This window comes from Pleurodeles waltl, chromosome 1_1, assembly GCF_031143425.1.
Source record: "Pleurodeles waltl isolate 20211129_DDA chromosome 1_1, aPleWal1.hap1.20221129, whole genome shotgun sequence".
Classification (NCBI taxonomy): Eukaryota; Metazoa; Chordata; class Amphibia; order Caudata; family Salamandridae; genus Pleurodeles; species Pleurodeles waltl.
In genome coordinates, this window is record NC_090436.1 from 618,887,705 (window position 1) to 620,041,137 (window position 1,153,433).

General features: G+C 44.7%; 3 protein-coding genes across 4 annotated transcripts; 1 reads left to right on the plus strand and 2 right to left on the minus strand.

The window, feature by feature from the left end:
* Positions 1-26,590: 26,590 nt before the first annotated feature.
* On the minus strand, positions 26,591-29,989 carry LOC138300141 (myb-related transcription factor, partner of profilin-like). The gene is made up of 2 exons (XM_069239125.1): positions 29,503-29,989; positions 26,591-27,036 (listed from the first exon to the last, which is right to left on the minus strand). The coding sequence occupies exons 1-2, from the start codon at positions 29,987-29,989 to the stop codon at positions 26,591-26,593; spliced, it is 933 nt and encodes a 310-aa protein (XP_069095226.1).
* A 205,029-nt stretch (positions 29,990-235,018) lies between these two features.
* On the minus strand, positions 235,019-859,833 carry EPB41L4A (erythrocyte membrane protein band 4.1 like 4A). Of its 2 annotated transcripts, XM_069226475.1 has the most exons (24): positions 859,355-859,669; positions 708,944-709,048; positions 645,014-645,065; positions 637,436-637,514; positions 597,984-598,081; positions 569,662-569,782; positions 549,835-549,922; positions 540,898-540,986; positions 528,449-528,512; positions 436,508-436,599; positions 414,875-414,952; positions 381,217-381,338; positions 338,503-338,587; positions 324,639-324,722; positions 314,673-314,786; positions 307,660-307,707; positions 301,861-301,938; positions 298,746-298,796; positions 288,482-288,601; positions 268,449-268,496; positions 268,092-268,160; positions 257,598-257,708; positions 240,962-241,043; positions 235,019-235,761 (listed from the first exon to the last, which is right to left on the minus strand). In XM_069226475.1, the coding sequence occupies exons 1-24, from the start codon at positions 859,451-859,453 to the stop codon at positions 235,627-235,629; spliced, it is 2,112 nt and encodes a 703-aa protein (XP_069082576.1). In that variant the 5' UTR covers positions 859,454-859,669; the 3' UTR covers positions 235,019-235,626. The 2 variants fall into 2 exon arrangements, with proteins under 2 accessions (XP_069082576.1, XP_069082577.1); XM_069226476.1 differs by lacking the exon at positions 298,746-298,796 and having other exon boundaries at positions 859,355-859,833.
* A 54,953-nt stretch (positions 859,834-914,786) lies between these two features.
* On the plus strand, positions 914,787-917,435 carry GIN1 (gypsy retrotransposon integrase 1). The gene has a single exon (XM_069239258.1). The coding sequence runs from the start codon at positions 914,787-914,789 to the stop codon at positions 917,433-917,435; it is 2,649 nt and encodes an 882-aa protein (XP_069095359.1).
* Positions 917,436-1,153,433: the final 235,998 nt, after the last annotated feature.

Sequence of the window (1,153,433 nt, forward strand, 5' to 3'; positions counted from 1 at the left end):
AGGCTGGACAGGAAAAGTTTTTTGGACACACTGGGACGGGTAGCTAGAGGGGGTTTGGGAGTGGAGGAAGAGGTGGTGGTTGTAGGAGGTGTACGTTTGGTGACTTTGGGTGAAGGTGCATGCGCTGGAGGCTGTTGTGAGGTGGATGGCTGTTGGGTGGGTGTGTGCCTGCGTTTGTGTATCTTGGGAGGGGACGTCACAGACACACTGGGAGAGGACACAGGGGACGTGTGAATGGTAGTGGGGGTGTTGACTGCACGTGAGCCGGGTGTGCTGGTGGGTGTGCTTGTGAGGGACGTAGTGGCTGTAGAGGTAGTGCATGCAGGTGTGTGTGTAGATGAGACTGGGAGGGAGGAGGGAGACGACGAGGAGGGGGACACAGTGGAGGCAGTGGATGTTGGTGTGTCTGCATGTGTGTGATGCTTGCGTGAGTGCCTGTGGGATGTGTGGTGCTTATGTTTGCCTGAGCTTCCCTTGTGTGGTGAGGTGTGTGCAAGCTGGTCTGATGGTGTGCTTGGGATAGGCAGTGGCACAGGGGATTGGGTCTGGGTGGAGGAAGTTGGAGGGGGGAGGCTAGACACAGGGACAATGGCTGCCATCAGTGCTGAGGCCAGAGTTTGAAAGGCTCGGTGAAGGGCTGCCTGACCAGAATGAATGCCCTCCAGGAATGCATTAGTTTGTTGCAACTGCCTTTCTACACCCTGGATGGCATTCAAAATGGTAGACTGCCCAACAGTGAGTGACCTGAGGAGGTCAATGGCCTCCTCACTGAGGGCAGCAGGGGTGACTGGGGCAGGGCCTGAGGTGCCTGGGGTGAAGGTGATGCCCACCCTCCTGAGTGAGCGGGCACGGGGCGAAGACTGAGGGGCTGCTGGGAGGGCGGTGCTGGTAGGGGGGGTGGCGGCTGTACCTGTAGATGTGGGGGGCACAGATGTTGCCGCCACCACAAGGGAGCTCCCATCAGAGGACGAGTCTGTGTCGCTGGTGTCAGCTCCTGTCCCTGCCGTGGATCTCCCCTCGCCCTCCGTCCCACTGGTGAATTCTGAGTCTGTAGTGTGGCCCTCCATGGCCATGTGGGATGCAGCTCCCTCGTGCTCCGGTGCCACTGCTCCTCCGCCTGATGATGCTAATGCACACAAGAACAGGGAAACCACAAAAAGGGGGGGAACGACAGAAGAAAGACATGGCCTAGAAGGCTCTGGACGACATCTGCACACATAGATGACACAGGGGCATGAATAGCTGTACTTGGCACTCTACAGAGGTGGGGGGCCACAGGGCCATGCCTTACGGAGGGGCCTAGCCTACGGAACTCACCCTGGCCTAGGGAAACCCACAGCCCTCCTCCCCCACCCAGACAACTCCACTGCGCGCAAAGTCAGCTGAATGAGAGTGTACTCACCCCCTTGTGTCTGCTGTGATGCCCTCAAGCGCCCATCCATCTCTGGGTAGGCCACCGCCAGGATCCTGCACATCAGAGGGGTCCTGGTTCGACGGGCACCCCTCCCACGTTGGGAGGCCATCCCCAGCTGAGCCTCCGCCATCTTCAGCGGCGAATGTCCTCCCATCTTTTCCGGCAGTGGGTGCTCCGTCTGTGGTAGACCCCCAGGGTCCGGACATCCTTGGCGATGGCACGCCAAATATCTTTCTTCTTGTGGGCGCTGACCTACATGAAATGTACAGGGGAAGAAGAGAAGTCATTACCAACTGCACCGTCAAAGTGATTGGCCCCCATCCCTACCCTTGCCATGTGGCACATGCACCCACCATCTTTCATGCACGCAGAACTCTGACCCCTTCCTTCTTACATCCAGCCCTCTCCACACAGGTATAGCCCATACGACATGCTCCCTGTGTACTTACCTGTTTGTCAGGAGGAAAGTAGAGTGGCGTGTACTGGGGGAGGACCCCATCAACGAGCTTCTCCAACTCCTCCGATGTGAAGGCAGGGGCCCTTTCCCCAGACGCACGAGCCATTGTCTCTTCCAGACCGAGGTCACAGCAGCACTTGCAGTGTAGGTCCTCTCCTGTCGAAGATCAGGTATCGAGTGATTGAACAGATAGAAAATAGCATTCAAGTCCGCGGCGGTCACGTCCGCGGCGGTGCGTACCGTCACCACCGGCGTACATCGTCATTGGCTCCTGGGACCCATAGGGTCCAATGTTAATCAATGCAGCATTGTGCCGCGGTCTTCGACCGCCTACCGCGACGGTGTACAACGCCAGCGTAGTTACTTCACACCCCATTGTCCCACTTTAGAGGTCAGGCAGCCGCCATTTCAGGGGCCCACATGGCCTAATTTCCAACTGCGTCACACATACCTAGGCCTAGTCTCAACACACATACAGGCCACCTATTGTGTATGATTGGTGTTCTGGGTAAACTGTGTGTACGTACCTCTGAGTTGTTTGACTCTGTGGTCGCTGTTGCCCTTCATAGGCACCGTCCGCTGGGACATGTGAGGAGATGGCGGAATCCTCCAGTGTACCGACCGCTGGTGGACCTGTCGACAATGGAGGAGCGACATTTGATAATCACCTACAGGTTTGACCGTGCCACAATCCAGGAACTGTGTACCCAGTTGGAGGCAGACCTGATGTCAGCAATCCGCCATCCCACAGGAATCCCCCCTCAAGTGCAGGTGCTATCAGTGCTCCATTTCCTTGCAAGTGGGTCTTTTCAAACAACTGTGGCCATGGCATCAGGGATGTCCCAGCCTATGTTTTCCACTGTATTGTCCAGAATGTTGTCTGCCCTGCTGAAACACATGCGGAGCTACATCATTTTCCCTCAGGTGGAGGATTTGCCTACAGTGAAAGGTGACTTCTATGCCCTTGGACATATCCCCAACATCATAGGTGCCATTGATGGGACCCATGTGGCTTTGCCCCCCCCCCAAAGGAGTGAACAGGTGTACAGAAATCGGAAGAGTTATCATTCCATGAATGTACAGATGGTATGTTTGGCAGACCAGTACATCTCCCACGTGAATGCCATGTTCCCTGGCTCAGTGCATGATGCCTACATCCTGCGGAATAGCAGCATCCCTTATGTGATGGGTCAACTCCAGAGGCACCGTGTGTGGCTATTAGGTGAGCCCCTGGAAGCAAGACAGTGGGAATGGTTGTCTGGGGTTATCCCTACAGGTTAGTGTGTGTCTAACAGTTGTTTCTCACCATTTGCAGGTGACTCTGGTTACCCCAACCTGTCATGGCTACTGACCCCAGTGAGGAATCCCAGGACCAGGGCTTAGGAACGCTACAATGAGGCCCATGGGCGAACTAGGAGGGTGATCGAGCGGACGTTCGGCCTCCTGAAGGCCAGGTTCAGGTGCCTGCATATTACAGGTGGATCCCTATTCTACTCACCAAAAAAGGTGTGCCAGATCATCGTAGCCTGCTGTATGCTTCACAACTTGGCTTTGTGACTACAGGTGCCTTTTCTGCAGGAGGATGGTCCAGATGGCGATGTTGTGGCAGCTGTGGAGCCTGTGGACAGTGATGAGGATGAAGCAGAGGAAGAAGACATGCAGAACAGGGACTCAGTGATCCAGCAATATTTCCAGTGAAACACAGGTGAGAATACATTCCTGCCTACTACATGTACTTTTCAACTACTACCTCTCTACTGTCTGTCGTTTTCACCCAGTGTATGGTCACTGAGTTGTCACTTTCCCTTACGGTTTCACAGATGTGGGTCCCAACGTGTGTCATCTGCTTAGATTCCTCATGGACTAGAGCTGTGTGACATAGGTATGTTGACATTACTATTTCAAGAACATTTTGTCACTGTAATTGCAAATACCCTATTTCGAAATCACAGACAGACTCCAGATCATTTTGTGCTTTAGGTGTGTTTATTTAAATGCAAAATATTGGAGGGGGAAGTTAAATGGTGATGGCGGAGGAGTGTCCATGGCAGAGTCCAGTCTATTAGTCTCACAGGTGCATTGCCCATATGGGCATTGGAAGTGGAGCTGGGGCAGTTTAATTATGGACAGGGTGACAAAGTGGGACAGTGGGATCTCATTTCTTGGCGGGTCTTGGCATTGTGCTCTGTCCTGTTCCTGGATCTCAGGGACCGTTTGCGGGGTGGTTCTCTGTCTGCAGGGGGTGGGGTGCTGGTGTGGTGGTCCTGTGTCGGGGCATCCTGTCCACTAGCGCCGGCGGAGGTGGTGGGCAGTTCATCGTCCATGCTAGTGTCAGGGGCCCCTTGTAGTGCCACAGTGTCCCTCCTGGTGTTAAATAGTTCCTTCAGCACCCCTATGATGGTGCCCAGGGTGGAGCTGATGGTTCTGAGTTCCTCCCTGAAGCCCATATACTGTTCCTCCTGCATGCGCTGGGTCTCCTGAAACTTGGCCAGTACCGTTGCCATCGTCTCCTGGGAGTGGTGGTATGCTCCCATGATGAAGGAGAGGGCCTCGTGGAGAGTGGGTTCCCTTGGCCTGTCCGCCCTCTGTCGCACGGCAGCCCTCCCAGTTCCCCTGTGTTCCTGGGCCTCCGTCCCCTGGACCGTGTGCCCACTGCCACTGCCCCCAGGTCCCTGTTGTTGTTGGGTGGTGGGTTATCCTGGGTTCCCTGTAGTGGTGGACACACAGCTGATTGACGTGTCCTGGGGACGGATGTTTGGGCCCGCTGGGTGGGTGCTGTGCTGGTGTTTCCAGAGGGGGGAAGGTCTGTGGTGGCCTGTGCCTGTGTGAGGGGGAACCGACTGTCCAGAGGTCCCCGATGGTCCGGGCTGGTCATCTAGATCCAGTTGGACATAGCTGCTGTCATCACTGTGGGCCTCTTCTGTGGGTGGAGTGGACATGTCTGGACCCTCCTGTCTGGTGACGTTGGGTAGTGGTCCTGCAGGGGAGGAAAGGCATGATTATTGCATCTGTGTGTGTCATGGTGTGCAATGGGTGGGTGACCGTGTACCCCAGTGCTAGCATTCCTGTGTGGGACCTTGTGTGATGATGGTTTAGGGGGTTGTATGGGTATGTGCAGTGGGCATGCTTTAGTGATGGGTGTCCATGCTTTGTTGTTGCATGCAGGGCTTGTTGTTGAGATGGGTGGTTTGTGATATTGGTACATTTGTGAGGAGTTGGAGTGATAGGGGTGAGGGCGAGGGTGGGGGTATGTGATAGCATGCAGGTAGGGTGGGGGATGTAATAGTTAAGATTTGACTTACCAGAGTCCATTCCTCCACCAACTCCTGCGAGGTCCTCAGGATGCAGGATCGCCAAGACCTGCTCCTCCCATGTTGTTAGTTGTGGGGGAGGAGGTGGGGGTCCGCCGCCAGTCCGCTAAACCGCCAGGTGGTGTCTTGAGACCACGGAACGCACGTTCCCCCGTAGGTCGTTCCACCTTTTCCTGATGTCCTCCCGATTTCTTGGGTGTTGTCCCACTGCGTTGATCCTGTCGACTATTCTTCGCTAAAGCTCCATCTTCCTTGCAATTGAGGTGTGCTGAACCTGTGATCCAAATAGCTGTGGCTCTACCCGGACGATTTCCTCCACCATGATCCTGAGCTCCTCCTCCGAGAACCTGGGGTGTCTTTGCCGTGCCATGGGGTGGTGTGGGTGATGTGTGGGGTGGTATGTGTGGTGATAAGTGTGGTGATATGTAGTGGTGTGTTGTGTGAGGTGCGTGGAAGTTGTGTGGTTGATGGTGTTATATGCCTGTGAATGCTGTTGTACTTGCTGGTGGTGTCTCTCTCTGTGCTTCGTTCTCAATTTTTGGTAGTAGGGTTTTGTGTGTGATGTGGGTGTGTGCTTTATATTGTATTGGATGTGTGGGAGTGGTGTGTGTATGTGTATCAGGTGTGTGTATTTCGAATTGTCCAATGTGGCTGTGTTTTGTATGTGTGTGTGTATTTTGAGCGCGGCGGTGTGTACCGCCAATGGAATACCGCGGTTGAAAGACCGCTGCGTGGATTCGTGTGTTGTGATAGTGTGGGCGTATGTCTGTTGGCGTGATGGTGGAGGTTTTGTTTTCTCCAGTATATCACTGACCTTTGGTGTGGCGGACTTGTGTGGGTGTCTGAATTTTGGCCGATTCCGAAATGTGGGTCATAATAGCTGTGGCGGAATTCCGCGACCGCGGCGGTGTGTTGGCGGTCTTCTGCACGGCGGTAAGCGGCTTTTACCGCCAATGTTGTAATGACCGCCTATGTGTAGTTACACATGAAAGCGGAATGTGATGGTAAGTCACCTATTCTGCAGCTTAAGAAGGTAAGTGTGTGAAAACATAACAATCTTAAGGCCTGATTTAGATCTCGGCGGTCTTACTGCCAATCTGTGGCAACCCTGAGAGCACTCTCAAGTCAACGGTGTTCCGCCTGCCGTATTTAGATGTATTGTGGCTGAGCCGTACACCGCCACAATGGAGTGCTCTTTCTAGGCAGCAAATGGGCTGGTACCCGACGACAATATTTTGATGTTACTATCCTGCAGGCGGTGTACTGCAGGTGGATTGCTGATGGATGGAGACCATCACTGGACCCAGTGGACATCGGACAATAGTAGTGGCTACAACACACCACATACAAACTTGTATCCATTGCCATTCCATTTCATCACAACACAACACATATATGCTACAAACGCACATTTGATTATATCTTTGACACAACATACACACACTTATTGACATTGCTCTGACACACGACACAACCACAACAGCCAACACAACTAAACTCCCCTCTATACAAACACTCTCACACAAAGGCACAACTACACACATCATGACAATGACCGCCATACAACACTCACATGAATGTTGCATGCAGCAACACAACACAACATACAGAACAACAGCAAACCCATATGCAAGTGGAACACATACTGACGCAACCACATTACCCACTCCAGCACCCTCCACCTCATCCAGCCAATCGCATACACACACATATACATATTGACTCACATACACAACTGGAAGCACAACAGTTGGCAAGTGTACAGTCATTGTGCTGCCAGCATTCATTTGGCACAGTAATTAAAAGCAATTATTCTGACATGTTTATGACTGCAGTAGTACTGTGCTCATATGCGTGCCCACACAACAAACACAGGCAATGCGGGTTCCTTGTCTTTAAGTACGGCAAATAGGGGGTTGTTTTTTCTCCACGGTCCAGTGACAGCAGCAATGGAAGTTGTTGTTCAGTTGCGTCCTGTTGAAAACGGACATAGATTCTGGAAAAAAGGCAAGTTTTCACCCCAACCCCACCCCCAATGTGCCCACTCAGATATGGAGGTCAGACCACCACCTATGGCTTAGTGGTAGGGCACATCCAAACCTGCACGGCAGTCCAGGGTGGCTGGAGTCCTGCTGTCAGCCACTATTTCCTATGCCACTTTCGATGCAGATGGGAATTCTTGGTGGAGTGGACGGGACTCAGGTGAGCTTCGCCTATGCGATGCCAACACCTAAATTGGGCGGACAGACCACTAAGGCAACTGGTTTTCAGCTGGAAAAAACAATGGCAGGACCATTACCGCCAAGATCTAAATCAGGCCCTTGAGGTCTAAATCTTGAGTGCATTCCTGAACTAATCTAGAATAACCATTAGTCGAGAAATCTTCTTTTGAGAAGTCTATAAATGAAGCTTTTAATTTTGTCTCATCTCTTGTGTGCGCAGACGTTGTAGATGCAGGTATAGATCTACATTTTTCTATCTCTGGTGTAAAACTCCTTCCATCTAAAAGGACTATAAATGTGAACATAACAACTGTTAGTGTAACAACAAGTGACAACAATTGACCTTCTACACTTAGCCTTTGTAAGGTACACATGTTTGCCTACAGTCAGTCAATATTGTACGTTGACGTCTACCTGCGCAAACAAGCAAAACATTTGATGATTAACTTGCAGTTATCTCATTGAGCTTATATACCAAAGTCTTTGTGAGACATTCCTAGCCCTTCTCCATCTTCTTCCAAATGTGTTATTTCTACTCTTTTACTGCAACCTTCGTCCTAGGGAATTACTCTTGGTTCTTTTTATTCACCTTCTGTTAATTGTTTGTTTTCAAATTCAATTATTTCAAGCTTTTTATTTTTCTGTCTTAAATACAGTTCATCATATGTTGTGTCCGTTTGTTCAGGCATGAAATCACTAAATAGTGTTTGTCCAGTTCTTGGTTGTAATATTTGTTTCAGAAAACCTATTTAATCAATGCTGTTTTAGTGTGACTTATCATGTTAGATCAAGTGAGTCCAATCTCAGTTCATCAAGACTTTGATATGATGCATCAGGCGCGTTGTCAGTATAATAAGTTGGGTGCAGAATACCTGCAACAAGATACTCATGCTCATTTGTATCTTCTTGGTGTCTTTTGATCTTCTGTTTCACTTATACCACTAGATTCTATTTTGATGAAGATTGTGATCTACTTTCAACTGAAACACTAGATCTCTATTGCCTCCTGTGATCTGGCCATTCTGATCTCCACAGGGGTCTTTCCTTTCTCACAATTATCCCTTCATCTGGATCATTTGGTTGCCTGTGATGGCCCAACAGTTCTGTTGTCCTCAGCTCTCAACCCTTCCTCTTCATTGTGTATTTCCACACTACTTTGCGAGATTTCAGGAACTGGTGCCTATGACAGATTTTGCACTACTCCACCTCCCTCTGGTCCTTCTGGGCGTACTGGTACAGGAGATATCAGACCAGGCTCAAGGAACACTGTTTCTTCATATGGCACATCACTCTCTGGGTGTGTGAGGCATGCACCCAATTAGGTATCCCAGCATATTTGCCAGCAGTGTTGGTAATCAAGATGATCTAGTAGGGCCCTTTCCACCTTGACTCTTGCCAGTTTGTGACACTGCTCCTGATGTGTCTGGCAGTAGCAGATCTACCCTGATAAGAAACAGAGCAAACTATTTCAGCTAATCATTTGCCGTAATCGAGTATCATGTCATCTGTGATATTTACAAGCGCATTCGCAGACACAGCAGGCAGTCTCCCAGCACAATAAATTAGAATTTTGTGTGGAGATAATCAAGTTCCCCTGTTAAAGGTACTTCAAAGACTCATCAAAATCAGTGTTAAGGCATCTGGCCATTTCAGAGAAGCAGACACAATTAAGGTTACATTATCCCCAAAGCCTTGGCACGATAGCTTCAATGCATTCTCTGTTCTACATGAAGCGCCACATGCACCATTCTAAAAACCTCATTAATAAAAGTGAGTACCTCGGTCTGCCTCCAGAGAAACTGGGAATCCGAACTGTGGAATGAGTTCGCTTTGCAGCAGTTTAGCTACAGTGAGGCTGCCATTTCTTCATGTTAGGTAGGCTTCCACACATTAGGAGAAAATGCACACTATAACTAGGAAATACCTCAACCCGTTACAAACAGGCAATTCAATAAAGTCCAACTGCATCCTTTTAAAGGGTCCTCCTGATCTTCCAATGTGGCTCAATGTTAAAGGAGTTCTCTTCCCTACAGTCCTCTGCTGACACATCACACACTTATGTCACTGCTCTACCTCTAGAACTCAGAATCAGGGATTAAACCAATTCTGCCTAAACCATTTAACCACTGCTTCCAATGTCTGCAGGACCATAGAAATATCATATCATAGTAAACAACTGGCTATCTGGCAACACTGGTATTCCATTAGCTGAAACTTAAATGTCATGGGAATTTAGCACATCCTGCTCTGATACACATTTACAGCTTCTCTAACTTTCTCCTTCAATCTTTTTTCTCCCCAAATATCAACACCTGCAACCACATTGAAAAGGTAGTGCCATCATCAGATTTATTTGTATGTTCTCCATTAAATGGCATGACATGTGCATGCCACAATTGCACAGTAACATGTAACTTCATCTGTGTATCTATTACCAACTGTGACATAATCATTGCCACTTATGTGGGCGGCACATTTAACCATAGCAACCTCTTGGGGTAACTGTAAAGCTTATAATATTTCAGAATATTTTCACCATTCCTATTAGGGAACACAGATGATGTCATAAATCCCCTCTGTGACCTTAACTTCCCAAAAATTCTAGACCACTAAAAAGCCATACTGACTGCCTGTGAATATAGTCACTCTCAATTGAGCTGAAAGATTGCATGCTCGTGTGCGGACAATTAATTCTGCTACTTGTGAAGAGCTTAACACCTCGAAGCAAGGAGGCTTCTACCACTTCATGAATTGCACAAACAGTGTAAACTGCTCTCAAAGTTACCTTATTGTCTTGTAAACATGAGCCGTCTACAAAAATTACATAGTCTGGCTCATTGAGAGGTTCATCTTTTAATGCTTGTTCTTGGCTTCGTGCATAAATGTATAACAGCCAGGAAGTCATGCTCACTTTCATCACCATCAATTTCAGTTTCAGGCAATGGTAACAATGTAGCTGGATTGAGTGTTTGGCACCTCTTCAGAACAACATTAACTGCCTCAAGTATTTGTTGTTCATACTGTCGAAGTCTGCTGTTTGTCAAGAACTGTGTTTTGGCACGGGTAAGCAGTATTTCTACAGATTGTGGACCAGATTTAAGAAAAGTTGGCACCGACTTTCCACCTTTTTTTAATGCAAAAGCGGCGCTAACCCAGCGCCATATTTAGATTTCTGACTTAGCATAATTTTTTGGGAGCCTCCCCTTGCGTCACATAACGACAATGATATGCAAGGTAGGTGTGCCCTCATAAAAAATTACACTAGGCCACTAGCGGCATATTTACAAGCCGATGGGAAAACGACACACGCATATGAACGGGTCTAAAAAATGATGCTTATTCCGATTAGCATCAACATTTTAATACCTGGTCACCCTAGGCATTAAAAAGAGCCAGCCACAATTACATAAGTAGAATATATAGAGGGAACACTGGCAAGCAACTGGACAACATGGACCTGTTACTGCTACAGCTCAGCACTCAGAGAAGATGACAGCAATGACGCTAAATGCCACATCACCACCACAGCAACCTCAAACACCAACACTGCAGCCACAAAGGCAGCGCAGAAGGAGGGTGAGGATATTTCTCCACCACGCATCCATCCATGGCCTCAAGGAAGAAAAGGTGATCAGACTCTACCGTCTGAAGTGGGAGTCCATTGTACGGCTGCTCCACCACATTGCTCCTGACATCACCACAAGAGTGGAAAGCCACACAACCATACCACCATTGACCGGACTCCTGGCTGTCCTACACATGCTGGCCTCTGGATAGTTCCAGACCACTGCTGCACAAGTAGGGGGTCTCTCCCAACCATCCCTTTCTGCTTTTCTTCCTATGGTCCTGGACACCATCATCTGCCTCACACCCAACCACATCCGGTTCCCCAATACCCAGCAACTACAGCAGGAGACCAAGCAAGGATTGTATCAAATTGCTTGGTTCCCATGTGTCCTGGGTGCAATGGACTGAACCCATGTCCAACTTGTCCCTTCTGCTGCAACAGAACACATCTACAGGACCCGTAAACATACACACTCAATCAGTGTGCACGCCATTGTGGACCACCATGGAATATTCTCCAACATTGTTGCAGAATATCCCGGCAGTGTCCATGATGCACTCAACTAGCAACCAATTATTCCAAGATGGACATTATGGCAATGGCCTACTGGTAGGTAAGCCAGCATACACTTCATAACACAGGCAACACACTAAACTTGTGGGACAAACAATACATACATCACACTATACAAACATGGACAGGGAAACACAGATGTTTTGACAACAACATTTATGTCAAATGCCACACTACACCGCATTCAATGCACATCACCCTCAAATATGCCGATATGTACAAGTTCTTTACACCACCTGACTGACACCTTACATGACGGACAAGTGGAGCTATGTCCCCTTTGCATGCAAAAGCTGGGCTGAAACCACTACATGTGTCCACAGGTTGACAACAAAATACAGATCCTTCACACATAACACTTACCAAGGAATAGCTCAGCTATGTGTCTTCCATTGGCCATGCCACCGTCAAACAACTCACATATAGGCACTGCCCCCCATTTACCATGCTGTAGAAACCTGAGGCAGCACCCAGATATTTAATGCCACCTAAGTGGTGCCATCACCATCGACATATCACCAAAACATACCTGACATACTCATTGTGTACACCTTTCCCTTGTGTGGTGCATAGTGCAGCACACATTGAAATACGACATTGCCATCTGTGAAAGATCATGTGTTGGAATGGACAACTCACAGCACACCAACAATAAAAGCCATAAATCCCACATCTCCTTACCATGAAACAAGGATATCAACAGTGGACTGTGGCAGTTGAACTACTGACAATGTACTGGGAGAGGTCAGAAATGCATTTGATTGAGGAAACATGGGACATAACAGGGCTGGACTGGTGATGGATGGCAGTGCAGAAAAGCACATCATGCCCTGTTCTGTTCCACAGGTGTCTGCAAACTCCTACCTACATCACAATGCAGCCCCTACAACTGTGCCATACTGTGCATATGAACCTCATGCACATATGCATGCCAGGCAGCAATTGGAAACAACACTTTGTGCACAGGAGGCATTTCAACGTCAAAGAGTTGGGATTCACATGCACAGGGTGCAACACCTGTTTCATGGCACACAACACACGAAATAGGTACAAATTTACCTAACATCACTCTTCTGCAGGTCTTAAGTTAAGGGACTAAGGGCCACATGTTAGAAAAGTGGCACAACATCCAAAGCAGTCCCACTTTTCTTGAGCCCCCCTACCGCCACCATGTGTGCACCGTATTCAATGTATGGCACACCATGGCACAGAATAGGTGCAATAGTGTCAAGATAATTGATGCTACTGATGGACTGCGTAGGATTAGTGCTAAAATTTTCGTGCAAATCCTGCTCAGTACATACGGGCCCATAGAAAATAATGGTGTGCCCCTCTGAAAACTTGCTCTGTGCAGGCATTAGAATTAACCCCTAAAAATGATGCTTTGGAACCTCTTAGATTCCTGTGTACCATATTTGCAGTCTCCCTAATGGGGGAATGCCTCCCTTGTATACATGATGCCTGTCACAGGCATAATGTGGCGCAGGGGGTTACAAAGTGTTGTACTGCATGCGCAGTGCCACTTTGTAAACATAGCGTCGTGACTTTGGCCTTGTTGGTCCATATTAGCGTCAATCAAAATGACACTAATGTGGCGCAAGGAGGTGCTAGGCCCTCCTAAATTTGGGCCTCAGGCTCAAATATAGACAACATCATGCATATTCGGCATGGGTGAACTGTCAGACCAGAAATTATATAAAAAATCACCAGGTCCCTGTTGCACAACCCATGATAGGAAAGTGCACCACAACACACCAATACAACCATCCATCCAAATAGGAACACACACAATACCAGATGCAAGTTAGAATCACCACTCCACTTAAAACAAATATGTGCCATGGCACATAGCAAATAACAGATATGCATGTCTGATACATTTTCTCACATTCCTTTGCAGCGGAAGATTACAGCATGCAGTCATCGGTCATGACCCCTTTTAGAAATCCAACTACTGATGCTGAGTGGCCCTACAATGAAGGCCACAGAAGGACTAGGAATGTCATGGAGAGGACCTTTGCCCTTCTAAAATCCAGGACCAGGTGCCTATCTCTTACAGGAGGAAGCCTGTAATTTGCACCACCCCTTGTTCTGCAAAATTATACTTGTGGGTGCTATTTTCCAGAACATTTGTGTATGCACCAATGTCCCCTGAGACGAACAGGTAGATGTCCCCAATGAGGAGGATGGTGACAATGATGCACAACAGGAGGAGAGGGAACAACTAAACTATGCTGCTGGAGCACACAAAAGACAACAAATTGTGCACTATTGTTTCTTATAGACATTGTCCTCCAAGATTCACCATTTAAATATTGCAATAAAATCACATTAGCTCTGTTTTCTCATGCCGTACTCATTATCACCATCACATACCATTTATAACTTGCCCATATCTCTGAGAGCATGACTACACCACAACAGTTGTAAATAACTTTCGAACATAGGCCCAGATTTAAGAGGACCTAACGCCTCCTTGTGCATCATTAGCGTCTTTTTTTATGCTAAAGTGGCCCATCGTAGAGATTCCACTGCGTCATTTTTTGCAGCTACTTTTAAAGCCTGCTCAGAGCAGGTGTTAAAAGGGGGCAACCCATTGGTTACAATGGGCCCCTATCTACTGTTCAGGGTTAGGGCCAAAATTTTCCCCACTAAACCTGAACAGTACAGCAATAGCATCAAATACACTGATGCCCCCTACCCTGCCATTTGGTGTGCCTTATTTTAAATACGACACACATGGTGGCAGTAGGGGGCACTAAAGGGGCAAGAATAGTGGTGCTGCACTGGGTGCAGTGCCACTTTTCTTGAATCTGGCCCATAGTCTGGAATTAAAAACAAATTAAAAGAATGCACTACCTTATGAATGTGTGGGTGGATTGTAGGCATAGTCTGTAGCAAATACAATTGACATTGTCACTCACATATCACACAAGTGTGTTGGCTTCACATAAACCTGCAGCAATCTGGGAAATCCATGTTGCTACAAATGGGGTCTTTGGTTGGCAGTCAGGTTACCCCCTGTCCAAGCAAGGACCCCCACTCTAGTCAGGGTAAAAGAGAATCACCCTCAGCTAACCCCTGCTTACCCCCTTGGTAGCTTGGCACAAGCAGGAAGGCTTAACTTCAGAGTGCTAGGTGTAAAGTATTTGTACCAACACATGCAGTAACTCGAATGAAAACACGACAAAATGACACAACTCAGGTTTAGAAAAATAGAAAATATTTATCTAAACGAAACAAGACCAAAACGACAAGAATCCACAACACACAAGTCAAGTTATCAATAAAAATGCAAAAAGAGTCTTCATGTAATTTTAAACACAACGCTAATGCTGTTAGCGTGAAAATGTACCTTGGATGTGTCAAAAACAACCCCGCACGGGCGAGTGTGCATCAAAAAGGGCTTGCGATGCGTCAATATCACTCACGAGCAAGACCGTGCGTCGTTTCTCCTTCAGTCGGGTCGGCGTGCGTTGTTTCTTCTCTCTGCAGGAGAGTGATGCGTCGATCCGGTCAGCACTCTCGGGTCCGGGCAGGCCTTGCGTAATTTTTACATGCCCAGCGGTGTTTGCGTCAGAAATCTAGCCGCACGATGATCCGAAAACCACGCAGCACGGGTTGCGATCTCACCAGCCTCCGTCAGCGATGCTGCACATAGTTTCTCCAACAGCGGGAGTCAATCTTCTGGTCACGTTGCAGGCAAGCAATGCTTTTTCAGCTGCGAAGCCGGCGGTGCGTCAATTTTTCAGCTGCAGATCAGAGTGGAGTCGATCTTTTCCCCGCACGGCAGCCGGTGCGTGGATTCCTCACTCTTGGTCTGCCAGCTTCTCCTTTCAGGGTCCCAGGAACTGGATGGGCACCACTTGGCAGAGTAGGAGTCTCAGCAGAGGCTCCAGGTGCTGGCAGAGAGAAGTCTTTGCTGTCCCTGAGACTTTAAACAACAGGAGGCAAGCTCTAAATCAAGCCCTTTGAGAGTTCGTCACAAGAAGGAAGGCAACACAAAGTCCAGTCTTTGTCCTCTAGCACAGGCGGAAGCAGCAACTGCAGGATAGCTCCACAAAGCACAGTCACAGGCAGGGCAGCTCTTCTTCCTCAGCTCTTCTCCAGGCAGAGGTTCCTCTTGGTTTCCGGAAGTGTTCTAAAGCCTGTGGTTTTGGGTGCCCTTCTTATACCCATTTTGCCCTTTGAAGTAGGCCTACTTCAAAGCAAACTCTCTCTTGTTCGTGAAATCTTGCCTTGCCCAGGCCAGGCCCCAGACACACACCAGGGGGTAGGAGACTGCATTGTGTGAGGGCAGGCACAGCCCATTCAGGTGTGAATGACCACTCCTTCGCACAGATGGCTCATCAGGAAATGCAAACTACACCCCAGCTCCCTTTGTGTCACTGTCTAGTGAGAGGTGCAACCAGCCCAACTGTCAAACTGACCCAGACAGGGAATCCACAAACAGGCAGAGTCACAGAAATGGCTTAAGCAAGAAAATGCTCACTTTCTAAAAGTGGCATTTTCAAACACACAATCTTAAAATCAACTTTACTAAAAGATGTATTTTTAAATTGAGCTCAGAGACCCCAAACTCCACATATCTATCCGCTCCCAAAGGGAATCTACACTTTAATCATATTTAAAGGTAGCCCACATGTTAACCTATGAGAGGGACAGGCCTTGCAACAGTGAAAAACGAATTTAGCAGTATTTCACTGTCTGGACATATAAAACACATTACTATATGTCCTACCTTAACCATACACTGCTCCATGCCTGTGGGGCTACCTAGGGCCTACCTTAGGGGTGCCTTACATGTAAGAAAAGGGACGGTTTAGGCATGGAAAGTGGGTACACTTTCCAAGTCGAATTTACAGTATAAAACTGCACACACATACACTGCAGTGGCAGTTCTGAGCCATGTTTACAGAGCTACTAATGTGGGTGGCACAACCAGTGCTGCAGGCCCACTAGTAGCATTTGATTTACAGGCCCTGGGCACCTCTAGTGCACTGTACTAGGGAATTACTAGTAAACCAAATATGCCAATCATGGATGAACCAATTACATACACATTTTGTATAGGAGCACTTGCACTTTAGCACTGGTTAGCAGTGGTAAATTGCCCAGAGTAACAAAACCAGTAAAAACAGAGTCCAGCACACATCAACAACCTGGGAAACAGAGGCAAAAAGTTAAGGGAGACCACGCCAAGGATGAAAAGTCTAACACATGTCCCCCCTAGCTGAAAGTGGGGAGCAACTACCCAACCTCATGGGAGTTCTCATCACTAAGGCGGAAGAACCTGGACAGACAATCAGCATTGGCGTGTTCTGTACCAGGACGGTGTTCCACCGTAAAGTCCATCCCCTGTAGGGACATGGACCACCTCAACAGTTTTGGATTCTTACCCCTCACCTGCATTAAACATCTGAGGGGCCTGTGATTGGTCTGAACGCGGAAGTGAGTCCCAAACAAGTAGGGTCTTAGCTTTTTCACCGCCCAGACCCCAGCAAATGCTTCACGTTCTATGGCACTCCACCTACATTCCCTGGGAAGTAGCCTCCTGCTAATGAAGGCTACGGGTTGATGTAGGCCCTCTTCATTAACCTGTGAGAGTACTGCTCCAATACTATGCTCTGAGGCGTCTGTTTGCACAATAAACTCCTTGGAGTAGTCAGGTGCCTTCAGCACAGGTGCCGTGCACATAGCAGCCTTCAGGGCATCAAAAGCGGCCTGTCAAGCCTCTGTACAGATCACCTTCCTGGGTTGCTTCTTAGAAGTCAACTCAGTCAAGAGGTTAACAATGGTACCATATCCCTTGACAAACCTCCTGTAGTATCCTGTAAGACCTAAGAAGGCTCTCACTTCAGTCTGGGTTTTGGGAGGCTCCCAAGCCAGAATGGTGGCTGTAGGGGTGCAACACAGAAGTACAACACAGAACCCTGTCCTATTTAGCATTTGCTTGCCTTAATAGTGAGGCCTGCCTTCTGCAGGGCCTCTAACACTCTCCAGAGGTGTTGCAGATGTTCTTCCCAGGTGGAACTAAACACAGCAATTTCATCCAGGTAGGCCGCACTTAACTCATCCAGCCCAGCCAACACCTGGTTGACCAACCTCTGAAAGGTGGCAGGGGCATTCTTCATCCCAAATGGCATTACTTTAAATTGAAAGTGTCCATCTGGGGTAGAAAATGCTGACCTCGCCTTGGCCCCCTCAGTTAAGGCAATCTGCCAGTACCCAGACATTAGGTCAAACGTACAGAGGTATTTGACAGTTCACAACCGGTCAATGAGCTCATCAGCTCGGGGGATGGGGTATGCTTCAGTCTTGCTGGCCGCATTGAGCTCCCGGTAGTCCACACAGAACCTGAGTTCTGGAGTGGCACCGGTGCAGCAGCCTTTGGGACCAATACCACTGGGCTGGCCCGAGGACTGCTGGAATGCTCGATAACCCGTAGGGTTAACATTTTGGATACTTCATCCTTAATGCAAGCCCTGACTCTGTAAACCTTTTGTTTAATGGGTGTACTGTCCCCAGTGTCCACATCATGTGTGCACAAGTGTGTGACTCCTGGGATCAGGGAAAACAGTGAGGCAAACTGTTCCAACACGTGGCGACAGTCACTCTGCTGCTCCTCAGTCAGGGAAGGGGAGAGGATCACTCCCTCCACAGACCCATCTTTTTCTCCTGCAGACAGGAGGTCAGGAAGAGGCTCACTCTCCTCCTCCACCCTATCATCTGTCACAAGGAGCATGGACAGTTCAGGCCGCTCAAAGTGAGGCTTGAGTTGGTTGACATGCTGGACCCTTAAAGGGTTCCATGGAGACTGCAAGTCCACAAGGTAGGTGACTTCACTCTTGCGCTCCACCACCTCAAATAGCCCGGTCCACTTGTCCTGGAGCACCCTAGGCTCCACTGGCGCCATCACCCACACTTTTTGTCCAGGTTGAAACTCGACCAGAGTGGCATTCTGGTCATACCAACGTTTCATGTCCTCCTGGCTTGCTTCCACATTCTCCTGTGCAAGACTCCTGAAGTGGGCAGTCTGGTTTCTCAAAGCCAGCATGTAGCTAAATACATCCTGTGGGGGTTTACTAAGAGCTTTCTCCAAAGCCTCCTTCACCAGACCCAAACGTCCCCTCACAAGGTGGCAATAGACGAGCCTAAAGGGACTAAACCCTAAAGGGACTTCTGAGGCACCTCCCTGTAAGCGAACAGAAGGCATGGCAAGAGGACGTCCCACTTCCTCCTCAAGGGCCCTGACAGGCCGATGATCATGCCTTTCAAGGTGAGGTTGAATCTCTCAACCAGACCATTACTTTGGTGGTGGTAAGGGGTGGTGAACTTGTAGGTTACCCCGCACTCCTTCCACAGATACTTCATATATGTAGATATGAAGTTGGTACCCATGTGAAATACCACTTCCTTGGGGAACCCCATGCGGGTAAAAACCTCCATCAAAGCACAACCCACCACAGGGGAAGTGATTGACCTCAGAGGGATAGCTTCTGGGTACCGGGTGGCATGGTCCACCAAGACCAGGATGAACCTGTTGCCCATGGCTGTCTTAGGATCCAGAGGCCCCAAAATGTCAATACCTACCCTCTCAAAGGGATTACTAACAACAGGTAAAGGTTGGAGGAGAGCCTTACATTTCCTCCTACTCTTGTCACTTGCCTGACAAGTTTGGCAAGACCTGCAATGTGCATCTGAGTGCCTGCGCATTAGGGGCCAGTAAAAGTGGGTGACAAGCGTCTCAAAGGTCTTGTCCTGCCCCAAATGTCCAGCTAAAGGCACATCATGAGCCAACCCCAGTAAAAAGGCCCTGAAGCACTGGGGTACCACCAGCACACAGGCTGACCCAGGAACCTTAGGCTCACTATACAGCAGGTCATCCTCCCAATAGATCAGGTGCGATCCTGGCCCTTTGCCAGCCACCTGGTCTGCAGCTTGCTGCTGCAAACCCTCCAGAGTAGGGCATGGCCTCTGTGCTGCACAGAATGCTTCCCTGGTGGGTCCCCCTTCTTGCTGTCACTGCGACAGCTCAGGGACCTCCCCCAGTTCAGCCACCTGCTCACCTGTAGGCTCTGGGGCATCACCCTCAGGCTCTGCCTCCTCCCGGACCGTGGGAACTTCTGGGGCCGGTTTCCCACACCCCCTGCCCTTCCTTTTCTTGGCGGTCCCCTGGGCCACTGTTTCAGGCTCCAGGGGCTCTTGACCATCCTGACGGGCTGCCATTGACCGGGTGGATACGCATACCCCCCCAGGCAGACCCAGCATCTCCAAGTGAGACCTGTGTTCCACAACCTTCCAAGGGGAATCCTCCAGGTCATTGCCTAGCAAATAATCTACAGGCATGGTTGGATTCACTGCTACCTTCAAGGAACTTGAGACTCCCCCCCCCCCCATTTAAAGGGAACCTGCACCACTCTGCACAGGCGTTCTGAGCTGTCCACTGCAACTACTTGGTGAAGTACTCGGGGATCAATCTGCTCTTCAGACACCAGCTGGATCCTCACGGCAGTCATACTGGCTCCTGTGTCTCTCAGAGCCTCCATCCTCTGTCCATTGATGGTCACCCACTGCCTGTATTTTCGAGTGTTCTCAGGCACGAGGGTTCTCTGGACCATCTCACTCTCTCCTAGTGAAACAAAGGTCATCTCAGCTGGTTCCCACCCTCCTGGAACCAACTCCTCCCCAAGCACTACACTAGCCTAACCCTGGGACGGCGCACCAGTGGGTGCCAGTGTACTCTTGGGGCATTTGGGGTCCCCCCTCACATGACCCACCTGGTGAAGAGTGCTGTACAGATCTATGGTCTATTTAGGAAAAGGGTAGCTATTACCCACAATGGCAGGTTTGTATCTGCTAGCTAACCAAGTAAAGTCTGAATGGCACTGTCACATGTGACAACTGAAAACATACTCCTCAAGAGAGAGTGACATACAGGGACAACTCTCTCTCACTCAATCCAGTTTGGTATGTGCATGTGAGTTAAGCAATGTCCAAACAAGTCACAGATCTTTGCAAAATTGTACGTGTGATGAAGGAGACAGATAGGTTGAATGTCGCATCTCCATAGTTGTCATGAGTAATCACACTTACAAAATACACTCATGGTGAATGTGACATAGGTTGTGGAATGCATAAGTGAGTGCATGCCCATGTTCAATAAATGATGTGGAAGGACAGCTGAGAGACTTATATCACTTTGAGATCCAGTATGTGGCGGTCACTCAGACACTACACAAGTGCTGTGGCTGGTGTTCTGTAATGTGTGAGGGCAGTCATGTGATCTAGCAAAACCTGGAAATGGGAGAAGTACTATTTCTTAGCCTCAAGAAGAAGCTGTGTCCATCTACAAAGTACACAAGTCTGAATTAATTAAGTCTGTGCATGAATGAAGGGACAATGTCGATGACGAAGATGGGTATTAAGGGTAATCAGCTGAAATTATGCCAGCAATGTTGAACTAGAACCATACATGAAAAAATATGCCATCAATGTGTGTGAAGGAATACACTTGGACCAATGCTCACTGTACATCACAACAAGGTTTCCATGTAATACCAGACACATATTCACAGAGAATGTGTAGGTCAGTACATATTCCAGTCACATTGGCAATGACTACAACTATGTGCTTGGCCACCACAAACAAGTGTGACAGAAGCTAGTGACAAATGACAGCATCTGTATTCTGGGCCTAAAGACATGACCCAGTTCCACAATCTATCAATGACCTAACTAAGAATCATAGGAATAATCTCACCATGTATGCCAAGTCATGTCAAACCATAGCAAATGATAAGACATGTCCAACACAAACAAGCAGCCAGTCCCCAGTACATAATTGGGCAAGCCTGACATCAACAACCCCAAAGGTGACAAAACATACGTGGCAATGGGACCACAAATGTGCAGGTGTATGTCTGTAGGTGACTGTGCATCGCTGTGCTGATGATCGATCACGAGGATGGCAGATCTCCACACAACCCCTCCCCCCCCCCAATTCCCAGAGGAGGCTACATTGACTCTTGACAGTCAGGGGCCTGCTGTCTGTGCACAGTGAACTAAGCTGAGGTGACCACAGTCAACTTGTGTCAATACATGCAACAATGGCCCTGTGTGGGCATACAAAGTGTCACTGGAGCACTGATGACTAGGATGCCCTGCCATACAGATTGTATGCAATTATGTAAATCTGGCAATAAAAATAAAGTTTGAGTCATTGTTCATTCCAAGTGTATGTGCAAAGACATATACTTCCTAAATCTTAGCACATATGTCCCACCTAGGTGGACCAGGTTAAGTGCCGTCTATTTGCGTATGGACAAAGGGGAACAATTCACATGTGAAAATGTTTATGTGTCAAATATTTAATAACAAACGTATATGAACAGTACAAGTGTTCCCACATAGGGAAACATAGTTAACACATATATGAGTACACAGCCTTGAGACAATGGCCTACATATATCCATGCTGAAATAGAGAATTGGTATGTGTCAAATCCCTAAACACACCACAGTAGTATGTATCACTTATCATACACAAAACATATCTTTTCACATACAAACATGCCACATACATGTCAGCAATGATACTTGTCAGCACACCATCTCCAACAATTTACATGCATGGGGAATTATATGTTACACATGTTGCTTTGCATCATGAAGTCTGCCCCTTAGAACACACCCAACATACTTGCACTCACATTGTCATGGGTTACCAGGACTTAACCCAGCCTTAGTCAACAGCATCCTTTGCTAAAGATTTGTCAAGAGTATCATATGCATTAACATGTTTTGCACATAACCCATCCTATCTTATGCTGTGTTGTGAAACGTACGGTGGGAATTCTGACATGACAATGTGGTAGACCCACACTGAGTTCCATCACGTGCAAACAGTATCAGTCCTACCATGCATCATACACACCTACAAACATATGGTAACACATTCCTATGTTACCGGTACATAGTGAAATACACATGCATACACATGTTGCCCTACCATACAAGCAACAAAGATGCATAGCCCCTGTAACTAGACATGTGAATCTCGGTGCCCTGTCAGCCTACCCTCCAAAATCCAAGCATGCCCGTCATGCGTCAAAAAGACACATACGGTACTTCTCCATACATCCCAAATCACTAAAATGACGCCTCACACCTACACTCTAATCTAAGTCCTCATGCCTTGTCAGCCTTCATAGAAAAATTCATGCATGGCCGTCATGTGTCAAAAGAAACGACACATATCAGAAAACATGATGTATACACCCAGGAAGTGATATTATAGGTCTTACTTGCTGCACACATGGAAAAGCAAATTTACTTTCACTTTTACTTTACAGTCCTGTAGTCTGTGCTTGAGAGAGGTTGTGTGGTGGTTGTGCTGATGTGAGGAGTGTTGGATTGAGATTGTTTTGTAGTGCGTCCTGTCTGTGTCTTGTCCATCTTGTGAATTTTGTAATTTTATTGTACATTGTTGTCCTGTTATTGTGTAAGAATTGTCGGGTGTCTGTCTCGGGGTAGTTAAGTTTGTTGGGTTAGTTGGGGAATAGTTTCCTATTTTTGGGTTAATTAGTTTGCAATGGAGGGAACCTGCAAGATGCCAGGGATGGGCACAGAGGATGAATGGGGATGAACTTGGAGAGTTCATATGGTTGGTGTGCCACTACCTCCCCAACATGATGGCAATGGGTGTCTGTGTGATTATGGGCTACCCAAATGAGGCAAGGAAGCTGCCCTGGAGTAAGGGGCTCTACCAACTTTGACGCATCTTCTCGGTGGAGTGCAAGGACCACCAGTTGAAGCACTGCTGGACAGACCTCATTGACCGTGGAAGGGATCTCCGGGATCACTGGTGATTCGGGTCGGCGGACCTATTGGTAAGTACCCCTTCTACATAGCAACATCCTTATTTGCATATGCATGACAGTAGGATATAAGGATTACTGCAGCATGTAATGACAAAGGTGAGTACAGCAAGTTTTGTGTCTCAACCAACCTGCATTCATGAGAGGTCAGCAAAGCACCCGTTGCAGACAATTTGCACATTCCTCTCTTTGTACCTTGTGTACAGCATTTACATATTGAAATGCCGGGAATGGAACACACATGTGCAATGGTGCAAGGGTTCCTGTTCCCCATGCGCAAATGTACATGTCCATCATGAGCTTCACAATTGTGGAAATTTGTAAAGTAATGTTTAAGTGATGACAAACATGACGCTGGAGTATTGGTGTGTGTGTGTTCCTTGAGTCATGTAAGGGCAGAGTGACACAACAAGGACACAAATGTAAGAAGGACTTACTGGCTCCTACTGAAACATGAGTGTCATAGTTTTTGAAGGTAATGTGGCTGATGGAGACAACTATGAACCTGAATGGATGCCTAAGGCAGGTTGGTTAAATGACAACCCCATTGTTTTCAATATGCCTATTTTCACTTAGCATGTTTGGCACCTTCATGTATAGCGCAAAGCATGCCAAGTTCCAAAATGATGTCATAGTTTACAATATGAGTGTCCTAACATGGGCCTTGGTGAGCCATATGTCAAATACGGCACACAAATGGTGGAGTTATGTGGTGGTAGTAGGGGGTTGAAAAAAACATCTGAGTGCTTGCTCCATTTTCACATAGATATACTACAAAGTACTAAGCTTCTGTCAATTGACAGTATCCTGTCCCCAAGAAAATTGTAATGTATGTGTGTGAGACATGTATGTATGGGTGAATCCCATATCTGTAAATGTTTGTGTGGGCTAACTATGTCTGTCTGACTAACATGTTCTAGATGTCAGTTGGTCACTCCTAAAACTAAGTTGACTAGGTCACTCAGCTAAACAAGTGGAATGTGTAGCAGTTGTCTACGCTTTTCTTTGTTCAACAATCATACAGCTATGTCTTACTGTCATATCTTGCAGGTTGGCCTCCACCCTCCACTATTGGGGAGGTTTCCAGTTTTGAAGACCCCAATGCAGCCAGTAAGTGTCACCTTGTATGTCACATGTGTAGATCAAGGGTTGTGTGTGAGAGAGTATGATGTGTGCAATACCATGTTGAATTGGTACGCGTGTCAATTAAGACACCATCATCTATCCTTGAGTATCAACATCATGTCTGATGGTATGTTGAGGATGTGGAATGAGTTGAATGATGCACAGGTGCCACTGTGTGCTGCAATGGATTAGTGAGTATTTGTAAAAGGTTATTATGCACACAAACACAGTCATGTCAGTCAAGATATGTGTCAGAGGTGCGGGCTTTCAGAAATGTATGGATGTTGACAACATATTAGTCATAGCACATGTTACTACTCTGTGTGCCACTCTTTGTACACATTTACTCTGGAAATGGTACAATTTATGTACATGTGTTGAGGTCTCCAGGGGGCTTATCAATGAGACACTTGCACCACCAGTGCTTCATTAATCTTCAGAAATGAAGTGTGGCACCGGCTGTGCAAGGAGCTTTTTGAGAAGACCAACAGTCAGCACTTCTCCAGATGAATGTGTGATATGACTATGGATTGTGGCAAACAAGGTTTGTGCTGAAGAACCTACATGATCTAACCATCATGATGATTGCGAGTGAGCATGGTCATATCACATGTGTATGAGATGTGAATGGTGAGTATTTATCTGGTACTTAGGAGATGTATCAAGCTTGTAAACAGATAGTGTGCAACATTGGATTGCCGTTATCCCTGAGTCATGAACAATATATCGTAGATGCTTGGGAGGCAGATTAGTATAGCGGGGTCTTGCCCTTGTTTTAGAATGTCTGGTGGACAACATGTGTCATCTGAAGAAGCTGTTTCCATTGCATGCTTGTTCTTCCTCTACCCAACACAGTTTTTGATAGCATGTTCTCCTCATGTTTTAGCAGCCACAATGAACCCAGCACAGAAGAGTGCCTTTGAAAAGCTGGCAGAGTGGTTCAGGCACATCTGTGAGGTCCAGAGAGTTTACTGCAAGATGGGCAAAACATACAGAAGGGAGAAGTCATTGGGGTCGTGGCAGGTGTTTCCATTGGGGGAGTGTGACCTCAACACAGAGGGTCGTGGTGCCTCAGCAGGTTCCACCCCCTCCACATCCACGGCCCATACCACACCGGCTTCCCAGCAACAGCCACCACCAACTGCCACAGACACTTGTGTTCTGAACCACACATGCCATATGTGAACTTGCATGGTAGCTGTTTATCACATGCTTGGAAGAGTCAGACATTTTATCATAGTCCACAATGATATCAATCACTTTAATCACTTTTGGATCTATGTGTGTGGCTTTGTGTCAGACAGAAAGCCACACGTCCTTTTGTTCTGTGGTCATTGTCCTAGCTTCACACAATGCATACATTTGAAACATTTGATGGATCACAGCAAAATACAGTACTTATGTGATTATGCTAATTTATTTCCATGTGAAGGTTTTGTACCAGATGATCTACAGTGTACAGTTCACTGACCCCATGAGAGATCCCAAGCCATTGAATGTCTAGTCAGAGTCCAGGTGTGAGGGGCATGTCATGAGACATGTGTAGGAGAGGTGAGCATTGGTGAGAAGGTGTCCAATTTGACAATAGGTAGGAATTGAGACTATGACATTTCAGGCATGATAAGTCAACAGTGGTAGAGTGAAGAGGGCAAGTTGGCAGCTGTCACTTCACTGGCATGATCTTAAGCACAGAACTAAAGAGATACTGTCCATGTGGCACATACTGTAGCTACCGGGTGATTTTTCTGGTGAATGTTGTTCCTTCCACATCTTCATCCTCTGATGTGTGTGGTGTCTCCTGTGCCATGGGTGCTGATGTTGAAGTTGAGAGGGCACACACATCAGGAGATAGAGATGTGGAAGCAAAGATCCCTGCAGCTTCCATTTGTGGGAAAGTGAAAGGCATCACTTCAGCAAGGAGGAACTGCTGGTTTCGCAACACATCAGCTACATCATGGTGGTAGGCAGCCATGTTTTCAATGAGAGAGGCCAGATCCTGCTGCATGGTTTCCAGGATATTTTGGATGCTCCCCAACCGGTTGTCAATCATGCTGCTGCCACTTTGGGAGGGCAATTATTCCAGCCTCTGCCTCAGGACAGCAGCTATGTGGGCCAAGGACTGCTCGAGTCCATGTAGAGGAGAGTGGGTGCCTTTGCACTCCCTCTAGGCTTCCTGCCATGGTCTCCATACCCACCCGCACCTGCTGTGCTAGCTCCCACTGGACTCCTAACGTTGTCCTCTGAAAAGTAATGTCTGGGTCCTCAGAGTCCAGGGCTATGGCTGGACTGGTCAGTGCAGTGTGTTGATTGTTGGGTGGTTCATGTGGAGACCCTGTAACGCTGTGCGTCCTCCCAGTGACTAGAGATGATGTCTGGAAGGAACACAGGACTTCCTGGAGAGTCTCAGCATCGATGGTCGGCAGTTGGTCATCCACATCATCAGAACAATCCAGGACAGGCAGCTCCGCAGGAGCTAAGGCTTCATCCTCTGCAATGGGATAATGAAAGGTCAATTTCGGACTGTTGACATGAGTCATCATTTACTTGCTACTGGTGGCTTTGTGACATGGGACAGACCCACACATCAAGGCACACATTTATGGACTCCTAGTGGCATAGTGTGCCACCTGAGCATCGTTTCAATTGAGTCACCATTTGCACAGTCTGCCAGTCCACATTCCCCATGCACAAATTGAGATGTAAAGAATATTTAGCATTTGTTTTTAGAGATATTTGAGTGAGTCGCTGACTCCTCTGCCATCCTAAGTGTGTTGTTGGAGTGATGAAAGGGTCTGAGCTGTCAACATGCATATTTGTAGCCACTTTGAGTCATGTGTCCAGCATCCTGCAACCCCATTGTGAGATTCAGCCACCTCTTGTGTATGTGTGCAAACAGGAATTTCTCCTTCTTGCAGAACAACACTCATCCATGCATTGCAGGTTTCCTTGTTGAAAAGCTGCAAGGATGCCTTCATCGCTGAAATGAGTGTTGTTTTGCTGGAAGGTAGAACTTCCTGTTTGTTCACATACACACATGGTGGTCCATCGTTACGTTGGGCGGTGCAGGATACTGGATACATGACTCAAAGTGGATACAGGGTTGCAAGTGAAAAGCCCACCCATTTCTATCACTCAGACAACACACGTGAGGTGGCATGAGGACATTACACATTTTGAGGCTTGTTGATGTGTGGATGCATCATTTTGGACACCACATCAGAGGTGGCATCAGAGGTGGCATGGTAGTCGTAGTACTGGTGACTGTCATTGTTGTAATCCTATTGTGGACTACTTTGTGTGTTGAAATCATCATCAATCATTATAAGTGGCAGAGAGCATTCCTGTTACTTGAATGTTCAGGATGTGTACCTTCCTGCACATGCGCAATAGGACCAGCAAGATGGACACCCTTACACCACGCAGTTTGTGTGGCAAAGTTGGAATTGTCGGTCATATGTTGTGACATACACAGTGTTAATAAAGGGATGCATTGACTATCTGTGAAAACTACACATTACTGCACATTTGAAATGATGCAGCACAGCAAGCGGAGCAGTTGCACTGTGTTTCTTCATAAATGGGTACATATGTGACACAAAAACCTGACACAGACATCATAGTGCTCTACCAATGCATCTTTTTGTTACCGTACACTCCAGTGGTGGATAGTAATAGCACATAAGTGCCATGCCAATGTAAGGCACCTAGCATACCTTATCCTGCCCTAAATCTTATTTCCCCCCTCACACTGCATGTAGTAGGCATTCCATGTGTATATTTGGGATCTTCCCATGCACATGTGTGACCCACCCAGCTGCTGATGCCTTAACAAATACTGCACATCTGTATTTGGTTCAGTGTAGTCCAGGAACTCAAGAGAGGTGTGTGAGTGGCAGGTGGGTGTTACAAGTTTGTTCTCCCAAAACATTTAGCTGTTCATTGTGTGTTGCATTGTGCATCACACATAGGGCAAACATTCTGTGTATTTGGTACATTGATCCCAGACCACCATTTTCCTAGCAGCGCACTTGCCCTAGCCAACAACACCATGGGACCACCGTATTGCATTACTGGTCACCATGTTGGACATTTCCCCACTAGCCTCATAATTGTATTCACTATTGTGTTGCTTTACTGCATTGGCACCATATATGATGTAACTAGTGCAGCAAAGCACAGGGAGGTCCATTGCTTAGAATGATTGCATCACTTTCACATATGCCTTTGGCAGGCTTCACAAATTACGTTTACAGTTAGCACAGTGCAATATTTATGGGATGTCTCCCCATTTGTTCTTCCTTCCATGTGTAAGACATATTTCCTTGCAAACATCAAATATGGCACAGCCATATTGTGGTGCGACGATGTATAAGGTGGATCTATGCATGCATTGTGTGACTTTAAGGTAGCACAAGAGGAATGGGCGGCTTGAGTCCACATTGGCATGTTACGATATGATGCTAATGTTGCAGCAATATGTGCACCTAGCGAAACAGTGAGACCCCTTGTAGCTGATGTTATGTATCAAAGTGTCCCTTTGTGGATAACACTTACCATTCCCACTACACGGGCAAACTTGCTACTTGGTGACATAGAAGCTACTTGTACAGCAGCATAGATGATGATCACAGACATGCCCCATATGTTGTGCCTGATCACTTTTGGAGCATGGAGGTGTCTTTCAGTTCCTGTTGGCCCACCCTGTGCAACAAGCATTGTACATGTTGCCCAATGAGTGTTACACATGAGTAGGTGGTTCAGTTGCTAGGTTATAGGGATTGACATGAGGGTTGGGTAGTGGTCTGTGCATATAGGAGGTAAGGTGCGCGCGCATTGGAAGTGTTTGGAACATATTGTGTCCCGATGCAAGCCTTTTGCATGCATTCAGTGTGTCCTATGTGCCTCCCCCTTCGGTCATTTGTTAGTTTTAAGTTTGCCCCCCACTGCAACTTACCCTGCATTTGTGGCAGGTCTTGAAAGTCTGCGCTGTCCTGTTCTGCGACTCCGGTAACCAGCTCCTCTGCGATGATCACTGTCACCATATCCTTCAGCTCATTCAGGTCCTCCTGAGGTGCGGGACTTTCACCTACAGTCTGCAGTTCTGCCTTTTGGTTCCTGGACAATTTCTCTTTACTTCTGCCCTTGCAATTGTGCCAGCAGGTCTTACAATCTGTGCCAGACCTCTTCAACATTGTCACACTGTTGACTTTATTGAAGATTGACTGACATACGGCCTCCTTCCTACTTATTGACAATTTGGAGATGACAAAGAGCTGGTGTTGGTGCTCCGTCACCTCTCTGACCAAGATGTCATTTTTCTCCTCACTGAAGCAACACTTACGCTTACTTTGCTCCTTCCCCTGGGGTTTTGCTGGTCCGTCCTGGTTTGTACTGGTTTGATTGGGATCTCTATGGGGTGTCTCCTGTCCTGCATTCTCCATCTTGGGTCCTTGTTTTTCTTTTTTCTTTATCACTGGCTTTCTTTCTGACACTAATGCTGCAAAATGTGGCGCTATCGTGATGAGCATAACAAAATGTGCAGTTAACTATGCTAACGCCACTTTTGCAGCATTAGTGTAGTTTTTCCTTACGATGTGTCACAAAGGTTAGCCTAATTTTTTTTTACATTAACCTTTCCTTAGCGCCGTGCTGCGTCATTTTCTAAATACAGCGCACGGATGATGCAAGAAAATGTTATTAGCCGGCGTTCATTTTTTTGACGCACAACTGCACTAACGCAGTTGTGCATCATTTTTCTTACATCTAAGACAATATTCCATCACTAGCCTCTCACATTTCTCAATACTTACACTAACTACCGGTTGCTGAGCAGTTCTGTGGCAACAAGAGTGGCTGAAAAATATACCACAGGTCACAAGCACTGAGAGAGCACAGCCTTCCATCTCACTGCAAAACAATGTTAACATTTTACTGTAATCAGGCATTTCTAGTGCTGGAGAACGACAGAAAAGTTCAGCTCTAGGAATGTTCTCAAGCAATCATTGTCCCATGGATGCAGATCAGGCACATTTTTGTGCATCAGCCTCAGTAAACGCTTGGCTACTAAGGAAAAGTTTGGTATCCACCGTCTACAGTATCCAACCAGTCCCAGGAACATTCTGACCTCTCTCGGAGTTATAGGTGGGTTCATCTTCAGAGGTTTCTCTATTTTCTCCTGTGGCACCTTTCTCATTCCTTTCTTAATGAGTTATGCCATATGACTTCTTTTTGACAGTATATGAGTTTTTAGTGTGATATGGTAGCACTTCAGGGCTAGATTACTATCATGGGCCAACAACTACAATAGTTAGTATAGCCAGGCATATTCCGTGCTGTTTTTCAGATCATTCAGCAGTTCATTTAACAAATAACATTCCAGTGTTAACACAGATGCCCATTAGATCGGCTTTTGATCAGTTCTTGGTCGTGAATGACAGGTTCATAAGCAGTACCAAAAACAAAATCCTTTTTTTCTGAAACAAATGACATTATTGCCACCCAAGAAGCATGTCTGAGAGGTATTCAGAGACCCTTTTCACAACATTAGTCTATCGTATTGCATTTCTAACCTTTAACTAAACAAGAAGGAAACCTACCTCTTGAAAGCTCAAATAAGGATATCAGATGTAGACCTCAGTGGGGATGACACTGTTATCTAGTTCCACAGATGGATAGACACCGAAAGGAAACTAAGAGAACATTATTTGGAGTTAGAAATAAGGATGAGGATTATGCCCATAATTTAGTTCCTGATTCAGGTTCAGTAGTGACACGCATATATGCCATATGCAGGGCTTTCCTCTTTCAATATCAAAGGATTTATCAGGAGGGCCCAACTCAGCAGGCCTCATTAATATCCTTATTTTAGATAGTCTAGATATCCCTCGGGCTCCCAGCAGGGCCACAGAAAATCTTACGGTTCCATTCACAGAGTATGGCATTGAGGCAGTTAAAGAAATGCTTCTTACTTGCAACTTTCAGGGTTGACGAATTTACAACTGAATGATATAAGAACTTTTCTGAGGTTATGAAACTCTTAAAGTACTTTTAGAAAGAGATACAGTTTAGTTATCATACCATTCAGCGATTTCGGTAAAGGTTTTAAAACAAGGGAATTTAGCAAGCTATTCAAGTTCTAAAAGACTATTTCACTCAGGCTATAAAATATTGGCAAAAGCAATAGAAAATCAGGTAACAAGTCAATCCATTGATTTAATTTGCCAAGACCAAAATGTTTTCATACTAGCTTGTCAGTAAATACACATTCTCTCATAGAGTCTATATGCAAATGATATGTCTTTGTATTTTGGAAACAGAGGTAGCAAACTTAGAGCATACACTTGCATTAAATGAAAAGTTGTTGGAGGATACAAAACTAATACTTCAAGCAGTGAGATCTTGGTTAACATCAGGGCACAGATCTTTACTCCACGTCTATGCTTAAATTAAAATTAAAACCCAAAGGGATACCCCTGAATCAGGATGACATAAAACATTTTGGATCTATATGACCTTAGTCTTTTACCTTTAGGTAACACGGTTAAAGTTTTATTTCAGCTGCGTAAGGTATTTCCCCTGTCCATCGGAAGCAGAATCTCGGTCAATAAATTGCAAAAAATTAAATCTGCAAAAGTAAGCATAAATTGATTTTAAATAAAAAAAGAACTCAATTTCTTCAGTGACTCAAGACAGGCCAGACTGGCCTTACCATGCATCAGACATTTTCCCTGCGGGCTGAAAGGGTGGGGGCCGGTTTTGAAGCGGTGGGGGCCAGTTTTTTTCAGTACTGCAAACTCAGCCCCCAGTAACTGCAAACTCAGGCCCCAGTAACAGCAGAAGCAGTGATTCTCACTTCCTCCCCCCCTCAACCCAGGGGCTGGCATGACAAAAAATTGCCTTGGCTGCCTTGGGTTCCCAGTCCGGCCCTGCCTCGAGATAATTCACCAATTAAGGTCCTCATTTCAACATTAGCGGACGGCAACCGCCGCCCGCCAAGTTGAAACTGCCGGGCGGCCACCAATGCAGCCACACTCCCACGGAGGCCATTTGGAGATCCCCACTGGGCCGGCGGGCGGAAACCTGGTTTCCGCCCGCCGGCCCAGTGGGGATCTCAGCCGCAACACGGGAACCGGCTCCAAATGGAGCCGTCGGTGTTGCGGCGGTGCGACGTGTGCAGTTGCACCCATCAAGCTTTTCACTGTCTGCATAGCAGACAGAGAAAAGCTCTATGGGGCCGTGGCAGGGGGCCCTGCGACTACCCATTCCGCCAGCCTTTTCATGGCGATTCATACCGCCAGGAAAAGGCTGGCGGGAGGGGGACTCGTAATCCCCTGGGCAACGCTGCCCTGGGAGATTATAACCGCTGAGACCAAAGTGGCAGGAAACCGCCGTGGTCATAATTCCCAGGAAAGCACCGCCAGCCTGTTGGCGGTTCTTCCGAAAGAACAGCCCTGGCGGTCTTTGACCGCCAGGGTTGTAATGAGGGCCTAAGTGTTGTAAAGTAAGTACATCTAGGCAATTGTAACTTTGTCACTTGCAGCAAATTATCACTGTGAAAAATATTCATTCTTTTAGAACTATCTACTCATCTAAAAAAGTACCTTTGACAAAAATGGACTTAACAATAGTATCCCTTCTCACTGCTGAAGGAGGGTATATCTTGACTAGCCAAACCCCAGTGAAATGGTCGGTCGGGCCCCTAAGCTCTGAGGGAAGCTGCTGTTCCATTAGCCTTCTACTCCTTACTTTATGCTTTGACTTGTAACAGCAACTAGGGTACTCCCATATATCTCATCACAGATCATAAAATGATAATCCTCCTCTGCCTTTTCAAAACAATGACAGATAAAATCACTGGCCAACACTATTAATCAACTACTAGGTTTAGGTTCCCATCAAAATCCATGGGGCATGGATGCTTTGGACTGGTGAAACTAGATGTAACACATTATAAAATTGGCATTGGTATGCATATGAATTTGAAGCTTAAATCACACAATCAAAGCAATGTCACAGTTGTTGACAAGCATTGAACCCATAAGCGTATGTTAGTTGAATATTGTAACCAAAATATCGTCTGAAAGGAATATTGTGCCCTAAATATTGTTTACAAAAATATTGCACCAATGGATTCAACATAGAAAGTCAACACAAAATGGGCAGATATAATTGTAAAGGATATTTAGTACAAATTATTCATGTCAGAAGGCTAACAATACACTGACATACAACACCCATAAACACACTAGCAACGCAACCTAATGTAACTAAACAGATCAAACAGGTAAAGGAAATTAACTATGCCATATTTTTCTAATTGCTTTACCTGCCCTTTGACATTCCTGGAAACCTAAGAGCTCTAGGTGTCATTTTTGTATTATTAGTTCTTTTCATAACTGTGTTTTCTCTGCAGTCTGCTTCTGACCTGGGGCCTCCTTGTTTAAAAATCCACTAGTCCGGAGGCACGTGAGCTGCCAGCTAAGATGGCTGCCTGACAACAGAGTTCTGCGCACTGTCGGACGCATTTTAGGAGCCGGATCCGTTTTTTCTTCAGTTTTCATGGCGATGTGCACATATTAGCCTGTTGGATGTTTTGGTGAGCATTTTTTATGTTTTAAATGCCACCTAGCTTATTTTCTTGAATTTTAAAATATGTTTTCACATTTCTCCTCACAAGAGTGGCCAACTTGAATAATTATTGCTCACCAATACGATGTACTTATTTCTTTGATCTTTGAATCTGCGATGGCTTCGCTCGCAGTTTTTGCGCAAGCCATGTAATTTATTTTTGCTGCCTCATCAATATATATTTGGAGCTCCTGTGTCACTCGCTTCCTTATTGAAGGCTTTTATTTTTATATGGGCAAACTAAAGAAAATTAAATCTCTGTCACATCAGTTCTCTTCAACTGACAAACTTTCGTAGTTTTTACAATTGGATACTTCTGCTGCAGCGTCTTCTTCTACCAAGTCAAAGATGTCTTCCTCATCTTCTTCTTCGCCTAAAGTCTCTCAGAATATTTCTACAACTACTCATAAGAGGGTCAAACAAGACCCACCTTCACCAGTAAAATCTCCCTCTCCGATCTCTCTTGAACTTGTGCTTGCCGAAATACGTGCACTGCATCCTTTTATTGAAGAAACTAATTCTCTGATGCAAAATCTTGATACTAAGTGGTCTCAAATGGAAGTGAGTGTCTCTGTTTTGGAGCAAAGAGTCAGTGACGTGCAAGATGAAACAAATAAAATTACTAGTTTTGAGAAGGAAGTGGCAACTTTGAAGAAACTTGCGGAGGATTTGGAAAACAGAAACAGGCGCAATAATCTTCACCTTTATGGATTACTGGAGGGTCCTGAAGGGAGTGACCCAATTTCATTTTTTGCTTCATTCTTCTCTGCCTTTGTTTTTTTTGTTTTCCTGTCCCTTATCTGTATTTTCAGTTTTTTATGGTACAAGACCTTTCGTGTATATATATGATTATGTGACATAAAAATTCAGAGTTATTTCTTGGAATGTCAAAGGGTTTATTAACCCAATAAAAAGGCAGAGAATGTTATCCCATTTAGCTGAATATAATCCAGACTTGGTTCTTTTACAAGAGACCCATCAGACGGACCCTGAAGCACTGAAACTTAAAAGAGGTTGGGTGGGCAATGTTTTTACTTCTCCTACATCTACAAAGAAAAATGGTGTGATTGTGCTCTGCCATAAAACATTATCAGTTAATGTTATTTCTCAAGACTCGGATTCCGATGGAAGATGGCTCTTTGTGAAGCTAAGTATTAATGAGATTATAATGACCATTGGTAATATTTATGGTCCTAATCATTCAGATTAACTTTTTTGGCCTAATGTTACTAAACAATGTTTGCATTATAATGATGATTTTTTTCTTCTTGCAGGGGATTGCAATCAAATTATTGATCCTCTTATAGATAGGCAATCTGTAATTAAGTTTTCTCTTCATAAAATGCATAAACAATTTAAGGCATTTCTCTCACAATGTCATTTAATTGATTCATGGAGAACCTGTAATCCTGATAGTAGGAATTTCTCGTTTTATTCTCCACCACATTGCTCCTTATCTAGACTTGACCATATTTTTGTTTCAAAATCACTTTCCCAAAAGCGTATTAACTCCTCTGGTAATATCTGATCATGCACCAGTCATTACGGATTTTGATTTGCTCCCGCTGTATCCCAAATCCAATAGGTGGCGATTTAATAATTCATTGTTGCTTGATTCTAAATTTTCCACATCCTTTGTCGCCTTTGTGGAGGAATTTTTCCGATTTAATGATGATTCTCATGTTTCCCCACAATTGTTATGGGATTCGTTTAAGGCTGCAGCTCGTGGACATATAATAAATGTAGTCTCTCGTAAAAAGAAAACTTTTAATGCACATCATCAAACTCTACTTCTAAAAAGTAAACATTTAGAACATCAATATTATTCTTCCTCTTCTAATTTTAATCTACAAGAACTTATTCAAGCCAAATTGCAATTTAACAAAATCTCGATGGATAATGTCTCCTCTTTTTTTATACGTAGTAGAGCCCGCTATTATAGGGGTCCAAATAGAATGGGGAAGCTTCTGGCTAATTATTTAAAAGTACGAAAGCAAATCCACACAGTGACATCTATAATTATAGATACTGGTAAGTCCCTTTTAAAGATGAAGATATCTTAGCTGAATTCGTCAATTATTACCAAAGACTACAGTTGATGTTTCTTCACTTGAAGTAGATATTTCTTCATCAGAAATTCTTAAAGCCCTTCAGTCTCTTAAAACAGGTAAAACCACTGGTCCGGATGGATTCACAGTGGAATTTTTTCTACACTTTTCTGACATTTTACTTCCCAAACTTTTACAGCTTTTTCAATTCTTCACGGGGTCTGGCTGTACAGGGGACACATTTCAAGAAGCCTCGATTTGTTTAATTCCAAAGGAATGTAAGGATCATACTTTTTGTAAAAATTATAGGCCAATCTCTCTGCTCGATACAGATTATAAAATCTTTGCTAAAATGTTAACCTTATGTCTTGATTCCCTTTTACCTGTGCTGATAAGTAAGGAACAAACTGGTTTTGTCAAAGGTAGACTTGCTTCTGACAACTCTAGAACGTTCTTCAATGTACTCAGCAAAGCTTCCGCTCCTTCGTACTCCTTAGCAGCAATTTCCATAGATGCTGAGAAAGCATTGGATTGGTTAGACTGGCCTTTTCTATAAAAAACTTTAGCCTGGCATGGTTTAGGGCCTCATTTCATTTCATTTATCTCTTTGCTTTATCAGTCCTCAATGGCATCGAAATTGGTGAATGGGAAATTGTCTAGATACTTTTTATTAAGTCGAGGTGTTTGTCAAGGTTGTCCGCTTTCTCCACTCCTATTTATTCTAGTTCTAGAGCCTTTTCTATCCTGTATTAAAAATAACATTAAAATTGAGGGTTTCCAATATGGTGAGAAACACTTAAAATTAACGGCATATGCAGATGATATACTTTTATATATTTCAAACCCTGAACTCTCGATTCCATCTCTACTTTGGGAGATAGGAGGCTTTTCTTTGATTTCAGGTTATAAGATAAATTCGGATAAAACTTAAATCCTTCCTCTAACAAAATGTTTTTTACATCATCGTTCGATATTACTCGCTTTCATTGGAATACTTCCAAGATTAAATATTTAGGCATTTGGTTCACCTCTTCCATTAAAAAGTCCATTGAAGTAAATATCTCTGATGCTTTAGAGAAGATTGATAGATCCCTTTTGTTATGGAATCCCTTATTTTTATCTTGGTGGGGTTGTCTTGACTTCTTGACTCTATCAAAATGATGATTTCTCCTAACATTTTACATATCCTATCCATGAATCCAATTCCTCTGCCTGTTACTTTTTTTAAACAACTTGACTCCACATTGTCTTAATTCCTTTGGAACAATCAGAAATCTAGAATTTCTCTTAGTCAACTTTGTCATTCTAAACAGGAGAGGGGAGCCAATTTTCCTGATTTCCAACTGCATCACAAATCCTTTTGTTTGCGTCAAGCTTCTAGATGGATCGCCTTGTCAAGCTCTGTGTTTACTCCTTTATGGTTGGATAGTGAATGTTCTTTTCTTCTACCTTTTTCTCCTCGTGAGGTGGTATCCTTTTCTTATAATATTTTGCTAATCTCCTCCCCGCTTCCTAAACATACTTGTGCTCTTCTGTGTCCTCACTATTTATCTCCAACCGTCACTTATTTCTCTTTTCTGAGTTCCCCTATTTGGCATAATCGTCTCATCACTATCAATAAAAAACCTTTATTTTGGAAATCCTGGAGACAAAGAGATAAAGCGTGGGTCAAAGATTTATTTTCCAATGATACTCCACTTTCATTTTCACGACTCCAACTTCTAGTTCATTGTCCTAATTCATTTGTGCCTAAATATCTTCTACTTATTAAAATTATTCTTGATACTTTTTTCATTGCCTTCCCTTCCTTCTTCTTCGGAATTACCTTTTTCTTTGTCCTCCTTTCTTACCTCATTTCCTAAGGCATCAAATATTTATAAACTTTTTCATTCTCCTGTTTTGACACGGCTTTAATCTAAAATCGAATCTCAATGGGAATTGGATTTGGGATGTACCTGGACTATTCCCTTCTGGAATAAGATATGGCATAGATCTTATAGAATATCTAGATCAGCTTCTACCACACAGTCACTTTTCTTTCTTTACTACATACTTTATTTTACCCCCACTATAGTTAAATTTTCTGTATCCTCAACTTCAATTTGTTGGTCTTGCAATACCCCAAAGGGATACCTTAGGCATATCCTCTTTGAGTGTCCTCCCACTGTCTCCTTCTGGAGAAAAGTTTGGCATCAGCTTAACTCAATTTTTCATTTGCAATCTCAATTATCTCCCTCAGTGCTATTTCTAGGTAGCCTATCTGCTGATATTGTTTAAGATGATGGTAATTTAAAGTTGTTGGATCGTATGTTAGCTTTAGCCTTTCAGCAAATTACTCTTCATTGGAAAAACTCATCCAACATTTCCTATAAGGCTTGGTGGTGTAATGTTTGTCACTACCATAGACTAGATATTGCTTTTACCTCTTTATGCTGCCCCTCCATAAATAGCTTTACTGGATATCACTGTTTTTAGCTTCTTAATACCCATTGTATCTTTCTTATTTTCATTAGTCTTGTTCTGTTTTTATTGTTTTCCCCCATTTTACATTTTAAAATGTTAAACAGCTTTTACAATTCCTTTCAAATGTATATTACTATCGTTGTGACAGACATCTTGTACTGTTATCATGAGATCCATATGTATTTTGATTTTCATAAAGCTGATTTACCTTAAAAAACAAAAAACAAATCCACCAGTCCAATTCGTCAATCTGTAGCTTATCTGTATAAACCCAGGGGTTCTTAACCGCAGTATCCCAGCCTTACTAACCTGGACAACCAGGTCAGTGATGAAACTACCTACGTGTCTGGTTGGTCTGTTCCATATCCCACCTATTTTCTCACTCGGAAGGCACCAAAGGGGAGATTTTACTAAATATATATCAGTATGGAAAAATAGCCCATCATTCGGTCTGCTGCAGCATCAGGTGCAATAATGGCAGCTATGACATGGCATTCACTTTTTGGGGTTTTGTTCCCCACCGTTTCCTTTTGTGGTCCTTCCTCTGCCACAATAAATCTACCTTGGTAAATTATGCTACAATAAACCTCTTTTAACAAGTGTAATAAATGAGACATTTAATCCAAGATGCCCCTGTTCTAATGAATTTGATTACGCTCAGAAATATGCACATTATACAGAAGTGTGAAAATTAACTGGTAGAATTCCTGGGGTTATATGCTCTTTCTCTATTAAATTATTGCTTGGACAGTCTCAAACAAACATATCCACATTAAGATCTAAGTGGTTTGCCTTTGGAATGACATGTTAAATAAGGTTTACACTGTAACAAATTCATCAACTCTTTGCCCAAGGATTCCTGACATTTAGGTGTGGGAAGCCACTCCGATGAACACACTTAGAAACATCCTTAGAAGTAACATTAATAATTAGTGACCTGCTGTCCAAGACAGAGCCCCAGAGGCATGTGTTGTATCACCTTAGGTGAGATAGAATTCCCCTGCTCAGATAAACCTGACTGAGTACAAAAGTCCTTGGGTTGGGGAGAGAGTGTTCCTTTGAAGTCGATGAAGCTCTTATTTCTAAGGTGCTCTTCCATGAAGCAGAGAAGTTAATTTGTATCTCAGACTATACTTTTGGGCATAGTAGCTGCTGATTTGATATCTGCACAACCAGGGGTGATCAGAGTGTTCCTTACTGCATATTTGCTACCACCTGAAGCTATTTATTACATTTCGCCTTACCTCTTAGTTGTTGTACACATTCCAAATTCCTTGTGGGTGCTTCTGTGGAAGACATGTGAAGTGACTGAGAGACGAGGACGGTCACCGGCGCCCAGGTCACGGGGAATAAAGCTCCTTAGTATACCATTGATTGTTGCACTACAGAATTGATATGAGCGTGTACTTGGTGCGACCTGGGTACAGTGAGTTAAGCATGCCCTGCATGCAGATAGACTATTGAAATAAATCTATGGGGGTCATTCTGACCCGGGAGCACCGCCAACAGGCTGGCGGTGCTCCCACGAGCATTCTGACCGCGGCGGTTCAGCCGCGGTCAGAAGCGGCAAGTCGGCGGGCTCCCGCCGACTTACCGCTGCTCGGGGGAATCCTTCATGGCGGCGGAGCGCGCTCCGCCGCCATGAGGATTCTGACAGCCCCTACCGCCATCCTGTTCATGGCGGGAAACCCGCCATGAACAGGATGGCGGTAGGGGGTGCCGCGGGGCCCCCGTAAGAGGGCCCCGCAAAGTATTTCAGTGTCTGCCTTGCAGACACTGAAATACGCGACGGGTGCAACTGCACCCGTCGCACCCCTGCAACTACGCCGGCTCAATTCTGAGCCGGCGTCCTCGTTGCAGGGGCATTTCCTCTGGGCCGGCGGGCGCTCTTTTGGAGAGCGCCCGCCGGCCCAGAGGAAATGTCTGAATGGCCGCCGCAGTCTTTTGACCGCGGTGCAGTCATTTGGCGGCGGTACTATGGCGGACGGCCTCCGCCGTCCGCCATAGTCAGAATCACCCCCTATAAGTTAATGGTTCAGTTCTACATCTTTCTAAGAGACTGGAGTGGTAGACACCACGTGTGGTTAATGCTACAAGTGATTATTGGAGAAGTGTGGCACAATGGTTAGAGCGGCAGACCCTGATGCAGAGATCTGGCCTGGGACAAGGGTTCAATTCCCACCTCGGCGGCTCTTGGGCTCAATTCCCTTGGACCAGATAATTCTCGCCTCGGTGCCTAATCTAATTAATGGGTCCCACTCTGTAACTCTGGGCAATAGCTTGCTTAATGTCCACAACGGCCCTCACAGTGCTTGGATGCCTGGCTTCACCCTGGGGCTGTCCAGGAGTGGGTGCCTCACAGGGAAAAGCCAGGAGGGGTTCCACAGCGGTATGCGTACAGCGCCTTGAAACCCTAACGGGTGAGTAGTGCGCTATACAAGTGCGATGTTTATAGTTTTTATTAGTCGATTTGTGACACTTCAGAAACAGACATGTAGAGAATGATAGATTTTGAGGTCACTTAGGAGTGTAAGATCACTGAAAGTGACCTAAAGAGGTGGACACATTGGTTACCATCGCGGGAAGCACTTCTGTAAAGTAATTAGGGTTGCAAAGTGACAGTGGTGCCTTGCATGAAACAGTTTATGACTCAACGAATTCAGCATCAAGACATTGTTGTCGCCAGTACGTTCTATTGAGAATAATTTTACGGGTAGAAAAGCTCTATCTTGTTCACAGTGTGGTGAAGATAGGGCTAGTGAAGAAATGGTTAGAACTGTTCCACACCGCTTGAAAATGTGTGCACAACCTGTCACAATCAATCACCAACAGACATTTTAGCATCTGCGGGAAAACTGGCAATGGGGTGGTCTGAGCATAAATAATATTTCTTAAATTATTTTTCAAATGTTGATCAGGGTAGTAATGCTACACTCGAACGGAAGAAAATGGTACGTTTACATTTGTTAGGCCACTAGAGGTTAAAGGTAAGAGAGTTGTAAACAAATTCCAAAGGAAGGGGTTGGGTGATAGCAATGTGTCCATTTTGCTTTGAGTGACTCAGATACTTATTTTGCTCCCAAAGTATACATTACAAAGTTTTCACAGAAAAGGAAGAAATAGTCATAGCTAAGTATTCATGTGGAAAAATTGGCCTTAAAGTCGAAGTTTGGTAAACTTCATGACAAATTTATAAGCAAGCAAATTGGCATGCCTACCAACAATCTTGGAATACAGGACAGGCTGTTGGTAAATGAGGACTCAAAGCCTAAAGCCTTGAAGAAGGCCCAGGTTGTTATAGCTGTGGTAGTAACAACCGTATAGCTTGTAGCTAGAGTTCCATGCACTCAGGCAGAGGTGTAATGAGTGTACAGCTATTGTTTAATTTTAAAAAGTATATAGAAGGTGATCATGGGACTTCAATTAAATGCATTGATGTTGCAGAGGAGAAGACTTCTAGTGATGGCGAGCCAAACAACAGTAAATAAAGCATTACAGTTAAAGAAAGCATTATATTGAACATTACAAAAGAAGGAAGGTTACAGAATAAGCTGCCATGCCACAATAGAATTGACAGTATAGGGATTTCAGTATTAGCAGATTCAAGTTCCGCTGATACTATCATGGAAGAACTGTGGAAAAATAAATGTTGATGGAAATTGGGTTGCAAGTTGTTTGAGCTAGACATCACCCCTGAAGGATATAGTGAGGAAGTTATTGAAATGCTGGGTTACAGGAATTTAGGATTAAAGTTTAAGAATAGAAAGACTATTGGAAAAATGTATGTGGCTTAAAATGTCCATCAGTCAGAAAGTGAGTGAACCAATGCCATAAACTTATAGTTGTAAACCCCAATAGAATGGAACAGTTTCGATCTGTTGAGTGAGGTAACAACTGGGAATGCTATGCTCAAACACTTTCCTAAGTTGTTCAGTGGGAAAATTGGAAAGCTCATCTGATTTGAACATAACATTATATAAAAAATAGTGCTTGCCCTCGGATTCACGAAGTCAGAAATGTCAGTATCTTGATAGGAGAGAAAGTAACAAAGGAATTATTCATTGAGGCAGATGTCATTGAACCGATTGTGGCATCTGATTGGTTTGCCTCCCCCGTGATCGCAAACAGGAGAATGTATTGAATGATGTGGTTGAGGGTTTGGCTAAATCTGGAGCTGCTGCATCTGAGTTTTTCACTGTGTGGATGCAGAAAAAAACAAAAGGTTAGAGCGCCGTGTACTTCTAGAATGAGTTTCTAGAGATGGTAAATGGGTACATGTATCGTTAATCGCGGTATTACAATATGTGCCCCATTGCAGATGGGAGAATTTACCTGAGACGTGGGTGAGTCTGAATGATTTAAATGTACAAACACTTGAATGACCACATCCGGAAGTCATGTGTATAACACATCAGCACGTGCAGTGGAATTTTAGTAAAGTGTTTTCTTTTGTGACTAGAAGATGTGTGATATATTTATGTGTGCTTCTGCATATAAATGTGATGTCTGAGTGTAACATGTTCCTCTAGGAAACGAGTGTTGTTGTGTAACATGCCTCTGGGTGGAGGAGGGTCCTGCGGCTGACAGTTGTTGGGGGTGGAGCTGGCAGAAAAGAGGTGATATTTCCACCAGTCCCCTGCCCTGGCCTTTGGAGCCGTCATTCTTCCCAAACAGAACAATGTACAATCTGTGTTGGACAGCCGGTAACACTGATTACATTTAGTCATGAGTAATATGCAATGTGATGGTCTGGGGCCTGAGTCTGAAGCGCTAGGTAACAATCTGAGAGTGGTTGACATAAACATTATGCGAAGTAAATGCACGTAAGAGGAGCCTGGCAGACACACACCCTCTCAGACGTTTGCAGATCTCAGCCACTTATCTGTGCATTGATGAAATGGAAAAGGCTGCCAGCACAAGGTCGTTTGCAAACAAGCTTCAGCGAGGCGCCAGACAGAATCATCCTTAGAAAGGCTCTGTCCTCGCGTGACCCACTGTGCTGTGCACTTCAGCTGTCTCCCCTGAAACGCAGGTGCGGCTGCTCTGTCTGCCTCCCTCCTCAGCTCATTGGTGATTCTTCAGCAGATAGCTCTCGTGACTACCATAAACCCGGACGCAGCCAGCAGAAAATGTTCATTTCCATCCTGATATGACAGGAAGCATGTGGCATCCGAGGACATCCGCTTTCATTATCGCCTGTGGAGGTTTTTGTCCGAGCTTATGATTCACATGGCACGGCACAGCGTTATTCCCCGAGTCACTTAAAGCTAGATTTCAGAATATTGCAGTGTTCTCTCTGGGCAGTAAGTGGGGGTTATAGATTTAAATGTTTAAGCTTGAGAATGCAGTGCGAATGTCTGGCGGCTTTTTTACTCTTCAAGATATTGAAATAAAGCCACAAAGACTGCTTGACATGTTCCCTTTAATGCAAAGTTGCAGCTAATACATGTATGAGTCAATTGATCCCGAGAAGAAAGACGTGTAGCTTGTTTACACCTATCCAGCAAGGAGGTTAGGCATAGGAACAGCTGCACGCTATGTGCGCTGATGCCCTCATACATGAAGCATGTGAGGCTAGTTTCTCAACTGAGAAAGGTCCGAAAAAAAGAGGTCTGGTGGTGCTTGTAGTGTTGTGGCCGGAACTGGCCAGCACCATTGTAGCAAGAGCGGAAGGGGTGGGTGAAGCAAACCCCCTCTACCGCAGGTGCGAGATGGTCACACCACGATGACGAAAGAAAGTGTTTATAGAGGAGTGAAAGGGCGGGAGCGGGTTAGGTTGAAAGCGAGAGTAATAAAGGAAGAGTTAATTGTCATACCGTCTCTGGGTCTTCATTGACGGTGCGCGCCGGCTGCGCAGCATTACAGTTGGCGACGAGAGTGGGCCTACCACAGTTGGTAGTGGCACCACCCACCGCACAACGATTAACAACGCCGAGCCCAGCCGCCACTGTAAACAGGAGAGTCCGACCGGTTTCACCTTCATAGCCGTTGCGGACTAATTTGACTGCCTGGCTGCCGCCCACACCGACCACCCTCGGAGGAGCACAACCGGCTTGACCTCTGACGCTGCGGGGCTCAGCCCAGCGACTGCCCAGGCCTGGGAGCTGCGCCGACGTAAGAGGGGCTGCACGCGCCCAGCGGCCGCCACGATCAACTGCCAGCACCGCCGAAAGCGGCGCACGGCAGCGGCGCTGTGAAGAAGCTGTGCCACTTAAGAGGGCTGTGCGCGTGTGCAAGGACCCGCCAGCGCAGGCCCTCAGTTTATGACATTTGACGTTGCGGCTCAAGACAACCCCAGACACACACTGCACCATCAAAAGAAAAAAAAAAGGAAACATAACAACGATCACAGTAAGAAATTAATTTTTCTGCTTCCAGCCACAAACAACTGCATAAACTGAATGTGAGGAACTGCTTCTCAGCGCAGGCCATATACTTGCAAGCTTTCTTCTCTCTTTTCCTTTTTCATTCACCAATGCAAGCAACGGAAGGAGAGCACAAAAAAAAAAGGAAGAAAAAGTATAAAAAATAAACTAGCGCGAGCACGTCAAAACTGACGCGCACTGTACCCTCCAACACAATTGCCTCCTCACCACAACCAATCGCCCTTTACAATGGCCGGCATACCACCACTGGAACCGTTCACCATCACAGGTGCACCCCCTACCCAAGCCGCGAGGTGGAAAGTCTGGGTGGAACGCCTTGAAACATATTTTGAAGCACTAGATGTCAAACCAGAGAGGCGCAGGCCCCTACTTCTACACATTGGTGGTGCAGACATCCACAAAGTGTTTAAATCCATAACAGAAGCCAGGCCACGGCTATATGAAACTCGGAAAGGGGCAATCACCGCGCATTTTAAGCCCTCTGCAAACCCAGACTACGAAAGGTTCCTACTACGCCAGGCCCGCCAAATAACTGATGAATCCGATGACGTTTTCTATGCCAGGCTAAAAGAATTAGCCAGCACATGCACACTGTCAGATGAGGAGGATGAAATCAGGGCACAGTTCATCCAAGGGTGATCATCATCAAAACTCAGAGAACACATATTACAGCAACCAAAAATGCAAATGAAAGACATCCTCACACTCGGACGATCCCAAGAACTATCACGAGCGCAAGCAGCCCACATGGAAGCACCAACAACAACCCAACCAAAAGCAGAAGCAGCCAATGCAGTAATGACAAACACACTGCGACAAAAAGGAGACAACTACAAGAGAAAGCAAAGAAGCAGATCGTGCAAATGGTGCAGCGGCCCGGCACCACAACCGACCACCTGCCCTGCGTGGGGCAAAATTTGCAGCGCATGCGGGAAATACAACCACTTTGCAAAAGTGTGCAGATCCACGGCAAGACACCCGACCAACGCCACAAAGAAGACTGTCAAAATGGCGAAGCCATGCTGGACCCAGACTCAGACAGTGACATGGATAATGACCAACACACAGTCCATGTAATACACTCTGTTGGGGGACAACGCCTACCCACATGCCAGGTTAAGGTCCAAGGATCCCCAGTTCCCGCACTGGTGGACACAGGCGCGTTCATAAACTTGATGGCCATAGACATGTACAGCAAACTACCCAAACCACTGCAAACACTCCGACCCACAAATGTACAGGTCTTTGCGTTTGGGAACAGCCGACCCCTAGAGGTAGCAGGGGCGTTCACGACAGAAATCTCCCATGATACCACCGGAACAGCAACGAAAGTCTATGGGGGTCATTCTGACCTCGGCGGTAAAAGGCGCTTACCGCCGGTCAGAAGCCCGCCATAACACCGCCGCGGCCGCGGTAAACCGCCATGGTCATTCTGACCCGCAACTTGAAAACCTCCAAAAACCCGACATCCACAAAAGTCCACCCCACCAAAGGTCAGCGAAAAAATGGCGATGACCAAACCTCCACCGTCACGCCAACAGAAATACGCCCATGCCATTACGACCCACGAATCCACGCGGCGGTCTTTCAACCGCGTTATTCTATTGGCGGTACACACCGCCGCGGTCGAAATACACACACCTCTACAAAACATCCCCACATTGGTCAATTTGAAACACACACACCTGAGATACATATACACACCACTCCCACACACCCAATACAAAATAAAACACACACCCACATCACCCACAAACCCCTACGACAACAATTGCGAATCAAGGACCGAGAGAGACAGCACTGCTTAGAGTAGGCCATCACACCGAGGCAAATCACAACATCACCCACACAATTACCACGCACAAAACACCATACACCACCACACACATTACACTCCACAACACATACACCACCCCTCACCTCATCCACACCACCCCATGGCACCCAAAAGACACCCCAGGTTCTCTGACGTGGAACTCAGGGTCATGGTGGAGGAAATAGTCCGTGTAGAGCCCCAGCTATTCAGGGCACAGGTTCAGCACACCACAATAGCTAGGAAGTTAGAGCTCTGGCAAAGGATAGTGGACAGGGTTAACGCGGTGGGACAGCATCCACGCAATCGGGATGACATCAGGAAGCGATGGAACGACCTACGGGGAAGGTGCGTTCCATGGTATCAAGGCACAACATTGCGGTGCAGAAGACTGGCAGCGGACCCCCACCTACTCCCCCCGAATTTACAGCATGGGAGGAGGAAGTCTTGCACATCCTGCATCCTGAGGGCCTCGCAGGAGTAGGCGGAGGAATGGACTCTGGTAAGTCAAATCTTAACTACTACTTCCCACCCCCACCCCACCTGCATGCCAGCACATACCCCCACCCTCACCCCCATCACACCAACTCCTTGCAAAAGGCTCACCATCACAACCCACCCATCCCAACACCAAGCCCTGCATGCCACCACAAAGCATGGACACCCATCACCAAAGCATGCCCACTGCACACACACATCACCCCCACAAGCCACCCTCACAAAAGCCCCCACAAGGGAATGCCTGCACTTGGGTACACGGACACCCACCCATCACACAAAATGCCACACACAGAAGCTATAACCATACCTTAATACCCCTGCAGAACCCGAACGCCACCACACCGCCAAGGAGGGTCCAGAGATGTCCATCCCACCCCAGATGAGGCCCCCAGCGATGACAGCAGCTCTGTCTCCCTGGAGCCAGACGACCAGCCCGGCCCATCGGGGACCTCTGGACAGTCGGTTCCCCACAGACAGCCACAGGCTACAGCAGACCCAACCCCCTCTGGGAACACCAGCACAGCTCCCACCCAGCGGGCCCATGCCTCTGTCTCCAGGACACGTCAATCAGCGGTGTGTCTGCCACTACAGGGCACCCAGGTTGACCCACCACCCCAACAACCACAGGGACCTGGGGGCAGTGGTAGTGGGCACACCGTCCAGGGGACAGAGGCCCAGGGAAACAGGGGAACTGGGAGGGCTGCTGTGTGACAGGGGGGGGACAGGGCCAGGGAACCCACTCTCCAAGAGGCCCTCTCCTCCATCATGGGAGCATACCACCACTCCCAGGAGACGATGGCGACGGTACTGGCCAGGTTCCAGGAGATCCAGGTACAGCAGGAGAAACGGTACATGGGGTTCAGAGAGGAACTGAGGAACATCGGTTCCGCAGTGGGGACCATCGTCCTGGCCCTTAACCAGATAGTCACCACATTGCGGGACCATGTGGCACCACAAAGGGCCCCTGTCACTAGCCAGGACCAGGAACAGGCTACAACATCCGCCGGCGCTAGTTGACAGGAGGCCCCCACACAACGACAGTCCACCAGAACCCCACCTCCTGCTGAAGAAGAACCACCCCGCAAGCGGAACCTGAGATCTCACAAGAAGACAGAGTAGGATTGCAAGACCCCCGCCAGCATATGATACCCCCTGATGTCATCCCACTGTCCCACATTGTCACCCTGTCCAACCTTGAATTGCCCCTGCTCCATCCTTCCACAGGCATATGGACAATGCACCTGTGCGACTGAGAACTGGACTCTGCCATGGACATTACTCCACCCCCACCCATCCACGCTTCCCAATCATTTACCTATATGTAGTACTTGAAATAAATCACTCATTGCACTTAAAATAACAGGAGTCTGCTTGTATATTTCACAAATGTATTACACATAACAGTGCAATTATGTTCAGCAAAATTGTGATGACAACATACCAATGTCAATATGCTTTAGTCCATGGGCAAACAAAGCAGTAGTCACGCAGTCGGTCATACAGCTCTGAAAAGGGAAGGGAAAGTCACAATTAACTTAAAAGGAACTGGGGGGAAACACAGACAGTAGAGACGCAGGAGGCCTAAAGTAAATGTAAATTGGGGTGGCTGTTTCTTACCTGTGTGCTACTGAAAGTATTGTTGCATGACTGTATCCCTGTTGTCCGTGTCGTCCCCGTCGTCTTCCTCCTCTTCACTCTCCACAGGCTCCACAGTTGCAACAACACCACCATCTGGACCATCCTCCTGCACAAAAGGCACCTGGCGTCGCTAAGCAAGATTGTGAAACATCCAGCAGGCCACAATGATATGGCACACCTTCTTTGGTGAGTACATTAGGGATCCACCAGTCATATGTAGGCACCTAAACCTGGCTTTCAGGAGGCCGAAGGTCCTTTCTATGATCCTCCTAGTTCGCCCATGGGCCTCATTGTACCGTTCCTCTGCCCTGGTCCGGGGATTCCTCACTGGGGTCAATAGCCAGGAGAGGTTGGGGTAACCAGAGTCACCCAATAACCACATACGGTGTCTCTGTAGCTGTTCCATCACTTAAGGGATGCTGCTATTTCTCATAACATACGCGTCATGCACTGACCCAGGGAAATTGGCATTTACATGGGAGATGTACTGGTCTGCCAAACAGACCACCTGGACATTCATCGAATGATAACTTTTTCTGTTTCTGGACACCTGCTCACTTCCACTGGGGGGAACCAAAGCCACATGGGTCCCATCAATGGCACCAATGATGTTGGGGATATGTCCAAGGGCATAGAAATCACCCTTCACTGTAGCCAAATCATCCTCCTCAGGGAAAACAATGTAGCTCCGCATGTATTTCATCAGGGCAGACAACACTCTGGACAAAACCTTAGAAAACATAGGCTGAGACATCCCTGATGACATGGCCACTGTTGTCTGAAAAGACCCACTTGCCAAAAAATGGAGTACTGACAGAACCTGCACCAGAGGGGGAATCCCTGTGGGTTGGCGGATGGGGGACATCAGGTCTGGCTCCAGCTGGGCACACAGTTCATGTATAGTGGCTCTGTCAAGTCGGTATCTAAGTATAACATGTCGTTCTTCCATTGTCGACAGGTCCACCAGCGGTCGGTACACGGGAGGATTCATCCTTCTCCTCGCAAGTCCCAGCGGACGGTGCCTAGGAAGGGCAACATGGAGCAGAAAGTCAAGCAAACCACAGGTTCGTTCACACAGCTTGGACAGTAAAAGAATTGCAATGCATTGAAAGGCTTGTATGAGTGGCAATGCACGGCCTAGGCCTGTGTGACGCATTTGAAATTATGCCATGTGGGCCCTGGAAATGGCGGCTGCCCGACCTGTGAAGTGTGACAGTGGGATGTGAGGTCAATGCGCTGGCGTGGCACACCGTGGCGGTAGGCGGTCGAAGACCGCGGTGCGAAGCCGCATTAGTTAACATTGCACCCTATGGGTTTCATGAGCCAATGACGATGTGCGCCGGCGGTCGCGGTACGCACCGTCGCGGTACGCACCGCCGTGGGCGTGACCGCCATTTTCTATCTGATTAATCACTCGAGACCTGATCATCCACAGGAGAGGACCTATACTGCAAGTGCTGCTGTGACCTCGGTCTGGGAGATACAATGGCTGCTGCGACTGGGGAAAGGGCCCCTGCCTTCACTGCCGAAGAATTGGAGAAACTTGTAGATGGGGTCCTCCCCCAGTATGCGCTACTCTACGGTCCTCCAGACCAACAGGTTAGTACACAGGGTGCACGCTGAATGGGATATGCCTGTGTTGAGTGGGGTGTCTGTAAGATGGTGGGGAGGGGAGCGAATGAGGAGTGCAACGCATGACAGATGGGAACATGTGCCATATGGCAAGGTTTGGGAGGGGGGGGCCACTCACATCGACCATGCAGAAAAGTGATGATGTTTCCTTTCCCACCCTGTACATGTCAAATAGGTCAGCGCCCATCAGAAGATCGACATTTGGCGTGCCATCGCCAAGGACGTCCGGGCCCTGGGGGTCCACAACAGACGGGGCACCCACTGCCGAAAGAGGTGGGAGGACATCCGCTGCGGGACCAGAAAGACCGCTGAGTCTCTGCTGGGGATGGCCTCCCAACGTAGGAGGGGTGCCAGGCGCCAATTGACCCACCTGATGTCCCGGATCCTGGCGGTGGCCTACCCCGATTTGGATGGGCGCGTGACCATCACAGCAGACACAAGGGGGTGAGTATCAGCACATTCTGCTATCTTTGCGCGCAGTTGAGGTGTCTGGGTTGGGGAGGAGGGCTGTGGGTAACTCAAGGCCAGGGCGCTTTCTGTAGGCTAGTCCCCTCCGTTAGCCATGGCCCTGTGCCCCCGCCCCCCACCTCTGTAGGGTGCCAAGTACAGCTATCCATGGTCCTGCATCACCCATGTGTGCATTTGTCTTCCATAGACCTGTAGGCCTAGTCACAAGAACTGAGTAGTGTACCCCGATTGCGCAGTGTAGTGCAGGGGGCTTCTGTTTCTGTCCTCTCCGCCAACGGTGTTGCCAATGCATGCACTCAACCTGTCTTCATTTCTCCCACCCACCCAGTTTCTTTTTCTTCCTGTGCATGTGTGCATTAGCATCATCAGGCGGAGGAGAAGTGGCATCGGTGCACGAGGGAGCTGCATCTCACATGGCCCCAGAGGGCCATGCAACCGACTCCGAGTTCACCAGTGAGACGGAGGGCGAGGGGAGTTCCACAACGGGGACCCGTGGAGACGTCAGCGACACCGACACGTCCTCGGAAGGGAGCTCCCTTGTGGTGGCGGCAACATCCGTGCCCACCGCCACAACAGGTACAGCCGCCACCCAGCGCACCAGCCCCGCCCTCCCAGCAGCCCCTCAGCCTTCGCTCCGTGCCCGCTCACCCAGGAAGGTGGGCATCTCCTTCGCCCCAGGCACCTCAGGCCCTGCCCCAGTTACCCCTGCTGCCCTCAGTGAGGAGGTCATTGACCACCTCCAGACCATCATTGTTGGGCAGTCTACCCTTTTGAATGCCATCCAGGGTGTAGAAAGGGAGGTGCATCGGAGCAATGCATACCTGGAGGGCATTCATTCGGGTCAGGCTGCCCATCAGCGATCGTTCAACGCTCTGGCCTCAGCACTGACGGCAGCCATTGTCCCTGTCTCCAGCCTCCCTCTTCTAACTCCCTCCACCCAGTCCCAGTCTCCTGTTCCTCAGACTATCCCATCCACACCATCAGACCAGCCTGCACACACCTCAACACCCAAGGGCAGCTCATCCAGACATAAGCACCACAGATCCCACAAGCATTCACACAAACAACATCCAGATGCAGACATGCCAACAGTCACTACCACCTCTGTGTCCCCCTCCTCCTCGTCTCCCTCCTCCCTCCCTGTGACGTCTCCACTCACACCTGCATGCACACCACCATCAGCCAGTACTTCCATCACCAGCACACCCTCCATTACAGTCAGCACACGTGCAGTCACCACCCCCACTGCCATTTACACGTCCTCTGTGTCCTCTCCCACTGTGTCTGTCACCCCCTCTTCCAAACCACACAAACGCAGGCAGCCACCCACCCAACAGCCATCCACCTCACGACAGCCTCCAGCCCAAGCACCTGCACCCAAAGACAGCACACTTGACTCTCCTACAACCACATCCTCTTCCTCCACTCCCATACCCACTGCACCTACCCTTCCCATTGCTCCTAAAAAACTTTTCCTCTCCAAAATTAACCTCTTTGCATCACCTGACCCACCCCCTCCATCTGGTAAGAGTCCAAAGAGCACCTCAGCCACCACCAGCCCTGCATCTAGTATCACCATAGTGCAGGGCTATTGGAGTCCACCAGCTCCTAGGGAAGGAACATCGGCCAGCAGCAAGGGGACAGCCAGCCCACCCCCTGGGAAGAGGACAAGAAAAATTAAGGGCCGGCGCAAAAAGCCTGAGACGGCTGCCACCAAGGAGAGTGGCCTTGCCCCGTCACCTACCACATCATCTAAGGGAGGCAAGGGCCAGAGAGCTGCAGCGAAGGAGGGCAAGGGCAGCAGGGCGGAGAAGACATGCAGCAGGCGAGCGCACCAGGAGGGCCCCACCAGCCCCATACCGGGTGTGACGGACGACACCCACGGGCCCAAGACTCCATCACAGGAGGGCCCCGCTACCGCAAGGTCGGAGGGCGACTAAGCGGGGAGTCTTGGCCAGGTCTGGCTCCCTTGAAAGACAGGACAAGCACCGCTGAACAGGGCCCCGCCGTGAAGAGCACTGCTGGACAGGGCCCCGCCGTGAAGAGCACCGCTGAACAGGGCCCCGCCAAGACAGGCACCACTGAACAGGGTCCCGCCGTGAAGAGCACCGCTGGACAGTGCCCCGCCGTGAAGAGCACCGCTGAACAGGGCCCCGCCCTGAAGAGCACCGCTGGACAGGGCCCCGCCGTGAAGAGCACCGCTGGACAGGGCCCCGCCGTGAAGAGCACCGCTGAACAGGGCCCCGCCGTGAAGAGCACCGCTGAACAGGGCCCCGCCGTGAAGAGCACCGCTGGACAGGGCCCCGCCGTGAAGAGCACCGCTGAACAGGGCCCCGCCAAGACAGGCACCGCTGAACATGGCCCCGCCGTGAAGAGCACCGCTGGACAGGGCCCCGCCGTGAAGAGCACCGCTGGACAGGGCCCTGCCGTGAAGAGCACCGCTGAACAGGGCCCCGCCAAGACAGGCACCGCTGAACAGGGCCCCGCCGTGAAGAGCACCGCTCCGCTGGGCCCTTCCTGTCAAGCACCGCTCCGCTGGGCACTTCATCTCAAGAACCGCTCCGCTGGGCCCTTCCTGTCAAGCACCGCTCCGCTGGGCCCTTCATCTCAAGCACCGCTCCGCTGGGCCCTTCATCTCAAGCACCGCTCCGCTGGGCCCTTCCTGTCAAGCACCGCTCCGCTGGGCCCTTCATCTCAAGCACCGCTCCGCTGGGCCCTTCCTGTCAAGCACCGCTCCGCTAGGCCCTTCCTGTCAAGCACTGCTCCGCTGGGCCCTTCATCTCAAGCACCGCTCCGCTGGGCCCTTCATCTCAAGCACCGCTCCGCTGGGCCCTTCCTGTCAAGCACCGCTCCGCTGGGCCCTTCATCTCAAGCACCGCTCTGCTGGGCCCTTCATCTCAAGCACCGCTCCGCTGGGCCCTTCCTGTCAAGCACCGCTCCGCTGGGCCCTTCATCTCAGGCACCGCTCCGCTGGGCTCTTCATCTCAAGCACCGCTCCGCTGGGCCCTTCATCTCAAGCAACGCTCCGCTGGGCCCTTCCTGTCAAGCACCGCTCCGCTGGGCCCTTCATCTCAAGCACCGCTCCGCTGGGCCCTTCATCTCAAGCACCGCTCCGCTGGGCCCTTCCTGTCAAGCACCGCTCCGCTGGGCCCTTCATCTCAAGCACCGCTCCGCTGGGCCCTTCCTGTCAAGCACCGCTCCGCTGGGCCCTTCCTGTCAAGCACCGCTCCGCTGGGCCCTTCCTGTCAAGCACCGCTCCGCTGGGCCCTTCCTGTCAAGCACCGCTCCGCTGGGCCCTTCATCTCAAGCACCGCTCCGCTGGGCCCTTCCTGTCAAGCACCGCTCCGCTGGGCCCTTCATCTCAAGCACCGCTCCGCTGGGCCCTTCATCTCAAGCACCGCTACGCTGGGCCCTTCCTGTCAAGCACCGCTCCGCTGGGCCCTTCATCTCAAGCACCGCTCCGCTGGGCCCTTCATCTCAAGCACCGCTCCGCTGGGCACCGCCGTCTCAAGCACCGCTGGTCCATTGACAGTGCCGGTTCTGTGTCGAGCAGGTGTTCACGAAGCACTATGGGCACCATGCCTCCTCCAATACCAGTGGAGTCGGTTATCCATCTGATGGACTGTGGCTTTGCACTCCCCAGGATGGTACAGTGGGCATGGAGGCCCCTCGTGAATCTGGCGTCGTGGACTCATGTGGCTGAGGTGCCCCCCTTTCCCTTCCCCCTGAGGTGCCTGTTGTTTTATCATCTGATGCCCCTGCAGTGTTCTCTCCAATGGTGTACGGTCTCCTGTGTGGGCTTTGACCATGTGTTTGTACACATTGGCCCACGGACTATGGATATTGAACGGACTGTGCAGGACTTTTTGACTATGTTTATACTTTGCACTATGTTTATTATTTCTTTTGTATATTTCATATGGCATTTTACCATGACTTCAATGAACTTTATATATGTATGAACTATACATAAATTTGAAACTTCATTTTAATTATGTCTTTGCATTCTTCCGGGGTGTTTGGGGGGTGTCACTCTGACTTGTTGCTCTGCATTGGTGTGTAGGTATTGGGGGGGTGGGGTGGGGGGTGGGTGTATCGCGTATGTGTGTGCACGTAACCTTTCCTCTTCCCCCCTCCCCTGTGTCGTAGGTGCAGTACTCACCGTTGTCGTCTGCGCCGGCGTTCGTACTCGTGGTAGATGAGCAGGTAGACAAGGGCTGGTAGGATGTTTAATTCGGGTTCCATGCTGTCCAGATTCCTCGTGGAGTGTGTGGAGGTGAGCGTTTTCCCGTTCGTAGTCTGTTTCCGCTGTGTTTTTATCGGCGGGGCTCCCGCCCCGGAAAAGGTGGCGGATTGGTGAGTTGTGATAGGGTGGGCGGTACATTGTCTGCCGCCTGCCTGTTGGCGGTGACCGCCGCGCTGTTTGTCGGTCCCGCCGTGGCGGTCGGAGTGTTAAAGTGGCGCTCTGTGTTGGCGGTTCCCGCCAGGGTCAGAATTGCATTTTTTGGACCGCCTGCCTGTTGGCGGGTTGGCCGCCGCTTTATCACCGACCGCCATGTTGTAATGACCCCCTATGTCTCCAAAGACGGCGCAGGATTCCTACTCAGCTGCCAAACGGCACAAGACCTCGACCTGGTACACTTTGCATTTAGCATGCATGTGAATACGCTAAATGGTTTAACAAAGGAATTCAAGACACTATTTGAGGGCATCGGCTGCCTAAAAGGGCCCCCGCTACGCCTACACATCGATGAATCCGTCACCCCCACAGCACTCAGACATCGACGAGTGGCATTCCATCTACGCCCCAAAGTGGAACGCAAACTCAAACTCCTGGAGCAGGCAGGAATCATTGAGAAAGTTTCAGGCCCAACACCATGGGCGTCCCCCATCGTAGTTGCCAGGAAACCCAAACAACCTGACGCCGTCAGGATCTGCGTCGACATGCGCATGCCGAACCTGGCAATCAAAAGGGAGAGGCACCTGACCCCGATGGTGGACGATATCCTCAGTGAGCTAACAGGGTCATATTGGTTCTCGAAGATGGACCTCAGATCAGGATACCACCAGATCATGCTGCACCCTGAGTCACAACCCATAACCACCTTCTCCACCCACAATGGTCTGTGGAGATACAAGAGACTCAATTTTGGCATCTCTAGTGCGGCAGAAGTCTTCAAACACGTTGTCAAAGAAGTCCTGCAAGGACTCCCAGGAGTCCTCAACGTGAGCGATGAAATCCTGGTCCATGCCCCCACCACCGAAACGCACCTAAAGAGGCTATGAGCCGAGTTCGCCAGACTACAACAAAAAGGACTGACACTCCACCAGGGCAAATGCGAATTCCTGAAGAAATAAATCTGTTTTTTCGTGTACCGGTTCTCCAAAAATGGAGTCGGACCAGACCCCCTAAAAGTCAAAGACATCCAGGAAGCTCCAGCACCCACATCGGTGGCAGGAGTCCGGAGTTTTTTGGGCATGGTAACATACTGCAGCCGGTTCATGAAAAACCTCGCAGGCATCACAGGGCCCTTATGACAGCTCACACAAGCAAACCACCAATGGGAGTGGGGTAAGGAGCAAGAAGATGCCTTCCAAGCAACCAAAAGAGCACTTTCTGCCGACACCACACTGGTATTCTTTGACCCCCAACGCCACTCACAGCTAGTAGTCGACGCCAGCCCCACAGGCCTAGGAGCGGTGTTAGCACAGAAACAAGACTGTGGAGAGTGGGCCCCCATCGCTTTTACCAGCCGCGCGCTCACTCCAACGGAGCAGCGGTACTCACAGATCGAACGGGAAGCCATCGCCATCCATTGGGGGTGCCACCATTTCCACCTCTATCTGTACAGCAAGCCAATCTCGGTGGTGACTGACCACAAATCCCTGTTACCCCTCTACAAAGGATCATCCTCAAGACCACTGCCGAGGATCGAGAAATGGATCCTGCAGCTCTAAGGGTATGACTTCGCACTTGAGTACCAACCAGGCACGAAGAACCCAGCAGACTTCCTGTCCCGACACGCCTGCCAAGCCACACCCCAAGAAGTGGAAGAAGCACTGGAGACAGAAGAATATGTGAAGCTGGTGGTTGAGCGCGCACGACCCCTGCCCATACCGCTCAGTGAAGTAGTAACAGCAACCTCTCTGGACGAATGCCTGCAAATTGCAATAACAGCCACCCGGAAAGAGGACTGGAGGCCCCTCCAACGCCCGGACTCTTTCCGCACACAAGAAGCCCAAGCCTGCTTACACGCGCTATTCAACATCCGCCATGAGCTCTCAGTGAGCGAGGATGGCTGCCTGCTGAGGGGGCTCCGCCTGGTGATTCCATCCAGCCTGACGGCCAGAACTGTGTCCCTCGCACACCGGGCACATCAAGGCATTTTCAAAACAAAGGCTCGCCTCAGGAACAAGGTGTGGTTCCCAGGTTTGGACAAACTGGTGGGAGACACAGTCAAAAAATTTCGTGTCTGCCAAGCCAGTGGCAACCCAGACCCCCCGGCACCAGTCATCACGGAACAAGGACCCTCAGCACTGTGGCAAAGAATAAGTGCAGATTTTGGGAGCCTTCCCGACGGCTCACACATGATCATAGTGGTGGACGACTACTCACGCTATCCAGAAGTCAAGGTGGTGCACTCAACATCCGCACACACAGTAATCCCCAAATTTGAAAAGCTGATGGCCACTCATTGGTTCTTCGGAGAGGTGCGCACAGACAATGGCCCTCCTTTCAACATCCATAAGTGGGCGGAGTTCCTCACATCAACAAACACCAAACACCGGCGCATCACACCCCGGTGGCCACAGGCAAATGGGGAGGTGGAAAGGTTTGTGAAAACCCTGAACAAGGTTATCCGAATCGCCGTGGCAGAAGCAGAGAATTCCGAAAGAGCAATATATGCATTCCTAAGGGAATACAGGGTCACGCCTCATGCCACCACTGGAGCCACCCCCAGTCAACTCTGTTTCGGGAGGACAGTGACAGATGCCATCCTGCATCACCCATCGTGGGCAACTCAACCACCACCGCCGGACAAGTCAGCAGTAAGGAGAGCCAACACAAATGCACACGCGTCCAAGAAACTGAGAACCCAAGGAGTAACCGTACAAATAGGGGATGCTGTCCTGGTAAAAGACCGCCACCCAGGGGGGAAATTCCGCCTACCTTTCGAGACACGCCGTGGGCTGTAACTGCCGTGAAGGGCACCATGGTAACAGCCCAGCGAGGGTCAGAGACAGTAACCCGTAATGCAGCACTCTTCAAACGGGTGCCCCAAACAGCACCCAACGAAAACGACAGGAGCAGCACAAACGAAGGAGCAGGCTCAGATGTGGAATCTGCAAATCTGGAACCCACAAGCGGAGAACCGGAAAATACCTCAGAACACCTCAAAGCCCGCCCGAGGGCAGGACAACCGCAGAACCAGCCAGCAGGAGTGACAGCACCCAACCAGAGTGCGGAAAGGATTCAGGTATCGGGCCGGTTGATAGAAGGGAGATATATGTTGAGGCATAACACAGGCCCCTCTCGGCGATATGCAGACTATGCGTGTGACTGACCTCAAAAAGAATGTTCAAAAGTAAAGGAAGCATTTATTTTCATTCCCAAGCCACTCAGACGATGGCAGCATCTCATTTTATGTTCATCCTATGTTTGGTTTGTTTCCTCTCTTCCCCGTTGCGGAGGGATGTAGTGTTGTGGCCGGAACCAGCCAGCACCATTGTAGCAAGAGCAGAAGGGGTGGGTGAAGCAAACCCCCTCTACCGCAGGTGCGAGATGGTTGCACCAAGATGACAAAAGAAAGTGTGTATAGTGGAGTGAAAGGGCGGGAGCGTGTTAGGTTGAAAGCGAGAGTAATAAAGGAAGAGTCAATTGCCATACTGTCTCTGGGTCTTCATTGACGGTGCACGCCGGCTGCACAGCATTACAGTGCTCTTGAGCTCCTTAGAAAAGTCAAGACACCACAACTGATCCCCTCAGTCTATAGTCCAGACCCTCTAGCCTAAGCAGCGATGGCGCAGTCCTGCCTGCCAAGATAGTCTGCAGCCAGCCACATGACCGGATATGCACTCGGACAAGCGCCTTGGCATTTTGGTCCTGACAACGAGGACATTTGTATTAAAAGTGGCAGAGGGGTGTCCTCATGCTGCACACCGGCTCCGGTTGGGTCAAGGCTTTCCGGGATTGAGCAACGAACTACATGTTAAAGTGTTAGTAATGCAAAAATGTGCTCTTCATAAAAACCCTTAAATAAAAGAATGCATGTGTCTTAAAACAGACATTCCAGCCTCCTGCAGGTTAAATGAGACATTCCTCCACGTCAATGGCAGAAGCAAAGCAAAGTGTCCCACATAGATGTGTGCTTGTAGTAGTAAAACACTCCTAATCACAAACAGGACTTATATATTGTGAGGGAGCAGCAGCACTTAGGATGCGCTTCAGACTACATATTTAGGGACATATTTATGAGAAGTGACACAATGCTGGGTTGCAGCAGTTTGAATCAAAATTGTTGCGCAGTGTAGCGCCATTCTCTTGCGACATGGATGAGCCAGATATATGGTCTGGCACCCCATGTCATAAGCTCCTAACATGCATGAGAAACTTTGGTGCATCCTCAAAAAAAAAATTACGCAACCTCTCGTAAGGCAACTGGCCCCTACGTGATGCAAAGCTGATTTGTGTCATAAATCACTTCTAAGTGCCGCAAATCAGCATTGTGTGACTTCGGAGTGTGCTCTATGGCAGGCAGCATAAAAAAGACGCGGTTCAAAAACCAGTGTAGCAGACCACAACAACTACACAAAATGGAGGGCGCACCATCCACAAGTCAGGAGGGCAACAACCCCAACACCAGCCAAGATGTCCAGAAAGAAGTCCAGGGGAAGAGGAACAGCAATTTCACCGAGGGCGAGAACCAAACATTAATAGCTAAAGTGACAAAAAAATAAAATAATTCTCTTTGCCACCTCCAAATTGCCATTCGGGAAGAAGGACGCCATTTTCAGACAATAGTCAATAAAATTAACAGTGTACACAAAACAAAAAGGACAGTGGCGGAGTTGAAGAAGGGGTGACACAACTACAAGTGCAGAACCAAAGTGAAACTGGCAAAAACCTAAGGGCAGCCATGAGGACAAGAGGAGGAGTTGGACGCCTTGGAGGAGCAGGTGGCGTCAGTCATCCCAACAGAGGTGGTGGCAGGAGTGAAAGGACAGGACAGTGCTGCTGTTGAGGACCAGGAAGATCTACAGGGTAGGTGTAAGCAAGGGAAAATATGGTTAAAAATGGCATGCAGTACAGTACAGCAAGACACTTTGCTGCACTGCGCTGTGTGCAAGGGAAAGGGCAGGAATGTCTCACATGTTAACCCACACATAACATATATGCAAGTTTCTTGCCCAGCGACAATTTGTCCAGTCAGACCAGCCCTGCCAAGTTTGTCAAGTCAATGCATATTGTGCTGCCCCAGTCCAAGTTGTCCTTTGAATACTGCAACCTATAGTCTAAATTTTAACATGAGTGACCAGGGCTACATGTCCCACAATACAAAGCAAAAAACCCAGACTGGAGAGGCACATCATACATGAACTTTAGAAAATTGCACAACCTGACTGTGACAATGTAGGCCCTCTTGCACCAAGAGGCAAATGTGCTTGTCCTGGGGTTAGGCAGCCAAAAGTGGAATGTAAAGTAATGGAATAGAATGGGGTTGCCTGAGGATTAACTTCTCTCCTGAGAGAGGATACAGGTGCTGATCTCCAAGTAGGATCATGTGAAGACCCACATTTACAGTCGTTAGCATAAAATATATTGCACACAGCTGTCCTGATGTGCTAAGTGAGATGTCACAGGTTTTGCCTGCCATGTTAGAGACCACACTACCTCCTGTCTTGTACAAATGATTATTGGGGTTGGGAGTAATGCAAATGATTTACACCAGACGTCTGAGTATTTGTTGGAAGCATAGATGGTGTGTGAGCTTGGTGGGCCCCTGTTAGTATAGTGGTATATAGGTGTGGCTGAGCACATTGAACTGGCAGTGTGTCTGAATGTGGAGCCATTGAATCTCAAGGAGGTGATGTGTATGCCGCAACGTAGCCTGAGTGATAGTCATGCACTGCAGTGTTTGATAGTTTCACATTTGTATAGCAGCTGTGAAGGGATGCCGTAGAAGAGGGCACTGGTGTACTACATTCTACTTGTAATGTGGGCCTGGGTGATGGTGTAACATATGTCAGGAGAAAGGCATTGGAAGAAAAGTTTGACTATGCTACATATGTTAAAGCAGGGGAATGTGAAACAGAGAATTGTAAAGTGACAGTGTGAACCAGGTGTCCAGGATGATGGGCAGGCATGGGGTATGGTTGGAGGGTGAGGTGTTTGGGCCTAGTCATTATTCAGACCTTGGCTGTGAATGATGATTGCCAGAGGAGTCATGTACAGGTACAAGTGAGTGGGGCTGAGTGAAGAGATTTGTGCAACTCAGCAGATAAGGAACTTGGATAATGAGGAAATGGAGTGCGCTTCAGTGGTTGCACATTTTCAAGTGGGCCGTTGCCTATCTCTTTCAGAGATGGTTCACACTGCCTGCTGTTCTGGACTCTGGAGATGACTGTATGTGCTAGGAAACTACATGATTCCACACAAATAAGTAAACTATGGAACATGCAAGGCCTAACCCATTCCAGCAGTGTAGCAAGGTTGCTTCCTGTGTGGAGGTGGGCAGATGTATGTCCGATATGACCCCATGGCAACATGAATGCACAGACTGCATGCAAGACAGCACGGTTGTGTTAAAGGCAAAGTGCAGAACAAAATCTAATAGATGAGAAAATACCATTACTATGTCTGGAGCTCTGGGCCAAGTCATGCCTAGAGGTAACGTAGGCACTCTGATGACATGGTGCATTGTTCTCAGCAGTGGTGTCAGTAAGGGAACCCTACATTAATCTAGCCATAAAAATAAGCTAAGCAACATTGTAAATGGGGCTTTTATGTGCACTCACCCTTTCAGACAGGACTGGCCACCAAGCTGCATAACTTCATTGCAATGTGTAGTATGATGCAAAAAAGGACCCCTTGTCACATAGTGGTTGTGGGAGCAATGTAAAGATACTGCCATGTGAAAGGCAGCAATAGTGTAACTTGGCCTCATATACTTGTAGTAACATATGTTGGACACATCTATGTGTAACATAAAGTGAATAAAAAAAAGTCTGTTTGTTAGCCAAATTACCTATGACAACATCTAACATAGAGCATCATTAACATATTCCAATTTGTTGATTGGGGTCAAACCACACCTCCTGTCCATCAGCCTGTACTTGATGACCAACATGTTGGTGATGACAACCTGCCCCCATGGATGATGGCACCTTTGAACAACTTCTGGAATCCATTGAACCCCCTTCTACGGTCATGGCAAGGGATGACAGTGATGTAGTCTCCAGAGGAACTGCCACCCACAGGACCTGCTCTATCTGCCAGTCCAAGGCCAGCTGCGGACTCCGAAGACCCCCAACTTGTCTTCCTATGGTGAGTGGTAGGAGTCCAGCACAGATATAGAGACCATAGGGAGTCCATGGGTGCCTCAATCCAAATAAGGATAAATCTGAGCACTTAAAGGCATCTATTCATGGCTCCACATTATGAATGAGTCCCTAGCTGACATTGCTGGTGTTGTGAGGCAGAGGCAAGCACAACAGGCAACGACAGGCAACCTGTGACACCAGTGAGATTGCACCAAATTGGGGTCCATCGTTAAAAATCATTGGATCTATTGATCGCATGTTGAACTCCTACATAGCAACAATGGGTGCCCTCCTAGCAATGTTGTTGCATTGCTGAGCAGCCACCAGACCCCTGACAGTGTTGTGCTGCCTTCCTTGCTGGCACATACAAATACTGGCGGTGACAGGGAAGCTTCATTTTCTGCCCTTGATTTTTTTTCCTCAGATGCCTCCCACACAAACGCCATCAAATTCAGGGGAGGCACAACACCAATCAGGGGAGGAAGATGTTGACTCCTCCTGTCTATGCCCTCAAACTGCCAGGAAACATTTGTCTGTGGCCCCTGGCCAGTTTCCCGCTGATCCTGTATCTATCATCATGCCACCTCCTTTGTCACTCAGTACCATACCTTTTTGTTTGGGCACCTGTTAATTTTATCCACTTGTGGACTATTGAAGAAGCCTGCCTTCCATAATGGCAATTTGTACCTCTGTACTGAATTTCTCCTCACCTCTACATGCCGCAATACATGCCTCCCTAAAGGACTCTGTCTAGACATCCTTTACTCACAACCAATGTTGGTGTTGTTGCCCCCAAACACTGCAAAAATGCTCATGCTGACCTGCCCACATTTGTAAATACATTCACACCTATAAACTGAGTGTTGTCTATCTATTGCAGAAAGAACTACCTATACTACAGTGTATGTGACCTCACAGAACCCACTTCTTAGCACCTCACGGAGAGTGAGTTAAAGTCACTATCACTTTCTCTCTTTGGACATGCACCAACAAGTACATCTACTGGGATGACATTATGCTGAATGTCTTCTCTCTCAATGGAACATCAGGGTGTGACAATAAGCTTCACTTACTTGACTGACACACAGAGTGAAGTTCTTAATAAACACACAAATGCCTACCTGCTAAGAATGGGGCCTCAGAGGCATGTGAGCCAATAACACTGTTTCACTCATCCACATATATCTAACTCAGTGACCATGACAACATGATCAAACACATATGATAGCCTCAATGCTCACACTGAAGAGATCCTAAAGTACATACATTATCATGGTTGAGCTAATAATAGGCAGTTACTCATGCCCAGACTCCTTTTGAAATTGCAACTTACTTGTGCCACACAAGGATGTACAAGTGCAGTCCAATACCTTGGGTGTCAGTATGAATTTTAAATGCAAGAGATTATTGTTGGGGTTTGGAGTCATCTGATAAATGGTTTTAAAAGCTACACTGGGATGCGAAGGGTAAATGTGTTCCTCAGCCCCCAGAGGGCCTCCCGTTTTGAGAGTGACTGTAGTCACACATGACACCTTTTGTACAATATACACACATATTACTGCATAGGAACCAGAGCAAAGAACCAGGAACAAAGCAACACCTCCCCAGGGGTAGACAAAATGGGAGACTTTGCAAATAGATTAACAAAATGGAATAAATGAAGTGCCACACTTAGCAAGTAGTCAATGTCAGTGATGGTGGAGGTTCTTCAGGCAGGCATGGACACATTCATGATTTGTAACCATCCAACAGCAATGACCCACTTGCACAATGGTGCAACGGTATGCATGCACCACTGTGTGTCCCAGCACAGCCAGGGATCTGTAATCTATAGTGGCAAAACCATCACAACTATACATGCTGTATCTCTTTCACACACAGTGCTACAGTAGGTGATTATCTGTGCTGGGCTGTGTGTCAGATCACACAAAGATGACCACTCACAGTGCCTAAATGTTAAACCTGCCATCCTTGGCGTGGTCTCCCCTGTCCTTTTTGCCTCTGCTTCCCATGTTTTGACTGTGTACTGGACTCTGTTTTTGCTATTTTTGATACTCTGGGTACCATACCACTGCTGACAAGTGCTAAAGTGCATGTGCTCTTGTGTAAAGTGTATGTGTAATTGGCCTTTCTATGATTGGCATATTTGATTTACTTGTAAGTCCCTAGTAAAATGCACAAGAGGTTCCCAGGGCCTGTAAATCAAATGGTACTAGTGGGCCTGCAGCACTGGTTGTGCCACCCACATTAGTAGCCCTGTAAACATGGCTCAGACTTGCCACTTCAGTGTCTGTGTGTGCAGTTTTAAACTGCCAATTTGACCTGTCAAGAGTACCCACTTGCCAGGCCTAAACCTTCCCTTTTTATACATGTAAGGTACCCCTAAGTTAGGCCCTACATATCCCCATGGGCAGGGTGCAGTATATGCTAAAGGTGGGACATGTACTGTTGTGTTTAACATGTCCTAACAGTGAAATACTGCCAAATTCAGTTTTCACTGTTACAAGGCCTATCTCTCTCGTAGATTAACATGGGGGATGCCTTTAAATATCCTTAAAGTGCAGTTTCCCTTTGAGAGCAGATGGAAATTTGGAGTTTGGGGTCTCTGAACTCACAATTTAAAAATACATCTTTTAGTGAAAGTGTTTTTTAGATTGTTTGTTTGAAAATGCCACTTTTAGAAAGTGGGCATTTTCTTGCTTAAACCATTCTGTGACTCTGCCTGTTTGTGGATTCCCTGTCTGGGTCAGACTGACAGTTGGGCTGTTTGTGAATCTCCTCTAGACAGTGACACAAAGGGAGTTGGAGTGTAGCCTGCATATCCTGATGAGCCATCAGAGCTAGAGAGGAGGAATTAGTGGTCACTTCCACCTGAAGGGGCTGTGCCTGCCCTCACACAATGCAGTCTCCAATTCCCTGGTGTGTGTCTGGGGCAAAATTGCTGGGAAATGTACGACGCACCATCTGCAACGCGGCTGATAAACAACGCGCCACCCGCTTCATGGCTAAAATCTACACTCCACCTGCATCGCGGCTGGGAGATTTATGCACTGCGGCTGGAGAAACATGGCAACACCCACTTGTGACTGCTGATAATAAGGCAAACCCCACGCAGCATGGTTTTCTAGCACCATGCGACCGGATTTCTCACGCATCGACCCTGGGCATCAAAGTCATTCTGAACCTGTGCCGATCTGAGGTGCCATGTCTGGAAATCGACCCATCGCTATCTTGCAAGGGAGAAAAATGACGTATCTCGTAGCCGTCCGGAAAAGAATCGATGCACGGCCTCACTAGCGAGTAAAGAATCGATGCATCGCTGACCTTTCGACGCACGCTCGCCCGTTCAGCTTTATTTTTGACGCAAACCAGGTACATTGTGTAAAATCGTTTCCATTAATTTCTATGGAATAAGACTCTTATTCTTTTGAAAATTCATACCTTGTGTATGTTGATTTTTTGTTGTTTTGGTTTTGTTGGATTTAGATAAATGTTATTTATTTTTCTAAACTGGTGTGGTATCCATTTTGTAGCGGTTTCACTATATTACTGTGTGTGTTGGTACAAATACACATCTCTGAGATAAGCCTGACTGCTTGTGCCAAGCTACCAAGGGGTTGAGCAGGGATTATCTAAGTGTGTATCTCCATTGCCTTGACTGGAGTGAGGGTCCTTGCTTCAACAGGGGGTAATCTGGCTGCCAACCAAAGATCCCATTTCTAACACTAAAGAATGATAAAGAGTCCTTAAGTGACTCAAATGTGAGGTACACCAACTCTTCGTCCATAGGCCTCTCACAAAGCACCAGATACCTTCAAAGACTGTAGGGCAATAGCGAATTCACATTCTCAGCGCAACCTACTCAATGATAACCACTCTTAATTATGAAATGGTTACGATGTAGAAAAAATGTAATACAATAAAACAAACTCCAACTGCCTGTCCTACACTAACTAACCTTAATACTACCTTACAGTAACTTAACTTATTCTAAACTATCTTAAACACTAAACACAAATAACATTTTAAACATCAACCCCTCCACCCCTCTTAACACACAGATTGGCACAATACAAACAGCAACTACACCTAAACATATACTAACTACACATATAATGCTAAACAAATATATGTTTTAGTATTTTCTTTTAATAATTTTCAAAATATTTTTAACACGCACTACACATCAACCTCCACCCAATAAACATAAAAGCATAAAAACAAATGTAAACAACTACCTATTTAAATATCTAAAAGCTAAAACCTAACTACACTAACCCTATCCTAATCATTAACTTTCTCTATGCCTAACAATTATAAATACGAAGAACGAATGTAAAAAGGGAACAGTAATATTAAAGAAGTTGGGAAATCTGCACCAGGGCCTCCTCCATGTTCATTGGACGTTCACATAGACTGGCCTGCTTCTGCAGTAAGCCATCCAGCTGATCTTCCTCAACTCCCGCAGTGTGCTGTAATGTGGAAACTGATTCCCTGCTTCTTCTGGGCCTCCTGGCCTATGTGGTGTGTAAGTGTAGCCTCTGTGACCGGTGGTTAGGGGGGCTGCTTGTAGCTTTCGACACCCAGGATTGATTTTGTGGCTGCTGACTCCGATTTGCCATGGATATTCCAGGACCAAAATGGCTTGGCTCAGTCATATAGTCTTAAAGATGTGCCGGGTGTGGCGATAACATTCCCTGCGCATCTCAAAAATTTTGGATTATTCAGCTGTCACGTTATTTAGGATGGTAACATAAAACAGCCTTAGCTCAAACTAAACATGTACATGATGAGGTGTGAAAATAGGCTGACATTGTAACACAATTATATGTGCCTGCCCAAAACAACTCCAGATTTTGAGATGTATATATGGGCAATATACTGTCACTATATAGACATCCCCTACTTGAGCAAGGAAAACTGAGCCTTGTGCAGTCTGTGTAGGTGTACAATAAGGAAATGTAGTCACAAAGAGATTACAACCATATTGGGCAGAACAATGATTCACACTCATGATGATGTGCTGATTTTAAATAGGACACATGGTCCAGAAATTGAAACTTTGGATGCTTGGATTGTGTCATGCAACTAGGCTGAGACTTTCTCATCAACATACATGAAGGTGATTAGTGTGATACAGTCCAGGTAGTGTGCCTCTGCGCTGCATACCCTATCTGGAGTCACACAATGCAGCACACATTGCTGTCTTCACCTACTCAGTGTCAGGTAGCCAATACATGGATAGCGGCTTGTCATTTGTATACTGCAAAACATGACAGGGGTACATTTCAACAATTTACCCCAGGCACATGTACTGAAATGTGACATATAGCTTCTGGTTCACACTTGTAGCCAAAAATATGTGGAGTCTTACTTAAACATGTTTCTGTACACACATAAACCCAGGGCTGTATTTATCTGCACACATTTTAAATTACACAGTGCTTCTCAGTAGGGTTTGTATGCATGCTGGAGCACTCACCTGGACAACTGTGGCATATAATGCAGGGATCCTTGCACCATGATGCAGGTTGACAAAGTTGATGCTACCCAGTCTCACTTAACGCACCAGTATGTGCATTCCTGCATGTCAACATTTACATAGTGCATCATTACTGTTTACCTTGCAGTGTATGAATACCTTACAGAAATGGGATATATGTGGCATGGATTTGGAATTTAAAGGCCATTTCATGTGCAGACTAGTGTGTTTGTCCAGCTGGCCACACCATACCAATTAGACTGAATCTATGCAATAAGGCCTACTGGCACTCAATAGTTTTCACAGCAATTGCAATTGCACAATGAGGCTTGAAAAGGACACATTGCACAGACAGCAGAAGGCTGAAATTAAGTTAAAACCAGGAAAACAATATGTCCGCAACATTGCCATGTGTACATCCATATTCATATTGCACATCAGTCAGTAATTCAGGCAATGATCTAGACAGTACCATGGTTACCTAGAGCCTCCAAGGCATTCGTGTAAATGTTCCTATGTACCACCATTTAACATAGTGATGACATCGCCTATTCCGAGGGAGGCGCGGGTACCCCTGAGGCTGGATTACTACAGCTATACCTTGTGGTAGGCTAAGAAATCAAAGATTTAGAAGTCTGTATGATAATGTACAAGCATGCATACAGGCACACATTTAGCCATGTTTTTAGTTGTCTGTCACTGGTCAAATCCATTATTTATGAAGAGGTTGGCCCATCACAACAACATATGCAGCATCTATCATATTCAAAACAGTTTGATTGTGATGGCTACCCTGCTGGCACTGTCGTACATATTTTCAAAATTTGGCTTTAGGTTTTACACACTGCTTCAGGGACAGGTATGTGTCTATAAACAAATTAAGTGTAACACAGCAGGTATATTTGGCCACGCTGATGGTCGGTCACACTGAAATTGTGTTGCAGGAGAAGTCAAAAGTATGCAGCATGTATTAGCAAAGTATGCTACATGTTGATGGAAAATATGTGGCATATTAACACATTGTGTGTGACTTTGATTTCATGATACCAGCCTGTTCATACTTGGTAACAGTGTCTGTACCCTATTATTTATATTGCACATCATCAGCACCTGTGTCATACCCAATTCAGACATACACAACAGAAACCTGCCCAGACAAGCTTAGCAACATACATTTAGCATGCTGCTATATAAGTAGAAACATTAATCATTTTGTTTGTGCCATTTGTTGTACAGCTTAAAGTGTTCGTGTTGAACACATGCAGATTATACACCAGATGATGGTTACTGTGCCAAAAGCAACATGACTATAGATGTGCGAACATTAACGCAAAAAGTAAAGATGCTTACAACCTGTGGGTCTGCTTAAATACACCCTACATTCACAATGAAAATCTTCCTTGTTTATTACAAATGAATCTGTTGGCAGGTTCTGTTGTGCTGCCCCACTGACAGCAAAATGGTAGCAAGTGATTGTTACCTCCCAGAACACATCACAATGATACAATTCACATAGATCACACACAGATGTCAAAATGCTATATACATTTACCTATGGCACCTTACTGGTAACACTGGGGCCCTGGAAACTGTCCACCTCACACGGGGTGGATGATAGAAGTCAACTTAGAAGCCAAGAAATTGGACATTGCATTGTAAATAGTGCAGTTACATATGGGTACGTTTATGCCTTACAAACAATGTCATACCAATATTTCAGATATACCCAACAACTTCGAAACACATATCTAAATATTACATTAGAATGGAACGCGGCTAGTCAGCTTGCAGGCCTAAGCTCGCTGGATGATGAAGGTCAGAGGTATTCATTATCACATGCCTGACTTATTTCTCAGGCATGTGATATACTTAGTCATACTAGCCAGCATCATTTCAGACTCCATTGTACCAATGCACATGGATAACACCATTGACACTCAGCAGAACAAGTAGTGCTTTGATGGGAAAGGACAGGCATACACCATATGTGACATTGTAAAAGCCATATAAGGGTTTACTGACACTGGTGCACAGAGTGCTAACTAGTGGAAAACCTTTGTAACTTCGAAATGTCTGCATGGATGCATGGTATTATGTTTTAGTTTTGCCCTGTATAACCCACAGTTCTACCATGTACTTTTCTATGAGGCACATTTATCTGTGTACATATGTAGCACAATGCAACACACAAGGAACATTTTACATAAATGGAGTTTTGATATATTTCTCCTGCTTGGCCATCAACTGTGGAGCTCTGGCAATTTAGGAGCATCCCCAGGTCATTCATGTATGTTATGTAAGGGAATGCTTATAATTCCATGCATTTTCATTGAAAACAACCACCCACAACCCACTGAACAGCCCCTTGTGCCAAGGAATGGCAATGCAGCTATTTCCACTGCACTTGCTTTAAGCTTGCTTAATGTAGGCACCCGGAGGCACACAAAGTTCCCTTAGGTAGCTTAATTTTCTTACGATAAGTACATTTTATGTAAGTGTGAAAATGCAACTAAACAAATGATGTACATTCCATGTTCATGTTTGCATTACTTCTAAAGCTACATTAATACATGCAGATGGAACATACATACATACCTACTGGTCCTCCAATTTTAACCCAGGGTGGTCAACGAGATCAGCCTCCCATGCCATCATGTGAACCCAACAATGTTTAAGTTGGACGAAGGTCCAATCCTGGCCAAATGTCTGTTTGTGATGGCAGAGCACACGCTCCCAGCTTTCCTTTTTGTCCTTGGGTGGGTAACCCTGGCAGACCCTACACCCAGAGGCCACCATCCTAGGCAGATAATGAACTATTGCCCATAGTAGGACATCCAGCTCTACCTCAGAAAAATTCTTCCCCCTGCCTGACATGTCCCTGTCCCCCCCAGAAACAGTAAAACCCCAAAATAACACCCTTTGTAACTATAACTACCCCTAAAAATTGTAAATCCCAAAAAGACAAACTCCCAACAATACAGAGACAAATATATTGACAAAACAATAATTACAGAAAAAAAGTATTACAAAAACACAAGACAGGGACCAATCACAAACTGTCAAGACCAAAGATTCACCACAGACACAGACACTCTCAGAAACACTTCCAACACCCAGCACAAACTAACAGAGAGTAAGAGAAAGGGCAAGTTACTTCACACATCCTAGTATGCAGCCGCTGCACCCATTGCATAATTTCCTGGGTGTATCCCACCCGTTCTCGATAATTGTGTCATTTTTTATGATGCATCGGTGCTGAAATGGCCATTGGGTGATGGACGCACAGCACATTACCACTTCTGCAGTGACGGCATTGATTTTGCCTACGCAAATGGGACAATATGTAGGATATACGGTTGGGGACTGGTTAATGCTGGATTACACACCTTGGGCACACATCGATTGGTCCTGGACTTTGGTGGCACCACTTGTCAGGTCTGTGAGACAGTGGGCAATGTCCAGGTTGTGAATTTGCATGGTCGTGAGTCCTGCATGTCCCTGTAACTTCATGACACGTGGTTAGGAAGACTACCTTTGGAGTCAGTCTGGGTAGAAGGAATGCATGTGCATTCCTCATCACCCAAGCAGGGTAACAGCATGCAGCATGTCAACACAGCAAGGCAGGACTCATGAGCTGTATGATCACACATCAGTTGTCACAGCCGTTATTAGGGTGCACACCGGGATGTCCTGCACAGTCATATGTGCATGTGAAGATTCCTTCTGGGGCCAAAAGTCCACTCTATTATATTTCTTATTCTGCACAATCTCATCATACATGCAATCTGTCATCAATACTTTAATGTGATGTGTCACAGATGCAAAACACACTTAGTGAAGCACAGAGACAGGCTGGCTGACCAAACTACAGTGTATGTGCCACCCAGCATGACAGATTTACTGGTCTTTTTAATCCATCTGTTGTAAATCCAATATTGCACATGTGTTTGTCAGAGAGCCATGTCTTACGCATAAAGCTAGGCAAGGTCATCCATGTAATGGGGTGGCAAAGACACTTCTTCACTCAAGGTCATATGTATGACCCGGAGGGGCGTGGCTTAGGCCAGCAGAGATGGCAGACATGTAAATGCGCCTCTCTGCCGAGGCCTTCTATTTCTCCGATAAGAACAGTATCCAGAGGGAACCCCCGACAGTAGTGAGGTCACGGGGGGCACTGGAAGGGCCTGTGAGTCCAAGACGGCTGCCCAACGATCCACGGGGTGGACCGAGGGCGGATTGCCGGATGTGTGCCGCGGGCGGCTGGCTGTGATTTGGTGTCTGCGGCTGGCTCACGGAGCGGGCTGTGCTGATTGTGCAGGAGAGGAGCGCCGATCCGGAGGAGTTGGGGAGCGGTGGCCAAGAAGGGCCAACCGGCTCCGTCGAGGTCTCGGGGCGGATCGGAGGCTGCTGGGGACCATATGCAAGAGAGGGAAGGCCAAGGAGGGCACACAAGGGGGCACAACGGTGAGAGAGGAACGTGCCCTACCCCAGCGATGAACAGTGCCTGATGGAGAGACACCAGGCGTGCTGGAGCCTGAGTGAGTGCTGGGGACCCTCAGGAAGGGAGCAGAAGGGGGCCCAACAGTGAAGAGAGGCAGTAGGCCCTGGAGCACAAAGGCCCTGGTGCGGGTTGCGGTGACCCGGACGGGATGGAGCGGCACCCGGGGAGGGCTGAAACGTGGCAACTGATTGGGGCCGGTCGGCTCCAGCAAACAGGCACCTGGAGAGAAACTTAGGGCTGAGGTGGCCCGGAACAGGATAAAGGAAGACACAAGATGCGACACCATTGGGGCAAAGGACTTGCCTGGCCCAAAAAGAATGGGTGGACCGAGGGGCCTTCCCTCCCTTCGGTGGCGGGGCGTTGGATGGGCTGGAGAGGAGGTGAGCACCGAGGGCCCGACGGAGGACGCAGAGGGGACCAACTATGGGGAGGAAAAGGCTGACCCAGGAGTGTGACGCCCTGAGGGGGACGCCCCAGGGTAGAGACAGTGAGATGCAGAGCACATGCGGCTGAGAGCGGCTGCGGACGGCCCAAGGCCCGGAATGTAGAAACTGGATCAATGACCCAGGCCCAAGAATCGAGAGACGGAGTGGACTGAACCCACTGCATCACCGATGACCTGCACTGGTGGGACATTCTAGGCAGAATAACTGGGGGTGTACACAGTGACCCCAAGAGCAGAGAGCCCCTGCGGAGTGGCCAGAGATCTGGAACGGGCTCCGCCTGGGGAAGACCATCCCTCCTGGACTGCGCTGGCACAGAGCAAGTGACGAGGTTGGTGGATAGGCGAATGTCGTGATCGTTGTCGACCCCCTGGGGAGAGGGCGCCCCGCCGCTCGGGACTGAATGTCAACCCAAGGCTGCAAGAAGAGTAGGCCACAAGGGAAAGAATGCACAGGTGGCCCAGGCACGTTGGAAATGGACGAGTCGGTACCTCACGCGTTGCAGGAAACATTAGACAAGATCCTGGAGGCAATAGAGGAGTCCAAAACAACCCTCCAGTGAAAAATTGGCCATGTGTCGCCGGAACTGGGCCTACTGCATACAGACCACCAGAAACTAGCAGACAGGGTCCGGGATGCAGAGAAAGCGATCACAGGAATGGCTCCAGAGCAACAGGTGGTACACACCACACTTGAGCAACTGACAGACCGTGTCCAGAGACTGGAACGCCGTGCTGAAGATGCAGAAGGCCGCGAAACCAGCGCAATAATGTGCGTATGATTGGGCTGCAGGAAGGAGCTGAAGGGAACGATGCAGTGACATATCTGGAAACATGGATGCGACAGGTGGTGGCTCCGGACCTCTTGACTCCCTTTTTTGCCTTGGAAAGAGCTCATTGTGTCCTGGCGAGACCGGAGGCACCTGGCTTTCCTCCGCGGACCGTGATAGCTAAACTGCTGCACTACCGGGACATGGACATCCTACTGCAGCGCGCGAGGGAGGCAGGCCCTTTCAGGATCAACAACGCATCAGTGACCCTATTCCCGGACATCAAGATGTAAGTACAGATTAAGAGAGCATCATACATGGCAGTGAAGAGGGCCTTGAGAGATGCTGGTGTCTAGTACTCGCTCTTATTTCCAGCTAGGATGAGAGTAACCTGCGACATCCGCAGTACTTTTTTCCAGTCGCCAGAGGAGGCCTGGGAGTGGCTAGAAGCACATAAAATGGAGGGTAACCCTGGACCCTCTCCTATATCGTCGCATAACCAAAAGTGCAGGGGGGAGAGGCGACACCAGAACAGATCACGCACAGGAGCCAGGCCAACACCGGCACAGAAGGACCAGGCCAGGAGATCGGCCCTGGAAGCAGTGGCATCGCTGCAACAGGGGAGGATGGCGACCAAGGCCAGTGGTGGGGACTCGGAACACCGAACATGCTCCTCGGACTCTCATCATTCTGATGGGGGCCCAATAGTGACCCCAAGAACTGCAGATGACCTATAAAGAACATACGTGGTAAACTGAAGGGTTGCCCTCCGGAGGCCTGGTTTGACGGAAGGCCAACGTGTGGTGAAGGTCTCCCCCCCCACTTAGATTGTCGTCCAACGACCTTAGATGGCGAGAACTCTTTATGACTTAATGTTATTGTTTGGCTCAATGAGCGTAAACTGAACGACCGCCTGCTGCTGTATTGCCCTGGGAAGAGGGAGTTGGGATTTGATGTTCTTGTTAGGGTACATGTGCAGGGGGTTACTTACTTTGCTATACTGGGACATGGCAGGACCGAAATGTGGCAGAATGCTGGGGACCTTTGGGTCCCACAAGGGGGTAGTGACCCCCCTGGACTTATTTACCACACCTATATGGCCTACAAGTTGATAACTTTGAATATTTGAGGGCTGGGGTCACCGGCTAAGCGTCATAAAATCCTGTCATACCTCAAGAGAAGGGGGGTGCATATAGCAATGCTTCAGGAAACACATCTAACCGCACAGGAGGTAGACAAACTGAGGCGCAGGTGGCGGGGACAACTTTACGCCACTACATACTCGGCGTACGCCATAGGGGTACTGGTTTGGATCAGGGCAGGAGTTCCATTTGAGGACATCTCAATAGACTTAGACACAGAAGGGAGATATGTAATAGTAGAGGGTAGGTTACAAGGCAGGCCAGTGGTGCTGGGGTGTATATATACGTCAAATCAGGATCAGGCTTCCTTTTGGCACACGTTATCAGGGCGGATGGCCAGGTGCTCCAGAGGCCGCTTCCTAATTGGGGGGGATTTTAACTGCACACTGGATCTGGGGATCGACCGTTCCTTCCCTCCTATGCCTGGGGCGGCGGCGCACAAAATGGTAGAGGTTCTGAGAGAATGGATGAGGCATTGGGGAGTGGAAGGCACATGGAGATTAAAGCACCCACAGACCAGAGACTACTCATTCTATTCGGGATTACATCACCTCCACACTAGAATAGATCTGGTGGTGTGCCCTGGGTCCCTTGCCCACAAAATGGTTTCCTCTGAGTATCTGGGTTGCACGATGTCCGACCATAGCCCACTAATAGTCACCTGGCAAAGGACAGAGATGAGGGCCCCAATACCGATATGGAGACTCCAACAGCGGGCACTGGAGGTCCCGGAGTACAGGGAGGATTTACGAATATACCTCAGGGAACATCCTAGTATCAATAGAGGCTCAACGGGATCCCGCAGGACAGAATGGGAGACACTTAAGGTGGGGACCAAGGGCCATTGCCTGGGACAGTCAGACGTGCCCTTATCAGCTAATTGAATCAGCTGGAAAAGTACCTGCATGATAGGGAGGTTGAGCAAAGAGGGGACCCGGAAACCAACCGCAGCCTGTTCACGGACAGAGAGACATACCACCAGACACTTGACAGACTGAGATGCCACGAATATGGAAAACACATGATGTCCGTGCAGGCTGAGGAGGGTAGAGCGGGCAGACTACTTGCCTGGTTGGTACGACCCGCAGGAGGAAATGACCCAATCACAAGTGTAAGAGGGACGACTGGGGACCAGGTTTACTTGCCGTCTGACATTAATGATGTTTTTAAATCCTACTATACGGCTCTGTATAGACACCCAGAGGACGAATTACCGTGGATAGTAGGGGAAAAGCTGGAGTCCCTGCCTTTGATGAGCCTTGGGCCAGATGACAGGGGTGGTCTGGGAGAGCCGATCTCTCTCGAGGAGGTGAAGGTAGCTATCACACAGTTGGCTGCGGGTAAGACTCCGGGCACGGACGGGTTACCCATGGAATTCTATAAGACATACATAGATATATTGGCCACAGCACTGGTTGAGCTTTATGCGGAAGCCTTTGAGAGGGGTACTCTTCCAGGGACCCCGAGGGAGGCGCTAGTGGTCCCGCTGCCCAAGACAAAATCTAAAGTGAGGTCGGTGACTGACTTCCGCCCCCTGTCTATGCTGACTTGCGATTTTAAGATCCTCAGCAAGGCACTGGCCAATAGGCTGTTGCAACACATCCCCACTCTCATGCATGAGGATCAGAATGGTTTTGTGCCTGCACGCAGCACATCTCTGAATCTTAGACAGTTGTTTACGATCCTGCACCGGCCCCTGGCGGAGTGCTGACCTGAGGCTATGTTCCTGTCAGTAGACTTAGAAAAGGCATTCGAATCGGTGAGGTGGGACTATCTCAGAGCAGTGATGAAGAGAATGAGGATGGGAGAGAACTGGATCTGCTGGGTAGAGTTACTGTATCACCGACCGGTGGCCAGGGTGCAGGTCAGGGGAGTGGTGTCTGAGCCTTACCCTATAGGCCGAGGCACAAGACAGGGCTGCCCTCTTTCGTCCCTGCTGTTTGCGATCGCCATTGAACCCCTATCGGCGCAGTTTCGTACGGAGGGGCAGGGCAGGGGGGCAGCCAACCTGTTGATATACCTGAGAGACGGCCAGTCTGTGATCCCATGGGCACTGGCACAGCTGGAGGGATTCGGTGCGGACTCGGGTCTCAGGGTTAAGACGCATGTTTTCCCGCTGTCTGAGGGCGCTGGACGCCCATCTGCATGTCCTGCGGATCTCCCCTGGTCGCCACGCTCTTTTAAGTATTTGGGCATCCAGATTTTCCACAACCTAAGTGATCTACGGGATGGGAATATGGGGGCAGCCCTCCGCTCCTTGTGGTCTGCTGTGCAGTTCTGGTGTTCTCTTAGACTCCCAATGATGGCCCGGGTGGCCCTGACTTAAATGATAATGGTGCCACTTCTCCTGCATTACTTCACAAACTTACTGTTGACTGTTCCTGGGAGCTGGTTCAAGAAACTGGATGTGCTCCTTAGGGGACTTGTGTGGGACGTCGCTTTCCATTCTTCTCGGCCTACATTGGAGGGGGGACTGGCGGTCCTGGATTTTGAGCTGTATTACCAGGCATGTCAGCTGCAGTGGGAGGCTAGATGGGTCTCGGGGGGACATCGGACGGGACTGAGAGTGGCCAGTGGTGAGATAGCTGCAGAGGTTTTGGTGGCCAACTTGCTAGGTGCTGGAAACTTCAAGTCTGGGAAATCGGTCCTGCTGACAGTGGCACTCTCCTGTTGGAAGAGATGCCTGAGGCAGACTGGGGCGAGAGTGGCCTATTCTCCTGGGCTACCGCTAACTGGGATACCGTTGAATACATCGGGCGATACCCTAAGTGGGGGCCAGGTCAGGGCATGGACCCGGGCTGACGATAGGAGATCTCTTTAAAGACGGGGTACGGCGACCCTTCGAGAGACAACAGTGAATGCGGAACCAGAGACCCATGCCATATTACATTTGCTTCAGGTGGAGGGAGCGGGTAGCCATTTGGTCACCAAACTCTACAAGGCTTCTATTGAAGCCACCCTAAAACCCCTACAGGCCCTGCGGGTGAAATGGGAGGAGATAGGGGGTAGGGAGCTAAGGAATACGGAGTGGCAGAGGGTGCTAGCGTATCCTCGGAAAGTATCTCGAAACACCTGGTTTCAATATATCCAATATAATTACATCCACAGAACATACCTCACCCCACACAGGCTCAGAGTGATATATGGGGGAGAGCCCAGGGACCCGGACTTTTACCACATGGTCTGGGATTGCACCAGCATTCAGGGGGGATGGACCCAAGTATTGAAGGACCTGGGGGATACACTTGGCACCAGACTCCACATGAGCCCCCACTCGTGCCTACTGGGGCTACATGGAAGGCCAGCATCCAAGAAAGTAGGCAGTATGTTTATAGATCTTGCAATGATTTTGTATAGGCGCCGGACAGCATTAACCTGGAAATCCCTAGTGGGGCCTAAAATTGAGGATTGGAGAGCAGACGTATCGTTAAGGGCCCAAGCTGAGCTACAGACATTTCAGAGAGAGGAGGCACTGGGGGTTCAGACTAAACACATAGCCCCACTATAGAAAGAGATATTGGATGCTTGGGAGGACCGAGGGGGTGGAAGATCTTGAGAGGATGACCACGACAGCAAGGGAAGAGACCGAGTTGAGAGGTGAAGGGAGAGAGGAGGATACAGGGGGTCAGACACTAGGGAGAGAGGAGGTGGGAGCAATGGAGCACTAACCAGTTGGGTAGGACAGAGCTGGATGAGGGTAGGCCAATCCCAAAAACCCTGTGGAAGGACAAAGCCCCGTTGCCATAGAGGAGAAAGATCCTTACAAGGACGGGAGGATCTACATTTGTGGGGCGATACAGGAGTACGTCCAAGTGGACCCCAATAGTAGAGTGGTCTACATGCACTTGAGAGATGGGATCTCAATGCCGTCATTTATCCCACTTGCGCATAGTTTTGTTTTGTTTTGTTTTCTTTCTTTACCTTTTCTTTTTTTTTTAGTAGTTAAAGTCTATATTTTCTACTGATCAGGTAGTCGCAGTACAGGTGGGGATGATGACTCCATGAGCATGAATAAAACATGAGGATAAACACGAAGTGTGCAGGGTAGACGACACCACGACTACTCAGTTATAGTAATAATATTGCCATAAGTGTGCGATCGGACTGAATAGTATGAAACTGTAACTATGGCTTGTTTGGAAGAATACGCATATGTATTAATGATCATTAACTGATGCAAAACAAAATAAAATCAATAAACAAAGTTTTAAAAAAAAGGTCATATGTATGACCCATATGTCTGGTACTTGCACAATGCAACATGGTACATGTGCAAAGCAAATCTATTATGATATTTGTTGACCCACCCAAGCCCACCTTGTGTAGCCCTGAATAGAGTCATTAATCTTGAGTGACACAATGCATTGCACATCACCACATTGTCTTACTCTATACCAGACAGAGAGAGGTTCTACGAGCATTGCATGAGGTAGCCATTCACATCCCGTGGTTTTAGACACATTCCCAGAATTTCCTAAACAACTGAACCTGGCAATCCACCAGGAAGTACAATTACCCCAGGAGGCAGACCTTTCATACTCCTCGTTACTTCATCTTTCAATGTGTACTGTGTTGTGCAGCACAAATAGATGGTGGAATATAGATCACAAGGATTTTGCATAGCAGTAAGCTGCACCTTCATGCACAAATAAATTCCTGCATGTGACACAGGCACCCTTGCTCCTTGGTGCAAGAGTGCCTGTGTTGGTTCTAGGCAGACAGTAACGCAACGGTGCAGGGTAAAAGTCAGGAATTATTTGTTTTCTTTTGGATACAACACATTACTTCCCTTTTGTTTTCACACATAGCTGTGCAATATGATGACTATCTGTGTTACACTGTGTGGCCATGCATATCAGATGACCCTCTGCTTACATTCACAGGACACTATGGGAGCAATACTGTGATTCACATGTATAAGGCTACTATCAACTTCAGGACATGCAGCACACATGCTCAGTCACCGCACACTGTTTGGCGCTACACTCCCTTTACACTGTGCTAGAGTGTGTCAAGGTAAACAAACACTACCAGCACACACACGCTCACCATGTGCACACTGTTTCACATATGAACCTGTGTCTTACACAGCCACAGGCGCTCTGAACATGGCACAGGCACATGCGTACTGAATATGATTTTTCCATACACACATATTTTATTAATCATGATGTTGGGCAGGGGTGAGTGTAGCACACAGCAACAGAACGTTTGAGGAGGTGAGTGAGCCAGTAGGCCTCACTGCAGTGGACCAGAGTCACATGGTTATGTTCAATACTACTGTTCACTAAACATTATACTGGCAACCCCCACTTTAGCTCTGTCTTACCACTGGCAAAGGCAGTAGCAGTACATCTACTTTGAGGGCAGGTCTTTGTGTCGCGCTCCAGGTCCAAGAAGACTGCAATCAGTAGCACAGGCCTATGTTATGACACACACTCAATAGTCATATGCCCTTTTGGATGATACAAGATATGTGATTCCCTCAGCTATGCACTTATACACTCAGGTCAGGGGCAGACTACTCTTACCATGCAGAGGTTAGTTCTTATCCTACACCTTCCATTGCACTATGTTCAACAAGATAGTGCTTTTACACATACATTTGTATGTGACTTTTTACATGGACACTTCACATTTTTGCCATCTTTGTATTCTTCACTGTATTACTTCTTTGGGTAATGCCACACATTGCAAGGTCATCATTTTACAGTGTTGTTACAGGGCTTTTGACTAAATCACATTGCTGTGCAATGCATAGAAAATGTGTGAATTGTCAACTGTGGCCTGATGTGGTATATGTGACAATCTACCCAGGACCTGAGCTGCATATGCATGTATGCCTTCTTTGCATATGACATGTTTACATGTTCACATGATACTTGCCCTATGCCCATGATAATTGCCACTCATGATCTTTGATGGTATCTGCAACAGCCTTTGTTCCTGCAGTGTCCTGCCATTCTGCATGCTAACACCTGGTACGGTGAGGGGTTTGTCTCAGGGATGGACATATTGGATGGTTTGTATTCTCACTGAGTGAGTACCATATGAAACACAATTTGCTGCTGCAGAATATATCATAACTGTTAGCTGTGCAGCTCTGCACTGCTCAAGTGTGTTCAGTCAGGAATGGACAATTTATATATGGTATGTGGCAGGCCTGGCCTGTCCCTTTAATGCAGTTCACTGCAATACACTGTAATGCTGCATTGGTGGAGCAATAGTTTGGAGCCACGGCCCCATGTTGCTCAAGGTTCTGACAACATGATTGTTACATGTTGAGGCTTACTTCTGGTTGAGAAGATCTGGGTGCCTCGATGTTTACACTGACTGTGACATAAAAAGCAACACAATGAATGAGTTCAAACATTTATTCTCATTTTAAACATTTCTGACAATTGCAGCCAACTTGTCGATCAGGTCAGATAAATGTAAGAAAATTAATTTGCTACAATCTGGTTGCATCGCTGCCGAACAGCCATTGTGTGGTGGATCTCGCCTCCATACTCCTCCTCCTACTCCATTGGCCCAGTCTTTTTAGGATCTGAGTACCATGTATCATTGGTTCTCACACACATGTTGTGGAGGATTGCACATACACGTATGATTTTACAAATCATAGGAAGCAAGCATAGCAATCTTCCCGACATGTCCAGGCATCAAAATGTGGACTTTAGTACACCAAATGTCCATTCTACCACATTCCTGGTGTGTCTCCATCTAAAAATGTACAATTGGGGTCATGACGCATGGCTGCAGACCATATTCTTGGTCAGCTGAAAGCAGAAAAACTAAAGCTGCTAATGATTATGCACATTGTTACAGAGAAATACCAGTCCATGTGTATTGTGTGCTGACTAACCCAGGCACATTTCTTACAGTACTTAACAACATGTGTTATATATACAGTTGACCATTGCTTTACACATGTATCTTCTATTTCTGTGTGTCATTGCAAATGTTGACCATGCCCTAATACTATGGCCCCCTCTACATGCTACTTAAATACTTTCATGTTTAGGCAGTAGATTACTGTGATGGTTATTTTGAAATGTTCTTCTGCTCTCTATGGTATGTGCACTCACTACATGTGCTAAGTGACAGGGTAGAGATCTGATTTTCTGCCATATAGTCATCCCTAGGTAGGTTGTAACAGTGGCAACGTTTGACACTCACATGTACATATGTCATTTTGGAAACTTTGATATGGTTGCTTGCCTACATGACATTGACACAACCTTTAAATTGTTCTCTTACTTTAGAATGGGAATCAGCTGTGTACATGTGGTGCAATTCAAACATGTGACATGGATAGTTATACAATGTGTTGTCAGGCTATAGCTAAAGCTTTTTGTCAAACAAGGTTTCATGCTGCACTTAGATAAACACATGGGTACTGCTCTGTGGGCCATTTTTATGTACAGCACACAGATGTTGCTACAAGTAGCTTTCTACTACAGATCAGTACACAATACTTTAGGCTTTCACGTGTATGTGTATGATTCTAACTTGTAGGTGATTCTTTACTACCATGCCTTGATTTTATCATCATTGATGTGGCTAGAAAATGTTGAGATTGAGATCCTGAGCACACTGTGAAACCCTGTCTAGGTTACATTTTATTCTGTGTAAGTTACTGATATATGACATCTTTGACAGCATAGTGTATGACTTTGTTAATGTAATATTGATGGATATGTATGCAAGACATTTGGCCAAATTACATAACAAAACTGGTGATCGATCACATTGGTTACATATGTCATTATGGCTTGATACCTATGTGTTTGTGTGTACCTAGACTGCGATAATGGCTGAGACATATGTGTTTTGTACTCTTGGTACCACATTGCTACACAAAATTGACATTTACATGAATGGAGCTTACACTTACATTTATTTATTTATAAAGTTTTATATAGCGCAAACATGACCCTAACGGGCATCAGAGTGCTATACTAGAGTCAAGTAGACCGGTAGATTATGCAGCAAACATATTTACGGACATTACAAGGTGCAGCAGAAGGAAGAGGGTCAATAAGTAGAAAAAGGGATCAAAGCAAGAGAGTAAAAGCCATGTAAGTAACCAGTGAGTTGTGTCGTTCTTCGTATAGAAGAGCAACTGTTCTAAGGCAGAAATGTATTCAACAGAAGCATTTTGACTTCTTTTTTATATGATGCAGTTTATGGGGTTAGTCTGATTTCAGGGGCCACGGAGTTCCAGATTCTTGTGGTAATTCCAGAGAATGCTCGGTTGTAGGTTTTCTTTTTGTGGAATTTCTGAGGTTTCAACAATAAGGCGCTGGTGGTTCTAGAAGATCAGCAGCCACCAGAGAGCTCCAATTTTTCTGCCAGATACCTTGGTGTGTTGTAGTGAAGGGCTTTATGGGTCATGCAGGTGATTTTAGCCGCATCCTTGCCTCGTTAGGGAGCCAGTTTAGGAGTTTCAGATCAGGAGTGATGTGGTTATATCTTTTGGATCATGTGATGAGTCTTGCAGCAGAGTTCAAGGAAGTCCTTAAACTTAAAGAGGCCAGCCTAGAACTAGGGAGGCCGCAAAGTGTTGTGTTTACATAGTCCAATCTGGAGATTGCCAGAGCTCGAACAGCTGATTTGAAGTCATCAAGGGAAAGGAAGGGTTTTATTTTTCTTAGTATGCTCATTTGAAAATGTGTGTTTTTGGTGGCTGAGCTAATGTGTTCATGCATGCTTAGGTTCTTGTCAAGAATTATTCCCAGTGATCTTGTGGAGTCTAAAACGTGTGGAAGGCAGTTAAGAGCTGGTAGTTGCTTCAACTATTCTCCGATATCAAGTGATTGCATGGATGGGGCGATTAAGTGGAATTCCATAAGTTTGAGGTGATTGCCATTTAACCAGTTTGAGTTTCTTGCTGCGTTATGTTGAGAGATTGAATATCTTCAAGGGAGAAGAGTTTTAGGTATAATTGTGTGTCATCTGTGTACATGTGGTAATGAACTTTGGAAGATTTTATAATATCTGTTAAAAGTTCCATGTATAGGTTAAATAGTGTGGGAAAGAGTGTAGACCCTGAAGAACCCCCTAATGTGATCACAAAGGCATTAGAGACGGTCGTGTTGACCTTAATTCTTTGTGTTCTGATATGTAGAAATGAGGTGAAACATTGTAGAACTGATCCAGATATCACCATCCTTCGTTCCACTAAGGCAAGGAGATTGCCATGTTTGACAGTTTTGAAAGGGGATAGGTCTAGGAGGATTTGAAGTCAAGATTCATTCAGGTCTAGCATTTTCAGCATGTCATCAACTATGTGTGTAAGAGCTGATTCCGTGCCGTGTCCTTGACGGAAGCTGGAATGGAATTGGTCTAACAGTTGGAATTGTTCTATGTGGTTGCATAGTTGTACTTGGACACATTCCTTGCTGAGCTTTGTTAGAGTCGGTATTGTGGAGATTAGACGGACGTTATTGAGGTCTGCATGCTCTGCCGTGGGTTTAATCAGAATAGGGGTACCTGCTAGATTTTAGGTTGTCTGGAATAGTGCCTTGATGAATGAGGCACTTAATATCTTGGTCCATAGTAGGAGTACAGACATTTTGATGTCGCTGAAGAAGTTAGGATGTAGAGGGTTGCAGAAGTTGTTTGAAGGTTTCAATGTTGTTAGAATTTTAATAATATTGCTCTTGTCAAACTTTTTGAATGTGCTCCACAAAGTGTTGTTATTGAGGGTATGCCCTTGGAAATATGGAGGCTCATAGCTCAGTGGAGAGCGGGGGACACAAATGGACTTTACAACTTGTTCTTCCAGCATTGCTCCAGAAACTTTGGTCAACATACAAGTATACTGTAATGTGTGACACACTTACTTTTAAACACAGGCTTTGTACACACCATTGATTTTGTGGAACTTTACCTGATACTGAGACTAGGTACGTCATTGAGGAGACACTCATCTCACACTTAATTATTATGTATCCTTTGTACTATAATATTGACTTGTCTTGTGTACCACACCATTTGTGTCTTGGTTCATTATTCAGTGCAGATGATGTAAGTCTGTCCATTCACACAGTGTGAGATGACACAATACTACACACAGATGTTCTGTTTCTACTGCCATTGCAGGATTAGAGAGGGAATGATAGAATTAAAAATCATTGTTTGCACGTTATAGTAAGTTATTCCCTCTATGTGCACATGACACTGGAGCCAGGCGTTTGGCAAAATGGCACAGTGCAGCACAGCAAGTCACTTTGCTGTGCTACACTGCATCACTGGGAAAGGGCAGAAATGCAGAGTACTTAAGCCATATGGCACATTCATGTTCTTTCACCCTGCACTGGCACACATGGGCTACCTAGCACAAACAAAGACACCTGCATTGCATACTGGATTGTTTTACACCTTCCTGCACATTAACATGGGGCCACATGTAGGTAGCATTTTGCACATCGCAAACAGCGAATTTCGCTGTTTGCGATGTGCAAAAAGCACATCGCGATGCACAAACCTGGTTACCGAATCGCAAAACAGGTTTGCAACTCGCAATTAGTAAGGGGTGTTCCCTTCCTAATTGCGACTCGCAGTGCAATGTAGGATTGTTTTGTGACCGCGAACACGATCACAATCCAATCGCAGTGTGCACCCATTTCAAATGGGTGCTAACCCGTTCGCAAAAGGGAAGGGGTCCCCATAGGACCCTTTCCCCGTTGTGAATGTCACTGTAACCATTTTTTCAGAGCAGGCAGTGGTCCTATGGACCACTGCTTGTTCTGTAAAATGAAACGTTTAATTTTTTGTTTTTGTAATGCATCTCGTTTTCCTTTAAGGAAAACGGGCTGCATTACAAAAATAAAAACTGCTTTATTGAAAAGCAGTCACATACATGGTAGTCTGCTGTCTCCAGCAGGCCACCATCCCTGGGAAGGCCGCCATTCCCAAGGGGGTCGCAAATTGCGACCTACCTCATGAATATTCATGAGGTGGGCTTTTGCGACCCCCTTGCAAATCGCAAATGGTGTCAAGGGCACCATCCTACATTCGGATTTGTGACTCGCAAATTGCGAGTCGCTCTGACTCTCAATTTGCGGGTCCCAAATCTTAACCTGCGTACATGTGGCCCTTATTCCTCTATGTAGATGTGCCACAGAAAGCAGCACACATAGGAAGAAGAAGTGAATTGGACGACTTACGTCATTTATACTTGTTACACATCAACTGGGGAAGCATATTTATTTTAACTGTTCCCAGGTTTATTAGGATTGGTATACATGGCATGCATCATAAACCATGGGAGTTGCACAGATACCGTCACACAGCACTCATGGAACACTGCCCTTGCACACAGTAACACAACACAGCATTTTGTGCTGCATTGCATTACTCCAGATTTGTGATGCCATTCAAAGCCACACAGAGAGGCTTTGCATGTCCTCAAATATCTGACTGAGGGGTTTTCATCACACATGTACCATAATGTATGCTGCAAGTATGAGGCACACCTCTTGTACATATGCCCCTATCCCAGACACAGAGATGGCTATTGTGTCATATATTTCTACATTTTTGTTGGGTATGTTGTGTACTTCAGATTTCCTTAGGGATTTGCATCACACATGTACCACAATGCTTGGTGTAAGTATGAGGCACACCTCTTGTACATATGCCCCTAGCTCAAACATAGAGATGGCTATTTTGTCATACGTTTCTACATTTTTGTTGGTATGTTGTGTACTTCAGATTTCCTTACCAACAAGTAGGCCATTCCCATATCCATTCTGGATGCACTCGTTGATGATACTGTGCTGGAAGATGTATGCATCATGCGCACTTCCAGGATATTTGATCGCCACATTGGTAAGATGTTCCACAATGGCATGGGTGTTTATAGAGTAGGTGTGCTTCCAGTTCCTATAGAGGTGGATGGTTCGGCAGGAGGAACCAATCACACCTGTGCAGTCCATGGCACCTAACAATGGGGAAATCCCTCAATAGCAGAGAAGCCTGGCTTGGTGTCTATCTGTTGTGTTGGGCCTTGGGGAAGAGGAGGTACTGGGGTGTGAGCCTGATTATGGCACCTAGGACAGAGGTTAGGAAGGAAGAAAATGTTGGCTGTGATATTCCTGTCACTCTGGCACGTGGAGCGTTGCCATCAGTCTGACCTGTTGAGCGCTGTTACTGGGCCTGGCTGTTGGTGGCTAGAGGCCCGCTCTTGTGGAGCAATTCAATGACATACCCTGTATAATTTGATGACCTCATCCTTTCTGAGGTCAATGAGGAACATGCGCTGCCAGAACACACGCTCCCTCCTCCTTTACTTCCTACATGGTGGTGGTGGTGGTGGTCATGGTGGTCATGGTGATCGTGGTCTCCTTGTGATTACTAGCTGCAGGATCACAACCTCCATGGTCTAGTTGAGCTTGTCAAAGTGTTTCCTACTCCTGAGTTGGAGATGCCCAGATGTTTTCGTGCCTTTCAGGCTTCACACACCATATACCAACAATGTGTCACAAATTGGTAAACCCATAACATCACTGCGTTAGATTAGTATTAGATTTTGCAGGAGAGCAACCATCTTGCATATTTTAATTTGTGTGTGGTGCAGCTTGTTTAGGCAAAGCTTTTGACTGACCCAAGACTTCAAAAACGATGCATTTTGGCAAATGACTCATCTGGCGTACTGCTTGCACCATCTTTGCATCAAAATTCGTGCTGCAATGCCGACTCAAGCCTCCCATAAATATGCCCCTTAGGCTTGACAAGATCTAACAGTGGCTTGTTGGAGACAACAGACCTGCACCCATGATGGCCAACTCTAAGATTCCTCATATGCATTACACTCATGAAATTAACTTTTTTTGGGCTGTGTTCATGCTGCCTAGTCATGTTGTTAAATAAAAAAGATGATACTGCATATAGGGGCAAATAATTTATCTGCATGCATTGTGCCATCATTTGTACACAGAGAAGCTATAATACGAAGGGCATCTCCGTTCTCTGTGGCCATGAGAGATCTATTCTCACACATTCACTCTCAAACCAACCTGGAAGTTATACAAGATGTCTGTGCAGATGACATGGGCACAAATGCAGCAAACATCAGACCTCTTCTGAGCATGCCTCTGCTAGCGAACACCTACAAGAGATTTGATGGATTCCTTAATTACTCCTACAAGTGATGTTCTAAATTCCTTAATTATCCCATTTTCACTGACAAATGAGAGCACTCCCACTTACAAATTGCGCCCGAAAGGATTTAAGGAGGAATATGAGTTAAACTGCAACAATAAAGGGAATTATCATCAAGGAGAACTTCTAAGTCCTAGTCCTCCTTGCCCATCAACACCTCCACCACCAACATTACATCATTTATTCTATCCTGAGTGTGGTTGGTTCCTTCCATTTATTCAAAAGACATCAAAACATACAGATGGACACTTTCAAATCACCTTCACTATCTGTCTTCCATGAAAACCCCAACATTTTATTTGCTCATTCTCTTTTTAAATATAGAAATGTAAAAGCTTATTAGCAGAGCACCACATGCTCCTACACCTGTGACCTGATGACACATATGTACCTGAAGGTGTGACTGGCGTCGATCTACAATACCTAGAAGTCTGGAGATCATTTGATCATGGATGTCTAAAATATATCTTAAAATTAATGCTACCACAATGAAATGGAATTTGTTTTAATCAATAGTCGTTATATTCAACAAGTCTGTCTGAACAAATGCGTGTTCATATCTCACCGTAAAAACCTTCAGCAAACCCGTCAATCCTTGTCAGATTTCAAGATGCACATGCAGAGACAGCTTGTCATAAAAAAAGACAAATGGCAGATCATTCCTATGTCCAAATCATAACCTTCTGCTTCACAATCCATGCACTCATACTCTCACGCATAGATTGGGGCTTGACAAGACGCATCATGTAATAACTGCTCCCTTCCTGTTAATGAGCAGCAGGTCACTGGAACTGTACACAGATCTCTTCCTCTCGTTCAAAGAGCATGCAAATAAAAAATCTAAGACAGTTTGGCATCAGCTATATCCTTGGTGCCAGAATAAATAATTCTTCCTAATCAACATGTTCGGCTCCAAAGTGCCAGCACATTCAGTCTCAAACACCGATGGGAAAAACACTCTGCAAAAAAAAAACTCCCCAGAGTTCACATTATTCCCCTGAAGGTGGCGATCCATGTTGAGGTTTCCTCACCACTGGCCATTGTAAGTACATCTATATCAGGTCCACCGTTCAAGATCTTCACTAGTCTCTCCTCCTGGCATGTGTCAAGTATGCATCACCATAGCACACTTATGATCACTCTTGTGAAGGAATCTCAGCGTTTAAAAAAATAATTCAACCTGTAGACTAGAATGCTCTGTTAGCTGTTACGAGTCGTGCCTCTTCCTAAACACACGTTTTTACCCTAATGCACCTTTTTTAAAAGACTTATGTAAACTATGTGAATGGAGGTCCATTACATGCCTCCTCTTCAGTGATATCATGTAATATTCAATTGCTCTTTAAAGCAGTTATAACTATCCCCTCTTTTTGAATCCTACAATACCAGCAAACTTCTGCCCAATCCCTCTACTTCTTTACTTATTCAAACAACTGGAAACATTAATTTCCTACCAGCCACATAGCTTTGTGGAATCCAACAACAGTTTGCCTAATTTCCAGGTTGCGTGGCCAAAGACAACCGAGATACAGTTCGGCATTGTTGTGTCCCTTATTTTATACATTCTAGCCACTAGCAATAATCAGGTCTCACTGCCCGCATGTACCGCGCTGTTTGGGAGGCAACTCTGGACAGAAAAAGTGAGGTTCTTTCTGATTGTCCTCCATAACAAATCCTTGCTCCATTCATTTCCACAACTATGCCTTTCTTGTGGGGTCCCACAAGATTCTGTGCTTTTGCCTCTTTTTAATTTGTGAGTCAGCACCTTGGCCTACTTATCACAATCATGTTGGGTTTTCCTCCATCTGTATGCTGGTGATACTTATTTGGCACTAAGGGGGTCATTCTGACCCCGGCGGTCTCTGACCGCCGGGGCCAGGGTCGGCGGGAGCACCGCCGACAGACCGGCGGTGCCCCGCAGGGCATTCTGACCGCGGCGGTTCGGCCGCGGTCAGATGCGGGAAACCGGCGGTCTCCCGCCGGTTTCCCCCTGCCCTGCAGAATCCTCCATGGCGGCGGAGCGCGCTCCGCCGCCATGGGGATTCTGACACCCCCTCCCGCCATCCTGTTCCTGGCGGGTCTCCCGCCAGGAACAGGATGGCGGTAGGGGGTGCCGCAGGGCCCCTGGGGGCCCCTGCAGTGCCCATGCCCGTGGCATGGGCACTGCAGGGGCCCCCGTAAGAGGGCCCCACAAAGTATTTCAGTGTCTGCTATGCAGACACTGAAATACGCGACGGGTGCCACTGCACCCGTCGCACCTTCCCACTACGCCGGCTCCATTCGGAGCCGGCGTCCTCATGGGAAGGTTGATTTGCCCTGGGCTGGCGGGCGGCCTTTTGGCGGCCGCCCGCCAGCCCAGGGCAAATCCCAAAATACCCTCAGCGGTCTTTCGACCGCGGAGCGGTATTTTGGTGGGGGAACTTCGGCGGGCGGCCTCCGCTGCCCGCCGAGGTTGGAATCACCCCCTAAATGTTTTAAAGGATGATAAAGTCTTGAATGTGAACCTTAATTGCTGCCCTCATGCAGTAGATTTGTGGAAGTGCTACAGTCATTTGAAGCTAAATGGAAATACGACTGACATTTTACCTCTATTTAATGAGGACTCCTTTATGGTCTTAATAGTATTGTACCAATATTCTGGGCTCCACGTTAGTCGCTGTATAAGCAGTCAAAACCTTGAGATATAAGTTGACTTCAACCTATTTCTGCTACCCCAAATCAATGCAGTAGCAGAGGTCTGTTTCCTCAAGAGAATGTTAAGTTTGTCCCCTTTTCATTGAGTGACCATAGTTATTGTATTCATTTTATTACATTTTAATTAACTCTACTTGTCATAGTCTGCTTAAGAAAGCAATTTGTACTTTACAGTTGAATGAGAACATAGTGGTCGCGATTCTGCAGAAACTGAATAGATCTTACCATGTTTCCCCAGTTCTTGTCTCTCCCCAATAAGTAGTGGTCTACAACTGTGTCAAACACTCTTCTTTTCACAAGGTCATATATACAGGTAGACCTTAATTTCTAACTGAATGACTTACACCTCATCCTTCCACCCAGCCTTCTTCCAGATGTATGTGGACTTTACTAATTTACATGTGGGTGGTAGACCTTTGTGTTTTTCCACTGCGGCTGCTTAGCTATGGAATTCCCTTGCACTACATACTCATGAGCAATCTGGCTAATTGAAAGTTAGGAAAGCTATTAAGTCTTGGCTTTATCCTTAATAATTCTGTGTTGCTCTGGGTCACTATTGGCAATCATTAGTGGAAACGTCCAGTGTGTTTGTGACGTTTTACAAAGGTGATAAATACAGGAAATGTAAAGTAATTGCACAATTTTCAATATTTTTCCAAACCAGTAGAACTGTGTTTGATAGCTTCTTCTAATATGGTTAATCCATTTAGAACCATTTCTTTTTACCGGATGTTAAAACTCTCTGGCACGATTACATTTGTGCCTTGACTTCTGTGTATTTTTGACATATGTACACTAATAAATATGGGATAACTTTCACAAACAACAATGGTTGCCCTTTTTAGGTTGACTTTTACCAGATAGCAGAGGTGTCTGATTTGCTTGCGATGACTTGTGGACATTCTGCAAACTTCCCTGAAAAAGTATTCCGCAATTGATGACTATTGGCTTTGTGGTGTGTAACTCACACTTTCTGGCTTTCTATTTGCTGGCTCTATTTGTTTTAGGCTGCCCCGCTTTAGTTTGTCCCATCCATTGCAAATCCATTTTACTGTATTCTTCCACAAACTCGCTTTCTGTAAACAGGCTTTTAAATCTTGTTCTTATCTTGTCACATTTTCTATGCATTCAAAGAAAGATGTAAAATATCAGCTATCTCTGTCTTTTGAGGGAGAGTGGTGCTTACTTTTCTTCCTCTGACTTCAAAGTGAGAGAATTTGTCACAATCCTGCTGAGTACCCATATGAGAGGAGAGGGTGTAGGATGTTTTTTTCTACCACACCAAAAAAAATAAACTGTTCTGAGCTTTCAGAATATATCAAAATTAGTGCAAATGAAGCACAAATGTTTTGTAATGCTGACTTGTGGTACAAAGGAAACTAATATTTGAATACGATCACAACATATCAACATATCAATAAGCTAGGTGATGACATTTGCACACATTATTGTTTGTGGGCAGAAAAACTGTATTTGGGTACAAATGTAATAGATATTCCAATTGAAAATATGTTGTCTGTAATGGCAGTGCTACCACACCATGCATACTCCACACTACGCCCCTCCACTCTAGGCCGCTTCACACCCTTTCCCTCTACATTATGCCCCTCCACTCCCCTCCAATCTACTTCACTCCACTTCAATATACCCTACTCCACTTCACTACAATCTACTCCACTCAAATCTATCCTACTCCAATCTACACCACTAAACCAAATCTACCCCACTCCACTCCACTTTGCTTCACTCCAATCTATGCCACCCAATCTACAGCATTCCACTCCACCCTAATCACTCTGCTCAAATCTACCCCACCACACCCCAGCCTACCCCACTCCAATATACCTTGCTTTAGCCCAGTCTATCCCACTCCACTCAAATCTATCCCAATCCAATCCAATCCATTCTACCACACTCCCCTTCAATCTGCCAGACTCCTACCCAGTCTATCCCACTCCACTCCCATCTAATCCACACAACTCAATCTAACCCAATCAACGCACCCCACTTCAATGTACCCCACTCCACCCCTGTCTACTGCACTCCACTCAAATCTACCCCAATCCACCCCACTTCTACGTACCCCAATCCAACCCACCCCAATCTACCCAACTCCATTCCCATCTACCTCACTCACCCCCAACCTACCCCATCTACTCCACTCAATTCTACCCAGCTCCACTCCAATTCATCCCAGTCAAATATATTCCACTCCATTCCAATTTACCCCACTCCATTCCAAAATTCAAAGCAATCTATCCAACTTCTCTCCACTCTAATCTACCCCACTCCACTCCAAACTACTCACCTCTACCACAATCTACTAAACTCCAGCCTACCACAATCTATCCCACTCCAATCTACCACATTCCAATCCACCTAATCTACCCCATTCTACTCTACGCCAATCTGCCCCACTCCACTCTACCACACTCTGCTCCAATATACCACACTCCACCCCAATCTACTCTATTCCAATCTAACCCACCCCAATTTACCCTACCCCAATCTACCACACTCCAATCTACCACACTCCAATCTACACATATTCACTTCACTCCAATCTACCCCTTTCACCCCACTCCAACTCCAATCCACAAATCTACTCCACTCTACCCCATTTTACCACACTCCATTCCACTCTACCCAATCTACCACACTCCACTTCACTTCAATCTGCCACATACCACTCAAACCTAGCCCACTCCAGTCCAGTATAACCCACTCCCCCAATCCACCCCACCCCAAATTACCCTACTCAAATGTACCCCATTCCAGTCCACACCACTCCCATCTACCCCACTACAATCTACCCCAATGTATTCCACTCTATTCTACTCCACTTTGCTACAATCTACTCCACTCCAATCTACCCCACTCTACCAAGTCTACCTCACTCCACTCCAATCTACCTAACTCCAATCCACCCCACACTACCCCACCCCAATAAACCTCACCTCAATCTACCCCACCACAATACAACCTGCCCCACTCCAATTTACGGCACCCTACCCCACTCCACCCCACTCCAACTGACCCCTATCTACTCCATTCCAATTTACCTGACTCCACTCCAATCTACCCTAGTCCAATTTACCCCACCACACTCCATTCCAATTTAGTCCACTCCAGCTCCACTGCAATCTATCAAACTGCTCCCCACTCTAATCTACCCTACTGCTTTCCATCTACCCAACTCCACCACAATCTACCCTACTTCAATCTACATCAGTCTACCTTACTCCACTCCAATTTATCACACTCCAATCCACCCAATCTACACCACCCTACTCCACTCCAATCTATCCCACTCCACTCTACCACACTCCAATCTACCACACTACCCTCAAATCTACCCCACTCCACTGTAACCAACTCCACTCCACCCCACTCCAATCTACCCCACTCCGCCCCAGCCTACCCTTCTCCACACTACTCCTCCCCAATTTGATCCACCCCAATCTACCCCACACCAATGTACCCCTATCTACTCCACTCAAATCACTCCACCCCACTCTAATCTACCCAACCCCACTCTAGCCCACCCCAATCAACCCCACTCAAATTCAATCTGCCCCATTCCACCCAATCTTCCCCACTCCACTCCTATCTCCCCCACTACAAACTACCCCACCCAAATCATCCCTCTCCATTCTATCCCACTCCAATCTAAATCACCCCAATCTACCCTGCCCCATTCCAGGCTACCCTATTCTAATCCACTCAATCTATCCCCACTCCACTCTTCCCCAAGCTCTCACTCTACTCCAATCTCAACTCCACTCCAACCTACAGCACTCCACTCAAATCTACCCCACTCCAGTCCAATCTAATCCACTCCACCCAATACACCCCACTCCACCACAAAGTTCCCTACTCCAAACTATTCCATTCCAAACAGCCACACTCCAATCTACCCCAATCAACTCAACTCTAATCTAACCCAATCTACACCACTCTAATCTACCCCACCCCATCTCGATCCCCACACACCACTCTATCCAACTACACTACAATCTACTCCACTCCACTAAAATGTACCCCAATCCACCACACTCCAAACTACCCCACTCCTATGTATCTCACTCCAATCTACCCAACTTCACTCCAGTCTACCCTACCATATTCCACCCAATCTATCCCACTCCAAACTACCCCACTCTACCCTAATCAACTTCAACCTACTTCTCTCCACTCCAATCTAAACCAATACACTGCACTCCACTCATCCCCAACTTACCCACTCCAATCTACTTAAATACATCCCACTCCACTCAACTCCAGTCTACCCCAATCCAATCTACCCCAGTCCACTTCAATCTAACCCAGTCCACTACACTCCACTCTACCTGATCTACCTCAATATTCCCCAATTCAATCTACCCCACCACTTCACTTCAATCTACTCCACTACAGTGGACTCCAATATACACCACTCGACCTCATTCATCCCACTCTAATCTACCCCACCCCATCCCAATTTACCCCACACCACTCCAATCGACTTCACTCCTCCAATCTACCCCACTCCCTAATCTACCCCGATGTACTCCTATCTACCCCTTTCTAAACTGCCCCAATCTACCCCAAACAAACTATCCCAATCTATTCACTCTATTCCAATCTACCCTGCTATAAGCCAACCACTCTATCCCACTCCAATCTACCCCTCTCTACTCCAAGCTACTCCACTCTGCTCCATTCTATCCCACTCCACTCTACCCCAATCAACTCGACTCTAATCTAACCCAATCTACCCCACTCCAATCTACCCCACCCCATCTCGATCCCCACACACCACTCTATCCAACTACACTACAATCTACTCCACTCCACTAAAATGTACCCCAATCCACCACACTCCAAACTACCCCACTCCTATGTATCTCACTCCAGTCTACCCAACTTCACTCCAGTCTACCCTACCATATTCCACCCAATCTATCCCACTCCAAACTACCCCAATCTACCCTAATCTACCCTAGTCCACTTCAACCTACTTCTCTCCACTCCAATCTAAACCAATACACTGCACTCCACTCATCCCCAACTTACCCACTCCAATCTACTTAAATACATCCCACTCCACTCAACCCCAGTCTACCCCAATCCAATCTACCCCAATCCACTTAAATCTAGCCCAGTCCACTACACTCCACTCTACCTGATCTACCTCAATATTCCCCAATTCAATCTACCCCACCACTTCACTTCAATCTACTCCACTACAGTGGACTCCAATATACACCACTCGACCTCATTCATCCCACTCTAATCTACCCCACCCCATCCCAATCTACCCCACACCACTTCAATCGACTTCACTCCTCCAAACTACCCCGATGCACTCCTATCTACCTCTCTCTAAACTGCCCCAATCTACCCCAAACAAACTATCCCAATCTATTCACTCTATTCCAATCTACCCTACTATAAGCCAACCACTCTATCCCACTCCAATCTACCCGCTCTACTCCAAGCTACTCCACTCTGCTCCATTCTATCCCACTCCACTCTACCCCATTCCACCCCTCTCAAATCCGCCTCCATATATCACACTCAACTGTCCCCAAACTACCCTTCCTACGATATTCTAATCTACCCCACTGCAATCTACCCTACTCCACCTGCTCCACTCAAATCTACCCAGCTACCTCACTGCAATCTACCCCTATATTCCCCACGCCACACCACTACAGTTTAGCCATGCTGAACAGAAGCCACACTGGGGTACAACATGGGTAAAGCACATTCACATAAGCAATAGCTCTTGCATAGGCGAAACCTATTGGCTTTGCCAACGCTTGTTGAATGCGTTATTACTCTGTGCAGCGGTTGGCCCTTGTAGATACTCTCGTGCGTGTGAAACTAGGTCATGTCTGCTGTGGAAACACAGGAGAAATGTGTTTTGCTTAACATTCCTGATTTTGAATTACTAGTAAAAGGTGCAAAAATGTAATTTGCTCCTATTTTACCACTATTCTATAGGTCTAAATAAGCCTGCTAAACACAAATGCCCTGTTTTACTAACACTTTTCAAAGATTATTTGGAGCTAGTTTAAATCTCTCTAATTCTTGAACCCATTGTAAATAGCAATGTTCCGACATGCCGTCCCCCCACAGACAACATTCTCACAGAACACACCCTTTTATGTCGAAACGAACTCTGAGTGACTGCGCCACCGCACATGTATCTCTGGGGCATATTTATACTCCATTTGCCCCGAACGTGCGTCAAACATTTTGACACACATTTGGCGCAAACCGTGTACTATATTTATACTATGACGGCCGACCACGCGGACGTCAAAATTCCTCCGTGTGCGTCATTTTTTGGATGCGGGAAACTGCCTTGCGTTAATGACATGCAAGGTAGGCGTTCCCGCCCAAAAAATAACTTTAAGGCCTGTGCCCCTTATTTATACTCCTGCGTCACTTTGACGCACAGGAGGGGGCAGGCCTTAAAAACAGTGCACAGCCTGATGTGCACCGTTTTTTAACGCCTGGATGAGGGCAGGCATTAAGGGACCTGTGGCTCACTTCCATGGTCTCTGACCTGGAAGCAGTCCAGTGGTGCCCTTCCTTGCCCCCAGGGACACCCCCTGCCACCCTTGCCCACCCCTGGAGGACACCCATGGATGGGGGGACCCATCCCAGGTAAGTATTAATAATATTTTTTAAGTGGCATAGGGGGGGCCTAATTTGGGCCACCCTACATGCCACCGTGCCCAATGGCCATGCCCAGGGGACACAAGTTCCCTGGGCATGGCCATTGGGCAAGGGGGCATGACTCCTGTCTTTGCTAAGACAGGAGTCATTTCAATGGGGGTTGTGCCATGATTTTTGACTCAAACTTGACTTGCACCATTTTTGCTGCCTGGTTTGAGTCATTTTCTTTACTCTGACCAGCCCGCAGCGCCGGCTAACGTCAATCCTTAAATATGGCGCCCGCATGGCACGTAGGAATGGCGTAAGCCGGTGGTAAATGTTTTGACACAAACCAGTGCCGGTGCTGGTTTGCGTCAAAAAGTATAAATATGGGCCTCTGTATGTCCAAATATCGCTAAACACAATACTTTTAAACATAACATACAGCCATAACAATAGGGAGGAATGTAATGTCCTCAAAACTCTATTGAGTATTTAACATAAAATGAAAAAGCAACCAAATTGTACACCTTAAAATGCTGAACCTCATAACGGAAACCATTTTCCTCTCAATTTACACCCCGTTTACCTTAACCTAGACTAATGTACTACCACTCCACATTAGCCACACATTCACTTACCAAGTTCACCCACTCTGACCCACTACAAATACTCTCCTAAATACCTCAAACCATGCTTCGATTGGGCTAAAACTCTAATTGAATTAATAATTAACTACCATCCTCCCAATATGTCTAAACGACGATCCACAGCTCAACAAACCAACCACATATCTGTGCCATCTAATAAGCACTTTCACTCATATTCAACATACCTCTTTAGAGCAACACACCGTTCTAAGCACAACCACCAGCAATGTACTACAGGGCTATACAGCTAGACCACCCAACCTACAAAGGCATGTCATGGGAAGTCCTCTTCAAGTTCAAAGACCTAATTTAGAGGTGGCCAGTCCACCCAACTCTTGGCTTTCCTGCAATAATCAGAAGTGGGGCATCAATGATTTCCCAGCGTTGCATAAGCCATCAGCTCCATCAGTAGGAAAACTAGCACCAGCAGAAAATTACCAGCGAGAATGGTGTGGGATTTTCTGATCTATTTACAGCAGCCTCTTCCACACCATATTCCCATTTTCTAATACCTTTTAATTGATTTTATGAACCAAACAAATATATTATTGTAAGATATCACATTGTTATAAAATCATACATGTGGGTTAGTCATCTTGTCTGAGACACATCGACTCAATGTTTTCTACATCATTATACTACAAAAGGGTATAAATCTGAATGGAAATGAGTACATATATATTGCAATATACTCAGATATTCAGGTCAGTAATGGCATACGTATTCTCACCAGTTGGACGTACATATCCTGTGTAATTAAACAGTGAAACTCTCTCCTTGGTCTCTGTAATTTTTTTCATATTTCTTGGGTCATGCCCAGCTTTTATACACCATCCTCTCTGCCATCTGCCATCTTGCCCCATTCCACATCGTGACACCTGTTTTCAGAGGTTGGACGGTTAGGGCTACCTCATGAGTGGACTATGTCCCATTTAGACACAACCAGGACTACAATACATAACATCTTACCTTATTTAGTAACAGTTTCCACACTCCAGATATCTAGGAGTGCCAATTTTGATAATCATTCAACAGGAGCACACAGTCCAGTGGATGCTCAATTAATAATCCTTTCAAAGATACACTAGATCTCTGGGAAGTCTCATAGTCCAGATGATCCATACCCACTCAGGCATAAATCGCTATTACTCACCTCTATTTTGACCAATTTTCACCTTGCATGATGTGATGTAGTATTTTAAGTAGAAATAGCACAAATGTTTGAGGGTTACCCTACAGAGAGGGCCAGGTTCAACACACCACATGATAGACCCAGCATTATGGTCCCAGCTTGGTGTTCCCAGGCAGAAAAACATTTATGTAACCAACATGCTGGAAGAATACTTCCAGCACTTCAGCGATTTTATTTCTATGTTTTCCAAACCATTTCTCCCTGAGTCTGTTTTTGTAAAATCAAAACCTGTCACCAACATTCAGTAATTTTATCATTAGTGTCAGCAAAGGCGCTTTTCTCAAAGTCCCCACCCAGTTGGAGAAAGTCTGAATCTGACAGGTAGGGTGCAACTGAAGTGGTGGGGGAAGTGGTACCACTACTGCCACAGTCACCGCATGATAAAACACTGGATTATAAAACAGGCCATAATTCTTCAGAAAACAAAACTCTATTTAATTACCTGTGAACTAATAAAGAACAAACATATGGCATGCTTCTGATCACTGTAATAAGACATAAACGGAATCCTGAGAATGTGTTATTTGTTATAAAAGAACCACTCCATGTTTCTCAATGACCGATCTTGACACAGAGGAGGTAGACTGTAAATAACTTTGTAGTATCCCTAAACCCACACAGTCAATTGCTTAGAAATTATCTGCAAAGGCCCGAGGCCAGTCCCTAATATTAGAACAATCAAAGATACTCTAATTCCACTGCACCACTAGCCCCAAAATCACATTTCCTTATTTTCCTGAACCTGGCCTCATCCTTTGCTGTCAAGATATATCACATGATCAAATGAAGAGACTTCAAGATTTGAGCCAACTCCATAGAAGGGGACTCCCATACTGTTTCTCTCTTCAAAGAGTTTAGGCAGATAAATTAAATAGATTAATTGTATTCTTATCTGTGTCTCACTGAGAGCCACTGGTGTGAATACTATATTCTAAATCTCGATATTCACTTCTGACGTAGCAAGAGTGGGTAACAAAAGTTGTTACCCACTGTTGCTATGCCATCTAGCAATTTTAGGCTGCTCTGACAGCTCCCTCAGAGAGCCTATCAGCGTAGTGCTGGCTCTCTGCTCTGATGATGGGCAGAGGATACAGCTTCAGGAGGGGAGAGGGCAGGATGACACAGAGGGGGTCATTACAACCCTGGCGGACGGTGTTAAAGATGCGGTAATACCGCAAACAGGCCGGCGGACAAAAAAAGGTAATTATGACCGTGGCGGAAACCGTCAACATAGACAGCCACTTTAACACTCCGTCGGCCACGGCGGTACAGACAAGTAGCGTGGCGGTCACCGCCAACAGACAGGCGGAAGACAATGTACCGCCCACAGTATTACAACACACCAATCCGGCACCTTTTCCGGGGCGGATTCACCGTGGATAAAAACATGGTGGAAACAGTTTCTGCAATGGGAAAACGCTCACCTTAACACATCCCACGAGGAAGGAGGACACCATGGAGCCGGAATTACAAATCCTACCTGCCCTTCTCTTCCTACTCATCTACGAAGACCAGCGCCGGCGCCGGCGAAGACAATGGTGAGTACTGCACCTACAACATAGGGGGGGGGGAGGCAAAAGTCAGGAACAGACACACGCAACACCCCCACCCTCGCATATTACAACACACACACCAATGCATTGACAAACAACACAGTAACAACCCACAACCCCCCCGGAAGAATGCAAACACAAAACGAAATCCGTTCAAACATTGTAATGTATCAAAATACATGTGTCAAATATATATACAGATATATATAAACTCATACAAAGGTATATACAGTATGAGAAGCAGTGCAGATATGCACATCTTAATGTCCGTGCACCACTAGGCCAAAAATGCATGGGCGAGGCCCACACAAGATACCTGTCCACAAACGGAGAGAACACTGCCGGGGCATCAGAGAGAAAAACAACAGGCACCTCAGGGGGAAGGGAAAGGAGGGGGCACCTCAGCCGGATTACAGCACCACGCCACATCCACGACGGGGCTCCATGCCCATTGATGTATCCTGGGGAGTGCAAAGCCATAGTCTCACAAGTCTCTACAGTGGGTGGGTTGCCCACTGTTCCATCCTGGGGAGTGCAAAGCCACAGTCTCACAAGTCTCTACAGTGGGTGGGTTGCCCACTGTTCCATCCTGGGGAGTGCAAAGCCACAGTCTCACAAGTCTCTACAGTGGGTGGGTTGCCCACTGTACCATCCTGGGGAGTGCAAAGCCACAGTCTCTCAAGTGGATAACAGTCTCCACTGGTTCTAGAGGGGGACTGGTGCCCCAACTTGATTAGTCTCTCCGTGATAGTTCCTGTCCCGTCACAGTCCCTGCTGCAAATTGGATAACGATGCCTGATGTGGCGGTCTTTTTCCTTCTTCTGTGGTGCTTGCCCTGTTCAGCGGTGATTCGCCATGGCGGTCTCTGGACTGTTCAGCGGTGCTTTGCCATGGCGGGCTCTGGACTGTTCAGCGGAGCTTGCCCTGTTCAGCGTTGCATGCCCTGTTCAGCAGTGATTCGCCATGGCGGTCTCTGGACTGTTCAGCGGTGCTTTGCCATGGCGGGCTCTGGACTGTTCAGCGGTGCTTTGCCATGGAGGGCTCTGACCTGTGCATTGGTGTGTGGCATGACGGTCCCTCATTGCCCAGCGGGGCTGTGGCTGCCGGGGCCCTCCTGGGCAATGACTCTGGCGGTGGTCTCCTGGCCAGTGACGATACTGGGGCCCTCCTGGGCAATGACTCTGGCGGTGGTCTCCTGACCAGTGACAATACGTGTGCCCTCCTGGGCAATGACTCTGGCGGTGGTCTCCTGGCCAGTGACGATACTTGGGCCCTCCTGGGCAATGACTCTGGCGGTGGTCTCCTGACCAGTGACAATACTTGTGCCCTCCTGGGCAATGACTCTGGCGGTGGTCTCCTGACCAGTGACGATACTTGGGCCCTCCTGGGCAATGACTCTGGCGGTGGTCTCCTGACCAGTGACGATAGACCAGTGACGATACTTGTGCCCCCCTGGGCAATGACTCTGGCGGTGGTCTCCTGACCTGTGACGATTCTTGTGCCCTCCTGGGCAATGACTCTGGCGGTGGTCTCCTGACCAGTGACGATACTTGGGCCCTCCTGGGCAATTACTCTGGCAGTGGTCTCCTGACCAGTGACGACGGTGCTGGCGGTGGCGTCCCGGACGCCGGGAAGGATGCCGCCCTTCTCCGCCGTGATGGTCACACCAGGCTGTGCAGACTTCTTCTGTCCCTTCCCCACCTTTGGAGGAGTCACAGCTGACTCTGAAATCCCCCTGGGACCCCTGTGAGTTGTTTTACCTCCAGGAGTCTTCAGCCGGTCCCGTCTGCCACTTTCCAACTTCAGAGCCTTTACAGGGGGTGGACTGGCAGTGCCTTGGCTCCGTGTCACACTGCCTGCCCTGGTGGCCGGTGCACTCCACACACCTTGAACACGCACCACTGGTACTGGAGGATTTTTGGCTGAAGTGCTACGACGGGACTGATGAAGTGGAGGGTGGGGTGTGGGGGAAAAAAGGTCAACTTTACAGAGGGAAAGTTTCTGAGGAACACTGGGATGGGTAGCTGGAGGGGGTCTGGGAGTGGAGGAAGAGGAGGTAGTTGTAGGAGGTGTCACTTTAGGTGTTTTGGGTGCAGGTACTGGAGGCTGTCGTGAGGTGGATGGATGTTGGGTGTGTGGGTGCCCGCGTTTGGGTACTTTGGGAGGGGGCGTCACAGACACACTGGGAGAGGACACAGGGGACGTGTAAATGGTAGTGGGGGTGGTGAGTGCAGGTGAGCGGGGTGTGGTGCTGGGTGTTCTTGTGCAAGTTCTAGTGCCTGTAGCTGTAGTGCATGCAGGTGAGAGTGTAGACGACACTGGGAGGGAGGAGGGAGACGATGAGGAGGGGGACACAGTGGAGGCAGTGGATGTTGCTGTGTCTGTATGTGGGTGATGCTTGTGTGAGTGCCTGTGGGATGTGTGGTGCCTATGTTTGCCAGAGCCACTTTTGTGTGTTGAGGTGTGTGCATGCTGGTCTGATGGTGTGCTTGGGATGGGCTGGGGTACAGGGGATTGGGTCTGGGTGGAGGACGTTGGAGGGGGGAGGCTAGAAACAGGGACAATGGCTGCCATCAGTGCTGAGGCCAGAGATTGCAGGGTTCGCTGAAGGACAGCCTGACCAGAATGAATGCCCTCCAGGAATGCATTACCATGTTGCAACTGCCTTTCTACACCCTGGATGGCATTCACAATGGTAGACTGCCCAACAGTGAGTGACCTGAGGAGGTCAATGGTCTCCTCACTGACGGCAGCAGGGGTGACTGGGGCAGGGCCTGAGGTGCCTGGGGCAAAGGTGATGCCCACCCTCCTGGGTGAGCGGGCACGGGGCGATGGCTGAGGGGCTGCTGGGAGGGCGGTGCTGGTAGGGGAGGTGGCGGCTGTACCTGTAGAAGTGGGGGGCACAGATGGTGCCGCCACCACAAAGGAGTTCCCATTGGCGGACGAGTCCATGTCAGTGGTTGGTAGTCCGGTGGCCGACGTGAAGCTCCCCTCGCCCTCCGTCCCACTGGTGCATTCTGAGTCCGTGGTGTGGCCCTCCATGGCCATGTGGGATGCAGCTCCCTCGTGCTCCTGTGCCACTGTACCTCCGCCTGATGATGCTGATGTACAAAAGAACAGGGAGAGCAGAAAAAGGGGGGGTGACAGAAGAAAGACAGGTTGAGTGCATGGCATAACGCTACAGTTGGCGGACAATACAGACACAGCAGCCCCCTGCACTACGCCGTGCTCCTGCCCTCTACAGATGCAATTCCTGGGATCTGGACTACATGGCTATGGTGGACATCTGCACACATGGATGCCACAGGGGCATCTATACCTGTACTTGGCACTCTCCTGCGGTGGGGTGTAGTGGCACATGGCCTGCATTATGGAGGGGCCTAGCCTATGGAAGTCGCCCTGGCCTAGGGAAACCCACAGCCCTCCTCCCACACCTAGACCCCTCAACTGCGCGCAAAGTCCCCAGAATGAGAGTGTACTCACCCCCTTGTGTCTGCTGTGATGCCCTCAAGCGCCCACCCAACTCAGGGTAGGCCACCGCCTGGATCTGGAACATCAGGGGGGTCATGGTGCGACGGGCACCCCTCCCACGTTGGGAGGCCATCCCCAGCTGAGCCTCCGCCGTCTTCTTGCTACAGCGGCAAATGTCCTCCCATCTTTTCCGACAGTGGGTGCCCCGTCTCTGGTGGGCACCCAGGGTCCGGACTTCCTTGGCGATGGCACGCCAAATGTCCTTCTTCTGGTGGGCGCTGACCTACATGACATGCACAAGGGAAGAAGAGAAGTCATTACCAACTGCACCGTTGATGTAAGTGTCCCCCCTCCCTACCCTTGCCATGTGGCACATGCATTCACATGCATTCATGTTCCCTGAACTCTGCCCGCTTCCCTCTTAGAACCAGCCCTCTCCACCCAGGCCTAGCCCATACAACGTGCTCCCTGTGTACTTACCTGTTGGTCTGAAGGACCGTAGAGTAGCGTGTACTGGGGGAGGACCCCGTCTACTATTTTCTCCAACTCCTGAGCAGTGAAGGCAGGGGCCCTTTCCCCCGACGCAGCAGCCATCGTCGCTTCCAGACCGAGGTCACAGCAGCACTTGCAGTGTAGGTCCTCTCCTGTCGAAGGTCAGGTATTGAGTGATTGAATAGTTAGAAAATGGCGGTGACGTCCGCGGCGGTGCGTATCATCAACGCCGGCGCACTAGTTCATTGGCTTCTGGGACCCATAGGGTCCAATGTTAACCAATGCTGCATTGCGCAGCGGTCTACCACCGCCTACCGCGACGGTTTGCAACGCCAGCGCAGATACCTCACATCCCATTGTCCCAGTTTAGAGGTCAGTCAGCCGCCATTTCAGGGGCCCACATGGCTTCATTTATTTCTGCGTCACACATAGCTAGGCCTACACTCAACACACATACAGAAATGGTTTTGTCTTTGGTGTCGTGTTCTGTGTATCTGTGGGTACATACCTGGAAATTTGTTGATTCTGTGGTCGCTGTTGTCGTTCCTAGGCACCGTCAGCTGGGACAATTGAGAAGATGGCGGAATCCTCCGGTGTACCGACCGCTGGTGGACCTGTTGACAATGGAGGAGCGACATTTAATCATCACCTACAGGTTTGACCGTGCCACTATCCAGGAACTATGTACCCAGTTGGAGCCTGACCTGATGTCACCAATCCGCCATCCCACTGGAACCCCCCCTGACGTTCAGGTGCTGTCAGTGCTCCATTTCCTTGCAAGTGGGTCTTTTCAGACAACAGTGGCCATGGCATCACGGATGTCCCAGCCTATGTTTTCCAACGTGTTGTCCAGAGTGTTGGCTGCCCTGCTGAAACACGTAAGGAGATACATCATTTTCCCTGAGGTGGAGGATTTGGCTACAGTGAAAGGTGACTTCTATGTCCTTGGACATATCCCCAACATCATAGGTGCCATTGATGGGACCCATGTGCCTCTGGTCCCCCCCCACAGGAGTGAACAGGTGTACAGGAACCGGAAGAGTTATCATTCCATGAATGTACAGATGGTATGTTTGGCAGACCAGTACATCTCCCAGGTAAATGCTATGTCCCCTGGCTCAGTGCATGACGCCTACATCCTTTAGAATAGCAGCGTCCCTTATATGATGGGTCAACTCCAGAGGCACCGTGTGTGGCTATTAGGGGACTCTGGTTACCCCAACCTGTCCTGGCTACTGACCCCAGTGAGGAATCCCAGGACCAGGGCAGAGGAACGGTACAATGAGGCCCATGGGAGGACTAGGAGGGTGATCAAATGCACCTTCGGCCTCCTGAAGGCCAGGTTCAGGTGCCTCCATATGACAGGTGGTTCCCTATTCCACTCACCGAAGAAGGTGTGCCATATCATCATCGCCTGCTCGATGCTTCACAGTTTTGCTTTGCGACGCCAGGTGCCTTTTCTGCAGGAGGATGGTCCAGATGACGGTGTTGTGGCAGCTGTGGAGCCTGTGGACAGTGATGAGGAGGAAGCTGAGGAAGAAGACAACGACAACAGGGAGTCAGTCATACAGCAATATTTCCAGTGACACACAGGTGAGAACATTTTAATTTTTCCGTTTACATTCACTGTCACACGTCTTCCTCTATCCTGTTTGTAATTTCATAGCATTATTTGGTAATTGAGTTGTACCTTTCCATTACGGTTTCAAAGGTGTGGTTGCCAACGTGTGTTATCTGCTTGCATCCTTCAAGGACTTGAGATGTGTGACATAGGTATGTTGGCTTTACAACTAGAAACGCATTTTGACCTTGTCATTGATAATACATTTTACCAAATCACAGACTGACTCCAGATGTTTTTGTGGTTCAAGGGTGTTTATTGAAGTGCTAAAAAATGGAGGGGTGTTGTACTATTGTGATGGGGGACGGTGGAGGAATGTCCATGGCAGAGTCCAGTCCATTGGTCACACAGGTGCACTGGCCATATGGGCAAAGGAAGTGGAGCTGGGGCAGTTAAAAGTATGGACAGGGTAACAATGTGGGATAGTGGGAGGACAATCAGGGTGGTCTCATTTCCTGGCGGGGTCTTGCCATCTTGCTCTGTCCTGTTCCTGGATCTCAGTGACCGCTTGCGTGGTGGTTGTCCGTCTGCAGGGGGTGGGGTGCTGGTGTGGTGGTCCTGTGGCGGGGCGTCCTGTCCACTAGCGCCGGCGGAGGTGGTGGGCAGTTCATCATCCATGCTAGTGTCAGGGGCCCCTTGGAGTGCCACGGTGTCCCTCAAGGTCTGCTGTATGTCCTTCAGCACCCCTACGATGGTGCCCAGGGCGGAGCTGATGGTCCTGAGCGCCTTCCTGAACCCCAAATACTGTTCATCCTGCAGGCGCTGGGTGTCCTGAAACTTGGCCAGGACCGTCGCCATCGTCTCCTGTGAGTGGTGGTATGCTCCCATGATGGAGGAGAGGGCCTTGTGGAGAGTGGGTTCCCTTGGCCTGTCCACCCCCTGTCGCACAGCAGCCCTCCCAGTTCCCCTGTATTCCTGTGCCTCCGTCCCCTGGACCGTGTGCCCACTACCACTGTCCCCAGGTCCCTGTTGTTGTTGGGGTGGTGGGTTATCCTGGGTTCCCTGTAGTGGTGGACACACAGCTGATTGACGTGTCCTGGGTAGGGAGGTATGGGCCCGCTGGGTGGGTGCTGTGCTGGTGTTACCAGAGGGTGGAAGGTCAGTGTTGGGCTGTGCCTGTGCAAGGGGAACCGACTGTCCCGAGGCCCACGATGGTCCGGGCTGGTCATCAGGATCCAGTAGGGCAGAGCTGCTATCTTCACTGTGGGCATCTTCTGTGGGTGGAGTGGAGTTGTCTGGACCCTCCGGTGTGGTGACGGTCCTTCGTGATCCTGCAGGGGCATAAGTGCATGATTATTGCATGTGTGTGTGTCATGGTGTGCAATGGGTGGCTCACCGTGTACACCAGTGCAAGCATTCCTGTGGGGGGGCTTGTGTGATGATGGTTGGGGGGTGTACTGGGTATGTGCAATGAGCATGCTTTGGTGATGAGTGTCCATACTTTGTTATGTCATGCAGGGCTTGGTGTAGGGATATATGGTTTGTGTTATTAGTACATTAGTGAGGAGTTGGAGTGATAGGGGAGGGTGTGAGGGTGGGGGTGTGTGATAGCATGCAGGTAGGGTGGGGGATCTGATAGTTAAGATTTGACTTACCAGTGTCCATTCCTCCACCGACTCCTCCGAGGCCCTCTGGATGCATGATGGTCAAGACTTGCTCCTCCCATGTTGTTAGTTGTGGGGGAGGAGGTGGGGGTCCGCCGCCAGTCCGCTGAACCGCGATGTTGTGCCTGGAGACCACTGAATGCACCTTCCCCCGTAGGTCATTCCACCTCTTCCTGATGTCCTCCCGATTTCTTGGATGCTGTCCCACAGCGTTGACCCTGTCGACGATTCTGTGCCATAGCTCCATCTTCCTGGCTATGGATGCGTGCTGCACCTGTGAGCCAAATAGCTGTGGCTCTACCCGTAGGATTTCCTCCACCATGACCCTGAGCTCCTCCTCGGAAAACCGGGGGTGTCTTTGGTGTGACATGGGGTGGTGTAGGTGATGTGTGGGGTGGTGTAAGTGTTGATGAGTGTGGTGATGTGTAGTGGTGTGTGGTGTTTTGTGCGTGGATGTTGTGTGGGTGAGGGTGTTGTGTGCCTCTGTGTGGTGGGGTTGTATATTCTGTGCTCTCTCTCTGGCCTTCGTCTCTATTTTTTGGTCGTAGGGGTTTGTGGGTGATGTGGGTGTGTGTTTTATATTGTGTTGGGTGTGTGGGAGTGGTGTGTGTATGTGTATCAGGTGTGTGTATTTCGAATTGTCCAATGTGGCGGTGTTTTGGAGATGTATGTGTATTTTGAGCACGGCGGTGTGTACCACCAATGGAATACCGCGGCAGAAAGACCGCCGCGTGGATTCGTGGGTCGTAATAGCATAGGCGTGTTTCTGTTGGCGTGGAGGTGGAGGTTTTTTTTCCGCCAGTTTAACACTGACCTTTGTTGTGGCAGACTTGTGTGGGTGTCTGAATTTCGGCAGATTCCGAGATGTTGGTCATAATAGCTGTGGTGTGTTGGCGGTCTTCTGCACGGCGGTAAGCGCCTTTTACCGCCAATGTTGTAATGACCCCCAGAATGTGGGCTGGGTGGCTGGGGGCCAGTTATTATTTTTTTCACATTTGGGACATGAACGAGACACCATGCTATGTACACATCACATAAAAGTATGAAATGATAAAAAGTGAATTACAGGCTCATTGTTCATCTTTGGGGGTTCTGTATTACATCACAGTCAACTCAAGCGTTGCTTCTGTTTCCTATTTAATGTCACTCAGAACCTCTTTAACCTCTTTATGAAAACATCTCCATTATTCAGTGTTACCCACCTATAAATCTATATGCTACTTTTCACGAATGTTCACAGATGCTTAAATGGAGTCAAATTGCATGCTCTATAGAACCAAACATTGCCTTACAGAAATACATATGACCCCATGATTAACAGTAAAGTTAATAACTTTGTAAAACAGAAAAATGTCTTCCTGCAGGGATCAGCTAGGCCAGTGTGTTGCAGTGGGTGGAGGAGAGATATCAGTGGGCAGGCGAGTCTGGAGCCAGAAAGGCCCAGACTCCCCTGCATGCCATTGGAGGGGGTCGGGCAGAGTCTGGTCTGTACTTGTACATGCAGCCCCCCCCAATTCATCTGAGATTTTACTGCCATGATTTTCTGGCTGGTGAAATCAAATCCAGTGCTCATACTTCCATTGACCACTACATATCTTTTCTTATTTTTTAAACACATCCTGTTTTCCTTTAAGGAAAACGGTCTGCATTTAAAACAAAAATGTTTTATGAGAAAGCATCACCGACATTTTAGACAGCTGACCCCAGCAGACCACCATCCCTGTGATTTTTGTGATTTCCAATGGGTCACAAACTGAGATCTGCCTCATTAGTATTTATGAGGTAGGTCTATTTGTGACCCACTGGGAATCAAAAAAAGTGTTAAACACACTTTAGTACGTTAGTGTTTAGGATTACCAAATAGTGAATCACAAAAATATGGTATTTGTTAATCGCAAACACTAATGTTAATACATTGGGGGACGTAGTAAATGAAGTGCCCGGGGGTGCAATGGGTGCTTGCGTCTGCTTTGCACCCCCCAGGGCACTTTGTTAAATAAAAGAGCCCACAAACACTTGTGTGGCTTTTCCTGCAATACAGATACCTCTAGCTCTATCATTACAGGGCGTTCCTCATTTGCATGGGGGCAAATGCAAATGAGAGAATCACCTTACATCTGCATCTGACATGGGTGCTGAGGCAAACATGGCTTTATGAGGCACACTGAACGTGCACCACAAAAAGTGGAGGCAGCTCTCTGGAGGGATGGAAAAGGGGTCCTGTGGGCCATCCCAGACATCCCCTTGCAGGCGGGTGCAGTGACTCACTGCACCTGCCTGCAAAGGGAGATCCAATCCCTCTGAAAAGTGCAGGCACAGAGAAACAAGGAGCAGCTTTTAAACAGCTGCTCTGTATTTCTTTTGAATGCACGACCCTGGGGCAGCACAAGTTTGAGCTGCACTGAGGGCAGCACCTTCTTCCTAATAGGGCACATTTTCCTTGTTTGCATCGGCATACCTGCTTTAAGGTGCACTATGACGCAAACAGGGAAAGTGAGCCCTACAGGTAATATAGGCCCTGGACCATAGCTTCATATTTACTAACATTTGTGTTATACCCTGGCAGGACAGTGACCACAATGCATTAGATCTAACAGTGAGTTCACTAGGAACCGCCTTGCCCAGCACCCTTACTGAATCTTTTGACAGAAGACTCAGGCCTGCCAACAATTGGCGCAGGCTAAAATGGAGTTTGGTTGTACAATCTCCAGTAGTATTCAGGAGGTTTATAACACAGTGGACAATGGATCTGAAGCTGTGCAGCTCATGGCAGCACCCTCGGACCCTTAGTGACCATTAGCACTATCCACAATGCTATGCTTGGATCTCTAAGGAACTTTTTTTGTAGAGTCAAAGACACTCGCTAAGAGAAAGACAGAGACATTGTAGTTCAATAAATCTTGTAGAGTATTCAGATACCTGCTATGCAAAGCTATTCATGATTAGAATAGGAAGCTGATCCAAGAAGCCAGGCAGTTCTACAAAGCCACAATTGTTTGTGCAAACAGAGATTGGGAATTTGCAAAATAGGCATCCATGCTACATTCCATCAAAGAGAAAGACCATCGCTTCTTTTGGCATATTCTTGCCAATAGTGACACGGATGATCATTCTCCAATAGAGACCAACATTTCGGCAGTGGACTGGTGTTAGAAATGGGGTTTTTGGTTGGCAGTCAGGTTGCCCTCTGTCCAAGCAAGAACCCTCACTCTAGTCACGGTAAGTCACACAATTATCCTGTGCCCACCCTCTGGTAGCTTGACACGAGCAGTCAGGCTCAACTTAGAAGGCAATGTGTAAAGCATTTGTGCAATAAATCATACAATAACATAATATAGCACCATAAAAATACACAACACAGTGTTTAGAAAAATATATAATATTTATCTGGGTATTAGCAGGTCAAAACAATCAAAGATGCAATGTGAATTTGTAAAGATATCACTAAAAAGTGATATAAATTGTCTTAAGTCTTTAAAAAGCAAACAAAGTCTTCAAGCCCAAGTACCTGGTTTACAGTGGAAAATCTCCGCAAAGGGCCGCAGAAGAAGAGATACGTGGAAAAATGGTGTGCGCATCGATTTCTCCCCAGCACACACAGACTTGCATTGTTATTTTTCACGCGGGGAAGTCGTGAGTCGATTCCCCGCGCGCAGACAGTCACCGTCCGTGGTTCGCGGGATTACCAGATGTCCCCGGGTCTGTGTGTGGATTCTTCGGCTTGTTTTCCGGCTGCGCGTCGTTCCACGAGGCTGTGCGTGGAATTTTCTTTCTCACGGCAGGCGTCGCGTCGATTTCCCCTCTGGAAGTCGGGCGGCGTTGTCCATGCGAGGCCGTGCGTCGAAGTTCCGGCCACCCCGAAGGCATCGCGTCGATCAGCGTCGGTGTGCAGCGATTTTCTCGCACGGAGCAAGCTGTGCGTCGACATTTTCGGCGCACGAAGAGTCCAAATGAAAAAGAGAAGTCTTTTTGGTCCTGAGACTTCAGGGAACAGGAGGCAAGCTCTATCCAAGCCCTTGGAGAGCACTTTTACAGCCAGACAAGAGTTCAGCAAGGCAGCAGGCCAACAGCAAGGCAGCAGTCCTTTGTAGAAAGCAGACAGGTGAGTCCTTTAAGCAGCCAGGCAGTTCTTCTTGGCAGGATGTAGTTTCTGGTTCAGGTTTCTTCTCCAGCAAGTGTCTGATGAGATAGGGCAGAGGCCCTGTTTTATACTAAATTGTGCCTTTGAAGTGGGGGTGACTTCAAAGAGTGGCTGAGAAATGCACCAGGTTTCAGTTCAATCCTGTCTGCCAGGATCCCAGTAGGGGGTGTGGCAGTCCTTTGTGTGAGGGCAGGCCCTCCACCCTCCCAGCCCAGGAAGACCCATTCAAAATGCAGATGTATGCAAGTGATGCTGAGTACCCGGTGTTTGGGGTGTGTCTGAGTGAATGCACAGGGAGCTGTCAACTAAACCTAGCCAGACGTGGATTGAAAGGCACAGAAAGATTTAAGTGCAAAGAAATGCTCACTTTCTAAAAGTGGCATTTCTAGAATAGTAATATTAAATCCGACTTCACCAGTCAGCAGGATTTTTTATTACCATTCTGGCTATACTAACTATGACCTTCCTGCTCCTTTCAGATCAGCAGCTGCCACTTCAACAATGTATGAGGGCAGCCCCAATGTTAGCCTATGAAGGGAGCAGGCCTCACAGTAGTGTAAAAACGAATTTAAGATTTTTACACAACCAGGACATATAAACTACACAGGTACATGTCCTGCCTTTTACCCACACAGCACCCTGCTCTAGGGGTTACCTAGGGCACACATTAGGGGTGACGTATATGTAGAAAAAGGGGGGTTCTAGGCTTGGCAAGTACTTTTAAATGCCAAGTCGAAGTGGCAGTGAAACTGCACACACAGGCCTTGCAATGGCAGGCCTGAGACAAGGTTAAGGGGCTACTGAAGTGGGTGGCACAACCAGTGCTGCAGGCCCACTAGAAGCATTTAATCTACAGGCCCTAGGCACATATAGTGCACTCTACTAGGGACTTACAAGTAAATTAAATAGCCAATCATGGATAAACCAATCAATAGTACAATTTACACAGAGAGCATATGCACTTTAGCACTGGTTAGCAGTGGTAAAGTGCCCAGTGTTCAAAAGCCAACAACAACAGGTCACAAAAAATAGGAGGAAGGAGGCAAAAAGTTTGGGGATGACCCTGTCAAAAAAGCCAGGTCCAACAACTGGGTTGACCATTTTTCAGAGCTTTGCTCTCCTGTTACAGGGACGGATACTCCCCAGAGCATGGATGCATAGTCAGTGCACATGGCCTCTGACCATGTTATAGATAACCCTGGGACTAGAATTTTCAGTTCTAGACCCTAACCTCATACTTAGTTCTGATGGTAAGAATGTCTTTGTGTGGATAATTCCAAATAAAGCCCCAGGACTGGATAAGATTCCTGGGGACCTTTTTAGGGCTGAAAAGAATATATGGTGTCCATATTTAGTTTTGCTTTTCAATGCCATATTGAATCACCCATGCCCCCACATGGGCATGGGTAGAGATTATTCTGATATTAAATCAATCAATCAATCAAAGCATTTGTTAAGCGCACTACTCACCCTTGTGGGTCTCAAGGCGCTGAGAGGGGGCTTCTACTGCTCGAACAGCCAAGTTTTGAGGTGTCTCCTAAAGGTAAGTAGGTCTTGTGTCTGTCGCAGGTGGGCCGGAAGAGTGTGCCACGTCTTGGCGGCGAGGTGGGAGAACAATCTGCCACCGGCAGTCGTTCTGTGGATGATGCATGAAAGTGGCGAGGGCAAGGTCAGCGGAGCGAAGCTGTCGGGTCGGGGTGAAGAAGGAGAGCAGTCTGTTGAGATATTCTGGTCCGGTGTTGTTAAGTGCATTGTGAGCGTGGTGAGGAGTTTGAATGTGATTCTCTTGTTGATGGGAAGCCAGTGCAGGTCTCTCAGGTGGGCTGTGATGTGGCTGTGGCGGGGGATGTCCAGGTTGAGACGTGCTGAGGCGTTCTATATGGGTTGCAGTTTTTTCTGGAGCTTGGCTGCGGTTCCTGCATAGATGGCGTTGCAGTAGTCCAGTCTGCTGCTTACGAGGGCTTGAGTGACCGTCCTTCTGATTCCAGTGGGGATCCATTAGTAGATCTTCTGAAGCACGCGGAGGGTGTTGAAGCAGGAGGAAGAGACGGCGTTGACTTGCTGGGTCATTGATAGCAATGAGTCCAGGATGAATCCCAGGTTGCTTGCCTGGTCGGTGGGTGTCAGTGTGGTTCCCAGTGTGGCAGTCAACCAGGAGTCATCCCAGGCGGAGGGGTTGGACCCAAGGATGAGGACCTCAGTTTTGTCAGAATTCAGTTTCAGGCAGCTGTTCTTCATCCATTCGGCGATGACCTTCATTCCTTTGTGGAGGTTGGTTTTGGTGGTGGCGGGGTCCTTGGTGAGGGAGAGGATCAGCTTGGTTACATCGGCATATGAGACGATGTTGAGCTTGTGAGATCGGACTATGTTTGCGAGCGGAGCCATGTAGATGTTAAAGAGGGTCGGGCTGAAGGACAATCCCTGGGATACGCCACAGATGATTTTGGTGGCTTCAGAGCAGAATGGAGAGAGGTGGACTCTCTGGGTTCTGCCGGGGAGGGAGGAGATTTCCAGGGCTTTGTCACAGATCCCTGCATCATTGAGGCGTGTGAATAGGGTGTAGTGGCAGACGGTGTCGAACATGGCCGAGAGGTCCAGGAGGAAATGAGGGCCACGGTTTTGCATTTGTCAAGTACGGTCCTGATATCGTCGGTGTCGGCGATGAGGGCAGTTTCGGTGCTGTGGTTGCTGCAGAATCCGGATTGGGACAGGTCCAGAGTGTTGTTCTCCTCGAGGAAGCAAGTCAGTTGTTTGTTGACAATTTTTTCTATGACTTTTGCTGGGAAGGGGAGCAGGGAGATGGGCTGGAAGTTCTTGAGGTCCTTTGGGTCTGCCTTGGGTTTCTTGAGGAGGGCATTGATCTAGGTGTGTTTCCAGCTCTCCGGGAAGACGGCAGCCTTGAAGGAACTGTTGATGATCTTCCGACGGAGTTCGCTTTGTTGAAGATGTGGTGAGGGCAGGGTTTGGATGGTGAGCCGGAGTCGATGGTGTTCATGATTTTGATGGTGTTGTCGTCGTTGACGTGGGTCCAGGAGAGCAGGAGGCTGGTGTGGCTGGGGGGTAGTGAGTCTTTGGAGTCGATGGTTGACAGGGGGACTGGGTATTGAAACTGTCATGAATGTCTACGCTCTTGCAATAGAAGAAGGTGGCTAGGGAGTTGCAGAGGCAGGATGTTGTTGATGTTGGAGCCGGGGTTGGAAAGTTTCTTCACGATGTTGAAGAGCTCCTTGTAGCTGTGTGTGTTGTTGTTGATGCGTTCTTTGAAGGCGGTTCTTTTCGCAGTTTGGATGAGTTGGTGGTGTCTGCAGATGGCGTTCTTGAAGGCTGTGTGGTTGTCTGGTGTCTGTTCTTGGCGCCACTTTTGCTTGAGTCTTCGGCATGTTTGCTTGGATACTTGGAGGTCGCGGCTAACCAGAAGATCTTTCTGTCGGTGCGTCTGTTAGAAGGTTTCTTGATTGGAGCGAGAGTGTTGGCACAGTCTTCAATTCCTTGCCTGAGGTTGCGGGCTGCTGTGTCGGTGTTGGTGTTGTCGATAGGTTGGTTTAGAGAGAGGGTGGTGATCAGCTGGTCTTCGCTGACCTTGTTCCATCTCCAGTGGGGAATCCGCTGCGGGTGATGGTGTGTTGTGGGTTTCTCAAAGGAGAAGTGGATGCAGCAGTGGTCGGTCCAGTGGAGTTGGGTGCTGCGGCTGAAGGAGACGTGTTTGCTGGTGGAGAAAATGGGGTTGAGCATGTGTCCTGCGGACTGGGTTGGTGTAGTGACGAACTGCTTGAGGCCGAGGTTGGCGAGCTTTGCGAGCAGGGTGCTGGAGTTGTTGTCGTTGGTGTTCTCGAGGTAGAAGTTCAGGTCTCCGAGGAGTATGTAGTCTGTGGACGCGAGGGTGTGCATGCTGATGATGTCGAGATGGAGTTGTTGAACTGCTGTCAGAGTCCGGGGGGTCTGTAAACGAGGGTCCCTCTGAGGGTGGTGTTTGGATCGGTGGGGATCTGAAAGTGCAGGTGTTCGGGGGCACTGAGGGTGTCTTTGGTGCTGGTCGTGATTCTGAGGGTATTTATGTGGACGATGGCGATGCCGCCTCCTGGTCTGTTGGTGTGGTCCCTATCGGTGATCTTGTAGCCGTCCGGGATCGCTATGGTGATGTCGGGCACTGAGGAGAGGTTCATCCAGGTCTCAGTCAGGAAAGTGACGTCTGGGAAGGCTGAGTCGAGTAGGTTCCAGAGTTCGATGGCGTGTTTGTGGTCAGAGCGGGTGTTGAGTAGGATGCATCTGAGATGGTTGCGTCCTGCCTTGGGTTCTAGGACTCTCCCTTCAAACTACAAGCCCATAAGACTCATAGATAGTACCTAGAATTTTTTTAGCAGGACCATTATGCATAGGCTGAGTGAGTGGTTATTAGATGCTGCAATGTTGACACCCCTGCAAGATAGCTCCAGGGATGGTATAAGCACCACAGACCAGGTGTTTTGTCTCCAGTTGTTGTATTGGAAATATGTCATCCTCTGTGGTGGCTGCCTATATGTGACCTTTATGGACCTTCGGACTGCATTTGACTTAGTACCTAGGGCAACTCTTTGGATGGTGATAGCAAACATGGGAGTCCTGAAGTATCTTTTGGACATTCTCATCAGATTACATACCAATAATTTTGCCCAGGTCTAACGTGGGTCCAAGGGTGAATTGACTGATTTAATACTGGTAAATCAGGGTGATCGACAGCGGTATGTTCTCGCTCCGACTCAATTTCTTTCTTTCATCGATGATCTGGTACTATACTTAGAGAGTTGCAATAAAGATAGTACTAGACGTCTAGCCTGCCCCTCTGTTTGCAGATGACACAGTCCTGATTACCAAAACACCTATGGGCTTACAAATGTTTCTGGCTCAGTTTGTGTTTTTCTGCAGAGTGGTCTGGAGATTAACATCAGCAAAACCAAGTACATGGTTTTAGCCCCTGTGCATCTAGTAGATGTAACCCAACACTCAATGAAGCCTCATCAGAGAGAGTTCACATATTTTATTATTTAGGGGTCAAGCCTGCTGAGAATTTCAAATGGACCACCCACATCTTGAAGCGCAGGCTAAAGACTGATAGTGCGTCAGAACCTTGATAAGTAAACTTACAAGGAGACACGCCTAGGTCGATGAACCTTTGGACCACGTTCGGGGACTTCCCAGTACGCCATATCTTTTTGACATCACAAAATCAATAGATCAATAATCCAATCAATATTCACAGTAACTAATCAATACGTTAATCAATAACATTTAATAAGGATCCATAAAGTGAACACACCATGACCTTTCAGTCATGAATAACCACACCAATTTAGTTAAGAGTTAGGATATTTATTTCCCTATTAGTTACAATCTAAAGTCATTTCCATTAATCTCATTAGCAATTCATCTCATTAGTAACTCCTCATATTTATATTAGAACACAATTGATCAATACATAGAGAATATTCATTCAGCATTAACACGTCATTAATTAGAAGCAGCTTAGCAAACTCTCAGTAGTGCATGATTCAACAAAGCAAGAACTTAGTCATTTGTCTATTTGCGTCAAGTATTAGTGAACACCTTAACTAACCTCGAATTAGCATCAGCATGTTGGGCTTCATGCAAAACAATTTAGCAAACACAAATTTGGAAAACATCTAACGATGGCCTCTATCAAAAGCGCAGTTGGTACCTAGAGAGAAAGGCAAACACACAGTTACAATTTTTCATCAGATAGTTACCCATCCAACGAATCAGCAAACAGCGTCAGTCTTTGTCCTCAGGACATCAGTCGATTCACCATCAGAAAAGATAGGACAGGGCAAAGTCTCAGTAAGGCATAGCTAAGGAATAAGACTCTTCCCTCATATGGAGGAGAAGTAAGCATCAGGTAAAAATGGATAGAGGATGGTTCAAGTATCAGGAAGAATAAACGGCAAAGTCTCAAAAGAAATGGCCTAAATGCCTCAGTAAAATGGCAAAGTATGGCTTGGAGTGGAATGTCCAATAATGGCTGATTTCTCCTCGAGTCATGCGGTTAAATCGATATTGCCTAATTTGCTCCTAATTCCTCATTGGATACTAATTTGCGCATCGTTATCTCTGTCCAATAATTCTCCACGCATTTCACCAGAATTTTCCATAAACCACAGTTCTCATATCGTTGATTGGCCCATGTTATTGACGTCTTCATCGGTTGGAATGTCAGGTAAGAAAAGTTTCACTTTACGCTCCAGTCAGTAGCTCTATTGTTTTCTCCTACTCCAGGCAGCCTTGCACCTGTTACGAATTACACTGTTGCATTCAGCAAGAATGTCTCTTTGAGCAAGTCGGGTCTCATGAGAAAGAATTTATTATGATTACACACACATCTAGCTTCTGGAAAAGTACAGTTTTGTGTCCTTCAAGAAAACAGCACATTGAACGTTAGGAAAAACACAGTTTAATATGAGACCAGGCAGCTAGGCCCAGACCCTCGCTAAATTAAAGCCTAGTAATTTAGTTAACAAAACCCTAATACATTACTTTAATTATAATATGCTAATACAAATTCATAACATTAGTACATAATTAATTCATCATTAATAACTTTCATTAGTCTTCGTATACATTGGTAGCCACTCCCCGTGGGCATATTTCAAACGTGTGCATTATTTTCTCTGTTAACACATTTTCTATGCAGCTTCATTACAAAATATATTGCAAGCTTTTCATGTTAATATTGCTTTTAAAAGCCACACTCCAACAAGACTGAACAGTATTCTGGGGGAATTATGAGGTTACAGAGGGGTTCTATATTTCGCCCCATTTTCCTAGTCCTCTAAATGTATAATTTGCAAACCCTGAGGGTGACGTATGGTGCAGAGCTATGGGGCCGTAAAGATGTAAACTGGATGAAGAAAGTTGAAAATCACTTTATGCGAATGCTAACCAATCTTCCTGTTAGCACTCAGCTTCCTCTTATTCATTTCGATTTGGGTCTTAGACTGATTGGCGATTAAGCGAGCCTGAAACCCAGCCTGTATTGGCACAGTATTTTGGGCGTTCGCTGATTTGCTTACCTACCGGCAGGGGTTGGAGGATGTCCTGCGGCAACCCAGAGTTTTGAAGATTCCCCGGGTTAGGTATAACAAACACTCTCTTACCCAGATACGGTGTGAGAACCTATGGTCCACTCCTTCATATTCCACTGGGTTCTCCATGGCTTTGCTACGCCCGCCATGCGGTTACCGCCGAATGACCGCCCCGCGGTCAAAAGACCGCGGCGGCCATTCCAACTTTCCCGCTGGGCCGGCAGGCGACCGCCAAAAGGCCGCCCGCCGGCCCAGCGGGAAAGCCCCTGCAACGAGGAAGCCGGCTCCGAATGGAGCCGGCGGAGTTGCAGGGGTGCGACGGGTGCATTGGCACCCGTCGCGATTTTCACTGTCTGTAAAGCAGACAGTGAAAATCTATATGGGGCCCTGTGAGGGGGCCCCTGCTCTGCCCATGCCAGTGGTGAAAACCGCCAGAAACAGGCTGGCGGGAAGGGGGTCGGAATCCCCATGGCGGCGCTGCAAGCAGCGCCGCCATGGAGGATTCCCTGGGCCAGGGGAAAACCGCCGGGAAACCGCCGGTTCCCCTTTTCTGACCGCGGCTTTACCGCCGCGGTCAGAATAGCCCAGGAAGCACCGCCAGCCTGTTGGACCATGACCGCCAGGGTCGGAATGACCCCCAATTTTGGCAGTATAAGTATGCTTCCTCCTTCCATTTCTTGAGTTGATTTTATTATGGAAACTTTCCTAGATGAGATATAGCCCTCTCAATTTAGGACACTAAGGCCCTCATTACAACCTTGGCGGGCGGGGAGGCCGCCCGCCAAGGTTGGACCGCAGAGCGGCCACCTATGCGGCAGCAATCCCGCTGGCTGCATTACGACATCCCTGCTGGGCCGGCGGGCGGGAACAGAGTTTCCACCCGCTGGCCCAGCGGGGATGTCGGCCGTAACATTGGAGCCGGCTCCTAATGGAGCCGGTGGTTTTGCGGCCCTGAGACGGGTGGGGCTGTGCTTGGGGGCCCCTGCACTGCCCATGCCTAGTCCATGGGCAGTACTGGGGCCCCCAGGAGCCCCGTGACTCCCCTTCCCGCCAGCCTTTCCATGGCAGTCTCTATCGCCATGGACAGGCTGGTGGGAAGGGGAGTCGTAATCCCGTGGGCACCGTGGGCAGCGCTGCAAGCAGCGCTGCCCTGGCGGATTAAAACCGCCGGGACAACCATGGTGGGAAACCGCCGGTCCCAGCGGTGCGACCGCAGCGCTACCGCCGCGGTCATAATATGGCAGATTGTACCGCCAGACTGTTGGCGGTACAATCACCAAAACAACCCTGGCGGTCTTTGACAGCCAGGGTTATAATGAGGCCCTATATTTAAAATTTCATTTAGGGATTCTGCCACTCTGCTCTATTACCGTTAAATGGCAGCGTGCTCCTGTGGAGTCTGATGGGTTTTGTCCCTTCTGTACCAAGATTACTGAGTCAATTGAATATGTTATACTTCATTGTCCTGTATACATGCGGTGTAGAAGGAAATGGATCATCCTGATCTGTCGTAATTTGGGTCTACAGGACTATAGAGTAGTCATTAGGATCCTGAGAAGTGATGTTAGAGGACCCATTGTGTTTGCAGTTTCACGATTTATGCTACATATGTGGAGATTTATGCTACATATGTGGAGAATTGGACAAAAACAAGTTTGTAGGACAGAGAGTCATCTTTTGTAGTTTGTTAGAATTTGTATATCTTTAGTTTTACCGAGGTCTACAGTCTGAATCTCCCACATTGTACTGTTGCTTTTGTTTTTAATATTTTTACCTAATAATGTATTGGTATTTCATTATATTTTATGTGATTTTATTGTGATGGATGCTTTTATGGCTGTATGGCAGAATAAATATCTACCTGAACTGAACTGAAATCTAGTAAGAAAAAAAAAAAAGATTCTGGACAGTATCAAGGGAACACCAATCCCAGTGCAGTCGAGTGATGGGGCATCTAAGAAAGCATCCATAATGTGAAACCTTTTAACAAAGGACTCAACAGAGCCACGATTGCCTCTACTCTTGACTGTACATGGCTTCTGGAAGTATGTCGGAAATTTTGGAAGTATGGGCATATTCAAGTCCCCTGTGACCTTTGCGATTTTGTGGTCTACATTGGTTCGGTCAGTAAAGTTAAAGTAAGTTGGCTTTCAATATCTTCCCCTTACCATCATTGTCAACTCAATCCATATTATTTATTTTGCCTTGAGAATGTCACAGCATATGTTGAGGTGAAAAACGTGTCTGCTTTGACTTCACCAAGGAAAAGAATATTTTGGATTTGTGTGTTTCCATCCTTATGTTCTGATGTTCTGTCCCTATCCGCTGTGCTAACTATAAACAGTAAGAGGGCCCATTGTGGGTTTGTGCTGTCAGATAGGAATCAACCCTAAGAAATGTACATCATGTCACACTCCAGCTGTATTGATGCAGTGGCATCTGTAACAACAGGGTCAGGGTTTAGTAGCATTATGCACCATATTTTTTGCAGGGATCTTCTGTGCTTTTGCCTTTGATTTGTTTCCCTGCTTTTTGTACATGTTGTGGTAGATCGACTAACGTATGCACAGATGTTCCTATCACAGATGTTTATTTTAGATTTAAAAAATCCATAAAACATACAACACAGTTAAAAGAATCATAAACTAGTATAAATACATTCAATACTATATACATTAACTATACATTTTAAATATAATTCACTTCAACAGATCTATTTAGATTCCATCGTAAAACATCCGCAATTGATTTGCGTGTGTGTCAAGCAATACTTAAAACTTACTCACTGCAAATATGAGCGGATGTATCAAAAATTCTAAAAGAAGTTAAATATAGTCTGATACACATATTCTTACACACTGGCCAAAGCCATTCCTTTGTAATATAGACAAGAAGTAGAGTGCACTTTTGGTTCCATTACAGCCTGGCAAGGAGGTCAAAGATCTGTACTCGTACCGCCCTTTCCCCAATTCTTCGAAAAGCTATCCAAAGTTAAGATCCCCTAATCTACATTTAATGAACAGGGTTCTTACTGTCAAATGATATATGCCATCTAAAATGTTTCAAACCTTGGTACAGGCTTAAAATCCAGGAACTGACTTAACAGCCTACCCCCTCCACCTTTTGACAATAGTTGCCAGACATCCATTACATTGTGCTAATACATAGTCTTCAATTGATCTGCATCGCCTCTAGCGGTATTGAGGTGGTCATCCCAAAACTCTTTTAGGCCCAATTTGCAGAATCATGCACCCCCATGTTTGAGCCAAGGAATCTTGCAGGTAGTATCCAACGCTACCAATTCCCTGAGACCATATGCTCAAGTGTTCATGCAGTGCAGTGTAACACAACAAGGGGTGCATTTATAGGGCCATAGCAGCACACTGCGCCACCAGAACATCATTTTTTTGAGACGCTGGTGGCACAGTGTTTCGGCCCATATTTACAAGGCCACACAAAGCACCCCTGGATGGCTTTTCATGGCCTTGTAAATATGGACCTCTTTCACAAATAACACTGCATGAAAGGTGCATTCCATGGGTGTTGCTTGGGGTGTTCCATGCAACACCCATGGAACCCAAAGGAATCTGACACATTCCAAGATTTACAAGTCTGGGAATACATCAGATTCCAACACCACCTCAGGGGTGGCATAAGAATGATGCAATGTGAGAAATATCTTTATTTCTTCCTTTTTTTATCTCTTTTTTTGCATTCTGCAGCACACATAGAAAGAGGAAAACACCTCTTGTGTTTGTTTTCATGCAGGAAGATGCCCCTTCCTCCACAAAAACAATCATCCCCACAACTAAGGCATCCTTGCACCATGGTGCAAGGATGCCTGTGTTGGCGCTAGGTGGTATTTTGTGTGCAAGCGCAGGGGGAGAGGACAGAAATGTGATGTATCTTGTAGATACAGCACATTTCTGTCCTTTCCTGGCAGCGCAGCTAGGCACTTGCTGACCTTCCCTGTACCACAGGCTTCGTAAATGAGGCCCCCAGTGCTTAATTTGAGCTGGTGGTTGCCAGTACGGCCCACCAGCACTCATGTTTGGTGACAGGCACTTATTTTTCTGCATCTGACATTAGTCAAGAGCAAGCAAGGGAAAAACATACAAAGTGGAAAGATGGTGTAAGAGAAAGAAAGAAAAAGCATCACATTGGGAGAAAGCAGGGACTCATAATAGTGAGATAAAGGGAAAGGGTGTTTCTGTTGGTGGATTAAAGAGCCCTGAGATGGTTTCAAGGCGATGCAGTCTTGGTATTGGGAGCACCAAGATTTCATAGCACCAGCCCCTGACTGCTGAGCAGAGGTTCAGGCACTGACACAGATTTTTTTTTACAAATAAAGCACTGAACACAACACCATTTTTCATTGCACTTATGATCCTTTAGTCAATGAAAGCTATGCACTATTTTTCACCTCACACGTACACAAGAGCTCTGTTCTTCAGATTCTGCTTTGGGGTGGGGGTAAAGAAATATATTTCTCCTCAATACAACTCTTCTGGGTAGGCATATCTCTTAGGCACAATCCCAGGTTTACCAGGGTTGGTAAATCTGAAAATGTGTCAAAAAAAATGTGAGTTGCTGTAGGACACCCACACAGTCCCCATGGAACGCCTCCCTAGCCTTAGTCCATATTTTTGAAGCCATTGAAAGCCACATAAATTGGCTTTGAGTGGCTTCAAAAAAATGTCTTAGTGGTTTCCGGCAAGCATGTGCCAAGTTGCATGATGCAAGCATGGCGCAAACCGCTCATAAATATGCTTACCAACAATGGACTGCAAATTTGGGAAATTTCTCGAGCCTCTGAGGTCGCCTCACGGACCGGTGCCAGCCGTGATGGAACACTACAGCTACTGCAGTGGGCGACTCTGACATCTTGGCATCTTCTTTCTGCAATTTGGTGGAGCAGAAGAACTGTTTATGGAGCCAAGGGGGTTAGTGACTCTACCATCTCTTAACAGTCCTGCTTAGCTCAGTGTTTTGAGGATACAGTACATTTTATCTCAGATAAAATCTTTAAGAGTTTTTGGAGGATGAAGGTGTGAAGCTGTGAGTGCATCTGTCCAGTGCTTAATTTGTAAATAAAAATGTGCCAGTGCCCAAAGCCCTCCTCTTAAACACACGACTGCTGCATTTAAATGCGCGAGCACAGAATATTGAAGCAGCGTAATCCTGAAGATGTCTCGGACCTAGTCAATCCATTTAAAGCCACTCCCTGCCCGTCTAGCTCACTCTTGCAGCTTTGTGCTTTCTCCCGCTGTGACGCTTTTTCGTTTTTCTCTGTCTCCGTCTTTCCCATATGTGTCTTTTGCTTGCAGCAAGTGCTTGAGGCAGAAGAATAAGCGCCGGCCCTCAAAAATAAGTGCCGGTTCTCAGCACCGGAAACAACAAGCACACATTAAGCACTGCATCTGTCACAAAATGAACTAATTAAATTAACTCGTGGAAAGCATCATTCGTACATAGTCTATGGCCTTTTGGTCTTCTTCTCTACTGGTGTATTTCACTCGTATCCAGTGCATTTACCTGACAGTAGTACAGACATACTGCACAGATTTACTTCCTTTCTGGTTTTCCTTTTTAAGGTGTCTAGATGGGACGACGCTGGTACCTGGCCGGAAGGTATCTTGCCCTGTGCTGCGATTTGAATATTTGCCTTGACGTTTTGTTAAGGTGTGAGTTGGGCGTTTGTTTGCTCAGTCGAGCTAATGCCCCTGTTTGCCACCTGAGTGCCAGGCTGGGAATTTCAATTCTTGGAGGCTGGAGGACTCAGGTAAAGCTGTAACGAGCCAGAGTGGATGGCGCCATGTGTTGCTCTCATGTAGAAGGCTGGTTTGTGATGAACTGTCGCAACACCAGACAGATTCCCCCACGTACACATTCTTGGGGTGCTTGACATGTACTCATGTAATAAGTTATTAAACTAAATGCAGCAAGGGCCTATCTCTCCCCCTCTCTCTCTATCGCACATATTGGGGTTACGATACGACCTTTTGTGTGGCATACAGGACCCCAGAGCCCCTCCAGGCAGCCATGGTAATTATAAAATCTGTGTTATGTAAGGTATTACGTGCTTTTTATGCTCACACAACTTCTTACCTAGGTTGCGAGGATCAAACTGAGCATGCGTCTGTTTTTGAACGATCACGCGATAGCTAATGTATTCATATAAACTTAGCGGCCGTTATGTTAGTCAGCCTGTTGGAGGCTGATCAATGTCCTGTTTGTTTGAATCGGGAAGCGTGGCCGGGTTATCTGTGCCAGGTTAAATAACGAAAGGTGTTTGCAAGCAGCACCAACAGATTAAACAGCAGCGCGTTTATGCTCAAAGAAAGTCCTATTACTAACATTCCTTGGTGTCTGTAGAAAGCTGTGGTTGGTTGCAGTTTGCCTTCACCTTCTCGTCTGGTATATTGAACATTACTGCATAATCTATCTAAGTATATTTATATTCATATATGATGCTCTGTACATGTCTATTTTTATATCTATATTCCCTTAAAAATAGTTGCAGTGAAATTGTGGTAACTGAGCAAAATCAATCCCCACTTGAAATTAGCCATAACGTGCGCAGGCAATGAATGCTCATGACCTCAACACCAATGTGGCAGAACACATCACACAAGACATTGTTGGCATCACTGGTGACATTGCCTAACATATTAAAATTGACATTATCAATAAAATCACTATGTATACAGAATAATTTATTTGCATGTGTGTTATTATTTAATGACGTTGTGTTCTTACATGCTGGTATTTATAGGTAGAAATATTGTGACTTCACGAGCAACTAATGGTATGTTCAGGCAACCACAACTAGCCAGTTTTCGTTTTTTTTCAGTTTTGTCTAGTAAACTTACCTTTGCTGTTTTGTAGAATTGCGGAGATTTTAATAAACATACGTTAAATATTTTATGAACCAAAGAAACCATATTAAAATTATAACAAATATTTGTCAATTCATTTTTTAGGTTGATTGAAGGCAAACTTAATATTCTTACCACACACAGGGTCACATCACCCAACTAAGGCTGAGCCCAAAGTATAACTTCCAGTGCATCCCACTTTGGATTCAAAAGGTCTTCGACCAGGCTGCATGACCAGCCTCTAAAGCACCTAACCCCGACTTCATATGGTCTACAGCTTTGCTCCGTGATGGTTGTCCTCAGGCTGTATGCACAATCTTCTGTACACCCAGGCCCTGCCACACCGCATAACCAATGTGTCTGAGTTTAGCCATTAGCCATTTGCAGAAGGCTCTGGGTGCAAGCTATCTGGCAGCCGCCATGGTACTGAACTAGCGGAGTATGACCTTCAGAAGCACCCAGCATGCTGTGGGCACAGGACTTTGCCAAACCAGAAGCATAGGGAACCAGTTGTGAAAGACCTTCGCCATTTGACCATGCATAGCTGGTTCTGGGCACACAGCCAGGCCAATTGCCAGGCACTGAAAGACTCCCAATGTGAGGGTCCCACTTCCAATGGAATCTGTATATTTTTCAAGCATATTATCCATGGAGGATTTGAGGATCCAGATCTGGGAGTATTCAGAGGATAAATTGTCAAGCAATACAGATGTCTCCATCTGATTAACCCTTTTGGTCCTTCCAGTGTCTTTTTGTAGTGTAAGGGCCATATTTATACTTTTTGACGCAAAACTGCGCCAACGCAGTTTTGCGTAAAAAAAATTAGCGCCGGCTAACGCCATTCTGAAGCGCCATGCGGGCGCCGTATTTATTCAATGACGTTAGCCGGCGTTAGCCGCCGGCGCTGCCTGGTGTGCGTGTAAAAAAATGACGTACACCAGGCAGTGCCGGTGTAGGGCAATATGGAGCTTGGGCGCCAAAAAATGGGGCAAGTCAGGCTGAGGCAAATTTTTCACCTCAACCCGATTTGCGCCATTTATTTTGACTCCCAACCCCCATTGAAATGACTCCTGTCTTAGCAAAGACAGGAGTCATGCCCCCTTGCCCAATGGCCATGCCCAGGGGACTTCTGTTCCCTGGGCATGGTCATTGGGCTTAGTGGCATGTAGGGGGGCACAAATCAGGCCCCCCTATGCCACAAAACAATAAAAAAAAAAATACTTACCTGAACTTACCTTAATGTCCCTGGGATGGGTCCCTCCAGCCTTGGGTGTCCTCCTGGGGTGGGCAAGGGTGACAGGGGGGGTCCCTGGGGGCATGGGAGGGCACCTCTGGGCTCCTTCCGAGCCCACAGGTCCCTTAACGCCTGCCCTGACCAGGCGCTAAAAAACGGCGCAAAAGCGTCTGGACGTCATTTTTTTTGACCCGCCCACTCCCGGGCGTGAATTTTGCCCGGGAGTGTAAATACGGCGCACATGCCTCGGAGTAAATTTTTTGCAAAGTAGGTGTCCACGCTAAAAAATGACGCAAACTCCATGGACTTTGGCGCTAGACGCGTCTAACGCCAAAGTATAAATATGGAGTTAGTTTTGCGTCGGAATTGCGTCAAAAAAAGACGCAATTCCCGTGCAAACAGAGTATAAATATGCCCCTAAATTTCTCAAAAAATACTAAACATATTACAATAAAGCAAGCAAAGGAACTCCTCTGACTAATGCCCACATTCTCAAGGCTTTGATCTCGATCTAGCATGACGCAAAGTGATGCAACGCAGTGCATGTTATTTACTGTTCATTGTTATAAGAGTTTTGCTCAAGAAAGGCGAACTTTTGCTAAAGAAGAATTGATGCAAATCCCAAACTACTAAAATAGCCAGACCGGGGTAAGTACCATAATCTAATGCTCATGTGAAGGAGATGCATAGAAGCGAAATGTATTCACATCTCAAGAAAATGCATGGCAAATGTGCTGCAGTGCCCAGCAATGCACTGAGTCAATCGTTGTAGAGATGGTTCTCTGCTGTGTGTTCTTCTTTTTGCAATGTAGCACAGCAAATCGTATGCTGTGTTGTGAAAATAAATTATGAGTCTGAGCTTAATTTTCCAGTTTCAAGCCAAATTTAGTGTAATGGTTCCGCATTGCTTTTCCTGCGATGGAAAGTAAAGTTTCCTATTGGAGTTAAAATGCAAAGTGCTCTTTTTTGACCACCATTTATTCTTCCTCTGAGGGAAGGGGCAGCCATTACAGCAAATGTGTATACTCCGCTGCTCGGGTGGACATACACTGCACCAAATGTAGAGCTCTCCACCTTCCTGGAGATCTTTATGCCATCAGAGAAGCTACCATGATAGCTCCTCCTCTAGGGGCACTGAATGTTTGCTGAGTGGGCATCATGGTTCATGCGGATTTCATACTTCCCTCCTGTTCCCCATGAACTGCATTTTGTGAAATAAAAGCACAAATACATACACACACACATATTCACTGAAAAAAACACAGTTACACGTGAGTTATGGTTCTGTCTTAAGCTCATCAAGCCATTGAAATTCGCCAGTTATGATTAGAACTCCACACAACACATGCCAAAACTCACATCACCTGCCATGGTGTCATGTTCTTCTCTTGATCACTCTTTTGTTTATTTCTGTACATTTGCCAAATTGGTGTTTTGAGAACGGTGGGTGTTGTGAGGTATAGCACATGTTGTGTGTTCGTTGAATGTAGGAGTCGGCCATGCTTGGTTGGTTGGGAGCAGGGTCTGGGCAAAGCAAATAACTTCAAAGAAATTGAATTTAGTATATAATGAACGGTTGGAGAATTAAAAAAAAAAACTACAGTTAAAGTAAAGTTATGGTTAAATTAGCTATAACACCATAACATATTTATAAAGAAACTCAACAAATTCACTTATGAAACAGTTAAAGGGACGTTATGGTTTCAAAACAAACCTATAAACCGCTAAGATTCTTTAAATTTATTATTAACTCCATAATCGTTTCATTTAAGATGAAAGTTTCGGTTTGTGGGGCTGTTTTGCAATGGAGAAATTGTATTTGTAAGTTTGTGCCGCTTTTGCGTCAAAAAGCGGCGGAAATGCAGTGCTGAAAAAGTGTACATATGGGCCCTAGTGTTTACAGATAAAGGATTTAAAGCATAATGAGGTAGTAACAGCAAGCAGAGAAGGTGTCTTCCAGAATCCCATTGAGTGACAGCGTCTTAGATACTAAATAACACAGCACATTTAAATCTCTAAGGCCCTCATTATAACCCTGGCGGTTGGTGGAATAGTGGAGGTATTACCGCCAACAGGCTGGCGGTACCTACCTCCACTATTATGACACTGGCGGTTTGGCTTTTGCCAAACCGCCAATGTGCCACACCGACCGCCACGGCAGTAACGACCGCCTGGCCGTCACTAGGCCACCCATGGCATTATGACCCCGCCCACTGCCATGGTTTCAGTGGTTTCTGTACCGCCACTGAAACCGTGGCAGTATGCACCATCAGTGCCAGGGATAGGGCTCTGCCCCGCCCTCTCCCCAGAGTCCTCCCACACACTCCCCCTCCCTCTCCCGACCCCCTCACATTTACACATACATGCACATACATACACACACGCATACACACATTCACCCACGCATTCATACATTCATATACACTCACAACAACACTCACTAACATACATCAAGGCACACGTACAATCGCACAACTCAACATGCACGTACACTCACACCCACTCATGCACACACACTTTACACATGCATGCACCCATTCACACACAGTCACACACACACCCACACATGCACACAACACCACCCACCCCCTCTCCTGTCGGAGAACCAGACTTACCTGCTTGCAGGGGGTCCTCCGGCAGGAGACGGGACACGGCGCTGCTGCCTGCAGCAGCGTCCGCCAGCAAAACACCGCCAGTCCCTATCATGGAACATGATACAGTAGGTGGTGTTTTGCTGGCGTAGCGCTGCTGCTGGCAGCAGCGCCACCTTGCCGTCCGCAGCCATGACCGTCGACGGAATTACACCAGCCTTCTGGCAGTATTCCATCTACGGTCATAATGGCATGGACGTTTGGTAGCCACGGCAATGGTATGTTGGCGCCCGTCGCCCTGGTGGTAGGCGGCATTTGCCGCCAATGTCGATATGAGGGCCAAAGTCTTTTAGAAACTAAAGGCTTAATGTAGAGGGCAATAGGGAACAAAACCTCTAGAAATTACTCAACAACTCACAATCCACATGTACGTGCATTGCTTTCCTTACAGCCAACTTTCACCACCTCCCACCCTGTTTCCATCAACATAATCTTTGGCCCCAGTAAAAATACTTGAGAGAACCCATGATGAGATATGGTTTTCATGCTTAGGGTGCAATCACAAGACTTTAGGTTTTATTTTGTTATTGTTGTTTCTTGTTATTATTTGTTTTGTTTTGCCACTGGGTAGTTACATTTAGATCAGTTGTCCCATAGGGAAAGGGGTATTTGTGTTGCTAATAACTTTGGCCCCATTTGACGAATCTTCACAAAACCTTCCAAAATGGTGCTCCTGCCAAGAAAACAGGGGGTCCCCATGCATTTTAGAGCTTTTCTTTAAGAAGGGTTACAGCAAAACCCCTGCTTGGGGTTACGCCAAATTTGGCAAGAAACTAGAGCTTGGTTTGTAGATTTTGCTTTTTGTGATTTGATATAACTCCATTTAGTAGTGTTTGAGAAATTAAGATTAAAAAATATTAAAACTAATATAGATATCGGGATGTTGGGTTGAAGGGACACTTGTGAGAGTCTTATCAAAAAGCGAGACACCATCTTATAGTACAATACAATGTAAAATAGCATCCAACAATAAATGCATCATTTAAAGTTATGGAGTTCACAGAAACATTAATACATCTATGAGAGAGGTTTACAAAATGCCATCAACAAATAATATAGAAGAAATAATATAAAATACATCAAACATATGATAAAATGATAGCATTTGAGGTTTCATGAGTGATGTAATCAATGATGACATTTAACATGCCATGAGTGATGTAATGTTTGAGGTCATAAGCAATGCATGACGGGGGCACAGGTTATAGTTAGCTCAGTAAACTGTAACTGGTGACACCTAGCTATAACATCACTTTCAACATGGGGTTTTACAGTGAATTTCTGAGGTTTGTTTTAAGTAAAATAAAGTAAGATATTATTACCATACCTAACTATAACGTCACTTTAACCATTCACCTTTTCAGTAGCTTTCTAGGGTTTTTGCAACATAAAGAAAGATCTTATTACCATACCTAACTATAACGCCACTTTAACCTTTGTGTGTTTCTGTGAATTTATGGGGTTTTTAATCATATTCAACCAACTTCTCCAATGTACATAGCTTGTCACTATGTGTGGTGGGTGGTTGGATGCAGAGCCACCTGCCTACTCCCATCACGCAGTCACCACCCCCATCATGCACTGCTGCCCACAGGGCCTGGCTTGCAGCCAGACCCTGCACTGAAATCTCTGGCGTGGCCATACCCTGTACCCCCTTTAATAGAGCACAGCCTTATGCTGTGTGGAGCATGCGGTTGGCCACAGGGTCTCCTTCCAGTTACCCCACGAGAGGGCTCATATTTGGGAATCCAATCCATCATATGGACACCCATCTCACATTCTTCTTGTTTACTGTATTTGAAATCTTTTTGCAAAAAGGAGTTTTGTTGGAAAAGTTTCCAGCTGGGCAGAGATTCTACATAGGAGATACTAAGTACTGTAAGCAGCCTTGAGTTGATAGATAGAATCGTTTCAGCATGAAAATTTCTTCATAACATAGAAGACTGTGGGCACCAAGTACTAACCTATGCACATGTGTTTCTTTTGCTTCACAGATGGGCTATCTGTACATTTTTCACCACAGGATGAAGGCTTCAGGTAGAATGATATTTAGCACCTTCAGGCCTTGGTTATTTTAAGCTAATATGGCACTCATTATGACATTGTCGGTAAGTGCCGCTTACCGCCATGCTGACTGCCGCCAACATACCGCGACCGCGGTGGCATACCGCTACGTGTATTATGACACACACGTAGAAATCCGCCACGATACAGACACATACACAAGTCCACCAGCCCAAAGGTCAGTGATAAACTGGTGGTACCAAAAAGAAATATACCCACAGCATTATGACCCACGAATCACAGTGGCCGACATTCCACCACGGTAAACCATTGGCGGTACATACCACTGCGCTCAAAATACACAAACAGTAACAAAACCACACCACATTGGACAATTTAAATAACACCCACCTGACACACATACACACACCACACCCACACCCCTATAAAACACACACCCACATTACCCACAACCCCTTACAACTCAAGAAAATTGACAACTGAGGGGGAGACACGCCAGGAGCAGCCACAGAACACCATCACCCATACACCATCCACGCATCTCACAGCACACAACCCAACACACCACCCCACACACCCTCACACACACCACTCACATGACACCCATGGCACCACAAAGACCCCAGGTTCTCTGAGGAGGAGCTAAGGGTCATGGTGGAGGAAATCATCCGGATAGAGCCACAGCTATTCCGATCACAGGTGCAGCAGAAATCCATTGCTAGGAAGATGGAGCTATGGTGGAGAGTTGTGGACAGTGTCAAAGCCGTGGGACAGCACCCCAGAACAAGGGATGACATCAGGAAGAGGTGGAAGGACCTACGGGGGAAGGTGCATTCCATGGTTGCAAGACACCAGATAGCTGTACAGAGGACTGGCGGTGGACCCCCACCTCTAACCACAACTAACAACATGGGAGGAGCAAGTCTTGGCAATCATGCATCTTGAGGAACTGGCAGGAGTAGCAGGAGGACTGGACTCTGGTAAGTCAAATCTTTACTACTTTCACCCCCCCTACCTGCATGCCATCATATAACCCCACCCCTATCCTCACCCCCATCACCCCACCACCTCACATACACCCCACCATCACAACCCACCCATCCCAGTACCCAGCACTGCATGCACCACCAATGCATGGACACCACTCACAGCCCTGCATGGACCCCCATCACCACAGCATGCACACTAGTGACAATCACTTAGCAAACCAAATCACAACTCACACAAGCCAAAGCTGCCTTGGTAATAACAACCATAGAGGAGAACATACCCATGCACAAGATGTCACACGCAGAAACAATAACACTGCCTTTACATCCCCACAGACCCCACACAGCGCCACTGGAGAGTAGGTGCCAGCAACATCCAGTCCCCCACCCCGAAGAGGCCCACAGTGATGACAGCAGCTCTGCACCCCTGGATCAGGATGACCAACCTGGCCCATCAGGGACCTCTGGACAGTCGGTACCCAGCCACAGCCCCAAACCACCACAGAGACTCCCCCTCAGGAAGGACAGGACATGTTAATCAGCAGTGTGACCACCACTACAGGGACCCCAGGCAAACCCACAAACACTGAATGATCAGGGGCCTGGAGTCAGTGGCAGTGGGCACACGGTTCAGGGGACAGAGGCACAGGACAACAGGGAAGCTGGAAGGACTGCTGTGCGACAGGGGGAGGACAGGCCAAGGGAACCAACTCTCCACAAGGCACTCACCAACATCCTGGGAGCATACCACCATTCCCAGGAGACCATGGGCCAGATACTGGCCCAGTTGCAGGAGACCCAGCGGCTGCAGGAGGGACAATACCTGGGGATCAGGGAGGACCTGAGGCACATCCACACCACCCTGGTCACCATTGCAGGGGTGCTGGCAGACATGGCCAACACCATGAGTGAGGCAGTGGCACACCAACAGGGCCCTGACACTAGCCACACTGATGAACAGCCCTCCACCTCCGATGTCGCAAATGGACAGGAGGCCCGCCACAGGAACAACAGGCCACCCGCATCCTTCCCCCTGCAGAAGGAGAACCACCACACAAAAGGTCCCTGCGATCCAGGCAGAAGCCAGAGAACATTACCAAGACCCCCGCCAGGAAATAAGACTCCCCTGAATGTCTCCCTTGTGTCCCACTATGTCACCCTATCCACCTTGAACTGCCATTGCCCCACTCCATATGCCCCCTTGGACAATGCATCTGTGATACCAGTAGACTGGACTCTATCCTGGACATTACTCCATCATCAACCCAGCCCATTGCAATACCCCCTACACTTATTATCACAGAAATAAACACCCTTGGAACTAATACAAGTATGGAGTCTGTCAATTGATTGAAAAATGTATTCGTTTAACAAGCTGTAAACGTTGCAATTCAAATGTACAGTTATATATACATAGGTATGACCTGAAGTGGGCAGCAGTAAACATACCAGGAGCCAGAGTGGGGCGCAGAGATCTGAAAATAGAGATGCCAAAGGGTACAGTAAGTGGCCATAGATTTTTGAAAATCAATCTGCCATGTACAGTGTCCAACACAAAACTGCAATGGAAGGTGAAGTTACAGTGTCTTACCTGTGTGTCACTGGAAGTACTGTTGAATTATAGTAGTTCTGTTGTCCACATCCTCTTCCTCCTCTTCGTCACTGTCCACAGGCTCCACCACTGCCAAACGACCATCTCCAGCCTCATCCTCCTGCAGAAAAGGCACCTGGCGTCTCAAGGCCAGGTTGTGCAACATGCAATGATGATCTGTCAGACCTTCTTGGGTGAGTAGCACAGGGATCTACCTGTCAGATGGAGGCACCAGAATCTGGCCTTCAGGAGGCCAAAGGTGCGCTCAATGATTTTCCTTGTTCACCCATGTGCCTCATTGTAACATTCCTCTGCCCTTGTCCTGGCATTCCTCACTGGGGTCAGTAGCCATGAGAGGTTGGGGTAACCAGAGTCACCTGTAAATATCGAGGGATACCTGTTAGCCAGACACTCCCCCCTAAGACCAAACCCACACCCATATACCACCAATCACTGGGTGGGGACCATGGGTTCACCAATTAGCCACACCCTGTGCCTCTGGAGTTGAGACATCACATATGGGATGCTGCTATTCCTCAAGATAAAGGCATCATGCACAGAGCCAGGATACTTTGCATTGACGTGGGAGATATACTGGTCTGCCAGACACACTATCTGCAGATTCAGAGAATAAAAGCTCTTTCGATTTCTGAAGACCTGTTCATTTCTCCGGGGGGGGGGGGGGGGGGGGGCAAAGGCAATATGTGTACCATCAATTGCACCAATGATATTCAGGATATGTCCCAGTGCATAGAAGTCAGCCTTCACTGTGGCCAAATCCTCCACCTGGGTGAATACGATGTAGCTGCACATGTGTTTCATCAGGGCAGACAACACTCTGGTCAGCACGTTTGAGAATATAGACTGTGACATCCTTGCTGCCATGGCCACTGTTGCTTGGAAGGACCCACTTGCCAAGAAATGGAGCACTGACAGGACTTGCACAAGAGGAGGGATACCTGTGGGGTGGCGGATAGCTGAAATCAGGTCTGGCTCCAATTGGGCACACAGCTCTTGGATTGTGGCCCTATCAAGTCTGTAAGTTAGGATAATGTGCCTGTCCTTCATTATCACCAGGTCCACCAGGGGTCTGTACACAGGGGTATGTCTGCATCTCCTATTCATCCACACCGGTTGAACTCTAGGGTGAAAAACGGTGAGCAGATGGTCATATTCAAACATATACTCAGATTAATATGCCTTGCATTTATTTACAGAAACTTCATGTGAACGTGTAGGTCCGTTGATGTGCCTATGTCTGCTGTGATGCAGTTAGGTGCCATAGCCTGTGCCCCCCTGAAATGGCGGCCGCCTGACCTGTGAGGAGGGACAAGTGGAAATGAGGTAATTCCGCTGACGTGCGCCGTTGCGGGAGACGGTCGACGACTGCCGTGCAAAACATCATTGGTTATCATTGGGGCCTAAGGGTTCCAGGAGCCAATGGTGATGTACACTGGCGGTGACGGTACGCACCGCTGTGGACGTGACCGCCATTTTCTATCTGTTCACTCACTTGCTACCTGTCCTTCAACAGGAGAGGACCTGCACTGCAAGTGCTGCTGTGACCTGTGTCTGGAAGCGACCGTGGCTCGAGTGTCTGGGGAAAGGGCCCCTGTCTTCACTTCCTAGGAGATGGAGAGACTAGTGGACGGGGTCCTACCCCCAGTACCCTTTACTTTATGGTCCTCCAGACAAATAGGTGAGTAAACTGTGAGCACGATGTGTGGGGCATAAATGTAAGGAGTGCTGTGTGTGTAAGCCTCGTGTGGGAGGGGGCTGAGAGGTCCAGGGCAGAGTGCTGCATGTTTGGTGGGCAATGTCTGTGCGTAAGGGGATGGGAGGGATATGGTGGGCCATGTGTATAACAGTCCGAATGGTATGACTAATACCTATTCTTATATATTTTTTTATGCGAGTCAGCGCCCATCAGAAAAAGGGTATTTGGAGTGCCATCGCCAAGGAGGTGCAGACCCTGGGGGTCTTTGACAGGCGGAGCACCCACTGTCGCAAACGGTGGGAGGACCTGCGCCGCTTTGCAAGAAAGACAGTGGAGGCCCAGCTGGGGCTGGTCTCCCAACAAGGAAGGGGTGCCTGTCGTACCCTGACCCCCTTGATGTTCTGCATCCTGGCAGTGGCCTATCCAGAGTTGGATGGGCGCTTGAAGGCATCACAGCAGCCACAAGGGGGTGAGTACAGATTCAGAATCATGAATTTGCGCGCGTTAAGGTGTTACCTAGGTGGGGGATGTGGGTATGTGGGTGCCCCTAGGCCAGGGCGAACATGGCAGGGTAGGTTCCATGATGGGCAAGCTCAGATGCACTCCAACACCAATAATGCTAGTTAGCATCTACTACTGGGCAGGGTCCTGTGGGTTTCAGGTGTGCAGCTAATGGCTTTAGGCATTGTACCCCATGGGCTGGTGACTAGCATTGTAACTGGTAGTGCATGGCATAGGGCTGTTGTCTGTGAGTTGTGTATGCCAACGGTGGAGTTGTTGCTGGCATTGACCAAGTGTATCCTCTGTCTCTTCCCCACCCTTTGTCAGAATCACCAGATCCTCGGGGTCTGTGCATGCTCCCAACACTTCCACCACAAGACAGCTCCAATACTCTGATTAGTTTTATCACAGAGTCCAAGTGGGGAAAAAGGGATTAGGAAGGGAACAGCTGGGAAGGAGACCTGCAGGAGGCAAAAGGTTAAAACACAAAACATCAAAATTACATGTCATGAAATCAGTACCATGCTACAACTCTAAGCTTTGTTATTTCTGAAAACATAAAACAACTCTAGAATAGTTCTAAAACTGACTAAGCTTTAGATGACCAAATACCTGAGAAGGAAACAAGAAAAGTTAAATAGAACTTTCAGATTCAAGTACTTTCTTTAGCATGAGAATCATAAAAACACTATGAGCAAATTTCTAAACAATCATATGAATCTCCATTTAAGAATACATATAAGTAACACACAGCATTACATCTAGAACTCTGGTCTTGTTGTGTTCTTCTCAAAAACACATTGGAAAGTAAATTGTGCACATATGAGTACTGAACACCATAAAAGGACTGTGCACCATAAAATCACACAACGTAGATTCAAGGAATAAATCATGCAACTTATCAATTCGAAAATGCTACCAAGGAACTGACTTAGAATGGTAGTGCACAGTAATTTACATTATTTATTCACAAGGAAAGAATTGTGTGTCTTGCCAATTCGAACACCACCATCACACTGCCAAAAAATGGTACCGCACAATGAATATCATGAATTAACCACAAAGAAAGAATCGCGCATCTTGCCGATTCGAATGCCACCATGAAAATGCCTCGTAGATGGTAGCGTACAATGAATTTCAAGAATCACACACAGGGAAAGAATCGCGCATGTTGCCGATTCGAAAGCTACCATGAAAATGCCAGGAAATGGTAGCGCACAATGAATAACATGAAAAGCACTCAAGATAAGAATTGCGTGTCTTCCCTATTCAAATGCCACCAATAAAATGCCTCAGAAATGGTAGCGTACAATGAATATCAAGAATCACACATAAGGAAGGAATCACGTGTGTTGCCGATTCGAATGCCACCATGAAACTGTCCAGAAATGGTAGCGCACAATGAATAACATGAAAAGCACTCAAGGAAAAGATTTGCACATGTTGCCGATTCGGATGTCACCATGAAACTGCCAAAGAAATGGTAGCGTACAGTGAATATCAAGAATTACACACCAAGAAAGAATTCCACACTTTGCCGATTCGAATGCTACCATGAAACTGTCAAAGAATGGTAGCGCACAATGAATAACATGAATTAATCTCAAGGATAGAATCGCGCGTCTTGCCGATTCGAAAGGGGGAATAAAAATGCCAGGAAAGTTTTGAATACACAATTACACTCGCATGAACAAAAACATTGTTAATGTCTGGAATTAGGCCCAAGAATTAGAGCGTCATCGAATATGGGGTTGGGGGCCCAGCCCAACCCAACCTCCGCCTTACCACTCTGACTAACAATCACCACTGAAGAATGAAGCACAGAGGCCTGGAAGGTCAAGGTAGGCCACCGGAACAGGAGCTCAGGAAGTTGCTGCTGCTCTGCTCTGCACCGAGACCTCTGAATAGTGAGCACGTGGAGCTGGGCTGACTCCCTTTTATAGAGTTTTGGCCCAGCCCACAGCCACACCCAAGCATGCTGCAGGGAAAGCTTCTAGAAGGCCCTGGAAAGGGACCACACCCTGACTCACTCTGAAATCCTGCAGCAATACATTGCAAATGTACAGTATTTATAAATACCTTAAAAAGTAATCTTTTGGATTGAATTCTGCAATGCAAAAGGTTAAACAATAACATATCATTACAATGCATAGATTACATTATCTTGAGAGTGTTTGGTTTTTGCATTCTAGACGCCAGTAGAGCGCGCACTGTCCTGGTGTTGACACCCTTTATGTTTTGTCGCCCTGTCCTTGTGTGCATTAGCATCATCTTGTGGAGGAGCTGAGGCACAGGCGACAGAGGGTGCTGCATCCCACATGGGCCTGGAGGCCGAATCCACTGACGGTGAGGGCACCAGTGGGACGGAGGGCGAGGGGAGCACAACGGCGGAGAAAGGAGGGGACAGTTCTGACAGCGACACCTCCTCCGATGGAAATTCCCTGGCGGTGGCAGACATCTCTGTGGCCACCCCAACTACAGGTACAGCAGCCACCCCCTGTACCAGCACCGCCCTCCTAGCAGCGCCTCAGTGATTTTCCCGTGCCCGCTCACCCAGGAGGGTGGGCATCTGCTTTGCCCCAGGCACCTCAGGCCCTGCCCCAGTCAGCCCCGCTGCCCTCAGTGAGGAGGCTATTGACCTCCTGAGATCGCTCTCTGTTGGGCAGTCAACCGTACTGAATGCCATCCAGGGTCTAGCAGGGCATTTGCAACAAACAAATGCATTCCTGGAGGGCATTCACTCTGGCGTGGCGGCCCAACAGAGATCATTTCAGGCTCTCGCCAACTCACTGATGGCAGCCATTGTCCTTGTCTCTAGCCTCCAACCTCCAACTTCCTCTACCAAGTCCCATTCCCCTCAACCCCAGCCTATCCCAAACACACCTTCAGACCAGCATGCACCAAAATCAACACACAGAAGTGGCCTAGGAAAAAACAAGCACCACACATCATCCCACAGGCACTCACACAAACACCATCCAGATCCAGACACACCAACATCCAGTGCCTCCACTGTGTCCCCCTCCTCCTTGTCGTCCATCTCCCTCCCAGTAGCATCTCCACTCAAACCTGCATGCGCTACATCCTCATTCACTACCTCCATTACCATCACGCTTATCACTACACGCCCCTCACTGGCAGTCACCACCCCCACTTCCATGCACACGTCCCCTGTGTCCTCTCCCACTGTGTCTGTGCCCCCTCCTCCCAAAGTACACAAACGCAAGCACTCAGACACCCAACAGCCATCCACCTCACAACAGCATCCATCCCATGCACCTGCACCCAAACACAGCAGACAGACACCTCCTACAACCACTCCCTCTTCCTCCACTCCCAAACCTTCACCCTCTTCGAGCCCCAGTGTTCCTAAAAGGCTTTTCCTCACCACCCTTGACCTATTCCCTGCCCCTCCCCCCCCTGTCCTTCACTTCGGGCCAGGGTGGGCAGAACCCAGGCTAGCACCACAGCCACCCAGTCCATGGCCACTGTAGTTTCTGCAGCTACTACATGTGTGAGAGGCTCCAAGGAGGCACCTGTCAGCACTGCCAGTGTGTCTACCAAGGGCAAGAAGGGACCGACAGCTAGCAAAGGCAGGAAGGAAACACCAGCCAGCAAGGAGAAGGGGGCACCACCAGCCAGCAAGGGGAAGGAAGCTCCACCAGCCAGCAAGGGCAGGAAGGGCACACCAGCTGGCAGAAGCAAGGAGGCACCACCATCTGCCAAGGGCAGGAAGGGGACAACAGCTGCCAAGGCCAATGTAAAAGGAACAGACGCTGCAGGCAGGATGGATCTGGTGCCTGGGGCTCGAGCAGCATCTGGGCAAACAACATGAGCCATGGCACTTCAGCCGTCCGAGGGCTGGAGCCTCCCCCACCACTGACAGCACCACTACCTGCACCACCAGCAGCACCACTGCCAGCAGCACAGCCCCAGTGGGCAGCCATCCAAGGCTGCAGGGGAAGGGCTGAAGCCTCCCCCCACCACTGACAGCACCGCCACCTGCTCCGCCAGCAGCACTACTGCCAACAGCAGCAGCCCCAGTGGGCAGCCGTCTCAGGCTGCAGGGGAAGGGCTGGAGCCTCTCCCACCACTGACAACACCACCGCCAGCCCCGCAACTGCCATCCACCGCGCAGCCGTCACTGCTGGTGAGCAGTGTGTAGTCGTGACTACATGGGCTGTAGTGCATCCTGGCCCCTGCAACACCTGTAGGTGTGACACCCAGGTGAGAGACTGTGACCTTGCACCATCCAGGATCAGCATCACAGGGCACTAAGCCCCAACCAGAACCAGTGGAAGAAGGCATTCACTCACCCCCTCCTTGCCAGGATGAAGCACACTGGGCACAAAGCCCCCTCAAGACCCATTGGAAGAAGGCATCCATTCACCCCCTCCTTGCCAGGATGAAGCACACTGGACACAAAGCCCCTCCAGAACCAGTGGAAGAAGGCATCTACTCACCCCCTCCTTGCCAGGATGAAGCACACTGGGCACAAGGCCCCCTTCTAGAACCAGTGGGTAAATCACCCACTAGAGAGACTGTGGCCTTGCACTCCCCAGGACCAAGCAGTGGACAAACCACCCACTTGAGAGACTGTGGCCTTGCACTCCCCAGGACCAAGCAGTGGTAAAACCACCTACTTGAGAGACTGTGGCTTTGCACTCCCCAGGACCAAGCTGTGGGCAAACCACCCACTAGAGAGACTGTGGCTTTGCACTCCCCAGGACATCGCAGAGGGCATGTAGCCCCCTCCAGGAGCCGTGGCATTGTACCATCTTCTGGCTGACGTGCCCCCCCATTCCCCATCACCCTGAGGTGCCTGTGTGTTTTTGACCTGAGGCCCCGGCAGTGTTCACTCCGTATTGAGGCAGGAGTCAAGTGTGGCCTTGGCCTATGTGTTATGGCCCTGTGGGCCACGGACATTTTGGAGTGGGCATTGTCCCTCCATTTGTATATATTGTACATACTGTTTAGTGCTTTAAGGACGTATTTATCTACATTTTTAATATTACACCCACTTTAATCAATTCCTGTTGTCCTTGCGTTATTCCTGAGGGTTACGGGGTGTATATTTGATGTTTGTGTGTGCGGTAGTGGGGTGGGGGTGTTGCGTGTGTGTGTCACTCTCTTTTTCCTCCCCCCTCCCTTGTGTGCTAGGTGCGGTATTCGCCATGGTCGTCTTCGTCGCCGTTCGTGTTCCTGGTGTAGGAGGAAGTTGACCAGCATTGGAAATATGTGCAGTTCAGGCTCCATGGCGTCATGGTTCTTCCTTGAGTGTCGAGAGGTGAGTCGTTTCCCTTCTGTGTACTGTTTCTGCCATGCTTTTGATGGCGTTGGTACCGCCCCGGAAAAGGTGGCGGGTTGGTGAGTCATAATACAGTGGGCGGTACATTGTCTTCCGCCTGACTGTTGGCAGTTACCGCCGCAGTGCTTGTTGCTACCACCGTGGATGTTGGAGTGTTAAAGTGGCTGTATGTGTTTGCGGTTTCAGCCGTGGTCAAAATTCCATTTTCCTTACCGCCGGCATGTTGGCTGTATTACCGCCGCTTTATCACCGACCGCCCCGGTTGTAATGAGGGCCATAGTCTCTTTTTTCTTTACAAATTGTGCATAGAGAGTACAGTGTTCTTAGTAGATTATTTGTAATACTCTGTGGTGTATTTCTTATGAGAGTTTCACTGTCTGCAAGCAGTGAGGTACAGAGTAAATTCTCTTCATAGAGTAAACCCTGTTTACATTACCTTCTTTTCTACTCATATCAACTTTATTTCTCATTGTAGGTTTGGTGACTGTGAAAGATTTGGTACAGAAAAAAGTTGCCCCTAGTAGGGAATTAATTTTGTAACAGACGTTGAGGAACTTGGCCTTTTCTGAACTGTTGCATACATATTGAACATTGTGTGCAAGGAGGGCTTCCCATATATCTGTGGTTGATTGTTAATGTGAATGAGGCTACCCGTGAAATATATGGTATTGGGTCATGAAATGTTTGGTATTGGGTCAATGCTGCACATACCACGTGCTTGCTACACCTAGGGGATTTGTATCTGTGATGGCATTAATTATGCATCATATTATTCTGAGCTATTTTGTACATTGTTTCAGGCCTCTAATGCCATACTAGTTTATAGAGTAATGTGTACAAAGGAAACCTGGATGATGCCATCAGTGATTTCATTTGAGATGTAAACAGAGATGTCATAAATGATGTCATAGAACATGTAATGAGTGATGTAATATGTGAGGTCATAAGCAGTGAATGGCGGGGGTGCAAGTTATAGTTAACTCAGCTAAATATAACTGAATTTCTGTGTTTTTTTTTTAGTTCAAAACAATAATGCTGTCACTGACATTCACCTAATTTAAAATGTTACTATACCTTTGTTTTTTTCAGGTAATTTCTAAGTTTAAAAAAAAATTAAAACAGATCTTTTTATCACACCTAACCATATCATTACTTTAACCTTAGTTTTTCCAGTAACTCTTTTAGGGTTTTTAACATAAAATAATATTTTATTATCATATGTAAAGGCAATGCCCCGTAGTGCATGGCCTTTAGCCATGCATGGCTGGAAACTGTCTGCAGGGCCTGATCTGTGGCCAGACACTGTGGCAAACCACCCCACAGGGTGCCAACCCTATGCTCTGCACAACCTTTGACCCTGGGCCAACCCCTCCAGAGGCAGCCTACCCACTTGCATGCAGCCAGCTCCATTGCATGCTGCCAACCCCATGATGCGCATGGCCTTTCATTTGCCTCTACCACTATGTAAGTATAGTTAAGGAATGTGTTACAAACCCCCCTTTTAAATTACTTCTACCACCCAATACTCTTGCCCACCCCTAAACCCTGAAAAAAACACCCTTCCCACTTGATTCCCCTACTCACTCCTAAATGTTAAAAATACCTTACTGACCAAATACCTTCACTCACCTCTAAACCCTAAGAATTCCCCTGGCACCCTGTACCCCTACCCCTACCTTAACTGATGTAAAGGAAATGAAGCACTGGAAGTGATCCACAGCACTTAACTTTAAACACCTTTGTGTATTAAGACATCTAGCAACAAACATGTAAGAAATGATAAAGTCTCTTCAAAATAAAGAAAATTTATTTCTCTAACACTTGGAAGTGTTTTCACCTTAGTTAATTAGATTATATCACTACATTGAGTGACATTATTCAAAGTGCTAGTTTTCTAATATGAACTTAGAAACATTTACGCTCTCCCTCACCTCCGACGATAATGCCATTAGTGAACCAAGAGGCCGATCAGTTGTGATGTGCACCATAATGAACAACATTGTAACCTTTTAAATCAAACACAATCAATGTTTTTGTAAGCACACATGGTGAACTCATATGATTTTTAGGTTCTTTCATGTGTGATAATGAAGAAAAATGAGTCAATGTGAAATAAAACAATTGCCTAGGATCACACAATTTGGGCGTGTGGGAAAGTCTGAAGTGATCCAGGTTTCCTACTTTCACACTTGCAGTTCACCCACAAGATGGGTATCTCCTCTCATTTTACATCAAAACTAATTGCTTTGTCTTGAATTGTTGTTGTATGAGGTTAGAGGGTGGGTAGTAGCAGAAGTCACATGAAGCCTCAGCTTGTTTTTGGCGCAAAGGTCCAAGAGAAGCTTGAGTGGAGCCAGAGTCAGACATCTGGCTCATGCAATTAGTTTATCCCCCGCCTCTACCACATAATGTCAAATAAAGGGAACAAAGGCATAGCAAGGACATAATTCGACCATGATTAAACAACTTGGTGAAACAGAAGTACACCCACCACAGTACAGGACTCCTTTTTTTAAGGCCAATAACTTTCTCACTACAAAATATTTTATTACTTACACTCTGAGACTGTAAGTTCTCTCACCCATAGGTAAAATCAAATGATTGATGTGTTCCAGTCCTGTTTTCTTATCACATACTTACCAGTGTTTAGTTTGATTTAAGTTGTTCTTATCTCTGTATAAAAAAGAGTAGATGAATGTGTTCAAAAAGTGAATGAGTGATTGCGCAAGAGCACACAATTTGTCACAAGGGGTAGTTGGGACCAAGTCTTTTGGTTCCATAGTTTCCATCTTGCTCAATACATAACTGTGTTGTGAGTGACTTACGATGCTGAGACTCCTGGACTATTGTCACTGAAGAAATTCCACTGTTTTGTGGAACTTTCCCACTGTACCATGTCCAACAGTGGAATTTGGATGTTTGTGTCTGCCCATCTCGGTGAACTTCACACCTTGTTAAAGGTATTTGGTGAGGATCTTTTATAGCCCTCTCCACATTAATTGAGCCAGTTTATGAGCATTCCTAGTGTTTGCAGATAAGGGATGTAAAGCATAATGTGGTATTAACAGCAAGCAGAGAAGGGGCTTCCAGGATTCCGTAGAGTGACAGGGTCTTAGATACTAAATAACACAGCACATTTAAATCTCTGAGTCTTTTAGAAACTAAGGCCCATAGTTATACTTTTTTAGCGCTGCATTTACGTTATTTTTTGATGCAAAATCGGCGCAAACTTACAAAATACAATTACAATTGTATTTTGTAAGTTTGCACCGATTTTGGGTAAAAAAACAACACAAATGCAGCACTAAAAATTATAAATATGGGCCTAAAGGCTTAATGTAGAGGGTAACAGGGAACAAAACCCTACAAAAAACTCAACAACTCACAATCCACATGTACGTGCATCGCTTTCCTTACGCCCAACTTACACCACCTCTGCCTCCCACCCTGTTTCCATCAACCCACTTTTTGGCCCTAGGGAAAATGTTTGAGAGAACCCATGATGAGATATGGTTTTCATGCTTAGGGTGCAATCACAGGACTTTAGGTTTTATTTTGTTATTGTTGTTTCTTGTTATTATTTGTTTCATTTTGTACATGGGTAGTTAAATTTAGATCAGTTGTTCCATCGGAAAAGCATTTTTTGTGTTGCTAATAACTTTAGCCCCATTTGACGAATCCTCACAAAACTTTACAAAATGGTGCTGCTGCCAAGAAAACAGGGGGTCCCAAAATGCAAAATTCACATACATTTTAGAGCTTTCCTTTAAGAAGGGTTACAGCAAAACTGCTGATTGGTATTATGCCAAATTTGGCAAGAAGCTGAAGTTTTGTTCTCAGATTGTGTTTTTTGTGATTTGGTGTAACTCCATTCAGTAGTGTTTGAGAAATTAAGATGAAAAAAGATTAAAACAAATATAGATATCTGGAAGGTTGGATTGAAGGGACACTTGTGGGAGTCTTAGCAAAAAGCGAGACACCATCTTCTTGTACAATGCAATGTTAAATAGCATCCAACAATAAATGCACCATTTAAAGTTATGGAATTCACAGAAACATTAATACATCTATTACAGAGATTTACGAAATGTCATAAAAAATAATATAGAATAAATAATATAAAATAAATCAAACATATTATAAAATGATAGCATTTGAGATTTCATGAGTGATGTAATCAAGGATGACATTTACCATGCTATGAGTGATGTAATGTGTGAGGTCATAAGCAGAGCATGACGGGGGCACAGGTTATAGTTAGCTCAGTAAACTTTAACTGGTGACACTTAACTATAACATCACTTTCAACATGGGGTTTTATAGTGAATTTCTGAGGTTTTTTAAAAGTAAAATAAAGTAAGATATTATTACCATATCTAACTACAACGTCACTTTAACCATTCGCCTTTTCACAGACTTTCCAGGGTTTTTGTAACATAAAGAAGGATCTTATTACCATACCTAACTAAAACGCCACATTAACCTTTGTGTGTTTCTGTGAATTTATGGGGCTTTCAATCATATTCAACCAACGGCTCCACTGAACATAGCCTTTCACTATGTGTGGTTGGATGCAGAGCCACCTGCCTACTCCCATCTGGCAGACCCTGCACTGAAATCCCTAGAGTGGCCAGCCCTCTTCCCCCCTTTAATAGTGCACCGCCTTATGTCGTGCAGAGCATGGGGTTCGCCACAGGGTTTGCTTCCAGCCCCTCATGAGAGGGCTATTCATGTTTGGGAATCCAACCCATCACATGGACACCCATCCCACATTCTTCTTGTTTACTGTTGTTTTTGAAATCTTTTTGTGAAAAGTGGTCTTGTTGGAAAAGTTTCCAGCTGGGCAGAGATTCTACATAGTAAATATTAAGTACTGTAAGCAGCTTTGAGTTGTTAGACAGAATCGTTTCAGCATGACAATTGCTTCATAACATAGAAGATTGTGTGCACCAAGTACTAACCTATGCACATGTTTCTTTTGGTCCAGAGATGGTCTATCTGTACATTTTTCACCACAGGATGAAGGCTGAAGGTAGATGATCTTTAGCACTTTCAGGCTTTGGTTATTTTAAGCTAATAGTCTCTTTTTTGACACATGTTCCATAGAGTGTACAGTGTTCTTAGTAGATCATTTTAATACTCTGTGGTGTATTTCTTATGAGAGTTTGACTGTCTGCAAGCAGTGAGGTACAGAGCAAATTCTCTTCATAGAGTAAACACTGTTTACAGTTCCCTCTTTTCTACTCACATCAACTTTATTTCTCATTGTAGGTTTGGTGACTGTGAAAGATTTGGTACAGAAAAAAGTTGTCCCTAGTAGGGAATGAATTTTGGAACAGACGTTGAGGAACTTGGCCTTTTCTGAACAGTTGTATACATATTGAACATTGTGTGCAAGGAAGGCTTCCCATATATCTGTGGTTGATTGTTAACGTGAACAAGGCTACCCATGAAATATATGGTATTGGGTCATGAAATATTTGGTATTGGGTCAATGTTGCACATAACACATGCATGCTACACCTAGGGGATTTGTATCTGTGATGGCATTAATGATGCATCATATTATTATGAGCTATTTTGTACTTTTTTTCAGGCCTCTAATGCCATACTAGTTTATAGAGTAATGAGTACAAAGAATGCCTGGATGATGTCATCAGTGATGTCGTTTGAGATGTAAACAGAGATGTTATAAATGATGTCATGGAACATGTAATGAGTGATGTAATGTGTGAGGTCATAAACAGTGTTCGCGGGGTGCAAGTTATAGTTAGCTTAGCTAAATATAACTGAATTTCTGTGGTTTTTTTTTAGTTCAAAACAATAATGCTGTCACTGACATTCACCTAATTTAAAACGTTACTTTATATTTGTTTTTTTCAGGTCATTTTTAAGTTTAAAAAAAAATTAAAACAGATCTTTTTATCACACCTAACTATATTGTTACTTTAACCTTAGATTTTTCCAGTAACTCTGTTAGGGTGTTTTAACATTAAATTATATTTTATTATCATATGTAAAGCCACTGCCTCGTGGTGTATGGCCTGCAGCCGTGCGTGGCTGGAAACTGTCTGCAAGGCCTGATCTGTGGCCAGACCCTGTGGCAAACCCCCCACAGGGCACCAACCGTATACTCTGCACAGCCTTTGACCCTGTGGCCAGCCCCTCCAGAGGCAGCCTACCCCCTTGCATGCAGCCAGCCCCATTTCATGCTGTCAACCCCATGCTGCGCATGGCCTCTCATTTGCCTCTACCACCAGGTAAGTATAGTTAAGGAATGTGTTACAAACCCCATTTTCTTAATTACTCCTACCACCCAATACTCTTACCCACCCCTAAACCCTGAAAAACACCCTTACAACTTGATTCTCTTACCCACTCCTAAATGTTAAAAATACCTCAATGACCAAATACCTTCACCCACCTCTAAACCCTAAGAATTCCCCTGGCGCCCTATACCCCTACCCATCCCTAAATCCTAGAATACCTCTACTACAATATGCGCCTATCCATCCCTAAACCATTTCCCAACCTGAAACCTAAACACTTAAATGAATATATTATATATATACACATATATATCTTTCAAAATGAAGGCCGGAATGTGGAAGCAAAATGCAGCGGTCCCAGCTGGACTCCGGAACACCCATAATATTATCAAAAATGTGCTCTTATCCTCAAGGAAAAGCCGGGACTCCTCCAGAGTGCTGTCAGTATAAACAAATTGTATTAGTGGAGAAAAAGACTCCCCTCCAACGCGTTTCGGCCATGACCAAGGCTAAAGACAAAATCTGCATACCGAAATCTAGCTATCTGCCAAATGTGGTGTAATTCTATCCAGTGGTTCGGGCTGTAGTTGTGTCCAAAGGTCCTCTGGGAATTAACATGGGAATTAACATGGGAAAGCAAATTTTTTGACAACCCCCTTTTTTTCACCTCCGCTTGACAGATCACCCCAAAACTTTCCGTGCGCAACAAGAATCACCAAGGCACTTTTTATTTTTTTTATGTTCTTGAAGATTCGTCAAACAGTGACGAAGATAAAGGCAAGTCACATATATACATACATATACACACACACACTTTCCATGTGTGATGAAGGCATATGTGTGGTAAAATGTGTAATAAAGACACTGCTTGCTAATTACTGCATTGTAAAGGCGGTTTCCCCGTGGCCAACCCCACAACTTGCACAGCCTTTGGTGTCCGCAGTGTAGGGATGGCCTTCTAGCCCCAATCTATTGGGGCCAAAATATATATCTTATGGGGAGGAGGGCTTGCAGCTCCCCTCCCCGGGCCTTATTAGGTCCCGGGAACCAAATTCCCGGGGCCAAATACAAAGCAATTGGAGGGGGTACACAACCCCACTTCCCTAAGCCCTATTAGGCTCTAGGGACCCCATCCCCTGGGGCCAAAACAGTAAATATTGGGAGGAGGGCCCTGTGGCCCCCTTTCTAAAGCAGTCATATCCCCCAGATCCCAAGCCTGTATTTTTTTTTTTTTTTAAAGGGCAGCTTCTCTCCTTGAGCCTATTTTGGCCCCAGGGAGCCCATCCCCCTGGGGCACCCATTTTAAATAGGTTGGTGCCCCAGTGCCCACCTGGCGCACCCACCAAGCACACATTGGCAGCCAGGGGAGAGCCAGAGGGCCCCCACACCTCTAGCCAGATTACCACATGGTGCGCAGCAATATCTTGTTGAATTGCCCTGCCCACATCTGTGCAGGCCGGGAAACGGATCACAAGTCTGATGCCAGATGAAGGGAGCATTTTTAAAGCATTGTGTTTGCTCCCATTTGGCTGGGATTTTGAAAATGCTCTCACCAGATGGGACAAACACACATTTCCTTGGCCCTGCTGGTGGGGCAGCAAAACTACTGTCTCCCGGAACTGGGCTCCCCAGGGCACAACAAAAGAGCAGGCCCCAGAAGATGGGGTTCCTTGGGCCATCAAAGGCTCAGAGAGGAGAGCCATGTGGCCCCTCCCCTTAAAATATACCTTGGGTCACAGCGGATGGTGTCCCTCTGGCCAAAATGGCATGGGGAGGGGGCACACTTATTGAATAGGGGGGCACATCCATCACCAGTGTGAGGGGCTTTGATATCCCAACAGCAGCTATGCCCTGGTGTCTACACACACATATACATTGAGAAAATAAATGCTGGTATTCTTAACGTTTTGCCTTCATTGATGATAAACATCCTCAACTACTTTGTGGAAAGTTCCACTTAATCCATCCTGTGGCAGAAAGGTCATAGACGCACAGCTGGCAAGTGCAAATGTTGTAATCACGTTAAAGAGCATGTCCTCACCTTTGGCTATGTATGGTGCAGCCTTAACTCAATGTACTGGTAGGCTGAGTTAGGTGGGCCAAAGCTGGTAGTGGAATCAACCTCCAGCGGTATTGAAGCTTCAGGCTGGGGATTAGTAGTTTCTCAAAATGTATGTCTTGTTAAAGAAATTTGGTTGTTTTGATAGTACTGTGCAAAAAAATTGCTTTAAGATTTTTTAGTTCCATTTTGATCAACTAAAGTGAACCTCGCATTCAATTTCAGAATGTGTTAGGTTGATAAATTTAAATACAGTGCTGGTACACCAGGTCTTTCTTCACATGGAGTCATCTGGTAACCTTATGTAACAGAAGCCCCATAATGACTGCAGCCTCTGTTTGCATTATACAAACTAAAATGTGGCTGATATCACCAGCAGTGCAAAAATTACCTGAAAATGCAGGGTGAAATGTGCAGTTTAAAAAAACAGGACTGTTTATTCTGCAGCTTTTTAACATAGCTATAAAAGCCTACGCTTATGTTTGTCAATTAGAGTGGATAACTTGCTGCTACATTTTATCACAGATGTCATGTCTAATTAGTCACAAAGAAAGAGTTGGATGGTTGTAAAAGAGAGGATTATTTTTAAAGAAATTTGAGACTGGGTGTTAATGGAATCACCAAACAGTTCCCTGAGTGCTGACTCATCAGGAGAGTATGCCCACGACCTAGTTGAGGCATGAATACTTAGGGTTACCGGATGGCTCCATGTTACCAGGAAATGTAAATTCCAGTTCAGGTTTTTCATGAAGCAAATCATTGTATTCTGGAAATCGTAGGCATTTTTCACTTTGAGCTAACACACCTTAAAACAGTAACTTTAAAGGACTGGTAACGTTTTCTCTTAGCCCCTGAGTATGATAAACGTTTAAAATAGATTGTGATTAAGCAAATTGAGTTAAATATTGAATCACTGATATTTCAGAAATTTTACTGAGATTATTCTCCTCTGTAAAAAATGAAAACATCCTCCTTAGTGTGTTAACATCCTGGCACTTTGCTAGACATAACAATCTTTGGGCCCTAAAATGCAAATTGGTACCAGTAAGGCATATAGGCCCTCATTTCAACCTCAGCTGTCTTTTTCGGAGACTGCCGACTGCTGAGGTTACTCCGGGCCGAAGACTGCCAGTGGTGGCGGTCTTCCGCCAACCGTATCATGATTGCTGGCAGCCCTCCGCCCTTTTTCAGACAGAGAGCCACCAGCAGCCATACTGGCGGTTGGCGGTGAAGTGGAGGCTGCTCCACCTCCACCGCCATATCATCAGAACACCGCCCACTGAATCACGTCCAAGTATTCGGCGTGGTGGTGTTCTGGTGACAGGGTGCTGGCGGCGGAGCAGCCCCCATGGATCCTGTTCCGTCCCAGAGGATCGCCGGAACAGGTAAGGTGATTGTCTGTTAGGGGAGGGGGTGGGTGGGTGTTGTGTGCATGTGGGCGTGTATGTGTATGAGTGGTGTGAGTGTGCATGTAGGGGTGTGTGGGGGTGTTTCTGTGGGGAGGCGGGATTCCTACCACCTTTGGGTGGTGGTAGGGGGGGGTCGAGGGTGCTGGGGAGGACTCAGAGGAGGGGGTGAGGGGGGGAGAGGGGGAGGCCCCAATCAGTGCCAGGGAACATATTCCATGGCACTGATCGTGCCTACCACCATGGATTTTGTGGCAGTACAAAACCCATGAAATCCATGGAGGTATGCGGGGTCCTGATACTGCCAGCGGTCTAGTGACGGCCGCCGGGCTGGAGACCGAAGACTCCAGCCCAGCGGTCATTACCACCATGGTGGTCGATGTGTAAAAGTGGCAGTTTTGCATGGCGGTAACCGCCATGGTCATAACTAAAAATAAATTCTGTCTGCCTGTTCGCAGTATTACCGCCGCTTTTACACCGACCGCCAGGGTTGAAATGAGGGCCATAATGTGTGTCTCTACTCACTCTGGCACAGAAGCAAAAGCCATGAAACTTGAGGGTATCAGGGGGACTCGTTTAAATGGAGAACTCTCATAGAATAATTATAGGATTCTCAACAAAACTTGAAACATTAAAAGTAACAATTCACAGGGACAGTGCCACAAGTTCTGCATGTCCACTGTTAGAAAAGCAAAAAATAAAAAATAAAAATAAGGGCTACAACTCATGTGGTCATGAACAATGTTGCAAGTGCCACATGTCCACTGTTAAACGAACACAATACATACAATTAATATATTTCTTGGAGCAATTTGCAAGCAAAAATACACAACTGAAAAAGCTGGACCACACAGGTTTCAACGCTACAAGTATTAAATTCATACATATATATCTCACAAGGTGTGGCAATGTGAGTAGTGCACAAGACACAGTGTACATAAAGTGATTCAACAGACAAAATACATTATGAAATACAGACACTCCCATTGGTTGAATGCATCTAAAAGTTCAAACAAGGAAGAAGGCTCAAACAGTCTAGCCACCAACCTTTGTATGCTCATTACAGACAGCAACCAATTAAGAACATTGCCAAAGTTTTGACCCCAACTCATTCCAGGGGTCTCTTCAGGACGATGTCATCTAACTACCACACCCAAGATGGTCTGCCATCTATATTCAATACAAAAATCATAGACACCATGCACGCCAGGTTTGAAAACTGTGGGATGAGTCTAAAACGTCAAGACCAGAAATGGTAATGTTGAGGCAGATGCTGTAAAGTTGCCACATCTATCACAAATGCTGTCCAGTCTTCTTCTCCTTCTTTATTTGAACCCCACACACCCCGGTCAGGGATGGCAGGGGAAGTGCTTCCCCTGCCGCCCCCTACGCTCCCCAGGGATCTGATGACGTCTGCACACTCACGTTATGCCAACGTCATCAGATGCTGCCGGGGACGCTCTGGAAGCCATTTGCTTCCAACGCGGCAAGCGGAGAGGACGCAAACAGGTGAGCCCTTATCCTGGGGTGTTTTTTTGTGGGGGAACAGATACAGGGTGAAATGAAAGAGTTTTTCCTTTCCCCCTGTACCTGTTTTGAATGGATTCTTGCTACACGATCGCGGGCCTCTCAGGAACCCATCCACTAGACACCAGGGATGTTTTTTTCTTTATTTTGGGGAGCGCTCCCTTAGACAAGGGTCACTCCCCGGGGGGCAATAATCGATCCGTGTTTCGCCCCCCCGGGAGCTAGATTGGCCTTTTTTTTGGCCGATCTGCCTCCCGGGAGGTTGAAACCTACTAGGCATCAGGGATTTGTAAAAATGTATGTTTCACTGCCCAGGGGACAATATATTTTTCAATGTTTCGGACCCCCGAACCCCTGGGGTTAGATCAGCCCTTTTTTGGGTCTATCTGGCCCCCGGGGGGTTGAAACCCACTAGGCACCAGGAATTATTGTGTATGTGTGCGTTTTTTGTTTGTTTGGGGGACCCCTTGGGCAAGGGTTACCCCCCCAAAAGGGGCACATGAATGTTGGCCATTTCTGCCCCTCTTTGGGCCAAATCGGCCTATTATTTTTAGGCCTATTTGCCCCCAAAGGGGGGGGGGGGCAGAAGCCACAAAGACCCCAGTTTTTTTAACGTTTTTGTTTTTGTGGGGACAGCCCCTTGGGCAAGGGTCGTTCCCCAAAGAGGTCACACAACTGTTGGCCATTTCTGCCCCCCTACCGCCTTGGGGGCAGATCAGCCTATTTTGTGTAGGCCCATCTACCCCTAAGGGGGGGGGGGGAACCCACTAATGCGCCAGGGATTGTTTTTGTTTCTTTTATGTGTGGGGGGCAGCCTCTTGGCCAAGGGTCGCACCCTCAAAGGGGGCACAGGACTGTTGGCCATTTCTGACCCTCTTGGGGGCAGATCGGCCTATTATTTTTATGCCCATCTGACCCCAAGGGGGGCAGAAGCCACAAAGACGCCAGGGTTTTTTTCCTCTTGTTTTGTTTTGTGTGGGGAGCTTGCCCCTTGGGCAAGGTTTGTCCCCAAAGAGGGTACATAACTAAGGGCCATTTCTGCCCCCTTTGGGGGCAGATCAGCCTAGCTTTTGTAGGCTCATCTCCCCCAAGGTCAGCAGAAAGCACTAGACACCAGGGAACATTTCTAAATGTTTGGTGGTGGGGTGTTTGTCAACTGGCAAAGTATTTGCATTTGTGATTAGAATGGTTTATTTCTTTTTTTTATTCTAGTTCAAAGCCTTTGCTACCTTTGCTGTGACTCCTTGCGGTTTTGGCAGTGGTTGACCTACAGTTTGCGTAGTTGCATGTTTTAGGTAAGAAAGAACAATTTACTCCAAAAGAGTATTGTGGCCATGCATGGATGACATTTTTGTTGGTGGTGTACTAAATGTAGGCTTGTGTGTGAAATTGTCCGTAGATTTGTGCACGATGAAATTTGTGATGTCTTATGTCTAATTTTCTTTTCATTCATTTTTTGGTGGGATATCATTGGTGATTGCAGTGTCTGTGCAGAGTAGTTGCTGGTGAGTCTAGCTTTTTCAGGCGAGTGGTATAGTTTTTGAGTACATAACTCTTTGTGATATAGCCACACTTTGTTTATTAGTTATTTTAGACAGTACTGGTTGTTGTTGGCACATTTGTCAAGTTACTTTTTCTTAGATAGGATCATGGCTAGCCAGAAGGTGACTGCTCAGCAGGTTGGTGGTATGCTTTTTGAGTCATTATCTGACCATGATTATGAGACTGACTCTGCATCTGAGGCAGAGGAGGAAGTGTGAGATTCTGGCAGTGAATTTTCTGTCCGAGAGGAATCTTCTGATGAGGAAGCCACTGTCAGTGCAGATGAAGGGCCTGTTTCAGAGGAGGACAGTGATGTGCCAATAGAGCAGCAACCTGGGCTGAAAGGTTTCCCATTGGCAGACCTGAACTCTGGGTTTCCCCAAACATGGATCAGCCAGAGTTGCTAGCCTTTACTGATCTCCCAGGGTGTAGAGTCAATACAGAAAACGTTTTGCCTATCAATTTCTTTCATGGACAATGTATTTTTGGAAGAGATCGTTGAGCAGACTAATTTGTTTGCTGAGCAGTATTTGAGAGAGAACAATGACAGACTTAGGCCACACTCTAGAGCTACCCAGTGGATTCCCACAAATCTGGAAGAGATGAAAAACTGCTTGGGTTTGAGTTTTTTGATGGGGTTGATAAGGAAGCCATCACTGGCTTCTTATTGGTCTACTAGTCCCTTGATGGCAACGGCTATATTTCCTGCAACCATGACTCATAATCGGTATTTGCTTCTTCTTCGGATGCTGCATTTTGTTGATAATGCTTTAGCCTTGCCATGATTCCACCCTGATTCTGACTGTCTTTGTAAGATTAGGTCTGTCCTTAATCATTTATTTTGTAGATTGGTTTTTAGAGGTCTATGTTCCAGGGAAAGAAATATCAGTAGATGAGTCTTTGGTCCTGTTCAAGGGCCGTTTGGTTTTTAGGCAGTACATTCCTAGCAAGAGGGCACGGTATGGAACTAAGATTTATATGCTGTCTGAAAGTAGTACAAGATATGTTCATAATTTCCAGGTGTACACTGGTAGGGATTTCAGTATTGACCCTGCTGGTTGCCCGCCCGCTTTTGGAGTTAGTGAGAAAATTGTGTGGGAACTTGGTAGGCAACTGTTTAACAAAGGTCACCATTTGTACATAGATAACTTTTACAATGGAGTGCAACTCTTCAGGGAATTGTTCAGATTGGATACTGTTGCTTGTGGCACAATCCGCTATAACCGTAAAGGCTATCCAAGGAAGCTTGTGTGTAAAAAACTTGAGAGGGGTCAGTACAGTGCCTTGCGTAATGATGAGCTGCTAGCTGTGAAATTTGAAGACAGGCGGGATGTCTACATGCTGACTACCATCCACGATGAGAGTACTTCCCCTGTGACTGTTTGGGGTCAGGTTGCTGAAGTGCGCAAACCTACGTGCATTTTGGACTGCAATAAGCACATGGGTGGTGTAGATAGAGTAGATCAGGGGTTGGAGCCTTAGACTGCTGTTCGTAAGTCTTACATTTGGGATAAGAAGTTAGCAATTCATCTTTTCCATTTAGCAACTTTTAATGCTTTTATTGTGTTCAGGAATTGTTCCCCTAAGTCAAGGATGAAATGTGTTAAATTTCAGGTGTCTGTGATAGAGAGCCTTGTTGTGGTAGAACAGGGAAGAGTTCCTAGAGAAGCAGTGGAGGAGGATGTGGCAAGATTGAAAGATTGACACTTTCCTCATCACATTCCCCCTACTCCCAAAAAAGACTTTCCCACTAAGAAATGTAGAGTCTATGCCCGAAGAGGTATCCAGAGGGAGACTCATATGTACTGCCATGATTGTCCTTCTAAGCCTGGGCTGTGTGTGGCTGGCTGTTTCAGAAGTTACCACACCCAAAAGAATTATTGGGAACTACTGTGAGTGTAAACTGCCTGTTCTATATTGTTTTATATTTTTGGCCATTTCTGACCCTCTTGGGGGCAGATCGGCCTATTATTTTTATGCCCATCTGACCCCAAGGGGGGCAGAAGCCACAAAGACGCCAGGGTTTTTTTCCTTTTGTTTTGTTTTGTGTGGGGAGCTTGCCCCTTGGGCAAGGTTTGTCCCCAAAGAGGGTACATAACTAAGGGCCATTTCTGCCCCCTTTGGGGGCAGATCAGCCTAGCTTTTGTAGGCTCATCTCCCCCAAGGTCAGCAGAAAGCACTAGACACCAGGGAACATTTCTAAATGTTTGGTGGTGGGGTGTTTGTCAACTGGCAAAGTATTTGCATTTGTGATTAGAATGGTTTATTTCTTTTTTTTATTCTAGTTCAAAGCCTTTGCTACCTTTGCTGTGACTCCTTGCGGTTTTGGCAGTGGTTGACCTACAGTTTGCGTAGTTGCATGTTTTAGGTAAGTGTTGGAAAATGGGTTATTGATAGGGCAGGTAGGTACCTACCCCTAGCAACAAGCCACAAACCTCCACAAAAGTACAGTTAGGTCTCAGTAAATTAATCCCAGCTCTACCCTTGGTAGCTTAGCATCGAGCGTCAAGGCTTAACTTAGGAGACAAAGTGTAAAGCATTCAAATATCACAAAACAGTAATTAAATAAAACACAGGAAACAGTTTAAAAATCCAAAACCAATTTATAAAAATAGCTTATATTTTTATCTTTAAAATGACACAAAAACGATTAAAATCGGTTCAGGGGAACCGGAGATATGAATTTTTAAAGTATTATTATTTTCTAGCGCTCAGAAACGAAAAGCGCCAATCGGGTCATCTGGTTGCACCAGGACCGGGGCAAAGTCAAACTTTCAGGCCGACCGCGATGGAGCCCTGCTCGGCTACAAGTCGCGGGAGGCCTCGGTCAAAAAGTTACCTTCTGACTTAGTCTCTTTTTCGATGTTTTTCTTCCCCGGGACGAACCTGCCAGTTGGATCCGACCTCCTGGAGCCCTTGTCCGGATACGCGAAGTCGGTTTCCTCGGTGGTGATTTTTACCTTCGGACTTAGTCGTTTTTTCGAGATGAAAATCCTTCGACCGGGGTAAACCTGGATCTTGATCCGACGTCCGTGGAGCCCTTCTCGGATACGATGGCTGGAAGGTCCCGGTCAACTTTTTACGTTCGGACTTAGTCTTTTTTTCGGATGTTTTTCTTGACCGGGACGAACCACGAAGTCAGGCCGGGTCGCGGTTGAGGCAAGCCGGCTAGAATTTCCGCGTCGAGTCGGTCACTTTATGGAGCTTTTTTCTAAAATTTCTCCAATCTTTTCCAAACTTCTGGGGCTTCACCCAGATGTTCTTTTAAGGTTCTTTTGGGGTCCACAGCTCACCCCAAGGGTCCAGAAGTTCTGTGATGGTCCTTGGGAAGTGCGGACTTCAACTCCCAGAGTGCACCTGGCGCAAACTCCTTTTTGGCCACTGGGCAGTGGTCAGCTGGTCACTTTTTCAGGAGTTGGTGCAGGGGACTCTGGTTAGCAATTTTTCACCTGTAGCAAACAGGGAGTCCCTCCTTGAACCAGTGGAAGCCAGGCAAAGTCCTTCTTGTGGTGAAGCCCAAGTGTGCAGCTGGTGCAGTCTTTCTGAGTGCAGGGTCCAGGTGCAGGCCAGGGGTCCAGCAGGGCAGTCCTTCTTCTCCTTGTAGTTCTTTCTTCTTGAAATTTGGTGGGGATCTGAGGCGTGGGTGCAGGTCTGCCAGTTTTATCCTTGCTCCTGGGTGAAAAGCAGGGGGGCCCTGGTCCTCCAATCAGGGACAGGGTCGTCCCCCTGTGATGACCACTTCCTGGGAAGTGTGGCAAAAATCCATCCCAGAAGGCAACAGTCTCTAAAAATCCAAAATGGATGAATCTGATTTTTAGAGGAGAGATCTGGCTGAGCCCACCCACTGGTGTGGCTAAAAATCATAAACACACCCCTCTCCTGCCCTCTCCTAATCTAATCAAGGGGGCACCTAGCTGTCTGGGGTTGCAGGATGTGGGGGTGTTGCTGGGTGCTCCAGATGTCCTTCTCTGCCTTTGAAGACCAGTTTGGCAGCCCTCCCCCTTCCTGCTTCCCCATCTGCTGAGGGGAGATTCTCTCCCCCAAGCACATTCCTTTGTGTAAAGCCAGGCCACTTCACACCTCATAAAAGTGGCCTGGCAGAAGCTGCTGCAGGCTGGCCAATCAGAGCACAGCAGCAAAAACAATGCAGAGCTGAAATTGGCAACTTTTTAGATAAAGTCTAAACTTTTTACCTGCACTAGTTATATTAAATCCAACAACTGGAAGTTGTGGGATTTATTATAACAATCAATTTGATACCAAATTCTTGGTATGTAACATTTAAGGAGACTTTAAAATTAAAAATAAAGTCTGCCCATTCTAGCCTATGAAGGCCATTTACTTCAATGAGGGAAAAACGAATTTGGCTGTTTTTACCTCACCAGGGCTTATAAATCTATTTTTATAAAGTCCCTGCTTATAGTTACATGGCACCCAGCCCTAGGGGCACATAGGGCACACCTTAGGGGTGACTTATATGTAAAAATAAGGTAGTTTAAAACTTTGGAAGTAACTTTAATTCCAAAGTCGAATTTGCATATAACTTTAATTTAAAAGCAGCCAGCAAGGCAGGCTTGCTTTTAAAATGACACTGGGCACCTCAGCAATGCACCTAGGTGTGCACCACCTATGCTGTGGTCCCTAAACCTACATGCCCTACCATATACTAGGGACTTATAGGTAGGTTAACTTAGCCAATTATAATTAGCCTAATTTGCATATCCATTTTACACAGAGCACTGGCCCTGGGACTGGTAAGCAGTACCCAGGGCACAGCCAAGAGTCAGTAACCACCAGTACCTATCCAGAAAGAGTGGGGGTGATCAGGCAAAAAAAAAGGACTTTCCTACACTGCCCCCCCCCAGATGAAAGGTGATGGGTACTAACCTACACCCTGGTAGTCCTCATCAGCTAAGTGGAAAAACCTGGAAAGGCCATCTGCATTGGCATGAGCAGTCCCAGGTCTGTGCTCCACTGTGAAGTCCATCCCCTGTAGGGAAATGGACCACCTTAACAGTTTTGGGTTCTCCCCCCTCATCTGCATCAACCATCTGAGAGGTCTGTGGTCAGTTTGTACACGGAAGTGAGTGCCAAACAAGTAAGGCCTCAACTTCTTCAGGGACCAAACCACAGCAAAGGCCTCCCTCTCAATGGCACTCCATTTCTTCTCTCTGGGGAGTAGTCGCCTGCTGATGAAGGAAACTGGGTGATCATGGCCCTCTTCATTAACTTGTGCTAACACTGCCCCAATCCCTTCCTCTGAAGCATCTGTTTGCACTACAAACTCCTTGCTATAGTCAGGGGCCAGTAACACTGGTGCTGAACACATAGCTTGTTTTAGGGTGTCAAAAGCTTTTTGACACTCTGGGGTCCAAATGACCTTCTTGGGTTGTTTCTTGGAGGTAAGCTCAGTCAGAGGGGCCACTATGGTCCCAAAATTCTGAACAAACCTCCTGTAATACCCAGTCAGGCCAAGAAAGGCCCTGACCTGAGTCTGGGTTTTTGGAGCCTCCCAATCCAGGATAGTCTGGATCTTGGGCTGGAGAGGTTGTACATGGCCTCCACCAACAAGGTGGCCCAGGTACACAACAGAACTTTGCCCTATCTGGCACTTGCTTGCCTTGATAGTCAGGCCTGCTTGAAGCAGGGCCTGAAGCACTTCCTTCAGGTGGACCAGGTGGTCCCTCCAGGTGGAACTAAATACAGCTATATCATCTAGATAAGCTGCACTAAAAGATTCCAACCCAGATAGGACTCTATTCACCAACCGTTGGAAGGTGGCAGGAGCATTTTTCATCCCAAAGGGCATCACCTTGAACTGAAAGTGGCCCTCTGGTGTGGAAAATGCTGACCTCTCCTTGGCTCTTGGACTTAAGGCAATCTGCCAATATCCTGAGGTCAGATCAAATGTGCTCAGGAATTTGGCAGCCCCCAACCTGTCAATGAGCTCATCAGCTCTAGGTATGGGGTGAGCATCAGTCCTAGTGACTGCATTTAGACCTCTGTAGTCCACACAGAATCTTAATTCTTTCTTCCCACCTTGGGGACTAGCTTTGGGCACCAGTACCACTGGACTGGACCAAGGACTATCAGAGTGCTCAATTACCTTCAGATCCAACATCTTAGCCACTTCAGCTTTGATGTTGGCCTTGACCTGGTCAGACAGCCTGTACAGCTTGTTCTTGACAGGCAAGCTGTCACCAGTGTCAACATCATGGACACACCAATTGGTGAGTCCAGGGGTCAGGGAGAACAGACTAGCAAACTGTCCCAAGACTTGCTTACAGTCTTGTTGTTGCTGATCTGTCAGTTTGGGAGAGAGTACCACTCCCTCCACTGACCCATCTTTTTCCTTTGAGGACAGGAGGTCTGGCAGAGGTTCACCCTCCTCCTCCTTCCCTTCATCAGTGACCATCAGCATGGTCATGTCTGCCCTGTCCTGGTGGGGTTTCATCCTATTAACATGCAGGACCCTGTGAGGATTCCTGGGGGTGCCAAGGTCCACCAAGCAGGTGACCTCACCTTTTTTTTCTAGGATTGGATAGGGCCCAGTCCATTTGGCCTGTAGTGCCCTAGGAGCCATGGGCTCCAAAAACCCACACCAGCTGTCCTGGGTGATACTCAGGCATGGTAGCCTTCTGATCATGCCAGAGCTTCATGAGCTCCTGACTGGCCTCCAGGTTCCTGCTTGCCTTCTTCATATACTCAGCCATGCGAGACCGCAGGCCTAGTACATAATCCAGCACATTCTCCTTGGCTTCCTTGAGAGGCTTTTCCCAAGACTCTCTCACCAAGCACAATGGGCCTCTTACAGGGTGCCCAAACAGTAACTCAAAGGGGCTGAATCCAACCCCCTTCTGTGGCACCTCCCTGTAGGCAAACAGCAGGCATGGGAGGAGGACATCCCATCTCCTCCTGAGTTTGTCAGACAAACCCATGATCATGCCCTTCAGGGTCTTATTGAATCTTTCCACTAGACCATTGGTCTGTGGATGGTAGGGTGTGCTGAACTTATAAGTAACACCACACTCCTCCCACATGGCTTTCAGATAGGCTGACATAAAGTTTGTGCCCCTATCTGAGACCACCTCCTTTGGGAATCCCACTCTGGTGAACACACCAAGTAGGGCCCTAGCCACTGTGGGTGCAGTGATTGTCCGGAGGGGTATTGCCTCAGGGTACCTGGTGGCATGGTCCACTACCACCACAATGTACCTGTTACCTGAAGCAGTTGGTGGGTCTAGGGGACCAACAATGTCAATCCCCACCCTCTCAAAGGGAGTCCCAACCACTGGCAGTGGAATTAAGGGAGCCTTTGGCTTGCCCCCTGTCTTGCCACTGGCTTGACAGGTGACACAGGAGCTGCAAAACTCCCTGACTTTTTCTGACATTTCTGGCCCAAAAAAATGGTTGACCAGCCTGTTCCAGGTCTTGGTCTGTCCCAAATGACCAGCTAAGGGGATATCATGGCTTAAGGTAAGGAGGAATTCTCTATACTTTTGGGGGACCACTACTCTCCTAGTAGCCCCTTCTTTGAGGGTCCTAGCCTCAGTGTAGAGAACTCCATCCTCCCAGTAAACCTTGTGGGTACCACTGGTATCCCCTTGTTCTTGCCTGGCAGCAGTCTGCCTCAGGCCCTCAAGAGTGGGACACTCTCTTTGTCCCTGGCACAAATCTTCTCTGGTAGGCCCACCTGCCCCTTGCAGTTCTGCCTTCAGAGTTCAGATCCTCCCCCTCAGGGTTGGATTCTTCCTGACCCTCTGTACTTGTTGGGGCTGGTAAGCCAGACCCAGTGCCCTTTCTCTTTTTCTTGGAGGCTTGGCCCATTGTTCCAGGGTCCAAGTGTCCAGCATTTCCCTGTTGTGCTGCCTGTGACCTGGTCACAGCACACACCCATTCAGGGAGATCCAGCATCTTTGCATGGACCCTTCTCTCCACTTCTGATCATTCAGATGCTTCAAGATCATTTCCCAGTAGACACTCTACTGGGAGGGCAGGAGCTACAGCTACTTTTTTAGGGCCAGTCACACCTCCCCATTCCAGACTCACCATAGCCATGGGATGGAGTTTGGTTCTGCTATCTGCATAAGTCACCTGGTGGAAGACAGCAGGTAAGACCTGCTCTGGAGAAACCAGCTTTTCTGTGACCATTGTCACACTGGCTCCTGTATCTCTCAGAGCTTCCACTTCAGTCCCATTGACTTTAGGCCTCTGCCTATACCTCTGCATGATGGGAGGTAAGGTGGCCATAGTTGCAATGTCCACCCCACCCACGGATACTAAGGTGACTTCAGTGTACCCTGATTCCACCCCTGGGCCAACTTCCACCCCCAACCCTACACTAGCAATCCCCTGGGATTGCCCACCAGTGGGGGGCTTCTTGGTGCAGATAGCATCTCCTCTTTTATGTCCTGGCTGATAACAGTCAAAACACTTGCCGGCCTTAGCAAGCTCCTGAAACCTTCCTGCTTTAGCAGGATCAAAATTCTTTCCCTGATACCCTTTCCCTTTAGAAGTGAATTGGCTCGGGGCTCCCCCTCCCTGAGAAGTTTTTGGGGACTCTTGTGAGGACTCTTTGGGTTTTTTGTCATCTTTCCCCTGGTTCTTCCCCTGAGAAGAACCATGTCCTCCCTTTTTCTGATCACCCCCTGGGGGTCTCTGGTTAACTCTAGTTCTTAACCAGTCATCTGCTGCCTCCCCCAGCTCTCTGGGGTTGGTCAACCTAGAGTCTACTAGATACTGGCGGAGCCTCTCTTGGACACAATTAGTTAGAAGGTGCTCCCTCATAATCAAATTGTACAGCCCCTCAAAGGTACTTACCCTGTTGCCCTGTATCCAGCCCTCCAGTGCTTTCACTGAAATGTCCACAAAGTCCACCCAGGACTGGGTGCTTGTCTTTTGGGTGTCCCTAAACTTAAGCCTATACTGCTCTGGGGTTAGACCAAACTTTTTAGTCAAGCATCTCTTCATACTGGGGTATGAGTCTGCATCCTCCCCACTCATGGTTAGGAGCCTATCCCTCCCAGAGTTGGGAACTAACTCCCAAAGGAGTGAACCCCAGTACTGAGGCTTGACTTTCCTCATCTGGAGGGCCCTCTCAAAGGCCCCCAGCCACTTATCGATGTCATCCCCCTCTACATAGGCAGGAACCACCCCTTTGGGTAATCTGGGGGCAAAACCCCCACCCAGGGACACCTCAGTTTCTTTCTCGCTGCTTCCATCTTTTTTTTCTTTGCTTGCCCACTTCTTTTTTTCTAGGGCAAGCTTATCTGCCTCCAAAGCTATGTAGGCTAGCTGGGCTTCCAGCTCTCTCTCCCTGATGGATGGGTTCTCTCCTCCTGAAAGGACCCTCTTCCTACCACTAGCTTTGGGTCTGCCCCTAGTGACTGTGTCCAGTGAGGACCGTTCCTCCTCTTCCTCACTTGGGGTCTGATGCCTTTCCTCCCCTGAATGGTTAGAGTTAGCATCATCTTCTTTTGGTTCCTCCTCTGGAGCTTCCTCTGTCTCTACCTCTTGGGCCTCAGCCCATGCTGTCAGGGATTTAATTAGGATTTCTTTCCTGAGATTAGTGGTTGCAGGCAACCCTCTCTCAACACACAACCCCCTAAGCTGGACTACTGTCAGTGTAGGTAGGCTAGCCAGATCAAGCTCCATGGTTCCCTAGTTTTGTGTCAACAAAAACTTTTTGCAAAAATTGGTAACAGGAATTTAGAAAAATTACAAAAATTCAATAATTGAAATTAATCCAAATTAATTTTAAAAAAAAAATTAAAATTAAAAATTAAAAACAATTTTTGCACTAGGACAATTTAAAGGATTTTTAATTTGTTTTATCTAAAACTGTAACGTGATATTGAACACAAGTACAGGATCCCGTCGCTGCTTCCAATTATGTTGGAAAATGGGTTATTGATAGGGCAGGTAGGTACCTACCCCTAGCAACAAGCCACAAACCTCCACAAAAGTACAGTTAGGTCTCAGTAAATTAATCCCAGCTCTACCCTTGGTAGCTTAGCATCGAGCGTCAAGGCTTAACTTAGGAGACAAAGTGTAAAGCATTCAAATATCACAAAACAGTAATTAAATAAAACACAGGAAACAGTTTAAAAATCCAAAACCAATTTATAAAAATAGCTTATATTTTTATCTTTAAAATGACACAAAAACGATTAAAATCGGTTCAGGGGAACCGGAGATATGAATTTTTAAAGTATTATTATTTTCTAGCGCTCAGAAACGAAAAGCGCCAATCGGGTCATCTGGTTGCACCAGGACCGGGGCAAAGTCAAACTTTCAGGCCGACCGCGATGGAGCCCTGCTCGGCTACAAGTCGCGGGAGGCCTCGGTCAAAAAGTTACCTTCTGACTTAGTCTCTTTTTCGATGTTTTTCTTCCCCGGGACGAACCTGCCAGTTGGATCCGACCTCCTGGAGCCCTTGTCCGGATACGCGAAGTCGGTTTCCTCGGTGGTGATTTTTACCTTCGGACTTAGTCGTTTTTTCGAGATGAAAATCCTTCGACCGGGGTAAACCTGGATCTTGATCCGACGTCCGTGGAGCCCTTCTCGGATACGATGGCTGGAAGGTCCCGGTCAACTTTTTACGTTCGGACGTAGTCTTTTTTTCGGATGTTTTTCTTGACCGGGACGAACCACGAAGTCAGGCCGGGTCGCGGTTGAGGCAAGCCGGCTAGAATTTCCGCGTCGAGTCGGTCACTTTATGGAGCTTTTTTCTAAAATTTCTCCAATCTTTTCCAAACTTCTGGGGCTTCACCCAGATGTTCTTTTAAGGTTCTTTTGGGGTCCACAGCTCACCCCAAGGGTCCAGAAGTTCTGTGATGGTCCTTGGGAAGTGCGGACTTCAACTCCCAGAGTGCACCTGGCGCAAACTCCTTTTTGGCCACTGGGCAGTGGTCAGCTGGTCACTTTTTCAGGAGTTGGTGCAGGGGACTCTGGTTAGCAATTTTTCACCTGTAGCAAACAGGGAGTCCCTCCTTGAACCAGTGGAAGCCAGGCAAAGTCCTTCTTGTGGTGAAGCCCAAGTGTGCAGCTGGTGCAGTCTTTCTGAGTGCAGGGTCCAGGTGCAGGCCAGGGGTCCAGCAGGGCAGTCCTTCTTCTCCTTGTAGTTCTTTCTTCTTGAAATTTGGTGGGGATCTGAGGCGTGGGTGCAGGTCTGCCAGTTTTATCCTTGCTCCTGGGTGAAAAGCAGGGGGGCCCTGGTCCTCCAATCAGGGACAGGGTCGTCCCCCTGTGATGACCACTTCCTGGGAAGTGTGGCAAAAATCCATCCCAGAAGGCAACAGTCTCTAAAAATCCAAAATGGATGAATCTGATTTTTAGAGGAGAGATCTGGCTGAGCCCACCCACTGGTGTGGCTAAAAATCATAAACACACCCCTCTCCTGCCCTCTCCTAATCTAATCAAGGGGGCACCTAGCTGTCTGGGGTTGCAGGATGTGGGGGTGTTGCTGGGTGCTCCAGATGTCCTTCTCTGCCTTTGAAGACCAGTTTGGCAGCCCTCCCCCTTCCTGCTTCCCCATCTGCTGAGGGGAGATTCTCTCCCCCAAGCACATTCCTTTGTGTAAAGCCAGGCCACTTCACACCTCATAAAAGTGGCCTGGCAGAAGCTGCTGCAGGCTGGCCAATCAGAGCACAGCAGCAAAAACAATGCAGAGCTGAAATTGGCAACTTTTTAGATAAAGTCTAAACTTTTTACCTGCACTAGTTATATTAAATCCAACAACTGGAAGTTGTGGGATTTATTATAACAATCAATTTGATACCAAATTCTTGGTATGTAACATTTAAGGAGACTTTAAAATTAAAAATAAAGTCTGCCCATTCTAGCCTATGAAGGCCATTTACTTCAATGAGGGAAAAACGAATTTGGCTGTTTTTACCTCACCAGGGCTTATAAATCTATTTTTATAAAGTCCCTGCTTATAGTTACATGGCACCCAGCCCTAGGGGCACATAGGGCACACCTTAGGGGTGACTTATATGTAAAAATAAGGTAGTTTAAAACTTTGGAAGTAACTTTAATTCCAAAGTCGAATTTGCATATAACTTTAATTTAAAAGCAGCCAGCAAGGCAGGCTTGCTTTTAAAATGACACTGGGCACCTCAGCAATGCACCTAGGTGTGCACCACCTATGCTGTGGTCCCTAAACCTACATGCCCTACCATATACTAGGGACTTATAGGTAGGTTAACTTAGCCAATTATAATTAGCCTAATTTGCATATCCATTTTACACAGAGCACTGGCCCTGGGACTGGTAAGCAGTACCCAGGGCACAGCCAAGAGTCAGTAACCACCAGTACCTATCCAGAAAGAGTGGGGGTGATCAGGCAAAAAAAAAGGACTTTCCTACAGTAAGAAAGAACAATTTACTCCAAAAGAGTATTGTGGCCATGCATGGATGACATTTTTGTTGGTGGTGTACTAAATGTAGGCTTGTGTGTGAAATTGTCCGTAGATTTGTGCACGATGAAATTTGTGATGTCTTATGTCTAATTTTCTTTTCATTCATTTTTTGGTGGGATATCATTGGTGATTGCAGTGTCTGTGCAGAGTAGTTGCTGGTGAGTCTAGCTTTTTCAGGCGAGTGGTATAGTTTTTGAGTACATAACTCTTTGTGATATAGCCACACTTTGTTTATTAGTTATTTTAGACAGTACTGGTTGTTGTTGGCACATTTGTCAAGTTACTTTTTCTTAGATAGGATCATGGCTAGCCAGAAGGTGACTGCTCAGCAGGTTGGTGGTATGCTTTTTGAGTCATTATCTGACCATGATTATGAGACTGACTCTGCATCTGAGGCAGAGGAGGAAGTGTGAGATTCTGGCAGTGAATTTTCTGTCCGAGAGGAATCTTCTGATGAGGAAGCCACTGTCAGTGCAGATGAAGGGCCTGTTTCAGAGGAGGACAGTGATGTGCCAATAGAGCAGCAACCTGGGCTGAAAGGTTTCCCATTGGCAGACCTGAACTCTGGGTTTCCCCAAACATGGATCAGCCAGAGTTGCTAGCCTTTACTGATCTCCCAGGGTGTAGAGTCAATACAGAAAACGTTTTGCCTATCAATTTCTTTCATGGACAATGTATTTTTGGAAGAGATCGTTGAGCAGACTAATTTGTTTGCTGAGCAGTATTTGAGAGAGAACAATGACAGACTTAGGCCACACTCTAGAGCTACCCAGTGGATTCCCACAAATCTGGAAGAGATGAAAAACTGCTTGGGTTTGAGTTTTTTGATGGGGTTGATAAGGAAGCCATCACTGGCTTCTTATTGGTCTACTAGTCCCTTGATGGCAACGGCTATATTTCCTGCAACCATGACTCATAATCGGTATTTGCTTCTTCTTCGGATGCTGCATTTTGTTGATAATGCTTTAGCCTTGCCATGATTCCACCCTGATTCTGACTGTCTTTGTAAGATTAGGTCTGTCCTTAATCATTTATTTTGTAGATTGGTTTTTAGAGGTCTATGTTCCAGGGAAAGAAATATCAGTAGATGAGTCTTTGGTCCTGTTCAAGGGCCGTTTGGTTTTTAGGCAGTACATTCCTAGCAAGAGGGCACGGTATGGAACTAAGATTTATATGCTGTCTGAAAGTAGTACAAGATATGTTCATAATTTCCAGGTGTACACTGGTAGGGATTTCAGTATTGACCCCGCTGGTTGCCCGCCCGCTTTTGGAGTTAGTGAGAAAATTGTGTGGGAACTTGGTAGGCAACTGTTTTACAAAGGTCACCATTTGTACATAGATAACTTTTACAATGGAGTGCAACTCTTCAGGGAATTGTTCAGATTGGATACTGTTGCTTGTGGCACAATCCGCTATAACCGTAAAGGCTATCCAAGGAAGCTTGTGTGTAAAAAACTTGAGAGGGGTCAGTACAGTGCCTTGCGTAATGATGAGCTGCTAGCTGTGAAATTTGAAGACAGGCGGGATGTCTACATGCTGACTACCATCCACGATGAGAGTACTTCCCCTGTGACTGTTTGGGGTCAGGTTGCTGAAGTGCGCAAACCTACGTGCATTTTGGACTGCAATAAGCACATGGGTGGTGTAGATAGAGTAGATCAGGGGTTGGAGCCTTAGACTGCTGTTCGTAAGTCTTACATTTGGGATAAGAAGTTAGCAATTCATCTTTTCCATTTAGCAACTTTTAATGCTTTTATTGTGTTCAGGAATTGTTCCCCTAAGTCAAGGATGAAATGTGTTAAATTTCAGGTGTCTGTGATAGAGAGCCTTGTTGTGGTAGAACAGGGAAGAGTTCCTAGAGAAGCAGTGGAGGAGGATGTGGCAAGATTGAAAGATTGACACTTTCCTCATCACATTCCCCCTACTCCCAAAAAAGACTTTCCCACTAAGAAATGTAGAGTCTATGCCCGAAGAGGTATCCAGAGGGAGACTCATATGTACTGCCATGATTGTCCTTCTAAGCCTGGGCTGTGTGTGGCTGGCTGTTTCAGAAGTTACCACACCCAAAAGAATTATTGGGAACTACTGTGAGTGTAAACTGCCTGTTCTATATTGTTTTATATTTTTGTTAAGGTAGGCATTACTGTCATGTATTTAGTTAGAGCTTTTGTGTTTATAGTTTTGTACTTACATATAGCTTGTTAGTGTTTTCTTTTTTGTTAACAAAAAAAGTGATGTGGTGTGCGTGGAGTGGCGCTTGGCTAGCGGTGTAAAGAGTGACACTGCTAGCCAAATGCCAGTCCACAGACTCCGTCAGCTGGTGTGATTACTGTGTCAGGCATGTGGGCATATGAAAGTGATGGCCCATGAATGGCGCTGTCTGTTGATGCGAGTGTTGTAATGCCCTGGGCCCTCAGATGGCGGTGTGAATGGTCTTGTGCATGTCATGTATGAAAGGTGTGTGAATGGACTGTAAAGTGGTTGGTGCCTTGAAGTGGTTTTACAGCTCACGAGCTGTGAGTCATTGGTTCAGTTTTATGGCCTTTCAGTTATTAACAGTGCATTTCATTTTTGTGAAATCTCTTATTAATAAAATTTGATCTGTTGAACCATCACTCACCCTTGTGCCAAATCCAACCAGAATGTGTGGTACAATTCAAAATGAAAAACCTGCTCCTCTGTATTCAGGCGTCGAAGCACACCCATGACATGCTATGTGTCTTGGGTGGGACCCCAATGATGTAGCATGCTACCAACTAGGTTGGTGGTTGAGGGGTCTTATTAGGATAACCTAAAGGTTTTTCTCTTCACAATTTGAATGTTTGGAACATCACAGAAGGAAATTGGACACATCAAACTGATCTATTACAGAACTACCTGTTTTTGCAGGGGGGGGCACCCGTGTTTTAGGTCCCGGGTGCAGCGGTCATCTATGGAAACCTACCAAACCCAGACATTTTTTAAAACTAGACACACGGTGGAGTCTAGGGAGATGTGGCTTGTGTGAAATACCCCAACATCTTCAAAATCTGGAGAGATGTGTATCTTTCTGTATGTGTGTTTCTGTGTGTGTGTTTGTGTGTGTGAGGGACATTAGCCTCACACAGTTGGTGCCCTTCGATTTTGTTGAAGTACATAGTGTAGGTTATCTCAAAACTAATACAGTCAGAGCAGGAGATGATATTCCTTCTAATCAGTCAAACTGGGTAAAACTAAAGTAAAAGGAAGTAGAAGTCAAGGGACTAAAGTCCTGTGATTTTGAAATGAAGCAGAGGAAAGCAGGAAATATCTGTGGCAAAAAGAGGGCAGTTAGGGAAAAAGAAGAGTGTCTAGTAAATAAAAACCCAAGCACTACATAGTGAAACGGGGCGAGAGCTGGTTGTTTGCATGGAACATGATCATTTAATTCGTTTGGTGTAGACCAAAAATGGTCGTGGTAGGCAGAAATGAAAACAGAGAGTGGTAAGAAGCTTCAAGGGAGGCGGCTTACATTATCAATGTAAAAGTGCATCTTCCTAAGAAACAATGGTCATTCAGATAGCCTTCCACTTCCTGACCCCCTCACCACAAGGACTGAGATCAGAAGTGAAAGCCCACTGGTGGAGTGCCAAGACCATGCTTAAGTAGAGGAACTTCAGCATGGTGACTGAGAAGTAGAGTGGAGGAATGAGGACATGGCAAGAGTGAAAAGAAGAAGGAAGTAGAGGGGTAGGCACCTGGTGAGAGAGAAAAGGGAGTAAAGGGCTAGGAAATTAAAGAAGAGTAGAGTGACTAGGATGAGGGAAACAACCTTTATTGTGGATCGTCTACCATCCAGGTAAGTACTTATACGTTTACTATGCAGTACTTTACCACACAGGCAAGTATTTTGTAACATAATTTGTATGGTATTTTAGAAAAATGAGGTTTAGGTGCAGGTAGAGGCAAAGGGTGAAAAGGCTGATTTAAAGGTTGTGGGGTGGTAGAGGTAAGGGTAACATTGGTTTTTGGGTGGTTAAATGTAAAGTGATGTAAAGGCGGTTTAAGAGTCTATGGCAGGTAGAGGTAAAGAAAGGTAAGGATAATGCTAGAGTTTCAGGGGTGAGTAGAGCTAAAGAGGTAAGGGTAATTTTAGGGTTTAGAGGGTGGGTAGAGGTAAAAGGAGGTAAGAAGTAAAAACTAAAAATATATAGAGTGGGTTTCAGGCATTTATCTGTGTATAGAAACACCTACATCCACACACACGCGCACATGCATATATAAAATCCATTACAAGCCATCAGCAACAGAGAGTGGCACTCGAAACGAGAATGCGATGCAATTGAATGTTGTTTGTTTCTTCATGTAATCCATTGAATGGGTGGCACATTTTAGCTGGAACGCCTGTCTTCGCCACGTTGGTCACCAGTATGCCATTATGGTACCATGGCAGACATTTTAGCACCGGCTAGCTCCAAGCACCACAATGCAGTGGAGTTGGGAAGCCATTTCTTGGAACAAGAGCGCATGTACCCCAGGAATAAAAGTTTCAAGTGTGTCAGGATTCTTTTACACTCAACTACGGTAAGTTGTATTTCAGCAATCAACACTGCTACGATTGTGTCAGGATCGTTAGGAGAAAGGGAGAATGTAGTTCCATAATACATCCTACAACTATTCTGCCCCATCACTTCTCTTCTAGGTTACCATGTAAAATGTAACCTCTACTGTTCCTTAATTTTAAACACTAAGGCCCATATTTATACTTTTTTTGCACCACATTTGTGTAATTTTTTGACGAAAAAGCAGCACTAACTTACAAAATACAATTTTGTACTTACCTGTACTTACCTACCTGGGTGTCCCCATCCTCAGCTGTCCCTCTGGTGTGGGTGGAGGTGTTCCTGGGGTCTAGGGAGGGCACCTGTGAGCTTATTCCATGGTGTTCCACCATGGAAATCGGCCCACAGGTCCCTTAACGCCTGCCCTGACCCAGGCGTTAAAAAAGCATGCTTTGCACCATTTTTTTACCCCTCCTCCCTCTCGTGCATGATTTTACAACAGGGGCTAAATATGGCGCTAAGGCCATAGAGTCAGTTTTTGCACGGGAATGCCTACTTTGCATCTCATTGACGCAAAGTAGGTTTCCACATCCAAAAAATGACTTTAACTCCATGAATATGGCGCTAGAAGGGTCGAGCGCCAAAGTATAAATATGGAGTTAGTTTTGCACCGAATTTGCGTAAAAGAAATTATGCAAATTCGGCAAAAAACAAGGATAAATATGCCCCTAGGTCATATTCCAAGTCTGCCGTCATCGTCTATACAGCTCTTTCAAGATCTTCATCTTTAAGGACTAAGAAACCTCCCCGTATTTCATTCTTCAAAATCTCAATTTTCGCTTCCAGCTTCACAATATTTTCAAGAATGCAATGCTGGAAATTTTCTGCATCTCCATAGGGAAGAATGAATTCATGAGTAAAAGTGATCCAGCAAGCCCTTCCTCTTATCTGTAAGGCTAGGCCTTATTTCTCTTCAGCGATTCAAGCCATCAAAACTTGCATTTTAGAGTCAACCACCTCAGTAGTTTGCTATATATCACTCATTTTGCCACCCAGATTTCTGTGTAGATAGTTCCGTAAACCGGCTTCCTCATTGGGAAACCACAGGTCCTTGGCATGGCAGAGGTAGATTTTGCTTTGGTTCGAGGAAGGCTTCTAAGGGGTGCTTTGTCTTCTCTGTCTTGTTCCATGGGTGCACCCTGAGGAGAGTCAACTCAACTAGCAGAAGTTTTCCTCACCCTTAGTGATGTGCCCACTCTTCATAGCCATGATCTGCTCAGTGACAAAGTGATCACCAAAGCTAACTAATGCAGCTAAAGTCACCACAGTAGGTCCGCTCCGAGGTTAATTTGGGCTGACCTGCATAGAGTAAGTCTGGAATGATCATACCAGCATAGGAGCCAGGATCTGTATTCTGCAGGGAATCCAGGAAGGTACTGCAGGGACCCAAGACGTAGATCTCTTGGTCTACAGTGCTACACCCTTTGGAACTTCCTTCGTTAGGTGTTAAGAGTGCAAAGAGGAGCAAGGGTAGAGTGCAGAGGTCCCTAGTGCTGCAAGGAAGAAATGGGCTATGGCTGGTACTGAGAACACAGGTGAGGAGGGCTCTAGGAGATGCATGGAGTGGTTGGCATGACAGGTGTGATGTTGCACCCTTGCCTTTCTTGGTCCTGCACTCACTTCAGTACAACATTGGAAGCAGCTGCCACCTTCTCATCTGATCACTGTCCCTCTTCACCCATGAAAAGAAAACCAACTATTTTCCTCTTTTTCTCCAAATTAACCTCTGCCAAGTGACATCGGGATGGTCAAAGATGTAACCATCCAGTTTTTATCTCTAGCACTAAATAATGAAATAAAAACATAGATTAATCTTACTGCCCCTTAAACTTCCAAAAACCGAACAAACGGGACAACAAACAATAATACAGGTTACATTGTTTGCATTTCTGCAGTCACAGCTATTCTCTCATCTTGTATTGTCTCCTTCTCTCTAGCCCACCCCTTCTCTGTCTTTTTTCTCCATTCTGCCACTATGGTGACAGATGCTAACTTTATCTTTATCAGTTCGAAGAGGAATGTTGCAATGTCATCTCTTGGCCACATCAAGAACAGAGGAGAGGGCATTTTCCACCCCAGCTTTCCAAGTGTACTACAATGTAGTTCTTGGCAAAGGACGTTGATGAAAGGGAAGCAAAAAAATGGCTTATGAGCAGAGAGAAGCAGTGTTATGGAGTTCCCATTTTGGTAATAGGACTGCATGTTTAGGACGGCAGTACCCCTGAGGGTGGGGTACTGGGTGCACCCCACGCCACTTGGCAGCTGTTGGCCTAACCCCTGGCTATCTCGCAGTGCCTCACCTTGGTGATTACAGCAACCTCAACATGACACTCTGATTCCTCAGGGAAGTTAATCAAAACAGATCACACTTCTTTCAGTCAGTTACTGAAGCACGCCAAGGTGAAACAAAAAAAGTGAAATCGATTTCAATGCATTGATTGAAGTAATCACATTCTAGTATAAAAAGCATGTACACAATAATTAGGCAGATGTAACAGAGCACAGTAACCAACATGACAGCAAGAGTGAAGAGAATAAACAACCCCACCATATTGCATGTTTCTAGAGAGTCTAGATTTTCCTACCAAAACCCTATATTTAAATCTGAAAGCACAGTATTTGTAACCCTCTGCTTGGCCCGACCTAAAGGATTCACACCAGCCCCATACATGAATAGAATAGCAGAAAATCTCTGATGTTTGTGAAGCAGATGCCAATCTCCTCAGGAGGCTGAGATATAAGCACCAGTGTTAGACCTGACATCCTCAGTGTAGTCTCCCCTAACCTTCTGCCCTTTAACTTTGTGTTTTTCTAACCACTTTTTGCTGGCCTTTAGGGATCTGTTCATTTTACCACTGCTGACCAGTGCTAAAGTGCAGGTGCTTTGTCCTCTAAAACATGGTAACATTGGCTTCTCTACAATTGGCATATTTAATTTTCTTGTAAATCCCTAGTAAAGTGCACTATATGTGCCCAGAGCGTGTAAATTAAATGCTATTAGTGCGCCTGCAGCACTGATTGTGTCACCCACTACAATAGCATCTTAAACAGGTCTCAGGCCTGCGGCTGCAGAGACTGTGTGTGCAGGTTTAAACTGCCATTTCGACCTGGCAAGTGCAACCACTTGCCAGGCCCAAACCTTCCCTTTTATTGCAAGTAAGTCACCCATAAGGCAGGCCCTGGTCAGCCCAAAAGGCAGGGCACAGTGTACTTAAAAGGTTGGACATGTACTTTTTTGTTTAACATGTCCAGGTAGTGAAAAACTGATACATTTGTTTTTCACTATTGCAAGGCCTATATCTCCCAAAGAATAGCACTGGGGTTGCGTTAAGCCACTTTTTAAGGATAACTTCCAAACAGAGAAGAGATAGAAACATGAAGTTTGGTGTCCCTGGACTCACAATTTAAATTCATGATTTATAGTGAAGTCTGATTTTTAATGGTAAATCTGAAAATGTTACTGTTGGGAAGTTGCATTGTCTTACTTTAACCATTCTGTGCCTCTGTCTGTTTATGAATACATGTCGAGGGTAGATGACAACTGGGCTGTGTGCATTCCCACTAGACAGTCACACACAAAGGGAGCTTGGGTGCGGCATTAGCATAGTGATGGCCCATCACCAGGCTGATGGGCCTTCCTGGGTGAAATGGGAGGGAGGAGCTGACACTTGCTCCTGAATGGGGCTGGGCCTCTCCTCACACAAATGGGCTGCGTACTCCCTGCGTAGTGTCTGGAGGTGGGGCAGGCAGGTGAAGTGGCCCTGGTGACTTCAAAAGAAGATCTGGAAGTTTCCCCAACCTTCCAGAACCTGGGCACCAAGGTCTAAATGCTGAACCCCAAACACCCGCAAAATCAGAACTCTACTGGGACAAGGATACTCTGCCAGGAGGAAGTACTGCTGTGCTGCCAGGATGGGATGCCACTTTGCATTGGATTGCTGTGTTGGCCTAATTCTGCTGTGTGCTGGACTGTAAGAGGGACTGCCACTTTGCTGCTGCCCTGTGTGTTGGCCTGCTGCCTCTATCTTGCAGAACGACTGGACTCTCTTAACTAAGAGTTTTTTCTGCGAGGTACATGGGACATCAAGGGTATCGTGTCACCACCTCCCGCTGCTCTCTGTACGCTTCAAACCAGGACCGTGCCAGGACGTTGGCAGGGGAAGATCCCAGTGCCCCTCAGAGGGCTCTCTAGGACTGCCAGTTTACTCCATGGGCCAGGCGCCCCTTCGCCAGAGAAACACCCTGAGCATGATCTCCTATCCCCGCCAGCACTGCCTTAGGGACTGCGGCGCATGGGGCTGGCTAAGCGCAGCCCGCACTCCTCTCACAGCAGAGTGCTGCAGCATACACCCGGCCCCCACCCGCAATGACTTGAAGTTTACTACTGCCTGGAATGGCCACGTTGGCTCTAATTTGAGCCAGCTGCAATGTAGACCACACTCCCTCAACCAGACCCTGAGCCTGGCCATCGGGCTCACCTGCTTTCTCCGGCTGCAGCAATGTACAATCAGGACTGTGACTGTTGGTGTCTCCGTACTCCATGGCACCTTTAATGGCGGTGGGGTCGTTCCATAAAACACTGATAGGAGCACCCTTTACTTTTCTCAGCGCGCTTACTCCCATGGACCTGGTGAATGTGGATTGCGTTCTTCTACTGTATTCCCTGTCGTTGGAGCACCTGTACTTTCACTCTGCTGCAGAGGTCTCAGGACTAGCCTCTCCCCCCTCCTCAACTCTACAGATTGGGCTTCGCAGAAGTGTGGTCACTCCCCTGATCTTGCGGGACCCAAGAACACTCAACGACCTCACTTTCCTGGTGGATTAAAATACCCACAAGCTTACCAGTGGTATGCCGTAAATATCTTACTAGGTGCGCACCAGCTCCTGAACTCGACCAACGTTATACCTTATGGAGTTTCCTACGTCTGAGAACACTATTGTGATCAAATGAATATAGCATGATTGTTATTGGATTTTTGTCATTTGGTCTAGTTTTCTAACAGATAAATATTCTCTATTTTTGTAACCTGGTGCTGAGACATTTTTGTGGCATTTTTCACTGTGTTACTGTAATTAAGTGTTGTACAAATACTTAACACACTGCCTTCTAAGTTAAGCCTGCCTGTTCTGTGTGAAGCTACCAAGGGGGGTGAGCACAGGTTAATTTAGCTTCTGTATCTGGCTTGCCCTGACTAGGATTGTGGTCCGTACTTAGACAGGGTGCATACCCCTGCCAACTGGAGACCCAATTTCTAACAGCTAGCGTCCGCGAAGCCGTTGGTCGGAAGGAAAGTGTCCCTGGATGGTCATGACTGGAATACCTTCTACCCACTTCGGCCTAAGTGTAGTTTATATAATGACCCATGCCTCCTTTGGGCAGCAGCTCCGATGCATTGCTGTTTCTCAGAGATAAAAGTTGATTCCTGGGCTGGCGAATACAAGTTAGCATATCATGTCCTGTGCTTCCCAGCCTTGGACAAGGAGTATAAATTATATGTAGTACAAGACTGATTAAATATGAGACATGCACTCTATTTCCTAGAAGAAGCAGCTGATAAAATATGTAAAAGCAAATGCTAAAAACAGGCTCGCTAAAATATGAACAAAAACTTGTATAAAGATAACAAAGGCACAAGCCATGAAACTAAGGTAGGACAGAGGTGCCCAACCCAGGAACAAAAAGGGCCTTACGACAGCAGAAGCATAAATAATCAGCTAAACAAGTCTGCGGCTAGGGCAAATTCTGTATCAATCAAATGTTTAGCCTTATTTTGAAATGAGTGACTGATTACCATCCTCACTTGCGCCACCATGTAATACAGGAAGACGTCAAGTAGACATTTCTACTGTAAACCCTGCCCACACAAATGTTAGCACATTGTCCTTCCTATAATTGAACAACCTATCAATGTCTATTAAGAAAAGGTTGCATAACAGGAAGAGGAAACACTACAAAACCGTCATTATAATATACATACTTGAATGTCATCAGTTTTTCACCATCTATTTAAAGCTTTGCTGAAGCTGAAAAGTAAACCCGGAATACTACTGGTATTGAGTGGGGAGGTTGGAAGCAAAAGAGACCCTTAAACATTTAAATGAGGAGTGAGCCCATTGAAACTGCTGGTGTGTTGCACCATGTGTTCTGAACATACCAATTGGAAGGGTCACAGACATAGGCCCTCGTTACAAGCTTCATTGTAATTCTAATATTGAGGGAAATAGATGTTTCTGACTGCATCAGAATTGTAAGATGTACCTTTACAAAGCACTGCTGCTGTTTTCTTCCAGCACAGATGCTGAGGGTTAAAACCTGCCAAATGAACATGGCAAAAGGCCCAGAATAGGTGAACAAACTGTAAAAATCAGCATTTAAATACTGATTTCTGATGCTATTCCACAATGTGAGGGTGAACACTTGTGATGCCCCAGGATTTTCATTCATGGAAAATATGGATCTACGCATTATCAGAACTTCCCTGAGTTAAAATTCCCAGCACACGTGAGGGCCTTACACAAATTAACCATGCATTCCGTAAGGACATCCTAAACCACCATCTCCTTCACCAAAACCCTAATAGAGGACCAGGGTACAACAGGAATAGAAACATGTCTTTGGGAACCAGGAGAACTTGTATGTTTCTCGTGATCTACAGGATTCATACCTTGTTTAATCTCATCCCTGTCCCGAGGGGATAGGGAGAAGCCTTGCCTGTCCCCCTGTACAGCGATCCCTCAGGGACAGAGATCTTACAACAGCAGGACAAGGAAACTATTGCTCACAGGGTCACATATCTTATAACAACTGGACAACCAAACTATCCCTCAGGGGGTAGTATCTTTTTCCAGTGAACCACATGCCTTGGGAGGGGACAAGATGGCGGTGTGAATCTCAAGCAGTCACAACACCAGCTTATTAACCCTGTGCTCTTGGAACATAAATGGCCTGAGCAACAAGGTGGAAGAGGAAGATTTCATCAACCATCTGTCAAAATACGACATAGTGTTGTGGCAGGAAACATGGTCGGAGCAACCGACTCCCGTCACAGGCCTTAAGGAATATCACCTAGCTGCCAAGAAACTAGCAAACGCAGACAGGCAGAGCAGCAGGTGGAATGTCAACATATGTTGGATCACATCTGTTATGGCAACACACTCTGAATGATTTGGCCCTTTCATGGACCCAATGTGTTAAATTTACTGCTCTAACTACCTTACATTTAGACCATAAGCCCTGCCTCTTACTGTGCAATGTCTATATACATCTGAACAAAAAAGGCAAGGCGGGTAAACTTGAAGTTTTATATGAACTAGTTAAATCATTACAACACACGTTTCCCTTTGCAGGGTTGGTCCTATTGGGGGACTTCAACATGCACCTATTAGGAAGTAACACCAATTCTAATCATATTTCACTGTCAAGTGTGAATAATAAAATACCCCCAGTAATAACATGATTTCACAAAAATGACCGGCTTGGGAAAGAATGTGCCACAGCTTTGGAACGCAGGGGTCTATACACACTCAACGGCCGGCTCCCTCAAGACCAACCAGCAGCTTTTACCAGAGTCATGATTAAGTCCTCTTCCACCCTGGATTATACCTTTGTTGACATGGAGTTACTTCCACTGGTCACTCACTACAGTATCCTCGACAGAGTAGAGAGTGACCACTTCTACCAACCGATCGAACTCCTGTTAAATCCTCCCAAAGCATTTCATGCTAATGATCTGTTGACCACCCCAAATACCTACAATCCAAGGCATTTGACAGGGAAAGGAGAAGATACTGAGTCCTTAATTTGTTTCATATTCAACTTTGTACAACAATATTATCCCTTTTATTATCTGCATTCGATACACTTCTGGGAGACCTTAACTACGACAATCCAGAGCTGCTTTGCAGCAACCAGGGTAGAAAATCGCAACACCACCAAGGGAGGAGCCACTTGGTTTACCAATGCCCTTCGGCTGGAAAAAAGAAAACTAAACAAGGCAGTCAGAAATCTCCGGCAGCATGACCGAACTGTCAGCTTCGATTCCAGACAACATATTGTTGCCCTAAGACTACAATATAAGAACAATATTTGGACTGCTAAGCGGTCTTACCAGACCCAAGTTTGGTTGAAGCTTCTTTACACATGCAAACCGAAGAATAGCCACTGCTTTTGGGCTGAAATTAATTACCTTGCAAATGGTAGAACCAGACATCATAATGCAGGAATTTTGGGAGCGGAATGATCAACTTTTATTGAGGCAGCATTTTAAGGGGACCAGGAAGTAAGGAACACCCTGCCCTCCCCACCTAGTGTGGAACGCGCTTCTTCAACTTGTCAATCTCAACCCGCATCCGAAACACATTGGCTGCCCAAGGCACAACTGCAGTTAACCCTCAAGAAGTTGAGATCAGATGGGGCTCCAGGCCCGAATGACCTTCCCAACCGTTTATTAAAGGAAGCCCAACTCTCCTGGGCATCGATCCTTATTCCACTGTTCAATCAGGCTTTTTTCCGTCAATATTATACCACCATCATCAAGAGGCAGCATTTTGCATCCCATACACAAAGCTGGTTCGAGATCAGACCCAACAAACTATTGCTTAATTGCCCTGGCAGACGTGGAAGCCAAGATCTTTGCCTCTAACCTACTATTGGACTTGATAGCGTGCACTTCTGCTTCCAATATCATCCCAAAAACACAGACGGGTTTTAGGGCAGGAATGAATACCTTGATCAATCTTTTAGTGGTCTCACTTCTAGCTGAAAAAGCCAAGAGAAAACACATGCCACTTTATGCCTGTTTCGTTGACTTAAAGGCCACCTTTGATAAGGTGCTGCGCCAGAAACTATGGCCAAACCTGCTAGATGTAATCAGAAACCTGCACATAAATACTCGGTTCAGGTTAAAATTGGAAATGGCAACAGATTCACCAAGAAAATCAAAGTGATCTGTTTTTCAGGCACACATAACATCAGTTGTATCAACAACAAATGGTTAGCCGCTGGCAAACATATTGTGCTGGTCAAACATTATAAATACCTTGGCGTAACGCTGGACGCCTCTTTAACTTACAAAGAACATTTATCGCAAATACAAAGGGTGGCTCAAAAACTACGTTTTGATTTCACACAGTTACAAAAAAAGCTAGGCAGTACAACGCAGAGCTATCTTTTGCAGGTAATCAGAGCAAAATTCCTTCCATCGCTAACCTATGGATTGGAGCTACATAAAGGATGTGACGCCCCTCTCCTGCCTACAGTCAGTCTTGTTCAAATACCTTTTCCAGCTACCAAAGCATTAATCGCAAGCCCAGGTGAGGTTGGAATTTGGACTGTTCCATCAAGTTCCGACACTGTCATGTAGGAACCCTCCAGTTACCTTCTCAAAAACTGCCATATCATCCCGGTTATACCCCAGATCCTGATAGATCTTGATAGTGGGGCAGGGTGGTGTGGGGCTGGCCTTTGATGACCTGCAATGAGGTCAAAGTAAGACACTACAGAATCCTACCACTGATTCATCCTCCCTTGCAGGCTGGAAGTGAGGTGATTAGCTCTAGAACTGTTACATAAAGAAAGTGAGACAGGGTGGTGGTGACCACCAAGGTGTTCACAATGCAACAATAGAGAGCTTTCAGCTGAAAGTGACATCCTGCCAAGGGATCCATGAACGAGGAGTTTGGTGCCCTAGAATGGGGCCAGTACCCTCCATAAATCTGTCTTATGGGAAGAGACTACTTATCTCTAGAGACCTGAGCAATGAACCAATCAAAAGAGGCGAACAATGCTTAGGATTAAGATGCAGCTGCTCTTGCGAGACAAACTTGGATGCTTTGACCACCTACAGTGGGAGTGGGAAGACATTTGTTTTCATGCAGATTGACAGCTACCAGTAAAGAGATACTTAATGAATTGTCCTGAATACAGATGAGGTAAAGTGCCCAAATTCGTCTTCTGATGGGAGCCACCAGGGCCCAGATTTATTAAAGCTTTGCTTTGACACAAAGTGGCATTAAGCCAAGCAAAGTCTTACAGGGAAATTAACTTTCCAGTGCAAAATATATTTGCCATGAAATGTGCCATTTTCTCAGCACAAACAGTGTTTTGCTCTGCTTTGCTTCACTTTGTGTCAAGGGGACATTGCTGAGGTGTAACTTAGGTGGATCAATGCAAACACTCAGCTAATTTGTGCCACAAAGCCTCATATAATACACTATGATTTGCAAGCCGGGCTCTGCTTTACATAAAAAAACACAAAGCTGCGTTGAAGCAGGTATTAAAAAGGGAAAATGCTCTAATTTGTCAAACCAATCCACATATTGCATGTGTGCTGCAGCATAAATCACACACCAAATGTGTGGGGTGTTTCAGAGTTTGTCTAGGCATACGAATTTGCGCTAGACGTTCATGCTCCCAGTACAAATCCTATACTCACCTCTGCACCTTGGTGTGAGGCTGTGCTCCATTTGAGGAAGCCTTTTTAGTGTGCCAGCGATTGGGATCTGAGCAGCAGCCATTTAAAAAACAAATGAATCTGGGCCCTAATGTCCTTCAGCGAAGTGGTACTTTTTAAAACTTACCAGGGATGACTATAGAACTACTCTGCACATGTTCAACAAAACAATTAGATTTCCAAAAGTTACATCAGGCTGCAGTTCCTTTTTGGGATTCTTTAATAATGTAGCTCGTTATGCACTATTGAGCTGACAGCTACAGTTTCTGCAGTCAACACATTTCAGAATTACAGCCATAATATTTCATAGTATTTAGAACATCCTCCACCTTTAATTTAAAATGTGAACTGCTGCTCCCTTTTTACATTCATAGTTTTTAAAAATCTGCTTTTTAAGGTTGGCTTACACCACTAGAGAGGGGCTTTGGCTCCGCACATGCCGGGAGCCAGTAGTGTATGTTAACTGGGCAGGAGTTGTGTGCTTCCACAAAAAAAGTACTTGCCCTTCATCAGCTGGGATCATTTTGTTTATTTATCCAGCTGGTTGAATTTGACCTTTCAGGGGCACACACATGGCAATGTGATGCTGTAAAACTGTTGTACATAATTAGACAGTGTATACTTTGAGACCTTCTCTGAAAGCAGCAGAGATGGGAGGAGGGCAGTCACTAACCTACATTGATTTGTAGGTCTGGCTTGACAGCTCAACCGTCATCTGACCTTTTAACCTACAGTTATACTGTATTATTCTACAATTCTTTGCTTCCAAAATACATATTCATTTCCATGCTATTTACTTGTAATGCTTCACAATACTGAACAATATTCCTTTAAAGCCAGACTTTTTGGTATTGCCAGTCCTTTAGACGTGACCTTTTTCTGTAACTTCAGTGTATGCGTATTAATTAGAGTCATTTAAAGAGCTAATGCGTTCATAACCAAAGCATATTAAGTGCTAAGTAAGTACCTTGACCTTTTTTTATTTTGCTTTGGTGTCGAAACATGCATTGCTTATCTTGTAGTGCCACCAAGAGGTCATTACGAGAACATGTGATTGAGTGAGAACTTTCAAATATATTTTTCACTTTAGCAGATCTATTTATTACCCCGTCTATGGAGTAGACAAATTTGGGTATGTCCAAATGTTATAGTGTTAAAAAAAAAAAAACAGTATAGCATACAACATATACCCAGTAATTTAACTAAAATACAAATTCCAAATACGACCATGAATAAATAAACACGTAAAAAACTAACATTGAAGACAACGAAGGGCTTTACATACACCACTCCACCCAGTTAATCACAGTTCAGAAATATCAACTGTTCTATGGAAACTCTTTATAGCAGGCCAGGCGGTTACTTTTTATACATATAATCAGTTAATCTCCATTACAGAGATGCTGCATTATGCAGTTAGACATTAATTCAGTTTGTAATGTTTTTTTCTAGTCATAGCTAAAGTGAAAATAGAAATAGTACGTACATTATTGAGTCATTACAGCAGAATCCTAATATGATTTTTTTCAGAAACAGAATATTGTTCACGTTTACATTGTTGAACACATAGGCCCATATTTATACTTTTTGACGCTAAACTGCGCTAACGCAGTTTAGCGTCAAAAAGTTTTGCGCCGTCTAACGCCATTCTGAAGCGCCATGCGGGCGCCGTATTTATGGAATGGCGTTAGACGGCGCAATCAGACCGGCGCTGCCTGGTTTGCGTGGGAAAAAAACACGTAGACCAGACAGCGCCGGCGTAGGGGGAAAATGGCGTATGGGCGTCTTAAAATGGGGCAAGTCAGGTTACGTCGAAAAAATCGTCTTAACCCGACTTGCGCCATTTATTTTCGACGCCCATCCCCCATCAACATGACTCCTATCATTGTAAAGATAGGAGTCATGCCCCCTTGCCCAATGGCCATGCCCAGGGGACTTCTGTCCCCTGGGCATGGTCATTGGGCATAGTGGCATGTAGGGGGGCACAAATCAGGCCCCCCTATGCCCAAAAAAATTATTAAAAAAAAAAAAAAAAATACTTACCTGAACTTACCTGAATGTCCCTGGGGTGGGTCCCTCCAGCCTTGGGTGTCCTCCTGGGGTGGGCAAGGGTGGCAGGGGGGGTCCCTGGGGGCAGGGGAGGGCACTGTGGGCTCATTTTGAGCCCACTTGTCCCTTAACGCCATGCCTGACCCAGGCGTTAAAAAGCGGCGCAAATGCGCCGTTTTTAGCCACGCCCACTCCCGGGCGTCTCTTTTGCCCGGGAGTATAAATACCACGTAAAGGCCTGGGAGTCATTTTTTAGACGGGAACGCCTCCCTTGCATATCATTAACGCAAGGAAGGGGTTCACGCTAAAAAATGACGCACATTCCGGGAACTTTGGCGCTATTCGCCTCTAACGCCATAGTATAAATATGGCGTTAGTTTGCGTTAGTTTAGCGTCGAATTTGCGTCGAAAAAAACGACGCAAATTCGGCGCATAGTGGCTTTAATACGAGCATGCGCGGGGCAAATACACAGCAAATGGCCTACAGATTGGAAGTTGAATAAACACAGGTGACAAAAGGGTATAACGTAAGTGAGCTTCATTCTTCAAGGAGGTTGTGCTCGTTGATAAGTCCAAATATCTCGCTTAAAAGCGTAAAAACTCACATCTAACTTAGGAGGCCACTGTTTCTGCTAAATAGATCTCATACCTCATATAAATTCATACAGGTCTTTAACTTGCGCAATGAGGTCATAGTATCAATAAAACGGCTTTCGCACATCGTACACTTTACATTTGCCTTTTTTCATTTACCGAGATTGCCACACCCTTCCAAACTGCCCTCGGTCTTTATTTATCGAGCACTGCTTTTAAGTAATGCTTCCGACCAGATGTTCGGATCATTCTTATATACTGACCTTTATCCCAACTCTTCGTAAATAAACTGCAGTAGTGTTTGGGGAGGCTTATTTAAAGCAAAGAAAATAATATATATGGGATAAAGTACCCTTTGGGTACATTATAAGGATTTTGCAAGTCACATAGAAGTTCCATGACCATATAGTGGAAGCAGGCTGAAGGCAGAGTTCCTTTGTAAGATTCTGGAATTTCAAGATAACTTCTCGTGTACAGCACAGCGTACTTTATTCCTTACAATACATAGTCACACCATTAACTTTACCACAAACCACTTCAATCCTTGGTGCGTAGCTCTTTCATATGAAAGAGAGAAAATGTTTTTCAACATGAAGAATGTAAATATAATTTCTAGTACAAAGTTCAATTCATCAAAAAATCTGTTCGTTATTTGTTGTGAAAAAGATATATTAAAATCAGTGTAATAAAAGTCAGCTTTTTAAAAGCAGTAGCTTGAACTGTGTAGAACCAATCAGAAAGATTCTATCTTTTCTACAATTACCTAAGGAGTGCAAAAAATAAACATGTTGCATAAATATATGTTTTCTGCTTGTCATTGTATATCTGGAGAAACAGAGCAAAAGAAAGGAAACCCATGTTTTGTTTGCGTTCTTTAAACAGCTGGTTAATTTATGATCCGGGACCTGAACTGCATTCCCCCTTGGCTGCTGACTCTGACTTCAGGCATTGTGACGTCAGAACACAACAGTCGTAAATTATTACAGTTGAGCAGCTGTGTCATTTAGTTAAAATAGGCAACTGGGTATGGTACAAGCTCCGTATAATATATGGGATAAAGTACCCTCTGCCATACAGTAGAAAGGTATTGCAAGCCACCAGGGAGTTCTATGGCCATATACAGAAACGAGGCAGGAGAAGGAATTTATAAGGTTATGGAACTTCAGGGTGACTTGCAATACCCTTGTCTTGTATGGTAGGTGGTACTTTATCCCTTATCATACATGGTCACAACATTACCTTTCCTACAAACCACTTAAACCCTTGGTGCATAGCTCTTTCATATGAAAGAGGTAGGATGCTTACAAACATGAAGAATTGAAGTAGAATCACTAGTGCAAAATGAAACACATAAAAAAAAGTTGTAAAGCTAGTTGTTGAAAAAATATATTACAAGAAGATGAATAGAAGCCTATTTAAAAAAAAAGGCACAGCAAAAACATGCAGAGAGATTCCAACTTTTCTATAGTTTCCCAAGGAGTGCAAAAAAATGTACCCGTTGTCATAAATATCTACTTTCTGCTTGGCAGTGTAAACTTAAAAAAATAAAGAGAGAGTATAAGAAGAAAAGCAACGTTTCATTTTCGATGCATTAAACCTTGACCTGACGACTGATTATAAATAAATTAGAGATACATTTTATTCAGGGATTGCAGAATCCCGTGTATTTTACAGGAAATATAGCAGCCATTTTCTCACCCTATATAATGCCAAATTCTATGTACATAATGTAATACATTTACGACCAACAGTTCACTTCACAAGTTGATTATGTATTTTTAAGCTTCAAATTCAGTGGTATTTAACGCTTACCCAACAAACCATTGTAAACTATGCAACTGTAGAACAGCGTTTGCACGGTAAAGTATTCAATAAGGGAGCCACTGATCACCCTACATTTTAAACCATTGCATGCTATCTTAGATTTATTAATTTGATTCGGAATCTGGAAATACCAGGTTAAATTCCTGGCGGTAGTAATACTCAAATAACACTAATGTTTTCATGCTCTACGACTTGCATATTTATTTGCAATTTGAATTTACTGCCCTTACGGGCAAATCTTAGTACTTTTGTTTTACTACTGCGGGTGTGTACGAGGTTTTCAGTGGTGTATGAACACAGCTTGTCTACCAGTCTTTGCAAGCCAAGTGGCCGGACATGGAGACTTCGCTAATGGCTTCTTCTTGGCCAAACCTAGGTAAAGACGACCTTGCTCCGTCACGAAATAGAGCATGAAAAGAATCAGGTGTCTGCATGAAGGGTCACAGTCTCCAAAGCAAGGAAACACCCCAGATGCATAAAACTCTTTAAGCTATTGGATGGAAGCAGAATCTTGAAACAGTAATTTACCAGGCTCAATAAGGATTGTACGAGCGACCTGGAAACATGACTGAAGTATAACATCAGTCTGGAGCTAGAACTGAAATGGAAACCAAACAAGAAAGTCGCACCGTGCAGTGTATGGACACCAAACTTAATGAATACTTTAGAAACTATCTTGCATTGAGCGGAAGAGGCAGTTACCAGTTTCTGGGGTCTAGAATGTCTTCTGTCATACCACCAACAAGCTGGCTGCTGCCTTATCAGCAGGAAGTATTGATTTAAAGGTGTGCCGGCCAAAGCCGTGCCAAAAAAAGAGGCCAATCACAGTGCTCCATACCGTTGTAGCCCCAGCAGCTGCCAGACACCAGAGACCTCACACCCAAAAAAGCAGAGGGTGAGAAAAGCTTTCCCAGGCAAGCAGAATGGCTAGGAATGCAAGTGACATGGAGCCCAAAATCCACTCCCAGAATAAGGTATATCTGGATCACCTTGGTGAAGACCACATCAAATGTGAAGTCTTAACACCAAACTCTGTCTGGTATGACCATATCATCAGGGTACCTCAATATAAATAATTATTGATCTTTAAGAACTTGTCTGATCATCCATATACAAATTGAAGAGAGGAGGACCAGTATACATTTTTATTTCATTTCCTTTGTTGATTTTTCCAGTGCTGGCCCCATAACTACTCCTCTGCACTTTGACTCAAGTACTTGAATGAAAGGCCGCTACAAGAGCTAGGAGGCATTGATAGAAACCATATACAATGAAATACAGTAGAATAGTCTATGATACAGGAAAAAACTGTTTCACCAACTTTTTAAGCTTTGTTGCCAAAGGAAGACAAGAGACAAGATATTATCTATCATACATACTATGCTTCTAAGTCTAGACTGCTTAATGGGTTGAACTGACGTAGCCTTGATCTAGTTATTTAGATGTTTGACAATCGTTTTTGGATATAGTTCACTCTTGCAATCCAGTAGAGCTATTGTGTGACAATTTGTATGACTAGCGCTGGTGCCCCTATTATGTATCCATTCAAGAGTACCACACTTCCACGACTCTACCACCCTTCCACGACTCTACCACCCTTCCACGACTCTACCACCCTTCCACGACTCAGGATCGCAGCAAGTTGCAGAGACTTCTGTAAAAAGTGGAAGGAGTTGAGAAGCCAATAACTTGACATTGAACTTTAATGCTAGGACGCAGTGCTCGTATAACAACTGCTGAATTTGTTTAATGCTCACTTCTAGCCAAACACATCCTCCTCAGCTTTATAGCTGTTAATTTCTTCGAAACAATAAAAATGTACATTGTAGGGATTTGCAGTATGCTCTACCAATCTGATTCTTCTGTTTGCTTTCCAGTACAACGTGCTACTTTAAATCAATATTTTTTCCCATATTGACATAGTGCTCATTTATCACTGATACGAAGGACATTGCTATACATTCCCAGACCTGAGATTGGCAGGGCTATGAATCAGGATGCAACAACTGGCTTGAGAAGTAGTTGGTTCATCAGGCAGCTTCTGAGGGATGCGAAAGGAATTTGTCTGTTATCAATGGGTATGCTCTTCCGGATTGTGGATGGAAGCTCAAAGAGGAGTGAGACAATGAACCCGCTGTGTTGTTGTGTGTGGTTTCGTATGAAGGTTGTTAGCGCTGTAAAAGGTTTCTGCCACTGGCTGCATTTCATACGCTTTTGTAGAATAATCTAGCTGTGTTAAAATGACATTTTTTTTAGCCAGTAATTGAAGCAAAATGTCCAGTTGTCCATAGGATTAACTTTTAAGTGGGACAAAGCTCCTGTACAAAACACTCCATGGTCTTTGCACCTCACCCCACCTGATGTGTGTAACAAAGTAGTCTTACTACAGACATGATATGTCTGCATTAGTCGCTAGGGAGCGGGATGATCCCTTAGTTTGCCAAAAACGTTGCATGATCTGTGTCAGCTGAACCCCAAAATCTGAAAGTGTGAATAACAGCAATTAGGAATGATGATTGACAAGAATGTTGGCGCATCTGTGATTTGTTTAATGCTTTCCCTGCTCCCCTGCGGACTTCCCTCTTAGCGCTGCCTTTTGGTTCATGTACTTGGTAATCTTCTTGCAGTACCCCTACAAACAAACGCCTACTATGAATCCTGCGAGCTTCTAGGGAGCCAGTCCTGTGCAATATTGCTCGCTCCTACCCTCGGGATGGGGGGGTGTACGTGCCCAAAACTCCCACACTGAATACTTGGCCTTGCAATATTTTTTGCATGAATTATAGCCCTTGTATTGCATAGCTCTCACTGACAGCCATGAGTGGGATGGACAGATTTTAAATATGTTATTCACTACTAGGATGTAGAAACATATGAAAGCAAAGTTTGTTTCCCACTGTTGCTACATTATCAAGGAACTCTAAGCTGTTCTGACAGGGCTCTCAGACAACCTATTGTTAGAGCACTAGTTCTCTTCTCTGAAGGAGAACAGACATCACAGCTTCGGGAGGAGAGTGGAGGAAAGGCACAGAGGGTGGGGAGCATGAAAGGTAGTTTTTTTAGAGTCGAAGCCTGCTGTAATTAACCACGCCCACTGCACGCCCATCCGTTTTGGTGGTTCATGGGCTTGCCTTTTAAAAATTGCTTGCTTGTATTTGTGAAAGGCATGCATCTGTCATTACTTTTCCGGTGTTTAGCCCTCCTCGAGCCCACAGACCAACTTGAAAACATCTGAGGGTCCGTATTTTCCGTATGGCTTCTGAGCGACTTTTTTTTTATTTTCCTACGCAGCGCGATCTCGCTGGGCAGTAGTTGAGCTCTTTGAATGACATCGACCCTCTTACATGGATAATTGCACATTTGCCTATACGTTTGATGGCGAGAAAACTTCTGTTTCCTTTTGTGTATTCCTTCATGCTCATGGCGTGGCACTTTAAATTGGCTCGCATAGTAAAACTGTATTACTTTTCAATTTTGATTTATGTGGCAATAAAAGTCCGGTTAGGACTTTACAACGCTAATAGCTCCAAGTCGAGCAAATGTGCGACCCATTGCAATTGCAAATGCTTGTTTTTCCTACATTTGAGACAGGGAGGAGAAGCCATGTTATGTGTGGCTCCCAATTACTTCTCTGCCCCTGTGTAGCAGCTGGAAGTAGGGACAGGTGATTTGGGGGCGGACATACATAGCATAAAATATAAATGGAATGAAAGATGAATACCAGGGATATTTTTCACCTAAGGTCCTTAGTGAAATCATAGACAATTCAGGCTTCGCACTCATGGTCTATCTGATGTCATTTGAAGCCCTTCAGTAAAAAGCATCTTTGTTATTCACTGTTACCAATGTGTGCAAAATGTAGCAGGGCTCAGCATAGGATACGGTTTGAACACTGATATTTTTATTCACTTTGTTTTGTATGTATTTATTGATTTTATAAATGATTTGTATTGTGTATTTAATTAAAGTTTTAATAAATCAATAAAACTCTTCTGATTCTAAGCCCAGTTCGCATCCTCTGGTATAAACCAGGTGTGTTCATTAAAGACACGGTTGAGATTATCAGGCGGAAAATTGCTTTCAGCAGTACTGGTCTGAGATTGCTCACTCTTTAATCTTCGTTTAATGTGGCATCTGCAGCAGTCAGCGATCCTGCTGTGAGGGATCACGGGGAATAAAAAGGAAATGGTACTCAGGGTAAACAAACTTGAATACTAGCCCTTACTTCAACAGTTCCCCTCCTAATGGAGAAAAAATAGTCCCAAAATGTGCAAGTTATTCTCCATTTGGGAAGGACTCAAAATAGGTTGCCTTTATTTCACCTGGTGTTCCTGATTTACTGGATGCAATAAATATCAACCTCCAATCTGGAACACTCATCAGGGCCCCAGAGTTTCTTCTCTGTGTATCTATGAAGTACTAGTAGCTCAACATCTACCCTACAACAGTGTCCTTTAAAAAAAACTGAAGGGGTCATACAGGTCTAGAATATGGCTTTTAGAAGCATGAAGGCCCCGCCACACACGCTGATATGACTCACACAGAGAACCACCAGCTGGTTGGGTGACCACCACTCAGTTGGGATGATAACTTGCAAATTGCTTAGTGATAAAGATGGGATCATATTTGCATACCACCGGAAAGTAAAAACATTTGAAAAGGGTAAGCCAAATTGACTGGATATTTCGGAAGCTATCTATCATGCGGCTCATGAAGAAATTATTAATTTACTGACCTTCAATGGCATTACTCTGAGTCCAACTCCCTCACTTGAAGCCATCGCCTCTCCCGCTTTCCCCATATTTACAACTGACAATGGGGTTTATTAGAGATTGTTTACTGACAGGAGTGGCGGGAGGTTTTTTTTTTCTCAGGATGGTGTGGGATTGGTGTGAGGCAGGCGGGAAGGTCTCAAGTAGTGATGACTTCAAGCGAGGTAATTGGACTCACAGTAATGCCACTACCGGTAAGCAATTTAAGCAATTCCTGGCCTGCAATGTCTTTTGTCACACAACCAAGACCCTGGCAGCCACCCTGTCACCAGAAAGCTGAGATGCCAAGGGGTGAAGACCAGCAGCCAACCAAAGCATCGCTAACACTGAGGCCAAGCACAGCGATCCATGCTATCAAAGCTCCAGCTGCTGGAAACCAGAGACTGCACAACCAGAAAACAGAGGGTGAAGAAAACTCCCATATGCATACTGAATGAATTAAGAGCCAACTAAATCCTCCTCCAACATAAAGGTGCCTGGTGTAATGAAATGTGGGCACACCTACTAAGTTAGCACAGCTGCTGTGTTTTACATTACCTGGACACAAGAGAGAAAACATTTTAAGGAGAATTGCAGTAGTCAAAGTGAGCACAAATAGTTGCCAAAATGACTATTTTGCAATAGTAATACTAGAGAAGAGGATGTATCTTCCTGGACATTTTTAGAAGGAAGAAGCTATTGAAGCTCAATTATAGGGGAATGGAGGGGCTCCTACCCTGTTGCTATGGACAGCAGGTATGGACTGGTGCATGCAAGCCGTACGCACAGTGTACGAGGCCAGGGAGTGCATGCAAGAAACTTGAAAAGTTGTGGGGTGCATGGAGTAAATTTCAGGAAATGGTTTAATATCATGGGTTGGTTTAAAGTGTGTCATGCATAGCAATCATGATCATACTGGTCTGTAATAGGGGGTTGCTGCAATGTTGAAACATTTCTGAGTTTAACACACTGCTATTGTGTTGTCCACACATAAACAAACTAGATTAACAACATGGCTAGTCTGTTGTCCAAGGAAGAGGCTCTCAATTTTTTGGGCATGATAGAATAGTATACTAAATTTGTCAAAACTTTTGCAGAAAATACTAAAAACATTAGACTGCTGGTAAAAAGTGGGCACTATTTCAATGAAATTCTGATTGTGAGAAAGAATTTATGCTGGTGAAGTTATGTCTAAAAAAAGGCCTCTTGTTTGCAAAGTTTTGAACCAGGACATGATGCCATCAGTATGACAGATGCCAGCACTAGGGAAGTAGGGGCTGTTCTTTTGCAAAGACATGATGGAGTGGAACATATCATTTTATTTATTTCCAGAGGATTGAAAGGTGCAAAGCTAAATTACTCTGTGACAGAGGAGGAAGCTCTAGCTGTTTTTTTGGGCAGTGCAGAAATTAAGGAAGTTTGTATGGGGCAGCAAATTTGAAATAAAGACTAACTATAAACCTCTTAAGGAATTGTTTGGGAAAAAGGGCTAGATGACATTTTAGGATGCATAAGATGATGGGTAATAACATTGCAAGAGTTTCAGTTTGAGTTGATAAATGTTCCTGTAGGAAAGAGGAATTTATCTGACTGCTGCTCTCGCCTTGTAGAGACAAACGAGAACATTGAAGTGGAAGATGTGGATGGTGAGGAAGATGATTATGAAGTGTGCCTGACCAGAGAAAAGATTTTAAAAGAGGTTGAACGGTTGGTAGAAATGGGTAAGGGTGAGCCGTTCAGAGCGAACTTTTAGTGAGGAGAAGCAGGTTAGTGTTACCAACATCTTTGAGGGAAGAACTGATTTCTTTTGCACACAACAGACATCTTGGAGTTTCCAAAAGAATAGCTCAGACAAGTGTAATGGTGCCCCAGGATGGACATTCAAGTTGAGAGGTCAGTTAGCGTGTGTGAATTCTGGCAAGGCACTCACATGTAGAGTACAGCCTATGAGTTTGAGGGAAACACCCAAGGAACCATGGAAGGGCTTTGCCATGGATATCTTGGGACACATTAGATTAAAACATTGTAGAAAATACAATTCGTTTTGAATATTTATTTATTTCAACAGTTCGTTTCTTTGAGAAAACCTTGAGGGATCTACACATATGATCCTTTGCTAAATTCTGAACTTTGTCTACGTTTCAGAAATATATAGCTTTCCTTGATCATCCATGGGTTTCACACTAGTTTAAACCACAAACTGGAAGTAGGTTGTAAGCACAAAAAATAGGAAAATGGTCTACCAATTCCAAAAATGCCAAAACTGTGAAAGAAATTAGGTTTCTTGATTCAGCTCTACATGTTTCCTGAAAGCTGGGAAGGTGGTGATTTTGGCACATCAAACATTTCGATGCCATTTTTATGAAAAAGCAGACACTTCTTTACATAGCATCTTTTACCTATTTTATATTTAGGTTTTTTCTCGGTCCTCTCCAGGAGAATCCACAAACCCTGAGTGTCTTTGGAGTCCCCAAGAAAGGATGCAAATTGGGTGTGGATAGCTTATTTAGATAAAAAAATTATGGAGGCCTAAGCACAAACTACCTCAAATAGCCAAAAAAGGGCTTAGCACGGGGGTGAGGGGTGTGGAAGGCCTAGCGGCTAAAGGGTTAAGGGCAGTGCTACGAAGACAGTGTTAAAATGACAGCACTGTGGAAACAGTGGGATGAGGCAGGAAATCTCCTTTACAGTAAGCATAACTCTGAAATGACCCATGGAGCTTCAGTCAGTAATACATGCAACAGTGACTGTAATTTTAGAAGAGCTAGTTAGTGTGCAGTATGTTTAGTCAATTAGGGGGACTGTGGCACATGCTAGTCCATGCCCTTGGAGGGTCCTGTGTGCCCGAATGGTATTAGTGTACTAAGACAATTGCACAGTGCTCAATTTGAATTCAAGTATCACATGAGCTCAGCTCACGAGTCACTCCCGATTGGCTGCATCACTAGCGGGGCATGAACCACATTGGAAGCAACAAAGCAGTTGAGCGCATGACGTTTGACTGAGTTTGAGGAGGGCAGCGCGTGATCTCTAAGAATGCTGGTTAAAGGCATTCAGCATAGTTTATGGTGCCGAGTGGGGAGTGACCAGGGGAGATGATGCAGCTCCTGTCACCACTGTAGTCAAAGCAATGGACAGAGATCTTCTGGCAATGCTCAGCAGCAGTAAAAAGGGGACTTTCAACTTTGGCGCAAGTCAGTCGGCGCCAGCAGAAGAGGGTGTTGTGTCCGGGAGCAGAGCAGTGCAAATTCCTCATGAGCGATCCCCACCAATGTTTTGAGTCCCGATCTGAGTAGAGGAGTGGCAGCATGGATATCAGGAAGGCCATTAGTGAGCAGTTGTCTAACTGGGACAGGGCTGAAGGCATTGACGAAAGACTACCTACATTATTTTGGTTAAATTAGAAAGGGAAGCAGGACTATCTCCAAGGACATCAGAAACAGAAATGTGACTGTGTTGATTGAGAATATACTGTGTCCTGAAATCACAGGAAGTTAAATCCTCACTTTCATGGCATTTGTCCATTTGTGATGTTAAAATATGACATTCAGTTTGTTAATCAGCTGGGTTATTTTTTTTCATGGAGTTATTAATATTGGGTGTGCCTCTGTTAAGAAATGTGCCTTTTTTCCCCACTAACTGTGGGGTTTATTAGAATGGGGAACATTTTGGTAATTGGCAATATTGACATGAGCCACATACATGTTATTGGTAATGCATTTGTCAGGTTAGTAAGTTTCCATGTAAGTTGACTTCTGTTGTTCGGGCATTTCAGTTTATGTCAATTATTGTGGTGTGCTGAATGCTTAGTAATGCAAACCGGTTGGGAAATGTAAATAGAACCCCTGTAGGTTGTTTTGGGAGTACAGTGTGAGCATTTTCCTTAGACTCCATATGTTGGTATGATGAAGTCTAATTAGCAGTGTGGGAAATAGGGCGTATTACCCATCTGTGTGTTGTTGTGTAGATATGTGCTGATTGTGTGTCCTTTTGTTAATAGAGATACAAGTGTACTACACTTTTATGTGTGTTGTTGCAAACTAGAGAAAGAGCAATAACCTGTTATTAGGGGTAGTATGTGGGGAGTACCCTTTCGTATGCTTAGTTGGGGAATAGTAATCCCCTGTTGTGAGAAGCTGCATGGGGGAGTACCCCATGGTGTGCTAATTTGGAGAAGTGCAGTACCCTATTGTGAGAGGCTACATGGGGAAGTAGCCTGTTGGCGAAAATGTGGGAAGTGTATTACCCTACTGTGGCAAGTTGCGTAGGGGGTGGTAGCCTGTGGTATGTGATGTGGAAAAAGAAAAGTACCATGTCACAAGAGGTTGCAAGGGGAATACTCCTTGGAGTGAAAGTTTGGAGAAGTGTAATAACCTGTTGTGTTTTTGGTGATATCACCACAAGTTTCACCAGAGCTTTGTGGTGATGGCCACAAATTTAGTTTGATTCCTCACTCTGTACAAATGGAAACATTTGACAGGTGTGTGGTACGGAAGGCAGAATATGTTTGTGATTGTGTTGCGGTCAGCGGCGGCTGCTGCAAATGTCAAGGTGAGGGCAGGCGGTGGGGAGGTAGACGGATGGGGGAATAACAAATAATAATAATTTAAAAAACGTACCTCTTACCGTTGCTGCCTATGTCTCCTGCCACCTCAATTCTCTTCTGGTGCTTTAATGCTAAAGCTAGCATGAAAGCAGCGTCAGGATTGGTCTGAGTGGCCTGGACTGCCATTCAGACACAACCCTGGGGTCTGTGCAGTTTCTCTAGCCCAGCTGGAGAATCCTAAGTGTATATGTGTGTTGGGCCAGCCTCAGAAAGCAGGCCAAACACATATGCGCACTTATGTGCACTCTCTCCTGCTCTCCCCTCCCGTGGCCCAACCCGCCCCTCCCTTTACATGCAGCTTGCTGAGCCAGCAGCTGAAAAATAAAATGATAAACAAATATTGTTTTATCTTTCAGCTCGTGGCTTAGCCAGGGGGGGCGACACTCCATCACCATTGCGAAGGTGCCGCTCCTGGTTGTGGTGTATTTTATTACTTTTACCAATAATGGAGTCAGCCAGTGTTGTGTTTAAATGGTAGTGTTTGATATATACCCAGGTGTGCTGTAGGTGAGTATTTCTTTATCTACTGATATGGTCTGGTTTCATAGGTTTTATTGCTGGACAGTTTCTTTGTTGTGTTTTGTCAATTTTTCAGTATGTGTGTACTGGAGTCTGTCATCATTATGTTCAAAAGACATACCAAAGCTTGTTGCTGCATTTTCTACTGGGGCGTGTCACTGAGTGAAGATTAGGTGTATATTTTTCAGCCTTGCCCTTCGTCATGTTTGTTTGATTGGGTGTGAGGCATGTTGAAGTGCTGGGCTCCACATTTGTGTGTGAGTGTGTGGTAGAGAGTACTGTCCTTCTTGGAGCGCAGTTTGCTTGTGAAAGATGGAGAAAGTGTGAGTTTGTTGTATGTTAACTGCGTAATTTAGTAATGTGATATGGAAAACTGGGGCCTTTGCATATGAGTGATATAAGAACAAGTTTTGTGTTGAAGTCATTTCAAGGGAGTTTTGGGTTAAGCTGATGAATGGTTAAGCTTTTGTGTTTTGTTTGTGCCTTGAATGTACAGATATATGGTCAACAGAGAAAACCTTTGTTGAAGGATGCCAGTGAGTTCTGTGCTCTGGCTGTCGCATGACTGAGTGTTCTTCACTACAAGTCCTGTATTCTTCAATCAAGTGAGTTGACGAAGGCCTTGGTGTAAGCTCCATAAAATGGGTATGTATGCAGGTTTAACTAAACTGGTTCAGGCTTTACATTCAAAGACTTGGATATGGGTCCAGTATGGAAATAACAGTACAGCAAACCTTGGTAATTATGGGCTATGACTTCTTATGTATGCTAATGATCTGGGTTCCATATACCGAATCCAAGTAGACCTACAAAGATTGATTAGTTCCTTGGGAGATTATAACATTGGAAACTACCTCAAAATTAATGTGTCAAAAATCAAGATTCTTGTTTTAGGCAAGATAAAAAAATACGTACAACTATCATTTAACTGGAATTAATACCAAGCAAACAAAAACATATAACTGCTTAGGAATTACTTTGACAGAATCAGTAGATTGGTCTCTCCATTAACAATAATAAAGTCTAGGTTCCAGGGCTCCGAATATTTGATAGTCAACATAGCTAACTATTAATACCAATCTTTGTTTTAGTTAAACATTTTTATTAATTGTATTCACTATTGCAGACCGATGAAACTCAGTATTGACTGACTTTACAGTTTTGCCCATTTTAAAGTATGGTGCCTCAAAACATGCGTGCACGTTGGATAGAAACTTAGATAAGAGTAAATGTCAGGTGTTTAAATGGGTACTGCAATTGCGTCATCAATATCTCATTCTCTCTTGTGCTCGGAAGGAACTAATAGGACATGCAGCTAGCTTTCAAGGTATACAACAGGCACTGACTTACCAGTACAGTATTAAATCTTCAAGAACAACTGGCAGGAAATCGTAGCTCAGGACTTAGCATTTCGCAAAGTCTTTGTGAGTTTTATACAATGTAGAAAACCAATTTGAAGATCATCTTTTGCACGAGGCATGAAGGCATCTCATGCAATAACAAAAGTGGAATTTAAGCAATCTCTTGTAGGGAACTTAGGATTTTGAATTTTGCACAGGATAGTGTGCCTTGCTGTCCCACTTGTCATGAAAAACAATGCTCTGGGCATTAAGTGGTACTTAATGCTGAGGCGGTCAAGTTGTAATATCATTAGTTGAGATCACGTCTTGTTTCAATAATGTCTTTGTACCTGTAGGTGTCAAATGAAGAAGAGGAAACGTTGGGCCTGATTTAGGCTTTGGCAGAGAGGGTATTCCATCGCAACAGCAATGGAGGTCCCTCTGGTACAAAAGGAAGTTCCGCCCATCTCATTTAGTCAGGCAGAACCTAAACAGCAGCGACTATTCTGTTTCCACAACTACGATGGTATCTGTCCACCCTATTTAGAGTGGGCAACACATGGCTACTTTCCACTGTCCGTTACCACTAAACCTGTCAGTAAGGGGCAGTGAAAAATACTAAATTTCTCCCACGCCATGGGAGGAAATTCCCATGGTTAGGGGCTTAGGGGTCATTGTTTTTTTTATTTTCAAAATCAGAATCCTTCCTCAGGATTTTGTTTTAGAAAATAAACAAAGTTGCAAGTGTGAAGTGTGGCTCCGTCATGTTGAGACAGCATCCATCAAACTTTCAATGCATTTACAGGAACCACCATGACAGCAGTTCCTGCTAATACAAGAGATGGCAGCTGGACCAGCAGACATCCTTAATTTTGGCAGGTGGACTACCCTCGCCATGGCGATGGTCCTTAATATGCCAAAGTCAAAATCAGGTACTTCGTCGCTTCTTTTTTTTTGATGTGTGAAGACAATACCTGAGACATATCCTTCATGAGTCTGGTATACTCATAAAGCCCAGTCAGCAATTGTTGACAATGCTGAAATGTAGTGCATCGTTTATTATTTCAATACTTACAAGGGGCATTTCACTAAATATTGATTGGAAGTACCACTTATTTCACTTTTTGTTATCCAGGAACCATTGTCCATTAATTTAAAAATGTATATCTCCCAGGACGTGGTCACTGGACTCTTTACTGTGATCTTGGTCTGCTGTGTAGAAGCCTATATGTCTCGTTATTCCTTTCTCAGCCTTTTACATCCTGCTGTTAGTATACCCAGTATATTCTGCCCCATCATTTTCGATCTCTTTAGTACAGTTACCAGACAGGAAGAAAACCCGCTTTGCAGATGACTCTTATGTCCACAACAGAGCTAATACCTTAGAAGAAGCAGAAGAAACAAACCAAAACAAGAAAATTACCTAAGAAAAGGCCAAGTGAGTGTTCAGTGCTGCAAAGACCGTGCATCAATATATGCATGTTTTGTGATTCTGTGGACACAATTTACAGCAAGACCAGAGGCTTATATTAGACTTCCTTTTTCCCATTATTTCAGCAGCAATCAGCTGTCCGTAGATTATTTGAGAGTCAAGTTTGCAACTACAAAATAAAATTCACTTACTTTGCTTGTTTAACTTAGCAGCCAGTGTCTTATTTTCACAATGTTTTGAGTTTAATAATTTTCAGACGTTAAATTTTCACTTTTGGCCAGACATCGGGCCTGATTTAGATATTGGGGGAGGGGTTACTCCGTAAGAACGTCACTGATATCCCATCCGCCAAAATCTAAATCCCATTATTTCCTATGGGATTTAGATTTTGGCAGACGAGATATCCGTCACCGTTCTGATGGAGTCACCCACCCGCCAGTATCTAAATCGCGCCCATAGTCTGTGTTTTGGGGTCTTAACCATTGACAGTGTGAGGTGCTGCTGCTGTGCTGCAGAGATGCATTGGCCAATGAGCAAATGTAGGACATACACAGGGGTGGTCTACACACTTTGAAGAGTGTGTGCTCTTCTTGACCATTTAATAACAGCACACTCCACTTGATGCAGGGGTAGGGCGAGCAGGCATACCTGGTTTGCCAGGACAGTCCTAGTTCTTTGCCATCTGTCCCGACAAAGTACAGTAAATTTTGCATATGTTCCAATTTTCAGAGAGGGTTGACTGAAAACACAGGGAGGTGTAGTGTCTCTGCCAGCACCACGCTATGGTTTTTAATGGATCCACACACCTAGAGGCTGGGTGTAGCAAGAGGAAAGTAATAAAAGAGGCCGGTAGGTGCTCAGTCCACAGTCCAGCACAGAATTTTGTCTGCAGTGTTTTTATCACATGTGGGTAATGCAGTGTGTGGCACTCCACTTACGGAAAAACGAAATATTTGTAAGTAGTTTTTGAAGAAACAAATAATAAATTTTTAATACAAGTTTAAATTGTCCAAACTAAACCAAACATAAATTAAGAATCCACAGCAATTAGAAATCCATCCGAGGTAATACAATTTCAGCCAACACGTGTTTCGTCATGGGAAATTCCTTTTTTAAATCTTGACGACTTCTTCAGGGCTATAAATTGTAAACATATTGACAAAAATTAGGAACCAAAATGCTCGAACTTAATGATTGAACAATGTAACAAAGGAACCCAAATTCAAACCAATGTGGAAGTCTCATATAAAAGAGACCTTATTGTGATAACTCACTTTAATATTAAATAAACCACAAAGTGAGAGACCCAGATAAAATTATACTAAAGTGCTCCCCCAGAAAGCACACTCAAATCTTATATCCTACCAACCTCCATCAAAACTACTCAAAAGTGGCATCATGCACCTCCACTTTGGTGCCAAAACACCCTTGTGTCAACACATTTCTTTATAAACCTCTTAATAATACCTCTTATTTAGACAATTCCTGGATAGTTCATTATTTGTTATCCATTATTTGATCTAATGGTGTGTATATTTCCCATTACATGGCGAACTATCCAGATCTATCACAAGAACAAAAAGACAAAGGGCCATATTTATACTTTTTGACGCACAACTGCGCCAACGCAGTTGTGCGTCAAAAAATGTAACGCCGGCTAACGCCATTCCAAAGCGCCATGCGGGCGCCTTATTTATGGAATGACGTTAGCCGGCACAGCTGACCGGTGTGCGTCAAAAAAAATGACCCACACCAGGCAGCGCCGGCGTAGGGGAAAATGGAGCTTGGGCGTAAAAAAATGGGGCAAGTCAGGTCTGAGGCAAAATATTGGCCTCAACCCGATTTGCGCCATTTTTTTTGACTCCCAACCCCCATTGAAATGACTCCTGTCTTAGCACAGACAGGAGTCATGCCCCCTTGCCCAATGGCCATGCCCAGGGGACTTTTGTCCCCTGGGCATGGTCATTGGGCATAGTGGCATGTAGGGGGGCACAAATCAGGCCCCCCTATGCCACAAAAAAATTAAAAACAAATTACTTACCTGAACTTACCTTAAGTTCCCTGGGATGGGTCCCTCCATCCTTAGGCGTCCTCCTGGGGTGGGCAAGGGTGGCAGGGGGTGTCCTGGGGGCATGGGAGGGCACCTCTGGGCTCCTTCCGAGCCCACAGGTCCCTTAACGCCTGCCCTGACCAGGCGTTAAAAAATGACGCAAAAGCGGCTGGACGTCATTTTTTTTGACCCGCCCACTCCCGTGCGTCATTTTTGCACGGGAGTTTAAATAAGGCGCACATGCCTTGGAGTCATTTTTTAGACGGGAACGCCTACCTTGCATATCATTAACGCAAGGTAGGTGTCCACGCTAAAAAATGAAGCAAACTCCAAGATCTTTGGCGCTAGACGGGTCTAACGCCAAAGTATAAATATGGAGTTAGCTTTGCGTCGGATTTGCTTAAAAAAAACGACGCAATTCCGGCACAAACAGAGTATAAATATGCCCCAAAATATAATTAGATTGCACCCAATGTAAGAGGAAATTGCAAACATGCAATGAACACTTATTCACAAATGTGAATTTCACCGTGCCCCCGTGTAAGGTACCTGACGTCCAGCATCCAGAATTAATAATGTATATCCAATTATTGTTGTACAATCATTCTTTATATTGTACTGTGAAAAAATATAAAAAAATGCTCTCTAAATGACAAATGTATAACGAGACAGAGCTCTGATCAATGCTACTGGACACACATAATTTTAAAGGAAACCGAAATCCACCCCCAATTGCTCACCTCATATTTGTAATGTCTTTTCAAACCGGCGCTGTCCAGCATACGAAAACGCCGAAGCGCGAGAACGCGTTTTTATCACATGTGGTAGTGCGACAGCCTAGCTGTGGTGGGAAATTGCAATAAACCCCACTATCTTGCCAATGAGGCTTCTAACTACTCACATCAAAGCAGCCACCTCCTTCAGAGCACCATCTGATCACCCGCAGAACTCCGCAATGACAAGCTGCTGCCGCCAAAGGCCAAAAATCTAACTGGAGAAGTGGCAGCAACGAGACACCATGATGGCAAAACAGACAACTTGTGCTGAAGACCAGTTTCTGCTGACAGGTATGCTGAAGGGATTCAGTGGAGCAACAACTTCTTCCCCTGATGAGTGCACAGATGTTTTGAAGTGTAACCAGTACTAAGTGGTAGATAGGGTCATGTAGTAGCTACTTGCTGAGCCCCAGCACATGATACGGCAGAAGTCCATTGTTAACTTGGAAAACAAGCAAAAGAGCATGCAAGCCAGAGTCTGCAGGGGCTAACCTTCTACTCTTGCATCAGGATGGTGGAAATGCCCTGCTCTATTGCCTTCCAGAAACCACGCTGGCAACCCTTAAGGGTATCCTACATGCCATAGTATGTCTCATCCAGGGACTGAAGTAACATGATCACATCACTCCCATTCTGATGGAACTCTATGGGCTGCCCTTGCCACCCTGCACCATCTTCAAAACCAGCTGCATCATTTACAAAGCCATCACGACCAGCACACTATTTATCTTGCACAGAAGCTCACCATCTCTGGTGGTTCTGAGCACATTAGCAGACAGGACACCATCAGATTGCATACTAGGAAGTCAAAAAAAGAAAAAACAAACCAGCAGGGGTTTTCTATCTATGCATCCATGATCTGGAACAACATCTCTATATCCGTCATGACCGCCCCAAAGCTGCTTCAAATAAGGAAAGAGTTGAAGACTTATCAATTTAAAGAACAATCCATTACAATGCCTTAAACATCCAGAAGCCTGCTCTCACTCCTATCACTTTAGCTTTCTGCTTGTCTTTGACCCTGTACAACACTCCACTAGCTTTTGGCTATGTTTGCACCGTGGAAATACCATATACATACATAATCACTAAACAACAGAAGACACTATGGGTGCAGAGTGTCACCACACGATCAATGGAGAGATCAGACCTTGAAAAGCAATCCGACCCAGAAGTGCCTGGTTAGTAAGACAAACAAGAGGCTGCAGAAAAAAATGGAAGAAAAGTGGTGGTGCATCAAGGGGCATACTAGGCAGAAACCTAACACTCCTAACCACAGGGGTTGTGCCCATCTACACACCACAAAACCACTACAGAATAGGAGAAGACTGCAGGTACAAAGTCATAAAGAGAGCCATAGCTAGCCACAACCACTAGCTGCCCTTCAGAGCCCTCACCAATTCCAATAAGTAACAGCTATGAGTGACAGAACACACCAGTGAGGAAGACCCCAGTGATAACCTAAAACAGGCTGGCAAGCAGGCTGGAAGAAAAGCCCTAAGAGAAGAGCAAACAGGATGAGGAACATGCTTGAGAACACCCATACACTATACTGAGAATTGTGCATTTGAATGGCTAGACTAAATAACGATTTCAAGGTGACAAAAGAGACAGACACAAGTGTGAAAAGATTACTGCTGTTCCATTACACTGGTGAAGAAATTATCAAGTTATTTTGAAATTTTTCCAATGAAGGGGCGATGACGGCTGTCATACAGCAGTGGCACTCTTAGTAGCATGCTTTAACACAAGAATAAATCCTACTTATGAGAGGTTCATGTTTCGTCAAGCCAAGCTACATAAAAATAAGACTATAAACAGATTCTATGCCTGGCTACTAGACTTGGTCAGCATGTGCTCGAAAGACAACCCATCCACAGAAGTAGGTAGGAGGACAACTCATTCAAGTCTGTTAATCTTCTGTGCTGGGATGGCTGATATCGCATAAGCCAGGGATGTTGCCATATGAATTCTTAATGTTGGGAAATCTCATGAACCATCCAATATGAGAGCTGAATGCATGGAATCGGCACTAGCCATGCGGTCCATCTAAGATGAACTGAAAAGCATTCTGCTCATCAAAACAGAGATGCCTGAAACCTGCAGAGGGAGACCCAGCGCACGAGTAGGCTGGGACATGTGAAACAATGGAGAAATAAAATCATGGGTCTGCAGTTACTGCAGCTCAGAACCACATGCTGAAGCCCAAGGAAATACGTGCTCTAATGGTGGAAAACTAAACCACTATGCAAGAGTGTGTCAAGGGGGATATATGGGGCGCGGCCCACAAAACCCAGTGCCCAGAGCAAAAAAGTCAGTCTCTACAACCACTTCTAACGTACAATTATGGTAAAGAAGACAAAGATATTCCTCATCTCATTCATTAAATACTCTTGTGTGCCAAGCAATTCAGGCAAATACAACCTCACACACTGCTAACCACCACCAGAAAACGCATCTATATCTTTGGAAATGCTAATCCCATTCCAGTTTAAGGAAACCTCATAGACAGAGTAGCCCACAGAAGTCAGGCAACCAAAAAAGTTCTTCATTACCAATACCAGAACTGACATGTAGCTCAACTGTGCAACAGCAGCAGTACTGAAGCTTGTACCATTCTCAGGCCAGGTGTGTTCTGATGGAGTCTAGGACCTCAATCAATCAATCAGTATTTGTAAAGCACAGCTACTCACCCACAAGGGTCTCAAGACGCTAGGGGGAGGGGAAGGGCCTCAGCCGAAGAGCCACGTCCTGAAGTTCTTCCTGAAGATGGTGAGCAAAGGGCTTTGTCTGAGGTGCAGGCGGAGGTTGTTCCAGCTCTTAGCTGCAGTGTAGGTGAAGGATTGTCTTCCGGAGGTGGTTTTGCAGATGCGAGGGATGGTGGCCAGGGCCATCTGGGCGGAGCCGAGGGATCTGGCGGGGGTGTGGAAGGAGACGCGGTGATTCAGGTAGGCTGATCCTGCATTGTGTATGGCCATGTATGTGTGGGTGAGAAGCTTGAAGATGATTCACTTCTCGACTGGTAGCCAGTGGAGGGTCCTCGGGTGTTGGGAGATGTGTTGTCGGTGAGGGAGCTCCAGAATGAGTCTGGTGGCGGCGTTCTGGATGAGTTGTAGTTTTTTGATGTTCTTGGTTAAGGTGCCGGCATAGAGGGCGATGCCATAGTCAAGCTTGCTAGTGACTAAGGCGTGCGTGACTGACCTGCGACAGTCTGCTGGAATCCATCTGAAGATTTTCTGAAGTTTGAGGAGTGTGTGCCAGCAGGAGAAGGCAACAGAGTTTACCTGGCGGGTCATGGATAGAGAGGAGTTGAGGGTGATTCCTAAGTTGCAGGTGTGCTCAGTTGGTGCGGGGGGGTGCTGAGGTATGTGGGCCACCAGGAGTCGTCCCAAGCTGAGGTGGCATTTCCGAAGATGATGAGCTCAGTCTTGTCGGAGTTGAGCTTGAGGCAGCTTTCTCTCATCCAGGTGGTGATGGCTTCCATTCCTGAGTGGAAGTTCCTTATGTCCGGGTCTTCGGTGAGGGAAATGATGCGTTGAGTGTCATCGGCATATGACACGATGTTCACACCGTGCTTCTGGCGATGGCAGCGAGAGGGGCCATGTATACGTTGAACGGTGTGGGACTCAGTGAGGATCCTTGGGGGACCACGCAGTTGACTCCTATGGGTCTGGAAGTATAGGGCAGGAGTCTGACCCTCTGCGTCCTCCCGGAGAGGAAGAAGTGGATCCATTCCAGGGCTCTTCCGCTGATTCTGGTGCGCAGAGTCCTGTGGGAGACCGTGTCAAGACCTGTTGAGAGGTGGAGGAGTATGAGTGCTGAGGTGTGGCTGCAGTCTAGGAGTAATCTTATGTCGTTGGTGGCTGCCAGGCAGGCTGACTCCGTGCTGTGGTTACTGTGGAAGCCGGACTGGGAGCTGTCCAGGGAGTTGTCCAAAACCTGCCAAAAGACTTTCAAAACGTCTTACCAGGGCTGGAGTGCCTCAAGACAAAACCCATTCAATTACACATTGACTGTTCCATCTGCCACATGCTCACAGATATTGGTGGAAGAGCAAGACCTGCGCAATCTAGAGGAACTCGACATGCGTATCCAGCATGGCACCCTGGGTGTCCCTCATGTAACGACTATGAAACCCAAACAGCCAGGGACCATTTAAATTTGTATTGACATGAGATTACATAACAAGACCATAAAAGCGTAAAGCCCACTTCATTCCTATGATAGATGACATATTTAATTACCCGAATGGAGCACAGTGTGTCTTCAAGCTAGACTTGAATGTGGGATACCACCAACTTCAACTGGATGAAGCCAGCTGCTACATAACGACCTTCTCCATGCCTGTAGGCCTACACAGGTAAAAACATCTGAACTTTTTGGATTTCCCTCTTGCAGATGTCTTTCAGAACACCCTGTCAAGTATTCAAGGAGTTCTGTATGCCAATGATGACATTTTCATCCATGCCAAATCTGTGCCAAATTTAGGACGGTGTGACTGGTGCCGCCCCCACACAGGGTGCCAAGCTCAGGGACCACTACATTCTGAAGTAAACTCTCGAGGGAAAAAGCACCTGCTGTAGAGCTCTTCTTGTGCCCAGCAATTTTTAGGCAATATTAAAAATGTCAAGATAACTTTGGTGATTAATGTACCTGCCTAAGAGATGTGACTTTTGACAAGTATCAGTTTTGGCTCTTCTGAAAGTAGTGCAGAGGATTAGTGTGCCTGCTGCAATGCATGTGTAACATGCAGATCACAGAATGGCATTTTATGTAGATAGCTCCTTGGATTACTGCTTTTGTCACAGAGATCGTTTTTTACATGCACTTCATAAAATACAATCCTAATATAGCACAGTAAGCTATGAATTATCATCAAAGAGCTGCATTGAAACTGCATTTAGAACTTCATGTTTTTGCCCAGTCTTTCGTTATCATATGGTTGGTATAAAGGATTTGTTTTGGTAGAAATACATTCCTATTAGGATACCAACCTCTGTGTTACCTTTTAAATCCTGAGTTTCTGCTTCTCCATACCTACATTATGTAGTCCTCATTGGCTTATGAAACATTTCCTATACATTGATTTTCACACTGGTATGATTAATTGTCTTGTATAATGTGTGTGTGTTGCAAAGTGCCTGACACCCAACATTGGTATGAGTAGCGCTATAAAAGACATTTAATACAGTTGACAGAGACAGAGGGTATGGAGAGATGATGAGCCCCCTTTGAGAGGGATAATAAGGGAACACGTGGAGGAGGAGGTAGCTGGGGGTGCCAGCAAAGATTGTCGCACTGGGGGCCACCAGACCAAAGCCGGCCCTGCATCAAATCAATCCCTGATATTACCTGAAGATCAATGCAACCCTGCAAAGGATATCTGATTGTGGCCTCACTCAACACTGCCAGAAATATGCCTTCCCCAGGGACAAAATCCATTTCAATGTATGAGTGTTGACTCCCACATCGTCATAGGCATTAGAGATGTCAAATCCCATAAAAATAAATCCAAAGTGAGGACCTTTCTCTGGATACCTACCTACAGTAGGAAGTTCATTCCCAACCTAGCTAATCCCACAGGCCACTAAGTCAATAAACAAAGGCCAAATGTCTATGACAGTGGAAGAACACCAAGAAGAGTTTGTGAGGACCAAAAAGCCTTGCTCAGTGGCACAGCCATGAAATACTTCAACTCAAAGCTGAAGATAGAATTGGTAGTAGATGCAAGTCTAGCAGGACCTGCCAAAACAGCAAGCAGACACATGGGAGCCAGTGGTGTTCACAAGCTGCACACTGTCTGACAAAGAGGCTTGCTATTCTCACATTGACAAAGAGGCTATCAAGTGGAGTTGGACTCATTTTCATCTCTTACAGTAAGGACAGACTTCAAATTTGCCACAGACCACAAACAGCTGATACATCTATTTCAGGAGAACACCTCAGCTCTCTTAACTGAGAAAAGGAAAATCAAGGGTCAATTGAGTGTGTTATACCATCCTGGCTGCAGCCACCCAGGTAACTTCCTTTCTTGCTGGCCCAGATGACACCAGCTCCTCTCACAAGATAACACAGTAGGAGCACATCAGCTTAGTAGCACAAATGACATGTCCAAGGGTAAAATGTATGAAATACCTGGACGATGCCACAGCGACTGACATCTGGCTCCAACTCGTGCTAGAGGCACCAAGGTCTAACACCTGGAAGACGTCCTTAGCTAAAGACACCGAGAAAGAAAAAGAAGGCCAAAGAACTCTTATGCCCCTGTGGAAAGTGTAGGGCAAAATCAGAACAATCAAGGGAGACCTGGTATTGAGCGCGTCGAAAATAAAAGCCCCATCGTTCCTAGCATGCTGTGTAGTACAACTTTGTATACCCAACCCCTACAAAAAAAACTGGGACGTTTCAAAACCCATAATGGACATCGGCCAAAAAAGACAAACTGGAAGGGTCGACTTACTCTCCCATCCTTCCGAAGTCAGTGAATTAACTTCCAATTAGATAACTCCTTCCGTGGCCTGCATTGAGTTATGTTTTAGTTTTATTTCCTCCCTCCTGGCTGCTGCCACGTATCTGAGTCTGTCCGCCTCTGACTTGATAGAATCCTGTCAGATGGCTGCAGATCTTAAAGATCCCAGCTGTTCGTATGTGTGTACTGCAACCGGGTGGGGGGGGGGGGGGTTCAGCAGAGGAAGCATTACCTATTGACCTCTGAGAGGTGACCTGCGTGTCACATGGCTCAATATGGTAGTCTCCATCCTCCATTCTTCTAAGGGGGATAAAATGCTTCCATTCTCCAGCTGTGTTTTAGAATTCCAAAATATCGCACTTCGACTTATCCGCTCCTTTGACAACTGTTTCCAGAGTAAGATTTTTGGGATAGTGTCAAATGCAAAGTAGAAGTTTATTTATTTCCTGAACAATTGTCTTGTCTAACATTTGTCGTGTAACATAAAATAATACTCCACTCTGTGCACAGGCCTCTATAACATATGCTACATAGACACTGCGTTTTGTGCTGTACTACGCCACGGGAGTGCACCCGCAAACCTTTAGTAAATGTACACCGTCTTTCTTCAGCTATTTAAGTAGACAAGCACCTTCTTGAAAGGCATGCCAGTCCGGGCTTTGGCTGGTTTTTACCTGTCTTGCGATAGACTACCTTATCTAGGTAAACCTCACTTAGATCAGTGTTCCCTCCATTGCAGGCAACCTTTCCAGAATTTCATGTCAATCGCCCCTCAGGATAGGGTTGCTCTCTGGCCGCATACAACAATACTCTTCAAGTTTGTGCCTTGTACCACACTAATCTACTCAGGTGGTATTTTCTACACCTTTTAGTGATAATTTAAAAACGTATACAATGGTAGGTTTATTCGTCTGTATCTTTAGAGTCACTACAGCTAGCTGGTTCATATTTTTCATTTCTAGTAGACTTGGCTTTCCATGGGGGTGCACCCCTGTGGAGTAACCCTCTGCTGCTCTGCTCTGGTGGCCTCTGTAAAGCTAGGGAGGGCACCCCCCTGTATTAGGTAACCACAAAATCTATTCTGCAGGTCAGGCAGTTATAGTAGCAAAACCCACAAGACATATTTTGGCTGGCAGTGGTTCAGCGGATGCAGACGGGTAAAAGAAAGGCACGGGATGACAACAGCTACACCAGGCGGCAGTACCCCTCAGGAATCCCATTGAGATATATATGAGGGTTTGTTAGTCACATTTCTAACTCATGCCACAGCGCTGGCACCATTCCAGTCCTCTCTTCCAAGGCTCATGCTCACCGAGGTGTTCACTAAACTTCCATATTAAACGCATTCTGAGGTGGAGGAGTAGAAATGGGAACAGAAGGGTCAAAGGACTAAACTACCATGGCTCTTTAGAGCAAGAAAGCTGTTTATGTTTCCAAACCCAACCAGCCACATCCTCTTAGATCTGCTGTCCTCTTCCCAAATGGCTTCGAGCATCTTACCTATGATAACGCGTCCAGCCCTTATAAATTACCTGTACCTGGACACGTTGGAGGTCGGTGAATCTTTTAACCGAGTCGGGCTCTCCTCATCCTCAATAGTCGAGTCACTCAAATCAATAATCAATAACCGTTGTAATCGATAATCAATACTCAATTAATAGATCAATATAATACATCAGAAATCAATAACAGTTGATATTTCTGCGCACCATGACCTTTCAGTCATGAATAACCACACCAGTTTATTAAAAGTTAGTGAATTTATTTCCCTATATTAACAAAGCTAGCACGATATATATGTGTCTCAAAACCAATTGATATATGTATATGAACATTACTAGCTGTCCATAGCGGCGGAAGAAACGCAATCTACGTAAAATCTGAATAATGATACACTCTGTTATAGCAATGCAAATCACCAATGTGACTAACTGTATTTGACTAATTGCATACATTCGGTCAGCATAACAAGATTTCAATTCTTCATGGTACATTGAATGAATAACTCGACTAACCTCTAATTAGCATTGGCATGTGGGACTTCATGCAAAACGAATTTAGTCAACACAAATTTGGAAAAGTTCTAGCTAGGATCCTATCAAAATAGCAGTTGGTACCTAAAAGGAAAAAAAACACAATGCATAATACATTTATCCTTTCATATTTACCAAATACAATCAGCATTCAAGAAAAGTCTTCGTCCTTCAGGTACCGGTTGATCAGCATGGGGCAAATTTCAAAGGGGCAAAGTTAAGGGCAAGCTTCCTTGCAACGGCAAGGAGAATAGGGCAAAGTTACTGCATGGGCAAGACGGGGCAAATCAAAGTTAAAGTCTCTAGGGTGAGAATTCTTAAAGTCTCTTTCTCTCAGATAGAGAAAAGGGCATCAGGGTGTCGTCCAAAATGGAGTCTGGCATCAGGCTTCAAACTGGCATCGAGGAAAATGGCTGACTTCTCTTTGTCCGGTGGGTTTAAGTAAGAAACATTCCAAATTCTGTAGGGTCTTCCATTGGAGGGTTCATAGGTTGGCTTCAAATTGTCCAATCAAAATTGTCTTTTACTAGCGCCCATTTATGCATACACTGTCCTTGGCGCCTTGGAACACAAATTGTATCATGGTTTGCCAATTATTTTACTATCTGTACCTTCATTGTCCGCACCTGCAGAGACTGACCTTGTATCAAAGGGGATGTAACCGGCCTAGCACGAAACCTTGGAGATAAGTGTACCAGCCAGTTTCTACTGGAAAAATACAACTTCAAGCAAGAATATATTTCATTAATTCAAGGAAAAAAAAATCACGCAGTTAGAATTTGAAACCAAGCAACTAGGCCAAAGCCTGTACTAAATTTAAGCTAAGCAAAACAGTTTTCAAACAAGAAATCATGGCATACATTTGCGATTATGACGGATTAATACATTTTTAATACTTCATGATTAATAAAGCTCGTTTATAATGATGGCGAACTGCCCCGAGGGCACAATTTCCCTCGTACATTATTTCTTTTACTTAAAATCACACTTCAATATATATGTCGGTTACACAGTGTACATGAATATATGTCGAACCCTCTTTTTCTGCGTCATCAATCCCTCCTCTGATGACTAATTATGTCATCACATCAAATCTACCCACAAATTTTATTCCATTAAAATTCTGTATAGTAATTTGGCACTTCAGTCAATTCCCTTTTTCTTTTAGTCCCTTTTGACTTCTCCCTATAAATTTCCACCATTTTGTTCTCTATTTTCTCTTCTCTTTTTCTTTTGTTCCTTGCTTTTAACATTTTGAAAGCTTTCCATATTCCCCAAGAACCTAATAGACAAATTAATATTATTAATATTCCCTTTACTATTTTTAGTAACAATCCGTTCCAAACGTTGCTGAGCCAATTTCCCACAGAAGCAAATCCTTTTCCAATTTTCTCCCAAACTCCGGGTTCTTTCAATTCCTTTAAATCTACACTTTCTCTAGTTAAATTTGTAAGCATTGTTCTAATTTTTCCACTGTTGTCGGGTATATAGGTACAACAGTGACGCGTGCCAAGCATTTTGCAAACGCCGCCATCCTTTGCTAAAAGAATGTCTAAGGCAAGCCGATTTTGAAGAGTCATAGCTCTTTCTGCAGCGAGTTCAGCATCCATCAGGATTATAGCTCCCGAAAACTTTGTCAACATGTTATCCACAATAGTAGACAACTTTTGTATTTTAATTGAATTCAATATGACTCCTACTGAAGGAATCATAGCTCCAAATATATCTCCTACCACACCAGCAGCTGTCTCCCTTTTCTGAACATGATGTGATTCAGACAGCCTTGGAAATTTCTTTAAGTCATCTAACTGGTAAACCTTTGGGAACAATATTCCCAAATAACACCTCCCATACCATCCTTTAGGAAGACGATAATAGGCGTTGAGTCCACAAATATAATATACTCCAGGAATAACTGGGTCTTGTCCATTCAGCATGAACGTCCACTTTTGTTGAAATGCGTATGTGTGTTTACATTCACTCGTTCCCACAAAAACTGTGTCATAATATGATGGAAATCTATGTATACAAAATCTTCCCACATGCAATGTATCTAAGGCTATTTTCCCTTGTGTCTTTATTGCGGCAAAAGCATAATTATCTACAGACGTCCTTTCGTGCAACTCCTTCTCTAATTTCTCCTTCATTTCGTTCTTTCTGTCGTCAGTGCGGTCTAAAAATTCTATTTCTATTGGTGAAAGCAAGCATGTAAGGTTCTCCCTATGTGCGTGAGCTGTGTGGAAAGGGGACATTGGTTCGAAAAATTCCCTCATTAATTTGGCAGACCAATCTCTAGCTATCTTACTTAGGTGCCCTATTATGGGGACATATGCAAATGTAACATCGTAATTAGTATAGAAATAATGAATATCTTTTTGAGCATAAAATCTGGAAGCTACTATACTACATGTAATTCCATACGTAAGAGGCATGCTGTGATACGTTACCCCCTCCACTACTGAGGTAGGTATTTGTGTACACACATAACAATCTTTCGCATCCATGGTCTCAACATACTCACTCAGTAAGCGATAGAAAACGTTAGATGAAAGTTCCTTCTTATCATGCAAGTGTCTCTCGTCTTGCTCGAGTCTCTTCAGAGCTGTTAGTTCAGTAACGATAATAGGTTTAGAAGTAGAAGCATCATTCGTCTCACTCTCGCCTTTACCATGCATTCCAAGAACTATTGCTACAATTATTAGTACGCATGCGATCAGTAAGCCTATACACATGTATTTACAACACTTCATTTTACGCCCCTGTGTAGTGAAGCTAGTCATGATCTGTATAGAATCAGAAAGCTGAAGACACTTTATCAAAGCGTATTTGCAGGGTTTTTTTTTCTTTTTTTTTTTTCTCTAAGTTGCAGGTATTTACAAAGCTGAACGAGTTCAATGTTCACACAGTTTCTTTAGCAGCTTAGTCTTTTATCGGTTAGCAGCGTTGTCTCAAAATCGGTTTCAAAGTCAATCAAGTTAGCAATGTCTTAGCCGGTTGAAAAGTCAATCAGGTTAGCAATGTCAAGTTAGCAATGTCTTAGCCGGTAAAAGAAAATCAATCAAGTGATCAATGGTTTCAATCAACAGAGTCCATAAAGTTTTTATTTCCAAAATGAAGTTCTGCCTCTTCGTTCTCAAGGCTGAGGGATACGAATTCGTCTGACCAATCGTTATTGGCTACGTATGCCCACTCCGGACCGGAATACCTCCTGCTCGGTATCCTTTTTCTTTTCAGTTTTGCATCTCTCTTTGATTCTGTCTCACTGGTACTTTCCTCTTTGGCCAAGTCCTTTTTGATGTTGGTACCACGACAGACACTTCCTTTCTTTTCTCTTTCACTCTTGGCCCTTCACTGTCGTTCAACGTTTCTCTAGTTCTCAGTATCACTGGTGATATACTTGGTCTTCTTTTTGCACTAGGTCCACTTGATGGGCCTGCGATCTCTTCTGAAGAAGTTTGAGCAGTTTCGTTCTGTTCTGCCTTGTCCTCTCCTTCTGGGGAGTCAATCAGGTTTTCCTTTTCTTTTTCTGTACCGTCTGCTTCTGGGAAAGCCCTCCTCTGATCAGGCTCTCCTGCTTCTTCACCTCTTTCGAGCCCTTTGTCACCGTTGCTTTCTTCAGGCTCTTTGTCACTTTCAGCTGCTTCGGGCTCTTTGTTACCTTCAGCTGCTTCGTCGCTGTCTGAGGCTCCTCCTTGGTCTTCCCCAAGTGAATCGGTTGCTTCGTCCTCAGAGAATATTTCTCCCTCCTCTATTTCTGCCTGTTCCCTTCTAGTTCTGTTTTGCTCTGCCTCAGCGCTCGGCACTTTGTTATCAGGTACTGGCAGTTTCAGCGCTTCAACTTCCTCATCTGTGGGACACAACACCCTCTTTGTGTGACTGGCGTGAATCCAGTTGGGAACTCCCGCACACTTCACAGCGGTGGTAGTCGTCAAAATCACTTGGAAAGGTCCTTTCCAACGGGGTTCCAAACACGACTTCCTCACGTGCTTCTTTATCACGACCCAGTCACCTGCTTTCAGGGTGTGTCCTGGACCTTGGATCGGTGGCAAGGTGGTTGCCTCCACCTGGTGAGAGAAAGATCAAACCACATCAGCTAGACCTTTGCAGTAGTCTAACACCATATCATCTGTAATATTCAAAAGCGCATTTGCAGGAACTGCTGGAAGTCTCATAGCTCTGCCCATGAGAATCTCGTGTGGGGACAATCCAGTCTTTCTGTCAGGGGTGTTTCTCATTGACATTAGTACCAAAGGCAATGCGTCAGGCCATTTCAAATTTGTCGATGCACATATTTTCGCCATTCTCGATTTCAATGTGCCATTCATTTGTTCCACCAGTCCTGAGGCTTCAGGGCGGTAGCTACAATGCAGCTTTTGCTCAATGTTCAGTGCTGCACAAAGCAATTTTATTACTTCATTATTGAAGTGACTTCCCCTATCTGATTCTAAAGAGATCGGGAATCCGAAACGTGGTATTAACTCTCTCAAGAGTAGTTTTGCAACTGTGAGACTGTCGTTTCTGCATGTAGGGTATGCTTCAATCCAGTGACTAAAAATGCACACAATCACCAACACATACTTCAAGCCTCCATGCACAGGCATCTCAATGAAGTCCATTTGCATCCTGCTGAATGGACCCCCTGCTCTTCCAATGTGGCTCAAATTTACTACTGTTCCCTTCCCTGCGTTCATCTGTTGGCAAATGACGCAGCGGTGGCAAACTGCTTCAGCAACTTGACGGAATTTGGGGTTAAACCAATCAGTTTTAAATAACCTAATCATGGCATCCCTCCCAAGATGAGCTTGTCCATGGTAAAATCTGTCTATCTGTGTCAAAAGGCTATTTGGAAGAACGAATTTCCCTTCACTTGAAACCCATAATTCATCTAGTCTCTTTACACATTGTGATTTAGTCCACAAGAGTTTTTCATCCTCACTGACACCATTCTGTAGGGATTTCAATTCGTCCATTGTATCTATAACTTTTAGAGCAAATATTTCGCTTTGTTCAAGTTCTGGTTCACTTATCAAATTCCATTCATCCCTGAGCAATATACAGTTCAATGCGCAAAACCTTGTGACTTGATCCGCATATCCATTTCCTAGGGAAACATAGTCTTGTCCCTTCGAGTGTGCACTGCACTTCACCACTGCTACTTCCCCTGGTAACTGAATGGCATGTAACAATTCTCTTATTCTTTCACCATTTTTCACTGGTGATCCTGAAGAGGTCATGAAGCCTCTCTGTGACCACAATTGTCCAAAATCATGCACTATTCCAAACCCGTATTGGCTGTCAGTGTAAATGGTAACTTTCATTAGTGCAGAAAGTTGGCATGCTCTAGTAAGAGCTACCAATTCTGCTACTTGTGCAGAGTAAACCCCTTGAAGCCAAGAGGCTTCCAGAACACCTGTTACAGTACATACAGCATACCCTGCTTTCAATACACCCAGTGCATCTCTTAAACATGAACCATCAACAAAAATGATTTGATCATTTTCTTCTAATTTGGTATCTTTGATATCAGGCCTTGGTTTGGTGCAAAATTCAGTCACCTGAAGACAGTCGTGCTCGATGTCTTCAGCGTTCTCAATTTCAGCATTTTCACTGGGAAACAAGGTTGCTGGATTCAACGTAGTGCACCTTTTCAGCTGCACATTAGGTGATCCCAGAATTATTGTTTCGTACCTTGTGAGTCTAGCACCAGTCATGTGCTGTGTTCGGGAACGTGTCAAAAGTATCTCGACTGAGTGAGGGACCATGACTGTTAATGGGTGTCCCATCACTATTCCTTCACTCTGAGTGAGGCTGATACCAACTGCTGCTACGGCGCGCAAACACCCTGGCAGTGCTGCTGCGACCGGATCCAAAGTAGCTGAAAAATACGCTACTGGTCTGTTTATGCCACCATGGGCTTGGGTCAAGACAGACAAGGAACATGCATCACGTTCATGACAAAACAATGTGAAAGGCTTTGTGTAATCAGGCATACCTAAAGCTGGAGCCCTGCACATGCATTCTTTCAATTCAATAAAAGCATCCATCTCATCTCCTTTCAGCCCAATTTCATCCAATGCATCCTTCTGGGTCAGTTTCAGTAAAGGTTTTGCTAGAGTTGAGAAGTTGGGAATCCATTGGCGACAGTAGCTCACCATCCCCAAAAACTTCCTCACCTCCCTCCTCGTCTTTGGTGGACTCATTTGAAGTACACTTGTTATTCTTTCCTTCATTATTCTCCGTGACCCTTTCTCTATTTGATGACCCAAATATTTCACTTTCTTCTGACAGAACTGCAATTTTGAAGGAGACACCTTGTGTCCATTCCTTCCCAAATGGTTCAATAGGGCAATGGTGTCGGCTGTGCAGTCACTTTCTGTCTTGGATGCAATCAGTAAGTCATCAATGTACTGTACTAGGGTTGACTCGAATGGCAATTCTAAAGCTTCCAAGTCTTTCTTTAGAATCTGATTGAAAATTGACGGTGACTCCGAAAACCCTTGAGGAATTCGACACCAACTGTAAACTCTGTCTAAGAATTTGAAACAAAAGAGAAATTGGCTGTCCTCATGAAGAGGCACCGAAAAGAATGCTTGTGACAAGTCGATGACTGAGAACCACTCGGCATCGCAAGGGACGTGAAACATTATCACAGCTGGATTTGGTACTACAGGGCAGCATTTAATTATGATGTCATTTATTTTCCTCAAGTCCTGCACAATTCGGACATTTCCACTTGGCTTTATTAGTCCCATGATTGGTGAATTACATGGACTGCTTAACACTTCTTTCAGTACTCCCTGTTTTACAAACTCGTCAATGAGTTGGGCGACTTTCATGAGGGTGTCTTGTGCCATATGGTATTGTGGGGTCTGGGGAAAGGTTACATTGGGTTTTACGGTCACTTTCACTGGTTCCACTCCTTTCACCAATCCCACCTCTTTTCCTGTCATATCCCACACTTCTTTTCCGACTGTTTCCCGTAATTCAGCTGGAATATCTGCTTCAGTGATCATCGGAAAAAGGGTAATCAGAGGATATTCTTCATCGACAGTTTCCATCTCATCCCCTTCTACACTGTCCTCTTCTTCCCCATCACTGCTCGTCTGAATTCTAATTCCATCGTTCGAACACATAATCGAACATCCCAATTTGCACAATAGGTCTCTCCCTAACAGTGATATCGGGCTTGAGTCACATACCACAAAATTATGTGACCCTTGATAGTTACCAATTCTGACTTGTACTGGATCTGTGATTGGGTTCGTCAGGTACCTGTTTGCTACTCCCACTACTTGAACTGTTCTCCCTGAAAGTGGCAGATTTGGTACTTCAATGCTCCTAACAGTGGAACGTGTAGCTCCTGTGTCAACCAAGAATGAAACACAATGGCCCATAACTCTTCCCTCCACATACGGGCCCTTTTGATCAACTTCCAAGGATGCTGCAAGCACACAATTTCACTCCTCATCTGAACTTTCACTCTCCCATGCATCGTTTATTCCATTCTCACTGTGTAACGGGAACTGATGTACTGTGTCATTTTGATTCATTCCTTGACCCGTGACCTGTTGAGGAAGCATTGCTTGCTGCTGATTCATTGGTGCTAAGGGTATTTGCATTAGCTGATTAGGTACCATAGGAAACTGCTGTTGCATTGGCTGCAATTGTGTCATTTGCACACAAGGCATTTGCACCTGTTGCGGTTGCATGGGTTGTAGACCCTGCATCTGGTTCATATTGTTTTGAAAATTTGGATTCGGACCTCTCAGTTTCGGTCCTCTCATAGTCTGAAATGCATTGACATCATTGTTTTACTGACCTACACCTTCCTGCACCATCATTGGGCACTCCCGTTTCCAATGCCCGACAATTCCGCACGTGTGACATGGCATCACCTTCTTCATTGCCTGTATACCATTTGGAATCATAACGGTATTCAAATCTGGACCATTATTCACAAAACCTCCTCGACCTCTGCCTCTCATCTGTGGCTGAAACATAACATTTCCCTGTTGCTGCTGCTGCGGCATCTGTTGTTGAAACCCTTGCAAACCTTGTAAACCTGTCTTAGCTGCTCTGAGCTGCATCACCATCACCTTTTCCTTCAATCTTTTCTGCTTTGTCTCAATCTCATCACTGCAGTATTTTGCATAATTCAACACTTCATCGATCGACTTTGACTGCCAACAAATCAAATGCGATTTAATCATCTGGCTAATTTCGGGTCTCAGCCCTTCCACAAACCTGAACACAAAATGGAGCATGTCTTTTGGTTCAATCGTTTCCGTGCCACTGTAATTTTTAAACGCTTTCAACAACCTCTCATAATACGCGTGTATAGATTCTTTAACCTCTTGAGCGGTCCTGTCAATCCTTTGCCAATCCACATTTTTCGACGCAACCTTGGTTTTCAAGTGCTCGATCACCTTGTGGTACAAACTCATTACCATAGGTGATGGCGCACCTGTGTCCCTATCTCTCTCTGGTTCACTCGTCGGCCAACCTACAGCCCTTTTACAATCTTCCCACAAATCAGCCGGAACCACAATTTCAAATAAGGTATTCAGGTCTTCCCAGAGACACTTCGCGAGTTTCACAAATCTATCTGTTTGTTGATACCACTCTATCGGCTTCTCTCTCAATTTGGGAAAGTCATCCGTAAAGGATTGAATATCGCACCTGTGCCATGGTACATGCACAAGTTTTCCCCCTGCTGTCTCTCTCATTGGTAACATGGTTATCAGATCGTCATTCTGTTGTTTTTTCTCACTTCGTTCTGAAGTGTTTTCCTTCTTTTTATCCTTTTTCTTGACCCACCTGCTTTCCCACTTGTCTAAACATCTCCAAACCTGTGCACCCTGCAGTATCTCTTTAAGGTGTGTTTTCATCCCTGCGGATCTCATGTGTTCAAAATCTTTTGTCTCAAAGTCTAACCTGTAACTTCTGCTCAGGTGTTTGGTCTTACCTATATCGATCTCGTTTCTGTCTGCAATTTCTTGTAACTTCTTATGTATGTTGCTCACTTCTCTTGTAATCCTAGGGCACATGTATCTTAGTTCTTCCTCTGTGTATGATTCTAATCTGTTCAAACCCATTGTTCCCTCTACCAGTTCGTCTGCCTCCATACCCAACCTTATTTTATTCAGGTATTCTTCTCCCTTCCCGCTTGATGTACTCTGTGGGGAGTTCAGGCTGTTGAACCATTGTGTCAACTGTTGCGCGTTCAGTCCCATCAATGTAGCAGTTACATCAACTGCCATCGACGGTTTCTGTAATGTTTCAGTCTGTGAGGTTAACGGTACTAATAGTGGTGGATGTGACCTTACCACGGTTGACGGAGCACAAATTGGAATTGGACTAAACTCCGACAAGGACCCAGATCCATTTGGCAGTGCCGCTATCGGAGTTGTCTCTGGAGTGGTTTCTATGCATCTTCTCCCTGTCCCATTCTGTATCATTAACCCTTGGTCGCTGGTGCTTGAATTTGCCTGTATGTACAGTGGTACTGGTGGACCTACAGTGATAGGTAGAGATATTGCATCTGGATTCTGTCTGTTCCCCGAATTCTGTGGCATGTTAATCCCCACATTGTGGTTCATCATTGCTGGCATACCTAACTGGCTTTCTACCACTCGCACTTCTGGTGTCTGCTTTTGGGGCATCGAGAACTGTGTTGATTCAGCTTGAATCAATGTCGGTCTCTGATAGTTTTGTCCTCCCTGCGCCATTGAATCGGAAGTCATTCCCACATTATGCTCATCGCAATAGTGCCTTTGGATCTGTGGCTGATAGTTATCAGCAGGTTTCAATGTTGGCACGTCTGGGTACATCCTCTGAACCCGTGGTGAGAAAGGCATGTCAGAACTGCTCGGCCTCTGAGATCTTCTCAAATTTGGCGTCACATTACCCTGTATTGGTTCTGGAGGGGCAGTACTAATGCTTGAGCCTTTTTCGCTTTCCACATATGGTGGTGGGCGATCATTCAGTAATTGTATAATGAACTCCTCATCATCTGACTCGTCTCCCCTTTTCGAGTTTCTATTGCTCTCTCCTTCCCTGGACTGACTCCTGTTTGTCTTACAGGTGGCTTTCCTTCCTTCCGTCTCCTCTTCCTCGGCAATCGCTGGAAACAATTTAATTCCCTGCAATACGTCTGATCTCCAAACCTTTTGTGTGCTGTCCCATCTAGCATCCGCTAGGGTCTTTTCTACTTTCCTTATTCTTGTCTCAAATTTCTTTTGTTGTTGATTTCTAGCTATTAGCTCCCAAATTGCCAATGCCTCAAACTGTGCTGGCCTTGGGGGTACTTTCATGTCGTATAGCGCAAACCTCAGATTTTCTAAAACCCTTAGGTTAAACGACCCGTGGATAGGGAACGCTACACTTCCATGTTTTTCTGTTAATTTGCACTATTGCTTTAGCCAAAGACACGGCGCTACACCCTTTTCTTCAATGACGATGTAAGCTGGTGTACCCTCAGGCGGTGTTTCTTCTCCTACATTTGCTTTAATATAAACATCTCCCCTCATGGCACTCTTAAATGCTTTGAAAAATTTCATCCTTCCGTCTTTTGTTTTTCTGACAATATGTAATCAATAAGTGACTTTAATTCCCGGAATACTCTTCGCTTGCCTTTCCCCTTCCAATTGCGCTTCACGGACTGCGTCCAATCCGTGCGCGACCCTTCTCACCAACCGACCTATCCCTGCGCGGCTCCTAGTGACGTCACACTCACACACTGCGGCTGACAAAGTCCTGCGGCTTGTCCTCTTTTCATTCGGCTTCACTCATAAACTCATTTCTGCAATATAACGCGAGCACTTAACCAAAAGAATAAAACAGATCTGTCGGATTACTACAGGAAGGGTAACACAACCGCTTCAGAAACCTTAGGGATTTTTCACTAGCCTCTGCAGTTATTCCATCTTTCTCGGTTTCCCACTTTCGCAAGCAAAATTTGACCCGCAAACTTTACTCTCAACTGATCAATGAACTATTCTAGTGCACTTTAGAATTCGTCAAATCTCAAAGTAGAAGTTTTCTTTCACTCTGCAACATTCATACCGACTTGTTGACCACGCCCGATCAACCTATTAAACCGACCAGATCACAACATCAAACAAGTGTCACATACACTTTTCAACATACTCCGGAGTCTCTTGACCTCGCAGGGCCCGTCTCAACATCAACAACCACGTGGACAATTTTTCTGCTCAAAGCGCCACACACATGTGAAGTTCGACGACTTCCCTACTCTCACACCTTTGGAGTAACACTCCTCTAATATCTTTTAACCCCCCTTAAAATCCTCACAAACTTCTCAATTAATCTGCGGCGATAAGCTGTGCAAGCGCGAAACCCTAACTTCACTCATACCGTCACTAGAAACGCTGAGACCGTTCTCATACCTGCATGTTCCTCATTCGCAAGCTCCGAGATCCCGGGAAAGTCAGCGGGGACTTAGGGCATCATCATCTCTCCAACTTGTTTTATCAAAGAAAATTCTAACCTGACTCTGTCTATTGTTCGGATGGGGTCCCAAAGGGCTAAACCATCAATCTCTGCTACCATCTACTGATAACGCGTCCAGCCCTTATAAATTACCTGTACCTGGACACGTTGGAGGTCGGTGAATCTTTTAACCGAGTCGGGCTCTCCTCATCCTCAATAGTCGAGTCACTCAAATCAATAATCAATAACCGTTGTAATCGATAATCAATACTCAATTAATAGATCAATATAATACATCAGAAATCAATAACAGTTGATATTTCTGCGCACCATGACCTTTCAGTCATGAATAACCACACCAGTTTATTAAAAGTTAGTGAATTTATTTCCCTATATTAACAAAGCTAGCACGATATATATGTGTCTCAAAACCAATTGATATATGTATATGAACATTACTAGCTGTCCATAGCGGCGGAAGAAACGCAATCTACGTAAAATCTGAATAATGATACACTCTGTTATAGCAATGCAAATCACCAATGTGACTAACTGTATTTGACTAATTGCATACATTCGGTCAGCATAACAAGATTTCAATTCTTCATGGTACATTGAATGAATACCTCGACTAACCTCTAATTAGCATTGGCATGTGGGACTTCATGCAAAACGAATTTAGTCAACACAAATTTGGAAAAGTTCTAGCTAGGATCCTATCAAAATAGCTGTTGGTACCTAAAAGGAAAAAAAACACAATGCATAATACATTTATCCTTTCATATTTACCAAATACAATCAGCATTCAAGAAAAGTCTTCGTCCTTCAGGTACCCGTTGATCAGCATGGGGCAAATTTCAAAGGGGCAAAGTTAAGGGCAAGCTTCCTTGCAACGGCAAGGAGAATAGGGCAAAGTTACTGCATGGGCAAGACGGGGCAAATCAAAGTTAAAGTCTCTAGGGTGAGAATTCTTAAAGTCTCTTTCTCTCAGATAGAGAAAAGGGCATCAGGGTGTCGTCCAAAATGGAGTCTGGCATCAGGCTTCAAACTGGCATCGAGGAAAATGGCTGACTTCTCTTTGTCCGGTGGGTTTAAGTAAGAAACATTCCAAATTCTGTAGGGTCTTCCATTGGAGGGTTCATAGGTTGGCTTCAAATTGTCCAATCAAAATTGTCTTTTACTAGCGCCCATTTATGCATACACTGTCCTTGGCGCCTTGGAACACAAATTGTATCATGGTTTTCCAATTATTTTACTATCTGTACCTTCATTGTCCGCACCTGCAGAGACTGACCTTGTATCAAAGGGGATGTAACCGGCCTAGCACGAAACCTTGGAGATAAGTGTACCAGCCAGTTTCTACTGGAAAAATACAACTTCAAGCAAGAATATATTTCATTAATTCAAGGAAAAAAAAATCACGCAGTTAGAATTTGAAACCAAGCAACTAGGCCAAAGCCTGTACTAAATTTAAGCTAAGCAAAACAGTTTTCAAACAAGAAATCATGGCATACATTTGCGATTATGACGGATTAATACATTTTTAATACTTCATGATTAATAAAGCTCGTTTATAATGATGGCGAACTGCCCCGAGGGCACAATTTCCCTCGTACATTATTTCTTTTACTTAAAATCACACTTCAATATATATGTCGGTTACACAGTGTACATGAATATATGTCGAACCCTCTTTTTCTGCGTCATCACCTACGATGCGCAGTAGTGTGCTTATCACAACACTGCATCAAGTCTCAAGTTTGGCATGGCCTTCTTCCTTGCGCCATCCAGATTTCTCTTTGCGTTCCCCCAAGCACCTTGCACCTCTTAGACCAGCTACATACACAAAGTGCCACATGCAGATAAAAGCTATGTTCCATACATCACCAGCAAACAAAACAATTCCAGCATTACGAAAGGCTGTCTGTCTCCACTTCCAAAATCAAACATGAAAATGAGCACTCAATCTCGATAGGAGCAGGTATGTCGGGTATTTAATCAGGGTCTAGGGCAGACTTTTTGCTTTTCACCCCGTGCCAGAGGTGGTGCCAGAGGCTGAAGCTAGGGTTATAAGATTAAGGTATTCAAGCTCAAAACTTGCAGTTTTAAACAATTTAGGGCAGTCCACTCTGATTGTTCACCTTATTTTGCAAACAGCTGAAATACAACTCCGAGCTTTGTACTGTGTCTTTAGAACATCAAGATTTTTCTTTCACATAAAGATCCTGTGATTTCAGTTGCTTATTCTAAGGGGAATCTCTGTAGACAAGGCCTATCAATATTCACATATAAATATAAAATGCAACATTTGGGGTTGTTCAGGCTGTAATGCCTTCTAACGTATTCAACTACTGGTTCATAGAATGGTTATTTGCAATGTATGACAACTCAGACTGAATCAACAACACCGTTATGGTAAAATTAAGCTCTGGGGTTAGACTAAGTGAAATATGGCCCTCATTACGACCTTGGCGGGCGGCTTCGGACCGACGGGCGGCCTCGGACCGACAGCCGGCCGCCAATGCAGCCGCACCCCCGCCGTGGCCATTTGGAGATCCCCGCTGGGCCGGCGGGCGTAAACCTAGTTTCCGCCCGCCGGCCCAGCGGGGATCTCGGCTGCAACACAGGAGCCGACTCCAAATGGAGCCGGCAGTGTTGCGGCCGTGCGACGGGTGCAGTTGCACCTGTTGCGCTTTTCACTGTCTGCTATCCCCAGTGGCATGGGCAGTGCAGGGGCCCCCAGGGGCTCCGCGACTCCCCGTACCGCCAGCCTTTTCCTGGCAGTTCAAACCGCCAGGAAAAGGCTGGCGGTAGGGGGACTAGTAATCCCCTGGGCAGCACTGCTAGCAGCGCTGCCCTGGCGGATTACTACCGCCGGGCCATTGTGGCAGGAAACCGCCGGCCCCGGCGGTGCGACCGCAACGCTTCCGCCGCGGTCGTAATGACCAGGGAAGCACCACCAGCCTGTTGGCAGTGCTTCCGTCATTACAGCCCTGGCGGTCTTGTACCGCCAGGGTTGTAATGACCCCCTATGTGTCTCCTGCACATCATGTGTCCTCCTCTGATCACAAGCTGCATTACCTCTCAGTAGAGGATATAACGTTGACAGCTAATAAGAGTGAGGGCACTAGTTTGGCATCCAAATGTCCTAAAGAACGAAATAGGTCAAGATGGGCCTTGGTCCTTTCTGGTACAGGTGGCATGCACGTGACAAGATGATTAGAGGCTGTTTGAGGCTGTTTACAATTCATTATATGATAACCTAAATCTACTGGCACCTATCACTGGAACATTGAATCGTGGCTAAACACAAGGTAAGTCTTTAGTACAACAAATGTACTTGTAAACTAAAACAACATTTCAAGAAAGCTGAAAGGAAGTGAAAGTTGTCATGATGTCAGCCAGACATGGATCCTTGTTGTAAGGCCCAGCCAGTCTCACAATAAAAATAAATCAAAAAGGCAATCCATGAAAGTCAAGGTGCTCAGACCAATAGTAGAATAGAATAACTTTTAATTTTAATGCGCTTAGAAGACTTATACAACCACATTGTCTCGCTTCCCAAGTGCAGCCTTCATAAACTTGGGTAGAGGGCTGCTCACTCCTGATTGGAGCAGGTACTCCAAGTTCATGGTCAGTTTACAGGGCAGACTTTTCTGCTTTCCAGAGGCCGAAGATTGGCTTATACGGAGCCATTCCAGATCTCCTCAGGTGTTTTTAAACTACTTGGGGCACACCAAGCGTTAGTGGTAGGGTGGCTCATCAACCAGCGACTTACTGAAGGAATGGCACAAGAATGATTAAAACATACAGCAAACATTTATTTTCCAAAGAGCCTGGCTAACTTTATGCCCTTTTTTAGCTTGAAGGCCTTTGCCAAGATGTGTGTCAACCAGACTTCAGTATAAATCAAAGGAGTGAGTTTCATCCGGTTGGCAGCAGAGATAAACTGCTAGAGGCTTGTGAACAGAGGCCGCTGGTGATTCTGACTTTATTGGACCTTTTAAAAAAATGACTTGCTTTTGTTAATGGTCTTTCAGGTGGATACTCTAGTTAATCATGCATCCCTTTCCTGTACAATATCCTCAGGTGCCTGACTAGATCCAGGAGATTTTTCAGTGCTGCTCGAATGTGAATTTACCTTAAAAAAAAAAAAAGACAAGAGGCGTCTGGCAAAACAGGAACAGTTTGTTTAATTAAACATTAGGGCTGGGAGAGCAGTTACAGAGCCAGGGTCTGAGGACTGTCTCTCAATGTATAGCAGAATATCTAGGGCTGGCTTTAGGGCGATGTGATTGTTGCAGTTGCATTTGGTGCTTGGGGTGGAGGGTGCAGTTTTAGAAATAAATAACGGGCTTACAAACACCTGCTGCAGAGTTCATTGTGTGTCCATCAGCTTTCAGGTGACAATTAAAATGTCAAGATTACTCTGGCAATTAATGTTCCTGCTGGAGAGAGATCAAAGTTTTGTCTAGTGGTAGTCTGACTCATCATAACATAGCAGAAAAAGAACATGTACAATGCAGATCATAGGTCAGTGGGTTACTGTTTTTGCCAAAGAGATCCTTTTGTTATTTTGCAGTTCATAAGTTAAAATTCTAACATGGCGCAGTGACTTCCGAACTGTTATGAAAGAGCTGCATGCAAACTGCATAGTACAGGTTAGAACATTGTTTTTCCCCAGTCTTATATTATATATTCCTAATGTTCCTGAAAAAGGTTTGTTAGGGTAGAAATGCATTCTTCTTAGTAAAGCCAACCCCAACCAATACTTTAAAACAAACACAAATAAAATGTATGCAAGAGAGGGGCTATGAATTGATGAGGGGCACTGGGGGAGGATGTTTATGAGGAAATCCGTGGAGAGGGCAGTCATTGTGGGGTGCCAAAAAAAGTGATGCACTGGGCACCACTAGTGCTAAAGCCGGCCCTAGGAATATCTGCCAAAAAGAGAAACTTTTTAAGAAGAAAATTCTTGTCAATTGACGAGAAAAAAGGAACTAGTTCTAGATCCATGTACAAAGGTGTGGGAAGAAAGAAACTGATGTCACTGCGCCTGGGTGGTGCATATATATGTCTCAACTAGTCACTTCCAGGGCAGAGCGGAGTTGACACTGAGCCCCATGACGCCACCTATTGGCACACAAGGGCTATGCTGAAATATCTTTCAGATCCAGTCTGGTGTCTGGGCAAATTTTAAAAGTGAGGAATGTACAGTTACAAGTATCCATCAGAAGGTGGCATTTGCAACATATGATCACTGCACCATACATGCCTCTGCTCAGATTACGTTCTTCTTCAATAGGCGTTGGCAACTATTTAAGATTGACACTTTTATTTCCACATAATGGAGCTTAGCACCTTAGCACTGCGGTTCCTCAGTTTGGCAATTGGTCTACTTTCGTGTAATTCTGTACGTATACTCATTTGCCAGGGGAAGTTGGATCCTTTGATCAGGACTTTCAACTTTTCGTTATGAAACACAGCTGCTAAGGCTCACCCCCACACTTTGCCAAATAAGATCTACTACTGGGCGAAGAAATGTAAGCTAGCTCTCAATTGTGGAAACAGAGAAAAGTTACAGTTTTGTTATTCCATTGGCCTGCTAATTGTCTAATTAGAAGTCTTGAGAACACCACCATTCACAAGAACGAAGATTATGGCGATGTGCTCACAGTCAGAGGCTGCAGTTTTAAGTTTATACTTGCAAGGTACATCCTCATGTTCATGGTCTTGTCTTGTAGGGTCTCGATGATGGGTGCCATTATTCTCTTTCCTCTTGATTGTGATGGTGCCTTGTATTCTTGCAATTATGGTCACTTAGCCATTAAGGCTATGTAAGTTCTACAATAGAAACAATTCCATCTAGTCTATAAACATAATAAGAACAGGGCGTGGCCTGCGACCGATGAAGCCACACGCCTAGCGCGGAGCTCCCGGCGGCCGTCCACTGGCCCTAAGCATCCTGTCGACCCAGCGGCACCCAGAGTGGTTCTGGGTGGTATCGGAGGACCCAGAGCGGCGGGTGCCTGGCGGCCGCGCTTCCAAGATGTTGGGGAGACGCTGCGGCGCCGTGTAAGATATACGGCCCTCGGCCCGTTCCAGGCCTAGATGGCAGCCGCGACGAGGAGAAGCCGTGGGAACACGTTGTACAGGGAAGCACATAATGAAGCCGGACGCCAGATGAGTACACCATCACCCGCAAGTCCTTCAGGCCAGGAGCTGTGCGACGACCACACCCTCCGCCGAATGTTCCCGAGCACCACCGTCGGCCATAGGGGTGAGTGGGAGCTGTACCTGGGCCTTCCGGAGCGAAGAGATTGTGCCGTTGTGGTGAGCCAGCCCCCGGCGGGTCGGAGACGGTGACGGGGGCTGCTATTCGTGCCCCGACGGGTCCCTCCTCCCCCCCCCCCAAATGGAAAGTGGTCGGGGTGTGGCTGCGAACCCATTGAACGGAGATTTGCCTCTTGGCGCATAATACATTACCACAGGGTGCGGCATGGGACATAGATGGTCTGGCTCTCTGGGGCCCAGGAGTGAAGGGCACAGCAGGCAGCGGTGAGTCCTTTCTTGTCAGTGGAGGCAGGGAGATACACAGCCACATAAGATAACAGATCTACTGGACTGCATCACACCCAGTGTGGGGCCAAAGGACTAGGAGGGAGAGACTTGACCCATTTGAGCTGATTCACCTCCCACGGTTGCTGGAGATACGAGCGGACCACAACGAAGGCTGAGCGGCCTATCTTCTGGAATAATAAAGTAATACCATCCTGTTGTGGGTGGCAGCACTTCACCTCCCAAAAGGGATGGAGAGAAAACATCCAATATGATGGGCAAATCAAAAAGAAGAGAAGGCCATGCACCGGAGGGTGTGGGAGCTGCTATGCAACCTGAGCAGACTATGAACATAGAAACGAGCGGCAATGTGCCAGCCTCTGAGACCACATTGGATACTATCCTCCAAGCGATCCAGGCCTCCCGAGAGGCCCTTGAACACAAGATAGACACTCTGACAGTAGATCTCTCCTTGCTTAGAGACGACCATTGCAGGCTAACGGATAGAGTGGTCTCCAATGAAAGAACCCTTGAACAACTGGCTCCAGGTCATAAAGCTCTCTCGGCAGACCTGACAGATCTCACCTCCCGAGTGAAAACGCTGGAAACCAGAGTGGAAGACGCCGAAAACCGTGCTCATAGGAGCAATATCCGGCTGGTGGGTCTTCCAGAAAAGGTGGAACAAGGAGCAGTGAATATGGAGACTTTCCTAGAGAAATGGATAAGAGAAGAAGTGACTTCAGAGGGCTTGTCCCCTTTCTTCGCTATTGAAAGAGCCCACAGGGTGCCGAGTAGACCTCACCCCCCTGGGGACAAGGCCTCGTCCAATAGTAGCCAAACTGCTCCATTTCAAAGACAGAGATTTTATCCTGGTGCAAGCAAGGCTAAAGGGTGAAATAAAACTGGGGAACCAACGGATAATTATCTTCCCAGACTTCTCCAGGGAAACGCAAAAACAAAGAGCCTCTTTCCAGGATTCCAAAAGGTAACTCCAAGACCATGAAATTCAATACGCTATGCTCTTCCCGGTTAAGCTGAGAGTATCATATAATGATAAAACCCACTTCTTCACTTCGCCCCAGAAGGTATGGGACTGGTTGGAAACACTAGACCTATCGACCACCGATGCACGGCGGGGAACGGCTCAAACGACCAGCAAGAGGCGCAACAAATCCAACAAGTGAGGAACAATTGTGGCGCCCCCGCAGTACCAAGCACTACAGGAGATGGGAGAGGAAGTAGCCATTGCAGCGGTTATGAGTGGGAGAAATCATAATCTAACTCAATCTTCCGGGGCCCTCTCGGATCATGATTCCAATTTTAGTAGTGCATCCGTTTCATCCCAAGAGACCTCCGTCAGCATGCCTAAAGTGACCCCGGGATCCTCGGAGGATCTAATCTGAGTTCCGTATGCATTGGTATTGTTGGTCTTGGAGAGTAGCCACTCAGTCGAAAGATAGCAGTCTGCTCTATTGCGCAGTGACAGTTGATTTGCAGGCGAATTGAGGGTCCTGATGGGGGGGGGGACACCGATTATGGGTCCTCCTCCTGCCTACATAACATAATGAGTAATGACAGAAACAGGGGCTGCTGAGCAGAAATACCAAAAGAACTTTAAGCAGTCTGATTGGGCGACCAATGGCATGCTGGGAAGTGGGCTCTCAGTCTTTGATGTGTTGCTCTACCTACTTAACATTAGTTATTACTTTCACAGTTTGGAAGGGGATAATTCTAGATGCCGGTCCAGGGGTAAGGGAGTAGGGATGTTGGGATTTTAGTTATTTGTATTGTAGATTGTTTGCTCCCAGCACTATGTCAGTGGTAGTTCTTAGGACTAAGATGAGTACATTTTTGAGGCAATACCCCACACTGTTGTGGGGGAGTAAGATCGACCTAACTCTCCGCACCTACACATTATGGATACTTCCTCCGTTTACAAGATAATTACCTGGAACGTAAAAAGCCTGAACAGTATAAGTAAGAGGTATAAGATTTACAATCAGCTAAAGAGGCGAGGAGTCCACATAGCTACACTACAGGAAAGACCTTCTGAAACATGAGGTCAGGGCCCTTACGAAGAGATGGCGTGGTCAAATATATGCAACAACTTATTCCGCCTTCTCTAGAGGTGTATTAATATGGGTCCGCCCTGGAGTGCCTTTCCAAAAGATGCGCAAAACCATAGACAGGGAAGGGAGATATGTATTGGTAGCTGGGACACTGGAAGGTAGAGATATTACGCTAAGGGGCATATATGCACCAAACCAGGACCAGGGAGCGTTTCTTACTGCACTCTCCCGAGAACTAGGACCCTATTTCACACAGACAACTCTACTAGGGGGAGACTTTAACTGTATTGCAGATCCTGAGTTGGATAGGTCACCCCCCGCCGCATTCCCACACCACTAAAATAGCTAGACTGTTCTCTGAATGGCAGCGACAATGGAGGTTTATTGATAGTTGGAGGCACCTCCATCCAACAGCACAAGACTATTCTTTTCATTCCACACTACACGGCCTACACGTACGATTGGACACATTCCTGGCCTCCCCTGAGATACTGAGTGTAGTGGAAACGGCGGCGTATCTATGTCGCACAATTTCAGATCATAATCCCCTCTTATCTCTAACATGGCACAGAGAGAAGCCACGCATACCAAATTGGCGTCTTAGGGCAGACATGCTTGAAGACGAAGCATTTAAACTTTCTATATCGGCTGCCATAAAAGACTTCTTTGATTATAACACTGGAACGGCGTCCTCCAGAGCGATTGAATGGGAGACATTCAAAACGGTCATTAGGGGTAAGTGTATAGCTGAAAACATAGGCGTTCGTAGATCCCTAGAACAGGAGATTCAAAGATATGAAAACTCCCTTAGAGACGTGGAACGTCGCAGACCCAATAGCCCAGGTCTAGCCCCCCTTCTTAAGGATATCAAAGAAAAAATTGCAACGGCGCAAGAACAGTTGAGCCGTTTTGATTACAAAAAATACATATCTAGGCAACACGCAGAAGGAGATAAGGCAGGATCACTGTTGGCATGGCTTGCGACTCCTAAGAGGCCTCAGACCTTGATACTGGAGATTGCAGACGATGCAGGTTGCCAATTTTTTTAGCAGAATGATGTAAACACCAGGTTTACTAGCTATTACTCTCAATTATATGCCCCACCAGGGGAGGCTCTGAGTTCCGCCCAATTAAAAGATCTAGATGACCTCCGCCTCCCACAGCTGAGGGAGGAAGACAAACTGGCCTTGGCGGAACCAATTACGACTGCAGAAATTAAAGCTGCAGTGAAAAATATGGCAAGAGGTAGGGTACCGGGAGCTGATGGACTCCCTGTGGAGTTTTATAGTGTATACATAGAGCGGCTGTCCCCACTTTTATGCACCCTCTATGCCGAAGCGATAGAGAGGGGATCACTGCCTCAATCCACGAATGAGGCCGTAATGATTCCACTCCTGAAACCTGGCAGACCGGCTGAGGATGTGCGCTCATTTCGCCCCTTACCCATGCTTAACATGGACCATAAAATATTGGGCTGAAAACTAGCTGCCCGACTCCTGCCCCATATGACGACACTAATCCACAAAGACCAATCTGGGTATGTCCCCCAGCGTAGTACTGTACAGAACATACGTCGACTGGTCTTGATCCTACACTCTACATCCCCAGCCTTACAGAAGGCGGCAATTGTAGCAGTGGATATTGAAAAGGCCTTTGATAGCCTTAGATGGGATTTCTTGGAGCAGGTAATGTTGAGACTGGGGTTAGGGCAAGACTTTATCCGTTGGACGAAGTTGTTATATACGAATCCCACAGCACGAGTACGTACAGGCAGGACTATTTCAGGACCATACCAAATTGGCAGGGGCACTAGACAGGGCTGCCCCCTTTCGCCCTTGCTCTTTGCTATTGCGGTGGAACCACTTGCCCGAATAGCAAGATCGGGAATTTATTTTGAAGGGCTCCGGGTGGGAACGCAAGAACATCACATAGCGTTATATGCGGACGACATGCTGATTTTCTTGCGGGACATAGACACTGGTCTTCCAGGAGCGATGACTATGTTAGAGCGCTTTGGAGGAGCATCAGGTTTAGGGATCATTTGGCAGAAATCCTCCATTTTCCCCCTGGTGGAAGGAGCCCCGAGAATTTGTGACACTCGAGGGCTTAATTGGACCCCTACTACATTCCGCTATCTGGAGGTCAACATCTACTATAAATCTAAAAACTTGCTAAAAGGGAATATACACTGGGCAATAAGAAAATTGAGAAGCGACATGCAATTTTGGGGAACGCTTCCACTGTCGGTCACAGGGAGAGTGGCACTGATAAAAATGGTAATGGTGCCCAGATTGTTATACTATTTTTCTACTCTCCCACTGGTTGTCCCTAAGTCGGTGTTCAAAGACATTAGCACATTGATAACTAGTTTTGTGTGGGGATCAGAAAGGCACAGACTGGCATTAGGCACCCTTCAGAGAGCTACAACAGAGGGGGGACTAGCTGCACCGAATATGGAGATCTATTATTGGGCAGGTCAACTGCAGTAGTTAGCAAGATCTCTACATGAAGAACAATTAGAACGGGACAAACTACATAGCCCAAGTGGATCACTGCACGCCCTCCTGAATGTGCTACTGAAACCGAGAGGGAGATGGGTTCAGCTCCCACTAGCATTACACACTGTGCGGGTATGTTGGGAACATGGCCTGCGGCACACACGAACAGCATTCCCATATGCACCGGAAATACCAATAGGTTTGATGCACCTGCCGGGGGGGTGGGCACTAGCAGGGATCAAGAAATTAGCTACATACAATATTACAGTGCTTGGATACCTGTTTCACAATGGAGAATTGTCCACTTTTGCAGAGATCAGGGAGCGATTTGGTGTCCCCCCAGGAATGTTTCTCTTACCCAATGCAATGATTAGGATCATACAGAGATCATGGAAATTAGGTTCTCATGAGCCGATTACACATGAGGGCTGCCAAATTATCTGCTCACAGGGAGGGGAGAGAGGCACGATATCAGCCATTTACAGGGCCTTGCATAAAGATGTGTCTCCACTCCTTTTGATAAACTCTGACAGACATGGCAGACGGAACTGGGGACAACCATAGACGAACAGATGTGGGTCAGAATCACTAAACACATTCCCTCAGTGACAAGGAATGCTCGCTTCAAATTGCTTAGGGGGGTCATTCTGATCCTGGCGGTCACTGACCGCCAGGGCCAACGACCGCGGAAGCACCGCCAACAGGCTGGCGGTGCTTCCTGGGCCATTCTGCTGCGGTCAGAAAAGGGGAACCGGCGGTTTCCCACCGGTTTTCCCCTGGCCCAGGGAATCCTCCGTGGCGGCGCTGCTTGCAGCGCCGCCATGGGGATTCCAACCCCCTTCCCGCCATCCTCTTCCTGGCGGTTCTTACAGCCAGGAACAGGATGGCGGGAACGGGTGTTGTGGGGCCCCTGCACTGCCCATGCCACTGGCATGGGCAGTGCAGGGGCCCCCTAACAGGGCCCCATAAAGGTTTTCAGTGTCTGCTCTGCAGACACTGAAAATCGCGACGGGTGCCACTGCACCCGTCGCACCCCTTCAACTCCGCCGGCTCCATTCGGAGCCGGCTTCATTGTTGAAGGGGCTTTCCCGCTGGGCCGGCGGGCGGCCTTCTGGCGGTCGCCCGCCGGCCCAGCGGGAAAGTCAGAATGACCGTCGCGGTCATTTGACCGCGGTACGGTCTTTTGGCGGTTCCCATAAGACCATAAAAATATAACATAAAATAACTACACATATAACATAATAACATAACAAAATAGGCCTGAATTCAAACATGTCCTTCGCACAAAGTTGCAAGACGCCCGATACATTATTTAGTTAAGGGTTTGATTACATGAATTGGGAATAACAGTTGTACTGAAAAATGTACCAGTAAAACCCCAGTGAATGCGCCAATCCGAGCGATAAACTCTGAAAGTGCTGCACCCTTATTTGAGCATTTATGACACAAGAGAAACGCGGAGAAATAATCAGAACAGTAAAAACTCACTGGATTCCACATCAAATATATTACAATAAAAAGCAAGAAGCAACCATTGGTAAATTATCAGCATTGTTGGATTTAATGTCGTTTTAAATACTTCGTTGCATTGAACGTATAATACTGCAAAATTAAAATAAAAAATTAGCGAGATAAACATATAAAATATATTCCAGTTCGAAGGATAACGTTTCACTTAAGGGACAGGAAATGAAAACTACCAATCTGATGACCTAAGAAAACTAAGTAGAATTTCCAGATAGGCGTGATAGCGGGACTCCCACTTCTTTAAAACGAGAACAATGAATCTGTCAACACGATCCGCGGCCATTACCGTTGTAAAAGACAAACAGTGCTCTTTTTCTAACAGTGCAGGGTTCAAAAATTGGCTTACGTCACATGCAAACACCTGTTAGTCCGTCCAGCAGTTTTGAAGGTAGCGTTTGTGCACTCGAGAGTCTTTAAATTCTTCTGAATTGAGCAAACGATTGAGCAAATTGAGCAGGGGGTTGATCCTCTCAGACGCCAGAGATGCAAGCCTGACCTGTCAAGCAGGCGGTTTGTGTCCAAAACAGAGGTGACTGGTCAAACTGCTCCATTCCCGCCAAGTTTCAAAGAGCGCGTCTCGAGCATCCGTCACTGTTCTCAAGTCAATATAGTGCGGACGCTAACATCCTATCTCTGTTTTCAACCGCATCACCTGTACAGTTTTTATTGTCTTCACATTGTGCTTTCCATCTAGGCTGCTCGTGGACACTGGAGACTTTCCGTCCGACAGGCTGTCTTTGGATCCATTTCTCCTCTGAAAAGAAAAACAAGTGAAACTGAAAATCTGGATTTTGAATGTGAGGAATAAGTCGATACTAACCACTAGGTGGAGCAATTGGGCACTTTATGAAAAATGTACTCTTGGCTAAATATTCACTACTAACTTATAAAAGAATGAATTATATAGCGTGCAGTCTACTATTCTCGCCAGACAAGCCAACTGGAGAGCAAACAGGGAGATTTTATAAACCTAATCGGAGAGATATATTTTACCCACTGACGTATTGAAGTGAAGGCGATTTTCGGGGGAGGAAGGTAAACTAATGCCATTTTTGACTGACAAAACCGGGTGAATCCCGTCTGCTCTGGTGGCATGTATGCACTGAGGCCTCGCAAAGCCGGAGGGGTCTTTCAATCACAGGGCCATATTTAAAGAGAAGTGACGCGCAGCAAGTCACCTAGCTGCGCCGCACTGCATCACAGGGAAAGAGCAGGTATGTGAGGTATTTAAAAGAATACTGCACATTCCCGCGCATTCCTTTGCGCTGGCGCCCTTTTGGCAGCCTAGCGCCAACGCCTTCGTTGCATGCAGGATTGTTTTTAAGCAGGAAGGGACATCTTCCTGAACAAAAACAATCCAGAGAGACACATTCTTCTTTTCATGTGGGCTGCACACGTAGAAAGAGGAAGTAACGAGGAGAAATAACGATATTTCTCCTCGTTGCGTCTCCCATGGGAAGACATAGCATTTTGGCACATTCCCAGGTTTACTACTTTTTCCTAAGTCTGTGAATGTGTGAAAGTCTATGGGAGTTATATGGGAAAACCCACGCAATGCCCATGGAACACCTTCCCAGGGCAGAGTAACGCAACACAGTGATTTTTGCTGCATTGCATTACTCCAGATTTACAAAGCCACTACCGTGTAGGAGTTGCGTCACTCTTCCAGCACGTTACGTGTTGCAAGAGCAACATAACCAGGGTCGTAAATATGGCCCTTGTGGTCATATTTACAAGAAAGTGGTGCATATATAACTTTTCTTGCGCTTCCCCTACTGGCACTTAACGACACCGTGGTTGCAGTGCATTTACAATGTGGCGCACAATGACGGTTGTTAGCACAATAGCGGCACCATTTTTGACGTTATTGTGGCACTTTGCTACACTAGCGTCAAAAATGTTGATGCTACTGCAGCATAGCACAGGGAGGCCCCCTTAATATAGTGGCTGTGTCATAAAAATGATGTAAAAATGGCTAAGTGAAATGTTGTAAATTTCACTGCGCTATTTGTTCGGGCCTCCCTGCGCCAGAGCGTTCCCACTTGCATACATTATGCCTGACGCAGGCATAATGTGGTGCAAGGGGTCGCAAAGTGATGCGATGCAAGCGTTGCGCTACTGTGCAAATATGGCGCAGCAGAAAAGATTACACTATGGTGGCGCATGGGGCTTGTAAATATGCCCCTTAGTTTCAAGAACGCTATTTCAGACAGGTTGAAATGGACAGGAACTATCGGAAACAACATCTCAAGTTCCACTATGCCTTACTAACCAACAACCATTCTTGAACGATTACTGCTGATATTCAGTTGCCTGACGCAGACAGGGACGGAGAGTTGAGTCCCATGAACTGTGACAGCTGAAGAAGAAATAGATTCTCCTTATCCACAGAATGCCTACTTTTTGAAAGCACAATGGGTCAATCAGCAAATCTGAAGCTAGCCAGGAGTGGTATAGGGTTGTCATTAATATGTTAATCTGAAGGTTCGTGCTGAGTCATAATGAATCTCCCTATTGTGGGGTGCGGGCAAGCTTTTTGGGGGGAGGGGGCATTAGGCCCAAAACAATCAATATCTGCAAGATATGGGAGACTAGGGGGCCTCTCTTCACATTCTGCAGGAGAGGGGGCATCATTTTGCGTTACACCCCTGGGTTCATGGTGACAAGGGAGAAACTGCATGGCTGGTAAGGAACTGCGCTCAGGATCATAGTTCCCTTACATTTTCTAAGCACTCCGACTGCCAGAGATGCTCTATAATCAGTTGTGTATTTGTGGTTCTGTTACTGTCTCCATTTAGTGTGTCTTAATGAGTGGCATAATAGTAAGTTACACTGTTGGATCAGGGTACCCGTTACATGAGGGAGTCACAGTGCCTAATTTGAGATGGTGGTTTCCGGCGGAGGCCACCAGCGCTCATTTTCGGGGACTGCCACTTATGTTTCCTCATCAGATATTGACCACGAGCAAGAGGGCAAAAAACACACAGTGGGAAATAAAAGACTGAAAAAGGGGCAAAAACAGAGAAAGCAGGGACCTGCAAGGGTGAGATAAAGGGGCAGGGGAGTGTCTGATGGTGAATTAAAGAGGCATGAGCAGTAGCGTAACAAAACCTGAGGGGGCCCCCTTGCAAACTACATGAGGGGGGGACCCTCCAGACTCAGTCAGGAATTCTCACCCCAGGTTACTGCGCATCACGGGGGCTGGGGGGACCTATGTTATGCCACTAGGCCTCAGGTAAATTCAACACCACACAGCCCTGTTATTTGGCATGCCAAATTTTTATAACATCACTGGAGTAGAGCTTTGGGCATCGGTACTCATTATTTTACAAATTAAGTATTGAGCGAGGGTACTGAAGGTAGTGCACACAGTTGGGACCTGGACCTAGTGTGCACTTCAGTGGTTGCAGCATTTCAGCCCCAGAATAATAACTAAGTTATTATGTGTTTATACTGACTGAATACAACATATATACATAGACGTGCATGCTTGCTCCACTCACAAGTATTATTGCCCCCCACCTGGTGAATTTCTACAAAGGTATACATGCACCACATATTGATCCTTTACACATTTGTGCACCTTACGGAACTGAGGTATAAATTATAGATTCAATCCCATAAACTGCATTTTAAATTAGAACTCTCCTAAGATTTTTTTTCTTAAGCACAAAAACTGCTAGATGGCCTCGCGGCAATCTCGGACAAGAAGACAGCTTCGGTGTAACTCAGATTCCGGACACTTGTGAAATAATTTGGATCCAAAGTTTAGATGAAACATCAGATTTGTGTTTCTCGGTATGCACCCTGAAGTTGAACCAACAATATCGGTGCGGGAGAATACTGTAGGCAAAATATATATAAAAATATCGACTTGTAAGTGAGTCCAGATTTTCTATACCCAGATCCACAAATATGCATCTACGCAGCACATACACCTCCAAGGGGCGAAGATGTGGAGTTAGGAGTAGTAAATCTATTCTTTCCTCTATGCACTTCCCTTTCGATATTCCGTCTTCAATATTCTTGTCTCCCGATACTGCTGGTGTCGATATTCAGTAGCACAACCGATTTCCTGACCGGCTTTGTTCTCTCGTCGGCCATGCAGCGATCTGCAAACTAGTAGTCTCCACTTACAGAGATGTCCATAGAAAAACATGCACTCTCGCTTTTCCTTCCTCACTTCAGTTTATCCAAGTGTCAGGGGAACAGATTTACGATTAAAAAAGGGCCCTGATGCCACAGCTCCTTTCCTACTCCTGTCCTGCCTGAAGGAAATACTCATGGCATAAACGCCGGCCCTCCTCCTCCATGTTACAGAGGCAGTGGTAGCCATTCTGTGATGACGACTGCATCAGTTAGTACATAGCAAAGGCAATATTAGTTTTCTAATACATTTGGTGAAATTGGACCAAAATGCATGAAACATAAAAAAAAAACGTTTTTCACAACTGTTCAGTCCTTGAATATTTTGTACAGAATGGTTAAGGCGGTGGGAAAGCTGACTCTTAATTTCTTTTTTTTTAATCCCCATATGTAGTTTTGGAATGAGCTACAGAAACAAACCGTTATACATAATCACACTAACTATAACATACACACAGAGGCCATTTTTCCTGTGTTTTTTTAATTTGGTGTAAATCACCTAGTACTTTAATCTCACTTTATAGCTATTTGCCAAGGAAAGCAGCTTAACTCCATAGATGTCTACACATTTTATAATTTTATGAACAGACCTGGGATCTAATTAGCTGTAAAGTGATAGATATTTGTAATCCATTCACTAGTTTGTAATGGCATATGATGCCTGTGGATTTGTGTGAATTCTGCTTACGCCATTCTGAAAAAAACATGGGCCTTTGGACAATGGTGAAAGGTGCTCTACACCGGTGCCAACGTGAACTGTGTGCAGGGCGGTGATTACTTTTCAGCATCAACTTGTGCCGGTATAGGCAGTTATTGTTTGCACTAATAGAAACATCTTTTTTAGATTGCTTATGCTTTGGCTTTGTGAGACAAATCTGCATGAAATATTCCCAAAACAAAATGTGTCCACCTAACTTCGATCTTGGGAAACTGTGTAGATTGATAATGGGAGGGGGTGGTTAGGGAAGTTGTAAAAATACATTTACATCACAAATTCTGTGACAGAAACACTGATAAGCAGGACTGACAAAGATGTTGCCTGTGGGTATAGAGCAGTCAGTACTGGGGGCACAGCAAAGCCCATGCTTTGGGGCTAGTGCCCTCTGGACGTGACTGCGCGTTGTACGTATCGATGATGGAGCCCAGGCTGCAGGGCCATGCCAAAGGGCACATCTTGCTGCTACTTCGTCGTAGACAATACCACATTCTGAGACACTAGGAGCGACGGCAGAGGTGCCCAGTGTTGTTGGTTCTTGACACAGGAGTTGGGCACCGCTAAAGAAGCAGGTACCCACTAGTCGTTGCCACAAGCAACACTCTACAACATAATATCCTACAAGCCTACCAAAAACATCTGCAACAATTACAGTGTCCTCAGGAACAGGAGGCAGAATGTTCCAGCTTGAAGGAATTCAACCACACCTCAGTGGCCCTAAACCCCCAGCCTATGGCTCTTGGTCAAGGTCAAGGTCAAACTGTTTGCTGCTTAGCTTGTACAAATCCCTTTTCCCTAATGTATCCTTATGTGCAGCAGGCCCCTCCAGCTCCATTTTCTCAATGTTTGACCTGGTGCACACATCATTCTGTCACGTGAGCTGGAGAAGTATCTGTTTGCTTCGCTTAGTATCACAAACGCTTCAAAGATGGTGCAAATGGATGTCCCTGTTTTTGTTCACCATTGTAAAGTTTTCGTGATAAGGTTCATCGACAGTACCACCAGCTTGAAAGTACAAGGCTGTGCTCAACAATCCGCATTATTAAGTAAGTACATGAGAAGTGCAGGAGTTATTTTCATGAGTCATACTGACCTGCTGTGAAGCAGGACCACCTGAACCCTGTCCATCGGAGGCGCGCGTCACGGGTAATGGAGGCACCAGATCATTCTTAGCACTGAAAAAGAAAATTACAATTTTAACTCACACAAAACAAAAATGCTATAAAACCAACAATTCTGTATGGCTGCCTGTTTGCATTTCAGCTCGCAGTCTGTATACTTTCAGTAAAGGCAGTCGTATTTATCATCTTGGGAAAGCACTAAGAGATCCCAAGGTAAAGTAAACTATTTATCTCCTGTTAATTATCATGAGAGAACACTACTGTGGATCTTTTTTTTAGGAACAGCCACATTTACCCTAGATTATGAGCAATGTGTTTTTTGGAGGAGGGATACTCCGTGGCAGGAAATGCTTCCGGCTAGTAGCTACACACACCAATCTGGCTACTATGAGTTAATCCCACGGAATGACTGTGCACCACTGTTTTTCCAGGTCAGATTATGCATGGAATCCCTAATTCTAAATAGATTACATATCCAGTTTACCACCTCTTTTGAGCAAGTGGTAAACGGGAGTGGGATGAGTGGGTTGGGATGTGAGCAGCAGTGGGCAGGTGAAGATAAGTTTGGCGATGCCACTGATGTTAAATGACAGTTTTTTCAGCCACTAAAATTGGGGCTAGTGTTCTAGTGCCTGTGAAATCCAGGTGCTGGAACACCTAACCAGTTATGGTTAGGTGGCTCAGTTTCCCACCCAGGGATACCACTCCGCCCAAATTGTTTTAGGAATCTTTAGAGATCTAAGATGTAAGGGTTTATTTTAAGGTGAATATTACATGGATAATTATGAGATTTAATCTATTACCCCAGTTTAAAGGATGATAAAATCATGTGCATAAGGAGATGTAAGAAGGCATAATTATTTATAAACACTATAACATGCCCATTACATGCCTAATGTTGGTGCTAAAGTTAGTAAATGCTCATTATATACTGCAAGAAAACTCAACATAAAATACAACAAAGTTATATAGATTTGTCCACAGATCTAGTTGTAATACAACCAGTGGTGAAACTGTAAGGCTAAAGAAGGAAGTGGAACTCTTTGTTGAAAAGGATAGGGAAAATCTGAATTAGTGAACACATGTCCTTTCAAGGTATTCACAACAGACACCAGTGGTCTATGTCTGAATAACAAAGGTGCAATAGAAATAAGTGACTATAAACATCTGAGCCAGGAAGGAATAACCAAACGTAATTATGGATATGGTAATGGGGTTACATGGGATGCCCCTTAGGACATAGAAGTGGCATACAGGGGGAATTCAGCCTTGTTTAAACACCCAAAGGTGACTGCTTTTGACCCTGTCAGGAGACACACAGTTGTAATTCCACTTTACATATGCTTAAGGAAGGAGAAGGGAAGCTGTAGTCGTGTGACTAGGGTTCAGATGCTGGAAACAAGATGGAAGGATGTGTTGCCTGGCCTCCACTGGTATCTTCTTCTACTGTTGGTTAAAAGGTGAATCTCGACAGCTGCCTTTCGTAACAGACTAGGGCCAAAATGAGATAAATGGACTCAGATCAGGCTTGTCAGAGGTTGCAGTGGCAACTGTTTTGAAATGGACAAGCTATCGTTAGGGCGAAGTGACTCCAGAAGCTGGGGAGGTTGTGTCTTTCCTTGAATTGCCCCGGCTCTTAATCCTCGTCTCCGTATGAAACTTTCAAAAAGTTTCATTATTTTAAGTTGTACATTTTTGCCATCAGTATGTTAGTCTCGAACATAACTGAGGCTCTGCAGACAACAAGAAGAGTGAAAGTCCAACTCAGTGACTTGTGAAATGGACGACAACAGGAAAAATAAACTGGAGCTCGTGGTAACACTCATGTCAGTCGCCATTTTACAACCATGTGACATGTGCACTAGGGTTCAAATCAGTGAACAGATCGATCAGGATCAGTATGCCAATATTTACTCCAGGAGAAAACTCTGGCTTCATCTCATCTAAACTCATCTGTCCATTACTTAAATAACCCTCAGTACATACTGCAAGATCATATCTATTGTCTGATCTCTTTCCCTATTCTGAAAGCTAATATTTCCTGCATAATTAGCATCCTCAAACGCACTACACCTAATGCCTTCATGAGCTATCTTTGTTTCTGCTAACTTTTGCATAATAGTCAATAGTGCTCCACTGTCTCATCTATGCTACATCCTTCACACGTTCTACTGTAGTGTTTCCCTATTTTGTGCATCCAGTTATTCAGTCCTCTTTACCACATTCTGAGTCTGTTCAATAATTGCTCCCCTTCTCCTCAGCCCAACTTTAGATCCACGTTCATCTCTTTTGACCCTGCTCTCACTTCTTTTGCTAGATTATCTTCCCTTTTCTTTTCATCCCTCTCCCAGATTTGTTGGAGCCATAGTTTTGCTCCTTAGGGCTTTCTTTTGAGTCGTCAACTGGAGAAGCAATAATTATCAAACCTTTTAAAATCCAATGCACCCGGTGCAGTCATTATTATCTATTAAAAGTTGTGCCCTTTACATTGGGCATACATACAGATTTTGATGCTCTGAGCACCGCAATTCGCTTATACCAGCGTTTCATGGGCATTTTCCTCAGGTAAAGTTTGTCAGGTTTGGCCTGCCTCCCTGCCAAAATGCAGCAATAAAGTGAGAGTGGTGAGTCTGATCCCTGAGCAAACATGTAGCGGCACTCATAAGGATGGCATTACTGCCAATTAGATATGTACTTTCACCTTCACCACTGCTGTATATGTTGCACCCTCTCCCTATTTGTTAGAAATTATCACATTGTGACAGCCTACCCACCCCACAATGCTTTTTGTTGTCTCATAGTATTACAAATTATATCATTCATATCTTCCCTCCCTGATTAATATTGGTTTGCAACAAGCATTTTGTGAATCAGAGATAATTACAATTTTCTTCACCAGGAGCTCACCTGTTCCTACAATAGCCATTTATAGTCATTCTTGGACCTGGCCCTCTCTGCAGGGTCACTCCCAAACGTTGTGCCTTCACCTTTCCTATTTTTGCTGAATAGTTTCCTTTCCTGGCTTTAGGACTCAGTGCACTTTACCACTGCTAACCAGTGCTAAGGTGCTTGTGCTCACTCCCTAAAAGATTGTAAAACTGGCTTACACCTGATTGGCACATTTAGTTTACTTTTAAGTCCCTACTAATGTGGCATCCCATACACCCAGGGTCCGTAAATTAAATACTACTAGTAGGCCTGCAGCACTTATTGTGCCACCCATTTAAGCAGCCTCTTACAACGTGTCCCAGGCCTTCCATTTCAACCTGCACACAGGTTTGAACTGCCACATCAACTTGGAAATATACCCCGCTGCCAAGCTTATAACTCCCCTTTTATTGCATATACATCACCCCTAAGGTAGGCACTAGGTAGCCCATAAGATAGGGTGGTCTCTCCTCAGCAGCATCATTACCTGCAGGCCGGCAGAGGAGGGTAGGTCACAGGTGAATTACCGTGTGGGACCACTTAAGTACTGACATAACCTGCAGTGTATGTTATTGTCTCTGTACTTATTTCTAAAAGATCCCACTTAATTGGTACATCCATGTCTACCAGTTTGTTTCCACATCAAAGCGCGGTCCTCTGCCCAATCCTAAGGGGTGCAAACACCACTCTAATAGGGTAAGAGCCCTATCACCTGCATTTGGGAATGCGACCTTGTGATGTACCAAGCCCTCTGTGTGGATTTGGTGTTATGTTGTGTTTCCACATGTGGTCACTTGCCTGCTCATTTGTTTTGTTTGTGCACACTTCACTGCAGGACAACACACCCTCAGCATGCTTTTAATTTAATTTGAGACATACTATATGTATTAACTCCTTTGCTGCTAGGCCTTTCACGCCCGTGCTAAGCCTTTTTTGGGGCTTTTTGGGGTAATTCACTCTTAAGCCCCCATAACTTTTTATCCACACAAGGTATCCATGATTAATTTGTGTCCTTTTTTTCCAACACCCTGGGGATTCTGAAGGTACTCAAGGTTTGTGGATTCCCCTGGAGGGACAGAGAAAATGGGCAAAATATAGCTACATTTTGAGTTTTTTTGGGAAAAATTGGAAAAAGGAGCTGCAGAAGAAAGCATCTGTTTTTTTCCCTGCAAATGGCATCAACAAAGGGTTTGTGGTGCTAAAATTACCATCTTTCCAGCTTTCAGGAACATGCAGACTTAATTCAGAAAAACACATTTTTCAACACAGTTTTGGCATTTTACAAGGACATAGTCCATTTTTCCTATTTCTGGCTTTCAGCCTCCTTCTAGTTAGTGGCAGAAATGGGTGTGAAACCAATAGTTGATCCCGGGAAGCTATACATTTCTGAGAAAGTAGACACAATTCTGAATTCAGCAAGGGGTCATTTGTGTAGCTCCTTCAATATTTTCCTACAGAAAGTAACAGTTGAAATAAAAAGAATATTGAAATTGAGTTGACAAAAACAGTCATTTGTGTCTACGTTTTCATCTGTAACGCTTTCTAACTATGTCAGATTTTCGAAAGCAATATACTGTTATGTCCGCTGAATGCTTCTAGTTGCAGGGATTTATAGGGCTTGCAGGTTCACCAAGAACCTGAGGTACCAAGAGCCAATAACTGAGCTGCACCTTCCAATGGTTTTTCATTGTGTACCAGGTATTCAGCAATTCATATTGTAAAATATAAATAGTGGAAAGTATGTATCAAAGAAACCAATGTATTTCCGAAATTGGCACAAGATATGGAGGTTAGAAGCAAGGGATATTTGCACATCTCTGAATTTGTGGGTACCCATAGTAACGTGAATTAGAGTGTATTTCTCAAAATTCTTACACAATGTCTTACATTTGGAAGGTGCAACTGCAGAGAAATATAGTTGGTAATAACACTTGTTCTACTATTCTGTGTTCCTTTAAGTGTCCAAATAAAAATGGTACCTCAGTTGTGTGGGTAGGCCTGGGGCCCGCGACAGGAACAGCCCAAAACAGAACGTGGATACATCAAATTTTTCCACACAAAACTGACCCTTTTTTTGTGAAGTGGGTAGTTGTGGCTTTTGGGTCCAACCTCACCTGGCACCTAGGGAAACTTAGCAAACCTTAACATTTTTGAAAGCTAGACACCTAGGGGAATCCAGGGTGGGGTAACTTGTGTGGTTCTCACGAGGTTGTTTTACCCCAAATCCCTTGCAAACCTCAAACTATGACTAAAAACACACACTTTACTCACATTGCTGTGATGGAAAGTTCTGGAATCTGCACAGAACCTCAAACTTCCTTCCACCCAGCCTTCTTCTATGTCTTCTGATGAAAATGGCACCTCATTTGTGTGAGTAGGCCAAGTGCCCGACACAGAAAAAGGCCCAAAACGTAACATGGATACATCACATTTTTCTACGCAAAACTGACCAGTTTTTTGCAAAGTGGGTAGCTGTGGTTTTTGGGCTCTACCTCAGCTGGCACTTAGGGAAACCTAGCAAACCTGTACATTTTTTAAAAGTAGACACCAAGAGGAATCCAGGATGGGGTGCTTGCATGGCTCTCACTAGGTTGTTATACCTAGAATCCTTTGCAAACTTCAAACTTTGACTAAAAAACACATTTTCCTCACATTTCTGTGATGGAAAGTTCTGGAATCTGCACAGAACCACAAAATTCCTTCCACCCATTACTGTCCTATGTCTTCTGATTAAAATGGTACCTCACTTGTGTGGATAGGCCTAGTGCCCGCGACAGGAAACGTCCCAAAACGCAACATGAATACATCAATTTTTTTCCATGCAAAACTGACCTGTTTTTTGCAAAGTGGGTAGTTGTGATTTTTAGGCCTTAGCTCAGCCAGGAGCTAGGAAAACCTAGCAAACATGTAATTTTTTTTTAAACTAGGCACCTAGGAAAATCCAGGGAGGGGTGACTTGGGTGGCTCCCACCACATTCTGTTACCCAGAATTCGTTGCAAACCTCAAAATGTGTCTAAAAAACACATTTTCCTCATATTTCTGTGATGGAAAGTTCTGGAATCTGAAGGGAGCCACAAATTTCTCTGGATAAAAATGATACCTCACTTGTGTGGGTGGGCCAAGTACCTGCGACAGGGAAGGGCCACAAATGTGTACAGTTTGAGGGGGAAACCAAAGCTGGTCCGAAAGGGCGGGTTTTTAAAATACGTTTTTAGGCTGACTCTGCTTTGGGCACCCACACAAGTAAGGTATCATGTTTATCGGGAGACCAGTGGGAATACTGGGTGGTAGGACATTTTTGGTTTATTTTTTGTTCCCAGAAGAATATGGCATAGAAATGTAAGGAAAATGTGTGGTTTTAGTCACATTTGACGTTTGCAAGGTATTGTGGGTAAGAAAATGGTCTGGGATGGATGTAAAGCACAACTCACTGGACTTCTCCAGATGCCTAGTTTCAGAATTGTCTGGGTCAGGTAGGTTTTTCCAGGTGTCAGCCTATCCAAGCCCAAAAAGTGCAACTGTTCACCATTGCAAGTGGGATGAAACTGGGAGTTAGCCAAATTTGTACAAACAACACCCAACAAAATCAAATATCCTCCTGCTTGCATTAGGGGTGCAAAACGTTAGTCTGTAGGGGAGCAGAAAGACATTTTCCCCATTTTTGAGGGGTGGGGGCATGGCTATGCCCATGCTAGGCTACAAAAAAAGAAATCCCTGGTGTATAGTGGGCTTTCAGCCCCACTGGGACGAAGGGAGGCAGATGGGGTAACTGCCCCCGCGCCCGTGGGCAGAAATACTGTGTCCCTTTTGTGTTGGTAGACAGCCTCCACCAATAAAAATTACAAAAAAGAAATCCCGGATGTCCAATGGGCTTTCTGTCCCCATCTGCCCCGGGGGAGACAGAAAGACTGTCTGGGGGTGGGGTGGGAGCATTGGCATGCCCACTATAGGCAGCCTCCTACCCCTGTTTTATAAAAATACAATGAAACAAAATCCCTGGTGTCTAGTGGGCTTTCTGCCCACCCTGGGGGGGAGGGAGTGAGGAGATCGGGAGTAATAAACCCATCTGCCCCCAGGAGGGGAAGAAAGGCCTTGTGTCTGGGGAAGGGTGTTGGGGGCACTGGCATGTCAATTTTGGGCAGACCACACCCCTATAAGTAAAACAAAAAAATAATCCCTGAGTCTAGTGGGCTTTCTGCCCCCCAAACGGAGGACAGACCAGGGGCTATTGCCCCCATCTTCCCTACAGGAAAGGCAGAAAGACTGATTACGACACAAAATTAAGGGGGGAGCTAAAGCCCTTGGCCAAGGTGCCGCTCCCCCCCTCCCTGGTGTCTAGTGGGTGGATATCTGCTTGGGTGTCGCCCTCTTGCGAAGGGTACCATTGGAAAGGGGAGAAACTCCCCTTTCCAATGATACCGCTCCTGTCTGCCTAGGTGCTCGGGGATGAGATAGAAAGCCAGGCACCTAGGTAATGAAAGTGAAATGAGCCAATCGGCCGTGCGCGCTGCTCATCATTTCACTGAAAACTTAAAATAGCCTTAGGAGTAGGGAAAGGTCTTTCCCAGACCTTGAGGCTATTTTAAAAACAAACAAATCATCTGCTGTAAACAGCAGATGGAATTGGGGCTTGTGTGATGAGGACGGAATAGTTCCGTCTTCTGTAGATGAGAGGTGGTGCGCATGCCGAAACCATTCTGTCATACACATCAAAGGGGTTAACGTTAGGTGTCAACCCACCTTGCCAGTGATGACACCCTTGATGAGGTGTCTTTTTCTCTTCCAAGTCAGTTTTCAGATGTCCTATATCATAGCAGGTATAGTTGACAAAAGATATTGATTGGGCACGTTTATTAATCCACTCCTTTATTCTCAATCAAGTGTAGGGAGGGCATCACGTACTTTGGTCCTGATGAATTGCCTAAGAACCAGTGGGCCACAATGGCAAGAAACATGATGACCCTACTTCACATATTTTAAGCTCTCTAGGGTCATTAGTCCTTAGGACAGTGTTTATTTGTTTTTACTTGTCAATGGGACCTCTTTAGTAGCCCTTAGACATTTTTAACTACTCACTGCACCACCCTACATTCACGATATCCTCACCTGCACTCATCATAATCATTATGCCAATCAAATCAGAAGACCTCTGACAAAGAGCCTCCAGTCCAATAAGGATCAGCCCAATGACGAAGCATGACACTCTTCTGGGTGTGTGAGGGCATGCACTTCTGATCAATCAGATCCCCCGATCCAGTTGACCAGCCCTGACCAACAGCTTCTCCTCCCCCACTTTCCTTTCCCTGGAGAGACAGCATCCTTCTTAGTTTAATAATTACTCTTGATCAGAGCCTCAGGGACGTAAAAGGCTCCTATCATCTTGAACCCGTGCCTGACCCAAGCCTGAGTTTGGAACCCCCAAGTGGTGCCCCTCCAGTCCTGGACCCTTGGTTGTGGTGGTGTTAAGGTGCCCAGATAGCCAAAATCCCAAACTTGGGTCTAAGAAAATTTTGGGCTAATAACTGCTCTGAGAACCAAGAGAAGACCAGGACCAACTTGCGCATCTATCCGCCCAAGGTGCATTGCCAATCAACATGACTTTGCGGTAGCTCCCGTTATGTTCTTCTCTGCAGCAGCCAATCCTGTTCAGTGGTCCTTCGCCCAAGGGGTATCCAGCGTCTTGGGACTCTCATCGGCTATAGCTTCCTGCCTCATCTCACTGAGATTTTCAAATACTAAAAAAGAGACTAAGTCCGAATGTAGAAATCTTCACCACAACTTTGTCCAGCAGCTCCCTGACAACACCACCTCCTACTCGGACACCGGCCTGAAGCCTTGCCCCGCTGAACTTTACCTTCTAGGAACATTTTCTTGAAAATTTCTCCCGTGTCCAAAGGTAAGCACCGACCAGGTACTATCCACTTCATGTATCTGACCCGCACTCCATAATAGAAAGCCATATTTTTAGACTTTGACCCAGTCTTGTGTGACATGATGTCCACAGTTTGTACTTTGATCTTTTAGGCACTACATTTCACTAAATAGTTTAAAAATTCGAAACTCCGGTTTCACACATTGGATTTTTATTGTTTTGGTGTCAAATAATTTAATAAATTTCACTCTATTTCTCTAAATTGGTATGGGATTTTTCTTGTGTTGTGTTCTCACTTTATTACTGTTCCTGTTTTGCATAAATACTTTACACATTGCATCTAAGTTAAGCTTGACTGCTTTTCTGCCAAGCTGCCGGAGGATTAAGCATAGGTTAATTTAGTGAATTTTTCTGGTTAGCCTTGACTGGCTGTTATTTGAACGGTGGCCACTCCTAACCCCTTCAACCAACAACCCAATTTCTCACAGTCCTTATTTCAGTCGTGCAAGTGTTAAGTAGACATGCAAGCTAGTATTCCTCATCTTTTCTGAGAAGCATACCATTCTTCCACTACTGCTCTTTGGGTCTTTTAGTTCTGTCTGTGTAGATCGAATCTGCTTTTTCACCTACATCACACATTTTACCTAATTGCATTCTCCCTCCTTTGGTCAGAGTCCAAAGCCCTCCTCCGGGCTGGATTAGTGAGATTCCTCTCCTAGTACACCCTTTCTAACCTTGTTACAGGTAGGCGGGGACAGCAAGTCTTGCAGTCCCCCATGATCTCAAGTAAACCGAGAAAGGCAGTGTTCATGGTTGACTGAAGGACCAGTACCCTCTCTTTCTCTGTTAGCTCTGCAGTTCTGCCCTTGAGACAGAAATACATTTAGTGCCAGATTGCCCAGTGAGACACAGGTGAAGAACTGGCCTGCTGTGCAGTCCTTCAAATGTAGCTCACTGTGTTGTCTTCACCTTACATGGTCCTCAACTTAAATTAACATTAAAATGCAAAGTGTAATCAGCATTCACGATGCACTATGCATGCATTCAGGCCGGACAATTTCGCCACTGACAAGAGTCTGTTAAGCGGGTGTTGTGCCATTTCTCCAGCCACGATGCATTGATCTCCCAGCCACGATGCAGGTTGAGCGTCGATCTTTGCCGCGAAGCGGGTGGTGCGTCGTTTTTCAGCTGTGTTACAGGTGGTGCATAGAAAATGTCCCTGCACGGTGTTCTGTCGGTGGATTTCAGTCTTTGTTCTGCCAACTTCACCTCTCAAGGGCCCAGGGACTGGATAGGGCACCACTTGGAAAGGCAGATTCTCAGCAGAGAGTCCAGGTGCTGGCAGAGGAAGTCTTTGATGGCCCTGAGACTTGAAAACAGGAGGCAAGCTCAACCCAAGCCCTTAGAGATTCTTCTCAAGCAGGAATGAACAACAAAATCCAGTCTTTGTCACCTTTCACAGGCAGAAGCAGCAACTGCAGGATAGCTCAAAAAAGCACAGGCAGGGCAGCACTTCTCCTCAGCTCTTCTCCTTGGCAGAGGTTCCTCTTGAATCCAGAAGTGATCTTGAAGAAATGTAAAGTCTGGGTGGGGTTTTGGTCCACAACTTATACCCCTTTCTACCTTTGAAGTAGGCAAACTTCTAAGGAAAGTCTCTGTTGTTCACAAGATCCTGCTTTGCCCAGGCCAGGCCCCAGACACACACAAGGGGGTTGGAGACTGCCTTGTGTGAGGGCAGGCACAGACACTCTCAAGTGAGGCCATGCATCGTTTTCTTCTCTGCTCGGGTCAGCGATGTGTCGTTTTTCTGCCATGCAAGAGAGTGATGTGTCGATTTCCGGACAGGGCACCTCGGATCTGCGCAGGTTTGTGATGACTTTGATGCCCAATGACTATGCGTGTGAAATCCGGTCGTACGGTGTCGGAAAACCACAATCTCTTATGTTAATAACTCACTGCAGATTTATCACCCTAAGCCTAACATTATGCTTGGATCACTGTTACACATTTGCATATGAGCATCACTGTGGGCCACTGACAGTAGTTATGAATATATCACACTGTGGTTTTAAGGTGTGTCCTATGGGTTTATTTCGATATCAAATGTCATTATACATGTGTTATTTGCAGCCTTGATACAGTCACATTTGGGCTGCTGTATTGCTTTGGACTTCACTTTTACCACTATTTAGAAAAAATCAGCATGTCTGCTTACCTTTAATCAAACATTTATTGGACTGTATGTGTGACTTTTACAGTGTGCTCTGGTGATCAGGTATAAGTTACCCATTCTGGTTTTCCAGCCCGTATTCATTCACTTTGTGGCAGAGTGTGCTCAATGAATGGGCACCTGATACGTGCAAGATTGTATACTATCATTGTACTGGTGACTACAATTTTGGCTACTTTAGGATGTGCGGATACTCCGGCACTGCCACCATTGTGTGAGAACGCTAAACTGACTGTGACAGTCACCAAAAGAACACCGGGATTAGTGAGGCTCAAAGGAGAAATAGTATGGTAAAAAATGAACACTAAATAACTGTGGTGTAAACAAGATCAGTGAGATGAAAAGGAAACACGTGATCATCAACATTTAAATAGTGTACCCTTTAATTATATTGAATGACAGTGTCATCTAAAGTTGCAATAGTAGACATCCCTGTGTCAATCCACAGCTCTGAAAATAGCCACTTGTTAACTGGAGCTGCACAGAAAACCTGAAAGTTGAGCCCACAACTCACAAATGAACTCCCAGTTACAGTAGCTGGGGGATGGTACACCAGGTAAAAAAAAATCATATGACAATGCTGCCGCCATCAGCAGTACTGAGCACATCATCTCACACTGCTATAAGTGCACTAAGGCCTCGTGCCACCTGGAAACATGTTCTAGTATTAGGGTTTTACAAAAAACTAACCTTAACTAATTGTGGGTTGTACTAGAGCCAACCCTATCAGATTCTGGGTGGCCTTAAGAAACGGTTATACCGATTCTTATGGTCCATGGCATGCAATGCTTCTATAGATAATGGAGAATAATTTGATATCTGTGAGGGTTCAGAAAGCTGTCATTAACCAAGGCATTAAAATTACTTTTTTTCAATTTTTTAAAATCAATTCTTAACTGAGGGAGAGATTGATTTCCCATATGAAAATAGGGAAAACCCAAACGATAACCTTTGGTGAGTCAGGTAAGGGCAGTGTTTAGAATAAGTGAAAAAGTACAAATTCTAATAGTTCAATCCTTAATGTAATAGAACATGGGGGCTCTGAAACAAAAGAAGAGCTTGACTCAGAAGAAGAAATATTCAAAGTAAAACCCAGTGGTACCGTACTAGTCGGTTATTCCCAGCCTTACTGTAAAGATTTTACCTACAGCTCATTAGAACAGCAGTACGTTTAAAGTAGCAGTAGTTGAGAAGGCAAGTGCATTTGTGGTGCCAAAGTCAGATCTTGGATAAATTTTTTACCTAAACATAGAAAAAAATGAGTTTGGGAGAAACTTTTTTTATGTACAATTTGCTAGGTGTTGGTGTGTGTACATGTATGCTTGGGAATTCTGCCTTTCTCGTCTTTCGAACTGTTTTAGTTGTTCAGCTTTCCCATAAAGCAGGGGGCAGTATCACTGTGAATCTGGAACATGCATATGGGTGACAGAATATAATAAGAACCATATAATGTGTTTGCAATTGAGAAGTCTGAAGTATTTGTGGCAAATTAAACAAAACAAAGGTCTTGACGGGAGCAAGGGCTTATCCACAATGTATGTAGGAGGTGTAGCAAATACCTGGTTTGCTTGTCACAGCATAATTCAGAGAACAAGACGAGGAGTCTAAATTTGATTTGATTTATTTGATAGGTAGGGGTGCTTCACTGTCTATTCCATGCTAGCCATCAAGTCATCAATTCTCTCTAGTAGTCAGTCCAGTCAAATGTTCAACTCACTTAATAAAACCATAGCACAGTGGGAGAAACAATGAAACAGGGAATGGATGTGAGGAACACAAAGGAATCCTCTATTAAAACTGGGGGGTAGGAGAGCCAGGGATATACCATTTTTTTCCACGTGACATTTTGAAGAAGACACAGTCAAAAGAAAACCACATACATTTAATCTTATAAGAGCAGCAAGCCCTGGCAAATCCACTCGCTCCTACACTTCGAACTTCCCTTACCACTGAAAGCCAATGTGGTAAATCAGGATACTATAACCAGAGTGAGATGTTAACCAAGAGGCACTAACAAATATATAGTTCAGAATGAAGCTGGTGATATAATCAACATTGTTTGCTCTTCATGCCTAATAGAAGTGCAACCAATAATAAAGCCAGCATATAGTACAGTTGTCATTGAAGCACAGAGAGAGATGCAAGAATTAAGCAGATTTGGAGGTTTTGTTCAAATTATTGTGCTGTGCAGGTGTACGTTTCTAGGGCTAGGGCTGATTAGCAAATGATGGAGCAAAGTGCCTCTCCCCATAAGGTGGTCTCCAGAAAGAGGTAGAGACAGAAGCGGTCTAGATAGGCGAGTAGCATGCTGCATGGTCCTCCATCTCACCTCCATGTATTAGAGCCTGGTAGAGACGGGAACCAATTTCGAAGCAGCTCAGGCAAAGGGGAGATTTCAGCACCCATTTAATATTAAGCATCTACGTACTTCAAACACCTGCTGCTTTTTAAACTATCATCTCTTTGTGTGTGATACTTGAATGCCGTGCCTGCAAACCGTTTGAGCACTTAAGTGTCATATTGTTCCTGGTGCATGCTGAAAACACCAGATTTTCTTGTTTGCTAGTAAAGGAAATAAATTACTTCGAATTGTAAAGAGACAGGTAGGGGGCACTAACTTTAAGTTACTTCATACTGAGGTCCAAAATATTTAGTATACAATGGCAAATGTATCTTAACACCTTTTCGTCTTCAAGGATCTTCAAAAAAGAAGGATAAAACAAAGGCGTGGATGGATGGATGAGTAAATGCGTGTGGTTTTTTTTCTTGGACCTTTGTTCTGGAGTGCAGATATCACTGGCAAATCAAAAAGTAAAAAATATCATATCAAAATATTCCACATTAGACTAATTTATGTAAACAGAGTGCCTTGAATCTTCCTTATGTATCTATCGGGACTACCCATTTCAAAACATTTGTTGGGGAATTTCTACCAGAAAGTACACTGTCTATGTGATATCTTTGACAAGAACTATTGTCTTTAAAATCATCACACAGCCTGGGCATTTACTGCAGTGTTTTATTTTAATGGAATGGTTGAACGACTTTGCATAGGAACTTTATGAAGAAAACATATTGAAAATGTAGCTTTTAAATGACATGTTTATTTATATTTTCTAAATATGTAATACAAATGCAGGTAATCTTTCCAAAACAAAAGTAGTTGTGTTACCCTACCTCATCTGCTACTGTAGTTGCGGAAACATGCTTAAACATTGCATATTCTAAGGGTGGTTTTAAATGCAGTGTGACAAGAATCCCGGTTGACACATTATGTAAAGTTTATTGTACATATGGTGGATCTTATACAGTGTGATTAGACTTCCAATTCCTAAAATATCGGAGTCATGGTGCATATTTGAGAGACTATGCATAGTATCTCTCAACATACTAGAATGTATAATAAACTAATATGTTAATCAATTAGATCCTACATTATTTTAATACATTCTCACCATGAAGTTATTTCACAACTTATTTTCACTAAAATGTTTCCAACTATCTTTTGCAAATGTTAACACTGAATTTATTAATGAATATTCATGTAATCTGAGTGTTGGCTATGCGTAGAAAATGTATTAACGTAGAGAAAAATAATGCATGCATTTGAAGGTGCGTCCACTTGAGTGGCCGTCAATGTTCACGAAGTATAATTATTAATGGCTTATTAATATGAAATGTTGAGCTTATGTTTGATTAATGTAATAATATGTCATATTAAGGGTTATGCATTATGTATTAGCTTTATTAATCGTAGGCCTTAACTTAGCGAGGTCTCGGGCCTAGTTGCACGGCCTCATGTCAAGCTGCATTTTTCTTAGGCGTTTTATAAAATGGATGCTAAAGAGAATTAAATTGTGATTTTCCACTGTACTGACCATGTACTCGTGGCTGAAGTTCGTTCTCATGAGAAACTGCTTGCTAGAAGATGTTGTACTAGCTAGTGATACATTGTATAATGTAGTATGTGTAAGACTGACCTTCCCAGGAGAAGACAATGGATGCACTGACTGGAGTATAAGATGCAACAATATTGATACCTGACAAGCCGAATGACGAGAACGAGAGGTGAGGAGCTAATCATAGACATGTGAACCATGTAGTAGTACAATTGTAGATTTGAGGTTTTAGTTTCATTGGACAAAGTGAAAACATGAGATTCTTTAGATCAATAAAGACGTGGGAAGTAGTTTTAGGAAAACTAACTTAGCAAGACTGCACCAAGGGAAGAGAAGCCATTCCGAGCCCTTCTCCCGTTTCTTCTTGAGTGTTTAGCTGTTCTTTTCTGAACTGTTAAAGAAACTTTGCTTTTCCTGAACTTTTATGCTGAATACTGATGTCTTGCTGACTGAACTGATGTCATGTTGACGAAGACTATCACAGCTTGCTGAACCATATTGAGGACAGGTATAAAGACAATGTTACTGATTGTTATGTCTATTTGCTTCAGTTTGTAGGTACCAACTGCTATTTTGATAGAGCCATAGTTAGATGTTTTTCCCAAATTTGTGTGACTAAAATGTTTTGGATAAAGTCCAAATGTGCTATTCTAATCTGATGCTAGTTAGGGTTCTCACTGATTATGTTCGCTACATGTAATAACATTTGATGTCTTTTCTTTGCTGAATATAAATGTATGCTATTTCATTGCCGCAGGTATTCTTACTATTAGTTTGTACTGTAGCTTTAGAATGTGTAGTAGCTCAAGCTTTGATTAGATTGCGATTCTTTTGCCGTTTTGGTCAGCCAGTATTGGTTTTGTATGTTTGTCATTTGATTGTGAGACTAAGTTACATGACATTAGCACTGTAGTGAAATAAACACTTTAACTTGTACATAAAGGTGTGGTTATTCATGGCCGAGAGGTCATGGTGTGTGGAAATTGATGACTCCTATTTATTATTAATGTTATTGATTGTCACGGTTATTGATTTGTATTGTTACGGGGTTCATGGTGGGAAAAACTCGAAGCATAATCAAAAGGTCCATCAGCCTATTCGTGTCTTCCTTGTAAGTTTACTTAATAAGGTCTCACGCGCTAACACAATCCACGTATCTTCTTCCAAATGTCCTAACATAAGAATGACCTAGATATAACTGAATAGTCTTTAATTTCTGATGATAATTAACACACTAACCAATGCATAAAATCATCTAATATGGGTTTGTTAATGATCAATGCCAAAAGAGCACAAGTCAATGTTGAAAAGTATCTAACATATATTTTGAGAATGTATTTAAACTAGGTTTGTGCAAGTTGAGCAGCCCATAACCTGCGAGAGACGTTTTACAAATCTTGTTATGTATGATATAACACATCTAAATAATCTATTTAGAACAGTATGGTCGATAATACCACTGAAGATTATCTGCCATATCAGATAAAAAATAGACATCTCTCTAGCTCAAATATATTTCTCAATGTTTAAAAACAATATTGAATAATAAAATAGCAGTAGAATGACATATCCGTTTCCATAATTTTGGTCTATATTTCAGGACAAGAAGTTTTATCCCCATAAAGAGGCACTTTACAGTACTCTCAATGAATTATAAAATAGCAAAGTAACCACTTACTTGACTTCAGAAAGGACTGATCTCTCCCCATCGGAACCTTGGGAACGTCTATTCTGACGGAAGCTCCGAGGTGAATGGGAATGCCTGATGCGAACTGGGTCCCCTTGAGTCCTGAAGATACAATAATTTTATCTATTTGCACACGCACTCTGTTACTTCATTTCAACAAAATACCGTACATTTCATTAGGATGTACCACAGAGCATTACAGCAGAGAGACATGCTTTGCTAACAATTCTTTTGGGTATTTCACAATTAAATGTACTAAGAAAAAAACTCCAGGTTGAACAAAAGCATGCCTATGTGTCCAATTTTAAATGCAAGGGAGTCCACCAAGAGAAAGTCCAGGCAGATTTATTTTATTAATTAAGCAGAGCCCTTCAACCAGCAAATTAATGCAGGATATGTATGCTCATTATATAAGGGGAGGTGTGTTTAAAGGGATGCCTTAATTATGCCTAAAGTAGGCTTTGTATCCCCTAAAATATCTCCTAGGAATGAGAAAGTGAGTTCAGCCTATTTTTATTTGGAAGGCCTGGTGAGGTGCCCTGTATGTCAAATGCCACATTGTGACTTTTCAAGAAGTGTGAGGGACAGGAAAATTACCATCCAAATCACTTCTTAAATGTATCTTAGGACTTGCCCGGGATAATAATAAGGAATATTTAACCTCATGAGGCCACTGAGGGAAGGTGTTTTTGAAAGAAAAATTGAAATGTGTCTGGAGTTTCCGTTTAACATAATTTGATATGCTCAAAACCAAATAACTAGTGTTCATTATTTCCTGCTTTAGAGATGGTCGTCATCATAGATCATGACCAATATATTTTGTATCCTGGAAAGGATCAAAATAGTTGAATCATATGCAGTACATTTGGCATAGACACTTGCAGAGAAGACAGTATGACAAGCATATCAGCAAATAGTAAGGCCCTCACTATGAGTTTGGTGGGTGGCGGAGGCCGCACGCCACACTCTTTTTGCCAGAAAACCGCCACTCCAGTTTTCCACCCGCTGGCCCTATTACGAGTTCCCGCTGGGCCAGCGGGTGGAAACAGCTGGGAAACAGGCCACAACATTGGTGCCGGCTCGTAATTCAGGCAGTGAAAAGCATGATGGGGCTGTCCATGAGACACCCTGTCTCCACCAGCCTTTGTATGGTGGTGGAACCGCCGTGCAAAAGCCGGCAGAGAGGGGACTCGTAATCCCCGGGGCAACGCTGCCCTGATGGATTAAGGCTGGCAGCACCACCCGGCTGTCGACCAGTGGCAACCTGACGATGCTGGTGGCTGGACCGTGGCCGTTCCACCAGAGTCATACTGTGGAGGCCGGACTGCTGCTTTGGTGGCGGTCCGACCGCCAGCGCGAGTCTGGTGGTCCCAGGACCGCCAGACTTGTAATAAGGGCCTAAATGTCTATGGGCCTGATGTACAAACACTACTCGCATTTTGTGGCCAATGTGGAATTTTGCAAAGTGACCTATGTACTAACAGGTCAGTTTGCATAATTCACATTTGGAGTGAGATGCAATTTGACCTACCTCATGAGTCTTTATGAGGTATGTCACAATTAGTGACTTACTCTGTTTGGATGTCACAACAGGGATGGTGGCCTGCTGGTGTAAGCAGACCACCATGCCTGTGACTGCATTTAAATAAATATGTGTTTAAGAAGAAAAGTTTACTTTGAAAAGTTTGTTGGAGATTTGGCAGTCGTCTTCCCCTGGACTACCTACTCTCCAACAAACTTTTGTTAATTTACAAATAGGAAGTGGTTGAATACGAACTCAAGAGTCTGAATGTTTCCATCATTTGTGACTGCATTTCAGTCTCAAAACAGTGAGACGTCTCATAAAGAACTGTCATTTGTCAACCACACACCTCTGCCAAATAGGTCTTCCTTATGGAGCTGCAACCCTGTTTTAAGAGTCCTTAAGACAATTAAAAAAATAGGGTTTAAAAAATGTTCTTACAAGATCAAGCAGTCCGAGTGAGCATATGTGCCTGAAAAAATATTTAGTGCAACAGGCCCTAATTTCTTTATTTGCCTATTTTATTTGCTAGGTAAATCCTTTAAAACATGTTTGCATGCTAATGACAAGTGCAGGGGGTTCAAGGCATAAGTCAAACTGCAGGAGACGTGGAGAACAGCTCAGTCTGGTCCCCTTGGTCAGGCTTAAGTCTCCAGAAAGCAGTGAATTTTTGATGAATCTTACCAGAGAACCAATATATAATTTAAGATTTACTATTACAGAAACACTCCCCAAAGTTCCTTCTTCTTAAAAGTAGATTTAATCAGAGCACATTGTCAAACCAATCAAGACTTAATAAGACATGTGATATGGACTATTCTAGTGAAAGCATAATATTTATCTGCCTTATATTACTAGAATTCTTTCTTCCTTTAATACTTCTAGACTGACAGACATAAATTAATTCTGTAACAAGAGAGCTCAGACTTTTTGCCGAAATTTGGGTTAGGATGGCGAATAAAGATAGGCCAATAACACTGACATGTTTGGTGATCTTTCCCTGCTTTTGGTACCAATGTGAAATAGTATAGTTTCATATATTTTGAAAAGGTTTTATGTTTGATAAACCCATTGTTCATATTGATTAAGACTTTGGACAGCGCCTCTGTGGATGTCTCATAGAATTTTACAATAAGCCCATCGGATCCAGTGACTTCTTTTTATGAATAGTGTAAATTATCTCAGACAAATAAATATTTTATTAAAGAATATTTTACTGGCAACATGAAGAGCTAGAATGCTCAGTCTATCAAGGAAATCATTCACAGCATCAAATTGCATTTTAAATCTCTGTACGCTTTTCATGTAAAGGAAAGTTATCATTATTTTTGCTACCTGTAATGATTGATCCCTCTATGTGAATATTAGTGGATCTTGTCAAGCTGTTTAGCTTGTAGACACAAAGATCCCTACTTCTTCTCTACCTTCCCAGGATTTAAGTCGGCATTCAAAGTATTTTAGTTTTGTTCATAATCAGTATTTGAGAGTTTCAGTTTGCCTTTTCAGAGCAAAAGATGCATTATTCATCTAAATGTCTTTGTCAAGTTTCATGAGATCTCTATGTCTACAGCTCCAGTACCTGTCTTTTGACATTTTGACCTACGTGATTAAAAAATTCCCTCATGAAGCATTTGAAGCTTTCACACACTGACTATGCTACTTGAGATGAAGGCACCAATAACATATTTGAGGATAATCACTGATATAGACAGTATGCTATAAAAGTGAAAGACTTTTATACATGTCTAGAACCTAAATGCAGCAGCTCCAGATTCAGTATATGGTATGCAGATACCATGATAATTAGCTTTTTGTTTTATCTCTCAAGATCTTTTATGAGACTTTTAGTCTCTGTCATCTCAAGCATTAGTTCATTTCTCCTACAACAGAGACTCCAAAATTGAGCAAAAGCAAAAGTATGGCAAGAAATAATGAATCCTTTTCAGTACATTTATTTTTCGGAAACTTAAATACATGCTGTTTACCCCAAGATATTATGAAGCTCCAAAGAACAAGTTACTTACCTTCGGTAACCATTTATCTGTTAGAGACATATTCTAGTTGCAGATTCCTTACCTTAGAATTTCCCCCAGGCGTCAGACTGGATCCAGAGATTTTTCTTCGAATAGTACCCTTGCACACCCTCACCATTGGCGTTGTGGTTGCTGTGATGACATCAGGGTCGTATATAGGCGCCACCTCAGCGATGACAATTTCTTTTTAAGACTTTCCACGCCAAAGTGCAGAGCCTTGAAGAACACTGAAAATGGTGCACCAGAACTAGGGGCCCTGAAATGGGAATCCCTGTCACTAGAAATCAGTTTGCAAGCAGAATATTCTCTATCAGATAAATTGTTAGCAAAAGTAAGTAACTTGTTCATCTGATAAACGTCTAGTTTCAGATTTCTTACCTTAGAACAGATACCCAAGCAATACCACCCTTGGTGGTGGGCTCCGAACCAAGATCATACTAAAATGTCCTGCAGGACCGAACGACCAAAGTAGCCATATCTGCGGACCTGACTGTCCAGGCAGTAATATCTTGTGAACGTGTACAGCGATGCCCACGTTGCTGCCTGGCTGATATCCAGGACAGGAACTTCATGTGCTAACGCTGTGAAAGCAGCAGTTGTTCTTGTGGAGTGAGCGTGCAAGCCCTCAGGGGGTTGCTTCTTTTCCAAAGCGTAGTACAGTTTGATGCAAAGTAGTACCCATCATGAGATGGTACACTTCTGCACTGCCTTCCCTTTCTTTGCACCCACATACCCAACAAAGAGTTGATCTCCACCCGGAAATCTTTAGTTCAACTGAGGTAGAACGCCAACGCTCTTTATGGATACAGACGGTGGAGTCTCTCCTCTTCATGAGAAGGATTCGGGGGGTGCGTAAAAAGTAGGCAAAGTGATGGATTGGCCTACACGAAGAGGCGTAACAACCTTGGGAAGAAAGGAGGCCCTTGTACGAAGCACCACTTTGTCAGGGTGAACAGACAAAAATGGTGGTTTAAAAGAAAGACCTTAAAGCTCACTCACTCTGCGAGTAGAGGTGATAGCAACACAAAATGCAGTTTTGAGAGTAAGGAGCCTCAAGGGACAATTGTGTAATGGCTCAAAAGGGGCACACATCAAGTAAGTGAGGACCAGATTGAGGTCCCACTGGGGCACAATAAACGGAGTAGTAGGAAAGGAATGGGTGAATCCCTTAAGGAATCTACAAAAAATAGGAGATTTGAAAAGGGAAGGTTGGTCTGGCAATCCAAGAAAGGCTGAGATAGCCGATAAGTAACCTTTAAGGGTTCCTAAATCAGAGCCCTGCTGGGCTTAAGAAAGGATGAACAAAAGAACCTCAGAGAGAGGAGCAGAGAAGGGATCAACAGACTTGTTGGTACACTATGCCACAAATTGATGCCAACAACAGGCGTATACCGTTTTGGAGGAGGGACGCCTGTCTGCCAAGATAACATCACAGACTTCGGGCGGAAGGTCATAAGCTGTCAACTACCACCACTCAATCTCCACGCATGAAGGTGAAGACTGGACAGGTTTGGGTGGAGGACCATCCCTAGTTGCTGCGACAGAAGATCCTCCAGAAGGGGCGATCTGACTGGAGGATCTGTCGCCATGTTCAGTAGCTCTGGATGCCATAGTCTCCATGCTCAGTCCAGAGCCTCAAGGATTACTTGGGCCTGGTTGTTCTTGATCTTCTTCAGAACTCTGGACAGAAGTGGGTTAGGAGGGAAAGAGTAAAGGAGGCCTGAGTTCCACTCGAGACGAAAAGTGTAGAAGAGCGAGTTCTGCCTTGGAAACTCCAACACGCAAAACAGCTTACATTGCACGTTCTCTGCAGAAGCGAACAGATTTAACCAAGGCACTCCCCACTGCTGAAAGAGACTTTGCGCAACCTCCGGATGGAGATGCCCTTTGTGATCAACTATGCATCAACAGCCGAGTTTGTCTGCTCTTGCATTCAGAGAGCCCACCAGGCAAGCGGTGTTGAGGCCTTTCTCTCGAGCCAGGCCGGGAGCGATGCGGAGTCAAGTGCCGGATCACCATGAGCTTTAGGGACCACTCCCTCAAAGCCTTCAGATGCATGGCCTAGCACTCGGAGCACGACTTCGGGTCGTGGTCGCACTCCAACCACTATAAACAGACCCGATGTGGATCCGTCACCGACATCATGCGGTGACAGTTCTCGCATGGTTTGAACCAAGTCTTTGGGGACATCCTCAACACACCAAAAGTCACCAAAAAAATGACAAAAGTGTTGAAATTGGGCAAAAAACGACCAGGGTAGCTCTCTCCGGATCAGCGCATGGCACAGAAAGAAAGGAACTTACGTCACTGTGCTGAGGCGGCCCCTATGTACAACCCCGACATCATCACAGCGACCAGGATGCCAACGATGAGCGCGGTGTCGACCGCACCACCTGATGGCGCGCAAGTGTACTGCTCGAAGAAAAATATCCGGATCCTGTCTGATGCTTGGGGGAAATTCTCAGGTAAGGAATCTGCAACAAGGAGGCTCTATCAGATATAATTTTTAAACAGCTAACTAGAAAGCGATTTAAGGTTGAGTAAGTTGCCATTTGAAACTATACTAAACTGACTATTCAAAGCAAAATACTGTTCTGAAAAATTGAGAGCACACAGGAAGTATTTCTCTTCATACACTGTTAAGAGAAAATAGTTTTCTTTGGATCACTAAGAAAAAGTACTGTTTACCTAATTTTCTTTGGATCACTGAGGAAAAGTACTGTTTACCTAAACATTCTTTATTACATGGAGGAACAAACTACTAAATGTTGGAATACCACTATACTTTATTTCACACTTCTACACACAGAGGAAAAGTACTGTTTACCTAAACATTCTTTATTTCATGGAGGAACAAACTATTAAATGTTGGAATGCCACTATACTTTATTTCACACTCCTACACACAGTACACACAATAGAAAAGCTGGGCCATTTCACCTGCGAGAATAGTAATGATGGACAGGATTTCTTTTTAGCATGAAAAATGAACTTACTTCGCTTTCTGTAATTACCAAAAGAAGCAGGATACCTGTCAAGGATATGCAATTCGGGACCTGGATTATACCTATAGGTTTCTCCCTATGAGAAAGAGAGAGAGAGAGAGAGAGAGAAAGACAGACAGACAGACCGACGGAGAGAGAGAGATGTTGATATGGATGCAGGACTTTCGAAGCATCCTCCCTGCCAGTGGGTTGTTTCCAGTGAAAACAAGTTTTAATTTTCTTTAAAATATACGGATGATAAATTAGTAGTTTTTGGCACTGATTTTCACGGGTTTGTTTCAATAGATAACCTACAGAGATGCACTGGTGTGGATTCCCCTGTAGTTACACTCACTTAGTTGCTGGCTGCCTATCCGCGGCTTCCTTGTATGGGCATTACATTGGGCTGGAATGCATTGAAATGCTCTTGCACAGCTCTCAATGTGATGAAAAGGGAAACATTAACATACTCCCCATCGAACTGCATCGGACACAATATAGGGTCAAGTTTGTTACTTGACGCACACTATTAAATGTTCAGAAACACAAGTCACCATCCACATTGTATTAACTGCTATATACATTAAGTGAATAACTACAGCGTTTGAGTTAGAAAAATAGGACTAACCCTTCTAAGGACAGAAGGGTGTGGTGGAGAGTTGTAAATGGCTCACCATAGTGCAGAGCCTTAATGCTTAGGTATCAGTAAAGAATGATCAAGGCTATATTTCCTCTAGTCCTGCCAGGTTAGTCATGTGCTGTATCTGACTTGAAAGAATGCCTCATGAAACCGAACCCTAGAGAGGTTGGGCAGCGCCAGAGTTTGAGGTTTCATAGCAGGCAGTGCCACTAAAGACAATGCAGTTGGCAGTGCCAAGGTCTGCTTTTTCAATGGGAAAGCACCATGCAGTGCCAGTGTGCGCGACCAGAGCATGCATCTCCATCAACTGATGTCTCATGCTGTACAGACTGTACTGTTATCAGTGAATGCAGTGCAAGTCTGTATTGTATCCAGGTAAATAATTTCAGAGAGGGTAATACCTTTCGGAGCCTTGACCAGGCCACTTGAATTGCCGTTAAGATTTTCTCAAATTATCCCCCAGCTTGTCTTACTTTGTGCACGTTCATGAGATCCCTCACAAAAGTCCAAGGTCTTATTCATATAATACCTGATTCAAAAAGTGATAACCACTGAATGAAAGATCACGGCCCTGTGCTGAACGCTCAAGCACAATTTGGTAACGGTTTCCTCAGCAACTGGCTTCTGTCAATGACACTACTAAGTAGATTTTGTTTTAATTTATTTTCCAAACACTTTGATGTAGCCTTTTTAAATCCAGACTTAGTTAAATAATTAATAACAGCTAGTTATTCGTGCAAAAAGTTACCACAAAACATTGTCTTCGCATGATTAGCTAGTGTGCCACTAGAAAGCGAGAGCAATCATGAGTCTAACATTTTCCACCATCTTAATGGCTCAATTTTAGAGCACAAACAAAGGTGCTGCAATTAGGTTGTGCATTATTATGCCTGCACTAAGGCCCTCATTTCGACCTCGGATGTCTTTTTCAAAGACCGCCAAGGAATCGCCGTGCTGAAGACCGCCAGTGCAGGTGGTTTTTAACACACAGCGTATTATGACTGCTGGCAGCCCTCCGTCCTTTTTCGGATGGAGAGCCGCCAGCAGCCATACTGGCGGTCAGCAGGGAAGTTGAGGTTGCTCCACCTCCACCGCCCTGTCATCAGAACACCACCCACCGAATCAAGTCCAATGATTCGGTGAGGCGGTGTTCTGGTGACGGGGAGCTGGCGGTGGAGCAGCCCCCATGGATCCCGTCCCCTCCCGGAGGATCAACGGACAAGGTAAGTTGATCGTCCGTTAGGGGAGGGGGATGGGGCGGTGTTGTGTGTTGTGTGCGTGCATGGGGGTGTGCGTGTGAGTATGTAGAAGGGGTGTGTGAGTGCGTGTATGCATGCGGGGGTGTTGTGTGTATGGGAAATGTGTGCAGGTCGGTCTGTGTGCATGTCTGTTTGTATGCGTGCGGGTATGTGTTGTTGCAGTGTATGTGTGCGTGTAGTGTGCGTGCATTGTCGATGATTCTGGGGTTTCTGGTGTGGTCAGATGGAGAGGGTGTGGGTCCTAGGTCTGATTGCCACCAGGAGTTGTTCCATGTGTTGCTGCTGTTGCCAAAGATCAGTACTTCCTTTTTGTCTGTGTTCAGCTGCTGGCAGTTGTTCTTCATCCAATCAGCGACGAATAACATGCAGCTGTGGAGGCTAGTTCTGGTGGTGGAGGGGTCGTCGGTAAGTTAGAGGATGAGTTTGGTCTCTTCTGCATATGAAAATATGTTGAGACCGTGGGATCTGACGATGTTGGCCCGTGAGATAATGTATGCGTTGAAGAGCGTGGGGCTGAGGGATGAGCCCTGGGGGACACAGCAGGAGATCTCCTTAGGTTCGGAGATGAAAGGTGGGAGGTAGATCTTCTGGGTTCTTCCAGTTAGGAAGGAGGTAATCCATCTGAGTGCATCCCCCTGGATGTCGATGTGATGGAGTCTTTCGATCAGCATATGGTGGGATATGGTGTCGAAGGCTGCCGAGAGGTCCAGGAGGACCAAAACTGCTGTTTATTCTCAGTCGAAAAGGGTTTGGATGCCATCGGTGGCTGCAAGCAGGGCATTTTCGGTGCTGTAATTGATGCGGAAGCCGGATTGGGAGGCACTGAGTACTTGGTTCTGCTCCAGGTATGTCATGACTTGCTTGTTGATGATCTTTTCCAGTACCTTCACTGGGAATGGGAGCTGGGAGATTTCCTGTTAGTTTTTGGGTTCGCTGGGGTTGGCAGAGGGTTTTTCACAGCCTGCATCAGGGAACTTAGCCAGTTGCACTCAGGCAAAGAAGTGTGATTTTCTGCTGTACACTGAGATGCATATTTATCAATCTTTTACACAGAGCAACATAATAAGCCTCTTTGCTGCGATGCATGAAAGGGCAGGAATGCACTGTTTTTACCATCATACAGCGCATTTCCGTACGCTGGCACACTAGTGGCTGCCTGGTACCAGCACAGGCACCCTTGTGTCATGGAGCAAGGGTGCTGTGTTGCAGGCAGGTTTGTAGCACATGTGGAAAGAGACACAAATGAGGAGAAATAAGGCTTTTCCTCATTAGGCTTCCCCTGGGAAGGTGTGGCATTTTGAAACATTCATAGGTCTCCCACTAACGGTAAATGTGGGAGTGTACTAAAAGCCATCATTGGATGCGTGGCAACACCCACACGCCACCCAGGTAACAACACCTCCCTGGAGTTAACACAAGGGTGCGATTTGTCCTGCCTTGTGTTACTCCAGATTTATCAAGCTCTGCATGGCCATGCAAGGTGGCCTTGTGTGGCTTGATAAATCTAACTTTAGTGCTGCATCATCCTTGTGCCCCCTTGCGTGGCATCACTGAGAAATACGCCCCCGATTTTTAATGCATTTTTCTTCCCAGCACACAGTGATGGCAGTCAGTAACTAAAAGTAGAATCTATTTATCTATTTATCTATCTATTTGTCTATCTACCTATCTATCTAGCTATGCTACTTTAAGGTCCACTCCCCTCACTTTGCTCTATCCATCTGATATTTACCTTTTTAGTGCCCTTTAACTTTTTCATCAGATACACCTAATTTCCTTTTGGAGGCCGCATGATATTTTACTGTCTCTATTTCAGGCTATTTGTTTAAACTTTTTCTTCTGGTGCACCTGCTTCGGTAACAAACTGTTCCCTGACACTAGCTTTCAGAAATCATGTGGCAGCCACAGTGCAGGAGGGCCCCACGAGCTGCGAGGAGGTTGCACTCACATCCGCACGCGTGCAATATCCCGTTCGTCAATGCACGCGTGAATGCATCCAGGAACAATCCACAAGAGGTAGACAAACATTGAAAGTGCATCAACTCACGCTATCTTCGTGTATGGAATCTCCTTTAATTGGTCCACCGATAAACCAGATGGGTCAACGAGTTCCTTCCTGAAAAGCATTAACAAGGAAATGACGCACATTATTGAAAATGAAAAAAGGAAGGTAAAATGCTACGTTTAAACAATGAGGCCAGCTGCCAGATGGCCCTGCCATGAACATAAAGAATCATGACGTGAAGAGCGCTTCTGGCATCAATGAATGCTTCCCTCCAGCACTCCTGCAGGCTTCCCACTGCTTCAGGGGCAGCTCAGCTGGCTGTGACGACGTCCCCTCCCTCCCCGCATCAAGGGTCGTGCTTTGTCATTGTACGTTCTGTGGTTATGTTATAATACTCACTGTATGTATTTCCACAGTTCTTCCTTCGCTTGCACATCTGGACTTCTCCTACAAGAACACAGGAAAGAAAAGACATCTTAGAAATGTGGGCAAAACCGTGCAGTGCTTCCTCGTGGACCTGCCTGTTTTCGAGACAACAATAAAAGAACCCATGCAAACGTCACTCAGTGCTTAACTGCAGTGCAGGAGCTCCTTTTTGGTAATACCGAAGGGGTCTATATGCCCCGTGTTACAAAAATAATAATAATAATCAAACGTGTTTTCATATAGACCTTCATACCGAGCTTTCTAAGCGCTATAAATAACAAATGTTACTGTGACACATTATTTATAGTACTCAGTTTACCCACCAGGGAGAAATGCCAAGGTTTGAACCCGTGACCTCGCCTGATCACCACATTACTCCGCAGCAAGCATTCTACACACTGGCAGACCAGCCAGGCGCTGCTCAAGCTTCTGGGCACTTCAAAGGGGCCGTTCTCTCCTTTGCAAGGGGTGTTTCTCAAGCAAAAGTGAAACTGTTTCCTGTGAGCAAAGAGAACCCCAGAAACTCTGCTGCACTCCTAAACGGGAGTGGGGTGCAAGCGCTTACTCTTCCGCCTCAAGGAGGGGTATGGGATATATTCAGACTCCTTGAAAAAAACAGGCAAACACTTTAAGAATTATTCTGCCAACAGCAGTATTCTAAGGCTTCAATTTGTCTGCAGTAGAAAGTATAATTTTCCGCACTCACCTAAAGTGCTATCCTCAACTCCGGCAAATTTTTGGATCAGGTGGACGTTGGTACACACGCATTTTATAAAGGATCCCCACACGTCACCTCGAGTTACACAGTGAACCCTACATGAACACCACAAGACCTCAAGCAGAGGTTCCCCACAGGGGAACACAGACCAGAAAGGCGAGGAGTCCGAGGTTATATCTTGAGACGCTTATACAGCATTACTTGTGAATATTCTTTTGTTATACCACACGGATTTCATGGTAGGAGTCATGCTCCTAAACCTTCCAGTCGCAACAATATACAAGGTAGGGTTGCAGCAGTTCTTTATCCGTGCATCATACAGCAGTGGTTCGCGGCACGCCATGGACCCCCCGAAGCCTGCAGTAGAGTCTCTCCTGCCTGCTCTGCCCCCACTTGTGACTGGAAACGGTGTCTGCTTCCATTAGCAGTGACCAAGTGTGTGCAGGGTCCTAGTGCCCTGTCTCATTCTGGCATTGCAACATCTCCCCCTTTTGTCTACAAATAACCCCATTTTCCTGCAGGACAACTGAGGGGGGGAAAAGAAACCAGATGAGAGAAGGGATAGAAGAACACAATTAGCGAAGGATGTATACATAAATAGAGAGAGAAAGAAGGAGAGAGAGAAAAGAAAACGAGGCCCAGCATATGTCATGTTTCTTCAATTAGTCTGTTGGGCCACCAGATCACGATCGATGGGCAGGAGGTCTCTCGGGCAGGATGTCACCAGCTGCCTGAGCCGTCTTCTGCTTTTTCATCAAACCGTGGTCCATCGCCATGGGACTGAGCCAATTCCTCTGCTCCCTCGGGGGTGTCATTCCAAGTCTGCGTTTGGGTGTCCGTGCACACTCCCCCTTTATCAACTTGCGGCACCAGTTATTTTTTGAAGTGTGGACTGCTCCTGGTGATGGAATAGGGCCCTGCTGCAGCTGTGATCATCGCCCGTTTTGCATTAATAATTGTCAGTGGCTACCTAAAGAAAGGACTGTCTGACTTTCTTGCGTGACGCTGATGCACGAGGACCAGGTCTACGGGCTTGAGTCTGGAGGGATTCGAGTGATGTTCTGTGTCTGGCTGCCTTTTCATCTTCTCCTTGGCCTCTTGGTCATGCACAACTATAGCGCTATGCTCCAGCAGTGCCTTGTTCTCCACCTGTGGTAAACAAGTTTTGCTTTTCCTTCCCATGAACAGTTCAGACGGGCGTCGCCCTTGGAGATGTGTGGGGTGTTTTAGTAGTCCTAGAGTACTTGGCACAGGGCTTAGCCAAATGAGATTTGCTTGAGGTTGCCTCTTTGTACTGCTTTCTTTATGTTGTCCTTGAAATGCTCCAATATGCCATTTGCTTGGGGCCACAACTGCGTTATTTTCCGATGATGTATCCCTAGGTAGGTCATGAATCTGCGAAATTTATCTCCTTAGAAAGATGGCACACTGTCTGTTTTGAGCATTTGAGGAGCAACCCCGGCTTGCAAATATCTCATCTATTACAAGTAGGGTGGATGCTGCTGAGGTGAACAACACTTGCTGCACTAGAGGGAAGCAAGAGTATTCGTCAATTATGACCAGTAGGTATCCACTAGTGTCCAATGGACCACAGAAGTCCATGGGCAGTGTCGACCATACAGCATAAGGGAGTTCCAACATGCACAGCTACGCTGGCTTGGACGGCCGTCCCGTGGTCTGACAGAGATGACAGATTAGACTCAACTCCTCCACCAAGCATCAAGGCCTGGGAGCCATACATCCTCTCTCAACATTTTATTGATTGCCACCACAACTCTGTGCCTCTCGTGTGCTAGACTGACTGTCTGTCGACGAAGGGCCTGCAGAATTACTACTCTGGTGCCTCGAAGCAGTATCCCTCTTTCTGTTTCAGTTCTTCTTGCATATGCTTGAATGCAAGCTCAACTTCTCTGTTGGCCCCTTCATTGACCTGGGTGTTGCTGTTCATGTGTCTCCACCTCTGTTGCTTCATGAGATGTTTTACTGCTATATTTCATCATTTCATGTAGCAGATCCTCCACTGTGGTCTGCGATGGAGTACTCTGTTGCAGTATAAACTTGATGTATTCTTCAGCTGTGGACTGTGCCTGTTTTGTGCTTGTCAGGGGGTGTCTTGACATGTGGTCCACTGGATTGTGGTCTTTCCCGGTTTTGTGAACAATTTTGAAGTCATACTCCATCAAACGTATTCCCCATCCTTGAATGCGCTGTGGAATTTTCACATTTGGGTTGCCGTATATCATCATCAGTGCTTGGTGGTCTGTTACAATTGTGAATGGCTTCCCATAGATGAACATGTGATAATGTTCCCTTCCCCACACTACAGCCAGGCTCTCTTTCTCTTGTTGGGAGTATGCCTTTTCTACTTCTGTGACCAGGCTTGTGTTGGGCCAGGATGGCTCCTAAGCCTACTGGGCTGGCATCCACTGTGAGTTCAGTGCACAGGAACTCGTCAAAATATGCAAGGTGATCCACCGCTGCAACAGCATGCCGAATGTCAGTAAATGCTTGTTCACACTCCGGTGTCCAGATGAACTGATGCCTTTGTTTGGTGAGCTCACAAAGTGGGGTACTCTCTGTTGCAAAGTCTTTGATGTAACAAGCGCAGTAGCTTGCCAATCACTTCTGCAACGCCCACTGGGACCCATGCTTTGTGTTGTAATTCCACTTTGCTCAGATCTGGCTACATTTCTTTCTGGGGAAAAATATGCCCAATGAAAACTAATTCTTCCTTTTCCAGCTACATTTGGCTTTGTTTAGTGTTAGTGCAGCTTTTACCAGCTGATTGCACACTTCTCTTAGTGCTGTGTTGAGCTTTTCTTTTGTACGGCCGAACACTAGTATGTCCTCACTGTAAACTAGACACTTTTTTACGGGCCTTATTATTCTCCTCACCATCTCCTGTACGATTTCAGCTGTGGTGGACACACCAAAACGGTGATGTTTGTAACAAAATAGTCTGAGGTGTGTGGAGAACGTGGTGATGTAGCGTGATGGAGGGTCGAATTCCAGCTGGTGGTAGCCTTTGAAAAGGTCTAATTGGAAAATACACAAGCTCCATTTAGGCAGCTGATGATGTCATTCCAGTGGGGACCTGGGTGTCTTTACCTTTGTATGACAGTTTTGGGTAAGCCCATGTCCATGCAGATGCATATCTTTTGTGTGTTCTTTATTGCCACTGCAACAATAGGGACCACCCATGGAGTTGGCTGGCTCAATGATGTATTGTGCTTTATCTAATTGTCTTCAAATTACTTGCATATTGATGATTGGCACCTTGTCTGAGTATCAGTGTTTCACTGATTAGATACAGAAATGCTACGTTTATTTTGTTTTTTATTTGCCTGAGACAAATAATTGCATTACAAAAGTGTGTTATTTTGCAAGAATTTTTGCTTCATAATTATGTATGGACATAACTATGTACTAGCGGAATAATTTGATTTCATGGTTGTGCCAATTCTCATGAGTTGCTGAGAAGTACCCCCTTCACTTTAAATTCCCTTCCTAGTATGAAATGTGCCTATGTAGTTTATCTTCATCTTGCTAGACTCTAAATAAATAATGTTATAACATTTTCAAATAGATTTCACTGGATTTCTGTATGCATTGAAAAATCTATATAGTTTGATAAGGGGCCCTTGTCCTTCATAACATGCTTATACCCCAGGTCCCTTTGTAATTCTCTGGGCTCCCCTTGTTTTTTTTTTTTAACCTTACCATTTGACAGACTGTTATAAGAGCTGGTGTTGGCACTTAAGTGCCAGTACTGAGCTGCAGAAACCACCGGCTCAGATTAAGCACTGATTGTGTGTGTAGTTGATTAGCAGGTGTGCTGTTCTTACTCTTTCATACCCAGCTAAAAAGAATATCTGAGCTGGGTGGGATGGGTGTGCAAAAGACTACTGTATTATGTGTATGTTTTCAGTATGAGGGAATTGTTTTTGTGAGGTAAAGTTATTTTTTTATGGATGACGTTAGCTGGCAGCCAAGGTCTTCATGATGAACAAAATGGATAAGTACAGCCACATATAAAGAAACTGAAATATACTTGAAGAAGTTATGTTATGCTTTGTTATGATAACCAGTTGGTAGAACTCACTGTTACCTAGATAGGTGTCCTGGTGCTATGAAACCGCCATAGAAACTGTCACAAAGCCGCAGCAGACTACTTATATAGTGTACATCCGGGTTTTGAGAGCCTTACTAAATGTCAACAAATCAGGGATAGCTCGCAAGGAGGAAGAAATGTTATTCCAAACACAAGCTGCCTTAATTGAGAAGGCTCTGCCTCCCCAAACATCCAGGCTTGTACTTTTGAAGATTGACAAAGTTACCATTTAAGAAGGAAGCAAACGGACAGGGTCATGGTGTGAGAACATCTGCTGCAGATAAGAGGCTTTGTGCCCAATTCACAGTTATATAAACATTACTCTCCTGGTCACTGGCAGCAAGTGCAGAGTCCAGGGCAGCAGAAGTAGACGAGTGGTAAGGCCATTGTCATGTAAATCTGGCTGATGCATTCTGAATTCGCAGTAGACAGTGTAAAACATATACCGGAGCCCACAGGATAAGAGTTGCCATAATCCTGCTTACTTAGAATAATCGACTGGACGAACTCTTGCTGCCCGAGTCAGGCAGGAGAGGTGGGAAACAAGTTATTAGGTTTGCACCTGGATGCTCCATTTGATATCAATTTAAAGGTGTTTGTACAGTTTTTAGGAGCAGCAGATCGAACGTGAAAGGCATTAGCAAATAATATACAACCATGGTAGCTTAATGCCATAAACACCAGTTAGAAAGACCTTCCGCTTGGAGTAGAGTTCATGCTATCACTCCAGATCCTAGTTTGATGTAATATGGAAAGGGTAATAAAGGCGGCTTCCCAGGTTGGTATCACACTCCTTGTGTTGAGTCATAAATATGCATAATGATGTCAAAGGAAACCAAACCCAGTTCAAAACAACTGACTGCCAAATGGATGACATTGCACAGTGACCCTCCCAATCAGCGCACTACAGAGGCAGATTGTGAAGATTCCATCGAGAAAGCTGAGCAGGAATTACTGCTGCTCCGTAACAAGACCAGGGATGTCCATCTGCACACATCTGTAATGCGTACCGGCTCTTGCACCAGCCAAGTGCTACAGGACAACTTCCCGCGATGGCGCGATCTGGGACGCAGAGAGCTGCTTGAGACGGGCAAGAAGTAAGTGTGGTGATCTGAGACGTTGAGGCAGAAGAAAAGAAAACAAACGTTGAACCACAGGGACTGGAGCAAAGAACACAGCAGTGTGTGCTCCCTGGACAATAAGACGGACAGCAGGGGATCGGTTCAGTTACAGGACAAAAAATGGAGCTGGTGGGTGTATTGTCATTCCCTCTAATCTGTGAACATCCTGCCAACTAAACTGTGCCCATCTGAGAGCAGGACACCTATAAGTAAATGCAATTTTTCACATCGATGCGAATTAACTCCTCTTTATTAAATGATAGAGCACACACCAAATCAGTGTGTCAGTTCTTAAAATGAGGGAAAATAAGAAAGTGGAAGTTTCTTTGCTTTTCACCATAATTGCTACACGCGAATGTTTACTGGGACTGACCAGGCTTCTGTATTCTTGGCAAATACAAAGTCTAACTAATGAGATGTTGGCTGTAGGGCATCACATCATCCAACAGCCTAATCTAGTAGCACCAACCACTGGTGATGTCTGCACAGTACAGAGTCCTTGCAGTGTAGGCTGGCAGAAGAGCACCATTTCCAGCAGCACAACCAGTAAAAATAGAAAACTGACTTAAAGCACAGTTATTAGCCCCTCCTCAATAACATAAGGCAGGTAAATAAGCCTTTTAAGAGAGGGTTCATTGAGACTTTAATGACCACAGAATAGAATAGTTGAATATAAGTAGCAGGCATCAGGCTATCGGAATTGGTACCTTGCAATGTAGTAATAAGTATGCTGGTGGCATTTAATGATGTTGAGGGATTGAAACGAGGTTAGACGTATCTATCTTGTAATTGGGATGTTTGTTCATCATTGGCTACTAAATGAGTGGGACTCTGTCCTACTCATCTACAATGTAACATCCAAGCAGCCCAGCTCCTCACTCAGGAGCAGGGCCTACGGGCACGGGCCACCAGCAGGGTGAGAACCGGGGAGGGACGCGGCTGGGGAGCGGAAGGGGCTGACTTGGCCAGGGGAAATGGGTCATGATTATATCAGTACCACCAAGCTGATGGAGTCAGGAGCCACAGAGAAAATAAAACTCGTGGTTTTACTTAGTTGCTGCTGCAGCAAGAAAGTAATGATGAATGTAATTGTCCTGCATTCAGTGCACCACAAAACAGATATATTAGCAGTGTTGATGAGCAACAGCTTTGTGTTATTACAAACTGGTCTCCTATACAACTTACACATTTTCGAGCAACAACAACAAAAAACATGAATAACGTATTTAACAGTAATCTGCTGCCCATAGCCTCTGTGGTGCTGATGGTGGCAAGAGCGGCAGCCAGGGAAAGGCAGTTGTGTAAACTGTAGTAGTTCTCGTAGCACAGCCATTTAGGATGCCGGACACTAAGAAAGGACATGGGCCTCATCACATGTAAGCCTCAGTTTCACTCTTTTACGAGCCGAAGTAAAATCTGCATCATGAAAGCGTACACATATACAAAATATTACTGCGTGTTCCAAAAATATAAATGAGAATTCATACAAAGAGTGATTGAAGAGGTCTGACCCAAAGCAACCAATGGATGAAGGGGGCTGACCGGAGAGCCCCTGCTGTCACAGCAATAACAGCAGGAAAGATGTCTGTAGCCAGTCCTACGAAAATGAGTGCCCCGAGGAATGGAAGCTGCAGCAGGACCACGCACTGGAGCTGTGATGCCTTAGTTTGCCTAACTCCACTGCAAAAATAGTCCTCTACTCCCCTGTGCGAACAAACAGCAGACTAAGGCACTTCAGCGCAATCACTCAAGTCATCCGAATCACTGCTCTTCAGTGACCACTCATCACCCTCACCATAGTCCTCAGCCCAGACTATCCCCAGCGTATTCAATCATACCAGGTGTCTCGTGGACTGTACCTCCCCTCTGCCCACAGTCACAGAGCTCTGACCCTGCTCTCAGCATGTTTACAAGGGCGTGGCGTGGAGGGCAGTGGCACAGCCCCATCTATAGAGAAAAGTGAAGGAAAGCCAGGAAAGTGGTAAAGTGAAGGGCTGTGCACTGCGGCAGGGTCACGGGAAAAGAAACAACCCAAAGCAGAAACAGCCAAAGACTGTATGTTGAGTAAACAAATAACAGTAGTTATTCCCGGTAAATGAAACATTCTGATTGGCTGTCAATATTCAAACTCTCCACCGCCAGGCTAATGTGATTTAAGGAAGTACCTATAGCTGTGTTGTTCCTTTCAAAAAGTACTTAATCTGGTGACTGTATTTACACGTTTGAAGCATTTCGACCTTTTATGCTTCTCTTGAAAATAAGATGATAAAGCGTTTCAGATGCTCGATAGCACATGGAGGGATGGTATATGAAATCCCCCCGACTTCCAATCAGTGTCAATTCTCTAAAGTCTGAGTAACATACATTGAGAAGTGGCAGTGGAATGCACAGGTCCTAAAGGTGGTATGTTACATTATCTCCCGTCCCTCCCTCGCCTTCCTTTAAACCAATGAGGCTTCCTGCCTCCCACTAGACTCTCCCTTCCCCTTTTAACCCCCCCCCCACCCATACCCCCTCCTGTTCTTTTTGACTAGCCCACGCTAGACTTTCCCTTTCACTTACCTTCACGGCGGGGCCTGGGGGAGGCCTGGGGGACATCGTTGGATGCACTCCTCGGGACGCAGAGCTCCGCGAGGTGTGCTTCTGCCGGGCGCGTCTTTTCTGAGCTGGCGGGGCTGCTCGTAAGACGCGTCCTGGGAGGCGGCTGACGGGGTCAGCCGGCTCTTGGTGGCTGGGGCGTTAAGTTCCGGTTTTTCTTCGCCGCGGAGCCGCAGAGTGATGCCGAAGAGCGTTTTTTGGTTTCTGTGCGGGAAGGATGGGCGTTTCTGCCCGCATTTTGACTGAAATTCTTGTTTTGACCTTTGTGTGGATTGATTTATGGGAGATTGTTCCTGGGCCCTGTATATTTGGGGGTGTTTTTTGGGTTGGTGGCAGTGTGTTCTGGGGATGTGATCATGCCTACAGCTTCAGCTAAAAACCAGAGGATTGTTTCTTCTTCCTCCTCAGAGGAGGATGGTGCTGATGGCGTTTCCACCCCTGGGAGCCCCCAGGTTAAGGGTGGTGGTGCTGCACCCCTCATGTCCAGGGGAAGGTACAGGAGATGTTCGAGGTGGCTGTTTCCGGAGCTCTTCGAGCGGGGATGGCCAGGCCTAGTGGGGCTAGGGCTACCCATACTCCTGCACTTACAGAGAAGTCCTCCTCAGAGAGCGAGGAAGGGGTTACTCCATCTACGTCCTCTGGGGGTGAATATGTCTCCGGGGAGGAGTTGTGGGATGTGATGGCACATGTAGACTATTTGGGGTTTCCTGTGTTTCGACCTACCTACTCTGACTCTCACTTATTTCCACACTATCAGACGCCTTCTAAATGTGCCATGCCTTTTCAGGGACCTGTGAAGGATATGGTGTTTCGAGAATGGATGGATGTGGATTAGGCTCAGGTTCCACGGTTCATTCAGATACTTTATTTACTTGAGGGTGAGGAGGTATGGCCTCCCTCGGTCCTCCTGGATTCACGTTTGGCTACCCTGATAGGCAAAACAGCTTTCAATCCGGAGGATTGTGTGCCTACTGATGCCACGGCCCGTAAGGTGGACTCAGGGCTTAAGAGGGCTTTTGCGGCTGAGAATCTGGCTCTGAGGGCAGGTATTTATTCTGCTTATGCGGCCCAGTCGTTGGTGCAGGACTTGGATGAACTGGCAGTGGCTGTTCAGGATGGGGCAGAGTGTTCGGAGCTCCTGGCTGGTATGGAGCAGCAGGCCAGGTTGTTGGCAGATGTGTCTTCAGATGTGGTCCGTGCTTTGGCTCTGGCGTCTGGTGCTTTGATTGGGGCCCGGAGGTCCCTCTGGTTACGAGCCTGGAAGGCCGTCCCGGGGGGGTAGTCTGCCTGGCTGAGACTACCTTTTGAGGGTCATAGCTTGTTTGGGGTTCACTTACCTTCCATGCTTTACAAAGCTTCTAAGGAACGGAAGCATGCTTTGCCTTATAAGCAAGGAGCAATAGCTCAGCGGCAGTGTCATCTGCCTCTGGTGCTGGAAGCTCCCCAGGACAAGGGTTCGTATCCCGCCACGGCTGGTCAAAACACATGTTTGGAAGAAGCATTCCCGTTCTTCTCCTAAGATGGAGGCCAAATCCTTTTTTTTTTAGGAAACAGCGTTTTCGGCCGCGTTTTTCCCCTAGGATGGCGGCGCCTTCGAGCCGGGGTAGGTTCACGAAGGGGTCCTGACATTCACTGTGGGCCTGGCATAGGGCTGGTTGGGGGAAGGCTGTGTCACTTTCTTTCGACTTGGATGGAGAGTGTCAGCGATCGTTGGGTGCTGGACATTGTGGCCAATGGTTACGTCATCGATTTTGTGGTGATGCCTCCAGATTCGGGGGTACGTCCCACTCCTCTACCTGCAGGAGGGTTGCGGTGAAAGGCATTGTTGGATGGAGTCCGGGACTTGCTGGTCAAGGGGGCGTTTCCCGCGTCCCGCTGGAAGAAAGGGGTCAAGGCACTTATTCGGTCTTATTTCTAGGTCAGAAAGTATCAGGGGGGTTTCGGCCTGTGCTCAATCTGAAGGAAGTGAATGCTTGGATCAGGACGGTGCATTTCCGCATGCTGTCTATTCTGAATGTTTTTCCCTTGGTCAGTCAAGGGGACTTTCTGGTGTCACTGGTTCTGCAGGATGCTTCCCTGCACGTGCCTGTGGCTAGGTCTTCGCGGAGGTTCCTGTAGTTTGCTGTGGTTCAGGAGCACTATCAGTTTTGTGTACTGCCGTTCGGCCTCATGTCTTCTCCTCGGATTTTTACGAAGGTGCTGGCCCCCCTGGTGGCTTTGCTACATTCAGAAGGGGTGTTTATTCATCCATATCTGGACGACTTTTTGATCCATGCACCCTTGCGGGCCCTATTATCGAGGCAGGTGGCCCAAGTTCTGGTGTCCTGCAGAACCACGGGTTTTTAATCAACTGGGGGATATCAGATTTAGTCCCATCCCAGGTTCTGGTTTTTCTAGGGTCTCGGTTTCGGGCTCTTCTTGGCTTGGTGACAGTGTCAGAGAAGAGGTTAGTGGTGCTCCGGTCCATGGTGAGGATGGTTGTGGTACAGACTGCCCCTCGTACTCTTCTATGATTGCAGCTGCAAGGTCATTTGGTGGAACTGCGGTGCTTGTGCGGACGACTTAGTGGCCAAGGCTTATGTCATCCGACAAGGGGGGACCCGGTCAAGGGCTTTGTTCGGTTTGGACAGGAAGTTTTTGTGGGGGCTCAGGAGTGGGTTCCTTCTCTCAGGGCTTCATACATTCGGGGGGTGGTCAATGTGCGGGCGGATCTGCTGAGCAGGGTGATTCCTTCTTCTCAACTTTTCTCCCTCCGGAGATCACTCTTTCTTCATCTGGTTCGGCTCTGGGGTCTTCCAGTGCTGGATGTGTTCACGTCCGCGGAAAACGCGAAGCTCGGTCACTTCTGCTCCGGGTTCCGGTGTCCCCGAGCCTGGGAGGGGGACGGGATGTCGTGTCCTTGGCCGAGGGGCCTTTTTTGTGCGTTACCGCCGTTTCAGCTTCTCAGGTCTTTTCTGTTAAGGGTGCGGCTTCTGGGGGACTGGGTTATCCTGATTGCTCCCCATTGGCCTCGGGCGAATTGGTTCCCATTGCTGCGGCTGAGGGCTTCCGGGCGGATGTGGCCTCTTCCTCTGTGTCCGTCACCCCTGGAGTTTCCCTGTCTCTCGAGGGGGTCATTGAGGAGGTTACACTTGACGGCCGGGATGTTGAACGCAGAGGTTTGACGGGTCTGGGCGTACCAGTGGCTTTGAGTTCTACTTTGCTGGTTCCCAGGCGGCGTTCCACTTTACTTTCTTAGGGTAGGCAGTGGAAGGTTTTTTCTTCTTGGTGCATGAGGCATGTATTGGATCCTACTGGCGCGTCTCTCTTTGATGTGATGCAGGTCTTGCAGGACGGTACACAGTTGGGGTTGTCAGGGGCGTCTCTGAGGGTTCAGTGGACGGCTATTCAGGCATTTAGAGGTCCGTGGCGTAATCTTCCGGATGAGGGTCGTTTGATGCCGAGATTTTTTCAGGGGCTTCTTATTTTGTTTCCTCGCCCTGTACGTTCTTTTCCTTCATGGGATCTTTCTTTGGTGTTGGATGTTTTAACGGATTCACCTTTTGAACCTCTGGGGGTCTGTGATTTACGACATCTTTCCTTAAAGACGTTCTTTTTGGTGGCCTTTGCTTCGGCTCGCCGTTTAGGGGAATTGGGGGCCTTGGCCTGTTCCTTTCCTTTTTGTACAGTTTTTCAGGATCGGGTGGTTCTGGTTCCGGTACCTTCTTTTTTCCCGACAGTCAATTCTTCTTTTCATGCTCGCCTGGAGGTCATCCTTCCTTCCTTTTGTCCGAATCCCGCTTCGGTGGAGGAGGTTCGTTTGCATTCGTTGGATGTACGCTGGGCTTTGTTGGAGTACCTGCGTGTGGTGGCTCCTTTCCGTAAGGGTGATTCGCTTTTTGTAAATTTCGGGCCGGCCCGTAAAGGAGATGCCTTCCTCGGCTTCCTTGAGTCAGTGGGTGAGATCATTGATTCTGTTGGCTTTTTCCTTGAAAGGGGTTGTTCCTCATCAAGGGGTTCGGGTCGTTCTACCAGGGGTATGGCGGCTAGGGTGGCAGTGCTTCATGGTACTTCAGTGGTGGAGATTTGCAGGTCCTCCTCTTGGGGCCTCTCCTTTGACGTTTGTTCGGCATTATGGGCTGTCGGACTTGGGTAGTTTGGAGTCGGTATTGGGTCGCCGGGTCTTGTCCTCTATGGAGTAATAGGGGTGGGGTTTTGGTGGCCTTTGTGCATGATAATATACTTCTTGCAACTCAGTGTCTGTCTCCTGTGTGTTTCTTGCTATGTCTCATTGGTTTAAAGGAAGGCGAGGGAGGGACGGGAGGTAATGCGTCCATTTTCTTGCGATAATGGCATTACTCCTAGTCCTACTCCCTCGCCTTCCTTTCCGTTCCCTCCCGCCCTCCCGGTACGGACTGTCTGAGTTGCTGCTTGGGCTTGGTTTTTGTACAGGAGGGGGTATGGGTGGGGGGGGGGTTTAAAAGGGGAAGGGAGGGTCTAGTGGGAGGCAGGAAGCCTCATTGGTTTAAAGGAAGGCGAGGGAGTAGGACTAGGAGTAATGCCATTATCGCAAGAAAATGGACGCAAGACTGTTGAAGTCAATGCCTCAGTTCTTTACGACACAGTTGAGGTACCTCGGTGAAGCTGACATAGTGTGCGCATGCGCTGTAGGCGGAAACGCAGTCGGCTGATCTGAGGCGGAATTTCTCGGGAAACAGCTGCACCTTTTGTCGCTGTTTCATGTATAACCTTGGTAAACACTTTGCTCCTGGCACACTTTAGTGTGAATTTGGGCGGCAGGTGAACTCAAGTGAAGGAAAGTAGAAATATGTTTCGATATATATTCCTAAACTCTAAAAAGATTGAAACAATCTACCATATTTTACGTGGAGAAATACCATAGGGCCTTGGGTGTTCGTTTAAGTAGATGAAAACTGTTTTACTCTTGGCAAAATTGAAGCTAGTTCACAAAGTGCATTTAATGTACAAGTCTCACTCGAGCATTGCCACACAACCGCTCATTTTAAGGACAAACACATTCTGAGCCTCTGGGAAGTACCCTTATGTATATGTTCCCTCTAAAAAGGCGCAGACAGGCACAGACATACGACTGGATTTTGCAGCGCAATAGTACTCTAATTTGATAGAAACACATGCAGAGTTGCAAACATTATAAAATAAAATAAATGTGAAACAAACTGTGCTGCATCCAGTGGTATGAGCAGGGCTTAGTTTGTTAAAGAATGAGTGCCAGGCGCCCAAAGCTCTGCTCAGAAGCTCATGGCCGGTCCTAGTAATTGTCTGTGTAGAATTGATTCCACCTCATGCCTCTTGAATCCACTACCAGACACGCCCTAACCCCTTTATCTCACTCTTACAGGTTTGTGCTATCCCTTTTTGTGACGGTTTTTCGTTTTTATCCTAGTCCTTCTTTCCTCTTTGTGTGTTTTCCCTCTAGTTCCTCTTGAGAAATGTCTGATGAGGAAAAATAAGTGCTGGTCACCAAAAATGAGTGACCGTGTCCCCAACCGGCGACCACCGACTCCAATTAAGCACTGGGTACGAGGTAGGACGATCCAGCCTCGTAACAACTCACTGAAAACCCAAGAAGATCCGTTTAAAATGCTCACTATTAACCAAAGAGTTTTTTGTAAATAAATAACACCAGTCAGGGCCCGTTGAGAGAGAAGTGAATCTCTGCTTGTCTGCCTGAGGGGATGGCGTCACACCTCGGCAGATGTTGCTTTGTAGTAAAGGCTGCTGTAGGAGCAGGTACGAATATATCAATTATTTACAGACTACTAACCAGCACTGCTACAGAGGCCCGATATGCCCAGAGTGAAACATGCATTAGGTTCTGCAATGAAGCTACACATGAAAACATTGATTACAGACTGAATAGTTACACTGACCATGACACACTGCAGCATGATGCTGTGGCTTACTAAAAACCTGTGATTGTGACTGAATAATGCAATGGAAGGCCAGAAAGAAAAATGAGCTATTAAACCCAAAGTAAGCCATGTGACCAGTATGAATGGTGGTAGGGTGAAGCTTGGTAAAATACACGTGTTTGCCCTCGAGTCTGGGCTTCTGGGGACTGGTGGCTGTGCAGGCGTGAAGCCCCTCTTCCGAACATACACAGTCCACGGTGGGATGCAGGACCGACAAGAGAGTAAGGGCTACTTAAGCCTGACAGACTGTGATGCAGGAGTGAAGCCATAAAACACATTTACCTGTTCTGACTGAGGGAAAGGACAATCAGTGTTCCTTTTTAGGGGCTAAACAACAATGGCACCATATTTACCCTGTCGCTAGAAATGAACGAGAAAGATGTCCTAGCAGAAATTGTGCTCTACGTGTAAGAAGCCCACTCTACAGTACCAGCAGAGACGACATTCACGGAGAAGGGCAAGACAGGGTGCTCCTTTGCATTACTGTGTAATGTGCATTTAAGCATGGTCAAAATGCATGCTTTCCTTTCATTCATCAACAGCTCACTTCCAGCAATAAATGCATTAGAAATGCTAGAAAACATAAACACGCCAGCTACATGCCTTCAGTCAAAGCAACTGCACACATCATAAACTACACTCATTCAGTTATCCAGGTCCTGTAGCTCATTAATATATATGTTTTATTTATTTATAGTAAGTTCCTTGAGGTACTGAGTATCATCATATTATAGACTCTATACTGTTGACTCAGGCGACTATAAAAACACGGACAGAGAGTGATGGTCCAAAAACCTCTTGAGACGTGACTGTATTGGGATCATAAATAATAAATGTAGTTTTCTAACACTGAGAATCACAGTTGCCAGGGATTCTGTAATCAACAGTTATGAGAGTCTCAAGAGTGACAAATGAAGTAAGCAAGAAATATTAGTCACATGTCACACTTACGACGAACCACCTCTTTTTACATTTGGCAGACAGAACCGTATCACTTTAACACAATCGGCTTTCCTAGTGAAAACCCTTTTAGCATCAGTCAAACTCGCCATAAAACCTTCTAGAAGTTCATGATACTCAAATTATATGATTCAGGAGCCAAGTGATAATTATTTTGCTTTCTTTGAGCAACTGGCTTGTTGCTGGCTTTAATTTTATGAATGGCTACATCGGGAACATGAATGAGGCCAGAAATCTATTTTTCTGGCCCATATTTGAGCAGAGCGAATAATCAATATATTCACTGTTTTCATCTTCTGGATAGCAGTACCAGCACTAGAAGCGAGGGTTGCATTTCCAAATGTGCCTCAACTACCCAGTCAAAATGTGGTCCAAAGTTATCACCGTTCTGTAACTCTGACTGCAAGGCATTGTCTTCTTGTGTTTCATTTCATTGCAACTATGTCTACGTATGGTGTTATCCATTGTTACATCACCTCTTTCACCACATGTTGAAGACCGCAACATAGGCATCTGTCACTTTGTCTTCTGGAAGGTACTTTTCACCCACAGAACCCATTTGTGAATTGCCAGTATACACAAGCTATTTGCTTTTATGGATTTCTAAACCTGTGCACCTTCTGCTTAATGTCCACTGATGACAATCTTAATAGAATACACCCTTTGTATGTCAGAGGCACACACAGCTCGTGCAATTGATGGGCGTTCTTGCTGGTTTATGCACAGCATTGTCACTCCATGAGTCCCCTGCTCTGTGCAGGCTGTCTTCAAAGGCACAAGCATCATTGTCACGGTGCCCACTGGCCACTATAGACATCGTGCAGTGGCTGCATCCACATCCCGGTGAAGGCAGCAGGTATGAGTATAAATTCGTCAAGTCTGACAAGGCTTTCAATGGTCCCACTGTCACGCATGATGATATCTGAAGCGGTTCATTCATCTGCGTGAATGTCTGTGGGGAAGGGGAAGTGAGACTGGTAAATGCCCAAATAATTTAGATATGCGGTAGCACAACGAAGCCGAGTTTTGCTACATTTATCTTCAATCCTAACTAGTTAGGTGACATAAATGTCTTCTGTGGCATGTTGAATTTTTCTCACAAGCCATTTGCCCAGACAATGTTTACGTAAACCTGGCTGCCCTATATGTGTTGAGAGCACCAAATGGATTTTTGTGAAACCTCTGAATGCAGTCTTTAATTTGAGCATATTATGGGTCAAACGTGAGATATTTATATATGTTTACATCTAGAGGGAGGCAGATCTAATTGATGCTGCTGTTAAGCATTTATCTTTCATTGATTCAGTGAAACATCTATCTTAGGAACTATTGGTACCCAAGTGCCTCGATCAAGAAGCTCTTACAAAGTCCAGGAGGCAAACTGCAGTCTGCATCACCTCTGCTGCATAAAACCTCTGTAGCCCTCGTGGTTTAAGGAAGCAATAGCTGAGATTGGAAAGTCTCATGACCAAAAGACGATTTACCCTGCACACCTTCTGAGCAGTCTGTGGATCAACACCTTCCAAGAATTCACAACAGTTTTATTGTAATTATCTACCTTCTCCTCTGCCTCACAATAAGCTATAAGTGTAAAATGTAAAGAATCACAGACAAGTCTCCTGTTTTCACTGCTAGCGTCAGTCACATCAGCAGTTATCAGCAACAAAGCTTTTATAGCAAACTGAACTGTGGACAACATTAACCTATGTTCAGGAGAGTTGTCCTCTAATGGATGCTTTATCAGTATCAGTCATATTTGTTTTACTTCAACCTCCATGCTAAAGACGAAACGTGGGTGAAAGATGCAACGCTTACTTGCAAAGGGGCTGAATGTATGATTGAAGGCTTCAAGGCTTCTGACACTGAATCGCAAAACAACATTTTGTCAAAACAGATTCCCACCCGTGAGGAGAGGCGACAGGCACAAGCTACACTACATTTTTTTAGCAGCGCTCCCAACCGAGACTCCCAACATTTCAGAAATTCTAAAAGAACATATATTCGGAAATAAGAACAAGAGTGAAATGGAGCAGAACAACGAACAATATGAGTGCTGGGTTTCAGCATCCTCATCCAGGGGAGTCGCTGCTGTTTGTTTCTTCTCAGCGCTGATGATCCCACAAAATCAGCATGGTGTCTGCTCTCTCTTGGAAGCTTTATGCATTTATGTGGTGATTTATTTACTGGGTGATTGGTGCATTTTGATGTCCTGCGTAGCACCAACAATCTGCTTTTCCAAGATATCGGTAGCCAATGTTTGGAAAAAAATCCTCATACAAGAAGACGGAGCGTTTTCCAACAATGGTTTAAGTTTCATTACCCTATCTATCTACGTGCTTAGATGAGGAGAAGGTGTGGTCCAGAGGAGTGAGAGGACTAGGTTGTTTCTACCCACCGTCTTGTTGCTGTGTAAAAAGTGTTAACGTTATTCTGCAATGCACCACTAGATGGCAGGAGCCCGCAAGCAGTAGACATTTATAACACAAAACCAATCAATTAAAAGTCACCTTAACCTGAAAGCATCATCCCTCGTTTTTTTTTTATCGCGCATGAAATTTGATTTAGACAAAGGGTCTCCAACCTTTTCTATGACGGGAGCTACTTTTGGTAAATGACTATCACCCTGAGCTACTCATTAATAGTATCATTGTTGCAATAGGACTAGGCCTGAGTGAAATTTAAATTACACCAGCACAATTGTGGGCTACACCTTTCATAGCACTAAAAATGATAGCATTATGGCACTTCATGTAATTACCTTGCACTGGAGTGCTGGATAAATGGAAACAAAGAGATTCAAGCACCTGTTTTAGGCAGCTGTTTTTTCTGATTTTTTGTGAAAACTCTATCCTACTATCAAAAATCAACAAGTGGACACATTTTCACTAAAATATAGCACTAAAATATACAGCTAAACAATGGATTTAGACTTCACTAATTTTTTAACTTTTACGTACGAAAGCAAATAAAGCAGATTTCGCATACTTCTAAAGATGACCTCGTCCAATAAGATTCTAGTAGTGACCTTCCTATATTGGATTAACAATAATGATCACTCCCTGCAGCCCCCCAGTAAAGCAAATCTCTTCTTGCTCCTTCTACCATTCTTGCATGGTTGAGTGTTAATTTACACACTGTGGTTGACAGAATGAGGTACACAAATTGACCAATCTCTATTGATGATACTCTTCGAGGGAAAACATGTGATCACACTGCAGACCATCCGACTGCAACGGACTGTCATAGTGTGTGTTTATGTTAATGTAGAACCCTGACATTGGTTTGTCTGGCTGGCACTATAAGGATGTGAATCACTATGTCCTTCACTGTGCCCAGACCGTTGCTTTGACCTACTAGGATGGGCTTTAATGAGCTACTTCCAAGGAACTGGCGAGCAACCGGTGGCTCCCGAGCTACTGGTTGGAGACCCCTGATTTAGACACTAGAGCAGAGTTCCAGCAATAGGGAAATAGTAATGCACTTGCCTCTATTCAAGAGTCAGGTGAGAGGTGGGTGGTTGTGCTCCCACCACATTACACAATGTGATAATCGATTTTGATGCCATGAGAATGTGCTGCCGTCAAAGAAGTATTTTGCATGCTGCTTAGCGTTACTAGGAGAAGGATCCGTGTAAGGTGGTTGTCTAATTACCTTCCTTACCATAAAAATAAAGTCCGTGCACAAAATATGAAATACAAGGTAGGTAGTAAAACAGTCAGAATTGTTCATTATTAGAAATAATGCCCTCTCTTGTGCTCCACAGATGATTACCTCGAATCTAAGTACTGCTCAAGAGAGCCATATCCTAAGCAGCACATGTAGCGCTGTGCCGAGAGTGTGCGCCACCCTGTATTTTCTATCACTTATTCATGCTGGTACATCGCATGGCTAGGGGCTTCTTTGGCCCTAAACACTTCCTTCCGGTCAAAAAGTGTTACAGTGCTTCAATATGTTCATTTGACAAGGCAACAAAATAGCTCACAAGTTGAAGCCCACGTGATAGCACTACCCTACTTTTACCTAAGAAATAATCAGTGCCCTTTCGATGCCCTCACAGATGGGGATGTCCCTTCATTCTTCCAGCCACGACAGCATTTAGTCTAACCCGGCAGGAAGTGGCTGCACTCAAGGCCCTTCTAATCAGTTCCGGCCTCACAACTGTGCTTTTAAGAATGGTCCCCCACAACATTAAAATGAAGAGTCAACAGACCTGCTGCACCTATTTGAGATGAAAGGTAAACTTACAGCAGGTGCACAGCCCGCCCTAAATGGCCCCTCGGAGCTTACGGGCTTACATTTAACTGCTATGCTTTCAACTTCAAGTCGCATGGAAAATATACTTGGGCCCATATTTATACTTTTTTAGCGCCGCATTTGCGCCGCTTTTTGAAGCAAAAGCAGCGCAAACTTACAAAATACAATTGTGTTTTGTTAGTTTGCGCCGCTTTTGCGTCAAAAAATGGGGCAAATGCGGTGCGAAAAAAAGTATAAGTATGGGCCCTGATATCTACTGTAAATAAGATGCTAGGTGCGTTACTGTACAATAATAGGGGTAGTATACTTACGACCGGGATCTGTGCCTGGACCTCCTGAAGTTGGGATCAGCCTGGTTCTTCTCTTTTTGTCGCCTCAGGACAGCTTCCCACTGAGGCGCTGAATCCACCATCTCATTCTCCTGTCGCAACCTGCACGCGAGGCACACACAGAAGTGAGCATCTCTCCAATCACATGCTGTCCGCTTCATGCATATAAATCACAATAAAGTAAATTAAACAATAGTATCACCAGTTATTGACAGCCCTTAGAAAGGAAAGAAGTGTGGTGTGAAGTTATTATTAATGTTCTGGGGCCTACTAAACACAGAATGCCAACTGGTTGACTAAGGGCCATATGTACGAACACATTTTCCCATAGACACAAAATGGGTAAAAACCTTTGCTACATCTGACCCTAGGTCTATGTCCAGAAGCACGTAGTACGCTTTACAATGGAACCTTAACACACTGGCTGTCTTGCCCCACCTACATACAGCATGTGTGGCGTCATGAGCTGTGAGGGTTTGTGTTGTCAAGACGCCAAGGTTTTCTCCAAAAGGTTCATAGATTTTATCTACCCAATATTTTTCACCTCCTGAAAGATTCAGCACTTTTTGGATTAATGCTTACTGCTCTCCCTGGTATTTGCATTTCAGACATTACTGACAGCCACCTCATTTAGAATGCAGCAGAACCTTTAAGACTCAGTGGAGACAAGCCAAAACCCCTCCTCAGTGGTGAACAATTCAGGTGCAGACCACTTTCAAGTAAGGCAATGAAGAATCTTGGTATATAAAACTCATCTATGCTCGGAATTGTGAAAGGGGCCATTATGTGTTTTCCACTGATTGCCAGTCCACCAATGTATATTACTCAAGACATAGGCCCTCATTCCAACCCTGGCGGTCTCTGAACGCCAGGGCGGAGGGCAGCGGAAGCACCGCCAACAGGCTGGCGGTGCTTCCAGGGCTATTCTGACCGCGGCGGTAAAGCCGCGGTCAGAAAAGGGGAACCGGCGGTTTCCCGCCGGTTTTCCCCTGGCCCAGGGAATCCTCCATTGCGGCACTGCTTGCAGCGCCGCCGTGGGGATTCCGACCCCCTTCCCGCCAGCCTGTTTCTGGCGGTTTTCACCGCCAGAACCAGGATGGCGGGAACGGGTGTCGTGGGGCCCCTGGGGGCCCCTGCACTGCCCATGCCACTGGCATGGGCAGTGCAGGGTCCCCCTAACAGGGCCCCATACAGATTTTCACTGTCTGCTTGGCAGACAGTGAAAATCGCGACGGAGGCGGCATCCTCGTTGAAGGGGATTTCCCGCTGGGCCGGCGGGCGGCCTTTTGGCGGTCGCCCGCCGGCCCAGCGGGAAAGCCAGAATGGCCGCCACGGTCTCCTGACCGCGGAGCAGTCATTCGGCGGTAACCGCATGGCGGGCGCCGCTCGCCGCGGTCAAAATGACCGCCATAATGTACAAACCAAAATCCCATGGTGAGTACAGACTTTGATGAGATGACACATTCATAAAATGCACACAGCCCTCTGATGTTCAACCAGCTTCACCCTGGAACCCTCTGTAGTAGCAATTCAATGCTCACTTGCCCACTCGAATAGCAGGCTTAAACTAGGTATTACAGAAAGACGTATCCCCATACACCTTTCTGTCTAAATTCACACCTTTAACCTTCACAGCACTGTTAGACAGCGCTTTGTAAGGTGACTGGTAAAAGGTACTGGCCTTCAAAATTCTAATGCATCTATACTAGGGGGAATGTACGTGAATCTCTGCTTCATACCTAGGCAATACAGAATAGCCAAAGTGGAACTTCCAGCATTTGCACCATTGTATTGAAAAATCGAATGTTGAATTTCAACCTATATAGTATGGTAAAAATTATTGTACCTATTGTAAATAATTGTGTTTAATCTGGGACATGCACTTTGCATTGCTTCTTTTACTTAGGTATGGCACCTGCGTTAAGTTAAAAAACCTCAAAGAACAGAAATGCACAAAAAGACAGACTTCACAACCCCCATCCGTAGGTAAAGCTGGCAGGCTGCCATTATGCCTTCAGGTATTGAAGTGAGGTAGCCTTGTAGGTCACATGATTCCTTTGGGAGTTAATTTACATCAGGGGAAATTTAACAAGTAAGTAATAATCAAGTGCCTACTATTGGATAGCGCCAGTCTCTTTCTCTCTCACACACATTTTATGCCATACCAGGCAAAGTAAAGGTGGTCCAATAACACGTTATTTAGACCAAGGGCACTAATTTACACAAAGTCACGCGTTTATTACTGTAGTGTTAAGGTATTATTACCACAAGCATAACTAACTTGAAAACACAATTCTTAATGCATGATGCATTCCATTCACTTTACCAAAGAAAACAATTGGGGCTGTGCTCAATAGACCTTGTTATTGAGAATTTTATCTCGCTTCACCGATTTAACTCCCTGTGTTCTTGTTATGGTTATTACACAATTTGCATCTGCATGCATCTCTCTCTCTCTCTCTCTCTCTAAATATGTGGCCAATTCCCCCATAACCATCCAACCCGCGTCACCTACGACATTTGGCTGTGCACGGCGGAGGTCACCCGCAGAGCTGCCAGGCTCTGCGACCAGCTCCCCCTAACCACCACAACCCCTCACCATGCATAGCCTTTGCTGTGCCCAGTAGGGGTTGGCCTGCGGCCAGGCCCTGTGGTCAACCCCCTCTAAGATCCTAATCCTGCACCACGCATGGCCGAAGGGGTTCGGACCTTAAAGAGGGCAACATTAAATATATATATTTAGGGGGACACACGGGCCCCCCACCTCTCTGGGTCTACATAATAAAACATTAAAAAAAATACGGGGGGCAAATGGTGCCCCAGGGACAACCACCTCCCTGGGGCTACATTTTAAAAACTATGTGGGTGGGGTAGTGGGGGGGGGGGGCGTTGGCCACCTCGGATCCCAGGGACCACCACCTCGCTGGGACAACATAAAAACAATATATGCGGGGACGCTCCCCCCAAGCCCTAGGGGTCACCACCTCCCCGGAGCTACATTTAACAAACTATGTGGGGCGGGAGGGCATGGGGGGGCCCTCTCAGGTCCCGGGGATCACTGCCTCCCCGGGACAACATAAAAAAATATATGAGGGGCTGCAGGGATCCCCCTGTGCCCCAGGAACTACCACCTTTCAAAGCCTAAATTTTAAGGAATATGAGGAGGGCGTGGACCTCCCCAGGGCTATTCTAATAATATTTAAAAGGAAGCCACAAGGACCCTCCTGGACCCCGGGGACTATCCCTTCCCCGGGGCCAAATACTTATTTTATTAATGGAAGGGGGAGCAACGTACGCCCCCTCCCTAGGCCAATTTCAGACCTGGGGACCCCATCCAAGGGGCCGACCAATGTTACCGGGTGCCCAGAGCTCCCAGTCTAAACTTATGGGGACCACGGGGGAGTCTCCACGCCCGTGGTCCCACCAGCTACTGCCTCCTGAAGCAGCCAGCACTGCTCTAGCACACATGGAGCTGCTACAAACAGAAGCTTTCTGCGTGCGGGAGCAATGTTTCCATCTCTTTCCCTGCCTGCATGTTAGTGGGCAGGGAAAGAGATGAAAACTCCGGTTTCAGCAAGCGGGAACAGTTTGTCTGTTCCCACCTGCTGAAAGCAGATTGTTTGCTTCTGCTTGGTGGGAACTGTCAGCTCCTACCAAGCAAAAGCAAAGAGCTACCTCCTGAGTGTGGGCACCTCAAGAGGTAGTAGGAGCCAACCTGGGTGGTGGCGGTCCCCGAGCCCATAAATGGCTCCAAGAGGTGGCCATGCAGCCCCCCTCCTTAGATTGGACTTGCCCCAGGGCGCTGGGGACCATGCTGTCCCGCATACATTACATGCATTGCCCCAGAGAGGTGGCAGTCCCTGTGGGGGGCCTCGTGGCCCCCCCTGCATACACTAAACAGTGATTGACTCGGGGAGGTGGTGGTCCCTGGGGTGGCCATACAGGCCCCCCCTACATACATTAAACAGTGATTGTCCCAGTGAGATGTCAGTCCCCGGGGCGCGGAGGGCCACGCGGGCCCCCTGCAGGCATTAAGCATCAATTGTCCTGGGGAGGTGGGCCCTCCCTGGGGTGAGGGTGGCCGCATGGGCCCCATGCATACATTAAACATCAATTGCCTTGGGGAGGTGGCGGTCCCCAGAACACGGGGCTTTGCGATGCCCCACATACATTAAACATCAATCCCCCTAGGGAAGTGGCGGTCCCAGGGGCACAGGGGGGTCGCGCAGGCCTACTGCATACATTAAACATCAATTGCCAAGGGGAGGTGGCAGTTCCACCCACATGTTTTTGAATCATAGCCCTGGCCGGGAATGTTGTGGTCCCCAGGGCTACTAAAAGTCCTAGGAGGGAGGCCCCATGTGTCCCCCTCTAAATCACAAAGAAATCTGCAGATCCTCCAGATTTCTCTGTTATTTATAAAAAAAAATGCTTTTTAGCCTTTGGGAGGGGGGTGTGGTTCCAGGGAGAACCCTGGGCCAAGGTTAGGGGGCAGGGTAAACATACCCTGCCCCCTTTTCTTTTTTTTGGCTGAAGCCCAGTCCCAAAATGGCTGCCAACACTTCTTGTTTGCAGTATTGGCAGCCGATCAGATCTCAGAAGGAGATATCCCTGGATCTGCAGCCCTAGATATAAAAAATTATTTTCCCTTTAATTGAAAAATATTGAACGCATTTACATCAAATACAAAAAAGCGTAATCTGTGGAACAAAAGCAAATTTTTCTGCCAAATTTGGTGTAATTCCATCCAGTGATTTGGGCTGTAGCAGTGTTCAAAATGCATATGGGATTTAACATGGGAAATTGACTTTTTTTTTACCCTCCCTTTTTCTCAGTTGCCACTTGACGGATCACCCTGAAACTTTCCATGCACAACAAGACTCTTGGGCACACTTTTTTGGAAACTGTTGTGAATATTCGACACACAGTGCCAAAGATATAAACAAGTTAAAAAATGTTTTTTCAGTGGAAACTAGGTCCCATCTATAACTATCTACAGGCAACTGCTATATATATATATATATATATATATATATATATATATATAAATATATATATATATATATATATATATATGTGTATATATGTGTATATATATATGGATAGATAGATAGACACACACATAGTTTTTTCTTTTTTCTCCACCAAAAAAAACTCAAAGGCTTAAATAAAATATAGTTAGCATTGATTATAACACCTTAACATATGTTTAGAAAATCCTGAGAAATACACCTAAAACACTGTTAGCATGTAGTTATGGTTACGAATTCAAATTGAAAAGAAACAGAAATGTACAAGTTAAGTAAAGGAGCACAATCTGTACTTGTAAAACAGCTATACAAACCATACCTCGCACACCAAATGTGGCCATGCAAAGAGGGAGGTGGGCCATAAACACTAGCCTCTAGTCAGTCCATATACCCAACTCAGTGCAGACAGCCAACCCCTGCAGCCCACCGCTTTCGGACGTGCATAACAGAGGTTTGGTGCAGGCCTGGGCCTCCAGCCAGGCTCTACAACCACCCCACCACAGGTTGCCTGCCAGGTTGCTGGTGGCCCATACTCGCAGCACATAGCCTTAGGCCATCTACAGTGGGGCTGACCACACGGCCTTGCCTCCTGCTATTCCTACATCCAAACTTCTGTCATTGGCCAACTCCTCCTGTCCACTTCCCTTGGCCATGACAGCAAGGGTTAGTGCAGTGCCTGGCTTCTGACCATGGGCAACCAAGCCCCTGCAACAAAACCCATGTTGCATGCACAGATTTCAGCCTCCTTTCTGTTGAGATAATGAGAACTTCCATAATGGAACTTTTCCTGCGTATGGGCGATGAACAGAGTTGGCAGAAATACATTTTAGGTATGAATATAGACAACTTAGAAACACCGGAATCTTTCCTGTCACCCAAGTTCAAGTTAAAATCCCCAGGAAAAATACTGCTCAAGGAGGAGATGGGTTTTTCATTGAGAAGTTGATAAAATTCTTCACTGAATCTTATAATCTCATGAGATTGATTAATGCTATGTAACTTGGTAGACTAAGCGTCCGTCATTTTTAGTTCCACAGACATTGAATAGTGAGGAATTTGTCAGTTTTCAGAACTCATCTATGGAGGGAAGATAATAGACTATTTTGAAGGATTGAGAATGTCCATCAGTGGCTGAGATACCTTGCTTTTCTAAGGCTCTGTCAGGCATAAAAAGTCAAGCTTATGAGAGTTATGAGATCAGATTAGGAATTTCAAGACTCTGGTTAGTGGCCAATCTACACTACAGGAGAGTTGGATCAGGGAGGATTGATTTGTGCTGGATAGGGGATAGTAATGACACAGATAACCAAGAGTGATTTTCACACTCATTCAAGGAAATCACTTCCCAGCAACTTTGTGATAACTAATAGTTATGTGTTAAGGCAAAATTGACACTCTGAGCAACCGTCTCTATCACCATTATTCTCCAGCCTGTTTCTAACGGAAGAGCACCTCTTACTATATTCCATGTGTTTGATCTGGTCTAGGATGCAGCAGTAACTAAAATTATACACTCACTGAAACCTACTCAATTCAAAATCTGCATCACAAAATACATCAAAACTTCCTGGCCAAAATTCACACTTCTCACCACAATGCCCTCATAAAATCTGGATGTATCTCTCAGCAAGTCCAACATGCTGTGATGTTTCCACTTTGGAAAAAGCTTTATGTAAAACCTATGGTCTCATCCAATTACAAACCAATCACCAGACTCTAGAAAGTGAAGACTGTTGAGACAGCAGTGATTGTTCAACTTTGCACATATCTAAAAAAGAACAACCTCTAATAAACTCATAATCTTGATTTTTATTCCAGAACTGCAAAGAGAACTCCCATAATGAAGGACAAGGAATACATGCCATGCTTGCAACTGACCCCAAATGAACACTCTTTGGGATTCATCACTGTTGACTATCAAATAAAGGCAAAAATAGATTAAAACAATCTAAAGTGCTTAGCAAAGAAGAACATTTTTACTAATAGTGCACAATTTTGCCCATTGCTGAAACCCAGATCCCTCTCAATGTCATGAGCTATGATGATGATATCATGAGAGTGTGGCTACCTAGGAAATGTTATAAAATAGGAGGCCATGTGAAGAACAATTACTTTTTAGAGAACATTGAATTTCTCATTCAGTCTGCAACCAGAACACAAGTAGCATTTGCTTTGTATCATTTATTGACTCCTTTGCCTTAAGATTTGTGACCTTCCTACCTTTGTCTGATGATGCGCCAGACTGATCCATATCATCACTAAATGTTATATGTTAACACTATCTCTAGCTATTGTGCAGTAAATCTTACCCTTTACATAGACCCTGCACTTTGTTTTCACTAAAGGAAAACCATAGAAGTCAATAATGATGTAGAATTTGCAGTATTGATATTTCAGGTAGTGCAATGTTTGCATATCCCAGCTGCAGAGCAGCAGCAATACACAGTCTATCATGAAAAATACATGGCACTACTCACTGCTTAACGTGTGTTACACAATAACCTATAAACTATCACATTCATCTTTGAAAGCTATTTTTAATGGCCCTATATTTTGCATGAATTCGTTTTTTCGATTTCCATATATAGGCAACACGAAAACAGTCTGCAGATCTACTGTATTGTTCATCTAAGCCTGTTCAAGAAGCCAGAGACCGATATACTCACGCTGCCAAAGTTTAAGAAACCATTCCAGCTGGCGAGTGCACCAGTCGCACTGTGCGATACTTCCTCCTGCTTGATGAACACATATTGTAAAAGCAGCGGTCGGGATCTCGCTGTGCAGAAAACAAAGTCATGCAAGAACTTGACAGTAACACGGAACCCTCTCCACCTAGTGATCTATTGCCAAGAATGATTCAATTTCCGAACAAACAATTCCCTCTACAATTCTGTTCACTACTGTGCAGTTTGCAAAAGATGGAAACAGTGGCTTGAAATGGACACCCATGGTATCTACAGACTTTTGTCACGTTGTGGCCTTATTTTTTCATGTTAGCACTCAAAATCTTGTTTGACCCACCCTATTCCAGTGCTTGTGAATGGGTAAATTACATTACCTCTTTACAGCTGTATGACGGAACACGCATTCCATTGCATGACGTTACCACGCATGCGAAACAACGAGCATGCCATTACCATGCATAACCTTTTTACCACATATGCATTTACAATGAATTACGTTGTAAAAGCATGTATGTTAAAGGCATATACGTGGTAAAGATTTTCCCTGACCCCTGCCCTGAGTCCTAAACATAGCCCGTGGAGCGACCCCACCCATCCGGCACTAAGGCCTTCTAAAAACTACCCAACCCCTGCCCTAAAACTGGACCCCATTACGACCCCCTCTCCATCCCACAGACCTTCTAAAAACTACCCGGCCCCTGCCCTAAGCCCTAAAACCGAACCCCAGCGCGACACCACCCCTCAGCCCTTCTAAAAATACCCATTCCCGCCCTGAGCATTAAAACCGTCCCCCAACCCCAGGTCCGAAAACCACCCTGCCCTAAAACCCTCCCCCTGTCCCAAACCGTAAAACCGCCATGGCCCCCGCCCTGAGCCCTAAAACCATCCATGGGCCTTTGCCCAAGCTCAAAAACCATCCCTCTGCCCTAAAATCGTACCCCCCGCTCCAAGCCCTAAAGCCGTCCTCGCCCCCTCCCTAAAACCATCCCCCATCCCTAAAACTGTACCCCCCCACCCACTGTCCAAGCCCTAAAACAGTACCCCCCAAGACCTCCAGGCCCAATCCCCCTTATCTCCCTCTCCAAGACAAAGAGCCAGCTCCTCTGAGGCGCGGTGCAGGTCGTTCACAGGAAACCTAAGGATCTCTCCGTTTCCTCTTACAACGCTGATAGCCTTTACCTCCATTACCACACATAGCCCTTACCTTGCATACCCTTACACGATAATTTGTTGTAAAGGTATTCGTAGTAAAGGTTATTCATGGTAATGACGCATCACGTGTGATTTACCACACGTGTGGTAAAAGCTATTCGGGGTGACAGTTGCGTTGTATTGGCTGTTTCCCCCTCTTTACAGCTTGATTCTCTACTCTGACCGGCTTGAAGTCACAGCAAAGTAAAGATATCTGAAAACATGCATGTGCTAATTTAGCAAAGATGTCCTCCTCTCCCAGTTTGTTAATTGATTCTGAGGAGCATGTCAATGCTTCAATGATGCTTGCATCACATGAAAGTTACCGCCATTAGCTTGGACCGAAGCCAATTGAGTTCAGGATCAATGCACTGATCAGAAATGGGCCTGCTTGACCCACCACGTCTTCACATTAGACCAAAACCTTTTGTGCATGTGTGGTCACACAGCACTGTACCTTGCCTCACATCTGTTCTACCTAACGAGTGCACTCTGAAACGAGAGACCTACAGGGAAACACCCACAGAATGTCTTGTACTCAGGCTTGCTACTGAAATACGTGCAAGTACTTGGTCCTGCATATTAAATCCACCTTTTGCAGCCATATAAGCATGAGAAGTGTGCTGCATTGTGCATCTATGTGATACCACAGGGTTACAAAAAAAAGGAGTGTGTGTGCATGTCTATGTGTGTATCTATGTTTGTGTTTGTCTGAGAGTGACTGACTATAGAAAAACAAAAAATAGGTAACACATGTGTATCGGACATCCAGATGGCCAAGAAAATGTCACATGGGTGAGGAAGAGGGTCCAAAAGTATGTCATTATCTCTCTCTATTTAGCGTTCTTGACCAAACAAAATAGAACAAAACATGTCAACAGAAAGGCAGGTCTTCCCCAAATGCAGCTTCAGGTTAAAAGGAAATCAGGTATCGTTAGCACTGAACACACAGAGTTTCATTTGCCAATAAGATTTTTAGGAAATACAACTGGTAAGTACCGTACAAAAAAACGAGGAACAGTGTGCATGCTATTGCTTTTGGCATTTTTCCACACCCTGGTATGACCATCAAAAATTAGAATTAAGTTAATAGATAATAAAGCAAAACTTGCACCCAACAAATCCCGAGGCATACACAGTGCTCCATGTATTCTGAACCGTGTATCACGATTGCGCCGACATGTGCACAGGTGAGTTATGTTACCCCAGGGGTACAGTGGACATTGTGCTAATCAATGGGCATGTGAGTCATGCACCCTCCATACTGCATGTGAGTTCTTTCCCACTATACGTCCCCGACACAAACAATGGGTGCGTGAAAGAGAAAAGGAAGTAGCTCACCTAGTCCAGGAGAGTATGTTTTTACAGCTGACAGCCCTGAGAGAGAGAGAGCTAAAACAAAGAGAAGAAACCTCACAAAGACAGCATTGTCAGGGTCAGTTTACAGACAGCATCAGTGGGAGAAGCTGAACACACAATGCCCTCAGTGGTTGCTTGGCTTCCCCTTGACTCATACCTACCCTGGAGCTTTTGAGATCCAACAGTGATTTACAATATGACATAAAAGGGTCACCGCATGCAGACAGGCCTTTTCTATAGAGCTGCCCTGTAAAGGGCACACATCTCCCTTTACACAAAGTGTGGGCGGGCACTTGCTTTCGCCGGTAGAAGTTCACAGAAAAAAGTCTGGGAAATGTTGTTTTATCTCTAACCCCCTCCTCCCCGACCACAGGAAGCGACATGTTTTGAAATGAGGGTGGCCAGTATCAACTAGAAGCAAAGATGAGAATATGCTACCAGCCAATGAGGCAAGAGATGGTGAAATTCCCCTAGCATGGTGTGCTAAAAGCACGTCTGTGGTGCCTTCAGACTGACAAAGTGACAACATTCACAAGACCAGAGAATAATTAGAACAGCACACATTTTAATGCGGTCATGAGCAGGAGCACACAAGCACCTTGGTCATCTTTTTTTCCCCAAAGAAGCACAATTAAAAGTGGTGAAAACAAAAACCGCAGTAAAAGCGAAATGCTGGAGATAACAGCATTTTCGATTTGTCGAGGATTATCTGCAGCTGTGAAAAATAAATGATATTGTTTCTGGTTTCCTAGCTTACTTTTCAAATGTGCAAACATTTCTACATCGTTTGCGCATTGAAAAACGAGAGAAGGAAGGTCACAGAATTACCATCACGTTCAAACTTCTATAAAACCTCAGAGCCATGTGTGAAAAGATCATCTTTGCCCCAGACACATGCACGACCAAAACATTATTTGAGGAAGGCCGACCATTCATATTTATGGATAACGATCTGTCCTAAAATAGAAGATGGCTGACAACTATACTGGCACTTCTCAGTCAAAGTAAGCAGCACATATTTAGCCGACCTTAACAGTTGGTAGAAGAACATGATTCGTTTACAAAGCACACAAAGAATTATCTCGTCTGCACTAAGAAACCCCGCTCCACTCATGTAACAATGGACAAATATGGCAGCCATCTTCCCCATTTGCTGCTTTTGCATAAGAATTGTGCCTGCTGTTGGTCAGTATTACTGCAACATGGTGATGGATGGAATGCTTGAATTAATCTCAGCCACTGGCAATCCCTAGGGGCTGCATCCTAGTCCACTGTTTTGTGTCCACCATGCCACCGCAGTTTGGACCCAGCCATACACAAATCAGTTTGATCCCTGCTCCAATGGAAACAGTCTAGCCTGGACTGCCAAGCAGGGTCCTCCCTGAACGAGATCACAAGCAGCCTAGGACCAGTATCCCCTTAGGACTCATCAGGCTGGTACAGTTCAGTTTCAGTGGTACAGTGCGCATGTCTGGGCATACCTGTCATACTTAAGGCGTCAGCTGCAACAACATCATCAAGGTGATGGATGGAATGCTTGAATTAATGTTATCGACTGGCAATCACTCGGGGCACAACCCAGTCCACTGGGCAGGATTCAAAAGGTCTTTAAAATGGTGTGTCCAACTCTGTTCAGTAGTATGAGTCGACTGTGGCTTTTATGGATATTTTGCAGATGCATGTCTTAAACTTCTCTTATCTAAAGCATGTTTTACAAAATTCAATATCTTATGCTAGGTATTAGAATTGAGTGGTAGACTTTCTTATTTCTTAACTAGTAGAGTGGGGAATCTAAAAAATAAAAACAATGGCTAAAAGAAAAACAGTTTGTGGTCACATAATGTACTCCATAGTACCCTAGCACTTGTGGGAACTACTTTGTGTGTGATGTGCTCCTTGTGAAATGACAGAATGCAGTAACTCACAGTGAAGTTAGCTGACCGACTGTCCTATGGTATATTCTTGAGCATATTCACCTATGGCAATAAAAACTCTAGAACCAGCCACGACTACAGCCTGCTAAATCCCGAGTAAAGGTCTCTTCCAACCATTAAACAACATTTTTAAAAAATATGTGAGGGTACACAGTCACTCACTATCAAAGCATTGTACTACTGTCAGAAAAGTGACGTTGCTGAGCACGTCTTCAAACACAGAGATCACTCAAAGCAGTCAGAATCTAAAGTGCTGATTAAGAGTGGCCCAAATGGCACTCCTGTGTGCCTAAAATAAAAAAAACAATAGCATGCACACTGTTCCTCAGCTTGTTGTATTTCATTAATCTGGTAAAAATGTTTCTACCAGACTAGCAGTGTATCACGCACCGAATTCTGCATGCTGCAATAACTATAAGGCATTTTCTCCAGTAAATTTCAGCAGGTTAAACCTGCCGAAATTGGCCTGGGAAAACTGAGGAGAGTCGTGTTTATTGTACCTGTTATTTATACCATGCGGTGGACTGTACACGGCTCAGAATTAAGAAACCAGTGGAAACTGGAGTTTGCGCATTAATAAGCGTTCTGGCCCAACGTCATAATATGGTCTATGTTATAGACATTGGCATGGAGTCAGGAAGGATGTTGTCGAAGAGCACATGGTGAATCGGCAGCAAACCTAGGGCCATATTTATACTTTTTTGCGCCGCATTTGCATCATTTTTTCACCCACAAGTGGCGTAAACTTACAAAATACAATTATATTTTGTAAGTTTGCGCTGCTTTTGCGTCAAAAAATAATGCAAATGCAGAGAAAAAAAAGTATAAATATGGGCCCTAGACTCCTAATGGAAAGTTCTTGCATCCAGTGGCCCTCAGCCACAACCAGGCAATACCTCATCATTCTGAATTACAGGTACAAGTGTGGGCAGTGATGTCAATCACTCAGAACCCTACCCAGAGACATCACATGTAATGCTTCCAGCAGAAAGTTGAGTAAATAATACCCTTCACAATATCGTACAAAGGATAAATGGTGGAACTCAGCATTCCAAAACAGCGAGGCTGCACCTTAACCACGAGACCCCCTCTAGGCTCACTGACAGTATGGCGCTGAGCAGCTCCAGTCCCATCATGCCCTTCGAACCATGCAATGCCTTCACCTGTTTCTCTTCTTCCGATGCTCCCGGTTGCAGTTTTCTGATTCGCTGCCACTGCTGGTATTGCAACGAGACCGTGATCTGCAGTGAGTAGCGACGATAAAGGGAGAAACAGAAAACATAACAAAATATTATTAGTTAAAAAAATCGACTTCAGCCAGGTGTTTGCGAAGATAATATATAGATCAGGCATTTAAATGGTTAACCGAGAACATATACTTTGAATGTGTATGCCATTAAGATAGCCTTCTGCAAAGCTTACACCTACCGATACGGGGGGCCGCGGCCATGAAATGTACAGCAAACACTTCTTGACACCAGTGCCCGGGTGCGGCACCGCTTTGCCCACAGTAGTAGGCAAATTGATAACTATTGCATTGAACATTTAAGGCCTCTTCCGAGGACCAGAGAATGAATAAAATGAAGATGGCAACGGTAATACACGAATAGACCACAAGATACGGGTACAGAAGGCAGTGCTGAACAGCTTTGACAGGGAGAGTGCTATTGGAATGAGTAAGTGTTATTTTATTTTACTTATCAACAACTCTGAAATAAAAAAATGGTGGAATCTTCATACGGCTCCACTAGAAATGTTATTAAAACGTCCTCAGAATCTAGCTGAGGTGTACGTAAATTATTTATGTGAAGAAACAGTCGACACAGGTTTTGCTCCAGTGTATTAACCAAAGAGCTTTTTCAAGGCTATGAAATATGTAAATCTCGTTAGTACGGATTATATGTGTAATACTTACTACACCCTGTGAGATTACTGTTCGAATGACGTGCACAGTTGTGTGCGATTAACATGAAACCACTATTGAATACAGACCCTATTGTATTCATTTGTGGGAACCATCAAGGGCAAGGACAACGCCAGGAATCAATGAGAAAAGGAATGGGTGAAGCACGCATGTTGGTCAAACACTTAATGGGAGCAAATTTAAGGGAAGCAGTGAAACAGAATATCAGGCTTGGTACAATATTCTCTTGTTGGAGGGAACACATAAGCTCCATTGGTGAAAGGATAATTCCCATCCAATTAGTCATCCCAGGTATTGGGGTAAAGATGAGATCAAGGACCCATTACAGTTTACACGGTACCATGGATGGGTGTACGTGAGCGGTGTGAAAGTTTCCCACCTCATATAAATGATGAAAATGTACATGTGTGTGCTGTGTGAAGGCTAGGGCAGAGGTGTGGTTGCTTGTTAACGTTGCTGGTACCCATATATGCTGAAGAATCTTCAAATATACTCAGTCAAACATGGAATGTAAATAGATGTAGTCAATGGTGCGGGATACTCAATTTGTGTAAACCACAAGAAAGTATGCAAAAGGGTGATAGATGACAACATAACAACGGTTGATTACAAAGTACAGTAACCTTTCAGTTCATCTTGTTCAAAGCGAAATTTATGATCATTGTCGTATCTTGAAGTGGAATAAAACTGAGGCCTATTCATAGCCTTAACTAGATTAATATAATCATGTTGGTACATCACAAATTAGATATCACCTCTTACCATGTCATGTAGCATTCATATTCACTTATGTGTTGCTGTGCTCTTACGTTTGAGCCTTATCAAGCATAGGAAGCTATCCTGAATGTTGTCAAGTATGTTTGGGGGCGGCATATATAAGACCAGAAAATAAAAAGTTGGTTGCCATCTTGTGAAACCCGAGTACAACGTAACATGTGTCATGATGACGTATGAAGCAGTAGGCACAGGCCTGTAGAAGCAAATATCTGGAAACATCAAGAATTTACTCTGATTGAGCGTTAGTGTGAACAAATGTATGAGGAGGAGATGATGTAAAATGGATCACAATTAAAATGTGCATTGAGAACCATAATAAGGATTATGAAGTCCAGTATGATCACACCTTGAGAATGTCCAGTGTGGAGCAGAAATGTAGGGTGGCGTGAATGGCTTGATTACAAAGATCATAAATTGCGGTCATAAGCTACTACTAAGGTTCAGCCTACTTATCACTTCTTGTGCTCTACAAATGACTGAAAAGGAGAAGCCACTGGTTGGTGATTTGGAAGCAATGCATGTGTGCTACTGTATTACTGTTGTATGTGATGGCCAGGAGAAAGTGAAAGCTGACCAGCTGCAATGTATGCAAAATGTGACCATTATGTCTGGAGGCCTCGGGTCAAGCAATCTAAAAGAGAAGGCCTGTATTTAATATTGATTCCAATTTAAGTTAAGTGAGTAAAAGGAAACTCAAGTTTCACGACACGTTAGTCTATCAAAACTTTTCAGTCTTCTGACAGTCAGTATGCAAAGTCAGTGAAAACGCTGGGAGTAGTCCATGAGGAAACACCTCCGTCATATTAATTGAGTGGTTGTTGAAACTTGATGGGAGCAAGCTTGCGCAGTCACTAAAGAAGTTCATAACTTAAAAAGCCACTTTACAGTGCTAGTTCAGAATGAATTACAAAAGTGGTCAAAGTAATCGTGTATACAATTCTGCAGCTTTGTTGAGACCAAACTTAACGACCTATATTTGGATAATTCATTGGCTTTCACATTTCTGTAAAGGAAGTGCCCTATTTGTTCTAGGTCTTTAGATCTTTACTTGTTCGAGTTCAAGAAAAAAATGTTGTATTTGTACATACGTTTATATTCTGTGAATTTTGATTACAGAAGGATGGCCTATTTGGTGACAGTAGGATGGCCAGAGGAAAACAAGAGTATATCTTCTAGGTCTCACAATAATTGTCAGCCACCTATAGAATGCTGCATCAGTTGACCGAGTGAAGTAGATGACCGACATGGTAAAAAAGGTCAGATAAATGAATACCAAAGAGAAACTAAAATTACTGATCAGTGTTTTCCAAGTAAAGCTTGCAGCAACTTCATAGTTTCTCTAAAGATGCTAGGGATCCATTTATGGAGACAATATGGTGTAGCAAAAAACTCAATGGCTACTTTCTTTCCAAGTCTTTATTCATAAAAAAATAAACATTATAGCAATCCCTCGATGCAGAGGCCACTTGTGATCTGCCTGCAACATCTGCTCAATTCTTCCGCCTTGGCATTCTGGTTCCCTGCCAGGTGGCTGGCAGATACAAAAATGTTCTAGCACTCCTGCGTTCTGAAGACATACAAGGTCACTTGACACAGGCCCAAGGACCACACTTCACCCCCCTGCTGGTTGAGGTACCACATGGCAGTGTTTTTTCCATGAGAAGCTGCACCAGCCACCCTTTGACACATGGCAGGGCCAAACCAATGGTTCATAGCTTTAATAGCTTAATGTGTTGCTGGCTCTACACTGGAGACAAGAGGCCTCTACAGCTCCCCCGGATGACCCCCTCTTGTGTTTCCTTCATTACTGTCAGCTTTGTTTGGGGAGGGGAAAGTGGTTTAAGTCCACTACTGCTGATCTTTGGCTGTCTCCCTAGAGACATGGAAGGGGCTGGAAAGTAGGTCCTAATGCTGACCTTGCCGGAATTTCAGGTTCAAAGACAGGGCTGCATGTGCCACTGTGTGCAGCTGACAAGGAGGATGTACAAGACTAAAAGGCCACCCTCACTGAGATCAAAGATCGAGCATTAAATATTGGATCATTGCTTGAATGTCACCGACTCATCGTGGTGAAGAAAAATCCTTGAATCTCACCCTATGTAGGATTGATCCAACGGATGGAAGCATTTGTGAGGGAAGTGGGTGGGATTATGGCTCATACTTGATGAAACCCATTAATGTTAGGCTTGCCACCATCATCTGAAGGTGGTCTACAACTAACTGCGGTAAGCCCAGTTTCAGCAGTCAGTGATTGAGGTATGGGCATACCGGAAGTACCAACCGCCAAAGAAAGCCAGTGACCACCACCACCACCCCTTTTGTCAATACCTTAAAGGGGGGGGTGGGGTGCGGGCTGGGGGTGGACTAAGGCAGAAGGGAAGTAAATGTTCCTGGACCATCTCGAATTTCAAGTACTGCCTTTGAGAATGCAGAATAGGTATATGTAAACAGAGCTCCTGTAATATAATGACACCACCCAATCTCAGGTCCCGATCAGATAATTTATGAGCCAACATAAGCATTTTTAATTTGTCCTTCCAAAGGAAGGTATTCAGGAGTCAAAGGTCAAGGATAAGCCTGGAACAGAAGACTAGCATGAATAGCTCCCATCGCCTCATTCCAAGTTTAGTACTCTCTTGCAGGCACTCTTGGATAGTAGAATTGTAACTCTTGCAGCAGGATAAGTAGATGCCCCTCCAAAATGTCTTCTGGTGCACGAGCAAAGTTGGCTGGGAAGAAAAGTAAAAGCAGGGCATACCCTCTTTGGATAATCTTTAAAACCCATGTGTCTGAAGTGATGGATCACCTAGCCCAGAGGGAATATTGATTCCTGCCTTCCATTAGTCAGTCGTGAAACACTGAGGAAAAACTAAAGTGGCAAGGTGGCTGCTGTTCGGGATGAAGAGATGGGAGACTGATGACCCTGCTGGCCTGTACAATGTCTGCAAAGCCATGTCCCCCGGCCCTGGCTGTCTACTGCATTACTGGCTGGGAAGGTTGCTACTGTCTGTAGACTAACCTCCTGAAGTAGCCCCTACATTTGCAGAACTGATGGGGGATTGTTTCACAGCAGTCAAAAGCCCCAGGAACGTGCTGTGGCCATACAATCTTTAGACTGTTCCAGTGCGGAGTCCGGACCCATCAAAGATGATGTCCATCCGTGATGTCTGCACATCACCAGAAAATCCGATGGACTTCATCCAGGTGTGCCTGTTGAGCATGACATTGGTACCAATGGCTCTACCAATGTAATCCATGGTTTCAGCCTCTGTGGATGACATATTTCACTGCTTCCTGCCCATCATAGATTGTTTGAGCCAAATAACGGAGACCAGTTCACATCAGGAATGAGTATAGCAGCCTAATAGATAGTCTACATTTATGGACCACAGTGCCAAACTGGCAGAAGAAAACATTAATCACCAATAGCATCAGTTCTACTGGATTCTTGATATGAGGGATTAGTCGGAAATGAGTTAGGGTTAACTTTTCTAATGAAAGCCTGCACAGTAAAACTCTCCAGATTAGGGTGCTTGGTGAGAAAATTTGGATCACCAGGCATAGGTCTGTATCATATGGCTACTTGCCAACTAACGCTCTTGGCACAGCTTGAACCCTGCTGTCTTTGATGGGGACATAATTCCCTAGCACACTGAAACGGTTTTCTAATAGTCAGAAGACTAAGCATGTTTGGGAGTCTAGCCAAATATCTGTTCTGGAAGAGGGGAAAAAAAAGACCTGATGTCAATGCACATGGGTGGTGCTTTTAATGCAGCTCCTCTGTGCCACTTCCTGGGTGGGATGAAGCCAGTGTAGTGCCACACCACGCCACGTAGTGGCATGAGGGAGCATTGATGAATAATTCTCTGTATCCAGTCTGGGGACTGGGGTATATTGTAAAGGTGAGGGATTTCGGTTAAAAGTGGCCATCAGAAAAGCCTCAATTTTTGACCACATTCACTACAAAAAGGATACTTTTTCAGACATTGATAGGGGTTATATATAAGGCAAGCAGAGAACTAGAAAAGAAATGACCAGTAGCATGTCATCTAAATATGCATGAATATTCATAAAATATGGCAATTAGCTACTTAGTAATTTTTTAATAGTAATAAAATCCTGCATCTCGAATCATAATAAAAGATTTTCCCACTAAATCCATGGTCCCCTATATGGTTCCTTTAAACAACATAAGTATTATAATCTCACCAGCTCACTTAACCTACTGTCTCTTCCATGCCCTTATCACTAAATTACATACCTCCTCCTTTGCTTTAAATCAGAGGACTCTTCACTGTTTTGACCTTTCCTGAAAAAAAGAAAAAAATGATTACAGTCAGCAGGTAAAATCAAACTTACCAGCTGCAAACGACAAGCTCTTAAGATCATACCACACTCTGAAGGAATGCTAACACAAGATAAGGTCTTCTGTCACTCACAGGCCTTCATCCCCACATACATTCACAGGGAATCACAAAAGGTCCCCCCATCATCATTGATATTTATGATGTGGCAGGAGGTTTTTTTGTCCTACGGCAAATGTACATTTTGCAAGTGACAGATCAGAACATCAAGAGCGCAATGAGACCCTTTTCGCAAACCAGTCGGTGCGCAATTAACACATAATTGTACTTGTTTGTGAACACGGCTTAGTACATCCACCCTCATGTTCTTTGGACTCATTTCTTTTGACTGCTGGGACCTTTGTGTGAGCAGATTTTACATGCAGGCATTTCATAGTTTCTGGATCTATTCATATATTTGTTTTTGGGTTAGTGCATCATGCTTTTTACACTTAAAGAGAGATAAGGAAGGTTAAAGCCCTCTTGCTACCTCCCAAAATCAAAACCGTGAACACAAAAAGTATGGGGGGGGACAAGACCTGATCAACCTGTGGTAGAGCCACTCTTGCCATGATCCAGTCTAATCAGACATGGTAGTGAAAACCATATGATTAGGACCTATCTTAGGGGGTTTCCCCTTACGGAATAGGTGGTCTCACACACATAATAGTGTCATGCTTCATCATTTGGCCACCTACCCCAACTCAGGTAGGACAATGCCACCTGGGCGGACTCACCCTCGTGGTTAAATAAACCCAGAGGGAGTGCTTAAATTATATTTTCTCGATAATATTGGGATCCAGTTGTTTAAATAAAATTACCTAACAGATCGCCAGTGTGTATCACACCTTTAATAGTGGTGTCTGCTGGTAAATTAAAAACAAAATAGGGATGATTTTTTGAGTATAATGACTCACTGTGTCGCTATAATTCTAACGGCCAACATATTTCTGCCCACAAAGGAAGCCATAACTGGTCTGGGGAATTCCTCAGGGCCTGAGATCCCTAGTAAGTGTAGTGTGAAGAAAAATCTATCCTTTCTTAATGGTAAAAGGCTTGTATGCAACACACTCAAGGCCTACCTGAGTGTTTACTCAAATCTGGAGGTACCCTGAACTTTAAGGGCAACTAGCCCCTGGTCTGGGGTGGGAGTGATGCCCTTTATTATCACACATTCTTCAAAATGAGACGACTGATGAATCCTGAACTACAACGTTTCAAAAATCTTCTCCCTTCAGCAAAAAAAAATACAATAACAATTTGATTAAATACATTTAGGAGAGTACAACAAAACAAAAAAGGGCTCATTGCAAAATAAAATGTTCATTCCAAAATGTAATTCTTGAATTTTTCGGTAACTATATCAATTGTCCCAATCTACTGTTAGGAATGAAATTATTGCTATTCACAACAGAACCCCTACCACAATTAGAATCTACAGCATTTTCCTATCAATCTACAGTGGATTATGAATGTGAAGTTTCTCTTTCTGATTTAAAATTCAATGTGTGTTCTTGGTGATCAGCAGAGGATCCTAGATGTGAATGTTCCGCCATCTCTCCATTAGATGAACCCGTGAGTCCCTCACATGGTGTGGAACTCCAAGACACACCAAATAACAAATGACTGCTCCCACCTCATGATTCTTCACTTCCCTGAGCTCCAGAGCCTCTACATTTTGCAATGTGGCTAAGATGCCAAACCTTACCATCACTTCGTTATGTGGAATTTCCCAAACACTCTAAAATCTTCAAAGGCTTAGAAAACAGACTAACTAATTTTTTGAACTTTTCAAACTTCTTTACTTTAAACCTATCACCAACAGAAACTACCATGTTAAAAGTCATAGCTTTTCATAGAAACTTCTTGTACATTTTTATGTTAGCTCTTACCATCTCAGGAGACCATTCTAACTTTCTAGACTCACTCATCCATTCCATGTTATCCTTAGTATAAGGTTTCCTACTCCTCATTATTTCAAATGCACTATGTCCTGTGACAGAGGTCACAGACTGATGTGCTCAGAGTACTTTCTTTGATTCAACTTCACAATTCTTACCATTTTACCGCTAGCTGAATTGAACCCTAAATCACTAAATTAAATCTCTCCACAGCACCACTCCCTACTGGATGGCACAAAGATGCATTGTGATGAATGATGCCGTTCCTCTTTAAAAATCCTCAGCTATTTCAGACCTGCATTGTGACACATTTTCACTGATTTATTTCTTAGGCAAACCTTTCCTCTAAAAGATTCCATCAAAAAATCTTACAACAGTATTGGCAGCTGGCCTAGATCACTTCTATTTCTCCTTATTTCGAAAAATGGTCAACCACAACTCTCACATACTTGCACAGTCCCAGAGTAAGATCGTCAGAAATCAGAAAGCTGATGGGTTGTAAAATGGTTGTCACAAACGTTATGCAGGCTGTGCATTGTGACCTTTCTTGTTGTCAACAAGCGCGTTGAAACTGACATCTTCACATGTGCACTGCAAGTGGTGAATCTATACAGACGCCAAACTTCCTGGATCTTCCTCTTCCAAACAATCAGTGCTAATTCAGACTTCACAATGCGAAAAGAGACAAGGTCATTCTTGTTCCCTTACCTGAATATAGATCTACAGTGGTCTGCTATCTACTCAAAAGCCTTGCAACTGCCTACACACACACATTCTTATATCGGGTTCCATGACATCACAAACTATGATGTAACATGGAATCCTGAACTACAACTCTGCAAGAGGAGAGGTAGTGATAGAAACTCAGTGCAACGGAAGGTAGGGAAAGCAGTGATGTGGAGCGAGAGTCGGAAGGTAGAGAAAGAGAGGTGAGGTGGTGAGAGAAAGGAGATGTGGAGAGGTAGCGAACAGATGGTGAGATTAATGCAGAGGTTAGGCATTAAGAGCGAACAAGAGGTGGGGTAGAAAAAGAAGTGAGGTAGTGAGAGAGGTCAGGTAAAGAGAGAAACGCTAAGGAAGATAGTGGTGAGGGAGAGAGAGGGACAACAGAGGAAGAGAGCACTGATTTATAGACAGATGAAAAGGTAACGTAGAGAAAGAGATGAGAAGTAGCTGGAGTTCAGCTGCAGAGAGTGAGGAGGAAACAGCACTGTGGTGCAAAGAAATACAGGAGGAAAAGAGAAGAAGGACCCAGGTAGAGAAGTAGCAGTAGGCACAGAATGGTACACGTCATGAGAGAGGGAGAGAGACGTGGATTAGAGATACAGGTAAGATAGACCTACATGAGGTAGACAGAGATGAGATAAAGAGATAGGAGAGGTACACAGAGATAGTAGAGATAGGTAGAGACACAGAGTGATAGAGAATGAGGGGATGAAGCAAAAGAGTTGAGTTGAGGTAATGAGCAAGAGAGAGAAAGATTTCTTAAATTGAACTGCCGCAAACTGCCTGAGAGGTCAAGAATTAAGGCGAGGCAGTCTGGTCATGCTTATGCACACGCTTACTAGAGTGAGGCAGTGGGAAGATGTGAGCACTGGGAAATTGCCCATTTTGCTCATGCCTCAAAACAGCTCTGTAGGGATGGTGTTTATAGCCACCTGCACAATGTTTGCTGCAGTTATCCAAACCAGGTTTCAGAAACGCTATCTAATATTTTTTAGGGTCAACTGCTTATGGTTAAATAGTACACGAATAAATAGGACTGCAATCATGTACACCTCTGCAGTGGGTTAATTGCAAACATCCACTAAGTACACTTAGATATGTCTTTGTATGTGATCTCATATTTTCTAAGGAATAAATCTATATTCTCCTGGTTACATGTATATTCTGTTAGAGGGACCTGATTCACAAAACATTTTGTGTACCTATGTTGGCCGCTGTGCATGCAAATGGCAGATACAGGTTCAGTGAATCAGTATTTGAGGACACTTGTACTCGCTAGCGGACCTTACTAAAATGGAATATCTGCCAGTAAGGATGATTCTTCACAGTGAAAAATATAAGGTTATTGATGGAAACATGGTTCTAGACGGAATGGAAGGAGGTGGTCGTGGGAATGCGAATGCACAGATTACTTAGTAATCTTGGTTGCCTTCCCTGTGGATAACTAACAGGAGCAAATATGAAACCGAAGGCCTATTCAAGGAAATCTAATACTACTATTTTTGAAGATTGTGTGCTTCTCCAAAAAGTTAGACATCTACTCAAACACTTAAGGGAAATCTATGATGAAAAGATTTCCAACTTCCAAAATTAGGTTTGTAAATTGGCCCCACTTTCTTAAATATATCAATCAATCAACATATTCTTTATTTTGGAATTTATCAAACCCCATAAAAAGTCATACATAGATAACATTATCAGGATCAATACAGATTTAAAAAATTTGGAGTTTCTCTGCGCAAAGTGAGAAATTCATGGAAATCGTCTAAAACGAATGGGTGATCAATCAGAAAGCAAACATCTTATTTTAACTGCATCTGCAAGAAAACTTGTGAGAGAGAAACATATAGAGTCATTGTCCAATAAGTGTAAAACCATAAGGGTAGGACTTTATTAAAAAAGCCATTTTTTAAAGTAGCGGTAGGATAAAAGCTCTGCGTGGAATCACATAAAATTCACACAGCATAACAAAATGTAGTATGTCTTGTACATAGATAAAATCACAACCACAAGAACTAAAATTTGACCCAAAGTTATAGCCCCTTGGGAAGGCTAACCACCAGTGCAACTGACCGAGTCTGAACCTTGTCAGCAAGAAGACGTGGTTTGGCATGCTGACCCTGATGAGACAGGGATCCATCAGCAAGACTGTTTTTAATATGTAGTGAGCTTGAACCGATGGTTTAAAAAGTTGCAAAGCCTCTCTCCTAGGATGCCTCACTGAAGCAGATATTTCCCACACCCAGATCATATCCAACACTATCATCTCGGGCTTTTCAAACATTCTGGGCAGTGTAGCTCTCAAACAGATCTATTGATAACAATGTACATAGAACAGGCTTTAGGTCTGTTCCATTATACCAACTGGCTTTGACCACCTCCTTTAGCCATTAGCTTTAGACACTGTCAATCATATGTTTGCTCAGTCCAGAAGAGTAATTATCTCTCATCTAATGCTATTGGCTGTTTGGGTGTATCCTTCTACTTCAAGCAACCAATCAATCAATCAATCAAAAAACATTTACAGAGCACACAGCTGCCAACAGGTATTCGGGCACTAGTTGCACTCGAGTGCCTGCACTGAACTGTATGAAGGACTCATTTACAACTATAGACCTCTATGTCCCCTGCTACTGGCTCCCTCCTGTGTCTCTCGTTCCAATGGCTCTGCCAATGCTTGTTGCTTTCTGGATCATAGAAAGGGACCAATCTTCTACAGAAAGCAGAAACCAAAAGCAGCATTTACAATATATAACAGTCCAGTATCTCATGTAGTGATCTCAGTCCAAACCTGTTCCATGATCAATTATTCAGCATGTGCAGTGTGAGATCATACACCACGACCTATACTATCTATCCACAAATGTAGGACCATACTAAAAGCCCTCCTTCATCTTACTGACTTCCTTGACCTTGAGCTATTTCTAAGAAGGTGCATTCACTAGGTATTAATATTGAGCTTCTGTGTATCATTCCCTAATAATACAATGATCAATTCAGTACATTTCAGAATCATGTCTGAGCCCTTTTGACACTATGAACCTCTGTGTACATTATTCATCTAATCACGTATGTTTCTCCTCAAACCCTCTGCTGCATAAGATTACATGCAGGAATACATTTGCATTTCCCTTCTTTTATCCAGGTAGGTAAGACAGCACTTTACTTTTTGAGTTACTTAAAGGAGATGGTGTACTAAGCATCAAATGCACTAACACAAAACCATTTCCTTATCTTACCAGTCGTAAAATACAACACTTCAGTCACATTAACACTTTCTTAAGTATAAAGAACTCTTTGGTGGGCTCTGTTCACAACATGATTTTTCATCTTAGCTAAGATAATACCTTCTTCCCACTCACCACAAGTGGGACACACATAACAAGCTAATGATGATGGATGCCATTTCCTATTTTGACACACACTCCTGGATCCCTGAAAGAATCTGTATCAGTACAGGGACTTTTTCCACACCTGGTGCTGCCCTTCATCATTCAAATGAGAACTAAAATCTACACACCCATTCTAGCCACACACTGGAGGAACCACAATTCAACCTTCAATTAAAAAAGAGAGAGGGCATGTCTACCAAATCTCTGTTTGGATAAGAACAGACATTAGCTGAATTCATACTAGGTTATATAACATTTATCACAATCACAATGGGGAATCACTTAAAGTATATCTATTAAAGGGAAGATGCACATATTTGCAGGCAGCCTAGTTAATGTCATAGAACACCCTGCAGGCAGAAGTAAACCTTTAATCAGGGTTGTATGCAGTAGTTGACACATTGCATGGACGGGAGTAGGCATAGCTATATTTGTTTCGATTAGTCATACTAGAAGGGGCAGTTCTCACAAGAATGATGCCAATCCCTGTTGAGTCTTGTGGAAAAGTGGAAGCACAATCTAGGTCCATGACTATGACCAGTGAGGTACCTCCAAGTCTGAGAACAGTGAACTTAACATTTCATGGTAATGTGCTGATTCTGTGTTATGCCTATGACCATCCTTTGTGCATTTGCGCCACCACTCCACTTCTTTTGGGATTGCCATGGCAATGGCATGCCCTTGTGAACAGTGAAAAGAAAGAAAAGAGCTGGATACTTCAAAAGCTATGGTGCAACAATGACTTTATCACATAGCAAACTCTCAAGCAACAAACATAAGTTTGACCACACAATAAAAGAGAACATGATTCTCAAAGGCTAGGTTCCCGTATTAATAGACTTTGAACAAAAAAAAGATGAGAGACAAAGACACATGAAATGCTCAATGTTTAGATAATATGTTTGTACTTACCTTCTTCGCCCAGGTTGGCCAGAATCATTGTCACTTCCACCTGAAGGGTTTCGTCGTCGAGGGGTGGGGAACTTTGGTGACTTGTTGCGGTCAGTGGGAGAATTGTACAGTCCACTAGAGTTAAAAAGCAAAAGTCAGCAATCACCCACAGAGCTATAAGCAGCGAAAAACAAATAATCCCAATGATGCTGAAGTTTTTTTTTGTAAGCATGTAAATAATTCCTAGAAGGAATACTGGCTGACCATGCAATATAAAGACTTTCTATGACACAATAATCATTTTTAGAAATACTCTAGCTGAAACAGTGTAGTCAAATACGTTATCTGCACTGCTATTGTTTAACTGTTCCCCAATGAGAATAATAAAGACCAACCCATATGAAGATAGTACTAGTTTTATGTGATTTTCAACAATATATTTAACAGAAAATGGTCTGTTGAAAGAATATAATATCCGCAGTGTATCACGAGTGTAACAAAAGTGGAGTCCTAAGGTAAACAGCTGTATCTGTTTAAAAAAATATGGAAATTAATTAAAACACTATGCTTTTATTTAGGAGCTTGTAGAGCAGCTATTTCCAAGTTTAATCATTTTTTTAAAAAGTTGGCTTTGGCAAGTTGTAATTTAATGAGGTTTTCAGAAGTTTTAAAATCTTGGGATTATCAATTAAAAAACTGTAATTGTTTTTTTAAATTAACTGAATTTGACATTGTTAAAAAGGTTTGCATTCTTTATAACTACACTATAGAAGTTAATAATAGCTAAAAATTGGGACTGACAGATATGTAAAACTGGAGATCTAATTAAGATGGAAATATATTGTTGATGAAAATATTGGATTGAATATTGTCCTCTGTATTCTAACATTGCATAGTAGGAGAATAACCCCTAGCACAAAATGTTTTAATAAAAATCAGGCAAAACATGTTCCTACATACACAAAAGCGAGATGGAATTGTCACTTATTGTTTTTCCTGCCAAAATTCCTATAATCACAGAAAATAAAATGTGTTTTTCTGCTGGAATTTCCTTGGGAAAAATATTAAAAGGAAGCGTGTAGACTGTCAATGTACCTTTTTGAACTGCCTTAGATGCCTGCGTGGTTAACGCTAGGTTTAATGCTAAGTTTAAGTTAGTTCCTGCCAATAACACTTAAAAAGCAGATATATGCATTTGACAGCCTGGATGGTGCGAAACTGGCAACTGTCATCCTCTGTTGATTTCACAGGCAGCAGTGGCAAGGTGGAGAGTAATTATATCATTCTTTCTGACTACACTTCACTCATATACAGTGCATTAAAATGTTCAAACCCTCAGAAATCTAAAAACAAAAGTAAATCAAAAATGTAAACAATCACCAGGCCGATAACAATGAATCGGGAAAGAGACAGGAATTAATGATAATTGAGGGCATTACATAAGGAATATCGATTAATCAAAATACTGCAGCATTCTCCATGAAAGAAAAGGGGATCTGATGGCGACCTTTAAATTAGAGTATAGTTTTAAGATATACTTTTTGTCAGCAGTTTGGCATGGATCAGTGAACTGAGAAATGGGGGTTCTGATTTATCTCAGTTGTCTGGCAAATCAGAGAGGGGGTAAAGCACAATCTTAAAGGTCACCTTGTTTGCCACCAGTTACAGGCAAAATACCTTCATCATGCCCAACAATCTGAAAGGCTGTGAAGCTGCCACTCCTCCGGCTCTTCAAGCTACTTAGTTTGACAATTGTCGGGTTGACTATTTGCTCTGCCAGGGCAAGATAATACAAAAAAGGTGCTTCCCAAATCTTGTCTTATATGAGTTTAGGCACATTAGTTATTATGACACTTTAGATGTCCTTTGTCAGAACAGATTTTTATTATTGCGGGCAATGAGTTCGGAATCAAGGGTGTAGTGTACACTTGATTGGAAAAAGGCCTTGTTTGGAAACTAGGTTGCTGTTACAGTACAGGATCTATTGGTAGAGGCTGAGTTTTGCTCTGATGTAGGGCTTTGGGAATTTGACTTTAAGGAGGATCTCATACTTTGGTACTGGAGGCACTGCTCTCAGTCCAGTTCTTGATTCTGTGGCTTTGGCTAGGTTTTTCCTATTTCACGGTGCAGACTAAGAAAGACTAGTCTAACAGCTTGATGCTGTACTAGCAGGTTTGCCTCTCCTGTCTGTAGACTGTCTTGTGTCCTCTTGAAGCCTCTATATTTTTCTCTAGTCCCTGAAAACTTTGTAGGACACAAGCAGAGTGGCAGGCAGATAAATGAAATAGGTACAGTGTTAAGCTCTCTGTCCTTAGGCTGCTATTTTGGTGAGTCTAATCTTGGATTTATGCTCAAAATGAACTGGTGCGACAGGACATAAATTGAGCTGCAAGTTGACAGAATTGCACCCCTTCGTGCAACTTTTTGTTCACCGATCTCTTGTGCACTTATCCAGGAGAGGTCTTTAGAAGACAATCACTTTTCTTAAACAATACATATAGTTAGTGATTGCCTTAGCCTCTGTTCCTCTACCACCCCCTTCCTCTGGATGCTGGAATAAACGCCTATCAATCTTTAGGCACCCCCTCTGTCACATGTGCTGAATTCTTCATAGTACAAACTGTCGTCCTTGTTCCTGCTGCTCTATCACCAGAATTTCTGTGGGTGTGTCCTACCTTATATTTGTTTTGATAATTTATTTTAGAAGAGGAAACGTAAGGGTAACCAACCATCTACCCTCATGAGGTTGAATGAACCTCTGGACTCAGATAGGTGTGAGTGCTTGGCTCTGAACAGAAATGAAGTCAACAATAAACAAAACCAAACAATACCATCATTAATCAACATTAGAGTCAGTAATTTAAACACACCATTACCTATTTGGCAATGAAACACCACATCAGTTTAGTAAAGTTCAAACATTGATAGCCCTTTAGATTAACAATGCTGAGATCCTGTAAACCAAGCGCAAAACCAAATTATAAAGATACATGAATAACACAGGTTGACCAAACCTTCCAAAGAATCTCAGCTTTGACAAAATATGAATTATTAGGCACTCAAGAATCACCATACTGAATAACAGCAATATCAGATGCACAGTTGCGACTGAATACATTAAGTTAACATAGATGTATTATTCCCAATCATTTAATTTGCACAGCCAAATTCAGAATGTGACATTCTAACTATTATCCTAATTAGATTAAGCATGACTTCATGCAAAAGAAAAAGAAGACAAAGACTAATTTGAAAAACATCTTTCTATGGCGCTTACTAAAATAGCAGTTGGGCTTTTATAAAAGAAAAACATGAAAACCTGCAAGAAAGACACATGCAAACCATGCTATACCTCTCCTTAATGGGTTCAGCTGGCAGCAGAGGAGCGTCTTCTGGTCAGCTTCAGTGGACAGTGACATATATGGGAACAGTTCAGTAATATTTGGCCTTAATGCATCTGAACTGTCAGTGGCACACAGCACATTATTTCACTAACAGAAATATAAACACATCTGAACACAGCAAAGGACAAAGAGCTAACATCCCAATATAAGGTTCCAAAAATAACTAACTACTCTACCATTGGTTTAGTCTATAAGTGATTTTGAACAGAACCAAAAAAGCATGTTTCTTCATGTTGCAATTCTCGTGTTCTTTTCTCCCTCATTGGTTCAGCTTCTTTCACTGCCATCACCAGTTTCCAATGTAGAAATAAAATGTTTCAAACTACATAAAGCTACTGAAAGCCATTGTTATCTGTGGAACACTATCTAATAGGAACTAAACAAAATGTTACAACAGGAGAACATTTCTCTCAGAGACTAGATCATCACACAGGATGATTCAGAAAGAACAGAAAACTTTTCACTGCCTATTTCATTCTGAATTAGCTTAACGTGGGCCTTTTCAAACACCCTGTAGCTTACATTTCATAAAACTCAAACTATTTTGTTTCTGTACATGTAATTATAATTTTTCATTACTCTCAGTTAGTTAAACAGAAAATACATTTAATAAGAGAGTGATTTATTTTCATTTTACAAAATATCTGTGTCAATTATCAGTGTAGGCCTCATTTTCATTTCAGCCTTGCACTTTTAAACGTGCGTTTCCCTTTCAGTTAATCAGCAATTTTATTAGTAATTTTCGCACTCTAACTCCTGGGACAATGGGTTTGACGGAAGAATGGATTCGTGGTAGCCTCTATTTATGGCTGTTCTTCCTATTTGCACAGTCCTCTGGATGTTATATCACTAATATTTTTTGGTTCTCTTTTTTTTAGACTAAAGGCTAGTTTAGTAGCACAGGGAGTCTGTGTGGCACAGTGCACCTTAGAACTCTGTGTGCTTCCTAGTGTGGAAGGAACAGAAAGACTCTGTGATAGGTTTATCAGTCTATTGGGCTGTATGACACTCCTGACTGAACCCTATGTTATCGCACTGGTGTGTAACAATAGTGATGGGTGGACTGCTTAAGTTGATCTGAACCACTGATCATTATCAGGATGCATTTCATGCTCTGTTTTAGCTTGTCTGTGCCACAACGTGGCTAAAGAGATTATTCACTTGATTCTGACATCACTCTGCGTTCCGTGAATTCCTGGTGCCCTATCCGTATAGCTAATGACCAATTTGAATCCTTAATCACATTAAGTTTCTCCTCAGGTTGCTGGAGTTTCTCTTTAATGCACATCATCACCCCTGCCTACACAGGCCAAAAACTAGTATACCCTGATAATGAAAATTAAGACAAAACAGAATATATGCTCTTTGGGCTTGTTAGTCTTACCTATTTAACTCTGTATATAGTTGTTGTGTTTGCTATAGTTGCTCTAATTGCAATATTTTCGATTTTTAAGCTACCTTTACAAAGCATAGGTCTCCATGCAGACTCATTTTTTAATTGTTTTTTTCTTGCATACATTTCCATCCCAAAGTGTGCAGCCTCGGATTGCTATATCAGAGGTTTAGGTACACCATCACACTGCGACACCATCAAGATATTCTGTCAATGTCCCATAATTATAGGGCCACTATTTTCGTGTGGCTCTATCACATAAATAATAGGATAGGCAAATACAATTGACTAGAAGACTGCACGGGATTTTCTTGTAGTTAAAAATGATCCAGGCATTTTGTTGTACAACGTGTTGTTCTTTAAAGTAATCTCCACGAGACCAGACATTCATCCCATACTTGCTGCAATTCATGAGGAAAGCAATAGAAATCCCAAAAGTGTCTGTGGCCTCTTGTGTTCCTACTGAGAGCGGATGTGGCCCAGTAGTTTATTTTGGAATACTCATTCGGCTGCAGGGCCTCAATTAATTTGCAAGCAAGTTGCCCTTGTTGTAATGGCACAGCTAAGTAAAAAATATCCAGAGAGACTGATTTAAGAATTTCCATTCATCAACTTTTGCTTTACACTTTTCTCAGACACTATTTATCACATATCTTATCTCTCGATTTCTTCGTGTTCTTTAACATCAAAAGATTTGTCCGGCTAGACCTTTACATTCAATGTCTTGGACTAGATGAATGTTTCGGAGTGTCAGATCAGGAAACTGCACGATTTTTAGCACGAAAAAGAGAACTGTGACCTCCAAATCAGTCTTTGAGAACTATGCAACACTAGCATGTTATGGGTTTCTACAAAATGTAGAAATATCAAACATTAGCAAACCAATAGGTCTGGCGCTGACCACCAGCTTTTTGGCAATTCTTGCTTTGTCATAGTTTATGTAAAACTTCGTTGTTCAAGAAGCTGCCAGACCGCATAAATCTGCAAAAACATTGGTTAAAAGGAAAAGCAATGTTTGTTCTCAAAAAAGCACCTTACCACAGTACTACCTTAGACTGAAGGGGACTACTTTTTATGTAGATGTGCTCCTTGAGAAAGGGCAGCATGCTATAGGTCATAGTGAAATAAGCCAATGGCTGAAATGGGCTGTCCCTTAATGCATGCTGGAGAGAGTGGAAGGAAAATGGGAATGAAGTAATAACAGATGGATGAAGTCGGGCTAAAAATCTCTATAAGTAAGTGTGTAATACAGATAATTTTACTAAAATCAAAAGGTCTTGGCTTACACAGCCCTAAAAAAGCCAATTTGTCTGGCACAGGCTGCTCCCCCCACCTTTGAGGACGAAGGCAATCAAGAAAAGGGCAAAATAGAAACAAAGAAAGAAAGACAAGGTTGCAAAGATAGGACTACCGATTAGCTTATATTCAGAGTTCAAGTGAGCTGAAGGCAAGTAAAAAGAAGAAAGGAAAGAAGAAAAGAAAGAAAAAGAAGGAAAGGAGGAAAGTAAGAAAAACAAAGAAAAAAGAAAGAAAGAAAAGAAGAAAAGAAGGAAAAAGAAAGAAGGGGAAATATGTAAGTGGAAGAAGGCAAGAAAGAAGAAAGGCAGAAAAAAGAAGGAAAGAATGAAACACAAGGTAAGAGGAAGAAGGCAGGAAGGAAGAGAGGCAGGAAAGAAAGATAGAAACAGAAAGAAAGAAAGAGTTGCAAATATAAGTAGGGCACGCTGATTAGCTTATTTTCAGAGTTCATTTGAGACTATGTGAAACAAGGCCACTTCAATGGAATTTACAACAGCATTAGCAGCAGATGGGATATGATAAAGCTGGAATGTGCGTTGTGGTCACATCAAAATCATCCTGCTTATCACATTACGCACTAAACACAATAGTAAGGCAAAATTAATTATAAACTAAAACACCGGCGCTGAAGGAAATACCTTGTATGTGGGTGTGCTTATTGTAAAAGAACAAAATGCAGTCATTCAAACTAAATTTAGCCAGAGGCTTACGTAGGCTGACTCACTGCCCCATGCTGTAGTAGGCGGAAGCCAAATGTGAATGACAACAACAGACCAATGGATAAAGGGAGGTGGGTGAAAGCCCATTTAATTAAGCAGGGGTGTGAAATTCCTATAGCCCTACGCCCAGGACAAGGACAAGTTTTCAGGTTTATTTTGTCCTTGGGACAAGTAGGCCAACCCCTCTGCAGCATAGCCCCTTTGGCTGCCAATTGACAGTATCATATTTGGAATTGTCTGCAGTTGAGGTAATATTTGTGTTGATATGTTAATGCTGTTCAAACTTGTATTCATGGTTCATTAATGCAAAGCCTTTATTATTAGGGCAAGTGCTCTAAATAAATGTTGTAAGCTCACAGAATGCACTTTTGACAGTGTTTCCAGTAAACAGTGTGTACACATGTTTGCAAAGTTTAACAATAGGAGGCTACATATAATGCTCCCAGAATGGTCTCTAATTAAATGCAAATATTTGCAGAAGCTTGAAAGCAAGATTGATGATTTTTTGCTTTCAATATAACATTTTCACCACAAAATGGAACTAGGAAAAAAACATTTGCTTAAACTGTGAAATTTTAGGCACCATTTCTTTGAAGCATCATTTAGTAAATGTGTTGATGTATGGTAGTATTTCCAAAAACAAGTCATAATGGAATGTCAGTATAACCAGTTGCAACAAGACTGTGGGATACATGTAAATAAACAACCATTGGCAAAGCCAACAGATCTGCCAATGGTAGTCAGTCTTTTGGTTTTGTCAAAGCGTGTCTTTTGATATGGCTTTTGTAAAACTTTATTGTTGTGGAAGTCACTGGGCCCTCACTATTGTAACAAACATTGACAAAAAGCAAAAATATGTTTTGTTCTCAAAATGCACACATTGCCATAGTGGTTCCTAGCACTGAAGAAAACTACTTTGTGTGCTCATATTCTTCCTGTGAAAGAGCAGATTGCGATCCTGTGAAAGAGCAGATTGTGATCATTGACAAGACTGCCAATTGATTGACAAAGAGAAAGATTGCCAGACCTAATTAGGGGCCCAATTCTTAAAGAAAGTCACGAAAGTGCACCATGGTATATGTCTTTCCATTCGTGCAGATTTATGTATTTCATGAATTCATAAGAATTTACAGAAGTAGACCAGAAAATCGTACTCCTAGAAAATATTTGTGAACTGCATTTTAACACAAGCAAATCTGCATGTGTAGATTTGCTCATGTGAAAATCTGATGAGGGTTTACAAGTTCACTTTCCCCCCAACCACATTTTTCCCTACCCTGGAAGGAGTTTTACTTCTGACCGTTGTCAGAAGTACATTTTCAACCTTTCTCGTATGGGAAAAGATCAGAGAAGAGCTGTTAAAAACCCTTAAACATGTTTTAGTTAGTTAGTAGGTGTAGACAAGACTCAAAAGGGCATTCCAGCCATGGAACTATTGCTTACCGCTTTCTCCAGCCCCAGTATGAAGATCTGCAGGAAGGTGGCAAAATAAGGAAATTGCTAGTATTCAAGCTTTACTGTAGTATTAGCCTAGGCATAATCAGAGAGAGCCTATTATCAAAGCTCTTATATAATGAGATTGCTGCCATAATTTGTCGGCACACTATATAGCACCAAATGGACAAGTAGATTTTTTTTTTTTTTTTTACAGAAGAATTAGATTTATGAAGCAACCTGTCTCATTGACAAGTAGATATTTTATTAAATTCCACACCACTGCGTAAGTATATTATGCATATTATTTTAGAAAAATTACAAGGTCTTGGATAATGCCAGACCTAAAAATGTCACACTACCCTATCTCTACAGCATACTTTTGTTACCTTAGAATGGCATGGTAGGTGGGTTGCTAGGTCTAGGAAAGCTTTATTCATTTGTCAGCATCCATTAGCAAAACACTACAATATGGCTAACTTGCATTTGGCAACACAACAGACACATGCACATCACAAATGACTGGGTCATACAGACATCAGACATCATGCAACAAAAATACATGTCAGCTCGCAAAAGACAACCAAGAGAACTCCAAATCCAGTGCAAACGGATCACTGTTTCCTCTTTGTGATGTTTTCACACATTTACATTCAAAAAATGTTATGGCCACATTGAACCAAGTTATAAACGTCTTAAAGGAAAATTGAAAAATAAATAAAAAGAATGTTCAGCAATCTTCAATGTCCTTAGCAAATGTTGATCCAGAGGTCTCAAATAACTGCCCATAAACTAGAGACCACCTGTCTAATGTGATGTTCGTAATATAAACTCAGTTTAAACTCTAGTTAAAAAAGTTTAAAAAACCATCTTAATCCTGTAAATCAAAAGAGCACAAACAACAGCTGCACCCGTAAAGTATGTCAAAAGAGCACAAACAACAGCTGCATCAGTAAAATATGAGGTAATTTGTAATTCATATCGAAAATACTGAAGATTTGTGCATTTTTAATTAGCTGCAAAAGTTCACTTTATATATATAACTAAATATCATGCAGTCTTTTATGTAATCTTACAGGTGTAGGAAAATTCAAATATGAAACCAGAACCGGTATCTATAAGCATGTCAGGGCTCACATATCCCTTGTGGAGCACAACAGAAACAACAGAATGATTTCTGCACAAGACCACCAGTTTCTGTTTTATGAAGAACACATTTCCTTGGATAACAGCTATATCTTCTAATAATGCCTTCAAGGAGCCTGTTTTACATCTTTACGTTACTATGTTGATGCAGTGTTATGTCTGGCAAGAACCTACAGCCTTGCCCAGCCTTCTTACCATGCCTATGAGCCCTAATGACTTAGAGTTGCAAGATGAAGTACATAGTACTAGTTCATGCACCTACTAATAATTAAATGCCAAATCCAATGTTTTAACCTGTGAGTTTATAATACTCATTACTGAGACATATTTTGGCATCGTTTAGCTGTCTCACCTCTTCCTAACATTCCATCTGCACCCGTCGCAGGTACCACTAGACCTTTCATGGCAAAGGTCAACTGCTTCCTGTAATTTCAACCTCCTTAACCACTGATTGTTTGAAGAAAAAGTCTGTAGAAGTTGTATGGGAGAAGGGATTGGATGAGTAACTGATTTTAACCCTTTAAACACTGGGCTTTGAATATCACATAGGTTAGCACTACTTGGGCAATCTTTGCTGTTTGTAATACTATACCTCTGTGGTCCATTTCCTTCCCATGGTGCACTTGCTTTTCTTTGTTGTGATTCTGGACTATTGTCACATTTTACTTTCTTGGAGCTGTAACAAGATGAAATGATGAACAGACAAATAAGAATATGCACAGTTGCATTAATGAGCAGCATGCTGGAAAAAGCATAAATAATCTTTAGCATTGTATGCATTTATGTCCTCTAGCAAAGGTTTTTTCGGGGTGTCGACGGTGATTGAACTGTCAAATGTATGATAATGTTTTAAATGTGGTTAAGAGATACTAGAAAGTTGAACAGGAAAATGTGAAAGGTGAGTTGTGTTTTAAGTGTCTATCTATTAACTCATCTTCACTCTTACAGACTCCCAGTGGCAATCAAACAATGTTTCAGGCTACAAGGCAAAGCCCGCATAAGGGGGAATGCCCCATCTTGAGTCACTGAGTCGAGAATAGTGAGGAAATGGTAGTTTTACCTAGGAATATTCCTCTTAACCCCATTCTACAGACACTCCTACCATACAGTTGTTCTTCTACCAGCTCCAGAGAGATGCTTTACTTATTTATTTATTCACTAACCCCCTCGTTTACTGTACCACAGCAGTACAATCTTATGAAATCCTAGAGTAAAACAGTCAGGGAACTGCATTTTGCATCCTTCTACGTGTCCCAAGCAAAACCAAAGAAGAGCCCATACAGTCTCAGGTCCAGGCTCTGTCCAGCCAAGAGCATAGGGGCTTCACTAGAGCAAACATCCAGACAACCTAGGATTATGTTTTGATTCTAGTAGTCTAGAGAACTGCCAGGGCATGGCCTTCTGCACCCTAATGACCACTTCTTCTGCCCTCCCAGAAATCAACCAACGGTAGGGAATTCCTCTTCTTTTTTTCTGGCTTGCAGTGACGCTCCAAAGGGCTAAGCACATATTGTTTAAGGGTGAACATGCAAACCATTAATAGGTACATCTAAACCAATAATAAACAAATTCCTAAAGTATCCACTCACATGTTTCCAGCAGTGTGATCAATTTGGGTTGTTTACACCTTACTAAGAAGCTGGGTTCATACGAGGGTCCACCCAACTAATCTATTATACAGTCTTTTGAACCATGAGCAGTGACATGTGTTCTTATCAGGTTCAGGGGGTGTATTAGAGTTAATTTAGTACTAATTACTTGGACATTATACCCCCCTATGGTTTATTTGCACACAAATTGTACTCGTGTCTATAAAAAATCCTTGACCATACAGTCCTGGCAGAAGAGGGATTGAGAGGCATAGCAAAACTTTCCTCCTTGTACTAGAAAGCTGTCTCTGCCTTTTATGAGCGTATAGGTATGTCTTTCCATACAGCATATGCTTATGTGTAAGATTTACAGACAGCTCTAAAGGGCATATATGAATGGAACACAAGTCTTTTATTTCTTGAGATTCTTAATCCACAGTGATTTACAAAGGCAGAGGTGGGAACATTCTTTACATTTGCTGTGACGTATATAAATTGTTATTTTGATGGTTTGAAAGTACAAAGGACAACCTTATAACACAAGGACAACCTGAATTACATTTTACTTGATATCTCCCAGAAATACAATTTACATATGGAACTAGTGTCCCTTTTGTGAAGAATGAAAACTCAGGTATGTTCTCGCAGACTTAGGGCCTCAATACAAGTTCGGCTGACGAGAAGACCCATCCCCTGAAATTCCGACAAGGAGGTTGCTGCCATGCTGACTCCCTCCCTGCCAGGCCCATTATGACTTTCCCGCTAGGCTGATGGGTGGAAACCAAATTTTCCGCCCATCAGCCCAGCGGAAAAGTGGCGGCAGCATTATCGCTAGCTCGTAATCGAGCCGGCAGCAATGCTTCTGCCGTAGGGGGCACCAGCACCCTCGCAATGCTCACAGCAGACAGTGAGCATTGCGAGGGTGCTGTGCAGTGGGACACCTGCACTGCCCATGCCAAGTGCATGGGCAGTGAACCCCCCCATGCCCCCCCTGCACCTGTTCTCCACAAGTCTTTTCATGGCAGTGATTCCGCCATGAGAAGGCTGGCAGAGAACCAGGTTGTAATCAGCAGGGAGGCCCTGCATGCAGTGCCGCTCTTGCTGATTCCGACCTCCACCGCCGTCAGCCCGTGGAAATCACCAATCCCGGCGCTGATGGCGGTACCCTGGTGGCCTGACCGCCAGGGGCGTAATGTGGTGGTGAGATCGCCACAGCAGCGGTGGTCCTGACTGCCACTACGAGGCTGGTGGTCTGCCCCTAGTTCTTTCTGTATAAATGAGGCCATTGACGCAGCTCTTGCTTGTGCACACGATTCGCTGTCTTGTGCATCCTACCCTAACACACATAGATACACAGTAGCTATGGGTAAACCTTGACAGGTATGTTCACTGACACAAATCCCCATCCCTTCTGCCCTGCCCCCCCCCCCCACCAGATACACATATACTTGGAGTAATTCTACATTTCTAAAGCTAAATTTGAATTGCACTCAGAGCTTGTAGCAGTATACAGTCATAAGTCTTCACTAACTATTTTCAAAATGCCTTAGATCAGTGGTTCCCAACCTGTGGTCCAGCGACACCTAAGGGTTTGCAAAGCCTACTTAGGGTGTCCGTGACACCTTTGAAAATTAAATATTATTAACAGATCAATAAAGGGTATATAAATTTAAAAAATCAAAATGTAAATCTGAACATTTTAAAATGTTCTATAAATGTGAAGGAATTTAAACTTGAAGGCTACAAATTAGGCTGGTGTCCTCATTTTTATTCGTGGGAGCAGTGCAAGTGCTCAAACAGAATGTAGTATGGATGCTTAAAGGTCTCAATTTTATTTAGAAAAGCTCCAGCCTTCCCATTAAAATTTTGATTTTGCTTATATTTGTGAATTAAATAAATCATTAAATATTTTGTGTATTTGTTTGATAAATGCTTTTTTCTGTAGTTTTGTGTATTGTTTTGCAGTTCTTAGCTTAGGCTGACGTCTCCTGTTTCAAGTAATGACACAGTTAGGGTCCCCGGATTCTAATAGTGATTCACCGGTGGTCCCCGGGTTCCAGTAATGATTAAGTGGGGATCCACAGGAGTCAAAAAGTTAAGAACCACTGCCTTAGATTCCTGGCCTACTTTTCTTATATTTCGGCATATTCAGCTGGCTATTTTCGTTTTCTTTCTTTTTTTGTTTTTGCTTTTAGTAATGCTCTTTTGCATCACCAACCTTTGTTTTCCTCTTACAACCTTTTTTTCTTTTGGCCGATGTTGTTAGCCTCAGCAACACAAAAATAGGTCAACACCTTTCAATGGTGAGATCTACTGGTTTTACCAATGCTTGTTGCAACTGGAGTCCACTTTCTGATACTGTTCATTTTGCTACTTAGACACAGGTTTCACTTATAAAATAGGTGAAGTTCGCATAAAAAAAACTGTCACACTGCATAATTTCCTTTTGTTTTGTAGGCAGGCCTTGCACTGCATTCCAGAGGTAATACGCAAGGCAACACCCGAAGGCTCAGGAATGAGGGTGTTTTAAAGATGTGTTTAGTTCTATTCATTCGAGGTGAGGAATAATCCTCAATGTTACAGAGAACAGTGTTTAGTTTCATGCAGTGCTTTTTTTTAAACAGATAAAAGACAATCAGCTACTGTACTGGTAACTAATGTGTTGTATGAATTGGAGGGAACGTCAAAGTCTACGATTCACTAACCGGCTCTGCATCACACAGCTAGAAGATTTCATTTTCGCTACTGATGGTTTTTATTTTGTATATGGAATAAGATGTCCCAAGTTGTACTTTATAACAATACTGCAAGAAGGTCGAAATGATTTCCTTGGCCATTTAGATGCACCAGCTCACAACCTACACCACAATTCTACTAAATTCAGGCTTCTCACAGGTTAGAATTTGCATTCATGTCTATTTAGACTTAGAATATTCACATTGTACATGTGGTACCCCACTGCTCACATGTATCTATCACCCTGGGCCAGTTGAAGCAGGTATTGTATTCTCTCTGCCTCCTGCTACACTGTATTTTGTTTGGTCAGTCTCTTCACGATAACAATTCACCATTATTCTGCTTCATCCCTTTAGTTCTTAAGAGTTAGGTTTTATCCATTAGGATCAGAGGAGTTCTTCCATTATGATGCTGGAATGCTAAGGCTATGCTTACACATGGAGTGTGGCAGAGAACACACATGGGGTGGGGTATGGGACTACGCACCTTTGTCCTGTAATCAGATGTGCATGTTCTGTCTGTGAACAGCCAAGCATTTGTTTACATTATAAATTCATGTACGCTACCTATTCATGCAGGTAATGAGTTTTAGGGATGGGTAAAGAAATACCACAAAATAATTTTTTTTCTAAAGGAAGTGATGGCCAGGGTGGGAGACTGGAATGATTTCCATCTGGCCACAGGCTGCAGTGAAAAACTTTGAGATGTAGTTGTGCATGTGTAGTTGCAGCAGTTGTTTGTAGCCTTAATATTCTGGATTCTCTGAAGCCACCATAGAAGAAAGAGGTGTCTGAACGTATAATCCACTGCATAGTTTAGGAATTACAGGATTACGGTTCCGGTGATTCAGACCTGTGAGGGAAGATGTAGCATACAGTTTGCATTTTGTAGCAGGTACATTTGTTCACCGGAGCAACTTATAGCACAAGCAATGGGTTGGAATTCATGATCACCCAGAATTTTCACTTCTATCAGTTTCCCAGTTTACATACCCCAAAATGTCTTCGAAGTGGGGGAAACTTCAAAGAGTGGTTTTGAAGTGGGCAAGTTCCCCTTTCAGCCCAGTCCTGTCTGCCAGGATCCCTATGAGGGGTTATCAGTCCTTTGTGTGAGTGCAGGTCACTGGCCTTCCAAATGTAAGTGTGAGGCCTTCCACACTTCCTGCCCAGGAAGACCCATTCAGTATGCAGATGAATGTAGATATGACTAAGTGCCCTGTGTTTATGGTTGACTGGGTGGAATGTACAAGGGGATCAACCAGCACAGACCAGATGTGGATTGGAGACAGGCTGTAAGACAAAGATGGCTGTATTTCGAGAGAAATGCCTACTTTTTAAAAATGGCATTTCTAAAATAGTAATATTAAATCCAACTTCACCAATAAGCAGGATGTTCTATTACCATTCTGGCAATAACAAACAAGGCGTGGCTATGCCTTCCAGATCAGAATCTACCACCTAAAGAGTATATGAGGGCAGTTCTAATGCTAGTCTATGAGAGGAGCAGGCCTCACAGTAGTGGACAATGAATTTATGGGTTTTTCACTACCAGGACATGTAAAACACATAAGGACATGTCTTGCCTTTTACCCCCATAGCACCCTGCCCTATGGGTTACCTAGGCACTATCTTAGGAGTGGCATATGTAGAAAAAGGGGAGTTTAAGGCTTGGCAACTAGTTTTAAAGGCCAAATCAAAGTGGCGGTGAAACTGCACACACAAGCCTTGCAATGGAAGGCCTGAGACATTGTTAAGGGGCTACTTATGTGGGTGGTACAATCAGTGCTGCAGGCCCACTAGTAGCATTTAATCTGCAGGACCTGGGCACATGTAGTGCAATTTACTAGGGATTTACAGGTAAATTAAATATGCCAATTGGGTAGGACCCAATGTTAACATGTTTAGGGGAGAGAGCATACGCACTTTAGCACTGGACAGCAGTGGTAAAGTGCGCAGAGTCCTAAAACCTGCAAAAACAGGGTCAGAAAAATGGAGGGAGGCAGGCAAAAAAGTTGTGGGATGACCACCCTAAGGCTCTCAGGTTTAACACAGATCTAACAATGAGTTTACCCAGGAATCGCCCGCTGAAGATTGCCTGAAAGTAGGACTGATTTTCAGATCGAAGCCTTGTTTCTTTAGGAATGGCTTGACAAAGGAGGTTTTGAGATAATTGGGAACTTTGCTGGTCACTAGTAGCGCTTAATGTGTGCTAGAGCTGCTTAGTGCTTAGCTAGAGTATACTTTTTTGGAGACTGGCCAAGAAACTAGCACATCTAGCACATCTATGGCAATGGGCAGATATAAGCTGGGGAGTTGCTCTGTTGCAGTCCCATCTGTGTGTCAGAACCAGCCCTCAGCACCACGAGCACTGCACACTGCAGGAGGATGCAGTGAATGGGTTCAGATGGTATCCCAGAAGGATGCCAATTTTACTAGTGGATGCAAAATGGGACGATTGGAGGAATTCTCTATGCATCAACCTTCACTTATAGTCCACTGGAACAGCGGAACTAATGTGTTTTATTCCCTAAAGGTGGCACAGCGGTAGAAAACAGTCAACAGACAGCTCCAAACATCTTTAAAATTGTGCAAAACGATCCGTGATTTGAAGATGAGAGAACATTTCAGGAGGTTCACAGGGCCCATCTTTAATTTAAGGACGTGCTCTGTGAACCCCCTGAATTGTTCTCACAGCCATCAAAAATGCCCACACAGGGGGCCTTGAGAACCAAAACTGATCCACCTTGAAATGATTGATCATTGGGCACAATGATAAGGATGACTGAGCAAGTGTTTACATATATCAAAAGCTAACCTTCAAGGCCACTCTTTTAAGCCTTTCAACTGATACACCGGGTTGACATGTGTTGGCCCTTCAAGTTGGGTAATACATTACCAAGAAATAAAAAAATTATTACTGGGGCCTGGACTATAACTAAACCTAAAGTCACTGCTCCTTTCTTTGGTCTTCCAAGGACACCGACATTTTTTCAACCAAAGGCAAAACCATAAATGAACAATTTCTTATTTCCTTTGAATTCAAAATGACTGCCTACTTGAGATATACATAATTCCCATATTTCAGACTGTTTCTGTTAAATTTTAAGTGTTTGCTACCACTTCAAACGTCACAATTCTGGGTTGTGGTTTTACACAGCACTTTCTAAGAGAAAATGTCATACTTTATTCAAAGTTGAACAACAAGTACATTTAAAACAGAATATGATCAATTGTGTGTATTCTGACTGAATAAGTCACACCCATGTTCTGGTAGATATCTAAACTATTGCACATATAAGGGCTAAAAAAGGCTAAGGACTGATGGTCATTTGTAATTCTTTCTGCTTATGTCACAGGTTTAAATAAATTATTAATTTGCCAAATAATGCAGTGATTTACTCACACACGCAAACATTGGTTTGTGATAAGCACTTTTTCAAAAAGAGACCACCAGGGTCCATCCCCTATCTTCCTTAAATGAGTATTGACTCAAACCCTTGGGTCTAATACAGGGGCACTCACCCTTTGTACATGGTACTATTTCACTCTTCAAAGAAGCCTGCAGCGATTGCATATCTTCCTGAGCACATTAGACTTTAGGGAAACACCTTTCTTTTTCAGACACACTGTAAAACTGTAGGTGTTTTTATATGCTTTTCCTGCCCTCATGGGCATGTTAACGAGCCAGTCAGGATACTTGCCTTATCCAGTTCCTCAAATTTGGTGCCAGTGAGCAGCTTGAAAGAAGGAAGCATAAGCTGCTGCAGAGCAGATTCATAAGTAGAGGACATGAGGTGGAATCTTTCATAATATTTGCGCATGAGGTAATTTTACAGATCCTTTGCTTTCAGGATTTAGTGGTCAGCTAGCGCATTGAAGACATCATACAGGAGAGTGATGTCGGAAGTGGTGCATTCTGGATTGTAGAATTTGGTGATGATTTTGTGCAGCCCCTTGGGCGGCCATGGTACTCTAGAGAATCGATGGGAGTAATAGGGTCTGTCTGTCTTCGTGACAGCTGCTTTGTAAATTCTAAGGTGTCATAGGAATTGATGCAGTTCGCCTTTCTCCATTATCTTTCACGTATTCTACTTTTGGTCTCCATAGTCCTCACATCTGGGTGGATCCTGCTGGTCTTCTGTTGGTTTTGTGGGTGTATGGGTGTATTCAAGGGATCCATTTCAATTTGCTGAATGATTCTGAGTGAGTTTGTCCTCTTGTTCTTTTATGTGCCGCCTTGGCCCATCAGCTGTGATTGGGGGCTACTGAGGTTACGTTTCTTTCATGGTCTGAGGATGAGGTAGAAGGGGTTAATGAGGTGGTCACCTTATGTGATGGGATGATCTGTTTTTACAGTGATGGGGTTTCAGAGCTATGAGCACAAGTAAGTTAGCCAAGATGAACAATCTTCGCAGTTGGTGGATGGTAAGGAGCTCTTGAAGAAGACTGCAACGCCCCTTCATTCTTCTAATTTGGGCACTTTCTTATTCAGATCTGATAGCCTGTTGTGGTGGATTCATAAAGCATGAGGACTGCATCACTTCCAATCAGGCTTTTCTGATAAAGAAATGGTTTGTGAGAGATTTAGGCCCTGATTCATACTTTTTTGTGCAAAACTGCACTAATGCAGTGTTGCCCCAAAACGTTGAGCACCGGCTTGCACCATTTTTGTGCACCAGCCGGACACCATATTTATGGAATGTTGCAAGCCGGTGCAAAGGGTAGGCTAGCGTAAAAAAAATGACGTTAGTTGGGGGGGCTGGCAGTATGGAAGAAGGGGGGTTTTGCACCAAAAAATGACGTTAGGCAGATTAGAGTAAATAAAATTACTCTAACCTGCCTAGACTCATTTTCTGACGCAAAACCATCCATACCACATGACTCCTGTCTTAGAAAATACAGGAGTCATGCCCACCACCCCAAATGCCAGCTCAGGGGACCAAAGTCCCCTGGGCATGACCACAGCACCCAGTGCCATGTGGGGGGGGGGGGCATTTCAGGTCCCCCATTGGCACTTAAAAAAACAAAATACTTACCTGTACTTACCTATACTTACCTGAAATGGGGTCCCCCATCCTCCGCTGTCCCTCTGGTGTGGGTGGGGGTGTCCCTGGGGCCTGGGGAGGGCACCTGTGGGCTTATTCCATGGTGTTCCACCATGGAAATAGGCCCACAGGTCCCCTTATGCCTGCCGTGACGCAGGCATTAAAAAATGGTGCGAAGCTTGCTTTTTTGTCCCCTCCTCCTTCCCATGCATGATTTTACCACGGGGGGGTAAATATGGCGCCAAGGCCATAGGGTCCTTTTTTGCACAGGAACGCCTACTTTGCATCTCATTGACGCAAAGTAGGTTTCCACGTCCAAAAAATATGACTTTAACTCCATAAATGTGGCGCTAGACAGGTCTAGCGCCAAAGTTTAAATATGGAGTTAGTTTTACACTGAATTTGCGTAAAAAAATTACGCAAATTTGGCGCAAAACAAGTATAAGTATGCCCCTAAATGTGCTCATGAGGGAGATATTTGACCGGTCAGGAAGAGCCAGATAAGTTTCATTCAATACTTAACTTGGTTCAGGTAGGTAGCAGGTGGTCACTACTCCACCACCTGCCTAACGAGTAGGCCTCTCACTGCCACTCATCATGGCGGAATGGTGGAGGTGTGACACAAACTCAGCAAAATTTCAACCTTACATGAATATCTCTCCATGAATATTTCAACTGCACTTAATCCAGCTATTAAGTACTTACCCCCAAATATACTAGGGCTGTTGTTAGAGCAGAAGAAACCAATTCTACAGAGTTTGGCAAAGCTGATAATTAAATACAGATAATGTTTGTATGGGAAGATATTTTTGTAAATTTGATATTTTGGCAGTTCAACATTTGAAGTCTATGTTTTTGCAAAAGAAAATGCTGAAGTCTGTTTTTTCCGAAGGAGCCCCAATAACTCCAGTACTATGCTTAGCACCATATGATGATGGATGTCCAAGAACAGTTTAAACTCACTCTCACCAAGCTTGAAGTTGTATTTCCACAACTGGTAATTATGTCGGTGGCACCATCCATCACCTTAAACAATGGTCCACAATCCTGACATGCAAGTTGTACAGGCTATCCCACTGAGTCAGCAGATTAATGTAGTGTTTGGTATGAGTTTATCAACAGTTAAAGGGCGATCATGTTTCTGTCATTTTTCCATTGTTTGAAGGCAGTCAATCCACTGATTTCAGTCCATTTTGGTTATTGAACATAACCTGCTACTGCAGTCAAAACACTGCTAAAACACAGAAATGCTTTCCACATCACACCAAGACAACAGTTTCTCTACTCATTGCCAATACAAAGATGCACAGGATTGTACCCACTCTTTTTATTCAGGTCCACCTTTCTGGGATCATAGAACCCACTGTAATAGCTACTGGTTGCAACAATTTGGTTGCAATTTACAACCAGTATTTGTGTGCCTAAAAAAAGTAATTAACTATTCACCTTATGTACTAAATAGGTTGTTTTGCTAAAATCGTGTTCAGAGTGAGTCACAATACAACCTACCTTATAAATATTAATGGGGTAGGTTGCAATTTGCAATTCACTCCAATTGATGGCCATTGCAGGGATACTGACCTAGTTGGGTCAGCAAATCACCATGTTTGTGATCACCTCTCAATAAAGCAAACATTTTTTAATGCACCATTTTCAAATAAGGAGTCAGTGCTATGTTTAAAAAAAATTTTTTTTTTTTTTTTTTAAAGTTAGTTTTTTAGAGTTGCAGTGGTCCCGGGGACCACTGCCCCCTCTATTCTACAAACTGTTTAACCTAGCCTCTTTCGCAGGGTCTACCCAGATTTCTTGCTTCTGTTGTTGAATCCGTTGTGTTGGCATTAGGACTCTGCATGTTTTCCTTGCTTAATCTGTGCCAAAGTGCTTGTGATCTCTCCCTAAAACATGGTACAAACAGCATATATCTGATTGATACCTTTAATTTACTTGTAAGTCCCTAGTACAATACTGCAAGTACCCATGTTCTGTAATTAAATGTTGCTATTGGGCCTGCAACACTCAATGTACCACCCATTAAAGTAGCCTTTTAAAACATGTCTCAGGCCTGCCACTGCAGCCTGTAGTGCAGTTTTAAACTGTCATTCTGACCTGGCGAAATAAAACTTTTGTCAGGTCTGAAGCTGCCTTTTTAATACTTGCAAGTCATCCCTCTTAAGGTAGGCCCTAAATCATCATAGGGCAGACTGCATTGTATTAAAAAAAGTAGGACCTATGTGCTTACGTTTTACATGTGCTGGAAGTGAAAAACTGCTAAAGTCATCTTTAACTGGTTTAAGGCCTCTCTCTCTCATTGACTAACAATGGGTTACCTTATTACATTTAATAAGTGATGAGTTTGTATTGAAAGCAGAGAGAAATATGTTGTTTATACTCAAATCAATTGTAATTCAATCAATTGTAATTTAAATTTCACTTTAATGGTAAAGTAAGAGTTTAAGTCACTTTTACAAATTTGGCATTTTCTTGTCCCATCCATTTGTGCCCTCTGCCAGTGTCTTGGGTCACATGACTGAAGGGCTCTGCTTTGGGGTCCGTGTATTCCTTTCAGACAGTGACACAAAGGGGGCTTAAGTGGGACAGGATGGACCATTCTGCCAGGATGACTGGGAGAGCCTACATCCAGTCCAATTTGTACTCACGTGACTGCTTCACACACACACACAAAGTAATCTGACACCAGGCCTGCCCTGTCTTCTGTCATCCTAGACTTCCTGTAACTTTGATGGGGTACAGAAGAACTTTCTAGAACCAGATGTGGAGGTAGTATAGTATAGATGGGGGGGGGTGGATAGGAATCCCCCCACTTCAAAGGCTGGCACCAGGTATACAAACAGGGCCTCGAGAACCACACATTAGTATTTTCCTGGATCTGTGGACATTGCAGAAGAAGGGCTGCCGTCCAACCAGATGACTGCCCTCTAGCTTCTAGGGTACTGCCCTGCTGCTTGAGGGCTGCCTTGCTCACTGAGAAGGAAGACTGGACTTCTTACTTTAATCCCAGGCAACCTAAGTGATTCCAAGGAGAAGGTGGCTGACCTCTGGTTTGAGCTAGAGGGACAGAACAAATTTCAGAGGCCTCCCTGCAACTACCTAGCTGACCTGCTGCAACTAGACCTGCAACTGGGCCTGCTGGCAAATGCTGGAGTGAGTTCATGATCCCAAGAGGGGCCCCCACACATCCTGGACCCTTGACTGGCAGGTGGTGAAATCCTGAAGTTTGGGCAATTCACAACCACAAATGGGCCCTTCTCGCAGAGACTCTGCTGCTTGCGATGACCCCCAACGTGAAGCTCGGTGAACCCAACTCTTTGTGCCACAGCGACCACAAGTGACAAACAGCAACATGAGATTTCCATGTGACACGCCAGCAATGACTGTCCGCTATGCCTGACCGGCCCTCCGTACTACAGTGATGACATCCCAGGTCACCTGGCCTGCTCTTCACGGTACAGTGAAGACCATCCGTGAACCTGTACCTGCTCCTTGCTGCCTCTTCCGCCGTGAATAGAAGTCTTCACCATGGACTTTGAGAAGGTGTCTTTTTCACTGGGACTAATCTAGTCCCTGAATCCAACCCCCTCCTCCATCGCAGTCGGCCTGCACTTGTGACTTTCCCGCAGTGTAACATGACCAGATGACTGTAAGTGATGCTTTGTGCTTTTAGGCACTATATCTACCTAACACTTTAGAATTGCATAGCTCTGGTTCTACTGATTGGATTTTTGTTGTTCTGGTATCATTTAATTTAATAATATCTACTATATTTTCTAAATTGGTTTGAGATTGTTCTTGTGTTGTGTATTCACTTGACTGTTTCTATGCTGCAGAAATACTTTACACTTTGCCTCTAATTTAAGCCTGACTGTTTTGTACCAAGCTGCAAGATGATTAAGCATAGGTTGATTTAGAGAATTTTCTGGTTCACCCTGATAAAGATTATGATTGTTACCTGAGTGGGGTTTCCACTGCCCTTAGCACATAACCCAATTTCTTACACAAATGCATTGCCATCCCAACTCAGGAGTCTGTAATTTGCATAGCGATTTGGTTTTTGGAAAGGACACCTATAATATGACCCTTGCAAATGCTGAACTGGCATTTTGTGCAGTCCCATTTTAGGAGCTGGTAAAAGTTTACTGATCCCTAAAATGGATTAGTACATTTGAAGCAGTGTTTGTGCAATAGCAAACTCAAAATTGGAGAATTTGTGACCACAAAAATGCTTTGTACATCTGTGCATCTGTAAATTTGGTAGACATGCTCCTAGATGCCTACTCGGATCTACCTCTAGTACCCTATATACCTTACTCCCTTCCCACCAAAAGGCTTGAATAGACAATAGAATTGTAAGAATGAAGGCAGCAGACCGGTGGAAATGGCCATCAAACCATTACAGGTTCCTGTATTGTGGTCTAGCTTTTTTGTCTTTCTGTATTTGCTATAAACAGCACCATGATAATGAGGTGATTATATTCTCCAAAAAACCCTAAACAGAGCCGATAACGCTATAACAGTCATTGTGCTTAAGAATTATAAATGCACACACATTCAGATAATGCTATGGAAAGTGGCTCCTTATGAACCTATTCCCTCTTCTCTATCATAACACCTCCCCTTAACCTTCACTTCAAGCTGACTACATCCACCTAATGTGCCTGCAACCAGTGAATTTGGCTAACAGCATTAATTTCCTGCACCTTTCCGCAACTTGTCCTTCCGGTGCAATGGCTACAGGACGATACAAACTTCTATGCATTGTAGAGTGTGTTCTACCCGGATATTTCCCTGTCTGCTGCTCCACCCAGTAGATGACCCTTTATTTTAATAGGGACATTTCATATCAAAATTAAACGCAAACTCTGATTTCACTACAATTTTAGGATAAATTATAAAGTGCAATGCAGCATTTTAACAGTTTTTAAACTGTGAGTAAGTATGAGTTTTTTCAAAAGCCAGTCTTTTAAAATGACAGGATAAGGTGAGAACCTTATGACTCACAACTCGCTGTAAAGACACAATAAAGATCAAACAAGTGCAGACGGCATGGAGGACACAGTTTGCCAACTCACCTTTTCAGTGGAGATGGAGCAATAATTTTAGTGGTTCCTTCATTTTCTCCATTCTCCATGTGTGTGCTGTTTACACTGTGCGATCCTAGACATAAAATAAAAGAATAACGAACAATGTTACTTTACAAATCAAGATGTTTCACCACGCCTATTCCAATCAAGTGGCGCCAGACATATTAACGACAAACCACACCACCCCTACACTAACAACAAGATCATATCGGAAAGGCAGAACCATATAAACTTTGCAAAAGGGATCTTCCACTTCTGTTGAATCAGTGGCATTTCACTGTATCACACCCACAACCTGCAACTTCTCAAATCTTCACTGCAAGGTAATGTCATAAGTATTCCGCACAACAGTGTCCACCCTTGATTATCGGGCGTGAAGTCAATGCTAGTTCATGTGGGAAGGCTGAAACACACAACAACATCCCTGTGGCATTCTGTGGTTTGCACTTGGCTCTCAGATAGTGCTAAATGACCTTTCGGATGTGCACCACTGCAGACCTTACACATTAATGCAGTGTAAGGAGAGCAGTCAAGCAAAGTTCACAGACTTCTACAATTCTTAGTTGTTACAAATGGGGTCTCTAGTTGGCAGTCCGTTTACACCCTGTTCAAGTAGGGACCCTCAATCTAGTCAGGGTAAGGGAGTCACACTCCTAAGATAACCCCTGCCCACCCCCTTGGTAGCTTGACACAAGCAGTCAGGCTTATCTCAGAGGCAATGTGTTAAGTATTCATATCCACACACAGTAACACAGTGAAAACACTACAAATGGACACCACGCCCGTTTAGAAAAATAGCAAATTTTTATCGAAGTAAAACAAGACTAAAATGACACAAATCCAACATACACAAGCAAAGATATGAATTTTTAAATATTACATCTCAATATAAGCACTTAAAAACACAATAGCTCCAACTGGTGCTATCACGGCGTCGTGACGCAGTCGTACTTAACAGTCGGATGCTACACGCAAGGGAGGGCGGCGCTGATCACGGGGTCGGACGGACTCCAAGTACAGTACCTTAGAAACGAGGCTGAGTAAAAGAAGTGGCTCAGAGTCAGGGAGGTAAAGCGTCGCTATGGCCGGTGCGGCGTCAGTTCTGTACTGCTACGCAGGAGGTGAGGCGTTGGTTCCTTACTGCTATGCAGGGGAGTTGAGGCATCGGTTCCTTATCGAGGCAGCAGAGGCGAAGTGGCGTCAGCAGGCCGGTGTCGGTTCCTTACGATCCAGCGGGGTCGATGAGTCCAGTGGGTCAAGACACGATGAGGCGACTTCGCAGTGTCACAGTCATACCACAAGGCCACAGGCGCGACGACAGAGTCAGGTGTCACGGATGTCGGTGACAGGGCACTCGGGACTCACGATGTTGGTGGGACTTCAAGGGTGCTGTGTCGGCATCAGGCTTATGGCTTTGGTCGTGGTCATCGCACTTCAGCGGGGACCATGTGTTTGGGTGCTGGCAGTGGCGCGGAGACGGGCAGCACTGCCAGTTCTGTAGTCGTCCTACCAAGTGTGCCTGGTGCCTCTTGTTTTTCTGGCAGACTTCACTCCCAAGGGCCCAGGCACTTGAGTGGGCACATCATGGCAAGTCAGGTTCCTCAGCAAGAGAACCCAGGGGCTGACAGGTGAAGTCTTTGATGTCCCTAAAACTTTTTAACAGGAAGCAAGCTCAGTCCAAGCCCTTGGAGAAACTTCACAAGCAGGATACACAGCAAAGTCCAGTCTTTGTCCTCTCCAAAGCAGAAGCAGCAACTGCAGGCCAACACAGCAAAGCACACACAATAAAGATGCAGGACCTCTCCTCACAGCTCTTCAGCTCTTCTCCTTGGCAGAGTCTCCTCTTGTGTGTTCTAAAAGTCTGGGGTTTGAGTCCAATACTTATACTCATTTCTGCCTTAGAAATAGGCATACTTCAAAGGAAAGTCTTTGTAGTGCAAAAGACCCTGCCTTTCCTGCCCTAGTCCCAGATACACCCTAGGGAGGTTGGAGACTGCATTGTGTAAGGACAGGCACAGCCCTATTCAGGTGCAAGTGTCACCTCCTCCCACCACTCTAGCCCAGGAAGGCACATCAGAATATGCAGGACATACCTCAGGTCCCTTTGTGTGACTGTCTAGAGTGAATTCACAACCAGTTCAACAGCCTTCCTGACCCTGATGTGTATTCCACAGCCAGGGAGAGACAAAGAATTGTTAAGCCAGAAAATGCCCAATTTCTAACAGTGATATTTTCAAACACACATTAAAAACCACATTCACTAAAAGATGTATTTTTAAATTGAGAGTTTGGAGACCCCAAACTCCATAACTCTATCTGTTCCCAATAGGAAATTACACTCAAAACGATATTCAAGACAATCCCCATGTTAACCTACGGGACGGACAGGCCAGGCTTTGCAATGGTGAAAAACGAATTTTGCAGTGTTTCACTATCAAGACACACACCAGTACATGTCCTACCTTTTAAATACACTGCACCCTGCCTAGGGGGCTACCTTGGGTCTACTTTAGGGGTGCCTTACATGTACTAAAAAGGAAGGTGTGGGCCTGGTAAGTGTGTGCACTTGCCAGGTTGACATGGCAGTTTAGAACTGCACACACAGACATTTCAATGGCAGGTCTGAGACACGTTTACAGGACTACTCATGTGGATGGCACAATCCGTGCTGCAGGCCCCGTAGTAGCATTTGATTCACATTGTGCACTACACTAAGAACTTACTAGTAAATCAAATATGCCAATCATGGATAACCAATCAGAATCACAATTTACATAGGGAGCACTTAGACTTTAGCACTGATCAGCAGCGGTAAAGTGTCCAGAGTACCAAACCCTGCAAAAACAAATCCATCACAGTCAGAAATACAGGAGGTAGAGGCAAAAAGCCAGGTCTAACATTACTTTTTAAGAAAAAATGTTGTTATGAAAGCGATCTAATCATGAATGTGTAACCATCACATGCCATGGTATCAAAGGCAAGTGTATGTACACATTCACAGCCATAGCCAGACATATTATGCTGGATAGAATTTGGCATACAAATTAACCACATGTGTTTTTTAATCACCGCAGATGGAGCTTTTGACTCGATTCAGGTTTTGAGTTGCAGCAAAGGGTTTAACGGTCAACCCCCTGAGAGCAAAGCCAAGCCCCACGGTGCCTAGGAAAGCAGTAAACATCTTCCACACGATTAAGTAAGCACATAACTGAAGGTATTCATCTGTCACAAGTGAAGTTTATGCAAATAGCCCTATAACATTATCAGATCTTGCTGTTGCACGCCTGATATGTAACCCGACCACGTCCTACGCAACTGTAAATTGTTCTACAACTGCTAATCTTTAAAATATTTGTGCTTACACTGAGCAGGTTTTGCATTCAAGGGGGAATGTATGGCTGTAGTGCAGAGCAGTGGAGACCCAGAAGTACTCTAACTTAGACCAGACTGCTCAGACCTTACAGACCACCTCCAAAGGTGCCTATGGCATTCAGATATTTCTTAGCTTTGCAAAGCACCAAAAGGTCACCTTCTGGCCACTACCAAACATAGAGAAACATTTACAGCATGTTCAAAGATAACCTTGCCTTAAAGTTAGCACCAGAGACAAAGGTATGCTTGGATGAAAGACTGAATGGCTAGATTTCTGAAACACTATGGATGCTCTAAGAAGTGATCCTGGCTGTCCAAAAGCAAAGACATCCAGCCACCCTTTCAAAATAATCCATGACAAATAATCTTGTTTTAAGGAATTTTAAAAACAGTGTCTCATTGCAGGTTTGCAGAGTTCAATGGGAGAAGATTCCCCTTCCTAGCCATTACAGAAACAGAGCAGCCCCTCCAATCTGGTGCAATCAAACTAAAAGTTCTTGCTGTCCTATATTGGGAGACACACTCTAAGAGATAAATAGGCCCAGAACTGTACAGCGCAAAATGGACCCGGACAAGGGCATTGAACAAGATCTGCTTTTTTATAGGTAGCCAATTAAGCTATTTAAAATGATGGTAAACAAGCCTATTTAGGGATCTTCAGAAAAGCTATGAAGCAGCATTTTGAATTGTCTGTAAAGGCTAATCAGCCTACATAGGAAACAAAGGGAGAGAATACTGGCATAGTCCATCCTGATGTAATCAAGGCATGGACTAAAGTTTTGTGTGTCGACATCAGGAGGAGCCCTAGAATTATTTTTTAGAGATTGAAGAAACGCAACACATGTGCCAACCACCACAGAACTTAAGGCTGAAAGGATAGCTTTCTGCGGAACCCTCAGATATCTACCCACCCTGACAGGCTGTGGTGGGGGTGACAGGTGTTTGGGCCAGCAGGCCATGAACCAGTTCTCCATGTCATGTTAAAAAAAAGTAAGATTTGTGTTTTACTTGAATTACACTTCACCTAGCATGCTCTCATCCATTCAAAGAACCTGGACAAACAGATTTCGAAAGAGGACTGCGTGCAGGCTAACAATACATCACTGGTAAGAACCAGCTATGTGTCATCTGCAAACAAGATGACCTTAAAACCAAAAGACTCAATTGCACAGCCAAGCTTGCCAAGAAATCTTGATCAGGGTCATGCATAGGGAGGAACCCTGAGGCACCCAAAGTGTAGCGGTTTACTGCATATTGAGTATGGGACCTTCCAGACAGTCTACTCTCTGTCCTTCAAGAAGGACCTAATCCAGCCAAGTGCACAACCTCCAACACCCATATCTCTCAGCTGTACACAGTACTGAGCACAGCCAATAGATCTAAAGGAATAACAGCTGCGTGTGTACATTGGTCCTGCGCAAATATGGTAGCATCAGAGACGTCTAATAGTAGTGTTCCAGTGATGTGTTGAGGTATGAAACCAGACTCGCTCGGATGTCACAGCTTGCTATGCTCCAGGTAGTCAGATAATTGGGCAATTGAGTCACTACAGCTGAATCCAATGAGTTATTGAATAGCCTTTTGAAGATCGGTGTAGTGACAGGTCCAGGCATCGCCAACATCGAAAGCAGATAGAGATCACAAGGTGAACCTAATTTGCAGGAGAGGTTATGAGGCTTGTTCAAGAGATATGGGACTGAATGTATGAAGACAGTGCGTTGACTGACGCCGACCCGTGAGAGATGCTGCCATATTCCCAAATTCCCCACTCACAGGTAAGGGAGAAACGCCAGTCAGAATTTGAAATGTCTTCTCTTCAAAATAGATGGAAAACATTTAACAGAGGGCAGGCAATGCAAGAGTTACAGGATTGTAGGCCATAAAAAAGATTTAGCGATACTAAAGATTTCAAAGCGGTTTTTGCTTGATTAATTTTTTCAGCATAAAAACATTGTTCTACTTCAATAGATTTATGGTAGCTTCAACTGCTTGCACATCTATTTTTTTTAGGCAAGGTTGGAAGGGGCAGGCTGCGATCTCTGAATTTAGGAGATTTGATGGGGGCAAGTGAATCTGAGGCTGACCCTAAACAGCCGTTCATACTCTCCAGATCCTCTTCTATGATCCCAGAGAGGTTGGTGACACAGTCTAGTAGGACTGAGCAGAGTACATTAGGATCAAAATTATTCAAAATGCGAAAGATCTTGTTTTTGCTCAAATTGTCCCTGAAGGACTGGCCTGTAAATTGGCAACTAAGTGTAATTAGGGAATGGTCAGACCAAGTCAACTTCAGAGGAGTGTTAGTACGAAGTGAGGAGTCAGAGAAAATCATGTCAAACAAAAGTGGAGGCCACTACCTGCTGATACAAATTAAAATACATCAATATATCGAACAAAGTTTTTGCCAATTTGTCATTCCCATCATCAATATGAAGATTAAGTTCCCCCAGAATATTAAAATGTTAGTACGGAAGACAACACAGCAAGATCGCTTCATCAGGAAAATTTAAGAACTCAGATACATATTCCACGGATTGAGGGGGTTAGCTAACAACTCCTGAGAAGGACATCTTGGGAGAATAGGAAATGGAAAAACCTAAACATTCTGCCTCTCTGTTTGTCTATTCAGAAGATGCAACACTGCAACTAATTATACATGCAATTCCTCTCCCAACCTTGTCCTCTCTGTCTTGGTGGAGGATAACCTTGTGGAATAATCTCTACAATACCGTGATTAGATAAACAAGTCGGCCAGGCTTCTCTTAAAAACATGGCACCCACCTTGAAACCTGTAAATTAAAAATGTGTGCGGCGTGTTTCGACAGAAAGCACTTGTTAAGCAGATGAACCTGAAGTGCTAGGCTCAGGGGGGAAGATAACAGTAAACCCCAACCCATATGTCTGCCTGATTGTTTATTTTAGCTATCATATCAAATGGCTGCGAGGCGCGGTAAGAGCAGCAGGACATGGATCTACTGCATTCATCTACAAATTGGCTCCCGCAGCAGTTCTCGCCATTTTAAAGCCTCATAATATCCTCCAAGGAGTAAATGAATCTGATGCACCGATTTGACCCAAAAAGGGCATCATGGCTGTTGCTGGCTATGGCAAGGATGCAGAAGAGCAAAGATAGGGATTGACTTTAGGACACTAGTGATGCGTCCACTGCGGACATCTGTGCTGAAGACTCGCCTATCTAGTAATTCGGCATGGAAACCTACCTGGCCACTAGAACGCGCCCCGCAAAACTGCCACTTCTAGATGGCAAGGAGGAGACAAAATTGCCATCAAGGAAACACTCTCTCTGCCAACAATAAGCTCTGACCAGACAGCAAAACTAGAGCATTCCTAGGTACAGCCTCAGTAAAACACACAAAGTGTAAACGTAAAACCACTCAACAAAAGTAAAAATAAAGTGCTACAGTGCTATAAAGCCTTGCGCTCTTGACATCCCCTTCCACAGAAGAATATCAAACTGGTTCTGAGATTTCAAAGACTAAAACCAGACCCTTAGCCTTCAGATGCACATGGAGATGCACTGCTGCATGTTACAAAAGAGAGAGGTGGCTGGAAGAATACCTCACTCTAATTACAGAGGGTTAATATGTTTATATGGGAACATATATGCCAGTACAGTATAACTAAACATGGAAGGACTAAGAGCTGGGAAACGTGGTTAAGAGACCTCAGCTACATTCATATTTGAAAATGCGGGGAATACATTTAGCTCCACTACAATATACTAATTCACAACCAGCAAGGGGAAAAAGTCACAATCCAAGTGGACGGGACAATTGTGCTCGATGAGTCATTCTGCATTTGTAAGGGGAGTTATGTTGTGGATTTGCCTGGGACTTCCCTTCCAGTTTGATACACACGGTCGATATGTATGGGTATGTGGGAGTCGAGAGGCAAGAGAACTAGAAATACTGGCATTAGATCTCCACAACGCAGGGAAGGCTGCCATGTTATATGGGCGTAATCTCTTATTGACTGTTGACCCACGTTCACCATTGCTCATAGAGGGTGACTTCAACCGTAAAATAGTAATACACACGGATAGAGTGCATCCTTCTCTTCCATGTACAACAGCAATGAAAACTGCTGCCGCACTCTCAGTATGGGTAACTAGCTGGAGACTTGCAGATAGCTAGAGGGTATTATTACCTCCAAGTCAGGAGTACTCCTGTATCCATGATTTACAAACCCACACAGACATGTTCCTCTAGTTTCTAAATATTTAGAAAAGTTTACACAGCGGTGAATATTTAGCACGCATCCTGCCTCATCACGACCTCTTGCTGTGCTCTCTACAATAAGGGATGGTGCCTACCAAAATACAGTGGCAGCTGCCACTGAACGGGGTCGGGGGGGGGATAAATAAACAAATACATAAAAAAAAACACTTACCTGTTTCCGTCCTCTTCCCGGCTGAACTGCACACAGGTTCCCAGCCAATCACAATGCTGCTGTCAGCAGCATGACTGCAGCCTTGTGATTGGTGTGAGTGCCCTGCTTCGGTGCTCACTGAAGGGAATACCTGTGCACTTTCTCCACCCGGCTGTAAGTTACAGCCGGGTGGAGGAATGCAAAGTGTGCATATGCTGGCTGAACACGGCCTGCCAAACACACATGTGCACTTATTGTGCATATTAAACTCCCCCTCCTGCCGTCATCCAGCCCCTTCCATCCCAGCCCCACCCTGCCCTAACCCAGCTCCCAGGAGAAATAAAATGAAATAACGCTTTGTTTTTATAATTTTCCTTTTCCTTCCCCTTCTGCTTGAATGTAGGGGGGGGGGGACGCTTTTCTGCCTTGGCGCCAACAGCTGAGGATTTATGAGCTCAACAAATTAAACAGTATTTCAAGTCTGATCAGGTTTCAGTAGTTAACTTTTAGGATGGGAATGGAAGGCCTGCAAAATCTATGTCAGAGGAATGTGTAAAAAAAAACACAGTGGGCATGTGGGCAACAACGCAGGACCAGCTAAGCAGAGCTGAAGACGAGCTGCACGCACTAGAGCAGTAGGCTATGGGATCTCTGGCAGAGGAGCAAGCAGTACTGGATGTGGCAGGTGCACACAAAGCTTCATGATTACAAAGAATACACCGCACAGCAACAGCTTAATAGAGACAAGCTGGGTCGACTGTTAGCCCACTTGACCTACCAAGATGGGCAACTGCTCCCTTGACAGCAATGAGACACTACGACGGACATCTATCACACACTCAGACAGCCATGAATCAGCTTTTCATGTGCTATTATAGATAGCTATGCTACAGCAGGTTAGGTGTGAATAGACTAGCCCAAAGTAATGTTAGAACAGCATGCTTAGCACCGTAGCAAACCGGAGCCTTACGATCTCTATTGGTAACAGAGGAAATACAATCAGCCACAAAGCAAATGACAGCCAGGAAAGCGCCCAGCAGTGACGGACTCCTAACTGGGGCCTGGTTTAGGGTCTACTGACTGTTGTTGACCCGGAAGTGCTTTTGAAATAGTGTCACGTGCTGCGAGCTCCGAAAGAAGCTGGCTGCTTGGGTCGCGACCGCATCCTACATACTTCCGATTTAGGCCACGGATGTCCCGTCCGTAGTATTACAATCCCATTATCTCCTATGATGATCGTAGTACAGCAGACGGGAAATCTGTCACATTTGTGATGGAGTATTCCATCCACCAAGACCTAAATCAGGCCCTTAGTTTTGGAATCTGAATTCTTGATGCCTTTTGCTGTAAGGCAGTTATATACCTAATACCCTAGTGTAAGGAACTTTCACACTGCAATTTCTTCAATTTCTTTATTTTATTCTGTAAGCTCCGACAAAACAAGCGGAGAACCCATGACATGTTTTCATCCACCTCTGACGGTTCTTCCACCTTCCCGTTCCAAACTCGAACTTTAACATCCATGACCTTCGGTTCATCGTAGGGTACCTCAAGAGGTTCACTACATGGTGCTCCGAAAGATCTACACGTAACTTAACGTTAATAGAACTTAATTCATGACATCACAAGACGTAGCACATTGTGTTCATCGTTACAAGCATGCAAATGTATAATGCCTCCTAACTGATAGAGTGTCTCTTTGGATTGACTCTAATGAAGGACTCCTTGCCTATTGATCATGATTTTCTTTTCTGTAGGACTTTACTGTGTTGTTACGACACTGCACGTTATATCCTTATACAATCATGACATGGAAGTAACCTGTCATGGTTTTCTTTTTGTATATGTATAAAAAACAATAAAGATATTTAAAAAAAACTTGCCTTAAAGTCTTCTGAATGGCATATTCTGTTCTAGGTTAAGCAGATGTTATTAAAAAAAATCATTTTAGCTCTGATCCATCTTTAAGATCTGAAAGAGCAAACCCTGAAAAATCCGAGGATTCAGGTCAAATTCCCAAATACGTTACTTTAACTCGGCATTAAACGCATTTAAAACCATCAATGAGGCACAAACAACCTTCATGGAATTATGCAAAAACGATAGTTCCTTGGTTCTGTTATATCAACTTACCTTCAGAGACACAGAGGCGTAACGAGACATGAAGGGGGCCCCTGCAAACTACTCGGAGGGTCCCCCTCCGAACTCTATCAGGAGCGAGCTATCAGGCCAGGGTACTGAGCTGAGGGAGGCCACTGGAGCTCGGAGCACTGTGGGGCTACGGGGCCTTTGTTACGCCACTGCACAAAGCGTGACATGCAATGCAACAACTTTGAAAACGTTCAATCACTAGGACCTCCTGTCTAGATGCACTGTACCCCAAGGTAACTGCACAGCGGTTTAACACTGTTGAATGCAGTGCTTAATTTGTGCTTGTTGTTTCCGGTGCTCAGCACCGGCACTTATTTTTGAGGGCCGGTGCTTACTCTTCTGCCTCAAGCATTTGCAGCGAGCAAAAGACACGTTTGGGATAGACAGAGGAAGAGAAAATCGAAAAAGCGTTATAATGAGAGAAACAGAAAGCTGCAAGTGTGATCTGAAGGGGCACGGAGTGGTTTTAAATGGATTAAAGTGGCCCGAGATGATTTTGGGATTACGCTGTCTCAGTATTCCGTGTTTGCACATTTCATTGCAGCAGCCGCGTGTTTAAGAGAAGGGCTTGGAGCACCGGTACCTTTTAATTTACAAATTAAGCATTGAATGCCTCGGAAATCGGAGCCAGACAGTACTAAATTTGAAGCTACTTCTCAGAACAAAAATGTTTACAGCAAATGAGTCGTCACTCGAGACATATTCTAAGCCGATTTGCGGACAAACGTGGACTTCTTGTATCAATGAGGGTGGAAAGAAAGGGCTTTGCTTTAGGTTTGAGATTGTATTGAACACAGAGTGCTTCAACAGAAAGCTAAGAATGTGATTTGTGAGAGAGGGTGCGAACGGCCTAGTCAAAGACCAAGTCAAACGCATCCAGTTTCAGCCATTTTTCAGAGACAAAAACAAAAATTGTCAGATGGTGCAGTGGCTTTACAGGTGGCTGAATAAAAATAGCAAATTAATTCGCTGATTTCAAAACGATGTAGGCATCGGAACTTCTCTATAATATACAAATATAGCATGGAGCTTATGGGCTTACTTTTAGTGCTACAGAACATCTTAAAAGACTCTGGCAATTTTTTATATTATGTTGTTTATAACTCTATTTGTTGACTTTTAAGTACCACAAACAGCAGCTGAACACTGCATATTAAACTCTAGATACTATAAGCAACAACAGTGATAACTTTTTTCTGAAATTTAATTCCGCTAATTTACGATTTCGGTTGTTTTGGAATTTACAAAACTTTTCTAGGAAACTACTACAAACTAACAACGTTTCATGTTTTAGGCAGTCCTGGAAAACTTTTGTGAATTCCATTTTTATATGTGAAAAGGTACACACTATATGTGTATGCAAAAAAACACACAACACAAGCGCAAATCAACTTGTAAAACCACTTGGACAGAGAAACACTTATCTTTTTGGAGCGAGTGCTCCCTTCCCTCACCACCTGATAAAGAGATTTATGCCGACCTTTCCAGAGTGAAAAGGAGTCAGAGATAGATTTGTGAACACCTACAAATGTCTAAGTGGCCAACATAGACTGTTCTACCTCAGTATGGCGGAATACTCTCTTGAAGTGATATGATAGATGACAGAAACAGGGTCTTTGGTTGGCAGTCTGGTCACCCCCTTTCCAAGCAAGGACCCTCACTCTAGTCAGGGCAAAGGAGAAGCACACCTGTTAACCCCCTCACCCCTTCAGTAGCTTGGCACAAGTAGAAAGGATTAACCTAGAAGCAATGTGTAAAGTATTTGTACCAATACATACACTAATACAGTGAAAACACCTCGAAATGGACACCACACCAGTTTAGAAAAATAGGTAAGATTTATCTAAATACAACAAAACCAAAACAACAAAAATCCAACATACACAAGTCAAGATATGGATTTTCAATAGAATAAGAGTCTTACTGCATAGAAAACAATGGAAATGTTGATTTTACACAAAGTACCTGGTTTGCGTCAAAAATAAAGCAGCACGGGCGAGCGTGCTTTGGAAAAGTCAGTGATGCGTTGATCCCTTCCTCGCAAGTGAGGGAGTGAATTGTTTCTTCTACAGTCGAGTCGGTGATGCATAGTTTTTCTCTCCCATAAGAGGGTGATGCGTCAATTTCCGGATGGGGCACCTCGGATCCTCTCAGGCTTGCGTTGATTTTTGACGCCCTGTGATGATGGGTGAGAAATCCTGTTGCACTTTGTAGGAAAAACACCCTGCATGGGGTTTGCGTTGTTATCAGCTACTGCAAGCAGGTGTTGCGTCGTTTCTCCGGCCGCGATGTATCGACCTCCTAGCCGAGATGCAGGTGGAGCGTTGATTTTAGCCACGAAGCAGGTGATGCATCGTTTTTCAGCCATGTTGCAGGTGGTGCGTCAAAATTTCCCCCGCACGGAGTTCTGTGCATGGATTTCAGTCTTTGTTCTGCCAACTTCACCTTTCAAGGGCCCAGGGACTGGATAGGGGACCACTTGGCAGGGCAGGAGTCTCAGCAGAGAGTCCAGGTGCTGGTAGAGAAAGTCTTTGATGGCCCTGAGACTTCAAAACAGGAGGCAAGCTCAGTCCAAGCCCTTAGAGATTCTTCACAAGCATGGACATACCACAAAGTCCAGTCTTTGTCCTCTCTCAGGAAGAAGCAGCAACTGCAGGCCAACCCAGAAAAGCACACACACAGCAAAGGGGCAGTACTCCTCCTCCAGCTCTTATCCTTGGCAGAGGTTTCTCTTGATTCCAGAAGTGATCTTGAAGAAATCTAAAGTCTGGGGTTTTGAGGCCACTACTTATACCTCTTTCTGTCTTTGAAGTTGCCCAACTTCAAAAAAAAGTTTCTGTTGTTCCTTGCCCAGGCGAGGCCCCAGACACACTCCTGGGGTCTGAGACTGCATTGTGTGAGGGCAGGCACAGCCCATTCAGGTGTAAGTGACCCCTCCACTCTAGTCCAGACGACTCATCAGGATATGCAGGCTGCACCCCAGGTCCCTTTGTGTCACTGTCTAGAGGAGAGGTGCAAACAGCCCAACTGTGAAACTGACCCAGACAGGGAAGCCACAAACAAGCAGAGTCACAACATGGTTTAAGCAAGAAAATGCCTACTTTCTGAAAGTGACATTTTCAAACACACAACCTAAAAACCAACTTCACTAAAAGATGTACTTGTAAATTCTGAGTTCAGAGACCCCAAACTCCACATGTCTATCTGCTCCCAAAGGGAATCTGTACTTTCGTAATATTTAAAGGCAGCCCCCATGTTAACCTATGAGAGAGATATGCCTTACAACAGTGAAAACCAAATTTGGCAGTATTTCACTGTTGGGACATGTAAGACACATAAGTACATGTCTCACCTTTAACATACACTGTACCCTGCCCATGGGGCTACCTACGGCCTACCTAAGGGGTGCCTTACGTGTTAAAAAAGGTAAGGTTTGGGCTTGCAAGTGGGTACACTTGCTAAGTCGAATTGACAGTTTAAAACTGCATACACAGACACTGCAGTGGCAGATCTGAGCAATGTTTACAGAGCTACTAGTGTGGGTGGCACAACCAGTGCTGTAGGCCCACTAGTAGCATTTGATTTACAGGCCCTGGGCACCTCTAGAGCACTTTACTTGGGAATCACTAGTAAATCAAATATGCCAATTATGGATAAACCAATCACCAATACAATTTACACAGAGAGCACATGCACTTAAGCAGTGGTTAGCAGTGGTAAAGTGCCCAGAGTCCTAAAACCAACAAGAACGGGTCAGAAAAAATAGGAGGAAAGAGGCAAAAAGTTAAGGATTGACCCTGCAAAAAGGGCCAAGTCCAACAACAGAAATAAGTTGGGGAAACCTCTAGCAAACCTAAGTAGTACTACACCTAATAGGTGGCAATAAAGGAGGCAAAACTATCATAAGCCTATATCAACTCCATCAAGAATAGCAAGAGAACAAAGTGGATGGGTGAGGCAGAAAAAGATGACAATCAAATTTAAATAAATTCTCCTTCAACCAAACAGAAAACCCAGTTAAACGCAAAAGAGAAAATTATCAAACGCCTTACAACCTGTATAGCCCCAAGACAGAATGGATCAGTGTAATTGTGCTCTCAACCTTTTCTTTCACAGGCAGACGCAATCCAACTATCAATAAGATGCTCACAACCACACACTGTTGCTACTACTACACACACATACTTGCATTTACTCTGTTTGCCTTGACCAGATCTCATGGCTTGTCTAGAGTCAGACCAAAATATCGAATAAAAAAAAAAAAAGGCAAAAGCTGCTTTTCAGTTATGCTACAGCATCTCTTCTTTGTGTTAGCAAAGGAATACAAAATCAAAAATATCTTCTAAAACCGTTGCACTTATAAAGTTCATCAGGATTTTCTACTGACAAATATTCAAAATCATGTCTAAAAGTTCAAATGTCTCTGATAATAATCACTGATTAGCACTTTCAGTGAATAATGTCTCTGTTCATCAAGCAGCAATAACATTTGAAAGTTCAGTTCTAAAGCAATTTCAAGTTCCAAAATATTCAGCTGAATGTTGTCAACACAAAGGCAATTATTTCCTCCTCCAATTCATTAGCTGCATAATGAGGCCCATTCAGGAGTTAAGTATTTTCAACTAGGCACTCTTTTTCTTTTTGACCTCCTTGCTGCAATACCTTCACTGTCACTTTGATCAGATTCTTCAGTTGCTTCTGCATATTTACTACTGGGCCTGAACTTATTGCAGGCCACTGGTCTCTAACCACAATTCTTTGATCAGCCACAACTGGGATTTTAATGTTCACTGAGCTAGTAATGGTCAACTGACTTTCACTTGACCCTCCTGCAGCTTCCATTGCTTTTAACGCGCTCAGATTTTCACCAGACTGTGCATGTGAATGTGCTGCGATAGCCACTTATCCAGTCCTCACAGCTTGGCTAACCTGGACCTCTTCTCTCAGTGTATCTAACCCCTGAGGGACAGGCACTGTATCATCAAGAGGACTTGGAACTTTGCGTGTGTGGCTCGTATTAACCCAATTCGGCACACCAGCACACTAGAGCAACCTGAAATGGACCTTTCCAGCATGGCTCTAAGCATGACTTTCTGACATGCTTCTTCACCAGAACCCAGTTTCCAGGACTCAAGTCATGGCACTGTTCTTGGGTGGTTGAGTAGTCACTTCTTCAACCTGATGAGACAAAGAGCGAACCATCAGCTATTCCTGTGCAATAATCCAGAACCAAGTCATCTGTAATGTTCACAAGTGCATTTAGAGGCACAGCTGGCCTTCTTGTAGCATGCCCCATAATGATTTCATGAGGGAACAATCCTGTCTTTCTGTTGTGTGTGCTGCGCATGCTCATCGGGACAAGATGCAAGGCATTCGGACATTTCAACGTTGTAGATGCACACACCTTTGCCAGTCGAGACTTCAAAGTTCCATTCATCTGCTCAACCAATCCTGAGGCTTCTGGTCTGTAACTGCAGTGCAATCTTTGCTTAATTTGTAAAGCCACACACAACAGTTTTATGATCTCATTATTGAAATGAGTTCCTCGGTCTGATTCCAGAGAAGTCAGAAATCAGAATTGAGGAATCAATTCCCTCAAAAGTAGCTTTGCCACTGTAAGACTGTCATCTCTGCGAATTGGGTAAGCTTCGACCCAATGCAAGAAAACACACACCACCACCAAAATATACCTCATTCCAATGCAGACGGGCATTTGATGAAATCAATTTGCATTCGGTTGAAATGACCTCCTGATCTACCATCTGTGACACACTGCTTGTGCAACCAATCAGAATCGGGGGCTGTACCATGTTTGCCTGAATGTTCTGATCATTGGATTTCTCTATTTATATATGCTTGTCTGTGATAATACCTAGCCATCGGAGGCAACAAACTAATTGGCAACCCTGCTTTTCCTTCACTGGAAACCCAAACATCATCCTCATCTTTTTTAACAGAACCTGCTCTACTCCAACCTCTTTTTTTTCTTCTGAAACTTCTTCCTGCAACCTTTGAACTTCCTCCCAAGTATCAATTGCTGTCATGAAGAAACTTTGATTTGTCTCATTGGTGCTCCTTCCAGTGCTCCATTGTGCTGTGGACAGCAAAATAACATGCACTTGGTCAGCAGAGGCATTGCCGAACAAGATCATTTGACTTTTGATGTGCTGAACATTTATCAACTGCAATTTTCACTGGTAACTGTAATGATTTTAATAATTGGTAAACCCTGTCACTGTTTCAGATTGGTGATCCAGAAGAGGCCATGAACCCTCTCTGGGACCACAACTGTCCGAAGGCATGAACACCAAAACCATACTGTCAGTGAAAATGGGCACTTTTAGCTGTTTTGAAGCACAGCCTGCTCCAATAAGAGCAACCAATTCAGCTACTTGGGCAGAAAAGACTCCTTGAATCCATGAAGCTTCTATCACTCCTGAGACTGTGCAAACTGCATAACGAGCTTTCAGAGTTCCATCAGTGTCTCTTAAACAGGAACCATCAACGAACATGAAATAGTAATTTTCGTCTAGAGGGGTATCTTGAATATCATGTCTCGGTGTGGTGCACAGTTCAGTCACATCGAGAGAGTCATGCTCCAACTCATCCTCATTTATATTTTCAGCAGTAATTGGCATAAGCGTTGTAAGATTTAGAACATTACATTTTTTTAATGTTAACAGTTGGGGATCCCAATATAACTTCCCCGTAATCGGTTAAAAGGGCATGAGTCAAATACTGGGTCTTTGTTCGGGTAAGGAGGACTTGCACAACAGAACAAGAAAAACATTTGTTGTAATCAGGCATTCCTAGACCTGGGCTCAGCACAGGCTTCCTTTCAGCCCAGAGAAGGCTTTCATACACAAGTCATCAAATGGTACGATATCAGACACATCCTTGTGTGTCAACTTCAGTAAAGGCTTGGACAAAAGGGAAAAAATCTGAATCCACTGGCTGCAGTAGCTAACCATTCCCAAAAACATTCTGACATCTCTCTGTGTTACTGGTGGGTTCATCTGCATGAGTACTGAAATCCTCTCTTGGTACACCTTTCTCGCACCCTTCTCTATGTGGTAACCTAAGTTATTTTACCTCTTATTGGTGGTACTGTCATTTGGCTAGGGAAACTTTATGTCCATTTCCCACTAAATGGTTTAGAAGGGCAATTGTATCTTTCCTACAGGCTTCGCTTGTGTTTGATACAACCATCAAGTCAGCAATGTATTGCACCAATACTGAATAAAAAGGCATTTTAAGGGACTCCAAATTCTTTTTTAAAACCTGATTAAAGATAGATGGTGACTCCGTATACCCTTGAGGCGTACAACACCATGAGAAAACACTGCCTTTTGAATTTAAAATCAAATAAGAACTGGCTGTCCTCATGAAGGGGAATGGTGAAAAATGCCTGACATAGGTCAATGACAGAAAACCATTCCGCCTCATAAGGAATATGGAACAAAATCACTGCTGGATTCAGTACCACAGAACAACATGGAATGACAATCTCGTTCATCTTTCTCAAATCCTGTCCTATGCGGTATTTTCCTTAACTAGGGGAATTACATGGGCTTTCCAATATTTCTTTTAGAAAACCTTGTTAAATTAAGTTTTAATTACAGGAGTTATTCCAGCAATTACTTCTGCAGTCATGCTATAAGGCGGTATCCTCGGATACACTGCATTTGGCTTTACCGTGATTTTAACTGGCTCAACTTCTCTTATGAGGCCTATCTCCTTTCTTGAAAAATTCCAGACCTTTGCCATAAATGCACCTTGCAATTCCTCAGGTAAATCTTTAACTGTCATCATTGGGAACAATGTGATAAGAGGGCACAGTTCTTCAATTTCACAGGGCATTTCTTCATCACTATTTGTCTGAATTGCTATTCCATTCTGTGTGCAGCTAATGGAACAGTTTTGCTAACACAATAGATCACAACCTAACAGGCTCACAGGACTTGAATCACAAACCACAAATTGGTGCCAGTCCTAAAATGACCGTATTTTATCCGGGATATGTTCTGTAATTGGGTTGGTTAACTGCAGATTTGCTACTCCTACCACATGAACCTTTCTTCCTGACAAGGGCCCATTTGGTACTCCAGCAGTTCTAACAGTGAAAAATGTAACTCCAGTGTCAACCAGGAATGAAACATTGTGTCCTACAATGCATGCATTTACATAGGGATCACGTTGATCTACCTCTAAGGATGCTGCTAACATCCAATCCTCATCATCAAAATGTCACTGTTAAATATTTCTGAAAACTCCTCATCACTCAAATCAATTAAGGGTAACTGTGTTACCAACTGATTTATATTTGCTCCCTAGTTCATGTTTTGCTGAGAAACAATCAATTGCTGATGTGTCATTGGGGCTTGTGGAATCTGCATTTATTGCGGAACCTGCATCTGCTGCACTCCTGTAGGAACAGCCGCATTTTAGACACGGGTCTTTGAATTCTCTGAATTTGAACTTGACCATTGCTAACATTCTGAGCAAAACCATCATTCTGCACCAAATTATTCACATTATTTTAAGGACACTCCTGTGTCCAGTGTGTGAAGTTTCCACACGTGTGACATGGCTGCATTTTTTTCACTGAGTGTACATCAATCACATTACCACTCTGATCTATCCGAACACGGTGTCCTCTACCTCTCAACTGAGGCACGTTGTTAACCTGTTGTTGCACACCTTACATTTGGCTAGTGTTCACCATCGTCTGTGGGCTCTGATTTCCTGTCTGAGCAAATTTCAATTTCATAACCATCAATTTCTCTTTCAAATTTTTCTGCTTCAATTCAATTTAGTCACTACAGTACCTTGCGTACTGCAGTACTTCATCAATGGGCTTATTCTGTTAACAAATCAAATGCTGCTGAATCATGGTGCTAACCTCAAGCGTCAATCTTTGCACAAATCTAAATACAAAATGACTCATGTCTTTCGGCTCAATAGTTTCAGAACCACTGTGCTGTTTGAGAACTTGCAAAAATCTCTCGTAATAGGCATGAATTGACACCTTTGTTTCCTGTGCTGTCCTGTCAAACTTTTGCCAACCAACATCTTTCAGAGAAACTTTGTTTTTCAGAAATGCTATCACTTTATAATACCCTTTCATCACCACTTCAATGGCGCACCTCTTAATGGATCTTTCGGCGACTCACGATCAGGCCAATCAACACTCCGTTTGCACTCAACCCACTAATCTACTGGAACTAAAATCACAAAGTGTTCAAATACTTTTTTGAAAGCTTCACAAACCTCCTTGTCTGCTTATACCACTCCATTGGCCTCTCCCTCAATCTCAGGTAATCATTACCTCTACCTGGAATTTCTCCCACGGGCATCATTTTTACATTATCATAAACTTGATTTGCTCCAGCTGGAGGCAAATTCTGCCTTGTTTTCTTAAGATCTCTTTTCTTTGCCCACCCGCCTTCCTATTTATCTAATGCACTACAGGTTTGGATGTTTGTAAGTAATTCCTTAATCTGCATTGTCGTACCGGGTGATCTCATGTTTGCTGTGGTACTGAACTCTACCCTGTAACTTCTTCTTAGGGGCTTTGATTTTTCTAAACCCACATTATATTTCTCAGCCAATTCTGCTAATTTCTCAAAAGTCAGTCTGCCATGTTGAGCAACATCTTTGCACCTGAAGCGCAACTGGTCCTCTGTGTTTGGTTCCACTCACTTCATCTCAAGTGTTCCCATAATTAACTCATTTAATTCTAATTTTAATCAGGACACATTCACTCTTCTGTCATTCTCTGGTGTCTCTTCTGTTCTAACAGTGCTATTTGTTGTACATGTTGCTCCCCTGGGGCTCAAATTATCAAACCACTCAGTCAGCTGCTGTGCTGAAAAACCTTGCAAACTGATTTTGTTTCTCTGGGAAATGTTTTGCAGGGTACTGCAATGTACACTTGTGATCTGTTTTGGTTTGGGCATGTAAGGAAGTGGGGTTCTCTGAGGACATCTTGTATCTAATATTGGTCCTGCTTGATTTAACATCTGGTTAGGGTCTGCAATTCATGTAGAGATCAAAGGTTGGATGAGAGAAGCTGCTCCCACCATCTCTGAATTGTTTGAATATATCGATCTCTGCATTTAACATGGTGACATCCCCGCAGATACTGGATTTGTTGACTGGGCATTACTTCCACTGTCACCAGAGGCATTCAACTGAACAACTGGACCTATAGTTACAGGAACTGTTAATGAATCGGGTCCTGTCAAATTTGTATGGTTCTGAGGAATAGCCATTCCAGCACTTTGACCTGTTAAAACAGTCCTGAAAGTCTGTCCTGTTTGATTCGGTGTAATGTTTGATATTGTCTGCACTGCTGTATACGTGGGCATAGTCTGCTTCTGACTAAAATCTTGCATATGTGTAGTCACACTAGTTGTAGACACCATCTGGTTCATATGAGGGCTTGGTATTACCTGAATCTTAACTGAGCTTGTATTGTGCTGTGCTGTTTTGACAGCCGGAACTGGTGGATAAACCACGGGCCCTTGGGTCACAGAATTTGCATGTGCACTTGGAACTACCCGAATGGGGCTCTGTGTAACTGGAGAAGTTGGTAGATTTGGGGCTACTTCTGTACTCCTTCCTCAACTGCATGATACGACAGGGGATGATTCATTAAAAGCTGATAAATAAACTCGTCTTCTGAATCACTCTCATGTGCAACTGTCTTTTTTACCCTCATCTGTTGTCTGTTCTACCTTAGCTGTCTGTTTCTTTCTCGTTTTATGTTTTATACTCCCATCACTTTCCTTGGTGACAGCTGGAAAATATCTCACCCCATCTGATATCTCAGCTCTTCACATTTTCTGTTCTGCATCTCATCTAGCTTCTGTTAATGTCTTAACTGCTTTCTTCATTCTATTATCTATTTTTGCCATTTATTTTTGTCTTTCAACAAGATCCCAAATAGAAAGGCCTTCAAATGGTGTGGGTCTTGGGGGAGGCTTTAATTTGCACAGTACTCTCCTCAAATGTTCTAATATATTCAAATTAAAATGTCTGTAACAAGGGAAAGCTAATGAACCTTCTTTCTTACTGATATTGCACCACTGTTTACCCCAAATGCATGCTGAAAATCCTTTCGCCTCTACCACTTCATATGCTGGCGTTCCTTCAGGTGCTACCTGTTTACTCGCTTTAACTGGAATAAATATATCTCCTCTCAGCGCATTTCTTAAAGCTTTGAAAATGTTAATTTTTACATAATTTCAATTAATAATGATTTTCAATGAAACCAGGAAGTAAACGCAATCCCACAATCCTTTTTGCAAGCTATTCTCAACCAATGGCAACGCAGCATTGTCCATTAATACGAGCACGGCTTTCTCACCAACTGACCTATCCCAGCGCAGTACAAATGACGTCACACTCACTTCACTAAGCAGCTGCAGTCGCTGTGTAATTGTCTCTCACACTATTACTCACACATAAACTAAATGCAAAATATTGCGAGCAAGATCAAAAAACAAAATCCTGTCTGCACACTATGGGTAGAGCTCAAACGCTTTGAAAGCTGTACAGCTACTCTTCCGACTCTGACGTTCACAATTACACAACAAGTGGAACTTGACCAGCAAATCACACTCTGATTTATATGGATACTCCCTGTGCACTCAGGATTCCCCTAATTCTAACCAACAACTCACACACACTCAAGGAAAACTAATGTCACTGTAAATGGCACCTCATGACACATACCTCACTGCAGACAATACATTAACCAAGTGTCTTCTACACTTGTGCATTATCCTGGGATCATGGGCCCCAACCGACCCGTCAACAACAACACCTACAATGGACAATTTTTAAGCACAGAGCACCACAATCACTTTGAGTACGACCCTGAAAAACACTTCACAATATCATACTTCACCGCAATTTTCAAGCAAAAGGCATTGCAAGTGCAAATCCCTAGTTATACTTACACAGCACAAACCTCTCAACGGACCAATGGACAAGTTCCAGGGTGGACAAGATTTGGGCTGGGCAATGACATGTAAACTCGTTATCACTAAACAAAATATGGTCCCCCCTCTTATGTATGAAACCAACACTTTATTGCAAACTGTAAATCCTAATACTGAACAAATATATGGTTAAACCTCTTATAGGACACAACATTTACTCTGCTACCAAGACTGTTAACATGTTTTTTTCATCCTTTGCAGGAATCAAATGCTTCACTGAGCTCGACAAACCTTTTGAACCAGTAAGAAGTGTGGTTAATCATACACAATCATTTCATCAACACCCCAACAATTTAGCACCATGACCTATGTGGCCTGGAAGGAAAACTCCAATCATTGACAGTTTCAAAGCTTTATTTTATAACCACAAGGCTAATGTCATGAAGACTGTGCAAAACCAGATTATCAAGATAATTCAGCACCAGTGGCTGCCCAAAATGGCGAAACAAGTTTAATCGAATTAGCATCAACACAGTTAAGCGTTCAAGAAGAAGAATACATATCATTAAGGAAAAGATCTGCGAGAGAGAAATATATATCAGATCAGACTGTTTTAGCATTTGTAAAGCCAAATTAAGCAGAGTACACAATTCAGGGATGGGCCTGGGCTGTACCTACAGCTAACCAAATTAGGACATGCATGTGTGGGAACAGGCTACCACATGCGGCCACAATACAAAGAGGCAAAAATACTTGCAAAACAATTTCTCTAGGGCTACAGAATACTAACTAGAAAAATAAAATATGTGAGAGTCAGCATGCTAGAGTCTACTCTAGAAAAAGGAAAACATGTCAAGGGAAATGGCAATCAACAGGGAGATATACCTATCCTAGGGTCAGTATTCAAGGACTCTTCATCAGAAAAGCAACTAGATTATCAGCAAAGTCCAGTCAGAAGCACTATCAGGGAAATACAGTAGGAGAGCTGCACAGGGTCAAGAGTTCTCAAGAGCCAAGGAAAGATTGACTAAAACTAACAAACTCCATCCCTAATTAGAAACACATAATACATCTTGATTCATCAGTTCAGTGGCCCCCATTACGCAAAACGGGCAATGTCCAATCACATTTACGACACGTCTTCAGGTTGCAACAGTCTGGTATTTTCTCAGATTTAGTCTGAAGTCATCTCCTCTTTCAGTGTAAATCCAAACAGTCTGTTCCAATTTACTTTCACTCGCAACAATCCAAATTCTTCCCAGGGTATAAAATAGACTTGACTCAGTCCCATGTGAATCCGCATGTTACTTGAAACAATGTTAGTTCATGTTAAGTCCACAGGCCTAAATGTTCTAGACCAAGGTTACTAAAATAAAAGTCTCTATACAATTGAAACAAAGAACATATTGCTACTCATGGGAACAGAACTGCTGTAGGAAGCTGGCTCTGTATATACTATATCAAAATGAGATATAGTGTGCACAGAGTCCAGGTGTTCCCCAGAGGCTTAACAGAGGCTAAAGTAGATCATTCTAATGCTCTCTTTTGTGGTAGTGTGGTCAAGCAGTAAGCTTATTAGAGGATCAGAGGGTAGTGCAAAGCATTTGTTGTAAACACAAAGGGCAATAAATGAGGCACACACTTAATGACTAACTCCAGGCCAATTGTTTATATATATTTAGTTACTTTATTAGTAGAACCAGAAGAACGTTGTTGCAGGTAAGTACAGTTGTAAGTAGGTATCAATCATCTGCATCAAATGTACTTTGGTTTAAGCAGATAAATCAGTTTACAAGTAGCAATTTTCAATTTCAAAAGTTGACAAAGTGCAATTTTCCATCGGAGTCCATAGAGTCCTCGGGTGTGTGTGTGGGGACAGGAGGAGTCAGTGGGTGGGTGGGGAGGGATGCTGGCAGGGGGAGTATTAGTACAAGAAACAGGTAAGTACAAGACTTACGACTCCAGTCTTCAGGTTTTTGGATGTCCTTGGGTCAAGGCTTAGGCTGACACCAAAAGTGCACCCCAGCAACATAGAGCCGGTTGGGTGCAGAGGTCAAAGTTGGTGTCCGGTTTACAATGAGATCCTATGAGGACTGGAGAGTGCTTGGAAGAGATATGCCTCTAGGTAAGTGCCTGCGTCTTCGGAGGGCAGACCTGCGGTATTTAGGTGAGCACAGGGGGGGCACAGGGTAGCACCAAACACACACCCTCGGTGGCACAGGGGCGGCCTGGTGCAGGTTGCAAACACAGCGTCAAGCTCCCAATGCTTTACAATAGGAGGCTGGGTCCAGGGGGTCTGTTTGGGAAACAACAGGCTAGACAAGGGCGAGGGGTGCCTGCTGAATGTTGCTGGACCAGTGGTCGGATTCCTCAAGGCCAGTGGGCTGGAGATGCAGGGGTACCTTTGGGCGTCGGGACCCCCTCTCACAGTCAGGGGGAGGGTGCCCTGAATTTAGGCTTGAGGTGCCATTGTTTTGGCCAGGAGGAGTCAACCCAGGGTGGACACAAGGTCAGAATCTCCTGGGGACCTGTTCTGGACCTGTGGGCCACCTGGACACGAGCTGTGGGCGTCGGGTGCAGAGTGGGCAGGACTTGCGGATCCGGGGCTGGAGTACATCGTGGAGTTTCTTATGGACAGGGCCACTGTTCTCTGGAGTTCTTGGTCCTCTGGTGGGCTGGCAGTCCTCTGGGGTTTTGGAGAGGTTGCTGGTCCTGCAAGATGCATCACCTTTTCGTAGCCGAGTCCTTGAAGCCGCAGACAGGCCGGTAGGGCTGGGGCCAAGTCAGTTGTCATCTGGAGTCTTCACTGCTTAGTACTTCCTTGCTCTTCACCTCACAGATTACTTCCTCAACTTTCTCTGTGCTAATTATTTTTTTTATCTTTAACAGAACTTAACTCTGTAGCACACTTTAACATATGCTCGACTCTCTTTGCCACCACAATCACTTCTTTTAAGGTGGCTCATCCTTCAACCACAATTTTTCTCTAATCTTATCACTACTACATTTGAAAACAAATTGATCAGGAATCCTTTCTTCCAACAGAGCCCCGAGTTAACATGAGGCTGCAAATTTTCTTAAACTTGTTATGTACTCTTCCACAGACTCATCCTTTCCTTGTTCCCTCTTTTCAAAGTAATATATTACCACTATCGTACTCACTCTTGGTAAATAATGGTTATCCATTTTCAATAAACAAATTTCAAATTCATTTAAATGTCTTTCTTCTTCAACATTCAAATCTGGTAGATTTTCCCAAATATCTTGTTCTTCACCACCCACGCAATACATTAATAAAGCATGTTTCCTCTCTACATTTAGCGTGGGACCTCATACCCTTGTGTAGTGATCAAACATTTTCTTCCATTTGCTCCATGGACATATAGGTTCACAAGGGCTACTTTAAAAAAATGGAGGTGGTGTAACATTTTGCATCTTAACTAAATATAATTTCTTCTCTCTGTAAAATAACCTTAATATATTACTTATATCCTATGTCACACCTTTGCCTCAGTGCAAACCAAGTAACTTACCCACTAATCTGTTCACCACTAAGAAAAAAAAAACCTCAACTCTACATAATCAACCAAGTCTTTTCCTTGAAATATGATAACAAGCTCTGGTGTCCCTGTCACCATTTTTATACTTGACAGTATGCTCTCGTCACTACAACTTGTACTCCTTTGAAGTGTGCCTGTCACCGATTTTCATTACAGGCAATGGTACAATACAAGCAAGTGTGATGACAGGCTCTGGTGTGCCTGTCGCCAAGTAACACAGAGTATATAGTGTTTATCTACTCAGAATACATGGTACATAAATAATCACCATGATTTTCCTCCAAATCACGCTCGTCCCCCTTTCTTGTGAAACGCCACACACAAAATGGGCACCTCAACGCTACCTGTGAAATGCCACATCCAAAATGGCCACCGCAACGCTGCTTTGCGTGTTCCTCAGAGGGGGTGTGCCTCACGCTTTCAGCGAACTCCTGAAGGCGGAGTCCTGAGATGCCAATGCGTTCAAGTGAGAAGACGCAAATGCGTTTCAGTGATGAACACCGGCCACAATGAAGCAGGCCTCTGATGACATCGGCATCTCCACTTTTGACCAATCCTCGAAGCAAACCAAAGCAGGCCTCTGATGACATCGTTGTCTCGACCTTTGGCCAATCCTTGATGCCTCGATTTGCTTCCAACAACTGATGTCCTCGGCTCCTCTCAGTCGACTCAACTGTGCTCCTCAACACTCTGCACTGCTTCCTCTTCCTCCGTAAGTACTGTCCGTCACCACACACCAATACCCAGCATAGTGTACTGAAACTCTCTGCCATGTTGAGGTGCATCACTCCACATCGCTCATCGCCAATGTAAAGTTTGTAATAAACAATATTATGACACCGGTTATTAGCAGGATAAATAGCGTAAGTTTATTTGTTACACCTCATCCACAGACAGCCTCATCATATTGTTTCCCTTCAAATTCCAACCGTCACTGCAACTCTCATTGTGTTCTAAATTCTACTCATCTGCATGTGATTCTACACATAGAATCACATGCAGAGAACACCACACACACCCTCTTGCCCAGTCAGAAGACTGAATATAGAAAAAAGGTCTACCTCAGTAGCTTAAACCATATTCCAGCTTCTGATTGGATGGAAGCTCATGGGTCTGCCTCTGGCTGCTGCAGACAGGCGGGGGAGTCGAAAATCGTGGGCCTGCCCACGTACGTTTTTGTGTTTGAAAGTTTACATGTGTTTTTGTATGCTGCAGTGGTTGAAGTGGGCGGAATCGGAGGGGCACCACGTGCCCATACTTTTATGATTTATGAAACACTGTTCCGCTACTTTTTGTAAAAAGACAGCCATCCCAGGACAGTTAATTCCAATAGTTTAAATGCCTCAGATGAAGTCTCATTCAGTGAATCTCCAGTGCTGTGACACTGAAGCCAGGCAGGCAGGTAAACATGTCTTACTGCCAGGGTGCCTGCTTGCCTGCAAGAAATGCAAATGTGTGCAACGAGTTGATCTGCAAATGAAAAAGATGCTTTGGAGCCGGTACTGGCTTTAATTGACCTAATCATTCAAAGTTTTGTGATGACATGACTATGAATAGAGTGGATCTGAACATTATGCCAAGTGAGCAGCGGTTTTATCAATTATCTGGGCATTCTCTATTGCTGTGAGGGAGCCTGGGCTTTCTCAGTTATGTGAGGTCATGGCACTTATAGCTCAGGACTGTGAAGTCCATGCTTTCAATTGTAATTGTATTTATATTGTGCTTACTACACCTGGAAGGGTTGAAGGGACAGTAATATAAAAAAAATTGCATTATGTACACTCTGGATATTAATAAAAATCTATATTTTGAAAGCACCATTTTATCTTAAACATTTTACATATTTTGTGGCAGCGTATCTTATAATCTGTATAATGCAAGTGTAAAATAATGAATTTCATATTCACCGTGCTTTACACCATAGGCTGTGACCTAGTAGTATTGAAAATATAGAAGTATCTTTTCTCTAGTGCATCAACCAAGATTTCATTTGGTGGCTCTCTGGTTATACATAGACCTCTCCTGTTCATGAACTAATAGAGATGAGTAACAATTTTTTAATTTATTTTTCATTTAAAATGCATGTTATTTGATGCGTAGCTACCTGATGGTGAAAGACCAAAGAAAAGGTTTTTTACGCCCCCAAGCTCACTGACCCTGCCCCCCACTGCATGAAGCATCACAGTTCCCATACTATTTTTAATGCATTTCGACCACTGGTGTGCTGGGAAGTGCATGTTTATGTATGTGTGAATGTCTTTGTGTTCGTGCCTGCAAAAGTGTGCGTGTTATGTGTGTCTGCTTGCAGGCGATCTGAAGGTCCGGCCCAGGGGTTGGAGAGGCCCAGGGGAGAGTGTTTCATAGGGCTTTTGGGCCCCAACACTTTAGTATTCCACCAGCCGCCACTGCTGACCTGTTACCCCTTCCCCTCTCTGGCATGCAGGCCCATCCACACCCAACACATTTATGCACTCCCCTCCAGGCCTGACTGCCACTTCTATTCACTGGTGCTGCTGAAAGGCGTGCACTTGGTCCGGCGTGATTACTAGCAGAAGGAGAAGGAGGTTGAAGGTCCTTCTGGCACTCTGAGTGCAAGCACCTTCACTTTAAAATCACTACAGATGGCGGCTGCTATCGTCTGGTAAGTAATTACTGTTTCGAGGGTTTGGCAATGGTGTTTATTGGGTAAATTATGCTGACTGCATGAGTTTCTTTGGGGAGACATGCGGCGGCGCTGAAATGCAATTACATTTCTATGCAATTATGTGTTATGATGGACGGGGTCAGGGAGTAATGGAAAAAGGAAACTGTACTACACAAATGTATATGTTCTGATTGTAAACAGCTACTAAGGTTTTATGCTACAGCTTCAAAGAGATGCTCAGAACGGTATGCATTGCGCAGAATATAGCTATTTAAAAGTAATAAAAACGAAGTTTCCAATTAAATGAAGCCTGAAAATAATTGCTGTTTCTTGGCTTGATGGAATGTGAACACACCCATTTAATCATTAGGGCCAGCAAACCTGGCCTGGGATTATTTCAGCGCGCCAGTAGTAAAGTCTCGTCTAGCATCCGGGCCATGAGCACACAGATTTACTGCAAAAATATAGATTTTCCATTTTAAAAAAAATAAGCGGAATTTAGAACATTTTCTGCGATCGGCGCATTGCACAACTGCTCACATGAACCTACACCAAAACTGTTAAAGTTGAAACAAAGAAGGATATCAAATACCACAGCAAAGTGAGAACATTTTCCTTGTTGGTCCCTTGAGAGTGTTTTGAGACACTTGGGTAGGGACACTGACATTTACAGAATAGGAATAATTTAATTCATATCACTCTGAACCAACCCCCTGATCACCTCGATTAGGACACATCACACCTCATACAAATTAATTCACATGAATACAATACACAATAGATACTGCAGACACCAACACAACATATCAGCTAGCTCTTCTTGATTCACACTCATGCACGCATGTCGTGAATTCCCTTGCCCAGCAAGCTACACGATACAATATACTGAATGCATGCTCAAAAACCAGTGGATGATTTGCCATCACTCAAAAGTCTGTCTGTCTTTGTGCACCCAAGAATTCCACCAGCCTAGCCCCCAAGGAACTTCATACCCGGAATCCCCCCCCGTCAGCAACACAAAAGAACATTTCCCATCTGATGTAGGCTCCAGGAACCAGCATCCTTCCCTTCCCCCCGACGAAATCATGGACATTGTGGAGACTTCAGCCGTCAAACACATCAACATCATCATCATTTGGAATCTCAACCTCCCTTCATATACCCCTACCAAGAATAAAATGAAAGTATTCCTTCACTTATTGGACACCGTTAACATCACTCATTTCACTACAGAACCCATTCCAAATGCAACACTCTCAAACTTGTCTTTACAATCATGAAAACCAATGGATGTCAGAACCCACTGCAACTGAAACCGTATGCCTGCAATCCCTATCTTCATCCATCATTGGCAGCCTAAACATTACAGCACTACTCTCCTTCTTAAGAACAACCCTACTGACATGCTCAATCAAGGCCCACCCCCCCCCCCCAAACTCGAATGAATTGGCTTGGCTGATATTTTGTCAATCCAAAGCTGTAATACTGTGCCTGGAGCAGCAAAAACCTTCTGTCATTTTTAAACCCAGTGTGAATGTACTAGCTAATCCAATGGTTCGGACTTTGCTGCAAAAAATGGCAAAGGTGTTTGTCAATATTCTAGCTCAATGTGGATGGTATAGTGCTAATCCTAAACTTAAAAACTCTGCTAGAAAAACCGACATTTGAGGTGTCCCTGCCATGCATAGTTTTTTCTTCAAAAATGTTACTGCAACTGTTACATTGACATTATCAATGATGTTATCAAAGATGTTTGAGTGCCATAATTTGTGGGATAATTAGCAGTGCATGGAGATGGCGCGATTTATAGTTACCTTAGAGTACGAGTTATATTTACTTGAGATAACTCTAACAGGTGAATTTCTATAGTTTTGTACGTTTAAAATGTAAACCTAACTTTAACATCCCTGTAACCTTTGGTATTTTAAGTGAATTTCTCTGTTTAAAAAAAAATCTATTTCCTAACTATAACATCCCTGTAACCCTATGTTTTTTTCAGTGAATTTCTATGGGTTTTTTAATGTAATGTAATTTCATCACTATATTTTAATCCAACCTGCGGCCAACCCCCTATAGCCACCCAAACGCACATGTCCTTTGGCCGTGCATGGTGTGATTGCCTGCTGGGCCTGGCCTGCAGCCAGTCGCTGAGGTCAACCCCTCTAACCACTCAACCCCACACTGCGCACAGCCTTTGGCTGTGTGAAGTAGCAGTTGGCTGCAAGTGCAAGTGGCCCCTCCAGGGATATGGAATTCCTATTGCTTGATGCATGGGACATATTGTTTGGGGTCAAGAACAACAAGTTGTCATGTTTATTTTGTCCTTGGGACAAGTAGGCCCAACCCCCTGCAGCACAAGCCCTTTGGCTGTGAGTTTACATAGAAGGGAACTGTCTGCACTTGAGGTAATGTGGGTGTCCATAAGATAATGGTGTTTGAACTTGTATTTATGGTCCATTATTGAAAAGCCTTTATTATTAGGGTGAGCGCTGTAAATAAACGTTTTAAGGTTACACTGCACTACCGACAGTGGTCCCAGTAAAAAAAGTGTGCACACATTTGAAAGGTTTAACAATATGAGGGTAAGTATAATGCTCTCAGAATGCTCTCTGATTAGATGCAAATGTTTGCAGAAGATTGTAGGAAAGAGTTATGATCCTTTGCTTTCAAAATAAAATGCTCAGAAAAAAATGCAAATAGGACAAAAATGTTTCCCCACTATCAAATTTTAGGTGCTATTTCTTTGAAACGTCATTTAGTAAAATGCGTTGATGCATGCTAGTATTTCAAAAAAAATATTCCTAATGGAAAATCAGTGTAACCATTTTCAACAAGATTATAGGAAGCATGAAAATAAACAAGCACTGGCAAAGTCAACTGATCCGACATTTGATGTGAGTCTTCTGGTTTTGTCAATGGATGCCTAGTTTTGGGATGGCTTTTGTAGCACTTTATTATTGTGGGAGCTACCAGGCCCTCACCATTGTAACCAACACTGGCAAAAAGCACAAAATGTTTTTGGGTCTCAAAAAGCACACATTGCCAGCAGTAGTGTAACAAAGGCCCCGCAGCCCCTGCGGTGCAGGGGCATCCCCTCATCACAGCCCTGCCCTGAGTGAGTCTGAAGGGGTGGCCCTCCATGTTCTTTGCAGATGGGCCCCCTCCAGTTTCACTATGCCACTGATTTCCACAGTAGTTTATGGCACTGAACAAAACTACGTTGTGTGCCAATGTGCTATGTCTTTGAATTAGTGGCTTTCATGAATTCACAAGAACTTACAGAAGTAGACCAGGAAATTTCTATAGTAGGGATTGAAATTGCAAGTATTCAAGCCCTACTACAGTATTAGCCCTGATTGAAATTGAAAGTATTATCCCTGGCATGATCCAGAGAGGCTATTATCAGAGTCCTTGCATAATGAGATTGCTGCCATAATTTGTCGCCGCACTACATGGCACCAAAGGGACAAGTAGATTTTTTAATTAAATTCCACACCCCTTCCCCTCTCTACTCTCCAATATCAGGCCCGGGGACCCCACTACCAAGGGCCCACTACAATTCCAATGGGGGGGGAGGGTGGTGCGGCCCCCCTCCCATGGCTGTTTTCAGCTCCAGGGACCCCATTCCCCAGAGCCCAACGTTAATATATTTATTTTTGGGGGGAGAGAACCCACATGGCCTCCCTCCCTTGGCAGATATTAGCCCTGGGGACCAGATCCTCAGAGGCCTGGCCTAAATATTTCAATTTTTGGGGGAGTCGGGTCGTGTGCCCCCCCTTTCCAGGCTGATCTCAGCCCTGGGGACTCCCCATTCTAAGTGGTAATATATTTATTTTTTTAGGTAGTTGGGTCATGCTGCCCTCCCCCCCCCCCGGCCGATCTCGGCACCAGGGACCCCATCCCCCAGGGCCTAGCCTAAACATTTAATTTGTTTTGGGGGGCACACAGCCCCACCCGGGCTGATCTCGGCCCTGGGGACACCATCCTATGGTGCCCAGCCATGGCATCTGGGTGTCCCTCAGGGCAACCAGTCAAAATGGCTGGGGACCACAGGGGGAGCCTGAAGGCCCCCGCGGTCCCAGCTGACTCCCCGTCTCCTGCGGTAGTCAACATTGCTGTTACAGAGAGGGAGCTGCTAAAGAAGCTGCTCCCTCTCTGTGAGAGCAATTTTTACTTCTGTTTCCCTGCCTGCATGTCTGTAGGCAGGGAAAAGAGGAAACCTCCACTTCCAGCATGTGAGAGCTGTTTGACAGCTTTCACTTTCTGGAACCAGAGTGTTTGCTCTGTCTTGGCAGAAGCTATCAAAGCTCCCACCAAGTCAAAGCAAACAGCTACTGCACCCCCCCCACCCACATTCATGTTAAAGCCCCAGGGAGGTGGTGGTTCTCCGGGATAGCGGGGGGAGCGCACCCCCGCAGCATTAATTTTGTCAACAGTAAGGGGGCAGTCCCTAAGGCTCCAGTGGGGTTCACGAGGAGCCTTGCATTTATTTTCAAAGCCCCGGGAGGTGGTGGTCCCCGGGGCTGCAGGGGGGCCCAAGCCCCCTCCCCCACATTCATTTTGTTTAATGACTCGGGGAGGACCCCAGGGATGCAGGGGGGCCACACGCCGCCGCACATTAATTGTGTTTAAATCCCAAGGGAGATGGCGGTCCCCACGGCTGTGGTATGGCCCCCTGTATTAATTGTCATTAAAGCCCCAGGGAGGTGGGGGTCCCTCGGGCTAAAGCAAGCCATGGAAGGAGACCCCATGTGCCCCCTCCTTATATCATTTTTGACATGCCCCCGGGACCTGGCCCACCGGGAGCTTCATTAAAAGCAAGTGCAGGAGCCCAAGCTTGTTTTTTATTTATTTATTTATTTTTGCTGCGGATTCACAACCTCTTCATGAGTTTGTGGCAAAACATTTGTTTTAAATGTCTTTTCGCTCCGGGGACCCCCCAACAACAAAGCAAAGGGGTCAGGGTGTCACCACTGTGGCCTCTTTTCCATTTTTTTAATATTTTTTTATGGGACTCGGCTGAAGCAGAGTCCCAACATGGCTGCCAACAATTCCTTGTTGAAGTGTTGGCAGCCAATCAGATCTCAGCACAAGATCGGGAAGGTTCGCAGAGCCTTCGCACCCCTATATATACAAATTTGGATTTTCTTTAATTTCTAAAAAAAAACTGAACGGATTTACACCAAATAAAAAGGTCACTTTCTGGACCAAAGCTAGCTTTCTACCAAATTTGGTGTAATTCCATCCAGTGGTCCGGGCACTATTCCTGTTCAAAATCCCTATGGAAAAATGCATAGGGAATAAGCATTTTGGGACCACCCGTTTTTCTCGGCCCCCTCTTGACGAATCACCCTGAAACCTTCCAGGCAGACGTTGTAGTGAGCATCACATGTTTTTGGAAATTTTCGTGAAGATTCATTTAAAAGCACCAAAGTTATTAGCAAAACAAAAAGCACTTTTCCTATCGAAACTAGGTCCTAACTATAAAGTGGTGACCACCACTAGGTAACAAAGACTGCCAATCACCCTTACTCAAACGGGTGCCTCCTTCTGTGTTAGTGGCCACTTGCTGTCAATTCCAAATCAAATGCTCCACACAGAGGATTAAGGAGCACTCACGGGTATCAGAAATCCCACTTTTATTGATAGGCATACTCGTTTCAGCAGGATGCCTTTTTCAATGGCAGTTTCAAGTAGATTAGAACAATAGCGATTTAAAACCCTCCGACCTGGCTCCCATTGGATGATAGTTTGTCTACATCAAAAACTGACTCTTCATCGTCCGTAGATTACTATACCAGCATGTCACCAAATATACAAGATATTTTCTTAATGTTCTAATCTTCATGAAACTGGCATTGAAAAAGGCGTCCTGCTGAATGAAACACATCTGCCTAGCAATATAATTGGGACTTCAGATACCCGTGAGCGCGCGTTAGATTTGAGAAAAAATACATAAATAACTATATATAGATATCTTACCAATTAAGTAAGCACTTATTCAGAGGTCCAACGTTGGTCTGGTCAAACCAGAGTGTCCGGCTCACCACTGGTTATGTCAGAGTTCCATTTAAATGTACTGCCTATTTATTTGCATGATGTCAACATACTAAAAATCTGGCATGGATCTGGTCCTTCTCGAACTTTGACATGACCGTTGATGCAGATACGTGACAAGCAGGGAACAGTATTCGCCTGAAAACTATGACATCCTCTATGTAACAAAGACAAACTCTTGGTGCAAACGCACTCGGGTGCAGCAAGTCTTACAGTGTGCTCCACCTGATTAACAGACATGAGTAACTCTTGGCTCAGGCAGTACAACCAGGGGCGCCGGCACTTAAATGCTGCTTAGGTGCATAAATGAAAAGACCTTATCTCGAGGTAAAATCGAATTAACCACGCTTCGCTGACTTCTTGAGGCTCGGGCGAGGGGGTTCGCTAAGCAATTAGTATCTGCTAATTCTCCTGATCAATTTCCTTTTGTGTGAGCCAGTGTATGCCTGGGCGGCAGCAGCAGGGCGGGGGCTCGCCACTGCTGGCTGGTGCCTGTGAAATCCATGCCTGTGATGGCCAGGGGCTCCGACAGACCCTCTCTGTGCTCCTCTTCCCCGGTGCCCTTCACGGTAAGCTCAGCCGGTAGCACCTGAAAGTCTCACAATGCTCCTAATTACCGACGTGTTCCATTTCCACGGGGCAGAAACAAGACAAGTCTTGTAGGCTTTGCCTGGAATACACGCCACGTGTCTTTGATAAATGAATTCGCAGTGTCTGTCTGCTCTAAAGATATTGCACCCTAGGCACATTCCAGGAACAGAATGGCACTTTTGAAGGCGAAATCAGGAACCGTTCTGAAATATAAATATTCTTAAAAATGTGAAGTTCGTTTTGCGCAGTCTGGCCAAACAACAGCGGCACAGAGGCATTTTATGACGCTGTCGACGATTGACGATTGACAATGACGCGGCTTCAGCAGAGATTTCTTGCTGCTGTTCTGTGCCTAATAACACAGAAGACAGACAGCCCATCTGGGGCTGCATTACTATAGCCTGGCACCAGTAAATTATCTGTTCTTTTCCCAACCATCAGTGCAAGAAATTAGGGCTCGATACATTAAACTCTTTTGTGGCCACAAACCCTGAGAGTGGGGAAAAAACACAGTATTGCAGAAGTGTGCTTTCAAATGTACTAAACCCCTTTCATGAATCGTAAAAGACTTTCGGACTCTTATAAGGTAATCACAGACAGAAGTGTGAGAGAGGCATGTCCTACTAATTGTGATTCGAAATGACATGCATCAATAGTTTGTGACCACAACTGCGGTCGCAAACCACTGATCAGACACTAACACCAGAGTTGTGGAGGGCATATGATTCGCAAAGGGGAAGCATGCTGGCGCACTTGGGAGCCAGTGATCCCAAGAACCACTGATAGCTCCCCCTGATGTCTTCCCAAATAGAAATCTTTATATTTTCAGTGCTAGTCCATTTAAGGGAGATGGGCTGCTTTTAAAATAAACATGTTAGTAGTTTGTAAATGTAGGACCGAGGGTCTGTCGTCCTGGCAGGCCACCAATCACTGGAGTTGCAAATTGCAACCTTCCCAATGTCACTTTGCTGGGTCTGTGAGTGGACAGTTTGAGATGCTACCTCTTAGTCCATCTGTTGCTCTGAATATTGCATCCCTGTCCTCAAATCAGTCAGTGAACAATTCAAATATCCTGATTTGGCAAACAAAGATTACTACATATGGCTAAGGCACCCAGAAACAGAGGCTTCTTATCTCTGCAGAGCCATATAATCTGCTACATGACCCTAATAACCAAAATACATTCAGATAAAGGTAAAAGATGTTCCTGTTGAGCAAGTTGCTTACCTTCGGTAACGCCTTATCTGGTAGATGCATATTCTAATTGTAGATTCCTTACCTTAGAATTTCCCCCAGGCGTCAGTCTGGATCCAGAGATTTTTCTCGAGCAGTACCCCTGTGCGCCATTAATTGGTGTTGGTTGGCTCCACGTTCATTGTCAGCATCATGCGTACCAAAAGTTACACTGTAGGACCTATATAGGCGCCACCCTGGCGCACTGATGTCAGTTTCTTTTCATGACTTTCCACGACAGAAGCAGGGAGCCATGAAGTACACTGACAACTGGTGCATCAGAACCAAGGTCCTGAAAAGGAAATGCCTGTCCCTAGAAATCAGTTTGCAGAGCGGGGGAATGGGTGGGTCGGTAAGGAATGTGCAACTAGAATACATCTCTATCTGATAAGGCGTTACCAAGGATGGTAAGTAACTTGTTAATCTTTCAGAGAATTCTAGTTGCAGATTCCTTACCTTATAATAGATACCAAAGCAATACCATCCCTGGAGGAGGGTCTGCAAACCAAGATCATACTAGGAAGTCCTGCAGGACCCAACGTGCAAAGTACTCGTCCCGCTGGACCTCACGGTCCATGCAATAGTGTTTGATGAACATGTGCAGTGATCCCCACATCACTGCCTGACAGATGTCCAGGACTGTAACACCACATGCCAATGCAGTGGTTGCAGCTGTCACTCTGGTAGAATGAGCGCGCCACCCCTGAGGGGGTTGCTTTTTAGCCAATGCATAGTACATTTTAATGCAGAGAACAACCCATCTAGAGATGGTTCTCTTCAGCACTGCCTGACCTTTCTTCTCACCCACACACCCAACAAATAATTAATCCTCCACCCAGAAATCTTTGGTACAATCAGGGTAGAGTGCCAATGCTCTTTTCGGGTCCAGGCGGTGGAGTTTCTCCAATTCCTTAGAAGAATGAGGGATGTGTAAAAAATAGGCACAGTGATGGCTTGGCCTACATGAAAGGGCATGACCACTTTTGGCAAAAAGGAGGCCCTGGTGCGAAGCACCACTTTGTCAGGATAGTCTGAAAGTTAGGGTGGCTTAGATGACAATGCCTGTAGCTCACTCACTATGCGGGAAGATGTGATGGCCACAAATAAGGCTGTTTTTCAGGTCAGAAGCCTGAGAGGACAGTTATGGAGCGTCTCAACAGGAGCGCACATTAAGAAAGTAAAAACCGGAATCAATTCCCACTGAGGCATTATGAATGGAGATGGAGGAAACATATGGGTAAGACCCATAGGGAATCTATTAACATTATGAGATTTAAACAAGGAGGATTGGTCAGGTAATCTCAGAAAAGCAGATATAGCAGACAAATAACCTTTGAGAGTGCCCAAAGCAGAGCCCTGCTGGGCCAAAAAAGGACCTCAAAAAGAGGGGCAGAAAGGGGGTCAACAGACTTGTCTGTGCACGATGTTCCAGCGACAGGCGTATACCATTTTGGTGGAGGGACGCCTGCTGCCAAGATAACATAACAGACTCTGGGCAAAGATAAAAAGCTGTCAACTGCCACCACTCAATATCCAAGCAAGAAGGCAGAGACTGGATAGGTTCAGGCAGAGAACCCTCCCCTGCAGCTGCGATAGAAGATCCTCCCGAAGGGCAGTCTGATCGGAGCACTGATGACCCTGCTCAATAGGTCAGGATACCAGACTCTTAGTGCCTAGTCCGGTGTCAAAAGGATGACTTGGGCCCTGTCGTTCTTGATCTTCTTGAGAAATCTGGACAGAAGTGGTATGGGTGGCAGTCGATTGTCCTGTTCCCAGGAGCCTCTATGCTGAATTTGGACAAGGTACCCAGCAGGGCATCAGTGAGGGCCTCATTATAGGGCAAAAGGGGTTCAGAAGAGGAAGCCCCAGGCTGAAGCACCTCTGTCAGGAGGTTAGTCCTGACTGCCACGAAGGCAGCTCGAGGCACAGGACCTCGGCTGCTCTTCGCCCCACCATTGAGTAGGACGCCTCCTCCCCTGCAGCCAAAGTAGGGGAAGAAAGCATGCCAGAATCCAGGGGAAGTGTCCAGACCACTAGCATCACCAGGCCTCACCCAGTCTATGGGATCTTCAAGCTGGTATTCCAAAGGGTCCAGCGACCCCTCCCAATCTTCACTGTACCCCAAGCCAAGAGAACAAGGGGCAGGATCCCTGTTGAAGTCAGAATCGGCATCACGTGACACCGATCCGGCTCCATGTTGGAGTCGGCAATGAGGATGGGGTCGAACCCGACTGTGGGCACGGGCAGCGTCAGGAGCGTCAATCTGAACCATCGACCGATGGAAGGTCGAGTTGGTACAACCGATGCCAATTTGGATCCAGGAACGGATCCCTGAGTGCCCCCCCAGAGCCGAGACTGAAGTCACCGGCGGGGAACCCAAGGGGGCCCTTGCTGGCTCCATGGGGCCCAAAGGCACTCTGGCAGAGTCAGACTGCCCAAATATGAACAGCCTGGTCTCTAAGACCTCACAGAGTTGGGCAGGGGTTGCTCCAGTTCTCAGAAACTCGGTAAGGGATGGAGCAGACCCAGAATCAGGCTCCAAGGTCGGTGGCCTAGAATGACAACGCTCCTTTTGTCGCATCGGCCGAACGACGGGGTGAAGTTGAAGAATGTTTGTTCTTCTTCGACTTCTTCCTGTGCCTCAACTTCCCCGGCCATCCCGTGTACTTGGAGTGGGATGAAGATGAATGGGGGCTCTGCGACCATTCTCAGATCTTCCTCTCAACTGAGATCGGGAGTGACACAGAGCTGAGCGCCGTGCCCCAAGTTGGTTTAGGGACCACTCACTCAAAGCTTTCGGATTCATGACCCGGCACTCGAAGCACGAGGGCTTAAACTTGGTCTTGCGTGAGGACACCTCGACATACCAGGAGTGTAAACACTCAAAGATCTTTGACAAAACTTTTGAAAAAGATCAGACAAAAAGTGATTGTGTACTTCTTCAGATCTGCACTTGGCTGGCACAAAAAGAGAAGAACTGATGTCAGTGAGCCGGGGTTACACCTATATAGGTCTTGCAACGTCACCGACTACAGATACGAAGCGGATCGATGCCACTTAATGGCGTGCAGGGGTACTGCTAGAGAAAAATCTCCTGATCCCGACTGATGCCCGGGCAACATTCTAGGATAAGGAATCTGCAACTAAAGGTCTCTATCAGATTCTCAACACACTCCTGACGAGGTGCTGCTAAATTAAATGCATCAGGGCTTTATGAAATATATAAGTAATGTGAGTGGTTTGCTTAATGCATAACTATTATAGGGTTCCATATAATGTTTTTTACAATTACAGAAATATTTATCATTTATATGGATTTATTAATTAACCACATATACTCTAACACCAATTACTTCTCTCTACTTAGCATTAAGATAGTTACTCTCCAATCACATTTTCCCCAAGTCAGCCTAAATTGTCTATCATCTCTGTTGCAAGTACCTACATGTGCTCATATGTTAGAAATTCCCTCATATTAAGTTGCCTTGTAAATTCAGGCACTATTGTGAACATCCTCTCATGAGTTAATAATAACCTGGCAATCAGGGACAAAAAGAAAAGGACATTATGGTGAATAGTAGAACCAAGATTAGTCGGCCTAGCAGGTTAATACTATTTTTCTTACAAACTTTCAGGGCATTTGGGAAGTAAAACTTACCCAGATAGCCAGAACCTCAGATCTTATTAACCAAGACTATTTGGTAAGGGTTCAGTCCTTGAATATATCTGGAAATGGTACAGTTTTCTTGATCAAAATACTAAATGCACTAAACTAGTTAGTATCTTAGCAATATGGGTGTCCAAAATGAGGTTCGAAATAACTAGATCTGTTTGGATGGAGTCTTTCAGGTTGAATCTTGGTATTAAACACATCATTTTCACGTAGCACTAATCAAAATATTCACGATATTGCTCTGGATGCCAACAAAAGCATGGGGGACTGAGGGCACACTGCGTGGATCTTTCACAAATTATAAGCCAGACTTGGAGCTAGAACCCTGTCCCAGGATCAGCCTCTTGGGGCTACTCCCCACAAAGTAGAAATTAATAAAGTCAAGAACATCTGGACACAACTGAGTTCTGTAAAGTAACAGGAAGTGGATTAACGTAGATAAAGGAATAATGGCGTGAAAAAAAGTCCTGCTGAAGAGTGTTTCTGTTGAATAAATTAGCTGTTAGGAAAACTAGCCAGATTTTGGAGACAGAGCTGTGCGCAGAGAACCGCATTACACTGTGGAGCTACGTGAACAGCGTCTGTACCACAAAAAAATGATTCCATGTTTTTACTGTTAGATACTCTCAAAGCAGATTGTAAACTAAAGAAGCCGCATACAACAGTCACCAATAGTTCGTAACCACTGCTGCAACACAAACGTTATCAAAATATCATCCTAGAAAACCACACTATCACCTTAAAACAGCAAAACAAAACATCATAAACATTGGATTAACATCTTTTACTTTCACGCCACTTCTCTAGGGATTCAACTACACTCGTTCATCCATGCAACCACCATTCACATGCATCAACTTGCACATTTATGCATCAATCAATCCACCTATGTTTGTTGTCTGCAAGTTTTCTGTGGACATGAGTGACTATATTTATGCTTTCACGGTGTACATATGTGACTGTGTAACTGTTAGTCTATGTGAATTGGTGCCTGCTACTATGTTTCTCTTTAGGTGTGTGTTTCAGTGTTGTTGCGGTGCCTGCAGCTGTATTCCTCTACCCATATGCATGCATATGTCTGTTCCCGTGCTCCAATATGATGCTTCTGTCTAGCTGCATGCACTATACAAAATACAAACTTACTGACTTTAATACGTTCTGCCCCATTACTATTTTTTATGGATGCTGATTCCCTCTTTTAAAATTGAATCAAATGTGGTAGAGCAAAATATGACATGCCATTGTGTTTCAAAATGTAACTAGACTGCAAACAGAGCGCACTGCTCCATTCCCATGCATTTCAGTGGTTTATTTCAGTGGCATTACTTCAGATTTATATCTTTTACATTGTCAAACAATTGCTCTGGATACGTTTAATTCACGGACCCCGCCCCCTCACAAACCCTCAACCCCATCCATCCCGGTCCCTTCCCATCCACTGTTGCCCCCTCAAAAGCAGTCACCATGCCTAGATCAAACCCATCCGTGATCCCTAAATTCTACCCACTCCTGATCATTAGGAACCCCTTACTAACTCCACCCATCTCTAAACCCTAAACGTCATTTCCAGATCTAAACTCAATCCATCCCAGAGCACCCAAAACCCCTCATCACTCTAAACTCCACTCCAGTGAATTGCTGAACCATAAAACTCTGTCCATAAACTCAGCTCTTCCCTGACCACTAAAACGCCCTACACCTCCTAAAATCTACACATTTCTGAACACTAAACTCCCTTCACCACTGTAAATCTCTCTCCACCATTGAAACTTAACAACCCCTTATGTGAACCCTAAAAACCCCTCAACACTTGACACTCCACCCATCCCATACTGTTAAAAATTCCTCACCCCATTTAGTCTCCACTATTCCAGGATCCATAAAAAAAAACTCACAGCCACAAAAGTCCCCCATTATTGAGCATTAAAAACCCTCACCACCTCTAAACTCCACCAATCCCTGAACCCAAAACACCTCTTTCTAAACTTGATATCCACCTGGCTCTGACCACTAATAATGCCTCACCAACTCTAAACTCCACCTACTCCTGAACCCTAAAAACCCTTCACTACTGCTAATGTTTACCCATCACTAAAATTTTAAAACCCTTAACCAGCCCTAAACGCCACCCATCAGTGAACCTTGAAACCTCTTCAACACTCCTACACTCCACCCATCCCTGAACCATAAAAGCCTCTCACCATTACTAAACTCCATACATTTCTGATCTTTAAAAAGCCTTACCACTTTTAAACTCCACCAATCCCTAAACCTTAAAATCGTCTTTGTACACATGAACTCCAGCCGTCCCTGAGCACTAAAAACCTGCATCACCCCTAAATATCACACATCCCTAAAACCCCAAAAGCCCTCATTACCCCTAAACTCCCCCCAATTTTTATGTAATTTCAGATTTTTCCTTCAAATTATCTTTCCTTTAAAGTGTTTCCTTTAATTTCCGATTTTTTTAGTATTTCCTTAAAATTGTCTTGCCTTAAAATTGGGTTTCCATGATTTAGTTTCTCAGTTTCCGTTTTTCCATTATTTTACATTCTTAGTGAGCCTTATGTGAATGACAGATTGAAGTCTGAAGAATGGATGGCTCCTGTAAAATACATGGCCTTTACGTGGCACAGCGTATCTAGACACATACTAGCCTATGCTATTAGTTGATGGTTTTTGGACTAATACTGCACTTTCTGTATTTTAATATAGTATATTTTGCATAGTACAGAGTTGCGCTAACCATTCATCGCCCTTTTTTGCATTGCTCCACCTCTAATCTCTACTAGCTTCAGGCAGTGCATTCTTGTCTTAGGGAAACGTTGCCTCCAGGTTGCACATTCCATATAGCCGTGAGGTGGATGCATGGCCTTGGCATGTATCCCTGCCCTTACTTCCCACCTACTTTATCACAGACCTTTTAAATGATAGAAGGCATGAGCTTCTTGAATGAAACTGAAAAGGAAGGGACAGAGGGTGGAAAACAAGCAAGAAAAGGAGGAGGTAATGAAAGAAACAACAGAAGCAAGAAGCACAGGCAGTAACGCATCCATTTCACGTGGGTGCTCGAATATTGCTTACCGCTCGGCTGAGAGTCCCCCGTCCTTTTTGGGTAGGTTTTACTGCGGCTCCTCTCAACATTCTGGTTTGGCCGCGGGAGCTGAACAGAAAGGTCTCTGCTCATCTGAAAGGCTGTCCTGCCACTGAAACGAATAACTTGTGATGAGCATGTGATGCAAGAATGTCAACAAAATATATAACAATGCATTTCAATATCGGAAAAGCACAAAAATAGCAGGAGTCACAGAAATGATACCATGTACGCCCTGCCCTAATGACATCACAGAAAGTGATGTCATATAATATTTGACCCCGAATCTTCCCAAGAAGTGATCAGATGACCTTGGCCCAGATGACATCACAATAACTGACATTGCTGAAACTCCATAATAATTGTGTGATTAATGTCACAATACAAAACAAATGCACCTATATTAGGGTGCTGACATGATCTTTGAAAGTGGTGGAGCATAATACAATACTTGCCCTAGTTGCAGGGAGTGAGCCAGACCTTTTCTGGGAGGGTTAGGGAGGTATGGGGTTATCCCCTCCAAGAATATTTTGAAAAACAAATGTGGTCAAACACTGAATTTTAAAGCACAATTTTCACATAAACGCGGTAAAAAATCATGAGCCCTAAAGGGACACTCGTTAACTATTCAATTCCTTTGAGAATGTGCCTAGTGAACGAAACCTGGCATTCCCCAGGAGCTGACCCCCTTTTTATAAATCAAAATGAGCTGCTCCATATGCCAAGAATTATCTCTACTATGCCAGTACCAGTATTTTAGCATTGGTGCTCAATATGCCAAAAATGACCTTCCGTATGGCAGCATCAGCATTTTTCCATGGATGCCCCCACACTAAGAACTACCTCCTGTATGCCAACCTTTTGCCATGTAATATTCCAAGTGTTACCTCTATGTCAGTGTCATTACTTTGTCACATATGGCTGTCATGCATGGCAAGTGTGATTATGTGACATGGAAGGACCAAATTATGCAGTAGGATTGACTAAATTGTGTGGCAAAAAAGGCAAATTATACACATTTTGTAATCAATCATCTTCTCACTGACTTGTAGTCACTTTGACTCGCAGCCACTCATACCCCTTCACTGTGATTCACTCATACTCCCTTCCCGACATTCTGTCGCAATCATTCTCACTCACTTGTCACTTACAAATGTTCACCCATACAGACAAGCTTTCACATACACACATTCTTTCACACAAACTCTCTTCCGCAAGCACACACCATACATTTAAAACCATGTTTTTACTTGCCTCAGCAGCCAAAGATTGTCCCATTCCAGCTTCTTGTACTCCATTTTTATTACACTAATGGAGAACTATTCTTCACTATTAGTGTAATAAAACTGGTGCTGAAACATAGAAGGAGAAACCTTAGTGCCAATAAGGGAAAACCATACTTATAGAGTTCTTGGTAATGATTTTGACACCTCTGAGGCAAGGGGTTGCGAAGGCAGTGCCAAAGGTCTGAAGGGGTAAGCCACAAGTCCCATCTGCGACCATGGTGACGCCTAAATGACATCTACGAATATGTTTCTACTTTCCTTATAAAGTCCACACGCTAAAATAAACCATGTCAGGGGCAGCTTTCGGCACTAGATCAATGCAACAGAAAATACAGTATGACAATGCCGATCATGGCCAGTTAGAGATTCTTCGGCCCTCTAGGCACAATGGGAAAAACAAGCCCCCCCTCAATTTGTATACAATTCGACAACACAGAAAATTACATCACATGAAATGCCATCAATTGACTATTTATTCTCTGCCACAGTAAAAAACCATTTTGCCAGAAGCGACTTTCCTGTGTGGATATCAATAAAACAATAAAATCCTAAATTAAAAACCCTACTAAAATAGGTACTTATATTTTAAAGCTCTATTACATGGAAATATATTATAGTAATCACAATGGGTACAAATGTTTGTCTCAGGTCTCTCCAAAACATATGTATTTACTCAAATATTAACTGTTTTTTCCAGATTAGTACGTTATTAGGTATGCTTACATTATTCATATAGCACACGCTTAGCCGAAAGGCAGCACAAAGCTGTACAGGGTCAAATGTATTGGCACAGTTGTGGCAGTTCATCTTAGATGAAGGCCAAAAGGAACTTTAAACATGTGGGATTCTGTAGATGTGTACTATTGACTGTGCATTCTACCTGTGGTCAGTTGGTGCTTAATCCAAGGTGCTGTGCATGGTGTGGCTAGGGTGTTTTAAATAAGGACAAGATTACCCAATTATGGATCTATGGATTTTAATTTCACAATAGTATTAGGATGGGTAACTGGCTCGTGGACTGTTACTTCATTATGAGACAGTGTACTTTAAACGGCTGAGTATTCAGTGGTTTCCTAATGTGGAACTGGGTTGAGGACGTCTGGGCGAATACAGGAATATCTATAATTTCAGGTTCTCAGTGCACAGATGAAAAGAGCCTTGGTTTCGGTTCTTTTTGCACTTCTTCGTCTGACGGTATCCTGGTGAAGAGTGTGCTGGGAGCCGGCGCATGTGGTGAGCTGTCCTCCACATAAAGGTGAAAGGGGTGATGGCTTTGTACATGAAGGACCTAGGGAAACCTGTGGAGATCCATTACGGTGTGGTGATGTGGTCATATTTCATCCTTCCTTAATGAAGTGTGCTGAAGCATGTAGGATGACCTTGAGGGAGGCAGCCTGGATTAAAATTCCAAGATGGTTTCCCAAACACCTAGTCAAAATAAGGAATGTGGCACAGATGATCTCTGGGCATGAAAAATGTGAAAGCAAACAAAACAGTTAAAAGATATCTCAACTTCTATTAAAGGAATCACACAAATCACTGCAAAACTGAGCATTGAGCTCTAGAGAGATACATTTAAATTCTGATATATTTAGCTTTTTATTTGGAAGATTATGAAGCATAAGTAGACATTGAAGAATATAGCAAAGTGTTGTACTACAAAAGTATTAATGATTATGCTATTCCCTTACAGTAATTAGCATACTGGGATTTTTAAGCCCAAATTTACATTGTTAAATGTGAACCTATCAGCATTCAATTTTACGAAGACTGAAATAGTTCAATCATATGTGCCCGAGTCACGGTTACAAGATCCCCATCAACCCCTATGCAGCCTTTAAAAGGTCTTCTCTAATTATTGTTATACACTTAGAGACACTGAGAGTATACAGGGAGTGCAGAATTATTAGGCAAATGAGTATTTTGACCACATCATCCTCTTTATGCATGTTGTCTTACTCCAAGCTGTATAGGCTCGAAAGCCTACTACCAATTAAGCATATTAGGTGATGTGCATCTCTGTAATGAGAAGGGGTGTGGTCTAATGACATCAACACCCTATATCAGGTGTGCATAATTATTAGGCAACTTCCTTTCTTTTGGCAAAATGGGTAAAAAGAAGGACTTGACAGGCTCAGAAAAGTCAAAAATAGTGAGATATCTTGAAGAGGGATGCAGCACTCTTAAAATTGCAAAGCTTCTGAAGCGTGATCATCGAACAATCAAGCGTTTCATTCAAAATAGTCAACAGGGTCGCAAGAAGCGTGTGGAAAAACCAAGGCGCAAAATAACTGCCCATGAACTGAGAAAAGTCAAGCGTGCAGCTGCCACGATGCCACTTGCCACCAGTTTGGCCATATTTCAGAGCTGCAACATCACTGGAGTGCCCAAAAGCACAAGGTGTGCAATACTCAGAGACATGGCCAAGGTAAGAAAGGCTGAAAGACGACCACCACTGAACAAGACACACAAGCTGAAACGTCAAGACTGGGCCAAGAAATATCTCAAGACTGATTTTTCTAAGGTGTTATGGACTGATGAAATGAGAGTGAGTCTTGATGGGCCAGATGGATGGGCCCGTGGCTGGATTGGTAAAGGGCAGAGAGCTCCAGTCTGACTCAGACGCCAGCAAGGTGGAGGTGGAGTACTGGTTTGGGCTGGTATCATCAAAGATGAGCTTGTGGGGCCTTTTCGGGTTGAGGATGGAGTCAAGCTCAACTCCCAGTCCTACTGCCAGTTCCTGGAAGACACCTTCTTCAAGCAGTGGTACAGGAAGAAGTCTGCATCCTTCAAGAAAAACATGATTTTCATGCAGGACAATGCTCCATCAGACGTGTCCAAGTACTCCACAGCGTGGCTGGCAAGAAAGGGTATAAAAGAAGGAAATCTAATGACATGGCCTCCTTGTTCACCTGATCTGAACCCCATTGAGAACCTGTGGTCCATCATCAAATGTGAGATTTACAAGGAGGGAAAACAGTACACCTCTCTGAACAGTGTCTGGGAGGCTGTGGTTGCTGCTGCACGCAATGTTGATGGTGAACAGATCAAAACACTGACAGAATCCATGGATGGCAGGCTTTTGAGTGTCCTTGCAAAGAAAGGTGGCTATATTGGTCACTGATTTGTTTTTGTTTTGTTTTTGAATGTCAGAAATGTATATTTGTGAATGTTGAGATGTTATATTGGTTTCACTGGTAATAATAAATAATTGAAATGGGTATATATTTGTTTTTTGTTAAGTTGCCTAATAATTATGCACAGTAATAGTCACCTGCACACACAGATATCCCCCTAACATAGCTAAAACAAACTAAAAACTACTTCCAAAAATATTCAGCTTTGATATTAATGAGTTTTTTGGGTTCATTGAGAACATGGTTGTTGTTCAATAATAAAATTAATCCTCAAAAATACAACTTGCCTAATAATTCTGCACTCCCTGTATTTCCTTTCGTAAATTAGCATCATAAAGATTCAGTGAATCTACATTCAATACTATTTCCAATTCATTACCACTCCTGAAAAACACATATCTAAATGGAATTAAATGATGACGCTGGAATATGAGTACAAGGCTCGGGGGAGGAGGCCATCCCTCTAGGTCTGAAACCTGCAAGTAATTTTGCCAGCTTGGCTGCTATTTTAATTTCTAAACCAGAAGAAAATTTGGATAAAGGAGCAAACAAGAATATTTTCATGGTTTCTACAGACGGACCAAGGCTGACTTGGATATGGCTGATCCTTGTCTGTTGTACAATGAGCAAAACAATGATAGCCTGCACAGCTTGTTACAATAACTTACAGGGGCTCAAAATAATTCAAGAAAGTCACTGACAAGGACAAAGAGGTGAAGGGTGAAATTCTTGAATTTATATCAGTGGAATTCCCTAAATACAATTAGTGTGCCCAGATCTGCATAGCTTAGTGGGCCATAGGACATATTCTGCACCTCACTGAGAGGGCCAGCAAGGGTAAGACCAGTCGGGGGTTGTTTGCGTTTCTGTTGAGCTGGGAAATGACATAGAGGGGCGTTCTATATGATCAGAACCAAGACTGATTTGAATAATGCTGGTCTACGACAGTAAGAACAGTGAATAAAAACCTGGACTGAACTTCTGCACAAATAATTGCCAGTGTCTGAGATTAACTCAAGGGTTGCTCACATCACTCTGTTTTGCTTAGCAGAGTAAAAGAGAAAACGTTGTAATAGTATTTCAATTATGTAACTATATAAAACAAAACACTCTTGGGTTGCTGAAAAATTAAAATCTCTCAAACTGTAGGTGCACGGAGTATAAAGAAAATGGTGTGGAGACTATGCTATATATAAAAGAACAAGAGTTATCAACATAGTTAGTATGTATAAACTTAAAAACTAGGAAGCCAAGAAAAGCTACGTCTCTAATCACATCTCCCTAGTTGTGGCCCAGTCATAATTATTCTACATTGTATCGAAACTTGAACCTCCTTCAGATTCCCCAGTTACTTTACAATACTTCAAACAGCTATGTGATAATCTAACAGCTATGTGATCATCTAACTCAATTCGTCTTCAGCAAGATAGAAATCCTGCTCTTAATAATCTTCCTATCCCAACTCAGAACATCCAAATTGTGACTACTTTCAACTCTTTGCCACCAACTGATGGGTGGATTCTGAAGCCGCTCTAACAAGCTGTTGTCCACCCAGCTCATGCCCCGCTAAAGTCATGACACTTTTTCCTCTTGTTTCAAAACGTAACTGCTTGTCGTTTACTACTTTTTAGGAGAGGTATTGTTTGTTAAAAAAAAAAACAGTTGCGACCCAACAAATTACAGCCAATTTCCCTTCTATCACTTATTGGCAAACATTTGGGAAATTGGATTTAAAACAGCTACAGAAATGTTCAAGACAGTAATCTTTTGGATGCTATCCAAGCTGGATCCTGGCCAGGGCACATTAAAGAACAGGTGATCCTATTTCCGGTGAATGGTCTTCCACAACTGGTCGACAAAAGGCGTATTGGGTCACTGGTACATTTGGAGCTCTCAGCAGCCTTTAGTGAGCCTTTAATATCATTAATCATTCCATCATGAAAAATTGCTAAATTAAGATGTGCTGGGTGGCCAAGTCATTAAATATATCAGAAAGATCTGACCATCAACAGTTCATTAAATTACCACCGTTTCATTCCACACTTAACTGAACTGTGGTGTCCCACAGGGCCCAGTCCTGTACCTACTGCTTGAAAAGCCACTCTCCTACAACACCTCACGGTCAGGTTTCAGAGCTCGAAAAATCCAAAAAATGTCACTAGACCAGCAGGTCGAGTAACTTAAATAATCTACTTGACGTAACTGTAATGTACTTGACCCATAAACGAGTCTCAAATTGTTTGATCCTAGGCAAATAGTTCACAGTCGCCTTTTTCTTCGCTCTCACATATGATTGCACCTTCAAATATGTGAGCTCAGCATTTCAGCTGCAGTAGCGGCTGGCAGCTTTAGGAGGGAGGCGGCGGGCGGGAAGCACACACACACACACACACACTCATTCTTTCAAATACAGACACGCACGCACATCCATTAACAACACTCATAACATTCAAACATGCACGCACGCACCAAACATTTATATTAAAAGTTCATACACACTCATTCTTTCACACACACACACACACGCACGCACATACGCACATCCATTAACAACACTCATACCATTCAAACAGGCACACACGCACCAAACATTCATTTGAAAACATCACACAAACACTTATTCTTTCAAGCATGCACGCACGCATATCCATTAACACTCCTAAAATTCAAACATGCACGCACGCATCAAACATTCATTTTAAAACATCACACACACACTTACCTTCAGCCTCGGGATCCCAGGAGGAGTGAGACTGCTGACCCCACCCCACTCTGTGACAAAGTGTCACTGATTGATACTCGCCCTGTGCGGTTCAGGGCTTAAACCTGAAGCGCCCAGGGCGAGTGTCAATGGATGATGTTGTCCTCGTCACCCAGGGGAGGGCCTCGAGGCACCTTTGCTGAGCCAAGGAGGTCACACCCATAGGAGCTGTGACCTCCTCAGCCCAGCAAAGTTCAGCTCAGGCAGCCAGGAGTCTGTGCAAATTGCACATGTCTCACTCCTGGCTGCCTGACCTGAACATGAAGACTGTCTATCAGGCTGACCTTTGTTCAGCCTGACAGACACTCTTCATAAGGGGCAAAAGGTGGGGGGGGGGTGGCCCCTCCGCCCTAAAGGATGGGGCGCGCCTGTTCAGCAGTACAAAAAATACTATTTTGTTTGATTAACTAGACTAAAGTTTACTGCATGCATCACAAGAATCTAGCTCACATACCCATAAGGTGTAGCCCACATAACCTAGGACTTTTTTTTAGTTTACCAACAGCATTGCCATTAGGGCAGGAGTGTTTCTCAGTTTGTTTAAACACTCAATTTTAATAAATATATTACTAAACGATGATGTGGTAACATATTGTCATCTACACACAGTAACTTTCCAAGGAATGTCTAAAAACCTCTCCACTAACTTGCAGCTTTACTAATAAAACTATATAGTGTATTAATCTTTGAAAATTGGGTTTCAGAAAAGGTATCCTTTGCACATCAACACAAATTATTCTGATTTGTTTTCATCCTATTAAAATATTTTGTTATCACACAGAAATATAAAAAAGGGCTTTCACAACTAATTAAATATATTTTGAAATGTTTGCACAGTTGACTTAGTCATTTAAATGTTCTGTGTTAGGAAAAACTTGACACCCTTTAGCCTTTTTTTTACATTCTAAGCAGCAGGTCAGACAGTTCACCTTACAAAGCCCTGGAACTCTGCAGTCAGAAGGAAAATTAATTGTAAGAAAAACTGACTTCTGACCTCTGTCTGAGAACACAGAGCAAATGTGACATAAGAACAAGATTTGAGGCATCTTTTATTGTCCAATTCACTTTTCAACTGAACAGAACAGCTGTTCAGTGTCAACTTGCCAGAAGGGTCAGTAAGTATTAAACATAGCTCAACCTGATCAAATAAGACTCACCAATGCGACTCGAGTGGATTTTTGGAGCCCTGAGTTTATGCATGTATGTTGATGCATTAAAATTCTATTTATACTTGTAATCAGAGTTCAAATGTGAACCTTGCACAACAGAAAAACTCTGACCACCTGTATTACTTTAAAAGGCTAGTGGATGTCTGCTAACTTCCTGAAGATGAATCCTGCCAAAAGTCAGGTGCTGCAAATGCCCAAATCATCTTCTTCCTGGCTTATGGCCTACTTGCCTGAATTTGTGCAACCATATGCATCACCACAGCAGGTCATATAAAACCTGTGACTCCATCGCAACACTAATCTATCACTGTAAACACAAGGGATAAAAGTTGCTGATGTGTGCTTAAGCCAACTCAAGATCTTAAAATAGCTTTCACTTTACATCAACAACAACTGGTACATATCAGTAGTCAAGGTCATGATTCAGCCTAGGTTGAATTACATTAAGGCCGGTTGTTTTATCCAGTAGTCCCTGAAAACCTCCTATATTCACTTCCACTTGTGCAAAAGGTTGTCGCCTTTCTCACATTCAGCATGACAAGACAGGATGTAACCAATTTGTAAGAACTCGGTACTGACCACCCATTCGACCTAGTGGTAGCTTCAAAGCCCTTTTGATCATACATATATTCGTATATTACTAACAACAGCACTGTGGTTTTCAAATGGCTGACCAAGGCATCTACAATAATGACAATAGGTTTATTTGGTTTCACACTAAAGCCCCATACTTGCCAGGGTCCTGTCTACTCTTCCCTTTACCATGTCATATGGACTCATGCATTGCCTAGCACTCTGCTAGGAAACTTGTCGACTCCACCTCCCTTAATCACCCCTGACATAGTGACATTCAAGCACCAAGAAGCTTAGAAAAAGTGCTTTTTAGAAACAATGTAGCATCACAAAACATAATTTTATCTCCAGACCTGGATGCACAAAAGTGAGAAAGGAAGGGTAAACTGAAGACGATGTAAATAAGTAAATCAGGAAAGCATGACACTGAAAGACTGGATAATCTGCTCTTTAATATACAACATCAATACAACCCAGGTTATGTGCTTGTTAAAATAAGTTATATACTGCACACTTTAAATAAGTAAGTTCTAGTAAACGTGTGTTGATTGTCTTCGGCATAACACAAATGATTAGATTCTTCTTCACAAAAATAAAACATTTTTTTTTTTTAACAGACATGGCTATGTGCAGTCTAAAAAGTCTGTGTGCGACAAACGGTTGGCAGGATTTTGTTTGCAGATAGATTGGGATCTGAGAACATCAATGCCAGTTTGCAAGCAGGAAAGTAACAGAAATGATTCTTCAACTTCAAAAGTAATCAAAGGAAAATGTAGGGCTCACTTAACGTGGCCTCACAGTGCTTGACCAAGGCTATGAGGTCCAAGGAAAATAGGGAGCTCCCTTGGGCTTTGCAGCAACAGTCCAGCATTGCAAGGCCAGGGAAAGGCCCTTCTTCCATTGATTCCCCTCCTCTGGCCTTCACAGCTATGACTGAGCACTTTGAAGCTTAGGAAAAAGACCCCCTCCCGGGGCCTCACAGCCATGGACTAGCACAGCGAGGTCTATGGGAAGCACCTGGGAAGCCAAGTACAGCATCCACGGTATTTAGTGACTAGTTAATACTTAGGCTGTGTATACAAATTAGACGGTCCTGGTGGGCCGGAACGTTATTTACCATTTCTGGACAGTAATTCCATCCCTGAGTTGTGCAATTACAGTTTGAAATGGCTGGAAATGGGAATATCTATGCAGTCCAGCTTATCTAAGGGAAAATCGAATGGTCTGCCCTACTCCATCCTTCTCAATGTTTCCAATTACCCCCTGCTTTCATCCGCTAGATTTCAGCAGGTGGTAAATGGGAGAGCCAGGGCGGATTGGAGGGCAGGGAAGCAGAGGAGTCAGGAGAGTACCTGCCGGCACCCGTGCAGCTGGGCGGGGGTGAGCTTCGGCTGCTGCCCACGGTCCCCCATCCGCCCTGTAGTGTTCAAGATGGTGGGATGTAGATATCCTCAGGCCTCTGCCCCAGGGCTGTCTTCAGTGCTGTGAGTGGAGGTAGGAGGGGATGGGGGAAGGACAGTGCTGGTGGAGGTGAAAGGAAAGCTGGGGGAGTGTAGATAGCTGTGCCATTGTGCTGCAGACCGCAGGAAAGGCCGAGAATGTGCTGGTGTGTAGTCCCAAGTGCAGGAACACTGGCCCGTTCAGCATGGAGAGGAGTGGTTTCTGCACAGGTATAATGCTCCAGCTCACTCGTGATCTGGGTTTAACAAAAGCTAGAGTGCAAGAGCAATATGTTCCCATTGATGAGTGGTCTATTCATAGTGTTCAAACAGCCATAAAGACTTTCACATTCTGTTACATTCTTCGGCCACGCCCGGCTGCACAGGACTTTTCTCTTACACACAACTATTTGTGTTTGAGTTTGGAACAGAGTTAAAATCTCTGACAAGACTGTAAACCACGGATTACTGGTCAGTAATCGGGTCGGAACTGATCTACTTTTTTCAGATTTCCTACCAGAATGAGTCTTTGTGCAAGTGCTCAAGGAACCCTCCCCAGTACGGGCCACAGCGACTTTCATTAAAGCTCCAATTCGTCTCGGCAGAGATAGGCTGCATTCCAGTAAATTCTAAAATTTCCGCAGACACTGTACACTTTCATTTTGTTCAGAGTTCCCGGATTTGGATTTTAGTAAACAGATCTGTATACTCTACTATTTAAATCTAATATATGTTATTGTACATTCACATTTCTCTTCTGCCCACTACAGAATACAGCTTGGGGCAGTGGGTCAGCCGACCTCAGCCAATGGCTAATTTCACTGTGAGTGACACCTTCTGTCCTTTCACAAGAAGCACATCCACATGCCAATTTACCCCTTAGGTACAAGGAACTACAACAGCAATGTGTGCTGTTTGAGACAAAAATAATATTTTGCTTTGAGCCAATGTTTTTTTTTTTTTTGATTGACGAGTACATAAAGTTCATAAAAAACACAAAAAACAAGGATTGACAAAGGCAATGTCACATCTAGTGGTTTTTCCGGTGCTTGTTCGATCTTCCATCAACCACTAAAGGACCTAGGGCCAGATGTAGGAAGTTGGCAAATTGCAACTCGCAATTTGCTATGCAGAACGGTGTCTCAGACACCGTCTGCGAGTCGCTATGGGGTCGCAAAGACCCACCTCATTAATATTAATGAGGTGGCTCGCAAATTGCGGCCCCATAGCGACTATGGGCACTCACGGGGATGGAGGCCTGCTGTAGTCAGCAGACCTCCATGTCCGTGACTGCTTTTAAATAAAGCAGTTTTTTTTTTTCAAAGTGTAGCCCGTTTTCCTTAAAGGAAAACGAGCTGCACTTAGAAAAAAAAAACGAAACCTTTTGTTTCGGATTTTTTCAGGGCAGGTAGTGGTCCCTTGGACCACTACCTGCTCTGAAAAAATAATTTGGGGTCCAGTCACAAAGGGGAAGGGGTCCCCTGGGGACCCCTTCCCGTTTGCGAGTGGGTTACCATCCACTTCAAGTGGATGGTAACTGCGACTCCATTTGCGACCGCGTATGCGGTCGCAAACGGAGTTGCATACCACTGCGACTCGCAAATAGGAAGGGAACACCCCTTCCTAGTTGCGACTCTGAAATGCATTTTGCGAGTCGGTTCCGACTCGCAAAATGCATTTCTGCATAGCAAACACACGTTTGCGACTCGCAAATGGCGATTTTCGCCGTTTGCGACTCGCAAACTGTTTGCTACATCTGGCCCCTAGTATTGCTCTTAGGGCCATATGTACCAACAAATTTTCCCATAGACACAGAATGGGTAAAACCCTTTGCTACATCTGGCCCTTAGTTCCCAGTGTTGGTTTAACACAAATGAAACAGGAGGTCATATGTTCTTCAAAACTTTGCATGCCGAAAGCCAGTGCTGTATGGAACATTTGGGGCACACAAAACACCACAAAATGGATAATGTGATTCACAATTACAACTGGAAATTTTAATGGAAGCATTGCAAACTCTTTGCAAGTGAGAAAATAAGAATATTTTGTGCCACCCTCCTTGTGACTGGCCATCGATCCACAGTACACCACTTTCACTGCACAGGGAGTAGCTGCCTGCATTGAGGATCAGTATGCAATCCATTAGAACTTATGCATGCTTCCCTGATTCCCATTAGGCTGCGAGCTACCCTTGTCACTTTAGTGTACATGGGTTGCAATGTAGGTGCACTGCGAAACTGAAAGCAGGACCTAAGGCTTACTGTCCCTTTCAGGCATAAATCCCAGGGGCGTAGCTTCAGGAGGGTGTTTGGGGTGCTACACCCTCTAAACAATATATCCTGATGTAAATTGTTGGGTACAAGTGCTTTCAATCGAGTATGGTGAGGTGTCTGACACGTTCCCTCATCTGTTTTGAGGGTCTTAAAAAATAGTGGTTAGTTTGAAATATAGTGTCTAGCAATATGCACTGCCCCTTAGGTCCCCTGCTTGCTGTATTTGATTGTTGGGAAATCTGAATTTCACAACCCCTCCTCCAAAAATCTTACTGACCAAGCTACGCCACCCCATCTTTACATCTATGCATAATGAAATCCAGGACGTGGGCCTCAATGCAGCCAACCCCACTGCCTTTTGCCTAATCAGTGGTAAGCAGATGAGTTGCAGTGTCTCCAGAGTGAACACTGCAAAGACAACACAGTGCTGTGACGAGGCTAGTCCATACTCTCTGGTCCAGTACACTCCTTCATGGACACTGAGTCTATACACATCAAAATATCCGTTATTCAATCATTTGATCTACCAACATTAACTTTAGTGAGGTCATCGTCATTTGATTCACATATTTATTGAGTGATGCCAGCCTATCTTGACAGGCTAAGTAAGAAGTACACTTCGAGGCACATGATCCAAGACACTTGTGGCCCGATTAACAAAGACTTTGCTGTGACTGGGTGTGGTGTACTCTTGTAGTAATTGTGTCTTACTCCTGGAATTGAATAGTAGGTCTAAAGTAATCCAAGAACGTGTCACAGCAAATTCTTTATGAATCAGGCCCCTGCTTTGTTAGCTATGTATAAATTAACACATAGGATTAAGGTTATTGTTATTTTTTTTATTGCAATTCTTTATTATAGGGCCAAATAATACAAAGGAAGGCTGTACAGACTGTAGTATAATTTGAGATACACCACAATGGTTGTAGCTGTAATCGACACAAAATAAGGCTTATAACTTTTCAAACCGTTGGGGGGAAGCAGTGCGTGGGAGAGGAAGGGGGAGGGGGAGTGGGAGTGATATAAAATTATAAAAGTCAGGAGGGGGCTAGAAGGTGAGGGTATGTAATTGTGGGCTGAGGGAAGTGTGCGTCGCTGTGTGGTGTATCACGTCCTGGAGACTGTCGCGCCTGAGAGTTCTAATCGGTCCTGACATGTTGTATCCCATCATGACAGTAAGGACAATAATCATGGCGCCTGACTATGTATCCACGTACTAGTTGGCAGTGTGTGGGTCGGTCTATCATTTCAAGCGCTAAATGCTGGCTGGTAAGCAGAGGCGTAAGGGAGGGCGTAAGGCGCTGGGAGTAACAGTCCACATCAGAGTGTGCCAGTAGGTCATGCCATCTGGCTTGCAGGACAGATAGTCTGTAACTGGGCTTATGGAGACCACTTGGTAGGTCGGGAGAGGGTGGGGGAGGGTAGGGAAAAAGAGAAGAAAAGAAGGGAGAGACTAGGGAAGAGGACAGTAGGTAGGTGGGTAAGTAAGTAGGGGAACGTATTAGGAAATTAGAGGGCATGGGATGTAGTGAGGATGCGACTGGAGTTCTATAGCAAGTTGCATGGAATGTGGATGGGGGTCTTAGTGGCTGTAGGATAGTGTTGTTAGTTTCTCAGGAGGGTGAGAGAGGGTATGGGCATGAAGTGGAAGAGGGGGAAGGGGGCCATGCTGATGTCCCACCAATGTTTGCAATGGCTGGGAAGGAGGAAGAATAAAGGCACTCGATAATAAGCGAGTTATGGTGCCCCTGTAGGGAAGGAGGTCCAACCTGATTAAATAGTGCTGCCTGGTGCTGTAAGTTATAAATGACTTGTTCATATGCGGATATTTGGGCCATCGCCACCATCACCTCTTCTGGGGTAGGGGAAACACTTGACCTCCAATGCCTGAGAATGCAGATCTTTGCTGTTGCGAGCACCATATGTAGCAATCTCTGTTGTGGTCGTGATAAAGTGGGGAGAGACCCTGTATCGTGTATGAGGATGAGCGAGGGGGTAACTGGGAACTGGAGCGGCAAAGAGTCTTTTAGGGTGTAGCACACTGCTTCCCATAGGAGCTGGATCGATGGACATTCACACAGGATGTGAAGTAGGTCGCACTGAGTCTCCGAACAGCACCAGCAGTCCGCATGTGGTAGAAGTCCTGCTCTGTGCAATTTCAGAGGAGTCCAATATCAGTCATGAATTACCTTAAAGAGACGGAATTTCAATTGGACTTCTTGAGTGCCTCTGTCTAGGGTGTCTAGGATATCTGACCATTCTTCTGCGGTATAGTCTGTCCGTAGCCGAGCCTGACATTTAAAGCGTAGCATTTCAAGGAGGGGGTGTGAGTAGAGATGGCTTTTTATTGCGTCATAGAGGCCCACCATTATGCCTTTGTGGAGGCCCCAGCTATGGAGACAGGTAACTACAGGTGAGGTCTTGAGCTCCCAGGGGGCAGCACCCATAGATCGTTGTAGGCAGTGTTTGAGTTGCAGGTAATGCCATTCTTGCATGGGATGGAGATCATACTCCTCTCGTAGTTTTTCAAATGGTTTGGGTATCCCCTCTTCTATGACCTAGACCATGCAATCAATATCAGCCAGGCTCCATTGTGGCTAACTATGGGCAGTTCGCCCTATCTGTAGACTGCTATTTCTCCGTATGGGGGCCTGGGCGACTAAAGAAGGGTGTATTCCTAGTAAGTGGTGAGCCCTACGCCATGCTGCGCACATCGCTGTTAGGATCGGGTTAGCTGGGTTGAACTGTGAGGGGCCTTCACAGTACAGGCCACTAAGACCGCCATGATGGGTGAGCATCAGTGTCTCTGTGGTCACCCATTGCGGCTGTTCCGGGGACCCGAGTAGCATGTATGCCAGTTGGGATAGCTGGAGAGCAAGGGAGTAATGTTCCACCGAAGGAAGTCCTAGAACCCCGCAGGAGAGGTGTGCTGCTATCTTTGCTGGCGTCAATCGTGGGCTTGTGTGATCCTACATAAAGGACCTCAGTGCTGTATCTATTAGCCGAAGGGCTGAAGGGGGCACCTGGAGGTGAAGCATACCAAGAACGTATGTAAAACGCAGGAGTGTGACCATTCTCACCACCTGTACTCTACCCCCACATGGAGAGGTCTGGAAGTGACCACTTTGCGAAGTCCATTTTCATTCGAGCCACGAGAGGGTCCAGGTTATCTACAACCATGCGTTCTAAACCCAACTGATGAGCATACACAGGTATTTGAGGCAATTTGGGGTCCAGCGGCACAGAAGGCCATGTATTGCGGCTCTCGTCGTCATTAGCGAAAAGGGCAGCGCTTCCCTCTTGTCCCAGTTCACCCGGTATCCGGACAGAATCGCAAAACCATTTATGGTCTCTAGTAAAGCTGGCAGGGATCTCGGTAAGTCGGTTATGGTAAGTAAGACGTCATCAGCGTATAGGTAGCTTTTCGAGGTTCCCTCCTGCAAGGGGTATTCCTGTAATCTGCTGAGAGTGGCCGCGAGGGGCTTCGTTGGTAACAGAAACAAAAGCTGTAACAGAGGACATCCCTGCCGCATCACCCTATTAATTGGGAAGGGGTCTGATAAAAAAAAAACACAATTGACCTGTGCCATGGGGTGGTCATAGAGCAGACGGACTTTGGACATGAATTGTTCTCCCAGTCGCCTGGGTGGCGAACAGATATGGCCATTCAACACAGTCAAGCGCCTTCTCAGCATCTAGGGACAAGGCCAGAACCTCTTCGGGTATGTTCCTGGCTTCCCACAGAGTATGGCAAGGAGTACGCATGTGGTTCCTAGAAGTACATCCCGGTACAAACCCCACTTGAGTGTGGAGGATCAAGGACGGTATAACTTTATGCAGGCGGGCCGCCAAGGCGCTCGCTAGTGTTTTGATATCCCAGTTCAGGAGAGATATGGGCCAATAGCTGCCACAGAGTAGAGGGTTCCGTCCTGGTTTTGGTATGACAGCTATCGTTGCTCTATTAGATATTGCACCTAGAGAGCCCTCTCGACATGCCTTGCTGAGTGCCTCGTGTACAACGCTAATTGCTTTTTCACCGGACCATTTATAAAATTCTGCAGGGAAGCCATCTTCAACTGGCGATTTATGGTAGGGAAGATCAGAGATGGCTTGCACTATTTCTGCCCTACTTAACTCTCCGTTAAGGAGGGCGCGGCCGTCAGCCGAGAGGCAGGGTAGTTCAGCGTCATTGAGGAAGGCCTCTATTTGGGCAGAGTCAGACACCGATTCTGAGGTATATAGATGTTGATAGAAGGTTGCAAATTTGTTAACTATGTCCTGTGGGCATGTGAGTTGGAGGATGCTATAGCCGGGATGGCTAGGGCAGCTTCTCTTTGACGGAGCTGCGCCGCTAATAGTCGACCAGCCTTCTCTCCTTGCTCATAGTGTCGTCCTTACAGGCGTTGCAGCGCATATTCGGCCTGGGATGTGTAGAGCTCGTTGTGCGCCACACAGGCACCTTCCAGGGAGCAGCGTGTTGGGAGAGATAGCTGGGTGGTGTACTGCCGTTTAATGTTGTATGTCATCCTCAGGATCTTCTGACAGGCTTTTCTTTCCCTCTTGGCTAATGCCGCATTGCGCATCATTTGGCCTCTTAGGGTCACTTTTGCTGCAGCCCAGAGGACCCTCTTGGAGGCGACAGTGCCGACATTGTCACACATATAAGTAGACATGTGGGTCTGCAGCTGTACCTTACCCTCGGGAGACCGGTAGCGTTGGAAGGTGAAGCACCAGGGTTTGCGGCCTGGAGACGTTAGGCCCATTTGGATTGATAGCTGAATCAGAGAGTGGTGAGAAAGACCACTTTCCATTATGCGAGCGTCTTGAATTTGGGCCACTATAGTGTGTGACACTAGGAAGTAGTCCAAAAGGGATTGAGTTCTGTGGACAGGTGACAGGAAAGTGTATTCCTTATCGGTTGGATGTGTAAGCCTCCAATAGTCCACTAGTCCAGTATCTGCCAGCACCTCAGTTAGGAGAGTTCTGTCATGATTGTTACCCACATTGAGAGGACCCGTCATGTCCAGTACTACATCACGGGCCAAATTCCAGTCTCCCCCTATTATATAACAGGTTGCTCTATTTCAGTCACAAGATGTTTTTTTTGTAAGAAGAAGAATCTTTTAGGACCAGTTGGTGCGTACACGGAACCCACACATATTGAGGAGTCTCCCACCTTTAATTTGGCAAACAAGTACCTCCCCTCAGGGTCATCCCACGATTTAATGACAGTTACGGTCCCCCGCATTTTTGTGGGACACCACCTCTCGGCTCCTGTTGTTTAGGGCTGCAGCTGAAAAGTACCTTTCCCACCCAGTCTTGGTGTAGTTTACTGGCTTCTATACTGTCAAGATGTCTCTCTTGAAGAAAAGCTATGTCAGCCCATTTGGATTGGAGGTAGGACAGTATTTTTCCAGGTTTAACAAAGTGCGTCAGGCCATTTACGTTCCAGGAGACTAGCTGTAATGGGTGGGCCACATGGGGGACAGGTCCAGACATGCTGGTGGAGGAAATAAGGGGGGGAGGGGAGGGTAATTGTACTGATAAACTATGCAAGTAGAGGGGGGAGGCGCTGTGCAGGGCAGTGCAGACTGTAGCTAGGTGGATTAGGGGAAGGGAAGCTGATGGACATCTGACAGCCCCTGGGGAGTGCACGAGGGAGTGTAAGTGTAGAGGGGAGGGGGAGGGAGGAGGGGCGAGGGGAAAGGGTAGTGTGGGTTGGATAGAGAGTGAGGGAGGAGAAAAAGAAGAGAGAGCAAGAAAAGAGAGAGTGAAGGAAAGAAGAGAAGTAGTGGTCGGTCAGCGAAGGAAGCGAAGGAGCAAAGCCCCAAGGGATCAGATCTGTGGACTGCGGGTCCAAACCTGTGGGGCCGACACACTCAGCTAAATGGGCCCCGGCCGAAGGCGGGGCACACACTGCCCGCCTTTGTGTAAAAAGCACGCAAGAATTGCTGTTAGAGTTAATCGTATAGTTGGAGGACGAGAGAGAGGGGCAGGCCATCGGGGAGAAGGGGCGTACCGCCGCGTCACTCAGGCACCTCTAGTGCGGGGAGAGGGGGAGGTGGGAGAGAAATGACAGCAGTCCAATTTGCATGGGAACTCCAAACGGTCATGAGCAACAGCAATGTTTCTGCATCATGTGGCTGTTGTGACTAGGACAGGGCTGGGGGAGGGGGGCTTGATCTTCCTAGGACCGTCAGATGTATGAGCTAAAAGCGTGTCAGTGGAGATGTATAGCTGTAGGGTATTGTGCTCCCCTTAGCGCCCTGTGTTGTGGCCTTCAGTATGTCCGTGTTCCTTGTGTCATGCCTAGGGGCTTGCCATTCACCAGTGGCACGATACCATGTCTGGACTGCAGTGCTCCTCTAATACTTCAGCAGTGGGGGCCTAACAGACCGTTACGATGGAGATCTCCACAACGGGGACTTGGGGGGGGGGGAGCAAGTACGGTAAAGGATATGTCCAGAGGCCACTGAAATGAAACAGCATCATACATAAAGCATCAAACTGTAGTATACTATATGTGCGTAAATACGTACATCACCTATAAGTAAGGCACAATCGAAACCTGATTATTGCTTGCGCGGAGCGTAGTTGAAGATACAACAACATTATAACATCAACATCAACATCAACATGCGGGCAAATACTCATCTGTCTGCCGATTTAGTGTCAAGCTCTCTGGTCCCTCGGCAGAGCTCTGGACCTTTGGGTGCCTCAGATCGCAAATGCAATTTCAAGTGAGGGTTGGGATGGGTTTCAGAGGGGAACGAGATTTGTCTCTGTCTGATAGCTGTGTGTGGAGCGCCATTGCTTGTAACGCCTGTCCCCTGTCGTCATGTGTCTTTGCGAGTCTCTTTAAGTCTCTGTCTCTGAGACGGTGGTCTGATTCACGTCGTTCTGTCCCTCCTTGGTCGGGTGGTAGGGGTGATACACTTTGACTGTCGCTAGGTGGTCTTTGTGGCCGGGCCGAAGTTGATGTGTCCATGGTTTGGGGCTGTAAACTATCCAGAAAAAGTAGCAAATCCTCAGGATCATCAAAGTCCTTTGATACGCCATTTTTGGTGACCCACAGTTTCGCTGGTTCAGACAGGCCATATTTCACCTCCATGGCGCATCCAGGGTCTGAGAGCCAGGAACGGTTTCCTTTGAGTCGTCACCCGTTATACGGATTTCGTATCCTTCCGGGTCCGTGCACCCGGGCCACCGAGAGAAGTTGACTGACCTGCCTGTGTCTCAGTAGACAAGCAATGATCGGGCGGAGCCTGGAGGTTCCATCCATTTAATGCGCTCACTGAAATTCTAATGTTGGGTCAAAGGTTAAATCAGTCAGTTTGGGATGACAGACCTGAGAAAGGACGGAGTGTCCTGACCTTCTGCGTGTTCTGGGAATCCAAAAATGTGGACGTTATCCCTGCGGCTTCTGTTTTCCAGGTCCGTTAACTTACTACGGAGGTACATAAGGTCCTGGTACCTGTCTTGGACAGTGTGAATGTGGGCCTCAATGGTCGCCATATGATGTTCCAGTCCTGTTACTCGAGACTGGAAACCTGCTATATCTAAGAGTGTGGATTTTGTTTCCATGGTCAATGAGGTTATAGCAGTGTCCATTCCCTCAAGTCTGCGGCTTACTGCAGTGATCACTTGAAGTATGCGTTCCATGGTTGTTATCTGCGCCAGATCGGTCATGGTAAGGAGCTGTATGGGTGGGGGATGTGGGCCGCAAGAGTTGGAGGGCTTCAGAAAAGAGCAGTTGTCTTGACGGTTTGACTGAGGATTTGCCTGTTGCTTTGCCACTGGGCATCTCAGAACTATGATGTGGGTGCAGCACTCAAGGTCCGAGGTCGGGGCGGGGGGAATCTCCCCTTCCGGTCTTATCCTTGTTGTGGTGTCAACAAGGGTTGACCGTGTATAGGTCAGGCAATCAGAGGCCTTCTTGTCGTCTTCAAAGGTAGATCCGTCACGGTCTGAGAACCAAGACGATCTGGGGCAAAAATAGCGTTCACTCGAGGAACAAAAATGGAGTATCTTACCAATTCCTGCGTCGTTACCTCCGAGCTGCACCGATAGAGGGCCCTGTGCGGGCTGGATGGAAAGGAGTACCACTGGTGTCGAGGGCGCAATGAGACGTTGGGCTGGGAAAAGTGGAGTGTTATGGGATGACTAAATACCTGGTGCTCGTATCACCCACGTGTCTCTTGCTCCTCGTCCAGTTAGCTACGCAGGTATGTCGCCTCAGAACCACCAGAGGCGCAGGAGAAGGGAGCGGGCAAGGTTGACCCACTGGTGTTGCTCGTAACAGTTGGGCAACGAAGGCGTCCCCTCTAAAATTAGATGCATCTCCCTCTGCATGAGCCTCAGCCTGGGGTAACATGGAGAGTAAAGAGGACCAGCGATGCTGCCTTGGGCCGTAACAACTACTACTAGTAGCAACCTGTAATAGGCAGAGGGAAAGGAACAGAGGTCAGAGGGGTCCCTAATATTGATGCAGAGGATGAGGAACCTCTTCTTCCATGGTTGTAGGTTTTTATCAGGGGTAGGAGGGACATCAGCTCACTGACACCGCTTTGCTGTCATCTTGCCTCCGCAGGCACAGGTCTCTTGCACTGCAAATTTGCATCTCCCGCAGCCCAGACTGTCTCCCCTTCGTCCATCTCCCCCATCCCCGTGCAGCACAGCTCTCTCTCGATCCCCCAGTCCATGCCCAGCTTCAGGCGGCGTCCCGGGGCTCAGGTGAGGAAATGTGTAAGGCCCGTAACTCTTTCATTGCGATCGTGATCGCAGCTCGCCGTCTCATGGAGCTCCCTCTCCCGGCAAAGGGGGGGGGGTGAGAGGGTTGGCAGGGGAGGGCAGCACCGGGTCAGCTTTCCGATGCTGCGGTGGGATGCTGCTGTCTTGTTGCCTCCAGTGTCGCGTGCCTCCTGCACTGTGGGTCGCGGCTCCGCTGCACTCCGCAGGCCTCCTCTCTGCACTGCCGTTTTTCACCACTAGGACATGTAAAACTTAAAAGTGCATGTCCTACTTTTTAAATGCATTGCATCCTGCCCTTGGACTGTCTATAGCCTACCTTAGGGGTGACTTACGTGTATTAAAAGGAAGGTTTACACCTGACAAGAGGGATAACTTGACAGGTTGACATAACAGTTTAAAACTGCACACAGGCTCTGTAATGGCAGGCCAGAGACATGTTTGAAGGGCTACTGAAGTGGGTGGCACAATCAGTGCTGCAGGCCCACCAGTAGCATTTCATTTTCAGGCCCTGGGCACATGTAATGCACTTTACTGAGGACTTATGAGTAAATTATATATGACAGTTGTTGATAAGTCAATGGTATCATGTTTAATGCAGAGAGGACATGCACTTTAGCACTGGTTAGCAGTGGTAAAGTGTCCACAGTCCTAAAGCCAGAAAAAACAAGGTCAGCAAAATAGGAGGTCTGAAGGTAAAAAAGTTAAGGGGACCCACACAAAGGATGTCAGGTCTAACAGCAATGCTTGTTTCCTTTGCTTCTGTTCAGTTTCATTTTAGAATTCCAAGATGGCTGAGAAGTTAGGAAGCAATATGTCATCAATCTTAAAAGCGAAAACAATAGCCAATGCTTCCCAAGATGGCCAAGCACTGGCAGCCATCTTGGAAAGGTTTTTGTTTCACTTTGCTACAGTTCCCACAAAACAATCACTAAAACAAAAGCAAAATTGCCTCTGAGTGAGCACCAATTCACACTCATGGGCAGTTATCTTAAAATGATTTTTGCCAAAACTAATTTTGGTGGGTATATTCTGCATTTCATCCTTCTGAGATGAGTAAAATGAGTTGCATATCATTTAATATTGATTCTTCAACACCAAAATACTACAAGCAGTGAACATGTGCTTTTTTAAATAACCGTAATATAAAAATGCTGACACAATTTGCGGTGTAGCTGCAGCATTAACTTTTTATGGTTTGTGTGCCTCTAGAAAAATCAATATCTCTTGCTTTCTTATGCGAATACATGTAAATAGCATTATGCATGCCTGAGTTTGCATGACTTAGTACATTAAAGATAAAACCTCTTGGCGTTGCAAGCATCACTTCACAAACCATAAAAAACAATTGTGAGGATACACTGCACTGAATAGCGGAAATATATTTTATCTCAGTGGTCCTCCTGTTATCGCCCTCAGAAGGATGAAAGATTAAGTGGGTCCACAGGAATTCTAACCTGTAGCTATAATAAGGTCAAAAACAAATGTCCGGAAATGAAACTGATCCACTGAGTCACCAGACCAAGGGCCAGATGTACCAAAAAAGCAATTTGCGACTTGCAAATTGCGAGTCCCTGCGACTCGCAATTTGCAAGTCGCAAATTGCTATGCAGTACGGTGTCTCAGACACCGACTGCAACTTGCAATGGGGTCGCAAAGACCCACCTCATGAATATTCATGAGGTGGGTCGCAAATTGCGGCCCCATTGCGAGTATAGGCACTCGCTAACATGGAGGCCTGCTGACGTCAGCAGACCTCCATGTTAGCGACCTGCTTTTAAATAAAGCAGTTTTTTTTTTTTTAAGTGTAGCCTGTTTTCCTTAAGGGAAAACGAGCTGCACTTAAAAAAAAAACGAAACCTTTAGTTTCGGGTTTTTTTCAGGGCAGGGAGTGGTCCCTTGGACCACTCCCTGCCCTGAAAAAATATTTTGGGGGCCAGTCCCCATGGGACCCCTTCCAATTCGCGATTGGGTTACCATCCACTTGAAGTGGATGGTAACTGCGATGCCATTTGCGACCGCATATGCGGTCGCAAATGGTATTGCATCCCAATGCGACTCGCAAATAGGAAGGGAACACTCCTTCCTATTTGCGAGTCTGAAATGCATTTTGCGAGTCGGTAACGACTCGCAAAATGCATTTCTGCATTGGGATACGCGTTTTGCGACTCGCAAACCGCAAATTTTGCCGTTTGCGACTCGCAAAACGTTTGCTACATCTGGCCCCAAGTGTTTTACTATGTTTCATTGTGCTGCCATTGTTGCATCGAGCTAATTATTTTAGACTACAGGCAGAAATGCTAATAAAGCAAGCAAAAATAAAAAGAGAAAAGGAAAAATCATCTTTCAGCTTAATAAAATGCTCATCTATACGATCCTGTCAAAATGCTGAACCAGTTATGGCAGAAGGCATAAATGTGATTAAAAACTACACACAGAAAAGTAAATTTAAGTGCACTCTTAAGACATGTTTTAAACCATGAGCATAGTGCTGCCGCAGACATCATTCGAATGAGACTGCACTTGATAGAAATATTTTGGATACACTATGATTTGCTGTAGACCATTGGTAAAAGACTGCATTTTTTTATTGTAAGGAGATATAAACTTTGCTCTACCTAATGACACACTGCGAAGAAGTGAACCCACTCTTCGCAGTGGCCCATGATAACTAACAGCTCTTTCAACCTCATATAAAAAGAAAAGCTAATACTATTAATGGGTAAAGAGAAGCAAAAGCTCCTCTTTATGTAATAAGTCCCTGTCATTGTAAGGTAAGTAAGCATTAAATGCCAACAAAGTAGGATTATGGAGCCTTGGTGGTGCAGTTTTCCAAACGGCGCATTCATTAGGGGTTGGCCTTGAGGTACTTGGTAGAAAATGTAAACAACAGGTCATCAACAGGAATGAAATCTAGATAAAGGGTTTCTGTGTTTTCACAACCTTTGCATGCTTACTCTAATAGCAGGAGCATTCACTTTCGCATAAAAGTAATTTACTTTAGTTTTATTAAAAGATAAATTACAATACATGCATGCATGTAATTAAACGTCTAATTTTGAGAAATGTGTGCTAGTATTTAAATGAACAAAAAACAGTCCCATAGCATTAGAAGAATCACTAAAAAGCTTTCATGTTTTCAGTTTCAATATGATGGAAATTCCAGTGAAGTCCTCTCCAAAGTTTTCCAAACCTGTAAAAATCAATAGTTTTAGTCTTTTACTGTCCATTGGCCCTTAAAAAATCATGGTATTTTTCCACTGCCTACCAAGACATTTTCTTCCATTTTCATCCGTGTTAATTGATTTCATTGATTAAACATCTCTTCTTTCCTGCTCCTAACTCTCTTATTTGAACCCTTTCCCTGAACTTGCTCTTTCGAGTACAGTTTCATTATTTCACTTTACTGCCGGTCTAATTGTCCAGTACTCAAATCCCTCGTGCCAGCAGTCCAGGTTTGTTCCATGTCAAACATCTGCATGACTGGAGATAGGTTTGTACAGCAATATTATTGAATGTATCAAACAAAGGGTTAATGGTGGGCATTTAGCACACCTTCCATTGTTCTGTTCCTCAGAAAAATAGACAAGACCTGCCAAAGGAAGAGTTTCTCCCTAGGACCCGAAATCTTGAGTGGGCATGAAATGCTTGATGTTTCACAGACATTTTAGTTGGCAGCGGGCAGTATTTCTCTAATATGCAAAACAAGACAGAGATGTAGCTGGCACGAGTACAAGCAATTTAGAGGAGGTCACAATTTTCGAGAGGATGTTGTGGTCTTTTAAGTTACTCAGATTATTCTTAAGGGAATTATAAGAGTTCTCAAGCAAGAGAAGGAAGAGATTTGTTTTTTGGGAATTGAGCTTGAGCTACTTCTGGGCTATCCATGAACTACAGTCAAAGAGACAGAACAGCTGTGGAAGTGGACATTGGATCCTAGTTTAACACACTTGAATTTGTCATGTAGATCCTAACAATTTTAGTTCTGTGTATTTAATGTTGATCCTATAACTTAGCATGCACAAAAGAATGTTACAGGCAATAGTATCAAAGGCAGCAGAGAAGTCGCGAAGCACCAGCAAGTACAAGGCACTTCCGTCAGAGATCGAGACCCCAGAAGTGCTGTTGATGTTTTCCAGCATAGAGGTTTTAGTTCTATGCCCTGACCTTAAATAGGATTTGAACTGTCCCAGTTGAAGTGACATTGTCTAACTGAGAGAAGTCATCTCTCTCCAAGAGCCAAGAGCTTACCCAGGAAAGGAAGACCTGTGATGGGTCTACAGTGTTCAGATACGTTAGGGTCTATGTAAGCATTATTATGACAACGATGGTAAAGACCATTTTTTTTAATTCTTCAGGGAAGATCCATTGCTTGAGAGAAGTATTTATGATTTCCATCCGCAGGTGAGAAAGTATCCACGTGTTGTTTTGTAAGAGCAAGAGGGATCGGATGGCAAGTGTAAAATGGTTTGGTAGTGGATATGGTTAGTTTAACGATGGATTCTGAGATACGTTTGAAAGAAGCCCATAATGTGTTTTGGGGATTTTCTTTGAGGGTAATAGCTATGGCATTAGGTATTGGAGGAAGGCAAGGAATTTCATCTCTATGTTTTCTGATTTTCAGAGTAACGTACTCTGCAAGATGGCTACAATCAATATTTTAGCAGGCCTAAAACTGCATGTAAATGGCAATTTTCTGTCCATATCAATGGAAAATGTGATGTCTACAAATGACTGTGTACTATCACATCATGCTTTAGCAATATATTTGTGACAGTGCTACAAAATAGTCAATTGTCTACATGCTACTCCCTTATTACCATTTAGCTGTACTTGTTTGAGAAACAGTCGAATATTTCACAATCTCTAAGACTTCAGTGACATAACACCGATGACAGCACACCTCTTCTTAAAATTCCTCCAATACCACAGAAAACAACCTGTCAGCAACTGGAGTCTGAGATTGTCCATTAAACGAACCACTGCGGTTCGCAGTGTCTTCAAACAAACACGACTTTCAGTTCCTGATAAGACTGTTAATCAAGCACAACCAAATCAAACTTCTTTGCAGCGGTGTTTTTCTTGGCGGTACAAAGTGTACTTACTGTAATCAGACTGTAAACATGCGATGGTTTAACTTCGGCATGCACGTCTCACATACTCCTGCGCATCTTAACTTGCCTGTCCAGCCTCCTAGTCCCTGTGCATTGGGCTAATTCAAGAAAGATCAGTACCCTCTAGCAAATCGTATCTAATCCTTCACTAACAGCTGTCTAGTTGAGCACAGCTCACTCGCACCGCTTTTTCTTTGCTTTTTAATTGCCCCCCGCACTCGCGCGCCCCCACCTGGGGCGCCGCGTCCGGCGTCTTTGCGCCAATGTCCTCCACGGAGACGCACCGATCTGTGCCTCGTGCTCCTATCGGTTTCGGAATGTTCTCGAAACTGACACTGAGCGCGTCGCTTTTTGGCCTACTTCCCATAGTTTACTCTGCTTAACATGAACTCTGTCGAGGAGCATCCTGTGGTATTTTTCCAATGCCATCGATATCTGTATTGTGACAGAAACCGGTTATTGGGGCCTTGTTTTTTCCTCTTTCTATGAAACCTGTCTTGGACCACTGGACAATTAAGAACCCCATGTTTCCAGGCAGTCCTCACTCCAAAGAAAGGCCACGAAGGCACCCAAGCAGTTGAACTTAATAGTGGTCAGATTTGTGGGCAACGAGTGAAACAAGCTCGAATCCCAATGAGTGTACTCAGCCTTTTCCTTAGTAGTTAGTAGAAACAGTTTAGCGCAGCCCTTTAAAGTGGATATGACTGAAGTAAATGAATGATGAGTGACCTCACAGGAAGCCCAGGGTCAAAAGATTCCAGAAGGAGTGCTAGGAAGGGCCCTCAAGAATCCTTCACTAAGGGCAAGCATCTTCACAGAATATCGGATTCACTCACTACTGGTTACATGATCACATCTCATAAGAAAGACTTGCGTTCACCCAGAGTTGTTTTAAATCATAGGTAAGGGGCTCAAATGCCCAGGGCCGGCACATTCCAGGGATCTCTCTTGTAACCATTAATGCTGTACATAAAAAGTGCATTTTTTATGTATTTGACAGATCAGCATGCTCAGCCCGCTCAACCTTATCCCTCACACTCTGACACATTTGGTGGCAATCAAATACCACACCGCCCCCCCCACATCTCGCGCTGTATTTCAGATGACCTTTTCCACCTACATATATCTCTCTTTCTACATCTATTTACTGTATCTCTATCTCTACCTCTCTCTATTGCACAACCAAGTCACCCTTTCCCTTTCCAGTTGCGGCTCGCACTAACAGGGGTGGGGGAGGGATTACATTAACTTAAAAAAAATAATAGAAAGCACTTACCCTTCGCTCCCGCGCCGCTCCTCTGCCTCCTTCTGTCTCACTGGTGCTGCAGGCACAGGCTCCCAGCCTGCCCTGCGCCAATCCTGATGCTGCTTAGAGCCCTGGCTGGGCACTCTCAGGCAGACTGGGAGCCTGAGCTGACTCTCTCCAGTCCAGCAACTATGTTTCTGGGCTGGAGAGAGCCCTGTGCCCATGTGTGTTTGGCCGGCCCAAAACAGCTGGCCAAGCACACATGCACTCTGGGGTCACCCCTGTGGCCCTGCCCCCTTTTCCAAAAAAAAGGTAATAAACACAGTTTATAAATGTGCTTTGGGAAAAGGTTTGCAGCAGCTGTGGGGGGGGGGGGACTCTCCTCCGCCCCCACGGAGTAGCCACCCTGTCCCTTTCCCTCTCTCTGCCTCTGTGTCAACCTCACCTATCTTTCTCTGTTGCACCTCTGTCTCTCTACCTCACTGTTTTTCTCCACAGGTTCTCTCTCTTTCTGACTTTTAAGACATTTCTCTATCTTTCATGCCTCACCTCTCTCATTAGTTGACCTTATCCTTCTATACATGTTGTCCTTTTGCCTGGTGTTCTACTACACTACTCTCACCACCTTGCATCTCTGTATACTTCTCTCACTACTTCACCTCTCCACCTTGCCTACATCCACCTCTCTGCCTCTCACTCCTTCTACATTTGCTTGTCCCTATCTCTGTGTGTTTGTACCTCACTCAAAAACCTGACCTATTACTCTTTCTCTACCTACCTCTTCTTCTTTATGACTCTCTTTATCTTTCTGACTATCCGTATCTTTCTCTTGTTACCTGCTTTCTTGTCCTATCTCATTAATCTTGACGTAGCCCTACCTCCCTTACCCCTCTACTTCACCACTCTCATTGTACGAGTCTCTTTACATCTCCATCTCTCTTGTCTCCCATGTTCTCACATTTCTGTTACGCAGTAGTGAAAGAGGAGTGCACACAGAAAGATGGGAGGCGAGACAGAGAAGGATAAGTGAGTTAAGTAGAACATCATCAGACTTCAACCAATGAAATGGAGAAAACCCTCTGAGCAGTGCTGGTATTGTCACTGTGAATAAAGAATATCAATTGTGAAGGGGGATTTATTTGGGATTATGAACATCTGATAAAACTACGGTGTCAGGGATATGTGCATGTCTTCCTTTATTATTATGCCTTACACCCACCAACTAACCCTTACCCTGTCTTTCCTACAGTGGATGGGAAAGGCTGGCTAAATGCGGTATTTGTCTTACAATATTTTTGTCGCAAGAAAAAAATATATAGATCCAAGTGGAAAAAGAAATGGTTTTACCTATACTTGTTCAAGCCTTTTTTTTGGTACTTGTTGTCTGGCAGGTGTCGAGCCATTAGAGCTTTCGGGTTTCTGAAAATTCAATTTATAACTCAATATTGTTTGGCTGCATCATGGCATCTCGAATTAGCTGATAATCGGAAATAACTTCACAGTTGCGCCGTACAGGGGCCCTCAAAATATTTCTTCTTTTGGGCTTGAAAAATTCATAAACTGGCACTGAGATCAACAATTGGGAACGTGAATCTGAGTACATGGTGGCAAGTCAAGCCTTGATAGTAGGGGCCTGATTTAGAGTTTGGCGGAGGGGGTTACTTCATCACAAACATGACGGATATCCCGTCCAACGCATTATGATTCCCACAGATCACCATGCGCTCATCACACGGTGGGTGGGATATCCGCCATGTTTATAATGGAGTAACCCCCTCCCCCAAACTCTAAATCAGGCCCTTTATGTCCTTTCAGGTTTTCAAAGTGCCAGTGAAATTAAACATGGCCGCTAATATTGAAATGTATGTAAATCACCATCAAGGATGGAAATAATATGTAGCCTGCTGTAATGGAATAATAACCCATACCGGGAGCAGAGGCACTCGATCTAAATACAAACTACATGATAATCCAGTATAGGCGGATAGTTGCACATTAACACACACAGACTCAGTGCTTAAATCTGTGAAGCAGTCAGTTTTTAAGTCACCAAAACAGAGCATGCGTTGCTGATCCTCACTTCTGGGTGACAGGGGGACCCTTTTCCTGTCACACACAGTTTGTCTCACTCAGCGCGTGTTCTAACAGACCTAAATTCATAGCATGCTTCCATCATACAAGCAGTAACATTACAAGTAGTTCCAACACTAGTGAAAGTAGAACTCGCAGAGATACAGCATTAAGCGGGGATCAGGCAATCCGCGGCAAACCCACCACATGGAAGGTTAGAGGAATTTGCATGTCCTCTTCTGATTGTGAAACAAAATTCATTTATTTGTCATGTAACGCTGACAGGGCTCCAGTGAACATCCTCAACCTTCAATCTCATGATTTAGACACCAGAACCACACAACACCATTATACAACCATGATACAGATTAGCTCTTATTCACTTTTCAAAATGATACCATAACAGAGAAACAGAACCGACTTTTCGGCTGTAACAGGAAAATTGCATCATTGAGCAACTGAAATTGCTTAGAACGTTACAATCTGCAGGTCATCACACTGGTTCCTCATAGAAGTAAAAACAGAAACATCAGTAGGCACTCAGTGGTTCATCTTTGAGATGGCAGGCCGATCTCTAGTGTGTTGGCAGGGAAGGTTGGTGTTGGTGTTTAGACTGGGGGAGGTATTGTGAATGATGGGATTCACAATTTATAGCATTATTAAAGATAAGTACACTGGTGGACTTGAGTGTGACAGCACACAAGAGCTGTGGAGGCTTAATTCACACAGCATCACCACATCTTTGTAAGATGCTAGATGGCATTCTTTGCCCAGACCAAACACATTAGAGGCTCAGTAATCCAACATTGACAAACTGACAAAGCAAGAGTGAGGAGGGAGGCCTAAGCCATGGAGACAGTGACCTGCACTCTGTACTGTGCACTCAAATAGATGGCGACTGTTGGAGAGCAATGCTGTCTAGCACTTAGTGCTGAAGAATGAAGCCTGGGCAAAAAAGCACTTGAGAGATCAACTGCAGACAATGGACTGCTGACTTGAGGAAAGGTGCCCAGAACTGGAAGTCCAGGTGCCATGGGCTTATTGAGAAGGGAGTGTGTCTGCAGACGGTACTGAGGAGGATTTAGGAACCTATAAATAGGGTACAGCTTATTGCCAATCCAATCATCCTACAATCGGGCCTGTGCTTAACGAATGCTTGGTCAGGAGTACTCGCCACTATTGCTTACATTCAGTAGGTGCACCAAGCACCACACGGGTCAAAGAAGACCACAGCAAAACAGGTCACCCAAATTACCACCATGCATGGGAAAATCATTTTTCGAGGAACTCAAAATCACATACAGACTATAGTGGATACTCACCGTGTGTTGGAGGTCCCACAGTGTCAAAAGATGAGAATAGTTTAATAGAAGATGCCTATGGACACTGCTGTAAGATCCAGTAACACAAATAGAGGTATTCTATTTCATTTGAGCATCTGTTGTTTAACAAGAATTAAAAGAGTGGAATAAACTTTGAACTATGCACATCTTGAGGGGAGAGAGTTGAACGATATAGGGATTTAAGATGAGGTAAAGTATTTACTGAAGAGTGCGTTCAGACTTGTGGCACCGAGACAAGGAGCCATTTGGAGCACTGCAATAGTTATACCATTCGGTCCTTGTGACTTGGAATACACAATTATACTTCTAATCCATCAATACTAGAAAACATGGATGAATCATAATTAAAGTTGAAGTGAGGCTCACCAGTTAGGTGTAAGTTAACTGAAGACAAGAGATTACTGTAAATACATCTTTCAAGTATGTCTGTCAGGTAGATGCATCCTTAGAGATCAATATTATATGTACTTAACGTCATGGACGCGTTGGTAACACATGCTTAGAAACCTAATAAATGATGCCTATTTCGGGTTTCATGTATTTTACACCATCGGATAGTGATGAAAAGAGCCTCATCTACTGTCTGTTGTATCCTGCTTCTAGAGGTCTTAGTTAGTAAACTATTACTTTGGCTTGCAGTCTAACCCAAATGAGACTTTCTTTGTCTAGTATCTAAAACCATAAATAGCACCTTATGGATCAGAGAAGAAAACAACTTGCAGTGTCTAATTTAATTTGGGTTTGTTTCTCCACAGTCGAAGACAATCAATTTGTGAGATCAGCAGACCCACCACCTTGGAAATCGCAGCCAGCTTGAGCACTGTGAGACAAATCTCATTATTTTTTATTAAAGCATGAACTGAGGGTCATGTGGCTGTGAGGACACTGGCCAAGGTCCTTTTATTCCTCGCTTTGCAATCGGGGGTGAATGGAGGAACAGGCGGGCCCAGGTAGGAGAAAGTCACAGGGCTGTGGCCAGAATCTACCTCGAAATTCCAAAGAGGCAGAAGTGCTTAATATACAGTGTGGCAGAATTTAGTAGGGTTGTTTGGGAGATCATAGTATTAAACTGAGGTTTGGGGTGAGTTAGATGCAGTAGAGGAGGGAAGAACTTAGGCAGGGTTATTTTGGAGATCAGAGTATTAGAATGGGTTTGAATGAGTCAGAGTGAGGATGGAGGAATAGATTGATAGAGACATAGGGTGATGGGTAGACAGCACAGAGCTTACGAGAGAGTAAATTTCATTTATTTTTTTTATTTATTTATTTGTTTTTAATTGTATTTATTCATTTTTTTCTCTAGTACAGTAAGACTAGAGTAATAGATAAATAGATATATAAATACATAGTTGGGGAACATATGCGCAAGGAATATAATAATGGGTATAATAACGGACAGAGCACCACCCCAATCTGGGTGGTGCGGCATTTAGGACCCGGGGCCATCGTGGCCTGGGCCCTGTACACCATCTCAGCATTGGACTGGCCAGTCCAATCAGCTTCCGCCCTTGCGTCTCGCGAGGCCAGGGGGCAGAAGGAAGTAGGGGATGGGATGGACGCACAGAGGCCCGTCATTTTCCCCCGCTGCTGCGCTGAGGGGGTTCTTAGGCACCCCTTTCTCTGGCCTCTGCCTTTCTGACAGCAGGTGCAGTCGCGGCAGTGAGCTATAAAGTGGTATAAACACAGACTTTCAAGATTTGCAATATTTGATATTCATTTATAAGTGTACTTTTCTAACATTCATTTATCTTTCCTCACTTTTTCAATAGCAAAATACTTGCTGATAAAAACGTTAAGATAGCATTTGCTCATTGTGATAGAAAAAAGAAAGCAGGGATTCATAGGTATCAAATATAGCAACTTATCTAGGAGCTATGCAATGATCTATGAACATGTTAAGCATATAATAATATACACACATATATGTATATACGCACATACACACACACACATACACACATATATACATTTAACAGTGAGTTAATATACATTTGTTAAACAGGCTTAAAGAGTGCGTGTATATATTATTATTATGAAATAGTAATTATACATATATCTTAAAGAAATATACATATCTAGAATATAGACATAATCAGATTATAAATACTTATCACCACTGGCATATGCTCGCTCCCTCCTCCATCGCTCCTTTACCCATCCAAAGCGTCATCCTTTTACTATAAACTCCCAATTAACACTTCTGGATTCTTCCCTCCTCTATCCTTCCATTACTTTAGTCAATCCAACTAACAAACTTATATATCCTCCGCTCAAATTAACTCATGCTAATACTAGTACTGCACTCATATTTCACTATACTAATCCACCACTATTTACTCTTGCGTTCCAGAGTAGTGTGCTACTTGCCAAAAAGCGATTCGACACCTCGTCAGGGGTAGTAAGCGCTATATAAATACAATAACAATTACAGTGTTTTGAGATGATGCACCAACATACTTCTAAAGAAATAAGAAAACTTTGGCACTTACCTGAACCGATGTTTGCTGCCTAACGAACCAATCTTGCTTAGTTTTCTTGACAGGGAGCTTGAATCACTTTCTGGCAATCTGTGATGAGAAGTTACATACATGCATTAAGTGGCTACAGTCAATATAATATGTCAACTTAGTCAGTATGTGCATACCATGTCTAAGTAAAAACAAATAGCCATTTGTCAGCTGCTCAGGACTCTATGGGACAAAGAAGTCTGCATTTCTCAGAACTTCAGGGCTGCTGTGTCTTTACTGCTTGTACTTACAATACAGGGTTCTTATTTTCTATTCTAATGTGGTAGGCTGAAGCAAACTGATTGGAAACGGTAGTTTTCAAGGGACAGCATTAAATTACTCACAAAAGGTAATTTGCTGTAACGAGCCATCATGCATCCACTTTCCAGCCAAAACCGCTCCAGTATATAAAACGTTCAGCGCTCTCATTAAATATATTTCCCATTTGTTATCTGATGGACAATAATTAGAAATCGCGTTATTTACCCTTTCACTACTTAAAGATGTTCTCCTAGTCTTACTCAAAGAAGAAATCTTTCTATCACGGCGAAGGTCCGATTAACACAAATAAAACACACTGCATGTAGATCTACCAATTTGTAAATCTGAATCTCTTCATCAGCCTAAAACTACATTTTCTGCTAATTCGCTATATGTTTGTTCATAAATATCAGTGTTAAAAACTTGTATTGCCCAGCTCTGAATTCGTACATGTAAGCAAGCTATGGGTGTGCCAATCTTGGGGATTGTAGATCCATGTCTGTGAAAATTAGAAATTAGAGATTTCCTACATACATTTATAAACAAACATAGTGGTAAATTATGATTGATAGGAATAGGAAACAGGTGCGCATAAAGCACATTACAGCCACCTGATTGCAAGGATCCACCTAAACAGGTGCATAGCTGGATATTTGCTATAAATCTCGTTCTTGCCTGCATTGCTGTGCTCTCACACTAACAAACAAAGATGGGGGACCAGAACACTGAAGAGACAGGAGACCTTCACTGAGGAGAAGGCAGACATGGTGGCTCACTACGTGATGAATGTTTAAGTAGAACATGTTAGTCTGCCACCATACAACCTCTGTGCAGCTGATAAGCAAGCTCTGCTGGAACATCTCACCAACACACTGAATTCCATAGGGCTGGCAACTGTAGGGTGGGGGGAATCCAAAAAGATGACAAAAGAGTCGTCTGAAAGACAAGTCCACCTAAATGTAAAAGGTAAAATTTGCATTGCTTGGTGATAGCCCTGCAGCATGCCTTGGAGCACAAGACGATTATTATACAATTATCCTCTTCAAAAATAATATAACAACAATGGCTACCAAATGGCTACAAACTTGTAGTCACATCATTACTACAGGAAACTCCCTGCCACTCCAACCAACGGGGAGGGAAGATAGTATATACTGGACTTGTTATACAGCAGCAACTGTGGTAGGATAGATAAGAGTGAACCTTCAGGGTATTACCCATGCTGTTTACCCTCTTCACTTGCCATGAACATTTCCCTAGTATGTACCGCTCCCGATGGGTATCAGCAAACAACAGTGTTTCATTCAAATAATGTTTATAAAATCTTGGGGCGTGGTTCAGAAAGGTAAACTTACACATTTGTGTAAGTGCACTGTTTTTTGACTATTCACAAACTATGACCTAATAGTAAGTTTACAACTGCGGAAACTCTGTTGTTGGAGACAGAGAACTATAAATCCTTGTGTGGATTGCTTTTGAGTACTAAGTCCAGTAGCCTTGGGACTCATGCTGCAGGTCATCTTCTCCACTACCAAGTAATGAATTCATGACACCAGGCAAGGACTCCATGTTTTTGCAGACACTGAAATTCCCTTACCATTGTTACCAATGCCACAAGGCCACTGCTTGACTGTTCTGGGGAACCTTTGACATCATCAGGGCTGGATTCTCAAAACCACCTTCACCCCGTGGGCAGCAAATCACCACTCCATCTATGCACCATGGCAGAGATGCCATGCATGCCGGGTGTGTGAGCATTGAGCAGACCTCCACTAAGGGAGAAAGATTTATTTCAACAATGGAAAGCGGAGATATCCAGGCAGATTTCTATAGAGAGCTCCCTCACCAGTACACAGGAAGCATTGTCAACCAGATGGAGAAGATACCAACATAGAATGACATCCTGGGATTAATAACGAAGGGCCTCATTATAGTTTGGCAGAATGGCTAATCTATCACAAACGTGATCCTGTCCGCCTATTACAAGTTCCATAGGCTATAATGGCATTGTAATACGATGGCCAGGATATCGGTCATGTTTATGACGGTGTAACCCACTCCGCCAAACTCCAAATCAAAAAATTTTATTTTATGTTTGTAATACTGAATGTGGACCATGACACATCTTGTGTGTCCTATGAGAAGTACACGTCATTGGACTGCTGTTATAAGTGTCACATCTATACACAAGTTCCCTTGCCATTCACTCTCGAACAACTTAAGCAATGGATATGTATAACTGTGCATTGCGAATAACACAATTTAATGATGAATGGGCAGGAAAGAGTGAATGTGAAATGGGAAAGCAAATGTTTATAATGGAGCATGGGTAGGACGTAGGTGGATATAGACACAGTCTAGCTTCTAAAAAATAAAAGTGGGTTTCTGTGAAAAATCATTGGCTTAACATTGATGACTATAGCTCAAGTAACAGGCTTCCCTCACAGAATTCGTGAGCAAGGTATTTTAGCAGTACCAAAACAGTATTAATGTCAACGAACTAATCACACAAAATTCCTAAATCAATTTAGTAACAGAACAATTTTAACCATCAAGACAACATTATAATGACAAACATCGATTTGGGTTATCAGGAGTGCTGAATGATTTCCAACAGAGTGCCAGAAAAGGTAGCCATTTGAAGTCAGCCAAAGGGAAAAAGGATGTGACTAGCAAACTGGTCAGCCCCACACAGGCTAAGAGGGCTGGGACAATCTTTCTTATCGGTGCACACTTCCTTGGGTTAAGATGACCTTTGGTCTCCTTCACCTCTCACTAGGAATGAAGCTGTAGGTCCTTCAGTTGTGCAGAGAACTTGAAATACTTCTTCATAAGCTTTCACCGGATAACTCACGCATGTAAGCACCAAGAAGTAAGGTACCCCAGAGGCCGAGTTGCAGTCCACAAACTCTCTCAGTCTGGTGAGCATTCATTCTTCAGGATACAATGAAGCTGAATAGCAGCAGCTCTCAAGCTCACCATAGCTCAACAGCCATCAAATGTGGGTGGGATGGCAGGGGAACGTGTCCTGCAGCAGGGCAGTCCAAGAAGGTCTGCAAAGCAAGAAAACCACAACGCAGAAGAGAAAATCCATTCCTCACTGGTCCTGGAGTAGAATCAAGAAAGTGGCACAACCATATCTGGGGACAGTGCCCAGTGGAAGCGAAGAGATAATGTGAGGAGCAGAAGACTTCCATTAGCTCTCCTGAGTAGGATTCAACAGGAAGGGAGGTCCAGCTTCATGTTGAGCCTATTCTGGCTGAGTGAGTTCTCATGCTGTATAATACGGACATTTTCAGCACTTCCTTGTTTTAAAGCAATAGCTATCCCGAAAGTGCCATTCCACCACGATGATGGGGAGTCTCGGGCTTTCTGGGTTTCTCAGCTCCCTAACCCCGCATAGTGGCTACTAATGGCTTACCCTCCTTAAAAAACACTGTCCTCAACCTAATCACTAAATAGTTGATCCCTAACTGCTACAAGAAAACAGTGGTTGGAGGGAGGCCTACATGAAAGGCCCTTTCCCAAAGGATCAGGCGTGTGGAATGTGAGAACAGAGTCCAGGCTACTGATGACTACTCTGACCACTTTCCAATAATAACTGAAAAAGGGGGCTCATGGGACTCTTACTAATCACTTAAATGCCAGTAGAAAAAGGTTAGACAAGTTGATGAGAAAGGGCAGGTACATCTATTGGTTGGTGTAGGGTAGTATTTCAAGTCCTGTGAGTAAGCTGTCTGCCCCACAAATAATTAACTATTGATAAACACTGGGATGCTAAACACATGTTCATATTGGCCTATAATAGGCTAAATTCAAAACAATAATAAGCATAGCTAAATGTATATATGATTAAAGAGAAAAAAGAAGGCAATCTTTTGGTTGTATTAAGAAACTTCTCTAGTTTTCTCTTCTGAGCTTGTACAGGCAGAGAGTCCAGCCAACGTGTGCTCTGCCCCCTCCGGCATTGAGGCCTTGGGCCTGTCCCTCTCCCTTCCACAAGGGATCGTTACCTTGGCTGCAGTGCTCCCTTTACAATCAAATATATGTTCAGGTGAAGATGTCTCTCAGAGACGCCTGGGCTACTTAAACCTATCAAATAACTCCTAGTTCGCAAGGCAAACATGAACAGCTTTTCCGGAGATCCTATGGAGACAGTGACACAACAAATCAAAGATAAACAAGGGGTACGAAGTGCACTCTGCAAGACAATGTCGCAACATATCTAATGTTGGCCAAGAAACACAAATGTGCTGTGTAAAAACACACTGACAACTTTTGCAATTGAAAGCTGCTGTCTGTTTTGCAGTAAGACACCTTGTAATGCAGGCTTAGCACAGCCAACAGGTCTCACGTCTAAAAAAAAAAGCACCCAGGCCGTGCAGCTTCAAAGCATTGTTTACAGATGACTTATCTAATACTAAACATGCCTTTCAAAACAATTTTAGTCTGATATGGTAGCCTCGCAGGGCTATGGATCTGCTTGCCAGCCCTCAGGTGATGCTTTTAAACTGTCACATAGGCCATTTTCATATTTATACCGCTGACACGTATGCCTACAAATTTGCTCATTATTACCATGGGCTTAACTAAAAGTCAAATAAGTCAAGTGGGGTTGTCAATTCCATGCCACATTTTAGAGGTACAGCATATGTACCCTGTTTACTAATGTTCAACTGCCCATTGTTAAAATATGTGAGCGAGCCAGTTTAAAATGGGAGAACCAAGCAAAATAACACACTTTCCTATGTAGTTGTTTTATATGATTGCTTTTCTAAATGGTTTTAAGTCTCCCACAGGTGCTGACAAACAGCTGAGGTCTTGCCACCAGAAATAGCATTTGCAATGAGGTGGTTTGGACATGCTGATTAACTTCGGCCAGCACAACCAAGAAAGGGAGGTTTTTCTATATATTCTGCCTCTGACTTATCTCATCCAATGAACTGTAAAGAAATCCTTCCAAATCGCCACAAGTGGCACTCACTGTTCTTGTCAAACTCTGATCTTCAGAAGAAAGTCTAAAAGACCTTCCCCCATTGCTGCCCTCTCACACTAGCTGTCCCATCCTTATTTATTTATCTGATTTTATTTAACAAAGATACGATGCATAGGAATCAGAGCGCTTCACAATAAAGCCAGAGCATGTCAGAAACAAATCGCAAATATACATTTACATAAAGAATAGTTTATGCAGTTTAAGATTAGTATGTAATTGGAGGGAGTATAAGAAGGTAGGAGCATTTTAGACCAGGTGTTGTTCAAAGAGAAATGCTTTGAGGTATTTTTTGAAGGTGACATAGCATGTGGTTAGGCGGACGCATGACAAAAAAGAATTGCAGATTATTGTGGAGCTTCCAAAGGATTGGTTTATGTATCACTCATGGTTAAAGGTGGTGGTTTCTGGAAATAGTAATTGAGGGTTTCTTGAATTTCGGTCACCACCTGAGAGTTTCTCTGAGAAGTACGAGGCTAAAGAGGAGTGAAGAGGTGTGTAAGTGGTGCAGGCAGTTTTAATTGAGCCACTGAAGGGAGCCGCTGAAGGGAGGGTATTATGGGGGAGACCTGACTGAATTTCTTCTGTCCTGTCACAAAGGAGGCTGCCACATGTAGAATTTCTCTGAGTGGACATAGGTGGACTTTAGGAATGCTGGACAAGAGCGCAATTCCATAGTTGGGTCTGGAGAGCACAAGCGCATGGACAACAGATTTAAGATCTTGTGCTAGGATGAAGTTCCTGATTCACAAATTGGACAAAACATTGTTAGCTGGAACTGGGCACTCTTAACCATGGAAGAGATATGGCTTTGGGAGTTAAGATATCTGTCGAGGGTGAATCTAAGAGATTTGGCATTCTGAATGATGAAGTGGCAGTCGTCAATGTCCAAGAGGAGTTCCATCCAATCTTGAATCAAAGAGTTAGCTTTCTTTGGAGAGATAAGAAGAAATTATATTTTCGCTGGGTTAGGTTTGAGGTGGATGTTGATCATCCAAGCTTGAATTCCTTTCAGGGAGTTGGAAAGGTGGGTGAAATTTTCTGGGCATGAGACCTTCAGGTAGATTTGAGTGTCATCTGTGTACAGGTGGAATAGGACTCCTGAGTTCTTGAGGATCGTGCAGAGGTGTTTTAGGTAGAGGCTGAAAAGCGCTGGGGAGAGGATTGGACCCTGGGGATCCCTTGGTGCAGGATAATAGGATCCGAGGCAGCATTCCCACTTTTTACTATCTGGGAGCGAATTAGTAGATATGAGGAGAAACACTTAAGGATTACACCATCAATACCTATTCAATGCTTCAGGGTGTCAAACTGAGCCTGGTGGTTGACGGTGTCAAATGCAGTGGAGAGGTCAAGGAGAACAAGTAGACAGGAGTTAACAGTGTTGAGGATGTGGAATGCATCATCCACAATCTGCAGAGCTGAAGTCTCAGTGTTATGACCCTGATGAACTCTGGATTGAAGGGGTCTAGGAGGTTGCTGCCCTGTATGTGGGATGACATTTGAGAGGCATCACAGCTTTCAATCACCTTGCCCAAGAGAGGCATGATGGATAGTCCCCAGACGTTTTTAAGGTAGTCATGGTCCATAGGTTGATTTTTTTAGGAGCAGAAAAATGTGTCTGCTTTTTAGAAAGTCATGGAATGAGCCCTGATCCTGCTATGAGGTAACCAGAGTTGTCCAAATGGGGATAAGCAGTTTAGCTAGGAATTTGCTGATGGAGCTTGGAAAGGCATCACAAAAATGGTTAGAGGTTTTCACCTTGGATAGAGTTCCTAGAAGATCTGTCCCTGAGACTGGAGAGAAAGAAGACCATGGCTGCAGTGCCTTGCAAAGCAGATTTTCTTCCAGTATGTTGCTGATTTTGACAGGAAGGGAGATATTGATGTCTTTGACTTTTTTGTTGAAGAACTCCGGAAAGGTATTGCATGGGATCTCAGATGCCTTAAAAGGGGGAGGAGGAGTTGGTGGCTTGATTTATTAACGCAAACAGTTGTTTTGGTCTGTTGTTGGCCAAATCTAGGAGGGAGATGTGTGAAGCCTTGGCTTTAAAGATGTGGCCTTTGTAGTTCTGTCTCACAGCACTAAGCTTTGTTAGACTAAATGGTGAGACTGCTCGTCACCAGTCTTTCTCCAGCTTTCTGATACTTTATGTTTTTTCATAAAGAGCTTTGGTTATCAGGAGCAAGTGAGTTTGGGTCTGCTGTATTTGCTTTTGATGGATGAACGTTCCCAGATCAAGGAGTCTATACAGGAGTTGAAATTGTCTATGGCTTTGTTGATGTGAAGTTAGGGAACTATTGAGGAGAGGTTTGATAGTGCTAGGTCACTGGTGTCTCTGAGCCAAATTGTTTCTTTCTTTGGTTATCCAAGGGATTTCTTGCTTGAAAAAGTCACTGTGAAGGGAATTTTCAGGTGATTAGACCAGTCAACCAGAATGGGTCAATGGTCGACATTAGAGGAGTTTTGGAGAGTGGCATCTTTGCAGTGTCAGGTTTTTGGCAGTTTTGGTGGAGGTCATTGTCTTTTAGAAAAGCAACAAAGCTGTCCAGTAGTTTATTTCCTTAAGAACCCCCTGTGGAGGTTGAAGTCACTGATAAAGATAGTGCCTTCACAGCTGATTAACTGAGCTGCGAGAAATTCAGTGCACTCTTCGTTCAACCTGAGGTTACAGATAGCTAGAGAATATTTTCCAGTGATCACTCAAAGGACTGAGAAGCCTGCAGTTCAGAGAGTTTCTGGATATGACCGTGAGGCCCCACCTCGTTTGCCTACCCAGCTGCTTCTCAGAATGGAGTGGGGGTGCAGCAGGAGAAGAAGAACACTTTTTGTAGTATCGATCAACCAGGTTTTGGTGAGGATCAGGATGATGATGTTGTGGTTGATGTTTGTGTCTGAGATCTTGAGGCAGTTTTGGACTGCAAAGCAGCAGTTGTGCAGCAGGAACTAGCAGGTTTGTGCTCAGTTTCACTGATAGGGAGAGTGATAATATGGATCAGGTTAGCAGATAAGTTGTGATTTTGGCGGGCATGAGAAATGGATCTTGCATACAGTTTGGGATAATGATGGGGGTAGGAACTGAGAGTCGGGGCATTGTTTTCACAGCTTTTTAAAAGGTTGTGTATTTCGTCCTCTTTGAGGATGGAGTAGGCCTGTTTGGGTCTGGATTAATGTTTGTCCCCAGGGATGGTGTTTGTAAAGGGGCTGTTGAACTGTGCCGGTTGTGGTGGGTAACGTTTGTAGGAGGGAAGGGAGTTGCTGAAATGAGAGAAGGTCTGGGTAAAGATGTATATTTTCTTTGTGAGATAGGAAATAGAGGACGGGAGAGCAGAAAAAAGGACCAATGGTGTACAGGGAAGGCCTGAGGCTTGTGTTATTCTTTTGTAGTAGGTGTGTGGATGGGCTCTTGGCTCCACGGAGTCGCATGCGGGTGGGGTGGAGAGGGTATAAGTGGGGAGTTACGGTCAGAGGGTTTCAGAAGGTGACTGAGTCTATTGCAAGTGATGATGAAGGAGGGGGCAAGTTAATGGCCTGGGGAGTTGTTGGTACGTGAAACGTGGGAGGTGCGGTTAAAGGAGTTGAAGGAAACATGCTTCTCACCCTAGCTGCATCTCGTTTAACTTGGATCATCTCATTTCACCCCACTTACCTAACCTTGCCTATTCATTTCCTGTTTCTGCTTAGTAATTCTCTAACTACTTAATTTAAAATGGGGACTAATCAAGACTCCTCTGGTTCAAACCTAGCTTCTTCTTCTGTACTGCTGATCAGTCCCACATGTTCCTTCTGTTCACTCTTAAATCTTTCCACTGAACCCATGCATGGTATTATTTATTGTTCTGTAGCTGGCAATGTATTTAAGCTTGGGGTGGTGGTTTGACTCCTAAGAAACTTTCTCCACTGGTGCTTCTTCTTAGGCCACGCTCCTCTCTCTTTTCACTCTCATATGGGCTAGGCATGAGTTCTCAAAAACATTTGACATTCTTCCATTATCAGCCACTTCTGAGAGCAAGGATGTCAGATTCAGCTCAGTCCAGCCTGGATTTGTAAGGGCTATGCATAAACATATTCTGCATCTTCCCAATTCAGAAGAATCTAACCTATTCTCATCTAATTCCTTCAAATGGGCTGATGATGGCAACTTTCCAGACCTGCCCTTTATCAGTATTATTGCTCTTTCTTATTAATAATACTGAAATGAATGACACCCTTAGCTTTCTTCTTTTCCTCACACCCATGTTCTTTTTTCTCTTACAGTTCTACTCTTAGTCAGGACACTTAACTGAATGGACATCAAAATATTGCCATTATTTCAGATCACTTGGGTCTAAGCTCTGTTCCTGACATAGTTGGCCTCCATATTTTTCTGCAGGTCCCTAATGTACTTGACTGATGTTCTTCTTATCTGTCATCATAAGTAATCAAACATATTCAGTATACTAAAAGGTTTCTCAATGACTCTCAACATCTTTGAACTTTAGCTCTAGGGCTCTATTTTCAGTTCACTTACAAACTCATTTCTCATCTGTGGGGGATCATATTTCAGCGTTGATTATGGGGAAGGTTATCGTTTCACTCTGTGACAATATCATTATTAAATCAAATGATCAAATGCTTTCAGACTCAACCACTGTTTATCTTTATAGCATCTCTTGGCCAAGTCTAGGGGCACTGAGGCATTCTCCCCCAGGGAAGTTGTTATTAAACCCCCTGGTGCTTTGGCAAGATGAGTGGATCATGATGAGTGACCCACTACCACTGCCCCTTAGCGCGTCAAAAAGATCACCTCTTATTCTCCCTCACCATCTAAGCAGCAATTTTGAAAACAAATCTCTCTCAATGTTCACAAACATCAGAAAAGATTTTCTGTTTGAAAGACTGAGCCCAGAGATTCTGGGGTGTATAAAACAAACACTCAACTAATATCCAGGGTCGATTTTGTTGGTAAAGTCTCCCCCGATGTTCAAGAACCTCTTGGGAGATTTAATGAAAAACAAAGGCAATGCTATACCTACTGGCTTTGTCAATGTTGGAACCTGGGGGCACATAAAAAGGCTGCAAGGGCCAGGCAGCACACACTGGGGACGTGGACAGACAGAGGTCACATAGAGGGGAGGTGGAGGAGCAAACAAAGTGCTTTAGTAGGGGTAAGGCTGCAAAGAATGGTTGCAGGGCACTTTCGTACATAGAGGGCAGGCAGGAGCCAATCACAATGGCAAAAGATTGACCGGGTCTTAGGCGCACAGCATTGCAGCCCCTGGGGAATTCAAAGGGCAGGGGAGCAAATTGGGTAGGCAGGAGTAGAGTCACAAAGGTGAAGCACACAGTGAGGAGGAAAGGTTGGTGAGGCACATGGAGGAACTGAAGGGTGGATGAAGGGCAGTACAAAAAACTGCTGTAAGAGGATTACACAGAGGGGCAATTGGTGTGGGGCAGGCCAACACACAGTGGTCGAGGTGGCACTTAAAGTGCAGGTGAGGCACAAATATGGGCAGCTGGGGTGGGACATACAGAGGAGCTGCAAAGGTGAGGCAGAAAAGTACACAGAGTGGCTTCAGATGTACTGAACGGTACACGCAGGAAATTCAGTAGCAGGGAAGGGGGGTGGTTGCAATGAGACAGAATGGCACACAGACGGCCTGCAGCTGGGTTGGGAGCCCACAGAATAGTGGCAGAGGTGCGGGGGAACACAGAGGGTCACCAGAGGCAGGACACAGGTGTTGTATTTGTGCTGAGAAGGAAGTTGAAAGCCTACCAGAGATCCTGTATGGGCCTATTGTTAGGCAACATGTTCTGCAGTGCTCTACATGTACCCCAACAACTTGTCAGCTCAAACCACTTTATTACCATCACAATCATGTTGGGGTCTTTGTTATGCTTCAGGATGTTACAAGTCTTTCAGTGATGAGACAAAGGACTCTACATCTAATGTAATAGCAGCTAAACTTTGTAGTGTATTACTTTTTCATCACTATTGACAAGCCTAAGGTTTGTTCTCTTCCCTCTCATATGGCACGTCTGTTTTGGACCATTCCAACATGGAGTGATGCTTCTGGATGAACGTACTCCCTGAATGAAAAATAAAAATAAATACTAAAGGCATATGTACAAGAGAATTTACAGAACAGATTCATTGTTCCCTACTCATCATCTGCTGGGTGTCCCTCGATATTTATACCCAAGAAGGATCAGTATCTTCAAGATTATAGAGCTTTGAAGGAGGAATATCCTTTGACTCTTATAAAGGATATACAAAAATTAGTTCTTGGAGCATGGGTCCTTGCCAAGTTAGATTTATGAGGCTATTGCCATTTGCTGTGCATGAAGTATGGTCATAAGTGGAAACTATTTATGGCACCCTATTTGGGAACTTTAAACATGGTTAAATTCCGTATGGGTTGTGCAGTGCAACACTTCTTTTTCAACCCTTTACGGGCTCCATCTTTTCTGAAATATTGAATTAGTTCTTATTGTTTTATTTATATGATATTGAAGTGTTTTAAAAGGCTCTTCCAGAACATAAAAACATGTGACTCTTGAACAGTTAAGGCTCAAACAGCATATTCTGACGTTTAAGCCTGAGAAGTGTGAGTCTGGCAAGGAAGAAGTTGAATATCTTGGATTTGGATTGAATCCTTCATGTCTTTCTATGGACCCCAAGATCCCTCTCTGAAGAATTGTAAGGAGATAAGAGTTTCCTTAGAGTTAGATAATTTTATTGGCAGTTTATTAGAATTTTGCAAAAATAACCAGTGATGTTACACACATCATGAAAAAAGAAAATATGAGAAAGAATTTGTTCTGATGATCAAGCTGAAAAAAGCTTCTAATTTAATCAAAGATATTAACTCCTGTACACATTTTGAGCCGCTACAATATTTCAAGGAAAATCCTTGTGGAGACAGACACATGAGAAAAAGGCAGCAATTTCCACAAAAAACGCTTAGTCAAGCTTTTTAACTGACCTTTTTCAAGATGACAGTCGGATCAATGGTCATTGGATGTTATCAGAGGATCCTGATCCAAGATGAAGTTAGCCCCTTTTCCTGTGATGTCAGTTCCTGTTAAACTACATATTAAACTACAGTACTAAGTGAAGGATGTGGTGTAGCTCGTCCATTCCATAATTCTCCATTCATTCTTTGTCCTTGGTTTCTATTTTGGTCCTTGCAGCTAGATCCTCTGCTGAAGTAGTCTCCTGATATTTGGGTGGCGTATGTCTCCTTGCTGTCCCTTTTCAGGGAGTTTTGGTGCTTGACATTTCACATTATTTCTATCCATCTTCCTCAATAAAAACGTGTTGGATTCCCAAGGAGGCTTTTACCCTTTCAGCGTTTTTCTTCAAAATTGGGATCATCTAAAGAACATACCTGACACATTTCATGTATACTACAACGGTGGCTATTGGGAGGAATTTACTTTTCTTCAGTCAATCTAGAAGTGGATGACCTCTCAAACATCCCATTCCTGACAACAGGGGCTGCAGTGGGGCAGGGCACACAAAAGGTCTGTAGAGAGGTAGGGAGCACATTGAGGGATGTATGTTGGAGGACACACAGGTGCTGCTTGAGGTGCTGATTTCATAACCAGGCGCTGCAGGGGGGAGGTAGGGCGTCACACAGAGAGACTCCAGTACTGCGAGGTGGGGGTATTACCACCATCATACATCCTTACAACCAACATCAAAATCCATCTTGTAAATACACACACCAGCTAACCACCTTAAGTCAATATGCTCAGCAATATAAATCCATACAACCAAAATGTTATGCAAGCGTACCAATCATTAGACATTCACACAACCCATATCATATGCTAATACCTCCACAATCAAAAGCAAACCAATGCACTGTCGTACATCAGCATGCATACTGTCAAACAACTGAACTACAATTTCCATACTCACCAACATATGTACATACAGCCAACATCAACAAACACGTATGTATACCAATGCATCAACCGAACATCAACATATATGCCACCCATTGTGTGTGCACATAGCTACTATTTAACATTGCTCATCAATGTCACTTGAAAATGTTTCTGGAACCTTTCACATACGTATAAACATAATCAATTAGTCGCAAAAAATATGGACAATTTTTCACAGGTAACTTTGAAGTATGGGTTTCACCATCTTAAGGACAGCCCACAAATCACTCTGCAGACCTTTGCCATTTTGGAGACACGAGGATCATACTGCGAAGGAGGGCCAAATTATTCAACAGATTATCTAAATTATGCGGCATGAAAAGGCTAATGATGCCTGGCAGTATTATTTCGTACGTGAGAACTACCAATATTTGTCTAATGAAATATGCAAACTATGCTGCAAGTGATGTGCCAAGTGTGGTAACTTAATAATTATGATGTAAAAGTCACAGGCACACAATCACATAATTTACACTTTCTCTGTCCGCTGTCCATTGTTTTAACAACAATTTTTGAAATGGGATAAAATCCTAAACATTTTATGTTCAATCAGTGCCCACTGCAAGCTTCAACTAAAACAGAACAGGTTCATCAGTCTGTTGCATCTATAGACCAAATGTGTTTTTAACGGTGATTTTGTTGTCAAATTCAATTTTTTCAATTATGTAATTATTATTCTCTTCTTTAACTGCAGACAACCTAACCGTATATCCCAGGACGTCATTGAAATCCCTGTATGGAAACGCCTTATTCAAGCAGACTACCCCAGCGTAAACATGTAATATGCAAAAGGTGATGATGTAATAAGGTACACTATTACCATGGAGAGAGTCTAATGACATAATAAACCATGAGCCAAAGGCCAAGTAGTTTGGAATGTTACCAGAACTCCGGGATGCCAATATAAGACACCACATTACACGTTACCATTATGTGTTTTTTCATACTGCATGTTTACTGCGGGGTAGTTAACTTGAAAAGGTGGTGTTTTTTCAAAGTGCAGCGAACAGCAGATAATAAATGAAATAAGAATGTTTTAGTTTTGTTTATCTTTGCTGAATACATTTTGATACAACAATGACCAATGGTGAGGGCCTATATTGACCTTGAAGTCGCACTGTGAGCGACAGCATGCACTGAAAGAGGTAGGTGGACATATCCGTGTGCCTTGCATAGGAAAACATTTTCCAATGTTACTCCTTCAGCTAAATGTACTTTTACGTGAGAAGGTGCTTTTAATATGCTTGTGTCCGTGGCCTCAGCATTTATCACATGATTGTGGATTTACCACTTTTTCCAGATAATCTATATAATTTGCAGTTGCCCAAAATGTGTTTCTAGCTAAAATTTATAAAAATAAAATTGCCAAATAATGTGCTGATCAATTTGCTTTTTTACTGCCTACACTAGACAACCTTGCTACAAACTTTGGTACTTCATGCTGCGTTTTCTAGTAGCCTCAACAATGATAAAACGATGCAGAGTGGTTTGGGGCCGTTACTATGATGATGCAATCTATACTTACAAGGAACTCTATTATTTTCCATGTTTCAAAGATTGTTTGTGAAATATGGGTTTTTGTACCACTGCATTATGTACGAAAAAAACACTCAAGCGTAGTATAAAAAAATACAGAACTAATTGTATGTGTAAAATGATCCAATATTGCCATCTTGGGGTTCTGGTGATATTTGCAAACCACTACACTTTGGCCTTGTGGTTTATGAGGTCACCAGGATTTCTTGATCTCAATACTGGATCATAATACAGGGTTAATGCAACATGCACTCTCTATATGTGTCGGTATAAGCGTAACTGTATGTGTGTGTGTTTGTGTGTGTATTTATGCCCAACACGTTAGTAGTGTGAGTCAATGCCCTCACCCCAGTCAACAATGGTAATAAACAGCATAATATGCTCTGTGCTTATGCATTTACACTATACATTTTATATTTGTGTGTTTTAGTGCACAAAAAGGCATTGGTATGAAACCCATATTTTACTTGGTCCATTTGAAATACGGGTTCGATCAATCATTCTGCACAGCTTTACCACTGACCATTGTTTAATCAACATTTTATTCATGAATGGTTAACGAAACATGAACATTATAAATCCAATCAGTGTCCAATATTTGCTGTGCTTTGCAGAGACCGCCCTCAACAATTGAGTCCTTGTACCAACAGAATATGTTTTATTTAACAAATGATAGGCTGTTTTTCTAAAATTCCACATTCCTAACTTCATAATTCAGTATTTTTCTCAGAAAACAGCTTCACATTTTATAACTCACGCACCTGCCATTCAACCATAACTTGCAGACCAAATGCAATGCTTATGAGCTCTAAATATTTATAACAATGAATGCAAGGATTGTATGCCAACTTTTTAAAATGTCAACAAATACATAATCAAAAAACGATGCTGTGTCTGTTACATCAATGGCGAAGTCATGTGCACTACATCTGATGTGTGACTTTTGGTTTGAAAGATGTGAATATATAATGCTTTCTCTTCATGCATGGCTTCATATGAATGCGAGACTTCTCAATGTGTATGGTATCTTCATGAGGGGGTTCTTAACAAGGACACTAACGACCACTAACAACCATCTTTTTAAAAGAGATGTCTTCGTTCCTCTTTTGAAAAAAATACCTGCAGGCTCCTTCCACAAGGAAGGCCATGAGTCTATAACCCACCGGTGATGGATCTGCATTTTAGGATAACAAGCTGGTTTCCGTGTTCTGATCTGAAGGATGTGGGAACAAAGGAGTCAAGTGTCCCTGCACATAGGCTGAAACTACTTTGTGGATAGCATCAAAGACAATGTGCAGTATCTTGAATTCGGTTCTAATTTTTGTTGAGGGACAATAGAAGAAGATCAAAGTCGATGCTCACTTTCTGTCTGAGTAAGGCATGCTGCACTATTCCGAGTGACCGCAAACCTAGTGAAACATACCCTTAGCAATTCAATGTACAGTAAGTTGCAATAGCCTGGGTGAGATGTGATCGAAGGGTAGATTATTATTTTTAGGCCAGATTTCACAGCTGGCGCTCATTTAAGGTTATTAACTGACCAATGTGATACAGGCACGTAACAGGCTATCTCTATGTCCACAGTTTAGATACCAGTTCAGCATCCAGACAGTATAACTTGGACGCAAAGAATGCTTGACCACAGGCATGAAGTCCCAGAAGGTGAAAATGTATCCACAGCTGCAGTGACGAGCCCTGTTGTGAGTGATCCTTAGAGCTCCCATCAATGTGAGAAGTGCAGAAAACTTGCCCAGAATGGGATAGTTTAATAAGCAATATCATCTATTGCTTCTATTGATAATATGTATTAAGGTTCTGTATTAAACTACGTAATGTGAGCCGACTGCGGCAGCTGGTGGGCCCATGCGCCAATTGTTGGGGTCAGGACTTAATTTTCATCATTAGACTTTGCCCCACGGAAGGGCAAAAAGGTGAAAGAAGGAGGAACAGAATACAGGAGGAACACAGTGGCTAAAGGAGAAAGCAGGGATGAAAAAGCACCTACAAGAGTGAGCTAAATAGACAAGAAGTGAAGGATGGTGGAACACTGAGGTGGAATCAAGACCAGAAAACCTTGGCATTTGGGAATCCCAGTATTCGGCAAAAGACTCTAAAGAAAATGCCTGGACTCTTGCTCTGTTTCATGAGTTAGGCACAGTTTTCCTCAAAGCAGTGGACTGTACAATGAATGCTCAGGATTGCAACGTCCCCCAGTCACTTAGAGCTGCCAGGTCATCTTAACACGTTACACATCGAAAAGTCATTGACTAGGCTGCCATCCGCTGCTGTCTGCGACACATCTGGGGAAATGAATGTTGGAACAAAACAATTCAGAAAACCTTTCCTAACTTTTGAATAACTGACACCTGGTTTATATCAGCTTGTAGTTTTGGGAAGGAAAGTTACCTGCATACGCAGGTGTACCAAGTGGAGAAGAAAAATTAACCTGAAAGTTATTTCCGCTGCGAAGAAGGGGGTGGGAAACGGATAGCCGCGTCACGAGAGTTCCTGTTACCTCACAGTGTCCCCCTGAAGCTGAGAGATGAATGGGTGGACCATGAGGCCACGCTGCGAGGGGCTGCGTGCCTGAAACATCGAACCCATGTGCCTTAAAACATTTTCTAACTACGTCGTCAATAGCTTGTTAGACTTTTATGTGGCGCTTTAAGCGGGATGAAAAAGGTAGCGAGGCCATAATATGTGTGTGGCTTGAGAAACCGGACATGAGGGGCGGCCTATGTAGTTTATAGACGTGAAAAAGCATCCGGTGATTGACATATTCACAAATGCGGTCTCAACAGAAAATAATAATTAAAGCCAGGCGAATATTTTATTTATCCAGGACCAAATAAATTAAAGAACTTGACAAAGTAAGTTTAACCGTAAGTGACAATGCATTGGTTACTCATATGAATTTATATCATGCATAAGGCCCTGGAACACCAATGGAAAACAACAGTAGCGAACTCTTCACTAGAATAGGCCAGTCGTGGCAAAGTACGGGCGCTTGGAGTGGTGCTCTCACAGAGCCTTTCCTATGCCAAAGGACAAGATGTTTCTTCAATATTTTAAATCACTTCTGAGGACTTTAGTTGTGAATTCCGTTATATCTTGCTAAAGAGAACTAATTCGCATTTGTGTTCAGAGTGTGAACACTTTTATTACTCCCACAATTCTTTCTAGTGTTACATTCCCGGTAACTTATTATCCAGTACAAAAGGGACTTCTATTGACATTTCGTTGCAGCACCAGAACGTCACAGGGAAGGACGGTAGTTTTTTTCTTCAACTGATGAATGACAGAAATACAGGGCCCCTGGTTGAAGGTCCATTTTTTATTTCTTTTTTTGCTTTACCAGGGCCTGGTCCTGGCAGGCCCCGGCCTACTTACAGCACTGCTTTTACACGAGAAGGCACTTTTGTTACTTGTTACATTGCCTTGTATCTGCTCCCTCTCTCGCCCTTAAAGGCAGTAGTAACATTACATAGGGAGCACTGCCAGACTACATGAAGAAAAATTTAAACAAATGGTAACAATTATTATGGAAAAACATTAGTCACACACAGCTCTTCTGTATGGAACATTAGTTGCCTTTGTACATTAATTCAGGTAGGAATGCTGATAAATGCCCTAACAACAGTACAAACAGTTCCTAAGTGAAGGTGTCTCCTAGGAAGCTGAAGTGTGCACTTTGCAAATGCGCCTATACAGTGGAAGGTAACCCCTCGCAAATCAAACAAGTGTGTCACGAAGCTGAAATAACTCACATTGTTACTAAATGTCCATCTTGAGTAATATGCAACTGCACCAAATTTGTCAGAAAGCTACAACTTGGTATGCAAATTCAGCTTTTTGTGATTTTGTGTAAATATGCTCAGTAGTTTTTGAGAAATTAAGTGTCAAAAATCTTTGTGTATCTGGATGGTTGGGTCGCTGAGAGTTTTGTGAGACTCTCAAAGCAGCGCTAATTAAAAAAATACAGCATCTGATTGGGAGGGAGCTCTTTTCAGCTTAGGCAAATTCACTGCGGGAGTCTCACAGTAGCGAGCACTCTGATTGGATGGCAGCAAAATCAAAAACATGTTTACTGGAAGCCATTACAGGACTCAGGGACTCAATCCTCCGTCCTGAAGTTTGGGAAAATAAAATACAAGGGGGCAGGGTAGAGGGTGCCAACTGGAACTCCCCCCCAGGCCAAAATTGAAAAAAAGCCAATTTTTGCAGCAATTCCACGGGACTCCCATGATATCGTGAAAAAAGGCACATTATTCAATTATGTGCGGCAATTATAGGCCCTAGAGAGCCCGGGGCTGAAATTTTCACAAATGGGGATACCATCCCCTGGTGCCAATGTATTTAATTAGAAGGGATGAGGGCCACAGGGTCCCCCTGCCAGAGCCAATAAAGGCTCCCTGGGAGCCCACCCCGGGCTGAAACATCTAAAAAAAAAAAAAGAAGGGGAAAGGAAGAGTCCATGTGCTCCCCCCACCCCCCACCCTGAGCCTACAGAGGCCCTAGGTACCCCATCCCCTAGGGCCAATAAACTTTTTTTTAAAAAGGAGAGGGCAGTGCGGCCCCCTCTTTGAGCCTTTACGGACCCAAGGACCCCTATCCCCTGGGGTCATCTCACATATTCTGTCCCAGAGGAGGCAGGATCTGGTGGGGGGCACTCCCACGACACAGCAGTTTCCCTGCCTGCACCAGCACGGGGAGGAAAACATGTGTTTGCTCCCGCCTGGCAATGGCCTTTTTAAAACTCCTGCCAATTGAGAGCAAACACAAAATCTGCTTCCAGTGGGAGGGTAGTTTAAAAATGCTCTTGTTGGCTAGGAGCAGACTTTTGATCTGTTTTCATCTCCGCACTGCTGTGGACAAGAAGACAGATTAAGATATTGCTCCCACCCTGAGGGTGCAGCATAAATTTTTACTCCCTGTGGGTGGGAGCAATACTGGCTCCTGCAGCATGCGGGGGCTGACTGGGGCTGCTGCGGTCCGTGGGCTCCTCTCACGGCCCCCAATGTGTGAAAAGTGGGAGCCCTGGATAGGCACCAGGGCACCCATCTATTATAAGGGAAGGCTTTGGGGGATGAGATCCCAGTGGCCAGAAAAGGCTTGACAAGAGGGGCCACACAGCCTCCCTTGTTTAAAAAAAAACACATCCCTAGGAGATAGGAGTTCCAAAGGCTTTTTTTAAGGCTGGGGGGGGGTATTTGGCCCACTCCCCTTAATTAACACACTGGACCCTGGGGTCCTAACTGTCTAATGAGGCTTGTAGAAAGGGGCCATGTGGCCCATCCCCTTTTACAAAAACAGCCCTGGGTGATGGGGACCTCAGAGCCTAATAAAGCTCAGGGAAGGGGGCCATTTCATCCCTCCCCTTAAGAATACATAGGGCCCTGGGGCACGGGGTCCCCAGGGCCTAATGAGGCTTGGGTAGGGGGTCCAAGTGGCCTCTCTCTGCTTTAAAAAAATAAAAAGGCGCGGGAGGTCCCCAAGGCCGAATATGGGTCAGGGAGAGGGGCCGCAGACCCCCTCCCAGTTTTTTATTATATTTGGCCCAAGAGGATGGGGTCCCCGGAGGCTAAGGCTCTGGGAGAGGGGGGCTGAATGTCCCCTTCCCTTTAGGTTTTGGCCCTGGTGGACAGGATGCCCGGGGGTCAAGAAGGCTTGGGGAGGGCGGCATGGCTAAAAGCTGTGTGCAGAATGGGGTTAGCTGCCTGGAAAGAGTTGGAAGTAGGGCCTGGCTGCAAACCCCATGCTGTGCACAATGAAAGGCAATGTGCAGCACAAGGTTGGCTGCCCATAAGGGTGTTGGTTGGGTCGGGTAGGTAGGGCACAGCGCCTGCTGCAAACGCCCTCCCCAGCCCCCCTGGGCATGGCAAAAGGCTGTGCCCAGACTGGGGTTGGTTGTGGGCCTGAGGTCAACCCTCCCGCTGCGCAGGGCCAGAGGCCATGCATGGCGGGGGGCTGGCTTTAAGTATGATAATAAAATATTACTTTATGTTAAAATAAATCCTAGAAGTTCACTGAAAAAATACAAAGGTTAAACTAACGTTATAGTTATATGTGTTAAAAGATCCATTATTGTTTGAAATAAAACATTAGAAATTCAATTAAAGTAACCGAAGGGTAAAGTAACATTATAGTTAGGTGACTATGTCAGTCACAACATGAACGTTGTAAATAATTTTTTTTTTTTAAACTCAGAAATTCACCAGTTATAGTTAACAGAGCTAAATAAAATGTGTACTCCTGCCAATCACTGCTTATGACCTCACAAATTACATCACTCATGACATCTTCTATGACATCATTTATGGCATCACTGATGTCATCTCACATGACGTCAGTGATGTCACACTAGCCCTAGGCTGCTGCAGCACATGCATACCAGACTTTTAAGTGAACCCCAAGGGTGGAAATTATTCCCGTTCAAGTACATCTATCTAGCGGGGTACCGTGATATTTCTGCATGAACCATAGTTAGATCGCATTGTCTAATCTAATACAAAGCCCACCCCAGCACCATACAGTTCAAAGCACTGCAACCACCACACTGCTGATACAAGAAGAAAGTCCCAAAGAATTCTCAACACGCCTTCTTATTACAGAATCTTTTCTCATAGTGAGTGGCAGCTTCCACAAAAGATTTCAGCAACTGCTTTGAAATTTCCAGGCCGCCACACACGACCCATTATGATGCCACTTACATCAAATCCCTCAACACAGCCCACAAGGATCTTGTTACTGAAACCAAAAAAACAATTTTTGTATCGGATTCATTCATGGGACTATTGTGTGTGATTGTTTAAATAATGAGAAGCACAAGGGAGGAGAGAGAAATATTATTCCCTCCTTTTGAGGAAGCGGAGAAAAGGAAAGGAACTCACCTGAAGAACGTGTGGTGCTCCACGCAGCATTTCCAGAGGTGCTTGCAGGCGGTTTTGCTGTGCGTTTCAAAAAAGAAGGACGTTTCATTGCACTGGAACAAAAAACACAAAACAAGAAATCCCTGTGAGTTATTCTCCACACGGGGCGACTACAATCTCACATCAAGGCGACAGAAGACCAGGGCTTTACACCCTGCCCCTCCTCCAACAATCCTTACAAACTGGATGACCCTTCACCTTGCGTGACCTTACAATTAAGAAATGTATTCACCGACTTTTCTAATCGGGACACTTCAAATGAGAGAATGAGGCCCTAATAAAACATATGACCTCCTGTGAAACAGTTTTACTTGTTTTCCTAGTGTCTTTTTAACGTCTTGTAGGCAGGCACCCATGTCTAGCAGGCTAGGGCTCATCCTGGGACCGGAAGCTGATGGCGGTACTAGCACAGATTCTGCTCTTGTTGAATCACCCTGCACTGAAGTGCTAAAAGCAGGCTCCCCCATCCAAAGTCCTACATTTCACTAACACCCATGGTGCATACGAGATGGGACGCAGTGCCACGGGGAAAACATCTGGCAAACTAGTGTTACCAGCAAAATAGAATAGAGCAAAGTATGACCGTCATTGTGATAGTACCATATTATTAAAAACAGGAGATGTATCAAAGACCTCGACGCGACAGGTTATGTCTATCAATATCCAATGATTGGCAGTAGAACTACAACAGGGCTCTTCAGCAACAGAAATCATAAAATGTCCCTTCCCCCAACCTGAATAGTCAATTTCATGTGACCTGATCATACATACAAAGGTGCTACTTACAGGTGCTTCAATTAATTTAAGGGAAATCAATATCGTCACTTGAGCACAACATTGCCGTCATCCTGCACGTTTACAATACCTGTTAGGGAGTATTAACTTTCCTTGGGGACAAAATTATCCAACATGTGCCACAAAATACAGCCCATATTGCCTTTGTATTGGAGAAATGATGACTCCGCCCTCATAGTTTTATTTATGTTGCTTCTTATGGAAATACCACAGAGTCAACAGCTTTTCCTGTACCTGCACCCCAACAAGGCGCCTGAATGTGTTTTCTATACCAACTTCACCTAAGATATTGATTTGACCCTTTATGCTTAGAAGTTGTTACGTTTTCAGATCATCTTTTAAGTGTCGATATTTTTCATGTTTCCAGCAAGACCTTTGTCCACCGTAGCAATGATCTCTTGACTTGAAACACCAATATATCCTAAAATTGCTGTCTTTCCCACAGTGTTCATTATTAGCGTGTTTAAAGGACGCACTCACCACAGACATGCACATAGGACCCATACCTCTGCATGCGCGCACATACATATAAATGTAATTAAAATACAATACACAGGCAAAGCCAAACGCTCTCTTCTCTTCGGATTATATTTATTAATATACAAGCTGCCGCCAATCACAGCTCTGCTTCTACGTTTCTTCTGTTTTGGCGGTGCTCCTCTAGGGATGCAGTCTTCAGACTCGGATGCAGTCATGTATTTGAAAGAGTCTCCATTGAACCATACGGAAGCATACGTCCACCGTGGATCAATACAGGAACTGGTGCTATAGTCTAGCTGCTGTCCATGTATACGATCATTTTACTGACGTCTGTACCGTCCTCGCACCGCTTTACCACCATCAGGTCCTCAGACACAATCACTGCTAGATAACGCTACCTGTCATGGCAGAGCTGGTGAGAAGCCGAGTCTCGAGCCAGAGCATCTTCTATATGAAAAGAAGAACAAGGGGACTTTTTCCTCAGTTGAAGACTCATGTGGATTTTGGTTTGTGGGTGAAAGAGGGGGAATGTCAATATTCACAGGTAGACTTGAAAGTCACGGACCAGCGTTGGTTAGTTGTAGATTGCCCTGAGCTTCAAACACCTTCTTCAAAAGCAAACTGTGTGCTTCTGGTACCAACATTCATAGTAAAGACAGCTGACTTTAGAGTTACTTATTTAAAGAGACAGTCCGGTATTTCAGCACATAGGCGATGGTTATATTTACACTATGTACCTGTGCAAGACATTGTACATGATTTTGAAAACCAAGATTAAGACTGACAAAATCGAAAAGTGAATCACAATTGGAAAGGTGCTAGGAACTGTTAGGACTTGTGCAATCATTCTAATATGCACTGCCTTCCTTCTGCAGTCCCGGACTACGCAAAGCTAATGGACGGGCTTGCACGCCGGCTCATGGAGGGCATGGTGAACAATGAAAGTGGTGGCCCTGGTCATTGTGTGAGACTGAGACTGCCACATCCTCATGTTTGTTATGGCAAGTGGGAGACATTTCTTGCACCATACTCTCCTATAGTACAGGCAGCCTCGCCCCTGCAGGGAAATGACCCAGGCCCGCCTTCCAAGTATAAAGGGCGGACCCCAGAGAAGTAAAGAAGGCAGAGTCAACACAGAACCTCTTCTATTAAAGGCCACCTTCTCAAAAGATAGAGGTCTTTGCAATTTCTTCATCTTTGAAGGAATCCAGGCCAGACCTGCCAACTGATTAAGGTCTTTAGCCTCGACTGAACTTGCTGAGTTAAAGACTCCTTTTAGGGGCTGTGCCTCGACTTCCCTCTTGTACTAAAGTCTATTTTTCCTTTTCTTGCCTCCCCAGTCCCGTCAATGGCCTGCTTAACTTAATCGTGATCCCAATACTGAACTGAGACTGGGGTTCAGTGTTGTGGGATTCCTTAAACTGTTTAATCACCTGTACTTTGAGACTGCCACCAGCAAAACCAAATATCAATGACAGTGACACTCTCATCAGGAAGTTATCATAGACTTGTGCTCTTGGTTTTTTATTATTTCTGTATTTATGTATTGCTGTGACCCAAATGGCTGAATAATGTTGAACTTGAACAAACTCTTTGTAAAAGAAATCCCCATTATGCTTCCACTGGTTACCAAACCACTGGAACAGTCACTTTCAAAATGTAGCTTTCATTTATGTTTTGGTAAAATCGATTTCATTTGAACTTAATGGTTTGGGGTGATTATTTTTTAAACCGTGAATCTGTGCAAACCAGTGGTTCCGAGCTGTGGACAGGTAAACTTCATAGCAATGTCTGCTCGTTGGTGTTAAGTTAGTTTGCACCTAATATTTCCTAGGCTGCTGGTGGCAGCCCACTTTGCCCTTGCTACTTATTTAGTAATGAGCTCCAGTGCCTACTGCTCTAAGTTCATGCTCAAGAAATTTTGTAAACAAATAAAGTGACCTACTGTGACCCACGTGAGAATAAAGTCCTCAGTTTAAACAGTGGTGGTCCAACACTAATGTCTCTGCTTTAGAGGGAAAGTGGAGACAGTACCACCATCAGCCTAGCTGGCAGTGGGTCCGCCTCCACCCTTCTTTTACCCTGCCCCTTCCCCCTCACCAGTCAGCCGAATCCCCTGCCTAATTTAGAGGCAGAGTGGGAGGCAAGTAACTTCCCTAGCTATCTTGGGATGAAACGTGGGGTTTCCTGTGGAAGAAGGCAGGTGGGGGTCTTGCTCGCAAGGCCAGCGGTGGAAGGATGTGATTCTTTGTCTGGAGGTGCAACTAATCTACTGAAGCAAGTACTTCAGCTTGGGGCACCTTGCCTCTGGTCTGCCCATGGTGGCTCAGACTTTAAATGAGCCAGTGCTTTGCTTCGCGGACATGGGTCCATATTGCAGTATGAAGACCCAGGGATTCCTAAATGAAATGCGCTGTAGAGGCGCAATATAACACTGTAAGCAACAAAATGAAAATTTCAGGTGCTGTTCTGCTTTCTGTATGTACATTTTGATCCCAGACAACAAATAAGAACCACTGTACTCATGATTCTTCTTTGCGGGTCTTAGCCTCTTAGGTGATGATAAATGAACCATTTGCCCTGGGATGAGATAAGCAATTTAGACATTATTAAAGCACATATCCCACTAAGCACAGTTCAGGAAAGCCTGTGGGGGTGTTTTATCTGCTACAAATTTGCCAAGCTGCCTGCAGCCAAATCTTGTTTTATTTAATATTATTATGTGCAGTAGTTATGCAATAATTTATGTTCGGTGTAAGAACTATGCTAAAGACTTATCAGCAAGATTAGCCAACATGGTGAAATATGCATAAAATGTAGCTGCTGTAAATTCAATATATTTTGTCTTTATTCTCCTGACTGCTGAGTAACCTGAAAGCCATTTGTTAATATTTGATCATGCATGCATGCAAAGCTTTATAACTATTTTCTACAAGACACCCGACCCACATTTGTGTCCTTTGCCCAGGAGATACCAAAGATTTCTGATTTACCTTTGTCAGGCGTTAGAAAATATTGTGTTCACAAGGAGACCCTGATTTAATTGAATAACAAGTTCTCGAAAATATAAATCTACTGTTATTCATTGTAATTTATGCCACCTGTTATTTATTGTATAGAACCAGTAGACAGATTACGATGACCTCGAAATACAGTACTTAAAAGTATTCTGATGAAAAATACTCAAGTGAATTCTAGATGTCAAATAATTAAATTCAGTGACAAACTAGACCTTTTTTGCAACATGCGGTCTTTACTATCTGTATATAAACTTACAAAAAAAATATCAACTAGATGTACACTCGCCAACATCTGTCTGGGCTTATTAACACTTATGATAAAACTTTGAAATTTAAAAATAAATCAATATGCAAAACCTAAAAAAATCAAATGGCAGGCAACGTAGGAAAAAAGTAAAGGAATGAATCGAAGTGAGTGGTTAACAGAGGAGGGAGTTACTAACAAAGGCGTGTCATATGATGTTCATAAAAGATTCCCTTTTCCTTAATCCACAGTTATGCAATTATTTCTTAATATCTATCCATTAATAGACACCCTCCAAAGTAAGTCTTGAGGTCCATTGTGGTTACCATTATTAGTCCAGTGAGTCTCTCAGTCATGGCCAACAACGTCTTAGGTTTTCACACAGTTTTCTTCATTATTCTTAATAATAATATTTCTCTAAAGCTCTCAACTCAAACTTATCTCGTTTGTTGTTGAACTGATATTTAATTCATAGCTCAGATCCCTTTGTACAGAATTTTCCACTATTGGGTGTCTAGCAATTTCAACCTTTTCTATAGCCGCATTTTCTATTTGCTAATACACTCATAACTAACCCCCAAGGCGTTATTTGGGGATGTAATTGATTTTTCTGTATTTTCAATTTTCTGGACATATTCACACTTTCAATTCCCCGTAGTTTTCCTGTCATGAATTATGGTCTGCAATTAAAACCTATGTCGCTTGTTTGATTGGGGGCATTATATTTACCTTGTCAAATCCCTGTACATAGAACCACTAATTAATGTTTCTATTCAGGCGCATCTCTGGGAGGCAATGCAGAGTTGCCCTAAAAGCACCAACCCCCTAGATTCCATCCCACTCTTCTTAGGAGTTACCCTGAAGCTTCTGTACATCAACTATGTCTCTAGATCCATTCCTTTAACATTGATACTTAAACAACGTTTTTCTCATTTCGGACTTTGATATATGGTGGCCATTTTTGGAGTGTGCACAAATTCGTATCCGGTCTCCTTTCTGGAATTCTCCCACAGGCCAAATAATGAATGGAAGGAGGACAGCCTCATGATTACTGAACACTATCAAATAATGTGGCACCGCAGCTAGTTCTCACAGGACATCTCCTACAACTCCAGCACAGGTGCAGTGCTGAGCCTCATCTAAACAGCATTCATGCAGACTCTACCTTTCAACTAGAGCGCACAGGCAGTGCATAGCCTTACCTTAGTATGGTAACTTGGGAATATCCCCAACATCCAAAGGAACTGCTTGCATATTTGAGCAGCTTACAATATACATACAACCAGCCTTGCATACCAATGCAAGACCTCATGTTAATAACCCCTCCAACAATCTCAAAGCAAACCACTTCCATACTGCTCCCTTGAAAATCCATTCCTGCACACACATTAGCATCTGTACTGCTGGATTGCTTACGTTAGTCTCACTTAAGTAATCCAATTAACAGTCAACCATCCCTAACATATGCAAAATGCTTAACACACAACACACTATCAACCTTATTCAGCACACAAACATGCTAATTCAAACAACATCCAAGGCTGACCAAATCTCTGTACCAAACAGCCAGTGAATCCAAAACACCAAACTCTCCTGCCTGGTTCTCAATGCTACATCAGCAAAACCTCGTCCTGAAGATATATCTAATCGCATTATCTGACAAACTGTATACATTCTTTGCATAATAGAATCCTCTCTCAGCAAACAGTCACTGCATGGACTATCTTGCCCCTCACAGGTATGGCCCATATGCAAAGACAGGCAACTGAAACACGCATATACATTTATATTCGAAGATTTACTGACGTGTACATCAATCCTCACCTCTTTCTTGGCATCTGAATGTCTCAAAGTTGAAACATCTCAAATTAGAGTTCAATTTATCTATAAAAATCTCCAAAACGTTTAGACAACATATTTGAATATGTCTCACATTGCCTAATGTTGATTAGAAACCTCTTCCTAAGATATTTCATCATAGATTTGGCAAGTCTAAATGCAAACCTTTCAAAGCTCTGGAAAATCTTCTGTATCTATGCAACATTCACCAGCACTGCAGCTTTTCTCAACCTTAACATTACTGACTAGAATTACATTAATACCATTCCTCTTATTGAAAATGACTCGTACAGTCTTTTTCTGTCCCCTCCAAACACCTACGATGACTACTCTATCAGACTTCAAAACACAACCTGAAACCCTGGACAAGTACTATGAGAAAACTAAGGCTTACTGCCTTACACAACTGTCTACCAAAACTATTCTGACCACCTAACCGAAGAGCAGACATCAATAAAACTATTTAAAAAAAGGCTGTGCACACTTCAGCATCATTCCACTTAAAACAACAGCACATAAAGGGTCACCTGTATTTCACAAATGTTCTATCTAAAAAAAGGAGGCGAATTAGCAGACTTACATACTACATGGCATAGATAGTAATCCGAAGCCCAAAAACAAACATTTTCAAAGCTACTTTGTTGCCGTAAACATTGTCGCGTTTTGGGCCATTTCATCCACAGGTGATACACCTCCCGACACATGTGGGGCACATTTTTATTTGAAGAAGTTTGCGAATGCTGGGTGGAATGACATTTGACGTTTCTGCAAATTCTGTCACATAGATGAAAGGAAATGCTCACAATTTCATGGTTGCCTGGGATTCGGGGAAATAAATGGTACTAGAATCCAGAGAAGGCACACCACCTGGACTCCCCAGGATCTCTGGTTTTCAGAAATGTCTTGGGTTGTAAATTTCCCTGGGTGCTTGTTGACTCAGTCCCCAATAGCACAGACACCTGCATTAAACATCTGCCTTTTAGAAAGGAACTTAGACATTATTATTTATATGGTTGCATTTTGGGTCATTCTTGAGCCCCAAGAAAGAATCACACACACAAACCGGGTGTTGTTTTTATAAGAAAAACGGTGGAAGTGTTATAGGACATCTACTGCTACCTATAGGGAATTCCCTTGTTGCCTTTCTATGGTAAGGTGGTAACCCACAAATTCATTTTTTGAAAAACTCCCACATTCCCCTGAAATTATGGGTGATTGTAATCATCAGTGGGGACACTAAGTAAGGTAAATCACTGAAGTTTACTGTAGAAATGCCGTTCACGACAAACAGCGTCTGGTCAGCTCAGATTCCTGCAGCAACTGCCTGTTCCTGCTGGAATCCTCGCCCACCGTCTCTGCCAACACGCGGACGGTTCAAACCATAACAACTCTGTTCAAAGCTAATTGACAACACATTTAAAGAGTACAACAACACATTTAGAGAGTACATGCATTTCGTAAACTACACCACCTCCCCCCTTTTGAAAGAAATAGAAGAAAAGAATTTAAACCCCAAATAGATATGTTTAAAACATTACAAAGTTGTTATATTTTTCTGGTACTTTCACTACAGGTGTACCAATTGGTCGTCTACATGCCTGACTCCTAGAGCTAATGGAGTTATCGTGAACAACTGCTGCACTACTACTACTCACGATGTCACTTGGAGTTAGTGTTTTCTTTACAGGTTGACCCCGGAGTGCCCAATATGACTCTCCAATATAACCTTTTTTTACTCCGTAGTATGTCAGCTTGTTGCAATGTGAGTTTAACCAGCTGCCTCTTGTTCTATCACCCAGTGTTTTCGAGTAATAATGCACCCTTCCTGACCTTGTTTACTCTTACAGGCGATACATAGTTCCTGAATTTTACTGGACGTCTGATTAGGAACCCAATCACCAACTACAAGTTCCTTATCAGTTTGTCAAAGACGTGTTTAATTTTGATTTGTTTGGTATTTATTGTACAGTATAAGAAATGTTTTCAATACTGTTAGACCTGACATGACTTAGGGTGGTCACCCCTAACTTTTTGCCTGCCTCCCTCCACTTTTTGGACCCTGTTTTTCTGGCTTTTAGACTCTGCGCACTTTACCACTGCTAACCAGTGCTAAAGTGCATATGCTCTCTCCCTTTTTAAACATGGTAACCTTGAATCCTACCTGATTGGACTATTTAATTTACTTATAAGTCCCTAGTAATGTGCACTATATGTGCCTAGGGCCTGTAGATTAAATGCTACTAGTGGGCCTGCAGCACTGGTTGTGCCACCCACTTAAGTAGCCCCTGTACCTTGTCCCAGGCCTGCCATTGCCAGGCCTGTGTGTGCAGTTTCACTGTCACCTCGACTTGGCATTTAAAAGTACTTGCCAAGCCTAAACCTCCCCTTTCTCCACATATAAGTCACCCCTAATGTGTGCCCTAGGTAACCCCTAGAGCAGGGTGCTGTGTGGGTGAAAGGCAGGCCATGTACCGGTGTAGTTTACATGTCCTGGTAGTGTAAAACTCCTAAATTCGTTTTGCACTACTGTGAGGCCTGTTCCCTTCATAGGCTAACATTGGGCCTGCCCTCATACAGTATTGAAGTGGTAGCTGCTGATCTGAAAGGAGTAGGAAGGTCATATTTAGTATGGCCAGAATGGTAATACCAAATCCTGCGGACTGGTGAAGTTGGAGTTAATATTACTATTCTAGAAATGCCACTTTTAGAAAGTGAGCATTTCTTTGCACTTAAATCTTTCTGTGCCTTACAATCCACGTCTGGTTGGGCTTAGTTGACAGTTCCTTGTGCATTCACTCAGACACACCCCAAACACAGGGTACTCAGCCTCACTTGCATATATCTGCATTTTGAATGGGTCTTCCTGGGCTGGGAGGGTGGAGGGCCTTCTCTCACACAAAGGACTGCCACACCCCCTACTGGGACCCTGGCAGACAGGATTGAACTGAAAGGGGACCTGGTGCACTTCTTAGCCACTCTTTGAAGTCTCTCCCACTTCAAAGGCATATTTGGGTATAAAACAGGGCCTCTGCCCTACCTCATCAGACACTTGCTGGAGAAGAAACCTGAACCAGAAACTACATCCTGCCAAGAAGAACTGCCTGGCTGCTCAAAGGACTCACCTGTCTGCTTTCTACAAAGGACTGCTGCCTTGCTGTTGGCCTGCTGCCTTGCTGAACTCTTGTCTGGCTGTGAAAGTGCTCTCCAAGGGCTTGGATAGAGCTTGCCTCCTGTTCCCTGAAGTCTCAGGACCAAAAATACTTCTCTTTTTCACTTGGACGCTTCGTGCGCCGAAATTTTCGACGCACAGCTTGTTCCGCGGCGAGAAAAACGCCGCACACCGACGCGACGCCTTCAGGGCAACCGGAACTTCGACGCACGGCCTCGCAAGGACAACGCCGCCCGACCTCCAGAGGAGAAATCGACGCGACACCTGCCGTGAGAGCGAAACTTCGCCGCACAGCCCTGCAGAACGACGCGCAGCCAGAAAACAAGCAGGAGAATCCGCGCACAGACCCGGGACATCTGGTAACCCCCGCGACCCACAGAAAGAGACTGTCTTGAAAACGACGCACGACTTCCCCGCGTGAAAAATAACAATGCAAGTCCATGTGTGCTGGGCAGAAATCGACGCACACACCATTTTTCCACATCTCTCTTCTTCTGCGGCCCTTTGCGGAGATTTTCCACTCCAAACCAGATACTTTGTGCTTGAAAGAGACTTTGGGGGTTATTCTAACTTTGGAGGAGTGTTAATCCGTCCCAAAAGTGACGGTAAAGTGACGGATATACCACCAGCCGTATTACGAGTTCCATAGGATATAATGGACTCGTAATACGGCTGGTGGTAAATCCGTCACTTTTCCGTCACTTTTGGGACGGATTAACACCTCCTCCAAAGTTAGAATAACCCCCTTTGTTTGCTTTTTAAAGACTTAAGACCTTTTATATCACTTTCCAGTGATATCACTACAATTTCACCTTGCAACTTTATTTGGTTTGACCTTCAATTAACCTGATAAATATTATATATTTTTCTAAACACTGTGTGGTTTATTTTTGTGGTGCTATATTGTGGTATTGTATGATTTATTGCACAAATACTTTACACATTGCCTTCTAAATTAAGCCTGACTGCTCGTGCCAAGCTACCAGAGGGTGGGCACAGGCTAATTTTGGATTGTGTGTAACTTACCCTGACTAGAGTGAGGGTTCTTGCTTGGACAGAGGGTAACCTGACTGCCAACCAAAAACCCCATTTCTAACATTGGTGATCAGCGGTGAGGATAGGACTTGTATTTGTGCAGTGACATACAGTAGCTAAGTATTTCACTACCTACCCACAGTTGAAGGTCAACTTGATTTTTATCTCTTTTTTGCAAATTCGTTTTTCCTGACAATTTTCAAAAACTAAATCCTCACTCAAAATGTCTCTGACGGGGTCTCAAATAGGAGACTTTGACCGAGTCCTGTTGGATACATATGTGGTCAAACAGCTAAGAGGGTTCTGCAGGGCAATGAGGGTACCCACCCAAGGGGCCTCCAAAAAGGAGGACTTTTAAGTGGCGCTGAGGGCCTGGGCAGAAGCCCATTTAGAGGAGGATGATGAGGAAGAGGAGCCAGAAAATGGCCCCTCAGAGGATTTGTTGCTATCAGTGGATGATGTTACCACTGCAATTGTGCCCCCTTCCAGACCAGAGAGCAGTGTCTCTGTGCAAAGCCTGACCGCAGAGGAAAGGAGAGAGGAAAGGGAGTTCCAATTGCAAATGGCAAAACTGAAAATTGAGGCTCAACAGGAGAAAAGAAGGGCAGAGAGAGAAACCAAGGAAGCTGAAAGAGCTGAAGCTGCAGCTGAGAGAGCCTTGGCTGAAAAGAAACTGTTATTGGCTCATGAACTGAGTCTCAAGGAGCTGGATCTCAAGGCAAAGCAGTCTGAATCCAGCAATAATGGTGGCAGCATACAGACAGGACCTGCTGGAGAAAAGAAGATTCGTATACCCAAAAATGTGGTGCCCAGTTTTGTGGTGGGAGATGACATAGATAAATGGTTAGCTGCTTATGGAGTTGCACTAAGGGCTCATGAGGTTCCTGAAGGGCAATGGGGGGTAGCTATGTGGGGTTATGTGCCACCATTGGTGAGGGACACACTTCTCACATTGGATCAACCTGATCAAAACACATACCCACTTCAGAAAGCCATTTTACTTGCCAAGTTTGGGCTGACCCCTGAGGGATACCGTCAGAGGTTCAGGGACAGCACCAAACAAACCACACAAACATGGGTAGATTTCTTTGACTTTTCCAGTAAGGCACTGAATGGATGGGTGCGGGGCAACAAAGAAGATAATTACAAAGGGTTATATGACTTGATTCTGAGAGAGCATATACTCAATGTTACCTATACAGAGTTGCGCCAGCACTTGGTAGATAGTAAGCTGACTGATCCCAGGAAGCTTGCTGAGGAGGCGGACCTCTGGGTTAGCACCAGAGTGTCCGAAAAGGTACCTGGGGGGGACTCACACAAAGGTGGTCAGGGTTCCCAACAGAAGAAAGAGGGGGGAGATAAACTTACAGATAAGGAACTCTCAAAAGGCCCCCAAAAGAATTCCAAGGGAGTGGGTGGCAACCATTCCTTTTCCAGATTTGGGAAAAAGCCAGGGACATATGATAAGTCAGGGAAATACAACCCCAAATGCATGGAGTGTTACCAGTATGGTCAATATAAAGGCGACCCCCAGTGCTCCAAAAGGGCACTGTCCACTACCGGACAGACACCTGGGTTGACTAGTGTAGCGCTTGGGGGGGGGGGAGATGGACCCAGATAGCTTTGGGGAGCAGGTAGAGATTTCCCTAGTGTCCCTGGACGAAAGAGAAATGGTGCCCAAAGCCCACATGCCCCGAAATACTTCCAAGTACAAGCAGTGGGTCACCATTAATGGGAAGAAGGTGGAGGCTCTGCGTGACACAGGAACCCGCCTCCAATGTTCCCACAATGGTAAAAGAGGCCCCTGAGGAGGAGGAGGAGGCCCCTGAGCCAACTGGGGAGGACACAGTTGACCTGGGTAACCTACCTGAACTTGCTGGCTGGCAAGTAAAGGGGGGGCCAACCAGGGAAGCATTCTGCAAGGCGCAGAAAGTATGCCCCACCCTTGAGGGTCTGAGGAAGCAGGCCACAGCCCACGCAGCAGGTGACGCCTCTGGCACTTACCATTTTTACTGGGAGAATGATCTCCTTTACAGTGAGCGTAGGATTCCAAGTTCCGGGGCACCCCGTGTGCTGGTGGTCCCCCAGTGTTACCGGAAATTCCTACTAGGCCTGGCTCACGACATTGCCCTGGCAGGACACCTGGGCCAAGACAAGACCTTTGACAGGCTTGACACCCACTTTCACTGGCCCAGAATGAGGAAAGCCTCAGATAACTTCTGCAGAGCTTGCCCCACCTGCCAGGCTAGTGGGAAGGCTGGGAAACGGCTTAAAGCTACCCTGCTCCCACTCCCAGTCGTTGGCACCCCCTTTGAAAGGGTGGGCATCAACATTGTTGGTTCCTTGGACCCCAAAACTGCCTTGGGCAACAGGTTTATCCTGGTTTTGGTTGACCATGCCACCCGCTATCCAGAGGCAATCCCTCTGAGAACAGTGACTGCACAGGTGGTGACCAGAGCCCTGTTGGGAATATTTACCCGTGTGGGATTCCCTAAGGAGGTCTGTGGGATGAGTGTGGGGTGACCTACCGGTTTACCAGCCCTTATCATCCTCAATCCAATGGGCTTGTTGAAAGATTCAACCAGACCCTGAAAGGCATGATTGGTGGCCTGACTGAGGCCATGAGGCGTAAGTGGGACGTCCTCTTACCCTGCCTGTTGTTTGCTTATAGAGAGGTGCCCCAGAAAGGGGTGGGGTTCAGCCCCGTTGAGCTTCTCTATGGTCACCCTGTCAGGGGACCCCTAAGCATTGTTAAGGAGGGCTGGGAGAAAGCTCCCCAGGCACCTCCCCAGGATGTGGTCAGCTACATGCTGGCCCTCCGCAAACAAATGCTAACACAAAAAGAGGGACCAGGAGTATTGCTGGTCCAGTGTACAGTCTCCCTATGATAGTAACTATATAAAGGTACACTGTTCCAAAAATAGAAAAAAGGAAAAAGGAAGACGAAAACAGGGGAGACCTGTAATCTCAGGAGCAAGAGCCCTCAAGCATCACACTGGATGGCTAGCATCATCATCGGGAATAGCTCCTTACTAGGCCGGCGCTGCAATGCCTAGTGGGCACCCCGAAGTGGGGGCTCTCAGCCGAATTTTGAGATAGTGACTAGAAAATTCAATAGTGCAAAATGAGGGTGCCTTAGGTCACCACCCAAAACAGAAAAGAGGAAAAAAGGGTTTTAAAATTGGTTATTCATCCATCAACTTCATCATTTAATCAGTCAAATATGACAAGGATGAAGACCACGGTTAAAAGCAATATTGAAAGTAAGATAGAGGATTATGCTCATACACCTTTCAAAAGTAAATGTACTTAGAGTGTCCTAAAAATTACAAGGCACCTCTTTGTTATGGTCGATATGTTTTGCGTCTATTGGTCCATACAGATCCACTGACGCTTCATCAGGACCTACATAACTAGGTAAACAAACCTCTTTAGAAATATATAGACACCGGTCACTTACTTAAGTTGACTGGTAATACAGGTACCCACCCCCTACTCGAGAACAGGTTCCATGGGTAAGGCGTCTCTAGGACTCATGATGACAATACTTCGTCAATGGTCCTGTGTTCGGACCTACCCTCAGAGACAGCCGCCCGCAAACAAACCCAACGCTTCTGGAAGCAGGACCAGAGTAACCTCGAGGCCAGTCAAGAGGTGATGAAGGAGTGGTATGACCAGAAGGCCACCCTAGTTGAGTTCTCACCTGGAGACAAAGTTTGGGTAATAGAGCCAGTAGGGCCCAGGGCTCTCCAGGACCGCTGGACCGGCCCCTTTGAGATCAAGGAGCGTAAAGGGGAGGCCACTTACCTAGTGGACCTCAAGACCCCTAGGCACCCTCTAAGGGTCCTCCATCACAACCAGCTCAAACCTCACTTTGAGAGGTCTGAGGTCAGTATGCTCCTGGTCACAGATGAGGGCATGGAAGAGGAGAGTGAACCTCTCCCCGACCTCCTCGCTGTCAAAGAAGGGGATGGGTCAGTAGGGGGTGTCATTCTCTCTGACTCCCTGACTCCAACCCAGAGAGGGGACTGCTATGAGCTGTTAGAGCAGTTCTCCCCCCTGTTCTCCCTTACTCCTGGACTAACCCACCTCTGTGTGCATGACATTGACACAGGTGACAGTCCCCCTGTAAAGAACAACATTTACAGGTTGTCGGATAAGGTGAAGGCCAGCTTCAAGGAGGAGGTCTCCAAGATGTTGACTTTGGGGGTTATTGAGAAATCCAGTAGTCCCTGGGCCAGCCCTGTGGTACTGGTTCCCAAGGCTACTGCCCCAGGTGCGAAGCCAGAACTCCGGTTCTGTGTGGACTAACGGGGTCTCAATTCAGTCACCCGGACTGATGCTCACCCCATCCCCCAAGCTGATGAGCTCGTGGACAGGCTAGGCGCTGCCAAGTTCCTGAGTACGTTCGATCTTACTTCCGGGTACTGGCAGATTGGCCTGACTGAGGGGGCGAAAGAAAGATCCGCTTTTTCCACCCCTGATGGCCATTACCAATTCCGGGTGATGCCATTTGGGCTGAAAAATGCCCCCGCTACCTTCCAACGGTTGGTTAACGGGGTCCTAGCTGGTAAAGATGCCTTCTGTGCAGCTTACCTGGACGACATAGCTGTCTACAGTTCCAGCTGGGAGGAACACCTGCTCCACCTCAAGGAGGTGCTTCAGGCTCTGCAACAGGCAGGCCTGACTATCAAGGCTGGTAAGTGCCAGATTGGGCAGGGTTCCGTGGTGTACTTGGGACACCTAGTAGGTGGTGGCAAGGTGCAGCCACTCCAGGCCAAGATTGAAACTATCAAGGCCTGGCAACCACCTAGAACACAGACTGAGGTGAGAGCCGTTTTGGGCCTCACTGGATACTACCACAGGTTCGTCAAGGGCTATGGTACCATTGTGTCCCCCTTGACAGAACTCACTTCCAAGAAACAACCTAGGTTGGTGAATTGGACAGAGGCCTGTCAGAAAGCCTTTGATTCTCTGAAGGAAGCCATGTGCACGGCCCCCGTGCTCAAGGCCCCTGGCTACTCCCAGGAATTTATTGTGCAGACAGACGCTTCAGAGCATGGCATAGGGGCTGTTCTAGCACAGCTGAATGAGGAGGGCTCAGACCAACCAGTAGTCTTTATTAGCAGAAGACTATTACCACGGGACAAAGGTGGAGTGCTATTGAGAGAGAAGCATTGGCTGTGGTCTGGGCACTGAAGAAGCTAAGACCCTACCTGTTTGGGACTCACTTCCGGGTTCAGACAGACCACAGGCCCCTCAGATGGCTCATGCACATGAGGGGTGAGAATCCAAAACTCTTGAGATGGTCCATTTCCCTACAGGGGATGGACTTTACGGTGGAGCATCACCCAGGGGTTGACCACGCCAATGCTGATGGTCTATCCAGATACTTCCGCCTTAGCGATGAGAGCTCCCAGGAGGTCGGGTAGCTCTCCCCACTTTCAGCTGTGGGGGACACATGTTAGACCTGACATGCCTTAGGGTGGTCACCCCTAACTTTTTTCCTGCCTCCCTCCACTTTTTGGACCCTGTTTTTCTGGCTTTTAGACTCTGCGCACTTTACCACTGCTAACCAGTGCAAAAGTGCATATGCTCTCTCCCTTTTTAAACATGGTAACCTTGAATCCTACCTGATTGGACTATTTAATTTACTTATAAGTCCCTAGTAATGTGCACTATATGTGCCTAGGGCCTGTAGATTAAATGCTACTAGTGGGCCTGCAGCACTGGTTGTGCCACCCACTTAAGTAGCCCCTTTACCTTGTCCCAGGCCTGCCATTGCCAGGCCTGTGTGTGCAGTTTCACTGTCACCTCGACTTGGCATTTAAAAGTACTTGCCAAGCCTAAACCTCCCCTTTCTCCACATATAAGTCACCCCTAAAGTGTTCCCTAGGTATCCCCTAGAGCAGGGTGCTGTGTGGGTGAAAGGCAGGACATGTACCGGTGTAGTTTACATGTCCTGGTAGTGTAAAACTCCTAAATTCGTTTTGCACTACTGTGAGGCCTGCTCCCTTCATAGGCTAACATTGAGGCTGCCCTCATACAGTATTGAAGTGGTAGCTGCTGATCTGAAAGGAGTAGGAATGTCATATTTAGTATGGCGGCCAGAATGGTAATACCAAATTCTGCGGACTGGTGAAGTTGGATTTAATATTACTATTCTAGAAATGCCACTTTTAGAAAGTGAGCATTTCTTTGCACTTAAATCTTTCTGTGCCTTACAATCCATGTCTGGCTGGGCTTAGTTGACAGCTCCTTGTGCATTCACTCAGACGCACCCCAAACACAGGGTACTCAGCCTCACTTGCATACATCTGCATTTTGAATGGGTCTTCCTGGGCTGGGTGGGTGGAGGGCCTGCTCTCACACAAAGGACTGCCACACCCCCTACTGGGACCCTGGCAGACAGGATTGAACTGAAAGGGGACCTCGTGCACTTCTTAGCCACCCTTTGAAGTCTCCCCCACTTCAAAGGCACATTTGGGTATAAAACAGGGCCTCTGCCCTACCTCATCAGACACTTGCTGGAGAAGAAACCTGAACCAGAAACTACATCCTGCCAAGAAGAACTGCCTGGCTGCTCAAAGGACTCACCTGTCTGCTTTCTACAAAGGACTGCTGCCTTTCTGTTGGCCTGCTGCCTTGCTGAACTCTTGTCTGGCTGTGAAAATGCTCTCCAACGGCTTGGATACAGATTGCCTCCTGTTCCCTGAAGTCTCAGTACCAAAAAGACTTCTCTTTTTCACTTGGACGCTTTATGCTCTGAAATTTTTGACGCACAGCTTGTTCCGCGGCGAGAAAAACACCGCACACCGGCGCTGATCGACGCGACGCCTTCGGGATGACCGGAACTTCGACGCACGGCCTCGCAAGGACAACGCTGCCCGACCTCCAGAGGAGAAATCAACACGACGCCTGCCGTGAGAGCGAAACTTTGACGCACAGCCCCGCAGAACGACGCGCAGCCGGAAAACAAGCAGGAGAATCCACGCACAGACCCGGGACATCTGGTAATCCCCGCGACCCACAGAAAGAGACTGTCCACGCACCAGGAAAACAACGCACGACTTCCCTGCGTGAAAAATAACGACGCAAGTCCATGTGTGCTGGGGAGAAATCGACGCACACACCATTTTTCCACGTCTCACTTGTTCTGCGGCCCTTTGCGGAGATTTTCCACTCCAAACCAGGTACTTTGTGCTTGAAAGAGACTTTGTTTGCTTTTTAAAGACTTAAGACCTTTTATAACACTTTCCAGTAATATCACTACAATTTCACCTTGCAACTTTATTCGTTTTGACCTGCAATTATCCTGATAAATATTATATATTTTTCTAAACACTGTGTGGTGTATTTTTGTGGTGCTATATTGTGGTATTGTATGATTTATTGCACAAATACTTTACACATTGCCTTCTAAGTTAAGCCAGACTGCTCGTGCCAAGCTACCAGAGGGTGGGCGCAGGCTAATTTTGGATTGTGTGTGACTTACTCTGACTAGAGTGAGGGTTCTTGCTTGGACAGAGGGTAACCTGACTGCCAACCAAAAACCTAATTTCTAACAAATACCATGCACCACTTTTCCAGGCAATTCTACCTGCTTGATTTTCCAACCAACTGGGAAAGAATGAGTTATGATCCTTCCTACCACGCAATAAGGAAAATGGTGTAACACTCGTGGTGCATTGCAGTGTGATGTTATAACGCCACACTTTTAGCCTGATGAAATATCAACACATCAAGGCCTGACACCAAGGTGGTCTGCACCCCTTCTTTGATTAGTTTGTTACCTCTCTCAACCAGGACATTTGAACAGGAAGAGTACAAGGCTACCTGCAGATGTTTGATATCATGGGTACTCAAGAAACTTTCATGCGCTCAGACGTGAATTGTGTATCATTATCAGTTACAATACATTCGGGTGCACTTTCAAGAAGAAATAATTGCTCCAAGAATGTTACTACAACCTCTCTAGTGGCATCCATTTAGAAATGTAATTGATTACCAGTATAACATATTTCATATGGGCAGGAAGTGATAAGAATGGACTGGAAAAATCTACTCCTAACTTTCCCCACACTGCTTCTGGAAAAACAACGGGATAAAAGATGATTTGCAGATTCTCCAATGTTTGTCAGACAGCAGGCATTCCGGACATTTATCAATGGTGAAACTGACTTGTTTGTCTAAGATGGGCCGCCAATAATGCTGCTTGAAACACATGCTGGTTTTAGTTACACCTAGATGCCCTTGATGAGGTATAGTTATGATGGCATCCCGCAAGTTTGTGGGAGGAACATACAAATCCCCTCGAATGACCAAATCATTCACAACAGATAATTCTCCTAAAACTTGAGAAAATGACTGCAGTTCGCCTGTCAAACACCTTTGCTCAGGCCAACCCTTTATGATGTATTCCTTAACTTTAGACAATACTTTGTCTTCCTGACATGCCTCCAACCACTCTTTTTCATTCATAACTGTATTGTGCTGAAAGGTGACAGCATCACTCATAGCCACACATTCAATGTCATCCATGACACATTCCTCTTCTGAACATTCTAGCGGCATTCTTGACAGAAAATCTGCCCGAAAAGTTTTACTGCCAGAAATGTGTTTGACAATGAAATTATTTTCTTGTAACTTTGAACCCAGTGTGGTCAGCCTCGCTGAAAGATTGTTACATGAGCCATCAGTGAGAATATGAACTAGGGGCTTGTGATCAGTATGTAATTCAAATATTTTACCCCACACATACATCTTAAAATTTTGTACAGCCCATATGCATGCTTGTGCTTCCCTTCAATGGTACTGCAGTGTTTCTCACATAGCTTTAGGGATCTAGATGGAAATGCTATGGTTTGTTCCTACCCAGACACATACTGGCTCAAAATAGCTCCCAAACCCTGCAAGCTGGCATTCACTGTGATAAAAGAAGTGTTACCTTCTCAAAAAGCATGCATACCTGGTGCCATTTCTATAAGAACTTTGATGCTGTCAAATACTTTTTGTTTCTCTTCAGACCACTAAAATGTCTGTCCCTTCCTAAGTAGCAATATTAATGGTTCGACAGTATGAGTGTATCCAGGCACGAAACGTGCATAATATTCTGCAAGCCCTAAGAAGGAGCGTAACAAATCTCTATCAAGTTCTGCCTTAGTCTCTTTGATAGCATTAATCAGGAAGAATTTTGGTTTAATTCCAGAGGCAGATACCATGTGACCCAAGTATTCCAGTTTGTTTGTTTTAAATTTATACTAATCGTCATGATCTTTGCGATGAAACCTTAAGTAGCTCTCTCAAAATACTATTGTACTCCTCCAGACTGTTTGCAAAGATCAATATATCGTCCTGGTAGGCATGCACACCCCTTAGATTACCGAAATGGCTGTCCATCAACTTATGAAACATGCTGGCAGTTGATGCCAGCCCAAATGGCAACCTTAGTTGGCAGTAAGTCCCAAATGGAGTGACAAATGTTGTTAACTCCTGCAACTCTTTGGATAGGGCCACCTGATGGTAATCAGATCTTAAGTCTATAATTGAGAACCATTTTGCCCCACCTACACTGGCCAGTAATTCATAGATTTTAGGTAACGAATGGCAATCCACTCTGATGTTAGAATTAAGGGCCCTTAAATCAGCACACAGCCTGACTTCTACTTTTTTCTTGCAAGCTACAACTATGGTTGCAACCCACAGTGACGAGTCACACAGTTCATTAATTCCCTGAGGCACAGATTTTGTAATGTTCTATTCAATTTTTCCCCGACACTTAATGGGACATGACGTACTTTGTGAGCAACAGGTCGAGCCTCTGTCTATAACCTGATACAGTGCTCAAAACCTTTTACTGTACCAACCTCATCACAAAATATGTCTGCAAATTCATTCAAAAGATCTTTAAAAGGTGCTCCAATGCTACAAACATGACCTACAGGTAAATCTCCAAGCCTTACGGGGGTTCTCTGAACCAGGTACCAAGTACAAGCCCATATTTGCGAGATCCTGCCACCCGATTATGTTTTTTCATCTTATAGCTACATATATTTTGGTGACAGTTTCTCTTCCTAAACAGACCAGCTTGTTAGTAAAATACCCCAACATTTCAATCTCTTTCTCTCCAAAAGCTAATGGGTTAACGTCAGATGGTCTGTTCCATATTTCATAAAATGTTGAATCTCGCAATATAGTGATGGGAGACCCTGAATCAGCCATTACTTGTATGTGAATACCATCAATATAAGCTTCATAATTGGGACACTTAACTGTTGTAGAAACTGAGTTACATTCAATGTTAAATACTGTATTATTAAAGAAATGGTGCAAAACTCAACCTCCACATCTACACTCCCTATAGGCATAGGAGCTTTACCACTCTTGCATACGGTTTGAAAAGGACTTATTTTTTTTACATAGTAAACAGTGTTTTCCTATAGCTGGACATCCAGTAAAATTGCTGAGGTGTTTTTTGGAACCACACTTATAACATGTTGCAATCTTTTTGTTTGTATTCTTATATAACTTGGCTTTAAGTGTGCACTACATTCACTGTGTCCGATTGACCATCTCCCACATTTTGAACAGTTTTAAGAGAGAGCTCAGCATTAAGTACTTTTGAAGAGATTAAGGATTGTTCAATGCTCCTGGCCAAATCAATGACCTCTGTAAGTGTGGGATTGCAACAGCTCAGCAGTCTTTCCTGTATCTGATTGGATGAGCAGCTATAGACAAATTGATCTCATATGTAGATATATCCACATTTGGATAGAACTCGCATGTTGACACTAAAATCTGCAGTGCAGAAATGTAGTCCTCCACGTCCACATCAGTGGACTGCTTAGGTTTGAAAGAATGATGTCTCTCCGGCGTGACGCTGGGTTCCTCAGAAAACTATTTGCGCAATCTCTCCACCGCCTCTATATGCACATTTCAGAGTACATCTCCAGATAGCCCTTGGGAGATTGAATTTGTGGTAAGTTGCCGAATTTGTGTTGCCCTGTTTGCCCAAGACTGCCAAATAAGAGTGCAAATTTGTGTTCTGGGGTATAAATGTTAGCATCTATTGCCGCTGGGTGATATTCAAATAGACGCAACCATTGGGGCCATTTTATTTCAGGTTTACCTGGACGTACTAAAAATGGGGCAACTGTCAAAATTAGAGTAGTTACAAAGCGTCTGTACCTGTGTTTAGAAAGTACTACGATGAGTTCAAGTCAGTGCATTTAATAGTTTGAAGAAGCTGATACTCGTAGCTATGCTGCATAGCAACGTTGCATGTCTGCAACGTTGAACACCTGAAACAAAGATGCTATCCAACATTAGTAGGACGTCACGTTCTTGTGTGTGTCACACACGTGATGAAGCAGTGAGTAGAAGTGCGCTTGTGAGCAGCACTGCAATGCAAGAGGGCGCGCGCACAAACTCAAAGCGCCCAAAACAGCCTTCTAGCTGCAAGGCTACCCACCAAAGCAATGCCGGCGAGGCGCTGGATCCAAGTGCCACTGAAGATAGCTTCTCTGGATTAAGGCTCTGAGAGGATCGTGGTGGCGCTTGAACTGGAGAGACACAAACGTTTGAACCAGGGAAAGATGAAATTGTCAGTGGGCAGTGAAAAGAGTTCCCGCTCATCGTCAAATGTAGTGATCAGGTTGGATACAAAGTAAGGTAAGTCACTGTTTATTGTAGAAATATTGTAGCACAGGGGGTGAGTGAGGCGTCTCCATCTTCCTGTTGATAGGGACAGAGAAAGGCCCCCTGTACCTTTTATGTCAAGCACCGGCCCCATGTGAGCACCACAAACACTTATGAATGGGATATGCCATTTTGCCTCGGTGCAAGCAGAGCGTGAGTGAATTATGCATAAGCTCCATCATGGAAAGAGTCACCCTTTCATCGTGGGGGTCTTGATGGGTAATCCAATGACAAGTGGGAAGGAGCCTTAAAGAGACAAACTGCTCCTCTGGAGAAAAAAAGACATAAGTTACAGGTCCATCGGCACGGGCTACCAGTCCATGACCTGCACCTCCAGTAAGCATTAGATACATTTGGGATCAGTCAAAACAATGCCCAGTGGGCCAGTAGCAAGGGGCAACACTGCACCAGCCCTGAAGACTGTAAAAGGAGCCAACAATGTCTCTAATATTAAACCTAAGTCTTCCTATAACAGAATGGAGAAAATGTCTAATACCATGTTTTGGCGCTTTGGAAAAAAAAAAAATTCTTGGAATGCAATTCAGTTATGACCTCATTCAGTCCTATCGAAATCATGTAAAAGATAGTTCAGAGGGCATATGAAGTGTCTCTCCTTTCTGTTTAATACTGGTATTGGTTTGCAGCAAATAAACAAGTTTGCTTACTACTCCAGTTTTTGAGGAGTGCTGAAATATTGACATGTCCACTATGTAGGCTTTCCAAAGCCAAAACTGTTTCCTACATTCTGGTGGCGAGGGAGCTTCTTTCTTCAATTAGTCTGTCACGTTGTTTGGCTGTAATCTTGTTCTGTGTGCGCGAGAGAGTTTCTGCCAATTTAAGAGGCAATCTCAATGTCTTCTTAAAAATCAGCATTTGAAAGCAATCCTACTGACGGAGAAAACAAACCAAAACCTATTCAAGTAAAACACATCTTTGCTCCCTTCTGCACGCGCACTGAAAAATTCTCTCAGAAATAATAGTGTCTGTAAACGAGTTGAATCAATGGGTGAATGACTTCCTATTGATGTGGGGTTCGGATTCCTGAGCTGTTAGCCTGGATAAACACGACGGCCTCAAATAAACAGGCACGTAGTCATATTCATTCCCACAAAGCATGAGGACACTAAAGGCAAACCTTTGCCCTAAGGCTAAGCCTTTTGGGAGATTTATCAATGGCCTTTGTGACTGCAGGGACTGCTGCAAAGGGCAGCTGTGAGCTTCTGCCACTCGGTGTGACTCGGGCTGCTGCCTCACAACAATGTTTATGAAAGGATCCGACTGAAGACTCTATCACATCGCGTTCATTTCTGCATACAGACGAGACCTTGGGTTTGAAATGTGAGACAACAAAGCTGCTCATTCATTGGTGTCTTTCAGTCGTGAGTGAAAACTGTGTAATTTTGAGAGTAGAACGCGTGTGCCTCTGACATCATGCAGGATACATAATGTGCCGGCTTAGAATGTCCTGGATCTGTCTGACGTGTTCAGACCTCGTAGTCCTAGAGTGCACAGACCTTTGGGTCCATCCATGAAGCAAAAACAGACTGCTGCCGTCGCGTGCTTGCGCGTGGGAGACGGGCCAGAGCAAACGAGAGCTTTAAGCATTAGTTTCCAAATGCTAGTGGACGATAACATCAGATAACTGCCCTTCATTGTCACTCTGTCCTAGTACGTTCGTCTCAGTCCTTAGGAGTGGGTAATAATAACTCCCTGAGCAAGGGCAAACATTAGTCTACAAAAAAAGCATGTGGATGTTTCTTTTAACAAAAACTACATATTTAAAAAAAATCATTTGTGGCTATTAACACCGTAAACCTCCTTTCACGAGAATCCAGAATATCTGGCTTCTTAGAGTCTGGTTAACTGTTTCAGTCGTTTGAGGAAGGGTGTGAATATTGAACCCCTTGCTTTGCACATATGGAATACTGTCACTCAGTGCTTAATTTGTTAATAAAAACGTGCCGGTGCCCAAAGCGGTACTCTGAAAAACGCGGCTGCTACTAAAAATGTGCGACTACTGAATACTGAGGCAGCGTAATCCCGAAGTCTTTCCCATATGTGTCTTTTCCTCACAGTGCATTCTTGAGGCAGAAAAATAAGTGCCGGAAACCACCCGCTCAAATTAAGCACTGCTGTGAAACCCACACTGATGCACTGTACAGAAATTCTTACAAAAACACATTCCAAAACAGGTTTATGTCTCAGCAACTTCAAATAAAGTGGCCAAGGCAGCTGAATACCACTTGAAGTTCCTAGTTCTCTAATTAATAATATTTATTTAAAAGGTCAATCCAAAATAGAAAAGTTAACGCATTTCGGCACACCTAGCCACTTCTCCCAAACACTATGGGGGTCATTCTGACCCTGGCGGTCCACCGCCAGGGCCAACGACCGCGGGAGCACCGCCAACAGGCTGGCGGTGCTCCCATGGCATTCTGACCGCGGCGGTACAGCCGCGGTCAGATACGGGAAACCGGCGGTGTACCGCCGGTTTCCCGCTGCCCAAGGGAATCCTCCATGGCGGCGCTGCATTCCGACCCCCTTACCGCCAGCCTTGTTCTGGCGTTTTTGACCGCCAGAACCTGGTTGGCGGTAACGGGTGTTGTGGGGCCCCTGGGGGCCCCTGCAGTGCCCATGCCAATGGCATGGGCACTGCAGGGGCCCCCTAACAGGGCCCCACCAAGATTTTCAGTGTCTGCCACGCAGACACTGAAAATCGCGACGGGTGCAACTGCACCCGTCGCACCCCTTCCACTCCGCCGGCTCCATTCGGAGCCGGCATCCTCATGGAAGGGGGTTTCCCGCTGGGCTGGCGGGCGGCCTTCTGGCGGTCGCCCGCCAGCCCAGCGGGAAACTCAGAATTACCGCAGCGGTCTTTTGACCGCGCAGCGGTATTCTGCCGGCGGGACTTTGGCGGGCGGCGGAGACCCCCTATGTCCTTTCTACTCAGTATGGAGCTTGCAATTCAAATTCTGAAGAAACAAGATGATCTGGGAACTCTTACCAATAATCATGTGACCACTTCCCATCCAATTCCTAATTGTGTATCAATATGTAAAGAAACACGTTGAAGAATCAGTGTGTGTGTATAGATGTAGTCACTGCACAATTTTGTAGATACACACTGAAGAGCACACAACTTGTATTCTCCAAAATAAGCTAATTTATGGATAACCTCTGACAGCCTTTTACCCTGCCTTCTATGTTTAAAAACAGTGTAAAAAACACATAATATGACTCTTGGGAAAAGTGTTAAAAATAAGTAAAAAAGGAAACATAAAGACCTCGATTGATATATCGTAGTAGTTGAAAAACATAGGGCCTCACTACAAGGCTGGCGGTCCAAGGTCCAAGGACCGCCAGCCTCGCAGTGATGGTCAGACCTCCGCAACTGTTACAACCACATTACAACCCTGGCAGGTGACCCGCTAGGGGACCGCCATCTCTGCTGAGAACGTGGTTCCCAACGGTAGTCTGAGTTTCTACTCAGCAAGGCGCCTCGCCGCCTGGCAGATTACATCTCAGCTTTCCGCCAGCCTTCTCATGGTGAGATCCCCGCCATGAGAAGGCTGGTGGAAAGGCAGGGGCCACAGGAGGTCATGGGCAGTGCAGCCCCTCCCCGCCAAGCACCATCGGAATGCGCACTGTCAGGTTTGCAGCCAGTGAGCATTCCGAGGGTGCTGTGTGCTACGGTATTGGCCTCACCTCCCTTAAAGGAGCCGAGACCAATATGGTAGGACTGTTCCCACTGGGCAGCCCAGTGGGATACAGATACTACAATGCACCACCGGTCTGCCCAGCAGGAACATTGTAATATGTTTGGCGGCGGCATCCTCCCTGTGAGTTTGGCGGTTGGCTTGTCCGACTGCCAAACTCATAATGAGGGTCATAGTGTCTAGAAACAATAATAAGATATTTTTAAGACTGCAGGAGTCCATTGTAAGAAAGAGTCTGCACCAAGATACTTCTGAATGTTCATGTTAACTTGGCAGTGGGTGTGTACCTCTTTGAAACTGTGCAAACTCTGTGAGCAGTAGTATTTATCTTCTTTGCAGTCTACAGGTGCTACTTATGACATCTTTTGCTCACTAAAGGGACATAGCTTAGGATGCAGTTTTGAAACAGCTCTCACCATTAGCATCTTCTCTTTCATATGTCTCATTATTATGAGGGAAAGGTTATTTGACTTAATAATCTGATTCAATGCTTAATAAGCCATCTGAAATGTAAAACTGTTTGGCGTGAAGACATAACTAATTTACCAAAACTGTTTTGCACTTTTACATATGTAGCTAGACGAATCCTACACTTCATGCAAGAGACTGCATATTAAATTACTTACAATAAAAAGGGTTAATTATTTGAAAAGATTTGATAAAAATGCTTTTAAATGAAGGCATTCTCAGCAACATTAACATTTTGTGAAACTAAGACAGTAATGATAGTTATTAAATTCAATACAGAACTTTTCAAATACTTGTGTACACCTTAGTAGCACTGGGCACTGTAACACAAACCACTGAGCACTATTTATGCATGTATGGGATTTCTCTAATTGCCAGAGGCAATATCCGTGCACAAGCAAACTGGACATAATCATTGGATCAAATGCCAGTGAGAGGTGGAGGGCTGGCAAGAACATGTAGATATAGAAGTAGCTTTATAATAAGCATTGTTAAGCAATTGAAGTGAACAGATTACGATGCGAAGTATGTTTCTTGTAGTAATTAACCCAATTTCTGATACTCTGGTTCATGGAAAACATCTACTGATAAAGCTTCTTATGGAAGCACAACATACACGAGCAATGGCTTGTGAAGCCTGGTCATTACTGGCCTGGCCAAGAAAGCATAAGATTCCTTACCCTTCCCACTTACAAAGTACATGGATCAAGGCGGCTGGGGTATTGATTAGGATTCTTGATATGAGCACTTTCAGACAGTTAAAGTTGTTTGTAACCAGAGCTAAAAGAAGCACATTGGCTAGACATTATAACTCAATATGTTTATACAAGAAAAAGGCCTCATTTGTGGCCTATTGCCAATATTTAGGAGAAAACAATTCGAATAAATTGATATTTTCAGAAATTACATTTTTCATAACGTGATTTGCATTGTGCATGCTATAGTGTTTGAAGGTGGTATGTTATATTTACATAGTCTGATTCTTCACATTTTACCCTTGTGCAATAGCTTATTCACTTTTATTCTCCCGAGGGAAAAAACAAGAGGAAGTGATTTCCTCTTAATTCGGGAACAAGCGAGGATAATTAAGCTAGTAAGATGTTGCTAAACCGTTAAAAAAAAAACTACACATATGTTAAAGGTAATAACTCCATAACAGCGTCACAAATAATCAAAAGCAATCAGAAATATAAAATCGCATACCAATCTGGTAAAATTTATACATAAAACTTCAAATCAAAATCATTATATTCATTCCATTAGTCTAATCCACGTCTACAGCTCCCATGTGAAGAAATATAATACGTTTGGTAAAAGTGACTAAAAAAGCTGACCACACACTTTAGATAAGGTCTTGTATTATCCTCCAGCTTTAATGATATTCTTCCAAGGCTTACAAGAAATGTCAACTGTGACTACCAGTAGTAACCTTTATAGGATTTTGTTTTATCTCTAATCAAGTTATATTCCATGGCAGCTAAATTGGCTGCTAAAACCATTTGACCATTTCCAAATGACTAGTGAAGCGGTGGGAGTTACATATTTCTCCGCAGTCAGTCCATTATCAATGAAGCTCTCAGGCAGATATAAAAGCTTTCTGAGAAATGCAATTATAAACATCCAGTAAATGCATTTTGACCTTCTCCTGCAACAACAGACTAATCTGGCCACAAGGCCTTTTTGCTCCCAGCTGGTTCTCTTTTAACATATTACACATTGTATTTCTATGGACATTGATAAGGGGTGGCCAGGGGTGCCTCTGGGTTGCCTTTTGGTACCCCTGGCACTGGTCGTGGTACTCCTGCCCACAAGCCTCTTAAAAGAAGAAACTGAAACAAAATGAGGCTCTTATTTTTTGTCTGTTCCACTCCTAGGTTTTCCCCTTGCTTCCAAGCAGCAAGCATGAGGCTGTGGGGGGTCAAGAGTGTGACAAGGCAACAACCCTGTGACATTATATTGGGTCAAAAGTTGCACAATGTCAATCCAGTGGCAGCTACCATCTTGCTCAATTACGTCTAGTAAAGACGTTGTGCGCAGAAAGAAATCGATAACATAAAAGGTAGAGATTAGGACACAAATAAGTCACTTCACTATGGGAATGGAATTTACACTGTGCTCAGCTGAAATGATTTCTGGGAGGAAGCGTAAATAACATAGAAGTAGCCTAGAGTTTCAATGATGGAATGAGGAGTGTTTAGGTTAAGATGGCATTGAAGACGATGAAGGAAGGGCAAAAGGATAAAGATGGACATGAGATAACCACATAAGGAAATAAAGCAAATATCCATGGTGTACATCCTTTTATGTAGTGTGGGGTCAGAATAAACTGGAGAAAATGAAATGAGCTCAGGAAGCCAAGAACTTTCATCCTGTGATGAAGAGCCACATAGGATGTGATTCGCAAATTTTTCCGCACAAGTGCATAAGAAAAATACTTTGTTTCTAAATGTAAAATCAAGATACCTGACATTTTTGAATCATAAAGTACATTTGTAATGTTTGAAAATTAAGTTTTATCACATATTTTCAATGAGTAAAAGTTAAAGGACGCACATGGAGGAGTGCAAGGGGCTGTCCATGCAAAATGCATTGAAGAACCATAATCTCGTATGTTTGTGGGTATTCCCAAAATTCTGGGCGCACTTTATCTTCTACATTTGTGACCAGATTATCCTTTGTGCTCCCAAACTGAATTTAGGTGTGCAAATTGCCTGATGTACAAATGCAGACCATAGATCAGGTCACAACTCACATGATTTAAGTGAAAAGATACCACTGCTCTTTGCAAAGCGGGATATGTTATCATTAGGGTAAAGGTAAGGTTTACTGTGGACTATTAAAATCATTACAACGATACTACTACGAACACACTCTGTGGTCTCCATGTAAAGAAACTAAAAAGAACATTTGTGCAAGAGTCATAAATGTAGATAGAACTCGGTAACAACAATAAAATAACACAGTTTCATTTAGTCTATTTGTCGCAGAACTCAAATATTTCACCATTATACCTAGAACATACGGGCCATTGTTATATCTGAATGCTACACATTTCGTACAAGCCTGAATACCCTGACGGCACAGCCAGTACTCCCTATCTGTGTCTAGGGCACGATAAAGGCATTGAATGTGCATGAAGCTCTCCTTCACATTCACAAAGTCTGCATCTGCTTGGTCCTCAGGAGAGCGAGTTCCAACTGCTCATAAATTCTCATGAACAGACCTAAGGGAACCTCGTTCTGATAACCCCAGCCCTAGTGTTTCGAGTCAAAGCTGCTGGCAAACATTGCTGTGATAGCCCTATATTATAAGAGTTCTCAACACTCATCAAATTGGTACAACATATTTCCCTGTCCACCCCTTCCTTTAGGGATGAAAACGATGGGCAAGTAGTCCACAGGGAGTCTAATTCTAGATTGCTCAAGGCATTTCTCAGATTGAAACACCATGTCCTTGGGCAATTTCAGATTGTTTAAAAAAGCTAGACCAAGTAGCATTTTTTTAAGACACATTGCTAGCTCTCCTTCCCTTACAGACATACTTCATAAACTGGGTTCCTACACTGTCCTATTTCATAAAACAAAATTAAAATCTTAATCTGTGTTTGGATATTGACGATGAAAGCCCAAAAGCGTTCCTAAGAGGAGTGCATTCCAAGTGATATAAACATTGTCCAATTTATCAAAGTAAGCCTTACTTTAAAAAATCATAACTGGCAATAATTTTGTACAAATGACCCATACATTATAAGCTACAATACACTGGAAGTTTGACGTAAAGATGCCAAAATGCAAATATAAGTGAGTCATGGTTTCTTGTGAACTTTTATTACCAGCATGCTGTATAATATTGCTATATTTTTCTGTATTAGATCCAACTAATTTAATCAATTTCAAACGTGCCTGCTACCAACCTTCCAAAGCAAGAACAGAATGGCTTTTTAGCCCAGATCTTGGCATGCCCATTGATTGTTTTACCTTCTGCTTCAGAAATAGGTGATTTTCAGTGAACGATAACTGCAAAAGACATGCATATCTCTCCAAGACATTCTTTGGCAGTTACCAAATTCACACAGTCAAAATCCTTGAATCCCAGCCGTCACCTGGTGATCTGAGCTTTTCTCATAGTACTTTAAAAGTATCCACAAGCCCATACCACAATTGCATTGCACTTCACACGCATGTCTGAAACGTGTACCTACTTTTGGGGGTGGACTTCTTACTACCTCATATATGCCAGTCTTCCAGGTCTAGCTGACTACATGGATGGCACTACTGAAACAATTATGCCTCAGCTGAAGAATACACATAATCAGGGACCAAACTCTTGCCCTGGAACACCAAAGCAATCCCAGGTGAAGTCCTTCTTCTGTGACAGCTACCAGGTAAGTAAAGATCATGTTTTCATATATGTAATAAATATGTCTTGGCACCAGGTGCTGGGTTTTCTTACATATCGATGTAAGTAATTTTATGGCAAGAACGGAGGCTCATATTATGCTTCTCTTACTTGCTTTAATTTCAATAGCAGCAGTCAAGAAACTACAACTCCCAATAGGCTTGAAACCACAAAAGCCAATGGGAGCGAAAAACGTAATAACAGATGTACCAATCACAATCCTGACAGGTAACATACATCACACTTGACTGCGACCAGCCCTCTTTCTTGCTGCTCGCAGTCAAGATAAGTCACGTTATTTTTCTCTGCTACATATTTGTACTTAATGCATGTTTATGATAGCTCTCTTTATATGTATTGAATGCTTTAGAGTTATGGTTGTATCGGTGGCCGAATTTTAAGGTGTTTGAATGCGCGCTGCGCGTGCGGCGTTATTCCGGTTTCAGAGCCGGTTTGGGCACGACGCGCTCGAGCGCGTCGGAGGCTGTGCTTCTGCCTCCAACGTTCCATCGGACGCGCCCTTCACTTGAAGAGCGTCCGCTCCTCAGCGCGTTTCGGCAAATTATCGCTTACCTCTCCAGAGTCATAATTCGACTCGTTTTCGGTTCCGGCTCGTTATTCCTTGTGCCGGACCTCGCGGGTGAACTGCCATTCTCCGGTTTGCTCTCTCCTTTCGGGTTCTCGCTTGGCCACGCCTTTTGGGCGTGTTTTGCTCTCTCCTTCAGCTTGGCTCAGGTTTAACCCTTGCTATCCCGGGTTTTATTTATAAATATGGAAGGGCAACCTCCTTTTGCAGAATTTTCCACCAGTAATGATGTCGGAGCCTTTATTAACGAGGCTGTGTCTAAGGCTGTGTCAGCCTCCATGAGTAAAATGTCTAAGAACTTGGAAAGTTCAATGCAAAATATGGTTTTCCAATCCTTTTTGGCCCAGTCTGCGGGGGATAGCAGAAAAAGAAAAAATAAGGATGTGGTAAAACAAAAAGATGGCGCTTTGGTTGGTGAAGTTTCTTCACCCCTGACTGAGGATTATATGCCTCCCAGGCCTCCTTTAAAGGAGGGGAATATTGTTAACGCTTCCGGAAAGCGTAAGTCCAAGGTAAAGAATATGGTTCCAGCGCCAAAGCAAGTGGTAATTACTCATATTTCTGATACCGATGAGGACATCGGGGATCTTGATGAGGATGAGGAAGACTCTGACGCATGGGGCTCGCTCTCACAGGTTTCTCCCCCTAAAAAGCCTAAACTTGAGACTTCTACCCCTTTTTCTGCAAAGATTATTCTAGACTCTGAAGGTAACCCCACGTTCGATTCCTCCTACCTCCACCATCCTAACTCTACTGAGTGGTCCCCTGCACGTCACGTGGGACAATACATAGCTTCCAGGTTGAGGCTTCCCCTGCATAAACAGACGAGAGCTAAGTTAAGGTCTCAATGCCCCAGACCCTCTCTCTCCTCAAATATCACTACCACTCCAGTGATTGATGAATCACTTTTGACGTTCTTTTCAAAATTTGGCAAGGACCCCCGTAAAGGGGTAGATAAAGCCTGGTCGAATTGCCAGGATAAACTCCTGGATTTGGTGGGGCCGCTGGCTCGTATTTTGGATCTGGCAGAATCAGCCAAATCAGACAATGCGGATATTGACCCTGCAGAACTCTCCCTCTGGACTCAAAGAGCTTTCTGTTTGTTGGGTAACGCGAATGCAGCCTTTACGCATGAAAGAAGAAAGGGTTTACTACTTAAGCTAGATCCCAAACTCTCTAATTTGGCGTCCATGGACCCTGGAGTCAAAGCTGACGGTTGTCTCTTTGGAAACTCTTTTATCAAAGATTTAGGAAAGTTTGTGGCAACTTTTTCCTCTATTGATAAAGCTCAGCAGAATATCAAAAAAGTTTTTAATCAACGGGTTTTCACCAGGGCCGGTACAGGCAGGAGCCGCTCTACCGGCCGTTTCTCTCATCCGCAAGGATTCAGAGGCTCCTCATACGCGTACTCCAATTACGGATACCAATCTTACAAGCCCCAGTTTTACCCTCAGAGAGGCAGAGGCTACAGGGGCCGTGGACAACGAGGATTCAGATCCACCAAAAACCAAGGTAAGCCTTTCCTCTGGTCCTCCTCCAGTTGGGGGCAGACTCAGCTCTTTCCTCCAAAAGTGGCGCTCTTTAACTTCCGACCCATGGGTTCTAAATACTATTCAGGGATACCAAATAGAATTCTATGCGCAGCCTCTCCAAGTTTTTTTCCCTCCTCCGCCAGTCTTCTCGGCGAAAATGTCTCTTCTTATTTCAGAAGAGGTGAAGTCTCTCCTTTCCAAAAACGCCATCCAAATCTCCACTCTAGATCCCTCAGGATTCCTCAGTTCGTTGTTCCTAGTGCAGAAAAAAAACAAAAAATTCAGACCAGTTATAAATCTAAAGTATTTCAACCAGTTTGTTGTCTACCGACACTTCAAGATGGAGACAATTCTTCACTTAAGGGATATTCTCCTCCCGTTCGATTTCATGGTCCGGTTAGATCTGCAAGACGTATACCTCTCTGTTCCCATTCATAAAGATCACCGCAAATACCTTCAGTTTCAGTGGCTCGGTTTGACGTACCAGTTTTCTTCCCTGCCGTTCGGTCTGTCGTCAGCCCCCTGGTGCTTCACGAAGCTAATGAAACCAGTAACGACACATCTGAGATCTTAGGGCATCAGACTGCTGATTTATCTCGACGATATTCTTATCCTACATCAGAATCGCGAGACGCTTCTTTCTCATCTAGAGCTAACTTGTTCTCTACTCTCCCAACTAGGTTTTCTAGAGAATGTAGAAAAGTCAAGCATGATTCCTTCCCAAAGAATTCAATTTTTGGGTTTCGAGGTAGATTCCTCTTCCTCTACCCTTCATCTTCCTCTTCAAAAAGTGAACTCCATCAAGTCAGAGATTCGGAGAACGCTTCGGAAAACCCAGATTTCCCTAAGATCTCTAGCCAGGGTAGTGGGCCTCTTATCCTCTTCAATTCAAGCCATATTTCCCGGCCCTTTACATTATCGGGCCCTTCAAAGACTGAAAATTCGTCATCTCAGAAAAGGCCTAGCTTATTCAGACATGGTCTTTATGGATCAGGAATCCCGCCTCGAACTCCAATGGTGGATAGACCATTTAGATATCTTTCCATCAGCCCCAGATCTTGTGTTAGAATCCGATGCAAGCCTGACGGGCTGGGGCGCCCGCTGTGGACCAATCTCGACTGGCGGTACATGGTCGTTACGGGAGTCCAGATTGCACATCAATTATTTAGAGATGCTGGCAGGTTCCTTTGCAATAAAGAGTCTGGCAAAAGGCAGGGTTCAGTGTACCATCCTCCTCCGTATGGACAATGTTTCGGCTGTCCGATACATAAACCATCTGGGAGGAACCAGATCGAAGCCGTTGGCGGACTTGGCAAAAAGCCTGTGGGAATATTGTTTGAGCAACCAGATTTCGCTCACGGCGGAATATCTTCCCGGCTCCCTCAATCAGACAGCGGACTGGCATTCCCGCTTCCTCAGGGACTACAGCGATTGGAAGCTCCACCCCTCAATTTTTCAATCTATCTTCCACAAGTGGGGTCCCTTTCAGATAGACCTGTTTGCCTCCCGCCTCAACGCCCAACTTCCTCTCTTCTTCAGTTGGCGCCCGGATCCTTCGGCGTTGGCTTCAGATGCTTTCCTTCAGGATTGGTCCCAGTCGACCAATTTCGCCTTTCCTCCTTTTATTATAATTACCAGAGTCCTGGCCCAAGTCAGGCGCCAGAAGGCAACGCTCGTTCTTGTGGTACCATTTTGGCAATCCCAGATTTGGTTTCCCCCCCTTCTAGAATTGGCGATCGATTGTCCCTTTCTACTACCCTCTTTTCCATCCCTTCTGCTAGATCCCTTGGGGAATCCCCATCCCTTGGTGCTCAACAATGCGCTCACTCTATCAGCTTGGAAGGTATCAGGCATACCTCATCTACCATTCCAATTTCGGAAGAAGCTACTGACCTCATCAACAAGGCATGGGCCCCCGGGACCAGGAAAGCATATTCTTCCGCCTGGTCCCTTTGGTCTAGCTGGTGTATGGGAAGGGACCTCAATCCCCTTTCAGCGGATATAAATTATGTAATTAATTTCCTGGCGGCGCAAGCTAGCGCAGGTAAGTCTTATAGAACAATTAACTTATATAGGTCTGCTATTTCCATGCATCACGAACACGTCAACGGCAAACCGGTAGGAGAACACCCCCTACTCTGTCGCCTGTTGAAGGGAGTAAGATTTTCAGTTCCTCCATTACCTAAATATTCAAAGTTATGGGATGTTAATTTGGTTTTGAATTTGTTCCTTTCCTGGCAGGACAATGCTGACTTGTCTTTAAAAATGCTTTCAGCAAAACTTACTATGTTGCTTTGCTTAGTCTCTATTAAGCGTTTATCTGACGTGAGAGCACTGGATGTTTCTTCTCAGCAATTTGCCCCCACATGAGTGCTATTTTCCATTAATAAACGCACAAAAACCAATTTACGTACAGTTTTTTACCCATTTTTACCCATTGTGTGGGGCAATGTCTCAAATGTTATGAGGAACGGACAGCCAACCTCAGAAAGTCCTCGGTTTCCCAACTACTAATCTCTTTCCAAAAACCACATAATCCAGTGGCCGCGGCAACTCTGGCCTGATGGGTTCGTTGGGTTATGTCCCTGGCGGGTATAGATACTTCCATATTTGGAGCTCACTCAGTCAGGGGTGCTATGCCCTCCAAGGCCTTCTGGGTCGGATCCAGGCTAGAGGACATTCTGAGATCGGCTGATTGGTCCAATGATAATGTTTTTAGGACGTTTTATTGTAAACCAGTGCACACAGCTACTTCACTAGTGATTAATATGCTTTAAAATAGCATAATATGAGCCTCCGTTCTTGCCATAAAATGTAGATTTTCCTAGTACATTATGACGGAAAGTCTTAATTTTATTAAACATACGGAGGCGAGTATTATCCTGCCTCAACAAGGAGTTATTTCTGATTTGTCTTGTTTTTTCCCTCCCTTGCAGCTACCTCCACTCCAGCTCAAGCCTCTACCTGATCAACGGAGGTATTTGGCGGAGGCCATCACATCGACTGGATGTCCAGCTTCTTCCCGAAGCATCCCTTCTTCTCCTCTCCGGATTCCTGCTTCGATACGGTTTTGCCTCGCGTTGACCCAGGACTTTTGTTCTCTGACTTTAGGAATTGCTATAATTTTTGCCATTTTTCCACTGTTTTCTCGTAACTCCTAGCCTTCTCGCATCAAGAAAGAGGTCAAGTGTGATGTATGTTACCTGTCAGGATTGTGATTGGTACATCTGTTATTACGTTTTTCGCTCCCATTGGCTTTTGTGGTTTCAAGCCTATTGGGAGTTGTAGTTTCTTGACTGCTGCTATTGAAATGAAAGCAAGTAAGAGAAGCATAATACTCGCCTCCGTATCTTTAATAAAATTAAGACTTTCCGTCATAATGTACTAGGAAAATCTACATTTTTATCGGAAGAACCTAGCAACACAATATCAAGAGCAATGTAACAACGTAATGCTCTGTACAAATGAGCACCCAAGCACGTTTCCAAATGGTGCTCTCATAGCACCGGACTAGATGCTTAGGATACTGATAGCAGTCAACCAGATGTCTGAGTGGGGCCTCCCAAACCTGTGTGTCACTACTCTTGAAGACAGTTTGTGGGGTGGACTCTTGTTCTCAGGGATAAACAATTTGATACTCCTTACCTTTGTTTTTTCCTCTCGAGGAGTGCTTCAGAAACTATATAAAAACGTTGTCAATCAACCTTTCCTGTGAAAGTTAAAAACTTTATTCAGTGTAAAATCTCTTCATTCCTTTCATTTATTTCCATTTCTGCTTTGTGATGGCTCCAAAGCAACATTCTGGCTATGGTACGGCTACGTGAAAATCAACAAATAATAAAACAGCGGGCTCTGTGTTGATCTCTTAAATTAAATTGATGCTCAGTTTTGAGGGAGTGTGATCCTCGCCTTGCAAGTTTGATGACAATTTTTAAGATCTTTATTTAGAAAGAAAAACAGCAAAAGACAGCATATCATCAACCCGCAGTGAAAGGCATTAAATATGACATCTCGTAGAGGAAATTATTAAATAAAGGCACCAACATGAGCTAATGCTCACATAAGAAAGTCCTTTACCCCCTCCTTTCTGTAACCCACTTGTGACCTCTGACATTTTTAAGTTTATTTACAAGACTGTGATTGGAATTTTGGGCTCCTGTAGGAAAATCCTGGTGTACAGACTTCCCCATACAGGTTCTCTCAAGTTCCTCTTTCTTTGCACCTGCTCCTTCAGACAGTACACAGCCTGTCCAAATATGCCCCTGTCTTGTTTCAAAGGTATGAGATACTCTGCCTTATTCCACAATCACTATAAAAATAATCATCTGTTTAAGTGGACTGTTTCTGATGCATGCCATCTGAGTAGAATACTTTTGATCTAAAAGAGTAACTTTTGTCCATGCTTTTGACATAAGAAATCAACTTTTAATTTGCTGTTAGTCTCCCCAAGAGTAAAGTGCAGAGGTATAATTTCCGTACAGTAAACAGAACCTTCCTCCTTCAGCAACTCCAAGGACACCATTTCTCAAATGAAAAAATTATTTACATTGGTTAGCGCTCTTTCTGGTGGATACTCTATCAAACTGCAGATTGCTCACCTCTAGAATATCACCATGTGCCAGACTGGATCCATAACATTTAAACAGCATTGCTCCCTAATGTCAGGAAATGGTGTCACACAGCTCTGTCCTGAAAGTAACAATGAAGTCGCATATAAGACCAACGCTGCACTTTGACATCAGTTTCTTTCTTGACTCTGTCCCTGCCCTCGGAGCCCAACAATAAAGAGGGGTATCAGTGTGCAGATCTCTAGTTTGGGACCTTTTTAGATGGGAAAATAGATCACTCCATAGGACAGGGAGGCGGGTAGGACAGTGAGGAATCTGCGGTTATTGTATCCAACAGAAAGAGTGTTTGTGAAAGTAAGTATTTTGTTCTTCTGATGGATACTTCTAATTGCAGGATCCTCACCTTTAGAATAGATTCCAAATCAGTACATCCCCAGATGACGGTTCTTCAGAATGGCTCAGACCAACATGTTATGTGGGACTGAATGGTCAAAAGCACCTTCCTGTCAGACTTGGCTATTAAGCAGTGATGTTTTGTGACTGTGTGCACCAAGGCCCACGTTGCGTCTTGATGAATGTCACAGACAGGCACTCTGTGTAGCAGAGCAGTAGTAGCAGCTTTGGCCCGAGTGGAATGGGTCTTCAGTCCTTCAGGAGGCTGTTTTTTGGCCAGTGCTGCATAGCGGACATCAATGCAGAGGACTATCCACCTTGACAGAGATCTTTTCTGCACTGCCTTGCCTTTCTTTTCCCTGAGAACCCCACAAAAATCTAGTCATCCACCCAATGGTCTTTGGTACATGCGATCAGTGGAGAAACTCAAGCCTCTTCTTAGGTCCAATCGATGGACTTTCTCCTCCTTTTTTGAGGGAGAAGCGGAGCAAAGAATTTTGGGAAAGTGGTGGATTGCCCAACATGAAAAGCAGTCAGGACCTTTGGCAAGAAAGTCACCTACTTCATCTGGAAAAAAAGTAGTGTAAGAAGGCTGCCCCATGAGCGCATGGAGTTCACTCACATGACAAGCCGAAGTACTGCAACCAGGAACACAGTCTACAGGATTAGGAGACTTAATCGACAGCTATGCTTTGGTACAACTGGAGTGCACATAAGGAAAGTGAGCACTTAACTGAGGTCCATTGTGGCATCACAAAGCGTTTGATGGGAAACATATGTATTAAACCTTTGAGAAACCTCATCATAACAGGTGACGACGAAAGGATCGGCAAACACAAAAAGGCTGAAAGGGCCGACAAATAAACTTTAATAGTACCCAATGGAATGGTTCAGGAATAAAACAAATAATATCCAACAAATCTGCTTGCAAATGTGCTACACCACAAACTTGTCCCAGCCTCAGGAGTAACCAGACTTTGCACTCACCTGGCCACTTGACAACAAGGATGACATCCACAATTTCAAGAGGAAGGTCAAACACAGTCAACTTCTGCCGTTAATTCCCCACACATGGAGGTGATGATTACACAGGTTTGGGTGCAGAACCCTGCTCTGCTGCTGCAACATGAGCTCTTCCCAAAGGGGTAGACTGACTGGATAACAGATTCTCACACCCAGAGGTTTTGAGTACCACATTCTCCTGGCCCAATCCAGTGCTACTAGGATACCTTAAGCCCAGTCTTTCCTTATTTCTTCAGGCAATTGCAGGAAAGGCAGTGTTAGAAAGGCATACAAAAGGCCCATGCTCCATCCTGTCCGGAATGCATTTCAGAAATAGGGCTTTCTTGTAAACTATGGTGCACAAAGATTTTGAAATTGTAAAAAAGTTTTAGCCAGGGTTCTCCCCACTGCTGAAAGATTCCCTGTGCACCTCGGGATGTAATCATCATTTGTGATCCACCAAGTGCCGACAGGTTGATATAGAGTTGGGTCTCCACCAGAGACCGCAGATCTCCACCTCTTCCAGGATGAGCCCCCTCAACCCATCAGCGACGCATCTGTCACCATTGTTTCATCTGGATGGAGCAGGGAGAGAGGTCTGCTGCTGATCCAATTGTGGTTGAGCAGCCACAGCAGCTGGTCTTTTTCATTATCTTCCAAAACCTGGATGGAATCCAGGAGGTACCCTAGTGCATGGCCAACTGGGACTTCAGTTTCCACTGCACAGCCCACATATGCCACCTGGCATAGCTGACGTGCAGGATGTAGGGTGCCAAGAGGCTCAGAAACTTCTCAGCCACTCATACTGAGACCAGGACAGAGGCTGAAACATCAGAATCATAGCCATATTGTCCTGGGCTCGTTGTGGTGGAGGGAATATCCTAAAATGCACTGTGTACAGGATGGTTCCAATGAAAGGAAGCCTCTGCAAAGGTCTCACATGTGAGTTTGGTAGATTAAAAGTGAACCTCAACAGGTTATCCATCGTCTGGAGGTGACCTATGACTGACTACAGCAAGCGTGGCCTCAATAGCCAGTTATCGAAGTAAGGGAAAACTGGGATCTCTATCCTCCAAAGGAGTGCAGCGACCACAGCCATTGTTTTTGTTAACGTACAAGGAGCACTGGTATGGCCAAAGTAGAGCACAGCAAACTGAAAATTCTCCTGGTCCACCTTGTGACATAAGTAGTGACTATGGGACTTCAGGACAGGCACATGAAAGTAGGCATCCTGCAAGTCCAACAGTACTATCCAGTCACCTGGATGCCAGGCTGACAGAACCTGGGTCAGCATGAAAATCTTGAATTTGTCTTTCCATAGGAAGCCATACAGAGGGCCAAGATCTAAAATAAGGAGGTGGCCTACATTCTTCATTGGCACAAGGAAATAACAGGAGTAACAAGGAGTCCCTGTTTCCGGGGCCTGGTCCTCTCTATGGCTCCTTTTCTGAAAGAAACTCTTCTGATGTGGGTAGGAGATGCTGCAGGTCAAAAAGGAATGGCAGGACACAACCTTAATGAACAATCTGGAGAACTCGTCTGTCGGATGTTATATTCTGTATATTTTGTATATAAAGTCTGATCCTGCCTCACAAATGGTGATCATATGCCTTAATGCAAACTAAAGTGGCTTGGAGGCTAATGGCAGAGGAGTGAAGGTCTGGGAAGTTTGCTGTCACTGGTGGCCTGGATGTTGATGCTTGATCCCCGCTTTGACCCCAAAAAGGACTGGGGGCACAGTACATCAACCCTCTGGAATAGCCTCAAAAGGGGCAAAACTGTTGAAGATACTATCTTGCAAGGGTAGAAATGTCTAAGAAATGCACCATGGCCTGGATCCCTTTAATGCGTTATAACGCTGAACCAGCCTTCTCACCAAATAGTCGAGATTCATCCAACAGCATGTCATCAGAGAGGTTTGCATGTCCCCAGAGAAGACTGATGATCTCATCCAAGTGTGCCGTGAAGCACCATGCTTGTGACAAGTGCTGTGCCCAAGCAATCCGCAGTATCCTGCCCAGAAAAGATAATATATTTTGCAGCATCTTGACCGTCTTGGATGATTTGAGCCAGGTTGCCCCGAAATTCATCAGAGACTGCTGGCAAGATCTTGCCAACCGTGTCCCATAAAGCATGGGTATATCTCCTGAGCTAACAGCTAGCATTGTCTGACCAGGTAGATTGTTTGAGGAAAACACTGATTTCCTGAATGGTTTGATTTATTTTGACACTCTGGGGAAGTTGTAAGGAATGAGATGGGGTTCACGCTACTGGTGGAAGCCTGAGCCACCAAACGTTCTGGCACAGGGTGCTGCATCAAGATGTCAGGATCAACTGGTGCTGAAATGTGGTGTCTAGCAACCTCTCTGTTCACTGGTGAACAGGAACAAGGCTTAAACCAGATGCCCTAAGGGTGTCAGTCAAGGATTCATGATATGGAAGCAATAGTTTGTCCAGGTTGCAAAATATCTGTTGATACATTAGTTTTGACTTTTATAGTTGACAGTTCAACTCCAATACCTCCGCTGCCTGTCTCATTACCACGGCAAAGGAGGCCCTTTCTTCTGTAGGTGGCCTAGGGGAGAACACAACCCAGTGTCCAACCCACTGGCTTTGTGCAAGTCTATGGAGACATTTTTCTCATCTCCACTGCCATCCACTAAGGTGGGATGGGCCTGATAAGAGCCCGAAACAAAAAGTTATTGGAGTGCTGGGGTGCGGCTCTGAGACAAAGGCATGGTTCTGTTTGTTAGATTAAACTGGAGCCTCTGTCAGGGCCGAGATTAACTTGGCTTGGAATCGCAGGTGACTATAGGAAAGAGGTTTTATTCTGGTGGTGTGACAGCCAGCATTGACACCAACAGGTCTGGCATGGATTTTAGTGACATATTAGAAGTCAGCTCTGATGTCAGAGCAGAACCTGAGGTGCTGAGGACAGATCCACTTGTGATAACCCGACTGGAGGCCTCTGCAGATCTCTGGGGAACAAAACCTCACCAGAGGTAGACTAAATAGTGCCACAAATTTGGAACATGGCCTTTCTAAAGGCCTTGATGAGGTTGCATCAGAGTCAGTTGTGGAAGGAGTCCTCGGCGGGGGACCTGGAGTGAGACCATGAGGTACCCTGATGTCCTTACAACTTCTCAGACAGAGTGTTGGGACCGCGACAAATCTTGCTTGGCCTTCTTGTGCTTGCGCTTCAACTTACCAGATGAGTTGGACTGCAACGAGGACCTATCACAGGAATGGCCTAGAGAGAGGAAACTTCAAGTGGGTGTGGCACTTCCACAACTTTTTTCAGTGCTCGGCAGCGTGCAGCTTTGCGTTCTTTGATAACCTTCAGATTCATAGGAGCACACTCAAACACCAGAGGCACACCTTGTGGGACTCTGTCACAGACATTTCTTTATGATGGTCCCAACAAGGCTATTACCCTATAGTTTTAGGAGGAGGCATCGTTGTCCCTTGCACACAGGAAAAAAGTAAAATGTAAGAAAAAAACTTGGCAACAGATGAAGAAAAAGTTGGGAGCAAGCTGTGGATCTATGTAAGAAGGTGCAGATAGAAATGTGATGAAGTTAATGCACAGCTGTGTCGCTTATATGCAGCTCCATTGTCACTTCCGGGGTGGAATGAAGTCAACATGGAGCCAGATATGTGCATACGATGCATGGAACAATGCTGGTTCAATCTCTCAGATCCAGTCTGCTGCCTGTGGATGTTACAAAAGTGAGGAATCTACTCTTTGAAGTATTTTATCAGAAGTGCTCGTACAATCGCTTGTTTGAATCGTTCCAGGTCCCAGAAGGTTGGTCTCGTTTCTACCTGGTTTAAGCGTACTGTAGAACCGATCTGGAGACAAGTGGGATGGCGTTAGTGGAAGAATAACTATGGGGATTGCATGGATGAAACAAATGGAAGGCTTTGTGCAGCTCGAGCGTTTCCATCAAAGAAGTAAGTGGGATGATATAATGAGGTAAATACATCGAAGACTCGAAGGAAAAGGTCAGCTCTCCAAAATGTGCAAATCTCAAGAGAGCGAAGACATTCTTCAGAGGATGATTAAAGGCTGAAGAGGTGGTAAGAATAGATTCTCTGCGACAGAACCCTCCACAGGAAACCCAGAGGTGTACAATGTGAATTTGTCCTGATAGTCGCAATTATAATGCAGGCTTTGAGGACCACAAATGTTTAAGCGGGACAGCTCTGACAGCCACGGTCACAGAGAACAAGCGCAGAACAGACCAAGTTCAAACACGAAGACCGGCAGTTATTCTGGGGGCATGATGTTATCGCACACAGAATGAAAGCACACCTTGGCTAATATCTGGAACGTGTCCATAACGGCTCGCTGCATAGGCATATTTCAAAACATCAAACAAAGGTGGAATTTAAAACGATTCTTTTTGTCAGCCCGTTATAAAAAATATGCTTTCAGTGAAATGATATGGGCAAATCAGTAGCGCAAAAAAACTTCAATTAACAAGTGTCTCTCCAGTCTACTGAAACAGGAGTAAATGATTAGGTGTGGAATTAACCAGTGTCAACTCAGAGTGACAGGGGTGTGAAAAGCACCCTCTTTTTCAGCAAAATAAATAAACCATTTCACTGAAAGGCTATTTAGTTCTATTACCAACATGAGCTGCTGTTAAGCTCAGGCCTATAACACATTCTTGTGAAACATGTTTAAATTGTTTATATCCAGTTTTGCTACCGGGACTGGCACATGTTTCATGTGTAATGAAAACCTATGCACTGCCCCAGCTGCCCAGCGCTCCATGTCATGTGTGTGCCAGATCAAGTAGATCTGACTTTTTAGCCAACACCATTTTGCTTTCTGGAACTTGCGTATTCACTTCTTCGATAAAGGTTATATAATTATAAATCCCATCAGTCAAAGTGCTGCTGGATTAAAAAACACCAGAACAGCTGAATGTGTCAAACACATCAGGAGTTACATGGCAGTCGTATGAAGGTCAGTGTAAGTTTGGCCTCCACCGTAACCCCACCTTATGGCAACATCTAGTGGTCCTCGTGCACTGGCAGACAGATTCCACTTTACCTGACTTCTATGTGACGTGCGATCTAAACAAGCAATGACAAGTCCAATAGGTCTAGATTACACATAATGATTTACATACGGGCCTGCATGAACACGAAAGTGGAGTTCATACAGACAAAACGATAAATCACGTCGAAACCCATAGATATAAAGGCATCACTATGGGCACAAACGCACACACAGACTATATAAAAACAATGTTTAAGCATTGTCATTTTGAAAACAGGAAGCACGGCTAGTCCTGTTTTGTTTTTGTTCACTTTTTTGTCAAAGGGTGAAACACATTACTTTGACAGATTTACGGAGACGAACCAGACGGATGGGTGAATTTGACTGAATGGATGGAAGATGCATAAAGGATGGTTGGACGGATGAATGGTTTGACAGATGGACGGATGTAGGAAGGCTGGCTAGATGGATGAATGGATGAGAGGATGTGCCGATCAACCAATATGCGGATGAATGGTTGGGCGAATGGATTGACGGGCAAACTGACTGAAGAATAGATTTGTTTATGAATGGAAGAACATAAGAAATGAATTTTGTTTGGGTGAATGGGCTTAAGGGCAAATAGAGTGAGAGAAGATTAGGTAAACAGACTGATAGAAGGGTGATTCGGCCTCATGAAACTTGATAAGCTTGACCCATTCCTGAAAGACTATAAAATGCCATTAGCAGTACACCTGCTGTACTGTGTCCTGCAGCTCCTGGAAAGTGGCAATTTAAGTGGACTGCAGAGGGTGCACGGCTGCACCTTGACAACCCACTGTGCCTGTTGCCCTCTTTCGCCTGGGGCACAGGGCGTCAGCTCCACCTGCAGTGCTGCAGGTGTTGCACCTGGCCTGCTGAGTGGGAGATATTGTGAGTACCAGGTTATGCGAAGCAGCTGCAGCACCTTTGCAGCTGGACGGTTTGGTGAGTGTGGAGGGGGAGAGGGGGGGAGGTACTTCTAGCAGAGATGCTGTAGATTTCTTAATTCGAATGGTGCTGGAGACTGTTCACCAGTCCTTGCGCCGGGATCATATTATGATTGAGGCATTGCGGTTTAGTATGGCTCTTTAAGAGTCTGTAAGGGAGCCCTCTGGTTAGCAGTGGTAAAGTGCCCAGAGTATCAAAACCAGCAAAAACAAATTACAGGGCAGGGTCCAAAAACAGGAGGTCAGAGGCAAAAAGTACAGGGAAACCACGCCAAGAGCTGATAGGTCTAAGACACGCTGAGATGATAAAAACTCCTTTTAGCACAATGATTCTTCTCTAATACATGTTAGCAAGATACATGCCACAATGCTTTAAGTGAATAAAGGCTGCAGTATTCTCTGTTAAATGCAGTGTGCACCTCAGACCATAGAGTGTGCTACTGTTTTACCTTCCATTGCATTACTATGCCACTAATCTGGCACTTTCAACTATTCTGAATACACATAATTTTAATAAAATTACTCTGCAGTTCCTCATAGGCACTTTTGCCAAGGCTAGAGAAGCATCCGCTTGGGAAATTCCACTTTTTAAGGTCAACCTTGCCAAGAAACGTTGCATGAACCTTAACGCTGTCTGTTGCCCCTGCCAACAGGTAAATCTCTTGACTGAAGCTTTGCATTCTTTGAAAGAAAAAACAGAAGGAAATGTACATAGCGAATGCCGAGCATAGCTTGGGCAGAGAAGAATTTGCAACCTTTTCTGCAAGGGTATGTAAACAGTGACTTCATTGCACAGCAAATATGCCTGAGAGCACACAGTCCAGCTACCTGCAGACCTGGGAAACAATGTTCCAAGGTTGGGCCGGGCGAGGTCATCAGCATCTGAAGAATGTCAGCGGGACAATGGCTTGGGCTGTACTCCAAACTTAGCACAGTGCGCAGCAGTGTTTGCGTCTTCAGCTCTCGTCGATGGCGATGACGTCTGCCATCCAGGGCTCCTATTGATGCAGCCAGCAGGTGCATGACGGGGGAGGTGGGAAAGCGGCTGCCTTTTCTAGATTACCAATGCTCACTTCTAGGGCTTAAGGGCCAGATGTATCAATTATCTGGATAGCCATTACCCACCTGCGATTTTTTGCGAATCGCAATTAGGGAATCGCTATTTGACTGTATGAAATTCCAGGGGTTTCATTTAGAGATTCCCAATGGCTCGCAAATGGACCTACCTCATTAACATTCATGAGGTAGGTCGCAATTTGCGACCCATTGTGAATGGCTACAATCACCGGAATGGTGGCCTGCTGGGCTCAGCAGACGACCATGTCTGATTGCTTTTAAATAAAGCAATCTTTTTTTTTAAATGCACATTTTTCTAATTTTAGATGCATTTAAAAAAGAAGAATGAAAAGTTTTCTTTTCATTTTTTAAGAGCAGGCGGTGGTCCATTGGACCACTGCCTGCTCTTAAAAAATGTTTTCGTATGTATTCACAAATGGGAAGGGGTCCCTTGGGGACCCCTTCCCATTTGTGAAAGAGTTACCATCTACTTTAAGTAGGTGGTAAAATGCTAATGTTTTGCGCCCGCATTTTGGTCACAAAACATTCCTACATACCTCTGTGATTCGGTATTAGGAAGGGATGCACTTGACACACCCCATCCTAATACTGAATCGGTATGTAGTCGCAATTCTAATTTACGATTCGGTAACAAGTTACTGAATCGTAAATTGGGATTCATACATATCAAAATGCATTTTTGCGATCGCAAACAGCCCGACCCGGCCGTTTGCGATCACAAAAATGCATGATACATCTGGCCTAAAATGCAAAACGTTGCTTTGGTGACATTGCAAAAGCACCAACTCACACAAAAACAGTATGCATCACTTGGCTGGCCAAACCTCATTCCTTGGGTGCGGATGCCCGCTCACACCCTCCCGGATCAGCCGCGCCCTGTCTTCCCTTCACACATCACAGGACTCGGTAATCAGCCATTCGTTTCAACGGCCTTTGAAGAAATGCTAATGGAATTACATTTCTGGGCAGCAATAGAATGCACGGCTTCTTGAATACCTGCTGCAAATAGTGGAATATTAATATTATTCTATTAATAAAAACCTATATTTACACGAGAGCACTGGACGCCAAGATGTTTTATTCCGAAGCGCTCTACATTTTTCCTACAAACAAGACTATTATAAAATGACATTTACACATAACCACTGTGAAAAGGCAATCTGAGTAGAACAGAAGTAGTCTAGCAGACAAGATGCAGACCCTAAACATGGGAACATGAGTTCCAATCATGCCTTCCCCGCCTGACCAAAGCGTGTGATCCAATACAAATCCTTTTCAACCTATTCACAAAGCTTTTAGTGTGTGTGTGGCTTATGCATACAAAATGTTAGATACTTTAAGTCACACCTGCATTAGATAGAGGTGGTCTACAATCCTGAAATATTTCAGTTAAACATACAGTTACATCAAGTATGCAACACTTCAGCAGTCATAAGGGAGGACTAGAGTATGTTCAGATCCTTAAAACCTTCTCCACTGACATCCATGGCACACATTCTCTCTAAAAAAATATACACAAACTAAAGCTTGAACTCAGCTCCCTCCCTCCCACCTCTAAGCCTGATGTAAATACCCTTCTAAAAGACTTCAACTTCTGTCTGGAAAACCACGTTAATAAACATGCTCCAACCAAGACAAAATGTTCAAGCCAAAACCTTCAGTACGCTGGTATCAACCAACTACAAAACTAACTTCAATCCACAGATAATAAAATAGAATATGAACAGAAGCCATGATAGCCTAAACTAAAGTCCCCCCACATACTAAACAGACGACTCATATTAACTAAAGCCTAGTACTTTATCAACACTATCAATGAATTTGCTAACAGAAACAGAATATGCTTCAAAACAATTAAGCACTACACCATCCCCTTGCCTGAACCTCCAATCCCACACACCATGGACAAGTGCAAAGCACTAACCACTTCGTCTGTGAAAAATAAGATCCAACATCAAACCTGTTTCTCCTCGGACACCCATGTATCCAAAAATGGCCCTCTTTCAAACCTCAGTCTCTCAAAAAACCTCCTTAGCTCCCTCAAAGCCACCTCATATGAAGATGATGCCTTGCCCTCACCCTTCATCAACATACTCTCAAGAGAAGCTCTCTCTCCCCTACTCACTACAATACTTCTCTCCTCATTGCCTCTTCACTGAAGCTCCCAATACCAGTCAGATCCTTCCTCTCCTGAAGAAACCCAAACAAGACTCAAATGACCTTCCCAACTTCCAATCTGTTATTAATCTACCTTTCATAGGCAAGATCATCAAAAAGAGTATATGCCCAACCTACTATGCACATCACTATCAACTATTTCCTGTTTTGCTAACAATACATCGTAAGAACACACTGCACCACTTAGACAGCTACCTTATACATCACAGAAGATGCCCTCCTAACCACAGAGAAAGTTAATCCCTGCTTCCTAATATTATTGGACCCCTCAGCTGAGCAGCTGAACACCCACCCTCATCCACATCCTGTAGTCTTGGATGGGACTTATGGGAAAGGTCCTTTACTGGTTGTCCTCCACCACCAGTTCATTCACATGGGAACCCCCCAGTCTCAGAATATACAATTACCTGCAGAGTTCCCCAGGGTAACTCTTAATATTCACAGATTTGCAAATGACACAACTGTATTTAAAAGTGTAATCAGCTCTGACTTCCATTGCCTCAAACACTGCTTGCAATTCATCCATGCTTGAATGTCCAAAAACTACTGATAGCTTAACCCCACCCAAAAAAATCCAGGTCTTCATCAAGAAGAAGCAAGGTATAATCCAAAACTAGATATGAAAATGAACCTGGACAGATTTGAGCCTGGGTTTTCACACAATGTCAAGTCTCTCGGATTCACCCTGGACACTGACCACAACCTCAATCATCACATCACCATGAAAAATAAGAGAGCCCAGGGCCACTTCTATCTGTTAGTGAAGTGAAACCATTCTTCTTATGAAGCGAGTAAGAGTTGCTGTTCAAGACCTCCTAATGTTGCATCTGGATGGTGGCAATGCCCAGCTTCACAGACTGCAGCACTGCGCCCTGCCCCCCTTTTAGGGCATCACCAGAATATTCCAACAAAGGCCTGGGGAAATATGACCACATCACCCCCACCCTGATGAAACTCCAGTGGCTGTCCTTGGCAGCCACACAATCTTCAAAATCAGATGCACAACCTACTAAGCCCTCACAACCGGCAAGTCTGCCTATCTGGCAAATAAACTCACCATTCCGGAGCGTCTCAGCACTCCACAACCAGGCAACCATCTGTACATCCACACAAAGCAGGACACTAAAGTATCAATAAAAATAATTAAAGAAATACTGATTCACAACATCTCCAATAGGATTTTGGCAATGGCGAAATTTGTCTCCTGTCCCGAGGATTATCTTTTGAACCAACAAGGTCTAGAGATTTTGGTCAAATCAAAAGAGAAATAATTACGTTTAACACATGATTCCCAGAGAATTATTTAAGAAATTCTTGTATCTCCTCTGGTAAAAAGGATCTAGTGCAAGCTCTGGTCCTTCCAAGACTATAGTAATTCTCTCTACATGGGTCTGCCAAGTATCTCCTACACACGTTACAGCTGTTTCAAAATGCATCTGCCAGACTGGTGCTACGTCTAAGGAAGTCAAACGTATCTCCAATGAGCGTGGGAGATTGTACTAGCATCTGATCCAAAAATATATCAATTTGAAACACTATGCTTATGCCACAGAATACAGCTCAAGAAATACCAGCATTCCTCTTTGGCTTCCTTATTTGCCTGGTACTTATTGCAATCTAGACTATTGTCAGCCTTACTGAGTGATTGTCCTCAAGTTCAAGAAGGCATGGATTGGGATGCAATCTTTGGCTGTAACTGCTGCCGGAATTTGGAACTCACTTCCCTTGCCGCTTCATTCTTAACCTAATTTCGGAGCTTTCAGGAAAAAACGTAAAAACCTTCTTGTTCATAAATAACATCTAAAGACACTGCTCCTTCCTCTATCTCAATTTGTGCGGTACACCAGATGGCTTTTCTCTGAGCTTACATTTTCTAAGCTCAATTTCAATCGAACACCAGGACACTTTATTCTGGAAGTATCTCTTTAGTACTTGCACAAATGTGATCAATCAATGAATCAATCAAAATCAGATTAAAAACATACATTTATAGTAACGGTGATCTGTAATCAACAGGGTTAATACATTTTCAGTTAAATTTTACTTTCTTCCCTCCTACTCTAAAGTTTCCGACAGAGGTAATAACATTTGAAAATAATGTAGCAATGGAACTAGACCAGATCAAATCACATAGAAGCTACACAAAATCCAATCTATTGGAGCAAGAAATACTAGGAAAGAAAGAATGACAGGAGAACAAAAATATCATTGCAAAACATGCTGGTAAGGTGTGGAAATTTGGATACATACTGCTGATGATTATAGGATGAAAATATGTCATCAGCTAAGCAATCAAGATCATTACAGGAGAATACCAACTATTTCAACCAAAGAAATTCAGTGCAAGATTAGATCGCACAATCCCTATATACGCGCAACACCATCAACTACTTTTTCAGTGAAAGTTACAGGACATAACAAATGTGTCAGCTGTGCATAAAATGATCTGAACACATGTTATCAAGATCTAAAAAAAAATCAAAGTCACAAACTGTATTTCAAGGAACATATATCATCATCTGTCCATGTGGTAAAGGCTATATTAGAAAAACAAACCGGATGATTTGCAACAGAATCACACAGCACAGGCTATGCATTAAATGTAAAGTACAGACTGCACACATGGTTCAGTTCTACATTAGTCCACAACATTAAGCCACAGCTTTCAAACAGAAAATCCTTAAAATAATTACAAGAAACACAGAAGAATGATACGTAAAATGGAAACCATGAGAGGTTGAAGATCATAGAAAATCAACTCAATGAGCTATCAGAACAAGGAAATGTAAAGTGCATCACCTTATGACACATGATGACATACTTGGAAGATGTCACAACAAGTTGTGAGTTTTAGCCTAGTCAGGAGCATTAATGCTGGACCTATAAGCGCTCCTGGTCCTTTCGTTTTGTAGATGCATTCTTGGGAGATGGACAACACTACTTTCAGGAGCAAACTGAAGGTGTCTACTAAATCTGATATAATCAATACAGAAGCATATTATGAGCTACACATAAATAGAATGATGACATTGTGTTGGGATGTACAACCACAGATGCGCAAACTGACTGAGAATGAATTACATAATTTGGCCCCTGGAAACCTTGGTTCAAATTCCAACATCAATGTCATTAATTATAACTAAGAACAACATACTATGTTTGAAAAGAGCCTTTACGAATACAAAATTCTGCCAGTAAATTTGATTAAAGAATTTCGATTTAGGACATATCGAGCAGATGGAATGATACTAAAATTCCCCACTGCACTGCACTCTCAGCTTCCTAAGCACAGCCATTAAACCTGGAAGACATGACTGGCAATAAGTTTCCTGAAGTAATGGTCGAGGAAATCCACATTTTCTGAATGCACCCCTCCCACCTCCAATTTTCCTCCTTTGCTGGACCTTTTTTCTGTTTTGCAGGCTTTAGAACTCTGAAGATATTTTCCCTGCTAACCAATATTGAAGTGCTTGTGCTACCCCCTTAAACATGGCTGAATTGGCCTAATACTAAGTAGTGAGTTTAACTTGTCTATGAACCCTACCTTATGGCACACAAATTGCACTCAGGGCCTGAAAGTTAAGTACCACTTCTGGACTGCAGCACCTACTGTACGATTCACTACAGTGACAATGCAAACATGGCCGCAGTCCTACCCTGTAAAGCCTGACTGCTTCATTGTGACCTGTTAAAATTATCCTTTTTGACAGCTAAAAACCTCCCTTTTAAATATTAGTAAGTCATACCAATGTAAGCCTTGTTGCTAGAGGTCAAAGTGGCTGGGCTCTGAGAGGCACAATGTGCCCATACTTTTTAAATTTAAGAAAACAGTTCCTCTACTCTTTGTGAAAAGCCAACCATCCCCGGACAGTTAATTCAAATATAATCATGTGTATATGGTTATACTGCAAATGTAAAGGGTGCTTTGAAGCCTGTATACGGTTTAATTAATTGAATCACTGGAAGCTTCCTGATGACACATATTTATTTGTTTTGAGAGGTACTGCAAGTATTGTAGGGAGTTACCTGCTGAGCTGTGAAGTGTGTGCTTTTAAAGGACAGTTATAAAAGAATTGCACTATGTACAGTGTGAGTATTATTAAAATCTATATTTGGAAGCAGATGTTTATCTTAAACCTTTTTGCACATTTTGTAGCAGCCTATCCTATATTGTGTGTCATGTAAGTTTAAAATAATGACTTACATATTGCAAGTGCTTTCTGTCACAGACTGGACTTGGCAGTACTACAAATACACAAGTCACTGCTGTTCACTGCACCAACCAGGAGTCATTCCCCACTGCTTAACTTAACTTGATTTTATTTTTCATTTAAACTGTGAGCTATTTTATCTTTAGTTACCTTAACGTGAAAAACAAAAACAAGTGACAGAATATCTTGTTTTTTCAATCACGCCTTTGGCCCTGTCTCCACGCTCACTCTCTTCACCCCCATTGCGATTAGCATTATATTTCCCATACTTTTTTCAGTGCAATTCAACCGCTGTTTGCAGCACACAAGGTAGACTGCAAGGTATTGAAAGTAGATGTAAAAAGCTATTTTTTACTGGGGCTGGCCTATCTGTCCTATGTACAGATATAATATTAATACTATATCTCGAAAAAGGGACCAGCCAGAAAAGTAAATGATTAACTAACTATATTACCAGTTATAAATATCCATTGCAATGGTGAAACTGGATATTTAGTAAATAATAGTTATCACATTTTACTAAATTTTTCTAAGTCAGCTTGGCATTTATTTTGCTTTAACTACTTTTTTGGTGCTGCATATATACATTACACATTGCCTGTCTGCTCTCTGCTATAGCTACCAGGGGGGTGAACTCAGGTTAATTTAGTGACTTTGAGGTGAGTGACTGTCAAGATGAATCCTCAATTAATAATCCAATTTCTTACAAATGCTGCCAGGAGTATGCCAGACAGCGAGTACATAAACTAAGAATCAGTGACAGAATACCGAGCAGTAAATCACACAGGTGGCCTGTCCTGTATCTTAGAAGAAAGGTGGAAAGTTTCAATGCAAAGCCAGTACCAGGGCCAACCACTCAATAAAAGAATACACTAAGGCAAATATATGCAACAGGGTCTGCCCTAAGGAGAAACGTACGGTACCCCAAATTCTGGTGCATTTACCTTTAAATCAGCAAAATAACTCATGACAAGAATATATTCACTTATTGGAGCAGGTTTTACTACTTCAAACAAAGTGGACAGATACATTTTCCACCATCTATACACCATCTCCCTTGATATAAGGTCCCCTCAAAGGTATGTAGGCAGATTAAAGTCTCCATCTAATCCTTCCACGATTTCCCAATACCAAACCACTCCACTAAGGAAAAACCACCTCTTCTATACACATAGAGCTTATATTTCGCCTGATAAGCTTTCTAAAATAAAAAAGAAGAGGTAGTGAAATGCCTTAAATGCTGTTTAGAAAGGGCAACAGATGTTCATATGTTTTTGGAGTGTCCGGGCATCTATTCTTTGTGGGAGAAAGTATGTAGCACTATTCGGGAATACTAGAGCAAAATATCACAGTATCCCTCCCCTTGATAATATTCGGGCAATCACAGGAATAGGAACTGTGGTGCAAAGAGGGAAGTAGAGGCAGGAGAAATGTATTGTTTTATGCTATTGTAGTGGCTAGAAGAGAAATTTGCAGAATATGGATATCCAGGTTCCCACGACACATTTGGATTGGCTTAACACTCTTTTTTCATACCTCAAAAATGGATTTGGAAGCAGGAGGCTCTAGGAAGAAAAAAGAAAATCTTTGGGCTCCTCTGGTACAATGGAGCGGTAACTAAAGAGGCAAACTTAGATCTGGTCTGGGAGTAGGTATCTAATAGTAAAACCTGGGGGTAAGGAAGCCCAGATGTCCAATGATTATACACCTTTCTCCAGGATCCCCTGCCTGGTAGTGGTTTTCCCTCCACGGCAGAGGGCCATATGAGAGCTAAATGAAGCCCCCTGGCATAGCCATCTCTGTTTCTTAAGAGGATGCAAAAGATTTTGCAATAGAGTTGGCTTAGAGGCTGAGGTGAATGAAGACAACAAAAAAAAGAATATATTCACTTATGTTCCCATTTAAAGATACATATCAGCAACACAAGGGAACCTTGTGAGGAGATCTCTACGACGTCACCAGGGGTGCTTTTAATTCATGAATAAAGTGTTTACGAGTATTTACATATCATGTGCCTCTTTTCAGACGACTGCTAAAGACACTACAAAACCTTAGAGGGCAGAACTTCACAAAGTTGCATGGGGTGTTTAATTAATTCACTAATTTCGCTAGTGAGACTTTAAATATATTTATTTTCTCTATTTCAGAATTTACAAAGCGGAATTGGAAGTAAACTGGTACATTGCCCTTATAAGGTAGCAGATATGTGTGAACAAATACAGCATGCTGCCTCCATTCAGAATTATTGTTTTTTAATAATCCAGGGCCCAAGTTCAATTACATTATCATCCCAAGGAAGATCTCCAAAGACATGTCCCTATTAATGGAGATTGAAACATATCGACCTATTAACCAAAGAACATATGATAATTCCGCAAATGGGCTTGTGTCCTTAACATGAGACTACACATAAACATTGAAAGGCGTATTAACTGATGTAGTCTTGGGCCCTTAGGGGAATTATATTGAGTACATTCGCAACGTATTATATATACCTGCATTCTGAAGACATTAGGATACTGTGGGCTCTCTTTTAATTTTCACATATTTCTACGTGCATATAGTAGCCCACAAACATTTTAATAATTACTATGCATGACTTAAACAAACAGACATGGACCACTGATTATAAAAATGTTACTAAAAGTGACATAAATATGTTGTAATATTAAAGAACTTATCAAACAAATCCATTTAAATCTAAAATAAGTAAGCAACACTAGAATAAGGTCTGCATGTTGCAAGCTTAGGAGAATAGCGAATCGATTGATGACTGATTACATTTTTATTTTTGAAGCATGGTGGTGGGGGAGGAATTTGTGCCAAGAACAACAAGGCACAAGACATTTTGGCCCTCATTTCTACTTCGGCGGTCTTTTGCGAAGGCCTCCATCGAAGCGGGTGCCAAAAGACTGTCAATGTTGGCAGTCTGAAGACCGCCGTATTACGAGTCACCAAGGATTTCCTCTCATAAACAAGCAGAAATCCGACACTGTCAGCCTGACAGACGGCGGGTGAAAGGCAGTTCCACCGCCAGCACCACCACGTCGGAAGGACTCTGCGCACCTTATTACCAGCAGTAATATGGCATGTCAGTACAGCATTTGCGGTGGAACCTACGGCATCCAGCCCCTCCGGGACGACCACCTCGACATGGGCTGTTGTGTGGGCCAGACAGGTAGGCGGGCCAACAGGGTGTGGGGGGAATATGGGGAAACGTGTGTGCGTGTATGTATGCAAACATGTGTGTGTGTGTCAAGATGGGGGTGCGTGTGTGTGTGACTGTATGCGTGCGTGGTGGTGGGGGTGTGAATGTATGTGGAGGGACTGGCAGCATTGTGGCGGTTTGGCTTCAGCCAAACCGCCAAACTCATAATGCAGCAGTCTTTACTGCTGGGACCGTGGAGGTAAGAGCACCACTCTTGTAATGAGGGCCTTTTGTCTCTGCTTGTAGTGTGCAGTGCTGGTGCAGTTCACGTTGCAAAATCCACTCCTGGGCCTTGCTTCGAATTGGATATTGTGCTGCATTATCTCAGGCATTGACAAGTGGTGACATGTTGGCAAGGCCACTGAGTGCCCTGTATGATGATGAGTCTGTACTATCACACAGACCTAGGTAATTGATTTGTTAAGCCACCCCACAAGCACTTCAAAATGTTCTCACCCGTTTTGTTTTCCCTTAATTGAACTTTATCCCCATACTCTTTGCTTTCTTCACACTAGACATCTTTCCTGATTTTGTCCGATTGCAGCAACAACACTTGCATTTCTCCTTCCTCTCCTTCAGTTCCTGCTCATTCAATCTCAGAGCCTTATTCCTTTCCATCTACCGTAGATACACCTTCATGTTAGACTTGCACCCTCCAAATAAGTCAAATGGCGCCTCCTCCATAAATGTGTGTTTGTCTATATATTAATATCTCTTTAACATTCGCACTCCGCTGACAAGCACACATTTTACAAATCCAGGCATACTTGATAATCATTAAAGTCATCCTCTTTACCACCCCTTTCTGTTCCGGGTGGCACAATCCACATTTGAAATGCAGTATCCCATTCCTCAACAGATAACAAGCTGTCTCTGCAGACGTTAACTAAACTAAAACTGTGAGTAAATACACCAGAAGAATAACTCTCATGTTAAAACACCCCTTCCATAATCTAATCTGGTTGTCTTAATCTCTATTTTGGAATTGCATTTATACCTAGGATTAAAGGTACCTAGTACGTAGAAATCAATACTACTGAATGACATATTGAAGGGGGATAACAAATAATAAATCCAGGTTGTAAGTTGTTTTCTGAACTTCCAAAGTGAGGGTTGAGCACCCAATAGAAGTAAGGCAGACTTGCACAGACTGCATTTGGCGACAGAGAATGTGAGTGAACATTGCATAAAGTTGTAATCTGAAGCAAAGCCAGATTGGATGACCTAAGAGAAGGTGACCTATAAAATGACTAGAGCTGTGCCTGCTGAATTCTGATGCTTTAAAGCCACGGCATTGGAATAATGTTAGAAATGGGGTCTTGGTTGGCAGTCAGGTTATCCCCTGTCCAAGCAAGGACCCTCACTCTAGTCAGGGTAAAAGAGAATCACCCTCAGCTAACCCCTGCTTACCTCCTTGGTAGCTTGGCAGGAGTAGTAGGCTTAATTTCAGAGTGTTAGGTGTAAAGTATTTGTACCAACACACACAGTAACTTAATGAAAACGCTACAAAATGACACAACACAGGTTTAGAAAAATAAACAATATTTATCTAAACAAAACAAGACCAAAATGACAAAAATTCACAATACACAAGTCATCACTAAAAATGCAAAAAGAGTCTTAATGTAATTTTAACCACACACTAACACTGTTAGCGTGAAAATGTACCTTGGGTGCGTCAAAAATAACCCTGCACGGGTGAGTGTGCGTCAAAAAGGGCTTGTGATGCATCAATATCACTCACGAGTGAGACCTTGTGTCGTTTCTCCTTTAGTCGGGTCGGCGTGCGTCGTTTCTTCACTCCGCAGGAGAACGATGCATCGATCCGGTCAGCACTCTCGGGTCCGGGCAGGCCATGTATAGTTTTTACACGCCCAGCGCTGTTTGCGTCAGAAATCCAGCCTCACAATGATCCGAAAACCACACAGCGCGGGTTGCGATCTCACCAGCCCCCGTCAGCGATGCTGTGCATCGTTTCTCCAGCCCCGGGCGTCGATCTTCGGGTCGCGTTGCAGGCGAGCAGCCATTTTCAGCCGCAGAGCGGAGTTGTGTCGATCTTTTCCCCACACGGCATTCTGTGAGTGGATTTCTCACTCTTGGGCTGCCAGCTTCTCCTTTAAAGGTCCCAGGAACTGGATGGGCACCACTTGGCAGGGTAAGAGTCTCTCCAGACACTCCAGGTGCTGTCAGAGAGAAGTCTTTGCTGTCCCTGAGACTTCAAACAAGAGAAGGCAAGCTCTAAATCAAGCCCTTGGAAATCTTCACAAGAAGGAAGACACACAAAGTCCAGTCTTTGTCCTCTAGCACAGGCAAAAGCAGCAACTGCATGATAGCTCCACAAAGAACAGGCAGGGAAGCTCTTTTTCCTCAGCTCTTCAGCTCTTCTCCAGGCAGAGGTTCCTCTTGGTTTCCAATAGTGTTCTAAAGTCTGTGGTTTTGGGTGCCCTTCTTAGACCCATTTTGCCCTTTGAAGTAGGCTTACTTCAAAGGAAAGTCTCTCTTGTTTGTGAAATCCTGCCTTGCCCAGGCCAGGCCCCAGACACACACCAGGGGGTTGGAGACTGCATTGTGTGAGGGCAGGCTCAGCCCTTTCAGGTGTGAGTGACCACTCCTCCCCTCCCTCCTAGCACATATGGCCCATCAGGAAATGCAGACGACACCCCAGCTCCCTTTGTGTCACTGTCTAGTGAGAGGTGCAACCAGCCCAACTGTCAAACTGACCCAGACAGGGAATCCACAAACATGCAGAGTCACAGAAATAGGATAAGCAAGAAAATGCTCACTTTCTAAAAGTGGTATTTTCAAACACACAATCTTAAAATCAACTTTACTAAAAGATGTATTTTTAAATTGTGAGCTCAGAGACCCCAACTCCACATGTTTATCCACTCTCAAAGGGAATCAATCAATCAATCAAGGTATTTATACAGTGCGCTACTCACCCGTGAGGGTCTCAAGGTGCTAGGGGGGGGGGGGGGACTGCTGCTCGAAAAGCCAGGTCTTGAGATGCCTCCGGAAGGCGAGGTGGTCCTGGGTGGTCCTGAGGTGGGCAGGAAGGGAATTCCACATCTTGGCCGTCAGGTAGGAGAAGGATTTCCCCCCTGCGAGAGCGAGGCTGGTGGAGCGAAGTTGACGGGTGGGCGTGTAGAAGGTGAGGCGACGGTTGAGGTATTCGGGTCCCTTGTTGTGGAGGGCTTTGTGTGCGTGGGTGAGGAGCCTGAAGGTGATCCTTTTGTTGACGGGTAGCCAGTGAAGGTGTCTCAGGTGAGCAGAGATGTGGCTGTGGCGGGGTACGTCGAGGATGAGGCATACAGAGGCGTTTTGTATGCGTTGAAGACGTTTCTGAAGTTTTGCGGTGGTTCCTGCGTAAAGGGTGTTTCCGTAGTCCAGGCGGCTTGTGACGAGGGCGTGGGTCACAGTTCTTCTGGTGTCGGCGGGGATCCAGCGGAAGATCTTTCGGAGCATGCGGAGTGTGAGGAAGCAAGAAGACGATACGGCGTTGACTTGCTTGTTCATGGTGAGAAGGGGGTCCAGGATGAATCCGAGGTTGTGTGCGTGGTCTGAGGGGGTCGGTGCGGTGCCCAGGGCCGTGGGCCACCAGGAATCGTCCCAGGTGGACGGGGAGTTTCCGAGGATGAGGACTTCCGTCTTGTCTGAGTTCAGCTTCAGGCGGCTGAGTTTCATCCATTCTGCGACGTCTTTCATTCCATCATGCAGGTTGGTTTTGGCGGTGGCTGGGTCTTTGGTGAGGGAGAGTATCAGCTGAGTGTCGTCGGCGTAGGAGATGATGTTGATGTTGTGTTTGCGTGCAATGTCGGCGAGGGGGCTCATGTAGACATTGAAGAGGGTAGGGCTGAGCGAGGAGCCTTGTGGGACGCCGCAGATGATCTCGGTGGGTTCCGAGCGGAAAGGCGGGAGGTAGACTCTTTGAGAACGGTCCGAGAGGAAAGAGATGATCCAGTCCAGGGCCTGTCCTAGGATACCGGTGGAGCGGAGGCAGGTTATTAGGGTGCGGTGGCAGACGGTGTCGAAAGCAGCCGAGAGGTCGAGGAGGATGAGGGTGGCTGTTTCTCCGTTGTCCAGCAGGGTTCGGATGTCGTCGGTGACTGCGATGAGGGCGGTTTCCGTGCTGTGGTTGGCCCGAAAACCGGACTGGGAGGGGTCTAGCAGGTTGTTGTCTTCGAGGAAGTTGGTCAGAGGTTTGTTGACGGTCTTCTCGATGACCTTGGCCGGGAAGGGGAGGAGCGAGATGGCGCGGAAATTCTTTAGGCCGTTTGGGTCCGCCGTAGGTTTTTTCAGGAGAGCGTTGACTTCTGCGTGTTTCCAGCTCTCGGGGAAGGTGGCAGATGCAAACGAGCTGTTGATGATGGTCTGGAGATAGGGGGCGATGCTGGCGTCGGCTCTGTTGAAGATGTAGTGTGGGCAGGGGTCCGGTGGGACACCGGAGTGGATGGTGTTCATGGTAGTTTTGGTCTCTTCGGCGCTGATGGGTGTCCAGGCGTTGAGGGTGACGGCAGGGGCTGTGAGTTCCGTGGTGGTCGGCAGTGTCTGTGGACCGAAACTGTTGTGTAGGTCGGTGATCTTTCGATGGAAGAAGGTAGCGAGGGAGTTGCAGAGTTCTTGTGAGGGCGTGATGGAGTTGGAGCTGGCGTTGGGATTGGAGAGCTCTTTGACGATGTTGAACAGTTCTTTGCTGTTGTGGGTGTTCTTGTCCAGTCTTTCTTTGAAGGATGCTCTTTTGGTGGCGCCGATCAGTTGGTGGTGTTCGCAGGGTGGCGTTTTTGAGGGCTGACATATTTTCTGCGGTGTGTTCTTTGCGCCAGGTTTTTTCAAGGGTCCGGCAGGTTCTCTTGGAGTCTTTGAGGGAGTCTGTGAACCATTGGGGTTTTCTGGCATTGGTCTGACTTGGGTGACGTCTGAGGGGGGTGAGGTTGTCAGCGCAGTTGGTGATCCATTGTGTGAGGCTGAGGGCTGCGTTGTTGGTGTCGGAGGTGATGGCAGGTTGGTTGTGGTTGAGGGTGGAGAGTAGCTGATCTGCGGAGATTTTGTTCCAAGGTCTGCGGGTGATAGGTTGTGTGCGCAGGTGGTGAGTCTTGCGTCTGAAGGTAAAGTGGACACATCTGTGGTCGGTCCAGTGTATCGCGGTAGAGTGGCTGAAGGATACGTGGTTGTTGGCGGAGAAGATGGGGTCGAGCGTGTGTCCAGCTATGTGGGTGGGCGTGTTTACCAGTTGCTTGAGACCGAGGTTGGCGAGGTTGTTGAGCAGGGTGGTGCTGTTGGTGTCGTTGTTCTGCTCCAGGTGGAAGTTCAGGTCTCCGAGGAGGATGTAGTCTGGCGAGGCTAGGGCGTGCAGGGAGATGACGTCTGTGATGGATTCGCTGAATAGGGCGCGTGGTCCCGGGGGCCTGTAGACAAGAGTTCCTCTGAGGGTGGTCCTGGGGTCGGTGTGGATCTGGAAGTGCATGTGTTCGGCGGCGAGGAGGGTGTCTTCGGTGGAGGTGGTGATGTTGATGGAGCTCTTGTATATGATGGCGATTCCTCCTCCGACTTGGTTGGTGCGGTCTTTCCTGGTGATCTTGTAGCCGTCGGGGATGGCTAGGGCGATTTCGGGGGCCGATGAAGCGTTCATCCAGGTCTCAGTGATGAAGGCGACGTCCGGTGCGGTAGAGTCCAAGAGGTCTCATAGTTTAATGGCGTGCTTGTGGGCGGAGCGTGCATTGATGAGGATGCAATTGAGGTGGTTGTTGGAGCTTGGGCTGGTGGACGGAATGCCGTCACGGTGGAAGGTATGCTTGCAGGTTTGACAGGCGAAGGGTCCATGAGTGCATTTCGGGCTGGCTTGGTAGCAGGTGGTAGTGCGTCCCGGGCTGAGTGCGTGGAGGGAGGCGGCGTCGTAGCTGTGCTGGGGGTTTTGGGAGCGCTGGGGGCTAGGAGTTCTGGCGCTGGGTGCGGTCCAGGCACGGACGGACGCAGACGGGCTTGCCTTTGACGCGCCAGCGGCTCACGTCCGCTGCGCGCCCGCTATAAGGGGGGGGCAGGAGGGGTCAGCTGGGGGGCGGGAGGCGGGACGGAGGGCGACGAATGGGAGCAGGGGGGGCGGGCCGCACGGGTGGCAGCGGCGGGAAATCAGAGAGCGGGAGGCGGGGAGGCCGAAAAAGAGAAAAAGAGGGAAGAAAAGAGGAAAATTCACTGACGAAAGGCGAGGATGGCAGGAAAAATCAACGAGTAGAAAGAGTAAGAGGAGCACGAGGAGAGAGCCAAGAGGAGAGAAAACGGGGAACTGGACAAGAGAGGGCACGAGGAGAGAGCCAAGAGGAGAGAAAACGGGAAACTGGACAAGAGAGAGCACGAGGAGAGAGCCAAGAGGAGAGAAAACGGGGAACTGGACAAGAGAGAGCACGAGGAGAGAGCCAGGAGGAGAGGAGAAAGCACGAGGGGAGAGCCAAGTGGAGAGGAGAGAAAACGGGGAACTGGACAAGAGAGCACGAGGAGAGAGCCAAGAGGAGAGGAGAAAAACGAGGAAAGGACAAGAGAGAGCACGAGGCGAGAGCCAAGAGGAGAGGAGAGAAAACGGGGAACTGGACAAGAGAGAGCACGAGGGGAGAGCCAAGAGGAGAGGAGAGAAAATGAGGAACTGGACAGGAGAGAGCGCAAAGGAGCACCTACGGCCTACTGGAGGTGGCAGGGGCCTGGGCAGGTGGCGCTGCAGCGGCGGGGAAGCGACCTACCCTAGGGTCAAGGAATCTACACTATAATCAGATTTAAAGGTAGCACCCATGTTAACCTATGATAGGGACAGGCCTTGTGACAGTGAAAAACTAATTTAGCAATATTTCACTGTCAGGACATATAAAACACATTACTATATGTCCTAGCTTTACCATACACTGCACCCTGCCTTTGGGGGTACCTAGGGCCTACCTTAGGGGTGCCTTACATGTAAGAAAAGGGAAGGTTTAGGCCTGGCAAGTGGGTACACTTTCAAAATCGAATTTACAGTTAAAACTGCACACACAGACACTGCAGTGGCAGGTCTGAGACATGATTACAGAGCTACTTAGGTGGGTGGCACAACCAGGGCTACAGGCCCGCTAGTAGCATTTGATTTACAGGCCCTGGGTACCTCTAGTGCACTGTACTAGGGACTTACTAGTAAATCAAATATGCCAATCATGGATGAACCAATTACATATACATTTTGTATAGGAGCACTTGCACTTTAGCACTGGTTAGCAGTGGTAAAGTGAGCAGAGTATCAAAAACAGCAGAAACAGAGTCCAGCACACATCAACAACCTGGGAAACAGAGGCAAAAAGTTAAGGGAGACACGCCAAGGATGAAAAGTCTAACAAAAACAATAGTAAGAGCCTTAACATTGTTTTTTTCCACACAAGTAACCAGTGGGTAGAATGTACATTGGGAGAGATGAGGTCTAAGTTCTGAGATGTGGCATGATTCTTGCAGATGCATTCTGGACCAGCTAGAGATGACCAAATTTTTATCAGCATTTCCAAAATATATATAGACTGTTTCCACAGTCAATTCTAGATTTATTAGGGGCTAACTGTTGTAACGTGGTGGCTGGAGTTAAATAATGTTAAGATATGGCAGGATCCTCAATTGATGGAAACAGCAGATGTGACGGAGGCAACATGGATGTCCAATGACAGCTTGTGATTCAGCTGCAAAGACAAGTTAAACACAGCTGGAGAAGGGCTAGCACCAACAGAGGGTGACTAGTTGATTGAAACCCAAGGGGTCTGGTGGCATCATTCTGCAAAACCACAGTTTCTGCAGGAATTATGTTTTAAAAAATGACCTGACATGCAGCACTTCACCACTGCAAAACATGACATCTGCAGGAGGTCATGGGGCTTCTAATCTTGGAAGCCACTGTTGGGGGAAATTTCTTCACAGTTGCTGGTGGAGTGAATCCACTGCTGGGTAAGAAATGTTTTCCCCTCCATTCACTGCACTAACGTTGGGCACTTTAGGCAGAAAATAAAAACATCAACCAACTTAAAAAAATTATTTTGAGACACTGTCACGATGCACAATCTACTCACTGTAATAGAGAATTTGGGCTCTTCATCGCAGTCATTTATTCCCTAAGTTTTGATTTATAAGCTTGATGGACCTCTGGGAAGTAGACACGTCTTCGGTAAAGTGCTATACTGCCCTTAAAACTCAGCTTCAGGCACTGTGAAAAATCCAATCCATCCAATACAATGGCTTAGACTATAGTCCCTCCTCGGGCAACAGGATTAATTCTGTACAATCCAACTCATCCTTGTGACATCTTCTGTGTCTCTAAGCTAAACAATTATTGCTGTTCTCTGCAACTTCTCAATTTCTGTACATGCAACTCAATCACTTTCAACCCTATCAATAAACACAGCCATACTTGATCACCACTATTCTGCTATTAACCTGCAAATGGGTCAATTAAGCCCCCAATGTCATTCCTCAGCAGTACTCATAAGCTTCTCTTTAACAGCTGTAGGTGGAAATGCCCCCTCTGTCTCTCTCTCTCTTCAACAAAGAAAATCAATTCTTGCTCTTTGTTCATCTCTGTGTGGCCAATAATTATTCAGTGCCAAATGCACATAATCCTTCTTCCCTGGCCACTGACTCTCGAGAAACAGTTCATATTGCAAAAGAATTGCATCCTGCCGCTCACACTCCAGCCACCCTTCCTTCCCAAGAGACACGTCCACTACTTGAAATACTGTTATATTCCTTTTGCCTCGTCTCCATCTAACCCAAGAAATCTTCTTCCTTCCCATGTAGGCTTGATATTGAAACTGACCTCATGTTCTTATCCTCACTACATGCTCAACCTTAAAACGACGTCTGCATAACTGTGTTATCTACATGAGCACGGAAACAATGTCCAGTCTATGTGTAAACATTTCCTTATCTAATGTATCCTCACCTAAAACGGATCAATCCATAAAAATGCCTTAAATTAGGCCAAAATGGTCCAAACCCATGTTGGCGGCCCCTTCTATATCAGTGAATTTCACACTCTCACACCCATTTAAACCCTAGATCCACCTGTACCGGTGCCAACACTGCACCTACGAGTATAAATCTGCCCACTCAGTCACCCGAGTCCTCACTCGTAACACAAACCTAACCAATATTTGAGCTTCCAAAGAACAACCCTTAACTAGCTCGAATTCTGCCTAGTCTAATTCTGTCCACACAAATGTCACACCTTTTCAGCAAAACTTTTAAATTATGTGCAAGATACTGCTGAAGTTAACATTAAATTCAGCCATGCTCATGAATGCCTGTAATTGCTCATGTACTGTTAATCTTTGTTTTTGTAGGTGCAGATTGCTTCCCTCAATCTCTTTACCTACATACTTCAACAACTGCCACTGAATGTGCATCTATCACTTCTCAAAGGCAACCCTTTCTCGCCTAATACATTAAACAACTTCTCTAGACTTTCTAAGGCATCACATCTTCGAATTAACTCTAAAAGAATGCTACACGTCCCAAGACCATTATCTCAAATCCTATATGGAAGGCAGCAAATTAAGGCCTCTTGTTCTTTCTGCACATTGTTAGTAGAGATCTACACTATCCCTGCCACCTAAAAGAGTCCCATCACCACTAAACAAGTGACAGGCAAAACTGTAGCTGACACGAGTTAGGTGGGGGACGCAAACAACCAAACAGAAAAAATGCCTACACTTAAAACATCCATATATATGGGCTGTCCCAACGCAGCTGTGACTACCCACACCCTCCATACCTGTGTATCCACACCAACCTAGATCGGGAGAACCTACGTCGTCCTCCATGGAGACACTCTGCTGGGACAACTCAAAACTGCAGACCAAAGTCGTCATGCAAAAGCAACAAGTGGCCACATAATTCGTAAATGCTGCACTATAAAAATACTCTTCAGAGTAACACAATGTACAAGAGTTTAATGTGTTGTTTCTGTTTAGTGTGCAGGACTGTTAACTACTTGTTCAACCACTTTACCTCCTGAACACGTCAAAAGAGAAGCACATTTGAGAGATTTGACATTAATTAAAAAAGTCCAAGAAACATGATTTTGAAACTCTACCACATTTTAATCAATGGTACTGGCCTAGTGCTCTTAAGAATGTACAATGCTTCAACTATACTTCCTAAAACTTGAGAAGGAACCTACTGCTACCCTTGTAAAATGGTGTTTAAATCCAATCCATCCTTGTGCAGCCGATTTGTTGACTCACTATACATTCTGCATCGTTTGCTAATTGTTTTAGAGAGCCTTCATGGCTTGTCCCCGATTGATTGTGGTCTCTGGTGTCTAGCTGCCCACGATCCAGGAATGTTTGTTCAGCTTCGTTGCCTCTTCTTTCATTCCCAAGGCCACCTTGTGCCACATCTTACTTCCACTCATTTGCTTTACTTGCCCCAAATGCTGTAAAGAGCTTCCTCTAGTAATAAATGCACCTTTAGTCTACCTAATTTCCAGGAACAGTTGAAAGAATATCTTATGGTATAATTTACCTCGGACAGATTCAGTGGTTGCTTGTTGATCTTGTTAGTCATATTTTTGTGGTTTGTGTATCACTTATCTTTGTGTAGTGCAGTAATAAATCAATGAATAATAAATAATGTTTAACCTAAAGGTTAATTCCATAATATGGCCAAAGTATTGGCAACTATGCCTTTGCTGCTAAATGTTCTAACAAATCTTCGTAGTGCACCAATGTAAAGGGATGTCATTGTGTTTTGGCAAATGGATTTGAACCAATATGTTTTCAATTGGAGTATTTGCTATTAATTGTATTCCTACTTCTAATGCCCTATATCCTACCCCATACCTATGCATAGTACGACCTCCCCTCCTCCTTTCATGTTGACACAGCCTTTCCTGTAGGAATATCCTTGTGAAAGATGGGTGCCAACGCCTGATGCTGAGGTCTGGTGTGAAGTGCGCCTATCTGACGTTCAGCTGTCCCTGCTTTTAGATTCCAAGCACACAACTACTGTAAGGCACGTAATGAAGTACAGAGCTACCAGCTGGCGCCAATGTAACCACGGCATGCTCACATTCAAGCTTTAATAGATAGTAGGAGAGAAGATCACGTTCTAATGAATCATTGATAGCGCAGAGAAGAAGAAAATGACCTCCCGGAGGGAAGGCAGGAAGGCAAATATATAGCAAAGCAGGGCTAATGACAAAAACAGGACTCTGTAAATTCTTTGTTAGGTCAAAAGTACTGCCATGGCTTGCAGAATTGATGCTCCGGACAACAATGCATGTCTCTGCAATTGTAGAAAATAACAGCGCTTCAGACACAATTGAGAAAGGTCATTTAGTTTAAATGGAATCTTTGCAGGTGGGAGATTGTATAGAATGGAAGAGCCTTCACTTTGCGACCATAAGGGATGAACTTACTTAAGTGTTCCATTTTGCTGAAAGTCATTCTGTTCTTGGTGGAAAAGTCATTGGCGGACATGAGCCGTGTGTGCCCTTAAGTGACAGAGCTTGGTCCTTACTACATTAGCATTGCTTTGTTGAACTTCCCTCCATCCTGCCCATTCCCACCAATTGTGCCAGAGTACAACAGAATCCTATTTAGAATTACGGCATTTGCACTTCCTGCAACTGTGCATTTGGCCACTGGCCAAACTTCATCGTGGCGGCACCCTAAAGTAGAAAAGTATGATATCATCCTATGATCTCATAAAAATCCAAGGGGCGTCCCTCCATGGCATTCACACACTCAGGTACGCCCTCTACCTCACTAACGTCACCTGCCACAAATTTTAATCTTACGACGGAGAAATAACCGGGAACAGCCCTCCACAAAACTTGGATTAGCAAATCGATTTAGATTCGGTATCGGGGCATCGAACCTTAAGGTGTTGTAAAACAGGCAACACAAGACAGCCGCATCAAGAGGCCTTTAATGTAAAAACCTTTAATGCGCGTTTAGTTCGACAGTCATTTACATTTTACATATAAAGGGTGAAAACAGATCGCCAGGCGTGACCTTACGTGGTCATTCGCGCTCGATGACGCAGTGACGTTTTTAAAATTACTGTCCACAAGAAGAACGGCCAAGGTGGTGCCTATTATTTTCACTCGAATGTTCAGTGTGAGGCGCACGCAGTGAGAGTGTTGGCCCACTGAGTACCAGTCTCTAGGGTGACCACCCCTCCGTAATTTTCACAGAGTGACCTTAATTTAGGCCTGCCGTCCGTTGTCAGTGATGAAAGGCTTAAGGGAAGGCATCTGTCCGTAATTGTAGCCTTTCAGCTAAAGGTCAAATGTAATTTGGACAATTCATTTTCCACAGCTAGAGTGAAAGGCAGAGAGTCACCTGTGCCCTGATCCTGAGGGAAGGGCAGACATGTAAGAAACATATAAGAAACAGGCCTTTTTGCCAGGGTGTCTCCTTCCCAAAAGAAATGCAAATGTGCATGGGGCTTGGAAACCTGTATTGGCCTTAATCGAAGGAATCATTTGAAGCTTTCTGAAGGTAAAGAGATTTTCCTTTAAAGAGACACTGTAAGGGTGTTCCATGCTGAGCTGTGATATGTATGGTAGTAATGGGCAGTTCTACAAAATGTTTGCTGTAGGTATAATCTGTATGTTATTGAAATCTTTATTTTAGAAGGGCTTTTTGTATTTAACCTAAATGTATTTGTGCATTTTGTGTCAGCCTATATTACGCTGCGTGTAATGCATGTTTAAAATAAGGACTTACACATTCACAGTGCTTTCAGGGACCTCAGCACCTGATAGTACTAACAAACATTGGTAAAGCCAAAAGGTCTTGTCTATGCAAGAGTTATTGGCTTTGCCTATGTGTTTTAGCCACGTTATATACCAGAGTGGCTGCTGTTCAGTATGGCTAAATGTTAACAGTGGTGGTTGCTGCCAATCAAGGATGGCGGGGTGGGAGGAGGACTGTCAGTAGGGGGAAGGGGTGTTAAAAATAATTTTTAAAAAACACCTACCTGTCTGCCACTCCAGCTGCCGGCTGTCTCCGTGGCACTTCTCTCCTCCCGACACTGGGGCACAAAGCACAGGCTCCCAATCCAGACGCTGCTCTCCTGCTAAACCAAGCATGACAACAGCGCCGTGATTGGCCTGAGCGGGCTGTTTGACACTCACTCAGGCACAGGGTGCCTGTGCCATTTCTCCAACCCATGTATGACACTGCTGGGCTGGAGAAATTTAAGTGTAAGACAGCCGGCCAAACTGACATGTGCACTTACAAGCACCCACCACTCCTCCTCCTTGCTATGAACCCCCCCCCCAGTACCTCCATGGCTCAGTCAAAGCCTGACCGAGGGGGTGTGAGAATGCTACTTCGTTATTATGGAGGAGCAGCCCCTAAAAGTTAGTGGCATAGAGGAGAGTGGCGTGGAGTGTCACAGAGTGGAATGGTAAAGAGTGGAGTACAGTGTTGTGGAGTGGCAGAGAGTGTTGTATTAAGGGGTGGCATACTGTGGAGTCACATAGAGTGGCATATAGTGGGGTGGTATACAGTATAGTTGAGTGGTGAGAGTGCATTGGCATAGAGTGCTGCAGCATATTGTGGTGTAGAGTGAAGTGGCATTGAATACAGCGACATAGAAGTCAACAGAGTACAATGCAGTGACATAGAATGCAGAGGCATAGATTAGAGTGGTACATAGTAGAGTGCAGTGGTGTAGAGTGGAGTGGTGCAGAGCAGAGTGGCATATAGTGCAGTGGCGTAGAGTAGAGTGGCAGAGTAGAGTAGTGAAGAGTGGTGCAGTGTAGAGTAGAGTAAATTGCTGTAGAGTGCAGTGGCATAGAGTGGAGTTATGCAGAGTAGAATGGCATAGAGTGCAGTAGCATAAAGTGCATTGGTGTAGAATGCAGCAGTACAGAGTAGAGTGGTGTAGAGTACAGTGGCGGAGAGGGCTGTGTTGCAGAGTACAGTGTCAGAGTGTAGTGGTGTACAGTGGAGTAGAGTGTCATACAGAGCAGTGGCATAGAGTACAGTGGCGCAGAGTAGTGTGCAGTGGCATTTAATGCAGTTGTTTAGAGTGCATTGGCATAGAGTGCACTGAAGTAGAGTGCAATGGTTTGGAATGCAGTAGGTCAGAGTGGCGTAGAGTGGAGTGATGTTGAGTAGATTGTTTCAGAGTAGAGTGCAGTGGCATAAATGGAGAGGTGCAGGGTAGAGTGCAGTGGTGCAGAGGAGTTTAGAGTGATGTACAGTGTATTGGTGAAGAGTGCAATGGCATTAAGTTGAGTGTTACAGAGTAAAGTGCATTATCATCGAGTGCAGTGGCGTACAGTGCAGTGTTGCAGAGTGGCATAGAGTGGAGTTGTGCGGAGTAGATTGGTGTGGCCTGAACTGGAGTAGTGTAGTGTACACAGGCACAGAGTGCAGGTATGTAGAGAGGTGTAAAGTGCGTTGGCATAGACTAGAGTGGTACAGTGTAAGGTAGAGAGGCGTAGCATGAAGTGGCATTGAGTACAGTGGCATGGAGTGGAGTGGTTCAGAGTGGAGTAAAGTGCAGTGTCCCAGAGTGCAAAAGCATGGAGTAGTGTAAAGTGGAGTGGATCAGAGTAGGGTGCAGTGGTGTGGAGTGGTGCAGAGTAGAGTGGAGTGGAGTATGCATGGTGTGGGAGCACACTGCCTTTGATTGAAATGACCATTACATTTGCACAGACATACCATTTTTCTAATAAAACTATACAGTGCACAGTCAATGGTGTGTGGAAATTGCATCACCTAGTGCAATGATTTGTTTTAATCACATTAACCCCTTAGCTGCTGGGCCTTTTCCCCCCCAGTGCTGAGCCCTTTTTTGGCTATTTGGGGTAGTTCGCGCTTAGGGCTTCATAACTTTTTGTCCACATAAGCTAACCACACCAAATTTGCGTCCTTTTTTTCCAACATCCTAGGGATTCTAATGGTACCCAGAGTTTGTGGTTTACCCTGGAGGAGACCAAGAAAATAGCCAAAATACAGTGAAAATTTAGTTTTTTCCAAAAAAATGGGAAAAAAGGGCCGCCGAAGAAGGCTTGTGGTTTTTTCCCTGAAAATGCCATCAACAAAGGGTTTCTGGTGCTGAAATCACTATCTCCCCACCTTTCAGGAACGGGCAGACTTGAATCAGAAAACCACATTTTCCAACACAAATTTGGCATTTTACTGGGACATACCCCATTTTTACTATTTTTGGTGCTTTCAACCTCCTTCCAGTTAGTGACAGGAATGGGTGTGAAACCAATGCTGGATCCCGGAAAGCTAAACATTTCTGAAAACTAGACAAAATTCTGAATTCAGCAAGGGGTCATTTGTGTAGATCCTACAAGGTTTTCCTACAGAAAATAACAGCTGAAATAAAAAAATATTGAAATTGAGCTGAAAACAACAGCCATTTTTCTTTATGTTTTACTCTGTAACTTTTTCCTGCAATGTCAGATTTCTGAAAGCAATATACCGTTTTGTCTGCTGGACTCTTCTGGTTGCGGGGATATAAAGGGCTTATAGGTTCATCAAGAACCCTAGGTACCCAGAGCCAATAAATGAGGTGCACCCTGCAGTTGGTTTTCATTCTATACTGGGTATACAGCAATTCATTTGCTGAAATATGAGGAGTGAAAAAGAGGTATCAAGAAAACCTTTGCATTTCCAAAATGGGATCAAGATAAGGTTTTGAGGAGTAGTGGTTATTTGCACATCTTTGAATTCCGAGGTGCCCATACTAGCATGTGAATTGCAGGGCATTTCTCAAATAGACGTCTTTTTTACACACTCTCTTATATTTGGAAGGAAAAAATGTAGAGAAAGATAAGGGGCAATAACACTTGTTTTGCTATTCTATGTTCCCCCAAGTCTCCCGAAAAAAATGATACCTCACTTGTGTGGGTAGGCCTAGCGCCCGCGACAGGAAATGCCCCAAAACACAACGTGGACACATCCCATTTTTTCACAAAATACAGAGCTGTTTTTTTGCAAAGTGCCTACCTGTGGATTATGGCCTCTAGCTCAGCCGGCACATAGGGAAACCTACCAAACCTGTACATTTTTTAAAACTAGAGACCTAGGGGAATCCAAGATGGGGTGACTCGCGGGGCTCTGACCAGGTTCTGTTACCCAGAATCCTTTGCAAACCTCAAAAAGTGGCTAAAAAAACAAGTTTTCCTCACATTTCGGTGACAGAAAGTTCTGGAATCTGAGAGGAGCCTCAAATTTCCTTCCACCCAGCGTCCCCCCAAGTCTCCCGATAAAAATGATACCTCACTTGTGTGGGTAGGCCTAGCGCCCGCGACAGGAAATGCCCCAAAACACAACGTGGACACATCACAGAAAACAGAGCTGTTTTTTGCAAAGTGCCTACCTGTAGATTTTGGCCTCTAGCTCAGCCGGCACCTAGGGAAACCTACCAAACCTGTACATTTTTGAAAACTAGAGACCTAGGGGAATCCAAGATGGGGTGACTCGCGGGGCTCTGACCAGGTTCTGTTACCCAGAATCCTTTGCAAACCTCAAAAAGTGGCTAAAAAAACAAGTTTTCCTCACATTTCGGTGACAGAAAGTTCTGGAATCGGAGAGGAGCCTCAAATTTCCTTCCACCCAGCGTCCCCCCAAGTCTCCCGATAAAAATGATACCTCACTTGTGTGGGTAGGCCTAGCGCCCGCGACAGGAAATGCCCCAAAACACAACGTGGACACATCACAGAAAACAGAGCTGTTTTTTGCAAAGTGCCTACCTGTAGATTTTGGCCTCTAGCTCAGCCGGCACCTAGGGAAACCTACCAAACCTGTACATTTTTGAAAACTAGAGACCTAGAGGAATCCAAGATGGGGTGACTCGCGGGGCTCTGACCAGGTTCTGTTACCCAGAATCCTTTGCAAACCTCAAAAAGTGGCTAAAAAAACAAGTTTTCCTCACATTTCGGTGACAGAAAGTTCTGGAATCGGAGAGGAGCCTCAAATTTCCTTCCACCCAGCGTCCCCCCAAGTCTCCCGATAAAAATGATACCTCACTTGTGTGGGTAGGCCTAGCGCCCGCGACAGGAAATGCCCCAAAACACAACGTGGACACATCACAGAAAACAGAGCTGTTTTTTGCAAAGTGCCTACCTGTAGATTTTGGCCTCTAGCTCAGCCGGCACCTAGGGAAACCTACCAAACCTGTACATTTCTGAAAACTAGAGACCTAGGGGAATCCAAGATGGGGTGACTCGCGGGGCTCGGACCAGGTTCTGTTACCCAGAATCCTTTGCAAACCTCAAAAAGTGGCTAAAAAAACTAGTTTTCCTCACATTTCGGTGACAGAAAGTTCTGGAATCTGAGAGGAGCCTCAAATTTCCTTCCACCCAGCGTCCCCCCAAGTCTCCCGATAAAAATGATACCTCACTTGTGTGGGTAGGCCTAGCGCCCGCGACAGGAAATGCCCCAAAACACAACGTGGACACATCACAGAAAACAGAGCTGTTTTTTGCAAAGTGCCTACCTGTAGATTTTGGCCTCTAGCTCAGCCGGCACCTAGGGAAACCTACCAAACCTGTGCATTTCTGAAAACTAAAGACCTAGGGGAATCCAAGGAGGGGTGACTTGCGGGGCTCGGACCAGGTTCTGTTACCCAGAATCCTTTGCAAACCTCAAAAAGTGGCTAAAAAAACACGTTTTCCTCACATTTCGGTGACAGAAAGTTCTGGAATCTGAGAGGAGCCTCAAATTTCCTTCCACCCAGCATCCCCCCAAGTCTCCCGATAAAAATGATACCTCACTTGTGTGGGTAGGCCTAGCGCCCGCGACAGGAAATGCCCCAAAACACAACGTGGACACATCACAGAAAACAGAGCTGTTTTTTGCAAAGTGCCTACCTGTAGATTTTGGCCTCTAGCTCAGCCGGCACCTAGGGAAACCTACCAAACCTGTGCATTTCTGAAAACTAGAGACCTAGGGGAATCCAAGGAGGGGTGACTTGCGGGGCTCGGACCAGGTTCTGTTACCCAGAATCCTTTGCAAACCTCAAAAAGTGGCTAAAAAAACAAGTTTTCCTCACATTTCGGTGACAGAAAGTTCTGGAATCTGAGAGGAGCCACAAATTTCCTTCCACCCAGCGTTCCCCCAAGCCTCCCGATAAAAATGATACCTCACTTGTGTGGTTAGGCCTGGTGCCTGCGACAGGAATAGATCACACAACGGTCAATGTTGGTCCTTACGTGAGGCAGCTGTTGACCCTGGGGTGATCCATTCCTGACACAGACACTAGGTGTAGGCACTCAAGTGGGGTAGTGTTTTTATCAGGACAGGTGAGGAGTCACTGGGTGGTAGGAATATTGTGGATCCCAGCATATTCCTGTAGTTTGTGTGACAGAAATGCGAGAAAAATTGAGTTTTTTTTCAACATTTCAGCTTTGCAGGGTATTCTGGGTAAGAAAACTTTGGGGAAGCCACACAAGTCACACCTCTGTGGACTCCCCCGAATGTCTAGTTTCCAGAAATGTTTGGGTTTAGTGTGTTTCTCTATATGGCCGCCGAATCCAGGACCAAAAACACAGGTGCCTGCCTTACAAAACCAGTTTGTTTTGCCATGGATAATTTTGATGTCTCCACAATATGATTTGGGTGGTGGAATTTGGGGCTGAACTAAATTGGGGAGCTCCCAAGAGAGCACTCTCTCTCTGCTTGCCGCCGCATTCACCTGCTCTCTGGGTTGACCTAACCCACTATTACCCAGTTGCACAAACAGCTTGCGAAGGGACAGCAGGACTGTCCTCATCACCTCCCTCATAATGTACTGGAAGAGGAGTTATCGAATGGGACTCCTCTGACTGAAAAATCACTCCCAGAGTCTGCGCCATTGTCCTATCCCTCAGATGCTGTCTCAGTATCTGATGTCTCAGTCTCTGATCCTATGTCAGAGCGGTCCTCTATAACCCGAGTGTAGGCAGCAGTCATCCATCAAGATGCCATCTCTGCTATTGGCTAAACTGTTGCTCTAAAACACTAGCCTACGTAGACAGTCACAAAATCGATGGTGTGTGAGATACGTGCAACAGTAGAGGCCACCTTACCTGCGCTTCTTCCCTCAATCAGCACGTACTTTCAAGACACTCAAAAAACACCTTGTCACATACCATTCGTCACAGTCTTTAGCACCTCCTGCGCCCAGTCCAACAATCATTATTGGTGCTCCCACTTCCTCCTCCTCGGATTCCCTCATTACCACCCAGCAAAAGTGCCCTTCATCTCTCCATAGACTTTGCTAATGTACTCAGCTATTTACATAAAATACAGATTTGCTCTTTGCAGTAGGCATATAAACCTTCTGCGCTTCTTTATGGCACTAAAACTGCCACTAGACAAGTCGGACCCTTTTCCCCCCAGGGAAACCACACACATATTGACAAAAGTGATATATATATGACAGCCAATCACCTGAAACTCAACTCAAGCAAAACCGAAATAATCCTCTTTGGCCCACACAAAAACACCTGGGACCCCTCATGGTGGCCCACCACGCTAGGCCCTGCACCCACCCCCGCCAACCACGCACGCAACCTCAGCATCATCCTAGACTCCTCCCTCTCGATGACCCAACAAATCAACGCTCTCACCTCCTCATGCTTCAACACACTCCGTATACTGAAAAACATTCAAATGGATCCCCACAGAGACCAGAAAAACTGTCACTCACGCACACATCAGCAGCAGGCTTGATTACGGAAACGCCCTCTACTCCGGCACCACTCTAAAACTCAAGCGCAAACTACACGCATCTAGAACTCAGCAGCACGACTCATCCTCGACCTCCGCCGACACGAACACATCTCTCCACACCTCAAATCCCTCCACTGGCTCCCCATTGACAAAAGGATCACCTTCAAGATCCTCATCCTCGCACACAAATCACTCCACAACACAGGCCCTGCCTACCTCAACGAGAGTCACCTTCCACACCCCCACACGAAACGTCCGCTCAGCTGACCTCTCTCTCGCCTCTGTCCCCCGCATCAAACACACCACCACCGGGGGCAGATCCTTCTCCTACCTTGCACCCAAAACCTGGAACGCCCTCACAACCCACCTTCGCAAGACCCAAAACCTACTTCTTTTCAGGAAGGGCCTCAAAACCTGGCTTTTCGAACAGTGAACCTCCCAGCCCCTTTCCCTCCCCCCGCCCCCCCCCCCAAGCGCCTTGAGACCCTCACAGGTGAGTAGCACACTTTATAAATCTCTTTGGTATATATAGATCTACCTCTATATATATATATATATCTATGTACATAGATATATCTATAGATATATCCATGTACATAGATATATCTATCTACATAGATATATAAATATAGATCTATATATAGATCTATTTTTTTTTGTTGTTGTATGGTTTCCTTGGGGGCCAAAATGGCCCCCAGGGAAACCCTACAACATCTAAAAAAAAATTGCCCCCACAGGGGGTTCACCCTGCCCACGGGCGACCCCCTGTCATTTTTTTTTTTTTAAATTATTTTAAGCAAGGCTGCTTCCTGCTTTGATGGGGAAAACACCTTTGCAACGTCAGCGCGCCACGAGGCGCGCTGACGTCACAAAGGGGCGGGTGGGGGGGCGGGGGGAGACACGGAAGCTTCCGTGTCTCCCGGGGGGTTTAAAAAAAAAAAAAAATCCTCGGGTGCGACGCACCCGAGGATTTATTGATACCCTTCCTGGTGTCGGCCACTGGTCGTGACCCGCACCAGGGAGGGTGTGTGGGCGTCGGCCGTAACAGGTTAAGGTATTTGTTTCCAGTACAGTTCAGAATGAACACAAATGTGCTTCATTTTTGTTCCTAATTCTGATATATTCTGAAATCCTTGCTCAGTTCATTTAAATGTTGTTGTGTGCTAGAAAAACTCTTTCCTACCCCCCGTACCAAGCAAGAGTGTCACATAAATCCTCTCACTTTGAAGTCAGAGAAAGAAAAGTAAACACCAAGCTACCACGAAGACAGAGCCTGACATTTCCCCTTGTTCTTTGAATGCACAGCAAATGTGATGAGATAAGATGAATATTCACAAGCCTGTTTACTGAAAGGGAGTACTTGGAAGGATACTGTAAATAAGGTGGGTAAGGGAAGGAATGTATTCCCAGGGAATCTCTATGAATATACTTAAAGTGGCAGCCGCAGGATACTTTGTGGGAAAAGTCCAATATTTGAGCCCAGTGTGTATCTTGCAGAGGTTTGGCCACATCAATCTTCCAGGTAGTATGACAAGAAGTCCTGGAGTGGTATCCATGTTGCAGGAAAGTTCTGTACACCCATCTTATCAGCTTGCCATCAGTCCCCATGGTATAGAGCTTCTGGCACACCTCATGCAGGGTTAATGCTAGGTGGCAGACATGAATTAGGGCATTTAATGATTGTTTAAGGTGTTTGTAAGTAAGGAGTTGACCCGGGTAAAGATGGTAGACCACCACAAGGGTTTGGAAATCTAGTAGCTCCCGTTCAGAAACAAATCCCCCAGTTTTAAGACGTCTGCAGTATGCCACTGACAGAGTTGCTGTGAGCACAGCAGTCCTGTCCGAGTGGGAAGGCCTAGCAAAGGTAGTGCAGGAGCACAGGGTTTCTTCGTGTCAGTGAGTTTACAGGTTCTAGCAAGGCAAGACAAACTGTGCAGGATAACCCTGGATGATGTTTCATAGACTGTTCAGCAGGAAACTATGGGTAGTGCAGTAAGCCCTCCTTAATATCTTTACCAATAAACGCCATCTCATGCAAGGGGCAGGCAGACAGACAGCAAGCCACCCATTGGACCTGTGCAGCTAAATAATAGCTTTCTAAGTTCGGAAGGCCTAATTCACCCGCAGTCATGGGTAGCTTTAGAGTGGAAAGAGCTACTCTACGGCACCCAAGAGACCAAATCTGATGTGTGGTATGTCTGAAGAAGGAACGAGGGATGAGCATGGAAAGGTTTGCAAAATAATACAATAATCAGGGTAGCAAACCTTCTTCACTAGTGCCAAGTGGCCCCCTTCAGAAAGCACAGGAGAAGACCAAAAAGCAAACTGGGCTGAGAGGGACTGTGTCGCTCTGCTGAGATTTCCATCCCGCAAATCAGTGGGGAAATGGCAGATATTAATCCCTAGGTATCAAAGGGTAACTGTTTCCCAGTTCAATCTGAGGTCTAATTGTATATAAAGGGGAAAACAGTACCATATACTAAAGAAACAAAGTACAAATTACATTTTAAAATCTTTCTCACGTTCTTACATTTTGTTTGAGCAATTTACATCCCCACTATTTTGAAGATTCTACGTGTACTTTGACACTTGGGGATAAGCCTGATCACTGTTTTGGCTTTTGCTCAATTGCAAAACCATCTTAAGACAGAGTGGGCAACTGCCATGCACAATCTTGAAAGGGGTCTGGCCCTTGCTCACCCTTCACAAGCAGGAACAGCAGACCATTCCACCAGAAGAGTTTGCCATGTTGGGTTTGTGCTGCTTGTTCAGCTACTTGACAGTGCCTCTTCTGTTTCTCTCCTATCTGCAGATACAGCTCCCCAAGTATGCTATACCTACCAATACTCTTGATGGACACACCTTGTCTATTTTAGGAATTGTCCCACCTTGTTCGTCTCATCCTTATTTATCCAGTTCTTAGCAACAACCCTTTGAATCAGTTGCTGTGAATCTCCCATCTGATTCCGATTTCATCCCCCTATTTTATCTTCGATTGGTAGTCTGGGCTCCTAGCTCTGAGATAAATGTAGAGTCCCGGACGTACACTCTAGTGCTGTGAGAATACAGACAAGTTGTGGGTACCTCACATCCTGACATTAGGTGTGAGACTGTCACCCCCACCATCTGCTCTGCCTCAATGACGTTTTTTTAGGCTGAAAGTCCATTGTAGGTTGAGGTCAGCCAGATGCTTTTGTTCAACTTGTTTAGACTAGCATACAGTTACTTACCTTCATGTTCCCCAAATTGTTTATTATGGGTTTTAAAATGTTTAAAACATAATCAAAATGTTACTGTTGCGTTCTCTCCAAGAAAGACTGGGTAGGTTTGGGTAGGGGTGATGGCCTTGACACAGTGCTGAAGGGCATTCATTTACTACTGAACAAGGACGTAATGTGACACCTGAATGTAGCATACCAGGAGGCAATCACAAAAAGACCACAGTGAATAAACAGTGCTATGTAAAAAAGAGTAAATAAATGCACTGATAACGTAATGGGGTATGGCCTCTCTTGGATGTGTCTGAAAAACTGACGTTTGTTAAATTTTTGTCCTGGATTTTGACCCTTCATCCTGAGTTTTTTTCCTGAATTTTGGCCCTTCATCTTGAGTTTTTGTCCTGAATTTTGACCCTTCATCCTGAATTTTTGTCCTGAATTTTGACCCTTTGTCCTGAATTTTTTACAGCCCTGTCCAGAATTTGCCTCAATGCCAGGTGGTCACCCTATCAGTCTCCTGTGTGAGCTTACAAACCTTCTTCGAGGAAAAACAAGTAGCTTATGGAGATCTGACATCCCTGCAACATCCGCTCAGTCTGTCCCCTTCAGAGCCAGGTAACATGATCCTAGACATTACTCAGGTTGTGTTCTGCACTGTGAAGTTAATATTCTTTTGTCAGCCCGTCTCAAAGCAGGCTGTCTTACTCCTACAGAATTGGCTAGTAATTATATAAAACCAGCATGCCTCTTCAAACGCACGTTCCAGTGTGTGCAGTCAATAAATTGCAATTGCATGTTTTATGAAACTCGGTAGGTGAATGTCTGAAGTCAGATGATAAGTGGGGGCTACAGGGCTATACATTTTCAGAAAATCATTATAACTCACAAAAGTGTCAACAACATGTTGGGCCTGGAGGGAATAGAGCCTGCAATATCTTTTATTTGACTAGTAACATCCACAGACAGCTGTCATTAATAGACCTATGATACTGATGGAACACAGGCAACACGTATTATGGTGCAAACGGAATGAATGCAGAACCCGGCAGCAACCAGTGCCAAGAGGGAGGAGACGAGGAAAAAGAGGCTAAGGCCTTCATTTGGAGATGACTATAAAGGTGTCCGCAAGGGGAGAGTGCTCTGGGAACTACGAGCTGTCCGGAGCATCTGGACCTGAAATAATAAACTCTGAAAAGATCATACCTGGTATTGCCGGGCAAAGATTCTCACCGGGTAAAATCTTACAGGTAGAGGGAAGGGGCTGCAGGTCAAGGGACAGCCCTCGCCCAGCCGCCCCCTCCATCACTCTGAGGGAGCAGACAGCGCTCCATCAAAAGCCCACAATGCCCCTCACTCGACACGCACCGACCCACAATGCCCTCCTCAGATGTTTAACACCAGTTACAAGAGACCTGGATAATGCAGGAATGTGATTTTAAGGAATATTGAGCATATTCAAAACCTGCAAATGCTACTGTAAAAAGCCATGAGTGGACAGTCTTGCAAATCTTTTAATATCAGGATTTAATTGGAACTATAGTTAACAGACAGGTGAACATTAGGATTTTAAACGCCTTCGTGCTAGACAGAAATATGTTCCCTTCTGAAATGCTTAATGAGAACATCTATATAATCCCGGAAATAAACAGTGATACAACCTCGGAAAAAATAATAAGCGGTTATTTAAAATTTAAACTCTACATACCCACAGAGATTTTCATATTTAATAGGGGACTTAAATACTTGAATCACAAGCCAATAATCTAGCTTACAACTGATAATGCACGTGAGGCCTATTGGGTTCGCCAATGCTTGTTAATGAAAGGAAGTAGATGCTGCCTTGAATGTATGCTTCATTTTATCCCTTCATGTTCGTTCACACGCCTACTAATGCAGCCGGCAAGTTGTGACATCTATCACTGTGTGATGCTGGTCAAAAGATGCAGGATATAATCTGCTGCTGGTCTTTGCATGGTACTCACTCATAGGCCCAGATTTACTAACAATTGGTGCAGCACAACCACACGACTTATTGTGCTGCATCAAATGTTGACAGCAGGAATGTGCCATATTTACTAGTATGTGGTACATTCCTGCTCTCCCTCTGCACTTGGGCACGTGTGGTTGCCAAGCGCCACCACAGGCAGTCTTGCCTCATGGTGCCTGCTTTAAAGGGACCTTCCTGCATTACACAGACCTTCCTGCACACAAAAATCGTCAGAAGCATTTTGCTCTTTCTACGTGTGTTGCATAATGCAGCTCAAGTAGAAAGAGGAAATAACGAGGAGAAATAAACACATTTCTCCTTATTATGCATCTGTTGGGACGGCGTACCATTTTCACGCATTCCCGGGTTTACTAGTAATTTGCGAATGCACCAAAATCCAAGGGTGGATGCGTGGGAACACCCACGCTCCACCCATGGAATGCCTTCCAAACGCAGAGTAATGCAGGAGAGCACCTTGCGTTAGTCAGGATTTACTAAGCCAGACAGAGCCACACAAGTTAGCTTTGCCTCATTACAAGGCTGGCAGGCCGCCGGCTGGCCCACCAGCCCCGTGGGGAGAAGACCGCTGCGGAGCTGGCGGTCTTCCCCCCTGGCCCTATTACAATGCTTCCACTGGGCTGGCCGGCAGAAACCTCTGTATTAGTCCAGTGGAAACAATGTGGCATCATTGAGATGAGGCCAATGCAATCGCACAGAGGGGGCCCCCAGCATCCTCGGAATGTGCACTGTCTGCCATAGCAGACAGTGCACATTTCAAGGATGCTGGACAGGAGCAGTGCAGTGGCTTCCCTGTAGCCCCAAGCACTGCCTCTTGGGTTGCCCGCTATGAAAAGGCTGGCGGAATGGGGACTCATGATCAGCACAGCGGTGCTGAACTCAGCGCCACCATGGCTGACCACGACTTTGACTGCCACCACCCCACTGGGATCCATGATCCTGGAGGTGGCGGCGGTCACCTGGCGGTCCGACCACCAGTATTGCAGCAGTCTGACTGACACTGCGGCTTTGCCGATCCTTGGACCACCAAAGTTGTAATGAGGGCCAAAGTAGATCTTGCCTTGCGCCGCCTTGCATGATGAAATGGCGATGCAAGCCCTTAGTAAATCTGGGGCCATATTGTCAATAGCTGACCACATCTTGGAAGCTCCACAGCATATTCTGGGCCTTGCACTGAAGTATAAAACTGCATTTCTGTAGGGAATGTGTCAAAATCATCCTTTAAACGTGTGGCACAAATGGTGATTTTACAGCGACATATAGTATGCTTGAATGAGATATGTCATGCTCAATTACGAGTTGGGCAATAAATCGGGTGTGGTAAAATCGCACTCAATTTTACCATTACCGTCCACAGAAACCATTTAGCAACCGAGAAAAATAGCTCAATTTTTTGTTTTCCAATAGTATATGCACCAGTTGATCACAGGCACCATTCTTAAATAGACGTAAATATACATTTCGCACACACAGGTAAAGCAAGCATTTACAATTCACAGCTTGTGGTTTTTGAACTGCATGCCCATTGTACAGAAAAATGAAAAACACTGAACCCCATAAAAGCACACGCACTGTGAAAATCAACTATTATACAGAAACCAGACCGGAAACCGGTATCTCCTGTACCATTCCCCCTTCCTCTTTAATTCAGTAGTCCATATTATGAATTTCTGTTTTTGAGGACGACTGGACAAGTTAAGGGAGTTGGGTGTTTTCACCATTCTGCTTCTGCAGGAACATATGTAATTTCTTTCCCACCCACACATGCAGGCAAATGTATAAATCACTGTGCACCTATGTCCAAACACACAGAAATATAGACCAACCTCCAACCCTCCATAGCAAGTGAGTATATTTTTACATTATATTTTTACCTATATCACCCCACTTCTGCCATCAGTGGAATTGCTGTCGCGAACCACTGAACAGGTACTGACTTCTCAGAAGAGGTGGTAGTATATTCTCAAAGGGGAAGCTGTCCATAATTGACAGTTTCTTCTTTAGGAGTTGCACCAGATGACCTTGTGGGGAGCACACAGTGATCCAAGGGCCTGCTTCCCCGATGCATTCCCACACAGAGCTTTTATTGTTTTCAAGCAGCACCAGAATACATAGAATATGGCTATTTTGGAAAAATAGTGTCTCGTTTCGGAAAGTAAAGGATGCAATGGTAGTTTGTGAAATCTTATACATTTTTTGATTACTAGTATTTTTTATGTGCACAAGATGCCAGGGGTCCAGCTTTTAGGCGCAGCACATGTAATTGACAAAAGATCAGTTTGTTATGGTAGCAAGATAACACTGACGATACTAGACAGGGCACATATTTGCATAGCAATCTGTTTTAAGAAGGGAAGAGCAGGGATAGAGAGGAGGTAGATGTGCAAGTAAAACATTAACAATCATAACCAACACAGCATCACTGTGGTGAATTCTTTAAAGGAGGGGAGAGCAAGAATAGAGAAGAGGTAAACTGGGCCATATTTGGAGAATGAGGGGCGTCCAGACATACTGCGAGTGAGAAAGTGATTTTTCTGAAGTAGCAATGATGAATAATTGTGTTTTAGGGCGTTTTTGAAGGATGTATGGTCACGCAGTAACTTGATTTCTATGGGAAGATTGTTCCAAAGTTTTCCTTCAACCACTTTTAGGGTTTTGTCTCTAAACCTTGTAAGTCTCCATTTTGGGATAGTCAGTTTGCGCTCTGAGGTAGAACGTAGTACCGTTGATGTTTGAAGGAAATAGAAAAGGTGTGCTAGGTTTCATGGAATTTTCATGTTGATGGCTTTCCACATAAGACAGAGGACCCAATGTTGTATTTGTTACTAGGTAGCCATAATAACTGTGCCCTCAAGGAGGAAACATGGTATTTTTTTCTTCAGCTTTAAAATTATCCTTATGGTTCGTTTTGAACATGTTAAAGTTTTGTAATATCTTAGTTTGGGAGATTTAGACGACATATTGCCTTGACCGGACAACTGCGTGGACCAGTAGTTTCTTATGTTAGGTGGGTAAGAGAGGACTGATTTTAAATATAAGTGGTAGGTCATTCCTTTGATGATCACTTGAGTTTGAGCATTAAAAGACAGATGTGCATCAAGTAGTATTCTAAGGTTGAACATCACATCTACTATGGGATGGGGACGGTCAAGTGAAGGAGGCCAAGAGAAATTTGGAAGAAATAATGTAGCAATATTTAGTATTACGATTTCTGCCTTAAGAGTGTATAGACAAAGGTCATTGCGGTTCATTCAAAGTTTGACTGAGAGAAGGCATTTTTGAATTTTTCAGTGTTGGAGTTGCTGCTAAGGTCTACTAAAAGTTGTACGTCCATGTCGTATAACTGGCATTTAAGGCCTTTCATATTGATCAAGTGGGCTAAAGAGCGCATGCATAAACTGAAAAAGAGTTAGGAGAGTGTTGATCCTTGGAGGACTCTACATATTATGGAGGATGATGCTGAGACATATATGTCGGCTTTTATTTGTTGTAATCATTCTTGTAGGAAAGATTTAGACCACTCCCATGCTTTTCTGGTAATGTTAAACAAGAGTGTCAGAAGGTTTAGGAGTGTTTTCTGTTCTACAGTGTCAAATGCAGCTGACAGGTCCAGCAGGATGTCAAACAAAGGAAGGAAAACAAAAGTGCCAAGATGGTTGTTTGTTGCTTGGCGTGGAAGCATCTAAGTTCGTTTTTGTCAGCAGGAGTAAAACAATGGCACGTTTTAGAGAGTTTTTGAGGTGACTTCACTGTATAGAAGCACTGGCGATGCAGATAATATCTTCAGCTAAGGCTGCAATGTTCGCATTTAGCAGGCCATGCTTCTAGCATTTTTACAGATGTTCTCACTTTTGATACTCTCTTGATTATGCCTTTGGCTGTGATTAAATTGAAGGAACTGAAATTGCAGTGGAACTAGCTAGGCAGAGCAAGTTGGTTACCAGGGTAATTGAGTGAATATTGGGAGATTCCTTTGTGAATATGTTGGATGTTCTGAGGAAAGTATGAAGCCAGTGTATTGCATATTGATAGAGCATTTAGGAGAGGGTGTATTGGGTTGCTATTTAGGGATCACAGCTCTTAGTAGATTTTAAAGAAGTCTGTGTATGAATGTTCTACTGATAAGGTTCCATCAATGTAGCAGTTATCTATGTGTTCACATCTTGACAGTATTTCTGTCATATAGTTCTTTTGTTCAACAATTATTCATCAAATTTGTTCAACAGTGCGAACAGTCTTGCAGTTTTGCAGTACCTTGATAATGGCCTGATTGAATACTTTCCTCTGTACCAGTAACTAACATTTAAGCAGCTGAAGTTTCTATAGCTGCTTGCTTGTGCGACATTTTAATCATTGTTTCTTTTCTCATTTTACCTGTATTGGATATTACTTGTACTATAAATGCAGCTTTAAAAGTATCCCAAACTATAAAGATAGGAAGTGTATCAAGGTTGTACCGAAGAAAATCCTTAATTGATAAACACATTGAATTTATCAGTGCCATATCTAATAAAAGTTTTTAATACAATAGCAACCTTGAAATCAATGATGTTGAGAGATTTAACCCCAAATAGGTGCCTCTTGAAAAAGTATAAAGAACAAATAAAGCAAAAATCTTCAAATGAATTTCATGATTTAAAACGGAATGGTGACTAAAATATCCATAGCAGATAGACAACCCCAATCCAGGGAGGGCCTGGCCTGGCAGTCCGGGCGGGACTGTTCTCCTGGGGAAGAGGATCAAGACTGATTTGCATATGGCTGGGCCCAAACTGGAGGGGGGCATGGTGAGCAAACATACAATGGATTTAACCCAGATCTGTATCTGGGGTTGAATTTCTGAAATGTTTCAGCACTCCGTCCATTATTTTGTTGTGTTGCTATGTGCAACCTAAGTGGCCAGGGTATGCCCAGGTGTGGGTCCCTTGCTCACTCTGCCACAGGATTAAAGCTAGCATGGCTGAAGAATGGTGATACCCCAAAACCAGTCTCAGGATGCATGCTTCCGGTTCAGGGAGGGCCTGTCCTGACAGTTCAGGCTGGACTGTTTCCTTGGGGAACAGGGTCAAGACTGATTTGCATATGGCTGGGTTCAAACTGGGGTGGCATAGTGAGCAAAAGAACATTGGATTTAACCCAGATTTGTGACTGGGGGTGAGTTTCTGAAAAGTTTCAGCACTCTGTCCATCGTTTTGTTGTGTTGCTGGCAACAAAGCTATCTTTTTGTTTTTCAGTTAGATTTAATTCATCTTCTGGATTAGACTTTGCGCCTCTTTATGAAGCCTCGACGTGGCGGTCCTTCTGCTGCGGAACCGCTGGTAAGGACCGCCTCAACATGAGTTGTTGGCCTTGATAAACACCAAGCCTCCACAACGCCGCCTGATCCCACGGTGCAGTCGCACCGCTGTGGCCGGCGGTGAGCACCTTCAACCCGGTGGCAGGCCTCAGCCTGCCGGCTGGCTTATGAGTCTACAAACCGCCAGGCTTTCCGTAGCAGTCACCCCACCACAAAAACCCGACACTCACGCACCAGGTGACAGGAATCTCCATTACTGTTGCCGGCACACACATGCACACATGTCCCCACACATGCACACATCCCCCTCACCCGTCCATACACCCACAAACACCCCCACACCCCTTCACGCATGAATACATACACATACACACCCCTCAGCATATCCATACATCCACACAGACATCCCCACTCACTCGCAAACATGCACAGACACCCCCACTCACCTCCATGCACATACACATACACGCACACACATTCACATTCACTTGCATACACACACGCATTCAACACCCCCCTCTGCAGACACACACCCAAACACACAGACACCCTCCCCCCCTTTCAGATGCCCTCTTAGCTCCTCTTTCAAGGAGGATGTCTGGGAGGGGATGGGTTCTGGTGGTCTTGCACCTCCAGCACCACCACGCCAGCAGGACTCCGCCACGCCATATTAAAGGTTGATGCAACTGCCACTTCAGAGTCGGACTTTTGCCCAGAAATGGGCTGCAGTCCTCCAAGGAGTCCTAATATGGGGGCCAACAGACTGCAAGCACTGGCGGTCTGTTGGCTGCAGGGCTTTGGCGGTCCTGGAAAAGGGCCACCAAAGTCATAATGAGGCCGTCTGTCTTAATTTACCACAGTAGATAGAGAAAGATTTCTGTAATAATGACAAGCAGCTTCTCTGGTCTCTCCTTAGTCATTTTCGAAATAGATATAGGAGTAATCCATCCCAAAATTTCTTGGAGGCATGAATTTTTCTCTTATATTTGGTGTGATGTGATTTACAGCTTATTTGCCTGACATCTTGTGGGTTTTTAGCCACATTGTTCAAGCCTTCTTCTTTCTTCTTTCAGGTGGGTTAGGTGCTGGCTAAACCAGGCTCTGGTTGTGTTGTTTTTCATTAAGACTTTTTAAGCTTTAATGGTGCTAGATGACCAAGTTTAATTTTCATTTGTAGTAAAATTGGTTAAGGATTGAACCAGGACACTTTGGGATGTCTAATTGATAAGGGGCTGTAGTACGCTGAAAGAAGATCATTTGGAAGAATGTTCTTGTAGATTCTTGTTGAAATACAAGGAGTTTGTCTGGGAGTGTGGTGTTTTATTTGGGCAGTGGGAACTGAGAATCTTAATATTGTCTGATCAGCCCAAGATAGTGTTGTAGTGGGGAGGTTTGAAGGGGGTAGATTATGTTTTAGAATGAGTTCAAGTAGGAGCCTTGATTGGTGAGTTGGACCTTTAGACTGGTGAGTGAGGCGGATCTCTGACACAATATTGAAGTAAAAATATAATCAACAAAAATATTATGTCAAAAATATCGTTTACCACAATATTGTGTTCCTGTACAAAAATAGGGGAAAAAATATAATTGACACTAATATCGCACAAAAGCATTTGAAAATCATTTTTTTAAAATATATATAGAGTTTAAAGTGGTAAGGCTTAAATATTCTAACATATAACATTAATATAATGTAAAATAGATAAACAAATAAGAAAGTAAAAATATAAACAATTACATAAAAATCTATAATAATTAATAACAATTCATTGGGCCAATAAAAAATAAAAATAAATACATTTAAAATCCCCAAAACACATTTACTAAAAATACTTTAAGCATTAAAACAAATAATAAAAATTCAAAAAATAAACAATACTGAACAATATAAATAACCAATATTAGCAAAAGTATTGGGGTCTGGGAGTATTAGATATACTGTTGCCACTTCAGTTTATGCAACAGCAGGGAAAGATTTGAACTTTGGAAGGATTAGATTTACTATTTGTACTCCAGACTGCGCAACAGTGGGGAAAGAATTGAAGTTTGGGGGGTAAATTATATGTGTTTGTGTATATTATCGCAATTATCAAAAATTTAGATTTTACAGTATATTAATTTTATTTTTTAATATTTTAAATGTACTACTTTAAAAAGCATATATATACACACACACAACAGATCCACAAACAAAAAAATAAAAATATAAACAATTAAAGACTATAATAATTAATTTAGCCAATAAGAAATTATAAAATCACAAAAAACACATTTACTAAAAACCAATAAAAAGAATAAAAAATAAAAATATATAAATTAAAATATGAAAAATAAACAAATAATGCTACACAATATAAATAACCAACATTAGGACAAATAGTGGAGTCTGAGAGTATTACATATGCTATTGTCACTCCAGTTTATGCAATAGTAGGCAAAGTGTTGGACTTTGGAAGGATTACATTTACTATTTGTACTCCAGTCTGTGCTAACAGAAGGAAAAGACTTGGGCTTTGGAGAGGATAAAATTACTAGCCCCACTCCATGATATGCGACAGTACAGAAAACGTTAAATTTCAGAGGGGTTAGATTTAGTATTCCCACTCCAAACAACACAACTGCAGGGAAAGTGTTGGACTTTGGAAGGGTTAGATTTACTGTTCCTTCTCCAGTAAGTGCAACAGTAGGGGAAGCGCTGAACTTCAGAGGGGTTCTATTTGCTATTTCTACTCCAGCCTAAGCAACAGTAGAGTAAATACTTCACTTCACACCCATTACTTACATCATTAACCCGACTAATGTAGAAAAAATAGACTGTTAATTTAAACATGAATTAATATTGAAATATATATATAGGAACAATTTAATATAGAAAGAAAAACAAAAGAAAGGAAAAAATCAAAATATATATAGAATACATTCAACTTCCTTAACTATCTAATAGAAGTTCCAATTAATTTCCAATTAATGTTACATACAAGTATCAATTACTTTGAAATATATATGCTTATTTTCGTCCCAACCAACTCAACCCAAAAAGATAAAAAATACATTAAAAATGCATGTGTAATACAAATATAAATATTACAATCCATAGAAAAATACATTAAGCAGTATAACAATTAATTAAATAAATAATGTAAAAACACAAAATTAAATTACATTTCATTTTATGTAACTTCCCATCCTTTACCCTCATTAACCCAGCAGTCTGCACCTAAAATATACTTAAAATAAATCTATATTAAGCAATTTACATAATCAATAATCAGTTAATTGTCAATTAATAACTGTTAATTATTATTTAATTAACTTCTCACCCTTTCCCCCTTATAAAACCAACAGCCCACACGTAAAGCATAACTAAAATAAATTAGTATTAAACAATTTACATAATTAGTAATTAAATAAATAATTAACTGTCATTTCATTATTACTTAATTTCCCACCAATAGCCCTAAAAATACAACATCCTGCACCTATAATATAACTAAAATATAACAGTGATAAACAATTTACATAATTAATAATCAATTAAATAATTAATTTTGAATTAATTACTTAATTTCCCACCCTCTACCCCTGAAAACCTTGCAGCTGCACCTAAACTATAACTAAAATAAATCAGTATAAAACAATTTCTATAATTAATAATAAATTATATAATTAGTAAACAATGAATAGTTAATTGCAAATTATTACTTAATTCACATCCCACCCTATCCCCTAGAAACCCAACAACCTTCCATGACACTTTAAATTACTATTAACAAATTCTAAATCTAAATGACTTAAACTTACAAACTATATTTTACAAAAATACATATACAAATAATAGTAACATAAAATATTAACTAAAATTAAAATACAATTTTAAAACTGTATTTTCACAAATATATTGCTATAAACAATATTAAAAACTATGGGCCTGATTACAATCTTAGAGGATGGAATACTCCACCACAAACGTGACGGATATTCCGTCCACCGTATTACAATCGCCATAGGATATAATGGAACCTTAATATGGCAGACAGGATATCCGTCACGTTTGTGACAGAGTAACTCAATCCGCCAAGATCATAATCAGGCCCGATGATCTTGAAAACAATATTACTCACCCAAAAAATTATATTCTTGACAACGATATTTTCAAATCACAATTGTTTTCTTGATATTTGTCTAATTACTGGGTGAGGCTGAGGGAGTTAGTGAAAGAAAGTCTTTTGCGAGCGAAATATCTTTGTCCACCTAAATGTTGAAATCATCCATTATTTTTTAGATGTTTACACAAGCTGCAAAATTTTGACAGGAAGGCAGAACAATGTTTTGGTAGTCAAGCGAGAACTGTTATGGCAGCTGAAACTTTGATGTTGTGTTGCAATTCACTGGCAGGTATTCAAGAGAGACAAGGGGGCCCGGGATTTCCGTGAACCTGAACTGGGGAGTTGTAAATGATAGCTACTCCTTCTCCCTTACCCTGCTGTCTGTTGCAGCACAGAGCATGGAAGCGGGTGGTAGGATTTATTTTAGGCTAACTTCAGTGTTGATTCAAATCCATATTTATGTGATAGCTAGAAGGTAGATATTGTGGAGATCTGTAATGCCTGAGATATGGAGTGGGCATTTAACTGATGAACTTGGGTTTATTAGTGTCCAATTGGTGGTGGCCACAGTTCTGGTCAATGATGGTGGATGATGAGCAGGATCGGTAGATCTTGAGTAGTGAGAATAGTGATATTTCTATTTGAGGACCAGCAGGAGAGAAGGAAAAGTGAGTGGGAAATTAAAGGTGTACAGTAGAAGACATAAAGAGTGAAGAGAATGGGAAGGAGTTCAAGCTGTAGAAAAGGAGACTGATGTTGATAACCAATCATAGAGAACTGCAAATAGCGATCTGATTAATATTAATTGGGCAGGCCATTCTGTGACCCTCCCATGTAGGGAGATTTTAAACAGTGACCTATTAATACATAGGTCACACTATAGCCTTAGAACCCGCCGTAGCGGGCTCTATCGACTATTAAAGGCCCGCTCCCGTGTTAAATGCCCGAGCCGAAGGCAAGGGCATTTAACAAGGGAAAGGGCCTTTAATAGCCGGTAGAGCCCGCTACGGCGGGTTCTAAGGCTATTAGTACATTCTGCCACTCAGGGCAGAATGTTCTATTAAATAAAACAAATTGCTCAAGGAGCCCGAGGGGATTAAAATCCCCTCGGGCTCCGTGAGGCTTTGTTTGTTGCTGTGAACAAAGCGAACATTGGAATGTTGGCGCTGCGGGCTTTTACCGGCCAGTAAAAGCCCGCAGCACTCCATTGTTTTCAATGGAGCTGCCAACGTTCCAATGTTCTATTGTAAAATTAAAGACTGGTACCAAAAAATCAGTGCGCAGTTTGCAACCACTTCTTTGCAGCCAGCCCTTTAGGACATCTGGCCCATGCTTCCCATAAATGAATGGTAATTTGTTTTCCTATTTATTAGCTGGATCAACTGTTTGAATTACCCTGGCCTTGTGCGTGGACCATTATTGTCACGTTTAAAATGATGAGCCACAAAGTCCTAAACTAATAAGCACAGAAGGTACACTTGCCTTTACTTGTGGTAAAACGGAACTGAGTGAAACAACAGAGATATAAGTTTAAAAAGGTAGCAATATAGTTAAAATAACCTATAAGGAATCCACCCGAGCTGCCAATATTGGTACTCGATCTTTCACAGCATCTTTGCAGGATACAATATGAGTGCTTTAGGGTGATAGCTACTCAGGGCTGTATATTCATCGTTTGTACTTTCAAAGTCTATTATTTCATCTACTTGAGAATTGTTCCAATAAGTGACTGAACTTTATATGTTCACCACTGAGTGACATGTGTGAAAGTCCTTCATAACTGTTTCCACACAAGGGAACCAATCTGCCCAACGAGAAGCAATACTGGAAACCTTAAAGCATACCTTATGGCCTACAGGAATGAATTACTGGAATGGGTAGCCAATATATATCAACAACGTAGATAAGAATATCATTTACCCTTTCTGTGCCATACCTGGAATGCCAAACTAACAGTTATTCAAGCGATAGCAGAATAACAAAAAATAGCAACTTACGTCTTTTCCCAGGACCCGGAGTTCAAACTGTGTTTCTCTGAAGTGCACTTTGGTAATTCTGGGCCTAAGAAATTAAAACACATTCAGTTAATAAAACATAACATACCAACAATTACCAAACAGAAAAGGGCAGATTTTCAGTGGGAGAAGAGAGAGGCGTTATATCAAGGGACACAAGAATACTTTCACAACTACAGCAGAAGGGGTAACAGAATGCCAAAAGGGCTATAGAAACCATGGCTGTTTGAAACACTTTTGCTGTTGCAAACCTCACCATTTGCAAAAACACGGGGTTAGCAAAGAATGTGTTGGGATGTACAAACCCTCCTATGCAAGTAGGAAAAGCCTTTCTGATTCATGAAAATGGCTGTGTTGCGCATTCCAAATTGCAATTAGGAGGGTGTCAGAAAGGGGCAGTGACAATGACAGATATCAATTGTTTGAGAAAAAAGTTGCAGTCCTAAACCGTTCATCAAATACTAACAACCAAGTTGGAGTGGTCTGGGATACTCAGTGCTTAATTTGTGCTTGTTGTTTCCGGTGCTGAGCACCGGCACTTATTTTTGAGGGCCGGGGCTTATTCTTCTGCCTCGAGCATTTGCTGCGAGCAAAAGACACATATGGGAAAGACAGATTAAGGGAAAAACGAAAAAGCGTTACAAAGGGAGAAAGTAGAAAGCTGCGAGAATTAGCTGAAGGGGCAGGGAGTGGTTTTATATGGATTATAGAGGCCCGAGATGGCTTCAGGATTACGCGGCCTCAGTATTCCATGTTCACACATTTAATTACAGCAGCCGCATGTTTAAGAGGAGGGCTTTGGGCACCGGCACCTCTGTATTTACAAATTAAGCACTGGGGATACTTCCCCTTTGGGATTGTATTTGGTCGGCCTGGGGGTTGGGTTGTGGGTCCAGTGCTCCTCCCAACATCAAGCCAAAAACGTTTTTTATGCAGTACGTCCACCATTAATGGAGCAGACTGCATAACAAGGTTTTGAATGTATAATGCAGGGATGGTGTTTTGCTTTCCCTTGCATGCCAGCTTCCTTCATTTGCTGCGATCTGAAAGGGGTCCCAAATTGCGACCTGTTAGGTAGGCCATTGGTGCCCATTTGAGAACAGTCTATTTATACTGAGACCTCTTCTTACCAGTTGGTGTGCAATTTGCGAACAGTCAGCGAGTAGTACATTGGGCTCAAATAGTGTGAAAGTGATGCATTAAACCTGCCAACTCTGAACTGGATTAAACCCGGCCGAGACATGCTCCTGCAATGGTTTTCCTTTCAATGAACAACGAATTCACAATAGCAACAGCCAAGAGTAAAACTGCTGAAAGTGCAACCTTGTGCTAGTATTTTACATTTTGAAGCTTAGAGTGTCTTATCTTAGCCCACTGATACAGTTAGAAAAGAAAGCTTAAAATGATCAGACTTCCTCAAAAACTTGTGTTAAACCTGTGATTTGTTTTGTCTCCAGCCTTTCAGAAACTGCCTCATTCCACTAAAATCACTTGATAGCGTTCCCTGAAAAAGCATTCCAGTGAGCCACATTGAGGAGCACAGGGCAAACATGCTGTCGGCACGCTTTTCTGCCTGTGAAGAACACAAGTCTCACTGATTCAATATTACTTAAAGGATTACAGTATGGAGTTGAGATGATTGTAGAGCAGTATCCCATTCTTGGAACACAAACACGAAACTGAGAGAAAAGCATTCTTCCCATACCTGTTTGTGTGGGCATCAAAGAGAAGAAGAAGGAATCGCCCACACACGGGACCCACAAAAGGTGGTGGGGCAGAGAACTAACAAGCATTGGCAAAGCCAATATGTTTCACCTATGCACAATCTAGTCTCGGCATCAGCTCAACATCCTGTGATCCTTGCCAAATCATGTGATCTCCCCAGTGCCATAAAAAAGTCTCTTTGGGCCAAATGTATGAAAAGCCTTTTCCCGGTCGCAAACAGCCCACTGGGCCGTTTGTAACCAGGAAAAGGTTTTTCCCCATGTAACAATCCTATTCTGCAAGTCAGTAACCTGTTACCGATTTGCAGAATAGGTTTGTGAGTCGCTATTTGGAAGGAGCATGCCAAGGGCGTCTCTTCCTCATAATGAGTCACAAAGGGATGTAAGATTGTTTTGTGACCGTGGATGTGGTCGCAAAATAATCGCAGTTAACACCAACTTCAAGTTGGTGGTAACCCATTCAGCAAACGGGAAGGGGTCCCCATGGGTTCCCTTCCCCTTTGTGAATGGAAGCCAAAATATTTTTTTGAGCAGAGTGTGGTACCACGGATCACTGCCCACTCTGAAAAAGTGAAAAGAAAACTTTCAATTTTTTTGTGTGAAATGCATCCAACTTTCCTTTAAGGAAAACAGTCTGCATTTAAAAAAACTGCTTTGTTTAAAAAACAGTCACAGACATGGTGGTCTGCTGTCCCCAGCAGGCTGCCATACCTGTGAGTGCAGCCATTCCCAATGGAGTCGCAAATTGCGACCTACCTCATGAATATTGATGAGATAGGTCATTTACAACCCCATTGGGAATCGCAAACAGTGTTAAACAAACTGATATACATCCCAGTTTGTGATTTCCTAATAGTGAATCTTTAAGATTCGCTATTAGGAAATTGCAAAGCCAAAACTACATTCATCTGGCTCTATGTACAATATAACTGGCGCTCTTATAAAGCACTGAAATACTTTAGAGAACTTTTAAGGGCTTTTTAGGGTCGAGCGCGCAAAGTGCTCTGTCCCTGGTGCAATCTCTCTATGGGCTTTAAACCACGACCATGTCACACCCATCAATTTGGTTGATTTGTGAGCCTGTCATTTAAAATTAGTTTGATTTAATTAGTGAAAGGCATGCATATGTCATAATCAAAAAATGCCCAGGCACTCGTGAAGTAATAAAAAAGTCAAAAGTCCGTGTTCGGAACACGTGTTGGCTGTTGTCAGTTCACAAATATATAAGAACTACACCTCAAGAATAAACGTGATTTGTGCTAACGATTCCCGGTCTACAGTGTACTTGATTGATTGGAAGAGAAATTCAGTATATCCGAACACGGACTTTTGACTTTTTTATTACTTCACGAGTGCCTGGGCATTTTTTGATAATGTTTTGTTTTTCTTAGAGAAACATTGGAGGAGTGGGGAGGACCCTCCTCCACGGGAGCACCGTGCCTATCATTGACTACTTACAGAATAATCTGTTGATTCACTGTGAGCGCCTATTCCTATAAACCTTCTCTGTCTTCTCTATGCATGCATATGTCATGCTTTTTCTGGTGTTTAGCCCGCCTTGAGCACACAGGCCAACTACTGAAAACTTACGAGGCTCAAGGTTTTTGGACTACTTGTTTTCTTTATTTCGTAGGCAGCGCGATCTCGCTGGGCAGTAGTCGAGCGCTTTGCATGATATCAACCCTGTTAGATGGATATTTGCACTTTTGCCGGTTACATGGATAATTGTACTTTTGCGGGTACATGGATAATTGCACTTTTGCCGGTTACATGGATAACTGCACTTTTGCCAATACGTTTCACTGCAAGCGAACTTCTGTTTCCTTTTGTGTGTGTGCTTTGCGCTCATGACAGCCATCTGCTCACTTATGTGAAACTGTTTTACTTTTCATTTTCAGTTTATGTGGCAGACAAAGTCTGGTTAGTTATGTGAAACTGTTTTACTTTTCATTTTCAGTTTATGTGGCAAGAAAAGTCTGGTTAGGAGTTTACAATGCTAATAGCTTTAACTCGAGCAAACGAAGAGACCCATTGCATTGCACATACTTGTTATAAAAGCTGCCTGTACTTTAAAATAAGGTGATCTATGTACTTTAAAGGTGTGCCAGTGTCCTAGGTGAGAAGAAGAGGAAGCTCGTGAGGTGCGAGAAGAAGGATCATGAAGGGTGGCGGTGGAAGAGGAGGTGCTCACACTGCACCACAGGGAGCAGTGGGACGGTGGATTGTCCCTAGGGAGAAGGGATATATCGACCATAGCTAGTTCAGAGTTGAAGGTAATATTAAAATATAGCAATATTTGCTATTAAGTGAGATTCCTAGACCTTTTGGCCTCTGTGCCACTGCACCTGCTACACCATTGAAATCATCACCCTAGCGCCTGCAAGGATAAGTGAGGAAATCCGTTATATACAGTAATATATGTGTTCCGAAAAAGGCACAGTTACAGACAGAATACATAATTATTGTGCAGTGAAACATTAACACAAAAGCGTTCATAAAACGAGCCTTTAAACTTATCCAAGTCTACAAAACAAGTTGCCACAGATGTCATAAATAAAGCATATGCTTTACACAGCAAAGTGAAAACCAAGTATTGTTAAATTGTGTTACCATGTGGCTGGCTCTTTTCTATGAAATGATCTTATCTTGTTCTTGACAGTGAATGAGCAGTGTAAACAGTGTAAATTGCCCAAGATTGCCATATATTAGGCTGAAATCGAGACTGAAATGTGGTTTTGTGCTTTGTTCCTGCAAAGTCAGTTTCACAAATTAAATGGGCTCACCAAAGAAGGGGACTTTTACAAAAACGTGTTAAATATGAAAAAATCTCTTCAAAAATTCAAAAATGTTATTTTCTTTTTCATCTTATTAGTACTACTACATCAGGCTAAATCAGTGCAGTCTGCAGGCGCCCTCCTGAACTTTGCAGGCGCCCCGTTGAAAACGGGCAAACATTTTTTAAGTTAATCGACATAAAAGAAAGCAAGTAACAAGGGTTCCCTGTACACTTAACTTTCGGGCAACCTTCCTTGATAAAGACATCTTTAGAAAACATGTCAAATATAAAAAGGCTCTGCAAAACATTAAAAAATGTATTTCATTCACATGTAAAACTGTTTCATCTTAGTAGTACTAGTACATCAGACTAAATCAGTGCACTTTTTTGTAGTAGTTTTCAAACACAGTTTAAGAAAAGTTATGTCTCTGCCTACCCTGAAATTGCCAATAGTGAAATTCATGCCCCACGAATGAAAGGCAAATGTTTTTTGCAGCTGAAGAATAAAATACCTTTTGAGATGTTTGAATTCCCAGAAAATGTGACAAGACAAAAACAAGATTTACAGGCCTGTTTATTACAGAAAACGAGGTCATGGAAGAATACTGTAAACACAGCTTTGACATAGGAAATTACGAGCGGGGGAGCCTAAAGCAAACAAAGCCAGCAAATAGAAAGCCAGAAAAGTTTAGTTATAAACTACAAAGTCGGTAGCGAGCAACGTGCAGAATGAATTCGCAGATCAAGTTTCTGAAACTCGGATAGATGTCTTACGCATACCACGCAGCTGCGCTGTCTGGTAGGCTGTGATCTAAACTTATTTTCCATGCTGGCATAGCGTTGAACAATTCCTGCTTAAAGGAAGAAAACAACAGTTGGCACAATTGTTTCCATTCACAGTACTAAACTATGGAATTCTCTCAGAAGTTTGGTTAATACTTGGGTATTAGCAACATGATCCATCACAGAATCTACGTGATCTTGATTGCAAATTAAGTGACATCACAAATTCTGACATCCTTTCCTTCAGACCGATGTCCCTGCCAGACCCTTTGTGCTCAAGTGAGTATCAGCACATCCTTTACAATCACCCGAATACCAGGGGAAAACAAGATCCGCTACAGACATCACCCAAGCATCTGTGTCAAACAAATATGTAACGGAACGTTGAATTCAAATAACAGATTTGATTTCCCAGATTATGCACAGCTGTGTCTAAGCCATTGCAGGGAAAGCTCAGTGGCACGGATACTCCTCCTCCCCATTAACAGCTTAAGCGGAGGCTGTCACTGGGCTCAGTCAGCAGGAGCAGCAGGCCCCACTTCACTGTTGAGTAGTCATTACTGGGCCTTTAGTGTCTGAAGGTCTGCAGACAATATGCTAATAAATAAGACTATTGGGGGATAAAATGAAAGAAGGTTTTGGACCATGTATGGCAATGGCACAGTGAAGGAAACACAGAAGGAGAACAAATACAAATAACTGAAAAAAAATGTGCAAAGGTAAGAAAGAAAAAGTTTAGGATAAGAGAAAATGGTGGGTAGAGATAAAATAGAAAACAAGAATCGGAGGACGAAGAAAGGGCAAAAGGGAGGAAACAAGAAAGGAAAAAAGGTGAAAGGCAGGAATAAAAGATGAAAAGATGGATAGATGGAAGACTGAAACTATCAACAGGTGGAGGGGTAAATGGGTGGAAAAATGGATGGATGGGGAAGAATGAAATTATGGATAGGTATAAGGACAGATGGAGGGATACATGAATATATGGAGGTGGGAAGGTTAAGGATGGACAGATGGGTGAAAAGATGAAAGGCTGAATGTATAGGTTGGTTGACAGATGATGAAAGGGTGAAACAAACTCTCGTAAAGAGGGTCTGGCCTGTTGACGTTGCATAGCTGGTGGGATTAGAGGTATACTTCAATTTCTGGTAGTATTTTCATTTTCCGGCTGCTCCTTTGCTCATATGCAACCATGTTCCTTTCTGAGCGGTCCTGCTGGTGAATCCAGCGGATCCTACCTTTAAGATTCTATTTGCACTGTGTTGTTGTGTGCTGGCTATTAGTGGATGGTGACCATGCAGACCGTGATCAAATTAAGAAGGGGTTGGGGATTTTAGATGCGCAGATCCCGAGCTTGGTTTCCAAGGGCACCATCTGTGTTAAGAAGAAACAAATAGACACTATACCATTGAGGTACAAGTCTGCTCAAGCAGAAGAGCACAGAAAGATGCATCTCGCTGGGTGCACATGAGCAGGTCAGTAAAATGTAGCCAAGCCCACACTTCTACAACTGGAAAGGGTGGGGTTGGTACAGAGTGAACATCTCACTTCGGGTCATTAATGGTACTGTCTCCAACCCTGTACTTTTCAACTACATATCACAGATTTCAGACGCGTTTGTTTAAATAGACCAGCAGAAGCACAACAAGACTATAAAGCCCAGAATACATTAGGCTACCACACAAAAGTCCAAGAACTTAAACAATTGTTTTATTGACCTGGCCTGAAATGGCCATATGAAGTTGGTTGCCAGGCCTGCCAACTCACACAATGCCACCATATCACGCGATGAGGAGCCGACATCACAGGGTGGCAGGGAAAACAAGCTGAAAACCACTGTCAACAATGGATTTCCAGCTCGTTTTGGGAGGATTTGAAGCGCTGACGTCCATTAAGGGGTATGAAAACACCCCAGGACATCGGCACCAGCCTCAGCAAGTTTTTTCTTATTTAGAGGATGGGTTTAGGGTTGGTTGAGGGTCGCAAAAGTGCCTCTTACATTTTAGGAGGCCCACCCCCTCCTCACAACATGAAGTTTTTGTTTTAGTTGGCAGGTCTGGACTGCTCACAAGAAGTGTTATTTTATTTTTTATTTATTAAACAGCTGCTATTGTTCTTTTTTTGTGTGATATTTTCAACTAGTCTCTTCTTTATCAACAGAAATTAGCATTACCGAGATTCTGAGCCCATCTTAATTACAAAACTACAAGCCCCAGAATGCAACCAGACTGGTTGAAACCATCAAGCATAGCATGGTGTTACTAAATAACTATGCATCTATAAGTTGTGGGCACGTACTGATCAACATATATAATTGACACTGTGACATTTTGGGAAAAGCCTGTAGTATCGAGCCCAGGTGTCTATATTTGATTCAGCGTAGAGGTGGTTTGCCTAGATGGAAAACTAAAAGAAAAATATTGCAGCCACTACTTAGGAAATTCCAGTCAGGGTGACTTGGGAGGATTCAGTCATTACGTGCCTGTTGGCAAGGTACAGCCAGGTTTGTGATATTGTTTCATGTTGACAGAACACTGTTAGATACGCTGAACTTTTATTTAACAAAGTAACGCATTCTGGGAATTGCAGTGTTTTTTTGTCTTGACTAAATCAGTTAACTCACTGCACCTAATAACTAGATTTGCCACATTTCTTTAATCTGTCAACTTGTCAAGACACTATTTCACACAGTCCTTGGTCTTCATATGACAACCTAATGCATTTCAAGGAACTGTAGTTTCTGTTAATTTAATTTCATTAAGCCACATGGAATCATGTACAAGACAATTAAGAGTAACACAAAAGCGCAAGGTATCCTGACAAAATGAAATTCTCATCTTGCAACCCTGGCTAGGCCTGGCAGAAGCCATCAGAGGCCTGCTACCACTGACACCACCGGTATTTTCATGTGACCCTGGCCTTAATATGGGCTCACGTCATGTGTGGTTTCTTAAGATATTCCTAGCTCTGCATCCGAAACCAATCACAAATCAAGGGTTTGTAACATGTACTTGTCTTTGGAAGCCTGAACCTACTGGATACGTTCTCGACTGCAAAGTACCTTTCCCTGAGAAAACTTCCATCTTGTGGACCAGCTTCGTAGTTATTGATGAATGGTTCATCTAGGAGCCGCAAGGCACGAAACTGGCAAGAAAACCAGCCCATGGGTCCCAGTTAACAGACCTATGTCAGAAGGGCCTGGTATTCTTTGCACCCAGGAATTTGTGGCTCCGCATTTGTTAGAGAATAAAGTACCAGAACGCCAAGAAAAAAAAAACAACCCGGGAAAACGTCCCTTTATGAGAAACGAGTATTTATGCGATTGTCGCTCCTTTAATTTTAAATTCTCTGTAACTCTTCTTGGGTCTCCTCTGCGCTATATAAAAACGCAAAAAATAAATAAACAAATCAAAGGGTTATTTCACTCACACAGGAAAAGAAAATCATTTCTAAAATCCGGGACGCATTCTTCAACGGAAGTAGATATAGCTGATAAGAGCCATTGATGCGACGGTTTCAGAGTGCTATGTGTGACATTTTCATAATTTCAGTGTAATTATGAGTGACATTTCAACGACTATGAGTGACACTTTCTCGCAAGCAAAACCAGGCAATGAAAACGAGGGCCACATATAAATATCAGAAAATACACCCATCTGAGCAAGGAGAAACTCTAAGAAGTTGACTGCTGCAAAGTACAAGAGTGACTCGCAGACCCACTCGATTGCTGCCGGCGACATGAGCACCCATTTAGGTCACAACTAGGCAAGCAGCTTTATTTGTTTAAAAAAGAAATAAGCTCGCCTGGTGCTGGGAAATGGGCGATGTCTGCTAGGTGGGCCGCCTGCTGTGCTATAACCAGGTGAGCAGTTGCACAGTCAGCCACAGTCTAGTCAGTGGCTAGTACTATGTCGGACCCCGACCCAAAATGACTCCAGTTAGTGTGCTAGTAAGTAACACAGTTGAAAAACTGAGCAGAGACAGAGTGCATGACTCAGCTCAGGTGCAGACAGTTCAGAATGAAGCAAACAGCAGCCGGGTGGCAAGTTAGCACTACATATTGCGTCTCACTCTCAGCACACCACCTTCTTTTGAGGGAAGTGACAAGCATGGGTTGTGGCAATTGGCAGGCCCACTAGCCACAAGCAATGACTGACTCGTGCCGTGGACCGTCGTCCACTGACTCCTGTTTCCACCTGCAATGATTCTGCTGTGCTCAGCCATGAGCTACACACATGCTGGCCATGGCGCCAGTGGGGTTTGGTCTGTCCGGATACTGCGGGTATGTGAGCAGCGAGCTCTATCAATGCCATGAATGTGTGCCCCAGCCGACAAGCAAGTTTACAATGAGGACGGTGGGGTCCTTCCCTTCGCGGGAACACATACCGCACAGCAGCATACAATGCGAGCAGCGACCTGCGCTGCCAGGATCCAATTGCTCAGCAGCACAACAGTCAGTGCAGCCACAACTTTATTTTGAGAGAACTGTGCGGTGGCCTGTCTGCTCTGCCGAAGGAGTCAGAAGCCAAAGCTGTCTATTAAGTCACATGTGCAACCAACTCTTAGCACACTTGGTAGCCCTTGGGCGCACTGGCTCCCACCCATCTTCCTGACATTGTATCGCCAGGCACGGTGTTGGGTGTCATTAACTTAGTCAGTGTTACATTGTAGTACCACTGTGCAGCTGAGCTCTAGCAGCTGAGCCAGAGAGCCCCCAAGCCTGCCGGGAGCAGCGTGCATCGTGCACAGCCACTGCAGTTTGGATGGTGCTTTCTTAAAGCAGCGCTCCCCGCTTGACAGCTGAGGAGGCGCTATAATGCGTGACAATGCATTTCAGTGCTGTGATGTGGATCACCACACTGAAATGCGTTAGCCTAACGCCTGATGCGTGGTACTCGGCAGGGCTGAAGGGCCCCCATATTGACATTTACCATTCAACACACCATAATTGCATCATTAATAAATGGATTAAGAGAATCTACTGTGCGCTGCTCCCTCATCTGTACTCTTCCGAAAGCCCTTCTGCGGCTGCTTCTCCCTGTCTCCTGCCACAGAATGTACTAACCCGTCCCTGGAACATTGGCCGGGGAGGGGACGTGGACTTCCATACGAAAAAGTTCATTTGTATTAGTAAACAAGACTGTGTTAGAGCCAAGCTACTCTCAGAGTGAAAAAAATAAGGAAGTTCAAACACAAGCATTCAGAAAGAATCAAGCATAAACAAATACAGAGGTAGAGACAGCATACAAACCAGTGCTCTTTGATGGACTGCTACTCCTGAAAATAAAAAATAAAAAAGTACCTTTGCATGAGCACAGGCATTGGCCACCGGAAGTAGTACTTGAGCGAGGTGCCACGGCAGGACTGCGGAGACATAGAGGAGGCCCTGACCAGCCAAATGACGTAGAAGCCTTTGTGGAAGCCAACCAATGGTATGTACAGTGAGGAGGGAGCCAACCAATAGTAATTAAGGTGAGGTAGGAGACCAGGAGGGACACAACCAATCATAAGTATAGTTAAGTTGGGGGGCGAGGGGTCTAAACCCCTTTTAAGATGTTTTTTTAATTACATGAGAAATTCACAAGCACAGCACAAGCGCTGTGGAGGCGAAACCTAAAAAGGGGTGGTAAAAAGCAGGAATTACAGAACTTTAGCAAATGCTCTTGAGTGTTGAGACAAATGTTACAGAAGGAGCCACCTCTTTCCCAGGAGATCATTATTGAAACATGGAGACAATTTATATTCATCATTCTACAATAGCCTGCAGCTACCGACACTTGGATATTGTCCTCCAAATGGCCCTAAAAGCTCTCTTGCTATGCCACATGTGCCACTGTTCACATATTTATAAAGACTCAAAGAAAAAGGAAGTAAACTTGTGTGGTGGAAAGATATAGTATACCATAAGCAGACCATTCAAACCATGTTTCACAACATTCATACTTCTAAAAGCGTTCTGATCCCTGACAGTCTGCAATATATCATTCAGTTTAAATTCAGGGGAAAAAAAACAAAATGTTCATAAGTGTAACCACCTAAAATAGTCATTACACAGCAAAGAGCTGCATACGAGAATTTACAGGGTGACTTATATGACCATGCATTTTGTAACCACTAGTGGCTATTTCACAAAGTTTACACAAGATTAAAAAAAGTAAATTCGTGTAATATCAATATTATTACTTAAATAATAAGTAATGTCTGGAACACGTAAAAGTGTCAAGAGGGGCAAGAACTGTGCAAACTGATTCTCCACTGTTCAAGCTGATTAGTGATTAACTAATAAGGAAAGGAGCAATTTAACGTTGCTCTACTTTTAAACTTCATAGCTGTGTACATACGCTGCAAACAGTGTAAAGTCGAGATTGACCATATTTACAAAACTGCTATGTAATACAGCTCGTCAGCAAAACTTTTCTTCATCTCATATCAAACAGGCATTGGCAAAACCAATATCTTTGGTCTTGGCAAAATGACTTCATGGTTAAATCAATTTTTACTTTTTTATTGCAAACTTATACCAAAAAAAATAAGAAAACATACCACTGCCTTCGTTTGGTGGCCATATGCTTTCAATGGAAATATATTTAAAAATAATCGAGCCATCACATAGAATTTTATTAGGACAATATATGAAGCAGTCGCGTTTGCTTCATAGCAGACATGACTACTTAAAACATCTATAGGAACCCTTACTACACATCACAGGAACATATGACTTATACCAGTGCAAAGAAAACGCCTTATTGTTTTTGAATTACTGGAACCTAAAGACTACTATAAACAAAAGGATGATTTTGAAAAAGGATAATTAACTGAAAAAATAGAGCTGTCGAAAGCTATAGCATTTGTCCACCAGCCCTGACAGGTGTGTACATCACTCAGTGGAAGAAAGCCAATGGTATAATATACACATTTTAATTTCCGATTTTGATTACATGAGACTGTTAAGACACCTAAAACTGACTTTGGACCAGACCTAAAAAAATAGTGCAAAAGGTTCAATAAGGGCAGACCCACTGTCGTCCCAATAAAGAATTTGCAGTCAGGTGTCCCTAAGAGGTGCTGCACCACCACCTGGTGAAGTTTGCCCCATTTCTCATCACATCATGCATTAATGGTAATTTATTTTGATTGCAAGTGGTACATACCAGAAATATTTTCCCACTTGTTTTTTGTTTTTGTACACCACGACTCCTGTAGGTGTTAATCCTAAAAAGTACTCAGATTTGTTTTCTCCCTGCAAAACACACAAAGAAATATATTTTGTTATTTGTGCATACAGTTCAGTTAACGTAGGCAATGTTTATCAAAATTATTTTTAATTTTCGTCAGTTGTGGACGGCAAGGATTAAAAAAGAAAGCAGTATCAGTAACAGTAAACACTTCTACAGTGCCGCACCACTCTCTGCAGTAGGACCGTTCTCCTGCACCAGCTCTACCTTCTCCTGAATCAGCATACCCACCATCACATCACAGAGCACTGCGCCGACATCCCACCCCGCCACACCAGAAACGAACCACCAACTCGGCTGCCTTCTCCCCAATACAAGCTCGATGTGCAAGCACTCCAATGAGTTATGGGACCTCATCACCACCCTCACAACTGACATCATCTTCCTCACTGAGACATGGCTCAACCTAGCTCTGCCCAAGACATCGTCACAGCGATCCTCAACGGATACAAAATCAACCACCAGGAACGCGCCAACAAACCAGGAGGTGGTATAGCCATCATCTGCAAAGAGGGCATATGGTGCAGCACCACAACCGACAATACCAGCACCCCCATGGAACTCCATAACTATGACAAAACAACCATCAGAGGCACCTTGACATACTGACCCCTGGGCCCACACTCCAGCTTCTGCATTACCATCACAGACTTCATTGCGCCCCTATCCCTGGACTCCAAGGACTACATCTACCGCAACTCCCACATCAACGACTCCCAATGACAATAACACTGCCCACCTCCTCGAAAGTGTGTACAAACTTAGACTGACCCAGATGATCCACAACACCACCCACACCACAGGACACACACTGGACCCCATCTTCACCTACAGCAACTGCATCAAATACAGCCATGTCACGGAACTCCCATGGACCAATCACTCCATCGTCCACTTCAGCGTCTCCAGACCGCGTACCACCATACCCAAGATGACCAGCACCTCCACTGCAACTGAAGCAAAATCAGAGGTCAGCTGGACAGACTTCCTCAACACATCCAACCCAGTTCCTGACACCAACCTGAAACAGGGATCCACTAACTTCAACGCCTCAATCACCTTCTGTGCCAGACAGCCTCGCCCCCATTAAGAACAACAAGCAAGGAGATCCTCCAAAAGGGTCAGCTTGAACACCCAAGAACTCAAATCAGTGATGTGTGACAGCAAATAGCTAGAGAGGAGATGGTGCACCACCGACAACACCTCAGGCAGAGCAGCTTTAAGAGCACCCTCAACCGCTCCCACTGCCTACTGATGGAAACAAAGAAGACAGCCCTAGTCACACACATCAAAACCAGCACCAACAACAACAAGGAACTTTTCATAATTATTAAGGAATTCTGCAACCCCACTGTCAGCAAAAACATTACACTCTCATAAGAGCTGTGCAACAACCTTGCCTACTTCTTCAATGACAAGATCCCAACCATATATAAACTTCAAACCCCTACCTACAACTACAAACTTCCTCAACAGATCCACCTCCATCGCACCAAATACGAACCACAGACTGACCACCTCAGACCACCTCTCCACCAAGGACACCACCTCAATCACGAAATCCATGCACTCACCAGCTCCCATAGACCCATGCCCACATCACATCTTTAACCTCAGAAACCAGAGGATTGGGCAGGAACTCACCACCCTGCTCAACAACTCAATCACGAGAGCAACATTTCCAGACACCTGGAAAAGCACCAAAGTCAGACCACTACTTAAAAAACCTTTCACTCGTGCCAACTCATGACACGCATGAAGCAGAACCAGTAGCCTTCCAATCAGGCTTTCGCAACAGTCACAGCACTGAAATCGCCCTGATCGCAGCCATGGACAACATCAGAATCCTCCTCGACCGAGGAGAAACAGCAGCTCTGATCCTCCTCTGCCTCTCTGCAGCCTTTGACACCATATCCCACCACACGCTGATCAAAAGATTACAACACATTGGTATCCAAGGGGATGCACCCAGATGGATAATTTCCTTCCTCACCAGCAGAACGCAGAGGGTCTTCCTATCACCTTTCACCTCTGAAACCAAGAATATTGTTTGTGGTGTCCCCCAGGGCTCATACTTCAGCTCCATTCTCTTCAACACATACATGACCCCCTTGGCCAACATCGTCAGAGCTTATTGTCTCAACATAATATCCTATGCAGACGACTGCCAACTCATCTTTCTCACTCACTGATGACCCCATTACCACCAAGACCAATTTTCACAGATGCATGACAAGCGTTGCCTACGTGATGAAGAACAGCTGCCTAAAACTGAATACAGACAAGACAGATGTTCTAATTTTTAGCAATAACAATTCATAGAACAAACTCCTGGTGGCCATCAAACCTAGGACCCACATCCGCTGACCATGGCAGAAACCTCACAATCATCATCGACAACAAGCTCACCATGAAATCACAGATCAATGCCGTCTCCTTTGCCTGCTTCCTCACTCTGTGCATGCTACAAGTGGCTACCCCTACACAGGCTCTAATCACCAGCCGACTGGACTATGACAATGCTCTCTACGCAGGAATCTCCGCACACCTCCTACAGAGAGTTCAAACCATACAAAACGCTGCAGCTAGACTCATCTGTGACCTCCCCAGAGTAACCCACATCACATCCCTCCTCATGCAACTCCACTGGATCCCTGTACAGAAGAGATGCAATTCAATCTACTGGCCCATGCACTCAAGGTCCTACACAACCAAGGACCTTCCTACATTAACCACCGCCTGAACTTACACCAACTGTCGATAAGACTGCGCTCTACCTCCCTATTGTTTTCCCACACTCCCTGCATCTACTAAAGCAGAAGTGGAGGACACTCCTTCATCGCAGTAAAGACCTGGAACAGCCTCCCCACACAGTCCTGGACCATCATCTCACTTCTGGAATTTCGAAGGGCCCTAAAGAGCTGGCTGTTCGATTGAGCCTTCCAGGACCTGCAAGCGCCTGGATACGCTACCGGTTAATTAACAGCACTTTATAAAGTCTGATTTAATTGGTTATTTAATTACATATTCATTTAGTTGTTATCTAAAGTTCCACATCCAGCTTAATGGCCATTTCGGAGCAGTAGGAAGAGTAAATAGTTGCACAGGAGCATCTAAGAGTACAGTTGTGGCAAGTGAGACTCTTAGGTGAAACTGTCCCTGACCCAAAGTCACTCCTCCATTTAAAGACCATCTTTAAATACAGTCCTCTTTTGAAAACTTTCCTGAATAGTAAGTAGTGTTGTTCATGCACACACAATCATTGCTTCAGTCGTTTGAAGGATTGCTCGAGAATCGTGGAAGTGGTTGATCATAACTCTGTACTGATGATGCAGTGGGGGGAGGGAGGAGACTTTTGCAGGAACCTTCATTCCTCAAGGCCTTATGCATGATAAGAGTGTTTTGAACTTGATCCTGGACTCACCTGGGAGCCATCAGACAGCTCTCAGAACGTGTTTCACATGAAAATAAACAAGCAGGTTCAAACACACCCTGTCAGTTCAAGTTTGATGTCTTTACAGCCTGGTCCAGCTTTTTATAAGGCTTAGCATATTACAGTGGATGAGCCTACCGGTTAACAGGGACATAGCTCCGAGGGATAGAGAGGGGAGTTTTTGGTGTGTGACACCCCCTAAATAAGTGCATTTTTAACCTGGTATTTAGTTCTGCAGACCATGAGTTGGGTCTGCTATGATTGTGGTAGCTTTTCTTTATCTCACCATCCTGATTTCAATAAAAGGGTTTATCTTGTCATTTTTTGCATCAAGAACTGAAATATATATAGTGACCGGTTTACCAAAAAAGTAGCTAGTCTACATCAATACAAGTACTCCTTGAAAGGATGCAAATTTACTATTTTTTATTATTTGCAAACATTGGTAGTAGTAGGTTTTGGAAACCTGTGCCAGCCTCAAGTTTCCAGGCATACTACAGACAATCAAATGACCAAAAGGTGATGGGAGGAATGCTTGAAAATAGTCTTACCACTGGCAATCCCTTGAGGTAGCATTCCAAGTCATTGCTTTTGCCCACTGTGTCACTCAAGATAGAGTGCCTGAATTAGGGTTTGGCAGACGAGGGATGGCGGAGGACTTTATGTCTGCCATCAAACCTTTACTCCACATGTGAAACTTAAAGATATCTGCCAGCCCCATCTACATCTCTATACATTGGTACAAACTGCTGTTGTGATGTCAATGTAGGAAATGTCTGACAGATGGCTTCGCCAGACATGATGACTGGCAATCAAACTTTTATTAAGTTTTTTATTTTTCAAAAACAAAAACCCAAAACAGGAGTTTATTTTGTGAGAAATAAAATAACTAATACCCCCCCCACCCCCCACATCATAGGAGTTTTTTCCTATGGCGTGGGGGATCATTTTTTTTTTACTGTTCCCATTGCCAGAAAACACCTGGTAAAGAGGGACAGTAAAAAAAAATCCCAAGCCATCCAACCTACGATGGTGCCTACTTCATCGCGCCATTAGAGGAGGTTTAACACTGACAGAGTAAATGTTAATCCATTGCTGTAAAACTTGCGATCCGCCTGATTCAAAATCGGAGAGGCAGACTCTAGAGTATGGCAGAAAGGGTACTCTGTCACCACTGCAACAGAGTACCTGTCTGCCAAACTCTGGGTCCAACAGTACTGACCCTGTTGTTCATGGAAACAGTCCATCCTGAACCTTGGTCATCTCACCCATTCACCCTCCAGACAACTTTTTAAGATGGGAAATTTTAGATTCAACCCCTTCCTCACCCCCACTCAGATCTCCCTCCCGCCAACACAGAATCTCACTGACTGAGCTACGCCCAGGCTGGTTAAGCGGTCTTTCTTTCATGTCAATAGTCTTTCCATTCTTATCTACCACACTAGGAACAAAACTCGAGACACACCATTTAACCAAGACAGACAGATAACAATTTAGCAGATGCTATGTATCTGGTGATTGTTCTTCCCCTAACTGCCATGCCATACTTTTACCTATGCTTTGCCTCGCTGGTTTGAAAGGGATCTTTGCAAGTTCCACTACAATTAATATGATTGCAGATCTGAGAAATGCCAGCAGGTGCTAACTGCACTGCAAATTCTGACCTCTGCAAGTAACCCCAGGCTTTCTCGAATAGGTAATCGTTATTGCTCTCATTCACATACTTTGGAGCAAGTGGGGGCCTCTGTGCCACATAAATGTGAATTTTACAGTTATTTATTATTTATTTTTTTGCCATACTAATAAGCTCCTAGCAGAAATGTTCTTAATCGTGACACTTCATGGTCATTAGCAATCACTCAAAAAAGATTCCAAACCATTATGAGGGAGAAGATTCTAGTGTGCTCTACCTCCACTCAACTTTGGTACAATGCATCCATGAATTGAGGTGCTCAGACTTACTCAATCAGATGAAAATATTGCAGATTCTGGGGCACATTCCTTCTCCTTTACAGCTCATGCACCTCCTGCTGTCCTCGTGATTCTCACTCCAGTACTGTTGAGCAAGGGACACGGGATAAGATGCGTCTTTTTAAAGTCACTTTTATCTAAGAGAGCACACCAGATTTTGTGCAAGAGAATTAATTCTTCCACTAATCTAAAACCAATTCCGCCAAACTGGCGGAATTTCCGTATTTGTAAATACATTCTCTCAACGGAATATTCCAGCAATCCTGCTTCAGGCTTGGGATTTGATGCACACAACGTCTGCTTCTGTGCAACTGAGTTGAATTTGGTTGTGCATGGGGCTGACATGTCTGACGCTGACTGATGAAGCAGAAAAGCCCTCAGGCACTGGGCCTCGCCCAGAGATGGAGACAGAATCCAACATTGCCTCAGTGCAGGAGAAAGAATGACGAATCTGCTCCCGGGATCTCTTTCATATTTTCGGCGGGAATGTGATCACGAAAGGCAGAAGCAGGATTTATCTGATCTGCCCTGTTGCCCTCCAGGTCTCAGTTAAACGGTCTGTTTTTGCTCCAAAAGTTTGATTACCACCTGAATTCATGAACCTGTTTCTATTTCTTCACCTTTGTACAAGTATGCTAAGAATGTTCACTTCAAAAACAAGTTGTAATCACTGTTAATAATTCTCCTCCTTCTGATCATGATAAATGGAGCGCTGACTACAAATCCAGAGGCAAGGCGCCGTTTTATCTGGAGGGGTGAGAGGTAGGGTGGGCCAAGCATAAAAAAGTCGTTTACTCCCTGGCAGAGCTCTTCAGCTCAAGAGGCTGAAAAGAGTGAGCCGAAACTGTATCCTACATGTGGTCAGGTCCAGTGAAATGGCAAAGCAATCCTAGGAAGCTGTCCAGGATGCCACCAACAACGGGGCGCCAGAATGTCCTGTAAGCACAGACTATGGGCCTGTTGCCAATGAGAAGAGGGGCAGCATAATGCCACCTCACCCAGAGCAGAAATAAACTCCGGGCCAGTCCACGAACAGAGTTTGTTTAAATGTCTTACTGGTAAAATTGATCATGTTTACAAAGCAGAGCTTCAGTTGACCCTACAAAAAAGCCACCTTCTGCTGAAATGCAGAGGTGTTTGTGAACTCATTTTTGGACCAATTTAGCATAATATGGCATATGGGTTGAAAAATGTCATACTGTTCTGTTTGTATGTTTCCCCTTTGAAATAACTAGGGAGTGTGTGAGGGCAGGAGGGCGCTTTGTCTCTCCCTGAAAAGCCATGAACTTGTTGCAAGGGCAGCTGCGATCGAGGATTCACGCAGGGAAGAAGGCTGCGCAGAGGCTTTTAACAATAACACATCCTTACACCTGGTCCATAAACCCGTACTATGCTGCTGGTGATGTCACTGTCCTGGAATTATGCAGCGGGGGGACACCAAATTATGTGGCGGTGTTGACTAAATTATGCGTCAAGAAAAGGCAAATTATGCAGCACATTTTTTTATAGTATCACTTCAATATTTTGTAAAGTTTACACATGCTAATGCTGCCTGTGGACACATTTCACCTCATTAATATCAGTTTAACAACCGAATACAGAAATAAGCAACTGAAAGATGAGCAGGAAACATCTGCAAAGGGCATTCCACTATGCACAAACACATCACTACGTTTTTGGTAACTTTTAATCCGTTTGAGATAGAAACTTTTTTTGTTAAAATGTGCAGATTATGCAGACGATAGTTATGTGAAAAAGCCACAGAATCACACAATTTCAGTGGTCCTGGTTATAAGATACTGTGAGGTTCAACTGACTTTCAAATGTATGGCACCAGCAACTTACCCTGCAACATTACACCATTACACCTTTTTGGACTCCCTTCTCATTTTAGAGCACTGAACCTCCCTCTCATGTTAGAGCACTGAAACTCCCTCTCATGTTAGAGCACTGAAACTCCCTCTCATGTTAGAGCACTGAAACCCTCTCTCATGTTAGAGCACTGAAACTCCCTCTCATGTTAGAGCACTGAAACCCTCTCTCATTTTAGAGCACTGAAACTCCCTCTCATGTTAAAGCACTGAAACCCTCTCTCATGTTAGAGCACTGAAACTCCCTCTCATGTTAGAGCATTGAAACCCCCTCTCATGTTAAAGCACTGAAACCCTCCCTCATGTTAGAGCACTGAAACTCCCTCTCATGTTAGAGCACTGAAACTCCCTCTCATGTTAGAGCACTGAAACTCCCTCTCATGTTAGAGCACTGAAACTCCCTCTCATGTTAGAGCACTGAAACTCCCTCTCATGTTAGAGCATTGAAACCCTCTCTCATTTTAGAGCACTGAAACTCCCTCTCATGTTAGAGCACTGAAATTCCCTCTCATGTTAGAGCATTGAAACCCCCTCTCATGTTAAAGCACTGAAACCCTCCCTCATGTTAGAGCACTGAAACTCCCTCTCATGTTAGAGCACTGAAACTCCCTCTCATGTTAGAGCACTGAAACTCCCTCTCATGTTAGAGCACTGAAACCCTCTCTCATGTTAGAGCACTGAAACTCCCACTCATGTTAGAGCACTGAAATATTGTGGTTTCTGTGGTTAGGTCGAGCAAAGTACATGAGCCGGCCAGAGAGAGGCCCTGAGAGGACTGTACCAAGGGACAGGGGCCGGGAAAAGAAAAAGGAACAAGCAAGGGGAGGAAAGGGTCTGAATTAGACTATCACTTTTTGGCTGACTGCCTTGCTCAGCCACCTCTCTACAGCAACACGAAAACAGAAGTCCGAGTACTGCGTAATTAAAACCAGTATCACATCAAGTGCTCTAGAAAAACCGTCAGACTTCCCAATGGCCTTTGGCTCGGGTGAAGAGGGTGAGGGGATGATACTTCAGAGGGGAAAGCAGTGTGCCCTGGGGGAGTTTAAGCCATATTTTTAAAAAGAGGTAACAACCACCACTTCCCCATAAGGCACAGCTGTGAATCTGACAAACAAGTGCTTCCACCGATGAAGGCGTTGGCCCCATCGCATGCTGCGGGGTATATTATTCCACAGATGGACTACGGGTCTCCACTCTGTCAATGTAGCCAGTTAGCTGAGGTATGCGTAAGGATATAAGTTACTCCACCTTTACTGGAATGTTGTAGGCCAAGGGAGCGCTCTGCGGGTCGCACGCATATTGTATTGTATTGCAACATTTATGAAGCGCTTCTAACCCTAGGTGGGCGCTGAAGCGCTTGCCTACATATGAGGCCCACATAGCTTGCAGGGTGCGTTGTTGAAAACATGTTGTCTGTGACAAGTGCCTTGTCAAAACAAGGCCCTCCCCCCCACGGCTCCCGGGGCCAAGAGAAAGTGGAAATGGTACGCAGTTGGCTTCACTCATACTCCAGAGAAGTACCGCGAACAGGCGCCTGGTTCATGTCATAACGTTATATGCTGAACGAGTACTTACGTAGACGGGATGGAGGTCCACGCCATACATTTCAAGCGATTTGGCAACTCCCAAGTAGTTCGTTTCCGCCTCAGCAGGCACCTGCCCCCTACGAAAGAACAACAAACACGACAGGTTATTTCGTTCATCTGTCTTTTCGGCTCGTGTTATCTGCCCAGACGCGAGGGCCGCCATTTCACGCAGCTCTTGGATTCCAGCGCGTGTCTGAGGGCGCCCTTCACTCCCCTCTGACCCTGCAGCCTCCTGGTATGCCTCTGTGCTCGATCTATTACCCCGCTCTATTACAGGCTGTCACATCAGCTGTCAGATGCATGTAAACCCCGGCAGCCAACACTTTCACCTCTCCACGCCGTGAACTCCAAGTGGTCCCTTTGAACGCAGCCCCGTCACTCACCACAAACATCACTTTGCAGCCTCAGTGATGTGAGAGACAAAGTAGATGAAAGGGGTCATTACTAAGAGTTCATCAAGATACGAGGGCTTCCAAAAGACCATATTTTGGATGCTGTTAGGTAGTGAACCCTGTGACATCAGCACTTGTAGGTGCAGTGTGCAGTGTGCAGGAAGCACAATGGGGGCCTCACAGTTTTCATCAGTGTATACGGGCTGGCAGGGCCTGTGCATCGCATGGTTATAATGTATTTATGAACAAACCTGACTCATCACTCCAGGCCTTAGCCCCTCCCCTTACTGGTTCTCCCAGTAGAACAAAAGATAGGATCCAATTCACAAAGGTAAATATGCATGTGATTATTTGCTCACAAGTATATTTACTACATCTAGGTGTAACTCGCCACTTAAATAATCACTAATTATACATAACTTTTTTTTCTATAAATTATATATATACATCTCTATATATGCATATATATATATATAGAGAGAGAGAGAGAGAGAGAGATGTATATGCACTGTAACAAAAGCAAAGGTTAAGGTGGTGTTATACTTAGGTGAAAACTTCAGTGACAATGTAATGTTTTAAAATTTAAAAAAACAACTGAAATTCACCAGTTATAGTCAGCTAAAGTAACTATAACTCATGCCTTAAAGTAACTGTAACTCATGCAGTGGAGTTATCCATGATGTTAAATGATGTTGTAGACCATGTCATTCATGAGTGATGTAAAGTAGGGGGAATTAGCTGTGCATGACAAGGACGCAAGTTATAGTTACTTTAGGGCACAACCAACACCCTCAACTCCCTGCAGGCAAGTAACACCATATTTTCATCCACGCCCCTGTGAGCAGCTAGTCTCATGCCACACATAGCAGTTTGGCATGCACAATGTGCAGTTGGTCACACAGGTCCTGGCTGCACTCAGGTAGACTTACTCACTTTCAAAAAGATATGGATAGTGCACCACAACGTTGTCTTTTAAAAATCTTCATTTTTTATTATTGCTTGTTCTTGAACAAACGAGCAATCAGATAATGCGTTTCGTCCTACACAATAGGACTTCTTCAGGGCCCATAACATAAGGGATCAGCCATGTCCGTCCCGGTCGTCAAAGAAAGTTGCTTACTTTAGCGTTGGCTTATTGCTTGTTTGGTCAAGAAAAAGCAATAATAAAAGATTTTTAAAAGACAACGTTGTGTTACTGGACTTCACTGACTTTGCGCAGTGGTGCACTATCCATATCTTTTTGCATGTAATCCTTTCAGGATTGCCCCTGTGGTTGCAGGTGCTGTGATTTGTGCACAGGTATAGCCATAGATATTGGGCGACAATATAGTTCACAGAGTTTTAATATTTGTGGTAGTCCAAGACAGGTGCATTTGTAAGGTTTAACCCGCCACCAATTCAGTAGCAGTAGACTTACTCACTTTGCCAAGGAATCACAACACCAAAATATAAAGAGTGACTCTATTATCTTTCTCCAAAAATCACCAATATTTTTAATCAAGTGTTTTTTTTCAGTAATTTACACAATGAAATGTTTAATAGTAGTTATTATTACAAAAATGTTGAACAACATTTTAATAAAAAAAGTCTGTACCCTTTTTCACAGGTTTTAATATTGCATTTTGTGAGCTGTTAAATGTTAAAAGAGACTGAGAGACATATTGTTTTTTTTTTTAAATAAAACTAACAAGTCTGAGTCTTTCTTTTAAAATTTTTCAGCCCACAAAATGCAATCATGAAAACAACCACAAAAAGCGCCCTGCACTCCAGCTGAAGAGCGTAGAGCTACAGATAGGATTGCTTTTAAAAATATGGTAAGTTCTCCTGGGGTCATGGTTTTAATGAGCCAGGAGACTTACTTTTTTATTATGCTGAGCATTTGCAGCACTCCCTCCAGCCCTTTATAACAATAAAAAAAGACTTGGTAGTGCCTCTAACAACAAGCTTAACAACATTTTGTTTTTTAAAACCCTTACAAGGAATTATGGGGAGCTCCTAGAAAGCTCAGTGAATAATAAATGAACAGCTTATGCCATTCATTTATTATTAATATTAGTGTCCTGGTGGCACCTTTCCTTTGCTCTTGTCTGGGCGGGAGCAGAGTTTTTCTACTGCTCCAGCTGGCAGGGGTGAAGTGGAGTTCCCTGTAGGTGCTCACAGTGTCCTTGGGGAAGGATTCCCCGGGACACTGTGAAGTATCACATCTCATGGGATGGGATCCCCAGGGCAGATACCAGCACAGGGATGAGGGTGCACGGTCCTTCTCCCCTTTTCTAAGTAATCTGGCCCCGGGCCCAATGGTAGCTCGGGGAAGGGGGTGCATGCCCCCTTCTCTTTATTGTGAATTTGTCCTCAAGGAATAGGCTCCCCAGGGCCAGGAGTGGCTCGAGGAGAGGGGCCAAACTCACGCCCACCTCCCCAAATAATACAAAATAAAGAACCCTGGGCCCTGGCCCACCATGGGAGAGGTCTAATAATGTAATTAAAAAAATTCGATTTTTTTATGCCACGATCCCACAAGAGCTGAGTGGGATTGCGGCTTAAAAATATATTTATATTTTGGCCCCTATGAGGGCTTGAGAAAGGGGGGAGCAGGGTATCCATACCCTGCCCCCTCATATCTTTGTTATTAACAAACTCAGGACAGTGGCCTAAGTCCTGTAATGGCTGCCTGCAACAGTTTTCCTCATGTTGCAGGCAGTCAAATCTGAATGCTCGCTCCCATGGGAGCCCTACTCCTGTGGAAGTGAGTTGGCCCAGGGGATAAAAAAGCCCCCTAGGCCAATCACAACACTCTGTTTTTCAAACTTTTCAGAGACTTTCGTGAGTGTCCCTAGAACCCGACTGTCCAGGTATACATATATTATTGTACCTTACTTTCTCAAAAGCTAGTGAACAGATTTACACCAAATCACAGAAAACACACTTTCTGAACCAAAACCTAGTTTTCCCTGAATTTAGCTTAATTCAGTTAAAAAAAAATTGCAGTACGGCTGTTCAACAAAGTCTATGATAAATGCATGTGGGTTCTGTGTTTTGGAACATCCCACCCCCATTTTTTTACCCTACTTGACTGATCACCCTGAAACTTTCCATGAAGAAACACAAAAAAAGAGCACTTTTTTGGAATGTTTTGTCAAATGGTGCCATAGTGTTATGGGCAAGATCGATAGATAGATGGATGGATGGATAGATCTGAACTAATTCCATTTATTTAACACTAGTTTTTATGGGTGTTGCGTCATTTAACTGTCTACATATTTTCACTCCAAGGTTTGGTTATACCTTTAGTGTTTTGGTAACTTTAGATAGGTAGATTGTAAACAGCAATGGTCTTCCTCTTTTACTGATATGCGTTTATATTAGCATGTCCTTCCCTAAACCTCTTCCTTACTTTTCCCCAAACCTCTCCCATTTAGTAGTAGATATTACCTTTTTCTTACAACTACCCTAGTCCCTTCCACATGTACAACTAAAATGTACACCTACACATGCAGAGACCTCTGCTACCATGACAGAGATCTTCACACAGAAAAAAATAGGCAAGATAGAGGTCTCCAGAAGTAGGGTTGAGAATGGCTTTTTGTGTTTAATAAGTAGTACTACTTTATTTGTTAAGCAATGTGGTCAGAGTAGAGCTTTGCTATCAATGCACAGATATGGTATCATCAAGTTAGGCTCTCCCTCTACCACATAGGTTTAGATATCGGATCAAGCAAAGCTAATTTTATTTTCTCCTCTCAAAACAAGAGATGTGAGGGGAACCAGCAGAACAAAAGGAGCCAACCTCTGCAAATCTCTGGATCCTCATTTGAAATCGATTTCCATGAAATCCTACCTCTTAAAAGAGAAATTTAGGAAAGAATCGGTCCCCATTGGTTCCCTTCTTTTTTAGTTGAAGGGCTGGGCCCCTTTAAACAACTCAGACTTCTGTATGTCGTGTTTCCACATCAATAATGATATATAAAACTGCATAAATACATACTTTAGTGTTTTGTTTTCCCCATATCATGAATTAATAATTTTCTAAAGCTTTGTGAAACGTACTGCATGTTTATCCCAATATATTCTTTCCTCAACACAAAATGCAATATTGCCCTCTAATTTTAGAATGTAATACATAAAGGTGCAATCCCGTTGTCATTGCTGGTCCCTCAAAGCATAACTCACAGCATGGAATTCACACACCACAATTATTATGTGCTCAAAGCAATATAGTTGGAGTACTCCCCATGGGTGACAATTCACCAACATACCAGGGGTAGTGGAAGTGGCGTCACACACCGTTTGACCTCACACACTCATACACACTTACACATACACACACTCTCACATAACCACGCTCTCACCCGCAAGCATGCATAGTGTCATATTCCAGCTAATCGTGTCACATTTTTATTACACAAACACTGAAAAATATTTTCACTATTTGTCTAATGAAAAAACAGACAGAAAACCAGGAAAGTGCAAACCCAACCGACATCCTTTGGGCGAGCATCCCCTGTGTTCCAGGCACTGATTTTGCCACCTCTGAGGCCAGGGGCCGCAAAGGCAGAGCTAGGGGTTGCAAGAGGCAAGCTAGGTCGCAGCTACGACCCGTGACAACCCCTACATGACGTCCATTGTCCTCCCGAAGTACAGTAATTGATTTTTTATAGTGCAAAATCTCAACACAAGGGTTGTAGAGCACCACAGGTTCAAGAATACAATTCAGAGTTCTCTGTATCATGCACAAGGTTTACAGGGTCCAAGGCCCAGGATTCCTGTTAGAAGTAGCTCTTCACTAAATGCTCAACAGAAAAGTGTGACCATCCACAGCACTCCTTATCCCACTGAGCCTTTAGAGCAAACACGGAGACATATATTTGGAAGTCCACGGCCTCAATGCAGATGAAAATTACAACCTTTTTTAGGAAAGGCTCGAAAACGGACCTGACTAGTGCACACTTCCTTGTGCAACACAGGTCCAGATAGAAAATATTAGATCAGGACCGTCCTCTTACCAACTAGACTCTAATTCCTCCACTTTGCATCTTTTCATAGCTCTTTGAAGTAACCAATACAGTTATCATTTTATAATCAATAAATAAGTAAAATGTCAATTTAAAGACATTTGTCAATGTACTTTCTAATTTTCCCAAAAATAATAGCAATGGATCTACGATGATTGGAGGAGTGAACAACTGAATCTCCTGTCACTTACACCTTCCATATAATTTCATTTTCCCAGACAAGCATATCCAACAAGAAAACCATATAGATAATGTGAGTGACAATCTACTTGAAGGGGGCAGGATGGGAAATGAAAGTGACATAGATCTCACAAACTCACACATTAGACTGCAGTGCTCTTCCTTTGATCAGACAAATCTTACAGATTTAGAAATCAGTACTGGAACAGGTTAAAGTGGCCTTCAGGTTCAGACAGCAGATATATCTAGAAGGTCTCACCAATCATAAAGACCTTGCCAGCAGAATTATAATTAGTGATGATAATGTCATAAAAGGCAATCAAATCGATCAAGAAATGTTTTTATAACCTATGAAATAAAAGTAGCAGCAAATGCCATCTGGCACAAGGAAATAATGCCATAATATCAGAAATGTCAATATTGATCCCAAAATTATCTAACATTAATGACCTAAATATTGGATTGAAATATATTTAGTTAAGTGTCACCAAACACTAGCTTCCATTTCCTAAATATATAGTATTTTCCCCATAAAATATTTGTTTCATTTTTCATAAATAAACTAATCTCCCCTGTTACAAAACTAACATGTTCTGAACGTGCACTTTCACAAGTGTACAATCATTGGCGAGGGCCAAGCAGTGCAGACTCTGGGGAAGAACTGCCACTGACAGTGGCTTAGCAGTACCATGGAAGTTACTGTACCTCTAGCATATGTTAGACATTGACAAGGACCGACTTTTACCTGTGGCATGGAGCTGGCACTGCCTAGGAGGATTCTGTCACTGACAAGGCCGCAGCAGTGCCGATGATCTGACATGCCTAACAATTTCTTAGGGCATGGATACACAAGATAGTCCAGGGCTGCTAATGATACAAAATCTTCAAATTATGCTAGTAAAGCCGTATACTTGATTGGGACACTCCTAGAGGCGAGACACAATCACAAAAGTGATGCTGTTACCAGGGCCATCGCAGAAGGTGGGCCAGAGGAAGATTTGTGTTCCAGGCCCCACACTTTTGCAGGATCCCATGTTACAAAATCACCTTCTAGATTTATAAAGCAAGCTTGCCTTTTTATTTACTAATGATGAGACAGCCTCTGGATGGAGTCAGACACTGTCGCTGCTGTGCTTTCTCTGTGCCAGGAGGGCATTTTTTACGTTTAGAATCAGATGTTTGCGCCACCTGTCATAAACAGAAGAAGCGGGGCTCCAGCATATAGTTTTTGGCACAGGCCTCGCAAAATACATCTGACATACATGGCTGTTTCTCCCAAGAACTGGCTGAGACCCTCCACTACAAAGGACTGATTTTAACTACAGAGACCTATTGGGAGCAAGAGACATATTTAAAACAAGAACAACATATTGTACCTGCTGTTAACCTTAAGTAAGCATGATGCAGCTAAAAGCACAGACTTCTCATGTAGATGCATTTCTACAGTTTAATAGTGCTAGAAAACGTTCTCCTCAATACGATGCAAGAAAGTAGATACCAATTTGTTTCTGTTTGTTCCTGATAAATCCAAGTGTTTAGCAGGAATCCTCCTGATAGTTGAAAGGTATTCTCCTAAGAGCCGTTATCATGTCTTCAATGAGCTGCTTATGAAATTAATTTGTCTCATTATCTTCATTTTCGAGATATGGAAGTAATTGCATTCAGGTGGGGAGTGGCAGATCTTATATATTCAAGCTAACTTGGCATTACATCATATCAAAAAGGCAGACAAGGTTTGAGAGAGCCTCATCAAAGGGACCTGGCATGGTAATTACACACTACTAGAAACTCAGCAAACTAAAAACATAAGAAAAATAGAGAGCCGGTAATGGAGTCCAGAGCGGCCAGAATACCATTCACAGAGCACGCACAGAAAAATGATGCTTGTGAATGTTGAAAGTGAGACAAGTAATCATTCTAAATCTTTCAAGCCTGCAGAAAATGTTGTTGTCACCTTTTTTTTTTTGGAAAAGTACAGCACAGAATCTGCTATTAATATAAGCATCTAGTTTACACAGTATAGTCAAGAACATGAGGACAGGATGTGAGGCGCCAACTTTGTTAGAATTAAACTGTAGCAAAATATGAATCAGAATGCAGCGAATTTTTGCAATGTAATTTTTTTATTGTTACAAATCGCAGGGAGTTCAGATTTTGTCAAATAAAACTAAGCCTCAAGGCAATACGTGTACAGTGACTAGAAAGTACAATGTAGCTTACTTAGGGCCAATTTGTGGATAAAATGCAACGTTTGCCCCAAAAAAGTGAGTGGGGGGGGGCCTCAAAGAAGTAAGGGTCAATTTGATGGCTACATTTCTAGGTTGCAAGGCTTGAATGGAGCCCAAAGTCTGTGGGGTTCCGAAATTGAAGTTCAAGGGCAAAGTGTCAGAACAGTATGATAACCGGTTCCGAACTGGTTCGGAAATTGATGTTCAAGTGACCAGTGTCAGAATGGCACGATCACTCCTAACAAACGCCTTCTTAGAGAACTCAGAATAGTCAAATCCAATTTCAGAGCCGATTATCATGCCATTCTGACAATGCCCTTGAACCTCTACTTCAGACAAATCTTGTGCTTTATTCAAAAGTTGCAATCTGGAAACCTATCCACCGAACTGGTCCTTACTTTTTCAAGGCGCCCCTCGCTCATCCTGAAGCCACAGTGTACTTTCTAGTCGCAAAACACATGTTGGCTTGAGGTTTTAGTATTTTTGGAAAAAATTTGAGTTGCTTTGGAATAGTGATAGTAAAAATTATATTGAGAAAATCCATTACATTCACATTATTAATACATTTCTACTATTTAATTTTAATTAAATTGGACCCTCAGATCTTGCCTTCATTTATTACATTGCATTCTGCTTAAAGGGGCTTTACAAACTTTGAGGCATTGCAGTGGGTCAGTATAGGGTTGTCTTCCATCTTTCCTTGTTTTGATTTCATATGGCTAAGAACACACCTACGAATGCAAAATCAGCATTAGTAATTTAGCACCAGAGACGAACGACGCCTTGAGTAGCAGTAATTTTAGGATGCGGAGTGACCTTCTCACCTGGACTTGTACCCATATTGCCCTTTGAAAAACATGGAATTAGAGCAGAAGTCATGTGTATTACACCTAATTTAAGTAGTAATTCTCCACTTTCGCTGAGTTTTCTACTCCAAGATTTAACTGTCCTTTAGCTGGAGACTCAGAGAAAGGGGGGAATTATTGGAAATATTGCATTCCTGCATGTCTTCTAATTCCCAATTTGGCCAGAAACACTGTTTGCGGCGGAATCAAGAATAACTCATAACTTGGGTTAAAAATGATCATTCAGGAGTGGCAAGAGTCATTTTACTGTAAAGACATAGAAATCAGATATTGCATATTCTCTTCCAAAATGTATGTATTAGCTGCTTCCAGATTTACAGCAAATATTGCAATGGAGGCCTTAATTTGTCCATGCACTTGCCAGCTTTGATTGGGTTTCCCATTTACTGGTTCTGAAGTTTAAGAAACACTGGTTCTGAAAGGGGCCCACAAGACCACATGGAGCAATGGCGAACCAGTCCTTGTGTGAAGGAGGCAGAAAGCTGCAGGCTTCACCTTTCTGTCTCCTAATTGCAGGACCACACTGGCCCAGGAGGCAGGTGAAAGGGCAAAGCTTCAGGAGACATGAAGTAGTTGTGATGCATGAACGGAAGCTAGAAGAAATGGTTGCTACACTCTGCACTGTCCAGTCCAGGTTCCTGCCTCCATTTTACTGGCTTCGCTTACACTACACTCATTCAGTGGGGAAACAAGCACTGGCAATGCCAATAGTTCTGGCTTTAAATGAATGTTGTATGGTAATGTGAAGCATTGCAAGTTAAACAGCATAGGAATAGAAATGTATGTGTGTGGAAGCAAAGAATTACACTAATATTGGTGGAGGATTATAAGGTCACTTGACAGTTGCACTGTCCAGCCAGACATAAAAATCCATGTAGGTTAATGACTGACCTCCTCCCATGTGTGCTGCTGCCAAAGAAAACAACATGAATGATCCAGCTATCTAAGTCATGCTAATAGCATTCCAGTGTCATATGTGTGCACCTGAACGCTCAAGCTTAGGTAGCTGGATAGAGAAACAAAATGATCACAGCTTTGTGAAAGGCAAGCGCATTTGTGTGGAAGCACACAACTTCTGCTAAATCAAAACATGTACTCCTGGTTTCCAACATATGGGTGGAGCCAATACCCTTAACTAATGATGCTCACATAATTGGCTGACAACAGCTGCACTGTCTAGCCTGACCATAAAAAGGCAGAGACCTGAGGCAGTGTTGGGCTCCATTCAGTGACTGGAGTAAGACATTTCACAATCTCCATATGAACAAATTAACCCAATGTTGCCCTGGAAGGGGCCTTTATTAAAGTAAAACAATTAGTGGATAGCAGCTTATCTCCAATAATGCATTTTGCCTCTCACAATTGGCATGTGTTGATATGTTCCCAAATCCGTTGACATTCAAACCAGTTGTTCTCCTTACTAGACTGCTGGATCACTCAAAAACAGTATTTTCTCTATTTTACAGAAATCCAATCCAGGTTTTCCTTTCACAAGGATGTTGGATCTCCATAAGTCCTTTCCTGATGTCACTGAAATACAATCCGGTTTTCTGTTCACCAGGCTGCTTGATCTCCCCCCATTAATGTATTTTCCTGTTTTTTTAGAAATTCAACACAAGATTTCCTTTCACCCAGCTGCAGGATCCCTCCATTAATGTATTTCCCAATAGTTCCTACTATTTTACAGGCGCAGACAGTGTATCACATAATACCCTTCTTCTAAAGGGTCAATGTCCTTCCCATTTCTGGGGCCTGAGTCCTTTTCCTTTCGAACCAAATTCTAAAATGGTAGGAGGAGTCATCAGATCACAGTCAGGTCTGTAATACAGTTCTAGTTCCAACCCTTCCCATTTAGCTTCCTCCCACTTCCCTCTCCTGCCTGAAAACACAGAAGGAAGCATCAGAGCAGTGCTAGGTCCCCAGTGCATCTGCGAGGGCTGCATCCCCAGCCTTTGCAGTCACAGGGTTTGCCCTTCCCTTACTTCCCTCCCTTGCTCTGTGATTGTATTGGGAAAATAATTCTTGTCCCTGGTTAAAAATGGATCCTCCACCCTTTTTCCCGGAGGCTCAAAGAGACATGAGGTAGTGGTAATGGTGTATATGTTGCTAATAGTGAAGATGGCATTTTCTTCTGGTTTGGCAATGGAGAAAAGTGAATATATTTTATGAAATGCAGTGGAGAAAGGTGAATATACTTTGGGAAATGCGTGGGTATGAAGAGAATATTCATGGTTGGGTAAAATTAAAAAATATTGGATGATCCCCTACTCTACCTACATGGATCATCGTACTTTCCACGGGGATCATACAAGCATTTAGGTCCTCTGGGTTCTAAATAAGGTGTGACCGCTGTTTTAGAGTTCAGTTTGGTACACTCAGATAGTGGAAACTCTGTAATTTTTTATATGACTGTATGACTTGATACCTGCCTTCATGAAATTAAGACAAAGGTTAAGGCACCATCCACTCACATGCGCATAGCGTGTCCAGCGCCACCTCTCTTCTGTGCTGTTATCTGCTGACCCTCTCCCTTACTCCCTGCTCTTTGGTAGGCCCCTGCCTGTTAGAAATGGGGCCTTTGGTTGGCAGTCAGGTTGCCCCCTGTCCAAGCAAGGACCCTCACTTTAGTCAGGGTAAAGGAGAATCACCCTCAGCTAACCCCGCTCACCCCCTTGGTAGCTTGGCATGAGCAGGCAGACCTAACTTCAGAAGCAATGCGTAAAGTATTTGTACTAACACACACAGTAACTCAGTGAAAACACTACAAAATGGCACAACACAGGTTTAGAAAAAAAAGTATATATTTATCTAAACAAAACAAGACCAAAACGACAAAAAAACAACATACACAAGTCATTTTATGAATTTAAAAAGCAAAAAGAGTCTTAAATCCTTTAGAAAACAGTGAGAACGTTGTTAGCGTACAAAAGTACCTGGGTAGCATCAAAATAAAGCTGCACGGGTGAGCGTCTGTCGAAAAAGGCCAGCGATGCGTCAGTTTATCACTTGCAAGCAAGAACGTGCGTTGTTCCTCCTCCAGTCGGGTCAGCGTACGTCATTTCTTCTCTCCCATAAGACAGCGATGTGTCGAACCGGACAGGCACCTCAGGTCCGGGCAGGCTGTGCATTGATTTTCCGTGCCCATCGATGTTGCATTACAATCCAGTCGAACGGTGTCAAAAAACCGCGCTGCGTGGGGGCTTACGTCATTAACAGTAGCCACTGCAGGTGTTGCGCGTCGTTTCTCCAGCCATGTTGCGTCAATCTCCCAGTCGCAATGCAGGTGGAGCGTCGATGTTAGCCACGAGGCCAGCGGCATATCGTTTAGTAGCCGCGAAGCGGGTGGCGCGTCAAAGGTTTCTCCGCACGGTGATCTTTGAGTGGATTTCTCTCCTTTTCCACCAGCTGCACCTTTCCAGAGCCCAGAAACAGGTTAGGGCTCCACTTGACAGGCAGGACTCTTAGCAGAAAGCCCAAGTGCTGGCAGAGATAAGTCTTTGATGTCCCTGAGACTTCAACAACAGGAGGCATGCTCAGTTCAAGCCCTTGGAGATTCTTCACCAGTGGGAAGTCACACAAAAGTCAGTCTTTTTCCTCTCTCAGGCAGAAGCAGCTACTGCAGGCCAACCCAGCAAAGCGCAGTCACAGGCAAAGGGGCAGTACTCCTTCTCCAGCTTCTCAGCTCTTCTCCTTGGCAGAAGTTCCTCTTGGTTCCAGAAGTAATCTGATTTTCAGGGGGTTTGGGTGCTCTTCTTATACCCCTTTCTGCCTTTGAAGTAAGCCTGCTTCAAAGAGAAGTCTCTGTTGTTTTCAAGATCCTGCCTTGCCCAGGCCAGGCCCCAGACACACACCAGGGGGTTGGAGGCTGCATTGTGTGAGGGCAGGCACAGCCCTTTCAGGTGTGAGTGACCACTCCTCCCCTTCCCTCAGACCAGATGGCCCATCAGGATATGCAGGCTACACCCCAGCTCCCTTCGTGTCACTGTCTAAAGGAGAGGTACAACCAGCCCAACTGTCAAACTGACCCAGACGGGGAATCCACAAAGAAGCAGATTCACAAAATGGATCAAGAAAAAAATGCCTATTTTCTGAAAGTGGCATTTCCAAACACACAACCTAAAAAAAACAACTTCACTAAAAGATGTATTTTGAAATTGTGAGTTCAGAGACCCCAAACTCCACGTCTATCTGCTCCCGAAGGGAATCTGTGCTTTAATAATATTTAAAGGCAGCCCCCATGTTAACCTATGAGAGAGATAGGCCTTGCAACAGTGAAAACCAAATTTGGCAGTATTTCACTGTTAGGACATGTAAGACCCATAAGTACATGTCCCACCTTTTACATACAGTGTGCCCTGCCCATGGGGCTACCTAGGGCCTACCTTAGGGGTGCCTTACATGTATAAAAAGGGAAGGTTTAGACCTGGCAAGTGGGTACACTTGCCAAGTCGAATTGGCAGTTTAAAACTGCACACACAGACACTGCAGTGGCAGGTCTGAGACATGATTACAGAACTACTATTGTGGGTGGCACAACCAGTGCTGCAGGCCCACTAGTAGCATTTGATTTACAGTCCCTGGTCACCTATAGTGCACTTTCCTAGGGACTTACTAGTAAATAAAACATGTCAATCATGGATAAGCCAATGTACACATACAATTTATACAGGGTACACTTACACTTTAGCACTGCTCAGCAGTGGTAAAGTGTCTAGAGCAACAAAAGCAGCAAAAACAGAGTCCAGCACACAGAAGCAACCTGGGAATTAGAGGCAAAAAGGTATGGAGACCATGCCAGTCAGATGCCAAGTCTAACACTGCCCATAACACCATATTGGAGGAGCCAACACTAGTTCCATTTCTCTGTTTTATTACGTGTTCCTCAATTTGAAAATGTTTGAATGGAGCTCAAAATAATAACTACTATTCCACTGTTCTTCTTCAGCACTTTAATCTCTACAAGTCAATTATATGACAGAAAAAGTCATACAGGGTACACCATTTTCCTATTTTAGTAATGAGATTTAAAAACCAATCTGTCATTTTGTTGTCATTTTTTATTTTTATTTTATTTTAATTTGTAAAGTTCACTAACACTGCTGGGGTTCTTTGGCACAAAAAAAACAGAAGGGAAAGTGACAGAAGACAAATAAACAAAAAAGGCAAACTAACAAAGAAAGAAAGCTATCAGCACTCTCAAAGTTATACATTTATCCAATGTCCTTAAACAAAGGGCATTCCAGAGCTTAGGTGTGAAGTGGTGGAACATGACCATGCATTTTTCACACACGTACACAATGCACAGGATAGGTTGTGACGATCTCAAGGACCGACCAGGAGTATAGGAATCAGTTATGATCTTTAATTCAGGTTTTTCTAAATCATAATACATTTTATGAGCAAGGCAAACTGCTTTAAATTGCATTACAATTTAGGGTCTATCAAGCAATGAAGGCCACCACATGGTAATTTTTTTTGCAGTTTCGTAGTCGGCCAAATTCTAAGTATGCCACACTTTATTGAGTAGGAAGCTAAAATATTACTGAACTCTTGCAAAAGACATCAAAAACTGCTGAGACAATTGTGATTAAAAAAAGAAGAGATTGTACGAAAGGTTTGTCATGAGAAATTGGGCGCCTCAATCATTTTGTTGATAGGAATTTCCACTTCAACCTGCCAAAGTACTGCATAATATTGCATAAGTTGGAAAAGGTATACAATATAATTGGCACTGAAGTAAGATTTCCTCCTGCATTGCTTGGGGTGTCTGATGTGGAGTCCTTGACAGTTGGTACTAAGAACTGAGTAATATGATGGTCCAGCCACTCTAAAGGGCTAATATTCTGAGGGCATGACCAAATTAAACGCAGAGTGTCACGCCTGGTGAGAGTGACCTCTGTCACAAGCTGGTTCAGAATAAAAGACTCCATAAACTGTTTTAAAATCTGCAGCTCTGTGACCCGCACGGTCGTCAACTACGAGATTGCTGAATTTTTAATATTTTCGCTGTACATAATACCACTAGCAGTGGCGGTGTCTCAGCTAGCATTAATGGGGCCTAGACATGAGTAAAATGTAGAAGCTCATGCAGACAAGGTTTGAATTGCACCGGAGATCATTTTGAAAAGGGGCGTTCCTCTGCAGTACTGTATGTCAACTCATCCTAGCTGATGACACACAAGACCCTAGTTTACCTATCACATTAGTGTAAAGGATTTCATACCGTGGGGATGCCGTAAGCAAGATCCGCGTTGGGGAGACCTGCAACTTCGTTTCTGCGAGCAATAACATGTCCCACACTTGAGGGACATCAGCAAATCCGATCTCCCCATTGGGGTTCAGGCGCCACTCCTACAGGGCATGCCGTAGCTCTAATATAGCTAACAAGGCATTGAGATGATGCTCTCTGAAGAGCCGTGTCTAACCCCCAGAAGGCATTGCTGGAAAAATTTGAAAGTTTATAAAGAAAACACACCTCAATAATACTATGTATGCCAAGTTGATATAAATGTATTTTAGACTGTTGGGTGTCTGGGAGGCATGCCCTTGTAGACTCAATAGTGGCTCACCTTAATAAGGTGTTGAAAAGAGCGCTCGACCGGCAGCTTTTTCCCTAGGACACATGCACTTGGTGTCAAGAGAAGTGGATGAGCACAGAAGGGCTTGTCATTGGGGTGCCTTCGGTGTACCACCTTTGTACCCTCTGTGCGCTCCTGCAGAACAGACTTAAAGTAGTGTCACTTAAATATACCCCTGCAACCCTGCACATGCTCACAAAGTCAGTAGGGAGGATGTTGTGCCAACCTGCAACTATGGCAGTTGTGATTCCCAGTGTACTCACTGTCACCCAGGGAAAACACTGGCTCAAGAATGTACTTGTAAGCCTTCCAAGAAACAGAGAGAGCTTTCCAAGAAATTAACAGGAAAGTCAAACAGAAATGTCAGAGATATCAGACTTATGAAAACAAGCTAGTATCTCTTCACGTGTCCCCATATGAGGAGCGCTCCAAATGTTCTAGTCTTTAAAAATATTAAATCTACTGCAAAAAGGAGGCCAGTTGGGATAGTCCTTCAGGTCATTGCTGAATAGGTTCAACTGTTTTTCCAGTAAGGTATCCCTGGCTCCCCTTTGCTAATGTGACTTCAGCAATTTTGATTGAAGTGCACAAAGTATGTATGTCACAATTTGCATAGCAGTGCAGTCAAAATATACAAGACCCTTCAATTTCCAAATCTAATAAAGAAGATATGTTAAGAAAAGAAATGTCCTTTATTTTTAGTATATCTGTGTATTGTGTTTTCTTATGATATTGTGCATATGACACCAGTGGTATAGTAGGAGGTTTGCATGTCTCCTAGTTCAGCCTAAGCTGCTCTGCTATAGCTACCTTCTATCAGCCTAAGCTGCTAGAAACACCTCTTCTACACTAATAAGGGATAACTGGACCTGGTACAGAGTGTAAGTACCCCTTGGTACCCACTACAAGCCAGGCCAGCCTCCTACAAGCAAGAACAATTAAAATTAGTTCAGTGGATCAAGAGTTAATAGTCATCAAATAGTATCCAAGATAAAAAGATGTAACTCACCAAGTGTCTTCCAAAGAGGGCAAAGGGTAATCAGATAAAAAACACACTTCTAATCACTGTCAAAATTGTAATCTAATTGATCAATTTAACCAAAGAGCTGAACTTGAGCGATGAAGAATCTAATATCTGGTGGTGAACAGCACAGTGGTGGCTCCTTCGCAATGGTAAAGGAGGGTCGCCCCTCGGCTAAGCCAGGAGTTGAAAAATAAAACGATATATCATTGTTTCATTTTTCAGCTCCTGGCTCAGCTAGCAGCATGTGACGGGAGGGGCGGGATGCTTTACGGGAGGGGAGTGAGGGGAGGTGAGGGCGGCAGTGAAGTCTGCACTTCTAAGTGGGCATGTGTGTTTGGCTGGCCCTCTCAGTCTGGCCAAACACTCATAGGCACTTAGGTTTCTCCAACCCAGCTGTGCTACACAGCAGGGTTGGAGAAACTGCACAGGCTCAAGAGCACTGTCTGAGCAGCAGAACAAGCCACTCAGACAAATCCCTGCACTGCTTTCATACTAATTTTAGCATTAGTGCAGTGCTAGGATTGCTTGGGAGCCAGTGCTGATGGCCCAGTGAAAGCTGGGACACCAGAAGAAGAGCAGAGGAGCGAAGCAGCAGACAGCAGCCACAGGAACAGGTACTTTAAAAAAATATATTGTTTTATCCTCCTCCCCCCTCCATTATCCGCTGCTCCCCCCCCATGGAGTATATGCTCATATCAGTTGTGAAAACTGCAGAGCACTAAAACTGTGTTGGGAAAACAGTTTATGTCATGTGATTCATATCTGACTCGGGTCAGGATGGGCCATAAAGCAGCATTTCCGATCTAGGTCCGTCCTCATGGAAGCATCGTCAAAAGGGATTGCAGATTCTGTCAGTGCAAGGAAGATTTGCACCATACATGGCACTCTATTTCTTTCTCAACATAACTCAGCAGCATAGCTCTTAAGGGAAGACAGCGACAGATTCAGTCCTTGGACCTCTCCTTTATCCACACAGGTGTGAGCAGTCTCCTCAACACCAGAACACCGGTTAACAATGGAACATGGGTTACCTTATACACAGCTGCTGGGAAAGTAGGCATTTGCAACACACCAATCAAATTTGAAAAAAGCAGGAGTGACTTCTCATACTGTTCGATCCCCCGTGGCTTCACCAGGCTGACGCCCTGTCCCACCCCTACACCATCAATACCCTTTAGATTGCTGTTTGAAGCTACAAGAAAGCCAAAGAGTGAAAACTACAGAATGCAAACAAAGCTAGCTCTTGGTGACAGCCTGTATAGTTCACTTAGCCTTCTCATAACAACCTATGAATGTTTTACTATAAAGTCAAGCCTCACAAAACAAGCCAACACCTACGGTCAGCCAAGGACAACCGTCTCTGTGTTTTCAAAATGAGGAAGCATTCCACTGGTCACAGGGCATGAATGAACTAACTATTTCAGGCCGCAGTTCACAAAGAGCACTCCCATTTCACATTCAGGAAAAACCTAAAGATTTGGGTCCAGATCTTAAAATCTTTTTAGCTGGCTCTATTATGTGTCCTTGGTTTTAAGTGAATGCCGTGCCTAGGGCAAATCCCCTTTAACAACATATTATGAAAGCAGGTTTATGGAAGTGGTAATGTGTGATAAGAATATTTGTACATATTAGATTAGAGAGGCTCCAGCTGAGGTACCACAATGTCATAACAATACAACATTGTGTTACAATAACAAAAACATAACAGAAATAAAGCACAACAAAACAATTATGTTACAACAGCAAGTATACAACCCAACAGCACAATACAATGCACCAACAGAATGTAACAAAACAACACCAAAGTGACAACACACAAATTAAAGCCAACAATAGAACACATCAGTACAACACAACATACCAACACAATACAACACAACAACACCAATGCCAATACATGCAAAACCAATTCATACCAATATAAAGCACTATGACAAAAATATGTAACAATATGTGTTACATTGTGTTGTGTGATTTTTTTCTGGTGTTATGCGAGTGTGCTGTGTTGAACTGAGCATTTGTTCTGTTCTGTTGTGTAACTTTGTGGCACATTATTGTGCGGCTGTAACATTGTATGTTTGTGTTTTTGTGGTATGTTGGTGTATGTGGTGTGTCGCTGTGTTCTGTGTTATTAGTCTGTTTGCTAACTTTGTCAATGTGTTTTGTTTTGTTCTGCAAATATATTGTTTTTGTGCTGGGCTGCTGTATTTTTGCATTGTGTTTTCAGTTTGTGTTGCTTTGTTGTTGTGGTGATTCACTGTTTTGTGTTATTGCATTGTATTTTTGATGCTTACAGTTAACTGTATTTCTTTGTGTTTTTGTAATGCATCATTTCATTGTGTTGCTGTTATGTTGTACTGTGGTTGTTGTATTGCATTCTATTTTTATTGTTTTAGTGTGTTGTGTACCGTTATGTTACTGCACTATTGTGTGTGTACTTTAAAGACATCCACAAAAACTGTTACATTTCCAGGCAAAAGCAGCACATTCTTTTAGAGTTCCAGTGACAAACATTACTACAAGTGCAGATTTAAGACAAGGCCATTGCAACAGTTTTGAGCTGACTGATATCTTCAATAGTTGGAGAGCTGGAGCTGCGTTATTTTCCCACCTTAATCAGTATTATTTTCCCACCTTAATCAGTGTTGAAACGTTGCGTGTGACAGGCACTTTAAAGGCATGTGGTACTTTTGTCTATAAATGCAGCAGCATTTTTGGACATATTGAAAGTAAACAGCAGAACAGATCACGATAACAGTACAAAGCAACATAACACAAGTAAAAATAACCAGGTACATCACAACAGTCAAACAGAAGGCACTACAACAACCACAGTACAAAACAATACCACACTGCAATAATGTGGCACAAAACAAAATCTATCAAAAACAATAGATCACATCACCACCATAACAAAATGTCACACAACAAATATGCACATTTTACTCGTACTTTGTCACCTCCAGAATCCTGCTTTCATAGTATAGCTAAAAGGTGTTTGCACCCAAAAAATCCCTTGCCATAACACCATGGCATGATATAGCACCAGTCAAAAATATTTTATGATCCGGCCCAGTCAGTCTACAACATAGCAGAGAACAGTGCTTAATTTGAGTCGGTGTTGCGGGTGTTCGTGACACTGGCGCATGTTTATGACAGTTCACCACGTGGTGGCGCTGTCTATTTTTTAACAATCCAATTTACTTTGAAAAAGAATGATAACAGTGCGTTGCGTCTAATCCTGCAGTTGTTGATGATCTGAAATACAGCCCAAGCTGTCACACTGCATTAGTGTAGTTGTAGCTAGTGGCTTTTGGGGTAGATCGGCAGGACAAAAGGATTACGTAACCTGCTTTGGCCTTCTGATAAAATACCTTGAGCCCTAGCACTTTTTAAAAACAAATTAAACACTGGCAGAGACCAGGCCTTAAATTAGTACTTTCAGTGCCTGCAATACTAAAGCCTTGTTACCATTTTTGCACATGTTTTTTGATGCCCAAAAAATCAAAACAGTAAATGAATGCAACATTTCTTACACCAGGGTTTTGTGTATCCTTTCTATGGCATCTTCGAGCTCGACCTTCTGATCGGGGACAAAGCGGTATTCAGACACGTAGCCCGCGAGGTGCTTATATGGGTCGTAGTCTCCGAGCTCAGCTGCAAAGAAGGGAAAAGAAAAAAACACACACTTAACCAATCTGTTATGACCTTAGAAAGCATGTTTTTTTTTCAATCACGCCAGCATGTGTATCTATTTAATTTGTATGTGAATAAAACAAGATCATAAATGGAAAAACAATCCCTTAAAGCATGCAGTTTCTTAGGAAAGGAATCGAAACAAACAACATAGGGATGAAAAGCTAGAAGTCAGATAACGAACACCAATGATGGAAGCATAAATACTTCCTGACATTTGATGGTGAATTATTTCCTGTTGTTGTCAGCCCGGAAAGATTAAATTGGTTCCTACAGTGTGAATAGTCAGCCATGCTAATCACAGTTACTGCCGGCGGGGAACAGACATTGTATCAATAATTTACTGTTCCGCGTTAATGAGGCATTTTCAATGTGAACTTAAAGCATGTCTGCGTCCCTTGGTTATGACCCCAATATTTCTCTAAGCCTAACGAGTACGTGTTTGGAGGCTTCATTAACTGAGGCTCGGGGATGAAGCTGCACTGTGGCACTGGGCCTTTGTGTTGAGTGTGTTCATGTATCCTCGCCAGCCAGGGTTGCCCACCTCCCATCAGGTGTTTATACTCAGGGAGGGTCTCCCTTGACCATCCGATGAACTGATGGAGGGTGGGGTTGGGACCGACTCCACCCCTACTACAAATGTACTCAAACACCCAATGACACATCCCCACTCACAATTGGACCAGAACTACCTATGGGCATTTTAAAAACCTTGGCTGGCTGCAGGGCCCATTTAGGCACATTCATGGTCCAGGTGGTACTGCCACGCTGCCAGGCAACTGATGAGCCACTCCGGGCCAGCTGTTGCTCACCCGCCAGGATACAAAACAAGCATTCGCAATGCAATGGGTCTCACATTTGCTCGAGTTAGAGCTATTAGCGTTTGAAAACTCCTAACTGGACTTTTCTTGCCACATAAGTAAAAGTTTCACATAAGCGGGCCGACGGCCACCATGAGCGCGAAGCAGACACACAACAGGAAACAACTTTGCTCGCAGTGGAGCGTATCAGCAAAAGTGCAATTATCCATGTAACAGGGTCGATGTCATGCAAAGCGCTCGACTACTGCCCAGCAAGATCACGCTTCCTAAGAAATAAAGAGAAAAAGAACTCCAGAAACCATACGGAAAACATGGAGCTTCGTATGTTTTCAGTAGTTGGCTGGTGCGCACGAGGACAGCTAAACACCAGAAACGGCATGCCTTTCACTAATTAAATCAAGAAAATTTTAAATTAGGAGCCCACGAATCAAACAAACTGATGGGCGTAGAGAGATTACAACAGGGACAGAGCGCTTTGGGTGCTTGACCCTAAAAAGGCAGCTCGTCAGGCCTTATTTCTCAGCTGGACAAGAACTGAGCGTGAGACCTTACCCCTCCCACACCTTTCCTCAACCTATGCAAGGATTCTACTCCCTGTCCCCCACACCACATGTTCTGCTGCATGATACCCTAACCTTGGTCACAACCTCAAAACGGCTGAGCATGGTGCCCCGACATTAGCTCAACCTTCGCATCTCTTTATCTAAACCGAGGCCAACAATCAACTTTCATGTGTCATCTGCAAGGTTTTGTTGTGCAAGCTTCAGATTCCTGGTGACTTCTGATGCATTACAAGGCAAACTTCAATACTGATATTATACATATTAATCAGCTGGGTTAGCTATACCCTGAGTAGTTTTTTTTTTACTGTGTGATATACATGGGCATTTATAGGTCAATGAATTACTGATGTGTCTATCCACTGGGACATGGAAAACAACAAGGTAGACTACATTTATGGTGATATCAGAAGTAGTTTGTATTTTGGAACTGCTGCAAGAGTTCACGTCAGCAATCAACCGCCACACCCAACCCCACTTTTCATTGTTTGTGGTTCCATCTCATTCCATTCACATGCCTCCCTATCCCACACCTGGGCCACAGAACCAATTGTATGTGTATGAAATCAATTAGAAGAAAAACGTTTTTTTGTGAAATAGGTGGTTCTAATGCAAATCGTTTAAAACAGAATTATTATTGAAAATTATTTTTTTTCAGATCATTCAGTTCGGTCCCACATTGGGTTCAAAACGAACCTTCCTTCATTTAAGCCTTTCCATCCATTTAAAATGGGAGAAACCCGCCGTGGCCCCTTTTTAATACTGTCCCCGCTCCCCCCAGCACTCCTCTTTCTGTCCTTCCTTTGCTTTCTATTCACTTTCTCACTAATTTTTGTTCAAATTTTTTAATCACATCCAACAGGTTTAAACTAATTGCAATTCGACACGTTCTTCTAAAAGTTCTGTAAACACAGAACCCGCCCTCTCTCACACTTGGCACCTCTACCACTACTCCCCATTTACCTTTCTCACCACCAACACCACTGCACTTTCCCAAATCTACTTCACCTCTCTTTCCCAGAAATACCAACTTTTCCCACATCACCTTGCAAATCTTCCACCTTCTCTCTCTCCCGGCCCTTTTCACCCATTCCATTAGAAAGCTCATCTCATCCTCTTTCTCTCAACATTCCCTCCTTCCAGGTTCCTCGAAATATTCCTCCTTCTCCCCTTGCTCGCTCTCTTGATCATTATATGGCAGGTAAGTACATCAAGAGTTATGACATCATAGTCACTACAAAGCAAGTCACTCCACTGGAAGTGCCTTTACATCTCAACTTCATACGGGAGGTGATTGTTATGTATATCCCACAGTGGCTGTTGACACTGTAAGTTTTGATGTACCTATACCTTTGGTCCCCCAAAATGGATCTGCACCACATCTGAGGCTTGCTAAGGGCATGCAACTAAAATCCGCTAAACCAATTTCCATGCACTTTTGTCCAACGGGAAAAGAGTCAAAAGGAAGGGAAAGAGATACAAAAAAGATGTGTTTTCCATTTCAGTAAAATTTGCTTGCAGCTACAGAAAAAAACAGTTGAACTGATATATGTCAAGCTTGCATTGAAAGTATACTTTTACTTACAAAACATGATTTTGTGGTTTTGCATTATATTGTTTAGTAGTTTTTGAAATATTAGTATTTGATAAAGGATCCGGGTGGGCTTGAAAGAGTGAATTCTTTTGTATATCTTGTTAATCTGAAAAGCCATTTGTTGATTTGCTTCGACCCTTTAAGAAGTTTGAAGGGTGTGCATAAAATCTGGCAGACAGTATGTTGTGCTTTCTCTCGGTAATTTCAAATTTGGACAGATCCATCAAGGGTGGCCTAGTGAAACAAGAATTGGCAAAGCTAATAGGTCTCACCTATGCAAGAGCCATTGGCTTTGTCAATGTGTGTTAGCCATGTTGTACACCAGTGTGGCTGCAGTTCAGCATGGCAAAAAGTTAGTGGCATGGAGAAGAGTGGCATGGAGTGTCATAAAGTGGAATGGCGAAGAGTGGAGGAGAATGTTGTAGAGTGGAATGACAGAGAGTGTCATGTATTGGAGTGGCATAGTGTGAAGTCGTGTAGAGTAGCATACACTGGAGTGGCACCGAAAAGAGTGGACTGGTGTAGAGTGCTTTGGCGTAGAGTGCTGCAGAGTATAGTGGCATGTAGTGCAGTGGAATTGAATGCAGTGGCATTGAATTCAGAGGTGTACAATGCAGCGTCATAGAGTGGCACAGAGTAGAGTGGCTCAGGGTAGAGTGGCACAAAGTGGTGCAGAGTGGAGTGGTGTAGAGTTGAGTGATGCAGAGGGAAGTGGCACAGAGTGCAGAGTAGACTCAAGTGCCATAGAGTTCAGTGGCGTAGAGCGGTGTAGAGTGGCATAGAGTGGTGCAGAGTAGAGTACAGTGCCATACAGTGCAGTACTAGAGTGGAGTAGCAGAGTGGAGTAGTGCAGAGTACAGTAGCGGAAAGTGCAGTGTTGCAGAGTAGAGTGTCAGAGTACAGTGGAGAAGAGTAGAGTGGTGAAGAGAGCAGTGGCACAGAGTATAGTGAAGCGGACTAGAGTGCAGTGGCATAGAGTGCAGTGACGAAGTGCAGTTGTGGGCAGTGCATTGACACAGAGTGCAGTGGTTAAGAGTAGAGTGGCGTAGAGTTCAGTGGTATAGGGTGGAGTAGAGTGACAGTGCAGTGGCATAGAGTAGATTATTTAAGAGTAGAATGAAGTGGCGTAGAGTTGAGTGGTCCAGTGTAGAGTGCAGTTGTTTAGAGTGGCATAGATTGCAATGGCGTAGAGTAAAGTGGTGTAGAGTGCAGTGGCACAGAGTGCAGTGGTGCAGAGTAGATTAGAGTGGCGTACAGTGGATTAGAATGGAGTGCAGGGGCATAGGGTTGAGTGTTACTGTGTACAGTGCATTGGCATAAAGTGTATTGGCATAGAGTGTAGTGTTGCAGAGTGTCAGAGTACAGCGGTGTAGAGTGGAGTTGTACAGAGTAGATTGGTGTTGCCTAGACTGGAGTTCTGTAGAGTGCAGTGACGAAAAAGTGCAATTGTGTAGAGCAGAGTGTCAAAGAGTGCATCTGCATAGAGTACAGTGGTGTAGAGTAGAGAGGTGCAGCGAAACTGGCGTAGAGTGGAGTGGTGCATGGTAGAGTGCAGTGGAGAAGAGTGGTGCAGAGTAGAGTGCAGTGGTGTGGAATGGTGCAGAGCAGAGTGGAGTATTCATGGTCTGGTAGCAGACTGCCGTTACAGACAACACATTTTCAATTGAAATGACCATTACGTTTACACAGACACACAGTTTTACTAGTAAAACTATACAGTGTACAGATGAAAACATGCGGAAATTGCATCACCTAGTTAAATGATTTGTTTTGATGATATTAAAGTGTTTGTTTCCAACACGCTTCAGAAATAACAAAAAATGTGCTTCATTTGCGTGTTCATAAATGAAGAGGAACAAATCACAATTTCCCAATAATATTGGTGCTGTGTGACAAATCTTCACAAAATCTGGCAGAAGCTTAGAAGGATTGGTTTTATACTGCTATGTCAAATTTACTGTCAATCTCTCTGGCTAGGAGGCAATAAAATATTCACATACTGACAACATTAGCGTTGCTTGATAAATCTCCATCAAACATGGAAGGCAGTTAGTAAGTTACACCCAGAGCAAGTATATAGGGATTTGTGCTGATCCAATGAGAGGTGGCAATAATATAAGGGGTAGAAAAACAGTTTTGATTTACTAATAACTTTAGCATAGTTTGAGGGTGAGACACAAAATATGGCAGAAACTAAGTATGTTTAGCCTACTCTTGGTTATCTCAATTTTAAGATGGTTCATCAAGGGGGCAGCTTTAAAGAGGGGGTTAGCCCATTGTAAAGTCAGGCAGGTTCTGTGACCAACCACAGTAGGTCTGGACAATAGGGAATGAGCATGGAGCTGTGTCAAAGGTCGTGCATGATGCAGACTCGGTACATAGCAGGTGAATGTGGTACTTGTTTAAAAACATATATTGTCTTGAAAAAAGCATAATAAAAAGTTAGTCATGGTTCAGCGAACACAAATCAGAAAAAGTCCAGAAATGCACTGCACAGAGCCCACAATTTTACTGTATATATATTACATATTCACTATAAAATATAGCTAAAAGTTACCTATGGTCCAGCAAACACAAAACTGAAAAAACCCTGACATTCACCAGTCCCACACCACAGTGCACACCATAACTGTTGAATTCTAGGACTTTTTTCACATTTATAAACAAACCAGGGCCATACAATCTTAAGAGTGTGACATGAAGTTGTTCAAAGCAGTTGCACTCTGCAGGAAGAATGGTTGCTCTGATGCTACAAGGGCTGCCACTCTGCTGGATTGTTGCTCTCTGTTAGACTTTTCATCCTTGGCATGGTCTCCCTTAACCCTTTGCCTCTGTTTCCCAGGTTGTTGATGTGTGCTGGACTCTGATTTTGCTGTTTTTGTTACTCTGGGCACTTTACCACTGCTAACCAGTGCTAAAGTGCAAGTGCTCCTTTACAAAATGTGTATGTAATTGGCTTATCCATGATTGGCATATTTGATTTATTAGTAAGTCCCTAGTACAGTGCTCTAGAGGTTCCCAGGGCCTGTAAATCAAATGCTACTAGTGGGCCTGCAGCACTGGTTATGTCACCCACATAAGTACCTCTGTAATCATGTCTCAGACCTGCCACAACAGTGTCTGTGTGTGCAGTTTTAACTGTAAGTTCGACTTGGCAAGTGTACCCACTTGCCAGGCCTAAACCTTCCCTTTTCTTACATGTAAGACAACCCTAAGGTAGGCCCTAGGTAGTCCCAAGGGAATGGTGCAGTGTATGGTTAAGGTAGGACATATAGTAATGTGTTTTATATGTGCTGACAGTGAAATATTGCTACATTCGTTTTTCACTGTTGCAAGGCCCGTCCCTCTCATAGGTTAACATGGGGCTACCTTTAAATCTGATTAAAGTGTAGATTACCTTTGGGAGCGGATGGACATGTGGAGTTTGGGATCTCTGAGCTCACAATTTAAAAATACATCTTTTAATAAAGTTGATTTTAAGATTGTGTGTTTGAAAATGCCACTTTCACTAAGTGAGCATTTTCTTGCGTATACCATTTCTGTGACTCTGCCTGTTTGTGGATTCCCTGTCTGGGTCAGCTTGACAGTTGGGCTGGTTGCACCTCACACTGGACAGTGACACAAAGGGAGCTTGGGTGTAGTCTGCATTTCCCGATGAACCATCTGTGCTAGGAGGGAGGGGAGGAGTGGTCACACACACCTGAAAAGGCTAAGCCTGCCCTCACACAATGCAGTCGCCAACCCCCTGGTGAGTGTCTGGGGCCTGGCCTGGGCAAGGCAGGATTTCACATTCAAGAGATACTTTGCTTTGAAGTAGGCCTACTTCGAAGGATAAATTGGGTCTAAGAAGGGCACCCAAAACCACAGACTTAAAAACACTTCTGGAAACCAAGAGGAACCTCTGCATGGAGAAGAGCTGCAGAGCTGAGTAAGAAGAGATGCCCTGCCTGTGACTGTGCTTTCTGGAGCTATCCTGCAGTTGCTGCTTCCGCCAGAGTAAGAGGGCAAAGACTAGACTTTGTGTGCCTTCCATCTTTATGAAGATCTCCAAGGGCTTGATTTAGAGCTTGCCTCTTGTTGTTTGAAGTCTCAGGGACAGCAAAGACTTATGTCTGTCAGCACCTGGAGTCTCTGGAGCCAAGTGGTTCCCATCCAGTTCCTGGGACCCTGAAAGGAGAAGCTGGCAACCCAAGAGTGAGAAATCCACGCACAGACCGCCGTGCGGGGAAAAGATTGACACAACTCCGATCTGCGGCTGAAAACTCGACGTGCCGCTGGCTTCGAGGCTGAAAATCTACACTCGTCTGCAACGCGACCGAAGAATCGACGCACAGAGCTGGAGAAAGGATGCGCAGCATCGCTGACGGAGGCTGGTGAGATCGCAACCTGCGCTATGTGGTTTTCGGATCATTGTGCAGCTGGATTCCCCACGCAAGTACCGCTGGGCGTGTAAAAACAACGCAAGGCCTGCCCGGACCCGAGAGTGCTGACCGGATCGACGCATCGCTCTCCTGTGGAGAGAAGAAACGACGCGCCCGACCCGATGAAAGGAGAAACGACGCAAGGTCTCGCTCGTGAGTGAAACTGACGCTTCACAAGCCCTATTTGACGCATACTCACCAGTGCAGGGTTATTTTTGACCCACCCAAGGTACATTTTCACGCTAACATTGTTAGTGTGTGTTTAAAATTACATGAAGACTCTTTTTGCATTTTTATTGATAACTTGACTTGTGTATTGTGGATTTTTGTCATTTCGGTCTCGTTTTGTTTAGATAAATATTCTCTATTTTTCTAAACCTGTGTTGTGTCATTTTGTAGTGTTTTCATTAAGTTACTGTGTGTGTTGGTACAAATACTTTACACCTAGCACTCTGAAGTTAAGCCTACTGCTCGTGCCAAGCTACCAAGGGGGTAAGCAGCGGTTAGCTGAGGGTGATTCTCTTTTACCCTGACTAGAGTGAGGGTCCTTGCTTGGACAGGGGGTAACTTGACTGCCAACCAAAGATCCCATTTCTAACACTCTGGAAGAACTGTTTTCTTGTTGTGCTGACCTGCTGCCTGCTGCCCTCCTTGCCTGGGTGAGAGACCCAAATCACATGAACCAAACACTCAAACTGACTCCAAAGGCCAGCTCACTGGTCTCCTGTTTTCTGAAATCTCAGGGACTCAAAAGACGTCAAACGTATGCCAACTTGCCCCGCCAAGTGGTGCTAATCCAGTCCTGGGTCCTTGGAAGTGGCTATAAAGTGCTGCGCCTGTCCAAATCAACGCAATGATGCTGTTGCACTGTTTAAATCCGGCGCCTCTCCATCGATGCCGATGCATCGCTGTTGCTGCATGGATTGAGGAAATCGCATTGCCGACAGTACAGCACATTGCCTCCATTTCCAACGCATCTTCGACTTTGCAGCAGATGCATCGCCTACATACTAAGGATCAACAACAACGCACAGCCTCCTCTGCTCCTCACACCTTACCCAACGTCGACGCAAATAAGGTACTTTTTCAGTGAGCCAAGTCTGGTCCCTATGTCCAATCCATGCTCCATCATGGTCGGCCTAAACTTTCATATCTGACTTGGTCTACCACAACCAGATAGTCTCGGTTGACGCCTTATGCTTTTAAGCACTACATTTCAGTTTATTCTTTAAAAATTAATACCTGAAGTTCTACTTATGACATTATTTTGTCTTTTTGTTCTTGTTTTGTTTATTGCTCTATTTTTCTAACCAGGTGTGGTATCTTTTTTGTGTGGTGTTTTTATTGTTTCACTGTTTAAAGTGTTGCACAAAAACGTAACATATTGCCCCTTAAGTTAAGCCTGACTGCTCTGTGGCAAGCTACCAGCGGGTGAGCACAGGTTAATTTAGGGCGCGTTTGTGACTTACCCTGACTAGGATTGTGGTTCCTGATTGGACAGGATGCTTACCTTTCCCAACCAGAAACCCAATTTAGAACAACAGAGCATTTCACTGTTACACGATTCGGCAATCACGGACCACCATTCCCACTATCGAGTTCTTAGGCAATGAATTTGAGACATGATATCAGTGACTGAAAAAAGAGTGGGAGCATAATCCTGATCAAAATTTGTTTAGGTTGAAATGCATCAACATTTACCTGTACTTTTTTACACAGTAGAACTAGAAAGATACCACAACTAGTGCAAATTAGATATATATGTATATATATCTTTAATAATATCTACACTTACCAGCGATGTCAAGTCCCTAGTGATGCAGTGGCTCCCAATGTAACAGTAGTAAAACTACATGCGAGGTAGTGACTCCCGATGTAGTGCCTGCGATTGAGAGGCTCTTGATATAAAGCACTCGATGTAATGGGTACACCTTTCCATGACCACAAAAAAATCAATACAGCTGCCATTCTATCTCATCCTAAATCAATATTTAGCCAGGCAAAAACTAGGTTCCTCCCTATAAAATCTCCTTCAACCGTTCCTAGCCAACCTTCTCTGATGCTATGTTGCTATATATCTTTTGTAATCCTTGGCAATAAATGATGCAGAGAGACAGGTGGAGATAAAGAAATAAGCTATAAGATGAGGGAAAGGGGCAACGTGCCATATTGGTTCCACTCACATCTAGTCAATGCTAAGTGTCCACATGCAAACGGTGGGTACTGATGATAAATGAAACACAATTCTTCACTCCACTATGCATTCCTGTTTTTTTTCCAATGTTTGCAGTTGCTTGTAAGGTTTTCAGGACCCTTATTTTAGGCTGCGGTATCTTTTGATTACATTTCCATGCGTGCTTGACATTTAGTCATTGCAGATACTGGAACTAGTTGGAATATCACTTATCAGTGGACCTGCGGGGACATATATGTATGTATCCGCACGTTTGCGGGCGAGAAAAAAGAGCATCATCGTCTCAAAGTCACCACAGAACAAGTATGGGCAGTTGTTGAGCAAGTTCAAAGGCATGGTTACAAGAAGCCAAAAAAAAGTGGTTATTGCCAGAAAATGGCGTTCCTCCCTCGATTTAAAGAAGAACTTGGAGTGTGAAGTGAAGAGACCCGCACATACCTTTGGAAATGTTTTTTCTTTGGTGTCGTAGTACAGAAACATTACACCTGGGACCTTTGAAGAGATCCAGGGTGCACTGTGAGGCAGTACCAAGGGGTGTAACAGAATAACCACCTGGCTCTGTTTACAGCATGCTTTCTTTATGAAGGGAATGAATGGGACACCAGCTTTTAGTGTTTCAGCATCTTGTACACAGATTTGATGTCATCAATTGAGTGATTAATGGGGTGTCCGATTGCCTGCCTGCTTCTGCCAACTGCCTGTGAAAGGCGTATTGGAAACCAGCAAAAGCATGTGTGGAAATACCACGCCCACCTAACCCAAGCGTTCTAAAGTCAAAACTTTACCTTTCTCTATCTTTCTAGCAGCTTCAAGATGGGCCTTAACAATTAGTGGATACTGACTAACTGAAGAGAGCAGAAATCAACAAGTAGCAGCCTACCATCTTGGAAAAAGAAAAGGCTTTCAGTCTTGAGGTGCTGGTGTAAGAGTGAGGCCGCAAGACCACGCACCCCACATGAATTCTAGAACTCGAGATCGGTTAGCCCCTGATTTAAGATGGCGATGTTTGCTGCACCATAGTAGTAAAATTGACACGCCCCAGAATGCCTTGATGTTGCGCTGGAGCGATAAAACATATGAGGCATCCATCCAGTGGACCTTACTCATAAGAAAGTCAGGAAATATGTCCAATCCAATGTGCCCAGCTCCGAAGAGCTGGATGGACAAGTTTGGCATTGTGCTGGGTTTCCAACCACCTGGAGAAGGGTTGGTTTATAAGAGTTCTATTCTGGAATTCATGCTGGTTGTGTTCTGAAGGTTCCAGGTTCTGCGTCAGTCGAGCCAGGGCCCTGTGAAAAATAACTTTGTCATCATGTCTTATGTATTAAATACTAGCACACTACAATAAAGTCCAGATTTACAAAATACTTTGTGACGGGTTTGCGTTACTAATTTAATGCAAACCTGATGCAAAGTGTGGTGGGGGTATTTGCAATCCAATGCAAATTGCGAGTTGCGCTGAACTGTAAGGAAAAGTAACACAAAGCTGTGCAATGCGCTACCTTGCATTACTTTGAGTCAAGAGGGCATTCCATGGGTGCTGCATGGAACCACCCACAGGTTTTGATACAAATCATTATCTATAAAGAATTGTAGAGAGGGTTATGTGCCAAAACACTGTGCCTTCTCCAGGCAGATGTAACTATATTCTCATTTCTCCTCATCCCCCCCCGCCCCTTTGCATGTGTGCTGCGTTCTACAGCAAATGTACAAAGTATGAAGCCGCTTCCTGTAGAAAAATTACGCATACCACAACAAAGCTACCCTTGCACTATTGCGCAAGACATCCAAAACTGCACCAGCGCAGGGAGACAGCAGCAGTGTCACATCTTAGTAGATACAGCACTGTTCTGCTTTCCTGTTCATGCAACACAGCAACTTTACTTGCTGTGCAGTGCTGTGCTGCACTTTGTTGGGTGAACTGTAGATAAATCTGGGCCTATGCTTTTACAAAGTTTGACTGGTGCTCCGGATAGCCAGGTTTAAGCTGGAAAGTGTAGGAGATGAGTATGTTTCCCAAGATCACAATGATGGAAGAGTAAGCACGATTAAGACTGAAAAAGCTCTGGTTGGTGCGCTATAGAAAAGCAACTTGAAACAATCAACCTGCAGGCTCTGTGAAAGCCGCATCCCACAACATGGTATTTCTACCAGGAAATAAAAAATCCTAATTCACTGAATCGACATGTAAATATATTTCAAGGCAGACTACACTCATAATTTAGAAAAATCTGTAAAAGCAGCAGATTATCTGTCGTGTAAGTGTGATGGGAACTGAGTTTTCAAAATGGGGGACATTTTACATTAACTGCCCTTCTTAATGTAGACCTAAATGAGGTGAAAGTGTAGAAATGGCGTTTGAAACACAGCAAACACCTTTATTTTGGGAAGGTAAGGGGAAAAAGGGTTTTTTCACATGGGCATATGTTGTGTTTGCGAACAAAAAAGAGCAATAAAAAATATGGAATTGTAACATTTTACCTAAAGAGAACATGAGGTAAAAGGTTGGACGGGACACGAGTAAGCACGGAAACCCGCAAACATAGATTTCCCTGGGGTAAGCAGGGGTCTTTATGGAAAAACTGTAAATATTGGCAATGCAGACACAAGTCTACACAACTTCCCCTGTAGATCAGGTCCTTGATTAAAGAGAAAAGCTGGAAAACGCAGCAAAGAGGAATGAAGGGAAGGGACAAGTACGACAAAAACAGTGAAGTTACAAGGGGAAGGGGAGCAGGCGGATGAGGGGTACGGCCAGCAGAGGGGTGTCAGTGCAGGTCCAAGATGGTTTCACTAATGCCAGATTTTCAAGAAATAAATGTAAGATACTTTGACTCCTAGTGAATCTAAAAGGAAATCACTTACATAGAGAGTGGTTATATGGTTATACCGCAAACACACTAGAGTTTCACTGGTTAACCCTGGGTAAGAGGGAAAAGAAAAACACTGCAAACGGGAGGTGGACGAAAATAGGATAAACTAACTGTCTTAAAGTAACCCTAAGGTTTGGGTGGCTGATATATGCAGAGACTGAAAGCTCACCTAAGGAACACAAGCCCATCTTACCCTCAGGCCCTTTCCCGAACTAGTTTATGTGACTGCTGGCTTTTGTTACTCCCTTGAACATAGCGAGGCAATGTGGTGATGTCTGAATTCAATGGCAAAGCTTCTTTGCAGATATCTGCTCACAGGACTCGTACATTTGCTGGGGTCGCTTCTGTCATGCGTGAATTGCATACACAGAAACCTCTGTGAAGGTGCCTCAGTGTGGTTACCTAGGTTATATGTAGCGCACCCTGTTTCGTCAAAGACCCAAAGCACTGGAAAAGAAGTTTAGCTCCCTGGGAGTTGAATAAGGTGTCCTCCTTGGAGTGACAGAGAACCTGTCCAAAATGAAGGCACAAATAGGCCACCATACAGTACTGTTCACTCAGGAACTAAACAGGATCAACCCAACTCGAGGTACTGTACAGCCACTATCGGGGATTCACCCAGGAGCGAACAAAAACTCTGATCCTCTAGGCACTGTTAAGATACCAAGGAGAATTGTGTGGCATCCAACTACCAGCCACAAACCATCAACCCTGCTGGAGCTACTGTTAGTCCACTGGTAAGTGCTAGATGGAGTTCACCTCAGAAGTAAATAGGAACCCAATTCCTAGATGGATTCACAGAACGAGGCCCGCCCTACATTGAAAACTGCTAAAACAGCATGGATTGTCAGGGGGTAAACGCCCGCACTCTCTGACAAAATCATGAATGTTGAGCCAGGCACAAAAGACTCTCAACAGATGGTCATCAGTCATGCCTTAGGTTCCTCCCTAGTCATCAGTTTCACCCCTCCGATACTGACATTACAAAATACTGGCAATTGCACTGCATTAGATGGAGAAACTTCTTTGTCAGCATCAGGGAAGCAAGGGGTGAGCGACCTCAGATTCCTGCAGAGTGTGAACAATGTCAGACAAGAACTTTGTCATCGAGAGCAGAGCATTGAATGCACATCTGATAGCAAAGATAGCCAGGAGGCCACTTTAGGTCACAGGCAGCTGTATCCATTATTTAGTGGTGGGAACAGAGGGCTTAAGGAAGTTCCCACGGGGTCCCAGACAAACGGCCACAACTCAATATCGTCCGAAGACAATCTCCTCCCGATAGCTCAACTGTGTTCAGGTACCTGTACTCTTGAGGGAGGAACAGCGAACGACTCCCCCACTAGCCATCTAGGGAATGGGGGTCTCACAACTACAGCACAAGAAAGTGCACTCAGATCATCAAACTCACGAAGCAAGAGTCAAAGGGTGGGCTGGCACTCTTGTGGAGAGTTTGCTCCTTCAAATATTAAGCAAACAATTTTTTTAAAAAATTGCACAGGAAGAGGCTAATCAGAGGATCTAGGCTGATAAGCAATAATATGCAGGAACTTAATACCCGTATTAAGGAGGTGGAGCAGCGAGTCTCAGATTTGGAAGACGGACAGATCCACCTGGAACCATCAATATCCAAATGTTAATCAGATCTGGCAGACTTGCAGAGTAAGACAGATGATATGGAAAATCACTCACGTAGCTCTAATTTAAGATTTATGGGGATTCCGGAAGGACACAAAGACGGGTAAACGGTTACAAACCTAATTACAGACCTCCTTACGCAATATGTCGCCCCAGAGTCAGCTGACAGAAATCAAGACCTTTCTATAATGCGTGCTCATCTAGTGCCTGCTGTGCAGCTTCCTAATGCAAAATATCCTCGAACAATATTGATGAACTTTGGCAATTTTTGTATTAAAGAACGTATTATTCAGTAGGCAATCAAAAACAAAGTATAACAAGCTTCAAGGGACTTCACCTTTAAGATCTTTTCAGATATGTCCGCTGCTGCTGCACGGAGAAGGAGGGAGCTGAAGGAAATGATACCTGAATTTCAGAAAGGCGGAGCCCTGGCAGGGCTTGTTCAGAAATCGAAGCTTAAAGTCTTTTTCAAGGGTCACTCTAACATACTATAAACAGTTGACACAGCTAAGACCTTTCTGTATTCCATACAAAATCTAGAAGGCAAGGAGGGGAAAAGGGGCAATTCGTATTAAGGGTGAACAACTTTGCTCTTCCACACTTCTTTTGCACTATATTTAGCGCATTTAAATGTAATCTATTTGGGGGTGGGGTGTTTCTGGTAGAAGGTTAACGGTTGGCAAGGGGGGTGGGGGTGGGAGATGGTCCCAGTTCGCCCAGACAGGAGGGCTCCCTATTTAGGCCACTAAGGGAGAGGGAGGGGTTCTTAGTGACATGGGGTGGCAAGGTGGTCGGGGGTTGTTGAGGAAAGGAGGAAAATGCAATCCTAATGCAGAATAGAAGAATTCAGCTCTGGAGAAGCAGGCGAGGCATGATAGGTAATCAATATATGAGAAACAGTAGCAGGATTAGGCTGATCTATTGCTGTGGGCCTAAGGTGATTAGAAAAACCACAGATCAGGGTGTCTTCGGGAGGGGAGCTATTGGGCACATATTGTCCCCGCTTTCCAAAGTGACCAAATGGCTGGGCTAAATTCCATGCTAAGAGTTGTCTCTTGAAATGTCAATGAGTTAAATAACAGGAAGACGAAGGGTGCAACCGAAGAGTGGGTTAAAACAGCAAAGCCCTCTGTAATCCTACTACAAGAAACTCACATTCCAGTCAAAAGACAGAGGGGATTTGTTATGTTTAGAAAATGGGTAGAGTATAAGGGAGTTGCTGCAGCGCAGCAGCCCGTAGAGGCACCGCAGTCTTTTTAACTTAAAAACTCGGGCCCCAAATACTCAATTTTAATAGTGATAAAAATGGACGCTGGTGCTTGGTAAGCTGTAAAGTGTTGATGGAGAGATTTACTTTTGCGAGCTTCTACGCACCACTGGAGGATGATCCCGGGCCGTACGAGGAGCTTTTTCAATCTCTCTTACAAATCCCAGGCAAAGTTATTATTGGTGGAGATTTTCTTCTTCTTCAGGACCCATATGCTGATTCCTCAGTCAAAGGGAAAAAGCAAATCAAACCAAAGGTCGCAAAGGTCTTTGGGAACTATTCAAGAGTATTGGCACTATGAGATCCCTGGAGGTCCAACACTCCCAATAAAAGAGATTACACATGTCTTTCCAGCCGATTTAAAAGTGTTTCCCATATTTTTTCCTGATAACTAAATCTCTTCACTTTAAGGATCAGCGCATACTGCATTCTGGCCTTTCAGATCATGCTTTGCTGATCTTGGCTATATTACTAGACCCAGAACGAGATACCTCGCAATTCAAAAGGTGGATATTTAGCCAGCTGCTTCTCCAAGAGGAAGGTTAGGTTCTGGTCTGTAGAGATGAAGTTCAGGATTTTTTTTAATCGGAACCATGACTCCACCGCTCCGAGTATAGTCTGGGATACATTTAAAGCTTAAGTAAGAGGCATTGTGATTGCACAAGAAGCAGCAAATAGGCTCTGTGATAAATAAAAGAGTTCGGCTTTGGAAGACGAAGCGCAAAGGAAATTAGATAAATATCTTAGGCTCCCTAAGGAAAGTAATAAGAAATCACTTGATCAGGCCACGCAGGCACTGTCCAATCAGTATCTCGGTAGGGCGGAGAGATCGTACAAGGCCTACAGGCAGAAGTTTATGAGGAGAGTAACTTTACGGTTAGGTTTTTAGCCTGGCAAGTAATACGATTCATGCTTTAAGATGCCCAACTACGGGGAAGAGATACACTGAGTCTAGGGCAGTGGGAGAAGCGATGTTAGAGCATTATAGATGAATATATAGCCAAAACCATTTTCTAGGGAAATTAAAGATTCCTACCATATCAAGAGAAGACGGGGATGCCCTCTCCAGGCTGTTTACCAAACCGGAACTTCTGCAGGTGGTTAAAAACCTCATGGATGGGAAGGCATGTGGCCCTGATGGCCTCTCAGCACAATTCTTTAACATTTCTATTGGTGTCCTGGCAGACAATTTCTTGCTTTTAATTAATGATATGTTAAAGGGCGGGATGATCCCAAATTCTATCCGTGCTGGGGAGGTAGTCAGTTTCCCAAAAAAAGACAAAGATAAAGAAGATCCAAACTCTTATCGTCCAATTACGTTATTAAATACCGGCTATAAAATCATTATGAAGCATATAGCTATTTGTTTTAATGTGATAGTCACCTCTTTAGTCCATCCAGACTAAAATGGGTTTATTGTCAGAAGGCAACTTGCAATCAATACCTATTTTTTTGGCTGAGGCATTAGATTACTTCGCTGTTAATAGAATCCCTGCCGTTATCCTCTTACTGGAGGCAGAAAAATCCTTTTATTTAGTGGGTTGGGACACACTGTTTGAGAATCTATCTAGATTTCAGGTGCCATCCCAGAGATTCCGGCTGATACAAAGGATGTATCAAGATACTGAAGCGAACATTATAATTAACTCTGCAAATGTAGGAGAACTACTAGTGTGACGGGGCACCCACAAGGGGTGCCCCCTCTCACCCACTCTGTTTGCTTTATTTATCGAGCCTTTAGCCATCATAATTAGACAAAATGATCTTATCCATACCCCACTCAAGCAGGTGGGGAAGATAAAATTGTATGCAGACGTTGTCATTTTATTTGACGATAACCAAAGTTCTCAGGAGAAGGCTTTTGAAGTCTTTGCTCAATATGAACAAATAGGGGGGTACAAGGTGAACAGAAAAAAAATCAGAAATTATACTCTGTGTTTGTACTTCTAGTAGACTACATCCTGAATTGGTGCTGTGCGTAAATTTCCGGCATAAAAGGTATCTTGGGATTAGATTCTCGTCCAAAATAGAAGATCTTTACGATCTTAACTTTGCCCCCTCTGCTCCTTCAAACTCAGACACTACTAACAAAGTGGAGGTCACTTCCTCTAACTGTTGTAGGGAGACTTGCACTGTTTAAAATGGCAATCCTGCCACTGTTTAATTTTTTGTTCTCAGCCATCCCTTGTGTTTTAACTTCCCCATTTTTTTGGAAACTGGACTTAATATTTACATTGTTCATTTGGCATAACGGAAAGGCATGTATTGCACTAAGCACCTTATATGTAGATCGGGACAAAGGGGGCCTGTCACTTCCTAATATGAAGGACTATTATTTGGCATTTTTTACCCAATATATGGCAACTTTCAAACCTGCATTGTCTCCGGGCAGCCCATTCCCTCAAGATGTTCACAATTTAATTTGCAGAGAATATGGTTGGCGGGATTTAATATTGCTGGTGAAATCCCAAAGAAAATATGGTATAAGATCCTCAGGTGTTTTTTCAAAAAGAGGTCAGATTTTTTTTCGAAGGTATGTAATTCCATATGTGAACTTTTTTTACGCATCTATCTGAATTTACAAGATTTGTTAAGTGGATACAGATGGGAAACGCTTTTGAATATTGGGGTTGCCGTGCAAAATGATTTTTTGCTTAAGGGGTCGTATAGTAATTTGCTCAACAACCTCACTGACTTGGATTGTGGTCAGAGATATGTGACACTCAGGAGATAGTGAAAGAACTGACTGACCCAACTAGGGTCAGATGAGCGGGGTATGGAGAAGGCTACTGTTGGAGTGGAAAAGTCCCAATCTTTTTGATAAAGCCAACAGGAAATGGGAGTGGGATGAAGAGTTAAAACTGACTAATGGTATCTGGGAGAAAGTCAATGAATTAAATTTTGGAGCACTAAGATGTGCAAATTGGCACAGAATGCTGTTTTTTAGTAAATGGCTGCTCTATCGTACTCCACAAGTTTTGGCCAAGATCATTCCCAGCTGTCCCAATTATTGTTTCTGCTGTCAAGTGGATGGAATAGCAAACTGGACTCATATTATAGGCACTTGCTGGTTTATTCAAGTGTTTTGGGGTGAGGTGTTCAATGTTTTGCAAACAGCGGTACAGATAGAAATTACTCCTGAGGTGTGGCTACTGGTCCTGGGCTATGACCCTGAGGTAAAGCTTGCACCTAGATGGGTGAAATTAGTCTTTATCGCTACAGCAGTGGCCAGATCCCTCCTATAAAAAAATTGGCGTACCATGCAGATTCCAACTATTAGCGAATGGTTAAATGAAATGGTACAAGTAAGAACTCAGGAATGGAGGTACGCTGCAAGGCCAAGGGGGCTCAAGAGATTCTTCCAAACCTGGGGTAGGATGTCTGAGATAACTGATAACCGACGACAGCCTAGCCAGCTACTCCTAATCTGTGAATAATGAGGTTGTTAATGGTACTGTTTACTTAATGTGATGGAATGGCTTTATTGAATTCATTTTGGAATTGAAAATGGTGATATTATGATGATTGGATCTCTTTATAAAAAAAATACATGTTTTGTGTAGCAAGGCAGATCTAACTGGTTTGTTTCAAACTGAGGTCACATTGTTTTTAATCAATGAAACGAGGATGAGTGTGCTACATCTTTATGGGCTAATAGTGGCACACTGACACCCATACACTTTACCTAGATTGTCACACCTTCTCACCCTCCCATACAAAAATGCACACTATTAACTATTCAGAGAAACTCATTTTAGTGTCATGACGAGTGCCCTGAATCACAAGGCCAATTGCACACCAAAGTTCAAACTCCATGGGCAAATGGCATGATCGAGGGTGAACTAATCTGGAATTAACAAAAAATGGATTTAGGCTTGTAATTTGTTTTCTCCTATGTAAAATTGCATTAGTATGGTGTCATTTTATGTAGGTGTAAATCTGTTCCATATAGCAGGGAGTCACAGAAACGTTGGTGAACGCACACAGGCTTGGGAGTTTGTGAGAATTCACTAACTTTTCCCACCCTTGATACAGTTGGAGGTTTACTCAGATTAAGAGCAGGAGTATATCTCTATCCATGATGGTGTTGTGGAGGGAACACAACTAAAGCTAATGAGGATACAGTGGAAGGATTTTTTTCCACAGGGAAAGCCACTTTTGACATGGTGATAAAGAAAAAAGAAATTAACATTTACAAAAGCACGTTTGCCAAGGGCTTACTCGTGCATAAGCGTACACTATAAACATTTACACAGGTGTAATTGCTTACCATTGTCAGAGCTCCTGGAAAGCTGTAACTTTTGCACACTCCCAGGAGGAAAGGTGTACATTTACTCAAAATGTAAGTGTAAATCTAAAAGTGTAAACTTAAATTATCTTTTTAGGTCAAAGTCTACCACACAGCACAGCTGGTTTGCTAAAGACATCTTGGGGACATTTGGAAAGATTCCCTGGTAATGCATTCCACCCATTGCTTTCCACTGGCTTTGTGGTTCGTAACTCACATTTGCTTGTTTTCTATTTGCTGGCTTTTTTTTTTTTCAGTGGTCCACTTTGAGTTCATCCCTTCAATGCAGCAATGCCTGGTTACCCGGGCACCTTGTATTCCTCCACCAGTGTTCCTTTCTGTAAACAGACCTTTAAATCTTGTTCTTATTGTGTCACTTTTGCTGTGCATTCAGAGACAGAGGTTAAATGTCAAGCTCTGTCTTCTGAGGGAGCATGGTATTACTTTTCCTTCGGGCTTCAAAATGAGAGGATTTATGTGACCATCATTCTGGGTACTGGGGGTGTGCTAGAGGAAGTCTTTACAATTATAATTGTATTTATATAACACTTACTACACCTGACGAGGCATCAAAGTGCTTTTTTAGTGTACAACAAAATGTAAATGTCTGTAAATGAGCTGTGCAAATATTTCAGAATATATCCAAATTAGGAAAGCACAAATGAAGCTCATGTTTTGGTCATTCTGAAGTGCGGCGGAAATTTTTAATACGATCAAAACAAATCAATACACTAGGTGATGGCTTTTCCACATATCATTTGTGCGCTGTATAGTTTTACCACCAAAACTGTATGTCTGTGCAAATGTAACCCACCCTACTCCACTCTATGCCACTCCACTCTGCACCACTCTACTCTATGCCACTGCACTCTACACCATTCTCTTCTAAACTACTGCACTCTACGCCACTCCATTCTTCACCACTGCAATCTACAGCATGCCACTCCACTCTAAGCAGCGTTACTACGCCAATGTACTCTATGCCAGTTTACTCAAAGCCAATGCACTCTACGCCAATCTGCTCTGCACCACTGCACTCTATGCCACCATATTCTACTCTGCAATACTCTACACCACTGCACTCTAGGCCACTGCCTTGTATGCTTCTCTACACCATTGCACTCTATGCCACTCTATACTACTCTGCACAACTTTGCTCTGGACTACTGCTCTCTAAAGCACTCTACTCTATGCCACTGCTCTCTAAGCTATTGCACACTACACCAAAGCACTCTTTGCCATTACACTCTACACCACTGCACTATATGTCAATCCACTATACGCCACTCTAATCTATTCTGCACTCTACGCCAGTGAACTCAACACCACTGCATTCTACCCTGCAACACTCCACTCTACCGTACACCACTCCACCCCACTTCACTCTACTGTGAAACAATCTACTCTAGGCCACTGCACTCTACCACACTGTACTCCACACCACTCCACTCTATGCCACTCCACACCACTTCACGCCACTCTTCACCACTCCACTCTATGCCACTGCACTCTACGCCACTGCGATCTACACTGCTCCATCCCACACCAGTCTATTCTGCACCACACTACTCTACGCCACAGCACTGTGTGCCTCTCTACTTCACTGCACCCTACACCACCTTACTCAAACCCAATGCACTCTATGCTACTGCATTCTATGCCAGTCCAGTCTGCACCACTGCACTATATACCTATACACTCTACTCTGTAACATTACGCCACTTCACTCTAAGCCACTCCACTCTATGACACTCCACTCCACGATACTCCACTCTCACTCTCTACTACATTAAACTCTGCTCCACTCTATAACACTACTCCACGACCCTCCACTCTATGCCCCATCCACTCCACTCTATACCATTCTACTCTATGACAATTTAGTCTAGGCTACTTCATGCTACTCCACTCCACGCTACTCCACACCAACACTTTATGTCACTCTACTCCCCTGCATTATATGCTCCTCCTCGCTACAACACTCTACTCCACTATACGACATTCTACTCAACTCCCTCTATGCCACTTGACTTCACTCTACTACTCTATGCCACTCCTCTCTATGACACTCTATGCCACTCCACTCTATACTACACCACTGCACTCTACACCACTGCAATCTATGCTGCTCCACTCCAATCTACACCACTCTACTCTGCACCACTACACTACTCCACTCCTCTTTATGACACTCTACACCACATCAGTAAAAGACCTCCACTTTCAGAATAGTGTAAGTCATCAGGAGATTTATGGCCATATAGGGACACATGCCTTTACCAGGCCATGGAACTCCAGGGTGACCTGCTGTATCAGTTTTACACAAATGGGATATTTTGCACATTATAATACAATATTCCTCAAATACTGAATAGCTTTTCTAGGTTTGCTTACCTAGCAAGTGTATGTGTATATAAATGTATGCATATATAGGAAATTATCTGTGCAGAGATATTAAATGGAGTATGGAAACCCACACATGGACACAAATAAGTATAGCAACTAATGTTGAAAGGATTTTATTGCATGCAGGGACCCAGTCAAGGCAAGCAGTTGTGACAACCAAATGTAAACATAAGCATGGCTATCAAAACTTTAGGTACCAACATTTTAAAAATCTATTCACATGGACCACAAAGTGTGCAATGCACTCATAAAATAACACTGCAAAACACAACACAATACCCTTTTAAATAAATAAGTTATACAAAGCAAACATGTCAATACAACAGAAAAGAGAAGAATATAAATGCACAAATAGAGACAACTTAATTTAACAGATAATATTCAAAGCAATTCTCTGCCACATCACTGATACCATACACAGTGCAAACACTACTCGCTAGCCAGCTCCTAGACACCCTCAGCAACCAAACACAACAGTGTGCTGCCATTATGTCCCCCCATCTACAAGGAAACACAGAATGGGTGGGAACTCCAGTCCCGTCAGACACCAGTGCCACAAAATTAGAACTAAGGCAGATGTTTGCTATACAAGTATTGGTAACATATCAGAACTCTATTCCTGTCTCTTCAGACATCCTCTAAAGCAGGTACGTTCTTTATGGCCACCAGCAGCTTGCTTCACCCGGTTACACTTCTAAAACTGATTAACTGATTTACAGACAGGGCTGGCTTTAGGGCGGTGCAAGCGGTGCGGCCGCACCGGGTGCTGACCTGGACTGGGGGGCGATGACCTTAGGAGGGCGCTGTGTTTGACAATAACTTAAAAACGTACGACTTAAAAGCACCTGCTGAAAAGTGCTGCGTGGTTCAGCCTCCAGGAAGCAATTAAAATGTCAAGATACCTCTTGTGATTAATGCTCCTGCTAGGTAGAGAGATGGGATTTTTATGTAGGGGCAGCTTTGACTCGCCATAAAGTAGCCTAGTTGGTTAATGTACGTGCTGCAAAGAACAGGAGTACATGTTATGTGGAAAGCTGAGTGGATTAATAAAGCCAGCCTTTACAAGCCCTTTATAACAAATGAATGTATGTGAAAGGGGGGCTATGGAGAGATGAGGGGCACATTTTCCGGGTGGTAGTTAGGGATTCTGAGGAGGTGGCCATGGGGCGGGCGGGGGGCGCCAATAAAGACTGATGCACAGGGTACCGCCGGCGCTAAAGCTGCCCCTGTTAACAGACCCTACTTCTCACACAAGAGTTGTGAGTCAGAATACTGTAAAGAAAAACAACTTCTCTGCTAAACATTTTGGGGGTCATTTTGACCTCAGTGGTCTTATTTCAAGACCGCCGAGGGACCGCCGTGCGGAAGACTGCCAGTAGTGGAGTTTTTCCGCTCGGCCTTTTATGACCCTTTGCAGCTCTCCGTCCTTTTACACACGGAGAGCCGCCAACAGCCATACTGGCAGGCGGCGGGGAAATGGAGAATGCTCCACCTCCACCGCCACGCCAACAGAACACCGCCCAGCGAATCACGTCCTGTGATTCGGCGTGGCGGTGTTCTGTTGGCGGTGTGGTGTCGGCGGAGCAGCCCCCATGGCTCCCGTCCCCTCCCGGAGGATCATCGGACAAGGTAAGTCGATCGTCCATGAGGGGAGGGGGGTGGGGCGGTGTTGAGTGTTGGGTGCATGCATGGGGGTGTGCGTGTGTATGTAGAGGGGGTGTGTGAGTGCGTGTATGCTTGCAGGGGTGTTGTGTGTATGGGAATGAGTGCGTGTATGTTTGAAAGTGGGTGTGCATGTCTGACTGTGTGTGGATGTTGGCATGTATGTCGGTGTGTGTGCATGTATGTGTGTTGGTGGTGCCTGCGTGCGTGTCGTGTGTGTATGTGTGTTGTTATGTTGGGGGTCGGGGTGGGGAGGGGGGTCCTGCCACCTTTGGAGGGTGGCAGTGGGTGTGGGGGGGTAGGCGAGGGAGTCGAGGTGGGGGAGACCCCTATCAGTGCCAGGGAAGGAATTCCCTGGCACTGATAGTGCTTACCGCCATGGATTTCATGGCGGTTCAAACCGCATGAAATCCATGGTGGTCAGCCGGGTCCAAATACAGCCGGCGGTATAGTGACGGCCGCCGGGCTGGAGACCCTGGTCTTCAGCCTGGCGGGCGGAACGGAGAACCGGCGGTTGACCATGGCGGTAACCGCCATGGTCATGATACACACAGTGGAGACCACCAGCCTGTTGGCGGTCTTACCGCCGCTTCTCCGCCGTCCACCATGGTCGTAATGACCCCCTTTATCTTTAGTACCGTTTACAAAAGTATCACCAAGCTGGGTGTAGATTTTCTGTTATATATTTAAAACACGAGAACTATGTCAGGCAATATTCTGATAACGATAGCCTATTACTACCCCAGGCACGGCGAGGGTCAGCGAAGACTCAAGCACGATTAGAGTGAAAAATCCAAATCTACAGAGCATTTGAGAATTCAGCTTTGAATGTCCTGCTTCAGAAGATGTTTGTCTTTATTTTGGGCCTAGCTGTTCTATTCAGTGGTGTGCCAATATTAACCTTAAAAGTGGTTTTCCAAGCAACTGGCACCCAAAGGCGATGGGCCAGGATTCCCCATGAGTCACCCACCGTTATCTGCTCACTTGCACTGACAGAAGACTGATTCCACGGCAGCTGGTGTCTGTCTGACTTCACCGAACCGGCCGCCATCTAAACGTTTCTCAGACTGTAAACATCACAACATTGCTCTACCGGGCAGTCCCTCGCACCGCAGCTCTCCACCCGGCAGTCTGCTGCCAAGGAGTTCTAGGCGCCCTGCTTTTCATTCCGAACTCTGGACACTCGATTTGTCTCCGTGCCTGAGCAGATTGTATTTGTATGCCCTGTCTGTGCCCCCACCAACGGGCTCGCCGTCACCGCCCTCCATACACGTGATGCTCTTGTGCACCTGAACTCGTGGTTATTTACCTTGACATTGTCTTCTAGACACCACAAAAGAGGCGTGTTTAAAAGGGTTGTCCCTCCACATCAATCACTCCTAATCTGTACAAAAGATGCCTTGTGGAGTCTGTAGCTTTAGCTTGGAGTTCAGTGGCCGCTATCAGCAGTAATCAGAGCTGTAACTACCCAACGTCAACAGTGTGTCACCTGTGAGAGCACAGCCTAGACCAGGACATCATCACAGAGCAAAACTCAACGCGGCATCCCTATAATACAATCTCACAAAGGCAGCTGTTCAGTCCTCCTCAACTCCATTCCTAACTAGGAGATACCCACAGACGAGGCCTAGTTTCGGAGGTGAGGCCTGAAGGAGAAGACGCCTGGATGGGGAGGAAGGTGAAGATGTGCAAAGAGTTGAGGAGTGAGGAGGATGGTTAGTTTGGAGTGTTTCATTTCCTAATAAATGAAAGAGTAAATAATATTAGAGGTAATCCTACCCCTCGCTTCCGTGTGCCTCATCATTCCTTGAAATTCAAGGGAGCACAAAAGACTATTACAGAACTAGGCGTACTATCACTAGAGACAAAACTTCTCTAGGCATGACATACTGTGACAACAGGGCACTGCCTGGGTGCACATACTGCACCTAGGCACTGCCCCAAAAATCACAGGAAAAAGCCTTGGGCAGTATCCAGCAGGTTCTTGTCAGAAGGTGTGGCCCTTCGAGTGGCATTTTGAACATGCCTCCCTGCCTCCGCTCTTTGAATGTACCCAGGTCAGAGGGTGTGGCCTTCGGCTCCTCTGTAAATCTCAACCCCTACCCTGAGCCTGCAGATTATGATCTCTCAGAATGTCCATCAGGTTTTGGGCGGATGGCAGGATCGTTGTACACGCCCTGCACTCAGTGTCCTGGTGTGAGCAAGGGAAAGATAATGTGGATCACTACATTGCTCCTCACATTTGGAAGACAGGCAGTGCAGACACATTGAAGGTGGGTTGGGGCTGATGTCTCAAGGGTTGTGTTCCCAGATGCTGGGTAAAGAGAGGAGCTAAAAGTGGGAGTAGACCAAGGATAGAGGTTGGAACAGCCCATAACTTCTCGACCCTTTCTCAGTCACCATTTCAAGGGAGAGAGGCATAAGGTTGTGGCCAGCTCGGGTTTGAGTCCAAGACCTCTGGGCTGTTTTCCAATCTCTTGCAGCTTTGCTCACAGAAGGGAAACAGTTGGAATTTGAACATGGGAGATTTCTGACCCTAAATTTAGACTGCCCAATTTGTGAGCTTGTTTTATTTAGTCCCCTCATTTCAATGTCTGTATGCAAACCTCAGGAAAGGCACTCTCTCTTCCCAAAACTAAAATCTGGCATCAAATCAGCATTTCTTCCGTCAGTAATAATTGCCTTCGAGTGCAGGGGTGTCCGACAATAATGGGAGAATAGAGTGGTGATGGAGCACCAGCGCAGTGAAGCTGATTTCTCTGTCCATCAGCATGCTACCACAGGAAGAAAAGGTGATTCCGAAAAAACACTGAGCATTGGGGCATCATCAAGACTTACCCTACACAGTATGCATGGCACTTCACAGAAAACCCGAGTGATTCCCCAGAGCCCTGTGGTCCCAAAGCACCATGGTCAATACTGGAATATTTTTCCTTTGGATGCACAATCGCCCACTGACAAAAGGGGAATCACCTTTGCTGGAATCCCGTGTGTGCAATGTTTAGCAATTAATTGTGTGTGAACTAAATCATGTTTTCTTTTTATCAATAAAATCACTGTCCAGACATTGATTTACTAATCCATTGGATTGATCTGCCTCACTGCCACGAGGATCAAGTGCTAGAAGGGTCTACTTAGTGCTCTGCTGAATGGAATTCTAAAACAGATATTTCCTAGGAGAGAAGGAAGTTTATGAATCACACCTGAAAATAAGCAAGAAATAAAATGTATAGATTATAAATCTGATTGCCAAAAGACTGTCAAAGGTAATTTAAATGTGGCATCAGAGCACCAAAAGTAAAATACGATTTGTCACAATGCCCAGGGACCTTCCAAGCCGGTTCCCAATCCCTCACTCTAAACTTCCAAAGGCAGAACATAGACCATGCTGTTGGAGTTTGTGATATGGTGGGCCCACTTTATCCTATCTTAGGGCTGTGAATCATGATCTGGAATTGAGGGTCATGACTGCCTTTTTCAAGCATCTAAGCTACACCAAGAGTGGTGAATTGATGTAATGTGTTAGAACCACTCAGTGCATCATGCTAACAGGCTACATGAAGTTCTGTAATCATCAAACTCCTGCCCATTGTAAGTCTGTCTGGGTGGGCCATATACTAGAATCTTTCTCTTTGGTGAACCAGACTGGAAACCTGAAGCCTATGTAATTCTTAGCAACTACTGCCTGTGAGTGGACTCCAAGTGTCCTTTTCGCCTCACCCCTTCAACTCTTATCATTAACCAGCTACCGGAAACCCTTTCCCAAGCATGTCCGCCTCCACCTCTTTTCTCAATCTGCTGATATACGTCACCAACCACAGTCAACCACAGAGGTTATATGGCCCCCACAATCTTATAGGAACACATCCAAAACCCACCCTACAATCTGTTCTCCACCCCTCCAATTCTGCTCCCCTTCTCGAGCACCTTAGCTACTGAGAGGAGATGCTTGGCCTCAAACATGACCTCAGAGAAATCACACTAGGGTATACATGTAATGCACAGAACCTATAGGAATTTAATGGACGTACTTGAGATAGCACCAGCACGAACTCTGACAAAGCACAACGTGGTCAGACGTCTAGTCCTCTCACGCCATATCCTACATTTCCTTTGTAAGCCATACCCACCTGAACACCACATGAACCAAACATCCATGCTCAGGCCTGAAACTGTTTCAGGAAAGGAGAAAAGTACTAGCAGGGCACACCAGTGGCAGGTGCACTGTACAGAAATTCCAGATAACATAACATAACATGATATTCTCTAAAATACTGGCCGAGAAGTAAAGTGGGGTACTATTGTGGACAATGGTTCCAAGCGTAACCTCCTGATCGCGCAGTGCTTATACTGCCGGATGCTCTTCATGAATGGACCAAACACACTAGATGATGTGCCTAAGATGGTGTATAGTGTTGTAATCTCTAGACACACTTACACTGAATTGCGTACGCTCCCAGCTGAGCAGCAATGTTAAAAGGACAGGGGATGCGACCTTGCAAGACATCTTGCTTCACCTGCAGAAAAAACTGATACCTACAAGAAACCAAGAGAAAAACATGTTTTAGCACCACAGCCACTAGAACCTGCATTCTGGTGTGATCAGTGCATGTTTTTTCAATCATTTTAATAATACATCAATGCAGCATTTAGATCCAACCGTATTTCTTTACATAGGTTCATTTCAGTGGCCCTGTCTGGCAGCGCACTGAAGCAACACCATTGTTGCTGGGCATGTTGAAACCTCGTGCAATTGTAGATGCGTATTCATTTCTAGTATTGTTTTGTTACATTTCTATAGCCCGCGCTGCAAACTTTTTTCTACCCCACAAACTTTCTTCTGTCCTTGAAAGGGGTTTAATTACAGAACCAACAATCAGCAAAAGTAGAAATATTAAACCAGATAGTCAGCCTTTCAGGCGCACATACACCTGTAAACAATTCGAATGCTTTTAATTATCTAAAAAAATGTCAGTGTGGCTATTCCTACTTACTCCGAAGAGCATTCCCATACAGCTGTGAATAATGCAATTAGCTAGAAGCCATTTTATTTAAAACTTCACTTTAGCAACTAAAGACTGGCATCTCTCAAAAATGTATAAAAACAAACATACAGATAAGAATTGAGGGTGTCCAAGTTAATAAAATATTACACCTTATGCTTGATCCTGGATACGGAGATGAAAATCGTTGAAAAGATGCAACAGATCGTTATTCTGCGAATTAAGGTCACATGAAATGTGTCGTTTCTACTTTGTAATGCAGTAGATGTTGTTCTCACTCTTGTCTACTCACCATAATAATAATGCTGAGAGCCACATTGTGTAAAACATGAACCAATGGCAAAGACTATATCAACCTATGTGGCTTTATCAAGCAATAATGTTGAATATCTGGGTCCAGTAGCCTCTAAAAGGCAACTGAATATAATTCTAAAACAGATACTGTCTCTTAGGAAGGAATGAAGTTTATGAATTATGAGTGCGAAGGGGCAAGAGATGAACTTTATGGATTATAAAACTGAGGGCCAGAAGACAGGGATGGCTATTTTTTATTGGCTTTGGGAGCTGGAAACAAATATAAATGGCAAATAATGACTGACTACCCATGAGTCCATGAAAGCGTGGAGAAGCTCGGCGAAGTTTATCGATCCAGGGTCAGGCAGTGTCCGTAATGAATAACCTAAGAGGCAGACACAAGCCGAGGGGAATGCAACTGATGAAGAAGCCTCAGGGCTCCTTTAAGGCCCTGAGTGCGAGCCAAAGGTGAGCAGTTCATCATTCTACATGGTATGTAGCCAGAAAGATGGATCTGTGATTCCACGCTCTAAAATACCTGTCACAACATAGATGCTAATTTTGCAGTACTAAAGACCCATGCGATGTACCCAGGGCGTAGCCAAGAGGGGCCCATGGGGACCCGACCAGCTTACATTCATTTTTGGCCTACGCCCCCCTCAATTTTATTGGCAACCTTCAGGGAGGCAAGTTCAAGTAATGTGCTATTAAATGAGATAAGTCACCTTGAATTAAAGCATGCAAGATATAGTGAGAGACTTTATCTGCATTACAACACAAACATTTTTATTGAAACGTGCTTCTCCATTCCTTTAATCAAGGGTGAGGTGTGTAATGTATTGATCTACTACATATAAGTAAACTATTTGCTGCCCCACCATTCCAGTTTTGACCCTTTGACGTTTGCATGGCCTGAGATGATAAAAGGTTATGAAAAGCCAACAAATAACTTTTTCTGTGGCCAGTATGTGTAGCGCAGCAGGTGCAGTGGCACTGTGGTGCAGCAGACAGAGGAGGTATGTGACCTAGTGCTTTGAGGTTGCCACTTAGCTGAAGCTATCAATGTTGCAGCAGGTGCAGTGGCACCAGGGCCCAGACGTGTGAGGGACGCACAGCTTGTCAATTATGGATGTTTCTGCTATCAGTGGTAAAGGTGTAATTTTCTTGCTTGTACTAAGGTCATTGACACCCTTTCTACGCTTCTGGAAAGCAGTGGTGGCTGCACTTTACTGATCTACAATAAACTAAGGAATCCCATGTTCCCTGATTGCAGTAAGGCCCATTAACACCCAGTGGAGACCTGCTCACAGCTTTTTAAGATTCATCAAGAATCAAGAAGGGGTTGCTTGGAGGAAGGCAGTCAGAACCTCTGAGAGCCTGACAAGCGGGGAGCAGTACTCCATAAAAAAACAAATATTTGCATGCAATAGGGCTCACATATTCTTGAGGTAGAGCTAATGGCATTGTGTAAATTCATAACTGGACTTTTCTAGCCATATAAATTGGTCAACCCTACCTCACAATTTCGACTTTTCCTGCCGAATAATTCCAGTGGCCCTGTATATAACAAAAGCACTTCCATTTACCTTCTTCCTCTATCTGCAGCATAAAATGAACATTTTGCATTTAGCATCCGTATTTAAATCTGCCATGCTAATTCCAATAGAATACCACTCTCACCACCCCGCCATCAGAGTTGCTGGCTGGCTAACACAATTCCCAAAAAAGAAACAAGACAGCCACAGAAGAGAAATAAACTAGAAGGGACACCCAAACATATCAAGTGTTCAAACAGTCATAGTGTAATTAGGATGTTAAATTGACCCAAATTATGATCATAATGGTAATAAGGAGAGATTATTAAAATATATACAATTATCATATAAACCCTTATCAGAAAAAAATATTTAGCATTCAACTGTAATGCTCAAAACAGCCCCTACAGGGCACCCTATTAAAAATATCATTTGTCAGAAACATGGGCAGAACCCCATAAAAAGGATGAAAGTAATGCAGTGTAACCATATACTTAGCCCCTAGAGGGCATTTGTAGGGCTACCAGGTCTACTGCAATAATATTAAAAATGAGGCCTTTAAAACAAAACTTCTCCCAGCTGTAAAACAAAAGTTCTAGCTATTTGAAAGCTTAAAAGACACTGAACTTTGGGAGGGGTTATTATTTTGGGGTCCCCACTAACTAGTGTATGGACCCAGAGATGAAGTAGACAGAAAGAGCACTTTGAAGGTGGTCCCATTGTCCTAGGACCACCACAGGCTGAGTTATGAGCAAAAATATTTTGTAAATGTAATGCCCTGCAAAGTAATATGGGGGAGTTTTAATGCCCCGAATATTATAATATGTTGACTGCAATGCTCAGAACAACCCCTGGAGGACACTACAATAAAAATAGCATTTGGAAGACACATGGTCATGTAACCATTAGAGAGCATAACTACATGAAAAAAGAATGAGATAAAGTAATGCAGTGTAACCATTTATTTAGCCACTAAAGGGCGTAGTGCATTACACATTTTCAGGGCTGGCAGGCCTACTGTAAAGATATTACAAACAAAGCCAATAAAACATAATTTCTCTCAGCTGTAAAACAAAAGTTCCAATCATGAGAGAGCTTAAAAAATAATGAATGGTCGCAGGGGTTATATTTTTGAGTCCCCACTAACATAGTGTAGGGACCCAGAGATGACATAGACAGAAAGAGCATATTGTGGTCAATGTTTTGAAGGTAGTCCCACTGTCCAAGGATCACTACAGGCTTAGCTATGAGTACAAAAGAGTACTGCCCTGCAAAGCATTATGGGGCAAGTTTCTGTGCCACAAATATTTTGGTATGTTGATATGACTGTAATGCTTAGAACATCCCCTAGAGGATACCACAATGAAAACAGCACTTGTAAGAAACATGGTCATGTGATTATATAGTTAGCCCCTAAAGGCCATAGCCACATAAAAAGAAAATGGCAATAAATAATGCAGTGTAACCGTACACTCAGCCCTTAGAGGGCATAGTGCATTACACATTTTCAGGGGTAGCAGACCCATATCAATGATGTTACAAACAAGACCCTTAAACTACAAGCTATTTACAGCTGTAAAAACAAAGGTTCTAGCCATGAGAACACTTAAAAATGCACTGAATGGTGGAAGGGTGTATTATTTTGGGGTCACTGCTAACCTATTGTGTGGACCCAGAGATGGCATAGGCAGAAAGAGTACATTGTGCTGAATGTTTTGTCAATCAATCAATCAGTGAATTTATAAAGCGCGCGATGTACCCAACAGGGTTTCGAGGCGCTGGGGGCGGGGGGGGGGGGGTGCTGCTAGCGTTCGAAGAGCCATGTCTTGAGGAGTCTCCTGAAGGTGAGGAGGTCCTGGGTCTGGCGTAGTGAGGTGGGGAGAGAGTTCCAGGTCTTGGCGGCGAGGAAGGAGAAGGATCTGCCGCCAGAGGTCTTGCGCTGGATTCGGGGGACGATGGCGAGGGCGAGGTTGGCAGAGCGGAGTTGACGTGTGGGGACGTAGAAGTTGAGTCTGGTGTTCAGGTAGGTGGGTCCGGTGTTGTGTAGTGCCTTGTGTGCGTGGGTGAGGAGTTTGAAGGTGATCCTTTTTTCCACAGGGAGCCAGTGGAGGTCCTTCAGGTGGTGGTAGATGTGACATCGGCGGGGTATGTCGAGGATCAGGCGGGCGGATGCGTTCTGGATGCGTTGGAGTCGTTTGATGTCTTTCGTTGGGATGCCTGTGTAGAGTGCGTTGCCGTAGTCAAGTCTGCTACTGACGAGGGCTTGAGTCACCGTCTTCCTGGTTCCTGTTGAAATCCTGTTGTAGGGGGTTTCATTGTCCTAGGACCACCATAGGCTGAGTTAGGAGCAAAACTGTTTTGTAAAAGTAATGCCCCGTAAAGCATTATGGGGCGAGTTTCTCAAGTAGAGTGATTTTGTAGGATCGGCTCTCCTGCTGTACCGGGACAGCCACTTTCACTTTGAGGATTTGTTTTATGTAAAGCATTTACCAATTTCAAGTTTAAGGGGAGAGCCACAAGAAATGATTCTGATTAGGTAACAGTGAACAATGTGATGAGCGCTCCAATAACACAGATAAAGTTCACACTGATGTGCTTGTTCGCGCTGTGAGTGCCATGGTCACCATGCAGCAAGAAGGGGAGAGACAAAAGAAAAAGATAGTTCGGTCATGCTGAAGTATATCAGCAATTGTGTAATAATCCATGTAACAGGGGCAGTCTACAAGGCGTGACAAAAACAACCTCAAGATAGGACAAACATAAAACATTCACCAATGACATCAAGTGATTTTTGAAAGGCAAGCCCAGGAACGAATGAAAGTGATGGCCATGAGATGGGCATGGTTCAAAGCCCACAATACTTACAACAGGTCAAAGCGCTAGTGCGCTCGACCTAAAAAAGGGATTGTATTTAGTGACCAGCTGTTACTGCTACAGACTAGTTCTTGGAGCAATATAAATTATGCAGGTGTAATTTATAGTTTTGGGAATTTTACATTCTACTTGTGATACAAAATTCCTGAAATTACACTATTATGCTCCATCGCATAATTATGCAACATTTCCTGGAAAAATTAAAGCATAGGAGGGCAGAAACAAGGTGAGAAACCAGAATGTGAGCGGCTATTGTTCATGGCAATTGTGTTTAACTTGCTATTTTTTACCTCAAAATTCTTCCTGGCATCAAACATTGATGCAGGAATGCATTACACGCTCAAACATATTGTGAAATGACAGATTTGCATTTTGAGTAACTACACGTAATTTTGTGTAATTTTCCTGAAATTTCACAAAATTATGCAAAAGCAAATATTACGCATACTTTGCGTACGTTTACTAAACACCTACGTTTTCCAGCCTGAATCTAAAATAAACATACACCGAGAGCAAGTTTCTGCAGCAGTCCTTAGCAAATCAGAAGAGCTCATCAAAACAAACCTCAGGCCAGTGACAGGCACCTTAGAAGGATGAAAGGCTAAGTTAGATTTAGTAGGGTTTATTATGTGGCGTGAGGTCACACATCGACCCAACAACAAGCGCATTAAGCCACTGTACTATGTGAGACTGTTGTTATATATTCTGTGGCAACTGCAACGGTGGCACTGTCATAACTGTCCCAGTACCCACACTGCCTATGAATCACTTAAGTTGTTCAATTAATTTTGATAAAACAAACTGCCTAAGATTAGAAGTGGTAGAAAGGATCACGGGTCACAGAGCACAAGGAGGAGAGTAACAATGACAACTGTTGTTTGCATTGCTTAGAAATTGCAGACGTGAGGCTTGATGCGCTATAAAGCACTATAAGTGTAATTTCATACTACCATTGTTATTACAGCATCTTGAACAATGCATTGATTGCCGTGTGCTCAGCAACGAGGAAGTCTGTGTCTTCAGAACTTTGCTTCTAGTGCAGTCTCACAGTCTGTAAAATAGCATTCAATCTCCTATAATTTAGAAACTTAATAGGAAGAAAAAGTACGATTTAAGCAGAGCTGTCTTCCCATAATATCAAGGGAATTTCAATTTTTCAAGTAACGTATTGAGGCCAACTTCTCTTTCTGATAATGCCCATTCTTTTTTAAATTCTTCCTTTGAGAAAAGCCACCCTCTCACCGCCGGAAGTAAATTACTGCGCTCCCACTAGAAAAGTGAATCGTCCCTGCAGCCGCAAACTGGAGTGAGGCACAAACAGAAAGCCAATTCTCCACACATTCTGCACCTCTAACACGCATTATGGTCGAACCTGTGGCCAGATTTCACCTCCCTTTCAATATCAGTGTGTTATAATTAAATAATGCCAAAAAAGTGTGATGATTTTCCTCATGTTTTCTCCGTAAAACCTGCATTTTCTAAGATTTAATGAGGGTGTGAGAAGCTTACTCACAACAGGGACAATACTATGGGGACATAGACATTGGTTCAGGGACACTGGCATCAGAGCACTGACTGACAGACTGACACAGGAACAATAAAACAAGGCACCAACAATAAAATTGGGCACCAAGCATGATGTATGAACACTGTCAATGATATGGAATACTGAAACAATGGTCCAGGACTTTAAAACATGGGAAATTGTTGGAAATTGAGTCTGCAGTTGGTAGAGGTATAAACCTTTTCTAAGTAAGGACCGCAATCCTAGTCAGGGCAGGTCAATGACACAACAAATTAGCCTGTGCTCACCCTCTCATAACTAGGAGCAGAGCAGGCAGGCCTAACTTAGAAGACAATATGTAAAGTACTTGTGCAACACACAATAACCACAGGAGGTACACCACAAAAAGACTCCACAGGGAAGTTTGGCAAAGCCACTTGGGGGTGACTGAAGTAACGAGCGGCAAAAGAAAGCAAAAAGCTGCTCTAAGTCACTCTAGGTTTGGTGAACGAGTCTTGGGCTACCGGGAAAAGATCAGCAGGGCGGCATTTCCTGGGAGCAGTCAATCCTGGTACACAGCATTCTTTACTCCAGCAGGGTTTCTTTCTGTCCAGAAGTATACTGATTTTAGTGGGTCAGGGGCCCAGTGCTTACACTAGAAAGTGCCTTTGATGGGGGGGATAACTACAAAGAGTTCTTGTGACGTGCACAGGTCCACTTTTCAGGTCAGCCTCAGTTCCAGACTATCTGTAGGAGGTAATCAGTCCCTTTGTGTTGACTCTGGTCATCACCCTTTGAGGCGTAATTGTGAGCCCTTCCCAACCTCCTCCCCAGGAAGATCTATCAGTATGCAGATGCATGCAGATGCATGCAGATGCAACTGAGTGTCCTGTGTTGTGGGTGTCTGAAGGAAATGCACAAGTGCAGCTGTCACCTAGCCCAAGCAAGACATGTATTGGAGATAGGCTGTAGGCACACAGGGCAGTGAGTGCAGAGAAATGCACATTTTCTAAAAGTGGCATTTCTAAAATAGTAATAAATCCTACTTTACCAGTAATGAGGATTTATAACTACTATTCCGATGGTACTAAACATGATGTAACTGCTCCTCTCAGATTACAGCTAAAAGGTATAATAAGGAATTCTCAAAGCTGGCCTATGAGATGGGCAGGCCTCACAGTAATGAAAAATAAATGACTTTGGAAGCTTTTTATTACCAGGACATGAAAACTTAAAGGTACATGTCCTGCCTTTTACCTACATGGCACCCTGCCCTGTGGGCTACCTAAGGCCAACTTTAGGGGTGGCTTATATATTTAAGAAAAGGAGAGTTTAATGGCTTGGTAAGAGGTTTTAAACGCCAAGTCAAGGTGGCAGTGAGAAAGCACATGCAGGCTCTGCAGTTGGAGGCCTAGGCCATTTTTACAAAGATACCCAAGTGGGTGGCACAACCAGTGCTGCATGTCCACGAGTAGCATTTCATTTACAAGCCCTGGGTATATGGTATACCACTTTATAAGGGACTTACAGGTAAACAGAATATGCCAATTGTGATTATCCCAATGATACCATGTTTTAGGGGAGAAGCACATGCACTTTAGCATTGATCAGCAGTGGTAAAGTGCTCAGAGTCCTAAGGCCAATAAATAAATATAGCAACAAAACAGAAGGTAAAGGCAAAATGTCTAGGGTGAGACCACCCAAAGGATGCCAGGTCTAACACATGCCCCCAGCTGAAAGTGGGAAGAGCTACCCAACATCTAGGAAGTTCTCATCACTAAGGCGGAAGAACCTGGATAGATCGTCAGCACTGGCGTGGTCTACCCCAGGTCTGAGTTCCATCTGGGTTCCACCCTGAAGTCCATAACCCAGGAAAATTCTGTCCACAAGGACAGCAACCAACAAAGGCCACTGACAGCAGTCAGCATCCAGGGCAAAGCCCCATACCACCTAGAGGTCTATGTCCTCTGTGGTTTTGCAGAGTGGGGGGCAGTGGCGCCAGGTGCATTGCATCCTTTCTCCTCCCCACCTCCTATCAGTCCAGGGTTTCACCCCTGTAACTGGTCTCTCAACTCAGGGTCTGCACTCTTGGGCTGAGCCGGAGTCAGAGGTGAGTCCTTCCTTCCCCTGCCCCTTCTAGAGTTCTGCACCTTTCCACTAGGATTGATAACCCCAGAAGACAAAATGGTAGGGGTGCTTGTGGCAGCCGCCCCTTCCCCCACGTCAAGGGGGATACCCTGAACCTGGCCCTCCAACTAAGGGTCTGTGCCCTTAGGTCAGACAAGGGTTAGGGGTGAGTCCTTCCCACCCCTCCATCTGGGCTCCTGCACTTTCCTGCCAACAGTGGTACCCCCAAAAGACAAAATTGTAGGGGCGCTTGTGACAGCCGCCCCTTCCCCAAGGTCAGGTGGGATCCCTGAACCTGGTCCTCCAATCCAGAGTCTGTACCCTTGGGCCCCCCAGGAGTTGGGGCAAGTCCTCCCGCTCCCTACCCCTCCATCTGGGCATCCGCACCCTCCGCTGCGGAGTGGTACTGGCAGACCCCAGAACTTGGTGGACCCTTGTGCTAGCCACCCTCCAAGCTCTCGCGACACTATCGGGACTCCCTCAGTGGAGGGTCTCTCAGGACAAACTTTGGGGTACTCTCCAGGCTCTGGGGCTAAACATGGGGCACTCTGGGACATCTCCCACCTCCCTTCCTCCTATGAGTAGGAACATAGGTCCCTCCACCCACCATACTACAAGGGACCTGCTTGGGCCAACCTTAACCTCTCCCACCATCGGTTGTGGGGAACCTGAGCCACGCCTTTTGGGGTCACTTCCGAGTGCCTTTCCAGACCCTTTAGTACTTACCCAGAGGTTGAGCTCCTTTGCAAGTTCTCTGGGGGTTAAATAACTTACACTCCAACAGGTGTGGCCATAGCTCTGTAAAACAACTACAGAACATGTGCTCTGTGATAGTCCAGCCCTTCAGAATTGTTCACATTGCTGCCCTTCACCCAGCCCTTCAGTGCTTTACCAGCATAGTCTAAAAAAATCTACCCATGTTTGTGTGTTGAGTTTGTGACTGGTCCTGAACTTGTGGTATCAGACCAAACTTCTTGACTAAGATGGTTTCATAGCAGGGTAGTTGGTCTGGTCCCCCACCTGTAAAGTAAGAAGGGTGTCCCTCCCCACTGGGGGCATGTACCACCAAAGAATACCTCCCCAGAACACCTTTGGGACTCTATGCACTCTTAAAACCACTTCGCCTGATAGCCACTTATCCTCTTCATCTAAGGCAATCCCCCTCTTTGCCTCAATTCAGGGTGCCCTCAAGACCTGGTTTGTCGACTGAACTGGCCATCCAGCGCTTAGACTGAGCTGCAGAACAACCCACCCCCAAGCACCTTGAGACCCGAACGGATGATTAGCTGCACTTTAAAAGGGCCCTGATTGATTGAGCCACATCATCCCCCACACTGTAACTGGGCATCAATCAATCAGGAATTTGTAAAGTGCACTACTCACCCGTGAGGGTCTCAAGGTGCTAAGGAGGGGGAGAGGAGGTGCTGCTACTGCTCGAACAGCTAGGTCTTGAGAAGGTTCCTGAAGGTAAGGAGGTCTTTGCTCTGGCGCAGGTGGATGGGAAGAGTGTTCCACGTTTTGGCGGCGAGGTGCGAGAATGATCTACCACTGGTTGTAGTTCTGCGGACGCGTGGTAAGGTTGCGTGAGCAAGGTCAGCGGGCGGAGATGCCGGGCGGGGTGTAGAAGGAGAGCCATCTGTTGAGGTATTCTGGTCCGGTGTTGTGCAGTGCTTTGTGAGCGTGGGTGAGGAGTTTGAAAGTGATTCTCTTGTTGACTGGGAGCCAGTGCAGGTTTCTCACATGGTCTGTGATGTGGCAGTGGTGGGGGATGTCCAGGATGAGGCGTGTGAGGCGTTCTGGATGCGTTGCAGCCTCTTCTGGAGTTAGGCCATGGTTCTTGCGTAGAGGGCATTGCCGTAGTCCAGTTTTCTGCTTACAAGGGCTTGGGTGACTGTTTTTCTAGTTTCGGTGGGTATCCATTTGTAGATCTTTCGGAGCATGCGGAATGGGATCTTTTGGGATGTGGATTTTAGACTTACTTGAAGACACTGCAGGTATGCTGCCACCATTTCCATTGCTGGACCCCACTTCCAGGGCTTATATGTCTAGCTCTCTCAAACTGAAAACATGGGCCAATTTCTTCTCCTCCAGAGACAGTTTTCTCTCCTCGTGGGCCTGCTTCAATCTGGCAAACTCCAATCTGAGTTTCCTCTCCTCCCTCCTGTCTGCTAGCTCCCCTGGTGACAGGTTCCTGAAAAAGGCACCCTGGTCTAGACACCACTCTTGCTTCTGGCAAACTGTTGGCCCTTTCCACAGGTGGATCCCCTTCCTCATGGGAATTCAAGATCAGGTCATCCTCCTCCTTAGGACTTTCTTGCTCCTCCTCTGGGCTGTCTTCCCCTGCAATCTGGGCCTCTTCCCATGCCCTCAAAGCCTTCTGTAGCTCCACCTTCCTAGTGAAATCCCTTGTAGACACTTCAAAGTCCTTGGGGAAATCCTTAAGCTGTGTACAGTTTAATATTCCAACCTGGTCAGTTCAAAGGCAACTACTTCAGGTGCAGGTAAGGCTTCTACACATCAAGACATAATTTAGCAAAAAAAGGTCAGACAATGCACTTTCTGCAGAGCAGGAGGGCAGTATGGTTTACCCTTCCCGCATGGATGTTGCTGCTGTGTAGGAAATACTGAAGATTCTTCAGTATTACTGATGGAAAGAGGGACATAATTTAAAATGTTAGCACTGAAAGAAGAGATTAGAAAAAGAGACCTTCATGACATAGTCTTGCCACTCCCTCAAAGAATCTTTGGCAGGGGTCTAATGTGAATATGCAGCTCTCCAGAGATACTGGTAAATAATATGCCTTTGTAAAGGTCATGTTAACTCTTGAGGGGTCTATGGGTACTATTGACAGATTTCTGCTGTTAAACATCTGAATGATACTCATTTTTATTCTGGAAAATTAAAGACTGAGTGAACATTTAAGGATGTAAACCTGTGGCCATTGGATCAAAACAATTTCCTGCATTGAAGGCATTGGTCAATTCAGCCACAAAACACAGTGATTACTACTATCCAATAGCATCAGAGAATCCCTGCTGATAAGTGCTGACACTGTCCAATAACATTATGAGCATTTTGCTGGGAAGAATTATGGTTTATAAGTGTTGATACTATCCATGGAAAATGTTGCAGCTATATTGGGATGTGTTGGACTTGTCCTATCATGAGAATAGTGGTCCATCTGAGAAGTAGTGGCATTGTCCAATAATGTGTCACAGACCAGCTGAGAAGTTTTATATAAGACCATGTAAAGAGTAATAGTCATGGTGGTTCTTAATTTGAGTGGGGTGGGCGTGTTGGGGTGGACACTGGGACTCATTTTTAGGCACCGGCCCTTATCTGTCCACATGAGACATTTCAAGAGAGGGAAAAACACACAAATCAGGAAGACAGAGGAAGAGACAGACAGAAAAAAAACATCACAAAAGGAGAAAGCAGGAATCTGCAAGAGTGAGATAATGGAACAGAAAGTGTCTGGCAGTGGGCTAAAGGGACAAGAGGTGGATTAAAGATTGTGCTGCCTTGATATTCAACTTGACAACATTCGATTGCAAGGGCCATGGGCTTTTCAGCACAGCCTATGCACTGGCACCCTTTATTTTACAATTTAAGCACTGATGCTGGTTAGCATTGTCAATAATCAATAATTGTATGGCAAATCATCTGAGGCATGTCTCAAATGACCCAATGAAGACATTGCAACACAACTAAAAAAATGCTAATATCCTATTTTAAAGCACAGCAGACCTGAAAGACATTCATATTCTCTGATAAAGGTGTGGTAGCCTTAAGCAATGTTATTGTTCATGAAGAATGTAGTAGTACTAATAAAGTACTAATAAATAAGTATTGTTCCTTCCAGTTAAGGATTTGGTAGCATTACTGAAATTGTGCTTACTAACATGGTGGTGACATGATGGGTTCCAGGACTGCAAACAATCGAGCCGCTGCCTGACACCGGAAATGTTCTACCCCGCTCGCCCTGTATTGGTGAGGTCACAGAGTAATTCTTATAACTTCCAGAACTGTTGCATATGATACGCAATTATGCACAAAGTTTGGCAAACATTACCTCATGCATCCTTGGTGGATGGACCCCAAATTCTGTCATGCTTTGACAAGTGCTCCTGACACACAATGCACACTGGCCCATTCATTCTCCCAAATATTATTTAAGGGAGATTCTTAAATCCCCTCTCGCAAAACTGTATTTAACTTCTTTCAACTTTCACCAACGGTAATGAACAAACTGCTTTAAAACATATGATTTGTCAAACGTCCTAGAAAGGTTCTAGGGAAACTCGTGCAACATTCCATACTATTTTGAGCCATGTTCCTTGCTCACAATAGAGTTTACACTTTTTAAACAACATTTTTTGGGAGAACTTACTCCATCGTATTCCAAATCAATCAAAATGGGAGAACTCACTCCATCCTATTCCCAACCCATTTTCTATTTTTAGCAGTACCAGGGCCCACTTCTACCTCCCCTCAAAGTTATACTCCAGTCTATGGGACTGCACCTACCTCGTTAGCTATTCCACAACACAATATTTTTCCTCAACATGCTCCAGAGAGAGACAAAGGTCATCTTCACTGAACCTACATATCTGTAAATCATGTTTGTATGAAGCCCAATTCTCAAAGCATTTTGTACAAATACATTGGTTTGACTTCACGAGTATTTTACAAACTAAGATAACACATGGAACTCTATAAGACTACTGGATTTACTGTTGAAGGTTACCAGACAGTGCCAAGAGTGTCTCCTCACCTGGCTTCAGTGCAGGCTCCATCACAAGAGCCCACTTCACAGAGCCCAGGACACAGAGATTTCCCACCAGGCAAAATTGTAAAAAAGGTACCACACTAGCCATAAATGCAGCAATGTCAGTGGGAGTGCCCAGTTACACCAGAGGCATTTGGCATAACAAATGTTACGGTGGAAATGTTTGATGTTCCCAGCTCAGGCAGGCCCAAATAGAAGGCAGAGACAAGGCAAGGGATTATTTACGACAGTAGTTCTTCACCTTGTGACTGCTTTAGACCCCCACTGAATCATTACTGGAATTTGAGGACTTCCACTCAGTCATTATTGGAAGCCGACGCCCCCTACCCAGCAATCTTTGCAATTTGAATCTCAAAACAATACACAAAAACAAGTACACACCAAAAAATTCTCAAGCACTGAAATATTTTGTTTAATTCCCAATCAAAAATAGAAAACGTTTCCAAATCTTCGTTTTGCTTCTTTATTTGTACACACTTTTTTCTTTTTAATTTATTTTAATATAATTCCATTTTACAAATCAGTCGCGGTCCTGCCAAATAGGTCTCGTGGACAAAGGAACACCAGGGGTCCTCAGATGACAGGTTAAGAACCACAGATCTACGAGACCAGATCCTGATTAGGGGACATGACAAGTGTCTACCACTGATTCCAATGAGTGGCACCACTTCCAAGTCAAAGTGAAGCCTGCCATTCTCAGGGTATGGAAATTGTAGATATTAATTCAGAGAAATAGGTCGGCTACAAGGAGGAGCAGGACTTTTTACATAGACTTCTGTGACACTTCGTTGTGTGTGCAACTATGTCAAAAAGATGTATGGCTCGAAAGTTGGAAATAGGAGCAACTGGGATGCGGACAGTGTCCAAACATAGTTTTAAAAAGGCAGGGATGCACTGGTGCTCCATATGCTGATGTTATGGTTATACATAGGAGAGCATCATATCAAGCACAATGGCAGATTCGAGTAAAGTGGGGATTGCAGAGCCATAAGGCTTATAGTAATATCTTCAGCCTACTGTGTACAGTGTATTTAGGGAGGTCACGTTTCACGTTTTCATAGTTGCTCTTCCTTACTAGGAGTTCTAAAAAAATGAGGGATTTTTCAAATCACTCCCCATCTCCCCTCCAGTGTGCTTTTTTGGGTACAAAATTGAAATTGAGAGACATACCATGTTTAGGAATGGAATATATTCCAAATATTTGTGGAACGAGACAGAAGAAAGGGAAGTTTTAGTTCAGTAAATATACAGACTCGCAAGGAAGTCTGGCAGGGTAGAAGCGGCTGACTTGATTAGGGAGACTGAGTTGACTTGCTGGTGTATTTTTCTGCACTGACTTGGGGTAACAGACTTAGAACCCCCATTTATAGTTTAAAGGGAGCTGGAACTTCTCCAGTTTCTGAAGGAAACTCTAAATAGTGTGTACAATTCACCATAGGAATTACCTCCTCCTGGGGATCTTAGTATGGAGGAAATTCATCCAGTGAACTATAGTCCATATTAAGAGTTTCCTCTAGACTTTAGAAGCCTTTCAAGAGTCTCCAAATTCTAAATGGGGTCCTTGTTGAGCATCAGGGTGTGATGTGTGTTTTGAATAATTAGTCTATTTTTGTACATTTTTAATGTGAACTTTGTTAGATGCTTAATACAGTCTTTGGGGAGGGTATTGGGCCAGATTTGTTAGACAACACTTAGTGCTGGACAATGCAGAAAAGGACAGAAGAGAGAGAGAAGGCCAAACATCAAACTTTTTTCCTCTTAGAAAGTGTGTAAGAAGTGGAACATTTGCATTTGCAAAATATGAAAATGTAATGCAGTGAATTGCTCAATTGTCATTGAGACTCATAAGGCATGCATTGTAGGTCTTTGCAAAACTAAAGTTAAAGGGATGCTCCCTCTTCCACTGTGACATGCGAACACAGGTATCGATGCTTTGTGACTGTTTATATTGTTGCAAACCACTTAATGCTTACTAACTGCTCTAGTCAGTTATTAACCATTCCCCATACTGGAATCTGTCCCCGAGAGGCATCATCCACTGTGAAAGAGACAGCTATTGGCATCAGGGCAAGAAGACAGCAGTCCCAGCTAGTGTATATGAGCATGAGGGGGCAGAGCCCGACCATTCACCAGAGGAGAGATAAAAGTGAGGTGGGAATACACAAGCAGTATAGCATCTTTATAGCTGGCTGTTCAATTTTAATTTAGGCTTGAGACTGTGTTTTATTTCATGGTATGCAAATACACAGGTCTCAAGCGACAGTCTCTGTCACCCTGGAGGCACAAGTCATGACAGTTACGCCATGTGTGAGCTATGACCTGGTTTTAGCCACATTAATCTTGGCTGTCTCGGGTGGTCACTATTGTGACCCAGGTCAGTTCAGAAGAGGTCCATCTAGTAGAAAGAGCTAGGGCGGGCTGGCAGGGTCAAGTTGGGACAGAGGGTGGGCCTAAGACACAGGGCATGGGACGTGGGCTCCACCCATCCTCTAATTGTCCTTACTGTTTCAAGCTGTGAGGGAGTAGGTAGGAGTTACTGCCGGTGTAGACTTCCAGATGGGACACTGTGCACATGCATGGTAGCGTAGCTTTAGCCATGGGCGGCGGAGTCTCTTATGTGATGCCGGTAAGTGCCCTGTCTTGCCTTTATGATTGCTTCAGGGCTTTGTGCCCCTGACCTGACATTTGTGAGTGCCAGTCAGCTCTCCGTTACTCTGTTGCAGTCAGGCTCTCTCCTCCCAAATGACTGCAGCGCAGGGCACAATGCCAGCCGTTATACTGCTCTGTGACCACGACGGCTCGAAGCGCTGTCACCCTCCATTCGTGCTCCCTTCTTCAGTCAAGAGAGCCTGCCTGCAGCTGAGTAATGGAGGGCTAAGTGGCGCTGATGTGTCCACCTGCCTTCTAAGTTCAAAAAAGTGTATTTCTTTAACATGAGGAAACATTTCATATTATAGCCTTGCGAGTGGCACTTATGAGATGTGTTAATTTTGAACGTGAACTTATACACATTAATGCTCTGCCCTCTCTCCACCCAACTTAAGATAGCATTAGTGAACCAAAGGGCAAGTGACTTATTCTATACATCCTCCATGTAGCCTGTCATTATGGATAGAGCAACAGTTTAGTCTGTGATATCAAACACAAGAGGCTTTTGTACAGTACACGACTTGATATCATATTTTCAAGGTGCTGTCATAAAGCAGTATTTCAGTACAGAAATCTCAAATCTTAAGATCTTAAATAAAGAATAGTTGTTTATTTGTAACAAGAGAAAAAGAAAAATCAAACTTATAAACAGCTGCACATTGTATGAACGTGACAGACTGCTCAGTGGTATCTTTTAGGTGATACACATGTGATAATAGTGGTCAAAGTGTGTATCCAAAACACGAAAACTATAGCCCGTTACACACTGATAGTGCAAATAGTGTCCGACCCAAAAGTAACTGTTAATAAGTTGGATTTTCCTTTTTTTATATTTTTTTCCTTTGTTCCATATTTAAGATTGCTGATATTATGGCCCTCATTCTGACCTTGGCGGTCGGCGGAGAGGCGGCGGTCGGACCGCGAACAGACCGGCGGTTCAAAAAATGGCATTCTGACCGCGGCGGTCACCGCCGCGATCGACCGCCACTTCCCCACTCCGACAGCCACGGCGGTCATGACCGACGGGCTGGAGTCTGCGCACTCCGGTCCGGCGGTCGACCCAAGACCGCCAACGGTATCAAGACCCTGCTTACCGCCGCGGTTTCTGGCGGTCGGGAACCGCCATGCGAACCATGGCGGTAGGCACTATCGGGGCCAGGGAATTCCTTCCCTGGCACTGATAGGGGTCACCCCCACCCCCCACTGCCCCCCCGAGTCCTCCCCCCACACCCTCCACCCCCCTGCCCCCCCCCAGAGGTGGTACGAACCCCCTCCCCACCCCCACCCCGACATGCACATACACGCACCCCGACATGCACACACCCCCAACAGGCACATATACACACCCCCTACACACACACATACACAACGGGGACACATACCCGCACACATACATGCCGACATGCGCACTCGCCGAACTACACACATTGCCCATAGGCACAGCAGCACTCCCCGCCCGCATGCACGCACTCACACACCCCCTCTACACACTCACACGCACACCCCCATGCACGCACACATCACACAACACCCCCCCACCCCCTCCCCTCACGGACGATCAACTTACCTTGTGCGTTGGTCCTCTGGGAGGCGACAGGAGCCATGGGGAGGTGACCGCCAACAGAAGACCGCCAACAGAAGACCGCCACACAGAAATGTGGGTCGTAATTCTGTGGGCGGTGTTCTGCTGGCGTGGCGGTGGAGGTTGACCAGTCTCCACTTTCCCGCCGACCGCCAGTGTGGCTGCTGGCGGTTTTCCGGCGGAACGCTCCCAGCCGTCGGAATGCGCACAGCGGCATACCGCCGCGGTCGGCGGTCTTCACCGCGGCGGTAACTCGGCGGTCTTGCGAAAAGACCGCCAAGGTCAGAATGACCCCCTATGTGTCTAGGGACCACCGTTCGGATATACTTTGCCTTTAATTGTTAATGCATGAGGCTACACCATGCATGGCAGGCAGAAGCCACATGAAGGCTCGGCTCTTTTTGGACTCAAGGGCCCAAAAGAACCTAGAGCCAAGCAAGAGCCTGGCATCTGTCACGAGTCTTCAGTAACTAGCTGACCTGGCTCACCTTTTGCATATTAGTGGCAAGGTGGAGGCTGTTTAACAAGGGAAGGCTACTCTGGCACTGCAGCACTGCCTTTTAAGCCCCATCACTTTCTAAAGACACCAGCCACCACTAGTCCCATGGTCTGCTGCATGTTTTCCGGAATGTCACTTTTGTGATACACACTTTGTTCTTTTGCCATTATGACTGCTATCGCTTTAAGGAACAATGGGCTGCAATGTCATCATGTTCTGATAGTGAATTCAGAGATGGAGGTCTGCTGTCCTTTGAATCTCTAAATGTGAATAAATCCAGACCCATGACCATTAATGAGGAAGGTTTTCAGGGAAATTCTTGTGAATGGACTCTTTGCCTTGTCCTGGATAAATGCATTCAGCACAGCACAAAGAATAAGTTGGGTCAGCTTAGCGTTGATGTGCAAGCATAGTGGTGCAATGCAATCCTACACATAGTTTATTGGGCCTCTTATAACTATTGATAATGGTTGTAGGTTGCTGGAAAATAAATTAGTGAAGGGAGCACACGGTAAAGGGGACAGGGTAAAGCTAATTTTGATGTTATTGATAGATAGGCAAAGCAGAAATGAGGTAAATGTGTCAGAAAATAAAGATAGAAGTACTAAACATATGCAAGTATGCTAATATAACCCAAATTTATATTTCTGGAGGTCGCAATCATAGCGGGTTAAAAAGAAATCCTTATTTGTGCTCTACTTTCCTACATAAAAGACTCACAGCAAAAGACAGAGTAAATTATATGGTCTGATTCACAGAGGTGACAAACTTTAGTGTAATTTTAGACTTTGGAGTACACTTACTACTTTCCACATTCACAAACTCTGAGTGTAAACCTACTACAAAAGTGTAAGATTCATGTCTCCATCTCAGAGTAAAGTAATTGGCTTACTCTTGTGTGAGTGGTGACGTCCCTCCCTAAAACCCTTTCTAAAGCCCACTGATTCCTCTCTAATCCCATACCTGTTTGGGATGTCTGCCCTTTTCTCAGCCCATTCCCCTGTGTCCCTCCCACATTTGCTACTAAAGCCTTTATTTACACACGCGAAGAAGCTGCAGTCGGGTCAGAAAACTCTGCACGCATAAGTATAGGTGACGTGGAGGCTTAAAACTGCACGTAATTTGAGAATTACAATTTGTAGAATGTTTTGTTGTACTACAAACCGTACTACAAAGTGCAGTTTGTGAAGCAGACCCTAAATGTGTAAGTATTTCTCTGTCTCGTGCATATATTACCCAATCTTGAGCTCGTAACTGAAAGCAAATGTCTGATTTGTGGCAAGTGTTGGCCCAGGTCGCCAAATATTCACGTTATTTCATGACGTTATTTCACGTAAATAATTACGCGTCACACAGATGAGAGCTTCCGAGGTAGAGGCAGCGAAGTCAGAAAGCCGCGTTTAGAAGTCTTTGGGTTTAGAAATGCTTATTAGGTGAAAGAAAAGAACAAGCCATGGGAGAGCTGCAAGGTGTGACCAATTACTCTGAAGTGACAAAGTGACCCGCGGACACCCGCCCATCGCTCTTGTCGCCCACCAGCTTTGAAGGACTCATTGGCAATCAGGGGTTAACTAACAGCAGTCACACTTGTGCCTGTGTCTCATTTTAGAATGCAGTTATCAAACAGAAAATCCACTCCCCCGCAGCTAGACTCGCACAGCTCTAACACTAAAAGGGAATTCATACTTTACAAATTAGCTTTGAGGCGACAGAGGGCCAATCTAACACCTCTGACTGTTTAATGTAGCCTTTAGAAATTCTGTTTGAAGTTGAAAATGGATAATATTCATGCCTGCAGTATGATAATAGTCGTTTTTTTAATCAAACAATATCTTGTTTTGGGTCTGGCCAGAAAGTACTTCAGCTCCTGCAGCCAGCGCAATGGATGTATAACCACAGGGGCCTTACGCAAACACCTAAGCAACTAGCTGCAAGCCACACACATTTTGACATAAAGGTTGACTAGTAAAATACGTCTTCCTGGCATTTTGGAGTGTTTCTTTGTGAGTGGGAAAGTGTTTTTGACCTTAGGAACACTATTACAACACAGTGAAATGCATCGTAGGGACACCAACCCAAAACACTACGGTGCACACAACACATAAAACACATTACATTGTGAGGATAATAATCCATCGTAATGTACTGCATTTCAGAGACACCATCTTCACACACTGCAGTGCATCCGATGGACATTAACACACTCTACTGCATACAGGAGGGGCACCGCTGCACCACTGGCGCATAGCATCAGAGGAACACAAATCCACATGACTGCCCTGAAGAATATAGACACTGACCAACCATATGTCACTGCATCGTAGGGGCAATGACCCACTGCACCGCAACCCAGGAGCACTAACTCACCACAAAGCACTTCATCCTAGGAACACCAATTCACCAAAATGTGCTCTATCCTCGGAACACTTACCCATGTTAGTCCACTTCATGTTACACAGAAGGGTCACCCTAAAAATTGCAACATACAACACAGCTCTGAATCTGAGGAACACAAATGTATATCACGGCTCTACACCACAGGGACACTAAATCATCACACTATTCAGCATCTTAGATGCTCTAACTCAGTAATAGACAATAATAGAACCGTGCTGAAGAGTGTCCTGGTCACCAAACGTGAGTGCACTGCAATCTAAAGCACCACAACGTGCTGATTTCTAGGGACCTTAACTTACTGCACTGCATTTCAAGAGCACTAACTCTCCACATGGCACTCGACTTTAGCTACACTAACCTGCCACACTGCACAGCACCACATAAACCCCAAACTGCTACAACTCATTTCGGGTTTGATACACAACCCCACTACAAGGTACTTCATAGTAGGGACACAAAACCAGCACGCTCAGCTACATTCTAATGCCAATTACCAATAGTGAGAAAAACAGAAATATATTGCAGCGCATCTGAAGGACACAAACACACCACATTGCACTGCAAGCTTTGGTCCAATAACCAAGAACACTGCACTGCATTTCAGGGACCACTCACTGCATTGAATCTAAGGTGTGCCATCCCACCACATTGCAACACATTCTCTGAGCATTATCACATAGCACTACATCAGTGGGACACTACTAGCTCATCCCACTACACTGCATCACAAGGACGTGAATTCATCATAGTGAATTCCATCCAGACGCTTACCATAGCCTGTCACACACTGCATTCTAATAATGGTAAAACAGCAGACTCTATGCTAGCAACATGGCTTGCGACACTACACTGCACCTTAGCCTAATGACCCCCCATACTGTAGTGCATCACATGGGGCTAACCCATAACAATGAACTGCATTCTGAGGACTTTGATACACTGAGCTACATTTAGGGACACTAAACCACCACATTGTACTTCATCTTAGGGCCACTAACACAACAAGTGCACTACCCAGTAGATGCCCTTATCCAGTGCACTGCATGACGTGCTATAGAAATTAATGCATCACAATGCACGCCATTGAAGAGACACTAACCCATTAAACTACTCTGCAACTTAAAGAAACAAATCATCCGCTCTATTTTGCCTCCTAAGTACAATAATGCCTCATGCTGTACAGTACTGTAAAAAGACAAGCACAGGCCATCTTAAGAACACTAACCTACTAAACTACACTGCACTGTAGAGACATTAACTCAGCCCAACACATTGCACTGTTCCCTGAGGATGCTATGATGATAATCCAATAACTACTCTGCTTCATACAGGCACCAACCCACTGTACTGCAAACCATAATCACCCTATCAACCCACTACACTGCACTGCCTAGGGATGTAGTTTGCTAAGTTGCATCCTACAAGTAATCACCCAACAAAATGCATGACTTCCAAAGGGCACAAACCAACCACACTGTCATTCAGGCATTTGTAAATCATGTGCTTTTAACAAATATATACGGAAAGCAGTATTCAGGGCAATCATCTGCACAGCAACTTAAAAAGGCCATATCTTACAAAATTCTTTACATAAATCAGCATTATATAGTAAAAATAAAACATGCTACTGAGCATGTGTTAACTCTGCCTGATTAAAGTATGGAGTTTTATTTCTTCTGCTATGAGAGAGGCGGGTGTGAGTTGTCGGCTCTTACTCAAAAGGATGGTGGAGTCATGAGGCCAATTGCTACCCTATGGGCTATGTTGGACCCAGTATATGTAGCTCTTCATGGGAGTGGTTGCCAGTGTTTGCATTGCAACTGAGCAAAGTGAAGGGATTTTGATGGGACATATGCTGTGTTTGCTCTACATTCAGTTAAGAATTTGCTGACCTGTACCCAGCTCAGCACGACAGACAGTCCCCTGATCAGATATGAACAAGTTATAATGGCAGGTGAGAACATCTCTATCAGAAGGTATAGTTTTCTGAATCTTGCAAAGCTGTTACCTGTCTCAGACAGCAAAAACAAAGACAGGAGTGATGATGATGATGATGAACCAGAGCATGATTGCATTACTGTCACAGAGTTATGTACCAAGCCAAGAATAAACATCAGAAAAATTACTCTTGAAATGACTGATCTGATCCTGTTTGTAGATATTTCTTTTTTTGTGAGACCATCATGGAACATTAAAGGCTGCCTATGCAGTATGTTGCATTTCTGAAATTATAGAAGCATCATACCTGCCTGATTTAACTTCAGCGCAAGTGGCAGAGCTGATTGCACTAACAAGAGCTTATTGCCGTAAAGAAGATTTGAATGTGATGATATTTGCAGGTAATCAGTATGGTTTTGTAGTGGTCCATGACCACGGACAATTGTGGCCACAAAGGGCTTTTATTACATCCTTTGGATCTCCCATCAGGAATGACTCCTATACTCTTGATTTGTTGAAGGCCATGCTTGCATTGGTCATGTGTACTGTCCATAAGGCTGGAAATGATATGGTCATGCTTGGCAATAAATAAGAAGACCAGGTGGTGAGATACTGTGCACCTGAGAATGAAGCTATAAGATCAAACGAGCAAATTACAATTCAAGAGACAAAGCAAAATTGATCAAATGGGATTCTCATTGAAGATGCAAAAAATGTTAAATGTATCATGTTGAATACAATACAGACTTCCTTTAGTGAATTGCGGGATCTCCAGGGGGAAGAACCAGAGGATGAGAAAATAAGGTGGGAAATGTTGGGTTTCAAAAACAACTTACTAAGATGTGTGGATCACTCAAGCAAAAATATATCCTAGCTGAATTCCACATCCAGGTATTTGCATAGTTAGTCACATGTGGGGTGAAATGCTAAGACCAGAACCTTTAATAAGTATTGTTTGAATTCTAAATTCAGAAGAGTTGCAGAAGATTTGTGTCAGAGCTGCCTCATTTGTTGGAGAAATAATCAGGGAAAGGAGACCTTAGTTCTTATGAACCATATTGGCAAATCAGAGGAGCCATTTACAAGATTTCAGGCAGATTTCAATGAAATGCCAGTTTACAATGGTCTTAAGTACATTCTCATGATGAGCTGCTCATTCTCTAAATGGGTAAAGGCCTATCCCACCTGGAGATCATACAGCATGACAGTTGCCAAGCTTTTGTTGAGGGAGTTAATATCTCATTTTGGCCTGCCAACTTATATTGAGACAGATCATTTTAATGAAATTCTGAAATTGACCTGTACCGTTCAACAGTTTCAGCAAAGGTTCCATTGTAGTTTTCATCCTCAATCATCCTATGTGGTGGAGAGGATGAATGAGAACATTGACAGTAAGCCTGATAAAGTGTGTACATCCACTAGTCTGAAGTGACCAGATGATCTTCCATTTGTCTTGATAAAAATTAGAAGTTCCCCAGATAAAAAGACAGGGCTCTCGTCTCATAAAGTGCTACTAGGTAGAGCAATGAGATTGGCATACATTCAACAGCTGCACTGTTTCAATGACTGATGTCATTGCACTAGATTACTTCAAAGGGATGGTGGATATCTTGATTTCTGTTTCTCATCAGGATCATTCAGGCAACAGTATTGACAAAGGAAACTCAGTGCTATTCCTTGAACTCAGGGCATTGTGTCCTCGTGAGGAAGCATGTCTGCAAAAGTTGCCTCGAAGAAAGCTGGAGAGGTCCTTTCCAAGTTGTGCTTCTGACTAACATTGCTGTGAAGTGTGCTCATCCATGCCACTCATAAGAGAAAAGTGAAGACAGTGGATGAAGATGTGGTGACAACAACCACTGATACACAGAGTCAAGCTCAAGTTCACAGTGTGAATCCAGAAGGAGGAAATTTGTAACTTCACCAGTTTTTGAGGTTGCTAATTAAAGTGAAGATGAAGCCCCTAGGACGAGTTTGAATTCAAGGGTCAGAGTAAAGAACTGATGCAAAGTCACAAGCAATGGCAAGAAGAAATAATCTCTGATCCAGCCAGTTGAAATGTTCCAGTTGAAAATTCAAGTCTTGAGAACTCCCAGAGAGAGAAAGCAGTTTACAGTAGGTCGAAATGCTGATGCTGAGTGAAGCACAAGTTCATCAGTGAGTGAAGAAGGTTCAGCAGAAGTCACAAGTGAAGAATGAAGAGTTGAGACAGAAACAGTGGTGCAGAGAACCTGCAAATGAAAGCACCGGGAGAATGAAAAGTTAAAGTCAATCAAAGAAGAACCTGAAGTAATCTAAATCAACTCAGGGAATAGTGAGAGTGAGTCACTGGTTGCTAAAAGACCTGCAAGAAGGAGGATTCCAAACAGAAACTATGTTTCACCTGAATGAGCATATCTAGCATCTGTGTCTGAAGAAGAAGAAGAAGAGTCAAATACAGAGACCTGCAGACCAATAAACTGTGGGCAATTAATTTTTTTAAACAAGCTAAAAGACAAGAGAGGAACCCTTGAACTCTTGAAAATCTGACAGTGGTGAAATAGAGATTGAACTCTGCAAAAGAATCCCGATGAAGAAAATACTTTTACAATTATTTTTATTAAAAAAAGAGGCTCTAAAATTGATTTGAGAAAAAATCTTAATTGGCTCTTTGCATTTCCACGTTCCATTTCATTTTTGATCTCAATAGAAATGGCATATAGAAAATGCTGTAAAATTGTTGGCTTGAACTTCTTGATGATGATACTAATGGGTTCCGTTGGTTTATTATAGTGCCTCATTTTTCTGGTGTGGTCTGACTCCACAGAGGTTGAAATAACTACAGTAGATAATGGAGTTGGATCAAATATATTGACACATCGTGAAAGTCTTCTTAGTGGATTTCATGAGAATCTCTACACTAAATTTTAGCTTCTGTGTTTCCTAGGATCTATTATGTGAATGGAAAGAAGGAAGATGTTGGTTTGAAAAGAGTGATATGTGGTTTTTCGCAGACAGTATTAGATATACATCTTAGGAGTGATTGCATTTACAGATGTGGCTATGCCTAATGTGAAAATTTGAAGGTTGTCTACGCTTGTGGGCCGGCTTGCCTAACACTGCCATGGCCTTAACTCAGATAAATTCTGAATAGCAATGTGAGCAATGATTTTGAAAAAAAATGCTTGGCACTAGATATTCTTCTCCCAAAGGAAGGTTGTGTTTGCATGTTTTTGAAGGTTAAAAAATGCTGTACCTTCATACCTGATATCATCCGGGTCATTAACACATATGTTTAAACACAGGTAACATTTCTTATGAAGTCTACGCTTTTGAGGAGCATGACTTATGGGAAACAATGGGTTCTATATATAGGGAGAGAGAGAGAGAGCGAGAGGCAGAGAAATCTCTCTAAAGATATATATATAAATCACATGTTTACATGTGTTGTTTTCCAGGAGCCACGGTTGGCCTCCAGGGAAACCACACATATTTTGTTTTTCCTAGAGATAGATTCTTTCTCTATAGAAATAGGTCTGTCTTTTGTCTAGTGGCAGTTTTGACACCATAAAGTAGTGCAGATGGTTTATATGCCTGCTGCAAAGGATAGACAGGTATTTAGCTGAGTGGGTTAGTAAAGCCAGGCGTCACTTGTGCTTTAAAACAAATGAAATGTATGCGCGAGGGGGGTCTATGGAGAGATGAGGGGCACTTTTGCTGGGTGGTACTGAGGGAATTAGAAGAGGAGGTCATGGGAGCACCGGGTGCCACCAGCGCTAAAGGCTGTGATGATGGGTATGTGGTAAGGTGAAGTAATAGTGTGTCTTTTTTGTTTTTTTCAGTGTCTTCAGAGAATCTTCTGATTCAGAGAAGAAGCGAAGGTAAGGTGACTTGACATTTACTGTTGCGTACATCACACACACACACCCACAAGTAATTCTGTGACCCTATCTGCCTTCTACATAGGCTAGTGCTTTAGAGGGACAGTTTAGCCAGCAGCAGAGATGGCTTCTCATTGGATGACAGATGCTGAAGCCGTAACTCAGGTATTGGGGACAGCTCTGAGGGAGGATCAGCAGATACTGAGACAGCATCTGAGGGACAGGACAAGGGGGCAGAATCTGGGAGTGATTCTTCAGTTGGCGGAGTCCCATCCGACAACACCTATCCAGTGATTCTGAGGGAGATGATGAGGACAGTAATGCTTTCCCTTCACAAGCACAGTCTGTGCAACAGGACAACAGCTGGTTAGCCCAACCCAGACAGCAGGTGCATGCGGCGTCAAAAATAGAGAGAGTGCTTTCTTGGCAGCCCCCTGATTTAGTTCAGCCCCATATTCTACATTTTACTGTTGACACTGGCTGTAAAGTCGATACAGCCAACTTTTTGCAAGTCTGCTATGTCCATTTATTTTTGGATGTTGGCTTCCTTCAACAAATTGTGCAGCAAACAAATCTGCGTCCTGAACAATTTCTGAGGGAGCATGGAGGCACTCTAGGGCCCCATTCTAGGGCATGTCAGTGGACTCCCACTTCGCTGGCAGAGTTGAACATATTTTTGGGCCTTACGCTCAACATGGGGTTAGTGCAGAAACCCACCTTGAAGTCCCACTTTTTGGGTAACCCTCATCTTCGCACCGCACATAAGCAGAGATTGCTTTTTGCTATTGTAGTGCATGCTGAATTTCAATGACTATTCTTCTGCATTGCTCCGGGACCATCCGGACCATGACAGGTGTTCAAAATTCGGCCTGTTGTGGAACATTTGTCTGCCAGGTTTCCAGAGACCTATACTCCTGGAAAGAATTTATAGCAGTTGGTGAGTCCCTGGCCCTGTACAAAGGGCGGCTGCTCTCCAGACAGTACATTGTGAGCAAAAGAGCTCACTATGGCATCAAGCTGTACATGCTGTTTGAGAGCTCTTCTGGCCATGTGTACAGCTTGAGAGTTAAACATGGAAGGTCTCCACCCTAAACCCTGTCGATTGCCCTCCCGCATTAGGAGTCACAGGTAGGATTGTATGGGAACTTGTCCAGCCACTCCTTCACAATGTGGACACTTTATGTGGACAATTTCTATACAGGGGTAGAGCTGTTCAGTGAGCTCTACAAAGATGGCACTGTGGCCTGCGGTACAGTTCGTTGTAAGCGCAAAGGATTCCCACAGGAGCTTGTTTGCAAGAAGCTCCAGGAATCCCAGAGTACTGTGTTGTGTTCCAACGAACAGCTCGCAGTCAAGTTCTCTGATAGGCGTGATGTATACATTCTCACTACAATTCAAGATGAGAGCACTTCTCCCGTCACGGTTTCGAGCCAGATGGCCGAAGTACACAAGCCCACCTGTATACTTGATTACAATAAATACATGGGCGGAGTCGACAAGAACGAGCAGGTTCTTCAACCATACAATCCGTGTCATAAAATACGCACTTGGTACAAGAAACTGTTTACCCACCTGATCCAGATGGCAACATACAATGCATATGTTGTTTATCGTCAGACAACCACAGGAAGACTCATGCCTTTCCTTGATGTCCAGTTGTCTGCTGCTTCTGTAACAGCAGTCATGTTCTCAATTGCAGCGTCCACCTCATATGTTCCGGAGGATGTGGCAAGGCTTCAGGAGTGGCACTCTGCTGATCTCGTTCCTAAAACACCCAAAAAGGATCGTCCATGTAGTCGCTGTAAAGTGTGCTCAAAGCATGGAAAGCGGCAGGAGAGTCAGTATTATATTCCCCAGTGCCCATCTCAGTCAGGCCTCTGTGTCCCTACTTGCTTTACTTTGCATCATACTAAAGCAAAGTTCTGGGAAATTGACTAAGGAGGAGCTGCCATTGGGTAAACTTTTCAGTGTCTGTGCATGGATACCAAACGCCCATGGGCCACTGCTTCATTAGGCAAGCAGCCATAGAATTTTACTTCATCTACTTCAGGAAATCATGGACTTCCTTGTGGCCTGCCCGACACCTATATCCACCATCAGAATGGTAGGTGTTCTGTTCGATTAACGTGCATTATAGTCCCCATACTGCACATACTAGTGGACAGACCACATACTATTTTGCCACAGAGTACCCTCTGTGGCAAAATGTTAAAGGCATGACTGAATTTTGAAGTGCTTGTTAGGGAACTTATGTATGCTACACAAGGACCACCATGATTGCCAAGGAGAACCTGAGTAAGTGTAATAAGTCAAACAAATGTTCTGTCGGACATAATCACCAACATTTCTACTAGTTTGAAAGTGGGCAAACTCAATTTGTAACTTCCCTTTCAAAGCAAAAGTAGAAGTGTTGGTTAACGAGTCCTACAGGATATCTGTTTGACTTTTTACTTTAGAGACCTTGGGATGTATTCACCAGCATGTCTGCCTTAATTTTAACGGTAGATATGCTCGCTCAGTTAGAGGAATAGGCCTTCCAAGGCATACTCAGACACCCCCAACTTGATTCCACAAACTGGAAGGAGTTGGAGTTAGCACAGTAAGTGTGCCGATGGCGCATGAAAGAGCTTGAGCTTCAAGTAACAAATTGTGGAAGGCATTACTAACAGTTCACTTGGCAATTATACAGAATTAGTCAGGACTTTGATGAGAAAAGAGACATGAACGGATAAGTAGAGCTTAAGGTAGGTGAGCTTTCAAAGAGATATTGCACAGGTAGAAGGCAGATAGTAAAGGTAGTACAGATACACATCATCTACACCTATGGATTCAAACCCATTATTCCCACCCCAGCGCTGAAGGACAATGACACGTATGGTCAGTGTTTGACCTGCTTGCCATGTTCATCCTCTGTCAGAACTTAGTAGATGTTCAATTTGCTGTATAAGTGCACTACATCACAGCACTGCACATAATGTTGGCTGGGACATTTGCTACATTTTCAAGGACTACCCTGCATGCCAAACACTACCATTTTCCATAGTCTATGACCTTCTCCTTAGAGAACATTGTGAAAATTCCCAGCATGTCTGCCTTAGTTTCAAAGGTAGATATGTTCTCTCAGTTTGAGGAATAGGCCTTCCAGGGCATACTTGGACACCCCCAACTTTCATCCACAAACTGAAAGGAGTTGGAATTAGCACAGTGAATGCGCTAAAGGCGCATGAAAAACATGTCTTCCTGAGCCACAGGTGGCTGTCATGGGAGTCATTAGTAAAGGTTCCTCACGCATGCCTCTGGTAATGTTCAGGAAGAAGGAGGCGGTTTCTTGACAGTTGGTAAAATGTAGTGAAACTTTTTCCGTCCTGTGACGTATGAATGTGATGGGCCGTTGTCTGTCAACAGTAAGCTGATGTGAGTGCAGTGATTAGTTTGATTGGGCCAGTGGCCAGCAGTATGAAAGTGTTGTTTGTTTTGCGTGAATGGACCATAAAGCGGTTGGTGCCTGGAAGTGGCTTTATGGCTCACCTTCAGAAGGCTTGGTTTCAATATTCAGATACTTTGATAAGTATTCATGCTTTGAAACCATAATTTCTGGAGGTGCTAAAACCAACCAGTGTGAGTGGTGTATTAACTTTAACATACTAGTACCAGAGGAGTCCAAGGGTGCAGGACTTGTGTGTCTCTCACCAGTTTTCCTTCGCCCAGACTCCCCTTGAAATCACAAACTTTGCTTAAAAACACATTTGCTTGGCATTTCAGTGAGGGAAAGTCCTGGAATCTGCAGGCAGCCACAAATTTTCTACCACCCAGCGTTCCACTAAGTCTCCTGAGAAAAACGTTGCCTCACTTGTAAGGGTGGGCAAGTGACCGCGACAGGGGAGTGCCTGAAACGATTGTGGAGACATCAAAATTACCTACCACAAAACAGTGTATTTTATATATACTGTGTATTTGGTCCTGGGCTCGGCGGCCATATAGGGAAACCTACCAAACCCAGACATTTCTGAAAACTAGACACCTGGCACAGTCAACAGAAATGTGGCATGTTTGGATTCCACAAAATATTCTTACCCAGAATACCCTGCAAAGGTGAAACATTGATTAAAAACACTATTTTTCCTTGCTTTTCTGTTACGTAAACTACAGGAATGTGCAGGCATCCACAAAATTTCTACCACCCAGTGTTTCCCCACTTGTCCTGATAAAAACACAACCACACTTGTATGCCTGTGCCTAGTGCCTGCGTCAGGAATGGATTACTCCAGGTTCAACTGTAGCCCTCATGCAAGGACTACCATTGACCCTTGTGTGAGCCATTCCTGTTGTGGGCACTAGGCCTACCCACACAAGTGAGGTGCCATTTTTATTGGGAGACTTGTGGGAATGCTGGATGGAAGGAAGTTTGTGGTTCCCCTCAGATCCCTGAACTTTGCAGCACTATAATGTGAGGAAAAGGTGATTTTCAGGTTTGCAAAGGGTTGTGGGAGACAGAACCCGGTGACAGCCCCACAAGTCACCCCATCCTGAATACGCCTAGGTGTCTAGTTTTAAAAAATGCACAGGTTTGGTAGGTTTTCCAAGGTGCCGGCTGAGCTAGAGGCCAAATCTACATTTAGGAACTTCGCAAAAAAAACACATCCATTTTCATCGGAAAAATGTGATGTGTCCACGTTGTGTTTGGGGGCTTTACCTGCCACAGGCACTAGGCCTTCCCACACAAGTGAGGTACCATTTTTATCAGGAGACTTGGGGGAATGCTGGGTGGATAGAAGTTTGTGATTCCCCTCAGAACCCTGAACTCTGCAGCACCAAAATGTGAGGGAAAAGTGTTTTTCTAGCCAAATTTGTAGATTTGCAAAGGATTCTGGGACACAGACCCCAGTGAGACCCCCACAAGTCACCACATCCTGTATTCCCCTAGGTGTCTAGTTTTCAAAAATGCACAGGTTTGGTAGTTTTCCCTAGGTGCCGGTTGAGCTGGAGGCCAAAATCCACAGCTAGTCACTTTGCAAAAAGCACATCTATTTTCATTGGTAAAATGTGATGTGTCCACATTGTGTTTTGGGGCATTTCCTGCCGCAGGCACTAGGCCTACCCACACAAGTGAGGTACCATTTTTATCGGGAGACTGGGGGGAGTGCTGGGTGGAAGGAAGTTTGTGATTACCCTCAGATCCCTGAACCTTGCAGCACCAAAATGTGAGGGAAAGGTGTTTTTCTAGCCAAATGTTTAGATTTGCAAAGTATTCTGGGGCACAGACCCGAGTGAGACCCGCACAAGTCACCACATCCTGTATTCCCCTAGGTGTCTAGTTTTAAAAAAATGCACAGGTTTGGTAGGTTTCCCTAGGTGCTGGCTGAGCTGGAGGCTAAAATCCCCAGCTAGTCACTTTGCAAAAAACACATCTGTTTTCATTGGTAAAATGTAATGTGTACATGTTGTTTTTTGTGGCACTTCCAGGCACTAGGCCTACCCACACAAGTAAGGTACCACTTTTATCGGGAGACTTAGAAGAATGCTTGGTGGAAGGAAGTTCATGGCTCCCCTCAGATCCCAGAACTTTGCAGCACCAAAATTTGAGGAAATGTGTTTTTTTAAGCCAAATTTTCAGGTTTGCATAGAATTTGGGAAGACAGAACCCATTGATAGTTCCAGAAGTCACCCCATCCTGGATAACCCTAGGTGTCTAGTTTTAAAAAATGCACAGGTTTGGTAGGTTTTCCTAGGTGCTGGCTGAGCTAGAGGCCAAAATCCACAGCTTGTAACTTCGCAATAAAACACATCCATTTTCATCAGAAAAATGTGATGTGTCCACGTTGTGTTTTGGGGCATTTCCTGCCACAGGCACTAGGCCTACCCACACAAGTGAGGTACCATTTTTATCAGGAGACTTGGGGAATGCTGGGTGGAAGGAAGCTTGTGATTCCCCTCAGATCCCTGTATTTTTCAGCACAGAAATGTGAGGGAAAAGTGTTTTTCTAGCCCAATCTTTAGATTTGCAAAGGCTTCTGGGACACAGAACCCAGTGAGAGCCCCACAAGTCACCACACCCTGTATTCCCCTGGGTGTCTAGTTTTCAAAAATGCACAGGTTTGGTAGGTTTCCCTAGGTGCCGGCTGAGCTGGAGGCCAAAATCCACAGCTAGTCACTTTGCAAAAAACACATCTGTTTTCAGTGGTAAAATGTGATGTGTACATGTTGTGTTTTGGGGCATTTCCGGGCGGTAGGCCTACACACACAAGTGAGGTACCACTTTTATCGGGAGACTTAGGAGAATGCTTGGCGGAAAGAAGTTCATAGCTCCCCTCAGATCCCAGAACTTTGCAGCACCAAAATTTGAGGAAAAAGTGTTTTTTTAGCCACCTTTTCAGGTTTGCATTGGATTCTGGAAGGCAGAACCCAGTGACAGTTTCACAAATCACCCCATGCTGGATTCCCCTAGGTGTCTAGTTTTCATAAATGCATAGGTTTGGTAGGTTTCCCTAGGTGCTGGCTGAGCTAGAAGCCAAAAGCCACAGCTAGGCACTTTTCAAAATACAAGTGAGTTTTCAATGGAAAAATGTGATGTGTCCATGTTGTGTTTGGGACGTTTCCTGTCGCGGGCACTAGGCCTATCCACACAAGTGAAGTACCATTTTTATCTGGCCTCTAGAGGCCAAAATGCACAGCTTGTCACTTTGCAAAAAATACATCCGTTTTCATTGGAAAAATGTGATATGTCCATGTTGAGTTTTGTGGCATTTCCTGTCGTGGGCACTAGGCCTACCCATACAAGTGAGGTATCATTTTTATCTGGAGACTCGGGGGAATGCTGGGTGAAAGGAAATTTGTGGCTTCCCTCAGATCCTTGAACTTTGCAGCACCGAAATGTGAGGAAAAAGTGTTTTTTCAGGTTTGCAAAGGATTCTGGGAAAGAGAACCCTGTGAGAGTCCCACAAGTCACCCTCCCCATCCTGGATTCCCCTAGGTATCTAGTTTTAAAAAATGCACAGGTTTGGTAGGTTTCCCTAGGTTCCAGGTGAGCTAGAGGCCAAAATCCACAGCTAAGTACTTTTCAAAATACAGGTGAGTTTTCAATGGAAAAATGTGATGTGTCCATGTTGCATTTTGGGATGTTTCCTCTCGCGGGCACTATGCCTATCCACACAAGTGAGGTACCATTTTTATTGGGAGACTTGGGGGAATACAGAATAGAAGAACAAGTGTTATTGTCAATTGTCTTTCTCTACATTTTTGCCTTTTAAATGTAGGACAGTGTGTAAGAAAGAAGTTATTTTAAGAAATGCCCTGTAATTCATATGCTAGGATGGGGACTCCCGAATTTAGAGACATGCAAATAACCACTGTTTCTAAACTCCTTATCTTATGCCCATTTCAGGAATACTTGGTTTTCTCAATACCCTTTTTTCACTCTTTATATTTTACCAAATGAATTGCTGAGTACCTGGTATACAACGAAAACCCATTGCAAGGTGCAGCTCATTTATTGGCTCTGAGTAGCTTGGGTTCTTAATGAACCTACAAGACCTATATATCCCTGCAACCCAGCGGGTCCAGCAAATATAACGGTATATTGCTTTAAAAAATCTATCATAACTGGAAAAAGTTACAGAAGAAAACAAGGTCAGAAAGAGCTGTTTTTGTCAACTCAATTTCAATATTTTTTTATTTCAACTGCTACTTTCTGTAGGAAAATCTTGAAGGATCTACACAAATGACCCCTTGCTGAATTTAGATTTTTGTCTATCTTTCAAAAATGTTTAGCTGTCTGGGATCCACTATTGGTTTCATACCCATTTCTGTCACTAACTGGAAGGAGGCTGAAAGCAGGAAAAATAGTAAAAATGGGGTATGTCCCAGTAAAATGCCAAAACTGTGTTGAAAAATTTGGTTTTCTCATTCAAATCTGCCTGTTCCTGAAAGCTGGGAAGATTGTAGGACTGCAAACCCTTTGTTGATGCCATTTGCAGGTAAAAAAAAACAGATGCTTTCTTCTCCAGCACTTTTTCCCATATTCCCAAACAAAAACAATTTTTAGCTGCATTCTGGCTAATTTCTTGGGTCTCCTCAAGGGGAACCCACAAACTCTGGGTACCTTTACAATCCCCAGAAACTTGGAAAAAAAGTACGCACATTTGGCATGGATAGCTTATGCTCACAAAAGGTTATGGGGGCCTTAGTGCAAACTACCCCAAATAGCCAAAAAAGGGCTCAGCACTGGGGGGAAAAAGGCCCAGCAGCTAAGGGGTTAATAAAGCTGTATTTCGATTTTCAGAGAATGTAACATTCTTGATCATACCATGATGAATTAGAGGTTTTAGTGACATACAGAGCTTTCCTGAATGCAGCAAGGGGCATTGTCCGTTTCTCTACTGATTTTGCTGCTCATTTGGGGCTTAGAAACTTTTCTGTGGTTTGACTTTATTCTATCTCCCCATTTTGCTAAGAGCTTTCATAGCAAAGACTTTATGCTGACTCCCTATCACAATAATTTTGAATTATTATAATGAAACTTTTAGATCTATTCAGTTGATTTAGAACTCAATTACCCAGTGGGCCCTTTACTTAATTAGCTGTATTTGTTATGTGTTGGGAGGTGCTGTATCATGCACACTTAATATGGAATGTTTCTCCTAAGCAGTGCGTGCTACAGCTTGTTCCTCTGCTGACCTCCCAGCCCCTCCTTAATAACAAGACATGGGTCATTCAGCAGCCTTGGGCTACCTGAAAATCTGAACTCGGTAGGCAGGTCTAGCTACACAGGTGATGAAACACGCTGTGTACAATGAGCTATGCAATGTAAACATCACAAGAGCACAAAAGCGGAGCTGCTTTCTTCCTCACCTTGGAAAGTACAAGGAACAGGAACAGGCCCAGCGTCGTAAGTCGGTGGAGGTCGCATTTTGCCAAACTCGCCATTTCCCCAGCTCATTTAGAGTCATAGGGGCCAACAGGTTCCCAATGGTGGAGTCTCAGCAGGCTCCTGTGGCTGAAACCTTTGAACACAGGCCCATGCCTCACAGAGCCATCAGTCATTATATGTCAAAGTGCCCACTGCATGTCAAATGAGCTAGCTAACATACTTTTTCCTTTGCTGACCACCGTAATTAAGAGCCTAGCAGTCAAGAGCATAAAAAGCAAGTGAGACCTATTGGCTTTGTCAATGTTTTTACCCATGTTGCACAGCAGCACAGCTGCTGTGCAGCATGACCAAGAGTAAAAAGTAAGAGAGCTATGACGCGGTCAAAGCTGGTCGTGTCAACGTTTTTTTCCCATTACTTTCAGCCATTCAGAAATGTTGCACAGCAGCCCCACTGCTATGCAACTTGGCTATAAACCCATTGGCAAAGCTAAAAGATCTGGCATAGATGAGACCTATTAGCTTTTCCAATATTTGTTTTAGGTTTAAATGAAGCTTGCTCTTTAGGGCACATATTCCTCAATCCCCTCCCCTACCACAACACCCCAACAAAGGAATAGAGGGAGAGAAAAACTGTATTCTGTCTGTCCCAAAGTCTTTTCTCATGCTTTTGTCAGCCCTTTTTAGAACAAGCCACCAAGAGAAGGGGCAGATTTGCAAATTACACCTGATTCTCTGTCAGCTTTCCTTATTTATTTTTTACAGTTTTATACAGCGCATACTCGACCTAAAGGTATTGTAGTGATTTGAGTAGAATCAGGACAATGTATGCATTACTGTCAGCCCAAACAGCCCAAGAGGTCTGGACTACGTTTCCAGATGAGCCGGAGGAACATGCAGTTATGCAACAACTAGTAGTCCTGGACGGTTGCAGGAGACTGATAACATATTTGCATGTGCCCTTGCTTACAGATAGGGGAGGTGAGAATACTTGCTCCCAGGGACCACTGTAATGTGGATTGCTAGAACGAGATGACCGGAGCAGAATTGTGAAAAGAACGTGAGCAGGTCTAGCAGGTGTCCCCTAACGTTAGATCTGATCTTATCCAGTATGAGTTCCTGCATAGAACATACATGGCCTCCAAAAAGCTCTCTAAGTTATACCCGGCAAATCCAATTCTCTCTGGTAGATGCGGACTGCTTTCTGCAGACTTTTTACACATGACCTGGTCCTATCATCCGTTAGACAATTCTGGGCAGAAGTGATTAGTACATTATCGCACACAAGAGGGATGGTTCTGACAGGAATCATAAAACTGTGCTTGATGGGGGGGGGGGTGTAGGTGCACCATTATTCAGGGAAACGAATATGGCAACACATATGTTGACTCGGGGTAGCCCTGGCAAGACGCCTGATTGCTGTACACTGGACTGCACCCAGAGCCCCAGAGGTTAAGATGCTGGAAGAGGGATTTATTGAAAAGGACACTTAGGGATGAACAACACATAATACTCACCCACCGAAATGATGTTTATGCTGTTCAAATATTTTTTTCTGAAAATGCTAACAAACATTTTTTTGCACAAGAGCACCAGTTACATTACAGTTCACATTCATTTTTTAGGCATGGGGAGATTAAGTGATTTACCCAGAATTACAGGATGTTGAGTTGACGCCAAGAATCAAACCGGGTTCTCCAATTCCAAAGTAGGTAGTTCTGGCCATATTGCCACATCCTCTCCATGTAGTTAAGTTTGTGACAGTGCCTCCATAGTATTTCAGCACACGTCAAATAATAACACAAGTTTGCATGCATTCTGTCACTGAATGGAATGAGAGAGGGTTTGTCTACGACACTTCAGGAGAGTAGCATGGGTGCACCAAGAAATACATCACCGCTTCAGGAACTCACACATTTGCATGCTACATATCGTACAACAAAGCTCTGGGGGAGGTGGGGGTTGAAGCATCATAAATCAATGAAGAGAGAGCTAAAGAGAAAAAGTGCCTTCATAAGAAATATAACACTTATAGCCCAGATGATGTCAAAATCCACGCTGCCACCATCAAACAAGGTGTCCGCACAGAAGACTGATGCCAAACTCGGGGCCACTATTTTCATGAAGACGTTCAGCATAAAAAATAATATTATTGGATGGAAGGCTTTGGAAAGGCACTGTCCCCAGGCAAGATTCTCCATTTCCCATTTAGCAGTGTGCAGTGGCGGCTGCCACTGAACGGGGGTGGCAGGGCGGGACGGGATGAAGGAGGGTTTAGAAAAAAAAATCTATATGTTTTTCCTAAAAACATACCTTCGAGGGGAGACACGTTTGTCTCCCCTCCGTCCTCATCATCTACCTGTTCCCGGGTGCACACAGGCTCCCAGCCAATCACAACGCTGCCGTCACCAGCATGACAGCAGTGTAGTGATTGGTCTGAGTGGTCTGCTTCACCCCTCAGACTGTGAGTGGGTGGATGTTATCCACTCAGCTGTACGAAACAGCCAGGTAGAGAACATGCAAAATGTGCATGTCTGTTTGGCCGGCCCAAAACGACCAGCCGAACAAACATGCGCACATTGTAGTGCCGGCACCCTCCCTCCAGCCCAGCCCAGCCCCTTGCTCCCAGGAATAATACAATTATAATAACATAGCATACGTGGGGGGGGGGGGAGGGTTTGGAGGAGCACCTAAAACTGAATAAAATTAAGTTAAAAAAATAAAACACTTACCTTTTGTGGTGTGGTCCCGCGCCATGCTCCTCTTCCCTGTTGGCTGCAGGCACAGGCTCCCAGCATGCCCTGTGGCCAATCCTAACGCTGCTCAAAGTAGCATTAGGATTGGCTCGGAGCGCCCAGCCAGGGTGCTCCCAGGCAGACTGGGAGCCTGTGCTGGCTCCCTCCAGCCCAGCAACAGTGTTGCAGGGCTGGAGGGAGCCTACAGCACATGTATGTTTGGCTGACCCGAGATGGCTGGCCAAACACACATGCGCTGAGGGGGAGTGCTGGTGAAATGCTGAGCACTCCCCAAACACTCCCCCTCAGAGCACATCACCCCGTGGCCCCGCCCCTCTACAAGGAAACGATAACAAACACTGCTATCGTTTCCTTGTAAAGATTTTGCAGCTGCTGCTGATGTCTGGGGCGGGAGGGGGGGAGTGATGCGCCTCTGCCCTCGTGGAAGAGCCACCCCTGGCAGTGTGGATGCAACACAAGTGGATTTGTGACACTCCATACACATACCAAACGGGTCCCGGTACTTGCTCCTTGGTGTAGCCACACTATCTGGCAATGTCCAAATAAAATGTCAGCTGCTTGACAAGAAGCTGCTTTGTGTGTCTGTGTTGTGTGTGTTGTGTGGTGTGTTTGTTGAATCCAAAGAGGTGAAACCAAAATCCTCCCACAGCTGTCTGGACCGAGACCAGTGAAATGAAACCAGCAAACTAGCAGCCATTGACAAATGCAAACAAAAGACATGAGAGTGAAAAGGAAGCCAACCAATTGAAAGTAATGGGTGGGCTCTAAGCCTTTTCTAGATTTTTAAAGGAAAAATAGATCTCAGAAGCAACTGGCAAGCATTGTCTAAAAATTAAAAGCACACTTGGAAAAAAATCCCTGTGAATCAAGGATGTTTGATATTTTGATTTTCAGCAACAAACCAACTCTGAAAAATATTTTTGAAACTCAAAATAAATACCAGGCTGGCTGCAACAATAAGATAGCCTGCATAGCATTCCATGTTGGCGAAAGTGCTTCTTCAAAATGACAAACAGCAAAACGATCCCAGCAAACATGGCAAAAATCTATGAACTGGGCAGGAGAAGATGTAAGATCTTTCATCACAACTGCAACCTAGCATGCTGACGGCTAATTTAAAATCTGCCCCTTAGATGGACTGTTATTGCTAAAACGCAATTCAGAGGGCCCCTTAGGATAAACAAATTAAATTACCAAACTGATTGTTTCTTTCATACATTACCTAGTTATTTCTTCTTTAAGCTTGCAAGGATCTTCTGTATAGAACTTGACACCAAAATAGAGGGTGTATGGTGGTCCAGCTGGAAAAAGCAAGGTCAGTCAGTTCTACATGGGCTTTTAAAACTTTACAGGCAATGTGTTAACATCCACATTATTACAAATTCTATGAAGTATTCTTCTGTTATGAGCAAAGTTTTATAGAGGTTCATAACGCTAACTATTAGCATTGCCTTAAATTTGGTAAGAAAATCTTGGTAGCAATGTTACCACAGAACAGCAGAGAAACCCCATAATAGATTCCCACCAGCAAAATCAGGCGGTATCTTCATGTACATAAATTAGAAAAACAAACTTGAGATAAGACAAGTCATTCCCTATTTTTGGGCCAAGCACCCTAAATCCAACAGTAAAATGTCTACCAAGTGTGGCAATTACAGTGACAATATTATAGTAGTAGGGTATTACTCCTGTGAATGAGCACCAGTTTAGTAGCTTTAATATATTCCAAATTATGATAGTCTCTCGAAACAAAAAAAATAACTAAAATGATTGCATAAGATTTGTTAAATAGCTAAACCAGGAAATCAAACTGCCTGTTTGTATTTTCCCTTATACTGTGAAAATGATTCAGGTCCAATGGATCTTAAATGGTTGCCAGAATCAGAGATGGACTGTTTCTGTGGTTAAAGTGACCCTGAACAAAGTGTGTAAAATTAAAATGTTCAAAAAATGGCATCAGTAATCATTAGACAAAACTAAAGGCACTTAACACAGATTGATCTATTGGCCAAGCATTTGTAGCGCTTGATTGTGTGGTCACATCTTCACCAAAGCACTCAGATTTTCTGATCACCCATGTACCATCTCAGATTGAGAGTCCCTGACTGTCTCAAAGCCAAGAGACACTGGATGAATTCTGCTATCCAAAGCGCTACTGCTGAGATCCAGCCACCTGAAATATTAGATTTCACATCACACTTGCCCCTACTACTATCATTTCCTCTGCTCCACACACACCTGCAATCACTCCGCCAGGAATATTCACGAGTATTATGACGGCAGCATGAGTCTGGTGTGCTTCGTCACCTGCACCATCAGGGGGTTTCAACCTCTGACTATCCAGAAAATGTGCTTACATTTAACTTTTCACGGCTCGGTGGCCAGGCTGAGGGTGAACGGGTCAAAATCATGCATATTTCCCATGCGCCCGGTTCCTGAAATTCACAGGAAACCCTCCATACCAGGTGACTTGAAGTGGTGTCACACCACCTTTAGGTACCTAGGAATAAACATATATCACGATAGCCGGGACCTAAGGGCAAGTGATTAGATCCATAAGGGTTTCCCTGCCCTTCTGGTGTTCGCTCACACTATCGCCTATGGGCAGAGTGGCCATAGCAAAGATGATACTATTACCACGCCTCCTGTATTTCTTTATGGCCCTGCCGTTGGTACTACCTGCTTCCTTCTTCAAACTCTTGAACAGTTTACTGACTGCTCTGATATAGGGCAATGGCCGAAGACGCGTAGCATTATCCAAAATATATCAATCACTTACTCTAGGGGGACTAGGGGCCCCCAGAGGTGAATTATATTACGCAGCCACTCAACTGCAATGGATATCTACCTGGATCGGGAACCCCACCAGCGCAGAAACACAGATGATTCTATTGGATCTCAGCAATACCGAGGTATTGCATTATCTCATGAACCGCGAGTGTCCTAAACACTCACGCAATATCCTACTGACTACTGCGCACTGGGTCTGGGGCCGAATTGCACTATTAGGCAATAAAATCCCACAATACTCCCCTAGGATCCCACTGTTGGCTCATCCAAAACTTGCAAAAATAGCAACCAACGTGGGTTTGAGCGTATGGGGAGACAAAGGCGTACGTACAATCGGTGACATATATAATGACGGGCAACTCCAAACATATGTGGCACTGGCCGACAAATATACCCTAGGATAAGGTAACTTCATAACTTACGGAGTAGTACGACAAGTATTACGATCTCGTGGAAATGCGCCAACGCGGAACCTAAGGTTTCTCCCATTCTCCACGACTTGTTAGAAAGCATAGCCGCCCCAATAAGTGTATTAAATACTTACAAAACTCTCACCACTCATATCGAACATACACAGGAACAAGCAAAAAACAGATGGGACCATGTGCTATCAGAACCCCTAACACAACACGCATGGAACCAAGCTATGAAAATGATCTATGAAGTATCCCGTAACCCCCGCTTCCGGTACACACAGTTCAACTATGTGCACCAAACATACCTGTCGCCACACTGCATAACGCGTATTTTTCCTCAGTCGCTGCAATCGTGTCCCAGATGCGGAACCACAGAAGCCACTTTCTTTCATATGACATGGGACTGTCCCCCATTCCGAAACATATGGAATGACATAATAACTTTGCTAGCCGAGTGGACAGACACTACACTAACTCCCAGTCCTGAATTATGCTTATTGGGCATAGGGCCGTGTCCCAAAAAACGCAAACACACACTTCAATGTATTGCCCTAGCACTGGTGATGTATAGGTGCCTTATAGCCATGCAATGGAAAGCACCGAGCGCCCCAAGTATTGTCCAGTGGCGTGCTGAGCTGCTGTGGTGGGCTAAAGCTGAAGCACAGACACTGCAGCTCCTCTTGGACAAAGGAATCCTTGTCAAGGGTCTAGACCCTTGGAACTCTTTTGTGATTGCTGTAGAAAGCAAGGATGACGAGCGTCCTCCCTGAAAATAGTAAATAACAGACAACACCCAACACTTAAACAATGACTCCAAGACACCAACACAAGTGTTCATTGTCACATACACCACAAGTCGTAAACCAACATACATAACTGAGATATGGCATATGAGGACAGCCCAGGCATATTGCTAAACAAAAAGGTGGGAAAAAAAAAAACATACTGGCTCTCCAGCGACAATCTAAATTAGGGGGTCAGAGCACTTAAATACATTATCTGCCCGGATGGGCCCAGCTGCTGTGGGTGCTTCTTTTACCCGGGGGCTGCCACACCATCGCCTTCTCCCCAAGTGGGGGACGGGCCCATGGACCCTCCCTGAATAACACTTGGGCTGCAGGTGTGGCCACGTGGCCCTGGCTTGGAGGCTGGCTTGTCAGACCTTAAGGGGGGGGTCGTACTCCCCCTAAATCTCATTCTTCTCCTTTGCTTCCTCCCTTATCCCCCCTCCCTGACGGTGCTCGCTCAACCCGCTCCTGCTCTATTCTCTGTGTCCTTCCTCTGTACCTTTAATCTTTCTACTGCTATCTCACATGGTGTGCCAGTTATGCACTTCAAATGTACATTACTTCATTGCCCTTTTGCTCACGTGCGCGGGGGCTTCCGCGCATCCGTGCATGCATGGAGGGGGAGGCTCCTGCACAGGAATGGGAAATGTGGCAAAACAAGAAAACTTCAATGCACCCTATTCCCTGGAGCAAATTGTAATCACCTGTATCTTTCTTTAGTGTTGCCAGTTGGCCGATATAATAATAAAAACATATTTCAAAAAAAAAAAAAAAACAGAGCAAGCATTGTTTATTCACTTGGGCTTCTCAAAAATCTTCTTCACTACTCACTAAACTGCGTATTGCTGTTTATGCATTTTTCTTACATGTCAAATCTAAGATAGATTTCAATTCGGATGAATTGAATCTAAAAATATCATACTGGTGTTTATGCATATGTCTTGTCCTAGATTGAATCCTGACAAGTATTTTCTGCCTTACTTTGAATGTTCTTACTTAGATGTACTCAAGATAGATATTTTTTGTCATGTTATATTTTGTTTCCAACATGAGCTCCATGTGAATGTTTGTTCCAAGGTTAAGACTTTTTTCCTGGCACTGATAAGAAAGATAGCTAAGAATTTATAGAAAATATGTCCTTATTTTAAATTTCGAGGTCATTAACTATAATGTATGTGACATAATGAAACCCTTCATTTTGTTTATTTACTGCAGTGTCCACCATAAAAAATGATTTCAGTTCTACAGCCAAAAAAACTCTGTTCAGGAGTGCCAACTTTTGTCATGAATATAGAATGTTAGTGCTCTAGTTGTTCATTAAAACACTGTGATGAAGCTGCAGTAGAACACTGGTGAATCAACTGACAAAGTGCTGCTGGTGTTGGAAGTTAATGTTTCTGCACTTCAGAATGTTTTACTGAAATGGATGAGCAAGATACTTGAGAACTCGTAGAACAAATGTCCTCATTTCAGCTTTCTAGAGTACTAGCCATAAATTCTATAACAAAATAAGCCATCTCATTTTGTTTATCTCTGAAGGAAATGTTTAGGTTTTAAGATTTTACCAGTCAGTAAAAGCCCAGAGCACTCCATTGTCTCCAAAGGAGCTTCCAACATTCCAATGTTCTAATTGTTCATTAGAACTCTGTGTTGAAGCAGCGGTAGAACACAGAGAAATCAACTGATAGACTGTTGTTCGAAGTACATGTTTTACTCAGCATGTCAGACATTTATCTCACATGGATGAGGATGAATTCATACAAAATGTGCCCTCATTTTAGCTTCTGGAGCACCTTCTATAATTACAAGGAGAAAATAATCAGATATTTTTTTTTCTCTCAAATCTGGTTCATTAAATCCAAACTGATGATTAGACTTTTTCACAGGCTAAAATCACCTCAGAACTCACCACAGTTCCTAAATTTAATATGACAAGAACAAAGAATGATTTATGTTGTGACTAATATGTGCGATCAACCTTCCTAAATGCTCGATTTTGTGGCCTAAAATCCAGGCATTCATTATACTGGATTTCAATGGGACAAAAATAGTGGAGCCTTATCTCTCAAAAAACCCACAGGTATGCTACTTGTTACCTTCACCTAAATAGTCCTTGAAAAACACACCACACCATCTGACAAGCACGTTTGTGATCTTTACCCCAAATGTTAATGGGTATGGTTTACAGAAGCAATATTATCCAATGGGTCTGAGGGCGATCGCTGGCAGTTACTGATCAGGGTGAAACTGGGCCTTCAGTTTCTCCTTGGCCCTATGAAGCCATCCCAGTTAATAACTAACTGCGAAGCCCCCCTCGATAATATTGCTTAAATAAATGATCAGGCCAAACTGATGAATTTTATAGGGGATTTAAACTGCTTATACCCTTTGGAATAAACATCATGAACATGCTTGACTCGCCACTTACTTTGGTGATCTGTACAATGGGTATTGTATGAACAGTTTATGATGTTCTTCAGGTCATGAGCTATAACATAGGCAGTAAAGCACTGGTATTTTACAACATCCGATCGTATGACAATCAATGCTTCTAAACCTAGTGTTTTGGGTAAAGTCTATTGTGCAGCACAGCACACAAGGTTGCATCTATGGATCTTCTACACAGGAAAATTATGCATCGATCTGCACTAGCATAGGAAATCGATTCTGATGGCAAATATTTACAAACAGGGTTGTTTCCCAATGAAAATCCGTTGCAATGTCAGTTATGAATGGAACAAAAGGACATGTAGATTGGTGCCCATTTTACTAAAGCACTCATCACAATTAGCACTAATTAGCTCTTCTGTTGACCAGTTTCAGCAGAAATCCACCACACTTCACATGCCACTTTGCAAGGGCACTAATCAATGCACTAGCTCTCAGCAAGCTAGATTACTGTAAGACTTTCTATTATGGTTTCTTGACAACTCCCATATAACTACAGGGCAAAAGTGTCTAACTTTCCTAGGCTCACCTCTGACCGCTCCCACACGACTCAAGGCCGGCTAGCTCACAGCATACAAGAAGCCCCTATATTTGTTCCTTAAACTAGTATACAAATCTATTCATGGTCAATGGCCTCAACCCCAGCCCTTGTCTTCTGCAGGCCACTGCCACCCTTAACAACTATACCCGTTGCTTCAGTTGGAAATGTGAACACTACTTTTTACACTATCAAATGTTCACCTTGCACACCTAACATTTTATATAATTCTCACTCTTAATTCTTCCCGCTTAAATGCTCTCCCGCTCTAAGTATATTTTCTTCCACTCCGAATAGTAAATGGCCATAAAAACAACCTTACCTACACTGATGGTTCAAAGCACCTCTGTCCTGTAGACTGACATCCCCCTAGACCAGGGGCTTTCAAACTGGGTGGCAGGCCATCCTAGTGAGGCCTCGACTAATCCCAGGAGGGGTGCCAGGCTCTGGCCAAAAGAAGCATTATGCTCATAACAGGGCTTTTGTTTAAAGATGAACACGAGGAGCAGCAGTAAACCGCTCTGTAATGGGCCATCTCTAGCATGTTGTGTCATTCATATTCAAAATGGGAGTATATGTCAAAAGGAAAAGGACTCCAAATACTCTTCATACAACCCGCCCCCCCACTTCTAATAATCAGACTCTGAATACTTTTACACGTTAGTAACGTCTGCCTGATCACGATAGTATGTTTGGCATCATGCATTTGAGCGCATTTTTAAAACAATAACAGAATTAACTGAAATGTTTAAATAAGTCTACACATATTTAAACATTGCCAATTTCATAGAATAGTTGTGAAAATTTTGTAGGGGGCCCAATATTTATTTTTTTCACTTGGGGGGAGGTGGCACCCCATTGAAAAGTTTGAAGACCGCTGCTCTAGACGAAGTGCCTTATGATCAATTGTTGGACTATCGAGTACTGTCCATCTTTTTCCCACATCTTGATTTTGTCCAAAAACTCAGAATAAATCGTATTTAGTGCAGCTGGTGTAACTTTGTTGTACATGGACAATATGTAAAAGTGCAGAACCTTTCATTTGGGACAAGGAATGTGGGATTAGCCTATACTCTAAGTTCTAGATATCAAGGTAGTGTTCCAGGGATGTCAGTTGAATGAAGAATGGCTGAGGGATCGCCACACTCTTCTTAAAATAAATCACTTAGGCTTACCTCTGTGTGTCATGTCTTCACTACGGGGGTGCAAGAATTTGCTATACAGTTTGTTCAAGGAGTCAAAAATTAAATGAGCACAAAACATAAATACAAATACAATACTGTAGAAAGCTTTAGGCTCTGTTCGAATCCAGACCTCTTTACCAACACCACAGTTCCAAAACACATTTCACACAGCGGCCTTTATTCAAGTGAACGTAAATATACCAAAAAACAACAAATAAGAATGTAGATCAGAAAAAGTCATCAACCTCACAACCAGGTTATGTCCCAATGTTAATATCTGTAGCCACAAAACGCATAGAATGTGATATGCATGATCTCCTGTACTGCCATAGAAGGAGGTCCTATTAATACACACTGTGTGCGTAGCGATCAAGTAAACCACGTTGGTGCAGCACTGGAGTCTACTTAGATCGCAAACATGTAGGAGTATCTAGATCTATTGACAGATAAATCTATTGACAGCTAAATCCTTGCATGACATCTAAGCATCTTATCTGCTCACTCTGCTTCCTTATACAATATATACAATGATTGATGTGTCTAACCTACCAAAAAGAGACCGGTATAAACATATTTCCCTTTGGTAAACATTTCTTTTGCATCATGTACAAGAGTCAGTTGAATAATATCACTTACTTTGTATGAGGTCTTTGTGCTCCGAGATTGTCCTTGCTGGATCCAACCAGTACTGCAAAAAAGAATACAAACAAAATGACACAGTGGCACAAAGCACAGCTGGTAGAATATTTTCACACATTCATCAAGAATGGTGGCGGCACCCCCAGTGAGAGTTCTCAAGCTGCCTAAAAAGGCTTCCAAACAGCAAAATATTAAAATATGCAATTCATTTGCGTGGTGTTCAGTCAACCACTTCAAGCAAAATAGCGACTTTGCCTCCCTGTACCTCATATATCCCTCGGTGTGCAAAAGAGAAAGGTCTGATGTTTTTTACAGAATCTGGGAAGCTTCAAAAACTTAATGGACATTGCTAATTTTGAAAAAATAATTAGGGAAAGTAGTTCAACATAGTACGCTATGTGATAAAACAAAGTCCCTGTATTAACTTTCTTCAGATTAAGTTTCGCAAATTTGAAAATACTTTGCAACATTGTCTACGTGAGAAATTTGTAATCTCCAATTACTAATTATTAATCTTAGGTTCTGAAGTAACGTGATACTCGCTGCAAAAAGCGTTTCAGCGCTTACTCAGGAGTCGTAAGCGCTATATACATACATTTACAATTTACAGTTACTGAAACCAAGCAGGAAAATTATCCTATTTTTCTCTACTTACAGATAATGACAGTTAGTCCCTTCAGAATTACAGGGACTTCCGTTAACAGTAAATCAAGAGAAAGGAAATGACGTGAATTTTCACAGGGCACACATAATGAGGGCCAATATGTCACAGCTAGGTCAAGAAATGTAAAGAAGAGACTAGCGAGAGTTTCCACCAAGACAAATGGTAAACCATAAACAGGGCCACTGGAATTATGGGGCATGGGAGGACCAAACAGGGTTAACTAAGTTATGCATCAAGAAGAGGCAAATTATGTACCAAAATGCGCCACATTTTGTGACAGTATTATCTCTTTCATATTTTTCAACAGAACAATACTATCTGGGCAAAGGTTTCGCCTCATTATTACCAGTTTCACAACCAAATACAGCAATAAGCAACAAAAAGGTGACCAGTCAACCTTTGAAAAGCCCATTCCACTGCTTGGCAACACGCGTCATTCCGTTTCTAGTAACTTTTGATCTGTTTGAGCGCAAAACTAAATTGTATTTTGTTAATTCTTCACATTATGCAGCAGGTGATGGATTATGTGTCAAATGTGGCAAATTATAATTATACATAAAACGCAGTGGATGTAAAATCTCATCAATCCAGTGGCCCTGACTGTGGAGAAAGACAAAACAAGTTCATAAAGAAGTGCCAGTACTAAAGTTATCCTCACCTAAAACATCACGAAAGAGAAAGCAGCACATAACATGGACAGTTCTCACCAATACTTAATGGATAACAGGTCGCTAATGCTCTGTGCGGACCCTGGTCACATGTCTCACCCATACCTTCTAAGGATTCATCTACAACATCCTGATCTTGTGTCGAACAACCACACAGCTCTTTCTCTACACTGGCCAACCTTTCAATCAGCGGTGCCTCCTCCGCTTTGGCGGAGGTGCGTCATCACCCCCCACAGGAGCTGCAAATGTAAACTATGTTTATTATCATTTTATTGTAAAAGGGGCGGGGCCATGAGGCATGACAGGGACGGAGGGGGAGTGCACAGCACTCTCCTAAGTGCGTATGTATGTTTGGCCGGCCGTCATGGGCCGGCCAAACACACAAGCGTACTGGGCTCTCTCCAACCTGGCACTGTGTTGCCGGGTTAGAGACAGCAAGCAGAGCCTCCCACTCTGCCTTGGAGAGCCAAGCCAGGGCACTCCGGCCAATCCTAACACTGCTTTCATGCTGCTAGCCGCATGAAAGCACCATTAGGACTGGCTGCAGGCTGGGAGCCAGTGCCTGCTGTGAGGACCAAGGAGCGGCGTGGTGGCGAGGAAGATACTTTTTTTTATTATTATTATTTTTCGTTTGTCCTTCCCCAATTCCCAACCCCACCCCTGCCACACACCGCACCACCCCACCACCCCCCCGAGCGCCGCAACTGCTTTCAATCACAACCCATTTCTGCATAGCTGCCATTTCAGAAGGGAGTATCCCACCACATCTTAACCATACAATGATTGCCTAATGAGAGCGCTAGTGAAAGTGATTTAACTTTGTGGTAAGCTTTCTGATACAAATTCAATAAACAATCTACATATCCTGCCACTCTCCAGTCCAACAGCCTGGCTAAATGGGCTACACAATTCCGTACAATCACTTCCCTACAACCACACTGCATATTCCAGAGATGTGTGCTAGCTATGCCACATCTGGTGGAAGTTGATTTCTTTGGGAGTAATGCTGATACTCATATACCACTTACAACCAATAGGTCTATACCTGTTGTTTCGTAATTCCATTTTGTGTGCTTGCATACCATAAGCCATTCGGTGTCTGAGATCTGCTCCCTGTCTCGCTGCATCCCACTGTCTTACTTTAGTTATTCAAGGCTGTGAATCTGCTCTAATATTGTGGAGCAGTGCTGTCTCCATATACTGCCATGGCTAGTGATCCCTGAGGTACAGCCCCTTCTGGTGTTTCATGTAGCTCAGAGATGCCTTCCTATCACCTACAAACATACTCAAGGTCCTCACAGATGACCAGCAGAGGTATGATGAAAAGCTGTTCTGCATTACCAAACATAATGCTGCTTTCACTTCCTGCAAGACAGACTTGGCTGAATCTGATAATTTGGTAGCACTGGCATTCACCTACACCAGGTTATCATGTCTGTGCAAGACGTTGCCCAGCCTGAGTGCCTTTTTTTTTTTAGGTCGCAGCTGTGCTGCCTGGTTTTCTAAAGATACCTTGGGGACTTTCAGAAAGTTGACATATTTATGCTTTCAGCTTGTTCCTTACCTTTGGCTTTGTGGTTTGTAACTCATACTTTATGACTTTCCATTTGCTGACTTTAATTGCTTTAGGCTCTCCATGTTCAGTTCATACCTACCATGGCCTTAATCATATTTTCTGTTTTCTTCCACAAACTCCCTTTCTGTTAATTGGTCTTTAAATCTTGTTCTTATCTCATCACATTTGCTGTGCATTCTAAGACTGAGGTCAAATGTCAGGCTCTGTCCTCCAAGGGTGCTTGTTTACTTTTCTTTCTCTGACTTCAAAGTGAGAGGATTTATGTGACAATTGTGTTGGATAGTGGAGGTAGGAAAGAGTTTTCTTCAAGCACACAATAACATGTAAATGAACTAAGTATTTCAGAATATATCAGAATTATGAACCCACAATGAAGTACATTTTTGTGATTTCTGTAGTGCGAAACAAACAACATAATATGGTCAAAACGAATCTTAAACTAGGTAATGCAATTTTCACATATTCTTGTCTGTGCACTGTAAAGTTTTATAAATAAAACTGTACGTCTGCGCAAATGTAATGGTTATTTCAATTGAAAAAGTGTTTGTCTGTAACGGTACTGTGCTACCACACCACGAATACTCCACTCTTTGCAACTCCACTCTACTCTGCACAACTTCACACCACTGCACTCTACTCTGCACCACTTCACTTTAAACCACTCTAAGCTGCTGCACTCTGCACCACTGCACTTGACGCCACGTCATGCTATGCCTCTCTATTATTCCCTGAACCACTTTATGCCAATGCACTCTTTGCCACTCTACTCTACACCACTGCCTTTTTCACCATTGCACTGTACATCACTCCGCTTAAGGCCACACTAATTTACTATGCACAACTCCACTCTATGCTACTGTACTCTATGCCACTCTGCATCACTGCACTCCACGCCACTGCACTTTAGGCCAATGCACTTTACTCTGTAACACTCAACTCTATGCCCCTGCACCCTACGCCAATCCACCCTTCACCACTCTAATCTACTCTGCACCACTGCACTCTATGCCAATGAATCATACACCACTTTACTCTCCGCCATTACACTATATGCCACTCTAGTCTGAAACAAGCTACTCAATGCCACTGCCCTCTACTACACTCTGTGCCACTTCACTCTATGCCTCTCTACTCTTAACCACTGCACTCTATGCCAAGGCACTCCACACAACTGAACTCTAACCAATTGCACTGTAATCTGCATCACTGTACTCTATGTCACTGATCTCTAGGCTACCCTACTCTACACCCCTACGCTCTGACACTACTCTGCAACACTGCACTTCCTGCCACTGAACCCTGTGCAACTGTACTCTGCACTACTCCACTCTACCTCACTGCACTTTATGCCACTGCACTCTATGGGATTATACTCTACTCTGCACCAGTCTATGCCACTGCGCTCTGTGTCACTCGATTCTACTCTGCACTCTACGCCATTGCACTCTATGCCACTCGATTCTGCTCTGTGCCACTGCACTCTGCATCACTCAACTCTAAGGGCCAGATGTACGAAAGGATTTTACCCATTCTGTGTCTATGGGAAAAAGCTTTCGTACATATGGCTCTAAGTCACTCCATTCTGTACCACTCCATGCCTCCCTAATCTACACCACTGCATTCTATGCCACTGCACTCTACTCTGCACCATTTTCCTCTGTACCATTCCACTCTGTGCCACTCCACTCTACTATGTACCTCTTTGATCTACTCCACTGCATTCAGCTTTGTACACAGCTGAATTCAATGCCAATGCACTCAGTGCCACTACAGTCTATACCACTATACTCTGCAACACTCTACACCAATGCACTCTACACCAGGCCACTGTACTCTATGCCACACAAGTGTATGCCACTCTACGCGACTACACACTATGCCACTCCAATCCATGACAGTCTCTGCCACTCCACTCAACAACACTTTACTTCACTCTTCATCATTCCACTCTATTACACTCCATGCCACTCTCTTCTATGCCACTAACTTTTAGCCATGCTGAACAGCAGCCATGCTGGTGAACATCATGGTTAAAACACGTTGGCAAAGCCAATAGTTCTTGCACATGCAAGAACTATTGGTTTGCCATTGCTTGTTTCTATAAACCAGCTGATTACAAGCACCAGCAGGCATAAGAGAGTCATACTGGCATAGAAAGTCCTATGTAAAGTCACAGCAGTCACTATACACAGAAACAAACATTCTTAGTTAATGAGGATGCTCTACTGCCTGGCTTGGTTCTTGTTACATTTGCTCTGCTAACACAGGCTGAATGCAGTAGTCGGATGTTTTGTTCACCTTGAAACCTGAGGTCTCGAGCTTTAATCATGACTTCAGCACTTAACCAGGCATCTCGTGATTGTGGGTAGATCATTTAAACTCACTGGTGGTAAAAATGTGTAATGTAATTCCGTGAAAATGAGATTTCCTCCACACAATATCTTAGTTTGAGCTACATAAATATTAATACAGACTATTGTTCCCATTTCACATCTTACTTGAAAGGCATGTCACTACTGGAATTTAAATTCATCAGTTGATCTAAAAGTATGCTTCACCTTGCTGCAGATTTGCCCTTCGCCAATCATGTGATGTATTTGAAAAAACATCCAGATGTACCATTCTCACTTGGGGGTTGTGACTGGGCTAGGAAGGTGTAAAACTCACTGGACGCCATGGCTTTCGGCAGTTATTCAGAGAAACATGGTGCACACATGTGTTTTTACAAAATATGTAGAGGTTTCAAAACAGAGCAAGGGCCTCTCTCTGGAGATTTGTGGAGGTTGCAGGGCCTTAATACTGCTATCCTAAAATGAGTAACAGTGCAGCCGGCAATACATCAGAATGTAATCTGGTAGCATGATTGTATATTCATTTAGGCGAAACATATTAGGCCTATAAATGTGGGTCTATATTTGGCAGTTGAATATCAGCTTGGTGAATGGTCCTGCTGATGTCTTGGATGTGATGAATTTCAAGTAATCTAAGTTTTCTTTTACATTGTTGGGTTGGGATAATTGGAGCAGTTCTATATAATGAATCACCTAGTTGACACGATTTTGTGGAGAATACTTTCTAGAGGGAGACCCCTATACCTCTTTTTTCTAAGAACCCTGCCCCATTACATGAATTTGCTTTCTAGGCAGGCCTGACACCTCCAACCTGTGCCTTCATTCCTTCTTTGTTTTTTAACCCCTTCTAAAAAACCTGATTGTCTTTTCCTGTACATCTAAGCCTTGAATCTCTCCACAACCAAGCTTCCATTTTCTTTTCCTCTTTACCCACTCCTCCTTCCATGCCATGTTCTGTCTCTAGCTTTCTTCCTAGACTGCTCTTTCAGCCCTAGACAGATTGCAGCGGGCATAAAAAAACAGACTAACGTCCTCTTTTCTGTGGTTTGCCCCTTAGCCCACAGCTCTTTACAAATAGCAAATTTCAAGTAAAGGTCCAGGCATCCTGTTCTTTGAAATTGTCTGTGATTCTTCCATCCTTAAAACCCAAGAATCGACACTAGATTACAATTTGTTAGCATAGTAATTGTTTTGAATGACTAACGATTAGTTAAACTAATCGTTTAGCAAAATTCTAATCAGTTAGCTTGCATTCACCAACTTGATATACTCTAAGCAGCTAAACCGTTTAAATACCATTGGCATAAAAAATAACTGAGCTTCAAAGCATGTCCATATGGGCTTTTGAACTTATCATAAATTAATAATTAGGCTTCAGATGACAATAATTTGAAAAAGCCTTTGTATGGATATTTAAAAAGAAAGTAAAAGTAACAGAAGGCCTGGGGGAAAATAATTCTTGAGACTGTAACCTAAAAAAACAATTGCACAGTAGACCTGAGGACCTAATGGACATAACCAAATGCTAACACTATGATTCACAAAATAACAGTGTACGAGTCAGCAAAAGGTATTTCTTTAGTATGTATTGAACCAGTTTGAGACCTGGAATAGCATTTTAAACACACAAAATGGATTTAGATACCCATTCCAAATTGTTACAAGGAGAGGTGTGAAAACGGCGTCTTCTCCTAATTGTGATTCGAATGGTAAATATTAATGGTCTACAAATGTAACTGCAGCCGCAAATTATTGGTAAATTATTGACTCCTCAGAGGAGGTGGCAACCCATTGGCATTGGGATGCTGCCCTGTTGGATAGCTTCAGTTTCGGGAGTTGTAGAGGAACATGCTGTGCTACAATAGACCACTGCCTGCTCCTCTGGATGTGTTTCCCAACAGGAAACTATTTTTTAAGATCAGCATTCATTCTTTTAGGGGACATGAGCTGTTTTAAAAAAGGTTCCCTTTCGAATATGTAGTCTGGTGTTTCTTGCAGGCAACATTCTACTGTTTGTAGCCAGTCAAAGGGGGTCACGAATAACAACCTGCCTAATTGCAACCTACTACGACTGGAGATTCTGCAATGTACTAACAGAGAGGGATGACCCTAACAGAACGTATCAAATACCTATCCTGACACCATGAATGCATAGGGATGAAAAATATTTCCCTTTTTAATATATATGTGTACATATATACCTATATATATATATATATAGATAGCGTTAACCCCTCTGGATCTTCAGGAAATTTTGCAGACCTATTCTTTTTTAAGTGATTAGTTAAAAGGATAAAAAGTAAAAAGGGGGGTCCCAAAGCATGTTTATCCACCAATACATTTTCCATAGACTTTTTTAAACCAACATGGTGACAAAATGGCTGAACAGATTGATATGAAATTTGGCAGGAATATAGATTATGGTGTGAAAAGGGTCCTTTTTAGATTGAGCATAGCAGCGCGCAGGCGCTGCTTTTCTGACGTGTTGGTATGTATCTGGGCTTTTGACCACGCCCATCGCACACCCATCACTATCACTTGTTCGTGGGCTTCCCTTTCAAAAATCCTTTGTTTTCGTTGGTAACTGCTTTACTTTTGTCCCTCCTTATGGCGGTTTTGTTAACACCTTGGACATTGACCCCGTTATATAGATAATTGCACTTTTGCAGATAACTTTGACTGCAAGCGAACTTCTGTTTCCTTTTGTCTCTCTCTTCAAGCTAACAGAGGCACTTTGAATCAGCTTGCTTATGTCAACTGTTTTACTTTTTATTTTCAGTTTGTGTGCCAAGAAAAGTCCGGTTAGGAATTTATAATGCTAATAGCTCTACCTCGAGCAAACGTGAGACGCATTGCATTGCAAATGCTTGTTGATTTTTTTTTTCTTTAATTTGTTCACTTGCTTTTAAGTAATAAGGGACAAAGTTAGTGATATATTAGGCCGCAGTACACCACAGTACCTTCGAGGTATGCTGCAGTACATGACAATCATGAAACACAGTATTATTGGTTAATCAAAGCCCTTGCAAAATAAAAAGCTAGCCATATTGTTTACAGCACTCTTTGTCTTTATTCTATGTTTTAACACGAAATAAAGCATATTGCTCTTTTTGTGATGTATAGGAAGAAAGGAGCAGTTTAACGATGTCTGCAGAGTTAGTGAAAAGTATTTTAATTGATTTATATAATTTTTTTTAAAGTTTATGATGTACAGCAGTACTTTCTTGAAATTAGTTAGAAAGTACCACAATGGTAATTGAAATATTTTTTAAAAGTGTATATATGATCAAATAAAATTAGACATAAAATAGAGTGGCTCTTAAAAGAGCCCTTTTTCTTTTTTTACAAAACATGTTTATATATGTCTGTCAAACCAAGTTTGTTAGGTTTGAAATGAAAATAGGGTTTCCAAAGGTTGAAAAACGGACACTATCAGGATGATGCAGTGCTGCATTGCCATAGATTATATTTAAATGAAAAATGGAAGACATGTTATGATTAAGAAGGGATGCTGGCACTGCCTTGTTGACATGTTTTCGAGTCTTTTCAAACTTAACAGCATTTACAGTAGACCACTTTCACTTTTGTCTCTGGCAAATATTTGAGAACACAAAATGTATGTTTGGAAACATAGACATTAAGATGGAAAATGTCTCCATCTTAATTCCCAACCTACCTCCAGTTAAATCATTGTCATCATAGTGGATAACCATAACGTGGGGATGGTCACATCTACTAACAGAGAAAAATAGAGGGAATAACTGATTCCATTTTAAACCTCTTTCACCAATCCATGTTAGTTCAACTCCTTTTGAACCTAAATCATTTTCAACACCTACTCTCTTAGCATGGTGTCTGGCCCCAAAAATGAAACTGTGCCCAGCCAACCAAACCCTAACCCTCTTGCACATACACTGACATACAAGAATAAAGAACACAGATGCAGACAAACAAATTTATAAAGAGATAGATGATTGGCATTAGGAATCTACATCATACTAACAACGTAATTTTGAAAGGAGGACAATTATTGGTTGAATTCAGTCTAGGGCACTAATGTAGCACAAATGCTACCAAAAACTAAAACGAGGTATGAAAATAGGCTAGTCTGCAGCAATGGCCTTTAACAAGCATTAGAAATGCATTTGAAGCACGCATTTCTGGTCACCTGAAATTGAAAACAAATAGAAAAGTAGCTAAGAAATAAAATTAAGAACTAAAGCATTATGTGATGGGTTGCTAACAGAAGGGCAGTCTCTTATTTTCTCTTTTCCTGAGGAGGCGTTGGGTAGCAATGAAGTTGGTGACTGTAATCTGGAGTGACCTGGTTTCTAATTCAATTTACAAGTTACCAGTAAAGTCCAGTAACAAGGCCCCAAAGGAGTGTAAAGGTTTTGTTATTACATGGACAATTTGGCTGCTGAAAGCGGTAAAAAAATCTCCATGTGAAATGCTGAGGAAAGACATGGAAATTGCAGCAGAATCACAGGGAAACTAGGGAAAACGTGAAAATTGCTCCGGAAACACAGATTTTCCTATGTTATCTCCCACAAACGTGTAATTATTTTTATTTCCCACTACTGGAATTATCAAGGCCCCCAGAAAAGGTCACTTCGGGGCAGGCAAATTATGGGAATTTTTCCAGGCCAGTTGTAATCTGGCTCACAGAGAGACAGACTGATGGCTCAACCCCCAACACAGGAAGTACCCTCCACCAGATACAAAAATTGGGTGCTGTCCATTGGAGTTGGGCCTTGATCCCGTCGGGCTCTCCTGGAATGTTAAGCACAAGAATTACTTATATGACTTTTACATAACGCACAAACAAATCATCTACAAACCAAAGTGAAAGAGTGTGTGTAGTATGGCACGGACACAGCCTGCACTTATGTGGACCTACATGATAAGGACAAAAAACTGGTAGCCATCAGCTCATTTAAATATTCTCGGCTGTCCCTAACAGGAAAGGTAGTCTTACACATAAAGTGAGTCAAGACACCTGAGTACAGCGATGAGTCCACACTGGTAGCAAGGTAGACAGTACTATCTCACCAGATCTGATGGATCTGAGTGCACAGGTGTCTGTGCAGTTCTGTGCCTAGGCATTCTGTTCTTCCCTAATGAAGGGACAGGCCTAAATCAGTAATGATATTATTCAAACTTGGTGGGTCACTTACAAAATCAAGCATGGCATTGCCAATAACCTCACAAGTAGCATCAGCATTCACAGTGACACCATCTATACCATCCCTAATTACAACTCATATAATATCTCTTATTATATCGCCAACTGAATTGTCCGCGAGGCAAGTAAGGATTGCTTCAATGAAATAGGTCACATCTTCAGTAGAACAAGTAAAGAATGTTCGTAGTGACAATGGTATTCTTGATATGATCTGTCTTGGTATCGCTGACACGTAAGAAGCTATTGTTCCTAATCTCGCTATTAACGCCACTGATGATGTTACTGCTGAAATTATCATTGATAAGTATAAGTTATAAGTAACATACAGTATTGTCAGATGTGGCCACTTGTGCACAGGGGGAGAACACGTATGGTCCTGTTGCTGCTTTTTGTGATGTTGTTCGGTTAGGTTTATTCTATGATTAAAATTTCCCTTTAGAACAGAAGGTGGCTAGTGAATAAGACTGGTGTGAGATGCTGCTGAATACTAAAAGAAAAAGAGGAGTAGGAGTGAGAAGGCTCAATCAGCTTCACTTTATGGTTTTAACTCTCTGCCTGCCATGGAGAGGTGTCTCTGGTGGTTACCACATAGTCAACATTCATGGCTCCACTGTGTCAAAGTTATGGCAGAACACAAGATGCTCGAGAGCATCTGATTTTCTTTACAAGTCATTAGTTGGATGCCACGCTGCTGGGAAGATTGGAGGAGGACCTTGGAAGTCTCACTGCATTACAATGGGTTGTGCACCAAATTATTTGTGGAAATGCCAGGGCTAGAAGCAGAGACGTTTTAAAGCGTGGGCAAAGTTGGCTCTGGACCAGGGCCCCAACCTTTCAAGGGTCCCCTGATAGAAGAAACTCTGTTCTGCAGAGGGTCTTGCTCTTATGACACTGAATAATTCTTAAACAGCTGGTTGTAAATAGTGTTTTTCTTTATTTGTAATGTGGCTAATGAATGGGAGTCTATTACAGACATTTTGCAGACAAATGTGTTGTTTATGTTTCATGCAACAACCACAAGAAATGTTCTTTTAGATCAAAACAGGACCTCACATATGAGAAATGGGAGGGTGCCACAGACATTATTTGCAGCTTCTGCTGTGTTACAATATTGAAAACTCACATCACTATCCTTAAGTATTCGATGTAAGCACATTTAGGATTTGAAACAGCGTGCCTGTGCACTGTCAGTGACCTGGCCAGAGAGGGTATGAAAGAGCTGAAAGTGGATCAAAAATTCAAAGCTGTTCGAACAGGGGCCCCCAAAATACGTTTGCCTCAGGGCCCTAAAATCGTCAAGATGTCCCTGGCTTGAGGAAGGATAAGGAGAAAGTAAGGAGGCTCACAAGTCTGGGACTGGACGAAAGTCAGACTGGGTAGAAATATGACAAAGTAATATTTTGGTGATGAATTTAAGTGAGGGAAGGCAAGGCACAAGCTTTCATTGTGAATAGGAGAGGGTGGAACTTGGCGCACTGATTATGTTCCTGGCCAGAGAGGGACTGGGCTCAGTTGGGACTCCCAATCAGGTCTCCCGGGTTCAGATGGGACCCAAGTTTATTTTCGGATATCAATAACATATTGTTAAAGATTACAGAGCTCGAGTTTGAATAGCAAAGTAACCCATCCTACAAAGGGTCTGACTGGCAAAGAAAATAGGCCTGAGCACCAAACTAAAAGTGGCCACCATCAGTGAATCAAATAGCCAAAAAGTGACCTTCATTTTCAAATATGTGCAATTTTAAATTTGTAAATACAAGCTGTATAGGTGTTTTGCAAAGTACGGGAGACTGTATGCATTTGTGTTTCCTGTTGGTTATGATTGTGGTAATAAACCAGCCCACCAGACCATAAGACCGGCCCACAAAAAGCCCAAAAAGCAGCCCATACACAGATCAGTCAGACCAGCCCGACGGTCACTGCCTAATTGCTCTATAAGACATTCTTATCCTTGTGCTGCAATATCTTGGGTTTAGCACTAGAACAGCGCAGCACTTCGCCTTCTCCTCCTTCCAGGCTCGCAATTGCAGGCTGCTCTGTTCCATGTACAAACAGTCATTTCATTTTAAACCTCTGTTATTCACCAAACACAACTTATTATCTATTTAATGACACGTTTATCTCAGGGTTATACCAGCCAATGAACTGAAACATAATGTACTTCCTAAAAAAGGTGAAATTGCTGCGATTAAAGTGTCTTCAAGAAAGTATATGCACACCGGATGTGACAAGTCCAGACACACACCATCCTTAATTGACAAAATATGGACTTAAAGAGGTGAGTGCGGAATGATGAGTAAATCCTTCAAGCACAAACGAAAATTACTAACTGTGACTTTCTTACTAATTGTAGGAAAGCTACACTAGGTTTAGAGAATGTAAACATGATGAAAAAAATCTTGGCATGTCTTTAAAGGTTAGCAATTCTACATGTAAAATCTTTTAATGCCTCTTCAGCACATGATTTGCCTGAAGAGCATGGAGGCTTCAGGAAATGACTGAACAGCGTGGGTGCCATGTGATAGAGTCTGCATGTGAAGGCATAAGCACTCTTCCTCCATCAACCTTCAGCATCCAGAGGTGGAGTACTTAGAGTGCAATACCTTCAGCGTCCCTGCCTCAATCTCTGGTGTCCCAGAGTGTAGGGTGCGCAATATTCAGTGTACATTGGTAGCAGCACTCTTGCCTCAATCTCTGGGATCCCAGAATTGAAGAGGCACAATACTTAGAGTGCGATGGCATCAGCACGTCTGCTCGGTCTCCGGAATACCAGATTCAAGGAGGCGCAATATTCAGCATGCAATGGTATCAGCACCCGACTCAATCTCTGCAATCCCAGAGTCCAGGAGGCTAAATATTTATAGAGCAATGGCATCATTACCCCTGCCCAGTCTCTAGAATGCCAGATTCAAAGAGAAGCAATATTCAGCATGTGATGGCATCAGCACCCCTAATTTAATCTCTGGAATCCCAGATTTAAGGACGCACAATATTCAGCTTGCGGTGGTATCAGCACCCCTGACTCAATCTCTGGAATTCTAATTCAAAGAGGCGCAATATTCAACGTGTGGTGGTATCTGTACCCCTGACTTAATCTCTGGAATACCAGATTCATGGAGGTGCAATATTCAGCATGTGATGGCATCAGCACCCCTAATTTAATCTCTGGAATCTCAGATTTCAGGACGCACAATATTCAGCGTGCGGTGGTATCAGCACCCCTGACTCAATCTCTGGAATTCCAGATTCAAAGAGGCGCAATATTCAGCGTGTGGTGGTATCTGTACCCCTGACTTAATCTCTGGAATCCCAGAGTCCAAGAGGTGTAATATTCAGCACACGATGGTATCAGCACCGTTGATTCAATCTCTTGAATCCTGTCACAGATACGAAATAAAATCAAGAAGTAAAGCATTATGTGATGGGTTAGTAACAGAAGGGCAGTCTCTTACATTTCTCTTCCCGAGGAGGTGTTGTGTAGTAATGACGTTGGTAATGCAGTCCAGGTGTAAAATATTTAGAATGCGATGGCGCTGTCAGCGCAGTCTCAGGAACTGCAGAGCCAGAGTCGTGATGGCCTCAGCCCTCCTGACTCCATCTCAGGAATCCCAGAGTTGAAGAGGCGCGCTATCCCCAGAGGCTCAGCAGCTAACCTGCCTCCACCCTGCGCATAGGGTCGTAAAAGGAAGGCAGCTACACATTACTGTCGCATGTCGGAGAAACGGAGGTTAGGTAGTGGCGAGAACATAAATACACATTGTTCTCTATTCCCTCCAGGGGACTCACCTGAAACACAAACCCTGGGTCATCCCTGTTAAGCACTGGAATCTACAACTTTCAACACCATGTAATGAGAGCAGGTAACAGGAGACAGACTAACTGCCCCTGAATGTGCTCCTTTGTCTTTATTACTGCCATGTTGTGTGTTTGTTGTTTACAACAGAGTACAGCGAGATCATGGAGAGGAATCAAACAAGAGCTGCATGGCACAAGTTGGGGCTGGGCGAGGGTGTACAGAGAGTGCCTTACCGAAATGTACTACCAAACCTTCAATGAGGCCATTTGATTGCTTCCCCTGAGAGACATTAGTCAGCAGGAGGCATTGCTTGCCAGGACATGTGCAATATGGTGTCTTTACAGGCAAAATTTTCTATAGAATTCTGACATTGTGAACAAGATCAAATATTCTACAAGCAAGACTTGTATGAAGGAAAACACAAATGAAGTCTAAGCATACTGAAAGATGGAGAGCGGGGAGGAAAGAGAGAGTGATTGAGAGGAATAAAACAAAGAGATGGGAGAGTGAAGGCAGAGACACAGAGAGAAATAAGGAGGGTGTAAGGATACAGGCCTTTTGCAGGTTCCCCCCACTTTTTGCCCCGTTTAGACAATTAGCTACACATTTTTCGATCCTGAGATTGCACTGAGGCCTGCTAACCAGACCTCAGTGCCTATGTTCTAAGCCCATCCAAATTGCATTTCCAATTGGATAGACCCAATTGTCAAGGCCTGGATTACTTATAAGACCCTAGTATATGGTACCTAGGGTGCCCAGGGCATGTAAGACAGTGTCCACTCAAGGCTGCAGCACTTTGTGCCAACCTTCATGTGACTAGGTAAAAAATGCCCCCCAGCCTGCCACTGCCAGTTTGACTTTGCCATTTAAACCAATGGCAAAGCCACCCCTTAACATCATATGTAAGTCTCCTCTAAGGAAGCCCTTTACAGTCCTATGGCAGGGAGCATTACTTTGTTAAGTAAGACATATGTTTTACAATATGTCTTAGCAGCAACACTTCCAAACTTTAATTTGGCTGTGGGTAAAGTTGGTAACCCCAATGACTAATACAGAGTTACCGGGGGCATCCCAACCCAGCTAACTTTTGACTTTGGAACAAAGGCACCAAGACAGGTGAACTGTTGGGGCATTTGAAAGGCACACAATGCCCATCTCTGGTTTCAATATGTGTATCTTTGTCACACTTCTGCCTCGTACCAGCCACACAGTGGTTCTGTTTCTATACACCAGGGGTGGAGAAAGATGTACGCTAGAGTTATATGCAAAATATTTTAGCATAGTGTGCTTCTATGGTAAAGCGCTAGAAAATGCTGGGCATGACATCTAAGATCTAATGTCCACAGAGTTACCTGAGAAATCTAAATCAGGTGAAGGTGTCTAGTGAGCAACTGCGATAAACAAGGATCAAAGCAAAGATCTGGAGCCGAGTTTAACCCAGCCCAGACCGGCTACCAGGTCTTCCTGGGCCTTTGGCCGACCCTCCCCTCCACCCAGCCTTCCTAGAATACGAGTCTGAGACCCTAGGTGGAGGTAAAAAGGCCACAGATTTAGTAATTTTAGGTAATAAATCACAAGATGGTAATAAACCTTCACAACAGTAAACTATCATTGATATGTACAATAATCCATGCAAGAAATTCAGTCATAAATCAATCATGCAGTCATAAATCAGTTAAATTCGTGATCCCAATCTCACACCAGTTTGGCAGCACTGCAAATCATCTCAACAGCACCCTCTGCCACGGGTTCCTGTCTGTGCATTGCATGTGAAGGCCACTCAGGTTGCGCACAGCAGCTTCCAGGCTTCCCTTGCTACCGATGTGAAACAGCCGAGGCCCTTTCCTGCTGTGCTTGGGTGCAAGTGCCATGTCTGCTTGTGACTATCCCCTCTGGCTCTCTCCATTGCCCCTCAGTGTCCCAGCCTTCAGACCTCCCAAGGACCACTGCTATGGCAACTCTTTCCCTTCCGATGGCCTACTGGCTGCCCTTATATTTTAATGATGTGGTTTAAAGGTGCTGTCTCAGCCAAGATGGTTAGAAGCTGTGGCTTCCAAACTTCCCTTGCTACCAATATGTGGTATTTGCGGCCTTCTCTGGCCATGCCTGGGCTGCAAGTAATGTGTCCATCCTGTGGCTAACCCCTTTTTTTTACCCGTCCTTTGCCTGACAAGTCCCTGCCATTAGGCACCCCAAGGACAGTGTTTCAGCACTTGTGTTTGCAGCAGATCCCTTTCGCCCTACTGCATTTGTGGCTGCGACACCTGCTGTCCAAGTAGGTGTGGGTGGGTGGGACAATGCTCGCAGTCACTAATTAACCACTGACCCCAAGCCTCTGCCTTTTAAGCTTCCTGGGGCAGGGGGCCACCATCCTCTCTTGCCATTTGCTCCTTCAAAGGATGCTTAACATGAGTCTTCTGATTGCTGCCAATCTGGTTCTGTGGCTACTGGGAAGGGCATTATTTCTGAGGTCCTCCTATCTCCTGATGAACCCGGAACTGGCAGATTAAATTATGCTAGCAGCATTTCCACCAGTGCAGGCACACTCACCTCTACAATCATAAGCCCTCCCAGTGGGCCCGATGGCATCTGGTTTGTGAGCTGGAACATAGAAGGCATTAAATCTAAGCTTATGGACACGGATTGGGGCTGCTTTCTGGAGGGTTTCAAATTTGTATGTTACAAGAAACATAGGCAGTTGATAAGCACTATAAGTATGGTTATTCTACATATAGTGTTGACGCCCTCCACTCTACTGCAGGCAGAACGTCGGATGGTCTGCTCATTTGGATCAAAACGTCCCTAGATTGTTCGATCAAGATTAGTGATACTGGCTCCCCCGACCTCCTTGCACTTAAATTGTCCCTTAAGATGGGTATCCCCTACTTTCTGGTGAATGTGTACTGCAGGTCTGCTCCCTTCAACAAGCAGTCACAAACTTTGGATATTTGGAATAGTGTATTAGAAGACTTTGGCGGTCATTCTGACCCTGGCGGTCAAAGACCGCCAGGGCGGAGGACCGCGGGAGCACCGCCGACAGGCCGGCGGTGCTCCAATGGGGATTCCGACCGCGGCGGTAAAGCCGCGGTCGGACCGGCACCACTGGCGGGCTCCCGCCAGTGTACCGCCGCCCCATTGAATCCTCCACGGCGGCGCAGCTTGCTGCGCCGCCGAGGGGATTCCGACCCCCCCTACTGCCATCCAGATCCCGGCGGTCCGACCGCCGGGATCCGGATGGCGGTAGGGGGGGTCGCGGGGCCCCTGGGGGCCCCTGCAGTGCCCATGCCACTGGCATGGGCATTGCAGGGGCCCCCGTAAGAGGGCCCCTAAATGTATTTCACTGTCTGCTGCGCAGACAGTGAAATACGCGACGGGTGCAACTGCACCCGTCGCACAGCTTCCACTCCGCCAGCTCGATTCCGAGCCGGCTTCATCGTGGAAGCCTCTTTCCCGCTGGGCTGGCGGGCGGCCTGAAGGCGACCGCCCGCCAGCCCAGCGGGAAAGTCAGAATTACCGCCGCGGTCTTTCGACCGCGGAACGGTAAGCTGACGGCGGGACTTTGGCGGGCGGCCTCCGCCGCCCGCCAAGGTCAGAATGAGGGCCTTTGTATTAGGTATCCCAAAAGTTATTGCTGGTGACTTCAATTTCTGTTTTGTGCCCTACCAGCCCCTGCTAGGTTTGCTCCAGCTAGAGGATGAATGTTGGGAGGTTCCTACTAATTCTTCAACCAAAAAGAGCCCAAAGATGAGTGCAACCACCTTTCAGATTGTAGATATAACCATTACCCATGGCCTAAGAGCTGGGTGTTCCCCATCAGATTCCACTGCTAAGACAAACTTTAAAAGGGGAGACTATTATAGTAACATAGATTATGTACTACTTGATCTCAAAACCTGGCACAAGATGGTAGATATGGAGATCACTGATCACCAAGTGAGCAATCACTTCCCTCTTGCCTTATGCTAAAAGGGACCCAACTTAAAGGTAAGTCTTGTACAGTGCCCTGAGTAATATCAGGTGCACGGTAAAATGGGTAGGTATTTCAAGTAACGAGCCTTTGTTGAAAGGGATCTATGGAGCTGTCTATAATGCACTATCATACTGTACAGACCAGGCTTACACTCCCCTCCAGGTCCTGGCCATGCACCTATCCTATCAAGAAATTGAAATCCTTTTTTGAGAGGAAGATTCCATCTCATAAACTGGTCTCTAGAACTCATGAATGGTTTGACTAAAAATGCAGAGTGACCAGCACAGCTCTGATGGAAGCCCTAAAACCCAACGTTGGGCCAAATATTTCAAAAGCCAGGTAGGATTATGTCCAAGCAATCAAATCCCGTAAGTTCACAGTGGGACCTTAAGGCCTGGGAGGATCTGCTGGAAGCTGCAAATCGGGGGATGCTAGATTGTTCTGGCATCTGGTCACCCATAACGGCCACAAAGATTATACTTATCCCCCAACCTCTGGCAGAGCCATATTGAAGGAGGCAGCGTTGTTTTATCGAAGAATCCTTCAATGCTTTAAAGGGGCTGAAACTGTGCAAAGCCCATGGGATGGATGGGATTCCTTAGGATATGTTTTTTGCGAACCCCAGATTTGGGCTCCTTATATTAATGTTCTGATTGATGCAATCGCAGCGGGTGCCCCCATCACCAAATCGTAGAGATGGGCCGAAATAATACCCCTTCACAAAAATGGCTCAAGGCAAGAAACAGGTAATTATCGCCCCATTTTGCTGATAGATAACATCTAAAAAATATATAGTAAGCATCTTTTGATAACACTTTGAGATTAGATTAGATCCACAAGAACTTATCTTATCTTCAAGTCTGCTTCATTCCCAAAACAAGTACTGTGGACTAGATTTTCTGGTTTCTGACCCTAAAATGGGATTTGTCAACCTGGAACAGGGGGCGAACAGGGGATGCTCTTTGTCGCCTTTGTAGATCTTTGCACAGCTTTTGACCTTGTTCCGAAGGCTAAACTTTGGGAGGTCTTAATTAACATTGGAGTGCCTTCAGGGCTAGTGATACTGATTTGGAATTTGTACACCGATAATTCGGCCAGAGTCAGATGGGGCCCTGGGGGAGGGGGGACCATAAAGAACTTCCCAAGAAAGCGTGGTGTATGGCAAGGGTGCGTCCTTGCTCTACTATTCATCAACGAAAACATACCTTATTTATGTAAATGATGCTCCCAAGATAGCTGGTTCCGAAGTACCATGTCTGCTATTTGCAGACAACCCACTTCTCATATCTAAAACTGCTGTGGTTCTCAACATGCTTCTGGGGGAATTTAACTAATTTAGTAAGGACCATGGACTTAAAATAAATAAGTCTAAAACGAAGTACATGATATTCACACAAGGTAAGAAAGTCAAAGAGAATGTGGCCCCAGATGAAGCAAAATTGGATAGAGTTTTAGAATTTGATTATCTGGGAGTGAGACTGTTAGACTCCAACAGCTGATCAGCGCAGATAGTGAAAAGCACTTTGTCCCTCAAGCATAAAGCCTGGTCTATTGTCAGATATGCAAGTAAAGCCTCCTCTTACCCTGTATCATCTGCTTTGGGAATATTTATGGCCCAAGCTTGTAGTGCCACTCTCTATGGTTCTGATCTGTGGAGACATTGTAATCTTGATGTGCTAAACAAAGGCGAGAATTTATTTTTAAGATCTTTATTGCAGTTATCTAAAAACACACCACTTCTCCCTTTGAGGTTTGACTTAAATGTAAGGCAGATTTCAGACATAGCACGTCTCAAACTCATCTCATTTTGGGCACGGTTATGATGATCTGAGCAACTTGTCCCTTATAGAGAGTGCCTTACCGACATTTTAGCCCACCCACTGGCCTTTAGGATGGCGTGGATAGCCCATGTTAAATCATGGCTGGTTAAGCTAGGATTGTCTGAATTCTGGCTTCACCCCACTTCAATGACCAGCAGTTCCTGAGGTCTTATTAAAAACCATTATTGGAATATTGTCCTGGGCCTCAAAAGTTCTGCTGTTTCCTCAGGTAGCCTAACGGACCAGTATCTGTCTTTTAAATATGGCTCTTTCTTTGAGGATTTTCTGGACTACCCGAGCATGCCAAAGTTAAGGTCTCTTTACATTCAATTTAGATTGGGGGTCTTATCTACTGCTTCGTACACTGCCTCTTGGAGGAGTAATGTTAACTCCCCCAACCTCTGCCATATGGGTTGTCTGACAGTGGAGAATGATGAGCACCTCTTGTTTTTCTGTGGTGCATACACCAAACAGCATGCTCGTTGGATCATCCCTTTGGGCCGCCTCTTAGGGCTTGACGACAGGCATATTGCCTTGAGAATATGTAGGGCAGATACTAGGAGCTGTGTCCTTTACTTGGTTGCCCACTACTTAAACTCCATATGGCATCTCAGGAAAAAAGGTAGTAACTCTCCAGCACACTATGCACTTTAACTTTAATTGAGATAATGACTCTCCTGAATGATTGTAAGTGTTTTTTTAATCTTTTGTTCCAGAACAATTGTTAGGCAATACCGCTTCGTTCAAAGATACTAATAATTAATTACTGGCTCTTTGGGACTGAGGGGGTCATTACGACCCCGCGGTAGGTGTAATAGTGGAGGTATTTCGCCAACAGGCTGGCGGTACATACCTCTACTATTATGACATTGGCGGTTTGGCCAAAGCCAAACCGCCAAGTTAACAGACCGACCGCCACATCGGTAATGACCGCCACAGCGGTAACGACCGCTGGGCTGGAGACTACAGTCTCCATGTGAATATCAATAGATGCACTGTTTCAAACAATGGAGGAAAGTTCAACCCCTCTCTTCGGCACACATACTCAGAAGCAAAAGCCCTCATGCATCATCATCCGGCTCTGCTCCACGCCAGACTGGCACTGCAATGTTTGACGGGGTCCTACGTGGGACCAACAAGCCATTGAGTGTCTCTTTTCAACCCACTACCGAAATTTTAAGGTTACTGAGAGAACAGCTGGAGAGAAAAAAAAAAAAATTGGCTCGGGTACCTCCTCAAACATTTAATAGACAAGCGAGGACCCGGTCAAGGTTAAAAACACAGTAAAGATGTCAGGGAAATAATGATCCCCCACTCTTAACAGCCATCACTAGGCTGCCCATGGCATTTTGACCCCGCCCACCACCATGGTTTCCGTGGTATCTGTACCGCCACGGAAACCATGGTAGTAGGCACTATCAGTGCCAGGGAATTCTTTCCCTGGCACTGATAGGGGTCTGACCCACCCCCTCCCCAGATACCTCCCCTACCTTCTTCCTCCAGCCCCCCCACATATACATACATACATACAGACCCATACACACACACATACACACATTCCCCCATGCATGCTTACATTCATACACACTCACAGGAACACTCACAAACATACATCCAGTCACACACGCACTCACACGACACTACATGCACACACACACACACCCTCTCATGCACACACGCATTACACACGCATGCATGCATTTAAACACAGTCACACACACACCCACACACGGACATAACACCCCCCACCCGTCTCCTGTCGGAGAACCCGACTTACCTGCTTACAGGGGGTCCTCCGGCAGGAGACGGGACGCCGCGCTGCTGCCAGCAGCAGCGCCTGCCAGCAAAACACCGCCAGGCCGTATCATGAAACATGATACGGTAGGTGGTGTTTTGCTGATGTGGCGCTGCTGCTGGCAGCAGCGCCACCTTACCGCCATCTACCACCATGACCGTCACAGGAATTCCGGCTATGGTCATAATTCCATGGACGGTTGGTAGCCACGGTGATGATATGTTGGCGGCCATCGCTGTAGCGGTAGGCCACCAATGTCATTATGAGGGCCTGAATCTCTTATAATATTTTTATTACGTACTGAATTGACTCTGCTTTGTATGTTTTATATTGATGTTTTTATGTGCACTTTTATGGTTTTATAACGGAAATAACGTTAATGAATAAAGGATGTCTGACCAATCCTGAGCCCTGGTATTCCTGCGCCAGGGCACTGATCATGCTTAAGGGAGAGGCAGGGAGCATATGCTAGCCCCTGTCAGGCCTGGTTGGCCAGTTCTCCACTTTTGCTACTCCCTCGCTTCTCTACAATATTCCTTCTGCCTGTATGTCCTAGAGCCCATGGGCGTGTTAGCTGCAGTACCTCAAGGGCTCGGCTTTGCCTCCCCAGCCCGCTCTTCTTCGCTTCCATCTAAATCTGGGTAAAATCCGCCCTCTGAACAGAAAAGGAATAATGGTCACTGAGATCAGGAGGAGATTTTACCTATACCGTAGTTGTATTGCTTTTTTCGGCCAGAAACCTGCTGGGAAGCACTCTGTCCCTAGAATAGAAACTGTCAAAATGTTTGTTCATCCTCACAAAGATGTCAAGAGCTTGTGAAGGGCGAAGGAGGAGCCAGTTTTTCTGCGAATGATGGAGGGAGGCGAGCACAGAAAAAGTAAAACAGTACATGGGGCGGCCGGTCACAGGGAGACACCACATTGGGCATGGGTGGCCATGGAGAAGACGGGTTTAATGGATTCCGTAGCTACCGCATGTGAAAGTGACGCCAGGACCGATGAGCTGTCAGGTTCTGACACCATGGCGAGCCCCTGCCAAGCGGACAACCAGTGTAAGCCACAGACATGTGCACACCAACGTGTCCTTTAGTCTCTCTTCATCGCCATGTCGCTTTGCATACAGGTCACAAGCGCTGAACAGATTCAAACACGGAATGCTTGGCTTCTCCTCAATGTCTCCGTTTAAGATCAAACAATAATGGTAATCTCGGGTGCTACTCGCCCCAAGACGTCTAGGAAGGAAATGTATATCTCATATGGAAATCTTTATTGCAAAAGCAAATAAGCATTTTATTATTAATGTGCTTGCAGTATATCAATATTTCTGGTGCGAAATATGCATTCCAGGTGAGCAGGGGCCTGCCTGAGCACAGGGGTCAGCTTCTAGGTTCTTCTGGGCTGCTTCTGTATTTATGAACCTGCACTGATATACACTATAGCTGACAGAATAGTGGGGTTATTACAACTTTGGAGGAGGTGTTAATCCGTCCCAAATGTGACGGATATACCACCAGCCGTATTACGAGTTCCATAGGATATAATGGACTCGTAATACGGTTGGTGGTATATCCGTCACTTTACCGTCACTTTTGGGACGGATTAACACCTCCTCCAAAGTTGTAATAACCCCCTAGGTCTGGCCGCAATACTATGGGAAATAAACCAGTGGTAATAAAGGCAACTCTTGTGGTTTGTGACTAGCTTCCGATCTTAAGAACTCTATTATTGTATTACTTTGTTTCTTATTAACATAAATCATATTTAGTTATGCACAACAGATAAATCACCCCTGCTGCCTGAGATCTTACGGTCTATCTATAAGAGAACCCCTCTATGAGGCCTTTCCTTGTGGTTCTGGGACAGTCAGTTGTTGCTACATGTGTCTGTGGTGGGTTCTGTCTTTGAGTACACGGACCCCATGACCGCAAATGCAACTGCCCTCCAAATGAACACGACATTCCACCCTTTCAGCACTGACTCTCCTGCAGTGGTGAAATCAAGCAGTCAGTTTACGCTAGAAAGCGATAAGCCTTAGAAACTTCACAAGCCACAATAATTGAACACTTAAGCTCAATATCTATATATGCCTACAACTCCTAAGAATAAGATTTTATTTTTGCGTATGCAAAACAAGCCTGTTAAAACTAAGGAACAGAAAAAACACATTCTGTGGCCAAGATAGGCCACCAATCATATTGTCAGAGTTTGGTGCTACACGAGCAAAAACTATGGGGTCCACAGCTGATGTTCTCTGATCAATAAAACGGGTTGACTCACTGTAGTCTATGGTGCAAGCCTGAAGTCTGGTGTGAGAGTTTAATAAAGGTTATTTGGAATTTTCACTTAATAGTGCAGGGTCTCCAAACATGTAAGCACAATGTGGCCAACTGCATTTGACATGTCTCCCCTGTGCTTTGAGTCTCTAGGTTGAAAGCTTGGACAAGTCAGTGGGTCTGAGATCCTGATGTTTTCTTTCTAGCATAAACTGTCCAAACATCACCCACTCAAAATCCACCACCTGAGCAGAATCAGCAACGTCCAAATGACGCGGTGTTCAGGTGACCAAGCCTAGTGAATGTTTCGGCAACGGGGCTACCTTGGTCCGGTATCCCCCTTCACAACAGGCACGACAGACTTTGAAACAGGAACTGTAACATCAATGCATCATTTACCGAAAGAGCCGCTGGTTTCATGACACTACATCTAAAATACACAGAGGGCCTAATTTTCAGTATAGATCTCAAACTTTTGTTGACTCGGCTTGAGGAGTGTTTCTCTCTCACCTTATGCTATTGGATGTTTCAAGCGTCATTCTGCCTCCTCAGGAGGGTTTCATTGTATTGCAGGAGGCGCTATTTTACACGCAAAGTACACAGTTTTATCACACATTACATTATTTATTTCCTATATGCATTGTGTTCAGAAAAGCAATATTTTTCGTTTCGTTTTTTCACTGCAGGAAGGCTTTTTATGTTTAGCCAGGAATGTGCTAGACACATATATGTGTACACATATGTTTAGGCACACACATACATAAACAAGGGCAAAACAACAGCTGCTTAAAATAAAGCAAGCATTGGCAACACCAACAGGACTGGCTTCAATATTATAACATATGGAAATATAGGCGTGCACAAGCAAAGTTTGCGGATATTAGCACTTTAAAACTAGACTTATTGGCTTTGCCAATGTTTGTTTATACTTTGTCTTTCGGTTTGTCCCTAGCTCACTGCTATTTCCAAATGTCTTGCTCTGCACTTTCTGTGCCCGAGTCGGCATGTGGAAGGAAAGGAACACACACCAAACCTTATCCTGGTATTCCTGAGACCATGGATGCAACTTACTCAAAACCTGGCAAAAACCAACATCCCCTTTTAGGCAAGAAACAAGCACCCAATCTTTCAAGCAACATCTCATCACTAGATAACACCTTGGCTTTCAAGCTAGTTGAAGAATTGCCTCCACCAGTATCAGACTTTCCATTAACTCACAGAGGTGATTGCCAAATGGACTTGGCCGCAATAAAGGATCATTAACCAATCCCTTGCTGGTTTATGACAGGTCACCTCTTGATACACGACTGCAATATTGTAGGTGTTCACTTTTCTCCACATTAACATGTATAATGGTAAAAAAATCAGTGCTATAATTCTGCCCACCAATGTACCTTGTAAACAAATGTTGACCACTCAGAGGTAGGTCACAATAATATTCTTCAAAGTGTTCATGCCTTTCTGTGGAACATTCAGCCCATAAAAAAGGAAGAGAAGAGAAAAACGGAGTGGTCCTGCACACGTCTTATTAACTTCATTACTAACCTGCAATAAAGGCGTGCTGTGCCGTTAGTCCATCAGCAGGTCGATCGTGTCAGTGAAAACTGTGAAGGTCAGACAGAGGGGAACCCTTTATAGGATGCACTGGCCCTCACCTACCAAAGTGGCATGCTTCATCATGGTGCCATGCTCCTTGCTGTGCAGGCCCCTCAAGGAGGGGGTCATTGCCGGAGATATTTTATGCACTTTAACCGCTGTCTGTGGATGGGCAGCAGAGTGACGCCCTTCACTTAGTTCTGGAAGGGGTGTGCTAGATGAGAGAGTGATCAAAATTGGCTATAGGCTACCAGATGTCGAATCTTGAATAATGCAGTGAACTTATGCTAAGGTTAAAAAAACGGTGAGCCGGTAAGTAAGGCAGTGAACCTTAGTTTCTTATGAAAAAGTCAACATGTTTCTTGTCTGACGTGCTCAAACGATTCAATGGCAATTCTTCAGGACCTATGGTGAATACCCTAATTTACCCTGAGGTAGGATCTGCTAGTCATATATGTGTTTTTAACCTAAATGTGCTCAAAGTCACATTTCATGTGGTGGTAAATGAAAACATGAAAAGTCTCACACGGGAGATTCTGAATCTGCCGGACCCATTTCTAAGATAAACAGGCAACGTAGAGTGCCATGGAGCCGCTTCTCGGACTTGAAGTTTTTGCCTGGAGAAACGTCATGAAGTCATCTACCCACTCCCACAGACCCAGAGATGACCCAGAGCACAGAGGCAAAGAGACCGTCAGGAGAGGCACTGACTGTGCGCCACAAAGAGGTGCTGCACAGTCATTGCCCTTCCCAAGAGTGACCACAGCAAGGGAGATAACGGGGCCACCTGCCTCCCTCCGACATCCCCAGCATGAGGGTGCAGTCAACCCGCTGTACCCTGATGCAGGGGGATCTCTGCCTCCCTTTTTGAAAGCAGGCTGTGTGCCACTTACATTGTGGCTTCAAACAGCTGATCTGCTTTACATGAATGCACTGCCTCCAGAGCTGGTGTCAGTTCGTGGCTGCTCTGTGTGCAGCACATTAGATGTAATAGGGCACACTATACATTTTTGCACCTGGCACACCTAACGTTGCGCTGTGCCACTCTTAGAAGTGGGGTCTCTAGCTGGCAGTCGGTTTGCACCCTGTCCGAGTAGGGACCCTCACTGTAGTCAGCAAAAGGGAGATACCCAGATACCTGCTCAGATAACCCCTGCTCACCCCCATGGTAGCTTGGCACGAGCAGTCAGGCTTATCTCAGAAGCATTTGCACATAACACACAGTAATAAGTGAAAACACTACAAATGGACATCACACCAGTTTTAGAAGAATAGCTAATATTTATCTATATAAAACAAGACCAAATATGATAAAAATCCAACATACAGTAATAAAAATATGAATTCTGCAAAATGTACTAAAAAAATACAGTTCCTTGAAGTCGATAGCTCCACCTGAGGCTATCACAGTGTTGTGATCAGCAAAACCAACAGTTCAGGCCAGCCGTGGCGTTGCGGGCCAGCTACGGTGTCGGGAAGACCCACAAACAGTACCTTGGATTTGCAGGGCGTCGTGATCCTCACGGTGAGCTCTGGAGAGCGGCGTCGCTGATGTTGCGGTGTCGGTTCCAGAGTCGGTTCCGGAGTCGTCAGGCCCTTGAGGTCACACGCGTTGCGGATTGAACTCCAGGCTGATGAAGTCAGGTGCGCCGGCATGGATGGCGTTGGGACTGCGGTGCGCAGCGGGACGATGCGACGCGCTGTGCCCACAAGTCACGGTGCAGGCAGCGGCTCGGTGGCGGCGTCCAGCGGCGTCGGTGAGACCAAGGCTATGGTGTGAAGCGGGGCGGTGCGATGTGCAGAGTCCACAGGCCACAGTGCAGGCAGGATGCCTGGTGACAACACAGGAGTCAATGGTGCTGGCATTGGTGGACCGGGGCTGCGGTGCGGGACGGGACGGTGCTTTGTGTTCCTCGTGAGCGGTGTCCATAGGCCACGGTGCAGGCAGCGGCACCGGTGTCAGCAGGAGCGGCATCGTCGGGGATGCCCAGGCTGTGGTGGGAGCAGGCAATGTCAGAGTGCGGGGCCTACAGGTCATGGTTCGAGCAGCGGCTCGGTGAAGTCGTCCAATGACAGCGTCAGAGAGACCAGGGCCGCGGTGCGGAGCGGGCAATACGACTCCGTATGCGTGGGCAGGTCACGGTGCAGGCCAGCGGCATCGTTGGCAGCGGCGCGTGTTTCTCCTCTTGAACAGCACAAAACACACAGTTCCCAGTGCTGCAGGTCGAGGAAACTGAAGTCTTTGGTGTCCCTGAGACTTCCAAAAGGAGGCAAGCTCTACTCCAAGCCCTTGGAGAATTTTTGCAAGCAGGACACACAGCAAAGTTCACCCTTTGCACTCTTTTCAGGCAGAAGCAGCAACTGCAGGACAGTCCAGCAAAGCAGCACAGCAAAGGGACAGTACTCCTCCTTCAGCTCTTCTCCTTGCAGAGGTTCCTCTTGATTCTAGAAAGAATCTAAAAGTCTGGGGTTTTGGGTCTTCTTCTTATACCCAGTTCTGCCTTTGAAGTTGTCAAACTCAAAGTCTCAAGTGGTTGCAAGATCCTTCTTTGTCCAGGCCAGGCCCCAGACGCACACCAGGGGGTCGGAGACTGCATTGTGTGAGGGCAGGCACAGTCCTTTTAGGTGTAAACGACCACTCCACACTCCTCTTTAACTCCGATGGCTCATCAGGATATGCAGGCTGCACCCCCGTACCCTTTTGTGCCACTGTCTAGAGACGTGCAAAACAGCCCAACTGTCAAACTGACCCAGACAGACAATCCACAAACAGACAGAATCACAGAATAGTATAAGCAAGAAAATGCCTACTTTCTAAAAGTGGCATTTTCAAACAGACAATTTAAAAACCAACTTCACTAAAAGATGTATTTTTAAATTGTGAGTTCAGAGACCCGAAACTCCACATTTTTATCTGCTCTTAAAGGGAATCTGCGCTTTAAGGATATTTAAAGGCAGTCCCCATGTTAACCTATGAGAGAGATGAGCCTTACACAGTAAAAAAGGAATTTGGCAGTATTTCACTGTTAGGACATATAAAACACACTAGTATATGTCCTACCTTAAACATACACTGCACCCTGCCCATGGGGCCTACCTTAGGGGTGCCTTACATGTAGTAAAAGGGAAGGTTTAGGCCTGGCAAGTGGGTATATTTGCCAAGTTGAATTGGCAGTTTAAAACTGCACACACAGACACTGCAGTGGCCTGTTTACAGGGCTCCTAATATGGGTGGCATAACCAGTGTGGCAGGCCCACTAGTAGCATTTGGTTTACAGGCCCTGGGCACCTCTAGAGCACTTTACTAGGGACTTACAAGTAAATCAAATATGCCAATCATGGATAAACCAATTAACAGTATAATTTCTATAGGGAGCACTTCCACTTAAGCACTGATTAGCAGAGGTAAATTCTGCAGAGACAATAAACCAGCAAAAACAGACCTGAAAAAATAGGAGGAAGAAGGCAAAAAGTTTGGGGATAACCCTGCAAAAAGGGCCATTTCCAACTGCCGCAAACATGGACTGTGCACTATATGTATAATATGGCCCCGGGTGCCTGGTATGCTAGTATATTGCTTCTGAGGTGCATGGGAGTCTACCTGTATTCAAATTATCTTCAGACAGAACATGTCCCTTTTGGTCAGCTGTCAATCAATGCAGCGTCCCCTCATTACACTGTGCCTCTGCTTCATGCCCTCTGGTAGGAAGTACCTTCTTTAGAGTGATTTTTAAATGAAACATTTAGAACCAGTTACTAGTGCAAATCTCTATTTTTCACTGCCCCTGATTAGGAGAGGGATAAGGGTAAATTATGCTTGCTCCTATTTTGCACACAGTTTTACAATAAACTTTTTTTTGTGGTAACTGCGCAAACAATATACAGGAAATCTTTCATGAGTGGAAAAATGTTTGCATTCTCTACAGTTTTTGACAAAATTGTAAACCACAACTGTGGTGCAAATAGTTATTTGCGAAGGGATGTTTTAACTCCTGCAATTTACATTCTACAATTGCAAGCCGGGGGTCCTATGTAGCTAAATAAGCGTTACCAGGCTTGACATAAAACATGTCAACAAGTTTGTTTCAATGTGCTTCTTGTTTATAATTGATTAATAATATAAAATATACGATTTCAACCGCAGTCTCTGTCGAGCAGTAAGGGTTTGGGACTTCCTTTCTCAGTTTATTATGCATCTTCGTTGAACACACAGCCAGCACTGTGGCAGATATCGAGAGAGGACTATGTGGGACACCAAGGGGCAAATAGTGAGGGTCGTATCTGCTGATGCACAAACTAGCCCCTTCACAGACGAATAACGGGGAAGTCATATATAACATGGCCTCTGTTATGTATTCCTGTCCTAAAGGGTAAAAATAACCTACCTGCCATCTTTGACGAACCCTCACCACCTTCTGTGCCTTCCCTCCCCCTCCTGCAGCTGTAATATCTGCTTTCATAAAAGCAGACAGGAGAGCTGTGCTGACAGGCTCTCAGGGAGCCCTGTCACCTGCCCGGGAAGGCCTTTATGTCGTAGTAACAGTGGGTAACGAGTTCTGTTATCAACTGCTGCTATGTCATAGCAGTGAGTTATGATAGTTGGAAACTGGAATACATGATAGATGTTCTTTATGAGAGCCTCACACAACAACAAGCTTTAATGTGAAAGATCTGACTGGCATCATATCCTCCGGTCATTTCAGGTACTTCGAGTGTGCCTTGACTAGGTGTTCTTCTGTAACGCTGATCCTGAAGAGCTGCTTTGGGTGACGTGGATAGAGTGTGTGTGTGTGTTTACAGCTTAAATTTCCACTGCAGGCCAGGTATTAAAGGAGACTGCAGGAGAATCCCGAGAATGAGCATTTCAATGATTTATGTGCAGAAGGGAAAAGTGGGATCCTGGGACAAAGCTGAATATCTTCCGAGGGATGAGTTTAGATAAATTGTTCAGCTATTTGTGTTTTATGGTTTACTGCGTGTTAACTTTCATGGTTCCTTGGTAGATACAATTATAGAAAGAGGCTAACAAACCACACTTTGCATTAAATCCAAATGTAGCTGTTCTCTAACATGGATGACTGGCTGGATGAATAACTAAAACAAATCAATGAATTAATGTACATCTAATGGCTGAATTAATAGATGCTGTTTCTTTCTGTAACGCATATAAGTACCAGCTGCAGATTGTTGAAAAAGGTCTCCCAAACACATCCTCAATCCAAAGATACATCAAAATGAGTTTGAAAGTTTAGGAACTGGGGCAGCAAAGTGTCCACTCCCTTGGGTAGCCTACGCGTGAATGGTTGACTCAGAAGACCTTGGTTAACCAGCAGGAGCTCGCAGGCAGGCTCATGGGGAGAGACTTGCTTGGAAAATACACAGGAACTGTACAAGAGAGCGCTCTTTTCATGTTTTATGTATAGGGATAGCAGATTTCAAATATACTCCCTGACCCCCAGTGCTTGAAATGGAAAAATAGAAGTGCAGGTACTCGGTACCAGAGTATCTGCTTATTTCCGCCTTTCCTGGAGCTGTCCGAGTAGCTGCCTTTGAAGCCGAAGTACTGCACAGTGGGTTTGTGTAGTCAGACCTGAGAAAAATTACCTGACCTATGACTTAGGATCCCGCCTCATTATTTTGCTGTTACGCCATGACAGAACTATCCTAAGACAACTCTTATATGCTCATCTTGTCTGCTACATGCATGCTTATGTGACAAATAAATGTTCTTCTTTTCGCCTCCCTCCTACGGCTCCTCCAGCCTACACAAAATGAAGTCCCTAAGTTTAACCCCCTAAGACTTGCAATGCTAGACCTTGCAACATCTCCAGAGCTCTCCCTCTGCGGTGTTTCATCTACATCTTTTCGGAGATGTGACCTTCAGAACTGAAGACATTAGTCCGAGCAAGCACTTTACCAAAAGTACACTGAAGGCACCATAACTTGGAATGGATGGAACGTGGTACTGACTAACCCACTCTACTGGTCACTCACTTCTCCCTAGTCATCCCCATTGCCTGAACCTTTCGTCTCCTTTCACCCTGGCAGTTTATAGTCCTGTCCTCACCACCACCAAAGACTGCTCAGCCAGCCCAAGACTTGTTTTTGTGGTAGTTCGGAAACTCAAGAGGCCAAGGCCACTTCTCCCAGACTCCTACTGGAACAGCTATTACATTACACTGAGGCATAACTCCTTAGAGATAGAAATAGTTCAGATCAGATGAACCCTGAAATTACTTTGAGGTTCACTCTTCCCTCCTCTGGAGCTCAGTAAGGTACTTTCTTATTCATCCTATGTTACACAATTGTGAATTATTATGGCAATGAGCACTGAACGACGGTTTTTAAATCCGAGACCCCAAATCATCATTACTGGACTGCCTGCTGTCAGGCTTCACCTGCCAGTGGCAGCCTCTGCATGCATTATTTTCACCATCCCTCCATGTGACGGTGAATATTTTCTAAATGTTTTTCCTGGTGGTCCTGCCACAGCGCTGGCTGCAAAGAACTCATCAGGTGTACTAGAAACAGGGCAGTGATACGGCAGAATATGAGTGCTTTTGGGACCTCTGCCTTGAAGATGGTACTGCTTCAACACACATACAGCACTGATGGGAGGAGCTTTATATTGAGTCGGGAATGTTGCATAAATTATTCTGCATTGCACAGAACAAGCCATCAGTTCCTTCCAACTTTAAACTGTTCCCCTCCTAAGATCGAGTCTTCAAAGCTCTGGTGATTAAAGGCTTCCCTCCACTCAAAGTGAGAAGCAGTACTCAGGTAAATAATCCTGAACAGCCTGAAGATGCACCCTGTGAGATACAAATATCAGGTCACATGTTTCATAGACAGGTGGTACATCTCGTAGAAAGTGAAGTCCAATACTAAACTGAGTTATTCTATAGTCGTATCCAGTGCTTGATTTGGGAAATATTAAGTGTTGGGGTCCAATACTTGTACTCAGAAGACCTCAGAGGCTAGTGCTATTGAAGGGACGCTTAAAACCAACACTGCGTAGTCTTGAATCCACCTCTTGCCTCGTTAATCCATCAGACGTTCCCTGTCCGCTTTATCTCACGGGTTTAGGTTCTTTTTCATTACCTTTTTCTTTTTTTGTCACTGGTTTCTGTCTTTCTCTTCTTCTTCCTTCTTTCTCCCTTTGAGTTACTCTTTCTCTTACTCTGGGTCAAAGTCTGATGAGAAAACCACCGGCTCAAATTAAGCACGCTCCCTATCAGGAAACACTGCAGAGAGACACCTATGTTGACCACATACCCCACTCCAAATGGGCACGATGGGGTTATGCTTGGCAGTTCCTAATGGTACTGCAGCCCCAGTTCACAAAGAGATCTTTTCATGGCCCTGAGAGAACCTGTGAGCTCGTAAAACGGTGCACCTGCAGCGACCCGGCTCCCATCGCCGCATCCAAGAGGAGACATATACTTGGGATGAAATGGACCAATTCTAGTTCAGACTTCTCTGCCATAAATTCTCCCATGCCTTTCACTCTGGTCGGGACTTTAATGCTAAAAAGTACCCTGCCACTTCTTTGGAAAAAATGATAAACTGAAAACGTGGGAATACGTTTTAAAAATATACCATTACAAGTCTATCGGAAATGCCTCAGGTGTGAACACCGAAGTTATGGATTAGCAATGGAGGTCGTGGCACCAGCAAAGGAGGCCGCATTGAACTGCATGGGTTGCTGAGAGACGTTCGCACTCGAGGGACACATTTGTTTCTACGGCAAAATAAAATGAATGGCATCCGTGCTCTCAGCGGTGGGGGGCAAAATAGCTGATGTTCCTCTTCCCCTTTATTACGCAATCTCCATTATTTGTGTAAAAACGTGCAAGAAAATATATACCCTGCAATGCTCGTTTTTCAATCCAAAGTGCAAAGTGGTCGTTCAGCGCCTCTGCGCGAGGAGACTTGGAGACCTGCGATGCTGAAGGGCCGCCACTTCCACTCAATGAACTGTAATTAGTACGGCGCCGGTCCAATCGGACTGCTGTGGATATTACCGGGGGAACTGTGAATGAATTCACTACAGCAGCTCGTGCACTGGGCGCTTATTCAAGGAGCGTCCCAATAATGCAGACAAGGTGAAAGGTTGCGGGTATGTGGTGTCTTCCTTCATGTTCTTCATAAATTCACCAATTGATTTCTGGGTCTAAAACAGTTTATTTCGAAAACAATCGGACTGCTTAATGTGTCCGAAGAGCGTGAATAGTTTTCGTTTGCCCTGAAATGTTTTGCAGTCACAAACGTCCAACTAGCACTCCATCCATATCTGGCCAAAGATGGGCCCTTCTGTCCAGCTGAAAGACGCAAGCGGTGTGTGCCCTGGCAAAGCCAAATATTCTCTCGTCCCTCGAAATCTGGTCAACATTGCTATTTCTATTGCTTTAAAGATCTAAAACGCTCGAGGATATGAACATCTTTGTGCGATTAGTACAGTTACGCCATCATCACCAGAGCACGTGTATGTTCTCTCTGCAATTTAAGGACAAACAACAAATGCAAAACAAGGACGTGTGACCTTCTCATATTATGACTAAAAATAACAGAGATTTCGTTGTGAAATGTATTCAATGTTTTTTAAAAAAAAGCTGCACTCTGCACTATTTTTTTCTGTGCTGCACAATCTGACTTTCTTTGTTTTTAAGGCACCTTAGAAATTAACTCTGTGATAGTTATTTGTGTTATTTTCATTTTATCTCAATTACAATATTTGTCCTAAAATTGTAGCTAGCAAGTGTTTCCCGGCTCTGCCACTTTCTGAGGACTAAAACAGTGATATCTTGATTCTTGGGTCTAGTAATTCTTACAAAGCTTTTGGTTGAGAGCATTGAGAACGCTATTGAAAGGGAGTCATTCTGGGCTAAGACGTGCAAGCTATACCATGGGCAAAATATTAATTGTATGGGAGACTAAAAATTTAGTAAGGAGCAGTAAACTGAGATTAAATATATAGCAGACTTTTAGGCCCGAGAAAGCGGAATAGCAGCAAAACATGCATTACCTGCAACTTAAAGACTGCACTGACATGTAATGAAATAAGAAAAAAATCTAGATGGATCAAAGAGATTTGAAATGCTATTTTCTTATCTAATGTGCCTTCAAAAAACCTAAAGAAACTCATACTGTTACTAGCAGCAACTTGTGGGAAGAAGGAGCGCAGTGGACAGCACCAAAGAGCAGGACCCAACATTCCTTTTTTCTCCCTCATCTTAGTGCTACCTTACTTGACAAACACATCCGCTCTGTCACTCCCTAAAACAAAGCTGACTCTGCTCAACAGAACCTTAACAACTTTGCTCAAAGGTTTCTGATTGAGAGATGCCTGAAGTCCGTCCCCAGCGGTAGATGAGCATTGGATCCACAGGTACTTCTGACAAGTAAACCCTGAAACCCTATTACAACATCAGTACTCAAGAAAATCTGAGATTTCCTCTGGCCCTAAAATCCCAGGAAATCATGATTTAGCCCACACCACCATGGCTGGGCACAAAATGAACCACTGCTTGGTTAGTTTGGCACTTAAAATAGGTGGCCCGCTTTACAGCACACTTTGATTACTGCTAAGAACCTTTGATCTGGGGGAAACCCTTTTACCCTCCCTACTGTCCAAAGTTTGTTTTCCTGACGAGTTCCCTCCTTATTCAGCTTTTTTCCCCTCCACATATGCATGGTGTTAGAAATGGGGTCTCTAGCTGCCAGTCAGTTTGCAGCCTGTTCAAGTAGGGACCCTCACTCTAGTTAGGATAACAGAGATACTCGCTCAGATAACCCTTGCTCACCCCCTTGGTAACTTGGCACGAGAACTCAGGCTTATCTCAGAAGCATTGTGTAAAGTATTTGCACATAACACACAGTAATAAATGAAAAGATTACAAAAGGACACCACACCAGTTTTAGAAAAACAACCAATATTTATCCATATAAAACAAGACCAAATACAATAAAAATCCACCATACAGTAATAAATATATGAATTCTGCAAGATTCACTCAAAAATACAGTTCCTTGAAGTCGATAGCTCCACCTGGGGCTAACACGGCGTCGTGATCAACAAAACCAACAGTTCAGGCCAGCTGCAGCGTCACGGGCCAGCTGCGGTGTCGGGAAGACCTGCAAACAGTCCCTTTGGAATTGCAGGGTGCTCTGATCCTTTACGGTGAGAGCAGTGTTGCTGGCGTCCCGATGTCGGTTCCGGAGTCGGTGAGGAAGTCGTCAGGCCCTTGAAGTCACACACCTTGGGGATCGAACTCCGGGCTGATGAAGATAGGAGCGCTGGCATGGATGTCATCGGGGCTTCGGTGCGAAGCGGGACGATGTGACGTGCAGTGCCCACAGGTCATGGGGCAGGCAGCGGCTCAGTGACGGCGTCCAGTGGCGTCGGTGAGACCATGGCTGCGGTGTGAAGCAGGCAGTGCAACGTGCGGTGTCACCAGGTCATGGTGCAGGCAGCAGCGCTGCTGTTGCTAAAGTGCTGTTGTTGGTAGGCCCAAACCAACGGTGCAGGACGGGACGGTGCTTTGTGACCCTCACGAGCGGTGTCCACAGGTCACAGCGCAGGCAGGATGCCTGGTGATGACACTGGAGTTGATGGTGCTGGCATCGGTGGAACAGGGCTGTGGTGCGGGACAAGACGGAGCTTCATGCACCTTCCGAGCGGTGTCGACAGGCCACAGTCCAGGCAGCGGAGCCGGTGTCCGCAGGAGCGGCGGCAGCGGGGATGCCCAGGCTGCGGCGTGAGCAGGCGATGCCGGAGTGCAGGGCCCACAGGTTGCGGTGCAAGCAGCAGCTCGGTGAAGACGTCCGATGACGGCGTCGGTGAGACCAGGGTCGCAGTGCGAAGTGGGGCAATGTGACTACATACGACATCGGCAGGTCACGGTGCAGGCAAGTGGCGCTGTTGCCCGCGTCACGGTGGTTTCTCCTATTGAACAGCACAAATCACACAGTTCCCAGTGCTACAGGTTGAGGAAACTGAAGTATTTGGTGTCCCTGAGACTTCCAACGGGAGGCAAGCTCTACTCCAAACCCTTGGAGAACTTTCTGAAGTAGGACACACAGCAAATTTCACCCTCTGCACTCTTTTCAGGCAGAAGCAGCAACTGCAGGCCAGTCCAGCAAAGCAACACAGCAAAGGGACAGTACTCCTCCTCCACTCTTCAGCTCTTCTCCGTGGCAGAGGTTCCTCTTGATTCCAGAAAGATTTGAAAAGTCTGGGGTTTTGGGTCTTCTTCTTATACCCCGCTCTGCCTTTGAAGTTGGCAAACTTCAAAGCAAAGTCTAAGGTGTGTGCAAGATCCTTCCTTGTCCAGGCCAGGCACCAGATACACACCAGGGGGTTGGAGAATGCATTGTGTGAAGGCAGGCACAGTCCTTTCAGGTGTAAGCGACCACTCCTCCCTCCACTCTAGCTCAGATGGCCCATCAGGATATGCAGGCTACACCCCAGACCTCTTTGTGTCACTGTCTAGAGGGAATTCACAACAGCCCAACTGTCAAACTAACCTAGACGTGGAATCCACAAAGCAGAGTCACAGAATGGTTTAAGCAAGAAAATACCTACTTTCTAAAAGTGGCATTTTCAAACTCACAATCTAAAAATCATCTTCACTAAAAGATGTATTTTTCCATTGTGAGTTCAGAGACCGCAAACTCCATATTTCTATATGCCCTCAAAGGGAATCTGCACTTTACAGTTATTCAAAGGCAGCTCCCATGTTAACCTATGAGGGAGATAGGCCTTGCAACAGTGAAACCTGAGTTTGGCAGTATTTCACTGTTAGGACATGTATAACACACCCGTATATATCCTACCTTCTACATACATTGCACCCTGCCGATGGGGCTACCAAGGGCGTACCTTAGGGGTGCCTTACATGTACAAAAAGGGAAGGTTTGGGCCTGGCAAGTGGGTACACTTGCCAGGTTGAATTGGCAGTTTAAAACTGCACACACAGACACTACAGGTCTGAGCCATGTTTACAGGACTACTCATGTGGGTGGCACAACCAGTGCTGCAGGCCCACTAGTAGCATTTGATTTTGCGGGCCCAAGGCACCTCTAGTGCACTTTACTGGGGAATTACTAGTAAATCAAATATGCCAATCATGGATAAACCAATCAACAGTACAATTTATAAAGGGAGCACTTGCACGTTAGCACTGATTAGCAGTGGTAAAGTGCGCAGACAATATAAACCAGCAAATACAGACCTAAAAAATAGGAGGAAGAAGGCAAAAAGTTTGGTGATAACCCCGAAAAAGGGCCATTTCCAACACATGGTACATACTTCCAAGTTGTATGTTTCCCTGTATGTTTCCCAAATCTCCGCCAAAACCTAGCAAAAGTATGCTAAACCTATGTTAATAATTTATGGACATAAGTGGTGCCATTAATCTGTCATAATAATCTGCAACATAATTTGCAACAAACAGTCTTGTGGTCCATTCTGGTGACCTGTTCTTTGGAACTGACCTTGGGTTGTCCAACTCTTGACTTCCGCTTCTCAGCAGACAGTGTATCACTGTAGGGTTAGTAAAGCTGCAACACGTAAGTAGTCTTGAACTGTATACACTAGATCACTGTTTCTTCATCCATGACAATGCTTATGGCAAATTGTTCCTATAGGTTTCAGATGCTACTTTCGATCTAAGTGGTAGTTTGTGCAAGAGTTAGGAGGAACGCCGAAAGGTTACCTTACTCTGTGCATACATTTTTATATGAGGGGCGTCTAATCTGCAAACTATGAAACATAACTGTTTAAACAACAGAAAGTAACACATTTTAACATTTCCTATGTACCTGGTACAAGGATTCTTCAACTTTTAATGCCTTTTTACAGTGAAAATCATGGTGACAAGTTGACGACTTTGCTGTTCCACTTCTGCTCTGCTGTAAATTCAAGAAGTTAAGAGGCAACCTGCAGGTGGCAGAGATTTTTCTTACTGTAAACAAAAAACTGCAACACCTGACAGCAGCGTAGGACTGGCCTATCGGGCAATCAGACAGTGCTTGATGGGCTGGTATGACAGGTTAGTATGTAGGCCGGTTTTTGGGGCTTTTTGTGGGCCTGTTTTAAGGTCTGCTGGACCAGTTTTTGAGGTAGATTTCCCTAATATTGCCACAAATATTGCCTCTGACAAGCACCAATGAATACAGTCTCCACTACCTTGCACAACGCCTATACAGCGTGTCTTTCCAAGTTAAAAACTGCCCGGATTTGCAATTCTGGGCCACTTATTTAGCTATTTGATTCACTAATGGGGCAAATCGTATTTGTTGACTGGGCCCACGTTTGTGTCCAGCCCAACCTTGCCTTACAGTTGTATGGAAGGGCACAAACAATCCAAGTCCTTGTAAAAAAAAAAAAAAAAACGTACACTTTGGCTCTTGACTAGCCCCAATTAAATTTTGGGTATATCCTTCCCATTTAATCAAATTGTGCTGTACATTCCTTTAGTAACACGATACCTTTGTAAGTAGCACAGCACTTAGTAAATCACGATCCATTAAGTAATGTATTCATGACGCGAAACAGTGGAATGCCGTACCCTGCAGTCCCTCATAATACTACGTATACTGCTATGCTACAGAAACATCAGCCTTATGGTAACTGCCTCCAATGAGATCCGTTGTCGTTGGACATCAAAATACGAACCTAAAAGATTCCCAAAAGCAAATATAAATAAATCAGCCACGCACCATTGTTTTTGCTGGGTGGGTGAGCTGGTGCTGCCTGGTCCCGTGATTGCCTGGGCTTCTGGTAGCTTGAACCACACAGTGTGCTCATTCCAATACACTATAATATTTACGTTGAATTAAGACTCAACATTTGATTGTGGTAGAGGCTGTTACATAGCTATTGTGACGTCAGTAAGGCATTTGATTATTAATTACAGCTCATCCCTAGGAAGATTAAAATCTATATTTGTCACAGATTACACTGAAAATAGCGGGTGCATCAGTCACATCCAAGAGGTTGGAGGCGGGAGAAATTATGAACAACCCAAAGATCCTGATTTTGCCACCACTGAATGCCCTCATTAACTGGGAAAGCCTATGGCAGCTTCATAACAAGTACTAAATGCATCCCAGGTACTACGTCTGAGACCAATGCTCAGCTCATTATTTTAATAGGGAGAGTAGCCAAAATGGCGGCCAGGAGACGTCAGCAACATGAAGCTCCGTCAGATTAATTACTTCCCCATGGACCCATCACATTTTAACTTCACACCCGAATTCAGAAACTAACGGAGGTGTGACATAAATGGCGGGAAAATAATTTGAAGGCCAGTATGAGCCAAATGGCACTGAGGGGTAGAGAGGCACCTCAGTCTGCCTGAGTGGTTGACCTGGGACAAACCCTGACTAAAAGAGTAGAGCCTGTCTGGAGGGAGCACAAAGCGGTCAGGAAGTAATTTGGTGGTGGTGGTGGCACTGGCACATAAATCAGTAGTAAGTGGGGAGAAGATATGGAGATGGTGAAGGTCCTAAATCTGCAAATAGATAGATGGGGCACAGATGGAAGGCAGCGGTCTCCATGCAGCACAGTACAAGCAGAGAGTGCGAGGCTGCAAAAAAGCAGCAGTTCTGGTGTGGCACACTCCTGCTTTGCAAATCATTTCAGATGTATTTAGCATATACTGTAGCATCAACTACAATGTGTAAGCCTACAAAAAGAAAACAAAGGGGGGAGAAAAGTCACATTTCTTACACCTACGCAGCCCCCGGCAAGTAAAGAGGTAATGAACACGCTAAAGATCAGCTGTTGATTGAGACCCTCAAGGACTGTTACACCATAATACTATGTTTAACAAGCGTGCACTGGCACTATGGGGCATTGTGTAACAACTGGATAAGTACACCAAAGTACTTTCTGATAAAAAGAAAAAAGTACAAAGGAAAATGATGGGGCTGCAAGTAGGCATGGGGATGTCTCAGAGGGCAAGGCACCTTTAAATGAAGACTGGAGGATCTGGTTAACACGTGAGCCCGGAATCTGCAGATTCTGGGTATCTCAGATGGTGAGGAAGGACTAGACCTGGGTGCCAACTTGTCTGCCTGAGTAGTGGAGGGGTTTGAGATACTTATGGAGGAATTGTCTGAAGGCATAATGTGCTTCTGACTCAAGTCAAGTAATCCACCAACTGAGAAAACGGGAGTGACGAGCGTCATGCTGGCCCTGAAAGATGAGGGTGTAAAAGACCAGAACCCAGAGTGAGCCTAAGGGGGGCGGAATACAGCTTAAAGGTAGTTCTCTGATGCCTCTTACGTGAGGGAAAAGTGGACAAGCAAATTCATAAAACTTCAATGAGGTTTTGGAGTCAGGGGTTTGCCAGTAAACAATCTTTACCCAATAAAGCTCACGGTGGTGAAATATAGCAAGAAATATCAGTTCTTCAACATGTGAGACCATGTAAACTGCAAGACTCACTAAGCGGTGGTGATGCCTCCCCATCGTAGACTAACAGCAGACCTGCCAACTCACATGGTAACACACTATATCGGCTATCTACACACGGTAAACAGCCAAAACCACCCGGGGGCAGAGAAAACCAGCTGAAAACCACTGTAAATAGTTGGTTTCCAGCTCGCCTTCAGAGGCTTTGTGCTGATGACGTCCATTAGGGGGTGTGAAAGCATCCTAGGACAACTGCACCAGCCTCAGCACGTTTGTTTTCCTAATTGGAGGAGGGAGATTGGGGACGGAGGCAAAAGTGCCTCTTGGGTACTTCTTGGCATGAGGCCCCGTTCCCTTTTTAAATAGTGAAATCTCTGTTTTAGTTGGCAGATCGGTAACAGCACTAACCCTACAAGGAAGAGGAGGGGCACCTCACCCTGTGACATCTCGGAACACTGAGCAATATTCATGCACTGACATAAGTCTTGAGGAGTTAATCGAAGGGTTACTCTGGCAACTGTCGCATCTGCAATGCCCTTACGGGCCGCAGCGGTTGAACTGCTCTCCCCTCACAATATATCCCAGATGGCATGTTTAGTATTTTCTCCCTTTCCTCTTCTATGCCCTTCCTATGCTATGATTTTGTTTCTTTCTCTAAAATCTGGAGACCTCCTGGATCTCCAGAAAAGGTGTTACCCCCCCCGATGAGAGGATGGTGGCTAGGGGAAAGTGGCTAAATGTGTTTGGGGGACTGGATTCTAACGCAAGGTGCTGTTATGTTTTCCCCAAGTATATCATTATTCTGTTGCGATGCCGATGCTGTACTCTGCTATGGGTGATACCTCTGCTTAGTTTGTCTTCTTTAATAATTAATAACTTTCAAGTACAAACAACAGTGAGTACAAGTCCTATCACTTAGGCAAGTGGCATCCTGGCCCTGGAAACCGTCACCATCAGCACAGAATCTGCAAACATATACAGCGCTAAATGTTAACTTAAGGCAATGACTGCATGAAGAGACCCCCGAGGTACAACACTGGCCACTTGCTTTCGTGTCTGGGGCTTTCGCTCTTCCAGCCTTGTTTCTCCGGCCAGATATTTACATCTATTAAGGGCTCTAATGTATGTGTTACTTAAACGCCCATCTCCAAATCTCCATGAACCCATCCTTCGCCACACTGGCAGAACCTGTCTGGAATCTGCCACAATTCTGAAAGAATCCTTGGTGCCCTCGGTGCCCTAGACCAGCCAGTGCCTTGGAATCCTTCGAGGTCCTGCTGAGCTAGTAAATGGTCCAGGCAGACCCCGTGATATGCAGTCCTCTCGGCCGACCCTCGCAGATGCGTAGGAAACCCCTTCTGACTCCATCCACATTTCAGCACTTTGGCTCTCCAGTCCTGCACTCCATGCTCGGCTGTGTCCGCGTCACTCTTGGCTGGGCAGCCGCTGAACTCTCCAGCTTTGCCTGTTTGCTGCATCACTGGAGCATCTGCTGACAAAGCATGTGCACTCCGTACACTAACGTCTGGCTCTTCTGGAAAGCGCTACAATGCCCTTGGGCCTAGTTTGCGCTAAATAAAACTGCAAAAATAAATAAATAAAACAGACGTCCCTTCAGTGCAGCTTTTGTGAAGTCTCTTGTGGACTCGTGCTGTTAAAATTAACAGGAATACGGTTCACACAAAACATTTATGTAAATTGAAGCAATCTGAAAAGCCATGACTATTGCATTAATCACCAGCACACCGATGACTTACTGATAGCATATTTTTCTGCAATGCCTTTATTACCGGAAAGTAGAGATTTGAGCTTTCATTGGTGCAATGAGCTGGAAAGAACTGGCTACAGGAGGCTGTAGGTGCCAACATACACCCAAAGCAGCCATTAAAATGAGTCTCCATCCCCCTACAGACTATTTGTTCCTGTCAAGCTCCTGAGGATACGAAATGACCCCAGCCTGATGTCGAAATGAGACTAATATGATCACAATATTTTGTTCTGCTTCTACACCCTACACGGCAGGCTGGGTGTTTTTGACTTAGGAAAGCAGCCTGAGCTGGGCGATGGGTTTTAGAAGCATACATTCATGGGACATTATCTGTGTCGTCCACGTATTCACCTCACAACACAACAGAAATCTTACTTTTCTCGCTTTTGGGGAGGTGGTAAACATCAGGTCTGAGCCATCGCCACTACTGATTAGTATCAAAAGCGAAGTGTGATATCCCATGAAACAGTGCACTACATGTCTCAAAAGATTCAACGCCATAGGCCACCATTTGACCTCTGTTGACCCCCACTGAATCAGTATTGGAATTCGGGGACCCCGCTGAAGGAAGCTGAGGACCCCATGCCTAAGCAATGTCATTGATTTGAGCCTCGAAACATTACACAAAATCAAGTATACACCAAATGCTTAAATATAGAAATATTTTGTTTAATTCACAATTAAATACAGGGAAGGTTTTTCCCGTTTTCAATAGTGTTTCTTTATTTTCATGTGCTTTATTATTTTAATGTATTAATTGTAATATTATTTATTTTTGTAAAACGGTTACGGACCCCCTGCGTATACCTAGCGGGCCCCCAGGGTCCTCGGATCACAGGTTAAGAACCACTGCCATAGGCTGTCTGACATTAACTGTTCCGGGGATCAAGGAGTGTTAGTGCCCGCTTCTTGCAGCTCAAGGGCACTTTGGGATCATAAAAGGGGCTGCAGGGGCTCGTGTGACCCTCTCTGTAATACTCATTCCAAGCTGCACATTTTGAGCAAGTGCAGTTACGAAGGAGAATCCACTCACTTGCCTCGGGTCCGGACTCACACAGGGTTTCTAGAAATGTAATTGTGGCCCTGTCAGCACTGGTTAGGTCGAGCACAGCAGCGCACAAGCGCTGCTTTTCCGACATGTTGGTATGTCTATAGGCTTTTAACCACACCCACCGCACGCCCATCACTATCATTCGTTCATGGGGTTGCCTTTCAAAAATTCTTTATTTTCGTTGGTAAATGCTTTATGTTTGTCCCTCCTTAGGTGGTTTGGTTATTGCCTTGGACATCGACACTGTTACATGGCTAATTGCACTATTGCTGATACGTTTGACTGTGAGCAAACTATTTTTCCCCTTTGTGTGCTACTTCATGCAGATGCCCTGGCGTTTGAATCAGCTCGCTGATGTGAAACTGTATACATTTACAATTTATATGCCAAGAAAAGTCCGGTTAGGAGTTTACAACGCTAATAGCTCTAACTCGAGCAAATGCGAGACCCATTGCTTTGCAAATGCTTGTTTTGTATAATGCAGTGCGAACTTGCGCAGGCACAAATTAAATTCAGTCCAGAAACTTATATTTATATAGTATTCATCACTCAAAATAATGTTAAGATGACGGTACTGCTCTTTGTATAACATGAACTGTGACTCATGGAGTCCTGACTCTCCTATGTGCCACTGCGGGGCACAGAGGACAGTGTTCTGAATGGACCCTGGCCATCCCAGGTGCGTGCTCCATGACGTACTAGAGGCCATTTTGATTCACACTCACCCCCCATCAGTGGCGTAGCTGCGTGCCGTGCGCAGTGCGCGAGCCCATGACAGGGCCCCTGCCTGGCCTGTGTGTCGCGTCAGCGCCCATCCAACCAGAACATCATCTGATCCATTACTCCTCATTACACCTACTGCTCTTGTGCACAGAACCCCCGCTCTCGCTCTCTTTCCTCCTCTTTGGGCTCCTGTTTCTTTCAAGTGGCCTCAAGGTATCTCTCTCTTTAGAAAATGACTTCACTCGATCCTTCTGCGGTGTAACTCAAAACCTAGCTCCCTTGTGCAGCTCTCCTCACAATTATTCAAGCGTGCGGTTCATTACTAATTCCATCCGTGTTACACGCTCGACCCACTATAACGAGCTTTTCATGCCTCGCATGTGGCTCCATCTCTTTTACGTCGTATTAAAAATTTGTATTTTTAAATATTTTCTCGACTGAGCAATAGCGAACCTGCTTTCAAAACATTGTTGTCCCGCCAGCACCTCAGTGCCAGGCAGGTGCACCAGACAATGTCTCTGTGTGTTCCGCTTTCCTTGACGCAAGCAGCCCGGCCAGTGCTTCAGAGGCGAGGCCCACGGCCGAGGCACTCAGGTCACACAGTACGTGGCGCACTGTGAAAGGAAGGCCCTTCCCCGCATCTCACGTACACTAACCAGGCTCATGCAGGACAGGAGCGCCGAGGCGGTATTCACAAGCTGCTTAACCATACAGAAAGCCCAAACCTACGAGTCTTAACAATGTGGCCAGTTCTATGGCAAGCCAACACAAGGCGGCTGTCTCAACTCCAGCAGGCGCCATATTGCCCCTTCAAGTATAGAAAGCCTGCATATGGCAGCAAGATACCTTGAAATCATACCAGTAGACCAACAACATAAGGTCTGATTACAAGAAGCACATTCATGAAAGAATTTCCATTTTTGTCGACTCGCATACTATGATGAATTTTGTTACCATTCCGTGTCTAGAGTTCAAACATATTTATACATATCTGAATTCTATGCAGTGTACCCTGACCAAAGTTTGAAGACAGTACTCAGCACAAAAGCCCCGATTACAAGTTTAAGACTAAATCTTGAGCCTGTGCGCGCCTAATGTTTTTTAAAAAAGGTTGAAGGACCGAATATATTCCTCAGGAGGTCACTTCAACGTATACCTCCTATAGTCCTTGTTAAAGCTGTTCAATACTAGTATTATAGCCACCTCCTAACTATTGCACGGCTGCAAATGTGACAATTTAGACTATACCAGGTGACCTAAAGATATAAGAATGCCCTGGAAAGGATAGTGTTATTATTTTGAACGCTATAGCAGTTTGTTAAACACTCTGCTCCTTTACCTTCTGTTGAGCAGCGGCAAACACAGGCACAAATTAAGCACTGTCTGTGCAAATAGGAGTTAGCAAAAGGGAATGGAACCACGAGCTGTGGTATAATCACCACAATATTGCAGTTTGCCCTGAAATGTTCAAGCAGGTCAAACCCGCTGATATTTATTAAGAAGAAATGGCGCAGACAAAAATAAAAAGATGTGGACTGCAGTGCGCTAAAAACAGACTCTGCATGTTATGCCCCATTTCAAAGTATAAAAGCTCACAGCCAGTAAATATCTCATGCAGGGGCAGTGCTATTTACTGGTCATTGTACAAATATCACCTTTTTCCTGCAACCTGGAATCAGAGCCTCCAAAGCACAGTACAGCCATGCCAAAGTACCTCATTATAAATGTAAATGTTATTAAACAGAAGGTAATTAACCTGTTTATGTGTCCGCTGCTTGCAGCATTGGTGGTCAGTCTGTAACAGATTACAGATATGGACGACGTGTGAAATGGTACAGGCAGATAGAAAGATTTACAGAGGCCTACACAATTTGGATACCCGAGAAATTAAAAATTAAAAATAGGGGGTCCGGTGGCCAAAAGCCTAACCAGTAGAAAAATAGATTTGTAACACTGCAACCGTGTTTCATTCTCAATGGACCAGCAGCATGATTTTATCAAGTTAAAGACAATTTTGAAAACGAGGAAACCAATGCCACATATCAGTGCATAACACTTCACATTTTCCACCTCCCACTGAGCTAAGTCTGCGCTATATTCAAATACACACCACCTATAAAATAAATACAATATGTCAGTAAATGAAATTCCTGTTGTAAGAGAAAGACCAAATATGTTGGTGCTTTTGGAAACCCAGTATGCCGAAGACTGAATGCTACAGAATCTAGTGTAGTCATGACGGCTTCGAGCAAGCCTTTGTGAATACGCCACGGCTAGCACGGCTATTGCTTTATGGACTACAACAATTGCACTTATGAAAAAAATGCTTTAACAGTGCTAAGTTCGATAAATTTTGCTGTGACCTTAATCCTGCAAGGCAGAATTCTATGGTATTACCACTGGTTGCTGATGGCCAAGATAGTATTGAAGAGCCTCTTGGCTTTGATGCTTTGTTCGCTGCCTACTAACAGAATCACCTGATGTGCTTTAATGTGGTGTACATCTACAAATTACAAACTGGTCTGTCACCAAATGAGCAGCTCAACATACTTTATGGTCCACTGGCCAGTCTTATAATATGATGATTTCAGAGATACTGAAGGAACTATCCAAATAAGCTTGATTGCTTCTATTGAAAGGGCAGAATATTTGTACATTAAAAAACAGACCAGTAGGTCTAATGTAGTTATGCAACTTCACCTATAAAAGGGAGAATATGTAGCACCAGGGTTCCACGATTGCCATTAAACGGGAGTTGTCATATTCTCAAGAGAGGATCAGTTTTTGACCTATACATATGGCAATAGAAGAACAGTTTACATTAAACTGCACAGTTTTCCCATCAATAACTTCACTGCAATTGTTGTATCAATGATGTCATAGAAGATGTCATGAGTGATGTAATATGTGGGGTAATTAGCAGTGCATGCAGAGGGCACGAGTTATAGTTACTTGAGATAATGATAACTTCTGAATTTCTATGGTTTTGTGTGTGCAACATCTGAATCTAACTATAAACAATGTAACCTTTGGTTTTCTTAGTGAATTTCTAAGGTTTTTAACATTTTGTTTCCTAACTATAACATCTCTGTAACCTTTGTTTTTCCAAGTGAATTTCTATGTTTTTAAATGCTATTTTCTTACTATAACGTCCCTGTAACCTGGGTGTGTGAGTGGATGTGTGAGTTGTTGTGTGTATGTGTGGGTGTGTGATGGGTGTGTGAGTGCATGTGACTGGCTGTGTGGGTTTGTGAGTGGGCGTGAGTGGGTGGGTAAGTGTGTGAGTGGGTATATGGGTCTGTGAGTGGGTGTGCAAGTGGTTTTGTCGGTCTGTGAGTGAGTGTGCGAGTGGCTCTATGAGTCTGTGAGCAGTTACGTTGGTGTGTAAGTGGTTGTGTGAGTGGGAGTATGAGTGCTGTGTGGGTGTGGGTGTGTATGTGGTTGTGTGGGTGTGTAAGTGGTTGCATGAGTGGATGTATGAATGGGTGCGTAAGTGCTGTATGGGTGTGTGAGTGGCTGTACGGGTGTGAGTGATTGCATTGGCCTGTAAGTGGGTGTGTGAGTGCATGAGTGAGCGTGTGAGTAGGTGTTTGGGTCTGTGAGTGTGTGCATGTGTTTTTTTTTTTTAATTGGAGCCTGGATCTGTGGATCCACTCGAATCCACCCAAATCCGTGAGGATCCGGATGGCTCCACAGATCCTCGAGTGTTCAAAGAAAATATGATTTTTGGACAATTTTTTGCCCAATAGGGGTCCCTCACAGACTCCTCCATCAGTCCCATGGGGTCAGGCAACCCCTACCCTGACCCCTTCTATCACTTTTAAATTTTATTTTCCCCACTGGGAACTGAGTCCTGATGAACAAAGAGGCTGCCACAACTGTCCTCTCAGGTTGCAGCCAGCCAATCAGGGCACTGCTGTTGGCGTGTGTATCAGTGGATCCGCGATGAATCCGCATCTCTAGGCATACATAAATCTTTTTATTTCAATAACTCCAAAACTACTGAACAGAATTACATCAAATTACAAAAAGCACTCTTTCTGAGTCAAGATTTAGCTTTCGGCCAAATTTAGTGTAATTGCATTCAGTAGTATGGACTGTAGTCCTGTCTAAAATCCCTATGGGAAATTGCATGGGGAAAACATCAAGTGGGGGCGACAAAAAGGGGGGGGGTCCTAAAACGTAAAATCCTCATTCATTTTCTATAGACCTCTTTCGGAGACACTATCGCAAAAATTGTTGAATAGAATAATACCAAATTTGTCAGGAAGCTAGATTTTGGTCCACAAACTGTGTTTTTTTGTGATTTGGTGTGAATCAGTTCAGTCGTTTTTGAGAAATTAAAGTTGAAAAAATATTTGGATATCTGACCAGTTGGGTCCGCGAGAGGCTGTTAAGAGTCTCGCAGGAACGCCAATTTAAAAACAGAGTGTTCTGATTGGCCCAGGTAACTTTTTACCCTTGGGCCATCTTAACTTCCCCAGGAGTCACACCCCCTGGGGAACAAGTGCTTTGACTGGCTGCCAGCAACATGAGAAAAATGTTGCTGGCAGCCCTTACAGGACTTGGGGACTAAGGGGGTTATTACAACTTTGGAGGAGGTGTTAATCCGTCCCAAAAGTGACGGTAAAGTGACGGATATACCACCAGCCGTATTACGAGTTCCATAGGATATAATGGACTTGTAATACGGCTGGTGGTATATCCGTCACTTTTGGGACGGATTAACACCTCCTCCAAAGTTGTAATAGCCCCCTAAGTCCTCTGTCCTGAAGTCTTAAAAAATAAATGCTATAAGGGGGCAGGGTGGGAATACCCTGCTCCCTAGGCCCCATGTGTGGGACCTAGTGCGATGTCAACCAGGGAGAGGAAAAAAAAACACACAAAAAAATACAACAAATGGTGACTGCCATTTAAAAATATATATATGGGGAGAGGGCGTCTGAATTATTACCCATCCCCAGCCCATTTTGGGCCCCAGGCAACCCATCCCCTGGGGCCAGGTATATTTAAGGGGAGTGGGATTGCAGCCTCCCTTCCCGAGCCGTTTTCTGTCCTGGTGACCCCATCCCCCGGGACCCAATGTATAGATTAAGGGAAGGGGGAGAGCGGCTCCCCCTCCCAGAGCCTTAAATAGGCCCCCTGGATCCCATCCCCCAGGGTTTTAATTTAAATTAATAGGGACCTTTGAGATATTAATAAGGATGTCATAAATTATGTCAGAGAACAGTGGTTCCCAACCTGTGGTCCGGGGACCATTGGGGGTCCATCATGCCTCCTCAGGGGGTCCGTGACTGCTTAAAAAATGAAATATTATTAAAGATTAATATGTGTAAATAAAGAGGCTAAATGTACAACTGAAATTAAAACATGCTGTAAATGTCAGGGAATTAGAAATTAGAGGCAAAAAATTGAATTAGTATCCTCAGGTTGATTCGTTGGAGCAGTGCATGTGCATCAGACAGGAAATAATATGGATGATGTGTGGCTGCGATTTAATTTAGAAAAGATCCAACCTTCCTATTCAAATTACTTTTTAAAATATATATATTTTTTTGTTTGCAAATGAATTAAAATATGCTATAATTTGTGTATGTGTATGATGAATGCTTGTTTGTGTACTTTCTGTGCATTTCTTTGTGTTCCAAACCATCCACAATGTTTAGGCTGGGGCCCCCGGCTTCCAGTAATGGCTGAGAGGCGGGGATCCCTGGATTCCAATATTGATTCAGTGGGGGTTCCCAGGTTACCGTATAATAAAGTGGAGGGTCCATAGAAGTCAAAAGGTTGGGAACCACTGTCATAGAACATTTCATGAGTGATGTTATATGTGAGATCATAAGCAGTGCATGGCGGGGAGGCAAGTTATAATTATCTCTGCTAACTATAACTGGTGAATTTCGGGTTGCTTTTTTTTAAGTTCAAAACGTTAATATTGTCACTGACACATTCACCCAACTATAACATCTCTTTAACCTTGTTTTTTTTTCACTGAATTTCGGAGTGTTTTATTTTAAACAAAAGCAGATCTTTTTATCACATGACTATAATGTTACTTTAACCTTTGTACCTTGTATTTTTCAGTGGAAATATATATATATATATAAAACACAATGCAGTCAAAAGGTGGCACGCTCTAACTGCCGGTGCATGCATTAGGATATGACCAGTATCCTCAATATAGTTTAAACAAAACACCAAAAGCGCTGCACTCCCAGGGGCTTCAGAAATAACATGAATTTAATGGCACCATCAAAGCACAATAACGCTGCCAACCCGTTTCAACCATTGCAGTCTTGATCACTGTAGCTTGAGCAATCAATTAGCAAGTTTCACATTGGGCACACTTGTCTTTTAAGCATCCATGGGCATTCTGGTAGTTGTAGTTTAGTCCTTATTCACATCAGGCGCCACTGCTTCATTTACAAAGTTATTCCTGAGGCAAATATGAAATAGATATTTATCCTTCCAAAATTTTATTACTGGCGCAATGGAGTGTAAGTATTTCATTCTCTAGACACAATGCACAATTTCTAATGGCACTCCGTTTTTACAATCCAAGCAGTGATCTTTCTGTCAAAGCTCCTGTCTCTCAAAGCTCCCGGCACATCACAGCAAACAACTTTGTCCCTGGGGACATAGCAGGAGCCGACCTGGGAGGGGAGAGGGGGTGGTGGACCCCAGGGCCATTAATGGCTCTTCAATTGGGGGCCTGCATAGGCCCCCTCCAACATCAATAGAACTCCCTGCATTCATTTTTAATTTCTGCCCCTGGGAGGTGGTGGTTCCCGGGGCCGCAGGGCATCCCACCCTGCACCTCTCCAACATTAGTTGGAGAAATGTGCCCCGGGGAGGTGGTGGTCTTGGGGCTGCAGGAGGGATGGGTGCATCCCCAATACATTGAGAGATGTGCTGTGGAGAGGTGGTGGTCCCCAAGGCTGCAGGGGAGTTGGGGTGCACAGCCCCCCCATTTAATGACATTTTAGTCCTGGGGAGGAGGCAGTCCCCATGGCAGTGGGGGGCAGGGAGGACCCCTGCATCTAATTTGTATAAAGCCTTCCCGCACACAATCTTTTGAGCCCAGGAGAGATGGGGGTCCCCAGTACTGCCCCCACATTAAAAATGGCAATGCCCACCCGGGGGCTTCAGATTTTCTTTGCCACAAATTGGCAAACCCATCCTGAATTCACTGCAAATTTTGTATTTTAAGTGTTTGTTTTTTCCTGGGGGTCCCTCTGAGCTAAGAGGACAGGGTGTCTTTACCCTGGCCCCTTTTCTTATTTGTTTAACTTTTATGGGGGACTCAGCTAAAGCCGAGTCCTAAGACAGCTTCCAACACTTTCTGGTTGAAGTATTGGCAGTCAATCAGAGCTGTGCATTTCTCTGCACGCACTTGTTATTATTCACCAATCCTGCGCGCCTCTAGATAGCTATATATTTTTTTTGTTTTAATATCTAAAAAAACACTGAACTGATTTACATCAAACAAGAAAAAGGCTTCTTTCTGGATGCTTTGTTCCAAATATGTTGTAATTCCGTTCAGTTTGCGTTGGAGTCGCGCTCAAAATTCCTATGGGAATTAACATAGGAAATGCAACTTTTTTTTAACCCCCCTCACCCCCGTCCCCCTTTACGTACAACAAGATTTTTGGGAACACTTTTGTTTGAAATTTTTGTGAAGATTCGTCAAACAGCACCAAACATGTTGGCATGTCAAAAACGCTTTTCTATGGAAACATGGTCCTAATTATACCTAGTGGTGACCACCAGTAGGTTACATATATATATATAGATATTACTTTGTTAGGAAAGGGACTTGACTGTGCAGACTGTTTTTATTTGATATGAAATAAGAATAAAGAAGTTGTTTGAAACCAACCGATATTTTACTTCTTCATTTTAGAAAAAGAGGGACTGAAATAATACTGAAATGTTAATGAGAAAACTCAAGTACACGCCAAATTAGCCTTAAATAGCAAATCTACCTGAGGTCACAAATTATTTCCCCGCTTATCCAGATGTATGTCTTGCACCCTGACACCTGTAGCCAGGTGCTTCTTGTGACTAAAAGTGAGACTAGTATTAGTGTTGGACTTTTTGCCTTACGCAGGGTCATCCCCAGTCTTTTTGCCTCCTTCCTCCTGGTTTTTCTGACCTCTCGCTGTTGGCTCTAGGACTCTGAGCACTTTATCACTGCTGACCAGTGCTAAAGTGCAGGTGCTCTCCCATCTAAAGTTGGTATGATTGGCTTATACCTAATTGGCATATTTAATTTACCTATAAGTCCCTTGTACAGTGGTATCTCTATACCCAGGGCCTGTAAATTAAATACTACTAGTGGGCCTGCAGCGCTGCTTGCGCCACCCACTGAAGTAGACTTTCAAACCTGTCTCAGGCCTGCTAGCACAGAGCCTGTGTGAGCAGTTTTCTGCCACAGGGACCTGGCATCTAAATTTACTTGCCAGGCCCAGAACTCCCCTTTTACTACATGTAAGTCACCCCTAAGGTACGTCGTAGCTAGCCCTATGGGCAGGGTACCATGTATGTAGAAAGGCAGGACATGTGCCAGGTTGCGTGGCCTGTCCTAGTAGTGACAAACAGCCTAACTTGGTGCCTCACTGCTGTGAGTGCTGCCTTCTCGTAGGATTGCATTAGAAATGCCCTGCCTTATGTGTAAGGGGTATTGTCTGATTTATGAGGGGTAGCGTAGGCGTGTTTGGTATGGTTGTGATAATAAATGCTGCTTACTGGTGTGGGTGTATTTTTTATTAATATCACAGAAATGCCACTTCTAGAAAGTGCACATTTATCTGTGCTTATGACTCTGGTGTTTTGCAGCTTGACTCCAATCCACGTCTGGGCAGAGTGACAGTTAGGGCTCTGTGCATACTTTTCAGACAGCCTGTACACAGGGAGGGTGGAGGTGTCACAGAGGTGCATCTGTATACTGAATAGTCTTCCTGGGCTGAGAGAAGGGAGAGGCGGGGCACACCTGCATTTGTAAAGACTGTGCCCTGGCCTCACACAATAGGGTCGTTAACCCCCCACTGATGTTTGGAGCCTGTGCTGAAAGGAGAGAGGGGGCACTCCCAGAACCAGTTGTAACTGGCTGGAACCTCCTCTCCCTACCATTGTAAAACACTGTAAGAACTGACTATAAGTACAGGGAAATTTTCCCCACAATTTGGAGACTCTTGGAATCATCTTGGAACTGGACACCAAAGGCTGATAGGACTCACCAGGAACTGCCATGGACTGCTGCTGCTGTGCTGACCTTTGACCTGCCTGGTCACTGTGAAAGACTTGCCACTTGCTGCCTTTCCCTTGTGCTGACCTGTAGCTGGGCCCTCCACCTGAGGACCTTGTCTTAAGATTCTGCTCCCCAGGGGCAAGGTACTGTGGCCCCTGACCCCTGCATCCATTTCTTCACGAGGGGTGCTTCTCCGTGGTTGCGGCTGCCATAGCGCTGATTGCAGCACGCTTATGGAGCCTTGGGAGCTCGTAGGCTCCTTGCTGCATTGTGCCCCTTTAAATAAGATCACCGTAGCGGCCCGGGAAGCTGGAAGAACACTCGCGCACTGCATCGGGTGCAGGTGAGTGTCTGATCGGGCCCCAGGAGGGGTCTGATCTTCTTGTGGCTTCACAGCAGGACGAGGGGAAGGCGCGGGGAGTGCCCCCTTCTCCCTGGCCTCTGTGTTAGGAGCAGGATGCTCCTTTTCTGCTGTTAGGTAAAACGGGCATTATTGTGGACCCCCCCCCCTTGGTAGAGGGGCCAGTGGAGGCCTGGGGGGGGCCCCAGAGATCGCGGGTCCCGGGAGGGGCCTGTCATTAAACCGGAGGGGGTGCGTGGTGCCCCCTCCTGCCCTAAGTTGTTTTTGCTGGCTTTGGCCCCCCTCGTTAGGGCCGGTTGAGGCCCTGGGGGGCCCCCAGTAATCACGGTCCCCGGAGGGGCCTGTCTATAAAAGAGAGGAGGTGCATGTCGTCCTTCTCTGACCCCAGAGTATAAGGGAGGCCCCCGTTTTGCGCATAGGAGCACCGGGGGCCCCATTATTCGCCTTCTAGGCACTGGAGGTGCCTTCATCCAACCAGGTACTGTTTAAAGGACCAATATAGTTGCAATCCAAAGTTCTTTCTACAGACTTTTGTTTGATTCATATAGTACCTACCTGCGTTTGATGTTTTTACATATGTGTATGCAAATGTTCCTTTTATGGACATGCTTGCTAATATGTTTTTCTAACTTGCCATATGTTTTATAATGTTCCTACTATGGGCATTTTATGATATTCTTATGACAAGTGCTGTGATGTAATAACGTGTTTTCCTGACTACTGCTTATGTTGCAGAATACTGAGTAACCTGTGTGTTATGTGTGACTACTGCTAGGTTGCAGAGTAACTAATGTGTAACGTTCTGACAACTGCTAAGGTAGCAGGATAGTACTGATATGTGATGTTCGGTCTGATAATTGCCTTGTGTACAATACAGTATATTTTCATATAATCTGGTGTTGTGTTTCCTTTGTGGTGGGGATATTGTGTCACATGTGTTGTGTGTGTTGTGCAAACGCTTTACACATTGCCTCCGGGTTAAGCCTGACTGCTTGTGCCAAGCTACCAAGGGGGTGAGCAGGGGTTATCTTGGATGTGTAACTCCCTTGCCCTGACTAGAGTGGGTAAGTTCTGCCTGGCTGAGGTGCATACCCTAGCCAACCAGAAACCTTATTTCTAACAATTAGGAACATGCAAAACCGAGAGTACTCTTTAATGCTAGCACTGCTCCATCATTCAAGGATTTCTAGCAATTTTCCCTCCTTCCTTTGAGACCTCACAATGCTGTTTGCTGGCACTATCTCAACTTTTAGCATGTGAAACAATGAAAAGTGAAAGTATGATGTTTTGTGCAAATGGTTTATTAAAGATCGGGTTTTTGACAGCACAGCAATCAAAAGGACATAATGCTAACAATATACGGAGAGCATATACGGAAAGCACGCTTTGGGTCACTGGCTTTCTTTGACCATGCTCTTTCAGTCTTTGACTGGAGAGTTTATCAATCATGTTTTGGCTCCTGCCAGCAGAGAATATATCTCTCAGTTAATGATATTAGCTGTTTGGGTGAGGCCTTGCAGCTCCACTCCGATGCAACTCCACTTCAGTGCTTGCACTGATCTGCATGAGGGATTACTTTACACCCATAACCCTCTCTGTCTGCTGCTGCTGGCTCTCTCTCGCGTCTCGCTCTAATGTGCTAGCACTGCGTGTACTACCACACTATACCCAGACCTATTGGCTTTCCTAATTCTTGTTTGTACATGTTGTTTGTCAAATAATATTTTTACGGACTCCTCTCATTCTAGCCACAGCCTTTTCGCACTGACCACCATTTTGTTTTCATCTCTTTTGATCTGATAAGATTTAATAAGACTGAGTGCCTAATCATGTGCCTGCACGCATTCTGCACCACTAATGTATGGTTTAGCCCATAACTATTGTTAAGCATTACTGCCCGTAGCGGTGGGTGATATGGATATAACTGCGCGCTCCTGTAAGTATGGGCCTGAGCCACAAACAAGGGCCGATTTCTATACAATGGGAGAGCAAAGAATGCAAATGTTATTGGCCACAGCAAAGTACAATACAGCTTTTGGCAATCAAAATTAACAGATTCCTGCACAACAAAATACAATCAAGCTGAGTCCTGCATCATAGGCATATATTTTATCCAGTGCTTAATTTTTGGTTGGTGATTGTAAGATGGTGAGCGCTAACACTCATTTTTTTTGGGATCGCAACTTATTTGTCACTCAATCAGTGGTTCTTGTAGAACACAGCTAATTACCCGTTAGGATCTCAAGGTGGTTGGTTTGTCACCATCAAAGGGAGAGAAAGGGAAAAAGGAGGAAGAGAACTATAGGAAAATGGTGTTATGGGGCAAAAAACAGGGATGTAAAACAAGCTGTAAGTATGAGATAAAGAGACAGGAAATTGTGAAAAAAGGCATGAAGTATAACCAAGAATTTGCAGCCTTTGTATTTTTATTGTCACATTTGTAAGCGCCAGCCAACGGTTGGTAAGAAAATCTTAGGGTCCCTTTTAGCTATGATTTTTTTTAATCAAGCCTTGTCCTTACCCTCGCAGCTCTTGTAACGATTGGTATCTGGCTCCTCTACCTGATGAGATTGAGCACAGGCAGCACCACAGGTATTTACCCTATCAAGAAGCAAGCCCAGTCCAAGGCTGAGAGGCGACAGTGTGGAGCAGGGGCTGGGTGGGTGCATCACCCCACTCACCTCCTGCTACACACCTGCCATTTTCTATTTCCTCTTCCTTACCCTTTACTTACCCAACACTAAGTCACACATAATGTTTCCTGCCCATCTCCTGCACACAAGTGATGCACACCACAACCTTCAATATTTGTAGACCCAGACTTTTGTGATTTTAATCTAGAGTCAAGTCTTAATAGTGACAGTACTGCTATAAGAATGATATGAAGCAGTTTCATTTGAAGCCACAGTGGCAAATATGGCAGGGTACTCCAATGTTTAGTCTGGGGTGTGGAGGGCAGGATTGAGCCAAGGGGCTCTGATGGTTATGGAAGGTGAAGGTTATGTGGAAAGGGTAGGAAGGAGATAGGGCAAAGGTGTAGGTATTGGACATTGGCAGGACGCGAGTGAAAAAGGAAGGCTCAAGGGTGAGAGAAGTTAGCAATGGTGCCTGTATTAGTGAGAAGAGTTCACTTTGTCAAGAAGCACCATGCCAGAGTTATGTTTAGGCATGTGACCAGTTCTCATTTAGGCAGCCTTTTACACACTTTAAGAGAGTGAGCGATGGGGTGATGGAGCCAACTGGCTAGGTGGGAGGATCCGTGGGCTCAACAGAGGTTTTAGGTAGGTGTGCAGTGGATTGCTTCCAGGGCTGAAGTGGGATGCAAAAGCAGCCCTGGTAAACCTTTCTAGACCGAGCACCGTATTGCATACAGTTAGCGTAGTAAGTGAGCTGGACCACTGTAAGTGTGGTTTGGGGTAGTTCTCCCCAAGAATATTTTTTAAAAATGGAAACATTATGGTGGTCATTCTAACCCTGGCGGTAAAAACCGCCAGGGCGAATGACCGCGGTAGCACCGCCAACAGGCTGGCGGTGCACCGCTGGGCATTCTGACCGCGGCGGTTCAGCCGCGGCCAGAAACGGAAAGTCGGCGGTGTACCGCCGACTTTCCGCTGCCCTTGAGAATCCTCCATGGCGGCGGAGCGGGGATTCTGACACCCCCTACCGCCATCCTGTTCCTGGCGGGTCTCCCGCCAGGAACAGGATGGCGGTAGGGGGTGCCGCGGGGCCCCTGGGTGCCCCTGCAGTGCCCATGCCAATGGCATGGGCACTGCAGGGGCCACCGTAAGAGGGCCCCAAAAAAAAATTCAGTGTCTGCCTAGCAGACACTGAAATTCGCGATGGGTGCTACTGCACCCGTCGCACTCCAGCAACTACGCCGGCTCCTTTCGGAGCCGGCTTCATCGTTGCTGGGTCTTTCCCGCTGTGCTGGCGGGCGGCCTTTTGGCGGTCGCCCGCCAGCACAGCGGGAAAGCCAGAATGGCCGCCGCGGTCTTGTGACCGCGGTGCGGTCATTTGGCGGTAACCGCATGGCGGGCGGCGACCGACGCCCGCCGCGGTTAGAATCACCGCCTATGTGTTCTAAAATACATTTTTCATTATCTAACCTAGTCCAATCATTCAATGGATGGATGAGGACTGAAGGCAAGGCTGCATGGCTCAATGAATGGTTAGATACTGAGTGGGTGGATGAATTGTTCAGGAATGGAGGACAACAAATTAAACCCTTCAGCTACGTGGAGCCAGTGGTCTCAATGCACTGACCAAAGGTGAGTGATCTGGTTTTTATTTTAGATTCTGCACAAAAACATCAATCTCCTTAAACACAACTATCACCAATCCTTGTGAAACTCAACATAATGCACTGATTTAGCACCTCAAATAATTAAACACAAAGCATCAAGCCCTGATCTAAAATGGTGAGGGAACGAGACAATCAGGTAGTAGCAGAAATGCATGAAAACATGCATCAATCCCAGCTTCCACTTGACCACACTGTGTGATCCTATCCAGTTAATTTTTTCACAGTGCCTCCTTTTCCTATTTCATCATGCAAGAGCATCTTAAAATACATTAGTTCAGGGTGTCCCCTGCACAAAGGCAAAAGACTACAGTTACTACATCTGTAATAACACCCTAGGACACATATAGGGGGAAAAAGACAGTTCAGCCCTTGGTTCACGGATAGCATCATTGTAAGGATGGTGGTTTGAAGAATGAATGTTTTTAAGTTAAAGATATTTTGTGTTTCCAATGGCAAGACTCTGGAACTCGCTTCCGACTGCACTTCATTTTGCACCTTCTGAATTAGCTTTCAAGAACACATATCTTTTTAATGCTTAGGCCTGCCGTCCACAGGCTTGGATGCTTGTTAATGTCTATGGTCCATTGCTGCTAGCGCCGGGATGCTTCCTCGGAAGCAGCTGTGCGCTTTTTAAGTCCTACGGTATTGTATTGTAAGCTCATGATTAGAATCTGTCACTCACCCCTGCCCCCTAAAGCCTTGAAAGTCCGCGCTGCTCGTGGCAACCCTGCAGGAGACAGGAACCACCCGACTGTAAAAACAAATGGTTTTGGAGCACATTTTATAGTTATTTGTTTTGCATTGGTTATTTATAAACACTGCAGGCAGGTAACATGGCCTATCAGGCCCCAGCAACAAAACTGGCCCGACCAACAGTGAAACTGGCCTGCTCCCGGCAGCCCACTGGGAAAACGCCCAGTACCCGGTAGTGCCAGTCCAGGCCTGATGGTTTCCTCCTTCTTGCCTTCATCCACCAACAGTACACAAATGGAGAGACCTTAAACATGCTTATCAGAAGGGGCGGCTCCTTCGCAATGGCGGATGAGCGTCGCCCCACTGGCTGAGCCAAAAGCTGAAAAATAAAACTATATTTTACTACTGTTTTATTTTTCAGCTGCTGGCTCGGCCAGCATGTGCGGGGTAGGGAGGGGCTGGGCCGGGCCACGGGAGGAGGGAGTGGAGTGCATCTAAGTGCGCATTTTAGTTTGTCCGGCTGTCTTAGGCCAGCCAACTGACATGCACACTTAGGTTCCTCTAACCCGTGTGGCACATCTGGGTGGGAAAAACTGCACAGATTCCCAGTCACTGTCTGAGTGGCAGATCAAGCCGCTCAGACCAATCTTGAAGCTGCTCTCATGATAGGTATAGCATGAGAGCAGTGCCAGCATTGCGTGGGGAGCCTGTGCTGGTGTCCCAGTGACTGCTGGGACACTATCACCACAGAAGGAAGAGGAGAGAAGCGGCAGCAGCAAAGGTACGTTTTTAAAAAATTATTAATATTTTATTTCCCCTGTTATAATTAAAGAAGACTTTTAATCACTATCAGAGAGTCTTTCCTGCTTCCGCTGTGTTGCTCCAATTCTCAGCCTGAAACCTGTAAATGATAGTAATACACTTGCATATCCATCAGTGATCATTTTTCAAGGTACACATTGGCCAATTAAGCATAGATTGGGGAGGAGTATCACCAGAGGAAGCTGCTCGTCTGTGAAATGTGGACAGTACTAAAATAGTTTTCTGTTTAGTGTTACACCATGCTCAGGGGCGGAGCATCAGGGGAGGTTTGGGGTGTTACAACATCCCCCCCAAAAAATGTAATTTCTGGCAAATAGTTGGGTACAGCTGCTTTCAGTCGGGTATGGTTAGGTGTCGAACAGAATGTTTACATACACAGAGACAAAAACTAACACACACATTATTTCTGTCTCTGTTCTGAAAGTCATTTAAGATGTTGGTTTATTTACAAACTATTGCATTTTCTCTCACTTAGTATCCTTATCAATCTGTGTTCCTCTCCCTTTCCACTGCCCCATAAGCTTCCTCATGCGCTCTGCTTGTTGTGTAATGTATTTTGATATGACGTGCCAATGTGAACACCCCCCCCCCCCAATCTCACTGTTCAAGCTATGCCTCTGGTTCCGCCATTCAACATCAGATTGGGAAGGTGGACAGTCGGGTAGTGGGCGATGGGCCGGTACCTAAGGATCATCCGTGGGCTATTTTTTTAAGGCTGCAGTCAGACGAACCATGGAGCCTTACTTTCTTCAAAGCCCCCCGCCAGGCCACTGTAATGCAGCAGTTGTGTGCTTTTCCTGACCCCCACCCTCCCAATCTGGCCACTGCCCTGAGGCTGTGATGGGCTGGGGACTGGGTGAATAAGAAAACCATTCTAGCTGGAAGCCAGGTGTCGTCATATCCATCCCAGTGTTAGGGTCAGAGAGATCAGACTTTGAAAGCTGGGAACTAGATTGGACTCGCAGCATCCTCTCAATATCCTGTGATATATAAAACTGAATTGTATCTTATGTAACTGGTGCTTGTGTAAACACCGTGTTCATGCTATATAAAGCTACAATAAAAAAATAACCATGCTTGTTTATGTATTCTGCGAAGGCCAGAGCATGATAATGAAAGATGACTCGATATAAAAATGCTGTATTCCGTCTTCCCATGGCTTTTCTGTTTGTGGTCCGTCTAACTTTAAGTCATGGACAATAAAGGCAGCTTTAAAACACATTTTAAAGTGCTTTGCCATTTATTGTTTAAAATACATACTGGTTAAATTAAACAATACTGGCTTTGGATGGGTTTCTTCATTTACATACCTGCCAGGACATAAAAATGCCATTTATAGTGATAAAATTACTGCACAGGAGGCAACCCTAGCCAGAATAGATGTGGCCATTTTGTTTCACCTCACCCAGCCAAAATGCAGTTCTTAGACTTTTCACCAATGTTACTGGCTATAAGTTTTACAATGCTCAGTTACCAAACATTTCTCTAAAAATTAATCAAATGAGACAAACCAAATGGCTTTTCATGAAAGGGTATGATCCAGGGATGTGGGCCACTTTTTGTGGGCATGCCCAGGCCTAATTGTGATCCCAATCCGACCCTGTCGCCATTCTTATTTTTAGCCTGACATCAGTGCCTAAGACCACTGGCCTGGAGAGCCGACAAATGCACCAGGCAGGCTTCTATTCTGGGGGGAATAAATTATCATTAGGACTATAATGAAAATTACCAAAGTCAGCCCTGCCAAGTGTCACACATCTCACGTTATACTAACGCATTTTAAGTTAATTAACCGCACTGCCGCAAGTAAAAATATTGTCAAGCACATCAGCATATTAATTAAGTTGAGTGTATTACCTCTTGTACTGTACTAACAACTCAGCTAATTTTTTAGAGGCTACCGATACACATGTGGGCCAGGTGGCACTCAGCAGCCAATAGATGTTCTGGCAAGCTTTGATGAGGTTGGCTGGTTCACACTGATTGGACAGCATTTGCAGACCCGACTACCTTCCCTTGACACTGATTGGTCACTACCATTACACATGTGCTTGCACTGTACGGCCTGCACCGGGAGATTTACTGCTGCCCGCCAGTGGAGTGTTGGTAAAGGAAGTTTGGCAGCCACTTGAGTATGGCCCACTGGGTTTGGACATGCAACATAAACAAAAAAGCATCAGAATCCCAGCAAAGGTGTTCTGGCCGCTAGACTCTGATATCCCGTAGCAGCAACCGTTAAGGGTTTCTCCGCGGCTCGAAGGGTGCCAGGCGAGCAGAGCCGCATCAGCCCTTTTTATGACACACAATTTCTGTGCATTCTTGAGACACTTGCATTGCCAATGGCTTTTCAGTAGCTCTTCTGATTCAAAATGAAGCTTGCACTCCCATTCCCTTTCTAGGGCTCTTCTATATGCAAGTGAAGATTTCACCGCCGCTGGCAGTTCTGCTCTACTGTATGGGAATGAAACTTATCCTGCCTCTGTTGCTGTTCTTCTGTGTCTGTGAAGCTTATGCTGCCTATTCTGTGTGTGTTATCGTATACGCATGTTGCTTGAACTGACATCACAGAAGGCCTCTGTGCCCTTCGAGCAGGTCAGTCCTTCGGGGCGCGGCGGCAGGCAGAGATCAGCACTGGGGCACCCCTGGGCTGCCGTTACGAATAGCTACAGGTGCCAGGGCAAACTGAGGGAGATGCGAGCGTGGCTTTTATTTGCACAGCTGTAGATCTTTAAGTCGTCGATCAGTGACACATAGGCAGTGCAGTATAGATGTCAGTATGAGAATGTTGTGTGACGCAATAACCATCATTGAAGCACAGTTTAGGTGAATCTATATGAAGTAAACTATTAGTAATTGCAAGTGTTCTCATCAGTAACACCCTTGGTAGAACACTGTTCTCTACTCAGGTCCCTCACTGCAAAACAAGATGAACTCTAAACCATTCTTTCCTGTCATGTAGATAGAACAGGCCTGAGTGTCCTTGTGTGACACATGTTTATTCATATCATTCATTCATGGGACCTTCTTAACTTAGATACTGCTTTCAGATTTATAAAATCCATTTCTGTTAGAATCATGGAACGGGTTCATAGCATAATAAAAAGCACAAACCAAGAAATATATATTTTTACAACTAGACTACATAAATTCACCTATGTGATGCATATTTTAGTCCCTCCTAATGCACAAAAGTTTCTTTCGAAAATAATGTTATAACATGGATAGAACATGCAAAGAGATGCCATTCAAAGTGTCACATGTAAGTGTCCCACATAAGGCAAAGAACGTCACACATAAGCAGGGCCAGCTTTAGGGTGGTGCGAGTGGTGCAGCCCCACTGGGTGCTGACCTCAGGGGGGCGCTCTTTTTAGGAATAACTTATGAAACTTGCGATTTAAAAGCACCTGCTGAAAAGTTCCTTGTGCAGCCTTCAAGACGAAATTAAAATGTCAAGATAACTCTTGTGATTTATGTTCCTGGTAGGAAGAGAGATGGGAGTTTTGTCTAGGGGCAGCTTTGACTCACCCTAAAGTAGCGCAGAGGGTTAATATGTCTGAGTGGGTCTGTAAAGCCAGGCTTTACAAGCGCTTTAAAACAAATTAAGATATGTGAAAGTAGAGCTATGGAGAGATGAGGGGCACCTTTGCAGGGTGGTAGTGAGGGAAATCGAGGAGGTGGTTTTGGGGTGGAGGGGGGGCGGGGGGGGGCGCCAAAACAGACTGCCGCACAGGGCGCCACCAGCGCTGCAGCCGGCCTTGCACAGAAGCACGCACGTGGATTGTCACAGATAGCAAGGGCAACCTTGACAGATATGCCTAATTGCTCGAGGTTTCCTACTCACCGTTTGATGACTTTTGTCACAGTAGCGCAGTCCAAAGTAATCGATCTCCGCGAGGTTGAGGTGACGGAAGACGTAGTCCAGGACAACCGATCCTTTGGTTGACTTCTGTGGGAAAGAATGCAGAGAGGCCTTTCAGAAGCGGACTCCGGCTTTGCGCTGCCTGCTCGCCGCATTCAAGCATTTACCGTTGCTTTGTCTGGCCCAGGGGACGGTTTTATTGATCGGCAAAAGGTTGCTTATGAGCCTCTGTGTGCAACCAAGAAACTATGCATTGAGAGCACGCAGCAGCTGGCAGTCTACAACCCTGTTCGCCACAATAGGCCTCTAAAGACATTTTCTACATATGGGTCTGCGGCTTTTGAGCTTGTGCGCCTGGATGTACAAACACAATAAGAAAACAGGGGGTTGGTTACAAGATCCCTTTTTTGAAGTTATAAACCTCTTGTAAAAAATAAAGGGGAATGCACACAAAACACAAAGGGTGGGAGACAGAGTAGAAAAGGTTGCATACCTAACCAACATTTAAATCAGTGATACCCAGAGAAGGGTGGACATAGAGGGGCGTGACCCAGGCTGCTTCCTCTCATTCATCCTAACGCCACATTCACCCAAGCTACCAGAGAAGCAGGCATGCTGATAATGTAGTCATGTGCGCTTTCACACTTCTCATTTAACAAAATTGTTAGTACGCTTGTAAAATCATTTTCTTTGTAACACATATTTTCTAAAATGGCTTTTGATCTAGACACTAAAAATTAATTAAATCTTGTTGCAAAGTTGTACTGTTAGTCGATAGGTCAGGATTCTCCAGTGACATACAGGGCTCAATTCTCAAATCGATTTGCACACCTAAATTGTATTTGCACGAGCAAATGGACTGGTTCACAAGACCAAATCCATTCTTGGGATCACAGAAAATGGATTTCAACTTGCAAATGATTCACTGACACATTCTTGTATATGTGAGTAAAATTTACCAAAGGGTGGGGGAATGGACTTTCCAGGGTGAGAATATCAAGGAAAGTTTTGCACAACCGCAAATTTCCTGGCTCATTCCACCTGTAAACATTTTCAGCTATTTACTTCAGCAAAGGGCAGGTGTAAATCCTTGTGCAGGGTAGGAATGGGGTGGGACCACCTCCAAGGCTGTGGTGGAGCATGGGAAAGGAATCATGTTTTCCCTTTGAGAAAAAATAAAAAAAGAAAGAATTTGCAGTGCAATTGCACTCTGTAGGCTTATAGCCAGTGCTTTAAATGGGCCGGTACTGTCCGGTACTGAGTACCGGCACTTTTTTATTTTGAGAGACAGAGTACCGGCACATCTCAAGAAAAACGTAATACCTTGAATTGGAGAGTACCAGCACTTCTCAGAAACAAGCAGGTACTCTGGCACAGAGTACCTGCACTTTATTTTTTCAATTTCAAGCACTGCTTATAGTCATTCTGCTTTGGGTCGTACCAGTAGTTAAAAGCTCTCTTCCAAATTATAGGATATAGGCCCGAGCCACAGGCGAAAGCATATTACAAAGGAGAGTATCTTTAAAAACTGGCACAGCACAAAGAAGAAGGGTTAAGGCTATTAGATATTTCCTCCCATTTTAGGTGGAGTGTTATACATTAAAAAGGGAGAAACAGAAAGGCAAACATTAAAAATTTGGAATAGATTATCTACACAACCCATTATTGGCCCTCAGTCACTGTACTGTCTTAAGTGGGAGTCTAGGCATCCCGTGTTCTAATATGCATCATATTTACTTATGAAGGTACGCAATGGAGTTTTAGACATGCAAAAATAATTCACAAGATAATTTCTACAAAATACTCCTCAAATCTGAAAATACCTCTTAATCCCAGGCTTTCTCCTTGATTCATTTGTAAAATCCAAAAAGTCAGATATTTACTCAAATATATGAGGAAATCAACCAGAGTACATTCCCTGCTTATTTCTGTGAATGGGGCCCATTGAGGCTTACGAGTCGACTTTCCGTCCTTTCTCATTTTCCACTCTCTTTTTTCCCGCTACTCTGCATCATGGCTGAGAAAGTGTTGTGAAGAGACTCTGCACTGGTCGTGATCTTTGTGGCAATCCACCAGCCTGCTCTCCCCACTCCTGTCACTGAGCCAGCTCCTCCACTAACAGCCACCATAATAGTTGACTCCATGCTGACACTTATGAAATGTTGCTAACTAGCCTCCAGTTTCTGCCATTGCTGCTGCTTAAAGGAACTGTTGTGATATACTTTGCACAAAGATGTCAACGAATCAAGTCATGTGCAACAATACAGAAATGGATGAGGTAGACACTGATAACATTTTTTTTAAAGAGCAGACATGGAACACACAACACATCCGCATAGTGCCATCATCACGTGAGGTTAAGGACACAGACTGAGAATGTTTAGCAGAATTTTATCATTTCATTGCAAAGAGAGCTCCACATTAACACACGCCCACTGCTGCATGTGTGGCATTTTGAGAGCAAAGTGATGCCTGTAGTAGGATGGCTACTGAAGCAGACAGCTTTGATGGCCTCCCATGGCTCCTGGTCAACTGTGCTATTGAATGTCTGTTCTGTCTGTGTGAAGTAGATGAACCCAGCCATCGCCGTGTCCCATTGTGTACAGTCTTCTCTGGCTCATGAAACCACACACAGCCAGCCAACATAATGTGAGTCATTATCCTCCAGTCACAGAGTGTCTGAAAGCACAGCAGTGGACCAAGCCTAGCTGTGGCTGAATGTTGATAAATGACTGCCAATGCACGCTCTTCCGCAACAGGCTTTACAATAAAGCCTGGATAATTCATTTTCCGCAGTTAGCCACACCGATAGTCAGACCACAGCTGAAAAACAGCTATAATGGAAGCAGGACACAGTGAAAAAAGGCAGGGTCATGCATCCACAACCAGAGCATTCAAAGGCACTTAACAAATCCTTCTGCCCCCTGCTCTTAGTGGGTGATCTGTAGGGAAAGTGTACGATACTTCTGTAGTAACTCATGCATTGAACACTGGATTGGGTAACAATAATATTTATTTGTCACAACTACAAATAGAGGGTCTGCAAAAAAGTGTCCCTGTATAAGCACCCGTCCACAGATAACTGTCCCAGCCTTCAAAAGATAACATTCTATAAATAATGATTTACTATCATTCTACTTAGAACGCTACTTTACCTTTCCCCCTAGCAAAACAAAAAACGTAAAAAAACAAGACTGCCGTAACAAATATATATACAAAACAATATTACCAGAACCTACTACCCAAACAATTAACCCTAAATAAAACATGAAATAATGAATTAAATAAATAAAAACATTATAACATGAAGTTAATGAACAGAGGCTTATCTAAATTTCTATAGAAGACTTTTTGTCTGTGTTTTCCTCCATAGAGGAACAAGACTGTTGCCCTGGACCTGCTTATATTGAAGATCAGACAAACTAACCCCTTTAGAAATATTGTCTTGCACATTGTGAGGATAATACCTCACTACACTTTCTGCCTCCACCAATTATTTCTATTGACCCTCACCGCACCACCAACACTTCTCTTCACCCTTTTTCACAAAAGCCCCCTATCCTGATGTGTACCACATCACCAACTTTGAACACTCATGGCTGTACATAAGTGTTTTTGTCAAAATACATCTTCTGTTATTTTGAGCTCTGACCGCATTGTTTCTGACAGTGGCATCCATATTTCCAAAATTCCCCCAACTTCACCGATCTAGTTATCCAGCTGGGACACACTTTGGTGGCAGCTTTGTGACCTCATAGTAATTCAAATGGGGATACGTAAGTGGCAGAATGTGGTCTGGTCCGATAAAACCATGACATAGAACACGCAGCATTCATCACTACCCATCTGTTTGAAATAGCCTATTGCACACATTGAACCAAACATGATTCATCTGTTCAACCAAAGCATTGGTATGTGGATGATAAAGAGCACTTCTCACACATTTGACAGCACCAGACTTTAGAACACTTTGAACTTCATCACTCACAAACTGGACTTCATTGTCCCAAACCAAAAACTGTGGAAAAACTTCACATGCAAAGTTACTGCGGAAAAACTTCACATAAGGAAAACTTTGTTTAAGAAAATCCACCGCCTTATTAGAATTTGGATCAGCAATAAATCTGACCCCCAGCCACTATGGGTAAAAATCAACCGAGACCAATGAGAATGGTATACGTGAAGGTAGATGATTAAATGGCCCCACCAAATCAAGACCAATTTTTTCCCAGCTCTTGAAAGGTACTCAATAGGATGTAAAGGTGGAGAATTACCTTTACAATTCTTCTCAACGTAATCAGAAGTAAAACAGAACAAAAAAACCTTAAAGACTACTTTTATTAGTTGGTGCTGCAGCATTAATGATGGCTTCAACGAACCTGGCATGGGTTCAATTTAGTCTCCCAACACAACATGTGCCAAATATTCCCCCCTTGTTCTACAAAATTCACATTTCTCTTTTTTAACACAACTCCCTTCTCCTGCATGATGGACATCACTTGATCCAAAATGTTATGCTGTTTTTCTTTAGTAGATGCAAAAATCAAGACATCACCCTGTAATGTTGCCACCCCTTTAACATCCTTGAAAAGATTAAACATTAACCTCTGAAAAACATAGGCAGTGGATGCTGAACCAAACGGCATCCTGCAATACTGAGAGGTACCCACTTGAGAAATAAATGCAGTGAAATGTCTTGACTCTGATTCTAAACCAACTTGATAAGCCAAAGTTATATCTAAAGTAGAAAACCATTTGGAGCCAACAACTCAGAAATATTAGGTAGGGCATGAGAAGCAACCAACATGGCCTTATTTAGGCTGCTACCATCAAAACACTCCCTAACGCCCACCCTGCGCTTGCATGCTACTACCAATGGAGACAACCAAAGTGACAACTCAATAGAATCAATAATCCCCTAATCACACAACATAGTTAGTTCTTTTTCTAAATCATCCTTATTGCAAGGCACATTAAGTAACTTGTACTTAATGGGAACTGCACCCTCTTTAACCTAAATCCTTGTGCTGAAAACCTTTAACAGTTCAGAGAGTGTTAGAAAAAAAAGGATAATTCTTAATCACTTTCCCACCTACATCATCCATGACCAAAGAAATTTGGTCTTTGGTCCCAGGCCTCAAACAATGTGAAACAAACCCTCGTAGAACCAACCTAATATACAAAGTCCTTCGATTGCCACATATGTCTTTAAAACACGCATGTACTCATCCAAATCCTCCCCTTCACCCAGAACAATGTTAGGCAAGTGTATAAACACAGATCTACCAGTGAAACCTAAAGAGTGCAGCAGAAGCATTTTGTTTCTTTCAGGTCTCTATTTAAAAGTGTCACTAACCCCCAAATATGCCAGGAATGCATAAAACCATTTCTTCGAAGAAATTGGTGGATCTCCTGGTGTTTCCAAAAAAAGGAGGCAAAGGATTTACAGATTGCATGGTAACAGTTTTTTATTTTTATTTTTTTAAATGAACACTAGACGATATAGCCCCCAAAAAACATAACCATATAATGTGTGTTATACTGCTGAATAAACTGTGTAACTCTCATTTCACTTGTAGATACACAAAACTGGTTGATTAATTTTGTTGAGGAATTTCTCTTGAAATAGTGTTGACAGTTGAATATGACATGTCACTAGATAATCTGCCGAACAACAAACAGCTGTAACAAGAATGAACGTTAAACAGGAAGAGTGCACATAACTGAAGAAGATGAGGGAATATTTGTCACAAGGAGCTTTTGCAAAACAATAACCACAGTTTGACAGGTCCTTATTATGTAAACCAAGAGTATACACAGTGCCCCAATCCAAGATGGCTGCCTGTGCAAAAATGTCACACACCTTGCCAAAAAGTGTAATCCACAACGGGTATAGTTTTATACTCCTGAAACTGACGAAAGCAACCCGACATCAGACACGCAGGCTTCAATTCAGCTCGAGCCGGCACTGCGTTAGGCGCATTTAACAAAATGCGGTCTGGCAGCCAAGAGCACTTACAGAATATTCATGGCCAAACTTATCATCTGCATAGTACCTTTAAACGGATGTTCATAAGCCTCAGTACGATTTGTCTTGAAGAAATGCAGTCTCGCCAGCCTAAATCAGCCTGCGTGGATTCTATTGAAAGCAGGCAGCTCGACAATTGTTACAAACAAAACAATGTACTCATGTGTTGAACACAGTATTTGGTAACAAATATATTTACTTGTTGCAACAACATCTGGAGGAGCTACCAAGGAGTGGCCCTGCATCAGCGCCTGTCCACAGCCAACTTTCCCGGGCTCCGAAAGGTGACATTCTATAAACAATGATGTAATATCATTGTACTTAAAACACCACAGCTTCATTTTGTCAACTAGGCTTACACATAAACAGCCATCTGAGTACGATACTATAAAACACAGCATACAGCTGAAAATTATAATGTGTTTATCATCCTTCTTGGCGATGCATCTACTGTCTCAACAAAACATATGTCTTTGAATGTTAGGTTTCATATTTTAAGTGGACATGACAACCGTGTGCCACAATTAGGGACGGAACATATCAATCAATCGGGATTTATAATGCGCGGCTAAACACATAAATAGGGTATCAAGGCACTTGCAGGTCCTGGGGGCTTTTTCGAACAGCCAGGTCTTGAGGGCCAATTGGAATTCCGGAAGTGAGGTGATGGTCCGGAGATGCGGGGGGAGGTTTTTCCAGGTTTTTGCTACAATGTGAGAGAAGAAGTGTCCTCCACTTCTGCTTCGGTAGATGCGGGGACTATGGGCAAGTGAAAAGGAGGCAGAGCGTAGTCTTGTCGATGGTTGGTGGAAGTTCAATCAGTAGTTAATGTACACGGGTCATGTCCTTCCTAAATGACAATCCCCTCATCTACTGCCTCTGTGTAAGTGCAGTGAATGTAAACAACCCTTATTACTTATGCACAAATCCCAGTAATCCCAGTTTACATAAGACATATTGAAGAAGCAGCCCAGGAAGGTGGGTGGGCTCTTTGAGAAGTGCTGCAACTGGTCGACTGAATTTCAAGATGGGAAACACTGATTACCTAGCATGCTAATGTTTTTTATTATGTGCAAGTATGGCCCATTAAAATGTATACTCGCATGCACATATTTTTAATTCTTTTAGGTGTCAATGACAATGGGCTTCATTGTTAAAAATTAAACAAGCAACCATAAGGGTGTATATTGCAGAATAGGTTGTTCTAGATTGGAAAGTGACACTTCAGCGTGAGCCGTACATTATTTTTTTATTATTATAAGATGATTGAGGATTTAGAGACAGTACTTCGTAGTTTCTGAGGAAATCATGGATACTGGTCTTCAGTAAGCAACAGGGAGATCAGGAGATCATAGCCAGTTGAGCCATCAGACGACTGGATGAGTTAGGTTCTATGCATTGAGGACCTCTGTAGCTATAGCTACGATGACAGCGTTTCCTTTGCAACCTGATGGAAAGGACACAAATTGAGAGAAGCTGTCTCTATGAGGGTACCACTAGTCACAAAAGGTTATAGGGGTTATAAGTTAATGTTTCCCTGTGCCTCCGAACCATTTACCTTGGTCACTTCTACATCACATGTGAGCAGAATGAAGCTACATTTCTCCTCACAAAGCCTTTGTACTCCTTAAACCTCATTACTGCAACGTGTTACTAGTGGGGCAGGCTGGGACACCTTGGATACAAACCTAGGCTGCCTTCAAGTAATCTGCACTGCTTGTGAGCAGCTTCTAAACTTCAACAAGACTAATAGTCACTCTTTAGTTCAGGGAGCATGGTTCATCCACGGTGTACAGATTACACTGCATCCACAGCAGACACCCAGACACCAATAAAAAAGAAATGTACCTCTTAAAAACCCCTCTATGTACAACACCCTTCCGACTTTGTAGACTAAGTAACCGCCTATGTAAGGACACCCGATTAAGGACTGCTTAAACAGCACAAATAAACATTAGTTCAGACTCTGCCCAAAAAATGCACAGTTTCAGAAAATGGCTGTGCGGAGAAGCCACTCCCCTCACTGAAATGTATTGCCTTCTCACATTAGAAACACCGCCAACCTCATCCCATTCACAAAATAGAAAAAAATCATTCTACCAACATCACATCAGTCCCCTCAGATAACATTGCGACAGTACTGGCTGATCTCACCGTAAATGTATAACACGATTCTTAATACAAAACCAAGGCACTTCAAACTAACACCTCTGCCACACTCCAGTGTGTGGCTGCTTTGACAGCTGAGGGGCCCACAACAAATATGCTTCGCCACAATATCACAATGCGGCACGCCCCTTTCCAGACTCATCCAAGCTGCAGTTTATCCAACTGCAGGCTTATCCTACGGCCCTTCCTGTCGGCTGTGTGCCTTTCCGTCTGTCTTATAGTTTTATATCTCAGGTGGGCCTTTAAGTGTGAAACCGTCCATCTAAAATAATACATTAATAAAACCTGAAAAAAGAAGTTGATGAGACTGAGGGCTCATTACTGTTCAACATATCCGAGGCACACATAAACATGTCTGTTGGGCAGTGTGATGGTGACCAAAATTTGTAACAAGTGTTCATCAGTTGCCTTCTTGCTTCCTTAAGAAAAGAGTGAGATTTATACGGAACTCTGACGTCAGTTCTTTGAAATGTTCATACCGAAATTCTGAAATAGATCTGTGCAGTCAAGTTAAGAAGTGTCCTTATCCAAGCAGGCCCTGCTAACATTTTCTGCTGTTTTAACACGACCTGTCAAGACTCATCAATAAGGGTGCTGATGAACAGCTTGTCCTTTCCTGCAAGGCCGTACTCATAGTATAAACCTGGACAATCACAATTCACATAATCATCAACTATGCATTTGGCACCGCAATGCCCTGTGCAGTTCCAGCTAAGATGCTCAACTGAGAAGCATCTTACCAGCCTGTAGCTTCTCTGCCTTAAAATATGTTGATAACTCAATGGTAAATACTACTTTGCTTTATGTTAAAGTAACGTATAATGGCAGATGTTCCAAAATGTATTTTTTAATTAAATAAAAAGATGTTAAGGGAAAGTTGACATTTATGAAAAGATTTTTGGTCAAAATAATACATTTTATAGAAAAGCAATGTTATCGTAAAAGTTATTTTTAAAAAGTAATGTTTGCAAAAGATGTTTTGGAAAATTAGGTTATCACAAGGAACAGATGAACGGAAAGAGCCGAGAGGGGACACCTTTCTCTCCAAAGCATCACTGGATCTTTCTGTTTCAAAGCCACCTCAAAGTTCTTCTGCTTCATAGAAGTGTTTATGTTGGTGATGGGACGGAAAAGTCCTCTGTATGGTAAGAGACGTGTACCCCTACCCTGAGTATCCAACCATACTGTTGTCTGGATCCCTAATCCTGATTTGTTTTGTCATCGGTGAACACAGATAATGTGTGTGAGCCATGACATAGGCCTCATGGATTGCGGTCTTGTTGGACCGGGAGTGGTACCCAAAGGGCTACCCTTATAGTGGTAGAACCAAGAGTTAAGCAGCAAATGTGATGTGGTGGCAGCATGGTGAACAGGATCTATTTACCCTATGTCACTGGAGTCAAGCCTACTGGCTCACACCTTTTAAAAAAGCTGTGTGTTTATCTCACCCTTGCCTACATCAGGTCGATGTGTGGTACTGCATAATGCAGGAGTTGTGACTTTGTGCTGGATGTAAGTGTGCTTGGGAAGGGTACAGTACAGGGGTACAACATTACAGTGAAGTGCATGGGTGGCTGATATATGTACTAAGTGTATGTATGCTTGAGAGGAATACATTACATGAGCGATATAGTGCTGTGCAGTGCATGCGCAGGGGCCACATGTGCTGAATGCATGTGTGCTTACATGAAGTACAATACATGAAGGATGGAGAGCTGTGCAGCGCACACATAGCGGATGTGTAAACTGGGATTACATGTGTTTTCAAATAACACACCCTGGTTAAAGATAGAAAAGCTTCAGTGCTGAACCATATGCACAGACTGAGTGTGTATGCTGAATGCATGTATACTGGTGAGGGTACAATGCATAGAGGTTCTAGTGCTGAATTAAAAGTGTGCTATAAGTGTACACTGAGGGATGGTGCCTCCAGTGGTACCTTACGTGGAGGGACTGGGGTTCCATTTTGGGAATGCCAGGGCTGCCTGGTGAAGACAGGAAGAGGAGAGGAATCCCCCAAGACAGATTTATGGATTGCTCCATCCCTAAGATCTGGGTGGGGACACACTGCAGAGAATAGACTATCTTTGCATTTTAAAGACTGATCTGTAAATCCGTGATAGATCATAAGCAAGGGGCCTGAAGGCATCTCCAGAATAGAGATGGGGCTGATAAGAGAATCATAAAGAGGTGGGAATTATGGCCACTACCATCCATTATGTAGTAGACAATCAACTTCAAAATGCCCACTGCAACAGACATCCTTTCAAAAGGAAAGTAGAAATAATGTGTACACTCCAAAAGAAGCAGAACTCCCACATAAAACTTAAAAGACCCAGACCCCAAATCACATTTGGTGTCTGGAAAAGCACTATAAGAAGCGGAGGTTGAGTCCTCAAAAAGTGTCATCTGCCAAGCAGCCAGATGGGCTGTGTGAGTAGAGGAAGCTCCGCAATACTTCTGCCAGGGAACAGGACTGGGGCCAAGACCTGCTAGTCTCCCTGCTGGATAAGGGAATATCACCCAGGACACAAAGACCATCTGCCCTGGAGCATGGAGCACCATCACATGCCTGCATGCCAAGACCAGTGTGCCATGTGAGGGACAGGAGAGCGTTGGAGGGAGCAAGGTCCAATGGGGAGCCCTGCATGAGGTCTCCTGTAGAAAGGTGTGAGTATGGGCACGTAGCGGGCTGTTGCCCATGTGCAGACTCGGCTCTGCAACATTCCAATCCTCTATGGAGCGTCTGCACCCTGATGGTGCGTACTGCAGCAATCCCATATATCAAGAGGAGCTACTGGTACCACTCTGTCTTAAAGTTCGGGGCGTCACCCTGAACCCAAGGGAGAACTGCTGTAACCAGCAGGTCCAGCACGCACGCCATGATCGTCACCTGATGAAGCCCCCAAGGTTCACTGAGACACTGCAGAGGACGTCAAACCCTCGAACAAGCTACAGTCAGGAGCCGGAGGATCACATGAGCATCTCCCCTCCTTCCTCTGCCAGGGGGAGGAGCAACTTACCTTTTGTGTCTGCAGAGCAGGTGCAGCCCTGATCACTGGAAACTGACCAGAAGCGCTGTTTGACAGGGAGAGCCTGCACCTCAGGGTGCTGCCGCGTCCATAGCGAGCAACCGGACTTCCCCGTACAGGATCCAGACTGGTGATCACCTTAGTAGAGAGAGCACTCACTCCACCGCTGAACACTGCCAGTCCGCTGGAGTGGGTAATGCTGAAACAGGCCTTTGGGGCCCCAGGGGGATTTGCTACTAATGGTGCTGCACAACACAGACACTTCTGACTAGGTTCCTAAAAGGGCAGAGAGAAGAGCTCTTGAGTACGGCCTAATAGTTTGCATTCTCTGATGCGGCCACCAGTGAGAGGGGAATAACCCTTGACATGTTACACAAAAGAGGATGGGACAGGAATTTGCCTGGCAACTACTAGAGCCCGACCTGAAGGAGGATTGTGTTGTTGCTTCTGAATGTCATATTGCGATGCAAGTGTAGAATTAGAAATAAAATAGTACTTTTTCTTATAAAACCAAGTATTTGGCTGGACATTGATTTATTGTTCGTACTGTTCACATTTTGAGTTGAGTCGTGTTCACTGACCTGTATCTACATCCCCCCGAGGGAGCCTTAACTGCTGGACCACAGCTACCACAGAATGGGTGCTTGGCCAAGTTGAGCAGGATCCATAATAAGTGAGGCCCTGGGACATCAGGAGTAAAAGACCTCAGCCCCCACGGTTATGCCCAATAGCCCCTGCATGCCCCATGGCCCTCTGAAAAGGGTTCTGACAGCTGGCAGAGGCGGAGTATCATACACATTTATAGGCACCTGTGGTTCGAAATGAAGAGGACTGCTCAAGAAAGGCTGACTCAATCAATCTAACTTCACAAAATGAGTACCGAGTTGGTGTGAAAATGTGTAGATTTATTGATTTATGGGTGTGATTTATATAGTCCCAGTGTGTTTCCTTCCAGTTTCTGTGTATATTGTTTCAAGGCACTGTTAGCAGGTAGAGACACAAAAAACACTTTCAGGGTGCATGCAGTACAGGCAGCTGCAGCAAGCACTAGCAAGACAGCGGTGCTGATGATGCTATCCAGAAGAGCCCAAAGGTACGACGCCCACAGATCCAGAGAAGGTGAAAACTGAAAGAGGCAGTCCCATCTGCTGCATCCTTTTAACCACCTGTTGCGTCGTCTAGACACCATAACTAGCCTTGGATTTTACCATGACAGTCCCAACATTGCAGTTTTTTTTAGACATATGTGGAATGTTGAAACTGCTGTATCAAATCTTTTTTCCCCTTTCAAATCTTGTGTTGTGCAAAATGTATTGTTTGGCAAGGGTGAACAAGAAACTTGCAATGTATCAAAGTGGCCCCGTGAGTCGTAGATTCTTTATAAATAGCAAAAAAAAATGGGATGCAAAGTGGCATCTCCCTTTTCATTTGATTCACAAATAAATCTGTCACTTGTTTCCAACTGCTCAGATGATCCAGACGCTGAAAGCCTACTGATTTGGTGAACATTTGCAAACAGAAACCTGTCCATGAAAGAAATGAATGGGCAAAGGCTCTAAGGGCATCAGGAGGGGTAGAGAGTCATCCTACAAATCACTGCATGCCCTCAGACGTCCCTTTCACAGTGTTCACTTTGTTACTGCATTATAACTCTCGTATTACAGGGGTTGCAATACCGGCACTCGGCAAATATGAATGTAGCAAATAGAAGTCTGAAGTATGTTACAGACTCCTGCAGACCTCCATCTCTGCAATGAGAGCTATTTGCAATAATTGGCAGAATGCATATTACCCCAGGAATATTAATGAAGACAGGCTACCATGAAGGCATGTGAACTGCTACTTCATGATACATCTGACATAATCCAAAGCTTTATACAGGTACCCCCCGACAGGCACTGCACAAAAGCAACACTCTAAGGCAACAGAGCCAATGATGCATCAATTGTTCTAATTCCCACCACGTGTATGTAGATCCCTTAAGAGTGCCCACATCTGAACAAACGTTATCACTCTAAGCCCTTCTTGCACCTCTCAAACACAACAACATTCAGACAAATCCCACCTGGTGTGTTCTTTCTTTTCTCAAAATGAGAGCGCTCCTGCCCTTAAGAAGAGGCACACAAGTTGACCCCTTCTGGGGGTCCACGCAGGGGCCTAAAACCACACACTCACATCTGCCACCTGGTGATTCCGCCCTGTGCTGGCACAGAGGCTGCCATTCTCTCCTTCGACTGCACTGATTGCTGGTGAGTTTTTTGCAGGACTGTGGCCCCAGCTCCCCCGGACACAGGCATTGGTAGCTGGAGGAGTGAAGTCAAATGTTCTTGGGGCTCGGGCCTACCAGAAAGTTGACATTTTAGGAGCAAGGTGGCACTCATTTGTGCTATGGTCCTCAGGAACCGATGGCCCCCAGGGCACCAAATAAATGAAGTGTGGCAGTGCTTGTTCATTTCTGTGCTGCTCTCCCGGGAACTGGAGGTCTCCCAGAAACAAGACATTTTAGTGGTGGGGTGGGCACTCATGTCCCCTAACACTCTTTAATTATCTTCTCTGACACCCAGGGGACTTTAGCTTTCTCTGGGGGTATCCTAAACATCCGGGAAGGCACTACTTGTGTCTCAGATGGGCTGAGTACACCAGGGGACCAAATTTATTCTTTTGTTTTCTACGGCTTTATAGGGCAGATTTCGATGATCTTTCTGTTGTTTTACTCCAGGTGTCCAACTCTAGCCACCAGGAGTATTTTCTTTAGGCCTTCTGGCCCCTACATTTTATTGTTATTCATGGAGGTTGGTTTCACTGCTCATCTTCCAATGAGGGAAGAGCCTAGGGCCTGCCCTCCATGTAGCTCTGGGTGCTGGACCTGTCCTCTGTCTGGGCTCCTGGAATCCGGCTTCACCCGAGGGCTCCTTCAGCAGCACCTCAACTGGTAGATGGGATGGTAGTCAAAGGAAGTTTAATATGTATAACTTTCAAATTAATGCGGAGAAAATACATCTTTATGTGCTTCTGCAAATTCCGAACAGGACAGAATTAGTTTTAATGATGACAACAGTAAATCTTTTCCAAAAATACCGCAACAGTTGAGTAAAATTGACAAATATTGTTCTGGGAAAGGGAGAATTCTCGTGCGAAGTGTGAGCTTTGAAGAGGGTTAATACTGCAAAAGTACTAGTAGCAGACTTTTTTAAAACTTCAAGCTCAGAGATATTGGCGTTTCAAAAGTATACTTCACAAAATTGCAAGAAATATTTTTTAGCACTTCTAAGGCTGATAAAAAACATAACTATAGTTATTGTCATATCCTGGTGTACGGAGCCACTGGTAAATGAGCACAGACACAATGTTGTACTAATCCGCTCTGCACAGTTGTCCTACTCATCCGTTCTTTATTAATCAAAATGTCTGTTACAGTTGTTCCTTTACTTCCGGGGGAACGTGTTTCCACTCGTGCTGTCCCAGCTCCTCTCTAAGCTGGAATGAGCTGCTTCTTCCCACACTTCCTGTCCAGCTCCTGGACAGGAAGTGGTGTCTAGTGCCCTGGCTGTGGACCTGGGAGGACATTTTTTCTGTAGGGTCCTAGTGCCTTCATGACACGACATCCTTGCAGCACAACAAATGCTCAATAATCTCATTTCATTAAAAAAAACCTCAAACACTTGACAAAGCTACAAATATTGTCAAACGTCGCAGTTTTAATACCATTCAACAGAACCAATTGACAAAATATACCCAAACTTTTTAAAATAAATAGTAGTGTGAAACGAGTTTTGTGAATCAAATGAGATGCTGAGCAGGTGGGACGTTTATCTCACTCAAGTCTCCTCTCCCTGTCACCGAACTAATTGGAATTCAAGATTACTTTGGCTGTGGATCATAAATAGCCATAGCCATCATTTCCACCCTGACTTGTGTAGGAAGTGGCTTTGCTGACACATTTCTAGATGTAAATTATGCAACGATAAACTTGCTTTTAAACTGTAAATGTCAAAGCGCTCACTATACATTCTTGTTATGACAGTGACTACTTGGTATGTAGATCAGATTCGCTGCAGGCTTACAATCTTGGAACCAAACATCAACTGGGCAAGTTTCAAAAGAATCACCCCTACTTTTAATATTTTAAGCATATTTTTATTGTTGACATAGATTATAAACCAGACTGGCTTTACATTAATTTCATTCAAAACTATTTTTTTTCACTTTGAAAGAATATATGTGATCAGTGGTTAGTGATTAACGTAAAATAGCTGAAAAATCCGTGGTGAGAGTATGTAATAGTGGCAATCCAGTATGACTCACTACAGATATGACAAACAGGCCCGGTTCACAGGAAAAACATGTATCACCTCAACAATAGTTGGATATTAGAAGAAATCGTTCAATTTGTGTTGGAAGTGCTGAAACCAAAAGAGAATTTGCCATTGAAAATTACTTCGCCATACTATTCCAAAGGCTGAGTAAATCCTACAGGTCAACAGGGCACAATTCCAAACCCAGGGGGAAAAGGCTACATCTTATTAAGTCCAGTTCCTCCTACATTTAGAGTAGATTTGGGACTTAAAAGCGTCCATGAACATCCCCACGAGTACTAGTTGAAAATCTACAAGCATTGTAGATTTCCGGTCGTTCATCTACTGATCAACATTTAGCTATGTGCGTTTTCCACTATGTGACAAATCTGCAATAGTAAGTAAGGCAGAAATATGCATTTCTAAGTCTAACATTTTTTCATTTTCTCCATTGGAGAAATATTTTTATCTTTTTGTGCAATTTACCTTACACCTCCATGGAATGTTGGTGTGCCCTTACAGATTCAATTTCTGTAATTACATTAAAGTGTTGGGGAATACCCATAAACTTGCAGGCTTGCTGGTGTTTCATGCATCTTCTATGCCTTACCCCTGAAACTCCTCACATCAAGCTTCGAACCTAAAACGTTTTTCTTGCTGTGAAAAAAGTGCTTCACAATTCTACAATTCCACAATTACCCTTAATCTCTTGTGGCAGTTATATGAACAACACACAGGAATTAGGCCCACAACAGTATTTTTCCTTAAAAAAGTTTACAATGAGGGTCTGAGATCCCGACCTGACTTCTGGTGTGAAGCGTGGTGCCAAAACAGAAAACGGACACAAGGAACAATGCTGTGTCCTCTCCCCATCCAGTGAAATGACAGCGCTGAATTCAACACTGTTTTCTCTTTGATTTGTATCACATAGGAGGGAAAACCCAGTTTCCCCTCTTCAATATGTGGGGCCTTTCTATTCTGCGCATTATGCCTCGTTCAACCCTTTCATGCTTGTACTTTCTTAATCCATCCACTGCCCTAATACACGTGTGTTTGTGTGTGTGTGGTGGAGGGCTGTGAATATCACAGAAATATGCATGAAGCATGCCTTATAATGTGCATATGCACACACCAGGGGCACGAGGTGTGTATGTGTGTGTGTGTGTGTGTGTGGTGGAGGGCTGTGAATCAAGCATGCCTTATAATGTGCATATGCACACACCAGGGGCACGAGGCACAGATGGCATGGGATGTAAGCCTCTAGTGCAAGGATTGAAAAGCGCTGGAGAAAGTGTACGGCGTAGGAGTGACGATACATAACGGAGGCCAAGAGCTTCATGGAAGAAGTAGCTGCAGCGCTTACCAGCTCTACCATGATTTCCCACACGGGCACCTCCTGTTTTGGTCTGCTTGGGATCAACTGTTTGGTTCCGGGTTTCAATCGGAGTGGTTTATCGAAATAGTAAGTCATCCATTTTTTTTCCAATACTGAGAGGTTGTGCTTTGCAGATTCACAGGTGCAATGCCTCAGAATGAGAAGGTAAAAAACTGCACATGTGCAATGGCCAGTGAAATGTGAGTGGTCTATCACACATGACGTGTGCAGTTTGGAGCACGTGGCACATAGCTTTCCAGCCAAGCACTTTATGTCAGAATCCACTGCATGAGTCTCTGTTAGAGTGGATGACGCTTCAAACCATGTAAGACCGACAGACACTATATGACTTTAGCCACAATGGCTACATTACAGGCCCTGTACTGTCAACCATATTGTTAATATGTATTCAGGGTCTGCTATGCGGTTAGAAGTGGGAACTTGAAGCAAGCAGGACCTGGAGCGGACCGAATAAGTGTAGGGTAAGTTAAAAGTCTCGATTAATGCTGACAGTTGTACAATGATGATCCTGGCATAATGGAGATAATTCATTGCATCTTTTGGGCATCCAAAGAATGATGATGTCCCCAGGTATAATGCTAGCCCATAGTAAAATGGTGGTATTTCTTGGCATGTTGCAGCCATCCAAGGAATGATTATGCCCACTCTGGCGTAATAATGTTACTGGAATAATGGGGGCAATTCCTAGCATATAGTGGGCATCCTTAGCACAAAGATGTTTGCCCTGAAATAGCTGTGGTAATTCTTGGTGTATATATATATATATATATATATATATATATATATTGGGCATACCAGGATGAGATGGTGAACCACAGGCCTCCAAGGTAATATCTACATATATGCGAGTGTGATACATGTGAGTTCATGATGAAAATGGTGAACTGGTGTCGGAAACCAAACACATATTTCTTAAAAATATGTACATTTGTTAGAAAGTGTTATTGCAGGACACAAAATGTGTTTTTCAAGAAAAGTATAAGTTTTTGTTTTGGGGATTTATATATTTTTTATCTACATGCAGTACATCGTTGTCCACTCTTCACTCCTCCCAACATGACATTACTGTTTCCATAGGGCAATAAAGGGGAGATAATGTGGTAATACCCCATGTTTTCCACCCTGTTTTTGCCTGCTAAAATGAGCGTGGAAAGACCCACCCAGACGCTGTGGTAATTTTGCACAAGTTGATCTTGATTTGCCCACAGACTCTGGTTTGTGCCTGATTTGCGATTACTGGCTTGAACAAAACTAGTGTGTTGCTGTTTGTGATTATCCCTGTCCAATCATGATATGACATACTGCTATTTTTCCAAACGTGCCTACGATTGTGCCACTATCATGTTCATTCTGAGAACTTGCTCTCAGGTTTCAGAAACTTCTGGTGACCATGGCAGCGGTTCACCTCACTTCTTCCTTTTTCCAACCTTGGTTCTTCTTTGAAGAAATCTTCTGTCGCCATTCAGCATAAGTGCCAACATCTATTGCAAAAGCACCACAACAAGCATATGCAGCCATGGCAACACTAATCCACCCTTTGTTAGCACACCTCCCTCCACTATCTGTGCGAGACAACATCATTTGTTAGCACTACTTATGCAGAAACAAGCCACTAGTCCCACTATGAAAAGCCTCTCACTGTGTCCTGCTGGGCTTGTCTTTAGTGCAGCATGCCTTACGAGTCTTGGCGCCTTCTTCCCTGCAACCACCCCTTAGGGAGCCTCTGATGAAATCAGACACAAAAAACACTTAGGTTCTAACATTGGGGGCTTGATGCACAGAAGACTGCATTTACAAAGCCAGCACAGGTGTCTTTTCAAATGCAAAATCCCAATTCACAAGGCACAGAGGTGCTCTGCGACTCATAATTGTCGCTACCGAAGACAACGCACACACAATTTCTCAATAGAATACACAAATGTTTTCCTACAGTTTACTTAGGTGGTAAATCTTCACATACAAAAAAAATCAATCTTCAACAGGTTATGCTGTGTGTGTGCAGGCTACAGGCCCCGGGCAGCACAGACAAAGATTTCCCCTGACCTCAGCATGCTCTCCCCAATTTATAAAGGGCCACTTTTTGGGTATTCTGTAACCCTTTGTCCCTTTACAGGTCAAGGGTTGCAGTGCCCGCGAAGACTGAATGCTACAATGAGGGTTTGCTAGTCCGATGGAGTCTATGCCAGCATGTGATACTGTTAGCAATAAGGCATAAAGTCAACCTCCTCATCCACTAATATTAACAAAGCAGATGGTTTGTACCTCACTGCAAGTTGTACTTTTGCACTAGAAGGGTTGGCAAATCCTTTGTAGTGCAAACTGTTTGAGGGCGCTTGCATCACATCTCAAACCACTGCCCTACAAGAACTTTCTACGTGCATCAGGCCTTAGGTGCGAGTGAGTGCCATGTAGGCCACCCACCATCACAAGCCCCACATACACCAAATGGTAAGAACATGGCGGCCGCAGGATCTGCTGTACAACATCCCAGTGTTATACCACTGGCCCCGAGGTTACAAAGACAAATGTTAACAAAGATAAAGCGTTAAAATCACTTTAAACATCCAAACTTTTCACTCTCATATATAATTAGTTACATTTTTCCAACAGGGTTATGATTCACCTAAAGAGGAAACCCTATTGGAGATCATACTAGATTAGAAAACTGAGGGAATGTTGTCGGTACAATCGCTGTTAGAACATGAAGAGAACATAACACTTGGCATTGCCGCGACGAAGGTATATTTTTTGGCTTATTGTTCTGTAGGGCGAAGCCAAGAACAGCAAGCTGTAAATAGGCACAATGACAGGAAAGGTATCCTAACCCTCAGCCGAGGAGTTCGTCCTCTGTCACACCCTGCAACTTCGCCGATTACCGTCAACAGAAAGTAACAATTACATGAAGCAATCTTAATATTATTAGTTTCATAACATTTCTGACAAGGTAATGTTAACATGCTATGTAGAGTGGAGGCACCTGAACGTTTATTGGCAGCAAAAAATGCAAAAATGCTTCGTTAACATGGAATGTTTTTGGAGGAAACGTGCCAATTTTGGGAGCACTTTATCTAACATTATCTAATACTCACTGACATGTCCACACTCCTTCAAATAATGATGTACTCTTCCGAGAAGCATGAGGGAATGTTCCATAAATGGTTTGGCACTTAAAGTGAACATGTATAAAAATCTTCATAAAAGAAATCACAGTTAAATATTCACAGTTCAATACAAAAATGAAACTGTGATACCTTTAAGTGAAGTTCGAAAAACACTGCCCTGAAAGGAAAATTTGCTTCCAGTTCTTTATGCCAGCTAGATGTGGTGCAGCGTAAAGGTCTTTCTATTAGCAGGAATTGCACACAGGTATGTATCTTTAAGCAGGCCAACAAAATACGCCTCATTTGTCTCATGTAGGACCTGACCAGTAGCACTCTATAGAAGTAACTCAGTTTTCAAATCTAGAGTAACCTCCTTCGCGAAACACTAAAATGGTACTTTATGGCTCAACAATGTGGGGGATCTCTGGTGTCTCTTCTAGCCAGAGCCTCAGACCTGTATCTGTGAGGCTTCTTGGCACCCCCTGTAGACCATGAGCTCTTCATAGCTGCATTGGTGAACAACTCTTTCCTCAAAGTCAGCTCTCCCTTCAGTGGGCTTACAAGCACTCTTTGGTTTGAGCCATTCTAGTTTAATTAGTTACCTTACAAAACTATGGCTCCACTCCCATCCTGCTGGCAATTTCAGACTCTGAGAATCTGCTTTCCTTTGAGATTATCAACAACATCACACCTTCAGTCACATATTATCAATAACCTCATACCTAAGACACTATGTTCACCGAGAACTTAATGCAGGATGTGACAAAAATATTATGACTCATGATCTTTTAAAGGGCACTTGCTACCAAAACTATCTCTACCCCACTGCAACTAGCTCTTCTCCCACGACTCGGTTTTTAATCCATAGCAATAGAATGGTGACTTTCCTCCACGCGATCACCTCGTTCAACACTGAGACTCCCATTTCTGTTTTAACACAAACGGTCACATTTTCTACAGAAATGCACACTATGGGTCATTTATAGTGCTCTTATAGAGAACTTTGTGGCTACAACTAATGTGAGCCTGTTCATAGTACTTAATATATGCAGATGGTTGTTGGTGGGTATCAATACTCATCTATAAATGACCAAGCCTCGTTTTTCATCATCAAAACCAGAGCAAGAGAAAGAAAGTCAGAAAATGAAGGGAGGAGGGGGGTGGAAACATCATGCATGAGGTAGAATCAAAACTGGGCAGTCTTGGTATTCAGCAACCCTGGTATTCATTAGAAAAACTTTTGATCTCTGCACTTATTTTATTTTTTATAAACAAATTGAGCACTAACTGTTCCCATCTGACGGCAGTGGACATGTCCCCTGTAATTCTGTGCTCCTAGAATCACTGATCAGTCTCTAGAAAGGGTCCAGACCTTCTTGAACAATTGTCTATGGTTTACAGAAGACGCGAAGGGATTAAAGCCATCTAACTTTTACATGAATCCTCCCAGACTTGGGAAGTCATCATATGTAAAATTTGCGATGGAATCGTAATCCATGTTGCAGTATTTGTGTTGCTTGGTAAAAAGGAATGGAGGAAGCAACTTTTGCTCCAAACATATATTTCAGTTAATTTTGATATTCGTTTTATTTATTTAAAAAACGATTGCACCGGCAAAACATTGAGCAACCTAATTTGCCCAGAAGACAAAACGAGTGTGATCTTATTAACAGGAGCAAAGAAAGTAAAAATGTGGCCACTGTTGTAGATAGGTGCAAAAGCTTGATCTAGCTTGGCCCAGCAAAACATGTCTTCAAGCAGCTGGATTCGTTCAAACGCATTTGCTTCAATTGTAAGGTAGTAAAAACTATATGTAATTTGGTTCAAGGAGTGTTTTGTAAAGTATGTTCCCTGAGCACTTGCATCCTTTTAACACGCGTATTCATAAGTACGAAAAATCCCAAACTATGACCACACTCACATTAATAATTTGCAAACATTTCTGCATTTTTGCCAACTAAAAAAATCATAAAGAAGTATGTCTGGAAATGTGCAAAAAATAAACCTTTCTTCAAGTTTTCTTTCCTCCATGGGAAAACCATTATCCCCCTTGGAAGAACCTCTCAAACACATTGACATAAAATATGTGGGGATACCTTTTCCTTTCCCACCCTGGGAATATACTTACTACTGCTTATGCAAGCAGCTAGACATGCATTTCCACTGCGGAAACGACATTCAAAATGTTTGTAAACACCCATACATTTTACATGCCAGTTTGTTCGGTCTCTCTTCTGTAACTTAACAATAAATTTAACCAGGGCAGGAAGTGTTCTCCATTGTTGCAGATTTTAGACCATGGGTACTCGCAAACATTTTCCCAGGGGCCAAAAAGTTTGGTCTGTGATGTGACCGAGGGCCGCATCAATGCCAGCGGAATGGCGGTCGGGCGAGGGGGTTGGGAGGACTGGCGGTTAAGAATTGGTAGGTGAAGCGAAGAGTATACATCTAGTGGCTGAATTGAGCAATATGAAACTAGAAAACCTGGGATTAATCTTAGCTTCCCCACTTTTCAAAATTGTGTGATCCTAGGCAATTGCTTAATTTTAGGTTCAGGGTCTGCACCGTGCAAATCTGCTTCTGTGTTTGATTTAATAAACTATAACATTGTTCATCTATAATATGAACCCAGGCACTCAAAAAGTGCACATAACATCTGACTTGCTTGTTTAATTCACTATTGGCGTATTTGTCAGCGTAGAAGTGAAAATGAATGTTTCTAAATTCTTGTTTGAAAACGATTACATTTAAATTAATACTTCTCATTGCAGTGATACAATAAATTATACTTAGGAGAAATGGACTGTGTGTTAACTTAATACCCTTTTCTGAAGTGACTGTTATATTTGTACACTTTTGCTGCAAGATGTCTTTAAAAATGAACGTGCTTCTAAAGTGAAGCTCAGGACTCCCTGGTTCCTTTCTTTCTTTAACACCAGTTAACCTTAAAATAAACAATTGCCTCTTTATTTACGATCGTGAAGAGCAACCGTGTACTCCTGTTGTCCAGGGGGCCGCATGTAAAGGTCAAGTGGGCCGCAGGCGGCCCCCGGGCCGTACTTTGAGTATCCGTGTTTTAGACCATCATCAGTGTACTTTGTACTTTCCAAATTTAATGAATGCTGATTCTGTGAAACAGTGTTTGAAATTGAAAAGAGGAAAGGTCAGTCATTAAATTGAGCACAAGTTGCAGGTGGGGTCCACCAGCACTCTTTTTGGTGACTGGGACTTGTTTTTAACCAGCTGACTTGGATCCAGAACAAGAGATAGAAAAAGCTGCGAATAGGAGGAAAGGAAAGGAAGTAGGAGGAGAAAGACAGACAAGTGGTGCCAACATGAGAAAGCAGGGCTGAAAATGAACCTATTGGTTCTGGTGGTTTCTGGGGATGGGCACCAGCACTTATTTTTTTAGGGCAGTTGCTTATTTTTCTGCCTCAAGCAGTTACTGCGAGTAGAAGACACATGGGAAAGATGGAGGAAGAGAAAAACGAAAAAAGTGTTTCAAAGGGAGAAAGCAGAAAGCTGCAAGAGTGAGCTGAAGGGGCAGGGAGTGGCTGTAAATGGATTGAAGAGGACCAAGATGGCTTCAGGATTGCGCTGCCTCAGTATTCCATGCTCACACATTTAATTGCAGCAGCCGCTTGTTTCAGAGGAGAGCTTTGGGCACCGGCACGTTTTTATTGACAAATTAAGCACTGGTGGAGAGGGTATACTGGTGGATTAAGGAGGCCTACGGTACAATCAGTACTTTAAATGGGCCGGCACTTTTTATTTTGAGAGGGAGAGTACCTGCACTTCTCAAGAAAAACAAAATACTTTCAATTGGAGAGTACCGGAAATTCTCAGAAATAAGCAGGTACTCTGGTACAGATTACCTGCACCTCTATTTTTCCATTGCAAGCACTGGGTACAATAAAGACTAAGGGACAGATTTATGAAAAGTGGCACTGCACCCAGTGCGGCGCCACTTTTTTTGCACTCCTTAGTGCCCCCATAATGCCACCATGGTAGCACCGAATTCACAATATGGCGCAGCATGGCGGTAGTTAGGGTGATTAGTTTCATAATTTTTTATGCTAGTCAGGTGCTTTGCAGGACTAGCGTCAATTATTATGACACTTATCCAGCAAAGCACCCAGAGGCCAATTGTAATCAATGGGAGCCTCTTTTTAACGTCTGCACTTAGCAGGCATGACAAAATGCCAATAAAAATGTTGCAAAGGAATCTCACAGAATCCTTTGCGCCATTCTTATGGCCACCCCTAGCCCCAGAAAGCCCCCCCCCCCATGCGTACATGATGCCTGGCGCAGGCATAATGTGGCACAAGGGGTTACAAAGTGGCACCATGCTTAAATATGGTGCAGCGTTTTCCCCTTCCAACGCCACATTAGCCCCATAAAAATTATGCTAATTGGCATTGAGAGGGCGCAAGGGCTCCATAAATCTGGCCCTAAATAGCCTTGGTACTCGGTAATCTGCCAGCAGGCTTAGGAAACTTTAGGTGCTGGCGCTTTTTCTTTTATATTCTTTTACATATTAGGCACTGGTAACGTTCTTTTGTGTATAAAACCACACAAAAAACTTTCACTGTGGGCCCATATAGCTTAAGTTGAAAAGCACAATCGTTAATTGTTCCGATCCTGTGGTATTCAGGTAGTGCAGCATAATATGGAATACTATGGCCCGAAAAGCAGCTGTGCTGAATGCACAGGAGTCAGTCAGGAAACACATTTACTTGAGCGCTTTCGTTTCGAGCAGCGCCAACTGTTCTCTTCTAAGGAAACGTTCAAACCTCTTCAATGAGCTATTGTACTGCTGTGCGATTGAAAGGCCCCAGGTGTGCTGCAGCTGAGAAACGTAGCCAGGCCTCGCAGACAGCGAAATCCAGATTAATGCTTACGCAAAGGGTAAATGTTCCTCACCTTTTGGCCCAGGTATAGTATATTCCGTGCTATATTTAGGTATTTTTGCAGAAATGTAGCAAAGTTGCCTTTTTCCTTACCTTCGACTTTAGTTGCCTTTTTTAAATTATGCTTTGTAATATGCGGCTAGACTAGGCTATGTAGGGCAACGCCCCAGGAGTACCCCATCTCCTAGGTCAGCAGGAAGGTGCTTTTGTGTATACGTATCTAGTTTACAGCACTTAAGAAGTGCCATGAAGGCTTTCAGAAAAAACAGTTACTGAAGCAGTGCAGAGTGAAGCAGCAAAGGGGATACCAGCTGGAACAACCCGCAGAGGAACTAGATGAGACATGCAGCATCTGTGTCACCCCAACACAACCACACAGGAAACATAATACCTGCCTCTTCTATACAACCTGGAATCAGTGGCTGACATGGAATTATAGAAGCGTGGGTAATCACTGTTCCGGGTACTTGTGTGCTATTGGGAAGTACAGGTATCCGTTCATTGACACTATTTAATGCCCGCTGAGAAATACACGTACTCTCCATTTCAAATTAAAGAAGTGGAGCCACTCGGCACCTTTGAGTGCCTGCCCATTTAAAGCACTACCTGGTATAATATCCAAGGGCTCACGGCCACTATTTGACGCTCTACAACTTCTGAGTTCGGCGTATGCAATACCAATATAATACACACAAAATACAGCTCATCAAAAATACTCTCCAAGGTTCCAAACTAATGGGCATCTACAGATCTACTCTACTGACCTGCCAACCTTGAAAAAGTTTACACTCTGAGAGACAAGCAGGGGCCTAGAGCGAGAAGGCCCGGAAAGTGCGTTTGGTGTTCAGTCCACCACTACTTAAAAAGTCATGGAGGTGGGCACTTGTTGGGCAGGACCATTAAGAGGGGCAGGGCTCTGTGACCAGGACCTTTTAAGAAAACACCACTATTCTCCCCAAAAAACACTGCCTCCCTTGTTCTGGGAAGCTTCCAATATGCAAAATATATTTCAACTCTGCAAAAACCTCCACACACTCGCTTGAAACCTGCTGTGTGTGCGGGCCTTCAGTTCACCTTGTATTCACTGTGGGATATTGACTCATCACCAGGTGAGTGGTCAGATGGTAGCACTGTGTGAGTTGGCAGGTCTGATTCCAGTGTTTAATGTATGGAGGTGATTTTAAGTAGTGGGCACAGGTAGGAACCGAGACTAATTTTTCATCATCAGACTTCGACCCAGAGGAAAAGATATAAAGGCAGAAAATGAAACATTAAGAAAAAAGTAAACTGGAGTGGGACCGAGACTGAATTTTCATGATCGGACTTCGACCCGGAAGAAAAGAAATAAAGGCAGAAAATGAAACATTAAGTAAGAAAACAATAGACTGGAGTAAGAAAGAAGTATGATGTGTAATCAAAAGAAGGCTGTCTTGTTTTTCAGCAACCTTGGCATGGGCCAGCCCCAACCTCCTAAGAAAAACCCTGGGCCCCATTCACTTATTTATTTTTTCACAATTTAAACACTAAACTCTACATCAAAATTAACTGAATGGCCACAGTTCCAAATGGAAGTCAAAGGTATGGCCCTTTGTAAGATAACTAAAGTCACATAGCACTGAAAATTATTCCACTGTCATAAACCCTCCTTGCAAGACCCCCCTAAAAAACAAGGCCAGCTGTACTATGAATGTGCAAACCCTTCACAGAAACACTAACTGCGCACATTTACCTACGGCAGACCAGGCGGACCATACATCATAATAATTCTGCAATTCAGCTAGCTCAACCCTGCACCAACCTAATGTCAGCGCTCAGCCTGTTTTTGATGTGGTACAACCTAGATTTAAAACCGCCCTTCACTTAAAAGAGCCCGGAGCACAGGGAGTGACCCAGCAATGCCTCTTTGCTTTGAAACTGCTGAAGGCTGATTAACTAGAAACATGCAAAAACAGGTGCCACTGTGCCCACGTGATCCTACAATTAAAGGGAACACGTTCGCGTGTTTAGTGGACTTACAGCATTCCTGTACAAGTGACCGGCCGCTTGTGCCTGTCAAACAAACTCACATCTCCGGTGAAGCCTATCATGCTTTCAGCCTCTAGGCAGCCGTGCGACTAATCTCCTCTCAGCCCCAGAGCTGCGACACAGCAGGACAGGTAAATGGCAGCGCGGCAAAACGCAACTATTTCTGGGTCAGCGCGGCAAAAGGTGTATTATGTTCATTTATTTGCATTTTTTACAAAGGGGGAACCAGACCTATGACAGGGTACTTCATAAAACAAAGTGACAAGTTACTAAGGAAACAATTATAAGGCCGGTCCATACAGTGCAATGTAATCGTAATCGTATTTATATAGCGCTTTTGTGTGACAAGAAACAACAACGTAAAAGAGGTGGGCATGTAACACAAATTTGGTGATGAGAAAAGCGTCACGGTGATAGACCTGCTGTTCGGGCAGTATAGCTAAGAAGATAAAAGCTGAGGCAATGCGTAGATTTACATACTGTAATGTTTCTTTGATACGAACCTTTACTCTGAAGAGGATCTGTGATTCATAAATATATATTTAGAGTGTATATACTCATATATTCACTCAAAACGTGTTACAAGTGGAATACGGTTTCTTCTGCTCATGTTACACTGACATATGCTTAAAAGAACTGTAAAAATCACTTAAAGCAAAGTTAAAAACAATGATAACAAAAAAACCTTGGAATAGGCATCTTCTGACTGGCCATCAGCGACAGCTGGCTCTTGCTTACAACGGTGGGGAGGGGCTGGAGGACAATAATAATAAAATTTTAAAAACGGCACTTACCTTTGGACGGACGTCCTCCTCTCAATGTCTCTCCTCTTCTGGGTCCAATGTGCGACGGGACCCAGGACTAGTCAATCCTGGAGCTACTTTCATGCTGGTAACCAGCATGAAAGCAGTGTCAGGACTGGTGGGAGCTGACTCTAGCAGCATTCACCAGAGCGCTGGAGGCCTGTGCCTTCTCTAACCCAGCTGTCTTAAGACAGCTGGGATAGAGAATTTTAAAGTGCGCATGTCAAGCTGGCCTTCGCAAGACGGCCAGCCAAAGGGACATGCACACTTTAAACAAGTGCACAGCTGCCACTCAGCAGCAATTGCCCTGCCCCATCCTAAACACTCGGTTCAGGACGGGGCACTGAAAAAAATGGTAATAAACAATGTTTATTAACAATTTTATTTTTCTGTCCTGGGGCATTTTTCTAATCAAGGCGACACTCCTCCGCTGTTGTGGAGGGGCCGCCCCTGCAGGCCATTCAAACCATAACTCACAGCCCCACCATGCACTGTTCCTTATCTCATGCATATCACCGATGACATCTTAAATGACAGTATCAACAACATCAAAGGTGACCTGTCAAATGGAATCTTTGGTAATATCACTGATAAGATCATATATGACATCATCAAGAAAATCAGAAGAGCCCGTGGGTGCACACACACAGCAACTCGAGGTTCTTAGCCATTGTGAGAAAGATGTTCCAGGATTGTGCAACTAAATCAATACATTCCACGCGACTTGAACACAGGGAAATTGCTTACTTTTATTTTCTTAAAAGTAAATCACACATTTGGAAAATTATGTGAAATTACACATAAAATATGCAAAGTATACCTTCAGTTATCCCACTTGACAAATTGAACACAAAGCATATCTTGTGTTGTTCAAAACTCACTTAAGATACAAGGGTCCTGCTTTGCAGAAACAACGTCTCTTGCTAGACATTTTCCACACAAACCAGACCTATGCAAAAACACAGTGAAACATTTCACACTGGAATAATTTCTAACATTTCACATAAGTTGCTTAATGTATATTATGCAAACAATCCAAGTGTAATGTACATTTTTGTAGGGGTCTAATCCTAGACACACAAATTAATTTCACATGCATATATTCACACTGTAGGCTACTGTTTTGCACAGTGATTTTCTAATGGTAACAGAAGCATCTACAGCCTCCCGTTCCAAACAAGGACTTCATTGATGAGTTCTCAGATCTCCTCACCACCTCATCCATCTGACATGCTCACATTACCCTCTAGATTGACCTCACACTCCCAGACAACACAAGCTAAAAAAAAAACTAAAAAAAAGAGACACTCACCACTGACAGGAATACTGAGGTAGCCACAGTGAGGAAATTTTGATGGAATAAAGGGATTGGAATGTGGTGGGTGGCAGTTGGGAAGAAGCGTTGTAGCAGGAGATTGAGGTTCTATTATATTGTATGGCTGTTCCCAGTAAATAAACTTAGTTGAGGAACTGTGACCTGTGACTCTATAACCCTCCTCAGCCCCATCCATGCACTCAACATGGTACACCATGTCATACAACCACTACACTGCCATCCCTATCTCCCTGCTCAGCATCCTACCAACAAACCAAGGTAATCACAAAAGAGAAGAGTAAATCTTCATAACCTTCAAAGACTTTTCCATTGACAACCTAATGCTGGAATTCATCTCTCACCCCTATCAACTCCACCTGGGAGGCCAACACCTTTCTAAACAACTTTAACAATTGTTTGGAAAGCTATGAGAACACCCACATCCCAGTTCCAACATGTAAGTGCAAGTTAAAGCCTTTAGCACCCTGCTACTTTAAAGACCTTGCTGATGATAAACGATCCATCGGCTGATAGGAAAGAAAATGGAAGAAAGACAGAACTCTTGAGGACTTCTTGAAATTTAAGTCCCTCCATGCTGCATGCAGACAGCTCATGACATCAGCTAAAGCACAAGTACTACACCAACACCAGCAATTACAACCACCAACAGTAGAAGACAGCTGTTCAAAGCAATCAACCAATGTATCAACTCACTACCGGAACTGACAATTTCTCACTCCACAGAAAAGTGCAATGCCATCAACTTCTTTTTCATTGAAACAATTACACAAGATCCAACAACACATCAATGACACCAAGACTGCTTAATGTCTTACACCCAGCCCTTCTCGGAAAAACCCACAATCATCCTTCAAAGCCCTTTCTCTCCCATCTCTTGCTGTTATTCTCACCTCCCTCAAGGCCACTTCTTAAGAATATGGTGTCTTACCACTATCCTTTATCAAAGCTCATGCTTGGGAGTCTCTTTTTCTTCTTCTTATCACTGTCAATGCCTCCTTCACTCAAGGCATCATCCCAGAATCTCTCAAGACAAGCCACCCCCCACTCCTAAATAAATCAACACTAGCCCCTGATGACCTCACCAACTACTGGTTTATCGTTCACCTATCTTACATTGGCAAGATCACTATAAAAACAGTCTTTATTAATTTCCAAGGACTCATCAATGCTATGTCTTGCACGACTACCAATCTGGCTTTAGATCACATTGCAGCAGGGAGGCTGCACCCTTACACGTCATAGACGATGTCCTCTTGACTGCAGATCAAGATGACACCTACCTCCTGATATTGGTGGCCCTCTCAGCTACCTTCAAAACAATTGACCATCCCACCCTCATATGCCCCCTGGAGTCTTGAATGAGATTCAGTGGTTCTCCTCCTACCTTTTCAAACAACACCAGTTTTTTTACATGGGCACCTTCAGGTCACACAAGACCATATGACCAGGGGAGTCCCATGGTTCCCCACCATCTCCTAGCTTCTTCAACCCTTATATGGAGCCACTTTTTGCTCTACTCACAGACAACAGCACCAGGATTCAAGATTCACCAAAACACACAACTCTGCTTGTAAGTCTCCTCTGCTGCGGATATCCAATGCCCCAAACACTGCGCGAACATCGTCCAGACCTGAATGTCCACCGTCTATCTCAAGCATAAGCCAAGCAAGAGAGAATTCTGGTTATGTGCCAAGAACAACAAACAAGATACAGTAGAAAACTTGCTCAATAGCATGAACCTGAACAGCTTCAAACTCCAACTTTCATGGAATGCCCAGTCACTTAGATTCACACTGGACATTAACCTCACCCTCAAAGAACACACTGCCAATAAAACAAAGATGGTCTGGTACTTCTCTCTCTTCTACGCAAAGTCAAACTATTCCTTCCAGAAAGGGACTTTAGAACCACCGTTCAAGCCCTGGTGCTCCTGCATCTGGAGAGTTGCAATGTTCTTCATCATGGCCTCCCAGACGTCAAACTGGCATCATTTACAGGCTTCCTACACACTGCAGCATGTCATATGCAGGGCCTGAAGAAATATGATCACATCTTGTATCATTTACAACAAACAAGATACAGTATAAACCTTGCTCAAACACATGCACCTTGACAGCTTTGAGCCCTGAAAACCTCAAACCTCAACTTTCATAGAATGTCCAGTCACTTGAATTCACTCTCAACACCAATCTCACCCTCAATGAACACATTGCCAAACAACAAAGATGGTCTGGTACCAGCTCTCTGTTCACAAGAAATTCAAATCCTTTCTTCCAGAAAGCGACTTCAGAACTGCTGATCAAGCCCTTGTACTCTTGCATGTGGATGGTGGTAATGCCGTACTTCATGGCCACCCAGATGCCCCCAGATGCCACAGTGTCACCCCATGGCGGAATCCTACACACTGCAGCATATCTCATACTGGAACTGAAGCACTATGATCGTATCACCCCATCCTGAAGAAACTCAATTGCCTCTCCTTGCCAGACAGCTCATCTTCAAAACAAGCTGCATCCTTTACAAAACCATCATGACCACCACCACCTCATACCTAGCAGACAAGCTGACCTTCTCTGGTGGTTCTCAACACCCCTACAGTGAGGACACCATCAGAGTACGGATTAAGAAGTGTAAAAATAAAAAAACAAGATATCAAGCCTTTTTCATCTATGCACCCAGGATCATGAAAATCATTCCCATATCCATCAGGACCTCCTCAGTGCTACTCCAATTTACCTCTCCCCTATCTCCTCTTTAAAGGACACAATATTACAGTGCATTACCCATCCACAGCCCAGCTTCCTCTCCTATTACTCCTTGACTCTATACTTGTCTTTGACCATGTGCAGCACTCTGTTGCCTTTTGGCTAGGTTCTTGCTATAGAAATATCATATGCATACTGTTAAGAAATTAATGGGGTTCCTGGTTGGCTAGGGTAGGCACTTCAGCCACGCAGTAACCACCACTCGAGTCAGAGTAAGGGAGCTACACACCTATGATAACCCCTGCTCACCCCCTTAGTTCCTTGGCACAAGAAGTCAGGCTTATCCCAGAGGCAATGTGTAAAGTATTTGCACAACACACACAAGCCACTGGCACAATGAATACACCAGAAAGAAAACTCCACAACAAGTTATATAAAAATAAACTGTATTGCATAAAACATCATTAGATTACAAGCAACATAAATCAGTAATACTCTGCTGAGCAAGCAGTTGACAGGTAACCATCCTTGTGAATGCAAAAATCAGGAGAACATTTCTGTATTGCATATGCCGTAAAACATTACCCTCCCGCTGCTTATGTCACCATAAAACTCTCCCTCTCAATGTATGTAGTGCAGACCATGAAAGACCATGTATCACCCCACAACAAAAGAGTGTAATCAGTTACTCCGGGTCATAGCTCACAGCTTAGAAGGATTTTGAGGGCATGGAACATTACAGGGGAATGCAGAGCATTATGTAATTGCTAGGACCACCTCCTGCCCGGAGGCTGCACGCGTATTGAGCTTCTATTACAAGGTGTACTGTGAGTGAAGACCCACCATGTTGACATAGGAGCTCCCACACACCTCTTATGATAAATGTGGTATTTTCTCCAAGAAACAGGCAAAAGACACAGCTGCCCGCCAACTAGAACAAATACTGTACTCTTCCAAATAATTCCATCAGGGTCAGGGACCTCTGTCCTGCTACCTGTGACGCTAGCTGCTGACAACTACCAATGCGTGGAAGGGTTCACACTCCCTTCCAGCAAGGGAGACCTGGACTGGAGCCCGCACACTCTCTGGTACACCAGCTGCCCGCGTCCATGCGGTGCAGCTGATTTCAACAAGCAGGTGGTCTTTTCCTGCACGGGTCCTGGGAGCGAGTTCTGAGCCCTCCAGGTCCCTCCTGGCATCTGGACCATGAACAGGCTCCTCTGATGCTCTCGCCTGGGTCGTGGCAGTGAATCCTCCAATGTAGGTGCACGCCTGTGCCCCGGGGGCACAAATCTGTGCTCGTTTCATTTGCACCTGCAGGAAAGCGACTCCACACACCCTGGTAGACAGAAGATGAAAAGGCACACACTGATCACCCCACAACCCTTTGATGAGGTTCCAGATACAGTTATCACTCTCACCTTGCACTAGTGCAGAGGTTGGGAAAGAGCACTCCTCATGCCTGCAGCAAGCAAATAGAGTGCATCCCTCGCACTACTATGACAAAAGCAGGGAGAAAAGAGCACACCACCCAGTCCCTGGAGCACACTGGGGACATCAAGCAGGATGTAGGCAGGCAGGGCAACACCAAGGGCCTGATAAACAACAGTGCCAGTCCTTTGTTTGACCTAGCCGGTCATAGGGCAGTCTCAAGGGCAGTTCCTGGCAAGTCATTCCAGCAGCATCTGGTGTCCAGTCCACACAGTGTCTAGGAGAACCCAAGTCAGGGAGCAGCTGGCAGCAGGGCAACAAGCAGAAAAGCAATCAAGATTAGTCATTTGTGCCACCCAGCAGACACCAGGCAACAGAGCAACAAACAGAGGAGCAGTCCAGATGAGTCCTTTGTGGTGTCCAGCAGTCCTTCTGACAGAGGTTCAGTCCCACTTTCAAAGTGCTATAAAAATCAGGGGGCCTCAGCCCCTCTACTTATACATAGCAATGCCTTTGTTCAGGGGAAATTTCAAAAGAGCCCTTTCAAGTGAAGCACAACACCCTTTCAACCCAGCCCTGTCTCTAGACATCAATAGAGGATAATCAGTCCATTGTGTGAGGGCAGGACACAGCCTATTCGCATGTAAGGTGTGAACAACTCTCTCTCTCCCCAGCACAGGAAGACAATCAATTTGCAGATGCCTCTTCTGTCACACTCAGCCCTTCCTGTATTATGGCTGTCTGGAAAGTATGCAGCAAGTGGAGCTGTCACTCTGTCCCAGACGTGGATTGGAGCCAGGCTGCAAAGCACTAGAGTTATAAGCACAGAGAAATGCCCACTTTCTAAAGGTGGCATTTCTAAAATAGTAATTTAAAATCCATCTACACCAGTAAGCAGGATTACTCACAAGCATTCCAAACATACTAGACATGCTGATTGCGACTCCTTATAGATCGGAAGATACTACATAGACATATGTGAGATCATTTCCAATATCATTCTGTGTGAGAAGCGGCACTCACAGTAGTGGGAAACTAAATAGGCTGTATGTCACTACTAGGGCATGTAGTACATAAAGACATATGTCATTCCTTTTATATACACAGCACCCCACCCATAGGGATTTCTAGGGCCCAACTTAGGGGTGACTTAGGTGCAGCAAAAAGGGAGTCTAGGCCTTAGCAAGTAGTTTGACTTTCAAAGTCAGTGTGGCAGAAAACTGCATGCAGGCGCTGCAGTGGCAGGCCTAAGATAAGTTTGAAAGGCTACTTCTGTGTGTGGCACAATCTGCACTGCAGGCCCACTAGTAGCATTTAATTTACAGGCCCTGGGTACATGCTATGCCACTTTACAATGGACTTATAGGTAAATTAAATAAGCCAAACAGGTGTAAGTCAATTATACCAAGTTTCAGGGGAGAGAGCACATGCACTTTAGCACTGATTAGCAGTGGTAAAGTGCTTAGAATCTTAAAGCCAACAAGAGGGTCAGAAAAATAGGAGGAGGAAGGCAAACAGTTTAGAGATAACCCTGCAGAAAGGGCCATTTCCAACACATGCATTCATACATGAGGAATTGAACATGCCACCATGGAAAGGGTGAACCAGACAGATATATCTTTTAACATGGTCTGGGAAGAGGTTTGAAAAGTTAAGGGGTGTGGAACTTATTAGTCAAGAGCAGTGTTTCCTAAACTGTTAGTCCCCCTGACAGGCAGGCAGATCCCAGAGTCCCACTTCCCTCTCACTAGCGCTAGTGGCTATTCTCCATTCACATATAGGCGACATTGAGGTTAAGCACCACGAGCAGTCAGAGCCTCAGGAGTTCCACTCGGACTCTTTCAGAAAAGTCAAAAGTGTTCCAGAGCCGAAGCACAATCTGGCAGACAAGTGACAGCCCTTTTAATATTTTATCCTAATTAGCACAAAATGAACAACTCTTGACAACATTTACCACATAATAATCCATGTAAGGCCACCAAAATAGGTCCCTGACTTTTTTAATGGTATTCGTTTCCCCTGAATGGCCCAGATGAGCAATTGATATTAGTTTTCTCCTTATACTGCTTAGTGGCACAAATGATTACCCTTTCAAAATTAACTAATTGTTACGGGTTAACTCATCCCCAACTTTCCAGTACACACAAAACTCTTGAGACAACTGTTTCTCTGACTGCCACCCTTCATCAATGAATTGTCTTAATACAGTCATATTTTCATCCTCTGACATGGCTTCCAACCACTCTTCTTTGGAAGCAACTTGTGCTACTTATAATACAACATCCTCTATGGATGCTACCACACATTGTTCCTGAGCACCTATTTCACCTACATGGGGTGATTCCATGGGCAATCTAGACAAACAGTCAACTCTCACATTCTATGACCCGGGCAAATAAACTAAAGTGAAATTATATTCTTATAATTTTGCAAGAAGGTGAACCAGTCTAGAAGCTGCTTTGCCTACTCCATTTTTTTACAATAAAGATATTAAAGATTTGTGGTCGGGCCTTAATTTAAATGATTTACCCCACAAATATGTTTTTAAATGTTCTACAGCCCATGAAGACCCAAGTGCCTCTCGTTCTTTAGTGGAATATTTGCTCTCAGTCAAAGTAAGTAGTCTGGATGCAATGCTATGGTGTTCTCAATTCTTCCCTTCAATTGGCTTAACACTGCTCCTAGACCAATAGCACTTGCATCTACTGTCACTATATTTTTCGTAGACTGCGGAAATAGTGTTAAAGGTTTACATTAAAAAATAGCATTCTTGATAAGTTTGACAGCCTAAACGTGTTCATCAGTCCATTCAAACTTGACCCCTTTTTTAAATAATGATCTTAATGGCAAAACTGTGTCCGCAAAATCAGATACAGAAGCCTTATGCAGAAACCCCAATAAGTGGAGGAAAACAATGCCTAAAGCAGAAGCTCCAAATGATGACACAATATTTTGGATTATTTCAGTCCTGCTATATGAAAAAATCAGAGCCTCGCCTGATATCAGCCATTAGCGACAAGAGTGCCAAGGAGAATGCGGAGCTAGTTCGACTGAGTGCATATGCATGCTTAACACTTTTCAGGCAGCACTTACCAACATCACAATTCTCAAGGCCCCTCTATATCAAGCCAGCAGTGAAGCCAGCTGTAACCACCAGGGGCGACACCAGTCTGAAGGAATGCCCCTTGAGGTCTGAGGCGCACCTCCCTGAGCCTACTTTGCGTGCTATTCCAGATGCTTGGTTTGTTAGGGGGTTCTTTTAGTGCCTCAAGCATCTGTCGCACTGTGCGACAAAGCATTCTGAATGAAGCAGCTATAAAAGTATACAAAGCCAGGCACAGACTTCTTCAGTGGCTCCTGAGGTAGGATTTATAAAGGAGTTTCCATGTGGGTGACTTACATAAACAACACACACTTTCATGCAATATACATTTCGCACACCAAGATGTAACTAAATGTGACAAATATATAATCAGTGCTTTAAATGGACAGGTACAGTCTGTTACTGAGTATCTGCACTTCTTTAGTTTTAAAGGAAAAGTACCAGCTCTTCCTAGCACTCTACAATACATGTAGAGGGAGAGTACCAGCACTTTTCAGAACCAAACTGGTACTCTGGATAGTGAGTATCAGCACATATACATTTCCATTTAAAGTACTGTGTATAATGTATATGTAAATTACCCAATTTTAAGTTCCACGTGTATGTCTCTAAGTGGGCCCTTCCAGGCGTGTGTTGGAAGAGTAGCCAGAGACCGGCACTGCACACTAAATGAAGAATATGTGACACATGCACAAGCGCTGTCTGACAAGAAGACTCTTCTTAGGACATATATTGTGATTAGGGGGCACCAGAGACCAGCAGCCTGAGACGGCCACGCTCGCATGGTGATCCTGTTGCTGGAAACAATTATTTGTCATAATCTTACTGCTTTCAGAACGACACTCTGCATTCTGGGGCTGCTCCTGATGGTCACACTAGTGACGTTTCTGCTGGCCTGAATGCGGTGCCCAGGTTCAGGGCTGGCTCATCCTGTGACCTGCCGCCTCTTCACCCGGAGCGGCCTGCCTGTGGGATTGGCATAATCTCCATGGGTCTGTGACTGCTGGCTGGCATGCCAGTGTTCAGAGCAGAGTCGCATGGTGCATAAGATGAAGTAAAGGATGGGCGGACATGCTGAAAGGATCGACAAGGCACAGCATCGGATTTCAGATGCAGAAGACTCCAAAATGGCGCATGACTCCACAGTGACAGACATGGATAAAGTGCTGGCAGTTTTCAAAGCCAAGAACAAAGACCTAAAAGCCCAGGCCAGGAGAAACAATCTAGTGGGAGTTCCAGAATCGGTAAACATGCAAATATGTCCTATTTTTATTAAGCTTGTGAAATTGCTTTATGCTAAACCTATGGCTAGACTGCAAATAAACAATTTAGTTTCCCCTCCCATTAGTATTCAGCAAGGTACAAGGCAGGGGTACTCCCTCTCCCCACTACTATTCGTATCTGGATAGAACCTATAGCTTGCATGTTATGAAAGCATCACATTCTCTGGAGCCTCATCTTCCCTTAATGCTGATGACATTGCATTATTTTGTAAAAACCCAATCATAAACCTGTCTTCAATCATCATGGTGATGCTGAGATTTGGAGCCATCTCAGGGCTAACAATTAACTGAGACAAATCCTCTATAGTTGCCTTGACCCACAGCATGCACCCATGTGAATTAGAATGTCCATTAGAGTGGAGCATATTGTTTGTTAGGTGTCTTGGGAGTAAAGTTAATTGTAATGTTGACTCCATATTAAAGGATAGCTATGATAGAGTCACTGTTAAATTAAGCAATGAAATAGACATTGACGTTGGTCAATGGAATTGCCTTGATTAAAAGGATCATTAAGCCCAAATTCCTACATTTCTTCAACACAATTCCTATATAACAGACTAATCATTTCTGTGGCTTTTGATCAGATTAATATTGGCAGGCAAGTAAACCAAGATCAAATGGTCCACTCTGATCCTACCATTTCAAGAGGGGGCGCTTGAACTGCCAGACCCAGTTCCTTATTATAACTGCAAATAAGCACAATTTTCATATTACTGGAACCACCCCTCTCCGATTCCACAACATATGGTGGTGGAGATGGGCATAGTGGCTCCTACAGCTTTGCAAATCGTGATCTGCAAAACAGTGCACAAATATCGCAAAGGAATCAATCCAATAGCTAGTAAAGTCAATGCATGGTACCACCTTACAAAATATTCCAAGATACTGCAACTATACTCAGCTCAACTGCACATCATCTGTAACACTCTGGTTCCACCTGCTGTAGAATAGAGAGCTGATCTCCAATTTAGAAATAAGGGGGTTACCTTGCTGGGCAATCTATTTACAGAGGGCAGTTTCTGGCACCTTAAGAATTTGCTGAGCATGCCAGGAGGGTCCCATTGGATGTTTTCTTTATTAGAGGATCAAAGTATCAATCAGGCAGCTCCTGAGGGCAGTGGTCGACGTGGGCGGCATTGGAGGGGCACGGTGTGCCCATACTTTATGATTTATGAAATACCGTTCCACTACTTTTTGTAACAAGACAACCGTCCCAGGATGGTTTATTCCGACAGTTTAAATGCCCCAGCTGAAATGTCTTTCAGTGAGTCTCCTGTGTGGTGAAACTGAAGCCAGGCAGACAGCTAGACAGCTTGCCTGAAAGAAATGCAAATGGGCGCTACAGGTTAATCTGCAAATGTAAAGGATGCTTTGGAGCCCTTACTGGTTTTAATTGACCTAATCACTCGAAGCTTTGTGATAACAAACATTTATTATTTTTGAGTGGTAGTGCAAAGAGTTAACAACTGGGCTGTGAAGTGCATGCTTTTAGTCATAATTGTGTTTATATCGTGCTTACTGTACCTGGGGGTGTTCAAGAGACAGTACGTTTTAAAAATTGCACCACATACACTCTGGGTATTACTAAAGTATATATTTTGGAAGTACCAGCTTATCTTAAACATTTTGTGCATTTTGGAGCAGTCTATCTTATTTTGTGTAATACAAGTTTAAAATAATGAATTACATACTCACAATGTTTTCAATGCGAACTCGAAGCACTAAAAATACACAAGTCACCAACCAAGACTTAATTCTGTGGCTCTCTGGTTAGACAGAGACCTCTGCAGTGCATTAACTAATAGAGATGTCATAATGTAGTATAGTGCATTTCCCAACGAGTAACAACTTATTTTTATTATTTATTTTTCATTTAAGATGCATGTTACTGTATAAGTAGCTACCTGGCAGTGAAAGACCCAAAAATATTTACAGAATATTTCATTTTTTTAGCCACACCTTGGACCCTGCCTCCATGCTCACTGACACCTCCCCCACTGCCTGCAGCATCACAGTTCCCATACTTTTTTTAATGCACTTTGACATCTGCCAGAGGGGTTTCCTTTGACAGTGTCTGTGTTATGTTCACCAACACTGCCTCATCATTTTGTTTCTCTAACTAGACTATACTAAAAAAAAGGCTAAATACTGCTGATGGTTATAAATATTTGAGTTGTAAGAGTCAGTGTTTGCTTTAGAATTCACCAGACCACCCATGCTGCCACGGTGCCTGTTTTGATGTGTCACACTTTTGGTCAGTGCTGAGTTTTGAGCCAATCACACTTTGCATTGTGGGACTTGTATTTTCATCTTTCTCCATAAATATATAGCTCTAAGTAAGCAAGCATACAGAAAGCTATTGACTAAACCTTTTAGATTGGCTGAAAGTGTCAGATATGGCAAGGGCTTACATTGCCACTAGGATACCATTGAGAATAGATTTTGCACCCTATTATGGGGTAGACAAAAAGTTATTAAAGATTAATGACAGTGAGACACTGCAAAAGAGAAGTTTATTAGAATGTTAATGGTCAGTCTATGGCACCACTAAACTCTCTTCCACTATTTCTCATTAAGAGAATCTTTTGTCATGATACATAAAAACAATCTATATCTTAGTGAGGGCCTTAAAAATAAAGGCTTTCAATAAAGGGAAACACTTAAGTAAAATAAATGTTGTGTCACTGCAGGAAAAGGAGAGCGGGGTTGACAGGAGGACACCCATGGAGTGTGGGGGCTGGGGACAGACTTGCTTTGCATAAACTCAAACAGGCTTGGTTCCAGCCTGGCCCACCCTTACCTGGTCAAGATGTCCTGGCTACGTCACTGTATGCAGGTCACAATATCTGTATATGTAAATGCACAATAGTTCTAAACTGTTCACATACCTAGATGTAAACTGAGTGATGTAATGTTCGACCTGCTTTAGTGAACTGGTCGCAATTCAGAAAAAAGCATAAGGATGTCTGGAGAGTTCCAATCCCGCTTGTACGTATTTACACTTTTATTGGAATTGTAAAACATTCCCAGTAATATATCTGGAAAGCAGTGCCAGAAACAAGTTTTCTGGCTCACCCTTAGCAATAGCATGAAACTTTTCTGATGTCGGCATTGATAAGGCCTCCATAGATAAATATTTATAAGCAAGAAGAATTAACATAAGAAGTAACTACTAGGCCAAGAAACTACCGGTGCTGAACAATTTAAGCATGCTCTGCACTCTACTTAGCCTATGCTACATGACTTGCAAAACGCGGTGGAATAATTTTTTCTCTGTAAGGGTTTCTTTCATAAACTCTGACCTATATAACGACATCAGTCTTTTAAAATGATGGAAGCTTTATTACTTACACTTTTACCATTCTACTAAACTGCTCTGGAATGTGCTAGGAGGACGTATTAGAAAGTAACCACGGCAGAAGTAGTAACATTAACAATTGTACGATCGGTGGGAACTATGTGGGTGTCTCACTTACCCATGAAATTGCTCTTTCAGATACATAAAACGGACAAGGAACCGGATGAAACTAACAACCCACTGGTCGAATCAGAAGATGCATTGTTATACTATATTTAATGTTTCATAATTGTATCATCAAAATGTTATACCAGGTGCCCTAGAGAGAATGAGGGAGGCTTCATCTTCCTAATGCTCCTAGATGCCGGTGCGGTGTGATGCTGAGAATCCCGATCCGCAGGTCATGTCCTCGGAGTGCTGCTTCCATAGCCACCCCTTCAGTCCACAGTCACTGCTGAAGCTAAGAGCTATAGGTGAGTATATGCATTGATAGAAAGACTGTTAGGTAATAGAGTATAGACTGGGTCAGAACAGTAATATAAAGAGCTTTTAGGCATAATTTCTTTAGGCATCAAAGAGTTATTCATTCAGCTGCCAGTTTTACTGAGTCCTAAAGAGTTGTTATTCGTTTCACAGAAAGCCTGATAGCTAGAAGCATGTGAGACCGATAACTGTGAGAATATTCTGAAATGTAACAGACTGACACTCCATTCTAAACTTTCTCAGACTAAGAACTGTATTAGACAAAGGAACACTGTAGTTGAAAGACAGGATCGACTGAGTAGGGACAAATTCAGGACACTCTTTATGTGTGTTACTGTATATTGATATTTGGAATTAATAAACTAATTAAGACACGTATATAAAATAAATATTTTAAAACTACTTAACCTTCTCTTTATTGATTCTAAAGTCTAAATAATGATGGATTGGTTGTTGTTGCAGCAACTGAGATTTCCTTTTGCCACCCTCATAAAAGATCCACATAAAGTTAATGAATAAAGCGAAATTTTAGGGTCATGCACCCAGCAGCATTCCCCCAATACAAATCTGAATCCAGAGTCCACCTTCATGTTGGGAACCACCAAACCTGCTTTCCAACTGCACGTTTTCCATGTTTTCTTTATTTTTTCTTCCCAGGGCGGAACATTTTCCCCCCGGTGAAACGTCTTCCCCTACAAAACCACGAAATTTGGGGGTATTCATCCCACCATAGAAAGGAATTTACTCCTACATGCGACTGGTGTGAATTCACAACTATTTCCACTGTGGGTAAGGACAGGAGTATGTGAATGCCTGCAAACTGGCATATTTCAAGTTTTCAGAAACTCACAAAAAAAAGTACACATTTCACCCTGAGTGGTTGCTATTCTCACGTACAAGTAAGCTGCTGTGGCATACAATTACACTTGGGAAAACTGATTTACGAAAGCACGGTAACATTCATTGAGTACATGTAAATCCAGCCATTTTCTGCAGTACACGTCCAGTTAACCTTTGTGACCCGGCCTGTAAAGCAGTGAACTGCTGTGACTGCTGATGCAACCGATTGCTCCAGCCGCTGATTGATGCAGCTGGATCCAGAACTCACCAAGGAGCCATTAACTGGCCACCGGCTGCAGGCTCCTGGTTCTCTTTACGGGGGCGAGTCCCGCTCTTCCTGTCGACACTGATGGGTAAAGGAAGACAAAAGATCCGGAAGGTGAAGAACACCATGAATCTGGCACCTTGCCACGCATGTCATCCCTGAAAAGAGGGCACTGCTCAATCAAACACAGTCTTATCTAATCTAATTAATATGGATTCTCTGTTCCTCATTACAATCCCATTAGAGATTTAATTGGCTCGACTTCCTAGGAGACAGAAACAAAAACATACATTTTAATAGGCATGAAAAGCATCTTCCTTCAAAACGACATGGGGAGGAAAAGCAGCACCTGTGAAATGTTTTGCTGCAAGAACAAAATCTGGGATGAAAAAGTGATGGCTAATTGTTACAGGAAGAAAGTATCAGCCTGGCATGAAGAAGCTACTATGGAAAAGCTTCCCTCAGCTTGGGGGATTATGCACATATTCATGCTACAACCGAATTGCCATGTGCAGCATCATTTTTTAAAAATGGAAAGGATTCATTGTGTGCACAGAGCATCACTTCTCCAGGTTTGCATGCATGAGGAATTGCTATAGCTTCCACTTACCAAGAGAAAACATGCCAGACCCTCTCACAATAGAAAGCATTCCAAGACCTTTTCAAAAGACAGACCATGGCAAGACCCTCTCACAAGAGGAAGCCTCCTGGGACCCTCTTAAAAACATGAACATCCTGGACCATCCCACAAGAGGGGGCATTCTGCCTCATTTTTTGTAAATGAGCACAGACGCAAGTCCCATTGTCACTGGTATCTACACCAGCACCAAAGTGTTCACACACCCCTTAAATGTTTTATGCACACCATGAAATCTCAGCAGCCCCCATACCAAAGCAGAGGTCAAAACCAGAAAAGTTTCAGATCTCTCATTAGGGAGCACTTTCCACTCTGACACCTGAGACTTTTCTTTTAGTATTATGATTTTCCATCTGCTTGCTGAAATATGAATGTCACCATTTCATCTCCAGAGACTATTTAACTTGGGTGTAGACTTTGAATAACCTGATTCGTTGGTTTGACTGGTTGCATTTCTTTTAGAGCACAAACTGACACCACCCGTGGCTTCACTATGCTAAAGGCACATGCAGTAAAATATACAGAAACTGCCAAGGTGTGACTAATAATCTATGTCAACAATTAAAAATAATTAGCTAGACCTGAATTCTTAAAGTTGGTAGAAGCGTTGTGGGTTAAATACAGGCACTTAAATGTAATCCTGCTGGCCAGCAAGCCAGTGAGAACCTCTGCATGACTGCGACATGCAATTGCACCACCAGAGACCGAAGATCATTGCAAGATTGCAATGTCACCAATACACACACAGGAAGTCCGATGTGGAGACATGTAGGGCCCGTTAGCATCATACGTTTGTGCCCAGGGGCAATTTTCAGTGTATGGTATATTGTTATTTGTACAGAGACGTCTGTATCCCTACATGGTAAATCATGTTTATTCTCATCTTTGTAACACATTAAAAGAAGTTTGGTTGCTCAATAAAGACATTAGACAATGATCTATAATACTGTTATGTCAAGGTCATATTACTGCTGTATATCAGAATAGAGAAACAAATTTTATTATGAGCTTGAAAATCACGTGGCCATATCTATAGGACCCGCAGGGTGCACAGCTGGCTAGAAATTTAGTATTAAGTCCAGAAATAGGTTATTTGCATTGTGTGGAATTATGAGCAAACATTTACTACTACATCGCTCTGCAGTACGTTAAAGAAATTGTAACAGCAAGGAGCGAGCCTGAGGGAAGAAAACGGGTGAGATAATGTGTGATCTTGGGAACAAATTGTCAAAGTACATGACTTAAAACTGTGGAACCTCCCCCAATCCAGCTGGATAACATTTTCATTTCACAAAATTCAATTTATTTCCTCTGTATCTTTATTTAGATTGTTTTTTCTTTTTCACATATATTAAAGGGTCACTGGTTACCACTGTGAGACTTCCAGCTGAACAATGGTAACAGTGGCTTAATAAGTAATAAACTATAACTAAAGACACAGAGAGCTGTTGCAGGTCAGAATATGAACTACAAGAATATTATGCTACAAAAAATATAGCAAAAATACTAACAACTAAAATATCCACAATGTAAGTATATAAATGTAAGGCATTCTTAGCTCCGCATCTATATACCCAGACAATATAATGTCAAGGTACACAGATGTGAAGATAAGTGTAGCAAACCCACACTCCCCTATATATACTTATTTTGCCAATATTTTATTTGCCGATATTTTTGCTACAATATTTTGTAACAATATTTAGTACTTGACATTCTGATACTATACCTAGATATCAGGGTGAGTGAGTGAGGAATCATGTACATTTCAAGCTGTGCAATGAATGGCGTCCGAGTGCTTCCATGCTGAACTGTTTCTAAGCACTTGCCAATAGGCACTTGCAATATTAGCAGAATAGGGAAGTAAGGTACATTGCTATAGAGGCTTTTACAAGTATGGGTACTCTCTATAGGGGTAATCTGTTACATAGTCTCGCTTTTTTTGTTTTTTAAATCGGCCTCAAAATGCCACGCTCCCTATTAGTAAAAGTGGAAAGAGGGAACTGTCCTATTTGTACTGAGTATAAATGTTTCCTGAATAGTGCCATTTTATTCAGATTTTAGATGTTTTGAGAGCAAGTTACAAAGGCATGTAAGAGTATGTAAAAGGTAATACAGGACCACGACTTCACATGCTCATAAGTGCGCTATACTATCGGCTCCAAAGTAATTATCCCAGGAGCACCCAACACTGTCATTTGGGGAAGAAAGGATCAGAAATAGGCTCCTTTCATTCCATAAAGAGCAACTTAGCCACTAAATCAAATTTTGTCCATATACCTCATGTGTGTGTTTCAAAACACCGTTCCCTAGCCTCTGTGGGAGATCTCAGGGATCCAGCATTAGTGAAGGTGGTCATACAGTGCTCTTACACATCAGACCCTCTAACCCAGGTGCCGGGGCCTTGCCTGGGTAGACTAACTCTAGGCGGCCAGGCAGTGAAGGACGGCGCTCCTGACCTCCTCCAGAGGCAGGCAATACGCAATCCGTCACAAGTCCTTAGAGCTTGAGCATCGTAGAGTAAGGGTCTGCTCTTATAAGGTAACAATGTAGGCATGAGAGCTACTGAGTGAGTTTGAAGGGGCGGGGGAAAGGGGCAGGGGAGGCCTCCATGAACTTTGCAGCCCCCAAGTTTCGTTACGCCACTGACTAATGGCTAGGTGTCAGGCAACGAGGCTTCCTCCACTTACACCCTGGTGACTTCTCCAGCATCTTCTGTCCTTGTCCACTGATTCTCTGAGCAGGGAGGCTGGCAGAGATTGATTAAAAAATGTATGAAAAAAGGATGAATTCAGCCTCCAGCTAAATGAACAAACAGCCCATTTTTAAGAGATTACGGATTTTTATACATAGAACAGACAATATAGAAATGTTTCTACAGGGGAGATAAACTGGAATAAATGCCTATATTGGAAATTATACTACCAAAGGTAAGATGCATAACCTATAAGCATTTAAAGTCGTGGGCGTCTGAACATTACAGTATTAATATTTAGACTTTACGATCAATATATATGCTGAATCTTTTACTGGGAACGATTCCACTGACACTAATAGAGGCAATAAAATCTGTCGTTTTTTGGTTACAATTTATTTAATAGTGATGCTCGGGTGAAACGCGCTTTAATCTAATATGAGCTATTACAGTCTTGGAATGAAGCTTTCAAATAACTTTGCGCATATGCATGTCAACACTGATAAAAGTAAATACAGCATTCATAAAAAGAGAGAAAGAACACACACATATAGAATTTGAAAACACAAAAAGATAATAGCTTTCATGGAAAGAAAATGTCAGAAGTGGGAATTGTCAGAAGCCCCCTACATATGTATTTATGCTCGAGAGAGTTCATGTGCTGAAACAGTTTCTGTAATGGAAATCAGCAGTATTCGGAAAATCTAAGGGTTAAAGAAATCATGAGATCTTTTATCAAAATGAGGAGACTGGATATATAAGTTATGAGTTCCGGCTTTTTAAAACAAGCATTTGCAATGCATTATTTCTCGCATTTGCTTCAGTTACAGCTATTTGTTGTAAATGTATAACTGGACGTTTCTTGCCACATAAGTTGATCAACCATGCCGCATAATTTGGTCCTCTATGTCACATAATTGCAGTGGTCCTACATTAAACTAAGCACTTCCTATCTTCTTCCTCTATCTGCAGCAAAAAATGAAAATATTGCCATTATTTATTTATTTTTTATATTATTATTTTGGGGACTCCCCCAACCTAGTGTGAGGACCCAGAGATGACCTAGTCAGAAAGAGCACACCGTGAGGTGAGTTATGGGCAAAAATGTTTTGTAAAAGTAATTACCCGCAAAGCATTATGGGGCAAGTTTCTGAGTGCAGCAAATATTGTAGAATCCTGATTGTAATGCTCAGAACAGCCCCTAGAGGACACCATAATAAAAATAGCATTTGTAGGAAACATTGTCGTGTAACCATATAGTCAGCCCCTAGAGGGCGTAACGACATGAAAACAGAATGGCATAAAGTAATGATGCGTAACCATATATGTAGCCCCTAGAGAGCATAATGCCTTAGACATTTTCAGGCCTCGCAGGCCTACTGCAATATTATTACAAATTACTCTCAGGTGTAAAACAAAAGTTACAGCCATGCGAGAGCTTAAAAAGACATTGAATGGTGAGAGAGGTTACTATTTTGTCCCGCCAACCTAGTGTCAGGACCCAGAGACCTAGACAGAAAGAGCAGGCCATGCTGAATGGTTTGGTGGTGGTCCCATCGTCGTAGGGCCACCACAGACTGAGCTGTGGGCAAAAATGTTTTAAAAAATAAATGGCCCGCAAAGTATTATGGTGCGAATTTCCCAAGAGCAGTGAATATTGTAGTATCAGCTCTTCCACTGTGCTGGGAAAGCCGCTTTGAGGATTTCTATGTTTTTTTCTGTGTTAAATGCTCCAGTTTGTATATTTTTCAACTGCTAATCTTGTAAAGTGATACTCATGTAAAGTGCTCCCCTGATCGAGGTTGCGCTATATGAAACTTCACATCCTCATGTAAAGCACTCCTCCAATCAAGTTTGCGCTATATGAACATTAAAAAAAAAAAAAAATGAAAAAGAACCCCCCTCCAGCTTGCATCCTTTGTGCGCAGAGACCCCAAAGAATAAGTGGCATGCCCACAACAAGGTAGAGAAACAAACAACATACGGCCATGCATCGCGAAGCAGCAAGGCAAAAGAAAAAGGTGGGGTGCCACACTAAGCTATATGACCGATCGTGCAATAATGCATGTAACACGGTCAGTCTCCAAGGCGGTAACAAAGCACCCTTAAGGTGGGACAAATGTAAAGCATTTACCTTTGAAATCAAGGGAATTTAGAAAGGCAGCGATCGGTTCTGTAATGTAAACTGTATTGCATCTGTATTTAGATGGTGCTTCATACTCATGGACACCAGAAGTGTGTGCACTACTCTGCACAAAGACTAAGGCGTCGATTACGAAAGGCTGTACAGGTGGGTTATCGTATGGTGGGTGTAGTTATTTACCAGCTGCATTAAATAATGATAATTGCAAGTTTTCCTACACTAAGAAGGAATAACACGTAGGTTATTCGAGCCCTTTGTTCACAAGACAATGATGTGAGGTTTGACCTGTCAATATTTACCTCTGAGGGGTCAGAAAACTCTGATACACTTCTAACTGCAACACTTGTGCGCACAGGTGTTTACTCAGGTGCTCCTATAGAACGCAGTCTTGTAATCTAGGTCTGGTCTCATGCATGACATGTTTGTAGAGAAGGCAGTGCACCAGTGGGCTAGTTCTAAGACTGCCACCACCAGCATGCTTAGGCAGCTAAGAGTTACAATGCATCCTACTTCGGAAGAGAGTCATTGGCGTTGCCTGGGCTGAGTTTGGTTGAGTGGATGAACTTAGACATGCAATTGATGTACTCCAGCGGGGGAATGTCTGAGAGTGATTTGGATTAAGTTTGTTGCAAAGCTCTAGTTAGTGGTCAGTTGCCTACTGGGTAAGGAAGAGCCAGGAGGTGACGTGACAGAACAGCAGCCCTTCATGGCTCTGTCAGATAGACCTCCTTCAGGAGGAGCTAACAATTGGAATGTCTCTCCTGGAGACTGGCAGGGGCGCACGCAGCTTGGTCAGTAAGATTGGGGGACTGTGAGCTTTGGACTTTCCAACAATCACTCTAGTTAAAATATACTGTATGAGAAACAGGGTATGAGGGATCTTAAGGAGCAATGGAAAGGGAGATGAGTGCGGACTGTTACTCAATACTTTGTAAAATAACAATTTTTCCTAAGTTTAAAACAGAGACAAGAGTGTGTGTGTTTTTGTATGAGTATGTAAAAATTCCAAGTGAAATCTGACATCTCACCAGGCCCGATTTATATCATCTGTACCCAACTATTTTCTAGTGAACCTATTTATTAGGGGATGTAACACACCAAACATCCCATCGTCGAAGCTATGCCCCTGGAGACTGGACAAGACTGTTTAGATCAAAGGACTCAACGGTCAAGGTTATTGTCCAGGCACAGGCTTACAAAATTTTCCATGGCCATCTTGGTCTCAAGAAGCACAGTGAAAGAACCTGATGAATTCTAGAGGAAATAAGTGGCTTAACAACCCACAGGCATTACTTGATAGGGCTACCAATGTCAGGGGTGACATAGAACACCAAGAGGGAGCTTGCTCATCTGTCCAACAGTAGGCCTTGCCCCAACTCTGGCCCACAGCCACGTTGCAAGTTGTCTAACAAAGGACTTTAGGCACACCTGACATTCAGTGTGTCATTAAGGTGCTTAGGAAGAAGGACCTTCACGCGCTCACAAATGACTCTATTTTGCCTCACATCCCATTGCCCTCTTGCCTCTAGGAAAGTGAGAGATGCTCTTGAGAATCTTAAGCAATGTGGGAGATAACTATGGATTATTTTAAAAGAGGGCAAGGGTTGCCCCAGTTCTGACGAGAGGACTGGCACGATTGCATTGTTTAGATAACATTACACTGTAGTCAATGAAATGGGTACAAGGCCATACCACCTACATACCACATCAGAGCCTAGGGCTGCACTCAGTACACAATATCATCATTTAGGAGTTTGAACCTAATTAAGTGATTTACAGACAGTGAATTTCCAATTCTGAATGTGTCTGCTCCCATAAACATTTTTGCCAATATAGCAGAATTTCTATGTGAGGAAACTTTCTCAGATGCCAGGTTGTGGACATTTACTCATTTCAGGTTGGGGACAGGTGCCAAAGTAGGAGAACATGCAATAACCTGCAAATCTGGAGTTATTCACAAAGCCTTCACAAGCACATTCCCACTCTCAAAGTGCTGACTCCTGTTAGTGAAGATATGGTAACAGGATATTGCTGTCAAAACATCATCTAACCCAGAAATGAAATTATGTCCTACATAACTTACAAAGCCCAATTTGTGTTAATGATAGAAAATCTACACCAAATTGGATCTTACTTCTCTAAACAATACTTAGAACGCAATATTTATGTCAGATAATATTTCTGTATATGATGTTCTGACATTCAAATACCAAGGGAACCAGTATGTTTCTTCATGGTGAGATTGGGACAAGAACACCCTCAAACATAGTGAGCATAGTAGAAGAGGTTTCTTGGCAAACATGAGTTCCTTAGAGACTCACTAAGAAAAAAGGAAACATTTGCTTTATGACAGAATGAGACCACCACACCAATTCCCACTGATGCTTTGAATGAATAGATATGGTCCCTGAACATACATCACTATGAGATCCAGTGCCTCAAGTGATACTGCCACCTGACTGGAGGTAGTGCAACTTTATCTACCAGTCACCAGATAGGTAGAGTACTTGACACTAGTTCCTCAAAAGCGATGCCCTAGGGTGAGTCGACCCAGAGAATGAACAGGTTACTTCAGACTGCCTGTTTAGCATCTTGTTTGATGGTCCTACCTCATGCTATATAGTTGCAAGGGGGTGATGTACTCTAACCATAAAAAAACTCAGAAGTAAATAAATAAATGATATGGCTCGCAAGTGATAGACAACTACAATTATGCAGAACAGAAAGATAAAAATTACATTCCATTTTTCTTAAACACCAGAAAGAAACTAGGCCTAGTAATTGGAAGTAATTTTGGTAATTCCACATTACTCTTTGACATGGACTTACCGATAATAACACAATTACTCCTGCTCACGGAATTAAGATTAATTCGGGGGAAGAAAGACCTACTGTGAGAGCACTTTTAGTGAGCATAAGCGGCCGCTCTGAGGAGTCTCCAGAGGACAGACCTTGCTAAACAGGCTTTGAAGGGCCATCCATTGGGGGGCATCTGTTTTGGGACTCTTTACCTCTACACTGTACTGCCACTTTACTTAACGTGAGGCCTAGGACTTATTTGGCTCTGTTACTGAGATCCCCCGATGATACCTTAGTGCAACTGATAAATTTCTATAATAATCATTTTTGACAGTGCAACAACTTCTTTCCACTTGGTTGAGCAATCAGAATCTGTAGAGAATATCGAACCAAACATTTCCTGTTCCACACCTTCATATGCCATTGTAATCAGTACTGAGAAACCATAACTGGGGCTCATTAATTGGATGTGAGCCAAAAGTTTACAATGGCATACCCAATGCTGTCACAGGTAACTATATGGTAGACCGACAATGGGGCGCTGTAAGTTTAACTGTCTTTGGCCCTCATTCTAACCCCGGCGGTCTTAGACCGCCGGGGCCAGGGTCGGCGGGAGCACCGCCGACAGACCGGCGGTGCCCCGCAGGGCATTCTGACCGCGGCGGTTTGGCCGCGGTCAGAAAGGGTAAACCGGCGTTCTCCCTCCGGTTTACCGCTGCCCTGGGAATCCCCCATGGCGGCGCAGCTTGCTGCGCCGCCATGGGGGATTCTGACACCCCCTACCGCCATCCTGTTCCTGGCGGTTCGCCCGCCAGGAACAGGATGGCGGTAGGGGGTGCCGCGGGGCCCCCGTAAGAGGGCCCCACAAAGTATTTCAGTGTCTGCCTAGCAGACACTGAAATACGCGACGGGTGCAACTGCACCCGTCGCACCTTCCCACTCCGCCGGCTCAATTCTGAGCCGGCATCTTAGTGGGAAGGTCGTTTTCCCCTGGGCTGGCGGGCGGCCTTTTGGCGGCCGCCCGCCAGCCCAGGGGAAAACTTGAAATACCCGCCGCGGTCTTTTGACCGCGGCGCGGTATTTTGGAGGGCGGAATTCTGGCGGGCGGCCTCCGCCGCCCGCCAGAATCAGAATCAGGCCCTTTATTTGGAACACACATTCTCACTCCCAACTCAGCAGGGCCAACTGTACAAAAACAAATTATATTTATAATAGATTTCATGGAAGCCCATAACCTGTTTTTTTGTTAAGCCATTTTGATCAGCTTATACCGGCCTTCATCCATCACATCTTAGACTCTAACAGCAATGTACTGGGACTTGGAAATCAAACAAAGAGAATAAAGCAATAGCTATCCCTTGACCAAGTGTGTGTATTTTCCTTTGCTCACTGTTGACGTGTCTGGCACAATGTTTAAACCACAGACGGAAATTAAAGTGGTTTAACGGATCAATAACTGTATTGCTAACATACTGATAACTCGGACTCCTTTTCAGTCAGCTCCCTAGCAAATACAAATTGTTTAACAGGGCATGAAGTAAAGTCAAGCAGGCGTTAATGGGGGAAGTGTAAAGAGATGCCTATAACATGGCACCAGGAGAAATACAAATCAGGGTTAAAGCAGATAAGCCTGGAACAGCTTCAAGAGGCTTGTAAGGCTTGAAACAGCTCCGGCAGTTGTGATCCCAGAAGACTAGTGATTAAAGCACTTTGTCAAGCTGTGCATAGCTGCCAAATTTCCCAGGTCTATGCTACTCCAGTCCAGGTTTTGTTCTTTGAATTCTGAGACTTAAAGTCCTGTTTTATAATGCAGTAAATAAAACTACAAGTACCAGAATCCAAAGAAAAAAACCTGGACTGGAACATCACATTACTCATGGGCCTGGGAAGCTTTCCAGAGCTGGATGTGTGAAATTTACAGTGGTAAAGGAGTGGTGCCTATTTCAACACTTCCTTTACACTGGACAGAATAGCCAAGGTGACTCCAGTGAGTCTTTTAAAGATACCTCTTGACTCAGATGAAGAATCAATAGATGTCTATAAATAGAATTTAGATCTGAGGGATCACTTCCTCATCAGGTTTCTAAATGTCTGTTTTATGGATTCTTTGTGTGTGCTCATCCTTGTGGGACTTGAGTTATGATACTGTGTTTTTAAAATGGCAAGACAGCAGGCCTATGCTGTTATCGTCCAAAAGTACTTGTAGGTTCCACGGTTAAATTCCTGTGGAAGGGGTGCAGGACTGGGCTAGACAGGAAGATATCCTATCAGACGTGCAACTCGGCTTATAACCTAGGCTCTAAATTTAATAACACAGCTTTATAACCCACCCTAGCGGGATATACTGGTCATTAAAGGCCTGCTCCAGCCTTAAAGGCCCGAGCTGAAGGCGAGGGCCTTTAACAAGGGAATGGGGCTTCAAAGTCCAGTATAGCCCATCTATGGCAGGCTATAAAGCCATTACAACATTCCACCCTATCAGGGCAGAATGTTCTAGTTAGTAAAACACAAAGGCCTCACAGAGCCTGAGGGGTTTGAAATCCCCTTAGGTTCTGTGAGCCCTTTGTTCACAGCAAAGACAAACATTGGAATGTTGGAGCTCCAGCCATTAGAAGTACAGAGCTATTACACTGTCTCCAATGGAGTGCTCAACATTCTAATATACTAATGAGACAAATAGCCAGTTTCATTTGAAAAAAGTGGCAAGAATATCGTAGCCCTTCCCTGCCCTCCCCAGTTCCATGTTGTTCACTGTGTAGAACAACACCCTGTCCCACGCAGGGTGCTTGTGAGAAAGTAGTCTCTTTCTATCATGGTTACCCCTGCCTTTGGCCTGTTTGTGAGTGTGTGTCAGTGTGTTTTTACTGTCACTGAGATCCTGCTAGCCAGGACCCCAATGCTCATAGTGAAAACCCTATATGTCAGTGTGTTTTGCCTGTTTCACTGGAATCCTGCTAGCCAGGACCCCAGTGCTCATAGTTTGTGGCCTAATGTGGGTGTTGTCAGTAGTGCTTACCTGTGTCACTGAGGCTCTGCTAACCAGGACCTCAGTGCTTATGTTCTCTCTGCTTTTAAAATTTTCACTATAGGCTAGTGACTTCATTTACCAATTTCAATTGGCACACTGGACCCCCCCTTATAAGTCCCTAGTATATGGTACTTAGGTACCCAGGGCATTGGGGTTCCACGAGATCCTTATGGGCTGCAGCATTTCTTTCGCCACCCATAAGGAGCTCAGACAAACCCTTTCACAGGACTTCCACTGCAGCCTGCGTGAAGTAGTGCACACACTATTTCACAGCCGTTTTCACTGGACTTAAGTAACTTATAAGTCACCTATATGCCTAGCCTTCATTTACTGAAGTGAAGTGAGGGCACCCTTGCACTAGCAAAGCTGCCCCCACGCAGTCCAGGGCCAATTCCCTGGACTTTGTGAGTGCGGGGATGCCATTATACGCGTGCACTACATATAGGTCAATACCTATATGTATCTTCACAATGGTAACCCCGAATATGGATGTAAGGTGTCTAAGATCATGGAATTGTCCTCCCATTCAAATCTGGTATTGGAGAGCCAATTCCATGCATCCTGGGGGCTCCACCATGGACCCCCATTACTGCCAAAACAGCTCTCTGAGGCTTGCACTGCAGCTACAGCTGCTGCCACCTCACAGACAGGGTTCTGCCCTCCTGGAGTCTGAGAAGCTCAGTCCCAGGAAGGCAGAACAAAGCATTTCCTTTGGGAGGAGGATGTTACACCCTCTCCCTTTGCAAATAGGTGTTACAGGCTGGGGAGGGGTAGCCTCCCCCAGCCTCTGGAAATGTTTTGAAGTGCACAGATGGTGCCCTCCTTGCATAAGCCAGTCTACACCGGTTCAGGGACCCCCAGTCAGTGCTCTGGCACAAAACTGGACAAAGGAAAAGGAGTGACCACTCCCCTGTTTATCACCACCCCAGGGGTGGTGCCCAGAGCTCCTCCAGTGTGTCCCAGACTTCAGCCATCTTGTTTTCCAAGGTGTGGGGACACTCTGGAGGCCTCTGAGTGGCCAGTGCCAGCAGGTGACATCAGAGACCCATCCTGCTAGGTCCATACCTGATAAGGTAGCCAATTCCCCTCTCAGGGCGATTTAGGGTCTCTCCTGTGGGTTTCTCTTGAGAGTCTACTTGCAAGTTTCCAGCAGGAATCCTCTGCAACTACTACTTCATCCTCTGACCTCAGATCGACCGCAGACTGCTCCAGGAACCGCTGTAACAAAGTATCCAGAAGGGCTACTTTTCCTCTGCAACTTTAGCTCCACCCAGCAACTGCAAAAGTTCCCATGGTGTGCACGCTCTGGGGACTCCCTGTCTTCATCCTGCACCAGAAGGACCGAAAAAATCTCCAGTGGAGTGACAGAGTCACTTCCCTGCTCTTGCAGGCATCTTCTAAGTCGACGACCGGTTCTTTTGGACTACTCTCCTGGCAACGAGCGCACTCCTTGGAATGCAGGTGGTGGACCCCTTCGACACAGACTGTCTTAAGGTCCTGCTGTCCAAATTTGGAGGAGGTAAGAGCTTGCCTTCTGCGTTAGCGACAGTACCCCTGTGCACCGCGTCATCTTCACCTCCTGGGGCCTCTGTGCACTATTTGCAAGAATCCTTTGTGCACAGCCTGGCCCAGGTCCCCAGCAGTCTATCCTGTGAAGCTCAACTCGCTGAGTTGACCTCCAGCGGCGTGGGACCTTCTTTTGTAGAGCTGCACCAACCTCAATCTGCACCTTCTTTGTCCTCGTGTCCTGGGACCTTCGTGGGTGCTACCTGGTCATCTGTGGGTTCCCTCCAGTGTTGGAAGCCCCCTCTGCCTCCTCAGTCCGAGTTGTGACCCCCAGGTCCCTCCTGGGTCCAGGCAGCGCCACTTTGACGTAAAATGCAGCTTTGCTTGAACCAAGGCTTGTTGGACGAATCCAGTACCCAAACTCACCTGCATCCAACATCTCTTCGTGGGACATCCATTGCAGGGGCACAGATGGTGCCCTCCTTGCATAAGCCAGTCTACACCGGTGCAGGAACCCGCAGCCATCTTCCTTTGGTGCATTTCTGCAGTCTTCGTCCAACCGGGGACTCTTCTTTTGCACCCTCTTCTAGGTTGGCAGGGGCTCCTGTCCTTCCTGGAACTTCTTCTGACTTCTGGACTTGGTCTCCTCTCTTTGTAGGTCTTCAGGTCCAGGAATCCACCATTTGTTGTTTGCAGTCTTGCTTGGTTCTTGCAATAACTCTAATCACAACTTGTAGTGTGTCCTAAGGAAACTTGCAGTACTTTACTCCAACTTTCCTGGGCTCTGGAGTGGGGTATTTTACTCACCTTTGTGGTATTCTTACACTTCCAGCGATTCTCTACACACTACACATGTCTAGGGGGGAGTTTGTGATTCGCATTCCACTTTCTTTGTATATGGTTTGTGTTGCCCCTAGACCTATTTTCTCCAATTGCATTCTATAGCATTTTCTATTGTTTGTACTATCCTATGTCTAATTACTTACCTTATTTTGGTGTCTAGTGTATATATTGTGTAAAATACTTACCTCCAGAAGGAGTATTGCCTCTAAGATATTTTTGGCTTTGTGTCACCCGAATAAACTACCTTTATTTTTGGTAACACTGAGTATTGTCTTTACTTGTGTATAAGTACTGTGTAACTATAAGTGGTACTGCATGAGCTTTGTATGTCTCCTAGTTCAGCCTAAGCTGCTCTGCTATAGCTACCTCTATCAGCCTAAGCTGCTAGAACACTACTACATTTCACTAATAAGGGATAACTGGACCTGGTATAAGGTGTAAGTACCCAAGGTACCCACTACAAATTCCTTTGTGGTGTGTAAGCTGAACCACAGCCTTTAAATTGCAAGTGTGGTAGGTGACAGCTCTGCCTTACCAATCTCCCAGAGATGGCCCATTCTGTCAGCATCTAGACCCCATTTTGTGATACTGTGTGGAATGAATACACAAAGGCCAACTGCCAACTACACATCGTCAGGTGACCCAGGAACACGCTGCAGGCACCAAATGGTAGGGCAAGAAAAGGCCAACTTTCTACACTGGCATTTTCAGATTTGTGACTACAGAATTTTCAGAAAATCTGACTTTACCATTAAAAGGGGTTTTAAATTACAATTCCACAGACACCAAACATGACTTTTCTACCTACTCCCAATCAGCAGTCATCGCTCATTGAATATAATAAGGTAACCCATTATTATCCTATGGGAAAGGTAGGCCTTGCAAGTGGTGAAAAACAAATTTGTGAGTTTTTCATTACCAGGACATGTAAAACCTAAAAGTTCATTTCCAACCTTTTAAATACACTGCACCCTACTCTATGGGTTTGTGTAGGGACTACCTTAGTGGTGACTTATATGTATTAAAAAGGAAGGTTTAGGCCTGGCAAAAGGTTTATATTGCCAGGTCGAAATGGAAGTTTAAAAATGCACACACAGGCTGCAATGGCAAGCCTGAGACATGATTCAAGGATTACTTAAGTGGGTGGATGGCGCAATCAGTGATGCCGGCTCTCTAGTAGCATTTAATTTACAAGCCTTGGGTACATGTAGTAGCACTTTACTAGGGGCTTAAAAGTAAGTTACATCTGTCAATTAGGAGCAAACCAATTTTACCTTGTTTAAAGAAGAGAGCTCGTGCGCTTTAGCACTGATTAGCAGTGGTAAAGTGCACAGAGTCTCAAGGCCAGCAAAAACGAATTCAGAAAAATAAGAGGGGTGAAGGGAAAAACGTTTGGGGGTGACCCTGCAGGGAGGGCCAAGCCTAACATTTAGGGGTTGCAATCCCTGGCTTGCTCCTTGCAGCCCCTAGCACTGCCTTTGCGACTCCTGGCCCTCAGAGGTGGCAAAATCTGTGTCAGGAACAACGAGGCTGCTCATCTATCGGTTAGTCTTCCGCTCTCTTTGTTTTCTCTCAATTTTTTTATTACACTAATAGTGAATAATAAAATATTATTCACTATTAGTGAATTAAAAAAATCTGATAAAACAGAGAGGAGCCCTAATTGATGTCCATTTTTTATTACACTAGTAGTGATTAATGTTTCAGTTTTCACTATTAGTGTAATTAAAAAATGGAGTACGGTTAGCTGGGACATAAACTTCCCTGGCAGCCAAGGTAACCAAACAATGGTTTTAAATATATGTTATGTGCTTGCTTCGGTGTGATTGTGTGTTTACATGAGAGAGAGAGAGAGAGAGAGAGAGAGAGAGAGAGAAAGAGAGAGAGAGAAAGAGAGAGAGAGAGAGAGAGAGAGAGAGAGAGAGAGAGAGTGTATTTGTTTATGTGTAAGGGTGTGTGTGTGTGTGACTGAAAGTGAGGGTCAAAGGGCATGTGTTGTCGCTTCTGCTACCCCTAGCATTTTAGTGAACTGAGTTCATGGTTCGAAATCTGTTTTTGTGGTAGTAAAAATCTACTGCATGGTCTTTATCATGCCTTCAGAAAGACCTGGTTGATACATACGTGATTTCAATGGCTGTTCTATTATAATAAACACCACTGGAACCTGCTTTCACTGCGCTGCAGCATTTAACTTATATTTAAGAAACAGATGCCGTGGTGGAAGGAACGTGCACAAGACTGAGGGATCTTATGGGCTACTAGTGGCCCAGGAAGTAGAGGTACTGCATGAATGTAGGTCCAGCCCCCTGCGTGTTTCCCTGCTCCTCAAATCTGTTCCTCTTTCCAGCACCCGCATCACTCAACTGTTCACATACCAGAAGATGGCCTACATTTATTACTGGTCCCATCTGTAACAGAATGGTGTGTCAATATTAATTTCACAACTAGAGTTGTTGCTGACTTGATCTACCATGAACCTTTCAAAATGAGTAAATCTGTAACAAGAATAATGAAAACGAAAGAAGCGCTTAGACAATGCAGCTTCAGTATTTCCAGATGAAGAATGATTTACGGGACCGTAGATAGTGGGTAATGGTAAATAGAGTAACTCCTAATTTTGGCAGATGAGAATAAAATGTAATTCTTATTTTAAGAGGGAGTGTTTTAATCAGGCAAAAAAACTAAAAATATATCTCTTAAATCTTAAACCAAGGATATATATTTATGTAACACATGCGTTCTTTGTCGCTGGAAATTGAAGCCCATGATGGTACATATTTTCACATTAAGGTGCCCTTCAGATAAGGCTGTTACAAACACAAAGTGTGTTCTGCTGTCACCCACCTTGAAATATGTGTGTGTGGGAGAATCCTGGAGCAAAGCTCAGTATCCAAGCATTTCCTGGTGGAACTATTTGTCTGATCATAGAAGGGAAATATGTCAAGGTACTATAACCAGGCAACAATTATTTTGGAGACGTAAACCTCACCCAAGTAATGGAGGACTTTGCTGTAGTGAATACCAGAACATAGGAATACAGGCAATGCTATAGAAACTACAACACTTTAGTTGAAATGGCATCGAATTTTACTTGAACAAGATAAAGCAACATACATATTTATGTAAAAAAGCTATGATGTATCAATCGCACAAATGAACTTGAAGAAATGCCGACAGCAAAATTTGATCAGAACATGGAATTTGGTAGCAAGCAACGTACTTTTACATGATTTATTCAGAAAGTAGTAATTCTGCTTCACACCGTACAGCAAACGTACAGGGGGGCGGGCACGTTTAGCTCATATTTTTCAAAAAAAGAAAAAACCTTAAATGTTGCTGAAATGTAAGGAAATTTAAGTACTCAAATCGATAGATGGGGGTTGATTACTCAAGAAAGACTAAGGTATGCTGCTGAAGAAACACAACTCCTCTTCTGGCCTTCCTGAGAAATGCATCCAAGATGCACGGAAAATTGTACTGAAGACAGCAGGAGACAAATAAACTCATCAGGGCGTTGTAAAACATGCTGAATTATCAGGACAGGTAACGGGATAGATTCTAGTGGGATGGCTGATTAAAGCAAGACTTCAAAGAAAACCTTGATGACATACTGCATGAGTAGAATGAACAATCCGAAGTCACAGAGGGGGGTTGGACATAATAATCTGTATGGGCCTTAACATATGCAGCATTTGTTTCAAAGCACTATTTGTCAAGACAAGATGCTAATGTAAGATACCGGGAAGTTCAAGCCTGTTGAGTGTTTTGGGAGTGAAACTCGCCTTTACATCTTCAGTACGTCCAGATTTCGCTCAGACTCTCCCTCCTTGAGAAGTCTGGAGACCTTACTGTGGTTGAATAGATGGGCTGGAGGGGATGGTTCAAGCAGCCAATTGCCTTCAAAAGCATAACTTTAATCTGCAATCCAGACACTAGAGCAGTAAATAGTCCGGCGCTGGGGTGAAAACACAGGACCCCATTGGGGGCGGAGCCAAGCGCCGTGGAAGATGGCAGCTCTTCTTTAGACCCAAAATAAACAGAGATGACGGAACAAGCCAAAAGACATTTCTCCATTATCAATATATCAAGAAAAAGGGAGAATACTTGTCGGAAACCTGAAGGGTGGCGTAGGATTTACAACCTGTGAACAACTCGCTTTGCAACTAACTTAAATGCTGTAAGTTACATCAATCGATCGACGAGGCCAAAATGGAGGCGCACACTTTGTTTCAAACTCTGACTGGTACGGAACGTTTCCTTATACATCGCAAAACTTAGGAATGTGTGCACTTCTTTCCTTTTTATACCGCATAACCTGGAAATGCCACATGCTGCTTCTGAACGATCTTCAACGTGTCTGATCATTAAGTAGTGCAGCGTGACGGGGAATTCTACAGGAGACCAGGCCTGTGGCCTAGCAGTAACTGATACATGCATGCGCTTCTTGCCTCAATACACCAAACATTGAAATCGTCATGTGGGGGTCAAATTGGCAGCGCATATTTTGTTTCAAACTCTGACTGGTACGGAACATCTCCTTCTAAATCTTTAAACTTAGTGATGAATGCGTTTTTCATCTTATTACACTGCGCAACCTGGAAATGGATGATCTCCAACGCGTCTGATCATTAAATAGTGCACCGCAAAGTGAAATTTGACAAGAGACCAGCCATGTGGCCTAGCTAACTGATAAACGTGTGCGCTTCTCACCTTAATACACAATATTGAAATCATCTTGTGCCACCTCTGGATGCTTTATATACCTGAATGAGTATACCGTGATGTAGCAAGCTACGTAAGACAGAGAGTTAACATACGCTCAGCTTGGAGGAAAAAAAATTAATATAGGGAAACTTATTCGCTCCTTACCTCACTGTGCTGAGCAACATTGAATCTGTTGTATAATACATTGAGTACTGTCCGATCTGAATGATTCTACTATAACATGACACAATCTGGAAGACGCAAGGTTAACAACAATACGGATTAACAGAATCAATATCACTTTATTTCTTTCTCCATATCTTAGTGTTATTCTGCAAGCATATAACAAGTCATTACGGTGGAAAGTGTTTTGAAATAGAAATGGAATATATGCTGCAATATAAGTATTATTATGTTGAATAGAATCAAGTAATCATTATAAACAGAACTTTGAAAGATAACTGATACTCCCTATGTCAGATTCTAAAGTAGTAAGGCAGCTGTCATATAGTGCAGTCTTATTATCAAATCCTGACGCCACTGACTCCAAACATAAAATGGCTGATTCTACTGAATTACCCTCAGCGGCAATGGATACCATTTTGAAAGAACTACTAGACATAAGATCTTCCATTGCGTCCCTGGACAATACAGTCTCTACTAATACTACGGAAGTTCAAGGTTTGAGGAACGATGTTATCAAGTTCAAATCCCACATTTAGTCAATGGACAATCGAATTATGAATATTGAATCTCGCCTCAATAAGACATCTGATACTAGTCAAGATATTTGGTATCTACAGCAAAAAATGATTGATTTAGAGGATCGGAGTAGAAGAAATGATCTCAGAATTATAGGTCTTCCAGAACAAATAGAGAAAGATAATATTCTAGACTTTCTGACCACTTTAATCCCAACCTTGACAAACATCACTTTCACAATGCCTTTAGAATTTCAGAGAGTTCATTGTGTTCGAACACGTGGAACAGACCACTCTACAAGACCTCCACATATTCTAGCCTGCTGTCTATGACATCAACAAACCTGTCAAATTATCATGGCAGCTAAAAAACATGGCCCATATGAGTATGAAAAATCTCAGGTAATCATCACAGCAGACTTTTCAGCACCTACTAACCTCAAAAGAAATTTTTTTTAAATCTACGCGCTAGATTAAAGAAAAGAGATATAAAATATGGTCTTCTGGAGCCGGCCACTATGATTGTAACTTTTCAAGGGAAAACCAAGGAATACTCAGATCCGAATGACTTGGAATCTTTTTTGAATGACTTAGATGAAAAAGACTCAGAGATGGAACATAAGTCTTCTTCTTCTTCACCAACAAAAGAATCTTCTCCATCTAAAATTCCAGATGATGCGGATCAAGGTGAATGGGAGACTGTTCAACGTCATTGGTCACATGGTGGTAAACTTAAAGCCTGGGAAAAAAATAATCCAAGAGATAAATCCAGATCACCCTTGAAACCTTGATGAAAGTTGAAATATTAATCATAGACGATGATGTTTCACCTACTCTCTTCCCTAACGTTTATTTCATTACATTATCATATTTGTTTATGATATTGGATATTTATTTTACACTTGAAATGGCATTAACATCCTGTTCTAACCTATCCATGACACATTGGTTTATCTCCCCAGATTAAAGTTTTAGTTGTTAAGTGTACATAATTGTCTTATCACTTGTGTTGGACAATTTATTTCGTATTGATAGTTCCGGTAAATTATCATTTCTTATTTTGATTTAATATAAAAGTTTAATTGATTTGAGAACTCACTCTTAACATTCATATATACTGACACATTTGGAACTTTATAACCTCTTATCTTTTTTTCTAATCTTTATTTTATATTCTTTCTTATCATTAGAACTTGGTTTGATATTTTGTTGTCTATATATGTCAGTTTATAAGTTGAAACCCTTGAATATTATATCCCTGAATGTTAATGGTTTGACACATGTTATTAAGAGAAAGAAGATAGTTAATTTTCTTGGACAACAAAAAACAGATATTGCCTTATTGCAAGAAACACATCTTAGTGAATCAGAAAGCGAAAAACTGAAAAGAGATTGGATTGGTCAAGTTATGCATGCTAGCATAGCCCAGAATAACACTAATAATGATGATGCACCTATTCGGAAGTGTGGAGTAGCTATTCTTTTTCATAAAAACTTACCATATAAAATTATTCAAACATGGTTAGATGATGATGGCAGATATGCATTTGTTAAAATCTGTATTAGAAATTCTTTTATGATCATAGGCACTATATTTGCACCCACTGACTCCAAAACAATATTTATTTCTAAGATTAGTAGGTTATTATCTTCTTTTCGATCTACACCGGTAATAATCGGGGAGATTGGACTGTCACCATAGACCCATTTATTTATAGATTGGGCAAACCAGACATTTATCATACAAGTGACAGACATATCTTAAAAGATCTTATAGAAAATTTTGCATTGCAGGAACCATGGTGTTTGTTACATCCAGATGATAGAGATTATACGTTTACATCTTGTCCACATTTAATCTGTTCTAGAATAGATACTTTTTTAACTTCATCCACAATGTTACAATCAATAACCCATGCAGGAATTATTCCTTGTAGCCTTTCAGATCATAATTTAATAGATATACATATTACTATTGAATTAACACAGACTCCTAAACCTAATTGGAGATTCAATATCTCTTTATATAAAACACCTTAAGCCAAATTAAACCTATGTCAACATGTTGAACAATGCCTCAATGAGAATAAGGACTCAGTCACAGATGCTGGTATACTATGGGGAGCTGGCAAAGCATTCATTAGGGGAATGATTATGAGAGATTCATATATTCTCAAAAAGCAACTGAATAATGGAAGGATATTACTGGAAAAGGAGGTTTTGTCATTCTCAAAAGATTACAGTAAAACTGAATCCCCTGAGATTTAAAAAAAATCTAGGGCCATATGTACGAAAGCTTTTTCCCATAGACACAGAATGGGTAAAATCCTTTCGTACAAATGGCCCCTACTTTCAGCCAAATTCAAACATAATAATGTGTATACTTCTCATGCTGCAAAATGTCTATTTTAAATTCGCCAACCTAATTATGAAAAGGGGGAGAAAGCTGGAAGAATTCTAGCATATCAACTACGTCAACAGGAATCCTCCCAAATGATACCTGCTATGAATTTGTTTTCAAATGATTTACTTACATTACTGACAGATATTCTGGCACAATTTCAGACTTATTATGAAACACTATATACTTCACTGAACTGTGAAGATACTAAGGAGGAAGATGTTTTTTTCGATAATTTAAAGATCCCAAAATTAACCCAAGAACAGAAATTAAGATTGGAGGGACACATAACAACGGAAGAGATTGCAAAACCTGTTGATTGTCTAGCCACAAATAAAGCTCTCCGAGAGGATGGTTTTCCCACTGAATTTTATAAGATCACAAAAGCTCAAATAATCCCATTATTACAAACTTTTTGTAACAAAGCTTTAAAAAAGGGTTATCTTCCTCTAGAATTTCTACGTGCACGTATTACTGTAATTCTTAAACCTGACAAAGATCCTTAGAATGCTCTAGCTATAGACTTATCTCACTAATAAATTCTGATATTAAAATTCTGGCTAAAATACTTGCGACTCGCTTAAATTCAGTCATCATATCACTTATCCATTCATCTCAAGTTGGTTTTGTTCCATCTCGATCCTCTTCAAATCATCTTCGAACAATTCTACAATTATTATGGCAAATAAATCAGTGGAAAATGGTATACTGTCCCTGGATGCAGAAAAAGCTTTTGATAGAGTAGAATAGAGATACCTATTTTGAACCATGAATAGAATGGGTACTGGTACTGACTTTATTTCTCTAACTAAGGGAATGTCTCAATCCCCAACTGCCAGTTTCACATCTCCTTATTTTAACATTCTTCATGGTACCAGACAAGGATGCCCACTATCGCCATTGCGGTTTCTTATTGCTCTGGAGCCTCTAGCTATTGCGATTAGACCAAATATTAACATACAAGGTATCACTACCCCATCTGGAGAGGTAAAAACTTTTTACTATGCAGATGATATTTTACTAACAATATCTAACCTGGACTCTTCAGTTAAAACCCTGATTACCCTTTTAAATCAATTCTCGATATTTTCCGGATATAAGATTAATTGGTCTAAATGTGAAGCCCTACCAATGAACAACAATACTACACCAGCTTCACTACGTAACTTCCCATTTAAATGGAAATCTTCACATCTTAAATATCTTAGGATTCTATTTAATACTGGGTTGAAAAATATTATGATGGATAATTTGAATCCTATCATAGATAAACTTAAAAGAGATTTCATAAGATGGTCTCAATTGAATCTATCATTGTGGGGTAGAGTACAGATTATTAAAGAAATACAATTCCAAAATTCAATTACGTTATCAGTATGCTATCATTCCCAATTACTTCTAACTTTTTCAAAAGTACTGCATCTTTGATAACCCGTTTTATTTGGGGAGGAAAAAATCCTTGTATAAGTAGTTCAAAATTACATTCCTCTTTTTAAAAGGAGGCCAAAGGCTCCCACATTTAGAAAATTATTGGATATCACAACAGTTATAACATTCAACTTATATGATATCTATAAATGATAATACACCCTTATGGGTGAAACTGGAACACATTTTTATTGAAAACTACTACTCCTATGGCTATTTATTATAACAAATGTCCAAAATACTCACAATTCTCAAATCCAATTATTTATTCTTCTCAATTAGCATGGCAAAAAGCCCATAAAATTATAAAATGAAATATCTATATTCACTTAGATGCTCCAATTTGGAATCATTCTGCAATTATTTATAAGGGTAAAGAAATTAATTGGTTTGTCTGGAGAAATCATAAAATTAATACTCTACCAGGCCTATACACATGGAATAACTCGGTGAAATCAATCTCACAATTGCAAGAGACGCATAAACTTCCAAAATACAGTTTAACAATTAAATTTTTATATCATTCATTCTAAACTCCAAAACAAACTTGAATATAGATCCAATAACGCAATTATCTTTTGCTCGTTATATTTATATATGGAAAAATGTCAAAGGCACGTTATCCGGTTTATATTCTTTACTAATCGATAGATCTTTTTCAGACGATACATCTGAAACTTTAAAAACATGGTGGTCTACACGACTTAATATTACTTATTCAGATAATGATTGGGCTAAAGTTCTGGAGAATTATAACCAGGGCCTTCGTGATGTAAGGTTAAAATGTAATTACTTTAAAATATTACATCGGTGGCATTGGTCACCTTCCAAACTTTACTCTGCTAAACTTAGCCCAAACTCTGATTGTTGGAGATGTCATCAACCTAATTGTGGTACTGTACATATTTTATGGGACTGTCCTGAGATTCAGCAATTTTGGACACAAATAACTAATCATTTAGGAAAAATAATACCTAATATCTCGTCTCAATCACCCCAATTGTTTTTATTACACAATACTTGCAGAATGGGTAGAATTACTCCACAAATGTTCAGATGGTTATCTACGGCAATTAGTCTGGCAAAAGTTAATATATTACGTTTTTGGAAATCTAATGTTCTACCAATGGTCCAATCTTGATTGAAGGATATGTTTGAAGTGGCACAGTTTCAAAGAGTGATATATAAACTGAACGATAACTTAAAACAATTTGATAGTATTTGGGGCTCTTTCTTAAAATAATTGTGTTCTCATTTTTATTCTTTATGATGATTCAATGAGAAATATTTCCTTTTTAGATCTTATTCATCAAACTATTGTTTAAGTTTCTTGTAATTTCAATGGTTGTCATTTTCTATTTTTTTTCTTTTTTGGTATGTTCTGGGAAAGTATATTGAAACAGAATATTTTTAAATGTTTCTTAATAATATGTTGTGTATTTTCTTTCTCTTCTTCTTATTTAATACGGAATGATTATGGAAAGTCTTTATTGGTGCACTTGGTCTTTTTTGATTATATATTGTATATTTTATAAAATCAATGAACAGTTTATGTTTATATCTGTTTATAAAATTAATACAGATTTGAAACAAAAAAAAAAGAAAACACATGACATATATGTTGGGTGTGGAGTATCGTTAGGTAAATGCACACAACCAATGCATTGTCTCAACATACATGAGGTGGAACAGGTAAATGCAGGAGCAACTGCACCATTCCAGGACCGTGATGAGATAATCGTGATGATAAATATTTCTAGATACTCACCCAAGAGATAGTGATGATGAGAATTATAAAGGCACATTTTTTGTGGCAATATTTTAGGAATTATTGGTGTCCTGCATAATCCTGTGGGAAGTAGGATAACAAGTCAAAATACCTGGAAAGGAATTAATGGAAAGGATAATTTGAATACAAATATGGTATTAACGCTGGTATCGGAATTAATATATTTTTATCAGTTTTGTGACGTAGGAGAAACGCACTCCCAAGTGGTTACAATTAGGAATATTAATAAACATTCAACTTTGCTGTTATGAATTGGTATTAACTAATATAATATGTATAAATATATATATATATATATATATATATATACGTATATATATATATATATATATATATATATATATATATATATATATATATATATATAAAGGGCTTGATTCACAAAAGTAAACTTACACTTTTGTGTAAGCTTATGTTTGTTTTGGAAGTCACAAACTCCGATTTGTTTGTAAGTTTACAACTGTGGAGAGTCCACAATCAGACCAGAGAACTCCGCACACAAAAAGATACAACATGCCTACCTTTTGATGGGCGAAGTTCTCTCCAGACTGGAGAGTCTCTGCAGTCATAAACTTCCTATTATATCGGTGTTTGTGAATTCCAAAACAAACATAAACTTACACAAGTTAGTAAACTTACTTCTGTGAATCAGGCCCTAAATTTATATTTTAATATGCAAAGAAAGCTGCTGAACCTTTCAAACCAGAGCTTGGTGCGTGTAACACACAATCTGTAAACATCACATATTCTGGTAATCTGGCCCAACTGCTATTCAACATCAGTAGAACCTTTCAACCTTTCAAAAAGTAAAGATGTGACATGCGGAATATCCGGAACAACGACCTACGTTGTTAATGCAATTGGAACCACGCTTGCGTTAACGATGACTCCCTTTTTCTCTGCCTTAACCATGCATGTGCTGAACAATGCACAAATGCGTGGTTAAGGCAGAGAAGAAGGGAGTCACCATCGGGAGAAGATGCAGTCAGGTAAGTGAGGCAGGGTTGGGGGATAGTTTTTAGGGGGTAGCGGGGGAAATAGGGCTTGGGGTGGGGGAGGTTGGGGTAGTTTGTTTTTTAGGGGTGGGGGATCGGGGTAGTTCTGTTTTTTAGGAGCGGGGTTTGGGCAGTTCTGTTTTTAGGGGCAGGGTGTAGGGGATCGGGGTAGTTTGTTTTTTGGAGGTGGGGTGGGGGATCGGGTAGCTTGTATTTTTGGGGGGGTGGCCAGGGTACTTTGGTTTGTGAGGGTGGGTGATCAGGGTAGTTTGGTTTTTGGGGGTAGGGGTTGTTGGTTTTTAGGGGTGGGGTGGGGGTCAGGGTAGTTGTTTTTTTTGGGGGCTGGTGGATTGGGGTAGTTTGGTTTTTGGGGGATCGGAGTAGTTAGGTTTTTGGGGGTGAGGTAGTTAGTGTTTTTGGGAGTGGCAGGTTGGGGTAGTTTGATTTTTGGGGGTGAGGGGTCGTTGCTTTTTGGGGGTGGGAGGGTTGGGGTCGTTTTTATATTTGGAGGTGGGGTCAGTTGCTTTTAGGGCGGTTGTGGGTTGGAGTAGGTTTTAGGGCCCAGGGTGGATGGGGGGTATCTGGGTAGTTTTTAGAGGCAGGTTTGGTGGTCGGGGTAGTTTTATTTTTGGGGCGGGTTGGGGGAGTCGAGGTAGTTTTATTTTTAGAGCGGGAGGGGGTAGTTTTGTATTTAGGGGCGGGGTAGTTTTATTTTTGGGGTGGGGGTCAGTTTTTAGGGCAGGTGGGGGGGCCGGGTAGGTTTCAGGGCTCAGGGTGGGGAGTACTGGGGTATTTTTAGGGGCGGTGGGGGGATGGCATGCAATATCCACGCATGCCGTTCCACACGTGCCTTTACTAGGCATGCCTTTACAATGAAAAATCATTGTAAAGGCATGTGTGGTAAAGACATTCGTGGAAACAACGCAGTTGTTGTTCCGACCGCATTGTTCAGGCATGCATGGTTGCTCCATGCATTGTTCCATCATACATTCATGTGACATTAATATGTGCTTAAGACTATCTGACTTCATAATGGTATAGACCATTTTTTAAAGATCGTGGTGAAATAATATTTTGTTATTTGAGTTTTCTGAAATTCTTTTTTTCTTGCGTTTTTTGTAGTCTGCACATTGCAGTCCTTTACACACTTTAAGGGACATTCATCATGACATAGAGGGCCACATGAATTTGGAACAGCACAACAGGATTGCTTGGAGAATATCAGTAGGGAAAATGGAGACCTATCATACTGTCTCAGTGTTAGTAAATAGATTCTCCAGCCTCTTTAGTTTTGTTCTTGTGGCATACCTCCTGGTTACCTTACATGTAAGGCATCAGAGAATCTTTTTCTGCCACAGGAATTAATTGGAGGCAAAATATTGTGATTGTGTCAGACATAATGCTGGTATTTAGCTATGAAAAAAGTATGAATCAGGGCAGGCTGTGATAGCCAAACAGAAAAAAATTACCCCTTGGCCCACAAACCCACTTGAAACACCATGTTACACCGCCACACTGATGTGCTTCACAAGACTTCCTTTGTTAGACAAAGTAACTTCAGTGAGTCAAGATTAAGGGCCTCATTACGAGTTTGGCGGAGGGAATTATTCCATCACACATGTGACGGATAACCCGTTAACCATATTACAAGTTCCATAGGATATAATCAAACTTGTAACAAGGAGGACGGGATATCTGTCATGTCTGTGATGGAGTAATCCCCTCTGCCAAACTCGTAATGAGGCCCTAAGTCTGACGCACCACAGTAATACTCACAGGAACTACTGTGTGAATCAGGTCAGGAAATGAACGAGTAATTCACACCTAAGATAGGGGTAAGGCACAATTACTTAAAGGAAAAACACTTTGAGAATTGGGCCCTAAATGAGAGAATGCGCCACAGCTGAATATGTGAACAAAAAAGTCATATGTGACGAATCCAGTCGTCAGTTAATAAAACTGATAATTTGTACCAGAATGATTTGAAACATTTAACTGAAATTTTTACTTAAAAGAAGTGGAAATATATATTTGGAAGCTATTTAAGGAACAGATGCTGTAGAAAGGACTCACTTTGGACAACAGACTATGTGAACCTCCCTTGTGTGTACTTCAGGTTTTTGATATGTGAAAGATCTCAAACCGAGGCACCAATTACTATCCAATTATTATTGTGAAGATCAAAAGAGTGACGATTTGCTTGATGGAAAAGAAATTACGTTTTATCATTTATTCGATACTTACAGAAAATTTGGATATGGCATTCTTTTGAACCTGAGCAACAGCATAAAAACATTGGCATGGCTAACTTTTTAAATGTCTGCATTTTGACAGTGTGGGTGTGTGTCTGTCTGTGGTGTGTTCATCCATGAATATAACAATTTGTTATATGTAGCTATTAAGCCCTGAAAATACCCTACGCCATCTCCCTATTGTATTCCAAGCAACAAAGGTGAGAAATTGCTGGCTTCTGAATCCCCAAGAGATGAGAGCCGACTCTGCACTGGTTCTGCCAAGACTTTCATCTTGCTCATCTCTTGTAAAAGATAAAAAGTGTATGAATAATCAGTCTGGAGAGCACAGTCTGGGGTTTTCTATTCCCCTCCATTACTTTAACAAAAATCAAAGGGTTTCAATTCTCCAGTTAGGGGCTCTCAGGAAAGATCACAAGATACTTTTATCGCAATCAATACTTCCAAGTATTAGACCTAAGTAGTTTGTTCGTCATTCTATGTGCAGTCATGGCACCAGACATTGATCCTCGCAAATGTATCATCTACTAGGCAAGATGTTGCCATCAGTTGCAGGAACCATATGAAATGAAGCCATGTAACAACATACAATGAAAAAACAGCACTGATTGCTCGTACATTTATCAATTCCTTTTCAATACACTGCCAAAAAGTAAAAGTAGAAAGATCCTTTAGTGACATACTACAACGCACAAGAACAATGGATTGCAATTTCAATAATCATGACGGTGGCTGGTGTCAGACACAAGAAAATGCTACGTGGAGACATTATACAGATCCAACAATGGTAATGTGACAATCATGTTTGCAGGCCTAAACTGTTCTCGGTGGATCCGGTTTGTCTATCCGAACGGCTTAAATGTGCTGAACCAGAACGCCGATCCTTTGTCATCCCTCCTCTCCATCCCTGCCCGCGTGCAGAAGAGACAAAGAGAGCGCAGATGTGCTCATGACTGCATCCCTTGGGAAGCAGTGGGAATCACATGAAGGCACCTAAAATGCAGTCTGCACCGAATTTGGCAGGAATATTGAGACTATTGAAAGTGATGTCCCTTGAATTTTGTGGTAATATATATGAAAAAAACACTGGATTTTGAAATACAGGTTAGTAAGAAAGAGGTTGTGCTATTGTATTGCATGTTTTTGGCTCCCCGTGGAATGCTGTGTGTTGGCTGCAATCCTCAACCCTTTCATTCAAGGCCTTTGCAGAGATAATTTGATACATTCTTGGCAGCGGCAGCAAGGCACGAGATCTTTGCTGAATACCTCCCATCTCCTGTAAGGTGGGTCTGAGAGCCAAGTTGATCGGCATAGTGAGCAGATCATTTTGGACTACCTTGAAAACGCACAATAGCAAGACTGCCTATAGAGATTTGCTGACAATATATCCACTGGTAGCCAGTCAAAACTTTACAAGAATGAGGCAAGACGATTGGATCTCGGTGATTACATGTTAACTGCAACACCAGTGGACGTGAGCTTCAATCTATGGTTTCCCATACATGACATTAGTAAGAGCTGTATAAAAAAAATACAATATTTAACTAGGGGTTGTATTATAGAAGTGCCAAGGGGGTACAATGGGCATGTGCGCCCGCTTTGCTCACCCCACCAGGCATTTTTGTATTACAGAAGGAGGTGCCGATGCTTGTGTGGCCCCTTCTGTAATACCGATAGCGCTGGCATACAAATAGCGCCAGAGCTATCACCAGAGGGTGTTCCCTCATTTGCATGAAGGGGCAGCCCCATGCACATAAGGGAAACCATTTGCCTCTGGTCTGCACCATTATAGACGTGGGTGCAGACTCAAAGAAGCCGTCAGGAGCCGCACTGACAGTGCGCCACATTAACAGGGGCCGTCTGTCACTACGCACCCTTATGGCAGCCCTCTAGAGGGAGGGAAGGGGGTCCTATGGACCTCCCCGACATCCCCTTGTAGGTAGCTGCCGTCACCCACTGCACTCGCCTGCAAGGGGATCTCTAATCCCCCTTAAAAGTTTAGGCGGGCTGCGTCTGCATAGTGAAACACGAAGCAGCTTCAAAGCAGCCACTAAGTTCTTCACATGAATGCTTTGCCCCCAGGTTAGCGCAAGATCGTAGCTGTTCTCGGGGCAGCGCATTCATGCTAATATCGTGCATTTTCCTTGTTTGCTCCAGGAGCACCTTTAAAAGGTGCACCCAGCGCAAATAAGGAAAATGCGCCATATGTATGATACTGCCCATGGTCGTTTTTATGACTGATAGATTTTCGGTGGGGTCACCTGCTCATACTCCACTCTTTAATCTATTTATAAAAATCATTGTTCAAATAATAGAAATCAAATACATACAAGAAATATAAAAATAATAAAACTATTATTGATTTAAATACATGTCCAAAAACAAACATAAGTGTTTAGTTTTGTCATTTCGTTTTTTTGTCATTTCTGTTTTGTTTGTCACTTTTTCATTGTGTTTGCTCTTATCAGGTGTGAAAAAATATTAATTCACTCCTGAGCTAAGAATACGCTCAAGAATGCGGCTTAGCGAATCAACCCAAATCTTTCCTTCTTGCAGGCGTAATTTATGACATGGTACTGCCTTTAGAGAGGAACCCATCGGTCTAGCATAAAATGTAGAAACATTATGCCAGAAAATCAAGTGTCAGAAGAGCTTGAGAATTCGAGACTTTTAGCAATGGACAAGCAGCTTTGTAATCACAATAACAAGACACACTGCGGATCCGCGGGGGCAGGGGTGAAGAAGCAGTTCAAGGCCTCCGCTCACACAGGTAACCACACTTAGATTAAGTTCTCTCCCAAGACTTCCAAGTTTTAAACCTAAAGGTGCAATCACAGCTTTGGAAGCAGTGACCCTAACATCGCATCTCTGTTGTAGTGAACTCAAGGGCGCTAACAGAGGTCCAGACCGCAGCTTTGATGTCATCATTCGCTGATCACCCCCTGTTCTCAGGGGATAAAAGCTGCCTCTGCAAATGCAGCGAATCCTCTGCACGCTGGCTGCAGTGTGCATTTAAAAAACAAAACACACCGCTCAGACAGAGTAAGACTGCAAATAGAGCAGCCCCCGAGGTCTTGCTGGAATCCGTGGAGTAACTAAGGCCCCCGCTGCCCCCGCACTGCGGGGGGACCCCTGGGCTCCAGGGCCCCCCCTCAGCACAGTACTTTGTGCACGGGCGGCAGGGCTCTGGCTTGGTCCAGAGGAGAGGGGGGGGGGGGCCCTCGAGGTACTTTTGCATGGGGCCCCCCTCAAGTTTCGTTACCCCACTGGCTGGAATCCCTTCACTCTTACTGACCAGCTAAGCTGTACCTCATTTCCAAGAAAATCCAAAACGGAGAACATCAGCCTGAGGTGCCTGGTGAAACTCTTTTTTGATGAAATTCCAAAATGAAAATATTATCCTTTCCTAGAAAAATTCAACAAACATATTAAAAATAAAAGAGGGCAAAGGGTACACGAAAATAGTAAAAGAAAACATGCAAGAGGAAAAAGTGTCAGGAACAGTTACAAAAGAAGAGACACTGTGGTAGAGGTATATGATATGTGCGTTCTAGAGGTCCTAGGGTATAGTAAGTGGGCACAGAGACATTATGGACTATGTAATTGTTCAGGTACTACAATATAGGCAGGTACAGAGGTACTAGGGTGTGTGTAGCGGGAGAGAGACGAGGTATAGGCAGGGATGTGCAGTACACAGATGGGGTAGACATACTACAGTATATACAGGCAGGGGTGGAGTTAATAGGTACTAGGGGAAGAAGTAGTAGAGTACTGGCCAAGGAAGGGGTGGTGGTACAGGGGTATACACAAGGATAGATGTACTAGGGGATAGCTTAGGGGAATAGTAAAAAGGTATAGGAATGGGTATGGATATGAGTATAGGCATTAGCTGAGGTATTAGCATATAGGCAGGCGTAGCGGTTCTAGGTATAAGTAGAGGTGAAGGCACTAGGGAAAAGGCAAAGGTGAGGATATCAAGGTAGAGGTGCGAGGCTGTAAGTAGGGCCAGAAGGTATAGAGTATAAGCAGGAGCAGATGTACCAGTGCATAGGTAGAAGCACTGGGGTGTAGCTACGGCTAGCACACTGAGGTATAGGTAAAGGCGAGAGCAGAAGAGGCACTAGGACACAGGCAATGGCACAGCTGCCGGGGTATAGACATGGATAGAGTACTAGAGAAGCATTAAGCAGTAGAGAAACACTGGGATGGGTGGAGGTACTGGATACAGGTAGGCGTAGAGGCCGGGGTGAAAAAACAGCTGAGGGAGAAGTGAGGCGGTTGGGGTAACGGAAGCGTGGTGGCGAGAGAAAGAAAGAAGAGAAAGAGTAGCTATGGAAGGAAAGAGGGGAGATGGAAGACTTTCCCCTATAAGGAAAAACACAGGACGTATATGATGCTGGGAGAAAAAAGACTGGAGGGAATCTTCTCATCACGCGCCATTCTCCAGTGTGGATTCAACACCCCGTGAATTCAGCTCTTTTGAAAACGCTGGAAGATACTAGTGGGGGATAAAGTATCTCAAAATAAGTTTTCATAAGTGGGTTTTTCTCTGAAACCCCACACAGCCGACTGATAGATTCCACAGAGTAATCCTCCTCAACCGTGAAGAAGTACAATCCGGAGAAGGAAGAAACAGCAAATGTTGTAACAGAAGTCGCTAATCCAACAATGAAACGGAGAAGGAAACAGCAATGCAGAGCAAATGACTTCACATAATTCATAAGCAAAAGCACAGCACGAACCTATATGCTGTAATGCTGTTACATGCTGAAAAGCATTTGATTGCATGCACTAGAATTTAATTATGCAAACATGAAAATGTATGAGATTTGGAAACGCACTTTGCATGGATATTATCACCCTGTGTGAATGCTTCGTCTAGTGCAGGATCGCATGCTGTGCACACAGGTCTGAACGCAATGCATAATTTGATTTGCACTCCCTTCTTGCACTGCATTGCAATTATGTGTATAATGTGTTCATGCTAAGGCACGCAGGCATATTTTACACACTAAAAATGTCTTTGCTGTTTAAAGCTGAAGTAAGACAACTTCTGTATCCATTTCATAATGCATTAACAATTTGTCAGGCAAATCATAAGGTGTTGTGTCAAAATGTAACTCGCACAACATAATCTCACGTTGGCATCACAATGTAATTTGAGTCCCAAATGCTGATACAAGTGTATATATTATAGGACATATCTGTGGAGTGGCTTTTGAATACCAGTACTGAGCTCGACAAAGAACTAAGGAGAGAAGAAGCAGTCTCAAATAGTCCTCAAAACTGCTCACTTCAAGGTGGAATTCTAATAATATCCAAGTCCTAAACCACTATGCACTTTAAATGTAGCTGAGACGAACAAGGAGTCAGAGGTTGGCCCCTGCCAACATGCTACATAAACAATGGCACTACGTTACACAAGGGCACATTCATTATTTCTAGACAAAGGGAGACTAAGTGATTTGCCCAGAATCACAGGATGTTGAGCCGATGCCGAGACCTGGTTCCCCAGCTCCAAAGTCGGCAGTTCAAGCCCTTGTGCCACATCCTCTCCCCATTAAATAGATAGTACCTCAATTTCTCACCCATGCCCTATTTTTATATATCCATAGACGTACAACCACCATGTCGGACATGTTGTATGACTGAAGTAAACAGAGCTCTATGAAATTATCAAATGCTCTTGAGATGGGATAGCCAACACCGTGGAGGCAATGTAAGCTCCAGGGCTACATTATTAACGGTGACATTCAACAGCAGTCCCTTCTGCAGGAGTTTTGGTGATAAATGGACCTTGGCATCTAGCCATGGCATGGACGGTTAGTGGGTGAGCTATTTATCTGACTGGATATAGAGAACGTGAGTTTACTCATTGACTGGATTGCCCTATCAAGGTTAAGGAGATTAATGGGCCTGCTGTTTGCACCAGACTCGCTGAGAAACTTTACAAAGCAGGTTGCCTTTGCCAAGCACAGAACTGCTGATAAATTCAGATTACCGCCCTGTGGAGGTCTGCTGTGCTGCTAACCTGTTTTTCACGAGAGCTCTGCAAGAAATGAGGGCCAAGTTCTGAAATGACTAAAGCAAAAGATTCCTCATCAAGCAAAAAGCCATTCTCAATCAGACAACATTTTCCTGGCAGGGACACGGTTGGATTCTACAAACAGGAAACGTGAACTGTTTACTATGGTTAGATGCAGGTGTTCTTGAGAATGCAGCACTTCAGTTTGGTCGCCTCTGTTTTCCTGACATGTAGTCTCTGCTGCAAATTCTGCTGAATCAGTCTTGCACGTGGAGGAAGCCGGGGGGACCGCCACCGCTGGGATCTGAAACGTGCAAGGATGCGGGTGACAGCTATGAGCCAAAGGGGCTACTCACCTCACTACAAATACAAACGTGTATAAGCCCCTGTTATGTCACATTCTCTCCCCAGCTCGTGCCCGTTCTCTGGCTTTACCCATCATTTAATGCTCCTTCAGAGAAAGGAGATAACAACAGACAGCTAGCCTCGGGCAACAGCACAAGGTTTGCCTAGCATCCATAGTAGATTAACTAGTTAATCTAGATTTTTTTTAGATTGTGTCCTTCAAAGCGACACCTTGGGTTCCTCAAAGTGAAAACCTGCTAGATCAGCGCCAGGGGCGTAGCTTGGTCGGTATGATTGGGGGTGGGAGGGTGAGCTTAAGATTCCCCAAAAATCACGCTGGGACATATTGTTAAAAAAACATTATTTGGTAAGCAAGACATGAAGGCCGCTTAAGGGGCAGTGGAAAGCGAGAGGAATGCAGATTGCTAAGGGTACTTACAACGCAATACTTTTCAAACTAATGAACATTTTTAAGGCCCTCAAACCAGGAGAGTGTATGTTTTTTGTCAGTGTGGGCATAAAAATACAAGTTGAAATCCGACAGACACTTCCCATTATCCGACTGAAGGCACTTGTACCAACTATTTAGTACAGAATACCTTTTTTTAGGGGACTATAACACCCCAAATCCCCACCCCAGAGCTATGCCCCTGATCAACACTTGTCGCAGCGGGTGTGGCTACAACACAAGGCGCACACAACCCGGTTGGGGCTATGACACTGGACACCAGTGGCAGCCCGTCCTTTAGGGCGGAGGGAAAACGCCCCCCCACCTTTTGCCCCCCATGTAGAGTGTCTGTCAGGCTGAACAAAGGTCAGCCAGACAGACACTCTCCATGTTCAGCTCAGGCAGCCAGGAGTGAGACATGCATGATTTGCGCACACTCCTGGCTGCCTGAGCTGAACTTTGCTGGGCTGAGGAGGTCACAGCTCCTATGGGTGTGACCTCCTCGGATCAGCAAAGGTGCCTCGAGGCCCTCCCCTGGGTGACGAGGAAAGCGTCACCAATTGACACTCTCCCTGGGCGCTTCAGGTTTAAGCCCTGAAGTGTCCAGGGCGAGTGTCAATCAGTGACACTTCGACACAGAGTGGGGTGGGGTCAGCAGTCTCACTGATTGTCACCATCACCAGAGCCGTTACTCTCCGCACTATTATTCTTGCAACTCTCAAACAAATGCTCTTCCTCACATTCTCCGTTGTCTCTCCACTGTTAAAGTTCCATTTAATTGTACCTGAAACATCGACGTGATGAGTATCCACAAGAGGATTATTGCTTGTATTTAAATCACCAGCATCATGATTAGCTACATCCAAACCATCATCCATCCATTTTAAATTGTCACTTGGCTTGTCTATGCAGTCCTTCCATAAACCTTGTGACCCCAAAGGCCCGCTCTTATGTTTCCACACCTTACCGCTCGTTACCTTGATAGCGTTCCTCCACCACAATTTCTGGATCAGAAAATTGACTTTCCCTTTTGGCTACTTTGTTTGTTTTTCATATGCAACCACTTTCCCACTTTCACTCCAACATGTTTAGTTCCATGACTTCTCGTCATGTTGGCTTCCACCAACCTCTTCCACACTTGTTCAGGTAACCAATTTTCACAACACTGTTTAACCATCCAGGGTTAAATTGTGTTTTGGGGTTCCTACCCCTTATCAAAAAAACCTGGTAGCCTAATTATTTGTCACCCTATAAATTCACACAGCCTTCATCACTTGTAACTCCCAATCTTCATGACCCCTTTCAGCAGATTGAATTACCCTCTTTATCACTCAATTTAATCTCTCAACCATGCCGTTCCCACTAGGATTATATAGGGATGTGGTTCTATGTCTCAATTCAGTTCTTTTAAAGTACACTTTAGCAGTGTTAAAAAAAATTGCACCCCATTGTCACTGAGAAGTGTGGAAGAATTCCTTCAAAAACAGAAATTGCATTCAAGAATCTGATTACCGAGATTGTATCTACATTGCCGACTAATTCAACAACAGGCCTTTTAGGGAAACGGTCTAGCAACACAATGATGTATTTTTGCACCTTCCCTACTGGTCCCACGAAGTCCTTCGCCACGGATTCCCAGGGCTGTTTGGGAATATCACAAACTTTCATTGGGGGGGAGGGTCCTAAGGTGTGTAGCGATTTGCCAGCAAAAGCACACTTGGGACATTATCTGATTAAACTTTCTACTGCAGAATCTATGCCTGGCCACCAGAAAAAACTTTTCAGTACACCTTTAGTTATGACCACTGCAAAATGACTTTCATGACGCAGATCTTTCCTTATGCCTTCAGGGGGAATAATTCTCTCTCCTTGTAAAATAACAGCAGTTTCCATTGAAAGTTTAATTCTGACCTCCCAAAACGGTTTGAATGACTGCTGAACTTAATTTTCCTTGGCAAACCATTTTGAATATAATTGGCTAATTCAAGAAGACCAGAATCATTCTGGTATTCTGCATGCCACACTCCTTCTTTATTGCTGGTGAGCCACAATTGTGCACTAATGATAATTGAAAATCACCCCATCCATCACTCACGCACTCCTCTAAAGGAGCAGACAGACGCAGCAAACAATAGATGACTATGGCCCTCATTACGACTCTGGAGGTCCAAAGACCGCCAGCGCTGCGGTGGTGGTCTCACCGCCGACGGGCCGGCGATGAAGACCGCTAAACTACGAGCCAAACCGTTGATACACTGCTCGTCCCACCTCTTTTCCATGGTCCACTGGGCTGGAGGTGAGCACCTCCAGCACGGCAGGCACCGTAATACCGGGAACCTGCCAGCATTTTCTGGCGGTCTTGCATCCTGGCAAAGGAATACGCATTCCTGTCACCAGGATACACACACACGTCCACATACCCCCACACAAACACCCCCTACTCACCCACGCACACGTGTCATACACTCCATTCACACTAACATACATACACAAACACTGCACTCATGCACGCATTCACTCCCCCTCCCCCAACGCATACATACATTCACACCCCCTTCCCCTCCAACGCATAGATACACTCAGACCCCAGTCCCCCCTGCACTGCATACACGTACTCACCCGCTCTCCTCCTTTACTCACACACACACACCCTCCCCCATCCACTCACACAAACACTCTCCCCCTCCCCATCCACTTACATACACATGCAAACTCATAGAGGCACTCACCCCTTCCATCCGCTCAATCGCACTCATGCACTCAATCACTCACACATCCACACATACACTCACGCACTCACCCCCACCCCACAACCACACTCACACATCCCCCTCACCTGTCCTCAATCACTCACACTATTGGGAATGGGCCTTTTTTGCAGGGTTATCCCCAAACTTTTTGCCTTCTTCCTACTAATTTTTCAGTTCTGTTTTTGCTGGTTTATTGTCTCTGCACATTTAGCACTGCTAATCAGTGCTAAAGCGCAAGTGCTCCCAATAGAAATTGTAGTGTTGATTGGTTTATCCATGATTGGCATATTTGATTGACTGGTAAGTCCCTAGTAAAGTGCACTAGAGGTGCCCAGGGCTTTAAATCAAATGCTACCAGTGTGCCTGCAGCACTGGTTATGCCACCCACATTAGTAGCCCTGTAACCATGGCTCAGACCTGCTACTGCAGTGTCTGTGTATGCAGTTTTAAACTGCCAATTCGACTCGATAAGTGTACCCACTTGCTAGGCCTAAACCTTCCCTTTTTATACGTGTAAGGCACTCCTAAGGTAGGCCCTAGGTAGCCCCATGGGCAGGGTGCAGTGCATGTTTAAGGTAGGACATGTACTGGTGTGTTTTACATGTGATAACAGTGAAATACTGCAAAATTTGGTTTTAACTGTTGCAATGCCTATCTCTCTCATAAGTTAACATGGAGGCTGCCTTCAAATAACTTTAAAGTGCAGATTCCCTTTGGGAGCAGATGTAAATATGGAGTTTAGGGTCTCTGAACTCACAATTTAAAAATACATCTTTTAGTGAAGTTGGTTTTTAGATTGTTAGTTTGAAAATGGCACTTTTAGAAAGTAGTCATTTTCTTGCTTAATCCATTCTGTGACTCTGCCTGTTTGTGGACTGCCCACCTGGGTCAGTGTGACAGTTAGGCTGTTCATACCTCTCCTCTAGACAGTGACACAAAGGGGGCTGGGGTGTAGCTTGCATATCCTGAAGAGCCATCTGTGCTGGAAGGGGTTGGAGGAGTGGTCACTCACACCTGAAAGGACTGTGTTGCCCTCACACAATGCAGTCTCCAACCCCCTGGTGTGTGCCTGGGGTCTGGCCTGGACAAGGAAGGATCTTGCAACACTTGAAACTTTGCTTTGATCTTTCCCAACTTCAAAGGCAGAAAGGGGTATAAGAAGAAAACCTAAAACCCCAGACTTTTAGCATCTTTCTGGAATCAAGAGGAACCTCTGCCCAGGAGAAGAGGTGAAGAGCTGAAGGAGGAGTACTGTCCCTTTGGTGTGTTGCTTTGCTGGACTGGTCTGCAGTTGCTGCTTTTGCCTGAAAAGAGTGCAAAGGGTGAACTTTGCTGTGTGTCCTCCTTAAGAAAGCTCTCCAGGGGCTTGGAGCAGAGTTGGAAGTCTCAGGGACACCAAAGATTTCAGTTTCCTTGACCTGCAGCACTGGGAACTGTGTGCTGTGTGCTGTTCAAGAGGAGAAACCACTGCGATGCAGCCAATGACACCCCTGGCCTGCACCGTGGCCTGCCGACATCGCACGGAGCCGCACTGCCCCGCTTCACACCACAACCCTGGTCTCACCAATGCCGTCATTGCACGACTTCACCGAACCGCTGCTCGCACCGCGACCTGTGGATTCCAATCTCCAGCATCGCCTGCTCACACCGCAGCCTGGGCATGCCCGACGACGACGTTCCTGCTGGCCTGAACTGTTGGTTTTGTTGATCACAACGCCATGATAGCCCCAGGTGGAGCTATCGACTTTAATGAACTGTATTTTTGAGTAAATCTTGCAGAATTCATACATCTATTACTGTATGGTGGATTTTTATTGTATTTGGTCTCGTCTTATATAGATAATTATAGGCTATTTTTCTAAAACTGGTGTGGTGTCCTTTTGTAGTGTTTTCTTTATTACTGTGTGCTATGTTCAAATGGTTTACACATTGCTTCTGAGATAAGCCTGCTCGTGCCAAGCTACCAAGGGGGTGAGCAAGGGTTATCTGAGTGGGTATCTCCCTTATCCTGACTAGAGTGAGGGTCCCTACTTGGACAGGGTTCAAATCGACCTCCAAATATAGACCCCATTTCTAACCCACACCCACAAACACCCCATCTCCCCCCGCATTCACGACATTCACACACGCACTTGCACACACAAACACACACACACACCCCTCCCCTGTCGGACGATCCACTTACCTCGTCCGTTGAGGAGGTCGTCCGGGAGCGGATGGGTCCCAGCGCTTCTACCGCTGGCAGCGCCTCACCGTCAGGACACCGCCACGCCATATTACCGGTCGTAATATGGTGTGCGGCGTCCTTTTGTCAAGGCAGTGCCGGCAGTGGAACCGCCTCTTCACTTACGAAAAGACCATAAAGTCGTAATGAGGACCTATGTTGTCTTTTCCTAGTGCATAGATAACCTTATACATATAGGCCCTCATTACGATTTCAGCAGTCTTTTCGTAAGACCTCCAAAGCCATGGGCGCCGAAAGACTGCCAGTGCTGGCGGTCTTAAGACTGCCTATTAATACTGATTTCTGAATTCCGCCCGGAATCGGGCAGAATTCCGACACCAGTCCTGCTGGCGGTCGGCAGTGAAGAGGCGGCTCAACTGCCGGCACCACCACGCCAAAAGGACGCCACACACCATATTATGACCCATAATAAGGTGTGGCGGTGTCCTGAAGGCAGAGCGCTGCCGGCGGTGGAAGCGCAGGACCCGTTCCCCTCCCGGCCGACCTCCTCGACGGACAAGGTAAGTGGATCGTCCAACAAGGAGGGGGAGCTTGTCTGTGTGTGTGAATGTCGTGAATGTGGGGGAAGGTGGTGTGTATTTGTGGCTGCAGGTCTGCATGTGTGAGTGACTGTTTGTGGACGGAGTGAGGGGGTGAGTGTGGCTGGGTAGGAAGGTAAGTGCGTGAGTGAGGTTGTGAGTGATTGAGTGAGTGAGTGCGATTGAGCGGATGGAAGGGGTGAGTGCATGTATGCGTGTGCATGTGTATGTAAGTGGATGGGGAGGGGGTGAGTGTGTGAGTGGACGGGGAGGTGGGTGCATGTTTGTGTGAGTGAATAGGGAGAGCGGGTGAGTGCATGTATACAGTGCAGGAGGGAGGGGTGTGTGAATGTATGTGTGCGCAGTGGGAGGGGGTGTGAATGCACGTATGCACTGAGGGGAGCGAATGCATGCATGAGTGCGGTGTTTGTGTATGTATGTTAGTGTGAATGGAAGTGTATGACGCGAGTGTGTTGGTGAGTGGGAGTGTGTTTGTGTGTGGGAGTATATGGGTGCATGTGTTAGGGTATGTGGACATGTGTGCGAGTCTACCCTGGTGACAGGAATGCTTAATCCTGTCGCCAGGATTCAATACTGCCAACTTTTTCTGCAGTGGGTGCATTTTTGCTGGCAGTCTCCCGCGTCGTGCTCACCTCCAGCCCGGTGGACTGCGGAAAAGAGGTGGGAAAGGTAGAGTATCAGCAGTTTGGCTTCGACCAAACCGCAAAACTCATAATTCGATGGTCTTCACCACCGGCCCGTCAGCAGTGAGACAGCCACCATGGTCCTCGTGGTCTTTGGACTGCCAGGGTCGTAATAAGGGTCTTATTCTTGTATTCTCGTGGATAGCCTAGCTAGTTTTGCTGAAGCATTTAACGTTCCCTCAGTTGTTAACAATTTAATGGATTATGGTCACATTGCATAATTAATGGCTTTCCCAGATAAAAACCCTGAAATGATCCAATGCCCTTGCACATGCAAAAGTCTCCCTTTCAATTATACAATATTTTTCCCCAGAAGGAGAAAAAGCCCTGGAAGCAAAAGATATCATAGTTTCTACACCATCCTTATTTTTCTGTGTTAATACAGCCCCAAGCGTTTATTTCTGGCACCTGTCATAATGATTTTTTCTCCCTCAGGATCAAAACTGCTCAAGCTAGCAACACTGGAAATCGCACAACTTGATTTCCAAAAATCGTCCTCACAATATACTGTACACTCAAAAATTGTTTTATTCTTCGGTGGTTTTCTAATATTGTAGGTACTCTCTGCAAACTTAGGCATGCATTTTGTACAGTACTCTGCCATGGCCAGAAAGGATCTGACCTCTTCCTAGTTGCTTGGTGTAGATATTTTCTCTATTGCTTCAATTAGAGGGGGTCTGGGCCTAACACCACCTTCTCCAATCAATTGCCCAGATAAGTCACTCACCGTTGCACAGATTTGCAATCTGAATATTTTACTGTTAAGTGATGTTTTTGTAAAATGCTTAATACCTTTTGTAACCTTTCGTCATAAATGTATTTGTTCTCCCTGAAAATTAGGATGTCATTCTGGCAAAATGTAACACCCCCCCACCCCCCCACCCACATTTTTTGCATCAGCCTCTGCATACTACAGCAGCGGATGCCAGTCCAAGCGGCATCCTCTTGAACTGGAAATATCTCACTGCCATAATTACTTCCATAATTACTGCTGTCAAATGTTTGGATGAAGGGGTGAAGAGGATAATGAAGTCTGGTGGTATGCCGATTACAAGTCAATTGTGGAAACCCATTTAGCTTTGTTGAGGCACACCATCATTTCATTTATTTTGGGAAGGGGAAAATGGTCCACCACAATGTTCTCATTTAAATGGTGTTGGTCCGCGCACAACCAGATCTTACCATTGCTGCTGCATACCACCAATAAGGGAGAAATCCATTTGGAGGATTCTGCAAGCTCCAGCACACCCAAACATATCAGTTTATCCAATTCTCTTGAAACTTCCACCCTTACAGCTAGATGTACATCCCTAACTTTATAGGTCTTAGGAACAGCTTCCTTTTTGAGCGCATTCATATGTTCACTTGGAAATCTGCCAAAGTCTTACTAAATATCATTGGAAATTTCTCTAACATAGCTGATCCTGTGGTAGCTCCATCATCCACCACTAGAACCTTTTCCTCACAGTTAGGATCCAAAAGGATGTGGAGATTTCCTTGGTCTATCCATCCTAACACCTATCAACCGCTACATAAAGCCTCCCTCTAGCCGTTCTGTTTTTGAAATTGAAAGTTAACCATCAGTTACCCAACATGTCGATTCTCTCTCCTCTATATCCTTCAGGCTGTAACTCTAGCTCCAACAACTTTGTGCCAATTTTCTTAATAAACTTATCTTGAACCAGAATCTGCATATATTTTAATCATAACATCTCCAATAGACATATTGCATTATGGTTTGATTTTCACCATCTCATTATCAACATTTAAAACAAAGGCCCTCATTCTGACCTTGGCGGTCTTTTCGCAAGACCGCTGAGTTACCGCCGCGGTGAAGACCGCCGACCGCGGCGGTGTGCCGCTGTGCGCATTCTGACCGCTGGGAGCGTTCCGCCGGAAAACCGCCAGCAGCCACACTGGCGGTCGGCGGGAAAGTGGAGACTGGTCAACCTCCACCGCCACGCCAGCAGAACACCGCCCACAGAATTACGACCCACATTTCTGTGTGGCGGTCTTCTGTTGGCGGTCTTCTGTTGGCGGTCACGTCCCTATGGCTCCCGTCGCCTCCCGGAGGACCAACGCACAAGGTAAGGTGTTGTGTGATGTGGGCGTGCATGGGGGTGTGCGTGTGAGTGTGTAGAGGGGGTGTGTGAGTGCGTGTATGCGGGCGGGGGGTGCTGCTGTGTCTATGGGTAATGTGTGCTGTTCGGCAGGTGCGCATGTCGGCATGTATGTGTGCGGGTATGTGTCCCCGTTGTGTATGTGTGTGTAGGGGGTGTGTATATGTGCATGTTGGGGGTGTGTGCATGTTGGGGTACATGTATGTGCATGTCGGGGTGGGGGTGGGGAGGGGGTTCGTACCACCTCTGGGGGGTGGCAGGGGGGTGGAGGGTGTGGGGGGAGGACTCGGGTGGGTAGTGGGGGGTGGGGGAGACCCCTATCAGTGCCAGGGAAGGAATTCCCTGGCCCCGATAGTGCTTACCGCCATGGTTCGCACGGCGGTTCCCGCCCGCAAGAAACCGCGGCGGTAGGCAGGGTCATAATACCCTTGGCGGTCTTGGGACGACCGCCGGGCCGGAGTGCGCAAACTCCAGCCCCGCGGTCATGACCGCCGTGGCGGTCGGAGTGGAGAAGTAGCGGTCGGTCGCGGCGGGGACCGCCGCGGTCAGAATGCCATTTTTAATACCGCCGGTCTGTTCGCGGTCCGACCGCCGTCTCTCCACCGACCGCCAGGGTCAGAATGAGGGCCAAAATGTCCTTGTAAACCCATTCCACTTGAAGATGGTTTGGTTTTATCAGTGGCATGGTCATCTTCATCTGAGCTCCTGTTCTCCATTACGCATCTGATACTTTTTTCTTTTTCCTACAAACTCTTGAGAAAAACCCAAGGATCCCACAGTTGCCACATTTTTGCTTTATAGCTGGACAGGATTTACTATAAATCAAATGGTCTTTGATGTTTTATCTATACACCTGTACCCTTTCTTGCCAAAGATTTTGTCTTTACTTTGTTTGTTGAAAATGTTGTCCTTTCCATGATCACTTATCTTGTTCACAGTGTCTTGTTCTTTTTTTCCTTGTTTTAGGAAACTGGCACATTTCCCAGACAATTCCACTTTCCTTACAATAGCTAAAATCTCCAGAGCAGAGTCTCCATTGACCCACAAGCGTTCCTGCATTGCAGGGTTACTAGTATGCACCACTACTTGATCTCTTATTAGATCCTGATGCAGCACACCAAATTTACAGTCAAGTGCTAATTTTCTTTTAGTCTGCTACAAAATCATCCACTAATCAATGTTTCCTTATTTCCTTTAGAAAAACTTGCATCCTGTTATTCCCATGCAAAACATGTGTGCCAAATAGTTACCCAGGTATTTTATTGCTGCATCACACATTAATCTCTTTTACAACAACTGCCTTGGGCATAGAATCATAACTTTTCAAACCATGTGGACCTAAGGAGTGAAGTAAAGTTATCTTCTTTTGTTCATCTGCTATTACCAATGGTTTCAACCTAGTTCACAACATCCTCTTTCCACTCCACCCATGGTGTAGAACAGTGGTTCCCAACCTGTGGGCCAGGGACCCCTGAGGGCCCGCAAAGCCTCCTCAGGGGGTCCGCTACTGCTTAGAAAATTTAATATTATTAGGTTCCAACTATCAGTAATGACTCAGTGGGGGTCCCCGGATTCCAATAATGATTCAGTGGGCGTCCCCGGGCTCCAGTATTGATAAAATGGGGGTCCACAGAAGTCAAAAGATTGGGAACCACTGGTGAAGAATGTTCTGGTCCTGAAGCCCAAAACTATTGGGGAGGAATTCTTGTGTCATTTTGTTAAGCCATTTGTGTCATACACTTGAGTTTGTCAATACAGATTTGCAGTAATACAAATTGTATAAACCAACAGCAAAAAAAACAACAGCACTGTTTACTTTGACGTCACCTTCCATAACTGTTAATTTTATTTATTTCCTCCCATAACAAAAAAATATTTCCATTAAATACTCAAAGGTGATAAAAATCTGTATACAGTGTTCATCCTGTTGCTTCCTGATTACTGCCACTTCTGAATTCCACAGTTGTGCTTGATTCTTCTTGTGCTAGGCGTAATTCCTCTGATGCACTAACACACTGCCCAATACAACCTCTGTATGCCTAGAGCAGGGATGTGGAATTCCTAACGCCCGGGACATCTTGTTTGGGGTCAAGGGCAACAAGTTTTTATGTTTACTTTGTCCTTGGGACAAGTAGGCCCAACCCTCTGCAGCACCAATCCTTTGGCTGCTCCGCAGTTGAGGTAATGTGTTTCCAAAAGATAATGCTGTTCGAAGTTGTATTTATGGTTCATTATTTGAAAGCCTTCATTATTAGGGTGAGTGCTGTAAATAAATGTTTTAAGGTCACACTTCACTACTGAGGTTGGTTCCAGTACAAAAAATATAAAATGTGTATACACATGTTTGAAAAGTTTAGGCTATGAGGCTAAGTATAATGCTCCCAGAATGCTCTCTGATTAGATGCATATGAAGTGTCATATAGTAAAATGTTTTGATGCATGCTAGTATTTCCCAAAAATATTTCTAATGGAAAATCAGTGTAACCATTTTCAACACGATTATGGGAAGCATGAAAATAAACAAACACTGACAAAGCCAACTGATCTGTCATATTTTTATAAGTCTTTTAGTTTCATCAATGCGTGTCTTGTTTTGACATGGCTTTTGTAACACTTTATTGCTGTGGGAGCTACCAGGCCCTCAACATTGTAACAAACACTGGCAAAAAAAAAAAAAAATGTTTTTGAACTCTAAAAGCACACGTTGCCACCAGTGGCATAACAAAGGCCCTGCAGCCGCCCTCCAGGGGGCCCCTTCAGCACAGCACCTGCCCTGAGTGAGTCTGGAGAGGGGGCTCCTCCATGTTCCTTGCAAAGGGACACCCTCCAGTTTCGTTACGTCACTGATTGCCACTGTAGTTCCTGACACTGAACAAAACTACTTTGTGTGCCAATATGCTCCTTGTGGAAGAGCAGAATGCGATCACTCACAGTAAAGTCAGCCGAAAGAGAGAGAAATAGAAGTTTAATAAAAACAAATGTCTTTGTTAACACCAGACCTAATTAGGGACCAAGACCCACAAGTAGGTAGCTTTTTGCATGTCGCAAACAGCGACTTTCGCTGTTTGCGACGTGCAAAAAGCACATTGCGATGCACAAACCCAGTTTTGCGATTCGGTAACCTGGTTACCGAATCGCAAAACGGGTTTGCGACTTGCAATTAGGAAGGGGTGTTCCCTTCCTAATTGCGACTCGCAGTGCAATGTAGGATTGTTTTGCGAACGCAAACCAATCGCAGTTTGCACCCATTTCAAATGGGTGCTAACACTTTCGCAAAAGGGAAGGGTTCCCCATGGGACCCCTTCCCCATTGTGAATGTCACTGTAAACATTTTTTCAGAGCAGGCAGTGGTCCTGGGGACCACTGCCTGCTCTGAAAAAATGAAACGAAAACGTTTCATTTTTCGTTTTTGTAATGCATCTCATTTTCCTTTAAGGAAAACGGGCTGCATTACGAAAAAAAAAAAAAACTGCTTTATTGAAAAGCAGTCACAGACATGGTGGTCTGCTGTCTCCAGCAGGCCACCATCCCTGTGAGGACCGCCATTCGCAAGGGGGTCGCAAATTGCGACCCACCTCATGATTATTCATGAGGTGGGCATTTGCGAAGCCCTTGCGAATCACAGATGGTGTCAGGGACACCATCCTACATTCGGATTTGCGACTCGCAAATTGCGAGTCACTCTGACTCGCAATTTGCGGGTCGCAAATCTGAACCTACCTTCATGTGGCCCCAAATTCTTAAAGAAAGTCACAAAAGTGCACCCATGGTATATGTCGTACCCCTATAAAATATTTGTGAACTGTATTTTAGCATGGGTAAATACGCATGTGTAGATTTGCTCATGTGAAAATCTATTGAGCATTTGCAAGTTAATTTTCGTTCCAGCCACTTTCTTCCCAACCCTGGAAGAAGTTCTAATTCTACCATTGTCAGGAGCAAATGTCCAACCTTTCTTATTATGGGAAAATATTAGAGAGAAGCTGGTGAAAATCTTTAAAACATGCAGGTTAGTAGGTTTGCAGACTCAAAGACATTCCAGCCCTGGAACTATTGCTTACTGCTTCCTCCAGCCCCAGTATGCAGATCTGCAGAAAGGTGGCAAAATAAGGAAATTGCTACAGTAGGGATTGAAACTGCAAGTATTCAAGCCCTACTATGGTAGTAGCCCTGGCATAATCAGAGGGGCTATTATCAGAGCTCTTACATAATGAGATTGCTGCCATAATTTGGCGTCACACTACATGGCACCAAAGGGACAAGTAGATCTTTTTACAGGACAAGTAGATTTGAGAAGCAACCTGTCCCCTGGACAAGTAGATATTTTAATAAATTCCACACCCCTGCTAGAGACAAGCAGAGTGCCTCAAGCAAACACCATGAGCACCGGCAACCACTGCACGCACTGAGTAGTATGCATGGCTGACTGATTTTTAAAATGAACTGTACATGGTGCTGCTGGTATGGCAACTGCAGGTGTACATACTTTGAGGAAATAAATAGTTTATGGTTATTGCTGTGGTTGGGTTGAACGCTGTTTACAGGCTGCAAGTTTTCCTCATTAAATTCAATTTGAAAGTTTGAATTCTTCTCCATTGTTGAATCCAAGCAACAAAAAAAGAAATCCCACAATATTGAAAGAAATATACAATCCATGCTCAGTTGACTTATTGTGTCATATCCAGGCAAAATTATGATCCCTTAGGCAGAGGACAGCTTTATCATTCAGCATATGAAGAAAGAGAAACAAATAAAGCCTGCTGCAGTTTCCCCATACAGCAGGCGCCTTCGATGGAACATGCATGAGCGTGATGGCATAGAAAACAAGATTCTGCTTGTAGCACTCTCTATCTTACTGCTGTGGACCTGGTGTCAATTTCAGTCATCCCTCAAAATAAACAGGCTTGGGTTAGCTTCAGGGCATGGTTTGTGTTAAACATAGGGTCTTTGGTTGGCAGTCAGGTCACCCTCTGTCAAAGCAAGGACCCTCACTCTAGTCAGGGCAAAGGAGAAACACATTGGGTTAACCCCCACTCATCTGCTAGGTAGCTCGGCATGAGCAGGCATGCCTAACTCAGAAGCAATGTGTAAAGTATTTGTACCAACACACACAGTAATACAGTGAAAACACTACAAAACGGAGACCACACCAGTTTAGAAAAATAGGCAATATTTATCTAGATCAAACAAGACCAAAATGACAAAATTCCAACAAACACAAGTTAAAATATGAATTTTCAAAAGAGTAAGAGTCTTAGTCCATAGAAAACAATGGAAACAATGATTTTGCACAAAGTACCTGGTTAGCGTGAAAAATAAAGCCGCATGGGCGAGCGTGCATTGGAAAAGGACAGCGAGGCATCGATTTCTTCCTCACAAGGGACGCCGTGCGTCATTTCTTCTCCCGTCAGGTCGGTGATACATCATTTTTCTCCCTCGCAAGAGAGTGATGCGTTGATTTCCAGATGGGGCACTTCAGATCCGCGCAGAGTCAGGTTGACTTTGATGCCCAGGGATGATGAGTGGAAAATCCTATCGCACAGTTTTGGAAACCACGCTGCGTGGGGTTTGCATCGTTATTAGCAGCCGCAAGTGGGTGTTGTGCGTCACTTCTCCAGCCGCGATGCGTCGATCTCCCAGCCGCGATGCAGGTGAAGTGTTGATTTTAGCCATAGGGCCAGCGGCGCGTCATTTATCTGCCGCGCTGCCGATGGTGCGTTGAAAATTTCCCTGCATTGCGTGCTGTGCGTGGATTTTTAGCTCTTTTCTGCCAACTTCACCTTTCCAGGGCCCTGGGACAGGATAGGACACCACTTGGCATGGCAGGAGTCTCAGCAGAGAGTTCAGATTTTAGTAGAGGAAGTCTTTGATGGCCCTGAGACTTCAAAACAGGAGGCAAGCTCAGTTCAAGCCCTTGGAGATTATTCACAAGCAGGAATATACTACAAAGTCCAGTCTCTGTCCCCTCTCACAGGCAGAAGCAGCAACTGCAAGATAGCCCAACAAAGCACAGTCACAGGCAGGGGCAGCACTTCTCCTCAGCTCTTTGCCTTGGCAGAGGTCCCTCTTGAATCCAGAAGTGATCTAATCTTCAGGGTTTTGGGTCCAATACTTATACCCCTTTCTGCCTTTGAGATAGGCATATGTTGAATGGAAGTTTCTGTTGTTCACAAGATCCTGCCTTGCCCAGGCCAGGACCCAGACACACACCAGGGGTTGGAGACTACATTGTGAGAGAGCAGGCACATCCCAATCGGGTGTAAGTGACCATTCCTCCCTCCACTCCAGCACACCTGACTCATCAGGATATGCAGGCTACACCCCAGCTCCCTTTGTCTCACTGTCTGGAGAGGATTCACAAACTGCCCAACTGTCAAACTGACCCAGACAGGCAATCCACAAACAGGCAGAGTCACAGAATGGTTTAAGCAAGAAAATACCTACTTTCTATAGTGGCATTTTCAAACTAACAATCTAAAAACCAACTTCACTTAAAGATGTATTTTTAAATTGTGAGTTCAGAGACCCCAAACACCACATTTCTATCTGCTCTCTAAGGGAACTGAACTTTAAAGTTATTTAAAGGCAGCACCCATGTTAACATATGAGAGAGATAGGCCTTGCAACAGTGAAGACTGAATTTTAGCTGTATTTCACTGTTAGGACATGTAACACACATCAGTACATGTATCACCTTTAACATACACTGCACCCTGCCCGTGGGGCTACCTAACACCTACCTTCGGGGTGCCTTACATGAATGAAAAGGGAAGGTTTAAGCCTGGTAAGTGGGTGCACTTGCCAAGTCCAACTGGCAGTTTAAAACTGCACACACAGACACTGCAGGGGCAGGTCTGAGCCATGTTTACAGGGCTAATCATGTGGGTGGCACAACCAGTGCTGCAGGACCACTAGTAGCATTTCATTTACAGGCCCTTGGCACCTCTAGTGCACTTTACTAGGGACTTACTAGTAAATCAAATATGCCAATCATGGATGAACCAATTACACATACATTTTACATAGGAGCACTTGCACTTTAGCACTGGTTAGCAGTGATAAAGTGCCCAGAATATCAAAATCAGCAAAAAGAGAGTCCAGCACACATCAACAACCTGGGAAGCAGAGGCAAAACGTTAGGGGAGACCATGCCAGGTTGCCAGGTCTAACAGTTTGTAACTGCAACTTTATTGCTGGACATGGTAACACGTCCAAAAGTGGGAGACACATGGCCAGCACAAATGGACATAGCACAGTGCATCCATTATGGCTTTCTAAGGTACATTTAAAATGCACATGCTGGGTTTACTTTAAATAGCCCTATTAAAGCATGTATAATATACTTAACATTATGAAATATAACACATGCTTTCGGCCAGGGTTAAGCATTTCCCTTCTTTGGACTACAGGAAGTCAGTTTGCTTGCCCTGGATAAACTCGACTTCTGCAGTGCCATATGCTTGCTTATAATATTTATAGGTCTATATCCACACGGTCCCGCTTAGCCTTTTGGTCTTCTGAATCTAACCAATGCTTCAAAAGAACCTACACCAAAGAAATGGAATATAGCGCAATGTGAGATTTTTCACCTCTCATTGCTCTCCTTCTGACTGACAGTGCAAAGAAAAAGCATTGTTCAAAACTCTTGGAAATAATTCTTTCTTATGCTGGTGGATCAGGAATTGGGCCCACTAGGGCCCTAGCTCCCTTGAATTGCCATTGTTTCCCAGCCGCCAGGGATCGGGATGTGTTGATAGTATCATCCAGTCAAGAAAGTACACACCCCTTCCACAGTCCAGCCATTTAGTGGGTTGAACAGAGTACCAGAGCAACTCCTGGAATCAGAGATGTATTACTTTTAATCCCGTGTTGGGTTTTACTCCCTAATGATTGTTGGCAGTTTGATTTGAATCTCTTTGCATTTTGTTAGCTTTGGCAAATGTTCTAATGACAGCCGGCTTTACATATTACTGTGTGCAGGGTTGCCAGCAAGGATTACTGGATCAAGAGCACTACACCTAGTGGACAGTATTCCGGTTATATGTGTTTTATTGGAGAATTTGGGTACAGCTCTAAGGACTGATTATTTGCTGTCTTTTTTATGGAAGCATGCAACTTCTTGGATCTCCTGTATGCTAGGTGTGTTAGATGTCCTAGGGAAGACAATCTTCCTGACAAGCATAAAAAGACAGTTTAACTTTGATCCTGGCTGCTGTGGTGAACGTCCGCATATTAGCTTCATTGTCTGTTTAATTGAAGCTATGTTCCACACTTATTTCACCTGTGTTTCTTAGTAGGGTGGATCAGTCCAGAGTCCCCGTGGGAAAGGAATTCCTGAATTTGCTTATGCTGGTCACTGGTGAGATGTCATACAGTCGATAGCTTGCTGGCATTAGCACTTGCTAACCCACCTTCAACATTTAACCAAAACAAACTGTATGATTTGTGGTAACTAATTTAATTTCCAAGGGCTACAAACTGTGACATAAGTGTAATCTTGTTAACTTTGGCAAATTTTTCAAAGACAGCTGGAGTTATGGCTCACAGTGCACAGCGTTGCCTGGAAAGATTACTGGACCAAAGGCAGCAAGACGTCAGGTGGTTCCAGCCACAGGAAAGGCAGTTAGATTCCATTTTTAGGTGTTGCTGATGGACAGCTTTTAGCTGTCTGTTGGCCTATTGTCTATAATAAAAATACTTGAGTGGGCTATGGTGCAGCTCATTGATTACCATTATTCTGCTTTCTTGTCAATATATGTTGCTAGCTTTTTAATAGATGGCTTTGCTTCCTCGTATAGTATTTGTAGTTCCTGTGGAGCATAGTTCTAGTCCTTATATTTTTCATAGCATGACATATTCTTCCACGACTCTACATTTTCTTTCAGCACTCTATGGGAGTGCACGCGTTTTTTGCTCTTTTCCAATTGTGCTGCTTCCATCATGACATTGCGGCCCCCATGCTGCCGCCTCCCAAATCTTCAGCATGGCCTCTGTTTTTTTCTTTTTTTTTAATAGCCCACCAGACAGCTCCACCCATTGATCACCCACCCCTCCTAGGATGCACTTTTTATTTATTTTTTAAATTGTGGCTTCAAGTTGGGTATTCATCATGCTGGAACAATAGCTTTAAACAAGCATTTGCAATGCAATGGGTCTTGCGTTTGCTCGAGTTATAGCTGTTAATGCTGTAAATTCCTAACTGGACTTTTCTGGCCACTTAACTTGAAAATGAAAAGCAAAACATTTGACATAAGCAAGCTGATTCAAAGAGCTATGGCCGCCATGAGCACGAAGGAGAGACATAAAAGGAAAAAGAAGTTTGCTTGCAGTCAAACATATTGGAAATCGTGCAACTATCCATGTAACAGGGTCGATGTCCAAGGTGGTAACCAAACCGCCCCAAGGAGGGACAAACGTAAAAGCATTTACCAATGGTAACAAAGGATTTTTCAAAGGCAAGCTCACGAACGAGTGATAGTGATGGGCGTGCAGTGGGCATAGTTAAGGTCGAGCCCTTGCGCACTCGACCTAAAAAGGGCCACTGCATATGTGTGCATGTGAGACATCTTTACGCTGGAGTCACTGTAGCATCGTGATGTGTACGTGCACGTGGGTGAATAAATCACTGCACTGCTTTCTTTTGCAGATGCTGAAGAGCATCGGGTAAAAAAGACAGGCAATGCCAAAAGTTGAGCGTGTTGACTTTGCCCATGCTTTTTGATTATAGCACATGGCATGCTCTCCGTTCTGTTCCGCTGGTGCTTTATGGGGTCGCAGTTGTACAGCCTAAGGTGCACAGACCTTTCAGCGAATATTTTGGATGTGCGCACTAGTGTTTCAGAGTAACGGTCCTGGCGGGTGGGCTGCCTCTCACGTCTCAGTTGCACGCATGGAAGCAGGTTTCAGTATGGCAGTCCATTGCGCGGGAAACCTCAGGCGCCAGCTAACGGGGTTCATGAGAACTGAAAATTCCGCTATTTCTTTCGTAGCTGAAAGCTCTCAGCACACCGCCAGCCCTTTCGAGTTTGAAACGAACAGTAATTCAATAAGTTTTAGCAGCATATGCAGGGCGGTGCAAATGCTTTTTTCCAAGATGAATTTGCACTCAGGAATGTGCTCAAGGGGCAGGGTCCGCGCGCTCACCCCAGACAAACAGAGGTAGAATTAAAAGTCAATCCTGCGCTGACCTCTGTTTAGCATTGCCAGGACTGGCGAATATGTTCACACCAATGAGCTGTGCAGGGGAGTGTAGGAAACGTCCCTGCTTCTTTCACACATTCCTCTGAATAATTATTAACAGCAGGTTATGTCGCACACTGTTCACCAGTGAATGGATTACTCCTGGAAAGCCCCGCCCTGATGGCACAGAAGGGATCCTGCGGGTGTGCTACCTACGAGAGATGGAAACAGAGAGATTCCTGTCGAAGTCTGAACTGGAACCGGCTAGTGATGGGGCGTCTGTGGGGAATCTGCCCCGCGTGGCAGTACTTTTACCTTGTATCCTGGATGCTAGGGGCATGGGGCATCCGACCAGCACCGCGTTCACCACGGATCCTAAAATAAAAACTAAGAAGAAACCCTAGTTTAAGCCACCAAAACACAAAGGTTCATTAACATAAAGCTGTTTTCAGAAAGACAGAAGTCCATATTTCTGAAAGTTACAAAACATAGTACCAACGCCTTCCGCTCTACACTGACCATTTCTCTTGAAGTTTACTATTGGCCTGCCCTATCCTTTCAGTCAAGCGCAGTAAACATAGGATGGGCTGCGCCGTGAAGGTTAACACTGAAAAAAAAAGCGCATGCGCGTTATTGCATGCTTAGTACTAGTGACTGAAAAATCAGCGTTGTTCAAAAGCCACTGTTGTAACAAGGGGGCTGGTGATAGCTGTGAAGGTAAGACTGGCAGAAACCATCTCTCACGGATGAATGGGATGCGTTTACAATTCTCATCTGACAAGTGTTTCAGGTCAATATGACATCTTAGTCAGTGCTATTTTTTAGCCAACTACACTTTGCTTCTTCTATTTTAACTATGGGCCTACAATTCCTAGAATTAATACCGCGAGACCTGGCAGCCATGATCGCCCAACAACAGAGAACATTTCGGCATTTTTTTTAAAAATGCCTCCACTGCTACAGACAGTAGAAGTTGGTAAGAATGTCGAATTAAAACATCCTGATTTTTTTTAAAACAGTGTAAAATCACGGCAACGTTTGTGTGCTTGACTAATTTGCATAAAAGAAACATTGCACACCGGAGCAAGGGACATTGGTCATAAGTACTTCCTTTTTAGGACCAGAAGTATGAGTTATACTTTCAGGCAGGGCGCTATTGGAATTACACAACTAAAGGCGATCAAATAAGGCGGCAGGGTTGCCTAAATTATGTGGTAAGAAACGTCAAATGATGAGGCATGATGCAGTACAATCAGTGTAAGTATTATTTAACTCTTTTGCCTCTTTAACTAACATTAATACTGTCTGGGCAAACGTTTCATCTCCCAAGAATAATTTCACACCCTAATACAGAAATTAGCAGCTAAAATGTAACCAGAAACCTTTGCAGGATGTCTCCTACTGCATGGCACCAGGTGTGACACTTGTGTTTTAGTAGCTTTTGATCCGTTTGATCCAGGATCAATTTTTTGTTGAAATCTATACATTATGCAGCAAATGGGGCATTGTGTGGCATGTCGCCCAAATCCATCATTATGCAATAAAACTGTGGCCCTGGAATTGCATTATTACAGTTGACAAGGACACGGGATGCAGAGGAAGGCAGCAGGAAAACAGTGCCAGGAGTTCAGGAGAAAAACACTGAGAACAAATTCAAGGGTCATTAAACTCAGGATAGGGAATGATAACTGCAGAAGACGGGTTAGAAGAAAGTTAGAAAACTAGACTGCTAACCAGGGAGAGAACTTCCAGAGCTTTACTCCCCGGCCTAGTCTCCTGTCAACGAATCATAGCTGCATTGTCTCTCAGCTTCATTCGTTTGTTCACCTCATTAAGCGTCCTGCACTTTCGTTTTTGTCCTTTCCCGGTCCCTCACATATGCTTTCCCTGCTCCTCTCGCAGGAGTCTCTTCTGTTACACTGCGGTTTCCGATGCCTGGGGAGCATCACTGGTACCAGCTGACAAACGCTTTGCACCAGCTTAGGGTTCGGTATGCTTGCTGGTTTGCGGGACTAAGGTCTTCTCTGAATTTACACCTTTGTGATATGTTTGCTTACTGACCCTTGGGTCCTTATCACGCTTACTCAGCTTCTCGCAGAAAGCCAATTCCTGTGGAAAAGGAGAAAAGTGAGAGGGGGGCGGGCACTGGGAAGCAGGTCCCATTGGGGGGCAGGTGGATATGGAGTAGTCAGAAGGGAGCAAGGCTGGAACTGAATGGGCTGGGCCTGCAGAGAACGGGGCAGGTGCTCCCATGGCCAGCTAAGTGCAGAACATGGGGGAGGTGAAGTGAGCCAAGGGGAGAGATCAGGAAGAGTGATTGAGGCACCGCAGTGCATGCTGGGTAACCTGGCACAAGAGGGAGTGGGGAAAGATTAGGGAGTGAGTCTGAAAGGCAGGTAAAGAGGAGGCCACGGGAGGGCATTAAGAAAACTAACGGAGATAAACACGGTAGTACATTGGTTACATTAAACTCCTTTTTTGGCTCTGGCGATTTCACCTCGACTAAGCAGTTTGTGTTTTTTTTTTTTAACAGCAGACTATTTTAACTAGTACCTTGAAATGTAACTATAAAAGTGCGTGTGCCCACTACCCCAGCATATCTGTTTGCTACTGGGGAGTACCAGTACTTTCCCTTTTGAAGTCTTCCCACCCTTCTAAGAAGTGCAGCTACACAGGGGCTACCCGCGGATATAAAACATTAACACCGACACATCCTGCAGCTCTCTGCCAGCCTGAGCTGCAGGACAGTCGCTTGCCCAGCAGAACCTGAGGAGAAAGACCAGGTCGTGGTTCGGACTTCGGAGCTTGCAAACTTGAAATGTAATCTCGCGTTAAGTTTGGGGTTCTGGGACAGAGGCATTGCTGAGCAGCTGTTCTTACACGTTGTTGATACAGATCACCACTTCAGATACGTTGGAAAGGTGAAGTAAGCCTTGGAGGCTTTATTAGCAGAAGAATTCCAAAATGGCAGCTCCCGTACTTGGGGGTGGGGCCTAGTCTGATGATATCAGCTGTCATTCAAGAGAAACAACTCGAGGGATGAAAGCGTGAAGGTTGCAAACTGAGCAAATGCACATTTGCTGAGCAGAAGGTTAGAGATTTGAGAGGGAAAACTAGTTGAAGCGTACGCCCACAGGCAGCCTCTGGCCAAATTATGTCACAGAACATTTTATCACGAGAATGTGATGCTGCTGAATCTCAGTTCGTGACTCATTCAACACTGGGGGTTTCGTTCAACAGTGCTCATTACTACAATGTGAAATATATACGGGGGTTGGACCTTCAAAGTAAGCATGCATGTCCACATACATACCTTTCAAAAAGTGCAACGAAATGTATTTTTACGCTGATTCGTATCAACACAAACATGTCTTTAATAATAGACGTATTCAGAAATACGATTTTCACTAAAACGTCACAACTTCATGTATAATCAGTTTCCGCATCCAGTTAAGAGCCAGGAACATCAATTGCAATATTCCTTCTTCACCAATCGTGTACGTTATGTATTTCTTTTGTTTTGAGTAGTGCCTCCTAGAAGTTAGTTTAGTTTGAATTTCTGCGAGTGTTAAAGTTATTACACATTTAATGTAAAATTGTTTTGCGTGTGTTTGTTCTTGCACGGTCACTTCCCGCTTTGAAGCTTACTTTTCAATACGAAAAAACTTGGATATTGAATGAAAATCTAAATGTAGATGCCTACACAATTTAGCGATTTTAGAGATCGTGGGGGTGAATGTTTGTTGTTGTTTGTTTCCAGGTTGAACAAAAGCATCCAGTAAGCGGGAGAGGCAACACTTTCCTCAAACTGGGAACCAGTTCACCTGGTGACATCTTCTAGCAACCTCCACTGGCTGTGCTGACAGGTCCAGAGCTCTACATGACCGAGATAACAGCCAGGACTGACCACACTTCTTCTCTTCAAGGAGCTACTGGACTGTCCTGATTCTTCTGCCCCAGGAACACAGGGCTTCCAGGGAGGCACAAAGTTTCCAGGCACTTAGAATCAAACAGCAGGTAAGTACAGCCTCACAAGTAGAGAACTCCACTTAGCCTGACGGTCGGGCTAACAAGCTGGTCCTGGCCTGACAGCAAGTTTGAGTCCAGAAGAAAGGTAAAATAAGCGAGAACAGCTCTTGTCTTGTTATCGGGGAACTCAGAGTATCTTTCAGTTGAAACCTCAAGTGATAGGTCATGTTTTGAGATAGCATCCTTCCCAAGCAGCTCTGAAGGGTACGAACCTCAGGCTGATGGAATCTAAGTCTTTAAAACTATCCACAAAAGGGGGAGGGCGTGTAGAGGTTTGCAATCCTTGCCTGTCCAATCTGGAAAAAGTTCACTTCTGACTTTTGGAATCGACTTCCTTCCTCAATTTAAGAAGAAATAATAAACATCGCCTTAACAAGTAATGGCCCACTGCAGACTTCTTGTCCAGACCCTCCTAGGAGCACATGTAAACTGTGAACCTAGACACCCCCTGGGACATTGTGCATTATAAAATTCAAATAGTCAGGTTGCAGTGGTACTAGCAGTTAAGCTGTAAAAGTATTACAAGGACGAGTAGAAGTAGTATAGAGCCAGGTTTGTTCCTATTTTGGTGTGCTTAAGAAGCCCACAGGTGGATTTTCAGGCCACCTTACTAACTAAGCAAGCCCTAAAAGGGCGGGAACACCATATTAATATTATGCGCCAAGACATCGGCCATGAAGAGTTATTGTAATATTGTTTCTTCCTACAAAAGAGCTTTTTTCCTCTGCGGCCAACTTCAAAGAGATTATATCAAGTATATCGCCTAAGGTAAAATAACACAAACAGGAATACCCCAGCACCAATGACTTAGTGCCCCTGATGTGATCAGAGCCTCTCTACAGCACAGGATCCCCCCAGAGAAGTGGTTAGCCCGACTTCAGTCATCACAGCACATGGTCAAGTGTTGGTCTGGGTTTCCCGATCGTCATTAGCAGCCCACACGAGGCGGATTATGAAATTTAAAAAAGACTAACACTTGCTGTGTTTTTTGTTCATAGCTAAGCAATTCCGGGCTGGAAGATGGCCATCTATTATTGCCAGGCACCCAACTCCCATGGGGTAATGAGGAAGCAACTACTCAAGAAACAAAACCCATTGTATCCTCCAGCAGATGCAAGAATTAGGCCTCCTGCAGCAGATAGGCAATGGACGCAGGCATAGTTCAGAAAAATACATACTGGCTAACACTGAACCTAATCAAATGTGCAGCAAACACAGCAGGCAAATTAACATTCAGTAAGTCAGGGGCCTCATGACATGTCCTGTGCAATACTCTAGAGTGTACACAAGTTTGAAGATAACTGAGTGACTGGAATGGTTATTGACATCACTTCTCTCTTCTCCACTGCCCTCTCGAGGGAAAGACTGTCTCCTTAGTATTGTCACTTATAAAACCATTGCTCAAATGGAGAATTAGCACAGTGCTCTTCTTCTCAGGGATACAAGGATTGATGTGCCTACCTATTAATAGACATTGGCCCAGGACCGCGATATGACCACTCAGAAGACCACACATTTCCACATACCCTTGCCACAGGCTCACCTAATGAACTATTACTGGGGCTGCACTAGAACACAAAGATAAGTGCTCTGCACACACACACACACACACACACACACACACACACACACACACACTTGAATGATTGTGAGCGATGGAGGCCAGAACCTCCCTTCATCTCAAGATCTGGGTGGTGAATGAATATTGCCAGGACCTTCCCTCACTTCAAGAGCAAAAAAGTGCTAAGAGAATAAAATCAGGACCTTCTGCCACCAACAGATATTTAAACAGATACAATAGATGGTTTTGACGGACCAAAGCTAGAGCTCTCCTCACCTCAATAAAAGACTGAGGCCAGACCTTCAGTAACCTCACATGTATAAACTGATACAAATGAATGGTGGGGAGGGATAGAGATCAGGGCATTCCCTCACATGAGAATCTTGAAATGGATAATGAAATGTAGTAAGCAGTAGTAAGCAGTAGAAGTCACATACCTAACTCTTCACAAAATATTTTTTTGATGATGCTGTACACAATAAATAAATGTCTAATGATGCAATGCATGCATAACATGTGTGCTTCATGACACAACTAGTGTTGATTCATTTAGCAGTCACATGCATGCATGATGAAGTATGTGCATGCTTGCATACGCCTCCTGATTGGCTTGGGTGACATCTTCTTATTTTTTTTTTTAATTTACCGATCTAAAATGGTGGATGGCACTAGAAGAAGTAAATGAAAAAAAAAATTTTTTTTACTTGGGCAAACAGCTTTCCTAAAAGCACAGCCATCCGGCAACAAATGGCAGCTGCCGGGATCTCAAAAAGATTTTTAAAAAACTTATGCTTTTTGAATGACTGAGGGGTGAGAAAGCAACGAAGAGGCAGGTGGGAGTGAAGAGTGTGGATGAGGGTGCAACAGAAGAGGGGACGATAATTAAAATGTAAGGAATTGGAGGCAGTGGACAGGGAGCAAGCATCAAAGAGCATGTGGGTGGGAGTTGGGTATGGGATAAAAAAGCACAAGGGTTAGACAGCCAGATGAGGGAGGAGGGAGAAACATAGAGCGCTCAGGTAGAGGCAGTGTGAGGATTTGGAGACAAAGCAGCACACAAGGGTGGGATCTTAAAAACACATGCACTCTCATAGAGTGTGTAAAAAAAAGAAAAAATAGTTCTTTGAGAGTGAGAAGTGGAAGGATACAAGTCGGCCAATGAAACGGATGATAAATAAGCAGTGCACCAGGGGAGAGACAACTACAATAGGAGGAAGGCAAGCCATTGTAAAAGAAGGAAATGAGACTGACAATAAAGCCAACCAATGGTAAGCAGTCTACGTTTTTGGTATGGTCCATAAGTGGCTTTCACCTTCCGACAGCAAATTCGGTTTTGTAGGAGACACCTAAAAAACAGGAGCATAAACTTCAAAATTCACAAAAAAAGCGCATGCTTAAAGTACTGCTCAGAAGGAAATGCTGATGGAAGTGGTCAGAGAGGGCTGGGGCTTACATTTCATGGTTTGAAAAATAAGGAGGTCTGCAAGTAAGGATTCATCTGAACACCATCAATGATGAAAATTAACACTTTAACATTACACTCAAAAACTCTGGATTTTCATACCTAGCAATGCCTCATCCATCACAGCATTCATTATTGTTTCTCTTATTGTCTCTTACTGTGTCTTGCCAAACATTTCCAACAGGTAATATACATCTTCATTTAAGCAGATCTGACTTCTTGATTTACTCAACATACTTTAAAGACTGCCTCCCAGACCTGCGAGTCTTATGCACAGAAAAAAGCTGTAGCCCCATTCCCACCACCTCCACTTCTCAGCCCATATTCCCTTTATCTCAACAGCAGGTCCTGGAGAACGAAACATCAAAAGGGCTCCTCTTTGCTTGTAGTTACTCCGTATGCAAACTGGGACATGGTGCTTAATGCACAGGAATCCAAGGGCTGCTTATCAGCCACAGGCCCTGCAGATGGCAGAAATGAAAAGCAGGAGAAGATAGAACCAGAAGCGGCTTTTTGAATAATTACATTCCTTTAGGAGACTTCTGTTCCTGAAGGGGGTCAGGTGTTCCTCGGGCACTGTGAATATATTCCTTCATTAGGCACGCCTGTTTCCACTCTCCATCGCTGTGACACAACGAAAAGCCCCATTGCATCACACTGCGCCATGTTCTGGGTTTGAAACCTACACAATGCCCACTGTTGCCAATCGGAGTTGAGCTCAGTGCCGGATTAAACCCTGTGGCCGTCTCTAGGCAGTCGAAATTTCGCCCCCGCAAATTATCTCCTAATGCGTTCTTTATTTTACCAACCAACAATTTTAATAAACCTATTCTATTACACAAAAATAAACATTACAAATTATTGTTATTAAACAATTTGTAAAAAAAAAAAAAAAAACTTTACATATTCACTTTCCTCTATTTGTTTGTGGTGAAATCTTTCAGGATATCTTGGAAGTCTACCTTTTGCAAGACATCGCATTCAGTAGCCATAATGGCAAGTGGGTTCAGTCGTTCTTGGGTCACTGAAGATCAATATTATTTTGACCCGTTGTCACGGGGCCCCTAAAAGGATTGGGGTCCATAGGCCGGTACCTACTTTGCCTATTTGGTAATCCAGAACTGGCTGAGCTCTTAGCTCTAGAGGCATTAAATGCAGTGCAGTACTGGACAGCACATGGATGGCACAATGTGCAATAATGCAATAATAATATTCCTCACTGAATAACATAAATAGCTTTTTTGACAGACGTACTCTTCCCATCAGGCTGTCGTGGTTACCCAAGAAGCTTAGACCAGAAAAGAATGGAGCCTCCACCCCTTGAAAAAGCATTCAGTCAGGACGTTTACGCTTGTGCTACCACTCTGCAACCAATGGCACTCTTGCCAAAACTTTCACTGGTTCAAGAGGAAACTGAAAATGACCATTGGGCAACCGTCAACTCTAAGAGCAGGGCCACTGTCAAAGTGACTTCCCATGTGTATAAATCCAGACCAGTGCACAGTGCACATATTCACAAGACACACTGGGAAATACTGTGTACCCAAATCAAAATCACAGCTTTCAGATAAAAAAACTCAACACAACATTGCAGAAATTATAGCTTCATTAGGCCAGTACCTTTCAATAACACACAGACAGCTTTCTTAAGCTGCACTCAATACCATGAGATAGCATAATAAGGTGTCCTCTGTGCACAATATTATGATATTCTACACACAGTAATCAAGCCTGCCGTCCTGCTCAAGGCGTACCCGTTAACAAGACGTCCACACGCATATTTGCTTCTCAAAGATTTCTGTGACCAACCTAAATTGTATCTATCTTTATGTATCCGCTTTTCCAACCATTCCAGTTATTTGACCTGTCAGGCTTAACGACTGTAATGTTGCCAGATCGCTCCGTGCCAGCAGGACACTTTGTTTCCAATTCTGGGCCTTAACTTAATTTTACAAAAGAATGTCATCAGGTTCGTTAGCGCAATTGGTTTTATGGGGGCAAAGACCACTGCTCCCAGAATCCCTTGCTAAGTCCCACCTAAGGCTTGTATCTAGTGCCGGCTTTAGCACTAGTGGTGCCCAGTGCAACAGTCGTTTTTGGCATCCCCTTCCCCACACGACCTCCTGCTCCACGAATTCCCTCACTAGCACCCCCCCAGCAGTGCTCCAGATCTCTCAATAGCCTCTCATTGACATACATTTCATGTTTTTTTACAGTGCAACTCATAGTTTACTCACATTCAGTTCTGTGATCGGCCTGGTACACTTTCTTTGCAGCAGGCACATGAACCCTCTCCGCTAGTATGAGGTGTCAAAGCTGCCACCAGACAACATTCCGACCTCTCACCAGCATGAATATTAATTACCAGAGTTATCTTCGCATAGGTTTGTTGCCTGAAAACTGCTGGACACACAAGGAACTTCACTTGCTTTTAAACTAATCTTATTTTTTAAAACAGCACCCACACCAAAGTCAGCTGCAGGTGCGGATGCCCCAGTCGTACCACCCTAAAGCTGGCCCTGCTTGTATCCTTGCAATCCTACCTAGCTACAGAACTCTCTGGCTTCTTGCAGCGGAGTATTAGCTTCACAAATAACCACTAACTAAACTAAAAAGAAGCACAATTATTTTTTGTCAAAAGTAGTCTTTGATGATGGCATTTTCATTGGACATATACTGTTTGTGCACAATGGTGATTACTGTAGTGAGAACTGGTACTTGGATTATAGAATTTGAAAACCACAATAAAATATATTGTAATTATGCACAGTGTGATGCACATGGGAGCAAAAGAAGCAGCGTAAGGAGACTAAGGTTGGGTGAGTAGAGGAAACAATGATTGATAAGGTAAAGCAGAGCACAGAGCCGTGTCTGAACCTGAAGTGGTATGTGGGCAGGTGGACATCACCTCTTTTTCATCAGTATCACCACATTTCTATAGTTTCTGCCACCACATCCACTTCATCAGATGATTGTGGGGACACAGGTGAGGCACTAAATCCAGTTGAGTTCCTTGAGACCAGTCCATGCTTGGAAAGAGATTGTGTCATATCAAAGCTACATTCTAGAGGGTACACATGGGAGGCCACCACGATGAAGTATACACACCTGAGCCAACCTTCTATCCTTGAACATAGAGGGCCTACAGCACTCTCCTTGCAAAATAAAACAATGGTTGTTTGGAACAAGGTCAGAAATCAGTCGGTCGCAGTGTCTGCACAGCCAGGCAGGACCACGCATACAGTCAACAGTCAAACCGGCTAGAAAAGGCAAAGGGAGAAAACAAAGAAACCAAGGGTGGCAACAAAGTATCAAAAAATGGCAGATATCAAATAAACACACATTGCCTTCCATGAACAAAGCAAAACACATAGGGGTCTGAAATGAATGAAGAAATTATCCAGCACAAGAAAAGCCAACCAAAATGAAAAACGTACAAATATGGAGATAACTGGCATCAAGCATCACTTGTCACTTTGCACTCTCTAATGAGACGCAAAGTTAAAACAAGGTGAAGTGTGTGAATACTGCCTCGGGTAAGCCTCTCTGCAGCCATTATCTGATCCATATGACACAATGTAACCACCCAGCAATCCCGAGCAAGTACCCAATGCGCTGCTAAATAAGCACTGAGTGTGCAAAGGGTGGTGGACTAATGCTAGACATGAACCTTTAAGTACCTTCAGTGCCATCTTTTTGCACCGTTTACGTCCCGTGTGTAAGAATGAAAGCACTGATGTAACATTCCACCAAAGACCAGGTTTGGTCCTGTTTAATCAACAGAATTATTAATACTTCAGTAAATGTGACAAACAACATGTCACCTTTTGTCCTCCATGTGGCCTTCGTGTTCAGTGACTGAGAAAATATGAGACAGCAGGATTACTGAATTACATCTTATACCTTAAATACTTCTACTGCCGGACCGATCTATGGATTCAGTACCTCCACTGCAAAAAAAAACAAAAAAAAACGCCTCTTTCCTTACTCGTGTGTCTCCCACCCACTTGATCCAGTCTTAAAATGCGACCGCTAGCTATAGATCCATGGTGAACATTAATTCTGTCAATACATATTAAACAAGTTTCTGTGACTTTATTTACCCCCCACCCTCTGCTTCCACCCTTGGCCACCCTCTTGGGATTGCTCAGGATGTGCAGCTCTATAGACATAAGCAATTACTAAAGCCCAGACAAAACTGCGGTCTGCCTCATTTCACCAAATGACAAACTGACACCTGCCCACGAAAGGATACAAAACCCAAACTCTTTAGGAACTAGAGCAATGTTAGTAAGTAAAGCTAAGTCCTTGAACATTGTACTCGAAAAGAAACTTTCGTTAATAGATTACATCAACAACATCACGAAACATGCTCAATGGCAATTACACACCATCCACAACTTGAACGATTTGCTCTCAGAACATCTACAAACGAAAGTCCAGTGTTAATTCTTCCCCAGCTTGGACAGTGCTACAGCCTTAATCGCTGAACTGTTTAAATCAAGACTGCTGTCCCAAAAAATGCACTTAACTCTGCAGCGTGGCTAATCACTAACCGAACAATTAGAGTCTATATGACGAGTCCGGCGATCCCTAGAGTGGCTCACCAGTGACAAACACTGCGTACGTAGGCAGGCACGTATTACTTATAAGGCTGTACACCACAGCATCACACACGTTTTACACCAAAACTCCAGAAATTCTAGAAACAAATAAGGATTCTGCTTGAAATTCCAAAATTCAGAGAGCAAATAACTTTGCAACCAGCATCTGGAATAACATTTCATCATACCTGAGCAAGGCCCTTTCATACATTGTGTTCAAGAGAAGGACGAAACAACTAGCCCAGCAAGAAATGACAAAAGGACTCAAAACCTGTGCACATATGTATATATAGAATAGAATATGTGCTGCCTTCCTGTTCAGCCGGCTCTCTGTGACTAGCAGTACCTATGCAACGTAATTTCTATACGTCAATTGCAATTGGCTTCTGTCTTTACCTAAAACGCTTTGACATTGACTTGATGTGGTCCAACTATTAAAAAAAACTCTAATGAAATCTGCTCCTTTCCATGCAGCCCCTTTGACTCCTATTCATCTTCCTTTCATTCTAACTACAAGCCCTGCGGGGAATATCAAAGCTTCTCCTTCGTCACATTCATGGTTATTTCTCGTATACATGTCTACCTCTTACAATGTACTTTCCCTCTGCCACGACCACCCCCTGCACTCAGCCACCCACTAGCCAGAGCCCATACCAGGCTCAGACTCTATTTCCCTCCATCCACGAATTATGAAGTGAGAAAGGCTGCCATTTCCAGCAGGGCAGCTCTAGAAGTCTGTCCCTTATTGAAAGGTGCAGCGCCCAGTACACGCAATGTTTTAAAAGGATACACTGGAAGGGTGGCACAGTGAGTAATACACTTTCTGCTGAAATATGGGGTGATCTCAAGGCCACAAGTTCGACTGCCTGCCTGGTACTCAGCCTACCTTCCTTCCAAGGTTATTAAATGGTGTGCCATTAATTGGGTGATTGCACACAATTTGTTATTTATAGAACCTAGAAATGGCAGAAATGTGCTATATATAAAGAGAATATTGTTATTAGCAGAGTAAGAGCGAACGCCTTCTTCCTCAAACCCTATCATTTGAATATTTTCTTCTCATCTTTATGGACTAATAGCATGTTAGTCAATGAAAACTGTTTTTGTTTCTAGCAGTGAAAGCAGCGTAAATAGCTTTTAAGGTCGAGAATGTCATGTTCCCTCCCCACAATCATGTTCTTTACTGTCATCGTGAACTATTAAAATACGCCAACACTTGTCTTATGTTTTGGCTAAAGACTATTTTTGTATTTACATTTTCTTTGTTAAAATGTCATAACAGTGTTCCATCCAGTCGAACTCTGCCTTTTTTTATGTTTCCTTTGCTTTCAAATTGCAGACACGCTTTGAACTTTCCACAATGAAAACCTAAAGGTAAAATCCTAAAATAAACAGGCAACTGCAGCCACGGATTTTTTTGGTCTATCAATCAGGTTTCATTGCGTACCAATCTGAAATTCTATTCCAGCATCTTCTGCAACAATTTTTCATCACGACCCGCCTAATCATGCGTCCATTTTCTTACGATAATGGCATTACTCCTAGTCCTACTCCCTCGCCTTCCTTTTAAACCAATGAGGCCTCCCGCCTCCCCCCTAGACCCTCCCTTCCCCTTTTAAACCCCCCCCCACCGTTACCTCCTCCTGTACAAAACCCAAGCCCAAGCAGCAACTCGGACAGTCCGTACCGGGAGGGTGGGAGGGAACGGAAAAGGAAGGCGAGGGAGTAGGACTAGGAGTAATGCCATTATCGTAAGAAAATGGACGCATTACCTCCCGTCCCTCCCTCGCCTTCCTTTTAAACCAATGAGACATAGCAAGAAAAACACAGGAGACGGACACTGAGTTGCAAGAACCTTTATTCATATCCTGCCCCAAGGACACCAAAACACCCTACCCCTATTACCTCATAGAGGATAGGACCCGGTGACCTAATACCGACTCCAAACTACCCAAGTCCGATAGCCTATAATGACGCACAAACGTCAAAGGAGAAGCCCAAGTGGTGGCCCTGCAAATTTCCACCACGGAGGTCCCCTGTAGTTCCGCCACTGTAGCCGCCATACCTCTGGTAGACCGACCCTGAATCCCTTGAGGAGGAACTACCCCTTTCAAGGAATAGGCCAACAGAATCAAAGATCTCACCCAACGACTCAAGGAAGCCGTGGAAGGTTTCTCACCTTTACGTGCCGGACCGAAATTCACAAAAAGCGAATCCCCCTTACGAAAAGAAGCCACCACCCGAAGGTACTCCAATAAAGCCCTGCGTACATCCAATGAATGCAAACGGACCTCTTCCCTTGAGGAGGGATCCGGACAAAATGCAGGCAGGATAACCTCCAGACGGGAATGGAATGAAGAATTGACCTTCGGAACAAAGGAAGGAACCGGAACCAGAACTACCCGATCGGGAAAAACCTTACAAAAAGGAAAGGAACAGGCCAATGCCCCCAACTCCCCTAACCGACGAGCCGAAGTAATGGCTACCAAAAAGAACGTCTTCAAAGACAGATGGCGTAAATCACAGTCCCCCAATGGCTCAAATGGGGCCTCGGTCAAAACATCCAAAACCAAAGAAAGATCCCAGGAAGGAAAGGAACGTACTGGGCGAGGAAACAAATTAACCAGACCCTGAAAAAATCTAGGCATCAGGTGCCCTTCATCCTGAAGATTACGCCACGGACCTCTGAATGCCTGAATCGCCGCCCATTGTACCCTCAGAGATGCTACCGACAAACCCAAATGTGCGCCGCCCTGCAGGAACTGCATTACTTCAAAGATAGACGCGCATGTAGGATCTACTTCATGATTCAAACACCAAGAAGAAAAAACCCGCCACTGTCTACCATAGGAAAGTAAAGTGGAACGCCGCCCGGAAGCCAATAATGTAGAACTCAACGCTACAGGTACCCCCAGACCCGTTAAGCCCCTTCGTTCAACTTCCAGGCCGTCAAGTGCAACCTCCTCAACGACACCACTGATAGGCAGGGAAACTCCAGGGGGGATGGACAAAGAGGCAGAGGCCACATCCTCCCTTCTGCCATCAGCCTCAACAACGGGAACCAATTCGCCCGTGGCCAAAGAGGTGCAATCAGGATAACCCTGGAGCCCAGATCCCTCACCCTCAACAGAAAAGCCCTGAGAAGTTGAAACGGAGGGAATGCATACAACAGACCCCTCGGCCAAGGGCATGACATCCCGTCCACCTCCCAGGCCTGGGGACACTGAAACCGGGAGCAGAAGCGATCCAACTTTGCATTTTCCGCGGACGCAAACACATCCAACACTGGAAGCCCCCAAAGCCGCACCAGATGCAGAAACAGAGACTTCCGGAGGGAGAAAAGTTGAGACGAAGGAATCACCCTGCTTAGAAGATCCGCCCGAACATTGACCACCCCCCGAATGTACGTAGCCCTGAGAGAAGGAACCCACTCCTGAGCCCACACAAAAATCTCCCTGGCTAGACTGAACAGCGCCCTTGACCTGGTCCCTCCTTGCCGGTTGACATAAGCTTTGGCCACTAAGTTGTCCGTCCGAATAAGAACCGCCTTCCCCCTCAGGGACCCCTGGAAATGGACCAGAGCCAGAAAGACCGCTCTTAATTCGCGCCAGTTCAATGACCGACTCGCCTCCCGAGGGGACCAAAACCCCTGAACCTGAGCCGACCCTATCCACGCCCCCCAACCGGAGAGGCTGGCATCCGTAGTCACCACCACGGGCCTCAGAGGAGACAAAGAAACCCCTACCCGAAGATGATCTGCATCCAACCACCATTGCAGCTCCCTGCGAATCAATCTGGACCCCGGAACCCTGTCCCTCAGAGACCCGGACCCCGGAGTCCACCTTTTCAAGAACCACGTCATCAAGCACAGGAGATGGAAACGCGCCCAAGGAACCAGAAATATCGCAGATGCCAAATGACCCTGCAGCCGCAACCAAAGAAGAGCTCGTGGCGCAGTCAGTGATACCACCTTCTTGACCAAGGCCTGGAGAACACCCAACCTCTTCTCTGATACCGACACCAAGCCAAGAAGAGTCTGAAACCGAGCCCCCAGAAAAACCAGATCCTGGGATGGAACTAAATCTGATTTCTCCCAATTGATTAAAAACCTGTGGTTTTGCAGGACCCCCAGAACTTGGTCCACCTGGCTCTGCAACAGGACACGTGACTGGGCATTAATTAAAATGTCGTCCAGATATGGATGAATAAACACCCCTTCTGAATGTAGCAAGGCCATCAGGGGGGCCAGCACCTTTGTGAAAATTCGAGGAGAAGATTTCAGACCGAAAGGAAGAACGCAAAACTGGTAGTGTTCTTGATCCACGGCAAACCTCAGGAACCTCTGAGAAGATCTTGCCACAGGCACGTGCAGGTAAGCATCCTGCAGGTCCAGCGACACAAGAAAGTCCCCTTGCCTGACCAATGGAAAGATAGTCTGAATAGACAGCATGCGGAAATGCACCGTCCTGATCCAAGTATTCACCTCCTTCAGATTGAGCACTGGTCGAAAACCCCCTGAAACTTTCTGCACCAGAAACAGGACTGAATAAGTTCCCTGACCCCTTTCTTCCAGTGGAACTCGGGAAATGGCCCCCTTGACCAACAAGTCCCTTACTCCGTCCAATAATGCCCTTCTCCTTGACCCCCCTGAAGGCAGAGGGGTGGGACGCACCCCTGAATCTGGAGGAACTCTCACAAAATCGATGACATAACCTTTGGCCACAATGTCTAGCACCCAATGATCGTTGATACTTTCCTCCCAAGCTGAAAGAAAGTGAATCAACCTTCCCCCAACCGGCCCTATGCCAGGCCCACAATGATTGTCAGGACCCCTTCTTGAAACCACCCCGGTTCGCAGGAGCAGCCTTCTTAGGGGAAAAACGCGGCTGAAAACGCCGTTTCCTAAATGAAAAGGATTTGGTCTCCCTATTCGGAGAAGATCGGGAATGCTTCTTCCATCCTTTACTAGAAGTAGAACCTCCTTTATAAGGCAAGGCATGTTTCCGTTCCTTAAACGCCTTGGAAAGCATGGATGGCAACTGCTCTCCAAACAAGTTACGACCTTCAAACGGCAGTCTCAGCAAGGCCGCCTTCTCCCCTGGGTCAGCCTTCCAGGAACGTAACCAGAGGGACCTACGAGCCCCAATCAAAGCCCCCGATGCCAGCGCCGAAGTACGGACCACATCCGAAGAAACATCCGCCAACAATCTGGCCTGTTGCTCCATAACAGCCAGGAGCTCTGAACATTCGGCACCTTCCTGAACAGCCACCGCCAGCTTATCAAAGTCCTGCACCAATGACTGGGCCGCATAAGCAGAATAAATACCTGCCCTTAGCGCCAAATTCTCCCTGGCAAATGCCCTCTTAAGACCTGAATCCACCTTACGATCCGTGGCATCTGTAGGCACACAATCCTCCGGATTTACTGCCGTTTTGCCAATCAGGGTAGCTAGAATTGAATCCAGGCGGACCGAAGGAGGTAATACCTCCTCACCCTCAAGTAAATACAGTTTCTGCAGGAATCGTGGAACCTGAGCTTTATCCACATCTTTCCATTCACGAAACACCATCTCCTTCACAGGTCCCTGAAAAGGCATGGCAAACTTGGAAGGGGTCTGATATTGAGGAAATAAGTGAGAATCCGAGCTGGAAGGATGAAACACTGGAAAACCCAAATTGTCCCGAACATGTGCCATCACCTCCCACATTTCCTCTCTGGATACATATTTACCCCCAGAAGACGTAGATGGGGCCTCATCACCCTCACTGTCTGACGAGGACTTCCTTGTAGCAGCCGTTGAATGAGAAATCTTAGGATGACCAGTCCTGGTCACCCCTGCTTGAAGAGCCCTGGTAACAGCTACTTCAATCATCTCCTGTACCTCCTCCCTGGACATGAGGGGAGTGCCCCTATCCTGTAACTGTGAGTCCCCATGAGTGGAAACACCAGCAGCACCCTCCTCCTCAGAAGAGGAAGATGAGACAATCCTACGCCTCTTAGCCTGAACCTTCGGCATGACTATCCAATAAACACTGTCTTACATCCCAAATCACTCCCCATATATAGTGACTAGGAGCTGCCCCCTAAAAATAAACCAATCCCCAAAAAGGTCAAATATTCCTGGCCAAACAAAAAAAAACTGCGGGCAGAACGTCCGTCCTACCAGTCGATTCCCGGCATCTCAGCTCAAAAGTCCCCATCCAGCAGCTCCTCGCTGCTCAGCAGCGTGGTAACCCGGAAATACAAGCCCCAGCCACAAAGGGCCGGTCGACCCCGTCGGCCGGCCCTCAATCTGCGTAGTCCTGAGCAGCCCGGCTGCTCGCTTTCCAACGCGATCAGCTGGTGTACTCCTCGTGGAGCTCCGCACCCCGAGGAGCACCGTTAACGAAGACCTCCAGGCCCCGCTGTGCAGGTAAGGGAAAGAAAAAATGTCTAGCGTGGGCTAGACGAAAAAAACAGGAGGAGGTAAGGGTGGGGGGTGGGTTTTAAAAGGGGAAGGGAGGGTCTAGGGGGGAGGCGGGAGGCCTCATTGGTTTAAAAGGAAGGCGAGGGAGGGACGGGAGGTAATGTCACTTATCCACTGCCTGGCCAGACTGATTTCAGTTTCTGTCACTTTAAGGAAGGTCCGCCTCTGTTATCAGCAGAGCTACGGATGCTCACTGCGGACAAACACAGGTATGAGAGTGCTCGAAGAGTCCAATGTATTTCCAAGGAACACAGCTGGGCTGCTCAACATCAGTATTTAGAAAGTGAGTTTAAATGCCTCAAGCTACCACTCACTTCGTCAAATTTATTGAAATCAAGTAAAAGAATACGTTTAAAATACTTTTCATACATTTTTTGAAATTAAGTTATTATGGTCACTTAAAAAAAAGAATGAGATCGAAAATCAAAAATACAAACTTGCAGTCAGGTACAAACCCTAGACACTACTTATGCTGTGTACAAGGCTGTCAGGAAATTTCAAAGACAATACTTTTTCCTTTACAGTTTATGTAAACGGTTTGAATTCCACATTGACTTCTTCTTTGGACGCCTTGGATTACTCTGAATTCGATTATTCTTTATACATTTCCAAGAGTGTACCACTTTGGTCTTCTGTGGCATTTATCCAGGTAGACGTGGACAGGCTTCTTCACCATGTAGGTTCATATTTTTTGTTTACTGTCTTCTATGTAGATTGGCATGAGCATAAACTGTGAATCTCAAACTATCCAATCATTTATACACGTAGCTTTGGAGATCATTTCAATCTTTGACAACATATAGGTCCTTAACTGATATCAGAAGTTTTTCGATCTTTTGCAGCTCAGAGTTTGAGGGCAGTGAACCTAGGACATTTTTGCCACCGCAGAGGCTTTTGTGAACCTTGGCGCCTGAGTCTTCAATGGAGCCACTGACTGCAGTGTCCGAGAGAGCACACACTGCGGATCCATACTGCTCATCTGCATTGAACAGGTACAGGACATTTCTCCGCCAGTGGCTATCCGAAAGGGCAACAAACAGGCTAGAAAAACTTCTAGAAGCACATCTCACTTCTCACACGAATGGCCTCTTGCCAGACACCCCTTATGCAAAGTTGCTAATGTACAGTACAATCTATATGTTCTCGATTGTAACTGTGACCACAGAATATGATTTTCCTGATTTTACTGTTTATTATTTCAAATTCTCAATAAAAAGGCATTAAAAAAAAAAAAAAATTTGAAAGCAACTCTGAAGAACGGAGTTTCACAAAGAAAGATCTCAGGTAGTAGATGAAAATCTGGTAAGACAACACACGGATCCAGAGTAGGCAATCGCTCCAAGAGTAACCCGTCTAATAGAAAGGGGACAGGGCTCAAAGTACCACTCACAAATAACTACCCCATTTGCCTCCCACAATCTACACACTCAACCTTACAAGATTTTAACCAAGCCCAATCCATATGCGCTTGAATTACAAATAACACTACCATGTGACTGAAAAATTATATTTATAATGTTATTTTTCACCAAAATGTAATACATTTTCTAAAATCTATTATCACAATCATGTTAATTAAAATCATTAAAACAAATCATTCACAATTAGTATAGGTCTTCAAATCACACAAAATTGATTGGCTTATCCTGTCCCGCTTTTCGAGGCCTCCTTGGAAGCGCTGTTTTCATTTGCTTCACTTGAACATACCACATAAAATGAAGTGAGCTCAATCCCTAACTCCCACATCAGCAAAGCTTTTCCCCAGGGAAGCCCAACACTTACTCACTGTACCCCTAACTCTATCCACGCTTGGCTTTTCTCATCTTCTCTCCAAGCGATGGTTGCTAATCACTAACAACACTTCCATAGGCATAGGTTCCAAGACACTTGAGCGCTAATTAATGCAAAGACATTTAAAATGTTTTTTATGTCTATTTTAATAATTGTTTACAACTTTTTATATAACAATTCATCTGCTATCACCAAAGTTGTTAATGAGCTTTAATATTTGATTTTTGCTATCAATGTTATTCACCACTCCTGATAAGAAAGATGGCTGCCTCCAATGCATACTAACCCAGCCCTTAACTGATTCTCCTTCTCAGTGTTGTCCTCTGTCTGTCTCTAACGATTCTGCATAATATTACCGCTTCAACTTCAATCCTGAGCTGTAACGTGATGCACACATGTAGTTTCAATGGTTTTCCTCATGTTAGTTGTAGTTTGCTAAGAGCTTGTTTGAATGCTGCATGGCTTTTACCAGACTTGATGAACCACCTGTCCAAAGTGTTGTTGCTTTAGATATTCACATGTCGGTGAGTGGAGACCGTAATATGAAGAGAAATGGGGAACAAGAAAAAGAGAAAGCAGCCTAGGTAAGTACAACTTTTTTGTGGTGCTTTATTGCCTGGCCCGTGAGCTGCATTACTTCACTTGCAGTTTCTGTCTGAGGTGCTTTAGGACCAAACAAGGTAGGCTGAGAAATCTAATAACTTTGCTTGCAAACCGTCTTGTTTTATTTCACACTGTCCCTTTTTGGGGTGTCTTTATCACCTAACTGGTGCACAGCAACAAAGTCCCGCCTTTTCACTCCTCGCACATAAAGGTGTCAAGAACGCTTCTTAAGGAGCTAGTGGCACATGGAAATCGACCGAGAAATCTTGGGATGCTGCTCTTCTGACCCTGCACACTGTGAACATGAGGTGTAAGGATACATGGTAAGTTTGTACTTTGGAACCCTTGTTTACATTCCAGTGTGGTTGTTGGTATTTGTGGCTGCATAGAATATGTGAAAATATGGCCATAATTAGTAAAATTTGGTTACCGAGCATGTAGTGTAGTAGTGTGTACTCTGTAACCTTTTTGTCTATGGTGATCGTTTTCCATGTGTTTTTCCCCTGTAGTGCTCCCACTTTTTTTAAAATACATGTACTTACAACTAATTCTTAATTTATTATCCTTTTATTTATCTTCTTTTCCATTGTGCCTTCTTTCAATATACTGCTTTCTTTTTCTGCAGGTCTGGTGTTGTTTACTTGAGTGCACTCCTCTATGCCAATGTCAATTGCACTGGACAATGGTCAGTGATTTAAATGTGAACGTACTGTCGGGTACTGTGAACCTGCACTTCTTTGTTTTCAGGACCCAAGTACCAGCACTTCTCAACAGAGGTGCAATACTTTTATTTGGAGAGTGCCATCACTTTTCAGAAGCAAGGAAGTATTCTAGGCTAGAGTATCTGCATTTTATAGACTCAAAGCACCGGGTTGAAGTAACGGCATGCCATTGTTCCAGTACATCCTCAATTCATTATTTGTCCAACAACCTGCCCACCCTGCATGCACGTGCTCTTGACAGACCACGTCCTTTAAGCCCACAATCAAAACAAGAGAATCTCAACACCCCTCACTCTCATGACAATCCCCTCTTTAACCCCCAACCCGATGCCTTCCCATGTGCCTTTGCACAGCGAGACTCAATGGTGAGTCTAGCCTGCACTCCAAAAACCTGTGAACCCCTACTCTCCGTCCTGCCCTCCCACAATAACTGTTCCCTGGCTTCATTCTCTCTTTTCACCCCATCTCTCTTTTCTACCCTTCTCCTCTCCCCCTCCACTTCCTTCAATTTTCCCTCTCTACCCTCCTTCTCCTTTCTTCTCATATATATAAACCCTTTGATGCTGCGGTGCTTTGGCCCGTGATTTAGTTTCCGATACCAAGGAAGCGCCAGGCAGAGGATTAAAAGACATTAACATTGACAAAGCCAATAGCTCTTGCATTGCCAAGACCGATTGGCTTTGCTAATGCTTGTTTCCAAATGGTCCCTGCAGTCCTCAGCCTCGTGTAGCTTGCTCTGCACTTGTTTGTGGTGGTACTAGATAATTTTCTACAAAGGTTGCTGCATCAGTCCATGTCATGAGACCTTCCTCTGTATTCATTATTTACATGTATTTGTTTTTGCTCTTGTCCTGTAAAACTACACTTTATTGGTTGTTCAAAGGCTGATAAATCTGTATATTCAGTGGTCTGATATACAACTAATCAGAATCTACTGGTCGTAGTCACCAATTCTCTGCTCCCTGGTCACGCAAATGCATACTAACTGCCTGATAGATAATTGGTCCTGGTCCAGTCTCTGGCCACAAATAAACTTCTCTCTTAATGAGCACCCTGTAAAACCGCCCTATGTGATGTTCGCTGGTTATTTTAAATGTTAAGCCTTCTGAAATACCACAAACCAGGATCCACCTGCAAGCACTCGCCAAACCTCTGATCTAGTAACTGATTACAGTCCTACCCATGACACCATACCATCATCCTCTGCACTCATCCTTCATGCTGATCTATATTTATTTAAATATACATTACAGTTCCCCATGCTGCGTAGACACCAGTGGATTCCGTACTTCACTGCTATTCCCTTTTCACTGCGTAAAATCTATATCCATGCAGGTATCGCTGCAATTTGTACACCTTAATACATATACTGCTACTATACTGACCCCTTGACCCTACCTAAAAAAACAACTGCAAAATTAATACAAGGCTAACCTGGGATTCCTATTGAGATGAGAATTAAATGCAATACATATTGTTTCGACATCAGTTACCAATCTCTCTAGAAACCTGCTCCTCCCCTCAATCAAATTGAGGAATAAAACTGGAAAACAACTAAAACCTCTCAACCCACAACTATTCAAATTCCAGGAATGCACTAGCACAATAGGAGCTCTTTCCTTTAACCAGCTTCTTGGCTTAAACTCTATTGTAAAGCACCAACTCCATGACTAACCTCCCTGCCTCAGCTCCTGACTCTTTCGAGATCTTCCTGTCACCTGTGTTCACATATCCTCAGGATAGTAACGCAATTACAGGCATAGATCAAGCTTCTCACCACACATAGCAACATGTTCTTATCTAAAGCCAATGCATCCCCCATCCTCAAGCCCATGTAAAACAGAACAATGTCCAAAGTAAACCACAGCAAGCTATCCATACTCAAAACTGTATTCATGTCAAGACTACCCACACATGGCACAAAACTCCTTGTGCAAGCACAACTATAAAATGCATTTTTTTTAAATATGAGCTCAGCCCTGCTGACCTCAATACTCCCACAAGGGGGCTGCTCTTCATTATTGGCATTTCGTTTTCTTCTAACTCTTCTAGGACATTTGGCTCCTCCGATACAAGAATCCATCTGCAACAAACCCTCTTTGGCTTGCTTCACCATGGAACCCGACACCAGAAAAATACCAACAATAAATCTAGACAAAACACAGAGAAAAGTTCAAGCTCAAGTTGTACATCAAGCCCAGAAAAAAAACGAAGAAAAATCCAAACACTGAACACTATTTACTAAAGTAAACGAACACAAAAAGTAGATTAACAACATTGTTACCACTACAAGCACTTTCCTCCAAACTTTCTACATTACAACAGTCCTACGGCAGTCTAGAACACCAAACTTACTTTCTATTACAAAGAACGTTGCGTAAATGTTTGCAAAGAAATTACAAAAATCTACAAAGAGCTCAAAAATACATTTTAAACATTAGCTCCCAGTCATATACAGAAAGGGACCACCCCCAAACTGTTGTTCCTTCAGATAACCAGACACACAAGAATTATTCCAAACCTTATCCCTCATCACATAATGATAATTGCCAATTCCTCATCACACAATGATAATTAAATACTAGTGTTGAAGCAGATATGCTAATTAAGAAATTATTAATGGTCTATATGTTATTACTAATGAGAAAGCGCGTAGAGAAATTAATTATAGAAGCTGGTGTACTGCGGTCCCTCTGTGATAGGGGTGACGGTAATGGGAAGTGGAAACTGAGATACCTACATAGTGAGCATAGAAGCCAAAAATGACACCCGCCCACCTCCAGGGGGATACCAATCACCACTGGAAAGGTTGGACGCACAAGGACCACCTATTCGGTTCCCAGTTCCCCTAGTGCTAAAGTGCATTAATAGACACCTGTCATGGGACGCGACACCAGGGACATGGGAACCCTCTTTGATTGAGCCCTGGGGTACCTTCTGTGGTGTTTGGTGCCCTTCGACCCCACCGCCCCACCTGATGAGCGACCTTTCACTCCTCCTCCACCTCACAAGCTATTATATCCTCTACAGGTTCTATTGTAAATGTTTGGATATTATTTCTTCTGTATCAAGATTGTGTTCAGGGTTTCTGCGGTTATTTTACACATAACTCTGTACTGCAAACATTTCTTCTGGCTTCACTATTGCTGTAGTCGATGTGAAATGATGAAACAGATATGAAAAAAGAAGGAAGGCACACAGAACAAAAGGCCCAATTTGTCTTACATCCATAACTAACTTCACTGGGAAGCATGACTATCTAGACCCCTTGGTTGGCAGTAAACAGTTTGGGGAAAATATTTTCAGTAGTGAAATAAATGAGATCCAATGAGGTCTAATATGAGATCCATCTATCAACAACTGACACCGACATTTAAATTGTCAATGCACGAATGCTGCACACATGCTATTTCAATTATCCCCGCTTGATAGAGAGAAAGCATAGAGTGCACAAAACACATAATTTACTAGAGGACTCCAGGGTCTGTGCATCTGTAGACGATCCTCTCTCCACCTCTTCTAGAACACAACAAAGCAGAGGATCTGGGTCTCGCGAATTTCACAGTCCTTCAGTGGGAAAGGCTCTGAATGCTCGGCTTATTTGCTGCTCCCACATTAGGGGATTTTTTCTGTACATGCTTATATCAACAGAGGAATGTGGAAGCTGATTATCACTTTTATTGCACTGGCTTGTCTGAAACCAGCAAAAATAAAGTTCTTCTGGGGACAATTCGTGGCTTCCATCTGCTTTTTATGGTACAGTGCGTAATACTGGGCAGATGCTTGCAAGACGAAATTGACGACTCAAAGATGAAATGGTTAGTTCATCCTGCCATGTATGGACACCAAGGGGAAAATCCAACCGGATAGTGCGCACGTGAAGAGTATTAAAGCTGGTAGCAGCAAGCAACCAAGAGGAAGACTCCAATCTGCTAATGCATGAGGGGCAGTCAGGAGGAAACAAAAGCATGTTGATGTATGCTGATCTGTGTGAGGGGTCATGACAACACAGCCACTGATGATCTAACACAGCGGGCACAGATGCCACCAACTGAGAAAACCCATCAAGAGAACTTAGGATCAGACATTACGTTTGGCCACTGGGTTGCCCTACATTTCAGATAATTTTAAAAACAAGGCAGCCAAAATTATAATAAACATCAACATTGTTCACTTGGCAGCTGCGAAAGATAGTGTTGGGGAAGGACAGAAAGTACAAAAAACTGGACTTTTCAGTGAGTGTTTGTCCTTTTGGTATCCCACATCCTTAAGAACTGAAAAGCACAATACTCTACAGAGCTTTAATGAAATGCAGTAATCTATGCAATAATTACTGTCTTGAATATCTGACTCCCATCCTAGCTTTTAAAATATAATGTGTCTTGAAGATCCCCCTCCCCGCTTGTACAGTTCATTTACTGACCCACACTTACCAGACACCCAAATCGTCAAAAGGTGTGGTACCACTCTTTGAAACAATACCTTGTATTGGAGACTAATCCGTCCCTCACTGCTCATAATTCTGGCAGATAGCGTAATCACTGTATAGAGCGCAGGACCCCTGGTTCCACCACCTGGATCAGCACAATTGACACTTCTTTCAGGGAAGGCATGCAGAGGGTTCTTTTAAATGACCATAAGAAACTCTCCGTTTATCCCTAATTTAATAAAGTACCTTCTCAAAGGAAGCTGCCCATCCTATATAAAAATGTTCAACCTACTAAAATACTCTGGAAATCAAATTTAGTAAACACGCCATTCAAATATCTGCTGCCTTGCTGATGCACATCCACAAACTGCAGTGAAATACTATCTTTCCTGCACATACAAGAACCTTGAGAACTCACAGGATCTCACTGACAAATCTCCACACACAAAGTGAAGAAAATTCTTCGAAAAATAGTTGATCACCTTTCTGCAATAAGACTTACTGAAATTGTGGCACAAAGCCCAACGTGAAGCCTCAACTCAGGCGAGAAATTTCTGGTATATTCTGGTGATGAGAACAAAAGTCAGGACAAGCCCGCTTGAGAAATATCCAAGATCCTGATTGTAACCACAAACAGGAAGGAAGTTGATGATCCTTATCACTGGAGTAAACGTGGTCCTGAAAGAGCAGTGCATTCCAAATACTTAAGACTTGCACACACACAGGCATAGAATGTAAGTTGGAATGGATCAAAAGAACAGAAAATGAGATCTCAATTACCAAATGCGCAACCCCTCCACCACCACCACGTTCACTGGTCCCATATTCACAAACAGAATATCTGACATTGCGCAGGATGGTGGCATACATTTCTCATAAGCCTTCTCCCGATGAAGATTCAAAATCTAGACATTTGGTTGGCTTCTACGTATGAATGCAGCCACATGGACCTCACAAGCTGCAGGAATCTGTGTGGGAGGCATGCAGGTGACCGGAGGCTACACATCTGTAGTAACATTATCGTATTACTAGAGCATGGTGGGGTCACCGAGTCAAATGTGTCCTGAATTCAAAGCAATTCGTTGCACATTAGCACTGGGCACCAATATTCATTGGCTTTTCCTTGGTCACAGCACTTCAAAGGCAGGAATGGGTTTTGTACAGATGGGGCACATACGCAACATATGTACTTGTGCAAATGCTCTGTGTATGTACCCCAAATGATACAAACCATGGCATGTCCAGCAATTACCTGCCATGCCGCAACTCAGTTGACCCTGACCAGGCATGGGGGGGGGGTGCTTGTTGCAGTTCCTGTACTTCTAAAGGAAGTTTGTGACAATTTTTAATCAAAAACTACTGAAAGTCACAGAACTTGTCATATCAAAGGGAACATGAACATCGGCTTCAATGTAGCAATTTTATGCGCGACTGACACGCGAAATGTTCAAGCTCGTGTGAATTAAGACGGCTTGTACCTGAAATGGAACACCCGCGGCACAGAGCAACCTGAAAGATATTTTCACTGTGCTGCAACTTCAGCACATTATCATAATGTCTACAAAAATAGAATTCATTTCCCCAAATATTAAGATGACTTTTTTGTCCAGTGAACGTTCAACGCGGTCGGGCGTGGGGGTTTAAGAATGAGGATCAGTAAACTATCCCCCAGCAGACGTTTCGTCCACAAGTGCTGTTCCAGCAGCGGTCAGTGATTAGGCCAGTGGTCACATCTTCCAAACGCTGCAGCCTTTCATATATCCACTGTACTCTTGTGAGAAGAACTTACACTTTCCCAAGATAAATTAGGGAACATCTCTACCACCTTCGACAAAGCCAGTCACAAGCAAAGTCTTCCTAAAAGGCCAAAGGAATTTTCAACTCACTGCCACATTCGGTCACAGTTTTCTAACAAAACACAAAGGCAACCCTGCTCAACAAGAACCAGGACATTAGAACAATATCAGAAGGAACAACGGTTATTAGAAATGTAGGTGTATACTTGGTAAAATGATAGGCACAAACGCACGATGAAACTGTAGTAGAATGTATGTAGAGGATGTCACATAAAGTAGTCAACCACCGATAATTATAAGAAAATAGAAAAATCTTTTGAGCAACAAACTGTATTTTTCAATAAATTTTTCAAAAGAAGTGCAGTGTATAGTGTCGCCTGTGAAACGGAACCCAAAAACAACACCAGCAAATGAAACAATACAATTATACAAATTATACAGAAAAAAAAGAAAAACAAGTTTCCAAAATTATAAGAAATGACCAAAGAAATAATACATATGTCATAAACGAGCCCTTTCGTCTAAAAGTCAGGTAAATGGCTTGTTTGAAAATGTTGAGGACGTTTCAACCCTCTATATAATGTGGGGTCTCATCAGGACCACATAATGTAGGGGACACCTGATGGAGACAACAAGAAACCAAATAAGGTGCAAACCTTCTGAGAAAGAAAAGGGTACTTACATGGGGAAACCTGACCAGGAACCCTCACCCCCCCACAAAAAGGAGAATCCTGTCACTAGTGCAAGGTTCCGTGTGCCGCAATGGATACTGTAGTGAACAACGGTCTGCTGTGCTAGGAACATGCTTTCCGGATGATTCCAATAATGAAAAAGAGGGATGCAGAATCCAGACTCGCACTGCTAGCCGAATTAAGCCGCAGGAAGCGTGATGTATCTGAACTTTAAAGCATAGGGATGATGTACGAGAAGGAGCAAACACAGTGGCATAAGGAAACCTTGGGAGGCCCCTCTGCAAGGAATGGTGAAGGGGCCTCCTCCTGAATACTCATACCCTCGAGCTGAAAAGCTCAGTGGGCCCCCCCTTATGTATGGAAGGAGGCCCGTTGTGTCCCTGTTCTGTCACTAGCCTGCAGCCTTTGACCATATGTGTTTTGCCTATGGATAAGGAATCCCTGCTCTACAGCCGGCCTTACAATGGATCCTCAGGCATGTGTGCGTATGGCCTGCCCTTAATGGAATTCCCATTTACAACCTTAGAATGATGCATTGTGCATTGATGTGAATGAACTGCCAAGTAGGAAGTCCCTTCTCCCACACCATTCCTTGGAACAGCTAACTTCAGGGACCAATGCCCACATGGCTGGGGATGGGCTTCTTCCAGCCTTGTCATATAACTAGGCAATTCATAAACTGCTGTGGACAGTAAGTCAGTGCATTACTAAACATTTTTACACAAACGCCAGCCTGAAACACAGGAATACCACTGACTGTGAATTGGTCCTACACACACACTCATCATGCCTGACTTGAAAGGCTCTTGCCCACATAATCTTACTGAAAACACTGAGAGGCAAAGAGTTAAGACCGTGGCCCAATTAACATTTTCCTTCCCTGTGTACAGGAAATACCTCAAAGAGCCCAAGCTCTCAGAAGATATGTGATAAGCTCTGCAACCTACCAGTCCTCACCACTTAGTCACCAGCAGACCTCAAGACTGTGTGCTGAAACAGCTTCTCACAGGAAGCCCATGCTTGTGATCTCTGAGGTATGTCGACCTTAAAAAATTGCTTTCGATGTGTGATTAACTGCTCTTTGACTTGCTGTCTGTAAGTGCCATGCCGTCTTTTACCTGGATAGGCCGATAAATAATATTTTGGCCTACAAACAACACATTTTCTAGATCACTCAACATGAGGATTCTCCACAAACAGCATATACTTAGGAACTGAAGTGAGCTTATCTCACTGAGAATGGCACATGGCTGTGTGGCTTGCAGAAGTGCATAGTGGTCAGATGTGCATATCCATGTCACGCTGTAGTATCAAAAAGGGTGTTATGCTGTAATTTACCCCATTACAGGAAAGGACAGAATATGCATGAGAGCATGTGTACTTAAGTATCTGAATATTGGTACAATATTTATCAAACTGCGCTAAGTTATGAGTTTTACCAGGATAATAGGAAATAACATACAGATGTTGGTACTTACTGCACCAAAACCTGCATGTTCTGTTTTTCTAGATCTTTATCCCCAGTAAAACATTTCAGCAGGTCTGACATGCCGATATTTACCTGTATAAAATTATAAGTGGTAGGAAAACTCACTCGTAACTGCAACACCCTTGAAACTGAAGTTTGCATGGGTGCTGCAATTTAATGCAGCACTCGTAATCGAGGCCCATATATTTTCTTTCAATGGTGTTAAAATACTGTCACACAACTAGATTTGTTATACAATTAATTTTACTATTAATCACAACAGAGAGTGAGTGCTCCAGAAGGAATACTTTCCTGATGCCACTATTTTATTTGGGGTCCAAAACTAAGAATTGAGAGTATGTTTGGTCTAGCCTAATTTGATCCAGGATTTAGCCAAACCTCACCAATCCCCATAAGTTTGCTTCTAAATGCCAGGTTGTATGTTCAGTCCAGTCAGGATTGATGCCATTTCCCAGTTGTGGTCAATACCCAACCCTATCCATCATAGCTTTTTTTGAGAACTTTATTGACACAGCATGGAATCTCCGTCATATAAGTTCTATACAGAAAGGAATACAAATTACAACATAGATACTGTCTTTGGACAGACTTACTAATTTCAACCCAATAATTTGTGCCCTGGATCTCCTCAGTCCAGACTTTTCTTCTGTTCTCTGTCCAGAGCCGCTATCGGCTGCTCTACATGGAAGCGGTCGATGTACAGAGGTGGGGGACTCAGGCAGTGAGTGTATTTGTTGGCATAGAGAGTCCGTTATCCCATCATCTTCTTTATTTTTCCCACTCAGAAGCAAAGCGAGGTTGTAGCTTCTTCCCACCAAAATTATGCTGATAGCAGAATGAGCGACTCTTCTCTCCAAGTTTGCTCCCTTCTCATTTTCTCCACAGACTTCGGATCTGCTTTAATTAATAATTTAATTTCACTTCATAAGGCATCCCTTTGCCAGTATGACTGTCAGCTTTCCTGTTATAAGGCTTTTCTTCACTTCCATTTTGTGCATAATTTGAATGGATCTGCTTGCATCTATTGAATTCAACGCAACATATTACTTACCCTGGGAACTAGCTGGGGATGTGCACAACATGACATGTCAGACTTGCCTCTTTGACAGCGAACAGGAGTTGCTACATAGTAAGCGCAAATTGCCCTTTTTTGAGAAGAAGGTGTCATATGTGTGTGTGTGGGGGGGGGTTGTTTGTGTGTGTGTGTGTATGTATACACATTTATTGGTTACTCTTGATATTAGTCTACCAATTTCTCCACGGGAAGGCTCGTTATTTCCATTTTTCAGTACTATTTTTCCTTTTTCTTACCTTGTTTATCATCTCTTCAGGATGGCAGAGGGTGGCAACACTTTCATGAAAACTGGTTCTCTTAATAGCGCTTCTTCTGCCAACCGCAAGGAGAATGCTGGTGGCAGCAGCAAGTGACCAAAAAAGGATCCCGGTTCTCCTACAAAATCTCCCCTTCCAATCACCACGGAGGACTTGATGGATGAACCGAAAATACTGAAACCTTTTATGTTAGATACCACTACCACGCTTCAACATCTTGATGAAAAAATGGTCATCCCTCGAGGCTAGGGCATCTGACCTTGAACTTCACTAAGCAGAATTTCAAGATGCTTCTTCTAAAGTAACTAATATGGCCAAGGAAATTGAGGTTCTCAAATGGCACACTGAAGATTTAGAAAATCGTAACCGGCGAAATAATCTTCGACTTTACAGAATGCCGGACGAGGCAGAAGGAGGTGACATGGATGCCTTTCTTCACACAAACTTACCCAAAGTTTAAGTTTTAAGTTTAAGTGTGTCTTACTAAAAGTTCTCCTCTTAACATTTAAAGAACCCATCGTCTTGGACCAAAATCTTCCAGTGCCAGCTCTGGGTCCAAGCCTAGAGGGTTCATCATCCTACTTCTTCAATACACCGACCTCAAGCAAGTCCTTTCTGCTTCTCAACAGCAAAAAAAAATTATTTGGTCTGGCCACGGGATTTTTCTTTCCCAGGATGTCTCGCCAGTCACTGCTGCTCGCCACAAAGAATTCCTAGGTCTACGTCCATCTTTACGAGATATGGGTGCTAGTTATGGTCTTCTTCACCCATGCACCTTTCACTCCTTCGACTCTCCTGCACAACTTAAAAGAATTCATCCAGTGTCACAAAAGAGAAGGCGTGACACTGGTGGATATTGAAGTCATATTTTCAACTCCTTTGTCTCTCACTTTCCAGTCTCTCTGGAAGTTTATTATATTATTGTCTTGATGTTCTCTTCTCCCTTTATAACATTGTCTTCCCCCTTTTTTCCTTCCCAGGTATGTCTATGTTGGCGTCTTTCGCTTGCTCACTGTTCAGCTGTTATCTAGTTTTGCTTTATTGGACCATTCCTCCCAAGTGTCTCATCTGATGGGTAAGTCTGGTACATTGTTTGTTATATCTGTCTTATATGTCTTTCATTGGCGCTCCCTGCTCCTGTCCCCTTCCTACCTTTCTTTCTTTACACTGCGGTCATTTATTTTTTATCTTATCACTGTATTACTGAACCGGATACTTCGGCTGGTTCGTCTCTCATTGCGTTCCTCTGCGCTTTATCTTCAATTTATTTCTTCCTTTCCATTTTTCCTTTATCGCTTGGGTCCTCTGGACCCTCGGCCATACTTTTCTGGTCTCTATTCTGTTGGATCTTTTCTGTACCCATCTCCTTTCCCCTCTTTCTCTTTTTTTCCTTTCTCTTTCCTTTTTTAGTTCTTTGATACTCTTCTAATCTTATTTCTATTTTATATTTCTTTTGTGTCTTCCCTGACTATTTATTCTATTTTTTCCTTTTTCTCCACTACTTTTCTTTATTTTTCTATTTTTATCACGTTCCTATTTCTTTTTATCTTAAGATTTAAATTGGCATAGTAGTTTCCATGCATTTTGTCTTCTGTATTTCTATGCTTTTCACAAGACTGTTGTCATCTATCAAGGTTTACAATTTTTTCCATGACTAGACTCAGAATTAGTTCATGGAATGTCAAGGGTCTCCGTAGCCCTGTGAAATGACAGAGGATTCTTCCACACCTTTCTAAAACCTCTTACCATGTGGCATTGCTGCAAGAGACCCATCTTATCAAAAAAGACATTCACATGCTCAAAAAAGGTTGGGTTGGTTCTGTTGACTGTTCTCCAGCTGTTTCTCACAAAAATAGTGTGATTGTAAAGTTTTACAAAAGTCTATTGGTTAATGTTTTACAACAGCTAATTGATGTAAATGGTAGATATCTCCATTTAGATGTTACTATTAAAGATTGTCCTTATTCTTTCATTAATGTCTACGGGCCCAACGGTGTGGATGCACAATTCTGAGATTCATTCTCTACTAAGTTGTTATCTCTCAACAAGGTCAATCTTATTTTAGGAGGGGATTGTAATTAGTTGCTTGATTAATTTTTAGACAGAAAATCAACTGTTAAATATATCCCAAATAATATGAAAATGGCCTTTTACAGAACAATTTCTGATGGAGGTCTTGTTGATGCCTGGAGTTTTCATAACCCAGATCTTTGTAAATATTATTTATTTTTCCCCAATCATCATTCCTCTTCTAGAACAGATAATATTTTCTTTGACACAGCTCTCACACAACATCTAATACATGCTGAATTAGGCCCCATTCTGATTTCCGATCACGCCCCATGATAATAGACCTAGAGCCATCTTATTCCCCCACATTCCTGTAGATGGCGTTTAAACAATTGGTTGTTGCAAGATCCACAAGGTGTCACACAGTTTGAGCAGTTTACCACTGGATTTTTCCACAATAATACCACTTCCAATGTCAAGTTCCATCGTGTTTGGGATTCTTTCAAAGCCTCAGCACAAAGTTATGTTAATACTTATGTTTACCAGATGAAAAGAGCTGCTGCCAAGGAATCATCTCATCTCTTGCAACATATTAAAAAAATAGATCAATATTATTCCTCATCTAATAAAAACATTCTAGGACAACTTATTCAGGCTAAGCTTAGGTTTACTAAATCTTCCATAAATAATTCCTGTAACGCTCTTCTAAAAGTTATTGCAAAATATTATGGTGATTCCAATAAGGTGGGCAAATTGTTCGCAAACTACCTCAAGGTTAGAAAACAAAAATCTCAAATAGAAGCTATTTGTGATGCCTCCAGTAAACAAGTATTTAAAGATCAGAACATTCTCACTCGTTTTACTGATTTCTACTCTAATCTCTACACTGAAGACACCCTTCCGACTCAATACTCACTTGATTGATTTTTCAGTATTACTCCTAAGCTTCAAATTCCACGGATTGATTTTTCCCTTTTAGAGGTGGACATCTCTTGAGCAGAGATTCGCTCAGCTATTTCCAAATTACCAAAGGATAAGGCTCCAGGACGTGACGGTTTTACAAATTAATTCTATTCCAAATTCTCTCATCTTCTGACTCCCAAGCTTCATATCCTTATACAACAATTTCTGACACCCTGTTTGGCTCTTTTTCTGAAGCCATGATGTGTTTAGTTCCAAAAAAAGATAAGGGCTTGGCAGACTCAAACGTTTTAGGCAAATATCCCTAATTGATACAAATTATAAAATATTTTCTAAGAGTCTGGTACTTCAGGCCAATGATCTTATCCCTTCTCTTGTTGACACTGAACAATCTTACTGTGTGACAGGCTGTAACAATTCTGATAATTCCAGCACTTTAAAAAAATATTATTCACGATGCCTCCCCGCTGCAAAACTCCCCTAGTTGCAGTTACTTTGGACGCTGAAAAGGCATTTAATCGGGTTAACTGGGATTTTATGTTCGGAGCCCTTAAATGGCACTGGTTTGGTCCTAAATTGATTACATCTCACTTTTCACATTGGTGTTCACTAATGGTTTACAATCACAATACTTTCCCCTTACCAGAGGAACAAGACAGGTTTGTCCCTTCTCACCACCACTTTTTATCCTTACTTTGAAACTTTTTTAGAATCTATTAGAATATCTATTTGCAATCCTCATGTTTCCATTCCTGAATTTCTTCATCTTTTATCTAGATATTCTGCTGTCTCCGGTTATTGTCTTAACATTGATAAATCTGAAGTAAAGCCATTTAATAAATGTTGTCCTAAAGATATGTTCAAGAATATGGGCTTTCTCTGGAACTCTTCTAAAATTAAATGCTTGAGAATTCTTTATTCTCCTTCCATCAAAGACACTATACAAGTTAACATGAATACTTTAAAAAATAAAATGTCTTCCTTGCCTGCCCAATGGGTGCCCTTGTACCTTTCCTGGTGAAGCAGGTTGGATACAATTAAAATGATGTTCCTGTCTATTACCAGTTTTTACTTCCTCTTTGATGAGCTACTACTTTTTTCAGATCCATTGAAGGTCTATTTTCCAAACTCCTAAGGAACAAACGACCAGCTCGGATCTCTCTAACCAAACTTAAAAACTCCAACACTATTGGTGGAGCCAATTTCCCTGATTTCACTCAGTATCATTCTGCTTTCAATCTTAGACAGATTTGGTCTTTGTTAAATGATTCACCTTCCAATTCCCATCCGCTTTGGAGATCGCTTGAACTTTCACTGATTTCTCCTTTTTCTTTTCTTCAGTTCTCCCTTATGGCTCAGAAACGTAGATCAATGCGTTCCCCTCTATTGAGACACACTAGCAACATTATTAATACATTTGTTTCCCAAATATATAATCCTTCTCAATTGTTGCTATTAACTCCTATCTGGCATAATTCCAGGGGCGTAGCTTCGAGGGGGTTTTTTGGGGTGTTACAAAATGTATTTTGTGAGAAATATTTGGGTACATGTGCTTTCAGTCTGGTATGGTAATGTGTTTGTTGGATTTTATTACTCATTCTCTCACTGTTTGGACAGACTTAAAACATTTTGGTTATTTCACAAAATAATGTGTTTCCTCTAACTTAGTATCTAGACCAGTTGACACTCCTCTCCCTTTTCACTGCTCTTTGGGCACCTCTTATGCACCCTGCTTGTTGTATAATCTATTTTAACATTATATGCCAGCGTGATTGTTGTGAAATCTGAAGCTCACAAGCCTCCAATCGTACTGACCAAGCTACACTCCTGTATAATCCTAATATTACTATATCTCATAAAGTTCTTAAATTCCCTCTCCGTTTGTCTAATGGTCATATATCATTATTCCGAACCATTCTTGACAATCAATTCCTCCATTTTGAGGAACTACAATCTTGATTTCACATCCCACCCTATTATATGTCTAAATATGACACCCTCTTAGACATTCTCAGACAGCGAATCATAAATCCCTCCTCGGTCCTTTCTCAACCTCCTAGCACTCCACCTCCCCCACACATAATTTCTCTACTGAAGTCAAGGCTTCTTTTATATATAAGCAGTTGTGTTCTGCGGATTCAGACAGGAATAAGACTAAGATTGAGGAGTATTGGGAGCAAGACTTGCAGTCTTCCTTTGACATACCCTTATGGAATAAAATACAGCACAAACTCCATCATACTTCTCTTATAACAGGTTGTTTTTAACCCCTGTTCTCTTTTTAAAATGAAATTATTGCCTAACATTTTTAATATTTTTCTAAGCGGTTGTCCTGATATCTGGTCAGACGACAAAGCTAAGGGAATGTTGGTTGATCTTCTCTTGGCAGTGGCTTTTCAGGTTGCACTGCCAATTGGAAAAATTATAGTAACATTTTGTTTCTCAATTGGTAGGACTTAATTTTCCATAATCACAGATGGACACTGCTCATTCGCCCACAGTACAGACTGGCATCAAAATAGACCTCCTGTGGGTTCCTTTGACTTCCTATTTATCTAGCCATAACACAATAAATATCAGAACTGTTGAGGTTCCTAAACCTCCATGATCCGCCTCCTCCCGGAATATTCTCTATTCAGGGTTCCTCTGTTCTCCCTTTGATGTGGCCTTGAGCCCGCTAGAGTGGTTTCTCATCTGCTGAATGTGTTGAGAGCCAGAGGGAATGGCTAGCTCCATCTACTGAGCCATGCTCTGAAGCAAGTAGCTGTATTCTCACCCCACCACCCACAACAGCCTACTTTTAGGCATGGAACTATTCTGGTTAGGGTTGGCTGAACAGCACAGCTTTCCCTAGGTAGGGCATATAGTCAAAGGCACTGGAACTATCTGAAGTGCTGAACTGATAGTTGGGAAGAATTAATAAAACCATGGCTTAGCTAGGCTTGTGGTGGCGTTCATCTGGGCCCCAGGCAGCTGACAGAAGGTGCCATAGGAGAGTAGTTAAGGTCCTTGGTGGGAGGTGAATCCTGCTACTGCCCTGATATATATGGGGCACTGTGGACTGGCTGGGCCCCTATTGGACCTCATCCTGGACACTGATATTTTGCACTGAACTACCCTGAGTTGAATTGTACTATCTCCAGCACTGATCATGCCCAGTGGCCATTGTGCAGGAGACAGGCCGTGGCAGACCTCAAATACAAGAAAAGAGGATTTTTCAGACCCTTCACCTTAGGCAGGAAGAGCCAGAAAGACTCTGTGGTTGATGTGCCTGATAATGACATTCTCATGCCAGGGGAGAGGACTTTACTAGAGTTCATTAACACGCTGCTTGTAGATTTGGGTTCCAAAACCTCAAAAATTGAGGCAGTGATTGAGACGTTAACGCAGAAATTAGAGGAGCAGCTGGCAGGGCAGCAACACTGAAGCAGGATGTGGATGCAGAAGGCTAAGATCCAGGAGGCAAACACATCGTTGACGAGGGTGGACCTGCCTTTAAGGACTGTGCGGCTGAAAGTAGGGGAGACCTAGATGAGTGCCTGCTGCTCCTGGCTAGGCAGCCTGATGGTGACCCTTTCCTCTCTGGAATAGAGCAAAAACAATCTGAAGGCAGCGACCCACAGCAAGATGGCGAAATCGAGGGTGGAACATGGTGGAAAGCAATATGTTTTTATTCACAGGCCAAGTCAGCCCCTTCTTAGGCCCTCATTACGAGATTACAGACTTACCGTTACTATCAGTAACTAGCAGGGGTGAGAATAAGGGAATTAGACGTTTTAGGGGAATAAAATGTGGAATAATACGTACCATGTTGATTCCCACATGTTTTTCCCTAGTATTGCACCCAGAGAGCAGGTGAAATCTCCAGGTAGAACAGCACTCACCAGTAGTGCTCCCACTAACCTTATCATTTTGATGGTCCCAGTCAGTGCAGTTACTGGGTTCATTAATTCATTAAATTAACTCACTACTCATTATGAGGGCGTTGCAGACGCTGTCCATGGGCTTTGGGTGACTGTTGACCTGTTTGGATATTGCTCAGTTTCGTGATAGAGGGGTTGACATTTGCCAAGTTCGGGGGTTGGTGGTCATCATCTGGGGAGCAGGGGGTGAATGTGCTAGAATTTGTTTATAGTGCTGAGTATTATTAGGATGTCTTTCGTCTCTCTGCTATCCCCCTTTGCTTGCTTATCGAGGCCTCTCTGAATATGGAACAATAGTTTAACTGTTTATGGTTTTGTATCGATTCTTCTCTAGGCACGGAGTTCTTTTTTAACATTAATAGGGTGTTTACTGGGTGGGACACTGTGATGTTCTTGAATACCGCATTATACTCTCTTTTCAATGTCCTTTTGGGTGTGATGGTCTTTTTAAGCATCCCGTGATGCATTTGATAATAGAACTTGCACGAAACTAAAGTACAAAAATGCAGCATAATGTTAACACACAACAGTAAAGTGTGACATAATGAGCCAAGACCTCGGAATGGTACTGGAGAATGGCTGAAGCTGCGCATGTGCGACACGTCCCATTTGGAGAAAATGCAGTGTGCGTACGCCTGGTCAGAAAAGGAGGCGGGGCCACTGGCACGCTGGAGTTGTGAGGGTGCTGAATTATTTTCCCAAACACTAGCAGCCAATCAAAGGACAGTCTGAGAGCAGGAGTGGTGGCTCTTCTGTTTGTGGGGATCCCTTTAAATACACAGGGTCTGCCTTGGAAGTGGGAATGCTGGGCTTCGTAGTGCCATGTCGCAATGTTTCTGACACAGGCGCAGAGTCGCGATCTGCGTCCTACACAGAGAAGGGCACTTCCTGAGTGCTCTCAGCACCGTGGCAAAGTGGAAACTCCCATTGAAAATTTCAAGGGGCAATGTGGAAACTGGCATAGCGTGTGGAAGCTACTGTGAGTTTTCAGGAACCAATCTGAAACTGGTATGGCAATGTACAAACTGTGAAGTCAAGTTACTGTAGGCAACGTAAAAAAAATCACAGCATGCTGGTGTGCACTTTACATTGGCAGTTAGTGAAGGAGCGTGGGATTTTGGAAAATGGACAGACATTTTTCAGGCTGCAATTTAAAGTGGGGTTTCCAATAGTTAAAAATGCCCACACTCATGAAACCATATTTCAAATATGAGCTAACTAGAACCTATTTCGAAACCAAGGGACAGGCTGTTTAGGCCTGGCATCAGTTGAATCAAATCTAGCTATCCAGTGCCTGAAATTGGCAGACATTTTCACATTTTCAGAAAATTCTTACTCTCCCAGGGTATGCTGAAAAGCGCAGCTCAATGCCAAACAGGGTTCTCTCCATCACTTTTGAAGGTAATTCAAGAGAATAAACTTTTCAGTTCTATTCAGCCAGGTTCCCAACTCCTATCTTCCAGTTGGTATTCTTTTAAAACATTTAATGAAGCACAAACTGCAGAAGCCCTTTGGCCCGCCCGCGACCATCAGACAAAAGCTGGAAATAAACACCAGGCCGGGGCTCCACAGTGCGAGCTCTGGTAATATGCAAACTACCTTTGCGCGGGGAAACAACCGGCCGTTAAAATCTTCAAAACGGACCGTTCCTTGAGTGCCCGAGCTCAAAGCTCAGGTTGGGCGCGAGGCAGCTTCATTAAAAAGCTAATGTGTTTCTGTCGTGCTGTCGGATTGGTTTCATTAATTTAGTTAGGGGCTCGCGGTCGGGAAGTGTCTCCGGGTGCCTTCATTAAGCAGCCTATCCTCGCGAGGGCCAGAAATTGTTGGTCTCATCTGTAAAAGACAGTGGAGAAATTGCTAATCAATTTAAATGTGTGACAGTAATTTTGAAGACTTGATAATTTACGGCTGGCTTCCCCCCACAAGCCCTTTGTTCCCGGCCGTTCTGCAGACAGTACGCTGATAGTGGTGGTCGCGGAGGGGGCTGGGGGGTATTGGGGGCGAGGGCAGACTTCGTTAAAATGCTGCACCCCGAGATTTGGGTATTGCCGGCGGCTGTCAACAAACCTCCCAGGTTGCCCCGTTTACCACACTTCTTGAGACTTGCATTCTTTTTTAACCACTACACCTCTTACATATTGTTTATATTTAGTTGACCTGAGAAACAATTTGCTGCTTCTTTTGCTGCCCATCGCTTGTAATGGGAGGCTGGATTTTCGGACTAAATTAAATCCCGATTTATTTTATTTCAACTGAAGTTTTCCAAAGGCAGCCATAATCCTGACTGAATTTATCTGTCCCTAAAGGGTTGAGAAAGTGACACTAATATATACCAAGGGCCATTTACGGGGAAAGACAATAAGTAAAACAAAAACCATTTCCACCCTCCTCTTTGCAGCACCATTCACTGCTCCTCCTTGCACTTGCAGCTGACCTCTGCCGCTGCCTGTGCCGCATCCGCTAATGGCCCCCGCTCCGTCCCTGGGGTGGCAGAGATGATGAACGAGGGCCGCTGCCGCAGGCCGTCCTTTCTTTTCATTTACATCCACAAGTCCGCCTGTGGTACCCTGGGTTCAAGGGAGGAGGGGATGCCAGACCGGGGCGAAATGGGCCAGGAGCCTAAATAACAGTTAGCGAATCGGAGAGATAAAAGTAGCCCACTTTCTGCAAATCGGGGCAGTTTTGAATTTGTGGAAACACACAGAGGTGTTTTGCAAGGTATGGGAGACGGCATGCATTTCTGCTTCCTGCAGTGAATGTGGTAATATCGGGGGAGTTAACAGTAAACACCGGCCCACCGAACAATAAACCAGGCCCACAAGCAGTCAGAAAATTGAACCCCACACAGAACTGTCATTCCAGCCCATCATGCACTGCCTCATTGCCCTATAGGCCAGTTCGATCCCGGAGGAGACCATCTTTGAGGAGCAAAAGCTACATCCTTGTTTGTGTTGACCACCCTCAACTGAAGACGTGTCTGTAATGTCGCTGGCCAGAGGCGTAACTGGCCAGCCAACATTTAGGTGTTAAAGAGGGGTGTTCTGGGGTTATGTAACACCCCGCGTGGAATCCCCGGATGTTGCCGAGGGATTTCACCTCGCGATTGTGTGGTGTTGGTTTGCTCCGTGGCCTCCGGCCCGGAGCTATAAAATAAAGAGGAGGCGTGGATGGGTTCACTTTGGGAACCGCGACGCAAGACGGAGCCCATGTTAAAGGGCTCGTCTTGTACCAGGCCGCACCCAGCCACGCCGACCGGTAGGAAAAGCACACCGAGTCGCGTGCATTATTTCACCAGCGTCACGCGAGGCACAAAGCGTGTTTAAGCCCTTTTCAGGGCTTAAACACTACAGTGTCTAAACAGCACGTTTCAGGAGGCTTTGAGAGAACACATGATTAGGATCCCATCTCAGTGTTGATTTGAGAGCATCTCAGAGCCTTGCTCCTTGTGCTTCTGTGTCATTTATTTTGGATGGCATATCATGAGTACTTTGATGACTAGAGAACTCAGGTCACTATCGGTGTCAATTGGAATATCGCCCGGGGTCCGAAAACCCGGCTGACTATCTGTCGAGACATCCCAGAAGTGCCTCAGAGGTGGAGGTGAAAGAAGCAAAGGAAACTGAAGAATATGTTAGATATGTGACTGATCGATCCCGGCCTTTGCCAATGACTATGGGGGAGATAGTACAAGCAACTAAGACCTTAGTCTTAGACCTTATGCTCTTTTGACCATAAACCTCCAGTCGAGAACTGAGCGCATCTTGCGCCCCAACCCGTCCGACTTGCATCGGATTCTAATACAAGATCTGGTGCTGTAGAGAATATTGCCCGGCCATTCCATGCGTCTAGATGATCGAGCCACCATTGGAGTTCGATTCTGGATTGCCTTTGTTGAACATTGAGTCTCAACGTATTCTTGGAAGTCTCTATAGCGTGAAGGGTGAACTCACCACTGACTCTCAAGGGTGCCTGTTAAGGGGAAGTCGTTTGGTTATCCCTTCATCCCTCACTGCCAAAGCTGTTGAGTTGACACACAATGGCCACCAAGGGATGGTCAAAACGAAGAGCCACCTCCGATCCAAAGTATGGTTTCCCCTAATGGACGAAAAGGTTGAACATTTGGTCAGGTCATGCCGTTGGTGTCAGGCTACCGGTGAGTCGAGCAGGCCTGTTCCCATTGAGACTGAGCCAACCCCAACAGGTCCGTGGGTCTCCGCAAGTCTGGATTTTGGCAGTTTACCTGATGGCCGCCATACTATGGTCATCATTGATGATTTCTCATAGTATCCTGAGGTTGAGATTATTCCTGTCCTCACGGCGGAGGTAGTAATTTCTGGATTTGAGAAAACTATGGCCACTCATGGTCTTATTGCAGAAATTAAGACTGACAATGGGCCACCTTTTCGGAGCAAGGAACTGGCTGAGTACCTAAAGATCACTGGGACCCGTCATCGCCGGGTCACCCCTCGTTGGCCTCAAGCCAACGGGGAGGTAGAGCGGTTCATGCGGACTTTAAATAAGGTGATACGAATTGCGGTGGCCGGTGGCCAGTCTGTTGAATATGCCATTTTTTCATTATTACGGAATTATCGACAAACGCCTCATTCCACCACCAGCCTAGCTCCGAGTCATGTTGTTTTTGGGAGGGCGTCAGTTGATGCTATTCCTCATCATTCTTCTTGGGTTCCTCCTGAGTTGGCCCGAGACTTGGTTCAGGAGAAACGGCGGATGTCGAATGTACGAGTCAGCCGTGCTCGGCGAGCCACAGCGTCGGACCTGAAAGTGGGTGATTATGTGTTGCTCAAGCAGACCCTACCGGGTAGTAAGTTTCGTACGCCTTCTTCTACGGTTCCATGGAGAATTGTTCAACGGAATGGATCTGCGTAGTTGCCCAGCGGGGTATCGATACAGTGACCCACAATGTGTCGTTTTTCAAGAGGTTTCATGATGCGGGATCCTCTCGAGCCGAAAGTATTGATGAAGCTGATGAAGGTGGCCTGGTGTTTGAAGGACCTGAAGAGATTGTGTCACCGCGTGATCCTGTGAGTTGCACTGGTGGTGGTACTGAGCCTGTCCCATTTGAACCAGTGACTGGTGGTCCAGCCACTGAGGTGGCATCTCAACGATCCGGATCTGCCAGATATGGTTTGCGGGGCAATCCCTGTCCTTCTATCCGTCTACGTGATCATTTGTGTGATTATTGACTGATTAGTCTGTTTGGCGTTTTTGTTGTTTTTGCATTTTTGGAGGAATGTAATGTCGCTGTCCAGTGGCATAACTGGCCAGCCAACATTTAGGTGTTAAAGAGGGGTGTTCTGGGGTTATGTAACACCCCGCGTGGAATCCCCGGATGTTGCCGAGGGATTTCACCTCGCGATTGTGTGGTGTTGGTTTGCTCCGTGGCCTCCAGCCCGGAGCTATAAAATAAAGAGGAGGCGTGGCTGGGTTCACTTTGGGAACCGCGACGCAAGACAGAGCCCGTGTTAAAGGGCTCGTCTTGTACCAGGCCGCACCCAGCCACGCCGACCGGTAGGAAAAGCACACCGAGTTGCGTGCATTATTTCACCAGCGTTGCGCGACGTACGATGCATGTGTAAGCCCTTTTCAGGGCTTAAACACTACAGTGTCTAAACAGCACGTTTCAGGAGGCTTTGAGAGAACACATGATTAGGATCCCATCTCAGTGTTGATTTGAGAGCATCTCAGAGCCTTGCTCCTTGTGCTTCTGTGTCATTTATTTTGGATGGCATATCATGAGTACTTTGATGACTAGAGAACTCAGGTCACTACATAGTGTCGTCAAGCTTCCACATATTTGAGGGCCCATGATCCACTGGACGGACTGCACTGAGTAGAGAACATTTTAATTCTCCATTCAACTGGAACAGTATAGGTAGGTTTCATATGCTCAGCCTGATCATTTAATTTCACATTTGCTGCAGCATGTCTATGGGTTTTATGGACTGGTGATGTAGGTAAGTTTCATATGCTCATCCTGATCATTTAATTTCACATTTGCTGCAACATGTCTACGGGTTTTATGGACTGGTGGTGTACATTATAATGGAATAATCAAGACAACCATGAACAGACTCCTAGCCAGTTCCATCTGCTGAACGGTTGTAGGAGTTACAAGACCTTGTAAAGCTGGAAAACTGGAAGATCGCGTCTTTGGACAGATTATCTGTTTACAGCATAAATGTGATTATAGAGTCAGAAGTGTGGTTACATTCTTTGCAAGAACAGTGGGTGGTGCCGGAATTAAGGACAATGCAAATTGGGTCAATTCTCCTTTGTCCCACCGAGAAGCATGAGCTCACTTTTGTCACCATTCAAACGGAAATAGTTTTCCTTCATTCAGAAGTGAAGATTGTGTGTGGGAAAATAGGCTTAGATACACGAGGTTAAACCAAGTAGTTAGGGTTTAGATTCATAAGGTTAAAACATGCATTAAAGGTTTAAGTCTTAGGGCCCTAGTATTCACCTAGAGGTTTAGAAATAGGTGGGTGGATTGCCTTAGGTATCATATTTAGACATTTAGGCCTGAATGTACATGAAGAGGCGTTTCAGCTTAGCATGAGGCTTTCAGTATTAGACCTGCTCCTTATGTTTAACATTCAGTGCTTATGTATGAGTGTTTATGCATATTTTATAAGCCTATCCTATATGTTTACATTTAGTGGCGTTGGCTTAGAAGTGTATACCAGGTTTACTCTTAGTCTGTGATACTTAGTACTCGTTTTGGAGTTGTAGTCGCTAGACACTAAGATTGACTTTAGAGTTAGAGACTTTGTTTTAGGTTTATGGTCACAGATGGTTAAATGATGAGGTATAGAGAAATGTATAACATTTTTTAGTTTAGGTTCAAACAGTTTGGCTTAAACTCCACAATCTGGATTATGATCTCGATTAGGCCTGAGCATTGGAGCTAGGCTTTTCTTTCGCATTTGGAGTTAAACTTAGCATTAGAACTTGAAGACAGGCACTGATACTGGAGTTAAACTTTCAGACTAGAGGTTATGTCTCTTTGGTGTTAAGACGACCAGGTACATGTTTATGGGACAATGTCCTTGTGTATGATTATTCAGGGCAAGCACATACCTTCTAGATACATATATATCTATCTAAATAAATATATATATATATATATATCTATCTATATAAATATACATATATATATATATGTATATATATATATATACATATATATATATGAGAGAAGAGGATCTTCAAGCATTTCTCCATGGACAGTGGAGGTATGGGATTAAAGACTTATGTTGGGAAGGAGAATCAACTATGGCAGGGTCGGCCAATGAAGGTATTTCCTGGAGGGCCAGCTCCATTCCAGATTTCAGACTATCAACATCAAAAACATTTACATACAATTAATCTAGGTGGGTTATTTTATGCTAAAAAAAAAGCTAGCTCACCAGGATTTCTTTATGAAAAGAAGACCAACAACCTAATCTGCTTTAGAGAAGAGACAGGTTTTCAAGGGTTTTTTTGAAAGATTTATGATTAATTATAGCCTGTAGTTGGTCTGATAGGGAATGCCATGGTTTTAGCGAACATGCTTAAAAACTGCAGCTGACAATCTGGAAGCTGTATGACTTTAAGTCTTGTGAGAATGTACAAGGTTAATACCAAACATGGGGAGTTAGCACTGTTCAAGCGAGAGCAGATTAAGGCCAGCACTGCCCTTCTTTCCTATCTAGAATGTCATTAAATTGTGTATCTTGTCAGTGGTTATCATAAAAAAGCACTGGCAACACCAAAAATGTCTCAGGATTTGACAATGCTGTACAGCGTCAGCAAAAAAAACAATAAAAAAATGGTGACATCACTACTGAAGTTACGCCATTCTGCAGGCGTACACTTGTCACCCCACATATGCACACTTACAGAACAAAGCGGGCACCAGTTTATTTATTTATTTTTGTTTACTGATCAACGATGGCTGCGTCACTTGGATCAGTAAATAAAAATATTTTTTTTAGAGTGAGAGCACAATATAAAAATATTAAAAAATATATATAAAAAGGACCATGAGATCGGAAGAGGGCAGTGGATGAGTGGGTTGGAAGAGGAGGGAAAAAGCTGCACACAAGAGAGACAAGAACCCAGGGTGGAAAAGCACAGAATGTAGAAAACACCACAGAGCGAAGGAAGACATGGGGGGAGTTGAGAAGAAGAACACAGTGGAGATAGAGAGAGTAGAACATGAGGGAGAAAGCAGGGCGGACTGGCTTTTGGTGGGGAAGAAGCACAATAGGAAGAGAGCTGGAAAAACATGCACTCTCATGGAGGAGTTAAACAAAAAAGAAAAAAGTAGTTCCTTAAAAATGATGAGAGAAAGAACACAAGTCAATAAATCAAAAGGAGTATAAAGCAGCTATGCTCCAGTGCAGGGACAAACACAACAAAAAAGCAAGCCGTTAAATATGAAGCAAGTAAATGAGAGTGGCATTAAAGCCAACCAATGGTGAGCAATGAGCAGGCTGTAAACATAACAATAGGTCATTTGCAACCAGACAGCTTGTGTTATATGGCTGGATAGACCTGAAAATCTATCAAATACTCCAGGATCTACACTGAGTAACCCTAGTCTAGGTGAACCAGGAAGCTGAGATGATCATAAATTAAAATTTATGGCCTGTGGAAGCACTCAGGATTTAATTTTAAAAATATATGTCTATTTTGAATCCCGCATGCAGGAGCAATGTAATTGGACCTTCCCAGACAACTACAAATACTGAATAAGACGACAACTTTAAAAGGGAGTTCTGTCCATTGTGCGCTTCAGGTCTGGTTGTATGATAGAACTACGCATGCCTGAACCACGCATGCCTAAACAACGAGGTCCGAATCACTACTGTGTCTTTACTATGCATGCCTTTACCATGAGTTTTGTTGTATAAGCATGACTGGTAAAGGAATATGCATTGTAATTTGCACAACGCAGCCCCCCTCCACCATGCCCTTAACACCCAATACCCCATCCTGCAATCTACTCCGTCCCAGCCCTTAAAACTGCTCCTCCCCTGAATCCTAAAACTGACCCCACCCTGCCCTTAAAAACTACCCCGACCCCCACTCCCTAAGCCCTACAACCAACCCGCACTACCCTTAAAATGGCCCCTTCCCCTCCCCCTGCCCTGAGACCTAATACCATGTCTCCTGCTAAAAACTACCCTGACACAGCCCATCGTCCTCAGCCCTAAAACTGATTCCCGTCCCTGAAAACTGCACCTTCGCCCACTGCCCTGTTCCCTGAAACCAGGCCCCAGGCGTTAAAATGACTCCGACCCCCCACCCTGAGCCCTAAAACCAGCCCCTACCATTGCGTTGAAATGGCAAGCGTGGCCCACTTCCACTCAGGTCTGCCTATCATGTTCAGGATTGCTTCACAAACTGGTTGGGCCTTAATTTCTAAACTGTGCCACTCTTCTTTTCAAAGTGGTGCCATACACAGTACCTCTTCAATAGAGGCTCTGTTAACCCTACTCTGCGCTCCCCACATGCTATCTGAGGGGAGGGTGTGGCTCAAGGCAAAATAAGTGGCCACTTAAATACTTTACAAGCGTTTGGTGGTCTCATTTTGTTTTTGTTGACTTCATATAAAAAACACCAGGCAGGTGGCAGCCCAATATGTCACCGTTGAAAGCTACGCCAAGGTCTTCGCCTTCAATGAGCAGTCACCGCTGTAACACAATCCCCAGACCCCGTTCCTTGAGAAAGATATCCCCAGACCTCGTTCCTTCAGAAAGATATCCCCAGACACCGTTCCTTCAGAAAGATATCCCCAGACCCCGTTCCTCCAGAAAGATATCCCCAGACACCGTTCCTTCAGAAAGATACCTCACTTTTCACCATCACCACTGCACATGAACCCAGACGGCATCACACAATATACAGAGATGCTGCGTCAAACAAGACCAGTCATGCAAAGCACTTGGACCTTACTCGCTTCCGTATAAATCAGCTCGTCCAAGGCCGGCCCACTGCACTGCATACCAGTTAGTCTCAGTACTACGCCCACACTTCACCCACCTGCTGTGTTCAGGCGGCAAGAGTCCGTCCAGCATGGGCTGCAGCCACCCCGCAGCCCAAAGACCAACTCACTGCTGGCGACGAGTCCCACCTGCCGGAGTCCGACGCTCCACCCCACACAGCCTGCACAGTCCCGTGCCAGCCTAGAGACCAGGCGCCACCGACTCACACAGCACCCAAGGGGCACGTGCCGCAAGGATGCATGGAACCAGGACCAGGCTCCGGGCTATCGGCTGAACCCACGATCTACAACTCCGAAAAGACGTGTTTACAAAACAAACACACTACACACCTAAATGGACACGCATGCGATACGCCATGTAACGCCTTGGCGCATTGTCCGCGTGGCTCCAAGAACCATGTACCAATGTTCAAATCAGAAAGCAGCTGCTGGGTGCACAGCACAATACAGAGTGCCAACAGCAGCAAAGGATCAAGCCAACATCAGACGAGCGCTATACAACTACGGAATCTCTGGCCATCATAACGCACGGCGCAAAAACTTTTCATGCGTAGCCAAACAATAAACCCATACTTCTCCAAAACGCACATGGTATGGTGCCATCTGTCCTCTAAAGGAGCGTGAGCGCCTAGTGAGGGTACGTAGCGCTAGGTAAATGCATCTGCGATACAAACAGTGACGTGATGTAACTTAACAATACTTTGGCGCTGATACTGCACAAGCCCTCCTTTCCACGGCGTGATTTTTCGCTCTGGGGAATCACTTTCAGGTGTTGGCACGTGAAGGTATTTTTATGGTACGTGTGACATTTCTTTGTTAGGCAAACATTAGCAAAGGCGGGTTCTAAGGTTATGAAAACATTTCTCTTGCCCAATCTCAAGGTGAGAAATATTTTGGAAGCCAAGTCACTCAAGAAGCTGTGCTGTCACTTTGTATCGTGTTCTTGAAATATTTACACTTGACTTCCCGCAGCACAATTTGACCCCCTCCTCACCTGACTTAAGTGGGTGGTATTAACGTGCTATTTCCCAAAAGAACAGCTGTTCGGGGTCCTAGATGCTGAGATCAGTTTTGAGTTCGATCTTTGAATCGAACAAGGTGTATTGCTACACGGCGCCTGGCAGATACAACTGGCGCGTGAGGGACTTGAACAATACATTCATGTACCCTCTGGGTCACCAGGCACCTGCCCTGCGAGGATTAACCTGGAACCACAGAATTCAGCACCAAACTGGACTTTTATTCTCTGCTCGTCACAGACTGCACATTGCCTTCCCGGTACTAATGTGCCTTTGTCTGGATGACGCCGCCCCTGCGGCCACTCTTTTTTCCACATACAAATTCTATTTAAATGTCACTACACTCTAGTCGGGCGGTTACAGAAACACTTGCCCCTTTCAAAGGCCAGGCTCGTGCGCTGTTTATTCCCTCGCGGAGCTTTTCTATGTATTCTTCATTCTACTCCTTTAAACGGAGATACAGGATTACAGGTTCTCAGTATCTACAGTGCCTGGTTGCCCCTGAGCAGCAGGGGCGCGGTGGGTTATCGGGCAGTGCCCAACAGATTGGTCTGACAGATCAGTGTGTGGCCCGTCTCTTTTGGCAGTTGTGGCCCGCTTTGGCCTGGTGGGTCGGTTTTTACTGATGTTTTCTGTGATATTGTTACGTTTTTAGCTTTCGGCTTGGCTAATGGGGACCACTTTAATTTTGGTTGTGGCCTATTTTTTGTCCAAGTCTGACCTCAGTGACCAGCGCCGCTCCTCTCCCATTAACTGTACTGCAACAGTGGTGAGAAGTGCAGGTACTTTCAAATTAAAGTGCAGGCACTCAGTATGGGCAGCACCTGCCCTGTTAAAGCTCTGGGTCACTTGTCGGAGATTGCATAAGTGCGGAGTGGAGCTTCACCCGACGGAAGTCTGCTTTGCGCCTCACATTAATAGTCCTTCTTCTCTGTCTGTGCCGTCCCATTGAAAGTGCTGAAGCCCTGCTGCGGGCCCTGTATCAAAGTGTGGCTACCCATGTATCTGACAGAACTAACCCGTTGAAACCGCCGTTTTTCCTCAAGAATTCAAACGTTCACCGATGGAACGTACACGCTTCTGGAAATGTCTCGAATAATCTCCGTTTGTTACAAAACCTAAAATCCAACGAAAACAAACAGTAGGGCACTGGGTGGCCACAGGGTCGCAGCAAGGCCCTAATGCAATAAAGGAAAATAAGACCGCATCCTCATGTGTGGTAGGAAGTAAGGGCAATAACTGGGGCGCAGTGACCCCCTTAAGTCCCTTGACCCTGGTGTCACTGCGTCTGCTGCACTATTCATGCACACGCTCTTTAGGTGGACAGCAGCTGAGTTAAAACCACAGACCCTCCCGGAACCATCTTAAGGTGTGTGCACTGAGCACCACGGCACTGGATCCAGTGAGTGTACATGTGGAGGTCTGATGACTCCAGAGGCAGGTGCAGTACTTCACTTTACAATTCAGTGAACACACAAGGAATGCGCGTGCAAAGCAGACAACTCAACTGCTGACATAAGGTGCCAGAGAGCTGGGAGACAGACTGAGTCTGTGGGAGGCAGCGGCCTTACGCCAGCCCCAGCAGCGACTACGAAACAGGGGGTGGGGGGGAGAAGGGTGGCTACCTGTCAGTCACTCACCAAACCCTTCGGGGTCCCATTCATTTACAGGCCAAAGGATATCTGTGAGATATAGAAGATGAAGGAGCCCACTTTACATTTTGAAAGAGAGGCATCGTTTGTGTTATTCCACTGGTGGCAGGGGAAGCAGGTTTCATCATAAACCAACACAATGAGTATTTTCCAGACAAGCATTAAACATACACGGCCCCTAGCGTTAAACGGAGTGACAGGAGCAGCAACTGTTCCCAGCTCAAGCAATGGATAACAAGTTCCTGAAGCCGGGTCAGCACTGGTCGCAGAGTCTACTCGATGCAAGAGCGGGGTGACATCCTCTGTATCTACTGACCTCACGCCTACCTGAGACACACAACCCGCACCACCCTCCCCGCCCTCCCAAATATAACAGCGGTAGATCAACAGAACCTACAGACAGCCACCGGGGCGAGAGCATGCGGTGTATATTATATACCCTGCAGGTTCGAATAACTGTAGAGCTGACGAGGTATTTATGTAATCCATCCACATTGGTCAGAAAGAGCACAGCTGAGTGGAATAATAATCTTACTTTATATTTAAGTGCTCTTAGAAATCTTTATAGTAAAGTGTAATTTTTTTTGTGGTTGTCTTTTTCCAAACAAAAGCAAAATACTAGGGCAGGATAGAATTCAGAATTTAAGAGCGAACATTTCGGGGTGGCTGAGCCCCTCACCTCCAATTCCCACATCGGTTCCTGTAAGTGGGGGGCGCCGCCGTAGGGCATCTATTTGTTTTACGCCACCGAGGCGTAAGGGGATCTGCGCGGACTGCAGGTGTTTCTCACACACTCTCTTCCCGGTAAAGGGGCCGCTGTCCAAAATAAACCTGCAGCGAGCGCGCCTCCCTTTCCGTCGATGCAGCGTGGGTGGTGCTGCTTCCAGGCGCGCCCTGCGGCTGCTGGCGGGACCCGGGGGTGTGCGCGCCCCCTCTGTGACCCCTGCATTGTGGGGGCAGCGCACGGCCTCCTTCCTTTCAGCTGGGGGAGCGGCGAGCACCGCCTGCCCTTCCCGTGGGTGCCGCCGAGGGCCGCCTGGGAGCTTCACCCCCCCAAGAGCCTCCTACAGCAAACAACGTGCGGTTTATTAAAACTACTTTTGTGAAAATAACGCGGCCTTGTGGAGTTATATTGGACAAATCACGCTCTCGTAAGTTCTCTTTCTCACGCTCCAAGTGCCTGTGGTTTCACATGTGCCATGATATGGGTGGAGCACCTTAAGAAAAGCTGTACTTTAATACTACAACTTGACCGTTTTGTTCTGCCCGGGAGCACACAGCCGCGATTCACTTGGCTGTGTTGCGCTGTTCAATTCTCATCACTAACCAGGGTTCATGAGGAAACATGTGGAACCGCCAAGAACGGTGTAAACTAGCCCCCGCCTGCCCTCTCCCACCAGGTCACCCAAGCACCTGCCTAGCACTTACATGTTCCTTTTTTGCATGTACATTTGCGCTTGTACATTTGTACCTACACAAACAAGGTGTGGCGCGCGCCGGTTTTACAGCACTTACAGACAGGTAAACCCAGCAGAGCAGCTTCCTGGCATGTCACACACGCCACGCGCGCACCACGACTAAGAGTCCGTACTCGAAGACTGCAAATTGCACCGGCCTAGTGCTGCAAAGTTGAGGTATTGGTACCCCTGATTTTGCTAATAAATGATGCAATGAGAGGGCTTTGTGTTAGTTCTCTAACTTTTCCCAAATATTTTCAGTCAGAATGTGCATGCGATATGGGAGATGAGTATACTTTCATCTGTAGCATGCCCTAAGTTACTTTTTCACATCCTGTAGTTCACATTGACATCAGTCAGCTGTATGGCTGCTTTACCACCCCCATCCCCACCCCCCTTCGCCCCCACAGGAGTTATACAAAATTCAGAAGAAAGCAGCCGATCAAGAAAGTGCTTTGCGTTACCAATAACACGGATTTACCTGCCCTCTACTCCAGTCTGATCACTGTATCATTTCTTGCTAAAGTACCATTCTAAGGAGCCAAAATGCGGAAGTGATGTCACATACAGGAACTAAAAGACGACTGTCATGACGGGGAATGTATAACCACCTCAGAACTAGTTCCTAGTGTTGTTTATTGTAATTTTTTTGCTAATAGCGTCTGTTGTTTTTCAACCACTGTTGTAATGTAAATGTTTCGCCCATCAACTGTCTGGCAGCACATAAGTAAATGCTGAAAACCCCACGTGCCACAAATGGACCCATTTGGTAACAGGACGACGAGAATTTTCTTTTGCGCAAAGGGAAATGCCAATGCAAACTAGGTGATACTTTATTGGCAAAGCAGGCCAGACTGGACTTGCCAAGTTAAACACAAAGTGCACAGAGAGGTCCGAGATGGCAGTTTCCGGGCTGGTTGACGGGTAAGTGTTGTTGTATGTGCCATGGTGACATGCAAGGGCATATTTTGCCTAGGGGCAAATAAAACCTATATTGTCTGAGCGCCTAGGCTGGAGAAAGAGGAAATACTGGCCATTCAAAGAAAACAGCGAGTTAAGCGCTTACTGAATGTGAAACCGGGGGTCAGCCTTTCATCCGGTACAGAGTATCATTAAAGGGGGCAAATGTATCTCTTCTTACTCACAGCGCAATGAAATAGCAAGGCTAGTGTAGTAGGAAGCGCGATGTTGAAAAGAAGATACGTTATATTGATGTATTTCTTTTTTTTAAGACACGCGTACGTACACCATATTTGCTGACAGATATGTCAGAAAAAATGGGAACTTCAGTAAAAAGGCTCTGTCGGTTAAGCGCCCACTGTTGAACTCTGTTTCATTCGAACCCGACAGCGCCAAAGCAGCCTTTAGGCATTCCGAGACCAGTTTTACTTTTGTTAATCACTTTTGTCGCAAACTACATATGAAACAAACAAATATTTTTAAAAAAAATAACTGCAGAGAAAAATCACTTAGGAACAAAAACTCTCAGGGTCAATAAAACGAGCCCTGCCAATGCACCTGTTATTTACAACGCTGTGAAAAGTAAAACTGCCAGTTATTATTATTAGGTAGGGTGTGTTTTGACTACACTGTAGTCTCCATCAGCAAACCAGGCATTTTCTTCTGAAGGAACCTGCACTTTCTCTGCACCTTAAACTTAAGAAGAACACTGTCCATCTGTTACAAACAGAAAACACGGCGACGTTTTGTCGAATGCACACCCGATGTCCACGCTTGTGATCTGTCAACAAATCTCGCCTTCCTTAATTAACAGCGACACGCAGCTCAGCTCGGCCTCGCTCTCGCCTTTGTTCACCGCCTTAAAAACGAAAACAAAGGGAATCGCACAGAGCAAGCCTGCAGCCCACCCCGAGACACAAAACACGCACACAACACAACGAGAATTAACAGAATGTGAGATGACACGAACTGCTGCTTCTTAACTGCAGTAGGATGTGCAGGGCTAAGGAAGCACCGTAGCTGCTGACAAGGAAACCTATTAGGACGGGTGTACAACCATCACTTACAGCTGCCGTGCTCGCTGCCTCAGTGGGCGCTCCATCGAATTATGCTCTGTACGCAGAAGGAAACAGGTCTTAGGGAGAGTCACCATGAGTTTCTGCATCGTAGGCGCGCCCCGCCTCAATGCGCTATAAATTACATATTCCAGGGAGCTCACTTTAAGACAGGTGGTTTTCGGGAGACTTTTATAAACAGTGGTAATGCAAGGGTTTTCGGAGCAGGGGTGTGAGTCCGTCATTCTGCGTGTCAGGTCACGCAGGTGTTCTGTGCGCTCCGGGAAAGACACTAGGGTGAGAGCCTGTTGTGGTCCAGTTGATTATTTGTACCTGGGGACGCAGGGCCCTAATCGCGGCTACAACTTGACCACCGTATGACCCTGGACAAGAGCTTTATCTGCCAGCTGCCCTCATTTCAGAGAACACAGATGTACTTGAGAGGTAAAACTCCATCCAGTCTGATGCCTTGTGACACGGGTCCTCCAAGAGCCTCACGCGCAGACCGTGCCTCTCACGCACACACTGTGAGCCGTGCGCTGCCCCTGTGAGCCCATGTCTGCCCCAGCACCACCCCGGGCTCAGACAAAGCGCATCCCTGCAGCACTGGCACCAGTGACAGGACCCCCCGCGCAGCACGGCTGCCTACCTTGACGCCCTGCTGCTGGCTGGTGAGGGTCAACTTGGACTCGTCCAGGAGCAGAACTTCACAGTAGAACTCCTCCGGGACGGCGCAGAAACACCCCATCCCTGCTCAGGGGGCTCCGGCAGACAGGGTGACGGGGTGCTCATCCAGGCTGGGAGGGAGGGAGTCAGGTGCGGACGGGCTGCGGGGGCATGGCAGGGCGCCCGGGGGAGGCTGGCTGCACCTGGAGCAGCAGGCACCGGCATGCACTGAGCACGGGCTGCAGCCTTCGCTCAGCAGGAGCCCGGCTCACACCTCCCAAGGAGGGTCTGCTACTGTAACTCCCCCGGGAGCCTGAACAGTCACCGGGAGGAGGGGCTTACCATAGAGGAAGAGTCCTCCAGCGGCTAGAGGGCGTCAGCCTCTTAAAGGGACACGGCAACACGCAGACCCAAAAGTCATTGTGCCTTCTGCCTCCAGCCTCATTAATTAATAACTGGACTAAGCAACATCTATTCAGGGCGCAGCCGCTTTAACGAGGGGCGTGTCCGGACTAGACTTAGCATTTTTACTGCCTGCTCTCCATACATCACTGTGCTCCTTTAAATCCACAAGGCCTGTCATGCTCCCAGCACTGACCGAAGCCTTTATTCCTTTAAATGGACAGTGGTATCACACCTCCGAAGCAGTGAAAGTACCACCAGAAATCACCCGCCCAATATTGTGATGTAAAGTTCAGTTGAATCCTTTACACCACTTAAGTATTACATGTACAGTCAAACTAGCCCTTTCAAGCAGGAGTGTCGTGTAATAATCCTCTGAACCGGCATATTTAAAACAATCTTAATTCAACGATGTGATACATAAAGTGTCCTTCTAATAGCATCGTCTCTCTTCTTTCGCACTCTCCATTCTAGAGCCTTGACTACATCTTAATATATAGTGTAATGTACCATTATAAATAGTACAACCCTACACTATATTACACGACTACAAATGAATACAACACATCTCCTTCACTAAAAACATTAACTGTTGCAAAATTAACAAACCACACTTGTAAGGAGACCACAGTAAAATTATGAACACATAAGTCACTAGGAGTAACAATATACTTTCGACTTCAAAATAGGTTATAAATATTAATTTTCAATTACATATAAACATTTAATTTTATGTACATTGATAACCTTTTGACCGGAATCACTTTTCTCTTTACACTGTCCACATTACCACCACCACTCTGATCACCATTTGTTCTTATCTCTTCAGTTTCACTCCTCATATTATCCACCACCCTCAAACTTTCATATGTCCTAATCGCAACATCCTTGTTTCTATGTCTTTCATGTACACCTTCTGCTTTGTTGAATTCAACACATCCTTGCTCCTCTAGCTTCCGACATCTCTCAAACTCTTCATCCATCCATTTATACTCATCATTATAGTTCTCTTTTCTGCAAGGTACAGCACATTTAGTAACAGTCCACATATGCTAGGCTTCACCATCCCACAATTGCACAGCATTCCTTAAGACATCGACTTCCTTTCTAGGTTCATAATTTTTTTTTCACTTTTGAGCACTTTATCTGGTTTCTTCACTCTCACCAAATTTCCTACAACCAGTTCAATTCTTGCAAACCTTTCCTTTTATCATTGTACATTCTATCTACCTGCCTTTCCTTTTTCCATCCTTCTTTTCTCTTCATTGTTTCAACAGGCAAAGCTCCCTTTTCTAATTTAAACAGCCATCCAGGACATTGCTTACATTTAGGAAGTCTACCCCCATTACTTCAAAAGGTACAGCATCCCTGGCTTCACATTTTGTGGTTTTATAAGACCATACGTTTTTCTTAATTTGTACTTCCCAATTTAAATTACATTTCATGGCTAACTGATAGTACATTTGAATACTCACTTAGATTATGTAATAAAGTGGTTCTATGTACAACTCCCAACTTCATAAAGTAATTATTTGCCTTGAGAGACAAAAATTGTACTCCGTTATCACTTATCAATACTTTTGGTACTCCTTACGCCTAAAATAAATCATCCAGAAACTTCAAAATACTGTCCATATGTATAGTTTCAATCACCCCCACAGCTGGCTACCTAGAAAACAAATCTATCATAGCTAAGAAATGCTTGCTATAGATACCAACAGGGCCCAAGATGACTACAGCCACCCTTTGCCATGGTTCCTCAGGTGGGGAAATCACACTCTAGGTCTACATTTCTCCAATGTGTTGTCAGCACTCATGCATTTTCCAAATTACCATTACTTCAATTTCAAAATCAATTGATGGCCACCAATATACATTGCTTAGCCCTTGCTTTGTTCTAACTATGCATAGAAGCCCTTTATGCCATTGTTATCAGCCTTTTTTAGATATTCGTTCTTCTCTGGACCGTTCATGATATCATTTTTTCTATTTTATTTCACAGTTTTCCTTTCCAATAGCAGGCATACCCTTAGCACATGCCAACGGCATTAGGTAATCATCCCACTCATTCACATCACACTCTTCTAATTACAATGGCATCCTACAAAGAAAATCTGCAAATACATTTTGATTTCCTGGAACATACATCACCTTATGCATAACATTTTAGAAATCTTGCTATCCCAGGAGAAGCATTTATCATTCCATCTATAGGGAGTTCTTAATCAATGATCACATCTCAAACCGAAAGGTCTTCTCCAAAGATCTTTACTTTACACATTCCATGGACCACATACAGGCCAATGCTTCACCCTCAATGACTGGATATTTTTTATTTTGGTGATAGTGAATGTGAGCAAAGGACATAATACACCTTTTATTATCATACTGCAATAATATGCCACCGATACCCTTAACACTACCATTAGTAGCCAAAATAGTAACAGCTTGTGGATGAAACCCTTTGAAGGATGGTCCATTTATAATATCATTTTTGATTTTCTGAAATTTTCTGAAAGTATTCCTGACATTTTTCATCTCATTCAAATTGAACTTAGCAGTTAACTCATGTTTTATGTCTTCTCAGAAAAACCTTTAACATGCGTGACATAAAATATTGCCATCCCCAAAATTGACTTGATCTCTTCTTTGCACACAGGTGCAGATTTTATTGCTTCCACTACTTTCACTTTTGGTTTGATACCATCCTCACTGACTTTGTGCCCCAAATAAGTCATCATACTCACAGCAAATGAATACTTTATGAATTCTACAGTTGGCTATTTTTCTTTCCACATCCATGGAACCCAATGCAATCTTTTGCCACGTTCATCTTTGGTCTTTCCCACAACATGAATGTCATCTTGGAAATAAATGACATCACAACGTTTCCAAAACAATTGAAACATTAGTCTCTGAAAAACTGCTGCACCTGATGCCAATCCAAAGCAGATTCTCTTAAACTGAAAACAACCATCAGAGGTAATAAAAATAGCAAATTCTTAGCAACCCCACCACAATCTGACTTGATAAGATGTCACTAAAAATCTAACATAGAGAATATACCCCCTTAACTAAGGCCAGACTTTCATTTATAAATGGAAGTGAAAATTTGTCTACTAGTATATTAATGTTAAGATAACAAAGGTTGACACAAAGTCTAATGTTGCTGTTAGCCGTCCTAGCCACCACCAGAGGTGAAGTCCGGTCTAATGCTTCCACAGGTTCAATTATATTTTGTTGAACCAAGTGTTTAATTAATGGGAAACTTCTTCTCTACTCAACAATGGAATATTTCTTACTGACTGCACTTTAGGCACAGCATTGTCTTTCAGTATTAATCCCTGTCCATCCCCCATCAATTCTCCAATTTCTGTATTGAACACAGAGGGGCATTTTCTTAATACTTCCTTCACTAATGTCTCTCTTTGGTCTACTATAAGTACTTTCTATGGAGATTCCCTTGATCCATCCAACCGATAGAGAATGTCCTTTCTTTTCAATGTATGATTTACCAAATGTCTATCTGTTTTTAAATATGAACATTAGTGTCATGTAGCCTAACATTTGTATGGTTTCTCTGTTATACCTTTCCAGTCCACTGGCTGGTTCTAACAGTTTTGAATCAATTTTCTACACAAACTATTTCTTCCAGAGGACTTCATCAATTATAGGATATGGACACCCTCTTTCCATACTGCATTTTCCTCTTGACATCCTCATTCCCTATGCACTTCACATTTGTATTTTGTTGTATACACTTTTGAAAATGTCCTAGTATTCCACAGAATTTACATATTTGCTTGAGAGCAGGAAAAGTTTGTTAAACGCCAATAATTGTAATGCACTAAGATATTTATCTGTGGTTTCAGTACTTTCTTGTTCACAATTAATTTGCATCAAGTTATTCCTATGCAAATTATTGGTGCAAAATAACTATCCAAACTTTGTATAGCTTTGTCAACTACATTACCAGCAGCGGTTGCATTCTCTTTAGGTAAGCGAGAATAAATCCATAACCCCTATGGGCCTAAAGTATTCAACTTTTTTTTCCTTTCATAAGACATTTTATTTTCGGTATCTATAGCATCCAGATAATTAAGAAACTATGGTTTTCATTCTTTCCACTTGAAAGTTGGTTCTCTTGGTGTTGTCAGGAATTGTTTAGGTGAATTAATAGTTATAGATTGTACTGCCTGCACACCAAGGTTTCCTAGATGTATAATTCAACACCAATCAAACTTTCTGTAGATATTTATTATATATAGTTGTTGGACTTGGCCCTCTCTGCAGGGTCAACCCCCCAATTTTTGTTTGAACCCTGTTTTCGGAACCATTTTTTGATGGTATTTAGGACTTTGCGTACCTTACCGGGGCTAACCAGTGCTAAAGTGTGTGTGCTATCTCCCTTAAATGTGCTGAAATTGGCTTACACCCACTTGGCACATTTAATATATTTGTAAGTCCCTAGTAAGATGGTACTACATGTATCCAGGGCCTGTATATTAAATACTACTAGTGGGCCTGCAGCACTGATTGTGCCACCCAATTGAGCAGCCCTTTACACCTGTTTGAGGCCTACCATTGCAGTCTGTGCAGTTTTAAACTGCCATTCAACCTTGCAAAGTAAACTTTCTGCATGGGCTAAACCTTAATTTTTAATACATATAAGTGACCCCACGGGTGGACCCTAAACATCCCATAAGGCAGGGTGCAGCGTATTTAAAAAGGGGGGCATGTATTTTTTAACTTTTTCATGTCCAGGCGTGAAAAGGATCTTACATGAAATTTTCACTACTGAAAGTCATACCTCTCCCATAGGATTACATTAGGTGACATTATTACATTTAACAAGTAATAGTTTTCAACTGAGAGCAAGTAGGAAATTCAAGTTTGGTCTCTTCAGAACTGCAATTTAAAACCCTCTTTAATAGTAAAGTCAGATTTTAAGTCATAATTCAGAAAATACACTTTTAGAAAGTTGGCATTTTCTTGTCCTAACCATATGAGCCCTGCAGCCTGTATCCTGGGTCACATGATGAGGTGTAGCTGGCAGTTGGCCTTTGTGTATTACTCCCAGACAATGAGCGAAAGGAGGAATAAGCATTGGCAGGATGGGCCATCTCCTACTAGATGGGGAGACGGAGCTGTCCACAAAGGACCTGCCTCAGCAAACTCACAAAGGATTTCACACTAGTAATTTGTGCCCCCAGACACACTGGGGCCAAGGCAGGGAGTCAGGAAGTTCCAGACACCTCTGCAGGGGGAGGACTGTAGAAGCTTCTCCCACTTCAAACTGGGTACCAGGCATAAACAGCGGACACCCAAATACTGCTGTGCTGCTCTGCTGCAAGCAGGGCTGCTACTCTACTGTCCTGATACTCTTCTGCCCTGCAGTCTGAGTGAACAGGATTGGACTTGCACCTTGAACCCAGGATCACCCGAGTGACTTCAATGGCTAGTTGGCTGGCCTCCTGATCAGAGCCTCAGGGACAGAAATGCTGAATCCTGCACCTGGAAACTGCCTGCCGTGAGTCCTGCTCCCCAAGTGATGCCACCCCAGTCTTGGACCCTTGGAAGTGACCCTGAAAGTGTCCTGCCAGTCCAGAGATGGTCTTTAGCAGAACTGGTGCAGTGTGATGCAGCACCTTGCAGCGCCACATCAGAACCGTTGCAGCGCAACACATCCCCAACACAGGAGCTTGCGGCTCCTCAGAACCACCACTGCGCAATGCATCCTCAGCGCAAAACCTCGTATCATAGCCCCACCACTCCTCAGAACCACCTCTGCATTATGTATTCTCAATGCAAGACCTCGCATCACAGCCCGCAGCTTACTGGAACTGTTGCTGAGCAACGCTTCCTCGAAGCAGGATCTCGCAACACTCCACTACCAAGATTTAAGGTACTTTGTTCAGCTGGCCTAACGTGGTCCCTGTATCGGGCCTGCACTCCATCATGGGCACCCTGAATTTATGACCTTGTATTGGTCCGGCGCAACTAGATATCCACAGTTAGCACTTGTGTTTCTTTAAATCTTTAAAATTGCATATCTCCAGTTCTACTGATTGGAATTTTGTCATTTTGGTGTAAAATTATTCATGAAAGTTTACTCTATTATTCTAAATTGGAGTAGGATTTCTCTTGTTTTTTGTTTTCACTTTATCACTGTTTGAAGTGCTGCATAAATACTTTACACATTGCCTCTAAGTTAAGCCGGACAGCTTTGTGCCAAGCTACCAGAGGACTGAACATAGGTTAATATGGGGTTGCTTGTGTTTCCCTCTAACAAAAAGTGTGGCTGCTGCTTGAATAGGGTTTCATCCCCTCAACCAGTAACCCAATATGCTAGAACAGTATATTGAAACAAAACGTTTATCTCAGTACAAATGATGCTATACCATAGTTTGAATTGATGTAGGACATATTTCCTATAATATCTGGTTTGCACGTTTCCAGCAAGAAGAATCCACTTCCCTCACCTTGAATTATTTTACTGCCCACCAAGGTACTTCAGGATCATCAATGTCAAAATACTTGAAGCCAGTAACACTTTAATTTAGCAGCACATACGTTTCATCACAGCATAAGTTTTTGGAGTGAAAGGGAGTACAAGTTTCCTGCTCATGTTCATTTGACGTGTGGCATGCAAAATACATGCTTAGGCAGAGTTCCTTGCTCCCACTTTAGCTTTCTTCGATTGGGCAGAGTGAGCCTGCAGCGTGAGATATTCCTTCACATGCTCCCAAGATTCAGTCATTCCACTTTGTGCTCTACAATCCCAGCCATTGAATGGTAATTAAATGTTTTAATCAAATAGATACATAGTTACAGTACCTTGAATCTGCTAATAAAATACAATTAGTTTACCTTCTCCACAGCAGCTGATTATGGTTGTTCCTTAAAATCCTACATACAGTGCACAAGTCGAAGGTACACACAAGTAGACAGCATCTACCCACTATTTTCACAGGGTGGACGCATTCTACCCTGCCAACAGTTTGGGCCCCACAGAAATTTGCTAACCTTGTCAGGTGTAATTTGTACACACCGGGACACAGTCAGTTTCTCCCTCATGTTGTCTGCTTTTGTTTAGAGCAGAAACGTTCAGGGGGGAGGAGCTTGTCAGATTCCAGCTGGGCCCATAATAAAGACTGAAGTTAAGTGGCCATCAAGCCTCTTTTTGTTGGAGTATCCTGGCTTGGAGCTATCAGGAGCCTCACACCTAAATGCAAAGGAGGGGAAACAAAGGCACCCAGCTTATCTCTTCACAGGCACTGAAGAGAGGCATGCTTTTAACTTTTTTCAGTCCCTGTACATAAGAGATATGTATGCACTGTAAGAATATCGGTTATATTGGATGTTGCACCTGGCCCTTTTTGCAGGGTCATCCCCAATATTTGTACTCCTTCCTCCTAAATTTTCTGATCATTTTTTGTTGGCTTTAGGACTCTGGGCATTTACCACTGCTAAAACAGTGCTAACGTGCATATGCTCTCTGTGTACATTGTACTGTTGATTGGTTTATCTATGATTGGCATATTTGTTTTACTGGTAAGTCCCTAGTAAAGAGCACTAGAGGTGCCCAGGGCCTGTAAGTCAAATGCTACTAATGGGCCTGGAGCACTGATTGTGCCACCCACATTAGTAGCCCTGTAACCATGGCTCAGACCTGCCACTGCAGTGTCTGTCTGTGCAGTCTTAAACTGCCAATTCGACTTGCCAAGTGTGCCCACTTGCCAGGCCTAAACCTTCCCTTTTACTACATGTCCGGCATCATGGTAGCCTCAGGTGGAGCTATCGCCTTCAAGGAACTGTATTTTTGAGTAAATCTTGCAGAATTCTTATATCTATTACTGTATGGTGGATTTTTTATCGTAGTTGGTCTCGTCTTATGTAGATAAATATTGGCTATTTTTCTAAAACTGGTGGTTTGTCCTTTTGTAGTGTTTTCATTTACTACTGTATGTTATGTGCAGATGCTTTACACATTGCTTCTGAGATAACCCTGACTGCTCGTGCCAAGCTACCAAGGGGGTGAGCATGGGTTATCTGAGCGGGTATCTCCCTTATCCTGACTAGAGTGAGGGTCCCTACTTGGACAGGGTTCAAACTCACTGCCAACTAGAGACCCCATTTCTAACATTGGTCTGTACCAGCATTTACATAAATAACACTTTAAATATCACTATTTAGTTTATTTCTTTTATAGCCGTATAGCTCTTCTCATCCTAATGCAGGGTGTCAGAGCGTATTACATCACACACATACATTGACCATAAAGCATATGTGTGTCAATCAATGTACAGGATGTGTTACATAAGACTACAATGGTTCATAGCTCACTGTGACTTACAATTAATGAACTGCAAGTACCAAAAGGATCTTTGTGTAAAAAGCAGTAACTCACTTACCCATTTGCATCAGGGTTGCATCACTTTTTTGGCACAGTTTACTCATAATAGACCTGCTGAACATATGTCACTTCTTGTGATGTCAGTTCCTGAGAGGTCATGGGTTGTGATGCTACTCTCTGTGATTCCACGTGCGATGTCATGCACCGTGATGTCATGCGCCAAGATGTCACTTGCATACCTCATAATTTGGTTAGTTTCCTCATTTCTGTTTTTTAGGACTTTTGCCCTGCCTATGTAAATATCCTTGGTGCACCTGTGTGCACAATACAGTTCCAAACAATGTTAAAAACTACACACACATGGGCTTTTACCACGTTGTTACGCTCATCGCCAACTTTGTTGTGAAATAATCCACAATAACTGCACATTTCAGAGTTTTTATTCAACAATCTGGTACACACAGAGGCCCTCATTCCAACCCTGGCGGTCTCTGACCGCCAGGGCGGAGGGCAGCGGAAGCACCGCCAACAGGCTGGCGGTGCTTCCTGGGCTATTCTGACCAAGGCGGTAAAGCCGCGGTCAGAAAAGGGGAACCAGCGGTTTCCTGCCGGTTTTCCCCTGGCCCAGGGAATCCTCCATGGCGGCGCTGCTTGCAGCGCCGCCATGGGGATTCCGACCCCCTTCCCGCCATCCTGTTTCTGGCGGTTTTCACTGCCAGAACCAGGATGGCGGGAACGGGTGTCGTGGGGCCCCTGGGGGCCCCTGCACTGCCCATGCCGCTGGCATGGGCAGTGCAGGGGCCCCATACCAGGGCCCCATACAGATTTTCACTGTCTGCAATCGCGACGGGTGCCACTGCACCCGTCGCACCCCTGCAACTCCGCCGGCTCCATTCGGAGCCGGCTTCCTCGTTGCAGGGGCTTTCCCGCTGGGCCGGCGGGTGGCCTTTTGGCGGTCGCCCGCCGGCCCAGCGGGAAAGCCAGAATGGCCGCCGCGGTCTCCTGACCGCGGAGCGGCCATTCGGCGGGAACCGCATGGCGGGCGGCGACCGCCACCCGCCGCGGTCAGAATGACCGCCAGAGTCCTGCTAATAGCTTGGTCTGTCTTATTCCAGACTCCCATTATTCTAGAACCTTGACTACACATAATTACGTTCTGGAACATACCATTATAAATAGTACTTCCCCATGACAACAAGTGAACACAACAAGAAGGTTAAAGGTAATCAGTATACAACATTTAGCAATATAATCTTTGATATCCTTAGGGAAGACCAAGTTCAAGCTCTGTGTTATGTAAGAATGTGCGTAACACAAGCCCCTTTGGTAAAGGGGCCCATAGTCCTTCAGCCCCAAACCAATGAATATATGTTGGATATGGGAAACTAAGGGGCCCCACATCAAATTAAAAAGTGAGAACCTCATCATTTTTATTTATGTCACTGTAATTAAAACAGATGGAACCGCACCATGTACATTTTGTAATTGTTTGGCTTTAACAATGCTTGTGCTGCAATTCAACAAGCAGAGCCAGAACCACGATTAGTGCTGGGCCCTGGCACTGGAAGGCAGTGGGTAGCAGTGGGTCACATCCTCCACTGAGGGGTCAGAGGGCTCTGTGCAGTACAAAGACAATGATGGGTAGGGGGCACAACACTGGAGATGTAACAACAGGGTTCTATTTATAGTTCCTTATAACCTTTCCCGAAATGTCACTGCTTTGAGGACAGCCCATCATGCCAAAGAGACCAATTGGTTTTAGCCATGTTGAATAGCATTTCGACTGCTGTGCACCAGGGCAAAAAAAAGACCTAATGACACGACTGATGCATCATTTTGTAGACACACAATCAATCAATCAATCATGGATTTGTAAAGCGCGGCTAATCACCCATAGGGTCTCAAGGTGCTGAATGTAGGAGTGCTGCTCAGTCAAAGAGCCAGGTCTTGAGGTCCTCCCTGAACTGCTTCAGGGGAAGTGTGTTCCATGTCCAGCCTGCTAGGTAGGAGAAGGATCTTCCTCCTGCTGTACTTTTCCAGATCTTATGAACTGCTGCAAAGGCAGGCTGGGAGGAACGGATGCATCTGTTCGGTACGTATAAGGTGAAGCAGTGGTTGAGGCATGTTGGTCCCGAGTTGTGGAGTGCCTTGAAGGTGTGGATCAGGAGCTTGTACGTGATGCGCTTGTTGACTGGGAGCTAGTGTAAGTCTCTGAGGTGGAAGGAGATTCGGCTGTGTCAGGGGATGTCCAGGATGAGTCTGGCTGCTGCATTATAGACTCTTTGTAGTCTTGATTGAAGTTTCTTAGTAATGCCGGCATAGAGTGCATTGCCGTAGTCCAGTTTGCTGGTAATGAGTGCGTAGGTGACTGTCTTACTTGTGTCGGGGGGAATCCATTTGAAAATCTTCCGCAGGAGACGGACGGTGTGGAATCTTGATGAGGAGATGGCGTTAACTTGGCGGATCGTCGATAAAGAGGAATCCAGGATGATGCCGAGGTTGCGTGCATGGTCAGTGGGGGCGTGGGCGTTTCCCAGAGCGGTGGGCCACCAGAAGTCATTCCAGGTAGAATGGGTGGAGCCGATCACGAGGATCTCTGTCTTGTCCGAGTTGAGCTTGAACCAGCTGTCCTCCATCCAGGCGGCGACTACTCTCATCCCATTGTAGAAATTCCTTTTGGCTTGAGTGGAGTCCTCGGACAGGGAGAGGATCAGTTGGGTGTTGTCGGTGTAGGAGACTATGTTTAGCTCATGTTATTTAGTGATCTTAGCAAGTGGGGCCATGTAGATGTTGAAAAGCGTCAGGCTGAGGGAGGATCCTAGGGGCACTCCACATGCATTCAACACACATCTATGTACTTACGAAGGACATTATTTTGAACTTTTATTTACTGATCCGAGATGGATTGTTAAATTAAAAAGAAAAGTAACACAAAAGCGCCGTTTCAAAATAGGGTTCAAAGCACTTTTCTAGATTAGCTGGTCGCTCTGTATATATATACATATGTTACAGAGTGGCAGTAGCTACTCATTAGTTATATTTAGGGATACCAGAGATAAGAATGCCTCTGATTGTTCAATATTATTAACTTTGTGCCAGTTCGATGAATCTCCACAAAACTTTCCAGACCTATTGCTTTTTCTACATTTGAGGAGAATGGAAAGTTTTTCTGTGATTAGTCAAGGGGGAGGGTCCAAAAACACTTTTGGGCACTAATGCATTTTTCCTTAAACTTTGTACTCATGTGATGCGCCAAATGCCCAGGTGGATTTCCATGAAATTTGGCAGTATTGTAAATCATGGTGTGCAGATAATCCTTGTTGGAGTTACAGGTAAGTAAGTTAAGTATTTTTACATTAGAAGGTATTTAAAATTAGTGACATCTGCAGTCGCAGTATTTTTGTGAAATTTCATGGTATTTAACAAAACTACCATGATATACAGGCAAGGCACTCTGTGATTGGCTAATGACTGCCTTCAAAAAAGTTAAAAGAAGCCATGTTGCTTTAAGGCAATTTTCCCTGTGTTCTGGATTAGGGCCTTAAATACAAGTAAGTATTAGGTTTGATAGTTTTTCCCTGCCTATTACCATTTAATTGAAGTGGTAGTAAGTAGTGAAAATTATTCAGAAGTTTCTATATTTTAAAACAAATGTTCAGAGTTCTGCGGTACTGCCTTTGAGGTACACAGTACTTAAAAAATGTTTTAAAAAATAAATATATAAAAAAAAAAAGTAAAATAAACTGTTTATAGTATATCACAGTTCATTTTTTAGTTTTTAATATATTCCTTTCCATACAAAAAAACTCTACAGCATACCGTGGTAGTACCTATAAATTACCACGGAAACTAAACAAATGTAAATAAAATTGTAAAGTGGAGTAAAAATATATAGAAAAATATAAATAAATTTCTCTACCTATTACTGTTTCAATAAAGTGGTAATAGGTAGGGAACTACATTAAAACCTGCTACTTACCTATATCTAAAGCCTTACCAGAACGCAGAAAAGGTGTGCTGAAAATTACATGGCTGATTTTTACATTTTGTAAACGCAGCCATTAGCCAATGAGATATTGCCTTCTCATTGACATGTACCATGGAATACTATGAAGGTACCATGGTATACCGTGGCACAATATATAACTAAATATTTTAACACTTTTACAACATTTACACTATTTAGACCTACTACCAACAATAACATTTACATCTTATAATATATATTCTTGCCACATTACATCTACATCTCTTCACCCACTTTCATGGTACGTCTGTTGCAAGTACCACAAGCCACACTACGCCACTCCACTACATGCTCTCCACTCTACATCACTCCACAATACGCAATTACATTCTACGCCTCTCCACTCTACGTCAGTCCACTGTTCACAGCTTCCACTCTATGCTAATTCAATGTACGACACTCAACTCTACCCCACTCCACTCTACCCAACTTCACTCTACACCACTCCACTCCAAGCAAATACACTCTACGTCATTCAATTCTACGACACTCCAGTCTATACCACTCTACTATATGCCACTCCACTCTATGCCACTCTACTCTACCCTATTCCACTCTACTCAGCTCCACTGTACAACACTACAGTTTACGCTATTTCACTTTATGCCACTCTACTCTACGCCACTACACTCAGTGCTAGTCTACTGTACGCCACTTCCCTCTACGCCACTCGGCTATACGTCACTGCACACTATGGGCCAGATGTAGGAAAGAAGCAAATTGCGACTTGCAATTTGCGAGTCCGTGCGACTCGCAAATTGCAACTCGCAATTTGGTATGCAGAAAGGTGTCTCAGACACCTTCTGCAACTCGCAATGGGGTCGCAAAGACCCACCTCATTAATATTAATGAGGTGGGTCGCATTTTGCGACCCCATTGCGAGTATGGGCACTCACGGGAGGGTGGCCTGATGGAGTCAGCAGACCACCATGTCCGTGACTGCTTTTTAATAAAGCAGTTTTTTTTTCTTCTATCTGCAGCCCGTTTTCCTTAAAGGAAAACGAGCTGCACTTAGAAAAAAACCCAAAATCTTTTGTTTCGGTATTTTTCAGAGCAGGCAGTGGTCCATAGGACCACTACCTGCTCTGAAAAATTATTTTTGTTTCCACTCACAAAGGGGAAGGGGTCCCATGGGGACCCCTTCCCGTTTGCGACTGGGTTACCATCCACTTCAAGTGGATGGTAACTGCGATTTCATTTGCGACCGCTTTTGCGGTCGCAAATGAAATTGAATAGCATTGTGAGTCGCAAATAGGAAGGGAACACCCCTTCCTATTTGCGAGTCGGAAATGCATTTTGGCAGTCTGACTCGCAAAATGCATTTCTGCATAGCAAAGAGGCTTTTGCACCTCGCAAACGGCGTTTTTCGCTGTTTGCGAGGCGCAAACACTTTGCTACATCTGGCCCTATGACACTCCACTGTACACTATTACACCGGACACCAGTCTACTGTATGCCACTCCACAGTATACCACTCCAATGTACCCCACTCCACTCTATGCTACAACACTCAACTCTTTTCCACTGTGCGCCACTCCACTCCATGCCACTCCACTCTACACCACTCCACTATATACTATTGTACTGTGTACCACTCCACTGTAGGGTAATCCACTCTATGCTATTCCACTTTATGCCACTCCACTGTACTCAATTCCACTCTATGTTATTCTACTGTATGCCATTCCACTCTATTCTACACTATTTCACTGTATGCCACTCTACTGTATGTTACTCCACTCTTCACCACCCCGCTGTATGCCACTCCACACTACATCACTCCACTCTACACTATTCTACTGGATGCCACTCCAATGCTTGCCACTCCAGTCTATGCCACTCCACTCTATTCTATTCCACTGTTTGCAACTCCATTCTAAGCAAATACACTGTACACTATTCCACTATACACAACTACACTCTATGCGAATCCACACTATGATATGCCACTCTAACCCACTGTACTGTACCACTCAAATCTACGCCACTCAACTATATGTCAGTACTCTCTATGACCCTCCGTGGTATGCTATTGCACTGCACACCACTCCACTGTACACTACTCCACTGAAAGCCACTCCAATGTACCTCACTCCACTCTATGCCACAAGAAATGAAGCTATTCCATTGTACACCACTCCAATGTACGCCGCTCCACTCTATGGGACTGCATTCTATGCTATTCCAATCTATGCCACTCCACTATATGCCATTCCACTCTGCCCTATTCTACTGTATGCCATTCCACTCTACACCACCCTTCCCTACGAGTTCCACTGTATTCCACTACTGTATGCTACTCCACTGTTTGCCACTCCACTTTATGCAACTCTACTCTACGCCACTCCACTTTACCTTATTTTACTGCATGCCACTCCACTGTACGCCACTCCACTGTATGCCACTCCACTCTACACTACTCCACTCTATGCCAATCCATTCTATGCTATCCCACTGTCGACAACTCCATTCTGCGCCAATCTACTCCATGCTATTCCACTTTACCCCACTCTACTGTACCCAACTCCACTGAATTCCACTGCACTGTATGGGACTCCACGCCACGCTGTTCCACTCTACGCCACTCCACTCCGTGCTATTCCACTGTATGCTTCTTCACTCTATGCCACTACACTCAACACTATATACTACCCCACTGTTTGCCACTCCATTGTATGGTACTCCATTGTACACCACTTCACTCTGTGCTAATCCACTGTAACCCAGTCCACTGTATACCACTCCAGTTTAGGCACACCACTGTATGCCACTCCACCCACTCCACTGTATGCTACTCCACTCTATGCTATTCCACCCTACGCTACTACACTGCATGCCTGTCCACTGTACGCCACAACACTCTATGCCATGACACTCTACAGCACAACACTGTACGACACTGCACTCTATGCCACTCAAGAGTACTCTGTTTTATGCTCTTTGTCTCCACTCTATGAACTCTCTCCACTCCTCCACTCTACTGCATGCTAGGCTACTCCACTGTACAACACTGTACTACTGTCTGTGTCACTATACAACACTTTACACAACTCCCTCTATGACATTCCACCACAGTTCACTCCACTCTGCTGCATAACACCCTACACCTCTACACTCCACTGTACTGTATTACTCCACTCTGTGCCAGTCCACTCAATGGCACTCTAAGCAACTACACCGTACCACACGTTACCACACTGTACTATACTATAACTTACTCCACTCCACAACACTGTACTCCTCTCTATGCCAATCCACTCTATGACAGTTTCCCACACTCTATGACACGCCATACCGCTCCACTCTACAACACGCCACTCCACTTTATGACTCTTTACTCCAGAGTATGCTAGCCACTCTACTCTACTCGACTCCATGGCACTTTACTGTACTGTATGGCACGCCACAGCACTCTATGATATTTTAATCCACTTTACGCTACGCCAATTCAATCATCAACTGTACTGTGTGTCATTTTACTCCACACTACACCACTATACAATACTTCACTCTACACCACTCCACTCTATAGCACTCTACTACATACAAGTACACTCTACAACACTCTGCTACACTGTATGACACTGTACGACGACTTTGTACTTCACTCTATGCCCATACACTCCACTGTACAATACACTACAAGAGTTTCCAACAGTCAACAACACAATACTTCAATCTACTGTATGAGAATCCACTCCAATTTATGACACTTTACTCGTTACACAACTCTTCTTTACTCCACTCCATGCCACTTTGCTCTGTGACACCAAATCGACTCTATTATACTTCACTCCACACTATGCTACTCCAGGGGGCACCACTCCACAACACTTTACCTCAGTGTACACTACTGTATGACAATCCACTAGATGCCACTGCACTGTGCAACACCCTACTCTACTTTATGCAACTCCACTCTACAAGACTCTACTAAACCGTATGCCACTTTATGACACTCCACTCCACTCTATGCCCATCTGCTACTGTACTACGCTGTATGACACTGTAGGGCACTCCATTCCACTCCTTTCTATGACACACCACTCCAATATATGACACAACACTCTAGTGTACAACACTCTCTTCCACTATGCAACACTGCCACAGTCCACTGTACAACATACCACTCTATGACACTCCAGTATACAACACTGCAGTGTATGAGACTCTCTGACAATCTACTATAATTCAGTCCATTCGACAACACTTAACTATAAGGCACTGTTCTTCCCTGAACTCCACTCTATGCCACTGTACTACACTCTACTCAACGACACTCCACTCAATAATGCTCAATTCCATGACACCGCTGTTGACGACACTCCACTACATGACACTCAACTGTACTTTACAAGACGACCCTCCACTATACAACACACCTTCGCTTTAGGATGCTCCACCCCACTGTACAACACAACATGCCACTCAACTGTATAGCACTTTACTCCACTGTACACTGTGCCACTCTACTTCATTACACTCTATTTCACTGTACAACCCAACACCCTACTACACTATGAAACTCTCCTCCACTATACTCTACCACAATCCATTGAACAACACTCATCTGAATGACACTCAACAGTATGATTTGAAACACAGTTTTATGAAAAAATAAAAACTGTTTACATTTAATTTAAAACCCAAAGGTTAAAGCTATTCTGTAGCTTGGAAAACGTTATTTATTATTTACAAACCCAACATAAACTATACAAATTTAAGAAATTTTAAAGTTATAACTTAAATTTCTAATTTGCACATCACCAGTTATAACTTATATTTAAAATTTACGCACCACTTTCAATTTATTATACACTGCAGACCTCCATACACAGTCTTGTTGCTTCACTAAAAATGATACATTTACTATAACTCGCCACTCTACCATGCACTGTGTACTCAGAAATTATGTAATTTGAAATGTAATAAGTGGTATTATGGCTACTATCATTTCACAACCTATGAGTAATATAATATACAAGGGTATAACCAGTACATGGAGAAAGGGAGTTAAAGTTAATGTAGTGTAGCGAGTGGTGCAACGAGTATTAGAAAAGCATGTGTTTTGGGGGCTGGGAACTGGCCATGTAAAATGTATTCACAAACATTTTCTGTAGCTGTTACCTCCTTAAAAAAAACACATCATTATACTCCAAAATTGGAGTAAGTGTGTTACAAGCATCTGAAAATGATAGTATATTCTCAAATTTGATTGGAGTGTCATGGAAGTTCCCCCACCCTCTTTTCAGAGAAATCGTTTCCCTGTTCTGAGAGAGCATAAAAAGTTTTAAGAGCTAATAAACAAATCTGCCATACTTGCCCTGTGGATTTCTATCTGCAAATGTAGGGGAGGATGAGTAGTCAATGAAAAATACACACATGTAGTTCTGTCCTATTACTCCTGGTGATTTTTGTGAATCATTGAAACATTCTCAGATCATAGAAGTAAACCAATGATGAGTGAATTTCCAACATTAAAAAAATATTTGTGAATTGGCCTGTAGGTACCAACTCAGAAGTACTGATATGTGTGAATGAAAATTGCAAAGGGGAGTGAGATTTGAACTGTGCTTAATTTGTAAAAGAATGAGTGCCGGTAACAAAGCTCCTGCTCACAAACCCATGTCTGGTGCAATTAAATGTTGGTAAGCTGAATACCAATGCTGCATAGTTTTCAATCCACCTCCTGCCTCTTAATCCACTGCTAGACACTACCTGCACCTTTATCTCACTCTTGCCGGTGCCTGCTTTCTCCCCTTCTGATGATTTTTCCATTGTTCTCATTTGCCATCTTTCCAATGTGTGTGTTTTTCCTACTCTTGGTCTCAGTAAATATCTGATAGGGAAAAATACGTGCTAGTTCCAAAAAACACTGGTGTCAGTGGCCTCCACTGCTACAAATTAAGCACTGGATGTGAAGAATAATTATAAGGGGGCTGTTGAAAATTTTGTGTACACAAGAGGCCTTGGCAAGCACTAGGGAGAGGGTGGAGAATTAATAAACTAAAAAATAACTACAGTGCTGTTTCATAAAATATTTTCTAGGTGTTTTAAAATCAACATACATGAGAGTAAATTTATCACGCTCTATCTTTGGAGGGACCAAGGCACAGTTATTAAGGGTAGAATATAGGCCTGGGTGGTAAATTCCCCTCCACTCATGAGTTTTCAGAATTTGGGCACTCCACGCTACGTGCAGTAGTGTGGAGTTCCTAAATTCCACCATCTGGCGCAAAGCGGAGTTCTTTTTTCCATTTGCACATGCAAGATTTGTTTTTGGCGCTCTCTCTCGTGAGCACCATGATACTTTCAGTCCGGTAGCGAGCACGCATGAAAATTTGCACCTGCTCGTGCGTCTTCTGGTAACAACAGCGCCAATATAGTGCAGCGCGAGTGCACCTCGAATATATTCTCTTCTCGAGAAGCAGCTAAATCTACTTGAAAAGATGTTTTCAAGTGGATTTTCTTCACCAGTGGGCAAGTTGTTTCTTTGTGCGAGAAGCCTTTTTATTTTAACTTTTTTCCAACAGGAAGGAAGTCCCCCAGATACTCCACCTTCTGCCCAGCAGACTGCTCCCAGTACCTTGTCTATCTCCTGGTCACTTTTCACTTGGATTTCGATGTGAAAGGATCACTCTCTTTGTCTGTTGGATATGTACCTTCAGATTTAAGTACTTTGTTTTTGTGATATCACACAAGTAAGTTTAAAAACTATAGTATAAGGATGTTGTTTGTTTGAAAGGGCATGGTCCAGTATTTCTTTTTACTTTTATTCAATTTTTTAGTTTCATCATGGTGGGTGGCTTAGAGTTTAAGTAGAGGATTAGTTATTGTTTTTACATTTCATTTTTCACCTTTTGTGAAGGAAAAATGTTGCACAGTTCAGTACCCTTTGTCCTTGTTTGTTACATTTGCAATATTCATTTGTTTTACTATGTAGCCTAGTCTTCCAATGAGCCATCCAGCCAGTAGGCCCAGTACTAGTCATCAGTGCATGAAAGAAATGCTCCTATGGTATATGTTTTTTAAAACATCATTTAGGGCAGAGATGGCATTGGATTAAATAAAAAATGTTGGCTATGTTTGTATTTCATGTTTTTTTCCTGTGAAAAGTGTATATATGGCATAATATTTGATGTCATACGAGGATGTGTGTTGCATTGCTGAATTAATGGTAGTGTTTTCTTCAGTGTTACCATGCCTCCATTTTCTGGCCAGTGTGCATGTTAGTGTCTTTGTCATCGGCCACCATTTGTCTTGACTTGTTCTCCATGCCACGTGGACAGGGGTCATTATGTGTAGCCTGTGTTCATAGGCCTGGATGTGTTCTTTGTTCTCCATGCCTCCTTTCTTGTTGTTTTTGTTGACCATGTGCTAGTGGTCATTTTGTTTATCCAGCAAGTGCGTTTTCGCTACAGGATTGTATGTGTTCTCTGTTCCCTATGCCTCCTTGCTGGCTGTTGCTGTATGCCCAAATGGCTGGCAGCCATTTTGTGCATCCAGCCAGTGGGCTTTTGCCATAGGCGTGCATGTGTTCTTTGTTCCCCATGTCTCCTTGCTCGCTGTCATTCTTTGACCATGTGGCTGGCAGCCATTTTGTGCATCCAGCCAGTGTGCGTTTGCTATAGGCTTGCATATGCTATTTGTTCCCCATGCCTCCTTGCTCTCTTTTGTTGTTTGTAGGACCATGTGTCCAGCAGCCATTTTGTGCATCCAGCCAGTGTGCCTTTGCCATAGGCTTGCATGTGTTCTTTGTTCCCCATGCCTTCTTGCTCACTGTTGGTGTTTGACAGGTGGCTGGTTGCCAATTTGTGCAGCCAGCCAATGTGCTTTTGCCATAGGCTTGCATGGATGGGATATCAGTTTAATAATATGCTTGAGGATCATTGTAGTATATGCATATCATGAATATGATTATGCTGCACAGTATATATTACATTCATTTTATTTTTCATTTTTCATTTGCACCTCCTTGCCTCACAATAGGTTTCTCATACCACCATACAGACATCAGCAATTAATTATCAATTTTTATTTTTATTTGTTTTCTTTTAATTTTATTATTTTCATTTTTTCTTTTAATTTTATTTTATATTGTTAACATTTTTATTTTGTTTATTTTTTTAATTTCTTATTTGAATGTTTTATTTTATTTTGATTGTTGACTTTTTTTTGGTGCATTTTGCCTCAATCCATCCGTCCACCATAGGTGCACAGCCGCACAATAACATTCATTTTTTTAGGTATAATTCCATTTCCTCCTGGACACCCTGCCTGCCTTAGTGTAGGTGCAATGCAGACACATCAGCATCATTCCTTTTTTTAATGATTATTCTATTTCTCCTTGGACCACCTTGTCTGCCATAGGCACACACTTTCATTTGCCCATGCACCTCCCTAACTGCCACAGGTGTCTCCTTTAGAATAGATGCACATACAGGAAAGAGTTGTATCTGTATGTTGTCTTGATTGGAAATAAAATTTTATAGTATGGTGGTGTGGTTTGACTTTAAAATGGTTGTATAAATTGTTGTTTATTACCTTGGTAACCAACCACACTCAATTATTTTCCCGTTGTCTCTACTGATTCAAACTGCAACAATGCCACATTTCACTAAATGTTTTTCTTGCTTGTTTGCTTTTAGGTGCACAAGAGAAGAAGAGACATCACCCACAATACTTCCAACCAGAAGACCTATACAAAAAACATGTGACGTCAGTCCTCCAATGTCTTCCACTTGTGCAGCATTGTGCCACGGCGAACTGAGAGCTTTAAGATGGCCCCAAAGAAAGTTGCTGCCAAGAAAGTGGCCAGTGAGAAGAAGCAGCTTTCCACCACTGGTGTGCCGACCACAACCTTTTTTGGGAGACGTGTGCCTGCCGCACCAGCATCTGGGGAGGAACCTGGGAGCAGCACTCCCATATCAACAGCATGCCCCAAACTAAGCCCAGGCCCATGTCTATCGGCGAGGCAGCTACTGCAATCATGGTGACACCGACAAGCAGTGACTTTGAAATGGATTTGTCCCTTTTGTAAAGTAGTGCCTAATTGTTTCAGGAAAAAGAGCAAAGTGGACAGGAGCTGCAGTCAGCATTAGTAGATCTTTCTGACGATGGAGCAGAACAAGAGGTTGAGCTTCCTGCTGAACAAGAGCCTCCTCTTTCAGAATGATTGGCTCCTAGATCTCCAGGAAGAAAAAGGAAGGGTACTCCATCATCTTCTCAAAGCACCACTTCTGATGATGATGATGGGGACATGGAGTGAGATTCCAGGAAAGGGAAGGGAGAAGAAAGACTCCTGAAAGCCTTAAAGCCATTGAAGGGGATGATGAGAAGGACGATGATGACTAGCCAGTCAATGTGGAAGCTGGCACAGAGGAGTCTGACATTACTCCTCCTATTCAACCTGCTCTGAAGGATGTGGCACAGGTAGCACCACCAGCTTCCATAATTGTAAAGCCCCAGCTGAGACCTGCACCAACCCCTACCTCAGTAGAAGTATGCACTGCAGGGAGGCAATCGACAACACACCCACCTACCTCCAGTTCTTCTTCAGACATTGGCCCACTAAGAAACTACTCCTCCCTAGTTTAGGACTTTTTTACACTTAGCAAACAGGAGGAGAACAGGGCAATATGCTCCATTTGCCACGCAGGTGTTCTTCGAGGTAAGCATGGTTCACAAAATGGTACAGGAGGACAGATGACTCTTATGAAAAAACATCACGCAATCCGGTGGGGGGGAGCACTTTAAAGAAATTGCTGAACATGGTTGTGAGGAGAGCCAGAAAACATCAACTACAAGTCCAATTACGGTCGGAGGTCATGAGGAAGAAGAGAGTGAGCTTCACAAAAGCAGCCCTGTCCCTAGAAGTGTGCCATAATCACCTGCCTCAGGGACTTCAAAATGGCACAAGACTCAGAGTCAGATGGAGACACCACGGCATACAGTGCCTGCCCCAAGAAGAAAACTGAGTTTATCACCACTTACTTCTCAAAAGTCACCTGCGTCAGTGGCCCTAGAAAAGAAGAACAGTCAGGCTAATATTATGTGCATGTTTAGGCAGGAGTGGCCCTATGACTACAACTATTCAAGGGCATGTTTGTACAATGGGAGGCTGGCAAAAATGTTGGCGCTGGACCTCCTCCATTTTTCTTTTGTGGAAGGAGTAGGATTTTTAGAATTTGTGGTGACCATCTGCCTGAAATGGAAAGGTCCAAAACCTACTTTGCCAGAGATGCTGTTCCAGCACTGCATCACGATATGCTGTGATTGGTTGGACAAGCTTTGCAGAAAGTGCTGTTCACACTATCCACCTGATGACAGATGTGCGGACCAGTTGTTAGGTGACTGGGTACATGTGCATTACTGCACACTTTTGTGGGGATAAGGCAACAGCTATCTCCATCTCTTAACCTTGAGGAATGTATTAAGAGCATTTGGTGGCATGCAAGAGTAGCCATGTTCACCATGGAGAAATCACACACAACTGCAAACATCTTGGATGAATTTAGTAGCAAGGTGTCTAAATGACTGCGAACCAGAGGTCTCCTAATTGGATTTGCTGCCACAGACAAAGGCAATAATATAGTCAAGGCCATGGCAGACGGTGTCTATTTCAGGGTCCTGTGTTTGGCGCATTGCAACAACCTGGTTGTGCAAGAGTTTATCAAAAAGAAGAAATAGTCAGCAATATATTGGCCACCTGCAGAAGAATCTGCACTCATTCAACTATTCTTTTAAAGCCTGGAAGCAGTTGCAGGTTATTCAGCGTGCTAATAGAGTACAAGCAAAAGCCCGGATACAGGAGGAGCCAACAAAGTTGGAACTTTACCTATTACTTGTTGCAAAGTCTGTTTAAGCAGTACAGACAGATCACTATGTCATTCAAAAAGGAGGCAATGCAATTGCGAAACCTATGACCATGAATGAGGACAAATGGGGCCTAGTGAAATGCCTGACACAGATGCTACTCCCTTTTGAGGTTTTCACACTGGAAGTTAGTAAGGAGGACAGTACGATGAGCTAAGCTATCCTATTGTTGCATCTGTTACAAGACCATCTGAAGAAGGTGACTGAAAGGTTTGTAGTAATAGGTGTGAATGAAAACCCAGCGGCGCAAGCCTTGGTTGAGAGCTTAATCATTCACTTGGCTTTTAATGCAAGGCTGCAAACTGACATCATTATGTCCAAAGGTTACACCTGTGCCACACTACTTGATCCATGGTACAAAAAAGTCTGCCCACTTTCATTCCTTTTTCTGAAGGGGATGTTTAAAAATACAAGAGGTGGATTGTTGAGCAAGCTGGAGACCTTTAAGAAAAATGGCTGGAAATTCTGGGCTGCTGGAGACCTGGATGAAGAACGGTTGGAAATTCTAGGCTGTTGCCTTCAGCTTCCAGAGAGGGCAGTCTTGTCTCACAGCAGCCAACACCAGCAACAAGAAGACCGACAACAATAGCAACAGGAGAATAAGACCCAAACTCTGCATTGGCTTTGTTTCAAGTGGCAGGTCTTATGTCCAGTGCAGAGGCAAAGAAAAAAGAAGTTGAGCAAAGTGGCAGCACCAATGACCATTTAAAGGATATTCTAGGAGTATCTGGATGACCCAAAAAAGGTCTATGTGGATCAAAACCCATTGGTGTATTAGGATGAGTATGTTGTGGGTCTTTGCACCAACGTCCAGAGCTTAGCAGGCTGGCAAAAACGTATCTGACTTGCCCTGTAGGCAGTGTGTCTGCTGAGTGTGTCTTCAGTGCAGTTGGCACAGTTGGCACAGTGAGAAGGGCCAGTTTCTCACCTCAAAACGTGGAGGTATTGACCATGATCAAAATGAACCAACATTATTACCACACAATCACACCATTCCTGAAACAATACAGGAGAAGGAGGAGGATGATTGGCTGTAGCATGGGTCTTTCTTAGCGGACAGGGGAGCTTGAAACTATAACCACCAGAATTGAACGTGACAGGAACCGCTTTGACACTATGTCAGACGTGCCTGGAGGTGCATAAATCATGGGCACTTGACCCGCAGAGCGGGACACAACCAGGTGAAGCCCAGGCTAAGGAAGGGCCTGTCTGTGCCCATCTGTGCCCAAACGAGGCCGGACAGGGCCCCCCCTCTTGTCCTCTAGATTTGGACCTGGGCCTGTACCTGGACCTGGACGTCTTTGATACGACAGCCTGGTGTTAGAAGTACTCAGAATGGGGAAGAGAAAGCAAACCCAAAATGGAACAGATAATAAAATCAAAACCTCCAATACTGCTAACGTGATTACTAATTATTTGACAGACACAATGGGCAGATGAACTGAAGAATTTGTCAGTGCAGAAGCTAGATTGGTGGCCACGAAAAGTGCTTTGTGGGAGGTTATTGATGAAGCTAATATTGAACCCGCTAATTTGATTAATGATACAGATCTAGTTAGTACTCTTGGCGCAAAACCTAAGACTGTTAGTTTGCCATTGGTATACACAAAATCATTGGGAAATATTGAACAACATGTTAGCAGCGATGATCTAACCCCACCTCCACCTAAGAACAAGAGATGTAGACAGTCAGCAAAAGCAAATGTAATTACTCCATCTAAGCCCCCCAGTATTAATAAAGTGAGAAAAGATATAGGAGGTAAAGGAACAAAGCCATCAAACCTGCCTTTGGCCTATGACCTGCCAGTTCCTAAAAGCTTGGAACTCTTATTAAAGAGGGTACACAGTAAACTGAATAATATTGAATCTAAAATTCTGACAGAAATTAGAGAAGCTAAAGAATGTGTGACCTCGATTGAAGAATCAGTGAACCATTGTTTGGGCAAGGAGAACTCCTCTAAGGTGGACTGTGTAGCCTCAAATGGGAACCTCAAAGGAATAACCCCTTCCAAACTTACATCTACTGTGGGTACAGTGAATGTAAGCTCTAACATTAAGGAGCCTGTAAGGGAATCTGTCAGATTAGATGGTGAAAATAAAATTATAGTATGGAGGGAATCCCCACAAGCAATGGTACACAATAGTCAGCAGGAAAAACATATAAACTCAAACTCTAGCTGTGAGAGTGTGAGTAGATCAGAGGCCTTGATTGAGATCTTACATCTGCCCCTGGAAGTGACTCAATATGTAATCATTTTGAAGAAAGTATCTAAATTGAGACCAGGTGCCTTGGAGCTCTGGTTAGCTCTACGTAGCAAGGTTGTACAATGGTTGTCAAAGGATATATGTATCCCTGATGTTCTGTATCAAGAAATTCTATTGGTGAGGTATGCTCACTGGGTAGGCCACTGTAGAAAGCAGACAGAAGGGGAGTACATAGTAGGACATTTCTGACATCCTCTGTTTGACAAAAACCTCCTTACAGACCTGTATAAAAGGCAGCAAAACAATTTAAATAGTAGAGGGGATATCACTGCTGCAACCCTGTTTTTCTTTACAGGCCAACAAATAAATTTAATGCATGACAAGGAAAAGGGAAAGGAGAATCAGGGTCAAAGCAAGAAGACCACGATTATTTACAAAGCTCTAATCGATTTGCCCCTCTTTGTGGCATTGATGAGCTGGACTGACAATCAGCTTGTAGCAAGAAGGAGGAGGTGTCTACCGTTAACCCCTTCGCTGCCAGGCCTTTTCCCCCTCCTGTGCCGGGCCTTTTTTTGCCTATTTGGGGCAGTTCGCGCTTAGGCCCTCATAACTTTTTGTCCACATAAGCTAACCAAGCCAAATTTGCGTCCTTTTTTTCCAACATCCTAGGGATTCTAGAGGTACCCAGACTTTGTGGGTTCCCTTGAAGGAGGCCAAGAAATTGGCCAAAATACAGTGAAAAATTCGTTTTTTTTTAAAAAATTGGAAAAAGTGGCTGCAGAAGAAGGCTTGTGGTTTTTCCCCTGAAAATGGCATCAACAAAGGGTTTGCGGTGCTAAACTCAGCAGCTTCCCAGCTTTCAGGAACAGGCAGACTTGAATCAGAAAACCCAATTTTTCAACACAATTTTGGCATTTTACTGGGGCATACCCCATTTGTGCAATTTTTTGGGCTTTCAGCCTCCTTCCAGTCAGTGACAGGAATGGTCATGAAACCAATGCTGGATCCCAGAAACCTAAACATTTCTGAAAAGTAGACAAAATTCTGAATTCAGCAAGGGGTCATTTGTGTAGATCCTACAAGGGTTTCCTACAGAAAATAACAGCTGAAAAAGAAAAATATTGAAATTGAGGTGAAAAAACCATCAATTTTTCTCTACGTTTTACTCTGTAACTTTTCCCTGCAATGTCAGATTATCGAAAGCAATATACCGTTACGTCTGCTCGACTCCTCTGGTTGCGGGGATATATAGGGCTTGTAGGTTCATCAAGAACCCGAGAAACCCAGAGCCAATAAATGAGCTGCACCCTGCAGTGCGTTTTCATTCTATACCGGGTATACAGCAATTCATTTGCTGAAATATAAGGAGTAAAAAATTGCTATCAAGAAAACCTTTGCATTTCCAAAAAGGGCACAAGATAAGGTGTTGAGGAGCAGTGGTTATTTGCACATCTCTGAATTCCGGGGTGACCATAGTAGCACGTGAATTACAGGGAATTTCTCAAATAGATGTCTTTTTTACACACACTCCTATATTTGGAAGGAAAAAATGTAGAGAAAGACAAGGGGCAATAGTACTTGTTTTGCTAATCTATGTTCCCCCAAGTCTCCCGATAAAAATGGTACCTCACTTGTGTGGGTAGGCCTAGCACCCGCGACAGGATATGCCCCAAAACACAACGTGGACACATCACAGAAAACAGAGCTGTTTTTAGCAAAGTGACTACCTGTAGATTTTGGCCTCTAGCTCAGCCGCCACCTAGGGAAACCTACCAAACCTGTGCATTTCTGAAAACTAGAGACCTAGGGGAATCCAAGGAGGGGTGACTTGTGTGGCTCGGACCAGGTTCTGTTACCCAGAATCCTTTGCAAACCTCAAAATTTGGCTAAAAAAACACATGTTCCTCACATTTCTGTGGCAGAAAGTTATGGAATCTGAGAGGAGCCACAAATTTCCTTCCACCCAGCGTTCCCCCACGTCTCCCGATAAAAATGATACCTCACTTGTGTGGGTAGGCCTAGCACCCGCGACAGGATATGCCCCAAAACACAACGTGGACACATCACAGAAAACAGAGCTGTTTTTAGCAAAGTGACTACCTGTAGATTTTGGCCTCTAGCTCAGCCGCCACCTAGGGAAACCTACCAAACCTGTGCATTTCTGAAAACTAGAGACCTAGGGGAATCCAAGGAGGGGTGACTTGCGGGGCTCGGACCAGGTTCTGTTACCCAGAATCCTTTGCAAACCTCAAAATTTGGCTAAAAAAACACATGTTCCTCACATTTCTGTGGCAGAAAGTTCTGGAATCTGAGAGGAGCCACAAATTTCCTTCCACCCAGCGTTCCCCCATGTCTCCCGATATAAATGATACCTCACTTGTGTGGGTAGGCCTAGCGCCCGCGACAGGATATGCCCCAAAACACAACGTGGACATATCACAGAAAACAGAGCTGTTTTTAGCAAAGTGACTACCTGTAGATTTTGGCCTCTAGCTCAGCCGCCACCTAGGGAAACCTACCAAACCTGTGCATTTCTGAAAACTAGAGACCTAGGGGAATCCAAGGAGGGGTGACTTGCAGGGCTCGGACCAGGTTCTGTTACCCAGAATCCTTTGCAAACCTCAAAATTTGGCTAAAAAAACACATGTTCCTCACATTTCTGTGGCAGAAAGTTCTGGAATCTGAGAGGAGCCACAAATTTCCTTCCACCCAGCGTTCCCCCACGTCTCCCGATAAAAATGATACCTCACTTGTGTGGGTAGGCCTAGCGCCCGCGACAGGATATGTCCCAAAACACAACGTGGACATATCACAGAAAACAGAGCTGTTTTTAGCAAAGTGACTACCTGTAGATTTTGGCCTCTAGCTCAGCCGCCACCTAGGGAAACCTACCAAACCTGTGCATTTCTGAAAACTAGAGAGCTAGGGGAATCCAAGGAGGGGTGACTTGCGGGGCTCGGACCAGGTTCTGTTACCCAGAATCCTTTGCAAATCTCAAAATTTGGCTAAAAAAACACATGTTCCTCACATTTCTGTGGCAGAAAGTTCTGGAATCTGAGAGGAGCCACAAATTTCCTTCCACCCAGCGTTCCCCCACGTCTCCCGATAAAAATGATACCTCACTTGTGTGGGTAGGCCTAGCGCCCGCGACAGGATATGCCCCAAAACACAACGTGGACATATCACAGAAAACAGAGCTGTTTTTAGCAAAGTGACTACCTGTAGATTTTGGCCTCTAGCTCAGCCGCCACCTAGGGAAACCTACCAAACCTGTGCATGTCTGAAAACTAGAGACCTAGGGGAATCCAAGGAGGGGTGACTTGCGGGGCTCGGACCAGGTTCTGTTACCCAGAATCCTTTGCAAACCTCAAAATTTGGCTAAAAAAACACATGTTCCTCACATTTCTGTGGCAGAAAGTTCTGGAATCTGAGAGGAGCCACAAATTTCCTTCCACCCAGGGTTCCCCCACGTCTCCCGATAAAAATGATACCTCACTTGTGTGGGTAGGCCTAGCGCCCGCGACAGGATATGCCCCAAAACACAACGTGGACATATCACAGAAAACAGAGCTGTTTTTAGCAAAGTGACTACCTGTAGATTTTGGCCTCTAGCTCAGCCGCCACCTAGGGAAACCTACCAAACCTGTGCATTTCTGAAAACTAGAGACCTAGGGGAATCCAAGGAGGGGTGACTTGCGGGGCTCGGACCAGGTTCTGTTACCCAGAATCCTTTGCAAATCTCAAAATTTGGCTAAAAAAACACATGTTCCTCACATTTCTGTGGCAGAAAGTTCTGGAATCTGAGAGGAGCCACAAATTTCCTTCCACCCAGCGTTCCCCCACGTCTCCCGATAAAAATGATACCTCACTTGTGTGGGTAGGCCTAGCGCCCGCGACAGGATATGCCCCAAAACACAACGTGGACACATCACAGAAAACAGAGCTGTTTTTAGCAAAGTGACTACCTGGAGATTTTGGCCTCTAGCTCAGCCGCCACCTAGGGAAACCTACCAAACCTGTACATTTCTGAAAACTAGAGACCTAGGGGAATCCAAGGAGGGGTGACTTGTGTGGCTCGGACCAGGTTCTGTTACCCAGAATCCTTTGCAAACCTCAAAATTTGGCTAAAAAAACACATGTCCCTCACATTTCTGTGGCAGAAAGTTCTGGAATCTGAGAGGAGCTACAAATTTCCTTCCACCCAGCGTTCCCCCAAGTCTCCCGATAAAAATGATACCTCACTTGTGTGGGTAGGCCTAGCGCCGGCGACAGGAAACACCCCAAAGCGCAACGTGGACACATCCTAAATTTTGGAAAAAAACAGAGGTGTTTTTTGCAAAGTGCCTACCTGTAGATTTTGGCCTCTAGCTCAGCCGGCACCTAGGGAAACCTACCAAACCTGTGCATTTCTGAAAACTAGAGACCTAGGGGAATCCAAGGAGGGGTGACTTGCGGGGCTCGGACCAGGTTCTGTTACCCAGAATCCTTTGCAAACCTCAAAATTTGGCTAAAAATACACATGTTACTCACATTTCTGTGGCAGAAAGTTCTGGAATCTGAGAGGAGCCACAAATTTCCTTCTACCCAGCGTTCCCCCAAGTCTCCCGATAAAAATGATACCTCACTTGCGTGGGTAGGCCTAGCGCCGGCGACAGGAAACACCCCAAAGCGCAACGTGGACACATCCTAAATTTTGGAAAAAAACAGAGGTGTTTTTTGCGAAGTGCCTACCTGTAGATTTTGGCCTCTAGCTCAGCCGGCACCTAGGGAAACCTACCAAACCTGTGCATTTCTGAAAACTAGAGACCTAGGGGAATCCAAGGAGGGGTGACTTGCGGGGCTCGGACCAGGTTCTGTTACCCAGAATCCTTTGCAAACCTCAAAATTTGGCTAAAAAAACACATGTCCCTCACATTTCTGTGGCAGAAAGTTCTGGAATCTGAGAGGAGCCACAAATTTCCTTCCACCCAGCGTTCCCCCAAGTCTCCCGATAAAAATGATACCTCACTTGCGTGGGTAGGCCTAGCGCCGGCGACAGGAAACACCCCAAAGCGCAACGTGGACACATCCTAAATTTTGGAAAAAAACAGAGGTGTTTTTTGCGAAGTGCCTACCTGTAGATTTTGGCCTCTAGCTCAGCCGGCACCTAGGGAAACCTACCAAACCTGTGCATTTCTGAAAACTAGAGACCTAGGGGAATCCAAGGAGGGGTGACTTGCGGGGCTCGGACCAGGTTCTGTTACCCAGAATCCTTTGCAAACCTCAAAATTTGGCTAAAAATACACGTTACTCACATTTCTGTGGCAGAAAGTTCTGGAATCTGAGAGGAGCCACGAATTTCCTTCTACCCAGCGTTCCCCCAAGTCTCCCGATAAAAATGATACCTCACTTGTGTGGGTAGGACTAGCGCCCACGAAAGGAAAGGGCCCAAAACACAACGTGGACACATCACATTTTTTTATAAAAAGCAGTGCCTACCTGTGGATTTTGGCCTGTAGCTCAGCCGACACCTGAGGAAACCTAGCAAACCAGTGCATTTTTGAAAACTAGAAACCCAGGGGAATCCAAGATGGGGTGACTTGCGGGGCTCTGACCAGGTTATGTTACCCAGAATCCTTTGCAAACATCAAAATTTGGCCCAAAAAACACTTTTTCCTCTCAGTTCGGTGACAGAAAGTTCTGGAATCTGAGAGGAGCCACAAATTTCCTTCCACCCAGCGTTCCCCTAAGTCTCTCGATAAAAATGGTACATCACTTCTGTGGGTAGGCCTAGCGCCCACAAAAGGAAATGGCCCAAAACACAACGTGGACACAACATATTTTTTCACAGAAAACAGAGGTGTTTTTTGCAAGGTGCCTACCTGTGGTGTTTGGCCTGTAGCTCAGCCGGCCCCAGGGGGGGGGGGGGCAGAAATGCCCTAAAATAAATTTGCCCCCCCAACCCCCACCCTCCCCCGCCGGGAGCGACCCTTGCCTACGGGGTCGCTTCCCCTGCGTGACATTGGCACCAAAAAACAAATCCCCGGTGCCTAGTGGTTTCTGCCCCCTTGGGGGCAGGTTGACCTAAACTCAGCCAATCTGCCCCCAAGGGGGGCAGAAATGGCCTAAATACAATTTGTCCCCCAGGGGAGCGACTTTTGCCTGATGGGTCGCTCCCCATCTCTAAAAAAAAAAAACAAAGAAAAATTCCCCTGGCGCCTAGAGGTTTCTGCCCCCCCCCGGGGGGCAGTTCGGCCTAATAATAGGCCGATCTGTCCCCCGGGGGGGCAGAAATGGCCTAAAATAAATTTGCCCCCCCAACCCCCACCCCCCCCGGGAGCGACCCTTGCCTACGGGGTCGCTCCCCCTGCGTGACATTGGCGCTAAAAAACAAATCCCCGGTGCCTAGTGGTTTCTGCCCCCTTGGGGGCAGATTGACCTAAAATTGGCCAATCTGCCCCCAGGGGGGCAGAAATGGTCTAAATACAATTTGCCCCCCCAGGGGAGCGACCCTTGCCTGATGGGTCGCTCCCCATCTCTAAAAAAAGAAACAACAAAAAAAAAAAACACAAAAAAAAAATTGCCCTGGCGCCTAGAGTGTTCTGCCCCCCCCCCCCCCGGGGGCAGTTCGGCCTAAAAATAGGCCGATCTGTCCCCCGGGGGGGCAGAAATGGCCTAAAATAAATTTGCCCCCCCAACCCCCACACCCCCCCCCGGGAGCGACCCTTGCCTACGGGGTCGCTCCCCCTGCTTGACATTGGCGCCAAAAAACAAATCCCCGGTGCCTTGTGGTTTCTGCCCCCTTGGGGGCAGATTGACCTAAAATTGGCCAATCTGCCCCCAGGGGGGCAGAAATGGTCTAAATACAATTTGCCCCCCCAGGGGAGCGACCCTTGCCTGATGGGTCGCTCCCCATCTCTAAAAAAAGAAACAAAAAAAAAAACACAAAAAAAAAATTGCCCTGGCGCCTAGAGTGTTCTGCCCCCCCCCCCCCGGGGGCAGTTCGGCCTAATAATAGGCCGATCTGTCCCCCGGGGGGGCAGAAATGGCCTAAAATAAATTTGCCCCCCCCCCCCCCCCCGGGAGCGACCCTTGCCTACGGGGTCGCTCCCCCTGCGTGACATTGGCGCCAAAAAACAAATCCCCGGTGCCTAGTGGTTTCTGCCCCCTTGGGGGCAGATTGACCTAAAATCGGCCAATCTGCCCCCAGGGGGGCAGAAATGGTCTAAATACAATTTGCCCCCCAGGGGAGCGACCCTTGCTTGATGGGTCGCTCCCCATCTCTAAAAAAAAAAAAAGAACAAAAAAAAAAAAAAAAAAAAAAAAATTTGCCCTGGCGCCTAGAGGTTTCTTCCCCCCCTGGGGGCAGATCGGCCTAATAATAGGCCGATCTGCCCCCAGGGGGGGCAGAAAAGGCCTTCCCAAAAAATTGCCCCCCCTGGGAGCGACCCTTGCCAAAGGGGTCGCTTTGTTGCGTGACATTCGCGCGCAAAAACAAACTCCCTGGTGTCTAATGGTTTCTGCCCCCCTTGGGGGCAGATTGGCCTTATCAAAATAGGCCAATCGGCCCCCAAGGGGGGCAGAAATGGCCTAAATATATATTGCCCCTTAGGGGAGCGACCCTTGCCTAAGGGATCGCTCCCCACCTAAAAAAAAAGAATTCATCACAAAAAAAAAAAATGGTCCCTGGTGCCTAGAGGTTTCTGCCCCCCCTGGGGGCAGATCGGCCTAATAATAGGCCAATCTGCCCCCAGGGGGGGCAGAAAAGGCCTTCCTAAAAAAATGCCCCCCTGGGAGCGACCCTTGCCCAAGGGGTCGCTCCCTTTTGCCAATTTCAAGAAAGAAAAAAAAAATCCCTGGTGTCTAGTGGGGTTTCAAAAGCCGGATTGCAAGCAATCCGGCTTTTGAAACCTGTGAGAGACTTCAAAGGGAAGGAAATACATTTCCTTCCCTTTGAAGCCTCTCGGGGCCTCCCCCATGGGATTGAAAAAGAAATGCAAAAGCATTTCTTTTTCAATCGCGCTGGAAGCTCTGCTTCCAGTGCGATGGGGGAGACCCTGTGACTAATCAGCGCACGCTCGCGTGCTGACGTCACAGGGGGGGTTGGGGGGGGTTGGGGGGGGGTCGGGGGTGGGAGGGGAAGGGCTTCCCCTTCCATCCCTGACTTGGGGGGGTGGGGGGGAACCCCACAGAGGGAGCGAGAGCGCTCCCTCTGGGCTGTGTGCCGAGGACGTAGTGGTTACGTCCTCGGCACAGCAGCACTGTGCCGCAGGATGTAACCACTACGTCCGCGGCACAGAAGGGGTTAAAGAAATCCCCCCAGAGTCAGAAGGCTTGGTGACCAATAACAATGTTTTGGTCTGTTCAGCACAGAAGGACCCCCTGGTCCCCATAGGTGAGTCAATTACTTTTATGTCTTGGAATGTATCGGGGTGAAAAACAAGCTAGCAAATAATGACTAGCATACAGTATTGAATTTTGAATTTTCGCAGATTATTTGTTTACAAGAGACATGGCAAAAGGAGCCTTTTTATAACATAGGGATATGTTTCACTCATTACCCCAGCCACACCAACATTTAGTGGGAGAGCCAAAGGGGAGCTAGCCATGCTGATATCTACATTAATACCATATACATTGATTACATAATTTATCAAATCTTTATTTTTCCAGCTTTTATATCTCCAGTCAAGGGATAGGATGGGAATTGTAGTGGTTAATTTTTATAATACTAGGTTCAACAATACCAAAAATATGGTGGTTTGTAAGCTTCAAGAAGAGTTACATGTGTTTTAGGTGAGATTGTAGCCCCTTAAATCTTTGTGTGTGTAGGGGATTTTGACATTGATATATGTCAGATAATGACAGACAAAGTTTGTGGATATTTAGATGATGAGGGACATTTTCAAACTCACTTTTTGCTTGATAAATATGAGACGGCCCTGAATGAGATGATGACCAGATTTGATTTGGAGTTGATGGAAAAGGAGAGAGGTCCTGACAATACCAAGATCCCAACATATCAAGGGTGGGGGGCATTCCTCAGTTATTGATCAAATATTAGTCTCTAAGAATGTTTTTCAATGTTTGACCCAGTTAAGATTATGCCTACAATTTTTAGTGATCACCATCCTTTGTCTACTGTGCTTAACACCAGAATACCACACAAAGGAGGGGAACGATTAGTAATGGATATAGAAACTGAAGGCCGTAATGGCATCAGTATAAGGTGCGCAGGAAGTAATGAAGTTGACTTTATGGAGAAAATCATTATGGGGAATAAAAAAGAAATTATTACATACACGGAGTGCAATCAGAGACCATGGGGAATTCTACTTGCCTTCTATAAACTTAGCATGGCTATATCAGAGAATTTAAAATCTAGACCTGGGAAAAAAAGATGGGAAAAAGATGGGGTGTTTTGATCATATTTGTGGCAAAGCCAGCTGGGAACTTAAAAATGCTCTACAAACCCACGCTAGAAACAGAGAGGAAATCATTAAAAACGCCTTAATTATAAATATGCACCGGACAATGTAAAATTTGGGCTGGGAGATAAGGGGTGATCTGCAGCAAGCAGCCTCTCGACGAAATAGTACTCTGTTTTGGAAAATTGTAAAGCAGCCTTTTTTGAGAGATATACATTTTCTCAAAATTGTAACACATGTCCTGCTGATTGGCTCATTCATTATGGTAGGATTTTTAATACAGATAATCTGACCCTTGCCCCCTCTAAGACAGCAGTAATCAAGCTCAGTCCACCTTTTTTAATAGTATTACATTACATGAAGTAAGAGCTGCCATGGAGCTATGTGCGAAAGGGAAGGTTCCTGGCCTATACGGGGCCCCAGTAGATGTTTTTTAAATCATACATTGATTTGTGGGACCCCATCCTAATGCAAGTATATATGGCAGCCTTAAAAAGGTCTTGGACGGAAAGTATAATAGTCACCATCTACAAAAACAGCAATGGGGGGATGCTAAATGTTACAGACCTATCTCCCTCTTGAACTCCCCAGTGAAACGTTTAGGCTTTAGACCTGAAGTAGGGACCTTGGAACAGTGTATTAACCTCGATTTACTAGTGACTAAATATACTAGAGTAAAAAAAGTCACCTATTCCTGTGCTTTGCAGATCTTAGCAGTGCCTTTGATCTTCTTAATCATATTAAAATGTTGAAAGTATTGACTGACCTGGGCGCGCCTGAAGACACAGTTAATTTTTTAGCACAGCTGTATAGTCACCTAACACCAGGGATACGTTATGGGACAAATGGGGAGTGTACGACTGGCCTTAGGATAGGGAGGGACATCCACCAGGGGTGCGTTTTAGGACCTCTTCTTTTTTCTTTTTATATTAATGGGGTGGATACGAACTTACAGCAATTGTCAGTTGATGCACTGAAAGTTGGTAATCACGGACCGCTAACAGCCTCCAGGGGTTGATTGAGGATTTTGTAGAATTTAAGGAGGAAAAAGATATGCACTTAAATCTAGACAAAACTTTTGTGATGACATGTGGGTCGGGCAAGGCTAAGAAGAGGTCTTCTAGAGCTAAAGGCCAAAAACTTGGTGAAGGTGTGACAATGCTTCACCTATTTGGTTCTACATTTTTCTAATTCAGTTTCCTGGAACCATCATTTGGAAATCATGAAAATGAAATTTATAAGATCTACAGAGGCCATTTTTAGGTTCCCATCCAAAATTGGTAACAACCCTGCTAATGAAATGTAAAAAATCTATTAGAGTAAAACAATTAGTAGTGTTTGTATGGCTCCACCCTATGGGGGTTAGCAAACATTCAACTGTTGCAAGCAATGGAGAATAAATTTTTATGTAGATTACTTGCTGTGCCTGGTTCCAGATCATCATATATTGTACACATGGAACTATTACTCCCTTTTAATTAAGATCCTATTCATATAAGGGCATTGTTAACCTGGCATGGAATTTGGTCAAAAACAGGGACAGGGTTCACTAAAGATATCCTAAAAGATTATTTAGCTCTTCAGTACAGAGATAAAATCCCATGGTTTTCACATCTGAAGACTTTGTTGAAAGGTGTAGATCTGAACCCGACCTGGATGAACCTCTGAATACTTTATTACAGTACAAAAAAGAGCTGAAAATGCTATTGATGGATCAGAGAGAGGCTGAAAGGGGAGTCAGAGAAGGTATAAAACCTACTGTTATGCAATATATGAGTGACGTTTCTGATAATGCCGTCCCCAGCTACTTGCAACTGTAACCAAAGTGCAAGAGAGGTTTTACTTAACCAGAATGTGTTTTAGGATTTTGCACTTTTCCAACAATGGGGCAATGGTCAAAGCAATTGTGGAATTGTCCTTGTGATGACAAAACAGCCCAATCCACCCTGCACTTTATTCTATTTTGTAAGTTTTATCAGGATATAAGATGTTTTTTAACACTGCTATTTATTGCTAGTAGATTGTTTTATTTTAAAGAGGCCTTTATTTTATATGTAAATTAGGTACCGTTGAAACCTGTTTTGTGGTAACTCAATTTATCACCTGTGCAATTAAATGGAGGAAAACATATGTATATCTGGAGAACCTACGTTATGGGGAAGAGAAGCAGGATGATTGTGGGACAGTGCAACAAGGATGAAAATAGACAGTTAAAATGACTGAGGTGCATGTTTTATACAGGAATTTATTTATCTCACATTGATTTTAACTTTTGTTTTTTTGTTTTTTTTATGTGTGTATCTTTTACGGATCCAAATAAAAATGAATTGAAATTGATTGGTCAGAATGATATGTGTTAGCTGACCAACTTCTGTGGGAACCACCAAAGTTCGAGGACGAACTCTACTTCCCTGATTGAGTATGCCTGCGCCACCATAGAACATTTTAATTATTTATTGTTGACCTTCTTTCTTTGCAAAAAAAAAGTAGCTAGTAGAGCATCATATTTGTGTCTTATTTATGCTGCCTCACCATTTTCTAGTCACATATATGACCAGATTGGAGTTGGATCAGTGTACAGTGAAGAAGCCTCCACAATTATTTCAGGACATTGGAGATAATGCCTGCCTCCCTCACACTCATATTTTTTGCATCACTTAGCAGGGCTGTCTCAGAAGATCATTGATTTACAAGACTGCCAAAACCAAATTACAATGTGTTGCTTGCATCAAAGATACAATTGTGTACCTATCACTATGCCTGAATTAGAACAGGTGACTGCAACTATTGCACCGATGAATGAGTGATTGTGAGTGAAGACTGATAATGTATGTGGTAGCAGACAGTGAGGGAGGGTGTTTAAATAAAAGGAAACTTGATTTTTTGAATTGCAATGTTTGGTGCCTGGTGGGTAATCATTTGGTGACTGGTCTTTACAAACTTACTTAGCAAAAAATTACCTACAGGGTTCACTCCTTTTTTCTGGTTCCTCAGAGACTAGACCAATCACTTTAGTTAACAAACACAAATCTAAACAAAAGACTGGAATTCTGTTTCTCTATTTGTTCTTCAACAGCAGTGCACTACAGGTCTATTTCTCTTGGGTCTGGAGTTACTCAGAGTCCGGAGAAGGTTGGAAGGACTCAGGGTGGGGCTACCTCAATAACTAGAAGAAAGAAGTTATCAACTTCAAAGGGAAACCATGATGATGAGGTCTCTAAGGCCTGTTACTCAGCTATATGGAATGGAGAGAGGTTTGTTGATGTGGGAATTGCTGCGGTGTGTTTGGGTTGCACTGGTGGTAAACGTGAAACTCCACCTATTTGTGCTCTGCTTCTGAGTCTTCTTGGTAAACTCCTCATGAAGCTTACCTTTATTCTGTTCTTCTCCTTGACTCTACAATCCAGTTTCTGTTTACAATCAACAGGGCGTCTCCTCTCCTACACAAATGAAAGGTGAAAGCTGGACTCAACACTCCTGCTTACCTACCAGACCGGATCAAACAGGCACCTAAGAGTGATGGACGTTCTAGAGGAAATTGCAGATGCACTACCCAATTTGGCAGTATACTTTTTCTTTTAACAATCGTATTTTTTAGAACTGGGTGGGTTCAATTCGATCCTCTATAATTTGATTTTTTCAAACCTAGATGACAAAACATTTACATATCTAATACCTTGGGTCTCTGGGAGAGAAGGACTGTTTGCAATATATTTAAATAAACTGTGACTTACTCATTTCTTTGTTTCTTTCCACAACAGATTAATGATGATGTGCTATTCATTGCCCTAATGAATCTTGTTCTTGTATTGTGTTTGTCATTGTCACACCTTACCCCAAATCCCCTTTCCCATCCATTCATCAAATGCTGAACCCTCTTCCCCTGGGCTGTGTGATTTTTTGAGGTGTGTCTTAATTTACACCAAATAGATCACACACTTAGTGGGGCGGATGTGGTTAAATGCGACACCAACTCACTGCAGGGTCTTTTATTACCTGAGTAATAGCCCACACCAGCCCCACGTACCCAACCACTGCATAGGAATGTCATTTCTCGACATCAATATCATCATTCAGGCTTTTGTTATGTGTAAATGCTTAACCTTGTTGACTACAAAGTACAGAATTTGAGTACGCTTTTCCTGACTTGAGGATTTCGTAACTTTTGTTTTCATTAAATTCCATGCTCACCATTGCGCAGAATAATTGACTATTGCTAGTTTTTGTTATATTATGTGGTATTCCTTGATGTGTCATGGTGGTAGTAGTCTGTCCTCAGTCTTTCTAAAGCTATAATATAAATGTATATTTATTGTTAGTATTGAAAAAGTCGATGTGAACAATGATACATTCAGAAAAATGAAATCACATCGCTATCATCAAATCCACCCATCATGAATTTTCCATCAACACCAACTCATGGTCAGGCAGGCTCTGCGACCTAGGCCTGAGGTTACTGATTGACAGGTCACAGGTGAGGTGGCCCGTAAATGGCACACAAACGTGCAAACTCAGATCAATCCCACAGATAGGCGCAGCAACACCACAATGGTCAAGGAGATTGATTGAAATAAAGCACACATTGCCAGAGGGGTGCACGGGTTCCCAAAACACCAGAACGTCAGATGCGACATGAAGCTAGGAACACTTAGCCAATCAGAACACAGCATACACAGTAACACGCAGTGATCACGTGATCACGTGCCCCTCACGACAGACATATGGTGACATTACCCGCTGGCCCTCATTGTGTCCATGCAAGGTCGAGGCCCACCTGCATTTGTTATCAGGGACCTTATTTACCCCTCCAAGACAATGGCCCACATTCTTTACCTAAGAAGGAATGCTGAAATTGTTTTATGATGCCCAGAGAAAATCTACAAAGGACCATTCAGATCGATTGTATTTTGAGACAGTCCTTAGACCCCGTTTCTGTTACTGTTCTCCCAGCCGTAGTGTATGATTAAACCAACTGTTCCTGTTTTTCCAAAAGCCTATTGTCTTTTTAGTTTTTTCAAGGTAAAGTCACATTTGAGCACACTAACACTGTGTTTATCTTTCAATTGAGTTGCCTGTGATGGAATATCCTTTTGATTAATCCTACACAGCAGATCTTCAACTGTAGAAAATTGAAAAGGGGGAGGTGTATCTGGCATCTAAAATGTGTAATGTTTTTTCTAGCTGCACAGACCACCAGTGCCGGGGCCAGCACCGGTACACCAGATGATACAGCAGCAGCTGAAGGGGGAGCCTCTGAGGTGGCAGGGACTGGTGGTGTTAAGTCACATTGCTTGGTTATTGACAATTACTAGTATGCCCACTGTATTGGTTAAGCAAGGCAGATCCCACCCATCATCATCCATGACCCTGCTGATTACAACCTATTTCCACGTCAGCCTTTTCATGGCAGCTTCACAGGGGCAGGTGGCAACGGGGGGGCCTGCACTGCCCATGCCCATAGCATGGGCAGTGTGGAGGTCCCTCAGCCCAGCGCCCTTGTAATGTGCACTGTCTGCTGTGCAGTTAGTGCACATTACGACGGTGCTGGTGCCCCCTCAAGGTGGCAACATTGCCGCCGGCTCATAATCGACAATGCTGCTGCCACTTTCCTGCTAGGCTGACTGGCGGAAACCTTGGTTTCCACCTGTCGGCCCAGTGGGAAAGTCATACTGGGGCCGGCGAGGAGGTCACCACTACAGTAGCAGCCACCCTGTCAGGAGTTTGGCAGACAGGTGTTCCTGTCCGCCAAATTCGCAATCAGGGCTTAAGTGTCTGTGATTTCATGTTTTGGAAGTGGGATACTCTGATATATGTGTCCAATAAAATCTTTATATCCTGTTTAATGTTTTTCCAACCATCTATTTATGGCAGTCAGGATATCTATTATCAACATGGTATACATGACAGGTGTGATGTATTGTTTATCTGCCTCTTTGGAGTTAGGGTAGAATTGAAAGACATTTTGAGAAGAGCAGGTCAATTGGAATTAAAGATAATTTTTTGTCCATTTCATTGGCCCCAGCTGTAGACTGCAGAGAGTAGCAAATTTGTGCCTGATGCACTAGCTAGCCCGTCTCCAGTCATTTAGCAAAACAAGAAAAGAAAATGTGTACTTTATAGAGGATAATGCAGTACTCATCAAGAGTTATTTTAATTTTTTTCACACAAAGTGTCTGTGTGGTTTACTTTTTTTTTAGGAAATCCTTTAAAAGAAAAAAATACTATGTTTTTTTTAATCTTATGCTGCCTCCTGCCAGTCATTGCTTTTATGTGAGGCATGTGTTGATAAAACCATGTCCCTGTGACTTTCCTAATCACATCAAAAATTCCAATGGCCCTAGGGGACCAGCAGTGTACTTATATTATGCCACTATATAATTTAAAGCAAGTGTTTGCACAGAGCATTATTTACAATTTGTCTTTTTTCTTTTTTTTCTTTCTTGATATAGCTACTCTTGCTGGTCCACCACCACCAACCCGTCAGGAGATAGTGGCCTGGCTCCGGCAGCAGATGTTGGAGGCACCAGGGCCCAGTACTAATGGCTCCGGGCCCAAGTTCTGCCAGCCAACTGGCCGCGCCTATAGCCTCCAGGCCACACCAGTGCCACTGACAGCTTGGAGCTGCCTGTCCCCGACCCCTTACCACCATTGTCACCCCCCCCTTCAGACTGACTACTCCATCACTGAGTGCTACTCGAGCTGGAGCACTTGGGCTGTAGGATGGCACGCCTCGAGGGTCAGATGCAACACCTGAGGACCCTCATCGAGAACGCCATCTTCTAGCCTTTTTTAAATTTTTTGTTTTGGTGGGAAGGAGTTTTGTTGTGGGTGGAAAGGGTAAGAATTTGGGCAGGGCATTTGTTGTTTTTTTGACACTTGAACATTTTTTATTTATTTTGGACATTGGTCGGGATGGGGAGGGATGTGGGAGAGGGGTGGACCTGTTGTGCGTGGAGAGGGTAGATTTAATTTTTGACGTTTTAGTAAAGAGAAAACTTTCTAATCTAGTTTATGTCTGAATAATTTTTTTGTGTTTTACTTTAACTATGCACTGATGCCTTTTCATCCAGCCTGTTTTTTTAATCTACTTCTCAAAGTGTACGCCAGTTAGGAGGGTTTGCTGCCATTCTGTATATTACCTACAGGAACCTAGATAAACAATGACTTATCTCATCTGCAGTAGAAATTAGTTATGTACTAACTAAACTAGTTCACTTCACCCCATAGTCTCCTTTACCTGAATAGATGAAGTGATGGCTGGTGGCTGCTCTGTCTGTCAATCTTGCAGCACCTCACTGGAGGGTTTCCCAAGGTGCTTCCATTATGGTAGTGGTAGTGCGCTAACAGGGAAAGCATCACATCAAGCTAGGTCCCACTCCCACCTAGTAGATCTTCAACTGTAGAAAATTAAAAAGGGGAGGTGTATCTGCCATCTGTACCTTGCAGCCTGTCCCAAGCCATGTCTGGTCTATGCTGGTTGACAGCTCCCATTGTGCTGGCCCCTGACTCTTCTGGAAGGACTCTTCCTTCCTCCACCAGTGTTTTCCTAGGGCTTAGATTGAGCTTGCCTCCTGTTCTGAAGTTTCAGGACCAACAAAAACGTAATCTACTAACTCTAGCTAGTTCAGTGACTTCAGCGTCTCCGGAACCGGTGCTGCTGTCCGATGTCGCACAACTGCCTGCTCTGTGGTCTTCGCTGAATGCAGCAGGCGTGGCCTGCAACATAAGTCTGACATTGCTGCAATGCCACTGAAGTCCTGCAGTGTGTTCGCGACACTGCGAAGTTGTCACATCATGTCTTGACCAACTGGATTCATTGACCCCTCCAGGTCACAAGGAACCGACACCTCACCACCAATGCTGCATCAGCTCCCCAGCAACCAGACGGAACTGACGCCTCACCTTGCCTGCCTCGCAGTAAGGAAGTGATGCCTCACCTCCCCGTTATCTGTAAGGAACCGATGTTGCAACAGCTCCAGTGACACCTCATCTCCCCGATTCTGTGCCACATCTTTGTTTCTTCATTTTCAAAGGTACTGTACATGGGGGTCCGTGTGAATCTGTGACCAGCCCCACACTCTCTCACGAGTGGCGTCGGACTGTTGGGAACGACTCAGTCAAACATGTTGTGATAGCCCCAGATGGAGCTATTGCATTTCTAAGAACTTTACTGGGATTTAATCTTTTAAAATTCTTATCTTTGCTTGTGCAGATTGGATTCCTAACATTTGGGTCTTATTTTGTTCCGATAAATATTATCTATTTTCCTAAACTGGTGTGGAGTACTTTTTGTGGGGTTTTCACTGTTTTAATGTATGAGTTATTGCACAAATATTTTACACATTTCCTTCTAAGTTAAGCCTGCCTGCTCTGTGCCAAGATACCAGAGGGTGAGCAGAGGATAATTTGGGTTGGGTTGGGTTGTGTTGTGACTTACCCTGACTAGAATTGTGGTCCCTACTTAGATGAGGGTATATACCTTTGTTAACTAGAGACCCAATTTCTAACACAAATGCATTGCAACAAATGATGTTTGCTTTGCAAATCGCAACCCACTTTGATGGACCAACTCAGTCAGTTTCCCTTTTCAGTGCATAGATGCATACTACACATCACCGGTAGATCGCTTGGGACTATATTAGCTACATAAAAAGAACGACACAGTGAACACTAACTGACTGATAGTATTACTAGTACGACAGTACCACTATCTTAGTGGCAGGAGGATAGAGGAGTCAGCACGACTTCTTAAATAATCAGCCCAAGCGAGCGCCTACAGCAATGGGCAGAACTAGGTAGCACGGAGCACCTGGCTCACTCAAATTGGATCACATAATATTCATAATGTTACGTGAACTTAACTTACCTCTGAGTGTGAGCAGCATGCTATTTAAAAAAAGAATTGTAGGACACAACATAAAATTAGTAATTACTAGTACTCACTAAGCCCTGCAACCTGGACACCCAGCTTGTCCTGCTCCCAGTCGAGGATGTCGGGCCAGCGGTGTGTCAGCTGTTGCTGGGTGCACCAAAACCCAGTATGCCTGTGCATGCAACAGCACATACTCGCCCACAGCAGCCAATGATCCTACTGGCCTTACCCACTCCAGGGCCTGCTGCGTACTGTCAGCATGGAGGGGAGATGGAGCTGCACAAAAAAACCCGGTGCGGCCAGTTCCTCCTTGCTGAAAATGGAGAAAGGCTGCACCCCCTGGCGGACCGGCCATCCAGAGGATGTGCAGTTAGATGCATCCCCTGGACTGGCGCCACCTCTCCGACACTCTTCCATGACACTGGGTGGGAATAAAAAAAAGACAGGAAACAGAAGGAATGGAGAGGAAGAAATTAGGAAGTTAGGGGAAAACATAAAAAGTGTCAGAAATTCACAGAAAATAAAAAAGAGGCAAAAATATAAAATGCGTGAACACAAAAATGCACACTAATAACACAAATGCAAAAGAGGGGAGGATAAGTAGGATAAAGTAAGGATTGCAAAGATAGAGATTGGATTAAAAAGTAGGCCCAGCACCATGCACAGAACAGGAAAAACAAGATGGCCTGACCTGCATGCGACCTTGTGGTGCCATTTGTGCTCGCTTCGCAAATGCGGAGAGCTCTTCTCGCACCAATCAGCATGAGCGGGCGGCTGAGCACAACTACACCCGTTTGCAGAGTTAGGAAGATTTTGTGGATTTTTTTGGCCACTCTGCAGAATTCCAGATAGCAGAATTCTGCGAGCTTCGTTCACCCCTTGCTGAATATACCCTTCATTAACGTAATCGAATTTAAAGGAGCAGTATGGTGAATGAAAGTCACACCAGATCTTAAACCCAAAGTGACATCATCAAACAAACAAACATTCTAGATTGCCTTTTGTTACCGATTGTCAGAGATGCAGGAAAGGGCAAAGACAGCATTTTACCTACACTGAATGGCCGCTTTTATCCCCTTTCTGATTTATAAAATGGGAGGCTAGACTCGTGAATCACTCTATTTTCGTCACAATAAAGTAGCAGTTAGTTCAAAAGAAGATTCATGTTTGAACGGCTACTTGGTTGATGATGTCACAATACCAAAACCTAAGCAGATATCATAAAAACTGAACATTGAGGAATACCAATTGTGATTGTTAGCCAGACCCCCTCAGGAATTTGGCTATGCATTTGGAAATTTTGTGGTACCAGAAATGAAATTTCCCGACAGTTGTGTTTCCAGCAACATTTTTGTTACGTCCTGCCTCCTTCCCACCCCTCAAGAAAACAAGTCATACCTGTTTTTCTATCCTCCATCTCAAAAATATGCCCTCCAATTATGACAGACAGTCTGGGGCATCAACACATTAACTCACCATGTGTAGTGTTTTAATAATTGTTAAGTCTCTATGGTAGATCTATTATGATTTGGAAATATAAAATACTAGTCATTCATAAAACACATTAATGTTTCAAACGTAATACCACTGTTAGAATTATCTGCCACTTTTTATTTAATTTTATTTTGCAAACTTTCTAGACGCTTAACTGCTCATTTTAATTGTTGCTCAAAAGAGTGTTAACAATTTATCCATCAGCCAAAAATGTGCTAATCATTTCTGCAGACATCGCTCTTGGGCAGAGGCATTAGGTGCTATCAGGAGTCCCCCTGTCATGTGGAACTTGCGTGACATGGAAACGGGAGAAGGCTTGGCAGAAGAAGTGGTAGAATTGATGTATAGAACTGACAGAGCAGGGTGCAGCTGTGGACACATTGGGGCACCAGTGTTCCACCCCGAGCATAAGAGGCTGGAAGACACTGCTCGGAATCTTTAAGAGCTCTCTGCACCTGTGGGCTGACGTCTGAGGTCTGTTTTAAGAAACTTTGTCCGTCCTGAGGTGCTCTTTTACATATACTATAGCCCAGAACTGCTACGTTTTCGTTCAGCGCAGCAGCCAAAAATGGGAAAGTGGGAAAAGTTTTAACTTAGCCTAAGCATAGTATTTCATACTGGAAGGAAGCCCTTCCAGTACAAAACCTATGCTAGACTCGTGCAGACACCCTTGCGCTATGGTGCAAGTGTGTGTGCATGGCTACAGCAGTAATTTGTGTGCCAATGCCAGTGCTTGTTGTTTCCGTTGCTGAGCACCTGCACTTATTTGTGAGGGCCGGGCTTATTCTAATGCCTCAAGCATTTGCTGCGAGCAAAAGACACATACGGGCAGTAGAAGGAAAAACTAAAACGCGTTATAAAGGGAGAAAGTAGAAAGTTGCAGGATGAGCTGAAGGGGCAGGGATGCCCGTAAATGGATTGAAGAGGCCCGAGATGGCTTCAGGATTATGCTGCCTCTGTATTCAGTGCTGGCAGATTTAATTACAGCAGCCTCGTGTTTAAGAGAAGGGCTTTGAGCACCAGCACCTCTTTATTTACAAATTAAGCACCGGCCAACACTAGGGAGTGGGAAGAGAGTTCCATTTCTGTAAATATGGCGCTCTTCTGCTCTCCTTCGCATGCAACGTAGCGCAGCTTTTTTGGCTGCTGAGCAAAAATTTAGACAACCTGGGTAACACTGTGCAGCCTCTGGGGCTGCAGTGGGAAACAGGAGCCAGGCGGAACTGCGGGAGTCTTTGGGGTGGTTCCTCATCGCTTCATACAAGGATGGCTGGAGATAAAGAGAACACTTCTCTTTCTGAAGCACGGTGCGCATCTTTTTATTCGGCCTAATAACCGCGCTGGATCAATTAGAACAGGTGACGGGCACGCTGAGAAAACTTTGCGGGAGGTGTTGTAAAAAGTATGGCCTTTTTACAAACGTGACAATTTCGTGAATCAATCAAGAGAAAACATCCAAAGATCGTTTATCCCAATGACACAACTGACTACTTACCCTGAGCATAAGCAAACTATAGATGACACCGAACAACTTGCGGAAGAAACTCCAGAGTCTGGAAGATTTTCTGAAGTGGAACTCTCAATAGTGAGGTGGGAACTCCATCAAATATGCGGAGCGCCCTGGAGGAAGGCTGAGAGCGATCATATGGAGGCCTCGCACTAGTGACCACCCTCCAGGGTGATACTGACTGTACCTCAGGAGCCCTCAGAGAAAAGACTAGCATGTTTCACAAGACATCGGGCATGCGCTGCCCAAGCCCAATAATACATAATAAGTCTGCATCAGACAATTACAATAGACCATGCGTGGCGTTAAATAATCACTAACGCACTGCAGTTGTAACCAAGCTCACTCATATTTAAAAAATAAAATATTTTAGCTGTTATTTTTAGTAAACACCGTTAATTTGATCAGTTTCTGTATACTATTTGACGACTAGGTGGGATCTAATTTGAAAGTTAGAGGGTTAAGTGGTCCCATCGGCAACATTCCACACTGTCAACTCCAAACATTTCTTTTTACCGGCTACCTCTGCCCTTTTGAAGCATTGTTCGTTTTGAATTTTTTTTTTAGCAAAGCCAAAAGGTCTGACGTTGGCATGCTGCTGAAATGGTTAAATCAATTTTACAATTTTTTCATTGTAAGCATACAGTACAAAAATTAAAAGAAAAGAAAACGGATCACTGTATACATGTTTTTTTGAGTGCAATAAAACTGTTGCATTTAGAAAAAAAACACTCGCTGATATGATGAACTAGCCTTTCAGCTGTGTCATGCATATTACCGTTAATTTTTATGAAGGGGACAAGAAGAAATCACCCAGCGAAGCACTAAAATCACAAGCATCTACAGCACACTTTATAACACCTTTAAAAAGGAATCAGGAAATAAGCACCATCTGACTGGAAACCCCAAGAGCAATCTTAAATGATAGCTGTTTTTTAAGGAAACAGAAAAATAAAATTAAAAACACCCTTTAAAAGTGCTTTGTCACCAAAGAGAAAGTAACTTTTTAAATAGATACCAATGACGTGCGCAAGCGTTGTTTAGTCACTCAAAGTGAAGCTGATGGGTAATGTGGGCTGATCTGTTGTCTCATGCAGTATGCTGTGGTGAGCAGAAGCAAAAACTGGAAGGACAACTCAATAGACAATTGGATGAAGCCTACTCACCAAAACCCTTCTAAGCATTTATGATATGCCTGAATTTTTTCCCAAACAGTAGTCTGTATATACTGCTAAGACTGTTTCAAAGGCCAGACCTTAAAATACTCTTCATGGACAGGCAATAAATAGCTTTAAGGGAAGGGTCACACTTCTGTGTAACTGATGTTATGCCTGTTAATGTTCCAGAGCAGAGGTTCCCAACCATTTGACTTCTGTGGACCCCCACTTTATCATTACTGGAACCTGGGGACCCCCCCATTGAATCATTATTGGATTCTGGGAAACCGTCACTGAGTAGTCATTGAAAGCTGGGGACCAAATCTGTTACTATTATTTAATTTTCTAAGCAGTCGCGTACCGCCTGAGGAGGCTTCATGGACCCCTAGGGGTCCCCGGACCACAAGTTAGGAACCACTGTTCCAGGGGAAGAATATGCACACATTTTCCATATAATAAGCCTCTTAGGGCCAGATGTAGCAAAATTTTGCGAGTCGCAAATGGCCTGAATCGCAATTTGCGACCCCGCAAAATCGGAGATGGGATGCAAAAACCCCATTTCCGAATCGCAAATTACGCCGTGAGCCATTACCGACACGCAAAAATAGCGACCCGTGCAACCCGCAAATAGGAAGTCGCAATTTGCGAGTGGCAAACCATATGAAATAGCCACTCGCAAATTGCGACTAGTCGCAAAAAGCCCATTTTGCACTTCCAATTTACCACTAACTCAGAGCAGGTGGTAATCATAACCAAAGTATAAAAGGAGACCCAGAAGGCACCTGGGTCACTCAAGATGGCGGAGATATATGTGATAGCAAGGAGGAGGAGAGCCCCCGCCGCACAGCAGATGAGGAGGAGGAGCCAGAGACAGGAGAAGATATACAGAACCAGACAGACACTTTTCCAACAAACTGAGGAGGAGATTTATGATAAATACAGACTCAGCAGTGCAGCAATATTAGATTTAATAGATCTACTCAATCTGCAGCTTCAACGCCAGACTGTGCTCGGCAGCGCCATCCCCACACATGTGCAAGTGCTATGCTCACTGCACCGCTTGGCCTCGGGTAGCTATCAGGGGGTCATTGCTGTGGCAGGTGGGGTATCTCAAAGTGCACTCTCATGGTTCTTCAGAGCATTCCTAGATGCCATACTCACACACATGTCCAGATACATACACCTACCCAGGAATGTGGCAGAAATCAACAGCACCAAGTTGGAATTCTACAGGATTGCCAACTTCCCACATGTAATAGCGTGTGTAAACGGGACACATATACAAATATGCCCTCCTGCAAATCTGGAATATCTGTTCCACAACCGGAAGTGTACCCACTCACTGAACATCCAGGTGGTATGTGACGCCCATTATGTTATAACTGACATGGTAGCCAAATTTCCAGGGAGTACACATGACTCTAACATTTTCAGACACAGTGGGATACACCAATGCTTACAACGTGGGGAGTTTGGAGACGGATATCTCCTAGGTATAGCTGAATACACCTTGCAGACATACACACAGGTCAATGTGGAACCCATCCATGCCCAGCTAACATTGTTCATTTTTGCCAAACAGGTGACAGTGCATATGCTATACGACCATGGATACTTACCCCGTACTTAACACCCAGCAATGAGACAGAGAGGCGATACAACAGTGCACATAGGAGGACCCGAAATGTTATAGAGAGGACCTTTGGACTGTTGAAGGCAAGATTCAGATGCCTCCACAGAAGTGGAGGTGCCCTCCAGTTTGCCCCAATAACAGCATTCAAGATCGTTGGCGCATGCGCTATACTGTACAACATTGCCACCAGACGTGGGCTACATCACACCCCTGAAGACCCGGATTCGGAGGATGACGAGCAAGAGCTACCACAACGCCATCATGGGGATAGAAGCATTGCAAATCAAGGCAGACAGAGACGGGACCACATTGCAAACCAATACTTTGGAAGGTACGTGGTAACTGTCAGCACACACACGAATGTCACACACAAAGAGCCCAGGTGTGAAGTGGAACAAACAAGAACTGTAATGAAGTGAACCAAAAAACTATGGAAATGAACTATTGATCAGGGGCTGTAAAAGTCCACCTGCTATGAGGACACATTAACCTCATGTGCCTCCATTGTTTGTAAGTGCGTAGCTCACATCCTACGCCTGGGACGCCCAGCATGGCTGGTGCCTGGATCGTCTGCAGATCCCTGCCGTGCACTTCCACTACGTAAGACCCTGGTGTCTGTGGCAGATGCACTACTGATAGTAGAGCCCTCCTCACTGTCTTGCGGCATGTCTGCCGCCCCCCTAGCCATCTGTCGTGCCGCCATCATGTCCACAGCATGGCTTATCCATCCCAGGCTGCGAGCCACATCGCTGGCACAGTGGCCCATGTCGACCTGTAAGCTGACTGTGCGGCGTGACAGCCCTGTGGTATTCACAGCCAGGCGGACGATGGAGGCAGCCATGCGGTCTAGTCGGTGGATTAGTTGGCAGTCACGGCGCCTTGCACTCTCTCTCTCCGTAACAAGTTCAGTCACTAGTTGCCTGATGGAGAGAGCAAGGTCACCTACATTACTGTTCAGGTTTTGTAGCTCTGTGTGGACCTGTGCCAGCCCTGTTGTCTGATTCCTCTCCATTCGCCTCATGGCCCCTGAAATCAGTCTCATTTGCCTTGTCTGCAGGCGCTGACCTTCGATGAGTGCTGCCTCGGCGGCGGACATGGAGGAGTCCCCTACATCTCCCTGTGACACTGCAGGGACATGGACATGTCACCTGCGACGCGGTGGAGCATCTGTGTCCTGTTGGCTGGCACTGTGGCTGGGACCGGGTGCTGGGTCTATCTCCACTATGGCCACTGGTGCATCTGGAGGGGACTGTGGTCGGGTGGTGCAGGTCCCTGTGGTGGCTGCTCCTGGGCCCTGTGCTGCCTGGTGGCTGACCTCTGCACCCTGGACGGTGTGGCTGGTGGTGGTGTCTTGTGGGAGACCTGTGGGACATAGGGAACACACTGTCAGTATCTACCATCTGTTGTATGCTTCCTAATAAACTGTTGACTATCAGCTGCCTACTGTTCTACATTGCCCATAATGCACCATTCTGGTGGTTGCTACTCTGAAATGGAGCTATTTTGGTTGTGCATGCTGCTGTGTACTAGGTGGGTGGGGGTATGGCAGATATGGGTGTACATGCATGTTTCATGGTACTCACTGGTTGATGGTCCTGGCGCTGACGTGTCCAGCTCTCCTATTCCAGACACTGTCTCTGGCTCCAGGGTCTCTTGCACTCTTTCCTCCATGGGTGTGGGTGGTGGAACGGTAGATGGGCCTCCTCCAGTGCCCCTCATCTCCCGGAGGCGCTCTGCCACCCTCTCCTTGGTCCTGGAGCGCAGGTCATACCATCTTTTTTTAAGTTCATCTATGCTCCTGTGGCTCACCCCCATTGAATTCACCTTCTCCTGGATTTCCGTCCAAATCCTCCTTTTATCCAGCTCAGGCACATTGAGGGCTGCTCTTCCAAAAAGTTGATCATGGTGCTGGCAGCATTCATCCGTCAGCACCTCCAGTTCCTTTTCAGAAAATTAGATTTTTCTCTTTCTGGCTGATTCCTCCATTGTTGCTGCTGTTCCTCTTGTTGGCTGTTCAGCAGTTGGAAATGGGTGTGGTCCTCCCTCCTCCCAGGTGTATTTGTAAACTTCTGGCTGTGATGTCATCATCAAGAGCCAGGAAGTGTTTTCCAGAGTGTTCTGCGACACCCACTCGCAATTTGCGTGTTAGTTTTTAGTGAGGTTGCAAAAAGCGACCTCGCAAACAGCGGACTCGCAATCTGCGGTGCAACTTCATTTGTGAGTCGCAAAATGAAGTCGCTTCTTCTTGCTGGATACCTGTTTGAAAGTCGGAAATTGCGAGTCGCAAAGACTCTCAATTTCCGACTCGCAATTTTTTTCCTACCTACATCTGGCCCTTAGTGTTTAAACATGTTAATATGCCTAAGTGCAATGCTTGCCTTTTCTCGATAGTAAACTGTCAATATTTTCATTTAGCAATATGCAAGCATTGTCCCATTGCTAGCGTCTTAGCCCTGACTTTAAATTGGTTAATATCCCCAAGCAAAAAGATGTATGAATGTTCCCTATTGTAATACTGTTAAACCTGGACAAGACATTCATGTCATCATCTTATTACAAATATGACGGATCCAGGCTGTTTGATTACTTGTATGCTCAATAATCTATTGCATATTGAAATCAATTTGTATTTTAGGCACTTAAAATTAAAATAAGTATTGGGAAGTTAGGACCAGATCTGGGGGGGGGCTCCATGTGAGCGTCAGAGCGTCAGCCCGCTGAAACAAATGCCCCCAAAACAGAAAGATAAAATGGTAATAAACAAAGTTTAGTACCATTTTATTTTTCAACGCTCCGTCCTGAACCAATTGTCAGGATGAGGCTGGGCAATTGCTGCTGAGTGGCAGCAGGGAGCTGTGCATTTGTTTAAAGTGTGCATGTCCCTTTGGCCGTCCATCTTGCAACAGCCAGCCTGACATGCACACTTTAAACTTCTCTAACCCAGCTGTTCTATGTGCCACCCTCACCCCCTGCACCCCAGCCGTAAACATAGGCCAGCTGCCACTGACCAGAATTCTTCTTCAGATGAACCCTGTACAGTAGTAAAAACAGGTAATTATGGTTCTATTATCTGGACTCCAGCAGGAAACGGAGCTGTTAGTTGGCATACCATCTCACAGTGCAATGCAACTACTAATTGTATCAGTCATAATAAGCAACACGAAGGAAAGAAATAAAATTAATTCAATATGTCTGAACTAACTACCCTGTATTTCTTACATCATATTTATTTACATAAATTCCAAGATCAGTCCTCTGTGACATGAACTTGATAGGAATAAGAAGTAACTCTTCAGATGAACACCATGCGGCCAGCAATGATAGTTGAGCTTCCTAGCTTTCCTACTTAGGGATAATGTTTCTGTTTTAGTTTGATATATTGAAGTGTTCAATCTCCCTATTGGACCACTTAGGTGCTGTGAAATATGAATTAATCGTCTGCATTTAATAAAATCTTAGTGTGTTATTTTACATGGGAAAACAACACACTGGAGGTGAAAACGCTGAATAGGTGTCCAGGACTAGATGCAGCAAAGGCCTCTCTATTTTTCTTCTCGATCACCCAATACATGGTGGACTCCTCCCAGTAAACATGGTGCAACTTTGTACTTATTATACACGTGTAAGGTGTCATGTGGCTCCTTAAGACCGCCCTGGTTAGGGGGAAAAAGCCATAAAGGGCATTAAAAAACCTCTGTTTCAATATTGATGGTATTTAATTGAAGAAAATGGATGACACAAACGTTGATAAGTAAGGCATCAAAGATACCTTGTTAAAGGGTTAAAAAAGAGCCCTTATGAAGTCTCACAGCTGTGAGAATGTAACAAAGAATGCAGCCACAGAAAAAGGGAGCTCAGTGGTGTGCGATAAAAAATAAGGATACAAAAGTATTGTGATGCATCCTTGTTGTAATACTAGATAGATAGAACGCTAGATAGTATGTAGTGGATAGAATGTAGAATGTAGAATTCTGTGTGGGAGATCGAAGTCAGTTGGGAGAGGAGGCTTTGCTGATCGGACGTTGTCGGTGAGCCTTTATTATTCATGCTTCTTGAAATAAAAGAAACACGAAGAACATCTGCAAGTGTGTACATCTTTAACTACAACAATTTGGTGACGAGTGTTGTTTAGGCTCATCGACTATTCTATATTGTGGATCCGGTGGAGGAAAGTTTTGGCAACTGTTACCACGGCGTTTTTATCTTCAAAGTACTCACCGCTGTTCAAAAAGGTACTGTAGCCGTGGGATTCGAAAATTTCCTCATTTCTTATTAATTTATCACCACTCCAAGCACTCATTAACGAAGTGTACTAGTTTCCTAGCAACGGTTGCTAGTCACGCTGGAGTACTGCTCGTGTAATTGAATTTTGCCCAATCTCCAATGGAAACAGATATAACGCTGTGACATAAACAACGGCTATTTTGGATTGGGCAAATTGAGTGAAACAAGGGCAAATTCCTAATAAAAGTACTCATCAACGGTGGCCATTTTGTATGTCGATTTGGATATACATTGCTTTCAATTGACCAAGGAGTATACAGAAGCCATTTTAATTTTGCAGGTGAGTTTCACATTCTTGAAGAACGTTTTGGACACTGTGGAATACATAAAAAAATATATATATATATATATATATATAAATAAATAATTAAAGGAATAAATAAAATATGGCTCATAATAATTTTATTAACCAACCTGCGTGGTTTTTAAATAATCCTGGCAAACCTGCAATGAAATGGAGAAATTGGCGTAGAGCATTTGAAAATTACTTGGTGGCTATTGATGGATTTTTTTTTGATCCAGAACGGAAAAAAGTATTAGGCAATACAGGTCAAGAAATCTTTGATAATCTACCGGAGTATGAATCGCCTCCTGGACAATTTATTCCATTGAACGAGTATGAGGAAGCAGTTAAACGTATGGAAAAACAATTCACGGAGGAGCCCAATGTAATGGTGGAGAGGCACAGTTTCTTCAAACGGAAGCAAATGGAGAATGAAAGCGTAGAGGAGTACATCGCTTCTTTGAGAGTCTTAGCTTCTTCATGTGAATTTAATGAGATGACAGATACCTATATTCGAGATCAATTTGTATTTCAATTTTATTAAAAAAAAATACAAGAAAGGTTGTTGGCATGCAGAAATCCAACATTACAAGAGGTTGTTGACATAGCCAAAGGAATTGAGAGATCGCTACTGTCCACTAAAGCTTTAACATCTGTAGATGTTTCTAATACAGATGTATATATGGTACAAGATCAAAAGACTAAAGACAAAGATAGCAAGTACTACGGAAGGAAAAGTATACAATGTTACAGATGTGGGTCAAAATCACATTTGGGTAATAATCCCAAATGTCCAGCGTTAGGAATTTTTTTTATTAAATGTAAAAAAGTCGGTCATTTTGCTGTTGTACGTAGAAGTACAAAAGAGGGCAACCAAATTAGAATTAATACAGTTGATAATTTTGATGAAGAAATGTGTGCAAATATTGTCCTAACTGTAGAAGATGATGGTTGTAGGAAAATGATGAACAGATATAAAGCACCACTTGGTTGTGTTAGTATTGGAGGGAAAGAATTGGAGGTCATGGCAGATTCTGGTTCTCCCATTACTATATTAGATAAGGACAAATTTGAGAAAGTTTGGAAAAACATGAAATTAGAAAAGAGTGATGTAAACCCAAAGGCGTTTGGAGAGTTTGATATTAACATAGTGGGATATTTTTGTGACACTTTGAAATTTAAAAGTCGCAGCATTGATACTAAGATATATGTTGCTGAAAATGGCAGGAACATTGTTGGTTGGCAGGATTTGGGTAGACTGGGAATAATTTTGAAACCAGGATCAACTAATCCAATCATTCTAGGTGATATACCATGTTCAGATGTCAATAGCGTTGAGGATACTGATATGTATTTGACTCTTGAAAAGGTGTTGACTGATAATCAGGATGTATTTGCGAATCATATTGGATGTGTGAAGGGATTTGAACACGAAATTAAGTTGAAAGCAACAGCTACACCTGTCATTCATAAAGTGCGTCCTGTTCCACTGTCAGTTAGAAAGGAGTTAAAAGATTTATTAAAGAAATTGTGTGATGAAGGTGTGATTGAATGCACAGATTCTTCTGAGTGGGTGTCGGCTATTGTAATTACAAAAAAGAAAACTGGTGATATACGGTTATGTGCTGACTTGAGATCCTTGAACAGGAATATTGTAGTAGATTGTCACCCATTGCCCAGGATACAAGAAATTCTAGCACCTACTAATGGTTCAAGATATTTTTCGTTGATTGACCTTAAGTCAGCATATCATCAAGTCAAATTGTGTGAATCATCAAAAGATTATACCACTTTCGTAACACCATTTGGAGCGTACAGATATGTACGCTTACCTTTTGGACTTGCATCAGCCGCTAGTGTATTTCAAAAGCTGATGGATTTTCTTTTTCAAGATATGGATGGTATTGAGAAATTTCAGGATGATATTTTGGTGCATTCGAAAACATCTTCTGAACACAATGTCATTTTGAATAAAGTGTTAAGTATTTTAAGAGAAAGAGGGATGACAGTGAGTAGATCGAAATGTAAGTTCTTGTGTACAGAAATAGAGTATTTTGGACACACTTTATCGGCTGATGGTATAAAACCAAAGGAGGATTTACTTAAAGCAATTCGTGAAGTGCCCAGACCTAAGAATAAGGATACTCTTAAATCTTTTCTTGGGTTAAGTGAGTACTATTCTAGGTTCATTATGGATTATGCTGGCATGGTTGAACCTCTTAGAAAACTGCTAAGAAAGAAAGTAAAATTTGAATGGTCACATGAGCAAGAAACTGCATTTATAAATGTAACAAATGCCATATTGAAAGCACCAGCTTTGCAACATTATGATACTAAAGGACGCAACAGAATCACTGTTGATGCTAGTGCAACAGGTATAGGAGCTGTGTTTACTCAGATAGTGTCTGGAAAGGAAGTTACAGTAGCTTTTGTTTCTAGAATGCTTCGGAAATCGGAATGTTTTTACAGTACCATCGAAAGAGAGGCATTGGCTTGCGTTTGGGCTGTGGAGAAATTGAAGACATATCTTTGGGGCAATGAGTTTGAGTTAGTAACTGATCATAAACCATTGGAATACATGATGGATGGGAGGAGTAATGCGAAGGCATCTTCTAGGTTGATCAGATTATTATCTAAGTTACAAGAATATAACTTTGTGATAAAACACATTTTTGGTGGTCTGAATAGACGTGCTGATTGTCTATCCAGGTTACCTTTGGAAGATGATGATCACAGAATTTTTTTGGATGATGAATGTATAGTGGCATATATGGATGTTGTAGAACATTGTGATGGTGCGATTTCTGCTGAGGAGCGGTGTAAAGCTTCTGAAAGTGATTCAGTATTACAACAAGTAATGAAATATGTCACTGAAGGGTGGCCTCCTAGCAGAAATGTAGGTAATGTATTAAATAATTTTTCACAAGTAGCTGATGAATTGAGTATTGAATGTGGAATTTTAATGAGACATGATTTGTACGTTCCACCACAAGCTTTAAAGAAAAGGTTGATTGAGTTGGCCCATAAAGGACATCCTGGTACTAGTCTCACAAAGAAAGCTTTAAGATCATATTATTGGTGGCCTGGGCTTGACAATTATGTTAATTTGTATCTAGATAACTGTGTGGAGAGTATTAGATCTGACAAACATTGGAAACTGAGCAAAAAGGAGTTACAACCTGTTCTGATACCTGATGCACCATGGGAGAAAATAGCCATAGATATTTCAGGACCATTTACTTTACTTGAATCAGATATGCGTTACTTAATTGTCGTCACAGATTATTACTCTAAATGGATTCACTGGGAATTTTTAAGTAATGTTAGTACTGAAACGGTTATTGAATTCTTAAGAAAAATATTTGCAATTGAAGGTTTACCCAGAATTTTGGTATCTGACAATGGCACACAATTAACTTCACAGAAAATGTGTGAATTTTTGGAATGTCATGGTATTCGACAAGAAAAAAGTCCTCTTTACAATCCTTCATCGAATGGTCAAGTGGAACGCATGAATAGATTTATGAAAGAAGGTATTCAATTAGCATTAGCATCCAAATGAGATGTATATGAATTTTTACGGGAGAAAGTGTATGGGTATAATTGTACTACAAATTCTACAACTGGATTTTCACCTTTCCTTTTGATGAGAGGCAGGAAGGAGAAAACTTTACTCACTCCTAAATTTGGCAAGGTCGTGAATAATGGTAATATGGTCAAAAGTTAAACAAAAAATTATCGACAAACAAGTAAAAACTAAACATTATTATGACAAAATAAATAGAGTGAGATCTGGAGTATTCAACGTAGGTGATTGGGTTCTTGTAAGAAAACCCTATAAAGTACATAAAGGGGAGTCGGTATACTCTGCTCCAGCGCAAGTTTTGAAAGTGTCTAATGGTTCTGTTCTTTTGAAAGATAAGGGGTGATGGAGTAAAAATGCCGTGATCTTGTTAAAACCACATCAAGAGAGCATTTTGAAAAATGTAGGAAACAGAGTTGATGTTCATTTGGAAAATAGGGATTATTATGATTTTGGAGATTTAACTAGTGATGGAATGGAGGGAAAATCCAATTGCAGAATTGATGGAAACAGTAGTAGGAGTAATAGTAGTATTTGTGACAATGAAATGCATAATTTAGAAATGGCACAGAGAGTTACAGAGAATGAATTAACTGATGTAACTGATGTAACTGATGTTAATTTGAGAACTAGACAGAAAAGACAAGTCCCAAATAAGTATTCTGAATTTGTAATGTATTAATGTTTATGTGATGTAGTAATTTATTATTATATATATTATTCTTTTTTTTGTTGTTTTTTTGTTTTGTTTGGGAAAAAAAAGAGATGTTGTAATACTAGATAGATAGAACGCTAGATAGTATGTAGTGGATAGAATGTAGAATGTAGAATTCTGTGTGGGAGATCGAAGTCACTTGGGAGAGGAGGCTTTGCTGATCGGACATTGTCGGTGAGCCTTTATTATTCATGCTTCTTGAAATAAAAGAAACACGAAGAACATCTGCAAGTGTGTACAATCCTCCTTTGACCAAAGGCTCCTTATAATAGGTCTAGATAGGAAATGACATTGCAGGAAAAAACAATGATGCCATCTTGAATTGGGAACATCTAACAAACATACATTGGAAAAAATCCCCCATCTGTTATAGGAATGGAGTCAAGGCTATCCACATCTATTTCTTCAGGGTAATGGCGCTTCTTAAAGGCAGCAGGCGTAAAACATGTTTTGACATACTTCCTTTCCTCCATCTGGTGTCATCGGTTCTTCATGCTTCAGGTGTCACTGCCAGCGGAATGCCGACAGTGGGTGGGTGAAGCAGGAGCAGAATCTTGCTTATGCCCATAGTGTGAGGCCAAAGAAGTGCTGCCCACTCCTCTGTAAACACAGGGCAATCCCCACCCCTGCCTCTGTTTAGTCTTGTTTCCAGGTGTAACAATAGGTCACTTAGGCACAGATTAAATAATATGTGAGGCAACAAGCTATTCTGGTAAAGGACATTATTTATTGCTATCATGAGTGAAACCACTTAATTGGTCATATTCTTAAATATGAGACGGTTAGTGGGTCAGGTTGAATAATTAGATGTAATAAGACCCCAGAGTGTCTTCCACAGGGTTGGAGAATCAATCCAGTTGCATGCTACACGAAAACCCCACAAAATAGCAATATACCCTTCTCCTTCTCAAATGTTTTAACTAGCACAGGGACACACAATAATTATATAGTATTCTTTCCACAGCTCAGCCTGTTCAGCTAGAATTACGGTTAGGACCCAATCAGCGATCTTTGTAGCGCTTTTTTCTTTTTTTTGTGTGGCATTTCATACTTTCGAGTTAATATATCAGTAAAAATAAGTAGACATCCACAGGGCATTTCCTACATTGTCTTTTGCTTGCAAAATCCCAAAACGACAGCACCAAAAAGCAAACGTTTCCTTTTAGAAGCACCCTTTCTGGTAAAATACAAAATGAACCACCACACATACCTGTGGTTTGGTGAAATAATCCTCTTTGCATTGGTCCTATCACTGTCTCGTTACTTCCAGCCTTACATTTTCATCTAACCCACACCCAAAGTAAACAATGCCCTTTCTCTCCAACAATCATGGAAAAATGACTCCCCTCCCATAAAAGTTGCTCACTCTATAAGTAAGAAATGCTTAAGCTTTAATGCCTCGTATATCAATGGTCTTCTTTTCACTCTTCTCCAAACTTTGTAAATTAGTCTAGAATAGTTCACTCATTTTACAGAAAAAACACTCATCCGAAGACTAGAAATAATCTCTAGTTCTACCTTGAGCTCACACAATTTAAACTTTAATGTCTCAAATCGGAGAGACAATGGAAAAACACTTACTGTCCCATCCTTAAATCTCTCTTTCCAAATGAAAACCATGCAAAGAAAACATTAATGTCGCCAAAACTGTGTATTGTGGCTCTCCAAAAGCACAAACCCAGACAGGGAATATTTTCACATAATTAATGAGTTACAATAACCTACTGCTGTTGTAAAAGTTGGTTCTTTATCCGAGCTGCTTTGCAACCACCGTGCTTCATTTTTGGCCAACCAGATCTCTACTGTGAGCTGCTAGGACCTGAGAATGGAAGCTGGCGAGACAATGGGTCTGCTGTCTGCAATATTGCAAAGTCACATCATCATTCAGTTGTGAGGCAAGTAAAGCTGAAGACATCTGAGGTTTAGAAGGCAGTATAATTGGGTTTCCCGTTACTATTTCATAGGAGCTCAGTTTAGCCTTTTGATTGGGAGTGGCTTGAATTGACCAGAGTGCCAAAGGTCGAGCACTGGACCACTTCAGCCCGGTTTTACTGCAGATCATAGTTATTTTATTTTTATGAGTTCTGGTAAACAGCTGTACTCTCCGAAGACGCCAGGTGGTGATCACAATAAATAAAAACATTGTTTGATTCTTAGAGCCTCGCATCATCTTAAATTATAGATGACACAAAATAAATACCGTTTTCACTCCATAATTAGAAGAGCTCTTCTAAATATTATTAGAGCATTGGAATGTTCAGAACTCCATTGAAGACAATGCAGCTCCAGAGATCTGTATTCACTGGTAAAGGCCCTCTCAGCTGAGTGTTCTAAACTCCACAAGCTGACACTAGCAATCCATTCTACAGTTTAAAGTGCAGTTAACCCAACAGTCAGAACCAGGTGAAGAGCTCAGCAGTAGCTATGGCAAATCCTCCAAGTAATGTTCTGTTTTTGGAAAAGCCTCAACACATTTCTTTCAATTTATTTGGACATATTTCCATTGAAGAATGGGTAAATAAATCAACCGGAGTACTAAAAGAGAAGCCTGGAAAACGCCACCAAAACTTTGCTGCACATGAACTGGATGTACTTGAAGAGCAGAGGGCTGAAAGCAAGACTAGAACAGCAACAAAATGGGCAACTCAAATATTCAGAGACTGGTTGGTAGAAAATAGGCACGCACCTGATTTTGAGATGCAACCACTGCCTGAACTCTGCAGCCTTCTGAGACATTTTTATGCGGAGGTAAGAAATGCTAAAAGGGAATGCTATAGTAATCAAAGCCTAATATCAATAAGAGCTGGACTAAATAGACAAATTAATAATCCTCATTTTAGCAGAGCTGTTAATATCATGCATGATGCTGTGTTTGCACCCGCTAACAATGTGTTAGTAGCAATTTTAAAAAAACAACGTAGAGAAGGCAAAGATGTCAGTATTAGAAAATAATTCATATCAGCACAGGACTTGTCACTGATAAAACACTGTGGTATTTTGAACTGTGATGAACCTATTTCACTGCAGTACAAAGTTTTTTTGTGATACCCAACTTCACCTTGCAAGACGCGGCAGGGAAGGATTGCGAGACTTGCCTAAAAATGCTTTCACATTCCTACTAGATGAACACAACTGAGAGTATGCAACGTTAACCTTCAATGAACCAACAAAAAACCATAAGGAAGTAAATGAGAAACTTAGATATCAAAACAGAGGGCGCATTTATGCCCAACCAGACAGTGCAATGTGTCCTGTGAAATCTTTGAAATTGTACATTTCCAAATTGCCCAGAGAATGCAGTTGCTTCTATGTACAACCCAAGAAACTTACTGTGGCGGATGCTGCAAGTGCCTCTGTGTGGTATTTCAATAAGCCTCTTGGGAAAAATACAATTGGAGGACTAATGAAAGAAATCAGCAGGAAAGCAGGATTAAGCCGTATTTACACAAACCATTGTCTGCGCTCTACAGCTGTGCAATTGCTTGCAGATAATGGTTTTGAAGCACATCAGATAATGGCATTCACTGGCCACAAAAGCGAAATGAGTGTGCAAAATTACTGGAAAGCTTCATCTGAAGATAGAACTGTTTGGTCCACAGTACTAGCAAATGCTGGTGACAGTATAAAGAAAGATGGATCTGAAAAATACATAAATGAAGCACAACCCTGTGTAGAAATAGAAGACAGTTCTTCATTTAGAGTACCAGGGAGCAGCACAGATCACAATACGCAAAGAATTGTTTCCGATATTTTCTCACACTGTAACATCACATTTAACGGCAATGTACAATTTCTACTGAAATGAAATCTTACTAGTACAGATGTGTCCTGATTGTTTTAATGCATTGCAATGCTTGTTTTTCCTCAAACACATTAGTGAGCATGTTTAACTTGTGAATGTAAAACTTTTTATTTCATGATTTTAGTACTTTCATTGTAGAATGAAGTGTTAGTAATATAATAAAGGCCTTTTGTTCCCAGTTGGTTGCTGAAATTTAAAATGTGTTAAAAAGTCAGACCTTTTTACGCTTCTTTCGATTCTTCCAATTATTTAGTCATATTTTCAAAATGAAACTGACATTTTACAAGCCTTGTTATTCTTTGTCAAAGTGTGCCTTACATACCTCATTTCTGGTAAAAACAGTGCTGCTTTCTAGATTGCGTAGAGAACGAACATGGTGGGTGGGCTCTTCCTTATTTTCAGAATCTCCACTTCCGTTCTCAGAAGCGCATGCCCAGCAAAAGGACCCAATCTCTTTATTGAAAAAAAAAGAAGATGCTTGTTTCCCAGCAAGGTGGGTGAACCCTGGAAATTATTTAAGTAGAGTGAAAAATGAACTCTGCAGCACCTCGTCCAATTCCAGTTACAGAGTGGGAAAAGAGCCGTTACACTTAACGGCAGCCGCCATTGTTCTTTACGAGATGAAGGTATGTGTACAAAAACGTTTATTTTTGTAATATATCTGCCAAGGTTTTTGAAAACGCTGTATGCGCTTTACAAAAAAGTAATTTAGTGAGCCAGACACATGTGAAAATATATTTAGTTAAACATGCACCGGTTGCGCAACGTGTGCAGCCTGAGCTGCAACGGTATTGTTTTGAAAAGCCTCGTGCCTTTTCAAAACATAAGGCAATTGACCTCTGTGTGCAGAACCCATTAACCCACACTTCTCAGACCCAGAGCCGTACATTCTTTTATTATTATTTTAACGTGAGTTCTGTATTTATTTCAACTTCAAGGTTTTTTGTTTATTTTCCTGAAACGTAAAACTGCAGACGGTGGTGTTACATTTCAGGAAAATAAACGAAAACCTCAAAGTTAAAATAAAGACAGAACTCACGTTTAAATAATTTTAAAAAGAATGAACGGCTCTGGGACTGAACAATTTGGCTCAGTCTATGACGCCTTCATGCTCTCACCTTCTCTGTTCATGCTCTAATAGCCTTAGAACCCGCCGTAGCGGGCTCTACCGGCTATTAGAACATTGGAATGCTGGGGACTCCATTGAAAACAATGGAGTGCTGCAGGCTTTTACTGGCCGGTAAAAGCCCGCAGCGCCAACATTCCAATGTTGCTTTGTTCACAGCAACAGCTGTGAACAAAGCCTCACGGAGCCCGAGTGGATTTTAATCCCCTCGGGCTCCGTGAATTTTTTTTTTTTTAATAGAACATTCTGCCGTGAGTGGCAGAATATTCTAATAGCCTTAGAACCCGCCGTAGCGGGCTCTACCGGCTATTAAAGTCCCTCTCCCTTGTTAAATGCCCGAGCCGAAGGAGTGGGCCTTTAATAGCCGGTAGAGCCCGCTACGGCGGGTTCTAAGGCTATAGCATAAGCTCTTTCAGTAGTTTCTTGACTACAGCGATTTAATCAGCTCAAGCACATAGGTAGGATTCAAACTATCTATAAAATGTACACACTACAACCAGAACGAAAACAACATAGAGGCAATGAATGAAATCGATCTGAAGGTGGACAAAAGGACCCCATGCAGGTGGGTGAGCAACGGGGTGATTTTAACCTACTTCCCAATTCTATGAGCTTGATAAGTAGCCAAGATATGGCAATACATCTGGGCAATGGACAGGAAAAAGGGAACACACCAGTGAGTTCATGTAGTTCAGGGCAATTCGATGATCCAGTCGCGAAAGGTAATGAATAGCACTTTTGGGGAAGCCACTGTCCCTAGCCTATCCATTAACAATCCAGCCTGGTCCATTTTCAGTCTTGCTTTTCAGCTAAAACTCTCTTTTCATCTCTTTTCAATATCAGGGGTACATTCATGAATTTGACCAGTTACTTACAGTGGACATGAGGGAGATAGTAACCTGGCAGACATTTAGAGTGACTTCAGAATTGGGAGAATTGGGCTCTCTTATCGGTTTGATCAGAAGGGCATCTTCCCTAGATATTCCATCTTGTGCAGATTGAGGAGGCACAGGGCACCTGGGGTCGCTGGAACTAACAGCAACCTGACCATTGTGACTACTAGCGTGAGCGGGTTCAGGGGTGAGATTACTTTGGTTTTCAGTTAAAGGGGACCTTTCTTTTTTTCCACTTCATTATTTAATTTTTCTTTCACAGATATAATTCACATGTTTCTCACTGCTCTCAACTGAGTTTGCATTTTCCCTGTCTAATGTTACATTTTTCATCGCTAGTTGATCCCCTTAGAACACCATGGTATGAAAAATGCACTGATGCTTGAATACAAGTTGTTTTCAATGTTCTGTTTCACACTGCATCCACTATTCACAACTTTTGTTGTATATCTGGATTACTCATTGCAAAATTAATAAAGAATTGCGATACAAATTGATGAGGAAAACATTTGAAAAGAGCAATTTTAGAAGGCAGTTGAAGAGCATCAAGCAAAATATTTACATGGGGCTCATTATTGATAACATGTAAGGTGACTCAGTATACGCTAGAGACAAATCACATCACGTGAGGTGGGCTCAGAAAATGAGAATGCAATGAGGTATAAACAGGAAAACATAACACAAATTGACAACCGTAAACCATGTAGCAGTTGCAGATACACATAACACAAGGGTAAATAGGCTGGGTACAATTGGAAAACAGAGCGGTACAACGGCATTAACAGCATGCGGATTTTATACAATGGTTGGAGTCCGTACCAGGCTTTTAATCTGCACAATTAGGTGGCGGCACACATTTACAGTTGATACTAAACCACTTGTTTTAATGAAACATGATGACTGGTCATATTTCTGTTTCCTCCTTGTGGCACAATGGAAAATGAAATATCCTGGACAACATTTGCATATCGCTTCTCTTAATCTTAACAAGTTCAGCAGTTACAACACATTACATAATTAGTATGCTTAGACCTCAAGGTAGAAGGAACTTGGTCAAATAATTCAGACATTGATTGAGATAAGGCTCCTCTGTGCTGATGAGCTAAAGACCTCTGGTTGATACACCTAAGCTCAGTGAGTGGAACAGACATCTGAGAAGACTGTGAGCAGCATTTCCAGCTCCTCTAAAACAACTTTTTACGTTCTACTAATGAAGGACAAATATCCTGAAACACACCTCTAGAGATACACAACACTGGCTACACCATAATGCATCTGAGCAAACTGAGTGCTGGACGTGGGGGAGTGTGCTCCCTTTCACCTTTTGGTCAGCCAATCAACAAGGGGCCCTGCGCCCCCATTCCATGGGCCTAGGGTTACCACCTGCTTTGCATTTTGCAAATGTATTCTGCAATTGAGGCTTTTGTCCTGCTGCGCTCACAGAGGCACTGCAGTATGTCCTGCATTGTGGTATCCCACCACTTTTAACCCTCTTATATGACAAGCATCTCACTTTTTCAGCAGTTTATGTGCTGTAGAAGAGGTGCTTGCTGGTGGCTGGGTAGGAGGAGCTGAAGCACAGGAGGGGCTCTGCACCAAGCACAGAGTATGAGTCACCCAGGATAGAACAGTGTGCTAAATTAAATTAAGTACTGTGGCACACTGCTACTTGCTGCAAAGGCTATATCCCTTTTCCTCTGTATTGCATTTAGGTCAGTTTTCCATGCATTTAGGTAAATTTGCCATGTGATTAGGCACATCCCCCCTCTCTCGGGTAATATCCAGTCCATTTTTTTAAAACGTGCTTACTAGCTTACTTTTCATTAAACCAAATACTCTAAATCTTGTCAAAAAGGGAGTAGAGGAATCCGTTAAGAAAAGGGAATGCCCTAGAGCACCCAGCTTGGCCAAATAGAAAGCCAGAATTAAAAAATGTGCCTCCTGGTTCCACACCCCCAATTAGTTTATTAGACCCCAACTGAGGTAGCAGTAATTCCGATGGAAAGGTCAAGGGGATGCCCTTCCCAGGGAAATGTCACAGTGTTGTGGCTCTTTCTCAGCTTTAGAATAAGGTTTCCATCATCTGACATTAGACATCCAATATCCTAGTTCCACAGCTAAAATGTACCCACTGGACCAACTCCTGTGGAAGTGGGTAGTTACTGGCCAGTATATGTGGTATATAATGATATTATATTTATCACTGGTATTTGAAAGCTTAAGACTATTTCGTTCCACTTGGATACCAGAGTTATTTATATTTAAACTTGTCTCTCAAAATTGGTAGAGCAAGCAGTCACGGCTTACTTCCAGAACTGGTAAAGGAATTAGAGCTCAAATATATTATGAATAGTAATCACATTTGCTAAAGCCAATCTGTAGCTGAGTTATCGTTTAGGGTAGCCTGTTTTAAAGAAAGGGGTTTTAGAATACAACCCAAAATGTGCTATGTGACTCACACTCCTGAACAAACATCTTCTAATGTCTCCACATGTGCAATGTGTCTTTGCACACGCAATATGTCTTCACTGGCACAAAATATCCTGTGAAGTCATAAAAGAAGTGTGGCCACCCTACATGAGCCTCATAGTGCTAGACTAGGGCTGTGAAATCCAAGGGAGGGATATCCCTCCCCTGGGATTCACAGTGATGGGTCATATCTGCGAGGCCCCCCAGGGAAGGGAACTCTCCTCCCCTCAGCCTTGCAACACCAAACCATGGCTGCAAGGCCCAGAGCAGTGGGGTCCTCTTCCATGGGCCTGAAGCATTAGACCATAACTGTAAGGCTCATCGAATGGGACCATCATTCCCTGATCCTCGCAGCACTAGACTACGGTTGGGGACATAGAGGAGGCCCATCTCTCTTGGGCTTGCAGTGCTGGGCCACTGCTGTGATGCCAAGGGGAGAGGACTTCCCTATACTTGGCTCCTATGTACTGGGCTGGCAGAACTAGACCATAGTTGCAAGGCATAATAGTGTGGGGGCCGATAGGAAGGGGGCTCTTTCTTATCAACAGTGCAACAGATGCAGTGGCACCCGAACTCAGAGATGTTTCAGGACTCAATGCATGCTCATTATAGCTGTATTTTACTGCCCAGTCAGTGGTTTGATGGAGGCAATTTACCTTGCTTGAGCCAGGACCCTTTGCACCATTGACATGCCATTGGTTCTCCTCTACTGGGCCTCTCAGCCATGGTCCTCCGCTTCACGCCATAAGGAAGGGGGCTTCTTCTTTGAGCCACACAGAGATGGGGATATTATTCCAGTTCCTTAGTGCACAAATGAGGAAGTCCTTTTGTCTGGTTTTCTTTTTTGCCCTTCTACTTTTATCTGAAGGTGCCCTGGCTGTGGGTGTGAGGACAGCTTATTGAGATGGTGAGCTTCTCATCCAAGTATTCAGGGGTCCCTGTTGTATGTATGTGGTGTTTGTAAATAATGAAGACAGCCAAACATGACTAGGTTTAGTTGGCAGTTGGCCTTCGTGTATTACTCCCAGTCACACAGACACACATACACAATAGACAGACTGGCAGCTGGCATGATGGGGCATCCTAACTTGATGGGAAGGGCACAACTATCATTTGTCATATTTGCACCTCAAAGGCACTGCCTCAGCCCTCAGACAAAGAACTTCACACTAGCCTTGTGTGACTCCAGTCAAGGGCAGGGAGGCATGAAATTCCAAAACCAGATGAGATGGGGGAGTTTGGAAGTTTCGCCTACTTCAAGGCTAGCACCAGGTATAAATATTGGACCCTCAGACTAACTCTTCAGATCACATCTGGACCTGTGAAAGACTCAGAATAAAGATTGCTCTTTTGACCTGCTGCATGAAGAAAGAAGACTGGACCTGCTCCTTGGACCCAGAACCTCCAGAACAACCACAAGGGCTACATGACTGCAATTTTGTTCTGAGCTACAGGCACAAAAGCTCCCGGGACCTGACATGCGTATGTCCATGTGCCCAGGTTCAAAAGGACCTGCTTGTGCCATGCTGCTGGCCCCTGTGGAGTAAGTCCTGATCCCCGTGAGGTGCACTCCAGGTCCTAGGCCCTTGGCTGGGGGTTTCATATGTGGGTTTCCTCAAAACCGAAGCAGTGCAACACAACTTGACGCAGAACCTCACATGGCAGCAGCTCGCAGCCCCTGATGAGCAGCATCATCGGGACCAATGCAGCGTGATGCAACTAGACACAGCACCTCTCGTGGCAGCCCTCACATCTCCTCATCGGAAACAACACAGCATAACGCAACCCAATGCGGGACCTCGCATCGCAGCCTTTGCAGCTCCTCATCAGAAGCGACACAGTGGGATGCAATGCTCTGCATCAAGGGAATTAGGTATAATTCTCTGTGGGGCTAACCTGGTCGCTGTACCTGGCCCACACTACATCGTGGTCAGCCTCAACTTGTGATTGTGTCCAGGACAGGGTGACTGGATAACCACAGTTGGGGCCACATGTACGTAGCATTTTGCACGTCGCAAACGGCGAATAAGGCCATTTGCGATGTGCAAAAATGCACTTTGGGATGTACAGACCCATTTTTGTGAGTTGCAGTCCCATGTATGATTGTTTTGTGACCGGGAATGCGGTCGCAAAACAATCGCAGTTGACACCAGTTTCAAACTGGTGCTAACCCATTCGCAAATGGGAAGGGGTCCCAATGGGACCCCTTCCCCTTCTTTGTGAATGGCACTGAAAACATTTTTTGAAAACGTTTCATTTTATGTTTTTGAAATGCATCTCATTTTCCTTCGAGGAAAACGGGCTGCATTAAAAAAAAAAACTGCTTTATTTAAAAGCAGTCATAGACATAGTGGTCTGCTGTCTCCAGCGGGCCACCATCCCTGTGAGGGCAGCCGTTCCCAAGGGGTCTCAAATTACGACCTACCTCATGAATATTCATGAGGTAGGTTATTTACGACCCCCTTGCGAATCGCAAACAGTGTCATTGACACTGTTGAACATAAGGTTTTGCGACTCGCAAATTGCGATTCGCAAATCCTGTATTTCGTACATGTGGCCCTTGGTGCTTTGTGCTTTTAGATGCTATGCTTACTTTAAAACTTCAAAATTACATACCTATCTTTCCACTAATTGGATTTTTTGTTTTGGTGTCAAATAATTCAATAAAATGTACTCTATTTTTCTTGGGATCTTTCTTGAGTTGTGTTTTCACTTTATTGCTTTTTGTGTGCTGCATAAATACTTTACACATTACCTCCAAGTTAAGCCTCACTTCTTTTGTGGCAAGTTACCAGAGGGTTGACCACAGGTTAATTTAATGACTGTTTGTGGTTCACTCTGACAAGGATTGAGGCTATTGCTTGAGAAGGACTCACATCTCCTTCAAATAACAAGACTAAGCTGAGACATATTCTGTAAACATTCTAAGTAAGTTTATTAAAATAAAATATCAGAATTTTGCAAAACAAATGTATCAATTTCTTTAGCACAGAATTTCAGACATTGCATGGACATTTCCAAAAGTAAGAAGCAGCACTTTTCACTGCATAAGAATGTTGGCAGCCCATCACACACAAAATGTAATTTGAAAGTTCACTGATGCTAGAGCCCTGCTCTTCATCTTAGGCAACTAAATGACCGTTTAGTATTAGGAACAACAGCAGGAGTAATGGAAGGAACATTCAATTTTCCATATTCATTTTTTTGATTAAGATAATAAAAAGAAACAGATTATTGTCACAGAAACAGTCACAGAAACAAGTTGTGGATTTTTGAACACCTTGCAAATCATTACTACAAATCAGCTTGCCTTGTTAGTAGCCAGTATAGCTGAAATACCTAGCATAATTTATAGTTGCTCCGAATACACACATAAAAAAATGTTGTGATACATTTCAGAATGAAAAACGACAGGTAATCTCATTAGTTCAGATTTGCATCTTATAAGGTTGCAAAGAATCAAAATATAATAGAGCAACATTGTTCCACACATACTGTTTTAACAAATTAGAAAATAGAAATGTCATCTAGATCAGTGTACAACAACCTAGAAAACTATACAATTTGTAGAGAATTTCACCAATTTAATATGTAAGGTTGCATTAGAATTCAAGCTGTGCAGCCATTCTACAATCAACATTATCTTAATCAGAGTTATTTGAAAGGTATTATTGGGGGCATTCACTGTAGGCTTTTCACTAGAACAGTCTCTAATTTCGCTAGGTGCAAAAACCAAAAATGAAAGGAAGTCTGGAAAGAACTTGGCATCAAAGTTCAAATAAGCTCTTCAGTACATAAACCCCCCAAATAAATGCTATGTACATGCCAACACTGGGGAATTGTTGACAATAGTTCACTCAAACACTGAAAATACAGAAATCTTGCAGCAAATTGAGAAAACGCAGCTATGTACTTTTTTTTTGTTGTTTCACTGTATAATTGAAAGTGAACTAGCTACAATATACAATGGGGCACCGGCTGCAAGGAAACAGGCACTTGGCTCATAGTTAGCATTTGCAAAAAGTAAAAGATAAAGCTGGTGTGTTGGAATTCAGTACTGCCAAAGCTTGGACCCGGAGAATTACCAAAATATCAAAGACATTTTTTTGTGATACAAGAATATTGTGTCAGAAATATTGCTAACTCAAAAATACCATGGAACAGAATACAGTATGTAAGAATAGTTTTTAGGTGTATTATATGTTTAAAATATTGTTGCATATAATATTGTTATATTTAATATCTTTACATAAAATATTACATACAATGTTTTTAATGTTATTGTATAACTAGAAAAGTATTAGTATTATCATAATATTAGTATTTGATTTCTCTAAAATAGTTTGTCATTTTTAAAGTGTGATTTGTATTTTTTTAAATATAATTATATGTTTTTAATTTAGTCATGGGTTGTTGCGTTTGTAGGGCACTGGGGTAGGAAGGCATTTAAAATGTACATTAATGTAAAATGCTGTTTGTATTTTTTATTTTTTGTAGATTTTACTACTTGATAAAATAATTTGTACATTATTTAATGGAATAATTGTTATTTTAACTATTTGTTGTTTTTGTATTAATTGTTAATTGGTTGATCAGTTTATTTAACTATAGAACTGTGCAAATGGTCTATTTGAATTATTTAATTTAAAAAATACTTTAATATTATTAATGTTTCATCTTTATATTATTTTTATCAATTTCATTTGTTTATAGGTGTTTTTGGGTAGCAGGGAGAGAGGATTATTTATTCTGAATATTTTGTTTTTATATTGTTTATTTTGTGTCATTTAAAATTAGTACTTTTAGAATGTAATTAATTTTTTTCTTTAATGAACATATTTTTATTTTAAATATGTCTAAATATTTCTATTTTGTTTTATATTTAAATGATTTTTAAAATGCTTTTACAGCTTTTGTTCATGTTGAAATGGGAATATTAAATTTGAACAAGCCAAAGTCCTACACTTTCCCTACTGTTGTTTTAGGAAGTAGGACTGGTAAATCTAACCCCTCCAAAGTATAGCACTTTCCCTGCATTTACTAACATTGGAGTGGGGCTACTAAATTTGCCCCTTCCAATATCGATCACTTTCCCTGCCGTTGTTTACATTTGAGTGCGAATAATAAATTTAACTCCTTCAAAGCCCAACACTTAATCTCCTGATGTTTAGTTAGAATTGGTAATATTTCTTTAATTTTTAAATTATTTACAACAATAAATAATATGTATTTGTTTATTTATAATTAAATTTATTTTTTTATTAATTTTATTTTAATATATAATAATTTGAAATGTGTTTGGTATATAAATGTTTATTTTTTTAACTTTAATTACTAATAATATTAATGTATTTTTAATTTCATATTTGGCTGCATTTTTTAAAGTGTCTATGTATTTTCTTTTTATTTTACATTAATTATTTTAAATGTCTTCAAGTATATTATTATTTTAAAGGTGATATTTTAAATTAATTTAATTTAATGGTAAATAAACATTGATATTTCAATATACTTACCTTCTTGACAATATTTTGGTCCATAATATTTTTTTCAATATTACTGTAGTTATGACATGTAGGTCCTTCCAGTCATTATGCCTAGGAGGAAGATCATGGTTTTCGTTAGATGTCCAACACTAATGTACCTAGAATCAGTCAATCAGTAAGTAACGCTTTATTTGGTTTAATTAAAAAACCACATATGTTATTGCTGTATAAACCCTGTGATACAGCATCAATAATAAATACAACATGCTAAAATGTTAAATTACTAGCCAAGAGTATCAAATGAACTCAAATATTTAAGTACAAAGTCAGGTTACACTACAAATCACCAATCCATTTGCACAGAAATATTGTTTACCAAGTAAAATTTGCCATTGTTAGGTAGATCTCTAGATAGTTAAGCTGTTGGAAAAAGCACCAATATGTGTCTGTATTGTTTAAAGTTACTTTTATTTAACAATGGTTTTATGAATCAAGTTCTCTGTACACCATCAAACTTCCAAATGACCATGAAGTGCAGGGAGCATTGGGTGGAGTACCCATCAGGACTAAAAGGCTTCCTTCTGCCTTAGGAAGGCCACAAGATGATGGACCATGTCATACCTGAACTCCCGTTCACACACACCTGTGGCTAGTATGTGTTACCCATTGCAGGTGTGGTTGTGTGCCTTCCTTGATTAGTATAAGTGAGTGCGAAACAATACTTGAATTTTGACGGTCCCTATTAAATCTGTCCTTTTCATACACATTCAGGTGAAGTTCTTTGAGATCACTTTTGCGGATTTCATTCACAGTCTCTGAATCCTCATAAAATTCAGGTCTACCAAGCCTATAACATAACAATTTGACATGACTTATCCATGGCATATGTTCAAGTTAGCGCAAAGTCGAACAGTCACATATTACCTGTAATTTAAAGAAGGCCTCAACTTGTGCCCAGATCCTATGCCACAGCAAAAGAGGATGCAGGTTAATGAGTTTTTCTAGATACCTCACAGCCAGATCATTGTGGCAAACATATTTGGCACAGCTAACTGAGACAGAAAACATTTACTTCAGACAGATTTCCGATTTCTGCATGTTTTCCACATTGACTCCAGACACCTGCCCCATAAGTAGCCATGGAAACACATCAGGCCCTATAAATGAAATCCACCTTCCTTAGAGTTTACATCCCCAATTTGGTGGCAGACCTAAATATTGCAGCTATAGATTTGTGAAGTTGTTGTTTTTTTACATTCTTTGGCTGTCTCCATTCACCCGCCAACTCAAACTATATACCAAAATATGTGAATTAACTAACTTTGCATAACTGAAAACCATTTGCTACAACAGGAAGGGGTTTGACACCTCCAGCATTTTAAAATGTTTACCAAGATTAACTTTCAAATCCAGCTCATCCTTAAAACAGACAAAGTGGGACAATATTTGCTGCATCTGCATACAGTAATGCCAGAATGGGGTGCTAACAAATCTGTGGCATATCATTGCCTTTCTTGGCTACAACTCTCTCTAGGTTGTTAATATATAAAGTAAAAAGGAGTGCTGCCTCACTCTGTGCAATGTTGAAAGAGTGATCCGTTGATTCCAAAACTGATCTTAACTGTAGTTCCTGAATACATATGTCTCAAAAAGTTTACAATTGCTAACTTCACCCCTTTCTCCCACATTAAGTACACAAACTTGGCATGATTTACACAATCCAGTGCTCTTGACAGGTCAGTGAAAGCCAAGGTTATGACCCCTTTTTGGACACCGTCTATTTGTGGATTATCAAGTTAAGGTTTAAGCACTGCTAATTTGTACCTATCCCCTTACGAAAACTGTATTGCAACACATAGAATTGAATGCTACACTGCCCAGGATTCCAACCTTTCCAGAAGAATTATATTTATCACTTTGACCAGAGATCCTAGCAATGAAATTGGGCTAGAAGACTTAGGGTTTCTCCCAATCCCCCATCCCCTTTTTTGAATATCGGCACTTTCAGGGATTGTGACTAACTGTACAACCTTCCGGACCTAGTCACCACTCTCAAAACATTTTTTAAAAGGGAACCCCTCAGCTCTATGTTTACCTTAAAAAGATCAACTAGGATCCCATCTGGTAGCCGATATAACTTTGTGAAGTTCAAAACCAAGGAGAGGATCACAACACATAGGGCCTCATTACGAGTGTGGCAGTCTATAGACCGCCACACTCACGGTGGTGGTCAGGACTGCCGCTGTTGCGGCGGTTCGACCACGACATTACAACCCTGTGGTCAGAATGCCAGGGAACTGCCAGCTCTGCCAGGATCCGGGATCCTGGTGGCTCTTCAGTGCTGCCCAGGCGGATTGCAACCTTGTTCTCCACCAGCCTTTTCATGGCAGTTACACTGCCATGAAAAGGCTGGTGGAGAACAGGTGAGAAGGCGACGGGGGCTCTGCACTTCCCATGCACTTGGCATTGGCAGTGAAGGGGCCCTTCTGACCAGCACCACTGCAATTGTGAGGGTACTGGTGTGCCCTGCTGGCTACAGCATTTTTGCCGGCTCGATTACGAGCCAGGGACAATGCTGTAGTCTGTTTCCTGCTAGACTAGCGAGCGGAAACTGAGATTTTCACCTGCCGAACTAGCAGGAAACTCGTAATAACTCCGGTGGGGAGGTTTTTACGAAGGGGGCAGCCATCCTGTCGGGTGTTTGGCAGATGGGCTTTCCCATCCGGCAAAATCATAATAGGGCCCATAGTGGCTAACAGATTAACCTCTACGCTGCACTCCTCCTTCTCATTGGCGGCCCTTAATTTTACGAGGGAGGGTGGCGGATGGGATACACACACACACATGCACACTCACTTACACTGTTTCATTCATTACACAGATGCACACACACACACACACACATCCATTCACAACACTCCTTACCAAATATTCAAACATGCACGCATGCATAAAACATTCATTTAAAAAAAAAAAAAAAACACACATTTACCTGTGGCTCAGCCTCAGAAGTCCCAGGAACATTTGGACTGCTGCCTTCACTCACTTGCTGATGTAAGGTCAGCCAATGAGGGAAGGCAGCAGTCCCAAGCTCGTCATAGAGTAGGATGGGGTCAGTGGGACTGCTGACCCCACCTCACTCTGTGATGAAGTGTCACTGATTGACACTCGGCCCTGGGTGCTTCAGGGATTAAAACTGAAGCACCCAGGTGTGAGTCAATGAGTGACTCTACCCCTAGTCACTGGGAGGGAGGGCCTTGAGGGCCTTTTTTGAGCTGAGGAGCTCACACCCACAGGAGCTGTGACCTCATCAGCCCAGCAAAGTTCAGCTCAGGCAGCCACAAGCATGCGCAAAGAGCACATGTCTAGCTCCTGGCTGCCTGACCTGAAAATGAAGAGTGTCTGTCAGGCTGACCTTTGCTCAGCCTGACAGGTGCTCTTTTTAAGAGGGCAAAAGGTAGGGGGTGGCCCCTAAGCCCCAAATGATGAGCTGTGGCTGCTCCTTCTACACCCTGTCACAAGATGAACTACCATAAACCATGCCAAAGTGAGAAACCCAGTCCTTGGAGGGAATTAGTACTTCAATTGCAGGGGCACTAGGTTCTCTAAATTAGGGTTAGTTAATCTCTTTACAGAAGGCTGCATTGCCCTTCGTCTTAATTGCTGAAACAAGAACTGGCCAGGCCTCCTCTTTAATAGATTTCTTTCTCCCAGAAAGTATGGGTTTATATCTGTGCCTGCAAGACATAACTTCTCCTTTATTCCTGGGTTTTCTGCTAAGAACAACACGTATATCTTTATGAACCCTTGTGCAACTTGCTTCAAACCAGCAAATATTTTTGAGGCCACTGGACTGGCTAGCAGAGAGCGGCCCTGATTTAATGATTATAGATACGTCAACAAATGCATTCTTTATTATTAAACCGGTGCCAGAATCATTCAGACACCCTTGGAAAAGTTCCTTATTTCCTCTCATGAATTCGGGGAATAATTACAAGTCTGGCGGTCACTAGACTGCCAGATTTGCGATGGCGGTCTAGACGGCTGCTGCTGTGGTGGTCTGACCGCCACATTACGACCCTGGTGATCCTGATGGGTTCACGGCAGGTGCAGGTTGTAATCATCCAGGGCGGCGCTGCACGCAGAGTCGCCCTGCTGATTACAACCTTTGTTTCACCACCATGAAAAGGCTGGCGGAGAACAGGTGCAGGGGGCTACATCCTCATAATGTGCACTGTCTGCTCTACTTTCTAGGGGAGTCCTAAATTGAATCACTACACAGTCACCCTTACATGTCTTTACTCCACTTCCCACCCAGGATATCCTTCATACCATATTAATGTCCTTGACGATTTACTCAGTGTGTCCCAGCTTGCTACATACCCAGTGTACCTCCTTACTTGTGAGATCTTCTCAGGACTGGACTGGGGACCCAAAGTAGCCTTGGCAATTTTGTCAGACCAGCCCCTGCACAGAGGCTGGAAACTGAGTGGGTGGAGTATGCTGGATTGTTTCTTTTATTACTGGGAGGTGATATTATAGCACCAATGCAAAACCGGCTCTCAGTAACAAATCCAGCCCCCAGCCTTTCAGCTTCCTGGAGAAATGCCCGATGCCCGGTCCGGCCAGTCTGGCCCTGGACTTCTCAGTTTTCCTTCTGAATTACTACAAGAGGGCGGGACATTTTTTAGCACCAACTCAGGATTTCAAGAAAAAACTGCCTCCTGATAGAAAGAGCTCTTGGAGCTGATCTGGTTTGATCAAAGGGCAATTAACGTCTGTAATCATTCCCATCAGGATCGTGCAAAGAAAACAGTTGGTTCAAATGGCGTCTTTGATCCGAATCAGCTCTAGGTGCCAACAGGAGCTTGGGTTTAACTACCCTCTCACTAGTGGCTATAACATGTAGTTGCTGACTCGTATTTCTATATATAAAATTATTCACTACTCCAGTAAAATTAGCCAAAGTTGTTTCCATGGCCATCAGTCTGTTGTACACGTTATCGAACATGCCGATTACCAAGCCTTCCAAAGTCGCTAGCAAAGCATCTATCTTTTCAAATTTTTTATTTTGCAGTGGTAAAACATCCTCCTTCCCCTGGGCCCCATATCCTCCCCTTCATTGACAAATATTAGACTTTTTAGAAGTTTGTACATTTTTACCTTTATTTGTGGGCAGGGCAGGCTCCTTTTTTCTCTAGGGTCAGGTCTTCTACGGTAGATTGGGATACTGCATTAATTAATGATCCATACCCACCAGGGATGCTGTCGGTTTCCTTTCAGCCATTTATAAGTATCATAGGATGTTGAAACAGGGATTATGAAGTGACCCCGCCTAATCTCTAATGTGTCCTGCGTTTAGACACCACTCGGATGTGCCCCTTCACACGAACAATACAGTGAGGATAAACATCAATGAACTCTAGCCTGGTGGACTTCAATGCCTTCCCTTGGCCTTGTACATGACAGAATGAACAAGCATTTGCAATGCAGTAGGTCTTGCATTTTCTTGAATTAAAGCTATTGGCATTGTAAATTCTGAACTGGACTTTTCATGCCATATAAATTGGTCAACCGTGTCTCATAATTTAGTCTTTTCCTCCCATGTTTTGGTGGTCACTGGCGGATACTGACATCATAAATCACAAGCCCTTGAGGAGAGATTACAAGATGAATGCACTACCTCGCGTTATGTAAACATCTGAACGGTATTGGAAAATAAGGCTGGAAAAGTATTTTATTTTTATTTTAACAGAATGAAAAGTCTTGCAAGCATTCTTGCCTTGCATTTCAACGAGCAGAGCAGCCTGAGAAGAGTTTTGGCCTCAATAAAGGAAATAAGCAATGCCCTGTGTGCGATGTCATGAGTGCTGGCAGGGAGGGGCCCTGGAGAGAGAGAGTCTCAAGATGCGCTGCAAGGCTAAGCTAGTTTCACATCATTGCTTCTAGGTTTAACTGCATTCTACCAGAAAGGGCATATGTTAAGAAACACATACCATCAAAGATGGAGCATGTCACCGAGCTGAGCCAGTAGGAGAAAGGGTTGCGGCTCGGATTAAAGGGAAAACAAAAACCAGATGGGAGGAGGGAGGCGGAGCCATCACACACTGTAGGAAGCGTGACGTAGTGTGATGTCCAACAAAAATGTTCTCTTACTGAATGCTTCCTGGGTGGGAACTTAGCATGCAAAGGAGGGACATTTAGCACAATGCACCAATTGAAGTGAAACTTTTAAGACAGGCACAACAAAGAACGAATGGCAAGAGTGGGTGTGGTTAAAACCCATATACTAAACGCAGCATCTCTCGCAGAGACAGCGCATGCGCTGCTTAGGCTCGACCTAATAAATACGTAAAGGTTATGCAGTTCTTGGTTGGCCCCAGTCCAGCGAAACTCACAGCCCATAACCTGGGGAAGTAACTATGCTGTATGTAATCAAGTTAATGTCCTGGTGTGCTTAAGTAACAAAAAGAAAGTTTGTGTGACATATACGGCCAGGCAAAGCATTTAAAATCAAAACAAGCACAATTTCAATTTAAACACCCCATTATTTCAGTCTTAAAGCACACCGTAATTGGTCTTATACAGAAACAGTTAGCCAACAAGTTTATCAAGCGTGCTGTAAAGGCCAAGGATTTTGGGTTTAGCTAGAAAAGTAAAAGATGAACACTTTAATCCAGCAATCATACTGCATTAAAATGTATGGGGACTGTGATGTTGCATGCAGTGGGGGGAGGTAAGTGAGTTTGGGGGCAGGGTCAAAGGTGTGGCTTAAAAACCAAAATATTCTGTAAGTGTTTTCAGTCTTTCACCATCAGGTAGCTACGTATAAAATAACGCACAGCTTAAATGAAAAATAAATAAAAAGTTGTTACTCAGTGGGAAATGCACTGTAGTACATTATGAAACTTCTATTAGTTAATGTACTGCAGAGTCTGTGTGTAACCCGAAAGCCACAGAATTAAATCTTGGTTGGCGCAGTGAAGAGTAGTGACTTGTGTGTTTTAGTGCTCCGAGGTCACAGCCTGTGACAGAAACCACTGTGAATATGTAATTGATTTTTTAAATCTTGCATTACACACAGTATAAGATAGACTGCTAAAAAATGCGCAACAAGGTTTAAGATAATATAGTGCTTCCAAAATATAGAATTTAGTAACTCCCAGACTGGACGTAAAAAATTGTTTTTTACAATACTGTCCATTCAACACCTCCAGGGGTGGCAAGCACTAAGTAAATACATTTACAATTTAAATCTCTCACTTCACAGCTCAGTTGCTAACTCTTTGTATTATCACTCATAAAGACTAAGGGCCTGATTTAAGAATTTGGTGGAGGGGGTTTGTCACGAATGTGACGGTTATCCCGTCTGTCATATTATGATCCCATTATTGCCTATGGAGATTGTAATATGGTAGACGGGATATCCGTCAGGTTTGTGATGGAGTAACCCGTCCTCCAAACCCTAAATTGAGCCCTAAATCTTTGTCATCACAAAGGTTTGAGTGATTTGATCAATTAAATTCAGTAAGAGCTCCCAAGCATCTTTTATTTACATTTGCAGATTACCCTTTACATTTTCAGATTAACTTGTAGCTCACATTTGCATTTGTTTCAGGCAGCAGGCACCCTGACAAGAAGGCTTGTTTAGCTGTCTGTCCGAGGTCAGTTTCACAACACATGAGACTCACTGAATGACACTTCAGCTGAACCATTTAAACTATTGGAATTAACAGTCCCGGGAAAGTTGTCTTTTTGCAAAAAGTAGGGGAACTGTTTTTAATAAATCAAAACAGTATGGGCACGTTGTGCCCCTCCGATCTTGCCCACTTTGAGCTCTGCTTTAATCCAATCTTAACCTTCAGTATAATTGGATATCAAACAGCAGATATCAAACAGCAGATTCTTTTAATTACCAGGAAGGATTCACAGGGCAGAATTAAGAGCGTGGTGGCCATGCCCTGTATTTTCCTGTCAGTGATGGTCATGGATGGGCACACCCTTAGACTGAGCTCTGCCCAGACATGGCCCACAAGCGTTCCACGCGGTGGGAGTTTGACAAGCACCTTAAAGCCCACAGCAGAACAGAAGGGCCTGCCTCCTCCGCCCCCTCCTGAATGCAGCATGGATTCCTGGGACTCGTAGTCTCAAACACTGAAGAAAGCGTCCTGCACAGTGAGAGTTGGTGAAGTGCTTTATAGTGCATAGCAGAACAAAAGGGCCCATCTCCTCCGCCCCTTCTGACTGCAAGGGGATTCCTGGGACTCGTAGTCCCAACCACTGAAGAAAGTGTTATGTACACAGAGTCAAAGTGCCTGGAGAAGCGCTTTCATGATCCAGTTAATCTTTACCTGCATAGCCTTTATGAGTGACTAGCAATGTGTAACTTAAGCTGCAGCACAGTGCGCCCTAACACAGGTGAAGTAAAAACCTCACCTTTGAATTAAAGAATGTCAGCTGGGAGAAAGACCTCATGTTCACATTGTATTTGGCACCTATGTTTGGAGTTGACTCAAATGATTTAAGTTAACTGGAGCTACCTTTGCTATTCCAAGTGAGCGTAAAAGCAAATATTTGAGGACTAAAGTGCTGCTCTCTCAGGGTCAGAAATGTGCAAAGTACTGCAGACAATGTTACGTGTCAAAATGCAAGTTTTGCAGAGTGTTGCTTTGGATCTCAAAAGCTTGCATGTCCTGAAGTTGAAGGAAACACTGGTATGCCAGCTTTACGGCGTAACCTCACTACTAAGTCTCTGAAGAACACGCCAATGTTAAAAGCGTCACAGGCTCATATCAATTAAGAATTACAAACCTTCTATTCCACATGGACTGGTATTAGGGGTGTACAGTTTGCAGCTGACCGCTGAATTGCTGTGGTTCACTAAGCTGCAGCTTTTTAACAAGAGTTGGAAGGAGGTAATAAAGATATATGAGATTAAATCCCCTCAGAGGGGATGGACCCTCTTTCTTACCGTGAGTGTGGCTTCACTGAGGCCTGTGACTCAATAATGAACAGTCCACTGTAAGGCAGATCGTAGAACATTATTTGGGTGAGTCTGGGGTCTGCTTCATCTAAAAAAAAAAAAAATTGGAGATCGTATGCAGAAATAGAATACTTGATACATGAAAATCCAGACAGCACAGAATGAATAATAATGAATGAATGAATAAACGTATATAACGCACAGCTACTCTACGAACGTCCTGGTGCTCAACAGACAAGGCAGAAATAGCAGTCAAAATACTTAAGGTAGAGCAGACAGAAACATTTTCAGAGAGTTTCAGACCTGGCCTTCATTCTGGATGTCCCGGAGCTTGACACAGAGTCGGTTCCAACCTTTCTTTCAAAGCCAAAAAACAGAAGGAGGAACTACCTTTTTCTGAACGTTTAAAACTGGGTACTACCACAAGAAGAGCCTCGGAAACACTCTTTCAGTGCAGCAGGGCCGGAACCTCCCCATAAAGTACTAGGGGCCAATCTCATAAAAAGCCCCTGGCTTTACACAAAATTCTCTTTCTGACTGGCAGCCAATGAAGCACTACTAAGTGGAGACGGGGAGATAGAAACACATCAAGGTAACTTAAGTAAAAGGCATGCTCCTGCACTGTGAATCACTTGCAGACACTTGATAAGATAGTCTAGGAGGCCAAGATAAAGTGCATTGCTGTAGTTCAGCCTAGACACAACTAAGGCGTAAACCACCAATCTGTAGAACTCATAGGGTATTAGATGTGAACAGGTTTTTGATTGCGAAGCAGGATTCGCCTATCATGGATACCTGAGATTGAAAATAGAGTTGAGGGCCAACTTGGATACCCAGGTTCCTGGCCACTGCTGCTGGATGCGCAGAGGCAATTCACCAGGCCAACAGCTATCCCACTAACCGGTGGGAGAAGAGCCAAACAATACAACTTCTGTTTTATCCAGATTACAATGCAGATTATTGGTCCTCATCCAATTCATTATTGCACCCACACAAGTTGCAAAAGTTTCTTGAACAGCGACAGGGCTGCTATCGTATGAAAGAAGAAGCTGAGTACAGTCAGCATAGGAGATTATATTGATGTTGAAAGATTCAACTAATGCTGTCAGTGGTGCCATGTAAATATCAAACAGCGTACAGCTCAGCAATGAGCCCTGAGGTACACCCTCTTTTATAGTCTTAGTATCAGATGAAATTGGAGCTATCAAAACTGCCATCCTGTCTGATCCAGAAAAGGGATCCAGTCCAATGCCAGACCTCTCATGCCCATCCCCAACAAACGTGATAGGCGAAAGGCATGAGACTGCACTGACTGCCATTGAGAGATCCAATAATATCAAAGCTGTACTGCCACCCTGATCCAGAGTACATTTTATAGAATCTGAGATTTTCAGAGGAGCAGTTTCACTACTTTCCCAGTGATACAAATTTGACAGACAAGGCTGTAAAAGTCTATGGGGCATATTTATATGCTGGGTTGTGTCACTCTTGCACTACACAACATGGGGCAAGAGTGAAACAAGACCAAAAGGAGATTCATAAAGCCACGCAAGGTCACCTTGCGTGGCCGTCGGTGGCTTCATAAATCTCGGTTGAAGCAACGCAGCTCAAATTGATGCGTTGCCTTACTCTGCTCCAGGGAGGCATTCAATGGTTGCTTCGTGGGTGTTCCCAAGCTACATCCATGGATTATGATGCATTCTAGATTTACCAGAAATGGTAGTCCTGGGAATGCCTCAAAAACCTGTGTCTCCTGAGGTGAGGTGTAACAAGGAGAAATATCTTTTTTCTCTTTGCATGTGTACTGCATTCTGCAGCACAAATAGAAAGAGGAAAAAAACTCAGGGAACTATTTTTGGGTAGGAAGGTGTCCCTTCCTCTAAACAAACAATTCTGCATGCAACCGAGGCATCCTTGCCCCATGGTGTGCCAGTGCTGGGGAAAGGACAAAAACGAGCCATATTGGGGTAAATACGGCAAGTTCCTGCCCTTTCCCTGTGATGCAGCGCAGCAAGGTGACTTGCTGTGCTGCGCAACTTTTCCATAAATATGTCCCTATCTTTCTCCTAGTACCTCAGAGAACTGGGTCTTAACATATTTTTCAAGAACTTTTGCAGCCGCTGGCAGCAGAAAAATAGGCCTAAAATGTAAAAACAGGGATCTACCCACTGATGGCTTTTTTAAGAGTGGAATCACATTTGTCTGTTTCCAAATAGAGGGAACCTACCCTTCCTGAAGAGCGGTAATGAAAAGTTGGACCTATATTGGGTTGATGACATCCACCACCTTGATCTAAAATAGGAGAGCGAGGATCTAAGGGTGACCCTGAGCTACAACTCATAATGGCCTTTGTTGATTTTGTAGGCCGGCAAGGAGACCCGCCCTTTTCTACAGTCCAAAGTCCCTGCCATTACTGGCAAAGATTGAAGATTAATCTGAACTTTTAGGATTTTTTTCTCAAGAAATTTGCTAATTTAGTTTACAAATCAGGGCAGGCTTGAATAGGATGACCAGAGGATTTAGAATGTAACACGTTAGTAGCAATTTTAAATATTTCATGTGACTTATTGTTGGCCTCTGAGATTTTAACAAAAAAGCCTACTTTGAGCAGCCATTGGGGCCATGTGGAATTTCTTTAAAACATCATTATAATGAATCTTCTCCATCAAAAAATCATTATTTTGCCAAATGCTTTGCAATTTTTTACAGTGCTTTTCCACCTCTACTAAAGTAGGTGTAAACCATGGCACAGAAGGAGCCCTCATTTGCTTAGTAAGCGCTTTTGATGGAGCTAGCTGATCAGCCGCTGACTGCAGCCAATGATTAAATGCCAGCACATCTTTACTTACATCACCTTTTAAGTTAGAGGCAGCAAGAACACCAGTTAATTCTGAGGACGTACCTTTATTACAAGCCTGAAAGAGACCAGAAGGTACACCTGGGATCTAATAATCCAAGAAAATTGAATCAAACAATGATCAAACCATGTGATCACCATAGGGTTCCCCACCACTAATGCAGTATTAGAGATAATCAAATCTATGGTGTGCCCTGCCGATTGGGTCAGTGCTGATATGACCATCTACAAACTGAGGGAGGCCAAAGTTTCAACGCACACTGCCGCTAAGTAGTCTTTCAGGTCATCAATATGCAAGTTGAGCTTTCCCAGTAAAGTGCAGTTGGCCTATTGCAAAATCTTTGTGCCAAAGCTTAATCTAGAGATTTAATAAACTCTCCGACATATCCGGGGTTTGTGTAGAGTACCATACTGGACACTTACTATGCAAATCATCATTCAACTCTTGAAATTCTATGCTTGTACCTGTAGTGTAGTCCTAGAGATAGAAAAAATGTTGCTGCAGATGAGGCTTGTGGTCACTTCTCAGTAGGAGGATGTGATAACCCATCCATTAAATACAATAAGCCAAACCTCATCAATCATTGCAGATTGTCATTCTAGACTGCAAATAGTTTTAAGATGCTATGAAAATTCTATACATCAAGTGACAGAGAAAAACGTTTACTTAGATTTTGTTGTTGCTCAAAAAAATGGTGAACAAAGAGGAAGTCATAAAATAATTGAAGCTGTAGTTCATAATGTTTTTCATGAGACTCATTTGCTTAAGCAGTGCATTCAATATTGTACTGTGAGTGTACACGAAAGAACAGGAAAAGACTCCTCAATCATGTGAGAGCCTAGGCGCGCACAAATATGGGATGCTAAGTTGTGCTCTGTACCTTCACTTACATGATTGGCCGCTTCCAAGATAAGTAGAGTCACCCTTCATTTGTTACTTTTTTTCTGAAAACTTCTTTATGTATGATTTTCTCATCACACATTTATTTATGGATTGTTTTCAATAATGGAATAAATTCAATATTTGTTAATGAAAATGAACTTTTCACATGTTCAGACAACTGAAGGTCTAGTATTGGCTGCCAGCCTTTTAGCTTTGTCAATGCCTATTTTGTTTTGTGATCTTTTTTAAACTTTATTGTTGTGGAAGCTGCAGGGTACTGGCCAATGTAAACAAAAAAAATTGGCAAAAATAATTTTTGGTACCAAAGCATACACATTGCCATAGTAATCTGGCACTGAAGGGAGCTACCCTCCTTGTGAAATGGCATAGTGCCATCACTCACAGTGAAATTAGCCAGTGGCTGAAGTGGGCTGACTCATTGTATCATGCTGTACACTGTATTGATTGGTGGAGAATAGTGAAATGTGATAATTTAAAAGGGAGAGACAATATGGCGCCTCAATGTTTGAGAAAGGCATTTGTTTGCCAAAATGCATTCCTGAACTTTGCTCCAGGATTAAATACCTTATTTTCTGGCATCCTGAGTGCTGTATTCCTTTCGATTGTGTGGGGAGAACATATTGTGTATATATATATATGTATTTATATATATATATATATATGTGTTAGACCTGACAGCCTTAGGGTGGTCACCCCTAACTTTTTGCCTGCCTCCTCCACTTTTTGGACACTGTTTTTGCTGGCTTTTAGACTCTGCGCACTTTATCACTGGTAACCAGTGCTAAAGTGCATATGCTCTCTCCCTTTAAACATGGTCACCTTGGATCATACCTGATTGGACTATTTAATCTACTTATAAGTCCCTAGTAATGTGCACTATATGTGCCTAGGGCCTGTATATTAAATGCTATTAGGGGGCCTGCAGCACTGGTTGTGCCACCCACTTAAGTAGCCTCTTTACCTTGTCTCAGGCTTACCATTGTAAGGCCAGTGTGTGCAGTTTCACTGTCACCTCGACTTGGCATTTAAAAGTACTTGCCAAGCCTAAACCTTCCCTTTCTCCACATATAAGTCACCTCTAATGTGTGCCCTAGGTAACCCCTAGAGCAGGATGCTTTGTGGGTGAAAGGCAGAACATGTACCTGTGTAGTTTACATGTCCTAGTAGTGTAAAACTCCTAAATTCGTTTTTGCACTACTGTGAGGCCTGCTCCCTTCATAGGCTAACATTGGGGCTGCCCTCATACAGTACTGAAGTGGTAGCTGCTGATCTTAAAGGAGTAGGAAGGTCATATTTAGTATGGCCAGAATGGTAATACCAAATCCTGCTGACTGGTAAAGTTGGATTTAATATTACTATTCTAGAAATGCCACTTTTAGAAAGTGAGAATTTCTTTGCACTTAAATCTTTCTGTGCCTTACAATCCACGTCTGGCTGGGCTTGGTTGACAGCTCCTTGTGCATTCACTCAGACACACCCCAAACACAGGGTACTCAGCCTCACTTGCATACATCTGCATTTTGAATAGGTCTTCCTGGGCTGGAAGGGTGGAGGGCCTGCTCTCACACAAAGGACTGCCACACCCACTACTGGGACCCTGGCAGACAGGATTGAACTGAAAGGGGACCTGGTGCACTTCTTAGCCACTCTTTGAAGTCACCCCCACTTCAAAGGCACATTTAGGTATAACACAGGTCCTCTGCCCTACCTCATCAGACACTTGCTGGAGAAGAAACCTGATCCAGAACCTGCATCCTGCCAAGAAGAACTGGCTGGCTGCCTAAAGGACTCACCTGACTGCTTTCTACAAAGGACTGCTGCCTTGCTGTTGCCCTGCTGCCTTGCTGAACTCTTGTCTGGCTGTAAAAGTGCTCTCCATGGGCTTGGATAGAGCTTGCCTCCTGTTCCCTGAAGTCTCAGGACCAAAAAGACTTCTCTTTTTCATTTGGACTCTTCGTGCGCTGAAAATTTCGACGCACAGCTTGCTCCGCGGCGAGAAAAACACACACACCGATGCTGACCGACGCGACGCCTTTGGGGCGCCGGAACTTCGACGCGTGGCCTCGCAAGGACAACGCCGCCCGACTTCCAGAGGGGAAATCGACGCGACGCCTGCCGTGATAGCAAAACTTTGACGCACAGCCCTGCGGAACGACGCGCAGCCGGAAAACAAGCAGGAGAATCCACGCACGGACCCAGGGACATCTGGTAATCCCGCGACCCACAGAAAGAGACTGTCCGCGCGCCGGAAAATGACGCCCGACTTCCCTGCCTGAAACGACGCAAGTCCGTGTGTGCAGGGGAGAAATCGACGCACACACCATTTTTCCACGTATCTCTTCTTCTGCGGCCCTTTGCGGAGATTTTCCACTTTAAACCAGGTACTTTGTGCTTGAAAGAGACTTTGTTTGCTTTTTAAAGACTTAAGACACTTCATATCACTTTTCAGTGATATCTCTACAATTTCACATTGCATCTTTATTCGTTTTGACCTGCAATTATCCAGATAAATATTATATATTTTTCTAAACGCTGTGTGGTGTATTTTTGTGGTGCTATATGGTGTTATTATATGATTTATTGCACAAATACTTTACACATTGCCTGCTAAGTTAAGCCTGACTGCTCGTGCCAAGCTACCAGAGGGTGGGCACAGGATAATTTTGGATTGTGTGTGACTTACCCCGACTAGAGTGAGGGTTCTTGCTTGGAGAGAGGGTAACCTGACTGCCAACCAAAAAACCAATTTCTAACAATATATATATATATATATATATATATATATATATATATGTATATATAACAAACCAAAGGTACACTGTTCCATACAAAGAGAAGATAAATGAAATAGGGGACCTGAATTATCAGGAGCGAGTGCCCTCAAGCATCACAATGGATGACTGGCATCATCATCGGGTAATGCTCCTCGCCAGGCCGGCAGTGCAACGCCTGACGGGCTCCCCACAGTGGGGGGGCACTAAGCCGTGTTGTACCGATGGTCACTACAAGGCGGATATGCCTACACTCAAGCACCCGTAGAAAAGGAGAGAACAGGAAAAAATAAAGAATAAAATTGGTTAACCATCGCTGCATATATCATCATTTTAATCAATAGTCAGAGATGATACCAAGATTAAAAACGTAGGAAAGTACTAAAAATGAGTGTCAATGCTCAATTACTTTCAGGGAACGGAAAGAGGGGAGTTCTGACTATTTACAAAACTTCCTCAGATAAGGTCGACATGTTTCGCGTCGTGCGGTCCTCTCGGATCCAATGACGCTTCATCAGGACCAGAACAATCAGTATATAAACTCCTCTCCACATATACAAAAACAATGATGTGAAAATTACAACAATAGATTGGGATCTATCGTTCCCATTCTAGACCTTTAGTCCCTCCACAGTGTTTATGCCACTCCGGGAAGGGCCGGAGTCCTTTTTCTATTTCTATTTCTTGTTCCGATCCTTTCTCGGACGAGAGACGTACATTGACTCCCGGGTATATGGGACCTTTTTATACACCGACGGCGCGTTTGTCTGCGGTTGCACGCCCCGGAGGGTAGGTCTTTCACTGTGGACCTGCGCGATATAAGTAAGCTCGTTTACTCATTACTATATTACTTTTTGACGAACAGCTTTATCGCTACGGGCGACTTTTCTTAACTGTGTCGATTCTCTTAACTGTGTTAATTTGAATCGGGGACTGTTTCAATAGTACTCGGGCAGAGACCTTTTGACTGTAATGATAGTAGCTTTATTTGGGTATTCACCCGATTGGCTGCAAGTTGTACTTTTAGGCACAATGTGTTAAAACTGCAAAAATACAGGACCATTGTCCATTGATTTAGCTTCACGCATTTGCATACTTTGTGTTTTTCGAATTCTCTGGGGATTATCATTAATTATTATCATACATGTTACCAAATGAAGAATGAATTTGGAATTGTTTATCTTTCTCCTTTGACTAACAATTTGTTATGCATTTTGGTTTACTACTTATACTTACCATATTTTAGCTGATTAGCCGAGTCCTTGGGACGTGCTTACTAAGGAGCCTGTTCCCGACTTGGGGGTGGTAAGCCTACTTTTGTCATCGTCCTCTTTCGTTTTTTGCTATTTATTTGCACAATGTCTGCACCACCACACCAGTGACCACTTTTTGGGTATTTCTTGGTGTTTGTTCTCACTGTTTGTTTTCTAGGGCGACCTGACTGTTGACCTGGCATCATTGTTTTTGTATATGTGGAGAGGAGTTTATATACTGATTGTTCTGGTCCTGATGAAGCGTCATTGGATCCGAGAGGACCGCACGATGCGAAACATGTCGACCTTATCTGAGGAAGTTTTGTAAATAGTCAGAACTCCCCTCGTTCCGTTCCCTGAAAGTAATTGAGCATTGACACTCATTTTTAGTACTTTCCTGCGTTTTTAATCTTGGTATCATCTCTGACTATTGATTAAAATGATGATATATGCAGCGATGGTTAACCAATTTTATTCTTTGTTTTTTCCTGTTCTCTCCTTTTCTACGGGTGCTTGAGTGTAGGCATATCCGCCTTGTAGTGACCATCGGTACAACACGGCTTAGTGCCCCCCCACTGTGGGGAGCCCGTCAGGCGTTGCACTGCCGGCCTGGCGAGGAGCATTACCCGATGATGATGCCAGTCATCCATTGTGATGCTTGAGGGCACTCGCTCCTGATAATTCAGGTCCCCTATTTCATTTATCTTCTCTTTGTATGGAACAGTGTACCTTTGGTTTGTTGTACTATTATTGGGAGAATGTACACTGGACCAAGTAATCTCCCGGTCCCTCCTCTTTTTCTTGTTTATGCTTGAACAGCAGTTGTGCTGTGGGACTAGTATAGAATTTTCCTGTTAATTTAGGTGCTCCTGTTGTTAATCTTCATAATGGAAGGTTTCCAGGTCCTTAGCTATGACGATGACATGGTGTCAGCTATTCTACAGACTCCCTCTATTCTGGATAATGAGGGGTCTGCCGCCACAAGTAGTCTAAAATCTGAGTGGGATAAACTATCTTCCTTGAAAAAAGAATTGATCAAGACTGTCATGCATGGGACCATCATGACAGAGTATTTACGAGCTAACATCGCTCCTAATGGCTTGTTGGTTTCTAACATCCCCCGAATATTTTTACAAGATCTATCTTTCAGAAAAGATTGGGCTCAAATAGCCTGGAAGTGTACGAGAGATTGGTTGGTCTTAATTATCAACACTTCTAAACGTTTGGCTGACACTATCACCATTCAAATCAATGCTATTGAACATAGCCTTAAGACCACGATCACACTGACAGCCTTTAAAAGCCGTCTTTCTGAGATCACAACTGAATTGAATGAGACAAAAGACTTTTTGACACAACAAAAGATCACCAAACTACAAAAGGATATTGTTAGATTTAGTCGAGAAAAGGTATACCCGTACATCAAAGATGATTACGAAGCTGACAATCAGTCTCGATCATCTGATGAGTCTGTGACAGCCCCCAAGAAGACTCGCACTTACAGTAGTGGTTCATCATCTGATGGGTGGAGTACGGATGATAACTCACCACACAACTTTTACAATTATCCTCCCTACCCTGTACACCAACCTATGCCTTGGCAATCCCCTTATCCCTTCTTCCAGCCCCGCCCTATGATGCCATATGTGCCTTTTTTAGGCCACGGCCGGGGCAGGGGCAGAGGCAGAAGAAGAGGAAGAGGCAGGCGTGTGCAGTGGTCCAGAGAGGAACCCCAGATGGTGACCAGGAGCCAAACGAAAGGTCCCCCAGTGAGAACCTAGTTGTCAACTTATCATCTAGATCTCTCACGCCTATTGAATTAGATGTACTAAATAGGGGTTTAGGTTTTGTCCCTACCCCTGAGGAGGATTTCTTTCGTCTACATATCGAAATGTCACAGTTCTTTCGGAAAATCCGACTACAATGTTTCTTTAAGGATAAGCCAGTACGACTTACACAACTCGATTCCGGTTTGAAAAAACCATCCACTTTTGTGCCACCATTAATGGGCATGCCCAGCGAAGTTGTTACCTTTGAAAAAGCTATACTCGCTGATATAAATAAATTGTGTCCTAAACATCCTTTTATTAATATTCCCAACAAAGAGAAGAAGGCCCTCCTTGACTTGGCATCGGACCCACAGATCACCATCAAACAAGCTGACAAAGGTGGAGCCATTGTTGTCATGAATTCCACGGATTACAAACAGGAGTGTCTCCGCCTTTTAGGTGATTCAATTTATTATGCTAAAATCAGGTGTGATCCTACATCTAGATTACAGACTCAGATTAGGATCCTTATTGAGGAAGCCAAGAATAATCAGTGGATTTCACCAAAGGAGGTTGAATTCCTGGACACACCACATCCCCGTGTTCCCTATTTTTACTGTCTGCCAAAAATTCATAAAGGTGTAACACCACCATCAGGACGCCCCATAGTCTCGGGTATCGGTTCAGTTTTAGAACCTCTATCAGTTTTTTGTGACCACTTCCTGCAGGTTCTAGTTAAGAACTCCTCCACTTATTTGAAGGACACAAAAGATGTCCTAAATCTGATCGAATCGGTCAATACTTCAGGCACTGTACAAGGCATTATCACAATGGATGTTGAGGCTTTATACACCAACATTCCACAAGAGGCCACCTTACAAGTCATTGAATCGGCTCTTCTAGAGTCATCAAGGGCCCTTTCCACTCCCGTAACTTTTATTATGCACCTTGCCAGACTGGCTTTGACTGAATTTTTTTTTCAATTTGAGGATCAGTTTTATCATCAAATCCGGGGAACATCAATGGGCAGTACTTTTGCTCCAAGTCTAGCGTGCTTGTACATGTTTGATTTTGAAAAGAAATGTATTCTATCACCTGGGAATCCTTTCAATGAACATGTTACACTTTGGCGACGCTATATTGATGATATCCTTATTATTTGGAACGGTCCTCTGCAACTTGCGGATCAATTTACAACATGGATCAACACCCTTGATCCCTTCTTAAGATTTACGACCACGGTATCCGCTACTCATTTACCTTTCCTTGATCTTATGATTACCATTCACAACGGTAAACTAATTACCACGGTTTACCATAAACCCACTGATCGGAATTCTTTGTTACTGTATGAAAGCCACCATCCAAAATCATTACGGGATAACTTACCTGTTGGTCAATTTCTACGACTCAGACGAAATTGTAGCTCCCCTCTTGATTTTGATCGCCAGGCAGACGTTCTTCAAGATAAGCTTTTCGAACGCCATTATCCACCTCGAATTATAAATCAAGCACGGAAAAGGGCAAGGAACAATAATAGAGAAGCCCTACTTACTACTTTTGATAAGATACCTGAGTCTAGAATTACTTGTGTATCTACCTTTACCCCGCTTTCAAATTCTATTAAAAAACTGATTAATAAGAGATGGTCGATTCTGACTAGCAGAGGTTATGAGATTGCTAGACCCCTGTTCGCTTTTAAGCGTTCAGCTGATATTAAGGACATGGTAATCCATACCCGCCCACGACTACCTGCTACTATCGATACACAAAAGACTTTATGGGGTCTTCCACCTGTTAAAGGACACCACCCATGTGGTAATTGTAATGTATGTACTGTGACCAAACACCTATCTTCGGTGTATTTGGACCCGATAGGCACATGGCATCTAAATAAACATACCAATTGCAACACAAAGAACTGTGGCTACATGATCACTTGTCCTTGTGATCTACGTTACATTGGTATGACGTCAAGACCTGTTAAGAACCGCATTAATGAACACCGAAGTAACATCCGGTGCAACCGGATTACTACGAAATTGAGTACCCATTTCCTGGCGGAAAAACACTCTCCTGATGACCTATGGTGGGTGGTTCTAGAAGCTCCTATGGTTCGATCTAATGACTCAGGGCACCTTTTTAGGACCGAACAGAGATGGGTGTTCAAATTGGGCACACATATACGAGGTCTGAATGATGACATTCCCTGGACCTCGTTATCTTGATGACGTCCCTCTGGGTTGACTCTCCATTAATGTAGCCATTTAAACTGAGAACACCTTTCAGTGTGATTATCTACTGAACCTCCCTCTCCTCAGATACTTGTCATGAGGTTTTTATGTGACGTGAAAAACTCCTTTAGGCTTGGTTTACATGCCACCTTACATCAGGACTACACATTTCCTGATTGTTATTTTCGCTACTGTTAACCTTGAGTAATTATCAACTATTACAATTCCACTGAATAGTGTGTATCTGTATTGAATGACCACTTTGGTCCATAACACAGAACAATTCTTTGGACATTGGATCTATCGTTCCCATTCTAGACCTTTAGTCCCTCCACAGTGTTTATGCCACTCCGGGAAGAGCCGGAGTCCTTTTTCTATTTCTCTTTCTCGTTCCGATCCTTTCTCGGACGAGAGACGTCCATTGACTTCCGGGTCTATGGGACCTTTTAATACACCGACGGCGTTCAACCGCGTTTGTCTGCGGTTGCACGCCCCGGAGGGTAGGTTTTTCACTGTGGACCTGCGCGATATAAGTAAGCTCGTTTACTCATTACTATATTACTTTTTGACGTACAGCTTTATCGCTACGGGAGACTTTTCTTAACTGTGTCGATTCTCTTAACTGTGTTAATTTGAATCGGGGACTGTTTCAATAGTACTCGGGCAGGGACCTTTTGACTGTAATGATAGTAGCTTTATTTGGGTATTCACCCGATTGCCTGCAAGTTGTACTTTTAGGCACAATGTGTTAAAACTGCAAAAATACAGGACCATTGTCCATTGATTTAGCTTCACTCATTTGCATACTTTCTGTTTTTCGAATTCTCTGGGGATTATCATTAATTATTATCATACATGTTACCAAATGAAGAATGAATTTGGAATTGTTTATCTTTCTCCTTTGACTAACAATTTGTTATGCATTTTGGTTTACTACTTATACTTACCATATTTTAGCTGATTAGCCGAGTCCTTGGGACGTGCTTACTAAGGAGCCTGTTCCCGACTTGGGGGTGGTAAGCCTACTTTTGTCATTGTCCTCTTTCGTTTTTTGCGATTTATTTGCACAATGTCTGCACCACCACACCAGTGACCACTTTTTGGGTATTTCTTGGTGTTTGTTTTCACTGTTTGTTTTCTAGGGCGACCTGACTGTTGACCTGGCTTAGTGTACTTCAATGTAAGTGACCGGCCTATATTAATCTATTGTTGTAATTTTCACATCATTGTTTTTGTATATGTGGAGAGGAGTTTATATACTGATTGTTCTGGTCCTGATGAAGCGTCATTGGATCCGAGAGGACCGCACGACGCGAAACATGTCGACCTTATCTGAGGAAGTTTTGTAAATAATCAGAACTCCCCTCTTTCCGTTCCCTGAAAGTAATTGAGCATTGACACTCATTTTTAGTACTTTCCTGCGTTTTTAATCTTGGTATCATCTCTGACTATTGATTAAAATGATGATATATGCAGCGATGGTTAACCAATTTTATTCTTTATTTTTTCCTGTTCTCTCCTTTTCTACGGGTGCTTGAGTGTAGGCATATCCGCCTTGTAGTGACCATCGGTACAACACGGCTTAGTGCCCCCCCACTGTGGGGAGCCCGTCAGGCGTTGCACTGCCGGCCTGGCGAGGAGCATTACCCGATGATGATGCCAGTCATCCATTGTGATGCTTGAGGGCACTCGCTCCTGATAATTCAGGTCCCCTATTTCATTTATCTTCTCTTTGTATGGAACAGTGTACCTTTGGTTTGTTGTACTATTATTGGGAGAATGTACACTGGACCAAGTAATCTCCCGGTCCCTCCTCTTTTTCTTGTTTATATATATATATATATAGACACACACACACATATACCTACCTTTATGCAATAGCAATTTAAGCAATTTATTATTATTTCTCCATGAAGGGACTGTTTACATATTAGATACTTCCCTTCCCTTAATCCCCATGAATTTTGGTGATGTTCTCTTTCCACCCGAGAAATGGATTTCCAGCTGCCCTTGACAGGAGTACTTTTGTCAAGATTTTCCCAAGTACAAATGGATCAGAGAGGAGTTTGTAAATACTCACAACCATGTACATTTCCTAAATGAACACAAACTTGCAATGCATTCCCCTCTTGTTACGCCAACTCCCCAGCCCAGCTAGCAAATTAATTCATATGAAAATCTTCATATCAGAAAACATTTTTACAAATGAAAAACACCTGTGAATTGCAGAAAGGTGTTAGACCTGTATTTGAAGGCATCACTCTCTGGCCCAAATACTTTGCCAGAGAGAACATTTTTATGAAGTTGGGTGTACGCTTTTGGTCTCACAATGAGGTTGTGCATCAGCTCAAATTAGAAACGCACTCTTAACTATGTTTACTGGTTTTAGGCCTCATGCACCACAAATCTAATGGTCGTCAATTATGTGCAGTGGAGTTGGTTGCACGCTGCACAATCACTTTACTTGATTGGTCAAAACAAGATAAGTATCATAAACTGTTACTGTAGCTGGCCTCGGAAATGTGGTCCCAATAATTCAACATGGGAAGAGGGGCAAACATAAGCACCTCTGGGGAAATTTCTCATTGAAGCTATTTTGAGAAAGAGATAAGATAAGCATGTTTTACTAAGTTATGTTTGCACATGTTTGGCTTTTGCCTACTGTGTGCCTAATGTAGTGGCATGGCGTGACTCTGTATGTATGGCTGTCCAGATGTGATGTCATACTTTGAGTGTGGTTGTTGAAGGAAATGTGACGATGCATAAAATGTTGGGGTGCACATGCTTGGGAAAACATTGGTGTTGGAGGAAGGATGGAGTTCAGACAGGAGCTATAGAGCTGTGACTATAACTTGGGTTTAGTCTATAATAAAAAAAATATGTAAAGGCCATCTCTCCAACTACCGCATATGTCAATTCTTAAATAAGGGTATCCATATGTAAATCAGTTTGTGCAGACAGGTGAACTTCCACAGACGTTCCACTGAACTTCATCGACTGAGGTTCTAAAGCACCCATCAGAATAAAAAACATCCTTGGAATGCAGACACAAATACATACAGACAAGTATGTGTGAGCACACACACATGCATGTTCACACAGCACACACTCATGAGCCCACATGCAAAAGAGCGGAAATGTGCATACACATTTTCAAAGCCATAAACCTGACTGGCCAGGTTATCTGTTCAACAACATACAAATGTGTTCTTGAAGCCATGGCAGAAGCCCCGGTCTCTGGTCTGTGCAACCATACACATGTATTCCTCAGACAAAACACAACATTGAGTTAACCATTTCTACGCACCCGTTTTCAATCAAACCCGTTTTCAATCAAACCAGTTTACAGATCAAACCATATGCAGTGTGGAAGCCAAACAACATTGAATGACTTGAGTCAGGTAGTTTATTTCCGTTAAATGAACGTCTGACATTCCTATATACTTTCCACTGGATTTCATGTGTTTCTATTCTCACCCTCTGGTCTAACTGATGCCAACAGCCGCCATTGATGGAGAATTCCCTTACAGAATTCTAGCTGCATCACAGCTGAGGGAGAAGGGGAGTACTGATGGGATTAATTTTTCATAAGTAAATGTTCTGCATAATATTGACATTAATATGTAAACATGCATATGCTGTTAATTGTATACTATTCACATTTAGATTGATTGGAGCTAAAGTAGGCTTGTGTTTAGTATGGCTAGCATTTGGGAGCCATATTGTTCCATGTCACTTGCGTTTTTACTTCTAGGAGAAGCTGATCTCACAACTAACGAACACAGGGGGTCATTCCGACCCCGGCGGTCAAGGACCGCCGGGGCCGGAGATGCGGGAGCACCGCCAACAGGCTGGCGGTGCTCCTCAGGACATTCTGACCGCGGCGGTTCAGCCGCGGTCAGAACAGGAAAACCGGCGGTCTCCCGCCGGTTTTCCGCTGTCCTGCAGAATCCTCCATGGCGGCGCAGCTTGCTGTGCCGCCATGGGGATTCTGACACCCCATACCGCCATCCTGTTCCTGGCGGGTCGCCCGCCAGGAACAGGATGGCGGTATGGGGTGTTGTTGGGCCCTGGGCACTGCAGGGGCCCCCGTAAGAGGGCCCCACTTTGTATTTCAGTGTCTGCTTTGCAGACACTGAAATACGCGACGGGTGCCACTGCACCCGTCGCACATACCCACTCCGCCGGCTCCATTCGGAGCTAGCTTCCTCGTGGGGAGGGGTTTCCCGCTGGGCTGGCGGGCGGCCTTCTGGCGGTCGCCCGCCAGCCCAGCGGGAAAGCCAGAATGGCCTCCGCGGTCTTTTGACCGCGGAGCGGCCATATGGCGGCTCCCTCCAGGCGGGCGGCTCCTGCCGCCCGCGGGGGTCAGAATGACCCCACACAATGTGTCTATGCTTTCTTTTTCGCGTGAAATGTTTTAGTTTACATAATGACTACAGAAAGTTTAATTCGCTGCTACTGTGCACCTGCAGGTAAAGGCTGGTCCAATGTATCTTGTTTGTTACAGATAACTGCAAGTGTGAAGGACGCTTAGAGAAGCTGTAATGTGTAGGATCCAGAGAAATGTATGAGCCTAGATTGCATCTCTGCACCTTAATCTGATTGGACCATATTATGGAAACCATGTGTAGGTGCGGAGAATGTTAGAATTGTGTGTTGTAAGCTTGTGAAGATCTGAACTTTTCCAGAAGTTGCTTTTGCCTCACTTCTGAGACAGCGCAGAGCAGGGTAGGGAGAACTGATTTACTTAATCCTTTCCTTTTTAAACAATTTATTCAAATGGGATCTCTTACACAGATGGGTGCTATCTTTATTGCAGAACTGACTGATTTTAGTTGATTTGAACTTCATAACTGCTTAATACATTCATTTATTGATTATAGATTTACACTAATATGATTACTTTGAATTTGTAAACATTTTACCTTTAATAAACTTTTACGGTTTGAAAACATAGCCACTTTCTGTCTTTCTTGGGAAGTATAATATGCTTCACATTATTTAAATGTATTGATTTGATGACTAGCCTCAGTTGTGGATTTGGATTCATCAGATAGTGCTTTATGGGTTCCAAATTTGCACGGAGAAAAGGGCTAACAGAACAGAACATAGACAAAGGACTCAGACCTGCAGGTGGCAGGCCCATTCACAGGGCACAACTACTTAGCATCACTGTCAGACAACAATAAAATAAAATAAAAACATTAACATACATTCCACACCTCTTTTTTTTCATCTCTGTTCCTTAATCTTAATTCATTATTCACTTTTACCAAATCTTTTTTTCATGTTACACAAGAATGCATTAATTTGCCATATCTGCCAAATATCTTGGTGACTACCTAAGCACTCGCTAGATAAAACTACAAGTATTCTGCTCACACTGCACCGCTGAAGGAGGTTAGTCCCTGGTTCACAAAACATATTGCCCCAACTTGTCTGCGAAACCCAAAGCAACAGGTATAAATGAATTAAATGCACTTGTCGAAGCGCTTTCTTCTGTGCAAATTTGGGGCCCATAAAGCACTCTCTGATGAATCGAGATCCACATCTGATGCTACGCTTCAAATCAGATACAGTCAAATAGCGTGAAGCACATTAGGCTCCAGACAGAAAGTGGTTAAGTTTTCAAATCATAAAGGTTTATTTAAAGATTTAAAAGTTTACAATTCCAAAATCATTAACTTAGTATCAATCAATAATCAATAAATAAATGATTAAAGCAGCTATGAAGTTCAAATCAGTTCAAATCATATAATGAAAGGCACATTAATATAAAGTTATCTCAAGAGGAAAAACATTAGGTAAAGTCAGTTCTCCCATAAAGAGAACTCCCCACTGTGCTCTAAGTTGTCTCTTACTGGACAAACACATGTGTGCAAGATGTCTGTGGGGAAAAGCATAAAAAGGTTCTGCAAAGGAATCTGAATGTTCATCTACACTGCACTAGCCAAAATCACACGATCCTAACATTTGATACACCTACAGACAGTTCCCACAAAAGGCTCCAATCAGGTTAAAGCATGTGAAGGTAAGCTGAGATCATTGTTTTCTCAGAGGCTTCTCTAAATAGCCTTCAAACTTACAGTGATCTGCAACAAAACACGATACATTGGGCAGCTTGTGTTTTCCAGGTGCACTTGTTAAAATTATTTGAAACATTCTACAGTTATCATGTAAGGAAAACATTTCGCATGCAAATGAAAACAAGGACACATCACATTTGTAAATGTGTATTCAGCTTCTCCTAGAAATAAAGAAAGACGTGATATAAAACAAGATGGCAAATATACGTTAGCCATTTTAAAATGCAGGCCTTCTTTAGGTATATGTATTAATAGATTTGTGTGTGCACATTGTCAGCGACGGTGGCTGCAAAACTCAAGGGGAGGGGTGGGGGGATGGAGACGAGGTGAAAATAAAAAAATAAAAATAAAACACACTTACCTTGCCTCCGTCCCTGCCGCCTCGCTCGTTGCTCCTCTTCTGGTATCCTAGCATTCACTGCTGGGACACCAGCACAGGCTCCCCAGCAATCCTGGGGCTGCTTTCATGCTAAACATAGCATGAAAGCAGCACCAGGATTGGTCTGAGTCGCATGGACTGCTTCTCAGACACAGGCCTGGGGTCTGTGCAGTTTCGGGCTGAAGAAACCTAAGTGCGCATATGTGTTTGGCCGGCCTCAGGCTGCCGTACAAACACACGTGCACATAGGTGCACTCTCCTCTCCTCCTCCCTCTCACCTCTCACCTCCCGTGGCCTAGCCCCGCCCCTCCCTGCACTGACCAGCAGAAAAATAATATGATAGTAAACTATTGTTTTATTTTTCTGCTTCTGGCTCACACACTGTGGGGTAGCATTATTAGTGCAACTGTGTGCCAGGTAAATGTAGGTGTGTGCAGCAAAATTTGCTAATCACTAGTGTGATTGAGTTATTTTTATATTAAATGCTTTAAATTCATATTGAAAACATAGCGAGTGAGCCACCCCTGCATGTTTTCAATATGAATTTAAAGCATTTAATATAAAAATAACTCAATCACACTAGTGATTAGCAACTTTTGCTGCACACACCTACATTTACCTGGCACACAGTTGCACTAATAATGCTACCCCACAGTGTGTCTAGCAGTATTCAAATACTACCACAGAGTCTGTAACAAGATCTGTCTTCTCTGTTGTCTCCTGGGCTAAAATCCTTTCCCTTTGGCTACTGTGCAAAGCTTCGAACCCCAGGCCCTCTCAGAAAGACGGCTGTCTGTGATATCAGGTTTGCTAGCTGAAGGGGGGTATTATTGTGAGTGTTGAAAAACAAGCAAAAGCTCCTGTTACAGTTCCTCTAAAAGTTCCTGAATGTGTGCATACCTGAACACCGTCTGTGTTATCACAGCACACGTAAAAAGATATCTAGAATGGCTCAAGGTGTATCTTCTATAATGTGCTTTTGACAGGGTATGTATCCCCTTACACGGTCCCTTATTTAGAGCGGCCTACAGAATCAGCAATAATTTCCACAATGCTGTAATTACCTTGGCACAACCAGTATGTGCTATGATTCCAAGGACTACAAAGTTTACGCAGCTGGTGCAGGGTCGAGCTGGGACAAAAAAAGCCTCTGGTACCAAAAAAAAAAGTGCCCCCATTAGCGAACCAGATAGCTACAAAAGTGGCCCACATTTGCAAATCAGGGCAGTTATGAACTTGTAAAGGCAATCTTAGGCGTGTTTTGCAAATCATGGGAGACTGCAGGCATTTGTGGTTGTTGTAGGCATTATTTGGGGTACTACGAGGGAAATTACTAGTAAAAGCCTTCTCACCAGACCATAAAACAGGCCCCCCAACTGCTAAATAAACGGCCCACACATTGGTTTCTGTGACCAGCCCTTCCGGCACTGCCTGATTGCCCTACAGGCCAATCTGACATTGCCAAAGTGAGTAATAGTTAGGTGAAGCACCCTTTCTGTCATTTTCCCGCGTTTATTAGGAAAACTGCTATTGGTTCACTAGAATATTATTTCTGTGATGTGATGTTTTATCACCAGATTTTCAATACAATTACACGCTACACAAATGTGATTGCAACAAATTACAGTCACATTTAAATCAGTCGAGTACTATTAACAATCGCAAATCTGATTGCACTACTTTTTTACGTTTTTCAGCTATTGTAAGGGAAAGCTTCTGTCGAAATGGTACCATTTCTTAGCCTTTGTGTGAATATTGAGATACAGAGAACTTAAATTTAAAAAAAAAACAGTTACAAAGAACTGCAGTTTTGCTGCTCATTACTTGTAAACATCCATACAGTGCTTTAAATAGAAATTTAGACGTGCAGGTAATCATTATTTAGAGTACCTATGTGGCCCTGAGAAGTGCCGGTACTCTCACATTAAATGTATTCCAGCAGTGCCGAGAAGTGCAGGTACTCTTCCTTTGAAATTAAAGAAGTGCAGTTACTCAGTACCAAACAGTACCTGGCCATTTAAAGCACTGCATCCATCCCGAATTTAATATTTATGAAGCCGGCAGACAAGATGCCGGAGCCGCTTGAGAGGCTGTCTGGCCTGCGGCTCACCTTGCCCCCTGCGTGACCCGCGAACATTCCTCAGCGCGGGATTTTCGCTCAACGTCATAGCTTCGCCGGCCATTCTCAAGTCAGTCACTCCCCGACCTACTCCCTGCTCGCCCTCAGCTCTGCGCAGGTTGTGTACACGAGATCTAATGCAGCCGGGCCGACTGAGTCAATGCAGGCACTCTGTCAGTGCGCATCGCATTCTGCCACTGCCTCTTTTAACTCCACCTTTGCATTTCAATGACACTTTCTTCTGCATGGTCATCCATTCTGTTTTAAGGTTTTTCACAGCCCCCATCCTTCCCCCTGCGCGCCTCCTGCGGTCATGTTTAGCTACGCTGTGGCGCTTGCCGACTCACCTCACACACCGAAGGGTTCCTGTTACGAATATGACATTGTTTCCTTGCCGTTCAATCTCTGCTTCCTTCTTCTTATCCGCCATTTTTGGTTGTCCATTTCTGTGAGTGACAGGTGTCTTACGGTGACTCAGTATTGAATGACCTGGAAGCATTAAGGGCCAGATGTATCAAAGGATTTTGCATTCGCAAACGGTGCAAATCGCAAAATTCGCCTGTTTGCGAATGCAAAATCGCCTTTCATGATTTAATAAAGGAAGTCGCAGTGCAATTTTAAGGAATCGCAAAAATAGTGATTCCTTAAAATTGCAACTCCAATTAGGGAATCGCAATTTGCGATTCCCTAAATAGGTAATGGGAAATAGGGAATACCTATTTGCGATTACCTATTCACATGTATCATGCATTTCCTAAATGCGAATTTGGCATTTTAAGGAATGCAATTACCACAAACTCAAGTTTGGAGGTAAGCATGTGCAATTTTAAAAAATGCATTAGAAATACATTTTTAAAAAAGACATGTGCGCTTTACATGTCCAGAAATATTTTTTTGGGGTGCATCAAAGGGGGCCTTAGCACCCTGGAGTTTACATTACCTAATTTGCGAATTCCTAACAGGAATTCGCAAATTAGGTAATGCAAAACCATTCACACCTATGGGCCTACAGGCCCATGGGGATGAATGGAGTCCCATTCCCTAATTGCGATTTGTTAATAGCGATTGCAACTTTTAAGAAATTGCTATTACCGAATCACAATTTTCATACATCCCATTTTGCATTTCTTAAATAGCGATTTCTTTAAAATCGCTATTTAGGAAATGCAAACCGGGATGGTGATTCATCTGGCCCTAAGTTCTTTGTGCCCTACGTGCCGTACAGGGTGTTGCTTCTTTACCAGAGTGCATCATGCCACTAATACATCTGTGCAGGTTTATTTGGTTGACGTGGTAATATTTCACTTTATGTTCATCTTCTCTCCTGAACACCAGGCATATCCAGTTCTACACTGATCAATAGAAGTGAATGTCTGAGAGCAGATAGCGATCTGAGAGGCAGCTGGTGCTGAGAGCACAGCAATGACAGATAAAAGATCCTACATTGTGCTCACGGACACTCGATACTCCAGGCTTCGACTCGAGGCACTGGAATGCACCATCTGGACCGCAGTGCAATCTAAGAAGCTGGAATAGGAAGGAACAAGGAGTAGAAGCAAAGACACATACACAGAAACACACCCACAAAGACACACCGTCTCACACACTGCCACAGATTTACACATATACACATACGTGCACCTGGCAAGCAGACAACACCAGATGAGTGGACATTTTCATTAGAATGATGGTCCCAGGAACACAGAAACTTGACTTAGACCACATACAATTTATAAATTCTCTTATTTTCTATTTCTTTTCCCTCATTTATCAACCATAAACTGTAGAAATTGACCCTTGATGGAACTGTAAGAAATGTAAATGGCGAATTTGCTCATCTTTCTGTGGCACGCAAAAAAATGCATCAATTTCAGAGAAAAGTAAAAAAAAAAAGCAAAATCACATTCTACACACAGTGGAGCATTCTTAATGTGCACATTTTGTAACCCCCCAGAAAGATTTAAAAAGTTGCAAAATGATAATGGTGCAAAGAAATGATAACGTATCCCACTTCTGTTAATGTAGGTACTAATCACATAGTATGCATGATTACTGATGCACAGCCACCCTTCTAACTACCCTTCCTGTAACTGATTATATATAAAATAAAAACCCAATAAAACAGACTGACAGACCAGACAGACCAGATGTTTGTGAAGCCAAGGATGCTTTTCTATCAAGAGGAAACTTATCTTACTCGTTGATCTTTGTGTTCTACTAACCAAGACTGCTGAAGTGCCTTGTTAAAAGGGTATTTTTTTTTAAATCTTTCATGTGGTTCACTGTGTACAATTATATCATGCAACAATGGCCATTACTTATTGCGGGCCTTTCAACACGCCCAGTCGAGGTGTGGTTTAATGTGGCATGGAGCAAACAAACTATGCCCACTCCTTGTTACAGAAAGGTTTTTGCACCTGGAAAAAAGTGAAAATAGTTTGCGGTACCAATAGAAAACACTTGTTTGCTTAAAAATCATTTTATGTGTATCACAGTGATTTTTAGTAATGAACCTGAAATTTCCTGAGCAATTATTTAAACACACACACATACCCCAGTGGTTTTGCTACACACACACACACACACACACACAACACACACACACACACACACACACCTCACTCCCCCCTTAAGTGATTTTGCTACTTGTGTCACTAAAATGGAACAGAATCTGTTTGCCTCAAAGATAATCCCGGCCTTCAAATTTGAAAAGTGGTGAACATATTGTCCCCTTCATACTATACAAACGCAACAGAAATCTGAAATGGTCTGTCATACTTGCCCGCCTACAAGCACCACCTGCTCCATTCCACATTGCAGTAGCGGCAAACGTGGTGGAAGTGGATCTGCCCTGCTCTCTCGCACTGGTGCAGTGTTTGTGTAACACAGCGCCAGGGCTTCACCAGCTTGGCCAGTGTGGGCTGGTCTACTCTGGACTGGATTCGATTATCATTAACCTCACCATTGGGTATCAGGGCGCTTGATGTGGAACCAGATCAGACCGACATAACAAATCTCCTGACGTCAAAAAAATCTGCAGTTCGAGACGAGGAATTTTCTAAATTTAGCCTCTTTGTAAATCGGTGAGTCCCTGTTCCAGATGCTGGGAGCTTGGCGGGAAAAGGCTTGTTACTCTGTGAATATTGAAATCCATCCTTCCCGCGCTTTCACACCCAGTTTACTTTTAATTACCACCTGATGATAATACACTTCTGAAAAAAAACTTCTCTAGACTTCTCATTAAACCTCCTCTCTTGTCTTCTGGTATACTGATTCCAACTCTTTGTGGCCGGAACCTAAACCTTGAGAACGGTCAGTATAGGATTTCTGAAAAAACTTTGTGCTTAAAAATGTATAGATAACCTCTAAAACCAGGCAGATGAAAGGGGCATATTACAGTCATATGAGATGTAATCAAGTGGAAACTTTTCTATGATATTCTGCATCATTCACATCTGGGGAAGGGCTGCAGCGAAGGTATGTGATGCTTATACTGCTGGATGAAATGTGTACTGCTTTGACATGAAATAACTGGACATTTCTAGATGATAAGGAGTGCTAGACTTTCTTTAAAAATTCTAAGTTAGTTATGAGACGGAGGATCTTAGAAAAGTCTACACAATGCGTAACAAAAAGCACAGTATGCGTGGGTTCCAAGTAGTGCCAATTCTGAAAAAACAGTAACAGTGACGCTCAGAACTGAAAAGGGTGAAATAAAATGTTCTTAATACAACTAAGCGAGAATAAGGGAATTAATACATTGGACACACATACAAATTGTCTTGCTGTCATCGTGTTGTGCTATGGTTCTACAAAGGGTTTTGTCAAAGTTCTAGAAATACACATATCCATACTCATAAACTAGGTAAATTCAACCATCTACACAAGTTGTCAGCTTTTAAGACAAAGTAACAGAACAGGAGTGTGAACTCTTATGTGGCTTCAGCTTTATATACGTTTTGCTAAGAAAAACCTTGCTAACTTTACCTAGCACCGTGGTAACAATCATATTCTGTGGCACTGGTATCAGATTATCAATGACAGAAGAGGATGATGAATGTGAAATAGGGGTGTATTAGTGGAAAGGAGGTATACTATTGTGTCATGGGAGCATTCCTACGATGTTGGCAGTTCCACAAATATTTGGTGCGCTGGCTTCTGTTTCTTGACTGGTTTCCAAACACCCTCAAAAAACTAAAAACATCACAATAAAAATGTTTGTGAAAAACAGACATTTCTAACCGACCTGGATATGGCAGACTGATTCCAAGAATAATAATAGTACTCATAAATAAAGAATGAAAAATCCTCAGATCAGCGTGACAGGACTTGAGGAATCCTTACTTTTTCCACCCTGTTAGGCCTAGAAAATGTAGAATGGAGTTCGTAAAAAATGATGATGTAAGTGTTATTGGTTATTTTTACATAGCTTTAGGGAAACTGCAATATATAATTCTACAAATTTGATGGGACCCGCTTTTACGTTTCGCTTGCGCGCTGCTTGACAAATCTATTGTTAATAAAAAAAGAAACTTAAAAGGGGCTTAGGCCCTGCCCCATCCTTACCTGAACTTACCATTGGCTTAGTCCAAAGTTGCTCTGATTTACATGCTGCTGATTGGCCAGTACGTCGTTCTGCTTCACTTCCTGTTGTCTTCTTTGCCTTTGGGTTGCCTCTGGACCAAGAACTCCTTCCGGTCACTTCCCAATGGACACTGACTGGCCAGTGACCTTCCTCTCTGGCTACCAAGCTCAAGGTACTTCTTTTTTATTTGTTTGCGCTCCATGGCAGTATGTTGTTTCAGTACATTGCTGTTTCTTGTCACTGTTTTTATGGTGTCTGTGCCCATCGACTTGTTTTATTTCTTTTGCTTTGCGCTCCGGGCGGGATGTTGAGTGGACATGGCACAGTTTCTTGTCACTGTTTCTTTAGTGTCTGCGCCGATCAACTTGAAGGTATTTGAGTGCTTTACCTGAGCAGAGGTTACATTAGAGTAGATATTCATTTTTGGTAGGCACAGGGAATTTAAGTGATTTGCCCAGAATCACAGGATGTTGAGCTGACACCGAGACTCGAACCTGGTTTCCCAGCTCCAAAGTTGGCAGCTCAGGCCATTAGGTCAAATCCTGTCCCCTACGGCTTACATGCAACAGGCCTACAGGTTCTGTGATTAAACACTGCATCGGAGTGAGGCTGCTTTGACTCCATCTTTGATCTCTTTCTGCAGCCTGTGTTATTATACATGGTATTGCCTCTTGTTCTGCACTTTGAGCGCTGATGGAGCTTTGTTCTTGAATATCTCTTTACTTCTATCTCTCACTACCTCCACCTACCTCTACCTACACGTACCTTCACTACTACCTACACCTACCTCTACCTACACCTTCCTCTACCTCCACCTATCTCTACTTACACATACCTCCACCTACCTCTACCTACACCTACCTTCACTACTACCTACACCTACCTCTACCTACACCTTCCTCTACCTCCACCTATCTCTACTTACACATACCTCTACCTACCTCTACCTACACCTACCTCTACCTACACCTTCCTCTACCTCCACCTATCTCTACTTACACATACCTCTACCTACCTCTACCTACACCTACCTCTACCTACACCTTCCTCTACCTCCACCTATCTCTACTTACACATACCTCTACCTACCTCTACCTACACCTACCTCTACCTACACCTTCCTCTACCTCCACCTATCTCTACTTACACATACCTCTACCTACACCTACCTCTACTGATACCTACCTCTACCTACACCTACCTCTACAGATAACTACCTCTACCTACACCTACCTCTACCTACCTCTACCTACACCTACATCTACCTACACCTACATCTACCTGTACCTATACCTAACTCTTCCTACACCTACTTCCACCTCCACTTACAACTACCTCTGCCTCTACCTAGACCTACCTCAATCTAGACCTACCTCTACCTACATCTACCTCCACTTCTATCTACCTCTACCTACACCTATACCTACCTCTACCTGCACCTACATCTACTTACACCTACCTCTACCTACCACTACATATACTTACACCTACACCTAATTCTATCTGCACGTCTACCTCTACCTACACCTACCTCTACCTACACCTACACCTACCTCCGGGGCCGGCTTTAACATTGGTGGCACCGTGTGCGACAGCCTTTTTTGATGCCCCACCCACCCCATGACCACCTCCTCAGATCCCTCCCTACCACCCGGCAAATGTGCCACTCATCTCTCCTTAGCCCCCCTTTCAGATACATTAATTTGTTTTAAAGTGTTTGTAAAGCCTGGCTTTACTAATCCAATAAGCTATCCATATAATATGTCATTCTGTTCTTTGCAGCAGGCATATTAACCCTTTATGCTACTTTATGGCGAGTCAAAGCTGCTGCTAGGCAAACCTGCGATCTCTCTCTCTCTCTAGCAAGAACATTAATAACAAGAGGTACCTTGACATTTTAATTGCTTCCTGAAGGCTGGACACACAAGAAACTTTTCAGCAGATGCCTTAAAATTGCAAGTTTCGTAAGTTGTTGCTATACACAGCGCCCCCTGAGGTCAGCACCTGGTATGCCCACACCGCTCGCACCACCCTATAGCCGGCCCTGCCTACCTCTACCTACCTCTACCTGTACCTATACCTACCTCTACCTACACCTACCTAGACCTACACCTACATCTACCTCTAACTACACCTATTTCTACCTACACTTATATCTACCTCTACCTGCACCTACCTCTACCTACACCTACCTAGACCTACACCTACATCTACCTCTAACTACACCTATTTCTACCTACACTTATATCTACCTCTACCTGCACCTACCTCTACCTGTACCTACACCTACCGCTACCTACCTCTACCTACACATACCTCTACTTCTACCTACACCTTCCTCTACCTCTGCCTCTACCTACATCTATCTCTACCTACACCTATGTCTATCTCTACCTACACCTACCTCTACCTGAACCTACATTAAGCTCTACCTACACCTATCTCTACCTCTACCTTGACCTCCACCTACCTCCACCTCTTTCTACACCTACCTCTACCTGTACCTACACCTACACCTACCCCTATCTACACCTACCTCTACCTATCTCTACACCTACATCTACCTACAGCTAGCTCTTTCTCTCTTTCTCTCTTTTTCTCTCTCTCTCCCTGTCTCTCTCTCTCGCTCTCTTTCTTGTGTCTAGGCACGTATGCGTATTGAGGGCACTTAAAGTGTATCAGTAGTACATGGTACTACAATACAGTGCGCAGCGTATTGAGGGCACATAAATCTGTGGCACACTGATCGAATGTAGATCTACATTCGATCTACATCATAAGGGAATGTGGGAAGTGGGAGTACGGTGGGCGACGGTTGGTAGCAGTCGACGGTCCTGGGGAGGAATTGCCGACATCGGCTCCTGTAACAAACGGTTGTTTATTTGAATAAAGAAGTGCTCTCACCAGATTGCCGCTCGTCTTTACAATGGTGACAAGACTGGCAGGAGCGGTGTTGGTGTAAATGCGGTTGGTGCCGCGTGTTCCGGATTCATGTTGCTGTGTGGGTCCTGTGCCGTGTACAGCGTACAGCGTTCAACGTTGCGATTGTGCTGCCAGCTTGGCTCTCCACTCACATCCACTTCTGCTGCAGTGATCACAGGGTATTTCGTGCTGTTGGATGAATTTGGAGACGGCAATGAGTGTGGAATTCTGCGTAGGAGTGTGCCCAAATTCATTTTGAAAGCACGTACGTGGCGTGTGGCTGCCATTTTTGGAGATTGGGAAGGTTTTCATTTCCTTCACTGGTTATACGATAATAGGCACACCTTTGTGCCTGTTGGATGTGAATTAACTAAGGTGATAGTCACACCATTGTAAATGTCGAATTCACATAATATTTTCTATGTACTTCTACAGGAACACCCGGTGATAGGGTACTTCTACTGGAACACTCGGTGATAGGCACACCATTGTGCCTGTCCAATGCACATCATATTTTCTATGCACTTCTACTGGAACACTATTTTATGGTCATTCATATGGACATTTAAAGAGACAATACAATCTTCTTCACGGTATTTGCACATTTTGTGCTGATAGTTTTGGTTTAATTTTATTAATAATTGTGGATTTGTTTTTTTTCGGTGGTCTTTCCTACATATATATACATACAGGACTGTTGTGTAAAATGTCTAGTATCCAACCTCCACCATTTTTCTTAAATGAACCAGGAGATCCTCCTGTTCAGTGGGAACTGTGGTTGGATTTATTTGAGGCGAACGTAGATGTATTGGAAGAAGGCGAATGTTCACCTGAAAGACATTTGTCATTGCTTAAACATCGGTTGGGGGCTGTTGGTTTCAGGGAATTTAAATATTTGGAAGATAATTACAAAACACTAAAATAAGCCCTTGAAGCTATTCAGGACATAAAATTGTGATTGTGGGAAAAATGCAGGCAGAAATTGAGTTTGCTGGGAAGAAGTGTTCAGGAGAGGTTCTTATAGCTGAAAGTGGGACGACGATTGTAGGTTGGCCGCATATATGTGAATTGGGGTTGAAGGTGGACCCTAGTGCCAGTCCCCCAGTGTATACTGTGAGTGTGGATAAGTTGCAGAATGACTTAAAGAAGATGTTTCCAACAGTTTTTAGCAGTCAATTGGGAAGTATGAAAAATTTCCAACACACAATTGTATTAAAACAGAATGCCGTTCCTGTAAGACAAAAGTTGAGGAATGTTCCCTTTAATTATAGGAGGAAAATAAAGGAAATGTTATGGGATTTGTGTGACAGGGATATTATTGAACCCATTGAGTGTTCAGATTGGGTTTCTCCGATTGTAATTTCAGTGAATTCTAACGGGGACCATAGGTTGTGTGTTGACCTGCGGGTACTCAATGATGCGATTTGGGTAGACGCATTTCCATTGCCAAATTTGCAGGAATTGATGTCCTCCTTTGGAGATGCTACAGTATTTTCAACTATAGATTTGGCGAGTGCTTATCATCAAATACATTTGAATCCTGAGTCTAAACATTGCACAGCGTTTATTACACCAGAAGGAATGTTCCAGTATAAAAGGATGCCATTTGGACTGGCTAGCGCATCTACAGTTTTCTAAAGGAAGTTATCCAAAATACTTTCAGATGTAAAGGGTGCAAAGGTGTTCCAAGACGACGTATTAGTATATGGAAAGGATAAAATCAACCATGACAGTAATTTAAAGGCAGTTTTGCAAGCACTAAGAGACTTCGGACTAACTGTTAAAGATCAAAAGTGCAATTTTGGAGAGCGCAGGGTGGAATATTTAGCCCATATTATTTCTAAGGATGGTATTCGGCCTAAAATTAGTCAAGTGAAGGCTATTCGTGAAGCTCCAGAACCTAAGTGCAAGGAACAATTGCTATAATTTTGAGGATTGGCTGAATTTTATTCTCATTTTGTGGAAAACTTTGCATCCAAAGTGGAGAACCTTCGTGCCTTGCTCAGGAAAAATACAACATTTTGCTGGAAGCAAATACATGCCAAGGAATTTGCAACCATAAAGGAAGAAATTGTGAATGCATCTTATCTAAGATCGTTTGATGAGACTGCTGAATGTACTATATAAGTGGATGCTTGTGGATATGGTATTGGAGCAGTAGTGTCCCAACAAAGGAACGGGAACTCATGGGTAATTGAATATGCATCTCATACTTTATCACATGCTGAAAGGAACTATTCTGTGATTGAAAAAGTGTTGTTGGCTACTACTTGGGCTGTGCAACGATTTAGAATGTATAAATGGGGGCGCAAATAAAAAATGTGCACAGATCACAAGCCTCTGGTTAACATATTGAGTTCGGGAGGGGGAAGGAACCTTACTCCAAGGATAGAAAGGCTGGCTTCGAAACTACAAATGTATCACTTTGATATTTTGCATTTGCCAGGGAAGAGTACTTGTGTGGCAGATGGGTTGTCTCATTTACCACTATCTCCTGGAAGTGTTGAGGAGGTCGATGATGGTGAGTGTGAGGTTGCGTTCACTCATGAGGATGTGATGTTCCTGCAAAACGGGAATATGGATGGTGGGATATCTGAATGTGCGTGGATGAAGGAAATGCAGAAGGATGAAATTTTGTTGAAAGTGAGGGATTTTATCTTTAAGAGGTGGCCATCAGAACAAAGTTTGCTAGGTGAGTGTAGTACGTGTTGGAAGGTTAAAGAAGAATTGTAGGTGTCGAATGACATTATATTGAGAGGTGATAAAATTGTGCCTCCCTATGGTATGCGTGGTACTATTGTCAAGGTGGGGCATGAAGCTCATGGTGGCATGGCAAGTACTAGGAGGAAGATTAAGGAAATCTTTTGGTGGCTGGGTCTGGATGGCATGGTGGACCGTTGGGTAAGAGAATGTGGTAAATGTATGTTGAGTGATAAATCTGTGAAACCGTTAGTGGTGCATCACAAATGGTTGAACTGCCTAATAGCCCATGGCGTAAAGTTGTGATAGATTTTATGGGGACGTTTGTTACTTTACCTGCTAAGGAAGCACATGCTATTGCCCTGATTGATTATTTTTCCAAACAGCCGGAGGTTCGAATGGTTGGCAATATAACTACTGATACAGTTATTGAATTTTTAAAAGATGTGTTTGCAAGGGAAGGTATTCCCGAAACGATCTTTTCGGACAATGAGGTGCAACTTACCTCTGAAAGAATGCAATCCTTTTTGAAGAGCTGTGGTGTAAATCATGTGAGGGTATCATTGTATCATCCTGAGGGAAATGGTCAGATCGAAAGGTTTAACAAAGTGATCAAGGAAGCTATACAATTAGCCTTGGCATCTAATTTATCCTGGAAGGAGGCCATTCAAAGTATGTTGTTATCTTACAGGATTACACCACATTCAGTAACTGGCAAAACACCTTTTGAGCTATTGAGGGGTCGGAAACCATCTTCTAGATTAACTCCTTGGTGGATAAAGAACAGAAAACAAAGGAGTTTGGATAGAAATGATTTTAGTTCTGTGAGAGAACGAGTGCAAGAGTATCAAGGTAAAGTGCTGAGGAGAGTTAACAATGGAAAAACAACGCCAAGGTTGGTGGCTGGACAGTATGTGCGTGTAAAGAATCAGGGATTGATACATAAAGGGGATGCTAGATGGTCGCATCCTGTGAAGGTTGTGAAGGTTTTGGATGGTGCTGTTCAATTTGAAGATGGGAGAATACGTAATTTGCGGCATGTGAGTTTGTTCAAAGCATGTAGTATTCCTGAAGGGAAAGGGTGTGAGGATCTGGATGAAGCTAATGGGTGCTTATGGGGAGACAATTCCATATTGCAATCCGATTAAGTGCGTTCTGGTGGTGTTGATGAGAGTGAGTCCAGGTATCATGGGAATAGTATGCTACCTATTCGGAAAAGTCAGAGAGAAAGGAAGTTACCAGGGCATTTCAATTAGTTTGTGATGGGAAGTAAATAAGTAGTTGTTATGGTACTTCAATTGTAGAAAAATGTGTATATGTATATTTTGTTATGTGTTGTTTCGTCTAGACAAAAAATAATAATAATAATAAGATAATTCGTTTTTTTTGTTTTGATAAGGGAAAAGACGTGTGGCGCGTGGATCGAATGTAGATCTACATTCGATCTACATCATCAGGGAATGGGAGTAGTGGGAGTTCGGCGGGTGGCGGTTGGTAGCAGTCGACGGTCCTGGGGAGGAATTGCTGACATCGGCTCCTGTAACGAATAGTTGTTTCTTTGAATAAAGAAGTGCTCTTACCAGATTGCCGCTCGTCTTTACAAAATCGGATCGGTAGTACAATACAGGAAGTTGGTTCTCTATCTTCTTTGCGTCATGCCAAGAGGTTTCACCTTTGTTTCTTTGTTCTATCTAATTGGAATACAAATATTACAAAAATGTTATAATAATGTTTGTTTCAAAATTAGATAAGGCATTAACAGTTTATCTAATTCAAAACAAAAATGATTTAAATAATTTTCTGATATTTTACAATCCACTTAGATAGAGATAAAAAACCAAATGAGAAACCTATTGGCTTTGCAAACGCTTGTTACATCTGTTGTGGATATCTGTGGTCGCAAGAAGTAAATGTCACCATGACTAGGGAATATAACCTATTTATACTATCAGAAAAAGAGCAGACCTTTCAGCATAAAGCCAGCCAGTCAACAGAAGGGCTTGTCCGTGTACTGCGTGAAAGTTTGCTAGGCTTACAATTGATCAGGACTACTGTAACTATACCAGAGTCGGTTTCTTTCTGAGGGACTTGAGTGATATTTGCTGAAAAAATAAGGTTTAATGGAGGAGTGAACACAGAGAGATAGTGTTTAGGGGGAAGGGAAAAAGGGATGTGAGATAGGAGCAGGGAGATGAAAAGAGTAAAGATGGATGCTGCTACATTTCTGAATGATATCCAGATCAGACAACCCATTGCAATTTTCAACATCATACGTCAGTGAGCTATGTTTAGTAAAAAGTAATGTAGTGAAAAACTGAGTAATATAAACATCAAAGTAATAAAGATGAGTATTTGAGTTTAAGTGCCAGAGGCAGAGCATTTTTCAGTTGTATTTCTTATGCTGAAATGCAAAGAGTGAGACAGGAGTGTGGCACATTATGAGAAAAAAAAAACAAGCTTTGGCAAACCCAGTTGTTCTCGCCTATGCAAAAGGTATTGGCTTTGCTCATGTCGTTTAGCCATGATGTACAGCATGGCTAAAAGTCAAGTTATAGAAAACAGAGCAATGGCATGGTGTTAGAACTGGGGTTTCTGGTTGTCAGAGTATGCACTGTGTACAAGCAGGAACCACCATTTCTAGTCAGTGTAAGCTAGATGCACACTTAGAGATAACTTGTGCTCACCCTCTGTTAGCTTGGAGCAGGCATGCTTATCTAAAGAGGCAAAGTGTAAAGTATTTGCGCAACACACACACAATAACACAATGTAAACACCACAAAAAGACTCAACACAGGTTTAAAAAAATAGAGAATATTTATCTGCGTACAATGAGACCAGAACTAGAAAAATCCAATCAGTAGAAGTTGAGATATGACTTTTTAAAGAATAAACCCAAAAATAGTGCTTGGAAGTCAATAGTGCTAAAAGGTTACTTGAGGTCAGGCTAGATGGTGGAAGATCCAAAGTTCAGGCCGACCACGATGGAGAGAAGGCCGGCTACAGGACTCATGCAGAGCCCACTGAGAAAGTACTTTGGATGGAGCAAGCGTTGACAGCAAGGAGCAATGTGAAGGTGATGCGTTGGTTCTGATCCACACAGTTAGGTCAATGCATCAGTGTCAAGCCTCACAGTCAGGTAGATGTACATAATGCGTCATCATTGAGCCATGCAGTGATGTCCTCGAATCTGCACTGCGTAATTTTTTAACCTTGCAGTCAGGTCCCTCATCGTTGTTGAATTGGCAATGCGCCGGTGGGCATTGTGTCAGTTCCGAACAGCACAACGGCTCGGATACGTCGATTCTTGCAGAGAAACAGCTTCAAAACCAATTTCTAAGGCCCAGGACTGGATTGTCACCTCAGGGTGGGATTCACAGAGTCCAGCGGCAGGAGCAGAGTTGAAAGCAGTCTTTGATGACTCTGAGACTGCAGGAGAGCAGGGGGCAAGCCAGATAGCCCTTTGAGTCACTCTGGGGCAGATGAGAGGGTCCAGTCCTTCCTCAGCAGGTCAAAGATCAGTAGGCAGCATGGTGGCTCATCAATGCAGAGAGCATTCCTTCTTTGAAAGCAGTCTGAAAGAGTGGCACTCCTTGTAGCACAGCAGTCCTTACTCCTAGCAGAGTTCGTCCCAGGACAATTGGAGTACTGATTTGGTAGGTTCAGAGACCCAGTTCCTATATCCAAATGTGCCTTTGAAGTGGGGGTGATTCAAAAAAGGGTCTTTGATGTGCACAGTCCTGGCCCCAGACTATCTGTAGGGGGTAATCAGTCCTTTGTGTGCGAAGAGGCACTTCCCTATGCAAATGGAAGTGTCAGCTCCCCTCTGCCGTTCCTGCCCAGGAAGAGCCATCAGAATGCAGATGAATGCAGATGAGTGATCAGGCACACCTAACCTTGATGTGTTTGTGGCTATCTAGAGGGAATGTACAAAGGGTATTGGAGACAGGCTGAAAGGTACACAGAGCAGTAAGGACAGAGAAATGTCCACTTTCTAAAAGTGGCATTTCTAAAATAGTAATGTTAAATTCAACTTCATCAGTAAAGAGGATTTCTCACTACCATTCCAGTGATGTGAAACATGATGTAGCTACTCCTCTCTGATCGGGAATTACAGCTTAAAGGTAGATTAAGGAATTCAACCAATGCTGGCATATAAGAGGAGTAGGCCTCATAGCAGCGAAGCCCAAGTTTGGGAGTTTTTTACTACCAGGTCAAGTAACACTTACAGTAAATGCCCTGCCTTTTACTTATATATCACCTTGCCTTATGGGGTACATAGTAACTACCTCAGGGGTGACATATATGTAATAAAAGGGGAGCTGAAGGCTTGGCAAGAGGTTTTAAATGCCAAGTTGAGGTGGCAGTGAAACTGCACACACAGGCACTGCAGTGGCAGGCATGAGAAATGTTTAAAGGGCTACTTAAGTGGGTGGCACAATCAGTGCTGCAGGCCCTATAGTAGCACGTTTAGGGGACGACAACATGAAGGTTGACAGGTCTAACACACAGCCAGCACTGTCCTTGTTACAGTCCTTTTTTTCTTATAGCAGGTGGGGGCAAAGAAACAGTGGAAGGTGAGAAAGAAAAAGCCACACGGACAAGGGAAGGCTAGGGGAGGGAGAAATTGGTAAATCTTAGAAGCCCATGTAGCCCAAAGGTTGTCCTCTCATCTTGAATCTTCTTATTTTTTAAATCCACGTCAGGAGGGTTTCCGTCCTGCACACAGCACTGGATTGGGTATGCTATCAATGCTTGATGATATGTGCAGTGATGATGAGAAAGGCTTAACCTTTGTCTTGGTCCTGTTAGACTTATCAGCAGTCTTTGATATGGTCGGGCATGATTTATTGGTAGACCGTGTGGAGACTGCCATTATAAGTGGCCTAGCCCTGGGGTGACCAACTGGGACAAGATGGCGGACTCAACCTATAGAAGCTCCGCACTACCGCCACATTAACCGGCATTCATCCTTGACACAGCATCTAATTTATAGTCATCAAACACACTGTTGCGATCCTAGGGTTGCCCTGTACCAGCTGATGCCTCTGCTAAGCAGACTGGGGCTAGCAATCGGCGTCCTGCCGAGATCCAACTGAGGCCCCTTGTCATGCTGGGATGGCACTGACGGACACCCTGAGATGACCAGTGGAGCTGAATTGGAGCTGCGCCCGCGGCAGGAGCTGTCTGCTGCCTAAGGTGGTGAGTAGGTGAAGCGAGGAGGCCCACAGCCCAAGATGCTGTGCGGTTTCTCCTGCTACCGTGCGGGACACTATTGGCCCCCTCCCACCTCCCCGGCATCACACCCACCTGCAGACTGCTGAAACTGGGAGAACCCACCACCTCCCTTGAATTCATAAGTGACTTCCCACTAGTGGGGCTCGAGATGGGAGGAGGCCACCTGAGGTCAGACAGAGCCCAGAGGCCACTGAGGAGGGCCTGGAAGGGGCCTAGACACCCAAGGAGCTAACCTATGAACAGCACATAATAAGAAGGGAACCCATCCTGAGACACGACCAGGGCGCTGGCAGGGTCGTTGCTGGACGGGTCCTTGGGCTTCCTATACTAGCTTGAATTGCTGTCTACCCTGAAGTCTGCACCGCAACTGGTGGCTTGTCATGGCCTGGAGGTGAGCCCAATCGAGAGATAGGAGATGCTTGGCGGCCCTCGCGCTGTGCTGCAGTGCACTGCAGTGGACCCCGAGGGTGGTGCATTGTCTGGTGAACCAGCACCATCTGTGCCCAGCCTGCTGGGGACCTTGGAAGGGGGCTGAGGCTCCGGCGTGCACTGGTTCTGTGGCCTGGCCAGAGAGCACTCTTCCTGCCTTTTTCAGGCTGCGCTCATTACTTTGATCTGAGGCCGGGAGATGTTGTTATTGAGGCTCCCGCTGCTAGGCCTTACCTGCCTCCACACACCATAGGAGGCATACTCACCCACCCATCCTTTCACCGTCAAATGCTGAGGGATCCTTGTGGCACCGGGCTGCTCATGCTGCAACACCCTGGGGACTGAGAGGGGGTCAGGAAGCGGGCACTTGAGGGCAGCGCCATGCCTGCAGGGCAGATGCCTAGCAACACACTAAGGAATCTAACCCTGCACACAGTAGGCTTTGACAACAAAGTGTACTGGGCTGCTCGAACTGCAGCACCATAGCCACAATCGATGTGCACAAGCGGGCCCCAGGACCGTTCACGTTCTACTGTGGAATGCATTTCCCTGGGGCAATACTGCACTCCTCATACTGCGATATACTAACACATGTCTAAGCACATGCAAGAGGGCCCTAATCGACTTACTTGGGAACAATTCCTATATACTCCTAGTCTGTTCACGTGTAGGCATGGCGAGGGACTTCTCTGAGGTCATTGACTGCTCTGAACTCCCACTGCCATCTGAGATATACTGACTGGTCAAAGGCCACCTCCACTACAGCATGCAACCAGCAACGTCAACACAATCATCCACTATGGAACAACCATCAAGAGATCCGCCGCAACGGGCCCACTAGCGTCTGAGGTGTCCTTGGGAGCTAAACTTGATGTTGTGTTGCAGGGGGTGGAGAAGATTGGAGAAACTCTCGAACTGACACGTTCATCACTTGAAAGTGAAATCGATAAGGTCACAGCAGACTTCACTTTTTACTGCATGCAGATCATTGCAAATTGGCAGAGTATGTATTGTTGAATGCATGATAGCTGAGCTCTGACCGACAGCATCACATCTGCAGAGCTTGCTAGATCGTGTTCATATACTAGAAAGCAGATCGGAGGATGCTGAGGGCAAATCCAGATGGAATAACATACGCATTGTGGGTCTATCAGAAGGAACGGAGGGCCTTGACACAGTGGCTTACACTGAGAACTGGATTCTTACTTTAGTTCTAGACACAGAGCTCTCCCCCTTTTTTACAGTTGAGCGAGCTCATCACGTGCTGGCCCACCGCCTGGGGCCAATCCAAGACCTTTATTTTTTTGTCTCCTCAACTACAGGGATCGTGACTCCACCTTTTGGGCAGCAAGTAAACTGCAAAACATAAGAGTGGACAATGCATCTATCATGATCTTTCCTAATTACACCATGGCAGTGCAGCACCAGAGAAGCTCCTTTCTTGCTGCAAAGCGGCACCTCTGAGAATTAAATATATGCTACTTGTTTCTGTTTCCTGCATGACTGCGTGTGATTACATGGGATCCACGCATTTATTCTACTCTGTTGAAGAAATGGGGGATTGGCTGGAGTCCAGAGGCCTTGTGGCAACACGCCCCCCACCCTGTGTGATGGAGCGCCCTGGTTTTGCAGTGGGGGGTTCATTGTTGCAAGCACTGATGAAAGGAGCATCACACGAGGCAACCTGGTGCTGCCTTGAACCTGGCAGTGATACTAGAACAACGGCAGGCACTGCAGATGGCATCCACAATATGTGAGTAGATTTCAGAACCTGACACAACCTCTGTGAAGTCCTTCATTGATGAAAGCTACTCCACCACTTGGCCCTCTGGTGCTGGTTTGAGGGGACCCACCTGCGGTCTCGCCCCAGACTGCAGACAACCGTATATGAATTACTGTTATTTGATGCACACACAAGTCAACCTGCCTTGCTCTGACTTCCTTTATTCTCCCATTGTATCACTTATGTATGTAGTAACCTCTATTGCATCACACGTAACAACAACATGGCCCCTATAGGGTGTACTCCCTTGGCATAGAATATGAACAGACACTGTACTGTGACACACGCCCACTTAGGCCCTCATTACAACCCTGGCGGTCGGTGTTAAAGTGGCAGTAATACCACCAACAGGCCGGCGGTAACAAAAATAGGATCACGACCACGGCGGAAACCACCAACACAGACAGCCACATTAACACACATTGACCGCCACGGCGGTAGCAACAAACACCGCGGCGGTCCCCGCCAACAGACAGGCAGAAGACAATGTACTGCCCACAACATTACAACCCGCCAATCCGCCAGCTTTTCCGGGGCGGTACCAACGCCATCAAAAGCACGGCGGAAATAGTCTTTGGAAGGGAAACCACTCACCTTCCGGCAATCAATGAAGAACCAGGATGACATGGAGCCCGAGCTGCAGGTCCTCCCCATGCTGGTCTACCTCCTCATACACGAGGAATATCACAGGAGGCAGCAGCGATGACCACGGTGAGTACTGCACCTAACACACAGTGGAGGGGCAGAGGAAAAAGAGAGTGACACACACAAGCAACATGCAATACCCCCACCCACAACACCATACACACAAACACATGCCTCAATATTATATTTACACCCCGTTACCCCCTGGAAGAACGCAAGGACAAAAGGAATTGAGTTAAATCAGTAATATTTTACAAATAGGCAGATATACTTAACACATCGAAAAACAGTATATACAATTATTTACAATATGTACAGAAGGCCGTACACTGTCTTTTGCAAATGTCCGTAGCCCACTTCACCAAAAATCTTGGGCCAAGCCCACACTTGACTCCTGCCTCAATACGGAGAGAACACTGCAGGGGCATCAGGTCAAAAACACACAAGCACCTCAGGTGGACGGGGAAGGGGGGGGCACCTCAGCCGGAAGATGGTACTACGCCAATGCACCTCAAGGGGGTTCCACGCCCACAGCGATGTCCTGGGGAGTGCAAAGCCACAGTCTCTCAAGAGGGTGGGTTGCCCACTGCTTGGTCCTGGGGAGTGCAAAGCCACAGTCTCTCAAGTCTCTCAAGTGGGTGGGTTGCCCACTGCTTGCTCCTGCGGAGTGCAAAGCCACAGTCTCTCAAGTCTCTCAAGTGGGTGGGTTGCCCACTGCTTGCTCCTGGGGAGTGCAAAGCCACAGTCTCTCAAGTGTGTAGGTTGCCCACTGCTTGCTCCTGAGGAGTGCAAATCCACAGTCTCTCAAGTAGGTGGGATGCCCACTGCTTGCTCCTGGGGAGTGCAAAGCCACAGTCTCTCAAGGGTGTGGCATCTCCACTGGTTCTGGAGAGGGCTTTGTGCCCAATGTGCTTCATCCTGACAAGGATAGGGGGAGTGGATGCATTTCTCCACTGGTTCTGGAGGGGGCCTTGTGCCCAGTATGCTTCATTCTGCCAAGGATAGGGGGAGTGGATGCATTTCTCCACTGGTTCTGGAGGAGGCTTGGTGCCCAGTGATGCTGCACTTGGGGTGTGGCAGTTCACATTCCCTCACCTGGGTGTCTGAGGCACGAGATTTGCAGGGAACAGGTAGGATGATACTCCATGGAGGCAGGGCCAAACTCCATCCTGCGGTGACTAAGGCTGCACACTGGTGGTAGTGCCGGTGCTGGTGGGGGTGCTTCCAGTGGTGGTGGGAGGCTCCAGGCCATCTTCTGCAGCCTCGGACGGCTGCCCACTGTGGATGCTGCTGCTGACAGTTGTTGTGGCAGTGGCGGAGGAGGTGGCAGTGCGGGTGGCGGTGCCTGCGTCAGGGACACTGGCGGTGCTGTCCGTGGTGCCGGTGCTGCAAGTGGTGGAGGGAGGCACCAGCCCTTCTCCTGCAGCCTCGGACGGCTGCCCACTGGGGATGCTGCTCCTGACAGTTGTTGTGGCAGCGGCGTGGCGGGTGGCGGTGCAGGTGACGGTGCTTGCGGTGGTGCTTGTGGCGGTGCTTGCCGTGGTACAGGTGGCGGGGCTGTCGGTTCTGATGGTGGGCACCAGGCCCTCACCTGAAGCCCCGAGCCCTGAAGTGCCTTGCGTTGGCTTTTCTGCCCCTTCCTCACCTTGGCAGATGCTGCTAGGACCTGGCACTGGCAGCTTGAGTTTTGGAGGAGGCCTTGCTGGGTGGGTCGTGCTCCTTGGCCGTGCTGCATGCCGGCCCTTTCTTCACCTTGGCAGGTGGCGGAATGTGTTGGTCCTTTGCAGGGGCCGGTGGCACACTGCCTGGCCTGACGGGTGCCCCCTTTGATCCTCTGCCTCTGGGAGTTGCAGTGACCACAGCGGACGCTGACTTGGTGCCTGAGGTGCTGGCCTGGGATCTGGGCACCCTGGCCCGAGGGGAAGGATGGGGGGCCTGAGGTGTCTGCCACCGCCAGGGAGCTTCCATCGGAGGAGGAGTCACTGTCTGTGGTCTCCCCTCCTGTCCCCGTCGTGTTACTCCCCTCGCCCTCCGTCCCACTGGTGCCTTCACCCTTGGTGGATTCGGCCTCTAGGCCCATGTGGGACGTAGCTTTCTCCGTCGCCGGTGCCTCGGCTCCTCCGCCAGATGATGCTAATGCACACAAGGACAGGGTGACAAAATAAAAAGGGGGGGAGACAGAGGATGCACTTAGTCAATGGCAGCAACAACACAACCGTTGGCGTACACTACACACAGGGAGCTGTCCTATGCACTAGGCCATGCACTATCAGTTACACAGCTAGTCACCAGCCCATGGGGTACAATGCCTGACGCCAGCATCTGCATACCAGAAACCCACAGGACCCTGCCCAGGAGTAGATGGCCACTTACACTATTGGGGTAGGAGTGCTCCAGAGCCTGCCCAACAAGGGACCTACGCTGCCATGTTCGCCCTGGCCTAGGGGCACCCACCACCTACATCCCCCACCCAGGTAACACCTTAATGCACGCAAAGTCATGATTCCGAATCTGTACTCACCCCCTTCTGGCTGCTGTGATGCCCTCAAGCGCCCATCCAACTCCGGATAGGCCACCGCCAGGATGCGGAACATTAGGCTGGTCATGGTGCGACAGGCACTCCTTCCACATTGGGAGGACAGCCCCAGCTGGGCCTCCGCTGTCTTCTTTGACCAGCAGCGCAGGTCCTCTCATCTCTTGCAGCAGTAAGTGTTCCGCCTGTGAAAGATCCCCAGGGTCCGCACCTCCTTGGCGATAGCATGCCAAATACCCTTTTTATTGTGGGCTTTGACCTGCAGGGAAAAAAACAGCAGCAAAGGGAATCACTCACCCGTCCAGACCGTCATACTCATTGCCCACCAGTTCCCACCCATGCCCTGACGCACATACACCGACCACCTTACATGCTGCACTCTGGCCAGGACGCCTCAGCATCCCCCAACATGTGGCTTACATCCACAGCACTCCATACATTCATAGCCAACGCATCATTCTCACAGTGTACTGGAGGACCGTAGAGTAATGTGTACTGGGGTAGGACCCCATCCACCAGTTTCTCCAACTCCTCTGCAAAGAATGACGGGGCCCTTTCCCCAGACACATGAGCCATTGTCCCTTCCAGACACAGGTCACGGCAGCACTTGTAGTGTAGGTCCTCTCCTGTTGAAGGTCAGGTAGCAAGTGAGTCAATAGTTAGAAAATGGCATAGATCGCCATTGGCTCCTGGAACCCGTAGGGCCCAATAATAACCAATGTGAAGTTGCGCATCGGTCATTGATCGCCTACCGCGACAACGCACAACGCCAGCGCAATTACCTCATTTCCACTTGTCCCTCCTCACAGGTCAGGCAGCCGCCATTTCAGGGGGGCACAGGGCAAGGCACCTAACTACGTCACAGCAGACATTGGCACATCAACTGACTCTCGAGTTCACATACTGCTTCTGTAAAGTAAATTATTCAATATTCGTGCAAAAGATGTGGAAATATGACCCTCTGCTCACTGTTATCTTCCATAGGCTTCAACCGCTGAGGCAGCATGTGAGATGGCGACATCCTCCGGTGTACAGACCCCTGGTGGACCTGGCGACAATGGAGGACAGACACATTGTAGTGAATCCTAGTTTGTTTTAATGGGATAGCAGGAGTTAGCTTAGCCGTAGGCTTGTAAACTCGTGCCCCTGTCACCTAGTGACTTTTAACCTACTTAGCTTGCTCTGTCTTAGCTCCTTTAATTATTTATTTCCTCTAAGATGGCTGCCTTGTTTATAGTTAAGCCACTTGTTATGAGTTTATTATCAGTGTTACTGCGCCAAGGCGTCAAGATCAAGCGCGAAAGACAAACAAACAGTAGGTGTTCACACTTAGGGATTTTCCCTCTCTATACTTTCGAGGGATTGTTGATATTAATTGCCGTCCCAAGCATGCCTGTTATCTATTGTTTTAGAATACACCTACGTCAGGAGACCTTGTAGATCTGTATAAATACATCACACTTTAGACAGATAATCAGAGGGATTCCGACCAGAAGGCATCGCCACCATCGCTGATACCGATGCTGCAGTCATCTTGACGCTGACCCAGTCTTCATGTCCCTGCGGAGTCTGAGATAGAGACCTCATTCCAAGGTAACAAGGGTTGGGGGCTCCTCTCATGGACACGGCTTTGGCAGATTAGGTTTAAAAAACCCAGCTCTCCTTTAGGTAGGAGGTTAGGCATATTCTCATGAGGGTATTAGGGCATATTCCATCTTATATATACATATATATATTTCTTTCATATATTGCAAAATGGTGGGGTCTTCATAACAATGACTCTCTTCTTCACAATACTGTTGCTTGGTATATTCATTATCCTAATCATTGCAGTTCATGCAACTTATCGCAAATTACAGTTATGTTAAATAAAAACTGTTATAACTTCACTGCATCTGTGTTATTGCCTTTTGTTTGTATGAGACATAATATATCTGTGAGAAAAGGGTAATTTCCGTTTAACCACGACAACCCTGAGATATCTTACTTTGAGTCCATGCGTTAGCGACTGCCACAAATGACCTTTTACTATTGTGTTTCTGGTGAGGAACTGCTAGTGAGCCGGTAAGGTTTGGACAACAGTTGCAACTAGTTGTGGGAAAAGACTTAGGTGGTCATTACGACCGCCAGGGGTAATGTAGCCTCCGTACCGCCAACAGGCTGGCGGTACGGAGGCCCTCATTACGACCGCGGCGGTAGCGCTGCGGTCGCACCGCTGGGGCCGGCGGTTTCCCGCCATTTTAGCCCCGGCAGTGATAATCCGTCAGGGCAGCGCTGCAAGCAGCGCTGCCCTGGGGATTATGACATCCCTACCGCCAGCCTGTTTCTGGCGGTCTGCACCGCCAGGAAGAGGCTGGCGGTAAGGGGTGTCCTGGGGCCCCTGGGGGCCCCTGCACTGCCCATGCCACTGGCATGGGCAGTGCAGGGGCCCCCTAACAGGGCCCCGGCCAGCTTTTCACTGTCTGCACAGCAGACAGTGAAAAGCGCGACGGGTGCAACTGTACCCGTTGCACGGCCACAACACCGCCGGCTCCATTAGGAGCCGGCTCCTACGTTGCGGCCTCATCCCTGCCGGCCCAGCGGGAATGTCATAATGGGGGCCGCGCGAGTGCGGCCGCATTGGCGGCCGCACGGCTGTTACCGCCTGGCGGGCGGCCAAGGTCGTAATGACCCCCTTAGTCACCTTCAAACGAAAGTACTGTCATCCTGAGACCAGCAGTCTTGCTCAGAGCAAGAGTCCAAACTACGACATGGTGCCACCAACGATGGTGTTTAGGCACTAATTTACGGATACCCTGACTATCACTGTCTCACAGACAACGGGTACCCTAACTACCATTATACGGAGACGTCCGTGGTCTTTGGAAGAATCCTCCTCAGCTAAACAGGTAACACCTAATTAAGCTGTAGGTTGTTCAAGCTCAAACTCATAAAAATGAAAAATTTCCCCTATTTGGTGTTCCGTTTCCCTAAACAACTATGGCTGATATCGTAGACATTCCTGCAAATGCTAGGCATGCACTTACACGACATTTATTAGCGCATGGCCTTACAGAAGAGGGCGGGGATGTTACTTTGATTATAGAAGCGACTGAAGCATACCAAACAGAGACTTTTTACTGTTGGGTCACCTTTCCTGAGGCTGACCAAAGAACACATACATTTCACACATATGAAATTGCGAACGTACCTGTAAGATACAAAGCTTACCAGTATCATGAAATATCGCTCACATATCAAGAGCATCAGAACTGGTTTGAAGGCGCCCTACCACATGTACTACGTTGAGTGAGGCTAGGTCCCTTAGGTAATGAGGGACCTACATGGCCTATGTTTGCCACATATACACCTCACCCAGGCATACAGAATAAGCCGATCGCAGATTTACGAGTATTATATAATGAATTAGTGGCATTGTATAGACGATTGGTTCAATTCGTAATGCGAACGTTGAACACAACACCAGCGCGTCCAGCACCGCCAGTAGCTGGTGGTTATCAATTGGCTACTGGGATTAATCCACAAACAGTGCATACTATTATGGGTAAAGTGCCCACGGAACGGGAAAAAATACCGTTCTGGATAGCCCAGAAAACTAATCAGCTGGAAGCTGTTTTTCCCCATACGGGACCACAGGAAAAACATAGACTGCTCACGATGTGCTTGCCGTTTGGAATGGTTCCCTCAGTGGATGACTGCGCCACATGGGGTACAGTCTTCGCTGCCGTGTATACTACCACACATGGTACCCCGACGCTTGCCAATTTACCGGAAGTGCTAAAACAAATACAAAATTAACATGGGGCTGCACCGGCCCTGGATCTGGGGATGAAATTGATGCGTAACTTTGACGCCGTCTTCTCAATAATACTAAGTAATATTAAAGGGGAAGCGGTGGCACTGGCAATACGCCAGCGTCTCCGGGCAACTCCAAATATGGAACAGGAGAGACAGCTACCGAAAATAATTTCCGATACCTATACTAGTATAGGACGGGATAGTTTGGGAGCCAAACCTAAAAAATTGGAATTACCAAGTACCACCCATAAGGAAAGTACAAAGCAGGCACAAGAGGGCTCTAAAAAGCGCTGGGACATACAAAAAGATTTCAAAGACAGGAGAAATAAGAGAGCTGATTCTCCACACCCGGAGTACTCCGAAAGGAGGTATAATCTCAGAAATAGGGAGCACATTGGAACTCCAGACAGATATACTGATTCACGTCCCTCTCGTTCCTTTCAGGACACGCCGGATAAACGTAGCGAGAGAGGGATCCGTCAAGATCGACGTCCGGAATACGTGAAAGAGAAGAAAGACTTACCACAGTCTACCATTAAAAAAGAAGAAAAGACTCCTCAGCAAAAGCCGCAGTTTAAAAAGAAGAAGGTGGCAGCACTGACAGTTAAAAATGCCAGTGGTATTGAGAACACTGTTGAGGAACAAGAAGTGGGCCGTGACTCTGTTGGACAGCGCGGCAGAGGTCATGATATGTCACCAGAGTCTGAAAGATCATCTGGATGCAACAGCAACTAGCGATTACATCGCGGTTGAGACAGCGGATAGCCGCGTTCTCCCACCCGATCGGGTTTATGATTTAACGATTCATATAGAAGGAGACGTGGAACGCATTATTAGTGTAATATTTTGGGATGAACTTACTAGTGATATCCTGTTGGCCGAGAGGGACTGGCCACCTGAACATGTCCGCAAGCTCCCACATGGGGAAGATGTCATTTTGCCTTCTTTTTCCAATCTTGTTCCAGAAGCAGACAAAAAAGCCTATGCTGCTGAATGGGCTTTAGCGCAGGCACCTGCACCATACCGTAATTATGTAGGGTGGGACAAGGACTCTCCTTGTCATGTTATTCCCGTTAGGTCTACACCCCACCCGCAGCCACAATACCCTGTTAAACATGAAGCGAAAGCTCCGGTGACGGAGATACTGTCACAACTTGAGTACCAGGGAGTGATTGAGCCCTGTACATCGGCAATGAATAATCCATTATTTCCCGTTGCAAAACCAGATCATTCATATAGAATAGTGGTTGATTATAGACTCTTGAATAGTCATGCACGCACATATGCTATACAAAATTTGCACAGCACAGCACTGATAAACAATATAGTGCGTCAAAAATATAAAACTACATTGGATATATCCAATGGGTTTTTCTGCCAGAATTTAGCACATGAAAGTAGGGACCTAAGTGCATTTTCATTTGGCTCTCAGAAACGCTTTTGTCGTTTACCTCAAGGCTATAAAAATAGCCCAGGACTGTTTTCAGCCCGTGTGACATCAATTTTGCACGAGCTTGATTCCGATGCATTGTCCTATGTGGATGATATCTATCTCACTGACGACGCCCTCGACATTCATCTTGCGAGGGTCGATCGGATCATTTTGGGATTTGCAGACCTCGGTTATAAATGTAATTTTAAGAAAAGCAAGATAGCCTTTCTTAGTGTATTATTCCTGGGATATGAGCTATCAAATGAGGGGAAGAGCCTGGCCCCACACTTCCTAGAAAAGTGTGCTCAATTACAGCCTCCGAACACACTTAAGAAATTACAGTCATTACTGGGTTTCTTCAATTTTACCAGAACATACATTCCGGATTATGCAGAACGCACCAAACCACTTTATGATTTGATTCAGCCCAATTTTTCAAGCAGACGATGGACGATAGAACACACACACATCCTTAGGGACATGCAACGGGACATGCTAGAAGCTAAACACTTACACACACAAGACAATCAGACAAATTTGGTCATCAGAATAATTGCTGGTGCCCTTGGGTTTACCTATGTCACCTTTAATGAGGGTGACACAGTGCCAATAGCATACAAATCACACTTATACTCCAATGCTGAAAAACGTTTTGCACCTGCAGAAAAGATTCTGACAGCAGTTCAGATGGCCGTCATAAAAGAAAGGCCACTTGCTCAGGGGAAACGCATTATTGTTGTATCCCCGGTGCCGGCCTTAGAGGCTGTCACTAAAGCAAGCGTTCCGAACGCTAAGGCATTACATCCACGCTGGATTCAATGGGCAACCTCTCTGACCGCCACTGATGTTGATTATGTATTTGACCCCAGACTTCAGACACAAGAATTTCTCCAGTATGAACAGGAGTACCCCGCTCCTCTAAATATCTTGCCTCTAGACAGTTATAATACTATCATTTATACTGACGGGTCAGCACAACCGCCTGTAGGTATTAAACATCAATACTCGGCAGCTTGCGCAGCCGTGTGCGGAGTAATGGAAGATGGAGTTTTCCACCCTCACAATACCTACACCCAGACCTTAGGGGACTGCACAGCCCAGTTGGCTGAGCTTAAGGCTCTTCTCCTGGCATTCGCACATACTGAGGCAGGGAGTCAGACTTTGATAGTCTGTGATTCATATTACTGCGTCCAGTCATACAATGAATATCTCAATCATTGGAAACTGAACGGGTTTAGGGATTCTAAAGGGAACACCATTAAACACAAAATGTTGTGGGGGAGGGTGGCTGATCTTAAGGATAAGCTACCATGTGTCCATGTAGTTCATACATTGGGACACCAACGTGTAGGGATACATGTTGCCGGCAATACATTGGCTGATGAAGCGGCCAAAGCATCAGTAGCTACGGCTTCTGTGGCTGCAGTGACTCGTTCTCGGACGAGGTTGGATAATGAAATACTGATTGCCGTTAAAGCTTCGGCTGCAGGCAAGACCCTTCCGAAAGGTTACCCTACAAACTATACTTACCATATCAGTGCACAGAATGTTGCTTATACAACAATTCCTGGGGTTGGGGATCGAGTGATCCCCAATGAAGACCAGAGATTAGAGCTGATTACAGCCGCACATGAGGGTGTCGCTTCTGCACATGCTGGTATACAGGCCACAATAACAATTCTACAGCAACGATACTGGTGGCCTGGTCTATGCAGACAAACTAAACAGTATGTCCTTTGCTGTGACATTTGTCAGCAGATTAAGGGCTCTAATATCAAACGCCCTCCGCAGACATCCCTCTTAGTGTCAGACAAGCCACTCCAGTATGTGTACCTAGACCACTGTGGTCCCTTACAGCCTGATGGTGCATACAAATACATTTTAGTGGCTGTGGATTCCTGTTCTAGATTCCTGTGGGTATGGCCACAGCGGTCGGCTGACGCCCGGACTGTTATAAAAGATTTGCTGATCTTTATCGGTACATATGCGGTTGCAGCATTCCATTCGGATCAGGGCCCTGCACTTGCCTCTAAGGCATTCAGGGACACCATGGGGACGATGGGTGTTGAACTCCATTACTCCTCACCATACCATCCAGAGGGAAATTCGGTTGTGGAGAGGCGGAATCGTGATCTAAAGCAGTCCTTAACAGCTCGAGTATTAGGTTCAGGCCTCAGTTGGTTACACCACCTATATGGAGTCCAGAGAGCACTGAATAATCTGCCAAGACGGTCCTTGGGGGGAAGGTCTCCATATGAGGTTCTCTTTGGGATACCTATGTATGCCCCCGATCTTGATGCCCCTGGTATGGTGGCAGCAGAAACATCATTTGACATAAAAGAACGTCTCACTGTTTTACAGGAGCTTCAACAAAATCGTGATGATAAATCATCTGCAAGTGCTGCCACCTTAGGAATAAGGGAATTGGCGAAAACTTTGACTGGCTGGATTCCTAACGTTGGGGATCTGGTTCGTGAGAAGATCGCTGTGAAAAAGGAGTTCGGTCCATCATACAGAGCACCTGTACTGGTCTTGGGAATAAAAGGCACCAGGACTGTAATCTTACCACCATTGTCCGGTTCTAAATCGAATAGATTCATCTCCATTGATGACATCAAATTACACCATGTGGCCAATTCTTCACAGTAGACCAGGAGGTCCTTGGGTGGTTCCCGATCCCCTCTCACTACCCAACAGGACATCCATCTACATAGTAGGATGAACATCACTGCTACTGACTATGCAACTATGTCAACTGCTGTTCCAGACACTTCCTCGACCATGGGGAGGGCGGAAAATGAACTTTTGTTGGTTCCAGTCACATCTTCGGTGACCACCCCGCTTCAAGATTTGGCTGTATTTTATACAAACACTTCCACGGCTAATGACGTTGTCTATCAAGAACCTCCACGAGTAGTTCAAAATTCAGCGGGTCCTGTGTTTGCAGAGACTTCCTCTGGCTATTTCGTAGACATTGATGATTTTTCTTCGGATTCATCCTCAACTGTGACTAACGAACTTTCAAAGACTAGTAAGCTGTATCAATGGCTTAAAAAGAACTATTTGATCTACCCATGGAACTATCTATGGTTCTGTTTGACATTTATTGCATTATTTTTATGAATTGGTTTTGTGACTGTTTTCTTTTTGCTGATTAATGGTCACTATATTCCTGATCGCTCCTCTGTGGAGTCTGTTGATGACATTTTAACACCACATCATTCTTCCCATAAGGTCCGACGAGATTTGTCCCCTGTAAATATCACAGCTATACCAATTACTGATGGGATTGTGTGGGACAAAGTTCCATTTGATATATATGGGCCTACGGAAATTATTCAAATACCATACGTGTTCAAAATTTCGACGTCTGATGTTATTACACCTAATGTTGTCTCTGATGATTGGGATGTCCAAACAGTTGATTACATGCTAGCTGAAATGAAGGACTATTCCACTTTTGGAAGTGGTGATGTATACCATTATACAATGAATTATGGGGAAATGTTCTGCTTTAACAATTGGGGACATCACTACCTACACCGTGCAACTAGATATAGGCCTCTCTTGAACTACACACAATGGGAACACTGTTCAACACCACAGGTGGGGAGTCCAAAGTATTACAGCGATAAATTTACATACTTTTCTGGGCATGATACAAAGAAAGCAGAGTCGTACTATTTTAAAATACCTCCGGCACAAATTAGAAAACTTTTGCTAACAGATACGAAATTGATTTATTCAGATCCCTTTGTTTCCCGGCTCTCGATTGAGGGTTACGAATATTGGAAAGATACTATTGACTTGAAAAGTGTATGGGGGACACAAGATTGGCAGATACAGGGTAGGGAGGCTTTGTTTCGAGCATGCCTGATTCCTGTGCAAATGATTTTCTTAAATGACACTATTGAGCAGACATCCTGTCTGGGGTTAGCAAACATTAAAGAGCTGAACACGCCCAGCATCCCTACTCCGACTAAATTTAAAGATTGGCAACACTTTCTTAATGTCTCAGAAGACAAGCTAGATGCAATGGTTAAGGCTGGTACCTATAATTCTTCACTTTCCCATCCTGGCGGGTGGTTGGTATGGCCCACCGACACTGATGAGTGTCAAAAGCGTTTCTTGAACTCTTCAGGGTTTTTTTCCATTCACAGGCCTGACCCTCGCTTTCTATCAGGTCAACATACAGGTATAATTACAACATACAGTGTGGGTAAGCTGTGCCAGCAATGGGTGCAGACAAACACGTTGACAGCGGTTAAAAAACACCTGACCACTCTTTCTGACAGTATAGACTTGCAGGATTTCCTGTTAGGTCCTAAGAAACAACGCTCGAAACGGTTTTTATATGCTAGGTACAATGAAATTTGGAAACTTTCCCAGATTGAGGCTGCTGCACGTTTAAGGCAACTAGATAAGGAGAATTTGGAAAAAAAATTAGCTGTTGTAGACAATGGCATGAACACGCTGTCCAACAGGATTTATTCACTATCAAATATAGTGTTGTCTGCTATTGATATCACTCAGACTGACTTGTCCCAGTTATATCATGGGCAAACACAGCTACGTTCCATCATGCAGCTGGGTTGGACATTACAGACACTGAAAAATGGCCACATTCCATGGAGGAACATTAATGGGAGTGAACTATTCGCTGCTTTTAATTTTTCCCGGGAACAAGAGACAATGGCTAAAAGGGAGGCTCGTTTCACCCTGCTTCAAGTATAAAAATTAGATAAGTTGCCCTTCACGGTAGCAGAGAGTCCTTCAACTATCTGGCTCTTGCACGGCATTATTAATTTACCGATTTCGACCTTTCGTTTCTCGAGCTGCCTGAAACATCTTGCAGTGGGACGATATGAGCAGCTAGGAGATAGCTTTATTAAGGAAGAGTGGGAGTTGCCCTTTGACTATAGATGTCTGAATGGTGAACAGGAGGTCTTTCTTAGCGGAAGTGAATGTGAGACTGCTGTTCGTCATTCTATGATATGCCAACAGGTGTCTCTTCGCGGTCTTTGCAATGCGGGGTCGCAAATTTGGCCTGTTTTCTGAAGGGTACTCCAGTCCCCTTGATTCGTCCAGTGTTTCATGTACTTTCCAATGAAAGTTATGTTCTACTGAACGATGAAAGCTTTTGCGGCTTGCGACCTGGAATTGCCTACGCAATCTCAGTCACGAAGGTCGTTACGTGTTGTGGACATGTTTTGTTTCCCCCCACACGAGAGATAAAAGTATCTGAAATGTGGCCCCACATAGATACTATTAATATGAACTATGACAAGTTGAGTAGACTAAAGGCGCTATTGTTTTAGAAACAGGTCTCCTTGACATCCGCAAAAGAGACGTATGCTCTCCAGATTGCGAAATCATCAGCCGAGATGCAATCCCTTTTAAATACCGATTTCCCCAAACATTTTGGAGAGTTGGTATCCAGGATATTCAATGCTTCAAGCACCACTGGGATTGTTCATTTCTTTAAGGCTGTCGGGTCTGGTTTCGTGTCCATCTTTCAGACTGTCTTTGGAGTCATCCCATCGGCCATCCATTCTCTCTTTTCAAGTGTGTTTGGTGGCTTTCCAATTATTTTGGCTTTGATTGGCGGACTACTACTGCTATTTCTTCTGAATCGCGGTGGTTGTTTCTTTCCAGCAACGCAGAGCAGTGGAGCCGCTCCCGCCAACTCCACTGTGCCGTGAGCGCATGGTTCGGATCTTCGGTACACCTTTGCTGGTGGAACTGGAGCTTGACTGGTCGTTGTCATTCCGGCCACTTCTCTGGTGTGTACAACCGGTCTTCCGCTGCATATGGTGTCTCTTTGAGCATCTGCCTATGGTCTGTCTTGCTGTTGCACCGACATCTCCTGTGGACCACGTACTGCTGATGTCCCCGATGAGGGTTCATACACGGTCATGCCCCTTGAGACTAAGGTTGCTCCGCGAGGCCACCTATGAGCCTTCCGTTATAAGATCTAACATGGATGAGGACACTGCAGCAAGTATGAATGCACCGGTGAATATGGCTCACTTCTGCTCTGTGGATCCATTTGTCCGCCCAGCACTAGACTTCACTCCGGACGATGTTGACTCATTTTTGAGGTCCTTGACTGGTGACTTCGATGACATTCTTCAAGATCCTGCGTATAACACATAATTTGATGCATTTGCTTACCATTCCCGATTCCAAATTATGCAATTATAATGAAAGTTTGCTGTACTTGTCATGGTTGATATTAACATCTCTGTATGTGTTTATAGACAGCCTTCTTTTAAAGTGTTTTCACACATAGCGATTTTTTGTTATTAGCTTCTTTTATTGGCTTGTTTTGCCTTTGGCTTTTTAGTTCAGAAGCAGCTTTTTAGCATTTTGGGTTCCTGTACCTTCATCATACCTGTTACAGCAATGGGGAGGGTGTAGTGAATCCTAGTTTGTTTTAATGGGATAGCAGGAGTTAGCTTAGCCGTAGGCTTGTAAACTCGTGCCCCCGTCACCTAGTGACTTTTAACCTACTTAGCTTGCTCTGTCTTAGCTCCTTTAATTATTTATTTCCTCTAAGATGGCTGCCTTGTTTATAGTTAAGCCACTTGTTATGAGTTTATTATCAGTGTCACTGCGCCAAGGTGTCAAGATCAAGCGCGAAAGACAAACAAACAGTAGGTGTTCACACTTAGGGATTTTCCCTCTCTATACTTTCGAGGGATTGTTGATATTAATTGCCGTCCCAAGCATGCCTGTTATCTATTGTTTTAGAATACACCTACGTCAGGAGACCTTGTAGATCTGTATAAATACATCACACTTTAGACAGTTAATCAGAGGGATTCCGACCAGAGGGCATCACCACCATTGCTGATACCGATGCTGCAGTCATCTTGACGCTGACCCAGTCTTCGTGTCCCTACGGAGTCTGAGATAGAGACCTCATTCCAAGGTAACAAGGGTTGGGGGCTCCTCTCATGGACACAGCTTTGGCAGATTAGGTTTAACAAACCCAGCTCTCCTTTAGGTAGGAGGTTAGGCATATTCTCATTAGGGTATTAGGGCATATTCCATCTTATATATACATATATATATTTCTTTCATATATTGCAAAATGGTGGGGGTCTTCATAACAATGACTCTCTTCTTCACAATACTGTTGCTTGGTATATTCATTATCCTAATCATTGCAGTTCATGCAACTTATCGCAAATTGCAGTTATGTTAAATAAAAACTATTATAACTTCACTGCATCTGTGTTATTGCCTTTTGTTTGTATGAGACATAATATATTTGTGAGAAAAGGGTAATTTCCGTTTAACCACGACAACCCTGAGATATCTTACTTTGAGTCCATGCATTAGCGACTGCCACAAATCACCTTTTATTATTGTGTTTCTGGTGAGGTACTGCTAGTGAGCCGGTAAGGTTTGGACAACAGTTGCAACTAGTTGTGGGAAAAGACTTACTGCCGCCCGCCATGCGGTCACCGCCAAATGGCCGCTCCGCGGTCAGAAGACCGCGGAGGCCATTCTGGCTTTCCCGCTGGGCCGGCGGGCGCTCGCCAAAGGAGCGCCTGCCGGCCCAGCGGGAAAGGCCCTGCAACATGGAAGCCGGCTTCGAATGGAGCCGGCGGTGTTGCAGGGGTGCGACGGGTGCAGTTGCACCCGTCGCGATTTTCACTGTCTGCAATGCAGACAGTGAAAATCTCTCTGGGGCCCTGTTAGGGGGCCCCTGCACTGCCCATGCCACTGGTCAGTGCAGGGGCCCCACGACACCCGTTCCCGCCATCCTGTTCCTGGCGGTAAAAACCGCCAGGAACAGGATGGCGGTAAAGACCGCCAGGAACAGGATGGCGGGAAGGGGGTCGGAATCTCCATGGCGGCGCTGCTTGCAGCGCCGTCATGGAGGTTCTGCCCAAGCAGGGGAAATCCGGCGGGAAACCGACGGATCCCCTTTTCTGACCGCGGCTTTACCGTCGCGGTCAGAATGGGCAGGGAAGCACCGCCAGCCTGTTGGCGGTGCTTCTGTGGTCCTCCACCCTGGCGGTCGATGACCGCCAGGGTTGGAATGACCCCCTTAGTCACCTACAAACGAAAGTACTGTCATCCTGAGACCAGCAGTCTTGCTCAGAGCAAGAGTCCAAACTACGACAACATTATCATCACATACAGACTTGATCGTGCCACAATCCAAGAACTGTGTGCCCAATTGGAGCCAGACCTGATGTCAGCTATCCACCAGCCCACAGGAATCCCCCCTCTAGTGCAGGTCCTGTCAGTGCTCCATTTCCTGGCAAGTGGTTCCTTCCAAACAACAGTGGCCATGTCATCAGGGATGTCTCAGCCAATGTTCTCCAACGTGTTGACCAGAGTGTTGTCTGCCCTGCTGAAACGCATGCGCAGCTACATCGTGTTCCCCCAAGTGGATGATTTGACCACAGTGAAGGCTGACTTTTATGCCCTGGGACATATCTTCAACATCATTGGTGCCATTGATGGTACACATGTAGCATTTGTCCCCCCTTGGAGAAATGAACAGGTTTACAGGAATAGAACAAGCTATCACTCGATGAATGTGCAGATGGTGTGTTTGGCGGACCAGTACATCTCCCATGTGAATGCCAAATATCCTGGCTCTGCGCATGACGCCTTTATCTTGAGGAATAGCAGCATCCCATATGGGATGGGCCAACTCCAGAGGCACCGGGTGTGGCTAATAGGTGAGCCAAAGGGCCCCACACAGTATATGTTGATGTCTAGGTATGGGATTGCCCCTAAGGGTTAGTGTGTGTCTAACAGTTGTCACCCTATTTTTACAGGTGACTCTGGTTACCCCAACCTCTCATGGCTACTGACCCCAGTGAGGAATGCCAGGACAAGGGCAGAGGAACGTTACAATGAAGCACATGGGCCTACAAGGAGGATTATAGAAAGAACCTTTGGCCTCCTGAAGGCCAGGTTCCGGTGCCTCCATCTGACAGGTGGCTCACTGTACTACTCACCCAAGAAGGTGTGCCAGATCATCGTTGCATGCCGTATGTTGCACAACCTGGCCTTGAGACGCCAGGTGCCTTTTCTGCAGGAGGATATGCCTGGAGATGGTCTTGTGGCAGCGGTGGAGCCTGTGGACAGTGAGGATGAGGAGGCAGAGGAAGAAGATGTTGACAACAGAACAAATATAATACAGCAGTACTTCCAGTGACACACAGGTAAGACACTGTAACTGCACTTAAAATTTCAGTAATCTGTTGGACATTGTACAAGGCAGCCTCTTACCCTGTGTCTATGGCCACTGACTGTTCTCTTTGGATTCTCTATTTTGAGATCTCTGTGACCCATTCTGGCTCCTGCTGTCCACCAAAGGTCATCCTGTAGTGTATTTCACTGTACATATATGTTGCAATGCTTTGATAATGTTGTACTAATACATTTGTGAATCATTAGACTGACTCCAGATTGGTATTTGTTTCAAGGGTGTTTATTTAGGTGCTAATAAGTATAGGTGTATGTGCAAGGGGCTGGGGAGATGGTGGAGGAAAGTCCATGGTAGAGTCCAGTTTCTTGGTATCACAGGTGCATTGTCCAAGGGGGCATAGGGAGGGGAGCAATGGCAGTTCAAGGTGGTCAGGGTAACAGAGTGGGACAGAAGGGTGACTATCAGGAAAGTCTTATTTCCTGGCAGGGTCTTGGCAATGTTCTCTGTCTTCTTCCTGGATCGCAGGAACCGTTTGCGGGGTGGTTCTCCTTCTGCAGGGGGTGGGATGCTGGTGGCCTGTTGGTGGCGGCGGAGGTGGAAGGCTATTCCTCGGTTTGGCTAGTGTCAGGCGCCCTTTGTTGTGCCACTCATGGTCTTGCCCATGTCAGCCAGCACCCCTGCAATGGTGACCAGGATGGTGTATATTTTTGTTAGGTCATCCCTGATCCCCAGGTACTGTCCCTCCTGCAGCCGCTGGGTCTCCTGCAATTTGGCAAGTATCTGGCCTATCGTTTCCTGGGAATGGTGGTATGCTCCCAGGATGTCAGAGAGTGCCTCGTGGAGACTGGGTTCCCTGGGCCTGTCCTCCCCATCACACAGCAGTCCTCCCAGCTTCCCTGTTGTCCTGTGCCTCTGTCCCCTGAACTGTGTGCCCACTGCCACTGACCCCAGGTCTTTGATCGTCCTGTGTTTGTGGGGATGCCTGGGGTCCCTGTTGTGGTGGACACACTGCTGATTGACGTGTCCTGGGGACAGTGGCCCGCTGGGTGGGTGCTGTGCTGGTGTTTCCTGAGTAGGGAGACTCTGTGGGGGTTGGGACTGTGGCAGGGGAACTGACTGTCCAGAGGCCCATGATGGGCCAGGTTGGTCATCCTGATCCAGGCGTGCAGAGCTGTTGTTGTCACTGTGGGCCTCTTTGGGGGGGGACTGGATGTAGCTGGCACCTCCTCTCCGGTGACGTTGAGTAGAGGTCCTGTGGGGATCAAATGCATTGTTGATGTATCTGCGTGGGCCATATTGTGCATGGGTGTGTTTCCATCTATGATTGTGATTTCCCTGTCGGCTTGGCCTTGTGTGAGTGGTGAGTTTCTGGGCTGGGTGAGTCTCTCTACTGTGCATGCTGGGGTGATGGGTGTCCATGCAGGTCTCTGATAGGGGTCCATGCATTGGCGTGGCATGCAGGGCTTGGTATTGGGATGGGTCGGTTGTGATAGTGGGGTATATGTGAGGTATTGGAGTGATGGGGTGAGGGTAGGGGTGGGAGTTAGTGATGGCATGCAGGTAGGGTGAGGGGATGAAGAAGTTCAGATTTGACTTACCAGAGTCCAGTCCTCCTGCTACTCCTGCAAGGCCCTCAGGATGCATGATGGCAAAGATTTGCTCCTCCCATGTTGTTAGTTGTGGGGGAGGGGGTGGGGGTCCACCGCCAGTCCTCTGTACAGCAATCTGGTACGCACTGGTACATCCCCTGTAGGTCATTCCACCTCTTCCTGATGTCATCCCTTGTTCTTGGGTGCTGGCCCACGGCGTTGACCCTGCCCACTATTCTCCACCATAGCTCCATCTTCCTTGCAATGGACGTCTGCTGCACCTGTGATCCGGATAGCTGTGTCTCTACCCGGATGATTTCCTCCACAATTACCCTTAGCTCCTCCTCAGAAAACCTGGGGTGTCTTTGGGGTGCCGAGAATGTGGTGCGAGTGATATGTGTGAGGATGAGTGGGGTGATGTGTTTTATAGTTTTGTGAGTGTGGGGGTGTGGTGTGTGTATGTGTGTCAGGTGTGTGTAGTTTGAATTGTCCAATGTGGTGTGGTTTTGTCAGTGTGTGTGTATTTTGAGTGCAGCGGTATGTACCGCCAATGGTTTACCGCAATTGAAAGACCGCAGCGGTGATTCGTGGGTCGTGATCCTGTGGGCGTATTCCTGTTGGCGTAACGGTGTGGGTTTTGCTGTCACCAGTTTATCACTGACCTTTGGTCTGGCGGACTTGTGTGGGTGTCTGTATAGTGGTGGATTTCTATGTGTGGGTCATAATACCCGTGGTGGATTACCACGGTGGTCACGGTATGTTGGCGACTGTCAGCATGGCGGCAGGCGGCGTTTACCGCCAGGGTTGTAATGAGGGCCTCAGTATTAATCTGTCTCATTAGACGCTGTCCCGACATCCTGTGAGTCGAGGCATCATGCTTCTGGCTCTTGCACTTTACCTTACACTCCTACTAGTTAGATTGTAAGGCCACCACTTGACTTAGACAGTTTGGCAGTTTAAGCAGATACCAGTTGTCCATCTGCCCTAATAATGCTACCTGTTTGGACTTTCCCCCTTTCCCCAGGTGGGACTAGTTGCCTGGAGCTCCCCAAGCCCCCTAATCACCCTAGTCTACCGGGGTTACTACGCAAAATGAGGAACCATCTTCCTTGTGGCTTTGACACATACAAGGTTTCAGAGCACTTCCCTCATGATCCACACTAATTTCATCACATGGAATGTGAGAGTCATGCACATACCCTCTCGCCATTATGCAATATACTCTTACCTAAAGCGCCAAGCCACACATATAGCACTCCTTCAGGAAACACACCTGACAATGGTGGAGAACCGCAAGCTCCACCAGCGGTGGCAGGGACAGGTGTTCACTACAGAGTACTCCTCATTTGCAAGGGGGGTGCTGATCTGGGTGAAGCCAGGGGTCCCCTTCATGGCAGATGATATTGTGGTAGATCCAAAAGGCCGGTTTGTGCTACTGGATGGATGGCACCTCCTCTTGGGGATGATATATGCCCCTAATACTGACCAGACCTCCTTCCTACACACTCTATCTGGCAGGTTGTCCAGCTGGAGTGGTATCCTGTGGTTCATAGGGGGCGACTTGAATTCTGTCCTTGACACAGCTCTGGACCGCTCCTTTCCCCCGTCACGCACACTGGCTTCATCTAATGCACAGGCCCTCACTGACTGGCTTCCACATTGGCAGCTTGCTGACATATGGCAAGTTTTCAACCCAAATTCATGCATATACTCTTTCTATTACTCTCAGCACAACCTACATGTTAGACTTCGTCGGTTCCGCCAATCTGCTTCCCACTATTCAGCACATGGATTATTTCGGCCATACGCACTCAGACCACAACCCATTATACTTACAGCAGACATGAGGAGAAACCGTTCCTGCCATACCCACATGATGACTGCAACCTGCTGTGCTCAAGGTCCTGCCCTTCTGTGCATCTCTGGGAACTGCTAAGGCAGACTATTTCGAGCTTAATAATGACACCACCACTGACAAACTGACTGAATGGGATGCCTTTAAAGTGACCATCAGGGGACACTGTCTAGGGCTGATTTGTAACAATTGGATGGTGTCATCACGCGAGTTGAGCATAAACTTCAACACTTTGAAACATGCTCTGCAACTAACCAAGTCAATACCTAGCCGAGGCGCATTTTGAACACACTTCTCTACTGGAGAGTCCAGTGCTTGAACTATGCCACACATTCCTCTGGCAGTCACGCAACATCTAATCGAACAGGACGACTTCTGGTGTGGTTGATACGCCAGGACCATCCTACACAACCCATTCTCTCACTAAACACAGCTACTGGACACCCCCACCACACTCAACACAAAATACTTTCAGAACTTACAAGGCTCTACACCTCACTCTACACATTGGTTGTAGACGATGAACTGACTCGACTGGGGTCTTTCTTCTCCGCGCTCCACCTTCCCACCATCATACCTGAACAGTGCGAGGAACTGGATGAACCTATAATGCTAACAGAAATTTATGGGGCTATTAGGGCCCTATAAACTTGCAGGTCCCCTGCCCCAGATGGCCTGCCGCCTGAATATTATAAAGTATACGCTCCAGGGATCCCACTGCACTAGACTCCTACCGACCTCTGGCACTTCTCAACACAGATTACAACATTTTAGCCAAGATCATGACAGATCCACTGGCGCCCTTAGTACCGCTACTGGTCCACACATGTGTTTGTCCCAGCTCAAAGCACCTCCCTGATGCTAAGGCGATCTTTCTGGGTCTCAAAATACTTCATGCATCATTGACCACACTCCGGATGCTTGGTCATTGATTTTTAGAAAGCCTTTGATTTGCTGGAATGCGGTTTTCTATTTAATGTACTACCTCATATGGACTGGGAGGCCTCTTCCTCCGATTGATTAAATTGCTTTACAACACACCGCTGGCTAGAGTAAAATTGGCTTCTTATATCTCTGACCCTATTCTGATAGGCAGAGGCACTCGCCAGGGATGTCCGCTATCCCCAGTACTTTTCTCTTTGGCCATAGAGCCACTTGCATTGGCTATCAGGGCCCAGGTGAAGAATGGAGCATTCCATTGGGAGGTGAAACTCACGCAATTTCTTTGTATGCTGATGATCACCTCCTCTATATCCGAGACATGAGATCAGAACCTGATGCCCTAGCCCAGACGCTCACTGGATTTGCTGCCTTTTCTGGCTTGCGAATTAACTGGGCCAAATCCTGTTTGTTCCCTTTTACCCCTTTGTATTGTGATCCAACATTTACCCTTAATGGACCCCAGTCAAGTGGCAACTCAACATGTTTTGCTACCCAGGGGTACGGATATAGCATCAAACAGCTGACTTATTGGACAGCAATCTAACCAGGGCGACCACTGCCCTCAGATCCCAAATGTAATTCTTGCGCACTCAGTCAAGGGTTGGGTAGCTGCACTCAAAATGGTTGCCCTGCCCTGGATACTCTATTTCTTTACTAACATGCCTCTATATATCGAACCCCCTACTTCAGAGCCATTGAAGGAACTATGCCAGAGTTCATATGGAACAACTTTCGGTGCAGGGTAGCACTGGCAAAAATGTTCCTGCCTACAGCTCAGGGAAAACTTGCAGTGCCCAACATGGATCAATATCTTGCCTCTTATCTTCAGTGGGTGGCCCAATGAGTGGAGGGGGAGCGGCTCTCCAATACTGTCACATTGACCCTGACCTTGACTCGTTTAGTGGTGCTCCGACTCTTTCACCTTTGCGCGCGTGGGAAGCCACCAGAATCACTACTGCTTGAGGTAGCATATAAGTGTTACAGACACAGTCTGTACTTTGCACGATCCACTACTCCATATGAGCTGGCACTGTCCTTGTTAGGCATGCCAAGAGGCAATTTTAACACCTCGTCAGTAGAGATCACCACTTGGAGTGCCACCGGTCTGCAAACACTGGTGGACTTTTACCGAGATGGCAGCCTAGTGCCATATGATATGCTGGTGGAGGACGAATGGCTGCCTCCGGGCCTGCTCCTGATTCGTAGCTTGCTATTCGCAGCACTGGGTGGTAGGTAGGGGACATGCCAAGGGAACCTTCCATGCACCTCACAATGCAATACCTGCTGTTTATGGGAATGGGTCGATATCTCACGAAATGGTTTGCGGCCTCCCTCTGCCAGCACACAGCAGTAACTCTTACGCCCCTGAGACAACGCTGGGAGGAGGACTTGGCCCATCCCTGCATGGACAAAGAGTGGGCCTTCGTACTGGAGATTCCAACACATATCCCTCGGAATGCCCGCTTGCTGCCTCGTTCAATATTACATAACTCAATGAGCCTATCTTACGCTGGCGAAAATCAACAGATACTATAAACGAACAGTCGTACACTGCCCCAGATGTCATTTACTAGATGCTGACCTCCTACACATGCTATGGGCATGTCCTCATCTACACACTTAATGGTGACACGTAACTACCCAACTGACCGCCTGCATGGGCCGGACGAACCTGCACACTTGGGAAGCATACATCATAGGACTTATTCGTAGAAACAAAAGCCAAAGGGTCACATCCCGATTTATTGATCTGGGCTTGATAGTGGCTAAACGCTTAATCACCAGGCTATGGAAATCGCCTGAACCACCCCCATTCCTGGCATGGCGGAAATTGCTGCTGGTGTGGGCACAACTAAAAGTGTTGTACAGCACAAAGAAGACACTCTGGAGCTCCGTAAGATAAATATAACTGTCAAGTGGTACACTAAATCACATGACCTCCGATTACACCAGCACTCAGACTCGGACCACACTGAGGTGGGGGCTGGAAAGGGTGCAATAGACACAGTAACTTAGCTGGCTGCTTGATACTACACAGCCAAGATAGCGGCATTGTGCTAGCCCCCCTCGGTAGCAAATGATCTGCTGTGGTCAATAATAGGCAGTGTGTACCTTCATATCTTTCGGGGATTGAAGAAGAGCGGGGAAAACCCAAGTTGGACCGATTTGTATTCTTATTCCACATTGTTATCTATTTTTATTTTCTTCCTTCACTAATGTAATATACTACAGTTTCAATGGCCTAGTGATTGGCCCTCTCTCATGTTCTCACTGCATGTTATCAGCTCCACAGGTAGAGACACATGAGGATTCAATGACATTTTTGCTAGACCCCCAATGTGACCTTACGCTAACATATTAGCATATGTACTTGTTGGACCTGGCCCTTTTCACATGGTCACCCCCAAACTTTTTGCCTTCCTCCTCCTAATGTTCCTGATCTCTTTTTATTGGCTCTAGGACTCTGAGCACTTTATCACGGCTGACCAGTGCTAAAGTGTATGTGGTCTCCCTTCTAAATTTGTTATGATTGGCTTACACCTAATTGTCACATTTAATTTACCTGTAAGTCCCTTGTACAGTGGTATGCCTATACCCAGGGCCTGTAAATTAAATGCTGCTAGTGGGCCTGCAAGGCAGCTTGCGCCACCCATAGAAGTAAAGTGTATGTGTAATTGGCTTTTCCATGATTGGCATATTTGATTGACTAGTAAGTCCCTAGTAAAGTGCACTAGATATGCCTAGGGCCTGTAAATCAAATGCTACTAGTGGGCCTGCAGCACTGGTTGTGTCACCCACATTAGTAGCCCTGTAAACATGGCTCAGACCTGCCACTACAGTGTCTGTGTGTGCAGTTTTAACCTGCCAATTCGACTTGGCAAGTGTACCCACTTGCCAGGCCCAAACCTTCCCTTTTTGTACATGTAAGACACCCCTACGGTAGGCCCTAGGTAGCCCATGGGCAGGGTGCAGTGTTTATTAAAGGTGGGACATGTACTGATGTGTTTAACATGTCCTAACAGTGAAATACTGCCAAATTCGGTTTTCACTGTTGCAAGGCCTATCTCTCTCATAGGTTAACATGGGAGCTGCCTTTAAATATTTCTGAAGTGTAGATTCCCTTTGAGAGCAGATAGAAATATTGAAGTTTGGTGTCTCTGAACTCACAATTTAAAAATACATCTTTTAGTGAAGTTGTTTTTTAGATTGTTAGTTTGAAAATGCCACTTTTAGAAAGTGGGCATTTTCTTGTTTTAACCATTCTGTGACTCTGCCTGTTTGTGGATTCTCTGTCTCGGTCATTTTGACAATTGGGCTGTTTGTGAATCCCCTCTAGACAGTGAGACAAAGGGTGCTGGGGTGTAGCCTGCATATCCTGATGAGTCATCTGTGCTAGAGTGGAGGAAGGAGTGGTCACTTATACCTGAATGGGCAGTGCCTGCCCTCTCACAATGCAGTCTCCAACTTCCTGGTGTGTGTCTGGGGCCTGGGCAAGGCAGGATCTTGTGAACAACAGAGACTTTCCTTTGAAGTTTGCCTACTTCAAAGGCAGAAAGGGGTATAAGTAGTGGACCCAAAACCCCATACATTAGATTTCTTCAAGATCATTTTTGGATTGAAGAGGAACCTCTGCTAAGGAGAAGAGCTAAAGAGAAGTGCTGTCCATGCCTGTGACTGTGCTTTGTTGAGCTATCCTGCAGTTGCTGCTTCTGCCTGTGAAAGGGGACAAAAATTGGACTTTGTTGTGCATTCCTGCTTGAGAAGATTCTCCAAGGACTTGAATTGAGCTTGCCTCCTGTTTTGAAGTCTCAGGGCCATCAAGACTTCCTCTGCCAACACCTGGACTCTGCTAAGACTCCTACCTTGCCAAGTGGTGTCCTATCCAGTCCTGGGCCCTTGAACAAGAGCTGAAATCCACGTCAGAAAGCTGTGAGAGGAACTTTTTGATGCACCATCTGCAACACGGCTGATAAACGACGGGCCGCCGGCTTTGCGGCTGAAATCAACACTGCAAGGAGATCGATGCATCAGGGCTTGAGAAACGATGTGCAATACCCGCTTGCGGCTGCTGAGAATGACGCCAACCCCATGCAGCATGACTGGATTTCTCGTGCATCATCCCTGGGCGTCAAAGGCATCCTGACCCTGCGCAGATCCGAGGTGCCCTGTCATCGCCTACCCGACCAGAGAAGAAATGACACATGGCCTCACTTGCAAGTAAGGAACCTACGCATCACTGACTTTTCTGACACACACTCGCCCGTGCGGCTTTATTTTTTATGCTAACCAGCTACTTTGTGTAAAATCAACGTTTCCATTGTTTTCTATGGAGTAAAAATCCTATTCTTTTGAAAATTCATATCTTGACTTGTGTATTTTGGATTTTTGTCATTTTGGTCTTGTTTGATTTAGATAAATATTATCTTTTTTTTTTTATAAATGTGTGTGGTGTCCATTTTGTAGTGTTTTCACTGTGTTACTGTGTGTGTTTTGTACACATACTTCACACATTGCTTCTGAGTTAAGCCTGCCTGCTTGTGCCAAGCTACCAAGTGGGTGATTGGGGGTTAACCAGGTGTGTTTCTCCTTTGCCCTGACTAGAGTGAGGGTCCTTGCTTGGACTCGGGTTAATCTGACTGCCAACCAAAGACCCCATCTCTAACACATTTTTTGTTTGGCCTAATGTTGTTTTATGCAATACAGTTTTTTTTATATAACTTGGTGTTGTGTTTGGGGGGCGTGGCCACGGAGCCGAGCATGGCGCACGCTTGAAGGATCGGCTCCGGAGGGGCCGACTCTGCATCGGTGCCTGGAGGCGTTGAGGCGGGTGCTCCGGTGTGCGGAGCGGTAAGCGGCGGGTGCCGTGGAAGGGGAGATCGCGGAGGTGCGGTCTTACCCCCCCGGAGCGGGCCCCTGAGTGTCCCGGACTGATCGGGACTGCGAGGAGGCCGCGGCCCGGCCGGCCGGCGGGCGAGGCGTTGACGCACTGAGCCAGAGAGCTCCCCGAGCGGGGGAGCAGCGGAGAAGCGGCCGTCACGGGCGGGGCGACCGGGGTGTGGCCGCGGCCCTGAGGGGCGGCCTTGGACGGACTTGCGCACATCGGCGCGGACCTGGGCCGCGGCCTCGAATGAAGCGGGGCTCGGCGCCCGGCGCTGGCCTCGAGGGCGGGGCCGCCCGGAGGATGGGGTGCGGCCCGGAGCGCCTGCTGGAGGCCCCTGTCAGCATCGGACCGGCCTTCTGCTTGGAGGACGGAGCCTGACGCCCTCCCCTGGCTGAGAGTCTACGCAGACCTGTGAGAAACGGAGGTGAGAGGCCCTTCGGAACCACCCGGTAAGGAGTCCACTTCGAGCGTGTCCAACTGTGGAACACATGGCCGGAGCCCTGGGGTCTGCTGCCCGGGAACCACTGGGGGCCCACAACGTGAACTACCGCGCCCCGGGTGCCCTGGGCTGAGCGCTGGCTGTCTTTTGTGGGGCGAGACAACGGGGATTCACCTGACGTCACCTACTGCCATCTTCCTGTGTTGGAGGTCGGGGACCCTTGTTGCCGGGTACGGGGCTCCCTCTGCTGGACCGGACCGAACCGGATCGAAGGACCTTGCTGAACCAAACACTTATGCATACAGCAACGCAGAACCATAATAGAGTGTCAGCTCAGTTTTAGACAAAAACTGATCCCCTGCATATGGAGCAGAAATTGTGCGAAGGGGGGGACTGAGCAAGGTGCACTTGAGAGCATTCGGTTTGCGGGGGACCGCTAGTGGTTCTGGGCCTAAGCGCACTGGGCGCTAGCCTCGCTGAGTCGCCCCTACTTGCCTGGCAAATGCCCCCCAAGGGCAAGCATAAGAGTAAGACCATGGATACCCCGGCACATGCACCACTGGGGGAGTATGAACAGACCACGCAAAGCCAGCCGCAAAACAAAATGCAAGACACTCTTGACAAAATTCTGGGCGCCATTGAGGACACCAAATCCACATTATAGCGCGACATCAATCAGGTGGCGATAGAGGTGGGCCTCCTGAGAGCTGATCATCACAAACTGGCGGATAGAGTAAAAGAAGCGGAGGCAACGCTAGCGGAAGTAGTCCCAAAACACGATGATGTATCAGCGGAGGTGACTTCGTTGGTTGGCAAAGTGGCGAAGCTTGAACAGCGAGCTGAAGAAGCAGAGGGCAGGAACAGAAGGAATAACATACGTGTGGTGGGCCTCCCTGAAGGAGCCGAGGGGCCGAATATGTTGGAGTTTTTGGAGAAATGGCTACGCACAGTTGTCGCACCGGGATGTCTGACCCCCTTCTACTCATTGGAGCGAGCACACCGGGTACTGGCTAGTCCACTGGCTCCTGGCAGGCCACCGAGAACAGTAATAGCTAGGCTCCTGCACTACAGGGACAGAGACATTCTTTTACAGAAAGCCAGGGAAATGGGCCCGTTTAAAATAGCCAATGGTGAAGCGACACTATTTCCTGACTTCACCTTAGAGGTCCAAAACAAGCGTGCCTCCTTCCTAGCCGTTAAAAGAGCATTGCGTGAAGAGGGGATACAGTATTCGCTGCTCTACCCAGCAAGATTACGAGTGATCGCGGAGGGGAAGACCACGTTCTTCCAGGCTCCAGAGGAGGCATGGGAATGGCTCGAAAGGTCGGGGACACGGTCGACGCGACTGACACCGGAAAGTCGTGGGAAGAACGGGACCCGGCGGGCCCCGAAGGGGAAAAGGCTCAGAGACCGCCAGAGACTAGCACCAACGAGGACACAGAGAGAAACTGGCAGGAGGGAGGCCCTGGAGGCAGCGGCCAAAGTGAGTGGAGAATCGCCGACCCGGGAGATATCTGAAGAAGAATCGGAAGACACGGTAGTGTCCTCGCCCGACGGCTCTGGGGACTCGACTTATGCGCCAAAAGTGACCCCGCAGACCGCTGATGATCTTGCATAGATTGACCCCGCACCGGCGCTGAAAGGCGAGACAAGATAAGAAACAAAATGGCCCCTCCGGACCTGGCCGCCCCCCCGAACCTGACTCTTGCCTGTCAGTCCTGACTGGCGAGTATTGAAGTGATGTGTTTGAATAATTTGCTGTGTTGCAGTACTTATTGGGCAGCCTACAGTTCCGAAGGTGCCCTGGGGATGGGGAGTTGGGGTTTGCAGTTACTAGTTATATCGGCTACACGTGCGAAATGGTACGAACATGTGGAAGGTACATACTTATGGGGGACTCGATTGGGGCCTGGGGTGTGCCGGCCCTTCATGCAACAGGCTTTTAGAATAGGATGGCGAATTATAATATCATAACTTGGAACGTCAGGGGGATGGGTACTCCTGCTAAGAGACATAGGATCCTTTCCTTTCTGAAAAGGAGAGGGGTGCAAATAGCTATGCTACAGGAAACCCACCTCGCATTCGGAGAGGGAGAGAAGCTAAGGCGGAGGTGGAGGGGGCAGGTGTTCGCCACAGAATATTCAGCTTACGCAAGGGGAGTCTTGATCTGGATTAGGGCGGGGGTCCCCTTCACGATTGATTCCTCCAACATTGACAATGAGGGAAGGTTTGTCATATTGGAAGGGAGATTACAGGGGCTCCAGTTGACCCTGAGTTGCATATACGCCCCCAACCAGGACCAAACAACATTTATGATGACTCTGTCTAGGCACCTTACTCGTCAACACACGGGGGAAGTACTGATAGGTGGAGACTTTAACGCAGTGCTCGACACAGACCTAGATAGATCTACCCCCCCACTGCTGGGAGCAGCATCAACCAAAACAGCTAAAAACTTAGTTGGGTGGCTAGACGCCTGGGGCCTAGTGGACGCTTGGCGGTTACAACACCCAGTGACTAGGGACTACTCGTTTTATTCGGGTCTCCACCAGGTACATACCAGAATAGATAGGATAGTTTGTACTCCGGGACTGGCTCGTAGAGTGACCCATGCTGAATACCTTGCCCGCACAATATCAGACCACAACCCTCTATTACTGACGTGGAGAGCATCACAGGACAGACCCCCCATACCGGCATGGAGAATGCTCCCGACAGCGCTTGAAGATCAGGCATATAGGGAGGAATTAAGATGCTACCTAACAGAACTTATAGAAACTAACCAGGGATCCACTTCCTTCAGAGGCATGGAGTGGGAGACATTTAAAGTGGGGACACGGGGTCACTGTCTTGGCCAGTCAGTAGGGATAAAACGCACGCTCGAGAGAGAATTAAATGCGCTGGAGAGAGTCATACACGAGAGGGAGCTGAAACAGGGCGCCGCAGGGCAAGTGGACGAAGAATACGATCGTGCACGTAGAGAGTGCTCCCAGGCTGAAGAGCGACTTAGATGTCATAATATGCAAAGACACTTGGCATCCATACAGTCAGAGGAGGGAAGGTCTGGTAGACTATTGGCATGGTTGGTGCGCCCGAATAGAGATAGTGACCCAATTGCAAGCGTATTAGACAGGGGAGGTTCACGTAGACTCAGCCCAGAATCCATAAATGACGCATTTAGAGATTACCACACACACCTATATAGGAGGCCCGCCGACATGGAAAAGGGGACCATTGACAACTTTCTAGCTACGATTCCACTGCCAGTATTGAGTCCAGAGGGCAGGGTCGGCTTGGGGGGCCCAGTGACTGCGGAAGAGACGGTTGAGGCAATTACACAATTGGCCCCTGGGAAGACCCCGGGAACAGATGGTCTTCCTCTGGACTTTTATAAAAAATATAAAACCTTACTGGTCCCCAGACTGTTAGAAATGTATAGGGAATCGGCAAAGAACAGAGAACTCCCACGCACATTGCGCGAGGCATTGGTAGTGCCACTTCCTAAAACAAACAGCAAAGAAGCATCGGTGACAGACTACCGCCCGCTATCAATGCTAAATAGCGACTTTAAGATCCTCAGTAAGATCCTTGCCAATCGCCTGTTGCCCCTTATGCCCACCCTGATACATCCTGATCAGAACGGTTTCATACCCGGTCGCAGCACCTCCCTAAACCTTAGGCGTATTTTCTCTATCATACATATGCCTAGTGAATCGAAGCCGCCAACCGGGACCCTGCTAGCAGTGGACTTTGAAAAGGCCTTTGACTCAATTAGGTGGGACTACCTGAGGGCGACAATGCTGAAGATGGGCCTGGGGGAGGGCTGGGTTGAATGGGTGGACCTGCTATACTCATCCCCGCTGGCAAGGGTCAAGACAGGTAGGACAGTTTCTGGAGCCTACCCAGTACATCGAGGAACCAGACAGGGGTGTCCCCTGTCCCCATTGTTGTTCGCCCTAGCGATGGAGCCCCTGGCGGCCTGGGTACGAGGGGAGGGAGCTGATAGAGGGATTCAGTGGGGGCCTACTGACCATATTATATCGCTATATGCAGATGACATCCTGATCTATCTTAGAGACGGGGCGAGTGGCCTCCCCTGGGCCCTGTCCGCCCTGTAGGAATTTGGGGTAGTGTCGGGATTGCGACTTAATCGTAATAAAACATATGTGTTCCCCCTGGTGCCCGGATATAGTTGCCCAGCAACATGCCCAATAGATCTGAAATGGGCCCCACAGACATTTAAATATCTGGGGATCCAGATTTATCATGATGTGGGAGACTTAAGAGAGGGCAATCTTGGTAGCGCGCTCCGATCCCTGAGACCCTCGGTAGAATTTTGGCGCTCTTTGAAGCTGTCGGTGATGGCCAGGGTGGCGCTGTCCAAGATGATCATGCTCCCCCGACTCCTCTACTACTTTGCCAACTTACCAATACTAATACCCCGAGCATGGTTCCGCGACCTGAATGCAATACTCAGAGAACTAATATGGGACAATGGGCGCAGACGAACTACACTTGCAACTACTTGCAGACCACCCAATGCGGGTGGCCTGGGAGCCCCCGACTTTGAAGCATACTATCTAGCATCCCAACTACAGTGGATATCCGGCTGGCTAGTGGGCCAGGGCCAACTTGACCTATACACAGCCCAAGGACCAATAGATTCGGCATGGATTGCGACATGCATGACAAACAGGAAGATAACCCCCCCTGGGAACAATATAATGATAAAAGTGGCGCTGGCATGCTGGAAAAGATGCATGAAGAGAGTTGGAGTGGGCCCCCCATACTCCCCAGCTCTACCACTAGCGGTGCTTGCCATAGAACCCAAGGGGAAAGGGCCGGGAAACACCGGACTTGGCCCCTGGTTGTCAACCGGAATAGAAGTAGTGGGAGGACTCTTCGAGGAGGGAGTGCTGAGGGGATTCGCTGAATTAATGGAAAAAGGGGTTCCCGGTGGGCAGTTCCTGCTTTATGGGAGATTAATACATACTCTTAAGACTCACTGGGGCACAGTGAACGCGGAGCCTACAATGCACGAGGTTCTGCACTCGCTGTTGACATTAGGAGAGGAATCACATCTGATCACTAAAATATATCGGGCCCAAGCAGGGGCAGCCTTGGATCCATTACGGTCGCTGAGAGGAAAATGGGAGGGAACAATAGGGCGGGAATTAACTGACTCCGAATGGAGGAGGACACTGGCCTACCCTCAGAAAATATCACGTAATACACGGTTAAGATATATCCAGTATAATTATTTGCATAGAACCTACCTCACGCCTCACAGATTGTTCCGTATATACGGAGGGGCTTTGGGGAGTTGTCCGAGATGTGGAGGAGGGGGGGCAGACTTTGGCCACATGGTTTGGAATTGTCCTGTGATCCAGACGGGCTGGAGGGAAATATTGCCTACCCTGTCTGAATTGTTTGAAATTAACTTGAGACCCACCCCTGAACTGTGCCTGCTGGGTCTCAGACCAGCGGCACTATGCGGAAAAGTGGAATGGCGCTTTTTGGACCTTTCCTTGGCCCTTTATAAGCGGCTAATCTCGAGGGGCTGGAAGGCTGCGGCTCACCCTCAATTATCTGACTGGAAAAGGGATATATCAACATGGTCCAGAGCTGAATTGCAGGTCCTAAAGGCGGAAGAAGCCAGAAATATTCGCCAGGTTCCTATAGCCCCGGGGTGGGAGAATATAATGACGAACTGGGAGAATATAAATAGGAGAATGGTAAACTCAGTAGGAGAAACCAGTGCAACTCAAATCACATTGAGGACGGAACCAAATGGTGGAAACATATAGATAGGCACCCAAAATCAGGCCCAAACCACACATAGAATGCATAAAGAATAAAGGTGGGTGGATAGTTGAATCCCTGACCCCTGAACCACTGACATAACCAGTGGGCGAGGTGAGCGACCCGCCGCCTTCGCCGAATGCCGGTGCGCCCCGGACCCCCGTCCTCCCTCATTCAAAAACGAGTACACTACAGTGCCTCCAAACTAGCAACCACGAAAGCCAATCGTACGAAGTCGTAAAGGTTGACCGTTTATGGTCCTTTGTTCTCCTTTCTTTCTCCCCTTCTTCCTTTCCCTATGCCCAACTAAATTAATCCGATTGTCAGCAGAGACTATACACCGAGCACCTCGGGTTCCCCCTCCCCTCACCTTTATCTCCCCTCCATCACCCTTACCCTCCCACACCTAGCCCCAAACACCACTCTCCCAAGTTATAAAGAAGAAAGGGGTCAGGTTTGATGTTGGATTGTTTAATACACAGCACAGCGAGTTGCAGTAACGAAAGGTAACTTAATAAAGTAAATGTACATAATCTACTGAATAAAAATCATTAAGTCTAATGATAATAAAAGATGTAAACAATGAGAAAAAAGTAGAATACAACAATGTACGCAAAACTGCATGTAATATGTACAAGCATGAAACTGTGTAAAAACAAAATGTTAATAAAAAATATATTTAAAAAAAAAACAAAAAAAAAAAAACTTGGTGTTGTGTTTCCTTTGTGGTGTATTTATTGCGTTATGTGTGTTGCGTGTGTTGTGCAATCGCTTTACACATTGCCTCTGGTATAAGCCTGACTGATTTGCCAAGCTACCAAGGGGGTGAGCAGGGGTTCTTTTGGGTGTGTTACTCCCTCGTCCTGACTACAGTGGGTGGGTTCGGCCTGGCTTAGGTGCACACCCTGGTCAAACAGAAACCCTATTTCTAACAGTACTTCTCCTCTTTGCGGTGAACGTTGGCTTTTTGTGTTGTCTTTGTGCATATCACACGTAACAATATTATTGAACTGTAGTTGATGTCTCAAATCCTGAGCTGTAACCTCTCTCAATATTAAATCTTTCCTAAACAAAATGTTCACAACAGACTTAAACAAAAAAATAAGTGGCCTGGCCCTGGAACGGGTCAAGCCGTTTTTTAAAGATCCTACTCAATTTGTTAACCTGGGCCCATATCAGGGTCCAGCTCTTCGGATGGAGTGTGGGGTGCCCTAGGGATCTTCCCTGTCTCCCCATCTATTTAACATTTATATCAGACCACTAATTAAGGAACTAACAGAAATGCATTGTTGAATTTATAACTAAGCAGATGACTCTCAATTATTACTTAGACTTGATGGTTCTTCTGTCCCCCAGGAAAGCCTTCAAGCTATTATGCTCTTTACGTGAAACTGGATGGGCAGCAACTATCTGAAATTGAATGGAAAGAAAACGGAAATAATGATTTTGAACAACAAAATTGATCTTTGGATTCTTTATCAATGGTCCCAAAATAAGGGTGCGGCCCCAACTCCTAAAGGACACGCAAAACGTTTTTGTATCATCACTGACTATGAAATCTCAAATAGGGTCAGTAGTTTCAGCTAGCCACGCAATCCTTAGGAAGATTAAAACAATCTCTAGTTTCCTTTCACAAGCAGCACTAACTTCAGTGATAACGGCGTTGGTTTTCTTCTCGGCATGAATATGCCAATGCATCATAGGGTTCTCTGTTGAAGCTCCTCTGACCCTGAGATCTCTTCCTCACTTTTTAGATCGCACACTGACTTTCTCACCTAAAAGAAAGATATAAAGCTGTGGCTTTTTAAGCAAGCCTACCATCTACACTAAGGATTATCTTCAGTACTCACTTATGCTTTTTAAAATTTTTGTTTTCCAGCGCTAAGAAGCCTCTTGTGTATGTTCGCTAAACAAATTTCATGGAACATAAGGTATCATTGGGTAGACCTGCCAGAATTAGAATTTGCGCCCTGCAGGTGAAACAGAGACCTCTTTAGCAGTTGTACATAAATGGATAATCTGTCCTGGGAGCACCCTCTCGAAAGCAGAACAGCACACGTGAAATATAATAAAGTTATTTTTGAGAGCTTGCAATGGGCACACATGCTTTGATTTCCTTGTCTTTGTTAGTGTGTTTTACCAGTGTAGAAAACACCTTTGATTCATCAAGTCTTTAATTCTGTAACAGCAATTTGTATCTACCGCTCAGGTTACTCAGGAAGTAGATGACTACAAGGGAAGAAAGTATATGGCAAATTGGTTAAGGTCAATGTTACCATGGCTGATTTCTGTCTGGAATGGCTTAGTGGTAAAAAAATACGACGAGCCTGAATATGGCCAAGTGAAATAACTAGTAGCTGATATTAAGTCAAGCATTGCACCCAACTTTTTTTTTGTTTTTTATAAGTGAGATGCTGTAGGTGTTATAGCTATGCCAAGGCTTGGATCTCATGCTCACTATTCTGTTATCTCTATCTGCATCTTACTAAGAAAGCTCAAAAAGCAGAAACTGGTTCAGGGACATGGGCATCTGCAGAATTTTTTTCAGGGGGTTGGTCCCGGACTATTTTTGGCAGGGGCCGCTGCCGTACTAGTGCAGGCAGTGTAACACTACAGGCTGTACCTAAATCCTGGAGGGGGAGATACTTGTGTTCCAATGTAAAGATAACTTTGTCTGGCAATTTGGACTTAAGTGTCCCTATTTGAGCAGGATCAAGACTGATTCGAACATAGCTTGCCTGTGGAGTAGCAAAAAGCAAATGGCCGGGTTGCAGCCCCCACAATAATTACCAATGGCTACATCTATTTCAAGCAGTCTATCAATCTTTTTGTCTTTCTCAAAAGTCAGTGCTCTAGATCAGGGCCGGCTGTAGGGTGGTGAGAACATTCCACCGCACAAGCGTTGATTTCGGGTGGGGGTACCGTGTTCGCAAATATATGTTACTTTTAAAAGTACCCACAGCCTCACCTTGCCTACAGCAGTTTTCAACATTTAAAATGTCAAGATAAGTCGTTGATTAATGGATCTTATGAAGGGAGATCGAGTTTTGTCTAGTGGAAGTTTTAACTCATCAAAAGGTAGCACAGTGTTTAATATGCCTGCTGCACAGAACGTGTACAATGCAGATCACAAATTGCATACAGTGTAAATAGGTCTGAGGGTTACTGTTTTTGTCATAGAGATCCTTTAGTTAATTGTAGTTTATAAGTTAAAATCCTAACATAGAACAGTGAGCTAGAAACTGTCATGAAAGAGCTGAGTGGAAACTGCAAGGTAGACATTGGAGCATTGCAATCTTCTCCCCAGTCTTTCATTATCCCAACGTTACAAAAAGTGTTCATTTGGGTAGAAATCAATTCTTATTAGTAAGGCCCACCCCAACCACTGTGGACCGTTTTAAATCCTGTGTTTGTGCTTCTCCAGATCAAGCATTGTTCAAATAAACTGCCTACTAGTATGGTTGGCATGTTATTCCCTACACTGGTTTATGTAACATTTCCTTTACCCTGATTTACATACATATGATTGATTGCCTCTGCGTAATGTGTGTGTGAGGTAAAGTGCTCTGACACTGTACAGTGGTATGAATGGTGCTATAAAGTGAATTAATGCATCTGGGAGAGAGTGGTTATGGAGACTTGAGGGCACGGTTAAAGGGTGGTTGTGAGCAAATCTGTAGCGAAGGTGGTCATTGGGTGGCACCAACAAACACTGTCACACTGCACTAAAGCTGGCCCTGCTACATATATGGTAAAGAGTATGGTTCTCATCACTTTCAGGCATAAGTGATGGTTCTGACTAGATAGTAATTCACTTGTTTGTTCCACAGCTTGGGGGTCAGCATCACAAGCCATCCGTATCGAACTCAATTATTCTGGTCCATGGGTAGTTTTTGAAGGAGAAAGGTGATGGATCACAGAAGTCTCTCGTGGTTGTATGGAGTGATCTTCTCTTTGGTATGAGAGAGTCGTTCCTACAATAAATTTGTAGTCAAATTATCTTTATCCTGAATTCATTTACTACTTGCCACTGGCAGACAGTGGTGTCTGCAGAGGGTAGAGACCCTTCCTCTGCAGGTGCTATTAATAAAGAACCTAATACTGTTCGTTTTGGGGCACCAAAGTACATTCAGAAAATAATTCACCACAAACATCAGTATTTGAATTCACCTATATATTTGCTGTCCTTATCTTTATCACGCTCCTGGGCATTTTCTTGCATAGATTCAACATGTACAGACCAAAGAAATTGACGTTTTTGATGTATGCTGACTGATGGTACTGAGGGGGTGTTATCAATGACATGCCTATGAGTCCGGTGCAAGCTCGAGTACTGATGACTGTATCTTAGGTAATAGTGTGAGTGATCAGTCAGTACTAATGAAGGCATTACATTTTAGAGTCCGAAAGGACCCATAGCATGCAACCAAGACACTATTATGAGGCTTAATGGCAGAGTATTATCCGTATAAATATCGTGCTCCAAAAATGTCAGTCAAAATTACGACTACCAAAATATTGTCAATGTAAGAACATGCAGGTAAATGAGATTTAATAATGTTAACAATACATCTTCCTCGAAGACATATATAGCTATCTATATAGCAAGCTCCCTATGTGGAGTTAAGGAGGGTAAACCTATACCTATCGATAAATACTTACCTTGATGACATTTTAGTAGTCAATATTTTTGCTAGCACAATGTTCTATCCACAGTATTTTGGTACTGAACCTACTATGAAGGTAATTTTGTGGAACATGACTGGGTTTAGGAGAAAAGTGAGAGAGAGTGTTCTCTATGGTTGCAATTGTTCTTCAACATACAGGTTGTTATTTGTAAATTGCAGTCCGGATTGGGATATGCAACGTTAAATGCCTAGGAGTGAATATACCCAAGGCTCTCTTATGGACTACAAGTCTGTATAAGGGTTTTTGATGGAATAGTTTCTTACGGTCTCATTGACAGTTTTCAGATTTCTGCCAGTGCATTGGTGAGCAAAGGCTGGTAAAGTAGAGGAAATAATATGGGACTCTAAGTGTATGTTTTGTTCCATCTATCTGATGATTGTAGTAAGAAAGTTGCAAAATGTCAATTTATAATATCTATTAAAGCTATAGGGAGCTGAAGTCAAACATTGGTTGTAGAATCAAGCAAAGAGTCCACAATTACTGGTTTGACTCAAAGTCCAGGGAGTAAAAGGCTTGTGGTGATTTGGTTCATAAGATGGCTACAGAATGGAGACTTCAAACTGTTTCAATGAAGTATCTGTGTTTGGTAAAACTAACTGTAAGATCATACGATCTTCCTGATGGACCAGCCCTGATGTCACTAAACCATTCCACAATTTATGGACCTCCTTCCTAATGCCAGTTGTTAGACCATGTCTGAGGGCACCAGGACAGGATGAGCTACTGGGCCACAATGGAGTTGGGTTGGGTCATTTGTCTCTTTAGTCCTGGGGCACATTCTACTACAGCTCTGCAAACTGGCTTAAGTATCCTCTTTCCACATTTGGAAAAGGCTTCAGATGAACTGTATAGCACTCTCTTCAAGTGTTGATTTATGGCACAGGAATGAGTCTTCTTGTCTATCTCAACCCATCAGAGCATTTTACAGAGGCCTATGTAAACAGAAAAGCACTTACTTAAATTAAATTAAATGCTGTACAGCCTTGAAGTCACTGGAAGCAAACACAAGTTGTATCCCCTCTCCTCTGTCCTCAACCAGCATGTGCAATGAGTAAGCTGTCTTTTCAGTGGCTAAATCAACATAATTCAGGTCCCTCTTTTAACTCCGATTGGCTGTTGCCAAACAATCAGTGAGAAGGGGTGCTTCACAACATTGAAAGTGTGTTGGTATGACTGAGGGATGGCGAATGAGAATAAGTGTGGCCAGACGCTGTAGCCAACCTCCCTAACCACCCAACCCCAAGCTGTGTATGGCCTTTGGCCATGCACAGTGGGAGCCTGCCTCTCTGGGTGTGAGAATAGGTGTGACAGGGTGTATCTGGGTATGAGAGTGGCTGTGAGAGTGTCTGCCTGGGTGTGAGAATAGGTGCGTCACTGTCTTAGTGGGTCTATGACTAGGTGCATGAGGGTTTCCGAGGGTCTGTGAGTGAGTGTGTGAGAGTCTGAGTGAGAATCAGTGAGAATCTGAGTGAGTACGTGAGTGGGTGCATGAGGGTCGAAGCACAGCTGTGAGTGGGTGTAAAAGGGTCTGAGCGGGACTGTGAGTGGGTGCGTGAATGTCTGTGAGTGGGTCCATAAGGGTCTGAGTGGGTGTGTGAGGGGGAGAAGGAGAATGAAAGAGAGGGAGAGAGAGAGAAAAAAAGAGAGTGAGAGGGAGGGAGAGATTTTTTTAGGCTTGATGGATGATATACTTAGCATGAGATATTTCTGCACAAATTGAAAAGAAAAATGTATTTGTCTATTAAAAAAAGTGAGATCACCTTTCAGTATGAACCTTAAACTTTAGAACTTTAAAATAAAGTAAAAAAGGAAAATGAACCATGAGCATACCTGGAGTAGAACCCTCAAATTTCAGTGCAAGGGTTTGTGACTGTAACCTTTAGGCCATACGTGACTCCTTACTGTGAAGCTTCCAGACAGACCTATGACAGTCAAACACCCCACGCATGTGATTGTAAAGAAACATGAATATTCCATCACTAGGAACGTTTAACAGTCAAAACACCAGTAAACAAATGCACTGCCAAGCGATATTAGGATTTGAACCTTTAGCCTCCTGAGTGACAGCACAAGACCGTGATGATTAGGCCAGAAGTGACTCTGTTCCACTCTGCATCCAAAAGTAACTATTGCCCTCATTACAACCCTGGGGGACGGTGTTAAAGCAGCGGTAAGACCGCAAACAGGCCAGCGAAAAAAAAAGGGAATTATGCCCGTGGCGGAAACCGCCAACATAGACAGCCACTTTAACACTCCGACCGCCACGGCGGTACAGAGAAGCAGCGCGGCCGTCACTGCCAACAGACGGGCGGAAGACAAAGTACCGCCCACAGTATTACAACACACCAATCCGCCACCTTTTCCGGGGCGGATTCACCGTGGATAAAAACATGGCGGAAATAGCTTTTGCAATGGGAAAACGCTCACCTGAACACACTCCACGAGGAAGGAGGCCACCATGGAGCCCGAACTCCAAATACTCCCTGCGATTGTGTTCCTGCTCCTCTACGAACACCAGCAACGGGGGCGCCGAAAACAACGGTGAGTACTGCACCTACGACATAGGGGAGGGGAAGGCAAAAGTCAGGGGGACACACACGCAACGCCCCCACCCCCACCCCGACCCTCACCCACTACAACACACACACCAATGCATATCCAAACATCACAGTAACAACCCCCAACCCCCCCCGGAAGAATGCAAAGACAAAAGGAAATGAGTGCAACCATTGTAATATATCAAAATACAGTAAGCTCATATATACAGAAATATATACACATTAAAAATATATACATTACGATTAGTAGTGCAGGTATGCACATTTCAATGTCTGTGGACCACTGGGCCCAAAATGCATTGGCGAGGCCCACATTAGATACCTGTCCACAAACGGAGAGAACACTGCAGGGGCATCAGATAGAAATAAAACAGGCACCTCAGGGGGAAGGGAAGAGGAGCACCTCAGCCGGATGACTGCACCACGCCAGATCCACGAGGGGGCTCCATGCCCATTGATGTATCCTGGGAGTGCAAAGCCACAGTCTCTCAAGTCTCTACAGTGGGTGGGTTGCCCACTGTACCATCCTGGGGAGTGCAAAGCCACTGTCTCTCAAGTCGATGCATGTCTCCACTGGTTCTGGAGGGGGGACTGGTGCCCAGAGTGCTTCATCCTGTGAAGGATTCAGGTAGTAGATGCAGTTCTCCACTGGTTCTGGAGGGGGACTGGTGCCCAGAGTGCTTCATTCTGTGAAGGATTCTGGTAGTGGATGCAGTTCTCCACTGGTTCTGGAGGGGGGCTGGTGCCCAGAGTGCTTCATCCTGTGAAGGATTCAGGTAGTGGATGCAGTTCTCCACTGGTTCTGGAGGGGGACTGGTGCCCAGAGTGCATCACGCTCCCCGTGACGGTCCCAGTTCCGTCACTGTCCCAGCTGCACATGGGCTAACGATGCTTGAGTTGGCGGTCTGTTTCCTGTTCAGCGGTGCTTTGCCATGGCGGTCTTCTCCCTGTTCAGCGGTGCTTGACTTTGCTGTCTCTGACCTGTTCAGCGGTGCTTGCCATGCCGGTCTGGGCCCTGTTCAGCGGTGCTTGCCATGGCAGTCTGTGCCCTGTTCAGCTGTGCCTTGCCATGGCGGTCTTTGCTCTGTTCAGTGGTGCCTTGCCATGGCGGTCTGTGCCCTGTTCAGCGGTGCTTTGCCATGGCGGTCTTTGCCCTGTTCAGCGGTGCTTGACTTTGCGGTCTCTGACCTGTGCAGCGGTGTGTGGCATGACAATCCCTCAGTGCCCAGCGGGGCTGTGGCTGCCGGTGCCCTCCTGGGCACTGACTCTGGCAGTGGTCTCCTGACCAGTGACGACAGTGTTGCCCTCCTGGGCACTGACTCTGGCGGTGGTCTCCTGACCAGCCGGGAGGATGGCGGCCTTCTCCGCCGTGCTGCTCTTCCCAGACTTTGGAGACTTCTTCTGCCCCTTCACCACCTTGTGAGGAGTCACAGCTGACTCAGCACTCCCCCCGGGTCCCTTGTGAGTGGCTTTGCTGGCAGGAGTCTTCACCCTCTCCCGTCGGGCACTGTCCAACTTCTGGTGCTTTACAGGGGGTGGACTGGCAGTGCTTTGGCTCCGTGTCACACTGGCTGCCCTGGTGCCCGGTGCACTCCATATACCTCTAACACGCACCACTGGAACCAGAGTTTTTTTGGCTGAGGTGCTAGTACGGGACCTATGAATTGGAAGGGGGGGGTGGGAAAGAGGTCAACGTTGCTCAGGAAAAGTTTCTGACGAACACTGTGATGGGTAGCTGGAGGGGGTCTGGGAGTGGAGGAAGAGGAGGTGGTTGTAGAAGGTGTAACTTTAGATGATTTGGGTGCAGGTGCAGGTGCATGTTCTGGAGGCTGTTGTGAGGTGGATGGTTGTTGGGTGTGTGGGTGCCCGCGTTTGTGTACTTTGGGAGGGGGCATCACAGACACACTGGAAGAGGACACAGGGGACGTGTAAATGGTAGTGGGGGTGGTGAGTGCAGGTGAGCGGGGTGTGGTGCTGGGTGTTCTGGTACGAGTCCTAGTGGCTGTAGATGTAGTGCATGCAGGTGAGAGTGTAGACGACACTGGGAGGGAGGAGGGGGACGACGAGGAGGGGGACACAGTGGAGGCAGTGGATGTTGCTGTGTCTGTATGTGGGTGATGATTGTGTGAGTGCCTGTGGGATGTGTGGTGCCTATGTTTGCCTGAGCTGCCCTTGTGTGTTGAGATGTGTGCATGCTGGTCTGATGGTGTGCTTGGGATAGGCTGGGGTACAGGGGTCTGGGTGGAGGAAGTTAGAGGGGGGAGGCTAGACACAGGGACAATGGCTGCCATCATTGCTGAGGCCAGAGATTGCAGGGTTCGATGAAGGGCAGCCTGACCAGAATGAATGCCCTCCAGGAATGCATTACCGTGTTGCAACTCCCTTTCTACACCCTGGATGGCATTCACAATGGTAGACTGCCCAACAGTGAGTGACCTGAGGAGGTCAATGGCCTCCTCACTGAGGGCAGCAGGGGTGACTGGGGCAGGGGCTGAGGTGCCTGGGGCGAAGGTGATGCCCACCCTCCTGGGTGAGCGGGCACGGAGCGAAGGCTGAGGGGCTGCTGGCAGGGCGGTGCTGGTAGGGGGGGTGGCGGCTGTACCTGTAGAAGTGGGGGGCACAGATGGTGCCGCCACCACAAGGGAGCTCCCATCAGAGGACGAGTCCGTGTCGCTGTCTGCTGATCCGGTGACCGACGTGAAGCTCCGCTCGCCCTCCGTCCCACTGGTGTATTCGGAGTCTGTGGTGTGGCCCTCCATGGCCATGTGGGATGCAGCTCCCTCGTGCTCCGGTGCCACTGTACCTCCACCTGATGATGCTAATGCACAAAAGAACAGGGAGAGCACAAAAAGGGGGGGAACAGAAGAAAGACAGGTTGAGTGCATGGCTTACCGCTACCGTTGGCGGACAATACAGACACAGCAGCCCCCTGCACTACGCCGTGCTGTTGCGCTCTACAGATGCAGTTCCTGGTATATGGCCTACATGGCTATGAGTGTCATCTGTCCCCATAGATCACACAGGGGCATGTATACCTGTACTTGACACTCTACAGAGGTGGGGTGGAGTGGCACATGGCCTACATTCCGGAGGGGCCTAGCCTACGGAACTCGCCCTGGCCTAGGGAAAGCCACAGCCCTCCTCCCCCACCCATACCCTCCACTGCGTGCAAAGTCATCAGAATGTGCGTGTACTCACCCCCTTGTGTCTACTGTGATGCCCTCAAGCGCCCATCCAACTCAGGGTAGGCCACCGCCAGGATCCTGAACATCAGGGGGGTCATGGTGCGACGGGCACCCCTCCCACGTTGGGAGGCCATCCCCAGCTGAGCCTCCGCCGTCTTCTTGCTCCAGCGGCGAATGTCCTCCTATCTTTTACGGCAGTGGGTTCTCCGTCTCTGGTGGACCCCCAGGGTCCGGACTTCCTTGGCGATGGCACGCCAAATATCCTTCTTCTGGTGGGCGCTGACCTACATGACATGTACAGGGGAAGAAGAGAAGTCATTAGCAACAGCACCGTCGAAGTGAGTGGCCCACATCCCTGCCCTTGCCATGTGGCGCATGCATTCACACTCCTTCATGCTCACATAACTCTGCCCCCTTCCTTCTTACATCCAAGCCTCTCCACCCAGGCATAGCCCAGACAACTTGCACCCTATGTACTCACCTGTTGGTCTGGAGGACCGTAGAGTAGCGTGTACTGGGGGAGGACCCCGTCCACAAGCTTCTCCAACTCCTGTGCAGTGAAGGCAGGGGCCCTTTCCCCAGACGCACGAGCCATTGTATCTTCCAGACCGAGGTCACAGCAGCACTTGTAGTGTAGGTCCTCTCCTGTCGAAGATCAGGTATCGAGTGATTGAACAGATAGAAAATGGCGGTCACGTCCGCGGCGGTGACGTCCGCGGCGGTGCGTATCATCACCGCCGGCGCACTTCATCATTGGCTCCTGGGACCCATAGGGTCCAATGGTAACCAATGCAGCATTGCGCCGCAGTCTTCGACCGCCTACCGCGATGGTGTACAACGCCAGCGCAGTTACCTCACATCCAATTGTCCCAGTTTAGAGGTCAAGCAGCCGCCATTTCAGGGGCCCACATGGCTTCATTTACAACTGCGTCACACATACCTAGGCCTGGACTCAACACACTTACAGACAACCTTTTTTGATTATGTTTCGTGTACTGTGTAGCTGTGGGTACATACCTCTGAGTTGCTTGACTCTGTGGTCGCTATTGTCCTTCCTAGGCACTGTCAGCTGGGACATGTGAGGAGATGGCGGAATCCTCCGGTGTACCGACTGCTGGTGGACCTGTTGACAATGGAGGAGCGACATTTAATCATCACCTATAGGTTTGACCGTGCCACAATCCAGGAACTGTGTACCCAGTTGGAGCCAGATCTGATATCACCAATCCGCCATCCCACAGGAATCCCCCCTGAAGTGCAGGTGCTGTCAGTACTTCATTTCCTAGCAAGTGGGTCATTTCAAACAACAGTGGCCATAGCATCAGGGATGTCCCAGCCCATGTTTTCCAACGTGTTGTCCAGAGTGTTGTCTGCCCTGCTGAAACACGTGAGGAGCTACATCGTTTTCCCTCAGGTGGAGGATTTGGCTACAGTTAAAGGTGACTTCTATGCCCTTGGACATATCCCCAACATCATAGGTACCATTGATGGGACACATGTGGCTTTGGTTCCCCCCCCACAGGAGTGAACAGGTGTACAGAAACCGGAAGAGTTATCATTCCATGAATGTGCAGATGGTATGTTAGGCAGACCAGTACATCTCCCAGGTAAATGCTATGTTCCCTGGCTCTGTGCATGACGCCTACATCCTGCGCAATAGCAGCATCCCGTATGTGATGGGTCAACTCCAGAGGCACCGTGTGTGGCTATTAGGGGACTCTGGTTACCCCAACCTGTCATGGCTATTGACCCCAGTGAGGAATCCCAGGACCAGGGCAGAGGAACGCTACAATGAGGCCCATGGGCGGACTACGAGGGTGATCGAACGCACCTTCGGCCTCCTGAAGGCCAGGTTCAGGTGCCTGCATATGACAGGTGGTTCCCTATTATACTCACCAAGGAAGGTGTGCCAGATCATCATCGCCTGCTGTATGCTTCACAATCTTGCTTTGCGACGCCAGGTGCCTTTTCTGCAGGAGGATGGTCCAGATGACGGTGTTGTGGCAGCTGTGGAGCCTGTGTACAGTGATGAGGAGGAAGCAGAGGAAGAAGACATTAATAACAGAGACTCTGTCATCCAGCAATATTTCCAGTGACACACAGGTGAGAACACATTTTTTTACTATTACATTTACTTTCACACTTCTACCTCTAACCTGTCTGTCAATTTGAAGCAGTATATGCTAACTGAGTGGTACATTTCCATTACGGTTTCACAGGTGTGGTTACCAACTTGTGTCATCTGCTTGCATCCTTCATGGGCTTGTGATGTGTGACATAGGTATGTTGACATTACATTTTCAAACGGATTTTGTCATTGTCATAGCTAATACACATTTTCTAAATCACAGACTGACTCCAGATTGTTTTGTGGTTCAAGGGTGTTTATTGAAGTGCTAAATATTGGAGGGGGTGGTAAAATGGTGAGGGGTGATGGTGGAGGAATGTCCATGGCAGAGTCCAGTCTATTAGTCTCACAGGTGCACTGCCCATATGGGCATAGGAAGTGGAGCTGGAACAGTTCCAATCTGGACAGGGTGACAAAGTGGGACAGTGGGATGACAATCAGGGTGGTCTCATTTCCTGGCGGGGGTCTTGCCATCTTGCTCTGTCCTGTTCCTGGATCTCAGGGACCGCTTGCGGGGTGGTTCTCCGTCTGCAGGGGGTGGGGTGCTGGTGTGGTGGTCCTGTGGCGGGGCGTCCTGTCCACTAGCACCGGCGGAGGTGGTGGGCAGTTCATCGTCTAGGCTAGTGTCAGGGGCCCCTTGGAGTGCCACGGTGTCCCTCATGGTCTTCTGTATATCCTTCAGCACCCCTACTATGGTGCCCAGGGCGGAGCTGATGGTACTGAGCTCCTCCCTGAACCCCAAATACAGTTCGTCCTGCATGCGCTGGGTCTCCTGAAACTTTGCCAGGACCGTCGCCATCGTCTCCTGGGAGTGGTGGTATGCTCCCATAATGGGGAGAGGGCCTCGTGGAGAGTGGGTTCCCTTGGCCTGTCCGCCCCCTGTCGCACGGCAGCCCTCCCAGTTCCACTGTGTTCCTGGGCCTCCGTCCCCTGGATCGTGTGCCCACTACCACTGCCCCCAGGTCCCTGTTGTTGTTGGGGTGGTGGGTTATCCTGGGTTCCCTGTAGTGGTGGACACACAGCTGATTGACGTGTCCTGGGAACGGAGGTATGGGCCCGCTGGGTGGGTGCTGTGCTGGTGTTACCAGAGGGTGGAAGGTCAGTGTTGGGCTGTGCCTGTGCGAGAGGAAGCGACTGTCCCGAGGCCCACGATGGTCCGGGCTGGTCATCTTGATCCAGTTGGCCAGAGCTGCTGTCATCACTGTGGTCCTCTTCTGGGGGTGGGGTACAGATATCTGGACCCTCCTGTCTGGTGACGTTGGGTAGTGGTCCTGCAGGGGTATAAAAGCATGATTATTGCATGTGTGTGTGTCATGGTGTGCAATGGGTGGGTGAGCGTGTACCCCAGTGCTAGCTTTCCTGTGTGGGGGCTTGTGTGATGATGGTTAGGGGTTGTTATGGGCATGTGCAGTGGGCATGCTTTAGTGCTGGGTGTCCATGCTTTGTTGTGTCATCCAGGGCTTGGTGTTGGGATGTGTGGTTAGTGTTATTAGTACATTAGTGAGGAGTTGGAGTGATAGGGGAGGGGGTGAGGGTGGGAGGGTGTGATAGCATGCAGGTAGGGTGGGGGATATGATAGTTAAGATTAGACTTACCAGTGTCCATTCCTCCACCGACTCCTCCGAGGCCCTCTGGATGCATGATGGTCAAGACCTGCTCCTCCCATGTTGTTAGTTGTGGGGGAGGAGGTGGGGGTCCGCCGCCAGTCCGCTGAATCGTGATGTTGTGCCTGGAGACCACAGAACGCACCTTCCCCCGTAGGTCGTTCCACCTCTTCCTGATTTCTTGGGTGCTGTCCCACTGCGTTGACCCTGTCGACGATTCTCCGCCATAGCTCCATCTTCCTAGCTATGGAGGTGTGCTGCACCTGTGATCCAAATAGCTGTGGCTCTACCCGTACGATTTCCTCCACCATAACCCTGAGCTCCTCCTCGGAAAACCTGGGGTGTCTTTGGCGTGCCATGGGGTGGTATAGGTGATGTGTGGGGTGGTGTATCTGGTGATGAGTGTGGTGATGTGTAGTGGTGTATGGTGTTTTGTGCTTGGATGTTGTGTGGGTGATGGTGTTGTGTGCCTCTGTGTGGCGGGGTTGTCTATTCTGTGCTCTCTCTCTGTCGCCTTCTTTCTGAATTTTTTGTCGTAGGGGTTTGTGGGTGATGTGGGTGTGTGTTTAATATTGTGTTGGGTGTGTGGGAGTGGTGTTTGTATGTGTATCAGGTGTGGGTATTTGGAATTGTCCAATGTGGCGGTGATTTGGAGATATGTGTGTATTTTGAGCGCGGCGGTGTGTACCCCCAATGGAATACCGCGGTTGAAAGACCACCGCGTGGATTCGTGTGTCGTAATAGCATGGGCGTGTTTCTGTTGGTGTGACGGTGGAGGAATTGTTTTCGCCAGTTTATCACTGACCTTTGGTGTGGCGGACTTGTGTGGGTGTCTGAATTTCGGCGTATTCCGAGATGTGGGTCATAATAGCTGTGGCGGATTTCCGCGGCGGTGTATTGGCGGTCTTCTGCACGGCAGTAAGCGCCTTTTACCGCCAATGTTATAATGACCCCCTATAACATTTGTACCAAATATCTTGCTACACTTACTCTTTGAAATCCCTGCATGGAGAGACCATTGCATTGACAATCTCTCTCTCTCTCTCTTCAATCCCACTATGGAATGGAAGCGAGAGAGAGTGAAAAGACTGCGGGGGAGCCTCAAGTCCCCCACTGTCCTAGCTGGCTTCCCACATTATGTGGGAGCCGGCAACAACCCCCACAAGAAGGTATCTGCTTTAAATAGCAGTTCCCTGCTTGTGGGAGCAATGTTTTCATCTGTTTCCCTGCACACATATTTGCGTGCAGGGAAACAGATGAAAGCTCTGCTTTCTGACAGCGGGAGCTGTTTGACAGCTCTCGCTGTCACAAAGTGGACTTTGTTTGATTTTGCTTCCAAGCAAAAGCAAACAGTTATGTCCCGGGGGTGGGCACCCCAGCACATACCGGGAGCCTGCCCTAGGGGGTGACAGACCCCAGGCCATCAATGGCTCATCGAGGGGGGCCATGTGGCATCCCCCTCCAACAAGCATTGACCCAGGAAGGTGGTGGCCTCGGGGCCTGAAACCAGCCCGTCACTCTTTTATTGTTGCCCCTGGGAGGTGGTGGTCCCTGGCACTGCGGGGGGTGTGCCCACCCACACTGGATTTAATGAAAGCCCGGGGAAGGTGCCGGTCCCTGGGGTGAGGGATCCGAACCCCATCATTAATTTGTTTTTGCCCTGGGGAGGTGGTGGTCCCCGGGGCTGCGGGGGGGGGGTGAACACCCCACTGCACACACTAGAACATTGATCCGGCCACCGCTTGACAGATCACCCTGAAACTTTCTGTGCACATCAAGAATCACCGGCCCACTTTTTATGGAATATTTCATGAAGATTCGGCAAATTATGCCAAAGACATAGGCAAGTCAAAAAACACTTTTTCTATGGAAACATGGTCTTAACTATAACCACCTACTGACAACCGTAAGTTGGTAATCTATACATATATATATATATATATATATATACATATATATATATATATATGTATATATATATATATATATATATATATATATATATATATACATATATTACCAAATGGTGGTCGCTTGACGAATCTTCAAAAAAAATTCAAAACTCATACTTTAGTCAGTTCAGCTGCTGTCTTGAGTGGCTCTATGGATGAGTGAGTGGTTAGGTGAGTACTTGTATGGGTCTGTGAATGGATATTTGCGTGATTGTGTGGGTGCATGAGTGGGTGTAGGAGAGGTTCTAAAGGGGTGTGAGTGGGTGTGTGAGTGCCTCCGTGGATGATGTCAACAGTGATATCATTTGAGATGTCATCAGTGATGTCATGAGTGATATCACTGACCATGTCATGAGTGATATCACTGACCATGTCATGAGTGATGTAATATGTGAGGTCAGAAACAGTGCATTGCGAAGGGGGGAAGTTATAGTTAGTTCTGGTAACTATAAGTGCTGAATTTCACTGGTTTTGTACAAGTGAAATGTGAGCCTCACTATAACGTCCCTGTAACCTTAGGTTTTTTCAGTGAATATACATTATACATATTGATTAAAAGTCCATCCACATTTCTCTGGACAGCAAACAACCAGCTTTAGGCATCAGATAAAGCAGGCAGCACCATCAAGTCATTAGATGCAAACTATTTATTTAAAGTATTTCAAAAGTGCAAGGTACAATCATGGTGACGTGTATCGGCTGGAGCCTTCGACTGGCCATAGAGTTCTATAGTACAGAGCGCTGTTTTAGAAGGGAATCTTCTCATCTCACCACCAACATTCCAAGAGACTAGACTTCTAGCAATTGCAGCTATATATTCTCCTTTTCTTTCCACCATCCTTCCTTCATCACAGTAGAAGACATTGATGAGCATTTTACGTTGGTTTTTACAAGCAAGATTTCAATTAAAATGTTCGTGAAGTACATCCTCATCTAATTTTTTTACTGTATGCTAATGTGCTGACAATGTGATGTCAATAAAGGAAGAAGTTTGCTTTTTATAGAGTGGACCAAAATGAGGTACAATGTGCAAAGACCCCAAGCAAGCCACAGAGGTATCACAGAGGCACAAATGACATCCCAAAAGCTCTCATTTTGGGTAGTGTGATCGAGCAGTTAGGCATATCAGAGGGTAGTGCTAAGCATGTAAGACACACACTCATGCAGTAAGTGAGACACACACTCAATAAAGAAATCCGACACCCATTTATAAAAATAACACATTCTTGTATTCAAACTTTGATACCAAGATCATCGGAATCAGTTCAGTACTTTTTGAATTATGATTTTTTTTAGTTTTCAAAAGTTGAAAGTGCATTTTCAGGAAGCTGCAATGCAATCCTATGGAGGAAAAAAAAGACGGCAATCCAGGAAGAGTACAACAATTTATGAGTCCAGTTTCCTGGACTTTAGGGGGTTTTGGGGCAAGGTCCAAGGCAACACCAACAGGTCACCTCGGGGAGCTCTGGTGCGTTCGGGTGCAGAGGTGTGTTACGACATCGGGTGTCCTAGTCAAGTGTATGGGGATCGGTCTGGTTACAAAGTCACTGCAGAAATAGACTGGAATGACAGTCCAGGGGATCCCACAGAAGGTCTTTGGGAACATGGGGACACCGTCAGTCCACTCCTCCTTGGGCTGTGGAGAGCAGGTGCAGGGGTGTCTTCTGATGTCGGGTACAGCACCGGAGTTCCTCACACTTACAGGAGGGCCCACAGAAACACTCTGCAGGCATGGATTGGGGGTCCAGTTCAACCAAGCCAACAAGTGGGCTCAGGAGGGGGGGAGACATGGGGATGCCCTTGGTTCTCCTCTTCTGGGTCATTGGCAGACAGGTCCAGAGGTGTCCTAGGGCATTAGGTTTTACCTCCTGATCACTCGCGGTTGCAGAGGGGTCTGCAGAAACAGTCTGCTGATGCTGTGGTGAAGTCCACAGTGGGTAAGCGCCCACAGGGTGGGCTTCGCTTCTGGAGGGCCTGGGGACCAAGCTGACCATTAGCACACTTCAACATGGGCTAGGTGATTTGGGTGCAGTGGTGATGTTCGGGTCGGGATTATGGCAGACCCGGTCCTCTCAGGGTTTTCTTGGGTGCCTGTGGATGCAGGGGAGTAGCTCCTCTACGCCAAGAGAGTTCCTCCTGACGATTGGTGGAGCACTGATAGCTCTACCTGGTTCTTGGAGGCTGCAGTGACAGGAGAGGTCAGTTGCTCCTTGAGGGTCAGGTGCAGCAGGCAGACCGGCAGGGTTGGCGCCAAGTCAGTCATGCTCCTCGGCTCTCAGGACTGGCTGTCTTCTTGTCCACTCCTTTTTTGGGTGCAGCAAAGATCTGAGGATCTGGTACAGGGGGTCTCTTAAATATTCAATTTTAGGGGTCATTAAGGGGAGTAAAGGGTAGTAGCCTATAGGATACTTACCCTTGGGGTCACCACACCCACTAGATGACCACTTACTGTGGTTAGTGGGCCTCACCCTAACTGGAGTTTCCAAATTCCACCACACCCACAATGGCGGAAGTGGTGTCTATTTCAGGCTGGCATCCCTAGGGGTGTTCCCAGTCTGGAAGTGTGACACTCCTCCTGCATAGCAAATTTTCCCAGATGTACAGGTGCCAGATGGGCCCCCAGAGAGGGGGGTTGGCATCTTCTACTGAGGAAGGTCAGATCTGCATACCAAAGGCAGTAAGCTTCTTTGTAGTGCCTTAGGGCTGATGGCATGCTGTAGGTGCGACATACAAATATTACAAGCAGTGTTTAAGAGACATGGCACACAAGTGTGTGCCATGTTGTGTTTTCAATTTTGGGAGCACCTTGTTACGCAGCCTGCAATGCCAGTCTGAATGAGGTTGGTGCTGGGTCCCTCAGAGCGGCACAAATTGAGCTGCAGCTCTGAGGGGCCCTCTTCAGCACCCATTCCCTGGGTACCAGGGGTACCATTTACGAGAGTCTTACAGGTGGGCTGAAGGGCCTGGTCACTTTGGGATCAAGTGACCACGTGTCTTGTTTTAGGGAAGGAACACTGGCACTGGAGAACTGGTTAGTAGGAACCCAGTGCACTTCAGTCAAAGCTGCATCTAAAAACCAGGCAAAAAGTGGGGGGGTACTGATTGCAACCAGAACCCAGCTCCCTACAAATAATAACAAAACACTTCAAACACTGATGCACGAGATAACACATATAGGCCCTCATTATGACTTTGGCGGTCTTTTTCTCAGACTGCCGAAGTTACGCCTGCCACATGACCGCCAGTGTTGGCGGTCTTCAGACTGCCATATTATGACTGCTTCCTACCACTATTTGGTGGGGAAGCCGCCAGCAGCCAAACTGATGGTCGGCAGGCTAGTCGAGCCGGCTCCGTCACCACTGCCACGTCATCACAACACCGCCCGCTGTATTACTACATTGTAGATGGCATGGTGGTGTTGTGTTGGCGGGGTGCTGGCGACGGAGAAGGCTCCATGGACCCCGTTCCGTCCCGGACGACCACCAGATTAGGTGATCGACTGACAGGGGAGGGGAGTGTTGAGTGTTGCGTGCATGAATGGGTGTGTGTGTGTGTGTTAATGGAGGGGTGGGGGGTGTTGTGTGTGTTTGTGTGCATGTGTGTGTGCAAGTGTCTGTGTGCCTGTGTGACTGTGTGTATGCAGGGGGAGTGTTGTGGCCATGTGTGTGTGAATGAATGAGCATGGATGTGTGCGTGTATGTATGTATGTATGTGTGGTGTGTGCATGCGTGGTTGGATGGGGTTGGGGGTTGCAGTATGGGGATGGGGGAGGGTGCCGGGGGTACAGTACGGGGATGGGGTACAGTATGAGGATGGGGAAAAGGGGGTGTCGCTGCTTGGGGGGTGGGGGGCTTTTGATGGGGTTTGGTGTGGGGGGGCTCTGACATGGGGGGTTGGGGAGTCCTGTAGTGGCGAACAGGAATGAGTATTCCAGTCACCAGTATCCTTACCACCAGGGATTTCATGGGGGTCTGCGCCATGAAATCCCCGGTGGTAGGGATACTCAAAATACTGCTGGCGGTGTTAGGTGGACCACCGGGTCGAAGGTGGTAAACCTTCAGCCAGGTGGTCCTACCCCCCTGACGGTACAGGTGGTGAACTGGCTGCAATGCCCTTCAAGTCATTTACAAAATCTATCAAGGCATCTACTGCTAGCCTGGCTAATGAGGGGTGAAACCCCGAAACCGGTCCCAGGATGCTTGTTTCTGGTCCAGGGAGAACCTGGCCTGGCAGTTCGGGCTGGACTGTTCCCATGAGGAACAGGGTCAAGACTGATTTGCATATAGCTGGGTTCAAACTGGGGTGGCATGGTGAGCAAAATAATGGATGGATTAAACCCAGATCTGTGACTGGGGGTGAATGTTTGATTGGTTCTGCATTCCGTCCATCCAGTTACGCTATCCCACAGCGTTTGTGTTTTGCTTTGCTTTTGCCGCCCTAAGTGCGCCGGGTATGCCCAGACGTGGGTCCCGGGCTCACTGTGCCACTGGATTCAAGCTAGCCTGGCTGATGAGGGGTGAAACCCTGAAACCGGTCCCAGGATGCTTGTTTCTGGTCCAGGGAGAACCTGGCCTGGCAGTTCGGGCTGGATTGTTACCATGAGGAACAGGGTCAAGACTGATTTGCATATGGCTGGGTTCAAACTGGGGTGGCATGGTGAGCAAAATATTGGATGGATTAAACCCAGATCTGTGACTGGGGGTGAATGTTTGATTGGTCCTGCATTCCGTCCATCCACTTACGCTATCCCACAGCGTTTGTGTTTTGCTTTGCTTTTGCCGCCCTAAGTGCGCCGGGTATGCCCAGACGTGGGTCCCGGGCTCACTGTGCCACTGGATTCAAGCTAGCCTGGCTGATGAGGGGTGAAACCCCGAAACCGGTCCCAGGATGCTTGTTTCTGATCCAGGGAGAACCTGGCCTGGCAGTTCGGGCTGGACTGTTCCCATGAGGAACAGGGTCAAGACTGATTTGCATATGGCTGGGTTCAAACTGGGGTGGCATGGTGAGCAAAATAATGGATGGATTAAACCCAGATCTGTGACTGGGGGTAAATGTTTGATTGGTTCTGCATTCCGTCCATCCAGTTACGCTATCCCACAGCGTTTGTGTTTTGCTTTGCATCTACTGCAATGCTGACATGATAATGGTTGTACATATTTACATCCTGAGTATATGCTTACTGCAGGCTCATCCACTTTTTTTTACTATCATGATAACACCTAAGACATTACTTTGCCTCTATTTTCACATCCGAATAAAATTATTCTCTCTATAATGATCTAATACAAAGTCAAATAATCCAAAGAGAGTGCACCTAAACCGTTTTTTGCCATATATCTCATGAGGTTCTACTCGTAAAGTACTCAACTATAAGGCATCACGGGACCACATCTCATCTCTATTTGGTGCTGAATAGAAGTGCAAAGTGAACATGTAGATTCACAATGTAATTCTGTCTTCCTTATAAAAATTAAAGCCTCAGGTGCATCTTCAATACTACATGGTTTCCCACATACACAATGTTTCAGCTGAGCTAAATAATTCAATTATAAAATGTATAAAATGCATGTGCTTTGTGCAATGTGGACACCCCAAAAGTGCATGTACTTAGTATGAGATAAACAAATTAAAAAGTACAATTTTTTAAAAATGAAGTGCAAATGCAAGTGCCAAAACCATTACAGATGCTTAAGATGCTGGACAAAGTGCATGCTGCACAAAGTGCATCATTATCTACGCATCATTACACTTCATGCAATATATTTACAGTCCAATAAATTCAACTCCACATCTTTCCACTCTGCTCTAAGCCACAGAATACCACTCCAAGCAACATAATTCCACTTCAGATAATTCCACTACAAGTAATTCCACTCCAACCTACATAATTCCACACAATGCCGCACAATTCTACACAGCTCAGCACCACACAATTCCATACCACACAACATATTTACACTTCACATAACACCACTCAACAGCACATAATTCAACTCCACATAATTACACTCTACTCAATACCATATAACTTCTATTCCACACCACATATTTCCGCACCAAACCACATAATTCTACTCCACAACACAATTCCACTTCACACCACATATATCCAATCCACAACACAGAATTCCACATCGTGCCACATAATTCAACACCACACCACATAATTCCACTCCACTACAGGCCACTTTATGACATACAATATCACTACACATAATTACACTTCATGTCACACAATCCCACTCCACATAATTCCAGTACACTCAATACCACATAATCACTATCCACATAATTCCACTGCACACCATGCCACATAATTCCACTCCCCTCACCACAATAGACTTCCACCCCATCAATTCCACAACAAACAATTCCAATTTAACCCACAGAATTCCATTTCACACTACATACATCCACTCCACTCCATGACACATGGCTAAAAGACATTAACATTGACAATGCCAATAGCTCTTGGACTCCCAATTTGGCAAGGGCATGCATACGTCTTTCTCTTCTGGGGTTTAGCCCTCCACGATCACACCGTCCAACTACTGCTAAACGTATGCAGTTCGTATTTGCTGACGTTGTTTTTGGACTACTTTTTGTTTGCAAAATGGGTGACCGTCCTGCCACAGGCTAGGAGCGCTGGTTACGTCTTGCTGGCACTTTTATTCACAGATTGGTCCTGGCCGTTCTGACCAATGACTGTAATGGATGGGCAAACTGCCCATTACTGTTGCATTCCTTCCGAGGTCTCCCTAGACAAACACGCAGATGCTGGCGGCAAAATGGTGGGCACAGGCACAACTATCTTTGGGGCCCAAATACAGGAGTGGTCTTGTTGCTGCTCTGCCTCAGATGTTCTCTGCCCTCAGCACTGCAGCAGCGAAGGATGTGGGCCGCCAGTTTCTCACACCCCCACCTGCCATCCCATTCACCACCCACCATCCCGTCCACCACCCCCACCCCATTGCCAAAGGCATTAGGTCACCCATTGCCGAAACCTATTAGCTTTGCCAATGCTTGTTGTTATTTGGTGTAAATCCATTCAATAGTTTTTGTGATAGTTAAAGAAAATTAAATATGCATAATTGGGCAGAGCCTAAGCACAGATCTCATGGTGAGATCTGATTAGCTGTCAGCACTTCAACCAGGAAGTGTTGGCAGCCATCTTGGGACCAATCTACATGATAGCATTGTAGTCAATGGCAGGTTTTGAGGGTCATGAACAGGAGAACGTATAAAGGGTGATGATAAATTTTAGTTACAATATAAATCATTTGCTTATGGTACCGTACTAATTGTAGAAATTGCGGGGTGTCCTAAGGTGATTTTACCCTGCTGGGATTTCATGAATCATGTTTGAGAGAAAAAAAAATTCTCATGATTTTCCCACAGAGGTAATGGAAGACGTGCAAGAAGCTAAAATAAGAGCATATTTCTGTAAATTCACACTATCTTTCTCACCCATATGAGAATGAAGTCTGACATTCTCAGTAAAACATGTACTTCCAGCAGGAGCAGTCTGTCAGTTAATTCTATGACAGGACCGGAGGCTAGGATTATGCATTTCTTTCTTCACTTTTTATTAAACAGCCAGTTCAAAGTTCATCAAAGTAAAACAGAACACTACATATCCCATGGTTCATAACACCGTGGTAACCACTGTCCAATCCAACAACAGTCCGATTGTCCATAGATATATCCCTGTTCTCCAAGTCCTTTCTTCACTGCTCGGAGCATCAGTTAAGTCCCTCTTAACATATCTGACTATCCATGTAACGTGTGTATTATTACTGTGTGCTTTTTGTGCCTGATATATATATTTTTTTTTCCTAGCTGAACAGCAGATATTGATCGCACAGCAGGGTGCAGACCGAGTGCAGATTCATTTCTCGATTACACGTCAGGCCCACCAGAAGGTGATCTTTCACGCCACTACTGTGGCCCTGATCGCACGCAGTGAAACAGATCGAGTTGCTGACTGACATCCGATCGATTTTAGTATGCGATAAGGTGAGCTCTGTTCAAGTATAGCACTCCTTAATCCCCTTCCAAGCTCCGCAAGACACTGCTTTAGCAATAGGTCAGAACCCGTCTGTGGCCCCAGCCCAATAACTGCTTAGCGGTTATACTCCTTAACGGGGGCAATTATTATAGGCTGGCCAGAGCACTGCATTGGGGGGGGGGGGGGTGCCCACATTATCCACATGGTGTTTTGTGACAGAATGTTTTTTCCCTTCATCTGTGTGCTCACACCCTCTATACATGCAGTCCCTGCAGGGCCACAAATATTCTCCCAACATGCCTACAGAGGAGGGCCCCCCTCAACGCTGCCTCCTACCAGAAGTGGATGTCCTCTTATCTCAGGCCATTGCTAAGGCACTGGCCCCTTTGCAGGAAAGTGTGGCCAAACCGACCCTAAGCTTGGGGAGCTCTCTGGTTCGGAAGCAGGGGCAGTCGCCCAGGGTCACCTGTTTGGCGACCCCTACGTGAAAGAATTGGGGAAATTCATAGCAACCTTTTTGGCGCTTGACATGGCGCAGACATCCATTAAAAAGATTATCCCCAGGAAGGTTTTTGGCAGGACCGGGAGAGGTAGGGGTTGCTCCCCCGGCCGTCCCAACCTGCGATGCCCCAGAGGAAACTACACCAAGAGAAACAATGTTTGGCGGGATGGCTGACCAGGAACATTCTTCCCCAACTGTGGAAGTGCAGACCCATTCAAGCCACCCATGGTGGAGCGAATGCCCCCAGGGGACCTAACAGGAAGCATTATCCCTTCTTCACCTGGAACACTGGGGGGTAGGTTAAGGAGGTTTGTGCACAGATGGGCGGACATCACCTCCAACGCCTGGGTGTTACAGATAGTGGAGGGTTCCAAATAGAGTTCTGGGGAACACTGGTACAAGGGGCACCACCAAAACTATTTTTTTCTCGGCAACAGACATGGCATTGATAGATTCAGAAGTGCATGAGCTTCTAGCGAAAGGGGCCATTGGCAGGTCAGTACTCCACCCCAGGAGTTCCCAGAGCAATAGCTTTCTGGTAGAGAAAAAAGTCAAAGCTTTCCACCTGCTCATAAACGTACGGGCATTGAATGATTGTCTGGTGTACAGGCAATTCAAGATGGAGGGCATCAACATGCTCAGGGATCTCCTTCTTCAAGGGAATTGGATGATACGGTTGGACCTCACGGATGTGTACCTCGCGGTCCCGATCTTTCCCCCACACTGCCTGTTTCTACAGTTCATATGGAGGCAAAAAAAATTTGAATTCAAATCTCTCCCTGGTGCTTCACGAAACTGCTCAAACCAGTAATGGTGCACCTCAGGACCCACGGGGTATGCCTGATAATTTATCTAGACGATCTCCTCCTAATGGATCAGTCCAGCTCCCAGCTTCTGTGTCATGCGAACATGACTATTGTATTGCTTCAGGAACTGGGTTTTGTGATAAAACGGGAAAAACTGGAGTTGGTTCCCTCCCAAACTATGACCTTTCTGGGTTTCTTTATAGACTCCAATGTGGCCTCCCTCAGCCGTCGAACCAAGAAGGAAGCCAAGATCAAGAAAGAAGGAAAGTTCTGATGAGGGACAGGCTCTCCCTCAGACAGTTGGCCAAAATTGTGGGCGATTGTTGTCCTCGATCCAGGTCATATTCCCAGGGCCCCTTCATTACAGGGCCGTACAATGTTTGAAGGTGTGGTACATCAGATGAGAGTAGCTTACTCAGAGATGATATCCCTCTCTCAGGAAGCAAGGGTGGAGTTACAGTGGTGGATAGACCACATGGAAGCCTAGAATGGCAGAGCGATCTTCGGATCCTCTCCGCATCTGATCATAGAATCGGATGCCAGCTGCCACGGCTGGGGGCCCAGATGTGGAGAGATTTTGATGGGGGGCCATTGGACTCAGCAGGAACTCAATCTGCATATCAATTGCCTGGAACTTCTGGTGGGGTCTTTCGCGATCAGGTCCCTAATGCGAGACAGAGTTTCTTGCAGTATTGTCTTGAGGATGGATAGTGTGTCCACAGTCCAGTACATAAACCACCTGGGTGGCACTTGCTCAAGGGCATTGGCAGAACTGGCGAAGGACTTTGGCATTACTGCCTCCAACCCCAAATCTCGTGTCAGCTGAATATATCTTCCAGGAACACAGAATACCCTAGTGGTCTGGAACTCCAGACATTTGGAGGACACCAGTGACTGGTAACTGGACAGGAGGGTCTTTGTGGCTCTCATGGATCAACAGGGTTCGTGTTCAGTAGATCTCTTTGTGTCCAGACTTAATGCACAACTACTGAGGTACTTCAGTTAGTGCCCGGTACCGGGGCCGGCAGCAGTAGATGTGTTCCTACAGGAATGGGGGCGGGAGCAAGCTTATGCTTTCCCTCCTTTCATGCTGATACTAAGGGTGGCATCTCAAGTGAGTCGCCAGATGGCATCGGTGATTCTGTTACCTCCCCTGTGAAGATCACAGGTGTGGTTTCTGACACTGCTCGCACTCTCTTACAACTTCCCGATTCTTATCCCGGTTTTCCCGCAGATACTACTGGACTCACGAGGTCAGCCACACCCTGTAGTTCTTCAGAGCCATCTCAAACTCATGGCGTGGAGAATTTCAGGTGTCGATGGGAAGACAGCAGACTTTCGAAAGGGGCTGAAAGATTCATCCAACAGGCTTGGGTCCCAGAGACTTGTAAGAGATATAGATCAGTTTGGAACGGGTGGGTCAGTTGGTGTGAGGAGAGACATTTTGATCCCATGGGGGTCCAAATTACAGATATCTTAAACTTTTTAGCAGAATTGGACGATTCTGGCTTATCATATTGCACAGTAGACTCTTTTAGATCAGCGATCTCGGCAGGTCACCCCCTCCCGTTTTCATAATTCACCTGCGGGAGAGCAACCTTGGGTTTGCAAATTATTTAAAGACATCAGGATGTCGAGACCCCCAGAAACTCGATACTCAGATGTTTGGGATGTTGATATAGTGTTACACTTCCTATCTTCATGGCAAGATAACCAGTATCTCTCAAGGAAGGAGCTATCGGTGAAGATAGCTATGGTGCTATGCCTCATATCCCGTAAAAGGGTATTGTTGTTAGCCATTTTAGTTAAAGCTTCATACATGATATTTTAGCAAACTAGGCCTGCCGCTGTGCACTTTAACCTCAACATATTTTATTCAGCTTTGTTTTATTATTTTAACAATAGCCAAATTTGCTGCCTTGTTTTATTTTCTCTGTCTAGCTGTTCTTTGCCTAGGCCAGCACTGCGTTCTTAAACAAGACATTTCTTTCACTCTGTGCTTTTCTCAAGGCTGCAGTAAGATAGGTTGCCGGCAAATGTAGTAACACTTTGTCTCTAGCGTTCATAGAAACATACACACTCTTACATAGGGATCCTTTCTTAGAAGATCAGCTGTTTTTATTATTAAAAAAACTACTTTGACCCATGTATGTTAGAGGGAGATTACAGCCAGATGACCACGACTGTATGCAGATTGCTGACTGCTTCGCTACAGCTGCTTATGTAGACTACAGGCCTCTTGCAAAGGTATGAGGGATGATGTCTTCCCAGGGGAACCTGAAGGGCAGAATTAGAGCTTAACATGCTGTGTTCTAACATAGCCTAGGTAGGAACTATTTTAACGACAATGGTGACAATATGCTAGTGTTATTTTTATGCTTTACTCTCCTTGTAACAATTTTAATCCTATCATGCTTCATCGTCCTAGTTATTGCAGTACATGCTTTATTATCTAAGATGCAGTTATTTCAATAAAATCTTATTGAATTCTATTCTGCCTCTGATCGTCCTTGTATATGTGAGACTAATGTGACTGAGACAAACGGATGCGATCTGAGTGACCACGATTTCCCTGAGGAGTCAATTTTGTCATGAGCTCGGCTGCCCAATCATCCCTGCTCTCAGGTGGAGATGAGGCACTGCTAGTTAGCTGGAGCAAAACCCGGATTAGGGCGACAGGTGTCACCTGTAGTGGGTTCAGACTCAGTCTCCCACACTGCAAGTGATTCTGCCGCCTAAATCCAGTAGTCTCATTAGGATAATAAGAGCCTACGCGACAGTATCCAATGTATCTCCGTTAGAGTGTTTTTGCCAGAGGGAGTCACCTTTACTATATCTAGAAGAACAAAATGCTACACCAGGTCAGTAACTTACCCTGCTTTTGATAGTTCACCTAAATTATGTGTGGTCAGATGCCTGAAGGGTTATGAAGAGATGACGGCAGAGTGCTATCTACCAGAAGAAAGACAACTGTTAATCTCTATCAATAAACCTTTTAAAGCATTGTCCTCCCTGTCTTTCGCAAGGTGGGTAAAGTGGATTATGGCAGAAGCGGGAATCAATGTTCGGGTCTTTAGAGCACACTCCACTAGAGGTGCCATAGCTTCTAAGGCAATACAGGTAGGTGGCATGTCGAAGATGTTATGAATGCAGCTGATTGGTTGTTTGAGGCTGCCTTTAAGTGGTTCTACTTTAAGCCGTATTCACAAAGCGACTGTGCTGGTGGTGAGTAAGCTTTGAACATGCATAATCCTCACCACCGGTCCTGACATATAATGAGAAATTTCCTAGCTATTGAGAGTGAAAGTTTCAATTCTATTAAGGACACGGAGGCGAGGATTATCCCACCCGACAAAGCATACTTGTGTCTCCCACCTGGTCAGAGATCAGACCAAGAAGATATGTGATAGGTGGTATTGGATTTCAGAATAATTCTATGTTTTTCTGTACTATGATGATCTCATCTCATATGGACCATGTTAATTATGTTTTTATCTGATTCATGGCAAGACTTGTGTTGTGTTAAGGAATGTTGTATAACGTAATCAGTACAATTATTTTGAGTGAATTTGGTGAGAGGTGTTTTTTCAACAATTACATTGTCTTTTCGGAATGGATACCGCGGCGAATTGATGGTGCCTGAACTTAACTGACTGGAGTGAAGTCGAGGAGGGACTCGGAGAACTGGGGATATATATGGACAATCGGACTGCTGTTGGATTGGACAGTGGTTACCACGGATACAGTGTTATGAACCACGGGATATGTAGTGTTCTGTTTTTCTTTGTTGAACTTTGAACTGGCTGTTAATTACAAACTGAAAAAAGAAATGCATAATCCTCACCTCCATGTCCTTAATAGAATTGAAACTTTCCTTCTCAATAGCTAGGACATTTCTCATTCTCTTGTGTTCTACTGCAGCCTCCCAGGGTGCTCTAAAGAACAACTAGAGTGCTAACAGTCTTACTTATGACAAAAGTGTGGCACACCTGAAGCCACTTTGATTGAATCAAACTGGTAAAACTTAAAACATTTAATTTAGAAAGGAAGAAAATGAGGGGGTCCATTTTGTCATATAAATTATGGCTTGTGCTGTAGAAAGAAAAATGAGGACATGTTTTAAGTACGTTTTCAAATTTCTTTCTCTTCTATTTCATTAAAACATTCTGACATGCGGACTGAAATGTGCAATTTCAACACCAGCACCAGACTGCCACTTAACTCCCTCCTGACCAGCAACTTAAGTGTTCTAATGAGCAACTAGAATGCAAACATTCTGAATTTATGCCAAAAATGTGGCACATCTGAATGCCAAATACATGGAATCGAAGTGGAAAAATGAAATCATTTTCAACTGAGAATACTGCAGTAGCTAAGGAAATTAGGGAACTTCATATCAAAGATGTCTCCCAAGACGGCCACCAGAAAAAAGAATGTAGCACACAAATAACTCAAATATAGCCCAAGTATAGTCCAATGACAGAAGTGTGCAAAACACTTAGTTATTAATTTATTTTGAAGTTTTATATAGCACGGACTTGACCCGGAAGTATTGGAGTGGCTTACATGAGCATCAATCACATTCCACAAAGACACATTCATTTTGGCACATAAAGATAGCAAATAATTTAAAAGTGTTTTGTTGCTATTTGAGAACTCAGAAAATATGTCCTCATTTTAGGTTTTTAGAGCACTAACCATCATTTTTATGAGAATAAGACTTCCTCGTTTTTATATTTTCTAAAGGAAATGCTTTAGGTATTACAGTGTTTGAGTACATCAAGATGACGTCAGATAAATATAGAATGTTAGGAATCTAGTTGTTCATAAGAAAACTATTGGGAGGCAGAGGTCAGGGGCATGGACTCAGATGATTGAGGGCAGGGAGGATGGTGCAGAGGCAACAAGTTGACAACCCTGGGCAGGCAGAAAGGGCAGTGGTTTACAGCGAACTGTGGAGGGCAGGGGGAAGGAGGAGTAGGAGCAACAAACCAACCATGCAGGATGGGCAAGAGTGGCTGTGGAAACATAACAGACCATTGAGGGCAGAAGAAAGATGCAGTAGCAGTACAACCATACATGCCAATAGACCCAATTCATGCAGGAGACTCCCGATGTTTTTAAGCCCCACTGGGCTTTATTATAGCAGCCTCTTGCCTACAATCTCCCTTTCTTATTGTAAGTCAATGGGAAAAATCAATTCCCCAGGTTTTTTTCAAAATCTCTCTCTTACCAAGTTCAAAATGTTGGCAAGTATGGTACATTGGATCACGGAGGGCAGGAGGAATGGGGCAGGGACATGGACTCAAATAACAGAGGGCAGGAGGGAGATGGGTAGGGGCCCCAGACTGACCTTACAGGGCAAGCGTCAGGGGTTGCAGCAGCACAGCACACCACACAGGGCAAGTGGGACGGCAGTGCAACACAAGGGACCATGGAAAGCAATAGGGAGGGGACAGGGCCATGCGCATGAACAACAGAGAGCAGAGGGGAAAGAGGCAAGGGCAGTAAGCTGACCATAACGGACAGAAAGGAGGGACAGTTGCCACATAACTGATCGTGATGGGCAGGAGTGAGGGGGCGTGGCAGCATATCAGACCATGCAGGGCAGGAGGGAGGGGGCTGATGCATGGACTCGGACAACAGAGGGTAGGGAGGAGGTTGATGGGACAGCAAGCTAACTATACAGGGCTGGCAAGAAGGGCAGTCGCAGAACAATGGCTACACAGGGTTGTAATGAGGAAACAGGGCCATTGATTTGAACATTTGATGGCACGGAGGATGGGGGAAAGGAGCAGCAAGCTTGGGTGGGGGCAGCACAATGCCAGGCCAGGCCCTACACCCAACCCCCCCCCCCCCCCACTGTGCATTGCAATGGGCATCTTACTTAACATTAAAAACACTCTTGAAATTCACTTAAAAAAGAAAGGTTACAGGGACATTATAGTTAGGAAAGAGAAGTTTAAAAACCTTAGGGCACAAGTTATAGTTACTTGCGATAACTCTAACTATAACAGGTGAATTTCTATGGTTTTGTATGTTTAACATGTGAACCTAACTATAATGTCCCTGTAACCTTTGTTTTTTTAAGTGACTGTGTATGTTTTTTTAATTCTATTTCCTAACTGTAAGGTTAGGTTTTTGTGTAAAATGCGAACCCAACTATAACGTCACTGTAACCTTTAGTTTTTTCAGTGAAATAATATATATATATATATATGTATATATATATATATATAAATAAATAAATATACATAGATATGTTTCAATAGAAAAAGCGTTTTTTGACTTGCCTACATCTTTGGCACCATTTAACAAATCTTCACAAAATGTTCCCAAAAAAAACATGCTCCGGTGATTCTTGTTGCACACAGAAAGTTTTGAGCCGATCTGTCAAGCATGGGCTAAGAAAAAGGAGGGGGCAAAAATGTTCTGTTAATTCCCATAGGATCTTTGAACAAGGATACAGCCCGAACAGCTGAATGGAATTGCACCACATTTGGCAGAAAGCTAGCTGACCCTCATGCACCCACTCACAGACCCACTCAGACACAGAGGCACCCCGTCACAGATCCACTCAGACCCTCATGCACCCACTCACAGACCCACTAAGATAATCATACACTCACTCACAAACTCTTTCAGACCCTCATGCACCCACTCACAGACCCATTCAGACACTGATGTACCCACTTGCATAATCACTCAGACACTGATGCACCTATTCACAGACCCACTTAGACGCTCACGCACCCAGTCACAGACCCACTCAGACACTCACACACCCATTCACAGACTCACTCAGACCCTCATGCACCCACTCACAGACCCACTCAGACACCGACACATCCACTCACAGACCAACTCAGATACTGATGCACCCACCCACAGAACCACTCAGACCCTCATGCACCCACTCACAGACCCACTCAGACACTCACGCACCCACTCACAGACCCACTCAAACTATCATGCACCCACTAACAGACTCACTCAGACACTAATGCACCCACTCACAGACCCTCTCAGACACTGCCGCACCCACTCACAGATCCACTCAGACCCTCTTGCACCAACTCACAAACCACTCAGACCCTCACACACCCACTTTCACACCCAGACAGACAGTCTCAAACCCAGAGACACCTTCTCACACCTATTCTCACAGGAAGAGAGACAGACTGTTTGGCTGTGCATGGTGCAGGGCTGGGTGGTCATGGGGGTTGGCTGCAGGGCCTGGCCACAGGCCAGACCCTGTGGCCAATTCCCAGTGTGCATGGCTGAAGGCCGTGCGCAGCATGGAGTTTAGTGGTTATAGGGGTTGGCCTACTCGGGCCTGGCCATAGGCCAGGCCCTGCGATCAACTCCTACTGCGCAAGACCAAAGCCCATGTGCAGCGCGGGGTTGTTATAGGGGTTGTCAGCCAGGCCCTGCAGCCATCCTCTGACAAAGGCTATGCACCTCAGTGGTTGGATTTACGTATAGTAATGAAATTACTTTACGTTAAAAAAAAACCTTAAAAATTCACTGAGAGAAACAAAGGTTAATGGGACGTTATAGTTAGGAAATAGAATTTAAAAAAACTTAGAAATTCAATGAAAAAAACAAAGGTTACAGGGATGTTATAGTTAGGTTCTGAATTTACTCGTACAAGACCATAGAAATTCAGCAGTTATAGTTAGGGCTAACCCCTATAACAAACCATATGCAGACTGTGCATGGCCTGTGGCCAGGCCCTGCAGCCAACCCCTATAACCACCAAACCGTGTCTGTGCATGGCCTTTGGCCGTGTGCAGCGGGTGTTGCCCACGGGCCTGGCCTGTGGCTCGTCCCTGCGGATAACCCTATGCCATTCAAACCCCGCATAGCCCCCCCCTCCAAGCTGATCTCATCCTGGGGACTCCATCCCCCTGGTGCCTGACCTAAATATTTAATTTTTTGGGGGGGAGGGGAGCTGCATGCCCCCCTGCCCCAGGCAGCTCTCAGCCCCGGGACCCCATCCTTCAGAGGCCGGCCTAAACATTTACATTTTTGGGGTGGGGGCTGTGTAGCCCCCCCTCCCCAGGCTGTTCTTGGACCTGGGGACACCACTCCCAGGGTCTGGTCTAAAGATTACATTTTTTGGGGCCGTTGGGGCTGCGCGGCCCCCTACCCAGGCAGATTTCAGCCCCCGGGACCCCATCCCTGGGACGTGGCCTGCTTATTTATTTTTTGGGGGAGTAAGGGGAGTCCGGCCTAAATATTACTTTTTTTTTGGAGGGATGCCCTGAGGCCCCCCTACCAAGGCCAAACTCAGCCCTGGGGACCCCATCCTCAGGGGCCCGGCCTTATGACCTGGGTGGCCCCCAAGGCACCCAGCCACCATGTTGGGGACCGTGGAGGAAGCCTGATGGCCCCCAACATCCCAGGTAGCTCCTTGCCTCCTGTGGTAGTCAGCGGGAGTCAGCATTGCTGTCACAGCGAGGGAGCTGCTAAAGCCCCTTGGGCTGTAGCCATGTCTAAAGCAGCTCCCTCTCTGTGAGAACAGTTGTTTCGTCTGTGTCCCTGCCTGCCTCGCTGCCGGCAGGGAGACAGAAGAAACCGCTGCTTGCAGCGAGGGAGAACTGTTTGACTGCCAAGCCACAGCAAACAGCTATGTCCCCGGGGTGGATGGGACATAGCAGGAGCCAGTCCTGGATGGTGGCGGTCCCCAGGGCCATCATTGCCCCCCTCTAATAAACATTGCCCAGGGGAGGTATGGGTCCCCGGGGCTCGGGGATCCGCAAAGGACCCCCTTCAGTTTTGTTATTGCTACCATGGGGAGGTGGAGGTCCCCGGGGCTGCAATTTTCAAAAGTGCCCTAGGAGGTGGTGGTCCCTGGGCTGCAGGGAGGACCACACGCCCCCTCAACATTCAGTGTAACTAATACCCCAGGGGATGGTGGTCCCCAGGGCTGTGGGGGAGGCCATCGGGCTCTCCCACACAATATGGAGTTTGCCCCAGGAAGGTGGTAGTCTCCAGGGTGCAGGGGCAGCGCAGCCCCCCCCACACATATTTTACTAATTGTCCCAGGGAGGTGGAGGTCCTGTGGCAGTGGTAGTGTGTCCCGCCGCACATATTTTACTAATTGCCCCGGGGAGATGGTGGTCCCTGGGGCTGTGGGGGAAGCCGTCAGGCCTCCCCCATACAAACAGTAGAATTTGCCCCAAGGAGATGGTGGTCCCAAGGGTGCTGGGGGGCCACACGGCCCCCTCATTCTAATTACTCATTAGCTTGGGGAGGTGGTGAACCCTGGGGCTAATGGGAGCCTTAGGAGGGGGGCCCTGTGTGCCCCGTCCTTATTAAAGTCCCCGGTGCTGCTGGGATCTGGCCCACCCAGGGGCTAATAAAAACAAAAGGGCAAGGTCCGCGGATCTTTCTGTGATTTTTTTTTTTATTGCTTTTTAGCCCAGGCGCGGTCCTTCAAGGATGCCAGCACCAGAGCCAAGGCGACAGGGTGAGTCTACCCTGACCCCTTTCCTTATTTTTTTACTTTTGTTCTGGGACTCGGCTGAAGCCAAGTTTCAAGATGGCTGCCCTCACTTCCTTGTTGAAGTGTTGGCACATATCAGATATTAGCATGGGGATAGTTGGATCTGCAAAGGATTCATGTCCCTAGATATCTATAATTTTCAACCTTTAATATCCCCAAAACTACTGAACGGATTTACACCAAACCACAAAAAGCGTAATCTGCGGAACAGGATCTAACTTCCTGCCAAATTTGGTGTAATTTGGTTCAGTGGTTTGGGCTGTATGTGTGTCTAAAGACCCTATGGAAAAATTAATGGGGATGATGCATTTTGGGACCCCCCTTTTTCTTGGCCCCCACTTGACGGATCACCCCAAAACTTTCAACAGCGCAGCTGAACTGACTAAAGTATAAGTTTTGAAAATTTCAAGAAGATTTGTCAAGCGGCACCAAAGTTATTGGCAAAACACAAAAATGCTGCGTCTATGTAAACTAGGTCCTAACTATAACTACCTAGTGGGGTCTGCCACTGGGTAATATATATACACATATGCTTATTTGTATATATATTTATATGTATATATTATATATTTATACAATATATTTATATTTATTTTAAATATATACATATAAGCATATGTGTCTGTGTGCGTATGTATATATATATATATATATATATATATATATATTCAACATCCAAAACGTTTCGTAAAAGCCGCACACTCAGGAAATCAAAAGAAGAATTTGTTTATTTAACACAACGTGTTTCGGCTGACAAGCCTTGATCACGTGTATAATTCAGTCGATACATACACCAATAAATACCCAGCAAACATGGCCATAGAAACAGGACTAGCTTTTTTTTAACAAAACTAACATTTTCTTTCTCAAATAAATACAGATATAAATATACATATAAATATAAACAAAAGGGTATCAGGCCAAATAAGTAGAGAATATCAAACTAATATATATATATCACTATGTGTAAATATCCATCAATAGAATATTTAGGAACGCTCATATATCAATAAATAATATCAATATAAATATATATAAAAATAAAAATATAAATATAAATATAGATATAGATACAGCTCATATATACATCCAATACAATAATTCTCTTAAAGAGATTGTTGTTTCTAAATATACATAAAGCTAATATCACAGTTCTAAATTGCATTCCCTTCTACCTTAGACACTAAGATTCACCTACCATGTTTATATATTATTTAAGATTTCTTCCTTTAGTCAAAATCCCCAATTGTTAACTAATACCAATGTTATTCTTTTTCTAGGAAAATTCAAATTCATTCTCCTTTTTAAATCATTGCAAAATTTATAGAGAAAGGACTCATCACTATTTCTATATGGCCAATACCCATCACCATGTGAGGAAACAAGCACTAATCAATTCAGGAATCAGGAATCCATCCGGAGCCCACCATTCTGAAAAGACATAAATAAAATAAATAAATAAATTACAATGAGAAATAATTAGAGAAATAAGAACTAATTAAAATGCCACTGCTTATCATGATATAAATGCTATAAAGCTTAAGATGCAGAATCAACAGTTCCTTATATCAGACAATTCATCATGCTAATTATCAAATAGGTGGGTATTCAACTCTTCACCAATATTCAGTCCTCTCTGTGTTTTAGTTTCTAAATCCACGATGTATCGGGATTCTTTTTTACATAAAGTCAACTCTCTATTGCCACCTCATTGACGTAGTGGCACATGTTCAATACCAAAATAAGATAACAAAGTAATATCAGAGTTATGATTGTCCTGAAAATGTCTGGCTACAGGATAATGTGGATCCCTTGTTGTAATAGCGCGCATATGAATATGTTTTTTCACTGCATGTTTCGTACTTCCCACATACCTAAGATGGCAAGGACATTCCAATACATAGATAGTAAATGGAGTGCTACATGTCAAGAACTGCTTAATTTGTCTATTCATTCCTGGTTTACTTGTAGGGTACTCTTTCCTAGTCACACTGCTACGGCATGCTTTGCAATGGTCACATGGAAAGAATCCCTGCAAGTTATGTTCCTTTACTTGAGAAGTAGGTGTGATATCATTTGATCTCAAACTATCATGGAGATTACGCCCTCTTCTATAAGTGATTAAGGGCCACCTCTGAATCTCTTTACCAATAATATGGTCACATTTCAAACCAATCTGATATCCTCGTTCTTGTCATTTTCCACCTTCCCAGTATTATCAAAAAGTGTCTGAATTCTTTCCACTTTCTTGATTTTATCTATGGCCTTTTTGATTACCGAATCCGGGTAACCCCTTTGTTTAAACCTTACAGTCATGTCTTTCTGTTCTCGTTCAAAAGCCTCATCTGTATTACTGATTCTTTTGGCCCTTAATAACTCTCCATAAGGGATACTCCATTTAAGTTTATCGGGATGTCCACTGGTAGCGTGCAGTAAGCTATTACCTGCTGTAGTTTTACGAAAAAGTTCAGTGTGGCTCATTTTATCCTTAATCTTAATCCTTGTGTCCAAAAAATCATTAGAGGAACGACTGATGTTATATGTCAATCTGATATTACAATCATTCTCATTAAGTTTCTCAATGAAACATATAGCCTCATTCTCAGATCCTTTCCAAATTATAAACACATCATCAATATATCTAAGCCATAATGTAGCCTGATTGATTTCTGGATATTTTTCTTCATCTTTAAAAATCTCTTCTTCCCATAAGCCCATAAATAAACAGGCAAAACTGGGAGCAAAGCAAGTTCCCATTGCAGTCCCAAGGATTTGTTTATAGAGCTTGCCATTAAATAGAAAAATATTATTCATCAGGCAATATTTTATCATCTCAATGAGCATATCAGTATGTGCCAGATATCTTAAAGATCCTGTCTGCAGGAAATGTCTACATGCTCATATGCCTTTCTCATGATCAATGATGGTATACAGAGAATTAACATCTAAAGAAATGAGCAGGAAATCCTCTTCCCAGATAATACCTTCTAATTTACCTAAAAAATCTTTAGTGTCACGAACATAAGAGGGTAAACTCATAACGAATTCCCTCAGAAAAATGTCTACATATTTAGACACATTTTCCAATACATTACCACACGAGGAGACAATTGGTCTGCCCGGAGGATTGTCTCTATCTTTGTGAATTTTAGGGAGGATATACAATATAGGTAACTTAGGATAATCCTTTTTCAGGAAACAGTATTCTTCCCATAGTAGGAGGGCCTTATCCTTCCACTCTGTCAGGAGGTGCCAAATTCCCGTGATACTATTCATGTATACATCTTTAGTTACAACCGTATAGAATTGTGTATTACTCAATTGGCGCATAACCTCATCAATATATTTTTGTTTCTTCCAAAGTACTATATTGCCTCCCTTGTCAGCAGGTCAGATAATAGTATCACTATCCTCCGCTAGCAATCTAATGGTTTCACTTTGGCTATATGTCATGTTGTCATTACATCTGGGCTTAAACCATGTACGATGTCGAAAATGCATTAAACTTTGAACTGCCATATCATAGAAGGTGTCAATATTGTCATGATTCATATTCGGAAAGAATGTTGATTTCGGTTTGAACCCCTCTAGGGCTGTCTGGAGCCCGTTTTCGAGCATGCTCTGTCGGAGAAAAGGAATATATATATATATATATATATATATATATACCCTTACAAAAAGGCCCAGCCCAAATAGATTCCACAGGGTGGACAAGAGAAAGTAAAATGTTTCTTTTGTGTGAAAAACCCTCACCCACCAGGGTTACTCCTTGGTGGCATGCTTCATCAATGGGTTTCCTCTTGTTCCGCTGCGGAATGCCCGACGGAATACGGGACCGACGGGAGCACTTTTATACTTTCAGCAATGTGAATTTTGAGAGGGATAGGAGAGGTGGGGTATTAGGTAAGTTAAAAATACCTGCCTCTGGCTGGTACTAGTCATTTAATATGTCTCACAGGGGTGGTATGGTTAAAAGGGGGTGTCGGAAGTAGGGTATATTATGTACCTTACCTCCTGGTCGGTCTACATGTTTCGGAGTTTAACCCCCCAGACTCCTCTTCAGGACTAAGGTGGACTCCCTAATGTCACTCCTTGATTGACTACCACTAGTAAAGGCAATAACACTGAATGCTCTGTGGTATGGTGTGGTACACCTAACTAAAGTGAAATAACACCCAATGGTACCAATGTCCTTCTGAGATACCTGTGGAAACGAAAGAGCAAAGGTTATCATGGCCCTCATATGTGTATGGCTGCTATTCATATTGCTTATGGGTGTGGTGCCACTTCTTTGGAAACTCCAGCCTACTCGTGGGAAAAATGAACTTGTGAATCTCATAAAATAGACAAATACAGGACATACTACACTTAGAAAAACATGTAAACATACATAAACTTGTGAAGCACCTCTAAAACGCACACGTGGTGCATGCGTGACCTACATTTTAGTGTCTGTGCTCTCATATCATAGATCCTCCGGAGGGAGGGGTGCTTGTAGTCACACTAAAAATATACACAGAATATTAGACTCACCAAATGGCCGCTTCTGTTGCACGTTGTAAAGAGCGGTAAAAGCACTCACTTCTTCAAAGCAACTCACCCGCCTTGTGCCTAATGCTCACCTCCACGGGTCTGAAGCACCATGAGTCACGTTGGTGTCAAGTTTATAAACTCGCTGCAGCTGACGCGTCTCGACTTTCTGCCACGTGTGGCACTAGACCACTCCTTTTCCAAGATGGCAGCCTCCAGTGGGCCGATGTAGGACTGCGAGCACCCCTAGATTAGGTGTCACTTGTGAGTGCCTGTTTTGGCGTGAAAGACGGAAAAAAGGGCTGGCAAAAAAGGGGAGGGGGGCTGCACTTTCTCAGGGGAGTGGTGGTTATATAACTTAAGGTTTTCAAGGCCTGAGACTACTAATCTTTTGTATGTAAGGGGATGGTCACATATATTATTGTCAAGGAAAGATGACCTTGCTGGTTATTTTGCGTTACAGTCGTAGGGTTACATAGGTGTTAGTGTTGCATTAGCTGGCCCCAAGGGATATTCTCATTGAGGCCTCGGTGTGTGCATAATATAAAGAACCAACGTTGTTCTCTTTCAAGCAGGAAGGATTCACTTTTAATCTCTTTGTGGTGTTCAAGGATAACCCATTGGTAATCCTCCACTGTGAGTGTTTGTCAAGGTAATGAGTGGACATTTTTGTGGTGGCTCGGCTATATCTCAGATTGCTCTGATGTTCACAGATGCAAGTATTTACTTTACTGGTGGTCATCCCTATATAATGTAAATTGCATGGGCAAGTGATCATGTATATTACTCGCTGGGTGTTGCAGTTGGTGAAATCCCTGATTTCCCATGTTGTATTGTCATTGAAGGTAACCCTTTTGGTAGTGTTTGTTAAATGGCACACACTACAGCTGCCACACGGGTAATGTCCTGTGGGTGGTGGTAAATAATTGTTGCCGTCCAGTTTTCTCCTGAACAGGCGTGGGCAGGTATGCACTAGCATGTCCCTTAGACCTTTGGCACGTTTGTGGGAAAACATGGGTTTGGGAATCTCCAAAGAGCCACTGTTCAGGATGCGCCAATGTTTGTTTATGATCTTGCTCACATGATTAGAGGCTACATTAAATGTTGTGATAGATATAGATCTTTCTTCTTTCACCTTTTTCATGAGGAGTGTCCAGGAAGGCTTCTCTGTTGTTGTTGCGCGCTCTATTCATGGCTTGGTTAATGATTTTGGGGGCATATTTCCTCGTCTCCAATTTTTATACTAGATTCTGGGCTTGTTGTTTGTAGTTAGACTCCTTGGAGCATTTCCTCCTTAGTCTGAGGAACTGTCCAAACAGGAGGTTCTCCCTCAAATGGCAGGGATGGGCACAATCGAAAAGTAATAGACAGTTTTTCGCTGTCGGTTTTTCATGGGTGGTCGTTTTGAGGGCCCCATTGGTTACTATGATGTTGAGGTCCAGATAGACTAATTGTTCCTTGCTTTTAGTGTGAGTGAATCTCAGGAACTGATCCTGCCTATTGAGCCACTCTAAAAAAGACCCTACTTGTGTCTCTTCCCCTTTCCAGATGACCAGTATGTCATCCATGTATCTCTTACATAGTACAATGTTATCTCTGTATGGGTTAGTGGACTTTAGAATTTTCTCTTTCTCGAAATGGTAGGCATAGAGACTGGCCAGACTAGGAGCAAAGATGCCTCCCATGCTTGTCCCATGTTTTTGAAGGTACAGATTTCCTTCAAATTCAAAAAAATTATTTGTTAAGGCCAAGAAACAAAATTCCACAACCACGTTTCGTGGTGTTTGGTAGTCCTAATCTATTTAAAAAATGACCTCCTCAATTATGCGCAATGTGACAGAGTGAGGAAGACTTGTATACAGGCTTTCCACATCCAGACCTATCAGTGTTTCATTTGCAGGGTCGAAAAGTCTATCTTTTAAGAGACACAATACATCTTTTGTGTCTTTAAGGTATGTCTCCATGTTCTGGACTATGGGTCTCAGGAAGGCATCAGCAATACGAGACAAAGGTTTCATGACTGAATAGATGCCAGATACAATAGGTCTACTAGGGGGTGCTTCAAGATTTTTATGAATTTTAGGAATGTTATAGAAATAAGGAGTCACTGGATTTTGTTGATTAGGAAATCACCTTCTTTCTGGGAAATCCAGTTTTGTGCTAGCGGGTGATCCTAGCCTTAAGGAATTATGTGGGGTCTTCCTTGAGTTTCTCATAGTTGCGTGTATCGCCCAGTAGTCTCAGACATTCCTTCGATAGTTTTTTGTGGTCTGGATGATGATGGCGCCTCCCTTATCTGCTGGTTTTATGACTATATTGGTGTTATTAGCTAGTTCTTGTATCGCTTTCTTTTCATTCCTTGTTGTATTATGGAATACCTTTACAGTGTCAGAATTAATCTCATTGATGTCCCTTAGGACTGCTTGTTCAAAGGCAAGAATTTCTGCTGGAATGGATGTACTAGGGGGTGTAAGGCACGACTTGTTACGCAGAACAGTATCCCCCATTGTAGAATCAACAGTAGGTGGCCGACCCTCAACAAAGGATCTTAACTTGATCTTTCTGATGAACTCATTTACTTCTATGCATAATCTGAATTTGTCTAGGGGGGCAGTTGGGACAAAACCCAGACCCTTTTCCATGACACGTGTCTGTGTGTGGGTTAATGTTAACTCACTCAAATTTACCACTAGACTGTGCGGCTGCTTGGGCCTGCTTGATTGTCCTGACCCTGTGTGCTCTCCATTGTCATGCTCTGTGTCAACACCCTCCCCTGTTCTGGGTGGGGTGCCCATCGGACCTGGGTTTGCTCCTTGATTTTCCCCTTGGGTGTCCTTGGCCTGGTCCTAAAAAAGGACGGTATTGTGAAAATTTATCACCCTGAGATTCTCAATGTTCAAAGTGGGAAGGATAGATCTGAGGTGGTAGGGTCCTTGTGTAAAGGGGGGGTGGGTCCATGGCCCACCCTCTCCCTGTTCCGAAGCGGGCCCTCCTGTATCTTCTGTTGTCCCATCTGCCCTGATACTGCACTCTCATATTAGGGTCTAAACTACTAGAGCCTGAATCGGATGAGTCGGAGTCCATGTTGTACCCTGGGTTTCTTCCTGGGGGAACATAGGGGGTCATTACAACCCTGGCGGTCGGTGTTAAAGCGGCGGTAAAACCGCCAACAGGCCAGCGGTAAAAAAAATTGAATTACGACCGTGGCGGAAACCACCAACATAGACAGCCACTTTAACACTCCGACCGCCACGGCGGTACAAACAAACACCGCGGCGGTAACCGCCAACAGACAGGCGGAACACAATGTACCGCCCACACTATTACAACCCACCAATCCGCCACCTTTTCCGGGGCGGATTCACCGCGAACAAAAACACGGCGGAAACAGGACTTCGAAGGGAAAACGCTCACCTCCCCACACCCCATGAGGAATCAGGACGCCATGGAACCGGAGCTCCAGATTCTGCCAGCCTTTATCTTCCTGCTCCTCTACCAGGAGCACGAACTCTGGCATCAAAGACAATGGTGAGTACTGTACCTACGACACAGGGGAGGGGGGAGGGAAAAAACTGTGATACACACACGCAGCACGCAACACCCCCACCCTCACCCCCTAAAACACACACGCTAATATATATTGACACATAACAGTTACACTCCCCCTAACCCCCCTGGAAGAATGCAAGGACAAAAGGAAATGAGTCGAATAATTGTGATATATTCAATTACCTACATCAAAAATATTTACAAATATATACATTTATGCTACATACAATTATATACACCAAGAACACAAGTCCAAGGGATTCCACCATCATAGTCCGTGGATCACTGGGCCCAAAAGGCATGGGCGAGGCCCACACAAGATACCCAAACAAGACGGAGAAAACACTGCAGGGTCATCAGTTGGAAATAAAACAGGCACCTCAGGGGGAAGGGAATGGGGGGCACCACAGCCGGTTGAGTGCACAACGCCAGATCCACGAGGGGGCTCCATGCCCACAGTTCAATCCTGGGGAGTGCAAAGCCACAGTCTCACAAGTCTCTACAGTGGGTGGTTTGCCCACTGTTCAATCCTGGGGAGTGCAAAGCCACAGTCTCACAAGTCTCTACAGTGGGTGGGTTGCCCACTGCTCAATCCTGGGGAGTGCAAAGCCACAGTCTCTCAAGTGGATAACATTCTCCACTGGTTCTGGAGGGGGCTTTGTGCCCAGAGTGCTTCATCCTGCCAAGGACAGAGGTAGTGGATGTACATTTCCACTGGTTCTGGAGGGGGCTTTGTGCCCAGAGTGCTTCATTCTGCCAAGGACAGAGGTAGTGGATGTAAATGTCCACTGGTTCTGGAGGGGGCTTTGTGCCCAGAGTGCTTCATCCTGCCAAGGACAGAGGTAGTGGATGTAAATCTCCACTGGTTCTGGGGGGGCTTTGTGCCCAGAGTGCTTCATCCTGCTCGTGGCGGTCTCAGTAGCGTCAGAGCTTTTGGCACTCATTGGCCTGCGGTGCTGGTGGCGGCGGTGTCCTGTTCAGCGGTGCTTGTGGCGGTCTTGTCCTGTTCAGCGGTGCTTGTGGCGGCGGTGTCCTTGGCAGCGGTTCAGCTTGTGGCGGTCTTGTCCTGTTCAGCAGTGCTTGTGGTGGTGGTGTCCTTGGCAGCTTGCTGCGGTCTTGTCCTGTTCAACGGTGCTGGTGGCGGCGGTGTCCTTGGCAGGGGTTCAGCTTGTGGCGGTCTTGTCCTGTTCAGCGGTGCTGGTGGCGGCGGTGTCCTTGACAGCGGTGCTTGTGGCGGCGGTGTCCTTGGCAGCGGTTCAGCTGGTGGCGGTCTTGTCCTGTTCAGCGGTGCTGGTGGCGGCGGTGTCCTTGGCAGCGGTTCAGCTGGTGGCGGTCTTGTCCTGGCCTGCGGGGCTGCTGGCGGTCGCCTCCTGGGCAGCGTGGCTGCTGCTGGCGGTCCTGTCTGTGGCAGCGGGGCTGCTGGCGGTCGCCTCCTGGGCAGTGGGGCTGCTGCTGGCGGTCCTGTCTGTGGCAGCGGGGCTGCTGGCGGTCGTCTCCTGGGCAGCGGAGCTGCTGCTGGCGGTCCTGTCTGTGGCAGCGGGGCTGCTGGTGGTCGCCTCCTGGGCAGTGTGGCTGCTGCTGGCGGTCCTGTCTGTGGCAGCCGGGCTGCTGGCAGTCTTCTCCTGGGCAGCGGGGCTGCTGCTGGTGGTCCTGTCTGTGGCAGCGGGGCTGCTGGCGGTCGCATCCTGGGCAACGGGGCTGCTGCTGGCGGTCCTGTCTGTGGCAGTGGGGCTGCTGGCGGTCGTCTCCTGGGCAGCGTGGCTGCTGCTGGCGGTCCTGTCTGTGGAAGCTGGGCTGCTGGCAGTCTTCTCCTGGACAGCTGGGCTGCTGCTGGTGGTCCTGTCTGTGGCAGCGGGCTGCTGGCGGTCTTGTCCGCCGTGCTGATATTCCCAGACTTGCCGGTTTTACTGTGCCCCTTCCCCACCTTGGATGGTGTCGCAGCTGTCTCCACACTCCCAACTGGACCTCTGGGAGCGGCTTTGGTGGCTAATTTCTTTCCCCTCTCCCGACGGGCACTGGCCAACTTTTGATGCTTGACAGGTGGGTTACTGTCCGTGCTGTGGCTCCTTGCCACACTGGCTGCCCTGCTGCCTGGTGCACTCCATAATCCGGTGACTACTGGCACCACTGGTCCTGCCGATGTTGTGGCTGAGGTGCTAATTTGGGACCTGGAGAGTCAGGCCCTAGGAGACTGAAGGGGTGGGAGAGGTGAGGGAAAGAGGTCAAGGTTGGACAGGAAAAGTTTTTTGGACACACTCGGGTAGCTGGAGAGGGTTTGGGAGTGGAGGAAGAGGTAGTGGTTGTAGGAGGTGTACGTTTGGTGACTTTGGGTGAAGGTGCATGGGCTGGAGGCTGTCGTGAGGTGGATGGCTGTTGGGTGGGAGTGTGGCTGTGTTTGTGTACCTTGGGAGGTGGCCTCACAGACACACTGGGAGAGGACACAAGGGATGTGTGAATGGTAGTGGGGGTGGTGACTGCACGTGAGCGGGGTGTGGTGGTGTGTGTTCTGGTGATGGACGTAGTGGCTGAGGATGTAGTGCATGCAGGTGTGAGTGGAGAAGAGACAGAGAGGGAGGAGGGAGACGAGGAGGAGGGGGACACAGTGGAGGCAGTGGATGTTGGTGTGTCTGCATGTGTGTGATGCTTGCGTGAGTGCCTGTGGGATGTGTGGTGCTTATGTTTGCCAGAGCTTCCCTTGTGTGTTGAGGTGTCTGCATGCTGGTCTGATGGTGTGCTTGGGATAGGCTGAGGTACAGGGGCGTGGGTCTGGGTGGAGGAAGTTGGAGGGGGGAGGCTAGAGACAGGGACAATGGCTGCCATCAGTGCTGAGGCCAGAGTCTGAAAAGCTCGCTGAAGGGCTGCCTGACCAGAGTGAATTGCCTCCAGGAATGCATTGGTTTGTTGCAACTGCCTTTCTACACCCTGGATGGCATTCAAAATGGTAGACTGCCCAACAGTGAGGGACCTGAGGAGGTCAATGGCCTCCTCATTGAGGGCAGCAGGGGTGACTGGGGCAGGGCCTGAGGTAGCTGGGGCGAAGGTGATGTCCACCCTCCTGGGTGAGCGGGCACGGGGCAAAAGCTGAGGGGCTGCTGGGAGGGCGGTGCTGGTAGGGGGGGTGGCAGCTGTACCTGTAGATGCGGGGGCACAGATGGTGCCGCCACCGCAAGGGAGCTCCCATCAGAGGAGGAGTCCGTCTCACTGGTGTCAGCTCTTGTCCCCGCCGTGGAGCTCTCCTCGCCCTCCGTCCCACTGGTGAATTCGGAGTCCGCAGTCTCGCCCTCCAGGGCCATGTGGGATGCAGCTCCCCCCTGCTCCGGTGCCACTGCTCCTCCGCCTGATGATGCTAATGCACACAAGAACAGGGAGACCACAAAAAGGGGGGGGAGACAGAAGAAAGACATGTTGAGTGCATGCAATACCGCTACCGTTGGCGGACACGACAGACACAGAAGCCCCCTGCACTATGCCGCACAGTTGGGGTCCACTATTTAATCCCTGGGACATGGCTTACAAGGCTATGGCCGATTTCTGCACACATGGATGTCACAGGAGCCTGACTAGGTGTAGTTGGCACTGTGCACAGGTGGGGTGGGGTGCCACAGGCCCTTCCTGAATAAGGGAACTTAACTACCAAACTCGCCCTGGCCTAAGGGAACCCACAGCCCACCTCCCCCACCCAGACACCTACAATGCGCGCTGAATCAGCAGAATGAGAGTGTACTCACCCCCTTGTGGCTGCTGTGATGCCTTCAAGCGCCCATCCAACTCCGGGTATGCCACCGCCAGGATCCTGAACATCAGGGGGGTCATTGTGCGACGGGCACCCCTCCCACGTTGGGAGGCCATCCCCAGCTGGGCCTCCGCCATCTTCTTGCTCCAGCGGCAAATGTCCTCCCATCTTTTCCGGCAGTGGGTGCTCCATCTGTGGTAGACCCCCAGGGTCCGGACTTCTTTGGCGATGGCACGCCAGATGTCCTTCTTCTGGTGGGCGCTGACCTACAGGAATTGTACAGAGGAAAAAGAGTAGTAATTAACAACTGCAATCAATCAATCAATCAATGAATTTATAAAGCGCGCTATGTACCCGACAGGGTTTCGAGGCGCTGGGGGGGGGGGAGTTGCTGCTAGCGTTCGAAGAGCCATGTGTTGAGGAGTCTCCTGAAGGTGAGGAGGTCCTGGGTCTGGCGTAGTGAGGTGGGGAGAGAGTTCCAGGTCTTGGCAGCGAGGAAAGAGAAGGATCTGCCGCCAGAGGTCTTGCGTTGGATTCGGGGGACGATGGCGAGGGCGAGGTTGGCCGAGCGGAGTTGATGTGTGGGGATGTAGAAGTTGAGTCTGGTGTTCAGGTAGGTGGGTCCGGTGTTGTGTAGTGCCTTGTGTGCGTGGGTGAGGAGTTTGAAGGTGATCCTTTTATCCACAGGGAGCCAGTGGAGGTCCTTCAGGTGGGGGGTGATGTGACATCGGCGGGGTATGTCGAGGATCAGGCGGGCGGAAGCGTTCTGTATGTGTTGGAGTCGTTTGATGTCTTTCGTTGGGATGCCTGTGTAGAGTGGGTTGCCGTAGTCAAGTCTGCTACTGATGAGGGCTTGAGTCACCGTCTTCCTGGTTCCTGTTGGAATCCACTTGAAGATCCTGCGGAGCATGCGGAGGGTGTTGAAACAGGAAGAGGAGACGGCGTTGACCTGTTTGGACATGGTGAGAGCAGAGTCGAGGACGAAGCCGAGGTTTCATGCGTGGCTAGCTGGGGTGGGTGGTGGTCCGAGGGCGGTTGGCCACCAGGAGTCGTTCCAGGCCGAGGGGGTGCGTCCGAGGATGAGTACTTCCGTTTTGTCGGAGTTGAGCTTCAGGTGGCTGATGTTCATCCATTCGGCGATGGATTTTAGTCCCTCGTGGAGGTTTGTTTTGGCGGTGAGTGGATCTTTGGTCAGGGAGAGGACGAGCTGGGTGTCGTCGGCGTAGGAAATGATGCTGAGGTTGTGATGGCGGGCCAGTTGTGCGAGGGGGGCCATGTAGACGTTGAACAGCGTTGGGCTGAGAGAGGAGCCTTGGGGGACGCCGCAGATGAGGTTGGTGGCTTTGGAGCGGAAGGGCGAGAGTCGGACTCTCTGGGTTCTGTCAGAGAGGAAGGATGAGATCCAGTTCAGGGCTTTGTCTTGGATGCCGGCTTCGTGGAGACGGGTTAGCAGGGTGCGGTGGCAGACTGTGTCGAAAGCGGCTGATAGGTCGAGGAGGATGAGGGCTGAGGTTTCGCCGTTGTCCATTTGTTGTCTGATGTCATCTGTGGTGGCGAGGAGTGCGGTCTCAGTGCTGTGGTTTCGTCTGAATCCAGATTGGGAGGGGTCAAGGATGGAGTTGTCTTCTAGGAAGTGGGCGAGCTGTGCGTTGACGATCTTCTCGATGACCTTTGCTGGAAAAGGGAGGAGAGAGATCGGTCGGAAGTTTTTGAGATCGTTGGGGTCAGCCTTGGGTTTCTTGAGGAGGGGTTGGATTTCTGCGTGCTTCCAGCTGTCCGGGAAGGTGGCGGTGTTGAAGGAGAGGTTGATGATCTTGCGGAGTTTGGGGGCGATGGTGGCGTCGGCTTTGTTGAATACGTGATGTGGGCACGGGTCCGTGGGAGAGCCTGAGTGGATGGAATTCATGGTAGTTAGGGTTTCGGCGTCGTTTACTTGGGTCCAGGTGGTGAGGCGGCAGGCGTGGGAGGAGTCGTCAGGGGTGGGGTCTGGCGGAGGTGCGGTGTTGAAGCTGTCGTGGATGGCCGCGATTTTCTGGTGGAAGAAGGTGGAGAGATCGTCGCAGAGTTTCTGGGAGTCAGGGACGTCATTGACGTTGGCGTTAGGGTTGGAGAGTTCCTTCACGATGCAGAAGAGTTCTTTGCAGTCGTGGGCGTTGTTGTTGAGGCGTTCTGTGAAGTGGGCGCGCTTGGCGAGTCGGATCCGTTGGTGGTGTTCACGGTTGGCGTCCTTGAGGGTAGTAAGGTTGTCGGGTGTGCGCGCGAGGATCCATTTCTTCTTGAGTTTCTGGCAGGTGCGTTTGGAGGTGGTCAGTTCGTCTGTGAACCAGGCTGGTTTTTTCTTTACTTGGTTGGCGGTGGGTTTCTTGAGTGGGGCTAAGGTGTTGGCGCAGTTGAGGATCCATTGATGGAGGTTGATGGCGGCGGTGCTTGGGTCGGTGGGTTCGGGTGGAGGGTATTTGGCGAGTGTGCTGGTCAGTTGGTCTTCTGTGACTTTTCCCCAGCGGCGGTGAGGCAGTAGAGGGATGCAGTGGTGTTCGGTGTTTTTCTTGAAGGTGAAATGGATACAGTGATGGTCGGTCCAGTGGAGTTCGGAGGTGTGGCTGAAAGAGATGTGGTTGCTTGAGGTGAAGAGAGGGTCAAGCGTGTGTCCGGCGATGTGGGTGGGGTGTTGACCAGTTGACGGAGTCCGAGGTTGAGGAGGTTGGTGGTCAGTGATGCGGTGTTGGCGTCGTTGTTATTTTCCAGGTGGAAGTTTAGATCTCCCAGGAGGATGTAATCTGGAGAGGCGAGGGCGTGGGTGCTTGCGAGGTCGGAGATGGTGTCGCTGAAGGGGGCTCTTGGTCCTGGAGGGCGGTATCTGAGGGTTCCTCTGAGGGTGGTGTTGGCCTCCGTGTGAATCTGGAAGTGGAGGTGTTCGGCTGTCTTGAGGGTGTCGTCCGTGTGGGTGTGGATCCTGAGGGTAGATTTGTGCACTGTCACAGTCATTTGCCGGCATCCCTACCCTTGCCATGACGCACATGCACTCACTGTTGTTTCATGCATGCCTCATTCTCACCCCCCCCATCTTTCATCCACCCCACTCCACACAGGCATTGCCCATACAGCATGCTCACAGTGTACTCACCTGTTTGTCTGGAGGACCGTAGAGTAGCGTGTACTGGGGGAGGACCCCATCCATGAGTTTCTCCAACTCCTCCGTGCTGAAGGCAGGGGCCCTTTCCCCAGACACACGAGCCATTGTCTCTTCCAGACGGAGGTCACAACAGCACTTGCAGTGTAGGTCCTCTCCTGTCGAAGATCAGGTATCGAGTGAATGAACAGAGAGAAAATGGCGGTCACGTCCGCGGCGGTGCGTACCGTCACCGCCAGCGTACATCATCATTGGCTCCTGGGACCCATAGGGACCAATGTTAACCAATGCAGAATTGCGCCACAGTCTTCGACCGCCTACCGCGACGGTGAACAACGCCAGCACAGTTTCCTCATATCCCCTTGTCCCACCTTACAGGTCAGGCAGCCGCCATTTCAGGGAGCCACATGGCTTTATTTTTGACTGCATCACACATACCTAGGCCTTGCCGCAACACTATTACAGGCCAAAATCGATTTCTGAATATTTTCAGAGTAAGCTGTGTTTACGTACCTCAGAGTTGGTTGACTCTCTGCTCGCTGTTCTCCTCCATAGGCACCGTCCGCTGGGGCATGTGAGGAGATGGCGGCATCCTCCGGTGTACAGACCGATGGTGGACCTGTCGACAATGGAGGAAAGACATGTGATCATCACCTACAGGCTTGATCGTGCCACAATCCAGGAACTGTGTGCCCAGTTGGAGCCAGACCTGATGTCAGCTATCCGCCATCCCACAGGAATCCCCCCTCAAGTGCAGGTGCTGTCAGTACTCAATTTCCTAGCAAGTGGGTCTTTGCAAACTACAGTGGCCATAGCATCAGGGATGTATCAGCCTATGTTTTCCAACGTGCTGTCCAGAGTGTTGTCTGCCCTGCTGAAACACATGCGGAGCTACATCGTTTTCCCTCAGGTGGAGGATTTGCCTACAGTGAAAGGTGATTTCTATGCCCTGGGACATATCCCCAACATCATAGGTGCCATTGATGGGATACATGTGGTCTTGGTACCCCCCGCAGGAGTGAACAGGTGTACAGAAACCAGAAGAGTTACCATTCCATGAATGTGCAGATGGTGTGTTTGGCAGACCACTACATCTCCCATGTTAATGCCAAATTTCCTGGCTCAGTGCATGATACTTACATCCTGCGGAATAGCAGCATCCCTTATGTGATGGGGCAACTCCAGAGGCACCGGGTGTGGCTATTAGGTGAGCACACGGACCCAAATCAGTGGGAATAGTTGTCTGGGTCTGTGGATGTCCCTATGAGTTAGTGTGTGTCTAACAGTTGTCCCTCACCATTTGCAGGTGACACTGGTTACCCCAACCTATCATGGCTACTGACCCCAGTGAGGAATCGCAGGACAAGGGCAGAGGAACGCTACAATGAGGCCCATGGGCGAACTAGGAGGATTATAGAGTGGGCCTTCGGCCTCCTGAAGGCCAGGTTCAGGTGCCTCCATATGACAGGTGGTTCCCTATTCTACTCACCAAAGAAGGTATGCCAGATCATCGTGGCCTGCTGTATGCTTCACAACTTGGCTTTGTGACGACAGGTGCCTTTTCTGCAGGAGGATGGTCCAGATGGAGGTGTTGTGGCAGCTGTGGAGCCTGTGGACAGTGAAGATGAGGAAGCAGAAGAAGAGGACATTGACAACAGGAACACGGTGACCCTGCAATACTTCCAGTGAGACACAGGTAAGGAGACAAACCTGCCTGCTACATCTAATTAAAATCTACTACCTCTCTACTGTCTGTCATTTTCACCCAGTGTATGGTCACTGAGTTGTCACTTTCCCTTACGATTTCACAGTTGTGGGTCCCACTGTTTGACATCTGCTTTGTTTCCTGATGGACTAGAGCTGTGTGACATAGGTATGTTGACATTACATTGAAAGAGCATTTTGGCACTGTAATTGCTAATACGCTATTTCGAAATCACAGACAGACTCCAGATTGTTTTGTGCTGTAAGGGTGTTTATTTAAGTGCTCAATATTGGAGGGGGTTGTAAAATGGTGAGGGGTGATGGTGGAGGAATCTCCAGTCTATAAGTCTCACAGGTGCATTGTCCAAAGGGGCATAGGAAGTGGAGCTGGGGCAGTTTAAGGATGGTCAGGGTGACAAGGTGGGACAAAAGGATAACAATCAGGGTGGTCTCATTTCCTGGCAGGGTCTTGGCATCGTTCTCTGTCTTTGTCCTGGATCTCAGGGACCATTTGCGGGGTGGTTCTCCCTCTGCAGGGGGTGGGGTGCTGGTGTGGTGGTCCTGTGGCGGTGTCCAGGTTTGGGCCCGCTGGGTGGGTGCTGTGCTGGTGTTTCCAGAGGGGGGAAGCCCTGTAGTGGCTTGTGCCAGTGTGAGGGGAACCGACTGTCCCGGGGTCCCAGATGGGCCGAGCTGTTCGTCTAGATCCAGTTGGACAGAGCTGCTGTCATCACTGTGGGCCTCTTCTGTGGGTGGAGTGGACATGTCTGGACCCTCCTGTCCGGTGACGTTGGGTAGGGGTCCTGCAGGGGGTTAAAGGCATTATTATTGCATCTGTGTGTGCCATGGTGTGCAATGGGTGGGTGACCGTGTACCCCAGTGCTTGCATTCTTGTGTGGGACCTTGTGTGATGATGGTTTAGGGGGGTGTATGGGTATGTGCAGTGGCCATGCTTTGGTGATGGGTGTCCATGCTTTGGTGTTGCATGCAGAGCTTGGGTTTGGGATGGGTTGGTTGTGATATTGGGACATGTGTGAGGAGTAGGAGTGATGGGGGTGAGGGCGAGGGCGGGGGTATGTGATGGCATGCAGGTAGGGTGGGGGATATAGTAGTAAAGATTTGACTTACCAGAGTCCATTCCTCCAGCTACTCCTGCGAGGCCCTCAGGATGCAGAATAGCCAAGACCTGCTCCTCCCATGTTGTTAGTTGTGGGGGAGGAGGTGGGGGTCCGCCGCCAGTCCTCTGTACCGCGATGTGGTGTCTTGAGACCATGGAACGCACCTTCCCCCGTAGGTCGTTCCACCTCTTCCTGATGTCATCTCTAATTCTTGGGTGCTGTCCCACTGCATTGACCCTGTCCACGATTCTGCACCATAGCTCCATCTTCCTAGCTTTGGAGGTGTGCTGCACCTGTGATCCGAATAGCTGTGGCTCTACCCGGATGATTTCCTCTACCATGACCCTGAGCTCCTCCCCAGAGAACCTGGGGTGTCTTTGCCGTGCCATGGGGTGGTGTGGGTGATGTGTGAGGTGGTGTTTGTTGTGATGTGTGGGGTGGTATTTAGTGGTGTGTTGTGTGAGGTGCGTGGATGTAATGTGGGTGATGGTGTTGAGTGCCTGTGGATGCTCGTTTGTAGATGGTGCTGTCTCTCTGGCCTTCTGTCGCAATTGTTGTCGTAGGGGTTTGTGGGTAATGTGGGTGTGCGTTTTATAGTGTTGTGGGTGTGTGGGAGTGGTGTGTGTATGTGTATCAGGTGTGTGTATTTCGATTTGTCCAATGTGGATGTGTTTTGTAAATGTGTGTGTATTTTGAGCGCAGCGGTGGGTACCGCCAATGGAATACCGCGGTTGAAAGACCGCTGCATGGATTCATGGGTCTTGATAGTGTGGGCGTATTCCTGTTGGCGTGATGGTGGAGGATTTCTTTTCGCCAGTTTATCACTGACCTTTGGTGTGGCGGACTTGTGTGGGTGTCTAGATTTTGGCGGATTCCGGCCTTTGGGTCATAATGACCGTGGCGGAATTCCGCGGTCGCAGCAGTGTGCTGGCGGTCTTCTGCACGGCGGTAAGCGGCTTTTACCACCAATGTTGTAATGACCACCATAGTCTTGTCTAATGTAGAGGTATACCTTTTCATTTAAAAATGTGCTTGCATCTTTTTTATCTGATGCTTAGTTTGTTTTAAATACACCTCATATTCATTAATGGATTTATTTAATTCCTTTACGCACTTTTTGAGAGCCCCTGTAGACATGTATGCTTTGAGACGGACCTCTAGAGTAATGATCTCCCCCTTTAGTTTCTCCAAAGGTCTTGTTGCTGTTTTTATGATCAAAATTAGCCAGTCATGGGTGCAATGCCATGATATAAGTGACCAATCTTTTTTAAAACTCTTGTCATGCTGGAAAATGAAGGGTTCATTTCTTACTATTAGGCTGTGTGATGCTGCATTTGCTCTCAGGTGCTCTGTCATCATGATCCCATGGATCATGGTTTTTACTCTGTTTCTTTTGAGGGTGTTGAGTTCGTCCCAATCCTTACTGTCTCCACATTATCTGATGTTGGTTTCTCACCAAATGGGGATACTGAGGCCAAAATTCTTTCTACTTCTCGCCGAGAAAGTGAGCCCTGTAATTTCCATCATATGTGCTAATAGTCCTTCAAGTGCAAGTGAAGAGGAGGCTTATAGAAACTCCTGCAGCTCCGCACTACCTAAATATACGATAACAAAGAAGGAGAAGGAGGTTTTTGTAGGGCTGAGTCTGTCCTCCCTATAGCCTATAAAACCTTACAAAAAGGCCCAGCCCAAAGAGATTCCACAGGATGGACAAGAGAAAGAAAAAGATTTATTTTGTGTGAAAAACCCTCCCCCACCAGGGTTACCCCTTGGTAGCATGCTTCATCATTGGGTTTCCTCCTGTTCCGCTGAGAAATGGGGCGTGCTACGACCAACAGAATACGTGGGAGCACTGTTATAGTTTCATCAATGTAAATTTTGAGAGGGATAGGAGTGGTGGCATCTTAGGTAAGTTAAAAATACCTGCCTCTGGGTGGTAGTATTAATTTAATATGTCGCACAGGGGCGGATGGTTAAAAAGGGGCATCGGCGGTAGGGTATATTATGTACCTTACCTCCTGGTCAGTCTACATGTTTTGGAGTCTAACCCCCAGAATCCTCTTCAGGACTCCCTAATGTCACTCCTTGATTGACTACCACTAGTAATGGCAATAACACTGAATGCTCTGTAGTATGGTGTGGTACACTTAACTGAAGTGAAATAGTACCCAGTGGTACCGATGTCCTTCTGAGATACCTGTGGAAACAAAAGAGTAAATTTTATCATGGCACTCATATGTGTAGTGCTGCTATTCGTATTGCTTATGGGTGTGGTGCCACTTCTCTGCAAACTCCACCCCACTTGTGGGAAAAAAGCACTTGTGAATCTCATAAAATAGACAAATATAGGACATACTACAATTAGAAAAACTTGGAAACACATAAACATGTGAAGCACCTCTAAAACCAACACCAGGTGCATGCGTGACCTACTTTTTAGTGTCTACGCTCTCATATCATAGATCCTCCAGAGAGAGGGCTGTGCTTGTAGTCACACACTAAAAATATACGCAGAATATTAGACTCACCAAATGGCCGCTTCTGTTGTGCATTGTAAAGAGCAGTTAAAGCACTTACTTCGTCAAAGCGACACTACCGCCTTGTGCCTAATGCTAACCTCCCCGGCATCTGAAACACCGTGACTCATGTGGGCGTCAAGTTAATAAACTCACTCCAGCTGACGCATCTCCACTTGCTGCCACCTGTGGCACTAGACTGCTCATTGTCCAAGATGGTGGCTTCCAGTGGGTCAATGTAGGACTGCGAGGGCCCCTAGATTAGGTGTCAGCATGGAAGATAGAAAAAAGGGCTGGCGAAAAAGGGGAGAGGGGGCACACACACACATATAATATCATAGAAAGCCTGAGAGAGAAAAGCTTAGCTTTCAACGGATCCTAATCTTACTTTCAGGACTCTCTGAAATTCTAAGTACCCCAGCTACCTGTATAAAAATAATAACATCTGTTAAAACACGGCAAAAACATTGTTCAAATGTGTTAATCAATACGACCTGCCAAGCTAGCCCTTCTGTTGTATTCTAACCTATACCTAAATACATGCTCAGTTGGGCTTCAGTACTGAGGGACCGCAGCCCCTTGGTTTTCAATTCAACTAGCCATCTAGATTCAGCTCTCCTGAACATTAATTCTCTATTACCTCCTCTCTTGCAAGGAGGAATCCTGTCAATAGCATAAAAGTTCAAGAAATCTCTGGTACGTCTATGGTACTCTTGGAAATGTCTAGATACGGAATAGTGACAACCCATCTTCTGTACAGCCTTCATGAGTCCCAGTACCCTTTTCTTTACTGGGTGTATAGTACTACCAGCATATTGTTTCCCTCATGGGCATACCGAAACGTATATGACATGATCCAAAGAACAGGTAAAAAATGTGTTGATAAACTTTCTCTCTCCAACAGCAGTCTGAATATAATGCAGCGCCACTTATCTTAAATGTGGGCCTAAATACTCCACCTGAGCTGATGAACAAAGCAAATCAGAATTTTCAGCTCCTTCCTGCCTACAGGTGTGACCCATGACAGAAGCATAGCACATAAAGCATAGGCGCTAATTATTATGAAAAGATTTAGGCCCTGATTATGAGTTGGGCGGTTGAACTGCCACATCTCCAATACGGTGGTGGTGAGGTGGACGTCAAGGCAGTGGCCTCAGCACCGCTGTATTACAAGGTTTCCACCAGTCAGCCCAGTGGAAATGGTGCAGAGGCATTGGCCTAGGCTCCCTCGCACACAGTACCCTCATAATGTGCACTGTCTGCAATAGTAGACAGTCCTTATTCCAAGGGTGCTGATGGTGGGACCCCTGCCCATGACACGGTTGTGGGCAGTGCAGGGTCCCCCCACTTTTGGATCCAAACTCTGACTTTCAACCAGCCTTTTCATGGCGGGCCTCGCCATAGAAAGGGTGGCGGAAAGGAAATTCGTGATCAGCACGACAGTGCTGAACTTGGCACCGTCATGGCTGACCATGACTCTGACCACTGTCAACCCGTCGGGATGCCTGATCCTAGCAGAGGCGGCGGTCTCCAGGCAGTCCGATAGCCAGGATCGTAATCTGGCAGTCAGACAACCAGAATTGCAGCAGTCCGACAGCCACTGCAAGTTTGAGGTCCTCCAAACTCGTAATGAGGCCCTTAATCTGGAAGCCTATGGCCATTACTATCCAATGGCGAGTGCAAAGTCTGCCAAACTCACGGAGTCAGAACCTCAGCAGCTAAAAGAACGGTAACTCATACCTCAGCAGCAGGCTTGCCACAGCTCAAACTTACAAGTTCTGGTTGCTGCACTCCAAACTCAATATGTATACTGCTGCTTCAGTTAGTGGCTGTGAAATCTTTAGAAGGTTTCAGTGAACCTGCCACAAAGCCATTCAGGCCAAGTTCAATGGTCACAAACCTTCCCAAAGAAGTTTGAGTGCCCACGCAGATCTAGTAAACAGCAGTAGTCACTTTGAGGGATGTAAGGGCAATGTCTTGTGCTGAGCACCCAGTGCAAAGGCACAGTCTCCTGGAGTCCACCAGCCCACTATCCACTTGTTTGGTTCTGATGACACTCTATCACTACATGATGGTACCCTGATTAGGGAAAAGGTTGGTTCAAGAACCTATTTCTTGGATACTGTAAGTGACTGTTAGAATTAAATAGTAACAGGGTTGCCCACATGTCTGAGGGTGCAGACTGGTGTTTGGACAAAATATCGGCTAAAAAAATGTGAGTTACAGAAATATAGAGTTTTTTATATTGTGATTGTAGCAAGGTGGCAGTATTATATTGTATGACTGGGGAGTCTTACCATGAAATACTAGCATATTACCCAGTAGTGGACCTCAGGTTCACACTAGTAAACCTTAGCTCAGTCCTGGTAGCGTGGCAAAGAGCAGTCAGGCTACTTTAGAGAAATATGTGTAAAACATTTCACAATAACAACATGGATGACCAGTAAGACACGATTTGAAAGGAATCCAATGCCAATTTCGAAAAATAAAGCAGATTTTCATATACATTTAGACACCAAAACAAACTTTGTAAGTTACACACAAACAGAGTTATGAATTTTGGAAGCTTTGGAAAATAGGGTATTTTCACAATTTAAATGGTTCCTGTTGAAGTCAGTGGGGGAAATCAAAGTGTGCACTCAGACACTTGCAGGATGAGTTGCGGGGAACCCACTTGAAATTAGGGTTCTGCGGGCCCTAGAGCAAGAGTCAACAGTCAGTTTCTTATTACCTTGCCCAGGGACTCTGGGTGCAGAGATGCTTTGGCTGTCTATGGTGCTGACAGGGTCCGCGGCTGTTGGCACTTTTGTAGCAGTTGACAAACTGGTACTTGGGGTGGAAAGATGCTCTATCTACCCTTTGGATGTAGAGCTCTTTGGGGGCCAGGATCCGGAATACACAGTTGGAACTTTGCCACCACATCCGGTGCCTCTGCGTGCAGAGGTGGCTTCTAGCTGTCAATCACATGAGCTGTTTGCGCCAAAGCTGCTTTGCTGCTCCTCTCAAGGCCACTCTCTTCAGGATGCAGAACCACAGGAGAGGTTTCATTGCCGATGTCGGCCTCTATGCTGGGGGTCTGCTCTGGAGTTTGTGATGTCCAAGTGGCCCTTGGTTTCCAGATTGGTGACAGCCAAGCTTCAGTAGCTGCAAAGGTGGCCCGCTGGTACGTCAACAGCTGGAGGTTATCAGGCAGGGAGTAGAGGTTTGAAACTTGGCAGAGACCTCAATCCCACTCTCTGGATGCTGGACACCAAGTTTTTTTTGGCTCACTCACACAGAGCCTGTTGGGTCACACTTCTTCGACTTCAGCAAGGTGTTTACTCCTGCAGCTCGCAGGGGACTGGAACCACCAGTCAGGGGGAGTCTTTCTTGGCTTCTTGGTGTCCACTGGGGTCCCTCTTGCTGAGACCAACGAGTTTCATCACAGGCACACATCGGTCACTCATTTCCAGTGGTGGTTTCCTTAAGTACCTTCTGTGTCCTTTCCTCACTTTGCAGCTGGAGTCCAGGCCCTGTTGTTGGTGACAACATCTTCTTTGTGTCTCTTCTTTTTTGCAAGTAAGAACTGCGGTTCTGGTGCCAGGGGAGGCCCTTAAATCCCGGTTTAGGAGGTGGAAAGGGTGTAGGGGACAGTGGCCAATGGGCTACTGATCCCTGCGGCTAGCTGGCCCCTGAAGTAACCACTTCCTGTGGGAGTGGGTCACTTTCCTACCCAGAATCCACTAAACCTAAGGGTTGGTAAGATGGCAGAACCCTTTCTCAGCTGTACAGACCTCCTAGCCTAACCTTAAGGTGTGGCTAGCCTTTTGGAGGTGTACGCCTCCTGCATAGCTAATCTCCCACCTGTCGGGCTGGTCAGGGTGGGAAGGATTTTGGGAGACAAGTGCTTACATATCAAGGGCGGGGGAAGCCTTTAAGGCTCACCGCCTTGATTACCTTTCACACTAGCTGGCCTGGGAGGGAGGAGGTGTGACCTCCTGCCTGCCCTTGCCTTTTGTCTCCATCCTGTGGAAGTGCTAGCACAACCAGCAGGAGGGCAGACTCTTGCCTGTGGTGGCAGAACCTCAAGAGAGCTTGGAAAATTGGTGCCAACAGCGAACATGCTAGTTAATCATGAGCATGGGCATCGTGGGAGAGGAAGTTAAATAAGTATTAATTAATTATCAATTAATTATTATTTTTGTTAAAATATTTAATTAAATTATAATTATTTAAATTGTTTAATAGTCATATTTTTAGGTTATATATTAGTTGTGAGTTGGGTTCGTAAGAGTGTAGGGTGGGAAGTAAATTAAGTAATAATTGATTATTAATTAATTTTTCATTTAATATTAATTATTTAAATGATTATTAAATATGTTAATTGTGTAATTATTATATTTTTTATTTAGGTTTTAGGTGCAGGTTATTTAGTTTGTAGGGGTATAGACTGGGAAGTTGAATAATAATTCATTATTAATTAATTAATATTTTGTATTAAAATATTTAGTTGCATTACAATTATGTAAATTGTTTAGTAATTAAATTTTTTATTTTATATATTAGCTGTAGTTTTTTATGTTTTTAGGGTAAGACGAAGCTATTTAGGTAAGAATAATCACTTAATTGTTCATTTATTAGTCATTGTTTTTATTAATCAAGATGTCAAATGTGTTAGATTTTTTTTAATTTATATTTTAATTTGGGCTGCTAGGTTTATGGGAGTGTAGTGTGGAAATTCTATTAAATAATCAGATAATAACATTTGTTATTTAATATTAATTTTTAAATATTTTAATAATTATGTAAAATGGCAAATGTTTTTTAAATTTATATATATAATTTTTATATTATGATTGTTATATTTTTGAGTAATTAATGGAGTTATTAAACTATGTTATGTGTTTTAAGTGAACTACTTTCTTCTTTCCGATGCTTTCCCTACTGTTGCACAGACTGGAGTGGGAATAGTAAAGTTTACCCCTCTGGAGTCCAATGCTTTTCCTTCTATTGCACGGACTGCAGTGGGAATAGTAAATTTTACCCCTCCGGAATCCAACACTTTCCTTCATTTGCACAGACTGGAGTGGGGATAGTAAACTTTACCTCTCCTGATTCCAATGCTTTCCCTACTGTTGTAAATGTAAATTAGCACTTGTATAGCGCACTACTCACCCGTTAGGGTCTCAAGGCGCTGTACTCATACCGCTATGGAACCCCTCCTGGCTTTTTCCCTGTAAGGCGCCCACTCCTGAGCACCCCCAGGGTGAAGCCAGGCATCCAAGCGCTGTTGGGGCCGTTGTGGAGATTAAGCAAGCTATTGCCCAGAGTTGCAGAGTGGGACCCATGAATTAGATTAGGCACCGAGGCGAGAATTATCTGGTCAAGGGGAATTGAGCCCAAGACCTGCCGAAGCGGGACTTGAACCCTGGTCTTGAGCCAGATCTCTGCTTCAGGGTCTGCCGCTCTAACCATTGAGCCACACTTCTCCACTGTTGCAGAGACTGCAGTGGGAATATTACATTTTACCCTTCTTGAGTCCAACGTTTTCCCCACTGTTACACAGACTGGAGTATATTTTTGTATTTTCCATTATATGGATAGAGAAGCGATGCTTGTTTCAATTATATTTTTGATACAATATTTGTCTACCCCGATAATTCTGGACTCAATGTTATATCACTGATCCTGCAGACTGAAGCCACAGACTCAGCAAAGACAAGCCTGGACACTACAAACCACAGCTTCCACCCTGACTATCCATGGTGCTCTCCTCCAGCTACCTTACAAAGTAGAGGTGATCTGCAAGGCCTCTGAAGTAAACTGGAAGGTGTGGAAGGCAAGCACAGGCTTTGCAGCCCTGCAGGTGGGATCAGGGATGAGGGAGGCTTACTTGTGACAGCAGCAGAAGACAATGACTCTCTTTCCAGGCTCTAGATAATACAAGCAGCTGGCTGGAGAATGCCTTATGTCCAGGAGCTGGCACAGTCCACAACTGCTACCATAGGTCCCACAGATTTCCTTGGTGTAGCTGGCTCTGGAATGAGCTCAGACAAGATCTTCTCCTAAAAGTTCATCTTCTTCATATGCAGGCAGCAGTCCTCCATGCAGGACGGCTTGTAGCAGTGCTTCTTCGCGAGTCTTAGGACCAAGCTTGCCGCAGCTTAGAACGGAAGCTAGTCATCAGCAGAGTGCCATCTCTGGGCCACAGGTCTCTGCTACCCTTGTCTGTGGCTCCTCCTTGAAAGTCACAGTACACTGTACTCGTTACTTATCATGAAAATCCTCGCAATGTTTGAATTCTGGGATCTTCTCTAATCGCAGAGGCATGATCACTGCATGGTCAGCACATTCAGCGCTCACTGACCGCATTTCCTTCTAGATGACCCAGGAAGAACGTTTAATAGTCCCGCTCAGCGGGACACATCCCTCAGATGTGAAGATTGAGGAAGGAAGAGTGGGAGGAGCGCAAGGGCCTGGCGGAGGCTCTGCCCCAGCTTTAAAGTGTTGATTGCCTGATAGCCCGGGTCACAGGAACAGGTGTACTGGAACAGGTGTACAAGGTCAGTGTGGTCTGTGCTGCCTCACACAAGGGCCGCTGCCATGTTGGGTTGAAAACACATCCACCCTCTATTCATGTCACACACAAATGTAGAGGGGCCCAGACTGGGTGGATCTTTAAACCGTGAGGGTGGGTAGGCATCTCCACATGAAGGGCACAGGTTTCATCATGAGCACTCATGTTGCACCCAGTACCAGACTCACAGGCGCAGGTAAAGAGGGCAGCCGTCACCCTCTGGAACATGGGGGAGGGCACCTCAGAGCACAGGTCTGGTGCCTCACATGAATAAACAACGAGCCCTCAGTGACTCTGCATGATTGTCGGTCTCGTGGGGTGAACACGACAGAAGCTCCACGCAAACTCCACAAGGCAGAGAAGCGTGGAGGACATGAAGGGGGAAGGGGCAGAGCAGAGGTGCTTAGTTGAGTGCATAAATGTTGGGGGCACGTTCCCCAGCTGAAGAAACATGTATCAGAGAGGGGCCTTTGTGACTTAGCAATAGGCCACATGCAAGTCACCGGTGCGCCTCCTGCAAAGTACATGTGAGGATGTGCAGCAGTCAACTTCATCTCACAAATACTACAGGCAATATTGGCACATTATAAATGTAAACCTCAGACTGTTTAATATTGAACACGTATTTCACCCACCCCGGTAATCATTAAGGCCCGTATTTATACTTTGTTAGCGCCGCATTTGCGTCGCTTTTTGATGCAAAAACGGCACAAACTTACAAAAGACAATTGTATTTTGCAAGTTTGCGCCGCTTTTGCGTCACGAAATTACGCAAATGCGGTGCTAAAAAGTATAAATATGGGCCTAAATATCTTAACGAGTTAAGTTTTCAGCTATTTCATAGTTTGCATTGTAAAATCCAATAAGTGTTATGCTTTGAACACTCGCTAACCATAATTATCCTCTCTGATCGCACACAGTGGCAGGGCCTTGTCACGAATTTCCGGCTCTCGTCGGCTCTGAAGTTCCCTGCGCTCTGGTTCTGCGTGGACGCGTCTTTAGAAGGCAGGGTAGCAGGCGACTGGCCTTCTAATACTTCGTGCAAAAAGCAGCCAAACCTTTCACGAGCGCCAAAGTGCAAAATGAAAGCGATTCCAAGTCAACCAACTATGTCATTGATTCTGTTTATTTAATTTGGGGGTGGTGTATAGTGCGTCAGAGCGTTTGCATTCGATTAGATTGCCAAGTGAAATGAGCATCCTTCTTCCCAAACTATCGTTAAATTCAGTTATTTCATGATCACATGCGTGGTGTTCTGGTCACGGGTTAAACACGAACAAGGTTGACTCAGCGCGTTCAATCCTTCTGATATCGTTAAACTGAGTCCCTGTGGGTTGATTGAGATTAGTTATGAGGAACTTTATTTAAAAAAACTATTGATATTATAACGAAACTTCCCAGTGGTCGTTCCCAAGGGGGGAAGTAATAATACGCACCAGCATGAAACATCAGAAGAACGGCTACACCACGACAAGGTCAACAGAGGGTGAACTTAAATGTTTTATATGGTCTTGAAGGTTGACACCTCTGGTTTGAAAAACAGGCATATAAGGGAAGAAAGGGTAATGAATCTGAGAAATTATAGTCCGGTGGTGCATAAAACAGGGATCAAATGTCAAGATTTTAAAATACAGGTAAACTGAATTGTAGTGTCTCACTCTGTGAAGTCAAGAATCGCCAGTTCAGTTGGCAGGGTTAACAGATATTTGTAGGTGTACTACTGGCGTAACAAAGGCCTCCGTAGCACCCGGGTGGCGAAGGGTGGGGCGGGGGAGGGGAGGGCAACCAGGGGTCCCATCAGCACAGCACCTGGCCTGATGAGTCTGGAGGGGCCTCCTTCATGTTCTTTGCAGGGGGGCTTCCAGTATCGTGACACCACTGAGGCGTTCCAAAGATGTAAAACGAATGTGTATGGTACTTTCAGGCAGTCCCCCGGTGTGATGTTTCAAATCCTTGTTTTATCATCCCTGCATCGCTTGTTAGTAGCACTGTTATTGATGAAGCGACACTGTCATCTACTGGCCCAAAAGAGAAATGCCGGCAAAAAAGTTGAAGGCAGGTAAACACATCATCTTATAGATCTGAAATTAAGGACAATAATATTCAGAGTGCAGGATATCATACTTAACTTGACATTAAAATCATAGAATATTTGGGGGTAGGGGCTAAAGTGATGGGAATATAGTTTACAGATTAATTTAGAAAGGAGGGATTGTTTTCATTGTGGGAGCATAACATTTTGCAACATGCCAATTTTCGACGGTAGTATACAAGCATACATTTTCTCAACAAATGATTTCAATTTAATTAAGAGCCAGAAAAACAAATTAATCAAGTGGTTGAAGGGTAGCCAAGGTATTTCCCAAAATGGTTCATTTTCATGGATCCCTTAGATTGGATGAAACAGAGAGGTAGTCTGGTAGACACAGACATTGAGTTCCCATTGCATGAGAAAGCTTATGTGGTGGAAGATATTTTCTTGAAACGCTGGATCTGAAAGGAGTAATTTTCTTTACTTCTAACCACGGAGGAGTCCAAGAGATTGTCAGTGTACGAGGCAGATATTCTAGGGGTATTTAGGTACATGGCCGTGTACGTTGGGCTAATACTGGCATCTTGAGAGACATTTTAAAGAGCAAAGAACCGGTGTAATAGGATCACATTTACAGGGATGTGAGACTAGCGGAGCAGCAGCATGGTGAATACTTTTTAACAGTACCAAAATCTTTTTTTGTATTCAGGTAAGAACTGCGGTGTTATAACAGATGAGAAAGTATATGTGTCTGCAATTTTTAGGCTCTCAAATGGAACGAGTCGCTTACATGATTGATGTGGACTACGTCACATTCTTATCTCTTATAAGCTTTAGTATTTTGGTGAATCTACAATTTGGGGTTAAAAGTCTGCATTTTGGATCACAATTATGCAATTCTCATTCATGTGGAAATTTGAATATGGTGAGAGAAGGCGAAATTTAGGGGCATATTTACAAGTCCCTTCACCTCCTTACACCACATTAGCATCATTTTTTGTATGCTAATGTGGCGTTAAGGAGGCATTTTCGTTGTGCCATGTTTATAAAGTGCTGCAATGCATGCATTTCGCCACTTTGTTACCCCTTTCACCACATTATGCCTGCACCAGGGGCGCTCCCCCATTGGGAGGCCCAGAAAAATATTTTTAACATCATTTTTAAGTGACGGTCCCATTGTATTCAAATGGGCCTCCCTTGAGTTTGGTTGATTAGCACCATAATATTTGGCGCTAATCCACCAAAGCGCCACAATAGCGTCAACATCTTTGACGTTATTGGCCTAACGTGAGCCATGGTGCACTGTATTGTAAGTAAGGTGCACAGATGGTGTTGTTAGGGAGTGCAATGGGGCGCAAGAAAAGTGGTGCATCATCTATAATGCGCCACTTTCTTGTAAATATGCCCCTTAGTTTTAAGTTCATTTAGTTTCAGGTGTCTACTTTTCACCTATATTTCTTTGCTACTAGCAAAGGATTTCAGGACTGAGTGCTCAGAGTTTGAGGTTTGTTTAATTTCTTAGTGAGTATAACTGGGTGAATTTACGAGCAGGACTCCTAATGTTTCAACATAAGTCGTAAGTATCGAAGGTTCCAATATCAAGCCTAAGAGCACACCAGCAGGAAAGCTTCTCCATTTTTAACTCATAGAAGTCTCTTGGCAAAGTAAGAGGTAAAGAGGCGTAGTGCAATCTCATTATTTTCAGATCTTTCCTCTAGTGTGCAGAATATCCCATCCACTGAACTCTAAATCAGTTCCTATTAACTGTAACATTTTCTCGGTCTGTTTTTCACCCCAAGAAACTGACTTCTTTAGTACACTCATCATGTTTCCAGGTAGAGCCCGTATACCATGTACACCCTTGTCTTCCCAGTGTGAGCCAGAGGCCTGTCTATGTGCTTCGATCTTTTGGCCATATCTGAAAAAGAATACCTGGTAGGTGTAATTGCATTTAATACTTCATACGCATATGCCACAACTGAAGAGCATTGTGGGTTTGGCCTTGAAAGGTAATGAGTGCCAACACACTCTTGACCTTGTGAACATTCTCAAAACCATTACCAACTCTTTCTGCCCCTGTAAGCAATAAGGGATTTGCTCCATTAAAGGGCTGGGGCAAATCTTCTTGCAGGGTGAGAAGAGAAACAAACAGCCCAAAATGTCTGTAGTGTCCTGCCGGGCACATTCTAGTGTTTGTCACACAGCCACTCCTTGAGGGTTGGACTTTACACCCATCCCACACCCATCCAACACAGGCGTCACAGGTCAGGTGAGTCTGCAAATGAAAGAGTCCAAGTGCACATGCTCATGGCTAGTTGAGCACCATATCACCCTGTGTTTGAGGCAACATTTGCCCAGCATGTGGACTTTTGGCCCACAACACAACAATTTCATAGGTCTATACACAAAGTGCTTTCACCACAGGAAACAAAAGGAAAAAAAATATTCAGTTGCACCGCAGGCTGCCTTACCGAACAAGTAATTGTACTCTTTGTACAATTATGTCTTGGGGAAATAGCAACTCATAAAAATATCACAACATTGCATGTTGTATGCTTGAAAACCTTGTGCACCTCTACAGGAACACGAGTGCTGATATTTCTAAATTTCATAAAGTGGTAAAACAGCACATGTTCATTAAGTACTTCTAAAAGTGCAGATTCACTGCTTTTATTAATAATTGGACTCTAAAATGAAGATCTTTCAAGTAAATACTATCTTTTCTGTTGCAATGGAACATTGTGGACTGCCTTTGACAAGATCCCTTCCAACTCTGAACTTTTGTTGTAAGGCCATCATAGATTAGGTGGGGAGGTGGGAGAGAAAATATTTTTTTCCTTCTTTATTTATTTGATTTTTCGCTTGAGATTTTAAAGTACAAAAATGTAGTAAAACAATGGGAAGCGGGAATAGCTTTGCCAGAGTTACTTAGTGTCCGTCATAAAAATTGCTGGAAGAGCAAAGATGAGTCGGAAACTGTAAAAGAAAAGAAAATAAGTATGAATTCAGTTGGTGGTAGGAAATTAAAAAGGTGGAACAAGGCAGATATATTGGGGGAGGAAGGGTTCGAGAGAAGGAGACCAGGACGTTCAAAGTAACAAAACAAGAGGCAGTGCAGAAGAAGGAATTAAAGTAACAATTAGGATAGAGAATGGAGAGGGCTTTGGAGGTAACAAGGAGTGAGAGAAAGATAAAAGGTAACATAACCATTAATAGATTTAAAAGTGGCACAAATATATTTACAAAATACAGTAAGATAGGTAGATAGGGGAACGGGAATGTAACAAATTGGATTTGTTTTAAGGGGGTTGGAACCAGCTTCAAATTACAGTTACAATTGTTGCCAAGGTAAACCACAAAAGTCACAAAATAAATCTGTGCTTAATCCTTTGGCATCTTGGCATAGAAATAGTCAGACATAACATAGTGGCAATGAATAAAGTATTTATGCAGAAACCAAACAGTAATAAAGGGAAAATCTGACACAAGAAAAATCCCCAACCAGTAGATTTTAATAAATATAATGACACAAAAATGACAAAAATCCAAAAGTTGAACCAGGAGATATGAATAAAGCAAAGTCAGCAATGAAGTGCGGGCCAGAGAGAGGGCCAAGATTTATCTTCTGACTTCAGTGCGAGGTCTGCGCAGTGTTGCTCTGTGGAACTCTGTATTGGATCTGCTGAAGCCTTCAGTTAGGAGCTGCATGGCTCTGCAGAATTCTGCGTCAGGTCCAGTGAAACCTTCAATTAGGCAAGGGAAAGTGCACTCTGACTCCAGCCCAGGGGTCCTGGACCCTGTGAGCAGCACTTGGGGATCAGGACCCTCTCACACTGAGGCCAGCAGGGGGGACCAGGTCAGGTCTGGTTGGGTCTGGTCAGCTGGGAAGCAGGAAAGGCCTCCGGAACTTGTTGTCTCCTTGTAGTTCACACAATATATCAGACAATTGACACTTGGAATCACTTCTGGGGTCCTGAGTTCAAGGCAAGTAGGGCCAGTCTTCCTTCAGGCTTCAGAAAGCAGGGCATTCCGTCTTCTGAGTCTTCACAGGTCCAGGAGTGTTCCCATTTCAGGTTCTGGGGATGTCACTTTTATGCCCAGTGCCAGTCTGTGGGTGGAAAACAACCCTATGTCTAACTCTAAAATTGTTCTGGTCCGTTCATCTCTTTCCTCTGCATTTGGCATCAGCCTGGCTAGTGAAACAAAGGCAGGGGAAGACTGGTGTGAGGCTCTTCTTTGAAGTTTAATCAAGGCAGGGGCATAGCTTCTCCCCAGCCATCCTGTCAAGAAGATCCTCACCTCCCCACATCCATGCTCTTTATCCACTGTATTGGTACACATCTCACTCCAGGAGGCCAGTAGGGGTCAGGTAACACCTGGACACTGGCAGAAATGCACTTTTAGTATTACATAGAAAATTGCCAGCTTTCTAAAAGTGGCACTTTCAAATAGTAATTTAAAATCTGACCTGACCATTAGGTTGGATTTCAACCCCGATTACAATGGGCCCTTAAACCACTTTTTCCAGCTAGTACCAAACTGAAGTTATGCATTATAAGGAGCTATAGTGTAACCCATTGATTTCCTGTGGAAGAGTCAGCCACTTCATCCCACTAGAGCTACTTACTGCAGCCCACTTGTAGCATTTATTTTACAGATCCAAGGTACATATAGTCCCATATACTAGGGACATATAATTAAATAAGTCAATTAAATGTTCCAGCTATGTGTATGCCAATTTGACCATTATTAGAAAGGAGAGCACAAGGACATTACCGCTGTTTAGTAGGAGTTGTGCTTGCAGGGTCCTACGGCAACAACAGGTTCAGCTAAAAAAGGCAAAAGCCTGGGGAAAGACAATACAAAGGATGGTCATTTCTACCAAGGAGGAGAAGAGGAGAATGGTGGGGAAAGCAGGGAAGAAGCTCTGGATTTTGGGACATTTTGGTACAGTATAATAGAAGAATTGATATTGCGGCAACAAAGAGGAAGTTGCAATAGTTGAATCATGTTGGATGACAATGTGTAGGATTCATTTGATGTATGTGATGTTATTTTCATTACAATACATCCTCATTTAATCCACTGGAGAAACAGCTGTCCATTTTTAGGTCGAGCCTACCAGATGGAAGAAGCTGTCTGGTTGGGAAAGACCTTTTGTAAGATTACCAAGAATTTACAGGAGATTAGATCCCACACATTAGTACCATTTTGCTTTATTATAACTCTCATTTGCTTGCTTCTTTATTAATAGCTTTACGTATCTATTTTGTGTGTCTTCACCACGATCCTGCTTGGCTTAGTTATCCATTTGCACACCAGGATCATCAGAATGTCATTTATCCGAATCACATCAAGTTGATGCACCAGTGTCATGTCAAGCTATGCCAATACCTCAAGCATATGATCTCCCTTCTATATGCCATTGGTATTCTGAACAATTTCAGAAAATCTTCCTGTATTTTCACAAGGTCCACACCCTTCACAGGTTTCAAAGAATATCTCACCTCTCTCACTCTAGTGCTTCTTCCAGGAGGATCTCATTGATTAAATCATTCTCTTCCCAAGGGCCTAGCTTACGTCATTGGCCTCCTCGTTGCATCCATTCTAACCATCGTTCTGCCCCTGCTCCATTACTGAGCTCTGCTGGAAAATCAACCATCTCTACTGGGGCCTCCCTTGTTTGGACAACTTTTTTCAGTAAGTATTCCTGGTCTTACCACATTGAAGGATCGGCAATCTTGAGACATGAAATGTCAGAGTAATCTTTGGTACTGCTCTGGATGTCATCATCGAGTCTGACGTGAGCAGGTGAGGTTGGGAGCAGCTACTTTGAGTGGTGCAGGAATCCTGCACATAGCTGAGCTTCAGGAAACAAGATTTATTGCCAGGAAACATTCCCTGGGGTAAGGAGCCAACCAACCACCATCTCACCTTCACCAGCTCCACCAAAATACCATTTGCACTACACACCTTCCTAACAAGAACAAACATTTTTTCCAGAACTGTATTATAATAATAAGACATACCTGATTAATGACAAATAATAGTAGGTGAACCTCCTACACTGAGAAACTGCAAGACCTCCTGGATTTTAATTCCCTCGAGGCCGGGCTGATGCTCGAGGGACTGAGTAAAGGGGAGGTCTCCAAACTTAACAAGGCACTGGTGGGCAACGCCCCAGGATTCTTGGAGGTACTGCGCCAGAGGTGGGAGGGCTGGATCAGAGAACTGGATGAGGTCGACTGGTGAGAGGCCTGTATGACCCCTAAAGAAGTTGTGATATCGGCCCGACTGTAGCTGATCCAACTGCTCTCCACCTAACCTATATGACTCCCCAGAAGTTGTGCTGGGCGTAAAACCTTACTGACCCTAGGTGTCCCCACTGCCAGGCATCTGAAGCCGATTTTTTTCATATGGTGTGGCTGTGATCACAAATTGCATCATAATGGTCCTCGATTGGCACAGCGATGTCAGCGGTTCTGGATCCTCCCATACACTTAATCCCTAAGGTGGCCCTACTAGGTGTGCTTGATGGACTGGGATGGCCTCGTGGCGATAGAACACTGATTAGTCAAGCAACTTTGATAGCCAAAAGGGACATTGCTCGTGTTTGGAAGCAAGCCTTCCCACCAACATTGAAACAGTGGTTTGTGGGGATGGACTGCTGTGCTAAACTGGAGGAACCAATTTACATTGCACGGGGTTGCCCTACAAAGTTCTCCAAGGTCTGGGGTTACATAGTAGGACTTTTATGGACCATCTTCCACACTGGAGTCCTTGACGAGTCATGTAATTGAAACTTTTGAAGGGGATGGGGGACAGGGACGGGACTGGGATTGCCGGCTTGAAGCTTTATGATTGGTGTTTTTGTTTTCTTTTTGTTCTTGATTGCTCTGTTATCTCGCAGAAATTAAATAAAGTCTACATGCATCAAATGTGTCTTCATGAAATTCATAATTTTTTTAGGCATTCCGATTGTTCTTCCAAAAGTAGTAACCCACCCACAATCAACACTGCCTACCAAAGGCAAGGGCACATGCCCTTTTAGGACATTCTGCCCAGTGACACCAATGCAGCAACATTCCAAGATAGGCCATGCAAAATTATTGGAAGAAACGGATGCAGCAAGGCTTGAAAATGCACTTGAAGCTGCGCTAACCAACCAACCTAAACTTTTTCATGCCCTAACTTTAAGTCAACATTTTTCACTCCTTGTTTTATATTGTAGTATTCCTTGTATTTATTCTGCACTTTTGTATGCATATTCTCTTCCACATTAGGGATTCCATTGAAGAACTCTAGCTCTGTGTATCCATTCTGAATCACCATTAGAATAAGAGGTCCATTCTCTCATGGTACAATGTGCTATAAAATATTCAAATTGCCAATTTGATATCCTTCTTTACTTTCATGACCAGCTTCAAAATACATTTCAACACACGGTTTGTCTTTTAACAGCCCTTTTGGACCCAGGCTGCTACAAATTCTTTATACCTGAATATTGTGATATGTTATGTTATGTTAAGTCATGTCACATCACATCACGTCACATTATGTTATGTTACACAGTGCACATCTCACCTGGGAGGATATCCCTGTTCTGAAGCAGGAGCTGTGTGGGCCGAGCCAGAATCAGGGCTAGGTGAAGAGTCGGTCTTTAGTTTTTTGTGGAATTCAAGAACTGAGGAGGAGGCTCTGATGTTCAGGGGCAGGTCATTCCAGACTTTAGGAGTGAGGAGGGAGAAGGTACGACTGCCAGATCTGGTTCTGCATATGCAGCGGCAGTGTAGGAGTCCATCTGAGGGGAGGGGTGGTATGGAAGTTTACGTGGTTGTTGAGGTATGTGGGACCAATAGTTTATAATGCTTTCTATGTGTGCATAAGGAGTTTGAAGTCTGTTTACTTGTGGAGTAGGAACCAGTGGAACTCTTTGAGGTGCGGGCTGATGTCAGTGAGGAGGCTGAGGGTAAGCCTGGCCACTGAGTTATGTATGGTCTGGAGTTTCCTGGACAGTTGATCATTAATTTCAGCATACAGTGCATTGCTGTAATCCAGCTTACTTGTGATGAGGGTTTAAAAGATGGTTTCCGAGTGATAGTGGCAAGCCAGATCTTCTTGATCATTTTGAGTGTATGAAAGCAAGAGACGGAGACTGCATTCACATGAATCATGGTGAGTTGCTTGTTGTTTACTATTACAAGGCTTTTTGCATAGGTTGCTGGGAGAGACATGGGTCTGAGATCCGAAGACCACCACGTGGAGTCCCGGTGAGAGGTGTCTTTGTCAAGGAATACTACTTCCATTCTGTTTGTATTGAACTCTAAGCAGCTGGCTTTCATCGTCTGTCGACTCTGATTATTCAGGCAGAGAAACTAGTGTGGGTGTTTGGCATCATGTTAAAGAGGGCGAGTATGAAATCGATGTCACCAGCATAGAATATGATGTTGTTTCCGTGGGCACGGATAATGCTGGCAAGTGGGGCATGTAGGGATAGAACAGAGTTGGGCTGAATGTGGTTCCTTGTGGAACTCTGCAGATAAGGTTGATTGCATCCTAGGTGAAGGGGGAAAGATTGACTGATAGGATGCGTGCAGGTTGTCGGGAAGGTGTAAATCCAGCAAAGTGCTGGACCTTAGATGCCAGCTTTATACAACCGTTGAATGAGGATGGAGTGGGAGAAGGTTTCAAAGGCTGCAAAAAGATCTAGTAGGATGAGTGCAGCTGTGTCACCTCTGTCCATGATCAAAAATATAAATAAATATATTATGAAATATGAAAAATTATGAAAGGTACAAAATAAATAATAGTATAATAATTAAAAAAATAACACATTCTGGTATTATTCATAATATACTTTAAAACAGATGTTATACTTGTTATTAAAAAATGTATGTATAACAAATATATATGGTTACAAATAATTATCCCAGTTGTAAATATGTTAAAAATACCAATATGTGAAGATTATTAAAAACGGAACATGTATATGACATGTTTTGTGTTTAAAAAAATATAAAACATGTTGGTAAAACATTGACAATAAAAACTTTCTATTAAATGTTTAAAAAATATATGTGTTTAAAAATGTAAACATACACATTCCATGAAATATCTAAAAAACTAAATAAAACTAAAAAGAAAAATATACAACTCAAAAACTGTATCAATGAATGTTCTTTTAATAGAAGTCAATACTAGACATGCATGTGCAGAATGCACTACTTAAAGTTTAGCTTCTAATAGTAACACTGAAATATAACATATTAAATTAAACATACCATGCACTAAAATAGTTACTTGTACTACTCCCACTTCTATTAAAACCATTCTAGAGCTTATCCTGCACACTAAAGGGATCACAATTATTATTCCCACTCCAAATTAAGCCATAGCCACATTAAATATTTCCACTCCAATCTAAGCCATTTAGTGAAGATGTTTGACACAAAAGGGGTAACTAAGCTATTTAAGGGAAGGTGCAGGAGACTAAAGTGATAACATTTATTATTACCACTCCATTCTAAGCCATTTAGAGGAAAGTTTTGGACACTACAGGGGTGACATTTGCTATTCCTACACCAATCTAATCCCATTTAGGAAAAGGTGTTAGGCACTAAAGCGGTGACATTTACTAATACCACTGGACTCTAAGCCACTTAAGGGAAGGTTTTGGACACTAAAGGAGTGACATTTACTGTTCACACTCCAGGATGTATTATGCAAAAGTGGTCACATATACCATTCCTACGCTAACCAAAAACATTTATGGAAGGTGTTGGAAACTAAAGGAGTGACATTTACTGTTCCCATTCATATCAAAATCATTTAGGGGAAGATGTTGGTTAATAAAGGGGTGCTATTTACTATTTTCACTCCAATCTATGCCATTTAGGGGAAGGTGTTAGACACTAAAATGGTCACATTTACTATTACTACGCTGATCTACGTCATTTAGGGGAAGGCTTTGGACTAACAAGCTCTCATTTACTATTACCACTGGAATTTAAGCCATTTAAGGGAAGGTTTTAGACACTAGAGGAGTAACATCTACTGTTCACACTCCAATATGAGCCATTTAGGGGATGCATTGGGCACTAAAGTAGGTACATTTACTATTCCCATTTCAATTTAAACTAATTAGAGAAAAAGTTTGGACTCTAAATTGATCACATGAACTATTTCTAGTCCAATCTATATGTGTTTTTTGAAAGTGTTGAACACTAAACGAAACATTATACATTTAACTCTAAGAAATATATATGAACTAAACAATATTAGTTTAAAAAGATATACAAGAATCATAACTGTTTCATATTACATTAAAAAATAAAACATAGTATAATATAAATGATATAATAAAAAACAAATTAATTATTAATTAATTAATACAACTAATATAGATTCATTTTGCATAACGCATATTAAAAATGCTACATTAAAAAACAACAAATAACATATCTAAACAAAATACAGCCAATGTAAGGAAAAAAGATACTATAAAAATTATGAATAATGAAAATTATGTTTTCATATAAAATGTTAAACAAATTCATGTTCATATTAAAACTGATATAGCAAATTTTACATAGAAATGAACACAATCATGTTTTAAAAATCTCCCCATCCTTTTCTTCTATAAACTCAACAGCCCGCTCCTACAACATTATGAAGGTTATAAAAATAGAAAACTCCTCTAATTAATACTTAAAAATGTATTTATAATATTTACAAATTACATTAAATAACTTAGGAATGAAAAATTAACAAAATAAAAAAAACATACAATGCTAATTAAATACTACAAAAATAATACAATAACCATAAAAACTATTTTCAAAACAAAACAAACTTTTTACAAGAATATTAAAACACCACTTAAATCAATGTTCTTACCTTTGATTATATTTTTGATATCACAATGTTCTTGACATTATATTTTGTTTCAAGATATTTTTATTCAGCATAACTAAAATATGTCTCCTAGAGACTCCACCCGCCAATGATTAGATTCATCTTTATATCTAGTTCCATTATCGTTTCTATGATTCTGCTGAGTTTCCCAAAGGCTCTATGTCAAAATATTGGATGCAGAAGTATTTTCTGATATAAATATTGGGTCCTAAATATTGTTTAAAAAGTAATGTCCAATTGAGTGTAAAATTTCTATTAATTCTAATGAGGTGATATGTCTGTGATCAATATTTAGGACACAATATTTTTGCCAAAAGATATTCTGAAAATTGTATTCTGGTACTACACCCACCCACATACATGTTGCCAGAATACAGTTAGCCTACACAACTCAAGATCATGTGTTTCCAGAAGCCTGTCAACTGAATGCAGCATGTATAGGCTCGGATGACACGCTTCCACTGCAATAATATGTGGCTTCTCTTGCATCTGTCATTGCCTAAGCAAACTATCCAAGTATGAAGTCATGCAGCTTAACCCTCGCTTATGTGCACCTGGAACAAGCAAAGCTTTAACCTATGATCTAATGGGGGTCAAAGCCATATCTATATTGTGTAACTCCTCTTTATTACCTTTGTTTTCTATTGCTTAATTATTTATCCAGTTCCTCAAATCCGAAGGATCCTACAAATTCACCAGGTAGACCCATAGGTGGTCATTATGACCCTGGCGGTCTTCCGACTGACAGGATCAATGTGGCAGTATCACCGCCAACAGGCTGGCGGTGATTACCGCCACATTATGAGAGTGGCGGGTTGGCCGCTGCCAACCCACCACATCTCCACCCATACCACCATGGGAGTATGAACCACCGGGCCGGAGATGTTAATCTCCGACCTGGCGGTCCACAGAGGACCGCCAGCGGTATCATGAGCCAGCCTAGCGCCATGGTTTTCGCAGCGGTAGCACCGCCACGAAAAACATGGCTGTAGGGCTATCGGTGACAGGGAATTCCTTCCCTGTCACAGGTAGATGCTCCCCAACCCCCACCCCCCAGCAAGCACCTGACCTCCCATCCCCCTACAGTCACAGCGCCGCCTACTTACATGACGCCCCCATCCCCACCCCCTACAGTCACAATGCCCCCACCCCTCCTACAGTCACAGCACCCCCTACCGCCTACTTATGTGACACTCTCCCACCCCCTTCACGCATACATGAACACATACACCCACACGCACCACGCATACACCTATTCACTTACACTTCCAGACATGCATCCACTCACACTCATCCATACATGCATCCAATCACACTCATCAATTCACGCATCCACTCACACTCATCCATACATGCATTCACTCACACATACTCACACGCATTCACTCACATGAATTCACTCACAAGCATACGACCACGCACACACCACAACACTCACAATCGCATTCACACACACACACACACACATTCATACACACACACAGACACCCCTCACACACAACACCTCCACCCTCTCACTCCCCTCCCCTGTTGGACGCCTGACTTACCTTGTCCAGTGAGGAGGTTGTCCGGCAGGGAAGGGGCGCTGCCACCTTACCCATTTTATGTTTTGTTTTGTACTTACACCGTCATACTGTGAGGACAGTAAAGACTTACTTTCCAAAATCAATTATATAACATGGAAATCTGGATTCATCATGTTCACACTGGATGTTAAGGCGCAATATACTTGTATAAATCAGGAAAAATGCATCAGAGCACTAGGAAACCTTCTGAAAAGTAGACCCATCGACATTTATAACCATTATAGGACAATAACAAATATGATGCAATTCAGCATTTATGAAAATATTTTCATATTTTTCAAGAAAAAGTGCGAGGGGCAAAGTAATGTCGATTAAAAATTTATTATCTCAATCTGAATAGGGATGTTTCACAATGCAGATTGCTTCTTCAGCACCTAAAATTCATATCCACATGATTTTCTTAACTCCTGCACATGAAAAAAATTCCCCAAGTGTCAGAGATGAATTGTATATTAACTTGGCACTTAGAAGGACTTGTTCAAATAAAGCCTAGTAGTCACCTAACAAGGTTCAGACAAGTAACCGGCATAGTTACTGACAAAAAGTATAATATCAACCAATTGTGATCTTTATCATGGACCATGTTGCCCTACTAAGACTGTGATAATAAATTAAAAATCAACATTTTGCATCACATGTTTTCTTCATGTGATTTCTACTGTGTTCCTATGGTGGTAGACAGGCACATTTCTGAGGGAGCATTTCTATGCTGGTCAATTTAGTGTAATTGCCTCCTATCACTGACTGCATATTTTCATATTTGATGATGTCTACTTCAGGCAGCTGGCTACAACTGTTAAGCTTCACCTACAGCTGTGCCAATGAATTAATGGGATGTTGGAAGGAGCAGGTAGTCTGGACCCTAGAGAAAGAGAAATTTATACAGAAAAATCTACTATGAATCAGATATATAGATGATCTTTTTCTTATTTGGAATGGAGAAACACACACCTTTTACAAACACTGAGCACCAACAACCTAAATGTATCCTTTTCTTTTAGAATGAGTAAAAGAGAAGTGGATTTTCTTGATGTTAAAATTAAACCATAAATAGACAAGTTACTACAATGTTCTTCAGAAAGAAAACAAGAGTTAATAGGACCCTACATGCCTGCAGTCATCATCCCACTAACTTGATAAACAGCATTCCATACGAGGAAATGCTAAACGCATTTGTAAGGACTGGTCCTTAAGTCTGAGAAAGCCAACACAATTCACAGATTTAAAAAAACACAAAGGATTTCGGATAGGGTACTGGATATTGCCATTAGTAGACACCAAATAATGGGAGAAATAATCTCCTGTTTGATTTATCACCACTTTCAAAAGAGAGTCTTTCACAATTCGATCAATTATGACAATCAGTGGAATACTTTACACAATGATAATATAATTGCAAAGATATTGGCACTAAATCTTTCATCACTTCCAAAGACATCATTCTTACATGATACACTAGCGCACAGATATTTTATAAAGGCTAAAATGTCTGAGCTAATGTCAAGAAATTGTTATTTGAAATATGGTCCCTTCAAGAACAGTAGAAACATAATTAATCATTTTGAATAGGTGCTGCCTACTGAAAGGAGGAAGCTTATCAAGAAAAAAAATAGCATGCTCCTTGGATTATTGTATCTATGTACTGCAGTACCCCTGTAGACTCAAATATGTCAGCAGTACTATATTTCCCATGAGAAAACATACTTTAGAACATTTGACATCAATAACATACAAGAAGTGAATGTGAGAAGTCAGTACGATGACTGGATTTAAGACACATCATTGATCTTTTGGGCTTAATATGGATAATGAACTGACAATTCATATTTAATAAATGACAAAGTTTAGAGGAACCGAATCCTATGTACCTTTTCTAAATACCCATAGGAATGTGCCTTGTCTAAATACCTATAGGAATGTTTTACATATGCAAATTGTAATTAAGCTATAACAAATGAGCAGTGACCTGGTAGGTTGTACAATTCTGCAGAAGCGAGCTAAGGTCAAAGAAGATGGTACCCAACTCCTCCAAGAACCTGTCACCATTCAAACATGGTTATGCACTTTAAACTAGGTTAGTCCCCAAGAGAAAGGGAAATGGGATTATGAGAAAGAAAGAGAGAAACGTCCTTCAATCAGGCTAGCCACTTTTATGTGTAGATGCCCTTCTTGTATCTTCCGTCTGGCTGACCTCAGTAATAGTGTTCATGTGTGCCCTATTCGAAAGAAAGAAATTACAAAGTACTTCAAGTTAGGCTCCATTACTCAGTTTCTGCTCTCCTGATAGTATGCTACCCAAGCCTTACCTAATTATCCTTCTTTCCATCCAGTGAGGTAATTCTTAGCTTTGTGGCTGAACTTCGTGAAAAAGTCTTTCTGAAAAAGGGGGCTAAAGTGTTGTGGTTACATCTTGAGTACTAAAAGGATCTAACTTGTTCCCAATACTGCTTAACCTGACTATACATGTATTACCTGGCTTCAAACTCACAATGACTGTACTGTTTTTTTATTCATGAATTAATGGCCCTCCCTATAAAACTTTCAGAAGATTAACCCTCATTAAACAGTTCAAGGTCTGAGCCATGTTTACAGGGCTACTAATGTGGGTGGCACAACCAGTGCTGCAGGCCCACTAGTAGCATTTAATTTACAGGCCATGGGCACCTCTAGTGCACTTTACTAGGTACTTACTAGTAAATCAAATATGCCAATCATGGAAAGCCAATTACATACACATTTTATACAGGAGCACTTGCACTTTAGAACTGGATAGCAGTGGTAAAGTACCCAGAGTAACAGAAACAGCAAAAACAGAGTCCAGCACCCATCAACAAACTGGGAAACAGAGGCAAAAAGTTAGAGGAGACCATGCCAAGGATGAAAAGTCTAACAGTGACCATGTTTCTTAGCCTTAAAATGAGGTTCCAAATTGATGGATGACTTAAGATGCTTAAAAATATTTGAATGTTCCTGTATCCCTGCTTTGACCTTACACATACACAAGCTTATGTCTTAGGGGAACTATAATTTGTATGGCATTTATTCAATCAGATCTTATTGTCTTTCAGCAACATTTTGTTGAGAACACGTATTGCACGGCACATGGAAAATGGGTGAATAGCTAGCAACAGACTTTGTGACACTGTTGAGAACCCATGGCACTTCCCCAAGATATATGAGCTCCTCAGGCAATACTCAAAGCAATGGAGTGAATAAGATTGGAAGCACACTTCTGGCTGTTACATCAGAATCTGTTAAAGTGAGGGGATTACAGTATACTTAATTACTTATGCCTACTACCTCTCCTGGGGTATAGGTCATCAACATGGTCGATTTGATTCTCTATTGAATGGTCTGGTTGGACCCGTGTTGCCTTGTGTATTCTTTTGTGTGGGAATACACTAAAATCTATCACCAGACTGTTCATGGCACAAAAATCTGCAAGACTTTCACCATTCTCTTTCATGTCACCATGCCCATGGTTGCCTATGACTACAAATGACAGCAAAGAGAAGGAAAAACACAAATGAGAGCAAAGAAGAGGAAAAACACAAATGAAAGCAAAATAATAGTTTTACAACAGACGCCAGTCCATGATCAAGAAGTGGCTTGAGGGAGACATCACCATACTGATGGGTGACCTCAATGCCAAGATTGGAAACAACAACACTTACAGTATACAGGTGTGGAGTAAGCTCAATTGATTGCCAAACTAGTAATCAATATAAGATGTGTTGATAATAATCATACTCACAGAAATATATTATGCTTGTAGTACTGAAGAGGAGAGACAAAGATTATACCTGAGACATCTGCCTGCACAAGTTAATGTTTTTTTCCCTATATTTTCCTGTCAGTTAATCATGATAAAACAACAAAAAGAGTTATAAAATAGTTACGATTCCCTAGCAGTGTCAGTACCTCCTTATTATGGTTTGTTGGTAGTATTGCCAGGATGGCCTCATTCTTTGAGATTAGTCTTCAGAATCTCTGATTACTAAACTCAAAACGATTTGCACAGTTCTTGTTATAGTGGAAAAATTGGTCAACTGTAAGTTCTCATATAATGTCTTAGGATAAAAAGACCATACGTAAATGTAACATAGAATTTCTGTCAGTTGTTTTTCTAAAGATAGTACAGTTCAGGCAGCCACGTGACATAATAAATTAAGAAGGTACCTTACACTATATGACCTGTTGACTGACGGCTGCACAAATTGTACACTGAGCCATGTAAAGTAGAGTTTTAATTCGCTTTCAGTGGTGTCATTCTGTACTGATCATCTATATAACATCCCCATAAGAAGATACATGGATTTGATAGATTATTGCTGCTGTACAAAGCATTTTCTTCAAGCTGCACTACATAAATATTCACTGGGCTTTGGGCTACAGTAGCCCCCGATGAGATATTGCAGATCTGCCAGTATAGCTGTTCCTCACTTTTAGAATACTTTCTGGTCAAAGCCAATTCCACAAATTACAGTACAAAGGCTTTAGTGGTATGTAAAACTATTTGGTATTCTCAATTGGTTTTTCAACTGACTTCCAGGTAGCCATCTTTAATATGAACGTATAAAGGGACTGTCTTTTATCTATTCATTAGGATCAAATGTCAAATTGTGAGGGACATTAAGAATGTCCATGGTGTCTTTTAAATATGAAATTTGGGAGAGGACCCATTCTATAAAAAAATAATCTGAGTATTTAGTTCAAGGTTCCAAAACAGATCCAGTACAAGACATAGTCAGCCTCAAAATGAAACAAGACAAGCTGCTATCTTCAAATTCTTCTGAAGTAAGAAGTTTGCTTTCTTCTCGTGTAATAGATTATCTGCCTAAACTTTGGGAATTCGGTTCTCAGTGTTACTCTGCAATTCGTATGTAGAACCTTTAGTTAAAGAATATAATGTTCTCTCATTCTTAGGGGACTTGTAATCCCAAACAACAGTGTAATTGAATTTGAGATTCCAAGATGTGTGCAAATGTAGCACACGCTCTTTATTGCAAGGATAAATTTACCGAGGTAGTACCTGGCTACATTTGTCTGGGGGGAAACGCAAGAGTCCATGTATGCAGTGCGGAACGGGAACAACATGGGGTACTACTTGGCTAGCTCCATGACACATACAGTACTCATAAAGTGGAAATTATACTGCACCCTCAACACTGTACCTTGCATCATCAGTGTATCCTGAGTGCAGTATTTCCACCTCGGCTAGTAGGTGATGAAACAAAGAAAATGGTCAGAGGGGAAGTCTTAAGCTGGGACCAGTGTGCCATACCAATCAGTTTAATGGAAGTAAAACCGAGAATATTCAGATTGGGATCAAGGCAAGGCTGATGAAATTACATATAGGAATTACCACATCAAGGCTACTTAATCAAGATGTTATCCCCAAGAGTTAAATAAAACAATTAGCATTTTATCTAGAAAGCTATCTTTCCTGTAGTGGTCAGGTAAATGCTACAGCCAGAACTGACATATTTTCATCACTTTTATCTGATAAAAAAATATTGACTCAGTTTTTTGGAATCTGAAAGGCTTTTTTGTAGATTTCATTTGCCCTTAAGAAACTGCCTGTGGGGATGCTTTCTGTTTGTGTATTGCAAACGTTTCCAAACAGAGAGAACACTTAAAACATGGACAGTAACTTGTTTAAAGTTTTCATAAACACAATTATCTCACATTAGCGGGATGCTCTCAACTGTGGTGCCCAGTTGATGTCAGAATACAATTTAAGATCCTGTGCATAATCTTAATCTGTAAATAGAGCTAATTCCACAATATCTACTTAACACTATTAGTTGCTACAAACGCACAGGCCCCTATAGTTCCCTAACTGCACTTAAACTACAGTTGATTGGTGAAAGATGCCATAGCCCTATAGAAGCCAAACTGTGAATTAAACTCCAATTGTACTTTCAAGATAGCACCAGCAGAGCTTAATTTGTAAATAAAAACGTGCTGGTGCCTAAAGCTTCCCTCTTAAACGTAGCTGCTGCAATTAAATGTGCGAACACGGAATACTGAGGCAGCGTAATTCTGGAGCCATCTCGGGCCTCTTCAATCCATTTAAAGCCACTCCCTGTGCTTTCAGCTCACTCTTGCAGCTTTCTCTCATTGTGGAACTGTTAACGCGTCCCTTTATGATAATTTGTTACACATCAGGACTCGTTTCAGGCCAATGAATCTTTTGACCCAGTTGAGAGACACCTTAGGACGAGATAGCTAATCAATATGTCAATCAATACGTCAATAATGTCATCAATATTTATCACAACAATACATTTCAATTTAGTCAAAGTCATTAATCAATTCAAACACTACCATGACCTTGCAGTCATGAATAACCACACCAGTTTAGTAGATTTTTATGAGTTTTATTCCCTATTGGTTACAATTCTAAAAGCAGATGTGTTAGACTTAAAACCAAGAAGCAAAGTAGCATAGTCACAATATGGGAACTCTGATAAGATTTCATCAAAGCAAAAATCACGAACATCAGAACATAACACGGCGTGAACAAAAATCAATTTAGCAGAACGTCCATAGCGCGTCGGTTCAACAAAGCATAAATTCAGTTGTTTGTCTATTTGTGTCAGTTTAGTAAACACCTGTCCTAACCACTGATTAGCATTGGCATGTTGGGCTTCATGCAAAATGATTTAGAACACTAATTTGGAAAACATCTAACTATGGTCCCTGTCAAAAGTAAGCAGTTGGTACCTAGCAAGGAAAAGCAAGACGGACAAATCACAATTGTATTGTCATAGTTACCCTCCAAAGTTTAGGTCAGCGCACGGTGTCAATCTTCGTCTTCAGGACATCAGTCAAAATCGCCATCAGTCAGAACTCAGCTCCGGGGCAAAAAGGGCACTTCCCTCATAAGGAGGTAAAGTGTAAAATGGGCAATCTAAGGACGAGGATGGTTCTAAGCAAACCAATAAGTCACCAAACAGAGTGACAAAGTTTCTGGATAAAATCAGTAGCATTCCCTAACCCATCTAATTGGTTCTCTGTGTCAAGGGTTTTTATCCCTTTTTCGTTGTACATTCCCCTAAAATTCTATTGGACATCTGCTATACCCCACTATCTTTATCCAATGGGAAAACAAATTATGTCATTAATCTTTCACCCCATATTATTTTACAAACATTTTATTGGTCCTCATAATTGGCGTCTTCAGAAGTGGCACGTCCGGTATGATTTCATCCTTCTGTAATTCTTTGCACATCTTTTGGCCAGTAACTTAATTGTCTTCACCGGTTTGAATGACCTTGTACAATACATTAATCTACACTGTTGCATTTCGACTAATATTTTCTACAAGCAATGCGGAATTCATGGGAAAGGGTCTAGTATGGTTAAATTTCAGCTTCTAGTTTGAAGAAAATAAGAGGTCATGTTCTTTTGCGAGTCAGCATACTGCAAGATAGGGAAAGTACATTTATTATGAGAGCCAAGCAGCTAAGCTTCGGCGCCTGCTAACTTAAGGCCTACAAGATTTATTTAACATAACTTTAATAGCATAATCATTAATAATTAGCGCAAATCATTCATTAATTTGAATATTCATAGGCATTAGTCATTATTTTAATAATCCACGTATACATTGGCGTCCACTCCCCGTGGTCACATTTCAGATGTACGTTTAAGCAAAAATAGGTCAATACAATTTCTATATGGCATTACCACACATTAGTTCATAAACATTTCATGTTAATATAGATTCTATAAGCTACGCTCTCTCAATGCTTTTTCGTTTTTCTTTTCCTCCGTCTTTCCCATATGTGTCTTTTGCTCGTAGTAAATGCTTGAGGCAGAAAAATAAGTGCCGGCCCCCAAAAATAAGTGCTGGTGCTCCGCACCGGAAATAACAAGCACAAATTAGGCACTTACACCGTCTGCCCTCTTTAAACAGAAACCTAATACTCGATCAGGACATATATGCAGCAAGTCAGGCATAAAATGTGTCTTCCTACAGATAGAACTTCACAGCTATTAAGAGCGGGAGATTAAGAATTCATTGCTGTCACAACATATGGGCTCTGACTTGTGGAGGTCGAGATCAATAGCTCTTTCTCCCCTTTAGGAGTCCACCAACTCCTCTGGTAAAATATCAAAGGCAGTAATGAGGACTCGCGGTTAGGGCAAAATGGGGTTATGATGAGAGAAGGAGACACATGCCCTGCAGGGTGGAAGTTGGAAAATTCAGACTGGTCATACACAGTGCAGGGCCCCCAATCACAAGCAAGGACTGACCAACTTCCCATCTATAGACAAGAGAACACAAACCAGTGGCAGGACTAAGTCAAGAGGTGAAGGATCACATATAAACCGACCCAGTAGTCCTGCTCAGGACTCGAAAACACATACAATACCACTGTAGCACCAGGAAGGATGGAGGCTGGTATGGGGAAGACAACTTCCACACAATGATGAAATTCTTCGAAAACAGTGGATCTCATTGGTGTCATTCCTGCAGTCTTTACAATAGACAGTGAAATCTCCATATGCAATTCATGCTTATTTACAACAATATATGACCATACACTCATTTCTTTATAATGACAGTCGTTATCGACAATAGTCGTGCAATAGTTAGTGCCAGGGTAGCAATAAAAAGGACATACACTGTATCCCAAGTGAAAGAAAACCACAGCAAAGAGACAATTCTAAACAAGTAAAAAGAGAAAATCTTCCTGTATGTTTGCAACAACCAAGCCTTGAATTCTCAATAGTCTGTTACCAATATATGCCATGTAGTTTATTTGTTATTTTGTGCAGTTGACGAAGTTTCAACCTTTTCTGTGGTACAAGGGTCTAGAAAGGACTTAATGATGCTGTGACCTCTGCAATAATTAATGTTTACAATTACAATATTGTGGATTGTCAATTACACTAATTTTGTGTTATTGGCAATGTGATTACCTTGGATAGCCAGTGTCCTATGTGTTAGAATGCAAGACTGGTTGTAATCACTGGGAATTGTTTCAGGTGCTCCCCTACCTTAGTGCCTTCCCAACAGCTATGTGATAACTTTGCCATGTTCTTCAGAAACAAAGTAGAGACCATCTATAAGTATCTCATGCACAAAACTAATGGTGATGCCAACTCCCATAGAGAGGACTCTCAAGTAGCTGATGATATGTCGAAGGGCTGTCAGTATAGCTTTGACAACTTTCGTCTCCTTTCTGTAGAGCGTGTAGTCGAGTTAATGAATCTTATTAAATCAGATTCCCCCTCGGACCCTTGCCCAGCAAAATTGTATGCAAGAAGTCTCTGAACACATAGCAACCCCAGTCACTGCATTAATTAACATCTTGTGCAGGGGCCAATTTCTAACGGATTGGAAAAAGGCATCTATCCTCCCCCTCCTCAAAAAAACTACTGTCAATCCCCAGGAAGAAAAAACTACTGACCATTTTCATTGCTCCTTTCTTAACCAAACCCCTAGAAAGACATCTGAATATCTCCTTAGCAGGATACCTATGAGAACATGGGATCCTAGATGACGCTCAGTTTGGCTTTAGGAAAGCACACAGCACAGAGACAGCACTTACTGCAGTCATCAAGGTAATTAGAAACATTCTAGACAATGGTGGCAAGCAGAGGTGGTCTTACTGGACCTATCTGCGGCCTTTGACACTGTCAGCCACAGTACTCTGAAACATAGGTTAGCTGAAATAGGTGTTCAGGGCACTGCCTGGAACCTTCTAAGTTCTTTTCTGGAGGAAGTAGTTACCATGGGAGATTTCTCATCAAAACCTTTCACACAACCATATGGGGTTTCGCAATGATCCTCTCTGAGTCCCACTCTATTTAATATATATGTGACTCCACTCCTGAAATTGATGACGTCCTTTGGCTTCTCCACCATTTCCTATGCGGATGATACTCAATTTGTGGTACCTATCTCTGAGGATGAGATGGCATCACGTTTCAAAAACTGCATGGCCGCAATTGTCAGATGAATGAGCAATCACTGTCTGAAATTTAACTTGGAAAAGACTGAAGTCCTTGTTTTTGGATGCAATATGACTTTTTGGAATTTCTCTTGGTGACCGCAATCCCTGGGGGCACTCCCGACTCCAGTAGCTAAAGCTAGAAACTTGGGAATCTTGATGTATTCTAATCTTACCTTCTCTGATCAGACGAACCAACTCACGTCCCCCTGTTTCTTCTTAATAAAGACACTGCAGAAATGTTCCCCTTTCATTCCTCCCGACCTACAGTAAACAGTGGTCACCTCGCCGGTTTTGTTCAAATTGGACTATTGCAATGACCTATACACAGGTGCGCAACAGGGCGTTATTAGAAAAATTCAAAGACTATAAAATGTAACAGTTGGACTCCTTAAAAACATCAGGAAATTTGAATCTATTTCAAAGGTAAGGAACGAACTGCACTGGCTTAAAAAGAGAGTAGTCTTTAAAACAGTCTGCATTGCAATTAAAACACTGTACCACACTGGCCCTAAATTTATTGAAAAGAGAATTGCTTGGTATACCCCCAATAAGTGTCTTCGTTCAACCACAGCTAGGAAAGTGATCATCCCAAAAATTCACAAAGCCCCTTGGGTTAGTAGAAGTTTCTCATATACCTCATGGCAGCTGTGGAATCAACTACCTGTCCATTAGAAAAAAACAGGCCAATCAACTCCCCTTCGGAGTACAACTTAAAACGTGGCTCTTTACATTGTAGATATGTTTGGGCAGGCCTTACCTTTTCAGGTAAGGGTGGAAGTGCCTAGATATCTGCGGGCAAGTGTGCACTTTACAAAATAAATATAATATAATATAAGCTGAAAAAGCTAAAATGAGCAATTAATGGACAATCAATAGGAGCTGCAATGAAGACTTGTGGGCCAGGCTACATTCGGATGCAAGGAGTAACAACAGCGTACGCTTCTGGCGCACAATATGCAACCTCACACGCCCATACCATGGTGCCATTACATCGCATATACCAGAAGCTGTCTGGGCCAAATATCTCGGACTGCATTTCAACGGACCAATATCAGTTAGAATGGTCACACAAAGCATGATCACACCAGGAAGACTTCCTCTACACAGGCCTGCTCCAAAGACTACGCATTCATTATTCACTGATTCTGTCACTATGCATAACCAGGTAGCAAAGGGCCGGAGAGATGGTGCCCCGGGACCAAAGGGCCTCTCGCCCGCAGTCGTTAAGCACAATAGACCCTTCTGGGAAAATATTCTTGAACACCTCTACCTGGAAATAGGTCTGACAGGAATGATCCCACAGTCCTGGAAGAGGTCCATAATCTCCCCATCTATAAAACAGGGGACAGGTCGCTTCCCGATAACTATCATCTGATTGCCTTAATTGACAACGATGCAAAGTACTTTGCAGGCCTGTTACTGGATCATCTGCTGGCATGGGCTACCGAAAAGGAAATAATCCCTATGATTCAAACAGGATTCTCCAAACATACCGGCACCATCACGAACCTCATGGCCATTGCTCTTTTAAGTGACAAAGCAAAAACATGGAAATGTCAGCTCCATCTATGCTTTGTTGACTTCAAGGCAGCATTCGACCATGTGGACAGGAACCGGTTGTGGAAGAAGCTTGCAACCTGGGAGGTTCCCCATTCAATTCTATGCCTAATAATAGCTCTCCACACAGACACATGGGTCCAGGTAAAATTAGGCACAGGCACTTATCTCTCAAGGCAGATCCCTACTACCAAAGGCCTAAAACAGGGCTGCGTTCTGGCACCCACACTGTTCCATCTATATCTAGCAGACTTAGCGGGTGCACTCACCCTTACAAACTTGCACCCTCCATGAATTGGGGATCTCGAGCTACCATGTCTCATGTACGCCGATGACCTCGTACTACTCAGCCACACAGAGGTAGGCCTTCAGAGACTACTCAATGCCACTCAGCTCTACACAGTTACGAATGCCTTGACAGCAAACTTTGGCAAAACACGCACACTGTCAATTAGGTCAAAGCCATCCGCGAGAGCCTGGTTTTGGGGTGAGACACGACTGGTCCACACAGATAAGTACAAACATCTTGGAGTCACTGTTGACAAATCTGGGAACTTTGTGCATCAAAGGAAAAGCCTAATGGGAAAAAGTCTAGCCATAGCACTCTCACTGAAAAGACTAAAAACCCTTCTGAATGGGCCCTCATACACTCCCATCTTCAAAGTGCTAAAGGCCAAGCTCCTCCCCACTATAACATACGGGAGAGATGCACAAAGAGGCAGGGACTCTGATATCTTAAATTGTGCAGTGAGCAAAGCTTACCGGACGATCTTTAACATTCCCAGATTCACCTCCCCTGCCCAACTGAGACTGGAGTTTGGTCTGCTGAACCAATCCCTGGCTCGACCTGTCACCTACATAAACTTTTGGAGCAAAGCCCGCGGTGCCTCCCCTGGCACTCTCAACTATCATTTGTGGCAAGAGCTTGAACGTAAGAACACCTCCCCATTCAGAATTCACTTAGATGACTCTCTCAAGAAGACCAGACTAACGGACTTGTGGAGGACCTCAATTCCACACAATGCCTTTAAGAAAGCAGCTAGGAAATCACTTAGGCTCCAGTCACTAATGGAGGACAAAGCAGCCGTCTCACGGAGGTCTAACGCCCAGATGACCCTGCACACCTACACGTCTTCGACACCACAGCCATACCTGGGCCAGGGCTTCTCGAAACAAACAAAAGACGACTTCTTAAAGTACGACTTGGTCTCCTACCACTTGCCTTATATGCGGCCCCCTGGTTGAGGGACGTAACCAACTTTATCTGCCGCCTGTGCGGTGAGGACACGGAAGATCTCCTTCACGTCCTTTGTTCATGCAATCATCTTGCACTAGAACGAAAAGCCCTACTGAAGAGCAAATTTAATGAAAAAGGCATACGGACATGAAGACAAGCAGTAATGGGGTGCTTTGCACCTGGTGACCTACAGCTGAATTGTGCCTTGGTAAAGTTTCTTCACAAAAGCAGGAGTTTAATGAGAAGCACTGCCCCCCAGTCGATCTAAAGGAGGCTGACAGGCTTAATGCTTGTCAATGGACTACATTGGCACAAAGCGCTCCCCTACTCACACTGGAGCAATGCAATTTTTTTAAATAGCAACACTTAACCATCATTTAAGTTGAGCTCCTATGGAGCCGAAGTGAAATGACTGAATAATGATTTTCTTTTTTACCTTTTATATAGGCCCTCATTACAACCCTGGCGGACGGTGTTAAAGGTGCGGTAATACCGCAAACAGGCCGGCGAAAAAAAAAAGGGAATTATGACCGTGGCGGAAACCACCAACATTGACAGCCACTTTAACACTCTGCCCGCCACGGCGGTACAGACAAGCAGCGCGGCGGTCACCGCCAACAGACAGGCGGGAGACAATGTACCGCCCACAGTATCACAACCCGCCAATCCGCCACCTTTTCCGGGGCGGATTCACCGTGGATAAAAACACGGCGGAAACAGCTTTTGTAATGGGAAAACGCTCACATTAACACACTCCACGAGGAAGGAGGACACCATGGAGCCGGAATTACAAATACTCCCTGCCCTTGTCTTCCTGCTCCTCTATGAACACCAGCAACGGCGGCGGCGAAGACAACGGTGAGTACTGCACCTACGACATAGGGGAGGGGGGAGGCAAAAGTCAGGGGGACACACACGCAACACCCCCACCCCCACCCTCACCCTCGCACACTACAACACACACACCAATGCATTTCCAAACATCACAGTAACAACCCACAACCCCTCCGGAAGAATGCAAAGACAAAAGGAAATCAGTTCAAAAATTGTAATGTATCAAAATACAGTTACCAAATATATACAGATATATATACACATTCAAAATTATATACATTACGAGAAGTAGTGCAGGTATGCACATATCAATGTCAGTGCACCACTGGGCCAAAAATCCATGGGCGAGGCCCACACTAGATACCCGTCCACAAACAGAGAGAACACTGCAGGGGCATCAGATAGAAATACAACAGGCACCTCAGGGGGAACGGAAGGGGGGGGCACATATCAATGTCCGTGCACCACTGGGCCAAAAATCCATGGGCGAGGCCCACACTAGATACCTATCCACAAACGGAGAGAACACTGCAGGGGCATCAGATAGAAATACAACAGGCACCTCAGGGGGAACGGAAGGGGGGGGCACCTCAGCCAGATTACAGCACCACGCCAGATCCACGAAGGGGCTCCATGCCCATTGATGTATCCTGGGGAGTGCAAAGCCACAGTCTCTCAAGTGGGTGGTTTGCCCACTGTACCATCCTGGGGAGTGCAAAGCCCCAGTCTCTCAAGTCTCTACAGTGGGTTAGTTGCCCACTGTACCATCCTGGGGAGTGCAAAACCACAGTCTCTCAAGTCTAACAAGTGGGTGGGTTGCCCACTGTACCATCCTGGGGAGTGCAAAGCCACAGTCTCTCAGGTCTCTACAGTGGGTGGGTTGCCCACTGTACCATCCTGGGGAGTGCAAAGCCACAGTCTCTCAAGTCTCTACAGTGGGTGGTTTGCCCACTGTACCATCCTGGGGAGTGCAAAGCCACAGTCTCTCAAGTCTCTACAGTGGGTGGTTTGCCCACTGTACCATCCTGGGGAGTGCAAAGCCACAGTCTCTCAAGTGGATAACAGTCTCCACTGGTTCTGGAGGGGGACTGGTGCCCAGAGTGCGTATCATCACCGCCGGCGCACTTCATCATTGGCTCCTGGGACCCATAGGGTCCAATGTTAACCAACGACCGCCTACCGCGACGGTGTACAACGCCAGCGCAGATACCTCACATCCCATTGTCCCAGTTTAGTGGTCAGGCAGCCGCCATTTCAGGGGCCCACATGGCTTCATTTACTACTGCGTCACACATACCTAGGCCTACACTCCACACACATACAGGAAGAGTTTTGTCTTTGGTGTCGTGTTCTGTGTATCTGTGGGTACATACCTGGGATTTTGTTGACTCTGTGGTCGCTGTTGTCCTTCCTAGGCACCGTCAGCTGGGGCATTTGAGAAGATGGCGGAATCCTCTGGTGTACCGACCGCTGGTGTACCGACCACTGGTGGACCTGTTGACAATGGAGGAGCGACATTTAATCATCACCTACAGGTTTGACCGTGCCACTATCCAGGAACTATGTACCCAGTTGGAGCCAGACCTGATGTCACCAATCCGCCATCCCACTGGAATCCCCCCTGACGTGCAGGTGCTGTCAGTGCTCCATTTCCTTGTAAGTGGGTCTTTTCAGACAACAGTGGCCATGGCATCATGGATGTCCCAGCCTATGTTTTCCAACGTGTTGTCCAGAATGTTGGCTGCCCTGCTGAAACACGTAAGGAGCTATGTCGTTTTCCCTCAGGTGGAGGATTTGGCTACAGTGAAAGATGACTTCTATGCCCTTGGGCATATCCCCAACATCATAGGTGCTATTGATGGGACCCATGTAGCTCTGGTCCCCCCCCACAGGAGTGAACAGGTATACAGGAACCAGAAGAGTTATCATTCCATGAATGTACAGATGGTATGTTTGGCAGACCAGTACATCTCCCAGGTAAATGCTATGTTCCCTGGCTCTGTGCATGACGCCTACATCCTGCGGAATAGCAGCATCCCTTATATGATGGGTCAACTCCAGAGGCACCGTGTGTGGCTATTAGGGGACTCTGGTTACCCCAACCTGTCCTGGCTATTAACCCCAGTGAGGAATCCCAGGACCAGGGCAGAGGAACGCTACAATGAGGCCCATGGGCGGACTAGGAGGGTGATCGAACGCACCTTCGGCCTCCTGAAGGCCAGGTTCAGGTGCCTCCATATGACAGGTGGTTCCCTATTCTACTCACCGAAGAAGGTGTGCCAGATCATCATCGCCTGCTCGATGCTTCACAATCTTGCTTTGCGACGCCAGGTGCCTTTTCTGCAGGAGGATGGTCCAGATGGCGGTGTTGTGGCAGCTGTGGAGCCTGTGGAGCCTGTGGACAGTGATGAGGAGGAAGCTGAGGAAGAAGACATAGACAACAGGGAGTCAGTCATACAGCAATATTTCCAGTGACACACAGGTGAGAATTTTTTTTTTTACCATTACATTCAATTTCACACTTCTACCTCTATCCTGTCTGTCATTTAATAGCAGTATTTGGTCACTGAGTTGTACCTTTCCATTACGGTTTCACAGGTGTGGTTACCAACGTGTGTCATCTGCTTGCATCCTTCAAGGACTTGTGATGTGTGACATAGGTATGTTGGCTTTGCAATTGAGAACGCATTTTTACACTGTCATTGATAATACAAATTTAACAAATCACAGACTGACTCCAGATTGTTTTGAGGTTCAAGGGTGTTTATTTAAGTGCTAAAAAATGGAGGGGGGTTGTAATATGATGATGGGGGACGGTGGAGGAATGTCCATCGCAGAGTCCAGTCAATTGGTCACACAGGTGCACTGCCCATATGGGCATAGGAAGTGGAGCTGGGGCAGTTTAAGTATGGACAGGGTAACAAAGTGGGACAGTGGGAGGACAATCAGGGTGGTCTCATTTCCTGGCGGGGGATGCCATCTTGCTCTGTCCTGTTCCTGGATCTCAGGGACCGCTTGCGTGGTGGTTGTCCGTCTGCAGGGGGTTGGGTGCTGGTGTGGTGGTCCTGTGGCGGTGCCTCCTGTCCACTAGCGCCGGCGGAGGTGGTGGGCAGTTCATCGTCCAGGCTAGTGTCAGGGGCTCCTTGGAGTGCCACGGTGTCCATCATGGTCTTTTGTATGTCCTTCAGCACCCCTACGATGGTGCCCAGGGCGGAGCTGATGGTTCTGAGCTCCTCCCTGAACCCCAAATACTGCTCCTCCTGCAGGCGCTGGGTCTCCTGAAACTTGTCCAGGACCGTCGCCATCGTCTCCTGGGAGTGGTGGTATGCTCCCATGATGGAGGATAGGGCCTCGTGGAGAGTGGCTTCCCTTGGCCTGTCCGCCCCCTGTCGCACAGCAACCCTCCCAGTTCCCCTGTGTTCCTGTGCCTCCGTCCCCTGGACCACGTGCCCACTACCACTGCCCCCAGGTCCCTGTTGTTGTTGGGGTGGTGGGTTATCCTGGGTTCCCTGTAGTGGTGGACACACCGCTGATTGACGTGTCCTGGGTACGGAGGTATGGGCCCACTGGGTGGGTGCTGTGCTGGTGTTACCAGAGGGTGGAAGGTCAGTGTTGGGCTGTGCCTGTGCAAGGGGAACCGACTGTCCCGAGGCCCACGATGGTCTGGGCTGGTCATCAGGATCCAGTACGGAAGAGCTGCTGTCGTCACTGTGGGCCTCTTCTGTGGGTGGAGTGGAGATGTCTGGACCCTCCGGTGTGGTGACGTTCCTTAGTGGTCCTGCAGGGATATAAGAGCATGATTATTGCATGTGTGTGTGTAATGGTGTGCACTGGGTGGGTGTTTGTGTACCCCAGTGCAAGCATTCCTGTGTGTGGGTTTGTGTGATGATGGTTAGGTGGTTGTTATGGGTATGTGCAGTGAGCATGCTTTGGTGAGGGGTGAGCATGCTTAGTTGTGTCATGCAGGGCTTGATGTTGGGATGAGTGGTTTGTGTTATTAGTACATTAGTGAGGAGTTTGAGTGATGGGGAGGGGGCGAGGGCGGGGGTGTGTGATAGCATGCAGGTAGGGTGGGGGATCTGATAGTTAAGATTTGACTTACCAGTGTCCATTCCTCCACCGACTCCTCCGAGGCCCTCTGGATGCATGATGGTCAAGACTTGCTCCTCCCATGTTGTTAGTTGTGGGGGAGAAGGTGGGGGTCCGCCGCCAGTCCGCTGTACAGCGATGTTGTGCCTGGAGACCACTGAACGCAACTTCCCCCGTAGGTCGTTCCACCTCTTCCTGATGTCCTCCCGATTTCTTGGATGCTGTCCCACAGCGTTGACCCTGTCCACAATTCTACGCCATAGCTCCATCTTCCTGGCTATGGAGGTGTGCTGCACCTGTGAGCCAAAGAGCTGTGACTCTACCCGTAGGATTTCCTCCACCATGACCCTGAGCTCCTCCTCCTCGGAAAACCGTGGGTGTCTTTGGCGTGACATGGGGTGGTTTGGGTGATGTGTGGGGTGGTATAAGTGTTGATGTGTGTGGTGATGTGCAGTGGTGTGTGGTGTTTTGTGCGTGGAATGTTGTATGGGTGATGGTGTTGTGTGCCTCTGTGTGGTGGGGTTCTCAGTTGATGTGCTCTCTGTCTCTCTGGCCTTCGTCCGTGAATTGTGGTCGTAGGGGTTTGTGGGTGATGTGGGTGTGTGTTTTATATTGTGTTGGGTGTGTGGGAGTGGTGTTTGTATGTGTATCAGGTGTGTGTATTTGGAATTGTCCAATGTGGTGGTGTTTTGGAGATGTGTGTGTATTTTGAGTGCGGCGGTGTGTACCGCTAATGGAATACCGCGGTTGAAAGACCGCCGCGTGGATTCGTGTGTCGTGATAGCATGGGCGTGTTTCTGTTGGCGTGACGGTGGAGGAATTGTTTTCGCCAGTTTATCACTGACCTTTGGTGTGGCGGACTTGTGTGGGTGTCTGAATTTCGGCGGATTCCGAGATGTGGGTCATAATAGCTGTAGCGGAATTCTGCGGCCGCGGCGGTGTTTTGGCGGTCTTCTGCACGGCAGTAAGCGGCTTTTACCGCCAATGTTGTAATGACCCCCATAGTGCTCATCTATTTTTATTTTTTGTGTTATAAAAATCCCTCTCTCTCTGTCCTACTCTCCATCTTTTCCATGCATGTTGTATTTGGGGTCTATTATGCCCTAACTTAATCTAGTGACCTTACAATTGCAGGGATAAAAACTACAAATATGGGGTGGGCGGTGCCACAAGATGGCGGCCACATTGTGAGCGAGCTCCCGGCCGGTGCCTCAGATTCTTCTGTATCCTGACCCCTTCTGGGCAGTTCTGTCCCCAGCCCAGTGGGCGCTTACCTCTGGTAGACTCCGGACCTGTACTGGGCAGCGAAGCCCAGGGAGGGCCGATACTCAGATGCCACACAATGCAGAATGTGCGGCGGTGCAGCTCGTGCCGCTTGCTGGCAGGCCATGGCCTCCTCAGTTCTGGCTGTTGTGCTGGCGGTCATCTCTCTTGGGCTGATGCCCATGCCATCGGTGCCTGCCTGCTTACCCTGCCCCACAGTGACATCGTATGCGGCTGCAGGGAAAGGTGGCTGCCTGGACGTGGTGAGTACACACGGGGAGGCTGCTTGGAGAGCAGCTTTGGTCTTCCTGCTGCGGCGTGTACCCCCCAGGAGGTGAAGACAACAGGAACATCCCTTCTTGCAGTGGGCTGGGCCTGAGGAAGAAGCAGATTGATGGCCCATGCTGGGCATGCCTAGCTGGTTGGGCATGAGTGGGCCTACCAGGGAGGTGAGCCTTTGGGCCTCCCTGGCACATTTGTTGGCCGCCTTCCTTTCCTCGTCCTTCAGGGCCATCTTGTCAGCTGCCTGGATGTAATTGTAGCCCAAGCTTTTGGACTCTTGCAGCCGATTACCCCCAAGTCGTGGGGGTGCTCATTGTGGAGTGTGCAGGGCCCTGTGTGTTTAGGGCTGCTCGTGCCACCTTCGATGAGCGCCTGGCGGGCCAAATACAGCACTGGTGGCTGTCAGATGGATTCCTGTGGAGTGGGAAGAGTTGAGTGCTGCTCATGCCTCCTCAGCTGGGGGACTGGAGGGCCCAGCTCCCTCTCCCTCCCACTTCCCACATTAGCCAAAGATAAACTAGGTATGAGGCAAACTTGATCATTACGCTAAATCCCTGCCCCTGCCAGATTCTGCACTCTCCAAAAGGTTGGACCCTTCAGTCAAGTAGGCCTTGGCGCAGGGATAGTCAGTAGATAATGCAGACTTACTACTTGCTATCTTTGAGTCCAGGCCAGCCCTGAATACTAAAGCTGGGGAAGTTGGGGCGGATGTCTTGCTCCTGCATTTGTGTAACACAACTTCCGAGTTCCCGAGCTGGAGGGGCTTATCTCGGTTACTGGAGGACTTATCTCGGTCCTGGAGGACATAGTACAGGTGCGCAAAAATTGGACATGGCACTATGGTGGTCATTACAACCCTGGCGGTCGGTGTTAAAGCGGCGGTAAAACCACCAACAGGCCGGCGGGAAAAAAATGTGAATCACGACCTTGGCGGAAACCGCCAACACAGACAGCCACTTTAACACTCCGACCGCCAAGGCGGTAGAAACAAACACCACGGCGGTAACCGACAGCAGACAGGCGGAGGACAATGTACCGCCCACAGAATTACAACAGTCCAATCCGCCACCTTTTCCGGGGCGAATTCACCGTGAACAAAAGCACGGTGGAAACAGGACTTGGAAGGGAAAACGCTCACCTCTACACACCCCACGAGGAATCAGGACGCCATGGAATCCGAGCTCCACATACTGTCAGCCTTTATCTTCCTGCTTCTCTACCAGGAACAACAAAGACGGCGGCGAAGACCACCGTGAGTACTGCACCTACGACACAGGGGAGGGAAAAGAGAGTGACACACACATGCAACAAGCAACATACCCACCCCCACCCTCACCCACAACAACATACACACAAATACATGTTTAAACATTACATTTACACCCTCTACCCTCCCTGGAAGAACACAAGGACAAAAGGAAATAAGTTGAATGATTGTAATCAGGAAAAATCCATTAGTCAAAAATGTATATACACTATTAACAAATATGTACACCAAGATTTCAAGTCCAAGGGATTCCACCATCATAGTCTGTGGACCACTGGCCCAAAATGCATGGGTGAGGCCCACACTCAATACCCGAACAAGATGGAGAGAACACTGCTGGGGCATCAGATAGAAATAAAACAGGCACCTCAGGGGGAAGGGAAGAGGAGGCACCTCAGCCGGATGAGTGCACGACACCAGATCCACGAGGGGGCTCCATGCCCACTGCTTTATCCTGGGGAGTGCAAAGCCACAGGCTCTCAAGTCTTTCCAGTGGGTGGTTTGCCCACTGCTTTATCCTGGGGAGTGCAAAGCCACCTTCTCTCAAGTCTCTCAAGTGGGTGGTTTGCCCACTGCTTTATCCTGGGGAGTACAAAGCCACAGTCTCTCAAGTCTCTCAGGTGGGTGTTTTGCCCACTGCTGCATCCTGGGGAGTGCAAAGCCACAGTCTCTCAAGTCTCTCCAGTGGGTGGTTTGCCCACTGCGTTATCCTGGGGAGTGCAAAGCCACAGGTTCTCAAGTCTCTCCAGTGGGTGGTTTGCCCACTGCTTTATCCTGGGGAGTGCAAAGCCACAGGCTCTCAAGTCTCTCCAGTGGGTGGTTTGCCTAATGCTTTATCCGGGGGAGTGCAAAACCACAGTCTCTCAAGTCTCTCAAGTGGGTGGTTTGCCCACTGCTGCATCCTGGGGAGTGCAAAGCCACAGTCTCTCAAGTGGATAACAGTCTCCACTGGTTCTGGAGGGAGCTTTGTGCCCAGAGTGCTTCATCTTGCCAAGGACTGAGGTAGTATATGTATCTCTCCACTGGTTCTGGAGGGGGTTTTGTGGCCAGAGTGCTTCATCCTGCTCGTGGCGGCCTCAGTAGCGTCTGAATCTTTGGCACTCACTGGCCTGCGGTGCTTGTTGTGGTGGTGTCCTGTTCAGCAGGGCTGGTGGCGGCGGTGTCCTTGGCAGCGGTGCTTGTTGACGCGGTGTGCTGTTCAGGGGTGCTGGTGGCGGCGGTGTCCTTGGCAGTGGTGCTTGTTGCGGTCTTGTCCGCCGTGCAGGTTTTCCCAGACTTGACGGTTTTACTGTGCCCCTTCCCCACCTTGGATGGTGGTGCATCTGTCTCCACACTCCCCACTGTACCCCTGGGAGCGGCTTTGGTGGCTGATTTGTTTCCTCTTTCCCGCCGGGCACTGGCCAACTTTTTCTGCTTTTGAGGTGGGGGACTGTTCGTGCTCTGGCTCCTTGCCACACTGGCTGCCCTGCTGCCTGGCGCACTCCAGAAGCCAGTTACTACTGGCACCACTGTTCCCGCAGATGTTGTGGCTGAGGCGCTGGGTTGGGACCTGGAGAGGCGGGCCCTAGGAGACTGAAGGGGTGGGGGAGGTGAGGGAAAGAGGTCAAGGTTGGACAGGAAATGTTTTTTGGGCACACTGGGACGGGTAGATGGAGGGGGTTTGGGAGTGGAGGAAGAGGTAGCGGTTGAAGGAGGTGTACGTTTGCTGACTTTGGGTGAAGGTGCATGGGCTGGAGGCTGTCGTGAGGTGGATGGCTGTTGGGTGGGTGTGTGGCTGCTTTCGTGTACCTTGGGAGGTGGGCTCACAGACCCACTGGGAGAGGACACAGGGGATGTGTGAATGGTAGTGGGAGTGGTGACTGAACGTGAGCGGAGTGTAGTGGTGGGTGTGCTGGTGATGGAGGTAGTGGCTGAGGATGTAGTGCATGCAGGTGTGAGTGGAGACGAGACAGGGAGAGAGGAGAGAGACGAGGAGGAGGGGGACACAGTGGAGGCAGTGGATGTTGGTATGTCTGCATGTGTATGATGCTTGCGTGAGTGCCTGTGGGATGTGTGGTGCTTATGTTTGCCTGAGCTTCCCTTGTGTGTTGACGTGTGTGCATGCTGGTCTGATGGTGTGCTTGGGATAGGCTGAGGTACAGGGGTTTGGGTCTGGGTGGAGGAAGTTGGAGGGGAGAGGCTAGAGACAGGGACAATGGCTGCCATCAGTGCTGAGGCCAGAGTCTGAAAAGCTCGCTGTTGGGCTGCCTAACCTAAATGAATGCCACCCAGGTATGCATTGGTCTGTTGCAACTGCCTCTCTACACCCTGGATGCCATTCTAAATGGTAGACTGCCCAACAGTGAGGGACCTGAGGAGGTCAATGGCCTCCTCACTGAGGGCAGCAGGGGTGACAGGGGCAGGGGCTGAGGTGCCTGGGGCGAAGGAGATGCCCACCCTCCTGGGTGAGCAGCCACGGGGCAAACGCTGAGGGGCTGCTGGGAGGGCGGTGCTGGTAGGGGGGGGTGGCGGCTGTACCTGTAGATGCGGGGGGCACAGATGGGACCGCATGGGAGCTCCCATCAGAGGAGGAGTCCGTATCGCTGGTCTCAGCTCCTGTCCCCGCCGTGGAGCTCCCCTCACCCTCCGTCCCACTGGTGAATTCAGACTCCGTTGTGTCCCCCCTCCAGGGCCATGTGGGATGCAGCTCCCTCCTGCTCCGGTACCACTGCTCCTCCGCCTGATGATGCTAATGCACACAAGAACAGGGAGACCACAAAAAGTGGGGGGGAGACAAAAGAAAGACATGTTGAGTGCATGCAATACTGCTACAGTTGGCGGACACTACAGACACAGAAGCCCCCTGCACTACGCTGTGCACTTGGAGTTCCCTAATCAATCACAGGGACATGGGTTACAAGGCTATGCCCGACTGCTGCACACATGGATGTCACAAGAGCCTGACTAGGTGTAGTTGGCTCTGTACACAGGTGGGGTGGGGTGCCACAGGGCCTGCCTTCAGAAGGGACCTTGCCTACTAAACTTGGCCTGGCCTAGGGGAACCCACAGCCCACCTCCCCCACCCAGACACCTACAATGCGTGCTGAATCAGCTGAATGAGAGTGTACTCACCCCCTTGTGGCTGCTGTGATGCCCTCAAGCGCCCATCCAACTCCGGGTACGCCACCGCCAGGATCCGGAACATCAGGGGGGTCATGGTGCGACGGGCAACCCCCCCACGTTGTGAAGCCATCCCCAGCTGGGCCTCCGCCGTCTTCTTGCTCCAGCGGCGAATGTCCTCCCATCTTTACCGGCAGTGGGTGCTCCGTCTGTGGTAGACCCCCAGGGTCTGGACTTCCTTGGCGATGGCACGCCAAATATCCTTCTTCTGGTGGGCGCTGACCTACAGGAATAGTACAGGGGAAAAGGAGAAGCTATAACCGTCCGCACCGTCACAGTCATTGGCCCACATCCCTACCCTTGCAATGACACACATGCACTCACCATCGTTTCATGCATGCCTCATTCTCCCCCTCCCTATCTTTCATCCACACCACTCCAAACAGCCATTGCCCATACAGCATGCTCACAGTGTACTCACCTGTTTGTCTAGAGGACTGTAGAGTAGCGTGTACTGGGGGAGGACCCCATCCACTAGTTTCTCCAACTCCTCCGTGCTGAAGGCAGGGGCCCTTTCCCCAGACACACGAGCCATTGTCTTTTCCAGACTAAGGTCACAGCAGCACTTGCAGTGTAAGTCCTCTCCTGTTGAAGATCAGGTATCAAGTGATTGAACAGAGAGAAAATGGCAGTCACGTCCGCGGCGGTGCATACCATCACCACCGGCGTACATCGTAATTGGCTCCTGGGACCCATAGGATCCACTGTTAACCAATGCAGGATTGCGCCACTGTCTTCGACCGCCTACCGCGACGGTGTACAATGCCAGCGCAGTTACCTCATGTCCCCTAGTCCCACTTTACAGGTCAGGCAGCCACCATTTCAGGGGTCCACATGGCATTATTGTGGACTGCGTCACACATATCTAGGCCTTGCTTAAACACTAATAAAGCCATATGTCGATTTGCAAACATTTTCCGATTAAGTTGTGTTTACGTACCTCAGAGTTGGTTGACTCTCTGCTCGCTGTTCTCCTCCATAGGCAACGTCCGCTGGGGCAGGTGAGGAGATGGCGGCATCCTCCGGTGTACAGACCGCTGGTGGACCTGTCGACAATGGAGGAGCGACATGTGATCATCACCTACAGACTTGATCGTACCACAATCCTGGAACTGTGTGCCCATTTGGAGACAGACCTGATGTCAGCTATCCGCCATCCCACAGGAATCCCCCCTCTAGTGCACGTGCTGTCAGTATTCCATTTCCTAGCAAGTGGGTTTTTTCAAACAACAGTGGCCATAGCATCAGGTATGTCCCAGCCTATGTTTTCCAACGTGTTGTCCAGAGTGTTGTCTGCCCTGCTGAAACAAATGCGCACCTACGTCGTTTTCCCTCAGGTGGAGGAATTGCCTACAGTGAAAGGTGACTTCTATGCCCTGGGACATATCCCCAACATCATAGGTGCCATTGATGGGACACATGTGCCTTGGTCCCCCCACGCAGGAGTGAACAGGTGTACAGAAACCGGAAGAGTTACCATTCGAAGAATGTGCAGATGGTGTGTTTGGCCGACCAGTACATCTCCCATGTGAATGCCAAATTTCCTGGCTCAGTGCATGACGCTTACATTCTGAGGAATAGCAGCATCCCTTATGTGATGGGGCAACTCCAGAGGCACCATGTGTGGCTATTAGGAGAGGATATGGACCCTATACAGTGTGAATAGGTGTCTGGGTCTGGGGATGTCCCTATGAGTTAGTGTGTGTCTAACAGTTGCCCCTCGCTATTTCAGGTGACTCTGGTTACTCCAACCTGTCATGGCTACTGACCCCTGTGACGAATCCCAGGACAAGGGCAGAGGAACTCTACAATGAGGCCCATGGGCGAACTAGGAAGATTTTAGAGAGCACCTTCGCCTCCTGAAGGCCAGGCTCCGGTGCCTCCATATGACAGGTGGTTCCCTATTCTACTCACCAAAGAAGGTATGCTAGATCATCGTGGGCTGCTGTATGCTTCACAACTTGGCTTTGCGACGACAGGTGCCTTTTCTGCAGGAGGATGGTCCAGATGGAGGTGTTGTGGCAGCTGTGGAGCCTGTGGACAGTGAAGACGAGGAAGCAGAAGAAGAGGACATAGACAACAGGAACACAGTGATCCATCAATACTTCCAGTGAGACACAGTTATGAAGACAACACAGCCTGCTACATCAGATTTAATTCTACTGCCTCTCAGCATTCTGTCATTTTCACCCAGTGTATGGTCACTGAGTTGTCACTTTCCCTTATGATTTCACAGATGTGGGTCCCAGTGTGTGAATCTGCTTTGTTTCCGCATAGACTAGAGCTGTGTGACATAGGTATGTTGACAATACAATGGACATTGCTATTTCCCTCAGTTATTGCAAATACACAATTGTGAAAGCACAGACTGACTCCAGATTGTTTTGTGATTTAAGGGTATTTATTTAAGTGCTAAATAGTGGAGGGGGTTGTAAAATGGTCAGGGGTGATGGTGGAGGAATGTCCATGGCAGAGTACAGTCTATTTGTCTTACAGGTGCGTTGTCGAAAGGTGCATAGGAAGTGGAGCTGGGGCAGTTTAAGTATGGACAGGGTGACAAAGTGGGACAGAAGGATGACAAATCAGGGTGGTCTCATTTCTTGGCGGGGGTCTTGGCATTGTTCTCTGTCTTTGTCCTGGATCTCACGGACTGCTTGCGGGGTGGTTCTCCATCTGCAGGGGTTGGGGTGCTGGTGTCGTGGTCCTGTGGCGGTGCCTCCTGTCCACTAGCGCTGGCGGAGGTGGTGGGCAGTTCATCGCCCTGGCTAGTGTCAGGGGCCCCTTGTTGTGCCACAGTTTCCCTCCTGGTGTTGACGAGTTCCTTCAGCGCCCCTACAATGGTGCCCAGGGTGGAATTGATGGATTTGAGTTCCTCCCTGAAGCCCAGACACTGTTCCCCCTGGAGCCGCTGGGTCTCCTGAAACTTAGCCAGTACCGTTGCCATTGTCTCCTGGGAATGGTGGTAGGCTCCCATGATGTTGGAGAGGGCCTTGTGGAGAGTGGGTTCCCAGGACCTGTCCTCCCCCTGTCGCACAGCAGCCCTCCCAGTTCCCCTGTGTTCCTGGGCCTCTGTCCCATGAACCGTGTGCCCACTGCCACTGCCCCCAGGTCCCTGGTGTTGTTGGGGTGGTGGGTTAGCCTGGGTTCCCTGTAGTGGTGGACGCACTGCTGCTTGACGTGTCCTGGGGACAGAGGTATGGGCCCGCTGGGTGGGTGCTGTGCTGGTGTTTCCAGAGGGGGGAAGCTCTGCAGTGGCCTGTGCCAGTGTGAGGGGAACCGACTGTCCTGAGGTCCCAGCTGGTCATCTAGATCCAGTTGGACAGAGCTGCTGTCATCACTGGGCCTCTTCTGTGGGTGGAGTGGACATGTCTGGACCCTCCTGTCCTGTGACGTTGGGTTGGGGTCCTGCAGGGGTGTAAAGGCATGATTATTGCATCTGTGTGTGCCATGGTGTGCGTTGGGTGGGTGACCCTGTACCCCAGTGCTTGCATTCCTGTGTAGGACCTTGTGTGATAATGATTTAGGGGGGTGTATGGGTGTGTGCAGTGGACATGCTTTGGTGATGGGTGTCCATGCTTTGGTGTTACATGCAGGGCTTGGGATGTGTGGTTTGTGATATTGGGACATATATGAGGAGTTGAAGTGATGGGGGTGAGGGCGAGGGTGGGGGTAAGTGATGGCATGCAGGTGGGGTAGGAGGGATAAGGTAGTAAAGATTTGCCTTACCAGAGTCCATTCCTCCAGCTACTCCTGCGAGGCCCTCAGGATGCAGTATAGCCAAGACCTGCTCCTCCCATGTAGTGAGTTGTGGGGGAGGAGGTTGGGGTCCGCCGCCAGTCCTCTGAACCGCAAGGTGGTGTCTTGAGACAACGCAGGTCGTTCCACCTCTTCCTGATGTCATCCCGTGTTCTTGGGTGCTGTCCCACTGCGTTGACCCTGTCCACGATTCTTCGCCATAGCTCCATCTTCCTACCTATGGTGGTGTGCTGCACCTGTGATCCGAATAGCTGTGGCTCTACCCAGATGATTTCCTCCACCATGACCCTGAGCTCCTCCTCAGAGAACCTGGGGTGTCTTTGCGGTGCCATGGAGTGGTGTGGGTGATGTGTGGGGTGGTGTGTGGGGTGATATTTAGAGGTGTATTGTGTGAGGTGCTTGGATGTTGTGAGAGTGATGGTGTAGGGTGCCTGTGGATGCTATTGTTCTTTCTGGTGGTGTCTCTCTCTGGCCTTCTGTCGCAATTGTTGACGTAAGAATTTGTGGGTGATGTGGGTGTGTGTTTTATATTGGATTGGATGTGTGGGAGTGGTGTGTGTATTTGCATCAGGTGTGTGTGTTTCAAATTGTCCAATGTGGTTGTGTTTTGTACATGTGCGTGTATTTTGAACATGGCAGTGTGTACCGCCAATGGAATAACGCGGTTGAAAGACCGCCGTTTGGATTCGTGTGTCGTGATAGTGTGGGCGTATTCCTGTTGGCATGACGGTGGAGGTTTTGTTATCGACAGTTTATCACTGACCTTTGGTGTGGCGGACTTGTGTGGGTGTCTGGAATTTGTTGGATTCCGAGCTGTGGGTCATAATGACCGTGGCGGAATTCCGCCGCGGTGTGTTGGCGGTCTTCTGCACGGCAGTAAGCGGCTTTTACCGCCAAAGTTGTAATGAGGGCCTATGTATTGATGATGCTGAAGCTCACGCCTGTCACACACCCGTCACAACAATCTCCAGTTCATGGGCTTCCCAGATGGAACTGAGGGGCCTTATCCGGAGATACTCCTTGAAACTTGGCTGCCGAACTTCCTACCTGCTGACCAGGTATCCTTATGTTTTTTTGTTGAGTGCACCCATTGAGCATTATGGTGGGGTCCACTTCCTGGGGCCCTGCAGAGGGCTATTATTGCTGTATTTCTAAACTACTGGGGCTTGGTCCTGCACTCTCCACACCTGGTGGGAGACACCCACTTTGAATCTTCCAAAATACAAATTTTACCCGACTACACTAAGTCAGTCCAATCCCAACCGATTAAGAAAAAGCTCTGTGACATGGGTATCCACTACTTGCTCCTCTTCCCAGCCAAACTAAAGATGTTTTTACAGGGGAAGACTCTTTTCTTTGATCACCTGGACAGAGTGTGGGAGTGGGTTGAGGAGGGGCCTCCGCATGTGGGCCCAGGCAAGTGGACCTCAGTAGAGCTGGACCACAGTAGAGGTGGACCTCAAAGGCATGCCAGGAGGCCCGAAGGTCGTGGCATGCACAGGACCCGGTCGCTAGCGGAAAATCATCACAGCCCAGGCTGGACCATGCTGGGCCGGAACAATTTTATCAGACGCTCGCTGGGGGCAACAGTGCTATTTCTGGGATAGTTAGTAATGTTTGACAGGTGACAAATGCTTTCAATGGGGAAGTGTAGGATGGTGGATAGTTGTGGGAAAACAAGGGGATCTTGTTATGTTTTGCACAGTTTTGTTTACTGTTTTTCTCCTTGCAAGGTATGTGAAACTGCTCCCCCTTGTGTAGCTGCCACATGTCACAAGTCCTACTTTCACTATTCCAATGCGCCCCCATCTTAAAGTATTAACCTGGAATGTTAATGGACTCCTTGACAAAGCAAAGAGAGTTGCAGTTCTACTCTACATTAAACATCACTTCCCGGCATTGATGTTGCTCCAGGATACCCACCTGTTGGGAGCCAAATTTCCCTTCCTTTCTCACCATGGTTACACAAGGGTGTTTCACACCAGCTTCACTAGTGGAGGGGGAGGGGTGGCAGGAGCTCTTACATCACTCATGCCCACTTGTTTCCGTAAACTCCCATCGTGGCACATGGGGTCGTTATCTTCTTCTGGAGGGTACAGTGGAAGGGCAGCCATGGACTATAGGCAGTGTGTATGTGCCTCCAGTGTTGGTGACCGCCACGCTAGCAGACCTTTCTGATGTGCTGCTGCAGACACAACAAGGCACTCTCATACTGGGGACACAATTTTAATGCAATTATGGACAGGACACTTGAAACATCCTCCACATATCCCTCCTCCAGGATGCTGGCACTCCATCAATGGGAACACTTTCTGGTCCTCTTAGATGTCTCTTAGATGTCTGATGTAAATGGCATCCCAGGATCGGGTGTTCATGCACTGCTTACCCTTCCATAAGATGCACTCCCGCCTTGGCTATTTCTTTTGCCCACAGATCACTGCATCTGCCAGATTCTGCACCCTCTAAAAGGTTGGACCCTTTAGCCAAGGAGGCCTTGGTTCATGGATAGTTAGTAGATAATTCAGCCTTACTACTTGCTATCCTTGAGCCTAGGCTGGCCCTAGAGACTAAAAGTGGGGAAATTGGGGCTGATGTCTTATTCCTACATTTGCGTAACATGACTCCTGAGTCACCAAGGTGGAGGGGCTTATCTCGGTCTGGGAGTACTTATCTCAGTCCTAGAGGACATGGTGCAGGTGCTGCAGCAGATGATCCATACTTTGCAAGTCACAAAATTGGACATGGCACTGCCTATTCACAATGCTGAGACTCATGCCCGTCACAATAATCTCCAGATCATGGGCTTCCCAGATGGAGCTGAGGGGCCTTATCCACAGATATTCCTTGAAGCTTGGCTGCAGACCTTCCTGCCTGCTGACCAGGTGTCATCATGTGTTTTTGTTGAACGCAACCTTAGAGCAGCATCGTGGCACCCGCCGCCTGGGTCCCATTGAGGTGTATTATTGCTAGATTTCTAAACTACTGGGACCTAGCCCTGTGCTCCCCACACCTGACAGGAGACACTCACTTTGAATCTTCCAAAATACTAATTTTCCCAGACTACACTAAGTCGGTCCAATCCCAAAGGAAATCCTTTGAACCGGTTAAGAAAAAGCTCTGTGACATGGATCTCTGCTATGTACTCCTCTTCCCAGCCAAACTGAAGGTGCTCTTACAGAGGGAGACACTTTTCTTCAGTCACCCAAACAAAGCATGGGAGTGGGTCAATGAGCGGCCTCCGCATGTGGGCATCACTTGGACACATCCAGGCGGGGATGCTGGCCCGGGCATGGGACATGACTGGCGCATGATGGACCAGAGGTCTCGTAGACACAGATACAATAGAGGTGGATCTCGGAGGCAATTGTCCCACACAGGCTTGGCATGCCAGGAGGCTCGAGGGTCGCAGCATACATAAGGCTCGGTCACTAGCAGAGGATCCTCACAACTCAGGCTGGACCATGCTGGGCCTGAACAATTTTGTCAGACACTGGCTAGGGGCCACAGTGAATGATAAAAAGGCGCACCCCACGTTTTCCTTGTTTCATTGTTTTGTTATTTCTGGTATAGTTAGTAATGTTTGACGTGACAAATGCTTCAGAGGGGGAAGTGTAGGATGGTGGGTAGAAGGGGGAAATAAAGAAGAAGATTAATTATGTTCTGTTTGTTCTGTTCCATTTTGTTTACTGTTTTTCTCCTTGCAAGGCACGTGAAACTGCTCCCTCCTGCATAGCTGTCACATGGAACAAGTCTTGCTTTTAGTTTTCCGATGGGCCCCCATCTTAAAGTATTAACCTGGAATGGTAATGGCCTCCTTGAGAGAGGTGCAGTTCTGCGCTACATTAAATGTCACTCCCCTGCAGTGTTGTTGCTCCAGGAGACCCAACTATTGGGAGCCAAATGTCCCTTCCTTGCTCACCATGGTTGCACAAGGGTGTTTCACACCAGCTTCACCAGAGGAGCGAGAGGAGTGGCTGGTGCTCTTACATTACTCATGCCCACTTGTTTTTGTCAACGCCCATCAGGAAAAGCGCAGTTGTTATCTTCTTCTGGAGGGTACATTGGCGGGCAGCCATGGGCCATAGTTGGTGTATACGTGCCTCCAGTGTTGGTGATTGACATGCTGGTGGATGTTTCTGGTGTGTTGCTGCAGACACAACCAGGCACTCTCATACTGAGGGGTAATTTTAAAACAATTATGGACAGGACACTTGAAACATCCTCTGCATACCCTTCCTCCAGGTCGCTGGCACTCCATCAATGGGCACACTCTCTGGTCCTCTTAGATGTCTGGTGTAAATGACACCCCATTCATGCACTGCTCAGCCTTCCATAAGATGCACTCCCGCCTTGCTTATTTCTTTTTGCCCACAGATTCCCTATCACTTGTGAAACATACCCATATCCTCCCCTGAGGACTGTCTGATCATGTCCTGATGAAGTTACAGTTGGTATCGGGTGCGAGGGAAAGAGGGGTGTCTGGAGGCTCAATGCCTGGTGGCTTATGGAGGACACCCTGGTGAATCTCCTGAAAGATGTCACTGTGGAATACTTTGACTTAAATCAACAGACAGTGGCCTCCCCCACATGTTTATGGGAGACATTTAAGACACTAGTCCATGGTACGGCACTAGCGGTAGTCTGAGGTTGTGAACACATTAGGGAACGAGATCTTACACTCTTGGAGTCCCAAATACTCACGCTAAAACATCCCGCAGCGGCTTCACCAAATATGGCCCATAGGCGGTAACTGGAGGACCTCCATGGGGCACTGAGACACAGACTCCTGGATTCGGCCCGTACGGCCACCTCCTTAACTCAATATTGGCTCTATGAACATGGAAGTAAGACTCGCAAGTTGCTCTACTGGCTGTCCCAGGGCAAGAGGACCCAGTGATTCAGTCCTGGGAGAGTCGTCTCACAACTGACTCAAACGAGATTGTTGCCGCATTTGCAGAATATTACTGCCTACTCTATAGCCATAACTCCCCGCCTTTGTTAGAACAGACCCACTCTATAGTGGCCGAAGTCTCAATCTGTTCTTTGTCACAGTCCCACCGCTCTGCACTAGATGAATAATTTATGCTAATAGAGGTGCAGGCAGCCCTCTCTGCCTCTATGTTCGGGAAAATGTCTGGCCCAACCAGCTTTCCAGCTGAATTTTGTAGGAGATTCTCCTCTCTCGTGGCCACCCATTTGCTCCTTCTTTTTGAGTAAGCCAGGCATACCAAAACTCTGCCTCATGACCTCTGGTCGTCCATCATATTATCCTCCTTAAGCCAAGCAGGCCGATGCTTTGTGCCGCCTACCAGCTTATTTCCTTGTTAAATATGGAATCTAACATTTTGGCAGAGATGATGACCACGTGGCTTTCTACTGTAGTCCAGATGTTTATCCATGAAGATCAAAATGGCTTTATGCCAGGTAGGAGCACACGGCATTGTCTGCGTAGACTCCAGACAGCACTTGGCCTGGCTGCGTTTCCTCCTTGTTGACTATGAAAAAGCCTTTGATGCGGTCCACTGGTCCTTTCTATTTCAAAGTCTCTGCCACATGAACTTTGGACCTAGGTTCCTGGCTTTACCTGAGGTATTATACAGCTGCCCCATGGCAAGGGTCTGGGTCAATGGGACGCTTTCCATGCCATTCTCTATTTAGCATGGCATAAGGTAGGGCTGCGCCCTATCTCCGCTGCTTTTGGTGATCAAACCCCTAGCAAACGATTTTAGAATAGATGTGTACATTCAGAGCTTCTCCTATCCCTCAAACCAAGAGGACAGAGTGGTGCTCTATTCAAACAATATGCTGCTCTATTTGCAATCTCCTCAGATAACTCTACCATGCCTCATTACAATGTTGGAGGTATATGGTGCTGGTGCGGGCCTGCAGGTTAATTGGGAAAGTCCTGATGCATACATTTGGCAGGATCTCCCCTCTTCCGCCACAACTCGAGACCCGACTGAGTGTTACCTTCGGCCCCTTTAAGTATCTCTGCATTCAGATTACATCCCACTCATAGATAGCATGGAATCTCAACATTGCACTGATCTTGATGTGCACATGTGCAGATCTTGCTAGTTGGGCTACTCTTCCCCTGAACTTGCAGAAATCAAGCCTACTGGGCCTCAATTCATGAGCAGATCACAATCACACTCCAGGTAGCGGCAGAGTTGGGTCCTAGAGTGCTACTTCTTGGAATAATGGATGGCTGGCTTGACATTACATACCATACGTTATTTGCAGATATTGGGTGCCTCATGGCAAAACAGGACATTGCTCAGCATTGGAGGTCACCGACCCCTCCACCGTTGTCTACCTGGCGGAGATGTATGAACTTTTGCTGTGACGCCAAAAAAGAGCTATAGAAGTGGAAAGGTTGTGCCAAAAAACATGCAAAAGTCAGGAGAACATGGGCCTCATAGTGTGTTTGTATAACTTATTTTGTGTTGTGATTCTGTTCGCTTGAACATTGATGACTACGTTTGTGAGTGCGGGTGGGAGGGATCCATGCCTCAAGTTTAGCTACGATATTTGTGTTTGTCCCTTGCAAATATGTTACCTTGTATTTTACACAGCTTTGTTCAAAATCAATAAAAAATGCATTAAAAAAAAAACTACAAATATGGCCACCGTCAGAGATAAAAGCAGTGCCCCTTCGAGGTCCTCACAAGGCCTTCTGGGGCAAGATCAGCAGAAACTGTATGAGAACACTTTAAGATAGAAACATGATGCCTGGCAAAGTGCCTTGGTGGCCTCTGGTGTTTTTGCTGTGGACCACGTCTGCACCAGGCCTCGAAGCCCACAGCTCTGTTGTTTTCCTCCATTTACCCTCCTTTGATCTCTCTTCATCTTGAATTGAGGTACGCTCCAGTCTTCCACAACTCCAGTCTTCTCTTTGGTCACCGGTTTCCCGAACTTCAGGGTTGGTAGGTCCTCCCTACTGGCTCATCATCACTACTGTTGTCATCCTATTGTGAAGCGCTCTGACACCTTCGGGTAAAGTCCGCGCTATATAAAAACGCATTAAATAAAATAAAATAAATAAACTGTTACCGTGGAAGCCAGTAAGTGTGTGTTACAGACTATAACATGTCTGAAACTCTTGGTTCGTTATGACATTTGCTCCTTTGCCTTATCTTCCTTGTGGGGGAAGAAGGGTTGTCTGAGTATGCCTTTATAGGGTTACAGGACAGGTCAATTTAATTTTCCATACTATTAATTGGAGCTGCTTTCTTCTGGTTCTCCCAGTGTCTCTTCAAAATGCTAGATTTGGGGGGACGTCCTTCTGTTCATTCTATTTTTGCAGCACAGGGTAAAAACCTCAAGCTTATTCCTCTATCACCTACTTCTCCTCTGCTATGCGTCTGTTTTGCCACAATATGAATATCTTCATGGGATAGGGTCAGTTCCACTTCAGCCACGCCTTTTTTCATGCGTATCTCACAGCCAAGCATAGTCATTTATTCCATGGTCCATGTCTATCTTATCCTCGTGGTTTCTTTTTTACGAGAGCATTTTTAATATCCCTGCGCCCCGGGGCAATACACTTGGGAAACATATAAAATCACGAATGTGATAAAACTCAGACTTGTTTAAATGAAGGCACATCATTTTGAAACAATTGATGTAAAGAGAAGCTCTAAACGTGACGAAGCATCGTTTGGAGAATCAAGAGTCTTTCGACAGATGCCTTTGCGGAGCTTTCAGGATGCAGGCGCGCTGTACAATAGTTCTCATTACCTCAGACTGCGTGATGTGGCGCACTTGACGAGTTCTAGAAACTTCCATTCAATTGTATAGGCCCTGCTCATATTTGCATCTGAATTCTGGAATCTCTTGTGGGTCTTATTGTTCACATGGTCTATTGATCTCGTTAGCGGGTGGGAATTGCCCACTTGAAAGCCTGGAATGGCTGAATGCGGTTGCAGAAGTTTTTTGTTTTTTTTGTTTTTACTGCTGCCTTAATCAACAATGCCTCGCCGAGCTGGTTTCTCCACATAGCTCTCCAAACCAACCCTCGGCTGCAGATTTTGCTAACATGACGGATTTCACTCCCCATAGTGAGATATCTCTTCGCCCAGCAGGCAAGAGACAGGAGGCTCGTGCTTCGCCGGTCTCCCGCCAGTGCTATGTAAACTTACATGAAGCAGTTAAGCTTTAAGGCTGGCCTTTTGACCTCCTTACTAAGGCCCTCATTCCGACCCTGGTGGGACGACGGAAGCACCGCCAACAGGCTGGCGGTGCTTCCTGGGCCATTCTGACCGCGGCGGTAAAGCCGCGGTCAGAAAACCGGGTCCGGCGGTTTCCCGCCGGATTTCCCCCGGTTGCCCAAACCCGCCATGGCAGCGCCGCCATGGGGATTCTGACCCCCTTCCCGCCAGCCTGTTTCTGGCAGTTTTTACCGCCAGGAACAGGATGGCGGGAACGGGTGTCTAGGGGCCCCTGGGGGCCCCTGCACTGCCCATGCCACTGGCATGGGCAGTGCAGGGGCCCCCTAACAGGGCCCCAGCCTGCTTTTCACTGTCAGTCTAGCAGACAGTGAAAAGCTCGACGGGTGCAACTGCACCCGTCGCACACCTGCAACACCGCCGGCTCCATTCGGAGCTGGCTTCAGTGTTGCAGGCCTCTTTCCCGCTGGGGCGGCAGGCGCTACCTTGGGTAGCGCCCGCTGGCCCAACGGAAAGTTGGAATAGCACCAGCGGTCTTTTGACCGCGGTGCGGACAAATGGCGGTTCCCGCCAGGCGGGCGGCGACCGCAGCCCGCCGGGGTCAGAATGACCCCCTAAGTATCTTCCAGTCTTAACCCTCAAAAACAACAATCGGATGTCTGCAACCTTCACAGAGCCATGGCATACTTTGTAATAATATGGAACGTAGATAGTGTTTGTACTCATATTTATTATGCATTGCAGTTTTCCTAGTTTATAGGGCGTGATATATTTTAACGAGCATGAGTACTTTGAAGGGGCAAGTCTTACCGTGTTCTTCTTACCAGCACCTGAATCATTTTTAAAAGAGCAGCACCAGCGTTTTTTAAAACTTTTGTTAATTTACATTTATTTCGATTTTATAATAGCTGCCTTGGCAAATTATGACCTCTTCACATTGCTAAATTAAGCAGAAGCTTCATAACCGTTGTAGATAGTCCAGTTTGTCTGTCTGTAGTATTAATTCCCTGAAGGGTACAGGCTCATATCCACAGAATTCCCTCCTTAATTTGTGTTGGGGGGGTTTGACTGTGGAGGTTCAGGTCCATCAATAGCTGATTGTTCACTTCATGTTCTTCTTGAAGGAAGGGAAGATGAGCCGGGGGTTGGGGGGAGGGTACGAGGTGTCCGTGTTATCTTCGGCTTGACAAGCATGGAAGTGCCCGGGCTCAGGTTTTGCTTTACTATATACTAAAATGTTAGTTTTCGTAGGTATTTTAAGAAAAATAACAATAATAGCATGAATTACTACAACCTTTAATAATAACACTACTTTAGGACTTACACCCATTTTTGGCAAACATTGCATGCACTGTTTTTAATTCATAGTTAGACCCGGAGGTTTACGTCCCAATTATCCATTTATAAATGTTGATGTTATTTTTATGAAACTTCAGCATGTGACCTTGAAAGCCGTTTGCCCCAGAAGTGGTGTTAAACAGAAATTGACACATTACTTGACAATGTAAACAACACTCTATTCAGGGGAGAGAGTGGTAAGGCATGGGAAGAACCTCAAATATTTACTAAAAGAAGCATGAAAAGCGCTAAAGGCAAGTTTTGTGACTGAAAGTAGGAAGATATCACGGAAAGGCGAATTTAAAAATACCAGGTGATACTGCTATCTGGAATGGAAGGGTTCACTAGATTTGAGTTATACCTTGCCACTGATAACCCAAAGCCCCTGTGAACATTATACTGGAAGCAATGATGTTGTATTCTGGCCTTCAATTTCACCAGTGCCTGCAGGGGCAAAAGGGACTTTTGTAGGTAAGATGTAGGTAAGTACGGGTTTGCGACTCCCAAATTGCGAGTCGCAAACCCATATGCAGAATGGTGTCCCTGACACCATCTGCGAATCGCAAGGGGGTCGCAAAGTCCCACCTCATTAATATTAATGAGGTGGGTCGCAATTTGCTACCCCCTTGCGATTCGCTGCACTCACAGGGATGGTGGCCACCATGTTTGTGACTGCTTTTTAATAAAGCAGTTATTTTTTTTTTGTATTGCAGCCCGATTTCCTTAAAGGAAAACGAGTTGCAATACACTCGAGAAAATGAACGTTTTTGTTTCATTTTTTCAGAGCAGGCAGTGGTCCCTAGGACCACTGCCTGCTCTGAAAAAATATTTTCAGAGCCATTCACAAAGGGGAAGGGGTCCCATGGGGTCGAATGGGTTAGCACCCACTTAACATGGGTGCTAACTGCGAATTGCTTTGCGACCGCGTTCGTGGACACAAAGCAATTCTGCATCGCGATGCGAATCGCAAATAGGAAGACTGTTTTATACACAGCAGGTTGAAAGGTAAAAGAAAAAACAATTACCAATCCAAACACAGTCCAAATGTTTATATATAATCATGCTGCCCATAGTCCTTCCTCTTTCTTAACTGATGTCAGTTAAGTCCAGCGCTTTTATCTCGCTTCCGTGGGGTAGCTCTTGTTGGCTTTATTTGAAATATTGGAGTTACTTCTGCAAGTAATTTCTGTGATTTTGATTGACTTTGTTGCTGTTTTATACAATCTGGTATAAGTGCAGGATGCTTCGGCTGCAGAGCTACTTTCTTATAATCTAGGTTGGCGCGCTTTCGTGCTGCTGAACACTCCCAAGTGACTCCGGCCTGTCAGGGCAGCCAGTGTGCGCCCGATCAGGTTTCAGAGTGCACTCAGGGCTTTCTGTGCCGTTCAGGGTCCCTCTGTGCTCCCCTTCCACAGCTTGCCCTCCCAACCCTTGCTGACACTGCTACAGCTGTAAGTCCACGGCACCTTCCCTGGCCAATTGTTTTCTTAATTTTGAGGCCATCTCTGCCTCTGCAGTAAACACACTGAGCACCTGCAAGGGGGCTTCCTGCCTTACAACCATTGGGCAATTTCTCTGTGCTAGGTGCCCTCACCCTACACTTTGGAATTTTTCAGAGATCACCAATATGCCCCTGATGTAACCTCGGAAGGTGAATGGCCCACAACAACTTTTTCCCACATGAGTGAATAAGCTCTTTTCACAGGCTATTTACCAGGCGCTTGCACCCCTGCAGGAACAAGTCAGCAAACTCAAGACCCAGGCCTCTAGCAGAGCTGAAATCTTTGGGGATAAAAGGGCAGGGCCTAGCGGCATTTCAAACGCTACCTCTAGAAGGCCCGGAAAAGTGACGCAGGGCACCTGGATGGCTTCGATCGACTGAGAGAAGCCTTCCGTAAGAGTGCACGCACATTGAGATACGCACCTTCACGGGAGGAAGTCTCACCCGGAGAGATTAGCGATGATGGCGCACCTGACACTGACCTGGTAGATGGGTCCCCCAAACAAGGGGAGGTTGATTCGGAGGAGGATGGATTCTCTGAAGGGGGGCAGCATTCAGGGAGAACCTGGTGCCCGGGCTTGGCCGCTTCGGAATCCTTTGAAGGGGAGTCCTCCTCCACCGACATGTTTGAGCCAGAGGGCATATACTACCCTCGTTCATCGGAGTGGCTTCCAGACTGCAAGGTCGCTGAATATGTGAGAAGTAAGATACGACTACCTCTAGTCAAAGAGGTGCATGCCCGCTCGAGGGCAGAATGTCCCAGGCTTTCCTCAGACGGAAAAGTCGCAGCCACTCCTGAGATCTATCCTAAGATGTGCACATTTTTTGCCAAGTATATGAGAGACCCTAAGAAAGGCACTGACAGCTCCTGAAGGGAGTGTCAAGATAAGTTATTAGACATCCTGTGTCCTTTGACGAAGATAACAGAGCTGGCAGAGCAGTCAAAACAATTAGGTACCCCCTTACCTACTAACATCATAGCAGGATAGGCGCAGAGAGAGGTGTGCCTTCTCGGCAACACCAACTGCGCACTGTCGGTGGAGTGGCACAGCTACCTTCTAAGAAAATTAGACCCCAAGCTGGGGGAGCTATCCAAATCAGAGGCGGGAGCGGTCGCACAGGGCTAACTGTTTGGGGAGCCGTTCGTTAAGGAACTCAGGAAGTTCGTGGCCACCTTCTCTGCACTCGATAAGGCACAGACTTCAATAAAAAAAATATTCCAGGGAAGATTTTTGCTGGCGCCGGAAGAGGCAAGGGTGGCTCCTCCAACCGTTCCTTCCAACAAGGCCCTAACAGACAAACACAGCAAAACAATGGATGGCAGGACAGCAGACAAGGAGCCTTTTTCCACAACAGGGGTGGTGGAAAGGGGTGAACAAACCGCAACGCCGGAGGCGGCATCAACACCTCAGAGGTTTCTATGTTTCAATGGTAAGTAATACCCTTTCTTTCTTGGGGGGGAGGCTGAGGTTTTTTGCTCACAAGTGGAGCAGATCACGGCAGACCCTTGGATCCTGGAGACCATAAGGGGTTTCCACATAGAGTTCTATGGTTTCCCAAGGCAAAGGGTAAGATCGACTTTGTTGTTCTTCTCAGAGCAGGAGATGGCCCTGATAGATTCGGAGGTGCAGGACCTGCTCAGCAAAGGCGCAATTCGATGCTCCGTATTAAACACTCTGGGGTTTCTAAGCAATCTTTTTCTAGTAGAAAAGAAAGACAAGGGCTTTCGTCCCATGATCAATCTGCGAAGCTTCAACGAGTGGCTGATCTACCGCCATTTCAAAATGAAGGGATTTCACTTCCTCAGAGATCTTCTAGGAGGATGCGTATCTTACGGTCTCTATTTTTCCTCTACACCTATGCTTTCTGCAGTTCAACTGGAGGGACCAAATCTTCTAATTTCAATCTCTTCCGTTTGGCTTGTTATCAGTGGTGCTTCACAAAACTTCTGAAACCTGTGGTAGAAAAACTCAGGACAAAGGGAGTAAGACTGATCATCTCCCTAGACCGCATTCTGCTCATGGATGAGCCCCGCTCCCAACTTTTGGCTCATTTGACCATGACTATTTCACTACTGCAGGACCTGGGCTTTGTAATCAACAGTCAGAAGTTGGAACTAATTCTGGCAAGGTTTATGACCTTTCTGGGCTTCCAGATAGACTCCAGGGTGACCATCTTGAGCCTTCCAGGGCAGAAGATCACCAAGATGAAGAAGGAGCTGAACAAAGTTCTTCAAGGGACAGGGTATCACTAGCCCAACTGGCCATGATAGTGGGGCTCCTATCTTCATCTATCCAGGCCATCTGTCTGAACCATCTGCACTGCAGAGCACTGCAACACCTGAAGGCTACGCATCTTCGGAGGGGGCTCACTTACTCAGAACTGGGCTCACTGACTTAGGAAGCCAGGATGGAGCTACAGTGGTGGAAAGACCACATGGAGCTGTGGAACGGCAGAGTGATCCTCTGATCCTGTCTGCATCTGATCATAGGATCGGATGCCAGCCACCTGGGCTGTGGAGACCGACATGGAGAGATATCCATTGGAGGCATATGGACAGAGGAGGAACTGAACCTTCACATCAACTGTCTGGAGCTTCTGGCTGGATCTTTTGCAATCCGACCAATGACATGAGACAGAGTGTTGTGCTGCATCTGGTTGAGGATTGACCACATCTTGGTGGTGCAGTACATCAATCGCCTTGGCAGCACGCGATCCAGGGTGCCAGCGGAACTAGTGAAGGATTTCTGGCACTATTACCTTCAACAAAAGATCTTGGTGACAGCAGAATATCTACTGGGTTCCCAGAACATTGTGGTGGATTGGAACTCCAGATACATCAAGGATTCCAGTGATTGGCAACTGGACTGATCAACCTTTCAAGCCCTTATGGACCGCTGGGGTCCTTGCAGTGTAGATCTTTTTGCATCCAGGCTGAAGGCTCAACTTAAGCAGTACTTCAGCTCATGACCAGAACCGGGGGCATGGCAGTGAATGCCTTCCAACAGAACTGGACATCAGGTTAGACCTATGCATTCCCTCATTTTGTCTGATTCCCAGGGTGACACCCGATGCTCGGAACCAGCAGGCTTAGTTAGTTCTGATAACACCATTCTGAAGATCACAGGCATGGTTCTCAACTCTGTTGCAGCTTTCGTGGGAGCCCCCGATCAGACTGCCCTTGTTCCCTCACATCCTGCTGTATCCCCCAGGCCATCCACATCTGCTGGTATTACAGGGACACCTCCAACTTGAGGCTTGGATGATTTCAGGAGAAGCTGGGAAGACAGCAAGCTTTCATCAGATGCTGAACGACTCATTCAGTAAGCATGGGCCCGGGGACAACTAAACAATAAAAATCGGCTTGGGCAGATGGGTTCATTGGTGTGTGGAGAGACACCTGGATCCCGTGGGGTTCACATTACAAATATCCTGAATTTTCTGGCAGGGCTGGCTAGCTCGGGTTTGGCCTACTGTACGGTGAATTTGTTCAGGTCAGCAATTTCGCAGGACATCCTACAGTCAAAAATGCTCCTGTGGGAGAACACCTCTGAGTATGTAAGTTAATGAAGGGCATCAGGAGGACAAAACTGCCTCAACCTAGATATTCTGGGTTATGGGATGTTAACCTGGTATTGTGCCTTCTAGCTTCATGGCAGGGTAACCAATATCTCTCATGCAAAGAGATGTCAGCAAAATCACTTTGTCTCATCTCTTGTAAAAGGGTGTCAGAAGTAAGAGCACTGGACATTACAGAGAGGTTTTCACCCCGGAAGGGGTCACCTTCACCATATCAAGAAGGACCAAAACTAATACCAGGTCGGTAACTATCCAGCTTCTGAGGCTGCTCCTAAGCTATGCGTAGTTAGATGTCTCAAGGCATATGAAGAGATATCACCGGAATTCAGGCCGCCGAGGGAGAGACAACTATTAATTGCCATCAAGAAACTGTTCAGAGCGGTTTCATCCCCTTCAATTGCCAGGTGGGTAAGATGGATTATGGCAGAGGCTGGTATTGATCTACATAGATTTGGGACACATTCGGTGAGAGGTGCCATGGCGTCCAAAGCCATTCAGGTAGGTGGAAGGTTGGAAGACATAATAGATGTGGCAGACTGATCCTCAGAATACACTTTTCAAAAGTTTTATTTCAAACCTATTTATGAGGCTGCAGCATAGGTGGTGAGTAAGCTTTTAACATGCATGCTTTTTGCCTCCGGTCCTAACCTATAAGGAGAAAATTCCTAGCTATCAAGAAGGAAAGTTTCAATTCCATTAAGGACACAGAGGGGAGGATTATTCCTCCCAAAGCATATTGGAAAATATGACTCCCACCTTTTCTTCTGGTGTAACAGGAAGTATATGTTTTTTCTTTGGGACTGATGTCATACACTTGTTGCTGTCAGTAGTTGGTCTTGGTATTGGATGACTTTTAATATGTCAGTTTTTGTATTGAATCAAGTGTGGTATCTTATTGAAAGAAGATCAATGATGTATGTTTCATGATTGTTAATTTTGCCATTGATTTGCTGTGAACTGCCACTTTTGGCTCATAGGTGAAGCTTTTATGGAATGGTTTTGACAAGGTATGTCCTATCCAAAGGTTCTGATTCGAAGACCAGCTGAGGCTGCCTGAACTTAACTTCTCACAGTGAAGAAGAGGAAGGACTACGGGCAGCATGATTATATATCGACATTTGGACTGTGTTGGGACTGGTTATTGGTTGTCATGGACATATTCCCCGTTGGTTCATGGGATATGGAGTGTTTACGTTTTTCCTTTTACCTTTGAACCTGCTGTATAATAAAGAGTGAAGAAAGAAATATATAATCCTTGCCTTCGTGTCCTTAGTAGAATTGAAACTTTCCATCTCGATAGCTAGGATATTTGTCATTCTCCTCTTGGGATCTTTCAGTTTGCGTCCTTGCATTGATACAATTGCCCTACACTGTCTAACTAGCTCACTACTTGTACACTACACAGCCACTTACAATGTTTGGACACCATCTTAATTTTACTATAGACACGGAGGCGGGTATTATGCTGTGTCTTAACTTGCTTTATTGAATAGCAGCAGTCAAGAGCATGAAATTATTACTTAGCCAATGAAGCCCAGGAGCCACAGGCCAATGGGAATAAAGAACAGCAGAGTACAACACACCAATTCGTAATGAGGAACAAAATATTATACCTAACTTGACTGCAAGCAGCCCTCTTTTGTTGTGTTAAAAGTTATGAATAAGTAGAAAACATTGAAAAAATAGAACATACAATTGCAAAAACTAACAAAAGGGTAAACGTGTTCTGAACAAAGTCCATCCAAGAGGCTTCAAGGAGTAGAGCTGAATCCATAAAAAGAGCGGAGCAGAAAGGAGCTGACATCTGAGGAGGAAGTGAGGAGGAAACAGCCTTGGAAAGCAGTAATTTTTCACGTGGTTCTAGAAGCTGGTGTAGCAGAAACTGTTAGGGCAGGAAAAACACAGAATTAATACAGTGTTGTGGAAGGATAATACCCGTCTCTGTGCCTTTAATACAATTAAGACTTTTTGCCATAAATTACAAGGAAAATCTACGTTTTTATGGCACGACTAGAGGCTCATATTATGTTTGATTAAAGCATATCAACTACTACAGAAAATGCAGTAATAACAGGTTTACAATAAAAGGTTTGGAAGGTCATATCATTAGGCCAATCAGCAGATCTCAGAATGTCCTCTAATTGGGAACCCGCTCAAAAGGCTTTGGAAGCCACAGCTCCCCGAGAGGAATGGGTTCCAAATATGGACGTGTCAATACTAGCAAGGGACATAATCCATTTAACCCAACTGTGGAAAGGGATTCACAGATTTTCGCGTGCACCAGCTAGCCAAAAGAGACCTGGCTGATTTGTAAGCCTTCGTAGTGCCTGGGGCCCATGATTTATTGACAGTTCTTCGAAATGCTTGGATAAGATTGTGAACACCTGAGACCCTCCAGGCTGTAAGGAAGAGGGTATTGTTCAGAATTAAAGGAAGGGATGGCTGTGTCCTTTCAGACTCAGAAAAAGGTCTTGAATATAGGGAAGTCTGTTGCCAATTCCAGGAAAGGAGGATACCATACCTGAGACTGCCAGAAAGGGACGATAAGAACTATTGTGGCCTTTTGATGGCGGATTTTAGTGAAGACCCTGTTAATTATGATGAAGAGAGAAAAGGCATAGGGACCAGTCCTAGAGGAAAGCATCTGTAGCTAATGCTAAGGTATCTGGACCCCAACTGAAAAAACAGGGAAGCTGTGAGTTCAGCCGGTACGCAAAGAGACCTATTTGGATAGGACCCCATTTGTGAAGCAGCATATTGAAGAGTGAAGGATGCAGTCTCCAATTGCTGTCATCATGGAGATAACGAGAATGCCAAGCTGTTACAGAATTGAGGTTGCGTGGTAAGTATTCTGTGCAAACGGAAAGTCTGTGACGAAGGCAAAATTCCCGGAACTGTTTTGCTAGATCCACAAGGGGTTTTGACTTTTTTGCTGTCCACGTGCTTTATGTAACCAACCGCTGTAAAGTAGTCCATCTGAAGCAGGATGAAACACTGAACTCGTTTTTTTGTAAAACTCTTTATTGCAAAGGAGTCAGCAAGCGTCTCTAAACAATTGATGTGCAATGAGGACGCCTGTAGAGACCATGTACCTCCAGTCGATATTTGACCACACCGGGCGCCCCAACCTGTTAGGCTTGCATCTGATCCTAATACAAGATCTGGGGCTGAAGCAAAGATGGAAGCAGAAACAGCTTGTGTCACAGAAGATTGAATACAATTATTTAAATTATTTTTGAAATTCTCCTCATTATCATTATTTTCTTCAAAATCAAAGGAATTGTTAGATTCCATAGCAGGTTGGAATTTTCTAATAATAAATGACAAGGAGAATTGTAACTACAAAATAAACTCAAGAAAATAGATGTAAAGTGTCAAGTGTCAGGAGTCTGTGGAGATGGCCACTCCCATAGGAGGAGACGACAAAGAAGAAGCCCAGGGAGAGGCGGAGCAGAATACCAGTGGAAGGCAGACAGGGGAGCAGGCTGCACCCACAAGGCATGTTCTTGAGCACAGACGCTGGGCAGGGAGTGAGGCTGCTGTAAACGAGAAAGAAAGGCTCCAAAGAGGATAGGGACAAAAATGGAAAGCATTGCAGCAAACAATGAGGAAATTTTGTGGTGCGCCAAAAATGATGTCGGGCGCTACTAAGTGAGCAGGGAGAGAAAAAGAGACAAGCGCACAGTGGAAGGCAAACAAGGCTAGGCTCACAGGGGCTACAAATTAAAGTATAACCAGACAAATACAACTGTTAAATCTGTAAGAAAAGCACAAATAATGTATTATAAATGCGAGCTAATGAAAATATACTTATCTTGACTGTGAGCAGCAAGAAAAGAGGGCTGATTGAAGTTAAGTTGAGTATAATAGGCTGTTCCTCATTACTGATAGGTGTGTTGTACTCTGCCGCTCTTTATTCCCATTGGCCTGTGTTTCCTGGGCCTCATGAGATATGTAGCTATTTCATGTTCTTGACTGCTGCTATTACATAAACCAAGTTAAGAGGCATCATAATATGAGCCTCCAGTCTTGCCAAACAATTTAAAACGTAAGCTATTTTATTATCTGGGTTATTACGTTTCAACTGTGGTTTTATCCTTCGAGATACTGAATGAAGCTGATGTATTCTTTTTTTGGCCTCATATACATGTGCGTTATAGTTGACTGCTTTAGTTAAGGTCACCACAATACAACCAACAAAAACAAATAGAATAGAAGTAGAATTTTTTTTTTAAAACACATTTCTCGACTGAAACAGGATAAGCAGGACAGAGTCATATGAACTACAAGACCCTTGGATTGAAAAGAGGAAGAAGAACTCAAGAGAAAGTAATTGTTGACTGAAATTTTACTTAATTGGCTAATATTGAATGTCCTTTTTGTAAAATAGCAGAGAAGGGGCCTGCTGAGTAGAGACAGGGAGTGGATGCCAGTTCCAGTCTGAGCTTTCTTAGCTAGTGTTTTTCAAACCTTGGTTGGGTCGCAAGCTGATTTTTGGTGGGTCGTGAAAGTCCAAGCACTAAATAAAGATGCCTTTAAATTCTATATTTATCTTGTCACATTTGTTGCTCTTCGAAGACAGAGGATAAATGTCAGGCTATGTCTTCTGACAAATTGCTGTTTAATTTGTTTAACATTGGGATTGGTGTTCACAAACTCCTCTCACTTTACAGCCAGAGAAAGAAAGGTAAACTAAATTATTTGACAATCTTGCTGGTGTATAGTGAGTGTAAAAGGAAAGGCTGTAGGCTGTTGTTTTTTGTAACACACAACAAAATGTAAAATCTGTAAATTAACTTCATACAATCTGCAGTTAGGACAGCAACAATGAAGCATGTTTTTTTGTAATTCTGAAGTGTGATGGAAACAAAGATTTTCATAGGATATTCAGTTAAACTTGATTTCCACACATTATCATTTGTGTGCAATATAGTGCTATAAGTAAAACTATATGCCTATGTAAATTAAGTGGCCATTTCAATGGAAATGTCCTGTCTGTTAATTAGACTTAGTCCTCCCTGCTGGGTCACCCTCGAACGGTTTGCCTTCTCCCCTCTTGTTTTGTTGAATTTGCCTTTGTTGGCCTTGGGACTCTGTGCACTTTACCATTGCTAACCAGTGCTAAAGTGCTTATACTCACTCCCTAAAACATGGTAATAATGGCTTACACCTGATTGGCATATTTAGCTTACTTATAAGTCCCTAGTAAAGTGGTATACCCAGAGCTAAACTGTGTTCTACTAGTGGGCCTGCTGCACTTATTCATCAACCACTTAAGTAGCCAGCCCCCAAAAACATGTCCCAGGCCCTCCAATGCAGCCTGTAAGCAGTTTTCAACTGCCAGTTCAACTTGGCAATATAACCTTTTTGCCAGGTCTAAACCTCCCTTTTTAATACATATGTCACCCCCAAGTTAGACCCTAAACAGCCCATAAGGCATTATGCATTATATTTAAATGTTAGGCATGTGTTTTTTAGTTTTACATGTTGTGGTAGTGAAAAACTCCCAAATTTGTTTTTCACTTCTGTAAGGTCTACCTCTCCCATAGGATAACTTTGGGTTACCTTTTTACATTTAATAGGTGATACCTTTTGTTTTGAGCAGGTGGAAATGTAATGTTTGGTGTCTAAGGAATTGTAATTCAAAATCCTCTTAAACAGCAGGATAGGGGACAGAGCTTTGAAGTCAAAGACACTGCCTTAGCTCACATACGAAGAATGTTCCACTAGGCTATGTGACTCCAGAAATCCTGGGGCCAGGGCAAAGATTCAGGGAATTCCAGGCACTTCTGAGGGGCAAGAGGTCTCCCGAAGTTTCTTACACTTCAAAGTGGGCACCAGGTATAAAAATAGGAATCTCAGACCTACTCTTCAGTTCACTTCTCGACCTGCTAAAGTCCTCTCAGAGGACTTCCCTGCTGCCAGTGGCCTGCTGTATATTTCATAGGACTGCTCAGCTGCACCAAAGAGGACTGCCATGCTGCCTGTAGCCTGCCCTGTGCTCTCAGAGGAATGCCCTGATGCTTGAGACCTGTGTTTCTGCTTGAACTCCAGATTTCCAGACTGACTCCAAAGGCTAGATAACTGGCCTCCCAATCAGAAACAGAAATGGCCCAAACCATTTTGAACCCACACCTGAGTGACTCCTGATCCTCCAATTGGTGCCCGTCCAGGCCTGGCCCCTTGGAAGCAGTGCTAAAGGTGCCCAGAAAGGCCAAATTCAAAAGTTGGGAACATTTTCAGCCAAAGTCTGCTCCAAGAGGAGACTGGGACCTACCTGCATGCCGATCTGCCCAGAGTACATCGCCAGTTGGCCTGACTTCGCAGTAGCTCCCACTACATTCTTCTCGACAGCAGCAAATCCTGTTCAGCAGCTCTTCACAGAAGGGGTATTGGTCCTAAAGGAGCCCTCATCGGCTACAGCCTACAGCTTCATCCTGCTGGAGATGTTTGACTTCCAAAAAAGAGACTAAGGGTGTCATTATGACCCCGGTGGTAGGCGATAATGTGGCGGTAGTACCGCCAACAGGCTGGCGGTGCATACCGCCACATTATGACATTGGCGGGTAGGCTATAGCCAACCTGCCAATTTAGCATTCCTACCACCATGGTGGTAGCAGCCGCCAGGCCGGAGATAACAATCTTCAGCCCAGCGGCCACTATTGTACAAAAACCATGGCGGTAGAACCTACCAGTGACAGGGAATACCTTCGCTGTCACTGGTAGGTGGCTCACCCACCCCCCCAAACACTCCCCAGACGCCCCCCACCCACCTCCATCCATGCTCCCCCTTCCCAATCCCCCAACTCCCTCCATTCACGCACACTCGCAGACACGCACCACGCATACACACACTCACTCACACTGGCATACACGCATTCATTCACGCATGCATCCATTCATTCTCGCACACATCCAAACACCCATTCACACTGACACGCAGACACGCATTCACATTTCCATTTGCACTTGCATTCTCACACATGCATACACCCACGCAAACAACACTACACACAGTCGCACTCACGCACACACTCACACATACATGCACACAAGCCCCCACACACACACAACACCCCCAACCCCCTCCCCTGTCGGAAGCCCAACTTACTTGCATCCGGGGGGTCTACCGGCAGGGAACGGGACGGGTGCTGCTACCGCTAGCAGCGCCTGTCAGCAGAACACCGCCAGGCCGTATCATGTGTCATGATACGGCTGGCGGCGGTCTACTGGCGTGGCGCTGCTGGTGGTAGCAGCGCCACCTTACCACCATCCGCCAGTAGGGTCACAGCCATATTTCCGCCCTTCTTGTGGTAAAAGTCTGGCTGTGGTCAGAACTTGGCGGACAGATGGTAGCGGCGACGGCGGTCTTTTGCCGACTGTCGCCGAGTGGTAGGCAGCATTTACTGCCATTGTCATAATTAGGGCCTAAGTCTAAATGAAGAAATCTTCATCACAACCTCATTCTGTGGCTCCCGATGATGACGCCTCCCCCTTGGACAGCGCCTACTGCCTTGCCCCACTGAGCTTTACCTTCTTTGACATTCTTCTTCAAAATTTCTTCTAAGTCTGAAGGGAAGGGGAGACCGGGCCCAATCCATTTTGTGTATCTGAACCATGCTCTATCATGGTCGGCCATAACTTTTGACTTTGGCCCAGTCCTGCATGATTCAATGCCTGCGGTTAGCACTTTCATCTCTTAGGCGCTATTTTACACTTTAAAATTAAAAAATTAATAATTCCAGTTCTACTGATTGGATGTTTGTCATTTTGTTGTCAAATAATTTATTAAAAAATTTGCGTGGGTTTTTTCTTGTATTGTGTTTTCACTTTATTACTGTTTAGGTGCTGCATAAATACTTTACATATTGCCTCTAAGTTACACCTGACTTTTTGTTGTTCACCCTGACAAGGATTGTGGTCATTGCTTGAGTACAGTTTCACGCCCCTCAACCAACAACCCAATTTCTCACATGAGCGGTACCACATGATGTTTTCGTTACATTAAAAATCACCTGCCTTATGTCCAGTACAGCTAGATGGGTCACAAAAGTGTGTTGTTGCAAAAATTGTGTTGTTGTGCTAAAACGTTGGGGAAGAACTGTTCTTAGCATTAGGGCATTCCATCTGTGCTTTACACCTATTGCCAGTAGCTGTTAAATCACTGAAACACAAAGCTTGATTGCCAGACTGATAGGTCTCCCATGGGTCACATCTTTGTAAACTGTGTAGTTACGCATACATTTTTTTTAGATATAAGAATGTCAGTTAGGCTAGACCAAATTGAAGAAACTACAAGCTGAGTAATTGTATGAGATGCCAAGAACATAACCTAACCAAATAGAAGGAGTGTTTGAGGTTTGCAATGGTGTCGAAAAGTCCTGATTCAAGATGGTTTAAGTTTGTGATAATCGGAACAGGGTCAGTTTTAGGTAGAGTAAGGAAGAGTTCAATGTATTTTAATTCCCCTCAAAGAACGGACATTTTGTTAGCGTTGTTGGGAATAGGAGTGATGGGAGGGTTTACATTTTGTTTCACTCTGCAAGCTTGCAACATTTTGTCTGGAAACCCATCATCACATGTGGATTCCACTCCTATAAAGCTTTGACAATCTCCTTCTTGAATCCTCAGCCTTCATACAAAAAGAACTCTCAAGCAGGACTTCACAGGGAGCACACCCAAGATATGGAACTCTATCCTACCAGCCACCTGTACCAATCCCACATTTAAAAAAGGAGTAGAAGCACCCCCTATTTCAGGGGCCCTGCCACCTCCCCAAATGAGTCATTTAGTATTATTTATGCCAAAGCCACAGAGCCCTCCATCTAATCAAGCTACTTGACTCCACTGTTCATGTGCATTGATTGTCACCATTACTGTACATACGTATGCTATTTTATTCACTCTTATACTTTATTTCAGATTGTTTACATCCTTTGTGTTGTTTATCCTTCTTGGCTCTGGAGATGGTATATATTCTCACATGACCACACTGTAAGAGAATGTTGAGTGTTGTGGCCAATCGGTGGATGTAAATGCCATAACTTGCAGCTAGCTTTCTGAACAGTTCTATGTACAGCTTGGAAATAATGAGCGACAGAATAGATCCTCTGGGCAAAATAGGAACCTTACTACATACTGCCACTGCTATAGTATCAGTGAAGAGTTGTAAATATTGATATCCCCATAAAAACATATTCATGATTGGTGTTTAAGTGTTTCACTTCGAGGTTCAGATCCAGACATACGTCTTGGTGATCCAACAGAAAAGACTGTATGTAAGCTACGGTTTATATGTGAATCCTGGACTTATGGTTCAAAATGAATTCCTGGGTATTAAATACCCATAACTAAAAGGTCACTCATGATTCTCCAGAATTTGGATGTGAAATGGACTCTCCGTGGCTCTTAGGCACACTTGTCAGCTGCCAGAATATCAGAAACCTGGCCACTGGTGTACACCGAACATAAATGAATCAAAAACAGGGGCTTATGGTGACTCAGAAGGCACCTTTTTTCCTCATACCTCTAATTTACGACCCCACATTACTGCTCTCACAATACTGATTTATTGTCCTTCATTCATCTTCTTGTTACCTACCTCTCAATTATGTGATTTTGCAGTTGTGTATAGACTGATTTTTCAAAGATCTAGCTGATGAAAGCCAGTTGTGTGATGTGCTAGTAGTTCACAAGTTCTCCTTGGTGTAGAGTGGGTTTATTCAGGAGTGGGCGGACATTGCCCGTCTTGAGAACCCTAGGAAGAAGCCTTAGGCAAGGGAGGTGTTGATGAAGGTGAGTGGAGGGGACATAGCCTCTCAGGTCAGGGCCCTGATAAAAGATGACACTAAAACTTCATCCTTATAGGAAGGTGAGGATGGTGGTAAGGTCTGTGATACAAAGGAAGTTGCAGGAGGACAATAACAGATATTGGCCCTCATTGCAACCCTGGCGGTAAATCCCACTTACCGCCGTGCAGAAGACCGCCAACATACCGCTGCGGCCACGGAATTCCGCTACAGGTATTACGACCCACAGCTCGGAATCCGCCACAATACAGACACCCACACAAGTCCGCCACACCAAAGGTCAGTGATAAACTGGCGATAACAAAACCAACACCATCACGCCAACAAGAATACGCCCACACTATCACGACCCACAAATCAACGCAGCAGACTTTCAACGCGGTAAACTATTGGCGGTACACACCGCCGCGCTCAAAATACACACACATACACAAAACACAACCACATTGGACAATTCGAAATACACACACCTGATACACATACACACACCACACCCACACACCCAATCCAATATAAAACATACACCCACAATACCCACAAACCCTTACTACCAGAAATTTGAAAGCAGGCCAGAGAGAGACACTACCTTAAACAACACCAGCATCCACAGACATACAACACCATCACTTACACAACATTCACGCACCTCAAACAACACACAACAACACATCCCCTCACACATCACAACACACACCATCTCACACATCACCCACACCACATCATGGCGCCTCAACGACACCCCAGGTTCTCTGAGGAGGAGCTCAGGATCATGGTGGAGGAAATCGTCTGGGTAGAGCCACAGCTATTCGGATCACAGGTGCAGCAGACATCCATTGCAAGGAAGATGGAGCTATGGCGCAGAATTGTCGACAAGGTCAACACAGTGGGACAGCATCCAAGAACTAGGGATGACATCCGGAAGAGGTAGAACGACCTACGGGGGAAGGTGAGTTCCGTGGTCTCCAGATACCAGATTGCAGTACAGAGGACTGGCGGTGGGCCCCCACCTCCTCCCCCACAACTAACAACATGGGAGGAGCAAGTCTTGGCAATACTGCATCCTGAGGGCCTCGCAGGAGTAGCAGGAGGACTGGACTCTGGTAAGGCAAATCTTTACTACTTTATCCCCCACCCTACCTGCATGCCATCACATACCCCACCCTTACCCTCACACCCATCACCCCAACAACCCACAGATACCCCACCAACACAACCCACACATCCCAAAACCAAGCCCTGCATGTAACACCAATGCATGGACACCCATCACCAAAGCATTTCCACTACAGATACCCACACAGACCCCAAACCAACTATCCCACAAGGACCAAGCCAAGAATGCACTGGAGTACAGGATCACTCACCCATTGCACACGATGGCACACACAGATGCAATAATCATGCTTTTACACCCCTACAGGACCCCTACCCAACGTCACCGTACAGGAGGTGCTAGACATATCCAGTCCCCCCACAGAAGAGACCCACAGTGATGACAGCAGTTCTGCACAACTGGATCAAGAAGACCTGCCCGGCCCATCTGGGACCTTGGGACAGTTGGTTCCCCTGACACAGACACAAGCCACCACAGAGCCTCCCCCCTCAGGAAACACAGCACCCACCCAGTGGGCCCATCCCTCTGTCCCCAGGACACGTCAATCAGCAGTGTGTCCACCACTACAGGGAACCCAGGCAACCCCAGTAACACAGGACGATCAGGGACCTGGGGGCAGTGGCAGTGGGCACACGGTTCAGGGGACAGAGGCACAGGACAACAGGGAAGTTGGGAGGACTGCTGTGCGACAGGGGGAGGACAGGCCCAGGGAACTCACTCTCCACAAGGCACTCTCCAACATCATGGGCGCTTACCATCATTCCCAGGAGACGATGGCAACGGTACTGGCCAAGTTTCAGGAGACCCAGCGGCTGCAGGAGGAATACTATCTTGGGATCAGGGAGGACTTGAAGTCCATTAACAACACCCTGGTCACCATTGCAGGGGTGCTGCAAGACCTTGTCAACACCAGGAGGAACACAGTGACACACCAATGGGCCCCTGACACTAGCCTGGACGATGAACAGCCCTCCACCTCCGCCGGCGCTAGTGGACAGGAGGCACCGCCACAGGAATACGACACCAGCACCCCACCCCCTGCAGATGGAGAACCACCCCGCAAATGGTCCCTGAGATCCAGGAACAGGACAGAGAACATTGCCAAGACCCCGTCAGGAAATGAGACCCCCCTAAATGTAACCCTTCTGACCCACTTTGTCACCCTGTCCATCCTTAAACTGCCATTGCTCCACTTCCTATGCCCATTTGGACAATGCACCTGTGAAACAAATAGACTGGACTCTGCCATGGACATTCCTTCACCATCACCCCAGCCCATTTTACAACCCCCTCCACTTATTAGCACAGAAATAAACACACTTCAATCACAAAACAGTCTGGAGTCAGTCTGTGCTTTCACAAATGTGTAATTGCAATAACCATTGAATCTAGCAATGTCAATTTACTTGTGCACATACCGATGTAACACAGCTGTAGGCCAGGAAGAAATATAGCAGAGGGCACAAAGTGGGACCCACATCTGTGAAATGGAAAGGCAAAGTGACAAGTCAGGGTCCATACACTGAGTGAAAATGGCAAACTTATGCTAGCTCCAACAATTGTATGAGATGTGGGAGGCAGTGACATCTTCTTACCTGTGTCTCACTGGAAGTATTGCATAATTATGTTGTTTCGGTTGTCGATATCCTCTTCTTCTGCTTCCTCTTCTTCACTGTCCACAGGCTCCACAGCTGCCAGAAGACCACCAGCTAGCCCATCCTCCTGCAGAAAAGGCACCTACCATCGCAAAGCCAGGTTGTGCAACATACAGCAGGCCACGATGATCTGGCACACCTTCTTTGGTGAGTAGTATAGGGAACCACCTGTCATATGGAGGCACCGAAATCTGACCTTCAGGAGGCCGAAGGTGCGTTCAATCACCCTCCTGGTTCGCCCGTGTGCCTCATTGTAGCGTTCATCTGCCCTTGTCCTGGGATTCCTCATTGGGGTCAGAAGCCATGACAGGTTGGGGTAACCAGAGTCACCTGCAAATATCGAGGGACAACTGTTAGACACACACTAACCCGTAGGGACAACCCCAGACCCAGACACCTATTCACACTGTATTGGTCCTTGGCCTCACCTATTAGCCACACACTGTGCCTCTGAAGTTGCCCCATCACATAAGGGATGCTGCTATTCCTCAAAATGTTAGCGTCATGCACTGAGCCAGGAAACTTGGCATTCACATGGGAGATGTACTGGTCTGCCAAACACGCCATCTGCACATTCATTGAATGGTAGCTCTTCCGGATTTTGTACACCTGTTCACTCCTGTGTGGGGGTATTAATGCCACATGTGTCCCATCAATGGCACCAATGATGTTGGGGATATGTCCCAGGACATAGAAGTCAACTTTCACTGTGGGCAAATCCTCCACCTGAGGGAACACGATGTAGCTGCGCATGTGTTTCAGCAGGGCAGACAACACTCTGGACAACACGTTAGAGAATATTGGCTGGGACATCCCTGATGCAATGGCCACTGTTGTTTGAAAGGAACCACTTGCCAGGAAATGGAGTACTGACAGGACCTGCAGTAGAGGGGGTATCCCTGTGGGATGGCGGATAGCTGACATCAGGTCTAGCTCCAACTGGGCACACAGTTCCTGGATTGTTGCACGATCAAGTCTGTATGTGACTATGATGTGTCTCTCTTCCATTGTCGACAGGTCCAACAGGGGTCTGTACACCGGAGGATGCCGCCATCTCATCACCTGCCCCAGCAGACGTGCCCTATCGAGGAGAACAGCGAGCAGAGGGTCAGCCAATACTGAGGTATCACAAAATGTCATTTGCAGAAATGTATTAATCCACAATGTGCCTGTAACTGTGTGTATTCCAGGCCTAGATAGGTGTGACGCAGTTATTATTAATGCCATGTGGCCCCCTGAAATGGTGGCTGCCTGACCTGTAAGGTGGGACAAGGGGATATGAGGTAACTGCGCTGGCGTTGTACACCGTCACGGTGGGCGGTCAAAGACCGCAGCACAATTCAGCATTGGTTAACATTGGGCCCTATGGGTCCGAGGAGCCAATGACGATGTACGCTGGCGGTGACGGTACGCACCGCCGTGGATGTGACTGCCATTTTCTGTCTGTTCACTCACTTGATACCTGACCTTCAACAGGAGAGGACCTACACTGCAAGTGCTGCTGTGACCTGTGTCTAGAAGCGACAATGGCTCATGTGTCTGGGGAAAGGGCCCCTGCCTTCACTTCGGAGTAGTTGGAGAAACTAATGGATGGGGTCCTCCCCCAGTACACGCAACTGTACGGTCCGCCAGACAAACAGGTGAGTACACTGTAAGCATGCTGAATGGGCAATGCCTGCTTTGAGTGGTGTGGCTGGAAGATACATGGGGGGGGCTGAGGCCTACATGTGCGGATGGTGAATGTATGTGCATCATGGCATGGGTGGGAAATGGTCGGCAATGAGTATGACGGTCCGGGCAGGTAAATAATGTCCTTTCCCCCTGTACCATTCCTCTAGGTCAGCGCCCACCAGAAGAAGGCTATTTGGCGTGCCATCGCCAAGGACGTCCGGACCCTGGGGGTCTACCACAGACGAAGCACCCACTGCCGTAAAAGATGGGAGGACCTGCGCCGCTGGAGCAAGAAGACGGCGGAGGCCCAGCTGGGGATGGCCTCCCAATGTGGGAGAGGTGCCCGTCCCACCATGACCCCCTGATGTTCCGGATCCTGGCGGTGGCCTATCCGGAGTTGGATGGGCGCTTGAGGGCATCACAGCAGCCACAAGGGGGTGAGTACATTTTCATTCAGCTGACTCTGCGCGCATTACGAGGTGTCTGGGCAGGGGAGATGGGCAGTGGGTTCCCCTAGGCCAGGGCGATCTTGGTAGGCAAGGTCCCTTGTGAGGCAGGCTATGTGTCACCCCAACCCCACTAGTGGTAAGAGCCATCTACACCTAGTCAGGCTCCTGTGACTTCCAGGTGTGCAGCAATTGGGCTTAGGCCTCGTACCCCATGGGCATGTGAAAAATCTAGGAACTATAAGTGCATGGCGTATTGCAGAGGGCTGCTCACTGTCTGTTGTGTCCGCCAACGGTAGTGGTGTTGCATGCACTGAACATGCCTTTCTTCTGTCTCCCCCCCCTTTTTGTGGTCTCCCTGTTCTTGTGTGCAATAGCATCATCAGGCGGAGGAGCATTGGCACCAAAGCAGGAGGGAGCTGCATCCCACTTGGCCCTGGAAGGTGAAGCTACGGCGTCTGAAGCCACCAGTGGGACGGAGGGCGAGGGGAGCTCCACAGCAGGGACAGGAGCAGAGACTAGCGACAGCGTCTCCTCCTCTGATGGAAGCTCCCTTGCGGTGGCGGGCCCCTCTGTGCCCACCGCATCAACAGGTACAGCTACCACCCCCCTACCAGCACCGCCCTCCCAGCAGCCCCTCAGCGTCTGTCCCGTGCCCGCTCACCAAGGAGGGTGGGCATCTCCTTCGCCCAAGGCACCTCAGGCACTGCCCCAGTCAGCCCTGCTGCCCTCAGTGAAGAGGCTATTGACCTCCTGAGATCCCTCACTGTTGGGCAGTCTACCATTCTGAATGCCTTCCAGGGTGTTGAGAGGCATTTGCAACAAACAAATGCATACCTGGAGGGCATTCATTCTGGGCAGGCAGCCCAACAGAGAGCATTTCAGGCTCTGGCCTCAGCACTGATGGCAGCCATTGTCCCTGTGTCCAGCCTCCCCCCTCCAACCTCCTCCACCCAGACCCAATCCCCTGTACCTCAGCCTATCCCAAGCACACCATCAGACCAGCATGCACACACATCAACACACAACAGTGGCTCAGGCAAACATAAGCACCACACATCCCACAGGCACTCACACCAGCAACATACCCATGCACACATACCAACATCCACTTCCTCCACTGTGTCCACCTCCTCCACGTCTCCCTCCTCCCTCCTTGTCTCGTCTCCACTCACACCTGCATGCACTACATACTCAGCAACTACCTCCATCACCAGCACGCCTATCACTACACACCGCTCACGTGCAATCACCACCTCCACCACCATTCACACATCCCCAGTGTACTCTACCAGTGTGTCTGTGAGCCCTCCTCCCAAAGTACACAAACGCAGGCACACACCCACCCAACAGCCATCCACCTCACAACAGCCTCGAGCCCATGCACCTTCACCCAAATTCAGCCGACGTACACCTCCTACAACCACTACCTATTCCTCCACTCCCAAACACCCTCCATCTACCCGTCCCAGTGTCTAAAAAATGTTTCCTGGCTAACATTGACCTCTTCCCTACACCTCCCCCCTCCGTCCTTCCCCTAGGGCCAGGCTTTCTAGGTCCCAGCTCAGCACCTCAGTCACCACATCCCCAGGCACAGTGGTGCCAGCAACTGTGGGGTCATGGAGTGCGCCAACCATCAGGGCTGCCAGTGTGCCACGTAGCGAGGGCAAGGACATTCCGCCACCTGCCAAGGTGAAAAAGGTGCCCACATCCCGGAGGGAGAAGCCGAAACCACCAGCCACCAAGGGGTCAGCAAAAACTAAAGGGGATAGTGGCAAGACAACTGCGCCACCCTCAAATGTGGGGAAGCGCCAAAAACAGAAGGACAGATCAGGAGAGGGCATGGTGGCACAGACTGAGGGACCAGTGTCACACCTTCTGTCCACGTCCACACCAACCTATACGGCGGCGAACACCACCACCTGCACCGCCACCTGCACCACCGCCTCCGGCACGTCCACAGCCGCAGCGACAGTCCCTAGCCTCTTCCCCGGTGGGCAGCCGTCCGAGGCTGCAGGAGACATCCTGCTTTCTCCCTCAGCAGGTACTGACACATGCCCGCCTCCACAGACCCCGCCGCCAGCCCCGCCACCACAGACCCCGTCGCCAGCACCACCACCACCACAGACCCCGCCGCCAGCACCGCCACCAAAGACACCGCCGCCAGCACCGCCAGCACCGCCAGCAGCCCACGACGTCCTCGGACAGTGGCACCACCACTGACATGCCTACCATCCCCAGTGGTCAGTCGTCCGAGGCTGGTGGTGAGTTCCAGGAAACTGGGCAGCTTCCATGAAGCGTTACTGTCATCACTGTTGGCACCTGCAGGTGGAATGCGAAGCCGCAGCAGTGTGGGGTGTGTTGCTGTCTCCATGGCGTATCATGCTACCTGTACCTCGCCAATGTCGTGCCACGCCCACCCAGGTGAGTGTATTGTACCGGCCACACTGCACGTGGAGCACTCTGGGCACCAGGCCCCCTCCAGAACCAGTGGAGAGATACATCCACTACCTCAGTCCTTGGCAGGATGAAGCACTCTGGGCACCAGGCCCCTTCCAGAACCAGTGGAGAGATACATCCACTACCTCAGTCCTTGGCAGGATCAAGCACTCTGGGCACCAGGCCCCCTCCAGAACCAGTGGAGAATGACATCCACTTGAGAGACTGTGGCTTTGCACTCCCCAGGATAAAGCAGTGGGCAAACCACCCACTTGAGAGACTTGAGAGACTGTGGCTTTGCACTCCCCAGGATAAAGCAGTGGGAAAACCACCCACTTGAGAGACTTGAGAGACTGTGGCTTTGCACTCCCCAGGATAAAGCAGTGGGCAAACCACCCACTGGAGAGACTTGAGAGACTGTGGCCTTGAACTCCCCAGGATACAGCAATGGGGATGGAGACCCCTCATGCAGCAGTGGCGTCGTGGGTTCATCTGGCTGAGGTGCCCCCCTCCCACTGAGGTGCCTGTTTCATTTCGATCTGATGCCCCTCCAGTGTTCTCTCCGTTTCCAGTCAGGTATCTAGTGTGGGCTTCGCCCATGCATTTTGGGCCCAGTGGTCCACGGACAATGATTGGTGCACTATCCAGACTTGTGTAGTTGGTGTACATAATTGTACTTACTGGATTTTGAACTTTGATAATGAGATTTCACATGATTACATTCATTCAAATCATTTCCGTTTGTCCTTGCGTTCTTCCAGGGGGTGGGGGGGAATGTATATGTAATGTTGCTGCATGTATTTGTGTGTATGGTGTTGTGGGTGAGGGTGGGGGTGGGGGTGTTGCGTGTTGTGTGTCACTCTCTTTTCCCTCCCCCCACCCCTGTGTTGTAGGTGCGGTACTCACCATGGTCGTCGCCACCGTCTTTGGTGCTCCTGATAGAAGAGAAGGAAGACCAGCATCGGCAGTATCTGCAATTCGGGCTCCATGGCGTCCTGGTTCCTCGTGGGGTGTGGAGAGGTGAGTGTTTTCCCTTCTGTGTACTGTTTCTGCTGTGTTTTTGCTCGCTTTGGTTCCGCCCCGGAAAAGGTGGCAGATAGGCATCTTGTGATAGGGTGGGCGGTACATTGTCTTCCGCCTGTCTCTTGGCGGTTACCGCCACGGTGTTTGTTTCTACCGCCGTGGCGGTCGGAGTGTTAAAGTGGCTGTCTATCTTGGCGGTTTCCGCCATGGTCATGATTCCATTTTTTTTCCGCCGGCCTGTTTGCGGGATTACCGCCGCTTTAACACCGACCGCCAGGGTTGTAATGAGGGCCATTGTGTGGAGGGAAGGCAGACCTGGTATTGTCAACATGTTGATACATATAGTGTGCGTTTCACTAAAGATGAGCTTGGTGGCATTGTACTTGCCTGGGGAATGAAGGTAGGAGGGTCTGGCAGAGGGTTTAAGCAAAGCTTGATCATCTTGAAAAACATTCAGGTTGTACTGGCTTCACTATTGACAGTGTTGGTGTGGTATTTGGCTTTGGCTGATATTATAAGTTACCTGCATGTTCCACAGATGGACTTGGATGTTAAGGTTGTTGGGGCAGATCAGCTTTCCTTCTGTTTTCCATCCTGTCTGTGGTTGATCAAATGTTGATGGGGTTCCAAAACAGGATGATAGAGAAGTTTGAGCTATAGATTATGGATAGAGAAGTTCTTGAATGATCTGCAGATGTGCCATCTTTGGTTTGCTTTTTACAAGTTGGCTGGATGTGGTTAAGAAAATGGTAATTCCAGAACAGAGTATGGGTGATTTGTGTTGGAAGGTTGTTGATGTTGAAAAGACAAGGTCAATGGTGTGGTCTTTTCAGGGGGTTGGTTGGATGTCATGCTGTACCATAGTGAGTCTGTCAATGACGTTGAGGAAGGTGTTTCTTGTTTTTGTGCTTAAGATTCTGGGAAATTGACATTTTTGAGGAGGGTCATGAGAGCATGTTGGATTGATGAGTTGGTGAGGAAGCCTGAGAATTTGTCTACAAACTATTGTCTTTGTCCAGGAAGGCTGAACATGAAGTGAAAGTGGGAAGTGACATGTGAAGAGCTCAATTAAGCAAGTTTGGGCAGTTCAATGAGGCACAGGCCAACAGATTAGCTTGAGTAGGTTTATTCCTGATAACAGGGTCCATCCACAACTCTAGTTACAGCTCCATCAGTGCCCCAGCGCCAGCTGAATCTTTACCGTTCCACAATCCATCTGTAAACATCTAAAGAACCTTCTACTCCACACATTCTGCATTCCAGTACTCAATCTCATCCACTCAAGATACCACACATCTCCTTTCCTTTACCTACAAAATAAAACAATTAAAATAACACAATGTAAAAATACCATGCAATAGTAAAGATAATTCATATAACATTGTCCTCAAATTTTCTTTCACACATATGTTTGCATCTCACATAGTCCCATTGTACCAACTTCTCCCATCTGCTCTCTTAACCAATGCTACTCCTTGTTTCACCAGTTCCCTTTTTTGACCTAACAGGCTATTTTCTTTTTTAACCTCTTTGGAAACTTTAACCACTCTGTAGAGATTCCATATGTGTCCATCTTCAGTCTTTATCACATTGTTGAATATCTTAATCACTTTCACTGGACAACTGTATTTTGAAAACAAATCATGAGTCACCAGAGCTTTCCCTCTGACAATATCTCCCACCTTTACATCCACTATTTTGGCAGCTTTTGTCTTATCAGTATACAGTTTTCTCTCAATAACCTTTTCCACTCTTTCCTTCCACCCATTATCTTTAACTTCTTCATTGACTCAAGTACAGTGTTTGACCCATGCTGATGACAACACAGAATTTGCCTTCTCCCTCTAAATTATTCAAAAGGAGATTTTTCTGTAGTACTGTACAGTGTTATCCTATAAACTTCCAACCATTTAAACAGTTTATCCACTCCTTCCCAGAATTTCTAGCTAGCTGTATCGCCTCTTTCATAGTGCAAATCATCCTTTCCACCGTATCATTAGTTTCCAGGTGACATAAAACTGATTTTTTGTTTTTAATTCTTCCTTTGCACAACAATTCCTCCATTTCTCTTGAAACAAACTGGACTCATCATAACACTCTGCAACACTTTGTCCCTTTTAATTTCTTCTTTCCACTCTTCCTCACTGATAACTCCCTCACCCACAGAGCATACCTTTTCATCTTCCAAACAATCATCCTCACACTCATCCTCATCTGAACTGACCATCCTCAATAGACAATCTGCTACCATATTACTCAGGCGTGCACTATCTGAAAATCATATTCTTGTAGCGCTACCACCCACTTCACTATTTGGCTCAACACATTTTCCAGTTCTCTTAGTAAACACTTCTTTCAACGGCTTATGATCCATCCTTACTGTAAAATTTCTTCCCTAAAGAAAGCACTTCAACTTTCTTATTGCCCAAAAATGGCAAGAACTTCACGCTCAGTTACTGAGTATCTAGCTTCTTCTCATCTCAAAGCATGTGAAATAAAGTTACTGTCCTCTCTATTCATTCATGTCTTTGGATGAATGTCACTCCCAAGCCTTTCACATTTGTATCTGTACAAGTTATGTTTTCCTGATTAGGACAGTGACTCTTTAAGTTATGCACATTCTGTAATTCTTCCTTCAAGCTGAAAAATTCCTTTGCACACTCCGTGTTTCACTTATATTCCTTTTTTTTTTAACAATCTTTGTAATTCAAACATTTGTTTTGAAAATTTCTCCACAAATTTACCATGAAACTCAACTAACCCTAAAAAAGAAGCAAACTCTTCTTTACTCTGAGGGAAAGCCCTCTCTGTGATAGTTTGAATTAACTCCAGCTTAGGTTTCAAACCCTTCTCCATCAACATATGTCCAAAAAACACATGTTCTTTGTTATGAAACCTGCATTTCTCTACTTTGAGTTAACCCCCTTTTGCAGAACGTTTGTAAAACTGCACAAACTCTCTCAAGCTCTTCATGAATGTAACCAAATATCAAGACATCATCTTGGTACACCTTTACTCTAGATAAACCTTCCATGGCCCTTTGAAAAACAGATGCTTCTGACCCTAAGCCAAACTGCATCCTTCTAAACTTGTATGTGCCATTAAATGTGGTAAAGGCAGTAAAGTCCATGGAATCTTCATGCAACATTTTTTGGTGATATGCTGATGCTAAATCCAAAGTGGTAAACCACTTTGCATTTCCCATCATACATACCAACTCATGAACACCTGGAATAGGAAATCTATCTACCACCACAGTGTTGTTTAGCCCTCTGAGATCCACACATAAGCGAATATCTCCATTTTGGTTTTTTTGCTATATCTACTGGGGACAACCACTCAGTACCTTCAACTTTCTCAATAACACCAGCATTTTCTAACCTTTCCAGTTCCTTAAGTACACCTTCTCTAATCTCAAACGGCACTTTCCTCATCTTACTAGTAACAGGTATATAACCTTCCTTCAACTTAATTCTGTGTACTCAGCCTTTCAAACACCCCAGAGATTTACAAAACACCTCTGGAAACTCTTCACAAAATAACCTGGAGTCATTTCTGTTCTTATACTTTTGGGTTTCAACAACTTTTACCTTGAAATCATCTCTCTGCCTTATTTGTGGATCAGAATTAGGGTCCAGTATGACTCCCAAATCGCGCTGGTGAAACCAACGTATCACAGCATCTCCTTTCTCAGCCACATAGATTTTACCTGTAGTAGATCTTTCCAAATACTCTACCATCCCTTAAAAATACCCTACTAACTTTATAGGTTCTCCTTTATACCCCATAGGTCTGACATCTGGTTTGCATAATTGTGTCTTATTTTCCATTCTATTCATATAGACATTTTTAAAAGTAATTGTCAACTTCGCTCCTGAATCAAACAACATTTAAATTTTCTGTCCCTCCACAATGACGAAATTATGGGGACCATCACCTTTTTCGTTGAACACCTGTAACATTTTCTCCTCACACTCTTCTGCATCTTTCAAAACTTAATTTATCTTTCTTTCATTACTTTCGCTTTTGCAGCACTTACTCACATGGCCCATCTTTAGACACAATTTACACGTGACCTTCCACACTGGACATTTCTTATCATTTGCCATATGTCCTATGGCCCCACATCTAAAACACTTCCCAGTGAATTGTTTAGATGTATTTTGCTCTTTAGCACATTTCTCACTTAAACCTTCACTTCTATTGCTCTTCTCATTCAACTCTCTTTTGTTTACAATAGACACTTTTTGACTCATTGTACTCAGATAAATTTTTCTTTTAACGCTTCAACAAACAGCAAACTATGCTCTAGTCTTTTAGCTAAATTAATCATTTCCATAAGGGAAGGGTCATCACAATACCACAATTCTTCCCGAACTTTGTCATTGTTACATCCAAGCATAAACTGATCCCTTAAACGTTCGGCCTAAGATTGACCAAACTTACATGTAGATGCCAATTTTCTTAGCACAGTCTCTCCTTTAGCTTGCACGCATTTCCCAAAATAAAAGCACTCAAGGATAGAAGACACCTTAGGAAGAAAATGAAAGTCTAGTTTCTTCAAACAAATTTCAAATTCATTTAAACCATCACTTTCCTTTGTAGTCAACTCTGGAAGATGATCAACAACATCTTGACCTTCTGGTCCTAAACAATGTAATGAGATAGAAGCCTTTCTCTCGGCACTCACAATGGTTCCACATACTCTCATACAGTATACCTGGAAAATATATTTTTCCATTTTTCCCATTTAATTAATGGATCCCCAGGGGGAGACAAGAAACATGGAGGTAGAGAAACATTTTGCATTTTGCCTAACTAATTCACAAGTAATTACCAGTAACAAATGTAACACAGGATAATATCGCTTCAAAACAAGTATGTATCAATATTCTGAATGAGTATATAGCTAA

Excerpts from the sequence above, each read along its gene's own strand:
- GIN1 (XM_069239258.1), top strand. The coding sequence starts at position 914,787 with ATGTGTGCAAATATTGTCCTAACTGTAGAAGATGATGGTTGTAGGAAA.
- LOC138300141 (XM_069239125.1), bottom strand. The coding sequence starts at position 29,989 with ATGGAGAATGCAGGACAGGAGACACCCCATAGAGATCCCAATCAAACC. Across the intron at positions 27,037-29,502 it reads AGACCTGCCACAAATGCAGG|AGGATGAAGCCTTAGCTCCT; the intron begins GTAAGTTGCAGT and ends ATCCCATTGCAG.
- EPB41L4A (XM_069226475.1), bottom strand. The coding sequence starts at position 859,453 with ATGGGGTGTTTCTGCGCCGTCCCGGAGGAGTTCTACTGTGAAGTTCTG. Across the intron at positions 307,708-314,672 it reads GGCCAACCTGGGCGAAGAAG|GAAAGGTCAAAACAGTGAAG; the intron begins GTAAGTACAAAC and ends TCTTTTTTTCAG. Across the intron at positions 288,602-298,745 it reads AACATACTCTCCTGGACTAG|GTTGCGACAGGAGAATGAGA; the intron begins GTGAGCTACTTC and ends CCTCGCGTGCAG.